The 815,840-nt window shown below is 39.4% G+C and overlaps 1 protein-coding gene, 2 long non-coding RNA genes and 1 pseudogene across 22 annotated transcripts; 2 read left to right on the top strand and 2 right to left on the bottom strand.

Moving 5' to 3' along the window:
• Positions 1-12,685: 12,685 nt before the first annotated feature.
• Positions 12,686-795,297, bottom strand: TENM2 (teneurin transmembrane protein 2). 19 transcript variants are annotated; one of them, XM_081845776.1, is made up of 34 exons: positions 794,910-795,297; positions 731,110-731,218; positions 654,486-654,782; positions 605,510-605,785; positions 400,040-400,123; positions 281,113-281,169; positions 280,385-280,594; positions 228,680-228,914; positions 212,146-212,384; positions 160,191-160,313; positions 148,479-148,684; positions 141,176-141,371; positions 137,120-137,221; positions 124,223-124,417; positions 112,711-112,911; positions 111,631-111,843; positions 89,334-89,480; positions 76,751-76,961; positions 75,952-76,071; positions 70,230-70,491; positions 69,264-69,531; positions 68,113-68,256; positions 65,716-65,965; positions 64,107-64,127; positions 56,062-56,118; positions 52,232-52,464; positions 50,294-50,448; positions 48,854-49,728; positions 40,080-40,255; positions 36,297-36,532; positions 24,433-24,729; positions 21,647-23,261; positions 16,308-16,438; positions 12,686-14,627 (listed from the first exon to the last, which is right to left on the bottom strand). In XM_081845776.1, exons 3-34 carry the CDS (start codon positions 654,709-654,711, stop codon positions 13,866-13,868), a joined length of 8,523 nt encoding a protein of 2,840 aa, XP_081701902.1. In that variant the 5' UTR covers positions 654,712-654,782; positions 731,110-731,218; positions 794,910-795,297; the 3' UTR covers positions 12,686-13,865. The 19 variants fall into 19 exon arrangements, with proteins under 19 accessions (XP_081701902.1, XP_081701903.1, XP_081701885.1 ...); XM_081845777.1 differs by lacking the exon at positions 731,110-731,218; XM_081845759.1 differs by lacking the exon at positions 794,910-795,297 and having other exon boundaries at positions 111,658-111,843.
• On the top strand, positions 28,202-29,555 carry LOC309333467. The gene is made up of 2 exons (XR_014152530.1): positions 28,202-28,981; positions 29,415-29,555. It is a non-coding gene; the product is annotated as an uncharacterized lncRNA (long non-coding RNA).
• On the top strand, positions 191,436-193,959 carry LOC309333460. Its single transcript, XR_014152528.1, has 2 exons — positions 191,436-191,553; positions 193,797-193,959. It is a non-coding gene; the product is annotated as an uncharacterized lncRNA (long non-coding RNA).
• An 18,285-nt stretch (positions 795,298-813,582) lies between the features above and the next one.
• LOC309335422 (copper transport protein ATOX1 pseudogene) lies at positions 813,583-814,067 on the bottom strand (annotated as a pseudogene). Its single transcript has one exon. The product of its transcript is annotated as a copper transport protein ATOX1 pseudogene (transcript).
• Between the last annotated feature and the right edge of the window lie 1,773 nt (positions 814,068-815,840).

Below are 815,840 nucleotides of genomic sequence, written 5' to 3'. Positions count from 1 at the left end.
GGTGTCCAAGGCACTTGCTTCATACCAACCTGCTGGTTGAGAGACGATGAAGAAGAAGGAGGGGAGGGTTGAACAGAATTCCCTGGCTGAGCAGTAGTTTTTCAGTTGGAGTAATTCCCTGCATGGCAAGTACTGTAAAGGTGGATGAGAGACAGAAAGTTTGGGATGGGGCAGGGAAAAGAGCTCTCCCTCATCTGGTGGAAAGGGGTCAGAATCAATAGTGTCATATCTCAGGTTCTACAAAAGTTAGAATATGGGGATTATGGTTCATCCAGGGAGTCAGCTGTCCCACTTGCCTTTTTTGAATACATACTGGTCTGTTCCGAGTTTGGGAAGTGGCAGCACAATTCACTGTGTCCAAAAAGTTTCTCCTGCAGCTGCCAAGTGCTGCAGATGGACTATGTTATATACTATTGTGCAGGCAATACACATTTTCAGCTTTAGTGATGTGGGACTCCCCCGAAGACTCAATGTGGGGCTGCCTTCAAAAAGAGTTCAGAAACTTCAACTGTCTCAAAGAGCTGCAGCCAGACTATTGCTGGGTCTGGTTATGGGAAGCATACGACAATCTTGTTCCAAACAGCTCCACGGCTACCACCCTATTTCTGGACACAAGTGAAAGTGCTGGTTGTGACCTATAAAGCCCCAATGCAACTTAGATCTAGGCCATCTGGAAAATTGTATTCCCTCATACAAACTAGCCCACGCTCCAAGATCTTTAAGGGAAGTCCTTCTCTCAGCCCAACTATCCTCACAGGCATGCATGGTAGGGTTGTATGAAAGGGCCTTCTCAGTGGCTGCCCCAGACTTTGAACTTTTCTAGAGAAGTTAGACTGTTCTCCTGCCAGCGGGTGAAGAAACTTTCTATTCCAACAGGTCTTTTTAGTTATTCCTAAACTTTCTATTCCAACAGATCTTTTGGAATGGACTGTTTTTGAGGAAAGGGCTGGTGCTGTAATAATTTTAATGTTACTGCCTGCATTTAATGGATTTTAAAATACTATTTAAATTCTGTTAGTGTTTAATTGCAATTTAATGATTGTTTTTCCCATTGTTTTTAGCTTGTTCTATTTTATCTGTGTAAGCCACCTTGAGTCCCAGACTGAGAAAAATGTGAAATATAAACAAACTTCTTGTGTCCTGATAACTCAGTCAGGAAACACTAAAATCTTGCATGTCCCCAATTCTTTCACACCATTAATTTGTAGTTAGTTGATAGGTTAAGATCCAATATGAAATCAACCATGGCTCAATTGATGAGAATAAGATCAAAGTTCTCAAGTCACTTCAAGCCTTTCAAGGTTCTCAAAATAGCAGAACATTGTACAGTGGTACCTCGGGTTAAGTACTTAATTCGTTCTGGAGGTCCGTTCTTAACCTGAAACTGTTCTTAACCTAAAGCACCACTTTAGCTAATGGGGCCTTCCACTGCCGCCGTGCTGCTGGAGCACGATTTCTGTTCTCATCCTGAAGCAAAGTTCTTAACCCGAGGTACTATTTCTGGGTTAGCGGAGTCTGTAACCTGAAGCGTTTGTAACCCGAGGTACCACTGTACTGTTCTGACTGTGGCAGAAGCAACATAGGCTGAGAAAGGTAGCATCATAAAAATAGTTATTTGCCCTGTGGAATGATTACACTAAATCCGAGGTTTACAGAAGATAGAGTTAACATTTTCCACATTTGCCAGTACAAAATCCAGAGTTTCCATGAAGTCTACTAAATGCCATGAAGCAAAGTACTTTTACAAAAAGGAGGAAATGCTCATTGTTGGGACTTAAAGAAAATATGCTCTGTATTTGTAAATACATGCTTCTTCTCACAAGACATCTGGAATATATTAGTTGCTTCATTTAGTGACCCTCCAGTCATGCCGACATCTAGTTCTGTCCGTTTCCCATGGCTGAGCAAAATGCTTATCTTAAGACTTTTCTTTATAACTTTTAAATAACAAAACTCCCTAGTTGCATTATTAAATATTACAGACATGTTTTCCTACATCAAGGTAAATTTTTATGTCAGTCTTCATGGAAGCATGCAGTGGGACTTCTCTACTACCTGTACCTTTACTAGGGCTTATCCACACTTACCTTTTGCCTTGCTCTTTGCAGGCAGAGGTTTGCGCTTTAAAGCTCTGTGTCTGAGTGCTACTTTCTTTCTGCCTAGAGCTTTTCCCACAAAAACCTGCTCTTGAAAGCTGAGGCGCAACAAATGGCAATTCAGGTTTTCCATGGATTGCTGTTTGCTCCCATTCAGCTTTAAAGAGCAGCTTTTCACAGGGAAAGCTTCAGAACAAAAATAAAATGGCACTCACAAAGCTTTAAAGTGCAAACCATGTGTGGAAAAAGCAGAAGGAACATAAATGTAGATAAGCCCCTAGGGCTTGGTATAACTTGGTGGTGGTGCTAAAGCAGCAGAAAAGCTATTTCTGCAAAAAGTTTCCCATGTGCAAAGGAATAAAAGGTACAGGAGCTCCAGGATCTGCTGAATATGACCAAGGTGTGGAGGGCAATTCCTTATCTGAAGATCTTGGAAAACTGTAATAAAATGAAGTAGGATAATTCTAAGGATCTTCACGAGACTGCATTTGAAATGACCTTTGAACAGAGGATATCAACAAGAACCTACTTCAGTCATCACATATTAGCAAACGTGTAGATGAACCTGGAGGAAGTAGCCAGATTCTGAATCAGTCACTTCCAAGCTTTATGCCTTGCTGAAATGGCATGTTTGCTGCCTGCATTTGTTTACAATTTAAAGGTAATGTAATGTGTGAAGCAGCCTTCTTTAAAAGGTAGCTTGTGAGAAGAAGGTTATAATTCTTCTTAGGACAATGTCACATTTTTGATAACCCAACAAATACATCTTTTTAAAAAGTATTAAATAACTTTCACATGTGTTTAGTGCAGATGGGTCCAGAGACAATGTCTGGCTTGACTTCACATATTTTTGATTAATTTATACATGTTTACACAATCAATATTCAAATACGTTGGCAAATATCCACCTACCAAACCACAATTTTTTCCCAAATGAAACTAGCAAATACTAGCAACACCTTAGTATTGTTTTGGAGGCAAGTGTTTTTCCCCCACTATTTATGCCTGTGTGATTATTGGTTGAATAAAATAAAAGCAAATCAGGCTTCTTTAACATAAATGAGAATTCTGCCTAGTGCTACATTAAATGTACCAGTTTAAGTGAAAACACTTAATGCCTTATAAATGCAAATGCTATTACTTTTGCATGTGATTGTTCATTGCTTAAGCCCCTTCTCCACTAAATCTCAGTAACCAACAACATTTGGTGATGGAGGGGCTATAATAGGGATGGCTTATGGCTTGACAGTTTCCCTGTCATGTTTGCTCTTGATTTGCAACAGAGAGCCTCTGAAATGAAAGGTTCAGGCTACTGTTTTCAATGAACAATGAAGCTCCGCCCCATATGTGTATGGCAATTATCTTATACATCTTGAAGTAGTTCTTCTATTTGACAGTTTCATATTCTTGAAAGGCAGCATAGTACTGTAGTTAAGAGACTAAATCACGAACCAGCAAGTGCTTAGTTAAAAACTTCACCTTTACAATAAGCTCATCTTGTGGCCTACGGCAAGCTGAACATTGCAGTGAGCTTACTTCCAGTGCTGGACCACTAAATGCAACAATAAATATTAATGATTTGAAATCTAAATTGATCAAATACATGGTTTGGAGAAATTGTACCAGTTCACCTAGGCTGTGGGAGGTATTCCGTTTATCTCCAAAATTGAGAAACCAGGTTGCTGGTGATTAGCCAACAGTGTGTTTCTTGAATGTCCAATTTCAAACCCTGAACAGAATACAAAACCGATTCCATCACATCTATTACTAGGCTAGAGGTTTTGTGAATGTTGAAAAAATAGATTTAAGAGATTTAATTCAAAAGTTAATGTGAAAAAAAGTTTTACAAGAAAATTAGGCCCAGTTTCATTATTATGCTTAGTGCACAACTTGGCATCACAATGAACACAGCTTTAGGACTGTGTGAAAAAGAATCATCTTCATCAACATCTCTCAAAGAGGGAAAGTTCTTTGGAATCTTTGACAAGACTGCCACCATGTGGTTTCATAGTAATGGTACACCACCAAAAGAAAAAGGGATATTAACATTTAACATTGACTATAGGAATGACTGAGATCAGCAACAAAGCTTGTTTGGCCTGCAATCATTTAGAAATAAAAAACAGTTCACTGCTCATTTTTAAGCTTAAATACAAATTTACTTTCCCCCTCCTGCTTTTCCTTGATTATATAAAAGGAAAATCTGAATTAGTCACCCAATAACATAGATCAGATAACTGAATTATTTTTTTGGAAACGAAGCTGAATATCAAAAGAATTATTGTACAAAAAGCATAAATGTGCTGGCAGTCTCCAATAAAGAAGTTAGGAAGACAAGATTGTTTTCTGATCTTCTCCCCACTCCTTTCTGCTGAGGTCCCTCTGATTGTGACAACTGCTGATGGAACAATGGATGAAATTAACAGGTTCCTGAGCCAGCCCTACCATTAGGCAAACTGAGGCAGTTGCCCCAAGGAATAGATACTGAGGGCAAGAAGTGATGGGACAATGTAGGAGAACAGAGATGTGTGCACCACATGGCCTGCCCTGCACCTCCCGTTAGCCTATTGCCCAAAGGTGTGTTGGAGGACACCATCCTCTAGCTAGCAATTTTAGTGCAGAATCTTAATTGTTGTTCAAAACAAAATAAAAAAATTCCTTCCAGTAGCACCTTAAAGACCAACTGAGTTAGTTCTAGGTATGAGCTTTCGTGTGCATGCACACTTCTTCAGATACACACACTGCATGCATGCACACGAAAGCTCATACCTAGAACTAACTCAGTTGGTCTTTAAGGTGCTACTGGAAGGAATTTTTTTATTTTGTTTTGACCATGGCAGACCAACACGGCTACCTATCTGTAACTTAATTGTTGTTGTTATTATAAACCCTGATCATAGGCTTGCCTTTACTTATATATAGTTATTTTGTCATGGCATTTTGGCAGAATGGTCCCTAACTTAGGATTTTATGTCTATTCCAGTTTAAACAACCCTATTAATGACAATAACATGTTGGGGTCTACTATAATTAGAAATCCATCTATATCCCAGTTTAGAATTAAGGATAGTGCATAATAGAGGGCAACTAATAAGTTAGAATTAGCCAACAATAAATTAAGAATTTTATTGTAAGGAGCATTCATCCACCAAGTGACTTGATATTTTACCTGGAATTACCTGGGCTTCTTGTATTTACCCAGAATCAATGCGCTTGTATTTTGGTAACTTCTTTTCTGTTTCCAAGCATCTTTGATATGTTTTTACAGACAATATTACTATAAAACAAATCACTACAGTAAACATATTGTTAAGGATTTGTGGGGTGCCTGGATTCCCTTTCACATTTCTGGATACCAAACATTGGGTTTAGCATGGTAAAATACAGGCGAAATCTGTATTCCTGTGTCCAGGCCACCCTGAATGGCCAAGTCGTTAAGCAAACAAAGACTGGTTGGTGACTCATCAAGGAAGCCATCAACAAAGCAAAGACTCTCTGCCAGATGCAGAGGGGTGGAGTCCCATCCTGGGCTAGGGATAGTTAGCAGGAGACAAAAGGCAGAATTGCAGGAGGGAGGGGCAGAACTGGAGTGGGCAATGATACATTTTGTTGTTGTTGTTTAGTCGTGTCTGACTCTTCGTGACCCCAGCACTCCTGTCTTCCACTGCCTCCCGCAGTTTGGTCAGACTCATGTTTGTAGCTCCGAGAACACTGTCCAACCATCTCGTCCTCTGTCGTCCCCTTCTCCTTGTGCCCTCAATCTTTCCCAACATCAGGGTCTTTTCCAGGGAGTCTTCTCTTCTCATGAGGTGGCCAAAGTATTGGAGCCTCAGCTTCAGGATCTGTCCTTCCAGTGAGCACTCAGGGCTAATTTCCTTAAGAATGGATGCGTTTGATCTTCTTGCAGTCATGGGACTCTCAAGAGTCTCCTCCAGCACCATAATTCAAAAGAATAAATTCTTCGGCAATCTGCCTTCTTTATGGTCCAGCTCTCACTTCCATACATCACTACTGGGAAAACCATAGCTTTAACTATACGGACCTTTGTTGGCAAGGTGATGTCTCTGCTTTTTAAGATGCTGTCTAGGTTTGCCATTGCCTTTCTCCCAAGGAGCAGGCGTCTTTTAATTTTGTGACTGCTGTCACCATCTGCAGTGATCATGGAGCCCAAGAAAGTAAAATCTCTCACTGCCTCCATTTCTTCCCCTTCTATTTGCCAGGAGGTGATGGGCCCAGTGGCCATGATCTTCGTTTTTTTGATGTTGAGCTTCAGACCATATTTTGCGCTCTCCTCTTTCACCCTCATTAAAAGGTTCTTTAATTCCTCCTCGCTTTCTGCCATCAATGTTGTGTCATCTGCATATCTGAGGTTGTTGATATTTCTTCTGGTGATCTTAATTTCGGCTTGGGATTCATCCAGCCCAGCCTTTCGCATGATGAATTCTGCATATAAGTTAAATAAGCAGGGAGACAATATACAGCCTTGCCGTACTCCTTTCCCAATTTTGAACCAATCAGTTGTTCCATATCCAGTTATAACTGTAGCTTCTTGTCCCACTTAATTTCTCAGGAGACAGATGAGGTGATCAAGCACTCCCATTTCTTTAAGAACTTGCCATAGTTTGCTGTGGTCGACAGTCAAAGGCTTTTGCATAGTCAATGAAGCAAAAGTAGATGTCTTTCTGGAACTCTCTAGCTTTCTCCATAATCCAGCACGTGTTTGCAATTTGGTCTCTGGTTCCTCTGCCTCTTCTAAATCCAGCTTGCACTTCTGGGAGTTCTTGGTCCATATACTGCTTGAGTCTTCCTTGTAGAATTTTAAGCATAACCTTGCTAGCATGTGAAATGAGTGCAATTGTGTGGTAGTTGGAGCATTCTTTGGCACTACCCTTCTTTGGGATTGGGATGTAGACTCATCTTCTCCAATCCTCTGACCACTGCTGAGTTTTCCAAACTTGCTGGCATATTGAGTGTAGCACCTTAACAGCATCATCTTTTAAAATTTTAAGTAGTTCAGCTGGAATACCATCACTTCCACTGGCCTTGTTATTTGCAGTGCTTTCTAAGGCCCATTTGACTTCACTCTCCAGGATGTCTGGCTCAAGGTCATCAACCACACTACCTGGGGTATACGAGACATCCATTTCTTTTTGGTATAGTTCCTCTGTGTATTCTTGCCACCTCTTCTTGATGTCTTCTGCTTCTGTTAGGTCCTTACCACTTTTGTCCTTTATTATGGTAATCTTTGTACGAAATGTCCCTTTCATATCTCCAATTTTCTTGAACAGATCTCTGGTTCTTCCCATTCTGTTGTTTTCCTCTATTTCTTTGCATTGCTCGTTTAAGAAGGCCTTCTTGTCTCTCCTTGCTATTTTTTGGAAATCTGCATTCAATTTCCTGTATCTTTCACTATCTCCCTCGCATTTTGCTTGCCTTCTCTCCTCCGCTATTTGTAAGGCCTCGTTGGACAGCCACTTTGCTTTCTTGTATTTCCTTTTCATTGGGATGGTTTTAGTTGCTGCCTCCTGTATAATGTTGCGAGCCTCCATCCATAGTTCTTCAGGCACTCTGTCCACCAAATCTAAATCCTTAAACCTGTTCCTCACTTCCACTGTGTATTCATAAGGGATTTGACTTAGATTGTATCTTACTGGCCCAGTGGTTTTTCCTACTTTCTTCAGTTTAAGCTTGAATTTTTCTATAAGAAGCTGATGATCTGAGCCACAGTCCGCTCCAGTCTTGTTTTTGCTGACTGTATAGAGCTTCTCCATCTTTGGCTGCAGAGAATATAATCAATCTGATTTCGATGCTGCCCATCTGGTGATATCCATGTGTAGAGTCGTCTCTTGTGTTGTTGGAAAAGAGTGTTTGCGATGACCAGCTTGTTCTCTTGGCAGAACTCTATTAGCCTTTGCCCTGCTTCATTTTGAACTCCAAGGCCAAACTTGCCAGTTGTTCCTTTTATCTCTTGACTCCCTACTTTAGCATTCCAATCCCCTATAATGAGAAGAACATCCTTCTTTGGTGTCAATTCTATAAGGTGTTGTAAGTCTTCATATAATTGGTCAATTTCAGTTTCTTCAGCACCCGTGGTTGGTGCATAAACTTGGATTGCTGTGATGTTAAAAGGTCTGCCTTGGATTCGTATCGAGATCATTCTATCATTTTTGAGACTGCATCCCAATACAGCTTTTGCCACTCTTTTGTTGACTATGAGGGCCACTCCAATTCTTTTACGGGATTCTTGCCCACAGTAGTAGATGTGATGGTCATCCGAACTGAATTCGCCCATTCCCGTCCATTTTAGTTCATTGATGCCCAGGATGTCAATATTTATTCTTGCCATCTCATTTTTGACCACATCCAACTTACCAAGGTTCATGGTTCTTACATTCCAGGTTCCTATGCAATATTTTGCTTTACAGCATTGGACTTTCCTTTCGCTTCCAGGCATATCCGCAACTGAGCGTCCTTTCGGCTTTGGCCCAGCCGCTTCATTAGCTCTGAATCTACTTGTACTTGTCCTCCGCTCTTCCTCAGTAGCATGTTGGACGCCTTCCGACCTGAGGGGCTCATCTTCCAGCGTCATAACTTTTATATGCCTTTTGTCTTTGTCCATGGAGTTTTCTTGGCAGGGATACTGGAGTGGCTTGCTGGTTCCTGCTCCAGGTGGATCACGTTTGGTCAAAACTCTCCACTATGACCTGTCCATCTTGGGTGGCCCTGCACGGCATAGCTCATAGCTTCTCCGAGTTATTCAAGCCCCTTCGCCATGGCAAGGCAGTGATCCATGAAGGGGATGATGCATTTTACCAGCTGGAAAAAGCAGGGGTTACCACACAAGAAGGGCTGGCAGTTTTAGATCCAAAGCTGCAGCCATGAGAAAGACAGAACGGGCTTTGAGTGTAATGCTTTGAACCCCTCTACAGCAGGCTCAGGTTGTATATAGTAGAGCAGACTTCCTCAGACTTGGCCCTCTAGATATTTTTGGCCTACAAATCCCATGATCCCTAGCTAGCAGGATCAGTGGTCAGGGATGATGGGAATTGTAGTCTCTAAACATCTGGAAGGCTGAGTTTGAGGAAGCCTGTACAGTGGTACCTCGGGTTACATACGCTTCAGGTTACATACGCTTCAGGTTACAGACTCCGCTAACCCAGAAATAGTACCTCAGGTTAAGAACTTTGCTGCAGGATGAGAACAGAAATTGTGCTCTGGTGGCACAGTGGCAGTGGGAGGCCCCCATTAGCTAAAGTGGTGCTTCAGGTTAAGAACAGTTTCAGGTTAAGAATGGACCTCCGGAACAAATTAAGTACTTAACCCGAGGTACCACTGTAGTAGAGTGTGACTAGAGAGGCAGAAAGGGTGCTAACAGTTGAATCTTAAGCATGACACAGAAGATAAAACACGTTTCGAGTGTGTTGGGGGAGGATTCAGCTGCGTGCCGAGACCCTTCTAATTCCTGGATCCAATAAGTGTTAAAATCTAAGCAAGGATTTACATACCTGGACTAGCCAGGCTATCTTCATAGGGAGGCAATAACCTAAGTTTGGGTCATTAAGGTAACAGAGGACGTGGCTTTGTGCCAGATAGAAAATGGTAGTCAGGAAGACAAAGGCCAGAGTTGATGGTTGAGTTATGGGAGCTAGCAGCTCAACAAAAAGTCATCTGGTATCTTAAATGGATTTTGGGCTGGGATTTGTAGTAACAACCTAATTCACATGGCTGTTTTAGTTATAGAAATCTGTTAACCAATTACGTGCAATGCTTATGTTTCACTGCCATTATTGCCCTCAAGCACACTCAGTAGCTTATATACATGTATTCCTTCAATTTCAGTAGCATACATGCATGAAGCCCATTCTATTAGCTATTAAAGGAAAGTTGATTCCTTCTTTTCTGAAGTGCTGCATCCAAAAAATAATTCAATATTGTCCTTATGCACTCTGATTATTGACTTGGACTTATCCGTATCCATCCACTTGGCACCCACTTTGCTAGAACTTTAGCTCAAGGTTCCTTATAAAAAGGTGTTTAATAGCATCCAATTTGAATGGATTTCTTTTTGCTGTTTGTAAACTTTATTTTTGCCTACATTCTTCTGTGCTTGGTCTCGTTTCTAAAATATGCATGTCAGATAATAAAGATTACATATTATTTTAAACAATAAGTTGTGAGATACATTGGGGATAACATGGTTAAAAGGTAAGGTAGAAAATCTTTAAAGAAAAATGTTAACTACTTCTCAGTGAAAACCAAATTCACCCTGTGTTATGCTATGCTCAATAGGCTTTTCGTTCTTGCCAAGTGAAAGGTGTTCGGGAAGGTAGTTACAGTACTTGCTTCTTGAGGAATTGTACAGCACCAGATAGCTGACCTAGCAAGGAAACAGAACAAGGAATGCAGAAAAATCCTTTTAAACTACTGGACTACTTACATTCAGTGACACTGCTGTCTAAACATTACTTAATGGTAGGCCTCTTAGGCCCTGCTGGCAAAATATCTACACAAAGGAGTTAAACAGATTGTTGAGTGACAGGCTCTGTAGGTGTACAAGAATTACTAAAACAATAGTTCTTATTTCAACTTCCTGTTAGGGCCAATATACCTCCTGCTTTCTGCTTCACATAGGTTCTTCAATTGTCTCTTGCTACATCCACTCCAACTAATTCAAACTGCATGATGAACGGACTGTAAAAAGGCAAATATGAGACAGAAGGAAACAACACATACCTTTCCTGAGTACATATCAATTTAAGGCAGGAAAAGAATAAGCAGAACAATGGTGCCTTTCTTTTCCTCTAATACCGCAAAGTGTCCTCAACAACTTGCCACAGAAAACTGTGGTGTGATTGCTGCCTGGGTGGGATCTCTTTGCACCTGTGCTGGAAGGAGACTAGGCTTAAGGCCAGCATTCCAAGCAGCTGCCAACCATTTAGCTCACCTGTGCAAGCTACAGGTTGTGTCAGCTGAAGCTGAGGTAAAGTTCAACACAACCTTGTAGGAGAATCCTGTTCAGTGCAGCACACAAGCAGTCTGGGAAGGTGGAGGGTGGCTATACTTTTCCTCTTTGTAGTTTCTTCACAGGATTGCAACACTTGCTCCCCTCTGCTTGACAAAGAAATTGGCTGCCCATATTCTGTGTGAGGTAGAAAGTGTTAGCAGCTCTTGTTTTATCTGCTGCTAAGTGGATGCTACTAATTGTTTGAGCCAGCTTTACTCGGTCTTCTCCCACTGTTTGTGCTGCTGCTTTCAGAAATGAACTACAAGCACTGGGTCAACCATGAGCAATGTGCCTAGATGATGTGACAGATTCTGGGGAAACACTGTGTTTGAAGCACCTATGAGGCTGGTTTGATTGAACTCCAGGAAATGCAAGGGATAATTACTATTTGGGTGTGTCTGTTTTGAAATCCCACATGGGCATAACCTACTGATAAACAAAACTTGCAAGAGGCTGCGATCTACTCACATAAAAAAAACCTGGCAGTGATCTACCCCTTTGAGGGGAGAGGTTCAGGTCAAAGTTGTTGAGCTTTTTTGACCTGTTGGACATCCCTGCTCTATGACACCTATGGAGAGCAGCCTAAGGGCAAGTTGCACAGTACTTACTTTTCTGTCCTTGAACATCTGGCTACTGCTTCCCAGCATTCGCCACTTGAGGCTGCTGCCTCACTCTGCCTTATGAGAGGGCTGGTTCTCATATTTTATTTTAATACATGACACTCCAAGTACAAAATCATGGGCATTTCTAAACACTTGCTTAAGGTAATTTAATAGCAATCTCCCACGGTAGCCCTGGGTACTATGAGGAGTACTAGACATTTCACGAGTCATTCACCAATCCCAAGATTTGTTTGGAAAGCTATGATAGTTTATATTGCAGTGTAAAATACAATTCCTCATACACTACTATATTGCAGACTACTTTTCTGGGTTTATTGTTCTAACCAGGCAACCATATTTTCTTACGTTACAGCCACAGTGTAGAAGGCCAGTTGAACAGTTCCTGGATTTTAAAATCCAACGGAATGTGTAGGGTGGGGGAGCAAAAGGAACATCTAAGAAAGAGGAAGACATTGCTAAGTTTGCACATGCTGCATATTACCATGGACTGCTTTGTGCTATATAGCGCGGCAAACCTGTGAGTCATGAAGTGCACGGTCTTTGGGGAGCTCCAGGCAATCCCAGAACACAAATATATATAAATCACACATTTGCTTATGCATATTTGTCACATTATCAAAAATGTAATATGCAAGATTTGTCAAGCAAGACACTACTATGGTGGGTCAATTAAATCATCAACCTTGTCTGTAACAGGAGTTTCTTTCTACTGAGTCTTATCATACAAAGTCAATGAAGTAGGCAACCATGTACATTAGAACAGTGGAAAGGGCAATTCTCCAAAAGGCCTTATCTGGAAAGGACAGCCGTTAATATATGTATAGCTGTCAAGCTATCTTTACCTCCTCATATACGAGTCTTAAAGCATTACATCTGAAAGAAACATAATGTAATATTTCCCCACTGCTGACTATTATTCTATTCATTTTTCTCAGGACATCTCTAAAACAGAAGACATTACATTCACAGGGGTTTTAGAGACTTTATTTATGTATAAACAATTTAAACACTTTGCCATAAATTATCTTTGCCTGTCTCTATTCTTTGCTTAGCAGCAAATTAAAATTAATATAAAAACTCAATGAACAATTCATACATGTATATTACAAAAAAGTTCTGTACCAAAGTTCTTATTAGACTTGTTTTTATATATTTTTTAATTTCTCCCCCCCGCCCTCGGTGACCATAATGTGATTGTCTCAGTTTCTCGACCAAACAAACACACTAATAATTTTTTCTTTTTTTAAAATCTGAAACAGTGATTGTGCCTTCTGGCTGATGTATGTACAGGGTGATCTGAATTGGTGCCCATTTGCAATAGTGTTAACACAATGCCCACAGCTCTACTAGAACTGATACCAACAAACTACTGAATCTAAACAGACTACACCCTGTAACTGTGTTATACTGTCCACAATGGAATCTTCAAAGACATACAGAGTATGAAATTTATCAGTAGTGATTTATAGCCACCATTTTGAATTGAACTTTACACTCTGCCCTCTTTGAATAAATTAACTTTAGGCCAGACAAAAGCAGGGTTGGAGTGCAAGTGCAGGTTTATATTCCTTAATATACTTCTTTTGCTATTTCCAGTGCTCTGTTGCTCCTGTTCTCATTTCTTCCAGTTGCTACACACAAATCACCCCAGAAGTCATGTATTAAATGCACCTGTATTTTGCTTTTAAATGAAAAAACCTCTTGAATGTTTATCAAACAAGCAGCCTGAAGAATCTTTCCCCATCAGCTGGTCTAGTGGAGGTGGGTGGCCCTCTTGAATATCTTGAAAGTTTGCTCACGTGTGAATGGAGTGAGGTAATATAAGATGAGGCCTTCTCTTTAAATATTTTTTTTCTGTTTTGATTTATGTTTTCTTTAGACCCAGAACAAGTGGGTAATATTTATGGGGTACTTTTGAATCTGCACGGTTTAAAGTTTTCAGTCTGGCTTTAGTCCACTTCAGGATGTGGTTTTTAATCACTTGGATAGCAGCATTGAACTCAAAAAATGTGAGCTTTCTTGCCACTTACTATCCCAAAGTAGCTCAGCCAAGTGCCCCCGTTGGTCTTCATCTCCTTAGGAGAGGAGATAACAGTTGTAACTACTGGTTCATCCAGACAAGGATGACAGCAGGTTAATTTGTTACCTCTTTCCCATTTCATTCTGTCTTAAGAACTGGATGTTGCTGCTACTGTCTGCCAGCTCTGGGTACTGCTCCACTGGGAGCACATAGTATCCTTCATAACCTTGAACCCTCCCTGTGCTCAAAAGCTGCTGCTTCTCTCCTTCAGTCCACAGGCGGCTACCCTCTTTGCCATCCCGTGCCTTCTGCTGTTCTTTGGCCCAGGCTGACCCCAAGGCTCGCTGCCGAGCTTGGTCCAGCACTCTTGCCTTCTCTTCATCCAGTGTGTCAGGGGTCAGGCCATAGCGTATGTTAAGGAGCAAGGTGGAGTACTGGAATTCAATATTTGTAAACCTTCGAGTCCTTCCATTGATTAGGAGGGTTGGCTGGGACACCGTAACGTTTACTCCACTGTCCAGCACCTTACGCCCACTGGTCATTGCCAGGGTAACAAGGTCGCCGTCAGATGAGCCAATCTTGACAAAATAATGGGTGTCCTTCCCCTCAATGCTATAGTGCATCTTTTCCAAGTAGTAAGCATTGTTAAGCACTGAGGCGATCTTTCGACTGTCTTCCGTTGTGACACTTGAAACCCCTGTGGTTACTCTGCCTTCCTTCACGGCAAACATGATCCCCTTGCCAATAATAGGAGTGGTGGTTGCAAACCAGTGACCTGCTTTCTCTCTTATATTGGCATGTAATCTTTTAGATATGACTTGTCCCTCAAGGGCCATGAAAGCTTGGTTGTGCCTCTCTGTTGTCTGCTGGACTCCAGTAATTAACTAGAAAAAAAGGAGGGAGAAAAGTTACATTATTGTTGAAGCACAAACAGTAAGGGATTATTTAATTCAGGGATAGTGAATCTGTGGATTCCAGATGCAGCTGGACTACATCACCCATTGCCCATGCTGTTCAGAACTGATGGGAGTTGAGATCCAATAGCATTTAGGAAGCCACCTGTGCTATAATTCTCATTGAAAGCCCAATTCACATGAATAATTTCTCTTGCAGATCATTTTACTATGATACTAATCAAGTTATACCTAAACCTCACGATTTATGCAAGTGCACAGAGATCCTGTGCAATACAATTGTAATGTGTTCTGCATGGGGCAGGCTTTAAATATTATTTTGAAACTTTACCTGGCACAGAAAGCAACTGCTCTAACACTTGTAGGGAGCCAGGCATTAAGAACATATAACACCACTACTATATTAACTGCATTTACTTCCTGTTCAGTTCTGGGCTCAATTTAAAGTGCTGGTGTTTAAAGCCCCAAGCAGTTTGGGGCCACACTATTTTAAGGTCTCACTGTACCCATGCAAACATGCTGAAGCCCTAAGATTGAGATCCTGCTCACCAAGATTGATAAGGAAATTGAGGGAAATTAAAAGTATTACTAGGTCTAGCTGGCTACAGATGCCCAGACTGCCAGGCCAGAAAAAAAGTTAAAGGGAGCCCAGAGTAGGCAGTGGGCCCTGGCAGCTGTCCAAGGTTGCCAGGTGTTGACATCAACCCTGCAGAGACTTACCTGGTGGTAGCACATGGCCACCACGACTGGAAGCCATTGGTAGCCTTAACCTTTATAAATTTGTCAAACCCATTTTTAAAAGTTATCAAATGAGATTCAAGCTAGTAGTAACCATGCAAAATCTTATGCATTTGTGAACATATTTTACAATGTGGTATCTGAAGTATTTTGCAGAGGAGAGATACCACATCCAATTCTGACATTAACAAAGGCAAAAAAAAAAAGAAAAGTTTTTGACTATATTCATGAGAATGAATTAGCCCAAAATTATTCAAGCTTTTAAAATCCAAAACATATTTTTACTTATGTTTATTATGTTTATTAATCCAAAATAAAAAGTGCATCTGAGATTATTTTTGGATTTGTATCAATAAATAGTTCAACTAATGTTTGCAGCTAAATTTTAGCAAATAATTTGAGGTAATTTTTGAGAGATGATCCCTCTCACATTATGTTTAAATAAACTGAGAAGCAAAAATTGCAAGTTGCCCACAAATCCAAAACTCTACCAAATAAAATACTAAGGATTTTGGCATTATTTTGATTCAAGCATGCATCTTGACTTTATGCATGACACTTAACCACATATCACAATTTTTAATGCTTATATAAAAGGTGAGCAGAAAAGGTGTATGATATTACAAAATGAACGTCTGAAAAATTATTGTGGGAGGTTTTTATCCATGTTAATCAAGCAGCATTTCAAAGGTAAATCCAGAAAGGTCTGCATGCTGCAATGATGGCAATAATCTGTGTTGACAGCAAACAAATGTGCAGAGTATGAAATCCAGCTGATTCAGTTTTCTTCAGTTTCATCAGTTTTACTTTACTTTCTCAAGTATGCTTGCTATTGTTAATTTGCAAAATAATGCTAAATGCAACACGAACCAAGGTAAATTTACCATGTGGTGAGAAAGAGCTTTTACTTACCTGTCCCTTTTCACATGCCTGAGACACTGACAGCTCATAAGGAGGTGGAACAAAGTACATTTTTGCTCTTGGGAAGCCAGGTATAATGTTGCTGAGCTGAAAGCCAAACATCACTAACCAGCTTTTCACATCTGAGAATTAAAAGTAAATATGTGTGAGACTTGAAGGTGTGCAGTAAACATCTGTAGCAGTGAACCTGAACTCCTAATTATAAGGCAGGAGAAGAGTTTCAAGATTTCTACCCTACTTCTTTCTTTTTTTACTTTGACATTTGGATAACGAAAATTCCCCAGCAAGTGTAAAGGACAGGTGTTGTGACATTTGCACTAAAAACAGATTACTGAAAGGGAAGCCCTCTTCTAAATTATATTTAACCCACAGGAATCCTAAGAGCCAGTGTGCTGTAGTAATTAGAGTGCTGGACCAAGGAGACCTGGACCTGGACCTGGGAGACCAAGGTCCACTTAGCTATAAAGTTAAGTCATCTTGTGCCAGTCACTATTTCTCAGCCTAACATACATTACAGGGTTGTTGTTTTTTTAAAATATTTTTTATTAAGGATTTTCTTGTTTTACAGAAGTGTAGTGCCTCGTTTTTTTTTTCTTCTTCTTCTTCCATGTAACGTTTTTACAAATCCGTTTCATTTGTTGAAGCATTAGGGGGAGAAGAAAACAGAAAGAAAAAAGAAAGGGGGGGTGGGGAGAGGGAGGATGGATGGGGGTGGGGTCGGGTGGCGGTGTTTCTATTATGTTTAATGTATGTAGAGTTTGGTGTCAGCGTTGCTTGTGTTGTTCACTTGTGTTCCTTTGGTGGTGAGAGAGGTTGGGGTTGGCTTAGGGTGTGATTGTTTGCTTGTGATTGGCTGTGGTGATCTTTGTTTTCGTGTGTGAGTGAGGTGGGTGGGTGTTTTGGATCAGGTTAGCCATATTGATTTGTATGCTGTTGGTGGATTATTGTCATTGTCCTGTTGGGCTGTGTATGTGATAAAGGGGAGCCATACCGGGGTGAAGGCGTGTTCTTCTGTTTGTCCCCGTGTCAGTTTCAGTTTATTAGTTAATTTTTCTAGTAGGGCTGTTTCCCATACTATTTGGTACCATTGGTCCATGCTTACTCCTGACAGGTCTCTCCAGTGTCTGGTTATGATGTTTCTGGTTGCTGAGAGCAGGTGGGTTATAAGTTCTTTGTGGTGTAAATGGGCATTGTTGTCTTGGAAGATGTTTAGTAGGGCCAATTCTGGGGTGATGTCTATTACTTGCTTAGTTATTTTACATATTTCTTGTATGGCTGTTGTCCAGAATAGTTGAATTTTGGGACACTCCCACCACATGTGGAGGCATGTGCCTGAGGAGGTGCACCCTCTCCAGCATTTTGGTGAGGTTCCTGGGTGTATTAGCGCTAGTTTCCTTGGTGTTAGGTACCACCTGTAGGTGAGTTTCAGTGTGAGTTCTTTTCTTTTTGTTGATATAGATTTAAAGGGGGGTTTAGACCACATTCTGGTCCATTGAGTGGGGTTAATCTCATAGCCTATGTCATTCTCCCATTGTTTTTTGATTGTGTCTAGGGGATTTGCGGGATTTTGGAGTAGTATTTTGTATATTGCGGATACCGTCCCTTTACCGTTTCCCTTTGTTGTTAGGAGGAGGTTTTCAAAGGTTGTCAGGGGCCTAGTTGCTGCTGATTTTACTGTTGGGTTGTTTAAGAAGGCATGTAGTTGGTGTTGTGTTAACCAGGTCATTTGGGTGTCTTCTAGTTTGTCTTGTATTTCTTGTGTTGACAAGGGTTTGTTATTTTTATAAAAGTCTATTAGGCGATATAAGCCTTTGGTTCGCCAGGTTTTTGTCTGGAGGTTTTGTGCTGCATGGTAGAATAATGGGTGGTACGCCAGGGGGATTAGTGGGGATGGGGTTGGGGATAGTTTGCCTATTTGTGTTTTCCATGCTTTGAGCATGGTCTGTGTGTACCTGTTAAGTGTTGTGGGAATTTTCTTTAGTTTGTTTGGGAGGAGTGGGTATGTTGTGGTGCAGGTGTTTTCAATTGTGTCCCTCTCTAGGTGTACCCATTGTTTTGTCTCATCTTCTAGTATATATGGGATTATATGGCGTATTTGGTTGGCATTGTAATATGCTTCTATGTTGGGGATTCCCCATCCTCCTTCTGAGGTGGGGAGGTGCAGGTATTTGGGGCTTATTCTTGGTTTTTTATGTGAGAAGATGAAAGAGTGTAGTTTTCTCTGCCAACTGCGAAGTTGGGTTGAGGGGATCCAGATTGGGAGGGTTTGGAATAGGTAGGTTAGTTTTGGGAGTGTGATCATTTTGATCATGGCTATTTTGTCTGAGAGAGTGAAATTCCTGTTATTCCATCTCTTTAGGTCTTTGTTAATTTGTCGCCACAGGGGCTTGTAGTTGTGGAGGTACAGTTTATTGAGGTTTCTGGTTATTTGTACCCCTAGGTATCTGAACTTGGTGTGGCAAAGTTTTATTTTGGTGACCTTCGTGAGTTCTTTTTGGGTGTGAGGAGGGGTGTTGAAGCACATAGCTTCTGACTTTGTAAAATTTACCTGTAGGCCCGACACCATTGCAAATGTGTTGAGTTCTCTGATTAGGGAGGTTGCTGTGCTTATGGGGTCTGGTGTTGTGACCATTAGGTCATCTGCAAAGAGCCCTAATTTATAGGTTCTGCCTTTTATTTCCACTCCCTTGATGTCTGTGGCTGCTCGGATGCGGATTGCTAAGGGTTCCAGAGCCAGGATAAATAAGAAGGGAGACAGTGGGCATCCTTGTTTCGTGCCTCTTTGGATAGCTATAGTATTAGAATCCATATTGTTAGTTCTGCATTTTGCTGAGGCTTGGGAGTATATTTGTTTGAGGATTTGTAGGAAGTTGGGGCCAAATTTCATGTTAGTTAGTACTGCTAATATGTATTTCCACTCCAAGCAATCAAAGGCTTTGAGGATGTCTAGGGACATAATTGTCAATGGGAGTTTGGTTGCCTTGCTGTGTTCTTTCAGGTTCAGTAGTTTCCTGATAGGGTCTGTTATATTGCGGCCAGGGACAAAACCAGTCTGGTCTGGGGCTATTAACTTGTGTAGGACATTACAGGGTTTTGTGAGGATAAAATGGGGTGAGGTGGGAAACTATATATACCGCCCTGAGCTCCCTATGAGAAAAGGTAGCACATAAATGCTCTCAGTTCTACTACTACTACCAATAAATTTTAAAAGAACTTCTGAGCATACCAAATACTTTATAATATCTAATTTTGTGGTTACACATTGAAATGATTATTCCACAAAATGTTCTCAAGTACCGTGACAAATATTTTACCTCAGCTAGTTTCACTATGATGGGAGGATAATGTCAAAATACAACAGTGTCTATCCACCATCAGATAAACAGATTCCCCTCCACACCTGCAGCCCCTCCATGTTATCCCCCCAATAGAGGGTTGGGGAAGCCTCTGGAGCAGATATTGGGGGCATGAGGGCTGCAAAGTACAGAGGAGTCCTGGTATATGAGTGGAAGTCTACCAGGGCATTGTTGGATGTCATCCACTGCCTGTTTCTCAAAGTCCCTGTTTTCAGCAAATCATTTAATCCTAGAAGAAATTATGGCCTCAGCTAAAGTATGTCTGCACTTATCTTTGACTACTAAATGTGTGCAGAGCAGTTGTTTATGGAAAGCTGAAGGGACTGTCAACTTAGAAAGCAGTGCTGAGCAGCTACTTCACCAGGGGTTTAATAAATGTACAATATGACAGGATAACCTATTCCTTCTCTGTATGTGTGAATAATTATTGTTGCAGCTTCAAGCAAATATTGATAGTTCAACTAGTCTGAAAATGAGCCAAGACCATAGAAGCCCTAACAGATGTTACATGCCAATAGGCCCATGGTTTCTTAAAAATAAAATAAAAAGCAGCCTCAGGAGCCTCTAACTTTAAACATAGAACAGCGGATAGTAACAGTCCTTAACTCTTCCCCTTCCAACCATTTTTACACTCAACATGCCCCCTTTTCCACTGTTGCTACACTTAGAGCTGGGATTTAACATAACACTTTCAGACCACTAATCAGTCCTCTCCCTTCCCCCCTTTTTGCAGCCTTTATTAAGAGTGTATCACAATGTAGTTACCCCAAACGCCAAGGTGACTTTTAAGAAACAATACATGTCCAATGAAATCCTGAATAACCTAATCATATATACTTCCACTTTCTTGAAATATAATTTACTGTTCCTTGAAGTTTTAACCTCCCCTGAAATTATAGTAGCTGCATTTATGGGGAGGGGGTTCTTAGTCATAAAAGAGGCTGTGACTTTAATTATGGCACACTCCATGTTCTATTCTGAAAGATTTTCTCTTGAATAGCTCTTAATTGCCTTTCTTTTAAGAAATAGTTAGCATCTAGTTCAGCACTGTGTGATTCTACTAAGAGGCAAATTAGTACCAGTGGAGTAGAAGTTACAACTTCCACCCAAGCTCAAGGCATGCAGTTTATATTTACTATCTCCAAATGTTTCTTAATAGTTCTCAGGAGGAAGAATTATTTTAAATTGTAAGGTTTATGCCTGCCCCCCACCCAGCTGGGCTTTAAACTGTAACTCCTACTGGGTTTGATCCTCAATCTTTTTAGGATGATGGCATCATTTTCACTTCCAGGACATTATGAGCCAGATACTATAGTTGTTGTTAGGAATGTGGCTTTACTTCTCAGTTCTAGCACTAGTTTATTTAATGGACCTTTGCATGCAACTTTTCTCAAGGCAATGGCTAAAAACTCACTGAATTAAATGGCTGCATGACTGCAGTGTTCCCATCTGTACAATGAAGGAAGCAGTGGCATTGCATCTGTAAATCAAGGTGAGGTCTGCTTGCAAACTGTCATTAGCACAGTGTCTTACAAAGAGATCAACATGAAGCTCTTGTACGGCATTCAGCATTTTAAATTGGCAAGCTTTCTTCATTTGCATGAACTTCAGTGGTTTTGTTTGTTCTCCCAGTCAGCTTAGAAACTTTGGGGATCAAGGTCATAGTACTTAACTAAAAATATGCTGATTTGTTATCAGGTGGGGTGATATCAGCTAATTTCAGAGTACCTTAAGGCCACAGAACTGGATGAAGGACTGCATCCCAATTTGAAAAACATGAAGCCATGAGACCCTTTCTCTGTACTGCTGAGTCCCAAAGTTTTAAACTGAAAATAAACTTCCATTTTTTTTCCAAGCAGAAGGATTCTGAAGTCTTATTTGATACTAAATTATTTACCCAAATACAAAATCTATCCTATACACGTTCCACAAATCTAACTTCCACAGATTCCTAAACCACAAATTATTTCTCACCTGTCACATAGTTCTTTAAATCCAGTTCATTGCTGAGAGGGTTGTTGCTCTTGAACATATACAAGTTGAATGGGGCAGGTTCCTTACCAATATTTTTCCACATTGTATAGTCGGGAGAGGTCCAACGTCCAGCCAAAACATCATAATCCCTCTGAGTAAAATGGACCAGTTTTGTTAAGGGATCATACAATCCTCCATGAAATCCAATTACTATCTGGAAGTCAGGATTAGAATCATAGTAGATTTCCCCATATGCCGTGTACTGTAGTTGCTTGATCATGAGGCCATTGATACTGAACACTGCCAGAGGTGTACCAGTGTTATCTGAGGCAACATAGTATTCTTCTCCACTGCTGCTTTCCATTGCAAACAGATGACCTTGCAGATCATAGTAAAGAGAGGTAATTTCTGAATTTGAATGATTATACACATGTGTTATTCTGGTTGGGTTGTGAAGATCAGCATAAAAGTATTGAAGGTGGTGTCCCAAGTTGGTCTTGTAAGAAGCCCGTCTTCCTACGCCATCATAACGGTACTGAATACTCCATCCATTAGCCTTATTGTAAGCTCTTGTTAAGAGCCCTTTGGAATTGTACTCAAATATGTCAGAACCTCTTTGACACAGAAAGCCATCATCATCGATTTTATACTGCATATCACCTAGGCGTGTAATCCTATCTCTTAGATCATAGCGCAGTGGCATCAATCGTACACTGTTTCCGGGATTCAATAGATGCAAGTTGCCATTTAGATCATAACTATAACGCCAGTTTGGTCTATCATTGACTGCCACACTTTGGAGTTGCCCATCTCCATCATAATCATAGGTGTATTTAGTTGTGTTGGCATAAGGCCCAAGCTTCAATTCTCTCTTAGTTACCCTCCCCATGCTGTCGTATTGCACTGTCATCCAATACATGAGCGATCGGAACATTTCATACTGAACTTCTTTAATGCGTCCATGTGTATCAAAGTGTTTGCTCAGTGTCATTACAGCTGTAGTGATTATTTGATTTATATCATAATAGATTACCCCAAATTTGCCGAAGTGTTCTACTTTGCCTGAGATTTCATCGTAACGATAAAGGTCAACTGGAAGAGGTATCTCACTTATTATAGGCTTGATGCTAGCAATTCGAAAACTATTATCATGATAGGTATAATCAAACCTCGCATTGACCATACCTTCCTCAGAGAATCTGTAAATCTGTTTGTCAACCAGAGGGCCAATTTTACGATAGCGGATTGTACAAGAAAAGCCTCCACTCTGTAGGTTTACCATCTTGAGAACTCCAGTTGTTTCGTCGTATCCAAAAGTCACTGCTGTACTGTCATAAACTATTTCTGACAACTTGGATAATTTCCCATATTTGTAGAAAACCTGCCGACCAGTTCCTAAAAAAGATGTTTTCAAAATCCTTCCATCATCGCTGTAATCAAAAATTACGGAGGCATTACTCTCTGGAGGGTTATAAATATTGCGAATATAGCCGATAGATGTGTGAGTGGACATACTGTGACGAGCAATGCTTGGCATAGTGACAGCATGCAGTCGGTCTGAAGAATCATATTCAAAGATGTACTGCCGCTGACTCTGAAGTAGTAGTACCATAGACTATAAAAAAACCATAAAGAATATTAATTATATGTTGTACGGTCAAGAGCGTACCAAATAAAGTTTTAGAATTCCAATCCTGAAAACATTAATAAGTTTAAAGAAACACTGAAAATTACTTCTATGTATGTGACAGTTCCACCCACTGCCATTAATATATTTTTAATACATATGCCAATTAGCTAGTAAAAAACGCAATTGTCAGATCTAAACTAAAATTGATAACCTAAACTGCATTTTGTCAAATTCTATTCATTTCATGCACTATATTTAAAGAAGGGGAAATGCAATTTTTAAAAAAGTTGCCTCCTTTCTGGATCCTGACATTGTTAATTAAGGGTAGGATTCAACTAATGAGGTTTCCGCAATGGGGCTTTGCCCCCTCCTCCAAACCAAAATTGGCTCAGGTGGGTGTGTGCCAGGTAAATCCCGAAACAACACACAGAGGAAGGAGGGCAGATTGTTCTGTCTGGCAAGTTGAAATGCTTGCCTTGATGGAACAATTGCCTTAGCGTGATGTTGAATTCCTCCCCAATTAATTAACAAATGGTGGTGGCTTTATTCAGTGCCTAGATCCACTGAAATTCATGGACCAAATTTAGTTATGTCCATTAATTTCAAGGGGTATGTTCTGTCTAAAACTTAGTTGAATACCACCCAATAGTTTGGGTTTCTTTTAAAATTATTGCATAATTTTAAAAAGATCACCTAGAAAGGTAAACATGGCATAAACAACTAATCTTCCTAAAGGAGGTTAAGAGATAAACTATGTGTTGCTATTCCACCTGGTTTAGTCAGTGATATTAAGCTTACTGTTTTCTTACCAGAAACTGACATTTAGAAGACCTTTCATAACAAAGGTGCATGTATATGTAGTAGTCTTTCCTGCTTTATGGCAAGACCAAAATGCCAAAAGGTTATAAAAGAATTTCTACTAATTAATATATGTTACAATCCTAAACACACTTACCAAGGAGTAAGCCCCAATAGACATAAGGAGGAATACTTCTGAGTAAATGCTTATGACTCTGCTGTTAGAAACTCTTTGGCACACACTTTTAACTATTTGTACATCAATGTTTGCAATATATTAGGTGCATGTCTATGTTTAGATATTTCCCACAATAGATGGTATTCCATGTCTGTAATGCTGTTGGCAAAAGTTACCTACTTTTTCCAGGTATGTGTAACTCCATACTTTTCCATCAGCAAACATGCGGGAAATAATCCTGCCTTGTTTATCAATATCTGTCCTTTCACTCATGGCACCACGCTGAAGTCCAGCCAGCCGCCCATTGGAGAAATAGGATACATTCACAGCAGCAAGCCCACTGCTGGGTAGCCAGAGAAAAGGGCGTCCCAACTGATCATAAATAATACGCAGTGTAAACTTTCTGTGATCATCGTATATTTTCTCTGTACGAATGTTTCTGTCATAATCAATGGAAAGCAAGTTCCTTCCATGGACCTGTTTAAACAAAAGATAATTTTGTTTACTTCAGTAAATAATTTGTCATTTAGAAATTCAGTGTAAGAACCATGTAGGAGGAGCATTCAGTAAGTTCACTAGTAAATTTCCAAACAGATTTACTTAGAACTTTTAGCTCTAAATGTTTTACATGACAATAAAATAATTGCATCTTTTTGTAATTGGATGTTGATCTTCTTCTCAAACTAGTTACTTTACTTGCAACAGTTCAATACAGTGGTCTGGAATATTAAACACCCCCTCCATTGACCCTATAACCAAACAGGTTATCTTATGGTTTTTGTGTGAGGTAAAACTTTGATATTGGAGACTCAGGCAGAAGTTGAACAAATAAGAAAGATTTATTATACAGAACTAAGTTGGTAGAACAAAAGGTGTCAGGAAATAAAGTTCTTTGAGGAAACAGTTAACTTATTAATACTAAATCTAGTGGATGTTAAGGCTTCTAAACAAGGTAGTTAACACACAGTGTTTTTAAACTCCAGTTGCTTGTTTTGAATTATTACTCTCTAAGTTAGATGTTACAGGTTTCTAGACTAGATGATAAATTAGCTTATTTCACTTCAGTTCCTTAACTAAGTTGTTGCAGTGTTACAGCTTAATACTTTGGTTTTTAAACAATGTGTACTTTCTGTCAATGTCCCAACCCAGTCACACTTCTGAGGTACTTCTAGTAGTATAACAGACCCAGGGGATCACTACACCCCTGTTAACTTGCTTGGGATTCTTCTCTATTTAGAAGATCACTCCCCTCCTGAATGAAGACGCAAGTAGACTGCATCCTCACAACTCTACTTCTCCTCACTCAAACTCGGCCTTCTAGTTAACCCGTCTGAATACTCTCACAAGACACTATTCAGTAATATCAGAAATATTAAAAAATGATGCCCAGAGGCATCGGGGTAAGTGAGCAGGAAAAAGACTACATATATTTCTTATCCAGCAATGATTTCTCTCCCACCCACCCTTACCTGGCTAGAAAAAGCAGCCCAAAAATTTAACCAGAACTGAACTTCAGAGGGTGAACCTTTTGCAAGGCTATAAGATAGCCAGGCTCATAGCAGAAGCATACTTTCAGGCAAGCAGATCTGAAAATATTAGCATGAGCCCTAAGTGTTATAAGCAACTTTTACATTTAAGAGTGCTATCTATATAGGTCACGGACTAATAATTACAGTATTGTGATGTTCATAAATGATATGGGATTCTAGATAGTATAGGATAGGGGTGATCAAAAGGTAAGACTGGATGATTTGCAGTAAATCTACACTCAGCTGTTTAACAACAGCAACAACGACAACAGCAACAACAAAAGGCTTTCCCCACCAAATTTAGATTGCTAAAGTGAAGAAAACCAACCAGAAGTGGACTGAGCTTAGTTTGGGTTCTAGTACTGAAAACAAATTCGTAGGGGCAGAATGTGCTCAGAGGTACCCTGTGCTTTAATTCTATATCTTCTGCACCTGGTCCTGACTAATAGATATTGGGGGTTGTAGAAGAAAATGTAGATCTGACATGCCTGAAATCTGGTATATGAATATGAAAAGATGGTCAGGGAAAATGTGTTTGGGATTGAATATGAGACATACTATAGGATGACACATCTAATAGTAGCATTTCCCCTTTTCACCTCTCAAATTCTAACCACTTTCCCCAATGACATCTGTTACTTTACATTTATCATGCTTTTAATACCGGCCCCAGTCAGTCAGATGGAGAGCTTCTAAGAGAGATTCTCATTGCCTTGCTCAGCAAGGTGCTCTGTAGCACAAGTATTGGCTAAGCTATAAATTACATTTGACTGCTGCCCCAGGAAAGACAGTAACAGATTGAAAAAAGAGTGGACTATCGCATCTGCACAAGTGTAGTATAAGGCCATGGGCATTCCTGTCCCTGCTGAACATGCATGCTGATGAGCTGACTCACAGCCAGAAAGATGCTGCTGTGTTGCTTAATGACAAGCTAGGGAACTTGAAATCAGCCTGCAACACAGTCAACATTCATTAGCCTGAGCTAGTGCTTCTCACACTAATGTGGGTAAGATTCTATACAGAGACAGAAAACAAAAAGTCAGTTTCTGAAATGCTTCTGCTGACAGTCCTGCAGCAAAACATGCTCTCTGTGTGTAAATGCAAATGCAAATAGGGCAATAAGTGGAACTAGTGTGGACTAGCATAATGACGTGTCCCCCTTAAATTTACTCACTGCCTTAAACTACTCACTTACAAAACTCTTCTTTATCATGCAGAATTCCCCTTTCAGCTATCTTCTCCCAGCTACCTATGTATATAGATTTCTCCTGTCAATCACAAGCTCCTCCCCTCAGGTTACTGTGTCAAGGAAATTTGAAGATTTTAAACTTCCAGCAGCTATGGAGTTTACATTATCTTGATATTTGAGCCTCTGAGTATTTGCTAGGTTTCTGCATTTATCATACACTCCCCAAAACAAAACAAGAGAAATATGTAACAGACAGGAAAGATATGTGTGCCCCTCTGATAAGCAATGGTCCATACAAGTAGCCCAATTCCTTCATACACTTAAATTTTGAAATCACAAATGAAGTAAACACATCTATATCCTCTTAAGAAATTCCTGATAACCAGGTCACTCCATATCCATGAACCCTGGTGAGAGAGCAAACATCGGTAAGAATTCAAAATGTTGGGACCAACTGACATGTTGTACTTGCCAGAGGGTGAAAGAGGAGAGCGCAAAATATGGTCTGAAGCTCAACATAAAAAAAACTAAGCATGGCCACTGGTCCCATCACCTTATGGCAAATAGAAGGGGAAGAAATGGAGGCAGTCAGAGATTTTACTTTCTTGGGCTCCATGATCACTGCAGATGGTGACAGCAGTCACAAAATTAAAAGACGCCTGCTCCTTGGGAGAAAGGCAATGGCAAACCTAGACAGCATCTTAAAAAGCAGAGACATCACCTTGCCATCAAAGGTCCGTATAGTTAAAGCTATGGTTTTCCCAGTAGTGATGTATGGAAGTGAGAGCTGGACCATAAAGAAGGCTGATCACAGAAGAATTGATGCTTTTGAATTATGGTGCTGGAGGAGACTCTTGAGAGTCCCATGGACTGCAAGAAGATCAAACCTATCCATTCTTAAGGAAATCAGCCCTGAGTGCTCACTAGAAGGACAGATCCTGAAGCTGAGGCTCCAATACTTTGGCCACCTTATGAGACGAGAAGACTCCCTGGAAAAGACCCTGATGTTGGGAAAGATTGAGGGCACAAGGAGAAGGAGACGACAGAGGACGAGATGGTTGGACAGTGTTCTCGAAGCTACAAACATGAGTTTGACCAAACTGCGGGAGGCAGTGGAAGACAGGAGTGCCTGGCGTGCTCTGGTCCATGGGGTCACGAAGAGTCGGACACGACTAAACGACTAAACAACAATAACAACAACAACAACTTGCCACAGGAATGCTGCTGAGTTTTCAAATAAAAGATAATAACATTTTAGACTGAACGGCAGCAGGCCTGAATTTTAAAGCTTGACAAGGGGGTGGACTAGATGATATTTGGGATCACTTCCAACTCTACAATTCCATTGATTTCCTTCAAACCTTTTCTCACCATGCAGTGGGAAGTTTCAAGTGCAGTGCTTACCTTTCCTCCTTTTGGAGGAAAGATCACTGGAGACTTCTGGCATTTCAGTAATGTTTGATTAATTTCCAAGTGGAGCACAGGTGGGACAAACAGGATAATGCTTCCCTACCAGGCAGCTAATCCACTGTATGCATCAGTTCCCTGGAGAAAGTTATCTGCAACCCAATATGCTTCCACAGCAAACTGATAGCCTTCAGCTTGCTGACTCTTGCTTCTGTCTCTATCTCATTCTGTGTTTCTTTGTTCCAAAACCACACACACAAAAAACCTGCACCTTTCCTATAACAGAAGCGGGTAACATCTTCCCCATTTAGAATATTCCAGAGAAATCTCCAACTATTTACCTGTCATTGGCTCCCAATGAATACTGTAATCTGTTTAACAAAAGACATGGCCCCAACCCTCTTTCAAAATAAATCTTTTTGTTTTCTGAGAAGCAACCTGGATTAATAAGAACAATGTAAACCATTCTCTTATTTGTTTTTCACAGTCCACAGTTAGGCAACACTTGGTTAGGACCAACCAAAATATTTATTCTGTGGATTTTGCATGTTTCAAGAAATTTAAGGTAGTCAGCTGATCTGGCACCAAATGTTATGGGCCTCAGGTAAGCCAGTTATTCCCATTTGTTTGAATCCTAAGCAGCAAATTGTGAGATCCAATACCTAATCCAATACATACCTTTATGTTACCTCTTTCATGATAAAATGTCACAAATCCAGGCCAACCTTTCTGAGATCTCCAGAGCTCTTCATTAGGCAAGAAGGTGGACAAAGCAAGGTGGAATGGGATGGGGGGTTATGGTAAGAAAAGTACAAGAATTACGGTGGATGTTGCAGCTATAATGCCAGCTTTTAGTTTGCTTCCAAGATGGAGATTGCAGACTAAATAACCTGCCATTTCCCCCTGGAAAACTGCCTTCTGCCCTAGTCATATAGTCACCACATTCTCATTCCAGTGCAAAGTACCCTTTGAACCAGCCTTCCTTCCTTCCTTCCTTCCTTCCTTCCTTCCTTCCTTCCTTCCTTCCTTCCTTCCAGTACATGCTAGCACAAAGAAGCTTTAAGCCCTTGTTTGCTCATATTCCTCCAAGAATTCCCACAGTAAATGGATGTCCACATGAGGGTAATATACTTGCAATGTACAATAATTACTTGCTCTGATAAAAATCGTTTGATGGAGACTAGAAGCATGTCATCTTTATTCTGTTCTCAAATAGTTCACTAATTTCTTATAAAAGGAGGTAAACTATAGATCAACTCTCAACTCTACCTGTTTACACCCAAACAAGTAATTCCTTCCCCAGTCTTACAGCAGAACTTTTAAATTGCACAAGTGCTGGAACATGGTGGGAGACGCCATGTCCTGGTCATATGGTTGGCAGAAGCAAATGAACCCTCTGGATGTGACTGGAACGATCTTTAAGGTAAGCAGCTTTCAGATTGTCCCTCCAAGCAGAGCCCCCAACACAGCAAAGCATTTACAGCATCTTTCCATGTTGCAGCTGTAATCTTTGCATTGGGTCTTAGTCAATGGTAACTATGCCAAATGGATGCCATATTCCTCTTTTATAGGTAGCTGTCACTTTCTTCAGATTCATATTTTTGAAGGTCACACAATAAACACACAACATGTAAGAAGTTGGTGGTCGGGGTCTTTCAAAAGTGAGAACAAGGAATTGTAGTAACCTTAAATGTGTCATGTGCAAACAGTGAATGCTGTAATACAAAAGATAAATAACAGCTTTCACTGGAGACGGACCAAAGAATCCAGGCCAACCCTGTAATCTAATAAAGCTTCTTAAGCAATTTAATTGTGAATGCACCATTAATAAAGTAGAAGTCTTTAAATTAGATATCTTTTGACAGCAGTGACTACTTAAGAAGTATTCATCGGTTCCTGAGAATCTGTTCTTCAGCTTATATTTTACAGTAGCTTTGATTAAGCAACATTTTCTCTTATCCAAATTTAAACAGCACATCAAACAATATGGAAATAGACCCCCAGCCTTTCTTGAGGACATGAAAGTTATTCTGAATTATTTTCACAGCAAGGGTGAGCTCAATTCCCACCCCAACCCACTCTGTAGGAATTCTGTTACAGAGAAAGCAATTTGAAAATTAATACAACTCTATATTTGTAAGGAAATAATTTTTAATTATCATTCATTTTCTGCATTCTGATTTTTTCCACTTAATGAAGTAGGTCTCTCTTTACCATGGTTTTCATTTCCTCAGTGGATAAGTCGTAAAAATCACTATTCATGCAGGATTTCCCAGAAAAGGTTTTGATACTGCCAAGTAGGCTGTCTCCAAAGAAACGAGTAGCTTTTTTATTTTTAAATGAATCTTCGTTTAAGCAACAACAAGAAGTCAAAATTCTTACCCTGCATTTCAGAGGTCCCCAAAAAGAAACCTACATCTGCCTACATCTCGTGTGTGTGTGTGTGTGTGTGTGTGTGTGTGTGTGTGTGTGTAATCTTAGGTGGAGAAAGAGGGTGCCCACTAATAGTCATCTTCAAAACAGCCCTCTCCCAACTTGTGATTCCTAGCAACTAGTACTCAGAGGCATACTGAGGCAGAACAGAGCCTCCGTGGCTAGTAGCCATTGGTAGCCTTATCCTCCAAGAATACTGTATTTTTCCGTATAGGTTTTTTTCCATAAAAAATATCAAAAATTTGGGGGCGTCTTATACAGGGATACATCTCTCCCCATTTTCTTAAACAGGAATTCTCAAAAATAGGGGGTTTCTTATACATGGGGGCGTCTTATACACGGAAAAATACAGTATGTCTTAACCTCCTTTAATGCCATCCAAGTTGGTGGCTATCACTCTGTCATGTGGGAGTGAATTCCATAGTTTAACTATGTGTTGCATGAGGAATACTTCAGTCCTCAGTCTTTCAACATCTATTGGATGACCCCAAGTTCTATTATTATGATAGAGAGAGAAACTTCTCCCAGTCTATTCTTTTGTCTCATCATGTCCAGTTTTACACACCTGTATAATGTTGCCCCTTACTTGCCTTTTCTCTGAGCTGAAAAGCCTCAGATGTGGCCTTTCTTTCTACAGGAATTGCTCCAGGCCCTTGATAATTTTGGTTGCCATTTTCTGAACCTTTCCCATCTCTACTGTATCCTTTTTGAGGTGTCACAATCAGGCTCTGGCTTTTTTGCGCATTCTGTGAGGCAGAGAGAGTACCTGGCTGATTTAGGAGACATGGTGAACGTAATACATTTTGCACTTTTACTGCCTGCTTGCTTTTATAATCTCACCCTCATCCTACAACCAGACCCTGGGAAGTAGGTGTGGTAGAACTGAGTTTATTATATGCCATCATTCCGATACAGAGTGTTTTGTTACAGTACTAGCTTCCAAAAGGAAGTGCTCAAATTAATGGCTTAATGTTGCCCCGTATTTTGAATCCAGGTGGTCTGGATCACAAAGTTCTACTTAGCTATACTCTGGGACATCGTGGTTAGGCAACCACCACTTCAGTTCACCATCTGGAAGTGTGGAGGGAAACTACATGATTATTATGAGAATGACTAATCTCTGATGCACCATTCTAATAATGGAATATGTATGGATGTGTCTATGTGCAAGCAAACAAGCTTCATAAACATTACTCAGGAACATAGAGCACCTGCTCCAAAACATCATTTTCTACTGGCAGAGTAAGAAGCACCACAGAGTATAATTGCTGTGTCATATTAATTATATGGAAACCCAAACAAAATGACTAATTCCCACATCCCCACTCTCTCTGGGAACAAGAATAACATTATTATCAACGGCATGACTTTAAATTATCTAGTAAACTATTTTGCCTTTCTTCTGCCACCTACCCACACACCTGTTCTTCCATGCTTGTGTAAGTCACAAGAGGCAATTCCTACGACTGCTTACTGACTCTTCCAGAAAACATTTCTCACTTGAAATTAAGTTGTATGCAAAAGAGATCAGTCTTCATGAGGACTCACATAAAACAGACTAGCATTCAATTTCTGGCTGATAACTTATTTTGTCAGTAGGTGCTAATACTTGTCTACACAACAAAATTATAGCACACCTCTCGTTCTGTAAGCTTAATCATGGTTTTCACCTGATTGATTAAAAGTAGAACTTTATGCAGCACAGGCAGAAAGGGGCAGAAACAACTTCTCTAGTCATTGCAAAGAGCATGCTTAGCAGAGGTCTTTTATATAGGCGTGCTAATGGTTCAGCATGATTTCCAGCCCCATCCCCCTAGTTTTAGACTTGGAAAGCCACTGAATGTTTCATTTTCCCAGGAGTCTTCCTTGTGGCACTATCATAGCCAGTGTCTTTTCACACGGTTGGCAGTCATGGGCAAAAAGAAATAAATAAAAGTTGCATCAGACCAGGATCCACGTTGTCCATATTTCTATTTCCAACAGGAGTTCAGTCCTCCTCTGTAGCATGGGTGGGGAAATGTACAGACTGAGGGCCAAATCACGTTGGTGGAAACTTATTGAGTGCCACATTCCAGCGGATTTCTGCAAACTTAACTCTATGCATTCTGAGTAAATGCATGCAAAAGCCCTAACTGGATGTGATGCTAAAAAATCTGTTAAAAATCAAAAATATATTTGGGAACTGAAACCAATTAACAAGTTTCTGTCAAGGTGCTACCATTACCTGACTTTTTAAAGTTCACCTCCAACCTCGTTAGTAATGCTCTGGGCACTCTTCCAAACCATCAACAGCAAAGGAAAGGAAAGGGGGAAAACAACCCCTCCTTAAACACAGAACACAATCAAATGTGTTCGCTTGCTTCTGTGTAAAGTATTCTCCATTCCTGATGCTTGAGAAAACAAGACCAAAATATACATCATCTCATAGTTCCCCTGAGCTTATACATACAGCTTGCTTTTTGAGTCAGTGCTCCATGCAGGAGCATATGAAATAGTAAGAAGACAGTGCTTTTGAACATGTGCAGACATCCTTTCCCTCACTATCAATAATTCCTTTCTCTGACCTTCGAGGAAACCAAAACAGATTCTGAATGTTGAAATCTAAGGGGGAAAGCTTCTGAATTGGGTGTTGTTTCCAAGCAAGATTAAGAATTCCTTCTTAGTTGTACAATTCAAATACAGGTGGCGACCATTTTAGGTGCATCCAACTGAAGTGTGATCACTCATGAGCGGGTCCTTTTGGACCCAGAAGAGGGTACAATGGGGCATAACAAGGGGAACATACTTATGCTCTGTCAATACTTGCAGGGGCCAGGAACAGAACCTCTGCATGAAATGATTGTCTCCTGTATTGTCCATTTCCCCAAAACAATTATTTGACACCGCCCACACACACATTGGGCATATCAGTCCATTAAGTAGCTGGCAGAAATTTTAAAAACCTTAGAAGTAAGTCCCACTAGGCTCCATCAAAAGGTGTTTAGCACTGTAGACCAAGACTCTAATCCTATGCACACTTACCTTGGAGTAAGCTCTGCTGATACAAGGCTTACTTGTCAGTAGACATGCATAGGGTTGTGCTGTTACTGCTGGCTCAAAATCTGCTATTTTCAGCCAAATCACAGTTGTAAATCACAGACATATTGAGGCATCGCCATTAATCACAAGCCTTCACCATTTGTCTCCATCTGGAGGCCAGCACTTCACCAAGGTATCATCTGTGACTGACCTGAGTGTTGTATTTTATGCCTCCTGTCTGCTCCTTTGCTATTTTCTAGTGCAGCTTTTTAATTTCATTCACTATGCAGTTTGAAAAAATGCTGAATTAAAATAAATGAGATGCAAATACATTCAACGCTTTCCCTCTTGTTTTCAAATTGCACTTTCAGTCCACTCAACCTGTTATAATCTCATAGTGATTTTCATTTAAAAGAGCTAAATGGATATGTGATTACTGTTACAGGAACTAACACAAGACAATTAAATGCTGAGGTGTTGATAGATAAAGCTATGTTTTGATTTGCATATACATGGTGCAAAAAATAAAAATAAAAATCTAACTCTGGCAAGAATTCAGCTCCAATACTTGTACATCTAACTTCTGCTAATTACTGCAAGTATTTCTATTAAGGCTTTATTACTCAGAGCCAGGACTATATCCATTTATTTTAGGGTCTTATTATTTGAGAGCCTCCTCAAACTGCAGAGTTGATTTCATGCAAAGAGTATAACACAACCTCTGCAAATATTTGAAGTTGGGTTGTGGTGTGTGGGTGTGGAACATTCATTGTCTTCACTCCCTGATCAAAGAACTGTACCATGAAAATAAATAAAAACATCATATATATACATATATATATTTAAAAAGAAGAATCTACAATGGTAAATATGGAATGATGTGACTACAAAAAGTTTCAAAAGATAACTGCCGAATGTGACTGTGTTCTGCAGGATTTCAGACTCTGAGCTTTGCAAATGAAATAGCCCAGAATTCCTCAACCTTTTTGTGCCCCCCACCCTGAAATGTTTGGTGGAAAGCATACACAGCTGAAGTAGCATATATGGTTCTCTATCTTGCCAAAAATACAGCAGATCATACCAACAGCCCAGTCACAATAGGATAGGGAATAACATTGCCTAGGGCCCTTTTCTGTTGTAGTGCCCTGTCTTTGGAACTTACTGCCTTGCCTGACACTATCTGTGTTATCTTTTTAGTGTCAGGAATGCTTATTTATTCAAGTAGGCTTTTATGAATGTTTAGTTTATCTGGCTTTTTAAATGCTCTTCTACTGTGATCTTCTTTTGTTGTAAAAGGTAAAGGTAAAGGGACCCCTGACCATTAGGTCCAGTCGTGGCCGACTCTGGGGTTGCAGCGCTCATCTCGCTTTATTGGCTGAGGGAGCCGGCGTACAGCTTCCGGGTCATGTGGCCAGCATGACTAAACCGCTTCTGGCGAACCAGAGCAGTGCACGGAAATGCCGTTTACCTTCCCGCCAGAGTGGTACCTATTTATCTACTTGCACTTGACGTGGTTTCGAACTGCTAGGTTGGCAGGAACAGGGACTGAGCAACGGGAGCTCACCCCATCGCGGGGATTCGAACCGCCGACCTTCTGATCGACAAGTCCTAGGCTCTGTGGTTTAACCCACAGTGCCACCCGCGTCCCACCCACCACCCGCGTCTTTTGTTGTACTGGATTATTAGTCAATGAGGACCCATCTGCGCTATACATTTAAATCAGTATCATACCACTTAAAATAGTCATGCCCCCCCCCGCAAGAATAATGGGAAGTGTTGTTTGCAAAGGGTCTGAGAGTTGTAAAAAAACCCTATTCCCCTCATGGGGCTACAATTCCCAGAGTTCTCTGGAAAGAGGGGAATAGGGATCTCCTAACAACTTTCAGCACCTTTAGCGAACTACAGTACCCAGGAACCGTTGGGTGAAGCCTTGACTGTTTGAAACTAGTATCATGCCACTTTAATCTATAGTTCAGATAGTGCCTAGGGCTGTATCATTTCAAATTGTTGTAAGGAGATATGGAATGGTGTACACCTGAAAAACAATGCTTGACCAGTTATCCTTAGAGTGCATTTTACCACACTGAGGAGCAAACCATATGACAACTGCAGGCACCATTCATCAAAGCCAGGTGTGCCCCAGTTAACATTATGGTCAGGAGCTACAATTTAAATTGTCCCTTCTTCCCCTCTTTAGTCCCTTCTTTCTGGGGCTTTATCCCAGTCAGGCTCACTTCTAATACTGTAGCTCAGATTGGGGTGGGGTTGATTTTGGTGAATGGATTGTGGGATAGGATTTGCAAACAGAGCTTGAAGCTTATGTGTACATATAGTTAATTTAGTTCAAATAACCCAGGCATATATCACTTTCACATTTTATATGAAATAAATGATACAGCATATAGGAATTGATAATAGTCCCCATTTCTGAAGCAACTTGTTTTATTGTAGGACTGGGTTGAACTTACCCTGAGCTTTCTTCCAAACACAGTAACTTTTCCTTTAATTTGTTCCTTTCTGAGGCGCCACTCTATGGAATTTAAGCCATTCTCCATTGGCAAGGAAATATTGCATCGTCCTATGGTTGGGGTCACAGTACCGGCTAGCACATGTGGTTCGCTGTGGAAGCTAATACTCATTCCATTGGCATACATCACCCTTAAGGTGCCATTATTGCAGAGCTGATAGCTGTTCCTCACTTGATCTGAAGCAATAACAGGGGTGGGGGGAAACTTAGCAGCATTACTCATAAAGAAAACATATTACCTAATTTTCTAGGCTTTCATGGTGCATCTGCAAATCTAAAATGATGTTTCTCAGCAACTGTTGTGTGGTGAGGAAGTGGGTACAGTATTTGAGATGTTAGTGGTTTATGTGAAGAACAACATTATTAAAAATTTGAAGCCAGCAGAGGTGTTTCAGTTTATTAGGATTTTGTTTCCCACTTGCTTCTTAATTGTAAATCAAAATGTATATTGATATTTTTTATAGCAAATATCATTGATATTTGTGGCTACATGTATATTGATATTTTTATAGCAAATATTTGATATCTGTGGCTACATGTATAATCTGAGGAAAAATTATTTTAATTGAAGTGTTGGGTCAGCAAGAAATCAATTCAAGTTGGAAATGAAAAAAGAGATGGCTGGAGCCTTTTCTTAGAAATAAGCAGGTTTTCCTTTTAAACTGGTTTAAGACCTCCATTAGTGTGTGTGTATATCTGTGTCTGTGTGTGTGTGTGTGTGTGTGTGTGTGTGTGTGTGTGGCGCAATGTTATAGATTAGGTTTTGGTCCTTAAGGCATGATGCTCACTCAGAATGAGCTGCCAGACATAATCTTTTGTGAGAGTGTCACTCTTCATTCTGTCTTGAATAAATAGTACTAGCCAAACAGACACCTGGCTTTTTACTGACTGACAGAAGTTACAGAAATAAAACCAAGTTTATGACTTGGTTATACTCTCGAGTGGCTGTTGCAACCAGACCTATTCTTTAGAATAATAAAAAAGAGTTTCTCCAGCAAAGCAATGCTGTGACCAGCTGCTATCCAAGAACCTCTATCCTTCTGTCAGAAAGAAAAGATCTACATAATTAATCATCTAGTAGCACAGAAATAAAGGCATTGCAACACAGGCAAATGGTTCATAAATGTTGGCATTTATATGTCAGAAGACTATTGTTGTGTGACTATGTTTGTTTTCAGTGACATTATTTCTCAATTTTAAAAAAATCAACAAAATTCATTTCACTGCAGTTTTGGTAACAGTGTCATAGCATATGAAATATGGAATTGCTTTTGTAAGGCTCCCATTAACTCCCTTACAAATCCCTGCTGCAGTGGCTATGCTGTAAATTTGTCTTCTAAAGCTGAGGAAATCTAAGCCTTCCTTAACAGAATAAACAAGACTGTTAGTTCTCTTGGCAACTCTCTCCTGACCTCAGACTAGAGGTAAATGGGTCACAGGAAAATAGGTGAGTGAATAAAAATACTTTAAACTGACCCACGGAAGAGATACCATGGGGAGAAACACCAGCTTGCTTATCTGTACTTGATTTTTTTAATAAAAAAATTATAATTTTCACTTATATACATTACAATCATTTAACCATAATTTTAACATTTTCAATTTCGACTCCCTTCTCCCTCTTTCTTCGGTTCCTTACATTTATTTTCGTCCTTTCCTGCATACTCCAAATTGCCTTAACTTATTCTTTTAATCGTCTATTCTCTCATGTTTACAGTTTGTTTGTTAATACTCAATAAACCCCTTCCATTGCTTTCTGAAAAAAATGTTGTTCTTGATTTCTTAATTCTTCCAGTAAGTTTCACCATTTCTGCATACTCTATTAGTTTCTATATCCAATCTTCTTTCATTGGGACCTCTTCATCATTCCACTTTTGGGCTGTACTTGATTTTTGTGTGCATGGTAATGCACTCACACATCTGTTCGCTGCATCTGTGCAGAGCATGCCCTGGAAACTTTCAAGAGTAGAAGTTCAGGATAAGACACTCATGCCTTTTCCCTCAAGGTACAATGATTTAATTGCTGCACATGCCTCAAGAGGGGAAATAATGTCCTTTGCCTCATGACTGAGACATGAAAAATGTCCCAGTTGAGAATGAGGCATCTTTAGCGGGAAAGGGTATGTGAGCTGTGATCATCTAAGGTAACATCAATTAATGACTGGTATTCAGGCAAAAAACAGCAACACCCTGCTTAGAAAGCTCTAATGAATTATACATCAGACCTTGCTCATACACCCAAGGTGTAAAGCTTTATGAACATCATTACATTGGGTCACGCAGGTAAACATGACTTTTTTGGAAGAAACGTAAATTCTATCAACTGGGCAGGACGAAGCCCTCTAAACATGTGGCAATTGAAAGGTGCTTTCCATGTCAGGAAAACATGCAGAAGAACCAAATCTTGACTGAGATGGAATTGGATATAACTTTAGGCAAACAAATACCATTATCAAAGTATAAAAACACTTTATCTTGATGGTTGCAAAGATATGGTAAGTCACAGAATAAGTCACATGCTAGCTGATGTAACAGCTGCCAAAAGGGCAATTTTAAATTATAACAAATAAGTGTCATGTGCCCATGGGTGAGCCAACAACCCAAGTACAAGGGAGGTGGAAGCAAGTGAACTCAAAGGCCATAATATCAGGTGTCCACAAAATTCACTTCCAGAGAAAAGCACAGAAATATGATGACCAATCAGTTCCCGCAACCTTGTTTAGCAAATTCCTTCCCCTGAGGGCAGGATTTATTTCCTAAACAGATGAGGCAGCCATCACAGCTGTTGGAGATCTGTATCTTAGTTCCATCACTGTGAATACTTGGGAAACAAGACCCACTGCCCCATAGGTGCACAGGGCAAAGGAAGAAGCAACCTGATTAAAATAAACAACCACAAACCATGAAAAAACCATGTAATTAATGTAAATCGAGTAAGTAAAAGTTTCCTAACAAACCACAAAAAGACAGGGACTTAATAAAGCTCACTGAAGAGAATCTCCACTAGGAAGGTTTCTTCAATGTGACTGTTGTATCAGTCAAAAGAAAACTGAAGGAAAGAGTTTTCCTCCTCCTTGAGGCATGTACAATAGGTAAGATATTTTTGCTTGAAGAGAGGGACCATGTGCACTAGTTCACAGGTTTCAGCTTTAGAAAGCTCCTGAGATAAGCTCTACACAGGTACCTAACACACATGTATGTCTGCACAGGGAGCATGAAGAAGAATAAATGGCTTTCAAAATAAAAGCATGGTTGTCACCTGGATCCCCAGCATGGTTAATCAATGCAAGATACGTATTGCATTGAGTGAGAAGTTGCAGATCTGGGTTAGTCCTCGCCTAAGAAGCACAAATGTGTTGAGGTCTGGCCTAAGAAGCACAAATGTGTTGAGGTCTGGAAGGAGCTCATCTTGGGTGGCTCTTCTATCACCCTTGAGAAACGTTTTTAATGTATGGATATAGCTCCTTCTCAAACTTGTCATTAGATCTTATATGGGAAGCATTAAAAAAATGCTGAACAATCTGATTTCCTTTTTTGAACTGGAATGATCCACAGGACATGAAATTATTTTTCTGTGAACAAATGCATTTGCATAGCAACAGAACATATAATATCTATGCTTCCTTCCAGTCCTATGGAAAGGCTGGTAGTGATGTAGACATTCGTTAACTAAGAAGTGATTATTGTTATTGAATAATGATTCTTTTGAGAAGCATTTCTATACCTTGAACAACTGTATAGGATGCCTCCACAGAGGAGAGATTGGTAATTACAGTGACATCATCATCCCGGTTGGAGTTTTCAATATCAATAGTAATGGACTTTTCCATTTCACGATGAAGGCTGGTTACTACACCAGTAGGGCGAGTCACATTGGTTAGGCGTCCTTCGTGGTCATAACTAAAAGATGCAAGAAAGAAGTCCCACATATTTAACTTTTCAAAAATGAACAGAGCCAATATATACATGTACTTTCTGAAGTTAAAAAATATGAAACAGATGTGAAAGTCTAGAGAATGGAAATGAAAATATCACAGGAGCAAATTATTACAGCAAAGATGAATGGTGTACAATATTTTTTCAGTATCAAAACCAAGGATGCACCAGCATTTTAGAGAAACAATTAACTGTTAGATTCATGTGCCAAGGCAAATAGAACCCTAGGACCAGAAAGGAGTATGCTGCATCTAGCAAACCTTTGGGGATGCCTTTTCCCCTATGAATCTTCCTGGAGAATGGTTATTTGGATACTCAGTTTTAATTCCTGATATATTTACAGAGTGCAAGAACATCTTCTCTTTGCCTCTGCTTACTGAGCAACCATTCTTTCCATTTTCCCCTCATAAGATAAACTAAAAACATATTGCAGAGAATTTCTTCAAAGTGTGCAGTGACATTATCTGCCTGGAAATGTCTTTGAGAGGGACAGCAGAAATTTCAGCTGGGAGAAGGAAGAATAAGCAAAGTCCAAACAAAATAAAAAAATTCCTTCCAGTAGCACCTTAAAGACCAACTAAGTTAGTTCTTGGTATGAGTTCATACCAAGAACTAACTTAGTTGGTCTTTAAGGTGCTACTGGAAGGAATTTTTTTATTTTGTTTTGACTATGGCAGACCAACACGGCTACCTATCTGTAACAAAGTCCAAATGTCACTCTTGGAAACGTTAAAATCTAAATTGCAAAAAAGCAATAAATTTTAAAAGCTTTAAATGTAAATAATTTAACATACAAAAATAGTAACATTTTTACCTACATTTCAGAAGAGTCAGCACACAGGTGCATATCAGGGCATTGTATCTCAGGCAAACCACTTCTGTTCATGTGCTTCCTTCTCCTGATACGCACTTGTGCAATAACCCATCTAAGATATATCATAGTTTGCCACTGCACCTGAACCAGCAAATTATGTTAGTATCTCACAAAGTTTTGGTTTGGACAGCAAATACAACCTATAGTTAGTGGTTACATCCACTACATTCCAAATCGTGTCTTGCTATGAAATGCAATAACCAGAGTGTGCTATGTAAGGTGTGAGGTCTGAATTTTATCATGTTTTTCTCACTGTGACTTGGTATTATGTGTGAAATGAGCCAGTGAATAGGACCAATAAATTGGCCACAGATAAAAGTGATCTTTAGGGAAAACTGTGTGTCCTGATTTCCTTGTTTCTGTAGTTATTTTGGTTGGTATGGAAGTTGCTGACTCCCACTCAGGGCCATAGCTAGGGGTGTGTGAGGTGGGCCCCCGCCAGGGGTGCAAGAGATGGGGTCGCAAAAAATCAGCTAAAAATATGTCCATATATATAAATATCGATTTTTGCCTCATAAGAAATGGTTTTAAATAGAGGGTGAATTGAATGGGTGGAAATGGAGGGTTGGGGGTTGGAGGAGAGGCGGAAAGAAGAGCTAATTTGTCCGTGGCTAGGGGGCACAATCTGGGCGGTTCTGCCAGGGGCGGAAGATCACCTAGCTATGGTTCTGCTCCCACCATGGGGGAGCAGCCTCTGGACAAGTTTGGGATCTGCTGTGACCAAATGCTGTACATTTTGAAGCTAAAGGTACTCTACTTTGGACGAAGCTTTACTCCGCAGTTATTGCAGCTCCAATTGAAATACATAATGCTACACTCAGTGATAAGGTTAGGCAGATCTTTGTGTCAGAAGGGCAGAGGCGCAATTTTGACAGAGAGGGCCAGTTTCCCCCTCCTCACTCCTGTGGCAACCTCAGAGGCATTTGCTATACTGATGTCAGAGGCTGTGAGGTCGCTAGGGTCAAAAGGAGGGTATGCCAGGTAGGGGAGCAGGGGAAGGCATGGATCCAAAGAATGCATAGCCTCCCCAGTCCCAACCTCCCCCCCCCCAAAAAAAAAACTAGCAAGGAAATTACACCAGCCCAGGAGCTGATGTAATCCAATCTTGCTTATTTCCTCCCCTTTGTGGCAGAACACTGGATAAGGCAGAAAAATCACCTCCAGCCTCTGTCCCCACAGTCCCCTAAGCTTCAGAATTGCAGCCCTAATGTGTGTGTGTGTGTGTGTGTGTTTCTTTCGTCTACCTAGCCTTCACAATCCTTGATGGCAGGGATAGTCTTTGTTCCTCCTTTTTTCTGCTCTGTGAGACTTTTTTGGCTGCAGAACAGAATTAAATAATAATAATCTCAAGATGAATTAATAAACAAATATGCAAGCAGAAGGGGTTCAGAAATAAGCAATACCATTTTATCAGGATTAAAACCTCACAAAAAGAACTACTGAGAAAAAGTGGTTGGTATCTACTCCTGAAGCAATAGAAAACACCAATCATTGTTCGGGGAATAGAGCTATTAATGCCTTCTCTCATGGCATAACTGGATTTAATAAAGCAATTTAAAATTATGTATATGATAAAAATTACTTGATTTGGCAGAAGAAAAAAGTCATTTGGTGCAAATTGCTTTGATCATTTTTTTAAAAAAAACCTCTGGATCAGCAATTTTTTGGGAGGACCAGAAAATTAATGTTATCTGTTTCTCAAGAGACATGGGGGGGGGGAGCAAGGGGGAATAGTGATGTGTTAATGAGGCACTTATAACTGAAACTGGCAAACTGTCCCATTGTGTAACTCTTTCTATACTTGTCCAGGAGGAAAGGTAAGCAGCAGACTGAATAGCATATGGGGAATGGCAGCTGCTGTCCTGCTTGTCATCATCTGGAAACGAGTCCTCCTGACTGGGTTGCGTTAGGTGCTCAATAATGTGACTTAATTATTGCATGGACCCAGGCAGTAGGCAGCTATAAATACATTTATTAAGCAATAACTATGATGGAGCAGGACATTTCCTGGGAACTGATGAGCGGCTGGGAGGAGTTAGTATCTCAGAAATGCTGGAGAGTCATTAATCTGAAGAAAATGCCCTGATCTAGGAACATTAGTTAGAGGAAACTGAGGATGGGGAGGAGAATGGGATCACTTTATGGCCATGGTAGTTTCTTTCAGCATGTGGTGTTTATTTCTAAATGATGTAATGTATCACTACAAATTAGCCCTATGGTTAAAATAATTGCCAGGCATTCACATGTCAGATTCTACACCATGTTCATTAATTTAGGAGAAACTGGTTTACATTGGTTTACATGAATGAGACTCTTAATCTCAGGGCTGTGGGTTCGAGGCTCACGTTGGACCAAAGATTCCTGCATTACAGAGGGTTGCCCTAGTTGACCTTCAGCGTCCCTTACAACTCTCAAATTCTATGATTCCATGAATCCTGCTACTATTTTCCCTAACGTATTTCAGGTTGCTCAAATTGCTCCTAGTATCTTGGATTGTTTTGGGTGTCCCTTATGCATGGTTATGCCTGACTGCTATATTTGTTGTTGTAAATCTTACATTTGCCTGTGACAATTCATTCCCAAGTGGGCTTAGCCAGCAACTTGGCATTTAAAATATACAAGGCTCAGCAGAATGTACATGGAACATTTTAGCCAATATACCAATTAGACTGTTTTCACATCATCCACAGTCACAAAATTCTGAACAATTGGAGTCAATCCTATTCAGTGTTTTCAAAATAGGTGAGTTATTCTATAGGACACAGGAGCACCTAACTCTGCCATTATCTAATGGGAGCTCTCTAAAGTGTGACCCCTCCAAAGTTACACTGCCCAAATCTGCTGTTAGTTATTACCTTAATCAAAAATTTTTATTATTCACCAAATAAGCATTTCTTTCTTTTTGTAACCACGGTTAGCTTTAAAAGGTGTATATTTGTATGCCTGCACTAGTGAGCCTAAAACCCCCCAACAAACTATGTAGTACAGAATCATAGAATCATACTGTTGGAAGGGATACCGGGGGGTAATCTAGTCCAACCCCCTGCAATGTAGGAATCTCAATGCATGACAGATGGCCATCCAAGCTCTGCTTAAAAACCTCCAGTAGTTTACTGTTCATGAAACAGCTTCATGTTACTCTAGATGAAGCCTGTTTCAATATCATTGTAAACTGTCTTTCAGACAAGGAATGACAAGGTGGTCACACATCTCCTGGTTCAAAAAATAATAATGTAACTCCATCAGCAAGATCCATGAAACACACATTTACAGGTGGCTATTCTACAAAATGATCAGCAGGTGGCAGTGCTCTCCTACTCCATTGAAAAACTCCATCAAAACCTAAAAAAAGAGATAGCTTTAGAAATGATAAAACAAAACAAATTCCTTCCAGTAGCACCTTAAAGACCAACTAAGTCAGTTCTTGGTATACACGTGTATCTGAAGAAGTGTGCATGCACACGAAAGCTCATACCAAGAACTGACTTAGTTGGTCTTTAAGGTGCTACTGGAAGGAATTTTTTTGTTTTGACTATGGCAGACCAACACGGCTACCTATCTGTAATTAGAAATGATAGTTAGTTTCCAACTATATCAGCTATGTGACTTTTTATGTCCTTGAATATAGTTGTATGGTGTACACATTATGGGGGTATATACTTTGAAGAGGCCACGTAACGATTAATAATTACCAACAAGTAGCCTGATCTAATGGTGCCCTGAGTATTCTAAAAAGTAAGGTTTATTTTTTAGGGTGTGGGGGAGACATGAAACATACATAGGGTGTCTTTGCGACAGTTTTTTTCCTCAAGAAAAGCTGAAATAGTTATATTCATTTTCTGGAGGACGCACTGATAAAATGAAGAGGAATGTACTTCACCACAATGTTTGTTTGATGTCTGTAGACACATTAGTCCAGTGCATATGTAAAAACCTCTACACACACCACTCTTCTGCTACAGCCACAAGGAGATTCGAAGAATCCACTACCTAGCTGAAACTAACTCTAGTCTGTCATTATGTCTGAACCAGTGAATTTTGGTTTGTTAAAACTAAGGAAGCTTGAAGAATTTGGCTTTTATTAATTCCAGTGCAAACAGACCTGATCCACAACTCCTGTACTAACTGAAACATAATTATCACACTTCTCTGAATTCTGTAATACAGTTCTTGGCTCTCAAAGCATACCAAAATGCATTATAATGTGCATTTTAGTAAAAGAAAAAAAGTGTAGAAATGCATTTTCATTCTGTGACAGAACAGCATTTAAACACATATTTAAATACAAATTTTCATGCAGATTTTTTTTTTTAAAAAATGCAGACTAATGCAGAAATGAGATCGAATGTATGCAAAATTGATATGGATCATAAATAGTTTCAACTAGCATTTATTGAAACAACCCAGGATAATAAGTCTGGGTTTGACCTTGGCCTGTTTCAGTAAGCCACAGTATAAACTAAAGACAGCTTGACCCAGTCTGAATGTAACAAGAAACGACAATTAGTTTAAACCAGGAAATGGATGCTTCCAATTTATTTGTGGCTGCATCAGAGGAGAAATAAACAACCAAATATGCAAGCCTGAGGCTTGCCCAGGCTCACTCACGTATTTCTAAACAATAGCTTAGCATTATTATCGCTGAACTGAGCCACTGTGAGGAACACTGGGCTGACCATACTTAAGTGAAGCAGAAGGCTAGGGTGCTTCCTTGCGCATAGATCTGCTGCGTGTCCAGACTTCCCCTTAAGAGGGAAGCTTTCCCCAGCAAGCAGATCTATTGCAAAAAGAAAAAAAGTTTTGTTTGCTTTTTTATACCAAACGTCCATACAAACATATATAAGCATGAAAAAAGTAGGGGTGGGATTCAATACTAGAGAAAAGTCACTGACGTTAATGAACATGGAGCCACAATTTAAGAAGGATATTGACAAGCTGGAAAATGCGCAGTGGCCACCACAATACTCAAGGTAAGGGTCTGGAAACCAAACCTTATGAGAAATGGCTGAGGGAGTTGAGGATGTTTAGCTTGGGGGGAAAAGGAGACCCGAGAGGAGAGATGATAGCCATCTTCAAGTATCTTAAGGGCTGTCACGTGAAAGATGGAGCAAGCTTGTTTTCTCCTGCTCCGGAGGGTAGGACTTGAACCAATGGCTTCAAGTGACAAGAAAGGAGATTCTGACTAAACATCAGGAAGAACTTTCTGACAGTAAGAGCTCTTTGACAGTGGAACAGATTCTCTTGGCAGGTTGTGGGCTCTCCTTCCTTGGAGGTTTTTAAGCAGAGGATGGATGGCCACCTGTCATGGATGCTTTCGTTGAGATTTCTGCATTGCAGGGGGTTGGATTAGATGACTCTCAGGATCCCTTCCAACTTTACAATTCTATGATTCATTTATGGCATGACTTAGGTTAATTAATTTCGATTGGTAGACTGAGTAGGGTTTGGTTTAATACAACCCAAGAGCCCAGATTCAAGTAACCTGGCACTAGTGGAAGCCAGTGTGAGCGCTCCTTGCTAGCACAACTCTCCCCTCTGGTCTGGTCTGGAGGTTCAGGAGAACCCCAAGAACAGCATGCAGGGAGATTGTCTGGCAAAAAGGAACGCCTGTGCTGATGGAACGATGAGAAGAGTGTGACACTGAATTCTTACCAAGGTAAATATGTTGATACAATAAATAATACAATAAATAATACAATTGTAATTAATCACCAGTGGGAAGCACATTAATCATAGTAATCCTTACATATTGTACCTACAAAATGGAAAAGAAAAACAAATCAGAGTAATGTTAAGGGTGTATGTAAGCTAATAGTAAACATTTAGATAATTCTTTTAAACTCTCAAAATTAAATAAAATTTATTTTAGGGGGCAATAGAAAAAAAGGGGGGGGGGGAAGAAAACCAAAAACCAGCTTACTAATCATATTGTTCCTAACACAGCATGTGGCTGAAGTACTTCCTGTACCTTGCCATTCTTGTAGTGAATAAACAAGCTCCATTTATGTATAAACAAATCATTTTGTTGCTTCCTCTCTCTTAATCTTATCACATTGGTTAGTTTGACCATGTAGCCTAATCCCATATACCATTTCTTAATAGATGGTGGATTAATCTTTTTCCATTTACAACTGACAGATAACTGGGTGGCTGTCAATAAGTGCTATCAAAAGCAATCTTATCTTGGAAAATATTTGATTTCCAACAGTGGGGATGGATACTTCCCTGACAAGGACTCTACTTATGAATACTAACCACCCCAGCCTACTGTGCCACATGGCAAGTTGATGTGCTTTCTTAGAAGGGTGTGAACTCCATATAAAGGACAAGAGATGCCACATAACTATCAGTAGGCAGCTAAACATTTTACCCTTAATCACCTACATCTGCATATTCATATTTTTCATAATCAGTATTTGCAGAATGTCACTTACTTGAAAAAATTCTACAACACTGGTAAAATATATAGCTGAGGACGATCTTTGGAAAAACATTGGTTAATGACACTGGTTTTCTTGTGCAGACACGCATGCACACGCACCCCCCCCTATTATCTTATCTGTCATCTGTTTCAGTTAAAGAGGAAATTTTGTCTTTCTCATCTACTAGTTCCTGAAACGAGTGTAATTTTGAGCTCTCTAGAAATTATATAAGTCACACTGAATTTCTTTCAGATACCTTAGGATCCAATTTCCTCAACAATCTGAGGAATGAGCAATCAGCAAAGTCAATCAATGCTTTATCTGCCCAGATAGAGCACGGTCCCAATATCCTGCCCATTTGAACAGCAAGACTTGTCGTCTGAGTTCCAAAAGAAACTGCAGTATTGAAATCCCTGGAGAAAGAAAGCTTAGTAGGGTGTAGCCATCATTTATTAGGCTATGAGTTGAGCAGAGCAAGTATGGGAAATATTCTCTGTCGTGGCATGTAGGATTGTGAAAGCTGGGTCCTATCCTGGCAGCTGCTATACATATGCATGCATCCTAAACATCCATAAATTGTAGTTGCATTTTAGGTTGCTGGGCACTGTAGTACAACTGCTTCTCCAAAGGACATTCAAAACATTAGCAGTTATCCAAATTCACTTGAATGTCATTACCGTATTCTCTGAGCTGCACTGAAAAGATGTGCACATTTGTAAATAAATAAATAAAATTTAAAGGCAGATATTCTAGGGAAGGGCCAGAGCTCAGTATTAGACTATCTGTCTTGCATGCATAAGGTTTGAAGCTCAATCCAGGGAGGGATGGGAATGTCCTATCTGCAACCATAGGAGCTGCTGCCTGTGAGTATAGGCAATGCTAATCTAGATGAATTGCTGATCTGACTCTGTATAAGGCAGTTTTATATGTTCCTATGCTTTTCTCTAAAACGAAGACCACCAGTTAATTCACAGGATGGTTCTTCTCTGTATAATTCTCTACCCGTCTATCCTTACCTGAAAATTCTTTCACCCATCTCAAGCCTCCTCCTTTGACCTTGCCAAACTTGAAAAGCAGTTTTCAATTACGCAGAAATGCCCCAAAGGAATTTAGAGTAGATTATGCCAAATAAGAAAATGTGTGCAAAACTAGTGGTCTTTTGAGGCACAGAATATGCTGCCTTGTCCTTGAACCATCATGAAGTCCTACCTGTTTATCAGCTAGACACAAAATGAATGTGCAACATTATTTTGAAAAGAGCCTTACTCATAAAAGGTCGTCCATGCTGTCTCATCACTTTTTGTTGCCAAGAGACCACTGCTCCCATGATAAGTCATTAATCCAAGTTCCAAGGTCTGGGTTGACACTACCTTAAGCCCACCATTTGTGCCAACAGCAAGAGTCACTATTTGATTGTCGGGCATTAGAAAATGACGTGGTGCTCCATTGGTATCCCGCCGAATTTTTAGAGAGTTGCCATTGTTATCAATCACCTCCGTCACATCATTATCGGCACTATAGGTGAAATTATATAGATATTCTCCCGTAACAAGGCTGAGGGTATATTGGTGGATACCGTCAATGTTGAAGACATACAGTTCCTGCTCTCCCGGAGATGCAATTTCATATTGGTTGAAAGAGTTAAGAACAGGTTTGTTTTTGCTGACAGCCCTGATACGTATATTTCCAAGATCTGCTATGTAAATAGTGCCATCTGGTGCCACAGCTAAGGAGGATGGGGTATTTAAGATGGCATCAGTGGCATAAGCATCATCGCCAGCATAGCAATTACAGTTGACATCATTTTTGCAGTCGCAGTCTGAAGCTGCCCCAGCCAAGAGGCAAATCTCGCCATTCGTGGTGACCTGGCGAAGCCGGTTAATTTTTTTCTCATCTGTTTCACTGATGTAAAGAATTCCAGTGTGTGAGATGGCAATGGCACTGGCTGACTCCAGTGCAGAATGAATGGCCAGTTTGCTGAGAGAGTAGTCTATACCAGGAACCTGGCAGTGCATTGGACGGCCAGCAATGATGCTAACCTGATGGTTCTCAGTGATCCGCAAAATGACATTGTTCTCCAGTACATACAGGGAGTTATCCATTGGATTAACAGCAAGGTCAGTCGGCCACTCCAGGCGCACCTACAAGAGGCACAATAAATTAGGACTGGTTTTAGAACAATCTGGACATTTCTTTGAACACATATAAATTATGTACTGAGATTCCTGCATTCAGGGGGGTTGGACTAGATAACCCACAGGGTCCCTTCCAACTCTACAATTCTATTATTCTATGTATGAAATAACAACTAATTGCTCAAATCTTAACTGAGCAACTCAAAGAGCTACGCTGTGTGTAGTTCACGTGGACACATTTCTTTTCTCTATTTATTAAAACTACACACAGTGCTTACAATGAGTAATGATATATGCAGTACATGGGACTAAACGCTTCAAAGATATATAGGAAAAGCAAAGCCAATTAAACACAATATGACCACAGCTCTATTTTTCTATCACTGAGATATGTCATCTGCTGCAGAGAAAACTTGTTTGTTATATCAGTAACTGTATTTCATCATCACTACATTCAAAACCCTTTTCCCCATCAGATTGGAATACACAGTGTTACCTAGGGAGAACAACTAGGCATTTATCCAAAATAAATAACCATCTGTTTTATTACAAACAAGAAGTAACACTCTACCTGGGTAACATCCATGCTGGAATCACAGCTTAGTGGCCGAACAGCAGTTAGGTCATTAGAGCCAAGCAGAGTTGATATTATTCCATTCTGATCAACTTTTCGGATCATTGTAGCATCAACAAAATACATAAGGCCATACTTATCTACTGCAATTCCTACCAGGGTGCAAAGAAAGTAAAAATGAGTTGTCTGACCTCATGGTTTGCTGATAAATTCACCAATTATTGTAGCTGTCCCTCACTTGTAAGTATTTGCTTCTGACTTTTTGAGCCGAAGTATGACGCCATATCAACCATCTCAAAAGTACTGCTCCATTAGAGTGAATGAAATCTTTGGTTCTAAATTCTCAACAAATTAATTTACAAGCTAACAGTAACACCACTAGTTTCCTGGTATTATATACAAATATATAAAGCTGACACTACTTTTCAATTTATTTTTTTGCAGAAAATAAACTAATTGAAATAACTGTCCATCTAGTCCGCTGTGTATATGTACAGTCTTAGTATCTGTTTGTTCTCTATGCTGTAATAAATCTGAGCTTTCGTTGCCCCACCAAAAACTGTACTACTGTAGATATTGTAGCCAATCTCCAGTCATTAGGCAAGGCAACCTCCCCCTGGTGCACTGTGACTCCAGTCACAAGTTCTTTGTAAACACATTTTGGCTGGATACCCATGTGCATATGCATGTGTGTATATGCCTGAACAAGTACATGTGTAAACACTACCTTCTTATCCTTTAAGTGCTTCTTCCTTTCCTTCAGATGTTACTGTCCTTGAGATACAGAAGCATGGGCACCAAGGCAGTTTTGGTAAGGAAAAGTACCACCAGTTATGCTGCCTACATCATGTAAGGTAATAGCTTCTGTGTTTGGTGCCACTAAGGTGAATTTAATTAGCACAATGAAAGAAACCTTATGCTGCAGAAAAAGCTAGAGGACTTCATATTGGTTTATTTTAAGAGGAACAATCAAGTTATAAAATTAATGTTTATCATTTTTGTATTGAAAAATACCCTAAGTGTCTGAATGTCAGATTTTTATGGTTCGCTTCAGCTGTGCTTTTCAAATTTATTGAGTCAGAATTATTTATTTATATGAGCCATTGAAGCTGGAATTTATACTCTTCCAATAGGTAGACATTTCTTTTATACAATGTTTGTTTATATTTCTTCTGCTCTACTTTCATTCATTCCCAAAGGGAAGACTAGCTGAAGCGTAGGCACTTAGGCTGCAGTTTTTTTAAGTGCAATATTGACAAGCAAGCAAAGGAAACATTAACCTAAGAACCATTATTCCATACAATCTTTTCATTTTTTTTAAAAAATTACATATTATTAAAATGGAAAATAAAGTTTGGCTTTTGTTTCTTTTGCAGAAACAGGATATAGACCAGACAGTGCCAACCACCTTTGCCCAAAATAACAGACACTTTTGCATCTCTAAAAAGATTTTGCTTCAGACAATCCTGACTGTTTGTACTTCTTCTCCACAATGGAATGTGAAGGTTATTGTTGTTTTGCAAAGGAACAGGGGCTGCAAGCAAACCCCATGAAAAGAATTGTCTGTGGGAAACACTTGCCAACCAGCTGTGATTCAACCAGAGATTAAAAAATAAGTCAGCAAGCAATGTTTTAATTGCCAGATAATTATACAGTGGTACGTCGGGTTACATACGCTTCAGGTTACAGATTGTGCTAACCCAGAAATAGTACCTCAGGTTAAGAACTTTGCTTCAGGATGAGAACAGAAATTGTGCTCTGGAGGCGCGGTGGCAGCAGGAGGTCCCATTAGCTAAAGTGGTGCTTCAGGATAAGAACAGTTTCAGGTTAAGAACAGACCTCCGGAACGAATTAAGTACTTAACCCGAGGTACCACTGTATATAGATTCAGTCTAGCTTCAGATTATAGTTTGTGCAACCTTTTACATCCCTTACCTCGTGGGCTCATTAAAGTTGCATCCACTGCTTTCCCTCCGTCACCACACCTGGCTTCATCAAAAGGCAGACACTGCTCCCCTGTACCTGCCACTACTTCAGAATTTCCAGCTAGGTCTTTTGCACCAGTAAGGGTTTTGACTTTGTAAATACGGCGGCTGTTGGTGTCTGATACATAGAGTGAGCCCGAAACAGGATCCACTGCTAGGTAGTACTTGTGGGCAGGGTTGTTGCTTTAGAAGAGAAGAAAGAGAAAACACAATGGCTAAACCAGACCCCACAAAGCATAGTTCTTGTCAGTAATGAACTGGGATATGACAGGGATAGTCTTGGGCAAGAAATGTAGATAGTATCAGTCCCACCACCCTTCTGTCTGAGGGTGACTCCCACCCTCCACCCCACAACAGTGTAACATTAGGTTTGGCAAAGCCTGCCCTTTTCCCAGTCCCATCCCTTAATTTGGTTATATTAGAGTTTGGGCGTGAGAAACTCAGCATCAAATCCCTTCTGTGCCACTTGTTGGCCCTGGGGCAAGTCACTATCTCTGAGCCTGCTCTTACTTCACAGGTTGCTGTGAGGACTACATAGGTAATGCCATGGATACCATCTTGGATGAAGGGCTGGATAAAAAAGTGACAAATAAATAAATGAATCTGAACAGGGGCTGCTGGGTAGAAGGTAGCGACATAGCAACTCATGTAATTTAATAAACTCTGGCAAGGTGTCCCATCTCAAATTATGTCTGCAATCCCATGCACACTTTATAGAAAAGAAGTTCTGTTGAATTCAGTGGGACTTACTTCTGAGTAAACTTGCACAGGATTGGGCTAGATGCGTTAGACACTGGCTCTTAACAGCTACACTCACTAACTGTTAGGAAGTGTCTGCCTTGTATAAGACCAGTTCACCTTGGCTTCTAGTCAATCTTCCTCTGAATATTACATCATTCTGTATCTTTTTGACAACTGGAAATTGTTTTATATCTCAATAATTTGGACACTGAAGATATATATGGTTCTCATTAGCTTCCATTTATGGATTGCTTTTTACCACCCATGTGAATCCATCTATTTTACAGAGCATGGCTGTTTCATTTAGGTACAGAGCTTTGAAAAATAATGTAGCCACAAATGCAAAATATATGGGAAGCCAACGTGAGATGTCTTCTGACAAGAAGCTGTAAATTATTTTTGAAAAAAGGTACAGCATCTGTGCCTCCTCGTAAAATCTTTAGCTGTCTTCCCACTGTGCCAAATAATAGAATACACTACAGCCTGCCCTGAAGCTGCATAAAAGACAAATAATCTCATAATTTTTAATTGCAGTCCTTTCCCTTCTCATTCTTCACTCTTCATAGATATGTTTTTTAAAATAAAGAGTTCTGTAACGCTTTATAATAAGATGGTCAGTTTGTGATGGTTAGAGGTTAACACTACCATTTAGGTATTCCAAGATGCTGACCTCACATTTAAGGTTAGTACTGAAGAAGCAAGACAGAAAAGTCTTTCTTATTACTCAGAATAAAAACATTCTAAATCATTCTCCGTCTGGTAAACCCTATGCTGTGGACTACTTCCACATTACTTTGAGAAAAGACTGACATACATCCTATCATCTATCTATCTATCATCTATCTATCTATCTATCTATCTATCTATCTATCTATCTATCTCTATCTACCTATCTATCTATCTATCTATCTATCTATCTATCTATCTATCTATCTATCTCTTCTTGCCTTTTTACTCCACTTTTCTTCTGTCATGGAACCCAAGGTGGTGTACAAGTAGTTCCCAGATGGTCATTTAGTCATGTACTGACCAGACCAAGGCCTGCTCAGCTGCAGCAAGATGCTGGCCTCATGTGCTTTCAGAACACAACCAGGGCATCCTAAGGGTGGTGGAATTGAGTTTTACGCACATTCTCTGCCCTGAAAACAAATGCCTCAAAATGAAGCAAATGCATGTTGACACCATTCCATCACACTTCTGAATGCATGTATGTTTTCACCCTCAATCTGACATAAAACCCTTTGCTGCACTATCTAAGTATGTACTTTGTGACACTGAAACACTGTCCTGATTTTTTCTTTTCCTTTAAACTCTAAAGACACAGATGGAAAAACAGCTAAGATTCCAAATCTGTGTATTTGTGACATAAAAACACCAGTATAGTGGCAAAAGTGGTAGCCAGCTTTTAGTTTCTAAACTGTGAACTACTGGATTTGGGCATTATAGGGGTCCTGTAATAAGGAGACAGCAACAATGCCCTTGCTTGCCCCATCCGATCTGTCAAATTTCCATCGCATGGCTCCACCGCAAACATGCTATACAGGAGTATAGCAGGCTCAACACTGCAGACCTTATTCTCCAATGCCTGAAGACAGCTGGGATCTCAATGGTGGGAGGCAGGGCAAACTGCAATCCACACAATTCTGTGAGAGCTTTCACACCTGAAAGGGCCTTGTGGGGGCTTTACAATTTGAAGTCTTACTTCCTAATCGCAAATGTTTTGGGATAACAATGGTTACTCTGTAGGAGGGAAGATTTATTTTATGATTTATAAAGTATTTATAGATATCCCATCATATAAAATATCCAACAAAATTAGCAGCATATCCTCAGAAGTATATTTGAACATGAGAAAAGCTCTGCTGGATTAGACCAAAGCTCTGTCTAGTCCTATGGCATATCTACCAAGACAAATGGAAAGGCAGTAGCTTTCTTTTGCTGTTGTTCCCCATTGATTTGGGGATACTATATAGCCATCATGACTAGTAGCCATTGATAGCTATATCACTCCGGAATTTGTCTAATCTTGTTTAAAAGCTATCTGTTGTGGGCTATCATTGCATCTTGTAGAAGTGAATTCCATAGTCAACTATTCACTTTATGAAAAAATACTTTCCCCTTTTACAATTATTTCACTATTGAGATACCTTGGGGTATTAAAAACAGGTTTTGAGATTGGGCTCTTGGTCATATTGTTATTAAAATGGGACTCTTGGAAAAGTCATGAATATATCAGGGAGAGGGGGAGGTAAGAGTGTAAAAGTCCTGAACCATGCACTAAAGTGTTGAGTATTTAAAATGCTCCTTTTCTTGTACCTCCTTCATAGGTTATTTGATGGAGAATACAATGGCAACAAAATGGTTCACTGAGCACAAGATATTCATTCACTACTATGCAACAAACAGAAGTGGAGTGGAAAGATGTTGCTACTGCACTCTAATTTGGAAGCAGGAATAGACTGCAGATTCCTATTTTATAGGTTGCATGCTTTTGTCTTATTTCTGCCCATGTCACTCAGGTGTATTAACAGCCCTCTGGTTATCTCACACCACCCCAACAAGTCTCCAAGAAATCATAGCTAAAGGTTGTAATACATTGCTGCAGAGAAGATGCTGATAATATATCCATCTCTAAGAGGACAACTTATAGGCCTCTGGTCAATTGCTAACATCAACTGATATCGCTAACATCACCATTACTTTCTTTGGTGAGGCACAATTGGATGATTTTGTTTCCCTTGTCAGAAATAGGATTCAGTGCTAACTGCAGCAGTACAGGCAATAGCTTGTACCCCCAAAATTAATGTACATCAATAGAATTGGGCTGTAGCAGTCACGCTTATAATGCCTTAGTTTTGAGGTAAACCTGTTTTTTCCTGTGTCTTCATACCATAGAAAGCCCATTATATTATTTGTGCAAGGCTGCAGTGCTAACTGAAACAAGCAACAAGTTCCCCAGATTTGACAGTAAGCTAAGCTAATGTTCTGCTGAAGTTTCCCCCCTATCTTGTGGGGTCAGTGGATGTCTTGAAGTATTACCTTATTTCTAATAAATCTGTTTTGACAGCTGTTCGAGGTGTGGAGCCAGTGAGCCACCTGCAAATTTAGAAATGTCAGCCTCAGCTATTCAAATAGACAACTGGACTAAATGGAGAAGTTCCTGCACAAACATGCCTGGCTAAAAACAGGCAGATGTAATGAGTATTTTAAACAAGATTTCTGCAGATGCCAGCCATGGGTGATATGGGGCAAACTTCTTTAAAAGCCAGTAGAGGCTTTAAAAATCAGCAGGACAAAGACAGAAAGTGAATGATCTAGTTATTTCTCTGCAGTTGGACCTACTGGCCTCTGAAGAGCCACACTCTTGGATTTTTGAGATAAACAAAACCAAACCCCATGAGCAAGGGGTTATGTTGAGACAAGTACAGAAGTAGGCATTCTTGCGGACAGAATAGTTAGGTGGTGTTACCCAGATTTTTGGAGGATGTCTGTGGATGAAGATATAGATATGACAAAAATCCAATCTTTCGTTAATTGTTTTCAGAGGGAGCACCTGTGACATTGTGAGACTCTTATAGTCCTATCCTATGGTTACCCTGGTAAATATGTTTTTAGGGCAGGCCACTACAACTGCCATCCTAGCACAATATCATAACATGCAATGTTGCAATAGTATTGCAAGCTGCACAAGTATGTGTTAAAACTGGTCTAAGGACAATAATCATACAGCCAAAGATGTTCCCTGGCACAGAAGTGGAGCATGTGGGAGAGAGACAGCGTAGGGGTCTGGTAGAACTGGGCTCCTAACCTGGGTAATTCAGTTTGCCCCTTTGACTGCAGAGCCCTATTATGAATACTGCTTCTTGGTAATACTAGAATATTGGGAGAATAAAATGCTGAGATGCTTCCGCTTAGGTATTTAGTGCAGCATTGCTATGTTTTGTTAATTCACTTTTTATGGGGGGGGGGTGCATGATGTTGCCATCCAGTCATTGCCATCCTAGTTCTTTTGCCCTTTCTCACAAAACAAAAAGTTTGAAAAATAAGAGAGTGGTACAATCTCCATAGCTGTATATGACCCCTTTTTGCAATTCTATCTTTTTAAAATGATGGGGTTCTTATGTGGGTATGGATGTAGTGGACAGAGGAACCTATTAAGCTTAGCACACACAACTGTACTTTCTGTGTGGGCAGTGCAGCTATTTTATTACCCCCTTTTTAAAAACCAATTTTATAGTCAAAAATTATTTCAATGCTATTAAAAACACACACATAACAGTGAAATACCACTTAAATGAAAGGTTGTTATAACATTATGATGCTATAAATGCATTTTTTAAAGTTGTGGGTGAACATATCAGATGACACAGCAATTTCTCCAAAACATCTCTTTATTTGTAAGCTGGAACAGAACTGGACTGAAGGGCTCAGTCAGCCTTCTTATATAGAGCTCCAGAACCTCGTTACTGTAACAACTTTCTAAAACTATCCAATCACTGAACGTCACTTTCGATCCTTAGAATCATAGAATCATAGAATCATAGAGTTGGAAGAGACCACAAGGGCCATCGAGTCCAACCCCTTGCCAAGCAGGAAACACCATCAGAGCACTCCTGACATATCGTTGTCAAGCCTCTGCTTAAAGACCTCCAAAGAAGGAGACTCCACCACACTCCTTGGCAGCAAATTCCACTCTCGAACAGCTCTTACTGTCAAGACGTTCTTCCTAATGTTTAGGTGGAATCTTCTTTCTTGTAGTTTGGAACCATTGCTCCGTGTCCACTTCTCTGGAGCAGCAGAAAACAACCTTTCTCCCTCCTCTATGTGACATCCTTTTATATATTTGAACATGGCTATCATATCACCCCTTAACCTCCTCTTCTCCAGGCTAAACATGCCCAGCTCCCTTAGCCGTTCCTCATAAGGCATCGTTTCCAGGCCTTTGACCATTTTGGTTGCCCTCCTCTGGACACGTTCCAGTTTGTCCGTGTCCTTCTTGAACTGTGGTGCCCAGAACTGGACACAGTACTCCAAGTGAGGTCTGACCAGAGCAGAATACAGTGGCACTATTACTTCCCTTGATCTAGATGCTATACTCCTATTGATGCAGCCCAGAATTGCATTGGCTTTTTTAGCTGCCGCGTCACACTGTTGGCTCATGTCAAGTTTGTGGTCAACCAAGACTCCTAGATCCTTTTCACATGTACTGCTCTCAAGCCAGGTGTCACCCATCTTGTATTTGTGCCTCTCATTTTTTTTGCCCTCTCATTTTTTTTTTGCAATACTTTACATTTCTCCCTGTTAAAATTCATCTTGTTTGTTTTGGCCCAGTTCTCTAATCTGTCAAGGTTGTTTTGAAGTGTGATCCTGTCCTCTGGGGTGTTAGCCACCCCTCCCAGTTTGGTGTCATCTGCAAATTTGATCAGGATGCCCTTGAGTCCATCATCCAAGTCGTTGATAAAGATGTTGAATAAGACCGGGCCCAAGACAGAACCCTGTGGCACCCCACTAGTCACTCTTCTCCAGGATGAAGAGGAACCATTGATGAGCACCCTTTGGGTTCGGTCAGTCAGCCAGTTACAAATCCACTGAGTGGTAGCATAGTCAAGACCGCATTTTACCAGCTTCTTTACAAGAATATCATGGGGCACCTTGTCAAATGCCTTGCTGAAATCAAGGTAAGCTACATCCACTGCGTTCCCTTCATCTACCAGGCTTGTAATTCTGTCAAAAAACGAGATCAGGTTAGTCTGACATGACTTATTTTTCAGAAATCCATGCTGACTATTGGTGATCACAGTATTCCTTTCTAGGTGCTCACAGACTGTTTGCTTAATGATCTGCTCCAGAATCTTCCCTGGTATTGATGTCAGACTGACTGGGCGGTAATTATTTGGGTCCTCTCTTTTCCCCTTTTTGAAAATAGGGACAACATTTGCCCTCCTCCAGTCTGCCAGGACTTCGCCTGTTCTCCAGGAATTCTCAAAGATGACTGCCAGTGGTTCTGAGATCACATCTGCCAGTTCTTTTAATACTCTTGGATGCAGTTCATCTGGCCCTGGAGACTTGAATACATCTAAACTAGCCAAGTATTCTTGTACTATCTCCTCAGTTATTCTGGGCTGTGTTTCCTCTGCTGAATCATTTGCTCCAAATTCTTCAGGTCGGGCATTGTTTTCTGAGGCAAAGAAGGCATTGAGGAATTCAGCCCTTTCTGTGTCCCCTGTTTGCATTTCACCATCTTCTCCTCTGAGTGACCCCACTGTTTATTTGTTCTTCCTTTTGCTACGAACATATCCATAAAAGCCTTTTTTGTTGCTTTTAACCTCTCTAGCAAGCCTGAATTCATTCTGTGCTTTAGCTTTTCTTACTTTGTGTCTACACGTGCTGGCTATTTGTTTGAATTCCTCTTTGGTGGTTTCCCCCCTTTTCCATTTTTTGTACACATCCTTTTTTAATCTTAACTCAGTTAAAAGTTCTTTAGATAGCCACCCTCGCTTCTTTAGGCACCTTCCATGTTTCCGTCTCATTGGTATTGCCTGAAGTTGTGCTTTTACTATCTCCCTCTTAACAAACTCCCAGCCATCATGAACTCCCTTTCCTTTTAGTATTACTGTCCATGGGATCTCACCCAGCACTTCCCTAAGTTTTATGAAGTCGGCCTTCTTAAAGTCAAGAAATTGAGTCCTAGTATGCTTGGCTGCTCCTTTCCGCTGTATAGTAAACTTCAGAAGAGCATGATCACTCGCGCCTAATGATCCTTTCACTTCTACCCCACTAACCAGGTCATCAACATTGGTTAGGACCAGATCTAAAATGGCTGTTCCTCTTGTTGCTTCTCCCACTTTCTGGACAATGAAGTTGTCTGCAAGGCCAGTGAGGAATCTGTTTGACCTTATGCTCTTGGCTGAGTTTGACATCCAACAAATATCCGGGTAATTGAAGTCCCCATTACTACTATCTCCCTTCCTTTTGCATGCTTGGCCATCTGTTCCAGGAAGGCATCATCTATGTCCTCTGTTTGGCTTGGGGATCTATAGTAAACTCCCACAATGAGGTCACTGTTATTCTTCTCTCCCTTAATTTTGACCCAAATGCTCTCACTTTGGCTTTGAGGTTCTAAATCTTGGATCTCTTCACAGGTATACACATCCCTGACATATAACACCACTCCTCCTCCTTTCTTGTCTGGGCTGTTTCTCTGAAATAGATTGTATCCCTCCATTATTACATTCCAATCATGGGACTTATCCCACCAGGTTTCAGTGATGCCTATTATGTCATATTTAGTTTGCTGTACCAAGAGCTCAAGCTCATCTTGTTTATTTCCCATGCTTTGCGCATTAGTGTACAGACATTGAAGTCCATTAATCATTCCCCCGTGTCTCTTATTTAAGGATTTTTTCCTCCCACCACTAGGTCTGCGTGCTGTTTGCTCCATTTGGTCTATGCCATTTGGATGATCATCTTCATCAATTGATAGACTCCTACCTTCAGGAGCACTGCCTCCCTCCCCCACATTAGTCAGTTTAAAGCCCTCCTGATGAGGTTTCTGAGATTTTTGGCAAAAACATTCCTCCCAACTGTTGTGAGGTGCAGCCCATCGCTTGCCAGAAGTCCATCTTCAAGAAACTGCAGTCTGTGATCTAAGAATCCAAACCGTTCCTGTTTACACCATTTGTGAAGCCAGCTGTTCACTTCCACTATTTCCCCCTCTCTCCCTGGGCCACGTCGTTCAACTGGGAGGACAGATGAGATGACAATTTGTGCATTTAATTGCTTCAATTTCCTGCCCAGAGCCTCGTAGTCTCTTTTGATCTTATGGAGGCAATTGCTTGCAGTGTCATTGGTTCCCACATGAACCAAGAGGAAGGGGTATTTGTCAGTGGGTTTTATGATTCCTTGCAATCGTTCAGTTACATCTTGGATCTTAGCCCCGGGGAGACAGCACACTTCCTGAGACATCTTGTCAGGCCCACAGATCACTGCTTCTGTTCCCCTCAGTAGGGAATCCCCTATCACCACTACACGCCTCCTCTTAGGTTTGGTCGGGGTTCTTCCGTGAGCTGTCCGTTCCAAGGTCGCCTGCACATTCCCTGAGGACTGACTTTGCTGCTCGTCTTCATATACCTGATTGACTGTAATGAGGGAGAGATCCTCAAATGGAGTCTGCTCTTCGTCTTCCATGCTAGGGGAGAGGACCTCAAAGCGATTGTGTATTTCTAAACAATCAGAGCGAACCCTGGGCCTTCTACTTCTTTGAGTCACGTTTCTCCATATATCCGGCTCCTGTGTTGGTGAACTAGCCTCCTTCTCAGGGGAGTCCCCTGTCTCCTCCTTGGTGGAGACGGTGTGCTCTGTTGCTTGGTGGAGATGGTGTGCTCTGTTGCATAACTATCTACAGTATGCATCCAATCACTGAACGTCACTTTCGATCCTTCATTTGCATAACTATCTACAGTATCCCCCTGCTGGCCCAGGGGGAGAACTTCAGTACATAACAGGAAATACAAAAACCCTTTTGAGCAGCTGCCATTTTAGCAAGATGGTTAATGGTGTTGATCTTAATCAGTATTATTTTAAAATTATATATTCTGGGTGGGATTCACCTAACAACACCTAATGGTGTTGATCTTAATCAGTATTATTTTAAAATTATATATTCTGGGTGGGATTCACCTAACAAATACAGTCAGCAGAAGCCCTCTGCAGGGGCTTCCATTTGCGCATTTAGGTTTCCCCCACCTTCTTCCCCACTAAATTTGCTTGGGTTGCCCAGAAAATCCCGCAAAACAGCTTGGCAGTGTGAGGGGGCATAGTTCCACCTGACAGGATGATACGTTCACATCAACAAAATGTTCAGCATAGAGTGATGTTGAATTCCATCCTTTGTTAATTATTCTTTTAATGACCAGAACTACACACACCGCAAACAGCCACAAATACAACCACAATTTCATCATTCCTCCTTCCTAGTTCAGTATCCTTTAATATAAATATGCTAATATAGGCGGCCCCTCCGGTCTCTTTGGGGCTTCCTCTGCCCTCTATGAAGTCCTCTTTGGGCTCCAAGGAGGGTCTTCTTGTGAGCCACAATGATTTTCCAGCTCTCTCTCACCATTTGCTGGTTTGAATCTATTTATTTAATTATTCTCGGCACCACGCATATACGCAGTCTCATGTGAGTCAATCGTGTGTAAGTAGGATGTGAGTCAATCATGTATAAGTTGGTGGATATTTCCACCAAATTTGCCACACATCTGTTTTATAGTATTTATACCTCCAGCATTCAGCTTATTATTAGAGTTTTGTAATGCTATAATATAATAAGGTCATAATACTCTAAACCCACACATTATCAAACTCCTTTCTGGTCACCGCCTTTAATCGCCTTTCTAACCAACTTTGATTTTCATCATTGTGTTGTTACAATACAGCAGCATTTTCATTTAAGTGGTGTTTGACTATTCTTATATATATCTGATCATTTCCTGAGGCTGATGGGAGTTGTAATATGACAATATCTGGTGGGTACCACATTAGCTACCCCTGACATGCACCAAAAGTATAACTTTTCCATGTTTGGGACAACAGAAGCAAATTTGTGATATTGGTAAGGTTAAGCAATGAGCACAGTTGTGCACTTGTGCACATGTTTCCTTTATTTCCAATACACTATTTTTTTCTTTTATGTCCATTTATCGGGTCAAATGCTTTCCTTTTAACACTTATATTAAGAAGATTCTTTTTTCAAATAGACAGCACTGACTTCACAGGAAACTTAAGAAATATAGCTTCCCCTTATTTTCTACTTTGATATATTAACACACACCTTTTTTTAATTAACAGCTACCACTAAACTTAGTTCTAACCAATACAAATGCATTCCTTTTTGAACACTGATGTACTGATTTATTTATTTTTTTACTCTTTAGCATATGGATACCAGTTTTTGTCAGTTACAAGCAGCTACAGCTTGTGTGGCACTCACCACAGCATCTACTCAGACAAAAGAAGGTACTTAAAGAGTAAGCTAGGAAGTGAGGGAAACGGCAGGAAGTAACATCATTTTGGCCACAGTGTGGATATATTAATAGAGCCCTGGGCTCTCCTAGCATACACATCACACCCTTCAACAACATGAATTCCATCTAATTAATCTAGAAGCTTCATTTTTTGTTTCCACAGGTTCATGCCACAGTTGGCAACTTATAATACATATTTTCAGTCATTGTGAAAGAGGAGAGCAATTATATTTATCAAAGTCATTTAGTCATTGTGAAAGAGGAGAGCAATTATATTTATCAAACACAGCAGGAGGCTTACACTATCTCAGACACCAAGTTTGAGTTACAGGGCCAATATATTTATCCTGGTCCAACTGGGTTGATGAGCTAATACCTTGAGTGTTTAGTGTAATGTTTTATTTGTTTTATTTTGCAGTAAATTAACTTTTGAATACAGGCAGCTCCAGGAATTGCCACTGGTGCTAGCAAGCAGATGCATGAGTGTTTCATGCTTCTACTGTGCTTCTACTGTAATGTCCAAGATGTACATGCACCTAAAGAGTGAGCAGAGAAACTGACCAAGAAAGGAATTAACTATTTTGCAAAAGAATTCAAACTCTATTTGAAATAATAACAGATCAACCAACTAATATTGTATTAAAAGGGAGGGAGGAGCTGAATCAAGAAAAAAAATTAATGAGTTGGAAATGAGTTTTTGACCCATTTCCAGTTCATTAGTGCCTTCTGAACCCTCTCCAGAATTTACAAAAGCCACTGCTGTAGTTTGCCTCAACCATTTAAGCCAATTACAGACTGCAGGGAGAAGTGCTCATATAAAAGTTAACTTGGGGTTCATTATACTTGCATTCCATTAGACATTCCTAATTGCTGTCAGAACTTATTTGGTTGCTTTTTGACTGCAGTGTATAATTGCTAATGCTTATCATATTCATAACACACAATTAGCATATTAATGTTGCTATATTTGATACATTTAAAACAGAACATTGCAAAAGAAGCACAACAGAAAAAGTAAACACAATGGAACAAACTATAGTAAATAACGATTGGTCTTACCTATGTTTAAATTCTTTATTTCTTTATAGGAAAGAAACAGAAAAGAAAGAGGGGGGAAAGGAGAACAGTTAGCTGAAGTAAAGGCTATAAAGCAAACATAACATTTTATCTTATGCGACAAGAAGACATGGCAAAGGAAACCTCTTTTTAGCTTTAGCCTTAGGTTAATTTAAGGATGAAGCACAACAGTCACAAGATAGTTCCCTGCTGGAATAGCCCCTCAAGGCATTTTTTTTTGTAAGAAACTTTCTGGATCACTGAAAAAACATCATGTGTAAAACCGTCCTGTCTTTTATACTGACAGTGAAAAGAGTTGGCAGCTGCCTGTCAGCAGGCTTGATGCAGTGTAGGTCTGACAAAAGTGAAATGTGCTAATATCCTTTCCATTCAAACAATTGAACCACAAGAGTTTTTAAACCCTGAGCCCATCTCTACTTTGCAACTGGCTTTCCTCTTCAGTCCCTAAAATTGTCACTTAAGGCAGGTTTGACTGTCAGTGCAGTTATTCATCTTATGTGCTGTCTAACTGAGCAGAAGTGCTGTTTTATAACAGAGCAAAGCGACACTGAGCTTTGTAAATTCACACAGTATTAATCAGTGTTTATCTCAGCACTGTAAGATGAGATTTTATATTAAATTTTAGGGTCAGGATGTATATATATATATCACACATATATGTGCATACATATGCCAATACTAATACCAATACCTATTTATCTTGCAATGTTTGTAAGCCATGCTGTGGGATGCCTCTTTTGCTATATACATGAGAACAAAAGTTGAGCCCTGTCAAATCAATCACTGGGTTAGTGCAGTGCAGAATCCTATTTCTTACAGTAACCACAACTAGATACTTCAAAGTAGCCTACAATCAAGACGTAACAGCAACAAATTCCAGGAAATGGTATTCAGTGGCATACTGAAACATGACTGTGCTCATTATGTTATCAGGCAGTTATATGTGATCACACTTTCAATCACATTTGCCTCTGCAAAAGTTTCAGCTGTCTTGGTCATACTGCTGCGTTTAAAACAGCTGCACGACCCATAATTTCTTTCTAAAATCCTTTAATTTTTCATACAACAAATGTTTCATTGTGGGGAGTTTTGCCCTGCTTTTGTTGCACTATAGAGCAAGATTACCTCTCCAGACAGGAGTAATGCAGTAACACCTGGGACGCACTGCAGAACAACCAACAAAGAGGAACTATATGTGGATGATTCAGTTATAAATCCACCACTAATACACTGTTATTGTGTCAATCACGTGTTGCACAATACACCTGCCCAAAAACCACCAGTCTGGAGGAACCCTAAATATAACTATCCATCGTGTGTATGGGGGAGGAGCCCATCTGATTCCAGGTGGCCTTAGTAGAAAATGGTGCGGCTAAACTGCTGCTTGAATTCCTATTGTAATCCTTGGAAGAAGGGATAAGGCAACTTCAAATATACTCTGCTCCAGCAGCCTTCCCTAAATTGAGTCATTCATGTTTACATACTAAGCTACAGTGGCAGGTAGTGCTGAAAGCAACAACGATATAGGAAAACTAGAAAGAAGGACCAAGTACAAAGGCATTTGTAGTGGTGCAAATAGCATCAGAATTACCTTAATTCCAAAATGCTAGTGACATTCCTAGAAGGAAAGATGCGCCGAATGTAGTTGAAATCCCCGACAAACAGGCTTCCATCAATTCCTACCGCAAGTGCCACAGGGGCCAGAAGTTTGTTTCCTTCAGCAAGACCATTACAACTTGGACAGGAAATACTCCTTCGACGACCGTTTCCCATGATGCTGGAGATTACAGCAGGCTGCTGCGTTAGAAACTGATTCTCTCCACTACCTTTGTGTAGAATACCTAACAAGAAGAAAAGCAAGGACTTACAATAATTCATAACAAATGACTGTTAAGTGGCTGAGCCAGTTTACCACTGGTGACTGTTTAGGATCCAACACATCCACTGACTCCTTTCCCCCCAGTATAGGTCCAAACCACTTTATGCTATGTCCCTTGCTCTCTTGCTTGCAGCTGCCACTAGCAACTGTTTCTTTTCACTTAGCCCTGGTCACAGCTGTTTCACTTTTTGTTCCCCTGTAGCAGGGGTGGGGAACCTATGGATGGTACTGACTACAGCAGACCCACCCATGAGGTAAGGTGAGGCAGCAGACTTCAATGTAGGTCTTTCCTCCCCCTCTTGTTCCTGATGAAGATCTTCACTCACCCCTTTTTCCTTGGCGGGGAGGTCAGCACAATTTTGTGGTTCACTTCAGAGGCCAATATTTCTTGGGCCAGCCCTGACTACAACTCCCATCACACCTGACCGCTGGCCATGCTGGCTGGGACCGATGGGAGTTGGAATAAAACACTTTCCATTCTTGATATTTAAAGTGTGGTTTATGGTGGTTTTGCTTGTGTGTGTGAATGAACATTTAAACATGAAACCTGCCACACGTGTCCCAAAGAACTTGATGATCCTTGGGGTCCCTTCGAACTCTAGAATTTATGAAAGTGATAAAGTGCAAGAAAACCTTTGCCGCTTGAATCCTTGCACAAAGAGGCCCCAAGAAGCACTTTTAGGAGAACTATACACCTCACAAATTGTAGAAATAAGAATATGCATGGTGAGGCGTAGAAGGGAAGAGAATATCAATATTATATTCCATTCTTATATGGAGCTTCTGGTGGTCTCCCATTAATGGAAGAATTACCGTATTTTTCACTCTATAGGACACACTTTTTCCCTTCTAGAAAGTAAGGGAAAATGTGTGTGTGTCTTATGGAACGAATGCAGGCTGCACGGTTAAGCCCAAAGCCAGAACAGGGAGATGGAATGCTGCGCAGCACTCTGTCTCGCTGTTCTAGCCTGGGGATGGCTGCGCAAAGCATCCGTAGGGCAGTGGGGTGCCTTCACCCCACTGCCCTGCGGAGGCTTCAAAGGCTGTCCCCGAAGCCAGAACAGCGAGACGGAGCGCTGCGCAGCCCTCCGTCTCACTGTTCTAGCTTGGGGGTGGCTGCGCAAAGCCTCCGCAGGGCAGCGGGGTGCCTTCACCCCGCTGTTCTGCAGAGGCTTCAAAGGAAGCCTTTGGAGCACAGCAGGACCTCGCACTGCACTCCAAAGGCTTCGGGTTCTTTTCGCTGAAGCCAGGAGAGTCTTGCTCTCCTGGCTTCAGCAAGAGGAACCCGAAGCCTTTGGAGCGCAGTGCGAGGTCCCGTTGCGCTCCAAAGGCTTCAGGCGACTATCCCTGAAGCCTTTGGAGCGCAGCGGGACCTTGCACTCCAAATGTTTTGGGTTCCTTTTGCTGAAGCCGGGAGAGCAAGACTCTCTTGTCTTCAACAGAGAGGGAGAGCTGCGCAGCGCCCCTTCAGCGAAGCGGGAGAAGAAATGGAAGGGACTCCGTTTCTCCTGCCGCTTCGCTGAAGGGGTGCTGAGCAGAGAGGGGGAGATTTTTTTTTTCTTGTTCTCCCCCTCTAAAGCAAGGTGCGTCCTATGGTCGGGTGCGTCCTATAGAGGGAAAAATATGGTAGGTTTCTATTTGCCTTTCACAGTTGCTTAGTTTCATAAATGCTGCAATGGCAAAGTCAGTGGATTTGTGTTCCCTTGCCCGCTGGCCACCCAGCAACCTATCTGCTATCACTTCTCATTCCAGGCGTTCTGTGCAAGGTGGTCTTGGATATCAGCTGCATCCAGTGCTGCCTTGCAGCAGCTAATACTGTTCGCAAGCTCTAGTGTGGCAGCTGCTGCTTGTGTGGACTTCTAGCCGCTAATGTAATTCAAAAAGGCCAAAGGCACTGGCCAAAGGCAGACAGAGAACTCTCAATATATCTCAACTGTTTGCTGCAGTGTGCTATAAACCAGTCAATGAACACCATATGTAATGCTTATGGTTGGCATGCAAATAAACCCATCAGATGTCAGCACAAGCACTCCTTGATATTCTGGAGGCAACCATGAGAATAGGGCTTGCACCCAAAGCTTAAACACATATTAAAATTGGTGAACTTACCACTTTTTATATTAAGCACATGATGTTTTTCCAAAGACCAGCCCCCTAGATTTGAGGGGTCAAGTTCAAATCCTTGGAGCAGGGCAGTTCTTTTCTCCCATAAAATCAGACTAGGGCAGGTCTCATACTCAAATCCCACAGATACTGAAAAATATGTATCAATAATCAGTGATTGTGAATGATTTGTCCTCTACCACAAACTACTGTTCCCAATATATTATCTTTTATTCTGAATTAAATTCAGATAATTGACTGCAGTTGACTGAAAAACTTGATTCACTTATACCCAGGGGAACTATAGATCCTGATAGTTTGGGGGAGGGGTGGGAGCAAATGACTGATTTAATGAGGGAGAAATAGGGGGGAAGTCAGTTATGATGAAAAGGCTATATTCTATTTTTAATTAACTGGCTGTTCAGCACTGACTGTATTCAATATATATGCTCAATACAGTATGTGATTATGAAAAAAGTGAAAAAGAGTGTTAATACATTAACTGATGCACTAAATATACAGTAGTGAGATTTCTTCATGTGGAGACCTTTAGAAAATATAAATTGCAATCGATCACTCCTACTTTATTGTTTACTGTAATAATTATTTATGGAATCTGAAGAAGCCACCCATTATGTGGTACCAAACGGGTTTGCCACTGCACTTTTACTGAGAAAAAAGCCACAGTCCACACTGGCTTCCTGATATTTCTTGTGGTAAGCACAGTGCATAATATATATTTTTAATGCGCACACGAACAGTTTTGTGAGTATATATTAAAACAGTGAGTTCCTTACATATATATTTTTTACCAGAAAGCTCGTGTGTTGTAGTGGATGGAAAGTCAAACTAGGCCTAATAGGAACTGGATGCAATGCATCGTTCAGGAATGAAGCTCAGTTGTGGCCTAATGAAGTTCTCTCTAAGCTTCATCTAGCTCACTGTATGAGGAAAACATGTAAACTGTCCTAAGCTCCTCCAAAATACAAATATGATAAATCAATAAATAAGCAAAGTATTATCTTCGAACACACAAAGGACACATGTGACATCAGTTATGCTGTAATGGCTTTTTTTCCCCAGATGAAATTTAAGATACTGCTGTTAGCATAACAGCCAATACTTAAAACCCGCAAAATGTGAATCTGATGGCTTACCTACAGCATCTGAGAGCCCATAAACCTTCTGGCCATAAGCATCCGTTTTGTCCCAAATAAAAGTGTAAGCCAAGTTGGGAGATGCTTGAAATGACTTTTGAAAAAGATGTCCTTCCACTGCAACCATCAGATGTACTTTAATTAAGTTCAGAGGCACAAGTGATTGTGTCATGGTGATCTTAAGCAAAGATTTGTATCCAGCAGTACGGGAACTCAGATAGCAGAGTTTTATGTTGGAGCCTGGGACTTCAATTTCTTCATGAAGAACCTGAGTGAGAACGCAAAGCACACTTCAAATATGCACCGGAAGAGAGTTTTTTTAAAAAATAAAAATAAAAAAGATATATCATGTGTTTTATTTCAAGACTGATGACTTTTTGCTGCTGAGATGTTTTAATCTGGTCTTCCTGCAATGGCCCAATTTAAAGTAATATTTCTGGATATTTTGGTCACTTTTATAGTTTCTTTTTTAAAAAAAACACATTTCTGGTAGATGTGGAAAAAGGAAACACATCTTGTCAGCAAGGACAGACACAAGTCTGACACGTATTTGTTTCGTTACTACAATAATTCTATGTACATGAAATACTCATGCCTGTCTTTATGGATGTGATTAAGACTTTCGCCTCCAGAAGTTTTGTACCCAATTTTGTTCAGAAATGCAATGTCAGAAATGGCCACAAAGAATGTCTAGACAAGCATTTCACCATTTCAAGTCCAAATTAAAGATTTTAAACTGATTTAAACATTATGCAGCAGCAACATTTACTGTATTTATATTAGTGTTTGATGAATACCAAATATGCGAAGGGTTGAGCGTCTCCCCATGCCAGTGAGCCCTGGCCGGCCCTGGCCCCCAACTTGTGCCTGCTATATATTCTGAAGTATTTGGATATGTGTGTCTCCCCCTTCACACTTTTGGCACGATCACCTGCTTGTGGCTGTTTTTACATTCATGCTTGATACCTGAGTCTCTGGAACAATGGGGTTTCGGCCAGGAGCATCACTGAAGAATGTGGAGAGTGGAGATGAAATTATAACTGGATCAGGCCGGATAAAACCACTTAAATCACAGCTAGGAATGGAATTCTCTTCAGTCTTCATTGCAAGTGTATCCATGGCATAGAAGCTGTTCCATGGCAGCCATACTGTCCTCTCTTGGCTCATGAATGGTGCTCGCTCAAAGTGTAGAGTTAGAGATGCTCCTCCATTCGCAATCAAGTCAAACCTAGGAAATTTTGAAGTTCACATCAGGAATAATTCTAGAGTGAGACAAGGGAATAGGCCAGCCTTTACCAACTTGGTGCCCCCCCCCCCCCGATTATTGGTCATGCTGGCTGAGATTGGGAGTTGTAGTCCAAAACATCTTGAGGTCACCAGGTTTGGTAAGGCTAGAACAGACAATGAAACATAGGAGAGTATCGAATAATGAATGATCAAGACCTGTTGGAGGCAATTGCTGACTTAGGTTATACCTAGATCAACAACAGTTGGCTCACTGGCGGCACATCATATTAACCATCAACCCACACTGCTGTATTTATGTGAATCTAATGCACTATTGAATCTAATGTGCACCTCAATTTTCAAAACCTTGAAACAAAAAAGGATTTGCTGGCAAATGTAAATGCCCCACCAAATCTAATGCGCACCCTAATTTCCGCAACGTAATTTGGCCTAAAAAGGTGCGCATTACATTTGTGTAAATACGGTATATGTACAAGGTGGGGCTGTGGCATAATGCAATATCCTGCAAAAAATGTGTAGTTGCTGGTGTGACTGTAGTGCTGTATATACACTGATTCAAAAAGTTTAGGATGTAGCTGAACCTTTGAACAACAAGGGAGTGTGTTAAAAAAAGTAAATTTACACATTTATTTAGAAGTTTTCATAGCTCATCCTTCCCTTCAAATCAGAGCACAGAGTAATTTACAACGCATGAGATTGCAGAGAAGATTAATAGATTCTTGCATCTATCTTCACTTCAACAGATGTGGGAAAATCCCTGTGCCTGATCTAACATTCTCAGAAGGGGAGTCTGAAGAACGCATGCAAATAGTGGTGATGAGATGAATTCTAAGTCTTTATTGACAAAGTAAAAACTAGCAATTCGCTGCCTCCTGATGATATTCACCTGAGAACAAGACTTGCTAAAGAAGAATCAGCATGGCTCCTGTAAAAGTAAGTCTTGTCTAACAAACTTTTCAGAGTGTATTTGAGTGTCAATAAGCATGTGGGTACAGGTGATCCTGTAGACACTGTGCACTTGACCTTTCAACAATTTTTTGATCAAGTTCTTTCCCATAGTCTCTTGACAGTCATATGATAACAGGACAGGTTTTATCCTCTTATGGAACAGTTACTAGCTAAGGGACAAATAGTTCTCATGATAGAGAGATGTAGGAAGTGGGTTCCCCCATGAATCTGTATGGGAACTGGTGCTTTTTAAGTTGTTCATAAATGATGTGAAATTACAGGTGAGCAGTGAGGTGACCGAGTTTGCTGATGACACCAAATTAATCATGGTGCTAAAAACAGATAGTAATTGTGAGGGTCTTCAAAATTGCATTAAAATGGCAAATGTGGTACAGTGTAAAGGTAAAGGTAAAGGTAAAGGGACCCCTGACCATTAGATCCAGTCGTGGCCGACTCTGGGGTTGCGGCGCTCATCTTGCTTTATTGGCTGAGGGAGCCGGCATACAGCTTCCAGGTCATGTGGCCAGCATGACTAAGCCACTTCTGCCGAACCAGAGTAGCGCACGGAAACGCCGTTTACCTTCCCGCCAGAGCTATTTATCTAGTTGCACTTTGACGTTCTTTCGAACTGCTAGGTTGGCAGGAGCAGGGACCGAGCAATGGGAGCTCACCCTGTCACGGGGATTCGAACCGCTGACCTTCTGATCGGCAAGCCCTAGGCTCAGTGGTTTAACCCACAGTGCCACCCGCAAAACAACAACAACCCCAATTTCACATATATGCTTATGGGGTGTGAGCTGTTGATGACCAAACAGGAAAGTGATATTGTGGTGGATAGCCAGATGAAAATGATGATCTAGCACTTATGAAAAAGGTGAACTGCATATTAGGGATCATTAAGAAAGGGAAAGAAAATTAAACTGCCAATATCATAACACCTTTATACAAATATATGGTGTGACCACACTTGGTATACTGTGTACAATTCTAGTTGCTGCACTGCAAAAAAAGATATTGCAGAGCTGGAAAAGGTGCAGAAAAGTGCAACCAAAGCTATCAAGGGGCTGGAACAAATCCCCTACAAGAGAGATCATGTGGAGATACTTACAGTGGTGCCCCGCAAGACGAACGCCTCGCAAGACGGAAAACCCGCTAGACGAAAGGGTTTTCCGTTTTGGAGGCGCTTCGCAAAACGAATTTCCCTATGGGCTTGCTTCGCAAGACGAAATGTCTTGCGAGTTCCTGCGGGTTTTTTTTTGCTCTCCCCCCCCTTCCTAAGCCGCTAAGCCGCTTATCAGCTGTTCCGCTGATAAGCCGCTTAACAGCTGATCACTAAAAGCCGCTAGACCGCTAATAGCGCTAATCCGCTAAGCTGTCAATGGGCTTGCTTCGCAAGATGAAAAAACCGCTAGACGAAGAGAATCGCGGAACGGATTCTTTTCGTCTTGCGAGGCACCACTGTAATTTAGAAAAAAGGGAGAAATTATGTAAAATTATGTATAAAATTATGCATGGTGTAGGGAAAGTAGATGAAGATATGGTCTTCCTCTCATAATACTAGAACAAAGGGTCATCCACTGAAGGATTTATTTGAAGCAGCATTTATATACTGCTAAATCACAAAACATATCAAAGTGGTTTACAACATTAAAAAGATTAAAAAACCATACAAAGATTAAAAGCAATTTAAAAACAAATATGCTAAAAACAAGCATCAATAAACCATTGTGAGAGATGTACTCTTAATTTCCTGCATAGGCGTGGCAGAATAAAAAAAGTTTTCAGCAGGGGTTTAAAAGTTGACATAGAAGGTGCCCGCTGAATGTCTATTGACAGTGTATTCCACAGCATCGAGCCAATGACACTAAAGGCTCAGGATTTTTTATTTTTTTTACACATTGCATAGTTAAACTTTGGGACTGCAGTGGTGGCCACCAACTTGGATGGCTTTTAAAGAAAGGATCAAACAAATTCTTGGAGGACAAGAGTATCAATTATTAGTAGTAATGAAGGTTGTATTATTTTTATATCAATGGCAGCACACCTCAAAATACCAGCTGCTGGGGATCAAAAATGTGATAGTGCTATTGTGCTCATGTCCTGCTTGTGGGCTTCCTATGGACATCTGGTTGGTCACTATGGAAACTGAATGTTGGATTATATCCAGAAAGGTTCTTCTATAGAAGAAATGTGAGATGCGTGTATATATTTTACTTATCTGCTGTTCACATGTTCTCATGATAGAAGTCATAGATGCAGATATAGCCTAGTAACTACTACTACAACAACAAGAACAACATATTTTTTGTATACAGCGATACCTTGTTTATAACCATAATCTGTTCCGGAGGTCTGGTTGTAAACCAAAACAGGTTGTAACCCAAGGTGTGCTTTCGCCAATGCCCCCCCCCCAATTGGTTGTAATAACAAAAGAAAAGGTTTGTAATCCAAAAAAAAGGGACACACACTTCAGGCTTTGACGCGGTTGCAATCCAAGATGGTTGTAATCCAAAACGGTTGCAAACCAAGGTACCACTGTACTGCCCTTCGTGCAAAGATCAAAGGGGAGTTAATGATACAATATGGATATGTATTGTATGTATAGCCTGAAACAATGTCTGTAATACTAGGAATCCTCTTCCCTTCTGGGAGCTCTAAAAATGACAGTTCAATAAGGTTCACCACTAAATAATTTTAAGCACCCTCACAAAAATTCCAATGGTTCCATGAGGAAATCATGAAAGTTTTATAATAGTTTAGAAGAGTAGTACAGAGATGGTCTTAAATGAGTATGCAGGATGACATCTACAAAATATTATCAGATTCCACGTAAATGTTTTTGTGATTTAATCCTAGCCATCCTTTCATTAGGTTGTGGCAGATGGCAGACAGCAATGATGGAAATTTGCATGACTGCTCTCTGTGCTGGATCAATTTCAAAATGAAGAAAATGTTTCTCTCCAGAATTTAAAAACACTAAACATTTCCTCTAATGAACCTAGTAAACCTGTGGTTTTCAAAATGAGAGATTGGCTTTCCTAGGGAGGTGAAGACATCTGGTAGAGAAGAGCTAAACCCTCCCAAATACTTGCCATAACTGGAGAGGTCATATTCTCTCCCGTCATTTAATCCAGGAAGCAATACTGTTCTGTACTGCATGCTATCTCTCGTTTGTATCAGCAAAGCTGAGAAATGGAGAGTGTAAAGCACTAGTTTCAAACAAGATTGGTTCCTTTTTTACCCCCCCCCCCAAAAAAAAGAACCTGTTACGGATATGGCTCTGAATTGCTTTTTAAAAATTCTGAGTTCTTTCAGAACAGAGACAAGTAGCTTGCCTAACAGGCTGTTTCTCTCCTCCGATGTATACATAGGAAAGTCCAAATATTCATTTTCTTGATTCAAGGATGCATTCTAATGCAAACTTTGAGAATTTCCACTGTGAACATGGAGCTGCTGTTAACAGCCCTTGAAAAAAAGAATGCACATGGGTTTGTGAAACATGGTAAAGCACTGACTGGGGCGTAGCTACCACTATGTTGCTCCTGTGAATAACCCTTGAAAAACAATGCGAATGCATTCATGAAAAACTATAAAACGTTGAATGGCAGGTAGCTTTGAGCAAACAAAATTCTATGAAGCAAAGATACAGATGGAACAATGTAATGTATCAAAGCCCTGAACCACCATGGTTAGTGTGGTATTTGTCCTACATAAAACCTGGAAAGCTTAGTATTGCAGCTGTGCAACAGCAACTTGAAACCACCCCCTAGCCACAGCTTGGTTTCTGATTAGTTATTCCAATTCAAACTATTTTATATGAGTGCATACTGCTGCAAAAAGTCACAATGCCTTTTTCAGAGATGTATTATTTTATTGCCATATCCAATAAATTAGGTAAAGCATGACATGTTGCATTTTTGTTTGCGCTGAAGTTGTGTGAACTTCAAATCAGATGATAAATAGGAAAACAGGACACACTTCTTCACGCAGCAGGAAACTGTCTAAGTATATTCAATTATACTCCTTTGATTGTGTTCTGCCCCCAAGAAACTCTGAAGATAGTGGATTTTCAGAAAGGAAAGGGGAAAATAGGAACTTTTAAGATAACACACTGTTTTATAAAGAACTCCCCACCCCACTCACTGCCCCCCATATGAATGTTATCCTGCCTTGAATTTCAAAATTAAGTATTTCTGGTCTCAGCTGGATATTGCTGTAGCCCACAAATGTTTTCAGAGATATAGTAGAGTTTCTGAGAAAATAAGCTCGACTGCTAACACATTATTTTCAGAAGTCAGCCCTTTCATATTTATTTCAGTTAGTATTCAAATGCCATGTGAAAAATTACTTTTTTGTTTTCTTGAAAGCTCTTTAGCCCAGTAGGAATTCCATACATAATACCACATGGTTTCATTAGATAGCACCACCTGTTAATCTGCACAGATACTGCATACTAAACAGGGCAAACACTAAATGAAGCAAGTAGACTTACGTGCCATCCTGGCGAGTGATGGTATAGCCATACTTGGGAAACTTGACAAATGACACATTGACTCCAACGAGTGGAGTTCCATCTGTAGTCACCACTTGACCTCGTATAAGAGATACAAGACTAGGAAAGAAATGCAATTAAATGTCAGTTCTGAAAGATTATTTGGGAACAAAGAATACTATTCTAGATGTGTTTACTCCTGCACAAATGCACATTCAATCTTGACTCTGATCTCTTCAGTTTCAGGGAACAGACTACAGGAATGTACAGTGGAACCTTGGCTTTTGAACGTAATCCATTCCGGAAAGCTGTTCAACTTCCAAGATGTTTGAAAACCGAAAACTGAAAGCGGAAGCCTCAATTAAATAGGGAAACTCAAAACGGAAGCTGTGTTGGATGTTCGGGTTCTGAAAAACGTTCGAAAACCGGAGCATTTACTTCCAGGTTTTTGGCATCCGGGGGCCAAAACATTTGAAAATGGTGCCATTCAAAAACTCAACTGATTGTATTTAAATTGAGGCCATGTTGGCTTCAATCACTTAGCTATTCTTTTGGTTCTCTTAACATTTCAATGCAGAATAACAAAGTATTCTGGGTTTATGCCTATATGGAACTAGAGTTGAAAGCAAGCATCCTGACGACAGTGTTAGAAAATCACAAGGAAGCCCCTAGAATGAGATTTTACCTCAAGATGGAAGAGAATATCATTTCTAAAAGCAGCAATCCATGTTAAGCCATTATTAAAACTTGTGTCAGAAGTACTTCCCCGTCTCTATAAAATCATATTTTTGGCCATTACCTGCTGTTGAAAGGATTTTCTCCTGGGATTATATGAGTGCTGTCTTTCCCCACTAAAAGCTTGATTCGATCATAGAATGACTTTACAGTTGGTGAACCAGAGTGACTTTGTTGTATAATGTCTAGAGGGTCACGTGAACCACGGCATAGCAGGCTATTCTGACAAGTCGACTGGAGGCAGCAGTCTGGATCAAGGCAGTCAACGAGGCCATCTGAAAGCAAAAACACACAGGCTGTTCTTGTTGTTGTTCATTCATGGATAGAAGTAGCCCCAATGCTTTTGCTGTCTGCAAGCATTCAGATTGGTTGTAGTGCTCAGTTATTTCCATACAATGAAATTACAAGTATCACTGAAAATAATATACGTTGTATATATTAGCTGTACTAACTTATTGCTTCCCCCTTGTTTCATATATGGTGTTTGCTGTCTTGGTGTCCTAGACAACATTACTGTAATTAAGATCAACCAGAAATAGGGATTTTTTTCTGTCTGGGGCACAGGACAAGATGATGTCAACCCCTACCCGCTGCCACCCCATATATAAAAGGTGATTAGATTGACAGTTGAATCTTAGTCTGATTCTGGCAATGGGACAAAGTCCTCCCCTTCACCTTGGGACAGTAAACTAGCTTAGGGGGCATGGCAGGTAAAGTAGCACACAGAACTTTGTCCACTTTCTACCCCTCAATATTTGATGCATTATGTGGCTGCCTCATTCTGTCTCTTGATAGGGCGAGCCCTAATCCAAAACTGTTTTGGAAGAACATGTGTGGAGGAAATTCTCAAGGACTGCTAGTAATGGATGACATGGTGGGTGGCAGCACTTACCTGATCTCAGGTTCGTTGCATTAATGCTGCTTATGGAGAGGTTGAGGAGGAGAAATAAGTGGCTTAGTTTAGACACACCAATGGAGTCAATCTGGTGCTTCAGCTGGTGTGCATGCGCCATGCCATTCTCCCCCCTCCCCACCACTGCTTGGTAAGCAGCAGCAACATGACTCACCAGAGGTCAGGTGAATGTTGCTGCCCCAATGCACCATCCACTACTGGCAACCCCATACCTTTGGAAAGTTTTTTCACTCATAAATCTGCTAAAGGCTGAATACTTACACCTTGAAAATGGGACGAGAAATTTATTCAAACTGAATTTTATTGGCTATCCAGGGAGAGGGCAGAATAATTAATAAACTGTTATCTGTCCCAATACCTTGTGGTGGATTGGGCTATAACTTCAATAAATAAATAATACTCTGCTTGAGCTTGCGTGGGCTTTACTGTAGACCTTTTCTGTGTTGGTATTATTACCCATGGACAATGCAATCTCTTAGAAAAATTAAAAATGAAACGGTTCTTGATTAGTTCTCCTTGTTGTTTGAGCTGTAGATGTTTTTCTTTTAAGGTCAGCAGCCTTTACACGTTAGGATCCCCATTCATCTTGAAGCCTGTTTCTGTCATGGAGCAAGGATGATCCACCCCCATCCTTTGCAGTCCATTTGCTACCCACTTTATATAATCAATGTGAGAAAATAATTGGGTTCCAATAATAATTCAAGACAGTTTTTCCATTAAAGCCTGAACACTTTTTCCTTGATATCCTTCCTAGGCTTGTTGTATTTCTACCACTACAGACTGAAAATTGTCTTCTGCTTTTAGTTTGCTCAGTGCTTTTGTTCAGGCAACTGTGAGAGAAGAGAATCCTATCAATACATTAAAGAATCAAAACGGCAAGACACAGGATAGAAATTACTCCCTTTCCACAAATTTATATTTACCTGCTCAAGCTATTGTGTGTGTGTGTTTTGCTACGTCTATGGGGGTGAGAATATGTTATGCCTATAATGACCTCATCAAGTTGCATGATTATGGGCTGCAGCGGCTGAACACTTTTGACGACACCATGAACTTTAAATTGGCACACCAATCTCCCAGTGGCCTGTCAGTCATGTGAATAACATCTTCATGCCAGCGAGCCCCCTTGGATATAGTCTGACATTGCAATCTTCAGTAAATTACCCTGTCACTGCCAATCTTACAGTTATCTCGCAAACAATCAAGGAGGCAATCAAACTGTTCTGAAGTACCAGTTCAGGACCTAGGGGGGCTAGAAATGTCTCCATTCAATACCAGTGAGAAACCTGAATATCACTGCTTAGATACTAAATTGAAATATGCACACACCTCTACATAAGAATAATACACTATAGGTTTCATGGTTAGGTCTGTACAAAGAATCCACATTAAAAAAAATCTAAAATCTCTGACGGGGCAATACTTTTATTAGGCCAACCAAAAAGTAAAAAAAGAAAAGAAGTAAATTTTCAAGTTCTGTAGAATTCTATATTAGACGGGATGTTTTTTTAAAAAGAGGAGGGCAGGGTGGAGGGAGCTGGTTTAATGTTAAACTTTAACACAGCGTAAGGGTCTTTACTAGCCCTTTGCTTGGTGCTGAATAAAGAGTTTGCAGAGCTGGCAGTGGGGCATTTGGCAAGTGCTGTGCAAAGCACTTTGGAAGCCCTGTGCTCAGCACTCCCCCAGTGCTGAGCATAGGCCTGGCAAAGCTGTTTCTATAGGGATCTGCTGCATGATCAACAGAGAACTCAGTCTTGCAGACAATGCAGCATACTTGAACCCACTGCCCATCACTTAAATACAGCTTTCTGTAGCGGTTGGCTGCAACTAACCCACACCTGATGTGATGCAAAGTTTGGGACAGGTGGGTGTGCTTGGTCTTAAAGGCCAAAGTGGGACCCATGCTGGGTCAAATTTGACCCACAGGCTGGAGGTTCCAAACCTACAACTGCATAGAAATCGGCACTGCTCAACTATGATGCATATTCATGTTTTTGCTTGTTTTGCTTAGATGCTTTGGAAACACAAAAGCCCTTTCAATTTCAGCAAACTGTCAAATATCTGTGTGAAATTATGATAATGTAATGTACACGGTGACAGGACACATTACAATAGATGTCCAAAGAAGATATGAAGTGTACCTGGAGAGAAAACATCCAAAGTGCAAATGCTCATTTCCCATTGACCAATTTCCCATTACTAGGGAAGCACATTCAGGTCCAGCATTAGCAATAGCAAGTCTTTCTGAAACTCTAATGCTGCAATTCTAAACACACTTACTAGGGGGTTAATCCTATTGAACACAGCGGGATTACAGTAGAATAACCAAGCACAAGATTGCTTTGCAAATGGGAGCACAAAGGAAAATGTAATATTGAAGAATTTTAGAAAGTCTACAGTCACACCAATTATTCAAACACTCACACATTTTTATATATTACACTGTATACATTTGTATTATCACTGTATTGATCCTGGGTAATGAGGCATACAAATGAATATATTTTACTGAAGCAATATTTGCTAGTGAGAGTAGGTAACACTTTTAAGTTTCGCATAACTTTATTTGAAAGGAAAATAAGGGTATCTCCAAGCTTAAGAATTATACATTTATTATTCTGCTTAACAGATAAAATACATATTTAGTTTACCTCATTTTCCATTTAAATAAACTTAGGAAACCTTGAAAGCTAACATTCTAATAAACAAGTTGGAATATTAAAGGGAAGATGTTAAAACCTCAAAACCTGATATGTTATAGATGAAAATATAGAACACATAGTCGTACAAATGAAATTCAAATATGTTGGCATTCAGCAAACACTGCTATGCTTAACCTTCTATTTTTCTGGGGTTAAAACCTTACCCCAGGCACACATATTATTGTGCAATTTACACATAAGTAGATCTGCAGGATAGCACTTCTAGGACATTGTTACAAATTGTTACCTGTACAACAACGTCCCGAATTTTTAGCCAGTTGTCACTTACCATTTTCCTTCCAGAAACAACACACACACACACACACACACACACACACACACACACTTTGCCACTGGCGTGCATTTACTACCCCAGCCAATGTTAGAAAGCCCCATCATCCCCCCCCCCATGATAAATGACCAAGGAAAGATCAAGAAAGTGTCAACAGGCTGGCAGAAACTGTATAATGTTATTTGGGAACCGTTCTTTAATCAATGGCAGTTTCCTTGAAGGTTTTTTAATGGGTTAGAAAAACACCCCCCAAATTCATTAATATTAGTTTATGTTTGTTTTCAATTGTAATAAAAATAATTATAGGCAGTTTACAATATTTTCCACAATATTTTCACTTTAAATTATATTTTTGTTGTTTGCAACAGAAAATAAAAATCATAGCTAATGAAAAGAACAGAAATGGTGCTGTTTATTCAATATGCAAGAGCAAGCATTCAGCAGAGACAAATTCTGCCTCTTCTGAGTAATTTTTTTTTGGCCCTAGAGTATTGGGTATTGTCAAGCACACTTCATCCGACACTGGAGACACAAATATTACCTGCGGTTCACACCCTCTCCCCACCCAACATACATTGGAAATCTCACTAGGGCAGAAAATCACACACACAACCTTGATGAAGGTTAAGTGCCATTGAAATTATATGATAAATAAATAATTTAAATAATATAATAAAAAATGATGAAATATAGGTTAACCAATTTTTTCATACAATGTATGCATCTGCATGTGCATGCATGCACACAGTATCTCATGTAACATTCCCTAAACTTTAGGGAAAGCTACAGTGGAATAAATTAAAAGCAATAGCTTTCGTTCATCCCCTTTCTAAAAGCTTGTCGTGTCAGGAATTTATATTTTTTATGTCAAAAAGTGGTTTTGTAGGAAGATAATTTGTCAAATTGCAGGAGTAAATAATCCGGAATGGAACCTGAAATAATGAAGAAGCTCTATGTGCTTTATAACACAGCTCAACTCAACTATCCCAAGTGGCTAACTCTACTGAACTCAATGTGAGTGATGATTATACCAGTATATAAATATGGTCCCGTTGTTGCAGCAAATTCATACTTGTCTTTTCATTAAACCAGGGGATTATACAGCATCTCCTCCTCCTTGCTTTGCTGCTTCCATAAACTCATGACCCGATCATCAGATTTGTCAATGAAAAGCATTCCTAAGGGAAGCTGGAATGTTCTGGATAAGCAAAAGATATACCAGCTATGACAATTTAATTTACTTTTCCAAAGACTTTAATCAGGAAATAACTAGAGTATTTCTAATCTATTTCCCATCTTATTTTATAACCACCTGTATTTACAGGGACAATTTGGCAAGTAACTAGGTTAACAACTGATGATTTTTAGCGCACTGTGTTTTAATTGACTAACTAATGGCAAGATGTCTGTGTCATCAACCACAGTTTTGTGAGTTGTTGTTAAATTACATGAAGAAGTGTGCATGCACACGAAAGCTCATACCAAGAACTAACTTAGTTGGTCTTTAAGGTGCTACTGGAAGGATTTTTTTTATTTTGTTTTGACTATGGCAGACCAACACGGCTACCCACCTGTAACTTAAATTACATGATTATCACAGTTTTCTGCTGTTATGAGTTTGTGGGTACTAGACACTTATAATCCATGGATTCAGTGAGTGTTAGAATTTAATCAAGCCTTGGGGTGTTAAGATACAGACAACTCTAATCCCTGGATCTAGAAAGTGTTAAACGCTAATTAAGACAGGCTAGCTTCCCCATGAGGTGACTGCTTAGGGGAATGGGCCATTAAGAGGATAAAGGATCAAAGGGACCCAGTGAGAGACAGTAAATCAGTTGGGCCCCTCCATCAACAGATTAAGCCAGAGTGGGTGGAAAAGAGGCTGGGGGCGGGATGCTCACAGCCTCCAAGCCCCTGCCCCCAACTGGCTAAGTTATCACTGTCCGCCCTTACCCCAATGCGGCTGGAGGTGGACAGCGCCAGCCATAACCTCCCCCAGCCACACTGGAAGATGGCGGCCTCCCTGAACCCACTGCAGGCATGGCAACGGCTGCCCACCCAAAGTCCCCGGTTAGTGGATAGAAAGGTAAAGGGAACCCTGACCATTAGGTCCAATCGTGGCTGACTCTGGGGTTGCAGCGCTCATCTCGCTTTATTGGCCGAGGGATCCGGCTTATAGCTTCCGGGTCATGTGGCCAGCATGACTAAGCCGCTTCTGGCGAACCAGAGCAGCGCACAGAAACGCCGCTTACCTTCCCGCTGGAGCGGTACCTATTTATCTACTTGCACTTTGACGTGCTTTCGAACTGCTAGGTTTGCAGGAGCAGGGACTGAGCAACGGGAGCTCACCCCGTCGCGGGGATTCGAACCGCCGACCTTCTGATCGGCAAGTCCTAGGCTCTGTGGTTTAACCCACAGCGCCACCCGCGTCCCGCGGTTAGTGGATATTACCTTGCAAAACATTAAAACTCCCCTTTCGTAGTGTGTTATTAGGCTAATAGCCACATGTCATGATAAGTATTTATTTGATGTTTAAACTTGCTAAATATTTGTGGCTACTGTTCAGCGTATCTAAGAGGACTTTGTATAAATTAGCTGAATGCATACAAACACTTGCATTTCTCTCCTTAGTCTCAGTGGCCACTCAAGGAATAATAAATGGATAAGATTACAGATTGTTACAGGATAGCATGATAGCTGTTTAAGCACATGACCAAGTACAGCGGAGGGGATATTTTGTCCTGTAAAGAAGGAGGTATAGCAGGTATTGATGGAGGTACACTACTCATTCAGTCCAAAGAGAACATTGCCTGCTATCTGTAGATGCTAAAGAAACAGAAGCATAGTTGAGGAGGCAACTGACGCCACTGTTTGAGTGACCTGCTTTATGTCTTCTGAATATTGCCACCCTAATAGATGTATTCCCTTTTTCTTTCTTTTTCTTTTCTTTTTGATAACCAGAAGCCTGGAACACAACCCTGGTCCCTGAAAATGATCAGCTGAAACCTCTGGGCCTGCTCAACTGGTTGCAAGTGCCAAGTGCCAATTTTTGAAAATGCTAGCACTAGCTCTACTGCACTCATGTCCTCTGTAGCTGCTTTCCCAACTGAGTCATTGCCAGAATCAATAAAGTTAATGTCAGTAACAGTTTTGGGAAGGCAAGAAGTGCAAAGGCTTTGTTACAAAGTATAAAAGATATTTTCTTTAAGTTAGAAAAACAAGCAAATGAGGATTTAGTGACTCATGCGAAGAACCATATTTGCTGCAGATGCTGCCTATATTTTATACATATTTAAAACTGTCAATAACAGATACCAATTGTTTATTATAGTAGCAATTTTAAAGATGCCTTTGAGAACCAGGTCTATTGTATTTGCTCTAGGGAGCCTTTTTATCTCCTGAGGTATTGTGGGTATTTGTATTGAGAACCTTATAAATCTTTTGTCTGACTTGAATTAGAGACCCCTGCTGTGGCAAAGCTTGATGAGGCAAGCTAAATTACATGATTTGCTTTTGTGCTGTGAAATACTTGTATTATCTTAACTATCACAGGCCTGATGAAATATCAAATCACAGGATTCACTGTTCTATAAAAGCAAAGCTTGTCCAAATAATTATTGCAGAAGGGCAGGATCCACTTTCCCCCTTTCCCTTTCCCATTCCCCCCCTTTCGTTTCAAAATTATTTGTTCTAAGAAACTTAAAAACACACCCTTACATTCCAGTATATGAACAGGGCAAACATGTTCAGAAACAGTATTGCTCTAGAAGTGAATTTACCTATGAAGGGAAGAAAAAATTAATTTACAGCTACAGGCTTAAGTTAGAAATGGAACCAACCCCTGGAAGATTGTGCAGCATACCATGCAAAATTCCCCTCTAATATTATTTTGTGCAAAAGACACAAAGTGGGAAACCTGCTGCTCCAGATTGGGCTTCTGTGGTATATTTTCCTTCATATTGAATAGTATTTTCTATGATGTGCAATATTTTGAAAACCAAAACAAGATGTAATTATAAAAAGGAGGGGTTTCTGTTTGTTTGTTTCAATGGGTATTTATGTGATCAATTATTGATTTTAGGCCTTAATCACTGATGGAATGTTTAATTTCATGATATTCCCTCCATTTTTTAAGCTGGTTTGAGACTTTCCAAAAATAGGAGCAAGAGCCTGTAAATTATACATAAATAATGAGATACTCTTTTTAATTTTGTGTGTGTGTGTGTGTGTGTGTGTGTGTGCGTGCGCATATGCGTAGAGGCAGTAGGAGTGGGAGATAGGCTTAGGGCGGAGAAAGAGAGAAAGAAAGAATATGCCATCCCAAATTCCTGGAGAAAATCCTCTTAGCTATTATACCAGTGTGTTCTGTGATTTTGGGATATCAGGCTGGCAACTGAAGTAAATGGGCAATGCCATATATATAGAAGTTTTATGCCTATGGACATTTCACAATGGCATTTTGCATTATACAAAAATTTCTCAAGACTTTCCAAAGTTTAGGTAGATTTTAATAGGTAGAGTTTTCAATACTAAGAAGGAATATAATTGCAATAAGCTAAAATAGTGATGAGGAATATTTTGAGTTTCTGGCTCAATGCTATATGTACATACTGTTGCACACCACCCCAATCTCTGAGTGGTGCTAGAATCCGGGAGTTCCGGGTGCTTAACTACAGTTTGTGTTTCCTTTTGGAATAAGGCACAGTGGAGACTGGGGTCTTTATTTACACATAATACAAACTGAGCCCACGATGGAGGGGTTCACAGCATTAACACCCCAAAACTGTGTTGCTTCCACCATAACCACAGCCTTGGATTCAAACAGAAACCAACCATTACTCTGACTCTCTCTCCAGCCAAAAGCACATGGGATTTTGCAGCTGTCTGCTCACATAACCCCAAGGTTTGCAAGCAATCTAATTGTTGCTATTAACACTGGAAATCCAGAAAAGTCTGTACTTGATAATAACTTTTAGCCTTTTGTTATCCTGTGAATCTTGTTTTGAAATATTTTAATTCTCTGAATTAAGTCCATGGTGTTTTAAATGGTTATATGTGCCATTTTGAGAGATTTATAGATTTAATCACAGTACTGTGAGTATTAGATTCGTCATATAATCTTGAATAACTGTTCATAATCCCCACCAAAGATACTTAACAGTTATTTAGACTACTGAGGACTTGATTAGAAGAGGGATTAAATTTTAAAGGATGCTGCAAAGAGTAAATTAATGGACTTCAAACATCTTCTTAAAACCAAAAAAGGATTCTGGAATGAAAGCCTTTAACAGGGAGTTGGCCTCAGGAAAACGCTATCTTTTAATTAGACTGACATCTTTGGAAAATTATTTTATAAAAAGCCTCACCTTTCTCACACACACACACACACACACGCACACACACACACACACACACACACTTTATATATTAAAAAAAAAAATCAGTTTAATGAAATCAGAAACAAATACCGTATTTCATAAGACACATATACTGTGCAATTCTTCTCCTGGACACAGGAATTTATTTTATTTCTGTATGAAAAGGTACTTAAATTTTGTTCCACCCCCACAACAGAATACTAGTATGTGACTGAGATTTCACTGTGTCCAGCTGTATTTGTATGATTAATAAGACTAGCAGATATCCATAATTAGGAATACAGAATTCCCCTCCATGGGAAGGACAGCAAAAGCATACCAGAAATAATTATACTTAACTCCTACAGAGATTCCGACCTGAAGATAACCTGCTGAAAGCTTAGAATTCAATCTCTAAACATTTAGTAGAATGGCATTTTTTCTTTTAGTTTGACATTTCTACACCTTGGATCTGATTTATGCCTCATGTAAGGCTGAACATGACCCTGCCTTTATAAAGACAAGAGACTACTTAAAGGTATGATTCTAACTAATAATCTCTATATGGCAAACCAAAAGCATCCTTGATTATGTATCTCCTTTGTGAGCAGTTTTCTACCTTTAAGGCTGTAGCAGCTGGACATAAGAACACAAAGAAGGAAGCACAAAGAGAGAAAACACCGGGCATCCTGCCCCCTCCTGCAAACCAGCAGACAGAAAATCTAGTAAACAACACTTTAGCTTCTTTAAATGCTTAAAAGTACAACATTATCACTGTTTTCCACTAAAGATAATTGCCAACAGCCATACAATTATGGAGAAATTCTGGTCAAGGGCACCCTGTGGTGTAACCCTATAAAAATATTGAAGGGAGAAGAAGCATGAAAATTTGTTAACACAGCAGCAGTGTGGAGTAAAGAAACAGACTACAAGAACAAACGAGTATTGGGTCACAAGTAACTCAAATTCTACAGTTATTGGGATGTCACAGCAGGCAGAGACAAATGGAGAGGTGAAGCTCTATTATGGAAATCGGAAGATTTCTGTGAGCTCTCTTATGAAGAACACCCAAAGAATTTAGAAAAAGCAGCTCCAATAGAGATGAAAAATGATATTCGGAGTAGCAGAAAGAATGGCTGGTTTTAACTCTTGGCTCAGTCACAAGTTTCCTCTGTGACATTGGGCAAGTCCTTCAGACATACATTCAAAATACTTTCAGAAGTGGATTACTAAAAGAGCTAGTGGCATGTAGCTGCAGGTATATGTGAAGGTGAGCCTCCAGGATAAATATTTTACATAACAATGAGGCAGCTACTGAGAAGATGCCTGTGTGCTTCTGTTGTAGTAGTTTCTGCAATTTGTCTAGGATTAGAATGTTTCCTCTTCCCATGGCTTCTGAGTACTTGGTCATAATTATTGAAGCTCTTTGGCAAACTTACTCAAATGCGTATCTTGATGTCCTAGAATAGTTTTTCATGTTGGGAATGCTGCATCAGGGTTTTTATTAAAACATTTAGAAATACTTCTTGAAATGATGACAAGACAAGGAGAAATTTATTAGTTGAAAATGCTGAGCAAATATTTAATGTTTAACAGAGCAATTAGTTTTGTTAATTATCATATGGCACTAGGTACTGTATTGAAGACTTCATGAAAAGTTGATGAATTCTGATCTGAAGTCTACTTTTATCAAATTTTTGAAAAGGTTGCTTGGAAAGGAATGTTTCTACAATAACATACGTGGCACTGAGAGATTTAGACATCATTGCATCCACTATTTTTGATCAAATGTCAAGTTAAGTATTCAATATTTCAAATGAAGTAGCAATAAATTATTTCTATTGCAATAAACAATTCAGTTTGTCAGTTTGGGGAAGGGCTAGTTAGAGCTGAAATTATAAATGAAATGATAAATAGATGGAAATGAAATTGACAGGTTCAGGACAGACAATATAGAAAGCCTTTTCTCATGGAAGATATCATTCACACAAAGAATTCATTTTTACATTATCTGGTGATGGCCAAATATTACACAAATCCATGAACAATAAGCATGATAAACCTATTACACATAACTTCTAAGTGAGGCCTCTGTGTTAAGAGGGAACATGGTCCTTGATTATCAGATACTATGAGTAAAGAAAAGGAGATGCCTTTATGACCTGCTTATGACATTTCCAGAGGTAACAAGCTGAATGCCTTAGAACACAGAGTAATGCAAGAGATGGCAGTATGGGCTGAACCACCAAGGCAATTATTCTGTTCTTATTTACATAGCTATTTTGGAGGCAGCCATTCCTGTTTGCAATTCTGGCAAGTATAGTTAGCCCAATAGCTTGAGGGAGATGTATGTCCCTAAGGTTTGTTCCAATACCTTAAAATGTAAGCAAATTATAATGCATTGCATCAGTGCTTTTTGCTTGTCTAGTAGGTTTGAGAAATAGATTGACTGATCCTGGGGCCGAACCCTCGCCAAAACAACCCTGGGTGAAGGAGCAGGATGAATGCTAATGGGGTGGCATTGGGAAGGAGGCGGGAAGGCACCCCCCTAGCCCCTGTGCACCGTGTGAGGGAACCAGTCATGCTGCCCTAAATCCACCTCTGGTGCTAAAATGAAACACTAAATATGGATTAAAATTGTCTGATCAGCAGGACTTTAAAGCACAGCTCAGGGCTCTTACAAGCCGCCTGTAAAGAGCACTGTGCAGCGCTTTCAGACATCTGATCCGCAGCACTTCAGGAGCCAGGTGTGCAGTGCCTTCAAAACTCCACACACCCCAACTGGCAGGCCTTTAGAAGCCCCTTGTGGGCTTCAGAAGCCTAACCATCTTTTTATCTGCCAACATGTGATGTCCTATATGATTTCAGGTGATTGGCAGCTGGCTTTTCAACTGCATCTCTGAACGTAGAATATAAAGTTTCTTGTGTTACCTTTGTCTAAGATTCTGCCTGTCATCTTTGCTCTAACAAATATTTACAGTACTTTGCAAAGTATCCTACTTAATCAGCTGTATCTTTGCTTGAATAATGTGTAGTGCAGGCTGCTTTTCTGGACTTTTAGGTCATAAAGGGTGCATACCTGAAGACAGGACCGAGTCCTAAAGTTCTAAACCATACAATTCCCAACTGTAAACTCCGGCAGCAAAAACCTTAGTTTCACCAGAGATGAATGAAGCTCTACATTTTAAAAAGAAGTCTTTAAGGTCACATCATTTCCCCCACAAGAGCTCTTCTTTCTCCATCTCATTTGTTTCGAAGGAAATGTAACAACAACACTTGACAATAGTAGGAGAGGGGGTCTTTCTCTAGTAAAATGACTCATGACGAAGCCGCACATAACCCTCTGTTCTTTAGGGGCTGGGAATTGGAAGACTTTTGCTCACCTCCCTCATTATCCTTGTTATCAGCACAGGAGGTTTCCATAGCAACATTGCATCCAGGCCCTCTCCAGCCGGTCTGGCAGACACACTGCCAGCTGTTCTGACCGAGTGTGCATCTCCCATTGCCATTGCACAAATCAGGGCAGCCATCTGGTTGAAGAAATGAAGAAGATAAGTACAAGAAATACTATTTGCACTAAGATTCTATGCTCAAGGCACATTAAACAATGTTACTGTGCACTCAAAAAGAAAGCTGAAGGCTGTATCAAACATGCTTGCTGGTGTAAGGAACATCTTTTTGCTTGGAGGATGACTATGGGAAGTAGAAGGCAAAAGAGAAATAATGCGTAAAAATACATGTAGTCTTCGGTGTCATAAATGTATCTTTAGGGTTGATTTTAATAGCAAAAAAGAATTAAGCTTCTACTGCAGCTAGATCTTATTCCTATTTTTTTTTTACATTTGAATATCTATAATTTTATGACATGTTACTAGCTCTATATAAGCATCCCCCCAAAGAATCTGAGACTGTGGTTGGATTCCTGCTACAAGTATCTAAATTATTAGGGGACAAGTGTAATCTCAATAAAAGGAAATTCAATCCACGTGCATTTTTGCTATATCAGGGTTCTATAACCTAGATTGTGGGCTTGTACAAAACTCTGAAATGGAACATTTCAAAATAAATGTGCACTTTATACAAAATATGGTTATGGGTGGGAAAATGAGTGCACTCGTTCTACTTATGTCGTATCTTATTACCTGCAAAGCTACCTTAAAATAGCGAAGATCATTTAAGGGCTCCAAATTATTAAGGGTGTCTTTCCTTGCTATCAACTAATTTTAAGTATTGGATTTCCCTGGATTTTTAATATACACACTTGGAATTCTGCAGCAGCCAAAGGCTACAACCAAGCTACTCAGGAGTAACCATGTCACAGTAAAAATTGCAGCCTCCCTTGTACAAAAACACAAGAAGGTTAAAAACATCTAATAGCTGAAACCCCTTTGACAAATTGGAGGCAAAGTAATTTGTGTTCTGATTGCAGAATTTGGTGAGCTTCAACACTAATGGATGTGGAGCGGTGACCCCTGCAGCAATGGAATGTCATGACTTGTGGAGTTGCACTAACGCAGTGAACTGGCCTGGAACTTAGAACCACAGGATCTGCTTGTGATGAAGCAGAAAGTGATTTATGTGCACCAGAACCACCCATCAACAACTGTGGTCTAGCACAGCCAAGCAAAGCTGTTGCATAAAGAAATTCAGTGGGAAATTAAATCTAAACAATATCTTTAAGCCTTCTTGGGTCACAGCTACAAATATATACAAGATTCAGGAATGAGATGATGATTCAGTGCCAACTAAAGAAACATAATCCCACTGAAGCTACAGTTTAACATACTACAAACAAGCAGTATTTTGACTCTTTAACCATAAAAACGAATTAAAAATTGAACTGAAGTGAATAGTTACTTGTTCTCTCTTCCATTTCACTGAACACTTTTTAAATGGGCTTGGATATTTATTAATGATCTCGCACTATTTTGACATGTGGAATTACATGGAAGCTAACAATTTCAGTAGGTCCCTATGATCTGTAAAGTGAGTAGTTCTGTTTAAATGTTTCGTTGTTCTGAACATACAAATGTGTACAGACAATTCTGATCACACAGAAAAGCAAAATGGATAATAGGAGAGCTTTGGCAGTCAGCATCCAGAAGGTAAAAAAGTCTCAGAGGAAATAGGACCTGTACTTTTTGATCAGTAAAACATAGACATAGAGAATAGGAATCAGAAACAAGAGTGCTTGAGCAACTTCTTTCAGGAATATATTTTCTCATTCATGCGATGGCATTTGATGATGAATGTGATACAGATCAAAGGCTGGTAAGCTAACCAAAAGGACATGATCTGATCTATAATGGGAATATCCAAGACCCTTAATTATTATACAGATCATGCTATTTTATAATCTCTGCCTCAAAAAATAGTCACACTGATATCGCCATAATTACACATAAGTTTTTCAGGATTGTGACCAAAAATCCAAAAGAATCAGTTTTAATGCCAGAAGCAATAATAAATATGAATATGGATGGTGCCTCTTGGTTATGACAGCTGCACAATATTGGAGATAACATCACATATCTTGCATCTAAACAATGTGCTTGTTTACTGTGATGAAGTAAAATAAAATAAAATTGTTCTTTGATAAAAATCCTTGGGAATGTTTCTAGCAGGAACGTTCAAGCAACAACCCTGCACCAAAAAAAACACCAGGGCATGTTTCCCTATCTTGAAGGGCAGTAAGCACAAGCACTGGTGTTAGGGGACATCCTCTGGGGAATGGCGGTTCGAATCCCTGCGACGGGGTGAGTTCCCGTTGCTCGGTCCCTGCTCCTGCCAACCTAGCAGTTTGAAAGCACGTCAAAGTGCAAGTAGATAAATAGGTACCACTCCGGCGGGAAGGTAAACGGCATTTCCGTGCACTGCTCTGGTTCACCAGAAGTGGCTTAGTCATGCTGGCCACAGAAGCTGTACGCCAGCTCCCTCAGCCAATAAAGCGATATAAGCGCCGCAACCCCAGAGTCGTCCGAGACTGGACCTAATGGACAGGGGTCCCTTTAACTTTACACCCATTTTTACTTTTTCAAAACAGACAGGGGACAACTTCAAGGTACAATTTGCAACACTCAGCTAGTGCTGACAGGTTCCTCAGAGAAGCAGTACATCAGCCTTAACTATGCCTTCATATAATCTTTTCTATTTGAACAGAAAGTATGTGTACAGCTTTAGGCGGGAGGGAATTGGATACTTCAACTTATTTTAGGTATGGTATACCTACCGGTACTATTGCTGAACCATTATGTCTAATCTGGACCATTTCTTTTTTGAAGGTAAACTCTTCACTTTCCTTTCACAGCTAGTCCTTGAGCTCTCTGTTGCTACTGCCAACTGTGTGATGTGGGCTTGTTTTTCACAAGCCTGGAGAAGGCAACCTCAGTTTATAATGGCCAAGAATCACCACATACTAACAAGCCCTATAAAACTCCTTCTGTTGCTCATAAAGTGTTCTTAGAAAGTACTATTCACCCTGCTCTCAGGCAGAAAAAAAGAACTGCTTGCATTATACAGGCACAAAAGGAGGCAAGTACTCTGTGCAGTCTAAAATAAATCTTGAAGATGTTTTATTTTACCTCTTCAGCATGTCATGTGTGCTGTCTGAACAACCACAATGATACTATATCAAGGGAGGCATCATGCTGCAGGACACCTGATTTGTTTTAAATGTAAAATGAGCATTAATTGTGAATATATACACTCTGGGTTTTCTTGTTGAAGGGAAATTGGAGAGAGATAAACAGATCAGAGTAGCAGAGGGGGTTTCTCCCCCAGTACATCTGAGCAAGAGGAAAACATGAACAAAATCTCTGAAAAAGTTTTCATTGCAGCTGGGAATTAATAGACATGACTTTGCTTTTAGCTTGAAGAAGGAAGGAAGGAAGACTATAACGGACATGGTGTTGCTAGGAAACACTTTACCACCACAGCAAAGTTCATTCCATTTGTGGCCTTCCAAAGACAGATTTCATATTTCATAAACATATAAAAAATCAGAAACAGTTTCCATTAAAATATAATAAATACCTAAAAGCTAGTGCATAGATAGTCCACAATGTGATCTAATTATTTTACGTCAACATGGGTTGCTTTGTGCATGTGTCCCTTTTAAAAAGCTGTGTAAATGAAGGATAAATTTAGCTTTGACAAAAAGCTCTAAGTGCAAAGTAGTGGCTACTTAGGATCTTTATAAATGCAAAAAAGCACATTCAAATTATCTCCGCATAAATATTTATTTGGCAGACAACACAAAACTGCTTTGTCAACCATTAGATAGATAGCTAGATAGACTGATAGATATATATACACATAGCTTGTCTTAAGAGCCCATTTATACAATACCTAGATGTCTACACAATCATCTATGGAGTAATAATTGTTGTTAAAAGCGTGTCCATTATTTTCATGCAATATATTTACATTTCAATCTAAATTACTTGCTCCTAAAAACTTCCTGAATATGTATAAGAGCTGGTGGTGACTGGAGTATCATGAGATGCTTATATTCATCTAACACTTACTAAGGCTCTTTACCAAATTATCTTGAAGAGCAGGAATCAAACTCTGCATGCTAGAATAGTGCTAACATTTTTATAAAACTCCAAATGCTCTCACAAAGAATTCTGTTGCAACACAACAATATGAGTACTATCTATGTAGGTAAATAATGGGCACTTCAATCATTCCTTACAGAAACTCGAGCCAGAGTTTTAAAGTAAACTGGAAACTTAATGCAAGCAGAGTATCCTAAAGATAGGTACACTGCTGTAACCCTATATATATGAAATATGTTAACAAAGGATATTATCAATGGGCTTCTGAAACAGAAGGACATTATACTAGGACAGGTTTCCATTAGCTTCACATAATACACTACTTTAACTATGCTAGCGCAGATTTCTTAGTCTCCAAATTAATATACAGGTATATTTTCATGACAGCTTTTTAGCCTATCAGTTATTTAGAGTAACAATAGCCCTATCCAGGCCTGTGCAGAGTTTGTCTGAGCCCTGGGGTGGCAGTCTTGTTAGAACAAAGTTAACATTAATGGGATTTCAAAGCTGGAATTGACATCCGTGGGGGGGGGGGATTCTGAAAGGCGGTACTTTGTCCTGGATCTTAGGCAAGCCAATTGAAAAATAGCAGGTTTTTGACGTTTTTGTAAAAAACAACAACTCAACAACTTTTGGGGTGTCCTGGCTTTTACTTTTTGAAATATGGCAACCCTACTATAAACTCAATCAAAAAAGCAGCTGGTTCCTGGCAGAACTTTGGCTGGCTTATCCCAGCAAGGCCCGGGGAATGTATACCTGGCTCCCCCCACCGTCTGTACAGGCCTGGCCCTCTCACATGCTCCTTCCATGCAATAGGCAATGTATGAACAGGGACAGGCTTCTCTAAGTGATGGTTCCCTAACTGATGACAAAACCCCTCCCCATATTTCTTATTTTCATGCTGTCATCCCTCTTGCTTTCCGTTGTGCCCTGAACAAGGGAACCACCCACACCAACCTAAATCTGGTGTTGGTCTTGCAGCGTTTCTCAACCTTAATACTGATTGGGAGCCGCCCAGAGTGGCTGGGGAAACTCAGCCAGATGGGCGGGGTATAAATAATAAATTATTATTATTATTATTATTATTATTATTATTATTATTATTAACCTGTGGGTCCCCAGATGTTGTTGGACTACAACTCCCATCATCCCTGAGCTCTGGCCTTGCTAGCTAGGGGTGATGGGAGTTGTAGTTCAACAACATCTGGGGACCCACAGGTTGAGAAAGGCTGGCTACAGGCAGGCAACAGCCCACAAAACTGTCCCTTAGATCATATGTTGTGCCATCCCCACTCCCCAGTGTCTATGCATTGAGCATGGGCACCTGCAAAGGATTGCATCAGCTGCAATTGTCCACACTCAATGCACAGATGTCAGAAGTGGAGCCAGAAGGCACACCCTGTGCTCCACATATTAATCCTATGTGTGGACAGAATGCATCAATACAAATATTGACTTCATGTGTTGCAGAGATACAACTTGGGAAACATCATTCTCTGCATTAAACAGCATAGTTTTCTTCCTTACAATATATGACAGAAAATGTTTTTTAAAGAGCTCTCTTTGTTCAACTGCAGTATACACAGTCGAGCAGATAGCTTCTCAGAATGGGCAAAACATAAGCAAATGTGGGCAGAGCTCTTGGATGTCTCCAGCAGTGTGCCTCAACATGATCTAGCAAGACCACATATCTGGATAAGAAGTTACCTTTTCTTGACCTTTTGGTTCTCAGCTTGCCTAAATCAATATTAGAGGAGGATTAGGAAAGGCTATTAATTAAGAGAATGAACTTACCTGACTCAGTAAGTTTTGTAAATTTATTGTTTTTGCAATATCAATGCAAATATAGATGATTAAAGTTCTTTTATATAAGAACAAGAAACAATTAGAAAATCCCCATCCTATACTATATACTATGGATAATGGAATTAAAGTATAAATAAATCACTGTGAACTTGAGAGCATAAAGCAACAAGACCCAAATTAACATGGTTTCCTAGTATAGGATTCTATGTTCATTTCAAAATTGATTAAACTTCCATAAGAAGTCTAGTTTATCAATGGTGGAACTTGTTAAACAGCTTAAGTAAAATGTATGCTAAGCTCTCAAAATGAGTTACCAATTTAACTCACATATTAAACCCTAACTAAACTTTTCAGACTTGGAATATGGAGAATAGAGGGGTATTGGTACATAGGATTTGGTGTGGTTTTTGTTTTTAAGTTTACAGTATATGGTTATTTGTAGTGGGTATTAGAGGTGGACAAATATGTAAGTTTCTGTTTCTTTCCATTTCTCATTTTTCCAATCTTAAATTTGGTTCTTATTGTTCCACATCAGTTTGCAATTTCTCTTTAAAGGCCTCGTGACAATTTCTTGGCATTTAGTACAATTCCTCCCAACAACCACACTTTTGTGAAGCAATTTCCACTGATACAATGAACACACACTTGTATTAATTGAATTAATGACAAAATAAGGGGTATAAAAGTGGGCCAACTACGTTGTAAGTTAAAAGCTTATGTGGATGTTGTTGTTTTGACGTTGTAACACCCACTAGAAAGTGTACCAGTGGTTTTGGAGGAATTAAAGGAGTTTGGTAACTTAGCAGGTTTTAAACTAAACAAACAAAAACAACTAGTCACAATGCTAGTAAAAAATACGGATGCTCAACTCACGAAAGACTTGGAAAGAATTAGAAGTATGAAGAGTGAAAAGAAAGTAACATACCTGGGGATATGATTAACAATAAATAACTGCAATATATTGAATTATAATTACTCAAGGGCTTGGAAAGAAATTAGAACAGATTTGCAAATCTGGAATAGAATGGAGTAGAATATTTTCAGGTTTTTTTTTTTTTGGTCAATTCCTTGAAATCTTTGAAAGGAAAGATTTTTCTTTTTCTTTGTTGTATCGTTTTTGTTCATGCTTTGTTGATGTGGAATGTTATCAGAAAAGCGCGTGCATGCGCACGCACACACACATGGTTCTTTCTGTGAAAAAAAGAAAAGCATGACTGATTTTTTCCAATAAGGTTAAAAAATCAATAACTCCTATGGATTGTACCTTGCACATTCCTAATGAACTCTGACCTTGGCATTCTTACAGCTGCATTTCTTCTCTGTAGAATCTATAACAAGTTGAAAAGCAGTCTTTGGTTTTATTTTGAAGGACGGGGAAAATGATCACGAACACAGATTTAAGCAGTACTCGATGAAATTTAGTCCTGCCGGTTGCATTTGTGTCATGTTAAAGGTATTGTTGACAGATTCATACGAGATTTAGTAAACAGTATTAGTTTTTGAGATCAGATTAAACCACAGAGTATTGTTATACAACTACTGAACATGAGTTTACAAAGAAACAGGTTCCCTTTTGAAAAACAAAGATACTATGGCTCCTGTCAAAAAGTTACTTGGTTCCCTCAGGAGATGAAGTATGATGAATACAGAGTGCCATAAATCTGTCTGCATTTAGGAAGAATTGCACTTCTAGGCCATTGTAACATGAAGTAGACTACTGCAAATACTACATATCGCACAGTAAGCAATCTTTAACCGAGAACCCAATGATTTGATAACTTCTGAAAGTCTTAAGGACACGGCAGCATCCTTGTTCTTGATTTCATATGGCAGTGCATTATATCCCAGCACTAATAGCAGCTCAATCCAACAGCTCACATCAATTTAAAGGGCTGGTTCAGACATAATACTAAACCAGGAATGACAAACTTCTCCCTTTTAGCTATGAAGAAGGAATTTAGAAACTAGTAACAGCATGGCCTCAATGGGGTTCAAAGACTGGTTTAAAACAGAACCCTTTCTTTTATGCCTTAATACACTTGTGTATTTGCAGAAACTAAGGCAAGGTATTACCTTTTCCCAGATCCAAGCTACTTAACAATGACATTTCAAAATTCCTCCCCCAACCCATTACACACAGAGTACCAGAAAAAATGTACTGAGATACATGGGTCCTGAGAGACAAATACAACAGCTATCCTAGTCACACAATTCCAAAGAAGGAATTATTTGTAAATGGGAAAATGCTCCATTTCAGGGCAAGGTCCCAGATGGAAAGGCTCTGCTGTAAGACCCCAAAACCAGTCCAGGGGCTATGAAAGATATCTGTCAGTTCAGGCAGGGGCATGGTCAAGAGGCAGCAGTTCAGGTAAATTAGCTGTGACTGCCATACAGAGCTATTAGAAAGATATTGTTCCAACAGTTCCTTCAGCTTGGTACTGAGACTTTCAAGGTGGAGCTGCTGGCACTACACGTAGGGTGATCCCCAGGTTCCTTAGACTAAGATTCCTGACTCTTCCTGAGCTTCGCTAAGGTCCGGGGCCTCCAGGTCATCCATCGGTGAGGAATCCTATAGCTAAAGTATGACAGAGGGAGACATAGATATGCTCCAGGACAGTGAGGGGCAAAGATGTGACAAAACTGTGACAAAAAGTGATGATGGATCTACATATTTTGAAAAAACTTTGAAATACAATTTCCAACATTTCTGCACTGCTGATATCCTGAAAAAATGGTTCCAATACCAGAAGTTCACAGGTAAAATGTTTATTGTGAAGCTCATCCTTAGTGTGAACAGCTTTTGTAAAGCTCTCCTAATCCCTTTCTTTAATCTGTACTATATGCAGGGACTACATGTAGCATGTACATTCTACTAACTACTACATTTGGGCTCCTTCATTGCACAAATTCCTTCTATTTGCACATTGACGTGGGCTCCTTCTATTTGTAAAAACTCATTTTTTCCCAAACCGCATTAGATGATCAGTAATGTAGTCTTGCTTGTCCAAAGTGTGGCATGTCTCCATTAGGGAATGGTTGCTGCTGTGCTCATAGCTCATGAACAAAGCAAAGTAGAAAACCTGTTGCCTCCTTTATTCATCTTCTTAGTTTCCTTAAGACAACCACAGCCGTGGGATAAATTGTCATGCAACCATCTCAGATCAACCTAAAAATTCTCCCTTTAAAATAATTAATACATTTTGCTTCCTTGGATCCATAGTGAACAGCAACTTGCTACTTGAACAGGAATAAAACATTTGTATCAGGAAGGAGCCCTTGACAGAGTTGGGAAGTATGTTTGGAATAATGTCAAACTAACCACCAAAATGAAAGGCGCTTCAGATGTTATGGAATGCAGGAGGACCAGCAAGTAGTATAATATAAGGTTATTATTATATATCAGTTGCCAAAAAGAGTAACAGTTAAAACAATTACAAACCAAGTATAGATACTGGCTGGGATAAAAATATCCACTTGTTGAAAGATGCAAATGTTCAGCAGAGGCAAAAAAGACAATAGAAATGATGTCTACCTGATATATAAAGGTAAAGGGACCCCTGACCGTTAAGTCCAGTCATGGACGACTCTGGGGTTGTGGCGCTCATCTTGCTTTACTGGCCAATGGAGCCGGAGTTTGTCCGCAGACAGTTTTTCCGAGTCATGTGGCCAGCATGACTAAGCCGCTTCTGGCGAACCAGAGCAGCACACGGAAATGCCATTTACCTTCCCGCCAGAGCGGTACCTATTTATCTACTTGCACTTTGACGTGCTTTGGACTGCTAGGTTGGCAGGAGCAGGGACCGAGCAGCAGGAGCTCACCCTGTCATGGGTATTAGACCACAGTGCCTTCCTGTACCTTGGGTTACAGATGCTTCAGGTTACAGACTCCGCTAACCCAGAAATAGTACCTCGGGTTAAGAACTTTGCTTCAGGATGAGAACAGAAATCATGCAGCGGCGGCGCGGGAGGCCCCATTAGCTAAAGTGGTACCTCAGGTTAAGAACACTTTCAGGTTAAGAACGGACCGACAGTGGAATTCGACAGTGGAATTTGCTGCCAAGGAGTGTGGTGGAGTCTCCTTCTTTGGAGGTCTTTAAGCAGAGGCTTGACAACCATATGTCAGGAGTGCTCTGATGGTGTTTCCTGCTTGGCAGGGGGTTGGACTCGATGGCCCTTGTGGTCTCTTCCAACTCTATGATTCTATGATTCTATGACCTCCAGAACAAATTAAATTCTTAACCCGAGGTACCACCGTATACAGCAAGTCACAAAGTGTAGGTGTCACCACACTAAAAGCCCCATTCTGAAACTGTGAGGAATGAAGCTCCTGATAAGATGGTATTTGCAGGATGCTCTCCCCTGCAGAACACAGAGACCAATTGGGTATATGAGGGATGAGATTACATTAATTTATGATTAGGTAAGGTTACATTAATGGTTTTAGTGCCACAGATGAACCCTGAAGAAGGACTTTGCTGGTAGATTGAAGAGTATTGCCATGAGACTGAATTGCATCAGAGTACTGCACTTGCTGCCCATTTACTACAGGCCCAATTCAAGGTGCTGACTCCAGTGTATAAGACAATAACTTGAAGTTGTGTCTGTCCCATGATCTGTCAGCCTGTGCCTTAATATTTTTAGGGGAGTTTCTGCTGGTGGTCTTGTCTATAAAAGTTCATTCAGTGGGGACTCAGAGCAGACTTTTCTTTTATATGGTGTCCCAGTTGTGGGGACTTTTTCCTGGTGGTGATAAAACTGTCCCTCATACAATTGGTCTTCAGATGTCAAATGAAGACATATTTATTCCTCCTAGCCTTTGGAGATTACTGAGCTGACTCCCAGTTGTTTCTTGCTGAATTATTTGCTACTTTTAGTATTCCTTGTGTTTTTTGGATATGTATCATAATCTAAACGTTGATGCATGGTTTAACAAACAAACAACATCTAGAGGGGCACAGGTTAGCCAACCCTGTTCTAGACCCTGTTGTAGAATTTCACCCTGAATTTTACCATGAGGCATTGCAATGGAAAATGGGAAATATAAAGTACATTCATCAGTGGAAAAGAATTTATATAGAATGTAAACACATATTTGGATGCACTTTTAACTGGATGCTTAATTAGCAGATTTTCTTAACAGCTTTCTTAAAGCAGTTATGGTCTGTTGTGAAAATCCTTCTTAATCAGGATTTTATGCAACTGTGTAATGATCCAAGAGTCTCTTTCTGGTCAGTGTACAAATCCAGGAATGATATATACTTAATGCATTTAAAGCATTTTTCTCCTTATAATTTATAAAACAGTTTGCTCTTAATCAGAGTTATCTGAAAGCTGTGTTTTCTGTAACTGCACCATTCCAACCCAATATTCACAAGGTTGATGCTCATATGGAATGCGATCACAAATCATTCTGCTCCCCTTCCCAGTTCTCCCACATAAGAGAATGAGGCTGTTTCTGGTTGTGTGGAGCACCTAACTCCTGCAGGTCGTCAACCAGGTATGTTGCTGATGTCCTTTGCACAATAAAGCACACCTACCATCCCTAATAATATTACACGCAGCTCCTATACATTATATACGGTTAGACCCATAGATCAGAGGCTACTTTCACTAAGAACAGTATAGTACACAGAACGGAACAGGAAAGAAATGGTGGGGAAATGCAACAGCAAGTATCTGCAGAAAAAAGATCTGGATCCCCCTTCCCTTCACATTTCTGCATTTATTGCATTAAAAACATGTATGTAATAATATGTAAAGAATTAATCTAGGAAACACACAATAACAACAGCAGCAGCCAGATTGCACAAAAATACCTTACACCAGCATGCTGGCCTTTGCTCCTTGTTTCTCTGAGATTTAAAGTGCTTCAGTATATACTGCTTCATAATTCTTTTTTTAAAAAACACAGTTACTAATGCAATTTTAGTTAAACTATAGATGCCCTTGATCCAATGCCAACCCACTCTGTATTTTCCCACTGTAATTGATGCATTTCACACTTTTATTTTATTTTTTTCCATCAGTTTCTCAGAACATGCTCTCTATGGAGCAGGCCATAATCAGAAATGTGGGGATTGGTATTCCAATAAGGAATCAATTAATAACGATTCTAGAGAAACAATAGTAAAATACAATTTTGTTTCTATGATGCCAGTTAAGGAATCAATGGGTCTAACCATTTGCACACTTCTTTTCTTTTCCTTGCTTTTATTATCAATTCCTATCAGAACAAAGAAACCAATGACAAATTCCGTTTGTTTTCCCTGTACCTACTAACTTTCTAAAACACAAATATAAACAAAGCAAAACAAGAGGTTCAGTCAGAAATCAATGCTGCATCTTGGAAATTACATTCAGAAAACACAAGACTTGTTACTGTTATGCTACCTGTGAACTGTTACTGTAAGACTTTGAAAACAGATGAGGAGCTGATGAAGAGGTGGAAAGTGCCCAGGAGTGGACTGGAGTGAAGCCTGTGAGCTTGGTCCAGTCCGCCCCCAGGGCAGAGCCAGTAGTGCAGCTTGCCCACGATTGGCAATTTGAGGGCAGGCTACAATCCCAGCTGGCTGGGATGAAGACCAAACAGGGTTGTGCCAGCCTGGGAAAACCCCTGGCCATGTCCCTCACTGGAGCCAAGGGGATGGGGAGTTCCTGTCCTGCACTGCTGCCTGACCACATATGATAAGCAGTCCTGTAAGACTTTGAAAATAGATAAGCAGGAAATACAGCTTATCAAATGCTGTAACCCTAATGCTGTCTCATATTGTGCTTTATTTTTTATTTTAAAAAGGAACAAATAATTATCATGAAATAAACTTTGACGTGGCATGCAAAAAAACCCCCAGTAAAAGTGCTATGATACTTTAAAATCAAAGGAATGCAGATTTTTTTAAAAAAGAAAATTAAACCCTGCTTTCTAACTTTAATGATAAGCAAGCTGCTGCCATAAAGCTTTGTGCTATGATGCTAATTTCTTTATTGGCTCACAGAGGGAATAGGTCTGCAAGAGCAAAAACACACATTCTGCCTTGCTTCATTAAAGGGAAAAGCAAAAGACGTCGGCTTAGTTTATATTCACAATGTGCTGAAAAGTTGATGGCAGCATGCTGAAAGAACCAAGTGCCACTTTCCACCATTCCCAGTGGTAAAAACAAAAGAATGTTCTCTCATCTGTACTGACGTTTCTTTGGTTTTATGAGAATTACAATCATCAATGGCAGTTACTCCTTTTGTATTTGCACAAACTGAATTTGCAAAAATAACATCATTTCTCTCCTTGTGGGAGATTCCAAGCCATTTGAGATCAGTATTTTGATGCTGAACCACTTTTGTGATCAATAAATCACTAGCTTGTAAAGAAAGAGAATTAAGTAAAATGTTATTACTAAACTAGTAAGATACTTATTTTCTCTCCCTCCCTACTTTAATGCAGCTTTCTGGATAAAATATGAGACTATAATTTCTATACTTTTAATTAATTATATATACAGGCAGCCCGCCGTTTACGAAGGGGTTATGTTCCAAGGCACAGTGCACGTTGGTCGTGTATAACTGAAACCCATTGAAAAAGACTGCAGACACCTGCTCTACCCTTTTTGTGACATTTCAGTGACATCTTTATGATGTTTCTCAGTCACTTCCGGGTCCACATATTGAACACACTTAAACAGGGGGCTGCCTGTATTCCAATATCCTTCACATATTAAAAAAAAGTATTAATAGCACTTTGGAATGGACCTATCACTATCTTGCTAATGGTGTTATCATTTTCAGTAGTATGGTGAATTGGGACCATGTTCAAGATATTTGGTGGACCTTTTGGAGAAAATTAAAATGTATGCAGCTGAAATTCTAGCTACATATATTATTCACTAACAGCTTTGTTATTTAACACATACCTAAAGAAAACATAATCACCTTCTTTGTGGTTTTGACTTAGAACTCATATAAAATTGAACACATATTCTAAAGTTACCAGTGCTTGTATATTTCAAATTTTTGTATTAAGAAATGAATCAATGTTTAATTATATGAAAAAATACCTCTATTAACTCCTGTAATTTGATGCAGAATAACTACCTGAAAATGCCTACATGCTGTCCTTCTTTGCTGTGCATAAATAACATGCCTTGTTCTTTGTAAGTTGATTGAGCTACTCTGCACTGGACTGCTAATGCATCAATATAGAATAAAGATATAATGGGATTAGGAGAAAAGCAATAAACCTGCATCTTGAATGGCAGTTTTTCAAAATTATGGTTCCCTGTTACCAATACAGCAAACCTAGTGCCTTTTGATTTACATAGTTTCTCAGAGTACTATGAAAATCTTATAGGATTTAGAATGCTATGAGTCTTATAGGATAGGATTGAAACAGGAATGAAAAGAAACAACTTGCTCGTTTGCTTGTTTGAAAACCCAAAGGGGAAAAAATAGTCTTGATGAAAGAAAAACATGTGACATGACAATTGCCATTACAAATTAAACACTGGGATCACATAAAACCTCATCCAAGCTGCTGTGGGGGTGGGGTGGGGAGGACAAGTACAGACGGTCTCTTGCACATCAGCTGCCACTGAGCAGTTCACATCATGAAAAACCAGCTGCATGCCCTGCATCTGGAGCAACCTATTATAGGGAGAATGCTGTAAATCAGTCAGTCTACACATGCAACAGTTGCTTTAATCTGGCAGGGATTTTTGCAACTGCACAATACATTTTTCAGCCAGAGTGATTATTGGAATCATTGCTAAATTGCTGGGGACAGCCTAGATCACACATTGTGCGATTTGGCTTTAAATGATAAACAATATTAGATGGAATTCACCCAGTGAATTGCATCAATGCAATTCTGCCTACCCTCCATGCCACATCTGCACTCAAGGCCAAATGGCATGGTCAGTGTCGCATGTAGTAAGACTCTTACAAGGGCATTATTTATTTTCATCCTACGATTCCTATTAATATATCAGACGACAATGTAAATCAAATTGTAAAATGTGTCTTTTGCTTCTTATCCCACATTAGTAACACTCAGGTATGTACATAAAGAACCTGAGAGGCTCAGTTACATTTTTGGTGTAAAGAGTGATAAGTCATAGGAGAATGTTTTTTCAAATATATTCAACTAGTAGCAGAAATGATTGAATTATACTGAGATAGTGCCAATATCAGGATCAGCCCTTCACCTTCATGCTAGGTCTTGATGAGGATAAAGTTGGTGGAAAATTTGTGTTTACAACTCTAAGGCATCTCCATAAAACCATACATGATGCCTGTGGAAATAATGCCACTGTCTAGCTCATCAAATGTCAAATAAATAAACAACTATCTGACATTTAGAAGACATCTGAAGGCAGCCCTGTTTAGGGAAGTTTTTAATGACTGATGTTTTAATGTATTTTTAATCTTTTGTTGGAAGCAGCCCAGAGCGGGTGGGGAAACCCAGCCAGATGGGTGGGGAATGAATGAATGAATGAATGAATAAATAAATAAATAAATAAATAAATAAATAAAATTATTATTATTATTATTAAACAAAGATTTTTTTTGCTTACCTTTATTTTAAAAAAAGATAAAGATTGAACTTTGCAAGTTTACTTACAAGTAGTTCCACTGACCTCAGTGAGTGTGCTTCATTTGAGCTCTACAAGAGAATATCACCCAGATCATTTGCAAATTTCTATATACAACTTCAATATGCAGCTGGTGTCTGGAAAGGCATGATTTCAGTCTCAATAGTTAGCTGAATATTCTGGATTTTTCATTCAAGAATTAAAAGTATGATGCTATGATGCATTATTATAAAATAATAATGTACAGACCAATTCTGCAAATCATTTTCATGTGTGGCTCTGAGATTTTCTTCTTTTTAAGAAGCTCCCTACTTTTTATTTGACTTCCAATAGTGAGTGCCCAACTACCACCAGAGTTTATCTCTACAGTTAAAATATCTCTGTTATTTTGTCTCCAGCAATACCGTGTAATACCTTCACTCACGGAAACTGGTGCTTGACACTACAGGGTATAAAATAACATAGAAAACACATTGTTGGAACATTAACAGTTGGCTAGTGCAGTAAATACACTTCAGGACAGCAAACTCAGCTCTGTCCTTTTAGCAGTTAGATCAGCAGCTTGATCAATCCTATTTCATTTTTCTTTTCTTTCTGGGCTTCATAAAAGTTCGAGAATTGATAGAAAAATCAATATAGCCCATGTAGACACAGGAAAGGAATATTCTTATTTAAGTCAGGAAGTTATTTACAAATATCAGCAGGATGCAGCTCTTTGAAGTCCTGCATGACACAGCGGAGAGGAACACAGCTGAGAAGTACACTGATTGCCTTTTAAAGTGGCCCAAAGAAGGAATAAGGTTGTATGTTTTGCACATAAATAAATGGAAAGGCGAAAAATTGCAACATTGTGTGGCATTTTCTAGTCATGACTAGAGGCGTGAAGTTAAGTGACAGATAACTGATATTCCTATTGAAATTGTGTTTTATCTGTTCCTAGAAGTTCATACAAGAAGCAACTGTTGATTCTCAATAAAGCCTGAATATAATCAATTATGTTTTTACCCTACCAGCAGATAGAACAAAATTGTCACCCAAGTAGATGCAAGCTACAAAAAATGAAGCACACTTTAAAATTCCACTAAATTATTGATACTTAGGCTGTAATCCTAGACATATTTATTTGAGAGTAAGTTCTATTCAACACAACGTGAATTATTTCTGAGTAAACTTGCACAGGAATGTGCTACTAAGACCTATTAGTGCGCAGTTACCAACCAATGGAATCACCACAGCATCAACAGCCTTTCCACGCATGGAGGCCAGAGCGGGGGGAGAGGCAGACGATTGCTGCACTAGCGAACAAGAAAATTGTGGTCATATTGATCCTAAGATATTGTAACGCCATTATTGTTGCTTCCTGCACCCTGGCCCTGGCGACCTCAGACTACCTGGCTGGCAAAGCCACAGTTTCTTTTACTAAACTCAGGGTTGCCTGGGAAGACTGCTTGGCAATTATGGTATTATTTCATTATAATTTTGTTTCAACATAGATTTAGGCAAATGTCATATGCTCTCTCGCACAAAAGAAGATGCAGTATTGATCACATTGGATGAAGACATTTAAATCTCTATTGTAGAAACTTTGTTGATTAAGCAGAAGGTGGCATTTGTATTCTTTATCTAGTCATGTCCTTTTTCTCACTTTCTTATAGATTGGAGTGAAAGGGCTAGAAATAACTACAGGAATATGACACCCTCTCCTCCCCAGCACTTTTTCAGAATTGCTTGCTTTTGTCAGAGGTAGCACATTTCCCTCTTTGTTATCTTCAAATTTTATCCCATCTCTTGCGGAAATTGTTTCTGCTTTTTTAAAGCTATTATTGTAATTACTTTAAGGAAATCAGTAAGAAAAAAAAGAAATCTTTGACACAAAGAGTATTCTAATGGGACAAAACTATCCAGCAGTGCTGGAAGGATACACAATGTTCTACTGGGCATAGATTTGTTGATTACTGACTTAGCTATAACAGTAGATGAAATGCAAGCAATATTCTTGATCGGCTGCAACTCTTTCCCTCTTCCCTAATACTCTCCACCCCTTCTGCTCCCTGGGCCTGGAAAAAGCAGAATGTTTGTATGATGCCTAAAAGGGCAAATGTTTTAAGGTGATCTTATCAAAACAATATCTACTGCTCTACACAGTAAGATTAGTGGTGAATACCAATAGTCACAATCTAATGTGCAATATTTGGTATTCTATTTTATTCAGCCAGATATTTCTGTGGCAAAAGCCCATGTAAAAGTGTAAAAGTTTTGTCATTCCAAGAAATAGGGTCCAAAATGAAAGCACTTTTACATGGGCTTTTGCCACAGAAATATCTGGTTGAATAAAATAGAATACCAAATATTACATGTATTTGAGTGTGTGCTGTTTTAAAAAATATTATACATGTGAGTAAAGCTCAGTTTAACTCTTAATTGAAAAGTGGGATCAAAAACACTGCAGCAGCCCTGAAAAACATTAACAAGACTTCTATGTAAAGTATTCTACAACTCTGTATTCCAAGAGTCCTCAACCATGGGTGTTTAATCAGCCCTTCATTTTTTTTAGTGAAAAAAATCAATGTTTTTAGCTTTATGATTCTTTACGTAATGCACATACATGTGCTACGGGTCACACTGACTCAAACAAATGCTATTTAAAGTAATTAGTTACTTGTCATGTCTATAGATGTTTAGCTCAGAATCTGTACTGTTTATTTCATGTGGGAAAGAAACATAGAAGATAAAACATCCACCCCACCCTAATATTTTGTTTATTTTATAGTAGGCAAATCACCCACTTTCCTTAATATCACCAAAAATGGTATTAGGGGTCAACAGTATTTAACCGGTTTAAATGTGTTCTCTCATTGTTTAAATTTTTATTTGGATCCAGCAAAACTATTTTTTCATCATAGCTATCACATTGCATGAAACTTATTAATCTGGGTTTACTGAGTTCCAAATTTAAGGCGCAATAATTTGCAAGACAATAGCTCGCACACCTCAGCAAGATACCAGACTTAAGGGCTATTCTTAGTCATGAACCTTTAGGTGGCCCTTTTTCTCTGTTCATAGAAATGTGTTGCTGAGGGATGCCCTCATCACTTCTGGGGCACAATGTCACCGGCCTCCTTGAAAAAATTCAATACCATCATCAGATGTGATGATCAGCTTCAACACTGAAGTACCACTGCGAGACAAATTTGCTCCTCTGTAAGATCTATGGGATATGTTTACCTGCACTCCTGCACAATCATTCTTGCCATGTGAAAATAAATGCCATTCACATGAGATGTCCAATGTGGCAGCATATTTATGACCGAAATCTAGGCCCAGTGGAGGTTAACAAAGCAACAATACATTTAATGGGGCTCTGTATATATAACAACTGGGCAGTGGATGATCTAAGCAAAAAAGCAACCTCTGGTTTTCACATGGAAATCATCAAACAAATCACAGAACAAAAACAAACAAACCCCAAACTCTCATGGTAAAATTTTAGCATGTAATATGTTCAAGAATTCACTTTGCGTTGGCATATTTCTTTTTGTTGTTGCTCAGTTGTAATTTCTGTTCTATGGTTTCATTATAACCTTATCCGATGATTGTAAATCACTTCATAAGTACACCACAGACCTTCATTATCACTGCAGGGAGCTGTTTTTCTCTGTGAGTTAGCAGGTGCAGGAATGGGATAGTGGTTGCAATATGCCATATAGAAAGATCTCTGGGATCTACTTCATTGACATAAGGCCACCACCTACTGTGGCTGTTTAAGTCAAGATCAGTGGCATGAGCACGTTTTTAAAATGGTGCATAAGGTTTTTGCATTACCACTTTTCCAGTTATAGTCACTTAACCTCTTAAGATTGAAAATGCATCATTTTCAACATATATATTATTATTACTGCACTGCGTGTTCTACAGTAGTTCTACAGTACTGTTTTTACCTGTAGTGAGCATCCACGTCTAGAATAGGTGAGAGTTTGTGTCAAAAATAAAATCCTGTATTTCAGAATTCTCAGCCCATTATGAGCCAAGCCCAAACCCTCTCCGTTGCTTGTACTGAGCTTGGTACCACCTCAGAAGCAGCAGACTATGTGCATTTACATCTCCTACCCTTTACACTCGAATTTATCTTGCAGTTGGTGTAATAACACTGGGGACAGTAGGGGCTGGGGCTTTAATTTTATTGAGAACACTTCTGCAGCTGCATTCTGGACACCAGGACCCCCCAAGTAAACTACATTCCCTGAGGGAACCTAGGACAGCATTCCTCAAGGTCCTCCTTGCTGTGAAGCCCAATGTTAGCACCACCACTGTCAAGGAAAGTTTTGGAAATATGGAAGAGGGTGATTTGGGGAGGGGGGGCAGGATGTGGAATCACATTTCTTCATCAGCTTGGAAAAATTATGGGGAAGTTTACTTCTATGTACATGAAGCTCCTGGCAGGACTGAAGTAAAAAGAAAAAATGAAGATGCTAAGATTCACTTGTTGAAAAAAATAGAAAAAAATAGAAACCAAAGGATAAACGTTCAAGTTAATTTTGTAAATGTTTTAAGATTCTGTAAGCTCCAATCCTAAAGCATAATAAGGCCACATCATTCTCAGTATATTCTCTATTCACCAATAATAAGGCTACAGTTTTTATACGACTCCTAAGTCCTACAAAGTTTGAGAGGAGTGCTTATGCGTCAGTATTTTACACTGGAAAAACAAAGTTCAAACCTGTAGACAATGCTTTGGAAATTATTTGCAGGGAAGACTGTGACAGTGCACATTGACAGTACTTCAAAAGTGGTTGTTTTTTCCTCTCACTTGTGAAAAGCAAGGTAAAATGTTTTCTTCATAGTTTAGCCTTTATAGTTGGAACTATTAACCAGTAGGCGTAAAGTGCTATCTAGAACAAATCATATCTGAGCAATCTAAATACATTCATCTTGTTGGGTGCACAGTAACATCAAACTAAGATTGCAGTCCTATACACACTTACCTGAGGGTAAGTCTCATTGAATTAATTCGGACTTACTTCTGAGTAGATATGCATAGGACTGCACTGTAAGACACTTAGGTTACAAAAATACATGAAGACGTTTTTAAGAATAAAGACGTTAACACAAAGTTAGTGGAATAAGGTAAACCTTTTTGGAACAATTATTGATTAGACACAACATTCATATAAACCGAAATTAGTCTTGAAATTTACCCCATAAATGAACCACATTAGAAGAGATGCTGCTGATGTTGCTGTAGAAATGCATAAGGCCAAAACAAAAACAAAAACAGAAAACCAGCCTGCATCTGCTTGGGAATATCGATTCAATGTTTATAAACTGTGTTATAAGTATGCTATAGCAGTATGCTAGCATCACCTTTAAATATGTGCAGGATATATATATTTATTTTAAAGGTCATTTCTCTTTCTAATTTAAGTGTGTGTCCCAAAAGGTTTAGCTACCCAAAGAGACTTAAAAAAAAGACACTTAACAAAAATAAAATAAAATTCTGACAAACACATCCAAATAACTTTGGTTTAAAACAAAAACAAGTCACTGGTAATAGGGCTGTCCTTTTAGAGTCTCCAGTTGCCATCATAATTTCAATTATAATTTGTCCTTTTTAAAAATGTTTCATTCACCCACCAAAGAAACGTTAAAAAAAAGAAATATTGAATAACTGCTTGTTTTTAATTCTCCTGGACATTGTGAAAAGAATTCGTTATCTAAATAAATGGCTCAGGAAAAAAGAAAACAGGCACACATTCTTGAGGTTTTTCTTCCAGGTTTACAAATAATGATGTGCTCAGTCTTGTATTACTTTTGTACACAACATAAGTAAATTCTCAGCAGCTATCTGGGTTTTCCATGCACAGCATACATCTTGAAAGGATAAATTAAGTAACTTAGGTTTAAAATTCAAAATGGTCAAAAACATCTGAAGCGATATATGTTTGTTATTACTTTCCAGGCTGACATATCACAGTGGAGATGCAATTGTGTTAGTCATGGCACTCGGCATGATTCCAAAGCTGTGCTGAGTAGCATGCTGTTTGGAAAGGGTATACCAGCATGCTGTAGCATTGGCTCGGCCCTCCCATGCTGTGTCAGTCTATAGGCAAACACCATGACCACTGTCACAGAACAACACATGAAAATGCTAGGGAGCTATTTCTGTAACAACGGGAAGCCAGTTCCCCCTCAACTTGACCCCTGCTCTTGATGGGTATTGTGGTGATGTGTTTTGAATGGAATATTTAATAAGCAGGAAGCATCAGGTCAGGAAGTGAAAAAAGGACATTTGTTGAAACACACACACACTAAAATTTAGTTGAAAATCTCATCTTGTAGGTAATACCCACATAGAATAAATAGTATATCATTTAGTGGAAACCTAGTTTACATCAGTATACAATTTAACTTAGTACTGACTTGAAACAGATTTTCCTGCTTCGGGTTTCAGAAATGAAGCTAGTGCTGTTTGTTTGCTTATAAAAACTTAAAATCTAAATATTTTTCAATAGAAACTGATGACTGCTCCAGTTATAAAACTGCAGTTATAAAATTAATTATTTATAAAATATAAAACAACCCACATCTCAACCAAATCATAAATACAAATGTCAGCATAAAAAACAAAGACCACAATAACACTAAAAATTGGAAGCATAAGAGTCCATAAAGGGACAGCCCTTTGCCATACACAATAGTAACTATGTTTCTACAAGTTATGAAAAGAAAGCAATATGTGCCTGTTTCGGTGGCTGTCGTTTGCCTACCAATGGTGCAGTGCTCCCCATTCCAGCCCTCTCGGCATTCACATTTCCCATCTTTACAAGTTCCATGCTCTGTGCAGCGGGGATGGCAGACACGTTGGTCACAGGCTACCCCTGTCCAGCCCTCTTCACAGCGACATGCTCCGCCAATGCAGACACCATGGGTGCCACAGTCTACAGAGCACACTTCTGGAGGGAGAAAAAAGAGGAATTTGGTTATTGCCAAACATTGTCATGGGTACTGGCAGCATCTTGGATTTAGGGATTTGCACTATCATTGGCAAGATATGCAGAAGGGGTACACCTTTGGAACTCAAATGGTTGCTACGACCTACTCAAGCCTTTGCAATTCTGCTGAGAAAGCCAACAAGAAAGACCACTTCAAAGTGAAATTTATGCTACAGACATCTGAGTAAACCAGCCTAGCTCCAAGATTCACCCCAATTAATACCTAAGAAAATGAGTACATTTTTAAATCACCAGTTTGTTGGATGTACCCTGAACTGCCACATCTAGATGCCAGGATGCCTCTTCATGACCATGCTACAAAATACAGCCTCCAAAAATGAAATAAATTGGAAATGTAAGTCTTTTGTATTTTGACCTTATTTATCAGCAACATATGCCAGCTACATTATCATTCAGATACCTTTTAAGGAGTGAGAGTAAGTAGGATGGAATCATGTTAGTTACCAAGAATCATATGGATACGTGAGGAACATTTTACCTTAAAATATAAAGTGAGAATGGTGGGGCAAGAACTAAATTTCAAAATTACATTGTATTACTCTAATCAATGAAAAAAAATAGAATGAAAAAATATGTGTCATATACTATACCTTCATGTGTGAGAGAAGTAGCAGACTCATCAGAATCATTAAGAGAGCTTCAATATAGGTGTCTGAACTTACCTTAAAAGTGTAGCAGTCACTGTAACATTTGAGTTACTGAGCTGAATCACTGATTTGTACTATCTTGAATGAGTAGTCAAGGACCATTGACTATCAAGATTTCAAAAGGCTAAAATAAATTGCACAAATTAAATGTTTTTCTTACCGACGGAGCAGTCTGGTCCCATCCAGTTGGGATCACAGTTACAGAGGCCTGTGTCAGAGAGGTATGTGCCATGCCCACTACACTGGTCTGGGCACTGGGCACGTGGAAGTTCACAATTTAAGCCTCCCCAGCCTGGGCTGCAGAGACACTCTCCATTTACACAGATACCATGGTTGGAGCAGGAAGGATCCAAGCAATCAACTAAACACACACAAAAAAAACAAAAACAAAACAAACACTCTGTGAAAAAGGTCAGTGCACAGAATGTACAGTCTGAATTGACACCATTTGATGGATCTGTGCTCAGCAGGTTCCGCCTTGCTGCAATGAACTAGAGCAAACACGTGCAGTTGTTCTTTAGGCTATCTATTTTGGGAATCAGGAAATATAAAAAGGTCACTCTGCTTGCTCTGGAAGAAATTCCAAAAGCTGAATCTAGTCAGAAAAACAAAGGAAGGAGAGATCATCAAAACAAAGTTGCAGGCAGGGCTAATTTGAAAACAAACCACAATATTCCAAACATTGGGATACCTAAGTGGCTTTTATTCAGTTCTAATTCTGCAGATGTTCCAACAGCACAAACCTGTACATAGCAATTTCTGTAACTGAGAGTCATTAAGAATCTAATCCTTTGTGTTTTTCTGTAGAATCTCTCAAAATAATTACCCCTCTAATTTACAAAAGCTTTATCCTATTGAGAAGAGATGGAAAGGCTACAACAGAGATGGAAAGGCTCTCTCTCTTTCTGTTACCTAATTTAAGATGTCAATCTGAATGCGTAAGTCAGCATAAACCAGGTTGTCAACACAAGATATCCATATTGATAGACACACACTTCCCCCTCCCCCCAGCTCTGCAAATGACTCCAGTGTACCATACATTCACACCAGCGCTGTTATGTTCAAGTGGGAGAGGGGCAGATTTGGTGGGAAGAATAGTACTGAACAATCCCACTAAATGTGCTGATCAGGAAAACATGAGATCCCCAATGAACATGCCAAACAAGAGCACAACTTTTGAAGAACTTGTGACAATTGCCTGTTTCCACACAAGCATCTGTATCTGAAAATGTGAGCTATTTTATCCCAGCAGCTATTTTACCTGTGATGGGGTTTGGAGTCCCCTTTTCCTTAATTTCTCCTGCCACTCTGCACTGAGTAGTTCTGCGAGATAGAAATGCCACCTTGCCAAGCCCCCATCAGTATTACTGATATGAAAGTTTGCTAAGCAGCCAAAACACACACCCTTAAGTTCTGTACTTTGAATCATTCTGTGTGGCTGTTGAACAGTGGTAGTATCGGGGGTGGGTGAGTGGGATGGGATCCAGGAAGGGACACATAAGGGCACAAAATGCATTTCTTGGTGGGGTAAAGCTTCCCCCCAAAATAAATATTAGCATTTTCCATCAGTAAAAGGAAAGATGGAACTGGAAGGCCTTTCCATCCACACTGCTGAGAGAAGCGTCACCACATTACTCCTTTAACTGCCATTTAACCCCACACATTTCATCAGGCTACAGCAGATATGATGGGACTTCAGAGTTTCTTCATTGGTTCACCTGAGGAGACCAATCACTTTTGGCTCCTCTTCTTAAACTCTTCCCATTCCAGCTGGATATTACAAGAAATTTGTAATTAAGAACTAGTGCTTGACTTGGCTTTCTTCTACCTTCTAAATTGTTGCATGCACAGAATAGGGCCCGCTCACACAATGGAACCTTTCTCCCTTCTCCTTCACAACAAAGCCCTTACTCCCCCAAACTGCTCTGCTGGGTTGGGGGGAACCACAAGAACAGATTTAGAGTGTACAGGGGCACTTGCACTACTTTGAATACCACCCAAAATGTCTAGGAAATTCTAGCATACTTGGGTCTCAAGGATTTCAATACAGTGCCTGCTATTGCTGCTACTGCAGGACATGCAAACCCTCTTGGGACTGTGTGACCTACCACCACTGCGGGGCTGTTTGGGTTTTGTCCAGCTCTGGTGCCCTCCATCACTCCCACAGGGTCTATCAGGCCATTTTGCACTTCCACTTGCGCCTTTAGCACTCAGAAAATGACATGTGCCAGTTGCCATGCCATATCTCTACTCCTCTAGGTCTGCCATGTCCAGCATGAAAGCTAATTAGCATGTCCTTCTGGTCTTGAGTGAGGACTTGACTGCCCTTTAGTTTGATGTTTTTGTCATGTTGCTGAATAATTAGTTCAGTAAGTTAAGACCCAGCTAGGTAGGATTTTAAACAGGTGGTAAGCAGCAGCTCAGAAAATTTTGTATAAAGTCTGGCAACTGATTATGAAAGGCATGAGTTTAGAGGCTGATCAGGTCAAGGTATATATGATTAGTTGTAGAACTGATCAATAGGGGAGGGATAAAGTAAGAATTAATTAAATAGTAAAGGGGAAATTAGCTATGAATTAATTAGCAAGGGAATCTAACATATACAGATGCTAAAGATCATTTTGGAGTAATGATGCTTTTCTGCCTTCGAGTGATTGGAGGATGGCAACCCATTTGGTGGCGTCTTGTGCCCACACACAAAAACAGAAAACATTGTTACTTCCAAGGAGTATCATGAGTGTGCTAACTTATAATTCTGTCAGTTTCTAATCTCTAGCTACATCTTCCCCAAAGAATTATCATATTGTTTCTTTAAGCAGGGCCTCAAAAGCCACCTCTGTTTTACCATGGTCCATGGTGTTTGAAGCATGGTTGATGATGGTGAGAAGGAAAAAAAAATGTGAGAAGGATGCCAGGGCAGAAACAAACATACTAGCATGCAGAAAGTATTCCAGCCCAGGAGGAAGATACTTTTGCCATGGTGGCTGAAAACAATTATTTTATAATGATTAAGGTTTTAAGCTCTCTTCGTCTTTCATATAACATGCGAATGCTGAATATTTTCAGTTTAGAGCTACATCCATTCTAAGATAGTAGGAAGAAGGGCATTTTCTCAGCCGGAACTCACTGGAACTGAGTTCCGGCACCTCTCAGGTAGGTGCCATTGCCATTATAAGAGAACAAGGGAGGCGTTCCTAGTGAGTTCCGGCACCACTTTTTTTTTTAAAAAAAATAGCACTGGTCTGAAGTGATCATTTTTCTTTCAGTTGTACATCATCCTCTAGATTATATGAAAGAGCATACTGTATAACTGCATACAAAGAATTAATGAAATGAAATCAAGAGTTTAGACTACATACTATCCACCCAATATAGCAGCTGTCCCATAAAAGAAAGAAAGAAAGAAAAACTAGAGGCCACAATCCATAAACTGCTGAAGCTAACGGGACTTCATCAGTATACAACTGCAAGTAATGTGGCTTAATGGGCTCATGGATCTTCATCATAGATTTATTTAGTATGACTAGTTTAACAATCCATTTTGGCTACTAACAACCATCCCATTTCCTTCCATTTGCTCACAAGCTGGTTTTCATCTTTTCATCATTTATTTTACCTTTTTCAGAAATAAAACAAACTGATCTATAATTCCTGACCCTTGCATTTGTCTCTAGCTTCCCTTCACCTGACTTCCAGGAGCCCTCAGAGATAATTGCTAATAGCTTTGCAATTTCTTCAGCTAATTCCCTCAGCACCCAAACGTATACTTCATCAGACCATGTTGATTTAAATTTATTAAAATATGATCTATTCATTTCCTGCCCCGACCTGTATTTCTTCTCTTTCTTGGTTATCTTCATCTGATTAATTTGTCTCTCTCAGTGAAAACTGAAGCAGAGTAGGCACTGGAAAATTATGGTTTTTGTATGTGTCACTAGCTTGCCTTTTACACAGAGATGGCAACCCATGGTTTTTCTTACTTTTAATGTACACAGCCGGGCTCACCAACTATGTTAATTTTAATTTGTTATGTGCCTTTACCACTATGGATTCACACTTGTGCCAGTCTTTAAATCTAACAACAACAATACACCTTTAGTAGCACCTAAGTTTTGCTAAGAATAAAATGCACAAATTCCAACCCTCATTTTCATCATCTTCTGGCATTTTGCTTTATGAAAGAAAAAACTTGAGTTCTATGCACACCATACTTTTAAAGCACATTCCCCACCTGCCCAAAGAAGCATGGGAACAGTAGTTTACAGAGCACCTTTAACAAATTACAGTTCCCAGGATTCTTGGGGTGTGTGTGTGTGTGTATGGACATGCTTTAAATGTGCGGTATGTATGCAGCCTTGGTTGTTTAAAACAAAATTCTAAAGATACTAGTTTAGCATAAGGTGAGCCTATGCATGTTTACTCATAAGTAAGACTCATTGCCACTGGGACTTAATTATAGCAGTCATAAAAATGTCTCCTCCAAAGATCTATGGGACTTAGTCCTAAATGTGTGTAGGACTGCATCCTTAATCCCACTGAGGATATCAGGGACATAGTGCCAAAAGGTATATCAGGAGGTTCTCTAGCATTGTCAAAGTGCAAGAATACCAGCCAGAGGTTTGCCCCTTTCAGATTAATTTGTTTTATAGATTTCAAAGATGTACACATTTGCTGTGTAGGTAAGAAAATAAAACCATTTGAAAAAATACAATCTAAATAATCAATTACAGGCAGCATCTAGAGCAAATAAACAAGTAGCAGATGAATGAACAAAAATGTAAGCAGCAGACAAACCAAGAATTTGCTGGAAAAGAGGTGTTTTCTTCATTGAACAGACCACTGTGAACAAATCATTTGGGGAAGGGTTGTCTGCTTTGAGTGTCACAACAGAAAAAGGCCCTCTAGGAGCGACTGTGCCTCAGAAGGTAGTGTGATGCTCAGAAGGGCATCACCAGTTGATCACAGATTCATATGGGAAAGTGGGGGAGATGGTCCTTTAAATATCATGGTCCAAAGCTGATTTGTATAAGGCTTTAAACATATACCTCCCACTCTGAGTTGTACCTGGAAATAGACTACTAAGTAGTACTACTGATATAGCTGTAAGGTAATACTCTCCAAGAAACCAGCACTAGCCAGAACTCTTGCAGCAGTATTTTCAACTAGCTGAAGTTAGACTGTGTTACCATAATCCAGTCTAGATGGAGCTAATTCAAATGTGTAACTATGAGCAGGTTGCTGTACTAGCCTAAACTAAGCTAAAGCACTCCCAGACACAGCTGCCTCTTGGCATGCAAAAGGAGAGCTGTTCCCTTTAAATGTGAACAAACTTTGAAAGCAATGGAGAAGGAATTAAAAGCATTCACCTTTCAATTACCTTGAATGAGATGCAAGTAAGTCAGAGAGAAAGTATCAAAGTTCGTTAATGGATACAAGATCCCTTCCAGATGACCTCTTTATTGATTGTTCGTCCTGATTTGTTCACAGGGAGGCTAGATGATGTTGGGTATTTAACGAGCGTTCATTCTGATTTGTTTGTGAGGAAGTCAGATGATGTTGCATCAAAGCAATTGTTATCCCACACTTTCATTGCATTTCCCCAGTCACTTTCCTTATTGCAAGAAGCCTGATCTTTGGGGGAAGTGGGTTTGCTGCTCAAGACCTGTGAATGAACTAGAATTGCACATCCTGAACTTGGTGGTATGGTATTGAATCCCACCTGAAAATAGGTAGTGACGGTCTGGAAGCACACACACCGTCTGCGTCACTTGAACAGAAAAGGCTCACTCCTACTAATCTGCACAGAATTAATTAAGCTAATCACTCTTCCCCATTGTACTAGGCCAGATGTAGAGAACTTGTAGTCCTCCGCATGTTGTTGGACTCTGGTACTCATCAACCCCAGCCAGCATGGCCAATGGTTCTGGATGGTGGTTGTTGTAGTCCAGCAACATTTGGGGGGTTACAGGCTCACTATTCCTGTACTAGGCAAATGTGTGTTACAGATTCCTGGCTCCATATCTAGTTCACATAAAATAGATACCAGGAATGCCTAGCAATAGTGATGTTACTGCTGCTTACTGGGACAGTGTAGGGGTGGGCAGAGCAGTGGTGCAGTTATGACTACAAAGGTACATCAATAGGAAGCCTGGATTGGATTCACCAGTGCACCCACCCCGTCCTGAGACATCAACCTCCCCACCCAGTAAGCTTCAGTTCATCACATAGCATTATCATGCGCATGACAGTCTAGCTACAGAGTGATGTCAGCACTAGTTGCTACAGGCTCAGGGGGTGAGAAGGCCCTGAATCACAGCCCATTTTCCTTTTTAGAAGGATGTCCAATATTATTCAGAAAGGATTTGTGAATGGAGCCTATCATACTTAGACAGTGCATCTCAAAAGTTGTCTTAACAATATGAGACTTAGAATCTGCAACCGCTTAGAGCTCAGATCATTAGAACTCATTTAGTCATGAAGCCTCCATGGATTGACAAAAGGGGAGAGTGAATGTAATTTATTCCAACAAGGACAAAAAAGAAGGTCAAGGAGTTTCCCCAACAATGTGTTCTGTAAGCTCCTCTAGGGCCAAGAATTACACTTACAAAGTTAAATGCCATTGAAAAATGACTCAACCATGAAAGTGACAAGAAAAACACTGTTAACCTAACCTAATTTGTTAATTTCACTCACTTTCTACCCCAAATTGCACTGAATGAAGCCTGACAAGTTAGCTATTTTCATTTTTGTGTGCAGACTTAATAGAGCAACAGTGTTTATGCAGCAAAATTTGTAGATCACAAATATTGATTTTGGTGCCATGGCCATTTCAGGTAAATTGTTTGAACGATATGACTATGATGAATATCTGAAATAAAAAGCTAGCGGGGGGAAAATGCTGACCTACAGTATCCAATTCCATTTCCTAGCTGGAAAGTAGCATATGAATCAACCTTGATCATTCTTTCCAAAAGCACAAATCAATAGAGAAGATTTTTACCCTTTAATAAAAATTCAGGTATGTTTATGTGTTTTGTTACTGTGTTAATTCCTGAAATGCAACGCAACAAGATTTTAAAACTGTTGAGGAACTGCCTTACTATTCATTATCTACACTACTAAAGGGGTGGGGAAGCTGTGTCCACCCCAGATCTTGTTGGACTCCACCTCCCATCAGTCCTGGCCAGCAAGGTTATGGGAGTTGTAGTCCAGCAACATCTCAAGGGCCACACGTTAATGCTGTACTATTCTATTCAGAAACCTTTGAAGAACTGCCCATAATGTTTGTAAAACGAAAGTGTTTAAAAGAACATGTGCCAATACTATGGAAATCTGTTTTTTCAAATGAGGCGTGCAAAAGGTTATTTTAACCTTTCTCGTCATGTTATTTCACCTTCTATGCTTGTAGTTAAAACACACTGCTTTCTAAAATCGATTTATCTTTCAAATTTCTTATCCTTCCATGCTTTTGATGAAATTATTTGCACCCTTTTTCCTAACACAAAGGAAGGTCAGACTCTAGCAGTCACAAAGAGTTTTTAAAAAGAACAGGATTTCATTAATGTTCAAGTGTTTATGGAAAATGTAAAGGAACTGCAGTACAAAGGTGATCTGCCTGTAGATGATAGTATTCCTTTCCCATACGCTGATAACTTGGAGATGAAAACTAGTTTGAGGGAAAGGCAACACAGGTTCTGACTACTATGACTTGTAAAGGACAGCTGAAATGGAATAACAAAATGTCATGAGTATGAACATGTATAGACATTAACAGTAATAATTGACCATGGACTATAAACATTAATGTGTTATACAGCATTAACATTTCCTAGGTTTATTTTTGAAAATCTATTATAGCATTTCTTTCAAAGGAAAATGTGCTCATCTTGTAAGTAGTTCTTAAGTAGATGAATGAGCCCCTGTAATTATGTCGGATACAAAAAAACTGCAGTGTACATTCTGAAAGCCAGCATTACTGAAAGCCAGCATTACTATATGCATGCATGGCTACTGTACATAAAATGCCAGGTATTTGTAAGCACTTTATGCAATAATGTAGTGATCATCAATCACTGCCCCTGCCTCTGCCTCTGTTGCGCGCGCTCTCTCTCTCTCTCTCTCTCTCTCACACACACACACACAGAAATAATACACTTTTATTAAAGGCTTAGGTAATATTAATAGCTTTCACTTCAGTAAGCTTTAGATCAGATAGTAGGGGAATTCACACTGCTTGCAAGATTTGGTCCAGCCCCCACTTCTGTGCTCTGAACAAGAGCAAAATTCAATCCAAAGTGCTTTGGAAGCTGTCCAATTCTGCTTGGAGTTTGAATCTTGACTTGGAAATTGAAACTCATGCCTTCCACATTATGGAAAAATTCTTTTGACAGAAATGGATGAAATGTGCAAGCAAAGTAGCCCCCCCCCCACTTCTGAGTGGATAATGTCTGCCAAACTACATTTGCCAAACTAAAAAATGTTTACAGATTTTTGTGCTGAGCATCTTTAATTCCTCCCTCCCAAAAGGATTATATTATTGGCAGAACTGGATGGAAATGGCTTGCATGGTAGCACCTTTGGAAAGATGAACACACATGTTTTGGGCAATGAAAGAGTTAAGCAAGAAACTACAATCAAAAGGTCCAGAGATATTAGTGTTGTGCACCTTTAAAGTGGATTTTAAAGTGGGGGGTGAGATAACTAAAAGGCAAATGCTTCAATTCTCGTGGTTTTATGAACAGCAATGTTATTATTAAAACGTCATACATTGTAAAGGAAATGTCAGAACAGTGGAGCCAGAGACATATGATTTAAAAAATAACTTGAGCCTTGTGTTCTGCTCAGTTCACACCAAAACTCACAGAAACAAAGTGCAACACTGATTTGACAGGAGGGGATGTGTGGAAACAAGACACAGAGACCATGTCCAGCAGTTTTCAATCAAGCACAACCAGCAGAACTAGCAAAGAGCACAGACAAGAGAGCAAGGAGAGCTCTGGTAAAAGCATGGCATCTAATTAGAAGCTTAGATCTATCAGTTATGAATATCCCCCTCTAACCATGGCATTTTATTTATATGGCAAATCTAACAAGAAATGTTTGAATTTTTGCAAATCCACTATTTGCAGCATTTTTAAAACATCTGAACTTCTGAATCACCACAAAAAGGTCCCCGCTTCACTTTGGAGAGATTCTACCTGGTAGAGATTCTACCAGGACAATTAAGCCCCAAGCCCCAAATCTGTCTGAAGTAATTCCACTTTCATTTTTGATACAAGATTTGTCAGACCCTATTGCATGTCCCAATCAGACAGTTCCTCTGTACATTATCCATGGGGAAACACAATGTGATAAAACTGATGGAGACTAAATGGCCATTAAGGCATTAGCAGCATACATCTGAAGCCCACAACAAAATGTGGAAGCATATTCCATAAGAGGAGTGCTTCTGTGTACACCTCCAACCTGCAACAGAGCCTTGTAGTTCTGTTCAGGTTAAATATTAAAATTATCAATATGTGCACTTAAAAAATACAAACAGAAAATTAAAATTAATACCAAAAACAAACAAACACGTCAACAGTCATGTTTGGATACATTTGCTCTAACAAACATGCTGAAAAAAGCACAGCAAATGCACCTGTCTGATATCAGTAGGCAGGGAGCTCCAAAGTACAGGTACTGCTACACTGAAAGATTGATATTTTACAACTGCAAAACAAGTAACATGAGACAGATCAAAGTGGTCAAGTGGGCATATTTGGGGCAAGGTGAGGCATCAGGTGAGGGTTGAGTTTCAGGAGTGGAGGGGATAAGGGATAAGGAACAGGCCTCACACACAAAAACCTTCTCCTACTATGAAATATAGTATTAGAGGGCTGGTAACCCAAATCTTATTATTTTACAGCTATACAGCAAGGGTGGGGCAGAATGCATTTACGGAGATGCCAAATATATCCATCAACCATAACCCCCAGTTATCAGAGGCTTCAGAAACAGGGCTGGCTTTTCTGTGCAGCAGGGTAAAGCAACTTGGAAAGGAATTGGTGTGTGAATTTTGCAGCAAGACTTTTAAATGTGTGTGGCTCTAGCCGTACAAGGGGTGCATGTCATTTGGGCTCTAGATGAGGCAGCAAAATGCCTCGAGCAAGCACTGTTGAGCAGGTACATCCCTGTGTTCCTCTGCTCTCTGTTTTCTTTTCAATAGGTTATTTTCACCTGACACATGACAATCTTGTGTCTTAAACTGCTCTCAGCTACAGACTTACTCGATAGCCTTATTCACACATTATTCCAAACTGTGTGGAGTTAATGCATGGAGATGACGCCAGGGCTGCACACAGTGCTCCCACCTGCTGCATCATCTTCCCAAATGGAAAGATCTCTAAGCAGAATCTAAGTGTATCCTCCTGCACTTAGAAGCCTCCCCATGATCCGGAACCTACATGTGGCACACATACTGCCACAGCAGGACTCACTTTACCTTAGCAATTAAGGAAGTGCACTAAACAAGGAAGCTGCCTTTGCAAATGACTTTAGAAGAGGTTGAAGCAAATCAGCATGCTTCTACTATTCCTGCAATATGTGCTAATATAAAAGGAAGCTGGAGGTGTTTCAAATTACCTCTTACTTTCCCTTGAAAGGAGTGCTTCCTTTGCCTACAAGTATGTCCTGACACTGAATTCGAAATATGTAGGTAAAAATTTGACATGCTCATCCCCCGAGGACGGGTATGCTCAAGAAGAGAGAACGGTCCATACTGTCACATGCATTCCTTACATGATAATTTAGTAGGAACATAGCATTGGATGCTGATAGCATATATCTTCAACTGTACATGGAACCAGCTACTTTGCATGCTTCGACGGTAGCACCTTATTTTCTGGCAAAGTGGAGTATGCTTCTGAAAGCAGCAGTATTAAATGAAATCTCTCCATTTATGGCATGCAACACCTTACAAAAATTAACCATATACAAAAATCATTAAAAAGCTTGATTGTTGGCCATATATGGTCAAGTTCGATTCCACTTTTCTTCTCTGCCCCCAACTCCTTCTGCAGAAAACTGCAGCTACTTAAATGTTCAATACAAAGTGCTTTTTAGAATTCATTAAATTGCCGTCCTTTCTGTGTACCATCTACTTTCCTTTAATTCAACGTGATTGCATGTAACAATAATAATTTACTCTACATGGGGTCACTAAGTGACATGGATACCTGTAGTCTTTCAAATCTGGTTCCTCTTTTTCTGAATTAATTATGACTGAAGTGTTTGCTTTTATGGGTTTCCAATTATGCCATTTTATATACCGTCTTTTTTATTTGTTTTGTTCTGCATTTTGCACTTTAAAAACGTTCAATAAATATAATCCATATTTCAAAAGAAAGAAAAGATGGATCTGGACTCTTCAACAAAAGAATCACTCAGATTTACCTATGGTATATACTATTCTGCAATTGGTAGAATGATTAGGACTCTAAGTACATTGAAGAAAAGAAGTATAAATAAAAGTTCTACCAGCCAATAACACAGGAGGTACTGAATTCCTGAGATTCTTGTCCAGTACTATTATTCTTATTGTAACCACTGCATTATGGCACATTTCTTTTTGTCCTCTCACCCCCTTTACTCAACAATAGCTGCAAAAATATAGTTTGTATTGTAGCATTTACCTTCCTCACAGTTTTCGCCTTTGTAGCCAACAGAGCAGACGCAGTTCCCTTCAATGCAAGAACCGTGGCCCCCGCATGAAGGATCAATACACTGGCTTATTGGTACATCACACTCTGGTCCTTTCCAGCCACTGTAGCACAAACAGGCTCCTTTGGTGTATTGTCCATTGCCACTGCACAGAACTGGGCACGCAGCTGGAAAATTGAATTAGAGAAAAAAAGGTAACAGCATGTCATGCATATATATCCACATACTGACTGTGTACAAGGCTATGGGTAAGACTATACTCATAAGCAACAGACTTCAAATTGTGATTTAATAGAAAATGCAAGTCATGCTGCTCTGATTGATCTTTGAGCACCTGTAGATCTATGAGAGATGCAAATAACTTTTACTGAACAACCTATACTTGATGAAAAGAGACCCCAACTTTGGGGTCTGAATTTCATTTTATTTCAACAGTGGATATAATTTCAATAAATAGGTTCACTTTCTCATTTTGCACAATTTATAATCTGAAATCTATTACTTAATAAATCTCTATATCAAGCAGCACACAACTGTGGATATTGAATATTACAGCACTATCTTTGCATATGAAAGAAAAATAATTTCCATGCATTTTATAGTCACAACTATAAAAGCAATAGACAAATAAGGTATACAGCATCAAATACAATAGGGCATTAAAACATCCTTAATTAAAAAACACAATAAAATAAACAAGTTTAAAAACCAAGAATAGAGATAGTATTATTAAGGATGAACATTGTTTGACACGGTAGTAACATCTAAACGAATGGACCTTTCGGACTAGCTGGGCTCTAAGTCAAAATAATAACATGAAAGATACATTATAATAATGTACTATTATAATGTGAGATCCAGGGGAGATGCTGTGGCAATGGCTTTACATGCTGTCCTGACTCCTTTGGTGAAGCAAGGGAACTATGAGAGACTGTTATTTGTAGACTTTAGTTCTGCATTTAATACTATTCTTCCGCATTGATTGGTGCCCAAACTATTAGACCTGGGACTTCCACCATGTTTGTGCAGGTGGCTATTAGATTTTCTAGCAAATCATTCCCAATGGGTCACGATGGGTTCCCACATCTCTGCGGATCTCATCATGAATACGGGGACGCCACAGGGGTGCGTGTTGAGCCCGCTTTTATATACGCTCTATACAGCTGACTGTGCCCCCAAATACCCCAGTAATAAGATCATTAAGTTTGCAGATGATACAACAGTGGTTGGTTTAATCATGGCTGGAGAGGGGGAGGTGGCCTATTGGAAGGAAGTTGAGCAGTTGGGGGAGTGGTGCAGGAGAAACAACTTACTCCTTAATTTAAAGAAAACAAAAGAAATTATTGTGGACTTTAGGAAATGTAAATTGAATATTCAGCCACTTATTATTGAGGGGAAGTGCGTGGAACAGGTCTCGGTGTTTTTACATTTCTGGGAATGGAGTTGAGAGATGACCTAACCTGGGGAGAAAACAGCAAAGACATGGTGAAGAGAGCACAGCAGAGGTTATATTTTCTGAGAATCCTCTGGAAAAACAATCGCTCAAAGAACCTGTTGATGGCATTTTACCATTGTACTGTGGAGAGTGTATTAACTTATGGTCTGTGTGTGTGGTTTGGGAGCTGCATGGTCAGGGAAAAAACAATGCTGTCCAGGGTTGTAAAGACTGCGGAGAGAATAATTGGGTGCACTCTTCCCACCTTGGATCAAATCTATGCTTCCAGGTGCCATAAGAAAGCTGCAGAGATAGCGCAGGATAGTGCGCACCCCAGAAATGATCTCTTTCAACTTCTGCCTTCTGGAAGAAGGTACAGGGTTATAAAGACTAGGACTAGCCACCTGAGAAACAGTTTCTACCCAAATGCAATTTTGGTTTTAAACGCAGTGTAACAAGTCTCTATGGGAGTATATTGTATTTAAAAATGGGGTATCAGAGTTATTAGGGGGCTAACCAGGTTGGGATAGCTGGGATAGCAGGCTTGTTGGGTTTTGAATGTTTTATGTAGATTTTTCAATTTCATTGTTCTGTATGGGACAATGACAATAACGATTATCGTATCATATTGTAAACGTCCTTAACACAAATAACTGAAATGTTATAGAAAACTGTAATTACTCCTTACATTTTACCCGTTCAAAAGCATGAAGACCTGAATATGTGCATATTAACATGAAGGTATACTTATGTTATGGGACGTGGGTGGCGCTGTGGTCTAAACCACAGAGCCTAGGGCTTGCCGATCAGAAGGTTGGCAGTTTGAATCCCCGCGATGGGGTGAGCTCCCGTTGCTCGGTCCTAGCTCCTGCCCACCTAGCAGTTTGAAAGCATGTCAAAGTGCAAGTAGATAAATAGGTACCACTCTGGCAGGAAGGTAAATGGTGTTTCTGTGCGATGCTCTGGGTCGCCAGAAGTGGCTTAGTCATGCTGGCCACATGACCCGGAAGCTGTATGCCAGCTCCCTCGGCCAATAAAGCGAGATGAGCGCCGCAACCCCAGAGTCGGCCACCACTGGACCTAACGGTCAGGGGTCCCTTTACCTTTTTATACTTATGTTATATAGTTATGTATATATTTATAGAAAGGTCATTTAAAAAAATCAAATAATGACTGTAAGCTATTACTATTTTAGGTATTAGCTATTTCTATTAATGTCAAGATGTGTTTATAAGTGCTGTGTGAGGCTGCTCCAAGAATAGAAGGTCTCAGTGCATCTCTCATATCTTGTCTAACCCTCCTCTTTCAGCTCAATCAACGAATGCATGCATAGACGTCCTGTTCCATTCTTTGTAACCACCTGGTGTGCTTGATGGGGATCCCTCCATGCATAGGAATTATGCTCACAGAAGGAGCGGACTGAACTCATTTGTTTTCAAGGGATTCTAAGAAGAAGATTATTGATACCCACTTAATTAGTTTACATCATATTTATTTTGAAATGAATGGAATGTAAAATAGATATATGTAAAATTTGTGGCTAATGATGTATATAATGTAATGTGTGTTGTTGTGTATCGGTATGTAAGTTTATGTTGATTGTTGAATAAAGTTCTTTTTAAGAAAGGAAATATCATGCTGATGTTACACAACACAATACATACAAAACAGTACATACATACATGTACACAAAGAAAAAATGTAGAGGCTTCACAGTAGAAAGCATTTACTGGCTTCTGATTCATAGTTATGTCACAAACCACATGAATTTTCGTTTCTGACACTGCCCAACATGATTTTTTTTTAAAAAACCTATTTAATTAGACCAAAGCAATAAATTGCAGCTTATTTCTCATGATGACGCAGAAAATGGTGGGATCCCCGCCCAAGTCATGGTCATTATGTTTCCTGAATAACACTCAGGAAAGCTCAGGTTTGTGCTTCTGCAGCTCACTCCCTCTGTCAGGGCAGTCCAACTGTTATTCATGGCTCAACTATCTGTTTATTTCACTCTCTGTTATGAAAGCAATGGAAAATGTATGCATGTGGGGAAAGTTCCACAAGAACTTTCTAACACTTAACATGTAGCTCCTCCTCCTTATCACTTGGAACATTCTCCACTCTAGCACGGTCACTATGAGAAAGGCTCTCCACATTTATTTATTTATTTATTTATTTATTTATTTATTTATTTATTTATTCATTCATTCATTCATTCATTCATTCATTCATTCATTCATTCATTCAACCCTTCTTCCTGCAGGAGCCCAAGGCAATGAAGACCATAACAATATAATCTACACCAGGCGTCAGCAAACTTTTTCAGCAGGGGGCTGGTCAACTGTCCCTCAGACCTTGTGGGGGGGCAGACTACATTTTGAAGGGGGGGGGGAAATGAATGAATTCCTATGCCCCACAAATAACCCAGAGATGCATTTTAAATAAAAGCATACATTCTACTCATGTAAAAACACCAGGCATGTAAAACTCATGTAAAAACACTAAGGCCCCCGGGCCTTAGTTTGCCTACCCATGATCTACACTATAAAACTTTTTTTAAAAAAACACACACCCTAAAACAAAGCAGTAACAGCTGCTAAAATTTCAGTGGACATCCCTATCTCAAAGGCATTCTGTGTGGCAGCTGCTGTCATGTTTTCAAAAGCTGTCACGTGAAGACTCCTTACTGCGGCTTAAACACAGAGCTGTAATATGTAATTCTGAGCTATGCTGCAGCAAAGAAGGGGGAGCTAATCCTGTGTAGAAAAGGCAAGTCCCAGTGCAGGGCCCTGCAGTCTGCTCCCTCAGCACAAGCACTCACAGGAGCAGGCTGAAGCTTTATGGACTGGGCTGTATTAGATAGTATGGTGGAAATCCTGTCTTTTATTATTTCAGAAGTAAATGACAATTTAAGACAGAAGTTCATTATTCCACAGACCACTGGGAAGTATGCTGTAGACAGATGTGCAATCAATTTATTACCAGTGCTCTTCAAGCTGACCCTGTGAGAATCCTTCCTCAAGAGGATAATTAATTCTGCATCTGTAATAACTCAAGCCAAAATGTTCTTTTTAGCAGAAATTAAACTGCTGCTGCTGTGATATTGTATATGTTTTCCCCAATGAGAAAGATGGATGGTGGTTCACTAGGGTCTAAGCTGAAAACTACAAACTTATTCCATATCTAATTTTACTCTAACCTGGAAAAAAACTTCAGTTGTGAATAAAATGCTTCACAAACAGGCAATCTATTTTACTTTCCAAGCAATGAGCAGGAAGTGAAGATGTTGGGTTTTCTTATCTGTCAGAATTATATAATCTTAATTAACCCTTCAATCTTGAAACCCAGCACAGTCTTCAGAATGTATGTTTTAAAAGAGGGGAATTTCAATATTGTCCCAAAACCATTTCAACTATTTTCCCTCTTTCATTCCCATCTTCATTCAGGACATTTCCATCAGAAAAAAAAAACAAAACTCTTTCCAACTCTTTTTTTCTATTTCTGTTCTCACATGGCCAGCCCCCCCATACTAACAGTTCCTGTCTCCTTAGTTTAACTCAATGTGTTTCCTAATCCCAGTTTTCTCTCTTTTACCACCAAATTCTCAGGCTAACTTCCCTTAAGATATGCATACCTGCTATCAAGGAAAGATAAGGTAAAGGTACCCCTGTCCGTACGGGCCAGTCGTGTCCGACTCTAGGGTTGTGCGCCCATCTCACTTAAGAGGCCGGGGGCCAGCGCTGTCCGGAGACACTTCCGGGTCACGTGGCCAGCGTGACGAAGCTGCTCTGGCGAGCCTGCACCAGTGCAGCACACGGAAACGCCGTTTATCTTCCCGCTATAAAGCGGTACCTATTTATCTATTTGCACTTAAGGGTGCTTTCGAACTGCTAGGTGGGCAGGAGCTGGGACCGAAAGACGGGAGCTCACCCCGCCGCGGGGATTCGAACTGCTGACCATGCGATCGGCAAGTCCTAGGCACTGAGGTTTTACCCACAGCGCCACCTGCGTCCACATCTAGGAAAGATAAGACTAACTAAATTGCATGTTTTGTTTGGCACCAGCAAGTATAGATTCCCTGCTGACACTAAACTTTCAAGGACAAAAATACTCCTTTAGCTCCAAGCAGAGCTGCAGCCAATATGACTGGTTGTTCAAAGCATTCATGTTGACAATGCATAGCTGAATGTTGAATTTAGAAGCAGAGAAGTTTCTTGAGTGGGTGGCTCTCCAATTGGTTGAGACCAGGAGACACTGTCTGTTTTCTTGAATCATGCTCGTCTAGCTTCCATCCGAATGAAGCTTAGATTCAAAATTTGTCATCACGATCTGGTTGCTGCTACAAAAGCTTTTTCTTCTGAGGGTGGGTTCCATTTACATAATGTTTGGAAATATCAGCTATATAGGTTTGTTATTTTCTGAATTTTGAAATATTATGAAAAAATAGTTTACATTGCTTTTCAATTTTTAAATACTAATTTAAAAGACAAATATAAAAACGTATTGTTTTTGTGTGAAGTCACTGCAGGGTAGTACTTCTCTAGTAGTAATTGCATTTTTAACAGACTTCAGACAGGGATAGAGGCTGTTATCTGTTTTATTGTTAAGTGGCCTTTGAAATGTGGTCACACTGGTATTGTAGGTGCACAATACCATTTTTACCACACAAACTGACCTTCTCAGGAGTCGTTGATCACCATAAATAAGGCTGACACCATCTAGCAAAAAAGGATTCCCAATTATGGATGATACTCACTCAGGCATACTTTGGGAAATTCTCAAACAGAAATGCAACCTTTAATGATATATTTTTATTCTATCTTACAACTTACTTCTTTTATTGTAAGTAAAACTATGGGCACCGATTTGCCATTTGTGATATAGATAACAGAAAACCAGGTAAGGCTTACAAAGCTTTATATTACTTTACATTCAGTACTCTTGGTTTTAAAAACTGCAAGAGAAACAGATACAGAGACACAAATGTATGACCATTCTCCTAATGAGAACTGTGGTAATAATTTAAATTTCTTATTCCAGTGCTATCAAACTACACATTAGCAGGCAAAAAAAAGAGAATCATAGAAGGACAAAAAAATCATCAGGTGTGTCAAATTCCTGACATTCAGAAGCCATGTGGGGAAAGCAGCACACGCTGACTTAAGCACTAAAGCATAGATGCTTTAATTAATCCGGGGTGAATTTAATTGCTTTAGTTAAGTGGAAATCGGGTTAAAAATGATGCAGAGCATGCTGGGGTGTGATAAAAACATGACATATGAGTTGGATGAATCGATAAATTAAAAGTGCACAGATGTTTTAATTAAACCCAGAGAAGTTAACCAAGATCACTAGAGACTTTTAAGCCCATGATTAATTCAATTCATTTTAAATACCTGCAGAGATATGAGGCTGCCTCCATTTTGAGAGTTATAAAAGTTCTCAATCAATAAGCACTTAAGCTGCTTGGGTAAAAAAAAAGCCTTTAAGAATAACAGAAGGCAGATCCCTGGGTTCAAGACTTGCTAGTACCAGCAGCTATGAGCAACTGGAAAGGATGAAAAAGAGGAGCAAAGACATAAGAATGTAAGAGCCTGGTGGATCAGACCAATGGCCCATTCAGTCTGGTATCATGTTCTTACAGTGGCCAACCAGATGCCTGTGGGAAACCCATAAGCAGGACCTGAGCACAAGAGCACTCTTCCCTCCTTTGGTTTCCAGCAACTGGTATTCAGAAGCATTACTGCCTCCAACCATGGAGGTGGAACACAGCCATCATGGTAGCATTCACTGATAGCCTTATCCACCAAGATTTTGCCTATTCCTCTTTTAAAATCATCCAAGCTAGTGGCCATCACTGCCTCCTATGGGACTGAGTTCCATAATTTAACTATGAGCTGCAAGAAGAAGCACTCCCCCCCACCCTATCCTGAATCTTCAGTGGATATCCACAAGTTGTAGTGCTATGAAAGAGGAAGGAAAACGTTTCTCTGTCCTATTTCTCCATGACATGTATAATTTTATACACTTCTATCATGTCACCTTTAAACTGACAAGTCCCAAATTCTGTAACCTTTTCATATACAGGAAATGTCCCAACCCCTTGATCAATTTGGATGTCCTTTTCTAACTCTCAAATAACCTTTCTGAAGTGAGGCAACCAGAACTGTACACAAAATCCAAATGCAGTCACAAATTTAGAGAAGTGTGGAGCAATTAGATTTGGATACTGACTCAGGAAGGAAACATTTGAGGACTCCTGTACAGTGGGCAGGAGCTCATAGAGGGGAAGGATCTGGAAGCGTAGTTGTAACAAAATGGGAAGACACCATGATGGGATTGAAATGGCTACAACTTTATTGATTACGGAGGCAATTTGGTTTTGGCATAGGCACTGGGTATGTATCCTGAATCAGCCAACCCGATTACTGGCTGATAGCTCAGTCAGGATTGATCCAGGGGTTAAGGATCCCCCTATGATGCAGATTGAATTGGGCGATCCCACCAGGTTGTCATTTGGGGTGTTCTATGGCCCATCAGTCCCTGTCTGGAATTTCTAACAGAACCCTACCCCTGGACCCCTTTACCTGCATGCCCTGAATTTTGATCCAAGATCCAGAGGTGGGGCACCCAGCCATCCCCTAGCTTTTGACCAAAGGATCCAATCCAATGCTTCTTTCAAGCAAAGTTGTGACAGTAGCTATGAGGAAGGTAGAACCCCAAGACAAGCCCAATTTGTCTGCAGGCAAATTCTGCCCTGGCCCCGAATATGGCAACAGAGTAATTTCATAACAAGGCCACACACATGTTCTGCCTACTTTCCTCCAGGCAGAGCCAGAACATACTGGGTAGTTGGGCGGCATGACCAATTCTGGTCTGTGCTGTCTGACCACAGTGCAGCTGAATTTTATGCCTTTGTGGTGGACCTGACAGAAGACTGGCTCTGTAAGGTCTGTGACCAAAGCACCGTGCCCCCCTCCCCCGAGCATGATTGGTCAATTTGAATTTGAAGTCTTTGGCAGCCAATCCTGCCAACCCCCATGGGTGAAACTGACTGTGACGACAGGAGGCCGTGCGAGACAGTCTCCCTCTAGCCGTGCAGGGCTGTACCTGCCACCACCGCGTGGATATGATTAGCAGTGGACAGAAGCAGACAGGGCAGTGGACAGAAAGTCTTGAATGACTTGTGACACAACTATCTGTTGGAGCTCCTCTACCCAAACCAACCTTTCCAGACCTTACAGTCAGTAGAGGAGCCCTTCTTGTTGTCCCACCAACAATGGTTGGGTTATGTGAGGACTCAAGGGAGGGCCTTTTCAGCAGTCACATACTAGTGTGGAATTCCCTTCCCCTGGAGACATAGATGACCACATTAATAATGAGCTTCTACTGCATAATCAAAATGTACCTTCACACCTAGGCTTATTGCGAAATCTAGCTCATGGAATAGTATTATACCATAGTAGTTGAATTGCAGTATTTTTCTTACATTGATTTTATGATACTATTATTTGCTTTATGGTGAAAATGTTATATTATTTTAACTGATGAATTTTACTTGGAATCAAATAAAGCTCCTGGAGAATATATGATTCCACCTGAGTTCTATAAGGAACACATAGAATGGTGGGTGCTTCTCCTGGCTGGGTTATTTAATCATATAATGTATATTGACTAACTGTCTTAAGTTATCTCTGTGCATGCAGGGAATTTTCCTGCTTTCTAGTTGCTGGACATCTTGCATGGACTAGGAGCCTACAGATGGGTGGAGGGCCCATCACATATGGTGTATTGGGCCCAGAAAATCCCATTAGTACTGTGAAGAAATCACATTTTAAAACGTATTTACAGGGACAAGCCGCTTAACAATCTATGATCCGGCTTTCCAACCCAGCTTTCTTTCTTCTCCTCTCCACCAACCCACTCTGTAGGGTCAAGGGAACACCAGAACAGTGTGTCAGGATTGTTCCATCTAGCAAGCTTGCACTGACAGAATGATCAGAAGAGCGCAACATTGAACTCCTTCCCAAAGTTACCCCACTGTTATTAATTAAATGGGTCCATGCAATGAATATGCATACCAAATTTACAAACCCCTATGTTGCTAACCATGGGCCTAGCAAAGGGGAGGCGGGGGCAGCTGCCCCCACAAATAAAATAAATTTAAGTATTAAGTAAATAAAAAAAATACTTAACTGAGGTTCTGCCCCCCAACATGAAGCCTGTCCCCCACAACATAAATCCTGACTATGCCCATGTTGCTAACAATGGTTTAATGCCCCTGTTGATTACATTACTTCTCCTTCTGACCCAGACTTTGTAAATGCTGTGAATGCTCCATGGATAATGAGTAAAAGGAACCTAACGAGATGGTAGATTTGTAGATATTGAGCCTTTCTCGATTTAAAAAAACAACAACTGCATGAGAAGTGATCAACAATGATTAAAGTTTCATTAGTCTTATTTAAGAAGGGGAAATGTATGCCTGCTACCATTATGAGAACTCCTGGATTTCTCTCAAGGTAATAGTTTCACAGGAAAGTTCCAAACAACATGACTGCAATGCACATTTTTGTTATTTGCATATGTGAGAGCCCCTGCTTTGCGTACAAGCTGTTGAGCAACTAAATATTTGGAGAATGCCAACATACTTTCACCAATGTCTAATTAAAGACAATGTCTGTGTTTTCTAATAGTAACATTGTTTGGCCTTCAGTGACAGATGTGGACCAGCAGGAGTTGTCATTTCCAGTAGTTAGTATCTACTTACTTACCCACTAATTTGAAATTTACCTTGTCAAATTCCTATACAGGAGGTCACAAGAATTCATGTAACATAGGGAGTGGATATGGCATGAGTACTCAGCTTGTCAGAGGTGGTAATCAAACAGTAAGCATTTAAACATGAAAATGGATGTGCTATGTTTAATGGGCTTAATTATTTTAAACAAAACAAAATGGAAGGGTATTAATGAAATTTACAAAAACAACTACAACAACAACCTACCCTTATATTGATACTTATTGAAATAGGACCATCCTTTGCCAGCAGTCAAAAATAAACGAAGTGAAAGCAGTAAAATGATGAAGCCACACAGGGTGGGTGGGGGGGCAATGCTGACAAAAAAATGAGCTTAAGAAAGCAAAACACTTTTATGGACAGAAAGGGGAAATAATTGTAGCAGGGTGGTGGTAGTACAAAGTAGTTATCTAAAGGTAACAACAAATCAATTACAATTATTAAGGTAAAGAAATGGTTTTTATGTTTATTTGCTTAAGCTTATCTGCTTAAATGATAGTGTAAATGCCACTAATTGGATATTGCTAGTTGTGTCTCACAGCATAGTCTTTAGCACATGTACTGGGGTGTAAGTCCCACTGGGTCTTACTTCTGAATAAACATGTATAGGTCTGCATTGTTAATTTCTCTGAGTGCAAGAATCACATATCTCAGAATCAAATACTGCCCTTTAAGTTAGCTACAATAGCCACAGACCTATTTATATTAATCATTTACAAAAGTAATGCAAGCCTTCAGTTTTCAAGACACGTGCTATGCAATCCTATGCATTTTTACTCAGAAGTAATAGCCACTGTGTCCAATGGGGCTTACTCCCTAGTAAGTGTGTTTGGAATTCCTGTGGACCCCATAGAGAAAGTGTAACTTATTGAAAATGAGTCCAGGGTTGTTGTTGTTTTGTTTTTTGTTTTTCCTTAAGAGTGATGCAGAAACAAACATGACAACCAACTAAGGAAGATGCAATGGATATCTCAGCAGTAGGTGAATATCATGTAACAATATAATGCATGGAAACCCTTTCACAAGACATATGTTCCCTTGATTTTTCCTTGCTGTGGTTACTTCTCCAATCACATATAAAAATTGCTTCTTTACAGCATTTAAACTGGCTAAGTAATTTAAGAGCTGGCTAAAATGCCTTTTAAAAAAATGAAATAAATTTTGCGTGTAGAGACACACAAAGAACATACCTTAAAACATAAATAAATTTCTGAACATAACTTAAAGGATAAATAAAATTCACTTCCAGAGATTAACAGGCAAAGCAAATATTCTTTGCAATGCACAGCATGAAGATAACAAGTGTCACTATTATTCCTACTGTTTCTACAGCATAAATAAACAAAAATGAGTTTTACAAAGTAGCATACTGAGACGATTAATCTCTGGGATTACAACATTAGTTTTCTTTTTCACATATATGACAAAATCATACCATTCTGAGTTAAAACTCTCTCTCTCTCTCTCCAGTCACTCTGGTCAACTTAAATAGTCACCTTTTCAACCTAAGCTGTATTCCCCAAATGGGCAGTCATTAGATTTCTTCTGTTAAAAGATGACTTATCAACACTTTACTTCTCAAACTGTTATTGTTGTTTGAAAAAAATGTTGTCTTACTATTTCCTAACAAGTTTACTTTCTTCTTTACACTGCTTGACGGATGGTGCAAACATTGTCAGGCATATATCCAACAGATTGTAACAAAAGAGGGATTACAAGAAAACAGGGATCATGTAGCCAGAATATGTCATCACAATACTAGCCTTCATGCATGACTAATATGTGGAGCGCAAGCACAGTGAAAGGGGTTGTGGGGCCACACGTTCAGCACTGCACCCAAAGACGTGCTGCTGCTCCTGTCCCTGGGCAATCAGGTTACTAAATCACATGGGAAGACTCCCCACATAGAGAAGGATCATGCCATATATAATGTGATCCTAAAAATGTGTACAACAGAAATCTCATGGTTAGGCTACAATATATACATTAATAGTATTAATATTAATAGATGCTACTGTATATGCATTAGTAATAATAATAGTAACAACAACAACTTACCTTTCTTTGTGTGTTATATGCTACATATGTGGACAGCCGAACTCTAGTGTTTGTCCCATTGGAATTAACTGGCAGGAAACATCTTTAGGAACCTCTTAAATATACTTAGTAAGTATAATAGCCCTATGCTTTTAAGTCCTAAATGTTGCAGTAACATAAAAAAGCCTTACACTTGAAAAAACATGCTACAAAATACTTTCTGCAAAATCGTAGGATTAAATGCAACAGGCTTTACACCAGTGTGAGAATAAAAGAGATGCCAGTGCCAATGATCTAAACAAACACGGACTTTATCAATTGTACAATTTAATGTTAATATTTCCTGGGCGTGAGATGGAGATGGAAAGATGCATTTGTAGGATTGGGCTGCTACTCACTCTACATTTGATTCTTTTTTTCTTGTATAGCGTAGCACAGAAATTAAGTCTCGCTTTCAAAAGTCCTACAGGAAAACAGAACTCCAATATGTCTTAGGTAAAATGTTACACAAATCATTTTCACTACAATGACAAATGATTCCTATAGTACAGGATAAAAGACATAATGAGGAATATTTGAAGACAAATATAACACTACCTTTAGCACAATCTGCTCCATGGTAGCCAGGAAAACAGTGACAAATTCCAGACACACATTCGCCATTCCCATGACAATTACGTGGACAGTCCTGCACAGAATCTGAAAGACAGGTGCAATTAATGTGTTAGCCGCTCCCTTGTTAGTATATGGTGATGTTATTTTTTAATGGTCACACACAATGTAAGTTCAACAACTGAACTCCATAATCAGAAGTTACCTGAAGACAAAAAAGTTAACACTTCTAAGAAGTATATCTCTTAAGGATTCTTGAATCACAAAGACTGTGTTTAACAGGTGGTTTCTGTAAACTTTTTCCATTTTCTTTTTCTTTGGCAAAGCTGGTGTTTCCGCTACATGGAAAAAACCTATTATATTGCACTTGTAGGCATTAAACAGACCTATTTTCCATATGAGGAAAAGAAGAAGCAGAGAGGTCCCTTCTGTCATATAATGAGTCCAAATTACACAGTCACAGCCAGGGGTCTCTTGCGCTAATGATTAGAACGAGTCATTGTAACTTTGGTAACCGACTGCAATCGTATATTATGAGTCAGAAGGGAGGTTCCTATATAAGATGTGGTTTTTGTTACTGTATGTAGCTTTTGTGTGTGATAATTGCTGTACCTTGACAATAGATTTGCATGCACAAAGCATGCTAATGTGGCAATTTTTCAACCTGTTTTCCACAGCTTAACGTTTTATACTTATGTTTGAGATACTGGAAGCGCAAGCATAATACTGCATCAATCTCAATATAGAAATTGTGTTATTATTGCTGAATTTCATGTGAAAATGTTCTTCATTTGCATAAATGTAGGAAAGCATATGTAAAGGTCCTCCATGTTTGAAAGCTTGATTTTACAGCTACTTTTGTTTTTATCCACCCTATTAATCAATTACTTTCAAAGTTATAACACAATAACCATAATTCTGTCACATGTAAATTATTAGTGCATAAATTTAACAGCGAAAATCTGTAATTTAAAAAGTTATACATTTAGAAAAGTTATACATTTAGAAAACGCTGAAAGTACAACCCTTCTTTTAACAATGGAATCTTATCATGTCTATTCAGAATAAAAGTCTGAAGGAATTCAATGGAAATTGCAGCTACATACTACATAAGAGTTATTGCTGAGAGTATTTTGTATCTCATCTTAATATGAGGTCATATTTTAGATTACTGCCTCTGGCAATACTTTTCACTTTTCCAAAAGCTATTCATTTCACCCTTCGTGTCATTCCTTGTATTTCTTATATTTAGACTGTGAGTGCTGCTGTTTATGCTGCCAAAATAGCAGGGACAAGATTTGCAGAAGTACTGAAAATATTTAGGGGACTCTACAGAAATTCCAGAATTCAGTTTGCTTCCTAGTACTCTGATAGAAAATGTCCAGCCAAAAAGATAGCAATGGAATACAAAATCAGCTACTATATTATCAGGGTTCCAAATCTGTACAGCAGGCTTCCTAGCTATAAGTATTTTCCTAATTTGAGGCTGGTGTGGGGAGCAGGGTCTGCAACAGAGCAAAAGTGTTGAGTCTCCCTGTCCACATGGTTACAACTGTGTGGATCATAACTGAATAGGGCTGAATAAAAGTGCGATGTACTTTATGAACTTATGCTTTTGTATGTGTACAGACACAAATAATTTATATACTTGAAATGACAAAAAGCAAACCATATAGTAAACCAAAAACCATGTAGTAAGACAAAAAATAAACCATGTAGTAAAAAGGGCATGGCCAATAATAATCATCAGCATTTTTGAACATTATTTACAGTACTTGATAGGAATTATATAAACTGGCTGTAAACATTTTCTAGTTCTCTCATGCATTGAATAATATTCCTATATATTCAGATCATCTGTGTATTTAGTATGAGAATATCTGGTTGACATTGGCATTTTTTCTTCTATTTCATCTGGGTCGAGATTTCAGACCTCTCAATCTATCTCGATGCTGAAAGTTCTCATAATAGATATGTGTCAAAGAACCTCTGAACTGAATAAAAGACTGTTCTTTTCTTCACATTTCAGGCCAATTACTATCATTGCACCATCAAGACTTCTACCTAACTATTACACCTATTACCTTTGACTTTCTCATAAACTGTACTTCATTTCTAGCAACACTTTCAGACCAAGCTATATAGACGAAAATGTAGCAAGCTACCGAACATGCATTACTAGGATATCTTTGGCATGTTGGGCATCTGTGTCTATTGTGGCAAGGTGTATACTGTATATATTTCAATTATGTGTTTGCATGGGGTGTATGGGGTCTTAGTGGAGCAGTAGCACCTCTGGTGTTGGGACACATCATGCTCCCTCTGGAGTAGTTTGTCTACCTTTACTCCCCACCCTGCATTCAGCTCTCACCTGTGGCTTCTAGAAGCTGTCAGCATGTGACAGCGGACCCACCCCAGGGCTGGCTTTGACTGGATGGCTAAACCAGGTGAGGGTAGCCAATGGGTCTTAAACCCTCCATGAGTTTGGGACTTCCCCTGCATGCAAATACAAGCTTCAGTGGATTGAGTGGACGAGACCAACAGTGGGTCCAACAGTGAAGAAGGCAGTCACTACATGTGGTGTAGAGGGAAATGAGGGCCAGATGGGGCTCATCAAACTGGGAAGGTAGCTCATCTAAGAGAAGGAAAACCAAACCTCTGTTGCATTGCAGCCATACTAATTTGTGAGAAAGTCTTCGGGAGGAAAACTAGAAGAAAAATCTGTACCCACTGCCTTGCAGGACATCTTCGGGAGAAGAAAGGGCTAAGGAGTAAACCCTACACAAACCGGAGTGAGGTGTCCATGACAGTAGGATGGCGTCTTACTTGCCTCCTTCTGGCAATTCCTGCAGTGAAGACAAATGCATTGCTCTGCTTTCCTTTAAACCACATCAGAAGGCTAAGAGGCAGGGTCTTGTTGCATGGCAGCCCAGGGCCTCTATATGCACTACCCAGCCTTGCGTCCCAGAGAGGTTATTCTGATGCTTACTAAGGCAGTAAAAACAGCATGGAAGGCAGCAGTTACGAGTTACCAATGTCTGCAGCCACAGCAGTCTGCAGCAGTTTGGCTTCACCCCCAGAGGCACACTCCATTGTCTCTTGAGACAGACGGATGCCAACAGAACAAAATGTGTTTGTATGTACACATATGCATATTCTGTTATTACAACCTACTTCTTGACTATTTCCTGTTTCTGGGAAAATTTATACTGCCAGGAAAGCCCAAACGATCTTTCTTGATAGCAACATTTCTTCAAATTTATACAGAGAATTTCCATCTAATTTTGTTGATTTTAAAAATTATGTATATTGTACTATATATTAAAGACTATCCTTAGTGCAAACAGACTGGAGGACAGATGATTTCCCTCTGGTCTGCTCCAAAACCACATGCCCCCCAACTTGCATGTGATTGGTTGAAAAGCCCACAACCCCTGTGGTCAGTAGGGCTGACTGAAAAGGAAGTGATTCCCACTGTCATGCTGGAACCAGAGGAGGAGCCCTGCCTGGCTGCATTAGCCCCACCCATAGCTTCCTGCCAAGTAGCAGGTAAGACGGGCCTTAGTGCAATTTGTTGTTGTTGTTGTTGTTGTTGTTGTTGTTGTTTATTAAATTTGTATACTGTCCTATACCCACAGGTCTCAGGGCAATTCACAGGATAAAATCACAATATAAAAACACAAAATACATATTCAACATAAAACAAGAACAACCCAATAACCCTCCCACACCCACCATCACACCCCTCAAAAAAGGAAGTTCTACAATTTTTTCTTATCAGACACTGTAAACTATAACACAAAGAAAAAGCATTAATAATTTATTTGGTCATTGTCACATTGTGTAATATCTGAGGCAGGTCTGTCTTTCCCCCCTTAGATTCAAGCATGATTGCTAAATTTGTATTTATTAAAATTATGCAGTCCTTGACTATACTGAGTTCAATAAAGTAAATTTGTTTAAAATTGCACCCTGAGCATCTTTTCCACATCACATCTTACAGCCAACCAATCGCAGAGGCCACAGCCAAGGCATACATACCCAAAATAACAGTATTGAAAGACACGACTTCTTTATCCTTTCCATCATTGTAAAAGGCAAGGTGCCAGGACCCCACATCCAAGTACTGAACAAATACAGCTTCATTCTGGACAAGAGTCTGGATGCTCCGGCGCTCTCGTGGAGATTCCACCACACTCCATTTCTCTTTCCCATCCAAACGCTCCATGAAATCATACTATTGGATAGAAGATCAAGGAAAGGCATTTCATTATAAATTTAAATTGGTGGTATTCATATTCTTATTTCTTGTATCCCACCCATCTGCCTGGGTTGCCCCAGCCATTCTAGGTGGCTTCCAACAGAATGCAGTGGTACTCTGGTTGCGGACGGGATCCGTTCCAGAGGTCCGGTCAGATCCTGAGGTTTCTGCAACCTGAGGACCACTTCTGCGCGCGCAGCGAAACCCGGTAAAATACTTCCGGGTTTGCCGTGCACACATCCCGAAGTTTACGTAACCAGAGATTCAACTGTATACAAAAACACAATAGAATATCACACATTAAAAGCCTCCTGATACAGAGCTGCCTTCAGATGTCTATGGAAGATCATATAATTATTTATTACTTTTTGACATCTGATGGATGGCATTCCACAGGGCAGATACCACTACAGAGAAGGCCCTCTGCCTGGTTCCCTGGAACTTTTCTCAATGAGGGAACCACTAGAAGGCCCTCGAAGCTGGACCTCTGTGTCCAAGCTGAACGATGGGGGTGGAGATGCTCCTTCAGGTATATAGGGCCAAATCAGTTAAGAGCTTTAAAGATCCACACTAACATTTTTAATTGTGCTCAGAAAAGTACTAATACTGTTCCGTATTTCATGCCTTTATTTTCACTGTAATAATGGTTAATCTTGGCACCTACTTCTAATGCTATCAGGAATAAATAAATACACAATAAGGAGAAACAGGCAGCTTTATATGGTTATATTTTTTTTAATATCCCAATAACTTTTACAGGCCAGTTTTTTTACAATATAGACTACATACTTTCACTTTTATATTATCATGGATACTCTACTACTATAACTCACTCCCAGAATGCAGAGTAATGTGGAAATGAAGTTATTGGGTGGTATTACTCATAGCTGATCTATTGAAATTAGTGGGTCTAACAATTCTTTTCATTACAGGTGCACTCTGAGTAATTCTAAGTTGAATTTGTCTAATCCTCTTTTAAACCATCCAAGTTAGTGGGCATTACGAAATCTTGCAGGAGTGAATTCCATAGTTTAACTATGTGCTGTGTGAAGAAGTACTTTATTTTGACTTCCAACATTCAGCTTTCTTGAATGTCTCCCAAGTATTATGTAGGGGAGAGAAAGAAAAACCTTTCCTTATCAACTTCCTCCACATCAGCTACAATTATCTACATCAGCTACATCCCCTTCCATCACAGGGGAGTTACTCCACACACCTTGAACATTTTGGTTGCTATTCTCTGGACCTTCTATAGCTCTACAATATCCTTTTTGAAATGCAGTGACCAGAACTGTATGCAGTATTCCAAGTGCGCTCACAACATAGATTTGCATAACAGCATTATTATATTGGCAGTTTTATTTTTTAACCCTTTCCTAATGGTTAGCATTCCTGCATCATCATCACTGAGGCATTTCTATGCTGGTGTGGTGGTATCAACTAGCTTATCCTGCATGGTATCCTGATAAGCTGGGTAGCTGAGAAATAGCATTGCCTCAGGTCAAATTTAGCACTGGACACTAGCCCTCAACCATTTAGCTCACAAGAGTATTGTAATAAATTAAAAAATTGTCCGGTAGCACCTTCCAGAACAAACTTAGTTGGTCTCTAAGGTGCTACTGGGCAATTTTAAAATTTATTTTGACTGCTACCTACCTGAATCAAGAGTACTGTAAAGCAGCTATATAACCCATTGCAACCCAGTTGGGCACATCAACAGGAATTCTAATGGAGACCAGTTGCTTAGGATCTCATCTGAAACACGTCTGTACCAATAGTCCACATCAAATAAAGGTACCTTCATTTGAATAAACTGTATTAATATGAAACTAATAAAACTAGAAGCAAGCAGAAATATCTGGTCACCAATAATTGTAGGCTGATGATAACATCCAACCCAAATTGTTTGAGGAATGGAGTATGTCCTAAATGAGATGTATAATGCTCTGAACTTAATTGAACAAAACCTGTCCCCTCATCTTGGACATAATTCCACATAGATTGGTACAGACTTCTTTATCATCAATGTGTGAGAACTTTAGAGTATATGGCAGCCTGAGAGCCTTTAAAGCCCTTTTATGGATACAGTCTTACGATTTATACACAAACATATCAAATATTGTAATAGTTCCCAATGAAAATGTGTCTTGTTTCAGGAACATTTATCTCTCTAGCTGCTGATAGAGATAGATGGATGTGTCTGAAAGAAAGATGTATGCACTCAATATTAAGTTACCATAACTATGTGTCCCCTAACACTGGCATGCACAAACCAAATAGATTTCTTATACAAGGATGAGTCATTGGGAAGATGCTTGCCTTGAATCTTTAATATGCCTCCATTATGAAAACTAACCATTGTATTGCAAAGTGAGTTTTGCTAAATGATTCTTAAATCTTTATTTAGTAAAGTATTTATTTTCCAAAAAATGAGGGTCACCCTCCTCTAGAATTGTGGAACTGCTTTCAGTAACAAAATGAAAAGGTTCTCAGAGGTTTTCTTCCAGATGCCAAACATGTGCCTGGTGCTTTGCTCATAGAAATAGAGGACCCACTAGTGAACCAAATGTAAATCTGGCTAATATTCTTAAGCTTGGTTACCACTGAAATTATAACTCTTGGTGTATGCCGGACTACTTCAGTCCAGACTGAGTCCTCCTCCATACAAAAATCTATTCACATAAGAAACTGCCTATGCAGAATTTCTGATGGTGGTGATGGTTTATGAAGGAGCATGCAATCATGTGAATTCCCACCTACCGCCTGAAATGAAACAGCCAAGTCACTTCAGTTACAACTATGTCTTAGGAGAGCACAGTAGAACTAAAAGGTTGAATCCAACATATACATTGGTATGAAAAATAAAAAGCACAAAGGCTTTTTATCAGCCCCTCAGTCTAGCATCTTTGACAAATGTTATTTAAACCTAGCTGTCAAGAGGAGGTTGGGGAGGAAGGAGAGGTTAAAGACACAGTCATTAGCCTTTTGGAAAATATCCTGATTGGGATAACACCCTTGGAAAAACAAAGTTTATTGCTCTTTGGAAGGTTTGCTCACTGAGGGTCAACACAGAACAGTGTAGCAATAAAAGCTGACATTTCTCACTGGCAACATGCTGCTCTGCTTGGATTGTGTTGGCAGACTCTTCTGCCTCCCCTGCGTCTGATACTGATTCTATCTCAGACAGCAGGCAGGCTCAGCAGTTGGTAGGATCGAAGAGGAACAGCACACTGAGGAGCTAAAATGGTTTGAAGTGGCTGTAGCTGCAGGGACCTGGTCTCATTCCACAACTAGAAGTGCAACACTATTGTTAAACAGATACGCCATTCAAGTTGATCCACTGAAAATGCCTGTTTAATTTATGTATACAACAGAGCCCTGTGGAAAGGTAACATGCTTGCAGAGTGTCTTGTATATTTTGTTGTCTCTATTCCATGTTTAGTTGTTCATCAGAGCAGTTTACTCAAACAAAAAGGGAAAACCTCAGCTTTCATGACACTAGTAATAAATTAAATAATACCGGTAATAAATAAAGTTTTGGACCAATCAATACTTGCAGAACCTGACCTGTAATCTTACTTAAGTTACCTCTTAACAACATTACACTGTCATGTGAGCAGTTTGCTGAGTACGAAGAAAATTCCTTTAATGTATCCTATGATAACTGGCAATGTTTTGAATTTCTATATGGTTCTTTACAGAGAAGTATTATGATGATACTACAAAATGGGGGGTGGGGAAGAAGGGAAGAGCTGACTTTGTCATTTGAGGTGCTGCACAAATTATAGCTAACTAATTAAATCAAAGAATATTTTACTGTTAGAGCAAACCAAAAATCCTAGGTCTGATTCTGCTTTACCACTTGGTCACTTGGCTCATTGCTTTGCATTTTTCAGCTCTATTGATCTGATATAGTGCACTATTATAATGAATTGTTTTTACCAAATGTTCTTGCTGAAAATGTCACATTCTCCCTAAAGCCATGTATAGACAGATAAAAGTGTAAGATGGGGGCCACTTAATGAAAGACAGTGACAGCATTTCTGCTAATCAGGAAGAAACGCTGCAGAATCTACCCATGCAGCAAAGAGGTCTTTGAAAATGTTGAGCACTGACCGTTCTAGACATCTCAAAAGAACTATATTTCTTAGGAAAGAATGGATCTGTAAACATAAAGAGCCACCGTATAGAAACAAAAATGTTAAGAGTTATTGTAAAGCAGTTATGGAACCTGTGGCCCTTCAGGTGTTCTTGGACTACAGCTCCCATCATCCTTGAGCATTGCCTATGCTGGCTTAGGCTGATAAGAAGCTAAGTCTAACAAATTTAGCCTGGATAGCTCAGTTGGTGCTGATAACCAAAGGCTGCAGGTTCGATCCCCGTATGGGACAGCTGCATATTCCTGCATTGCAGGAGGTTGGACTAGATGATCCTCATGGTCCCCTCCAACTCCATGATTCTATCTGATCCCAACATCTGGAGCACCACAGATCTCCCTACTACTGTTATAACAAACCTAGCTCCTGTAAACCAATAAAAGGCCCCTTCCTATGCTTTGTGCAAGATTTGTATTTTTTTAAAAAAATAACTCCGAATTGTTATAACAATTCAAAGTAAGGCTGGATAGGATGGGTTGACATCCCACTTCTTTTTCAAACTAAAATATAGCCATGCCACTTCCTTTCAGGTGAACATCAGGCTGAACTGTTCTACTTCCTTTTTTCCTCCCACTTCTAAACCATCCAGCTGCCTCACCTCCCCCCTCCCCAACATCAGGCATAGGCTTGTTACAAAGAATTTTTCTCTTCACCAGCCTTTTATTTGCAATCTTGTCTATCCTGCTCCTCACAGAGAAGCTGTTGATATAACAGAAGGAAATGCAATTGGATGCAGTGCTTCCTTGGTTTTGAGGTGAAGTTGTCCTTGATGCTCCTATGAAGTGCTGAGTGTTGCATCTTGGAATTATTCAGTTTTGCATTTTCCCCACTTCTTGGAATGTATGCCTTCATGCTGCATTTAATGGGTTCTGTTGTTATTTGTGTTTTTGAAGCGTCAAATGCTAATTACAAAAGAATACAATGAGTGAAGCATATTCAGGCAAGGCAAGTTCCTAAGAAGTAGTTTGAACCTTCAAAGAAGAAGCAAAAGAAGTTTTCCCACGGAGATACTGCAAGTCCCATGCAACAACAAAAGTAAAAAAGGAAGAGCATTGTGATCTCTCTTCTTTTGCTGTGTTCTTTGAATCTCTGAAGTGTCTCTAAAGGGTAAGTATTATCTAGAGCTTTCTCTTAGTCAACGGATTCCTTCCCTTTCACTACCCTCCCTTTTTCTCCCTTGCTATTTCTACTCCCTGTACCATCATGCAAATGTTCACAGGAAAATTACCTCAGGGCACCTCATACTGTTTCTTTCTATAATGACAAATAAACAATTTTTAACTTTTTAGTGTGGTTACCTTGTAAGAAAGTTTAGCAAAACTTACTATAAAAACTCTTTCTCACCAACATATCCTACGGACGTCTCACCAACATATCCCACAGTCTAAAATGCACTGGGAAATGTCAGTTTGGAATTCAGCACAAACTTGCCACCCGGACCTTAGCAACTCAGCCGCTAATGACACTCAGCTGAATAATATTGTACCTACAACTTACCACTAAACATTATTATAGGAACTCTCACTCCTCCTGACAGCCCCTTCACTTGCGGGGGGCGGGGGGAGGCAAAATGTTTAGCAAATATTTTATAATTTGCCACATGATAGAAACCAATTTGCCTGAGATAGCACTGCATTCTTTTATGTTAAGCTCACAAGCATTGCAAGCCAGCATTTATGGAATTTTGCTGTCCCTCTGAAACACTACTCCCTATCCACAGAATTGCAAAACATATTCTGAACAAGTATACAGCTCCATCAGTTTGACTGACTAAACTAGGCTCTTGGAATATTTGCTAAACAGTAATACAGAGAAGTTTCAATCTCATTGGAGCTCTCAGACAGGATCTGAGTCTTTATAGTCTCAGGTTAATCATGTACCTAATTTTCTGATTATTGACTTGTTCCCACAAAGGATTCAACTTGCTTTGGCATATCAGCACTCATCAGTGATGAACTGTCAAGTGAAGTTTTATGCTCTTTTCACAGATCACATTTTTAAACTGAAGGAACATGGTGTTTTCAATTTTAACTTTAGGGCAACATCCAATGTCAAATTCAGATTATTTCTATTAATCTAGTGAGATGTAAAGGGGGGGGGGAGAGCTTTTATTGCTGCTTTCATTTTGATATGGAACAGGCTGACTGTTTGTTTCTAGAATCACATTAAGCAATCGATGGATCCTGCTCAGTTGAGTTACCCTATTGTCAAGCTTTATAGCTGTGCAGAAAGTTAGTGCATAATTTTTGGTTATTGAAATAGATGAATATTGTTAACTCAAGCCAGGATAAAAGAAGAATTGAAGCTTTTGTCTGGGGAATGCTTGAGCTGTAGGCTCCTGCAGGTAAAAAGCTCACTCAGGAGAAAGCTTAAGCCAAGATTTGTGGATTTAAAAACTTATTCAAGACAACAATAAAGTAAAATCCCAGGATAGAATGTGCCTTATGGATCTGCTGTGTTTGAGCTATGTTAAGGAGATGGAACTGAATTTTCACCTGGTAATTCTCTCTTTAAACTAAGAACATCCAAAATGATGAAAATGTAGAAGAGCTGCATCCATACAAATGCTACTACAAATTAACACACAGCAAAGCAACCTCGGACACAGATAATATTCCATATGTTCTGCAGAAGCTAACTTTGACAAGAAATGTTATGGGAAATGCAAATTTTTTGCAGAAAACAGCAGTTCTGTACATTCTCTTTCTTCTCCATTCACAGCAAAGTCTAGTAATACAAAACAACTTGGTGGGTACTGCTGAATTTCCTCACTCCTACAAGTAGCAGCCAATAAGGTGAAGTGGAGGCAGGGAAACTCACAAAATTCTTTCAGAAACTCTGTATCTCCAGATCCTAGAACATAATCCCACCGAAGAATTAAAATAATCACTAACACTTCCCCCCATGAAACATCTTCATACAATACCTGGACATGTGAAGGTGGCAGTCCTCTTCTTATGTATACAGCAAAAAGGGCATCCTTCCCTAACGAGATATTGAATTTCAGGAATTGTGGCTGTGTGATATGGATTTGTGACCGCCAGAATACTCCTTGTGGTACTTCCTGAGTGACCCTCCGTCCGACCTCTGCCTCCCCGCTATCTATGCTGTTGTTTCTAGAGGCCCAAGGTCCTGGAAGACAAGAGCCAATAAAAGCAGATGAAAGTCAGATTCAAATAGCTATATATTTAGCAGTCTCATTTAAGATGAAACTGTGTGGCAATCTTAGACGTCAAAGCAAAACTTAATTGACAAGACTAATTTATCAACCCATTTCTTTAAAAAAAGTAGTGAAAATACACTGCTTTCAATAGAGTTATTTCAGTGTAAGTGTGAGAATCTGCTTCTTAGAAAGCTATAAACTTGCTCCCTGGGGCTTCTGAAATCTTGCATACAGCTTCCTCTCCCATTTTTAATTCCATGATTGCTCTTTACTGATCAAACATAATAAGAGCAGAGAGGCAGCTAAGCACATTAAAAGCTCCTTGCAGCCTTTTCAACATCCTAATGTGAATGGGATATAAAAATAAATCCACATGGGAAAGTAAGGCAGTAATTTCAAAAGGGAAAGGAAGGGGGTAATTTCAATGTAAATTCACTGATTGAGGAATTTTATTCATCATATGTCAAATACCAAGCAAGTTCGTAAACAATCAAACTATTAAAAAAAGTAAAACCCAAGTCCATTAATTTTAGATTTGCTTCTGCTAAATATAAGATTAGAATGAAACCAAATGTATTGTTTTCCAAAGGCTCGTGTTGCTTGAAACTTGACCAGCTGAAAAATAAAATTATCTCTCCAATATAGTTAAAAACCCCTTGCTGATTCTTGACAAACAACAACTTTCTGGACAAGCAACTTTGGACTGCACCTGGGAAAACTGTGAGATTTTGGATGAAGAGTGGCAGAAAAATATTTTTAAATAAAATAAATAAGAGCATCGCCCATTCTTTGTCTTTTCAGCAACATAAGGTAGGTCGAGCTTCATGATTTTGTCTGCATAATTTTGTCGCCTTTAGAGTGGATTTTTTTGTTCATTATTGGTGTGTGGTAGTATAACCATGAGGACATAAGAATTGCCTTGCTGGATCATTTCATTTCATGCAGAACCATCTTTGACATGACAACCAGGTGCTCCAAAGCAGCTCACAAACATGGCACAAAGGCAACAATCATCCCAATATTTGTCTAATGATTTAAAGAACCTTGACTAAAAGTCACATCTTTCAACAATTAATTCCATAAGTTAGCAGAACAAATATTGTGTATATTGGAGCTTCTGCAATTCAATTTAATTCAGTGACTTGGGCAGTTGTATAGCTTACAGTATTATCAGGTAGTGTCAGTGCCTTATTATAATGTTTAGCTAGTTCACCAGCTATGGCATTCCTGGTCACTGCTGGCCACAGAGATCCATCTTCTGGTAATCTCCCGTTTGGATTATGAAACTCTGTAACACTTTCAACATGGAATTCCCTTGAATATGGTTCACAAACTACGGTTAGTGCAGAATGTTACTGCCAGATTGTTAAGTAGATCAGCTTATTTTATTTACTTTGATTCTATGAGATCTGTACTAACTATGTATATGTTACACGATCCAATTCAAAGTGTTGCTTAAAAAACTGGAGCTCAGGAACACCTCTCCCAATACAGAGTTGCACAGGTGTTAAGATTTTCAGAGGCAATGATGAGGGACTGGATAGAAACCTTAATTAAAATAAAATGAAAGTATTTCAAGATTGTGAATCTTATTTCAGTTTCAGCTATCCAGCTGCTTTAAAGTATGTGATAAAATGGAAGCTTTTTTCTACCCTTCTAATATTTATAGAAGTTTATATTACTATATGTTTCTAATTCAGATTGTTAAATCTGATATGTTGACATGATCACAAATATGGTTTAGATAAATTTGCACCCATATAAGAACACACATCTAGGATATAGTTACCCCTCTGGAAGTGAATCAGTTTGCCAAAATCTGTCGTAATTTTTGCCAAATATTATCTGTGAGAGACAGCACTTTCAACAAGGGCATAACAATGTGGCAGGGAAGTGTGTATAATCCAAGTAAGTACCAAAACATATCCTCTGCATCCATTGTCTTTAAATGTAATTACCACTGCAACAAGTTTTCAATTTTAAATTCCAAATTGCCTGTGCTCTTGAGGCTTACACTTGCATGTAATGAAAAGCCATTTAAACATATTCTGTTGCCAATGTCTTTACATGGTAAGAGAATGCTTTGACTGAACATTGTTAATCTTTGAATAACAGTTTTTAATAAGCTGTGTCTTTTTTGAATTTTCTAGGTTAATGGGTCTTCAACAATATCCGAGGACAAAGAAAAGGCAAAGAGAAACACAAGAGCATGTTGGCTACAAATGGAACAAATGGGATTAATGTAATATCAAGCAACATGCCTATGTGGGTATGCCTGAGCAACTCATCATCCTCAAGAGGTATCAAGTGAAGATTCATAATGGAACAATGATCCTTTCTACAAGCACTGTCTTTCATCTGAAGATCTGTAAGTACCTTGCACACATTGAGGAACCAAGCAACACAACCAGGTATTGGCATCCTCATAATAAAAAGAGAAATACCAACTATCAAGAGCATGGCAATGTACTAAGGGTAGCACATCAGTCAGTGGCAGTGATGGATAGAAAGGCTAGAATATAAAAGGTGTAATTTGCATCTATCACTTAAGAACATAAGAAGTGCCATGTATTTGCAAATTGATGCAGATTTCATCATTCAATTAAGACAACAAAGCTTTTCCTAATATTGTAACTTCCATGCTTGGACTATAGACCCAAGGTTACCCAAGCAATGAGTCAAATAACGAAAACATAACAGCTTTACTATTTGTTCAAAAACAACACAGAATCTTATGTTAATGTAAGAACTAAAAGCTTAAGGCATAATTTAAGGTGCCATACAATTCTGTTATTTGGAGCAGTATGGGGAGAATATAATCCACTGAGGAAGTTTCCATGGGTTAAAAACATGTCCAGATTTTAACTTTTAAATAAAATAATACCTTCTTGTGGATTGACACACCTCTATTGTGGGCAACAGATCACATTATCTGCTCCTGAACCTGGTAAGAGGACCATGATATACCAGTATGCACATAATATTCAGCAGTAAGTCAACAAACATCTGCCCAACAGTTTCCCTTTCTCTGCTAAGCTTTGTTGATCTCTGCTTCCAAGATGACAATGGACTCTAGTTGGCTTAAGCCAAAGTGATGCTTCCCCACAAAAGCCTAAGTCAACCCTACATGATTGCTTGAAGGGTTGCTGTAAGATCACAGCAGTGGGCTGGGCTAAGAGAGCAGCAAAACACCACTGCCAAGCCATTGGCAATGCTTTGGAAACTGAGCCCAAGTATGACCCCATGGATACCTTCCGATGGGTAGGACAAGAAGACAGAACTTCTGATTCTTTGTTCTACCAGCTTATTGTGAAACAAGAGCTAGCAAAATGAATATATAACATTGTCTTATAAACCAAACCACTCTACCCTAACTTTTCCCATTTGTAGTGAGGGAGCCCATTGAAGATGCCTATCACCACTTTCACCACTCAAGTCACCCACACATGGGTATAGTTTTTGAACAGGGTTTATCCACATGAACCATAGAGTTGGAAGGGACCTTGAGTGTCATCTAGTCCAATCCCCTGCAATGCATGAATCCTGCCCACAGTGTCCCTGGGTGGGCTCGAACCACCAACCTGGTTAACAGCCATATGAACTGACCCGTTGCATCACAGAGATTCCAAGTTCTATGCAAGTAAGCCAAACCGGCTCGCTTGACTGTGCAATTTGATCCTACAAACGTTAAATTGTATATGAACAGATTCCATTCAAATACTATACCAGTGGAGGGACAGCCTTACACCTATGGACACTGTCACAGTGCAAAGACAGGAAGATGTTTTTAAAATAACTTGTTTCTCTTTTTTGTCCACTGTATGCCCTTCCATATTATCAATTATTGGCTGTATGTTTCATTAAGATATGTTTTCTCTTTAATTGAGGCATACTGGCACATTAAAGATATGATAAGCAAATGGCATTGTAGTAACTGAAAAATGTCCCCTGTACTGAAATGGTGGAGAATACATATATCATGTGCCTTCAGCATACTTGCGTAGTAAGGAGTATTTGCAGAATTAATTAACTTTGTTTTCAATTTCCTTATCTGAATATTTCATAAGCATGAACCAAACTGCAGTGAAGTTAATAAGAAGCTCTCTGAAAAACTTAGCTTTGGGCTCTAGAACAGCTAACTCCTTCTGCAAAAGTAACAGGTGTTTTAAAGTGGAAGGCTACATAGCAGAAGTCGAAGGCTGTGATGGAAAGACCACTGTAGTAGCCTCATACTTGCATATTTCATACTTCTTGTTACTGCAGTGGATAGGCTATTTAATACAGATCTTTGAAGATGTACTTTAGGAATAATGGACTAAATTGGTTAGCTACATGAGTTATCATCCTTTTTTCATGGTGATGTTAAACAAATCAATTTTACATCACAGTCAAATGTTATAATTCTATGGAATTGTGGATATTTAGGCAGTGCACAACTCAGGAACAAATTTCAAATATTTCAATCAATTAAAAGGAAATACAATTAAAAATAGTAGAGTCTCCTACAAGCATTAGAGGCAAATAAGTTTTGAACAGTTTTGTCTCCTTAGACTTAGTTCAGGGGTCAGCAAGGTTTATCTTGCCTGGGCCTATTGGCCCCGTGGGGATCCCTCCATGGGTTGGATTGTGCACTTGTGTGAGTGTGCACGCTTGCGATTTCCAACATCTGCGCATGCGCAGGGGCGATTTTCGGCACCGTGGAAGCAAGTCCCTGCGTCGTGCTGTGCCAGTTTAGCACAGCGTGCGAGCGTGCAACTCAGTTCGGGGGTGGCTCGTGGGCCGGTCAAATGACCTCCGCAGGCCGCTTCCGGCCCATGGGTCTTAGGTTGCTGACCCCTGACTTAGTTCATCTAAAACTGAAATGATAAAAAGATGCTGCAAGGTAGGTTATAGAAATGAAGCCCCTACAAGAGTACCTGTAAAATTTAACAAAAGTTACAAAGTACGCCTGCATAAATCTGCTTTAGAAATTATTCTGCACCACATATTTTTATCTGTAGCAAATAAAACTGAATACTGAGTATTTTGTAAGACATCACACTTCATTCCCATTAATTCTATAGGCAGTGCAACTAGCCCAGGGATCATTTGAACTCTTAGAAGGGCTCAGAAGACTTGTATTTCATTGTCTATTAACACAGTTCATGCCATATATGATACAGTTTTGAGCTGTCAATAAATTCTGCTAATAGCACTTGCTTATAGTTCTGCTGAGTCTACATTCTCCTGTAGTAACTACTGCTTTACTTCCTAGAACTAAAAAAGTGCCTATCTCTCACCAAAGCTGCAATGTCAACTTACTTGCTCTAAATGAACACTAACAGTTTTTTGAAATGTAGAAGAAAAGAACACATTTCAGATGGTCAAAATACTAAAATAAACATACATGGGGGGAAGGCTGCTCCCATGACGTGTGTGTGTGTGTGTGTGTGTGTGAGAGAGAGAGAGAGAGAGAGAGAGAGTTCAATAGTGTGTGATTAGATAGGCAGAAAGAGTACTAACAGCTCAGACCTAGGCATAAAACAGTAAACGAAACATATGAGGTTTTTTATGGTGGGGCTAGGCTACATACCGAGGCCCTATTAATTCGTGGATCCAGTAAATGTTAAAATCTAAGCAAGGATTCAAATTCCTGGAATAGGGTGTTAATGCTGTGAACCCCTCCATCGTATATATGTGTAAATCTACCATATATCATAAAGGCGCCTGGAACCCCTTGAATTTCACACCACTTGGAGATTGGAATGGTGTATAACACATAAATACAACCAGGCTGCAATGTTGCCATTTAATAAACTCATATCCAGTCTGATCTACTTTGTTTCTAGAACTAAAGCACTGCAAATCTTATGCACGTGTGAGTGTATATATATATATATATATATATATATATATATATATATATATATACACACATACAGAGTAACAAATTTTGCACTAAAGACACTCCAGTGGTCCTAGATAGCTTAAACAAATGTATTTATTTCCAGCATTGATCCATTTTGTTTTCATGGTCTACAGCAGCGGTTTTCAATCAGTGTGCCATGGCACCCTGGAGTGCCTTGAATGATGGTCAGGGGTGCCACGGGCAACACTGGCCTCTGTTTCTCTTTCCTTCCCTCCCTTCCTCTGATGCCTTCTTGTGTCTCTGCCTTCCAAAATCTTGCAGCAGTACTGGCTACAAGTTCCTCAGGTGCCTCTGGGGTTAGCCAGGGAGAGCTGGTTGCCAAGAGCTGAGGCAGCATTGGAATAAGTAAGCAAGTGGGCGAGGGACCCTACGCCAGCCAGTCCACCAGCCTTTGCTGTTGGGAATGGACAGACAGGATCCAGGGCCCCGCTGGACAGTGTGAGGAGTCACTTCTCTTTTTGGGGGGGGGGGCAGCTCAGAGGACTCCCAAGGAGAGAGGAGAGGAGGTTGAGGAAACACTCCACAAGGGTGTTCGAAAAGGGTGAGAAGCTGCCAGCTTGGCAGGCAAGGGGTGACATAACTGGGCTTCTGAGCCCCACAGGGGTGCCGCAGAAAGAATGCAGTTGGTCAAGGAAGACGTGGACACAAAAATGTTGAAAAACTCTGGTCTACAGGAATGCTTGCATCCTCCATTTTCACCCACTGTTTGTCAATCTGTTCATTTACATGTGCATATTTCAGGGGGCTAATGCAAACCATCAGTAACATTCTGATGTAGCATAAGCTAGAAGAAACCATGGAGAAAATCTAAAAAAAAGAAGAGGTGAGCCTTTAGCTAAACTATAATACTCTAGAATAGAATAACAGTGGCAGAATTTAAAAATGCTGCAAGCTGGTGTCTTGGAGTTTGCTTATCTCAGGTCTCATAGCTGCTAAAAATACTTTGCAGTTTTTTCTCTTTTATCACAAGTCTATATGAAAGGAAGTTTTAAATGCTTATTTCTTCTTTTTACCCAGGGAAGTCATTTTGATCTGTAAATCAAATATGTATTTAGCCACCTGTAAATATAAGATTGATCTCCTTTCTCCATTATTTATTTTTAGATGGGTGTTATTTACCCAGTTCAAATTATTGTTTTGTCATGTGCACTGCAGAGTGGAGCTCAGTACTCCTCAAGCATGCCCGAGTGGGGGGAAAAATCTGAGGCCAAAGGTATCCATTTTTATTCTCCCTTCAAAAGGATATTCTGAAAATGACACAGCATGGACAATAGCAGCATAAGCTGCATCTCAGACAGACAAATTGACTCATAACATTATTGAATGTGCCCAGGATAGCACATTTTGTTTCTCAGAACTGAGCTCATATTAACCAATATCAAGGAAGTTTGGAAGATTTAAGACCCAGCCACAGTGAAGCTGTGGTGGTGCTGGATTAAACTGGGCCACAACTCTACTGAGCATGTATCCATGTGATCAACGAGCCCACCAGCTGATTGACAAGCTGTCATTCAACCACTGTTGAGGTCTGCCACAGTGTGAACAGCTTCCAGTGGACCTCATCCAGTCACTAGTAGGGGGTGCTGTGGCTCACCAGCCCTGAAGCTGAGCTTCTGGAAAGCACCACCCTCCAACGTCCCTTAAGGGGATTCCATGCTGGGTTGGGGTGAGGTGCCCCTCCCATGCTCCTCCCTACTAAGGATCCACTCCAAAGTTGTGAAGATTGCTTTCAGGAAGGAAAAAACCCACAGGACCCAGCCAATCCACCTGTGGTCAAAATCCCCCCAAGCCCTGAAGCCAGCGACTAACTGTTGTCCATAGGAAGGCACTCATCTGCACCACCAAGAACAGCTCTGGCTCTGTCCAGTGTATTTTGACAATCTTTAAGAAACTGTGGCATGTTGAGCAAACACCCCATGGATGAATAAATGTTTGCTCAATATGCCACAGCTTCTTAAAGATTGTCAAAATACACTGGACAGAGTCAGAGCTGTTCTTGGTGGTGCCATAGGTGAGTTCAGCTGCCTTGGTCTTATTTATGCCCACATGTCATTCAGAGAAGATGTGTTGAGTTAAGGTTCACACAATGTTTAGCCAGGCAGACAAGACATCATCCTAAAATGATATACTTCCTTCTCTAGATTTTCCTTCTGTTGACCATCCACAATCAGCTGAGCAGGGAGAGTATCTTCTTCCAACCTCCACTTCAGGAAACCCTCATTCTTTTCCATAGACAAACTGGCAGGAAATGGGGTGGAAATGTGCTCCTGACACTGCCTACCCTGTGGGGCAGCTCCTTTTATTGTGCTGCGCGTCTGATGGAACAGTTTCAGGCCCATCCCACTGTTCTTATTTTTGACAGAAACCTCTGGGGTAAGCACAGTGCATTTGACACTGCATGGGAAGGTCACAACCAGAAATTCTTGTCTGGTACCCCATGTAGTTAGTCACCCATGTTGTGACTAAAGGTTTGACAAATCACTATATCATGGGTTCACTTCAACATTATCAGAAAGGTGACAAGTGTGATGTACAGTATCTCAGAGTACAAATGCTAAGGATGAAGGATTATCAAAGCCTTTGGCGTCCTTAACTCCTTCAGGAGGAAGGGTGGGATATAAATTCAATAAAAATATAAACAATAACAATTCACAAACAAGTGATGTAATACTAAATAATTCACATTAATTGTATTTCACATGAGTAATAATAATAATGGATTTCACATCAATTACAGTGCTTTGAAAGTAGTACACTGAAGTTTATGAGAAATCAAAACCTTTACCAATGTTCAATGCTGCATGAATTCACATTACAGCCTTTTGCTTGTTTGCATCTTAATGTGCCCTAAGGTATAATTTACTTGGTACAGTACTTAATAAGGTTAAGCATCCCACAACACATTGCATACCTTGATTAAAACACAGCCTAAGTAAATGACTAAATGCAACAATGCTTTGTGGGATAGACAAGGGTGCTGGATATATGGAATTTGACATTTTGAGGGCTTCCATTTCAAATATCAGAGAAGATGAGGAGGAGCAATACGGTGCAATGCGTTAATTTCTTACTCCACACGTGCTTGCATGTTAGAATGATCACATGTTCAAAATAATTGGTAAGCTGGTTTTTATAATACATTCTACCATTTGCAATACCAAGCTGTACATAGCAGGTCACACTTCCTAGGTTACTGTGTCTAATAACCTGAGTATATTTAGAAGTCAGGACATCATAGCATAGAAAAATTAGAACTAGAAATAATCCATTTGATTGTTTACCCACTATTCTATCATTTGAATTATTTAGGAGTTATGGATGGAACAACTATGCCTACCTGCACTGTGTGAAAAATCCCCCCTCTCTATCTGGTGCTTATTCTCTTTAGATATTTGTAGATTAGTAGTTTCAACCATTTTAGACCTGGGACATACATTTAGCTGAAACATGCATTTTGGAAACCACTTTTTAATTTTTAACCACACATTTGAAGTGATAGTGTTCCAGGTAAAACCCACAGTAGGTCAGGCTGTGACCCCGTAGCATACCCTGATTAATTAGCAGCAGACAAATATTGTGTACTGCTGTAATGTTTATCCTTCCCTCTGTTTCTTCTGTTTCACCATAGTTTTTCTGGCCAAAGCAGACAAATGACAAATGTAATGACAAATGCCCACTCAACATACTACATTACTTTCAGCTTCTGATCATGCTTTGATAAAATACCAAGTTTATTAGTACAAGAAGAACATCTGGCCAGTTTTCAACAGCAAAACGTGCGCTCACCCCTGAATACAGGGAGACAATGCTTCTTATCTAGCCAGCCCTATGCATGTTTACTCAGATGCAAGTCCCACTCTTTTCAGTGAGGTTTTCAACCTAAGAGGTTCACATTTACTTCCACACTGCAAAAAGGTAGCATAAGACAGAGTTATCTTACTGCTCATATTTCAAGGGCTAACATGTGTCTCTCTCAGTTTGGAAGGCTATCATCTTTTTAAAGTAGTTGCTGGCTTCATCCTGGGCTCTGTCAATTATGAAAGGTCATTCTGCACAACCGAGGAGGCAGGACCTGAAACAGCTGGTGTGTGAAAAGCTTGACAGAGGGCTTCTTAAAAACTGCTGGCCTGGCAATATTAGCCTTAAATTAAGTGAATGAAAAGGAAAAGGCAGCAAACCTTTCAGACTTCTTCTGCTACCATGTCATGTCTTTTTGAAGTTTGTTTTATTATTGCAGAGAAGAACATATGGGTTCAAATATAATATTCAAAGGTTTTATTTGGGATGCCACTCAAAAAGATCATTAATTTCTTTATATCTGATGAGAGGGCCTCTAGATAACAAAAGCTGATGACATAATAAAATTTGTTACTTTTTTAAGGTGCCACACGACTCTTTTTGCTGTACATTTGGTTGTAAATTTTTCGCTCTTTTCTAGCTGCTCCTAAATCATCCATTTCTTTCTTTTCTGCTCTAGTCCTGGAGACTGCCAGTACATGATAAATGTGGTAATCTCCCCCCACCCCCGGCAAGACTCCTGTGTCATCAGCATTTGTATTACAGGCAGAAAAATTCAACAGGTGAGGACTCTTACGTCTTCATCTCGGTGACAGAAAAGGGTCTGCTTGCTGAGCTTCTGCCTGTCGTGCCACACAAGGGCCTTGACAGAAAGAGCAGCAGCAAGCCCACAGGGGAGTAAATCGGAAACAATCCCCTTCATTGTGAGGTCTATGTGTTTGAGGTCTAGTCAGGATTAGGATTACCAACTGGCCATAAGAAGTATGTCCTACCTAGCTTGGGCTTGTGTCGTTAACAACAGTTCACTTTTCAGAAATCAGCAAGTAAAAACTTCTATGGCACTGAGATAAATTTTAGTGCTTGCTAATATCTGCATATCAAGCCACAGCAAAGGGAAAAGAAGGCTGGGGTGGCGGAGGGGAAGGAGTTGGCAACTCTATTCATGATGTTAACTACCCTCAGCATAATTGATCAAAAATCTAGAGTTTATATGGTGACCTGAAAGTCCTCAGCATATGTTTTATAAATAAAAATGGTTTGTGCTTTCCTTGAAATATACAAATTTCTAAAGGAAAATGACCATCCTACCATTTCTCCATATAACCCCTGTTTTTTCTTAGTTTCCCAATGAAGCAAGCATGGAAGCAATAATCTATTTCTTCAGAAGCAATCCCCATGTTGTTTCCCCTCACTCTGGTTATGCATCTCTTTAAAATTTCTAAGCTATCCACAGTATGGGATGTGAAGTTCAGCAGTCCATATTATTGTTGCTCAGAACTGCTAGGGATATGTATTAAAGCTGACACTGCAGGATAAGGTCCCTTTTAAAACTGTTGCAATTTTGCCAGATATGGCAGTACAAGTGGAATTCATGGAGAAGAACTGCTGCAGTCAAATGATGCAAGTAACAGTACTCCTGGAAGTGGATCATGAATAATGTTTTTAATATACTCAAATGAAATACATTTATTTTAAAGCCTTAACTACAGGTTTGGTATGTGAAAGACTGGCTGTTCTACAAATAGCAAAAGATGCAGCTGAATCCTCACCTTTACCTCCAGATGGCATTGTTGCTACATCATCAGAGCCTGGCAATCCAGTCCGTATCCCATTGTTAAAGGTGTGTCCATCTGCTGGTTGTAGCTGCCAGTTTAGCCCAAGCATATGCATTGCTGCAAGACACAGAAAGCCGGGAAAAATAAACATACAATGTATACATTACAAAAGTCATGAGGGAAGAGAAAACCATTTTAAAATAAAGCTGCTTCAGGAGGAAAAAAAGCTTTTTTGGGGGCAGGGGGTGTAATGTATGGGAGCAATGTATTTTATATTTGTTGAACTGCTTCAGTGTAGTACAATGAAAAATATATAGATAAGACTACATATAATAAAAATAACTGGATAAGAGACAAAAAGTGGTTCATTAACATGCCACTATAAAAAAAGTATAAAGACAAAACATTCCTCAAAATAAAATCATATTATTTTGTTGTGCAAAGACTGCAATAGTGTGCACAATCAGATAGAAGTCAGTTCCACCGAATAAGGGGGACTTACTGCTGAGTAAACATGCCAAGAATACAGTTGAAAGTCTGACAGCTGCCTCTATTTAGAACTGAAATGTGCGTAATACATTTCACAATAAATATAAAAGCCTTTCTTCAGTGTTTTAACATGTGTAGAGTTCATTTTTGGATCTCATTGTGTAGAGGACATTTAAAACTCACTGGGGAAAGCAACTGTTTAATTAACAGTCGCTATTAGCCGTTGATTAATCAGAAAACATTTGCTTTCGTGTCATTGTCTTTACCTTTCTGGAAGACACCTAGGAACTGTAAAAAAAAGGGGGTGGAAAAAGAATAGTTAAGCCTAACCATAGTTTTTAAGAGGTTGAAAGTAGTATGAGAGAAGCATTGCTTTACAGGTTATACACTCCTTTCTTTTGTGTCTGTGTTGTCTCTGGAGAAACAGAATTCTCACAAGCACCTATGAACAAAGAGCCATTTCACATGTTACATTTTATAGGCGCTTAAAGATGTTTACACCTAAAATTGTATAGTATGAGGACCATGCTACATGTTATGCTAAATGCTTATCATGCTGCTACAGATGTGCTTTTGTCTTTATTCAATTGTAAGTGCAAGGGTGTGTGGGATTGTCATCAAGACTGCAGCACATGGGGGTATCCTTTTTCTCTTCCACTGCAATCCAGAAATACTCTCCCACCATGCCTACGAAGGTTAGCACCCAAGGGAGCTTCCCCCCCCAAAAAAACTTAATTTGCAGGGGGGAATCTTTCTGTCTGGATCCCAGCTTGAAAGTGAATAAATAAACGTTTCCTCCTGTATGCTGCAGTACCAAAAGAACCCACCTACTGTATATATTTTTTAAAAAAACCTCACAGACATGGGCGTGGCAAGGGGAGGGGAGGGGGGGCAAATCAAGTAAATAAGTAAAAATACTTAACTATCTGACCAATCACATCATGGGTAGCTCAGTTTTGCCCCCCCCCCCCCCCGCCCAAATGATCCTGGTTACGACCATGCTTAGACATTGCTGCTTGCTGCACAAATTGATGTCTAGTTTGGCTCTGAATATGTTCCCCAACACTGCAATTTGTCTGCAGCTCCCTGCCTACTCTCTATGAAATGGCCCTCAGGTGTGTGTGCCCACCATAAGGAAATAAACATCAACCATATTACCTTAAATTCTCTGAGGAGCAAAACTGTCTCTTTCAAGTGCAATATATTGAAGTCCAATTACAACACATAGTTTGAAAGACACAAGCAGCAGGGGTATTGCTAAGTACTTAGATACTCATAATATTCAGGGGAAAGATCCATGGTACATATTTGCATAAAATTTGCATATGCCAACATGCCCATACCTCCTCAGAAGTACAAGGGGAACAGGACCCTCCAGAAGATCCCAGCTTTTAAAGACCTAGGAGCACTGCCTTAAGAATAGCTGGTTTAAAGTAAGTGATAGGACAGTGATATTTTAATAGTCCAAAGATTCATATATGGAATATGACTGCTGGCTTGACTGTACTACATCTGCCTGCCTTTTGAGCTATCCTTGTGGAATCCTTCCTGAGATTCTAATGCCAGGTTTCGTTTATAAAGGAACAGGTCACAGATTACAGATGCTCCTGCTCCTTATGTCATCAACATGAAGGGTTGCCAGAGAACAGCCTTGCATCTTTCAAGTTCCCAGTGCAGAGGGGAGCAAGGCAGCCATGGTATATCCTGTCCATTCCTTTTCCAGTCCACTCACCTGCCCTTTTCAGCAGGACTCCTGATGTGCCTTACTGCGGGTGAGGGAAGCAGGCAGACAATAGAAGCAGCAAGTGATGGCTGTCTCGTGTCACCAGGCAGTTTAAAAGGATGAATATATTCATGAACCCCAAGTTGTGACCCAGCTTCCTTAAGGACTATCTGTCAACTAACCAACCTTCCTTCCTTCAGGATTTACAGAACTCAGTATTACCCCTGTGCAGCAAATTATGTAGCTTTGTCCCCCATTTCCAATTGCTCAGATCTATCTGAAAAACTTGCCTCATTACAACCAGTGCAATAATTAAATGTGCTTTGAATTATTAATGTGCAAGACCAGTTAATGAGTTTGGAGGTATTATTCTTCACAAATATACTTCGTTCCTAGTCTGTGTTGAGCACTAAATGGTTTTGCCGAGTTCCGTTCTCTACCTTACAAATGGCCAGTCAGCCGTTGAAGGACTGGAAAGAGGACACAGTGGGTTAATTTTTAAAAACAGTTTCTCTCAGGAGAGTCTGGTTCAAATGTAGCAGGGGTCACAAGTGAAATGAATTTGGTAGGCCTAGTCTCCAATGGTAGTTATGGCTACAGTTCAGAAGGAATGTACAATTCATCACCATTGACAGGACCTACTCAAGAGAGGCCTGGAAATGGAATAGCTGGGTCTTGAGGGTCAGGATAAAGGGCCAACAGAGCAGCTACGTGGTGAAGCAGGCCCAGGCCTGACAACATTATGTTTGAGGCTGCTTAGTGCAATCAGCCATTAAAAATGTATGAGTCTAAAGTGACAAAATCCTCCTGGGCTGACTTCCACAGAAATGTGTGAAGGGGTACATATATTAAGGTAAAAGGTAAAGGACGATGAAGTCCAGTCAAAGGCAACTATGGGGTTAGGCGCTCATCTTGCTTCAGGCCAAGGGAGCCGGCATTAGTCCACAGACAGCTTTAATAAGCACCCCACACAAACATCCACATCCATGTGGTGTTTTTCCCTTGGGGGGGAATACAAAGCAGAATGAGCATAGCTAGATGCAACTCTGATTTTGCTAACAAGCAACATAGTTGGTGAGACTTTGAGCAATCACATAGAGAAACAAGAGATCGTATCCTTCACGTACTGAGGTCACAGCAGCTTTGTGGGGCATTGCTAAACTGTTCTCACACAGAAGTGTCTGGTAAAGGATAAAGAACCAATCAATACGTATTAGATGAAATATGTGGAGTGACATCGTCATCTGCTTGTGTAAACACAGTAGCCAGATACACACTGTGTTTAGAGAGAGGGTTATCAAGAGCTGAAGATTTTTTAAGGATCAGCATTGTCAATATATAGCAGGAGAAGAAAATACCCACTGCTCATCTTAAATGAAAGACAGTTAAGTTTGCAAGGCCAGGTCTTCAATAGATGCTAGGCTCTTGACTTATAATAAAATTTGTTTTATACAACATCATTGGTTCGGACTTTATAACTGTGAATCAAACCCCAGAAGATTAGTACTACAAGTAAATATAAAGAAAGCAAGAAAGGTATGTTGCTGTCAAAGGTGTGCAAATGAATTTTTGTTAAACATTGGGACTGGGAAATTAAAACCAAAACCTAAACAATGGGGTCACTTTCTACATTTTTGCTCTTCACTCGGAAAACTGGCATGTTAACAGGTGATGTCAGCTGATGTGTGAGGTTCAATCCAGTGTGGCAGTGCTTTGCAAACACATTCCCTGTGGGTTATATGCTGGTAAAGGAGACCCTGCAGAAAGCAGGATCAAACCCTTTCTACACATCAGCTGTCAAGCAGAGAGTTTAATTTTGCTGGGTGCTTTTTTGCCAGCATGTTCTCTGAGAGGAATGGGCTGGTGGGCTCCTGTGGGTCAATGGTCACAGGTGGTTGGGATCTCCTACTCATAAGTAACCTGACATAGGTGTGGGATGTAAACACAGGAGCAGTCAATGACAACATTCCTAGAGTGTACATGTTAGAACATGGGGAGGGATGTCTGTCCAGCAAGCAGGTAAACTTCCTGGGGACGGACTTCCTCCGCATGTGACCAGAGGTGGGTGTGGCCTCACCTGTGCAGGTAATGATAAAAGCACAGGGCAGGCAGCCACTCTCTCTTGCCTCTCTTGCCTCTTGCCTCTCTGCCATCTTCATCTTCTGAAGGAGCAACATGCCCTCTTGGCTCCCAGCCAAGAGAGGACAGTACTATCTTGCTACAAGATAGATTCTAAGTGCATGTAACCTTTTTAAGCCTGCCTACCTTCTGGGATCATATTGTGAACGGAACGTGAGTAAACTCTTTTATACTTTTATAAAGACTGTGTCGTGTCTTGTATTTTAAGAGGGAACAAAAGGGGAAATTACCAGAGTAATTATTATAGAGGTTCTAGCGAACCTGTGCAAGCGTTACCGTTGCGAACTTAAAGGGGAATGTCTATAAACTCTGCTGATATTTTGGGAACTTGTTAGTACAAGTTGGATAAGGATATAATTAGTCAATATATCCTCTCCTGCACCCCAGAACATTCCCACAAAGGGTTATTGGGCCCAGTATTGCATATTTCTGCGTATTTTTGAAGGATTGCGTTGGATTGTGATTTTGAGTTGAGTAGTATTTTTCTGAGTTAACTTCCTGGTAAGCACATGGTCCTTTGTTCCATTGTGCAGTGGGGATTAAGCACCCCCCCCCCTTCCCTCAGAGTTCACAGTGACCCAAGGCAGTGAAGAATTGTTTTGCATTTTTGAGATTTTTGAGATTTTGATTTTAAAATTTTGAGAAATTTTAAAATTTTGAAGAATTTTCAAATTTTTGGATTTTAAGATGGCTAGAGCAGCTTTTGATAGTGATGCAAAGCTAGGAATGCCTGTGCTGAATGAACACAATTTCATACACTGGAAGCAGCGCTTGATAGCATGTTTAGATTATAAGCACATTTTGGAAGCTTTAAACCCTCAACCTATGGGATCGTCTGAGGAAGCTTTAGCCAAGATAAGTGCTTGGAAACGCATGAACAGCGAAGCTAGACACATAATTTTGAGTGGACTTCGTGATGAGCAGCTATCATTAATAAATAGTACAGATGATGCATCTCAAATCTTAAGAGATATTGAGCGCGTGTATGGAGAATCTAGCATAAACTGCTTCAGAAACCTGGTGTGTAAATTAACCAGAGTGAGGATGAATTCAAAACAGGAATTCACAGAGCACATCAACAAGTTTACTGAGATTATTCAAAGAATTGATTTGACTCCCAAAGCTTTTGATGAAGATACAAAGATAGCATTTTTGTTATCATCACTTGGACCACGCTTTAGCGCATTTGTAAGTTTGATGGATCATAGACAAGGTCTGACTTTTAAAGACTTGATTGGTTATTTAAAAGAAGAATGCAGAGATAGAGCTGAATCTCCAGTGAGAAATGCTAGAAGCAAGGACAGCAGTTATGCATCTAGGCAATGTACAAAGTCCAAAGAGATGCCTAAGAAAGTGATTTGTTTCAATTGTAACAAAGAAGGACACATTGCAAAGAATTGCAAGGCTCCTAAAGCCAAGAAACCCCACCCCTTTCAGCCAAAAGGGGAAAAGAAGGGGAAATGCGAATGCACATGGCTACTGCAAGAAAGGAATTTAGCTGTCCAGAATCGTGAAAATAGACGTAATAAATGGATTTTAGATTCAGGTGCCAGCTCACATTTTTCATATAAAAAGGACTATTTTAATGAGATAAATGATGAAGAAGGATCTGAAATTGAAATTGCAGATGGGAACATTGTTAAAGCAAAAGGTGCAGGTTCCATGAGTCTGAAATGCAATATAAACAATGAATGCATTGAGAATACAATCTCTAGAGTTTTGTATGTTCCAGAGCTGAGCTGCAATTTAATCAGCGTGTCCACTTTGGACAAGAAAGGTTTCCAGATCACATTTGGAAATGGAGAATGCAAGGTGACTAGAAATGGCAAAGTGTTTGCTCAAGCAGAGCTAATCAGTGGTGTATATGAGCTTGATCTTTCAGAGAATCAGTCTGCAAAAGTGGCACATTCCAGCCAGAAGGATGAAGCAGATCTGGACCTGTGGCACAGAAGGCTTGGACATAGAGACACCAACGTCATTCTGGATCTACAGAAAAGAGATCTTGTAAGAGGCTTGCAGGTAAAGCAGAGCAACAAAGCTCCAGCAAAGTGCATAAGCTGTATTACTGAGAAGGCTGTAAAACCTTCATTTCCACGTTGTGCAGAACAAAGAAGCAACAAAGTGCTTGACATAGTGCACACTGACATATGTGGACCCATGAATGTTCCCTCACTGGGAAAGAATAGATATATTTTAATATTTCTGGATGACTTTTCAAGATTTTGTGTTGTGTATTTCCTCAAAGAGAAGAGTGAGACAGTGGACAAGCTCCAGGAATACATTGTCATGGTCAAGAATAAATTCCAAAGAGCTCCAGCTGTGCTAATGAGCGACAATGGAGGTGAGTACTGCTCAAATGAAATGCAGGCTCTCCTGGCCAAGGAAGGAATTGCACATGTAACCACAATTCCTTACACACCACAGCAGAATGCCATAGCTGAGAGAAAGTTTAGGTCCATTATGGACATGACAAGGTGCATGCTAAAGGATGCATGTTTGCCACAGAAGCTGTGGGCCGAAGGAGTGTACACATCGGTCTATTTGCAGAATAGACTGCCAACTAAAGGTGCAGAGCGCACACCATTTGAACTTTGGCATGGGAAAGCTCCCAATCTGTCGCACATACGTGTGTTTGGAAGTCCGTGTTACTTCCACGTGCCCAAGGAACACAGACACAAGCTTGACTCCAGGGCAAAAGCAGGTATCCTTGTGGGATATGCCTCTGGAGGCAAAGGATACAGAATTATGGACTTACAAACTGGTAAGACAAATGCATACCATGCGGTTTATTTTGATGAATATAGAAAAGTAGACACTAAGAACACTGTTGTGGATTCTTCAGATGAGTCAGAAAGGACTCAAGAATTTGTATATTTCCCTTTTGAGACCCCACAAAGTAATAATCTGCCTTCAAGTGTTACAGCGCCCCCTACAGGCGACGCACCAGAAGACGCAGAGGACCAGAACCCTGGCGGCACCAGAGACGAAGATGAGGACTCAGATGGGGACATGCCTGCGTTGGAGGAGGATGAGGAAGCTGATGCGGTCGCAGAACCAGAGGTCAGGCGCTCGTCCAGAACCAACAAAGGTGTCCCACCATTACGGTTGTCCTACTTTGCAGGGTCGGCGTTTCCACAAGAACCTTCCACTTGGGAAGAGATACAGGAGATGCCAGCTGCAGAAGCCAGTCTCTGGAGGAAGGCCGCGCAGGAGGAGATGGATGCACTGCATCAGAACAAGACCTGGACACTCACTGAGCTGCCTCCCGCCAAAGACAGAAGATCCACGAGCTGATTGAGCACATGCAGATGCAAGACGCACATCCAGTTGCTACACCGATGGCTACTGACTTCCTGAAGAATCAGCAGGATTCGAAGCAGTTGCCAGACAACAATGACTACAGGTCGGCGATTGGTAAACTTTTGTATTTAGTTACCACATGTAGACCTGACTTAGCAAATGCTGTGGGGATTCTTAGCAGAAAAGTGAATTCTCCCACTGAGCATGATTGGGCAGGTGTAAAGAGGGTGGTGCGATATTTGAAGGGTACCATGAATTGTAAATTAAGGTTACCAGCCGTCAGAGACCCTAAGTTGGTTGGGTATACTGATGCGGATTGGGCTGGGGATAATGCTGATTATAAATCAACAAGTGGTCATGTTTTCATGTTTGGTGATGGACCTGTTTCATGGGGCAGTTATAAACAGAGCTGTGTAGCATTATCTTCCACAGAATCAGAATACGTTGCAGCAACAGAAGCCTGCAGAGAGATCGCCTGGCTTGATCAACTCATAAAGGACTTTGGGTTGGTGAGAAAAGGGCCTGTCAGCTTGCTAGAGGACAATCAAAGTTGCCTGAAGCTGACGCAGAGTGAGAAGTTCCTGGCCAGAACAAAACACATTGGGGTTAAATACCACTACATACGCCAGATGATCCAGGATGGACTTGTGGAACTATCCTACTGCAGCACCCAAGAGATGACTGCTGACATCCTGACGAAACCCCTACCAAGAGAGAGTTTCCAGAATCTACGTGTCAAGCTGGGACTCTGGGTGGTTGAATAAAGTTGTTTATGTTTTGTGTATGTTGTATTGCCTGAGAAGGGGTATGTGGGATGTAAACACAGGAGCAGTCAATGACAACATTCCTAGAGTGTACATGTTAGAACATGGGGAGGGATGTCTGTCCAGCAAGCAGGTAAACTTCCTGGGGACGGACTTCCTCCGCATGTGACCAGAGGTGGGTGTGGCCTCACCTGTGCAGGTAATGATAAAAGCACAGGGCAGGCAGCCACTCTCTCTTGCCTCTCTTGCCTCTTGCCTCTCTGCCATCTTCATCTTCTGAAGGAGCAACATGCCCTCTTGGCTCCCAGCCAAGAGAGGACAGTACTATCTTGCTACAAGATAGATTCTAAGTGCATGTAACCTTTTTAAGCCTGCCTACCTTCTGGGATCATATTGTGAACGGAACGTGAGTAAACTCTTTTATACTTTTATAAAGACTGTGTCGTGTCTTGTATTTTAAGAGGGAACAAAAGGGGAAATTACCAGAGTAATTATTATAGAGGTTCTAGCGAACCTGTGCAAGCGTTACCGTTGCGAACTTAAAGGGGAATGTCTATAAACTCTGCTGATATTTTGGGAACTTGTTAGTACAAGTTGGATAAGGATATAATTAGTCAATATATCCTCTCCTGCACCCCAGAACATTCCCACAATAGGGAGGGATTCAATGTAGCACTAAAAAGATTGCTCCCCCAGTGCAAGCATGCCTGCTTGCCTAATGGAACAATCTGCCCTCTTCTCCCTTTGCACATAGTTCTAGGTTCTTCTGACCCCTCAACAACTGGGGAGGTGAAGGGGTCATGTAAGGGGAGGAGAAGGGGGAAGTTGCCTTGCAGTAGCAGAGGTTCTTGCACAGGCTTCCACTGGCAGGGCTTGTTGGTTGAATCCTGCCCACAAACATGATGTCAAATTATTGACAGGCGAGTGTCCCTGCTGACCTATCACAGTTCGCCTGTGGAATGAGGAAGATAAAGATCTGGCCCATCAGGCCAAAAAGTTTCACCACCTCTGGTTTAACCAGTGAGATCTGTCTTGTAACTGGCCTGTAAATGCAAGTCACATCTGTTCTCTAGGCTGCCTTGAAAGCCCAGGTATCTTTAAGGATTGACATGTTCTTTCAGTACATTCAACCTGGACCTCTTGGCTTCTTAACAGCCTTGTGGTGCTTTAACTTATGTTGTGGCATAAGGTGCCTTGCAATGTGAACCCAATTACCAATCATTCCCCAGCACAGATGCCTCAAGTATTGTTTTTAAATCCCAGCAGATCTACAGGATCAAATTACCCAAGGCATTTCCCACAGAAAGCCATTCTGCATGTGCCATTGGCTGTTTTTGCAGGCTTCAGAATGAGTTATAAAAAGGTTGCTTGATGGCCCAATTCAAAAGCTAAAACCTTGTACCCAAATATTATTTTTTTAAAAAAATTCTAAACATGGTTAACAAATGGCTGAGGACCAGTTTTAGTTATGGGAATGGAAGAGGCACATAATGGTAAGCTTAGGTGTCACAAATGATAGTCTTTACATGTCTTTAGAGGGTATAATTTCATGTAAGTGGCAAAATTAGCTAGGTGTCACTACACAGAGACTCTAGATTAAGCAATCTAATGCCAGGAAGCTGCTAAATCGGTATATATCAATGATAAAAACGTAGCATTGCAAATGTGTGTTGCTGTATGCTGCAAGCGGCAAAGCATGATTGTTCTCAAATTATATTTTCCAAGATTATGGCTGCAAACCTATACACTCTTGTTTGTGAGTAAGTCATTTTTAGCTCAATGGCATCTACTTCTATGTAATAATCATAGTATGTGCATTTTAGTGTGTGCATTAAATCACACACTGAGTTCATGTTCTGCTGTACATGTTGATGTTTACTATTACTTGCAGTTCTAGAATAAAGCCTCTTACTTGCTGCTTGATATACAGGTGGAAGAAGGCAAGAGAATGAGGAATCCTTTTCATTTATCTGTTATCCATCCACAGCTACTTCTGTCAGTAGGTGGGAAAAACAGGGGAACTAATGGCTGTCAGCATGTATATTGATGAAGGATGAATGATAGCAGCCAACAGCCGGGGGTGGGGGTGGGCAGTAAGGAAGAGTCCAGGTTCCTTTAAAATGTATGCCTTGCTGCATTTTGGATCCCTGTTTCCAAAAAGGGAATGGGAGTCATCTAATGCTTTTCAGCGTACTTATATGTAGAAGAGGATTTGGGTGAAATAAACACAAAATCGTCTTTCAAAACTGAGTCAGTGATATTTCTTCTCCAGGCCTGCATTGCGTGAATGGAATGGAATGAATTTTCAAAGCAATGCACGACAGATACGCCCACAAATCCCATTAGCTGTAATGGGATTTGTGCGCCTATCGCCCATGCAATGCTTTGAAAATTTACCCCTCCGTGTCCAATTTTAGTCTTTCTGCTTCCAAAATACTTGAAAAGCTTACACACACTTGGAATTACATTACAGTTTTTTTTTATAAAATAAAATAAAAATCACAAGATCTGGCTTTAAATTCCCTGAAGCACCACCAGAAAGCATGTTTAAAAAGAACTGGAACAATAGTAACAACCTGTATTATCATTAGTTTTCTATCTTCTATTCTGACAGCAATGAGAACAAACTTCTGTTTTATTCTCTTTTTGTATTTCTTCCCTTCAGTCCTCCTAAAAGAAATGTTTTGATTTTGTGCCACTTTGCGAATGCAATTTTTGTCACAAGAATGATAACAGCACTGCATGCTGCATTCAGAATTTGAAATCTTAGGACAAAGGCTGTGCAAGAGAACATATTGCAGCAACACCATTCATCTATTCTCATGACAGACCTTAGATTGTACAGAGAGCAGAAAATTGGCACAAGATTCATCAATTCCTGAAACCAAATATAATGAGCCTGCTTTTGTGGCAACCTTAAGATTCAAAATGCAGTCTCTTTGCCCTGTGTCCTCTTTGGCTAGAGGACCTGAATGAAAATAAAGAACAAGAATAATACATTGTATTTTACATGGAAAAGGACACACATGTCAAATACAGTCTACGATCCATTTCCCATCAGCCCCTTTTTACTATGCATCAATTCCACATGTGCTATCTTCAATATACAACATAATGCCAGTAATTCTAAGATTCTAACACACATTTTTATTTGTATCTCACTGCATCACAGTAAGCCAAAACAAGTAAAAACTTATTATTGACAGATCCATTAAAATATGCAAAACACAAAATTTTGGGGAACCAAACAAAAGTGCCTGTAATTACCACTGATCAAGCAAGCATGAATGGATTTGGTCTAAAAAAATAATATTGCAGGTAGACTTAGGACCTTGTTTACATGTGTGCAAAACAACTTTATTGTGTGTGATAAATACAGCAGTAAGAATGTAAGAGCCCTGCTGATTCAGACCAAAGATTTATCTAGTCCAAATTTCTGTTCTAACAACAAACAACCAGGTGCCTATGCAAAGCCCACAAGCAGGATATGAATGCAAAAGCACTCTCAAACCCATGTTTCCCCGCAACTGGCATTCAGAGGCACACTGCCTCTGATACTGGAGGTAATATATATCCATCATGCAAAGAAGCCATTTATAAGCAACTACCATTAGGGATGGAAGGATCTGCCAATTTAAGTTCTCTCCACAACTCTGCAGCAATTGGCAATATTTCTTTAATGCGAATTTCTCCCAATAAACACAATTTGCATGCAGTTTTGACTAATGTATACATTTTTGTTAGCAATTTCTCCTAATATAATTCATTTTAAATATATTTTTCACTAATGTAGTCATTGTATGCACATGTTTACCTAATATATGCTTTTTTGGTAAACACTGGTTGGTTGGAAAAGTGCATCACAAAAATCAGGTGTGTGGATTTTTAAGGAGGGCTGTGTTTCATTTCCCATGTGTGTCAGAAAGTGCAAAGTTGATAAATTTGGTTTTAAATGTGAAGTGAATCAAATTTCTCCCCTACCATGAATTTGCCTAATTTGTGTCCTGCATTGTTGTTTTTAATTATGTTATTTATGTAACCAACCCTTGGACAGTTTGTATTTTTTTATTAAATTTCTATCCCTCCCTTCACCCAAAGATCATGAGGTGTATAGATCACAGTATGATGAAGAGTGGGCTACACGTACAAATAACAAATAAACCATCCCCTTTTACTACATCTTGAGAAAGCAAATTTTCTACATTAACTATGTGCTTTCTACTGGGTCAGTCATAACATTGGGCAAAGTGAGGCAGCTGGTTTTCGGTATCATCAAAGTTTGGTATATTATTTTACTTATTATTTTTACAATTTTACTGTCGTGAAGGGAGAAGAGGTGCTTCCGGGGTTTCCTTCCCCAGGTGCAAAAATAACTTGGCTAGCTTTGAGTACCATGTGCCTAGACTTGAGGGAGCTGGCATTTACTGCTCCTGTTAAGCCACCAAAATATATTGGGCTGGTCCTGGTTATGTGAAGTACTTCCTTTGGACTATCCTAAATCTCTCTCTATTCAGCTTCACTGGATGCCCCCAGGTTTTAGAATTATTGGGGGGGGGGAGGAAGAGAGAGAGAGAGAGATGTCTCCCCATCCGCTTTCTCTGCACCATGAAGCAAAAGTCTGTGCCCAGGAGCCTAGCCCCCTCCCCATACCAGCCATCTTAGAAAATAGTGATTCTAGGCCCTTTCCTTCCTTTAGCTAGACAAAATTGTATCTGTAGATAGGGCACGTTTAAAATGCATCTAAAAAGCAGAAGACACAGCTATACTTTTACTTGACAGTTTTCTCTGACTGTTCCCAGCAGGAATGAAATTGGGTAGGAAGCAGGAAAAGTGCAGAATTGTAAAAGAGGCATTTTTTAGGGAAACATTGTAGTAACATCTAAGGTAGTACACCTTTACTAGATGTGCATTTGTGGCCAAGTTGAATTTGGAACCATTGTAGCATATTCAAGACAGGATTAAACATTAGGCTTAAGTATGTGGTAAAACAGGGACCCTGCTGTTGTGTAATTATCTGAGAGTGCCTCTGGGCGAGGAATGAAAACTGTCTGCCATGTGCCAGCTTACTTTAATACAATTCACCGTTCAAAATATGGTGGCTATTGTGTTATTTTAAGAGAGGAGCAGTAGCCAAGTTCCCAGTTGTGGAAAGTTTAAAATAAACGAGAGCTAAAATGATCATGCATGACCTGTCAAAGTTCTTAATTACCAATAAAAGGCAGTGTGCTTATTGCACGCATTAGTTTGGTGCAAGCATATCATTAACTCCTTGCAAACCAAGGTTTGCAAATTAGGAGCCATCACTGGAGCTCTCTCTTTTCTGGGCTGAATGTCATCCTCCATTACCATGCTGGCATGAACCAAGACTGAGAGTCTCAATAGCATCAATGCAACTGGTTTCTTCATAAATCATACAAAATCCATACATCTATCCACAGATTGCAAACAATCTAGGTCCTCACATTGCATATGTGAAATAAATGATTACCAAGTGACATAAAAAGATACAGTAATGGGTTCATTTTACCCCGGCTGCTTGGAATTGGCATGCCAGGTTTACTGCCAGAGCAGCTGCCCAGACTCAAGCACACTAAAAATCAAGAAACAAACCTATTGAAGAACACCAACATCTAGCTATCTCTAAGTTAGTAGCCACTATAAAAAAACCCTAACATCTCGCTATGACATACTGTAAATGTTGACAAGAATCATTCTAAATCCCCCCACGAGGCTAATAAAGGAGACAATAAAATAGTTGTGCTATATATTAGATCTGTTTCTGTAAAAACAGTTGACCAAAAGTTTGGTGTAATATCACAATGCCACCATAAATCCAAGAAGGTTTCTGTGGCCCCTGTGTTAGAAACTGAGATATGAAAGCTGGGAGCTAAATGGCACCTTAAACCTAGGCTATGAGTGCAACAAAATGTAGGGTCAAAGAATTCAAAATATGGGATAGCTTCACTGACCTAAGAAACAACCGTGCAAGAGCTTTAACAAGTTCTCTCAAAGAGACAGATTATAGTGGTTTCTTAGAGCATATTCAAACACAAGATTACACAATATTTAAATCAGTTTAAAACAGCTCTCGAATCTAAGAGTCTAGGAACACCTTAGAAACATTTGGCCAAACAACATATTATAGAACAGATGAACTAAGCTAAAACAGTTAGCTACTCTGTTTTTTGGATTCCATTAATCTTGATACCCTTGCAATCTCTTCTTCTTGTAGCCAGTTGCCAGGTCCTTCAAATTATTAATATTTAATATTACAGATCCCATAATATTTTGATGCATAAATCCATGCTAACACTTTCTGGTGTTCTTATGCAACTGTGCATGCTTAATATTTGATAGGTGGTACAACTGATTTATGAAAGGTCTCCTTAAAATACACCAATACACATTTAGTGATAGACACATATCTGTTTGAAAGCATCATCTTACAAAGAAAAAAACGACGATAGCATGTGCCCAAGATTCAGGATTGTCACATTATGTATTTATCTGTATGTCAATCACTAACCTTGGCTTGAAAATTTATAAGTAATCCAAAATGAAGGTGAATGGAACAAGGTTTGCCTAATTATACAAATACACAGCTCAATGGTTGAAAGACAACTTGCAGACAATCCAGATATACCTTTGTTTTCTGATGTTTATCAACATATCTTCACAGGTGATACTGATATATTGCTATAGACAGGGGTCGGCAAGGTTCACCTTGCCTGGGCTGGTTCACTCTAGCAGAGATCTCTCCGTGGGCCTGATTGCGCGCGCACCTATGATTTCCAGCGTCTGCGCAGACGCGATTTCCAGCGCTGCAGAAGCGAGTTCCTGCATCGTGCTGCGCCGGTTTAGCGCAGTGCACAGGGACTCGCCAAGCAGGTGGCTCAGTTCGGGGGTGGCTCGTGGGTCAGTTAAATGACCCCCATGGGCTGCTTGTGGCCCATGGGCCTTAGGTTGCCTGCCCCTGGCTATAGATATGGTTTGCGCATGGAACATGAGTTGGACTGTCAATCACATATTTAATTAGAAGTAGTTCATACATGCATGGGAAAACTGCACACCAGTTAGTTTTCACTACTCTTGCTCACATAGGTAGTGGGGAAAGCTGTATACATGGACCTGAACCGAAATACGTATCATTGGGACTTTTGGTAGTAGCAAGAAGAAGTATGAGGGCAGCAAAGCTGGTTCACAAGCTTCTATTACCGTACAGTGGTGCCTCGCAAGACGAAAAGAATCCGTTCCGCGATTCTCTTCGTCTAGCGGTTTTGTAGTCTTGCAAAGCAAGCCCATTGACGGCTTAGCGGATTAGCGCTATTAGCGGTTTAGCGGCTTTTAGCGGCTTATCAGCTTAGCGGATAAGCGGCTTAGAAAAAGGGGGGGAGGAAAAAAACCCCGCAGGAACTCGCAAGACATTTTCGTCTTGCGAAGCAAGCCCATAGGAAATTCGTTTTGCGAAGCACCTCCAAAACGGAAAACTCTTTCGTCTAGCGAGTTTTCCGTCTTGCGAGGCATTCGTCTTGCGGGGCACCACTGTATTTGTCTTTGGACTGGGTCTTGAGCACCTCAACAGAAATGAAGATGTTAGACTGAGAATCAAATACAAAAATTAGACTCTGCATACCCACTATTAACTCTGAAGGTTTGATTTCCCCCCATCCCGTTTTCAAGCACAGAATTACAAACTAGATTCTTGCATAGTTTTAAGAATGAATCACTGCTTCCTATTTCAGTACCTTCAAAATCCAGCTACTGAGATTTCATCTTCTTTCTTTGCAGATTAGCATTACCCTTTAAATGCCTAGACACATTTGTCATAGCCAAAATTTTCCTCCATCTGTTTTAATTCATGAAAAAAATGTATTTGATTTTATAGTCTTAACAAAGGAAATCAGTTACTGACTACTATAAGTAGCTGTCCATACTAATTCTGTCACTTATAAGTGAAAATTGCTGCACTGCTACTTTCTTGGAACAAATGGATAGAGAGAAATTGAGGATAGCAGAAGTTACTCATCTCTGTAAGTATTAGCATCAGGAACACCTTATTCTCAATTTTTCACTGGGTTTTATTACTAATTTTCCACTGTCAATTTTGTATTAAAATATTAGTTTAAAATTCTGATTAATTCCTTCTTTTGGGAAGAAAACAATTTTATTAAAATGGTATTTGAGTAATAGAAATCCTGGTCCCCTAATAGTTTCCAGAACATTGTTTTCTAAACTTGTTCCCATTTAAACAATAACATTCCATACACACTTTAAGAAGGATGCAGCATGAAGGCTTTTTGCACATAGATTTAATCAAAAACATCTCAATCCTTGTTGTGCATCATGGAACAGAATGCAAAATCACTTAACAGTTGAAGGAGGCAAGGAAGACCACATAGCACAAATGTAACCAGAGCACTCTATCGTCTAGGACAGGGGTCCTCAAACTTTTTAAACAGGGGGCCGGTTCACTGACCCTCCGACACTGTCGGGGGCCGGACTATAGTTAGAAAAAAATATGAATGAATTCCTATGCACACTGCACATATTTTATTTGTAGTGCACAAAAAACAGGAAAAACAATACAATATTTAAAACGAAGAACAATTTTAATCAACATAAACTTTTAAGTATTTCAATGGGAAATATGGGCCTGCTTTTGGCTAATGAGATGGTCAATATCCGGTTCCATATTTGTTACTGCTAACCAGTGCTCAGCAGTAATGCAAATGGTCAGTGCTTATGCCATATTTTCATTCATATGAAGTATATACATACACCCGTACACACACACGCACACTTATATATCTGGAGACTGAAAAGAGATGCGATCAGGGGTCGACCCCAGCTCTGGGTGGCGGGGATCCCAGCAGAAGGGGGCTTCTCTCTCCCCCCTCCCCTCCCCCTGCTTTCCAACCACCTCCTCTGTCGCTGCTGCTGCCTGAGTAGCTCTGCCTACGTTTGAGAGCTGGCTGCGGTGGCAACGCCTTTCCACGCTCGATGAGGGATACCAGGCTCAGCGGTGGCTCTACTAATGAAAGGCTCCACGCCGCGATGAGGAAAACACCTACGCGGCCTTTTATTGGTAGAGCCGCCGCCGCTGCACTCCCAGGATGCGCTCCCAAGGAGCTTCCTGCAGCCAATCGGAAGCTGCGGAAGCGTCGCCACCCACCCAGGCAATCCCCACGTGGCAAGGCGTCCGTGGCTTCTTTTCAAGAAAATGCCTCACCACTTCAAATTTACCTCAGCACGCGGGGACTGACTGAGTGGGTGGCAGGGTTTGTGGGCTGGATTTACGAACCTAGTGGACCGCATCCAGCCTGCAGGCTGTAGTTTGAAAACCCCAGGTCTAGGATTAAGACTGCTTCTCTTTGGATTTTGCAAAGGTGCAAGAAGGTACATGATAAGGCTATCTGGTTGAAGATTTTCGCATAAAATAAAGAATCACTGTCAGGTTCTTATCCCAAAACACGACAACAGCAGCTCTTCTTTGAGAGTAAGGAAGAAATCTTTATGCCAGCTAATAGCAGTACACGCTCCACAGCAAAGCCCAGAAATCAAGATTTCAAGGTACATAAGCAAGTGAATTTTTTCATAACTTAATGGAAGCTATGAAGATGTCCCAACAGTTAACACCCCTCTCCTACCAAGCTTTCTAAGATGAGGTGGGGCAAACTTACTCACAATACTTTCTTGCCCTACGGATTTGCTGTGTGCACAGACACATGCACCTCACCCCACCAATGAAGGCAGTGCCTGGTTCTTGGGGGAGGGGGGGCGATGTCCTGCTCTTCTGTCCCCAGCTCCAGCACCACCTCTTCCGTTCAGCTTTTCCTCTTCCTTTTCCATCTGGAGCTGCCAAACCATGTCAGATCCCAACGGAACCCAAGGGACCCAAGACAATGATTGCATGGTTACAAGCTAACAAGTGATTAATATTACTCACTTGTGATATCATAGACATATTCCTATTGTAGGGTGTTCCAAAGTATCTGTCAGATTTCTCAGATAAACCAAAAAATGTACTTCTGAAATATACTGAGACTCATTTTTGCCCAATAGATCTAGATAGACCCAACACGGTTGCTCACTGCCAAGGAACAGGACTCCTGAAAGATTAAGCTTGTTGTATCACGCCTCCCTATCCCCGTAACTGATCATCCTGGGAGGTTAGAAAGGAAACAAGAGTGTGTGCTGACAGCTTAGCTCAGCTTGAACTCTCATTTTTCACACGGAGCTAATTAAAAACTGAAATTAGTTAAATATGGAAATGACACTTGCAAGCACTTTAGCACAGTATTGGCAAAATCCCTCCAGAGTGATGCAGCATTACCTGCTGCTCTGAAACTCCCCAACTGAATTTCACAGTTAAAAGGCTGAGCAAAGGGAAAGTTATTACTGAGATTTTCAATTCAAAATGTGACTGTAAAATTCTAAATTAAATTTCATGGTTGCCCTTGGAATAAGCTAGGGATGTTCTGTGCAGTCCAATGATATGGTGCTCAAATAATGTCCCTATGTGCATGCTCTGATTATCTCACCTTTAGGCACAGTGCTGGTTTTGCCAAGGTTCTGAAACTCATAATGCTTACACTACTATAGAAATTATGAAAACAGAAAATGTGCCTGGGTGGAAAAGTAGGCTATATAAAGGGTGCATTTTTGAAAGTTAATAGCAAGCACATCTGAAGCTTAGAGCCCAGGAGTTGAAATATATTCTATGCTTCATAATTTTAATATAGGTGTGTGATAATCCATCAACTTCATAACAGATAGGAGAAGGTCTGACAGTGCAATAAATTATGTTGTAGGTAGTATAACAGGGCAGGCAAGGTAACTGAAAGAATGTATCCCTTTCGCCCTGATCAGGAAAAGGCAATCCATGAACAAAAGCAGGCTTCCATATGAATATCTGGAACTGCAAACATTAATCAGACAAACATCCAAATGTGAAAGTCGTCTATCTGTGCTGTATTACTTTCAATGGGATGCACATCCATATCCAAACACAAATGGGAATTTGCATTCTACTGCTCATCCAAAAACATACCCACTGAAAGTAATAGATGACTTCTGCATAAAGATGCTCATTCAATTTGTAGTTCTTGATATGGATGCAAAATCATGCTCCTGCACATGGATCACCTTTTCTGGATAAGGATACTAGTATTTACATCAACTGTTTAATATGCATAAAATGGACAATGACTGACACCAGCTTTTTGAACACAGTAGCATTCATAATAATTGTGCCTGAGATTATATGACTGGCTTTGATATACAAAAGCAAGGGCAAATTATGATTTCTGCATGCAATTTAAACAAACCTGCTTGCAGAGAAGAAAATTTGGGATGTGAATCAAGAATTTCGGGGTGTCCAGATACTTCCAAAACAACTGAAGTGCTGTGATTTTATTGTTTTTCCTACATCCTTTCCATTTACCCTTAAGGCAATTCTCTCCCACTGGTCCCCATCACTATTGCGCCAACAAATCCCTATGCTGAAGGACTGGCAAGGGAAGCCACTTCTATGCCACAAATCAATTGGCAGAGAACAGAAAGCACTACAAAAGGTGCCAGAATCACATCTCTGGCACTTATCTGTGTAATCTCTGCATCACACCAGGCTTTGCTAGCCTAGATTCTCAACATAATATCTGCTTACTTAGCTGGGAAGACAGGAGTGCTGCAGCTGTGGCATCTTATGTTTAATTTTGAATGGGAAATTTCAGACTCATGCAAATGAATTTTCCCAACCTTCCAGATCAGGAAAACTCTGGATATCACCTTAGAGGCACCTTCACCTACACTTTGTAATTCAAAAACAGGTGGGAGGCTGGGCACTTCTGTTGTCAGAACTGACATTCAAGGCAGAGGAGGGGGAAAAAAGAAGAGAAGCAGACTACCACTACATATGGACTGCAAGAAGGACCTAAGTGATAGTGAACCCAGATTCAAGAAGAGCCTTACTGAGGCAGGAATATTCCACGTTCAAGAGAAGGTTTGAGTTATCAAAACTGTGGATATGCTACTTGCATTGCACATTATGACTGCAACTTTAAAGCTTTCAGTAAAGTCTGCCCTATCAGTGCATTATCAGTTTGTATCTATACATGCAATATTGCAGAGATTTAAAATACTTTACACTGTAGCTAGTAGCAGTGAAACTGTGATCCTTTGCCGTGAAAGAAAGACATCATGCATGCACATATAAGAGTCTATGCTTATATTTTCCCTGGACTCAGTGGACTAATGCTTTAAATGGTGTGTGATTGCTTAGAGCTTACTTTTTATGAGATATTTTCATGCAGAGATTTTCAACAATATTATCTATATTACCTGTCTCATTGCACTAGTTTCCCCAGAGATTCTGCATTGCATGCAAACACATGTGACCTGTCAGCTTTCCCTGTTCATGATACCATCTAATGTGGATGTTATGTGGCAGGTTGTATACCCTTGAAATCATTCCAGGGCATGTATGATTGACAAATACCAACAAAAATGCTGCTGGGGTCTGCAGCTGGCCAGCCATCAAACTGGTGTGGCAGTAAACTTGAGACAAAACAGAACATGTCAACCATAGCTCTTTGCAAAGCTATGAACCTGCCCACTCCAGCTTTTCAGTTCAAATCAGGCAGAGAATCAGGGAGCAAAATTCAAAGCCATTTTGCCCAATTTCTTTGTATATGCAAACCTACCCCTGAGGAGAAATGGTAAATAACACTGTCTTGTCTTTTCAAAAAGAACTATGTTATTTTTCTGGCGTGGCTCTGGTTGTGATTAAAGGGTTGATTTATACCCTTTTTGATAGCTATACCCTCATCTTTGAATGCTGCTAAAGCCTGATCCTGTTGAAATCCCAAGATGGGTGGATTTTCACTTTATTTTTTCTTCTTCATTCTCCCCCAGAAACAGGATCAAACTGAATCACAGAAAATGGAGGGTGCATAAAAAGGATCAAGAAGCTAACGGAAAGTAAGAAGGGTCTGATGAATGGGATTTCGCGTACTATCCGGTCATATACCTTATTTTAGAAATAAGAATGGGTAATTTTCTTTTTTTTAAAAAAAGCCAGCCCTAAGAACAACAAATTGTCATAGGGCAGTATGACACACCTAAAGGTAAAGGTAAAGGTACCCCTGCCCGTATGGGCCAGTCTTGCCAGACTCTGGGGTTGGTGCGCCCATCTCACTCAAGAGGCCGGGGGCCAGCGCTGTCCGGAGACACTTCCGGGTCACGTGGCCAGCGTGACATCGCTGCTCTGGCGAGCCAGAGCCGCACACGGAAACGCCGTTTACCTTCCCGCTAGTAAGCGGTCCCTATTTATCTACTTGCACCCGGGGGTGCTTTCGAACTGCTAGGTTGGCAGGCGCTGGGACTGAACGATGGGAGCGCACCCCGCCACAGGGATTCGAACCGCCGACCTTTCGATCGGCAAGCCCTAGGCACTGAGGCTTTTACCCACAGCGCCACCTGCGTCCCCATGACACACCTAGACACCTCAAATTTGTACACAATACTTTCAGTTATATTGCTCCTGGGTCAGGAAGTCACCAGCACTCAGCTCATCAGCATTGGTGACCACATGCTTGAGGTGGTAGATGATTTTATCTACCTGGGCTCTGCCAAAACCAGCAGCCTCTCAATTGACAATGAGCTGGACAAGTGTATTGGCACACTTGTAGTTTAACATTGAATTATGGGTGTAATGGAGACTTAAAAGATTTGGATTAATAGAAAAGATGCAGGAGGAAAAAGTTAACATAAGGACCCGCAAAAGGGAGGAGGGAAGTCCAGGGGAATCTAAGGAATTCTCTTTCTATTTTGGTTGTTTGACATTTGTTTGTAAATTTCAAAATTTGAAAAACTAAATAAATGAGAGAGAGAGAGAGAGAGAGAGAGAGAGAGAGAGAGACAGACAGAGAGAGAGAGAGACAGAGACAGAGAGAGAGAGAGAGAGAGAGAGAGAGAGAGAGAAGCGTATTGGCAAGGCAGCCATGGCAATGGCTCAACTATAAAAAGGGGTATGGGAAAAGGTGATATTAAAGACCAGAACCAAGATGAAGGCCTACCAGGCATGCATGGTGAGCATGCTGCTTTATGAGATGTGGGCAACTTATACCCGTCAGGAGCGATGCCTCAATGCCTACCACAAGCACTGCATCAGGAAGGTTTTGGACATCGCATGGCAAGACAGAGTCTCAAAGATGTGCCCTCCCAAGCCCACATTTCTAGCATGTCCGCACTCCTCTGAGGACTGTCTACGTTAGCTTGGTCATGTTCACAGAAAGAAAGATGGCAGGATCCCCAAGGATGTGTTCTACAGGTAGATGATTTCAGGCACCAGGCCCATTAGCAGACCAAATGTGCATTACAAAAATGTCAGCAAATGAGAAATGAAGGCTGGCAACATTAACCCTACCATGTGAGAATCACTTGCCGATGACTGCAGCACCTGGAGACAATCAGTAATGTCATGTATCCACAGCAGTAACCAGAGGAGGAATGTCTGCTGGGAGCACACAGAAAAAGAAACACCATGGTACACCTGCATCATCACAACTAGATATCTTCATATGCCCCAGCTGCAACAAAACATGTCTCTCCTGTATCAGTCTCTACAGCCACAGCAGAAATTGTAACTCTCTAATGGTTTGACCTCACTCCTGAAGAGGCACTCTTTTATTGTCTTCCAAGACAGACGGATGTCAACAACAATTTGTTGCTCTTGATGACTGCAGGTAAGTCAAATGAGTTATTTCTGTCCAAGGCTCCCCCACCCCATGATTCCACATTGCTAATTACATGATTTTACATAGAATTAAATTGTCCCAGAGGCTATTTTCAGAAAACATTATGTTAGTGTGCTACATGGCCAGTGTGGAAAGTTACCATGTGGATATGCCCACAAACACAAATTCTCTACTCTAGCACAGCACACTTTCTACACTTGCCTTGAAACATACATAACTTCTAAGGAATTTGCTCATTTTCATATCTAATCTCAAAATTGCTACTATTACAGAGTCTTTCTCCAAGTGTTATTTTTACCTATGGCACACATATGTGAAGCTAGGTAGGATTCATAAGCCATTCCTTTGAAGACCTAAAATCTGCCTTTACAAGACAGATGCCTGTAGGCAAAGATGATTAATACAAGCATGTTATAGATTCCTTTGCGTTTTCATAACTCCTTGTAAGAAATGCAGAATATTTCCTTTAAAAAAGGAAAGTTTAAAGGGGAAATAAATCTGCAGTTTAGCAATATCAATTAAAATGGACCAACCAATTTGTGAAAATTGGGTAAAAGTTATAGCTAAAAGATCTGCATTTAGACCTAGACTCAAAATGAATATTACAGACATTGATGGATTGATCTCTGTTAGATGCTAGAGGTTGAAATTTACATCTAAAACAAAGAAGAAATGGCTGGTCCCCATTTTTTGAAATATAAAGTCCAGCTGTTAGGGATCTGCCATCAGCCTGAAATGATAAGTAAGATAGCAGAAGCAAACAAGCCAAAATTTGGAAAATATTGCATAAGCCCTCAAAAGCAAAGTCCCTCTTCAGCTGGTAGGGCTGGGCGATATCTGGTTTTCAATATTGTGATATATCAGCAGCTAAATACTGCAATATTCTGATATATCACGATGTCTGGAATTTATCTTGGCTGCTTCTTTCTTCCCCAGGCAATGTATTGCCAGTTCAAATTGTCTGAAACCAGTATCACAATCTGAGCACTATACTGGTTTCAGACATTTTATCAATATATCACCAAGCACTACTGGATGTAGATCATGCTCTTGAACAGTTAAATTTGTCGTTCTTCCAAGGTACATAAAACACTATGTTGGTCCCCTAAGAAAAATGCCAACAGTTGGGCAATACCTTTATTTGGAGTAATAAAGTGTTACTCCACAAAAGTCCACAAGAGTTACTGTCACAAAAGAGTAGGTAAGCACGCTAGGAGTAGAGGAGCCATCTCAAGCTGTTTTACTGAGCCCAAGGAATAAGGAGGCACATTGGACAAGTTTTCTAGAAACATGGAAGTTGTTATGAAGTCACCAATTGTATCATCTTCTCGTTCTGTAAAGGTGAGCTGGTTTGGTGTCTTCAGAACAAGACGGACGGAAGGAAGGAAGGAAGGAAGGAAGGAAGGAAGGAAGGAAGGAAAGTGGTGTGTCCAATGGTGAACTGATATCACCAACTGCCAACTGTTCCAACAAAATCATTCAGTGTTGCCACCACAAGCAATTTTAACAATGTCAGATAGGGCTGAAACTATTCCTTTACCTTAAGTAAATTCAGGATACTATTAAGTTCTAGAGCTGTAAGGCACAATCTGAGTGGGACCCAGGAGCAGATGACAGCTGACACATAGAAGCCTGCTGCATCCAGTGAAATATTTACAATTTAAATTGAAAAAGCAAGCCTGAGCCTGCAGAACAGCTATCCTGGGCTTAAAAGGCTAGATATCACAAAATATATTATTTACACAGTTGGAATACAATATATATGCTTCATGAAGTGCAGGTGAAGCTCTACGTGCACAGAGTATACACTGAAACATGAAGACCTCTACCAAGTGCTATTTTTCTAGAAAAAGAGGCTCTGGAACTCAACATGAACAACCTCCCTTGTTCTCTTATAATGGCAATGGCACCCACCTGAGAGGTGCCAGAACTTAGTTCTAGTGAGTTCTGGTTGAAAAAAAGAGCCCTGTCTCTCTCTTTTTTCATACCAGTGCCAGATTGTTAAATGCCCTCAGTATAAAGAGGACAGACTTTGTTTCTTTAATTTCAAAGTGATTGCCATTTCAGCCATTCTTCTCCTTTAACTAGATATTTTCTCTGCAGCAGGTTGTTAGTGCATTAAGAAACATAGGCGCTAATACTTCAATCTATATGCAGTTTTCTTTCACAAAAATTCCTGACAGATTTCAAAGGGGATGTTGCAGCCAAGAAATGAAGAACCAAGCCTACAGGGTTTGGCTTCACTTTGGGATGAACTGTGCTGGCAATTTTAGGAGGCTGCCAAATAAGCAAACTGCAAGACTGCTACCCCTCTAAGTGACTCCCCAACCTTGTAAACTGTAAGACTGTGAGAAAAAGATATCTTGTGATTGGAGCAAGGGTGACAGCTAGATAACTCATTGGCCTTGGTGATGTTGCCATTGCGTATGTATGCACTGAGCAATGTGCAAATGATATCTTGGGTGAGCCAGATTAGCATTGAGTACAGTCATACCTCAGGTTACAGATGCTTCAGGTTGCGTGATTTCGGGTTGTGCACCGCGCCAAACCCAGAAGTACCGGAATAGGTTACTTCCGGGTTTCGGCTCTTGTGCATGAGCAGAAGCGTCGAATCGCAACCTGTGTGTGCACAGACACGGCGCTGCAGGTTGTGAATGCTGTGGGTTGCGAATGTGCTTCCCGCACGGATCATGTTCGCAACCCGAGCGTCCACTGTATTTGATTTTTCTAAGATGTATGATCTTTACACATCTTTTGCTCACACAACGTATCATGGTTCTGAGAATATGCCCAATCATAGGTTCTGTGATTGGTTTCATAGGTTATGTGATTCTGAGGGTCCTGGCACTGGGTAATCAGGACAGACTGGAGATTCTGCTGGTTTAGCACCCAAGTCTGATCTCAGAAGCAGTGTTGAAAACTACCAAACTGCTGATTCTGGGAGACTTAAACATTCATGCTGAGGTGGTTGGCTCTGGGGTGGCTCAAGACTTTATGGCTACCATGAGAACCATGGGGCTGTCCCAACATGTCACTGGCCCAATGCATGTCCCAGGTCAGACTATGGGTCTTGTATGGGTGGGATGGGAAGGGACTGGATGTGAAGAGGGTGATCTGAAGGTGGGGGATATAGGACATCTATCCCTTGTCATGGTCAGATCACTTCCCATTGTGTTTTAGATTTTCAGTACTCTGTCCCCCCTGCAGAGGTGGGGGACCTATTGGGATGGTCCGCCCTGAGAGGCTGATGGATCCAATAGGCTTCCAGAAGACTCTGGGGTTTTCTCTGACTGATATGACTTGCCCTCCTATTGAGAGCCTGGTCAATCTGTATCCATATGGCTTGGCCATCAACACAATTGCTCCTGAGTGCCCTCTCCTGCTTTGTGGAGCCCAATTGGTTCTGTGGTATACTCCCAAGCTTAGGGCAAAGAAGCAAGCTGGGAGACGGCTTGAACACAAGTGGAGGAAAACTCCAGATGAATACAACCAAACCATGGTGAGTGCACATTTTGGAGCTCACTCAGTGACAGTGAACGCAACAAAGAAGGCATACTTTAAGCTTCAATTGCATCCTCATTATGCCACCCAGCAGAGCTTTTCCGGGTAGTGCAGAGTGATGTGGAGTGCCTTCTGCTAGCTTTGGCTGGTGGCCCAGCCATGCCCTATCTGGACAGGGATGGCCTAACTTCTGTGGTATACATTCTGATAACCTCTAAGTTGGATTACTGTAATGTGTTATGTGTAGGGCTGCCTCTGAAGTCGGTTTGGAAACCTCAGCTGGTGCAAAATGCAATAGCCAGGCTGCTCACTAGAGCAAGACGGTTTGAACATATAACACCAATCCTGGCACAATTGAACTGACTGCTGATTAGTTTCTGGGCCCAATTCAAAGGGCTGCTTTTGGCCTATAAAGTCATATATTGCTCAGGACTTCAGGATCACCTCTCCCCATAAAAACCGACACAGAGCCTGCACTTGTCACATGACTCCTTTCTCTATGGCCCCCATCCCAGAGAGGTTTGGAGGGTGCCAAAAAGAGAACAAGCCTTTTCTGTGATGACTCCGATTGTGGAACGCTCTCCTCAGAGAGGCTTGCCTGGCACCATGCCAGGAAAAAGCATTCCTCTTTACCCAGGCTTATGGCTATTAAACAATCTATGTCCTATGAAAGTGTGGGGGAAAGGATTGTTATTATGATGACTATTTTACTAGTAGGCTGTCAGCTGTCAGTATGTTTTTTATTATGATTTTATCATTGATGTTTTGTAATGTGCTTCTAATGCTGTACACCGCTCTGAGATGGTATATTATTATTATTATTATTATTATTATTACTATTACTATTATTATTATTATTAACAGGTTCTCTGAAACAATGCCAAAATATATACATTTTTAAAAGCAAGCCTTGGAATCATAGGGAGTGTGGTTATGGGTGGGTGGAGAGGCATTGTAGAAGCATATATGATAAATACAAGAGAGGGAACAAGAAGGTTGCTGACTGAGTAAATGTAAATAAGAATGCAGCAGGCATGTAACAAAATACTTTAAACACATCCTTTGTAAGGCACCCTTATATATGACGTAGCTGTCACAAACAGTGTCGAATGCTGTAATTGAAAAGATATCTGAACAATTATCAGGCAGACACTGTAACATTACTCTTGGCAGAATGAAAGCACTGATACTGCACATCAAGCTGGTGCAGTGAAAAATAAGATAGGATTACACATAATATTGTCCCAATATTTTTAGTCTTCTTTTTCACTGAAAGTAATATATTGCAGATGTACTAGCATTAACACATTTGTCTCCATTTCCTGACAATTCTAAAGCTAATGGATTCTGGGATGAAGATGTGACGAAACCAATAAAGAGCACATTTTAAAGACTACATATGATGTAACACTTTGCTTCTGGGTTTAAAAAACAGTGTGCTTTTTGTCACATGTACAGATATGCTATACTGGAATCCCACACCTACCCCACATAGAAATATCAGTGAAAGGTACAACTCTATGATTCTATGTGAACAGTATTGGTTGTCAGCTGGCAGAATGGGAAATTTCAGGCTCACAGAGGTCTATGGCAGACACCCATCATAAGGTTACTGTTATTTCCCTCTCCTACAATTTTTACCCATATACTTGCCATCAGCCTGCCACACTCTAAGTCATGATTCTTTTCACTAGTGTACACGTCATTTACATATAATGCTTCTCCTCCACCCTTCCTATTCCTATTTCTTTTGGGCACGTTGTATCCCTCAATTTCTACATTCCATTCATGAGTTTCATCCCACTAGGTTTCAGTAATACCTATTACATGTTATGTGTCATCCTGTATTAAGAGCCCTGCCCCATAAACTAAGAAGTCCTGAACATTATAACCTCCTATAGGCAAATTGATGCATCCTTCCACCCTACCTAGATCATTTTGGCTGACCTTTTCTGGATCTTTTCTACCTCTACAATATCCTTTCTGAGGTGAGGTCACCAGAACTGTACACAGCATTCCATGCAAGTCACACCAAAGGTTTTCACAAAAGCATTAGAATATTGGAAGTTTTCAATCCTTTTCCTAATGATCCCTAACAATGGAATTCACCTTTTTCACAGGTGCTGCACATTGGGTTTGTGTATCACTGAACTATCCACCACAACCGCAATATATTTTTTCCTGGTCTGCACCACCAGTATAGATCCCAACTGCGCATCTATATGTGAAGTTTATGGCTTTATTTTATTGCCTCAGTGTGGATCACTTTATGCTTGTAGCTCTATTGTTCAGTTTTGTAATGTCTCTGGACAAAGAAGTCAAAACTTAATGCTGGTAATCGAAAATGAGTAATATGAAGAGAAAGCAATTGTCTGATCACAGCAAGTCAACTTTAACTTTTGTAATTAATGCATGTTGTACTGTTAATTAAATTGTATCACATCAAATTTAATTCCTTTGCATGAAAATTGGTGCCTCACTATGGACAATTCAGAGAAAATTGTCTTGGCCCACTGCTCAGTATTATCTAAAGCTTTCACTGTGCTTGGCAAGACTTGCAGGCGGGGGAAAAACATTTTCAGATGTTGTGTTACTTACATGAGCATTATCCTTACAGTGCATTGGAAATTTCTGAATAAAAAACCAAAGCAAAATTCCAGCAATATCTAAGACTTTAGAGACAAAATTCACAAGAAGCAGTTGCAAAGAAGTCTCAGTTCATGCCAGGCAACATATTTACAGAAGATTGACTTGAAATACAGAATGCTGCAGCGAGGCTCCTCACGGGGTCTCTGCCATGGGAGCATATTCACCCAGTGCTTTTCAAGCTGCACTGGCTCCCGGTGGAGTACAGGGTCAGATTTAAGGTGCTGTTTTTGACCTTTAAAGCCCTTCACGGCCTAGGACCCTCGTACCTACGGGACCGCCTCTCCCGGTATGCCCCACGGAGAGCCTCAAGGTCCATAAATAGCAACACCCTAGTGGTCCCGGGCCCTAAGGAAGTTAGATTGGCTTCAACCAGAGCCAGGGCCTTTTCAACTCTGACTCCGGCCTGGTGGAACACTCTGCCTCATGAGACCAGGGCCCTGCAGGATCTGATTTCTTTCCGCAGGGCCTGTAAGACAGAGTTGTTCCGCCTGGCCTTTGGCTTGGAGCCAATTTGATTCCCTCCCTCCCTCTCTCTTTTTTTCTTTTCTTTTCCTTCTCCTCCTGCGATGAGGCTACATTTTAATATTTTAATGTTCCATTATTTTAATGTTGTATTTTATTTTTGTTTTTAAGTTGTAATCATTCTTCTTGTTTTTATTATTGTTTGTAAGCCGCTCTGAGCGGGAGGGTGGGGTATAAATAAAAAATTATTATTATTATTAAATATATTTGCATTTCTGGCATGGTAAAACATTAATGGTAGGTAATAATTTATTCTGTCTTTCATACCTTCTTAAACTCATAGAAATGGAGAGCAATTAACTGAAGTCAAGGAAGCAGTTGCTCAGAGATGTAGCACAGCATAATGTCTACAGTAGGAGTAAAAGAACCCGTCAAGTTCGTCATTTTTCTCATTGTCCCTCTACAATAGTTTAAAATTTACAACCTTAGGCTACTGACAGACACACACACAACTTCTGAATTGGGAACTATGGTGAATGGTTTGTAAATAGGCCAAGATCCAGAAGCCATATTTAAATATGGCATCCAAATCTGGTTTATTTGGAACACATTCACCATAGTTCCCACTGCAGATGTAAAAGGAAGCCATGATTAATTGCAGCTTCCTGGTTTGTTTTGCAAAAAGTAGCAAAAGATTGGTGTACCCACAGTATATCCATATCCTGGTTTATTAAGTCAGGATTTGATCATCCAAACGGGCCACTAAATTAACACATCAGTTGTAAAATGACTGCAAATGTGTTTTGTAGAATATGGCTTCAGAAATCACTGCACCATTAAATCAAAACCTTGTCTTGTGTATATCGAAGTGTACCATCCATTTCAGTGACAAATAAGTTCCCCATTAATATATCCTTGTGATTGCAGGAACACTGTTTAGAATACCTATCTCTATTATAAAAATCACAGTTTCCTTTTGCCTCCTATTTGCTAGCATTAATCACAAACAGCATGGTTCCATGTTTAATTTCAATCACAGCATCTATTTCTCTCAGGGAAAAAATTAGGTTCTTATTAAAACATTTAACCTCGGTAGTTTGTATTTCTCCTAATAAGGTGAAGGGTTTTTAAAGGGGGGGGGGAGAAATAATTATACTAAAAACTTTACAGCACATCACTTGTGAATTTTGCATCATGTTATTTTTAATTAATGCAGCAATGCCTGGAGACTCATGGGCTCTCCAATTTAATAAATGAAAGGAAGTAAATAAAACAAAACAAATAAAGTGTGGTATCAAAATCTCCCTGGCAGAGGTTCTCTGTGCTACTAAGACTTTAAAAGGATAATGTTAAGAGAATATAATTGTCTCTCCACCCGCTCACTTTTGCATTATGACATCAAAGCAATTGTTTTCTCTATATTTGCAACATTTGATTGTAAAATAGGTCTGCAGCGTTTTGAGTTAAATAACAACACAGGGACAGAGGCAAAGGCTGAACACAACCTAATGGTTTAAGAGGTGGTAAAGCTTGGAGAAATCTGGTGAATCAGGCACAGAACCTGAAGGAATCTGGTGAGTGAGAATACAGCCAAGATGGAATGTTTTGCTGCAACTTTTAACAGCAATGGACTACTCCTCCCCTCCAATTTTGTACCAACAGAGTCTTCCACCTCCACTTCCTACCTTCTTTCTTGGTCTAGGAAAGGAGAAGGGAGAATGTCTTGTGAGTGGGCAGAAGATGGCAGGTCTGACCAGGCAGGAAGACTGCCACCTGTAGTCACTAATGCCAGATTCAAGGACTCCCAAAGTGCATAGCCTGGGGCAGTTGTCAATATCTGCCTCCTTCTCTAGGGACAGCCCTGGCTCCAACTAGCTTTTCATTTAAGAGTTAACTAATCTGTTCAAAAATATATCCCACACCTCCTGTTCTTCCATGTTTTCTAATCTCCATTAACAGATCAAAAAAGAGAAAACAAGCCCAAAGGAAGCAAACTTCAAATGTTGCAATCAGCATTTACACTTAAAAAAATATTTTATGCCAGTTTCTTTGCTGGCCAAAATGAGAATTTATACGATCACCAACAATTATTTTTGACGTTTCCACAGAATGAAGTATATTAAGAATTCAGAGGCCTACATTAAAACTTTAGTGGGCAGCTTTTTCATGCTGTTCATTTCTAAAGTTTTGGCTTTATGTGTAAAATAAGTAAATGGTAACTTTGGTAACTATGGATATATAACAGATAGGTAACGGTAAATAATATTTTTCTTTGAATATGGAACCCATGGAGGGAAGGAAGGAGGTCCGAAGGTTTGAAAGAACCTTTTATTTTAATATTTCGAAACAGTTAAAGATAAAATGTATAAAATTATGTAAAACCTATAAACTTTTTTTTAAAAAAATAAGTAAATGGTAAAACTCTGGAACTGCTGAATTGTGAGGATTTCACAGCGACTCTGGGTTAACACATGGTTAACACCCCTGTGACTATTTAGCTGGGAAAAGACCAGAGGAGGCAGTAAGAATATTTTATTGGTTAATTGTAAATCCCATTCTTTATATTAGAAGTAATCAATGAAGTATTTTCCATTGATCTGATTTCATCCAAGTTCAATAATGTGTTACTTTTAACACAACATTATTATTATTAAACTAAGAGCACCATTTAAATTTCACTGCAAAACACAGCTAAAATAGAAACAGCAAGAAAATATATCCCAGTATTAACTGTACTCTTCAGTCAATTAAATGCAAATTCAATAATTTGTTTAATGGCATCATATGGCATGTACAGCTCAATTTCTTTTTTCAGTTCAATATCAATCAGCAAAAGATGCTTAAACACACACACACACACACACACACACACACACACACACACACACACATATATTTACATGTCATTATGCTAGTATGGGTTAAGTAGCCTTTCAGGTCACTGCAAATTCAATCAAAAGCTTATTGCTTTCAGTGCATAAGTGGTCTGCAAAGCAATAGATTAATATGAGGCTTGCCCCGAAGAACTTGACTATTTGTGCTTTTGGGTAGATTATTTCCAGGATCCACCCTCTTGTCAGCATAGGTATTTTCAAGTGATTTTGACCACCCTTACCCATGTTGATCACAGCAGGGCAAAAGATTCCTCCTACAGTTTCTCTAGAGCTATTCATAGAAATCTCATCACACACTGGGAATGGCATGTAACCTTTCTTGCCACAACAAGGAGAGTAAAACAACATCTAGGGATTAGTAGGAAGTAGGAAATGAGAACTCCTGAATCCTGTGCTGCCTAATGTAAAGAATAACAGTAAAAACTCACAGTCAAGCTGAGAGAACTTCTTGCAAACAGAATTAAAACTCTTGGGGGCTTATAATACTGTAAACACAACCATAACCACTTTTAGTCCTAGACAAACATGCCAAAGTGACTGTGGCCAAGATCTGCTTGTATTCTTAATAAACCATATTTATGCTATTAAGTGGAATTAATGAGGGAGGCGGGAGGATAATGTTTTAAATAATAATAAAGATGAAACGTTTTCCACAGACACACTCCAGGTGAGCAGCAGATTTTGTTCTGTGGGTCAGACATGCAACAGAGGGTTACATAAAATCATGGGACTTTCCTAATACTCTCTCTACATAAGTCAAACTAAATCACAGAAGTGATTTGTAATCTCTGCTGCATGTGTGATTTTTTAAACCAAATTTTATTTTATATATAACAACTCAAGAGAAACACAATAAAAAGGACCAACTGAAGAAGAAAAAATAAAAACTGCATTTCACTAAAAAAAACTTTGTTATTTTACAGGGTCACTGTAAGGACCAGTTTCAAAATCTCAACACACTAAATCCAGATAAGAAGATACATTTCAAGCTAATAATTCCACAAACCAGGTTATGATGCTGGGACTCTATGAAAGGTGTTTTCATTTGCAACATGATCAATAAATACTTGCCATGCAATATTAAAAGTGTCTTTCTTAAGCTGCCCTTAAGGAAGCATACCTTTTGTGACATATTTTCCAGTACTGCCAGACTTTATCATACCAGGCCTTGAGAGAAACGGCCTACAAGTTTTTTGATTAATTAGTAACCAACATTCAGCCAGCCATAGGGCTAAAAAGGTCTGCACTTGTCATCCTTGATCTGGCCACCCCAGATGTTAAGAAGTGCCAGAATTAGTATGGCTATGGGCATATGGTCCTTGTCCGTTGTCTTTAATTTCAGTGAAGATTTTGTTTGGAAAAGAAGCTACTGTGGAACAGTCCCATCAAAGAAGGAAATAGGTCCCGTTCTTATTTCTGTACCACCGACAGACAGGGATGCTATTGTAGAGATAGTGGCATAACACTGCGGTAAGACAATCCCACAAGCATCCTGCCCCCTCTTGACTGCTTCAGTTAGTGGAACTGGCACTATTACAAGTGCCACATAATACCCATTCCACATTGGTAAGAACTTAATCTTTTAGTGTGGCACCACATATACTTTGGAACTCCCTGCCTATTGATATCAAGCAGGTCCCTTCACTGTATTATTTTCTGTACAAGCTAAAAACATTCTTGTTTAGGCAAGCGTATCCAGGTGCTTATAAATGCTGGTGTCCATTTTAATCTGTTTTAATATTGTAACATTTTGGAGAAAAAGTTCCTAAGCCAGTGCAATCCCCTCTCCTGCCCTTATTGAAACTGATTGAGCCTGCTTTATTTTCTTTATTTTATTTTATTTACTGCATTTATAGCCCATCTTTTTCTCCAAGGAGCTAAAGGTAGCATACATGGGTCTCCTTCTCCTCATTTAATCTTGACAACAATCCTGTGAGGTAGGTCAGACTAAGAAGCAGTGACCAGCCAAAGGTCACCCAGAATGCTGGTCTTTGCCCAAACAAGTGTGAGTAGGGATGGGGCAGGGCCAAGGACTTAAGCCTAGCTGTCTGGCTGGATGCAGAGGAGTGGAGTGATGCACCAGCTAGGGAACCCCCAAGAGAACCCCAGGGGAAGAAGGCTCAAGAGTCAGGGGATTGGTGGTGGGACGACAATGCATGGTCAGAGGGAGCAGACTGAGAGGGGGTGGTGTCGGAAGCTGAAGATGTAACAGGATTCTGGTGAGCCAGAAGAGTCTGTGGCAGAGAGCAGTCTAGAATCAGAGGCATAAGTGGGGGGGGGGGAGGCAGAGATCAGTCAGGCTGCTGAAGAAGCCAGTGGGTCTCCTCCTCCTGCTGAGACCAGCTCCTTTCCCCCTGGTCTCCCAGTATCAGAAGAGGTATGAAGAGGGCAGAGCAGAGACTGACTCATCAACAGAGTCTCAGGTTGCTTGGTAAGGATCTGGGAGTGGAGGAGGCTTAGGCAGCTGTAGGACGCTGGGGATCTTCAGTCCTTGCAGATGCTTCATTGGGGCAAGATCTACTGGGAAGAGTTGCTGTGCTCACTAGGCCTGCTCTCTGGAGCTGTTTGTTTCTTTGAATAAAGAATTAACTTCACTGAAGTCGTGTGAGTTATGACTGACCTGCTTCTAGCACCTGTCCTGACAATAATGCACATTTCATTTGAATATATTCCATCAACACCCAGGGTGAGATTTGTATAAGGGTAGGCATGTTCCTCTCAGCCACTAGTTCATTGAGACTTACTTTACAAGATGTTCATTACATTGCTCAAAAATCACAATGTTTTTTAAATAGGTGCAGGGCTGTAGAGAGATTATTCTTCTTTAAATAGATTTTATGAGGTAAAATTTTGTTTTTAAAGTAATATTTATAGGAATTCATTCTGTATACATTATATTCACTTGCTGCTAGGGGCTGTAAGAAATATAATGTATATTCAATAGTACTGCAGGTGATTGGAGCAGTTGAACTGTGAGTTAACGTTCCGTCAAAACAAGAACTGCTTTGAGAGAAAGGTCCTATATATAGCAGACTGAAATTGTGGGACAATTCATCCTAATATAACAAAATATGCTTAAGTCTAATGCATGGAGAGGTTGAGACCATAGACTAAGCTATCTTGCAAGGTTTAGCTAGGTGACATGCCCTAAGCTTGGGAGAAAGGGTTATATCAAAGCCTTTGTTCTCTGTCTCTTTTCCACCATGTAACCAACCAGTAAGGATGTCAGGATTGGTTGCTCCAAGCATAGACTGTGTGGCTTTATTTGTATTTCTATGCAAATAATTTAGAAACACTTATTAATTTTGAAACTAAATTGTACTGCCTGTCTTTTCTTGCTACTGTATGGAAAAGCACATTAATCTTATCTTTGGTAAGTTAAAAATGGTTTTTCTTACAAACTCTTCAAACGTGCAGTCTCTTTCTACTCTAAGGGGAAGTGGGAAACTCTTGAACTAAGGAGGAGATATTTTAAAGGTCTAACAGCCTCTATTTCCACACTCTACTCTGCCACATGTTTTGTGATTTTAAATCTCACCAAAGAGTACTTGCCTCAAACCTGGATCTAGGCACCCAGGAAATTACCCTTTTGTTCTTTAGCCAAATTACAAAAAAACTAAAATGCCAAAAGAAACCTGGTGAGTTTATAACCAGACAGATCATTGGACATTCTGCCTCACCCCATTGGAGCAGATTTGTGGCCTGATGCAAGGGGAGATTTCCACTCAAATTTTAAAACTTTAGCTGGAAGGAGAACTTTGAGCATAAAAGGCTGGTCAAGTTATTCAGCCTTTGGAGACTGTCATTGCAGTCAGGTCATCATGTGAAGCAGCAGCAGAATGTGGAAGTGGGAGCAAAAGGCCAGGGAAAGGAGACTGTGGCTTGCAGAGGCTAGGGAAGCCAGCAAGGAGCCAAGAATTTGAATCACAGGTTGTAGTGGAAAGTCTGTGAAGGAATTAAATTATCACAAGAGTGAGACATTGAGGGAACTTAGCAGCCAAGGGTCAACATTAACTCTGCAGTGCCTGAAATAGCAGAGGTTGCTGTGCCTAGATGAAGATTTTAAGGGGTCTGGTTTAAAGACTGAGAGTCTCCAGAGCATGAGGACCAAATAGAAAACTTGGCAGGTGCAGCCCTTAGTGCCAATTGGTTAGGAGTTAACCAGGTTGGGCTGGCTAGGGTTCTGAGACTAGGTTTAAATAGAGTGAAGAACTCTATTCTAACAGCAGCAGAGGAAGGAAAATTATTTCCAGAGGTTGGTGGTTTAAACATCACTGCATACCCAGTTTACAAAAAAAGACATAATTGGAAGCAACAAAGCTAACATCACGTGTAGATATGATAGTACGGCAACTAAACCAGGAGAAAACCCAGAAAGCCTATAAGGTAAGGAAAAGTAGTCCATTACTAAAAATGTCTCTAATCAGAAATTGTCAGATGTAAGTGTGAAAGGTCAAGTGGAATTCAATCTTGCACAGAACGAAGAAAATAGCAAACTATGTATATATGAAGACAAAGGCAGAACAAATCTACAGTAGCGTACAAGAAATGGAAAGGAGATTAAATGGTATATGGCCAAAAAACAACAGCACCCCACAGTCAAGATTTCGCCTCACTTTTTGAACTCAACAGGCCTGTGTTAGAAAGAAGATGGGGATGGAAGTGTGAGACTATGAGTGTTAGCAATTATGATGTTGTGGAGACAGCTCTTCATGTTTTCAATAAATGGAGTAAGAGTAAACCTGGGAGTCAGCTTAACTTCAGTGGTGACTAAAGCCCCAGAAGCAATTGTAACAAAGGAGTGAGAAAAAACAGAAATGTGTGAAACCATCACCTGCTTTCTGTGAGCCTTTTAAGTGCACACCAGCAGAATGCACATTAATTTACAAATCTGTTGTTTATAAAATGTTAGACACTGGACATACACCATGGTGTAAACAGGGCAATTCAAGCTAAAGAAAAGGAAAGTAACTGTTTCTGTATTTCTGAGAACTAATAGCTGTTTCTTGCACAGCTTCATTGTTTCACTATTATCTGTTAATACAACAGCAGTCAAAGTGCAGCTGTGGTCCTCAGCATATTCGGCATTTCTTGTCTGAGCATAATCCCTCAGGTAATGAAAAACCCATTTCTATTTCCACATCCTCACTACTCTTCATAGTGAAGGCCCTTGCAGCCTGTTTCCCATTTATTGAAGCTTATTCCTCATCCAAGCTGTCTGGTTAGTATTAAAGAATTAGCTTTTAAAATGCTGCTTTGCCAATATTTATTTTAGGATTTTTCTGATAAATTTCTGAGATTTAAAACTATCAAGAACCCAAATATTCTAAACCTAAATATCTGATCCACACCAGAGAACTCTAGTGACTTTTAAATACCATTTAGGTTTGTAAAGAAATGGATTACGTATACCATATTTTAAAATCAAGAGTTAACAAGATAAGATTAGGCTCAAAAATTGAAGCTACTATATACTCATGTTAGAGTAAGAATAATCTTCAAGCCTCAGAATATTTACAACAGGCAGGTCCACAAAGGGCTGTCGGCCTTTATAGCTTTCTGAACACTGTTGGAAATGGCTTTATGCTGATTCCTTTAATCATATAATAATGGTTACTATACAAAGAAACTGAGTGCAACAGTACATAATTGTTGCCTTGAACATTCTTAAAGGTTCCGGTTTTATAACTCTTTTAAGATCCTTTTTCTGTTTTCTTCCTCTTTTGTGCACTCACATTACAATTATGCCTTTATATCAGTGGTATCTCTTGGCCCTCCAGATGTCGCAGGACTTAAACTTCTATCAACTCCAGCCAGCATGGTCAATCATCAGGAGCAGTCTGAGTTGTAGATCAACAAATCTGGAGAGGTACAGGTTGTCCCTCCCTGTTATGCATGGTAAAATGGATCATTTTCATAGAATCATAGAATCATAGAATCATCTTCTATATTTGATGTTTACTCACCCCACCCCTGCATAGTCCCAAATGTGCACTAGGGCAGTTGAATAGTGACCAATGTAGCATTTGTAAACTTCTTGACATAATATTTTGTTTTAGCGAATAAATGCCTCCAAAGCAAGAACTTGTACATGTGGTCAGCACCAAGTCCACATGGCAAGTTGTAATGCCCACAGGAATTTACACTGAGCTATGGCAACACCCTGATATTGTTTCTTTTCAACCCAATGTTTATCATGTCATTTTTCGTTTAGTCGTTTAGTCGTGTCCGACTCTTCGTGACCCCATGGACCAGAGCACGCCAGGCACTCCTGTCTTCCACTGCCTCCCGCAGTTTGGTCAAACTCATGCTGGTAGTTTCGAGAACACCATTCAACCATCTTGTCCTCTGTCGTCCCCTTCTCCTTGTGCCCTCCATCTTTCCCAACATCAGGGTCTTTTCCAGGGAGTCTTCTCTTCTCATGAGGTGGCCAAAGTATTGAAGTCTCAGCTTCACGATCTGTACTTCCAGGGAGCACTCAGGGCTGATTTCCTTAAGAATGGATAGGTTTGATCTTCTTGCAGTCCATGGGACTCTCAAGAGTTTCCTCCAGCACCATAATTCAAAAGCATCAATTCTTCGGCAATTAGCCTTCTTTATGGTCCAGCTCTTACTTCCATACATCACTACTGGGAAAACCATAGCTTTAACTATACAGACCTTTGTTGGCAAGGTGATGTCTCTGCTTTTTAAGATTCTCTCTAGGTTTGTCATTGCTTTTTCTTATCATGTCATAGAAGTTCCATTTTTAAAAGAGGATTTCATACTAATGAACATCATATAATTTGTTATCACCTGGTTAGCAAATTTTCTTTTCAATTTCCCAGTCTCAAACGCAACATTAACAAAATTGTAAACTGGTACCAGTACTTCAGTGACTGTTTCTGCGTTTGCCCTTTATTTCAACATAATCACATTTCCCATAGGGTCTTTATTTACTATGTTTGTGTTGTTTATTGTAATTTATGAAATAAAATAACATTTCTTGTTAGTTCACCAGATGAGAAAGCAAACGATCAATACAATAAAGCACAATTAACTTATTCTTTTTTTCTTGGAGAACTTTGTGGGGGAGGGAATAGAGAAGTATGTTGTGAGAGTGGAGAGAGTTATACTTTATAAATTTATACAAATATGTATGTGAACAATTCGGGGGGAATTAGGTTGAAAGTGATAGAATAGGCTCTAGCCACAACTATGTTAAGTCTAAGGGACGCGGGTGGCGCTGTGGTCTAAACAACTAAGCCTTGGGCTTGCCGATCAAAAGGTCGGTGGTTTCGAACCCCCACAATGGGGTGAGCTCCCATTGCTCGGTCCCAGCTCCTGCCAACCTAGCAGTTCGAAAGCACACCAAAAAAAGTGCAAGTAGGTACCACTCCGGCGGGAAGGTAAACGACGTTTCCGTGCGCTGCTCTGATGTCAGTGCTCCGTTGCACCAGAAGCGGCTTAGTCATGCTGGCCACATGACCTAGAAAATCTGTCTGTGGAGCGGACAAACATTGGCTCCCTCAGCCTGTAAAGTGAGATGGGTGCCACACCCCCAGAGTCGTTCGCAACTGGACTTAACTGTCAGGGGTCCCTTCACCTATGTTAAGTCTGATTGATTTCTGTGGGACTCATTGTGACTAACTTTGGCTGGACTGTGTGGCCTGCAATTTATTCCAAAATTGAATGTAAAAGTTCTTATTTTTTAAAAAATTGTAGCATGTTTTTGAGTGAGGTTAGCTAAAATAATAAAATGAATAAACAAAAAATAATAAACTTTAAATTAGGGGAATCAGAAGAGCACAACTGATTTAGAGAAAGTTAGAACATTAAGAAATGTAGCATTTCATAAAAGATACTGGAGGCTTTTAGTTTCCATAGAAATATCTTGAAGTGCACATACTCAAGACCAAATAGTTTACTTGACATATAACATTTGTGAGGAGCATCTTTTTTCTTCTCCTCTTGTAGTAAACATAAAGACCAAACATTTCAAAAACCCGCTTTGCTGTAGTTTCCTTCAAGGTTATAAACAATATGTTTCCACTTCAAGTTATATTTAAAGCATAATGTTTTAGCTTATGTCCACGCCAGCGCCTAACTACTTCCTACAACAGAACACATTAGTGCTCAAGTGCAGTACCTATATTAGCAACGGGCCAATTGACCTTTCAGAAAGTCTCTTCTAATCCAAATCAACTTGAGCAAAGCAAATAAATATCAAGTAAATAGAGTATGTGTACCCAGCAGGCAAATGGAAACCTATCTCACCATATTCTGCTGGGGGCGGGGGGGAATAGTAAGTCAAGAAGTTTCTACTTCCTGCAAGTTTCTTAGAAAAGGCCTACTGGAAACCAGAGATCTTAGCAAAGATGAATTATCATAGTACAAGAAAACATTCTACCCAGATAAAAGCACTCAAGAAGAAGGAAGAGCAGGGCAAGTGAATTGTGCAGTCTTGAGAAAGTCCCAAGGACCAAACAGAGAGGCATGATAGGCCACATTTGCCACCCAGGCCTCATGTTCCCCATTAGGCAGAATTAGGTGACTGCCTCAGCTGGCAGAAGCTGCAGTGTGTGTGTGTGTGTGTGTGTGTGTGTGTGTGTGTGTGTGTGTGATGGCAATTCCTTGACTGCACCCTTCTGTGGAAAGACAAGAGTTGTGTGTGTCATGTAGTCTGTCCTGTACCTTCAAAACTAGCCTGCTGCCTTAAGGTATAGCAGATTACATTATCCTGCTCTAGTTTTGAAATAAAACTGCCAGACTTTTTGCTTCTGTACATGGAACAGTGGGGTATCATCTTACCCACTGCCTCAGACAACACACTGTCTTGGACAGGCCTTTAATAAGCTGTTGGATTCAGCGGAGAACAGGGACCAAAGTCACAATAACTATGGCAGCCAGAGAGGAAAAAAAGACAGGGCACTTACAGAGTCCATAGTTGTGTAGAAGGTGGAATTTTATTGAGTGCAGCTTCTCATGCAATCTATGTTTGCTGGAGCTCCCTCTTAAAGGTGCAGGAGCCTGGGCAAGCTAATGCTCCCTCTCTCTGTGTGAGGGAGGGTCTGGAAGATGAATCCTCATATTACCGTTGTCAAGTGGGAGTGTCAGGCCCAGAACTATTGTTAGGCAGAGTGAGGCTGCCACATCAGGCAACAGATACTGAGGGGTTGGTTGTATGGTGTTGGGGAGCTGGTGTATTGCATCTAACTTGCCTTCCAACACCTAAGTGAGCCTCCTGCCTTTAGGTGTGGTAAAGGATCTCTGTCCTATACCCAGTTTATAAATATTGAATTGCCATTCTAGTTAGCTTTGGCACGTAGAATTGTAAGGGGCGATCTTGTCCTTTTCTTCAGGCAGCAAAATGTCAGACCCTTTAGTTCCAAGCACTCTACTATAAATGAATATTCCTATCCCTGTAGATTCAATTACATTTAGTAATATTTTCACTTTCCAATATATTTACATCACCAAAATCAGCTTAGATTCAGCAACAATGCAATAAAATGAATGGGGGGGGACCCTTATAGAAATTAATTCTGAATAATCAGGATGTGAAGTTAATTAGAGCGAACAGGTGTTGTTTTTACTAGCATTATTGTTTAGGCAAAGGCAGAATTTACTGAAGAGATATTTATTCACTTCATCATAGAAAATTGTGCCTAAAATTTGATAGAATTCTATATCTCCTGTCAGTTCCATTCCCACATTCCACCACAAAATGCTACATTGCAGCATTTTTATTACCCTTTCTAATTATTATTTTCACACTCTTTATTTCATACCTACTTTTTACACTTTGTTTGCTTTCTCATCATTTTCTCACTTACTTTCCTGCTCTTTTGCGTATCCTTCCTCAGGTTTTGGGGGCATTTATTGTATTACTGAGACGGTATCTTAATTGTTGCTTTAATCCATATGCAGCAAAACAATACTGTAAAACTTAAAGAATGTGATTTATTCTGAAGAAGTTTAATGCTATACATGCTCTGACTTTTAAAATGCAACTTAAAATTGAACACATTCTGCTTAGAAAAATATAGTTAAACCCACAGCTAAAATGGAAAACACTTTCATTGTTGTTGATAAATTTATCATTTGCACTTTGTTTATGCTTTGAAGATAAGTATACACTAACCTCTCAGGTAAATTTTAAATGCTATAATATACGGACAGAATAGCTCCACAATGCCTTGACTTTTGTAATTCTAATGTGCCTGAGACACATCATGCAAGCCCAGTCTTGAAGGTTCTAAGAAAAAATGTATTCAGAAGCATAAAGAAGTACTATGGATGCAGAGTGAATTAAGTGGAGGGAGATAAGGCTTAAAATCCTTTGTTACACATAGACACAAACACATGTATACAGAAGTCCAGAGGAATATGGGAAAGAATGATGATAATGACAATCCAAAAAAATTTCCTACACACCTTAACACTGCAAAATAAAAGGTGTGAGTTAACCCTCCCTTAGTGTCAGGTGTGGGGGACAGGGAGTCCAGGTTAGATTGGACAGAGGTGTCCCTCCACCCAGCCTTGCTAGTCTCCATCAGCATCACTCCGCCACTACAGAGATCCCTGTTCTGCCTCCTAAACATGAGAATGGGGTAAAATGCTACTGGCAGGTTTCCCGCAGCCAATGGAAAACTCAAAAATGTAGCTTCCCAAGGGTGGAAGGGGCTAAGCCAACTCAGGATCCAATACAGCTGGCTCCACCGCCATCACTTGACAATATGAGGCCCAGTTTGTGTTCAATTGCTGTGATCTACCTGCCCCACCTTTCACTCCAGCTTGTGTGCCAGTAAGGCTGTGAATGGAGTGGTGGCCCTGTTATTCTGTTAAGCTCCTCAGGGCAGCACCTGGGATCTGGATTGTGTTCTTCCTCATTCTTCTTCTGCTAGTGGCAGTGAAATGCAAGTCTTTTGTCAGGAAAAAGGAAATATTTTCCCAACTGAGAATGAGTAACTTGAGATTTCAATCTCCCTGGAATTTCCCTTATTATGCAAAACCGGGTGTTCACAATGAATTTTAACGTGGACCTATTTTAATGTAATGCCACAGTCCTGTGGTGGGATCTCGTAACATGTTTTTACCTCTTCAAAGCAGCTGTGGGTGAGTTTTGATTTTGACAGGAGTAGCGTAAACACATCCATTTTATCTGATTATGAAGCTGCTATTATAGCCATTTGGGGTGGGAGAAAGACACTGGGTAACTAACTCTGTTGTTCCAGTCATAAGAAGAGTGAGTGATGTAGATTGGGGAAATACACGTGGAAAGTTTTTTGGGTTGTTTTTTAACTTTCTAAATGCTGTTTTTCAAATAAAATTGGAGCCCACAAAACCACTTTAAAGTGTCAGACGATCCAGTTGTGTATGTTCTACATCATATCTGTCTAAGCTCTCAGTTTTAATGTACCAAAATATAACCTGTAATAATGAAAAAGAAAGCCTTAGTCTATTAAAAAATTCAACACACTAAACCAGAGAAAGGACTGCATTTCCGATTTAGGGAGCAAAGAAGTCTGGATCTGGGAATGTGGAACTCAAACACAGGGGGCCATGCACAACAAACCAAGTACATTAACAATACTTAACACAGTCAAATCACACACAACACTGGATTCATTGCAGCCAATTGCAAATTAATCATCAAGTCAAACACTAGTGTCCTGCAGTATGCTCTATTCTGCAGCCCACTGTGCAACCCCCCTTGGGAAAGAAATGAGAAATTTCGAGGGCTATTGAACACTGACCTTTCAGAGTGAATTGTCACACAAGTTATTTAACACTGATATTTCTGGTAGGAGTGGACTTCAAGCTCACTCTTCCTGCCGAGTAATGGCCTAGTATCAGTATGCAAGGCTATGATATGATGCAGACAAATCTTATCAAAGGGCCAGGCAATGCAGGCAAAAACATCCATTGAAGAGATGATCCCTAAAATGGCCCAGGAGGGAGCTAGAAAGAAGCTTACAGTCCTGAAACCAATTGTAAAACTTTTATGCCACCTATAGAGAATTGTATTCCCTGGAAACCAGAGTGTGTCATGTCACTTCAGAACACCAACTGTACCATAATTTAAGTATATTCTTAATTTAAAAAACCCACAAATTATTATTATTAATTGAATGCATTTGTTGCTTTCCACAAAAAAGTCTCAATACAAGATTAAACTAATAATTTATGGAATCTTGCTCATTCACTAGTGCTGCATTTGCTATCAGTTCTACCAATTTGGTTCTGCCCTTTTGTGAAGTAGAGATTTGGAGTCTTGGCTAAAGAAGTGTTTGCAAAGGAAGAGCTCCTTCAAATCCTGAATAAATTCCCTAGTGCACTGAAGTAAGATTGAAACCCAACCTACATATATTTTCCACTGTTTTATTAAATCAACTTGCAAAAAAAAAAAAAAAAAACAGTACAGAAGGAAAACAGAGGCTTCCCCTGACTGTAGTGAAAAGTTTTCATTAACTTTGGCTGTAAAAAGACATCTAGTGTAATCTAAGCAAGAAAAAAGCCACAATTGCATCAGAAGTGTAATCAGAATGAGAGGTATTATGAAGTACTTACTAAGACAATAACCCCCTGTGAATAAAGTTTGCAACAAATTTACAGCCGTGTCCCAAAGTAATGCAGAAGAGGCCACCGGGGAGGAATTCACTCTAATAGATCCGAAGAAGGCATAACAGCAAAATGACGATAGCTAGAAGTAAAGGCTTCCTGTACGCTAAAATTAATATGTGTGGTACAAAGACATTGGGATGAAATTCTGGATAGGCTCTGGGGACTAGTTGCTCAGGGCATTCCTTAAAACTTGCAGGTGCTTTCACAAAGGGCTTTAAAAATACTTCTTTAATATTCGAAGCCCCTTTGGTCACATCATAATGATTTGCAACATTCATGCCCATATGTTAATGTTTTTCACTTGCACAGCCAAATTCTAGGCTTATTCTTTTGGAGGGAAGCGTCCCTCTGACTTCAGTGGAGCTTATCTCCAAGTGAGAATGCATAGGATTGCAGTCTTAATTATGCAATTACTGTACTGTTTTCCAGTACAGAAAAGACCAGGTAGGCCTATAGGAGGAAATCTTAGTTGCAATTTCTGTACAGTATAGCCAAAGAAAAAGTCACACAACACTGCAACCACTCAAACAAATCAGCTGCTGATTTCCAGATTACAAATCATAGCAACAAGTCTTTTAAAAGCCTTTGTTGAAACCAAGCACATGTTCTCCCTCAGACATGTGACTGATTTATTTGTTTTTAAAATATATTTCTATACTGTTCTTCACCAAAACAGTCATAGGACAGCTTGCATCAGAACAAAGTAATACAAAGCATAATACTCAATAAACCAAAACATTAAAACAATTCCAATCAATACATAAATGTCACAATTAGCATCAAAACAGGATGTCGGCAGAGCATAGATTATTATGAACTGGAAATTGTAGTTTGTTTGAGTGAAGGAGACTGCGAGTGGAAGCAAATGACAAAACTTGGCTCCAGATCACGGCTTGTTTAGAGATAAACAAAGCACAATTCCTGGTTCAGTTCTCACACAGCTAAGCAAAATATTGTGATTTGGTCTGCCCCCCCCCCCACTCACTCTAGGAGAGAAGCAAAGCAGGAGCAATCTGCTCATCCATAGCAAACCATTAACCATGGCTTACCATGATGTGTGAACACTTCTGTATCTTAGTAGTGGTGAAAATGAAGAGAAATAGCATATTAAAGATATTGCAAGCCAATTAAAAAATATATATTTGAGCACTTCAAGTTTCTGATATAAAATTATTGACTTCAGGGAGCAGAAATGTAAAAGATAAAATAGCATAAAATGTTAGGTGGCAAACATATGAAACTAGAAAACTAAAAACCTTAGTGACTGGTGTGTGTGTGTGTGTGTGTGAGAGAGAGAGAGGGGGGGGGATAGGTAAAAAACAATGTGATGAATAAGCTCATCATTTCAGTCTTGCTAGCACTTTCTCTTTGTATCCTAACTGAAAGACAGAGCCAAAAAAATCTTAATTTACTCTTTAATTGGCTCATTCACCTTGACCTTCAACTAAATCCAACTGCAGTCATTGTAGTGCCAATGCCAAAGGTGGCAGCCAGTCAAAAGTAAGTTCTTTCCAACCATATAGATGTAGTTATCTACTTTTCACAGACTGAGATATTCTTTACTGTTTTAGTGTTTGTATAACCTCTCAAACATTTCTAGTTAAACATGTTCCAAGTCATCTCTGGATTGTAATGAATTATAAATCTGAAAGCATTCATATATCAACATATCCAACTAGTATATATCCAATTAATAACTTAATATATCTAATTAATGATACAGGGTTTTGTGGGGTTTTTTAATAAATACACATATATCAAAGTTGTTACTCTAAAACTATGTCATTTGCTTTGGGGTTTCTTGCATGTATAATGAAACCTGCAGTTTTCCCCTCAATGCTGTATGACTATTATCTAGCACAAATCGTGTATCAGTACCATGACATCCTTAACATGTGTAGACATATTTTTTTTAAGACATGCTAGAATTTCTGTCTTACTGCTGATGTCACATTAATGTTAGCCTCAATCCTGCAGCAACTGTGTAACTATTGGGCAGTGAAAATATTATGGACAGAAGTAAGGACTATAATGCATAGGAGAGCAGTGCTGGCTAGAGAAATGGCTGATTACGGTACTTCCTAACACCCCTGCTTCAGGGGAAAAAATACTCAGGGGATGGAAAGAGTTAAAAGAAATGCATGCAAACACTTTTAAATAACAGGAAGCTATATAAGTGTCTTTATAGAGGAGCAGATAACTAAATATAGGATATATGTAAGTAAAAGCATGAAAACCCTTTTAATACACCCAAATATCATGTAGGCTTGATCAGTAGGAGAGGCAGCAAGCAATTGTGCCTCATACTGATGTCAGCCCAGTCTGCATGTAATGTTTACTAGGATAGTAGTCCTCAAACTTTTCAGACCTGGGACTTATTTTTTCGCTCAACCATGGTTTGTGTCACATTTATTATTATTTTTACTATATATTTGTTTGATGGTACTGTTGTTGCATCTACCTTAGTCACGGTCCCCATCCCTAGTTGAAGCCCAAAGTGTTAGGCAACATCCTGATACATCTTCCATCACTTTTGGTGATGTGATTTAACTGGCCAACTATGAAACAGCTGAGCCCTACTAGGCATGGAAATATATTACTATGAAAACTTAATAGATGTTAAGATTGTGCTAATTATGTTCCTGTTAGAATACTGAATATGGTTGACTATGTTGCAAAGCTGGATTGTAGGAAAGTAGCCAAAGACAGCAGTTTCTGTGCCAACTGGGGATGGGGTGTGTGGTCAAATCCCAAGGTACAGTTATGACACCAGTTCTGAAAATCTTATGGTTGATCTTATGAGCTACTATGTTAACGTAACAGATTGTAGGAATTGGAAGTTTTCTTGTTATACTTGCCTTCTTGTGCCAAAATGTAGACCATCATGGGTCAATCTTTTATTTAATCAATTTACAAGAGAGAACTGATGATTTAAGGTCTGAAGTAATAATATTATCTACATTTTCAGTCAAAAGCTGAGAACTAAATGGATTGTATTCTCCCTATTCTGTGCATACACTAGGGCTGTTATATAAGTGTCTCTTCTTCACCATCTTTTTCTGTCATTTCCCCTTTATTTCCCCAAGTCCAGGTCTATTTCATATGATGGAAGGCAGCAAAATAGTCCCAGCACTCTAAAATTCATCAGTATGAGTCTCAACATATCAATTTTCAAGTAGAACAACTTTAAATACATTGCAGGCTTTTAGCTTCCCTAGAAAATAATACTTCTATTGTTTCCCAAGGAAACCCTAAGTACCCAAAATTACCACGCTTTTAACATACTGACATGTTGATGGCCTGATGCTTTTCCAAGCTCAGAGTCAGATTGACAGAAGTCAGAGTAGTTTAGAGGAACACTTAAAATATGGCATTTTACATTGGGAAAGAATTACTGCAGCGAAAAAAAATGACAAGGTGACTTTCTAATTCTCAAAGTTTGGCATGGAAGGAGAGAACAAAAATGAATTTAACTGACAAACGCTTTCATCTCTGATCCAGCTACAAAGAGCAAAGATAGGCCAACAATAGGGTTTGTGGTATATGCTTCATATTAACTACTCAGAGCAATGCTGACTGTATTTTTTTCTGGGTTTATCACTTGATCCACTGTTTTAGAGGCACACCTGTTTTAAAAGGACTAAATCCCAATCTCACAGCCTTCACAATGGATTTTGTTATATTTTGGTTTGGGGCTTTCAGAAATATCTGACAAAGTGGTGACAAGTTTTTGACACAATGTGCTGATGCTTAAAGAAACCCAACACAACAACATAATGTACAATATATATGTCACATGATGTTAGAAGGATCACACAGAGAAACCCTTTAAAGAAACTTACTGCTGAACTGATACACCTGCTTTCTTTCTAATTATGTAAAACTGCCACATCTTAGTCAATTGCATTTGTGCAAAAGTAGGAGGGAGCACAGACGACAAAAATTAATACATGAAAGCTATTGAAACTGCTCTATAAAAACCAGCTCTTTAAAAACAGTTCTATCTTCAAAACTTTAATACGTTTCCATCTTCTTTTCCCCTGAGATAAAACTTTTTCGTCTTGCTTTTAATTTTATGCTGTTGCTTTTGTTGTCCAGCATTACTGTTTCAGGGAAAAGTGAAAGATGGCATAGAGCTAAATTTCCCAGCCTAAGTGCCTCCAGGAAAAAACCAAAACATTTCTGTTGAACCTCTTTGGGGGTGCATAAACATGCATATGTGTAATAAATATCATATGGAACATAATACATTCCACATACTTTACCATGCACATTATATTTGTACTTTTGTAGTAACTGACTTTACATGTTACCAATATGAGAATAGAAACATGGGTTTTTAATGAAATAATTAAGGGGTGGCTTTTTTTGTTTGTTTAACCTCTAGCTAGTGTAGTATGATGCCCTGAAATATTCACCTACAATATTCTATTTCCATCTAGTATAATAACGACGCCTGTAAATTAAATATCAAATCTTGCTAAGGTCACAGCTTAGAAGCATGTTGTGGACAACGTATTTGAAAAGTTAAACTGTACATTGTATATAAATGAATTTATCTGTATCTATAAAAAGCAGAATTTAAGAAATGCTTAACGGCAATTTAACTCCTGTACTCGTCTTACTGGCAGCCAATTGAAATGTTACTCCACCATATGGAGGCTGATAAATGCTTCCCTATGGTGGCACTTCTTCACAGCTGGGGATAACATTTGCAAGCACTTTTAGCACTTAACCTGTGTGTTCTTCCAATCCTGTGTACAGTTTCTCTGCCAGTATAGTTGCAGCGTGGGATGTTCAGCACTGCCATACAAACTACTTAACTGGTACAGCACATGGTATAAGGCAGGGCTTCCAAACACCCAGCACTGCCACAGAAGCATTTTAAGTAGCTTCCAGAGGGAGTGTGGCCACAGTTTTAAAGGAAGGAATACCTTTTGTTACTTTTGCAAGTTTTAAAGGAAGGAATACCTTTTGTTACTTTTGCAAAGTAACAAACAGCATACATCTTAAATACACAACTGGAAGTAGAATTTTCAAAACAGAACAACACAAATAATGTTAGCCACAATAACACTCAGTAGGATTCAAAATATTTTTCTATTACAGTCATACCTCGGGTTGCGAATGTGATCCGTGCGGGAGGCACATTCGCAACCCGCACTCTTCGCAGCCTGAAGCGTCTTGTCTGTGCATGACGTCATTTTATGTTTTTGCGCATGCGCGAGCGCTGAAACCCAGAAATAACCCATTCCGGTACTTCCGGGTTCGGCGCGGTTCGCAACCTGAAAACGCGCAACCCGCAGCGTTTGTAACCCGAGGTATGACTGTATACTTCTATACCACTCTTCAGAAAGTTTCTATGGGTTCCAAAAAGTTTTCCATCTTGACACTTACCAGGCTGACACCTTATTTTGACTGTTTTTATCCTCGCTCTCCAATGACAATGTTAATAAATGTTCACGAATGTTAAACAATGAATTAGCTTTTGTGCCAGGTACAGAAGATGAGCAATGCAATCCTATACATACTTACTCAGAAGTAAGTTCTACTATATGGGATTTTATTACAAGTAAGTGTATTTAGGATTAGAGTCTAACGTAGAAGAGGGATGCAGACTGCACAAATACTAGTTTGGTTCCTTTTAAAGGAAATTCACTCTCCACTAACAAATGCCATTATTCATTCATATTTTTCTCCCTTTTATTTGCCACACATGTATCTTGGGAAAAATTAAAGCTTTTTTGCTTGTATTTCTATACATAATCTTCAAACTCCCAGCAAAAAGACCTCTGTCAAAAGCAAAATGTATAGATATGTGGAGCTTGCAGCATGCACTCTAATTAATGGTTGCATGTTTAATAACTGAGACAGTGGCTTTTATGTAATCAAAGAATGAAGTTTGTAAATTATGTAGGTTTATTTGATTTTTAGCAAACTTATGGCTGTCATTAGAATTATGGTGGAGGTGGAAAAGCCCATTCACTGCCAGATTGTCTTGATACAGTAGACTTAACATCTGAGGACACGTAAAAGATCAATACCAGGACCAGCCAATAGTACATGGAACAAGCTGATTCAGAAACAAAGACAATACGCAATCTAACAATGCAAGAGTATGGAGCAGCTAAATCAGTGCCATAGAGCACGACACGATGGAATAAGAACAAAAGTTAAAGAGGGGCTTTATGTATGTTGACTTTCAAAGTACCAATTATTATGCAGAGAACAAAACCTGTAAAAAAGAAATAGTGGCTATACAGTATTCCAATTCACTAGCTATTCTGCCTCCCACCACCACCAGCCTGCCCCATTCAACTCAGGATGTATAAAACTGAGAGAATTAGGTCGTATAAAGAATCCAACACTTGTTGTTATCTCAAAACAATACAAACTGGGCATGCTTCAGGGTTTTACAGTGAAGTATTTCGTAGCCCAAACTATTAAAAAAGCTTGGTATATATGCTAACAAATTTAGAAAACAACAGCCCTCCTATCTAATTAAAATTAGATTAGATTCTAAAACCTCCAGTGTCTTTAAGCAATGTATTTCTCTCCCCCTACCCCCAAATAATTGAAGAAAGGGATTTTGGATGAGGGGTACGGCAGGGTGGAGTGAAGCAGTTGCACACTTCATGCGAGATTTTTTTTGAAATATGGACTTACCTATGAAATAGGCCAGCAGGATGGCGAGCAAGATCGCAGCAGCAATCGCTGATAAAGCAGCACATTTCCAGCTACAGTACTTAGAAGGCTTTTTCAGCTTGAACGCATTTCTGGAAAAAGTATTTCTTGGTAGCAGTCTGGGAGGTGGTGTGTAAACTGTTCCTGAGGTCAAAGGGTATCCAGGGGAAGAACTGCTGAATAGAGGAGTTGTTCCAGAAGATGTCTTGAACAAGAAATGCCTGAAATGCAAACAAATGAAGCACAGTTAACAAATACAGGACAGACAAATAACTCAGCTGTTTTGGAATATGAAGTAAAATAGTGGCACAGCCGTTCAAGTGGGTGGTCATAACTACTCCTTGTGGAGCAAAATCCATAGTTTAACTATGTGCTGAGTGAAGAAGTACTTTCTGTCGTCTGTTCTGAACCTTCCAACATTCAGCTTCACTGGATGTAAATGAGTTCTAGTGTTATAAGATAGGGAAAAAACTAGTCTCTATCCACTTTCTCCATACCATGAACAATTCTATATCCTTCAATCATGTCTTCTCTTATTCACATTTTTTCTAAACTATAAAGCCCCAAATGCTGTAACTTTTTCTCATAGGGGAGAGTCTCCATTCACTAGCTGTACAATGTCATTTTTGAGGCAAGGCGAAAAGTAGTGTACACCATTGGTTGTAATGAACAGAGTTCTGCTCAGGCCCATTTAAATTAACAAATATGGCTAGTCTAGGTTCATTAATCTGTGCAGAACATAGCTGGATCCAACCCAGGATTCCAGGTGTGGCTGCACCATAGATATGTATTATGGCATTATGATATTGGCAGTTTTATTTTCAATTCCTTACCTAATGATTCCAAGCATTGAATTTTTCACAGCTGCTGGATCTTGGGTCGGCATCTTAACTGAGTTATCCACTATAATTCAAATGTTTCATTCCTGGCAGTAACCATCAATCCAGACCTCATCAACATATATGTGAAATTAATATTTTTTATCCCAATGTGCATCACTCTACACTTACTTACATTGAATTGTATTTGGCATTTTGCTGCTAATTCACCCAGTTTGGAGAGATCCTTTTTGGAACTCTCTGCAATCCCTTTTTGTTTTAACCACTCTGAAACATTTGGTACCACCAGAAAACCTGGCTACCTCACTGTTCTCCCCTAATTCTAATTTGTCATCCAAATATCCAAATATACAACCATGTATTTAAAGAATTTTTATTTGTTGGTCTTTATGTTCTTAGCAGTGTGCTTCTCAAATTCTTTTCTAGCATTCCTTATTGTCTATGCTACGGAAATAGCAGTACTCACAGAGAATTAGGTGATAGGAACCTTGGTGATAGGAACCTTTCCAAAAATAAAAACACCAAATAGAAGGCCAACCAGAAAACAGAATATTATCGTGCCATTCAGGAAAAAATCCTAACATTATAACAGAAAAAAATAAAACAACCACCACCAACAATAATAGAAGTAGTTGTGAGATATAAAGAGAGCTTCATGACTGACATATTGTCATTTCACCTTAAGAGACCTAAATAAATTTGCATGCAAAACCGGTAGAATTGATTCTAAATAAGCCTTTGTCAAGGCAACAGTTTCCTGGGCACACTGACTGATTCTAGGAAGAGCCAGAGTTCAGTAATAGACAACGTCCCAAGTTTAATTCCAGTTAAAAGCAGAGGATAGCAGTTATGTGAATAGCCTCTGCCTGAGGCCCCAGAGACCTGTTGCCAGTCACAGGAGACAATACTGAGCAGGGTGGACAATTAGGCTACCCTGGAATAAGACAGTATCCTAAGTTCCTATGAATGAAGGCCACAGTCACTTCATTCTTTTAAATATCCCCACCCTCGTTTTAAAAAGCTGTATATACCGTATTTTTCGCTCTATAAGACGCACTTTTTTCCTCTTAAAATCTAAGGGGAAATGTCTGTGCGTCTTATGGAGTGAATGTGTGGTCCCTGGAGCTGGGGGGGGGGAACCTGGGCTTCCCCTGCCAGCCCCGACCTGCTCTTTGGGGCTGGCGGAGGGGGAAAGTGCTTCACCGACCTGCTTTTTGGGGCTGGGGGTGGGGAAAACCCGGGCTTCCCCCGCCAGCCCCAACAAGCTCCTGAGCAGCTCTGGGGTAGCCCGCGAAGCCTCCACAGGGCAGCGGGGAGCCTTCATCCCGCTGCCCTGGGGAGCCTGTGTGCGGCTATCCCTGGCTTTTGCGGGAGGTGGGGGAAGGGACAGAGCGAGGCTCTCTCACTTCCCCCACCTCCCGTAAAAGCGCCCAAGAGCCGCATGTTTTTTTTCTTGAATTCTCCCCCCAAAAAGCCTTATGGTCAGGTGCGCCTTATGGAGCGAAAAATATGGTAGTCCACATAATTGACCTTGCATCACTCTTAAACTTAGCTGACTTTTGCATAATTAATAGCATAATTAATAGCAGACTAAATACAGTAACAGAACTGCTGATTTGGTTGATGCAGGTTTAAGAACATGTATTGATATACTAATTAGAACTGGCACTTAAAAGAAAATTGTTTCACACATGATTTTCAAGCATTACCCAGGGGTTGCTGTCAGCATTAGATGCCAGTAAAAGTTGCAGTTATCCTAAAATAGATATTAATAGCCCTGGAGTTTCAACTAGTAACTATTTGATTAAGGTTTGCTTTACTTATTGCTATACTGGGAGGGCAGAGGAAGTGAGAAAACATAATGCTGTAAGATCCATTAGATGATGTGTAGGATCCATAAATGCAATTAGGCTATATACGTAATTTCTTCTTAATGTAGATGCCTCAACCCTATTTTAATGACAGCCCTGCTATTAGGTATGGTGACATATCCTGCTTCAAGGACAAAATTTGAAGATACTGTGTTGCCCATTATATCTTGCATGTATGTGTGGATTTCCTAGGTTAAATAAAAACTGTCTCTGCGTTATTTTCACTATTTACCCATCATTCATGGGAACAGGCATACCTGTTGAAGCCACAACAGATGCAAAGCACATGTTCATATTTTCTGACTGTATTCTTAATATGTTTTAACCTGTTCTGGGAGTCATTTTGGTTGATCACATTACATAGTTTAATTGTACTGGAATTTCTAGGGAAATTAGATTTGACTTACAGATACCAAAAGCTCTACTGTTTAACAAATGAATGTGCACTCTCTCTACATGCATGCATGATACTACATAACTTTCATGCAAGGGATACCTTCCGCAGAAGGCTATTCACATATAAAACCCCTTAGGAAGAAACAGGAGTCATGCAGAAATGGTGCTTTGCTCCTTAAGACTAGGAGGTGGTTCACACATTCAACTACAGCTCATCAGCTGTACTATAATCAAGTAATGTCCACACATGTGGAAACCAGCTAGAGCCTAAAAACATGGAAGGATCTGAATGTACAAGGAGAAAAAGAAAAGAATAGAAAAAGGCAAATATTTTCGCATTGTTTATGAACATTACCAGTCCTTGGAACAACGATATGTGTTCTTTGTTTCCTGAGCATTGAGATTAATCCATTCCTTTTCTTAAAAAAAAGCAGTGTCTGTGGCATATGATACTTAGCACTACAGATAGAAAGGTTGGTTATGGAGGATGTCAGATTAGAAGTCATAATGAAAGACAGGAAAGAAGAGAATCTGTGTAATAGCACACTGGAAAAGAATACTAAGCATGAGTCATGTCTAGAAAGTGAGGAGTGCACACGGGGAGCTAGCAGAACTCTTTGTGCTCCTGAAGCTGTAATTTTCTAGGACAGCAGCTTCTTCTTTGTGGAAGGGAGATTGCAGTGATATCTTAAGTATCTCACCAAAAATATAGTTAACAGCTTATTAATCACGCTTCCATCTGTAACAGTCTCTCTAGAAATAAGCAGCAACATACAGCCATTTGCAGGTGGGTTAGAAAATAAATATAAGTTTAGAGGAGAATAGTCATAATCAGAACAAAAGGCTAAAGAGCACAACCTTCTTAGGATTACATTGAGGGTTAGGAATGGAAGCAAAGCTACTATTCTTTTAGAATAGTATTGACAGACTCTGATTTCAATAAAGATAAAACCTTTTAAATACACTCCTATTTCTACCATACTGGTATTGCTTTGCTTCCCCTCGCCAGCAGGAGCTTCATAGCACTGAGCTGATGCCTGATACAAAATGCTGACTCCTGGAATAACCATGGTGTGCCATTCATGAACCCACCATCTGAAGTGTGCCTTCCCTCTCTATCTTCCCCAGTCTGTCATCCCCCCCCCACCAACTCCCAGGTGGGAGTGGGAAGAAGGCAAATTCGACATCACTTCCAACTTTAGCAGGACTGTCACCTCTCCTACAATGCCTCTATTAGCAAAGGCCCAGTGGGAGAGATCCTGATGACTTTTTTATTGTGATTTTACACCTGCACTAGGGGTAGCCAACATGGTGCCCTCCATATGTTGTTGAACTATAACTCCTATGATCCTCAGCCAACGAGGCCAAGGAACAGAGATGATGGGAGTAATAGTCCAACAACATCTGTAGAGTACCACATTGGTTACCCCTGTCCTACACTGTATTTTAAGAGCTTCCCATAAGAAGATGAAAAGTCAGTAGGGGGTGGAGAGATGAGCAAGGTTACCAAGAAGTCCAAAGAAGAAATCTGTAGTCAGAAATCACAAGACCCTCTGATAAAGGAGATGATCAAACTCCCTCAGGTGAGCAGTTCATTATACACAGTGGGATTTCAAAACAACTTTCAAACCTGGATGTCTCTCTTGCCTTTGAAAGATGACCATCTGTCATGGATAGTTGTGATTCCTGCATGGCAGGGAGTTGGACTAGATGACCCTTGGGGTCCCTTCCAATTCTACAATTCTATGATAAGGGCCTGGTTTGCTCAACACAATAAGCCAAACTATGGCTCACCAGGAATGTGGCAACATGTGGGCTTTTGGAGAGCAGACTGCAAGCATTTTGCTCCTCCTGAGTCCTTTTTTCTTCAATGCCATACTGAGTTGAGCTGAGCATACTGTCCAAAAACTGGGCTTGCGGTTATGCTCTCTCCTTGTGAACCCCAAGAACAAACCTTAACCACAGCTTGGGGTTAGTGAGGAAAGAGCTTAAATCACAAGCTGGGGTTTAGCTCAGTGTGGCAAGGGAGGAAAAAGAACCACGGGGAACAAAGTATTTATGAGCATCTTCCCAGAAGCTCATACCAATAAGGTGCTACTGGGAGGAATTTTTTTTTAATTTTGTTTCGACTATGGCAGACTATGGCTACCTACCTGTAACTAGAAGTTTGTGCAGGTCCTGCTAAGTCATAGCATGGATGAGTGTGTCAAGTGAGCCAAGTCAGCAGGGAATAAACTAAACTTCCAAAACAAAAGCACAGTGCCTGGGTAGAAACATTGGTCTACTTGAAGACATCAATATCAAATCTGAATTAAAAAATGCTACTAATGCTACATCTTTATTGGTCTATGCAATATTCAGATTAAATAATAATGATAATAATTTATTATTTGTACCCCGCCCATCTGGCTAGGTTTCCCCAGCCACTCTGGGCAGCTTCCACAAAGACAAAAAATACACTAATATGTCATACATTAAAAACCCTGAACAGGGCTGCCTTAAGATGTCTTCTGAATGTCAGGTAGTTGTTTATCTCTTTGACATCTAATGGGAGGGCGTTCCACAGGGCGGGTGCACAACAGGAGCGGAAGTTAACCTAGAACAAGGTCCTAGAAAATGGGACACAAATTCTAAGTCCTTATGACCAAATAAAAATATGTCTATTTAGGGTATTGTCACAGACAGACAGGCGCCAAGTGAAACTGATACACTAGCTGCCCAAGTGCACATGGATGTAGGTAACAAAAAGTGCACATCTTCATGGGTAAAGATTACACACATGCCTATCTTACACGTGTGTGTGTGTGTGTGTGTGTGTGTACTGGGAATCCACTACTGGCAATAGATTCCCAAGATATATTTACATTATAAAATATATGATCCCAACTCATAATGCTGTATGCTCTTCCTCCAAGGAAAATGTAAGAAAAATGTCATGTGTGAAGCAGCTTGAATTCAGTAATTAAAGAATGAAACAGAGGATTAGAATTCTATTTCAAGTGTATGTCTCCAGATAGATAAGCATATGCACAGATAAGCTGTAAGTACAAACATATGGAGAGGCATCTCCTTTGTCCACACAAACATATGCCCATGGTCACAGATAGGCACAACTTGCTGTTTCAGTATGTTTGCTGGCCTACAGCATATAATCAATATTCAAGTAACTGTTCATGGTTTGGTAGCCAAGGAAATGCCATTAGGTAGGGAAACAATGATTTAGAATCAACACACATATATTGTGGCACTTAATACCTACTCAAGCACATTCTGAAGCCTTTCAGGAGCAAACATGTTTCTAGCATAGTTTTTATCTAAAACGTGGCACACCAGTCTTCCAACGGTTAATGTTTTTTTTTAAAATGCTAGTTCCTTAGGCCACAGAGGCAAAGCTTTTTTTAAAAATAAACATTAAAAAATGCAAGTGTTAAGTCAGGCTGTCAAGTGCGGTGCCTTAAGTTCCAGAATAGCTTGTCACTGCCATCTTGGTACTCTTAACACAGACACATTTGGACACGCAGAAACACAGTGCTTGAAAGTTGCCTGACAGGAAAGTAGCATGTTAGACTAAAAGGCAGGTGCCAGTTTTTAGGCAACTCGTTCTGTCAAAGCATTAAGCTGAGCCTAAAGGGACATATGTGTGCTGAGAAAATATCTTAAATCAGGTAGAGGAACAATAGAATTGCTGCTGTAGCATCACATGTCTAAATAAGTGGTAACACCTTGCAGGGAACTAGTTCATTTTCTACAGCTGAGATGCTATTTTCCTTGTAACAGGGAAATGCTGACACTTGCACTCCTGTGTCACTTCATAGGTCTATAGGGGAATGGCCTTCACCTAGTCAGAGATCAAAAAGTTTGATTTTGCCTCAAGGAAGGCACATGTACATTGCCACATTGTGGGGTTGCTTTTCCAATTGATAACACAACATAACACATGCTCGTCTTTTTATTATTATATCTATTTATACCTCGCCTTTTCTCTGACATGGATTCAAGACAGCTTACATATAAAAATATGATGAGCTAAAAACATAGAAAAAAATTAAGAAACAATTAAACATTGATATCTATTGATCTATCTATCTATCTATCAATCAATCATCTAACTAACTAACTAACTAACTAACTAACTAACTAACTAACTATTAACTACATATATCAGTGCTTTCCAAACTTTTCATGTTGGTGACACACTTTTTAGACATGCATCATTTCACAATACAAAAATTAAGTTTTACTAGCAAACCGGAGGCGCTCTTCAGAGGTGGAATGTGCCTGTGTGCACCCAACCCCCCTGCAGCTGGGGCAACACCAGCCCCAAGCAGCATTGCTCCTCGCGCCACCATCCCCGGATCTGAGCCTTGAATGGTTGCTTGGGCAGAATGGTGTGGAGACGCAACAGCCATGCACCCCAATCGAAGGGCACATGGTTGCCACATGCCATCACTGCCCTCTCTGAGCAGCCTTGCAAGGCTTGGCTCTGGGGAGGGCAGCGCGGGAAGGGCGTAAGCATGCACCCCTCAATCCCAGCCTGGAATCGTACGGCTGCCGCATCCCCAGCAGCCTTGCAACTCGGATTGCAGCCTCAGTGCCTGCTTTTGTGCTGATAAAGCACAGTTGTATGTTTTGTGTTGTTTTACTTGCTGCAAACCTGGAAATAAGTTGTCCTTGTTCTCTTTCTCTGTGTTTCTCTCTCTATCTGGTGAGGTGCTCCAAGGGTTAAACTAGAGATTGTCCCATTGCCTAGAGAGGCCCAGAACTCCTGGAGAGACTATTGGGGGGGGGCATTTAAATACTACACTATTCTGTTCTAGCCACCCTGGGGAGAAAATAAAATGGCTTTGGGATCTTCCAGGAGTAGTGTTGGTGGAGGTTGGTGCATTTGGAGGAAAGGTGAGTAAATAACTGCGAAAAAGGAGGATGATTTGTTGCTGCTTTTCAGAGACTAGAGTGGGGGAAACTGGACTTCAAGCGAGGATGCAGATCAGGAATCCCATTTCTTTGCAACCATCAAGTTCAGCCTGGGAGCAAGACATTTGCAAAAAAAAAGAGCATTAAAAGGGTTCAGAACTGTCAGATCTTTAAATCCACCCCCTGTAGGTGTTTGCTTTTAAATGGTGGTGTTGACCTGCAGGAATCAAGCCCACTGGAGCTGCCATGGTGATCAGCACAGATCACCTGCCTATTTGCTGTGCACAGAAATGTGTGCAGGGCAAGGCTGTGATGCTGAATAAACGGGCTCTCCTGAATAAACAGACTCTCCGGGCAGGAGCGCCTGTACACCCCTGGCACTGACCCCTCCTTGTGCGCCAGAACCCACCCACCCAGCACGCACAGACCCCTGACAGGCCACAGCCGAAGGAGGCGCAGCAAGTGGAGCATGTGCTGTGGTGCAGCTGGTGGGGACAGGCAGGCTGGGCAGAAAAGGAGTGTGCTGCCCCGCAATCCAAGAGGCTTCAGTCGCTTCAGTGGAGGCAGAATTCTCCTCAGGTAAAAAGACTGGAAATCAACTGGTTGATCCAGCGTGGCACAACACACTTCCGCACTGCAGCCAACACACTAATGTGTTCCGACACACAGTTTGGAAATCTCTAATCTATATGATACGGATGGTTACAATAAAAACAGCATGGCACCAGCCCTTCAATAAAAGCAGTCCAAAAGTGTGTTGGAACAAGAAAGTCTTCACCTGCTGGCAGAAGGACAGTTTCTGTAGGAAGAGAGTTCCTAAGTCTGGGAGCAGCCACCAAGAAGGCCCTCTCCCACTTCCCTAGCAAGTGTGCCTATGAGGGTGACAGGACCAAGAGAAGGGTATTGCTTGGTTCATGTGTGCACTAATATAAATAGGAATAAAATGGTCTAAGGATGTTGTACTATGAATCAAGCTGTCATTTACCTATACAGTGGTACCTCGGGTTAAGTACTTAATTCGTTCCGGAGGTCCGTTCTTAACCTGAAACTGTTCTTAACCTGAAGCACCACTTTAGCTAATGGGGCCTCCTGCTGCTGCCGCGCCGCCGGTACACGATTTCTGTTCTCATCCTGAAGCAAAGTTCTTAACCTGAAGCACTATTTCTGGGTTAGCGGAGTCTGTAACCTGAAGCGTATGTAACCTGAAGTGTATGTAACCTGAGGTACCACTGTATACAATTGCCTACTTGACATTTCTAGGGTATATTTAAGATCATGTTAATCTTGTGCCCATAATTAACCTTTTCGAAAGAACCTAGATGTGATCTTCCTTACAGCACACTTTCTGCTCCTGTAGTGTGATGAAACAGAATGTGGTGAAAGCTCTGGATTGCTGTCAGATATGTACATATAGATGAGTACAATATAAAATGAACTGTCCTGAGAAGTATTTTGGGAGAGAATGCAATGAGCCAGCAGGCATGCATGTGTACCTACACTGAGTAGAAGAAGAACTTTCCCACTGTGTGTTGCAGGCACAAAAATAACATTAAGCTCCAGGCAATTCTCTTTGAGCTTCTACATCTGAAGGAGGAAGATTATTTTTTTAAATGAGCTGTCAGACGCCTTCTGACCTCACAGGGCTTCTTGCCGATAGTTATAATGTCCCAGCATACCACGCATTTGTTATTAACAGTATCAATAAAGCTAATATCACGTTGCCCTTCAGTGGAGGGTTGTGGGGTTTGTTTTGTTTGTTTGTTTGTTTTGTTGGAATGAGGCGAATATGAAAACTACTCATGTTAATTAATGAGTTAAGCCTCATAACCTCCCCCGAGAGAAGGGCAGACTCTCAAGCTTGTTTAAATCTCCAGAAGGACATGCCTTTTCTGATTGTCAAAATAATAATAATAATATCACAATAAATAAGACATCCCACCTCTAAAATATTATTACATTTTAAAGCTTGTCATTAAGGGCCATCACCAGCCAGTTAATCCAGAAATAATATGATTGCCACCACCTACTCCTCCTCAAAAACAGGGTTCGTAGACTCAGAATCAGATTGCAAGCAAAAAAACACACATGCGCAAAATATTTCTATCCTGCTCTCAGCAGAAAACTAAGTATTCAGGTATTAAGTCCACTGTTGCAGAAAGTCATTCAATGGAAAGTTGAGACATACTGGCAAGCCTCATCCCCTCCAGTGTGATATAAGACTATAAGAAGAGCCTGCTGGATGAGGCCAGGGTCCCATCTAGTCCTATATCCTGATCTCACAGAGGCAAACCAGATGCTTATGGGAAGCCTACAAACAGCATCTGAGCACAACAGCATTCTCTCCAGTGGTTTTCAGGAACTAGTATTTAGAACCACACCATCTCCAACTGTGGAGGTAGAATGTATCTATCAGGGTCAGTATCCACGGATAGCCTTATCCTCCATGAATTTGTCTTTTAGAGCTATCTATCATTGCTTCTTGTGGGAGCGAATTTTACAGTTTAGGTGTTATGTAAAGTATTTTCTTTCATCTGTCCTGAACCTTCCAACATTCACCTTCACTGGATGGCAGTGAGTGCAAGTGTTATAAGACAGGGAGAGAAAATTGTCTCTATCCACTTTCTCCATACCGTAAGTAATTCTATACACTTCTATCATGTCTCCTCTTATTCACATTTTCTTTAAACTAAAAAGTCCCAAATGCTGTAACCTTTCCTCATAGGAGAGTTTATCCATCCCCTTGATCAGTCTGCTTGCCCTTTTCTGAAGCTTTCCCCACTCTGCAATATTATTTTTAAGGTGGAGAGACCAGAACCGTATGCAGCATTCCAAATATGGTTGCACCATATATTTATGAAATCATGATACTTGCCATTTTAATTTTAATTTCTTTCCTAATGATCCCTTGCATGGAATTTGCCTTTTTCAAATTGGCTGTACACTGGGTTCCTTAGGGTTCAAAATCATGTGTGAAGGCCCTATGAGTAGAGGAAGCTCCTCATTCACAAATTTAGCCTCCAGCCCATGCAGTGCTATAAAAAAAAGGGCAGGACTTAACAGTGCACTTCCTCTGTTCATTGTGCAATTGTCTTCACATGAGTAAAATGAATATCCAAATAGGGCTATAGTTGCAATTTTCAAAAACACAAGCCTCCCTCACACCATTGTACACATTGACTAGGGTTATGATTTAAGCATATTTTATTCATTTGTTATCTTGGTAATATTCCTCCAAGGAATATTTTCCATCACTATTTTACCCTCACAACAAGCTTGTAATGAAGATTGAGAAAGATGAGAAATATTCACTGGCCCAAATCATTCAGTGAGCTTCATGGCTGAGAGGGAATTAGCCATAGAAGCCATAGAATCATAGAGCTGGAAGGGACCCAGAGGGCCATATAGTCCAGCTCCCTGCAATGCAGGAATCCTGCCTCTGGATGCGCTCAAACCACAAACTTTCTGGTTAGCAGCCAGACACACTGACACATTGTGTCATCTTACAATGCAGGCTGCCAGGTTCTGCACCCTCACTGCCCCTTGACTGGACAGAAAGAATAGAGCAACACAGTTTAAACTGGGTCAAATAACGCCACAACTTTACTGACTACAGATGTAAGAGGTTTGACAATTACTTCTGACCCGCCTGATGGAAGTGAATCAGGGTCAAACTGGCAATGGGGGAGTCCTATGATTTACATCAAATAGGGGGACCCTTGCAGGGATCGCCGCCTTGAGCAGTGCTGTGGCCCAAGCCCTCACCTGGGAGTACGAAAAAGCCACTCCTCCTGGATCCCTTTAACGGGATACCCTATCTTTTGGAGGGCGGGGCAGAGACTACAACTGAGTGCAGGGGGCCAGGGCAAGGAACCTTAAATACGCTGGGAGCGGACCTGAGGGATGCCTATGTGCTCCGTCAGGCCTTCCCTCAAGGAGAACCCTGCCTCCAAGCCTGCCTGTTATTGGCCAATCTGCAGGCAGGCTTGGATCCACTTCCCAGCCGGTGAGGTCAGCATTAAGCCCCAGCATCCAGAGGCAGAGGCAGATCCACTGGGGAAGGCGGTGAAACTTCAAAGCACTGCTGAACTGGGTAATGGTAAGTGGACTTATACAACAGCAACAAAAAGTAGGTTCTTGATAAAAAGTTCTGCTATTATAAGGTCCCTAGAAGACCAGAAGTATCTGCCCAGTGTCTGAAATTCATTAAATAAAGAAACAAATATTTAAAATTACGCAAAACCCTGGTTACTGACAAAAATGAAAGAAAAATATTCTTGCAGTGCTCAAGAATAGCCCTAATTTCTCTTGCTATTTAAACTTTTTTCTTTCTCTCCAGACTAAAGCATTGCTAATTACAGTAATGCAGACTTAATTCATACCAATATAAATAACACCAGGCAGGCATCAGAACTGGCATTAGGACATCATGCAATCTTTGACAAATATCCTTTCAAAGGAAATCTATAATAGCTTTTGGGTTACCCTAATTTATGAGCCATTATGCCTTTGATTGGCATCTGCAAATGGCCGATGTGTGGTTTCCATAACAAAGGAGCCTAATACATTGAAGGCAATGATGTAAACTTGCACTGTAAAGCATGGAACCATCAACAGAGCTCTCATGAAGAATATTTCAAAGTAATTAAGCCTTTAAACAAAAAACTGTTTCCCTACTCAACGTCAAATTATGTTATCTAAGTCTGAATATTTGTTATCAGGCTGCTCATAATTCACCTCAATAAAAATGACTGTTTGAATAGCAATAAATTGACACGACCAGACTAGAAAATGTGGATCTTTTGCAAAAAGGAAGTCAACCAAACAGACAACCAAATAAGAAAACATAAAGTTTCGTACCTAATGGTGAAACAGCAACTACTGAAGAAATGAAACATAGCATCTTTGTGACACAGTCACATCACTTTAGTCAAGGATATGACTGCTCTCTTATGATAAGTACCCCACTTCCAAGTAAACACTATCAAAGTTTACAAGAGTTTGCAAATATTTAAGGAAACCAAATGCTAAATAGTTGGGGAGAATTTCTGTACACGTAATTGTATTATTTTGTGCTACATAGGGAAAACAAGTATTTCACTGCAACACTTTAAATGTCTGGGGAGAAATTATACATAAACAATTGCATAATTTCATGCTAAAAGGGGGGGGGGATGAACAAAACATAATAAAAATAAACTTTCGTTCCTAAGAGGTGTTTAGTATAGATTGCAAAAGTCCCAATATTGAGATTAATAAGCTGCCACATTTCAAGGAAGACCAAGAAAACTGTAAAATTAAAGTGCAGTGCAATGTGAAAAGTCTGTGGTCAACTGGGAGTACAATATCAATGAAGTAAGCTAAAGTCATAAAGCATGATTTCAGGGGAATGAGTCCCGTTGCTTCTCTGATTTTCCCAATAAAAAAATTACAGGTGTTAGTATTTGTAAAAGAAGGAACTAAATTATGGATTAATTTTAAAAGATATAGGTATATTGAGAAATTGAGAACACTTAAAAGCTCTGAAAAGGTTAACCATCTCATGATGAACTATAAGAAACTGGGTTATCTGCTTTTACTGTTACTTTAAATATAATTCACTTCTGAGTAAGATGAACTTATGATCATAGCACATCACATGTATTCCTCTACAAAGAATCGTCCTATGGTTCCAGTATCATGAAGAAGAAGAATTCAGCAAATGCCTCATGGAAAAGGTATATTGTGGATGAGAGAGAGAGAATATATTTTAAATCTTAGTCCACAGCAACTTCTACAGGCAGATCCACTGTGTCCACAGCCTGTAAGCTAAACCTCAACAATGTTCTGAAATAGCTGGATGCCTCATAACCCTTTGTAATCTAATTTTAGAAATGGTAACACTGAGAAACTTGGAAGGTTCAGTGTGTCAAAATAGGGTCAGAATTTTCATCAGTGCAATTCTCAGCAATAAGTGCCAGATCCACTATACTACCCAAGATTAAGCCACAAATTGTAGCTGACTTATTCCCAACAAATTTGGCAGCAAAGAACAAGGCCTGGGCAGCTGGCCAAAACATCCTTATCCCTTACAACCTTCTTGAGTCAAAGAAATATGCTCTGGGGGGTTCTGTAGTTGAGACTACATTCACTTATTGTGTCTATGGTTGCCGCTGGTTTGTGATAGCTTTCCTTTCACCTTTGGCCTTGATTCTCCACACCTCACAAACTTTTCATGGACCCTCTGCAATAGGATGACATAAAAATACTAAATTACAGCTATTTAGGAGTTTAGAGTTCTCTTTTCTAAGTCTACTGCAGTAGAGCTAAGTGGGGGGAAATCTTTTACCTTCCAAAAACACAGAGATTGACCATGAAGTCTTAGTTATTTTATTTCACTCCCAATATTAACTGTAGGAAAGTTTTGTCGTTTATTCCAACCCAACAATTAACCTTTTAAAGTATTTGATAGTATTCAATGACATTGCTTTCAGGAGTGAAGGGAATTAACATAAATTCACTGTTAAATCTTACCACAAATATTTTTCAGAACAAGTTTTAGAAGTGTCAAGGCCACCATTAGGTCCTGTCCAGCCACCAGTCTCTAGCCTTTCACTGGCATTCTCTGAGTGAAATCTTGCCAAGGACTCACTACAGTAGTAGACAGGTGCAAAGCCTTACCACCCTAATCTCCCGTCTCATAGCTGAATGCCTGATTCATCAGGTTTCATGTCCGCCCATGTAAATATCCCATTTCCTCACTTCAGCTTCTATTTTGACTCATTTGGACACTATGTGCACATCTACTGAGACAAACTGTGTATCCTGTTACCTACTTTGGACCTTTGCAGTAATTGTTGCTGCTTCTGTCTTACTGCTTCCTCACTGTTAAGCTTGTTACCCCTGGAACTATGTTACAACACAAAAATGACTTTCACTTCTTAAATGAAGGCATCTATGTTGCATCAGGTACCACACCTCCAACCCCTAACCTATTCAGACCATAATTTCATTCTGCATTGTAACATTTTAATTAGCAAATTCAGGGGAAAAAAATTGTCATATCGAAAGGGATTTGCACAAGGCTTCACCAGTTCATCCAAATTCATCAGTAGAGATGATGTCTGGGGAGCTAGTGATGTGTACTACTAGGATGGGATGTTAAGAACTAGCAATAATTTATCTGTGGGGAACTGGGAACTAAACAGTGCCAAGGAACTTCGCCAGAGGAGCAGGTGAGAAAGGGATTGTACAAAGAAAACAGTAAATAAAGAGTTATGACTATTCTGGCATTTTGAAGAATCTCAATTTTTCTGCATTCATAAACTGAGGATGAATTTAATAAAAGAAGAAAACATATATAAAATATAATAATAATGGAGGGAATTTACAAACAGTAAATTGTATAATTTTTTCTATGTGTCATCAGTTAACAAGCACAGTACCTTTTAAACATTACTGTCTTCCCCACAGACATCAAACTGACAGTATGTACAAAAGGGATTTAAGTGAGCTTGTACGTTGTATGAAATATAAATTAAAAGTATTGTTCTGTCAGTCTTGAATCTGGGATTGTTTCTCCAGGTCTCCCAAAACACTGTCAGAAGAATAAATCAGTATTCAAATAAAGCAAACAAAGATAAGCTGAGCTGACCAACATTTGTTTTTAAATGAGTTTATATTAGTTTAGAAATTAAATACAGTAGCTGGTGAAATTACTTCAGAACACACCTAAACCACTGTCTTTCCATTTACACATATTCTTTTGTTTTTGAGTAACACTTTCCTTACTGGCAATTGTAATTTCTATGGGCACAATTCAGCCAAAGTGAAGCATCTAAGTCCCATTGTGATAGGCACTTACTTGAATGTCTCCCATTGGAATTAATGGGTTCTCAAAATGCTTAATGTCTGACTAGATTGTATCTATAATTTTATGAAGCACTTAAGTATAACTTGATAACATTTGATTATAAGTATCCAAATAAAATTGCTGCTTATCAGAAACAATGTATCCAAATATTGGTTAATTATCCCAGAAACCAGACTCATACACTAATCCAGTTCACACATAATGATAAGGCCAAACCATGATTTTGCACTAATGTGAAAACATGTGAAGTTTGTGGCTGCTGCAATCATCCCGAATCCTATGCTGTTATGCTACTCAGGACTAAACCATAATTTGGTTGAGCATTATATCCAAACATGGGGTCACGGTTTGTCTCACTCTTGACAAGCTCTGAGCTGTAACTAAGGTTTGCTCTTGGATTCCTAGTCATGGTTCGTTTGGGGTGACACACCACAAGCCTGGATTCAGACATAATGCTAAGCCATGGTTTAGCCATGGATAGGCTACAGGAGGAGCACAGGGGCCATAATCTTTGCTCCAGAAACATGAGCATTCAGGATAAGCCATGGTTTGGCTTAGTGTTATATATGAACTGGACCAATGGCATTCAAAGTCATAATGCCTTCCAGTCAGTTTCACCAAATGTCAATCTTTTATTGATAGCCTACCTGGTCTCAAGTGGCACATTGCTATTAAGCACCCAGCTGTCCTGTAACTGAACAGATTCAGGAGTGGTGGCTAGATCATTCGGAGCAGGAGCTGGTGCATGGATCTGGTTCCGTCGATTTGTTAGGGAGTTCCTGTTGAGGGAGTTGGCAGAAGAGTGATGATGGGATAGAGTATGATTGTGAGGTGGTGGAAGAGGTGGTCTCAGAGTTGACTGGCTGTGATGATTTGAAGGGCCTAAAAGGGAAAAGAGAAGTAATAAATAACTACGAATTTCCCAATATTTTGGGAAACAATCAAACCTAAACACTTTAACCCAAAATTATGTTTACTTACCAAGTAAGTGTTCTTAGAACTATGTTCTAAAGGAAACAGATAAACTTCAGCTCTTTTGAAAAGATACCACTTAAGAACAGAAGCAGCTATGTGTATATGAAGAATGTTAAGCAACTCTTTCCTTTTCACATTGGCATCTGATTCTTTCTTTAATCCTGATCCACAAGTCACCAGAAAAGCATGGAAGCCACTTGCCTGACATTTAGTCTCATGCTACTCTAAGTAACAGCTTAAATAGGATATTATGTGAGTCTACCTCACATATTTTACACATTGCCAGAGCAGTTTGGCTTGGACCAGAAGAACATGGCTCCTGTACCACTCTGGCAATGCATTCATCTGACTTTAGATCGCTTCAAACCATTCTGGTCCACAGCATAATTTGAAGGCACACAATATAGTAACCTTTCTGAAACTGAGAAGGTTTTCGTCTGTTCAGTGCCTTGAAGGAAGGTTGCTGGGGAACACAACATATACCTACTCACCTCCAAAAGAGAAAAAAAAGAGATGGGATATAAATGTTCTAAATGAGTAAGTAAATAAAATGCTGTACAATATTCCTACTAAAGTAACTGGAGTATTTAAAAGTACATGGTCATCTAATCAATGTGCTTAAAATCTACATTTTTAAATAATAAAGGTGATTAGATAATTTGTAAAAAAGATACCCTACATTATGAAAGTCTTCAAAATGAATGGAAGACAAAAAAGCAAATGTAACAGGCAAGTGAAATATTAATATCATGTTTAATAATTACACTAATTTGTAAATTTCTAGAGAACAATAATTAGTAAAAATAACATTAGCAAAATCGTAATTACACTGATGTATGTTTATTTTGAGAAACGTGAAAATACATTTTGTATTTAATGAATCAAATAATTAAAGAAAATATCAGTGAGGAAAGTGTTGTAGTTAGGAACAAAGGTTTATGGCAATACGTGTTCTAAACAAAAGTTGAGGAATTTAAGTTATCTTTTAAAAATATGAATGCAGCTAATTCACATTTTAAGTGGGAATGGTCGGAATCACCCTCTGCCTGCAGGTTGAGGGCTATTTGTCCTACTTTGGGAAGAAGACAGGAGGCCCTAGGACCCTGCCAGTGCCACAGACCTAGGGCCTCCTTGCCAAGCTGGGAACAGATGCTGACTGAGCGCTGCCTTCCCAAAGCTAGGTAGGGAGTGGTGGTGGGAGTAAATAAATCAAGAGTAGGCTTCCTCTGCTCTCCATTTATTCCTCACCCACCCATGCAAAGTTGTGACCATATATATAAAATAAGCGCAAGTTGCGAGTTACCTGTATATAAACTTTTAAAATATGAACATAACTATAGGCTTCTTCAAAAATGCTGAACAGAAGACCTGTGGTTTAGAAGCACCACAAAAAAGATCATATAGTTAACTTTTGGAGTGCACATTCTAGCAGTCTATGCGTGGACAAGAGCGAAAAACTGTTCTCACAATCAAACCTAAGAAGTGTTTGCAAAACTGGCTATGGGAGTAGTTAAATTCCTTCTCTCTATGTCAAGAGCCTAAACAAAAATCACCTCTTCAAAGCTATATCCATTTAATTATTATTCTCCACATCACGATTTCAACAAAAATCACCTTTCCAAAACTGCTTTTATCAGTGGGAGCTTCCCTAAAAATGCTACTAGAAGCTTTCAAGAAGTTGTTTTTGTTGGGATTATGGCAAGGAAAGGGTTAAACTTCCCTCCTCAAACCCCCAACAGTCCATGGCTTTTAACATAACACACAGCCTGTGCTGTCACCACCACTTTGTTCCATTCACATATATAATAAGGAGAATGAGCTGCAGAGACAACCATCAGAGAAGCAGGAATGGAAACCTCTATACAAATTATTTACTAAAGGTGCATACCTAAAAAGTGTTAACTGTGAACATGACAAACAGATTAAAACACGTACCGTATGTAAAGCAATAATCAGAACCAGGATTGTCTAAAGCCCCTTGCTGAGTGTGGGGAATGGCCCCCTTTCCCCTCTCATCTCTTCATCAGTCAGTAGAGAGCATTGTAACTATTTAGTGCGCGCTGCAAGAACAGCTGCTGCAATCTGTTCTGTATTTCCCAATATGAGGAACAGTCACCACCAGGGAAGGGCCTAGGCTATGCTACAATAAAAGAATTACTGTGGTTCCCTAAATCATTTTCTGGACTTGACCTCTCATTGAGTAAGTAGATGAAGGAGATCAAGGCAAAGAGAGCCAGCGAAATTGGTTTTTATAGTGGGCTTAATCATATAATGTACACAGAAACTTGTCTTAGGAAGAGATAATGTATATTTCAAAACTGCAACAATAATGAAAAGTTATATTGTTCCTTAAGATCTCCCCAGTTATTATAGTAAATGGGTATTTCAGTGTTTACTACATGTCCAACCAGAAAAGTCTGTCTTGAAGAATGGAGTTACAAAAATGCTTTCCTAAATATATAAAAAAAAACCACACACACAGGATAAAAAGGCAAGGGTTGTTGTTTGTTTGTTTTTAAATGGATACATTTTTACTACTCCTACAAATTAGTTGGAAGGAACACAATCAAGTGTCATTTTCCTATATAAGTTAACAATTTATTTAAAGTAGGCGAAGCGACCAACACAGACCGTCACTTTTCTAGGAAGATCCCTCAGGTGTCTTTGAAGCTCTCTATGCTAGAATAATTCCTCATGTTGGTAGTTCTTCTAGAGCTGGGGTGGGGACCTAGATCAGCAACTAGATCAGTGGGGAACTAGATCCTAGGTTCCCTCACCCTCAGCAGGCCATTTTGACCTGCTATAAAGCAAGGGATGCCTATCTGTTTATCACCTAGCACCACTATGATGCCAGGTAGCCAATTTTTCCTTTGTAGTGCAGGAAACTGTCCTAGCAAGCAAAATTCAAGCCTAGGCAAGCAAGGCTTGAAGTTACAGCCAATCAGCTCTACTTTCTACAGGTGATCCCAAGCAGCTTGAAGTCTCCAGATTCTATAGACAAATGTTGAATTATCTCCACAGCCCACCAACCACTGGCATTTGGCTTCCAGTCATTCACACTTGCTCCTCAGGAATGCACAGCTGGCCAACGCCTACCCGGCCTGTGTCCCTGTTGTAAGGCCCCCAAACAGCATGCTTACCACCATTTTGGTCCCCCAGTAGTACAGCAGGTACCAGTCCCTTTCAATTCCCCCTGGATACACTTTATTCAGCAGCAATGGCACTTTCATATAGGGAGTGAGCTTTGGGCATTGCATTTTGGGAGATCCAATATGGCAGCTACCTAGCTTTTTTAAAATCAACCTATCAATCAACAAAAGCTTTCGGTCCCGGCTTTATATCTAGTAAATACATTTGAGTGGGTGAAAGAATGCAAATGCATGCATTGCACCTAAATTTAGGAAACTTTTATAACATTTTTACTTCTAATTAATTCAGCCAATATCCCTGAAATAGCTTCGACACACTGTGCACTAATTATGTATTTTATCCAAACATCCTTACAAAATTGTAGATATAGATCATGGCTCAACAATATAACGACTTGTTTTATATAGGAATAAGATAATGAAATGTGTCTTAGCTTTATTATATTAGAAAGTATAAACGAACAACAGTCATGATCCAGGAAATAACTTTAAACATTTTTGGGGGAGGAAAGACATTAATAACATTTTTAGGGTTTTGTTTGATTGTATTAAAGTAGAAAAATTAGTTATTTACCAATTTGTTTGTACACTACTTCCCAAATACAGTGGTGCCTCGCAAGACGAAATTAATTCGTTCCGCAAGTTTTTTCTTCTTGTGAGTTTTTCGTCTTGCGAAGCACGGTTTCCCATAGGAATGCATTGAAAAATCAATCAATGCGTTCCTATGGAGACCGTCTGGGGACAGAGGGGAAGGCGCGCGCCTTCCCCTCTGTCCCCGGACCTGTTTAAAGCAAGGGGCGGCGGGGAGAAGATTGCTTCTCCCCGTTGCCTGCCCCGCAATCTCCGGGGACAGAGGGGAAGGCGCGCGCCTTCCCCTCTGTCCCCGGACCTGGTAAAAGCAAGGGGCGGCAGGGAGAAGATTGCTTCTCCCCATTGCCTGCCCCGCAATCTCCGGGGACAGAGGGGAAGCAATCTTCTCCCCGCCGCCCCTTGCTTTAAACAGGTCCGGGGACAGAGGGGAAGGCGCGCGCCTTCCCCTCTGTCCCCGGAGATTGCGGGGCAGGCAACGGGGAGAAGCAATCTTCTCCCCGCCGCCCCTTGCTTCAAAAGAGGTCCGGGGACAGCGGGGAAGATGCGCTGCGCTTCCCTGCTATCCCCGGAGCTTGCGGGGCAAGCTTCGTTTTGCGAAGCAAGCCCATAGGGAGATGCATCTTGCGAAGCGGCTAAGAAAACGAAAAACTCCTTCGTCTAGCGAGTTTTTCGTCTTCCGAGGTGTTCGTCTTGCGGGGCACCACTGTATATTCATTACAAGAGCTAGCATTTAATAGTATGACTCTTTTTATATTCAGTAGTTAGGCTTCCTAGTTTACATTTAAGAAGCTCAAAATTGGCTTAAAATCATTTTTAAAGAATATGGTAGTTACTGAATCAATAAAACGCTAACAAATAATAAACATTATTATTGCTATGTATTAACAACACAATACTGTGTTTAACACTGTTTTAATTGTTGTCACCTGCCCTGGGACCTTACGGTGAAAGGCAGGTAAACACCAATGTCACCTTAATAGATCAAATTGATGCTTCCAAGTATGCATTAAATGACACTTTCTACTTATTCTTTAAGTATCTGCCCATGTAATCAGGTTCAAATTGCTGCTGTTACCTTGTTAATTTTTAAGTGGTATTGCTTTTAGTTATGTGTTAGCCACTCTGAGATGCTTTGGCCTTATAAAGCAGGGTGTATATCTTCAAAACTATAAATAATACGGTTTACATACCACATTATTATGTACCAAAGCAATTATATTTTGGTGTATCTCTAAATAAACTATTCCTGTTTCTTCACACACACATTTGCTATAAGACTGTAGTCAATTTCTAATTTAGGTTTTTATTTCAAAACTGGAAATAAAGGTGAGGGGGTAAGAGAAAGCAAATAATCTACCACCACCAGTCACCAGTACAATGTAGAGGCTTCAAATGAAGATATGAAAATTTACCATCTTACCTAAGGGTAAGCAAGTGGTAACAATTGCATCATCATATGTAACTTTCTTGATCACGGAACTTCAAGGGAGAATTCATTACTCATATAGCCAGGGTTAAGCATGGATTACAACACATATCTTAAAATATGTGATGCTGTGTGGATTCTTCCTATTGCCTCAGCAGTTGGAAATGTAAAGATGATAAATACCGTATTTTTTGCACCATAACATTCACTTTTTTCCTCCTAGAAAGTAAGGGGAAATGTCTGTGCGTGTTATGGAGCGAATGCCTGTGGGTGGCGGGGGGATCTGCTGCAGTCGTGAGCAGAGGATCCATGGTTCCCCTTCCTTCCCTCCTCCGTGGTTACAAAGCATGGATCCACATGGATCCTCAGGATTTTTGCATTGGACTTCTCCAAACTCACTGTCAGATCACACGTCTGTGGCCACAGCATGAACCACAAAAATCATATATCCACTATTTCGTTTAGAATATTTTTTCTTGTTTTCTTCCTCTAAAAACTACGTGCGTGTTATGGTCTGGTGCGTGTTATAGAGCGAAAAATACGGTAACTTGATGGGATAGCAATAATTCTGTTCTCTGAAGAAGTGAGGGAACAGTGTTTTAACAGTGCCGTTATGTGAAGAGATAGATAGATGATAGATAGATAGATAGATAGATAGATAGACAATTAGACAGACAGATACACCCCCCCCTAAAATTCAGCAGGCACTATGAGATTGGTTTCTTTAAATAAAAGCATAGATGTGGAATTATGTCTCTTGGTGTGTGTGTGTAAATGAATTTTCCAGTTTCACTCCTTTTAAAATAATTTTTGTAACACAAATGCTTGGAAGCACGAGGAGCAAGTGAGAGCAGGGAGCTCATGAGACCTCAAATGCTATCTTAATAATGGATAAGAGATCAACTGTACTATGCTATACTGATGTTAGGTGTATTAGTCTTAAAGTAATAGTTTTAAAGCAAACAAAAATCAGATGGATAAAACCAGATCTATTTTTTTAAAAAAATGATATTTTATTAAATTTTAACAAAAAAAAAAGGTTACAAAGACAACAACAGAAATTAAACACAAAAAGATTAGATTACAAAGGCCAAAAATTCAACTCAAAAACAAGACAAAAATAAAAAATAAAAAATAAAAATATAAAATCCCTCCTTTCAAATTTTTCGACATTCTTTCACTTATTTTCCTGACTTCCTCCCACCTCCCTCTTTGTATTCCATTTAAAAAATTGTTCAGCAAATTCACCCTTATTACTCAAACCTCTTCATTTTTTACATTGATCTCATTAATTTTTATCCTATCCTCTTAATCTTAAAAATTATTAAATTTACACCAAATTTGACTTTTCTGCTAAAGCCAATTATTCCTTTCCAGCATCTCTTAATATTTCATTAGTATTACACTAATTCCATAAATATAGGTTTATTACAAAAAGCGTTTCTCATTCTAGGTTTATCCAACGTCCCTTTTTCTGGTTCCGGATAATGTCAGTCCTTATATCATTATGTCCTCCTCAGTCCGGTGTTCTAATGTCTGAGGCCCTCAGGTCACTTCTAAGTCCCCTCTGCGGGTTTTCTTGTTTCTGTTTGTGGTTGCATACATCCTTATTCCCCGTTGTTTCGCATTTTCTTCAAATTGTAGGCATCGCCGACAGTTTCGTTCCTGTCATTCCATCCCCGGGTTAGGGACAATGGAGGCTTACTTTCTTAACACACTCTCAGCAGGATTTAAATGTCAGATTTCCCCCCCTTTCCTCCTGCTGGCTAGGGGGGGTTGACGATTAAAAGTGCAGGAAATTCCTGGCTGTCAATTTACCCGGCTTTTAGCTTGTAAAATCTTTGCTTTATTCTTTATACAAGGAACGGGAGGCGGACTTCCTGTTTACACCTTCCCATCTTGGTTCAAATTCGGAGATATTTTTTAAGTCCAAAAGTTTCAATTATCCTACTCACGGGTTGTTGTTTAAAGTCCAAATTGTCACAGGAAAAAGGACAGCGCTCTCCGACGTCGGCTATGCAGCTGATTTTCTGGCGATGACCTACGTATATATTAATTTTATGTGTGTGAAATAAAACCGAGTATCCGAGTTATATTGAAAACTAGTGGAGCAGGGATGTTGTGTGAAACTGAATAGAGTAGTATGTCACAAGCCTCCATCCTGAAAGTGGTGCTACACCTCCCCTCTTCACCTTCTTCAAGGATCAGGAAGTTATCTTGAGGCACAGAAAATACGCAGGGGATTTCAGGGACTCCACAAGTCCTGGTGGAGTGGTCCCCCCCACCCCCAGCAGGGATGAGACTAGGATCATCACTCGCAAAATTCTTGCTGAGAAACAAACACTATTCACATCATTTCTGCTAGGGAGAAGGTATTCCAAGGCAACCATACTCTTAACTACTCTGCTATAATGTATGGTTATTTCATTGTTTCAATGAAAGTATATGTGTGGTGTGGGAGAGTCCTAAAAACCAAGGTGGAATTTAGACACTTACAAAAACCACTCTGAAAATGATTTTTTTAAAGTATTTTTAAAAATTCACTGAATTTTCCATGAGGCTCACCATCACCATCTAGTGTCAAATTGTATATTGCCGTTAAAACACACTTAAAATGGTTTATTTGCAGCTGTATAGCTGAGTCCCAAAGGAGGAACTAGAACTACCAGCTCACTTTTGATATTTGACTGGATTTAGAATAGGGATTTGCTTTATTTATTTCGTTAAATTGTTAAGTGATTAACAATACATCAATACATATATAAAATATCCAGTTAAATAAGAAAAGGCAACTGATTTTAATGCAACACAGCATTATAACTTTAATCTTGGTCACCAAAGCCAACCCAAGTAAAAAACACATTCGTTAAAATCACACTGCTAAGAATTGATGCGTCTCTACCACAGAGGGAAGCTTTCCTTCATGTTATTCCAATGTCCCCGATAGTACAAGCAAGAGAATCATCTCTACCAGACTGAGAGATTGCAATGGCACTTGGAAGAACTAGTTCAGGTATGTTGGTACAATGCATAAAACTACTGTTCAAGTCAAAAGCCAACACAGTTTTGTTTGAAGATTGCAGGTGGCTTGGTGCTGACCCTGGAAGACTACTTTCAGCAGGTCATCCCAAACAAGAGGTGTGCTATAATTTATTATTTTTGCAAGGGAAACAATAATAAACAGCACTACTATATAGAATGTGTCGTATAGCGGTCCAATCACAAAGTTAGTAAGGCATGATAAATGATTATATAGCCTCTTTCCTAGAATAAGCTGAGGAAAATAGCTGTGGTGTGGAAAGTGGAAGTTATGAACTCCCTAATCTGATGAAGCTGCGTGGAGAACCTGCACAGATCAAACGCCTTCAAACATATAGCAGTGTTAGAGGTTGTTGCCCTCTCTGTTTCCCCATGCATAGGAGGAGTGCAAGGGCCTTTCCTTTCCAAAAAGATGCATAATTTGATCTTCAAGCTTGAAATTGCAAATCAGGAATAGAAGATTAGCTGTGGAGAGTTATTTGAAGTGCATAGGGTGTTTAGAGTCTAGGCATTCACTCTACACCCTGACTAGCAATTCTAGCGCAATGCTTGCAAATGAACACTGGGAATTACAGGTCTACTATCTTATTCCACATGCTGTCCTAGTTATGTTGATAATACTTCATGCCTTTTCAGTTGCCTACAGATCTCTCCTAAAGCCAAACACCATCTCTTGACTATTGTCACTCTTAATTTTCTGCACCATTTTATGCAAGAATACTGACCTACCACTTTCCCGGCATTATCAAATCACTTTGCAAGCTGAGATACTCTGGCATGTGCACTATAGACTCTTGCTAAAACCGCACTACATAGGGATTTCAAAGATAGCCTAGTTAATCTCTCACCTCAAAGCTTCACTTAAAATCCTGCTGAAATCAGGAAAAACATCTGTGAGCACAGTCAAATTGCAGAGCAATCTCTTTTCTGTATCAAAGTTCCATACCAACAGAGCCTCTGAAATGCCACATTGGCTGTAGCTTACTCATACTTACTGACAGAATGTGATGTGAGCTTTAACACCCTTCATTAAATAGCAGCAACTACAATGACCAATACATGGCTCCATTCCTAAAAATAGCTATGGACATAGAGCAAATGTTGAAAAATGAGGCAAAGGTAAGTTACGAAATATGCCGAACGCCAGTATTACTCCCAGCTAATTTGTAATCTTGTTACTTTAAGGCAAAGCATCAAAATTGCTTCAAACGTATACATCCAATTCATCAGTCCAGCTCTGGGAGCTGATAGAACAAAATACCTCGCTCATTCAAAGTAGCTGTGTGTGCCAACAGTATTTACGCTGCATATGATTTTAGCAATAAAAGTACAATGTAAATTTTCTCTCTGCTATGGTAATTTGAGCAGTTCCAGATACAAAACAGAACTTCTTAAAACATGTAAAGTTTGATCCCAAAAGTAGATGCACTTAAAAACAATAAAAACAGTGATATCCTCCCTTTAACAACCTAAAAATGCTCTTCTACAAAAACCGTTTTGGCTAAAGTTCCAGTCTGTTGACATTTTTCACACAAAAAGATCATTAGCTGAGCACAGCTTGAAAATCTGATTGTTCTCTAGATGGTTCATGAGGGAGCCTGAAAATTGTCACAGTGATGTAAGAATAATTGTGTTAGAAGGTGGCTTCTTTTCCAGCGCATTCTGAAAATGAGCACTGCTGCCAAGCACATGCCATCCAAGATGAAAAATTCTGGAATCAGGTGCACAACTGTTTCCCCCTAGAACGGAACTTGAACTATACATTATGTTTTCATGTAATCAGGCTATCATACAATGGATATAACAGAAACACTATTCTTACGTGGCTTAACAGCGTATCAACTAACTCTGAGGGCCAAACAAGAAAGTTAAATGTGTGAATGCAATAAATATGCTTATGTTTTGTAATGTAAATAACAGCCCGGGTAGTGGTGGTGGAGGGGGAACAGTGTTAGGACTGCTCTGTTGCAGTGCAAACGAAAACCACCCCAGCTATTCCATTGATAAAGGGTTTCCTCTTCACATGCATTAAGGTTAAAATGAATGGTTTGCAGTGTTCTGCTGTGTTCCCTCTAGCTTGGCAGCCCTTTCTTTTCAGACATCTCTGAACATATGGTTGATGTGCAGGAGTATCATGGGAGCAATGATTTGATGGGACGCTCAGAGTGTGCTCCCTGACAAGGGTATTATGGATTGTGTAGGTATAATGTGGGAGAAGGCTGTCCTGTAAACCTGGAATGCAATTGTGTATACTTTTGCTTCTATAAATATATATAATGCTTGGGTAAACAGTAGTCACTCCAGACATAAATCTCTTTTTGGAGGAAGGGCAGGATAGAAATTTAAATAAACAATAAATAATGCTCTGCAGCCCTACCCATCCCATGCACAGCCATGCTTTTTTATTCAGTGAGAATGTGTGCTCATATGCACCTTCACATACTAAAAAATATCAAAATCACTGACTCAGTTTACATGAAAGCTTGTGCACATAGATAATTCAGATTAAAATAATAATTAATGCAAATGGAAGCACACTATGCATGCACCAGCTCCAAAAAATAATAAAATAGTCCATATAGTATTGACTTAATGAAACATGCAGCAGCCAACCCATGGAAAAATAGCAAAATCTGCTCATCCTTACGTTATGTGTCATTTTTATTGTTTTAGCGATTGTAGGGAGTCATCTGGAAGTCATTATTTTATATGGCCTATTAAAGCCATATCTTTTTTTCTCACACAAATTTTCACAAAATGGAATGTTGTACAAGGATTTGAATAAATCAACGCTATCTGAAGTATTTCGCCACCCTCTTGAGAAGAAGAGCCTATTAGTATGAAATAATCTTTTGATTACTCCGAGGATATCTACAATACCATTAAGGTCTACAAAATCCCTGCTGAAAAGTTTGTGAAATTATAAGGTGAATGTTGCTCAATAACATGAAATGGCTCCAATATTTTTCGAGAGGCATTATCATCATCTCCCAGCGCTTGGCTTCATCAAAAATTTAAATTCTTCTTGTTCCAACTTTAGCTATTACACTTGGGGCTTTAGTCATTACAAGCCCTTAGCACAGAGTTGAACAGGATTTCAGTGCAAGGAAAATATCAATTTATTTATCAGGAGGTCTAAATAATGAATAATAATTATTATTATTTCTTGAATCTGTATGCCACGCTTCATCCAAAGAGCACAGGGTGGTTCACAACATAAAAATACAGAATAAGAACACAAAAAATAATAATAAACAAACAAACAAACAAACAAACAAACCAATAACTCCATTTTCCATAAACACATTTCAAATAATCTACAAGCCATTTAGACTTGTCTCTTGTGCAAGGAACCAGCATAGGCAAAGAAATATCTAGCTGCAATTTCAGCTCATCTGAGGAGTTACAGCTCAGTGAAGTCCTATATTCTATAAACTTTACAAGGATCCTGAAGCAAGCTTTTTCTTTTTTGGTCAAAATACGTTGACCAGCCATGTAGTGAAGCATGAAGCTAAAAAGGAAATACTGTCATTGCAAAGCAATCTGATTGCTATCTCTCCCCACCCAGGCAAGTCTTTGGACCTCTTTTGTCAATTTCAAGCAGGCTACTTGGGACACTGAAGTTGTAATGTGAGAAAATATTCAGCACTTTGTAAGTGATGAAACTTACAACCTTTTGAGTGGGGAGGGGGATAGAAATTCAATTTAAAGATACAAGAAACAGAATTCCATGAAGTCCAACCACCTTCTAACACTGAAACTGTCCAAAAACAACTTCTATTTAATGAGATAGGGCACAAGAAATATTGAGATTTTGACAATTAATCCCCCCAATGCTTCTTAAAAGTAAGAATGTTTGCTGGGATGTAGGGATATTAAACTCTAACAGCAGCAATATTTATGGAAGTTGGAAGCAACTTATACCTCTAATTATGCATGTATATAGTTCACTTCACTGTAGCACTGGCATGTGGCTGCTCTAGTGGAATACAGCAATCCATTATAACAATGGGTAGACTACATAATACTACATAAGAGTGTAGGAATAGGAAATGAAGAAGGCAGTCATACTTGATCCAATTACATTCACAAGGGAATGGAGACAGGCAGGCAATAATTACCCAAATTGCAATTTGGCTACAACCTCTGGATTAACATCTGCACTCTTGAAGAAGTGGTAAAAGCCTTTTAATGACCACAAATCTTCAAAATCTTTACATCTCAACTAGAAAAAAGTGTTCTAACGGTTTAAATGTATCAGATAGAGGAAGATAACAATAGTTGTTGAGGTTTTTGTGTGTTGGCTGTGCTTTAGTGCTTTTGTACTCAAGAGTAAGAAAAGCGGAGTTACATAAGAAATTAAATTTTGTGGTGCTATTATTTAATCATAGCTCAACAGGAAATTACCCACTAAAAAAGACAAGAATACAAATCATGAGGGACAGAATAATGCGTTATGGTTTCCATTTGGATCTTCCTGAATACACCCTTCCCCAGGGCAGGAATCCCTACCTGAAAAGCACTAGAAACAGTGATTGGGAAAGCTCAGCACTCCAACCAGCCAGCAACACTGAGCAGACACACAATGTGATATACAAGGTCAATTGGAGTATGTGCTTTTAAACTAAGGGGCAGGTGAAAATAATCACACCCTCTTGTAGGAAAACATTTTTAGCACCATTCAAGAAGTGACTGTAACCAATACTCCACCTCTAAGATAAATAAAACATGTTATTTTTAATAAATAATACTGATGATACTCATTAAAAACATCAAACTTTGAATAATAATATATAGGCAGAATTGCCAAATCGAGACAGGATTTAATCTAAACCAGGGTTCACTAGGGAGCAACCCCAAGACATGTTTTCAGTGCCAGGCTCAGCTCAACATGTGAAGTAATGATGCCACTTCATGTGAAATTTCAATAGATGATATTATGGGGCACTGGCCTTGTGTCTTCCATAATGTCTAGTTATGCCCAGAATGAAGCCTTGCAAGACAGATGTGTATTGCACAGGTTGGCACAGCCCCAAAAGAACCTCTGCAGTTGTACAAATTCCACAGGTGCTTATAATCATCACAGATATTCTGTAGTGCACTGCCAATCACAAGCTGTAGTGCACTGCCAATCACATGAGGCAGTTTTGTACCAAAGATTTGTTTAGTTGTTTAGTCGTGTTCGACTCTTCGTGACCCCATGGACCAGAGCACGCCAGGCACTCCTGTCTTCCACTGCCTCCTGCAGTTTGGTCAGACTCATGTTTGTAGCTTCGAGAACACTGTCCAACCATCTCGTCCTCTGTCGTCCCCTTCTCCTTGTGCCCTCCATCTTTCCCAACATCAGGGTCTTTTCCAGGGAGTCTTCTCTTCTCTTGAGGTGGCCAAAGTATTGGAGCCTCAGCTTCACGATCTGTCCTTCCAGTGAGCACTCAGGGCTGATTTCCTTCAGAATGGATAGGTTTGATCTTCTTGCAGTCCATGGGACTCTCAAGAGTCTCCTCCAGCACCATAATTCAAAAGCATCAATTCTTCGGCGATCAGCCTTCTTTATGGTCCAGCTCTCACTTCCATACATCACTACCGGGAAAACCATGGCTTTAACTATACGGACCTTTGTTGGCAAGGTGATGTCTCTGTACCAAAGATACTGGAGGCTTAATGTCCCTACATGCCAATATATATAATTTACCATGAAAACCTATAAGCTGTCTCCTCCCCTGCCCCAGCCATCTCAACTGAAAACATAATTAGAAAAATAAAACAGATTGCTCTCTATAGAGGTTCTCTTTCTGGAGTTGTTGCAGGGTGCAGGTCAAATGGTAAAATGTCAACACACTTGAGGGAAAGTGTGGTGATGTAGATGTATCCGGGATATCCAATGGTCTGACTAAGGTATAAGGCAGCTTCCTAAGTTGCTCCTGTGTCAGGAAGGAAGAACTAGGTTAATGTCAAAAATCCCCATTTTGAAGGAAAATAATGTTGCTGGCAGCAATTGAGAAAAGGTCATGGGATATAGGATATGAGGTATCTTTGCACAGCAGGGCAAAATACTGATATATACTATTATTAATCTTGAAGGCAAGGGGGAAAAACATATTCCACCATCAAAATCTCTAAACAAGGTAATTCTTAATCTCGTCAGGTGCGCAGGTGTGTGAATTTCTGTCTTGAAGCTTTTTTTTAACTAACCTTCCAGTTAAACTACGCTGCAGAGCACAATGAACATTGGCATGAATGTTAATTACTACCACTTAGAAACACTGTAGATGTTTGACTAATCTGTGCTATAAAACGAATTGAATATTTACTGCCATACATTTGCCTGAAAAATAAGAGAACAACATGTTGCGGAATGTAACTGCTTTATAAACATCAGAATGTTTTACTCTTTCCACCACACATCCAAAGGATTGTTTTACTTCATATAATATCTCCTCTCATTCATAGTCACCTCTTATCATAAGCAAAGCTAAAAGTAATAATGTTCTACTCTCAGCAGTGCGTAGTTACAAGATAGAAGTTCTCAAAATCATGTTTCACAAGGATTCTGATTACATTATTGTGCAAGTAATTACTATTTATCAGATTTGCCTAAAACATTTAAATGCAATTAAGTGTTTTGAAAACTTAAAATGATTCTTCTGCATTGGTATCGGCAAAGTTATTACAACAGTGGCCACTTGCACAATGCCAAAGAAAGTGCATAGATAAAAAAGAAGACAAAGGGGGGCACTGGTTTGCTTTAATTTTACATGTCCATATGTATATATGAAGATTTAGAAATTATTACTGCAATTTAAACAGAAATGCAACATATTTCACCATAGTGGGCAAACCTGTGACCATGACCTGCTCAGGCCCCTGTTCTCCCTTTGTATGGCCCTTTATTTTTCAGCTGGACTTGGAATCAGATAGCACTTCAAATTAATGGCATCTTCAAACAGAGGGCTGTCATCTGTAAATCAGCACACATGGCCATCCTATATGACTGAGGGATCACCTGCACTTTCACCATAGATAGTGAGGAGTGTGTTTCCTCTTCTGAGTGCATATTCCTAAAGCAACAGTCATGCACTCAGAAAAAGATGCTCCCAACAAGTCCCGTTCAGACATTCAAAGCATCTACAGTGAATGTGTATTGGAGAAGGAGAACTAAGATAGCTGCCCAGCTAATGCCCCATGTATTCACTAGACTTTCTGCACACCACATCACCACATATGCAAACTGTGTGCATCTAGGTTGATCTATATGATCAAGTACCTGTTTTTCCACGGCTTCTTACAGCTTTTACAGAACTAGCATGCATATAATTTGTATGCGTGTGGGGATCGTGCAAACAGTCTAATTAATCTATGTGATATGGAGCTGGGGCCTGCCACCATGATCCTGCACTCCATGCACACTGATCATGTGCGTTCTGAACATCAGAAGAGCCATATGACTTTGGTTGGTCATACTGAATTGGTGGATATACTTGACAAGGTTAAATCTTTGGTCCCTGAATGCACCACATACACTGTAGTTGTGGAATTTTTGTTTGTTTGTTTCTGTCTTGTTGGCATCCATCTGTCTTGAGAGACAATGGAGTGGGCCTCCAGGGGAGAAGCCAAACTATTGTGTTAGCAGCACCAAAGTGACCTCCATGGGGCACAAGTCTGCCCAGTGTGCATGGAGGTCCTGGGCTGCCCAGACAAGACGCCCCTCTTGGCCTTGCTCATGTGGTCCAAAGGAAAGCAGAGCAATATATTTGGTACCAGCTTGACTGCAGGAGTTGCCGCAAGGAGGCGCACAAGGCAGCATTCAACTGCCTTAGGGACTCTGCTCTGGATTTGTGTAAGTTAGCCTTTGTTATCCCAAATATGTCCTGCAGGGAAGCAGAGGTTTAAGTTCAGAGTTGTCCTAGTAGATGGGCTACCTTCCAAAATCAATGAGCCCCATCTGCCCCTCATTTCCCTCTATGGTCAATGCCTTCTTGACCATTGGGCCCACTATTGGTCTCATCTGCTCAATCTGCTGGAGCCTGTCTTCACATGCAGCGGAAATGCCTAACTCACCATGAGTTTTAACCCATCAGCTACCCTCACCTGGTTTAGCCAGTCAGTTGAAACCATTTCTTGGGGTGTGGCTGCTGTCGCATGCTGACAGCTTCTAGCAGCCACAGATGAGAACTGAGTGCAGGGTGGGGACCAAAAGTGGACAAACTACCCCAGAAGGAGCATGATGTATCCCCCAATGGAGGTACTACCCCACCCCTAACACCCCATACAAGGCAATTGAAGGTGTGATAAAGTGAGGATGTTCTTCTTTCCCAACTATGTTAGACTGGCCTTACAGAGTACAGGAGTACCACTCTACTTACTCTATTTAAAAATAAATAAAAGATCAACCCTATTCTAATACAGATCCAATTCTAACAAAAGAAAACTCAAAAGAAAAAGACACTTTTCAAATCAAAACATGTGAGCATAAAGAAATGAACAGTTGCTTTCCCTAAGGATTTATCTGAGCATATTGCTGAGTCTTGTATTTCTGTATTAAAACTTTCCCTGAAATTATTAATTGCTTAGACTTTGTGGCTTCAGTTCTTTCTTTCAGTGCATCTGAATCAATGGGGGAAATGGCTCTGCCTGAAGGTGCTTCCAGCTCTCATTCAGGAAATAATCATTTTCCTCTAGTTTCTCACAGCTAGAATGGAAAGAGCACTATGGGTGGGGAACTAACAGTCCTAGGCTATGATAAGAGTGACCTTTATACTATTTTTCTGCATGGTTACTTACAACACTCAGAAGCAGCTCTGTGTTACTGCTCTTGAGTCTATACTTTTCCTCAGAGGATATTCCCCAGAGCTAAAATGGGAAGATAGCTATGACTCTTCTCCTGCCTTTGGTGTGGGACTCAGAGGCAGAGATGATTTGGAAGAGACAAAGGGACTCTCTAGACATGAAGAAGAATATATCTTGTATTTGTTTGTATATGTGGGCATGCATGCATGCTTCACGCACCTTGAATTCATACTCTTATTTCCCTCACCCCTCCAGAACAGAATAAAAGCAGCACTGGGAGTCCAATTTTTCAAACAAGGCTGTGTACACACTTCTGATTACTCTGCAAGTGGTTTACACACAGTGTTAGCCGCAATCCATAGCTACAGACAATCCTATATCTATGTTGTTTCTTATTGTGCTGTTTCTTATTGTGTTGTTTCTTCCTAGGGGAAGAACCACTAGGAATTGTGCTTCCTTTCACTCCCCCCAGCAAAACATGTTTCCTGGCAAATATCCTCATATTAATCTGTGGAAACTTTCTCAGTGCTGGGCATTCCACCTTCACCATCAAGCCAATCTGAGGCAGCCTCATTAGAGTGCATACCTCAGAAGCAAAAAACACTGTTCCTTTATCTGAGGACTCATAGTGGGCTAAGAACATGCATGCACATCTCTGCAGGAGTATTTCAGCAATCAATAAGCTTCAGACCATCAATGGATCAACACTTCACGTTACCTTTTTCTGGTATAGACCTTGCTCGTTAGCTTTTGAGCAAAACTGGATGCAGCAAATAGTTGCTGGTGTGTTTACCTTGACAGCCTCCACCCCCATTAAACTAAGGTTTGGACAAGGTGATTGGTGTGAAATGGTGCAGGCAAAGCCCTCTTCCACAGCTATTTTTCTGCCCACCCCCCACAGCTATATCTTTTTCCTCCTGTGGAGAAAAGGATTCTGAGAGGACCGACAGACAAGGAAGGCAATCAGACTCACTTCCTGTTCCACTCCAGTATTTAGGGCTGTTTTTCATTTAAAAAAACAGACAACCCATCCATCACTGGTGTAAGCAAACAGATTCATGACTCTGTGCTATGTTTGCTTTGCCCATCAGTCTTGCCTGCAGCTCCAACCATGAACTGTCCCAAGTCTTCCTGCCAAACTAACAACAAACCATAGTTACTGCAAGCTGTTTCAGTCAATTTCAAACTATGGTTTTAGATTATGGCTTCTTGGCCACAACCAAACATAGTTAATGATCCTCAAAAAGCCAAATAAACAAACTACCATTTAGTGTTCTGTTTGAACCAGGCCTTTGTCTCACTACCCCCAACCCAAACCACTATCCAATATTTCAACATTTTAAAGTCCAGGGTATAGACCCACCCCCTCTCTCCCCCCAAAACACTTATGAATCTGGAAGTGTCACCTCTCAAACATACATGCCACAGTAGTATTACTTGTTTAAACATGCTATCCTAAAAGTTACCATTTTCCTTTTGGGGGGCAGGGGGGGATTATATAACCTTCTACAGTGGACTGAGCTGAAAAGATAATGTGATCCTGTAGGACATACAAGGCATTTACTTGAAGAAAAGAATGCTCTGGCTGATGACAGCTTTTCAAAATTGCATATAACGAAGGATAAGTACTAGAAATTGGGTTGAATTACTTTTTAAAATAAAAAAGTCTAATTTGCACATGAGGGAACTGAGATACAGAAGCCAAAACTATTCTTTATGGAACAAGGGAGAAAATCAGCTACAAAGCAAACGGAGCTAAAAAAAATCCACAAAGAATAAAATCCTAGCTCCACATCTGTGTCGGATTCCTAAAGGCATGTGTACAATGGCTTCTATATTTCAATTTGTTTACATGTTTTTATAAAAGCTCTAGGAAACATATCCTCAAAGACTGCCTCACAAAGAAAAGCACAAACATGAATTAGCAAGTGGTGTCTGTGTGCATGTGTGTGTGTTGGTTATCCACTGAGAGTATGTAAATCCAAAGATGTCCTATTAATTGCAATAAGAATATTAAACAAGCAAGCAGAGGGTTTGTTTGCAACTTGCATTTTGTACAAGGAAGCCTATAGTTTCTAGCAGAATTTTTTGTCAAGCTTTGTAGTATATTCTAAAATTAAGTATGGCTTCACACATGTACATGTTCTTTCCTACACACAGAAATCAGAATCCCACTGCATATCCCACATATATCTAAGGACTGAATTATGTACAGCAATTATGACAGCAATTTATAGCTGCATATGGTATTATGCACTTACATAAATAAAACAGTAATGTGGCAACTGGATAGCAAGAGTAATACATGAATACTGTTTGTAGATTCTAGAGAATTGTGATGTTGCTTCTTTTAGTTTTGGAGAGAAAAACCAACCATCACTTTTATAGTGAAGTAGAAGAGAAAAAAATAATTAGAAGGTGATTTTTCAAGATTGTTTCCCCATCCTACCTGCACTCCTTCATCTGAGACCAAATTTGTTCTATATTCTTGTTTTATTTATTTTAAAAATTATATATTGCTCTTTGTCAGAAGACCTGAGAGGAGCTTACCAACAGCAAAATGTTAGCTCTGCAAGAGTAATGTTCTCCTAAACAAGTTCTGGGACCAGAATAGTACTACATCAATAAGTCTGGCATTACTTTATCTCTGAGAACATACTGCAATGCTATCTTATAATGTGGCTATGGCAAACCACAGCACAGTACCTAAAGTGGAAACATTTATGCATCTAACAGTTCAATCCTATGGATATCTACTGAAAGTCGACTCTAAATGCATTTAGGATTTCAGCCTGAATCATTCACTGTATAACCAGCTACGTTTTTCTTTTTTCTTTTTTAAAAAAACCTTTTATTTAACCCAATCCTATTCTGATCGGAACTACTATTACTGCAAAACTGGCAGACCACACAAACAATTTTAGAAGTATATGAAAAGAAAGTTCAGTAAGAATCCAGTTATCTGTATCTCCGTTTTGATCCAACAATGAATCAGAGCCTGCCTTTGAAAAATTCAAACCAAAACATAAAAGTTAGTGCTCAATTTCAGTTTGAAATACAGGGAGAGGGCAGGCACAGTGGGTTCCCTACAGTTATTCCGTTCTACCTCCTATTCCACCAGTGTGCTAACGTATGTGGTGGGTGATATAAAAAGTCATTCAGAGATTATTCATTTACAATTATTATTCAATGGAAATGTAGAATGTTGAGCCACCAGGGGTGACACCCAATTTTAAAAATCTTAGCCAAGAAATCATGTGTTTTAGTTGATTCATCAATTATTCAAACAATAAAGGTTGCAATTCTATGGACATTTACATGAAAGTAAGCATAACTGTAAGAACATAAGAGCCACCATGCTGGATCAGACCCATAAGCCTGTCTAGTTGCTCATGTCTCCTAGCAACTGGTATCTTTGATACTGAAGATAACATATTGGCATTATGACTAATAGTCATTGATCCTCCATTAATCTGTTTAATCCCTTTTAAAAGTCCTCCAAATTGATAGCGTTCACTATAGCAATTTCTATAGTTTAGTTAGGTTTTGTAGACTTATTTCTTTCCAGAATCTTACACCGTTCAATGTCATTGGATGACGCCATGTTTTGACTTGTTGGAATGCTATTGCTCTGGCTCTGCCCATCACGTGAGCCACTCCTGGTTTTAGAACAAGTAACTTGCAGCTCATGAGCATTTAACTTGTGCACATTCAACTTTACATGGTTGGCAAAATAAACAAACTAAAATAAAATAAAATGGAGGCAGAAAGGAGGTGGGTGTCTGAAAAAAAAGACATTGGCAATCCCACTGACCACTGAACTCAATGTGTTCTGGCTATGCACAATTTTGGCATTATGCACTATCTCTGGAGTATCCCGAGTGTAATTGGAGAGTCGCCTAAATTATGAGAGGGAGAAAACCATATCCCATGCCAGCCATCATTTTATGCACCTCTATCACATCCCCCTTTACTCACTTTCCTCCTAAACTAAAAAGCCCTCAAACATCATAAGCTTTCCTCAAAAAGGAGACGCTCCACCCCATTGATTATATTTGTCTCTTTTTCAATACGTTTTCTAGTTTGACAAGATTCTTTCTGTATACATGCATTATACAAAATTTTATAATCCACCATTCACTACTAGGTCCCAGATTGGCTACAAATCAGAATAGCAATCTAAAGCAATATTTAAATATACAACTATAGCTGGAATTCCTTTTGAATTCCATTCTGTCACTTGAGGCAAAAAAGGCCTCAGTGGTGCAAGAGAGCTTCAAATATTTATTTATTGTGCTTCAAATAGTTGTTGTTGTTTGAATTTATATACCCCCCTATGCTCAGAGGTCTCAGGGGATATAAATCCACATAATGCACAATCAAAATAAACAACAACAACCCAATAACCCCCCCCCAAAAAAACCCCACAATTTATAAGAACATAAGATGTCAATCAAGTCAACAAAGGCCTGGTTAAGAAGGAACGTTTTTGCCTGGTGCCTAAAGGTGTATAATGAAGGTGCAAGGTGAACTTCCCTGGTGAGAGCATTCCACAGACAGGGATCCACTGCAGAAAAGGCCCGTTCTTGTGTTGCCACCTTCCAAACCTCTTGAAGAGGAGGCACACGAGAAAGGACCTCAGAAGATGATCTCGGGGTCAGGACTGGTTCATATGGAAAGAGGCAGTCCTTGAGGTATTGCGGTTCTGAGCCATTTAAGGCTTTATATGTCAAAACCAGAGACCAAATTGCAAACATGCGCTGGATTATGGAGAAAGCTAGAGAGTTCCAGAAAGACATCTACTTCTGCTTCATTGACTATGCAAAAGCCTTTGACTGTGTCGACCACAGCAAACTATGGCAAGTTCTTAAAGAAATGGGAGTGCCTGATCTCCCCATCTGTCTCCTGAGAAATCTCTATGTGGGACAAGAAGCTACAGTTAGAACTGGATATGGAACAACGGATTGGTTCAAAATTGGGAAAGGAGTACAACAAGGCTGTATATTGTCTCCCTGCTTATTTAACTTATACGCAGAATTCATCATGCGAAAGGCTGGGCTAGATGAATCCCTAGCTGGAATTAAGATCGCCAAAAGAAATATCAACATATTTCTTTCAGATATGCAGATGACACAACCTTGATGGCAGAAAGTGAGGAGGAATTAAAGAACCTTTTATTGAGGGTGAAAGAGGAGAGCGCAAAATATGGTCTGAAGCTCAACATCAAAAAAACGAAGATCATGGCCACTGGTCCCATCACCTCCTGGCAAATAGAAGGGGAAGAAATGGAGGCAGTGAGAGATTTTACTTTCTTGGTTTCCATGATCACTGCAGATGGTGACAGCAGCCACGAAATTAAAAGACGCCTGCTTCTTGGGAGAAAAGCAATGACAAACCTAGACAGCATCTTAAAAAGTAGAGACATCACCTTGCCGACAAAGGTCCGTATAGTAAAAGCTATGGTTTTCCCAGTAGTGATGTATGGAAGTGAAAGCTGGACCATAAAGAAGGCTGATCGCCGAAGAATTGATGCTTTTGAATTATGGTGCTGGAGGAGACTCTTGAGAGTCCCATGGACTGCAAGAAGACCAAACCTATCCATTCTTAAGGAAATCAGCCCTGAGTGCTCACTGGAAGGACAGATCGTGAAGCTGAGACTTCAATACTTTGGCCACCTCATGAGAAGAGAAGACTCCCTGGAAAAGACCCTGAAAAGGCCGTCTTGCTCTGGTGAGAAACAATGCAGGAACTTTCACATCATGTCATGTTTCACTCACAGGCATATTTTAAATGATCACATTTAAAATACTGCAGCTCTCTCTGTGTTTTTGAGCAATTTCCATTGTAACTTCTTTACTGCATGTGGCCATTCACAGCTTTTCAGGAAGGGAAGATGAGGGAGATGATTGGATTTGTTTCTGTTTGTTATAACATTTTTTTTCCGGGGGGTGGGGGAGATGTCTTGCTGCCTGAGGTTCTGTGTCATTCACACACAATGATTTTAAGTATTTTGTTTTGTTTCCTGCCCTAAAGAAGTGCAGACTTGTAGTGCTAGTGTAGTTTATTAGAAAGAGGTTCCACAATTGCTGGAGTTTGTATATGGAATTCTGTCTCCATCTGCACCCAATACATCTAAGTCTACCATCACTTCCTTTGGGCTTCTTCTTTCAAAAACACATGATAATCACAGACAGTCAAACTACAAACCCTGGAATCAGGAAAATGGTTATAGTGGTACTGGTTCAGGCTTGGCTCCCAAACAAATCGGCTCCCAAACACCGCAAACCTGGAAGTAAGTGTTCCGGTTTGCAAACATTTTTTGGAAGCCGAATGTTTGACGCGGCTTCCAAATGAGTGCAGAAAGCTCCTGCAGCCAATTAGAAGCCGCACCTTGGTTTTCGAACGGTTTTGGGAGTCAAACCGACTCCCAGAACAGATTAAGTTTGAGAAGCAAGGTACTACTGTATCTGATGGATAATCAAAAATAGTGGCAACTGTGAATAACACTATTTATTATGTAAACTACAATTGCAATGCATCAGGAGAGTAGAAAAGAATAGTGCTATTTTTTCAAACCTTCAGCCTGGGCCAAGATCATACCAACTGAACAAAATGCAACCTGCAAAGGACCGAGTTTGAGTAACAACAACGTGATCTAAAGATGAACAGGTGCAGAACAGCAAATGCCATGCTTACTTCTCAGTAAACAATCATAGCTTCAATCTAGCTGAAAAGATTTGTCCAAGAGAAAACAATAGGTATAAAAACTTTGCTTTTAAAGGGCGCACAGCAGACATCATCTTAGAAAGGTGATTCCCTATTCTCCCTCAACACAGTAGTGAATGCCTCTTTTAAGATATAAAATCTGCAGATGGCAACAACCAAGTACTTATATTTAAAATAATTACTTAAGGGAAACACTTTTTAGCTGACTTTTTAAAATCAGTTAAGCTGGTTAAATATTGCAGACCTATTAGCCAACATTTTAAGTCCATTTTAATTCATTTACATGCCTGAGATGAAAATTTTTAATCCATTCTCCATATTCCAAAAATAATGTGTGTGGTCACCTGCAAGTACGTTTGCATAACATATTGGTTACAGACTTACAAAGAGCCAAGGGGACTTACAAACAGCCAACTAATGTGTCCCATCAGAACAAGGGATTTCCTTTTGTGCAGTGGGACTTCCGCCTCTCTCCTCCCTCCCAAGTGCCCTCCACCCTGTCCAAATCTGCTAGAGGATTGGAGGAACACTTAGGACAGAGTCAGGAGGTACATGGGGAAGGAGACGGGTGATGTCCTTTTGCACAAGTGGAAATCCTCAGTACTCCTTTAGATACAACCCAAGTTTCAGGTTTTCTAAAGTGTGGTTCAAGACTCTGCCAGAAATGCAATTCTGAATCTCTAGCATCTGTAGACCTGAATATAGTAGCCTGAAGCAGCAGCAGGCTGTAGTGTTGATGAAAAAAGCAGTGCATGGAGCATAGAAGCGGGGTGGGGATACCAATGATGCTTTTAGATCGAGCAAAGAACACTCCTCTTCTTCATGGTTTTCTTTTTAACAGCCTTGCCATTATGAAAGAGAACAGGCATGGCTTCATCTGTCCTTTCTCCCTTGGCCTTAATTCCCTTCCCCCCCACCTGCTGCAGCTAGGACTTGTTAATTAGTTTAATAAAAATGATATACAGTACTGCTCAATTGCAAAAAATAAATAAATCTCAAAGTGGTTTACAAAAACCAGGTGAATATGTCCGGTAACATGTGGGAGGGCCCGGTGGGCTATCATCAAGGAAGGAAAATGTGGCTGTGTTTTCTTTGGTGACTGCAGAAATAGGTAGGATATTAGATAGGATCTCTAAGATGTGACTCCGCAACCTTAGCACAGAACATCAAATGTAATACCTAAGGCAATTCAAAAGCCATTGTTTTCAGTCTCAAACCACTTCTTTTTTTTGGGTGGGGGGGGACTCTGAAAGAAGCAATTAGTATATATTGGTCCCCATGAATTGAGAACAGTTGGAGGAGTGGATTGAGCAAAAAATATCCAGAGAAAGGGTTAAGCAGAACTTCCCCTTACACTTACAAGCTCCTGAGGCTTCTTTTGATTAAACCTAAATGCCACTGGAAAGATACATGCAACTGCATGTCAAGTTTAATTTGAGCAACAAGCATAGTACATATTGTTTATATTTTTTATTAATCCCACCCCCCAAAAAAACCCCTATCATACAATATATGGAAAATAAGTCAGTATGTGGTGTTAAAATAATATTTCTAAGCTTTAATTAAGATACCATTATAAAAAAGCCAACAACATTCAGCATCAGAAAAAAGAGAGCCTTCAGTAGAAAAACACCCTACTGAATGTTTTCAATACTTTCTAGAAAATAAACACTGCTATCTCCTGAGGGCTCAGTGAGCAGATCTGAGCATGCTTCTTTTTAAAGCAATAACCATCAATATGGCTTCCACTTGTACTAGACATCTGTAATGCTTTGAGCTGCATTTTCTCTGGAGATAACAGTGTTGTCCTGAGAACCAGAGCATGAAGAGGACAGAAAGGCAGAGCTGAACTGTTCACTCATACTCCTATCTAAGGGGCAGCAGTCTTATCTTTGTACAAAGCAGAGCCTTAAGCAATAAAAGGAAAGTTTCATAAATATTTTTTTCTCTACCAATTTTGTCAGTTTCTATGCTTTCCTACTACTGAATTTGATTAGAATCAGTATTTACAAGAATGGCAGGGACCTATAATGACTGAAGAACATATCTGAGCCCCCCTGAGTTGCCGGATATTCCAGCTGCTAACATTGCTGATAAGAACTAATGATTCCTAATAGTACTAACAACACTGTTTGCACAGTGGGTACTATAATGCTTCTTTTGTTTTGGCATTACTTAAGTAGTCATGTAGATGTTTGATAAGTACAAAGATACTATATAAATGAAGCAAGCTTGCAGCAACGAATGGCAAATTACCCCACAAGGAGAGACAATGCATTATCCTGCTTCCTTTTCGCAGGACCTAAATTTTACGACACTGCCAAAACTGTAGCCACAATAAAACAATACCAACGTAAACAATTACACAAATGTGTTAAGACAGGAATGAAAATGCATCCATTTGTTTCAGAACATTGCATTTTTTGTGTTTACGGCAGTAGTTAATATTACTAATCTTCACAAGAAATAAAAGAATAAAAGCAAACAATAAGTGTAAAAAAAGAAAAGAAATATGCCCTAATTTTGCATGCAACAGTAAAACTGGCACAATACACTGAACACATAAAATAGAATAGCATCTGCCTTGCAGGAGGAGGTGGAAAGGAAAAGGAGATACAACACGCCTTGGAAAGGCTACATCTGTTATTGTTGGGTGGAGCAACAGGGTTTCTGTTCGTGCAACAATGTCAAATGCATGGATTACTAGACCCTTCAACATTTCCCAGGATGAATTTAATAAGCTAGATATTGGAGAGAAACAAAAAAAGAAGGGAGCACAAGGCAAGCAGTACGAAGAAGCAATATCCAACCATGTTCTTTTCCAGCATGCTGCTCCCTGGCACTCTTCCGGCCAGGGTGAGGGGCATGTTGTTAAGGAAGAGGAACAGCAGAAGCAAAAAACAGGGAAATTCAGGGAAATACAGAGAATAGTGGTTCAAAATTCAGCTGTACCGTTTCTTCTATTTCTCAAGGCGTTTTAAAGACGTTTTCTGAATTTCTTTACAGAAGGACCAGTAGGATCTGAAACTCATTAGATTAATTCACATCTTTCTCTTGTTATGATTCTGCTGACCTTACAGTGTATGAAATCCACTTCATATGTAAGTTGAACCTAAGGATTTTCATCTATCAACTCAACTGTATGTATTTTGGGCTTTTATTTTATCTTTTTATGTTGTGAACCACCCTGAGAACTGGGGATGAAGAACAGTATACAAATTTTACTACTACTACTATTACTACTAAAGTTACAAATAAAAATATGCACAGAGCCTGGATCTGTATGGACTTTGTATTTTCTCAGTATGCTAAACCCAAATGTAATACATGTTAACTGGATAATATTCTTTTTATGTATCTATTATTATAAAATAATAAATTATTGGTGCAAAATGTCTGCAACCTTTCTGCTTTCCAAATTACAGAAAACACTGTTGCTTCGAGGTGAGCTCTCCAATATTTTAAATATGGGAAGAAATGTGTCATCTCCCACAACAGGAGATTATTATGCTGATAATTTTTTTTATTATTTCAACAAGCTGGTTGGTTGGTTTTAAAATAGAAGCATTTAGCTACTTTGTTTATTTGGATAACAAAACAAGAAATAAATCTAACTATCATAATGGAGGAGGTTAAGGAAAAACTCTTAACAGCCAACAATACACACAGAGATTAACTTTAAAAGGCTCAGGTTTTCCCCCCAAATTGAACTCTCTTCCATTTATTCTACATGAATCCTTCACAGATTAGATTTTTTAAAAAAGTTAAAGCCATTTCAAAAAAAGTAAAAATAACGCCGCTTCAGTGTATTTCCAGCTAAGCAGCATAAACAATAGAAAGTAGTAACAGTAGTATTCAGCTAAGCCAGGACTATGCTTTCCAGGAATAGTGAATAACTCATCTTTAAATTATAATTTTCTGCATTCTATGACTTCCTTCCTATCCATTGCTACAATATTCTTTTATGGAAATAAGATTTATTTATTTGCTGGCAGTAGCATTCCATTACTTTTGTCAAAACTGTTTTCATGTGTTCAGTCATCTCTGCATTCTTATAAACTAACTGGATAAGCAATTAACGTTCACAAGCTTTTTAGGCTGGCGTGGGAGGGAAAAAACCCTTCATCCCACTGTTGCTAACATAACCTCTGGAGGCGTACGCTAGTGCAAAATGACTGCATCTCTGTGTCGGGGGAGATAAGAGAAGTGACACAGATTAAAACAAATTGTTGATCCACACCAGAGAGGAGCTCGGCAAACAATAGAAGTAAAAGCATAAATGTCAATTTGGGATGATAAAGGATACAATCTAAATGTAATACGAGAGGCCTCCAGATAAAAGCAAGAAATAGAAATTACACATTACTGAAATAGCACAATGTAATAAGTGCTTGCATGCACAAACAAACATATAGACACACATATGCATGAATATGCACACAGAGAAGTCCACACAACAAGGCTAATTGCTCGGTAACGTAGATTAAAGGCTAGCACAATTATGTCGACAAAACCTTTTAAAAATTTGGTATGTAGATCACCATGCAAAGCCTTGCTTGCACTCTGGGCACATTTGTCATAATTTTCAATGGCTCTCATGTTTCCTGTCCCAATTTCCCACCCCTCTTTCTGCTTCCTCTGCATTAGCATCTCAGAGTCATTGCCCATGGGGGAGATGTCTGCAATACTCATGCATCCTTCCTGACAGAGGAGCATTGCCAAATGCTTGCTATTTCTCCAGTGGAGAAACTCTGAACAACAGCACTTCAACAAGGTCAATCTCGTGTTGTTTTTAATGAATGGGCCTCATCCTGAGTGGGCCTCATCCTTCTTCCTCTATCCCATCCAAAGCACGTCCAGAAATATTAAAGCTGTTTGCCTGACAAGACAATGTTTTAATACTGGTATAAACTCTACTAGGTTTTATGGGGACAAAAAAACAAAGAGCAGCCCAATGTGCAGGCTTCAAAATTCTATCTTCTATTATTTAAACGTTACAAAAATAAAGAAAACAAAGAATTAGAAATGCAAACCATAACACACCACAACACCAAAGTAGAGTTCAGCTCTAAAGGAATAATAAAGTACTGACTCATACAAAAATTCCCTTTATTAATAAAAAATATATGAACCTAACGGAAAGTGCAGAGAGACAGGGCCAATATTCAGTTCCTGGTCCCTTTCCTGTATATGTGAAATGAATTTAGCACACCTTCCTGGAATAGCTTCATCAGGATCAGCACCCAGCTAGCCATTTCCCCTTCTGTGGAGCTTGTCAGATCTTCCACAAACCAGAGCTAACAAATATAATGCAATCTTTCTAAGGTTTCCTTGGACTCACCTTCTAATATCTCAAAACCAAACCAGCTGTTTGGAGCTCTTCCTTTTTACCAGAGTACACACATTGTTGAATTATAATACTTGCAGTTTGTGAGCTGGTATTATAGATGTTTTAAAAGAGCTTCAAGCAACTGACCTTCCCAACAATTTCCTTCAGTTTTCCCTTAAGATCTGAGCATTTTTAGGAGGATGGATCTTTCTCCATCTCCTAATAACTTGAGATGCACTTTCCCCATTGAATATATGAAACTGAATCCAGAAGCAAGTGACAAATTCACTACTAGTAAAACCAAATGTTAAAAGCAAAGTTAGCAAAGAGAAAGTCACTTCTGTTGTGTTCATTGAAATATTTAGTGCACTGGGCATATAAGGAGGTACCAGTCCATCAGCTTTCAAGTGACTTTGTAGTGCATTCCTCTGCCATGAAGTAAATTGACTTATTTTTGGTGAAGAGACAAGAAAATTTTAAGTGTTTTGAGGTGACTAAAATGAATGTTCATTAGAGTAGAAGTATACTGAGGTTGTTGTTTTTTTACCTAAACAATTAGCATCAGCAGGAATTGCCCAGCTAATATATATTCTATTAAAAGGGAAGATGTGAAAACACCTGTAGCATCAGGAAATTAATGTAAGCCTCCAATAAGATTCCACACTCCCTGTTTCATGCTTTAATAAATAACATGGTTCTTGCTAACTTAAGCCAAACAAAGGAGTAAGTTACCATCAAATGAATTACTGCGTATCATAGGCACACACAGTCATCTTTAAAAGAGGAGCAACAAACAACTCTGCCCCTTGAATGCTGAAGCAGGCAAGCAAAGTACTAGAAATCAGGAAACTGGTGACAGGAACCGTGCTGGATCTGTTCTCAAGGACTGGTGATTTTTGCTGACCCACTGACAATAGCTGTTGTCTGGAACAGTGGGTGTAGGTGACTGACTCATTCATCCAGTCTGGATTTCTTTCAGCATGTCCTTCTGTACCAGCTTGCTGAACAACGTAAAATAAAGTTTTTTAAAAGTCATCAGTAACTCAAACCAAATCTAAGCACTTCATTTTTCCAGATGCACTGTAGATACAACAGGCAAAAGTTCACAACAGAAGAATAAGAACAGACTAGCATGTCTGAAAGCAGATTTGGCAGCAGAGATCCCCGCAGAGAGAAAGCCCTGATCGCAGTGTTCATCTGACAAGAGAGCCTCCCTACACTTCTACTCTGTGCTCCAGCAAGAGCTGGCTATGTGGTTTCTTGCACTATGAAGGAATACTGGAAAATTTTGTTGTTGTATATTGTTATAAGCCATGCTTTTGCCAATGCTTGAAGTATTATTAGTAGCAGAGCTCACTGTTGGAGCACATTCAGTATGCAGTGTTTCAGGGTAGGCTAACTTAGGGTTGCCATGCATCCGGAATTTCCCAGACATACCTAGAATATTGCAGTCGAAAGCAGTGTCCGGGCAGAAATTGGCTAAATGTCCATGAAAATCCGGATGTATGGCAACCCATGTTGGCAGTGTCATTTTTTTGCAAAATTTTTTTGTCAGAAAAGTGTCCAGGTTTTCACTGTTTGAAATATGGCAACCCTAGCTAATGATTCTCAAAAGAGTCCAGTAGTCCAGCCTAGCCCAAGAAGAGAGAAGCTGCTCCAGAGATATTGGGAAGGCCTCCAAGACTGTTAACTTTCAGGCCTGCTTTTGACTATTTGCTGAGATCAAAATATTTCATAGAATCATAGAATCATAGAGTTGGAAGAGACCACAAGGGCCATCGAGTCCAACCCCCTGCCAAGCAGGAAACACCATCAGAGCACTCCTGACATATGGTTGTCAAACCTTTTTTTGAGACAATGGAGAAAAGTAGGGCCAGCCCTATTATTAGATGGAGCAAGATAACAGATACCGATGGGCATAGGGAGAAAGTGGTGGTGAGAACAGAATGTGTCATATGTTCTGCCCTGAACTCCCTAGCCAGAACTCCCTAGCATTTGCTGGTTTTTTGTGGGGGTATATTGTTTATGGAATATATATTTTATAAGTTATCAATAACTACTATAGTCTCAAAAGAGGCTATGTTCACAGATCAGTAGTTCATCAGTGGCAACACCAGGGGGCAAAGGGTAGCACAGAAGGGGGAAAGTATATTTCGGGGTGGCTCAGTAGTGTTCCATATGCTAAGATCTCTGAATGAAAAATAACAGTATATGTTAATGACAGGAGTGGGAGTGGTTTTCACACCATTTGGGATTTTCTTTGTTGTGAGTTCCTGGCTTAATATCTATATAGGATTGGCCTGTGAGTTAATATAGTGTTTTGATAATGTCTTTTATTTCAAGGTTTGTAGATTTTCAGTGTAATCCTAACATGAGCTGTGCTAGCACACTACTAATTAAGAATGGTATGCATAATAGATAATCAATAATAAAAAGCACCTCTCAAATGGGCAGAGAGAAATTTCTACCTGGGCACTGAAAACTCACCAGATATCTCTGATAACAGAAATGCAAAGAAAGTTATTATTTTATGTAGCACAATTGAGCCACAGTTAACCTATAGAAAGGGGGAAAGGGGTCATCTTATTATCCATTTCAAAAAAGGTGCTATAATGTCCTTTGACAGAGCACAATTCAAAAAACTACCTTCCATTTCTGTACTTTGACATTTTCTGAATTCTAAAAAATGAAGTCATTAATGTTAATGATAGGCTTAAAGCTTCAGTTAAACAAATATTTTTAAAAGGGTAAAACCAGATTGAAAGGAAACTTGCCTGTTTTAGCACTCTGAAGTTTTAAAGCTAAATCTGTTCTCAGTAATGCATAGTCCATATTTTCAGTATGGAGGACAGAATACAGTACAGTATTTAGGTTGACAGGGAGGCTACATTTTAAAAGGAGAAATTTAAAATATAATAAATCAGTGATACTGCTAGAGGGTGACTCCCACCCTCCACCCCACAACAGTGTAACATTAGGTTTGGCAAAGCCTGCCCTTTTCTCAGTCCCATCCCTTAATTTGGTTATATTAGAGTAGAGTTTGGGTGTGAGAAACTCAGCATCAAATCCCTTCTGTGCTACTTGTTGGCCTGGGGCAAGTCGCTATCTCTGAGCCTGCTCTTACTTCACAGGTTGCTGTGAGGACTACATAGTCCAACCCCCTGCAATGCAGGAATCTCAACTAAAGCATCCATGACAGATAACCATCCAAACTCTGCTTAAAAACCTCCAAGGAAGGAGAGTCTACAATATCCCAAGGGAGACTGTTCCACTGTCAAACAGCTCTTAGTGTCAGAAAGTTTTTACACACGTCTAGTCGGAATCTCCTTTCTTGTAACTTGAAGCCATTGGTTTGAGTCCTACCTTCCAAAGCAGGAGAAAACAAGGGCTATCCTCCATGTGATAGCCCTTCAGATATTTGAAGATGGCTAATTGTGTGAAAACACATTTTAGACAACCTGGAACCTTAAACCTTTTGATAAAACACTATATGAATATATTGCTGAAAGCACTAAACCATTATCATCTAAGGGGTAGTTTAATACTGGAACTACAGCTAGATCTGGAACTACTGTATGATTTATACATAATCATACGTACATTTCTTCTCTGCCTCAGGACAACAGAGAAGAGCAGTGGTAGTTTCTCTAGTAGCAGTAACTATATAGAACTAAAGTACTTTACTGCTGATGTTACTGCTGCAATAAACCACTGATAATAATACATTATGTTTGTGTAGTGCTTTCAAATGTTTGAAGTGCTTCACCAGTATTATCTAGTTGTAATCCTTGAAACAATCCTGTAAGATAAATCAGTATTATCTCCATATAGCAGATGGAGCATCTGAAGCTGAGAGAGTGTGACTTAGAATAATAGGATTGTAGAGTTGGGACTACAAGGGTCATCTAGTCCAACCCCTGCAATGGAGGAATCTTTTGCCCAATGTGTGGCTCAAACACACAACCCTAAGATTAATAGTCTTATGCTCTACCAACTGAGGCATCTCAGGCTACCTAGAAAGTGCATGGCAGAGGTGAAACTTCTGGATTTATAGCTCATTCTCTTAGACACTGTGCTATACCAACTCTCATACTGCCAAGGCCACCATACACCAGTTTACACACTGCTGTCCGAAAAGGTAGGTAAACCTGTTAGGTAGGTCATTAAGGAAAGCAGAAGCTGAAAGAAAGTGGGTTGTCTAAAACAATTATGTGAATTCACTGGTCTGAACTGAGAATTTACCAGCTCATTCTCTTAAACATTGTGCTTCACCATTTACCATTGGACCATATGAATGGCCAGGTTTGCACAAAACGCTAAAATATTATTTAGCATTACCAGCCTAAATTGAAATAAGCCTGAGTGAAGCCTCAGATTCACCTGGTCTCCTCTGCTTCCCTCTCCTCTCCTCCTGTGTTCTAGGAGAAGGATTTCACCACCATTTCACAGAATCTCCGCTTGAAATTCCATTCCAGTTTAAAACCTACTCTGTCCAATTTAAAAAAAATCAAAAGTCAAACCATGGCTTATGAATCTGGCTTGTTTAAAAGTATAGAACTTCTTATATGAAGTTCAGTGGTTAGGCAGTAAAACGGTTCAAAACACAGTTCAAGTGTTAAATCACAGTACTGTGGTGTGCAATTGAGTTTTACTTATAAGAATAAGCTTACCCACTGACACCTCTCTGGACATGCTGACAGTTTCTGTGAGAAAGCTTGGGACCTGAATGCATTAGATGCTCACTCCTGCAGCGCTGGCAGGTGTGGGATACGTCAAATAAATTTATTACATTCTGTGTTGATAATGAAAATTATGGAAAAGCTAGATGAAAGTGCTCTACATCCAGCTAATTTGAAGCTACCTTAGGAGACAATAACAAGCTTCTAACAGTTTTTTATTTTTCTAAAAAAATAATAATACACTAATTATGCTTAATGTTCCCTGTCGCATTAGCTTTCATGGTAATTATATTTCAAAACTTTTGCAATTAGGGTGCAGTTAATATTGTGGAATATTGCAATTATTTTTCATTGTGACACCTCTATTGAAAACTGGTGGCATAATGATCACATTGTTCAACTAAATCAGAACTGTAGAAATATGGCAAATGAACCAATTACAGATTATTATTTCTAATTACAGATAATGCCATTTTCCATGCCTTTGTCCAAAAGAATTTCTCAAAAAATGCACGTGCCCACAAATGAGCACACACACACTCTCTCTCTCTCCTGGTCACAATCCAAAGCAGCACATGCACATGTTCCATATCAGACTAATCCCACCCCCCTCTTTAAAAACAGTGACTAAGGGATTTTCCATGAAGACTGTTTTATGGGAAAGCTGAGCAAAAAAGATGATGTATGTACTAACTACATGAAAACAAACTGCCTTTTGAACTCAGTAACATGCATTTGCCTTTTTATTTATACTAATAAGTTAGTATACACTTTTCAGCCTTGCAAGGTAAAAGATATAAACCAGTTCAAATAAAAAAAATAGAAACACCCATTAATGAACACTAGAAAAAAAAGGATCACTTAAATAGCCGTTCAGATCTTTGTGGGGAAGTGATGTGATCTGGTAATAAAGTGCCTCCAGGCCTTTGCAGCCCCATTCTCAAGCTGTGAAAGCGGGGAGGCATTTCAGCACATTTGGGGGTGGTGAAGAAACCCTTAAGGATTGGGGGGGCACTTCTGGGAGCAGGGGGTTTAAAGATTTAGCAGTCAAAGATTCCACAGCAAAAGCTTCCTTTTTGGTTAACCATTTCCCTCTTTATGAAATGATTTTGCCAGTGATGGAAAGGATGAGAGCAACTGTCCTCCATCCTGGGGCCATTTTTGCTCCACAGTGCTCCACAGTGCTCCACAGTCCCATTTTGTCATAAATCCCATTAAGTAAGATCCGAGTATCATTTAGGTCACTCCTTTTATTCAATGACCTCCTGCTCTGTATATTCACAAGTCATTTGCTTGCACATGCTTAGTGAAATAGGAGTAACAACCTACCCTTCAACCTGGTTAAACTGGGGTCTGTGCCAATCAGAACATATGCTCCTATGTAACACTGTTCTAATAAATTCCCGAAAATAGCAATGAAACTTGTAGAATAATTGTGTCTTGTCTGCTTTCAAAACTGATGATAAATCCATCAAATATTCTCCTTACGATGCTGTTTATTTGAAAGACAAATATTGCCCCCTTTCTCAAGTCACTCACGGCGTCCTTAACTATGATCAGTAGCATTTTAGATATTTAGCTAACTATTTATCTATGTATGCTATTAATATAATTTGACTTTTATAATAACTGTGAAATCATTCAAAAAACCAATCTTAATGAAGCAATTATCAGTTTTAAAATGCAGGTCAAACAGTCCAGGGGGAAAATAAATACCGGGAAGAAACCTAGCCTATATAATATACCAAGACCAAAAAACCCCAAAAACATGCATGTCAAATTAGAGGCCACAAACCCTGGGGACATACTATGCAGCAATACAGAGTAGAAGGAAGGAAGTTCTAAGCCAGGCGTAGGCAACCTAAGACCCATGGGCCACACCTGGCCCACCGGGGTCGTCTAACCAGCCCATGAGCTGCCCCCGAACCGAGCTGCCCACTCGGCGAGTCCCCGCTGCTGCGCTAAATTGGCGCAGCGCGGCGTGGGGACTCGCTTTTGCGGTGCCAGAAATCGTGTCTGTGCAGGCTCAGACACCGGAAATCGCAGCCGCACACACAATCCGGCCCACGGAGGGATCTCCGCTGGAGTGAACCGGCCCAGGCAAGGTAAACCTTGCTGACCCCTGCTCTAAGCAGTGACTTGTGCAGATACCCAACGATGGCAGCTTAATCTTAATCAGGCAATTCTGTTTTGTCTCTGGATTGGGAGTAACTGCATGATCCATTCACATTCAACAGAGGACCTTTCTTATGTTCTGCCAGTCCGGGGAATTTTGTTAAGGGGATCCAGGGTGGAGGTGCTTCCGTCTAGATTCCCAGGTGGGGGCTGATGGGCCATAGCTCCACTCAGGCATAATCTCAGACACTATAAAATGTAAGAGTGAATGGATTTTTATTTAAACAACGTAGTTTATGAAACACCTCTTATAATTTTAATTATGTTGTCCTCATTCACACTGAATATCTTTAAAAGAAGTTATACTATTTGAATTTAAAAAGTATCAGTCTCACAGACAGCTTGTGAAAAATATCTGTTACAGAAAGAACACAATAGGAAAGCTATTCAGTTGTAAATTAGTATTTTTACAAACATCTGAATGTTCCATGGCCTTAATTTGCTAACTTAAATATCTACGTATGTGAAAAGGAGAAAAGTGAAACTATGCATTTACTAAGTTTTAGACACTTATTAAAATACAAATATGATGCATCCTCTATGTTCTTTCTTTGATTTCAGAAAGCTCAAAATGCTTTTTATTTTTCCAAAGGTTTCATTTAATTCCTTGACTTGTTTTCTCCTTCTCTTTCATGTACGTATCTGATGACTCTCTGCAACACTTCTAACAAAGGCATTATCAAATTCTGTTTTCATTCATAGGACATGATGCAGCCTTATTGATTTCAAGGAAAGAGACTCAAAGATTCACCTAAGTCCTCCACTCAAAACAGTCAACAAAGACTCATTTGTGTTTAATTTTGTTCCAGACACTGTCCTATATTAGCACATTAGCCATCAACAATGGAGTATGTGTATATACAATGTAAGTGTCACCTAGAGTGACCATATAACCACAGTTGAATGTGCAATCCTAAGTAAGCCCAACTGACTCAATGAAACTTACTTCTGAGTAAGTATCAGAATATTACCAAACAAGAATATTCCAAAACAAGAAGGAATTATGGATTTTCTCCCCCTACTTGGAGCATGGAAGAAAACAATGAGTGCATAACTGGTTGAAATGTCGTGCAACATCAGCTATGCAGCTAATGAGATGACTGGTCCCTACCTACTACTATAACATAAATTGTATTATATTATAAAAATAGGCACAGAAGAGACAAGAGGAAGGTGAGGAAATGATGACAAGGATAAATAGGGAAATGGTGTATTTTAGTTACATCATTAGATTTAGTCACAAGTAAGGTAACTTTTGAGGTGGGATCCCAAGAAAGATGCTTCAAGCCATTCTGGGAGGCAGTAAATGAGAAAGGACATACTGTTTTGAGGATCAAGGAAACCTAGATAAGCAAAGGTCACAGACAGGAAGAGAGATATAACTAAATATATAGCAATGGTGTACTTTTAAAGGAAATGACAAGAAGCTTGTGATGGATCTGGAAGATGAGAGGAAGCCCGTATAGGAATTTAAGGGGAATATCATGTGGTTAGAGCAACCAGAGGGGAGTAATTCTGGCAGCAAAGGGTATGTAATTTTGCAAAGGGAAATGTTACATAATTTTGTGATGGAGTGAAGACTCAAAAAGAAATGAAATCTACACATGAAGCTACAGAATCTACATGTGAACGTATAGAATAGCCTTGCTGGATCAGACCAAAGGCCTATTTATTCCAGCATTGTGTCCTCACTGCAGTCAACCAGTTACCTATGGGAAGTCAGTAACACAATAACACTCTTCTGTATATGACCCCCATCAACAGGTATTCAGAGGCGTAAGTCCTCTTATTCTGGAGGCTATATTATATACATATACATATATATATGTATACATATATATATGTATATATATATATATATATCTCACAATTAGTAGCTATTGATGGCCTTATCCTCCATGTATCTATCTAATCCCCTTTTAAAGCTGACCAAAATGGTGACTATTTGCATATAGATTATACCTTTAAAGAACATTTGAAGCTCATTTCCCCCCTCAAAGAATTCTGGACACTATGGTTTGTTAAGTATTGATGGGAATTGAAACTCTTGTGAGGGGTAAACTGCAATGCCCAAAATTCTTTGAGGTGAAAAATGTGCTTTGAATGTGCTTTAAAGGTATAGTGTGTGCAGAGTCTCACCAATCTTGTGGTACCAAATCCCATGGTTTAACTATGCCTGATCAAAATGAATATGCTTTATTTATTTATCTGAAACATGTATAGCCTAACAACAGTTTGAGGCATCCAACAACACTTCTGTTAAAACAAATTAAATCATAAAAATTCAATTAATGGCACTTAAGCAGCATAAAACAGTAAACTATAACAATCTACAAAAAAGGCAGCAGAAAACAAAATACTGAGCACAACTCAGTATAAAACCATCCATAGAACAAAGCCCCTCCCCACTATTACTATTCAGAATATTTTCTCCATCAAACAGAATTATGCAAAGCATGCACATACTTTGGCTATTAGATTAAACAAAGCTGCAGTTCTAAAGTTGTCTAGCCCTAGCAATGCCATGACACCTCAACTCCAGTATCCCCCTTCCTTTCTTGCCCAGTCACAAGCAACCTCTCCAATATACAGTACTATGTGACGTTTGCCTCTTGTCTGTCAGGAACCAAAGAGGGAGATCCTTTTGCTTCTCTGGTCCTCACGAAGGGCAAATGCTAAACATCCATTTCCTCTGAAGGGCAGACATTCCACACCTCCCTTTTCTGCCTTTTGATGTGACATTCTTTGTCTTCCCCCAGTTATCATCCTTATCGCACTCTTTCCCTTATGTTAATGCTTTTTCCATGCATGAAACCTTAAAGGAGAATTAAAGGTGACCTGCTAATAGTTCTATACCCTTCATGAATCTGAATTTCATGTGTCCATATTTTGGAGAGCTAACATTGTGATAATTGATTTAAGGAAATGTATCTTAGCCTGTTCTCACTCACAAAAAAGAGTATGTATGGGTGCCTAGGTGCATGCTTTTAGCTACACAATCTCAACCAGCTATTAAAACCAAATATAGCCAAAGAGCTTTCAACGTTTCAAGAGGACAGGGGCAAGACAAACTTCTCAGAAGAGAGTTCTGGACCTTTAAAAGAAGATCCCTTCTCTAATAACCAATTTGTTGGTATATGATAATTCTTGGAAGCCAAGATACAAGTTTGGGGCCAGTACTCTTTGGTGAGACAACTCCAGTAGAGATTTAAAGTCACTAAATGTGCAGCAAAGTGTGGAAATATAGGTGGCTAGACCTTTAAAATATGTCCTTCCAAATGAGTCCCAAAATTTCCCTCTTCCCCCACCATAGGAAAAGACCACACTTTTGGTAAGTTCAAAATAGTGGTTTACTTACCCGCTCTTCAAATGCCTGATTCATGTTCTTTTTCCTCAGAAAAGTTGTACAGGCAGTAAACCTTAGCTTGGTTACAAAGTGGTAAAAGCTCCTAGATTATTGGTATAGGAACTCAAGAGTGGCTTGTGAGAGTCATGCAGCTGAGCTGGAACAATTAGCTCAAACATTTTCACATGCTGAATTTCTCAGGTGGCAGGGGACAAAAGTCTTGATTACTAATTTCCTTCCAAGGTAAGGGACGTGACATAGCTAAGCCTGGCAGGGCATAGTCTATAGTCTTAACCCTTTCATGCATTAATTAGACTTAAGCATGCTGGTTATATGAGTGTGGTTATCCCACACAATTGGACCCAGAAGCAAGCAGAAGCTACTTTATAGGCAAACAACTAGGGTATCTTATAGGCAAATGCACACAGCAACACAAACACTGAACCTCATGGATGTTCCAAAGGTAGAAAAGAAATATATTATACAATGGATACCTCCCTTCATAAAATATGCTTTTGGATTGGATACAGCACCAGTGTGTGTGTGTGCGTGTGTGTTTGAGAATGAGTAACTGATTCAATCATTGCAATATCATGTTATTAGGTTATTGCACACAACCCAAGGCTGAAATCTGGTTCACATATAATCCAAAACATCCAGTTTACTGGGGGGAAACCCTCAGAAATATAAGCTCTACGTAGAGAATATTCAACCTGGATTTGGGTGGGTGTGTAGAACACAGTGGAACCACACCCCCAGCTCAGATTTTCTCACCACCAGTTTCACAATATCATCACATAGCTTTGCTTATAATGCAAATGCAGAGGGAAATGTGTATACCAACCTGTCAGGGAACTGCCATCGGAGCCAGAGGCAGAGGGAAGGCTCCAGAGGGATGCCGGAGAGGGTCCCAGTAGGGAGAGAGGCAGCCCATCCGCTGGGGAAGGAAATCAGCGTAGCACCAGTGGAGGAGGGGGGCAGATGGGGGAATCGGAGAGAAGGCTCCAGGACTTCTCGCTGGAGACCAGCGGGGAGAGCACGGGTCCTCCGCTGCCCACACCCTCCCTGTGCAGAAGACTTCCGCGCAGGGAGAGTAGGAGGAGACTGGGCGTCAAAGAACTTCTTTGCTGGAAGAAGTTCAAGAAACGCCCACTGACGGATTCTGCCAGCGATTGAGACAGCCACGGATGGGTGGCTGTCCGGACAGAAAGGGTTCACCCAGGTAACCCAGCCAGGTGTGGCGCCAACTTACGCACGAGCAACCCCAGAACCATTACACAACCCCAGCTGCCACCTTCCCCTCCTTTTTGCCTCTGTTTAATCCTCATGAAAAATTACCAAAATGTACCCCAATTTTACTGCCTGCAAATGAGATAGTGAAACTGGGGGCCCATTTTGACTCTACCATTCAAAACATGTTAAAACATACTATTTGTATAGCTTTACTTTGAAACAAGAAGCATTAAAAATTGTAATTTTGCACACAGAGAGACAACCCCAGGCATTCAGAATACTTAATAGTCTGAACATCGTTTCCTTGAAATGGAACACATGAAGTGTATTCCAAAATGGGCAATATATTTCCAGACTTCTAGAAGTTTAAATTTGGCCCAAGGCACCCTAGTTATTACAAAAATCTTAAAACCAAACTTTTGGACATTGAATGGTCAAAATCTGAGATATGAAGTTCACTTCATAATAGAGCCAAGCACAGCTTCACAAGTCACACATGGAACAGAATCCTGTTCCATGGGGCTTCCATTGTATCGCCCCACCCTTGAATTGTGTTCATATTGGGGCAAAATAGACTCCCAGTAGCAGCCACAAACATATCTATACTTGCAGGATGCAAGCTTTATTAACTTTACAGAAAATGAGCAGGTATTTTTGTTATTGGATATACCTTTATGCACAAAAGCAGAACATTAGTTCAGAAATACGTTTGAAGGTCCTTTATCACAGCACCTTATTTTCTCCATAGTCCTGAACATTTCTCTCACTTTGGTGTGTTAATGCAGGTAGGTTGTCTTCCTTCCTGTGATAAATGAACGAATACAACTATCAAACTACTAAAATAAAAACCTAAGACTTTTAACACTTGTTTCAGAGTTGAAACAAAGATGCTTATGGCAAAATGTGACTAAATCCCAAGAGATCATCTCACTGAGGCCTAAAGGGCTTTGAACTCTAAGCGAAATCATAGAATCATAGATGTCTGAGCAAGGCACGTCTGATGGAGAAGCAGTGATCATTACAAAAGACGGAAATCTATGGCAATCTTCACTTACATTCTAAGAGCGGGGGATTGTTTCTGAATAGCCCTTTAGAATTTCTAAGGATCAGGCTTGAAATTAATATGAAAACCAATCAATTATGCATTAAAATGTGTGAAGAAAACTGAAAGTTAGGTCACCTTACACTGCAGACTGAAAGAGCCAAGGAAAGAAATAGGTAAACCCATGGAAATAAAATGTGTGCATGTGTATTTCTCTGTGTATGTATTTTTGTGGATCCTTCCTAAGCACTTTGTCTAAGCTGAGTACCATAAATTGCATGCCACAGCATAAATGCAAACGTTAGGACTTTAAAGCTCGATTCTGTGAGTCACTGGACTGCTCAGAGAATTGAATGTGAGAATCCCAGGGCTGGTAATAAAAATACATCAGCTGTCTTAATTAGTTTAACCTAGTCAGAGCCTCAATGGTCACTGTTGCTGTGCAGTGGGGCTTGATGCCCTTCATGTCTAATTCAGTAGGTAAGTAGCACAACAACTGCACTATAATAATCCCATAAATCAGGGATCACCAACACGGCACCTGTGGGCACCATATTGTCTGTGAATGACTTCATTGGTGCCCCTTGGCAGGGGCCCCAGGTGCTGAGATTTTTCTTATAAGTAGCCCTCCTAGAAAGAAAGTTTTGAAGCAAAATAGGTCACTAAAATACAGGCAGCAACTGTTTTAGGCGCATTCAATATGTATTGCGCCAAACCCGGAAGTTACCTGAAAATGTCACAAAAAGGGGTGGGGCGGGAGCGGAACAGTGTATTTGCAGGCATTTTCAATGAGCGTTCCGATTATATGCGATTGCACGCAAGTACACAATGACCAGGAATGCAACCCCCACACAAACCTGTGAGTTGCATGTAAAGGATTTGTAGGAAATGAGCAAGCCTGCTTGCTCCCACCTGTCAGTGTTTTCTGGGCAGCAAGCAATACAAATACTGGTACTTGGGGTCCCAAAGTACTGCTGTTTACCTCACCTCTTTAAAGTACTTTTGCTTCTGTCTTATCTTACGTGCAGAAATTCAATAAGTTAACCTATTGGATATAGAATTATGAGAAACGATTCACCATAACGGTCTGTACTCTCTCTAAATTTTTGTTACGCCATGCCCTCCTTGGCAGACACGTTGTGTTATGCCATTTTGTGACTGCACTCTCTCAAAATTCAAAATGTGCCCTCAAGTTCAAAAGGTTACTGACCCCTGCCACAAGCAATGGCATGCACTTATGTTCTCTTGAAAAAGAACCAAATTGTTCTGTTCCCTACGTAAAACATGAACAAAATACTTCCAGACATCAGACAAGCGCTCTTGAAACTGTCACAAGGTGATGCCAATTTCATGTCATTTCTGTTTTTTAAACACATAGCTAGAATTAGTGGGTAGTGATGAGTTTTCCATGGTATATTTTTAGAGAAGTTAATCACCTGTCTCCTCACTTAATCATTATCTTATAGTAGGCCGATTACATGCATATGTCTTCAAATCAGTACAGCATGAGCATACAGTAGGCTAATTCAAACGACCTGCATTACCAACTCTTTCGTTGACATATCAAATTTGAAATTAACTGTTAAAACAGAAACAGCAAAGAATCTTGCAGCACCTTAATGTTATGCCTAAATTTTAATAGATTAGAGTTTATTCCATAATAAACTGGCTAGTTTTTAAGGCACCACAAAACTTATTTTTGCAGCAGCAGACTAATACTCCTCATAAAATTTCTAAAACACAAAAGGGGGAGAGACGTTGTCCCTGCTGCCTTAATCGGTTACCATAAAGGAAAAAAATGAACTTTGCACTGTTAATCGAATAGTGATTTCAAAGCACTAAATTCAGTTATAATAAGCGTAAGTGCCCAAATGGAACATTTTAATCGTTTTAACAGCACACAACAATTGCATGTGACCCTGTGATTTTTTTCTACATAGCTAGGAGTTAAGCTTTGCCTTGCCAATTAGAAAAAACCCCTGATATTCTCTCAAAATAAAGCAGAAATGGAAAGGGCAAGAAAGCACACTGTCATTTTATAATGGACATGGGCTACAAACAATGCAAATCTAACTGACTGACAATGTCATTGGCTCATTTACAATAGGATATTGAGATGTGTTTGAAAAGGAACCAGGATCCGGCCCAACTGGAAAAGACTCCCTGCCCTCCTTTACAAAAAGTCTGCAAAGTCAATATGAAGCCATGATGACCATGGCCTTTTTGTTGATTCCCACTGCTGAGCCCAGGCATGTGGTGTGGTTGACATCTTTTTCAATCTCACTGTCCATCTTGAACAATCACACATCCAAAGGCGTTCATTTGAACTATACCAGCGTGACCAGAAATCATCCATAACCATCTTGCAGTTTGTCTTCCTTATGCATCATCTGTGTGGCCTTGTCTTCATGATACATTTCCAAAGGGGAAGAATAGTTTTCCAGTTTGGATGTAAGAGCGGAATACGATTTGCCAAAAACTAGTAACTACTGTAATTACTCTGGGAGCACAATGAGAGGGTGGTTTTTATTTAATTAAAAAATCATGACTTGCATGGCTCTAGAAAGTCTATGCTGTAACATACAAGTACTCCGCTGACCAAATATAAATCAAAATAATGATTTAAGAAAAACCTGAATCATGCAAGGAAAAAAAAGTCATGTCAGTGGGCTTTTGCACTTCAACCTAATAATGATTTAATTCTACATCTTGGGCATATGTGGCTTTTCTTTTCTTCCTTTGGACAAATTCTTCATGTTGGCAGTACTTCAGGATCTATTCACTTTCCATGAGCCCTGCATCCATCTGGATGGCAGCAGGGGGTCTGTGATGGTAAAGGCCCGGAACTCTTAAGCCAAAATATATTTCCAGGGATTTTATATTTATTTATTTTTTAAAAAAGAATTGACCAGCTCACTCTAGTTTGAAAAGTGCCAGGGGATCTTTAATGCCCTTACAACTGAGCCCACTTTAACACAGAAGAGAAGTTCCTCTAGCGATCTAGCAGCTACAGAAGTCAAGCTGGGATGGATATGCATGCCTAGGTTTCTTATCTACAGCTTAAACCAATGTCCTTCTGGCAAAGAGATGAAGGCTCTACCTACTGAGCTGCCCAAACCCTTTTATTTAGTCTGTTAAAATAACTCAAAGTCAATTTTTTTTATTGCGCATAAGAAAAGAAAAGCTAAGGATTCAGGATTTTTGTTGTTGCAAATGTATTTTCTACCATGTAAGCTGAAAAATACACAATCCATTTTTTCCCATTTAGTAAGGGGTGATACTCAGCCATCTGCAGGAGACTCCATTCTGTATCTGTGGGATTCCATTTTTAATGATTTGTCATAGGGCTTTAAATTATACTGCTAGAAAATAGAGATACCCATTTCTGTAAACCCAGATTGCAGAAGGTCATAAAACAGAATGTTTTAAGCTCTCTTAGAAGAGTATATGGAAACCACCAAGAGGGATGAAATAAAAACAAAACACAACAAAATAGGGCTCCTTTAGGGCAGTGTTAGTGCTGTTAATTTTAAGATTATATAACCTTATACAATGTACTGTTCATAATACACCACTTCGGAAATAATTCAATACTGCTTGCTCCTTCACAATAATTTGCTTTATTTGTAATTCATTAGAACTCGCATTCATTTCTAGATTATACAAATAATGGCCATGTTTATAACCTTAGTTAATTTTACTGGCATTACCACAGTTACTGTGAATGTAGAGACCACTCCTTCTTCATGCCTCCTCCAAGAAATCACTTTGTGCTATAACTGCAGATCATGGTCTACTGCAGTGTTTCCCAACCGGTGTTCCGCGGCACACTAGTGTGCCGCGAGACGTTGCCTGGTGTGCCGTGGGAGGGAGGCGGGCGAGTCGGGCGGTGAGAGGCGCAGGAGGAGGAGGAGCAGGAGAAAGCCGTTTTCGGCGCGGCGCGGGGAGGTCGGAGCCCGGCGTAAGAGGCTTTGGTGAATGGCCGTAAGAGCGCGCGAGGCCGCAGCGCAGCGGCGGCAGTAGTAAAGTAGTAAAAGCTTGAAAGCCCAAGCCAAGCTCACCCGCAGGAGGAGCAGCAGCAGCAGCAGCAGCACTGCGGAGTGGGAGGAGGAGGCGGCACCCCGTGCGCGCGCCGGCGGTTTTTGGTACCGAGCGGAGAGAGGGAGATGCACATGGCACACTCGAGCTGAGGTAGCTATAAAAACCCCGTTGGTTCGCGTTCCCTCCCCCATAAAGGCCGGCCGGCTCTGAGGTGGCGGCAGCGGCGGCGGCGACATGGCGAGAGTAGCCGGGGGGGGGGCGGGTAGCTGGGATCCGCAGCGCGGCGGGGCAGGCCCCTCGCCAGCCTGTGGAGAAAAATGAGGCGGGGTTGGTTTGCCGTTTCCCGCCGCCGCCTCGCTGCCTCTCCCCCCCCCCAACACTGTTGCTAAGGGGGCTTGGTGGGCGTCGGAAGGAAACTAGGATAGCGTGTGAGGGGATTGTGTTGGCCGGGGGGGGGGTTCTTTTCCACACAGCCCGCCACCCCCTTCTCATCCTTTCCCTCAGGTGAAGCTGGTTGGGGTGGGGTGGGGTCGCAATGGCGGGGGGGGGAGAGAGACGAAGCACCCCTTGGGCCTCTTTGTTGCTGCTGCTTTTTGTAAGCTGCCTCCTCAGGTGTGGCTGAGGAGAAGGCGAAGCAGACAAAAGGCTCTTGCTCCTAAGGCGAGTTTCCAAACACGTGGAAAGTGGCAATCTTGAAATGTTCACACTCACCAAGCAATGGCAAGGTGTTCACACTGCTGCACTGTGTGAGATAATAGGTAAACATTTAAAAACTCTCGAGGGGAAGTTGTCATTTTATTTCTCTTCAGTCTCCACTGAATGCCTTGACTGGGTTAGGGACCCTTATAGCTCAGCATCAGTTGGTGGAAAGGACATGACTTTACAGGAGCAGGAGGAACTAACTGAACTGAGACAAAATCGTGGTTTCAAGCTAAGATTTGCTGATCTACCTTTGGATAGTTTTTGGTTGGAAACTGCCAAGGAGTTCCCCCTTCTGGCAAACAAAGCTATTTTGACATTGCTCCCATTTTCCACTACATATCTCTGTGAGTTGAGCATTTCAAGCATGATTGCTATAAAAACTAAATACAGAGAGAGACTGAGAGCTGTTGACGAAGAGCTACGTGTGTGTCTTTCTTCGATTCCAGCCAGAATATCAGCTTTGTGTTCAGCCAAACAGGCCCAGGTTGCGCACTGAATAAAGTATTTTATAATTTTTCATATTTCTGTTTACTTACTATTTCATAATAAAGTAATTATAAAATACTATCTTTGTGTTTATTTGATTCTTATTAAAGAGAGTTACTTTATATATAGTCAATATAGGCACAGAGTTAATTTTTTAAACATTTTCTAATGGTGGTGTGCCTCAAGATTTTTTTCATGAAACAAGTGTGCCTTTGCCCAAAAAAGGTTGGGAAACACTGGTCTACTGCACTCTTATAAACTGTGATTGGGGAGCCAAGAACAAATCCCCAGTTCAAAAGGAAACTAAGCCAGAGATTTTATCTTACTCCTCCCTTAACATGAAAAGCAATCTATGCCTTCATGGTAAACCATTAACTGTGGTTTACCATGATAGGCAAATGCAGATAGTATTAATATGAATCAGATGACTGAATATAATTCAAACCAATATAATGTTAATGTGTCAAATGTTTTACTTATTTTTTGTGAATAAAATTATAGGGCTTTAGTGCAAGGCTGGTATTTGCTAAGAGTAAGAACTGCTCGACAGTGGAATTGTCTCCCTTCCTCTCTTTCCCTGGAGGTGCTTAAGCAGAAGTTGGAAGGCCATTTGCCATATATGCTTTCGTTGAGATTCCTGTATTACAGGGGGTTGGACTAGATGACCTTTGGGTCCCTTCTATACAATTCTATTATTTTTCTCTTCCATCCATATTATTTGCAATTCAAAGAGAGTCCTTGCTGCAATTATAAAGAGCATCCTTTTAATTTGTAACTCAAAGTATAGAGACGTATCTCACCCACAAATGGAATTCTAGATTTGGGCAACAGTATCTATTCTTATTTTGTCCGAAACTACAACTACCAGAATAATGTAATTGCAATAACATGTACAGCTGCACCATTGCATTTATTGCAGTTGGGCTACACAAAAAAATTATGAATGAAATGAAAAAAATGTATTTAAAAACCAATGTATTTTAACTGCAAAAAATTGCATTTGAGGACCAAAAATTGCAACTGAGTACCAAACTATATGTTATCTTAACTGCATGGTTAGAAATCTAGTCCGGATATATATATATATATATATATATATATATATATATATATATAGGCCACCAGAGCATAAGTTTCATCAGAACTACACACACCGGGAATAAAATATAACTCACCCCTCTCCTCCCCACTCAAAAATTCCTGTCAAAAATCACTTCATCTGCTATGCTGCAATTAGACTGAAACCAAGAAATAATGAGAATTTCTACATATTAATTTCTACTTTTTATTTTTAATTATATTTTTTTCTGAAACTTTTTTTTATAAATACTTTCCAGTAAGTTGGCATTGTATTTGAAGAAAGTGCATTTTTCTATTTAACTTTAATGCTAGTTTTGAACAATTAAACGTCATTCTGCAGTAAAAAGGTTGAATTCATTTGCTGTGTGGTTATGCTAGTTATGATTGATGTCACTTCTGCAAATGATAAACCAATCACCTCAATGATGTAATGTCATTTTAAGAGTGCTAGAATCTAATTTCTCTCAAACTGTAAGCTCTGATGAGTTCTAATAAAGATTTATTGTAGATTAAAGACCTTCATAATATCAACAATGGATTGCTCATTTGATGAGAGATTTGATTATGTATTTTTTTTTAAGCATAGGAATTTTCCATGCATATGAAGAATGGTTAGCAGGAAAGGCACAGAGCAGTGTAATCAGATGACTATCTGCTCATCTTTGGAAACACTCATAATACTGTAAACAGATCTAGGAATTAGTATCTAATTGTGAGGGTTGACATAAACGTAAGTATACATTTAAGTCAAGTAGCATAAATCATTTGTCTAAGTGATACTTTATTAAAGGCAACACAATGAACTTAGTACACTAGTTCAAACTCACACAATTATTTTAAACCTGTACCCAACAGCGCCTCTATTTGTTAAATCAGGACAAAAAAACAGTAAACATGCTAGATCTCACCTAACACCCTTGAATTTCAAAATCAATGAATTCTCATCTACAAGAAGTACTAGATACATCTTTCTCCTGCCCCCCTCTTCATAATAATAATGAATCTTGGCTCTAGGATTTTTAAGGGTGAAAATAAATGGGCCAACAGTTTGTTAATTTACAGCCGCATGAACTATTTTGATACTTTGAAAATCAGCCTGCAAACTGCATGCATCCTTACTAATTTATTCAGGCACAATTACTGCATTGCTCTTGTACATCTTGAAAAAAGAAAGACGACCCAATAATAAAAATACATTAAATCATCCAAGCTACACCTACAGGTTCCAGGCTGCTACTGAATCAGAAAAGTCACAATCTAACGCCACTGAAAAAAGGAGGTATTTATCTTGCAGTGCTACACATTTCAGGAAAATGTAGCTGAAACGTAACCGTTGCATATTTGCATTCAGGACTGATTATTGTTGAATTACCTGATTATCCTACTTTTAAAATGAGAAGCTCATAACTAGAGCGTATGACCTATTTCATGCTCCATTCTAAAAAGGAAGGAAGTGTGAAAGTAAAAATGCCAGAAGAAACACAAAGCAGCATGGCGCTTTTAATGATTTTTGAAATACTTTAAAGGTTTGGTTGCAAGATGTGCTATAATACCTGCAGGTGAATGAGCAAAGTGAATTCAGACCCCCTTCAAACAGACTGGCTTAAATGTTTAGGGCAACATCAGCCACCTTGAGTCTAATCAAGGAGAAAGGTGAGGTGTAAATAAATGTTTAATAATAATAATGTTTAAGCCTATTTTGCTGCCTATTTGTGTTAGTTAATTTAAGGACTGTGTACTTTCCACTAATTTTGAAGTGGTTTATAATAAAATCAAAATACATAAATATACAAGGAACATGATTTCAGATGTTTAATTTGAATGCAGTAAATGCTAAATATATAATATCCATATCTATATAACTAAAATTGGAGAAGACAACTACTAGAGAATATTATACAAATTTCTTATCACAACACTTCATAATGGTGAAACTTTAAACTTCCATGTAACCATGCTTAGAATAACAATTTAAGGTGGCAACCTTAATCATGAATGGTGGCTATCTTTTTTAATTAACAAAATATTGACGCTTTTTCATAATACAGCACCATAAAAAACATACTAATCTAAATGAAAACAAAAAGAGAAAAGAGAAAAGAAATGCAAAGTCCTCTCTCAAAGGTACTGTAGATCTTAACCCTTCTCTCACACAGAAAGGGGTGGACCTTCCCAGCTCACACTTGCAAGCTTCCCTTTGTTCTCCCACACATCCCTGCCTCTCACACGGGGGTCCTTCACCAATCATGAATGGCGGACATCTTAAGAGAATTGTGATCTCTTATGCTTCCTTCTCAAGAGAAATGACAGCAGATTCCAACTCAAGTTCATTCCTCCAGTTTTACAGCTCATAAATGCTGAGAATACTGTTCACTGTAATGTGTTAAAGCAAAAACTCAAGTAAAAAGTTTTATTTTATTTACTAGTTACAGATAGTTGGTATCTGAAGAAGTGTGCATGCACACGAAAGCTCATACCAAGAACTGACTTAGTTGGTCTTTAAGGTGCTACTGGAAGGAATTTGTTTTATTTTATTTACTAGTTCTGGATTTACACATCCATTAAGCATTGTGACATATTAATAGCATATAATAAGCAGACATGTTACACTACTTTAAAATGGTACTATAATAGAAAAATTGGGATAATAAGATTCTTTACTTTTATTTTTTAAAAGGTCAAAGAGTAAAAAAGGTCTAAATTTGAAATGGCAGAGCCTCCAAAGACTTTATACAGAACCTAAAATGATACTGAATATTGGAATGAGTATTGAAACCAAACTAACCTTTAAACGAAGTGAAGAATCACAGTCTACCAGTCTGTTGATTTAGGTTTCCCAAATTTTTGATGCCTGTGTGTGAAAACCACCTGTACCTGGTTTTTCCAAGTACTCTACAATGCTTTTACAGCATCTGAACTCTGACTTGTGAAAGGATCTTCTGCAAGCACTGAGTTATGCAAATCAGAACCTAAATTCTCATGTAAAATAGAACCTACTTTCTCATTTAAAAATACAATCTAAATGTTTTATAAGCCAGAAGTCAATTTCAAAGGGCATCCCCATTGCATGAAGACTGGAAAGTTAAGATTAGCTGTTAATACCGATATGAGGATAGTGTGAAACATAACAACAGGGCCAGCTTAACATTTTGCATTTTAAAAGCCAATGTATTATTCTATATAAATGCAAAGCAGTGAAAACCCCATCGGTTATATTTTTCCTACAAACAAGTACAAACCATACATGAAGATTTCCATGAGTTAATAAGGCACATTAATGGTTTCAGTTTCATATAGGTAACTACTAATTCAAAGGAAACACTCCCAAATAAAACTTTGTCAATGAGATATCAAATGAATATTCATCTATCAAGATATAAAACATTAATCTAATAAAGCATTCAAAACCTCCAGTTTTTCAGTTACAAATATTTGCCCATTTCTCACAATGTTCATGCTTGAGTCACTGTTTTCATGACAACTAGAAATTGCTCATTTGAGCTAAGAATTTTATAATCAAATGCCACATGTATAGCGTTTCCTTACCACTGCTGGAAGTCTGCTGTGGCCCTGAGCATGCTCTTAGCAGGTATGAATTTGGGGAGAACTCCTCATCAGGGTTGGTATCCATGATTTGATGGGAAGTATTGCTGTCTAGCAAGGGCATCTGGCAGCTAACTGGTGGTGGATTATGGGAACTGGGCAGCTGAGCGGATGGGAGAAGGCTAGACGAGGATGTAGGTGGAATGGGACGACCTGGGAAAGAGGACAGAGGGATCAAAGTTCAGCAATGAATGTAATGAAAGAAACCACAAACAGTAACACTGAAATTGTTTGTTACCACATATGATTACAGCTGGGGCTGAATCAAAATACCCATTGTCAGTTGGTATTGACTCTCCCCTTTGCATCATATTCAAGACGGTATGATCAGCTGTGTTGACAAGGCATTCCAAGAAAGGGGATTGGCCTCTCCTGATAATGTCTTCACAGCATCAGCCTGTATCAGGCTATATGAACCGATGCTAGATGAATGAAAATAAAACCTATTTGTAAAACAGCACTGAACACACACACTTAAAACCCCCTCATCACTAATTTTTTCAATATAAGAAAGTTTTAATGCCAATAATTTGTTTTAGAGGGAACAAGCAGTTTTCTATACCCACCAATTGATCTAGCATCAGCATTATGTTTGAGGAGATTCACAGATCCACAATCACAGAATAAAAATCCCACTTGGAAGCATTTTGTAAGCCAGTTATTTTCAGTACCTAAAAGAAAACAGCACTCCTCCCTCTGTTGTTTTCTGCTCTGCTGAACCAGGGTTTCTGAATGTTGTAAAGAAAAATGATATGAACTGGACTCAGAAAACTTGACTGACACATTCAAGCCCGTTTAAAAAACAAAAGCATTATTCGCAAAACAGCTTCATATTGAAGCCTCCATTCACTGAGAGATGGGAGTGAAAGGCAACAGGATTTTTAAAAATCCCTCATAAGTACCAGTAATGCACACCTAAGTAAGCCATTGCAGATGTTGCTCCATTTTTGTAAATTCAGGCAATAAATTATTTTGACTCCTGCTGCTGCTACTACTGCAACTACTACAGCATTACACACAGAATTTACAAAGCATTGCACAATAAAATGAATACAAAAGGAAAGAAACAAAACCCATTTTAGTTTCATAACATAAATGAGAAATGCATCCTAACTCAGTATCAGCAGCAATGCTAAACTAGCTAAGTAGTCCCAGGAAAATCTCTCTCAAATAGCAACCCAAATTCTAACTAGAGTGCCGGTAACATTCTCTCAAGTCAGACTCAAAGAAAAACTTTGAGGGTTTGTAAAAACCTGCCTGAAACCAGACAACAGCTTTTGAAATTTCACCCTGTATCAGATCAAGTCTGAGCTGGAAAATAATTCCTGGCTTCCCTTCCCATATCCTTGGGAGCTCTCCCTGTTACCATAATCCCCATTCCCAAAAAAACACTCCCTCTTCCCTTACTTGGCAAGCAGAAGTGGCATGTGTTTTAACATGCAGAGAGGAATGAGTTTTCTCTTACTTCCTTCTGTCCTTCCCTCTTGTTGCCCCCCCCCCAGCAGAATAGTAATTGAAGTAGCTCTTTTAAGAACATCTCCCATGAATCCCTTTCAACTACTGCCACTCATCATGCTGTGGGACAAAGAAGGAAGGAAGGAATTCTCTTCCTGTGCACCGCCATTATGTTTCCTGCCAGCTGTCACTTAATAGGCAAGTAATGGAAATGGGGATGTACTGGATGGGCACTGAAACAAAGGTTATTTGGGAACAGGTATGGCTGGTGGAACACGGGGCATTCCTAGCTCAGAAAAATGATCAGAGTTCTCTCCAATTTTGGACAAAGAATTCACTTGTTGCCAAATTAACCCAATGTGTCTGGAGACAGCTTGCCCATCTCTAGTTTTAATTATCCTGCAAGGTGTTGTACAGGTGTTGTGAAGTGGGTTTGGCTGGTTCCAGAAGGGTTTGTGTAACAACCAATAATAACCTCGTCTGAGTCTGGGAAGGAAAATGGATGGAAGACTGCTCTATTAACCTTAGAAGATTAAACTATGTGGAAAGATGGTCTTCAATTATGCAGGGCAGAATCTTTAAAACACTGAACATAATACTACACTGGAATTGGGTCCAGAAATAGCCAATGCAAATGAGCAAAAATAAGTGTAACATGTTCTTTGGAGGGTCTGATCTTTCAGGAGGATTACGGCACCATCAAGGAAAGGTAAACTCCCAGGCTTATGTATAACAGTCCTAATAAAATTAGCTGTCCTTTTTTGTAGACTCAGGTGGCACCTGTCCCATCTTGGCATGTTTATTTTAAATCTGTGTCAGAGTTCCACACATAAGCACATGAATTTTAATTTGCCAAAGCAAATTGCATTCCAACATAATCATGATTTTGAAATGGATTAATATGTTGTACACACCAGCACATTCCACCCTATACAACCTACCCAGAGCATAGTCTTCATGGTTACATTCCATAACACAGTGTGTGCCCTCAGTGAAGTGCTTTCATAGCACAATCGCCAAGGCACTTGAGAAAGTCATTCTGTGGGTCTTTCCCCTGGAAATTTGTTTCAACACTATCTTACCCGCAGGCTATTTATGTAACTTTGTGGCTGTACGTTATTGGCTTTCAAAAAATCTGTATATCCACATAATAGAGAATGTATTGAATTGTGGTTGTAAATTGTGCAAACAGGTACCAAAACGAAAACAATGTATATATTGTATTTTGCTGCTGAAAAGATATGGTTGACAAATTAGAATTAAGTTGGGCCAAAACATTCTTTGGTTTAATCAGAATTGTACATCTACCAACTCATATTTCTAACTGCTTCTATCTTCCAGATAGAAACCCACAACAGAGAAAAACATCCTTCTATATACTCCCTTTCCTATATTATTTTTCCAGCTCACCACACCAAGCCACCCATCCAACAGAACTTGGTGCTGGAATACATGTTTTAAGGCCTCAGCATTAAATGCTGACTCAACAGAGTTGCTTGCCTAGGATCAGGACAATTCTCTGCAATTACAGTTTCTAATGACTGCAGCACCTAAATGCCCAAGCTTCTTTCTTGCTTTAGCACTTCAAACATGGAAGGATAGATGGCAGGAGATTCTTTGCATTGCACATATTCATCATCCTTGTCAGGGAAAAGGAAATTAGAGAAGACCTGCTGCTTGACTGATTTTTGGGAGGAGTAAAAATGGTTTGTGTCTGGTGAGATGGAGAAATTGTTCAGGAGTAGCTTAACCATGTGGAAATGTGACCTCTGTATTGCTGCCAAGGTCAGTGAGGCATACAAAGCTCTGCTGCATATATGAATTAGCTACAAATGTTAGAGAAATGGGATTTTACAGTAGTTATTTTCAACTATGGTTTATACAACTAGTTATAATCATGCAGTAAAATATACAAAGGGGCTTGCAGATAGCATCAAAGTTAATGATACTTATTTATCCAGTACTAAAGGCTGATTTATATACTGTTGAGAAATGTAAATCTCAAGCAATATGGACATGGGGATTTTGCCCTCCTCCCCTTTCATTCTTAAAACAGACTGTGTGAAATGACAGATTTGAAGAATCACAGATATTTGCATCACTACAACAATCAACATCAGAGCAGGCTTCTAAAGCAGGAATTGTACTTTGGAAGACCCCATGGTGCATTATCAGTAGGAGACACTTCCAAGGCACAGCCATAGGGTGGATTGTGCCCCCATCCCTGCAGTGTAAGTTGAAACGCAGAAAGAGGCCTGGCTGACAGTGACATTTCTCCTAACTGCTGTGCACCAAAAGTTCTGTAATTTCACAGCAATATGGCCATTCTCATAAAATCATTGTAGCTTCCACTCCCCCTCTCCCAAACTTCAGGAGCACTCTTTTTTGGATGTTGGCTCTAACCACAGGTATTGGCTCATAGCAATTAATCAATTGCAACAGCACCTGACTAAATGTATGCCTGCATTTTAGACAATCCAGTAGGTCACGGTGGGTGTGTAAAAACTGTATGTACATTTAAAAAAGCATTACTGCCTTGGGTGAAATGGAAGCAAAAAAATGCAAGCTTCAAGGTTTGCTACAAAAGCAGCCAAACACTTTTTCAGTACCAATAACTCTTTTTCCTAACCTTATCTAAGAGATGTGTTTACTGGTGATAAGAGGACCAAAGTTGATGTCATAAACTCATGACATGTATATCCTTGTGAAATATTACACTGTATGTCAGAGAAAATTAATATACAGATTCAGATTTATTGTGGTTCTCTTTCCAACAAAATGACTCAGGCATCAAGAATTATATTTGACACACCTTGCATGGGAAAAATATCCTGTATATGAGAAATTCTCACACATTCTGACTGTGTTTAAACACCACATGTGAAATATAAGGAAAACCAGGAAGGATTTTCATATTTTGTAATCCACATATGCTCAGCCATATGTGCGTGTTTTCTTGCATGAGCTCAGCTTGACCATATTTAAGAAGAAGTGGTAAAATTCTTTTTTAAAGTGATATGCGGGTCATAATAATTAAATACAATCTTTTTAAATAAATTGCGCAGCCCTAATCATTTGATATAGATGAAACATACTGCACATACTGCAAAAGTACAGAACGGATAATACTCATAATACATCTATCCATTCCATCATTTTGAATTTTATCTTTAGCACAATTATTAAAGTATTTATTGTTACCATGATTAGTAAAGATTTCTGTAAAATCACAAAGTCATAAAGTTGTTTCCCAATATTTGTAAATATTTTTCAGTGACATATTAGTAAATGTTTACAGAACTATGCAAATACCAGAAAGAAACAAAAACAAAATAAAATAAGGTAACTTCTTCAAACACACACACAAACTTAGAGCAAATAAGAGAACAGGCACAGGCCATAAACCAATCCTGTTTTACTTCAAATTAGTAGCTATTATACTATTGTATAATGTGAGACAAGTTTCATCATCCAAATTGTAGTCAACCTTAGAAATGATATATGATTGCTGCACTGTAAAAAGTTGTAGTGAGCTGACCAAGAGTAGAGTTGTGTACCCTATCTCTGAGCTTTTCATGCACACACAAAAAAGGGAGAGTATGAAAAGTTCCCAAACACATTTGTGGAGGAAAAATTAATGCACTTTTCAAGCATTTCATATGAACACTTGAAAAGTCCCATTTAGCAGCCACCACTTTCCTCCTTGCCCTGCTTCTTGCTAGTCCCCACCCATAGGAGCCAACTCCTAGGGGCCATGGGGGCTTTGGTCCCCGCAATAATTTTTTTGAGGAGGCCGGCACCTACAAAGTTGATGGGCATTGCCATTCAAAAGGTGGGTGTTCACCGTGTTATGTGATTAGTTATGCATGGTGGGGCTTACCTGAGCCCCCGCAATATTTAATTCAAGTTGACACCCCAGTCCCCACCCTTCCCAAACAGAAATGCCTTATCTTGAATACAATTTGGGATAAGAAATGATGAAGAGCACAGCATTGTTTCCTCTCAGGATCCATGACAGGGAATAACATACAATATAAGTAAGAAAAGGCCAAGAAGAGTCGCCATTGGCCTTTTGTGTCAGCTGGAAACCTTTGTTTCCTGTACTATCCCTTTGCCCAAGATAATGAGTGTGGGCACACACATATGAAAATGTGAACTAGCATTTTATATCGTGGAGCACCCTGAGATCTGTGGATGAAGGACAGTATACAATATTATTATGATTATGATTATGCTAAATGCTATCCATTATCCTTTCACAAAGCAAGCCCTTTTTTCTTGGAGAAGGTGTGGTACATTCGCAGCAGGGCCGGCCCAAGACATTTTGCCACCTGAGACAAAAAAACTCAACAACCTTGCTGTCACACCTTCTCCTTCTCCATGGGCGTGCATGGCACCATGCTCCCACTTCCTTCATTTCCACTGAGAGGCCACCACACACCCCTCTTCCTGCAGGCAAGCCACACAGCTACCATCCCCCCACAGCAGGAGCATGGCTGAAGCGGAGGTGGAGGTGACCGCGGCAGCTGCAGGGCATGGAGGAGGAGTGACATGGGAGTGTGGCAGGCCCATGACATGGCAGTGAATGACATGCTCCTTGGGCCCAGATCTGCCACCTGAGGTAACCACTTCATCAGCTCCTAGTTCGCAGAGGGAATAAGACAGCAGTAGAAGAAGAGTGCCAACTCCAATTTGACTCAGATCCAGCTTGAAAAGGGCTGGACCTCATTTCAATTTGGACTGTGCTTTACAAGTGGGGGAAGTTTGCATTTCAAATTTCCCCGTTCAATACTTGTCCCATTTCTACAAGCGATTAGAAATATATTGAGAATAGCAAGGGATCAAGCTCACTAATGCATGGAGTGGTACTATCATTAAGAATAAGCCCATCTCCTGTTATGCCAGTAACTGAAGCTCAAATTACAGGAGGGTTCCCTATGTTTGACAGCTTTTACTACCTCTGTATCAGTGAGGAGGAAACAGCCACTAGTAAGAATCAGTCTTATATCTACAATCCTGTAGATGGCTTAGCCATTAGGCTTCAAAATGTCTTTGTCACAGAATGATGACTGTTAAAATTAAGAAATACTTCAGAAGCATGACAATCCATGAACAGTCTTGCTTTGGAGTCTCACAAGGCCCATCATGGGAAATCAGTAACCCTGACTTATTGAGAAAAATGAGAGCATAAGAAAAGCCTGGTTATGTGCAGCACACCATGCATACTCTTATTGCTCAGGCATCCAGGAAAGAAAACAACTTCTTCACTCTTGGAGAGCAAATAGAGCAGGATAACATGCAAGTTAGCTTCTGCAGGCCTACATGAGAGTCAATTCCCATGACCACTTCTGATGTGCTAAAATCACCATAAGGTGATGTTTACCCAGTATTTTCACATCACAGGTTTCAAGTGATAGCTCTCTCGTGTTATAAAATTAAAGGTTACCATATCTTACAGGTTAATTATGAGTCTTAGAATTTATTTAACCTGTAATTTAATGAAGTTCCAGCTCAGAATTTATCACAGGGGGGAAACAGGGAAAAGGCACCTTGTGTAACTGTATGTTTTCCTGAGTCAGGTATTTGGGGAAGGGGAGCATTTAGATCAGAAAAACAGGGAGAAAGGGTTAAATATCCTCTCCCATTTGCTGCTGTCCCAATCCAATTAGGGAACACCTGCAGTTGAAAGTGAAATATCAGGAGATTATATTATAAACGCCTGCGCAACATGTTGTTTGACCCTCAGCAATTTGGAGCTAATTGTTTACAAATTTATATCTGCTATTGTATACTTAATATTTACATTAAAAAGAGTAGGAGAGAACTCATATTAGAAAAATGTGTATTCTGGCATAAATCCCTCTTCTGCATATTCAGAAGGCAGTTTCAACTGGTGGAAAGAAAAGTAAGAGCCTCCCAACCTTCTTCATCAGAAGCATGTGGACATATTTATGTATGCAGTAGTCACAGTCCTTCACTTGCTACATTGCTTTTAGTTCAGGAGAAGATATGCTTGTGGCAACAATCTGTCTACAGATGTGAAAGTCAAGGTGGCATCTATATACAGGCTAGTCAAAACAGTATATACTGTACACTGTAGGACAAATAGTTAAATGCTTGAGTCTAATGAGATTCCCCATTTTGTGCATTTTTTGACCCATTTTGTACAATAAATACCATATTTTTCGCTCTATAACACGCACCAGACCATAACACGCACGTAGTTTTTAGAGGAGGAAAACAAGAAAAAAAATATTCTAAACGAAATAGTGGATATATGATTTTTGTGGTTCATGCTGTGGCCACAGACAAGTGATCTGACAGTGAGTTTGGAGTAGCCCAATGCAAAAATCCTGAGGATCCATGTGGATCCATGCTTTGTAACCACGGAGGAGGGAAGGAAGGGGAACCATGGAACCTCTGCTCACGACTGCAGCAGATCCCCCCCGCCACCCGCAGGCATTCGCTCCATAACACGCACAGACATTTCCCCTTACTTTCTAGGAGGAAAAAAGTGAGTGTTATGGTGCAAAAAAATACAGTACATTTGACAAGATATGAGAATTCCTTCCAGCGAAAAGATAGCTGATATTGTGTCCATATTTTAATAAAGTACATGATCTTAAAACAAAGGTTTCATGCATTTATCCTTATGGTATATGTGACTGGAATATTCCATATGTCTAGAAGCATGTGGCCAAATAATTAGGTGGTTAATTCAAACTAATATGTAAAATTCAGGTGGTCCTCTGTTATCTGTCTCTCCTTGTCTCTTTAAAGTTGTGGAAATGTACTGCAGCAGTTTAAAATAAAAGCCACAAAGGGTGTAATTCTCATGTCAGAAACTCTAGTTGAGTGGCTAGGAAAAAAATCATTTGCACTTGCTCAAATAACAACTTGGGGGATTCATAAAAGTGTGCATCAAATGAAGGCCTTGGCTTACATCCTAACTAAGCTTCCACTGGCAATAGCACTGCATTACATTTTCCCAATTTTGCCTTTCCCTGATAGTCATTTTCTCCCTCAAATATCTGTTCTGGGACCTTCTGAAGCATCTTGAGAGATGGCAGAAGGGGCTGCAGGTGGAACGGGAGACTGGCAAAAATTTAAAAAGTTGCTGTCTGACCTTCATACTCCAGCAGGAGTCTCTGTGAATGGGGAAAAAACCTTGGTTTGTGGAAAGCTAGCCCAAATGCCAAGATCTTTAATTTTTCTCCAGCTCAGATCAAAAAGTAAAACATTTTTACAGGCTCTCAGATCTCTCTCAACCTGTTCTTTGTTTGTTTGTTTACAATTTTTAACATACCCATGAAAGAGCTTATTAAAATGAATGCAAATGATATTATCAATACATGGAACATGCAGCTGTGTGATGGTGGCAGGCTCTGACCACCTCATTTGGACTGTACCTGCAACAGAGAGGTGCATAGCCTCTGTCCACATGGTCTGCATCCTTCAAAAATGCCTTCTCACATACATACAGACTGGCTGCCTTCTCATATAATGCTAAACCAAACCAAGGCTTAGTGTGAACATGCTAGGTTCCAGGAAGGAAGTTTCAGCTGCTTTGCTCCTTCCCAGTCATTTTAGCTCAGCACAGCTTGGCAGCTAAATAAATGTTTGGCTTAGCATGTTGAGGAGAAAGCTTAACTAAAATCTTGGGTTTATATGACATGCTAAGCCAAGCCTTAGAGCTGGACCATAAAGAAGGCTGATCGCCAAAGAATTGATGCTTTTGAATTATGGTGTTGGAGGAGTCTCTTGAGAGTCATAGAATCATAGAATTGGAAGGGACCCTGAGGATCATCTAGTCCAACCCCCTGCAATGCAGGAATACGCCGATGTCCCATACAGGGATCGAACCTGCAACCTTGGCATTATCAGCACCACACTCTAACCAACTGAGCCATCCCATGACTGCAAGAAGATCAAACCTCTCCATTCTTAAGGAAATCAGCCCTGAGTGCTCACTGGAAGGACAGATCGTGAAGCTGAGGCTCCAATACTTTGGCCACCTCATGAGAAGAGAAGACTCCCTGGAAAAGATCCTGATGTTGGAAAAGATGGAGGGCACAAGGAGAAGGGGACGACAGAGGACAAGATGATTGGACAGTGTTCTCGAAGCTACCAGCATGAGTTTGACCAAACTGCGGGAGGCAGTGGAAGACAGGAGTGCCTGGCGTGCTCTGGTCCATGGGGTCACGAAGAGTCGGACACGAATAAACGACTAAACAACAACAACAAGCCAAGCCTTGGCACAAAGAGGATACCAACAATAGGGCATTTTCAGCTGATCTTATATGAAAAAAGCTGAACTTATAGAAAGATATAAATTCAAGTTACATATGATGCAAGTCATTTTAGCTGCACACCGTGTTCTATCATCAACCAGAGGCAAAGATACAAACTCTCTGACTTCTGAAGTGTGTGCCAAAACCCAAGATCATTTTGCGAGGCAAGCTGCAGTTCTACAGTTCTGTCAGTCATGTGACAGAACTAAAGAATCAATCAGATACCAGCTATTGGACTAATGAGTAGTTTCTCGAGAAACAGTATCAAAAGGCCACAAACTTTTAGTTCTCATTTCTTTGGCACAATATGGAAGTGAGGAAAAATGATTGTGATGTTCTTTGTTGTGGTGAATTTAAAAATCGCCCACTGAAGATCTCTGACACTACACATTGTGGCACTTCAAGTTAATTGCACCCACTTCGTTGCTAAAATAACATGACGGCTAACCTAGCCACATTTGGATGCATTTTCTTATTTGTACTCATTAGCATAGCAGAAAAATCCTCATTCAGAGCAGTCAGGAAGTATTTATGCATTTCAGAGCAGTCCAATAAATAGAAAAGCCTGAAAGAGGTTGTATCCTGCCTTTCCTAAGAAAATGCAAAGGTAGCAATATAAACAGAAAACCACATTAAAATATTATCTAAGCTCTCATTCTAATGAAAAATGTCAACTTCTCCTTTCACATGAATCTGAAAAAGGGACAAAAAAGTGGAGGGAAGACTCTGGCTCCTATTCAAGGCAGCCTAATTGAAGCATCTATGCTGTCAGCAATATTAATGTAATTTTAAAGAGTGGAAAATATTGTTAAATATGCCAGAATGGTGTAAAATGGATAGTAATGTGGGACACAATAATGCAAATTGAAAGATATATTACAGCACATTCAGTAGGCTCTTTGTCAGGTGGTGGCTGGGAGGCAGGAAGGAGGTTCAGTAACTGCATTGTGAGACAAATTGCTCAGGCAGAGGAGCCAGGCCAGAATCCGGCCACATAGGACTTTATTTCAGGCCACACAGGACTTTATTTTCTCAAATCGCCAGATTCCAATGGGCAGAGGGCTGCACTACAACTGCTGACTATCTTCAAGATGGCACAGCATGACAGATCACAGACATCAGACTGACGGCTAATAGTTTGTTCTGCCTACACAATGCCCAGAATGAGGCACCTGAACTCTGCTGCTGAGTCTGCTACTAAGAAACCACTTTGCAATTAGTCACATTTCAGATAAACACAAAAGTGATTGTCTATTTGGGGACTGCTCAGTATTTGAAAAAAGGAATCAGAATCAGAAAACAGTACATATGTTCAAATTTTATTTTGTACATGTTAAAACAGTACTCCTTCCGTTTCCAGCTTTCCTTAGAAAAACACAATTAAGGGAGCAAAAATTCTGCTCTATAGTTTGCCGATCGTGTCTTCATTTTTATTTTATGACAGAAAGAATTTGCTAATTGTAAATATACAAAATATACCAACACCAAGTTCCCAAGACTGTGGGTGATAGTCAGCTAAGGTTTACTGAAAGTAGATCCACTGAAATTAATGAACATGACTAAGTTAAGTCCATTAATTTCAATACGGCTACTCAAGTTACAGGCTACTGAAAGTAAAACATCGTTAAACACCATCTTATGTTTTACACGGACATTCAGAAGTTGTTTTTAAAATACAGTATATTTTTCTTCATATGATGTCTGCCTGTGTTCTCAAGGCCCAGTAAAATTAAACAGCTTGCCTGGGATCCAAAGATTCTATTGCCTTATTATACCATGTATAGCAAGGACAGAGAGCCTGGACCCTCCAGATGTTAACTGACTCCAACTCCCATCAGTTCAAGCCAGCATGGCTAACAGTCAGGGGTGATGGAAGCTTTAGTACAGCAACATCTGGAGCATTACAAGTTAGATAGTAGCTATTGCATTTTCCTCATCTGAAATCCAAATCTCACAAAAATTATGTTCTGTAAGGGCCAAATTAGCCGCAATGCAGGACATCTGTGAATAGGATCTCCCAGCCGCAAGAGTTCCCAATATAAATTACAAATTGTAGTCATTCCAATAAGCTAGGGTTGCCATATTTCAAACAGTGAAAATCCGGAAAGAAAAGTTGTTGAGCTTGTTTTGCTTTTTTTTTTTTTTTTTTTTTTTTTGCCCAGAGTTGTTCACAAAAACAAACAACACTGCCGGATTTTCCTGGACATTTATAGCAATTTACACCTAGACACTGTTTCCAACTGCAGTGTTCTGGATACGTCAGGAAATATGCCAACCCTACCATAAATTGCCCTAAGCAAAATTAGCAGCTTTGGCTGGTGGTTTCCACCCTGGAGAAAGCATTTGGAAAGAGTTAAACCCCCGCTTCCTGGAGCTACAGTTGTCATCTGAATCTGGGAGTCCATAGCTGTTTTGCTTTTTAAAAATATATATCACAAGGCACCCTATTTACAAAATGTTCATGCCATATCTAGTTTGCCCCTAAGATAGTTATCATCCCAAAGTGGTTTGTTTTTTTTATGGGACAACCATAGGCGCATGTTTGTGAAAACTGAACCTACTGTGTTAGATAAAGTCACATATATCTAACAATAAATATGTATAATTAAATATGAGCTTTCTCACTTGGACTCTCACTTATTTCTTTTAACTTTAACAAATTATTGCTTCTCAGCTATGAAGATATCATTAAGCATATGCCAAGTAATCAGCCTGCAACTGTAATGGTTTCAAGAACGAAAAGAATTTTCTAATCTTATTCAGTGATGTTTTTTCCCAAGACAGCAACAGATTTTGTAAAATGAGGGTTATATCTTCTCATTATAGAATCTAATCTCCCAAAAGACATTCAGCAGCTGCAAAACCTTTACATCTTTTAGTTGTAAATTGTTTATATTATTTATCCTTCTTTAACTAAAAAAGAAAGGGCCAACAGATTTTTTAACAAGATGAGAATATAATGACTTGGGCTTTCAACTTCAGCAAACCCACACTTTAACAAGGTCTATGTTGTTATGATGACTGGAAAACATATCACAGCCATTTATTTCTAGTATTAATCTCTTTTCATCCTAAATGTCAATTATGTAGTATTATTCTCACTCTCATGGCCTTTTTTAAAGACACTATATAGAGCGATCAGTTTGTATAAGGTGAATGAAAATCTGATGTTCAAGATGGCAAGGGTTGATTGAAGATTTTATTTTTTCTCAATAAGAAACAGATGTGTGAACATGCCTTGGCTTCTGCCACCTATCCCTTCACATTTTAAAGTTGCAATCCCATTGAATACAGTGGGACTTACCTCTGAGTAACTATGCACAGAATTGAGTTGTAAACCTCATGAATCTCCCAGCTTCTTTTTTTATACATTACATACATATATATATCTGCTTTTAAATAATCATTTTTGTTCTCCCTAGATTAGTTCACATAATGGAGATATATGTAGGAAAATCATATCTGATTAAAATAATTTCTGTCAAGGGACATTTTTTGTTGCATGGTAACTTGCAAAAAGGACATTTGCCCTTTTCAGACAAATTCCAAACACTTTGCCTTGCCAATAATGCCAGTCAAATGTACATTTCATGTGATGAAGTCTGCACTAGCCTATCACAAAGGACACAGCACACATATGCATATTATGTACACATACCCTCATATGGAAGCAGTAAGGGATAATAATACATACGCTGGCATGAACTTTACAGAGAGAAACTACACTACATGGTCCCCAGCATTCCTGGAAGTTCTTGCACAGCAGCACCAAGAGCCCTTTGTCCTCACATTTCCTCACCTCAGTAAGTTAGAGGAAATAAGATGGCAGGTGGGCTTTCAGGAGGGTGAAGACTGCAAGGAAGCCTCAAAACCATTACATTCCTTGTGGCGTTACCAGGAGCAACACGTTTCCCATAAACATAACATATAAACAAAAACAACACATGGAGTACATATTATTAGAATGTCAGTTACAAAAAGTAACAACAAAGTACATATATAATAGGCCCGCTGATTAGTCCTCTTCATAGAGATGCATATATTATAGGGGATTGAAATAACTGTGCTGACTTATTGATGTAATCAATAAACAAAGAACACGTGCCTAAAAATCTCTCTCTCTTTGCCTGTCCAGTAATAAGTCTTCTGTGTTGCACCAAGTGTTCAGAAAGTGCTATTTCCCATACACATGCCTACCAGGAAGGCAAAGTAAGACTTTTCCTGTTTTCCATATGACAGCTATCTCCAGCCTGGCAGCAGCTAAGAGAAAAGAGACTAGAGTATGAGATGGAACCCCAAGGTTCAAAGCAGTAATTTAACACCAGCCACAGAAGCACTAATTTAGGATCCAAAATCAAATTATGATTGATTATAATATAAAATAGAAAGGAAACATTTTGACAAAATGAATGTATAAGGACACAGTCCCATCCCATATAGATCAGAGACCCTAAAGTGTTGCACCACCTCCAGCAACTCTGGGAAAGCTTACAATTAAGTTGTGCTCCAATGCTGCTTTAAGATAATTTATAAGTGTTAATGTGCTTGTTTTAAAGAAATCGTATTATTGTGACTCACCCTGAAATCAATTTTCCACGAATGGTGATATATAAATATTTTTTTAAAAGATTAGATGTTATTCAAATTAATCCCATTTAAACAGACATAAGAGAGGGGATCCACCCATCACTAAAAATAACGTCTTCTCTTTTTTTGTCTTGCTGTGACTGCTGTGATTTACAATAAATAAATAAATAAATTTAAAAAGACCACCGATGATGATGATGATGATGAAGAAGAAGAGTTTGGACTTGATATCCCACCTTTAGCTCCCTTTAAGGAGTCTCAAAGCGGCCAACAATCTCCTTTCCCTTCCTCCCCCACAACAAACACTCTGTGAGGTGAGTGGGGCTGAGAGACTTCAGAGAAGTGTGACTAGCCCAAGGTCACCCAGCAGCTGCATGTGGAGGAGCAGCAACACGAACCCGGATCCCCAGATTACGAGTCCACCGCTCTTAACCACTACACCACACTGGCTCTCAGTCTGTGCAATGTGCGTGGAGTGAGGACACATGGAGAGGTTATATGGTGGCTGTCTCAGAAAAGCCTTGGCAATCCCACCACCACCCAGCCAACAATGAAAACTGCAAAATTTGGCACATCCTGAGCTAGTGTTTAAACTGTCTTTTATGAGTGAAACTAGCTGAGTATTGGGGAGCAGGGAATTATGGCATCTGCTGTTTCAGCTGTTTTAGACTAATTTTAATATAAGTTTAAGCAGATATTTTATATTTGCTATTGATTTATTGCTACTTTAGAATGAACAGCCTACAAATTGAAACATTCTCAAAGCAATCATTTTCCAAGATGAAAGTTTCCATGAAACATACCGTTCTTTCATTATTTTATGCACTGCATGAAGAATCCTTTGAAATCATAGCAATAATTAGTGATTCAAGCAGCTAGAGTTAGGAGTAGGTGGGAAAGATCACACTTTTTGAAAGTAAAATGAGAATATTCAGAGCTGTAACAATTTAGCGTTTCTCAAGCTAGACTATGTCAATGTCACAGACAGACTAATTTGAAATCCAACTAAAATACCCAAAACTAGGTGTTAACTCTTTACCATCTTTAAACATCAGCATAAGGCATGCCCTGAATTAAGGTTTTGGGAAATGTACTTATTTAAACAATTTCAAAGATATATAACATACTGAGAGCATCACAGCAGCACAATTCAGTTCCCTCCCTCCCTCCCTCTCTCCCCCCACCCTCTCTCCAGGCTGTTTGCATTTTCCATACCTGACTCTATTTGAATACACACAAAAACAGCTATTATGGAAAGCCTGCACTATTATGTTAAAGATTCTTTTACATATTGGCTTGGATCGTAATTTTCCTTCAATGAAAAGAACAGAGTTCATGGTATACTTTCCCCCTTCTCCTGCAGCTGCCTGAAAATCTGTTCCTGGGAATGTTAGGAAACAATGGGGACTAAAATAAAAGATTTGTAGATGTAGACTTTAAACAGCAATCAGGATACATTTTTTAAAAAAATTAAGGACAAAAAAAATCTCTCCTCCCTTCTCCCCCAGATTCTTGTGACCTTAGCACAAAAGTATTTGTAATTTGTATATAACATATATATCTTTTCATATTGTTGGTGGACAGCCTTACTAGCTATAAAAGTTATCATGGGAATATCTAACCAAGGAAAACCTTTGGATCTTGTTTCAGAGCTCTCACCATGGCACTGTTTCTGTGAACTTATACAGTTCTGAAAATGGACTCTACAAGTGACAGCAGAGTAATTTACTGTATTTCAGGGGAAGGTAGCTCTTCAAAGTAGCTAGTTTCACACTCCTTGTTCTCTTTTTACACATTTAATCTTAAGCCCCTTTACAACTTTTATAAAAGTGCAGATTTTTTTTTTTTAATCCATGGTTGAAATATGCTATGTACATATCCAAACTTTGTTTACACAATTAGAAGACACTCAAATGTATATCCCGGTAAATGACAAGGTTCCAGCAGCAAATTAACAAGAACAATTTTCCCATCTCAGGAGCTGTCAAGATGGGACCCGTTGGCCAATTTATCTTACTCTAGCACATCTCTGGTGCTTGTCAATCAATATGTGAAACATTTGGTGCTGATTGCCATTTTTCTATCCACTTCCTTTTGCCTCTCGTACCAGGCAATTTACTGCAAGTCAATCAAGGTTGAAGCAGACCTTGTTTAAATAAAACACTGTTGAGCTCTTTTCACACCAACAATTTCAAAGACAGAATGAGCTGTATCTTTTTACATTTACATTTATACTGCTTTTTCATTTTCTCCCAAAATGCCACGGTCAAACTATAAGCCATAACGATACCCACACAAAGGCTCAAGCAATAAAAAACAACAACAGTCCGTCATTAAAGGTGGATAGATAGTGTGCACATTTTCACTGTCAAAAATGCAATCAGTCAACAGGGGGGAAGTGCCTAAAAGAGCAGGTTGCGTTTACCTCTATCTTTAACTTCAACTTATTCTGGGACAGAATAAGACAGATGTCATGTCCCATGCTGTCTGACCCAACTAACTCAGGGATCTTATTTCAAGGAGATTTTCCAGAACTAATTCAATAGGTTCAGTAATATAGTGTACATATTATGCCAGTTTACCAAAATCAATTTCAATTTGATGCCATTTTGTAATTTTTAATAGGCTTCTAAAACTCTTTGGAATAAGTGCTAGTATTGGCTTGCAACCAAAATTTCATCAAATTTGGTTAAAGACTGCAGCCCCAAGAGCCAATGTTATGTTTGTTACAAGTTGAAATCAGTCATATTGGTTGCCTGGTGCTCAAAAGTTGAGGTAAAGTTTTGGATTCAGCGGGTCCCAAAAAGTATTTACTGGCTTTGGGTCTGTTTCTGAGCTCAATTCAAAGTGTTGGGTTTGATATTCAGAACCCTTCGCAGCTTGGGCTCAGATTCTGATGGATTGCCTCTCCCCCACAACTATATACCTGGATGCTGATATCATAATCTAGAGCTCTGCTATGAGGGAAAGTGACTTTTCAGAAGTCATTCCCCTCCCACCTGATTATGGAATACCCTTCCCAGGGAGACCTGGTGTTCCTCTTTCTTTTTAGCATCAGGCAAACACTGTTTATTTTCTCACTATTTAGAATTATGTTGTGGTTTTAACAGTGTTCAGATTTGTGGGGTTTTTTATGTCTGTGCTCTCTGTTGTAATTAATTTGGCTACATTTTTTTTTAATCTGCTCTCTGTTTTAAAGTGACCATTTATGTTTTTATTGTGTTTTTATCTGTTGCTTTTTCTGTGTTTTATTATAATGTGATTATTTTTATGTTGTAGGCTACTACTCAGATCTCTTCTACTAGGGCAGCATATAAATAATGCCTAAAGAGGAACATCTTTGCCAAATAGCAAAAAGACAGAAGAGAGAGGCCCAAATGAGTCTTTCAAGGTAGAGAGTTCCATGCAGCCACCAAATAGGCCATCTCCTATGTCCCAGAAAGTTGCACTTGTGGTCATAATGAAGCACGGAGGAGAACTTGCCCATAGATCTGAAATAACTGCAGGTTGGTATAAAAACAAGTTGTCCCTCAGGGTGATAACTTCCAGCCATGGTACGGCTGGAAAGATAGACATCTCTGCTTCACCCAAAATGATGGCTTGGAGGGTTGCATACTGTATGAAGGGGGAAATGCTTCTGGGCCTATGCAAATCTCCTTCCATTCATGGGCATAGCCAGGATTTTTGTTGAGGGAGCAGAACCTCAGTTTGCTATGTATTTTGATTGGGGGGGGGCAGCCGCCCCTCCATGCCCCTCCCCCTGGTTACGCCCATGCTTCCATGCACATTTAAATAACACAATCAACCCCTTTGGGACTCCAGGTCCAAAGTCATGAATATCAGACCATAGTATTTTTAAAATAAAATAATGTTGTGGATATTAAGAGGGGGGAAATGAACTGAAATAATTTTTTTTATTTTAGTAGCTTCATTTACTCTGTTTGATTCAGTTTTCACTAACAGACCTACTAATGTTTTCACCCCATTATTTAAGCTATATCCTTTTTAACATTATGTTTTGAAGTCAACAGAAAACAAGTTTAAAAGTGCCTACCTATATATCTGTCTTTATCTCTCTCCTGAATTAAGAGAGAACAATGCTTCAGATAACAAGGAAGCCCTCACAGACGCTAGATAATTAATAAGAATAAGAAAATATTATTTTAAATCAAACAGTTTATGTTATTAAAACTAAGGAAGAGACATGGGGTTTCAAAGAAAAAATAAATATTATTTTTTAATATATCCTGAAGCTCAAAATAGCCATTGTTTGCGTTGTTGAAAAATATGTCCGGGAACATTCTTTGTGACTGTTTACTGCTAACCTTGAGGAAATGACTGTAAGTTAAGAGAAGGCAGGCTGCAGAAGGAACGCCGAGAACTGCTTCTCCCAGGGGCTCTTCTCTGGGATGGGTGCTTTATTTCTATAGTCACTGGGTATGGGTTTCCTTAAAACTGTATTTTCACTTGTAGTGTGTTCTGGCTAGGTTTTGGAGAAATTGTGTTGTATGTTTGCTCTAGTTTTTATGTAGTGCAATACTTTGCTTGAACTCTTCTAAGTAAAATAGTTCTTAAGGAAACTTAATTGATGTCTTTATTTCATAAAATGTATAGACTTGACTGTAAAAAAACCAACTCAAAAATGGTTTACAAAAAGAACAATGAAATGATCAGTAAACAAAGTTAAACAACTTAAAACCTTCAAATTAAAATCAATGATAAGCTAGAAACAACAACAACACAACAGATTAAAACAAATATCAACATTCTACATGCCTGGATAGGTTTGCCTGAAGAAAAATGTTTTTAGCAGGTGCCAAAAAAAAGAGTGCTTTGAAGGCACCTGCCAGATATCAATAGGCAGGGCGTTTCAAAGTTTGGGTGCTGCTGCACTAAAAGATAAATTTATTAGAAATGCGGAATGAGCATTATGTTGTTTCCCCTAACAGTGTCAGTTCAACCAATTGAAACACTCAGGCGGGCATACATGGGGTAAGGCAATCTCATAGGTAAACTGGTCCCAAGCTGTTAAGAGCTATATATAGTAATAGTAACACCTTGAACTTGGCCAGGTAGCAAAATGATAACCTGTGCAGATCTCTGTGCAGAGGTGTTATATGCTGACAGGTTATCACTCTCACCAGCAATCGTGCTGTAGCATTCTTCACTAGCCGCAGCTTCTGGGTGAAAGACAATGGAAGCCCCGCAGAGTGCATTGCAAAAATGCATTAGTGAAATAACTGATGCATGAACTACTGTGGCTAAGCTTTCCCAGTCCAAGTATGGTTGTAGCTGTTGCATCAGTTGCAGCTGCTAGAAGGTGCTTCCAACCACTGAGGCTACCTAGGCCTCCATTGACAAAGCTAGATCCAGAGGCAATCCCAGACTGTGAGCCTTGTCTCTTGTGTTCTTTTTAAATTTAAAAAATTCTGTGCAATATTTGTCAGACCTACAAATACAGCTTCACAAGAGATTTCACACTGCCTAGTTAACTGAGCAACTGAGGGTTAGCCTAAATAGCAGGGATGTGAAGATTACTCCATAAGAGGCAGTTACAGATAGGTAGCCGTGTTGGTCTGCCATGGTCAAAACAAAATAAAAAAATTCCTTCCAGTAGCACCTTAAAGACCAACTGAGTTAGTTCTAGGTATGAGCTTTCGTGTGCATGCACACTTCATGCACACGAAAGCTCATACCTAGAACTAACTCAGTTGGTCTTTAAGGTGCTACTGGAAGGAATTTTTTTATTTTGTTTTGTCCATAAGAGGCAGATAGCAACATTAACTCCACATTGTGTTGAAACCTTGTGCTGTTGTTAGTCTGTCGAAATAAAGAGCTGTCATGGAGCTAAAGAGATGATGCATGAAATGAATGTAGTTTATCATCTCCTAGAAATATGATGAATTTTTAATTAAGCATATGCAGCTATGAGACAAGAGATAGCCAAAGGAGTAAACAGTGTTTAATACTTGAAAGAAAGAAACGAAGGCATGTAAAAATTCTAAATCTGACACTAGATCTCAGCATTATTTTAACATCTGATAAAGGTTACTGAACTTCTGTATTTGTAAGCCCAACTGACCATGATTGGCTGCATACAGGTCATACATTTCAAGCATGATTCAGGCACTACAATTTGTTAAGCTCCCTTAACAAACTACAGTTCCCAGGATTCTTTAGCAGACATCATGTGCTTTATATGTATGGTGTGTCTGATAATGATAATGATAATGATAATGATAATGATAATGATAATGATAATGATAATGATAATACCCCATCCATCTGGCTGGGTTTCTCCAGCCACTCTGGGCAGCTCCCAGCAGAATATTAAAAACACAATAAAACATCAAACATTAAAAGCTTCCCTGATATAATATTCATAATAAACTAATGTGTGTACATATATCAGATGAGATAAAATATTGTGGAACAATCTAATTATTACATTTTGCTCCTCCTCAAAATCCTGTCCTATTCACTGTTAGCAAAGTTTTAATTACAGTTGCACATATTGGCTGTAGAATATTGTTTCCATTTAGAAATTACTAGGAAGATAAACATATGACAAACAAATAATAAACAATAAATCATTTGATAGTTGGATGGTAAGCAATTAATTGGCTTGTGGCAAAAAGTTGGTTTGAAATTTTATTCTCTCTTAGACATGGGAGTCTACTGAGAATGTTCGGCTAGAAAGAGAAAAATATGGAGGGGGTGGTGGAGGGAGAAACGGGGGGGGGGGGAGAAGCACTTCTCACATACATTTATATCACCTGACAGATGGGTAAAAAGAATACTTAGTTATTACTTTAATTCGCCAAAAGGGAAATAACACAATTCTCTATGAAAAGTCAATCACATATTTTCCCCTGCCCTATAATAAGCCAAAAGGGCCAGCATTCTCCTCTCTTCCTCTCTCTCTTTCCTTTGCCAGATTGGTTAAAGCATCAACCTTAATTTTATCCCGAACCTATAATTTTAGACGCTGTTAAGAGAATTGCACTTCCTTGACTCTCCAGAGCCCTAGGGACTAATTGAGAAGATTACCTGGAGGCTCTTGGTTTAAAGGAAAGAAGAGAAACTAGTTTGAAACCATTTGTATACAGAGTGACAGAAATAGGGATGTCTAGGGCATTTGTCTGTCACTGTAGTTCCTTTAAGTTTTAAACGACAGTCAATATACTGTCTTATCATGTGCGAGGGAAAAATAACAGTAATAAGACAGTGGCTTTCAGTCTGAAAGGATAAAATGTCTCTCAGTAAAGATGGCTAACAGATGCCGTTTGTATAATAGATGTCTTGCTTACAGGCACGAAACTGCATTAAGCAGTAACAGCTTTACCATATGAATTAGATAAGAGCAGTAGTACGATTCCCCAATCTAACTTCTGAAAAGTTATGAAGAAGCACAAACCAGTTGAAATTATTTTATATAAACAGTTGACACTACATAGCCTTTTTTCAATATTCAAGTGTGCCTTGCCTATAGCCAAATTTCTAACAAGGTGCCACAACATTAAACAGTGCTTTGATGTTTCATATATTTTGCCAGGGTTCAAGAGGAGGTTCAAGAGAAAAAATGAGTTTTGGAACTGGCATTGCCACTTTGGATCAGAGGAGAAAAGGAAACCCTCCAGCACATCATTAGCAGTGTTTAACTCCCCTAATTTTAGAGACCATTCTAGAGAGATGCTTAATGTAGAGATTAATTGAGCTCTGTCACAGCTATTTTCAGTATTGAGCATCACAAGTTGAGGCAGATGAAGCAAGAAGAGTATGCTTCCAGGAAGGGGTTGAATATGTTCTCTCTCAGAGAAGCTTCACCTCTGACTTAACTGCAAACAGCTATCACACATATAAGATAGCTAGAAATGGTTTCCAAGTTAGCTGGTAGGATTTACGTTTGAGATATTATTATTACCATTACTATTAAAATAATAATAAATAGAGCTATATTAGTTATTTAGCTTGTGCAATGCCAATAAAATGAAGGGGGATTTGGATCCTGCAGATCCTCCTGCAATCCTTTTCTACATCTGCAGAGCTTTCTGTGGACACGTGGAGCAGGCTTCTCTGGGGATACCGCTCCTCCAGCAGAGCTCTCCTCTGCCAGTGGAGCAGTATTTGCATTGCATCCTAAGGCCCCTCAGTCAGTCTTTAGGGCTGCAGTCTAAAGCAGATATTATTAAGAAGTACATACAGAAACACTTTCTGCATGCAAAGCACATGCTCTGCCACTGAGCTGTGGCCCTTACCTAAAGCCAAGTTCCAGTGATGTAAATATTCAGAATCACATTCTTAAGAGAAGTTAAACTGAAGAGGCCTGTTAACTCTAAAGACAATTATAAACTGCAATTAAAAATTCAAATTACGTTAATAGGCCAAAGAAAAATAACTGTTTGCAGAAATCAGTGGCAATTAGTAGACATAATGTTTTTCAATTACGCTTGAGGGTATTTTTAGCCCTTCATAATTTACTATCATGAAAAAAACCCAATAATGAGTTATTAATAAACTTGTGTACAAACACAGAACTGTCTTCTAGGGACCTAATTCATTTAGATTTAAAGTGCTCTCTCTCCTAAACTTAGTCAATGTTTTTATTTTAATAAATTGAAGGTAGCTACATGTCTCTCTGTCTCTTTAACACAGATTTCCCTCCTAAGTTTCTTGAAAACGTTTACTCCTTCACTTATGCAGCTTTCATTTCCCGTAGGATTCTAGTCAGCATTCATGCATGCCCTCACAATTCTATTCTTAGACAATGCAGCTTACTGTATAAATTGCACTGCACATGTGATGTGAGCCAGGGGACTTACTTCAACCAACTTAAAATATTTGAGCTTTTGATATTTTTCAGTGGAACAAAATTGGTATTAAGCAGGAATGCAACAACAACAAAAATAGTAATTAAAATGTGTGGAATGTCTAGCAGGTTCTTATTTACCATTCTGAAACTATTCACTTCCACTAATCCTGTAAAATGGGGAAGTCATACATATACATGTGGAACAACACAGCAAGATTAATTCTGTAAACGACTGACATCAAGAGGAATGAGGAGCAGGCAGGTGGGAAATTATTGCAGATGACTACGGAATCTTTCACGTTACAAAATTGTTAGCTACATTGTGCATACACTATATTTACTAAAAGTAGAGAAAGACAGCATCCAAATATTTAGGGTAAGCAGATATAGATGTGTAGTTAAATTGTTCCATAATTACCAAGAGATACAATTTTGGCCTGCATGTACACAACACCCATTTTGCACATACAGTGGTACCTCGGGTTACAAACACCTTGGGTTACAGACTCCACTAACCCGGAAGTAGTACCTCGGGTTAAGAACTTTACCTCAGGATGAGAACAGAAATCGTGTGGTTGCGCAGCGGCGGCAGCGAAAGGCCCCATTAGCTAAAGTGGTACCTCAGGTTAAGAACGATTTCAGGTTAAGAACGGACCTCTGGAACGAATTACGTTCATAACCAGAGGTACCACTGTAATGCTCCTAGAATAAGCCTTGACAAGACTTGGGCTTGTGCAGTATAGCTCCATAGCCCAGCATAGCCACGAGAAAGAAACTGGAAGCATACATTTTAACTTTTAAACATAAAAAGTGTTCCCTATTAGGAACAAACTTAGGTCTGAGGGACTTGGGTTACTTTAAACTATGGTTTGTTAAGAAGTCAGGATTCAAAAGCCACTGTCTGATTCTGGTTTGCTTGAAAAAACATAGTTAAAATAACCAAGTTTCCTAAGATCATTAGCCAGAGAAGAAGAATGAACCAGAGCCCTCCTTAGACTTCTTTCTGTAGTTCTAAGCCATGGTTTTTAGCATTATGTGCAAAAAGGCCCAATGAATCATAATTGATTCTGGGCTTCCATACATCACATTTGTGCCACTAGAGGGTATATCAGGTATACTTTGTGTATCTGTAAATTTTGTAGTACTGTACATGAAGAATCTCTAACCACATATTCTATGCTGATAAAAACATGTCAGTTCAAAGCAGTCAAATGTATCTCCAAGAGCTATATTTGCTGCATTACTGGTATATGTGGTTATGTTATGTTATGTTTTGTTTTTAATTGTAATCACCTTAACTGGTGTTGAAGGCTCAGCAGTATTACTAGCCAATATTCCAGATTTCTCTGAAGGTAAACATATAAGACAAAGGAAGAATCAATATAGACATAAACAAAGGCTACAGAGGGATACTAGTGGCTACATGATCTGTTTAACAATGACAGTTTATACAAAGCCAACTAGCTGTTGTTTGACCTGACTTAAAAAGGCCAAACAACACTTAAATACTTTTCAATATTTACTTGCACAATCTTTATTACCTGCCCCTGTACAGAACCTGTTAGCAAGTCTCCCTCTGTAACGCTGTCACAGCAACTACCATAATAATTTATATGCTAAAATGGAGTGGCGTGTTATGATGCATGGCAGATGATTTAATAAAAAAGCGGGGAACTATGGAATAGGCACATAAACATTGTTCTCTAATAGAATTATCCCCTTAAGAGTGCTAGTACATGCCTTATTATTTTGGCTGGGTTTGTTAGGAAATGGGGTGGCATCTCCTATACATGACCACTATGACTAAATGATTTTTTTGTGAATATACTGGTCATATTCTCAAGTAGCACCAAATACAGTTTGCTTTATCCGTGCTTTGTTGAACAAGCTAAGATCAGCTTCACAGACAAGCAAAGGAACATACGGTAATCTTGTTTTACTAAACAGTGGTTTATTCCAACCCAGCCCTGCCAATATGTGACTGATATCCTGGATGCCTTCATTGTGGTTAGGGAAAAAATGTGTAGGGAGGATATAATATTTCTAGGTGTACATGTTGTGTCACACACACTAGTACTTCTAAATGAAAAATAGCCATATATTGCAGGAGTTCAGCCATAGGAGGGAAGAGGGGTGAGTCCCTTGTTTGAGGGGTGCTTGCCTCTCCTGCCTCCTCTCTGGCACTGCCCTTAGTTGGGTACTGCTGTCGCTCAGGATTTGCAGCAATTTATGCTGGGATAAAGAGTTCTGAGTGCCAATTCCAGTAGTGAAATTAGCGTGATTTATCAATTAAACCAATCTGGGTTGGATAGTATAGCAGATGCAAAGTTGCTATACTACACAAATTCACAGCTCAGCCCACATTTACTGAAGTACCATGAAGCTTTAAGACTTAAGTATGGTGTGTAGATGGGTAAAACTAAGACAAGCCCCAAATAACTAGTGGAGCCTTTGGTTGCACTGAAATGAGGAAATTTGGTGCCAGATATCGACAACTGTTGATTTGACATTGAATTTTCATATGTTGCTGTGAGCTTGTTTTTATAGCAATCTGACTTGCTTCCACCAACATGATTTAAAAGCTGCACCTTGAAGAAGGGCCTGAGAGGAGAGATACTCAAGAGATATTTTCTCCCCCAGGTATAAACCTCTAGCTTAATATACAAACAACAGCTGCAAACCTACAGTATCCACTAAGCACTGCATGAGACAGCCATTCATCATCTAGACTACAGAAACTGCTCAGGCTCTTTATTGCTTTGACCTCATTAAAAGCATGTGAGCCATGCACTGATGTAAATCTGTGTCTCTAAATACTTTCCTCTTTAATTTTTTAATAGTTCGCAGATGAAGGGAAAGGTTAAAGTCAATTAAAAGAGATACAAATACCATTATTATTGCCTGGCAAACCATTAGTTATTGGATTTGGTCGTGTCACTTCAGAAAGTCATTATTTTTCTTTCTGAATGAATTCATAATTACACTGTTTATTGACTTGCCTCTTCATTTCTTTGGGGTGAGGAAATTAGATATCTTATTTATCTTCTACTCTACTGTTTAGTTTTACTAGAAACCAACCCTTCTTGCAACAGAGGCTTTTTGCAGTTGAGCAAGGAAAACTGCATATAAATTCCCTGATACAGCAAATTCTTATACAGGTTCAGGATGTTATGATGCACATATGGGGTTCATCACCAAGGGTCCTCCATTAACTAAACTTGAGGAAGAAGATTTTCACACTTTATGTGCAAGGTCCAGTATCATAGTTGAAATTATTGGAGAACATGTTCATGCAGTAAATCACTGTGCTTGGGTTGTATGATGGAAGAAAGATCTGATATAGAATGAATAAAATAAAGTAAATGGTAAAAAAAATTAAAAAAATACCCCGCATATAATTGATATGCAACCTCTGTTCATTTCAGAAACTGGTACAAGGAAGGTACAATTAATTAGGATGTGTAGCAGTACTGATTTATGGATTATGTACATACTTAGGGAGTCTGTAGGGGAAACTCCCACAGACCAGGAGTGGCACAATACTTAATATTGATCTATTAGGATGTAACGCTTCCTTGAAACCATTCTTTATTTTATGCAGGCTAATTCAAATTCTTTGATAAGGAAAATTCATTTTATATTTTCTACTGAAATAACTGGTAGTTTGTATTTTGAAAGTCTCACCTATCAGATTATTATTTTTAGTTAAATCACTGATATATTCTTAATACGTGTTTGTTTTATCAAATATTGTTTTAGGAATGCAAAAGGGAATAATCTTGGTAAGAAAATAAAACCTGAAAAAGTTGAATAATTAAAATTATGAGCCCAACCTTTCTCTTACATTGTTAGAAAACATAGCCAGAAAGTAACTCCACCTAGAACAGTTCAGAATATTTAAAATGTCATAGTTTTGCAACAGCCCAATGTTAGACATGCCTATACAGTGGTACCTCAGGTTAAGTACTTAATTCGTTCTGGAGGTCTGTACTTAACCTGAAACTGTTCTTAATCTGAAGCATCACTTTAGCTAATGGGGCCTCCTGCTGCTGCCGCGCTGCCGGAGCACGATTTCTGTTCTCATCCTGAAGCAAAGTTCTTAACCTGAAGCGCTATTTCTGGGTTAGCGGAGTCTGTAATCTGGAGCGTATGTATCCTGAAGCGTATGTAACCTGAGGTACCACTGTACCAACAGAAGGGACAGTTAAGACCATTTATACCAGTGACTTTAGCTAAATCTAACTGATGGATTGTAGAATCTCAGATTTCAGGCTTTGAAATAAAGCTAGTCATTTAATGATTATGTTCAGAAAACGCAGTAAACCATGTCTCTCTAGGTTGGGAATAAACATGTATAAGCATACGCCTTTCTGGCTTTCCCCCTTCTTTTCCTCTGGTGCAGCTGCAGGGAGGAGTTTGGAAGCTTTCAAGAAGAAGAAGAGTTTGGATTTGATATCCCACCTTTCACTCCCCTTCAGGAGTCTCAAAGCGTCTAACATTCTCCTTTCCCTTCCTCCCCCACAACAAACACTCTGTGAGGTGAGTGGGGCTGAGAGACTTCAGAGAAGTGTGACTGGCCCAAGGTCACCCAGCAGCTGCATGTGGAGGAGCAGAGACGCAAACCCGGTTCCCCAGATTACGAGACTACCGCTCTTAACCACTACACCACACTGGCTCTGATTAACTGCACCTTGTCATGTAATCTCAACCCAAAAAACTGGTTTATCTTAACTGTGCCTTGTTTGGCGTAAACCATGGCTTAAATAAATGTTTGAACAAACTATAGTTAATATTAACCTAATCAAAAGCAGAAGAATCTCAGCACACTGCTGATCCCATGAGGAGTAGAAGAGCGATGGTTTCTATGCTTTGCTTGTCCTGTTTTCTTTTGTGACTATAGATCAGGGGTAGTCCACCTTTTTCTACCTACCACCCACTAATGCATCTTTCTTGATGGTAAAATTTCCTTACCGCCCTCGTTGGAAGGAGGATTCAGCTTGTGCCGTAGAACCCTCTACTGCCCACCTAGAATCCTGAAACGCCCACTAGTGGGTGGTAGGGACCAGTTTGACAACCCCTGCTATAGATGTACAAAGTAGTTTTGTAAACAACCAGACAGTGGTATTAGCAAAAGCCACTGGAAAATGCTATCAGATTTAACAAGAAAGTTCATAAACATACTTCTGAAAAAGCAGCACAAAATATCAATTTCATATATAAGGACATATTTCTTTAACAGACTTTCAATAAAGAATCACTATTTTATTCATGCTCATTACATTTACTTTTTTCCTCATTTAGATCTCTATAATAATAAATATAATTACAACCATCTTTAATAACTTTGGTACCTTGAGCTGCAGGTGCTAGTAATGCTGTATCTATTATCATATTTTAAGCCCTCTGAAAAGATTGCATTAATTCCTAAGATAATTTAGAACCCATAATACATTCTGAGTTCTGAATAGATGTTAATCACTGTAGAATGGCTGATTTTCCTGTATACTAATGAAGTCATGCAGTAACTAGTAGCTACTAACTTTCTAAATTCAATATTGCCAGTGAAACAGTTGATTAAAATTTTGCTAGCATAACAATTCCCCAGGAGAAAAGCTGAAAAACTGAAATGAATCACAAACTGTTAGGGTTGTTGCATTCTTTCTAGAGAGATTATTAAGACAATTACAAATGTTTATATTATCCACAACATTGGCTGTCTTGAAAATTAATAGAAGTAATTTCTGCATATTTGTCTTTTGTCATTTCCATCTGGCTAATGTGGGAGCTGTATCAGAGAGAGCAAGTAGCATGTTCCACATTATTAATACAATGTTGTTTTTTAAAATGTCAAAGGGTACAGGGCTCAGGAAAAAAAATACAGCTCTGATTTATTTTAAGTAACAATTAATCTGGATTCTAGATTAAGGACCAAAATTAAATAAATCCTATGTAGGGAGATGTAAACAAAATTCTTCGGGCATACGAAGAAAACTGCCATGACATGTTTGTGCCAAAATAAACTGTACAACCACTGTAAAACAGCTGTTCTCAGCACTATTAGGATATTTCTGTAACCCTGAAATCAGGGCTTCTTATGCCCTGTGTATTTTTGCATTCCTCCTAATCTCTTCTGCAACATTTCTTAACTCCCTCAAGATCCTTTGCATGAGAAACTGTCCAAAGCACTTGGCATAAAGTATGGGGAAGTGGTAGAACATAGCTCCCACACAAGGGAGGGAGGTATGGCGTTCATATCCACACAACTGGAATATTACTCTATAGAATAACAACCCTAGATTGTACTCATTGTGCTATCACAGTTGAACGAAAAAATGGCACATCTTATGTTTTTATACGAAAGCTTTGAAGTGCAACTGATATTAAATCTCATCTCAGGAATCTTGAAAGAAACAACCAGAATCCAAAGGGAAAATATATAAAATATTGAATATTCCTTATTTAATTATTGATGCCAGTTAACAGTTTGAATCTCATATTCTATCTATTGTGTATAGGTTTACAGTATATTTGGCTCTCACACAGAATGTTATTTGCTAGGCTATAATCTTATGTGCACAAGCCATAATCAACTAGCTGCTCGCTAGCAAGAAGCTAAGCTGCTCTTTGATTTTCAGAAAAGAAACTGCATCTGAAATCTACAGTTTGTCAGCCTACAAGCATCTGGGATCCAGAACCTGCCAAATACCATTCCACAAGTTGTCTTCCTGCAACAGCACTTAATAACTGTGCCCAATCTTTCTATTCCTCAGACATTTATTACTTTTGAAAGCTTAGCTGTATCAGCAGTATAAAGAAGGTGGTGAATAGTCAAACAACTGCTCCTCTCCAAACCACAGAGTTTGGAGATAAGCAAAGTATGTATTCTAATCCTGTTTGGAGAATCTTGGACTCAAAGGTCACTGTCAGCCACTCTAATGCTCATTAAGTTCCAATGCAATCACATTTAGTGGTTTATAACAATCAAAACGATCTGCTACCATGAACAATAATATGTACCTGGAGTGTATTTGAGTTAATGTGTTGCTATTCGATTGCTTTGCCCATCATTTGAAAGGTGAACTGCAAATGAAATGGTGAAAATTCCACCCACTTCAGCAGTATGTGCTGAATGACCCTGTTAGTCATTAGAGGATGAGAAGCTTTCAGGAGATTATACAACCTAGCTATTTACCTTTCTTCCTCCAGAACCCACACCCAACCTTGCTGGCAGCATGCTGTGCATGTCCTGACTGATGAATTCATCTGCAGCACAGAGAGGGACAGTTTGCAAAGTGTACTTAGAATAGTTTCTCAAATTCTGTCTAGGCCCTAAGGGAAGGGGGCAGCTGACAAGTTCTCCTGCTGTTTGAGTTTGCCCTTGACCTCCCTGCAGCTGCAGAACAGAAGGAGGGGAGTGCTGCTGCCTGCATATATTTTCTTTTGTCTGTGGCCAGGTTCTGCAACGGCAGCCAAGCCACAGCTTGTCTCCTTCTTGGCCTCTCTATGGCCCACCCATGGCTGAAGCAGCCACCTCGGGCAGTGGAATCCCATAGGGTGGTGCCTCTGTGGGGGGCCGCACCTGCCCATTCCACCAGGGTTGTGCCACCACTGTTGCACAACCCTGGTAAATGAGGCTTTGGCAAAGGGCAGCGGCAGTACCTTCCTATTTTGCCCCAGGAAGTGAAACAGGACAGGCTGCCTCTCCCTCTCCATTGTTGTAACTTAATAAAAGCAAAGCAAAGGGTTCAATAAGCTCTCACAATATCACCAGTTCATGTGGCAACTCAGATGTCCCATCAGCTGCCACAACAATCCAGTCACTCCTCCTTCCTGGCTGCTCTGTTGTGGCAAGGTTTATTGAACCTTACTACTTGGTAAGCTGGTTACTGGTATTGGACATAACTACTGTAGTGGAATGGGTTGAATTTGCACAAAGAACCTTTTTCTAGGAAATACTTAGTCCCTGCCTCAAAAGGTAAAAAGGAATTACAAAAGCACACCTTGGTAAAGTTGTACTACCAAGTTTCATTCTGCACAATCCCAGAGTTACTGGATAGTAACTATCTAATACTGATGACAGTCATGAGTGGTAAAAACAGTGAACAATTCCTCCTCAACCAAGTGTCACTAGGAAGTGTTAACACAATGCAGTATCATGACGATGCAGTGGATAGTTGAGAAATTAAAGCATTCCTCACCCCTCACTGAATGATCCTCTCACTGGCATGACAAGGCAACAGAAGTACTGTATATTCAGGCTTCTACTCAGGCTTGATGTTCCTGCACATTTCCTATGCTTATTGGAGCTTCGGATTGCAACAAAAAGAGGATGAACATAGATAAGCCCTATCTTCCCCTACTATAATCTGTCCACACTCCAGAATTCATAAGATTTCAGTGAGCACACAATACAGTGCATGAGTAGAGACTAACATACAGTGGTACCTCTGGATGCGAACGGGATCCGTTCTGGAGCCCCTTCGCATCCTGAGCAGAACACAACCCGCGTCTGTGCGTGCGCGGGTCGCATGCGCGTGTCATCATTTTGAGCATCTGCACATGCACAAGCGGCAAAACCTGGAAGTAACCCATTCCGCTACTTCTGGGTCCCCGCGGAATGCAACCTGAAAACGCTCAACCTGAAGCGACTTTAACCCAAGGTATGACTGTATTCTCTTTAATGACAGGTAATGTTCTTCATTGTGGAAGACAGAAGTGCCTGGCGTGCTCTGGTCAATGGGGTCACAAAGAGTCGGACACGACTAAACGACTGAACAACAACAACAAATGTTCTTCTTTACACAGAGATTCAGGCTATGTACACACTGTAGCTTCAAAGCACATTTGAAACACATTCTATCTCTCAAAGAATTCTGGGCACCATAGTTTACACCTCATAGAACTACAGTTCCCAGCAAACTTTAAGTGCTCAGAAATCTTTCGGAAGACTGGGTAGTTCACATTTGCATTCCAAAGTTGCTGAACTAAGCCTGCAGTTCTCAGTTTAGGGACTGGTGAACATACCTGATCTGGAAACCTGAGCATTTTAAAAAATTAATTATTAATTATTATAGAAAGGTTATTTTGCCTTTGGAAGTGGGTTTACAAATGCTTGACAATTGCAACTCACATTTTGAGCTGAGAATTATTCACAAGCGAAAAGAATAGTTCCTTACTGTTTTCGAAACAATTCATGAAGATTCTATACAATTATTTACTAACATAATTCATTATCTTTTGAAGAAGCATTTTCCATATTCCAAAAAAAGGACTGCCAAAAATGTCAAAAGCACACTCAGATGCAGTTGAAATGATTGCTTATTTATCAGCATTTCAAAAATAATAAAGGAATACCTTCCTTGCTACAAAAAAGGCAAAATGCTACCCATCAACACAGCCATATGATCTAATGGCTAAAATAATATATGGGGATACAGTTAATCTGACAGCAGCTCTGGAAGTTCAATTAGTATCTGGTCATAATTCAGTTACTTCACTCAAAATTTTTGGAGCCAACTTTGCCTTTTCAGTGTTTTTTCCAAACCTTCCACTAGGTAAGAGTTGAGGAGTGATCTTTTCTTCCCTTATCTTTTCTTCCCTTGAATAGCATCTGACCTTTTTTTTCAGAGGTACTAGTAGTAAGGAAACAACTGCATTTGTGCTGATGCTAAATGCTAGAAGATTTGCCTAAATGCCTCCTAATAGCACCCCTAAAATTAGCTCGGCTAATGTGTTGCTTTTGCTGTTGTTGTTGCTGAAGTTGTTTTCTGCCCCTCCCCCACCACACACCAATGACACAGCAAAAAGCACTTGGAATCTATTTTCTATGTATGCACGTCCTTTGCAATATGCAGTGCTGTTCATATTACCGTATATAGCACTTGACATGGTGTCATTAAGGTTATAAATCCTAATGTTCTTCTGTTTCATTAAATTAAACATGAAATGTTTAATGTTTTGTTAAATTAAACATGAAGCCGTGACTTTGCCAGGGAAATGCTACGTCCTTCAATCACCTCCCTCTACATGGGCACCTCCTTTGTTCAGAAAACTTAGCTCCATTCAGTCATGTGCCACGCTCAGTTGCCATGTTTCAAATTTATAAAGAATGTCAGATGTAGAGTAAAGCTTTGGGATATTATTTTTTCCCATAAGCCACAGCACTTAACACAGTTTACTAGCTTCCTTTGCAGTAACCCAAGGATCCCAAAACACTTTTCTGTGTAGGTTTCGGAAATGGTGAACAGCAGCAAATGTTTTAGTTAAATAGAATGGCCTTTTACACAGTGGTCAGAAGTAAAAAATCTGCCTGACTGGGCTTGCAAGAAGCGCCTGACAGAAACTTTATCAGTTAAAGAACACTGGCAAAAAGTTCTTTGACATTCATTATCTTTTACAGGCAACATATTCCAGCTTTTTAATATGTGGCAACATTTTCCAGCTGTATAGCTGATACAAAGAGACTCAACATGTAATAAATATGCAGATTGTGCTGATTAAAATATCTTGAAATATTATCTCTTCACCATTCCTGATAGGACTTGATAAACACCTTTTGCACTGTGACTGCCCTTCAAGTTTGCACTATATTCTCTCTCTCTTTCTTCCCGAGGCCCTGTTTATTTTAAGTTTTATAGCCACACACTGAATATTAACTGGTAACGGAAATAATACACAAGCAGTCTGAGGGAGCAATCATAGCCTGATTGCCATTCAGCAAGCCCTGGCTTATAGTTTTCCAGTTTATGTTTGGCAGAAACAATTCTATATGCATTTACAAAAGCAAAATGTCCCCATTGAAGCAAATAGGGTTTCATAAAGCTAAAAATCAAGTCGTTAAATGGTGCTTATTATAATTTAGTTATAAATCACATATAATAACAAAAATGTAGAATTTTAAGATCCTCACTTTCTGGAGTCAAAGGATAGTCTAGGAAAGCTTTTTCAGATAAAGAATAGGTTGACAGAGCACTGAAGAACTATGGTGTCTTTTGTAATCATCATTGTCATCTAAATACTGATTCTAATATAGTGTCTTTGGAGAAGAAACTGGCAAACCACTCCAGTATTATGCCAAGAAAACTCCATGGACATAAAAAAAAGGAGAAGCTTTGAGAAGAAAGTGAGAGTTTCCAAGGCATGCTCTGGTTCATGTGGTCACGGAGAGTCAAACACGACTAAGATGACTAAACAACAACAACAGGCACCACCCAAGCACAAGAGGAAGTTTGCAGCAGAGTCAACGTAACCCAAAGGTTTACAGAAGCACAACATTCAAAAATTATAAATGAATTCCTGCCACATACGGACTAACAGTTAAAAGAAGTGTGATACCTGATGGGGAGGGGAATGGAATGCAGAGGATGGAAAAAGCAGATGGAAGAAGAGACACATAAATATAAAAGTGTAGAGAGAACCATCTCATTGTTTGTAAAGGTCATTTCTTTGTTCCTGCTGAGAAACTATTTTTATATATTCCCAGGATTGGAAGTGAGAGCTTCCTGTAGAAATGAATGCAGTAACTCAAAATTTTAATGCCACTAAAATTGGGCACACACAAACACACCACCCAACCCCATGATCCTAAGATAGTCCAGTGGGCATACAAAGTGGGCACTGAATGCAGACTGACTGTTGAAAGATAAATCCAAATGAATTGCCTTGAGATATAGATTATTTTATAGTTTATTTTATTTTAAATTTGTTTTATTTTTATACTACCCGTTCTCCCATGGGAACCCAGGGCAGCAGCTGAGATTGCAATAACTATCCATGACTCAAAGGCCCCCAGAAATAAGTATGGGCGGGATTCATCAGTGGAAACAAGGACTTTGCAAGGACTTCTGCTTGCAAATCAGGGCTCCCCTCCCTCCCTCCTTCACCGCCTCTTGAAATTGACTCAGAGCTGTGGGATGGTATCTAGAGTACCCCCAGAATAGCATGCAGGGGAGGAGAGTAGGGATCATTCCATCTGGCTAGCTGTAATGTTTATGCTGATGGAACATTTGACATAACTCAATGCTGAATTCCCTGCTATGCCTTTAGTCCACATCTAAGCACCCACACAGGGGGTAGAGGCATTAGAGGGAGCAGGTCAGCAATAAGCCACTTGGTGTTAGTGAACTCTTTATTCAAAGAAATAAAGAGTCCAGGCCTAGGTATCACAGCAACTCTTCCCAGTAGGTCTTGCCCCAATGAAGCAGCCCCAAGGACTGAATGTCCCTGACTTCTGACAGCTCTCTAAGGCTCTTCCCCTGGACAACCCCTCCCCTAAAATCAACATCAATGCGCATTAGAGAAAACTCTTTTAAGTTGGCATCTAACACAGCTATATAGACAAAACATCCTCTTCAGCACACTAGACATGTTGCAAGGTAATTGGCACAAATTTCCATATGTGGTGGATATGTGAATTAGTGCAACCATTTGGGGAAAAGATATTTGCAGAAGTAAGCAAAATTACAAACCAGGACGTACAATGCAAGCCGTGCCTAGGTATATCAGCACCCAATTTAGGGTGGTGTAGGCGGTTCCTCTGCCCAGGGCACCAAGCCGAGAGGTTCAGATCCGTAATTGAGAAGATCCATCTGGAAACACCAAATTTTGGTCTCGTACAGGGCACCATATTATGAAAGTTTACCAAAGTCCACCCCAGGGTATACGAACCATTTTTAAAGAAACTCAACTTAAATTATTACACAATGAAGTTCCTTATCACTTTTCTTCTGGTAGTGGCATAATTACTTATAGCAAAAAGCTCTCCGAATCTTTTTCTGTAATTGGGAATTTTACAAACACAACTGCCTGAGACAACACTGCATTGGTACAGCATGTGCCTGCTTACACATACACACACTGTTCAGTTTGCTTCTTTGCCCATCAATGAAGGGTAACACTTTTGGTCCTCTGGCAATTTCAGATGGCCCTTTAAACAAGTTTCTCTGAAAGGGATTCTACTAAACAATAAAACACATTTTGCAGACATCATTAAGGCAGGAAAATCTATAGCAGCAATGGGTATGCTTTTATCTTCATTATGATGAAGCCACCTAGACATATCTTGTTAGTGACAGCTCTGTACACTTACCCAGACTGTGGAAGATCAGTCTATCTTTGTGGAAGATGCAGAGATGGATAAATTAACCCATTCTCTACCCAGAAACACTGAGTTATATATCCTTCACTTTCATGTACTCACTGATCTATCAAACCAATGCAGATCTAGTATCTGAACTACTCTCCCTGTTTATTTGAATGTGAACACAACTAAAAACACTGTATGGTATCCTGTAAATCAGCAACTGATATTGATGCTTTACAGACTATATAGGTTGTTTCTGCTACATTTACTAAGTCAACATTCTACTGTAAGCCCACACAAAGTGCCATTTATACCATACTTGATAGTGTATGCTAACAACTGCATTTCTAATGCAAAAATTATCTCTTATGTTTATCTTTCTTTCTCTATCTTTCTTGAATCATTGGAATTCATGCATTTGAGGGCTACTCTAATAATAACAAAATAGGTGCTATTTTGCTGAGGACTGCTGACCTGAAGAATACTCTGGAATCTGTGACTAATTTGTTTGTTCCCAAAGTAGAACCTTTATTCATTTTTGGGGGCACAGCACAGAGCAGATGAAAATAAAGAAAGAAATAGTGAGAAAGAGGAAGTATTGAACAAAAGTACTTAAACCTAATGAAAATCATTTTAAAAATTATTCCGCCACTTGGTGGCTTGTATTTCTATTTTGCTGTTAACTCTTGAAGTAATTGCTACTTCTTTATATGAATATTTATATTAATATCATAGTAGTAGAATTTAAACAACTTACAAGATACTCACTACTTACGCAAACTTCTGCCTTGTTGTTTCGTTGCTGCACTCCTATAAGGAAGAGTGTATTTTTGTCTCCCAGTTCCATTTCAGGAAAACAGCTACTGATTATTCTGAATATAACATTGGTTAGTTTAAACTTTGTGAACTTTCTGACCTTCGTTAGAACTATGAGGCATGGAAGTATCTACTGGTAATATTAAGTCATCATGAGAACGTGCCACTACAAGAAAAACATGTGTAGGAGGTAATCAAAAGATACATATTTCTTTAGATAATTAAGAGTTCCTTGGGTAAATTAAACTCTTGTGGGACTTCACCTTGGTGGGTGGGAGATCTGAAGCAAATTCCAAGATGTTTACTATCAGTGTTAGCAGGAAAATACCACTAATGAATAAATGTGAGCATAGTTATGTTTGACAAAGGCTGCATTTTAACTGGAACATCTAACCTCACATACAGTGCTTAATGTTCTCACATATAAAACATGCCTCAACCAGCTTATTTAACAGGCTCACTGGATAAAGATTTGCAGCTGATAAGAAATGAATTCATAGCTTGGAGAGAGGTCAAAAGCAAGGAACTGAGAGCAATGGCACAAACTGAACAATCAGTATAGCTGTGATCTCTGGAGCTTACTCTCAAGTAAGTGTGGATGGGATTATAGACTAACATGAAGAGCATAAGAAGAATCCTGCCAGATCAGAATATAGGTTAATAAGGTCCAGCATTCTGTTCCTTTAAATGCCCATTGGAAGCCCACAAAAGTAAGACATGAGTGCCAAAGCACTCTCCCACTTGTGATTGTTAGTAACTGGTCTCCAGTAGCATACATTTCTCCAATATTGAAGGTAATATAGCTATCTGGACCAGTAGCAATAGACAGCCGTATCCTCCAGGAATATGTATAATTCTCTCTTAAAGCCATCCAAGTTGCCAGCTATCATTATCTTGTAGTAGCAAATTCCACAGTTCAACCATACTATTTATTTATTTAGGTACAGTTTTTATCTCCTCTTCATCAAAATATTCCACGGTAAGTAACAAAACAACTAATAAATCAACACAGTAAAAACAGATAAAATAATAGTAAAACAAAATATATCGATCACAGCAGTGACTATTTACTCATTAATTCCCTGGTGCTGAAAAACTATTTCCACATTTGGAGAAGGCTCTATCACATGTCACTGCTCAAAGTACAGACTAGATGATATACCGAGAAATGTTGATTCAGATTCATTTGGGACATTGTGGGTTAACAGCAGCACCATGAATTCAGACTGTAAGCATAGCAGCAGCCAGTGGAGCTCCTTTAAAATCTGTATGATATGTAGCAGTCCCTCTCAATATCTGGAAGCTAGAACATTTTGAATGACATTCTAGAACATTTTGAATGACATTCCCACCTAAAGTGCTCTAGAGTAGTTCATATGGAAGGTAAGCACAGCATGGGTCACTACAGCCTGATTAACACCACAACAGATTTTGCTTCTCTTTGAGATTTGTAAATAGGGGTTCCAAAGTCAAAGCTTTGGTTCCACACAGAAACCAAACCAAGCCTCTCTTGACTTTTCCCAGCTCAAGATAAGACAAGACGGGTCCCTGGCTTATTTTTCATGCCTCCAGCCATGTAAGGTGGGAAGGCCTGCCTCCGTCTCCTGGAAGCATCTCAGAGTTGTAGTTTGTAAGGCAACACGCCTGTACTTAGCCAACTGTTTAGTCATGCAAAAGGATACTTAGCAGACCTGGCTTAAAAAGGAGACTGGTTTGATCACTTATACAACCTCTTCCTCTACATAATCCCATTCTACAATTATAAAATCATAGGCTTGAAAGGGATCCAAAGATGACATCCAGACTAACAATTTAATCCTATAACAGTGACAAACACTTCACCCCCCCCCCATCCTATTAAATTCCAGAAGTAGCTATATCTCTATGGCACAATTCTACTACAAGGCTCAGAAAACCTATAATTCCCTACTCATTTTATACAATTCTGTACTTACTTTCATAAACTAAAAATACATTTTGATACAGCCATACTGGTTCCTTCCTTATGGAATTATATACTGGAGTATTCCAAATAGGATTATTATGAAAAACACCACTTTAGCATCAGAGCAATTTAAGTTTTAAAAAATCTTCCCCATGATAAAATAATGTCAATGTTCCTTGCTTAACCCCCTACCAGGAAGAAAAACAACCTATACTAATCACCCATGATGTCTACGTAACCTTATCGCTTTGCAAATATATCACAATGTAAAAGCAACATTGCAAGAGGATACCTGTAATTCACACACATTGCTGTGCTTTTCACTTTTTTCTCTGTGGCATTTTCTACAAATTTCTATAAATTTCAGTGTTCTCATTTCTCAAATAAATGCTTCAGCGCATTTTTATTTTAAATAGATCAATGTCAGCAGCCAAGCACCCAGGAGAAACGATACACTAAGCAACTACTGTACATATCACAAGGTGGGAAATAACAGTGCAAAAATAGCTGTGCAAAATGCGGTCCTTAGAGAAGGATCCAAATTTATATACTGTTCAGGATGTTAAGCTCTGGAAGTTTGGTTTGGGCTAGTATATGGATAATCTGGGTCCCAAATCACCAAAGCTTTAAGACTTGTTTATTTATTTTGCTTCCAAGGCATCAGACTGATCTTTAGTTTTTGTAATGATGGCCAGATTTTTAAAAGATTTTGAGCTTGCACATCTGCTGCTTTTCTCTAATAATGAAATGTCTTGTCCCAGATAATCTCCTTAGGGTCTGATAATCTTTTTGGAAATATCTTTTAGCAGTTTAGCACACTAAACTTTTGCTTCATGACCAGAAACACTCCATTTCCCAATTATATCAGCATCAATTGTCTAATCATTTTGTGCAAAGTTGCAACCCTAAGCACTTTTATCATGGAGTAAATTCCATTGAACTGTGCGGAACTTAATTCTGAAAAAACATGCTTAGGATTGCATGCATTGAAGATAAAGCTTCAAAATGCACTTGGCTCTTTGATAAACATAAGTTAAAACTAAAATCTTCTACAGGCTATGGCAGTACACAAACTACTCTCCAGTTCTGCACACATCGCTGTTACTCCTTTGGAAGAACTTGGAAAACTATTTCCAATTCCCCACATCAAAAAGAAAACTACTGCTGATCAACATTTCATTTAATTAATCTTCACCTGTGAAGTCTCCTATCATCCTGACAACAATGGGGTTTAAAGCAGTTTTTGGTGTAATTATCATGACTACAAGTCATACTTAAAAAATTGTCAGAGAGATGTTGGGGTTATCATCCACTGGATGTTGAGATTTCCAATGTTGTTCTTAATTTTGTGATGAACACAATAAAAGCCTGCTGGATCAGGCCATGGCCCATCTAGTCCAGCATCTGTTTCTCACAGTGGCCAACCAGATGCCTGTTCTGGTTTACAAGCAAGACCTGAACACAACAACACTCTCCCCTCTTGCAATATTCAGCAACTGGTTTTCAGAAGCCATTGACAGACTTACCCTCCATGAATTTGTCTAATCTTATTTTATAGCCACCCAAGTTGATGATAATCACTGTGTCTCATGGAAGTTCCATAGTTTAACCATGTACTGCATAAAGAAGCATTCCACACGTATTTGTTTGTTTGTTTAATTTGTATACCGCCCTTCATCTGAAGATCACAAAGAGGTTCAGAACAAGTCCTAGCATAGTGAGGAGAACAGATTTTCTCTGTCCACTTTCACCGTGCCATGCATAATTTTATAAACTTTTATGTCACCTCTTACTCACATTTCCTCTAACCTAAATAGGCCCAAATGCTGCAACCTTTTCTCACAGGGATGTTGCTCAATCCCTTTGATTATTCTGAACCTTTTCAACTCTACAATATCCTTTTTGAGGTGAGGTGACCAGAACTGCACACAAATGTGGTTGTATCATAGATTCGTATAAGAGCATTATGATGTCTGCAGTTTTATTTTCAATTCATTTCCTAATGATCCCTAGCATGGAATTTGCCTTTTGCATAGCTGCCACACACACTGAGTCAACATCTTCACTGAGTTCTCCACTATGACCCAAAGATCTCTTTCCTGATCAGTCACCAGTCACCATCAGTTCAAATTTCGACTGTATATGTTTGTTTTGTCCTGACATGCATTATTTTGCACTTGTTTACATTGAAACTGCATTTGACATTTTACCACCTATTCACTAAACTTTGAGAGGTCCTTTTGGAGCTCTTCATAATCCCTTTTTGTTTTAATAACTCTGAACAACTAGTATCAGAAACTTGGCCATCTCATTGCTCACTTCTAACGCTAGATCATTTATGAACAAGTTAGAAAGAACAAGTCCCAGTATTGATCTGTGGGGCACTCCATTATCTACATCTCTCTACTTCGGGAGCTATCCGTTTATCCCCACTCTCTTATTCCTGCTACTTAACCAACTCTTCTCCTCTTACTCCATGACCACTAAGCTTATGCAGTAGTCTTTGGTGAGGTGCCTTTTTGAAAGCTGTTTAAAACTCCAAATACACTGTGTTAACTGGATCACCTCTATCTATCCTCTTGACACTTGCGAAGAGCTCTAACAGACAGGACATACAGGCTCAGCTTCACCAAGAAATAACCTATATACTTGGTTATTTTATCTTTAACAATACTTTCCACCAGCTTTCCTGGGATAGATATTAAGCTAACCAGGATTGTTTTTCCCAGGGTCCTCCCTGGATTCTTTCTAAAAAAATCAGTGTTGCACTGATACTTTCCCTTTCCTCAGCTATGGAGGCTGATCTTCATAGTTACGTACAGTCATACCGTGGGTTGCGGTCGCTGCGGGTTGTGTGTTTTCAGTTACGGACGTGCCGAAACCTGGAAGTACCGGAACTTCCAGGTTTCAGCACTAAACTGCACTTTGCACACGTGCAGAAGTGCCGAATCGTGTCATGCATGTGCGCAGGCGCGGCACTGCAGGTTGCGAACGCTGTGGGTTGTGAACGTGCCTCCCGCACAGATCACGTTCGCAACCCAAGGTTCTACTGTATTTTTATGACAAGACCAGCAATTCGATATCTGAATGAAATAGGTTTGAAGGCAATAACTATCATAAGTAAGGCCTAGTCCCTTCAAATTATTTGCATGGATTAATAAAGTTACTAGAAATTAGTACAGTATTTTCTGACAATTTCATTTGCACAATGGCTTCTGCTGGAGCAACAGGGCTTGCTCCCTCTCTTTCCCCAAAATGGTTTGCTTGGACATCAGGAAATCCCCCAGAACAGTGCGTGGGGAGGAGAGGGGAGATCGTTCCAACTGGCAAGCTGAAAAGTCTGTGCTTTCAGAACAACTGCCATAATGCTACATTGAATTGCTCCCTTTGATTAGAGCTAGTTTGCACTTTATCTTTTCCATGAGTCCACAGTAAATGGCCTCTAAGTGGTTGATTCTTCAATACCACCTTTCTGAGATGTAGAAAACTGAGGGCTGTTCAGGAGGTGAAGCCTAAGAGCTCAGACAATTCAGTGGGGCCTATAGACATTTACTGATTCTCAAGCTAGTTCCTCTTATGGCAGAAGTATTATTACTTGCTTTCTTGTGTGTTCATAGATTTATTGTGTTCATATTGATGAATCTCAGTCAGAGAGAAAGGAATGCAATCATAAGCACACTCACCACAGAGTGAATCACACAGAACTCAGCGGGATTTACTTCCAAGTTAACATGCTTAGGAGTGCACTGTAAGACTGGAAAGCACACAATGGAAAATAGGGTAGATTTAACCTTAAAGTGGAGAGAAAAGGCTGGGAATACAGACTCTACTGAAAATACCTGGTGGGGAATGGTCCTTTAGAAAACAGCCCTGACATTTTCCTTCAGCTGGAAACTTTGAGAAAAAGAGGCAAAATCCCTGAGAGTTGTGGTAATATGCATTATTGCTTAGCTTTCTGGAAAGAGTTTCAGTATTAGCATACTGGTACCATATATTCCTTGAAATGAAGTAACTCCAATATGGAAACTTTCCCAAAACCACAGAAGAAACCATGACTGAAACAGTTCAAAGAAGCTGCTACGGTGGTGAAACTTTTTGAGCCTGGGGGCTGCATTTTGTCATGGGCAACCTTCCTGGGTTTGCATGCCAGTGGTGGGTGAGGCCAGAGGCTAAAGTTGGTTGAACACAGGTGTGGCAATATTTGAGCTACGCAAAAGCCAGAAGTTTCTACATACTCCCACACTGCCCACATCTCTCCATCCATGCAAGCAAGAGGCACTCTCATAGTTCAAGGTCACAAACTAGTCAGGTAAAAGCATCCCTTTCTCTAAATACGTACAATGCAACTCTGTAATACACTGCCTGCCTGCTTCCATTACTTCTAATTCTAGCCTCACAACGTAGGCCATAACTTACAGAAGCTTATATGCTACTAAAATTAGTCTGTCTCAGAGGTGCTACTTGACATTAAATAACTGTTATGTGTGTTGCTCAGATGATGCTTTGTCATAGTTGAGTAAGAGATGCTATAGCTTAAAGTCACATTCAACAATTATTGTTTAAACTGTGGAAAAGGCAAATTTTGTTTTGTTTTGTACCCTCTTTCTATATCTTCATATTTTGCCAATCTTCTCCAACCCTCCAGGGGAAAAAACAAGATGAATAGCTGCTGAAATCGGAAATATACACAAAGGAATTAGCAGTTACTTAGCCAGAGGATTATTTTTCCAAATAACTATATTTATTAAGAAAACAAACATATTTTGCCAAGGACTAAGTCTGGAAAAATGTGCGACAAGTAGAAAGAAATCATGAGAAGAAAGTTGGTAGAATAACAGATTCTGCTGATACCTCTGTTGCACACAAGATAGAATACATGTTGTAACATGCTCTCCAAGGTCAACCTCTTTTGGTTATGTTCATAATGCCACACAAGTAGTTCACAAGCAATAATTATTTTATGTCCTGAGGCACTCACAGGCACATCTTTACTACAAATATCTATATTAAGCACAAGCAAAATGTGTCTATTATGTTATCAAGAGATATGCAAACAAGAGGAATATTCTCCTGCAACACCAGCCTGTATGAACATGTGCTGTACATTCAAATCATTGTTCAATGTGAGTCCATTTCATGCCATTCCCCAAGCAATAATTTATATCTATCTCTTCACAAACATTCATATAAAGATGCACATGATGGTAATTTACACACGCATGTCATTGCGGGAATGAGGGAGTACAGCATCCTACAAGGAAATCCTTATCTGCTTATGTTGATAGACATACATACATGCATAGATCCCTTCGTCTAAGGAGGTCAGAGTGGTGCATATGATCCTTCAAGTTTATTTTCATAACAGCTGAATAAAAGAGATTGGTTGGTCCATGGCCACCCATATCTGAGTGAATATTTGAACTTGGGTCTTCCCAATAAAAGGGCCAAACTAGAAGTTAACTAAATTGGCGATTGTTTAACTTGTCTGTTTTTTCTCTCTGTGTAAAAACAAACGTGATGGGAAGGCCTGATCCAGATTAGGACTGCAGCTTGTACAGAAGTGGATGTAACCCTTTTCCCTATACCTTGATAGCAATGAAAATTGCTCTTGCTAATATGAATTCTCTCTTGTGACAAACAGCAGCTTCATGAGGGGTGAGATTTTTGTTGCATCTAACCCTCCTCCCTGCATTTCCAATCATGATGCCCAAGATATCCAGAAAGGTAAAGGAGACAAGATTGTAACAAATGGTTAAACATTTTCTTTTAAGAAACTGCTGTCACCTGTCTCGTGGAATAAGGCACTGCACAATTTCTTTTTCTTTTTTGGCAGCAATATGCCTATCAGCACAGTAGCTCTCAGTGGCACAGATCTCAAGGTCTATGTCAGCAGTTCTTCTCCAGACAGTGCATTAACCTAAAAACCATTCTCTTGTTTGGTTTGGTACATATCAGCCTCACTTGCTGTCATACTACATTATCCTCTTTCCCACTCCCCGTTTTTCCTTCACCTTGTCACTAAACTATCACTATAGCCATAGCACTGGGATGAGAACTAGGTTTCCTTTTACCCAGGAAAACCTAAAGGTTTTGATGTGCTACACTGTACAATTTGTGAAACAAGTATGTAGGCAAGTAACAAACGCTTTAGCAAACAAACCACAATGGTTCTTCTTTGACCGAAGTATTGAAATCTCAGTACTATATTAGTGTCGTATTTTCAAGTAAAGCAGGGAAGGGGAGGATGTGGTCATTAAGATGTTTTTGGACTTTGTCTCTCATCATCCCTTAGTTATCCAGTGGAGTTCAATGTTGAAAGATTTGAGACGGACAAACATACTTCTTCACAAAGTGCAAAGCTAAACCATTTAATTTGCTCCCACAGTATGTACTTATGACCATCAATGTGGATGGCTTTAAAAGAGTATGAGACAAATCATTGGAGGATAATGCTATCAGTGACCAGTACTAGCCACAATGGCTATGTTCAGAGACAATAGCTATGCCTCTGATACCAGAGGGAAGCACATATGGGAAGAGTGTCATTAGTTCTGTTCTGTGGGTTTCCAACTGGCATTTGAATGGCTCATGTGAGAACAGAATGCTGGACTAGATAGGCCTTTGGCCTGAACCTGAAGGCTCTTTTTGTGTTCTTACTGAAACAAGTTTTTGAAGAAGCCTGATATTTCCTATTAAACTCCAAAATCTGACCTCAATTTTTTCTTAAAGAAAAATTTGGTGGAAACCCTAGAAAGGCTACTGGTTTGAGGGAGGAAGCCCTTTGAAATATACACCATATTAAATCCAAATAAAAAGCAAGCAAAAATAATGCTTTGGATGATCATAAATTGGATTTATTACTAAGCAATGAATATTTGGCTTCATTCTTTCTGTTTTTAAGGAATGATAAAAGAGAGCACTTGCTATGTAAGAGGAAAAGCAGATGTTTTATGAGAGATAGCCTGGCTTGAATAATTAATATATTTACGATTATAATCTTAAAAGCAATGAAAATGATTAGTCCTAAGTGGGAGGAAGATAAATGGATATTGGAAGAGCTTCCCAGCACGAAAGTCCCTTCTAAGGTACTGTGTGCTATCCCTGTGAAAGTGTATTTTGTTTCAGCTGCAAACCACTTAGAAAGATGTCTGTGCTTGAACTGATGGGCAGGGGAACAATAGTTGACAATTGTTTTTCCCATACAGTGTTTGATGAGCTTCATTTTTCACGGTATCTGTGCTACATCTACATTTCTCACAGCTGTAACTAACAACAAGAAAGCAGTAAGGGAGGAACTAAACCGATTTGCCTATTCTCTTAATTAGCTAGATGTGCAATCTCTTACAGAAAATTGCCGGGCACATCACTTCTCTACGCTTTAAACTGACGTTGGGCTATACATGAAATATTCAACTCAAAGTTATCTGCCTTGGAACTTTTGGAGTTACAGCCAGTCCAGCCACTTGGCTCAATTATGATACATGTTTTACTAGCTTTTCTGCTTTCTGTAGCTATGGAGGCAAGGGATGGATATTACTTTTCCTCAGCCCTGATCTTTGAAACTGAGAAAGTTTTAGTTTGAATGATCACTTTTGCTTAGCAACAAACCTAAGTCCTTAAATTTATTTGCATTATCTACAGCCAGATCTACAACATACAAAATACTACTAAAGAAGAGAGTTCCCATGAGAATGTGTAAAGTGCCTTTGCATCAACACTGACTAAAACCACAGCTAATTTCTATATACTTGCAATTAAGACAAAGAACTTCCAAGTTGGAGAACTGAAGCCCAATACTTGCTGTTTGCATGGACAAGCCAACTATCATTTAAAATTCATGCATTTGAAAATCAGGACCAAGGAAGCTTGAAGAGTTTATGCTAAAGTTTAATAAATCAGAATGTGCCAGGGGAGGGTATACGCCGCACAATCCCCTGTTCTCCTGTCATCACAAACTTATTTCTCACTAGCCAATATTCCAGAGTTTGTACTTTGAAGAACAAAACAGAAAACCAACACCCCACAAATTGAAGTACCTTTTTCACAATTGTACCCAATACACTTTAAAAAAAACAAAAACATTTTCATCATTCCTCTACGGAGTGCAATAACTTTAAAATGTTTTTTTGCTCACTGAATTTGGGTTATTTTTAACTTACTGAAATGTAGATTTATTACTGAAAGTAACAGAAGTAGTTAAATCTTAAAAAACCAGAATCTTAACAAAAAGACTATCCCAGTTGTTCTTGCTACAAAACACTTAACACTGCAAAAAAGAATAGTGTGGGGTTTTTTTAAATGACAATCCCTTCTACGATAATTGCTGATGCATTTGGGTGAATCTGTATATAGCCTGTTTGTGCAAACCAATTCTTCTAAATAAATTGGACTGCATTACAGGAATTACTTGCCAGAGGTTAAAAAACAAAAACACAAACCTTACCATTTTATTTCTAGCCTGCTAAAAGACAATTACCAAACTTGTAAACTTCTTTAAAAATGCTAGCCATTTATCTTCATCTAGGGCAAATATAACAAGTCACAAAGATGGAATTCCCTAGCTGGCTCCATTGAAAGATGGGTTTATTTTCAGCAGCATTTGGTTCATCAGTTTTTGAACTGCATCTGAAATGTTATGGGGGTGAATCACTGAGGGAATTCTATTTAGATTTATCTCTATTGGTAAAATAGGGCTTTTGACTCAAATTGTTCTCACAGAGTCATTTTGGTAAAGTTTCCATCTCAGCAAGATAAATGTCAAAAAAAGATAGGGTGACTGACAATTTTATAATTGTGGTAGAATTTTGTTAAAAGAACACAGGCAAAGAACACACTGTTTGTTGCTACTACAGCTTTTTACCAGAGTTTGGTCAGTGTGGTTACAGTCAGCCCATTGATATTTGCACCCAACTTTCATGACAGCATGGCTATGTTGTTATCATCTCAATTAATTACATTGAAGGATCCAAATTACCATTTCAGCATCATTTAAACCTTTGGACTGCAACAGACAAAGAATGGAGTATGCAACCAAGCATCTACTGAATCTGCTGATATACTTCACTGTGTGTGGAACCTTTTCCATATTTACGACCAAACTTGACATGACCCAAAGATCCATCAATAGATTGTCCCATAATTTTTATTTTTGAAACTACTTTTAACTAGAAAAATTATGGGGTGAAAAATGACCAATCCTCCTCCCCAGTGCCACATCTTGATCTGAATATGCTCCCCACACATATGGTCGCTATCTATTGTCCATATAAACTTAGCTGATCTGGTGGGAGAACCCAGAAGTTCAAGATCTTCCCCATTAACACCAATGACACAAGCTTCAAGGCTCCCATGGAACTTAAGGTTGGAAATTACAATACACATAACGCAGCTATAATACAGCTGCACTGTTTTGTTAGGTGTAAGTACTCATAGCTCTGCAAACCAATTTATTCAGACCAAGAGAACATTGCTGAACGTATAGCTTACTTTCTTTTAATAGAACAGCCATAAAAGCCCAAGTTGTACTATACAATGGTCTTCCTTCTTCCGACACAAGTTTTATTTACTGCACTGCCCACAACACTGGCTTCACAAGGAAATAGCATGTTTTCCAATTACAGCTCTCTTTCCCACATATAATGAAACTATCTAATTTAAAAGCTACCATTTCAGGGCAAAAACCTCCCATTTATTTATTCATAAATACTATTGATACTTATACTGCCATATGAATAATTGATAGTCACAGAGAAAAAGAGGTGAAAACAAGACACGTTTAAGAGTGCTGACAGGAGTGTTATGCCCTAATACCTGAGGGAATTTATTCAAAGTTCAAAGCTATTTTGGTCTTGCCACATTTTAAGAACATCAAGAACATCAATTTTAAACATGAAGTAACAGAATATTCACACTATTTGTTAACTACCGTATCTCAGAAAAACTATTCACCTATGTTCTGTTTCTTTTAAAATAATAATTTAACTTATTTCCCACAGCCTCATAAAAGCATGATGGGGTTTGTGTGTTTGGTGGGGTGGGTAAAGGTAATCCATAATTAACACACGAGAAAGGAATGTGCTATGGAGAGCAGGGAAGAAGGAAACCCTGCTCTTCCAGTATAAGTTGAAAGGATTTAAAGGTTGCTCGAGATTCATGTTAGAGTGATTTCATGATACGTATCTGTATACAAGCTAAGAAATCAGACACCTTACATTAATACACTAACTACTGAATATTGGTTAAAAACCACACCATCAAAGGTTTCTGTCACATCACTTTGTGAGAACTTTGCAGGCCCAACGTTTGTTTATCATTCAGCTCAAATCTCATCCTTAATTGCAAATATTTATTATTTAACAACATTCTTCTGGTATCATAAAATAAGTGTATTTTTGGTATAAAACTTATTTGAAAGGTAGATGTAGGCATTCTGTGTGAAAATAACAGTCAAACTGTCAGAAAATAGAAGCCGATTGTTAGGAAACATGTTCAGGTATCATTAGTTGCTGTACGGCATCCCCCTACTTTTCAAGCTAGCCATATAGTTTGAAAAACTACGGGAGAACATGTCGAGCTGATCGGCAGATGCAGCGGGAAAACAGTCTATTAGCAATTACTATAGATGCAAAATCAACACAGTGAAAGGAAGTGCCAGGTGTAATTACCTCTAGATGCTAGCAATATTTTTGGTTTCACTACCAGGGAAAAAAATGAATTGATCAAAACAAACTCATGTAAATCAAAGGTTTGTTTTGTATTCAAACTAATTCAGTGTTTCATTTTTGTTGTTTTGTTTTCCCCTGTAACATACAATAGTTGGTAGTTTACGACAAAATCGCCTTCCTAGTCTTTTGGTTGCTAACAGAATACTGAAAGTGAGACCTGAAAACCCTAATAACATAATCTATAATTTTAATGGTTTGGGGCACCAGTGGCTCTAGCTGAGGTTTGCATTCTTCTTTAAATGTTTCCTGAGTGACTGCATGCATAATTGTTGGCAGACATGAGTGGAAGACGTCAGCAATGGGCAGACAATTAAACAGGCTAATGACATCTTACATTTCCCCCCTTTGCCAGTTGTTTATATATATTGTTTTTTTAAATCCAAAACAAACAAACAAAAATAGACAGATGTACATCTTGTAATTACTAAGAGAAAATAATGAGTTTAAGGGGTAGCTCAGTTGGTGGAGCATGGGACTCTAATCTCAGGGCTGTGGATCTGAGCCCCACATTGGATGAAAGATTCCTGCATTGCAAGGGGTTGGAGTAGATGATCCTTGTGGTCCCTTCCAACTAGGATTCTGTGATTCTGCTTTTTGTATAAGGAAGAATCTATTTTAGATTTTCAAGCAAATTTCATCCTTCCACAAGTATAATTCCAAAAGACAATTGTTTGTGAAAAAAAATCTGGAAGTGCTCATCACAACATTACTTATGAAAGTTTTTCTTTCTTTCTTAAGAAGTAGAAAAAGAAAAGATGAAACTGGAGATCACCTGGTCACCTGGAAGCTGTTCTCATTCACCAGAGGCATTGAGGAGTGTGGCTTTTGACAGGTTTGCACGGAACAAATAGTTCTAACCTGCCTTTCACTATGTTGACATGTTTCAGGGATTGTTCCTACCAGCCTTAAGTTACTAAACATCCTTTGAACTGTTTTTTGGTGCTCTATCAGAATCTAATCACTAAGCATTTTATTACACCTTGAGGGATTTATTCAAAATCCAACAACTAGGTTTAACCTTCCAGCTTTTTTGACACCCCATTCACATTTTAGCATGTTGTACATGCTAAAATTGGAGCTGGCGAGCAGCTATCCTAGCACTGAAGGCTATATTCCATTAATATATATACAGTATTATTATTTCAAGAAAAAAAAGGAATCAGGATCTCTAAGATTGGCTTTAGTACCTACTATGCTTTGTCTTTGTCAGACAGTCTTAATATGAACTTTCATTAGTCAGGGAGTTTTCTTTAGCAAACGTGTAGTCTCGGTGGTAGGACTTTGAAACAAAAATTAAAGGTTTTATGGGAGGTTCTTCAGTGTGAATGCTACTGTGCAAAAACAGATTTCACATTTGAAATGCAGGGTCTTACAATAGCATCTTATATATGTCTACCCAGAAGTCCCATTAGAGTTCAATGGAATTTGGTCCAATGTAAGTGGATATAATACTGTATTTAAAAATAATAACAATGGAATATTATACATGTTTACTTGTAAATCCCACTGTATTCAATGGTGCTTACTTATAATTTTATTTAGGATTGGTACACTGTCTGGAAAGCCCTGGTGAACTGACTTATTAAGGAGGAAGTATGCATAGGATTAAGCTGACATTACCTTAATTTAAAAGTGCAACACTAACACGCAAAATGTTTGGAGTGTGATAGACCAAGCCAGGTATTATTTGACAGAAAATGCGTTGTGAATAATAATAAACACAACCAATTTAACAGTGCAGCCGCATTAATATGAAGATGAGTGTGAGAAACAGTCTGTGGATTTCAAATGCAGATAACTGAATGCAGCACTGCACACAATAATATTGAGGTATCTGTTTCATGCCAAAGCAGTAGTCTGTGCTATGCTCAGTGTGTCACTAAATAATTGTTTGCTGGTGTAGCAGCCTTTACAGACAAATTTCTCTTTTTATACTTGGGCACAAAATACAAGTCACAAGGTGTATGCATGTAAAATGAGTTTGCAGTCCATGAAAGCTTCGGTCTTAATAAATTCATTAGTCTTTAAGGTGCCAGAAGGCCCTTTGTCATTTTTGCTACAGCATATTTGCTGCTACATCTATGGAAATTGTTAACAAGGGTTGGGGTTACTGCTTCTGAGGTGACCAGTGGGGTAGTGGGCACATGGCATCTGGACACGCAAAAGGGAATGCCTGTGAAAATTCAGAGGACAGATGGGTTTGTGGAGCAAATGTAATCCTATTTAGTAATCTACAGGGTCATGTGGTATGCATGTCCAAGCATATACACAGCACACTGGGCGGACCTTATTTTAATACTGAACTGCATACTTTCTTTGGAATATGACATACAATTCTGCAGTGGAATTAAGGGTGAGCCATAACCACAAAGGTTAGCAAGAAAGTGTGGCAGGCAAACAAACATTATGGGTTTAAAAAAAAAACTGGAGAAAAATATTCCTTACCAAGGATCAAAGCTCACATAAATATAAAACAGGGGGCACAGTGGTTAAAGTAAAAGATACCTGTTTCTGGGGCAGTGTAAACGTTAACATAAGAATTGCAGTCCTGCCTTGTGAAACCCAGGAAGAAAAAGCTTAGGCTCTACTAGTGCACTCACCTTTAGAACTCATGACTGAAGACAGATTTAAATTCTGGTGGATGAGCTTGTGCTCAGCGACAACTATAAATTCACACTGGCTCTAAGCTTACTTTCTGCACCTGTTTATTTTCTGGTAAGAACTGCAAAAGCATCTGAATACAAGAACCTTGTGGGTACACCTGGACACTGTCAACTCCTTGGCAGCTTATGTGTTTGGAACTCAGGTTGCACTTTGGGCTTTGATCATTATTATGGTTACAGAACAGTAGTGATAGTTGTACCAGAGTAATTTTAGCAGATGTTCTACAATGATAACACTAATAAAGAAGTAGCCAGAAGTGTGGCTAAGAGATTTGGTAAGTCCTTGAGGAACTGCTTGAGTTGATCCCCCTTTGGGCTGTTAATCTGAACTCATTCAAAAAGAAAAATTCAAGCAGTTGCCTGAATATGTGCAAGGTCTCTGTTATCTGTTTGCGTTTGTCTAAAAACAGCTTACGCACATCACAGCAGGACAAGCCTAAAATAATCTGGATCAAATGTTATTGAAGTGACACTGCCCCTCCAATCTAAATGCAATCCCACCACAGCAGTTCCCAAAATTTATGCATGTTTATGCATGTAGGAAAAACACATCAAACTATTTTTGTTTTCTTTTGTGTACTGGAGTTGCTTTTCAGTGAACTCTATTAAACAATCTAAACTCGAAAATTATTTTGACATTTGTCAAATGGTAATTAAACTACACAGACATAACATTCCACAGATATAAGTTCGTAGGAATCTCCTCTGTCTATTCAAGAGCACGTTTGTCTGCTTATGCATCCTTCCTGATAGTGACCATTACAAGATTTTCTTGTAGATATTTTAAACTGACCTTTTCTGCTCATATGTGGGTCACCTGCTTCTACTAAAAGTGTCCCTATATTAGCAATATGTTACCTTGCTTGAATTGCAGTCGAAAACCCTTCAGCCTTGGTGTGCAGCAATAAATTCAACTGACAGTTGAAATTTGGAACGCTCACTTAATATTGATTCTGAATGTAATAACAAGCGACATGACCTTTTGGAGGGTGTAAAATATGGCTGCCACAACATCTGTGCCACATTTCTTGCTGTTTAGTAATATGCTGTAACAGCATGAAGCTGGCATTAAAGCTAAGCTTTATTATCAAGCAGATCGCTCCATCTCTCTGCCTTCATTAAAAAAAATGCTTTAAGCTTTCAGGGGCTAGTATAGCCTACAATGCACATGCCTTGTTTAAAGACCTAATTTACCTGGTAGTTATGAAAGGTAAAAATATTTGGCTGCTTCAGAATTCTGTCAGACAGAATACACTTTAGCAGGCCAATAAGGAGAAGAGTTTATACAAGAGGATCACACCAAATGTTTCATATGTCTACATTATCTCTCCCAATCTTGGAGGATGCTGTCATAGTCTCTCTTCCACTTATAAGGGCCGGGGGGCGGGGATGGAAGGTTAATGGTTCTATTTTCCTAGACACTAGAGATGCATTCTAATTTAGCGTTACCCCAGGATACCTTGAACTTATTCTGCTATACTGGACTAAGAAATGTTTGCATTAGATTAACTTTCAGTAGCTCTCTTTGAAGTGCTGGTATCTTTTAAAATATACTCCAAGTAGCACAACATCAATTTCTGCACTTTTAAAAATCCAATTTAAGCAGGATAAAATTGTCAAAACAGTCTAAGCTCATCCCAACAGCATGGCTCTCAATCACAGAATACACAATATGGGAAACTTGCATTGCATTGCAGAGAGTATTTGAAAAACCTTTTGACTTATTCCTTCCACCATTGTGCATGTAGTGAATTGATTAATCCCGTTATCATTACTGCCTTCTTTTGATGAACATTAAAATAAGGCTGCACATTTTATGATTTCATTTTAATTTCACATTTTAATACCAAACCACATAGGCAAATAAATTGTAGCTCTTTAAAATGGTTTATAACTCATCTTTAAACAGAAAATACTGCAATCCTTCATAGTTTACAGTTAAATATAATTTATAAGCAAAAGGCCTATCAGCAGTTTAAACTAAAGTATAACTTAGGGAACAAGAAAAACACCTTTATTCATTTATCATGTTAATGGCCAGTCTATGGGTAGCATTGCTTTTCTGTATACATAATCTAATCTGATACAATGGTAATCTATATCAACAAAGTTATCAGATGTCCACTTCAATGTACAGTGGTAGCTCTGATTACGAACTTAATTCGTCCCAGAGGTCCATTCGTAACCTGAAACAGTTCTTAACCTGAGGTACCTTTTTAGCAAATGGGGCCTCCTGCTGCCGCTGCATGATTTCTGTTCTCATCCTGGGGCAAAGTTCTTAACCTGAGGTCCTATTTCCAGGTTAGCAGAGTCTGTAACCTAAAGTGTTTGTAACCCGAGGTGTTTGTAACCCAAGGTACCACTGTACTGGGAATTGCAGAGACTGATTCTGATAGTTAACTATATCCTAAAAGAAATTCCCACACCAGCAGGTAATTGAAAGCTGGTACACACATGCAGACTAGCATCAAGTGATTACTTATATGTGTGAATCAACCATTATAGATCTATCATGACAGACAGAACTTTCATACTGCTCTATGACAACTGCTACACAGTATTTTATGCATTCTTTTCTGAGCAACCCTCTGAAAGGTGAAATTTGCCTTTGTACAAGTAGGCTAGTTAGTTCTCGTTCTCTCTCTCTCTCTCTCTCTCTCTCTCTCTCTCACACACACACACACACGTCTCAATCCTCTATCCAGTCCAGCAAGAGGTATTATCAGAGTTCATGGGTATATTCCAGACAGGCAAAATAAGTCAGCTGAAGAACAAAGCAGGGTCAATAGGGATGTTGCTGGCAAATGGTTATGGAGAGGGGAAAGTACAAAGGGTAGGATAGAAGGCCTTGGGGATTTGCATTAAGCCTCCAAGCCTGAGATTCTTCATTCCTGGTCTACCATGATCAGAAAGCATCATGATTTGTAATGAAGAACATAGAGTAGTCTATATAAAATAATGTATACAGCTGAGTTAACAGTCACCTCTAACATAAAACCAGCAAAATCCAATGCTGTTCTTTTTGAGATATAAGAGGGTACATTGTCCTTCCTTCTCCCCCCCCCCCTTTTTTTAAAGAAAAAACATCATATTTTTATTTTTAGGGGGAAATGAGGACACTTCCCATTTTAGTAGTCCCATTGCTTTAGAACCAATCTTGCACTTGCAGTGCAGATGGAGGAAGTATTTGATTCAATTTGCATTTAAAGGCAAACCTACTTAATTTGCAGTTTCAGAAACAATACTAAAGTACACCCATCCTTTGATAGTTGCAGTTCTCTGAATTTTGCAATGCAGTTCTCCAACCAAGTAATGTCTGCAAAAAAATACACATATGGGGGTGGGGGTGAGGCCCTGTGGACCATTGGCCTGTGAGACTCTTTTGAGTAAACCTTGGTTACCTGCCTTACATCAAATATCATACATGATGTCAAGTGTGGGTCAGCTAAGGGTTCAAAGGAACAAGCTGAAGCTTAAAGTGGACTCCTGAGGTTCCTTTGCTGGAGCAAGGCATGCTTCCACTCACACACCAGCTGATGGACAGTAGGATCACACCTTGCTCAAGGTGTGGGGAGCAGCTTGCATTAAATTGGACCTGCTTTTCCTTCCCAGTACTACTCTCTGAAGCAGTCCTGCAGCCACTTTCAATTCCTCAAATCAGAAGCTGAGAGAAGCTTGCAAAGGACTCGTTTGGATGTGCGTACCAAATCAAGCAGCAGCATCCTCTCAGGTGGGGTGCAGAAGGGAAAGCTTCAACTCCATGGTGAGGGGATGGCTTGCTTGGGCAATGTGGGCAGCAGCTGGAAAAATCTGGTCTTTGAAGCAGTCCCGTGCTCTTCAGCTGATGCAAAGAGAGATCCATCTAGCTTGATTTGGGTGTGTGAGAGGGACCTAGCACCGGCTGCGGTCATCATGTGTCTGTGGTGGCAATATATCTGTCTTTAAGAAGGAAAACTACCTTGAAAGTCTGGTCAGCTGGGATTTGACTCTCCTAGACTCATACCATGTCCTCACCAGTGCTGATGTGGTGAAAATAATAGGACAACAGTGGAAGATTGTGTAATGGCATGCTTTCATGGACAACAACATGGAAATAAGAACGTTAAGGCTGCAATCCTATACTACTTACCTAGGAGTAAGCCTCACTGAACTTAACAGAACTTACTTCTGAGTAAACATAAGAAGATCCCTGCTGGATCAGACTAATGGGTAATCTAGTACAGCATCCAGTTCTCTAAGTGGCCAAACAGATGCCTATACGAAACCCACATGGCTGACACAAGTGCAATGAAATTCTTTTGTTCAGGTTTCCAGTAACTAGTATTTAGAGGCAGGCTGCCGCTGATGCTGGATGTAGGATACAGACATCACTAATAGTGGCATATATGGGGTTACATTCTAACTTGGATTCAGTAAATGCAACCATATACTCTGTATTATTTCTTATCATTTTGGACCTCTTATAATTAATTATTACCATAAAAGGATAGGTAAAAGAAGGAAGAAATGGTTTTTTCAATGGGGCACCAGGTCACTCACGTCTGGTCTTTTTGAAAGCTTCCAGGTTTCACAGAGGCCGTCTTGAGATATGACTGTTTAAATTGATTCCAATTTTGCACATCTCCACTGCTTGATAGCTAGTCCCGTGAAGAAAAATGTTACAACCACACAAGGTAAAATAATTAAAGGATCAGAGGCAGTCATGGCACTGAGCTTTGAGAGATTTGCCAACTGTATCTTTCTCAATAATTTAACTGTACAATCTGGCCTTAGAGTACTAAGTGGCATATCCAGAATTCACAACTATCAGACAAAAACTTATTCAGAGCCTTAGACAGAGGTGTAATATTCCTCTTACTGAACTATTAAACATTCACCTGCCCTGCTTACTAAGATGCTGATATGAACTTGTTGTTGGAACTCTTTGAGGGTAACAAAAATGCACATATTTTTAAAAAAACAAAAACAGAAGACACTAAAAACATTCACAAATTGGATGATTTCTACACTCTCAGCTGAGGTAAGATTCAAAACTAATCTGATTATATGTATATTATGAGCCACTAAGCATCTTTCTGCAGCAATTACGAAGCTTTCACACATAAAAGAGGGCATTTTCTTTAGCACTTGGCTAATCCATCAAGTGTTTAGCTTCAAAGGGAAAGTTTTTTAAAAAAGAAAAGAAAGAATGACTGAAGTGGGCTTATAAGGCAGTGATATTTCTTTTTTATTGAGCTACAGAGGATTATTTTCAACTCTTAAACATACTGAAACAACTTTGGAATATAATACAGTTTTTCTTTATTTCAATAGCCTCCCCTTCCCTTTCTTTTTGAACTTCTAGAACTTTGAGCAAAAGAGCAGAACTTTCGGATTTTAAAGACTCTGCTTTGGGAGGTTTGTCAGTATTTCTGACATTGCATGGAGCACTTTAGCTGTTTGGGGAACATTTTAATTGGCAGCAACTTTTGACTGTTCACACAACTTTCAATATATGATGACCTGATCATTATTTTTAAAGAAAACTATCGTTTTGATATACAACTTGTAAGTTAAAGAGAAAACCTTTTGGTAACTGGAAATGTGGGGCAACTAAAGTTAAACTGCTTAACTCTAGCTGAATTGTGCTCATAATTTGTAATAAAATGTATTCTTTCTCACACACAAATACAGATACACACGCAAAAGCTACCTACTGGCTCTGAAGACTGAACAGTACAAAGTAAATGTAGAATTTATTTATCACATGTATCTCAACTCTTCCAAGAAATGAATAATTTTCATGGGATTATTCAATTTATCCCCTTTAATCCTGCAAGGCAGGTTGGCTGACAGATGGTAAACTGCTCTAGGCCACAAAGTGATATTAATGGTCATTTGAACTCAGGTGCTCTTTTGCCAGAGACCCAGTTCACATGTAATGCTAAGCCAAAGCAGGGTTTATTGTGAATGAAGAAATATATGGGGTGCCAGATAGAAGACTGCAGCTGCTTTGCTACATCTCTGCTCCTGCTGCTGTGGGCTAAGCCATGGTTTGACTTCGTGTTGTGATTGCAGCCAAATTTAACTCCAGACAAGCCATGAAGCATAGCCGTGGTTTGTTCGATGACTTACCGCTCATGGTTTGTCTGGGGCAGATAAAACAGAAGCCTGGGTTTGGATGTAAGACCAAGCCAAACATGGCTCAGCTTACAGCAGCATGGCAGCAGCAGGCCTGGAGAGGAAAAAAGTGGCCATGATCTTCTCCCTGGGAACCCATATATGCTTGTCCATGATTTAGCTTTAGTCTAGACTGAACCAGAGTCTTCACTGATCCTACCTAGGCATTATGATTACTTAATGCATACCACCAAATTTCACAGAGCCTTAAAAGGAAGCTCCATTAAATAGGCTAGTCCAGAGCTTTCCAAACTGTGTGTCGTGACACGTTAGTGTGTCGGGGGCAATGTGTAAGTGTGTTGTGCAAACACTGGAAAGGGGTTAGTTTAACCTCCAGTTTGCTAGTAAAACTGAATTACTGTGTCGCAAATGATGCATGTCTAAAAAGTGTGTCACCAACATGAAAGGTATGGAAAGCTCTTCAGCACCATGTCTAACCAACTGTTTATGGCCCTCCTCTAACTGAAGCGCTTGCTGGGCTTATGTTGGCCCAAGCACATGCCTGACTCCTCCCATTTTTCTCATATTTTGGAAGTGTGTACCCCTGCATTATTCTATAGTGAAGGGATTCTGCAGCTAGGCTTGATGGTATCATGGACAGGAACACTTAGCAAGAAGGTACCAGGCTCTACTCTCAACAAAGGGTAATGACGGGTGTGGTAACAGGGGCAGTGACCCATGCCATGATTTGAAGACTCAAACATCCCTGGGAAACGCATTTCTGATGAATATAATGAAAAATATTTATCTATTATAAATATGATGACAATTTTTCTGATAGAACAGAAATGTACCGATGTAGTATTCAAGGGGTCCTGGTCCCTTTCCCTCTTTTTCTCACATCTTTTCATGAAAAAAGTCTGTGAGAATTTCTTCTGTTTCTTTACCATTTAAATGCAGGCAAAGAAGCAGGCTGAACAATAGCCAGTTGTTGCAGATCGTTAGCAAAGAGCTGGGAAAGTTAGAAAAGGGGGGGGGACTGGCTAACTCCCCACTGAGAACTATCAGTTTCAGCTTCCATATCCTTAACTGCTGGGAGCATTAAGGTGGGAGAGGAAGAAATATGGAGGCTACTGATACTTAAAGGTTGTGAAAATAAGTAACAATCAAAGCCAGACAGTAAAGGAACTAGAGGCACAGAGAAAATTCAACAAGAGGTAGAACAAACAAGGAATTAACCGGCCTAAAAAAAGGTGAACACCAGGAGTCTCAGGAAGAAATGACCACTTTCTGCGAGGCAAAATTAAAAACTGAGGGACGAAGGAGCAGGGAGGAACCAAGACAGCAGCTTCCTGTTTGTATTATTTATTTCTTTATGCAAACTTGCAATGTTGCCTATTGAAGGTCAGGTGGCACCAAACCTAAACCCAATCTGGCCGCAGTTTTTACAGGGGCTTTATGTCTGCTTGAAACTGGAGAAATGGAGGAGACATTTATTTTCAAACTACAGGTTTTAATTTTTTACAATAATGTTGATTATTTTTCCTGTTTTATTGTTATTTTGCCTGCTTCTCATCAATAGGCAAAATGACATAAATGCTAGGTTTCTTAACAGCTTGTTGCTCCATTTGTAACTAAGAATTTAAAAGTAAATTCAATTTGTAATTATGGTCTGAATAAACTGTACTTTTAATATACCACATACGATCATTTAATTGCAAACCCAGTTATACAGATTACATTTTATTCCTAAAGTAACAAAGGGATTTTTGATCTGTAAAGAAGAAATGTATTGCATATTTTTCCATTCCCCCCAAAAATATATATTTCCCCTTGAATTTCCCCATGCCACACGGCTTCAAAATTTTTGGAAATTTTACTTCTCAACTCTCTCTCCCCTTTTCATTGAACAGTAAAGCTTGAATACAATAATTGTGACTTTTCAGTTTACTGTACTTTGGTAATCTTGACTCTCAAGTATTGTATACTGTCTTGAAGACTTTTAGAAGGTAGACTATATATATGCAGCCTGAGATATAATTTGCTTTCTTTTAAGCTCTGCACAGTGATCTCAGGATAGAAGTCTGTGCAGAAAGAATTCTAAATAGAGAAGAATATCCTAAAGCAGGCTTTAAAGCCTTTTTATTTCAATCTGTCTTTGGTTTAAATTATCCGCTGGATTTGGAAACAGTTATTGCTCTCTTTTTAAATTGTAACATTCATTTATTGGTCTGCATTAGGAATTTCTTTGTGCTGCTGTTTTAGTTTTTAAACATTTTGATATTGGTTTAAAATATTTTTATGCTCCTGACAGTGTGTTGTGCATATAGATAGATGCACAGAAAGATAGATAGAGAGATAGAAGGCTGTATTTGATATTATAACATCTTGTTTTCCTGCAGCGCAGACCTCTATATATTTTATTGCATTCAATGAAATATTCATCCATGTTTGTATTAATAAGGTACATTTAATTAATTACATTCCTGAGTTCAAACTATTAACTCTTTTACTATTGCCTCACTTTTATTGTAGCCTACTTATATAAGCATGCATCCTTAAGTATATAGTAAAAGATAGCAGCCTTTAGCTTAAAATTATCATGGTAAGCCAAAACCTTAATTTGCATGTTCACTCAGATATGCACAAGATATAAAGTTGGTTCCTGTAGGTTGCACGAAGTGAGAAATGTTCACTGTTGACATCAATTCTGTTGGCAAAGAGTTTTCTGCATATTTTAAAATAATACATTTTTTTCCCTTCAAGAGATAACACTTTCTGACTTGTAGCGTTGCTAAAATGTGCAGTTCCACCCAGGCCAAAAAATACTGTCTTGAATAAGTTTATGTTAAGTTTAAAGGGCGGGAGATCAGTGTGTTTGTGAGGCTATGTGTAGAGGTTATGCTGCTGAGATTACAAATATAAAACCAGCTTCTCTAATATATTTTTTTAGGTGTCAGGTATCCAACATGACTGGCTATAAAAGTGCCAAGATGCTCACCTCAGGCTTTCAATTAATTTATCTCTAAGTGTGTTATCATTCTATTTCTGAACTAAAAAGACCTTACTGGAAGCATTTTCTCAGAGTGCTATGACTTCATCTGCATACCTATTTGCATATGCATATCCATCAGTCATAAGAGAGAGTGCCACACACAGTAGGTATGGTAAAGCACCCCATTGATAGAGAGAATGAACATTTATCTTGAGATCATAAATATGCATTCTGAAAGTTTTCATCCCAGTGTGTGGGTAATAGACTAGATGTGGATAAAACTAGGTAAATTCAATCCTCGCAGGCCCATATGTCCTTCATGACTAAAAGATGCTCAGTTTAGAACGAAAGGCAAAGGTAAATGTAGTCTGCTCTCTAGAGAACACTATGTAAACAATGTTTCTCATGCAGCTAAAAACATTGCCAGACTGTCAAGAAAGAAAATGCAAACAACGAATTCCTCACAGGTATGCAACAAAAAACGGCAAAGCAGCTGAAAACCATCACCACACGATTCCATTGTGTACTTGGAATCGGGGTGAACAGGAAGCTCTGATCAGAAAATCATCCACAATAATGGAAGCACATGAGATAACTTCATTTGTAGAATCACTTAATTTTTCCTACGTTTGGCAACTATGTCTGGAAGGTAACCAGTACAAAGAAGAAGAAGCAAGCACTGAGTTATTGAGAGACATTCTTATTAGCATCTATTGAGTAAGTCACCATTGCTAATAAGAAAGCTAGGATTAGTAAATATCAACTGAAGTGTGTATTTCACAGTGCAAAATTGAAAATGAATGTCAGTTGTTGTCTGTCCCTCTGCACATCAGGACACTCTCTTCATGGAAGGAACTTTTTTTATTTACTCAGGTAAACTATATGTGAGTGTTTCTGCAAATTTCTGACCCCAGTTAACAGAAAGTTAACCCAGTTCACCACCTGGTTAACATTCAGCTTCTTTCTTTGTGGCTTCCCCCCTTCTCAAAAACTAAGGAGCTTTTAATAGCTCACAACAGAGACCCCCTTTGTCTCTGGGCCCACATGTTTGGCTCACTAGGTGCTTCTTCTCTCTCTACAAACTTTGCTGTAGGCTCATCGCTGTCAGAGCTTCTCCACAGGCTCTACACTAACAGACAGTGCTGTGAGCAGCATCTTATTCCATCTTACCTACTATCCTTACTCTCCAATGTTTATAGGAATACCGGTACATTAAATGTTCCTGGCACCAGGTTCATTAATACATAGAACAAGGATTTTGTATTTGATTCTATAATTATTCTTCTCTTACATTATTTGGTAAGCAAAGATAATATTTTGCTTCCATGTCTGAATAGGTCAGCACACCATTTTAGTTACAGAAAGGCCGCTGATTGACCACTCGATGTCAGTTCCATACTGTAGAGCCAGGCACATACATACATACATACATACATACATACATACCGTACTTTCACAGCGTAGGCACATATATGAAACATTAAGAATAAGGCAGGAAATGTGCTTATTTTAAGATAAAGGAGTTTAAATTTATCTTCATTTAGAAATTCTACCATGCCACAAAATCTGGTTTCCAAACATCACATGACTAAAAAAATAGTATCGTGCACCTGTTGGTAAGACATGCGACAATACTAACACAATAATAGGCATACAGAATTTCACAGAGATATAGGTAAGAGCTAATTAGACTAAAATTAATATTAGGGGGGAAAGCTTGAAGAGAAGCTGTTATAGAAAAAGTGTGCAATGGAAAAATCTTCTAAACTGAGGCTATGCTTCCAATGCTACTTTGATTTACCCTTCTTTTCAGAGTCGGAAATTACTAATTACATTGAAATGAACAATTACATAATTGCCTGTTTTGTATTTCTCGGACTGTTAACATTTCTGTGACAGCTTAGCATCTTCAAGCTGCTGAGCAGAGACATTATTTCCTGACAATCTCAGCTCCACCTCATACAGCACACATTCATATTAGCAACATTGAATGGCCCAGGTAATCAGTACATGTCTAGCAGCTCCAAACACCATGACCAATATAATTGTCAATACACTCTAGGCCAGCTGTTGGAGACTGGCTGCACTCCACTCCTGCTGTATATCTAATACTGTGCATTGTATAGACCTGAACTGGGCTAATCTGTCCTCTAACAATGATCTGCACCTACACATATCCATTGAAATAACTGCAGAATCAATACAGGGTGCCCAGCTTGCTCAGCCTCAGTTGGTGCATGAACATCCTTTTCCAGACATACATCCTGAATCTCTGGCTGTGAGCACAGACACGAAGGACTGATCCACATCTCAAATCCATTTTGTGCACTATAGCCCTCTGTGCCTCCATACCTATGTGGTTTGTTCATTGCTCCCACAAACTGTTCTTACAAGGAACACACATCTGCATATTTTGTATAACATTGCCCATTATAATTTTCTGCCCATGGCTTTGCATAAGCAATACCCCACAAACCTCTCACTGTGTACTGCTTCTGGTAGAAAGAAGGGAAATTCATGTGCTGTGTGGGTGCTTTTGGGGTATGTGTTTCATCAAATTGTTATTAGTTAGCAGGGGTAGCCTGACTGCTGAGACCCTTCTAAGCCCTAGATCCAGCAAGTGTGAAAACTATATATCATAAAGACACCGCAGTCTTTCCCTCATTCCGAAGGAAACACGAGCTTTGAGTAAACGCCTGGAACCCCTGCAATCTTGCACTGCTCAGAGATTGGGATGGCGTGCAACAATATTGTTTCTATTTTATTACTAGACTGTGCTGCACGTTATTGCTATAAATACCTTAGAAGGAGCACACACCCCCACCATGAGAAGCAAGGAGCCAGGTTCCAGCGTGGTCTCTATCTTAGCCAGCCTGCCTTCCTCCTTCCTGTCTGCGTCCCTTGCCCATTTGCCACTTGCATGCAGGTGTCTGGGATGCTAGGGAAAATAGAGGCCATGCACACACTGAAGCAAGGGTGGCAGCCTAGCTTGGTCTATCTGAGCAGCTTGAGTATCAGCTCTGGCTCATTTGCTGCCCAGGGGTGCCAACTTGAATAAGATATTGTGGGGCCCCAGGTATGCCCCACCCCTCATAATCAGTCACATGACACAGTGCACGCACACCCTTTGAATGGCAATGGCCATCAACTTTGGGGTGCCCAACCCTCTCAAATGTTTTATTGTGGGGGCCAAAGCCCCCACAACCCCTAGGAGTTGGATCCTAATGGGAGGGAAGGAATAGGAGAAAAAGAAATAAGGAAAGCTTTTGCAAGTTGAAGCAGTAGGGAGAGAAAAGAGGGCTTTGGGCTTGTTCCTTTGCCAAAGTGTGTGTGGTTTGCAAGCTGGGGAGGGGGTATGTCTCTTCCTCAAACAATCCCTCTCAGTAATGAACAAGTAAGCAAGCACTAAACTTCATGCCCCAGAACTACTAGTTATCTTACAAACAGACTAAGGAAAATCCATCCTGCAGTCGTTACTGACTAACACATCTAACAACTCAGCCTCAAGCACTCCTACTCAGAAGTAAGCCCCATTAAGTGCAAATGGACTTGTAAATTCACCCAATGTACAGTAAATTCACCCAGAAATTAACAGCATCAACAATACGAAAGAAATGAGGTAAGTAGGGTTGGTGTTGTGTGGAGGAGGAGGGGTCAATAGCAAAGATGAGAAGTTAAGAGACGGGGAAAATGAGAAGACCTCAACACTAAATTAGAAAACCTTTTCATGTTACCATTGGTTAGTGAAAAAATAGATTTTAGATTCAGATAAGCCAACATATTATCCACTTAGTAGAAACGCCATCATCATCATTAGAATTTGTTAGTCACTTTATCTGGCCCAAGGCAACCCAAAACAACTTGCAAGTTGCAACCAAACATCATGTCAAGTGACCTACAAGTCAACTTTAGACATGTTATGGATGAGCCCTGAATCAACCAACAAGTATTTCAGCCATTACCTTCTGAACATGTAGGAAAAAGGTACAGAACATCGTAACTTTTGCAGATGAAACATTCCCCTTTGCGGTCTGTAGTAGAAGATGCACTGAGGGCCAAACTTATATGTTTAAGCAAGCATTCTTTTGCTGGTTGTTTTTATTTTGGAGAAAAAGCAGCTGTCTCCTAAAGTGCTGCTTTCTGCAAACCTGTACAAGGCTCCAATCCAGATACTCTCTTTCCTTGCTCCGAAGTAATGTGGCCAGGTTGGTTGAAGCATGTGACAATGTCATGTATACTTTGGTCTTGAATCAGCAGATAACTCACTAAGGTTCTGCCCTATAGTTAAAGCAGTTGTACCCATGTATCATACTGAATTACTAGCTTAAATATGGGAAGACTTCAATATATATCACTGTTTTGAAATACTGATCAACCAGGGTTAGCCAAGCTGGATAAAAATCTTAAAATAAAGAACAAGCCCAATAATATTCTGTAATAGGAACAGAAATTAAGATTGGCCAATATTTTATATGAGCCTAGGAAGCACTTAAAAAATTAAAGCTTTACTTGCTTTTAAATGCAGGATGATAAATAAGTATACCCTTTTGCTGAAAAAGAATGAGAAATAGCTAGTGGAATTTTGATTGTCTTGCAGTATCACTATAAACTTAATGAACCATCTCTAGTTGAATGTTTCAGAATTGGGTCAAAACTAAAAAGACCGGAGATGGTACTGCAACATATACAAGGAGAGGCTGAAATCCTCAGAAGGATTACTCTGAAATAGTTTCCTTGAGAAGGCAGCTTGCAGCTTCTAAACTGCATTGCAAGAAGGAGACAAAGCACCGCACAGAGAGCATTTCTACTGCATGGAAGTCAATAAAAAGAACTCAACCCAAACTCGTAAAGCACCTTTGTTTTCAGTGGCAGAGGGTTAAGTAATTGCTTAACTCTCCACTGAAATGAATGACACATAAGGGTACTTTGGCTAGATTGTATCCCATAATTCCCTCTGTTTTCAATGTTCAGGCTGTTAGGGCTCTCACATATGCAGCCAAAACAGGACCCCCACCCCCCACATACAGAACTGAAAACCAGGTGAGAGCAGCAATGAAATGGAGCATTGAGGGAATTTGCAGGGGCCCCTTGATTTAACAGGAATGCATATTGTCTTCATAACTGCAAAATAAGTGCACTATCCTACCATTGCTAATCTAGTCACACAAAATTCCACCTCATTACAATTACAGTAAGCAACGCAGCATGAGCAAGAAAAGCAGCAATGGAATCATGGTCCATATGTATGGGAATACCAACAACAACAAAAACTAATCGGACAGTTATGATGAGAGTGCATGACGGATCTCGTCTCCAGTTCTCCTTTTTCTGTGAACCGTCCCTTGGATCTTTCCGGGCCCCAAGCTGTTATTTGTCACTGCTCAATGTCCCACCCTTGCATCGTGGTGTTTCTCTTCTGTCGTTAGATGTATTGGTTTTTATGCTTCTGTGCTTTTATGTTTGTACATATTTTATGGGCTAATAGCCATAAAATAAATAGTTTAGTTGTATGGGAATACAAGGAAATATACTTCCACTTTCCACCTGGTTTTGTCTTTCTTTCATAATTATTTTACTTGGACTTAATACTCTTGTTTATGCATTATAGTTTTACTGAAAAATAAGTATAATATTGTTCCATGTACCTCAATTCCTAAGCAGCAAGAGACTTCAGGAGTTCCAGTTCTTACCCAGGTTTTGGTTTCCTTTGAATGAATGGCTTTATTTACACACACATATACAGTGGTACCTTGGGTTACGAACTTAATTGACTCTGGAGGTCCGTTCTTAACCCGAAACTGCTCTTCACCTGAGGTACCACTTTAGCTAATGGGGCCTCCTGCCGCCAATTTCTGTTCTCATCCTGGGGCAAAGTTCACAACCCGAGGTACTACTTCTGGGTTAGCTGAGTTTGTAACCTGAAGTGTTTGTAACCCGAAGCGTTTGTAACCCGAGGTACCACTGTATATAATCTGAGCACAAGATGGTAGGATGCACAGCATTAACACTTGAATAGGTCTTTCTTCCCCAATAGGTTTTTTTTGGGGGGGGGGCATGTTCCAAAGCCATAGCTTTTAATTCAGCACAGAGATCAAGCCTCTGTGTCTTCCCACCTCCAGCACCCTAGACAAATGCTAGCTCTTGCACTATTGTTCTCCTGCCTACAAGATGATGTGAACCTACCTCTCCTGAAAGGGCAACACCAGACAATTGTTGTCATGCCAACACATCTGTACTTGACCAACTCTTTAAATACTGTGCTTACAGGCCTGGCTAGGACCATTAACTAAACAAGAAAACTGGTTTGGCCACTTCAGCAGTCCATACTACTACAAACTCCCATATTACAGATACAAAATAAGAGACTTGGTTGGGACCCAAATACAACATTCACGCCCCCATCTCAATGCTACAACAATATAATCTCTTATATAATTGCACTAACTTTTGTGTCCATTCTTCAGTATTTGGCTGCACAGCAAGTCTTAGGATTAGGCTGGAAACCTCTGAGTGCATATGGATAATCTTAATATTAAAATAATATGCCCGATAGCTGATATGCTCAGTATTCAGAATAATACAAAGAGTCTCAGTAGGCTTCTGACTGGAGATGTACAAAAACAATAACTTCCTTTCCTCTCCCAAGTTCTATTTTCCACCACTTCAAGAACTGAGGAATTTGATAGCCACAGCGATTTACATTGCTCAGCTCAACAGCCAATGTGGGAATCAAACTACTGTTCTAAAGAGCAGCAAGCTCCTCAGGCTAGCCTCAAGCATGTTGGGACAATACATCTGTTAATTTATTTCCTGAACATGATGCTGGTTACTACTACATTCACAGCAGAAAACAGGAACCCCAAACCCCACCTGCACATAAACTTAGAAACAAATAATATTTCATTTCTCAAGATCCAAAGAAACATACAACTAATTTTGCTGCGAATCACCCATACGTATGCCTATTAATGCAATAAATAACAAAAATACCTCCATTATTGCTACTGATGATAGTAATATGAATAAAACTGAAACTAGGTTGTAGTGGCTTATTTTTCAGAAATAGTTTGATATCTGGTGGGGCCACCCCACTGGAAATAGCCATGTATTCTCAATCCTTCTTAACCCATGTCTCACTTTACGTAACATAACAATCCCACTTTCCTGTTTAAACCGGTTTCCACTAATTATTTTATCTGCAGTTTCAAAAGGTTTGAAATATAATGACTTTTACTTCTAAATAATAATAATGAATCAAAGTACATATATATTCAAATTTTCAAACAAAACTTGCAAAAAGAATGCTGTCCTCCCATGGCTTCAGGACGTTTATAGTAACACACTGTTTCTGCTCGCAACCAAATAATACAGGATATAGAAATAAAGTACAGCTTGAACTGTTCCATGACACTTCAAAAGATGGTCCCTATCAGAACTTCATTCATTTCCAGTTTACACATAGAATACTCTAGCATCCTACTCCAAATGCTCATTTTACAAAATGGCTGAAAACTATGCTATTCCATTACTACATAGTTGGTTTTTTGTTTTTGTTTTTAAATGTCATGCTAAGATTACTCTTAGGTATATGAATTTTAAAGTACGTCCCAGCAAGTGGGACTTACTTATAAAGAAATGCTCCTATTATTAAGCTATCTGTCTCTCAAAATCAAGAAAGGAAAAACCAACCCAAGATTTCTCACTGTGATGGCCCCTACTCAGAAGTGAAAGCAATCTGCAACAATGGGCATTTGCCACCTTCTCTTGGTAAGATATATTGGTTTTGGAGTCAGTTGTGTGCTGCTGAGATGGAGGGATGTATCAGAGGACAATTGCTTACACATTCTTAGAAACTAGAAGGCTGGTTGTCACTACCATGATATTTAAATTATACTTAGCAAATTGGGAATTACTAATTTGCACTTTGCAACTGACTGTTAAGTAACTTGAATTTCACAGGCACCTTGTATATTTCATGTTACTTAGATACTGAAGCAATAATTGTGATGAATTATGAATGACTTAGATACAAATGACAAGCACATTCCTTCAAGGTTATTTTAAATACAAACCTTTATTATTCAGCAAAGGGCTATCAACTGTGTTATTTTAAGTTTCTCCTGCTTTCAAATAATGTTAATTCAAAATCTAGGAAGGAAACAAATAATACTTCCCAAGGAGATTCTTACATTTTAAAGCTTGAAAAAAGCATAGCCCTGATACAAGGTGGATGAATGCCTTTTGTATTTCTTTTTTCAGGCAGAACGATTCTACACGATGAACAGTGTATTTGAAAATAGAATTACTTTTGAATGAAAAATAAATATTTTGTTTTGAACACACTGAGTCTGAGAAGACAACAAAAGAGCCACACAGAAATCTAGAATGGGATGCTAGGAGAAAGTTCTCATGTAAAGAGGCAGAGCAAGAGCAGACAACTAAAACAGACTTGGAGGACTTCCACTCTGATCCTGGAGTTAGCATACAGCTATCATGCCTAACACTACAGTATTTATATTCACAATGAATTTACCTGATCCCATTTTAAAACAGTGTAAAACCATAGTATGCTTTGCTTGCTCTTCTCTCTTATTCCTTTATGCTGTAGCTCTGACCAAGTAGGTCCAGGAATCTGCATTATTAATTAATGTGATAATTAAGTGCAACTTGTTGTAACTATGTGCATGACAAGAAACACATGGAAGGAAAAATAAATCCTCATTTTAGTCCTGTTAAAATATAAGTATGAAACACATAATAGATTGTTCTTATGTTCCTGTAGGAAAGGGTCACAGAATGGTTCCAGAGTCAATTTTCAACAGTATTATTTCAATAATTGCATTTTTTTCCTAAAGGCATAGTTTGAGCTTATTCTGTTTAGTAGCATAGGGTAAAACTTTGATATACTTCCGTTTCCTTTGCATTCCCATATACAACATATTCTCTCTCCAACCATTTCCCCATTTGCAAAAGAATTTTAAAAGGTTAAAATGTTAAAATGAAGTCTGTCCATTTGTGCAACAAATATTTGCTTCTGCAATGTCTTCCAATTTCTCATCACCCCCACCCCATGTGCCCCCCCAAACCCTGTGAATCAGGTTTTGAGGGTGTGGGGCTCTGCAGGAGACTGCGAGATGAAGAGGAGCCCCCCTTGCAGAAGTAGACATCCACTCATGCCACTTTGATCCAGCCTGAACTTTTGATAAAGCAATTATAAAGCAATTCGGAATACCCAGATTAACAAATTCAGATAACCAGAAACAATGGCTTGCTCAAAGTAATGGAGGAGACAATTTATGTCAACTCTTTCACAATCTCTATCACAATATCCCAAACTATTCCTAATACAGGGAGAATCTTGCTGGGGGGGGGGGGACGACACACACATATACATCATTTTTGTTTGGGGCGGGGGGGGCGTATTTCAAATTACACAGACTTAAAAGGTATTTTTAATAAGATTATTTGCTGCCTTTGGGGTGGGGCAAAATGGTAAATTATTAGACTACACATTCAAAATTTCCTCTCACAAACGTGAGGCCTAAATTCTTTCTGTTAAAAAGAAAACTTGGATTTACAATTGTGGGTGCAAGTACATCTATATACTAATATTATTCTTGACTTCTGACATAAAAATAATGAGATCTGGTAGCCTAACAGGAGAATCCGGGTCCAAAAAACATTACCCACAGGAAAGCAGTGTTTAATGTCTGGACAAAATACAAAGACTTACTGGAAAATAAAACTCCAAGGTGGCTTTCACCTCTGGAAGCTAAGGCCCGAAAAAGACCCAATATGGAGGCCAAATGGCCAAAATATTGGGAAATATTAGAAAAAGACGGAGACAATTGGAAATTGCAGAGTCTGGAGAAAATGAAGGACAAAGTGCGAGACTGGTTACATTATGCTCAGATTAAAGAAGTTTTTAAAAATGACAAAAAGTTAGGGTTCCAGGTGGAGAAATCGAAGTTAGAAACAGAATTGTTAGAACCAAAGACTAAGGTACTATCTAGAATGTATAACTTGCTGTTAAAATGGAACACACAAGACGAAATGGTTAAATCGGCTATGATAAAGTGGGCACAGGACATTGGGCATAACATTATGTTTGAGGACTGGGAAAGGTTATGGACCACTGGGCTGAACTTCACTGCATGTAATGCTCTGAAGGAAAATGTAATGAAAATGATATATAGATGGTACATGACCCCAGTTAAACTTGCCAAAATATACCATTCGTCTGATAATAAATGTTGGAAATGTAAAGAAAATGAAGGAACATTCTTTCACTCTGGTGGACATGCCCTAAGGTGAAGGCCTTCTGGGAAATGATATATAATGAGTTGAAAAAGGTATTTAAGTATACCTTCACTAAGAAGCCAGAGGCCTTCCTTCTGGGTATTGTCGGCCAGAAGGTGCTAAAGAAGGACCGAACATTTTTTATGTATGCAACAACGGCAGCAAGGATACTCATCGCTAAAAACTGGAAAACTCAAAATCTACCTACACTGGAAGAGTGGCAGATGCAGCTGATGGACTATATGCAACTGGCCGAGATGACTGGCAGAATCCGAGACCTGGGAGAAGAGAGGATTGAGGAAGACTGGAAGAAATTTAAGATGTATTTACAAAAACATTGTAATTTGGTTGAATGTTAAGAAGGATGCTAGATTATAAAAAATTGGCCACCACTAAATTAGATTCTGAATTTGATGATAAGTGAGATTAAAGAAAACATAAATTTTATGGAGAATTGCTAGATTATACTTAAATGAGTGGATATAAGATCGTAAACAAGTTGATAATTTGCTTGGAAAAACCTTTTAACGATGTAAATGGGAGTGGGAGACGTGAGGGAGTCCAAAGAAGTGATGAAACTACGTTGTGATAGAAGTAAGATTGTTTATTATTGGTATATTTGTACTCAAAAACTCTAATAAATATTTATAAAAAAACAACAAAAAACATTACCCACAATAATGCAAGGCACAGCTATTTCCAAACAAAGAAACTGACAAAGAAAAAGGCTCCAACTTTACTAACCTTCAGTAATTGTGGAAGCAACATTAACGAGCTGTACATTTGAATGTGTGGCATAATGCCTGCCTTTTATGTTTTTCTCCCTTTTCAAAGGTGAAAATCATAAGCAAATCCCATCTGAGTAAACTCAGGATTCATCTGGGCAGGAGACTGAACACACACACACACACACACACACACACACACACACCCCTCCCCATCTCCCCTCCGTTCTTTTTTCTTTGCTTTGCTTTTCATCCTGCAGTTCCTCAGAAATTAGTTGTAGAAGTTTTCCCCTGCTGACAGCCAAGTGCCAAGTGTATCCTATACATGTAATGCACCTGACATTTTAGCATTTCACCAGGTTAATACATTTTGACAAGCCCTTAAAGATATATATAGATATATTTATTGAAATGTATGTAAAAGCTTTTAAACTTCATTCAATTAATGTTTAATTTAAAATTGTTTTTCCTACAAAACCAGCTTCTCATTGTGCTTCCCTTTGCATGGAAATAATTGGCTTCTGAGAGTCGGAAACCTTTCTGGAATCAGTGAATATATACTGGTTGATGGATGCTCTAAGTATTATATTTCTCATGCACAATAGAAATGTTGAAAACTGAGAAGATAAGGTATGATGGACATTTTGTAATTGTCTGTGTTGATTAAATTTTAACTTTCTAATTTCTTTGGGCATTTCCTTTCTCCCTGTTACTGTGCTTGGAAAACAGCACAACATCTTGAACTGATTACACAATGCACTTCTCATGGCATTCTAAAGACTGTGGTGACTTGATCTTTCAGCAATGATGAATTTAGTAGCCAAGCACACAGAATGCACCCACACTAAATGAGAACAGTGGAAGAACTTTGAGAAGATGCAGGCTGCCAACAGCACCAAATTTACAGCAATGCAGGCGGTTTCCCCGCACAAGGAGCAGAACTGAGGGGGTGCAAAATTGAGACGATCCATTTGGGGGCACCAAATTATGACCATAGTACCAGATTACCAAAGTCATTTGGAAGAAATAGTCATTTTCAACTGGCTGTTCTGTCAATAATGGGGGATTAAAATTGGCCATAACTTTATTGCTTACAGATGTAGTAGGTTTTGACATAGGCACTGGGTAAGTATCCTAAATCAACCAACCCACCTTCTGATTGGTTACTCCTTTAGCGGTGATCCTGGGTTTAGGGATTATCATGACACAGATTAAATGAGGCGATCCTACCCAGATGCCAGTTGGGTGTTCTATGGCCTGACTGCACCTGTCTGGACCACTGGACAGAACTCTCCAATACCCAAATGCACAGCCTGCCCCAAGCACAGCCAGAATTCCAGCAGGCTTGGCTCCTCCCTTCAAAAGCCATAATTGGCCGGTTTTAAAAAAATATTTGAGTGGGCAATCCTGAGAGCTCTGCGACATAGCTGTCAACTTTTCCCTTTCCTTGCGAGGAATCCTATTCGGAATAAGGGAATTTTCCTTTAAAAAAGGGAAACATTGACAACTATGCTCTGCGACCAGCCAAAGCCAATGGGTGACAGACCCCCTCTCCCCCTGGCTCACCAAGGCCGCACCAGGCCACAATCACCACTGTCCCCCAAAGAGGTAAACTGACCTTAGAAAGAACATGGCAAACACAAAGATCTGGTACGCCCGGGGAGGGCTGTAGCCTTCATTCCCTGCTTGTGGATTTTCCTAGAGGCATATGGCTAATCACTGTGGGAAACAGCATACTGGCCTAGATGGTCCACTGATCTAATGCAACAGCCTATTCCTTAAGTTATTGAGGTTCCTTCTTAACCCGAAAGGGTTATATCCTGTGCTCAAGGCTGACACAAGGCAACTGTTTTTATTTTATTGTGTGGAAGTTTGGCTCAGTAAGCCAGTTATGTGTAGCTATTTACCGTAATTTTCGCTCCAAAACACGCACTTTTTTGCTCCTAGAAAGTAAGGGAAAATTCCTGTGCGTGTTACGGAGCGAATGCACTCGAATGGAGCCATGGCTGCTGTCAGTCAAGCAAAGCGGGAGCCGCTTGCAGGGCTTCTGTCCCGCTTTGCGCGGCTCTTGCTTTGCTTGCTTTACAGCCAGGAGGAGGGGGAGGAGCCGAGGAGGAGGGAGGGAAGGAGAGCCATGGCAGCAAAGCGGGCAGCAGCCGCTTACACGGGAGGAGGGATAGACGGGAGCCATAGCAAGCCGGGAAAAGCACCGTGTAGCCAGCAACAGCTGCTGCAGCCTCAGCTAGCAAAGGTCCGTTTGCTCTCTAAACGGAGCAATGAGGCTGCAGAGGGACGACAGGGCACAGGAGGGCTCTGAGCCACGAGCGCAGTGAAAACCAGTAAAAAAGTTTTTTAACAGGCTGCTGGGGACAGGAGGGCATGGGATGAGGGAGAGGGGGAAATTACTTCTCCCAGCGTCTCAGCTGATCCGCTGAGCAGGACTTGGGTTGTAGGGGATTCGCCATTAGCTGCTTAAAGCAGCAAAGAGGGAGAGAAGGAGCAAAGCGGGAGAGGAAAGGAGCTGCTTACACTGCTGTAAGTGGCTGCTGTCCGGTTGGCTCCTTTAAAGCAACAGTGCTCTTTCCCTCCCCCCTCCCCGCTCAGCTCCCCCAAAAGCTCCTTTTCCACCCACCCCATGCGAGCTCCTTCTCCCCTTAAACCCCTCTCCTGCATCATTAGCAGCATCCTTCTCCACCCACCCCACGCGTGTTCCTTCTCCCCTTAAACCCCTCTCCTGCATTATTAGCCGCATCCTTCTCCACCCACCCCACGCGTGTTCCTTCTCCCCTTAAACCTCTCTCCTGCATTATTAGCAGCATCCTTCTCCACCCACCCCATGCGTGTTCCTTCTCCCCTTAAACCCCTCTCCTGCATTATTAGCCGCATCCTTCTCCACCCACCCCACGCGTGTTCCTTCTCCCCTTAAACCCCTCTCCTGCATTATTAGCAGCATCCTTCTCCACCCACCCCATGCGTGTTCCTTCTCCCCTTAAACCCCTCTCCTGCATTATTAGCAGCATCCTTCTCCACCCACCCCATGCGTGTTCCTTCTCCCCATAGACCCCTCTCCTGCATTATTAGCAGCATCCTTCTCCACACACCCCATGCGTGTTCCTTCTCCCCATAGACCCCTCGCCTGCATTATTAGCAGCATCCTTCTCCACCCACCCCACGCGTGTTCCTTCTCCCCTTAAACCCCTCTTCTGCATTATTAGCAGCATCCTTCTCCACACACCCCATGCGTGCTCCTTGTCCCTTGAATGCTTTTCCTTCCCTCCCCACTTAAAACATGGTTACAAAGCACGGATCCACATGGATCCTCAGGATTTTTGCACTGGGTCACCCCAAGTTCACCATCAGATCACATAGCATATCCATGGCTACAGCCTGCACCAAAAAACACACCCACACCCACTGTTTCATGGGGCTGCAATGGCACAAAAACGTGGTTACAAAGCATGGATCCACATGGATCCTCAGGATTTTTGTGTGAAATGTGGCGTAGCTAATTGGATTGGACCCCAATTAGGCGCAGCTAATTGAATGGAAGCCCGGCACACTTCCTCCCAGCGCCTCTCTGCTCCCGGTCCTCCGTCCTCCGTCAGCTACTGTTGCAGAGCTTTCCGCAGCGTGGAAGCTGCCAATGTCCGGGTGTTTAGAAGATCAAACACACTTAGACATCAGTGTGTATATAACTCAGTCTTTATTCATGCAGTTAAACAATAAAGAGATTCCCTGGGCTCAGAGCGCTCATCCTGCTTCTTTCTCCGTCAGAAGCCGGAACAAACAGACACAGAGGAAAACCACTCCCCTCTGCTTCAAACCTGGCCACGCCTCAGGAATGTGAGACGTCACTCAGAACTCCTTAACCCTGTAAGTTCTGAAACTAGCCACATTTTGCATTGGGCTACCCCAAACTCACCATCAGATCACATCTGTGGCCACAGCATGAACCACAAAAATCATACATCCACTGTTTCGTTTAGAATATTTTTTTCTTGTTTTCTTCCTCTAAAAACTACGCGCGTGTTATGGTCAGGTGCGTGTTATAGAGCGAAAAATACGGTATCATGCAGATACTGTTTTTCTCTTTATAAATTGGTTTTTGTTTTTTTGGATAGCTGGTTGTACAGTGTAGAAATGACAACAAAACCATTCATATCTATATCTACATAAGCTAGGATTGGAATGCACATTTAGTGTTGGCATGTTTGACTATGCATGTACCTCTGCTTGAACTCACATAAGGACCAGCAGTCTCAGCGGTGTTCACATTCATCCAGCCCACCTCTACCTGCTATCAACTGCCCTCCCACAAGGAGACTGGAGGACTGGAGGAAGTGGCATCAGGAAGAGAGAGGAAGACATTGTACATTTGAAGCATGATTGCAGAAATTGGAGGATTTCAGAGCTTTTGACTTAAATGATTGGACTGCACAATATATTGTCAGGGAAAGCAAAATGCTTATTATCAAGTTCTAAGAGAAACCTAAATGTTAGCTGATTTTAAAGGATCAATCTGTAAAGATCTGCCATACCAGAAAAAGCTAAAGAAAATTCCTCAAGCCCCAGCAAAGGCAAAGTTTTATATTTGGCACAGCTGTAAGATATACACCACTATCATTTTTTTTTTAAAAAAAACTAACAACATTGAGTTAACAAACTGATTTATAAATGCTTTCAAATTGCTATTTGAAATATAACATTTTTCATTAACCATACCAAGCCTCTCAATATTAATGGTATGCTCAATAAAAATAGTAGGCCATTTGTGTTAATTACAAATTAGAATAAGGATGTGATTTTAAAAATAAATTACCATCGTCTTCATTAAAATTATTTTTCCAAGAATAATAAAATGTTCCTCAGTAATAATGAGCACAAAGGGTCAAGTTACAAAAGAAAGATATTACAAATTCTGACTGCACTTTCCTACTTTTTTGGTAAAATGGGGGGGGGGACCCCAGATGGCCTCTGAATTCAGACCAATTCAAGTTCTCTGTTGAACTATTTTGCAATCCACACAAGTTTTATTATCATGCAATCTTGGAAGAATATCATATCTTGTGGGGCACAGAGTTCTGCAGGTTCTCCCCACCCACCAAGATATGTTTTAGCTGTGCAATGTGTAAATACAATGTGCAATCTATGCTGTAATGGACTAAGTGTGATGTCTCAATTCCTTGAACCCTACTTAGGAGGAGGAATCTAAAACAAACATGTACTCTGGAAGCATCCTACTGATGCTTCAGGAAGAGTTGGGGTAGTAGGCCCAGTATAAAGCTGTTAAGTTTATGTATAGCAGTTGCTCATCCAACACTTCATGTGACTCAGTGCTCAGTTTCACTCTGTAGTTGTACAGCTTCCCTGCTAATTTGGAAATCTTGTTCCCTGACCTGCTTACTAGACAGCTACCCAATTTCACTGGTAAGATTAGTACCAAGTCTATACAGTGGTACCTCGGGTTACAAACGCTTCAGGTTACAAACACTTCGGGTTACAGACTCTGCTAACCCAGAAGTAGAACCTCGGGTTAAGAACTTTGCCCGAGGATGAGAACAGAAATCGTGCAGGAGCAGCAGGAGGCCCCATTAGCTAAAGTGGTACCTCGGGTTAAGAACAGTTTCAGGTTAAGAACAGACCTCCGAAACGGTACCAGAGGTACCACTGTATAGTGGTGGTGATGGAAACTGGGCACTAGACAGGAGCATTTCTTGAACAGCTGTTTTTAAAGTGGACACTACTGGCCTAGGTGGAACCATGGTGCAATTTATTGTAGTGTAAATTCATAGGGTAGAAGCTATAAGAAACAACAACAACAACAAAAATAGTTAGCTAACATGGTGATTGGGGTGGGTGGGAGTTGTCTAAGTTCCTGAATCTGAAAAAAGTTCTCAAATATTTGCTGGTGTCACCAACAAAAGTATTCCGCTTAAATAAGCTAAATACCTTATCATATGTAATGCAAATTATTCTTTGCAATGTGCAGCAAAACCACTATTGCTTCTTAATAATGGTCTTTGTCTCTGCTTTGTTCACCAAAATGAATTATTTTTAGAGTCATCCCTGAATTTTCATTATTTGAAGATAGTTCAGTAATCCACATTAGAAAATAAAATAAAGAATATTACAGAAGCACACTTTTCTGAATCAATAGGTGCAGTCAGGATAAAGATATTTAAAGGGAAGGAGATGCCAGCCGATTATAAAACATGTGCAATAACACCCCTTACTTATATTAGAAGAAGGGTTGACACCAACCTAGTGGGGTAGGAGAGCAGAAAATAATGCCAATATATTTCACACCTCACAACCAATGCTCCCCTTAGGTTTCAGATGGGTAGGCGAGTCTAAAAATCCTGGGACACAAATTTTCATGGCCTTCTAGAGACTATGGTGGCTTATTTACCGGAGGTTACATATTTAGCGTTAACTCTGAAAATGTATACTCCTAGGCAGCTTAGTTTGGTCAGAAACAAGTATACAGAATCAAGTACATTGAGTTTGGTCAGAAACAAGTATACAGAATCAAGTACATTTGGTGAAGTTTTTCACCAAATCAGCTGAGCCCAGTCACACCCCTGAAATCACCAAAGGGGGTGTCTGAAGCTGAGCTGGGTGACCTTTTCTGACAAAGGCTTTACAGTGGTACCTCGGTTTACGAACAGCCCTGTTAACGAACTATTCAGTTTATGAACTCCGCAAAACTGGAAGTAGTGTTCCGGTTGTGAACTTTACCTCGGTCTACGAACAGAAGCTGAATTGTGGAAGGCCAGCGGCAGGAGGCCTCATTAGGGAAAGTGTGCCTCGGTTTAAGAACAGATTTGGTTTAAAAACAGACTTCAGGAACGGATTAAGTTCGTAAACAAGAGTACCACTGTACATAGGTCGCTCGTTCGCTTGCTTGCATCTGTAAACATGCAGGATGTCAGTCAGGAAAGCCAGCAATTTTTCTGCAGCTTGCGTTGATTCTCAGCTGGGAAAGGATTCAGGAGCTACTTTGGCATGGCATATGGTCCCATATTTTCTGTTCAAAATCTCAGACACACTCAAATCATGCTGCCCCATCCCCACCTCTCACCCACCCAGGCTGCCGTGGCCCACAAGTGTGCCCAGTCCCCATTAGCATGCCACTGCCAGGCTGCCTTGGCCCACCACAAAACAAGCAATTAACATTTCTTCACAAAACAAGCAATTATTCTGCGTAATTCATTACTACAAGATGTGAGATGGTAAACAGTATTTTCAGAGATAATTTCTTCCTTCTCTTTCCTGTGTGCTGAAGGGCCCCTCTTGAATGTCCTGAAGGACTATCCGGCTGGTCACAACTAGAGTCAGAATACTTGGCAAAATGGCCCTTTGTTTTAATACAAAAGGTAGATCTTATTTCTTTATGTGAATCAAGTTATGGGATAAACCATCAGAGATTGAAAGCAGAATGAAGGCAAGTTTTCCTTAGCACAATATAAACAAATGTGAAATTTTCCTTTGACTGCTATCTTAAAAGTAATTGGCTAGCCTTAATAATACATAGGTGTTTTGTTTCTTTTACAGACTCCCAGGCATAACCTGCTTCCATGATCCTACAATTAACTGAAAAACCAACATCAAACCAGATCTTTTTCCTGCTCTCATCAAGCATACGACCAGTTATAAGTGCTTTGCTTGATGGAAAGCAATGAGGACAGATCATTATTTAAATGCAGGTTGCTTAACCAGCTTGCTATTTCTTTCCCTCTCTCCATAGTTGAGTGAGCTTGGCGATTGTACTGTAGCTTTATCTCTCACTAAACCTATCAAACTGACGGTTGCTCTAATTTAACTCCATTACTCCTCTGTCTTAACAACAAGAAGAGAATCATTTCCTGAAGTAAAAAGAGACTCTTGTTCTCCTTCTTTGAGGTTTATTTCAAACAATTTTCTTTATTTTTAATGAGAATGATCCATATGTTTGCTGTTGCAAATTGTGTTCAGTTAATGGGAAGATTTCAAACACTGCAAGGGAAAAAAAGTTACTCCCCACTGCAATCCCTACTGTGCTTTGTGTCATTTTGAATAGCTGCTGTAATGCTAGATTCAATGTCACATATATCAGCACGTTTTATTTCTGAATAGTTACACACACACACACACACACACACACACACACACACACACACACACACCATAAATGCAATCTATCTACGTAGTCAACTGGGCTACCTTGTTTCTCTCCCTGCCCCCCCCCTTCCCACATCCTCCTCTACATCAACTTGTGGGCTCCAAGGGCTTGGTATTTCCCCCCTTTCCATGTTTTGATCAGGTATCCAACAGTGAAGCATTGTACATTAACTGATAAATGGGAGCTGCTGCTGATTCACTTTTAGGCAACAATTATAGGACTTTTAAATTCTGTTGTTGCTGTTCCCCATTAAGTCAAGCCCCGGTTATTAACTGGAAGAAAATGCAATTACTATTCACATTTCTGGTAGCAAATGAATACACATTTTTAAGATGCCAAATGATGAAAGGTTTAATCCTAATTGACAATGTACGTTTAATTAAAAAAAAAACCTCAGGAAAATACTAATAGCATGGTTGCATAAAAACAAAGACATGAAAGCTTAGGTGTATTCAAATATACACTCTGAACACTGCTAGTGGGGCAAATAACAGTAAAAGCTATTTATGGATAATACACCATAATACACTAGCTTTGTAGCACAGCATTGGAAATGGCTATGGGAGACCTGAAACTGCCATGTGTGATCCTTAATTGCAACACTATTTACACTGGAATAAATTGATCATGTTAAAAAAACCAAGATGTCTGCTTTCTGTGTCTTTTGCTTTGGGTTTGTGCCTTCACTTAAATAAAGCACCGTAGAGTTTATGAAGATTGCACAAAATATTCCACAAAACGTGGAAGGCAAAACTCGAAGCAGTAGCATCCATGCATGACCCACTATAGGGAGTAGCAGTTCTCTGGTATTCTGCCTGCCTCACTTTTAATATGAAATCCTATTGCAATAAACTATACAGGCCAATGGTACTTATTTGTTTCAATTTTGCTGCAAATAAATTCCATTGGGTGCCCTTTTGTATTATTTGGAAAGGCAGGCAAATGTTTCCTATTATATTTTTCATAATATGCATTGTTTTGTTTCTAAGCAAAACTATCACCTGTAATGTAACAAGTTAAAACAAAAATGTTTCTCTTCATTTATTTAAAGTTCATTTTACAACTCTTGTTCCTCAAACTCATTAATTAAACAGACCAGGTTTATTTTTATGGCTTTCTCCCAAGAGGATAGGCCCTAAATGCAGCTGCACCTGCTATTCCTGTCAAAGAGTCCTATGGGGTCAATCTATGTACTGTATTTTGTACACAGGACAAAATAGATTATTCTGAGCATCCATATTTTCCATGGATATATCTCCTAGAGTTCAAATGACAAAAAAGAAATACAAACTAATGGAGGCATTAAACTATTTTTATTGTGAGAAATTCAAGTGGGAAATTTAAGCACCCTTTTACATCAAAACCATATTTTTCATTCAAAGCAGACTACTTACTGATCTATTTTAAATAATGTAGTGGGGCATGTGACTTATATTATGAAATGAGATACAGTTTACATGATGGGATAAAAAGCACCCTCACAAAGCACACGTTTAGGCTATTGAAGCATCTCAAGCCTGGATGGGTCGGTCTATCTATCTATCTATCTATCTATCTATCTATCTATTTATCTATCTTAAGGCAAGTGTTTCCCTGTCCAGTCTGGTAAGTAGTTTTGTTTGGAATAACAGTCTTTTGCTAAATACACAGGCAGAAAATAGGGTCTGTGGAGATTAATGAAAAATAATTGTCTGATTGTCTTCAAATGGATGTAGATTGGATGATCTATAGCCAATAAAGCAAAACACCAGCCAATATAAGCCAGATACTTTTCTGTCCAAGCAGTTTATCCTGGCTGTCCCAAATCTGAGATAGGATGGAGACGTATTAGCTGAACTCAGTTGTACACAGATGGCTGGCAGTTATTACAACAACACCTTTTGCAGCTGCTGAGATCATGGGAATTGCTGTTGACCACTTCTGGCTGTATCTGTATAAAGCTCAGTTCACACAGACCTGCCATTTAAAGAGCTCTCTTGACAAATCCCTGAACTGCTTTTCTGAACTTAACATTTACTGATTCAAGTCACCATGGTTTAATTCAATCCACCGCACTTGAAAAGATTTAGAAGCAAAGATACCAACCTTCCACAAGGGGAGAACTGCGGGACTAGGTTTAGAATTGAAATATAACATTTGTCATTGTTCTATGGAAACCTTTGACCATCTTAAGGTAGACTTATTTAGATCAGACCCAACCTCTTCAAGCTGCATAACCTCAGTTCAGCCAGTAACACATGGGGGTATGTGAATCCCCCATCTGAATGAGTGTCAATCAAGACAGCAATTACTGGGAGACCACCACTAATTTAATCACGTAATGATAACAAGCTCTGTTTCCAGTAGGGCAAACTGAAATACTGGGTCTTTCTAGAGTCAACATAAAGGATATTGCTTTTGTTTTACTTTTTTTCTTTACAGGGAGTCAGGAAAAACATCAACTGAGAATAACAACAATGAAGCACTTCCACTTTAGATCACGTTTGTTTTGGAAAAAAGTCAAATTGTCAGTTTGGCACATCCATAACCAGGCTTGTCTCAAAGCTCTTCCTTTAAGAGATGGAATCACAATTTCTTGGGAACTCCAAGCACATCATCTATCCCTGTCAGAAAGTCATCAGTGAACAATAAAGGAAAGTGCCACCACATGTCATTAATGAAAATACTCTAGTTTTCCAGTCAACTTAAGACAAGAGAGTGGCAGAAAGAGCTAACAAGTATAAAGAAATAATCATGTGAAATTGGTAGTAAAGAAAACTGTTGACATTCTGACAACAAAATGGAGCAGAAAAATACCTAGAAAATCAAAATTTCAAATAAATAGATGTCTTTCTAGCCATACTTTTAAGCCCTCTGAAGAACTGCAAAACATTTAAAGGCAATTTGTCTTTCATTTTGATTGTTAGAAATATTTACTGGAAATGCAGTAAAATTATATTTATCCTGGATGACATGAATTTATAGTGACAAGAGAACGTAGCATTTCTTTATAGACAAATCTGTTATTTAGCTTAGAAAAACATTAGAGAAGCACAATAAGAGAAGTGAAGCAACTTTTGTTGCTGATAAATGATGCCACCTTTGCATCCATAAACAACAGTAAGGCCTAGGAACGTACTACCTGTGAAGTGAAAGAGAAAATTGAAGTGTGATTAGGCACTTTTTGTCATGATATCCATAAAAATGGGACTACAAGTTTTTAGTGAAAGTAATCTACAACCTTAGGGAACAGGCTACAACAGAAAACCCAGATTCATCTGATAAAAGTTCACTAAGGTCATATCCAATCAAATCCTTAAAGAATAGCATCCTGTAATTCAGTTAAAACTCTCTCACAATCAAGCATATGTGGAGGTCTAAAAATATGGCACATAGTTTTAAAGAATTATGAATATTAATGACAGGGGGTAAAATTGTCAAATGAGATTAGCACAGGAATCTTCAAAGTTTTGTGCCTGCAGCACAAATTGTGTGGATTAGGCTCTAAATTATGCAGATGGCTATATTAGCCATGGAACTTCCAGGTCAGAATTCACTTACATTGAGGTTGTTCCATTGCTACAACTACTGTAACAGCCTGCCTCATACATTACTGCATTTTGAAACCTATCACCCTGGTGTAGTGAGAGAGATCCATGAACAAAAACAGTTTTATTCTCACAAAGCACTGTTAAAGCTGAGTGCACATTCAGCATGTGGAATGCACTATTCTTTCCGTGTGTGCAGTAGCAGTGTCCAACGAATAGTGGCATTCACCTGTCAGGCAAAGGCAGAAATATGTACATGCTGGGCTCACATCAAGTCCTCTTTATTCCTTCTATTTGATCGGGGCAATTAGAGCACACAGGTAGGAGGCACTTTGGGACAGGGATTATGTGATTGCATCTGTGGGCACACAATCTTTTATTTCACTTTCAAATGTGTGTGTGTACAGCCCAAGCACATGATAGTCTCAAATGTTTTGCCTACACTAAGCAAACCACCATTTTTCTTTTGCATTTATAGCCACCCTGGGCGGCTTACAGCATATCTAAAAACATAAAACATCAAGCGTTAAAATTAACTAACAAACATGTTTATAGTGGCTTGAAAGATGGCTTCCAATAACAGGTTCTCCCTTGTCCCCTTCACCACCTAAAGCGAATCACCGTGTGGTACATGGGCACCTCCATGCTAATGCTCTAAATTCCTGGTGGCTGCTTATCCTTGTGTTGGGATGCTCCACCGTTTGTTAGGAAAGTAAGAAAGGTTCCCATTTCCACCTTCCCTGTTCAAAGCCAAAATACTGTTTCATAGGAAATCAAAGTGGCTGTTCCAACAAATTGAATGAATTTATTTATAGGTTAATGGATCTCTTTTATTAAATACAACAGATTTAAAATACAACTACAAGAAGAGTTAGCATCTCATTTCAAATAAACAAAATATACAACTGGGGTTAATCAGGATGTTTACAAAATTCATATTTTGGAATAAAACAGTAAATGCAACCCCACCCACTGGGGTTAGCCATCTTTATAATAAAAAATATAGAGGCACAATTAAGATGCTTTCAATTTTTGATCAAAAAGGTCTGAAATATTTCTGTGCATCAGCAGCATGATCCACACACTTTAATGAGGAGCTAATGTTTAGCTGAAATGGTAATATATACAGCTTCTGTGACTTAAAATACTAAGTTCTACAAGTTTGATTTCAAAGAAGTCTCCAACTGTCAAGAATTGACATCAAGAATAAGTTAAAGCATAACTCATAGGTTTTCTCCTTTCTTTTAAAGAGATATCTTTATTATTATTTCTAGCTTCATATATTATCTAGCAAAATAGAAGATAATTGATGACTATCCAAACACACTCCCTTTCCCTTGTGAAGGTGACAACCTGCTCTGAAGACATTCTAAGGCTCATTCCAAAATTACTGTGTATATAAGGACTGCAGAAGCTTGAATTCCTCGGAGTGTTTTACATATATTTATTTAGTGAGAAATGGAAGTGATTCATGATTCTACTATCCTTGCATATAATGTAACATCTGAATATAGCTTAGTGGACATGAGTGTTAAATGTCTGGTTCAAACTTCAGCTCAGCTACAAATTCACGAAATTGCTTTAGACAAGCCTCCTTTGAATAATACCAGCAGCCCCTATTTCCTAAATCTGCAATAGAGGGATAATAATACTGATATACCAAACAGGTCTATTGTAAGAATTACTGAGATATAAAATACTTTGAAACTTGAAATGATCCTACTGTGAATAAGAACCAGCTTTAAAAGTCCCGCCAATTGGACACTGCTGGGAAGGTTTCATTCTTCATCCAGATTGCTATCTGGAAAGAGGGTGAAACTGCAGACGTTGGGGCAGTTTCCACAACATATTAGTCATATGTGAGCCTCTGGGAATGTCATCACTGTGGCAGCTCAAAAAAGGGCCATACATACATATTTGCACACACAAACTTATCATGTGGAACCCCAGAATCTATCCTAAACAGCATAAATTATAACTAGTAAGAGCTGGTGCGAGCATGTAACATCTACACATTATTTTAGGGGTGTACACAGAAACCTTCTGAATATATTCCAGAAACTTATTTCCTGCTATCTTCCATATGGCTGTTGTAATGACCAAATAAACTCACACTTCCATTTGATAGGTTCCTTTGGCAACCATTAACAGCACTTTAGTTTTCTTTCATTCCGTTTCATAAATGATCATGTCTGAGCTGGTCATATAGGTTCCATCTGTGGCCATTCCAACTGATTTCATCTGAGAGAAATGTGACATAGCAGACATAGCAAGGCCCCCTGAATTGCTAAGAGAACTGTTATTTGCCTATTCCCTCACAAAGCCATCTTCTGTATCTCCCATCGCAACTGGTCATCATGTAACCTTTTTGCTTTTCTATCATTTCTTTTTTACTGTAAACTATCAGAAAGGTGACATTAAATTTACCAAATAACCCATATTTCTAAATGATTTATTATAAAAGAGTATAATGACTTTTGGCTAATGCAAAGGAATGGGATATAGACACAGGATTATTTCTCTTCTTCTTCTTCTTCAAACAGCTGACACCACTATCTGATTAAAAATGGGGATAAATATGGATTGGGGGAAGCTTTGAAACATTTGCAAAAGACTGAACAGACAAATCTAAACAAGCACTGATGAGTGCTTTTATATTTCAATACTGTCATATGGAGTGAATTCCTTAGTTGCTTAATAAAGGTGTATTTGCATGTATAATTTATGCTTTGTAAATTATTAAAGCTTGTTCATTACTGAATAAGGACTAGTGTGGTCCCTGAAACATAAGGGATACCGGCAGAGGCGCCAAGGTGCCCCCAAGATTTCAGCGTCTGGAGGAGGCTGAGCGCTCCTCTGGAAGAGCCGGTTACTGAAGTTGAACTGCACTCAGCTCTGCGCTCAGATTCCTCCACCCTCTGAGGGGGCTCTTCCCCCCTCCAACAAATATTGAGGGGGCTGAAGACATACTTAGCCTGGGTACTAAGGCTGGATAGAAAACAGCAGCCAGCAGGCCACTGACTAGCTTTGAGAAACTCCTCCTAACAACAGAGGGACACAGTAAAGGGGTGGTCTCTACAATATATAAAATACTACTCCAAGACACTACAGACCCCCTTATCACAATTACCAACCAACAGGAGCAGGACATAGGACATGAATTAAACCATATCCAATGGTCTAGACTATGGTCTAAACCACCATTCAGGTCCATCTCAGCCAAAAGACGAGAAGTCACCCTAAAACATATATACAGATGGTACCTAACACCACAGATGCTAGCACAGGAACTTCATCTAAATGCTGGAGAGGCTCCACCACAATAGGCACATACCTCCACATGTGGTGGCAATATCCCAAAGTCCATTCCTTCTGCATATCAGTGCTGCAGGAAATTTCCAAAATAACAAAACAGGTAATAGAAGCAACTCCAGAACTCGCTCTATTAAACATCTTCCAGGACAACAACACACACGCACACTACAAGGAATTCATAAGTCACTTACTCTCAGCAGCTAGAAATATCATAACTAGCCACTGGAAGGACCTATCACGAATGAACATAGACCACCGGTACCAAAACGAATGGGAAATCACCCTACTAGAAAAGTTAATCAACAAACTCAAAGTAGCATGGGGTCAAGCTACGGAGAATGCCTTCACCCCAATGTGGTCCCCTTTATTACATACTTAGCACAACAGGACAATGACCTATCCCCTCAAACAGCATAGACATCAATATGGCTAAACTGACCCAACAACTTAGCCCATCTCCCTCACACAGATAAGCCACACGGCTATCAACTAAACACAACCAACCAAGCTCAGAAACTCCTAACCTCTCGCAATATCAATAAAAATAAATAAATGCACAAACAAAGGACCTACGCGTGTGATGCTGTCACAACCCCCCCCTAAAGAATAGGCAATAGAATGAAAGAACATCCCCCAGCTTCTCTTTCCCCAATTGCAAGGTGTCTATGACAAAAATGTCTCTCACCAAACGTAAACGAACTGTGAAAAAGACTATGAATTAAAAATGGAGACAATAGATGTACCGTTCCCTGCTTAGCTGTTTGCTCTATAACACAACCTCCCAATTAAAAAAAAATGCTTTGCACAATTAAAGCAAAGACATTATTTAGAAGTGATAAAATAAAAGGTTTCAGATTACTGCATATAAGTTAGCCTTTGATTAGTTTTCACTCCAGTTTTGTTATAATTGTTGTATTTTTAATTGGCTAATTAGGGTCCATTGCACAGAGAATATTTGGATACTATTAAAAATAAATAATTATCTTATTTCCTTAAAAAAAAAATGAATCAGATAGCTGAATATGGCCCATTCTTAAATATCAATATTTGACATTGCATATATTTAAATATATGCAATATATGCTCTGTGGGTTAAACCACAGAGCCTAGGGCTTGCTGATCAGAAGGTTGGCGGTTCGAATCCCCGTGACGGGGTGAGCTTCCGTTGCTTGGTCCCTGCTCCTGCCAACCTTGCAGTTCGAAAGCATGAAGTGCAAGTAGATAAATAGGTACCACTCCGGCGGGAAGGTAAACGGCGTTTCCGTGCGCTGCTCTGGTTCACCAGAAGCGGCTTAGTCATGCTGGCCACATGACCCGGAAGCTGTACGCTGGCTCCCTCAGCCAATAAAGTGAGATGAGCGCCGCAACCCCAGAGTCGGTCACGACTGGACCTAATGGTCAGGGGTCCCTTTACCTTTACCTTATGCCCATGGCAAACAGTTCCCATTAACAATTTGGCTGTTCCATTTTGAACCGGTTGCTATTACCCTAGCCCAGTGCAAAATCTTGATATGTTAAGAAAATAAATGCCAGGGATAAGCAAAGTAACTGATAGGCCACCCACTACACATGTTAGACTAAATATGGAAATGTTCTCCCAGCAGTATGAGAAGATATCCTATTGCCACTATTTGGGAATGAGCTGCTAGGCACACATAACTCTGAATGTTCCATATATATTAAACTACTTATTTGTTTTAATGTTTTGGCCCAACTTTACAGATTAATAATTTTGTGAACATGGAGCCCCACCAACATGTAAGCTTAAACTGGTTGGAGATCCTTTTCATATTGAAGAAAGTCTATGCCTGTCCTGATCTATAAGAAAAATTGAATTAGTAATATAGGAAAAACCTACATTACCCTTTATTTCCAAAAGTTGATTATCATTATTATATTAACATAATATTCCTATCATATTCCAAAACCCATCAGCCCCATAGCTGGAAAAAGATACAGATCTATAATTAGAAACAGTCATTCAAGCAGAAAAAGTACAATAGGAAAATATGTAAGAATTTGCATACCAGAGTTACTGCAGTAATTATACAGAAAATGAAAGGATCAAACACAGAACACAGTACACCATCTAAAGATCTAGCCATGTCCCAAATCTGGATTTAAAAGCAGAGGTCTTTTAAATCCAAACTGCAGAGCCACTGAATACATTTGGTACTGTGTTAACCTGTAATTAATAGTAGGAGAATGCATCCTAAGTTATGGGTTTGGGAAAATACCAACCCCTCACCCTGCAATAAATTCTTTCTTGCTTTTGGCTATCGTTATTCCCTATCTGATTGTAGGCTGTAGTATACTATCTATTGGAGCATGTACACATTTTATTAAGTGTACATGCTTTTACACCTCTTCCTAGGAGTACAAAAGATCAATACTATATACTGAAGATAATATTCAGTACTCTGTCCCACGGCAAAGAAGAAAGTACGAAGAAAACCAAGTATGAGTCTGTCATAATTTAAAAACCCATCCTTAATAATTAAAAGGCTTGGCAATATAATAATGATTGTTGCACCTGTTTTTAATTAGCTGCTAAAACCCCAAAGTCTCTTGGGTAGTTTAACATCACAGTGATTATTCAGTTAAACTCTTCAACGTTGGGAAAAATTTCCCACCATCTCCAGAGTTCCTCAGTTGCTTCTTTCGTCTGGATAGGGCATCTGGCTCATCTCTAAGAATAAATTATCTCATTGACTATACAACATAGAAAAGCTTATGTCATTTCACTAACAAAACAAAAAATCTCCCCAATGTGTTAATTCATTTTCAAAACTGATATATTTATACAAATACTTCAGCAAGACAATCTCATGCCATACAGCAAGACAATACATATTGTTCACATGTAAAAATGAATCAAACAGGAAAGTATAACCACATAATCTTGCATCCTGAAATCAGGCTAAGTCTGAATTTTTAAGGATGGCTGCAGTTTGGTACACATATTGTTTTTGGCAAGTGTGAATTTGGTAGGTTCACCTCTATATATGAACTGAATCAATTTTCTCCTTCACTCCTACAGACAATTTAAGCCTGGATCCAAGTTTCTGTGTAGAACCTGACATGATGTGAGCCTTTGTCTCCCAGAGATAAGCATCTGCCACTGGCAGTGACTTCACATCCTTGCCAATTATGTTTGCCACTTGCCACATCTAGACTATCCCCACACTCACTCCCACACCAGATCCCACTGCTGCCCACCTACCCCATGCTTGCTTGTTCACATATTTCTACCATCAGCACTTGCAGGTGGGTGTAATACCAAAGGAAGAGGGGTCAGTGAGTGCATATGGGCTATGGCAGTTGATTCTTTATCTTATTTGCCCATCCAATAAGAGAACACTTGGGAGGTGTAGCAGTAGCCAACACCTCCTTGAATTACAAAGGGCCAGTTGAATAGTCGTGGTAAAAGATGAGGAGCCACAGCTACCTAACAGCAATCTGGGGGCCTGGGCTCTGGTACTCCAACCTGATACAATTAAACCTTTGTTTCCTGTTTATTTTTTAATGTTTTATTTAAACTGCCAGGAAATGACATTTTACTCCAACCTCTTTAATCTTAAAACAGTCTGGCATGACACGCTTGAGAAATGGTTTATCTCCAATCACACTGATGTGCTCAAATTATTCCTTTAACAAAATATTAAGAGCTAATCATACAGTGAACCGTAGCCACATGTTTGCTGACACCAGTAATTGTCTGCTTGTAAGAATCACTGCCTGCAGGAAGGTAGAAATTGCACAGCTGAGACTCACTAAAACAGCACATGGGCTGTAAGACGACACAAGGGAATTTAAGATGCAAGGTAAAATAGGATAGATTTTAGCCTGTATCTCAACTACATATGCCTCCCAAAAGTGATTTATGCCATTTGATCTCTGTTACGAAGTCTCCTTTAAATGAAATACATTTTCATTAAGCTATGCTAGCCTACACAGGTAACTGTAATGGTATTAATGAATATCCATGACTGATAGCTGGGAAAGGAACACAATGCCTCTGAGAATTTTCCCTGTGTTTTAGACTAGGCAAATGCAGCAAATTGATTTCACATGTTACCAGGTAACAGTTCATATGCTAGTAGATAATTACATTAAGTACTCATTCCCTTGAATGAGATGTGCAACATAGAAGCTATCGTGTGTGTGTGATTAATATCTCCTTTCTATGCACCACCACCCTCCTAGTTGGGCACTGTGGTTGTAGAGAAATTAACAATCTCGGATCAAATTAAAGAACACAGATATAGATTTGCCACAAAAACCCTGTTCTTTTGTTACTTTCTTCAAAGAGCTGCAGATTTTTGAAAAGGGACATAACATGAAGTAAATAATGGCTGCAGTCTTTGAGACATGTCCAATTACTAAGTTGGTGTGACATTCACAGAAAGTCAGTTGTTCCCCCCACCTTTCCCCAATTATTGGCTGAGTTGCTGTGGTGTCATAAAATCTTCCTGATTATTCTTAACACTACAGTGTTACCTATTTTTGGTGGAAATAGTGTCACGAGCTTTTTCCAAGCATGCAGGCCCTGTGAGGTGGCAGTAGGTACGAGCAATACTTGCAGACCATTACCTGGAGCTTGTTTGCAAGGCTAAATGACAGGGTGTAGAAATTTCTCTATAAACAAACAGGTTTCTAGCTGGACTCTACCCATTATTTTTAAAAGGCACCTACTACTCAACCAATTATCCTATAAAAATAGTACCCCACTGAGGTATCGAAAAAGTCCTTGGGTTTAGAAGGTCTTTGTCTATATTTCATAAAAAAAACACACAGCAGCATAGCACAGTTGACACAGAAAGAATAATCTAATTGTCTATCCACTCAGAAAACATAATCACTTAACAATTCTACATAGCTCTCCACCTTTCCTGGTAAAAGCCTTGACCTTCTGCTTACAGAAGCCCTTGACAAACCATGCTTCAGTGGCGAATTGGGTTATAATACATTTTCCCCCCTCACAGAAGCTCAGTGCAGTTATGTGGCAGATAAAATTTCACCAAGTACAGCATTTCCACAAATGCAAGATAGAGAGAAATTCCACCTGTTGAAAGTACCCTAGTTGTGAAGAATCCATAGCCTGGAACTGAGGCAGATCTGTAAACATTTGTCTATGTGCTTACAAACTGGCAGACCTTTCCTATGCTAAATGTTTATGCCTCCCTCAGGGAATTGGGGGGGGGGGGGAGAGGTACAAGCTGGGTTTAAAATGGGCCACAATTTTATTGATTACAATGTCAATTAATTTTATGTAGCATTTTTGTCATTATACCAGGGACACACTCAATACAGACAGCACCTCATTCCAAATATATTAGTGATATGTGTATTCAGACAAAGCTCAGCTCTATTTCTATTTTTCAGCTAATTCAGGTGACGAAGCAGAGGTACTACACCAGTGTGCACATTGTTGGACTGGATGGTCAACAAACTGAAGTTTAATTCAGATAAGATGAAAGTAATATTGATGGGCTTGCAGCTTAGATGCTTGTCCATTTCCGTCACTGGAGGTGGAGGATTCTTTATGGTACAGAGTGCCTTTTATCAACTTCAGCTAGTTCACCAGCTGTGGCCATACATGGATGGAGTGAGCCTACCTATGGCCTTGTAAACTTCAGGTTAGGCTGCTGTAATATATTGTAGATGATAGAAAACAAGATAAATAAGAAAGCTGCCAACCTTTCTTTCTTTCTCCCTCTCTCCTTTTTAAATAAGTGGAATGTGATTTGGGTGCAAAACTGGCATGTTTAGGTCCAGTCGTAGACGACTCTGGGGTTGCAGCGCTCATCTCGCTATATTGGCCAAGGGAGCCGGCGTACAGCTTCTGGGTCATGTGGCCAGCATGACTAAGCCGCTACTGGTGAACCAGAGCAGTGCACGGAAATGCTGTTTACCTTCCCGCCGGAGTGGTACCTATTTATCTACTTGCACTTCATGCTTTCGAACTGCAAGGTTGGCAGGAGCAGGGACCAAGCAACGGAAGCTCACCCCGTCACGGGGATTCGAACCGCCAACCTTCTGATCAGCAAGCCCTAGGCTCTGTGGTTTAACCCACAGCGCCACACCCGTCCCTAGGACTGCAGTTTACACGCATGTAACTTGCCTGATATCAAGCACACACTGCTGAAGGTCAGATGGTTGAAATCCTGCAAGTTAAATACAAGCAAGGTGGCAAGCTTAAAATCTCTCTGCCTTACTTGGGGAGGATGGCCTTCACCACACATTGAGTCAGGGATGCTTTCATGAGATTTTGTGGGAACACAGACAGTCCAACAAGAGCATCCTGGGGCTTCTGGAGCCAATGCATGGAGACGGTCTTACTCTCCATGCAAAGCAGAGAGCTCTTTTTGCACAAGGAAAATTTGGTGCAAAAAAATAACTTTTAAGCTTCCTGAGTTGCTTTGGGAGAGCGGCAAAGGCCTTTCAGTATACTGGCTCTGGAAACCTTGGTAACCTTGTGCAGGGGCAGTTCCAAGTGCTTGAGTATTTACATTTTTGTGTCTATGCAGAAGCCTTGGAACCAACCCCCTGTGTAAGATGCAATTATAGAATCATAGAGTTGGAAGGTAATCCAAGGGTCATCTGGTCAACCCCCTGCAATGTTGTAATCTCAACTAAAGCGTCCATTACAGATGGCAATCCAAACTCTGCTTAAAAACCTCCAAAGAAGGAGAGTCCACAACCTCATACTGTATACATAGATATTAGCATATGTGACATTGTATCCTCTTTTTCAGTGATACATAACTTCTTTTTCAGCAATGCATAAATAGACATGCATTCCACACCTCTGAATGCTACATTCAGTTTTTTTAACCAAAGCAACTTTGTATACATAATAGCAGAAAACCTGAGAAACATTGCAGAGCTATATATTTTAGGGTTTATTTTTAAAAAAACACTTTAATTTAAATAGACAGAAATAGTGGCTTGTTAAGGTGAAAAAATCCCAGTATTTATTTAAGAAAAAAAGGAAAATGATTAGCAGAAGGGTTTATATATGTTCCATATGGCCAATCTAAATTCCACAGCAATTCTGCCAGTGCAAAATTTTCCTCTTCAATTAATAAATAGGTATACATATGTTTCAACAGATCTGATTCTCAAGGAAATGCTCTTATAATTAGATTTCACATGTGAAAAAAAGGAAATAAATCAATTAACAAAATGTTCCTGTTCTTTTGTTTATAAGTGGCCTTTTCTTTTTTTAAGATTCTGGAGCTACTGAATAAGAACATTTGAAAGGTTTCCATCTCCAGCTAACTTCCATTCTCACTGACTTCAGCATATTTGTAATGTAAATTCACAACTTATTAATATAGAAATTTTATAGAATATTACTAATTTGAATGCGTCTAAATTAACCCAGATAAGTAAAGGCTGTAGCTTAGGAAGACAACATTCTGGACAAACTAATTTAGATTCAGATTCTGCATCCTTTCTTGATATAATCTAAGGTACATTTGGGCTTTTGAATTAATGGCCAACCATGCCAAGAAATGCATTGGGTACATGATTTTACACGTTTGCAATAATGAGTAGGTATTTCATTCAGATTATACAAGACCATGGCTTTATGGGCATTAAAATACTGAGATGTAAACTATACCACTATCCATTAACAGTTGAAAATTAGGCTGCATTGTGTCCATTTGTGCAAAAAGTACTCCCTACTCCAGTTGCAGTTGTTCCAATACAACATTTTAAAATTCTTTGTTTTCTGGATACAAAAAAAAGAACTTATTTGCAGGAAGAGATGAGAAGTAGAACATCAATTCAGCAAATTAATCACACTAATCACAGTATCAGATAAGAACTCAAAGCAGCCCGAAACATTATTTTAGGGTTGATGCAGCCTGGGGTAGAGGTAGGGGGAACTTTAGCATCCAGATTCAGACAGAGCATGGAAGTCTTTCTAAAAAACCTTTGCCATGAGTTGAATAACCATTACTGCATTAATTCACTGTTGCTGCTTACATGCTACAGTTCACTTCAGTTCAGAGGTATGCCTTATAGTGTTGAAATGGGCTAATTCCCAGGTAAGTATGTTAAGAAGTGCTGTCTGAGCTGGTGACTCTTTGAAAGAAGTGCTCATAGCACAGGCAGGCAGGGCCAACGAAACAATGGGAAATGGCCAACAACTCTGCTGGACACCTCTGTGGCAGCCAAGAAGTGAATGAATGCTGGTCATACCACTTGCAGCAGTGGCCTCTAACCCATTCTACCAGGGAGCTGTGCCAGAAAAGAGCTGGGATCTCTCCCTTGCTGCTCACATTACAAGTGCTTGCTGATTTAATAAACAACTTCATTATCAACTCCTATCAATCCAGCAGCTTTCCTAGGCATTAGAAATCAACTAGAAAGTGCTTTTCTTTAAAGCTAAAAAAGAAGCACAATCTCTCTGGAGCACACGAGAGGGTATAGCTTTCTGTTTGTGGTGTAATCTTTTGGGAAATATGTCAAAGTCTTGCAGTGTGTCTGGAGAAGGCAAACACTATGGTTTGATTTTAAAATACCCATTAAAACAATAATTTAAAAGTCATTGTTCTCTCCCTGTGACTCCAAGAATGTAGAAAGGATAAGAAATGCTCTGCCTTGGCAATGTCACAGACTTGATCTCTACAATCAAATGCCTCCAGCAGGAGCACACTAAAATCTAAAGCTAGAAATGATTTTATCATTTAATAAAGGAAATGCACACAAACTTGCAGAGAGGTTTGTTGAAAGAAATATAGTGTCATTTATGGCAAGTAAATAGGATTTTTTCCCCACTGAACTCCTGCTGGGAAGTACACTGAAAAATGAGTTCTAATTTGCTTGAGCCTCAATTCCCACTGCATGTATACAAACTGCATCTGCTTTGGTGCTGAGGTTCTGTTGTAATATCGACTAATTTTTTTTTTTTGGGGGGGGGGTTATGCAGGCTTATTTTATGACAAAGTCTATGCATGATTTAGCAAAATGTGGCAATGCAACACATTCATGTTACACGAAAGGTAAAACCAACTTTACTATCTGGCAACAATATATGTACCTAAATATCCCACTAAATACTATATCATGTGTTAGCTGACTTAATTAACAGTGCCGTCCTATACTTCCCATTTTTAAGTAAGTCTCATTGAGTTCAATGGATTCCTCAGTGAAAGGAAGTGGTGGCTGATAGGCAACCTTCTTTATTTGTTTTCTACTAAGATGTGTAGGCTACTTTTCTGCCCCAAAAGAGCCCTCAATGTGGTATAAAACAATTACACAATAATATATTAACTATTTTGAGCAGTATTAGAACAGGAACAGGTTCATCAAACCCTCATTGAATAGGGTAGCCACTAAACAATATCAAAAGCACATCGATGCAAAACAGTATTCACAAACAGAATAATGACTGATTTAGAAGGGACCCGCTGAGGCTCCCACACACACTTGCTGTCATCAGCTTACAACTGTGGCACAGTGCTGAGGGGTGCCCCCATCTGAAAGATTGCCACCCAAAGCTTATGAACAGCTTTCCAAACTGCGTGTTGTGACACGTCAGTGTGTCAGCTGCAGTGTGTAGGTGTGTCGTGAGAACGCTCTCCACACTCCTCCTGGCGCTTGAAAGGGGTTAGTTTAACCTCCGGTTTGCTAGTAAAACTGAATTACTGTGGCCCTACAGCCATGAACAGTGATATCTACTAGGAAGCTACTGCGCTGCTGTTTATTTCAACAACTTCAGTGATTACTTACTACTAATACATGCAGGGCCCACTTACTGAACACAAAACATTCCCTGGAAATTATTTGTTAGGCGAGCGTTCACATAACAAGTCCAAAATTTCCATTATTTCTTATGGAAACATTTATAATCAGGGATTTTTCCGATCTCCCCCCCCCCTTTTTTTTCAATGGTTTCTTCCTGAAATGGCTACAGCCAATCAGCAAAAGAGACACAAAGGGAAAACCTGATTTGCCTGATCTCTCCTTTCTGATTTATCCAGTCTCGTCCCCTCATCTCCACCCTGCATAGTTTCTATCCGAAAATGGCAGCTGCCAACCAGCAAAGAAGAAACAAGCAAGGGATTAAGGAAGTGGGCAAATTTGGAGGAAGAGAGGGAGGGAGAGAGAGAGACTGACAATTCTACCTGTGTAAAAAACTAGATCAATGTGATATATACAGTGGTACCTCGGGTTAAGTACTTAATTCGTTCTGGAGGTCTGTACTTAACCTGAAACTGTTCTTAATCTGAAGCACCACTTTAGCTAATGGGGCCTTCTGCTGCTGCTGCGCCGCCGAAGCACAATTTCTGTTCTCATCCTGAAGCAAAGTTCTTAACCCGAGGTACTATTTCTGGGTTAGCGGAGTCTGTAACCTGAAGCGTATGTAACCCGAGATACCACTGTATACTGTATCCTCCCCCTTCTCCCTCTCCCCCACCCTGCATATACTTCTTAGATTTAAAACCACAATGCTCACATTCTGTCATTTTTAAAACACTCACAAAGCTAGTCCATAGCTTTTAAATGTTTCATTCTAAGTGAAGTATAAAGTGTTCATCACTTTCAATACCCTTGCTTTATGGAGCACCAGGGTCTCTGAGTTGCAGTACACTCTTTCTTTTAACATTGTGCATGCTTGAGACAGCATATATTTTCCTGACATTTTGAGTTTTACCAACTCTGAAACATCTCAACAGCAATGTCAATAATGTGGATCACCAAAAAAAAGAGACTACAAAATCAATAGATGTCAGTCCTATCTATCTTCCTTAGACTGAACAGTACTCCATTTTCTTTCTGCACAAAATGCTACTTGTTGGTTACAAACAAAGGACAGAAAATGCCTCTTCCCCTTTTCTTCTGGGTCACTGCTATCTTCCAGCCTTTCTGATGCTGCAATGGTCACTTTTAACTTAGAAAATATTCATTTTCTCATAAACTTATGATTTTAGTCATAAGGAAAAATATACTTAGAAACAAATCGCTCAAGAAATCCATCTAAGAAGAGACCAGAATGTGAGTTAACATGTGATATCACTGACAGGTTATTGGGGCACATGAAAGATAACATGGAAGAAGACATATCCACTGTTTGATCACATTCTGTTTGTCACATTCCAAAGAAGAATGAAAGGATTACTAATTTACAGGACAACCCTATATCACAATTGCATTGTGCTGAAGATACTAGTGGAACCGCTACCTTAACTAATATGTGCTTAGCCTGCAACATGGAAGAAAAAGAAAAAAAGATTCAGCAGAAAGCCAGTCTTGTCATGGTGTCTCTGGTAACATGGCTAGTGTGCACCAATCACAGCATGCAGTGGTGAGGACACAGAGCACAATACCACACAGACACCAAGGGATCCAATGCATGGTGCCTGCACAAGGCGGCACAGTACCCCTACATGTGAATCCAAATGGCATGGATAGCAAATACACCTCAGGCAGTCTTTCAGCAAGCAATTAAAAACTGAAATAATCCCAACACCCCATTTGATGTTAGCCGCCCTGAGCCCGGTCTTGACCGGGGAGGGCAGAGTATAAATAAAAAATTACTTACTTTACTTACTATCCCAACAGTTCATCCACTAGGGTGGCCCTGCTTAGAAGCATCTCTCTGTTCTCTACTCATCCATCCATCCATCCATCCATCCATCCATCCATCCATCACTCCATATATTGTTGCAGCAGCTACCAGAACCTTTGTGAATCTGAAAAGTCCACTGCCAGAAAAAGTAGAGGAGCCTAGTTTGTACCAAATTCACCAATATTCCCCCTCCCCCTCTCCCAGCTCAATACCTATTTAGAGCCAATTAAACTCAGAAACAACATGTGGCATACTGGCAGTCTTTAGTGAACAGCATCTGGAACAGACTAGATCCTGCCTGCGGAGATTAAGTCTTATCAACAGGACTGCCAACCAGTCATCCCTGCAGGATCCCTGTGTTGGTTGGGAATCCCACAAACAAGCAGGTGGAAACACCTGGCCATGGTTGCCAGTCATGAATTGACTCTCCTGATTTACAGAGAACTGGGTAGGAGATGGATCCTGTACCTATGGGAAAGTGACATGTCAAGAGGAAAGGGAGAGAGAGAAGTGAGCAATAGTCAGAAGCTGGAACAAGAGGCAGAAGCTTAAAAACAGCTACAGCAGAAGCAGGGAAGGGCTGTAGCTGTTTGTAAGGGAGTGGTGCCACCTGAGTGCTTTGCCAGTACAAATGGTTCAGCCTCCCATTCAGTAGGGAAGGGTAGTCTGCCCTGACTGTGACTATAAGTCCCAATCTCCCATTGAAAGTTACAGTGAAACCCCTTGTGAGCAGAGGCTGTTAGTTCTTCTCCACGCATCCAGGGTGTGGTCTTGCAAGACAAAAAGTGTTTGGTCAGCAATAATGGGAAGCAATGGTTGGAGTGTCTGGCCTTTGCCAACAGAGGCTTACCTGCACAGAATGCCTCCCCTGTGTGTGAGGCACTGCTCCCCACTAGGGTGGAGGGAAGAGTGCTGCAGCAATACAATTCAGGCAAGACACAGTATTCTCAAATGGTAAAGAAGAAGAGAGAAACGGAAAACAGTTGAAGAAATTATACATTACTGAATGTGTCCCTTGACCTTTCATGTGTGGGATACTCTGTCCTGTCATCCCTAGCTGCTGGAGCACATCAGAGGATAGTTTTTGGTTTTGCTTTGTACTTGGGAGCCCTGAGGCACAGTACTTGTTAGGGTTCCAGGATGAGAAGTGTTAGCAGTATTATCATGTTCCTGTGTGCACCCAGAAGTAAAATGTTGTGCCAACTGATGCCTGTTTTTTCCTGGTTCACATCACCAGAGTCATACCTTGTGGGCTGTGGATGCAATGTAAGGCTAGTGAGATATAGTTCCATGCAGCACTTCCAATCATTTGAGTTGCTTTGGTGGTGTGCTGTGATTTAGAATCATAGAATCATAGAGTTGGAAGAGACCACAAGGGCCATCGAGTCCAACCCCCTGCCAAGCAGGAAACACCATCAGAGCACTCCTGACATAATGTTGTCAAGCCTCTGCTTAAAGACCTCTAAAGAAGGAGACTCCACCACACTCCTTGGCAGCAAATTCCACTGTCGAACAGCTCTTACTGTCAGGAAGTTCTTCCTAATGTTTAGGTGGAATCTTCTTTCTTGTAGTTTGGAACCATTGCTCCGTGTCCGCTTCTCTGGAGCAGCAGAAAACAACCTTTCTCCCTCCTCTATGTGACATCCTTTTATATATTTGAACATGGCTATCATATCACCCCTTAACCTCCTCTTCTCCAGGCTAAACATGCCCAGCTCCCTTAGCCGTTCCTCATAAGGCATCGTTTCCAGGCCTTTGACCATTTTGGTTGCCCTCCTCTGGACACGTTCCAGTTTGTCAGTGTCTTTCTTGAACTGTGGTGCCCAGAACTGGACACAGTACTCCAGTTGAGGTCTGACCAGAGCAGAATACAGTGGCACTATTACTTCCCTTGATCTAGATGCTATACTCCTATTGATGCAGCCCAGAATTGCATTGGCTTTTTTAGCTGCCGCGTCACACTGTTGGCTCATGTCAAGTTTGTGGTCAACCAAGACTCCTAGATCCTTTTCACATGTACTGCTCTCAAGCCAGGTGTCACCCATCTTGTATTTGTGCCTCTCATTTTTTTTGCCCAAGTGCAATACTTTACATTTCTCCCTGTTAAAATTCATCTTGTTTGTTTTGGCCCAGTTCTCTAATCTGTCAAGTTTGTTTTGAAGTGTGATCCTGTCCTCTGGGGTGTTAGCCACCCCTCCCAGTTTGGTGTCATCTGCAAATTTGATCAGGATGCCCTTGAGTCCATCATCCAAGTCGTTGATAAAGATGTTGAATAAGACCGGGCCCAAGACAGAACCCTGTGGCACCCCACTAGTCACTCTTCTCCAGGATGAAGAGGAACCATTGATGAGCACCCTTTGGGTTCGGTCAGACAGCCAGTTACAAATCCACTGAGTGGTAGCATAGTCAAGTCCGCATTTTACCAGCTTCTTTACAAGAATATCATGGGGCACCTTGTCAAATGCCTTGCTGAAATCAAGGTAGGCTACATCCACTGCGTTCCCTTCATCTACCAGGCTTGTAATTCTGTCAAAAAACGAGATCAGGTTAGTCTGACATGACTTATTTTTCAGAAATCCATGCTGACTATTGGTGATCACAGCATTCCTTTCTAGGTGCTCACAAACTGTTTGCTTAATGATCTGCTCCAGAATCTTCCCTGGTATTGATGTCAGACTGACTGGGCGGTAATTATTTGGGTCCTCTCTTTTCCCCTTTTTGAAAATAGGGACAACATTTGCCCTCCTCCAGTCTGCCGGGACTTTCGCCTGTTCTCCAGGAATTCTCAAAGATGACTGCCAGTGGTTCTGAGATCACATCTGCCAGTTCTTTTAATACTCTTGGATGCAGTTCATCTGGCCCTGGAGACTTGAATACATCTAAACTAGCCAAGTATTCTTGTACTATCTCCTTAGTTATTCTGGGCTGTGTTTCCTCTGCTGAATCATTTGCTCCAAATTCTTCAAGTCGGGCATTGTTTTCTTTATCGGAGAAGACTGAAGCAAAGAAGGCATTGAGGAGTTCAGCCCTTTCTGTGTCCCCTGTTTGCATTTCACCATCTTCTCCTCTGAGTGACCCCACTGTTTCTTTGTTCTTCCTTTTGCTACGAACATACCCATAAAAGCCTTTTTTGTTGCTTTTAACCTCTCTAGCAAGCCTGAGTTCATTCTGTGCTTTAGCTTTTCTGACTTTGTGTCTACACGTGCTGGCTATTTGTTTGAATTCCTCTTTGGTGGTTTCCCCCCTTTTCCATTTTTTGGTTTTGAATTTTCCTATAACACATGCCCTGTCATGGGACAGCTGCAGGGTGCTTATTTTTACACCCCTTCCCCTTTACCACTGAAATGGCTTTTCAATATAGGATTGAGTCATTGGGATTAACTTAAATAAACCAATGTTTAAGTATGAGAGTCCTTACTACTTAAAGAGTGCTACTTTTGCCAAAATACTGCTTTTTAAAAAATCCACCAAAGGGACCTTATTTTGTTATGTGGTCATTGATGGACAGCCAAGTGCTCTTTGGAGACTCTCCTAGCAATCCATTCTGGTCTCAAAGGAGCCACCAATCTATGTTTCTCTGCAATACTTTAACAGTTTGACATTTACACGGTGACCATGGCTAACCATCTAGAGACTACTTCTGCAAGGTGATGTCGACTGCCTAGAGTGCAGACTAATGTGTACTACAAGTCAACCTCTGTAATAAACCGTGAACTTTTCAACAGGGCTGAAAAAGACATTTGTCAGATAATAGAAAAACACAAAATTTGCCATACAGGTGTTAAAGTTAATTCCCTCACCCCACCCTTTCTAAGATGCATTAGAGAGACTATTATCTGCCAGTACCAAGAAATAAGCTGTGTGTTTTAAAGTAGCACCCACTATAGTGATAGTGGAGAGGTACCACTTGGGCGAAGACACAAAGAATGTTGTATGTCTTACTGACAACAATCCTAAGCTCATGACACCATCAGGGCTTATAAACAGTGTGACTCATGACAGTCTCAAGTGTCAGCAACACCCTGCGCAACACAAAAAATGGGTGCCCCCCACCTGTCACACTCCATTCTAATTAACAGTTGTGCAATCTTGCACCTTCTGCAACCGAATCAGGTCCACTCCCCAAAATCTACCTCTGCACAAGACACCACTGGTCAGCAATGGTCACAACTGTGTTGAGTATTAGTGTAGGCCCAGTTTTCAAAGCTGGATAGCCTGCAGCTTTGTGTGACAATGGTAATATAAAATAGTTAATTAATTTCTAAATAATTAATTTACAATCTACAAAACAGACTGAACATCATTCAGCTCCACAGGAAAAGCTCCCATGAATAGTACCTCCATCTTTTCTAAATTATGTCTCAGTCAACTGGCTCTCATCTAGCCTATTACTGCGCCCAAGCACTGATTCAAAACATCCACTGATGAAAATAAGTAATAGAGTTGGATGTCATGAACATATTGGCAACAAATTCCGGATAATGTATCTCAGCAGTTTCATATAGATGTTAAATAACATGGGACATAAAATAAAGCCATTTGGAATCCCATAACAACCCATAACAATCCCATAACCAAGGGATAAAGCAATAATCCCAAAGTACTACCTTTTGGAATCCCTCATTCATGCAAGTTAGAACATAAGTAGAGCTTTCTGAATCAAGGGCCCATCTAGTCCAGCCTCCTGTTTTCACAGTGGCCAATCACATGCCTGTTTGAAAACCGCAAGCAGGATTCGAGCAGAAGAGCAGCTCTCCTCCTGTGGTTTCCAGCAACTATACCAGGACTGCCACAACACAGTATTTCCAGAATGCAACCCAACAGCCTATCCTAAAAGTTATCATGGTTGATGATACTGATAGGCACTGAGAGGTCCAAAAAATAAACAGGGTCTCACTCTTCCCATCACTTTTTCAGCAAAGGAAAGGTCATGTTGCAAGGTGACCTTTGATTTTCTTTCTAAAACTAGGCCTGAAGCCTTTTTGAAGAAGATCTAGAAACTATTTTATCAAAGAGAGCCTATGCCACAGAAATAAGAAAGTTGATTACAAACATAATACCAACTCTATGCAGGACACACAATGTTTATTTTTAAAGCATTATTTTGGGTCCATGTCAGTAAACAGGCTTGAGTGCCCTAGGATGGTTCATTTTTGAGCCCTGCATTTTGTAAAATGAGAATGGTTACAGAACCAGCAACAAAGAGATGCTATTCCTGATTCCTGCCCTGTGGTAACTTTGCTGGATTTGGAATGTATGAAAAGGGCTAATGACAAAATAGCAGAAACTCTATAAGAAACACTACTGGGGTTTGACTGGTTCAACAAAGATCTCCTAGTCCCATTCAGCAAATCAAACCCTATTGCTATATAAAGAAGAATAAGACCAAAATTGTTCTCACTCATCTATTGCCTTATCAAAGCATCAGAAAATTCATAATAGACTTGAATGCATAAGTGATCTTCTGTTCTAATTTCATGCAGAGCAACTGGAAAGATGTTTCAAAGTAAAACAGAAATCATAATATACATAATGGGCAAGGCTATATTTCAAAGAGATTTTTGATAATTCATGTCTTCAAGGTTTACTCAGTTTAGGCCAAGTCAAAGAGACATCTGATATAATCTTTAATTTTATGCAAAGTAACATATCATTTGAAATGATAAAAAAAAGGATTGACTCAAATGTCATCAATATTCAATATTCTACCTTATACATAAATATGTATCAGACTTATTTCATACCATTTGGGGGCAGAAAAATTGCTACTAGTAGAAATCCAGTTAGCTATATAAATAATATACTCAATATGAGATCTATGGTTTCTTTAAGTGCTTTGTTTACAGCTAACTGACTTTGAGCAACTAATTATAAAACCCACGTAAAATGGTTTTGAAAAGCATTTCCACCCACCTGGTTATTTCAATATTGTCAATACCTATTACAAATGTGAAGAATCATAACCCATTATTATCCAAGTGTGGTGTCCATTTTTCCCAGTACAGGGAAGATTCAGTAAAAGGGATCATATATATTCAGTGCTTTTTTCTGGAGGACTCAGGGGTATGCATACCCCTAAACATTTTGTGAATCTTTGTACTTTTGTCCATTTACTGTATTTATTTCCCCCGATCTGAACTATAAAATGGTGATTTTCGTAAGTCAAAATGAGAGTACTCCTAAACATTTTTTTGGGGGGGGGGGACACTGTATTTTTTTTTTAAAAAAAAACATTTTTAAAGGGGGAAAAAAACCACAAATATTTGTGGTGAGGCACAGCCACTCTCCCAAAACTTGCATCACTACAGCTTACTTGCTGCTATGTTCCCCAGCCTTAGTCCCCTCCAGGGAAGCTGAAGAGATGTAGATGTTGGAGGACAGCTTCATGGGTTTGTTCTACAGCTACAGCCACTACTGGGGAAAATGATTTACATGGTGTCAAAAATCCATGTTATGACTTCAAACTCAGTTTTGAATCCAGATTCTCATAGGTCCAAACATGAAACCCCCAAGGTGGTGTGTGCACGGTTCCTAGGTGATTTCCTATCAAAGCACAGACCAGATCCAGATCTGCTTAGGTTCAGTCAAGTCGTAGCCTAATGTACTTTTAGGACATTCCACTATGTTGAAAGTGGTTCTCAGTCGTTTTGAGGTGGGATGTTGGAATATTATTATCTTTCATGTACATTTTATGTTTTCAAATATAACAGATAAAGCAGATATAAATTATTCCTTTTATTGTAGCTTCCTTAGGTACCTAGAAGAGGAGAAAGTCTTCAAAGCCACACAGAAGTTCTTCATTAAAGCGTTGGTAGTCAGAGCAAAGTTAAAACACACTTTTGGATCTAAAAAAATCTTAAATATTAAGGTTAGAATTGTTAACCTGGTGGCTCTGAGAAGAAAAGTGAGATGATATAAGTACATGGATGTTAATTAAATTACCTTAGTAAAGGACTTCAGAGTAGTGATAACTCATGGGTCAGCCGTCTTTTAGGATAAATGTTCCAAAAATAAATTACATGGAAAACAAGTAATGAGTTAAGGCACAGATCTGTCTCCGTTTCACTCAAGCTGTACAAAATCCTCGTAAGGCGGTGAGCAGAAAGGAAAAATAACTTTTCACATTAGACTGCATTCAGATATGGGGTTTACTGCTTTAGTTTTACTGGTTACAATGCTAGCACATTCTGACCCAATTTTTAATGTTCCTTTTACACAGCAGTACCTGTTGCAATATGCAACTGTTCCTTTTTCATCAATATGCTGCCATGTCACAAAATATTTAAACAGTGGGAAAGAATTATGTGTTCAGAATCTGCCCCAAAGTTCGCCACGTGAGCAGCAGTGGTGTGATCATGAAAATCACAGGAAAATTACAACTCAAAAGTCCCACAATTCTCTGAGTTAATGGGGTTGAAATTGTATTTCGTCTGGAAACAACAAAGAAATGATCGCTAAACATCCACTAGATTTCCAGAAGTTGCCTTTACATCATGCGAAATATCACATACTATACAAAAATTAATAAGATGTAAGGAAGATCAGAAAGACGGAATAAAGTGGTGTCTGAATGACACCTTAGGTGAACACAATTCAATTCAATTGTAGTTACCTAGGTCATATATTATTATCATATATTATTATCATAATTTGAGTTACTCAAATTAACTATGTGAATTACGCAAAATGTTATTCACCATAGGTGCCAACTTCCTGGGGGCCTGGGGGCCCAAGCACCCACAAATTTCAGTGCCAGGGCCATGCATGCTGCATGGCATCCACAGTCCTGGGCAAGCTGGCACTCCTGCTATCCACCATAAATATGTCCTATAAACATGGTAGGTAGCCAAAGGTCCAGCCTGAAGGCACATGAGACCACCTTGCTGAAGTTAAGCAGAACTAGATATGGTCAGTGTGTGGATGGATGACCACCAGGGAATCAAATGCATTAACTAATTAATATATCACTTAATGTTAGACTACGCATTTCAGCTCGAGCTTATGTGGATAAGGAAATAATAAAAAATCTAAAAGAGCCGGGGAAAAGGGAATAGGACCCAGAGACCAAGATCTTTAAAGTGAGTCTTCATAACTTAGAGGCTGTAGGAATCCCATTTCTACATATATAGTTAATTCATGGAAGTTGCTGTGTGATCACAGTAAGTAGCTCCTTCTTGCAACTGCATGGCTCTGGTCATAACCTCTATATTGAGTGGAACATCACTAGAGTGTCTGTGTATGTACAGTTGTACACCTATAGGCTCTCCACACCAGTATGAACCCTGTATAAGGGTGGGGCTGTCAGAGGTGGTCTCCACATATTGGCTATACTTATAGATGAGTTTCTTGCAGCAGTCATTTTACAAAGACTTAAAGAGCTGGATAATGTAGCCATAAAAGCGGGATATAAAATAAGTAAATAAATAACCCCGTAAAAGAATGATTTGATTGGCAAGGACATTTTTTAAAATCTGGAAAAGACAGCACATAGCAGCACAGAAACGAACAGCCAGGGTGCCTTAGTCCTACAAAGATTTATTCAAAGTCTTTGGACATAAACATAGGTTCCAGCCTGCACCACAGAGAACTAGTATCTTATTGACCGCAATACAATTAGCAATAGCTCAACAATGGAAAAAAGACTGAGATACCCCTGAACACATGGAAAAATAATATCTGGGATACAGCAATGTCTGAGCATCTTACCAAAGGAGGGCAATTAAAGGCATAATGCATACAGACACCTTCCAAGAAATGTGGACCCATTTCTTTAACTATGTTAAAGGCCAAAATCAAGACCTTGTTATACCAACCACTCAATATTCTCCGTGAAGGGGTTACATTAAGTAATATGTTTAAATGTTGAATGTGTAAGTTCATGTCTGGAGTCAATGGATAAAACAAACACCATTAGATGTACTGCTGGATAAGTGTTAAATGGTTCTTATATTTTAAACAAATAAACAATTGGGGGGAGGAAAGTGAAGAAGAACAGCCAAGGCGATGAGAAGAACAAAGCACAGACTAGAATAAAACAAGATATAAGATTGGATCTTGGAAATACTAGCAGGGTAGAGTCCATGTTAATGTGCTTGTTTGTGGAGAAAAAAAGAGGAAGATGGAAGTTACTTTCAAGGTTTAATATTTCTGAAACAAGGAAGATCTCCAGTAGTGAAAGACTGGATCAACTGATAGCAAGTCAGTCCTACTTAGACCACTTTATTCCCCTAGTTCAATGAGACATGGGGAACAAAAAAGAGCCCAACGAAAACTAAAAGACAAAATAGCAAGCAATTCACATGTGAAACAGATGTGGAAAACCTAGTCTACTCTAAACCCATCTTTATGGTACAAAGTAACCATTTAATGGGCAAGGCTAGACTTCATCAATTTAGTATTCATCATCGTTAACAATGATTAATTCATTTGCTGTTCCGCGGTCATTACAGTAACACCCCAGATATTCTACAATTATTTTAGTCATTAGTGTGAGCCATTATTTCAAAGCATTAAGACAGTTTTAGTGAGAAAGCTCTTTCACTAAAGCTCTAATCTCTCTCCCCCCCACCACCACAACGTCTTGCTACCTTATCTGTAACTTTCTCTAATGTATGCCTTTCAGTGCTCACTGGTATGATGTTTCCAAGTCTTCTGATGTCCTTTCCTTACATCAATGATTATAAAAGAGGGTAAATAATGATATCTGATGCTTCCCTAAAGGTTTGCCATGAATTTCTCAGTGTCTTAAGGTTTGAAAAGGATAATAAACTAGGCTTCTTCATGCCTTCTGGATACCACAGAAAATACAATACAGTGGTACCTCGGGTTACATAAGCTTCAGGTTACAGACTCCGCTAACCCAGAAATAGTGCTTCAGGTTAAGAACTTTGCTTCAGGATGAGAACAGAAATTGTGCTCCGGCGGGGCGGCAGCAGCAGGAGGCCCCATTAGCTAAAGTGGTTTTTCAGGTTAAGATCAGTTTCAGGTTAAGTATGGACCTCCGGAACGAATTGAATACTTAACCCGAGGTACCACTGTATTGTAAATTGAAAGTCAGGTGCACAAGCTTTAACGACTTCAGGAAATAATCAAGGATACACTATTGTGTGTGCAGCCCAATCTTAGTTATGCTTACCTAGACACAAGTCCCACTGTGTTCAATGGAGCTTGTTTCCAAGTGCACAGGGTTGTAGTCTTGGGTTGCAATCCAATACTTTTCCAGGACTAAGCCCCATTGACCTCAATAGGGCTTATTTCTGAGTAGACATATAGATAATTATGCTGCATTTTGTCATCCTAAACAATTTTCTTGCAAGTAACTTCCATTAATCTATCTGGGATCACTTCCAAGAAAATAAAATTGTGATGCCTGTCTATGATCCTATGCCAAGTTAAATCATTTATGTGCCTCTATTACTAGTAACAGTAGTGAGCCAGTGTGTTGTCAGAATGTTGGACTATTCTCAGCCTAATCTACCTCACAGGGTTGTTGTGAGGATAAAATTAGGAGGAGGAGTATTGTTCCATCTTGAGCTCATTGGAAGAAAGGTAGGATATAAACATAAAATATATACTATTTATCTATCCATATATGTATTACTGCTGCTACGACTACCACTTTATACCACTTACATGTCAAAATGGCTTCTAAGTTGTTTACAAATATAAAACCTATTATAAAATATCCACACAAAATTAAAATACACATAAAAACATTTCTATCGAAACATTCAATATATCCATAATTAAAATATACAATAAACCAAGCCTGTTAAAAAGCATATCAAGTGAAAGAGTTAAAAGAATTAAACAATTAGGTCAGAAAGTTAAACTTCAAGGGAACGCTTGTCAAAACAGGTATGTTTTCAAGAGGCAGCAGAACGCCAATATCAACTAGGCCCCTCATATTACAGTCATGGCAAAACTAGCCAGACTCCAATTGCTGATCTAATGCCCTTACCAGACAGCAAAGTTGGTGATACGCCATAGTCTTAGACAGTTCCAAAGGCAATGTTACCTGTGTACTTGTTACTAGAGGAACTCCACAATTTTCAGATTTGGGAACTTCTTACCCATAGGGCCTCTGACACAAGCAGCAGCATCCACCCAAAGGAAAACACTCTGAAATCATATTCATTTCAATTGCTGAGCTGTATTTATACTTGACTTCCCTATTATTATTATTATTATTATTTATTAAATTTGTATACTGCCCTTAATCCGAAGATCACAGGGCCTATTACAACACAAAAATACAAAATGAGAACAGAAGATACATAATAAAACAAAACAAACAAACAAACAAACCAATAATCCCTCTCTGACAAAAAATAAATAAATTTAAAAGGCCATAGAATGTTACTCAGCCAAAGGCCTGGTCAGAGAACAACATTTTCGCCTGGCATCTAACGATATGTAAGCACTTCTGTTCTATACCACATGTGTCATTGACTATTTCTGAAAAAAAATGCTTTAAAAAATAGAATGAAATCAGCCAGCATTAATCCTATGGAATAAGTCAGCACTAAGAGATGGTTTTTATTTTGTCACAGCTTGTGTTAAAAACTGCCACCTATGTAAAAAGTGCCATACAAAATGCTGTTTTTTAAAATCTGCCGTCATTGAATTTCATAAAACATGAACACTTATTTTCATGGTTTCAAATTCTCCAGGACATGGTACAATGCACCCGAGATAAGTTTATATAAATCTGACACAATGTTGTATTTTGCCAGAAGCTCCATCTTGCAAGATGCAATCTGTTTTATTTCAGAAACAAAGTTTGCAAATTTGGTGGTTCGAATACGAGTGTTCTGCAGACACAAGTTCTATAACAAAGAATAAATCTGTCTTGAGGGTTTCTATCACACACAGTTGTCAGTTTTCTTTCTGCTAGTAACTAATCTGCAATTAACCCCCCCCCCAATATATTTGATTCTTACAAATTATATTTTTATATACTAAGCACACATATTTCATAATGTAGCTTACAACATGCACTGATAGATGATTCATGGGCAAAACAGCATGTTGTAAGAAAATTAATTGTTCAATGTGAAACTGGCATCTGTAGAAATCAGTGCACATACCTGCAGGATGTAAATACAGTTTTGCTTGCCTATTATATAAATATATAACCTGTATGAAGTCAATAGGAATAAATATTTGAAACCTAGAGTGAAGGAGCCGGGTTGACTAAACTAATTACTGGGTTACCTTCAGTGGAATTGCAACAGGGTGAACAGTGTCTGGTTTATTTAAATGCAATTTTCTATGACGATAGAAATACCGGTAGTTGGGTGTGAAAATTGCCAAGTTTATGTGTTTTAGTAGCTATTTTAAGATTAATGACAGAAATTCCAGAGATCTACAGTGGTGCCTCGCAAGACGAAATTAATCCGTTCCGTGAGGCTCTTCGTATAGCGGTTTTTTCGTCTTGCAAAGCAAGCCCATTAACAGCTTAGCGGATTAGCGCTATTAGCGGTTTAGCGGCTTTTAGCGATCAGCTGTTAGGCGGCTTATCAGCGGATCAGCTGATAAGCGGCTTAACGGCTTAGGAAAAGGGGGGGAAGGGGGGGAACCCACAGGAACTCACAAGACATTTTCGTCTTGCGAAGCAAGCCCATAGGGAAATTTGTTTTGCGAAGCGCCTCCAAAACAGAAAACCCTTTCGTCTAGCGGGTTTTCCGTCTTGCGAGGCGTTCGTCTTGCGGGGCACTACTGTAAATTCATAACCACACAGTCACAGTAGGCTAAAATACACCTGTCATTTCTTTTGGAAATATAAACTATACTGTGAATCCCTTCTTAAAACCTCTTAAAAGGTTTTATAGATGCCACTCTGAAATTAAAAATCAAAGACTTGAAACTTTAAAATCATGACCACTGTTTTGTTCACAGAACAGAGCTTTCCCAGCTTGTTGTCATAGCCCCCATCCCCCCAAAAGAAGCTGATTGGGTCAAGGGAACCTTAGGATGGTGTTGGGTATGGTGCAGGGGCATACTGAAGATGAGTCCACAATGAAAGTGAAAGTGCCTTCCTGCTTCTTGCACTAGGCTTCTTTGGATGAAAGCAAATTATAATTCAGTTTGTAAGCTTATTTATCACAGAAAATTAATAAATAAAGGCCATGAAAATATTTCAGTACTTCTAGAACACCACAGACATATGAGAAACAGGAGTGATGTAGACACCTGTCCCAGATGTCTTTATTCAACAAGTTATTTCTCATGCCCCCATACCCAGGTTCCATCACAAATAGGAATGGAGAAATTTTTGATTCCCCCTTTCAGTTTTCGGAATGAACAATATCAGAAAGAAACTTTGTAGGAATCACAACAGGCCTGTTCTAGAGATAACCCCACAAAACATAGTGCTCTGAATGTGATGCAATTAGTAATACACGGGGGAATGTCATGCGCAGAGTTCCCAAGGTGAGGATCACCAGTCCTATCTGCATTAAAAGAGATGCCTACAGTGAAGAATAGAAAGGGAAAGTATTAGACCCAGTTTGCATATCTTGTTACCCACCAAGCTAGCCCACCAGCCATGTTGCAACTGCCAGGTATTTGACAACTTCCTCATTTCTTTCTGGGAAAAAGAGAGGGGGCTTAAAGATTTCCTGAAAAGTTTCAGCACACTGGATCACAGCTTCTTCAGACTTATAATAAGACAATGACCATCTGCATCTTGTCCCTACTAATCTGCATTTGTAGGTTGGCCTTTGTACAGAAGTACAGTGCCAACATATTGAAATTGGAAGCTGATCTGCCCCTTTTGCTTATAGGTAGCAGCACCGAGCACAATTCCCTACCACAGTGATTACCTAACTAGTGTCTGTATATAATCTACTTTCAGACAATGAGAATAATCACACCAACTTCAGCAAGAGTAGAATGTGTCACACACTGTTGTGGTCTACAATGTTGTATACTGGAACTTCCACTGTCAAGTATTTATGAACAGTGCCATAGAGTAAAAATAACAATGAAGTTGGTCATTCTAAGTGTGGCTTAGTATCAGACTAAGATTTACAAGATTCACATTCAAATAACCATTTAGCCCTGAAACCCACTGGGTAAACCTTTGACTAGTTACTCGTCAGCTTTATCTACCTCATGAGGTTGTTGTGAAGATAAAAGGAAGAGAAGCCTTTTACACAGATATTTTGTTGGAAGAAAAGCAGGGTATAAATGTAGTAAAGGTAAAAAATAAAATAAACATACAAGCTATCAGAATGTGTGTAAATTTCTAAGTTATTTGCGGAAAAGATATATCCCTATTCAACAGAACTTGGAATTTAAATATCAACAGTACAGAATAAAATAAGAGAATGGATGAGAGAGACAGGAAGGGTTAGAAAGATGAATATGAAGTACAATGGTGCCATTTCAGCTGTGGAACTGAAAAAATGGCAAACTATACTTAACTCAGTTCTTCAGTTTCTGAGTAAATGAATTGCAAAACAGAACCTTTTTGTGCACCACCAGCAGAACACAGAATGTATGAGCAAATATAGTGAGGCGCACGTTGGGGTTTGGTCAGGGAGATAACTGATTTAGATTCCTGATCAGTGATTCCATGAAGCTCAATGAGTAATCTTTGAGCCGCACTGGTGATATTATGAAAATAAATGAGGTAAGAATAATTAATTTAAAAAAACCTTTGCACATTTCTGCAAATTATATTACAGTGGAACCTCGGTTTCCAAACGTAATCCATTCCGGAAGACCGTTCGAGTTCCAAAATAGTCAAAAACCGAAAACTCAATACAGAAGCCTCAAAACAGAAAAATTAATAGGAAAAACTCAATACGGAAGCTGCCTCGAAAGTTCATCTTCCAAGGCGCATTCAAAGACGGAAGCATTTACTTCCGGGTTTATGGCATTTGAGTTCTGAATCATTCGTCAATGGAGATGTTTGAAAACTGAGGTTCCACAGTAGTAATATATATACATAGGTACCTGGGAGTAAAACCCACTGAACTTAGTGGTATTTACTTCTCAGTATATCTGGGACACAGGTGGTGCTGTGGTCTAAACCACAGAGCCTAGGGCTTGCCAGTCGGAAGGTGGGCAGTTTGAATCCCCACGATGGGGTGAGCTCCCGTTGCTCTGTCCCAGCTCCTGCCAACCTAGCAGTTCAAAAGCACGTCAAAGTGCAAGTAGATAAATAGATACTGCTCTGGTGGGAAGGTAAATGGCGTTTCCGTGCGCTGCTCTGGTTTCGCCAGAAGCGGCTTAGTCATGCTGGCCACATGACCCGGAAAAACTGTCTGCAGACAAACGTCAGCTCCCTCGGCCAGTAAAGCGAGATGAGTGCCGCAACCCCAGAGTCATTTGCGACTGGACTTAACTGTCAGGGGTCCTTTACCTTTTACCTTTTGAGATCTGTGTCAGATTGCACTTTGAGAATGTACAATAATGATTATCGTGCACACTGCAATTGTAGAATGTTTTAAGCAAATCACATGCATTTAGGTATCTTCATAAATTAATCCAGAATTGTTATCCTTGCACTGCAGATATAGGGCTATGACTAAGATAGTTGCATGCCTGAGATCTAGTTAATTTATGGCTGAGAAAAATTTGAACAAGTGACTCCTTAGTTTGCAGTATGTTAAACAAGCTCTCATTGCACATCATGCCCAGTGGCTTTAAAACCAGGCTTAATCAATCCTAACCTTTTAATTGGCTTTTACAGTGCTTTATTGTCACATTTTAACTGGCTTTCACAATATTTTCAAGAATTCATATATTGTTAAAAACCAATTAAAAGATTACTGTAAAACATTCAAAGCAGTTTTAACTTGTGTAACCATTTTCAAAAAGTGGTAGTCATCAACACAAACAGCAGCACAATAGAAAGCTTTCCCCTAGCTACAAGCAAGAGCTCATCTAGAAAAAAGGCTATGTATGTCTAGAACACAGGCAGTTCTATGCCATTTAAAATACAGAATAAAAGAAAAGTAGATTAAATGTTCTGTGCATTCCACTAATAGTTTTGAGTACTCAAAACTATTAGTGGAATGCACAGAATGTTTAAAGCAACCTTACTCACAAAAATAAAATGGAATACACTTTGTTAAAAACACTGCCTCCATGAAATAAGCACACCTATTTCAATAATTGTTTGGGAATCCATACAAAATGGGGCTAAAATGTTTTTCTTCTTAAGAGTGAAATCACCTTCAAACTGACCTGGCTTGGTAAGATGGTCACATAACCATATCTTATTGGCTTTATAATGACATGGTATCATTAACTGCCAACTTAATTGCTGATTGATAGGTATCACTTCAGGAAGAAGCCTGTTAAATTACAACTTGCAGGTTAGGAAAAGAAGCAGGTACCAATAGGTGATAAAAAGCACACAAGAATGTCATGTGAGAATGGTTTGGGGAAAATATTCACCCTCACAAAAACTTATTTCTACCCCAAATATTTCAGTGAAACTCTTGTGGCACACCTCCCAAAACTGCTTTGCACAATTGCGGGGTCCTCTAGAACTGGGATGGGGTGCTGCTACAGGGGAGTCAGGGCAATTAGCAAAAATGGTCTCTTCTGCCCTTCCACCAGTGGGATCCTCTGCTGGATCAAACACCTTCCATTAATATAAGGAGTCCTTTCATTCGTGGAAGATACATGTAGGATCTAATCTTTTATCTACAGAGAAACAAAGGTTTTGCTTTTACTATAGCCTCATGTGTTGTTGAAACATACTGCAGTCATTGTAGGGATGTGTCCTCAGATAGATGACAAAGTCTGTGCCATCTGTCTATTCACAGAACCATAATTCTTTCAACAAATTGCTAGTACTGCAATGCTGATATTACTGCCAATTCCCACATCTGTGTCATTTTATGTAGTATCCTGTTATTTCAGTATACAATGCCCAACTTCTGAATCACTACATTAAGATTATATATGTAGACATGATTCTCATCCCACGTTAAAATATAATAAATAAAAGGGTTATATCTTAATGTGTTAAAATGCATTTTATAAGCATGTGCTTTAACTGAGGTAAATAATCACACACACAAATAAAAACTGTAACAAAATATTCAGTTTGCTTATCATTATTATTGTTGTCAGAGCAGTAGGATTACTCAATTTTCTACAGCGAATGATGTGGTTCTTTTTAGATGTAACCATGTGCAAACTATACCAGTAACAGCATTTGTCCTTTCTACAAGAACAAGTTCCTGGCAAGTAATAAAATGGACCAAAGCAAACACAGTGTTTCAAATTGAAAGCAAAGGTTTCAAGAGGAATTTTTTTCCTAGCATGAATTAAGCAACTGTGGTTATTGGGTGCAGATACTGAGTCACATTATGAATGTTGCGATACAATGGCTGATCATGAGTTATCATAGTATTCATGTCTAACAGCCTGTAAGAAAGGCAAAGGAAACTAGCTTTCAGGGAATATTAAGACACCATGGTATTATTACAAATTTACCTGAAGTGATAAGGAACTGACCACTTGGAGACTATGCAAATGTTGAGAAAAAGTAGTTTCAGACTGTAGTGAGAATGTATGTTTGAACATTCATTTGTGCCATTAACTCCCTGCATGTTAGGGTGAAGGTTATTTTATAATTTGTATTCCTCGTATGCTACCTTTCCAAACAAAAGATATTCTTCCTGAATTTGTAAATGGTACAGTACACTACTGTTCCCTTGTCAACAAAACTTGGTAGCTGAATGAGGTGGGGTGGGTGACTGACAAAGCACCTTTTCAATTGACTTTTAGATGTGCTCAAATTAACCATTGCTGGGAAACGATAGCAGAAAAGGACTACTGCCTCATGTTCTTTTTCTGAGCATCTGGCTGGCCACTGTGTAAAACTGGATGCAGGAGAAGACAGTTTTTTCATCTCATCTAGCAGGGCATGTTTTTTGTTATTATGAGAGCCTGTCCCTCATAGCTAGAATATGCTTTTCATGCACAAGGTTTCACGTTTCATGTTTGACATGTTAGGAAAGTTAGCCAAGAATAATTTGAGACCAGTTCTGGTCACTTGTGTGGAAGAAATAACAAGATCATATAATGAGATATTAGCACTTTGGTTAGTAGCCCTAGGAAGAGTAGCTTCCCAAAAAGACACACAAAGGAAAATAAGCAATCACATGTTTACCATATATTTAGTGTTCCTTGTTAGCTTACAAAAATTATGGCTACATATGTGTGGAATATATAGCATGTCACTGAATCTTAATCTGGATAATATCTAGAGCTAGAGTCTTCAACTGGAAGCATACTTCTCAAGCATCCTTCATTGTTATGAGCACCCCTCCATCTTTTTCAAATATTAGTAAATAAAGGAAACTGGCATAAAAACAGACTTGGCTAGCAACAAAGGGTTAGCTGACAGTCCTTAGATGACTAGCTGGGGAATGTGTGGACGTGCTGTATGTGCGGGACACACTCACAAATAATTTCATTTGGAAGAATCATGTTGCAGCTGCATATGGGTCTTGAAGTTTAGGCAGCATCTTTACAAGTCAGCACAACTGAATATACTGCACTGTGCATCATTCCCATTCAGAGAAGTTAATTTATGCAAATTATATCAAATGTATATTGGCTGGACATGAGAGCCCACTGCAGGATAATATATTATTGTGAGGGTGGGTTTTTTGGGTAGGCTATATGCCTGAGTCCCTTCTAATCCCAGATCCAGCGAGGATTTGATAGTTGGAATAGCCAGACCACCTTCTTAGTAATGGATCTAAGTATGGGTCATTAGCAGGGCCATCTTAAGCATATGCGGCGCCAGGGTGCAAATATCCGCCTGGCGTCGTCCCCCCAGGTTGCCCAGAGTTGTTGACTTAGGGGGAGAACCCCAAAGATGTTGACATTTTTTTAGGGAGCTGATGCCACGCTTATCTCTGCTCAGGAAAAGAAAACAGGAAACATAAGGAGCCCAGCGCAACAAAACAGCCTGAGGCGTCTGCGTCAACGACTGAGTGAAGCCAGGCGCCTCATGGTGTAAACAGCGTGCGCTGGGTGGGCCTCTCCATGGCCCTATGCCAATCTGCCTCAGTGCCTCGCCCACCCCCGAACTTGTGGCACAGAAGAGACCGCAGCAGAAGAGCCCGCCATGGCACTCTGACGGGTGGGCTCTTCCCCGGACTCCAACTCTTGGGCCCTGGACTCTTGGCCTGGCACCCCTGAGAGCCCGGCGCCCCGCACCCCTGGTGCCTATGGTTAAGACGGCTTTGGTCATTAGGGTAACAAAGGGAGTGGCACTATACCAGAGAACAAATGGGTGCCCCTCCCTCAACACACTGGGAGTTAGGAGAAAATTGAGAGTTTTGGGGTGTTTGAACTGGGCTAAAGTCAGTAGACAGGCAGAGGCCTGAGACAGAAGCAGCGCTCTGTAAATGGAAGGAGCACTTCCAGGGTCCAAGTCACAGTAATTAACCACAGTGTTCACATGTATAAAACTTGGCTCTTCTATGTCAGCAGCAACACACAAGCAGCAACTATAAAATGAAAGGTCTCCTCCACACACATATATGCTGTAAGTAAAAGCCATGTTTTTATACATGTGAGTTCATTCTGCACTGAGGAATTGTTTTCCAAAATATAGCACAGGAAGCAGCCTAAGTTAGTCAAAACCAAAGGACAGTATAAAACTACATCGCTGCACACACAGAACAACTTATATGAGTGCAACAGAACTTCACCTTTCTCTCCTTCCCTTGCATGCACCCCAAATCTGCTCTGGAGATTCCCTTAACCCACTGGAGCAGATTTGTGGATTGTATGAGAGGCACCAAGGAGGAGAGGGAGGGAAAGTTCCATTGCATTCACAGAAGTTGTTCCATGTAATGATTTAGTGAGTTAAAAGCCTATACGCTAACATTTTTGTTACTGAGGTAATTAATTTAAAATATTATTTACTTTAAGGACTACTTTCAATATGCTTTTGGAATATTTGTCACAGATTTTGATATATTTGAACTAATTATTTTTGTGTAGAATTTTCAGAAAAGATTATTACATAGGACAAGATGCTGACCAGATCCTCCTGGTAGCTTTCCTAAGAATCCATCATGGATGTATAATCAAATTTCTCATGTGCATCCTTTTAGAACACACACCCCGGGTGGAAGAGGTCCTAGTGGAAGTAGTGGAGCATTTGCAGTAAACTAACTTTGTATTTTAACGGTCAAAGGGCAGGTATCAGATTCTGTAACCACATTTTCTAAGAAGATAAAATGCATCTAACCTTCCATATTTTCAACACTAGGTCCTGTACCTCTCACACTTTCAGTACTGCATCTCGACAATGAGCTCTCCATCCAATACATAAACCAATATTTTAAAAAGAAGAAACTAATTCTAAGCAGTAACATTGACCAGCAAACAAGAAACACACAGACAAATAAAAGTAAAAACATTATATAAATTTGGCTAGACTAATCAAAGCTGGAAACACACAGCTAGCAAGGCTGCGAATTGAGTTATAGGAAATACAGGGTGAAGGAAGATGAAAACCTTACGTATTAGAGAGTTCTTTGTTTCAGCCAGCTGCTGCCAGCCTGTCTGTCTGTCTTTCAAAGTCTCAGAAAGTTGTGTATGAAAATCTAAATAAAATAAAATACATAAGTTTTAGAACCAGCTCTTCATCAGCCTTCATTGTCACATAAACATTTTTAGATGGCATGTTCAGCAGTCAGGATTTTGAGAATTGTTCACCTTCGCCACCCACCACACATCAGCAAAACATTTTGTGTGACTACATCTAATATCCCAAAAACATGCTGATAGAATTACTAGGTGTAATGTATATTAGTCCCCATGGAACTAATGTGAATATTGTCTGTTTATATTAAGTCATAGATTTTGCCTTGAGTTACTTTACTTACAAATATTAATAAAGAATCAACATCATCTGGATTATTTTTGCAGAATGCAAATTAGACAGGAAGCCAAGTAACTGAGAATAAACAGAATAAGCCTAATAACATGTTTCCAATTTATATCACTCTATATTAGTTACAAAGGTAATTTCTCTGACTTTTTAGGAATCATTATGAAAGCATATTAAGAAGCATTTTGCAATGGAAGACATATATAAAAAAATCAAACAGGTCCTTTTCAGATTAACCAAAACATTTTTCAATGCATCTATGAATATCAACACTAAACTCATTTTTAAAAATTAGTATAACCAAGCCTTTTTTGTTCCACTACTCACTGGTATGGAGTACTTCTCTTTTTTCTTAATAAAAAACCCACTATTATTTGGCATTTATAAGGCGCCTAAGATGTTCTGGGTATGGTACAAAGATGGTTAAAAACAAGAAGACCCCTAGCTGATGGCTTACCATTTAATAGACACAAAAGGGAAAGAATAAGGAGAGAAGAGAAAGGCAGGTAAACTCAAGCAGAACAATTTTGCTGGGGTGGAGGTGGGGCTGATATGGCTCCAAATCACCCCCTGCACACACATCCACTATTGTGAATCAGTAGAGGAAATGAAAGTTGCAGCACCTCTGGAATCAATTTTAAAAATTATCTGTGATACATTTGATGATAAGCTGTGCACAATGCAGAGCATTTCCATGGAAAAAATGATGGGATGAGGTGGAAATTCACTAATATTAAAACACAGCCAGTTATTATTATTTAAGAATTAGACCAGGTGTCAGGACTGGTCGTTGTCCTCCTCAGATCACCACACAAATGCTTCTTGTTCTTTTATAACATTTTATTGCGTATTAACAAACCATCTTATAAACGGTTCTTATCTTTAACTATTATTCCTCAGAGTCACTTATTTCAGATACCTTCTGAGCTCTGCTTCTCCGTGACCAGCCACTCTCAAAATGGTGAACGCGCCGTTCCTTTTGCTTTCCCGCTCTTTTTTCTAACCTCCTCACTAGAGCGGGCTTGTATCTCCCCTCCTCCAAATCTGAACTAGGACTTAACCCTTGCCTTTCCTGTGAACATCCTGTCCTTCCCTGTTGTTCCTATTGCTCTCTTCTACTAGATTCACCGCTCTCCTCCCCCCCTTGGGTTCTAACTCTTAACTCTTCCCTGACACCAGGGTAGCCAATGGGATACCCATCAGCTGTTTTCAGGCTATGGCTCCCTGTAGATCCAGGCAGCATGCCCAATGGCCAGGAATGATAGGAGTTGTAGTCCACAACATCTGGAAGACAACATGTTAGCTCTCCTAACCCACGTTTGTATTCCCATGTTACAATTGAAGGAATTATATTTTGCAAAAATGACATACCCATGATACACTATATACTAAACACATGAGCTGCCATTTAAAAGATCTCTGACATTTAAATAGTTTCCTCTAATAATGAACTTGGGTGGCTGAATGTCCACTGTTTTCACAGTGAAATGAGTTCAGCCCAAAGGTTGTAGTTTCTATATATTCAGGGATACCCTGGCAGATGGAGGACATTTGTCTAAAAGATGAAATATAAATATTTTAATAAATAAATCATAAATAAAATATAACTTTGTAAATTAAAAGTAACAAAAAAAGTTACCCATAAGGACATTATGAATGTTGTTGTAGCAGTTGTGGGGAGAAGGAGAGGACAGGGGAGTTGGGATAAGGCAGAGTGAAGAAGTTGGCCTGCTGAAAGCCCTAAAAGCTTTATTTTGGAGAGGAGGATTAGGGTTGAGGGAGAATGCTCCAAAAAGCCTGAACAGCACAGCCTGGAAACTGAGCAAGATCACTCCTTTTAGAAGCTAAGAATACACTGCAACACTTGGTTGCAAGTCCCACTTGTCCAATGTGATGGACCTTGGGACTTTTCATAACAAATCAGTGATAATTTGTTACCAAATTAACCACATTACAATCAGTTGGATTTCTTAAGCCGATTTGACATAAAAATGTTATCTCATTCAATAGGTGTCTAAAAGCTAGACCCATGTGTGATTTCAAAAGCAGGCTGCTAAGAGCTCTTATTCTACTGTACACAAAGAGAAGTTTGCTGTCTGTAAAAACTGATATCAAAGGTACGAGTGTTTCAAACCATGTCATTTTCAGGTGCTCTTGTCCAGGTCTAATCAGCTGAGCTTTATGTCTGATGAGTAACACTCTTGATTTTAAAGCACCAGAAAATATTGCAGATTTTCAAGGACCCTTCATTGCAAGCAAAAAGCTATGAATAATACTAAGAAATATGTAGTCAAGTCAAAACTACTTAGAAATGCAGAACTCAGGATTTCTACTGAATGTTATCTACTAAAAATAGTTGATTTCATCATAACTAACCATGTAATAATTCAGAGAGCATTTTTTTAAAGTTGCCAGTGATCACCCAACATTAAATGAAGAGGAATATATCTTGTTATAGCTGGCATCATAGAAAGGAAATTAACTCCAAATATATATAATACTAGCTAATGAGGTCAAGCTCAGTGTTGGACACTCCTGGTATTCCAGCAGCTTCCAAGGATGTTGCTTTGTCACACTGGACATTAGGCTCGGTGATGTCAGGTTTTCAACATTGTGATTTATCACCAGCTAAACATCATGATCTGGCAATACACCTTGAGGTTGAAACAACAAACTGCATTGGCTCCAGCCCCGTGAGGTGAAACTGCCACCGTTCTCACCGAAGGAGCTGAGGAGGTTCACCCCAGCACCTCATGGGACTGGAGACGATGTGGTTGGTTCCCAGCACTGGGCACTGGGGATGGAGGGAGTCCCTATGTCTCCAGCACTCAGCCCTCTTCCTTGTGCTGCTCAGATGAGGAGAGTGAAGGTTGAGGAAGATACAGGGTTTAAGAAGCCTTATCGCAATGACCGCGCTTTCCTGATGGGACTTCAAAGAGAGGTCCCCTCATCCCGGTCCTCTCAATCTGCTTCAGCAGCTCCTGCATTAGAGTTATTGTCCTCCATGGAATCCCATGACTCCACCCAACCACACGGCCCTCTCATCTTACAAGGCAACAGAAGTGCTCCTGCTGTCGCCTTGCCTTCTCCTCTTGTTCTCCCTCCCTCCTTCCCTCCCTTTCTCTCCAGCCCTGAGCTCAGCCCACCTTGTACGGTGAGTCATTGGGATGGCGCCAAAGGTGCAGGACTAGAAAAGTAAAGTTAAGAGCAGTTTCCTGATTCATTTAAAAACTATGTGGAGAGAACAGAGGGGCAGGGGAGGAAAGGTGAGCCCACCAAAGGCGAGTGTTCCCCAGGTAGCAGAGAGGGAAAAGTGCCTCGTATATTTGTTTGGTTTTTCTCTCACACACACTGTTGTATGAAGGAGAGGCATGCGAAATGGGCTGCTTCTGGGTTGGGCTGGGGCTGTGCCGCTCATGTGTGTTTCTCTACCAGATAGTCATTTTCTCGTGACTTCAGCCCAATCCAACACACTCCACTTTCTGTGTTCTCAGGTTTTCCCCATCCCCTGTCCCCTCCTTCCAGTTCTCTGGGCTGCGAGGTCAGCTCAGCAGGAGTTCACAACTATTCTCTGTCTCTTTCTCTTGTGTTTGTGTTCCTGGCTCCCCCCCCCCTCTCTCTCTCTCTGCGTGTGTGTTGCCACCCCAGCCATGATTTGTGGGCCATCTCAGGATGTGTGCAGGGAAGCTCGCTCATTTCGGGGGCTGCTCACTGTTACTGATTTAGATAGATGAATAGATATCCCCCACCCCTTCCCTTTGCCCTGGTGCTAAGAATATTTTCCTATTGATGTAGGTGGACCTACGCAGAAAGCATATTGTTGCTACATTAAGGAATGCAGCAGAACCCCTATAGATCTTAGAAATATCAGTGGTACAGATTTGTTTTTGAAGAACTGAAATAGTGGGTCCATGTATAAACATGCATATGCATAAAGTTCAAATTGTTATGCAATAAATAAAAAAGTAGCTCACAGGGAAGGGAGACTCATTTTCCATCATATTACCAGTTTTGAGGTAGGTGTTTTCTGTTCTGTCAGGAACAGAGCTAAAGCCTTTTGGGCGATTGTACATATGTAATTAGCATGCCAAAAGTGCATGCTCATGAAAGTAGAAAGTGCTTTTATTTATAGCACTTCTCTTAACATTTCAGACTGCTGTAAGTGTCCAAAACTGGTGTGAAGCTGCTCATAGTAGCGTGCACACACATACATACACACATGTATTTGTGAATATTATTACATGGTTTGGGCTGCTATTGCAGGGGCTGAGCCCCATTTTTGTTTGTAGTGTCCAATCAAGAACTGCTATTAAAAATGTGATATTAACAATGTGTCACTTGTGTGAATTGCATATGAGTTCATGATTTTTGAAAAAATAAATAAAAAGCTGGAAAGGAGAGTGAGGATCCTTTTTCATTGGCTGTAGCCATTCATGAGGGATGCTAGGTCTTCCTGTTAATTATTTGAATTCAGTTCAACCAATTATGGCTGATCTGAGAGAAAGGCTTTGGGGAAGCCTGTATCCACTCATGTCTGCCTTCACAGCTGCACTGTGCCCTGCCCAAAGGTAAGATGTTAGAGCACATGCATGACCCTGCTATGGAATTATTGGTCGCTGTATTCGAGGCCAGCGATAAATTTGCTCGCAAACAAATTGGACCTGTCTGGGGGCTTTGCCTGCCTCATAGCAACTGTCACAATTTTATGGCTGAAAAACACACTGGATTGGATCCTTAGTCGAAACTGGAACATATTTTCAGGTTACCTCGGTAAATAGGTCCAGGGGGAAAGGTTCTGTCCAAGGGCCAGACAGGGGCTAACAGGCCATAGAATTCCCCAAATGGCACCCTGGTGGGTTTGCCCTTTTTGATTTTCATCATGGGGGGATACTTTAACCCAGGATCAACCCTGGTAGAATGATCAACCAACAGTTGGGCTGGTTGATTCAGGATGCATACCCAATGCCTGAGGCAAACCAACTGACATCCGTAATGAATAAAGTTGTGGCCATTTCTATCCAAACATGCTGACCTGTCTTATTGCTGCTTCAGTAAAGAGACAATGGAGTGTGCCTCTGAGACTGAAGTCAAAGCGCTGCATGAGCAGCACCGAATTGACCGCCCTGAGTTGCAGACCTGTGCAGTGTATATGAAGTTTCTGGAATGCCCAGATGACAAGACTCTATTGGTCTTGCTGATGTGGTCCAAAAAAGACCAGCTAGGCTGCAGGAGTTGCTGGAAGGAGGTGTACAAGGCACTATCCAATTGTCTTAGGGACTCCACTCCAGATTTATGTAGGGTTTACTCCTTAGCCTTTTCCCCTAAGGCAGCAGAGGTTTAGCATCAATTTTCCTTCTCCTAGATGGGCTCGCTACCTTCCTAGGTTGCCCCTCACTTCCCTCTACAGCACATGCAGAAACTGCCTTCTTGACCGTTAGACTTATTATTGGTCTTGTCTGCTCAATCTGCCAGAGCCTGTATTTGCATGCACAGAAAGTCCCTAACTCACCAAGGTACCCACTGGCTACCCTCACTTTGTTTCGTCAGCCAGTCAAAGCCGTTTCCGGGGTGTGGCCGCTATCACATGCTGGCAGCTTCAAGCAGCCACAGGTGATAGTTGAGTGCAAGGTAGGGACTAAAGGTAAGCAAACTACCGCAGGAGGATCACGACATAGATACTACCCCTCCTCAACACACCATACATCCCCATACCTGCACTACATCTGCAAGAACTGAATTGTTTAGTGCGGCAGCATTAACACTTTGGAACTCCCTGCCTACTGATATCAGGTAGGTGCCTTCACAGAATTCCTTTTGGTGCTATTTAGATAAGCCTACCTTACTTTCACATTAGATGTCCTCCCACAAGCAGCTCATCCACACAATATGCTTTGCAATGAGTCAGGAACAGAAGCAGAACCCTAGTTTAATCATAACAAGCTATCACCTTTAATCTTCCGTCCTCCCACAATCCACTAAATGACCTAATTTTAAATCACTGCTCTTTGGAACCAACAGTATTTAGGAAGTAGAATTATTTGTCTCTTTCCCCAGTACTATGTGATGGTCACTTATTTTGAAATAAAATCCTGAAAGGTCTGCCACAAACAAACAAAAACAGTATTGCTGGTTAATTTCCAAGGACTCTGTGTTCAGTATTTGGAATATATATATAAAACAATTTCAAAAATTGGAGAGTTAATTTCTCTGAACACTCACACATGTAAGGATCTAAATATTTAGGGCACTGAATTTAAACGTGTAAAATAAATATTTTTATAGCTGCAATATACCAGATTTACGGTTTACATAAAACTTTACTCCTGATCCTAGCAGCACTCCTTTTGGTACCATAAAATTAAGGATTACACAATATACTGTACATGAATCGTTAGAATGAAAATGTAATGCATGCCTATAATTCTTGCATTTCTTAACTATGTAGTGAATGGTAAAGTATTTCCTCTTTTAAACATAGATCACTGGAGCCAGATTTGATTCTTGAACATTAGTGTGTGCATTCTGCAAAACCCGAACCCTTGCATTCTAGTGACAGGAAATGTTATATGGTTGGTGCAACATGCTGTGTATAGAACTGTAGAATTATAAGGTACGCAAAGGGTCATCTAGTCCTGCAATGCAGGAATCACAGCTAAATAATCTCGGTAAGGTGGCCATCTGTTTAAAAACCTCCAGCGAAGGAGAATCCACCACCTTCTGAGGTAGTCTGTTCCACTGTTGAATGGCTCTTAGCATCAGAAAGTTCATAGCAGAACAAGACATTTGTCAAATGTTCCACGATGCTTTGTATCTCCTCCAAAGGTCTTTGGGCCTTAACACAAAATGCAATGCCCTCCATACTTAAGACCCTGCACCCTTCCCCCACAGAGTTGACAAGGTGCTAAGCTGCTCTTAGCACGTAAAATGGTAGTACAAGAACAAATTATTAGTGTCTGGAACACAATTTGTGACTGAGTCACAAGGCTAAATGCAGAATCCAGGATAAGAAACACTAGAACCGCAGAGCCTCAGGGCTCATTCCACCAAGAATGGCACAAGTGCAATTGAAGGCTTAAGCAGCCTGGAAGCGAAACAGTTTGCTCATCTACTTGGACCGTATCCTGCCCAAACTTGCCTGGATTCTCCTGAAGAAAAGGCTGCCCAAGAGCAATGCTCTTAGTTATGCACTTCTTTGGTGGCATACAATGCCTGTAGGAGCTTAGAATCATAAGAGTTAGAAGGGACCCTGAGAATCATCTAGTCCAACCCCCTGCAATGTAGGAATACATAGTTGTTCCATACAGAGATTGAACCTGCAACCTTGGCGTTATCAGCACAACACACTAACCAACTTATTTAATTTCAAAACAGCTTCCGTACTGGTTTGGGGACTGAATAGCCTTGTGCAAGGTGAGAGAAACAGTGATCTGTTGTTTCTACAACACCTCTCAGTAACTTTTAATAGTGTTGTGCACCACCCCAATCGCCAAGCGTTATGAGATTCCAAGGGTTCCAGGCGCTTACACAGGGTTCAATTTCCTCAGAATGACGCCAACGGAGATTGTGCTGTCTATGGATATATGACTTATTTACATGTATATACAATCTTGACTTATTTACATGTATATACAATCTGATCCTACAATGGAGGGTCTCACAGCACTAACACCTCAAGAGGGTCTTGCTTCTCCCATAGTCACAGCCTTTGATTCAAACAGGGATCAGGCATGGCTCTGCCTCTCCCATCTGCCCAGCCTGCAGCCTGCAGCTCTAGCTCACATAACTCAACTCTTTGTCTCTCTAACTAACAGACAGTTGAGGGAGGAAAAGCCCACTCATTTGTCCTCTGGCACTGAGCCACTTTCTTTGTTACTCTAACGACCCATACTTAGACAGCAACTACCTCACCAGAAAGCGAGCCTGGCTATTCCAGGAATTGAATCTGTGTTACATCCAGGAATTAGAGGCAGCTCAGGCATACAGCCTGCCCACCCCTCAAAGTCACAATACCATGGTTTCCTTCTACATTGCCTCCTGGGGTTCCAGAAAATAGTACCAGATGACCACTATTCTACACCAGGACATTTGTGCAATTGGATTCCTCAGGGTTACAATTTGGAAACTTTTATCAGAGCAGCCACAATGACTAACACGAACTGCTATAGATTGGCACTGTGCTTTGTGTGTGTGTGAACCTGTTCCCTCATGCCAATCCCTCAAAGCAGCCTAACCTTACTATCCCCAGAAAGGGAAACACAATTCTTCTCTCTCTGCCTCTCTCTGCAGTTTTCATCAGGGAAGTGACATGGGAGAAAAGGTTAAGCTGTATGGTCCTGAGCATCTGGACAGTACATTTTTCTTCCTGTTTTGTGGGCAAATTGTCAAATAGTAGCAATGTCCAGCAAACAGGTGGAAAGAAAAGTCTTTGTAGGCCACTACCAATGGGGCGTGGGTGGCGCTGTGGGTTAAACCACAAAGACTAGGGCTTGCTGATCAGAAGGTCGGCAGTTCGAATCCCCGCAACGGGTTAAACTCCCATTGCTCGGTCCCTGCTCCTGCCAACCTAGCAGTTCGAAAGCAAGATGTGCAAGTAGATAAATAGGTACCGCTCCAGCGGGAAGGTAAACGGTGTTTCTGTGCGCTGCTCTGGTAAGCCATAAGCAGCTTAGTCATGCTGGCCACATGACCCGGAGGCTGTTTATTGGCTCCCTCGGCCAATAAAGCGAGATGAGCGCCGCAACCCCAGAGTCGGCCACGACTGGACCTAATGGTCAGGGGTCCCTTTACCCTTTACCAATGGACCTTATATTTTCTGCCCTCCTTTCTGAATAGTTTTAATAATAATGATGCCCAGTAAAACCTTGCACATTTTCTTAATATGCAAACTATACTCCTGCAATCTATATACAGTGGTACCTCGGGTTAACAACTTAAATTGTTCTGGAGGTCTGTTCTTAACCTGAAACTGTTCTTAACCTGAGGTACCACTTTAGCTAACGGGGCCTCCTACTGCCGCCGCACCGTTGCTGCACAATTTCTGTTCTCATCCTGAAGCAAAGTTCTTAACCCGAGGTACTATTTCTGGGTTAGCGGACTCTGTAACCTGAAGCGTCTGTAACCTGAAGCGTCTGTAACCCGAGGTACCACTGAAACAGTATACAGTTTTGTGTTGTAATTATTTTGTATATTTGTTCAGCAGCTGCATTTACAACACAAGGGAGAGAGATTTAATTGACCTTGGTTTAGTTTGCCCTTTATAACTTGTATGTGTTTAGTGAAAACAGTAGTTTCCTTTTGTCCTTATCACTGACTACCTTGGGAGAATAGTTTCTAACAATTACAAAGCTTACAGATGAGGACAACAAACTGCTTCCCCATGGTGGCAGAAGCATCTATCTTTTTGATGTGAAACATCTAAAACAAGTTTCTCAAAACTAATTTTCTACTGTGTGTTTTCCAAGGCTCCAGTAATTCTTAACAAAGGTTTTGTTGCTGATACCCAAAGGAATGAAAAATGTAAATGTTGGAACACTTTTTTTTAATGTCATCTTTTGGGATACCTCTATGTGACTACTGCCTTTGACACACACAGGGAGTGAGACCTAATTGCATTTAGGGTTCTCTCTAGCAGCTACACTCAGAATCAAACATTCTCATGAGGACTATTGTTTTAAATAATCTACTTATTAAGCTTTTATTCAGATTCTACACCATCTTTTTTTAAAAAAAATGATACTAATCTCAATGGGACATTGATGGATTTTGCAGTTTTCAGGAAGGATAGGGTACACTGTGACCTGCAATCTCTAAAGTATTCTTTAAGAGGACGGCATTTTGTAAGCAAAGCCTTAAGGATGAACAATTTAATCTCCTACTCATCAGGTTTCACATTTATTTTATGTAATATGCCTCATCAATGAACCTTCACAAATTCATGCTTATGTTATATTCCTGCTCATCAACACATTGCAGGTCTTTTTTTTTTAATGGGTAGTCTCTGCCATCTTGGCATCTTTCCAATCATCTCTGAAATGCTCATTTTCCCCTCACTCTTCAGTTCCAACAGCCTTTAATTCCATTGCTGCCACACTCAACTTCATAGTACATGAACCGCTCCATGGCATTTTCTTATAAAAAACCAACATGCTGGAATAACAACACTGGCTGTGCAGATGCACTGATGGAGCCAATTTAAAGGTCCCACATGTGTTTCAGAACAGCCCCAACTTCACCACTCCCTATCTTAGCTCCATCCAGGTAAGCTGCAGTGATGTTGTTGTCAGGAGGTAAATGCAACTCTGCTGCACCATACAAACTGCTACTATAGAATGTGTGTTCCCAGGGATTACAGTCATCATAGCTGCTAGGAGGGCAGTGTAATCAAAGGGTAAAAGAAAAGTAATCTGTTGTTTATTAAATATTGAGACTGTACTTTTAGAATCTAAAAGTAACCTATATTAGTTATCTTCAGAATTATATGTGCTTACTTTTTCTCTACAATATTATTTCTGGAAACCAGTTATCAAACTCCTTCCAATCCCCAAAGCAGACAAAGCAGGATTTGAGAAACTCCTCATTGGGCTTACATCAGGAAAAGTCAGGTTCAAACCCCAACACTGGCAAAAAACAACAACCATCGACCTTGAGCCTTAAATACCTTACACAGCTATTATAGCCGTGGAGGAAACCATGCCATTGTTCTCGCACACACAAAAACAAATTGAATGAATCAGAATTTTTGAAATATAGAGCAAATTCATCTGTATTATAAAGGTATTGGAATATAAAATTCTGGCACAGTTTGGTACAAACCCTTTTTGTCTTACTCTGCTTCATTAAGTATGTGTCTCTCCCCACATCAAATTCAATAACTAAAACTAAAAATGCTCTCATACTAATTCTACTCTAAATGAAATCTATCGCCACATGCAGACAGAGGCTATGAAGAAATGAAAACAACCTTTGAAGGTAACAAGACAGAAACAAAAACTCAAAGACAATAGAATATGAGCTGTTATGCCCCCCTCTGCTGCAGAAAGCCTGCTTCTTCATCTGATCTGATTATACAGTAAAAGAAAGGATTTGTCGTTTCTCTCTCTCACACACACCTATCATCTTTAAGTGATAGAATTACCTATTCTGTTGTGTTTTACACTATTATGTCCATTTTTACATTTTCTTTCTGATGAGTTGTTTGATCTTTTCTTGTCCTTGAAGCCGGAGAAGTAGTTATTGACTGTTCTTCTTGCCTGAACTGCATTCACCAAGCCAATTAAACTAAAAACAGCTTAGCTTTTCATATTTATATGATGCATTGTTAAAACGACTTGCAAATATCATCTTTCTGAATCACAGAATCCGGAATTATCTGTTCCTTTATATGCTAACCATAGAACCCCCACTTTTTTAAATTACAAATTTCTGTGTTTTAAGGCTCATTGTAGAACAGTCAATTTAATTATGATACACCCTACTGTAATGTGTTGCTCAGGCATTAACTTATGCATTTGTTAGCTCATTATAACTCATTTGACACTTGTAAAAAACACACCCTTATTTGTTCTCTTCCCAGGTTCCAATTCAGAAGTGTACATATTACAACATTACAAGGGAAGACTCTTGATCTATGTTTGCATCACTTCAAAACTGGAGCACTGACATTATTTTTAGCCACATGGACATCCATACTTCCCTAAACTGTTGGTGCTTATTATCCACATTAATATTTTATACAATATATTTTGAAGTGTATTGCTGGCAAGGCTCTATAGCACGAAGCAATTTGTCACACACAACAGTAAAATGTAACTGTATAAAAAAATGGAGGGAAATAAAAAAGATTTGAACATTTTTGTGATTGCACATGTAGCTCCTAGGCATAAGCAAACACATTATATATTTTTGCATTTATATCTCTATCTATATATCTATCAGCATGCACAGTATTACTTAATGCATCACAGGAACTGATACCCATATAAAAAGGGACTCAAACATTTATCTTTGTATTAACCTCAGTGTAAAGTACAGTGTTATCTCAGTTCTTGAATGTCACTGTTGATAAACGTTTCGTAACCCGAACGCCGAAAACCCAGAGTAAAGCGGAAGTAAATGCTTCCGTTTTTGAACGTGCCTCGAAAGTCAAACTGCTTCTGCTGCGTATTTTTCAGTTTTCTCAACTGAATTTGCAGACAGCCCTTTGCGCCTCGATTTTTGGACATTTCAGAACTCGAACAGTCTTCCAGAATGAATTACAGTATGTTTGAGAACCAAGGTACCACTGTATACTTATTAGTGGCAGCAATGTGAGGATATAGGACACACTTTCTGTGTATCTCCAAAACATATCCCTCTGCTATGAGAACACAAACATCTTAGTGGCATATACTATTCTAGATAAGTAGTTACAACTGCTCATAAAATACAAAGGAATACTATCTCATACATTGTTTTCAAAGGTGATGTTTTCTCTTTTCAATTAGTAAGAAAGTACATTTAGTTTTAAAATGTCTCCCTTCCATTTTCTGTACTTCATTATCAACAATCAGAAGTCAGGATGGGGGAGAAATTTGATTAAGGACACTTTTAAAGAAAAACCTGCCAAATTCATACTTTCCAAAACAAGGTATGAATCGAAGCATGCTATCCTTTGAAATTTGCACTTCTCTGAATTCTCCAATGCATTTTTTTCAGCCAGGTAATGTGCACAAAAGTGTATTTTATTAGTATCAAGCATGCATAATAATACATGTATTAGTGAATATAACATACAAAAATGCATTACAGTGGTGGAAACTGTTTTGCAAAAACGTGTATATTAGGCAAAAAAACAAATCCAATGTGTGTTTATTAGGAGAAATTCACACTAAAATGCTAACAGATTTTCATGAGGATTAAAAATAATAATCACAAATTACTGCAGAAATGTGGAGAACTGAGAAACTGAAAAAAACTAAAATTGACAGATATATCCATCCTTGGTCAGAAGTCACAGACTCCAGAATTAAAAGAGTTCCTGTTATCACTTGAGTTGTAAAACACAGGCATTAAACAATTCCAGATACGATACAGAGAAGCATACATAAAGCATCTGTGCATGCACTATTTTTTTAGGTATTTTAATTGAATTTTAGCCATAAAACCAAAATAACAAAATAGGAATTCATGAGACAAACACATAAAAACCAAACCAGACCAAAGCAGGCATGGGATGTTACATCCACAAGGGAAAATGATAAAGCCAGTTTTCCAAATATTTGCAGTAAGATACAATCGGGTAAGTGGATAATACCATCGAAAGAAGTGGGAACTGTGGCACACATGCAGGCGCTACATATGGATACTTTGTGGACATTTCCTGGCAGCATGTACAGTATGTACATGCAAAGGGGCATCAAATGAGTTACATGATGTTATCATGGTGACTGGTGCCTTGCATGCATGGTTAATATGGAGGTGGCACTGCGAATACACTGAATTGTTGGTTGGCCACAGTTTTATTGGAAACTCTTGCACAATCTTTTTTTCCTGCGGTTATCAATGTGCTTCTGACTGCTATACGAACATGTGATATGCTATGCTGGTCTAAGCTCTGATAGCAGCAGGCTTCTTAACTTAACCACAGCAATATCCTAATATTACAGATACAAATTCTGTCATGTTTTAATTGGATAATAAGTGTATATGAGGTGACATCCATACCACTACTGGGGTATGTCTTACGTACATTCTGACCATTTCCTATTCTCAACTTACCATTCAAGAAAATACTGTTGCAAATAATAGTCAGAAGAGAGCTTTTCCTGAAAACATTTTGCCAAGAGCAAGACATGATCTTATGCCTACCAAGATCAATATCTTAATTGTCATGTTAATAGGGAGGATTAAAATTGGTGATGCATAAAACAGAGATAGCAATAGGCTGCATTGGAGCTTTGTTTGGTCTCCTTTTTCTGTAAGAAAATAGAGGAAGAAAAATATACCCGAACACAGGGGATGAATTAACATTCCAGTGAAAAATTGGATACGTATAGCTTCAACCATGAGCTTCTTAGCAATAACAGAGATACATGATCACTAATAGGATCACAGCACATATTGGTGACTTTTATCTATATGTTGAGTAAAGCGTGAGATAAGCAAATTAACCCAAAATAGTAATTTTAGAATGTATGTTTCTGTCCTATGCAGAAATGAAATAGCTCCAGCATCCTGACTCCCACTCTCAGACTGATTATTCATGGAGGCTTTATTCCAAAAGTCACTACACGGTTTAAACACAGACCAGGCCACAGGTTACAAGCCTCAGCAATTCAGAAACAGGACTCGAATGCATATGACCAGGCTAAAGCGAATACACCCCAGGCTTCCCTTTTGAAGAGTGGGGCAGGCACAGTCATTTGCACAGTTTTCATCTCAAGCAATATGACTGGGCAAGTAAGTTGGCACTCCTGTGAGTGGGCTGGGTCTGTTCATGCCAATGTATCTGATAGAGATGGGGCCTGAGTCAGCCAAGTCAACACACTGTTAAGACTCTAGCTTATGTGCTTCCCCAGCTGCCGGAACAACCTCTTGCTCCAGGGAAAGAGCTGGGAATGACTCTGTTGGATCTCCCTCCTCCACTGGGGTGTCAGGTTGTGGCAGGACAGGGATAACATCTGAGGACCCACTCAGCTCCTCCTCATCTACAGTCTCAGTAGTTTCATTCCTATCCTCCTCCCCTTCTGGCCAATCTTGCAAAGATGTCTCCACAGACAGGCTGGCCAAAATAAAAAAAAGTCAACCTACCACAGAAGACACAGAATGCTATCTAACCAAAGTTTTTCAGTAATTCTTGGCAGCAGCAAACCTTTCAAGAACACTATTAAGTGGCCACGGTATCAGTGAGGACTTCAGAATCCTTATTATTGTAGCATTATAATTTGATTGAGTAAGGACAGCTAAAATTGACAAATTGTTCAATGTCTTCAGTGGCCTCCTATTATTAACCTTAGAATGAAGCCACCAGTATACACATGTGCACCTCAGATCAAGGAAGCCAGCCAGTGACTGACCTGGCACTGGAGCAGGCTAGTATTTGAGTGCATTAACCTTGTGCAACCTTCACAATCATATAGCACTCAGAAATATAAAGCAGCATGCCCAAGGAAGACAGGCCTGTTAAAATGAACACTGCATTTTCCATCTGAAATGATGGAAGCTATCCATTTTCTATGAATAGGTCCAGCTCTGTCCCTGTGGAACTTACAGATGGAGCATTTAGAGCAAGAGGTATCAGTAGGCACTGAAGTGGAAATCATCTGCCAAATATTATTCTGCTTTCTCCTTTGTGAGTGGAGGAATAAAACCAGAGTTAGCAATTTCTTGATCAGATTGTTATAGCTTTAATTGAAAAGATAATGTCAGTGAAAAGAGAGCATTCTGGCAGACCCAGCATAAATGTTGAGGCATTCACAGAAAATTGGAGAATCTGTTCCCCAGTCAAAAGATTCAGGTCTATTCATACGTCAACTGCTATATACAATTTTGTTTTAAAAGACAGAAGAGAAAAACAAAATAAATGAAAGTGACCCACAGGAGTAAGTGAAAGCCAGCAATTACTAGTCCCTTGCTGAGAGATTGCAAGTTGAGCGAAACATAAAATGAAGTTGTGATTTCCAGGGACTTGGGGTCAAGCTATCAAATATCCACAGGCTCTCTTCTGCTATCTCTGTTAGGAAAGGAAGACATTTTGTAACTTAGTACCCAGCCCTTGTGTACAAGAGATCAGTCACAAGAGACCCAATGCCAGCTCAAGAGGATGATGTTTTGCATTTTGCCAAAACATTACCTGTGACAAAGAACCAGCACACTGAATTGGCAAGTACATCATACCGTAACCCTATAGATCTAGAGAGTCTGCACATGTCCCAGTTAAATGTAAGGGGCTTCTCTAGAGACTGGGCTGGGGAGAAATTACCCAGCCTAACTTTGCAAACTAGCTGGCTATCATAAGTGGTTTGCCTTGGATGCAATTACTGATACAAAGGTGAGATGTTTAGGGCTTGATAACTCTTCTCAGGGGCATACATAGGGGTTTGCAAAACCAGTTCTCTCCAAGGGCACAGACGGGGGGGGGGGCAGGGGGCATAAAAATTGCTCTGACTTTGGAAAGAGTTTGTTGTGTGGGACAAGAGGCACAGATTGCCTGGATGAGAATTGCCTCAGAAGAAATTGAGATTAGGGGTGGGTGGTGTGACACGATGGCTGGTATCGCTGCTGCCTTCTTCACACCCACTACTGATGGAAGTTTTTTAATTCTCCCAACTTTTGTGTGCGCACACAGCCCTCAAAATTCCCCCTTCCTGGGGGACATGACTAGGTCCTGCCTTCCTCCCTCCTTCCTGGGTGAGAGAACAGCCTAGGGAGTGGCTTTTCCTCTCCATGTGGTAAAGTGATCCCCCCCCCCCGGAGGGCTGCCTATACAGCTCCTTACCAAGGGAGCAAGGGATCCTCGGTACACCTCTGCCTCTTCTCATGAGCATTATTCAGGTCATGCATTAGTTTGGAAAAGTTCAGAGTTTGGTTGAGCTGCTGCTTAATAAACTTGTGGCATAGATAAAATCCAGATATTGCACTGCATGGAAAGCTCTGGGATTTTGGCTCCTGCAGTACCCTACATTCCCGGAAAAAAATGTTCCTGAGGGTTGGAAGTCAGTGGACTCCTTCTATCACTGGAGAGCACCTTTGGATCCAAACATAGTTTCCTGTCTTTCTTCTGGGGAAACTTGAATCATTTCAAAAGTAATTAAGGAAGCTTTTAATGTTTGATGTTTTATCATCTTTTTAATATTCTGTTGGAAGCTGCCCAGAGTGGCTGGGGGAACCCAACCAGATGGGTGGGGTAAATAGTAATCATAATCATAATCATAATCATAGTTTGGGGGTGACAGAAGTATGCAAACAACCTGTAACATCACCTCATTCATTATCACTAATTGGTTTGTCATAATCACAATAGTAAACTCTTTATAATTTTGCCATTAGTGACAATTCTAGTGGGGGAAAGTTCATTACAAAAAAGGTTCAGGTAGATTTATTTTTAAACCAAATACCAACAACCTTTTCAGAAATCATAAACCTCAACTACAAATCTTTTATAGTGTTCCTAATTTTTATCTTTTATAAGTAGTTCAATGAAAATACGGAATTGAATGGCGCTTTGCTACTGATTCTGTTGCAATTTTAAAGATGACTACATATCTTAAAAGCTATTACCCAAAATGGAAATGAAAAATAGGAATTCTGTTACATTATTTCAAATGTTAAACATGAACAAACAAAACAAATAAACCCATCCTTTATTATAGGCTGTAATATCAATGATTTCTGCAAACATTTCATAAAATTCTCATCCGTATTTCATCTCCTTGAAGTATTAACACCTGAAGTGATTTGTGACAGGTCTATGTACTTGAACTGTTATTCTAATGTTAGCCTGCTTTCCTGTGAACCTTGATTTCAGCTTCAAGCTATCGCTCTATAGTGTTTTGTCAATCACAGTTTATCAAATGCATTCTGCTGAGGCAGCTGCCAAGACAAGGCTTGGCACTGACAAGCCATCTTTGCTCCTGTTTATTCCCTCCTTAAGTCACCAACTCTCATTTTATCTCTCAGAATAAGAAATGTTCTGGCTAGTCAGACGGGATGTGGAAAGTTACTCTTTAAGCAGGCAAGACAAGCCACTCGGCTGGCAGGACTTTTGATCAAGGGAAGTTGGAGTACCAATAAATTCACAGCAGTCCATTCATGTTTGCTTTTTCCTTATCGTTGAGTGCTATTCTGAAAATACTACTGGCATGCAGTGAATAGAAGTGATTGAGTAAGAAGATACAGTACAGCCTGTCAACTTATCCTGAAATAGCCTACAGTGGATGGAATAAAAGCTTTTCCAGCCCATGGCTATAGAGTTCTGTTGTGGAGAAACACTTGAGGGCACATTTCAGCTGGCAGTTAAGCATACCTGATATTTAAAGCAGTTCTGGTAAACCATGCAGAACCTGTAAGAATGTGTACAAATGCCTTGTGGGAACAAACCTGAGTCACCTCCTATCCCTGAACTTCCAAAATCCCCCGTTTCTCTCTCGCAGCAATCTATTATGCTATGTTATGTTTTCTTTATATACCACTTTTTTTTAGCCCAAAGTATATCAAAGCAGTGAACATATTAATAGAAAAGAAATATGCAATTAGGATACAATTAATCAATCAAACCAGCAAAACAGAAGAATAATTTAATAATTATAATTATACCCTGCCCATCTGGTTGGGTTTCCCCAGCCACTCTGGGCAGCTCCCAACAGAATAGTAAAAACACGATAAAACATCAAACATTAAAAACTGCCACCAATGCCCACCAATCACACCAGGTATGTTTTTGTGAGCAGCATACATGCTCTCACCACATGCAGCTCCACAGCATCCCACCTCTCACATGGAAGCCATATTACTTCACATCCTCTCAAGGTCTGGCTGTTTCAATCAACCATGGGATTTGCTCTTGATCTTGTCACACTTGGAGCGATCCCATGAGGGTTAGCCTGTCAGTGACAACCCACCATCAGTAGTGTCTCCAAATAAAAAGGCTTCCCCTTTGGGAACCAGCTACCACTGTGCCATAGTTCTTTATCTTCATGAGCCAGGCTAGCTGGCCAAACCTCTTGGCTTCTCCAACAAGCTTCTGTTCTACAGGTGCAGTAGAAAGTGGGTGCGGATGCTAAGGTAGGTATTCATCTTCTAGTCAGCAATGGTCCTGCAAACTGCTTATGCAATTAGTAAAATATTCCAAGGTTTATTTGTTTTTGTGGTGGTTTTGTTTTTTTTACACATAAGGCATCATACAGCATTTGTAGGATAATGTTTGCTGTATATACTCTAGTTGTGTATTGTCTATGAAGTCAAAACATTTTAACATAAAGTAATTCTAGGACAAATATTTAGATAGTGCTTTAATGAAGCCTAGTGATAATAGGAAATGACTCTGCTTATATAACTGCTTTCATTATGCAAAAGGCAACAGAACAAATAACTGATATCATGATTTGCGGTTACTTTGGAATCGAACCCAACAGCACCCTTATTATGAAGCAAAATGAAGCAGTTGCCTTGATGGACATATTGTAGAAAGGGTTCCAGGTTTTGGGTTCTAGTATCTATCTCTGCAAAACCCTTCTTTCATTTATGACATATACCAACACCTTTAAATGTTTTCAAAACAATGAATAGTGGATCTTTGTAGCAGAATAAGAACACATTTTTCTAAGGGCCAAGAACACATTCCAAGGCTTCAGCACCCTAATTAGGAAAGCATAACTGAAAATCCAGCACCTACTTTGGGTCCCGGGTCCCATGTATCCATGAATACTTAGTATATCTATGTCTTGTGGTGATACTAGCTTTATGCTCCATACAAATCCACCCTTTCCAACAGGTCTCTTTCAGCTGCCAGTTTCTCTATAAGCTAGTTTCACAGGGGAATAACATTTTCCACTGCAGATTCTGATAGGTTTCAAAAGAGCACATCTGGTCGTCTAAAGGGAACAACTATTATTAGACAGATATGATGAATCCTCTTTGGGTTTCTTTACTGTGGGGACAGTAGTGTATTATTATTTTTGCTTTTATATGTGGGATTCGGAACAACAAGCAACAACTCACATAAACCTACATTGCCATGTTATTTAATGACGTGCAGAATCCATAGAACATCAGAGATTGGAACTATACTGACTTGTCATTGAGCTTTCATTTGAATGGGACGTGCAACTTTTCATGAATTGAAAGGATCTGGCATTAGTGGGAACAAATAACATAGCACTGCGAACTTTCTGGAAGATGGCAGTGTACATGGCAGGGCAATCTGTGACCCTCCAGTGTAAGTTTTGCTACACTACAGCTCCCACCATCCTGACCATGAGCTGTTGTGGCTTGAAGGCCAATAAAATCTGAAGCAGCAAATGTTTCCCACTACTGCTATATGATATCGCCCACAATAGAATAAATGCTGAACTGTTTTCACTGTGAGAGATGCACTAGGTATGTAAAGGCATATTGTATCTCACAGCCATTTGAAGCAAAGTGCTGAAAGCCTCCTCCTTCCCCAGTATCTTATAATATGGGAATTGTTAGAATACACATCTGGGAGTTGCAATTTATATGTTACACCAGTGTGTGAACCGCTGCGAAGCAATTCTGCTGAGGCAATGCAAGAAAACCATGCTGCGGTTCTTACCACAGCTCCAGCATTCTAGAAAGTGAGGTAATTCTGGAATAGGAAGCAGGAGACCACTGATGGGCTTCTACCACATGGCCCAGAACTCTTACTCACATTATACTTGCAATGCAGGAAAGAACAATTCTGTAGTGGTTCCCATGTCACTGGTACAATATAAGAACCCATTTAAAGATTGCTTTCAAAATGGCTGCTGTAATGGGGTTTGGGATTGCTTGTGCGTAAGGCGCAAACTGCTCCAAGCTGAGTAGTTTGGTTAAAACTTTCCCCTGGCTGGACAGTCAGCACTCCGTGACTGTCTCAATCACTGGCAGAATCTGTCAGTGGGCGTTTCCTGAATTTCTTCCAACATAAAAGTTCTTTGACACTAAGTCTCCGCCTAGCTTCTCTGCGCGGAAGCTTTCTGCACAGAGTGGGTGTCCCAAGAGGAAGTCCTGTGCTCTCCCCGCTGGTTTCACTGGAAGAGTCCTGGAGCCTTCCCTCCGAAGCTCCCTCAGCCTCCCCTTTCTCCCTGGTGTCACGTCTATTTCCTTCCCCAGTGGAAGCCCCCCCTCTCTCCTTGCTGGTTCCCTCTCCAGCGTCATTAGGGAGCCTTACCACCACCCTTGGCTCCGATGGCAGTTCCCTGACAGCTGCTTAATTAGTTATTTCCATTTTCTGTATCTGTACTTTGTTTGTTGGCTTGTTTTTTAAAAAACCAGATATTAACTTTCATGTTCCTTTAGTTAAATGCCTCTCTTCTGCTCTCTTTACCATATTGATAATATAGCATTCATGGAAGTTGCACATTCCAAACAAACATATTTTCTTATCTTAATTTTTTTATTCATAGTTCTGTGTGATAAAGATGATTTTACTTTGAAAATGTAATTATAAATATTCCATGAATTCAACAGAGCAATCCTATGCATGTTTACTTAGAGATATGTCTCCTTTTGTTCAATGGAACTTACTTCCATGTAAGTGTGCCTTCCAGGTAAAACTACAGCCTTGGAGTTTGTTTTTTAAACGTCTTTACTGAAACACCAAGCTCAGTGCTAAGTATCTTATTTGTAAAATGCATGTTTCAAAGTATAATATACATAATAGAGTATAAAGGGTATAGAGTTCAAAGAATAAGAAACATGATAAACTGGTCTAGGGTAGAATATGGGGTGGGGAAACTTTTAAGCCTTAGGATGCATTCCCTAATGATCAACCTTCAGGGGGTGGGGAGCAAATTCAGTGGTAAGCAGGTCCAAAGGGGACTGAGCAACTGAAGTGGCTCATATCTTTGTACAGTAGGCTACTTTCTACACAAAATCCAGTGATTTCTACATATACAACAAGTAAGTTAAATTACAGTGGTGCCTCGCAAGACGAAATTAATCCGTTCCGCGAGTCTCTTCGACTTGCGGTTTTTTCGTCTTGCGAAGCACGGCTATTAGCGGCTTAGCGGTATTAGCGGTTTAGTGGCTTAGCGGCTATTAGCGGCTTAGAAAAAGGGGGGAAAGGGAAAAAACTCGCAAGAACTCGCAAGACGTTTCGTCTTGCGAAGCAAGCCCATAGGGAAATTCGTCTTGCGAAGCACCTCAAAAGACGGAAAACTCTTTCGTCTAGCGAGTTTTTCGTCTTGCGAGGCATTCGTCTTGCGGGGCACCACTCTATCACGTCCCAGGATTCATTCCAGCCACACAAAAGAACTTAAAGAGCGTGTGGAGCAGACCAGTCAGGGTTGTGGTTGGGGGAGGGGCAGACAGAGAGGCCTGGGGCTGCATTTTACATTTTACACTTGGGCTTGAAGTTACCCACCAGGGGTAAACAGTAACCACTAGAAGAAGAGGAACACACAGAAGCAAAATTATTGAACCTGCAAAATCTGAAAACAATGAACCAAAAAACAGAAGGGGAATTTAAAGCTCATACTCAATAAAGTTAATATTAAGGTTTCCAAGCTTGTTCTATTTTTGCAAGCACTGTTATTATTGTTATTATTAGTAGTATTACTATTATCAATGAAATTGTTTCTAGAATTTGATTAATAATCTATACCCCTATGGAGTATAGTACTGGGAGTAAAGCTTGCATGTCTGCATGGTACCAATATAGCTCATTCAACTGACCTAGAAATAGAATTATATAATTTAATATCCATGAAGGATGTTGAAATAAAAGCAATGCAAACAAAGCAAAGAGAAGTGACAAGATTCATTTTTTGTCTGCCTTTTGAAAGGCCTAGGCACTGTACTGGGGAGAAACAGTTATTTATTTCTAATCTGTTTTCTTTTGTTTGTTTTTTTGCTTGACAGAATCACTCTATTTGTTGTTATTTCCTTAGTGCTGTTCTGTTAGTACAAATGGGATGAAATACAATAACATATTTCAGTAGAATATATATATTTTTCCTTTAAAAAAACATTTTTGAAAATGGCCAAATACTAGGGACATCAGGGTTTCCTTGAAAAATGTTCATGGCTTCCTCAATTAAATGATCAGTAATGGTGGACCAGGTAACCTGAAAAGCAAACAAATTGTAAAATAGTGCTGTTTGTTTTTTAGGGAACACTCTTTGTTCATAAATGTAAATAGTGATGCGCAATAGGCCTGATGAGCTTTTCACATGAAGTAAGTATCAACATCAGCTTGATTTTTTACATATGGAAAGTCCTTGGTTTCAACCACTGTCATGATTGCTATATATTGCTTCCAGTATCAGGGGAGTTATGCCTCTGAATGTCAGTTGCTGTGGTACACAAGCAAGGAGAGTGCTACTGCGCTCATGTCCTGCTTGGAGGGCTTTGCAGAGGCATTCAGTTAACCACTGTGGGAACAAAATGTTGGACTAGATCTGATACCACCATGGCGCTTCCTACTTCCTACTGACCCAGGAGAAAGTCCAATCAAACTTACAAGTAAACATGCACAAGACTGGGCTGCAGATGGAAAGGTATCCCTGAAGGTAGTTTGAAAATCATGGCAATAAAGGACGCCTGAGGATCGGCTCTGGATCCATTCCAGAGGCAATAAAGGACGCCTGAGGATCGGCTCTGGATCCATTCCAGTCCGGCTTCCGCGCTGGTCATGGGACTGAGACGGCTCTGGTCGCCCTAACAGATGATCTCCGCAGGCAGCTGGATCGAGGCGGGTCGGGGCTGCTGATTCTTCTAGACCTGTCAGCAGCCTTCGACATGGTCGATCACGAACTCCTGGACCACCGCCTTGCCGACGTGGGGATCCAGGGCACAGTCCTTCAATGGCTGCGCTCGTTTCTCTCCGGTCGGGGACAGAGGGTGGCGCTTGGGGGGGAATTGTCATCCCGCCACTCCTTGGTGTGTGGTGTGCCCCAGGGTGCAATACTCTCCCCAATGCTTTTTAACATCTTTATGCGCCCCCTCGCCCAGCTTGTCCGGAGTTTTGGGCTGGGCTGCCATCAGTATGCTGATGACACCCAACTCTATCTGTTGATGGACGGCCACCCGGACTCTGCCCCAGACACACTGATCAGATGCTTGGAGGCTGTGGCTGGATGGTTACGTGGGAGCCGGCTGAAGTTAAATCCTTCGAAGACAGAGGTCCTCTGGCTGGGACGGGACGACAGGGGGCTGAGGGGGCAACTCCCATCTCTTGCGGGGGTGCAATTAGTGCCAGCACCGTCCGTTAAGAGTTTGGGTGTAATCTTCGATACCTCCCTCTCCATGGAGGCGCAGATTGCAGCTATAACAAAGGCGGCATTCTTTCATCTCCGCCAAGCTAAGCAGTTGGCACCTTATCTCTCACGCCCTGACCTAGCCACTGTGATCCACGCGACGGTCACCTCCAGACTGGATTATTGTAACTCGCTCTACGTGGGGCTGCCCTTGAGACTGACCCAGAAACTCCAGCGGGTGCAAAATGCTGCAGCGAGACTCCTTACGGGGTCTTCGCTTAGAGATCACATTCATCCGGTGCTATACCAGCTGCACTGGCTCCCGGTGGAGTACAGGATCAGGTTTAAGGTGCTGGTTTTAACCTTCAAAGCCCTATACGGCCTAGGGCCCTCGTACCTACGGGACCGCCTCTCCTGGTATGCCCCACAGAGGAACCTACGATCTTCAAATAAAAACATATTGAAGGTCCCAAGCCACAGAGAGGTTAGGCTGGCCTCAACTAGAGCCAGGGCTTTTTCGGCTGCGGCTCCAACCTGGTGGAACGCTCTCTCACAAGAGACAAGGGCCCTGCAGGACTTGACATCTTTCCGCAGGGCCTGCAAGACAGAGCTGTTCCACCTGGCCTTTGGTCAGGGCGCAGCCTGACTCCCTCCTCTGGCAATCTTTACAAAACTTTAGTTTATGGTTGCCATCAATTTTGATTTTAATTCATTTTAATCCATTTCTATAATGTTTTATAATGTTGTACTGTTTTAGTGTTGTTAGCCGCCCTGAGCCCGGCTTCGGCTGGGGAGGGCGGGATATAAATAAAATTTATTATTATTATTATTATTATTATTATCATTCTTAATCAGCTGTAAAGTAGGAGTTTATCGGCCTTGGGGTAAACTCTTGAGTATGTACATAAAGCAGAGTTTTCCTCCTAAACCTATAGTAATAAACAACAGTAGAGTGTGCTAACATGGGGTCCTTTCAAGGCTGTCTTTGTAGCATGGAAGCCACTGTTGCACATTTAGATTATGAAAAATAAAACATTACCTTGCCTTTTCTAGTGAAAGGAAGGAAATTTCACTCATGAGCAAGGAAAGAAAATATCTTTCTATTGTGAGACTAGCTCATATTTGTAAAGGGAGATATAAGGAGATATAAGGAGATTCAATATTTAAGGGAAGCATTCCAGAAAGATCATGTGATTATTGGTGCAGAATGTAAGGAAGCAGTAAGTTTAAAAACAAAACACATACTTCAGTGATAACTTTGTTACAATGTAGAATAATGATTGACAAAAGCAACCAAAAAAGAATCCAACTATGCAAATAATAATTATTGTTGGTTGCTGTGAAGTTAAATGCTACCAAACATAATAATGAAGTGCTTTGATATCTTGAGTTTCTACAGTATGTTATGGTATGCTATGATTTATTTCTATACTTCCTTTTGACCAAAATTTTCCCCAAGGCAGCCCATAAAGGGTAACACAAATACAAAATTCAACCAACACAATGCAACTTTGTATTGTACAGAGCTTCTTTTGTGAAATCTGAGACTCCTATGTGGAAGGTTTGCAATAATAATACTCTTATAAGCAAGGAAAGGATCAAATTTCAGCAATCATGTTAAACACAGGGCTATTTAAAAGTGACAACTGTGCTAATTCACTTCTGCAAGTGAGACTCACTACTTTTGGGATACGGTACATATTCTTCTCCTCTAAAAGCCACAGTGCCCCAGATCAAAGAACACTCGGCATCAGCATGAGAACTGAGTCTTCAGAATGATTTCTGGTCCCCAAACCAATTTCATCTAATAATTAACTGATCCCCAACATGAAAAGGTGGAAGAATTCCACAGGGAGTCAGGAGAGATCAAAGCTTGTGCTGTGTGTTTCCCTCCGCCTCTCCCTCTTTTCCGGACAGCCATCCATCTGACTTCAGTGCGAGAACAGTCACACACATTTAGCCACTAGAGACTGACATCAAACAGACTCTAAAATAACTTTCCATGATTCCAACTTTTGCTGGAGAAAATGTTGGTGGGAAGGGAAGAGGCAAGGCAAAGAAGATAGAAAACAAGAAAACAGCAGCGATTTGGGGAAAGAGGTAGCTCTGGGAGTAAAAGTTTGTGATTATGTGGTGTTTCACTTAATGTATTCTACCCTATATAAATCATTGCTTGCTTTGAATGTTGAGACTGAATGTACAAAAATCTTAACGTAATAAGCATTTTTTAAAAATAAAAAATATGGTATTCACACTTGACCCTATCACAGCCCTCAGTTTGTACTAGTTTTCAACCTCAGATGGTAATATGACTCCCACAGAACATTGGAAATCATAGCAATTACAGAAGTACATTGCCATATATTGCAGAACGGTTTCCTTGAACAATTGAGCAAACTGATCCAACATGAGGGATTTAAAACTAGGGGGCATAGCCCTAGGAAAGGTTTTAAATTAGGGTTTCAAATAAGAAAGGCATGGCTTCCAGGCAAGCTTCAGTCCCAGTATCTCTATTTTTTATGTATGTTATTTTGGGAGTTTTACTAAATTCGCTGTGATGTGCTCCCCTTGGCTAAGATTACCTCCTACTTATTATCATTGTCCCCTAAGGTACTGTGGATCCTAGCACAGGCAAATGTTGAGCAGTTAGTACACCCACAGCTTAAAATTTTGATGAGGTTCAAGTGTTTAGTGCAATCTAACAGCAAATAGAAGAAACAATGTGTGGTGCTATAATAGATTCATTTTTTAAATAATAATTGAAATACATTATTGTTCTCACATTTCCCTCTTTGTCATTCCACCCCAGTATTCCATCTATCTATGCACAATTTGCCATAAGAGTTTGAAGTCTGTGTGTAGTACGAGACGACATGTTTGTGGCAAACACCACCACTATCAGAAACAAAGGAAACAGGAAAAAAATAGAGAAAAGGGTCTGCCTCAATTTCAGAGTGCATCAGTTTGTGACACACTTTCATTCCCTGATTGTTATTCCTGCATGTACATGTCATATGTGCTTTAAAGTCTTAAACGCTTAATTAGATCATACTGAACTCAATAGAGGAGATGTGGATTCAAGGACATAATCCGTCCCTTGTACTGTTGTAAAATATTTTAAGAGTGTGACATTAGGCTGCAATTTATGTCTGGCAGTGATGAAGGTTTAACCTAATAGCATACATAAATGCATTTTTACTCTCATATTAGCAAAAGCTTATTGTCAGTGCTTTTAAAAATCATTGGTGTTCTTACTGCACAAGGCACATGTGCCATTCACATTCCAAGTGTGTATACTCACATATAGAGGCACTGACCTGGGCCCCAGAATGGAAGATGGCAGGAAGCCCAAGTACGTGCTCCATGGGAAGCAGGCTTCAGGCACCAGGCCTGTTGGCAGACCAACTCTGCATTACAGAGATGGCTGTAAAAAATGGCTGGTAACATTAACTCAGCTGTGCCCGGAGACAATCAGTCAGGGTTGCGTATTCACAGCAGTGACCAGAGAATAAATGACTGCTAGAGGGAGCACAGAAAGAGTGAGGAAAGTCATGGTGCATCTGTAAGAGCAAAACCAGTTACAGTCGTACCTTGGTTTTCGAAGAAGCTTAGTTCACGAACAACTTGGAACTAGTAGGTGTTCCGGTAGGAAGTAGGTGTTCCGGTTTGCGAACTTTGCCCTGGAAGCCAAACGCTCCTAAAGTCAATCAGAACGTTTGGTTTCCAAACATTTCGGAAGTTGAACGGACTTCCGGAATGCATTCTGTTCGAAAACCAAGGTATGGCTGTAGCTTCATCTGCCCCAGCTGCAACAGAACATGTCTCTCCCATATTGGTCTCTACAGCCACAGCAGGTTTGACTTTACCCCTGACGGCACACTCTTCCACTGTCTCCTAAGACAGGCGGATGCCAACCAATGTTTTAGGGTGAAACCTTCCAAAGAGAGCTTCCAACATACATATTCACAATATAAAATCAATACCTTTGGGGGCGGGCTATTGGGCACATTTGGAACTTTGATAAAGTGCTGTGGGTCAAAAAATTGTTGCCTGGGGTGTGTATGTGACATAACACAAAATGGCTGCTGCATCTAAAAGAACAGAAAAAGAGACAGGGCCACATAATGGTACCGGCATCTCCCCAGTCACTGGGAGAAAAGGCACCTACACCAGAAGTAGAAACAAAGAACGCTCACTCACACTTCCTATTTTCGTACTTTTGTATAATGCATGAAGCCACTTTTAATACCCGAGTTTAACTTTGGTTATAAATCAGGCTGAATGTATTTTTGTAACAGAAATGTATGTGCAGAAAAAGTTACTAGCTACAGTGATAAGTAATAATGATAATAGCAACTGTAATAGAAACAACCAAGAAATTAATGTGCCAAAGACAGATGCAGGAATTCACAGGAAATCAGCTATTACCGTACCAGTTTAATTTGTTTGGTTATTATGCCTTACACGGCTTCATTTTTATTTAAAACATACAGGAAGTTTTTAATGTAATTTCTGAAGCTCACTGTGGTGCACTTTTCCCTGAACATTTATGATGTTCCCACAAGTCTACATCCAAAAAACTATTATAAGATTAAATGGAACCAGGTGGGAAATTTAAGATAGTAACGATATTGCAGGGAGCAAAGACAATATGTAAATATCACTGCAGTTTCTTTGACATTAAATTAAACTAGGAAGGAAAATGAAATCAGCAGCAGTATGAGATACTGAATTAATTTTCCTTCAAATATTAAAAGTAATGAATCTTCTGCTCATTTTTGGATTGTTAAAGCTACCTTAATACTAAATAGGTTACTTTTACTGTGTTACTTAATTCATTTTAATACTGTAATGCTCCTCTGATCATCAAACAATGACATAATCAAATGACGATAATGCAGAGAAATGCTACTGGAAATGGTATATGCAAAAGGAAGTTGTGGATTTAGATCCTGAAGCTGAATCTCTATGAGAAGCCCAGGTTTCATTGCAGTTTCCAGTTAAGGTGTATTGCTTGCAGCTGTCTTAGCGACAAAGTTGACAACAGGGGGACTGAATTTAGAAAGGCACATTCATCTTTTCTTATGGGCCAAGAGGAAAGAGGGAATTTGTACGTAGGTCATCTCATCCTTCCTGAATAACTGGGTAGTCTTATGTGACTAGCAAAGCACTAAACACCTTAGAACCGAATTACCTTAAGAACCATCTGATTCCTTATGCTCCACCTTAATCACTGAAATTCTCTGATGCACACTTCTGATGGTTCCCCGAGACTGGAAGACAAGCCGCAGCAGATTGAACATACAGGGATAGCCCTGACTCTCCTTCCATAAAGTTAGCCTCAGCACGGGGCTTTAAGGATCCCTTGGAATAACTGCCCTGGGTTCTGCAGCCATTATGTTGGAAATCACTGTCTTAAACAAAAAGGTTATGACAACTGGAATAATGTGGTAGACTAACTAGAGGGTTGGTCACCTAACAAACCAAATCCCTCCCAACACCATTGTCTCATCCATGCACCAAAACTAGATGTACCTGACTAGCTTTTCCTGGGCATGAAACAGTTAGCATTTCTCTTAAACTGGGCCCAAAAGAGGAACAAATATTAAAGATAATATGTGGAACAACTAATTATTCTAAACTATTTTTCTGTACTAGAACTAATAAAAAGTGAATAATATTATAAACCTATCCTAAATTAACTGTAGAATTCTTCTCTTATCTTTTCTGCTATTACAAATAGTATCTCAATTAATCTGTTTCCCTCAAGCCTGTACAGATTCCCCCAAAATGTGTTGTTAACTTATAAGAGTTAGAAATAACAAATGCCTGACACCTTATTGGACTGCAGAAATCCTTCAGAATGGGTACAGACTTTCATTAATCATGTACACTTGAGCAGCAAGCAGTTCAGCAATTGCTGAGTATGCTGGATTTGAGATTTCTAACAACTCCTGCCCACTGTCTACGGTCACTCTGCAGGAAGGAAACCCAGCAATCTACCACAGAGAAGTAATGTAGAACCAACCTTGACTGAAAGGATAGGCTACAACTGTAATTAGGGGACCTTGTTTTTGTGACTAGTGAAATTAGCACCCGTTTATATATGTCATACACATGAACCCTTGTTGACATCTTGAGGATAGGGAAATGTATCTGCTAATCAAAACATGTAATTATGTCCTATGAAGCTGAAGTAACACACTGAGCCCTTGAATATTGTGGTGTTAATGAACAGGGAAATTCATTTATCCAATCACCTCAAGCCGTCCTTTCATGCTGTTTCCCTGATCTCCATACCAACAGAGATTAGGAGAAAGCTAAAGCTGTTGTATATCAACAGAAGGACAGTGAATGTACTCTCAAATATCATTCATTAAATACCCATCTATTAAGAGAGAGGCTATTTTCTTCTGACAAATAAGATAAAATAATAAATGAATTAATGAGATGCAGGGTATATAAAATATAGCATGCTAAGTCATCTCCCATTAGGATTGCTAGTGACATCAAGTCATATTTAGGCAGTTAACAACTAGTAATATGTTAACTGTTATAGAGTGTAAATTAAGAAGTTACTTCTGCATTTCTTTACTTCATCTATTCTTTTTTTTTCTTTTTGAAAGGAAATAAATGGTTTGGAGCTAAAGTGACTAGGTTCAATAGAGAAAGCACAGCTGTACCCTGAAATAACATGTGCCATGGCAATTTGACTTAGCTGATAAATCATGAAACACTGAACTCACTAGATGGATAAGAAGCTTGGCTCAGGATGGAAGTACTATTAAAATGCATGTCAAGGCCCATTACATCAGCTATTGTAATTAGTGAATAAGGATACACAGGTGGTGGTTGGGCTACTTAATAGCACCAAATAATGGCTGTGCATTTCTGTTCTACACTTTCTGTCACTGTGTCTGATCAGTGACAACATGGGCAACAACATTCTGAGCACAAGTTCTGCCGTTTCTTTTTGTCTGTCATGCCTTTAGCACATCCACTAAAAAGTAGGAAAGTCACAACTGACAGGACACTTTTTAGTGTTACTACTCTCCTGACAACCATTCTTATGGAAATCTTTTATGTGAGTGTTTTTTTAAAAACGCCTTAGCTAGAAACAAGACTGAAAACAAAGGCAAACCATTTAAATGCTGATGTACAACAGGGTCAAAACATGTCTGCAGTGTATTAGGCTTGTACAGAAAGAATAGCAACTCCTTAGCATGCCCTACACTGAGAAACAGACTAGAAATGGCCACAAGAAACTCATTTCTTTAAATGCAAGTTTTCCTCAACCACACAGAAAGAAGGGGATAGGGGTTTCCATTTAAAGAACTAAAAGCACCATGTGTGTGCTGAACTACCACTTCACTTCCCAGGTAATTTCCCCACCACTTCTGGAATCTGAAATGCAGTTTCTCTTTATTTTAAAATTACTTCCCCCACCCTCTCCCTTCTTTCAGTCCACAGCTGCTTCTGTCCTCTCTCCCTTTCCTTGCATAACAGCCTGCAGTTTCCTATGCCCTTAAAGACAGATGTGTCAAATACAGTGGTACCTTGTTAGTCGAATGGCTTGGCTCCTGAACAAATCGGCTCCCAAACGCCACAAACCTGGGATCGTGTGTTCTGGTTTGTGAATATTTTTTGGATGCCGAATGTCCAAAGTGGCTTCTATGCCTTCCGACTGAGTGCAGAAAGCTCCTGCAGCCCATAGGAAGCCGTGCCTTGGTTTTCAAACTGTTTCAGGAGTCAAATGGACTCCTGTAACAGATTAAGTTCAAGAACCAAGGTACCACTGTATAAGATGCAAAGAGTAATCAGGAGTCACCAGTGTGGCTCACCATGTGTAGGGGAAATCCATCCCCTATAAGGAGTAACAGTGTAGGTCTCTGAAAATTTAGTGTGTAAAGGAGGCAAGTGTACTGTCAGTGAAACAGAGAAACTGTTAGTATATATTTAAATAATAATGGGTATTGCTTCTTACATTTAGGTATCTAGGGATGTGATCCTGTCCCAAATAAATGTATTTTGACATATTTATAGCTTCACCTACTAACCAAAGTTCTTGAGGCAGCACACAATGGGAGGCATTCGCTTAACAAGTCTAATCAGTGGAAGCCCTGAACAAGGTATTCCACTTGTGCAAGTGGGGCTTTCCCCCTTCTACCAGGAGACTAAGGAGAACCTCCAGAACAGGTGCAAAGGGGGGAGAGTGGGGTTGCTCCTTCTGGCAACCTGAAAAAACTGCAACTTAGCACAACAGTGAATTCCTCCCATTACATTTAAACCAATAAAACAGACAATAGTACAAGTCAGATCAGGAAAGGTGCCACTAGTGCAAGGGAAAACCAGCATGGCTAACAAACAAGAGCCAAAAATGCAATTAGAGGGGAGATAACTTTCTTCAGAAAGTGGAAGTCTTGTCCAAATGAAGAGAACAAAAAAGAGGACAGATGCAAAGGGAAACTAAAAATTAAATTATGGAATTTGGCTCCACAAACTTGGATGGCTTTAAACAAGGAATAGACAAACTCATGCATGACAATTTAATGTCTACCAGCCATGAAGCCTATGTTGTGTCTCCACTGAAAGAGACCTCAGAGTCACAAGTGAGAATAGCACTCAGGGTTTGTTTATGGGTTTCCCATAGGCATCTGGTGGCTACAGTAAGAACAGGCTGAAGGACCATTAGTGCCGGTGAAGGAAGGGGGGAAGTGGAGATTGAAACCATACGAACAAGTAAAAGAACATGTTTATGACTGGCTGCACTACTATCAAATAAGTGAAATGTTTAAAAAGGATGTGAAAGAAAAAGGGTATAAAGAAAAAGACTCAAAATTTCAAACAGAAATTGTCAATAATGATTGTAAGATAATTTCCAAAATGTATAAAATTTTGTTGGAATGGCATACAATGGATGAGGAAGTAAAAGTGGTAATGATTCAATGGGCCAAAGATTTAGGATATAACATAGAAATGGATAATTGGCAAAGAATATGGAATGAAAACCTGAAGTTTACAGCATGTATCACATTAAAAGAAAATGTTATGAAGATGGTATATAGGTGGTATATGACACCAGTAAAATTAGCAAAAATGTACAAAACTTGCAATAAATGTTGGAAATGTAATGAGAAAGAAGGTACATTTATGCATATGTGGTGGGATTGTAAGAAAGTAAGGGGGTTATGGGAGATGATATATAACGAACTAAAGAAAATGCTAAAATATAGCTTTGTTAAGAAACCAGAAACCTTCCTGCTGGGAATAACAAGAACGGACATACCGGTAAATAGGAGAGACTGTAAACTTTTTCAGTATGCAATAACAGCAGCAAGAACATTGTTGGCCCAAAAATGGAAACAGGAAGAAGTACCGACTTTGGAAGAATGGAGAACAAAATTAACAGATTATGCAGAACTGGACAAATTAACTGGGAAAATTAGATTCCAAAAGGATCATAGGTTTTTTGAGGACTGGAGAAAATTTACAGAGTATTTGAAAACTGTATGTGAGGAATGTACAACGCTAGTGTGCTTTAAAGAAGCTTTGTGAAAATATAAGGAATATTGTAAGAAAGTAAATAAGGACAGAAATATAGTATCTAATGGCAATATTGAAACTAAGGAATGTGAAGATAGGATTTTAACCACGAATGATTGTCAGAGAAGTTGAGGGAGGTCCAATAAGCTAAAATATGTGATGTGTAAACTGGTATGATTGGAGTTTTTCGTGGAAAAATTGTTTTAATAAAAATTTATATTAAAAAAAAAAAAAGAAGGACCATTAGTGCCTTTGTCCTGATCCAGCATGGTTCTTCTTATGTTCTAGTTACTACAGCAGGACAAATGTATATATAAATTTGCCCCCAGTCCTGAGATGTTCTAGCTGCCATTCTGGTCAATAACTGACCGCTGAAGCAACCATACATTTGTTCCTCATAAGCCAGGGCTTCTGCTTCTTATGCCCTTCTGGTTCTGGTGGCAAATGTATCTGAGATCCTGGGGGAGCAAAGGTGTCAGAAGCCTCCCTCCCGGCCCTCAGATATTCCAACTGCAGTGAGGAAGGTGTTCGGGGAAGATAATCACTGACAGGAAGGCAAGGAGGCACTAGTCACAATTGTCATATTTTAACAGTGAAGAAGGCATGCATTCCAGTATGCAGCCTCCTAACAATTTTTAAACTTATTTTAAAAGAAGTAGCAAAAATGAAATAGTACTGCTGTTGTGGGAGTGTTCCTCCACGAAAGCTCAGCTTCATGCAGCAACACCTGCTGGGCTTAGAGAATGAATGAGCAGCAGGAATTTTATTCAAGTGAGAGGAGGTGAATGAGAGAGGACATGACACATGAGTGGGTCAAAGTACAAGAGGAATATTTAAGCACCCCCATACACCACATTTACTTCAAGCATTCATGCCATGAAAATGAAATAGTCTCAGGAGCCCGTCTCATGAAATCGTTTCCTTTGTAAGACAAGGGTCAGAGAGATCAAAGAATTAGAGACACATCCATTTCTTTGACTACTTTTTACAAATATATGTTTCAGAATGTATAAATCTACTTGAGTGTTTTTTAATTAAAAACATGGTGCAGTTGGTGGAGGAATACTTTTCAAACAATGAGTAAGAGTGAGTAGGAAATAGAGAAAGAGAAGGCCTTCCACACTGTCACAAACCCTATCATAAATCTAGTTAGTTTACAGATTTGTACTACAATTGAACTAGAAGTTTCAGAAAACACTACAAGCCAGTACTTGAGAAGTTCAGACAAAACAAAGGAAACAGAGGACTCTAATGGTTCAGCATATGGAATAAGCAAATGAATAAATACAGTGGTACCTCGGGTTACAGATGCTTCAGGTTATAGACGCTTCAGGTTACAGACTCCGCTAACCCAGAAATAGTACCTCAGGTTAAGAACTTTGCTTCAGGGTGAGAACAGAAATCGCGTGGCGTCTGCGCGGCAGCCCCATTAGCTAAAGTGGTACCTCAGGTCAAGAGCAGTTTCAGGTTAAGAATGGACCTCCGGAACGAATTAAGTTCTTAACCCAAGCTACCACTGTACTGTCAATAAAAAGGCTGGTGCAGAATAAAAATTATGAGTGTAACCTATGGCCATCTACTTAATGGGGCATTTAAGCTTGACACACATTTCGTAAATGTATCTTAAAATTTTCCCTAGCCAAATGAACATTTCACTAGCCATGTTCAAAGAGTTAACCTGATCACGGGTGGACTATATATGTGTAGGGAGTCAGGTGCGCACCCACACCATACCTACTTTCAGTGTCCAATGCACACTGTCCTCCCCTCCGTCGAGTGTCTAATACAAATACCTGAACTGTGTTCAGCTGAATGCAGATAGATATCTCATCAAGAACTCTGATAATAGTAGGTTTCTGATAGTGCAAAAGATTGTAAACATATTCAGCTGCCCCCTTCAGACTTTCATGCTAAATATGTAACAGCCAGGGTTGTGGTGAGGGAGAGGGGCAGTGGACAAGGGACACTGGGAATGGCACATGCACCCAGCCACATCTAGTCTACCCATGAGCAGGCTAAATGCCTATCCAGGGCTAGTGTCTTCATAGAAACTGTTCTTTCTTTCAACATTTGTGAACTTTCTAACCATACAAACATCGTGGCAAGTAAGCCAGAGAGATGTGGCAGGTGGTACTATTGTACCATCCTATCTTCACATTTACCGTATTTTTCGCTCTATAAGATGCACCAGACCACAAGACGCACCTAGTTTATGGAGGAGGAAAACATGAAAAAAAATATTCTGAATCTCAGAAGCCAGAACAGCAAGAGGGATCGCTGCGCAGTGAAAGCAGCAATCCCTCTTGCTGTTCTGGCTTCTGGGATAGCTATGCAGCCTGCAATCGCTCCATAAGACGCACACACATTTCCCCTTACTTTTTAGGAGGGAAAAAGTGAGTCTTATAGAGCAAAAAATACAGTATGTTTTAGCTTCAGTGGAGAATAATATAATTGGCGCATACACACACGCACACGCACACTTTTGGATCTTTTTACCCTTTAGCTTATTTTGACTTTTTTTTAGTACAATAGTGATTATTGAGCTATGCATGCCAAATTCACAAAAAACTCAATTCATATCATTAGCTGTCACTAATTATTGTAAACATGAGTAAGTCCAAATAATAATTAAGGGGGGGAGATATTGTACAGAAATGACTAAGCATCCTGTTAACCTATGTTTAATTATTGAAGCAAACAGTTAGCAAGAGGACTGCTGCATAAATCTGTTTGCACATGGATTCATACGCGTGTATTATAATTACTCACAGCTGTTGGACTTTTAAAACCATATTAGGATTCTAATTGAAAAACTTTCACACTGACATACATCTATCTGCCAATAGCAACTGCAGGCTTTAAATCAAAAGCTTTGAATTTCCATTACAGATCTTCTATGTTATGATTCAATCAAACATGAACTTGAGAACTTCTTGATTAGACAAAACAGAGTATATTTTCACAAAATAACCAACAGGATTGGGGACAATACCTCATAACACAAAAATATGAGCAGAAGGATTTTCTTAATGGAGGTGCTTATTAGGTAGGAATGTTTATTGCTTACACACAGTTTTCCTGAACTCATAAGCAGATTCCAAGTACATGTTTACAAATAACACACAAACACACAATCATAAAACATATATCCCAATCATAAAACATATATCCCAATAAACTAATGTGGCTTTCACTTGGAGTACATTTGTGGTTGAGGTCTAATAATTGTTATAACCCACAAAAACTAAATATCACACTTGACATATCAAGTAGATTGCAGAAGAACAAGAATACATATCTTTTTTTTCCTCACCGTTTGAAAATCTGGTAATGTGGTTTGTAGTATACAAAAGTTCATGCCATTAAAATAACATGGTCTTAAAGGTAAAGGGACCCCTGACTGTTAGGTCGTCACGGACGACTCTGGGGTTGCGGCGCTCATCTTGCTTTATTGGCCGAGGGAGCCGGTGTACAGCTTCCGGGTCATGTGGCCAGCATGATTAAGCCGCTTCTGTCGAAACAGAGCAGCGCACGGAAATGCCGTTTACCTTCCCGCCGGAGCGGTACGTAAGCTAGGGAGGCATTAGCTAAGCTTTGGGAAGGAGGCGGGAGGACTCAGGCACCCTCCCAGTCCTCTCACACCTCCTTTCTAAAACCCAGCACCTCACTTACCTGGCTTGGGGAAAGCAGTGTGAGGGCTGTGACAGGGGCATCAAATGCTGTGGAAGGCCACCCAAAAAGGCCTTGAGGGCTAAAGATTACATTAGAATGTGAAGGATTAGTGCTGTGTGTCTTTGGCCAGGTTCTCTACAAGGCTTGTTCTCTGCTAGTTATATTTACAATTAATCTTAACTGAATTGACTGAATTAATAGTCTAAGCGTGCACAATGTATTACAAATCTTTTCTTGGTTGGCAATATGGAAGAAACAAGATATAGCAAGCTGTGAAATTTTGGGAGATTGCAGCATGTGTTCAGGAGTGTTAGAAAGCATACAAAGTGTTATAACCAGTCTGAGAACATTGCATAAACAAAACTGACTACATATGAGAAAGAAAGGCGTGTGTGCAAAATAAGCCTAAAATGCATGCAATAATAGAACTATACTCCCCAACTGTTGCTATTTAAGATAAATCATCTCACTTTCATTTTCTGTCTGGTTTTGCACAAAAACAATTTTTTTAGTGAAAGAAAGGAACCACTTGGAGTTTAAGAACATTTGCATATATATAGTGCCTTACCCCATCACCTTTTCCTGCTTATTGCCACAAGTTAGATAATTGATCCTCTTTCCAGATCCATATACTAAAGCACAGACAGCTGGCAAATACAGCTATGTGAAGGGATGCTTCTCTGAAGTGATCAATGTTGAGACACTTGCCAGGCAATATGACTATAATTAAATGTCCATCCCTTTAAATATGTTAGGTCTCTGCATATCAATAGATACTACCTTTGTTAGGTATTTGAATTTTAGAACTTAGGTTCAATCAGGGCCAGTCTGGCACCTGAGGCAAACCACAAATTGGTTTGTGTTACCCACCAGAGAAGAAAGGGAGAGTCAAGAACTACATCAGGAAAAATGAGGGAGATAAAGATAAACAATGGGAAGATGTGCTTTGGATTTTAGAAATCTATATTGCATTTGTTCAATAGACAATGTATATAGCTAGCATAGTTTCCACACAAATCCCAAAAATGAGTTCATAAATCTATGTCCTGATGGGGTTTGCTACTGGTAAAAACATCTAATTTAATACACTGCAGCCTTTCTTCCTTTATGTTTTGTCCACATCCTCAATTGCCACCAATTACTGTAGGTTCACAAAAATACACACACAAGCACATAAAGTGGTCTGCCAAACAAATCCCTCTAGCGCCAGTGTCACAGCTATACTTCAGACAAACCAACAGGGCATCTGTAAACTTTACTGCAACTACCTTCTCCCAGAGGAATAAAAATGTCACTTTAACAACTGTAGTCCCTTCTGAGTTAACTGTAGGTCTGTATACCCCACTCTGATCTCTAAATCAACTTGTCTGTTTGGCAGACAGTTCTGCCTACCACATTCACAGCTGCCAAATAATTCCAATGCAATGTTAATATTTAAATCTTCCTTCTGAATATTTTATTATCTATATTCATAATTTCTAACTCCACAAAAGTATCAAATTATTATGTGCGCATTCACAAAGCTCTTATAAATGACAAGATACTTGCATAACATGTTGCCTTAATTTGTTATGAACGTTGCCATCTGATTTTTGTGTGTATGTGTGTGTGTAACATTTTAATAAATATTACTTACGAAGGCAAATTCACAGCTGTTAATTATTATCATGTTTCTCCCCACTAGATTTGTTAAGTTTTGTGCAAATGATCAAAGCAAAGCTATTCATAAATGTCATCATAATGTATATTTAAACATGCCTGTTTGAAATTTGCTATATTCCAAATTTGTGATATATAAATCCCTGAGAATGTTACATTTTAAGTCTACTTTCAGTCATTGTTATGCTCATCCTGTTGCATCTGAAGTCTTTGGTTCAGCAGGGACATCTCGATTCAGAATGAAATTTGCTATTACCTGTAAAGCATGAACAATGTGTTTCTGGGTCAGTGCCATACACAGAACCATTCTCTAGAGCAGATATCTGCAGGGAAGCTTCTTGGCAAGCAGTGAACTCATAATCAGAATGCAGGACTACAGAGATTCCGGCCAAAGCAGCAGAACTCCCCTTTCTAAAAATAACAAACATCTGACTACAAGAGCCAAGTACCTGGTATGCAGTGGGAATAACAGACAGAATAGGAGACACAGTTCACTTCTTTTGTTGAAGTGGTGGCTTTTACTGCCAAAGATTAATATTAGTACTTCCTAGACCTACTTCTATGCATGTGGCTTCTAAGGGCAGCTGATAAACGGCAAAACATAGGAAGGCCTACCCCAATATTTTCCACATTTGCCTACCTAAACAGTAGGGGTTTTTATTTTTTTATTAAATATAATTTTTTATTAATTTACAACAAAAACAAAAACACACAATAATTTCACATCCAATTTTTCACAAAGTATTTCTTTTCTGGACTAAACAGGAGGGTTGATATATCTGTCTCAGACAAAAGATGCATGTACAACATGCAAATGACCTTTGTTATCATGTGAAGAATTGGCTGTAATAACCAGCATAAACGAATCTGATGAGGAATGCAAAGCAATTGAAACAACAATCTAGAAGGTCAATAGCAGGTGTCAGCAACCTTTTCCAGCCGTGGGCCAGTCCACCGTCCCTCAGACCATGTGGTGGACCGGACTATCTTTTGAAAAAAAAATATGAACAAATTTCCATGCCATACAAATAACTCAGAGATGCATTTTAAATAAAAGGACACGTTCTACTCATGTAAAAACACGCTGATTCCTGGACCGTCTGCGGGCTGGAATTAGAAGGTGGTTGGGCAGGATCTGGCCCCCGGGCCTTAGTCTGCCTACCCCTGGTCAAAAGTATGAAGAAAGAAATCTGGGCATGTTTAATTCTTCCATGATTTTTTCTGAAAATTTTCAGATTAGAAAAAACAACAACCAACCCTTGCAAGACACTTTGAGAAACTAATTTTGCACCTCTTTCTTTGGCCAAATTGATTTTGACAAAACTAGCTTGATTAATGAGTCCTTAGGGCTGCTTCTGATATGGATAGCAGTACCCTAAAATGAAAATAAGGGGAAATTATCATTCCACCCCACCCATCTACTCCAAACTTTTCAATGTTACAGACAGGGATGAATGCAGGTTGGCTGACTTCCTATGTGAGGGACAATATATATTACATCTGAAGCTATGAAATTTGATCTCTTATATAAAATTGTGTTGTTTTAATAAATATAGCTATTCTCTCTACTACTATTATTGTACTAGCTCATATTCAAAACAATTATTCCAATTAAAATTGCCAGCTCTGAAGAAATATTTATTTCAAATACTACCCATGTTTCTATAAAATTAAGGCTTTCTCAGAATCATCTATTTTAAGTACTCCTCTATCCTCTATCATTTTTGCTTGGGGTTTTTGAAATACAAGTAACAAAATAAAGATGGACCAATTTACAGGTCCATGGTTCACAAATGTCTGCAGTAGTTTTAAAAGAAACAACAGAAAAACAAATAAAAGAAAACACAGGAAAAACAAAGTGATGAAAAACCAAGCCAAATGGGCTTCTATCTAGTATTTGGAATAGTACATATACAGAAAAGAATGACTGTGAGGCTGTTTCTTTCTCCCTAGGGAGAAGCTGTCATTTCCATCACTGGAAATGGTACTTTAAGCAACTGTCATGTCTGTAGGGTCCCCCCCCCCTTTCTTATTTTTAACATACTGTACTTTAGGACACAAACAAGTATAGAAAAGCTAAAGCTGTTATTCTGAGCGCTGAAAATAAAAATGCATTATTTTGTTAACATTTTGTCTTTCATTTTATTTTTCTAATTCAAATGTTCTCTCCCAATCATCACACTTTATAATTGAAACTTCAACAAAAATATAACAATTATTTATTTGCTAATTTCACTCAGTTCGCTTGCATTAAAAAAGATAAATTAGCACTGTTGTAAAACAAATTGCACCCTAATGCAACCTTGTTAGGTTCAGTCTATAAAGTACCCTTTAAACGTATGTGGCTGTCAGCAACAATGACTCATGAATATGCAGATCTTTCACTTTTAATAAATTTTCCTTGAAGATCTCATAATGTAAAATTAACTTCTTTGGATAAACGAAAGGTACTGTTTCATTCAATCCTAGAGAGAAAGCAACCTTTTGCTGTTCTGCTTTGAAAAACCTTATTATGATTTGGTTAGCAGGTAAAAAAAGATAAAATATGCTGGAATTAGCAACAGAAACAATTTTTCAAAACCATGAAAAAAAACTAGTCAAATACAAAACAATGGTAGACAAAATCTCAAACACGTAACACAGACATTCATTGATCCTTCACAATGTAAGTGTTGAACAAGTTTTTTATGCTTTATTTTAAAAATCTTATCTAATTTTTGCAAACATCAACAAGCTCAATAATACAAGTTCTTTGAACAATATTAACAGAAAGATATAAATAATTTGAAAGCATCTGGGATGCTTGAAATTGTGTTTACTCTCTTCAATATTTGAGGAGACTGCCCCCTCCTCCCCGGTTGATGGGCATTGCCATTCAAATGGTGTGTGTGTGCCACATCATGTGATCAATTATGTGGATAGAATTTACCCCCCCCCCAATATTTTATTCAAGTTGGCAACCCTGGTCCAATCACATGAATAATATTCTCACCTGCCCAAATTCAAGGGCTGCATGCTGTCAGTGGACAGGGCTGAAGCCAGAAGGGGGAAGGGCAAGAGTGAAAAGTGGCAAAAGTCACCGCCTTTTCTTCCTGCAACCCTTTTCTCTTTCCTCCACATCCCTTGCTTCTCCCTATCCAGAAAACTACTGGAGGATCAGATCACTCTTGCTAGAGGTCTGAACTCCTTTTCTCCTTCCATCAGTTTTGCCTTCCTTCCTTCCTTCCTTCCTTCCTTCCTTCCTTCCTTCCTTCTCTCTCTCTCTCTCTTGATTCCTTCAACCATGTGAAATTAGACTGAGGGCATAAGGTGGCCCACAACTAATACACACAATACAAAACAACAAAGGAAAATAAAATATAGGCTTTATTCCTGTGAATAGAACTTCTCTTACAGGACACTTCTGCCTGAGACAATTTTAACCCCCCACCCACCCCGTACTTCCCTTGCCACAAACTGCTCCAGTTGGAAACCTTCTAGAACCATGGGTGGAAGAAGAGGGAAACAGCAAAAAGTACTGTATATCCCATCTCCTTCTTCCAGCAGGGGTCTCCTCTGACTCTCATTCCCTTCAGAGACTGAAATAAGTCCTGTTTACAGAAGGACAAGTCTGGATCTAGCCCATTAAAGCATTCAATGCTTAAATAACAATGCAAAAAATGGTTATATGCTGACCAACAAATACAGTGTTTGTGGATACAGAAACAAAAAATCAACCTAGGTGGGAATGTTCACTCTAAATACAATCCAATTTAGCACAATATTTTACTTTTTACTTCTCCCTGCAATTTTAATGCCACATAAGCACAAATAAGCTAAATAAGGCTTATGGAAAGTTGTGTCAATGATATCTGCAATTCAGAAAAAAAGAAAGAATTGTATTTTGCAGTACACAATAGAATTGCCTTTTAATAGTAGATTTAGTTCATCTAATCCATTCTTAATCTAACTAATACAGTGTAAAGCATGATGGTAACACTTCTAAAAATAGATGGCATCTTATGAAAAGCAAGCAAGTGATCAGTGCACAAAAGTAATGACAACCTTTTTAAAAATAATAATTAAGGTTGGGTTTTGATTGGACATTTAGGATTTTGAGCATTTTTAAAATTTATTTTTTGATGTGTAGTGATTAACACCTGAAAGCAAGTAAGATATTCTAAAACATTTCAGAGCTATTAAATCTGTTTGAAAAATAAATTAAAAATATTTTTTTTTATTTTTTCAAACTACTTCACTAAGCAAAAATATAATACGCTAAATATTATTTTGTTAATGACACCTTCTCTTGCAAAAAGAAACCCTCAAACCCTCAGTGAGTTAGGGAGTTCCCACGCATGCAAAACGGGCTCTGGAGGATTGAGTGAATGAGACCAATAGTAGTCCCAAAGCCAAGAAGGTAGTTTCTACATGTGCTGTGGAGGGAAATAAGGAACAAATGGGGCTCATCAACCTGGGAAGGTAGCCGATCTAGAAGAAGGAAAACTCTGATCCTAAACTCCACTGTCTTGTGAGATATTTTAGGACTAAAGAGCAAATTCTACAGAAATTCCAAGTGGAGTTCCTAAGACAGTTAGATTGTGCCTCGTACATCTCCTTCTGGCAATTCCTGCAGCCAAGCTGGTGCCAAATGTATTGCTCTGCTTTCCTTTGGGCCTCAACAGTGAAGCCAAGAGGTGGGTCTTGTCATCTGGTCAGCCCAGGACCTGCATACGCACTGCATACGCTGGTGCCCTGAGGAGGTCACTTTGGTGCTGCTAGTGTAGTGGTTAACTTCACCCCTGGAGGTAAACTCCATTATCTCTTAAGACAAATGCCAACATACAACACACATTACAATTCTGAAAAATCGAGCTTTTAGCTTCCCTCTTCTTCAAGGGATGAGGCATGCATTTGTAAATTTGATATGCGAAACGCTAAAGAATTGGAAAGTAGGAAGCAGGTAAAAGGAAGGCTAAACTCATTAAGGCCTTCATTTCTGAATATTTCTAAGTCCAGATGTCAACAGCTGACTCAAGCTTTTCACATTTGTGGGTTAACAATTTCGGGAAAAGAATACAGTCACTTTTTTCCAGTAAACAAGTGTTTGAAATCTTCCACATTCATTATAATGATGTGTGAAACAGCCTCATGGTGATAAACCCCTTTCTACTAGTGACAAAGCTGTCCTCCTTTCCTCACCTAAAGGTTTATTTTGCCTATGATGCCAGAAAATTAAGTGTGAGGCACATTGTCAGGGTCCGCACAAGAGATTTCAAGGTCTTAAGTTAGCATACTCTATGAAGAAAACCTACATTATTATATCTACATTACTTGGTAGCGGATGTAATATTTGTTTGTTTTATATGAAGACAACGCGAGGGTGGGGGTAGAGCAGATCAGTAAAAATAATACAGCATATAAACAAACAAAAATTTGAAAACATATAGTTAGAAACATTTTCATTCTACATCATTTCAGCTGAATTAATCGTTCTATTGGGCCACCCAGAAGTTTGCTTGATGAACCTAGGGCAAAACCACCAAGGGAGACACCCTACTGTCAGAAAGTAATGAAGCGTGCCCCTGCCCTTTGCTTTCAAAATCAATTAAAGGTACTTACGGTCTCAGGTTTCATAAAAGATAATTATTTCACAAACTGAAATTTCACAGGTCATGTAGAAAAAAAACATCAGCGTGTAACAATTCCTCATATCTTTAATACTAAGCAGAAACATGTATCAACTATGTCCTACTCTTCACTCCTCATTGCACAAATCAATTGTACACTGAATACTCATTTTAACAGGCTGTAGAGAAAACGTGGCTTTGTTAAAAACCATGCTGGGTTTCCTCCATAGCTTCATATCTACACAAGCCCAAAAGGTAACCTAATACTTGAATGCGTGCTGCGCTTCATTATAAATCCCCTGCCCTGGGGGCAAAAAAATAAAGAATCAAGAGCGTCCCAATTCCCAGTAGAACATAAAGAGTATGACGACTTCAGCATAGCATGATAGTGTAGCATTCATTGCAGGCAGTGTGTAGGCCATACTTTTGTTTGAAGTAACTGTAATGTTTACCATTCCAACAGGAAAGGCAGATTTATGAAATTATTAGATGGGTGAAAAGGCATGCACCTTATGCTAACACAATCATCTCCACTATTAGTCTGCAATGTGTGGACAAGACAGGAATAAAGGTGTGTGTGGCTGCTCTGGTCAAATGATTTGTCTTTACTTAATGGATACAGAAATATCTGAAGGGGGAGGGGGAACCACACAGAAGATAGCTTAAAAGGAAAGGAATTATCTATCACATTTTATAAAATGTGGAACTGATTTCTGTTGTCTCGCTATCAGAGAGAAATCTGTTTTTAAGCAGAGTGGATGGCACACAGAGTTTTCTTCCACTAGCCTTCCCTTTGATAACTTTCAAGATGATTTGTAAGAATTATTGGGAACGCCACACTTTCTTTCAGAATGCACATCATTTCCCCTCCATTGTTTAAACTTTAAACTACCACAAAATTCTTGATGTTTCACCTTCCTCAACTCCTACTTCATTAGTTGTCTTGCTAACATTTTCTGCTGTATGTCCAAACTCACAGGTATATCTATTCAATATATCTATTGAAAAGCTCTTATTGAGAAACTGGTTTCATTCCAAAAATAAAAGCTCAATGCAGTTTAATTCTGCATTACCCCATAGTGTGTCCATTTGAAAACAGATGTAATAAGTCCAATGTGATTGGGCAGGTGTGTAGACTATGCAGAAAAAACAAGTAACTAGTCTCCATTAATTCTAGAATAAAATGTAATGTGTGCACAGCCTCCCCTCTCTCTGTGTATTTATATCAATTAAAAAATAAAAATGCACATGTGCTTAGTAGTAATGAAGACACTCAGCTCTAAGGCTGAGCTTTCACTGTGTTCAATGTGAGAGTGTGCAGTTGTCGTCAAACTGTGAGCAGAAGATCTGGGTGAGAGGGTAAACAACTATTTTGTTGTATATTATCTACACACATTTTATTGTTATTATCATCATCTAAATATCATAATCACCTATACCTAAGCTTGTAGTTCAGGACTCACCAACATGGCCTGCATGGACAAGTAGTGCCCAGAGCCTTCCTTGGCACCCAGATTTCCCTCCCACCACCAGTCTGCTTTAGCCAAAAGAACAGATTGCAGTGTGTACTTGGTTGCAGTGCCTGTGAAAGTTTTTCCAGCTTGCAAACGTGGCCATGGGCCAAAAACGGATGGAGATCCCTGCTTTGTGAGTTACAATACAAATTGATTAAAAATGTCAATTAAATACATAAGCCAACCACAGTAACAAAAAGATTCCAAGTACACAAGCTAACTATATGTCCCCTATGTCTAGACCTTAATATTTAATTTCAAAGTTTTAAGGATTATTAATTTATTGAAAATTTCTCTGGGTCATATTTTTCTTTTTTTTTTTTTTTTAATTAAATTTTGCATAAGTATATTTCGCAGACATACAAAAGACAAAAGTAAATAAAACAAACATAAAAAAGAAAAAAGAAAAGAAAAAGAAAGACATACAATACATACTACATAAACAACACAACTTAACATTAATTTTACAACAACATTGATCGACTTCCCTTTATCTCGATTTCGGATAATGTTATCTTAGTTATCTATCTGCTGTGTCTATTCCAAAATGACATTTATAACGTAGTAAGCGTTATCTCATGCCTACTGTGATTTTTTTTTTTTTATACATATATATTTCTGATTAACATTTTGATATTCCCCTTGTCTCTATTTCCATATATGTTCTAAATTTATCCCATTCATTACTAAATTTTGTACGTTTTTGATTTCTTATTTTTTGTGTCAATTTTGCCAATTCTAAATAATCCAATAATTTAAATTGCCACTCCTTTAATGTTGGGATTTTTGGTGTTTTCCAGTACTGTGCTATGAGGGTTCTAGCGGCCGCTGTTGCATATTGAAAAAAGGTCCTATCTTCTTCTTTAATATCCTTGCCAATTATCCCCAGCAGGAAGGCTTCAGGCTTTTTGACAAACGTATATTTAAGAATTTTTTTTAATTCATTATAAATAGATTCCCAAAATTTCTTGAGAATCTCGCACGTCCACCACATGTGGAAGAATTCGCCCTCCTTGTTCTTACATTTCCAACATAATTTATCACCTGTTCTATAAATTTTATGCAATTTTATCGGCGTTATGTACCATCTGTACATCATCTTGTACATGTTTTCTGGGTCATATTTTTCAATGAATTTTAAGTGTGTATAATTTCTCTAGATGGTGCCCTATGTTTTTCATGAGGCAAATGATTATGTCATAGCCTTTACAATTAATAGTGAAGCTGTCAGAGTGATCTGTGACATTCTAGGAAATTCTGGCCTCCCACTTACCAAGCTACTTCACATTTACATTAAAGTGACTGTCTGTTAGCATTTGCTTGCCAGAATGTGCTTTAATCTGTCACCTTCTTCAGCACGTGTGATGTTCCAGCAGCCTGACAATATTTCCATCTTAATAATCTAGAGTGCTATTTTTCTGATGCAACATATAACACATATCTGATATGTGATATCGCATAAAAGTGAAGGATATAAACTTGTTTTCGGACTTAGAGTAAATAAAGTCCTCAACAGTTCCTTTTTGCTTATTTGTTTATGGAATATGATCTAGCAAATTAGGTCTACAGTTTTCATTACAAATACAATGAAAATGAAAATGAAAATTCATATTTTGGTCTCAATAATCTACCCCTGCAGATATACGGTACTTGACATTATGTTTATCTTCCTCCTTTCTGTATACATATGGAGAACTGAAAACAGCTCCAAAAGGCTTGAATCAGTTGAAACAATGAAGATTAAGATCTCTTTGATTGCAATGAGCACACTGCAAAGTACTGTATTTCTTGTATCAGTAAAGACAGCATTTTAGTTAGACAATAAACTTCAGAGTTGAAATTTTCATTCACAGAGTGAGGGCATGTGGTTCTTCTCCATTTTAAAGAGGAATCCCTCCTTTGGGGCATGAGAAAGTGGAACAAACAGTTTCAGGAAATACTAGCCAAGCCATAAAAGGTATGCTTTGATATTTTTTTTGCAAATTTGCTGGCTCCTGCAAGTCACAAAGCAACAAGCCTTAGTCCATTAGTATGACAGGTAGTGTTCTTACTAACAACTGCTTTTTACTCCCCCTGACAAATGTGCTCTGTGCCATGGTTGACGTTTGTGTAGTAATCAGGACTGATGGATAGGGACGCCAATGCTGCCGAAAGTGCCCCCCGATTTAATGTGAGCGATTTGTCAAATGTGTTGCGATTGCATTGCTGTCAGGCACAGCCAAGAAAGCACTTTGTCATCTTTCCACCAAGCAAGGTCACTTTGGCAGGGGATAGAAGGTCCCACCAATGAAATTTTCATGTTTATTGGTGATGTGCATGGCCTACTTTCAAAACTTGTTTATTTTCTATTAAATAGCCATTTCAAGTCTCCTCTGAGAAGCTTCTTTTGTTAGAAACATCTGTAAGAAGGTTTTTTGGGTTTTGTTTCGATCAGGAGTGTCAAACTCAAATTCATCTGGGGCTGCATCAGCAGTTTGGTCACCCTCAAAGGGCCGGTTGTATCTATAGGACTCAATATGCGCTCAATATAAAAACAAGTGGAGGTTTCCTGAATGCATGTAAAGTGGAGGTTTCCTGTGTAGAACGGCCGGCACCGCTAGAGGGTAGACGTTCTCTGGCTTGTAGGCTGCCGCGTATGCGCTAAAGAGACGGCTTTCTTGTGTCAAAAAAAAGAAGAAGCGAGAATAAAAGGTGAAGGCTGACAGCCGGCAGCGGCTACACGGGACACATGACGAGGTCTGGCGGGCTGGATTCGGCCCGCGGGCCTTGTGTTTGACACCCATGGTTTAGATAAAAGGCCATTGGAATAAATATACATTTGGAACATTCAAATATAAGGAAGTGCGCATTATCATTTCCACTGAAAGAAGGTGGTTTACATGAGATGTAAGAACTCTACTTATAACCTGATTTTTTAAAAAAGTGTTGGGAACACTCAAAATGTTATGAATCCTAAACATATGGGATAAGTGAGAAGAAAAAATACATCAGTCTAGGCATTGGATACAAATGGCCAATAATTATTCTATATTTTAAACAGGGAATAGAAGAGTCATAACATTCAACAAATGCACTCTTATCAAATTCCACCATTTCAATTAACAGTTAATGTTATAAAGCTGTACTTCGGGCAAATTAGCAAAATGTGAAAAAAATATTTTAGTTCCTAGAAAGCTCCAGGAGGTATTACCACTGGAAAATTGAACAATATTTTAAACTGGCTGGTAGCCTTATCTGACAACATCCCAGGACAGCTCTAGTTTTGAGTAATTATGCACAGCTATCAATGAAAATAGGATAACTATATGTACATCCAATTGACAGGATCATAGTGAAGGTCAATAACTTGTTTTCATCTGCAGCACCTGATCCAGCAAGGGATACATGCATGGAAGACTGCTTTTGCATCCTTCTGTTGCTATCCTTATGCAGACTGGGATATTACTCTGCATTACATATACTGTATTATCAAGGGCTGGTCCTGCGTCTACTGAAGCAGCATCACTTACTGAGGGAAGGAGAATCAAGCCATTAATGACCCAAAGCAAAGGTGCAGGGCTATACTTAAACTAAAGCCTCTAATTTTGTCAAAGTACCTTAAGGATTCTGTTCATTTGTCATGTGCCATACTTTCTCCATTTCATCCTCCTTACCAGAGGCTATGGTATGGAGGAAGCAATAACATTTCAGTGCGCTTAATTGCTGCACTTACAGAATTGGGAACTTGAAAACTTGTTATGTGAGCTACCATGTCTTTATGCACAATTATTTTACATGAGACTTCTAAATGAGCAATTGTTAATGGGGACTTATAAGACAGACTCACCAATCTCGTTAGAACAGGGATGGGGTGTTGTCGAATGACAATTCCCATCATCCTTGATCCTTGGCCATGTTGCTTGGGGCTGATGGAAATTGTAGTCCAACAACCACTGAAGGGTCGCAGGTGCCCCATTTCTGCTTTAGAATTCAGTAGCTAACAGCATGAGCAGGGAACCCTCAGTTCAAATATTGAGTCAGAATTGAGATCAGTGGGTTGCCTTAGATAACTCCCCTTTATTGGCATCCTTATTCTAAGAATTATCAACATAATGCATATGTGAACTGTTTTGAGTATTCAGGGGAAATCCTTATATAAATCCTAAATATTATTCATCAACATGGAAGCTATAGGAATTAAACTTCTTAAAGACAATCACCTAGACATATTAAGCAATACAACAGCCACTTTCCTTGATATATGCTGAAGTAGGGCAGAGATATGCAGCCACAGCTTTGACTCCCCCTCGCCCCGCACTCTAGCACCTGGTAGACCAGGCAAGTTCCCATTTAAAACTAGTTTACTGAGGACACAGTGGCCCATGCATTGGTAACCTCATGACTTTATTACTGTAATGTATTTTATGTGGGGCTGCCCTTGTATCTGGTCTGGAAGCTGCAACTATGCAGTATGCAGCAACCAGACTGCTCATGGGAGCAGGTTACTGGCAAATGTTACCCCTCTGCTGAGAGAGCCGTACTGATTGCAATTTGCTACCAGGTCAAGTTCAAGGTTATTGTGTGGATTTTAGCCCTAAATATCTTGGGACCAAAGTACGTTAAGGAGCACCTAATTCTTTATGTTCTACTTTCATCACTGAGATCCTCTGATGTGGCACTTCTGGTTGTTCCAAAGCCAAGGAGGCCTTTGCTGGGGACCAAGCCTTTAGTGTGGTAGGCTCTACATTGTGGAACTTCCTGGCAGAAGATATTTATAACATAGACACCCACAAAAAAGTACTCAAGGCAGTGAACAATGTAAGATTCAAACATTAAAAACACTACAATTTCAAAACTATAAGAAGTAATAAAATATTAGAGTACATTTCTCTGCCCACTGAAGTATTCATTCAAAGAGGAAAAACTGGCCAACAGAAACAAAAAAAATGTCAGACAAATGCAGATCTATGCCCAATTGCAATAGGATTTGCATGTAAGAGTTGGAAAGGCTGAACTATCAGCATGGAATATATAGAATGCCTTTACTATTTACTGCAGTGAAGGATATTAAAGGCAACCTAAGACACAATGCAATGAACAGTATTTGTCAGCAAATGTTATATACTATCTTATTAATTGAGATAAACTGTAAGAATGTGGTTTTAAGAAATGTTATCACCTTAAACTAAATCATAGACTGATTTATAATCTACCCACACACTGAGATCAAGGACATTGTTTCAACCCTGCTTATCAAATATTCAAGATTCATATCCCTGCTCTTATAGATTCCTTCTAAAACTGCTCAGTGCACAGGAAATGATAAATTGAACTACTATGTACTTCAGAGATTCTCTGGCAAAATGCTTTATAGTATTCACTAAATATTAGAAAGAACTTCCAAAATTGTTTAATGGGCTCAGACCTCATTGAATGAGTAGATTCCCTTTATCTGTATAGCATGACTTTTTTTAAAAAAATTAGTAGCATCCATTCCTACGAAAAAGGAAACACTTTATTGAAAGACCTAAAATCAAGATCTTATTCCAAATCACACTGAAGAGTGTGCTGTGTGCTTCAGAAGTAAATGGATATAGAACATAATTCAATACATATGAAAGTGCAAAATGGGGAAGGGGGAGAGATGAGTTAAATAATGTTGAATTAGTAATTGCACTGAGCACAGATTTGTCATAATACATTAGATAGGAAAGGGTGTAATTGCCCACCCATGTACCTGTGGGAGTCAAGCAGTTACCTATTCCCACAAATACTAATAGCAGTTTTGCCAGTTAATTCTTTAGATGCCGTGGTGTAGTAGTCAAAGACAGGAAAACCAAATACTATAGCAAACCTATTTTACTGATGCTGGCAGCTTCTTGGGCAGAAAATAGTTAACCCAACACAGCAACGTGAAAGGTAGGAATTCCACAGGGAGCCTAAAGAAAGAGATGTTTTCATCTCATTATGTCTACCTTCGTAATTATAAAAAAACTCATCAACCTCTAGATGAATACCACATATAATCATTTTTCCCTGCATATTTTCTGAAGCAGGAAGCCTAACAAGATATAAATGCTTCAAGACTAATTTAGGTTATTTGCAGTTCTCATATCAAGTAGAGCCAGAATGATATATATAAAAGAAACAGAAGAAAGCTAAAAATATGTTCTTAAATGATTGGTTCATAACCAAATAAATAAGAGCTCTCTTCTGTAAATATATTTAGATCCCACTTTTCCCCCTTGGAGAATAAGAGGGCTTCACTATAGCCTAAAAAAAATCAATCCTGGAAGTATCCACTTCCAACTCAAATATCATCAAAGCTTAAAGAACACTGACTCCACGTAAAGAAATATGTGCAGTTATCCCATCTCTTATATAGTTATCAGAGGGTTTGAAATGGGGGAGCTGATAGATTCATTTCACATGCACAGCAGCCTATACCCACCCTTCTCTTTCACAGTCTAGTCTGTCATTCCATTTCTTCCTTCAGTGGACCATGCAATGAAGCTGCAAAAGTCAATGTTATCAGACTGTCCAATAGAATACCATCTTGACTTTTCCATCATCATGTAATGTGATGCTGGACACTCTACCTCACTTAGCAGACTGTGGAATAAAGGTAATTCAAATGTCACAAGTTAATCCCAGCTTTATGTACACTTTGCTTACGCCAGGAGATGCAGAACAGGGGTAGTGGTGATCCAAGGAAATAAAAAATGAGCAATGACTGTCGTAGCAGATTATGTAATTTACTGAACCGTTCTTAAAAAAGACAAGTCAATAACATCCCCATTCCTGGTCCAATGTGGAAATGAATTATTTGTAGTCAGTCCACTAACTCACACACAAACAGAGTTGGCATTTCTGGGTGTGCCTGGATATACACAAAGTCGTCAATTTCCCACGATATGAAAAACTTTGTTTTCAGAATACCTCTGTTACGATACAAAACTTGATCAGTCAATTCTGAATGTACGGAGGGGTGGAAGCAGGACTGATTAATGCATAAATTTCAGGGCTGCAGCTCCACTGCCATCTTAATTTACCCTTTTTATGTGTACAGTATGCCCTTTGGTTGCAACCAGAGTTACATTACCAATATTCACCATTTCTGCCATACCGTTTTTACATTGCTCTGAAGAAACATATAAAGACAAATGGCATTTACAGATGTTTGCCTGAACATGCAAAGGGCTAAACCATGTAAAGGGGCATGGATATGCTTGTCTGTCATGTGGGCTGCTGACTGAAGAGGTTCTTATGCATATTCTGTTGGACTTACAAACCTCCCTGCAAACAGTAGTGCTGTCTAATAAGGATTCCCAATTATTGAGAAGCTTCTAAGTGTATTTGACAGTACATACTTATAAAACTTCATCAGACATAGTACAAAGATCTCAAGAGGAGCCTGTGATGTGAGAGGTGTTGCGGATGGCCCCTACATGGAACCCCTGTCCATTGTTTAAGGCACTGTGTGTTCAAGCAAATACCAGAACATCTAAAGATGTAAATTCAATGTACCAGTTACTGATGATCCACATAATAGTTCTATAAACAGTGATTTTAAAAATATCTCACCATTAATCGAAACTTGGGACAACAACATTGTAGCAAAATATATTGCCTCTTATAATGACTAAAAGCTCACATGGATCTTGTAATGCAGTTATTCCTTTGGAGAAATTAGGGGGAGCACTTGCCGGTCTGCTGTTGCAGCAGAAGTTAAACTTTCTTCTATCACCTATAACTGGGGTCACTAAACGTGGTGCCCTGGGTACAATGGCACCCTCAAGGAGTCCCCCTGATGCTCACATGGCCTGCATTGCCCTCTCCATCATGAGGTGGTGAATGTGATTACCTCCCCACATCTGAAAAAAACACATAAAGGTGAAAGAGGATGTAGGAAGATGAGTGCTCTTTTCCCACTTCCTCCTGCAGATATATGTACTTTCCAATTTAATCAGAAAAGACAATTTATAGATTCAATATACTTACAGCAGGTTAACATATAAGCCACAACATCCTTCCTAATCACACATGCTAGATGAACTAAGAATAAGGACCTACATATGTATGTGACTCTAGTTCTTTATTTGCTGAAAGAGGATGTGTAAGCCCAAGGCTTGGCTCCAGATCCCAACATGTGACTCTAAAATAGGATGGATGCACTGCCTCCTTCCCTTCCCCTCCTCGCTGACACTGTGATGCATTTGCTGAGGCATCCAAAGCTAGCATCTCCATCGGTTTATCTGTATTTTCTCCTATAACCAAGATAAATATTGATTGCCAAGTACTTGCAGTTATATTACTTGTCAATCAGTGCTATTGCTACTACCATCCTAACCAGTGGGAACTGACCTACAATGGCTTGTAAACTGAGAACAAGACTGAGGACATTCATGCATATGAGTAACTGGCAGAGAGTTGTTGCCCTCTGAACTCCCAAGTCTGTGAGAAGTTATGAGGTATGAACTACTGCTAAGAGAACAAAGTAGTAAGGATATCAAAAACTCTGATTTTGGCTTCAACATCAGAGCAAACCATTCTTTGATGGAAGGCCCACACCACATCTTGTTTCAGCTGCAGTGAGTTAGGCTGCAAAAGAAGGCTGTAGTGGATGCTGTTTTGCCAACCATCCAGAACTCAGCATGATATGCATTCAGCAAAGTGATAAGTAGGATGCAGCTTGAAGAAAGGGCTAACTACAGCTTGTATTGAATAGGGTTCCTTGATGCCATCTGCTCTCCTGAGCTTTGTGTACAAGAATTTGGGACAGAATAGTCGTAATTTGTTAAGCGCTGCAAAGGTCAGATGAATAATAGTTAAATATCACAAATGCCACATACAAAGGAGGATTATGACATTAAAGAGCTACAATCATGTTGACAGAAAACATACATTTACTCACTCCTCAAAGGGCACAATCTGTGGCTGTTATGCAGCTTTAGTTTTCCAGGGAAGTTAAACTAAAAAACCCCAGAAAATTTCTTTGCCCCACCCCCAGCAGAAATAATGAGAACTCGTGTGACTTTTCTCTACAACCATAGGAAGACATCAGCTTCAAAATGTCCAGATTTTGTTCCAGTTTCCAACCTTTCTTCATTACAAGAAGAGTAATGCCAAAAATGACATTCCTCCTTCGCTTCCATAGTCATCCATATGCATTACAGTTGGCAAAATTTAGAACTATTGCTCTATCTACCCATTTTAATTACCAAAATCCTAGTTGCTTTTAAAATGACAAAGCCTCATCCCCCCCCCCCCGAGTATTCAGGAGAGCTGAAGATCGCCATGGAAATAATAAAATGGTGCCAGAATTTTTTTTTGGCACTGATTTACTATACGTCTCCGGAGAGATATGCACAGGGGAGAAGATGGAGGCAATGTTAAAAAGCAGACGTCTTCCCTACAACCCTCCTTTTAAAAATCATTCTATTTTTACTAACACTACATCACAAAGAAAATAAACACTAATATACTGTGAAAGCATGTTTTTTCTAATGAAGCTGGAATATCAATCAGTTGTTCCAAGGTGAAAATCAGATTAATTAGGGTCTTGGCATATGAAATTCATTTATTAACTCAATTTCATTCATTCATTTATATTTTTTTGTAATTTTGACAAATAGTGAAACTCATCATAAGGCCAATGATAATGGCACAGCCCTCTAACTAGATTGGGGGGGAAAATGCTACTTGCTATATGTAGCACCATTTCCTTACTGTCACGACCACCCTTTTTTTCCCTGATGTTGTTTGACTCCAGCTCCCAACAACTGCAGCCAGCAATGCTGATTGCCACATTTCCCATCCAAGCAGTAACGCCTGTAAGCTACATGGAGGTTGTGCTGATCCCTCTGCTAGTGCCAAATAGCAGTGGCAGACATTGGGGTCTCAAATTTTAGTAGCACCCTGTGCGAAATCCAAATTCTGTGCCTCTCACCTTCCATTCTATATCAAAGTTCTAGCACCCCTGAGGCTCTGCATCCAGTGCAATTGAACCAGTTGCACTCCCCTAAATCCACCTCTCTCAATAGCTCAAGTGGCAGATGGGCAATTGCCAGGATCAGCATGGATGTAACAATCTAAAAGGGGGATTGATCAGAAATTGTTGCACAACCTCCTGCAAGCTCTTAGTGGTGCTTCCTATGCTTCATGCTAAATCACACGACCAATACTGTGTGAAGTTACTAGCTAAATGAAGCCTTATAAGAAAGTGTTTATTTGACTATACACTGCTTAAGCATATACACAGCACATGAGATGAAATGTATTTCATACCATTGGCAACTACATTTCCCATGATGCACTGTGAATATACATGAATTGTGCTTTTGTCAAGATGTATTAATTGAGGCAACAATGGTTCCAGAAATGCTGAAATCCACAAGAGAGGAAAGTAGCTGAAAAAGTGCTCATGTTGTGCTTCCTAAATTCCCACAGATATCTGATTGGCCACTGTGAGAAAAGGATGCTGGACTAGATGGGCCACTGGCCTAATCCAGCAGGCTATTATGATGTTCTCATTCTCATTCTGCAACACAATATTCACATTAAGTATGTTTTTGCTAAAAACTTCCCTCCCACATTCCCTATCCTCAAAAATAAGTTTTATGAGGAGTAAAGCCGTGTGTGTGTGTGTGTGTGTGTGTGTGTGTGTACACATATATATATATATTCAACAGCTTAACATCCACACTGCTGGTTTGATCCTACAGCCGCAAGCAGCTGTTGTTCTTGAACAGGGGTAAATATGCTCTCAACCATTTTTATACAGGAAAAGGAAGATACTCAATAGCTATGATGCTTAGGATTGCATATTTTTCTCCTTTGAACAAAGGCCATGGCTCTCCAATATTAAATGAATTCACAATGTCTGTAAGAATACCAATACCACTAGAGAGGTCAAAAAGGATTCTGAGGCTGTGCACACTAATGAGGATACTTCAAGAGATATTATGAGGAGCACTAAAAGGATAGAAATGAAACTGTATTGTAAAAGCAGAAATCCAGATACTCTCATAAGAAATAAGTATGTATTATTGTTTCCTTCAAATAGTATATTCAGAGATTGCATTGGGGATAACAGAAATGACCATGATAATCAATATTATTCACACATAGCAATGTATGTTTTAGATTTGGTCAACGTATCATAACTTGATGTCAGCAAGGAAATCTAAAATGTGTCCACACCCTAGGTCCAACAGTACATTATATAGTAATCACAATGTTTGAACTTGTTCTTCTACAAACAGCCAGATCGGTTGCTTGATTTGGAATGGGAATCTGGCATAGGGGTTGGGGCAATTAAACCTTTGTGCCCCACTGTAGTTCAACACGGGGGAGGAAACTCCTATTAATTTCAGTGGGAGCCTTTCTGTGATACAAGTAGGAGATATGCCTGCAGCACTGATCAGGACTTCAGTGGCAACCAAAGGATTAAAGTCTCCAAATTCCTCTCCCTACCAGAGTCACAATCTGGACCTTTGCCTGAAATCTACTGAAGAACAATCCTTAAATCTTTAATGAAAAACAACATGATTAATTTGAAGTGTAGCAACCTGGAGCAAGGCTTAGATGTTGAATGGATCTTGTGGAGAATATATGAAGAAGGCAGTCCTCAAGTGTTCAAAAATATTCAAATTGCTCTGTGACATACATGTACATATGGGTCAGATAGTCAATATTTTTGTGGAGTAGAATATATTTTGGATTTATTGAGAAAGATATGTCTTGAAGGTTAGAAGAGTGAAAGCTTGCAGTCCTTGTGTTTCTGGTTCAAGGAAAGAGCAACAAGGCATGTTCAGGTGAAATGTTAAACTGGGGCATGGGGAGTGGCAGCATGCAAGACCTGCCCCTAACATTTCCAGGTGTGCAGCCTCATCTTTAGATTTCTGCACAAAGGTCTGAAGAGGGCTTCTAAGCATGTTCCAATTAGACAGTACTCCCAATCATGGGAAGATTTGTAAGCGTGTTTAGGAGAACATTCTTGGAAACCTCCTTCAGATCTTTGAATTAATTTAATGAAGGTTTGAATATGAGACAATGGTACTTGGTACATTGTGGGCAGGGCTTGTGTCTGTGCCACAATGTTTTCTTATATGAAGGTGAATACTAAAATCCGCTTACTGTGTTGTGGCACCAGGAGGACATCTAACTCTTCCCAGTCCCAAAATAAACCAATGAGTGGCCAACAGTATTTCTGTTCTAAAATCACAGAAACTCTGATCCAGACAGAATTTGACAATTAGAGTCTCTCAAAACATTGCAAATCTTCTCATGATCCATCAACAAAGGTTAGCCGAAGTTGTGCTCCATCTGCCCTGTCTCTGTCACTGGAGGAAAAGTGGTGCCAGAATTGACGGATATTTCCAGCAAGATCTCACCAAAAACACATGAGTTCTTGAGAGTGTGAAATCTCATGTGATATTGCCGTGATCTCACCCAAAATTAGTATAAATGCCTGCAGCACTTCTCCACCAGCAGAGGTAGCACAGGAGACAGTAGCAGAGCAGCACTTCCCATTTCACCTCAAGCAGCGAAATGGGATGTGCTGCCCCAGCCATTAAGGTTTTTCTTTAACAACAGCCTTGCCACTGCTTATTTTAGGCCTGATAAAACAGCTTCCTCTCTTAGAGTAACATTGACCACAGCTATTCCCACTTTTCTAAACCAATAAGGACTATTGTTGAGAATGCATGAAGTAAGCCTCCAAGAATCCTGTCCATATCCCTGAGCTCCATGAATTGAAAAGTATCTACAAGAACTGGGCATACAGGTATCAAAGCTACAGAAACTAAATCTGCAGTTTTGTTGCCACAAAGAGTTCTGGAAGTGAGACTGGACTAAGGGGGAAGAAATACCATTGCAAACTGAATACAGTATAGTCTCTTTGGTTGTCCAGTGTACACCACTGAACTACAATCTTATACTTTTTCAGTTACGTACTGTAAAAACAGCTCTGACTAAGCAGGCTTTCTCACTGTCTTAGTAAATAATCCATATGATAATCTGTAGACACAATTCTTCATTTATATTCATACTGGGGGGATTTTTCTCAGAACTGCATATCCTATATTTTAGAATAATTTAATTGTAAATAATATATTGAAACACTGAAAGAAGAAAATTTCAAGGGTTAAGAAAGCATTCAATTATTATTCTAGCACACATGGAATGTCTATCCTTCTGTCTTAAAAAAAACCCCTCACCTCTGTAATGAACTTAAATCTATATCTAGTGATGTCAATGGTAAGTTATAGAAGACACCAGTGGAAGCAGCTTTCTATTCTGCCCTTTAATTTTCTGGGCAATTATTAATGTAAAAGAGCCAGCCATCTTCAAGTTCTAAAATTGGAAAACCATTCCCTAATATTACATATTGATAACAAAATATTAAATTATTTTTAAGCAGTCAGTTTATTGGACATCACACAATTTCTAGATTTACAGTGGTATCTTAGGTTACAGACGCTTCAGGTTACAGACTCTGCTAACCCAGAAATAGTACCTCAGGTTAAGAACTTTGCTTCAGGATGAGAACAGAAACTGCACTACGGCAGTGCAGTGGCAGCAGGAGGCCCCATTAGCTAAAGTGGTGTCTCAGGTTAAGAAGTTTCAGGTTAAGAACGGACCTCCGGAACGAATTAAGTTCTTAACCAGAGGTAGAACTGTATACAGAAGAGATGTCAGTACCATACAATACAATCATTTGCTTCTCTATTTAGTTAAGAGTTTAAAATAATAATTTTACATGCTCTATGAACTCCATACATTCCAACACTGGAATAAGATCCTTGTGCTGTGTTTTAATAGGAAGGGCAACTTATCACTTCTTTTTATCACATGAAAATCTTGTACTGATTTGATATAGAGGATTTATTTTAGCAATTAATAATTATGTGTTTATCTGTTTTCAAATAAAATCTGAACTTTTCATGTAAAAACAGAAACACATCAAACATGTATATAAAAACAAGGGGATATAAGAAATCCATGCGGCCTGCTAGAAACAAGTTATTACAGGCACAATCGGGCGACATCGCAGCGACGGACATTCCATAATCAGCTTGCTGGTGCATTCTGCCGAATCAGTTCCACTGTGTGCCTCCTCTAGTATGAGTGAGAGCAACCATCTATAAACCTTGGCTTACTGTGACGTCTGAACAGGAGCTTGTGGCTTGTTTCTCTCCAAACAAACTACAATATGAAGCTAAGGTTTGTTCTTGGCTTCCCAACTGTGGTTTGTTTAGGGAAAATAAACCACAAGTGCTGGCTTGGATGTCATGGTAAATCCAGATTCGTGGTCTGTTGTTTTTGCTCATGAAAGGGGAGAAGCACAGTGAGAGTTATTTGGCAGCATGCAGGAGCATGTTGCTCACTCATCCAGTTATAGCTTGTACACAGTTATCCATTGTTCTATATTTTAATAAAACATTTTCAAGCTCAAATAACTGTGCATAACCATTGTCTTCCAATTTCAAATATAGGGAGGGACCGTGTCCTTTAAAAAACGACTTCTATAGGTTTATAAGGAATAGTTTTGCCAAATGTTATTTTAACTTTATAGTTTCATTCAAGGAGCTTGTCTATCTACGGTATATGCATTCGGAAAAAAATTGTGCAATCAACCCTAAAGCTTTGAAGGATAACACTCCAATTTATTATCTCGTTTAAATAATAAGTTAATAAATGAATTTGCTTAATAATAAATAATGCTACTTCAGTTGCTACCACACCATAATACCTACAGCTGCTTGATAAAATCATGCTGTTCAACCAGTTTCAGAAACGTACCAGTATATGTATTCTACTCAACACTAGCAACATATCCCATTTGTCTTGTGATGACCATTCATATATTCTGTTATTAACTGAAATACTTATTCTGGACTTCTCTGTATTGTACTGAACTCCCATTACCGAGCAGCAGTTCTGTCAATTATAAATAGAATTAATATGTTTTACTGAAGTCATGTCTTTCTTATTAATTTCCTAAAGCATTCTGAAAAATTATGTGTAACTATTATTTATGCTGCCAGGCAACAGTACTGATGCCAAAAATTAAGCAATCCTCCACCCCCAATTAGCGGGTAATTCAAGGTAACAAAACAAAAAAAAGTTTTCTTTCTTACTCTGATAGGTTCACTGTCTGGATTACAGTTGTTGAAAACAAAGTGGGTACCAGCGCATTAAGGAGGCAACCAAGTATAGCAGCTGGCTTCATGCACAGCATGAGTCATATCATAACAGCAGGATATGCCAGAAACATTAAGAAACATGCTGCAGAAGATCCTAACTGGAACTTGTGGGCACAAGAACAATAAGAGTAAATGATACAAAGGATGGCAATAATTTAGCAGGATAGCATTTGTTCAGAAGGCAAGATTCTACTTCTGTCTTTAATAATAAATTAAAAGTTCAAAGAGTTCAAGTTAGAATAATTTTGTTGATTTCATAAGTGTCTGAAACCTGTATTCAGTGTTGTGTGCAAATAATCTAATCTATAATTATCAAAAGCTTGAACACCTTGATTTTTTATGTTACATATAGATACTGCATGTAACGTATCCATTTTGAGCTAGTTTGAACTCTCCATTAAATTAATTGTATCTCCTCCCTGGTTCCGCTTCATGTATGAAGTACAGGCAGAGCTCATCTTACATTGATTTTACATATGCAATCACAGCTTTATGCAGATAGCAGAAAATATAAAAAATAAAAAGGGGTGGTAGAGTGGGGTGGGGCATGACCCAGAAGGGCTACCTGAGATCTTGTGGGGAGCCCTCATGCAACTTTCCCAGAGCCTGCAAAGTTGGGGGGGGGAGACTTAAAACCTCTTTCTACTCCAAGTTTCCCTGCTGCTGAAACACCTTGGAAGGTTGCATGAGACCTTTGGGGAAGCTCTTGCAAGATCTCATGAGAGATCTGTCCCCATCATCTAGTGATCAGAAGATTCCGAACAAAGAAGTTCCATTTAGCCATCAGCGTTTACTCTCCCTACCTCTTTTTTCTTCTACCTACCCTGCTACTTCCTATAATCCCTGGAACTGTTTTCTACATGGAAAGTAGTAAATTCAAAATTGTATGAATGAGTTTCTCTCAGTATAATTTCTTCTCTTCTTGGCTATCTCTTTTCCCAGTCTTTACTGAGCACATTTTCTGACTGATTATGCTCTTTACTCTATAAACCTATACCCTTCCTCATCTTATTTCACACAGATCCCCTCACTTTATTTTTGAAGTGTGAGTGAAAGAAGAAAAAAGTATGACTGAGAGGCTATTTGGATGTTAATAATAGGAGAAAGTTTAATTTCTTGTTAGTGTATATTATTAACACTTGAAGTGGGACTTGTCTATACCTTTTGCTTGTGCTTTCAGTGTGTGAGTCACCATTTGACATTCTTGATAGTCACAAATATAGTAGTGCAACTTAGGCTTCTGGTATTTGGCACAAATCATCAAAAGCCAATGGCAATGTAAGAAAGGTGGGTTTCAGGAAACGATACCATTCTTTTTCTCTAAATTTATACACACAGAAAATAAAATAGAAAAAGTTGAGGTCTTCATACTTTATAAGAATTGTATCTTAAGTATAACTACACCTATTTCTGTCCTAAGGTCATCTTTTTTGAATAATAGAACCATGTCACTATCCATGAAAACTTCCAATGTTCAAAGACATGTAAAACATGTTGAAAATATGATCTGCATTCAATCTAAACAGTTACGAACACTGATGAATTCGGCTCTCCCCATCACTATCCTAAGAACATAAGAAGTTGGGCTACCTAGCTCAGTATTATAAACATGAATCAGCCGTGGCTTACCAGGGTTTCAGATGTGTGACTTTTCACAATTCTACCAGTAGATGCTGGGAATTGAATTTGCATGCAAGACATGGGTTCTACCCGCCCCCCAATCTGTAGACAATAAAAATAAGGATCAACTGGGAAAAGTAAAGAATTGGTGTGTTCACCCATCACTTTCTTGTGCTGGAAATGCAAGCTTCACTGACTATATAGTTTCAACACAGAGCAAATAAATGCTGGCTAACAATGTATTAGTTTAGAACTGGTGATAGTTCAGGGGTTTAAAAGATTTTACTCAAGTTTGCTATGTAGTATTTTATCTAACTGTATATTGTGCATTTTCTTCTATGTAAAATGTGGAGCTATTTCCTTCCATGAGAACAGCTGGAGATCATGTGCTGGATGTATCAATCACTAGACATTTAAACACTAATCTTATGCTACTTCCTTCTTTCTTTCGCTCGATAATTTTATTGCTTTGGCACACTATTTCCTTTAATCACAGATGAGTGCTCAGCTGGCCTTACAATTTACAATGTAATGCATGAGACCCCCAAACTTTTGCCTAATATCATATTTCAGAAAAAGTATGAGCTTTATCCACGGCACTTTAAAAAAAACAACAACAACCTAGCACAGGGCATGTTCAGTAAGTCAAGTAATTCTTCATGGGGTGGGCACTGAATTGCTTCGAGAAATACTAGTTATCTAAAACCAACAAGTTTATTATTTTTACAATTTCTACACCAGGGGTAAGGTAGTCAAACTTTTTATACCTACCGCCCACTAATGCATCTTTTTTGATGGTAAAAGTTCCTTACCCCCCACCAGTGCTCGATGGAAGGAGGATTCAGCTTGTGCCGTAGAACCCCCTACCGCCCACCTAGAATCCTGAAATGCCCACTAGTGGGTGGTAGGAACCAGGCTGACAACCTCTGGTCTACACAGTTTGATAAACATGCACATAGCATCAGGTATGATCTCTTGCAAAATCTACACTGGGACCCTTTTCTTATAACTGATCTAACAATGACAGCTTGAAACTATCAATCATGAAACTCTTAACATTAAAAGGAGGACTTTGTGGACATCTAGCCCACAGCTGTCGAGCAAACCACGCAAAATTCACAGCAGTATTATATGCATCTCCATATAGTTGCAACAATCCACATTCAACCCAAACAAACAAAGGAGACATCAACCCTGAATGACTGTTGTCTTCAATTTATCAGTTACTTTCTTGAAAGAAGGATCTGAGAACACTACTGAAAACAACAATACAAAACTTGGCAACAGCTTGATGACACTTTGATAAATATCATACTACAATACATGTAAAATATACCAAGTAACCAAATACACAATTTAACTTCTCTGGTTCTTATGAATTTAAAACTGTTTTGGAACAGGGTGGGTTCCAGTACAATCTAAATGAATAATAATAATATAATGGTCTTGACTGAAGTAGTGTTTCAGTACTGTTCTTGGCATAATGACAGTAATTTAAAACACTTCTAAGCTGCAGCCTATTTTGTAAAGTGTTGACATACCAACTTATTCATTTCTATTCTGTTTACAAAGTATAGATAAGTTAGGAAAGCATGAGGTTTCTTTCTGGAGGTGCTTGAAGAAAGTCTCTTGGCATTAAAAAATAATAAAAAGAAAGCTAATGAAACCACACAGAGTGATAAGGGACTCAGAGTTACAAGTATTAAAAGAGATGAATTGCATTAACCCCTGCCCTCCCCCATTATATTCACTGCCCACTGGAAACAACAACAGAATTACTAAAATCCCACACTCTCTAATGGGATGGTAATAGGATTCAGAGGCCATTAGGGTAAAGGCAATCCATATTTTACAGTTTAATAAGCTCCTGCTGAAGATGTTGCATCCTTCTTCAGAAGTCCAACAATTACCAATTTAATGTTAACTAATCCTCATCCATAGTCAAGATAGCAAACCTAACCTGAGCTTTCTGAGTCTGCTTTTCATAGTGTATGCACAGGGGGATAATGGGATGAAATAATTTATTATTTGCTGTGACATTGCTTATTACTGTCATTTCAGGGTACTTTGACTAAGAAAGATACCACGGTTTCTGCAAAGGAGATATTATTCAACACGTGCTGATGATTTTTACCACCACCACCACTACTACTACTATTACTACTACTACTATTATAATTTTAAGACAAATGCTGTCATCTGTTTTTAAAACTTTTTAAAAAACTTTTTCATTTTTATATGACATTAAAAGCAAAGTGTAAAACCAGAATAAAATAATACAGAAAGAAACAAAAAGCAGAAAATAAATACATATAATCGATGGCTTATATCCAGACTTCTCACCTGCCCTTCATCTATTTGTGTTGCTGCTGAAGCAGAAGCAGGTGGTGAAGTCAGCACAGCACAAATGTACTGGCAGGAGCTTTGGACTGGCTCCACCCTCACTGACATTTCACCCTGTCCCTGTTTTCTCCGTAGGCAGCAGCAAAGCATACAGAGAGAAGGCGAATGGTACAGGCTCCACTACACCTTCTGAAACTGATCGTGGCTAGCAAGTCCCATTAATTCCAGTGGATCTACTCTAATCATGTCAAAGTACAGATGCAACTCTATATGTTGTGGTTTCCTAGCTGCAGCATAAAGCAAGAAAGGCTATCCGTGTTTTCCCTTCCCAGATTAATATTTCAATTCATAAGATAGTTATGTCATTATCATAAGGTCCTGACTCCTACCTCTCATGGTCCTCAGAACTCTTTGCTCTCAAATTAGTTCAATAATATATAATGTCATGTTCAAACATTGCAGTGAATTGTTCATTTAAAGGATCCTATGGAAATTAGGAGCAGAAGCACTGGCATCCTTGATATGTGCGTTCGATCAACAAAATAGTCTCCCAAACACAACTGCTTGAACGGCTTGGCTTCCAAACAAATCGGCTCTTGAACACCTCAAACATGGTTTGCAAACATTTTTTGGAAACCAAACTTCCGACGTGGCTTCCACTTGTCTGCAGGAAGCTCCTGTAGCCAATGGGAAGCCGCGCCTTGGTTTTCAAATGGCTCTGGGAGTCTAATGGACTCCCAGAACGGATTAAGTTCAACAGCCAAGGTACCACTGCACATAATAAAATATGACACGAAACGAGACCATTCAGCTGTTTGTGAGGCATATTTGGCAAATTTGCTGTAAACTTTTCTCAACATGGTTAGATAAGCATAAACTGTTAAAAACAGATAACTTAAAATGCTTAACATAAGGTAATTTGTTAACTGAAAAGATATATGAAAATGAAAAAAACAAGGCCGCCCACAGTGAAATGTCATGGCTGCCAAACTTGACATCAAGGACACCAGGAGCTGAGAAAGAAAACTGCACATATATATCCTTCATATTGCTTAAATGATCATCTCATTACCTTTTTACATTGCTCTATTAATTTTTTTAAAAGGCATGCAACTCCCTCTATTTCCTCAAGAGATGACATACTGCAATTATAGGACTTTTGTAGATTAATTGATGTAGATGCTACTGCTAAAATGGCCTGCCTCGTTGATTTAGATATTGGCAGGTTTAACAGAAGTGTATTCTATTGATTATCTGTTTACAGAACAATAAGGGTCATATCATGTAAAGTGCTAATCACAACTCTTCCAACATTAGTGAGTTCTTGCCACTTTATTCCACTGAGCAGTAAATGCAGCATTTTCTGTCTGTAATAACCAGTTTCAAAGATACTGCTAATATAGTTGAGAACTAAGAATTGAACCCATTACATTTTTATTTTAGAAAGGACTTTGGGAAATAGAAGGTGGCAACTACAATTATAACACAACTTTTAATTAAGAAGAGCTATCAACCAGTTTTAATTACATGTTGATTTAAAAAATATTGTCTTTAATATATATCTACTTAATTTTTTCCAGGTTCATCATGTTTGGCACCATTCTATTTGGGAGACAACAGATTTATATCATACTTACTTGCCCTGGTTCTGATGACACAATGCTGTCATCGATGTCCAACAACCCAAGAATCTGGATCGTAGAGCTAAGAAAGAATGATGCCTTCCCTGCACTACTCAGGATATCACTACAGAAATTCTGAATTCTGAAATTCTGAATCTGATTATTTTTCTAAATGTGTGCTTTGCTGTCTCAAAAGCATGTCCATGAAATGAGGTTTTACCATGTTATTCTACAAAACTATTTTCTCAACATGTCAAGCGAGTTGAGCAAACTCAACCCCATTTATTACACAAGGATGTGGCAAACTCCAGGTCAAAACCCTGCTCAGCCATGGAAGCCCTTTGTTAAGTCAGCTCAACCTATCACAAAGGGCTGTTGTAGCATAAAATAGATAATGATACAATTGCATGCCCACTGTGCCCAAGAAATAAAGCAAATAAGAAATCAATTCAGTAGTGACATTTCCTACATACTCTATGGGTAGGCTTTCTAAATCCTAAAAAGATCTTTCTCAACTTCTGTTATCCAAAACCTGATATCCCAACAATTTAACCCAATTAATTCTAAAAGCCAACCAAGAAGAAAAGTGTAAAAAATAGCAAGATACTTAACTATAAATTATAAGAATCTATGTTTCTGTAAAATTCTGTCTATAAATATGAACATTTATCAGGCACATCCCTAAAACAAATAGATTACTTTTATTTCTGTAACATGAACAGATATTATTCTATTTCAGTATGGTCATTCTTAACTTCATTTTTTAAAATAATTACAGTATATTTATTATTTCTAAGATGAAGAGAACTAGTCTATGGACTCTCCAGGCCTCACTGAAAAAGCAGAAAAACTGCCCATTCCTTACATTCTACTGACCTCTAGAGACTGTGTGATTATATAAATATATATAGATATGCACACATTTGTGTATAATCATAAATGCTAGAGCAAAAGGATCTAAGCATACATTTACACACTATAAATGTGAAGTAATACACACACATTTTATTGTTTCCTAAATACACTTAGGCAAGCCAACACTTATTTCTTTTCTATATTGGCAGCAATGTGAGACTATTATGGGAAGCATGTGAGTTCAGCATATCTTACATTTTCCAAAGTGGGAGCTAAGCATTATATTGTTGAATTGTTTAGAAAGTTATTTTACTTTATTCACAATTCAAATTATGTTTCACACTATTAAGAATTAAAGTATTCTTATATTGTATTAAATATCATTACAAAGTATGAAATATTCCCTGAATAAAATGAATGCATGTGTGATATATAACAAGTGGGTGTCAGTGCTTTTTGGACATGGTAAGATACTAGTTTCTGCGCTGATGCTTTGATGGTATCTGCGGAAAGACCGTCCCAGTGTGATATCAGTTATTGACCTAAGAAAACGGTAAGATACATTGAGTAAGAGATTTGATGGCATGCCCATAAGAAAATCTCACCAAAGTGAAGTTTGATACCCATAAATATTTGGGAATGTAGGTCAGATTATATTTCTACCCTTGTACTAAACAACAGACTATATTTCTACCCCTGTGTTCCCACATACATATGGTATGTCTTTATATATGACAAATTATACAGATGGAATTTTTCGATTAAAATGCATTACAGATAATTTCGGTTGATGCAAATGATATGAGTGCAAATTCTGAACACTAGCAATTCTCATTAATAAATTTCCACTGCAATGCTCTGCAATCTTACCAATGCATTGTTCAGCGCTGCTAAAAACACCAGTACAACATGAGAAAACAAAAATCATTCATAGGATTTTTCAAGGTTAAAATAACAGGTGCAGATATTGTATAAGGCTGACATCCATTAGTTCTGGGTTTCATAATACTTCACTTTGCATCAGGTTGTTACAGCATTTTACATCATACTGAGCACTGTAATGCATGATGTAAATTTTACATGTCGTATAAAAAGCGGTGAGATGCATACAGAAGTTTTAGTGAGAGTAGTACAAATTGAAAATATTAATTGAATCTTAAAACCCTTAAACAACACCACATTAGGATGTCCAAACCCTTCGCAAACACACAGACATTCCTCAGATTATCAAGCTTTTCAATAAAAGCTTTAAAAGCTTATATCAAACTTTTAAGGATAAAAAATCCTTGAAGAGTTGCTTTATAAATCTTCACTTTTAAAAGCCATTGTGTTCAGTGTGTGTGATATGAGCAGCATTCTTCTGAAGGCATTAAAATATAAGCACCAGACCTGTATACATGCACACATTAAAAATCATACAGTACAATCTATGGGGAACCCCCACTTGTACGAGTGGGTACAGAGCAGTATCAGGACATTATGTACATAGATTCCAGTTCATCTATGCCACATATAAAATTTACACTCAGTACTGTGCATTAACATGAATGACAGAAAGTAACAGCTATATTATAGATATATAATTCCTGATATTTTATTTTTTATATAACAGGTCAAAATATAACTATTTCGAGGCCTTGATTTTATTCCCTTTATTTTATGAGAACATTAAGTATGCAAATAAAAAAATAAAAAATCAGGATTTCATGTCAATAATTGAAAAAGAATTCTAACTTTTACCCTAATTTTAAATGTCGGGCAGAAGAGAATAACATTATGATTTTGAAGTAACAAAAATGATCTGAAAGTGAAGCACATGAAAGTACTTTCTATTCCAATACAAGAAATCTGTTTGCCACATTATTCTATAGTGTTTGAAGTTACAAAAAGGGAATCTCTATATATGTTTGTATAACAAACTGAACTTCTACTTCAGCCTAAACACAGACTAAATACAAATGTCCTTACTGTTCATATATAAGTTGAATCATTAACAGCTAAAAAAATAAAACTAGGCTCCTATGTATATGAAGATCCAGAGTTATTAGAAGATCTCGTAGAGCTAATATAAAAACCTATATGCTAAACAATCTTAATGTTTGTAATAAACACATCTACAATGTGCACACATTAAAATAAGACTTACAAAATAATTTCAATATTAATTTTAAATCTGGTATAATAGAATAATAAAGGCCTGAGTATATATGCACAATCAAGAAGATGGTATGTGTGATTCAAAAACTTATTAAGCCAAGTACTTGAATCCAATAAGTTTTTGAAAGCTGTTAACTACACAGAGCCAGGAATCACAAAGTGTGTCTTAGAAAAGCAACTATTGTTATATTGCAAGGATCCTGCAACTGTTCTATATTTAAAATAATTCCTCACTATTTTAAACCTGATGGCTTGGTGATCATTGCCAAAAATAAATATTCCCACAGATAGAGGTCAGTGGTTGCCTGAAATTGCATCAGTAAGTGGCTGTATAGCAAAACTCTCTGGGTTTGCTTTGTCATGTTATTACTGATTACTAGTACAAGAAGGAGTTGCACCATAGGGCACTACAGTATGCAATACACAAATTTCCTCTCTGTCTACTTGCATTACTCTTTTTTCACTACAAAATCCAGCTTTTGTGTTTCTTACTCCACTGACAATATTATAGTGTGATTTTTAATACTCATGGATATGGATCTTTTCCAATCAGCAATTTATGCTTTCTGATTCTTTTACAGATTACTCTGTTAAGTACCGACTATTCACCAGGAAGACAACTGTCAGTGCATTTCATTTCTATTAATTTAAGGGCTGCAGGTTTTTAATTTCTTAATATTTTACTTGGCATTGGCAACCAGTGCACATTTTTATAATGAATCTGGGCATTATTCTTTTAAGAGTGCGCCATTTCAGCTCTTCCCCTTAGAAAATTTGCATGTTAAAGGGCTTTAGTATTCAGTGATGAAATGTTCTGCATAGTAATGTACAGTAAACTGATTTTACAATTTAAAATAGCAGACGTGCTATGTGCCTAGCAGAACTGTGATAATTCCAGTAAGTGTGGCTGCAGTTTTAATAACACCCTATAGAATGGTATGAAAATGTAATGATCTCACATTACTCTTCAATCAGCAGCCTGCATACGCAGTATCAGCAATGTTTAAGATTTTTTCTTGAGCTTTTATATTCCCATTGCACTGCTCTCTCTTCCTTTCTCCCCCAACAAATAAAATGATGTTTCCTTTGCTCTACAGCAGCATCTACTGGATTATCTGTAAAATGCTTCAATTCATATTAATCACACTGTTAATGTTTAGAAGAAGCAAGTTAGCATCTGCCAAAAAGGGTGGGGGAGGAGAGAGCTATGAATGAACTGAAATTTGGTTTGGAAACAGAGGCTTTACTATTGCCATTTGGCTTAAAGTACCAATGTTAGAAGTATTAGCCTTCCACATTTGTCTTTTGAGTGGTATGGAATATGCATTACTTATTGCAGGTTAGCTTTTGTTTTATTAACTATCATTACAGTATAAAACATTTTTAAAGACTTGGTTCTGCATAACAGAATCTCAGATTCTTTGAATTTCTTCCACAATTGATATTCAAAATCATACCCATTATTATTTAGCTGCGTTTCATCTGACACAAGGATACACAGAAGCAAAACTGAATTGGTTTTTATCATATTAGCTTTTTAAAAAATTTAAAACAGGTACTGCTGCATCGCATACCTTCCAGAGGTTTAAACTGCAATAAGCTACATACAACTTTTTTTATTTGGCAATGAATTTGATTTTTCATGTTCTACCAGTTCTATATTGCACTTCTTCATTTGTTTGTTTTAAATGGCAGGTTTCATACAAAAAGCTACCATGCAATGGGAGTGAACACCTACGTTTCTATACACTGATGAGGAACCATACTCCCTGGGGGTTCAATTCTATTAACAGAGGCACTGTGGCTCACTTTTACATATCTTGCAAAGTAAAATGTATTTTCAAGTATATGAGAACAGACGGCAGTCATAGATTTTGCTTACAATACTATTTTTCATTATTCTTGTTTCCATACTATTGTCTACATTCAAATTATCTTTCTATCATGGAAAAGCACTACTGTAAGTTTTTGTATATTCTATTGCAATAATAAAATGATACCAATCTGAATTTAAATGTTCCTCCTTTTAGTTAAGGAGTTAAATATATCTAGACCTTAGGGGAAAGGAGGGGCAGAAAAAGAATGCATCAACTGCAGATAGAATAATACAGTAGTCTATCAAGTTGGGAGTAGTCTTACACTAAAAACTATTTTACACACAAACAAACGCACTGCAAAATACAGATAATGACTTTAAGCAAGGACTTCCAAACTGCTAAACACCCTGGCAGCTGTGAACTTTAAAAAGCAATTAAACAGCATGTGACTGTTAAATTTAATTGTGATATTACTTTCAGCCCTTCTATCCTACCTATGCTCTTCCCTTTAAAAAACATTAAGGGCCTAACTATGAAAACCAGGGCTGTTGTATGGTACATAATTGCATTTCCCATTCACCAATCCAAAGTTCAGACCTTCTGACTGATAATTAGCCTCTTTCTGTGTAGCTGTTATACAGGAAGTCCTTTATTATAATCCAGGTGCACTTGTAGGCAGCACTTTCAGAGTTAACTCCATTTGACAGCTGACATTAAACTACTATTCTAATGCGGTGGTTGCTTACTAAATCTGGATACTATTTAGGTAGTTTGGTGACCCGTTTCACAGAAGATGATTCTTGGTGCCTATTTATTACATGCTTTGTGTCTACAGCATGCAATGGACTGCATAACGCTTTGGAAGGGCTCTCCTCATTTAACAGCGATGCTGGACAAACATAGCATTGCCACCATCTAGCCTCAACTGACCAAGCACAGTTAGACCAAATCCCTACCGGAAAGCACTAAAGATTAATTGTGCTACAAACGGCAGAATGCCTTCTACCTGCAAGGTTGCAAGCTGAGGAACTGGAATTGCACCTTGAGATTTCCTGAAGCACTGAATTTAACCTTCTGCCAAAGTCCTGCCTTTCACTAGAGCAGCATTTGTGTTCTGTCCACAATGAATATTTTAAAAAGCAAAGAAAAGCATTCCTTGCAAATGCAGCTGCCACACAAGCCCATTTGCAATTGAATCCGTATCACGCTCCAATTCATCAACATTACTACAGGTACTTAACATCACAAACAAAAGAAAGCCCGCACAAGATCCTTGCCACCTGCCACTAAAGATGCCTTCCTTGGGTGCGAAATGATTAAAATCTACAGCATGGATTAAGCGACTCCACCAAACCCTCCGATGCAGGCAGGCACTTCTTACCTGCCTCGGTGGAAGCCTTCCTTCCCTTGTTAGCAGTATGAAGCATCTCTAGCCTTCCCAGTCCTTGGCACCGATCGCAGATTGCACGGCTAAGTCCCTTTTTCCGAGAAAATTCTTATCGAAAGTGATTAGTTTTTGTTGTCCTTTTTAAGTCCCTCCTGCGGGAAGGAGCAGGGGAGCAATGTGACGCCACCTATTAATCTTTTGCAAGAGTGAAAAGGCAGAAAAGGAGCGCTCGATCAAACTGAGCTTCACACATGACTAAAACTCGCCCGAGAGGCTGCTAGCTCTGGCTTAAAGCACCACTAGGCGTGAGTGTAAGAACAGAGAAGAGGGGAGAGTCAATGGAATGTGACAACGTATGTGCATCAAAGACAAGAAAAAGAGAGAGAACAATGGGGGAGAGAAAGAGAGAGGCAGAGCAGAGCAGAATAAGCTGGAAAGCAAGACGGAGGAGTTTTAAGGAGAGCGCTTGCAGAATAAGGCAAAGGCGTCTAGCATCTTCTGTTTACCTCTCACTGAGCATGACATCCTGCCTCCCTCATATTCAGCAGCACATTCTTCTGTCTCTTAGGTTTGAAAACGGAGCCAGAGTCACCATGTGTGCTGCTCTCACCTCACTGTCATTTCCCTGTGCCCGGGAAGCATGCACAACAACAATTCATCCTGGAATACATTTACATACAATTTTAGTTCACGTATTCATTTGAACTGCCTCACCACCTCCCTCTAAAAGTGAACTGCTAATTTCTACCTCAATTTACAATGGAGTTTAACTGGCAGATGGAACTCTACTTATAACTACTGACAAACTGCCACTGGTAAACAAAAGCCTGAACAAATGCTTAATGCTACTAATTGAATTTGCACTGTAAAAAGAGGGGGGGGGGAGAGAGAGAGAACCATTATCACTGCTGAATCTGTGCTTCAAAAGGAAAGTATGATAGACTTTCCCCTCTGTTCACACTGTTATTTTTACTTTAAAATAAAGTGGTGGTGGTGGGGAATTGTGATCAAGAACTAATAATATGCCAAATTAGCCAGCCATTAGATTGGTTTTAGAAATAAGAGATATGAATGAGAATTTAATCTGAGAACGGTATTTAGAATTTCAGCTTTGAAGCATAAACTGCATCCCCAAATATATTGAATTTATATTTGATGTTCAGCACATTCCTATACCTATTGCTCACATTGATATGTTTTATTTACCAACATTTAAAAAAAAAGTTCATTGAGTTTTCAAAAAATACCACATACCAACAACACAAACAATAAAGAAACAAAGATCGACTGCGTCGAGCATGTTATTGCAGGTGGAATGAAATAAACAGAAGGTTCAGTACACTTTGCAGACATAATAAGGAAACATTCTGTGAATGGAGATGTTGAAACTAAGAGTTGCATATTAATAAGGAAGCCTTGCCTCATAGAGGCCTGTCTTGTTGGGGGCCCATGCAGCACACTATTTTTTATTTACAAAACATATAAATGGTACCCACCCAACTCCAAAATGGTTTCATTTCACAATCCTTCTTAGAACTCTCCTACCTTGGGTGAAATGCTCAGAGAAGTCAATGTCCCACAGCTTCTCAAACCATCCATCCCTAGAGGGACCCAATGCAGACTGCCAAAGTTTGGCTATTTCAAGTCTGATTGCAGCCAAAAGCAGAGCAAGCAGCTCCTTGTGGACAAGAGTGAGATTTATTTACTAAAATTAAGATCACATAAAGGTCTAATCTACACTAGTCAGGCATAACATTAAAAACGTGTTATAAAAATGTGACACCAGAGGGCGCTGTAGAGCAGAGATCCATCGTCAATGGGAAATTGCATTGAGAGCTATATTACGTCGGATTTTTTAAAAAGCGTTTTTCAGATCAGTGTAGATCTAGGAATAGAAAGCAACATCTGGTAGCCCACATTTTCTATCTGCATACCAAGCTGGAGTTACAGGAAAGGTTGTTGAAGCAAAAAATAGCACAACTCCCCCCCCCCGCCCCCCTCACACACACCAAGGATGTAAAAACCGCCCTGTTGGATCATACCAAAGACCTATCTTCTGTTTTCAGATGAGGTGACCACAACTTTACACAGTATTCCACGCATGGTTGTACCATAGATTTGTACAAATGACATTATGTTGTCAATTTTATTTTCAATTACCGCCAGCATAGCATTCACCTGTTTCACAGCTGAAAAGCACATCTACATTGTGCTACCCCAATATCCTGTTCCTGATCAGACGCAGCCACTTTACAGCACATGACTGCATATGTGAAAGTAAGGTTTTTTGCCCTCAAGTGCATCACGTTACACTATCCTACACTGAATTGCATCTGCCTTTTTACTGCTTTTTACTGTATTTTAATTGCCCTGAACAATTTGGTATCATCAGCAAATTTGGCTACTTCACTGATCATCCCCCTAACCAAAGACCCCAAGGATGCAAACTTTAATAAAATATTGTGGCAGGGGAGGGTGGAGAGTAAGCCCTGCCCTACACAATCGATCACAAGACATGGTGCGTACACACAATTTGAGTGGCAATGCCCATCAACTTTGCGGTGGCTCATCCCCCTCTAATATTTTATTGGGAGGCGAGCCAAAGGGACCTTGGCCCCTAGGAATTGGCTCCTATGACAAGTCCTAATACTCTGATTGACTGAGAGTACTGCCCAGAGTGGCTGGGGCAACCCAGTCAGACAGAGGGGTTCAAGTAGTAAATTACTATTATTTCTACTCTCTGCTTCCTGGTTTTTTAACGAGTTACTTTACCACAAGAGAACCTTTGCACTTACTGTATTCTATGAATGTGATGCTTACTCAGGAGTCTTTGGTAAGGAACCACACCAAAAGCACGAAGGTTTGCACGAAGCACACATCCATGGGTGGTTTTCAACTAAGTTTTATTCAGAGTAGATCCACTGACATTAATGAACATGATTAAGTCAGGTCTATTAATGCCAGTAGGTCTACACTTGAGTAAAACTTAGTTGAATACCACTCCTACTCTCAAAAACAGGAGAGGACTAACTCTCCTGGCTTCCTTTCCTGGTTGTTCCTTGTCACAGTTGTCTTCTATTTTAGCCACATTACAAACCAAACTTCTTGTGATGGCGAGCAAGAACAACACCATTTGCTCTTCCAATGCAAGGTATATCTTTTCAATTCCTGGGCACTCAGTTTAATTTTCTGTCATCAGAAAAGTCTTTTCCTGAAGGTTTATCACTGTAGCACTTGTCTAAATCAATAACGAGTTGTCATTTATCATAAATATGTCAATTCCAAAATGGACATTGGGAGCTTTCAAATGAACTATGTTCCCAAACTAATCCTCAAATTCACTTGGCCTAAATAAAAGATAGATGCACAGCCACAACTCTGTAGGTAACCTGTGCCAAGGAGGTTCTACTGTCTTCTCATATTTAAAACTACATATAACTTTAGATTGTTCCGTCAGTATCGGAAGGCTTGCTGAAACCTACCAATCTAGCATGACTATTATTTCAAAAGGGACGCAGGTGGCGCTGTGGTCTAAACCACTAAGCCTCTTGGGCTTGCTGATTGGAACGTTGGCAGTTCGAATCCGTGCAACAGGGTGAGTTCCCATTGCTCTATCCTAGCTTCTGCCAACCTAGCAGTTTGAAAGCATACCAGTGCAAGTAGATAAATAGGTACCACTGCAACGGGAAGGTAAATGGTGCTTCCGTGTGCTCTGGCACTAGTCACAGTGTCCCATTGCACCAAAAGTGGTTTAGTCATGCTGGCCACATGACTTAGAAAGCGGTCTATGGACAAACGCTGGCTCCCTCAGCCTGAAAAGCAAGATGAGTGCCGCACCCCATAGTCACCTTTGACTGGACTGGTCTTTACCTTTACCTTTAACCTTTACTATTTTAACAGTATAAAAATTTACTTGGACAAGTAAATTATCTCTGTGAGGAAAGAGAATATGAACTGCCCAAAAGAGACTATGTGCTTAGAGTTACATGAATATATACAAGTTATTTTTCTTCTTAAAATGTGCTTGGAGTTAAATTCTCTCCACCATCATTACTGAGCCATGCAAAAGTCATCCCACAGCACATTAGAATAACTATTACAGAGCAAAATTTAGTAATAATGACATTTTCCATGGAAATGTAAATAATTGGTTTCAAGCCCAAGCCTCATATAAGTTTCCCTAGCTCTAGGGAAACAACTAATCAAAGGTTTCTCTCACCATCACCTTAGAAAAGCCAATTATAAGGCAAGTTTAACACTTAAGAGAAAGACCTCCTGCTTCCTTCTCTTACAAACTAGGCCCTCTCATTTCTTTAGCCTTTCTATAGTCTGAAGCTGTGATACCAAATGCCCAAAATTTAGGAGATTAGTGGTATCAAACATGTAATTTTCCAACAGTGCAGGGAAATGTACTAGTGGTAAGACAGCACAAATTTCTGTTAGTTACTCAACCTCAGTGCTGACCAATGAACCAGATTTGTGGGCAAAATGTACTTTTGCAATGCCCAACAGCATAATATCTGATTATTATTATTCAAGTGGAGTAGTGACTGCATGTGACAGTGTAAGAAGTGGCATTTATTCACAGCAATAGATAGATATTGAGCCCTGGCTGCATACTTGAAAGCCAAATTTAACTGTCTGACTACGCAAAGTACATGGCCCCAGGTAAATGCCGTGAAGTACAGATTCAGTGATTTAAACTTAATTCTCCCCCTGCAGATGGGAAATCCCAGAATCCCCAGCTAGTTCTTTAAAACTTAGTGAATCATCCTGTAATAGGCACTAAGACCACAATAACGTAGGTTTCACATTATTTTTTCATTTATCTTTCATTCAAGGTTCTTAACAGCTTGCACAGTATATTTTTTAACTGGAGAGGAGATGAGGGCAGAAAAGAAATGCCACTTAATCTGAATACTGACTCATTTGAGGAATGCAGAAATCATATGCCTGCATCCAAAACAAAGGTGCCAAGAGCTTGCATTTTATTCAAAAGTGTATGTGGCTGTATCTAATTGTGACATAAGGCTCTTTGATCCAACAGAGGACACATTCTCCCTTTGTTCTGAAGTCCCCTATACCACTTCGCATACTGTTCCAAAGCATCTACCAACTCTCTGTAGCAGATGTGGGAGGGTGTTGCAGAAGGGAGGAAGAATCAACAAAAATGACTTTCTGCTCTCACTATTTAGAATTGTAAGCCATCATTGAATCAGAGAGCCTTGGGTTAAACAGAGGAACATAACTAGATACAAAGCTTTTGTAGAAAAGAATAAATTTAAAAATATTACTTAATTGACTATTTAATCCTCTATACAGGTAATTAAACCAAGAAGGGGCAGTGAATGACTTTGAGCCAGCCAGCTTCTCAGTTAACCTATCTTACAGAATTGTTGTGCGAATAAAATGGGAGTGGGGAGAACCCTGTATGCCATCTTGAACAACTTGAAGGAAAGGTGGGATATAAATGTAAGATGAAAGGAAGGATGGACAAGCAAGTGGCCAGGTTTCTGCATAATGCTAAGTCACAATACGATAAAACAAAGCGTGTCTAATTTTTCCAAAGTTTGTTTTTGCTTTCCAGGTGCCCTTGTCTCAAAAGCCTTTGTAGGTTGGTGAGCATCTGGGATGAAATTGCCAAACTGTGGTTAAGAAAGGGTTCTGGATTCCAACCATTAGAGCAAATCAAGGTTCATAGGTCAAGAACAAACCAAGGCTTCAAACTGTGGTATGCTGGCAGTAAACAAGCCCTAGTAAAACCATAGAATAATAAATAAACCATGGTTTACTGTTATCTGTAAAGCTTGCCATTGATGGATGGCACAGGTGCTGCAAAAGCTTCCTCTCCTGCTTTCAGTAAACAAACAACCCCCAACCCCCCCTTAGTTGGAGATACATCAATGTAAGTCCTCCACCCCAGCCCAGCCAGAGCTCAGCTGAATAAGCTGAAGCCAGATCAGCCAGGACCAGTGTCAGTTCCCTCAAAAGGGTGTTGTGGGGCAGTGGCAGGGATGTGGTGGAGAGAGAATGGAAAGGGGTGAGACCTACCCATATTCCAAACTCTTAATCAGCTCAGCAACATGATCGCAGGGCCAGCCTACCCATGAGGCAAAGTGAGACAATTGTCTCAGGCAGCAGGATCCACTGGGGCAGCAAATCCCGACGCAGATTTTTATTCCCCTCTCCTTGTTCCTGATGCAGACCGTCACTTATCCCTTCTTCCCTGGAATGGAGGGTGGCCATTTTGTGGTTTGCCTCAGGCCCCAAAATGTCTTTGGGCTGGCACTGAATGATCTAGCAATTCAACAGAATTCACACTGGCAAAAACTCCTGGATGGAGTTAGGAAAAGGGATAAGTTACAATTGCATAATTTACACAAGTGTAAATTACACAGGCTTCCTATAGTTTGGATTGTTGTTAGTATATTACAGAAAAGAGGTTGGTACAGATGGCAGTAGGAACAGAATCTTTACTCTGAATTTTCTTTAAGTATAAGGTAGACTCTCCCATTCTACTTATCTTTTAAGGGGAGAACTACTTGTTAAGAGAGAAAAAACATGCTCCCCAACTCCAGGCATTTCTTATAAGGAGATATCAAGCAACAGCAGCATTTGAGTGGCGAGATGGAAGAAATGCTTAAGCAACTACACAATGATTCTTCCCTGAAATTCCCATTGGCCTTTTTAATTGTTATTTGCCCAGCAAGTCTCCTAAACGTGAAGCAAGCCCAGCTGAGGTAGAAATGGAACGTTTAGAGAGTTAAATCAGGCATAGAAGTGGTTAAACATTCTTCCACATCTTCCCCAATTCCCAATTATACCTTCTAACTGTCCCCTTTGCCTCTGCTTTAGGTTACCTTGGCAAACATGAGGGTCAATTAGATAATTCTGTCAAATAGTCACGGTTTAATAACAGTACTATGTACCTCAGGAACCTACACATTTGGTTAAAAACTTACATAGTGTAGGTATGAAATATGCTAGATAAGACTGAATCATAACTTTTTAATCATGGGGTTTCTCATAAATGTCTATAGAAAGTAACCCATCATTCAAAAAACTGGCCATATAGAGCAGAGCAAGAACAACATTAAATAAAAAAAATGTTGTATTTCTTCAAATATTTACTTCCCCCTGTGGAATCGCTAGATTAAGCTCCAGCAAAAGCTGATGACTGAGTATATACTGTCTCTTCCACTCAGTTGCATACAGGCATCGGCAAACTATTTGGTAGTTATTATGAATGTTTTCCAACACTGTAAATTCAGAAGCATCAGAGCAGAAGCTTTATAGTAAACACAGTTCTGATGTATTCATAAGCAAATAATTTCAGTATTACAGATTTTTTTAAAAGATTTTTTTAAAAAACACACACACAACAACCAGCAAGCCAGTTTGCCGCAGCTGTTGCCATTTTCCAGTATAGTCCCACCTATGGCAATCACAGAAGCAATTCAGCAAGCTTATCAACAAGCTCTTTTCATAATAATCTGACTGTTATTTGTGAAATCTGGGATAAACTGCAATTCTGGATGACAAATAACTAACACCTTTTGGAAACTAGGAGACAGAGAGAGTGAGATGAACTTCACAATATAATATGCTACAACATCTATACCTATCTGTGAGAGAGGTACCTATATATCTATGAGGTTGCCCAGAAACTCTGTTGCAAGAATCACTGAAAGATGCTTTGCTGCCTGTTCTACTGACAGGGAGAAACACATCAGCTGAGCAATACCACTGAATACAGCCCTGTGTACACACCAAAGTACATTCAAAATACATTATTTCCCTCAAATAATTCTGGGCACTGAACTGAAGTCAACCAACCATGCCCTGGGCCCCCTAACCTCTCTCGGCACCACTGAAAACTAATAAATGAACAGAAAGAGAGCCTACCCACATGACAGTGACATAAAAACATTCGATACAGACTATGTAAAAGGACAAAAGTTTACTAACTCCCCTCTCTCTTTCCCTATATCTCTTCTTCCCCAACCTTATACTGTCTATAGCACTGGTGTCTCACAATGAATATAACTGTTTTGTAGAAAAGATTCTATGAACGGAAAACAGATACACTTTATGTACTTTTAGAAATATAGTGCATACACCAAAAGTGCTTGCCTTAATGTAAGGCATGACATGGATAACATTTAAGGGCCCTAGTCTGGAAAAACACAAATAAATATTCTATCTTCAAAAATAGTTGAAATAATCTAAAATAAAAATAAAAATGTGCACTTGAAATGCAAACCTAGTTTGATCACCATTTTCATAAATGTGCACCTGCATGTTTCTAACTTGCTACTTCTTTGCTCATCATAAAAGCACACTGACAATACATTTATCCACGCGTCCAAGCTTCCTCCCTTCTAGTCCTGAAATAGTGCCTATTTTTTAAGAGCCTCTGCTGTGAAATATCTTCTTACTTGTCCCCAGATCTGCTCCCTGCCAAGTGATGACTGAGAGGGGAGAAAAGGACAGTGAAAAGAACACAAGCCTGGTTTACTCTTTGCAAGTGCTATACTTACACAAAATTATCTAGGGGACTATAAAGGTAAAACCAATATATGCATCTCAATAGTGGTGACATCTGCACTATCAGGTTTTAAACACTTCTGTGGGAACAAAATTATAGCACAGAGCAAATTGGGCTTTCCATTATGTTACATTGCCTCTCCTCCTCTCTAGTTAATCGCCACTCCTGGTAGGATTAGAATTCCTGGAGTCAAGTTTAAAATTCTATTCATAGTGTTAAACATCTCTATGGTTTTTTTTAAAAAAAACAAACAAACAACAAAACAGCAAAAGGAATTGCATGCTGTCAACCAATGTGGCCACTACTAGTTTACTTACAGATGCTTTAAAATCAATGTATTCCGTTGCCCTTCATCTTTTTATTCAATTGTATTACCCTATTGCTGTTTCTCATTCACTGCATCTTACTGGATTTAAAAGCTTTCTGAAGAATTAATGAGCAAAGATATCATTCAGTAAGGTCATGGTGAAGGAATCTGATAAACCATGCAAGGCAAAATTAAAATAAAATTAAAATAAAAACACTTTCCATTTTGTCTTTATCTAGTACCCACAAAATTACTTTCCTATCACAAAGGTTATTTATTTATTAAATTTTCAGGGAGCAGTTAAACGTACATGTTGCAGTGCTCACCAAAATGAGAGTTTATTAGGTTTATTTAGAAAGTAAAATCATTTTGATAAAGGACAATATGAAAGTGCTACCTCAATAGTTCTATCGCCTGCGAACAGAGTCCACAAGATAATGTGTAAGACATTATGAGGGGAAGAGAGTTTGAGCAATTAGTATCATCTCAGAGGACTAGTTTGCACTTTGCACAACTTGTGAGCAGCAGCACAATATTCATGTAGCAGTGTGTTAATGAGCTAACCTTTAGTGTAGGGGCAAATTTGCCCTTACAGTTTTCATTTACATACTTAGCAAATTGCTATAAGCTAGGCATTTCCAGATTGTGATCCACTAAACTGAGTGCTGCTTACCAGACATATACAGTAGTTTACATCTATGTTTTGCTATTATATATAGCTTGACAAATATCCCGTTTATTGCTTCCTGCAGCAGAACAGTCTGGCAGACAACATTTGGCTTTGTAGGCTACAAGTACCACAGGCCTCGTATGGACTATACTACATTCCAGTTCACTGAAATGACACAAATATTCACAGTTCAAGTGATAATATTAGTCCTGTTCAGATATCACTCATGTGGAGAGGCAACACCAGAGAGCTACAATGCCAGCACTGCAAAGGCATGGTTACCAGCTGTTCTGGATGGGGTGACCCTCAAATTCTGGGACTAGGACAAGGGCTTTTCCCACTTCAAATTGAGTTTTCTTTCTTTCTTTTTCTTGGAGTTCCTGCTAGAAGCCAAGAGAGCATCTCAGGCTAAGATGATGATGTTGCTTCTTCGAGGAATGGAGTCAAAGAGAGAGATGGCTGCCTACCCTGTGCTATTTTGTTACCTGCATAGGTGAGGTGACGCCCACCTCTGGTCACATGTAGAGGAAGTTGTCCCAGCCCAGGAGGAAACAGGAAGTTCTGACTGGCTGGTCCAGACATCCCCTTTTTATGTCTACCCTAGGAGTGTTGTATCTGACTGCTCTGTGTTTCACACCCCACAATAACTGCCTCAGCACATGGTTCAGCCACAGGTATAGAAAATCTCCATTTTATAGGGCTATATGTAAAATCACTTTCATATGGAAAAGATTCACAGTATGGGGTAGATGCGGTCTTACTTACTGAACTTGTCATTGTCATATGAAATAAAGCTGCAAGAATATTATCTTGTACAATACATTCCTACATCAAGTGAGACGCATGGGGATAAAGTAGCATGCAAGAGATCAGAAAGAGTTTTAGAATCCTGTAGGCAACTAAATGCCTAGAAAATAAACAAACGCTTCCTATTTTGTGTCCGAATACTTCTGAATTGGCAGCAGTTATTGTGAATTGATCCCCTTAAACATAGTAGCATGGAAAAAGCTATGCCACTACCCAGTGATTTGCAAGCAATGCACAATGCTTTCATCCAGGTTCCACACTACTTTCTCCCACATGAACCTGCTGAACAATTAAGATATTCGTAAGTGCAGAACCTGATATTTGTCCATATTGAAATGTATTTTGTTAGTTTTAAAGAACTGGAACAAAACTAACAAAATGAATTTCAATAGGAACCAATGTCAGGTTCTACACTTAGGCAGGAAGAACCAGCTGCACAACTATAAGATAGGGGACACCTTTACCAGGATCTAGGGATCTAGGGATCTTAGGAGACTACACCCTTAACATGAGTCAACAGTGTGATGCAGCAGCAAAAAAAAGCTAATGTTATTCTAGGCTGCATTAACAGAAGTATAGTGTCCTGATCAAGGGAAGTAAAGGGACCCCTGACCATTAGGTCCAGTCGCGGACGACTCTGGGGTTGTAGCTCTCACCTCGCTTTATTGGCCGAGGGAGCCGGTGTACAGCTTCCGGGTCATGTGGCCAGCATGGCGAACCAGAGCAGTGCACGGAAACGCCGTTTACCTTCCCGCTGGAGCGGTACCTATTTATCTACTTGCACTTTGACGTGCTTTTGAACTGCTAGGTTGGCAGGAGCAGAGACCAAACAACGGGAGCTGACCCCATCGTGGGGATTCGAACCACCGACCTTCTGATTGGGCAAGCCCTAGGTTCTATTCTGCCTTGGTCAGGCTACACCTAAAATACTGTGTCCAGTTCTGGGTGCCAAAATTTAAGAAGAATATTGACAAGCTGGCAGATGTGCAGAGGAAGGCAACCAAGATGATCAAGGGTCTGGAAACCAAGCTGTAGAAGGAATTGTTGAGGGAACTGAGCATGTTTAGCTTGACAAAGCAGATACTGAGAGGAGATATGATAGCCGCCTTCAAATACTTAAAAGGGCTGTCACATGGAGGATGGAGCAAGCTTGTTTTCTCCTTCTCTGTAGGCTATTATTTCTATAATTGAAATACTAATAATTGTAATATGAGCAATATTAGCTATTAATTATGCTAGTCATGGGACTTCTGCTTTTAAAGTTTCTCAGTTCCGCAATAGTAATTATTCTATTTCATAGAACAATTTCTTTAACGGCAGAAAAGATTACTAATATTTCAGTATAGTAGATTATGACAGAATCAGGCACTTCTTCCTTTCTTTCAGAATTGTGTATATTTTAACATTTGAACTCATTTAACATTAAATATTTGCTTCGTGATTTGCAGTAGAGGAAAATGCCTTTTCCCCTTTTAACTAAATTACAAAAGATGTAAATGTGGTCTCACTTGTAGACAAATCAGCTACTCTTAACAATGAGGTGTAAATTGGTGTCTAGTTAATTCTATTCACAGTAGGGGGAGAAAGTATAGAATCATCAGCTTCTTAATTTTAGCAGTGGAACCTCAGGTACTTCATAAGAATTAACACTTTCCTTTGATTCTAAAACCATTGCTAATACTTTTTATTGCATCTACAATGCCATTCAGGTAGATTACCCATGCAAATAAACATGTATCATGAATATGCATGTGTATTTTTTTATAATTTAAAAATTTTAAAGTGAATTTGCAATGAGTTAACTGCATTTTCAAGAAGGAAGAAAAATATGGATCTATAAGAGTTGGAAGAGAGCCTGAGGATCATCAGGCCCAACCAGCTACAGTGCAGGAATATGCAGCTGTCCCTTATGGGGATTGAACCTGCAACATTGGCATTGTCAGCACTACGCTCTAACCGCCTGAGCTATCCAGCTATAATGAAAGACCAATTTCTGCCATAATAACTATAACCATAGTTAATATACATATGTAGTCTACATCAGGCCATGATCAAGGCAAGAATGTAGGTGAGCTGATTGACCCTGAATCCTGACCACACTAAGGGTACAAGACTTGTCTTATTGGTTTGTCAGCTGCAAGGTGGAAGGTGCCAGATACTAGTGAACATAAAAAACTGCTGCTCTGTTGAAAACCTCTGCCATCCATTACCATTGTAACATGCTAATGTGGGGTGGGTACAATCCCATACAGAGAGGAGGCACTGGGCTAGGAAACAAGAGACATTATTTATGACAATATGTAAGCATTCTTCTACAGCAGCTTGGCCAAGCACAACATGGAGCAGTGGCCTTGATTGCCTAGACAACGGACATTCACCCACCCACAGATTGTTATAACATGGAATAAAACAGTGCAGGGTGATGTAATCACTATGGTGATGTGCACTACTTTCCACCGTAGCATAGGATTAAAAAATCTTGTGAGACTCAGGTTCAAAACCTTAGCCATGTGTGGCCATCTTAAAAAGCCTTGAGTGCATAGAGGAAAGATCTCTGCTGCTCCCACATTATTAGGAGAGGATGTAAAATAAGCAAAGTCTGAAATACCTCACTTCTCTATCTCTATCTCTGTCCAACCCCAGATATGCAGGCAGGGGGGCAAAGTAAGATCAAAGTGGTCTGGCTTGGCTGCAACAGTGGCCCACAAAAAGACCAAACTGAATGGGTGCAGCCTTACAACAGATACATCACAAACCTGACACAATATAGGTACATCACTTCTCAGCTCATGTCACTTTATTTTTATTAGGGCACAGTAACTCAGAGTATATCAGTGTCAGCCTTCTCTGTCATTTCTCTTATGTAACGAGTTTAAACAAGTCCATTTCTGTCTAGAAGGATCGAGTGCTGTCACCATCAAAAAGTGTGTCCTCTGTTTTTAAAGTTTGGTCTATAGTAGTCCACCAGTCTACAAAATGGCCAAGGAAGATCACATAATGGAAAGGAAGGAGAATGATGCATTTGACTTAACTCTGCCAGTCTGTGTCTGTTTCACTTACTTTGAAATAATATACAGTGGTACCTCAGGTTAAGTACTTAATTCGTTCCGGAGGTCTGTTCTTAACCTGAAACTGTTCTTAACCTGAAGCACCACTTTAGCTAATGGGGCCTCCTGCTGCTGCGCCGCCGCCGGAGCACGATTTCTGTTCTCATCCTGAAGCAAAGTTCTTAACCTGAAGCACTATTTCTGGGTTAGTGGAGTCTGTAACCTGAAGCATATGTAACCTGAGGTACCACTGTACAGACTATATACTTTGTGTGTGTATATATATTTCTGGGGGACAGACTATATGGGTGGGAGTGCAACTGATAGTTTCTAAGACCTACCCAAGCTTTGCTGCAAAGCTGTTCTCAGAACTGCATGTCATATGATGAAGGCACAAATTATATGTTATTGGTGAGGAAGATATAGAGAGGTCATGCCTCTCTGATGTATATAAGTTCCATTGTACTCTGAAGCTGAACATGATTTTGAGATCCAGCAGCAGCATCTGTAGCATACTGAACAAAGTATGCAGGAAGACTCCAAGGGTGACCCTGTTCTAAGGCTGGGCTGCAAGAGAGAAGGAATAGTCTTTGATGTAAAGCAGGACTGACAGTGTCTGAACTGAGAAAATGCTCAAGAATGGAGAGGGGCAAAGCAGAAAACTCCTTAGGATTGTGGTTGCTGATGATGCAGAAGGAATACCCAAGCAGCACAGCAGATCAAACAGATGCCAAAGGGGGCATTCTCCTTGTGGCAACCAGGGGCATTCTCCTTGTGGCAATGATGTCTAGACAGTCACGACTATGATCAAACTACTACCTAGGTGCCTGAATAAAAAGGTGTCATTTTTAGTCTTATTCTGTAAGTGAAGGGTACGGCATTAATCCTGTTCATGCGTAAGGACGTATATTAACATATCCTGAGTAAGCACAGCAGACTATTAACAAATATACATGATTCAAACACCAATACATCAATTTAAAACTACCTGAAAGATCTGCACTGTTGTCAGTTTCTTTTCATTTAGAATAGTTTAATTAAAAACAGCTATACAGTAGTTAGTCTGAGTTAACATTACATCCATAAAGCACTACAGCAAAATGTGATTTAAAAATATAGTGATGCAAAACCTCTAGTTAATCAAAGTAGGAGTTGAAAACCAATTAAATCAACCAACCTGTGAAAAATTAACTATCCTACTAAATAAAAAAAGTTATCTGATTAGTTAGGATTTACCTTGACTTAATTAAAAAAAAACACCTAGAAATGTGTATAAACTTGAGAGAAAGGAACTACTAGGCTCAGAAAGTTATCAGGAAAACCACAAAAAGAATATTAACCATACAACCCTGTGTAAGTTCTCTTTGGAAAGTCCACTTTGTTCAATGGGGCTTATCCTCTAGTAAGTGTGTTTAGGGTTACAGGCTAAATCAATAAAGCAGATTTAGCAGAATAAGGTCCAATGCAGAATAGCCTATGCTAGGATCAAGATAAAAAGTCTGCCAGATAAGTATTTAAATGGGGACCAGTGATAAGAAATTATGTGTTACCACTTACAGTAGCAAACTGAATCAACAATTGAATAGGACCGACCTACAATGAACAGCATCTCACTAGCACCAACAAACCAGTCAGTCCATTATGCAGCAGCTAGAATATAATATATTATCCATTATAACCATTCAGAAAATTCTTCCAAAGCAGTTTATATAATGACTGGTTCAAAAGCTCCCAGTTTTATTTTTGCATAATAAATCAGATCAAGAACTGTTTTCAGGATATTAGAATGTAGTAGTCACCTCTCCCCTCCACAGAGAAAGCCTTTATTCATATGGTCTGTTTAAGGCAATGGAGGCAGGTGGACTTCAGGACTGGAACAAATGGGAATGGGGACTAGCAATGAATAAGGAGGTGCACTGGTCTTTCTGGTTTATATAGCAGAGGTTTTCTGAGGTTTCCCACATCCACAGAGGGCATTATCTCTCCTGAAGCAGGCCCCACCATTAAAAGTGCCTAAGAAACAGCTTCTAACAGAAAAAAAAAGTGGAATCCTGGCCCTGGTCCTTGTCATGAAGGGGAAAGAAGCAGGTTGCGATTCTGACTCAGATTCAGATGGATCTGTGACAGTGCTCAGTGCTTTACATCTATCTCACCCTCAATCTTATCAATACCAATTTAGTGTTGAAACAACAATAGGGATCATACCTAAGTATAAAGGTAAAGATAAAGGGACACCTGACCGTTCGATCCAGTTGCGGACGACTCTGGGGTTGCAGCGCTCATCTCGCTTTATTGGCCGAGGGAGCCGGCATCATGTGACCAGCATGACTAAGCCTCATGTGGTGAACCAGAGCAGCACATGGAAATGCCGTTTACCTTCCCGCCGGAGTGGTACCTATTTATCTACTTGCACTTTGTGCTTTCGAACTGCTAGATTGGCAGGAGCAGGGACTGAGCAATAGGAGCACACCCCGTCATGGGGATTTGAACCGCCAACCTTCTGATCGGCAAACCCTAGGCTCTGTGGTTTAATCCTTTACCTAAGTATACTTACTATGAATATAAATTTAACTTCTCCAATATATTTTAATCTGTTTTATACTGTGCAAACATGAAGCAAACACTCACACACCTTTGAGACCAAAGCAATACTAAATAATAGATCAAAGCATACATGGATGCCAACAATAATTTTGTAGTCTGCTTTCTTTACAGAGGCAATGAGTCAGTGTAACTTTGTCCTGCTTGAAACTCATTTATGATTCCGAGCAGCAAAGTAATAGTTACCTCATATGAAGAGTTAAAATAAGATAACATATCAAGTGACAATAAAACACAAACTTTGGTTTGTGCTGACAGAGGCACACCTAGGCTCTCTTTCACCCTTGGCAAGGAACTGTATCACTACACAATGTATCTGTGCGCCTCTTGAGTGCACAGATGGGCAGGTGAGCTCTTAGCCACTCCAAGCAGAGTGAATAGGCACTATTTCTGTGCCCCCCTGGCCTGTGCCCTTGGCAGGGGCCAACCTAAGCAACCCCTAGATGCACCCCTGTGTGCTGATATGTGACAGATGTTGCTGACTCCTATACTGACAATTTCTCAGGCAAAGGGAAGTAAGCATGGACGCAAAGTATTAAGTGGACAACTATTCCATATGTTGTCCAGCAGCCAAAATGATGATGAGAAGATTAAAACATATAGACAAAGTACTCTTCTTGAAACACAAATATGTTATTAAATAGCTACCAAATATTAATACAGAAAAATGAAACTATACACTATCATAGCTATCAAAATATTTCAAATTGAAAATAAATTGCTCTGTTTTTATTATCTGATTTGTATTCCTCATTATTTTTATCCGCAGCTCACTCACAGAATAAGTATGTGAAAGTTATTTGCAGAAACATTTTATCGCAATTAGACCCAAGCTTTTCCTCCACATCCCTTCACTATATCAATGGTCAATAAAATTTGAAGACACTATGCCTGCTAACCAGTCTGGAATTGGTTTAAAGTAGAAATTCACCCACACATTATTTTTCAGAATATTCTACACTGGTGTTGAAATATTCTGAAAAATAATGTTGGTCAGCAAGGAACTGTATGTGCCATCCATGCTAAAAATATTCACATGCATGAAGGGTTAAAATGTCAGAAAGAAATCTAGACTGGAATTCTTCTAGCAGACATAATGGTTTTTCCACAGCTGGGAAGCTTTCACACATGCAATTCCATCATTATACCCTGAAATGGTGTAGGAGGTCCATACCACATAATTTTTCCTCAATGTGTTGTTTGGCCCATAGGCCCAATTTGAATGTTATAGCATATAGTATAACTGTGCTCATTCATGACGTTTTCCACACACCTGATAAATGCCATGACAATATACTTAAGTTACACACATAGTGGCTGAATATCCAATTTAAACATTAAGAGAACTATGTGGAACAACAAATAAGTAAGCAGCTTTAATCAGCTAGACATCATACCTTAGTTTGTGCATCTTCATGAAGCAATGTCAAATAAATAATACTTTTTGTGTCTTTTTATATGTACTTATTATGTATTTTGGATTTGCAAAATGTCACCCACCCTGAGACGACTGATAGCCTTCCCCTCCATTAATCTGTCTAAACCTCCTTTAAAGCCATCTAAGTTGGCCTCTTGTGGGAGTGAGTTCCATAACCTAGCTATGCACTGTGTGAAGTATTTTCTTTTATCTGTCCTGAACCTTCCAACATTCTGCTTCATTGGATGTTCGTAAGTTCCAGTCTTAAGAGGAGGAAAAGCTTTGTGGCATAATTTTATAAACTTCTATCATGTCACTTGTTACTCATCTTTTCTCTACACTAAAAAGTCCCAAAACCAAGCTGCAAACTTTCAAGGAGTTGCTCTACCTCCATCATTTTGGTTGCTGTTTTCTGAACCTATTCCAACTCTACATGATATAATAGCACCTGATCTCCAATGACATGCCAGGTTCCCTTGGAGACAGGAGCACTACGTCATGGTAAGCCAAGTCTCATGTATTTCCACTCATGTTAAGCAAGGAATGAAGTGAGAAATATTTAACGGTAGGTGCTTGCATGCAGATTGTTCAAAGAAAGCCACGGTCTAAACATGGCCACCCAATTGCATTGAAGCAATCAGTATTAAAACAAAAGTTTCAGGTAGTTAAAATTGAAATTGGCCTTGAACATATCTCATTCTATTGCCTTTGTATTAACCTGAGATGAAAACTATGGTCTGGACATTGGATAGACAGAGTTGCTAATTCACAGCAAGGACTTCAAATGGTGGTCCGAAGCACATGTAACACACATTGGGATTCACCCCATCGTCATTATTCTCATTTACTTGTATGCCACGTTTCCATAGTTAAACCAATGTTCATGGCAGCTTTCAACATCAAAAAAATTGTGTAATTCACTCAAACACTTACAAAATTTCAATAGTTATATACAATAACTATTGAAAACATTTCAATAAATATAGAATAAAATTAAGCAATTCTTGCATAATAAGGTATAACAATACAAAAAGATATTTCCAATAGCCCTATAATTAGGATGACTATAAGTTTATAATACTGTTCCTATATACATGTTCCTGTTTTTCTGCTTCTGTTCATTGTTTTTACGTTTTTTAAAATATACTGCAAACAGATTTCAAAATATTAATTGGCTTCAGAAATATTTAATTAAAACCTCTGAATTAAAAAACAAAAAACCAAACCACTAGCATCTCTAATCATGTGAAATGTTAAACAACTAAATTTACTGCAATCCTATTCATACCTATCTGAGAGTAATCCCCAATGCCCTAAATGGGCCCTACTTCTGAATACACATATAGATTTGCATTGGAAAAGAAAGCCATGACAGGATCACAATATACCGGTAACTGTCACTACCCCCAAACAGGTATAATTTAACACTGAGGTGCAATAATAATAAGCTATTTGCATAAGTTACCAAATTATTGTATGCTTATCAGTGCTTCTACTGACAGATCTTATCCCTGCATGGTGAAAAGGCTCAACAACAACTTTCATAGTGACAAATTGGCAGGTGAGAGTTGTAGTTCCCCAAACATGTTCGATTTTAGCCGGACAAATATGTACAAATATTTTGTATAGAAATTTTTTAAAAATCATCTTTTAATTATGTATTTATTTGAGAAAAATGTAATTTACTATTTTACAGTAACTTTCATTTCTTAGCATACTGTAGAGCTGTCGACAATATTTAACAATATTATTTTTTAAGAGTTAGTGTTATGGAATCTCTATTTTTTAAAAAGGAACCTTTGAAATGCTACATACATTTACAAACATCTTCTCAGTGTTCAAGTGCTGTATGCTTCTGACACAGAAACGCAGAAATGCCTAGTGGGGTACTTGAAAAATTTCTATTAATAACTAATGAAATGCAGTGATTTATTGCATGGATTTTATATAGGGCTCTTCTTGCTTTGAGATGAAAACTGAAGCAGCTCTGTGAATGAGCAAGCAGAGGATGCTCCCTGAAGGTTTGCAGTGGTGTGGGTGACACTTTTCTTGTCTCCCCAGAGGTGAAGTGTGTCATATCCTGAGCTCTTGCAATCTTTACCAGCCTGGAAAGCTACAGGCTATTCCCAGAGCAGGCTATCTCACATTCACACATGCTTCTTATGTGGTTCGATTTCTTCCTTCTCCCATCCGTATTTTTTCCTTGTGTATTAAGAAAATAAAGGACTGAAGACAGAATGGATGCAGCAAAACCTAAGTAAGAATAGAGCTGAGATAATACTGTTGTATCTCTAGCTTACAATATTATGTAACATACAGTTTCTCAACTTGGATTTTAGCACAAACTGCTGGTTGTCACAGTAAGTTCTTAGTGTAACAACTGAGCCAACCAATTTAGGGAGCTTCAACTTTGTCTAAATAATAAATGCTACATTGAACAAGACAGAGAGTGGGACAAGGCAAGTCTCGTGAAAACTCCAACCATCACATGCATTCCTATTTCATTTATTGTATTTTTCTGTTTAGAATCAAGAAAAATGATTGATCAAAGATTAAACTAAAAAGAAGCTCATTTCTGTCTATTGTTAGTAGAGATAAATGCTGAGATGGTACTACTATATTCCACTGAACAATGGAAAATTTATCTTTCTTTATTCTGTTTTCATTGTCTTTTTTCTACTGAAAGGAAAGGGAAAATGAAAGTTGTAGAATTCTCACTAAAAATGTGTAGCACAGCTTGAGTATATCGTTTCAAAAGGACATGCAGTAGCACAAAAAAATGTGTTGCTGCATTTATTGCAAACTAAAAAGAAGACTATAGTGTGGATTTTCCAATAATAATACTTAGATGTTTAAAGACCTGTGCTCTCAAGTGTTCTAGAGAAGTCATATTCTGCAACTTCAAAACCCTTCTTGCTAAGTCCTAGTACATGAAGACTGCTTTCAGTAATTCAATTTAATGGGGAATTCATTCTGTACATGCTCAGAAGCAGTTTCCCCCTCCACTGATTTATGAGCTTTGGGGTTAAATTCTGTCCAGAAAAACAGGTTCTGAAGCTGAATTCCAGCACAAATCTTAGGATCTGGTGGGCAGTATAGATCAGAGGATGAGTGCTGTGCCGTTAACTCAAGCAAGCAGCTAAGTAAATATATTGTCAGATTGTTTCAACAGCTAAAAATATTTTTTTCCTAATGCATTTGACTGAAAAGGAAAAATGTTAGGTAGATGATAATTTAGCAGATGTCTAGTTTTGCTTCATCAGCCTGAAACAGGCAATTTTTGGCAACTCTTCCTCCTCCAATACAATGTTACAACCTGTGAATTCCTCAAGGATGTGCCTCTCACAAGCTTCCATTTTCACTCTTGCAAAAACAACTGAAATTGCTCTTGAAACACACACACACACACACACACACACACACACACACACAATGTGAAGATCGGAAAGAAACAAAATGTAGTCTGAGAAAGCGATAGTTGTTTATATGATTTTTATTTCATTGTTCTAAAAAAGAACACTTTTCAGGCAACAATTGACATTTCAAGATTATTTACCTCAAAGGCAGAAATTTGAAACATTTTTAGAAATACAGTGTTTGCCAGTGAAGGGGGTATAAGCTCCAAGGAAAAGAAAAGCACTTTAAGTAAACATGTTTGGAAACAGTTAAATGCAGTGCAGCCATCAGCAAATAACATAAATATCAACAAATGCAAAAGTGTGTCTTCACATATATTGCATTCTGGACATTGGCTATACCTACACAAACCTGGGAGTAAATAAAAAAATTAAAGGAGGTGGACAGTATAAAATGTACAATATGGTTATGCCAGACAATATAGTCACAATTCTTTGCATTTTTCATTTTTGAAAATGTAAGCATCTGAAACCCAAATTAAAAAGGCAGCTCTTCCTCCACTGCTTCAAGAATGTCACATTTGTTATTAAATAATTATGGGATGTATAGAGCATAAAGCAATGCCTTAATGTAACTTTGCCATCATGATGTCAGTCATGCATCTTTAAATCAAATGACTGAAAATAAATTAGGCCAGCTGGTCATGTGCAGGAACACATTTTTAGAAATGTAAGGTGTTTAGCCACATAGACAATTTCAGCTGTATGATATACGGTAATTTTATCTTTGGAAACTGCAACCATAATTGCATTCATAATGCAATGATCCAATTGACAAAGGAATGTAAATGGTTAAGTAAATACAAATTAGTGATCATTTGTTTGTTTTGGAAAAGACAGGTGAAACAATAGATGCATCACCATTGTTTACAAAATTTCTGGGCACAATTCTAGCTTTCTATTTTGACTGATAAATAGCCTGCTTCTAAAACTATTGAAAGTTTTGGTGGCAAGATTCATTTGAGTCCTTTGTCATTTGAACCTTTCACTTCTCACTGCACCCTCTGGGAGTGTTGTTTTTCCCTCCCTGTTAATCTGATCTCCTTTATGTGTAATTTCTAGGGCATACTGCCCTCTCCTCTTAAAACAGACCTGCTTAGATCATAGAACATTTGTCTTCCCCTCCCCCAATCAGCTTGACTAGGACTATGCTTAGCAAACCAAAGCCACATAGGAGACATTCCAGTAATTTCTCTTAACCTAAAAAACCACCCCTACTTCCACTGACTTGCCAAAAACTATTTTTTTTCTCCTTGGGACAGCATAACTTCTGTTTAGGCTTTTCTTTGGCAGCATATGTACCACAAGTCATTATGCAGCTAGGCCATCTTAAGACCATTGAATCTGAAATTATAACAATAATATAATATAATATAATATAATATAATATAATATAATATAATATAATATAATATAATATAATATAATATAATATAATATAATATAATAATGTTATGCATTGTAATGTAATGTAATGCAATATAATACATACTTCTTAGTTTTATCTTACAGAATATGATTCCCATCCCAGAGCTTCAGTTAGAGCATGGCATATGATAGCATAAAATTAATGGGGCTTTTTATTTCAGATAAACAAACATGCCTGCACTTTGCTTTGTTGTATATAACATTTGTTGAATACTAAACATCCTTAATCCTTAATGACATCTGTGTGGTGCAGTATTTACTAGGGGGGTGGGTGAATGTTCTTGCATTCTCATTGAGATGTCAATTACAAGAAAAGGGCAAAAATATTGCCTGAGGGTGTTGAGTTCTAAATTAGGACACTCATACTGACAGAGGGATTAGCTCACTCTTTGAGAAAGAGAAGAAAGATGCAATGCTGAGGCATACTTAAAGCCAGCGAACGGATCCTGCTTCCACAGTTAAGGGTGCCTTTCCATAGGTACCCTCCATTAAATATGAAATGTTCCTGTCATAGCATTTTTTGCTTTGACACAAATAAGGTGAGTTTAAAAGCAATGCAAATGTAAGCACAAAGGTATGAAAAGAAGTCTTCGATTTCTGAAGAACATCAGCTCAAAAAGATCCCCCCTCCCAATCCCTCTCAGTTTCTGTGTAATCTGCACAATGAAAAGTTAGGCTCGATATACATATTCTTATACTGAAATCATGATCAAAGTGCAGCTTGTTTCTTTGTGTAGATATTCATTGAGGGGGGAGTGAGAAGCACACATAAGAAACACTGAAATGGAATTCAGGTCAAGGTAAAAGCACTTGACACCTGATAACTTAGATGAATAGAACTCCACCCTTTTACTAATCCTGTGTGAAACAGATTTTAGCATTGTTTTACCAGCCTTTAATGTTTTATTTTTTCCTTTCAAGCAGGAGTACATTTCTGCTCTGAATTGCTGCTTTACCCTTGAAGACTTGTGTTGATGCTGCTTGCTGCTGAAACAAGAACAATCAATTTTTCTCTTAAATCTCCTTCATTTTCCTTGTAAAATCTCAATGTGTATTTGAAGGTTTTTGTAAGAAATGAATTTCACTATTAATTTAATTGTTGAAGACTGGCTATATAATAGATGCAACAACAATATTCTTCACAACTTTTTTCAAATTAATCTTAAGTCAAAAATATAACCTAGCTTTTGAATAACTTGAAATCAGTGTTGGACTCTTATTATTATATTCTTTCTCATTTTGTATAGCAACAATAAATGTGAAGTTAAACTCATTATTATTTGTTATCACTTTCTTTATAAAATGCCACCAGTAAGTGATGCTTTATTTATCCCCCATTGATCAAAATGTCTGAACAGTATCAAAATTAGGAATTTATTGGGACAGGGAGTTCCACAGTCTGGGTGCCATCACTACCAAGGCCCTTCTTCCTGGTTCCCAATAATGGCTCTTTAGCCAACAGTGAGATACACAGAGGGCCCATCCAGCCATACACATAGGGTGAGGACAGGTCTATATGGGGAGAATTGATCTTGAAGGACTGGTAATAAAGTTTTTATAATGTGTACACCAGCCCCAAGATAACAGCCTGAAGATATTTCACTTTTCCCATTTTAAGTTTTCTTTCAGTTTGTCTCTTTAGAAGCACTTTCTGTTTTTGCGTTTAATTCAGCTTGCTCTAATTTATTTAATTAATTGCAATTTCTGGCATTTCACAGGAAAATAAAAGTTGGACCATTTAAAGTTACTGTACCTTAACAAATGCACCTAAAGTGTCACTATTTCTGCATGCACGAAAGCTTAAAGCTTCAAAACTCCCATGAGCAATCTTCTAACACTAATTAGATATTTGCTAATTAGTGTCTGATGTGTGAAATGAAAAACATTTTGAAACTGAAGCAGGTCTAGAAAGATAGTTACTGTACACTAGTACACCTTTTTTCTGTGTTATCGCATTTCATAAATATGAATAAGATCACATGATACTACCCATTCTATAAAATTATCTCTCTGAACAAAGCCTTTTGTATAATATAATAAGGATGTGTCAATATTTTGCATTTAGAAGCACTCAATGGAGGCAAGTGTTTTCTCTCAATGTTAAAGAGATGTCACATTTCACACATCACTTTTATGCTGCATTAACTGGTGCCACTTTTAAACTTGGCTCATCTTTGATGCTTCTGAAATGAAGAATGCAAAACAATAGAAATAATCCTTTTCACTTCTCAACTATCTTGTTCAGTTCATGTTGCTCACAGATGACAGAGCTATGCCATTTTATGCAGTTACAGCAAACAACTTTGAAAAGTCAGCTTTGGAAAGCTATTAAATACAACCAGTGAACATAACTGATTTAGAAAATCTATGTTGTAGCTATAAGGAACAGAATGCAAATAAAGCATTCTTGTACTATGCAAATCCGCCCATTGTAACTGAAATAATTTTGATATTGTTTTGAGACTACACACAAAAGTATGAATGAAAGTTAGCTGCAGTAGTGGCACATAGTCAGCTACCCACCAATATCAAAGTACCCCAAGAACCATTACAGACTTATTTTCAGTTAGGTAAATGATTTTGTTGACTGATTTATTCTTACCAGTGTTACTTATCCAGCTATATATGCCTCATTTTGTTTTAAATAGTGTAACACTTTCTCTTTTATGGCACAATGTCATATAAATAATTTTGTTTCTGAGCTTTTACCCCCTCTGACTTGTTAATTAGAATTTGAGTTTCATTGGTGATTTTTAATTATAAACCCTTTTTTATCTAAACAAAAGTGGCACAAGGAATTTGTCAGAAGGTTGATTTTATACTGTTATCAATGAATAACGCACAACTTATTTTTAGAAGTTATTAAAAGTACTTAATGAGACTGGATTCAGCTACTTCACACATCATAAATGTGAAGGCCTACGGACCCAATGCTATTTACACACTAGTTTAAATGCTTGTACAGATGAATATTCACTTTTTTCAGAAAATGACATTTATGCTTGTTTCATTTACTGGTGCCATAAAAGAACTGTAGCCAGGTCACACTCTATGAATGTTTTTAAATAAGGATCAAATTTTGTACTCTGTTGGAGAATCCTAGACAGCCACAGTGTGCGGGGGAAAGTAATGGGCATGTAGCTGTCAATTATTTACTGCAGTTGATCACCCAACTGAAGAAGCAAGGAAGTTTTAAATGGGAGATTGACTTGCCCTTTTCTCCATGTGCTCATCTGTAGTTTAAAAACAACAACACTTCTTTCTGGCCTGCATTATGGCCGTCTTGGATTACATCACTGGTATCATCTGCCGTATTGCACCAATGGTTGGCCAGTAGTTTGGGAATTTGTTAACAATTTGAAATGTATTGCACCAGAATATCACTGCCAAATCTGAAGAATCCTTTGATATAGGGGTTCCTCCAATGTATTTTACATAGCCAATATGTTTCCTATGAACTACAACAGCTGTGCTTCCTTCAGAAAATATATTAGGGTTATAAATGTTATATGCCCAACTGGAGTTTGGGGATGCTGCTGAGTGTCTTGAATGACGTGTGAAGGAGACATTGGAATAGAAAGCTAAAAGAAAGGTTTGGACTGGAATTCCGAATTTTGTCCTCCCCCCTTTTAAATAGCAACAATCATGCTTGGAAGCCAAACAGCGAAGCTTTGGAAGCTGAGGATGTGTTGGGCTGTATCCAATCTTTTCTTTCTGCTTGCACAACAGACTTCCACTTGTGCAATAGAACTTCTCCCTCCTTTCCAAACCCTTAGGCACCCTCATTTTCTGCTCCTGAGGGTTTGGGGACCCACTGGGGCATGTTTTGTGGGGGGGGGGTACACAGATAGGAGTTGATAGAGAAGTCCCATTGTGTGAGTGAAATGCCACTCATACAGCGTGGGATACCAACCATCATTTGGTAAGCCAAACAAGGTGTCAATGTACATGTAGGAAGAATAAAAGTTCCTGAAGGAAAAGGTTGTGAAGGAAGGAGAACGAGATAGATATTAACAAGGGACCTGACAAAGTAACAGGCGGTTCTGGCAAGGAAGCTTCAAGTGAAAGAGAAGGGAACCATGAAGTTCAGAAAACCTGGGGGGGGGGGAGTGGGAAATTGAAGGAAAACTCACAACTGCCCTGAGAACAGGAAAGGGATATTTGGGAAACTGGGAGAATAAAGTCATGGCAGGGACATGTCTTCATATAATCAATGGGTCTGATAAGAACTATCCTGAAATCCTGGCCTACCTGGCAGCAAGCCAGTATATCAAGTCTCCAGTCCAGTGTCAATCCACATGTCCAAACAGAGGCAAAGTCCTGCAGAGACCCTGGAGCATCCAAATTGAGGTCCATCAACATAAGCAGTGAGCAGACACAGGACCTCAGCTCTGCTGCCCTTTTATAACTTTGCATGCTGATTTCAGCATCTGGGCTTGATGAGGCATGTGACCCTCACCTGTTCCAAGCCTACTCCAGTCAAGGAATCACACATCTCCTCCCAGAGCTAGCAAGTCCCACCTGGTGAGCCAGTGAGCTGGGCTGTGGGCCCTTGCCTGCCTCAGCCTCCTGGAGAACCCTGCTCACTGCTCCCTATGCCTCAGAGCCCGCCGTGTTTGTGGATACACAGGCCCCTCTGGCTCTGGTGATGTGCACTGTGCACTGTGCACTGACCCCCATCCCCTCATCACCTTCTGTCACCCTGTACTTCCTACACTAACCTCTCCTTCCCCATGCCCAGCTTTCCCTGGTGTGCCCCAATCCCAGCTACACCCTCCTCCCCATTGTCCTGCCAACTCATGACAAGGAGTTGGGGCGGGAGCAGAATAGTAATGAAAAAAGAAAAGCAGTTCTCCTGTGTACATTTCAAAAAAAAAAAAAAAAAAAAAAAAAGATGTCTCTTAAAAATACACTGGAAATGAAAATGGTGGTGATTGCCTCCCAATCAGGTTGTAAAGGACTGATATCATGTACCTACTTTCTTCTGATTTTTGTGGTTGTAATATCTCAGTATAATTAAAAATATTAAAGCAGGTCATATGAAAAGGGGGGAAAGTTTCAATAAAATATAGTACTAGAGAACTCACATGCTATCATAATTATAAGGAAAATGCCATGCTCTCCTCTTACTTGGAAGGAAAGGCAGCATAAGGAATCAAGATAACAGTTACAGACCCTTCATCAATCCAGCCATATTGAGAGGCACGGCTTATCTGCAGTATCATGGATGATTTTGTCCCTTAGTTTAAAAATAGCTTAATTCACGAGACAGGAAGTCTGGGGCTTTGAGCAGTTTTAGAGGCACTTCCATGTAATTTTAACTGATATTTTGATATTAATGGATTTATATTCATTACATGAACAGCATTAACCCCAACCCTCAGTCACCATAGGCAAGAAGATTAAAAATAAGAACTAACCTACACAAAACCACACCTATAATTTTCCTTATTATCTCTGACGCTATGCAATAAATTTCATCACAATATATTATCTCCACTGGGCTCTATTTGAAAGAGATCCCAGTCCTGTGGAGTCATCTTCCATTTCTCTGTATTTGTTAACTAAAATTTTAAAAATAATACTGTGGCTTTGATATGACATTGAAGATCTTCTCCCTATTGCTCATGAAGAGGAAAGGCTGAGTCTAGTTTTGATTCTAACTAAACAATTTCAAACAATTTTTCTATCACTGCAATCTACAATGCCTGCCATTTTTTTTATTTTTGTAATTGTATGTTTATGTACTTAAATTCATTTACCAATAGCCAACTCTGTTATATTTGTGATGGAGAAACCTCCTTCTGGAAACGTATCAGTGACTAATTAAAAAAGCAGACTTGTCATCTTCCTGGACAAAGCAAATAAACTCTGAGGGTTCATTTTGCCTGTGCTTACATAAAATTGGTAAGCTGAAAACTGAAGCTGATGCTTCTGTTCTCCTTATTGCAGCTGCCCCAGTTGAGGAGAGAGGAAGTGCATGGGGCTAATTTTTATGTACAATTTTTATATATTTTTAATGTATTTTAATGTATTTTTATTTTTATGTATTTTTATGGTAGTGTTGTGTATTAACTGAGCCATAGGACTGATCTAGACAACTGTACCTCTGCATAATAAGCTCTGATACAAACAAGATTTGTAAGCACACATAGAGTCATTCTGCTTCCCTCCCTTCTGGTGTGAGGAAACAAATCAGGACCTTTTCAATTAAGTATAGTTACTCATTCTGTTCAGATTGGGAAATTATGGTTAACAGCATCAGAGCAAGACAAGTTATTATGCCAACTTCAAACCATGACTTAATATCTTGGCTTGTTCTGAAGTTGTAAACCATAGTTTTCCAATTATAATTTAACAAAAATGTGTAATATTTATTATACTATTGTATGCAGGCAATGACCATTTTACACTTGTTCAGCACACATGCGATCATTAATGCGCACCTCATGCAACCCAGAAGTGGCCAGAAAAGGGGCTGGAACAGGGCAGACTTACACTGATAGTTATTGCTTTCCTCTCCCATTTGTCTTTAAGAATGAATGCCACACTGAGAAAGACAAACTTCAAAACTACCTTTCTCTCCGCATGGTCCAAATCTGCAACTGACAATAATCTCCGGTTCCCTTGCCTCATTGACCAAGAGCCCCAAAGCAAGATTTCACCTCCCAAAGTCCTTTTGGGAGAAACATACATGTGTGTGAAAGAGAGAAAGAGGAAAATAAACAAATCCTATACCTGTTGATGCTTTTCTAATTTACAAATAAAATACCTATTTGGTTTTAAAACATGCTAATCTAAAGTTGTCCAAGTGTGAGCAGAACAAATTTCAGATCATGCAACATAACTTCACGTATTCTGAACCCCATGGAGACATCATGGCAGGGCTGGTGAGAGGGAAGGAAGAACTGGAAGGCAGTATGGTACCTGATCCCAGGGAGCAGCCAACTGGATTTTTAGAAGGAAGTCCCATTTCAGTATCATCAGATATCCCTAGCATTAACTGTGTCAATGGCTGGACAACAGCTTTGCTTATGCCTAATCAAGAACTGTAAAGCTCCATTTTAACTGCTGATCTGCAAAACCTGATCTGTGTTTGGGCATTGTCATGAATTCCAGAATAAAGCTTCTGGATATATTCAAGACAAAAGTGAATGAGATCCAGAACATCACCTTCCTCTCCTTCCCCTGCAGTCTCACCATCTCTAAATCTACTGGGAAACAGTTTAGATTAGAAAAATTTCTTTTTGCAGTGTTGGATTCTGTCCTGTGTGCGCTTGAACTCTTTCATACAGCATGTTTTATTTCACTGATCTGATTTGTTAAATTTGCTTTTGCTAAAAATGCATCCAGTGATATTCCAGTGAAGTTCTGGGACTTCTGTTTCCTTTCCTACCCCATGCACTCCAAATATATGCTTTGAAGGGTCCCCCAACATACCAGAGGTGATTTTGATAGGCTGCAGGGGGTTGGAGAGAAAAAGGAAGCTCCTTTGCAGGCATGGAAGTCCATCACAACAGAGGAGCTGCAGTTACATAAAGCCCTCTGTTTTGAAGCTACTTGGTTAAAGCCTGCACAAGCTTCAGTTCCTATGACTCTTGTTCAATATAACATTTCTGAGCAAGTTCAAAAACATCTTCAAGGTTCAGAATACCGGTAATTATGGTTTCCAAAAACTCCAGTTCTAATTATATATTTTTAATGAAATTATGTTTCTGAACATACTTAGAAGCATTTTTTATTTCAGCACTTCAGAACACTTCTGATAGTGAAATATGCTCCCTTCTGCTCCTATTTCTGTTATTCTACCTCCATGTAAGCAAAGGTGATTTAAATTTACCCCACCTCTTCCACTCACCTTTGCTTGTAACGCAAAGGATGATCAGGTTTTAGCAAGTGGGTTTTTGCATGTCTTCTTTCAAGTTTTTACAAGTCCTCAATGGAAATATTCACAAGAACCAGATTGTTTTTTAAGCCAAACAGAGGGAAGTTTTTGGATCCCTAATCAGCCATCAGGTGGAATTAATCAATTAAAACTTTAATAAGAGATTTAAAATGCATACTAATTCATTAGGAAATTAATTACTAGAAGAAACTCTTTTTTGTTTGAATTTGCTTGAGCAAGGCAATGGAGAAAGATGAAAAAAATGTATATCCCAGTTATATGAGGTTTGAATGCACACTTCTCCCATTTGTATTGTAAAAAATGCTCACATACATCAACTTTGAAAAAAATGAATAACATGAAAACTAAAGAGCATTTTGATTGTCTCAAAAACTAGTCAGTTAAACTCACAAATCTAAGTCTGTACAAATATTTCCGGCTTGACATGACTGAGGAAGAATAGCCAACAAGACTTCCTATTTTTAAAATAGTGGCAGTTTTTTCTTTTTTGACATCTCACAGAAGTAAAACTTTCCTTAAAGTTTTCCTTTAAAAACAGGGGACATTTATTGATGTATTGCAATGTATACATTTAATGAGTTATTTATCAGATTAATTAGTTCAAAAGCAGCCTAAGAATTATTTGGCTAAAATGTGTTTTTTTTATTCAACAGACTAGACAACAAGGTAATCAAAAAACACAATGTAACCTTTACAATTCAATTTATTGAAAAGAACATACTGTGTTATAATAATAGGCATCTGTTTGTTATTTTGTGTAACTTGAAAACAAGCTATTGCACTCCATGTAAAACTTTTCTAGTTTTTCTTAAAGACCAAAACCACATAAATTGTATTCTTTGGAAATGCAGTGAGTGCATGCTACGAGTAAATGAAGGTTAACTGTTCTACTGACAACAGGAGGACTACTTATCCATTTGTAAAATCTCTGTGGTACAATGATGTGATCTGTGGCAATAGGCTAGACCTAATATTGTTTAGAAGACCAAGCTATTGCTCTGTCGGTCTGGACATTCCTTTTCCTTCCAGAATGTTTTTCTCCTCCCTTTCCATTAGCTGCCACACCTGATATGTTCACTGTTCAGAAGCCACATCTGGCTTGGCAGCTGAACGATTGGAGTACTTTAGTGAAAATGTGCATTGAAATCACCTCTTTCAGAAGAGATCTCTCTAATAACAGTATCCATAAGTAATAGGCTTCAGGAAGAAAAGAAAAAACATAAACACTATTGATACTAGCTTGTACGGTTTCCATTTGACAGAGTATATAGGAACTGAAATCACACTACTGTATGCTTTAAAAATCAGGACCCCCTCCCCCCCAAAAAAACACTCACAGCTATAACTTTGGTAATTGATACAAACATTTCTTCTTGTTTTTTAACCAAAGTAGTGCTCTGAAATTTCTGATTCTCCAGAGTGACTAGCTTCTAAAAGTTTCCCTCTACATGTCTGTACAGTACAAATTGCCCTACAGCTGAACACAGACTCCACCAAACAATACTTAGTGGACTGCACAAGTGTCTTTGTCAAATGACAAGGTTACCTTTCTTTCCCCTTGTTCTTTATGGCTATACAGATGACTGCACGAGAGTTTCCGTAACAGTATAAAGCCAGACAGGCATTACTGGTAGGTGAGTGTAGTTTTGTTTACTGTGTGCTCTAAAATGTTTCTAGATAACAGCTCTGTTTGTCAATGACGCAGCGGGGAGTAAATGAAAATGTTTATTCAGACCCTTCAGCAAAAAAAAGAAGCGCATTAATCCACTCACTGGTAAGATAACACAGCAGAATGTCCTCTGTTAGGAGGCAAAAACTATAGGATTACTTGCCCATTATGGACAATTCTTTGCTTGCAACACTTTGTGGCACACTGATTCCAACGAGTTCTATCGCAATCATATAGACTGCAGTAGGTGGAGCCTGATGTCAACAGTGGGCATGCTAAATCAACAGTGGGCATGCTAAATAAGGGATGCTAAATCCTTACCATCACTGTAGCTCATTGCCCCAAAGCCTTTCTCTCCTAGTCAGTTTTTCCATCAGTCACACTCCAAGAGTGGAAGTTATCCCAGCTGGGATAAAAGAGTAGCTGAGGGGAGGAAAGTAATTTTTGGAGAAGGATTTAATATACTTCACATGTGCATCCTTCTGTTATTAAAATTGCACCCTTACCCTCCATCGTTTCTACAGTTAAATACACAGATCTGCCAGTCTCACACCTGCAAATGATTTTGTAGTAGTTAGCAGTTTGCCCTAGGACCAGGATGGTCTGAGTTCAAATTCCCAATCAGCCATGAAGCTCACTGGGTGACTTAAGACCAGACAGTAATTTTCATTCTAACTTACTGTACAGAGTTGCTTTGCAGGTAGGTAGGAAAATAACCACGTGTGCCATCTTAAACTCCTTTGATTAAAGATGGGTCAAATAATAATAAGTATGTTGGCTCTTAGACATCAAACTAACTTTTATACAAAAGATTTCAATTTAACCTAACTGCAAGAAAGAACAGTAGGCACTGCTGCTGTTAGTAAGTGATGTTGACAATATTTTTTTTCAGTTTTAAAGCATCCTCAAAGTGGAATGTATTACACGTAAATATTTGTTTTGATCTTTTATTTAATTGGAGATAAAAATCTCTCAAAATTTCTGCCCCGCTACTTGCATATGGAGATTTCCTAGAGCAAAAGCTGTGCAGTTTTTTACAAGAATCTGAAATAAAGTCCACTGACAAATAACAAAGAATATTACTCATTCACACATTAGTTTGGTTTAAGTTTGGTTTAAAAATATATCTAATAGAATGGGAAGAGAGGGCTGTTCCTTCAGACTTGGCTCTTTTCCATGCACTTTCCCAAAGAAATTTTTAAGTGTCAAAAATACATATCTTGTGCTCATTATTAAATGCTAAATACCACAGTGTTTTGAGCTGCCTTGTGGCCATTGTAAAGAAAACAGGTGTTCTGATAGATTATAAAGTGTGAGTCAGATGATGTGCAGAACAGAATTTTAATGAAGCTGCTAGCACAGAAGTCTGACTAGCCTTTTTAACATGATGCTAAAACACTGGAAGTAGTCTTTAAGAGACAAGTAACACAACTCAAAATCCTCACTGATATACATGAAATGGAAAGATATAGGAAGTCACTGAGGCAATCACGGTTAAAACAACCAGACATGGATTATGGCATGGGAAGTAGAAACAGAAGTTTGCTTTCTAAAAAGGGACTAGATGACAAATTAAGCTAAGGCAGTGTGAAATGGCGGAGGGGGGGGGGGAGAGAAAGAACAAAAGGTTAGTGGGAGAGAATTGCAAAAGGGGGGGGTGTTATTGATGACTGCTAATTCTAAAGTCACAATAGTATCCTGCAATTTAATACATCCCTCCTGTTAATGTATTTTGATTCTCCATGATAACTGTGTAGGACATATCTCACTAGTAATTTTAGCAATATACAAGAAAGAGCCACTTGATAACTGTGTAGGACATATCTCACTAGTAATTTTAGCAATATACAAGAAAGAGCCACCTCACCCCACAACCCTCAGCAAGCCAGTGATCATGCCCAACATATGAAGTGGGATCAGAGGAACCAAAAAGTAGGGATGGAGTGTAGGAATAGAGTGTGACCAAAAACACCACCAAAGTTGTATAGTTACTTAAAACACTTAAATACAAAATGTAACCTAAATGCATCCTGACTACACTTTATACAGCATACAGTAACAGGAAAAGCCGAACTAAAAAAGAAGATGATGGAATAGGGCTTACTTTGAGGTAGTTGTGATATTTCAGATTGATAAAATATATTAAAGAAATAATATATATTAAAGAAAAAACAAAAATCTGAATTTATCCTATATAAATCCATCACTAAAATACTGTCATGGACTGGCTGGATACAGAGGAGTGGTGGGAGGCAACAGTTGGGGAACCTCAGGGAAAGAAGGCTCAAAGCCAGGTGAATGGTGGTGAGACAACCCTGTGTGGTCAGAGAAGAGGGAGAAAACTGGGAAGAGGAGGTGTTGGAAGCTGAAGGGGCAACATGGTTTAGTAAGCAGGAAGAGGCTGGGGCAGAGAGCAGTCCAGGCTCAGGGGCAGACAAAGAGACTGGAGAGGACGGGGGCCAAGAGGCAGCTATGAGGCAGGCTGATCAGTCTCCCCCTCCTGCTGTGACCAGCTCCTCTCTCCCCTGGTCTCCTAGAACACACAGAAAAATGAAAACAGCAGGAAAAGATTGGTTGTGTGTAGACACAGTCTACCACTGCTTAGGAAAAACCCTGGAGAGATGACTTAAGCAGTTGTGGGAAGGTGGGGACCTTCAGTCCTTACAACTTCCTCACTGGGGCAAAACCTACCGGCAAGAGTTGTTGGGATTACTAGGCCTGCAATGTTTTGGTTGAGTTAACATCACTGACACCATATTTTTATTGCTGATCTATGCTTGAATCCAGCTCCTGACAAATACCTACTTTAAATTTCTTCCATTTTCATGACTTCTTACCCTCATTCATGACTTCGCCTAAGTCTGATTACTTTTATTAGAATAACTAGTTGCACATTTAATGAAAGGTTATTGTCTACCTATGACTTCTTATGAAGCATACAAGCAGAATGTCAACATTATAATTCTTCAAACATTGATGGTGTAGTTTGATTAACTTGTTATGCATCCTAGAGCTCCTTCCTACACACTCTAAGACATATGTTGTTTATTTCTTAAACTTTAAAATGTATAGATTTTTAAAAACTTAGATTTCAGTTACATGTTTTGAAAATCAGCATGCATTTGAGTTCCTGACCATGACTCAAATATCCTCTTTAGGCATGAAAACGGTATTTAACATGTTTTTTAGGTCACTTATAGGACAGAACACTTTCTAGGCAGCATATAAAAATAGAGCAAATACCACATGCACACACACGGGCAGAGCAATCTAAATGTCCCTTAACCTGCAGTGGGCCACCAAATTTTTGGGCAGGTGGGCCACTGTCAGGATCTCTACCTCTGAGAGCCAGCAGAAAGCCATTAAATGGAATGTTGTAAGGACAGGGAGAGGCTGAGTGAGCCTGGGATCCAGTAGTTCCCATGCTGGTCTCACTGCCATCACATGATAACATCGAATCCAGCTACAAACCTGTTTCTTAAGGTGGAGTACAACTCCATCCAAACCATGAAACCCACCTAAAACCAGATAAAAACATCCCCAGCCAACAGCACTTCTGGCTTATTAGGATTAAGTTTCACTTTGATCACATTCAGTCTAATACTGCCCCTAAACACTAGCTCAGGGCCTTCTATCATCTCCATAGGATCAGATGAAAAATAAAGAGTTTGTTTAGTGTCATTCATTTTTTTGTAACACTTTAGACTAAATTGAAACCAGTAGTTTCATGTAGATGCATAGGAGACAAGATGAAATTTTGTAGAACTCAGTAAGTCAAAAGCCAGGGTGTTGAGCAACAATCTCCAAGCGTGACCCTCTGGACCCTACGCTCCACCAAAGCACTGTTGCTGATTAATTTATAACCAGCAATCTGATATTTTGAAATGGTTTTCCTTAAGATTAGCATGGGTGTGTGAAGGAAAGTTGGATAGATCACCTCATGCAGGGATTTACTGATCTTTGGGACCTGGACCTGGGTCAGGAGGAGATTGGAGTTGCGGGAACTTTCAGATTTGGAGGGATTTTGAAACACGTCCTGAAATATCTTTTGGATTTTAGTTTTAACTACGGAGATTTGGCTGACCTGTCGAGAAGGAATATAAACATTGCTAGGTCGGAGCTTCCCCGAGATCTACTCTTCAGCATCAAAGGAAGGGAATTAAGAACAAGATCAGCAGAAGACAAAGTAAAGTGCATGTATAAATATGAAGAAGACCTGCAGAAGGGACTTGGAAAAGAGTTAAGAGCCTCAGACAGAAGATCACCAGGTTGATGGACTATATGGAATTGACGGAAATGACTGGCAGAATCCGAGACCAGGGAGAAGAGACGGTGGAAGAAGATTGGAAAAAGTTTAAAGTTTATTTATAGAAATACTGTAAAATTAATGAGTGTTAGAAAAATGTTGGAATGAAATTATATAGCTTTAGTAGAAATGTTATAAGGAGTTAAGCATAAATAAGTATTATAGTATTAATGGAAAATAAGGTTAAAATAAGTTAAGATAAGAAAGGAATTGCTGAAACAATTAATAGAAGTGGAATACAAAAAGGGAGGTGAGAGGAGGTCGATGAAACAAGGGAATGAAAGATAAGACATTGAAATGGTATGATGTATGTTTTTAAATTGTTTTTGCTCTGTTTTGTTTAGTCTAATGTGTTAATGTTGTGTTGTGTACTGTTTATATATTGTATTGTATTGTTTTCTCTTTCTTTTGCTTTTTTTCTTTTCTTTTTCTTCTTTTTTGTAAGGTTTAAAAGTAATAAATATTATTTTTTTAAAAAAAAAAAAGATTAGCATGGGTGTGTGGTTGGGCCTTTTGTAGAAATAGCCTTTTCTGTCAATAGGTATTCCTGGCATAAGCTGCCTCACATAATTCATTTTAGATCCCACTGGGCCAATGCTGATTACGGTTTGCATGCATAGTTCTGAGCTTATAGAGCCTATTCTCACATTCCACTACAGGTATAGGCATTAGAAGCAGGACCAGCAGGCAGACATTAACTGGCACAGGGCAAGTGGTTGCGATCCTGCTCCCCCTTGAGATTTTGTGACGGAATGAAGCATAAGATCAAATCTACGGATGAAACAGTAATGACTTTTCTTTTTTTTTCTTTTCTTTTTTTTAAAATCATGTTTATTAGAATTTCCAGAAAAATCCAAAATATAAAAGAAAAAAGAAAAAAGAAAAAAGAAAAAAGAAAAAAGAAAAAAGAAAAAAGAAAAAAGAAAAAAGAAAAAAAGAAAGAAAGATTTGCATTTAGGCCTTGCTTTCATTAACATCTTTCCAGGACTTCCCCACCCCGCCCCCTCTTGTATTCCATTTCCATTAAATTAGTTCCACAAGTTCTTACCCCAAATTTTAAGCTTACTATATTTGGCCCAATGTTCAATTTAATTCATCTTATATGACCGCTTTCCCTTTAAATTCCACCGTCCTTCAACTTAAAAAAAAAAATTTCCCCCTAAGATCGACCCCTGTTCCCTTCCACGAACTCCCCTCTTTAATACACAGAACAGAACGAAATAAAAAATAAAGAAAACATAGTTCAGAATATAGTTTTACACCCTTTGGATTCCGAATTTCCCTCCCCCCTTTCCCGGTTTCGATCCCCAATGTCCATCAATCTATCTACTGTCATCCTGGAGACCCCACATCCATGTCCAAATCTCTCTCAGCTCCACTTTGCCGTCTTTTTAGTAGTCTTTGCCATCTTTTTAATAGTCTTTAGTTTCAAACACCCAATCTTGGAAAAGCTTTATCTCAAGAAGGTCCATTTTTCTTCCATCCAGATCTCTGTATTCAAGAGTAAAACTCAGATTTTGTTTCTTAATCCTTTTAAGTCTGGATGTCCCAAATGCTCCCACTTCCAGCTTAGTCCAATTCTTGTTGTTCTCTTTCCTCACTTTCCTCAGGTTTCTTTTCCTGTTCCGCTGCAAAAACATTCTAAATCCAAAAGCTTCTAGTTCCTCTACAGAGGCTTTGTTTATTTATTCAGGAACAAAAACTTGCGTCAAGTTCCTTCCGTTCTTCAATAGATATATCTATTGTCTCCTTTAGTGTAGAGACTTCTGTAGACAAAATAATGTTTCATTTTTGCAGCTTTCCCAGGAGATAAAAAGTCCTGTTCAATTCCACGAGTATTTTTCCACTTACAACGATTCTTGTAATGTCCCAAAGCTCCCTCTAGAGGGATTATAGTAACTTAGTTTCCTTCCAGATCACACCCAAAAGTCAAACTCAGTAATGACTTTTCTTGCACAGTAACAGTTTGTATGATACAAAGGAATAGGATTGCCAGACTTTTTATTATTGTTATTCAAATTTGTAACACTTTGTGATGGAACTCTGGCAGACATCAAGTCAGATATATATGATCCTTTGCAACATCTGTGGCTGTCATGGAGCTACTGCTGGTGCTGCAAACCTTGTTCTGACACCATGACTCTCTGCTGCCTATACCTGGTATCACACATCACCTTTATCATCCTAGCCAACCCTCTGTGGCCATTTCTGGTACCTGTGTGTTCCACCCCTAGTTGGGCCTGCAATTTAGATATTTCCAGATTTTAGAACTATAGGGAGAAAACTGCTGTTTCCCCCTGCTCCCAAACAATTGGTGGATTATGATAGTGGGGCTTCTCCAGTTCCTACAGTCCTTTGACTTCTGATCAGCTGTTTGTTGGATGTTGAAAGAAGATGCATAAATGAAAGAAGAAGCTCAAGTCAACTGGCAGTCAAATCATCTCACTTTTGGATACAGAACAACTTTATATATTGAGTGATCAATGAAAAATCCTGTTGTCACTGGAATTATTATAAGCTTACTTTCTGACAGCTATATTGTTTTTAGCACACTTCTTATTTTTCATACCAATTAAGCACAGGATGTTAATCCAAATGGTAAAAAAACCAACCCATTTCATACAGGCCCACTTAACATATGGCCTAGAGCCAGATAAAGAGCATTTTGAAAAACTGAATGAGGCGCTCAAACAAGCATTCTTGTATCCAATTTTTGTGAGGTGATGTGTCACTGTGTCACTGTCCCTGGCCTTTGTGCCACTTTCACCTGCCCAAGATAAGCTTTGAGACTATTGTGCAACCCTATAAATAATCCCTCAAGAGTTACTAGCCTGCAAAAATAAAATAAAAACCCCCTCACTACTAATCTGCTGGGGGCTGCCAGAGGAAGGATGGAGAGCCTGCTACATTTTTATGCTGGGTGCAGAGGAGGTGGTTTTCCTCCCTCCGACTTAGTTTTTATGTTGGCTGCAGAGGGCTGACTAAGTGCTCTGTCCCTCCTTCACTGGAAAACTCACCTGCATGGAATTCTTTGTCACCTATGGCTATCATTAATTACAAGGCTTCCCCTGGAGCAGGGGAAAGTGGAGAACGGAAGAGTGGTGGAGACAGTTGAAGAGTGTTGGAGACAGTTGTGGGAGGAAAATGACATTTTAAAATGTGTGGATGAAAGCACACGTGGAAAGCCCATTCAGGAATTCTAAACATCTCACGCTCTGTGAAGGCAAATGGGAGGGCAATTGCCCATCCCTAAGATAAATAATGATTTAATTTTTTAAAAAAATCAAATAATGTGAAGTCTGATCCAATGGAAGCAAAGATTCATATATCTCCTTACTAGTCAAGAGAGATATAGTTAAGCCACATTTTATATAACGTTGTTTATAAGCACCGCTAATCACTTGCCTACAGAGAACAGGTAGGAGGCTGAGATTATTTGCCAAAGAAATGTCAGTGAATGAAATCTAAGTGCCTGAATTTTCTAATGGAGAACAATAACCTCTTCTAATTATTCTGTGGAAGGTATTGCTCTCTTGCTGCATATATCCACAAAGCTAAGACTGAATGTTAACTCTTTAGAAGTCTGAAATGTGTTGAAATGTCAAGAGCAAATGGAATGCCCTATGCTCTTTAAAATATCAGAACATTTGAAGTTAGTTCTGTAATTAAGTTTACATTGTTCAGACAAAACTGTTTTCTGGAATAACATCTCTTTTCTAAAACATAATGATCCTTAACTCTTAAACAATTAATCAAATGGGGAGGAAATGCAAGCTACATAGTGAAAGCCTTTGCAGATGGCCAGCAAAAGAACACACCTACAAATTAATTATTTCAACAATGTGTTCTATAGAAATAACTAAAAATGCCTAATTATCCAAATCTATTTGTTGCTTGAGCAAAATGACATATTTGGCCCACCTTGCTCATTTTCACATTTAGTTTGTTTGAAAGTGTTGGAATTTGATTATTCTAATGAATATTAAGATATTGGATATATTTTTCTGGTTCTCAGATACGAGTTCAAATGACAATTTGAAACGAACCAATTTTCAAAGGTATAGAGAACATGCATAACCATTTTGGGCTTCAAGACTGTTGATATATACATTTAAACACACTGCTCTTTATTTTTCAAGCCTGAATTTCAGGTTGGCTCCCATTCCTGTTTCACAAGACCAAGAAACACACCACAAGGCATTATGTCCTTTAAACACTATATGAATGGAACTTGGTATTCATGATCAGGACCCATTTTACATTTCAGATTTGAAGCCCAGCCTAACCCTGCCGCTAGTTCCAGGAAAGCCTTGAAAGATGTTACAAACATGGCAATACAATGTGTATTCTTTGGAGACTTAATGTCCAAATGAAAGACCACACATACATCCACACCACAGACCACTTGATGATTAAGAAAGCATACTGAAACCTGCTGTCTTTACTGACCTGAGAAACCTAGGAGGATCAAGGAAGTTTCCCAAAATTTCTATCTCACTCACCAGAAAACCAGGTCCTGAATTCAAGTGTCTGTATCTAGCTTTAGTGTCAGATTTTGGATTCTGTTGATGCACTGTACTGTCCAACCACATCCCAGTCTGAGTTGGTCTCTGACCTAGTATTACAGACACTCAGGATTATTGTCTTTGGGGCTTCAGTATTTGAGGCTACCCCATTTGAAGTAGCTCAGATCTTCACGGGGTTGTCCAACGCATCAACAATCCTATATTTATAGTAGCTTATACTCTGATCTGGTGTTTTCTGCAGGATACGAGGATAATGTACAAATTATGGAAGGGTTTGTCTAGCCCCAGGTCAAAACGTTTACTGATGAGGTTCAGACTTGCATCAACTATTTTGTTCTGCAAGTGGATAAGAACTAATATGCTGCCCCCTAGAGGCTGATGGAATCTGAAGAATTCCTTGAAGCCATCAAGGAGTTCTCATTTAAAATGAGTTACAGCCTGTAAGAGCATTAGTCTTCCTGTATGGAGATGATTGGGCAGTTGACATGATCACTCCCAAGTTCTGTGCTTAAGATATTTTTTCTTTTTTTTCAAGTCATTTTAAATACTTGACTGCTAGCAATTTTATGGTTTTAGTATTTTGAATATTATTCTTATTCTTATTCTTTTATATGTGATTACAGTAGTTATTATATTGCATTTCAAATTGTAATGTAAATTGTCCTCGGATAAGATTTTATTAAAGGAGGTATACATATACCCCAACAGCACAATCCTAAACATGTCTACTCAGAAGTCAGTACCACTGAGTTCAGTAGGCCTCACTCCTACATAAGTCAGCAAAGACTTCAGCCTAAACAAAGAAGCCAAGATTCCTAAGCAATCTTAGAGCTAAGAAGGATGCAAAACAGGGTAACCCAAATTATCATCCCAGGAAGTAACAATTGCTATGAGGAAAGTTGCAAGATCTGGGGCTTTTTAGTTAAGTGGGGGAAAGGCCAAGTAATGGGTGACATGATGTGGACAGTATTATGTTTTTCTTCCTGTCCCATAATATAGGAACCTAGGGTCATATAGTGAAGTTGAATATTGGAAGATTCAAGACAGACAAAGTACTTTTTCAGTGGAATTCACTGCCACACAATGTAGTGATGCTCACTAACTTGGAGAGCTTAAAAAGGAGGTTAGACAACAGATCTTAATGGCGACTAATCATGATGACTATAATTACAGCCCGTATCAGATATGATATGCCTCTAAATACCAGTTGCTTGGGAATTGGGGAACACTCAACACTGTTGAGTCATGCTTGTGACTTCCCACAGAAATCAGGTTGGCTACTTTGAGAACAGGATGCTATGCATTTGGTCTGATCCAACACAACTCTTCTTATGTTCTTAACTCCAGAGACCAAAGCTCATGTTTTTTAGTTCAAATCTATGCATGTTTACTCAGGGAGTTCAGTGGGGCTTTCTATCATGGAACTGGATGAAGGGTTGCAGCCTAATGCTTGTAACAATTTATATAGAGAATGCAAGAAATGTCATGTGCAAAAATTATGTAATATACCCTGCATAATCTCTCTAAATTATTGTTTCTCAAGTACTATTCCAGAATCACAAATGATCTTCCCCATATCCCTAGTCTACACAAAAGATAACCAAAGAAATCTCATCAATTAGTGATGTGCTGCTTCAACATATTTTGTAAATTTAATAAATACTTCATGAAGCAACAGGGTGACGTGAAGGCCTCCAACAGAGATTCCATGTCGCTACATAAGGTTTTAACAGAGCAGCTGTTGAAAGTTACAGCTTCCTTAGAATTTGCTCGGCTGCATCAGCCTTGTGTTAAGGGAGCAAAAAAAGTTAAAAGGTAATAAAAGCTAGGACAGCCTCCATTATTTTTTCAGTCTTTCCATAAAAGATGCACCCCAGGTACACTAATGCAAACTTACAGCCAATTACACAGTAAAGCAGTCACACTGCTTATCTTGTGGGTTGATTTATTCCTCTGTTGTGCAAGTTTCATGCTGATGTAACTCTGCTGAAGTCAACATATTCACGTGGAATAAAATTGGTGTAGCTCTGTCGCAAAAGTCCCTGAAGTTAAATAGCAGAACTTGTCTTTTTCAGCAGCCAATAAATACTAAAATACAAAGCAAAAATGGCTGTGTATAAAAAGTACATGGCAGGGGTGCACATGAAACTGCCATCCACCTTATGACTGGCTTTCATGTTCAACAGCATCAATTCATTTCATTTCGGTGTGAAGGCTTATTCTACACAACCACCAGCAAAAGCCTCTATGGGGCATGGGAGTGTCTTGTCTGCACTCCACTCAAGTGACACATCCCTTCCAAAAATATATTAGATAGTGATGCATGCCAAGGTTGTTTACCCAGTTCATGCTCATCTTTATCACATTTTTTACAAACTGCCTAGGAGTTTACATTTACTTTCTCATATATGGAGCATTGCGCTGCACATGTCTACTACAGTATTTTCTGTTTCCATGTGCGGGAAAATGCAGGTACACAGGAGGAACCTGTATCGAGTCTTTAATCAGACAGCAAGCCAAAATTTAGAATAAAATACAATGCATTTGTTACAGAAGACAAAGATAAATATTAATGTTGTTACAGATGTAAAACGATGATTATACCAGCAATAACTGAACTTTTTCCAGAAAATATAAATTAAGTAGGTTCACATTAAAATACAAACTGAACCGAATTTCTCATCCCTACCCAAGGGAGGGTTTTTTATAGAACAAAAGTGGGAGAAAGGTCTATACACCAGCATCTCATGGGAATCTTAGTTTCCTACCCAGAGTGATGAGTGCAGGATTATGTAGCGCACAAAAAGAGCTGCTTGTGTGTCTGGTGGTGAGCTCTAAATCTTAAGTAATGCTAATGAGTGCTAATGTGACTACGGGTGCTGGTAGTGCCTCAGTCATAAAGGTTTCTTTGTCAAACCAGATAAAATCATGATGTGTCTTGGGTGGCTTAATTAGGTTAAAAGGAATATAAGAATGCATTTGCATTTTCTGGAGGACTGATATGCTACACTTAACTGGCAATAATGCCCAATTGTGGATTACTGTGGGTAGTGGTCGGCAAGCTAATGCTGCAAGTGTCTTACTTATACACCTACTTTTTTGTTTTGAACACTTTTCTAGACAAACTGCATATTCCTTAATTAGGTACTTAAAACAACAGCATGACTCATCTACATGGTACCATGCGTTTCAACACAAAATTGTAACACATGCATAGAGTATACTTACACAAATAATCATTTATGTCCCAAACCCAAGAAATCAGAAACGAAATTAGCTACTCTTCTGCTCATGATGGTCTAATAGTATAGCACTGCCATATACAGCTGTCCTGCAATTATTCTTCTCATTTTGAGTGTTATTCCTACATATTTTGTTTTGGATCCAGACAAGCACCAGGAGAAGGTGGTGAGCAGAGTATAACTTTTAGGTCAATTTAGTTCCTTGAAGATAGGAAGTAGAAAATGGGTCTTGATTAAGTGTGGAGTAGACAATGAGTGTCAAGTTAGTGGGGAATTAACTCCCTTTGGAAGATTCCTTCCTTCCTGTTGAAGCTTCCTTTTACAAACTTTTTTTAAATAAAAAAAATAAAAACTAACTAGCTTTTACCTGATATTATACTGAACTGAAAGTACTTTTTAAAGTGCACGTTATCCTGTAGTTTTACGCTGTAACTTGCACTTTAGCTTGAATAAAGTAGACTAGTTTTTAACTGGTTTTCAACTGAATTGAAAGGTAAAACTTTCAAATGAGTCTTTTTCACCTTAAAAAAAAATCTCTTAACCTTTCTATCCTTGAAAAACCAAAGTCTACATTGCACCTATTTTAAAAGCTAAGATCACTTTTTTTGTAATATAAGCTGACTCTCCCACTAGCTTGTTCTGTATTGTGTGGAACTTACTAGGATTTTCCTTTTTTCTCTGCTCCAAAATTGGGATTCAGTCTAGTTTTCCTTGTTTACTGTGTTTATCTGTTCACTGTGGCCCCTCAATCTTCCCTATACCATAGAGCAGGGGTAGGAAACCTAAGGCCCGGGGGCTGGATGCAGCCCAATCGCCTTCTCAAGCCGGCCCATGTTTTTACATGAGTAGAATGAGTGCTTTTATTTAAAATGCATCTCTGGGTTATTTGTTCTTTTCCCCCACCCAAAAAATAATAGTCCGGCCCACCACATGGTCTGAGGAATAGTGGACCGGCCCACAGCTGAAAAAGGTTGCTGAACCCTGCCATAGAGAAATGTGGCATGAACGTTTTCATCATTCTTTCATACTTCTTGTTTTCACTCTACTTGGCCACAGGGTGTTAGGGGAGGGGTAGTACCATAGGTGGAGGACATACCATGCTCCTTCTGAGGTAGTTTGTTTACCTTTGGTCTCCACCCTGCACTCAGCTGTCACCTGTGACTCCTAAAAGCTGTCAGCATACGACAGCGGCCACACCCCCAGGAAACAACTTTGACTGGTCATCTAATCCAGGTGAGGACAGTCAATTCGTCTCAAACCCTCAGTGAGGGACTTCCCCTGCATGTGAAGATTGGTCTTGTCCATTCAATCTGCCAGAGCTTTTTTTTGGTCTAACAGTCAATAAGGTGGTTTGTGCATGTGCTGTAGAGGGAAGTGAGGGACAGATGGGGCTCATCAACCTGGGAAGGTAACCCATCTACAAGGAAAACTCTGACCTAAACCTCTGCTATCTTGCAGCTATACTCATTCATGAGAAAGGTTTTGGGAGTAAAACCTGAGGAAAAAATCTGTACCCACTGCATTTCAGGACATCTTTGGGAGAAGAAAAAGCTAAGGAGGAAACCCTACACAAATCATGAGTGGAGCTCCTAAGGCATTTGGATGGTGTTTTGTACGCCTCCTTCCGAAAACTCCTGCAGCCAAACTGGTGCCAGATGTATAGCTGTGCCTTCCTTTAGGCCACATCAGCAAGGCTGAGAGTGGGGCCTTGTCATCTGGGTAGGCCAGGACTTCCATACACACTGCTCAGGCTTGTGCCCTGGAGAGGTCACTTCGTTGTTGCTAATGCAGCAAACAATGTGGGAGGCAGCAGTTACAAGTTACCAGTCTGCAGCCACAGCAGGCACTATGATTCCCCAGTGGTTTGCTTTCACCACTGGAGACACATTCCATTGTCTCTGAAGACAGACAGATACCAACATGGCCTGGACTCTTCAAGAACCATGGCTACACAGCAGGCAAACCATTTTCAACTTTCCTCCTGAGTTTGCAGTTGGGATGGTGGAAGAGATCAATGACACCAGCCCAATTATGCAGCTTTAGAGTTGGGAGGAAGGAAAGCCGCTTATCACATTTGCCAGAGAGTAGTAACATACTAAACATGCTAAGTGTATTGTTGAAGCCTGGATAGCTTTAGTGGCTACCAGTTTGAAGACTGGGAAGAAATACAACATTGCAGCAACTTGTTACTTAATCAGTGATAGCAACGTTATAATCTCACTCCATACTCAAGTTAGAAAGAAGATCTTAAAATTCAAACATAGCATCATGCATTGTCTACAAGGGCAACATCCCCCTTACACTGTCAATCTTTTAAGTAACTGGCTTACTTCAAATAATAGGCTCTATTCGTTCCTACAAGGACTATTATTATCATTCCCACAATGCCGTAAGTGTGAATGGCACTTTACTGAGAGATTAGTCATTTTATAAGTTTTCCTTAGCAATGCAACTACAATAAGGAACCAAACATAGCTATTAAGCTTTATAAATGTCTCTGTCATTTCTAGAAACCACAGATTTTATCCACATAATTTGACTTAATAGAAAATATGAAAAATCATTTTAAATGCACAAATACTTCAGCCTTTCTTCTATATGTGCATATGACCTTTCAAGCATTTGTTACAGAAGTATAAGTGGTCAATGTACTCCAGAACTAATTTCTGCATTAAGGAAAAAAAAATCCAATATAAATATATTCTAGAAAAGAGGAAAATTACAGTACAGCCCTGATAAATGACTTAAATTATAAAAATCATAAACTGCTATTGAAACTAATTCAGACATACTATATACATGAATTAATTCACTTTCAAAAACACTAGTGGAGATTTTACAGTTTAGATTGCTAATGAATTTTTGTAAGTGTTAGAAATTTCAAAATATTTGTTTTGGAAGCATTGGCATTGTGTATAATGTATATGATGATATACATACTGAAAGGATATTTAAAACTATAGACTGTGTGCCAGTCTTGTAAAATTAATGCTATGTGTGTCACCACTGATTCCCAGAAGGGCCAAGATATTATCTAGGATGAGAAAGGGCAGGTTAGACTATCAGATAACTGAAGACCTCATCATGCTAATATTTCTTCATAACTGCATTCTATGACTGATAGTGCAGACATCCAACAATCTCATGTTGCCATTCTTGATTACAGCGGTTCTGTAAAGCCACAGGATTCAAGTATCTCAGCTTTGGGTTGCAATCCTGTATTAACTTATCTGGCAATATGTCTCACTGAGAGGAGCTCACTTTTGACAGATGTACATAGGATTGTGCTGTCATTCTGAATTTTAATTAAAGATACTTAGTACCAGTTTGCATTTGACCCTACCACGATGAACAAGAAAAGTAGAACCATATACTTCAGTTGAGAGTCTATTTTTAATGATTTCTGGTTGTTTCTATACAAGACTGCTTCATCAGTGCTTAGGCCCTGCTCTTCAGCAGTCTGGTAGAAGAGGAATTAAAACACCTCTGCAGCAGTTTCCTTGCATGCTTTTGTGTTTATTTCTTTATGTATATTATTTAAACCACTGTCTTATATTCCACCAAGATTAATTTTCAAAATTTGGTTAACAAAGCTAGCAACACTTAAAAACTCAAAACTATCTTTAAAATCAGCATTAAAATTCCCTGACCATCATTCTTTCTGGCAGAAGGATGATCCAGGCTCATGGACTTCCATGAAGCTTCTTGTTTTGCCTTAGAATTGAGTAAATGGCTCATTTTAGCTGCTCTGGTCTGTCTCCTTAAGGAATTCTACCTATACAATCATATGCATGTATATGAGGAAATGAGTCTCATTATGGTTATTATTATTATTATTTAAATTTCCTACCCATCCTCCAAAAGGAGAAATGACTTAATGTGTGGCTTTCTTCTGAGAGGAAGGGACACCTGCTCTTCACTATGCTGGGATAGCTCAGTTGGTAAAGCATGATACTCTTAATCACAGAGTCATGGGTTCAAGCACCACGTTGGAAAAAAGACTCCTGCATAGCAGGGGGTTGAACTAGATTACCGTATTTTTCGCTCTATAAGATGCACTTCCCCCTCCTAAAAAGTAAGGGGAAATGTGTGTACGTCTTATGGAGCGAATGCAGGCTGCGCAGCTATCGCTGAAGTCAGAAGAGCAAGAGGGATCGGTGCGCACCGATCCCTCTTGCTCTCCTGGCTTCAGCGAAAGTCATGCAAAGCCTCTTGAGCACAGCTGGAGCACTCCTGCTTCTTCGCTCAAGAGGCTTTGTGTTGCTTTCTTGTTTCTTGTTTTCCTTCTCTAAAAACTAGGTGTGTCTTATGGTCGGATGCGTCTTATAGAGCGAAAAATACGGTACCCATGTGGTCCCGCCCAACTCTACAATTCTATGATTCTAACTGATAAAACACCAGTAAAACATATTTAAAACAATTAAAACCATTTAAGACATGTAAAATAATCACCTACTCTCAAAGCTGATAATTTCAAGTTTGACAGGAACAGTATATTTCTGCCATCCAATGCTAGGATAAATGAAAATGTTTGAAATTGCCTCCTGAAAGCTAATAATGAAAGAGACAAAGCAGCCTCATCAGGGAGGACATTCCACAAATAAGGAACCACTACTGAGCAGGACTCGTCATGAGTCGGTACTAACCAGGCATAATCCAGGTGGCAGCAACAGGGGCTCACTTGCCAATTGTAGGGCCTGACATGGTTGATCTTGGGAAAGGCATTCCTTTACCTACTTGGATCCCAAGCCATTTAGGAATCCATATGCCAGTACTAATACCTTGGATTGAGCCTGGTAGCTTACTGGCAATGAATGCAGTGTTTTCAGACTGGTAAAACATGGTGCCATCAGGCTTCCCCACTTACCAGCCTAGTACACTGGTTGCAGCCTCCAGACTATCTTCAAAAGTGGTCCTTGAATGCATAGCATGTTACCGTTGTTCAGGCAGGACGTGATAAAGCTTGAGACATGGTTAGCCAAGTCTAGGAACGATCATAGCTGGTGAAGCAGCCAAAGCTGGGTGTTTGCACTTCTAGTCACAGAAGCTACTTTATTTATTTCAACAATTTGTATACCATTTAATCAGAGTAAACTCTAAGCAGCATACAAGAGACACAATACAATACGACTCCAAATAAGTTAAAACTATAAACTCAGAGTTCAATCGAATATTTTTTTTTAAAATATTCAGTAAGTTGTGGGAGCTCAACAAGATGGGGGGCTGTCTGACCCCAGCTGGAAGGGAGTTCCACAAAATTGTGCCCATTATACTGAACACATGGCTACTTGTGAATATTCCCTTTGGAGTCACTCCTTCAGGGTTGCCACCCTCTGAATGGTGATCCTCTGCCCATGGCTAGCTCCTTTTTAATGTCTCCCAATATAGCTAGCTATCAATCACTGGGAGCTAGGACCTGATGTTTCCATTCCTCATTCAAACATGCCTTTACAATTCTATCTCCCTCCTCTAGCACAGCTCTTTCGCTTTCTCTCACAAAGTCCAGGCACCAATGGCTGCTTCTCAGAAGAATGGCACATATTCCTTGCTATTGCATCTTCTCTGTTTGGATTAAGTCTAATGGGTCTGCTACATGCTGCTGCTCCTTCTGAGGCTTATGTTCAGGTCTTACTCCCATATAAGTGTGCATAGGATGATAAATAGTCTGTGTTCAGTCCTCATCTCCCAACAGACCACTGTGTGAAACCTATTTTTCCCAGTTTAAGAAAAGTTGCCAGTGAAGGCATAGGTAATTTTTTTTAAAAAGGATCTAATTGTATGTTTCATCAAGTTAAATCTATAAAAAGGTGAATATCCTTGTGGACATTTTGAGACTGAAGCAGGTATTATTGATAGAAAATAACTTTGATATTCAGAAGGGCAGACCACTTGATAATATAGCAGTCTCTTCTGACCTAAAAACTGCTTAATTGAAAGCAGAGATTGACTTTTCAATTGGTTGGTTTTTACCAGTTTGAATTTACCCTAAGGTTAACCCCTCCCTTTTCTTCCTTTCTTTTTCACAAAACTTGTCATAACATCTTCAGGAGTTTTGAGCTTTATTTACTTTATTCCACATTTTAAAAAACCCCAAACACTTACAAAGGAATGTAATGCTCCTTAAAAGTCTGTTGCATGAATTGCCTGACCCCAGAACTAAAGGCTCATCAGAACAGCCTCACTTCCTGCAGCACTTTTATAATAGACAATAGAACAAAACCTAACAAATGACCAGAAGAAACCTTAATAGGCTCACAAGTTCATAGTAAAAGGGAATATGGCTAAAGGCTATAGAATGATCTTGTTCCCTATAACGTTGCAGACTTATAGAAAACACTTCAAATAAGATAATATGAGGCTTCAAAGAGGATTAGAAAATTTGTTATTACATTTATAACATGAATGGATAAAGTCCAAGTAAAAATACAATACCACTGATTAGGAACTTTATTAAGGGAAATGGCAAAAACATTACACATTTCAGTTAGATAAACATTCACCCTGGAAGATACACAAAAGCACACACAATGCCTGTCCTACTAAATGACCTAAAATTATTGAATCTAAATATTAAAGAGATGTGAGTGCTGGAGAAAAGAACTTGTTTGGCCAGTTGTGAACCACAGACATTGTCTTTCTTATCTGCTATAGAGCACAGAGTAAAGCTGTTTGATCATTATAAGGCAAGAGTGGGGAACTGGATCCAGCCAGTGGACCAGGTCCTTAACTCCCCATCTGACACAATCAAAATTTGGCAGGTGAGTGGGGCTGTCCACCTGTCAATCACCCAGCACAATGGCATCAGGTAATATGGTATTTTAAGCATTGATAATCTGCTGATTGTTGAGACTTCAAGACACCATTTTATACTGCCAGGTGAGTGGCATATGGATGTGGATTGGCCAAAATGGCCTGGCAGGCCAAATGGGAAGCCTGGGAGACGTCATTAGTCCCAAGAGCCAGAGGTTCTCCACATGACAAGTCTATGTCTACTCACAGAACAGAACTCGAAAGGAGCTGAACATCTACACGTCACTCAATGGAGACAGAATGTATGGACAACTGCCTTATCTGAACAACTGACAAAAAGGATGCATGCCTTGAACAATATATCTGATGTGGACAATTTTATCAAAATATGGTACCCCTTTATAAAATATTTGAACAAGCACTCTGATGACTGGCACTAATGAAGGTTTATGACAAAATCTGATACAGTACATTAAACTTCTGTTCCAGCAAGTGAAATTGGGGAATGCTTAATGCTTTGTTCATATTTTGCTGAAAATAAAAAAAAAATTAAAAAGAAAGACAAGTCTATATGCACAACACTTTATCATAACTACGTATGTCAAACTACCACAAGTATATACAACCACTAAGACACATTTCGCAAATTTAGGAAGCATTTTATACATATAACAATCATATTGAAGTTACATGTTTCAAACACAAGGCTTCCACAAAAGTGAATTGAAACAGATAATTAAGAAGCAACAGCCAACTGTCCTTTATTTATGATTAACACAAGACATTTCTCTTTTATTTTCTTTATTTTCTCATTTTTCACCCATACTGTTTAAACTGCACACAAACACAGAACTCTACTTTAATTAAAAACAAGACAGCAAAAAATTGCACCTGGCGCATATTCAATTCAATTCAATTTTCAATTCAAATTGTAATACAAAATATACAACAAAATTCAGTTCACTGGCTAACTGAGCTGCAGGTAGTTTGGTTAACTACAACCACGTTTACTATCAAACTGATTTCTGCTGATGGCAACAAAACCACAATACAATTTTGTATTTTAAGCATTTTATTTATTTGTTTCTTCTTCTATAACTAAAATAACAGCTAATCACAATCTGTAGCCATTTCCAAAAAGAAACATGTCATTTGAAGTAATGCATATTATCATATAATGCCTGCAGATTACGTTTTATGCAGTACCAAAGTTGTGTCACTTGAATAAAATTTTAACTTTTATTTCAATAGTCTCACTAATGCCAGTCCACAGAGCCAGTGCTTTATCTTTGTTTTCCAGAATAAAAGTAAAAGGTAAAGGGACCCCTGACCATTTGGTCTAGTCGTGACCGACTCTGGGGTTGCAGTGCTCATCTCGCTTTATTGGCCGAGGGAGCCAGCATACAGCTTCCGGGTCATGTGGCCAGCATGACTAAGACGCTTCTGGTGAACCAGAGCAGTGCATGGAAACACCATTTACCTTCCCGCTGGAGCGGTACCTATTTATCTACTTGAACTTTGACGTGCTTTTGAACTGCTAGGTTGGCAGGAGCAGGGACCAAGCAACGGGAGCTCACCCCGTTGCAGGGATTCGAACCGCCGACCTTCTGATCAGCAAGTCCTAGGCTCTGTAGTTTAACCCACAGCGCCACCCATGTCCCGTTTTCCAGAATACTGCACAGCAATAGTAATTTTGTGGGTTTTATGTACAGGGGCAGCAAGGCCACAAAGATAGATATAGATATAGAGATGGAGATGGAGATGGAGATGGAGAAGGAGATGGAGATGGAGATGGAGATGGAGATGGAGATGTGTGTGTGTGTGTGTGTGTGTGTGTGTGTGTGTATAACACAGAAAGAAAAGGCATGAAGCTTCATCACTCACAAATGAGGTCAAGGTCCTATTGTCCAAAGAGAGGGAAATAACTAAGCCAGCCCCACCATGTGCAGTGCTCCACATGCTTCACTTTCTTGAAGATCAAGAGCTCTCTGGGGGCTCATGCCATAAGGACACAGAGACCATGTGTGCAGAAAAGTATCATACATACATGCAGAGGGTTTTCTGGAACCCTGTCAATAAATCTCCCCCTGCTCCTTCTTCTTAAAGGTTAAAATAGTTCAGTATCTTCCTGAGTTTGTATCTGATTGAATTGGGGCAGGGGGCACATTTGCTCTTTCAGCTTCATTTCATTTTTTTAAAAAAGTGAATTCAAGAGAATGCATGATTTTTAAACTGTTTTAAACTGTTAATGGAAAATGTAAATAGATAAAATCTTAACAGTGGTTGAATTTGAATATTAATTTTCTACCATGGAATCCTAGCCATGTCTACTCAGAAGTACTATTGGATTCAATGGGTCTTATTTCTAGTTAACTACTGTTAGGACTGCAGCCTTACCCATAAAAAATGAGCATGATATAAGTGAAGCTAAAATAATCAAACTGGTTATTTTAGACACATAAATTTAGAGGTTTACTTTTTTATTCTTCCTTCTTATGCATAGCCATAATTGACTGAGTACCATCAAATAGTCCTACATTAAAGAAACTTCTTGTATGATACAATAACAAATGAAAACGGTGTCAACAAATCACTTGCCTGATTACCAACTCTTATTTACAATAAAAACTATTCACTAAAAATAGGCACAAAAATTAACTTCCACTCAGAAGCAAACTTCAGTTTCAATTGCAGCAATTACATCCTTAGCTCTCCTATTATGTAGTGCACTGATACTTGCTCACTTGAAAAGGTGGTACGTACACGTTAAATATGAAGCATAGACTATGTCACTGGTTTCTGCAAATGATTTGTTACTTATTCAGATCAGTTAAAAAAACACCACAGCAACTTTTTTTTACCCCCAAGCCACTTCTGCAAAGGAGGAATATTAGCAATTTGCACTTTTACAATGGAGTTATGAAATGTTGGTCTGTCACATGTCTTTGCTATCAGGGTTAATTCTAGTTAACTATCCTTTACCTTGTCAGCTCCTAAATTGTGGAGATTACTTAAATTTTCATATCAGCTTTGTAAGAAGAGCAGCTGAGTATTGATCTTGGAGGAGGAATATCAGTTTACTGAAGGCAGCTTAATTGCTTTTTGAAGGCCATTGCATTGCTGTAGGGAATAAGCTGGTTTTCTTAAACTGTCCTCTACTACATTTCTATTGGGAAAGATAGCTCAATTGCTGAGTACATGCTTTGCATCCAGACAGTTCCAGCCTCAATCCCTGACACCTGGCAAAGACCCATATCCGAAACCAGGAAGAGCCACTGCTCAGCAGTGGACAATACAGAGTCACGTGGAACGATGATCTGACTTTGCCTAAGGCAGCTTCTGATACCTTTACATAAAGCATAGCAATTCACTAGGTGACGGCAATGTTTGATGCTACCATGCCTTTCTATTTTTAATCATGCAATATGATACTATTGTACAACATTATCGTGACATTATTATATCCTGCTTTAACAAACACCTTGATTAAACATCTTGGCTTAACCTCTGTGTATATATTTAATTAAACCCCCACTTCACCTCTGTATTTTTTACATCATGAAAACACTGCACAATTTAAATGTTCTGTTCTGTTGACACATCTTATTTACATGGCAGCTAATAAATCTCTTCTCTCAATGCCCCTGCATATATTATGAACTCGCTCACTATTAGTGCCAACGTTTCAGAGATGATGGCACTAAATATTTTCCTCTAGGCATAATATCATCAGACACATCATGGGTTTCAATGTATCCCTAAAAAGGCAGCTTCTGAGATAAAAAGACTCATTTGTTTGCTTAAATCAAAAGTTGTAGTGGATTAACTAAACTTTGAAATAAAATGGCGTGTAGTGGTAAACAAATCAGATCTGCACTCAAGAGAACCACATGACTACACCTGCACAGTCAGTAGCAATGTTCATGTGTTTTATTCACAGTTGCTTTCTTCCACCTCTTCTGTGCTGCAAGCCAACCTATTTTTAGAGCAGGTGGAGTTGGAGAGTGCTGTTCAAGAAGAAATCAAAGGTCCCACTAGGCATCTGCCACATTTGTTTGCTGTAGTAGAAACACCAAATTATGGCATTTAAAGACTAACCACTACATTGTTGTATATGAGTCTGGATCCAGATACTTAGGTGATTTGGTGATTTAAGTGAACTTTGACCAATGAAACCTTATGCTAAAATATATGTGCTAGACTTTACTGTGCCATTCACATCTCCAAACCCCAGCCAGGCATTCTTAAAATGTATTTTTTATATTTGTTTGTTACAACTCTAGTGTGGGACACACATTTCTATGCATTTCTGAAACCAAATTTCCCAGGTTCTGGAGTGAGCAACACAATGATGGTAGGTGAATTGCTCTAGTCTTGTGTCTGGGAAGCTCTATCCTCTACAGCCCTGGCAGTACTGGGCCTGAGGACAGGCTGCTGTAAGGCTGGCAGAGGTAGCCCAGATACATTTAATCAAACACACAGGCATAGCACATGAGGAACTTTGAGAAACTAAGTCTAGATAGCAGAATGCCCTCATTAGGTACCTGGGAGGGAGAAACTGATATGAGTATAGAGCTGTTCCAGAAAAAAAACAGGTTTTATTGCTAAAGTTAAAAAAGGCACACTGTAAGGCAAATTACTGAAGGCTTGTCCCAGAAGAGAGGAAGGGAGAAAAAGATATGGATAAAGAGAAGGATGAGGTGGCTACAAGCCAAGAGTAGACATGCTGTGATGCTTCAATGTTAGTGGGGAAAAGGGAAGGGAAAGTGGTATAAACTGTAAAGTGGATAGAAAGAGAGAAGAAATAATAGGAATGGAAGAAGAGCGAAAGATTTTAATCATGTTTAACATGTTACCTAGTTGCCATAGGCAACTAGGGATTTCATCCAGGTGAGTGAGTGGGGAGGATGGAAGAGGAAGATCATCACTGATCTAGGAGTCCAACAACTTTGCTTTCGAAAAACAAAAAAGCACAGTGGAAACTGAAAGGGAAATTTCAAGGTGAACAAAAGGTAGAGGTTGCCTGTAATTTTCTGAATAGAGGGATACATGACTCTTGGTTGGTCTGTTTTGGTACTAACTGAAAGGTTATGTAAGTGCTTAGTGCTCTCAGTAGTAATCGATAAGCAATTGGGTGTTGCCTTGATTGGTTTAGAAAACTGAGGACTTCTTAGCCAAGGCATCGAGGCGAAGATGCTCATTTGCCCTTATCACCAAAAAGTGGGAACTAGTCCTTCAAACAGATGATAACTTGGTTCAGACAATGCAGACAACATGACAATTAAGAGCAAAGGTGGTAGCATAGGGACAAAATGCAGATGAGCTGGTATTCTATTGTAACTTTTTTAAAAAAAACAAACGAACACCTGAAACTACATAGCACCAAGCAGCTGATGGGTGCTGAGAAACATAGCTTTGAAGTCTGTTTGAAAATGGTTTCAACACAGACTGCTTGCAAACTTCAAAGTGATGGCAGCCACACCTTTACCAGCCTCATACCTCAACATGGTACACAGGACAAGAAGTCGCTGTAATGGCCATGAGAATCAATAGGACAGATGTGTATGACCTTATCTGAGCAGAAAATTAAAAATAAATTTGTTAACTGCTTAAGTTAAAAGTAATTTGGTAGTCCAAAGCTTTGTTTCCATTACAAGACAGATATTTTGTGAGCATTCTAGAAATGAAGACTAATAATTTATATATATAATCCAACCACAGAATATGATTTGAAACATAATCTCCATTAAATGTGAGTTCACTGGACTTTACACACTACAGTAAAATAATTGCATTCAGTTGTACTTGCACTCTTTCTTATGGGACTTCCTGTTGTATCCAGGATTGCTACCCAAGTGTCCTGGTGTTTACAGTTAGACAAGGGAAAAGATATAAAGTGAAGAGGAAAGAGGATTTTAGCAAAGCTGTCAAGTTTTATATATGTCTACCATAATAGCTTATGCTAGCTTGGCTGTTGCTTTCCATTTAAATCAGATTGGTAGAGGAAATCTACCCCCCTCACCCCTTATATTTATTATTTCCACAAAACAGATTTAAATACAGACTTAGAAAAGAAAAAAGGGATCAACATTTAAGTATTATAGATTTTTTCAAATGTAAAAAGCTCTGATGACTTAGTTATCAAAGCACTGAAAAAAAAACCAAATCCATGTACCATACACTGCTTTTCTGTAATTTACATTAGGGTAAACTTTAAAAAATCAGTTTCATAGTACAATAAATAATGAGAATACTATTTGGTTGAGTATGTACAAAGATTAAATTATCTATCATTAAATACTAGTAAGTAAAGCACATATTCTTGCACTAGATGTGCTTATCTATTACATACAGAACAAATATAAAGTAAGAATCAGAGAATTGAATACCACCCTAAGGACAATCCTGCTTCTGGTAATAACTTAGAGATACAAAATGAGCTCATTCATATGAATATAGTGCTTGCACCAATTGTAGTATAAGAAGTAGTGAGTGATTCAACATCAGTACCATTCTAAGAATGCTTTCCAGATAATCCATCCAAATTTTATCTCAAGTAAATTGAATTTTGTCAGTTGAATTTACTTAGGAAAAAAATATATACCAATAGAATTCTACTTAAGAGAAATATCTACTGTTGATAACACTGGAACATTCACATTTTAAATATAAATTGTGGGAAAGTGTGGGGAGGATGGCATGGGTAAGTCTGTTGCAAGCTGGGCCTAAATGTCAATGGAGTTCAGGGTTTAGTTCAGTTCTGGGATCAGAAGACAAACTCTCAGTTTGCCTTTACAAGTCACCCAATTATAAATTTTATAATTACCTTTAAGACAGTCCCCTTCCCAATTATCACGAGAAAAACAAACTAGCTTTATGTGATCTGGATGATAACTACTCTTTAACTTTGTGAAATAATTTGAAGGCTTTTTACCATGTTTCGTTCAAGAACACAAGCAACTTGCCTGATCTATCCATCTCCCCATCGGTTACCCACCTACACATGAAGAGTTTTATGCAACTAAGGCATACATTAGGGACTTACTGGACCATCCCTCATGGATTTTTTTAGTTTTAAAATTATTTTTGACTAAGTGTAAGGCCCTTTCTTTCTACAAAAGCCTTTCCCCTCCTTTTAAATGTCTTTCTCAAAAAATGCATCAACATTCTGTAGGTTATTAATAAATAAGGTAAGTGCCTTAAGTGAGAATCTTAATTTAACATTCACTATCTACTCTGAGACTATAATGTTCAATTAATTAAGAAGAGAAATATATATACGCTGAAAAAGATATATACTGTTACTCATTTATTCCTTGAAAATACATCTAGTTTAACACTAAAGTAAAATTTCAGAAGGCTAAGAATGTATTTTGGACAAAGATCTATAATGGCCTCATTCACACAATATGGTAAGTCAACCTGTGGCTTACTGGGATGGCACTCTGCTTCTTCCTGGTCCTTTTGCTCCTGTACTGCACTGAGCTAAGCCAAGGTTTGGAATACTGTGTCATCTGAAATGGGTTAAGCTCAATCATCACTAACCATGAGCTGTAAACTATATGCTTCCAATGTTTGTGATTGTGTATCTCATAGGAAGCTGCATTCCATGTGCAGGAAATAAAGCTGAACCATGTTCTATAAAACTTGTCATATTTTGTGTCGTTTCTTCAGTCTAATATTTTCTAAACTGGCTGGCAACAGGTATCCAAGAGGAATATTTCCCAGTCCTACCTGAAGAACTCAGGGAAATAACCTGGGAGTTTTACATGCAATATATGTGATCTACTATAATGCTACAACTCCATCTCAGGTTTTAATTCCACAGACATACTCACAGTATTTGTGTTTCTTATAGTAAGCACTTTTACAGTTATCATAATTTTTCAACTGAAAATATGCAGAAATGTGTGTTTTATTTATCTGTTCTCTGTATTTTCTGCAGGAATTTGCTTCATGACTTTTGCTTTATTTAGAACACATTCTATTTCCAAAATTTATTTGAATTTTAAAGATGATTCCAATGTTAAAAGAGCTAGAAAGAGTCTTTAGTAGTTTTTTCAGTCAGAACTGAAAGTGAAGGATACTTTATTCAGGTTCAGCTACCTACCTACATCTTTAAGGAAAACCTTTCCTGTTTAAAACATCTCCCTTTTACTCTCAGGAGCTTTCAACATTATGGCAAGTCAGCAGAAAGTGGATCTGGCAGAGATTTGTGCATCTAGCTTTCATGCTTCAAGTATAATATCCAGGAAAGGCATTCTCACATTTTATCACATGAGGAGATACACACATTCTTACCTCAGATTGAAACCCAACATGAGACCCGCTTTCCTTCTTTTAACATACTGTATATAAAGTAAGAACTTCATCCTACATTTTATAAAGTAGATTGAGCAAATGTTAGTGTTTGTATTATGGTTGGATTAAATAAGATACCTAAAAACTGAAATCATGGTTTCCAAATATCACATTTAAAAACCATATTAGAAAAAAGTCATCTTGTTACCATGCAATACCAACCCCCTCCATTACACCAAGCTTGCAAACGCTTTGTTACAAACACTTTATTACAGTTATTGTAGATTGTGTGTTGCAGGTACTGCTGAGCTCATGTATGAAAATATTAAACAGCAACCCCCCAAAATATTCCCAAGTTTTTCCAAAGCATTCACTTTCCTGTATACCATGTGTGTGTGTGTCCAGAACTGCTATCACAGTGCTCTATCATGAAAAGAAGAAACAATGTGAATTTGAAAATCCAGCTTGATTGGTTCTTGCACACTGTGGGTTCCAATACACAGATGTCACTTTTTTTGGCGCTAGATATATACCACATCGGGCAGCATTTGCAGTTCTAATTATAGTTGTTTAGATGGGAACCAATCGAGAGATCATCATATATAACTATTGTGCTCACTGCTATACTGTAAAAAAATCCCCTCACAACAGGTGGTTAGCTGATATAATCAGTATGGAGTAGATGTGCCCTTTAAATAGCTCAGCCTTGCTAGGTTAGAGGAACTTGAATGTATATTTTCATTTTGCAGTGGTCAGAAATTATGGCTGGGCTTATCCCTCCCTTGTGTTGTCTTTGGCATCAGACATTCGACGCCAGCATGATAGGAACAACCCCCTGCCCTCCATCTTAGTCCATAGCTCAGGAGGAAAAATGGAGGCTCATCCCTGTTGCACTCAGCTTCAAGATTATCACTGGGAGACAGATATTTGCAGAAGGGACATTTGCCAAGGCAACCATGGTGAGAAAATTTGTGGAAACTTGGTAATTTGTATGAATGTGGCTTTGTGTGCACTTCATAATTATGAAGTTTTATACTGGAGAACATGAGCCAAGTCTGAGTCAATGTCATACAAACAGAAAATTAAAGGTTGCTTCACGCTGACAAACGTCCCTGTTCTCTTGCACTGCCCTGATAGAGATTACAGTATTTCATCTACCCATCGACTTGCTGCCTAACTGCTGAGGTCAAGGATTCTCTTGCAAGAGCTTCCTCTATCTTAATTCTCAAAGGATACAGAGAAATAGGTCATCCATAGCAGTACACTGCAATATGCTAATTCAGTATGCTACATTCTGTCAGTTGTATCAAATGTTGCAGGCAATGTAATGCCTTCGAATAATTAATTGCTGATGTTAATACATATATTAATCTAGCTCGGTATATGTTTTGAATACATGCAGGACTTGTATTGTAATTTTGTCAAAGGAACACTGTCTTCCTCTAAAATTCTATCACTAGGGCTGAATCAGAAGGGTTATGGTCTGCTTTCCTACTGGTCACCTATTCTTCCAAGAACATCCAGTTTTCTAGCTCAATTAGTTTTACCTGAATCAATATGACACTAACCAATATTTCCAGTAGCTGGATGTTACTTTTAAGCTGCATAAAAAGGAAATACAGCTGCATTGGTCCATAAGAGCCAATATTAAAATCCACAAGAGGGCTATATGCATATTAAGATCCACCCAAAATATGACAAAATAGGAAATCTTAAAAGTTTCCCAGAACTCTTCATCAGGCTAAATGGTACACAAAGCAGGGGATGAGATGGATGAGGAATCAAAAACAAAAAAATACAAATATTAGGTTGGATATTGTAGTCATGAGGTCTGTATTTACATGCAGTCTTAAGATGGAGATTGTAAACAATAAACTAGTCCCTGTTAGGTGCTGCAGTTATCAGGTCACCCATAGAATTATGGGATAAGGAAACAATGGCGTCTCCATTTTTTGAAAATATAAAGTCCAGCTGTTATTGAGATCTGTCTCACACCTTAAGAAAACACATGGGTTCCTCATTCTATCACTTTCTAGTCTTCTGTCATTCCTGTCATTCACATTTTTAGCTAGTCTCTTTTGCTTTTTTATACAGTGGTACCTCAGGTTACATACGCTTCAGGTTACATACGCTTCAGGTTACAGACTCCGCTAACCCAGAAATAGTGCTTCAGGTTAAGAACTTTGCTTTAGGATGAGAACAGAAATCGTGCTCCGGTGGCGCGGCAGCAGCAGGAGGACCCATTAGCTAAAGTGGTGCTTCAGGTTAAGAACAATTTCAGTTAAGTACGGACCTCCAGAACGAATTAAGTACTTAACCCGAGGTACCACTGTACCACAGTCAAAGTGTCTTGTTTATTTTATGCCTTATATTCAGTTTTGAGTATATGAAATAATTTTATCTAACAAGGAAGTATTGCTACTATAGTCTAAAAGTACAGATACGCTTATTGCTCACAGATCTCTACATAGCTTTAATGCAGACACATGCAAAGGAGGAAGTAATTTCATGCACCGGACAGAAGATATATTAATTAAGATAAGCTTATAAATGTCAGCTGTGGTTGTTTCCTAACCTTTTCCCTCTCACCTCCCTAGTAATCTCAAATAGGGAGAATTATAATTAACCCCAGCATATGCTCATTGAGCTTTTAACCCAAGAACATGTGCAACACACTTTGTTCCCCAGTTTAGAAAGGCACTGGAAACAACTTATAAGATCTATGTTCATATTATTTGCATTGGATCTAATTTCAAACACAACTACATTAATCACCATTTTAAATGGTAACCTTTTAGCTTGTCACTGTGGAATTTGTGATGAAACATGAATGATGACAGCGCAAAATGTAGACAAGATATCTAGGACACATGTTGACTGATCTATCCCCATCCTCATTATTGCCAGTTCTCACAGGGCAATTTCTACAATGGGATAAAAGGCTGTAAGCAATGATATTTAATGAGAGAGGCATGGTTGGGAGATTTACAGCGCTTAAACCCTGCCCACCAGGGAATCAAACAACAACAACCACCTCTCTGAAGAACATGTTCTTCAGTTCTGCTGGAGATACAGAAGAACATAGAGACCATAATAAGAAAGGAGTAGAAATGTCTGGCTGCAGGGGGGAAAGCACAGTATAAAGGGCTGAGCTGCTATAGGAGGCTTCAGAACAATGGGGCACGTCTTTTACCAAGTAAATCTTAACAAAGCTATCATTTATTTTCCTATCACATTATAATGGTTCTGACTGCCATTTGATGGCTGAAAATATCAAACCAATATATTCTTCCCAAATTAATAAAATGCAGATGCTAGACATCAAACCTGGTGTCACACTTATGCAAAGCATGCACTTTCCAGGACCCTGTAGCCCATGTCACAACAAGGACTTCAGAGTGTCAAGGAATGGACAAGGAATCGTGTAGTCCCCAAGAGTAGCATCAAATTGTCAGGCTAATAAACCTTCAGATATCTTTCCTTAAAAAAATTCGTATCAAATCCCCACTTGTTATTTCAAGAAAATGTATCTTTCCTAATATTTTGAAGCTATGGAAATGTAAAGTAGCCTTTTTATTACTTCACGTTAACAAATTTCCTTTCAAGCAGTTCTACCAATTTAAAAATACAGCACATAAGTGCATTGTGAGCACAGAATTTAAAGCATCTCAGTTCTATATACTTATTTTAAATTATTATAAATTGACCTATACCCCAAAATACTTTTCAGGGTGGGACACAAATATAAAACGCAAGCAGCGATACAATAAAATTAAGAGGAATAAAAGCATTCAACTAACTAAAAACACCACCATCTAAAATACATGAGCAAATAAACAGGTTTTAATCTGGTGCCAGATATAATAGTTTAAGTCCAGGAGGACCACAATCAGGAGGGTATTTCAGAGTTGTGGCACCATCATAGAAAAGGCCTCCTATTTTTTGTAGATACGTGTGATGTACTACTCCTAAACATGGAATTTGGACAAGGGTTGTCTCTGATATCCTGCATATATTTGGGTCTAAATTATTTGGGACCCAAATTATTTGGATCCAATTATTACTGTGATAGTCTAAAGAATGGTTTAATCTGAGAGAGTTTCCATATCTCATTTATAAAGGGTCTTTCAAACATTTATTGTGGTTTATTGTGAATGTGCAGCATGTTCATGCATGCTGACTAATCACTACAAAACAGGGTAGCACAGCTCTAACCCAACACCACCAATCAGATCATTCAAATAATAACCGATGTCCCATTTTTATATATATATATATATATATATATATATATATATATATATGTATGTATGTACCTGTTTCTTCAGGCTGGAGGTAAGGAATAAAGCTTAAGCTTCTTCAATCCCCTCTCTCACTATTCCTCAAGGTAAATACTGGCAGAACTGGCAGAAATCCCCTGACTTGAATGTCATATGAAGTCTTGAGGCAAACGCAGGTGAATGAGTAGGCCTGTAATCAGACTCGGGGTATTTTCCTCAGTCCAACATAATGTTTAGGCTTAGGTTTGTCAGTTGAAATACCTGTTTCTTATTTAGCCATATGTTGTCTTCCTCTTCAAGTTAATAAGGAATGCTGTTCTTTTCTCCCGGCCCTCCCTTTGCCTTGGACACTGTTCCCAGTACTGTACACAGAAACAAGAGGTTGTAGGCCTATAGAGGGCAGCTGTGGGCACTGATAATCAGCAGAGTTCCCTGTGGTGATGACTACAATTCCCATGATGCTTCTGTTAAAGCCAAAGCTATCTCTTGGCATTTTAGGCCAAGCAGGAAGTTAAGCAGTAAGAGGTGAGCAGCAAGGCATATAAATAATCTCCCTCTAGTTTATAGAATCATAGAATCATAGAATCATAGAGTTGGAAGAGACCACAAGGGCCATCGAGTCCAACCCCCTGCCAAGCAGGAAACGCCATCAGAGTACTCCTGACATATGGTTGTCAAGCCTCTGCTTAAAGACCTCCAAAGAAGGAGACTCCACCACACTCCTTGGCAGCAAATTCCACTGTCGAACAGCTCTTACTGTCAGGAAGTTCTTCCTAATGTTTAGGTGGAATCTTCTTTCTTGTAGTTTGGAACCATTGCTCCGTGTCCGCTTCTCTGGAGCAGCAGAAAACAACCTTTCTCCCTCCTCTATGTGACATCCTTTTATATATTTGAACATGGCTATCATATCACCCCTTAACCTCCTCTTCTCCAGGCTAAACATGCCCAGCTCCCTTAGCCGTTCCTCATAAGGCATCGTTTCCAGGCCTTTGACCATTTTGGTTGCCCTCCTCTGGACACGTTTCAGTTTCTCAGTGTCCTTCTTCAACTGTGGTGCCCAGAACTGGACACAGTACTCCAGGTGAGGTCTGACCAGAGCAGAATACAGTGGCACTATTACTTCCCTTGATCTAGATGCTATACTCCTATTGATGCAGCCCAGAATTGCATTGGCTTTTTTAGCTGCCGCGTCACACTATTGGCTCATGTCAAGTATGTGGTCAACCAAGACTCCTAGATCCTTTTCACATGTACTGCTCTCAAGCCAGGTGTCACCCATCTTGTATTTGTGCCTCTCATTTTTTTTTGCCCAAGTGCAATACTTTACATTTCTCCCTGTTAAAATTCATCTTGTTTGTTTTGGCCCAGTTCTCTAATCTGTCAAGGTCGTTTAAATAGGCTTTGGCTGCCTGCTCTGTCATGGTTGTCAATGTTAATGTTCTGAGACACAGTCCACACGTAATATATAATTTTCTTCCAGTGTTACAATGAACACATTGACATGATCAAATTTGGCTTAATAAATCAGGATATGCATGAGCTCTTACTTTGCTACTCACTTCACGTGAGTGGAGAAGCAAACCACGATGCTGCAGTTACGTATAGCTTCCTGTTAGGTGTGAATCAGGAAACTATGGTTAATGGTTTCTAAACAAGCTAAGATATGAAACCATGATTTAAAGTTGGCTTTCACTTCCTGGGTGTTTGCAGGCCATTATCCACAGTTCCTGGTTTGCACAAAATGGTTGACTGCAGCTTCCTAGCTTGTTTTCCCACTCAAGTGTAGTATCTGCATATGATGCTCTGTGGGAGCCCAAAATTTGGCACTCCGAAATGGATCGTCTAAATTATGTCTTCTCAATTTTGCACCTCCTTGACTTGGCACCCTGTGTGAGGGATCCACCCATACCGTCCTAAATATGAGTTTGTGTGTACTCTGACATATTAAACAAGGATTTGATCATGTGAACTAAGTCAGCATGTTATTTGTGTTATAGCTCTTCAGGTAGAAACCCTCTCTCCCCCCTTATGCTCAATTTTCTGTTCCCTACTCCCCCTGCTCAATTTTCCTACAACCTACATCCTAGGGACAAATGTTTGTTACTTGCTTCATTTAAAATTCCACTGTTTTCTAGATCCAGGGTTAAAGAGACATTTGTTATACAATTATACCCCTATAACTTACCGTATTTCTTTTGGTTATTCCATGACCCAAACACCCATTCCTGATAAAATGGAGAAGGTGAGAAAGCATGGCTGGAGCTAAAAAAGCTTGCTGTTGATTGTGTGGATCTGTGATCACAACATTGTATATTGGATATGGATGCAAGCTACACAAACACCATGGGGCCAACACCTCAGCCTGAACACATGGGCTGAGGCCATATTACATATTACATGGCTTTGTCGAAGGCCTGAAGCCTTATCTGACCTCATGCAATTCAGTAGTGAGCCTGCCAGATGCCCCGATCATTCAGCTAGGTGAAAATAATCTGGTAAACTAGAAAGGCATCAACCTCACATTCGCAGCAGCACTGGACCTCAAGGCATTGTACACAATGCACCCAGTAATGACAATTCTGTGATCAAAACTGCTGGAACATGAGTCAATGGACAAGGTGATGCAGCACATGTTGGCACTCAGGACCAGATCATTTGGCATCCTGGCATCAGATTTGACAATGGGGCTCTATACAGACCCAATTTGGTGCATTTTTGTCAGCTGGCAATGAAGTTTGGTTGCTTGATGTGTGCAGTGGCATTAGGGATTGGGGTTGCAGATGTGAGTAGTTTGGGGTCGACTCAAGTGATGGATAAGGCATTAGGTTGGATCCTGAGTCTAAGCGGACAGAGAGTTGGGAACACCCCACCCCGGTCCAAGGAATCAGGGTATCCGTTAAAGGGATCCAAGGGGAGGTACTTTTGTCTGGCTGCCCAGACGGAGGCTGATGGGCCATAGTACAACCAAAATGGTGTTCCTTTTGAGGCTTTAAAATGCAGCAGTTACTCAGTCACTGTGGGGAATCCAGATGTCTTCTGCCAAGGGTGTATTTTTATGAAAATGGTGAGCTTCCTCAGTGTTCAAAGTGCAATACATTGACACTGGGAAATTATACTACCACCACCAGCAATACCATTGTGGTAGAGAAAGCTCTGTAAAATATGGTTACACAAGCAGCTGGGTACCTATTGGATGGTGCCTGTAAAATCTGTGGCAACAAACACCAAGTACTTCCTTGGAGTAAAGTGCATGCAACTCCACTGGGAGAGTGAAGAGTTAATAATTGTAGGAGGGCCATCTGTCTCCCAGAGATATTGATAAGATGGTTGACTGTTCTTAGAGGCCCTAGATCTTAATTGCATTTTATATTAAAATAATTTAGTGTTATTTTAGTAATCAACAGTGTTTGTTCAAACAGGAAACTTGAGGACAACTCTACTACATCACTAGTCATATTATACAAGCACGACAGCACTTCTGTAGGGATTTTAAAAATACTGTGAATACCTGGAGCACTACTTCCCCCCTCCTCCAGCAATGTTCCATCATTTCCAGAACTCTCTCTATTTTATAAGATGTTTTATTTTGTTCTTCTTTGCAATCTCTCAGCAATCCTCCACAACACAGAGAAAGACTACCTTCTATCTATTATGTCTGGAGAACTATATATCACACTATTACAGGTCTATCCTTCAAGGCTAAAATGAGGTTGGGGCATGCTCTGACCAATTTCTGGGATAATATAGATTAAATTCTATGCTAGTCCTTTTCATTTCCAATTGACATCAACTATTGTTGCTATTCCATTAAATACTCAACTCATTCTTAAAGCTGCTCTAACCACAATGCTGAATGTGAAAGGGTGACATAAATAGAAAAGAGAGCCTGTCATTGATTTCTTCTCTTCCTTTTAGCTTTGTTGTAAGATCATCCTGGGGAAAAATTATTTGGGTAGACATGGAGCAGGACTGGTACCACAGATGGAAAACCTTTGTTATTTTATGCTATTAATATTTACAAAATTACATGCCCCCTAATTGAATACAAGTTTGTAACTCAATCAAGGGCTTGTGCTAACATCATAAATATTGACAGAACAGTTCACACGCTTAATGAATGGTGGAAAATTCTGGGAGAATAGTGCCCACCTAAGGATAATAGTACTTTTGTGTGCGTTGCCCTATATTCTAATGAAAACAAGGATTATTGTAGGACACACCCCAAAAAGAAAAAAAAGGATAAGCAGAAAGATCAAATCAGCATTTAAAATAAATGGGGGGGGGGTAGAGATGAGAACGGTAGGAAGGAAGGAGAATGCCTTTAAATTGATGCTGACAGAGGAAGATTACAGTTTGTGTGATGTCAGGTTTCAGATTACTATGCTCCATTTATAATTAAGGCTACTGTGAAAGCCTTTTTGACTGTAATCAAATCATAAGCAGCTGAAAGGAGTAATACCTTACAGAGAACAGCCGTTATCCACTAAACATATCTTACAATCTTGCACTGGCAAACATATCCACATTTGGAACATTAATGAAAAGTGGCATGCAGGAGCATTTACAGTGTCAAACTGTAACCTCTACTGTGCACTATCAATTCAGTTTAGCACCCTGCAGAAAGTACTCTGGGCCTGGAAGAATTGATCCATAAGGGAATATTGAATATTAAGGAGGAAAAAGAACTATATGGACTAGCAAATTATTATTATTTCTATAATTTCACTTTGAAAGCCACATATGCATGCTTAAATTTCTGTTGATGATTTTAATCATGACATTTTTATTTTAGGATTTTTTTGCTTTCTATGCTGTGTTGGGTGTTGCTTGCAATAAAAGATTGCAACATAGAAATATGAGATACAGTACATATTTTAAAAGATTTATATTTTATTATCTACTATTTGGAAGGTAATTTGGGTTAATACTAATGCTAAATATTATAATTTCTATAGGAGTTGAGACTATATTTACTCATAAACATTCCTTGTTTAAATAGAAAAGCAAATTATGGTTATAAAGCCCTTTATATAATCTTCAAATGGCCATAAAGGAATCAAGAGATTCTCCTTCTTAAATCTTGGACTCAGAACTTATTAACGTGACCTGTGTGCTCAGCCAACTGCTTATTTAACTTGATTTTAGAAATGCATTAGCAAAAGAGATGAATGAAATTTAATCCTAGCTTTATACTTCTTATTAAGATAATATGTGGCTCTGTTACAAGTGTGTACTACTGTACAAGCATTTAGTAAGTACGATAAGGTTAGCACAGAAAGATTGTATGCTGTAACTATTATGTAACACAAACCAACCATTGCTTATTAAAATACAGTCACTTGGACCTCTTTCATGCTAGAAACTTTAGTTTTAATTAGTGCAGGGTAATAGGATCTAATTCAGCAGGGCTCAGCCACTCTACTTCCCATTCCCTGTAAGATTTTTATGACCTCAAGTAGATTCCTTGAATTGAAATCCCATTCACACTATTGTTATACTTACACATTAAGCAGGGTAGTGTGAGTGAAATATTAGATTCTCCTGCTATAATATTTTAATTAGTATCTGAATTCTGTTATTTATGATGTTGATATAAAATACATCTGTTTATACAGACACTGTGTTGTAACCCCAGGATAAAATAAAATATGTGACATGTGTTTGTCACTCAGGCAAGTAGGGGGAAAAAACACTTTTACAGAAGGCTAAATGGTGTATCTCAAACAATAATTTACACTGGAAAGGTTAAACTATCAAATGAACTGCCTGGTTAAGATTTGCAAGCACCACAGTGATTAAGCACTTCCCTCCACTACATTTTGTTTTAAGAAGTTTACATGTGTAAACAAAAACAATTCTACATCAGACAGGAAAGGGGTACTTGTATAGATTCATGCTCATGACACTAGAGTTATAGGTGAATGAAGCCACTAATATCACTTTTGCACTGCAATATCCATTCAGAAGGGTCACGTGTGAAATAAGGACACAAGACAATAATTTTCAAAATCAGTTGGTTCTGTACATAAGCACAAGGTCAGTTTCAGAAGGTAAGATTGGTTTTGGTTTTTGCTCTGTTCATGGCATTTGATTTGTAGAGTCCCACAAGTTTCCGTCTAATCACCCATTTTTTAAAAACATCTATATAAAATTGGGAATTTGGAGCTAGGTGTCACAGGACAACTATTTCTCCTTGTCACCTTGATCAGGTGAGGCTGTAGAAATGCTGAACCACTGTCAGGACTTGGTGATGAACTACATGAGGATCAATAAACTGGAGCTGAACCCTGACAAGTTGAGTAGGTGCTTCCCAGGAGTAGGAACTGGGTGTGCAAATAGTACTGGCGGGTGTGCATTCCCACCAAAGGAATAAGCATACAACTCCAACACTGTAATTATAGATCCAAGTAGCCTTAGATCACCTTTTGCCAATTTTGGCTGGCTTGTCTGCTATAGCCTTTCCTGGACAAAAATAACCTGGCTATAGTGATTCAACCTTCCAGTTGGATAAATGCAATGCATTGCATATGTGGCTGCTGGTTTGGAAGATGCAATTAGCACAGAATTCTGACTGGTTAGTCTAGATAGAATCATATTACATCTATTCTGAAGGAATTACACTGTTTTTATTTGTTCCAAACTCAATTAAAAATGCTTGTGTTTACCTTTAAAGACCTCAATTGCTAAGGACCCAAATATATATTTTTGCATATATCAAGCTGCCTGTACACAAAGGTCTCCAATGAGACCATTATCTGAGTTCTGTCTGGAAGAGAGGTGCTTTATGTATTTACCCATGTAAGGTAAAGTAAAGGGACTCCTGACCGTTAGGTGCAGTCGCGGACGACTCTGGGGTTGCGGCGCTCATCTCATTTTACTGGCTGAGGGAGCCAACGTTTGTCCGCAGACAACTTCTGGGTCATGTGGCCAGCATGACTAAGCTGCTTCTGGCGAACCAGAGCAGCGCACGGAAAAACCGTTTACCTTCCTGCCGGAGCAGTACCTATTTATCTACTTGTACTTTGACATGCTTTCGAACTGTTAGGATGGCAGGAGCTGGGACCGAACAACGGGAGCTTACCCTGCCGTGGGGATTCGAACCACCGACCTTCCAATCGGCAAGCCCTAGGCTCAGTTTGGAGGGGACTTTCTTAGCAGGGGAACCCTGGCTTTGGAATACCCTCCAAAAGGAAGTAAGACTGGCACTAACATAGCATTCTTGTTGGGGCCAAGTTAAGTAGTTTTTTTTATTTGCCCAGACTTTTAAAATCTCAAAAATAGTATAAAAGGAAATTAAATTTCCCCTGTCTTTTATATTTTTACTGAAATGTATTTATATTTTTGAATAGTAAAATATATTCATTTAAGGAAAATACAGTTTTTACAGTTGTAATAGAAATCATGGTTGCACCATTTCTATTCCCCTTACCACGTCTAAGCCACATATACGAGTGAAGAAAGCCAAGTCAACTAACCTAGGATGTAATTGACAATTGTAAAAATTTTACATTTATCTCACTCAGCATGGAGAATCAAAAAGGCTATCTTGAAACTCCATTCCCAGAAACACTATTTCAGGAAGGCTATCAGCATTTAAGAATGAAGCATAACATTGGCAGATAAACTGATCTTAAGGGACTAGTAAAACAAATGGGATGGCAAATTAATCCTGCAAAGGAATTCCACCTATTGTTTTAAAATGCTGAATTTTTAAAAACCATGTCTCCAACTTTTAAAGGGCTTAAAGTTATCATTCTTTTGCCTCTTGAGGACATTTTCCCATTTGTGTATTATTATTTTTCTTGAATCCATTAAAAGGGTAATTATTTGCAAAAACTACTGATTAAGCTTGTGTTTGTCACAGCCAGATTCACTGAGTACATTATTTTTATATTTTGAAAAAAGATTCCTGTGAATTATTCTTTTTATATTTTTTTCAGCAGGCAGGTGGAAGTAGGCGTGAGTGGGAGGGTAAATGTTCAGGTGAACAGATGCCATAACTTTATTGAGAGGTTGTAAGGAAATGGCACACAGTGACATACTGAAGGCTGACATGAAGTATTGCAACTGAAACATTGTGACAGGGAAACATGAAAGTCGAACTTCCTGAGACTAACAGGAGAGTGAGAGACAAAAGCAGGAAAGTTAATGGGATTTCCTTTTCAAATATAGGATCTCCAGTGCAGTAACCGTAACAATATGCAGTGGTACCTTGGGTTACAGACGCTTCAGATTACAGACTCCGCTAACCCAGAAATAGTACCTTGGGTTAAGAACTTTGCTTCAGGATGAGAACAGAAATCACGCAGTGGCGGCACAGCGGCAGGAGGAGGCCCCATTAGCTAAAGTGGTGCTTCAGGTTAAGAACAGTTTCAGGTTAAGAACAAACCTCCAGAACGAATTAAGTTCTTAACCCGAGGTACCGCTGTAATATGTATAGTGGAGTATGCGGGTGAGTATGTAAAATGCCTTCACAAGGTTGAGACTATTGGTTAGTTTAGCTCAGTACTGTCTGCTCAGGTTGGTAGCAACTCTCTGGTGTTTTAGACAGGAGGTGTTTTTGGGGAGGGGTTTCCTATTCCCAGCCCTACCTGGATATGTCAGGCATTGAACATGCGACCTACTGCACGCCAAGCATGCATTGTAGAGTTGGAAGGGACCATTAGGATCATCTAGTCCAACCCCCTGCAGTGCAGGAATCTTTTCCCCAACGTGGGGTTCAAACCCACAGCCCTGAGATTAAGAGTCTCATGTTATACCAGCTGAGCTCTTGCCTAGGTTCTAGGAATCTTGGTAGATAAAAGTTTGAGGTATACTAAACAGCCTTAGAATGAGTATCTGTCCAATTCATGCAGTTTGGTGAATATTTTTTTGAAGAACATAGACATTTCACCATTTACTACTAAGCTGTTATGAATCTGGAATAGGATAAAGCCTGAAATTCAGTATTTTCATAGGCAATAAAATCCACCAATACTGCAATTGAAATTCCATAATATGCATATAAGTGAATGTGAAATTTCTCAAGGCAAGACAATGTATGCCGCATTGGAAGATATCAATTTCACACACACCAACACAGATCATATTGTTTCTATAAAATAACAAATACAGTCATGGGAAAAAGAAAGTGCACCCTCTTTGAATTCTGTGGTTTTACATATCAGGACATAATAGCAATCATTTGTTCCTTAGAAGGTCTTAAAATTAGGTAAATACAACCTCAGGTGAACAACAACACATGATATGTTACACTGTGTCATGATTTATTTAACAGAAATAAACCCAAGATGCAGAAATCATGGGTAAAAAACTATTTTGAAAAGAAAGACTTTAACTTGAAATCTCTGAAACACATTTTGGTCATTCTAATTGCTTCTGGAGGAGGTTCTCTGCTTAGAGTGAATGGCTTGGCCACAATACTGGCAGTGTAGACTGTACTGGCTTCTATGTAGTGGGTCTACAAGCTGCCATTTGCACCCTTAGTATTCAGTTGCAATTTAAACGTTCTCAAAAGTAGTTTCACTTTAGCAAATATTTTCTGTACCCTTTATATGCACAATTATTTCAAGAGACAATCATACGCTCTTAAATCACCCCCAAGTTTCAGTTTAATAACAGGATGAGTAGCACAAAACAGTCTGGCAGATGACCAGTGCATGAATATCATGCATACCACTTGCGTAGGAGCTAAGTTGTTCTCTACACCTAATATATGAAATCACATGTGAGGATAATGCATTCACTTGATAAATACAACCACTGAAGAATAGCAAGCAAAATCTATTGTTGGCAATCACCCAAAATTATAAACCTACTCATGCTGCCCTGTTCTCTGCATTTATAGTTGACTAGCATATTAATCTATACCTAGTTTCTACAGAAAAAAACTATTCAATTCATCCACTTTTAGGTTAATGGAAGGAAGCATCAATATAAACCTATTAAATATTAAAATCTAAATACTATTTAGATATATATTATAGAGTGTTTGGGGAGGAATGTATGTGTAGCATGGCACACTCTGAATATGACAATTCACACAAGCAAGCAAGGTCACTATAGGAAGCATTTATTCTTTGTTTTTTTCACAGTCATATCATTACTTGATAAAGACATAGAACTTTGGGCTTCAAAACATGTGAAAGGGTTCTTGTTTCCTACAAGAAGGAAAAGTCTTTATCAGTCTTCGCAGGGCTTTTTTGAGCTGGAACGTGCCAGAACACAGTTCCAGCACCTCTCACCTCGTCCCTGTGGCTCACAAGGAGACCCTCCCCAGAACATGAAGGGGACATCCTCCATGGGCTCCAGAGAAGGTCTCCTTGTGAGCTGGAGGCACAGAAGGGCTCTTCAGCCTCCAGGCTAACAGCTAATGCATGGTAAGAAGCCCAGCGCATCAGCTCTGCAAGCTGCCCTGTCTCTCCTGCTTGTGCCAAAGAGGTAAGGCTGTTCCATGGACTGTCAGAGCTGAGCCACAGGGAAGAAACCTCCCTGTACGTCAGCTCTGCAAGCCGCCCTCTTTGGGCTCTGGGGTGGGTCTCCTCTTTGAGCCACTAGGACTCTCCAGGGTGCTCCTCATTATATGCAATTTTGCATATGCCCGCAGGGCCCCAAAACGGAACCTCTGCACAAATGGGGAGTCACCTCTACTACTAGTACAGAGGTCTGTTTGTGATGAGTCCCTGCACCTTTATTCTAGAAAAAAGCACTGTGTCTTTGAAAAGTGAATGTGCCTGGCAGGTGTCCTTTGGAAGAACGTCCTTCAAAGTAGACACCGGCAATGAGAAAGCCCTGTTTCTTTTAGCCAAATGCCTAACATCAAAAAGGCAGTGTTTCACCCAATGAATTTAGAAATGCAGATAACAAACAGAAAGAGGCAAGCCATTTATGACCCAGGCCATTTAAAGCAAAACCATAAATGTATACGTGGTAGACAACCTAAAAAGACAATACTACAGTAAAAATAAAAATGTAAATACATCAGTAAACACCATTCCCTGATCTTTCTGACTGATCCCTCCTTAAGCTTTTGGGAATAGGCCTGAATCAGAAATGTGGAACTTGTGGCCCTCCAAATCTTAGACTACCAATCCAACATCCTGACCACTGGCCACACTGGCTGGGGCCAATGAAAACTGGGAGTCCAACAACAGTTGAAGGAGCTCTGGTTCTGCATTTCAAATTCTGTAAAGCACACTTTTCTAGCACTATATCTTTGTTATAATTATTTCTGCCTTCCTGATATTAATTTATGTTGACATTAGTATCCTGTCATATGGCACAGCAGTGCTCCTAGTTCCTTTGGCATGGCGATCTTCTGTTGCAAAGGGCTCTGCCTTTTCCAAGGACATTTTATGGACTTGCAGGTGGGTGCTACAATGCCCAACTGGGATGGTGGGAAGCTGCCATATGCTTGGTAGCAAACAAACAAGAAACACACAGTTCAAACGTAATGAAAAGGTTGGCACACGGTGAACACTATGCAAAAATGCCTGACACAAACAGAATGTTTCCAGTTATCAGATAAATATCAGATGATATTGAAAACCTCTCCCACCATTGTGTATGTTTCAAGCTCCTAACACAGAACTTGACAAATCGAGTGATGCAATTCCTAGGCTGATTAATTACTACAGTGGCACCTCGGGTTTCAAACGCTTCAGGTTACATACACTTCAGGTTACAGACTCCGCTAACCCAGAAATATTACCTCGGGTTAAGAACTTTGCTTCAGGATGAGAACAGAAATCGTGCTCCAGCGGCATGGCAGCAGCAGGAGGCCCCATTAGGTAAAGTGGTGCCTCAGGTTAAGAACAGTTTCAGGTTAAGAACAGACCTCCGGAATGAATTAAGTACTTAACCCGAGGTACCACTGTATTTACATTTGTTTCTTCTTTAGAAGAGCACAGGTGGTGCCACACAGGAAGCCCAAGTCCTTGCAGATACAACCGTACCTTGGAAGTCCAATGGAATGCATTCCGAAGTCTGTTCGACTTCCAAAATGTTTGGAAACCACGGAAGGCCCGTTGGACATTCAGCTTCCAAAAATAGTTTGCAAACCGGAACACTGACTTCCAGGTTTGCTACATTCGGGAGCCAAAACGTTCAAGAACTAAGCTGTTCGGAAACCAAGGTACGACTATACAGAGAAAATGTCATATGGTACTTGCAAGTGTTTAAGTTCCGCAGTGTTAAGGGCTGCATATACTTGGAGACCTTGGATGTGGGCCAGTGGCAAATGGGCCGCTAGTGCAGAACTTTGAGCAGAGGTGTACTATGCTAGCAGAATCTCATTTGGGTCAGCAACCAAACTGCAACATTCTGTAGTAACTGCAGACTCCAGACAAATTGCACGGAAAGCCCCACATAGATTGCTCTGCAGTAATGCAGTCTTGAAGTTACCAATGCCTGAATTACTGCGGTCAAGCTATCAAGCTCCAGGAGTGGCTACCACTGCCACATCTGATGAGACTCTGGGAAGGTGCTCCTAGCCACAGGGGTTAGCTGGGCCTCTAGTAAACAGGTCCATTTTTCAGATATAGGAACCACTCATCCACAGCACTTGCTGGAATTCAAACTTACTTTATTCACTCTAATCTAGCTCACCACTGTATCCAGGTCCTGGTCCAGGCCTGCATAGCCTCCTTAGTGAGATGGCATTGAGAAATAGAGCTAAGTGTCTCAAATTGCCTAACAATATGAAAAGCTAAGAAGAAACATAGGTCTTTCCTTTGCTCAGGTGTTTGTCTATCTGAAGCATAAGAAATTATTGAATTTCAAGGTGATGCTCAAGACAGAATGTGATGGTACAGGGGAAGAGCTGTAACTCAGTGGTTGAGCATCTGCTTTCTATGCATGAGGTCTCAGGTTCAATCACCAGCATCTCCAGGTAGTGCTGAGAATGGTTTCCTTGTCTGAAATCGTGGAATTTTGAAGGGTGGCTGTATTTTGGTTCTCATAATACAACAACCAAAAGGAGTCCACATGAAACTGTTCCATACATCTTGCGGCTTTTGTTCTTCACTGGCAAATATCCTTTTCCGTGGCTTTTCATAGCATGCAGCCAAATTAAGAGGTCAGGGCTGATCTATATGACAAACCAGTATGTACAAAATGGCTTGCTGCAAGGAGCTCTTGCCACCCAGAGGCAGTTTCAGGCTGGCAGTGCATATGGTGTCTGCATTACAAAATGTACCCCTTTCTTAAAATGGTATTTTTTATTGTATTCTTAAAAGTAAATAATGTAGAGTGAGTAAATAAGATAAAACATAGATCCAAAGATTGCTAGAAAATACTCAAAGAAAGAAAAAAGAATGAACAACAAAGATGAAACCTTAAGAGTTGCTTGTTAAGCTCACGTTTTTTAAGTTCCAAGGTGTATTAAACTGAATCTGAATTCTATCCAATGCACATCCATATTATGTGAGGAAGTACAAAAACTGATTTAAACATCATCTGTGAAAATAGCCTAAGTTTTGTCTTGGTACAGGGCAGATGACTGACTTCTCCCCATTAGCTGGACTGGGATTCTGCAAGTGGTCAGCACTCCTGTGGGTTACTGAGGGCAATTATGTACTTCTGCCTACAAGTCAAAGATTAAATGGTGAAAGAGTTATGAGCATTTCCAACCACCACACTTCTTAATTATTTACTTTCTTTTCTTAAACCTGAGCTCTGAAGGGAAAATATTTGCTCCTTTTTCTCTTCCTGCAAGCCCCTCTAAAACCATTTATTATTAAAGATCTTCTGGGGAAAGATGAGGACAAAAAAGACTCCTATCTAGAAAGCAAACAAACAAACTTTTTTGCTTACCTTATTTTGCTTGCTCTATCATGTGTTGAATTACTGAATAATATCAAGTGAGATCTAGACATTTGGATGATATAATGTGGTGGAACAATGTTTTGCTTGCAGCAATTATTTGTGAGTTTAGGCATCTGCAACACGTTCAGGATTTGTGTGAGATAAGACTCTGAAATAACTTTAACATTGCCCTCCTCTGTCTATTGTGAATAAAAAGATGGATTCAGTTGGAGAATAAAGTATTACACAAGTGACTTCAGCAAATCAGCGACACAGGCAGCAAAGGAAGGAGACTGATGTACAGAGAAACAAATACATAAATAAGTTCTCTAACATCTCAGTAATCAATCAGAACAATTATGTTTCTAACAACTCATTCCCACAACAGTTTTTGGGTTTTTTTGTAATTAAGCAGGTCTCTTCCCTCTCCCCCCCTCTGGCCCCACATATACTTTTCATTAGGGTGGCAGTACTCACATCTCATTTACTGTATGGACATCATTAGAGTGAGCAGCACAGAAAGATTATTAGCGCTGCATCTGAACTCTGCAAATGTCAAGCCAAATGGGAATGGTGGATAGTGATACGAAACCTATTCCAGTTATCATATGTTAATGAAAAGAAACAATTCAGTTTTCAAGAGGAAGAATGCATGAGGTAGATTTATGAAGAGCCAGCATATATATACTTTTCTGTATTCCCCTCCTCATTAAAATATGTAGATACTACCATTAGACAGTCAGTATACAAGCTTACACCACAAGCCTTCAGAGTGAAGCTAAGAACAGTGCAATTTGCAAGTTAGGACAACCACAAAAGTGGCCCTTGCTTCTATCTCTTAATAAAAATAAATAATTTACCATCACAGCTGATCAGACGAATTAGACACTAGTCACCAATTATGCTAGTGCAATGGCAATGAAGCTGATTGTTCTACACTAGTCTAAGGTGGCTCCTTGCATCATTGCTTTACCAGTGCCTCATCAGCAAAAGTAAAGTGTGTCAGCAAAATTTCTTATGTTTTTTCTAAGAAACCCTCTCCCAACTGATTTGTCAGAATCCAGACATCCAATTGTTTTTCAAAAAATGTTTAATGCTATATTACCTCAGTCACATTTGATATTTCTCAGAGGTTTTGTATGTTTATATATATGAATTTAATTGACAGTTTCACATTTAATATTTTGCAAATGCATCACAAATAAGATATCCAGATATGAGCACATGACCTCTATAAAATTTTAATTAATGAAGTTTTCCTACTAGGCCATGTGTGTGTGTGTGTGTGTGTGTGTGTGTGTATAAAATAAATCAAACACAAATACTAATAAAAGTGTTATAATCTGTTACACCATTGTATTCAAGGTTTACATACTTGTGCCTGTACATACAATGGCCTGGAATCAACAAACTCATTCCACTAGTGTAAGCCACACTAGCACCATGGGGCCCCTCCTCTCTCCCTATGCCTCTTGTGCCTCCTCCAAATCCACTTTGGAGAGTTGGGAAAACTCCTAGATAGCATACAAGGGAAGGAGACCCTCTTGACCCTCTCTAGTTGCAGGGAACTGCTTTCAGATAGCTGTATGTGTATGCACAACCTAATGCAATTGTACAATACCAGTCTGTGTATCAAAATGTGTCTACATGTGTATGAAATATATATCTTGGCCATTTATAGGACTGAGAGCAGCATTATATTGCAGGACCACCTTCTTTCATATATTTTCCCCTTAATGCTCTGGTTTTCATCTGCTCCAGCGCCTCAGCAGGACAGACCTGAGGATTAGGGATTTTTTCTGCAGTGGAAAACACTCTGTGGAACACCCTGCCAGTGAAGATTCTTCAGGTACTGATGCTTAATGTTTTATATAAGTTTTAAAAGAAATAAATCAATTTAAAAATGCAGTGCACATTCAGACATGCATCAGCACCAGCTACATGAGCAAGATGCTGCTACTGAACATGGAGCTTCCTTGCTAGATTAGGGCAAACATTAATATAGGTCTAGTAAATGCTATTAGTGCTCTAATATGCAGACATATTCATGCAAGCAATAAAATGTAGAAATAAATTAAAATAGTTAAAAATTAAAATATCACACCTCTATCTGATGCACAGTCCAGGTTGGAACCCTTGTTTATGACAACTACTGAAACTAAGACCACCCAAAACTGCAAAGTTTGGAAACTGAACACGTGAGAGGACTTGAGTGGATTTTAAAATGGAACTTGTGGAGAATTTTAGAATTCAGTTTTTGTCCTCCAAGTATCCTATTTGCACCATCACACACTTAACTTCTTCAGCACATACCAATTATCCAATATGTCCACAGCTAACTGAATATCATATTAGTGGCCTGTCTTAAAAGAAGAGATTTTGAGCTTCAACTCTCACCTGTTTTGATCTCTAGGCAGCTGCCAAAGTCTCATTTTCAACGTTATGATGCTCCTGCCTAGCCCTAAGTGTCAAGGCTTTGCCCTGAAAGATACACATGGTTCATTCTTCATTGCTGTGAGCACCACAAAAACATCACTTATCTGCCCTACGACAGCTCTCAGCTCTTCCTTTCGACTTCAGGCAACTGTCCCTTCACAATTATTTTGTGAGTATCTGAGATTAGGGCCATCTTAGAATTTCAAATGTGTAGGTGAGTCAAAAAATATCTTCTGTTTTACAACTATTTCCCTTTTATTCCTCCACCTGCATTCTAATAAAACAATAGACCTTTTGACTAAGTGGTTTTCATGCTTTGAAACTTCCCCCAAACAATACTTACTTCAAGAAAATTGAATAAGGCATATGACAGAGAAGAATGTGCTGCAGACTTATTCAGTGGATACTAGGGAATTAGACTGGTTCTCCCCAGTGACCCTAGTCCAGAGCCTATCCTATTATTTAGGCTACGTCTGGTTTTAGGAATATGTTTCCCCAACCCCTAGGAAGGCTGTGTAGCATATATAGGGGGAGGAGAGGAGGAAAAGTCCCATTCCAGAAGTGGGAATCCTTTCACTGATGGGACATGCAATTGCATACCATCCTATGGATTTTACTTACCCATTTTCTCATTGACACTGCTGTTGTGGCAAGGTTTAAGTGCTGAAAGCTGTAAGGCATTAGGGGTGTTCTCAGCCCAGGGTTTCTCGTAGCACCAATCAAAAGCCAGACTAAGCTCAAGAGTGCCAACTATGCTACACTTCAACTCCTGTCACTTAGTTGAGAACTCCATCAGTGGATCTCAAGGCCTGGCCCTGCATATCTCCACCCTGAGGAGCAACTTTTTTCAACAGAAAATGCCCTTTCTCTGGCGGGATGACTTTGTTAATCCGTGGGTAGGGAAAATCCATGCCAAACTTCTGAGCATCGGAATTTCCCCAGCGGACTCCTTAAAGATGAACCTACGCTCAGCCAAAAGCCTTATCGAGCAAAGATTAGCAGACATTGAAAATCAACACAACCTCTCCAGGGGTGGGGGTGTCTGCTCCCCCAGGTATCATGGAATAACCCCACCACTTGGCCTTCCATCATACATGTCATCTCTTTCATCTGTACCACACCGACTTGCATTTATTCGTGCAAGGTTCAATGTTTTTCCATCGAACCTGCTGAGCCACAGATTTTCCAAGGGTTTGGTGTCTCCGCTATGTGAGTGTGACGGGAAAACAGTTGAATCTCTTCCACATATAATGTTCAACTGTCCCTTACATAGCATAGCCAGGACTAAATTCCTGGGTCCTGCTTTACTGCGCTTGGTTGGCAGGCCTGCTGAGTCACATGCCGCACTGCTTTTGCAGGATACAGATCCTTCTGTAACTCTGCAGGTGGCGAGATTCCTGAATGCGGTTATCTCACACACAAAAACCACCAAAAAACAACATCAACAACAAAAACTAATCGGACAGTTATGATGAGAGTGCAGGACGGATCTCGTCTCCAGTTCTCCTTTTTCTGTGAACCGTCCCTTGGATCTTTCCGGGCCCCAAGCTGTTATTTGTCACTGCTCAATGACCCACCCTTGCATCGTGGTGTTCCCCTTCTGTTGTTAGATGTATTGGTTTTTATGTTTCTGTGCTTTTATGTTTGTACATATTTTATGGGCTAATAGCCGTAAATAAATTATTATTATTATATTATTATAAAATGCCCTTTGCGCCTTCCCCTTTTGGAATCTGATACCTGAGCACCTGCATTAGACTACATTATGTAACTCTGCCCCCTTTGACTTTCGACTAGCGCCTCTGGAACTGGACCTGAATGTATCTTTAACAGGGTTTCTCACATCTGTCTCCCCCACAAATGAAACTGATGACCCCTGGAGCTCAACCTCTTGGTGGTATGATACCAGATGGGTTTTGACACAGTACAGTTGACATCATAAATAACCCCTTCTGCCTTCCTTGTGTGCCTCCAAGCTTCTTTTTTAAAAAATGCAAGAATGTTCATAGTGTATCATTTTTCAATATTTGCAAATGTTTGTTTTTTTGGTTTTTTTTTGGCGAAGGTCTGTTGCCATATCAAGCAATGCTATCTTGGTCTATAATTATATTTGGACCAAAAAATAACTATTTTTAAAAAATCAATACCATTTATGTATTTAAGATCTGCACAACTGATTTATGTGTTTGTGATCACTGCTCATTTCGTTTTGTGAAGCTGCCTATTACTGGTTTATTAAAGCCTCATTATAGTATTAAGCCTGAATGTCAATCTTGGTTCCAGTCCAGGCTCTGCCTACTCTATTTAGTAATTACCAACATAAATAATATCGAATTGGAGTGAATTTGGGTCTTGCTGATCAATAGAAAATTTACTCTAGACATCCTGGCACTTTGTCACTATTCCCCAAAGAAGCATTATTAATACAAACTTGCCTAGCTGAAAAGAAATATGTGTGCATAGTCAGAACAGTAAGTTGGCCACTAATTCAGTTTCTCCACAAAGCAGTATTATACCACACCGCAGGGGGGGAAATTGCTTACTTGATGGGCAGTGCAGTATTGTTCGCACACTCTTATATAGCAGAGTTTTTAATCCTACCAGATAAAAGCCTAGGCAGCCAATAAGGGCCACATTAGGCATGACATAGAAGACCCATCATTTGATCATCTAAAACTGTTTCTGTTGCTGAAAGAATCTACTGCATGGTGGAAAACTGGCCACAGGCGTTAACTTTTTCCTCATGCACCATTATTGACATAAACTCCGCCCATGCTAACAAGTATACACAGCAGATGGAAATGGAGGTACAATAGAGGTATCTTTTTTCCTTCTCCACTGCTAATAGAGAGGTTACTTTGGGAGGTAACCTCTCCTTCCCCAGAACTATGGGTCATATCTGAGGGCACTGTGGTTGCTTTAATGAAAGAAAAAGACTGAGATAGATCTAACTTTACAGATTTTACACCTAGTCTGACCCTAAGAATGCAAAACATACTGTAAATACTATCATTTACCGGAGGGGATATATATATATATATATATATATATATATGCTTTCGTAGATTTTCACGGGTACAGGAATGCAGGTTTTGGTGTCCTCGGGTGTCTTCCCGTGTAAAAGTTGGGGTGTCTAGGCGACGTTTCGACGAGGTCTCACTCGTCATCTTCAGGCTGGTGCTTTCGGCTTCTTGTTAACAAGAAGTAACAAGAAGCCGAAAGCACCAGCCTGAAGATGACGAGTGAGACCTCGTCGAAACGTCGCCTAGACACCCCAACTTTTACACGGGAAGACACCCGAGGACACCAAAACCTTTTGGTGTCCTCGGGTGTCTTCCCGTGTAAAAGTTGGGGTGTCCTCGGGAAGACACCCGAGGACACCAAAACCTGCATTCCTGTACCCGTGAAAATCTACGAAAGCATATATATATATATATATATATTCGTTTACTATGGTAAATTTACGTTTTAGACATATATTTAAGTGGACTATAGGGTGTACATTAGTAGAAAGATAAGCAATCAGCATCCCTGTCCAAATACCATTCACCAAATATTGATATTGATGAGAAGCAGCTGTGTCAATGGAACTTCTCTGTGTCATACCTTTAAAGTAATCTTACACTACTTTAACAGCCATTGTTTCCATCAAAGAATTCTGGGAACTGTAGTTTGTTAAGGGTGTTGGGATATGTCAGTCTGTGAGGTCGGCAGCCTTAAGGCTGCTTTAAATGAATGGTATGAATGTGACTGATTCATAAAAGGCTATTTTAGAATGAGGGGGAATCAATTTTTTTCATAGTTTTCTTCCAGCAAACAAGCTGCTAACCAGCAGTGGTGTAGCGTGGGCTGCCAGTGCCCAGTACCATGCAAAGGGGATGTGGGAGGGAGGGAAACAGACGGAGTATGCATGCACATCCAGCTGCCTAAGGGTGTCACCCAGGAAATCACAGAGATACGAAAAGAAGAGTCATTCCATTATCTGGAAAGGTCACTTCCTGGTTCGCATGGAGAAGCTGTTTTCAGTGGAGCCCATGTGTGCCAAAGCTTGCACATTTTTAATATTATTTTTATCTAGCTTAGAACAAAAAAATACAAGCAGTTCCTATGTTTATTTTACTGGCTGAGGCATTGTAGTAATGCATCACTTTCTGAACACTGATTTATAACATTAATAATCATTTGGGAAAATACCTTAGTTTAGAAAAAGCTTATCATAATTAAAATGTAATTAAAAATCCAACTTTAAAAAAGCCCCTCTCTTCACACTGTTAGTCATGACACCGACACCACTTTGCCATTAAAATATATCTTTAAAGGTATCTATCAAAAGTGTTTATTAAAATCTAATTACATAGATGATAAGTGTGCATTTTTCATGTAGCACTTGAAATAATCCCCAGTTGATTGGGTCTCTTTTTCCCATCAGGCTAATTTTATTCTTAAAAAAACATTTTTATTTAATCTGTTGTAGAGGGTTTAACACACTCCATAGGATATCTAAAAGATCTAAAAGAACAATTTAATTAGAAGAGTGTTTGATGCTCAAATGCAGATCGCAAATGCATTTTCTTTTCATTTTCACTACAGGAAATGGCCCAATGGAATTTTTATTTATACGAGATCTGCAGTTGGAAGGAGGGTTGAACATTTCTCAAATGAAAGGGGTAAATCAGCATATGGAGCACAAGTAGTTGATTAATTGCTGCATATTCATCTCCGTGCTATACTCCTTGGCTCCAATCAAGAGATATTATGTACATAAAACAACATCTGTCAATGCCTGATAGTCCAACAGGTGGTCAGCAGTATCACTTTTGATAGCACCAGTCACCTCTTTGGAATGAATGGGGATAGTGAATCTACCACCACCATCTTTGTCACAAAGTTGTTGGCATCAATCATCAGCTCAGTGGCTCCCAGTCTGGGATCAATAACTATACAAGCAGCTCCAAGGTCCAGATATTGGGCATCATATGTGTCACACCTTTTGTATATATGACTTCCAAACCATCTGGAAATGTAATTATGAAAGCCCATATCATTGTAGACATTCCCTGATATGGATGAGGACAGCTGGATGGGGGTGGTAGACTCAGATTTATAAATGGAAGCTAAGCATCTCATGCAAAAAAAGAACAGATTATTTCTCATTTTGATTTACAGTTAGAATCCCCAAATATCAACAGGGTAGTATTCATTTAAGTTATTTACTTTAGTTATGTCCACTGATTTTAATCAGTCTTCTAAACTAATTAATAGTACCACCCACATTATGTACTCTGCAAGGTCTTCTGTTGCAGTGATGCAGCTGCCCATTCCCTGGGTTCACTATGGCACATAGGAAGTAGAATGATGGATCAACCCTCAAACAAATTTGGTTGAAGTAGGATATGTGCAGAATATTTGCTCATCTTAAAACCAAGGTATAATTGTCAGGAGTTTTAACAGATGGTGGACAAAAGAAGAAATAGCTAGTGCATTGTACGTAGCGTTAAACAAGTGTAAACTGATTATTCTGCTCGTTAATACCAAGAAGTTAGTAGTTCAAAATGATTTATCTGTTGAAATGAAACAACCTAATTTATGTAGCTTTCTAAACAAAACTTATACTCATTTCTGAAATTTAAAAAACCTAATATCTTGAAGTTTTTGTTTCTTATGTATATGCCAATGGATTTTAGGACAGAAAAGGAATATACCGGTACTCAGGTCATAGAAACAGCAACAACTTTGAAAACCCTTGGATAAATGTAATGGAAAACAGGAAGACAACAGAGAAGTTTAAAAATGTAATTTATGAATATAACAATTTACTGAAGGAAGAGATGAACGACCTTGTAAAAATCTCTCGTTATTGCTAGACATTGTGCTGGATAAATGTTCTTCTAGCCTTTCCAAGTGATAAAAGTATTTCTCATTCCCTTGAAATTTATTAATATTAGAATTGTCTCCAGAGATTCAATAATTTTGCAAAGGCTATCCTGTCAAGGCGGGGTTTTTTGTGTGTGTTTTTTTGCTTTGTTAGGCCAGAAGACAGACATTTTTGGAAGCTACTGCAAAAGCCACTTACTTCATGAGCATAACTGATAAATTCTAAAAATTACTAACAATGGGTAAAGGGTTTTCCTGTTGTTGATGGTTCTGAACAATAAAATTTACTGTACTTGAAACACAAAACAGGAATATAAAATTAACCAGAACAATGCATGCTGGTTTCAACAAAAAATTACCTGCAAATTTTATTAGAATCTGTATTCAATTTCAAATGGCGACTTAAACTATGAGTACCATTCACAGTGTTCTGGGGATTCTCCTAATCCCCCAGAGTCATTTTTTTTTGGCGCTGCAGCTGGAGTAGAGGGGGAAGAACCCCTGTTATGCTAGTGGGAGCCCTTGTTGGCTTGAATCTAACACTAGTCCTACTCAAAGTAGAGCAACTGAAGTTAATGGACATACACATGGAAGTCATACACATGGAACAGGATTTATGAAACTGGGTTCTACTGCATTTTCTTTTCCCCTGCACTCACTTTCATCCCTAAGGGTCTTCCCTAGCTAACAGGACCAGTGGTCAGAGATGATGGGAGTTGTAGTCCCAAAATATCTGGTGGGCCGAGTTTGCCTATGCCTGGTCTAAGGGGTGACTATAGACGAGAATTCAAACATTTAAATCAGCAGCAAAAAATAATGGGGGCATCTTATGTGACCAGAAGTGTCACATAGATTAGGGCTGCCATACGTCTGGATCTTCCCGGACATTACTGGGATTTCAAAGGGATTTTGGCATTTTTGTAAAATAAAAGGAAATCCTGGGTTTAAGCACTTTTGATCATGTTTGAGCTATATAAATTAGACACCGTACATCAACAAGGGCCTATAAAGTGGTAGTATTCAAATATGTTCAGTATGCACATTAATAAAGCCTTGTAGTAACACTGAACATCTGTTACTGCTTTCTCTATTTCTTCACTGATAGAAAGAGATGACCATTTGGAAATCTGTACACAGCTGAAAGTGTGCGTGCCAATATGCCCTAAAACTAAATTTTAATAATGGTGGTAGATAATTGCTGCAGGCCAACAGAAAGGGCTTGCATAGCAGTTTATTTGACAGGACCTCAGAAGTGTCCTTGAAAGTTTATTCAAGTCCTGTAGGTCAACAATAAAAGAGTTCAATCAGCAATTCTGCCAAGGTTTTTCTCTGACCCAGATGATATGCCTTTGATGTTTCTGTTACTTTGAAATTTTAACTCAGTACAATTCTACCTTCAAATATTTCCCATTGCTTGAAAAGGGGTTTCAAAATAAAACCAGTTTGTGCTTTAAAAAAATCAACGTTAATTAAGATTTGGACAATATAGTTGCAAGAAACAAAACAAATGAGCAGGAAAGTGTATAAAAACTGGGTCACAAAATGAAAGTATGACTGAGGAGGGAACTGCCACCCAAACCTTCATTTCCCTGTGTGATGGTAACTGGCCTCATATTCCACACCCCTTGGCCCAATACTCTCCTTCACTTCTTTCCCTCAGCTCTAAGTACTGTCTCAACTTTTCCCTCATTTGTCTTTGATTTTTGTGGGCACCATCACTTTCTGGTCCAACTTTCACCCCCTTGACCCCTCCTACTTCTACACATTCAACCTTAGCTCCCTGCTGACTGTCCTTGCTTGTGAGTGTTTATTTTACAGCCTCCCTTCCCTTTGGACCTCTTGAGCAAAAACTTGCTGTTATTGATGGAAAGATCTGTGTGGGTAGTATGAAAAGATTGGACTAATGACCGAATGTCACACTCGTTCCTTTTAAATTTGCCTATACACACAAGAAGTCTGTCTCACAGATGAAAGGTTACAGATTTGTCTATATTTCCCTCCATCTCAAACAGTAACCTCTCCATGTAGCAAATACTAGTGAAGACTGGTAAACACTTGTAGACACTTTAATATTCTTTCTTGTAGGCAGTGGCTCCTATCAAGAAATGAAAAAGTAATACTGGAAGAGGCCCTCCCATTGTGGGGAGTATGTTTCTGATTGTGGAAACAAATTTGCCCCTCTATTAAGGAATAAAAACTGGCAGAGAGAAGTCTGGGGTTGGTTTGCATGAGGTATTAAAACTATATTAATGAACCCCCAAAATTAGCATAACAAATTGCAAATAGTAATCCAGTCTGGGTATCAACCACACACCAGCAATAAATTGTCCCATGTAACTATCTAATATATTTATAACTATATTTTAAAGTGGCAGAACTTTTTCTTCAATTTCATTAGTAGTTTCCTTGGTCAAGGTGAATAATAATATACATTTCTCCACCCCTTTTCCTGTAATGAAACAGGCTTCAGTTTAAACTTTCATCTGCACAGTACTTCAAAATGCATAATTATGATATAGTATTAAAATAGATAGGATTAAGCTATTCATCATCAAGTGATCTAACTAAAAATATCAACAATAATTAGTCATTCAACTTAATTAATTTTCCATACATGTAAGCACTGATATCCTTCACTTAAACAAGGTGAAAATAAAATAAGAGGCCCGAATTTCTCTGTGTAGATATGTTCCCTGTGTCTAAAAGAAGTGTTTTAAAAATATATGTATTTTTGTTACAACTGTACTGCTAGCAAAAGGCCTGTGCTCCAAAGCTGACTCTGAATAACCAGGATGATTAGATTTGAATGTGACAATTTACTGAAATCTGTGAGCAAAGACATCTTCGCATCAGAGTCAATTGATTCCCATGCTGAATTAACCAAGAATGGGAAAGTTTTTAAAACTATTGGATGAGATTATTTTCATAACTGAACTTGAACCTACAGCACTAGGAAGGATAAAGTCAAACCACCCAACAAAAGAAACATTAGTTCCTTTGAGCTCCAGTACCAGCACTTTAATGTTGTTTTCTAGCTACCTCCTTTGTGTAGCTAATATTATGATCACAGATGAGATTTTATACACCTCAAGCCTACACGTCCTTGAGTTTGTGCTGAAGAATGTAGCATGGCCTTGTACAGTTAATCAAAACGGAGCTTGCAAATTGAATATTAAAGTCCATGTTGAAATGGAACAGACAAGGATAAGCATCTGAGAAAGGTGTAAAAAGACACTCAAATCTCTAGGGGCACAAATTCTTCACCCACATAACCTCTGAGGTCATTTCTCACCCACACAGATTCTGTATCCAGCAAGGACATGAAGAATGTGCCCATTCACACGTTCTGCCATTTTTTACCCAGTCCTATATCAATGTGTCCATCTTAAATGCAGTCATTCCTATCCTCGTATGTACGGCACTCCCCATTGCTTCAACTGCTGAAAGTCTGCTAAAGGAAAAGTATTCTGCCATTTAAAACCTTGTTTCTTTAGATTTAACCTCAATATTCAGTTTGGAGAGTGACATTTCTAAGAAACTGAGGAGCAATCCAACTTTTTAAACATGCAAATTGTATCTGTTGCAAAAATCTGAGGATTAAATGTATTTTGCCATTACTGTTCCAGTATGAACCTTTGTATCTAAAATATGCCACAGCATAGGATAGAGTTGCAGAAACATTTACTGCATACTAACTGAAAATTAACCTTTTGACACTGACCAGTAGAAAATCAGCTTTGTGTGTGTGGAGAGTCTGGATGTTGGGTGACCCGTGCTCGTGATTACAGTATCTGAAATTCTGAATGGCTAGAGAAATAGGCAGGGATAGAGCAATATATTTTCTTTGGGAGAGGCTCTCCATGTTAATCAGTGCTCATCAATTAATATTTTTAAATTGAAAAAAGTAGACACTTCTTCATTTTACTGATGCCTCCATTCCTGACTGGAGAAAGATTTGCAGAAGGTTTTTCTTTTTCTTTTCTGTTTTAAATAATCTTTATTATCTATCTGCCGCCACAAAAAACCTTGGCTCCAAGTATGTTATAGGATCATGTTTACTACATAAAGTTACTTGGAGCTACTAATACATGATACATGGTTTCAATTGCAGCTTTGATATGACTAGACAGCTTGGTGCCAGAGATGAACGATTGAAACAAGTAAAATGGGTTTCTTCTTCCTGGTTCAGTTATCTAAGCCTCTGCTTTTTACCCAATCCACACTTAAAACCAAAGAATCTACAGATTGATGTTTTAGAAAATTGGCATAGTCCTCCATGCTAAAAATAATTTCCACAGTCTACTTGTAATATTGCAAGTAATATTGATATTATTCTTGTTTAGCGAGTTAAGATTTTTAGATTTATGTCATTATACTTCTAGAGCGTGCAGGAATTAAATTGAAACAGAGACCAACACATCAGGAATGCCCTAAAGCCTTTGCATGTTTACAAGCAGTTTAAGTACTCAAATAAGTACTTTCCAAATTAGGAGAATTTAACATGTGTAAAAAGGTAAAAGTAAAGGGACCTCTGACTGTTAGGTACAGTCGCGGACGACTCTGGGGTTGTGGCGCTCATCTTGTTTTACTGGCCGAGGGAGCCAGCGTACAGCTTTCGGGTCATGTGGCCAGCATGACTAAACCGCTTATGGCGAACTGAAGTGTTTAATGAACAATAAAACATGTATTTTACACATGTGTGTTTGTTATGATGCAATCTGCTTTCCTGAGAGAATATCAAAAATTAGCAAGCATCAGTTTGTTGTAGGTGTGCACTGGCATGCTTTTATTGTTTTAATTTATGTTGTTGATTTTACTATGTGCTTATTATAATTTTACATGCTCTTAGTACTTTAACAGTCCAATGGGCTAAGAATGTAAAACATGATTTCTTGAGCTGAATAATAAAATTGATTAGTTTCAGGCTCTTTCTTTGAACTCCTAACAGGTTTTATACAGTTGTTGCACTATATGCATCTTCATCACTATGAATGGAACAAATTATATACTGTACCTAATAGTTCACCCATCCATTTTCATCATTGCAAAAGTGACGGTTAGAGCCAGTGAGCACTGGAAAAGGGAGTGACCTATGTATAGATTTCCCCTAATAGTTCAGAATGGATAAAGTTGTTCTTTCAGGCTGCAGCACAGCACCCCTCAAATGGTTTGTTCTCCTTGTTCTGACAATAAATGTTTCAACATCAACCATCAGTCTCTGTGCGACAACCAGAAATTCTCACCTTCGCTGAGTGACTTTCTACATCTCTGATTGTCTGCTTGCCTGCCTGCCTGCCTGCCTGCCTTCTTCCCATTCCTGCAGCTTCCTTGTATACCAGTTACTCCCCTTCATTCCTGTTCCAGACATTACTTGTAACAGAAACCAACTTTTATTCTAAATCAATTCTCTGTTTTTAAAGTTTTCATTTATCTCTGGATAAAACACCTATTGATTTGAACCTTCCTATACTAGAAAAGAAAGAAAGAAAGAAAGAAAGAAAGAAAGAAAGAAAGAAAGAAAGAAAGAAAGAAATGTGGCACTTAAAACTAGTTGCTAAATGAACCAAATCCTTAGTTTAATTTCAAGAAGAAATTTTCAAATTAAGATGAAATGGACTCACCACTATCCTAAAACAAGAGAATAAAATAACAAAGAAACATGCCACTTTGTTCTATGTGAAAGAGAATACTTAATCACATATCAGCAAAGAATTAAAACACCACAGTACATGAAAGTGTTCTCTTTCTTATTTTACTGGACAAATTAATTGCCAGCAATGGTAAAACTACAAAGCTCTTTAAAATTGTTTCCTAAATATAATAAACAGGACCTAGCACATCTAAATTGCAGCTTCTAAGATCACCATGCAAATGACGGTGGTTGAGGGGCTTCAGCTGAGCTTCTTTATTTAAAATTAAATTGCATCCATCTTTAATGAGTTTGCCAGAAAAAGCTCCTATTCTTTTCTTGGTGCCACAGGACAAAATTATTTACATGTAATCATATTGCTCTCTTCTTCCTCTTAATGTAGAGGATTTAACTATTATATGTATTTTGGAGTCAGATCTAACCTGCAAAAATAGGCGCGGCCTATCTGACGTCCCTACGGCAAACACATTAATAAATCAATTAATAAAGAATTCTTTGGTCCAACTAATAATTTGCTGCTATTCTTAAAATTAGGATGATGATTTTAATGTTTGCTCTACTGCCAGGTGAGTAGATAAGGGTTCCTGCAGTGCAGCTTGTAGCATTTTGTAATTTTTCTCTAAACAGAGGTCTAGGAGTACAAGCAAAGCAATTGTGTTTATCACAAAAATCAAAACAAGAATAATCTTGGGTGTTTTTTCTTTCTTGGCACATATTTGATATTAAAATATAACAGCACAGCTGACTGCAATTGTTATAATAATAACTACTTAAGTGATAACTGGGACAAGAGCAAAATACAGAAATAGAAAAATCATCACAGCAAATTTTGTATGCACATCACTCCCCACCCCCACCCTGTCTCAAATGAAACCAAGGACTGATTTTGGCCATGTTTCTAGGTTAGATTACCCCATTTTCTGCTTTGAAGCATAGGAACAGTTCTGTGAAACACACATGCTTGACTTTGTAATTCAGTTTCTAATTGCCCCTGCTTGCACTGGGAATTCATGGGGGAAGATGTTAAGCACCTCAGTTTATGAAGTGAAATTAACACAAGCCTTTTTTTTAACATTTGTGTTTATATGGAGACTTGAACTCTGGCTGCACAAAAGCTGTGAAACCACTTTATTTGCTAATATAACTTATGTAATTGTCATTTTTACACGGCCATGCATTGCTTCCTAAGCTGTTTGAGAAGGCTGACAGTAACAACTACTACAACATTCCTAATCAAATTTTCTTGAAAGAAAAAGCTGAACTAAGCACATTTGTTTTCCTATATATAGCTCCTCTTACCTATATAACATAAGAAGATAAAGTGGAGGTGGGTGCATTAAAATTACCTATTTTATTTCTATTAAGTAAATATTATGGTATGCTTCACAATAAAAGAAATGATATCATGCACAAAGACTTCGTGGAAACAGGCAGAAGTTTCTAGGTTTCCCATTTCCCTTTGTGGCTTAGCAGCATTAAACAACAACAACAAAACAGTGGTACAGATGCTCAGCAGAGAACACGAATCTTATTTACAGTATATGTGCATGCAGTGACGCATTATCACAACATAGCCCAGAAAGACACAGGGTCATTGTGCTCCATATAAGCAGCAATTCATTTCAATTACTTTGGCTGCTAATGGGAGCTGGTGTCCCTGAAACAGATGTTACCAGCTGATAGGCAGAGACTAGAAATGACATTTTTTCCTCCTAGTCATTCATATTTCTACATTCCGTATGTAGTAATAATTACTCAGATACAGCTGCTACTTGCAGGTAATCTGCAGAGTCTACTCTGGATGCAGGTTTCTGTAAATTAGGCACGAAATGAGCACTGGATGTTGGTCATAACCAACAATATAGAATCTTGTTACCACTGATACTCGTTTATTTTGTGCCCTCTGCCTTTAGGCATTTAAGTATTCTGTTCAACTCTATCCCCCACCACACCTCAAAAAAGTTCCCACCCCCACAAAGATATGGTTTCTAAAATAAAAACACAAACAATACACCTAGGAGATTAAAGGTAAAGGGACCCCTGACCATTAGGTCCAGTCATGACCGACTCTGGGGTTGCGGCGCTCATCTCGCTTTATTGGCCGAGGGAGCCGGCGTACAGTTTCCGGGTCATGTGGCCGGCATGACTAAGCCGCTTCTGGCGAACCAGAGCAGCACACGGAAACGCCGTTTACCTTCCCGCTGGAGCATTACCGGTACCTATTTATCTACTTGCACTTCTGATGTGCTTTCGAACTCCTAGGTTGGCAGGAGCAGGGACCAAGCAACAGAAGCTCACCCTGTCATGGGGATTCGAACTTGCCGCTGATCGGCAAGTCCTAGGCTCTGTGGTTTAACCCACAGTGCCACCCGTGTCCCTACACCTAGGGGATTAACTATATGTTAAATGCAAATACATGTTCCCATGTATTGGGTTGGTACAAGTGCTTAACCATTTCCCCACAAATTTCTTTTTTATCCAACGGTATTCTAGACATGTTTGCAAGGGTAAAAGATGTGTTTACAAACATTAAGAACAAGAGTCCAGCTAGTTCTAAGGTCCCTCTAAGATTCTGCTTACCACAGTAGACAGGCATGACTAGCAGGGCATGAATGCCTGCCCTTCTGCAACTGCTATTTACAGGTACATTGACCGCAAACCTGGAAATTTAATTTAGCCATCATGGCAAATAGTCACTAGCACATCTCATGGCTGTGAATCCCACCAATTGTATGTTAATTATATGTTGTGTGAATATCCCCCCCCCCTTGTCTGTCCTGGATCTATTGCCTATCAATTAAATTGGGTGAAATACAAGTGCCACTCTGGGGAAACTCCTTGGGGGAAAGATTGTTAGAGAGCATTTCAAGTAGGAGCATCAAGGGTTGAGCACTACCTTTCCCCAGTGCTCTTCCACTTCAGTAGAGCAATCCTAACCATGGCTGGGCAGCAGTGGAGTGTGTTGTGGCAGCATAGTCACCACATTTGCAGCCCCATTGCTCATGCCAGTCACGGCAAAGCCCTGATCTGTGCCATGCCACCCTAGACTTGGGTCTGCTGCTAATTAGTGACAGCAGAAGGACCAGCTCATCCCTCCTCAACCCTAGGACACCATATTTTTGAGCATTTGAGCAAAGTAAAACAGTGTTCTAGCAACTGGCTGACAAGGTAATAAATGGTTAGATCCATAGGGAACTGGGTCTTTGTGGTTCACATGTTGAATGGATATAGCGCAAACCTAACCAAATCTCTGGTCATTCATATTCACAACAGATGTTTTAGTTCCTCAAATAAAATACAATACTAGTGACTTTACTCACATGTCTGTTGACAGGATGGACACCATCAGGATAGTAGAACACAAAATACTACAGACCTCATTATGGTTCTGTAGCATGGCAGACCTCAGGTAATGATAGGGCTGAGGAAGAGATAAGGAACTTTCCGAATTAAGAGTTGTTTTCTACTGCTATAACATAGTTGCTGTGAAAGATACAGATGATGGATCAAATGAGGGAGAACTAAAACAGTGTTTCTTGAGGTAGTGCTTTGGTTGCAGGAAAATTGCTGGTTTCCACAATCAAAGTACAATGTATGATTAATAAATGTGGTTTCCCACTCCCAAAAATGTTGTGTGCTACCCCCAGCAAGATTATATCAGTACCATGAACATTTATTATCTACGGTACATTTCCTGCTATTTCTTCTTCTTTTAATGGCAAATGCATTTTTCCCTATTAATAATTTTATTTGGCAAGTAGGGAAAACCCTCAAAAATAGAAGAACAACCAGTACCAATTAATGGAGTTATTGTTTATAGAGCTTGCTAATGTGAACCACAAAGGATATCTAAAATAGCCACCTATTGCCACCATTCTATTCCCTCACCAAGCTGTTACAACTTAAATAACATTTTCCAAATAAAAATAAATTATGTCTGTCAGTACTGTTCTATTGGTGTCTGCATGGATTGCAAAATATATAAAGTCATTCCAAAGGCATCAAGAGAGAATGTCCGCTTGGCCTTTCAGGAAATGGGAAATCACAGTCCTGGGTATGTTTGCAGACCTGAAAGCTGCATGTTGGGAAGGGGTGATAATATGGAAAGGGTTCGACGGGAAGGCGGAAAATGAGGCCGCATGGCTGGCGCAGCAGCAAGTTGAGCTGCAAACCCCGCCCCCTCCAAGCCACTCGATTGGGGGCTTACCTGTGGGCGAGGTGCGCCAGCCAGATGAGTGGGGGGAGCAGGGGGCAACGCCCCCTGCATGAGGCAGACATCGGGTCCCACCCACAACCCCTCCCCTCTTTGCAAGAGGAGAGGCTTTATTGAAAATATATGTTGCCCTGCCCAGAAACTGCAAATATATCCTTTTGCCATATAAATGGTCCTTCTATCTGCACTTCTCTTCTACAGCACACACACAAACTATTTTTTCTTAAAACTGAGAGTGAGCAGGAAATTACTCTAAGGCACACCTGTCTTTTTGCAGGAAGCAGCAGTGGCTCAGAGGTGCGGGAATGTGCAGGCAACGGCGTCCTCCTACGGCAGCACTGAGCTCATTAGTTTGGTAACAGGCAAGTTGCAAGGGGCAAAGTTGATGGGACAAGGATGAAGGAGTTTTGGGAGAGCAGTGGTAGCCCTGCACATGCAAGCACACACAGAAGGTGCACTGCCAACCTAAGCTCTCATTTTCGCTGGTACTTCCTGGCACTGCACTGGCTGCCTATTAACTGTTGAGCAGTGTGCTGTTACTGTTGATTTTGATTCAAGGTTTGATTCAAGGCTTACAAAATCCTAAATGGCCCTGGGCTAAATATCTACAAGAGTGCTTTCTCCTTTACAGCCAAACTGATCCTTAAGATTGGCTAAGGGATCTAGTCTTCGGTTCCCCATCAGGATTGGAAAGGTTGGGGTACAGAGATGGTCCTTCTTTGTGGCAAGCACCCAATTCTGAAATAGTCTCTCCCCTAGGGATGTTTGTCACCCTTATTGCCAGTCTACATGTGTCAGCTGAATATATTTTTGCTTACTTATATTTTGATAATGAGGTGTTTAACCCTCAGCAGCCATGTTTGAATCAGTGTTTTAACAAATTGTTACTACCGGTATTTCTTTTTAGTATATGCTTTTAATATTTGAGCTGTGATGTTCCTACGATTGTTGTACATTGCCCTCAGCTCCTTTACAGGAAGGGCAATTAATAAATACTTTAAATATACAAACTTTTTTTAAAAAATGATGTTTTTCTTTAGGAAAGTTTAAGTATGATCTGAAAGGTGACCAATTAAATTACAAAGACTCAGGGGGTGGGCTAAACAGGGGGTAATATGAAACAGTAGACTAGAAAGGGGAATTGGGACAATACTATATGTCATTATTACCAGTGTGTGCATTATCTTGTACACAACAGAGACGTAATTTAATTTCAGTGTAGTCATTTATGAGAAAATTAGACTTGTTGATGGGTAAGCACCATTTAAAAATTAACTGAATCAGAAAGAAGCAAATGCTCTTACTTACTAAGAGCAGCACCAATAATTATTCAATGAATTTGGAAATTTAACTCCAGCAGTGAAGTATATGAGACTCCTGCTGACAGTGGTCATCTGAGAAATAATGATTTATAGCTACTCAGTGCATGCTTACTTATGTGAATACATTTTTCCACTAAGGACTCAAAACAAAATAAGTGCCCTAGCCATTTGAATGGTTCTTTCAAAGAGATGGAAAAGTAAATTGAATGCTAATAAGTGGATTTAGCACAGATGATTTACTCAGCAACTCTGAAGTATAAAACCTGCAAAAGTAACAACACCGTCAAGTTAACATTTATATATATATCCAGGTTATGGATATGTAGAATCATAGAATCATAGAGTTGGAAGAGACCACAAGGGCCATCGAGTCCAACCCCCTGCCAAGCAGGAAACACCATCAGAGCACTCCTGACATATGGTTGTCAAGCCTCTGTTTAAAGACCTCCAAAGAAGGAGACTCCACCACACTCCTTGGCAGCAAATTCCACTGTCGAACAGCTCTTACTGTCAGGAAGTTCTTCCTAATGTTTAGGTGGAATCTTCTTTCTTGTAGTTTGGAACCATTGCTCCGTGTCCGCTTCTCTGGAGCAGCAGAAAACAACCTTTCTCCCTCCTCTATGTGACATCCTTTTATATATTTGAACATGGCTATCATATCACCCCTTAACCTCCTCTTCTCCAGGCTAAACATGCCCAGCTCCCTTAGCCGTTCCTCATAAGGCATCGTTTCCAGGCCTTTGACCATTTTGGTTGCCCTCCTCTGGACACGTTCCAGTTTCTCAGTGTCCTTTTTGAACTGTGCTGCCCAGAACTGGACATAGTACTCCAGGTGAGGTCTGACCAGAGCAGAATACAGTATGCTACTTTGAGCAAAAAGGAAAGAGCAAAACTGGAAGCATATTTTTGTACTATACACACTGCAAATTTTTGATTGTATGTGTATGTTTCTGATACCTGCAGCAGAATATGAAGCATTATCTACAGGCACTGCTAAATTATATATTTGTTGTAATTTCACTCATACACAGAAGTTACTTCTGATCTACCTAAGCCATGACTGCTCCACATATGATATTTTGCAATTTAATTTTGATAACTGCCTCTTTTAGGAATAATATTTCCAAAACAACCCTCTGGTGCTTTGTAGCTTGCAGACAGAGGTCTGTGTGTTTACACTGACTGATACCATGTCCTAGTTTTCTCTATCCATTTCACCAAAATTGAATGGAGAAGGGGGGCTCTTTTTCTTTCTTTTAGGCAGTGCTATTTTTCTAGAAAAAGAGGTGCCATTCTCTTAGAGTGGCAATAGCGCCTACCTGAGAGCTGCCGGAACTGAGTTCCTGTGAGTTCCCCCTACAAAAAAGCCCTGCTTTTAGGTAGGAAGTCCTGTTGTTTGGTATAGTGCCTGGTACAATATTGCTCTCCAGAGCAGTATCATAATTGCACTAATGAATAATAATGAATAATAGAAATAATTACTTTGTCTTTCAGCAGTTAACTTTCAAAAAAGAAATGTGGGAATTCAGACGCATGAAAACATATGATTGGCATCTACTTCTTCATAGCAGAACATAGTATTTCAATGTCAGTGTCAAGAGAGTTGAAATTATTGCAGTCACTTATTGTAAAGCAGTATTGTAATTAGACTTCCTTTGTTTCTTGTATTTTTTTCTCTTTGGAACTGCTGCTCCAGAATGTGTGGTGCTAGCCAGTGTAAAAATGCATATTTTGTCACTGCTAGAAACTAATTAAATTGCAACATATTGCAGATTCTTAGTATTATTTTCTACAAATCTACAACTTTTTCTCTTATATTTTTAAATCAAACTAGAAGAATAAATGAGACATTTGAAAACAATTTTAGAAAATGCATATCATAGTGTATAAATATATATGTAGAAGAGTTAACAACGAAAGAATGTACAGTAATGCCAGATGCTGCCACCAGTTGTTGTTGACTATATTTCTTTTTTTACAAAATGTAAATTTTAGCATACCCTATCTGTATGATGTGCTTTCACAACAATCAAATTTCTTGCATGGATCCAGCTGTGAAATTACAACCGAAAGACATCTGTCCTTTCATCTTTTATTCTGGGATTTCTGAAAGGACAAGCTATTTATGTGTCTGGTGGGGACTTTTGCTCATGAAGATAATATTTTAGTGAATCAATCATCTATCTGCTTAAATAGCCTAATGCCTAGCTATAAAGTTTCAGAATACAGAGCTGAAAATAATTCTTCAGCTCTGCTCAAACAAAGCTCCATGACACACAGTTCCTGTTGCTCTACTTGCTTCCAAAACTCAGAAAAACCCAAATGGTTAAAAAATAAAAAATAAAAAAATTGTCCACTAGAACCTTATAGACCAACTAAGTTTGTTCTGGTATAAGCTTTCATGTGCATGCACACTTCTTCAGATAAGGTGCTACTGGACATTTATTTATTTATTTATTTATTTATTTATTTATTTATTTATTATTTTTACTTTGACTGTGTCAGACCAACACGGCTACCTACCTGAATCTAAAAACTCCAAGAGTTTGTGTTTAGGCAGAAAAAAAGAAATACACCTTTCAAATCAAACAAGTTAAAAAGAACTTTGAAAATAATACTTGGGTGAACCCACTGATGATATCTGCTGGCATCCAATGTGGGATAAGTGTCCTTTCTGATCAACCTCTGTAAGAGAAATGCACTCAGAATATGGACCCTAGGATTGTTCTTCTTACCATCTCCTCTACAGACTATCTTCTCTCCTCTCTCTTCTGCAGACGCTCAGGACTTCACCCAGAAAGACTTTATAACTTGCCTAATGAATGTAGTGTGCCTTATAATCACTCAGTACTGGAGAATTCTAAATGCTGGTTTAGACAAGTGTGGGACTTTATTTTAAGGGAAAACAACAAACCTTGAAACTGAAGAAACAACATAAAAACAGACAAGTTTTATAAAATCTTTATCTCCTTTATCTCCATGAACATGGCTACAGACTGTCAGCAACTCATTGGGACATATGGAAATATACACTTCTTTGAACAAGTATTTGTGTGTATTTAAATTGGATTGGAACTGTGCTTGAGGAGCAACTGTGCTTGATGGGAAGGAATTTTCCCTTTCGATAAAGTTTATTTTGAAAACGATAAACCTTTTTAAAAACCAATAAAATTACATCAATAAAACAAATACAAAATTCATCATAGGGTATTAGACCAGATTAGTACAGCAATATAGCTGGATCACTTCTCAGGTAAAACCTGGGTGAACAGGTTAAAAAGCAAGTGTTCAAATGCCAATACTTATGGAAGTGTCCTTATTTCACATAGTGTGTCTATCTATCTATCTCTGTGTATTTGTGTGTGTGTGTAATAATTTATATTGGAATTATAATAAAAATGGTAAAAAATATTGGGAACAAAAAGAAACCTCAGACTAAAATGATGGTTTATAAGGGGAACTGTTACTCTTAAGTAAAATAATATGAACCACACCAGCAAAACAATGAAAGAAAAGGATAAATATATTTAACCTGTAGTGGGAGCCACAAGCTGGCAAGGTATAGTGAAATCCTTTCTCTTTACTATTAATTTGAAGGATTGTCTATGTCTTCAAACATTTGAATTCTGTAATTGGACCTATGCTTTAAATTATTATATGATTGGGTATTTGTGTTGTTCATTCATCTATAATGGTAAGCAGAAAAACTCTTACAAATTATAGGAAACTGACATGTTTCGATATTGAATTTAGAGAAATGAAATTATTTTTCTTATTATATGTACAGAAATGATTTGGATAATTAAATATTCTTAATATAATCACTTTTAAATTCATCATCAATTATAAAAATGTAAGCAAATACTTTTTCCGTTTGATTTTTTCAAGGCCCTAATATACCAATTGTTACCCATCAATGTTTGCACATAATATCATGTAGTAGGATCTGCTGTTCTATGGAATAAGTTCCTCTCAGAACACTAACTCTACTGTGTATGCCAATTTTCCACCTCAATTTTTGCCTGATGTGTATATGAACTAGAAAATTCAAGGAATGTTTGTTGCTTAGCTTCCTCAATTAAAACCTTCCCTCTCGTCCATATAGTGACGAAAATGTGTTAAATCTCACAGTCAGCTAAGAAGCACTCATACACTATTCCTAATTTCATTTTCTACAGCAAAGCCAAACAAGTGCCACTTTGTTCCATCTTATCAAAACAGATGAAAAGGGAAAAAATATTGCAGTGCTAAGCACAAAAGGGAGGTGTTCAAACCACCGGGGTCAAAATGGCCCGGCATACATAGTGAGGACTTATAGTAAGAATTTTGGAATGACATTGCAAAAGTATTATAAGAGTTAAATAACTGCAGCGGAAGGTAACAGGAAGGACACAAATATATTTAGTTAGCAAAGTATTGATGTCATTGAGGTACAAACTGAAATGGGCTATGACTATACTATTTTGCTCTGGGAATCACAAGCAGAAAAGCAGTTCAGCTTAAGCCCTGCTGATTAAACTACAGGAAGAAACACAAGCATTTAACTGTAAATGATCCATGCAATCTTTCATGCCTGCTTATTCAAAGATAGCATTTATCTTGATGTTCATAACTAATAAAGACTAAAGCAGTGGGAGGGTAAGTTTTAACGTTTGGGGGTAGCGATGGCAGGAATAGTGCAGAGATTTCTCGCAGTGTTTCATTTTCTACCAAGCTAACCATAGCTGACTTCCTTTCTGCCTCGCATTGCACTGTGGCAGGCATAGTGAACTTCCAGACCACAAGTCAAATTAGGCTCAGCAGGGTTCCTAATTTGGCTTAGGAAGCAATTTTCTCAAGCCACCCGCACCTCAGGAGGTTAAAGTGTGGTCCCAATATTGCTTGACAAGTGGGGCTTGCTGACAGTGAATCTCACTAGCATCAACCACACTAAGATTTTCCTTTGGCAACTCATAATGCAGAATGTGGGGGTTGCCATCTGCACTGATAATCGGATTGGTGCTGAAAGGGATTTGCTTTCAGCATAGGTAACTAATTGGTGCTGACAGCGAGCCTTTTTCTTTAAAGTTATCATGTCAAAGTGGCCTTCAGGAGGTGGGAAAGGTTGAGCTCTGACCTGCCAGCCAGAAAAAGATTCCTCACCCCTGCACTATGGTATCCATCTAAAACAGGGCAAGGTACTGGTCAATCTAAGATAGAAGTATGGCTTCCAGATTCATAATTATAAAAAGAGCAGGAGAAAACAAACTTGCTCCATCTTCCATGTGACAGCCCTTTAGATATTTGGAAGATGGCTATCATAGGTTCTCTCAGCCTCCTCTTATCCAGGCTAAATGTCAGTTGTAAGCTGTCTTGAGAATCTTTCAGTTGAAAGATGGGTATAATATTTCAAAATGGAAAATATGTGTTGGAATAAGATTATAGAGGCAGAGTTCACTTTGTTGGACACAGTAAAATGAAATGAGAATTTGTGCAAAAGGGGGGGTGGGTGATGGTGAGAATGAACTTAAATCATATACAGTGGTCCCTTGGGTTACAGACACTTCAGGTTACAGACTCCACTAACCCAGAAATAGTACCTCGGGTTAAGAACCTTGCTTCAGGATGAGAACAGAAATCGGGTGGCGGTGGTGCGGCGGCAGCGGGAGCCCCATTAATTAAAGTGGCACCTCAGATTAAGAACAGTTTCAGGTTAAGAACGGACCTCCAGAACGAATTAAGTTCTTAACCAGAGGTACCACTGTACTAAAAACCAAAGATACTGATACCCATTTAGAGCACATTCTCAATAGCAACTGGTTTTGTTTCTGGATTGCTTGTATTTGCCACTTCATAACTTTGGCTAATTGATATTTTAACTACGTATGCAGTTTGTAAATATAGTATAAACAAAACTGCCAAGTTGAATGCTTTACCAACATAAAGGAGACTGCATAGGGAAGGACAGTGATTGAAATCAGAATGAGTTATCCCATAGCATTTTGAGATAGCATACTTTAATGCTAAATACATCAATTCCTTGATGTTTACTGTGCTAATCTGCATGAACACCTTAACTGATGGCTTGTTAACAGCTCATTAGCAGCACTGAAAATCCCATGATAAACAGTGAACACAAACCAGGTAAATGGACAATGTTTTCAGTGATAACCTATATCCTAAACATTCAAACACTGCAGGTTAAAAAAAAAAAAAGGATTATGTGAAGTTGAACAGAGGGTATAGGAGAAAATTTAGGGATTCATCTTTATATAAAAGCCCTGAGATCACAGGGTATTGTATTTAAAACATTTGTATGAAATGTAATATTATATATATATATATATATATATATATATATATATATGAAAATATTTCTGATAGCCATTATATTGGTCTGTGTTAAAATTCAATCAGATTTCCTTCCCACATAAAAATATCTAAAAAATACCTCAGACACTTTGGCATTTTTACTATCTGTATGCAAAGTGTATTAGTATGAATTTCAACATACCACATAAGAGGCGTTAGCAGCATCATAACACACTGAAAACCTATTTGTGTTTTCTGGTAAGGGAGTATTGAGCTACTGAATGTTGTCTTTACTTATCTTTGGAAGAAAGCTTTATTATAAGCTCATTTCAGTTGAACAAATCTCTCCAGACTCCCTGCTGAGCAGGGCATTTAAACTTTAAAGCTGAAAGTCATTCATTTTTCTTTGCTGACAGTGAAAACCTTAACTGTAGAGGCTTCATGGTGTACATGGAAGCTTTTAGACTTTTCATGTGTGGAAAGCATTAAAGTATTTAGCTGCTTACTATATTTTTCTTCAATGAATGGACATCAAAGGCACACACTTTCACTGGTCGCTTTGCTGGACTGTTTCTTAGCCAAGTGGCCTTAATCTCATTCCATTTAGACTACCCTTTAAACTCTATACAGAAAGTAAGGTGCGAGAATGTTTGCTACATCATGATGCAGTTCATTTTGATATATTACTATTATTGAAGTGAAGACACAGTTATGATGCTTATAGAGGACATTTTGGACTAGAGAATGTAGCTGTATGTATGTGACTTCCAATTAAAATGTTATAACTAACATAAATATGGAAAATATAGACAGTTCAATTTCTGCAAATATCTTTTCTGAACCCCCTAAGTACTTTTTTTAAAGGAACTCACTAATAAAAATCTTCAAAAACTTGAATGTAAATTGTTAAAAAGTGTTTGAGGGGGACACTTCTGAATATATATAAACTCGTGAACAATCAGCTTTAACTTATCTCATTGATTAAAAAAATCATCTCTCATACTGACCTAATGCCTTTCATAGGGGCTTAGATCATAATGAGAGCTTCACTATGGAAAGGAAAATAAACCTTGGCACTCCTTTTTCAAATGAGTTTTGTTTTAATATAATAATAATTTATTATTTATACCCCACCCATCTAGCTGGGCTTCCTCAGCCACTCTGGACGGTTCCCAACATAATATTAAAAACACAATGCAGCATTAACACTTAAAACTTCCCTAAACAGGGCTGCCTTCAGATGTCTTTTAAAAGTAAGATAGTTGCTTATTTCCTTGACATCTGATGGGAGGGCGTTCTACTGAGGCGCCACTACTGAGAAGGCTGTCTGCCTGGTTCCCTGTAACCTCACTTCTTGCAGTGAGGGAACCACCAGAAGGCCTTTGGTGCTGGACCTCAGTGTCCGGGCTGAACAGTGGGGGTGGAGATGCTCTTTCAGGTATACAGGGCCGAGGCCGTTTAGGGCTTTAAAGGTCAGCACCAACACTTTGAATTGTGCTCAGAAACATACTGGGAGCCAATGTTGGTCTTTTAGGACCGGTGTTATATGGTCTCGGCGGCCACTCCCAGTCATCAGCCTAACTGCTGCATTCTGGATTAACTGCAAGGAGCAGGCGTCTTTTAATTTCGTGGCTGCTGTCACCATCTGCAGTGATCATGGAGCGCAAGAAAGTAAAATCTCTCACTATCTCCATTTCTTCCCCTTCTATTTGCCAGGAGGTGATGGGCCCAGTGGCCATGATCTTTGTTTTTTTGATGTTGAGCTTCAGACCATATTTTGCGCTCTCCTCTTTCACCCTCATTAAAAGGTTCTTTAATTCCTCTTCGCTTTCTGCCATCAAGGTTGTGTCATCTGTATATCTGAGGTTGTTGATATTTCTTCCGGCGATCTTAATTCCGGCTTGGGATTCATCCAGCCCAGCCTTTCGCATGATGAATTCTGCATATAAGTTAAATAAGCAGGGGGACAATATACAGCCTTGCCGTACTCCTTTCCCAATTTTGAACCAATCAGTTGTTCCATATCCAGTTCTAACTGTAGCTTCTTGTCCCACATAGAGATTTCTCAGGAGACAGATGAGGTGATCAGGCACTTCCATTTCTTTAAGAACTTGCCATAGTTTGCTGTGGTCGACACAGTCAAAGGCTTTTGCATAGTCAATGAAGCAGAAGTAGATGTCTTTCTGGAACTCTCTAGCTTTCTCCATAATCCAGCGCATGTTTGCAATTTGGTGTCTGGTTCCTCTGCCCCTTCAAAATCCAGCTTGCACTTCTGGGAGTTCTCGGTCCACATACTGCTTAAGCCTGCCTTGTAGAATTTTAAGCATAACCTTGCTAGCGTGTGAAATGAGTGCAATTGTGCGGTAGTTGGAGCATTCTTTGGCACTGCCCTTCTTTGGGATTGGGATGTAGACTGATCTTCTCCAATCCTCTGGCCACTGCTGAGTTTTCCAAATTTGCTGGCATATTGAGTGTAGCACCTTGACAGCATCATCTTTTTAAATTTTAAATAGTTCAGCTGGAATATCATCACTTCCACTGGCCTTGTTATTAGCAGTGCTTTCTAAGACCCATTTGACTTCACTCTCCAGGATGTCTGGCTCAAGGTCAGCAACCACACTACCTGGGGTATACGAGACATCCATTTCTTTCTGGTATAGTTCCTCTGTGTATTCTTGCCACCTCTACTTGATGTTTTCTGCTTCTGTTAGGTCCTTTCCACTTTTGTCTTTTAATATGGTAATCTTTGTATAAAATGTTCCTTTCATATCTCCAATTTTCTTGAACACATCTCTGGTTTTTCCCATTCTGTTGTTTTCCTCTATTTCTTTGCATTGCTCGTTTAAGATATGATAGCCATCTTCAAATACCTAAAGGGCTATACCATGGAAGATGAAGCAAGCTTGTTTTCTCCTGTTCTAGGGGGTAGGACTCAAACCAATAGCTTCAAATGACAAGAAAGGAGATTCTGACTCAACATCAGGAAGAACTTTCTGGGAGTTAGAACTCTTCAACAGTGGAGCAAACTCCTTTGCGAGGTTGTGGATTCTCCTTCCTTGGAAGTTTTTAAGCAGAGGTTGGGTGGCCTTCTGTCATGGATGTTTCAGTTAGATTCCTGCATTGCAAGGGGGAGGACTAGATGAACCTTTGGGATCCTTCAAACTCTATGAAGAACTGAGCTTTTGTGGAAGCCACAAAAAATGGTTCACACACTTATACACAGTTGCACATCACTCCAATCACCAAACAATGCAAGATTCCAAGGGTCCCAGGCACAAACCCAGGGTATGGGTATCTTTATGATATATGGTTTATTTACACATATATACAACCTGATCCTACTATGGAGGGGTTCACAGCAACAACACCCCAAAAGGTTCTAGCCATAGCCTGGAATTCAAACAGAAACATTATCTCAAATGCTGGACACTGTCTCCAGCTTGCTGCTTTTCACTCCTAGGTCACCTCACTCCTAAACTCTCAACTCTGGTTTTGTTCCTTCTCACTGTGAGTTATTTGCTGTCTCCCACAGAGCCCTTTCTTTTGTTCTTCTTACCTATCAGCAGGAAGCTAGCCTGGCTATTCAAAAAATTAGAAGTATTGATTAGATTTTTAGACTTGCCAGACCCCAGGATTAGAGGAGTCTGGCACCCAGCTTAACACCCTAAACTCACAAAAGTATATAAATTTGTCCAGTTTTGTTTCTGTGCTCATGGAAGTCCCTCTCCTTTAGCAGAGGCTTCTGTGAACAGGAAGGGGAAGAAGGTAATTCCCCCACCCCCACTGCAAATTCTCATTTTTATCCATATCACAAACTGTTGTGTGTAATTCCCCAACCCTCTTGAGTGGCTCTGAAGGGTGAAGAGGTGCCTACAGAGGGAAGGGGAAACCAGCAAAAGTAATCTCTCTCCTCTGCCTCCTCTGGGTCCAAGTGACTTCTGTGAGCATAGGGAAGCAATCTGATACAACTCAGTGTGAGCTATATATTCAGCTATTTCAGAAGAATTATTCATATTCAATGTAAATTTCATAATGAAAACGTCTGCTGCTCCAACAATTAGTTTATTTCGTTTACAGATTCTTGAGGGAAAAGGAAGTGACAACCATTTTAGTATTTTTAAATCTATTGTAATAAATATACTCAGATACACTGAAAGCAACAACAATAACAACAGCAACAACAGCTGGTTTTATCTGTAGCAATGGCCTGCATATACTGGACCAGGATTTACAAGTATTTTATAAGCAAGAACATTGTGATTGCATTTACTTTTATCTTACCCAGAGTAACATTATCTCTTGCAACTGTGAAGAAACAACAGTATCATATAAATCTGATTTCAGGAATTGCCAGAGCTGCAATATGCACAAAACAACAACAAACAACCTATGGTTACGTGGAACATACTCAATAAACACACAAAACGTAACCAGCTGTACTTTTGAATAAATAAGGTATACTATTCATTGTATCAATTTATAGATTTCAACTGAAGTCTCATAAAGTTCGACAAAAAAAGCAGAAGACCCAGTGGATCAGTTCATTCTCTAGTCAGTTCATGCATAAGGTCCATACATGTATAAGTATCTATTCCACCTGTCTGTTCAAAACTACAGCCGGTTACATTTTGTGTGTTTATAGAGCTGTAATATGAGGCATCTTTCCCTGTGCCCTGCTCACAGTTGCACATGCTAACTGCTAAAGAGAGCCTCATGATCTTCTCCTTAGAGTGTAAACCCCACTGTAAACCCCTTCTTCAACAACTATACCTCCACTTCTGTCAAAAGCAAGAACAAATTTCCTAACCAAAACTGAAAAGTCCTTGGCTTTTCAAATGACTATAAATTGCATGGCTAAGTGCATATGGCCACAGGGCTGTCACAGTTACTTTTCTTGACAATTCATCATAGCATACTAATTCTGTAATATCATTACTGCATCTCTTCTCACTGTACTGATCCAGGCAGTTAATTTAATCAACTAATAATAGATTCAGAAATGGATGCAAGGGGCCCTAGCACTTCAAATTATATTACTGGAGATGCACAGCAGTGAAAGCAGCATATTCACTTCTTACCATTAAATGTAACCTCCAGAAGTTATATATTCCTAGTGAGATGGGATTTTATCTCTTTAAAAACACCAACAACCTCAGAACACAATTACAGAGTTTTAAAGATAGTTTTTCCTCCCAGCAGTAATAAAACCAGATCAGAAAACTTCTCACCAAGCAAATTTCTAATTTCTAACAAATACTAACAATGCAATTCTAAATATGTTTGCTAATTTCAACAATACTTACTCCCATGTAATGGAACATAAACTTGCCTTCTGAAATAGGTTTCACAAAATAGGCTGTAAATAATCTTATGGTACTTGCAAAGAAAAATGATGGTGTAGGGAAAAATACAGCTCTCTAGTGGAACCCTCTAGTGTTCAAACATCAACAATTAATTTTATTAAATTTTAATATTTTCTCCCAAATTTTTTTTCCTAGAGATACTCAACCTTAAACACATGATTCCCCTTGAACCAAACTATCTATCTCCATCTATAACCATGTATGCTGTACGTTATACAGTATTTCTTTCCTGATAGCCATGCCCTTATTTCTTGATAGGAAGGTCTTTGAATTGTCAGTGCATATATGTACAGTATATATTAATTGAAGGACACTTGTACATCATGACATCCAGTTCTTACTATAGCATTACATACATCAAATTAGAAGAAGCATGCCAAACTCTACTCTATCCCATAGTTGTGTGTGCGTCTTGGTCTTACTATGAAATCTCAATCCTTCCATGTCGTTTTTGCATTCCTATGATACTAGAGCAGCTTGGATACATGTAATCACAGGGAAGCACCACCACCACCATGTTCTGGCTCTTCAATAGAGAGATTAGACCAAACTCACAGAGGATGGCTAAACAAAACTTCCATGAGGTGATTTTAATACATTTTAGTATTTTAACTTTTGTATGTTTTTGTTATGTAGTGAAGTTTCACCCTGGGCCAGCAGGGGGATACTGTATATAGTTTTCACTCAGGTCTGTAGATAGTTTTCCCTCAGGTCCACGTCAGTTATTTTAGGCGGGAACTCTGGGCTGTTGTTGTTACAATGTTGACAGCCGGCTGCCTATAAAAGCAGGCCGGCTGAGCTGTTTGCAGTCAGTTCTATTCCAGCTTACGAAATAAAGAGCTACTTGGAGAAATCGCTGTGTCGTCGGCTATGTCAACCCACAACTTAACAGTTTTAAAGTATGGTTGTGAATTTTTCTTTCATTGCGTATAAATTTCATGAAATAAATAAATGTTCAGATGCTGCGTATGTTTATGGAAGCGATCAGGGGATGCCCATCACCTTGCTACCTTGCTATTTTGCTTTGAGTTTCAAAAGAATCTCATTGTCAGAATCAAAGTGGAAGCATCAAGTGAATATTTATGGCTTTTCCTTGTGGTGAAGCCAAATTAAGTCTTCCATGTATAGGATTATTCTAGCAATCAATAGTTTAAGAAGCAAGTATATTCCTATCTAAAATTTTAAAGAACGGAAAGCGGAACTGTACACCAATTATATGAATTAGCTACCTACACAGATGCCTGATGAGTACAGGATGGTTTTTGCAGTAGGTGTACTTGTTGGAGAACAAATTAGTGTTTCACTGATGCACTTATAATCCTGTTATCATATCCACAACTGAAAGATGATTAACATACATTCCTCAGAGAACTTATCTGGAAATAATTTTAGATCTATTTTATGCAGAACTATGGAAGCTGCCAGTCAATTAGATCTTCAAGCACACTGAATTCCACTGAGAAAAACTATAGCTAACTATAAACTGCTCATTTAAATTCATTTAGGAGTGGCTATGTACAGGTTTGTTGCTGCGTTTGAGTAATGATGTATCAGATATTTAGCACCTTCTCAAGGATTTCAATTGTGTAGGAGGAAAGAAGGAAAAATGTCAAATTCATGCTGAAAGACTGGCAAATTTTATGTCCGTATCTCAGAACAAAACAAGTAAAATTACTGAACATATGGCTGATTGAATTTAATAGACCCTTTCCAAAATTATTCTGACTACCACATTTTAAAAAAATTACATTTTTAAAAAATGTTCACCATTGTACCATCTGTCTCTGCAAATGGAAAGAAGCTGAAGAGTTCTGATTGCTATTTTCCTAATCAAGATTGTCTAATATATTTCTAATATGTTGATTAACCAGATCTGACACTGTATACTGGAGTTATTTAGAAGTATGTTCAAATAACTGGCCACATACATCTTTTAATTCCATATCATTCACTTTACTAAAATAGTAGTATAGAAACAGGGAGTGATTCCTGGTTTTTTAAAGAATGTACCGTAAATAATCTTAGTGGCGATGTTTTACTTTTCTTAAAAATGGCAAAATGGAATGTATGTATCTCAAATATACTTCAGGGAGTGCATGAAATTTGGAGACTGTTCACAGACACAATGAAACAACAATTGCTCATTTGATCAAAAGTGCAGAGATAGTTGTGGATATGGTAATCATGTCACATAGAAGCACAACAGGTACTTAATAGGAGGCAAGCCATCAAATATTCATTGGGACTGAATATTTCTTTCCTGGGTCAGGAAGACTGGAGCTTGGAACAGCTCAGACTAGGAGCTTTTTCATGTATGTATATATGTATGCGTGTAATTTGCACCCCACACCTTTCTCCAAAGAAACCCAGGGTAGTAAACATATTGATACTAAAACAATACAATTAAAACTTCCAAAATCAGATAAAAATACAGGCGCTAGAACCTCCATCGCTTCCTGACTCTCAGCCCGGCTTTCTCACCAGGTTTGCTTGTATCTCTGAAGGATCTGGAAGCTGGCCAGGGACCCAAGCAGCTGATGTGAGGACCTCAAGTCCTGAGGCAGGAACATCCAGACCTAATGGCTCTTCAGTCACTGGCAGTGTGAATATCTGCTTGGAGGTTCACTCTGCCTACTTCTTAGGTTTGAGGTCTGGGTAGGGTGGAATCCTAGCATTGAAGTATATGAGGAGGGAAGCTCTGACAGTTTCCTTTCCAGCTGTGTACACATACTCCATTTACAATGATGAAAGCAGCAATTTTTTTCTAGCAACATTCCTGGAACAATAGTAAGGGCCCCATTCAACTAAACAATTGTGCTAGCAGGAGTCAGCTCACTACACACAGACAAATCAAAATACTCTAAGCACTGAATTGCTAATATTCCCATAAGCAGGTACAAGTACTTTGTATGTCATCAATGTGTGCTCTATGATCTTGCTCTTATTAGCTAAAACACACTTTTCAAGTACATTATGGCTTCACTTGAAATAATTGCAACTGAAATGAACCCATTAAATGTTATCGATCTCTCATGATGATCATGATACACTACTATCAAGAGTGACTTCCTGAACTTCATTTTGAATGATATTATAAATGAAATGTATATTGTTAAAATGTGTACAGGCCGTGCCAATACTTAAGGCATTTAATGTTTTCTTTATACATTTTAAGAAGCAACAGCAACAAACATGTCAGTTCTATAACCCTCCTTCTTAGAGGCATTAATGTCAATGAAACTAACAATATCATAGAATCATACATTAAGTCATCATTCCTAACCCTACTTACCTAGGAGTGAACCCCACTGAATTACAGACATAGTTAGGATTGCAACCTAAAGTCATTAGTAACTTTAGCTAAAGTGAGTAAGAAAAGGTAAGATAAAAGGTAAATACAAAATATTCAATGACTAACAGAAATACCACTGGTAATATTTTGAAAAATTCTGGAACCAATACCCAATATAGTTTTCCTCCATGCTTGTAACTAAACACCAACAAGTGAAAATTTGTTTTACTGCTATAATGTACTAGACAATTTTTTGCATTGTTCTTTATCCAAAACTTAGGCCATTTTCATAAAAAGTATTCTTTTGTAAGCATTTTTTTAAAAAATGGTCTAGGGGCAATTTCTAATGTATTTGGGATTCTTTATGCCACAGAAAGCAAAACCTAAAGTGAATTACAACTTACAAAAAGGCTCACTTCTACTTTTTATATTCTTTTGCAACATTCAGAAGTAACACATTAGAAACTATGACTGCAATCCTATACACACTAAAACTGACTGAAACCAGTGGGCTTTACCTCTGAGTACACATCCATAAAATGGGCTATAAGTAGCACATGGGTGACATTAGAATTTCTTGTAAAAATGTGCTTAGGTTTCAACTGTTTAGTACAATGTGCTACAGTAACTTGATATACAGAAGTTTCTTTCAGGATTCCCCCCGCCCCTGCAATCCATTGTTACTAAATAGTTTTCCTCATTGTACAAGCAAAACAAATGTTGAAAGGTACACACTTGTGAAATTTAAGCATATAATGTGGCTCTTTGTATTTAGCCGAAACCTGGCAGTTGGCTGCAAATCAATTTTTTGTCTTTCCTGCTTTTGTTGGCAGACTTCGCAGAATTTTTTATTATACGTACTTTGAAATTCATGGCTGGCATGAACCTCTGTGTGTCATATTTTTAAATGAAATTTGGGCAAGAAAGTTAATTCTTATTAAACATACACTTAGCTGGTTGTGTTGCTAACAATGGAATACAAAATACATTTGGCTGCAGTACTAAACTTATTTTCTCTGAAGAAGTCTCATTGACATTGTTGGGATTACTCTGGAATAAATGAGACATGAATTGTAGCCTCTCCTTAATATTGTATACAAACAATGCTATTAATTAAAAGTAAAATTCTGGAAGCACTCTACAAGATCAGAAAACATACATAAGCTGGTTGGTAATTGACAATGGGGTGTGTGTCAAAAAGATATTGTGAGAAGCTTCTGTACCTGCATTTTGGAATCAGAAGAACTTGTTCCAACAGAGCCCTCACCCCTTTTAAAAGGCACGTACAAATGTCAGAAAAATCAGTGGCCATTTTTTGCTCAAGCCTACATACCTGAGCTGAATGTTCTTCATGGGGAACCATCAGTTCAGTACAGTGGTACCTCAGGTTAAGTACTTAATACGTTCCAAAGGTCTGTACTTAACCTGAAACTGTTCTTAACCTGAAGCACCACTTTAGCTAATGGGGCCTCCTGCTGCTGCCACACCGCCGGAGCCCGATTTCTGTTCTCATCCTGAAGCAAAGTTCTTAACCTGAGGTACTATTTCTGGGTTAGCGGAGTCTGTAATCTGAAGCATATATAACCCGAGGTACCACTGTACTAGAGATAACCAATGACTCACACTCAAGGTATAGACTGCTAATGAAATAATTTCCTTTGGACTCCATGCATATGTAACAGGTTCTGTTAAGATATGACTTTGCTTCTGAATTCAACCATTTAGTCTGCCTTGGGCTCTCATGCTCCCTTTCCACAACACAACCATAAAACCCTTTCCCCACTAGTTAGCTGTCTTACATGAAATGAGAATAAAAGGGGTGGGAGACAGTTTGTGCAAAGCCTGTTACCTATCTTATTTCAGATAGTGAAAGAAGAAGCAGTTTTTTGCCACAGCGTGCTCCCCCCCTTTTTTACAGACCATTATAATTAAAGGACTATGTCAGATAACTGGTCCATTATATATCCAATATTCCGACTCAGATCAACTACTTTTCCTTCCTGGGTACAATTAGTTGCCAAAGCTGCCATAAGGGTCTCAATGCAGGGTGGAATTAAATAATCTAGCTGGAATCTGAATTTCTCTGTTGTCAATAAATATAGGTGCATATATGCATCCTATTACATGTGGGAAATAATTCAATTTCAATACAGTCATTTCTAGCAGCCAGTCAAATATGATGTAGAAAATAAGCTAAGGAAGTGACATGTTTATTAGGCTTTAACAACAGCAAAGAATATAGTGATTTACTGTTTTAAAATAGAAATGTATTTATAATCAATATTGTTTCAAAACAAATTGTTTCTGGAGCATTAACAAAAATGTCTGCAATACAGAAACAACATATTAATTAATTATTCTCTTTTAGTCAATGCCACTATAAATGAAACACCTTTATAGTTGTGTCACAGAATAACTGGCATGCTTAATGGGAGGTGGGGAAATTATTGTAAATACATAAACTCCAAATAAATTTCAGCATTGCTAATGATATTTCAAAGAATAAACTACAAAGTCACCAAGGGAAAAAGGCAAGAAAAGGTGCAAAAACAATCAAATCCAAAAGCTACAGAGGGAGGGAAGTAAAACTGTTGATGCTAACAGAAAAGGCCGAGGGCCAACTTCCACAAACAAAGCAAAGCAAAGCAAAACAAAACAAAACTTAGCAACATCACCACCAAAACAAATAAACTTATATTCCTTTAATGACTAAGAAATTTAGTAAGCTTTGGTGGTTTACTCAAGTATATTGCACCAGATGCATGAAGTGCTACCCTCGTTTGGCAGGCTATGAGCGTGGGAAACAACTGTAAACAGTGAAATTAAAATAGTATGGAATAAGTACAGGGAAGAACTCAGTGCTTCACACTTCTGATCATTCCATCACTACATCTCTGCTCCCCTTTCACGCTGTTCTGGAACTTCTCCCGAAGCCCCCAGAACCACTTTCAGGGGTGCGGGGGAGGGGAAATACCACTGCTCTGGCAGGAAAATGTACCCTCAGTGTGAAACGTACCCACAGTTTTATTTAAGATAAGTACAATGAACATTCAAATATCAGTAATTAGTGATAACACAATCTTTTAGTACGCTAGGTAAGTTAATATCTGTACTGCAACTGGAATTCATTGCTTCCACTGAATCCCAAATGAATCGAATCAAACTTCATTTTTAGTTCAAATTGAGGTACAGTCATACCTTGGGATAAATGTGCTTCAAGTTAAGTATTTTCGGGTTGTGCTCCGCAGTGACCCGGAAGTAACAGAGTCCGTTACTTCTGGGTTTGCCACATGCGCATGCGCAGAGGGTCAAAATGACATCGTGCGCATGCGCGGAAGTGGCGAACTGCAACCCGCACTCACAGATGCGGGTTGCAATCGTTTCAGGATGTGAACGGGGCTCCGGAACGGATCCCATTCGCATCCCAAGGTACCACTGTATTGTATTTCACACTGAAGTATCCCCCTTCTAAATTCCTAAATTTTTGTATGGACTAGAGCCTGCTTCACCAGATGCACAGAAAGCTAATGCAATAATAAATTTGTTAGTCTTTAAGATGCTGCAAAATGCTTTCTTACTTTTACTGTTATCAAATGTGGCTCTCTCTCTGGAAATGGTTATTAACAAAATATTTACTGAAGGTACAGCAGCAAATGAACAACTTTTATTAGAATTGCATCAGTAACATACCTGTCTACCTAAAACCACCTATTTCTTAAATATTTGGTTAGTCATACAATTAAAATGAGGCTATAATTAAATCTGGGTCATAAATCAGTACCTAAGGCTGTCCAACCATACTTTTTCGTGTATAAGACTAGGTTTTTTCCTTAAAAATTATGCTAAAAAGTGGGGGTCGTCTTACAGATGGGTAGTGCATGGGGTGGACGTTTGATTGGTTTCTGCTGCAGCTGTCAGTGACTATTGTGTGCATTATTGGTTGCTGTGTCAATGGGTGGTGTTGATTGGCCATCGCTGCAGCAATTGGACGAGCAATTGGCAGCTTCTGCCGACAAGGGGACATACGGGAGGCGGATTTTGCGACATGTGCGGGTGAGCGATTTTCAGCATTCCCCCCTAAAGAAAGCTCATCAACTTTTTGCCATTTCCCCCCATTTTCTGAAATTTCAGTCCCCCAAAATAGGGGGCGTCTTATACATGGGGGCGTCTTATACACGGAAAAGTATGAGAGTTACATATATAAAGTATCATATAGCAAAGCATGTGGTTGTATCATTGCCCTCTATAGATATTTGATATACTAGTCAACAATCAGTCATGCAGAGAATATATAGCACAGGAGCTTGTAAGTCCTGTGCATCTTTTGTTTTGGGTGTAAGGTTGCTCACCCATCCCCCCTCTTCTGGAAACCCTTCTTCTACATTCAGTACAGATCTCTCTCACCCACAGGACTCTATGGCTGGCTTGGGGAAAGTGTACTGAATTAAGCTAATAAGAAAATGAATAGGTTTCAGTTAATATTAAACGTTATAAGTTATCAACTTGAAGCATCTGTTTCTAAATTAACATGAATCAGAAAATCGATTCCTATCTGCATCACTTGTATATTACCTCCCGCCCTATACACGTGTTGAGAAGTCAAATGTTGTATCAGCCAGAGTGGTTACACTTGTTAGAGATCGGATTCCAATAATGGTTTCTTAATGCATCTATATCCAGCTCTCTCTCTCTCTCTCTCTCTCTCTCTCTCTCTATATATATATATATATATATATAATCTCTCTCTCTCTCTCTCTCTCACACACACACACATGCACACATGGCACTACCATATGTATGTTGTTGTAATGGAGGAGGCATGACTTGTACTTAGGCACAAATAGTATCTTCTGTGGATTAAAGTGTAATGGGGGAAAGAATGGCCTTCTCCAGTAAACTTTGATAAATTTTGATAAAACTGCATTTCTGAATAGCATAAAAGAGAGTTATATAATTCTAGCTACTTTGCTTGGAATCACACACTGTGCATCAAGATTTGAGTGACATGAAAAGACAACATTTGTCCTCCAAACAAACTCACTGCAATAGCATGATTATCTTCTGATCTTAGCACTTAGCTTTCTTCTTCTTATTTTCATGGCACTCATATTGTTGTGCAATTTATATCACTTTCTGCTCAGTGACAAAATATTTTTAAACCACAGGAGGAATCTCAAAAAGTATATTTCTCTTTGAACTCAGGCAACAGAAAAGGTATATAAAGTGAATATTTATACCATGTTATGCCATTGGTTTACAACAAATGTATGGGTATTCTTTGTCTTTAGCTCTGCATCTATATTAATTTCAAAGTCACTACTAACTTTTTCAGCTATTCCCTAATGCACATTTGTACATCTTCATAATACCTTCAGAATAATTTATAATACATTATAGCTCTTTTTAAAAAAAGAAATCATCATCCTTTTGATCTAAAAACCCTTATATTTCATCTTTAATACATTCTTTTGAAAAAGACTTTCTGGAGGATTTGCCACGTATGTTTTATTCCTCTAAGGCATCAGCAACATAGAACTTTACAAAGGAACGCTTCATCACATGTACAGAATGCTTTGAAAAGTTGGTGTTTTGTCAAGTGACAATCTTCTCATGGAGAGAAATTTAATATTATTGAAAACACCTAAGTCTAAGGAGCATTTTTAAACATTATTTCAAAAACGTGGTACCATCCAAGAATTTTGTTGTCCAGCAGTTTCCAGAGGGAGAGTTGTCCTTTGTTCACAGTTGTATTTGTTTTTAGGATTAGTTTTATTGAGTCAACTGTGTTCCAGTACAGTGTTTGAAAGAATATGAAATATATCCATTCCATTATGATTTGTATTTCTGCAACTGTAAATTGTAGGCTCTTAGCCAAAAGATCAGAGATACAAGAAATCAACCCCCACCCCCCAATGTTCTGTTTTCAAAACTGCATGACTGAATAATCAGGCTTACATCAAACACCGCTGAGAAGACTAAATGGGTATTTTGGAATTAAGAACATATTTCCTACATATATTCAAATCTGCATGTAAAAGAATTGGCATGTAGAATCACTCTTTCAGCAATTAAAAGACAAGGAAATATTATAGGTTACCTTAATGATGGTAACCAATATTTCTTCTGGAAAAGAAGCTTTCAACACCTTGATTAAAAATTATAGAAGGCAAACAAGTTAGAGTTAAGTCTAACACATCTATTTCGAGTACATGACATGGTGTCTAGGTATTTTATTAGCTTTAATTATGTTGTTTGTGAAAGATACCCAGGAGGACTATGGCAGGGAAGCACCATGAAAAATATAGTCTCACACCACAGTGCTGATTATTCACTGCATATTTTCCCACAGGGATAGAGTCTTAAGTCTCGATTAAAGCTGATAGCTAGGCTTTAGACAATGACTTTCTAACTTTTCACACAGGTTTCTTCTTAAAGTTTTTCTCTCTTTGTTTTTCAGTCACTGAAAGCAATACCAGAACATCTAAATCAGTTAAATTTAGTAGCCATTGTAGTTATCTAAATTTTAATAAAATATGCAATATCAGAAACACCCACTTGAGAAAGTGTGAGAAAATTACAACTTTTATGGCTGTTCCCTGCAAAAAAAAAAAAAGGTTTAATTAAGGAAAGATTAAAATTAAAGTAGAATTATTTTAAGCTTTTTGAGCATCTCAGTCATGTTCACATTTAGACTATCTATGCACCAGAGGCAGGTGCTAAACAGTTTTTATCCATATTGTGAAAGTTGCATGGCAATTGTGTGCTCTAAACCCCGACTGAATAATATTAGTTCTTACTTAGCGTTATTACAGCTGTTTCCATTCCATCTGAGAAACAGAAAGGAAGAGTTCAGTGTCCTCCTATCAACTCCACAGAAGTCAAAGTATGGAGAGAATTGTCACTGCTGTTACATCCAAGCAGGCAAAGGGAATCTCTGTTTAATATATGTCAGCTCATAATCTTATGATACTATCTAACACACAAATAAATCAAGGAAATGTTAAAGTTTAAACTTGTCCCTTTGTTATTCAGTGAGGCTGACAATAAAAATCAATCTATCTATCAGTCAATCAAAAAATGTCTGTTACTATGCAGGCTGCACAAATGCACACACTAAGTACTCCTCTTGGAATAAGATTTGATGCAAAGGGAATGTCATTTCCTTGCAGCTTCTTTAGGAAGCTACGAAACTTATTGCTTCTTGGGCAGAAAAGGTTATCTAGTTTTGGGTAACTATAAGAACTGTAACTGATGGTGGCAGTACTCAGATGAAATTAACACTGCTGAATGAGGTGTAAAAAGAGACATATGCTCCTTTCCTTTTACACCTTGCTGTACCAACCAAAACACTTCTAGCTAATGTTCAGAGGGACACCTGGAGTGGCATCCAAAGCAGTGTGGAACCACCACTGTGCACACAGTGAACATAGTTATTTTCTAGACTATGGCATGCTCTCAATATGAATTTTTGAAGGTCTTTGGTGGACATTTGTTGGATACAGTATCTTTGAAGGACATTGGTATGCTGCTACAATAACAAATAGCCATTCTCCCTCATAACATGAAAAGTATCATAGGCTCTCCTTTTAACAATCGAATGCTAACAAAAACTATTAAACAATAATTTCTCCTGAAGGTTCTTCTGTTCTTTCTGTTTGCTAAAGGACACTCACTTTGGAATATGTAGATATATTCAAATATAGTGCTCTAACTCATAAATCAATGCAGATGGAGACAGACAGATAAATAATTATAAATACACAAAAGATTACATAAGGGAAAATAATCTCTTTTATTTGCAAAAGTAGAAGAAGGTTGTAACACCTGATAATGAATTAAAAATGAGCAATTAAAAATGAATCAGGTGGGGGGGGGGAGCTATTCAATTCTAAAGTACTGTATTGTAAGAAAAGGAACTAGCTGATACCATTGAAGATGAGAATTTAAGATTGCATTTGTAGGTACTAGGAAAGATGTTCTGTTGAACCCAGTGGGGCTTATTGCCAAGAAAACTTTCATAAAATTAAGTAAAACAAGAGAAACCGCGCACAGTACACATACTGTGTAACTTTCAAAGCTGTGGCCCAATTTGAGATATTATATGTTGCATAGGAAATCATGAGCATAGGCACAGAGGAGTATGTGGATCCAACAAGTGGAGCTGCATGCTTGACTCTTTAAAACAAATAAACTCTACTACCCAGCTGTTTGGGTGGGTGAGCTAATTTCCATCAGAATTCCCTTTCCATACAGTAAGGAACCTGAGGCCTGGGGGCCAAATGCAGCCCCCCAGAGCTATTTATTAATAAATTGCGCATATAGATATAGATATAGATATAGATACACACACACACACACACACACATACATACAAATAATGTTTACGAAATAAATACCTCAACCAGGGCAAAAACACTCAAGAATGGAGACAGGCTGGAATGTGGAGTGCCTCCCTCCTCAAGCTCTAGTTTGTCTCCACTCTTTTGAATGTTTTAACCCTGGTTGAAATGTGACCTCAAACTGTGCTAATGCCTGTTGCTTGGATGGATGAAGAATGGAGAGATGGACTTGTGTGTTGGAAACCCCTGGCTTTTATGTGGCTGGAATATAGTTTACAACGCAAATAAAAGCATCGCATTTATTCATCGGCTCATGTTTGGCTCTGGCCCTACGCACACTGTCACTGGAAGGTTGTCCATGATGCAAAGTGGTCCTCAGGCTGAAAGGGGGGCATGAATCAGGTCAGACACTCCTTCACACAGTACATAATTAAACTGTGGAATTATCTGTCACAAGATATGTGATGGCCAACAACTTGAACCACATTAAAAGGGACTTAGACAATTTCATGAAGGATAAGGCTATCAATGGCCACGAGTCATTGTATTCTTGATACAAGTACAAAATGAATAAAATATGTATTCTCCTACCAAAGTCTTTATATTTCTTTTTTAACCATTTGGCTAAATTTGGCTTAATCTTTGCATTAATACTATAGAATAATTCTGCCTTCTGGCCTGTACTGCACACCTCTATAACTCTTAAATGTCCAGAAACAAACCGGATTTCCCTCTGCTATTTTCTTGCCGCAGAAAAATCTCTCCTGTAAGAACTGGGGGCAGGGTTGAACCAAGGTAGAGGTCTTTAGATGCTCAGTAAAGAGTCCCTGATATCTGCCTGTTATTATATCTCTGCATTATGTCTTACTTCAGCATGTTGATGGGGAAGCATAGCACAAGAATTCCAATGGTTGGTGGTAGCTGGAATAAGCTAACTTACAAGTAAAACACCAGGATCTAAATAATGAGATAATGGTTTATTTGAGGGGCGAAATGCCTATATAAAGCAATGGTTTATGATGTACCCACGTTTGTCACAAGAGGCAATTAGCAAGTTGTATTTTAATCATCTCAGAGAAACTATCAAAAATACGAGTTTTGTGCAGTATCTCAATCTGCTAATAACTGCCTAGGTTTCTTTCATTTACAGAAATATAATTTTAAAACTGTAGCTCAGCCTGTCCTTTTGTTACATCCAAATGCTGACTATTAAATTTAGAAATAATTGGAGTGAATTCCATTTGTCAGGAGAAACACTTGTAAAAATCTGTAAAGGTTTTGCCTCCACAACGCCCTATATATAATTAATTCAGATCTGACACATCTCTAAGGTTACCTCCTGAGGAAAAGGTAACCTTTCAATCATGAAAGTTAATCCAATGTTAAGAAAAATCCCTTCACCATCAGTGGGGAACACTCAACTGCTACCTTTCAAGATTTTTGAAAGTGATTCATGCCTCCAGCAAACAAAAGATGTTCATATATTGTTTATTTCCTATAGTCATGCTGCTATACCACATGGCAATATGCCTACACACAAGCTGGATTCTCGGATTCAACAGGGAACATATGCCAAACAAAAATAAGTTTAGACGAGGGCACCCTCCTGTATGTTCCTGTCAGGCCTTTGTTAGCAGTGAAAAACTCTTTCTGTCTGCCTATTCAGTGTCTTCTTTACACGCCTTGCCTCTGTGGAAAAAAACCATGGGTCCCCACCCCCCAACTTCAAGTATGACTAACACACTTTATGCAAAATCTATTTCCTTTAAAATAGTAAAAGCATGTGGTAGGAGGCTGGCGGAAGCTGACCCATCTTCCTTCAGCACTCTGCATTGCTCAACAAATCTGCTTGAGAATTGTGGTCACTGCTGAATGTGGTGGGCTGTGGCAAGGGGGTCTAGGTGGAAGGAGGCTGGCTGAAAATGGGGGCAGCGGAAATTTCCATGAGTGGGATCCAACCCCTAGTGTCCTAGTGTCCTTTTTACCTGTCTTGCATGACACAAGACAAAGCTAGCCTGCATGCACCAGCTGAAACCCAGGGAGGCGATTACTGGAAAACAAACAACTTTCCAATCACTTATCTTCATGCTAATAAGTCTATGCCTGCCTTCTACTTAATGGGACAACAACAACAACAACAACAACAACAACAACAACAACAACAACAACAAATTTATACCCCACCCATCTGGGCGACTCCCAACAGAATATTAAAAACATGATAAAGACAGAATATTAAAATATTAGAAATATTAGAAAGAGGAAGTTGGCACTGCTACATTATAATTCACTCTGAAAACCCCAAAGCTGCTGGGTCCTGCTACACACTAATTCCTTACAGCCAATGACAAATACCTGTCACTATTGTGAGGCCCCAACATCCATTAGTTCCTCAGTTACTGTGGATTCATAGTGGCAGTAGAAAGCCCTTCTGTCCACAGAGCATTTTGCGCACAGTAGAGGAGGGAAAGTTCATCCTTGTGTGTTACCCCCTTCTCATGTCTGCCCAGTGACATTTACTCTGTCAAAATGAGGTGAAAACAAGACGACTGTTCCATTGTTTTACCTTTGCATTTTTGCTCCACTGTGAAATGTGTGATTATGAATGTGCTGGAGATGGTTGTGAGCATGTAAGGGATTAAGGTGACTGAAACAGATCATGATATATGTGTGTTGTAGGGAGTGAGAAAGTGTGTGATATTGTGTGCATGAGAATATGGGGATTGTTACTGGCTGTGTGAGGGTGGTGAGGGGGCTAGAACTCTAATGAATAAAATGAATGTGGTCCAAATAATGACATCTGGGCCTAAAATATTTCCAGGGGGAAAAGCTTATGTGAAAACCACACATGAATGATTCAGAACATAACAACAGTTATATACATATAAATATGCATTTAATGGTGCATGATATTTAAAAGTTTTAAATTTATCTGTTAAAATGCACATATGTATTTGTCACCTTTTGACATTTAAAAATTATGATACAAATATAACAAAATACAATACAATGGTGCAGTTGCCATTGTGGCATTGTCAGGTGATATTTTTGTCACATGAAACTGGGGTGTATAATTGTTTAACATACTATTTACACAACTATCTTACATACGCAATGTTTTAAAGATTATTTTATATTTTTATTTTGCTCCGTTTGATTCATTGTATTTCTGAACAATGAATTGCATAAACCCTTTACCTGTATGAAACCCGGACTGTGTGTCAAGTCCTTTAGCCACCTCCACTAGATAAATTCCCTCACTCCCCAACTATTTTCTCTCAGAAGCGCCCTTAGGGCTTTGACAGAAAAACAATTTAGAGCCACTTAAGTGACAGAGCTTGATACAATACTTAATGACCTTGTAAATGTGCCACTAGAGAACACATAGAGACAAATACATGCATGACTCCATGCAAGTTCTCTTTGCATCTGGGGACAGTTTCCTTAATACCTGTTTATTCTGCAGTATATATATATATATGTGTGTGTGTGTGTGTGTGTGTGTGTATATAATATATGAATTTATAAAGTTCTTAATAAAACAACCCCTAAGTGGTGTATATAGAACAATTTAAAACATTTATCAATCTACAAATAGTTTCAACAAACGTTAGAGATATACAGATATATCTCCAATATTTGTACAAGTTTAGACAGGGTTACAAATATATATATATATATATATATATATGCAGGTTTTGGTGTCCTCGGGTGTCTTCCCGTGTAAAAGTTGGGGTGTCTAGGCGACGTTTCGACGAGGTCTCACTCGTCATCTTCAGGCTGGTGCTTTCGGCTTCTTGTTACTGGAACAGAGCAGGATCTCAGTGTTTGAGTTCCTATAAATACTGTAGAGGGGGTGTGGTGTATAGCCTCCAATGTTCTGGGCAGAGAGGAAGTTCCCAGGCTAGTGTGCCTTTTCTTCTTTTGTTCCTTAATTACTTGAGAGATATCTTGAGTGATTTCTTGAGTGATATCCTGAGTACCACTTAGGTGGGTCATTAGGTGGGGATTAGTTGTTAAAGTCTTTGTGTCTTGACCTCTTGAACTTTGTGAAGAGTTTTCCTGAGAAGATGGCTGTACTGTACTTAGTTGTGCTCTGGCTTGGCTTCGTGTATAGGGGCGAGCTGTGGTTTTGTGGCTTGTGTCAGCCAGATCTGTGTAGGGATTGCAGGGGGGTGCAGCATCCGGAGGTGCCACCATGGATTGGCTACTGGATGGTGTCTGTAATTCATCTGTGGAGAGGGTCTGGGTTTGGGTCTGGTGTGGTTGATTGGTGTTGGCGTTCTGTGTGCCTCTGGATCTGGTGTCAGTTTTTGTGGGGAGGGCTAATTTCCAGATGTCTGGCAAGCGGGATGTGTCGTCACGCTTGTTCATGTTGTGAGGGTGTGACCTCGTCGAAACGTCGCCTAGACACCCCAACTTTTACACGGGAAGACACCCGAGGACACCAAAACCTGCATTCCTGTACCCGTGAAAATCTACGAAAGCATATATATATATATATACACACACACACACACACACACACACACACACACACACTGTATATGTGTATAACTGTGTATCTGAAGAAGTGTGCATGCACACGAAAGCTCATACCTAGAACTAACTCAGTTGGTCTTTAAGGTGCTACTGGAAGGAATTTTTTTATTTTGTTTTGACACACTGTATATGTACGTGTACGTATAAAAGAAGGCATCCAAAACAACACAGTGAGGGTGCTTGCCTATTGCTAAGAGGAGGGGTTACAGGGAATAGTGAAAACCGAACTTCTCAGAGATGTCAAGCATTAATATGGTACCTGCTAGAGTATTTGCTCAGGCTGAAATGCTTGAATAGGCACGTGACAGGCAATGTGATCCCTACTTGAGCTTAGACTGGTAGCAAATCAGAAGCCAGTGTAAATATTTGAGCAGAGATGTGATATGCTGGCAAGATCTTATTCCTGTCAGCAATCGTGTTGCAGCATTCAGTAAGTTTTTCAGCTTTTAGACAAACTGCAAGGGAAGCCCCATGAAGAGTGCATACCAATAATTCAGTCTTGATATTAGCAGTTGCTGGAATACAGTGGTCAAGCTATCTTAGTTCAGGAACAGCCACAGCTGGCACAACAGCTGAAGTTGGTGGACAGCACTTCTATCACAGAGGACCCATTGGCTTCTGGTGACAGACCTGGATCCAAAAGCACTCCCCACCCTAGGCTGTGTGTTTGCTAAACTGCAGTAGTGTCTGGAATGTACACCAAAATTGATGCAGTATCTTGGCACCTCCCTGCCACATGCCCAACAAGACACATTCTGACACTTTGATTTAATAAAAAAACACAGGTAGCAAACCAAGGACCAATAGTGGTAAGTACAGTCGTACCTTGGAAGTCGAACAGAATCTGTTCTGGGAGTCCATTCGACTTTCTAAACATTCGGAAAAACAAAGTGCAGCTTCTGATTGGCAGCAGGAAGCTCCTGCAGCCAATCGGAAGCCACGGAAATCCTGTCAGATGTTCAGCTTCCCAAAATAGTTCACAAACCAGAACAGTCACTTCTGGGTTTGTGGCGTTCAGGAGGCAAAACATTCGGGAACTAAAGCTGTTCGAAAACCAAGGCACAACTGTACATCCCACAATGCCAGTTGGAGGATACGAATTCTGCAACTATACTCCTTCCCCTGCCTTTCACTCAGGAGGACTCCACCAAAATATAAAGTAAAATTATTCTCTATTTATAGGCAGTCAGAAGCACTGTGTTGGCTTTCTGGTGGTTGCTGTTGCTTTGTGGGAGTAAGAGGGAGAGGGACAAGGTGGGAGGAATGTTGGCCCAGTGCAAACGCTGAAGCAGAGTCAATCTGGTGGTCAGTCATGCCGGACACCCCTTCCACTCTCGTTAAACAATAGTGCCCCACTTGCCAGGACACTAGCATAGTCATTCTGCCATGCAAATAAACTGAATAGGATTGAGATCATGCTGATCCTAATAAATTGGTTATTATGGCATGTACTGCTGCTCTTTGATGTGTGTGTATATATATAAGAACGAATCAACACACCCTCACCACTATCCTCAGCACTACGAGCCCCAATTTTAAACCTTATTTTTTGGTAAAACCCCCCCATATTTTTAGACATTCGAAGATGGGGAATCTATGTATGTGTGAAATACTATGTACTTGTACTATGTAACACGTTCTTTTGTAATAAAATTTAAATGGAACTTCAGGAACATGTTAACTATATTTTTTCTGCTTCTTTGTTACTAATCAATGAAACACAAGACCCAACCAGTCTGTCCTGAATTTTACTTCATTGTTCTACTTGTAAAATGATGTTCAGTTATTATGTGTCTGAAAGGGAAAAGTAAAATTCCAAACTTAAGCGTATTATTTGAAAATGAACTGCCAGAATCCAATATAGTAATATATTTATGACCTATTAAAAATATTTATTTGTGAATTTTACCATTTTTAATTTAATCTAATTAAAAATGCCTCTATTAAGAAGTAAAAAAATAGTTTTGGTAAGAATCATCTACTTGATCAAAGTATTAACCTATTTACAGTACTTACCACCAGGACAACCTTTTCCTACTAAACTCAGTATACCCCAGAATACTTACTACATCTTTATATTATTGCATCCTGTGTCTAACAATTTAATTGCATTCAGTTTCAGTTTTCCAATGGGACCACATTATTCTTCACACACATCCAAGTCACTAGAAACTGGTACTACGTATAGCCCTTCCTAATGTATTCAGATTTTTAAATGACTTATATCTGTGAAATTCAACACCAGATATTCAGTTGTACTTATGTCACTGAAAGCCTAATGCTAAAATACAATGAATAAGCAACCCAAAGCATAATTCCTATGGAGTTCAGTGGGATTTCTTCCCAGCTAAGTGTGCAAAAACCTACAATGCAGATTCCAATAAAGGAAAACATTGTTGAAACAATTCTGAATGTACAAAAACAATTATTGCCTGAAATTTCATCAACTATAAAAGTTTTGTTTTTCACCCTAATTTAATAATGCAAGACCACATATTTGTTGCATACTTGCTGTTTGTATTCCACCCTTCCCCTTGGAACAATATGGCTTACAGTACATGCCATTCTCCCATTTTATTTTCATAACAAATCTGTGAAGTAGGTTTGGCTGTGTGACCTATGACTCGCCCATTGAAAGTAACAGCTGCAGAATGATTTGAAGCTGGATCCCCTAGTCTGAGTCCAATACTCTAGCCACTACATCACACTACACTGAATTGACTCAATATGCTGGTAAATTATTTGTTGCAGGTTAGTTCTGCTTAGCTTTTAAACATTTTTAGGGATGCCGTGTCTACTCAAACTCAGGTCACGAAATTCATATATATATATATATATATATATATATACACACAGTATGAGCCTGTGCCCTTAACACTCATTCCTACTGAGACTGAAACCCTGAGAAGGCTATAATCCTGATATTTCAGGTCATATATTGAAACATGGCAAACACCTTTGGCAGCACTGTATAACATTATAAAGGCAGCAGAAATAAGCACAATTAGCTTGTGAGAAATGTACTGCTCTGCCAAGGAGCTGGAGCGCCTTGCTCCCTTCACCACACTCCTCTTCTTCTGACCCAGGTAAGTTCTGAGCTCTTAAGAGGGAAAGGAAAGAGGGACCAGATGTCAGAGGAGGCAGTGGCAGGGACCCAAAGTGTGGCTGAGCATGGCCTACTTAAAGGTAAACCAATTAGAGGCACTCGCTGTTAACAGGTGTCTCTTCTTGATGAGGTGCTACATCCCTAGTTGTCTGGAGCACAATGGGGTTTCCAAATATAGAATTCAATTCAATATATCCTCTATTTTTCATACATTTTTGCATCAAAGCAAGAGCAGGGAACATTTGGCCACTGCCAGTTTGGATAATTGAGCACACTGAAAATACTGTAATTGAGTTTATACCCACACAAGGAAAGACTACAGTATCCTTCTTTGAACTTTCAGGAGTCCCCTCTGTAATAAATATTAAAATTAATAATGGTTCTACCCTTCTGGCTGAGTTCAGAATTAGGCTTGACAAACAAAAAACAAAACAAAACAAGTTTATTCCTAGAAGAATTCAAATCCCACTGCCCTGCTGAACACCTGTCCAAACTCCTGCAAGTCCTTTTAACTCCTGCTCACAACCTCACAACCCTTGCTTATAAGTCCTTGTAGCTTTTCCTGACGCCCACTTACAAGGCCTGGTGGCAATGGCAACAACAAGAGCAGTGATGCACATGCCTTGCTGGAGACCTCTCTTGCTCCCTGGTAGAATGGTGCTACAGCTGAGTCCCCAGCCCTTGTGATGCTAACATGGTCCTATTCAAGGAACTAGGGAGAGAGCAACAACCTAGTTATTGCCAGCAAGTTACCTGGGAAGGTGAGAGGGAGAAAGGGTTTATTTATTTATTTGTACTTATAGTCTGCCCTTCACCAAATGGTCCTAGGGTAGGTTACAAAAATATCACAATTTAAAAAAGTGCAATTTACACTGAAATCCCAAATAAAATTGAAAAACAACCAATGACAAAATGACAAAACAGGAGTGTATAAAACAGCAACACAGATCAGTGCAGGAGGAAGAAAGCATCTATTCAACCAAAGGCTTAGGGTAAGATGTGCATCTTGACCGACTGTTGAGAAAGCATACAATGATGGCACAAGGGAGGTTATTCCACAACCTGGGACCAGTACAGATTAGGCCTTTGCTTGCCTTGCCAAAGAACTCACATGGATGTAATGCTTTACTCAGGCAGAAAAACATTACAGAATCCCCCCCTTCAATTGGACCCCATAAGACTTACATGTAGGTCTACAAAGGCAATAGTCTAGGCTTGGCAAATATAGTAAAGAGGGAAATCTAAAGATTAGTTAGTCAAAAGAACAAGGCTATAGTCTTTGGAAAGGAACATCAGAAACATCAACAATAAATTAAAAAGTCATTGATTTATTATTGTGATGAATTCAGATAACTAGGAATTCATTTTAAGGATACACTTTCTTGGAAGACTCATTTTGAATATAATGTAGCTTTCGTAATCTAGAGATTCAACGATCTTGTTAACATTTTATCATACAAATGCTAGCTTTTATTTGGCACTGCTTTAAAACTGTTTTGAAACTAGAATTCAAATTGTAAAACTGGAAAAGTGTTCCCCAACCTTGTGATAGATGAATGATTTTAGGTTTCCAGGTGGCTGTATAATAAATAAAATTGTAGAGATTTTTATTTGGTTACTCTTATGTCTCTGAAACTCTGGAAAGCTGTGGTGGTTATCCATTTTCAGACATATTATATATATATATATATAGATATAGATATATATATATATATATATATATATATATATATATATATATAATATATTATATTATATATATATATATATATATATATATATATATATATATATATATATATGCAGGTTTTGGTGTCCTCGGGTGTCTTCCCGTGTAAAAGTTGGGGTGTCTAGGCGACGTTTCGACGAGGTCTCACTCGTCATCTTCAGGCTGGTGCTTTCGGCTTCTTGTTACTGGAACAGAGCTGGATCTCAGTGTTTGAGTTCCTATAAATACTGTAGAGGGGGTGTGGTGTATAGCCTCCAATGTTCTGGGCAGAGAGGAAGTTCCCAGGCTAGTGTGCCTTTTCTTCTTTTGTTCCTTAATTACTTGAGAGATATCTTGAGTGATTTCTTGAGTGATATCCTGAGTACCACTTAGGTGGGTCATTAGGTGTGGATTAGTTGTTAAAGTCTTTGTGTCTTGACCTCTTGAACTTTGTGAAGAGTTTTCCTGAGAAGATGGCTGTACTGTACTTTGTTGTGCTCTGGCTTGGCTTCGTGTATAGGGGCGAGCTGTGGTTTTGTGGCTTGTGTCAGCCAGGTCTGTGTAGGGATTGCAGGGGGGTGCAGCATCCGGAGGTGCCACCATGGATTGGCTACTGGATGGTGTCTGTAATTCATCTGTGGAGAGGGTCTGGGTTTGGGTCTGGTGTGGTTGATTGGTGTTGGCGTTCTGTGTGCCTCTGGATCTGGTGTCAGTTTTTGTGGGGAGGGCTAATTTCCAGATGTCTGGCAAGCGGGATGTGTCGTCACGCTTGTTCATGTTGTGAGGGTGTTTCTCTATCTCGATGGCTTCCATGATTATTCTCTTGTGGTGATGACAACATGAACAAGCGTGACGACACATCCCGCTTGCCAGACATCTGGAAATTAGCCCTCCCCACAAAAACTGACACCAGATCCAGAGGCACACAGAACGCCAACACCAATCAACCACACCAGACCCAAACCCAGACCCTCTCCACAGATGAATTACAGACACCATCCAGTAGCCAATCCATGGTGGCACCTCCGGATGCTGCACCCCCCTGCAATCCCTACACAGACCTGGCTGACACAAGCCACAAAACCACAGCTCGCCCCTATACACGAAGCCAAGCCAGAGCACAACAAAGTACAGTACAGCCATCTTCTCAGGAAAACTCTTCACAAAGTTCAAGAGGTCAAGACACAAAGACTTTAACAACTAATCCACACCTAATGACCCACCTAAGTGGTACTCAGGATATCACTCAAGAAATCACTCAAGATATCTCTCAAGTAATTAAGGAACAAAAGAAGAAAAGGCACACTAGCCTGGGAACTTCCTCTCTGCCCAGAACATTGGAGGCTATACACCACACCCCCTCTACAGTATTTATAGGAACTCAAACACTGAGATCCAGCTCTGTTCCAGTAACAAGAAGCCGAAAGCACCAGCCTGAAGATGACGAGTGAGACCTCGTCGAAACGTCGCCTAGACACCCCAACTTTTACACGGGAAGACACCCGAGGACACCAAAACCTGCATTCCTGTACCCGTGAAAATCTACGAAAGCAAATATATATATATATATATATATATATATATATATATATATATATATATATAAAAATTTAAAAACATTACTTCAGTTAATCAACACATTTTTCAAAGCTAGTAATACTTCAATGTTCATAGAATTCTACTTTTAAATGGAATTCAATCTTAAGAAGCTCTAAAAGTGGAGAGGCATCCTGTAAGCCTAGAATGTGAATTAGAATTAGCACCAGTGTTGAAAATATTCATGTTAGAGTGATTTATTGCAATTAAGCTTCCACTAAGCTACTTGCAAATGTACAGGAAAGTGCCAAAATTGATTTAATACCAAAAGAAAATTGACAGTTTATTATTTTGAAGTGGAATGATATAATCTGTGATTAGCATTCAGTATCAAAATGCCAGGGTTTTTTTTTATAGAGCTTTTAAGTGTGTTTAATATAGCAGCTGAACCATAGCAGTAAAAAACCCTAAGAATTAGAAATAGATTCAGTGAAATCTATTCATCACAATGACAGTTCACATGGGCAGGTGCCCATGTATAAAATTCATTTGAAAAACAACAACAACTGAGCCCATGTGCCTTGCAAATTTGCACTGTGTGTGTCTGCTTTTTCCTACAGTATAGACTCTTGTTATACCTTTTCAAAAGGTGCATACCTAACAAGTTATTGATTTGGATCTGAAGGACACAGTGTTTATTATGTAGGAAGCCATTGCTGGGCACAAGCGTGAGAAATTAATGATAGCTTTGTAAGTGTCCATGCAGTGGTACTGAACCAGTGGGACACCTGTCAATCTGTATGATAATATAGCTCCAAACTTTATAAAAATCGGTGATGTGAAAAAACATTGATTTTCTTGTGGTAAACAAGATTTTTCAAAGAGAAAAGCAAAATGTTTAAAACGTTAATACCTCTGCTTGTACAACTGTAATTTAACATGTGTCTAAACAGTTTCATGCTATGCATAACACACAAGAAACCTTTATTTTCCTAAAGACTTTTAAAAAGAAAACAAGGGCTAACCACCTTTTGTGTTTTTCAAATAAAAAAAATCTCTGACATATTTACCCAAATATGACTTCAATCCAATGCTAGCCTTATACAATTTAGTGGCCTGAGACAGTCATATGTACACAGTCCAGTTTTGAAATGCTTTTTAAAAAAATGTAGTTATACTTTTTGTATCCAAATATGTTTGCTTTTATCCAAAACCTCTATACGAGGGCTAGAAATGTGACTTTTGGGAAAACTGAGACCTGCCATAAATTCCTAGGAAGATCAACAACAACAACAACAACAACAACAAAACTTGCTCCTGTAAAACAAACAAATTCACTAAAATAGATGCACTACGGGTCTGCCAGTTGCTCACCTATGACTGAGATGATTGCAGCAACATGTTTATTTCACAAGGAAAATGGGCAAATAAAAACTTTTATAATATATTATAGAGCAAATACCTGATCCTAAATATGCACCTATATATGTAAATTATGAAATTTATGGGAGAAATAGGCCTACCGTTTTCCTCATCTGATTTATTGTCATTGTCAGAGTCAGTCAGGGTAAGGGCAGAATTTTCACGGCTTGACAGACCGGAACTGCGCCTGGATTTAATCCCTCTCCCCCACAGCCGTATGGCGTGCTCTGGAGACATTCCTCCCTCTGTATCTGAGTCAGCATCAGACCCAGTGCTGAGGGAATAGCCTTGGTGAAGTATCCCTATGTCCGAACAGTAGCCGCTTCGGTGGGGAGAAGGTTCACAGATTCCTAGTTCAGCAAGGGTGAAGTTAGTTCCTAGGGAAAAAATATGAAGGGAAAAACATAATTAAAACCTGAGAGAACTTTTAAATTTAAATGTAAATTTATTGGAAAATTAAAGTAACAGACCTTTTTTTACCTTTCCATTTATGTAGAACATGTATAGAACTAGGTGTGCAGATATTGGCAAGGCTGTTCAGGCAGAACAATATAGCAACATGTATGGGGGGAAAAGTGTTTTCAAGAGTTGCAGGGTCCACAAATACTTCAGTAAAAACAGCTGGATACCTAAATGGTAACATGTCACTTTCGCTATCATGTGTATGCAATGTTTTTCTCTTTTGTGGATGTTTAAAAAACCACTGACTAAATATGAATTATGTAAGAACAGGGGTCAGCAAACTTTTTCAGCACTGTCCCTCAGACCTTGTGTGGGGCCGGACTATATTTTGAAAAAAAAGAAAGAACGAATTCCTATGCCCCACAAATAACACAGAGATGCCTTTTAAATAAAAGCACACATTCTACTCATGTAAAAACACTAGGCAGGCCCCATAAATACCCCAGAGATGTATTTTAAATAAAAGGACACATTCTACTCATGTAGAAACACTCTGATTCCCGGACTGTCCGTGGGCCGGATTTAGAAGGCAATTGGGCCAGATCCGGCCCCTGGGCCTTAGTTTGCCGACCCAAGTGTAAGAAGATGGCAGCCAATGCTAATTAATAAAAGGGAATTGCAAAGGCCTGCACACATGTTATTCCAGAAATTGACAGCTCCAGACTTAATATCAATAGTGGATAGACATAATTTATTAGTGATAAGCAAATACCTACCCAGATAATATTGAAATGTAGCACAGCAAGCAACAATAGCTATCCTGAAATAAAAGTATGTTCAGTATGTATGTATATACAGTATGCTGTATATGTACAGCTGTTATGACTTATTTTCAATTGCCATTATTCAAATAACTAGTTATTCAAATAACTAATAAACACTATTATTAAAATAACACTTAAACCAGAAAACTGACTTTTAACAAAGTCAGTTAACTTTTATTTCTATATTCTTAGGTCTGCCAATACAGAGAGAAGAATTCTTTTTCATGCTAACACAAACTTTCCATCATTAAAATCATTTCTACTTGTCTGACAGAATATTAGCTCTCCTCTTCCTGCCCTCTGTTTTGGGGTTCCTTGACCCCCCTAGGACTGATGGGGGCATTGGGGGTGCTTGGGGAGAGGAGAGGAGAAATTATATTGCTCATCTTTGAAACACTGTTCTCCATGGAGTGTGCAGAAAAGCACTGCAAATAAGGTTTGAAGGCACAGAATGGAAATTATTATTATTTATTTTGACAATGATCAGTGTTTGAAATTCAGTATGTTAGCCAAATGTTGTTCATGCGACTTAGCATTACATTAAATGATTCTTCATTTAAATTTTCAAGAAACCAAAACAAGTGTTTCTATACTATGATATTGTGCCCAACATATTCAATGGTTATAACCTAAAGAGTTCCTTAAGCCTACACAAGTAAAATAAGGCAGTGCAATGTATGCCTAAGCTAAATCACAAATTGCATACTATATCATAAAGTTCTCTTAGTAGCAAACATAGTTTATGCTGTGGCCTTTGGCAAAGGTAGCTTGTTAAGAAAAAACAAGTCGAAACTCTGATTGAGCTCATGTACATAGTCTTATGGTTCTCTGGATCATTGCCCACATCTAGCAACTTTTATCAGTTTCCTAAAATGGAGAAGGGAAACCTGGAAAATGTATTATAGTTGGGACAACTTATAAGCATTGGCTTACTTTTCAACAGTCTTCACCTGGTGTCCTCCAGATATTTTAAGCTCCAGCCCCAGCAGCCCCCAGTTGAAGTCCAAAACATCTGAAGGTGAACGATGGCTGCTCTATAACTCTATAATTGTATACCTAGAATAGTTTGAAGTACCCCAAGAACCATAAATGAAGCTTGCTTGATCTTTTAGCATTAATATTTTATTGATTTTCAGTAAATTTAGTGGTATTCCGTCTCAACTCATTTTTGCAGAATTGTACATGTTATACATAATGCACATGTATTTGTTTTCTTAGTTTTTATTTTAAAAAGATATATAGATATATCTATAAAAGCATGTAAGTGATATGCCTACGCCTTTATTTACTGATCAACCTGTATGCTGATGGGAGGAGACTGCTATTCTCGGTGTCTATAAACGAAGATACCATGAGTAGGTTCCAGCTCAAATGAAGTGCTTTCAAGTTCTGTTGATTTCAAAGGTAGACTTAGGCTGCAATCCTAGTATATCCCACCCCTTGCTCCTAAACCACAAGTTGCTTAAGACCTGCAGAAATTAACCCCAGGATATGTAAAATACTGCTAGTAAGCGCTCTGCTCCATACCTTCCTCCTACGTCTCTTTAAAAGTTTGGAGCATGAATGAGCAGTTAAGTATGTGGGTGAGACAGCAAAATAGTCAGCTCCACAGCTCTGATTAAAGATAAAGAAAGGTGGTTGCCTGAAAATAATAATTCACACAGTATGAATACTAAAGTTAGTTTCAGTAATTCACAAACAAACTGTAGCATACTTCAATATGACAATGGTATGTGTTCTGTTCTGGATATGAACAGGTAAAACTTCTCCAGGCAAAAATGAAGACATTAAAAAAAATCCTGTCCATTTTATGCCACATCCTAGTTGGCAACGACAAAGAGAGGGGAAAGCTATTGACCAATCAGATAAGATGTTGGGTTTCTCGTTTTGCAGATACATATGGACGGGATACTTAACACACTGTATAGCTCAAAGGTATAATTTTTAAGATATGTCCTTGAGGAAATATATCCTCCCTTCCTGCTACTCAATCCAGAAAAACTACCACCTTGTGTACATATGCAAGTTGTATCCAGTCTCTTTAAGTTCATATGGGAGTTACCTTGCTATTATGGAAAGACATTATTCTTGGCAGATATGGTGATTCTTAAGGAGAAAAAGGTTCATGCTCCTACACCATGGAAGTTTGCAACCAGAACAGTTCTACGGCTCCTGGGCCAGATCAGGTCCACCAGGGTTCTAAATCCGGCCCGCCTGGCCATTTAAGAACCTGCTGCGAAGCCAAGACTCCCGGCGATGGCAACTTGTAGGCTTTTCGCATTTTGTGTATGCATGCATGTTTCTATCTACATATTTGGTTTATCTTTTAAAAAAATATTTATGCTATGAAACTTAAATAGGAAATGTGGATACAGTACAAGCACAAAATCAACAGATTTTTATTCACATATTTATATTTCGAAATAAGTGTTCATGCACGCATGCACGCACAAATGCATTCATCTTTTAAAGTAAACAATGGAAAATGAGAGTACTGTACATGAAGAATTTGAAAATTATAAACTCAGCAAGCAAAGCAAAATCATAACAACTTGTTCACCAATATCCATGGAAAATGTATCTGTAAAAGTGGCTTATTTATTAAAAATTGAAGGGGATAATGAAGCTACAATGAAGAAAGAAGTCTACTATTAAGTGATCCTGAAATGAGCAGAGAATATCAAAACATCTAAAATGTATTCTTCTTGGTTGGCAACAAAAGCAAACATGAACATAATCAAATTCTGAATACATTAAATAAGCTGTTTTATAAATGCAGTAATATATTTTAATGATAAGCTGTAGAATTTAATATCCTTTAAATGCCCAGATGTTTACACTCTAATTAGCATTTGGTTTTGACGTAAAATAGTGTAACACTTGATGCCTGAAATGAACTTAATGACTCCTCTTGTTATTTTGTATGTCATCACTGGAACTATAATGAATGGGACAAAGAAATAAAGAACTTGCTTTTTCAGGCACTTCAGCTTTTTGAAAATTAAATGCCTGGCAAAACGCACATGGCTCCTGAGATAAGAAGCTAACTATTCTAATAAACTGAAATATGCATCAGAACAGGGACGCGGGTGGCGCTGTGGGTAAAACCTCAGCACCTAGGACTTGCTGATTGCATGGTCGGCGGTTCGAATCCCCGCGGCGGGGTGAGCTCCCGTCGTTCAGTCCCAGCTCCTGCCCACCTAGCAGTTCGAAAGCACAATTAAGTGCAAGTAGATAAATAGGTACTGCTTTCTAGCGGGAAGGTAAACGGCGTTCCGTGTGCTGCTCTGGTGCCAGTTCGCCAGAGCAGCTTCGTCACGCTGGCCACGTGACCTGGAAATGTCTGCGGACAGCGCTGGCTCCCGGCCTCTAGAGTGAGATGAGCGCACAACCCTAGAGTCTGTCAAGACTGGCCCATACGGGCAGGGGTACCTTTACCTTTACCTTTATGCATCAGAACTGTAACACTGCCATTTGACCTAAAGCAATAGTTCTTCTATACCAGTGTTCAATGTAATAATGAGTAACGTGTCCAGAAAGATTAAGCTGGCTTACATCAAGAAGCATAAAATGTCCAATGCTAATTCTAAATTTCAAATAATTTAAGTTATGCATATAATATTTGTAGTACTTGTGGAAAAGTAGACTATTTCTTCAAACTTACAACAAATTGCTTTATTCATAAGTTATACAATAAAACATTATACACTTGGACAACACTTTTTGGATTGCCTTGTTGGGCAATGTACAGCTTATCATAGGGTCCAGATGCTTATCATAGGGTCCAGGGTGGTTCATAAATGCAAAAACTATATCTATTTTACCAGAAGCCTTTTGGCAGGGACCAAAAGATTCAAAGAAAAGACAAACCAGATGGAATGTTATATTAACAAGAAAGGAACAGGATATGCAAATAATAAAGACAAGGCAGTGGGTGGGATAAGAATGAATGAAAATATTTCCCACTGCATGAGGCTTGGCCTTCTCAGAGACTATGGATGAGATTCAAATATCAGCTTACATTCATGGAAGGGGTTTCCACTAGTCTACTGAAATGGTTTTAATTTGTTTTCTTTGAACAGCCAGTCCCATATCCCAGCTGTTTTTCAAATGGCCTTGGAAGCAGGTCCCTTGTGGTTGGGGTAATGTTTAAATAATTTGACTTCCTGAGTGCAGAGTGACTGCTGATAATGGGTAAACTGTACCCATTCTGATTAGATGCCAGTTCTGTGGTCAACACTCAGGCAGTCAATCCTCACCCACCCTGCCATGAGGGAATCATTCATGGAAAGGTGGTTTCCATGTGGCTGACTGGTAATTAATGGGTCACATTGGGTCATTTAAAAACAAACATACATACACAATAATCTGAAGTGCCCCAAGGCTCCTAGAACTATTTGCACATTTATGCTGGATTTGGACTATGAAGACCAGGATTTAAATCCATACGAAATCATGAAACTTACTCAAAGTTCATTGGGTAACCTGTCTCACAGGAATACCACAAAATAAAAAGGGGTGACCCAGTTTACACACTGCCTCAAGCTGGTTTGATAGAACCATTGATACATAAATACTCAACAAGGATGATTAATTTTTAGTAGTGGAGGTCAGATTGTCTTTCCTATTTTATCCCTCTAAATCACTTTTCAATTAAGCATTGTACATATTAGGGCAATTCATACATAGCAATTTCCCAAAATTGTTTTTTATAACAATTATTGGCAAAGGTGACAGGAAATAATTCAATGGGAGCATTCATTAAGACAATCTGATTTGACAAGGCTTGCTGAATTAGTACAAAACAGACCACTGCACTGAACCAACAGAATGAAGTAAAGGTTTCTGTCTATGTGATTTTCAGTCTTCAGAGCTAGAAATGTAGAATGCAGTTACATCAAACAACTTGTTTACACTCTGCTTTATAACTTGCCAGTTCAAAAAGGAAAAAAAAATATTCTATAGATTAGCATGACCCCAGTTACAGGTAAAGAGTTCTCTTCCTTTAATAGCTGTTAGATCTTTGCTTAGAAGGGCTCTCTGTACTATACAAATTGTGTTAAGAAGGCAGGGACATCACAGCAAAACACCCACATAGAAATTCAACAAAGCTCACAAAGTATGTGAAAGAGGTTCCATGAACCCATGTAGCCATGGCTTATTTATTTTAGCAGACTCACGCATAAACAAAGAGAAAAGCTAACCAAGTTTAAAAGCATGCTTTGTTATGAGGAAAAGGGTTATGGGAGTAATAAAAGTGAAGTGTGGGTGGGTGGAAACTTTTAGTCCTGGTTTTAGAAAACAGAGCCAATCCTGTAGAGCAGCCTTTCCCAACTTGGTGCCCTCCAGATGTTAATAGACTGCTATTTCCATCAACCTCCAACCAGCACAGCTAGCTGAGGGCTGATGGGACTTACAGTCCAATAATGTCTGGAGGGCACCAACTTGGTGACAGCTCCTACAGAGCAAGATACAAGAGTCTGACATCACTATATAGCAAATATTTCTATGTATTTGACTGGTGTGAACTTACGCATTTCTAAAATAAAAAAACACATGTTATTGCTCACTCAAAGGTTCTGGAAAAATATTTCATAAAACCCAGTAGTATAATAATAATAATAATAATAATAATAATAATAATGGACATATGCCTTTTTATGTAATGAAGAAGGCGAAGAGCAGAGAGAGAGAACAGAGAAAAGCCTCTGGTTTAGCAGATTAAAAATGCCAGACCATGAAAATGCCAGACCATTGTTTCACAAAGCTTATTCCAAAATCAGTGGGAATGGAGCATTAATGGGATCTGATGACTATAACTATGAATAAAATAAGCACAGATATCAGAGTCTCAATCATATACTATTATATCAAAATAAGCAGAATTGAACAGCACATTACCCTGTTATACTGTTCACTTCTGTTTTTGAATCAGGAACACATTTTAATGTGGTGTGCTATATTTTATCCCCCCCTCACTGTTGTTTAGACCTTGTGAAACAATTCCTGGTTTCATGGTCAATTTCTATTGTAGTGATATAAAATAGAGCACTTGGCACCAACTCAGCCAATTAACCATGAGCTCGAACATTCATTCCTACAGATGGTGTATCTGTTTCAACATAAGATTCATTTATTTGTTTGCCTTATCTGCCAATGACTGGCATCTGTAAATTTAATATACAGACAGGAGCACAGGCAAGTATACTGACCCTTTCATTAAACAAAATCTGCACAGTACAATGTGCTATTGTCACAAGTAAACAAATGCTGATGCAGGTCAGCATTACTAGATGATTACCAACTTCCATATTGCTTGTAAAGGGAGCTGAATGTGATTCTCTGCATTTATGTACTAAGCTTATACAATTCCTTACTCTAATCCACTAGTCAATATGCACATAAAATAATAAAAATGAGTTGCTGGAGCAGCATGCTATTACCAATAGATACCAGCTAGATGCCTCTTGTAGCTTACAAGCAGTTTATGAAGTGAGAGCCTTCTTCTGTTGTTTCTCCCCAGTATCTGGTACCCAGAAATATACAGTGGTACCTTGGGTTACAAACGCTTCAGGTTACAGACTCTGCTAACCCAGAAATAGTACCTCGGGTTAAGAACTTTGCTTCAGGAGGAGAACAGAAATCGCGCGGCGGTGGCGTGGTGGCAGCGGGAGACCCCATTAGCTAAAGTGGTGCTTCAGGTTAAGAACAGTTTCAGGTTAAGAACAGACCTCCAGAACGAATTAAGTTCTTAACCCGAGGTACCACTGTATACCGTTCTCACAGTTGCCAACCAGATCCCTGGAAGCCTTTAAGCAGCATTATCCCTGCTTGTGATTCCCAGCAACTGGTATTGAGAGGTATACTGCATCTGACAGTGGAGGTAGAACATAGCCTTTATCATTGTGACTACTCATCACTGATAGCCTTATCCTCCATGAATTTGTCTAATCCTCTTTCAAAGCCATTCAAATTGATGGCCATTGTTATATCTTGTGGAAGTAAATTCGATTTGGAAACTTCTCTTTCACTTTCTCCACGCCATACATAAGTTTATAAACCTCTATCACATTGTCTTACTTTATCCCATTTCTTCCCTAAACTTAAAAGCCCAAAATGTTGTAGCCTTTCCTCACAAAGGAGGAAATCTTACAATATATAATTTGCTACCTCATCTACTGGATGGGGTGGGGGTAGCAGTTAATTTGGAAAAGATGTCAGTGTGTGTGTGTGTGTGCATGTGGGAATGGAACTTATTTTGAGATACAATTATTTGTGAGTTGTTCTCATGATTACTAATGAATGTCCCTACCATAAATCATTGATTACTCCATTTCCTGAAATAATTCTATGTGGGGAACTTGAGACTCAGAATCTAATGGATACATTTTTGGACTGTGATCTGGGACAGAAACCATTTCAAATCCCTTCTAATCAAATCCCTTGCATGGGAATGTCTATTTAGTATTTCCTCCATCCCTATAAACTATCAGTGACCTAGCTGGAACCCTAATGGCATTAAATCTATTAATGGCAAGATCAAAGTTATTGTGTATCATACAATTTGGGTTTCAGAATCCCACACAGGAGACAACACAATTAAATATCCATGATCCAAAACATGATGATTACAAAGACTCTCATACATCTCAGAATCCTTCTGTTTATGATGACAAATAATTTGTACTTATTTGAGCGTCTGTATTTATTTGAGTTACAGATAGGTAGCCGTGTTGGTCTGCCATAGTCAAAACAAAACAAATTCCTTCCAGTAGCACCTTAAAGACCAACTAAGTCAGTTCTTGGTATGAGCTTTCGTGTGCATGCACACTTCTTCAGATACACTGAAACAGAAGTTTCCAGACCCTTCTATATAGTGAGAAGGTGGGGAGGGGTATTACTCAGAAGGGTGGTGGGAATGGGTGATTGGCAGATAGCTGTGATGACCCTGTTGACGACTCTTAACGACTGCAATAGGTCTTACAGGAAAAAGCAAGGGGTGAAAAGGTGAAAAATGGCTTTGTCATGTATAATGAGATAAGAATCCAAGGTCTTTGTTCAGACCTGTCAGTGTATCTGAAGAAGTGTGCATGCACACGAAAGCTCATACCAAGAACTGACTTAGTTGGTCTTTAAGGTGCTACTGGAAGGAATTTGTATTTATTTGAGTGTCAGTGGGACTATTTAATTTTAAACTCTGGTATTCCTTCTTCTAACAGTTCATGGATTAGCCTGTCCATATGATTAAATGAGACTTGGGCTGCTGAGAAGACACTTAAATATTAGAAAACAGATAGAATGGATCTGAACTGCTAGTTTATGATTTAAGTTGCACCATCATAGTACAATCACAAGCCCAATTTGAAAGCAAAATAATCTTAGTAATCCATTGCAATCCCATGCATATTTAACTGGAGGCAAGCCCCACCGAACACTGTGGGACTTGCTTCAGAATAAGCATATTTAGGATAGCATTGCTAATCTCACCTTGTGTTATGAATGTCTCAGTTAGGATCATTTTCTGTTTAATAGCTAAAATATGCAGCTAGGGCAGGCTCTATGGGAAGCATTTTGGAACAGTTATCTCCTTGAAAGACCAAGGGTGGAAGTGTTTATTTTTTCATAGGATGCCAGGAATGTCTCTCAAAGGAGCCTGAGATTTCTTCCTATTTGATGTCCTAATTTTCATAGAATTAGTAAGAGCCTGGTGGCCTCTGCAAACTTAAATATTCTGTGTTGGAGTACACACTGTGGTAATTTTTATCTACATTGTTAAGTTTCGTCTAGCTTCTGTTTGAATGTGGATTTAACTGCTTTTGTAAGTTTTCTATGGTACAATTATTTCAAAATGCCTGGCATTAATAATCCTTTTTTATATTGCTAATAGAAATATTCTGCTTCAGAACCTCAAAAACAGAAAGTTTATATATTTTTCTTTTTTGCATTGCATGCACTGATGAACTAGCCTGCTCAGCAAGCATTTAACAGATTAGACACTTGAACATGGTTTCAGGCAATGCTCTCTCATGTTTCTGCGTATTGCCTGATAAACACTTCAAAGTAAACCGCTCATAAATATGAAATGAAAAGCCGAGAAGTCGTTATGCACAGCTTTGAGATACAAATCTCTTTATTCCCCTCTGAAGTAGGGTTTGATTGACATAATGAGTCATAGATCCTGTCCAGGGACTCACTGCCTTATCCCCCTTTCCTCAGGAGACAGGGAGACTTTAAAGAAATGTACTTCAGAACTTTGTGACAGACAGCTATATAAAAAAGTTGAACTCTACATACAGTGCTTATTATGTTGCATTCATAACCAATTTTGGATGACTCTGACATATGCCAACGATTGATAGCAGATCCATGCAGGGGCAATAATCAATGGCTCCTTTTACTCTCTAAACACATTGATTTCAAAAGGCCATATATGCTTAGAACAGCATCTTCAAAGGACTATCATAGTAAGATTTAGAAACTAACCATATAACTGTGGTCACTGCATGTTAATAACGTGCAGGCGAGTTTATGCAATGACCAGGAAATGGTGTTGTGCCCTTGCCCCTGCTCCCTTGATGCCAACACAGTAGAATCCTATGCACTGCAATGCAGCCTGACTCTCTAGTTATGACATGGAGTCCCCTTCATGTGACCAATGAATGAAGGGGGGCCTTATTGGGTTAATTTAGGGATTTTACTATCCTTTGAAGCTGCAATATTAAGTAATCTGTTGCGTGTCGAGGTCCCCAGGTCCACCCCAATAACTCACACATCACACAGAAATTTTTGTTTAAGATTTTTGGCATAATTTTGGCCACAACTTTATTAAAATACAAATTTGTGAGTGGTTGCGTAGGCATTGGTTGCGACTATCTGCCCCCACCATGGGGGACAGACTGACATTCCGCACGATGCGAAAGTCAGAATGGGGGAATACACTTGGGGGTTACGCGGAGCAGGGAACCTGCCCTCACCCCAAATGCAACCAGGAGCTCATTGCTATGGCCCGAGCCCCCTTGACAGAGTGGACAAGCAATAGTTAGCTCCCAATTCCTTTAACGGAATCCCTTGCAGCAGCAGCATTAGAGGGGCAGGCACAGCCAATCCATGCCCCTCAACCAACCAAACCATAAACCAATGCCTAACCGCGAACCTTACAAGTTGTGATGATTTGCTACGCAGTAGGCAAAAACCAAATGGCCCCAGCCAATCAGCCAGATGGACAAAATTCCTACCAGGCCCCCGCTCCAAAGCAGACGACCCCATGACAGGCATAACAAGGTCAAAGCGAACAACCCTATTCTAGGGAGGGAGGGACGGGCAATCCAATGCACGGGCGAAAAGAGGAAGCCCTAGCCTCGTGCAAGGAGTTTTACTATTTCTGGCTGTCAATCAATAAATGGCAACATTAACTTCTTCCCAACAACAAGGGAAGCCCCAATCGCATCAGTGGCCAACGATCAATTAGCCCGCCCCCCAACTTTGGAGTGTCCTGGCGGCCCCCACCGCAACACGTGCTCTCCATGAAGGAGAACATGCTTTGCGGAACAATTTGTGTTTATTACAGCAGCATCTAAGAAATGTATTATCCATAAGAAATTGTACTTCCAGAAAAAAACATTTTCTGGGATTCCTCTCTAACCAATGTAACAAAAATTTCAGCCACTGACCATTTCACCCTGATTATACATTGTCACATATCATTAGCTGCATGCACATATCTATCTGGCACTGTCTTTGTTTAGTTTTATGTGCCAGTTGAAAACCTTATCTCTTCATGCAGAGCTTTGGTTGGGAGGGTCACAAGTAGATGAGATTGGTGGTGATACACAGTGTCAGTATTATATGCTGAAATTTTTAATTTATTTTTTGGTTGTTCAGTGGTTTCTACAGTACCACTGCTGATAATACTGTATAGCAAAATATTTGTTTTCACATGTAACATGATCACTTTGCAAATGAAGATAATATTTAGGGCTGGGACCAAAGCTCAGAGGGAGGGATTTCTAACCTGTTTTAATCAAGCTTTAAAGAAAAACAAAACAGAATTACCTTTAAGTTTATTTTCAGTTTTAATGTATCTGTTTCTTTCTTTCCTTGTTTTATACTCCAAGTTGCTTAGTTATTTTGGTAAAAAAAGCAACCAATAAATTTAATGTACAAACAAACAAACACTTTGTTTTTTTCTGAAAGTGAAAAAATTCCCACATTATTTATTTTCTGCTAGTAAAAATACAAAAATTATAAAAGCAACTAACAATTTGCTGCCCTTTCATGAAACCCAAGATTAGGCAGCTGTTTCACTGTGGCTAATGATAGGGCTGGCTTGCTGAAAAAGGAGCTACTATTGGCACCAGTGGCAACTTACCTCCTGGGTAGAATGTCAGCTTTGGCAGACTAAGGTGCAATTTTGTTGGGACCATGGAAGGTGGAAAGAGTTAAACCCCATGTACTTTGTTCTCAAACATGAAAAATTATATGCAGTCATGCATTTCACGGACCATCTAGTTTCCCCCTTAAAATGTTTACAAATGAAATATATTGCACTAAAGAACACTTTGATAATGTAAGTCAGCATTCCTATACACACTTATTTGGAAGAATCCTGACATAATTCTCCCCCAGAACTGCTGCCTAATGAGATCCAATTTAAATAACCCTAGCCCTACACAAATAACACTTCCATGTTAGGTAAAAGCATGCAAACCACATATAATCATTACTGTACTGATAATTGCATGTACAATTTCAAATACATGTATGCATAGTGGAAGAGGCATAAAAAATTGCTGATATACAAGAAATGAACACATTTGTTTCCCATACAAAAGTGCTAAAGTGTAGGAAGTTGACTCCTTCAAAGTTGTCCTTGGAAATTTGAAAATCATGATGGTTAAACGTTATGCAGATTGTATCACTATTACTTAGCAACTTCACTAGCATTAGCTTTTGTTTGTGAAATGTAATAATAATATAGGAATGGGGAAAAATTAAAATTACTTATCTAAATGAAATTAAAAATAAAATGTGAATAAGAAATACAGTGGTACCTCGGGTTACATACGCTTTCAGCTAATCCAGAAATATTACCTCGGGTTAAGAACTTTGCTTCAGGATGAGAACAGAAATTGTGCAGCGGTGGCACAGCGGCAGCAGGAGGCCCCATTAGCTAAAGTGGTGCTTCAGGTTAAGAACAGTTTCAGGTTAAGAACAGACCTCCAGAACGAATTAAGTTCTTAACCTGAGGTACCACTGTATATGGAAATTATCTGATATATCGCACCATCATAGTCATGTTGCTTGGAAGAAACTCCAGTTGGCTTCCATTGGATTCACTTTCAACTAAGCACTTTTAGAATTGAAGCTTGAGTGGTTTTGCTGGGTGTATTTTTCCCCTAGAGGAAAATGGAAAGCTTGCAGAATTCTATAATCTGCATTTATTATAGTGGGCTTTTGTATTTGTAACACAGAAAAACTCAGTTTAGTAAACACACTATCACACGAGGTGTGTTGAAATATAAAAGTTTTCGTACTGCTGATATCTATTTCCAGATATATTAGCACCAGAAGTAATTGATTTTAGATGCCTTGGTTTTTACAAAATTAGTAATATAAGAGCACAGACATACACTTTTGCAAATATCAATGAGCTATTTACATTTAAATTTATAGACCACATCTTCTGGTATGCCCCACGGAGGACCTTAGGGTCTACAAATAACAACACCCTGAAGATCCCAGGCCCCAGGGACATTAGACTGGTTTTAGCCAGAGTCAGTGCCTTTTCGGTCGTGGCCCCGGCCTGGTGGAATGCTCTCTCACAAGAGACAGGGGACCTGCAAAATTTAACATCTTTTCGCAGGGCCTGCAAGATGGAGCTGTTCCGCCAGGCCTTTGGCCAGGGTTCAGCCTGACTCATTTTCTCTTTGTATAAGAACAAACACAAAGGAGGTTTCCCAGCCTGCTCACAGGTCCTTATGCAGTGGTACCTCAGGTTACATATGCTTCAGGTTACATACGCTTCAGGTTACAGACTCCACTAACCCAGAAATAGTGCTTCAGGTTAAGAACTTTGCTTCAGGATGAGAACAGAAATTGTGCTCCGGCGGCACCGCAGCAGCATGAGGCCCCATTAGCTAAAGTGGTGCTTCAGGTTAAGAACAGTTTCAGGTTAAGTACGGACCTCTGGAACGAATTAAGTACTTAACCTGAGGTACCACTGTAATATCAGTGGAAATAGTTGGTCCTGGCGAGTATTAACTGCTTTCAATTTTAATCTGAGGATTGCCATTTGTCCAGTCTAATCTTAATTTCAATTTATTTGAATTAATTTTAGGGTGTGTTTTAATCGTTTGATTGCTTGTTTTTATGTATATTGTATTATTTTTATGATGTCAGCTGTTCTGAGCCCAGCTTCGGCAGGAGAGGGCGGGATACAAATAAAATTATTAAGTATTTCCTGTACACAAATTGTTTTAAAGAATTTTAGACAGACCTTTTTTGCCCTTGGGACAGTTGTGCAGAGTCACTCAGATTCTAAATAAACAGCAATTTAAAAGTTAAACAATTGCTAAAAAATTCAATCTTCTTACTATTTCCAGATCTCCAAATGGCAGTTTTGAATTCTGTGTAAAATGTCAGGTGGATTCACACAAAAATCAAAACAAATTGATGGTGGGCAAAATATCTTCACCCCAAAGGTTTGTATATTAGATGGCTTATCATGACCACACCATTACCAACACAGACATACAGAAAGACAAACAAAACTCAGAAAATTAAAACATTTCCTTCTGAAGTTATTTTAATTTGACTGTGTTATGCCAAAAATCCATCCTGCTTACTGTGATATTTAATGCATTAGATAAAACACTTTGATAAAAGAGGATCGAAATAGCATCGTCTCTTCTATGCTGATCCAAAAAGAACAGCTGTCACTCACATCCTTGGCTCCAAAGGTCTCTGGAGTGCACTGAAAGCAAGCTGTCTCCAGGATAAGGGCTCCTCAGAGACTTGCAGTCTCTGCATGGCCTCCAGCAGAAAAGCAATGCTTTGCTCACTCAATAGATTAGCCCTTTGACTTCGTTCTTTCACTGGCTAATATAAATATATGGCTTAAGTGAATGATTAACACTCTCCCTACAGAAATTCAATTAAATACTTGGAACCTCAAGTAAAAATATCCAAGGAGGTTCCAAAACATTAATGTAATTAATTATCAATTATTAAAACTGTCTGTGAAAGACAGGCCTGGCAAAAGCCATTGTCTTCTACTTAACCTTTTCCTTCAGCTTTTTCAGGAGCTACTTTCCCGTTTTATTGGATTTTGTCTCTCAGAACTTTTGTATAAGACACAGCTGAAAGGATGATCTTCCTTCAGCACTTGTACAGCCACATCATCTCTGTGGATCGATATTGCAACTGACCCTTCTTCATAACACTGGCTTACACCACGGCAAAGCTCTGCTTGTAGTTAGTACCCTTAACAATCATTGTGCGCCACCTCTTCTACAAATGTCATTAACCTCAATAGTACTCAAACACTCTCCTTCTCCCATTTGCTGGGGGGGGGGGAGCATGTTCCAAAGATTAAAACAATCTGCCACTAAAAAATATTTGCCATTAAACTTTAAGAAGCAGCTGTGCCACATTCTCTGATTTTTTTTTTTTTAAGTTGATACTGTTTGTTAGTACAGATTCAAATATGAATTAGATCACACAGGCTAGCTCTAAACACATCCAAGATGCGTTTCAGTTTAAAGCGTTGTAAATTTAAACAGGGAAAACAAGTAGAGAAAAACAGGACTTCACATTGCCATCTGGTGGCACAATGTTATATCGCACATACAGCACATAAAAATCACTTTTTCTTTACCAGTCTAGCTAAGTCCTCAGTCTAAAAGCCAGACAAACACAGGGTCTAGTCTCACAACAACAGCACAGCCTGATTTCCCTCCATTACACTCCCTGCAAACTACTGCATAGTCAGGGTGGGGAAATGCTTCTATAAACCTTCATTAACAATTACTGCTAAGATGACCCCCGAGGCCTGTGTGTGACAGACAGGACTGATCTGAGATTTTTTTCATGTGAAGGATGAAATGGCAGCCTCCTATTCCACAAACAGAAAATGACTGCACTGGTGGTCAAATCTTACTTCAACACTGGGGATGGGAAAGCATCTACAACTAAAAGGAAGGGCTACCGGTAACTTAGGAGGTACATGGAACCCTCCTATGCCTTGCCCCTGTTCCCTGTTCCCAGCATCCACTTCCCAACTTGTTTCCTTGTTCTGCTTAATATTAACACCTATATAAGTTACTATGATTGAACACAGTAATCAAGGTGGAGGTATGATTACATTTTATCTATGATTTCCTAGTCTTCTCCATACCCTTAACACTTCCTTTTTTGTGATAATCCAAGGTAGTCATCATTTTTAATCACAAGTAATAATAGTAATTTGTTTCAGCAAATTGAGATTATTAAAAATATTTTAGTTAGCCGTACAGACTCCTTGGAACTGGGAGGCTCTAAACCAAAATAATTTGATAGCAGTTGTAAAATGACAAGAAGTCCAAATGCAAATTTGCACCCAAGTCTCATATTGAACTTCCTTCATTGTGGGAAACAGGAGTTTCCCCAAAATCTATTAGAAAACATAGCTGGACTACCAGAGATTTTGTATGGCCATTGTATAATAACTGTTGAAGATGATAAGGCAATTGCAGAGTATCATAAATGCTACTTTAATGTAACTCCTATACTGGTAACAAAACTGAAGGACATTGAGAATATTACTTGGTACAAATTGGCTAAGATAACAGATAACATTTATACAAGGATGGGATCTGCTGAACAATTCTGGTTCTCTAGTAAGTTCAAGGTGTTGGTACTAACATATAAGACAATCTGTAGTACAGGACCATGTTTATTGAGACACTGCCTTATCTCTTATACACCCAATAGAGCTCTGTAGTCTGTGGGGAGTTTCCTGTCAGTTCCAAAGATCTCAGAGGCCAACTCCACAGTAACTCAGAGCAGGGCTTTTAGTGTGGCTGCCTCTGTTCCATGGAATAGCATTCCTGTCAAGCTATGCCAGGCACTCACTATCTGCACTTTCCAGAAACAAATTGAAGACATTTTTGTCCCACCTGGCTTTCCCAGCTGCATAAATCGGTCTTTACCACAAATGTCTACTTGTTAGGGTTTTATCCTTGTTTTAAATGTATTTGTCATTTTTGTGTTTTCCACTGTTTTTAATTCTCTTATGTGTGAATCGCCTTGAGACGGCAGTTCAGAAACTGATCAATAAATCAATGGTAATAATAATAATAATAATCAGAAATGCTTGCATGCTAAAACAATCCTAGAAGTAATTCTAAAGACAAGAGGCCAGAGATGCTGCTTTTAGTGCTTCACGAGCTGGCAAAAAATTACTATGGAGGAAAAAAATGGGTTAAATACATGGATAAACTTGATAAGTCAGGAATTTTGTAACAGGAAAACCATGACATACAGCCATCAATAAACATGAGGATAAAAGCGGCAGCTTTGATGCTGTGTACTTTGACTTTCTAAAAGCTTTTGACAGGGGTCTTTCCCAAGGCTAAGCAATCATGACATAAAAGGAACGTCCTTTTGTGGGCATATCTTGTTGCTTTTGAGAACCTCTCTTACATTACTATACCACTGTTTAGTCATGGTATTATTCTGAATCTCTTTGGGTCTTTTTAGTTTGTTATTATTATTCAACACAAACAAGTCTGTTGCCAGTGCTTTAAAAATATTCATTAATTGTGCTTTTAAATTTCAAACTTGTGCTGTAATTTTAAACAGATATTGGAAGTAAGTTTACATGCACAAGGCATACAGTAGACTAACATGCTGGTTATAAACCGCACATTACATTCAACCTATTAAGAATAACATGCTGATAAGGTTTCTAATGTGCTCTTATTTCCAACCCACATTTATCAGACTGATTTAGAAAATATAAGCATTGGCAAAACTATCCCTGCAGAGGTTTATTTGGAAAATGAAGGCTGGTTTATTACATTCAAAGTACAATAAACATCACTACTATTTTAGAACAACATGGAAGATTTTCTTTAGTTACAAAAGTACGTGCAACGTCTCTTTTTTCAGATCACAGAGTCTTTTTTTTTTACAGATCAATTATATTCAGTGTGAGACATTGGTAATGCAAGTCTCTATTTAGTTTTGTAGATGGTTTATTGTTTTAGCACTTGTTATGTGCTGCATTGGGCTCCTTTCATAGGAAGGGTATGATATAAATTTAATATATAAGTTAAATAAAGAAATAAAGAAATGTCAAGAATTTATAAGCAGGGTGGAAGTGGAAAGGTCTTCCAATGGCTAGATTCCACACAACTCAGATACTCATTTGGACGGAGGAATCACATGGGATGAGACAACCATATGGAAAGTAACTGTATCAATCCTCCTTAGGGCTGATGACACTGACAGGGTTGTTTACTTCCCACATGATCCATCTGCTGTAGTGTAAGATCCAGTTACCTCAAAATGGCTCCGATAACAAATTACTATACAAACAGTACCATGAACAGTGGGTAGAGTAGCTCATATAGCCTGTCATATTATTCTCATAGAGAGGGAATGCATCACTGTTATGCTCTGGTCCAATCACAGCACTAAACTAGAATGGGAGAGAGCACAGAAATTGAAACTACCCTGCCAACTCTTTGCACACATTGAAAGCTGAGAATGACAGGTTCAAAGAGAAAAGGATAGGTGACAATATAAAATGTTGTGTTTAATATTTTATCAGAAATTGCTGCCTTAAAAATGCTCTGGGAACATCTGTGTTCAGATAAGTAACTTGCAAATGCAGCATCTATTGGTATGTAACATCTGACATTTCCATAAAGATTATTACCTCACTAGGGCTTCTGGAACACATTTCTGATGCCAGAAGGAAAATTTGCTACTCTCAAATCTCAGACCAATTTCCAGTCCATTAAAATTTCCTAAAATTAATTTAAAATGCTTCTTAGTTGGAAAGACCATATTTAACACCCGCGTTTAGAAGAAGTAATATATCCTGGCATCCCCTGATGAGGATAAATACTGTTGGTGGTGGAAACAACAGTACATGCAGATATCCTTCTCTGAATGCAGCCGCTAATAGCCATTTTATTCAAGGCAATGCTTTGATGCAGCTTTTGAATCTGCCTTGGCAAATTGTTTAACCAAAGAACATGGCCATCAAAAGCTTCCTGTTCTTGGACACAATTAAGAGCATCATAATTCTTTGCAGAATTGTGCAGAAATCTACTTGAATCAGTTGCTCTAATCAAATCTCTTCTTTTGTGGAAGAGGGGGAAAATGTCAGTTTTAAATGACCTTGATCTGTGTTTCATTTTGGAGTTTTAAAAAAGCAATAGTGAGCTGGTTTACATGGCTTAGTACAGATGTGTGAGTGTGAGGGTTCCTGGAGAGGTGATCCCAGCCACTGTGCTCCTTTCTCCTGGTACTCCTGCTGCTATACTGTTGGGAGTCCAAGGTCTTTTTCAGCCAGCGCTTCACAGTTTTCACTTTGCTTTCTGTCAACCCATTACACTGGGCTATTTAAGATTTGATGTTACATGAATAAAATCATAGTCCTTAGTAAATTTACTAAATTCTCATGCTTAACACTGAAGACCATTATCACTCCTGGGAATCTGAGGCATCCCATATCTGGAAAAAATAGACCTCAAGTGAATTATTACACTGGTCAACAACAAATTTGTTGTCTGCGTTTTTTCAGTTGATTTAGGACGAATCTGATGCGCTGAATCCAAAAATAACATTCGTTTTGCTCAATCAGGTCAAGTTTTTGAGCTATGGCCACATGTCGTTTTTTTACGTTTTTGTTCACAAGTACGCTTGTGTGGAGCATTTTAGAAGAAGTTGGTGGGGGTAAAACGCCATGTCGAATAATTGTTTTGATTGGAAATGATTATTTTAATGGCAAGCAGTATTCAGGTCCGATAGTTCTGGGTGATTATGTCGAAAAGGGATCAGTTTGAAGTCATAAAACCTCCGTTTTTTCTCAGAAGAGAAGGACTTGGTGTACTGTGCAGATATTGCGCAGCTTCTGCTCAAGCTTGGAGTGCCACAGTACGAACCCAAAGATTGGCGACTGTTCATTGACAGCAGCAAGCGATCACTGAAATATGTTCTGCTACACAACGACAACCAGTTTGCCTCTGTACCCCTGGCTCACTTGAGTACACTGAAGGAGAACTATGAAGTGCTGAAGTATGTGCTGGAGAAAATTGGTTATGATCAGCATAAGTGGTTTGTTTATGTTGACGTGAAGATGGTGAACTTTTTGTTGGGACAACAGTCTGGCTTCACCAAGTACCCATGTTTTCTGTGCATGTGGGATAGTAGGGACCGTGCTCAGCATTACACGAAGAAGGACTGGCCTGTGCGGGAGGAACTGGTGTCTTGCAAAGAAAGGAACAGTTACAGATAGGTAGCCGTGTTGGTCTGCCATAGTCAAAACAAAACAAATTCCTTCCAGTAGCACCTTAAAGACCAACTAAGTCAGTTCTTGGTATGAGCTTTCGTGTGCATGCACACTTCTTCAGATACACTGAAACAGAAGTCACCAGACCCTTCTAAATAGTGGGAAGGTGGGGAGGGGTATTACTCAGAAGGGTGGTGGGAATGGGTGATTGGCAGAAAGCCATTTTTCACCTTTTCACCCCTTGCTTTTTCCTGTAAGACCTATTGCAGTCGTTAAGAGTCGTCAACAGGCTCATCACAGCTATCTGCCAATCACCCATTCCCACCACCCTTCTGAGTAATACCCCTCCCCACCTTCCCACTATTTAGAAGGGTCTGGTGACTTCTGTTTCAGTGTATCTGAAGAAGTGTGCATGCACACGAAAGCTCATACCAAGAACTGACTTAGTTGGTCTTTAAGGTGCTACTGGAAGGAATTTGTTTTGTTTTGAAAGAAAGGAACGTCATCAACGACCCTCTGGTGGAGAGACACAGAATACTCTTCCCACCGCTGCACATCAAGCTCGGCTTAATCAAGCAGTTCACCAAAGCTCTGGACAAGGATGGTGACTGCTTCACGTACTTGTGCCAGGCTTTTCCAGGATTGACCATGGAGAAGTTGAAAGCTGGCATCTTTGACGGTCCTCAGATCCGTCAGCTCATCAGAGATCCAGAGTTCGGAAACTCAATGAACCAAGTGGAACTGGAAGCGTGGAAGGCATTTGTTCTGGTAGTGAAGAACTTTCTTGGCAACAATAAGGCCAGAAACTACGCAGAACTTGTCAACAACATGCTGACTGCTTTCGGAAACCTGGGCTGCAACATGAGCGTCAATATGCACTACCTATTTTCACATATGGACCGGTTTCCTGAGAACCTGGGTTCAATGAGTGACGAGCAGGGGGAGAGATTCCATCAGGACATGAAAGAGATGGAGACCAGGTATCAGTGTCGCTGGGACGCAGTCATGATGGCTGACTACTGTTGGACTCTGAAGAGAGACCTCCCTGCCGCTGAGCATTCCAGGAGTTCCAAGAAATGGAAGTTCAAGCCCTGAAGTTTGAAAAATGGTGAAGCAACATCCAATTTACGTGTACTTACCTTTATCAATGCCCACCATTCAGTTTACAGTAAACCTGACCTGATGGAGAGAAACGGATGCCATTTCCTGATTCAGCAGTGCAAAAATACCCTAAATCAGTTGTAGAAATCTAGACAACATTCAAAAAGTAAAAAATTGTTGCCCAGTGTTACCTATTGAACTATGGTATCCTCAGGTGTGGCTATCTTGAGTAAGAATCTATGACCAATAAGCAGTCACATCCAAGACATGCAAATGAAACTATTGCCACCTTGTACCAAGGTCCTAAAGTCTCTTGCTCAATAACCATGGGTTGCTTTCTGTTGTCTAGGCTGATATAATTGACTTGTGGGACATTTTTATCTATAGTCTCATTCTTTTGTGGCTACTAGAACCCTTTCTGGCTCTTCTCATGCATTTCTCTATCCCAAGATGCCCTTCATGCGTTTTCATAAGCATTTCTGCCTATAAGTGCTTTGGGTGCCACAATCATATTTGTGAGCTCAGTTGTATGATAATTATATGGTCTTAGCATTCTGTGTCCTGACACGCCTGTAGAGATGGCCATTTTGACCATTGAAGGGTATCACCATTGGCTTCTCTCAGTTTAGTCCATGCTCTTGTAGGCACTGGCAAGTTTTATAATTTTATAATTGATGTTTTCTGTCTCACCCTCTGTCTTGCTACTTGTTTCCACTATGCTCTGGACAATGCATCAGCCACTACTAAATCTTGTCCAGGTGTGAACTCCAAGGAAATATCATAGAATTGCACCTGAAAAAATAACCTCTGCATCCACAAGGCCCTTTTTTGCAATAACGACTTGAGGTTTGTAATCTGCTTAAGCTAAAATTAGTCTCCCTCTAAATACAAGAGGCAATGCCTCTTTTTCTATTTGTATGTAGTTGCATTTGGAGCTGGTGAGATCCCTTGAAGTGTTTCTCATATTATTCCATCAATGCAGCTCCTACTGGGCCATGTTTGCATCCCCTGTCCATCTTTTTGTAAAAGTGCTCTCAGACTGAGTAAAAATATTGCCATGTTGGGTATAAATTAAGCCTAGAAAATTCTGTACCCTTTCTTTGTCTTGGGGAGGGGGCATAACTGTGATGGCTCTCCTGCCTCCAGATCAATCAGAAGTCCTTGATCTGTTAATATTTCTCCCAGAAAGTTTATTTCCTTTAATCTGAATATGCATTTTCACAGTTTATTTTCACCGCTGTGGCCTAAGCTCTTTCTAAAACTTGCTATAGATGTGCATCACATTATGCTTTAGTACTACCCCAAATAAGAAAGTCATTTTATGTGCTTCTTTTGGTGGGGTGTTAATTAAGAGATGTTTGCACGTTGCAGCCTAGTATCTCTGTTATTTCCTTGTTTCTTTACATTCTCTTCCCCCAGGGGCTGGTTCTTCTATGAAAACCTACTCTTGTTGCATCTAAGATTCCTGGGGCTTCTGTCTCCACTAATTGTATTAATGGAAACATTTGCAGTTTTTCTCTCTGAGACTTGCATTCTAGCCTCTCTTGCAGCAGCAATTGGTGCAGTCTTGATTGCCCTTTCTAGAGTCAGATCACATTCTTCCAGGAGTCTTTTTTGCAGTTTGCAGTCTCTAACTCCCAACACTATCTGATCTCTAATTAATGACTCTGTTAGGGTCCCAAAGTTGCATGTCTGACTCATCAGTTTCAGGTCAGTAAGGAATTCTTTTACTGATTCCCCTTCATGCTGCACTCTGAGGCAAAACTTTTATCTTTCATAAGTCTCATTGCTCTTGGGCATGCAATATTTTTCAGCTTTAGAGCTACTGAAAAACTAGCCTGTTCCTCCTGGCTTAACTTGCATGGCATGGAAAAAACCTACTACCTTGTGCCCTGCTATATGCAAAAATATTGTGACCTTTTGCGGATATTATTTTTCATGCTTTTCTGTAGCTTCCATGTAGATGGTCAAGTCTTGCATAAGTCTTTTCCAGGAATTTGCTTCATTGCCAGTGAGTTTCAACTCCCTTGGAGCCTTGAGCCATTCCATCTTTTATACAGGCCATTCTTGTTTTGCATGCGGGTTCTGTTCTGGATGCCTACATACATAAGCCTGCTCTGCTCCGTCCCTGCCCCATTCCACCCCTTTTCATGATGTTTTGGGGTTTGGCACCATGTGTGTGTGTGCGCAATCAGACACCACTTGTACACGCCTGAATTGGCCATTGCCTGTACGGTGTTCTCTGTTTAAATGATGAGCAGGTCCATTTCCCCCCTGCACTCTCCAACTAGAGTTGAAGCTCTGGGGCCAGCTGGGGGTTGGAGGATGCATGGAAAAGCGGTGGTGGCTGTGCTACCACACGTCAGCTGATAGGCAGGGAGGTTGAGCAGCCTCAACAAAGCCCCGCTGTGCCTCTGGTCTCTTTGGGGCTTTCTCTGCCCTCACCGAAGTCCTCTCTGGGCTCCGGGGAGAGTCTCCTTGCAAGTCATGGAGACTCTCCAGTTCTCTCCCACCATGTCTTGGTTTGAATCCATTTATTTATTTATTTCCCAGCACTGTCCTATACATTGTCATGCACAAGTCAACCGCACACAAGGGGGGGGGGTGCGCCTGTATTTTGACCTGGAGTGAAAGAAGCAGCTAGCAGGCTTTCAGAATTAGAGTGCTATACCACACAGTAAGAGGGTGCAGTAACCTCAAGATCAGGGCAAAAATTTTCAGCAGGGGGCTGGTCCACTGTTCCTCAGACCTTGGGGGGGGGGGCAGACGGCAGCGGTTGCGGCGGCGGGACAATAAGCAGTGCATGAAAGGGCTCCAGAGAGGGGCTGCTTTAAATGGTGTCCACTTGAGTGATCACGCTGCTGACGCTGGCACCAATCAAAGCTCAGCCCCCTTCCTCCGCAGAGCGGGGAGAAGCCAGGAGGAGGGAGGGAGGTGGCACTGCCACAGTGTGTGTGTGTGTGGGGGGGGGAATGGCACAGCCCGAACGATCAGAATCAGATCCACGTGGTGATTCCCGGACCGTCCACAGGCCAGATCCAGAAGGCAATTGGGTCAGATCCAGCCCCCAGGCCTTAGTTTGCCGACCCATGCTCAATATAGTATGGTGTAATAATGCAGATATATGCATTCCTCAACCCATTCTTCACCTTACTGTTCTTCAGAGTAGTGTTTTTGTACTGTTAAAATATTAACTTGCCTCTTGACGAATCACTGTATTTATGAAAGCTGTGATCTGACAGGTACGGTATACATAAAGCAAAATGAAATTACATGCTGTATATATGCAGTACTTAAATGTCATTACAATCTGTTTGGTTTTTTGTCTAAACTAAACCAGTAATCTGTCTAAATGGCTATTTTACTTTTGACATGCACCAATTCATCCTTATATTTATTTTGTGTCCAGTCATGAAGTTTTATTCAGAATGGAATGTGAGAGAACTTCAGGATTGGGCTCTGGGGATTCAGAACATGAATAAGTTGATGGGCTGTGGGGAAAGTCAGTATTTTAAAGAAGTCTCTTCCAATTCTCCTGTCATAGCCTTCACCAGTCACTGAGCTTTACTTTCCAAAATTCCTAACATAAAATGTATTTTTTTCTTTCATAGGTCGACATTCTTCAACTTTACACAGATTCAGTCTTCCAAGTACATGGGCAGGAAGAGGAAAACATCAAACTTTGTGGATGTCACTTAAAATGCTTTAGAGGAACCCTCCATAACTTTGTGCCTTCCAAATGTTTTAGAGCGCAACTCCCATCATCCCTCACCATGGCCATGCTAGCTGGGCTGATGACAGTTATAGAGTGAAACTTGAGGAAGGCTGCTCTAGAAGGTCTTAACCAAAGCAAATTTCAGGGGAGTGAAATTGGTGAAGGGCAGGTTAGAAATATTATTATTTGTTTGTTTATATGCAACTTATAAACCACTTAGAAGCCATTTTGGCATACAACTACAAAAATTAATAAATAATTTTAAAAACACAAGAACTATTATGTTGTTGTTGTTTAGCCACTTAGTCGTGTCCGACTCTTCGTGACCCCCTGGACCAGAGCACTCCAGGCACTTCTGTCTTCCACTGCCTCCCATAGTTTGGTCAAACTCATGCTGGACTATTATACTGGACACTAAAACATCCTCAAAATATACAATAAAAGAAGCAATTAAAAAAGCATTAGAATCAGAACAGTTAAAAAAAATAAAAGAACATGAAATGAAATGAGAAGTTCAATTCAGGTGTGTCTAAACAGGTGTGTCTTCAGGATTCAGCAGCAATTCCAACACTGATGTGCCCTCTCATTTTTCAGCAATGATGACTTTCCACAATGCTAGTGCCGCAAGTGAAAAAGCCAACTTCTGTGTTACTGCAAGTCTATAACCATCAGGGCATGGCAAAACACAGCCCTAAATGGGCAGTGGTCCAAAGTTTTTTAAGGGCTTAGTATGTAAGCAGCAGAACTTTAAAACTGGTTCGGTGGCTAATAGGCAGCCAACACAGCTCCTTCAGCGCCAACGTGATATGTGCCCAATAAGGAGCACCACTCAACAGCTGTGCTGCAGCATTCTGTACCAGCTTTAGCCTCTGGACAAACTGTACAAATAGATAAATAAATAATCCAAATTAGCAGAAGAAAAGGTAGGGTCTACTTTGCATCCCCAATAAGAGAAGTTAGAATGCCCAATGAAGGTTATAATCAACCGATCTATGTATAAAGTTTTCAGAGGGAAAGGCAAGCCTTCCATAATTTGCTTTGCAACACATGGGAAAACATACTGCAATCTGGTTGTGCAAGTTGTACTTCAGCAACAGCCAGAAGACTTCTGTGAAAATCAATATCATCTTTCTTTAGTTGAAAGAGAAGATACAACAAATCCTGTAGACATCTGTGTGAAGGGTTTTAGTGCTCACAAGTGAATTTTATCAAGTGCGTATTTTGAGAGGACAATCAGGTTTACATTACATGATTATTTACTTATTAAAATGACTGAACGATTATGGAAATCTGTTTTGACAAGTATTGCCCTGATTTATTGCTGTAGACTATCATGAAATGATTTAAGATGATGCTCATCTTATTTTAAGGTAGGTTTAGGTGTCTCAGCACAGATTAAAACACTGATTAATTAAATTAACATTTCCACCATGTAACTAGCAACATTTGTTTTGCTAGTTATACTAAAGGAAGGAATATGTTTTAGTCAGCATGCAATATTAAATATGAAGATGGTAAGTGATATTGCTGCAACATTACATTGCTTATGAAAGTAAGCATCACGTCCTTCCATTGGAGACTCTGAACAGTAAATTTTGTGTGAAGAATAATAGAATGTTAGAGTTGGAAGGGACCACAAGGATAATCTCATCCAACCCCCTGCAATGTAGGAATATTTTGTCCAAAGTAGGGCTAAAACCCACAACCCTGAGATTAAGGATCTCATGCTTTACTGACTAAACTATCCCAGCAGAGGAATAACTCTGATTTTGTGGTCAAGGAGAATGTTTTGGAAGCAATGCTAAATGTACTGTCATGGGCACAGCACTGCTAAACCTAAACATCGAGGGGCAAAGTGTTAATAAATAGTTTTTATCCAATAGTGGCTTTGTGCTAGTGGAACCACTTCTACTAGTGCAAGACAGAGAATTGTATTTTGCCAATGCAGCCAAAAGTGGGTGGTGAACTCTCTGGAACAATATGAGGCATGGCACAAAAGGCTGCAATTGATAGTGGGTATAGGCAGCGGTGGAGCAACATGCTGCAGCCCCAGGAGCGGAGAACAGGCGGCGGCGTGGCGCATCGCCCACGGGGGCATGGCGAGCGATGCAGGGGCATGGCGCACATCCGATGTTGCGCGGCGTGTGTCCCGGGAGGGCGCGGTGTTCGGCGTGTGTCCTGGGGGGGGGGTAGGCTGCAATGACACCCTTTCCCCAGCTGGTGCCCGGGGAAGTGCACTCCCCCCCTTTGCCAATGGGTATTGGTGAAAATGGGCTGCATTTGATAGGTTTTATGGGTTTTTTGCCCAAGAGGCCTTTCATTTTTCATCATTTGTCTGCTGTTTTACTGGATGATGTTTCTCCTTCATTGTTGTTTACACTGTCACACACAGCATTTTTAGTTATTCAATGTAAGCTTGCTTGGGGGAATTAATAGTGGAAAGGACATTAAATAGCAATTATATAGGGATCTGGTTCTTAGGGTATTTTACATTAAGTTAGGACACCATACATGGGAAGGTAACAGCTGCTTTTTCCTCTCCTCTCCTTATGTCTTTGATTATTATATTATTCATTATAGAATAAACAACAAAAGCCTGAAATTACAGACAGGAATAGAAGAAAATGTGAAAATGGTAAAAGAATGTAACAAATTGGAACAGTGCTGAATTTAACGGGTATTATAATATAGGGAATTGTTGCAACAAAATTTGTGCCTTCTTTTTAAAGGTTTTGTGTGCGAAATGTGGGAAACTGGATTCTGTGGCACGCCTACAGTTACAAACATTTGAAGTTATTAGGTGGTATATTTGAAATGATTAAAAATAATTGAGGGCACACATCATAGCAAAAGAGCTGCTGAAGAATAAATTGATACGCCTTAAAAGGAAAATCTTTTAAAAGTTAATATAAGGTACAAAAAACCAACAAAATAAAAACCCACATGAGATAATCTATTTGGGTAGAAATAATCTTTGCCCTTCCAACAGCCCAGAAGAGCAATGATTAACTCCAGTTGTGGAATGAGAAATGCTAAACGAAACAAAACAAAAAACAAAACCCAAACCCAAAAACAGACTGCCTAATGATCTCAGACTATTAAGCTACACACCAGGCAACAAAATAATTACCTGCAACTCATCTCTTTAGATAATATGAAAAGTAATATTTAATCGTAAGATTATGGGACTTCAGTACAAGGGTAAAAACTATTTACCAAACATGCAGTAGCCATGGGTTATGACAAGAAATCAGCGGGTAGATATTTGCATGTTGGAGATAACTGCAATGCTAGTATCCTCCCAATAATTTAACACCATCTCAACATTGATACTGCACAAATAACAAATACAGTGGTGCCTCGCAAGACGAAAAGAATCCGTTCCGCGAGTCTCTTCGTCTAGCGGTTTTTTCGTCTTGCGAAGCAAGCCCATTGACGGATTAGCGGATTAGCGCTATTAGCGCTATTAGCGGCTTATCGGCTTAGCAGATAAGCAGATAAGCGGCTTAGCGGCTTAGAAAAAGGGGGGGGGAGGAAAAAAAACCCGCAGGAACTCGCAAGACATTTTCGTCTTGCGAAGCAAGCCCATAGGAAATTCGTTTTGCGAAGCGCCTCCAAAACGGAAAACCCTTTCGTCTAGCGGGTTTTTCGTCTTGAGAGGCATTCGTCTTGCGGGGCACCACTGTAACCATGGATCAACTTCTCATTGCCCCAAGATAAGTTTTGGATATGTGAAAATGTCTAAAGAAGATTTTGACTATCTTCATAACATGAGACAGCAACTGCTCCTTTGTAAACATGGTACTGCACCATGTGGACCCTCCAAGTGTCCCAATTTTCCAAGGAACAGTTCCAGATTTACAGAAGCTGTCCCAGTTTCTGATTTGATCCTGGAATGTCCTTAGGACGTCCCTATTTTTATCAGAGAAATATTGGAGTGTATGGAGTTATCTGAACCCCTAGTCATCTGAAGGCAGCCCTGTATAGGGAAGTTTCTAATGTTTTATTATGTTATTATATATTTTGGAAGATGGCCAGAGTGGCTGGGGCAACCCAGTCAGATGGCCAGGGTATAAATAGTAAAATAATAATAATTTTATTGTTTATATCATGTCCATCTGGCTGGGTTTCCCCAGCCACTCTGGGCGGTTTCCAGCATATATAAACAAACAAACAAAAACAAACAAACAATAGAATAGAATGACCTTATTTTCATTGCAGAAATGTTGGAGGGTATGGCCATGGCTTGCACTATTTCTCAGTGACCTAGAGCCACAGCACATATGTCCAAGCAGCAGCAACGAGCATAGGTTCTGTAGGATTAATAGATAGCAGATCCATTGTTTGCCTCAGCATTTCTTGAAAAGCATGGGTTCCATAAAAAATCTTTTCCTACAATGTCCTAGGAAGTGAGTGAAGAAAGAAATAAGCTGAAGAGGTGCCTTTATTCTTCCTGCTGTTGTGTCCTGGATCATAGGGAGAGCAGAAGCAGAGACTGAGCCCAGCAGGGAAAGAGCTATAGAAGAGAAATGCATTTCAATAATGACCCAGACCTCCTAGAGTTGCTTTCAGCTAGGGAGCAAAGCACAAGGGCCCCTCCCCACTCTGGATTTCACCCTATGATGTAACTACAGAAATTTTCTTTCTTTCCTCTGTGTTGCTTGTGGTTTTAGAAATCTGAACTTCACAGTCTATGTGTCAGCAAGGTGAGCTTTCCAATAACTGGATTCCCCTGACAGTTGCAGGATTATTTTTAATCTTACAATCCCCATTAACAGGAAAGTACTTCAGGAACTTTTCATATGGTTAGTAGGGGCCAAAGAGATGTTCTATATTTCAAAGTATGGCATATCTGAAAAATGTGCATGCCCAATCTTTTCTTCAAAACTTTCAAGAAACATGACTCTTCGCTAAACCTAGGTGGCATCCAGTGATTTTGCTCCATGAATAGAAGCTTTTAGATTTAATGCCACCAAATTGTTTACTAATGTTGTAGTTAAGAAGTTCTTTCTCAATTTTTAACACGAATATAACCTCCTTTAGTTTAATTATTATTTTTTGAAAATTATTAAAGGAATTTTCATTTTAGATAGGATGAAAGAACAATTAAACGGGACCCAAGTCCCTTCAACATGTCAAATGAAATCATGGTAAAAAACAGGGACTCAAGTGGGATATTCTTGATATTCTTACAATAGAAATGCAATTTTGGTGGAAAACTTTATATTACTACTCCTACTACTATTTAAAGCTCTCACCCAGTCTTAAATATAAAATCTGGGGTGGGGTGGGGAGTAGTATAGCTATGTAAAATAAAATAATAATTATAAGTTATTCCATTTATATGCTGCCCTTTATCAGAACATTCTAGGGTGGTGTACAACATTAAAAACACATTACAGAACATCAATGATAAAACATAAAAAGTTAAAACAGTAATAAAAATAAGTTAAAACAGTTTACAAACAAAAGAACAGGGTGGGTCCTAAAATCATATATATCAAGTGTCAAAGGCCAGGGTAAAGGAGACATGTCTTCAGCGTATAATGGAAGCTATACAATGGAAGTCCCAGACTCACCTCTGTGCATAGGGATTTACACATCTTAGGTGCTACTACAGAGAAGGCCCTTGCTGAGGCTGCCACCCCAAAATTTATGGTGGTGGTGGAACTACCAAGAGGGCCTCCTTTGCCAATTTTAACACCCAAAGTGTCTATAAGGGAAGAGGCGGCATTTCAAATAATTGGGACTGAAGTCTCTTAGGGCTTAAAACACTAGTGTGCATGCTTTGAATGAAATGAATTGGCAACCAGTGCTGCCATTTTAAAACAGGAGTTATGTGAATTCAAAACAGAACCTAGCCACCAAAATCTCCAGGTTGCATCCTGGGGTACCCCCCCCCCAAGCTATGGCTCTTGCCATCCAAAGAAATGCAACCCCATCTAGAACAGGCAATATAAACATCTAAAGTGTGGATAGCATGTTCACTCATAAATATCTATGTTCATGGATCACCTTTTCCCCCCACTCATGCTATAAAAAGAAAGGCCTCTTCATGTTAACTTACCTAGCAAAAGAACCTCACACGTAACTTTATCAGCCTAGCTCATTCTTGACAGACTGCCAACTGAATAACATCCATTACTGTATTTCCCAGGCCTCAATAGGAAGTACACCGCAAACCCTTTTGCCTCATTTTGTCAAATATTCACAAACCAAATTATTTTATAACAGAACAACATAGTTACATATATATGCATCCCGTTTTGCTGTGTGAGGTGAAACAGGAAGTACTACTCCACCCTGCTGCATCCCTTACCTAGGCAACGGCACTTCTCTGCCAGCAGCAGAGGTGGCAGAGCAAGAGGGGTTCCAGCAGGGGCTCTGCCACCTGAGGCAAATGGTTTATGCTACCTCATGGATGGGCCATCCTTAATGGTGCTCGCCAGAGGATTTTAGATTACAACTCATATTAGCAGCTCCAGTCAGAACAGCCATGGTGGCTAAGAGTGATAGAAACTGGAGTATAAAATCTATGGTGGGCACCAGGGTTGGTGAAAGCTGATCTAAGTTGATTTCAGTATATTGCACTGGCAAGCAGACAAGAATATTTTGTATCACAATATTCTGAGTATTGAGTCTAGAACATAACACACAAAGACAGCTTCCCACCACAACCCAAGGCTACTAGCCATGCTGTATTACTGCTAAGCTTTATATAAACTCCATTGCACCCCATAGTAAGTAGAATATTCATTGCTCGCCAACAACCTATGTTTATATCATGCTCTGGAGGTGAAGCATGTTACTTTTCATACTGTTATACTGTTTTCACAAGTAATAGAATCTAAAATATAAAAAATAGAGTAAGAGGCTCAAAATAAAATGCTGCACTGTATCTTGGTTGTGTGCGTGCAAAAGCAAGTTAGGTCCAAGACAGGAATCCATGTTTTAACATACGTTTTCGTGTACAAAATATATTTTGTATTACTATTATTTACATTCAAAACCAAACTGCATGTGTTTTATAACAGCTTTTGATATGAGTTTTTAATTTTACATTGAAGGAGGACTGAAAGGGCAATTTAGGCAATTTAACCTTTGTTGGAATCTGAGAGGTACAGGGAGTTATGGCTGGGAACCCAATTTATCCAAACTAGTCTCAGATCCATCTCTGACTTGCAGCAGTGATAATGGACTACACTGTATTGGGTTACACTGCTGTAAGCTATTATTTTTCAACACATTTCCCCAACCTGTAATAGGAACATGACAGTGAGCTACACTGCAGGGATGCTGTATGCTACTTAACACAACCTGCAATGTGGGCATAAAAGGACATTGAATAAATTTGCCTTTAAGTGATTCTATTGCAAAGGAAGAGACTCCCTTGGAAGGTGGTGGACTCTCCTTCATTGAAGGTTTAGAAGCAGAGTTTGGACAGCTATCTGTCATGGATGCTTTTGTTAAGATTAGATGGCGGTCGGGACCTCTTCCAATTCTATGATTCTGTATCTATCAACACACACACACACACACACACACACACACACACTCCTTCAAACATGCTTTCATGACAACTTACATAAAAATATGAGTGAAAAAACCACAACTAAGTAGGACTGAGACTGCCATTTATTACCCCTCCATGGGTAAATTTATTTCTCTTGGCACTACCTCCCTCTAAACATTGTTTAAATATTTGTTTGGCATTACCTCATTATTTAAATTAAATGGGTTTTTAAAAATATTGTACTAAGATTAATTTAAACACTGTCTCAGACTTAGGTCTAGTAGACTGAATCCTAACATCTCAATGTGCTTCAGTAGGGGATTAAAAAAAACAAACTGTCAAGTTGTAATTTTTTTTAAAAAGAATAGTAATAGCCTTCCTCCATGCCCAAGATGCTTTTATAATGTCTATTCATAAGTAAATTCAATTCAGCGAAGGCCCTTTCTAATATTAATTGAAAGCTTTCTGTTTGCACATTCAGCCCATTTTATTGCTTTCTTGCTTAGTGCAGCTGGAGGATTACAGATGCCCCTTAATTGGTCAACCTTTGTGCTGTTTATATGTGTTTACTAATGTACTGTTTGCTGTCCACTGTAAGAAAATGGTGCTATGTCATTATAATGGCAAAAAATAATTATAAAAGGAAATAAAACATAACTTTAACGGGGATTCATGAAATGAAGGTATAGATACAACAACCCCTTCTTCTTGTAAACAGTGTTTGTTTTGGGCCTTTTAATAACTTTTTTAAGGTTTTAGAAATCTTTTTTTCAGGTTTTTTTCCACTGTTCAGCTTATTGCCATTGATATTAGTTATGTAAATATATTTTGATTTTTTTTACTCATGTTTTAATATTGTAATTAAATAATTTGCCTGACCTTTTTCATAATTTTGTTATTGCTAAAAACTGCGAGAAACAATTTAAATTTTATTTTTGTGTTTCATAAAAATGGCTTTGCACAAATGGTTTGTAATATAGCTTTATAATATTTATATTCATAAAATACTCATAATCATAATGCCCTGAGGAGAACTCAGTTCAGAATATATTCAAATTAATATTTTCTTCTTCTGCATCAAGATTTCCCCTTTTCCTTCTCCTCACCCCCTACAACTGGCTCCTTCTTCGTTTTTTTCTGTTAGAAGGAGCCACATCAACATATAACATGCTTCAGTGCCAGGTTCAGGGCTTATCAATATAACATGGTGTATGCACCATAAGGCAAGATTAATGTTGTAGAAGCCATGCACTCTGGTGCAAAGTGATATCATTTAAACCTGTGTTGGAGTGCTAAAAGAAGAGCCAATGTAATACAATGGATAAATTATTTACCATTTCGCATTAGCAGACACATGACATAGTGCAATATAAGTAATCTAAGCAATAAATGTATATTTATAAATAATCTTAGCTTCAGAGCATACCTTTTCCATTCTTCGTGATTTGGGAAGAAAGATCCCTGTTGTCTTTGATTGGACCCATGCAGTTAAAGTTCTCTGTGACTTTGAAAATATATCCTACTGTGTCAATGAACGTTTCACTAGCACTTGTGTGAAACATTTGGTTTTTCTAAACCCTATTTGAAAGAAATCATTTGACTTTCAATAAGGTTTACTGTATCTTTCTCACTTGTATAGAAATGTTGGCCTCCAGCAATAGTAAACCACATATTACTCATACTTCTTAATCCTTCAAAAATCAAGATTTTAATTCGCTTTAATGCCCTTTCTTTTAATTAGAATGTTGCTAAATCTCTAGGCAGTCTTACTAACCACTTTAACCTCCTTTTAATTTGTCGTCTAGAAAATTATAACTCTTCATTAACTTTGGGAGACAGAGCATTAAAATTGTGATATATCATTCCCCATTTTATTAACAATCTACTTAATGAATTCAGTGCTTGAAGCAGATCGTGGTGATAATATATGCATTTACAATGTTTTTTTTAACAAGAATTTGGCAAGAAAGCTAATATGAGAGCACACATTTAATTGCATGCATAAGAATACACGTGCACAGACTCAGACAGAGAATCAAATGCAGTTTGGAAAAATTCGATTTTAGAAATTATGGAAATCAGAGAACAAAACACAAATGCGTGCTTTGATTAACTTTGCCAGAGATTCACTATCGCTATCTCAGAAACACCAGAATTTAATTTATAACACTGAATCATGGCTGACAAATAACAAACACTATTCTTATGCGGTCAAACGTTTGATGATTATAGTGATCCTAACCTCTTTCTCAGTTTGGCAGTGTATCATTTGGAACATATGTCAGGACATGGGTTAGGTTCAGCCAGTTAACCTCTGAAATAGTGTCAAGTAACAATCAATATTTTTTAAAGCATCAACTTTATTAGAAAACAAACTAAGATACATTGATAAAGTACAATTGCTACTTAACTGAATGGTAGATTTAGGAGGGGTTGTTGGGCTATTGAGTTGGGCTTAGGCCTCACCATGAGGATGAGGCAAGAGGAAAAAATCTCTTCAGAGACACGATTGGTTCCTGATCAGGAAAATAACAGAAAACTCACCTCCTGGTAAAGTGAGGGGGGACACATGAACGACTGTGAACGAATCTAACACAAACACAAACTTATAAACCATTGCAGCCTCCACTAGGGTGTGGTCCCGATAGCCCAGCGACCCTTCCTAAATATCCTATTCAGGTAAGTACCAACAGCACTATTTCAGGAGCATAGCATATCCAACTAGGGTGACTCCAAGCTGCACTGGAGATTACTAAGGCAGAAGGACCTGCTGCAGGACCATATGGCCCAAAGCGACCTCCACTAAGGCATCTTATGATGCCTTGTGAATGTAGTCAGGGATACCCAAGTAGCTGCCTGACAGATATCAGTCGAAGAAAGTTGCTGAAGTGGCTGCTGCCCTAGCAGAATAAACTGTAGAAGAGAAGAAGAGTTTGGATTTGATATCCTGCTTTATCACTACCCGAAGGAGTCTCAAAGCGGCTCACAATCTCCTTTCTGTTCCTCCCCCACAAGAAACACTCTGTGAGGTGATTGGGGCTGAGAGACTTCAGAGAAGTGTGACTAGCCCAAGGTCACCCAGCAGCTGCATGTGGAGGAGCAGGGTAGCGAACCCGGTTCACCAGATTACGAGTCTACCGCTCTTAACCACTACACCACACTGGCTCTCTAATAGAAGGTCATGGGGGTAGCTTCAAACTCCATATGCCACCACAATAATAAGCTTATTAGATGTGAGGTGTGCACTCAAGGTATACATAACCAGGACTAAAGAATGTAGATTTACTAGCTCCTTGTTTCCTTTCATCCTACTTCCTTAGGCAAAAAGTTTAGCTCCTCCACCTTATCTAGGTGGCTTAAAGCTTTTATTGTGATGGCATATGGAGTGCCAGGATTTTCCAATGGGTGAGAAAGGTTGGGACAAAATGTAGGGAGAACATGGAATCTTGACAGAACTTTGGGTAGAGAGGAGGAGTCAGTTCTCAAAACTGCCCATTCCTTATGGATAAATGCTTTGTTATGGGATAGGGTCTCCAACTCTGACACTCTTAAAACTGGAAGTAACAACTATTTGTTCAAGGGTTCAAATGTAGGCTTCTGTAGGGCTGAGACAACAGCATGCAGGTCCCAGGAAGGAAAACTGTGGGCCACCAGTAGACACAGTAGGGCTGTCCCATCAAGGATGTGCTTCAGCAGAGGATGTGCCAATAAGTGGGAGGCATTATCGAGTTGCCACTTGGCGCTTCAGTGTGTTGGGTCGAGGATGTCAGGGACTGCTACCTTGTCCACTGACATAGCTGTGCCCAAGGACCACTTCAGAAAGGTCTTACAGGTGGCCTGGTATATATGCTTCATGGAAGGATGGGAATGCAGGGTGGTTGTAATTATTGGTTGAGAGAGGCTCAGTCGCTTCAGGTGCCTCCACTCAAAGTACATACAGTCAGACACAGACAACAGAGAGCAGAGTGAATGAGTGGGCCCTGGGACAGCATGTCCTGGTGAAGAAGAATGGGCCAAGGGGGTGATGTTGCCAGAGCTAGAATCTCTGACATCCATGGTCTGTGCAGCCAAAAGGGGGTGGTCAGCATATCTAGCACAGCATTTGTTGGAGAATGGATGTGTGTGGAAATGCATAATGTAGACCAGGAGGCCAAGAGAATGTGAGGGCATCCCAACCTTCTGTTTGAGGCCCCTGGAACCTGTAAAAATTCCTAGGAAGTTGGTGATTTCCCCAACTAGTGAAGAGGTCCTCCTTGCAGAGTCCCATGTGAAACTGAAGCTGGCAAAACAATGGGGAGTGCAAAGTCCATTCTCCTGGATCCAGCCTGATGCAACTTAGCCAATCTATCTGTACATTGGACACTCTTGAGATGTGCCCCAGAGGTGACCACTGCCCCTGAACTGCTTGTCCATTGCAGTGAGTCATCCATCCCTGTAGGCTGGTGTCTGTGGTTATTACTGTGTGCAGTGGATCACAGGATAGAGTCCCTTTCTGCAGGTTGAAGTTCACCATGAAGCACTCTGGGGGGAGGAATAGGTGCCCTGCAGGCATGTCTGTCCCCCTGATAAGTCAGCAATTGTGGGGTGGTGGTGAGTTGACTCTTCGTCCAATAACAAAGCCAAGTCTCTGTAAGGCTGATAGAGTTGATTCCAACCGCTGTTGTGCCAGAATGACAGACCGCACTCTCAGGAACAGGTCATCTGGGTATGGATAAATATGGTCACTCTGGAGGCGGAGGTGTGCCACCAAGATCACCATAATTTTTGTGAATACTCTGGATGCTGATACAAGGCTGGATGGAAGCAAGTTGTACTGGAAATGAAACTTTCCCAGTGCAAATCTGAGATATTTCCTGTAGGAAGGGTGAAGGGTGAATGAGAATGTGAAGGTACATGTCCTGAAGATCTATAGATTTTACATAACCGCTTTGTTGCAGGGTTTCTCCAGTTGAGGAGAGGAATTCCATGCGGAACTTCTTGTAGATTACCTAGCAGTTCAGGAACTTGAAGTCCAGGACCTCCACTTGCTGAGGTCATTTTTGAGAAACACAAAAGAAAATTGAACAGAATTGCTCATCTGCTAGGAATGGATCGATGGTTGCTATGTCTAGAAGCTGGTGTACACACTGTCACATGATCCTTGGAGATTGGTGATGAGACAAAATGGAGGCATGGCTGAGCCAAAAGTTCTGTTTTGTATCCATACATTAAAGAGTTCAGAATCCACAGATCAATACTGATTTTCTGCCACTAACTGGAGAAGAACTGAAGACAAGTGAATTATTGAATAACCCACAGTAGGATCCTGCCAGGGGTAGACAAACCCTGCACAACTTTTTCAGGGATTGTCTACCCCTGGCAGGATTCTGCTGTGGGTTAGTCAATAATTCAACCCATATGATAAATGCCCTTGAGAAAATGGAGGCAACACAAGCCTATCTAAATGAAAAGCAGCAGCCTCAAGAAGTCTGCACGAGGCAAAGTCTATTCATCTCTCCATGGTGTCCTTTAGTTCAGAGTCACCTTTTTGAGGAAGCAGATTTCTAGAAACTAAAATGGTGACAGGTTTGTCCACTGAGGAGGATTTTAAAGAGGACATAAACATTTATTTGCAATCTGGCCTTTTTAAAAAAAACTGAAGGGCGGTTGGAATTAGTATGGAAGAGGACTGTGGCTCTGGAGCACCGCAGTTTCCTTAGAAGGAGCAGGGGGAGTTTAAAGCTAGAGCAGTCAGGGATCTGTAAAGTCGTGGCATATAATGCAGATCCTGAAAAATATGGTGGGGCTGCTGTTCCTCAGAGATCTCACCATTGCTCCATTCCACCTTCTTCATCTCAGGGATGGAGCCTTCCCCATGAGATTGCATAACCAGTGGGTCAAAGGCTTTCCTTGCTGTGTCACTCTAGATTAGTTGAGCCAGGAAGCATACCACCAGCACCATCAGCAAGGGGGGGGGGTCTGGGAAGGGAGGGTTCTCTGCTGTGGTTGCTTCTGCTTCCCAGATTGAGAATCAGAGATCTCAGAGGCAATAGACACAATTAAGGCCTCCTTCAGTTGACTAATTAACTGAGAAGTCAGCTGCAAACCCCGTGATATATTGTGATAGGTGGGATGGAAGGCCACCACTTTTCTCTCTGTACCCGTATTGAAGAAACAGGCAGGAGCAGAAAGCTGATTGGTAACCAATCACATCCCAGAAGAGTCTTTTCCTCCTGCCTCATCATGAAGGCGGAACCTAAACCCAACCTGATAATCCAGCGACACCTCCTAAAAATAAATATGCTTATGCTAAATTTTAGAAAGCACATTAGTTAACTCCTATTCTGCACAATTAAATTAACTTTTAAAACAAATGAAGTGATTCAAAAACAAAAACAAAAAAGTTAGGCAAGATTTCTATAAATGTGGACCCATTGAATAGCTCTTCCCTGGCTTTTATCATAGAATACTGGGGCCAGATGGGGCAATACTCATATCCTACCACCACTTGCCAGCCATGGCATTGATGTGAACACAAGCATGCTGGCCCTCCTTGCCCAGTTGCTGCACTGCCCTCACTTCTGCACATCCACTTGGGACGGAATATGCAAATGCTGCCTATACATGCAATGTCCAACATGTGTGGGTGATAATCATGCAGTTGGTTTCCCAGCCCCAGGAAATCAACTGCATGGTTTTAGTTAATGTGAATTAACTAGTAAGGCGTTGCTGCCAAACAAGCGGGGGGGGGGGGAGAGAAAGACCACTCCTCTCCATTTGATAGCCAGATTTGGGGTGTGTCAATATCGTCCAAACCAACAGCAACTTTCACTTGCAGCAATATATATATATATATTGTTTTCTTGACACAGTATATTCAGTTATTTCAACAGAAAGCCACCTACAGGACAGAATGCTTTCTGAGTCCTGCAGCAAGCAAGCACTTTGCCAGGGCTGATAATTGCTTCTGTACCTCTTTTGAGATGCCTGCAGCTGTAGTAGGTAGCAAACAGGAAGAGCTGCTAAATTCATTCCTAAATTCTCCAGGACTAGGGAGCAGCCAATGGACTTGCTAAACTGGCAACCAGCCAATTTAACCTTGCTAAAAGACCCAACAATGGAATTTTAAATTGTGAGCAGCTACTTATTCGGTTGCATTCTTGGCATCATGGAATATTTGAGGGAGATCATTCTACTAGCTAAATTGATCAGCGTGTCAACTCTATACTGCAAATCACTTCTATGTAAAATGTATGCTTTCTCCGAGGATTCAATAGCTTTTAAAAAGACGCGAAGTCCCCCTTTACAAGTCACATTTGTGCCTTCTCCAGGGACGAACTAACTGTAAGTGGTGTTTTCTTCCAGGCAACTCTTATGGAAGAATTACATTTTGTTGATTTGTTTCAGTAATTGTATGTACTGTAATTGTATGTAGACTATCACTCTCTGCTCCAAAATATATTTACTTACTTAAAATAAACAGCTATCCAACTACAAAATGAAAGTGTAAAATATTAATCAAAAATCAAATTTAAAATAAAAAGTGGGCATTGTCTCCTGCATCTTAGTATAAGCAACTCCCTGTCTGTGTGGGGGCTGTGTTCTGGGTCATTACGCATGTCAGCAGAGCACACATAAGCACACTGCACCCCATTCAAACTCTTCAGGGTTTGAAAACGGCATGTGCATTCATGGCTGCACACACATCATACCCACGCAAAGAGGACCCCACCCCCAATGTTGGGGGCAACTCCATGTGTCTGCGCCCACAGCTGGCTGTTGAAGATCATTTGGCCACATAGCAAGGCAGGATTGCCCATCAAATGCTCTAATTTGAACTGCCTAATCATGGACACTTGAGAGGGTGGAGCTTCACTGGCAGACCGGAACGTGCATGCATCCACTCTGGTCTGCTAGCTACACTTAAAATCTGACTGCACATGACACTTTCAGCATAGTCAGCAGAGAGCAAACCCTCCCCCCCTTTCATGCTGCACTGTATTGTGATGTGTTTTAATCATGTTTTGCCGTATTGGGAGCTGGGAAGAAGAGGAGGAGGAGTTTGGACTTGATATCCCGCTTTATCACTACCCTAAGGAGTCTCAAAGCGGCTAACATTCTCCTTTCCCTTCCTCCCCCACATCTAACACTCTGTGAGGTGTGTGGGGCTGAGAGACTTCAGAGAAGTGTGACTGGCCCAAGGTCACCCAGCAGCTGCATGTGGAGGAACGGGGAAGCGAACCCGGTTCACCAGATTACGAGTCCACTGCTCTTAACCACTACACATTGGGCCCATTGTGTTTTTTCTTTTTTTGCCTCCCCCATAGGAAAATGTCACAACCTTTGGCAGGTAAGGCACTGGGTGGAATCCTAGTCATCAAGGTTTTGAGGTAATTTGGGTATCATTCTGACCGAAGAAGTACTCAGGATACTCTATTAGAGGGGTCTAGGTGGAATTCTCTGTCCAGAAGCCAAGTGTGTGGCAGATGGGCCATAGAGCTTCCAGAGGCAGCCTGGGAATGGCCACCCTGGTAGACTGGCATTTTGGGGAGGCCACAATCCTTGGCACAGTGCTGTAAAATGTTTCAGCTCTGCGGCAGGAAGCTGAAATGGATATACACCCAATGCCTGAGCCAAAGTACACCTATATCTGAAATCAATAAAGTTATGGCCATTTTTATCTCAGATTGTTATCTTGTCATGTTTGTTCCTTTACATCTTAGCTATAGCATCTGCACTGGGAGGGGCAGCACTGGGACCACGGCATGCATTTGGATAAAGCTGAATCATTGTGTTCAAGTCCCTCCCCCCCCCATTCCAGTCTTCTGACATCCTCTCTGACTACTGATCATCAAGATTTGCAGTAAAGCTTCTCCTCTTCCCAGAGGGGAGGGGTTGTGAGCGGGAATCGCTTCCCGTGCTCTCAGGTGCCCGTGGCCGGGCCCCCTGTGTCTCTGGAGTCCTGGTCCTGTGTTATGCACCCCAGCCAGCCAATCCGACTGGCTGGGGGGGCGTGGTTTAGCCATTTTAAAACGGCTGCAGGCCCACAAGCTCTTCACAGTTTGGATAACTGAATCACCCTGCTGTTGCAGAACCCTTTTTATGGCAACAAAACTCTTATCTGCTTGATTATATTATTGCTCTGGTTGCAGTTAAATATCATCTTAATTATGTGGGCTCATCTTTAGGGGCTTGAGCCTTAAGGGCAAAATATTGGGTAAGATCCATTTATTTTCCTTTTCCAGTCCCAGGATTCCACACTAGAAAACTTGTAGGGTTTTTTTGGAAAGTGTGAGATGAAAAATTATCTTGAATTTTGAATTAAGAATCTCTGGAAGAAACCCAAAGAGCTCTGGGAATGTAGGATAGATGGGGAATTACAGAAAGAACCAATAGTAACCCCCCTCCCTTCCACCTTATGCTAATTAGTGGCAGCAGGAACAAGAAACAATAAATTTAGGACCCCCCCCCCCCGACAATTTGGAGGGCTAGAAAATCACTTATGAAAAGAGAAGGGAATTTTAAACTAAAACTATCTTTTGAAAATGCTAGATGAAGTGATGGTGTGATCGAGCAACACAAATAAAAATTTGCTGCCTCCCAGGGCAACACTTTTAAAATTTTAAGTAATAACGTCCCATCAGACTATATCAATAATAATGTCCCAGCTTACTGAGTGTGTGTGTGCGTGCGTGCGTATGCGCACGCACACACACACGTCTTCTACATAATACAAAATTTGGTCCCATTAACAAGCCCCTTTTCAGCTTTGCATTTATTAAACAGAAATTGTAATCTGTTAATAAAAATGATAGAAAGGGTGTCAGTTAACAACAACTGAATGTTTCACAAAACGAACTGCAAAACGATTCAGGCAGGTAGCCGTGTTGATCTGACGCATTCGAAATATATATATATATATATAAAATTAAAAATGTCCAGTAGCACCTTAGAGGCCAACTAATGGTTGCAAAATGGTTATTTTCTGCATCCATCCCTATGAGATGCTACCATTTAACACCAGTTTCATGGGCAAAAAAAATGAAGCTTTCCACATACTGCGACCCAAATTTTTAAAAGCACCTTTTGGTTTTGAGCAGAGGTCTCTATACGGACTATTACCTGAGGATACATGGAAACTGTTGGAAGCCATAATCCAATTATTCTCCCCAAAAAAGTACAAGGAAGAAATAAAACTACTAATATTCATGCATGTTGTTTGGTAACAGCATTATACCATAAGGAAATCTGCAATAATTCATAACAGCATCTTGTAATAAAACAGTTTTATGCATCCCTCTCAAACTGTTTAGTGCTCAGATCTCATCAGACGGCTGAGTAAGCATTACTCTTTGGGACAGTAAATCTCAGTTTCCAATATGGTCTGCATTCAGAGATATGTATTTTAGCATTCATTCTAAAACACTTACAGCTAAGTATTTGTAAAGAATGGGAAGCTATATATTTAAATGTCTGAATGCCATTTGCTTTGTCAACTCCACTAATATAAGTTTGTTCTAGAGATGAGTCAAATGGGTCTTCAGGCAGTCCTGCATCAATATTATGGTATATTCAACCACTTAGGACAAAACAGTTACAGCTGTTTATTTTTTGTTTATTTGAACCTTGCACAAAAGGGGTTTCTGTGGGGTTTTTTAAAAGACAGAATTCATAGCAATCTTGGCAAGCTATGCTAATGTGCAATTTCAGGAAGATATGGAAGAAAGAGTGACACTGGGACAGCAGGAAACACATTTTAACAGGCTCCTTTGAGTCACATAACATTTTCCCCAGGCAAGCAAAGGGAAATCTATGTATGTAATTGCATGTCACAAGCATGTGAGTATCTATTTTTTTCTGCAGCAAAGCAGATTCTAAATAACTACAATTGTTGCAATATATACAAACACACATACTTTTATGTAAGGGCTGGTATCTTGGGTTAGAGGAAACCAAGTCAGAAAAGTTTTGTCAGCATCCCTAATTACACACACACACACACACACACACACACACACACACACACGCAATGCTATTCTTTTAAGGATTATTCACATGAAAATGTAATTCCTCTGTACTACACAAGTACAACATATGGTAGTAGTCAATGTCTACTAGTGTAGGGTTGCCATATCTTGAAGAGCAAAAAAAGAGGATAACCCAAGCTGGGCAAAGAGGCGTGTGGGCATGCGGGGCTGCTACGCCTATGTACATCTTTCCCTGGCTTGGACTGGCAGTGACCACAGCATGCAGAACACCCACACACCTCTTTCCCTGGCTCAGGCTGGCAGTGGCAGCAGCGTGCAGAGCAGCCCGCCCCGTCCAAGCCCCCAACTCCCCCCCCAAAGCCCCGGACATTTCCTTTAAAATGTAAAAATCTGCCTGGATGGGCATGTTGCCCCCCCCCCAAAGAAGAGATGTCTGGGTTTCCCCCAGACTTATGGCAACCCTGTACTAGTGGCTTGAGCCCATAGATGAGGAGTTGCAAACTTCAGGCTTGAAGGCCACACACAGGCCCTTTGGACTCTCCTCAGGCCACAGACCCTCATTTTTAAACCGTTTTATTTCATGGTGTTTTGATGAGTGCTGGGCAGCTAATTCCTTGCAATTCTTCTGACATAGCCACTATTTAAATTTCCCACAATATCCCAGTGATGCTATTAGTGGGATGATGCCACTTGTGTTTCCCACAGTGCCTCCTTTTGAGTGTTGCTCAAAATGATCTATTTTAAGTTTGATTGTTGTGTCCCCCACATTATTTAATTTCTATAGGAAGATGCTGCAACAGAACAGACAAAGATGTGTGGAAGTCCTTGGTATTTAAGTTCAGTGATGGACTGGATATAAGTTTAAGACCTGAAGCTTAATCTATGCAAGTCAGACATGTCTTTCATTAGTCTTTCATTATCTTTAATAGGATATGTGCATGCTTTTTGTTGCTACATATCCTTTAAGAATCCACACATGCTTGGGACCTCTCCTAGACCTGACACTGGTGGGGGTACATGAGGGCTACTATTTAAATCCTCATTTTCAAGTCCCCGATAAAGCTTGTTTGAATTTGTGTTATTACTTTCAATTGGGTGCTTTATGAATGCATGTTCCTCTTTAATTTATGTAGCTATCACTCCATAGTGGAAAATGGAAAGAATGAAAGTTTACTTTATAGTTGTGTCAGAAGGTTAAACTATCGCAAGGGAACACTTTTTTAAAAAAACAGTAGATATGTCATGACAAACTGAAGTGCATATCAAGATCACTGCCATTTTCTTAACTAATGCCACTGAACTAAATTAGAAAAACAACTGGGGAATTTTATTTTTATTTTAAAAAATATAAAAAAATAGAGGGAAGATCCACACAGCAATACTATACAGATACTGTGCCATGCTTCACTGAAATTAGACCTCCTTGTAAAAGAAAATACAATAAATATGTGCACTGTACACTTATCAACACATATGACAAATTAGAAAAGACTTTATCAAATCATTAAATAATTACTTGTTGGCTGCACATATTAAAATTTTAAAGCATATACTATTTGTCCTCATAATTCCTGGAGGAGATGGATTACTAGATTGGCTTTGGTTACAACGTGAAAAAAGAGAGTGCTCAGTAATAACTTACTTATGTGACAGCTAAGAGATGGGGCTTTTGATCATGTAACATTCTAACTGTAGTTTGCAATAATTGTGTGTCAGTCTTCACACCTTTTCCAAGTTGTTCCAGATCTTCAAGAGAAAAAATTATAATGACAACACTGATAATTAGTCATATCCTATGTCTACCTAGAGTCATACAGAATATTATACAGACTTCCTGCTTTTACCTTGCAAAGTACAAAAACACTGCAGCGACTCTCTGCTTTAAATTAATGCAATTAAGATATATCTCAAGTAAAGCATCCAGATATAAATCCTCCCAATACTATTATAAAATTATGGCCCTTTTAAAAAAAGGCCTCTATCTTGTTTGTTTTGGACCAGACCATGTTGGGTCCTCAGAAAAAGCATAATTTTTAATTTATTGTGGCATAAAATTTTTCTGCAGCTCTGCAGTGTTTACCTAATACAGTGGTACCTCGGGTTACATACGCTTTAGGTTACATACGCTTCAGGTTACAGACTCCGCTAATCCAGAAATAGTGCTTCAGGTTAAGAACTTTGCTTCAGGATAAGAACAGAAATCGTGCTCCGGCGGCACCATTAGCTAAAGTGGTTCAGGTTAAGAACAGTCTCAGGTTAAGAACGGACCTTCGGAACGAATTAAGTACTTAACCCGAGGTACCACTGTACATATTATTACATCAACAAGGTATTAACTTGTTCAATGGCATCCACACAAGGCAATGAAGTCCATCTAGTGTTACCTTGCTCAATGGCACCCACAGGAGCGGGGCCAGATGTACCACGGAACTATTGAAAAAGGTCTAATTCTCATGACTTCTATAGATATCTGTCCATTGCAACTAATGCCCATTCTATTCCTGTGACCTCTGAGCCACAACAAGGCACTAGTTGCTAACAAGACGTTATTCCAAGATAGATTTATGCTGTTATGAATTGGGGAAGAAAGATAGTCAACAAAAACCTTACTTTTACTTCCCTTGTGATATTATTATAGTCTACGGGCAGCCTCATTGCAAGCTCTTGGCCTGTGTGGATAAAGGGGGACTGCATGAACAACCAATATTGGATGGACCAGCAAATCAGACAAATGCCCCCATTTAATAGAATGAGCCTCATGTTTAGAGAGTGGCCTGATAAATCCATTTCAGTGTTTCCAGTAAATAAATCTTGTGACCTCATTTAAACTCCAAGTTATTCTGTTGAAATCTAATTCTGCATCCTGAGGCAAATTGGTGCAGTTGGCACAAATCAGCAGTTGCTAGCTTGACATATGTGATTCTGCAGTACTTCAGTGTACTTAGAATTCAGAATACTTTGCTAGCAATAAAATGCACTTTTTAAAAGGAAAAAAAATGTTCACAAGATGTACTGTAACTTTCCTGAAAACTGTGTTTCCTTTCCATCAAATTATACATAGGACAGACCTATATTTATGTACCGCTAGTAACCACCTGTATACTTGATCCACCAACAAACAAGAGAACAATAGAGTAACAGTTTTTTTTTCTGGCGGTGCATACAGTTACCCTTAAAATACACTCATACAAGGCTAATTTACTACACATATTGTTTACTTCAAAGTGGGAATAAACAGTCAAGGAAATGTAAATTAGTAGTTACAGAAATAGTAAGTAGGCCAAAATATGGAAAGAAAAATAATACCAGGGGAAAATAATTGTATTTGGGAAACTAATGTACACAACAACTAGAAAAGATGGTAACCATTTTATACCAAAAGAAAGCTGAAGCAATTTCATGAAAGAAGAAGAAAGTTGGGTTTTAAAATCAGTGATCTAGAAACAAAGAACCCTATTGCAGTTTTGAAGCTATGCAAACACAGGATAATTTATACACTTCATGAGCAACAGTTCTTCAGCTGAAGCATAGTTACAACTTAAACATCACAAGGACCATTGACAAGAAGTGTGTACGCTGTTGTGCCTGAATGTGAGGAATCCAGATTCAGATGCTGATTCAGCAGTAAAGCTCACTGGGGTCCTTAGATAAGTCTCTATTCTGCAGTTTAAGCTGCCTAGCTCACTGGAAGAATGGCAGGGAATATATCTACTGCACAGAGATATTGTGATTTAACGTTCATAGTGCCAAAGAAATTTTAACAATTTTGAAAGAAACAACAAATACCTCACAGGGAATTCTATCACTAAGAGCTATTAGCTCCAATCCAAACCAAGCACATGCATACAGTAATTTAAAACATGTTTAGAGGGCATCAGGTGCTTCTAGCTTTGTACAGTAGGATAAAATTAAAAGCTATGTTGAACAAATACTCTTCCATGAGACGGAGCCGTATATGCTTGTGGATCAATTTTGCTGGGAAGACAATCTTTTGAGAAAAGTATTGCCTAGGATTCATTCTGGGCTAGGAAAAGCAACAGAAATAACTTCATTGACATCAATCTTACAAAGGGATTATAGGACTTAATATCATTCTATATGACAACTGGACATTTGAAAAGTGTGCTGGTTTTCCCCACCCACCATTTATGCCTGCCTTAGGAATGTTACTATCTCTTAATAGCCAGACTATCTGGAACTTTTCATATCACAAGTCTGGGCTATGTTTTTCTGTATTTGAATTATTCACACACTGAAAAGGGTAAGACACAGAAGCATAATAAATTGTCACTTAAAATAACATTGAAAGAAACGTACGCAAAGTAAAAACAACATGTAAAGATACTTCTCTCAATCGTTTTTGTTATAATGGAAAAAAGTTATCAAAGGAAGTTTACACATTCATGTGAAGAATTTATGTCAATCTAAAATTTAACATGGGCTTTTGATTCTGTGTGAGGCACTAACAAACTACTAATGAACTTGAAAATAATTAGATGGGTCTTCTCCCTCCATTTTTAAATTAAATTAAATGTAAGGCTTATGCAGTGACAAAATTATGTCAGGGAAAAGTGTACATTCTCCACATTTCAATTCACTTCAGTAAGAAATATGGGATAAATTACAAAGTACCTCATAGGTAATGATTACCAAATGTTAATCACAATGTTTTACTCATCTTATCAGTAATGCTAGTCCCACAAAAAAATAAGTAGTGAAAATGTCTCTGTTATACCTGTAATGAACCTTAGTGACATAACACAAGGATATAATATGTGGGCCTCTCCAGAAATATGACAACATGACAGCTGGTTAATACTAATAATTATTAATACCTCTATGTTAAAAGGAGGAATCTAGAAAGGCTTTCTGAATATGACAAAGCTAACATATTCACCACTTCACTTCACAATGAAAACTGAATTTTGTACTTGCATGTCAAATCACAACTGAACACATCTTTCAATACAAATGCAGAGTAACTGCATGGACACTTAAATATAGTGCTGTAATGGTATCGTTGAAGTAAAAAAAAAAAGTGTCTTAGAACATACCTTGTCTTGGAAACTCATCAGACTCTCTGTGAACTAGGTCAGTAACTCGATTTCCATAGTGCATTCTGGTATCATGGTCATAAGCCTTTAGTGTCTCACTTGAACTATAGGACTTCTGAGTAGGCACTCTACAGTCCTCACTGTCCAGTGATGAACTTGTGTAGCGACATTCCTTTCCACACCTGCCTCTTGTCAAAGAGCGGTGCCTTCGATCTTTTATATCCATAATTCTGGGAGAAAAGGAAACTTTTTCCCACTGATGTAAAACTTTAAGGCAGAGACTGGTTACTTTTCCACCTACAAGAAATAAAAATAATGCTTAAGTATAAAGTGATGACTTAAATATACATTTGTTTGTGTGTGCGCACATCTGTGTGTATGTGTAAAGTCACATTTTCTCACTTTCTTAGAAAACTAAAGTGAAAAAGACACAACAGCCAACAAAGCATTTCAATTGCTTTAAAAAACCTATATGGGTAATTGATCCTAATGGAAACAAATGAAAGAAATTTGATTTAACTGCATGAGTTATATTTTATTAAAACTATGTTTTTATTGAAGAGTTTAAAAATTGATGATAAAACAAACTGCTGTAATCTTTTCATTTATGCATGCACACTGATAACAACATGACAGTCCTTTTGACACTCTGATATTAGCTCATGCTCTGCAACAACACACAGAAAAACAGATTGGAAACAGCTTTAATTACTTCCTTTTATAGCTGCAGGAGGGTCTGAAATGTAGAGCATCATATGAAGTGTGCAGATTAGACTGAAGCACACAGTGAAGTTTAAAGAACGAACCATTAAGATTCACAAGCTATACAAGCAAGTTTCAGAAAAACCACAAACGCTTCCTTAGTATTCCTTCATAATTTCCCTTTTTCATCATACTTTTTTTTCTTCAACTGGCTTTCTCACCCACCATAAAGCTCCACCGGTGTTCAGCAGTTTAGAATTGCTCCCTTAGTCTAGTTATGATCACAGCCTAAGCATTTTTTAACTCTCTTACTACATCAGGGGTTAATAACCTTTTGGACCAGCAGGCACATTACAAATGGTTAGGAAATGCTGTAGGTGTCAGTTACAAAATGGCTCTCATGGGAGCAGGCCATAACACAAAATATGTACCATGGAGGGACAGGCATAATTTATCATAGCTGCTGTGGATGGCATGGCATCACACGAAAACAGGGGGCCATCTTTGCTGCTCCCTACTCCCTCTAATCACATGCTTGTTGTGGGAAGTCACCTATGTGTCCTGATTGTGCAGATCATGCACACAATGATGCTGTTGGTAAACAGGGAATGTTTCCATGTACCAGGAAAAATATACAATGTGGCCACACCACATTTTCTCTCCCTTTCTCTCTCACACACATACACACACAGAGCACATGCACACATATAGACTACAGACACACACGCTTCTCTCACACACAATCACATACTTCGCATATGCATCCCTCAGTCTCTCACACAGACTGTACACACAGCACATACACCCCTCCCTTTCTTACAGATCACATGTACATGTATGCTTCCCCCCCCCTCCAACTCTCACACACCAAGAGATATCTCACTCTCTTTCTCTCTGCCCAAGTGGATATCTCTCAATAATACACACATAGCAAGAATATACTTGAGCACACACATTCAGAAAGCTCCTTCATGGGTGAAGGAAGTGCCTGCTATTGGAAATAAATAAAAAGGAGAGCCATGAAATGTGTGCCCATGGGCACTGGGTTGGCAATCTCTGTACTACATCATTCCCAAATCTCTGGTATTAATACTCATGCAACCTCTGAATCTTTATGGGCCTGACAGACATAACTTGTTTTAAAATTTATATTCTGCCCATACGGCTGGGTTTCCCCAGCCACTCTGGGTGGCTTACAGCATATATAAAACCACAACAAATCAAACATTAAAAAAACAAAATATCCTATACAAGCAACAAACAAACCAAGAAATCAATAGAAATCATCATCAACAACAACAACACTAAACAGTTTACAGTTATACCCAAATTAAAATACAGTAACCACCAACTCCAACTAAACATTTAACCAACACCAACTCAGAGGAACCAAAATTAGAAACATTTTAAAATATTTTAGCCAGTTGTCACAAACCAAGAGTTGTTCCAGCAATGTCTCATTGGCCTCCCAGGAGCCTCTTTTAGCTGTTCAGGGTGAGGTGGGCCCCGACCCCTAGACCAGGTAGAAATGTGTTTTGCAGCATTCATGGCAGCAGCAACATCCCTGGATTTACATAACTAATATACGGAAGATAAGCCAACAGATGGCTTCTAGCTTAGCTATAGAAAAAGTGTGGCCAACACCCTGAAACCGGTATTCCTCTGATTGCCAGGATTAAGAGCAGGCTACATGAACCATGAAGCAATTTTAGGTAACCAGGAGAACCAGATGTTTGAAGACACCCACATGTATATTACAATCTGTGAATTCTTAAAATCATAACAAGTTTATTTTTTAAAAATGTGAAAATCCATGAGACAAGGTAAAAAACCAGAACAATAGAAAACCAAATACCTATCGTTTTCTGGAAAAAAACACACCCAAAACCAATATAAGATACTTACTTAAAAGCCTGCAGTGTTACAATTGTAAAAACCATCAGCCTGCATATATTAGGCAAATTTATATACATGTGCATAACTTTAAGCACACGGGCAGCATACTTTTAGTATTCAGTATGTGTTTCCAATATTGGAAGTTTTGCTTCAGGCTTGGAAGTCTAAATATCACAGAAATGTATATATATGGGGGAAGCTTTTTGCTTAGAGGGCATGGGGAGTACCTAGGTCACCACCCTCAGATGATGATGATGATGATGATTAATTAAATTTGTGTACCCCCCTTCATCTAAAGATCACAAGGCAGTTCACAACTTAAATATATAAAAATGAAAAAACAAACACACTTAAAACATCATAGAATGTTGATCAGCTAAAGGCCTTGGATCACTTGTAGGTGGAAAGCTGGAACTGATAAATACTATATGACATAATATTCATAGGTATCAACTAGTCCAGCCCAAGGTTTTTTGTTGCATAGATGATTTAAAGTTTTGCCACCACACTTCTTTGGTGAGCAACATAACAATAGAACATTGAACCCATCCAGCATCTTCTATAATATTTTTAGAAAGTAGCCTTGACATGTCCACCCGCTTTTGTGTCGAAAAAAACTCTTGGTTGACATTCTGTCAGAAAGAGAGAGGAGGAATGGAAGGAGATTACTGAATCTGTTGGTGGAGAGGGTCTGGGTTGTCCCCCAGGAGACCACATTCTCCACATGCTGCTGTTTGTTTCAAGAGAGGAGGGAGAGTTGAACAAACCAGCTGTCACCCTGCCACTGGAGATGAAGGCTGCCCTGGCAACTGGGAAAATGCAAGACCCTGAGTCAGATAGTAAGTTGGCCAGGCAAACTTAGGCCCCATCTCCAAGGGTGCATCATCAAATGCAGCTGTACAAGCCAACACAGCCTACTTGGGGTGTTCGCTTGCTTGCCCACTCCCATTGCTTGGGAAGAGAACCAAGAGAATGACTGTGCCTACCACACCCTTGAAAAGGGTGTAAGGTTGTGACAATGCCTTAGATTGTGCCTAGCCATGTATCTTAGAGCCCTGCTTCTGAGCTACTAATTTTGCAACCTGTATCCTAATTTATGTTTAAACCATGTGCTAACCTTTAGAATCAAGTCCTCAGGAATACTTGAGCCGAGAGTCCAAGTTCTGAAAGCAGAGTTCCTGACCAGGCACTTGCTCTGCATTTCACCCTCAGTGCAGCCTGGGAATGCATGATTCACCTTTTCTGGCATTTTGGCAGTCTTCAAGAGTATTTCTGAATATGGCCACTTACTCCAAAACAGCTTGACTTTCTCTTGGCTCTTCCACCCAGATACCAATCTCCACATGTTATTATCCAGTAAAAACCTTACTGGGGACATGAATCTCTCTATTTGAATTTAATCTACCAATAAAGACTGCTTCTCCCTTCCTATGTTCCACTCAGTAAACTTCCTCCATCTTTCTCTTTTCCCTCCTCTTTTCCCTCCTCATTCTGCCTTCTCTCCTTTCCATTTAGGCACTACAGTGGTACCTCAGGTTAAGTACCTAATTCGTTCCAGAGGTCCATTCTTAACCTGAAACTGTTCTTAACCTGAAGCTAATGGGGCCTCCTGCTGCCACCGTGCCGCCGGAGCACGATTTCTGGTCTCATCCTGAAGCAAAGTTCTTAACCCGAGGTACTATTTCTGGGTTAGCAGAGTCTGTAACCTGAAGCATATGTAACCTGAAGCGTATGTTACCCGAGGTACCACTGTACAGCAGAGTCTATACTAGTGAATACACAGAGACAATAAAAGTATTCTGTTCCACATTCATGTCCATGTCAAGTAGTTTGAAATGAGTTACAAAGCAAAAATGGATACATAGAATAGCTAGTAAAACTGAGAATGAATTATAGCATAAATGAAATAAAGCAAACAGCGAAAGAGAACTATAAATGACTTCAGGTGACTTAGAATCAGTAGTTAAACTGCAGGTTTAACATGAGTTCTGACTGGTAGTTGCTTTTCTCTGTGCATTTGTTAGCTACAAGGTTCCTCTGGCTTTTTGATTTTTATCATGCAACACAGAAAATATGTCCTGTGCACTAGAATCACATTTATTACAATTTTTTTAGTGGTTACGTAAAAAAAGAAATCAGTCATTATGATCAAAGTTCTTAGTCTTTGTTAATTATAAATACTTTCCTCTTGCATAAAAAGAACAATTATCTACTGCTACAGTGTTGTTAAGGTAGATAAAATAATTTATCATTGCATAATTAACACAATATTGTTAAGCATGCTTTAACAATTTTTTATAATGGATTCATATCACCAGAGAATACTTTCGATTAAGCAACAACTTTAGAAACAATTTTTGACCATGAATGTCTAAATTGATTGTCTAAATTGACTTCTAAAAATCAGATATGTATAAATGACTTTTTTTAATAAAAAAAACCAACCCAAAACCCCACACACAATCTTTTCAGTTGCAGGTACATAGATCTAATCTACATTTTTTGACTCAAGTTCTCTGACTCTCGTCCTCTGACATCCAGTACGTAGCTGTTGGAAGCACATATATTCCCCAGTATGTTATACTGCTTCGAGTGAAGACAGCACAGCACATTCCCTCTACAGTATATACCAATGTTTTTAATATTTTGTTTCACACATAATTGTGGCATTGTTAAATCACCCTGTTAGCAGGTAGAGCTGCCATCAGGATCATGAGTGATTGACAATTGTGTGGAGGATTATTTAGATGAACATATAATTTCATATGGGTGCTGCTGCAATTTCCGCAATGGAAGATGCTGCTCAAAGATGCTGCCACCATTAAGCAAGCCATGACAATCTCGGATAAAAAGGCAACACCATTTCTGCTAAGCCCATATCTTATGGACATAAAGAAAATAACATTTCAGCTATAAAGAACTTCATGGTTAAGGATAAGAGAGAAGGGAGAAGGACAGTGAGATCAGAAGAAGGCAGCATTAATGAGAAAGGAAAAGCGGAAAGGCCAGTTCAGGAGATACAAACTGTTAGTAATTTCATTCTCTCATTGCTGTTGGATCTCGTGATTCACTGTTTACATTCCATTGTGATAGGAGTGTGGGAACGGAACTCAGACACTGTACTTCCGTTCTGTGTGCTTTTGTATTTTTTCTTTGTTCTCTGCTTTCGGACACAAAGGACATGTGTGAAGCTGCTGCTCACACTAGCTATGTTTGTTGTTTTGATTTGCTCTAAATAAAGAAGCTTTCACGATGCCAAATACCTCCACAGCCTCGCTTCTTGCTGGTACTCTGCTACTGCATTAGCGTGCCCACAGCTCCACTGGATGTGGGTCGCTGGACACTTGCATATGCGAAAGGGTACACATGGCAGATTCGTGTATGCAGCAGCATGCTTATTTCTAGTTATGCTATAGAGCAGATATTGGACTACAGTGCCCATCATCCTATGCTGTCTTGGATTGAGAGAAATGTAGTTCAGCAACATATAGAGGATACCATCCCTGGTATAGAATGTCCCACTGGGTGTTGAGGAGACATGCTTCTTAGCTTCAAAAATCAGATTGTCCCTTAAGCAGTAGGAACTGCTGCACCAAAAATTAAAGCAGCAGCAGCAGCAACAACAACAACAACAACAACAACAACAACAGCAAAGGTCTGGCTGTGCTGTGCACAAAATTGATTGTATGCACATATTTAATTTTCATACTACATTACATCTTTAGACTCCAGTTACTCTCAGAGATTCATGTTGAGAACAACTTTGATAATATGCTTCAAAAACAACACATTTGTGTGGAACTCTCTTTCTCTCTCCCCAAAATATGTATACATGACATGATGGCATCACATTGTGAATTTCTCCGCCCACACTTACATTATTGACTGATGCTGGTATGAGTAAAAAATCTTATGACACTATGATGTCATGCCATATGATGGCTGCTAGTACACATTATGAGGGAGAGGGGGATCTCAATATGGGGACGTTTCTTTTGGCAGCATTCCTGTGTCCTGTGACAGCTCAAAAATAATAATAATAGAACTGAGCTGGACAACTTCCCAGACTGCATCTTAATACATACAATTTGCAGCCAGATCCAACACATTTGTATCTATTGGGTTCAATGACACTAATTCTCATGTTTGTGTGCGTATAATGGAAGCTTTAATTGTTCTGAGGCTGTAGCAAAGACAGACAAGTCCAGCCCTAGTCTTTGAGTCAAACTACATTTTACAGTATATTCAAGGTGTTGTTTGCCCTTCTGTCTTTTTTATTTTTAAAATGGGTGATCTGAATTAGGACCACAGTGGGGGTGGAGAGTGATAGAAATCCTTTCCTTCTTGCGGTGGTCTTAACAACCACCCCCACTCCAAAAGCTGCACCCCATGAGAAAAGCTGCTCTTGGCACTGATAGCTTTCCTTTCAGGGCAACTCCCAGCTTCAGGGAGCAATTTTTGTGATTTATATGTATGAGGGGAAAGAGTTTTAACAAACATACACACTGACTTGGTCCTGATCAGGCTTACCCTATCTATATTTTAAACAAAGATGCAAGTACAAACCATGTATATGCATTACGTTTGACCAATTCTCTTTGTTTTCCTTTTACTTGCTAAATCATATACTGTAAGCAAGTTCCCCTATCTTGGCAGCAGTAGCTCAAAGCTTTTCCTCCAAACATCTGGAAAAAATAGAGAAAGAAAGAAATTGGGGGGGGGTGGAGTCTCTCCAGCAGTATGAATTCTCTGCTCTTGAAATGGACACAGGATGGAAGTTTTTTTAGGCTGGGGAATCTTAGACCAGGGGAGGTAAATTAGTTGTGTGAATTGCATATGTTGATTGAAACCTGACAGCAAAATTGTCAACTGGAGTCTTCTTGTAGTCTTTTAATTGATTCATTTATCACAATACCTTTTCTGTTTATTTTTTTTGTGATACACCATGGAGCATATAATTTGGGAAAGGGGAATTGTTGGAGATAATTTACACATTTCCAGAACTTTCTCCAAAAATAATTTCAAAGGTTAGTTTAAAAGCCCTAGATTTCAGTAGAAGAAAGACTGAAGTTGTTTCTTATACAAGTAAATGGAGCTTTGTTCTGCCTACCTTTGAGCATAAAAGTTTCCTTTAGTGTACATAAACCATTAACTTAGTTACCATGAATTCCTAGTGCTTTATGCACACAAAACTTTGTCAGAAATAACACAACTTCCTACTGTGAGCCTTTGTCCTAACATTTCAAAGCGGGCAGTAAAAACTCTAAGAAAGGAAAAGGTAAAAACACACACAAAGAAATGGACAACTGAAACCTTTAATGAATAAGGAAGTGAATTCCAAAAGGGGAGAATTTCATACCTTTATTTACTATTTTATATCCTGCTATCAAATTCTTTTATGAACTTCAGCTAATCATCAGTATATTACATTTAATACAATCATTTTTTCAAATTAGTAAATGGTAAAATTGAAACTATTATGAATTCAGTAATTAAAAAAAATCCTATTACTGAACCCCCTAGTCTACCCACAGTATGCAGAAATACATTGCCTTATTTACAGCTTACCATATTTACAGCCTACCATCCCAATAAAGATACCTATGCATAAAATACTACTTAAAGCCTAGTGCTCCAAGCCAGAGATCAGTGCATGCTTAGGCCTAGGCTCGATGTTGGGAACTCAGGAACCACTCACCCTCCATCTTCAGATTCAGTTCATCAGCCCACTACTGCATCCAGACATATAGCCACTCATGATTGTGAAGTTACAGAAAAATAAAAGCTTAGTATCAGCATATGATTACACTTCACTCCAAATCTCCTAATGATAGCTCCAAATGGCTTTATACAGATATCAAATAGCATAGGAGACAATATAGTGCCCTGTGGCCCTCAGAGCTCAAGATCCAGAGGACTAAGAAACACTTATCCAATGTTTTTTTCTCCCTGTTCCTGGAAGCAGTAGTTTAATCACTGAAGAAGTGTCTCCAAATATCTATCTCCTAGGAGGATACTATGTTGATGGTATCAAAAGCAGATGATGGAATGTACAGAAGCAGTAGGGCAAACTCCCACTTGTCTGTCTCCAAATGAAGGTCATCAATCAGGGCAACCAAATCACTCCCAAAAGCAGCTCTGAACACAGAAATGGTTTGGAAATGGTTTAGAGCAAGACCTCTCCTCGGGTGGCGGTTAGGCACTGGAATATGTGTGGTGTGTTGGAGGGCAGCTTGTGGCCATCACCTCCCCTTCCTTTTGGGTATTCCATTAAAGGGATCTGGCGGTTGTGGATCCTGTCCGATGCCCTGCTGGTGGCTAGGGCCATGGCACAACCCCCGGTGACGTCAGGGGAAGCTTCCAGTTGTATTTGCATCAACAAGCTCCTCCCACTTGTTGTTAACCCTCAAAAATGACTTCCTGCTGGATTGAGTCAAGTATAATTTGTTTGATCCAATGCCTAAGCCAATACCACTTACAGGCTGTAACCAATAAAGTTGTGGCCTTATTTAACCCACTGACCTAAAATACATGTGTCCTCGTGTCTTATTTTATCTCTAAGCGGGTGGCGGCTCCTCGACTCACAGTTACCACAATTTGCGGGGGGGGGGGGAGTAGTGATGAGATGCATGATTTTGTAGTTCAGAGGCAATATACTTTCATTGTATTTCTATGAAAATTCTCATCAAGATGGTATGTTTGCCTTACTGAACAATTCTTTCATTTCTTGCCAATTTCCATCTATAATAATCTGTTCTTCTTCCCATTATGTTTAATATATTCTATGTTATCTTACAGCATATTTCACCAGTCAAGTATAGTTAGCCAATTTTTTTGTTAAGATGCTGTATGTGTTGGTAAAGAACATTTATCTTAGCTCTATAGAAGATCTCTTAAATTAATTCATTGAAATTGCATTCAAATATTTAATATAATATTCTGACCTTTTAATTGCTTTAAAAATGTTAATTAACCTATGGTTCCATGCTTAAGAATTTCTCTTTAGTAACTGTTTCTCACTCTAGTTTCAATGAATACTTTAATTGCTGGTGAATATATGAATAGTCAAGGGTCCAGCTTTATGAGGGTAACTATATATACAGTGTTTATGTATATTTTAAATATTTTACTTTAAACTGCCCTTGAATTTGAACAAACAAGATAACTACCAAATAAATGTTGCTCTAGTATAAAAAACTTACACTGTCCATTTCACTTATCAAGAAAAATATGTATACAGTGATACCTAACTAAGTCATATTCAGAGAAGACATATTGAAGTCAATTGTCAAAATCATTTCATTTGGTCTGTTCTGAGTATGACTAAAATTGGATATCACTCACAGTATTTTTACATATATTTTTTTAAAAAAGGAATTCTATGCATAAGGGAAGGGTTATTAAAACAGAAACTATCCTCCAACATAGCCCAGATACATTCAGCAAAATCAATATATTTCTCAATAGCCCTACAAAATCCATACTGATAAACACTAAACCAGGAAGAAAGGCCTAAACAGAGGTATGGTGTAATATATGTTGATAAAGGTCAGGGCAACAATCAATCAATCAATCAATCAATCAATCAATCAAGGTATCTGAATATATTGCAAAAATTAGAAGAACAATATTATTTTAAAGCTAAAGGTACCCCTGACTGTTAGGTCCAGTTGCGGACGACTCTGGGGTTGTGTGCTCATTTTGCTCTATAGACCGAGGGAGCCGGCGTTTGTCCACAGACAGCTTCCGGGTCATGTGGCCAGCATGACTAAGCCACTTCTGGCGAACCAGAGCAGAACACGGAAACGTCATTTACTTTCCCGCCGGAGCGGTACCTATTTATCTACTTGCACTTGATGTGCTTTCGAACTGCTAGGTGGGTAGGAGCTGGGACTGAACAATGGGAACTCACCCCGTCGTTTAAACGGCGTTTCTGTGCGCTGCTCTGGTTTGCCAGAAGCGGTTTAGTCATGCTGGCCACATGACCCAGAAGCTGTACGCCAGCTCCCTCGGCCAATAAAGCGAGATGAGCACCGCAACTCCAGAGTTGTCCGCGACTGGAATTAACGCGGGGTTCCTTTACTTTTACAGAAAGCTTGGCCTATCGCTCAACATCCCAAAAATCAAAGTGCTGCACCACAAGGACTGACGTTGATGCCCAAATCCAGCATTGCCTGAGCTCTGTAAATGCAACTTTCTTCCGACTGAAGTCAGAGTGTTTGAGGACCAGAACATTCACAGGGAAACCACAATGTTTTTTTTTACAAAGCTATTGTTCTACCAACTTTACTGTATGCTTGTGAAACATGGACCACTTATAAACGCCATCTTCAACTCTATCAGTGCTGTTTCTGAAAATTTTTACATATCACTTGGGAAGACAGGTGAACTAATGCCAGTGAACTGGGCAAAGCAAAGATCACCAGTGTCGAAGCAATGTTTCTTCAACATCAACTTTGTTGGACTGGTCATGTTATTTGGATGCCTGAATAGAGCAACTACTCTATTCTGAACTTAAAAATGGAAAGCATAATGCTGGTGGTCAACAAAAGAGGTTTAAAGACTCTCTCTTTAAAAAAAGTTGTATAAACACCAACAACTGGGAAACACTGGCCTGCGATGGCTCCAATTGAAGAACAGCATTTTCCAAAGGTATCATGGACTTTGAAGATGCTCGAACTTGAGACGAAAGGGAGAAATGTGCTAAGAGAAAGGTACATTTGGCAAACCCTCACCATGATCAACTACCACCTGGAAATCTATGTCCCCACTGTGGAAGGACGTGTGGATCCAGGATTTGCCTCCACAGTCACTTACAGACTCAGTTTTAAGACAGTGTTCATGAAAGACAATCTTACTTGAGTATGAGTGATCATGGACTCTCATTCCTTGGAGGTTTTTAAGCAAAGATTCCTGCATTGCAGGGGGTTGGACTAGATGACCCTTGGAGTACCTTCCGACTCTACAATCCTATGATTCTAAGATTCGGTACATTACGAAGACAAGATATCAACCCACCACATTCACTCCCACACCTGCAGTTGCAAAGGAGAAGCAGAGCTGCATGTTAGGGTTGACATATTTCAAAAAGTAACAACCAGGAAGTCCCCAAAGTTGCTTTTTAAAAACAAAAACATCAAAAACCTGCAGTTGGATTCTTATCTCATTATTCTTAAGAACTTGGATTCTTATCTCATTATACATGACAAAGCCATTTTTCACCTTTTCACCCCTTGCTTTTTCCTGTAAGACCTATTGCAGTCGTTAAGAGTCGTCAACAGGCTCATCACAGCTATCTGCCAATCACCCATTCCCACCACCCTTCTGAGTAATACCCCTCCCCACCTTCTCACTATATAGAAGGGTCTGGAAACTTCTGTTTCAGTGTATCTGAAGAAGTGTGCATGCACACGAAAGCTCATACCAAGAACTGACTTAGTTGGTCTTTAAGGTGCTACTGGAAGGAATTTGTTTTGTTTTGACTGCAGTTTTTCGATTGACTTGCCTAAGAAAGTGCCACCTTTCAGAAATTCCCTCTCGACGTTGATTCCACCTTTGAAATCCACCTTTGAAATGGCAGTCCTACTATATGTCGCCAGCATAATGCTGAGTGTGCCTAAACTCTGGACAGCCCCACTTAGTGGTTTCATGCGGGATAATATTGAATCTTGTGGAGCTTCGCACAACACTCTCTGAAAATGACCACCTAAGTAGGACTGGAAACACTGCATAATGATGCTGTCCACTCTTGCTCAAATAGCAGCTCCAGAAGGATATCTGGGTTGGTGATATTGAAAGCTGTTTAGAGACCAAGGAGAATTAACAGGGACACTCTCCCTCTGTTCCTCTCCTGACAGGGCAACCAAAATAGTTTCCATGCCAAAACTCAGCCTAAAACATGATTGAAATCAGATTACTCCAATGAATCCTAGAACTGGCCTGTGGCCAGAATTCAAGAACTTTGCCCAAGAAGGGGAAACGAGAGGTTGGTGATCAAAGGCAGATCTGACGAAAAGGCAGGAACGACTGCCAGACAGGCTGCAATTTAACAACCCCTGGGAACAGGCCCAAGTGTCCTCATTGGCTGATTGGGCCCATTGCCAGGGGAACACCGAAACAAGGACAGCCGTCAGACGGGTGATCCAGGCTGTCATTGGTCAGATCGCTTGCATGGTCTGTGGCCTGGCCGTAACATTGCCCACCCAGGAAGGTGAGTGAACTTCTGTGAGGATTATATTATTCAGAATTTTAAGATTATGAAAATTCATATAAATCAAAACATAGCTACATAGACAATAATGCTATATTTGCTAAGAATAAATGCTGCGGGTTCATAGTGTTGAAGTCATTTAATTCACATGTATAATCATGATATGTGGGGACTTTTACCATAGTAATAGCATGAAATGCAAGAAAATAAGTATTTGCTGTTATTTATTGAAGGATCAGAAGTATAACAGGGACTGGAAAAGTAGGAAGCAAAGCTAAAAGTGTGACATATTCAGATTGGTTTAACAGGAAGCATTTACAAATAAAAAACTTCAGTTAATTAATCACATACTTCCATAGGTAACTTTCACTAAAATCAGGAATAACTACGGTACTTTTCATTACACTGTAGAAACCCCTTCCTATGGTCTTGTTTTTAAAATGACTTTCAGAAAGTATTTATAGTTGCCTTATGGGTTGACTTCTACCACTTTAACCTGGGTTTTCATGAGAGTCATTTTGTCCTATAACATCAGGTCATTATTTTTCAGCTTGCACATCTCCCAATAAATCACACAAGGTTGATAGTGACTAGCAGTGATCCCAGTGCAAGAAAGGCCACCTTTTCCATGCTTCATTTAGGCAAACTCTCCACTGATGTGACAGGGGGTTTGATGGGGAAATAAATAAGGCCCAAACCCTGCAATTATTTAACTGCCATTCAACATGAGGACTGAAGGATCACAATCTCTGTAACCAAGCTCTCAGTAACTAAGCCTATGGACTGCTGCATGCTCATACAGCTACCTTTTCCCCCATATTAGCTGACTTCAAGTGAAAACAAAACAAAAATAAGCGAGGGTCTGAAATTAAGACCTGAATTAGTATATCATTATATTATTCTGTCTATTCATATTACTAAATTAGGTTACAAAGAAAACTTATCTGACAAACTGGAAGTCAGTTAGCTTGCAATGGACCTGAGCTGTGTTATGAAGTGAATCCCCGCCCCTCACCTAACATAGCCAACAACTTGCTTGCCAAGAGTATGAAGTGATTCCCCCCCCCCCCCCAGATGGTGCACATAGTGACCACTGGGACATAAGACTATATACACTGAGTATTTATGTAACAATTCATCTCATGCTCTGTATACAGTTAAAATAGTTCAGTAAAACAAATAGAAACTGTTCAGGAAATATTTGTGAATGGGGAACAAGCTAGAACAATGGCAAAAATCTGTTTCAGTTGAGAGTTAGATCTAAAAATTAGAAAAGCAAGAAATTTGGTAGGTCAGCTAATAGGTCTTAAACTAAAAATGGAACCTTTGGTCTCTGAATGACGGAAGAGAGCACCTCTGAACCCACCATGGCTGCACCATGCGGCAATGGCCGCCCACCCAGAGTCCCAGATGAGTGCCTATTGTGATAAATTCTGCAGTTTTAGTTTTTAATATGCGAACTTAATTTGTACCAGAGGTCCGTTCTTAACCTGAAACCGTTCTTAACATGAGGCGCGCTTTCGCTAATGGGGCCTCCCGCTGCTGCTGCGCTGCTGGCACATGACTTCTGCTCGCATCCCGGGGCAAAGTTTGCAATCAGGAGCATCTACTTCTGGGGTAGCGGAGCTCGTTACCTGAAGCGTTCGTAAGAAAGACGGTACGTAATCCGAGGTTCCACTGTATTACATTTTACTTTCCCAAAACTAGTGACTTCAATACAACTGTGGTCGCCATCTTCAATACAGTGGTACCTCGGGTTAAGTACTTAATTCGCTCCAGAGGTCCGTACTTAACCTGAAACTGTTCTTAACCTGAAGCACCACTTTAGCTAATGGGGCCTCCTACTGCCGCCGTGCCGCCAGAGCACGATTTCTGTTCTCATCCTGAAGCAAAGTTCTTAACCTGAAGCACTATTTCTGGGTTAGCGGAGTCTGTAACCTGAAGCGTATGTAACCTGAAGCGTATGTAACCCGAGGTACCACTGTACAAGGATTTAAAGATTAACTGGGTTATGTATCAGCTCTTATAATATGTCCTAACTAGAAAAACACGTTATCTAGTCCCATTTTCATCAGAATGAAATCACACATTAACAAAATATCAGACAAAGTAACAATACATTCAACTGCTGGTTATAAATAAGTTGTGTTTACTCATAGTGTATCAAATCATGATTTTTTATTCTCTTGCTGTTGGACTGAGAAGACACGTCCCTCCACCCAGCTGTGGTGCTCAGTTCTCACAGAGTGGCTTATTAGTTAACCTCTCTTCCCAGGGAACTCTGAGAATTCTACCTATGTAAGGGGAATAAGGATCTGCCAAGAACTCTCAGCACTCTTAAGAAACTACAGTTCCCCAGCATTCTTTGACGAAAGCCATGACTCTTTAAAGTGGTGTGATACTGCTTCAAAGGTACAGTGCACATGGGGTCTAGGTCTAGAGATTACTTGGGTCATTTTCCTGAGTATATGCGTAAACGTAAAAAACTATTAGAACAATTAATGTATTCTATTTACACCTCATATAGTGTGCCTTTTTACAAGGATACACATTGCATGCAAGAACTACGGTATACACGATTATGATCACGTGCTTTAAATCAATAAAAATACAGAAGTAAAGAAAGCACATCTAACCAAGTTAAGTACATTATTATTATTAAAGGAGAGATAGTATTGCAGGTTTGCAGTATATAAAATTTACAAGTTGAAAGCTGCCAGGGAAGGTTTGTAGGCATAACTAAGACTCTAAAAAATGATGACAACCACTTATTAAAAGCATTCAGGTGCTTCACCAATTTTGAAAGAGTACTTTCTCATAGCATTTGTTAATAATGAATCTTTTCAGGCAAATATCAAAGAGTGTATGGTTCACATATTTTTAACTGAATTAACACATACTTTTAGTATTTATGAAAACTAATGCCTAATTATTTCTAAAGAGTCTATCTAGGGAAAATATTTTATTAAAAAAAGTAAAAAAATAATGTTCTTTTTTTGGAACTGAATGGGATTATTTGGGCAGTCAGACAAAACAGCACTTGAGTACGAATTGCTTCACAGACTTTATTAGACACATTTTATTGTTTATCTATTTGTGCAGAATTTAACTGCACACAACATTAAGATGATTGAAGTGGTTATTTCCAAACCATGTGCTCACTCTTAAATCTGTTAAATCCGTTTTCCTTACTAATATGCAATTTTAAACCACATTTCCTCCTCAAAATTGCATTTCTCAACTTATTTTGTGATTTTTAAAAATGAAAATTGGTATATAAATACTCAAAATAAATAACAATGATAGCTTTTTAAAAGAAAAACTGAGCAACAACATTCCGGAAGTGCAAAAGCTGAAGGAAAACTAGACACTTGTATTAACACAGCAGGACAATGACTCCTTTTCACTCCCAAGGGACCCATGATTATTACGTTTTTAAATTAGGTGACACAGCAAATACTGTTAGGTGGCCTTCATTGTTAGCAATACATTCTACATTTTCAAGGCTGAGGGAAAGCTTATAATGTTCTTTATAATGTTTAACCAGAATCTCTGTTGTAAATTGAGCCCATTGATTTGGGTCTGTCTACACTCTAGAACAGCACTGCTGATCACTAGTCAATACACTGAACAGCCTCCATCCAGTATGAACCAAAACACAGTGCATAGAGTATAGTTTGGAAGTACATGAATGATGCAGTTTTACTATCTGGCTTTGAGGACTTAGATCTAAAACCACTGGGGTGTTATTTGAAGAAGAAAAAAGTTGTATAATTGACAACACCACAGAATGCTAGTAATTGCAGCCAACTTTCACAATAAAATGATTATTGGGTTGGATCCACAGAAGAATAAGCAGAATTCTGCTTGTGGAACACAATTTTTATAGCTCTTCTCCATATTACAGCCCTGTATCCACACAAACTCTTTCCAAAGGTCAAGGGACAGGCTTTCTTAAGAGTGTCAACTCAATCATTGCTCCTTGCCACTTTAGTGTGTCCAACTGTGCTGCTTCCTGACGCTATACTATAATAATGCACTTGTTTTCTATAAAATATTTCTTTAAAGTAATACACTTTCAAAATACACATACACAGGAACATGCACTCACAACTAAAAATTGTATTTTGAAGTGAAGTTGTGGGAAATCCTATTCTTTCAAATAGATTCCACACCATTGTACTCTAAGAATATTAATTTCACATTCCTTATTGCTCATTTAACATGCAGTACTGCATAATAATCAGTTATATGCACAGAGTAAAATATTTTCATTATATAACTTAGCAAGGGGTTTAGAATTAACAGAGAAAAGAAAATGTAAGTAGATAATAATAATGGAGTTTATGTCAGCAGAGAAATTGCATTGTAATTAATAGTTCAGTTTTGGTGTGTTGACTAATTTCTAATTAAAAACATCATTCTTACATTATTTTTAAGGACAAAATGATTTTAAAAAGTAGGGATGTTAAAGAATGTGATGTGTGTGTGTGACATTTATCTTTTAAATACTTAAATTATGTTTTTATAGAAATATGTTTAAAATAAGGTAAATATGTTTAAAAATATAAGGTTGTGAGTTTTTAAAAACTTGTAAGTATTGTATGCTTGGAGCTGCTCATAAAGTTGTATTTTTTATGCTTCCAGTAAATGATTAGTGTTAACACCAAATCACCTTTCTGTATTTTAATAATAGACTTATATGCTCCTCAGGTGTAATATTGAATTTTCTCCAATTTCGTATTCAACATATAATATTACCCTAATATCCAGCACTGTGTATTTAAAAATGAGAGACCATTTCACAATATTTGCACTATATTTGCTACAGTAGAAAAAGAGATGGAGAGTGTAATCTTTAAATCAAACTGTCAAATGAAGAGTCACTCAATTTATTAAAAAGAAAACACAACATTTCTTTTAACACACAAGCATGGATATGTATCTAAAAATCTACCAAATGAATATTTATAGAAAAGAAGACATTAAATCTATAGCCCCAATTTTTAAAAAATATTTCTGGGGTGAGCAGAGTAACTCCTTTATATTTATATTTTTGTTGTTAAAAAAGCAACAAATTAGTAAAAATTAGTAAAAATTAGTAAAAAAAATATTAACCATGGTTGCCAGTAATGTAATGTCACCATGCAGTCCACTAAAAAGTTTAGATAATAGAGCACAACTTAATTATAAATATAATAAAATTGCTGTGCTCCTGAAATACTTTCAATTTGAGGTTATAGGTTTTGATGTGGTGTTTAATATGAGAATGCCATTTGGTTTGCCTTATTAGAAATCCTCTTGAGTAGCACTGCTTGAGTCTGTTTAAAAGAAAACATATTTAGCGAAGAGTTTTTAAGAGCCTGAGTAATTTCCATAATTGTGACAATTGGCAAAATTTGATTTTCATGTTTCAAGACAAACAATCATTGGATTATTATCTGCAGTCTAAGCACTGGAGCCTAACCTCCTAATTAGGATGAAAAACTCTGTCAGTTGCAAGCCTAGTAAGTCACAACAAGTCAATATTTTTAATAAGGATTAATTTAAGAAACTCTACAAGGTTGTGTTGGAAGCTATTCTGGCATGTCTATTGATTAACATTTGGTATTACAGCCCATAAAGGATTTATTATATAAAGTAACAATGTAAGTGTACAGTTTCCACTTATTAGCAAAATTGCTTAAACATATCATATTTTAGAAAACTATAAATTAGCGCACAACACCAAAAGACAACAGATACAGGATAATTGTTCACTGCAGCATTGATTTTCAATAGAGTAATACCGCGCAAGTTTGCAGGTTGTGCTTCTCGCAAAGCAACCTGCATTAGAAACTTTCATCTGCATTTGCAATCTCTCTCAATTACTTCTCTACATGTTGTCATGCAGCGTAACAAACCTCCTGGTGCTTAGACAAGGCAGAGGTTTATGTGCAGTCATGTAGGGGATGACTAATTTCATAATTACATCAAATATGCTAATTACAGGATACAAAGAAGACTGTACAGCTAGATGTGACGAAATATTTCCACAGCAAGAAGAGCAAGGAGTCCGAGCCTTAGCATTACTGTGCTTGATTTCCAGAATGGGAATGTACAATATTCTGGGCACCCTCTGGAATTATATACCTATAATAATTCTTCAGGCACAGAAATATTCATTCAAACCAGCATGAAGTTCACATATAAATAGTTTATCTGACTAAAGGTTTGGGCTGGAACTGTCTTACATCTACAAGAACCAAAACCTTTTTAAAAAAGGGGGACTATTTCAAGTAAAATAACTATTTATACCTCTCTGATTAAAAAAAGGAATCATAGCCATTGTAAAAAGTAAATCAAAATTCAAATGCAGTTTTCCCCCTGGAAATTTCAGAGATCTAAGCACAAGGCTATTAACTGATGCTAGGTGGCAGTAGCATGCAATTGAAGCTACACACTCTCCAATGCTGTTCAAAAACAAGCAGCGTGTTCACAAAAAATTATGTTAACAACATACAGTAAGACCCTGTATTTACTGCGGTTTCAAACTCTTGAGCACTACATTACCTAAACAGATACCTTGAGATAACATTTCCTGCTTGTGAAATCATACACTGGGAGGGGCAAAAAACTGTATTAACTAAATTTATATTATGATAAGCATAATAGATCTGCTGGAAGAACTACAATGGAAGTAGCAATCATTTATATATATATTTGGCAATGTGGAACATGATTCTTCTCTCTTTTCTTCAAAGCTAGCACTAGTTCAGAATTTCATTTTCCTCACCTATGTCTCTTTGGCAGGTATTCACAAATTTTTGGTGGGCATGCTGGTTTCCAGGAGCTGCCCTGACCTTCTGCTGCGTTTCTGAAACATAGCATAGGTCACAGGCAATTCCTCTACTTCCCTCTCCAGCTCCAAGCTTGGAGAGCTTGAAGGAAATGACCAATAGGCACAAGAAACAATGTACTTCTGGTTCCCCTCTCCAGCTTGAAGCTGAACAAAAGCAGAGGGGTGTCATATTATTTTGCCTCTGTACCTGCTGGGTGCTTTGAAATCAGAGTGCCTGGCAGACAGAGACAACCGCACATGCTTCAGCCTACCCCTCTCCAGCTTGAATATGAAAGAGGGTGGAAGAAATGTGCTGTACCTTCTTGATTCTCTGAGCTTGAGGAATGCCTGGAAATTGCATAGACAGGTATACTTGCTTTCTCCTCCCGTCTCTAACCTGGAATCCTGAAAAAGTGGTTTCTTGCTTTGGTCCTGGTCCTTCATGTTGCCACAGCAGAAGAAAATATATTAAAGAAGCATGGTTTAAGAGAGAAGAATATGGGTGGGGAATAGGCTGAGATCCTCCTTCCTATTCTGCACTTTAAATCTCTCACTCCCACTCTCACATTGCTTTGTGATGATTTGAAAATGACATGGTCCTGATAAGTGGGTCTGCTACCATGACAAAATTCTGTTTTTCAGCTCAGTTCTTTTGTCACTGAGAAAAACAAACAAGTATTAATTGTCTCTGCAAAGAAGGAACTTATCTGGATTTGCTACACTTGGTTGGATAAAAGTGTTGCTAACACACAATATGCCCAGTTTAAGCAAAATTATGTTTAGAGTTTGTAATTTAAGACTATTTAAAAAAACAACCCTGCTGGATCAGGCCAAAGAGCCCATCAAGCCCAGTTTCTATCCAGATGCCTATGGGAAGTCCACAAACAGGACTTGAGCACAACAGCACTCTTCCCACTTGTGATTCCCAGAAACTGGTATTCAGAGACATATTGCCTCTAACAGTAGAGGCAGAACATAGTCATCACCACTAGTGGTCATTGATAACCTTATACTCCATGAATTTTTGTGCTGTGTGAAGTACTTTTGTCTGTCCTCAATTTTCCAGCATTCAGCTTCATTGAATGGCCCCAAGTTCTAGTATAACGAGAGTGAGAAACATTCTGCATATAAGAGGCTCGATCCACAGGACCTTTCAGGGGCACAGTACTTTCTCCTACTTCTTGATTTATATGACAATATTTCATTCCTAATACAGTGGTACCTCGGGTTACATACGCTTCAGGTTACATACGCTTCAGGTTACAGACTCCACTAACCCAGAAATAGTACCTCAGGTTAAGAACTTTGCTTCAGGATGAGAACAGAAATCGTGCTCCGGTGGCACAGCGGCAGCGGGAGGCCCCATTAGCTAAAGTGGTGCTTCAGGTTAAGAACAGTTTCAGGTTAAGAACGGATCTCTAGAACGAATTAAGTACTTAACCCGTGGTACTACTGTAGCCTCAGGAAAACAATAGAGAATGTAAGACTGGGGGAGAGTTCCACTATCATGCACATATAACCTACCTCTCTTCTCCAACTCAGTTTTTATTTGGGTGGAAGGGGAACAATAGAATTAAGCTGCTTAATCATTCATATTTTTACATCTCTAAAATGCAAGTTATAAAATTATATTCAGCCCTGCCTTTCAGGGCAGAAATGTGAATGTCTATAACCCATCCCAATCCCAACTGTTTGTGCAACAAATATGCACTGCAGAATCCCGATGAGTGATTGGGACAGACATTCTGCACATATTCCTCCATCTCCATTGCAATCAAAATGTCCTAATCCTTCAGTGGGCAGCTTTAAATAAAATATTTTGCACCCGCACAACTAGCCATACCATTTGTAACGCAGATTTAGAACAGTTGATATAATATTTAACTGCACCACTTTATAGTAGTTCAGTTTGAAACAGAGCCACATCTCCTCCCCATTTCTGCATACAAGGCATTTGCTAAGAAAAAAACATATTGTGTTAATGATTTCATGTGGAACATATTTATTTTCCTTGTAAAACAGACATAATAGAAGAGACTTGCGAAGTTGTGGTAATCTACACAGAAAGTTCATCACACTTCTCTCCTTAGATTTTACTAATGATGCAGACACATTTGCTGAATTAACTATAAAAGCTACTGAACTATAAAAAAAGGAAACAGTGATATGTATGCCTCCAAAGTATAAAACTGTAGGTGTCATAGCCAATTTCTTCATTAGTAAGAGACACTCTCACATGCCACCCATCCTGTGTATTCTCAGATATCAACACCCTGTCTTATCCTGCCTCAATATCTGGCTCATCAAATTATTCTATCTAACTGATCTTTCAGTTTAGGAAACCTTCCCCCACCAATTATTTAAGTGTAGTTATTTGTTGTTGTTTTTAAATAATAATAATACTGTAAACCATTATTCTTCATTCTACTGTCCATAACTCCTGCTATTAGTAGCCTTTCATTTAAGCACTGTCCCAGGGAGAGCAACTGCCATGAGGTAACTTGCTATATTTGTTTGTATAACATTATTCTTGTTTATAAAACCCAATAAAAAACCCCCAAACAAGCAAATTGCAGCAAGTTGTGGGAAAGGAAAAGAACTAAGATAACATTAGGAAGATCTTTTTGGCTGGAAACCTGTGTTTCTAACATACCGGAAAGGAGGAGGTTACAGTAATCACACCACAACAATGTTCCTTTTGGTCAGCAAGTTTCTTTGCTCTCCTTGCTTAGTGTACAGATGTTTTAAGAAAAAGCTGATAAACTGTTTTTCATAATTCCACATATTCCTTCAAGACTCAGAAATTATATAAACTGTTTTCAGTACTTTTGCTGCCTTTTTGAATCTGTGTTGTAATTACAGCTGTTTAAATAGAGAAACATAACCTACCTTTTCCTCCTGACAAGTATATTTTACATTGCACACATGCATTGAATTTTAGCAACAAATCACAGATTAATAATGACTGAAAAGTAAGACGCTACCCAGTAACTGCCAAAATATAAGCCACCCTGATAATTACAGCACTTTCCTGCCAATATTAAGCCACAGTCCGTCTGCAGTGCTAAGATCGAAACATCCCCTAACCTTACAGCTATCCTAATAGGAGTATTTACAGTGTAAAAAACAGTAATCTTGAGAAGATCTGAAATGAAAAGAAGAGTAGACTTCTTGAGAACACCCTGCCCCCTGCATCATAAGCATCCACTTTGGGCGACTGAGGAGGGACAAATGTGTTCACAGCATGGCTCCCTGTGAGGGCACATCCACACTTCCCTTTGTCCCATGATTTCCAGGCATGGGTCCAAGAGATTTTTATTTTGTCCTGCTGCTTTCCCCAGGAAAACCTGTTGTCTACTGCTGAATCAGAACAAACAGTGATCCGCAGAAAACCTGATTGACATCTGTTTCGATTCAGTAGTAAATAGTACGTTTTCCCAGGGGAAACGGCAGGGCGTAAGAAAAACCTCTTGGCCCCGTGCCTAGAAGTCATGGGACAAATTGAAGTGTGGAAGAACCCTTAATGGGGACAGAAAGATTCTTGCCAATGTCGTGAACTGGTTACATGGTACTGCAATGTCATCACGTTGGCTACTTGATTCCCAGTTGACTAGGATACACAACCAGCAAGAAGAACATGCAGTTTGTAGAGAATATGGCTCTGAAACAACAACATTTTGCAAGGTCCAGAGGAAGAGTGATTTGAAACCTCTGCCCTTCTCACTGCATCATGTATTAATATCATTTTTACCTTCAACTGTGAAGAATGCATAGTCCTTTCTTAAAAATGATAACTATATTTTTACACCAGACTGACTGACACCAGAAGCAGCACATTTAATTTTTAGGGACAATATATCTAAAGACAAAATTTATATTGGATTCATTTGCAATGTATACAGGGGTGTATCTAGAAATCTTCTCTTGCTGCAGCCCAATAAATTATACAGGGGCCTACTGTAATTCCTATGCATAGTGTGTGCTTCTGCAACACACCTTGTATTTCACACCCATACTGCATACTGATGCAATACACCTGTGCATTTGCCTTGTTTGTATGTACATGCTTCGTTGCTTAGAATCACATTCCATGACATTTAGAATCCTACATAGTGGCAGAAAATCCTCAGAACTGGGAATTTGATAGCACTAATGCAGAACAGCAGAATTCAAGCTTCACACAAGAAGCAACATGAACTCTAACAAAATTTTATTTGTAGTGAGTATGTCAGATTGGTTTCTCTCTTTTTTTGCATCCCCACCCTTACCAGAACATTGACAACTTCACATGACTTGTCAGGAAAGATACCCCCATCTTAAAAACACTGATGAACACTCTGTGGAGAGTATCAGTAAAAAATGCTCCCTCACTTTCACAACTGGATGTGAGACAAGTGGGAACAGTTTTAACTGGGGGTCTCTCTTCTCTGTATTTGTAGAGCCTTGATAGGACTGTTTTCTCCTTGTCTCTTTTCTGAGTCGCCAAGCAGAATCTGGCAGTGATGGCAGCTGATAGCCTAGAACAGGCTTCCTCAGCCTCGGCCCTCCAGATGTTTTTGGCCTACAACTCCCATGACCCCTAGCTAGCAGGACCAGTGGTTAGGGATGATGGGAATTGTAGTCTCAAAAACATCTGGAAGGCCGAGGTTGAGGAAGCCTGGCCAAGAAAAAAAACCCCTAGTTTATCTAGTGGTTCAGCTGTGTTGCTGCTATTAGCATTACCCATGCTAGGGATGGGGTAGAAATTTGATTCAGTTTGCATTTAAAGACAAATTTATCAAATTCACACTGTATAATACAATATGAGAAATTTGCACGTTTGTGATGCAGTTATTCAAACAATGTTTACAAAAATGCATGTATTAGGGAGAAAATGTGGAGAAAAATATGATAGTGAAAATGGCATACAAAACTGTACCATATTAGAGAAAATTGCCTCCAAAATTTGTATATTAAGCAAATCTGCAATAAAAATGTGCTTATTTTTTAAATACATACTAACATTATGACAGGATATTTTAAAAAAATGCTGGAGACTTGTGGGAAATTGAATAAAATTGAGAGGTCATTCCATCCCTTCTTTTGGTTATCATCTGTTGGTCATGCTGTCAAGGCAACCCCACAGCGGCATTTGTATGTGAGTTTTGCCATTAGGCTTATGGACTTTGCAAAAAAGGAAAAGGAAGTTAGTCGCAATGCCAGTATTGATGTGGCTCCCTCCATATTTTGGTGTGACCTCCTCCAGTGCCTCACTTAAGAAGTTAAAAAGGTAATTGTGGGAGGAGTACAGTGTTATGATTTAGGGATGGTGGTCTGAGTGAACAGACAGGATCTATTCTAATCCAGTTACTTCAACTGTACTAAGCCTGGGCATGAACTGTGTTAGCTGATAGCTATCAACTCAGCTGCCACCAATATCACAGACACACCAACATTCAAAGAAACAGAACCAACCATGTCAATGAGGAGTTGTGCTTTCAGCATTGTAGGCCCACCTCTATGGAGCTCCTTTCCACAAGAAGTTAAACCATCCCTACTGAGTTCAGATGCCTGGTCAAAACTGTTTTATTTCAGGTAACTTTTAAACCCTGAATGCTCCTAAGAAGTTTTACATTTTTTAAAGAAAAAAGTTCTTAAAGATTTAAATTTTGGAGGTTTAATTTATGTTTTAAATATTTTATTGTTGTAAGCTGCTGTGATATTTAAATAAATAAAAATTACTTTTAAATAACAGTTGTATTTTATTTTAAACATCATCTACACTACTATGTTTTAACTCTCATTTGCTGTTTACTATAAAGGTTTACTTGAGCAGTCTGATATGATATTCATAGTTTATTCAGAACTTACAACATTTTCTTGTACTTGAGTCCTGTTTGATGGTTTTCCATAGGCATCTGAGTGACTACTGTGAGAAAGCGTGTTCTTCCTAAAATGAGAGCACGGGTTGTGGTGGGGGCTCCCAGGCCAGCCCTCTGTTGCCAGGCAGGTTAATGGTTATGGCCTGGCGCAACGATTGGGTGACCGGGTTGCTGGGGCAAATTGCTTGTAGCAAATTGGGTGGGTGGGACCTTAGGCTTTAAATATTGGGGCTCACTGCTTCTGCTTTCTCTTTCGCAGTGTGCATCGGATCATCCACCTGCCCGCCCTGTGTTCCAGTTGACCTTGCTTTGCCTGTCATGGGGTCGTCTGCCTTGGGGCAGGGGCCTAGTAGGAATTTTGACATTTGGCTGATGCCATCTGGTTTTTGCCTACTACTTAGCAATTAGTCATAACGTGTAAGGTTGCGGTTAGGCATTGGTTATAAAAATTGGTGGTGGAGGGGTCAGGATAGGCTGTTCCTGCCCCTCCAATGGTGCTGGAAGGGAATTCCGTTAAAGGAATACTGGGACTTGCCACGATTTCGTCCAATCCCTGAAATGGGACCAGGGCCGGCAAGCCTTGGGGAGCTGGTTGGGTGAGCGGTGAGGGACTGTCACTCAGCTCAACTGATCCACAACATTGTTTTCCCTTCACTGGCGTCCGATGGAGTTCAGATAGTCAGTTCTGTCCCAGGCGGGGGGGCAAATAGTCATAACCAATGCCTAAGCAACCACTCACAGATTTTGTATTTTAATAAAGTTGTGGCCAAAAAAGTGCCAAAAACCTTAAACTTAAATTACGTGTGATTTGTGAATTATTTTGAGGGGTGGCTTGGGACCTCCACACGCAACAGTTTATTGGATTAGATGAACCATTGGCCTGATCCAACCGGCTCTTCTTATGTTCTTATGCTCAAGAAATTAATTTAAAACAGTAACAAAAAAGTATTTCAGGGGAGAACTGAATTCTCTTCCTCCCAATATTAGTTCCAGTTATTGACAAATATACTGACATCCCTTAAATTTAACAGTCTTCACTTTCCTTCATTCCAACAGAGCCAACAATAAGAAATACAAGAGTTTTGGTTCAAAAAATCTTATACATATATTCCAAAGCAGCACAAAAAGGGAAAAGGAGAGAGAAGACTTTAACAAGCTTCCCTATGAAGGGGAGCAGTTGTTGGTTGATCAGATGATAAAACAGTTTAAAGAATGGAATGTTTGGCAGCAGGAGGCATGATGGAGGCAAACACTAATTAATCAAACCTCCACCTGCTTCCCAAATATTATTTCCTTTTCTGTGCACTCTTACTTGAGAGCATGTCCCTCTGAAGTAAGTGGAGCTGAAAACAGCTGGCAGGGAACAGGAAAAGACAAAAGTAAGCCACTTTCTTTGCAAGAAAGACCCTTCCCTTGAGAACAGGAATGGAAAAGTTATCTTGGTCTTATCACCAATGAAGAGTTAAATTCGCTGCCTCCAACAGCATAGTCCTAGGCATGTAGAAGTAACTCAAAGTATTCACTAGGGCTTCCTCCCTAGAAAGGGTATTTTCTTTTTCAGAAAGGGGACTGATTGTAATTATCAATCAATCAAACCTTTATTGCATTAGCATACAGCCATAGCAGGATAAAACAAAACAACAACAACAACAACAAAAATGCTAGAGACAAACAACCAAACAAAATTCAAAGCGATATTACTGGGGTTATGACATTTAAATTACCCTAAGACAATAATGTAAAGATTTAGTTGCCAGCGCCGGGAATCTAGAATGCGAATGTATATAAAGCATATAATGGCCCCAAAATATGCTCGGGACATTAGGTTAAAAAGGTAATAAAAGAATTAAGACAGGTCCAGGTCTAGGACACACTACCCCGTCAGAGTAGCCCTGAGTTTCAAGGCCTGCACTATAAAGATTGCCACCCCACGTGTAACTTGGGGATTTGCGTCCACAAGAAGCGATTTCAAACAGTCTTCCTTAGATGTGATGGTGGACGGGATCAAGAGGAGGAGCTTAGTTCTTATTAGCTCATAAATAGGGCAGTAGAAAAAGAAATGTATGAAGTCCTCTACTTCATTCATTGTGCATGGACATAGACGCTGAGTAATAGGGTTCTTAGAGTAAATCCCCTGCAGGAAGGTCGTGGGTATAGAATGGAAACGGGCCATGGTAAACGCTCTTCTCAAATTGGGCTCCATCAGGTCTATCAAGTAGTAGGCAAGTGATCTTACCACTTTCACTTTAGGGAGCCACATGGAGAGGCGAGCTGTGGTGGACTGTGCCCGGTCCATGGCCTCGTCTCTAGTAAGAATCCAGGCCCGGATTTTATGTTGATCCCAAGCTGACAGCGTGTCCAGATCTGGGAGGGAGTAGCGTGCAGTAATAGTCTCCATGGCCTTGGACCATTTATTGCTATGAGAACTAGTTAAAAAGGCTTGCCTGGCTAAAAGGGAACCTGGGGCTTTGATTAATTTACAATAAAAACTAATAATTCTAATGTGGGCTCTCGCAACAATGGAGGGGAGGCCCAGTTCTGTTCTTAACTGTGCAGCAACCGAGCCCTTGGGGAGACCCAGTACCTTTCGTGCAAAGGAGTTTTGTAGAATCTCGAGCCGTTGTAGTGTTTTTAAATTCCACCCCCAGATTTCAACCCCATACAGTAGCATCGGGAGGACTTTGCTGATAAATGCTTTTCTGATTGGTGGAACCAACTGGCCGCCTTTTGCATAGAAGAATTTCTCCAAAGCTTTGATGGTTCTACAGGCAGCCAGGATGGACATATTTAGGTGAGCTGACCAGCTAAGCCCATACTGAAAAGTGATACCCAAATACTTGAATGCTGAACAATATTCAATAGAGTGGCCCTCAAAATTCCAGAATGGCTTCCGAGTTTTCGTGCCAAAAGTAAGAATTTTGGTTTTGGCGAAATTGATTTTGAGGGAGTTGGTATCACAATATGTCATGAGCCCTCTGAGCATGTTGTTTAAGCCCTGCTTGGTTAAAGACAGTATCACCATGTCATCCGCGTAGAGTAATATGGGGATCTTGAGCTGTTGTAAAGAGGGGGCAGATTGGTTTAGGGCCTTCATGGTTGTAACGATGTCATTGATGTAGAAATTAAATAGAAAAGGGGCCAAGAGGCAGCCCTGTTTGACCCCTTTATTCAGAGGGAAAGAATCAGAAAGGGCTCCCAGAGGGCCAAATTTTACTCTGGCCGATATATCATTGTGAATTTCCATAAGAAGGTGGAGGAGTCTCTTATCTATGTTGGTGTAACTAAGCTTCTGCCATAGCCTATGATTGTAATTAAAAATGGTGAAATGAAGAAGCAGAGGAGGAGATTATAACTTTGCATTATCAAGGCAACATTCCTTTATCCACCCTGAATTCAAATCAAAGGGATTCCAAACAAGCTTACAGCCCCAGCTACCTCATTGATCATATGCCACTAGTCTTTGTAGCACACAACACTGAATTGCTTTTCCCTGAGGGAAGCTGTGTCTCCAGGTGTGCTAATAATAAAATTAATAGCTTAGAGGAACTGCTTGCTGCTACTGCTGTAGCAGCAGCAGCAGCGGCAGAGTGAGCTGATCAATTCCAGTGTTTAACTGTCCTAATTCCATAGTGTATATACCCTCCTCAGCTACTGGTGAGTTACATGCAGTCTCACAGCTAATCAATATTTCCCTGATTTCAAACAAAGCAGCAGGTTCAGGATTAGAAGTCTTTCTGAATAAAAGATGTATGGTAAAACTGTCAAAACTCTTTCGCTATCATCTTAACATGAGAACAAGAACTTGAAGTCTGAACCACAAAGACAGCAGATGACATTATGCTTCATGTACACTGATTAATCTGCTATTACGAAACAATTGCTGGTTGTTCTGCACTTTACATTAATAGTACTTTAACAGTGCAATTCTATGGATTTTTAGTTGGAAGTAATTCCATCAGGCCGGGCTTTGGCACATACCTGTTCCAAACGCACAACCAAAGGCTGATCTATAGCCACGCATTGCCACAACAGTATAGAAACCATTTCCCTGAACTGCAGCCCCAGGATACTTTGGTAACGTCCAGAAGGAGGAAAAATGTGCGTAGGGCAATTGACATAATTCCCTGCACCCCAATTTGAGTGTCACTCTCTGTCCTAGGAATAGTGATTTGGGTATTAGATAGCACCATGAGCAAAAACCTTCCATGCAGTTGTGATTAATTATTATCTGGGCCTCAGTCTGGAGGGAATAAAGATATTAGGCGAATTCCAGTGCTGGGACCCTGCTTGGAGAACAGCTTTTGATTCAGCAGAGGCAACACCAATGTTTAAAAAAGGAAGGTAATTTTCATCAAACAACCTCCTCCCACCCTGTGAAACTTTCCATGGCTTTGGGAAGAGCAGCCAAATCCCCTGGAACAGATTTTAGGGAAGGGGCTCTAGGAGGAAGCAGCAATTGACAATCTCACCTCCCCTTCTCTTATATTAGTGGGCATTTCTGCTGGATCAAGATTTCAACCATGAAACTTGTATTATACAATACTAGCTAAGGGGAATAATAAAATTTCTGAATGTGAATAATAACCAGGATGAAACAAGCAAACTGTGCATTTCTTCCCAAAGTTAAGGGAAGGAAATTTAGCTGATATGTAATGAACATCACCATTAGTAGAATATAGTATAATAATATTCCAGCAAGTCCAATTTCTACACTGCAATTTGGTTTAATATGTGAAGCAGTTGCCACATGGACTGTTCTAAACCCGTACAAACCATCAGTTGTAGTGGATGTGGACAGGATTAGTGCCATTATGATGATTAAAACACAAAAGTCACAGTCAGGCAAAATCCTTATTCAGACCAATGAAAAATGTCACAAACAGTGATCAAGCATTTGTGTTATCTAGAACTTTTCATTGTAGTGTATCCTAGGCAAGGTGGGTGTGGGGGCAGAAGACAGGGGAATAAGCTTGCTTGATGTTGAATCCATGGACGCACTGGATTTCCACCCCCTTTCCTCATGGACAAAAGGCTTCCTTTGCTTCTCTGTGTTAGCATGTTAGAATGTTAGCATGCTTCAACAATGTCAGCATCATTAAAAACAAAGCACTCCGCAGCGCTCCATGCTGAATCTAGGGTTGCCAGTTTTTTGGAGAGGTGTAGAAACTAGAAGTTTATGGTGCAGCAGAATTCCACCACCCCCTTTATTGTGCAATGTTCACATTGTGTAATCACCCTTGCTGCTTCCCGGATTAGTCTAGCAAGCGATTCCACCCAATTAGGGAATCTCCCATAGCCTATGCTTCTCCACATTTGATCATTTAATAATGCTATGAAGACAAGTCAGTTTCGCCTATTTGGTGATGTCACTGGGGGCAGATGACTGCAAACTAAATTAATAGTGCAAGTGAGTAGAAACTAAATTAATTTTCATAAAGGGGCCAAGATTGTATGCAAAAACATTTTTGGTGCTGCCAAAAATGGTAGTAAAAACTGCAATTTTCAGCTGAGCAATATTAGGATGAAAGAAGTAAAAGCATATTGAGGCCACTGACAAACATAACCATGCAAAATGTCTCTGTATTGGTCTGAATATGAACAACCTTATGGCTGTTCTTACAAGTCATTAGCAGATGAGTATAGATTTTACAAAATATGCTTTGAACACAATTGGTTCCTCTTCTTGTTTTGTTTACTAGAGAGGAACCGCAAGATACTGAATCGCTCAGTGCTAATTTAGACACCCCAAGCACCCTCTTCAGGCATTAGTTGCAGTGAAAGAGTGAAAGCATGATGACGATGGGGGGAGGGGGGTACATACAGCCCCATCCCAAAGTTATGCAGTTCCTTCCACCCCACAGTTGCCATATTGGAGCATAATCTGTGACACAGGGTGCCCACTGTATACGTGGAAGCTGGCATGCCCAAGTGTTGCCAAGTGTGCAGGAATATAATTACCACAGAATGAAATTCTTGGAATCAAAACAGGCCACAACATTTATTTATTGCAGATGCAAGTGGAATTTGGACTCAGGCATTGAATATCCTAATCAATCAACCTACCTGCTGGCTGATCACCACTGGGGGTCAGTCCTGGGGTAGTACAGTGGTACCTCAGGTTACATAAGCTTCAGGTTACAGACTCCGCTAACCCAGAAATAGTGCTTCAGGTTAAGAACTTTGCTTCAGGATAAGAACAGAAATCGTGCTCCGGCGGCGCAGCGGCAGCGGGAGGCCCCATTAGCTAAAGTGGTGATTCAGGTTAAGAACAGTTTCAGGTTAAGGACGGACCTCCGGAACGAATTAAGTACTTAACCTGAGGTACCATTGTATTTCCCTATGACATGCATCAAATAGGAGAACCTGTCAGTATTGCCACCTTCTGGGCTTACGGACAGATGCACCTCCCCTAGGATCCCTTTCATGGGATACTTTGCTTCCTTGGAGAGGGAAGGCAGAGGCTTACAACCCCACCCCACCCCCGTCCATGACTACGGATCCTACCCAAGGCCTTATCCACCAAAGTTGTGACAATTGAGGTTGGCAAAAAAATTAGTCATTCTGTCTTAAACAACACTGCAAAATCACTAGGTTCCTTAAGGTACTGTAAACTGGATAACAGATTTGCTGTGCAACATGAATCCAAAACTATGCTGATGTGCTGTACTACACTGAGTTCACAAACACACTTGTTCTTTTATAGACATAGTAGCTGAAAAAAGCCGCTTGCCTTCTATTAAATTAGGTTGCATACAGAGAAGAACACCAAACAGAGTATGCTTTTAATGTGTTTTGTTCTCACAAACGTTAGGTATAACAAAAGGTACATTGAAAGAAAGCAGACATTACTGGCTACTTTCCTTTACAAAAGGAAACCCCTACTATATGCCTTATTTAGAGTGCAACCCTATGTTCTTGGGGAACAGTTGGGATAAAACACCAAAATGAAAACACAGACACTGCCAGAGGCTGGTAACTTTTGACTTGGTAGGGCTGCAATTTTTACCCTTACCATTTTCATCTCAGCAGGACTAGCACAGCACTTTTTTTAGGAACCTGTGTCATTACACATGTGCAGAGTGCTATAATAATTAATAATAACAATATTTTTTTATTTATACCCCACCCATCTGGCTGGGTTTCCCCAGCCACTCTGGATGGCTCCCTACCGAGTTGCTACTGTCTCCTCACTGAAAAACATCAATTCATCTCTGCAAATCTATGGACAGGGAACAGGGAGAGGGCCCAAGTAAGCTTTTCAGACAATATCAACTCCATGATAACTCTTATTTAGAAATTAAGCTCTACTGCATGACATACATTTTGTAATTCATGTATTGTTTACACCTACACATCAGCTGCCAAAAACTAAACACGCACACACAAAATGTTTAAAATGGGAGGAAGACTTCCTTCCATTTACAGACAGTTTTTAGTATCTAAAACACACACACCCTCCATGAACAAAGTATTCTAATTAACAGACATAAATGATTTCATCTGAGCCATGGCACATTACAACATAGCAGAAAATATTTGCAATGCATGGCTCAGTGCAGAAAATGTGAAGTAATAATTTTTGTTCAAATGTGTAATCATAATCAGCCGCTTAAAAACAAGATTTGGAAGAATATCTTCCAGGTTTGGGGAGGGACATGGAATCGGTCAGTGTGACATCCAAACAGGCACAGAACCCAAACTTTTCATTTTAGAAATTCACTGACACAAGCTCATGCAAAAGTAAGATACAAATAACAGCAACATCATTTTCCTCCATTCATCTGCATTCAATATATTCGGAACTTAAGCTAGACGTACACAACTTTTCTGGAAATACTCTGGAAAATACTGTGAAATTGCACTTTGCTCATTGTCCACCCAGCTGCTGCACCTTTAAATGAGTCAATGCAAGGAAATGGTTAATCAAAGCCTGTTGCAGTACATACACAAGCCACCTGCCATTTCTCCCAATCTAGTTCACAAAAAAGAAGTGCAAAATAATTAGGAAAAATAGTTACTTATTGCAGAAAGAGACTTAGGGCTAATCCACAAGTATCCTTCCTCTGATCTTTCCAGGCATGACCTGCGATTTCAAGCTCTGTATCCGAGCACTATTTTTTGTTGTTGTTGCTCCCACAAAAACCCACTCTTTAAAGCTCAATTGGAACAAATGTCAATCCACAGAAAACCCGTATATCTACATTTGCTCCAATTCAGCTTCAAAAAGAGTTTTTGCAGGGAAAGCTCAGCACAAAAAATAAAAAAGCTCAGACACAGAGAGTTAAAGTGCAGACCTCTGACTGGAAAGAGTGGAACAAAAAAGTGTGGATAAGCTGTCACACTGTGTCTACTGTTGCTTACTCGCTTTTTCTTTAGTAAACTACTATATATTTGAATCACGCTTATCCCTGTAAGTGGAGATGGAACATAAGTGAATTAGAAAGAAATTTAGATACTTACAGTATTGGTTGGAGCTGGGATATTCCTAACATTGGAGTGCAACACTTCCAGAAAAGAATCCATCTAAAAAAACCCCCCCACTTAGATTCATCTCCCAAAGTGTAAAAAAATTGACAAAAGAATAAAAATACTGTTATTCTTGAAGCATTACTGGATGGAACTGTACCATAATGAGCTTCACTGACTTTGCCCACAAATACTCTTGCAAACCCTGTATTAAAAAAAGTCTTCACTTGTGGTTTCATTGTTTGCCATTGATGAAAAAGTAGGATAGCGAAAATCTATTTTTTATTTAACCGAGGATCAGTTTTAATGCCCATGAAAGCAAGGGAATAACTGCTCTGGTTTGATTCTTGAATAGCAATGGTGGTATTGTGATTCTCTACACAGCTGTTATAGCCAAACCTGCAGTAATCCGGTTGCTCCACAGCTGAGCAAAAGCTGAAGGTCAAATTCTGAACTCTTCAGCTGAGTCAAATCCTACCACAATCAATGCAGTACTGTTGAATGAAGGACTTCAGAAGGAGAGGAACACGCATTGACACATATACTCAAGTATTGTTAGCCTGATACAATAATTTTCACATGAGAAAATAACATTTTAACTTACAAAACAAGTATGACAATTCAACAATGCTGAAAAGGTATATGAGCCCCTCTTTTTTTGCAATACATATCTTCCCCTTATTCCCTTAAATATATTTAGCATTTACAAAGGTTTTTGATAGTTCAAAGTATTATTTGGGTGTCATCCAACATCATATGAGCAGAATTACTCTCCCCCCATACAGAATTACTCTTCTGCCATATACACCCCTGCTATATGGAATAGAGTTGGGTGGCATTTGGGGAACTACAGGACAGGAGAGCAGAGGAACAGCAAGTCCTGTTGCACAAGCAGAGTTCCAGTGCACAACTAGGCAGTCATCGCTGTTACCTTACTAAACTTAAAACATCATTAATACAGTATCTGTATATAGCAGAACAGTGGGCAGAGGTCTACTGGCCTGCCCAACACCACTGAGTAAACTGATGAAGTGACGTGAGATTTGAACTTCAGGTAACAGATCCCAGTCACTAAACCACACATTACAAACTCTTCTTTATATAGCAAAATGAACTCAATGTGCCAACTTGAAACTGAAACAAAATTTGATAACTATACAAAAAAATAGCAATTTCTTTAAAATTTTCACTGCATTTGTAATAAAAAGTGGCATAGTCGCTTGTGATTTCCATCAGTAAAACACAGCTTGAGTTGAGTTAGAGAGACACATATCACTGTATGTAGCAGAAAAAAGGAATATGGTCCAGACAGTGTCCATTCATTCTCCCCAAACAAGTTGACATTGGGAAAGGGAAGTGTTATCAGGAAATAAATACTAAATAAGAAACTAAAAGAATAGAATAAGTAAAACACAAAAAGACATTATATTCCTTTCCCTTTCAAAGCAACTTAAAATATTGGTTAATGCAATTTATTAATGAAGAAAAAAGAAGAAAAAAGAGAAACTTAGGTAAACTTAGGTAAAACCCAACATTATTCAATAAAATATTTTTCTAACATTCACAGCATTGCTTTGAACATGGCATGCTAGTAAATGCAGACAATAAAATCATACTTTGAATTTTGCAGATCTGAAAGTGACGTCTGGAAATAGTGGATTTAGGTAAGTGCTTTTTCTGAAAGGTGTTAGTAACCTTTTAGAATTCTTTAAGAGTGTCACTAAATATATGGGTAAGGGTGATCCAGTAGACCTCTGGCCTACAGTCCAAATAAGGCTCATGAAGTCATTTTCTATCAGTGACATCCACCTCCAAAGGAACAATCAGAGGTGGGTTAGAAATATTGTAAGTAAATAATCAGAGTATATAAAAAAAACTTTAGGGCTCTACAGCTATCCAACGTACCATTTCCCTCTGCTCCAAGGAGAAGTGTTCAAATAAACAATGCTACCATTCACAACATCAGTAACTGATGATAACAAAATCATCCTAGCATTAAGTTTGTGGTTGTTTGTGGTAGCACAGGAAACCATTGTTATGACTGAAACCTAAATGAATAGAATCAAGTTGCTTGGTAAGTTCTAATTCAACAGTTTCACATTAGAGTACAGTGGTACCCCGGGTTAAGAACGTAATTCGTTCTGGAGGTCCATTCTTAACCTGAAACTGTTCTTAACCTGAAGCACCACTTTAGCTAATGGGGCCTCCTGCTGCCGCTGCGCCGCCACTGCGTGATTTCTGTTCTCATCCTGAAGCAAAGTTAGATAGATAGATAGATAGATAGATAGATAGATAGATAGATAGAAGTTCTTCACCTAAGGTAATATTTCTGGATTAGCAGAGTCTGTAACCTGAAGCGTATGCCACCTGAGGTACCACTGTACTTCATTAGAATTGTTTCGTGGAAGAATAGCAACTGTTTGGTCAACAGCACTCTGCCTTGGGAGGATCAAATTCCCACTGCTCTCTGAATTTTGCCATTTCTGATGTCAGGTTAGTGTCTGGTTATGCTTTTGCATAGAGACTGATGTGTTTGCCTTATGAAGAAAGCAGAAGAGCACTGCAGGTGATGACAGCATATGCCACATTGTAAGACGAGCAGGTGAATAGGATCTTATGTTATGGCTGACATTATTAGGTCCTGTATCAGTGCCACCAGAAAGCAGAAGGTGTGTGTGGGGGGGAGAGAGTTGGCATATGGGATTGTGGCAATGTCTGGTCCCTGTGTTACTGCTGCCTGCTACTGCTGCTGAGTAGCTGTTTTTGATTAGGCCGCTTAGCAAGGACAGACCTATGAGCCAAGGTAAGTGAGAGGGAAGTATCACTGGATATAGGCTGTAAAAAGTAAAGGATGGATTGCATTCAGTGGTTACATAAATGGAAGACAGCTTGTAGATTTATTCCTTGTAGCCCCCTGTAGAGAGTCAGTGGGCTGCCCTGAACAGTATGGGCTGTGCTGTACAGTACAGTACAGGGCTGTGTAGTAGGACTGGGTAGTGGAGCGAATCTTGCACCAACAGAGCTCCCTTCTCTTTATGTAACCAGTGGATATAGCACAGGCCCCCTTCTACTGAAAAAAAGTGCCTCATTTTCTTGAAAAAATTATGACCAACCTGTGTTACATGTAATGCTTGGACATAGTGATAAATGTATATATGGTGTATCTTAATGTTTAAAATAGCTTTTCATGGGAAATGACTGATTACCAAACCGTCCCCCTCAGCCTCAGACACACTTTCTTTACCAGACTGGACACAAAAAGGACACTGTTTAGTAGTGAAGACATTTCTATACCTCACTTAAAAGGCACAAAGGTAACAGATTAGGCTACAAGTGATATTTAGTCAGAATTTAATTAGATAAATTGGAATTTGGCCATAGTGCTAGACTGAAATATTTTGCTCCTATAAACTGTGGCATGGGAGCTTTTAATGGCCACAAGTAGCCAAGATAGTTTTAAATTTCATATGACAGGCAGCTAATGAGATTTCTAGCACTTGTTACTTGCACTGAGACTGACAAAAACCTTTCCTGAAACCTTTCTCCCCTTTTATATATATATAGATATGGCACACCTGTCCCATAACTGTGTAGCTAAATAGATATAAATTGTATGTATATGGCTACTATTGTATAATATTGTACTGTACAGGAAGGAAGGAAGGAATAAATCCACATCAAAAATATATTACAGCTTCCTTCTTGGTGGAAAATTGTGCAACCTTTGCAAGAAGTGAGTCCATTTCATTTCCGCATTTGTTATCTTCCAACTGGAAGAGATCAAATAAGAATGTACACTTTGGTGACTCTCTTCTGTTTTCTGTGGTTTCTTCAGTAATGGGACACTGAAGAAAAAGCCCTCAAATATTTTAAAAAAAATATTTGGGAGGTATTTTTTTATCCTACTCCCTGAAACCTCTGAAAATCACTGGGCTGAGTGGCAGCCAGGTTTGTTTGTTTTTTCTTAAGCCAAGGATGCTCTTGCTAATTGTGATATATCTTAATGTAGCATTGTTCGCCTTGAACTGTTCTCAAAGTAGGAAGGTTTCACTTGGCTTGGGAGGAGGGTTAAGATTCTGTTGTAAACAATCATTCAGCAGATGATTAGGGAAAAGAAGAGTTGGGTTCCCCCACAAGGTCTCTTATAAGGAGGGAGCAACAGAGACAAGATTAGAAAAACTAAAACAAATTACTCATGGGCTATTTAAAAGCTGGGAAAGACTTCAGTTGGAAGCCCTGGAGAGCAGCTGCTGGTCAGTGTGGAGTCCATGGCTGTGTGCATTCCATACATTTAAAACACAACTTCCCCCAAAGAATCTTGGGAGTTTATCCCTCACAGAAGTACCAGTACCCTTAACAACCACAGTTCCCAGGATTATTTGTGGGAAGTCATGTGCTTTAAATGTATGGTGTGTAAACAGTGCAAATACAGTAGTGAGCTAGCTGGACCAATGGTCTGATTCATTGTAAAACAATTTCCTATGTTCCTAATGTTTTATTTTAAAATGTTTTATTATTTTATGGAAGCTTTTTGGGGGGTCCTTCAGGATAAAACCAGGGTATCCAAATCAACTAAATGAATGAATAACACATTGTAAAAAAAATTCTTCCAGTAGCACCTTAGAGACCAACAATGTTTGTTATTGGTAAGAGCTTTCATGTGCATGCACACTTCTTCTACTGTTCAGGCATCCATTCTTTAGCAGATGAACAGAACTTTCAGATCACAGCTGTGCTTGTGGTTCTGTGGCTCAATGTGTACGCATATTTGTGTATCACAAAACGAGGTGCAATTATTATTGGAGAAACACTGGGCAAAATGAGCAGTTATTTCTTAGGCGATCATGCTGAAATTCTTATTGTTGTGAGCATTGGTTTTGCTGCTAATTTGAAAGAGTGAGGAAACAATATTTTTCTAATATTTATGTATACTTTTATTAAAGTGGGATGTGCCTAAAACTGACAGTGTGAAAGGAATAAACTATTTTCAGGATGGAGTCAGCTACATCTTATACTAATTTCTTTTTATGTACTAGTCATTTTGACCTCTCTTGCTATCTTCTCTGCAATGGTGTAGCGTGGGGGGTGCAGGGGAGCCGGCCGCACCGGGCGCAACATCTGGGGGTTAGGGTTAGGGGGCGCAAATCCACCGGTTAGGGGTGCAAATCCACCGGTTAGGGGGCGCAAATTACTTGCCTTGCCCCGGGTGCTGACAACCCATGCTACGCCACTGCTTCTCTGCAAACATACACCCTTCACCACCAAGTTTTTAAACATATTTAGTACACTGATATCCTGTCTTAACCCAAGGTAGCATACATGGAGTTCCCAAATGGGTTCTTATCCTAGGCATTGATCAGACTGAGACCTCCTTAGTTTCAGCAAGTTGACTGTGCCATGCACCTTCAAACCACACCCTTTGTAAATAAGAAAGGACAAAGTTGGCGCAATCAGGCACTTCCTTATTTTCCTTCTAACTCTGTCTCTTGCCTATTTTGTGCCAAGCTGAAGACCTCCTGTTATTTATCTGTGTGTCACAGTGTATTTCCTTTTATGCAAATGTGTCTTGAACTGTTTCCTATTTTCATTTTTTAAAAAAGCCTAGTTAAATAATAAGAAAAGATGTGATTTCTTAATGCCTCATCCCATTTTGTTCTTCTATTCCTTTCTGTTTTTTTAATACCACTTTCCCACTGGGAAAGTATAGAGTGTTAACACAGAAAACAGAGTTAAACCAGAATGTCCTGTAGAGATTCACTATCACAAAGTCTAATGCTGCTTTATTGATCCCTTCCATACTGTCTCCCACAATTGTGTTAAGCCTGTGGCAAGTACAATCTCTGTACAACCAGATCAGGAGATACAAGTTAGCATCTAAGATGAATACTGCCTGGAAAAACAGGATGAAAAGATTCCCCCCACCCCACCCCCAGAAGTGGAGAACGTTGGTATCTTTGTTATATACACCGTAAATATAGAGAAGAACTACAAAGCTGAGAATCATGTTGATTTTAATAGTTACCTTTTAGTCTCAAAGACTGGAAGAGTAGGTATTATGCTTGAATCAGTTTCAGGAAAGACTTCACAGTTCTTTTGTTTGTGGACAGGCACATTTTCCCTTTAAAGAGAGGATAATCTTTTTGTGCTGTAGAGGTGTTTCCTAAATGAACAGTAAGTTTGCAGATTGTTTAATGCTGGAGCCAGTTGATGATGGGCACAAAGAAAGTTATATAAGTTTCACAATATATATTTCAGTGTCAGTGTTGAGTAGATTACAGGGTGCAGAATATAAACACTGCAGCATGCAATATATTCTTTACCAAATTGATTCTTCTTTGTTAATTTATTATAACAACAAAGCTTCTCAGTGTTCTTTCTTTGCAAACACCTCACATAGGTAGATGTAAAACGTGGCTGAGCCACCTTGATTGGAGAAATCTAGGGAGGCCAAACTGCATACCGTCAGGTGAAAAGCCTCAGATTTGTAGGACAAACTAGGGCACCTCTTGATTAGGAATGATGCATTGGCCTACTTATCAGGCCAGCTGGACCATACAGCAGAAAAACCAGGAGAAAATTTTGTCTCCTGCAAGAGATTAAACAGCAGGAGAAAAGCAGATACTGGGGGAGAAGCACAGATTTAAAGGGAGGAGCAGGATTCTTCTGGCCAAGGCTTCCAAGAATGTGGGGAAGATGCTGAGGACTAAAGGTGTGGTTGATACTATTCCTTCTAGACTGCGCTCTAGAGAGAAGAGGGCCCTGACACATGCATGCATTACAGCGAAAGGTGTGATATAAACAGTATGTAGGAATGACTATGTAAATAAATGTTGAAGTGTATTTACTCGATACTAAAGGGCTCTTGAGTAGAACCACTGGCTGATGAGGTGGTGGTGAGGTGACTGTCTAAAATCCTAATTCAGTGAGGCTGCCTTAATGCAAAGGGGGATGTATCACTCCCATTGTTGGGAGTAACTATCAGAGTGTGATGTAGCACGTAATCCCCTAATAAAAACTGTGAACTGAATATCCCATGGATTGTGAGTGCTTGTGCAACAGAAGAAAAAGAAGGCTAGAGGAATGGGCACTGGGATATTAGATGTGCCGCTGTCCATGGAAGCCCAACAAATACCACCATAGCTTTTTTCTACACAGATGGATTAATTGTAAATTTATTCTTTGTTGACTCCCTAAGGATTCATTAGTATGGACACAGCTAATGTACCATGACCTGAACCCTATACAGATGTAGCTGTGGCCTCTAGAAACAATTTCCATAATCAAGGCAACTGAAAAACATGCCATTGTAATTGCAGAAATCCCTCTACAGCCAGGCACTTTGTTTTATTTTTATAAGACAGAAGTTAAGAGTCTCAGCATTTTTTATTTCATGGAGATATTTCACTTGTCCTGCTTTCCTCTCTGTTACCCTGTGTTCTACAACCAAAGAGGAAACAGGGAACATACCCTGAACATGACACCATGGAACTCCGAGAGAAATTAATATGTGTAAGACTGTTTCGTATAACTTGGTTGCTAACTCAGCATGCTAGCCACTGTATCAACTGGTTCCCTAGAGACATAAAGACATTATCATAAATATATAGGCAATAATATTATCATTCTCCCTGAAATTGTTGACCTTCAGGCTTAGACCACTGTTATCTATTAAGCAATAAAGGGTATGGTGTTTTGCGCATGTGTATGCCATTTCCTAGATGAAGATATGTAACTCTTGTTAATAAAACACTGAGTAGCATACAATGTAGTGTTAAGAAGATTGTTTCATCAGCACAAGCATTTCTTTTCTGGGGGTTTTCTGAGGGGAGGTCATTGCACTAATGGAACTTCTTGTACTGGTTCCTGCTAGTGCAACTATTTACCTGAATCTGATCCACTGAAACATATTGTTCTGTTGTAGACCCAGCCCCCTAATTTAAAAAATCTGGTGGGAGAAGTATTCCTGTCCTGACAGTCATTGGGAGTTTGAATTTGCCAGCCTGTGAAACTGACCAATCAACATGCACAGTAAACATAGTGCCATGGGGAGGGCAGGGCTCAGGGAAAACCCACCAGGGTTTTTGCCTGCCTCATAGCAATCATTACAACATTGGCAGATAAGGCATTGGGTGGGATCCATAATAAGGAATGGGGGAGGGGGGGAGGACGTATAGCATTGACTTCCCCTTCTTGGTAGTCTCTTAAAGGGTTCTTAGGGAAGGTGTTTCTGTCTGAAACCCAGAGCGGGGACTGAGGGCCATAACACTTCCCAGGGTGTTGATTCTAAGAGGCTGTTCCTACTTGATGTATGTTATGGGGCAATCCTATCTCAGAATCAACCCCAGGACTGGCAGTCAGCAGATGCGCTGACTGATTGGGAAATTACCCAATGCCTAAGCCAAAACACACCTGTAAACGTGGCCTATTTTTGTCCAAGAAAGTTGTACCGTGTCTCTGTGAACAAAGCTGCAAGGCACCTAGGTGGTAGGCACACTGCGCCTGTGAACACAATATTACTTTATCATAGAAAATGTGTGATAACTGATATTTATTTTTATAAACAACAATTTAACCAATGAAACAATTACATTTGTTTGGTGACATAAAAACCAAACTATCTGGAAGAAAGAAATGCTTTATGTTCTGGGAAAAGAGATTCACACTTTTCAATTTTTACAGCTATGGATATTAAATATTGCCTTTCAGCACTTGAGCAAATATTTGCGAAGAAATTATGTTCTGATAACACTGTTGTGCAGTTTTAAGCCAATATATTTATTAGAACATTAAAATGATTTTGAAGCCAAGTTAAGTCACAAAACATTTTCACGCTTTGGCACTGTCACCAACAAGAACTCTGAAAATCTTTTACAGTAATTCACAACTCTTTGTTCATGAGATTTAAAAAGAAAATACTGCCACGTACAAACTAACAGAAAGCCAATAGAAGGTATTCATGACTTCCTAACAAGCATACCATGGGTGGACAGAGCTAATTTAACGCTGTCCTGCTGATTCACTTTAGCTGTCCATCTACTTAGATTGAATGTAATTAGTTGGTATCAAAAATGACACAGCTTGAGCTATGGGTAAAATTTATGGGCATAAAAAGAGAAGCTCAATCAGCATGGGACACCCTCATTTCCATTCACAAAACATTAAGCTCAGTATTTTGCCCTAAATTAACTATCTGCTAATTAATACCTTATCTAAAAGATATCCTTTTCTTAAACTAGGAGTGCAAAATAATTCTCCTCAGCGTACTGTAACATAAATTCATTTAAAAATTATTCCCTAGAAGTTATGTCACAACTTATTTCGAACTAAATCTATAACAGAACACTCAACCAGAAAGTACTAAACAGTGGTACCTCGGGTTACATACGCTTCAGGTTACATACGCTTCAGGTTACAGACTCCGCTAACCCAGAAATAGTACCTCGGGTTAAGAACTTTGCTTCAGGATGAGAACAGAAATCGTACTCCGGCGGCGCGGCAGCAGCAAGAGGCCCCATTAGCTAAAGTGGTGCTTCAGGTTAAGAACAGTTTCAGGTTAAGAACGGACCTCCGGAACGAATTAAGTACTTAACCTGAGGTACCACTGTACAGGAAACTCCCATTTTGCACATGTTCAAAGAACGTGTGCCCATGCACAAATGGGCCAATTTTGGATCTGGAAGAGGGCATGATGGGGGTGTAATGGGGTGGGTAATGCACGTTCCACAAATGCATGCAGTGACCCGGAATGCAACCCACACACAAATTTGGGGTTGCCTTTATTAAAGTTCCATTAGTGGATGGTCTTAACTTCCTAAATATAAAAGTAGACACAGAGTAATGTATGCTTTAGCTTCCAACATTGTAATCCAGGGGTCAGCAGACTTTTTCAGCAGGGGGCCGGTCCACTGTCCCTCAGACTTTGTGGGGGGCTGGACTATATATTTTTTGGGGGGGAATTAACGAATTCCTATGCCCCACAAATAACCCAGAGATGCATTTTAAATAAAAGCACACATTTCACTCATGTAAAAACATGCTGATTCCCAGACTGTCTGCGGGCCGGATTTAGAAGGCGATTGGGATGGATCTGGGCCCCAGGCCTTAGTTTGCCTATCCATGCTGTAATCACACACAGACACAAAGGCCCAGCTTTAGTCCTGCCTGGGGTTTTAATACCACTGGGCCCTCACATGGATTGCTGCTAGCACCCACTTCCACTTAGGATCTCAGACAGCCCTGTTGTAGTGTCATCAGCCACTCACCTCCTCCCCTGTCCACCAGACCCTTATCCAGTAGCACTGGCAATTTTATGATGGGATGGGTACCATGTTATGTTTCCAAAAATGCAATTTGACACCAGGCATTGACTTTGGGGAGACAGAACATTGCAGCTGTCTGGCATTGATTAACTGCAGTGCTTTCACTGGCCCAAATCGTAGCACGTTCCAGCAACAGTGCCAAACAGGTACCCAGACCAGTGGCACTATTCTAAAGCCTACCCCATGCACAATGGTTTAGATTATCAAATTAATGCCATGCATTAATGGAAACGTTAAACATACTTTCACACTGGAGTATTTTTATTTAAGCATAGACCCTATAAATAAATCATATTTACTTCACAGTTCTCATGTAACAAACCTCTAGCTTAGTTTCCATCCAGTGCATCTACTTAATCATAAAGTCTTACGCAAGCAAGACTCACAGGACTGTAATGATCAATAGCCTCACTCTTCAGAAACTCCAAAACTGTTTTTAACAATAGTTGGTGGCATTCAGCTAAGTTTTACATAGAATAGACCCACTGACTTTGTTGAGACTTTATCTTGAGAGGCATCCAAACTAGAAAGAACAGGTGGACAGACAAACCACGTTCATTCAGAGTGTGTGTTTGTGTATTGACTCACTGGCCCCTCTTCATCAAGAAAGGCCATAAAAGGGATTCCCGTAAAACTGAGCCTTGTCTGAATAACATGTTTGCCCTGAATTTTGAGGTGCTCCTATTTACATACTGGTTTGTCCTTAAGCCCTGCTTTCTATGGTTTTATGGTTCTGCCTTCTAGTTTCCTCTTCAGTCCTGCTTTCTGGTCTGCTTGTTTCTTGGCTTTGACCTCCTAGATTCTTGCTCACCTTGAACCACTGCCTGTGTTTCAGCCCTGACATCTGTCTTTCTAAAGCAGCTCCTTGTACTCCATGGTTATTGTTTTCAAGGGTGCCCTGCAGCTGGGGAAGGATAACATTTCAGGGGCACAAGAGAATGCAGAGAGGCCTGAGAAGCACTACTCTGCAAGCAGAAACATGCAGATACCTCCCCAGTGTTCAGGTCTATCTATATCTGTAACATTTCTATGAAATGTAAGCGGCAACACAATTGTAATTATTTCATGAAATTGTATTCTTTCCATGGTTTGCAATAATCTTCTGGCAGCCTGAAATTCAAATCTATTTCTTTACCAAATTGTTTTCCTGCATTGGGTGTGAACAGTAGTTTGCTATAATAAGATTGCTCATGAGTGTCAGGCTGCTGCCATTGATCTTTTTTATCATAGAAAAAAGAACAGTGAAACATTTGTTCTCAGGGGTGAAATGCACATATAAAGAATAGCACAGTCTTTGAGGAAAGGTATACAAAAGAGGAAGCAGATGAAAATCCTGGACACATCAAGAACAATTCTGTACCCTTAATATTCACAACACCAAAGCTTCAGAAATCCAAAATTAAGCTTCCCAATCTATTGCTGAATCATGTACATGAGGTTTTTTTTTAAGTGCATTGCTTAAATAGTGTCTGCGTTTTCGCTTTAAGACTTTTTAATCTATTTTTTTCTCCTCATAGTTTGTTAATAATGCAGTATGTCCAAATGGTATAAATTGGATATGTCAAAACTGGCCAGTTCCCATCTGATTTGTACATAGAAATACCACAGTGACTTGCACAGCCCACACTGCCTGCACAACTTAATGTGTCCCATTGTAGCGAGCTCAGTTTCAGGGAAAGTATTTCCTTAAACAGAGATTGGCTTTGAAAAAGAGGTTTACAACATCCTCAAACATTGTCCCACCTTGATAGTTATAAGTGACTTTTTAAATAAATAAAAAAGTGATGCATTTTATGAATATCTACCCATTCACCACACAACATTCCCCATGAAGGGGCTGAGCACTCACAATTTTTTTGTGCCAGGGTCGTGCACGCCAAGGGGATGTGGCCAGGCAGGGCATGAGGATGTTGCCTTAGCAGCATCCTTGGGTAGTGCTACCCAGTTGAGGAGAGGGGTGGCAACACTGCCGCAACTCTGCCCCTTCTCTCCACCTCCAGAATCAGACCTGACCCAGGAGCAGAGCCACGGCTGGGAGCAGCCCTATACAGCAGACAGACGCCGTTGCAGGAACACAGCTGCCACTGCCTCTCCTCCTACCTTCTACCCAGTGCAGGAGAGGGGTGCCGCAGCGGCAAAGATGCCGCCGTGACTTTCCACCCAAGCAGAGTTGAGGCTAAGTGTGAGGGAGCTGGCTGCTCCCTCTTGTATGTAGCCTAGTGCAGGAGAGGGGTGGCAACGTCGCTGCCACTACCACCTCTCCTCCACTCCATCCTCAGATCAGACCTGACCCTAGAGCAGAGCTGCCACTGGGAACGAGGAGCCAGACTCCAATGAGGGAGTCTGCGGTGGGGAATGCCCCCTCTAAAAAATGTGCCCAGGCATGTGATGTCAGCACATGCCATGGGTGTGCTGATGTCAGATGCACGTGCACATGGTGTGCACGGCCCTGGGCACCCATGATCCTGGGGCCAAGTCAGTGGACCTTTGTACAGCTGCCAGCTTCTGGAAGGTGTAATGCACCTTTGTCCCTGGATTCAAGTCTATATTGTTCCTCTTCCCATTCCCTTCTGGTGAATTGCAAACAAAAGCAAAACAGAGTAAATGTAAAAGCACAGGACAGTGACTCAGTGGCTGATATCAGCCCAGAGTAAAAAGGCTTTCTCACTTTTCTGGCTATTATATTATATAAATAATTATACTAAATGTTCATACAGCTTTGTTTCTTGATGAATGTCAGTGACTTGTGTCTACCTTTTGCACATTTTGATGTTGTAGTAAAGCAGAAAATGGGATAGTTTGTATGCTATAAGTGAAGAGTAAAAATCATAGGCTGTTAAACTGTAAAACAGCATTGGCTGCTGTGCTCATCAATAAACAAACCACCCTCATTTTATTTTTATTTGTTCCACCTGTGAACCATGTGTTCCCTCTATTTGTTTGCTGAACTAGGCCCTTTCAAACCAGAATGTAAGAGGAATAACAGTAGTATCAAGGACATTTCATTTTTTGCTGCATGAAGTAAACAGATCCACAGCCCATTATTATTTAACATTTTTCTACTGTAGCAGATTGGAGAATTACCGCAGCATCAATAGCACAAGAATCTGCAAAACAGTTCCATTAACACAGAATGCTGGAGTATTATGAGTCATCATACTTGCCTGAATACAAATTATGACATTATACATATATAGCAAGAATGTAAGATGATGACTTATAAAGGTTTTTACCATCAAGATTGTGATCTGGGTGTATGATGAAAAGTTACAATGCGTTACGCAGATCACTGCGTGCAAGAATGAAACACCTCCCTTCTGTCTTTGCATTGCCTTAGTTTGCTGTGATGATAATCTCGTTTTCCTTGTTAGCAGCCAGCACAGCATTAATTACTCTGCTCAGTTGTCTATTCTGTCTACATGCTGCTCTTGAGCTAAAACTGTGATTTATAAGAGCTCACCCATACTGTAGTAATTTACAGTACATAGTAAGCTTCCTGCATGCACCTCCATTAATTCTTCATTCTTCCTATTGTGTTCTCCTCCAAATCACTGCCTTCCCACATATTGCCCTCACTCAACCTTGATTTTCAAGTACCAGGGATACTCCAAAAAGAAGAAAAAAATTGATTGAGGGAGGGGAAAGTGTGGGAAGGTAGTGATTTGGAGGAGAATGTCAGAAGGACAACAAAGAAATAATAGAGGTACAGGAAGTTTACTATCCCTATTAAACAACAGTATATGAACCTTGAGTTACACCAAGAAAGATATAGTCCTTGAACAGGAAGTACATAGGGTTCAGAGCACTGATCCAATCTACTGTATCAGCCAAAATTCCATAATTTTGACTGGTCTGCATGTAAGGCTAAATCCTGAAACAAGTCAGATTCTTAAACTATGGGTTGAATTTGCCTTTTTTCCAACAAACCATACTGAAGATTAGCTGCAGTTTGGAAACGCTAACCCATTGACAAAACCGGCAAAATATATCCATTCTCTTTCCCCCCTCAGTTCCCTAATGTTCTAGTTTTACGTTGCAATAAACAAATCTAAACCTTGATCACACTCATTTGAAGCTATCAGTGACATGCTAATCAAATTTCAGTAAGATTAAATTTGCTCTCTTGTTTCCTCAGTTTTAATTGTCACTAAAACAGAAGGTTAAATACCCTGGGAGGAATTCAATGTAGCATTTCTGCTTGCCTGATGGAACCATCTGCCCTGCCCTCTCCACACTTTCCCCTAGAGCAGTGGGAGGAAAAGAACAAAGGCCCTATTATGCTAATAGAATTCCTTGCACGGGCTTCTACTAGTGGGGCCTGTCACGGCCAAAAATTGACCGCTGTTTCTTTAATGCTAATAGAACTAAGTCAGCATGAGTCAGCAGCCTACAATGACTCATGCAACCTTTCACCTAATTGTACCTATGTATATAGAGTGGTCAATGTTAGTGTTGGGTGTGGGTTGGTTGGAGAAAGCAGGTAGTGTTGATGTGTGTACAGTTGGTCGGTCGTTTTGCAGATAGAGACTTTTAAGAATAAAAGCAGAAAACACTCTGCAAGGACACTCTTCTTGTGGACTCTTTTATGCCAACAAGGGTCTGAGGACTAGGCTGAGGAGAGAAAGGAAGTCAGGACCTTTGCTTTTTTTCAAACACGGACAGGGCCAGTTAGTTTAATTCATCCCTGTATATATTAAAAGTTAAAAGTTAACCTTTCCCCAAATACAAGCCTTTTGTCTTTCAATGAGCAAAAGTCTTAATTTTTGAAGCCCATAAACCTGAAAGAGTTAACAGTGACAAATTGAAGTCCAGTTAAACCATTTACTGTACAAAGAAATTGAGAATTTCTTTCAGTCCCAGGGGTATGCAAAGGAAGAAACGGAAGAAATAATGTGTACAAGAGCAAGCAAGAAGATCCAATTAAACTGAAAGGGGGGAAATCCACATGTAAAAAGGAAACGACAACAAAAACAAAATGAAACCGAATCACCTGCAGAACAATTTTAGCTAATTTGGTCAGTAAAGTCCAACCCAAACAAAATAGTTTGACTGATTTTTTCTCAAAAGCCTCTGGCTTGAATTTAGTAGGTTGTAATGCAGGAGATAGTCTCATTACTAAAAGGTAGCCTCTGATACTGCCTTTCAGGCAGCCTTGTCTAAGAAAGCATAGGCAAGTTTCAAATACAGGACAAGAAATTCCCACCCCTCATTGCATCTTGTCAGTCTTAGGATATTTGAGATCACACAGTAATACAGCTGTGGACATCAAAGTCACATGCAGAAGGTCACAGGGCATCCACAAACCAGTGGTATACGTAAACACATACATAACTCCTGACCTTCAAAGTGTCTCCTTGTTGGTGTGGAGAAGGGCTGACCACATCTTCATCCTAGCTGGGAGAGGTTGCCCACATCTCAACATGCCAAATAATTATTTAGTGGGTTTAGATGAGTGTGATTTAAATGGGAAGAAGGCACAGAGGGATGGCTCTCCCCGTGCACCCTAGCTTAATCATGCCCCCTTCATGTTATCTTGCTGGGATTTACATGGTACTCCCCTCCAGAAAGCAAAATTTGGTAGTGGATGGGGGGATGACTTATGTGGCAGAATGTGGATTGGACACCTGAGGGACACTGCAACTAAGGCATGTTAAGGGCTACAGGTGGCCTTTGAGCAAAATATCATGTAGTCTTACAGAATCCCTAGGACTTGGCACACTAGACCCCTTATGACAGCCTCTCATTCATTGCAGTTGTTGTTTTTGTTTTATTTTAAAGTTTATCCTTTGGATTTGAGACCTTACAGGGTATGGATAATGCACTAGGTCAAACCCTTTTCACATCCCAATGTATTAGATATCTGACACAGTGAGAGGGATCCTGCATTTTCATGCTATAAGGAGGGTGTAATGCAACTTGGGGGAAGTATGCTCTGTATTCCATAAAAAGCAGGTCTCTGATACAGCAAGGTGAAAGTAAAAATACAAATAAAAACCTGACTAGATCAGACTACACACACACACACACACACACACACACACACACACACATTAACCTTCTCCTCTCTGGAATAGGAACCTTGACTCCTGGGATGCAGAGTGCAAATTTAGTTCATGGCTAAAGGGAAATCAATATATTATTTAAATGAGAATGATCTGTGCATATGCTTCATTTGCTGTATGTAGCAATTATTTCTTGAATAGAAAGAATGAAATAACATGTTTTCTCTTAGCATCTCTGGATACCATACTACTGTTAGCTGTAAAAAACACACTAATAGAACAATTATTATACCTTTCAGTAAGGGATATGGTAGAAGGAACATTTGGTGTTTTGGAGATAACAGCCTGCAACATGATGCAAATAACTTTAAAAAACTGACTTAATGTAGATTTTTATAGAAAATAGTAAACATTTTGTGATATTTCTTTTTGGACACATTAATTGCTTTTTCACACACAAGAAGAACAAAAGAAGCAGCATGCTATATTTATTCAATGAAAGCTGAGCCACAGGGGTTATAGTACATTCTTCCCTCAACACCAGCCAAATTATCTCAGTGCCCAACATTTAAGAGGCTGCAATAATACTCCATCATTTGAGAATGCTAGTAGGGCTTATGCATCATTTTAACAGCATGATATAGCAGATTGCGATCATCTTCATGTTATAGGAAACTCAAAACAAATGGCTGGCTTAGTGAATCATTTTCATAAATTACTATTTCCCCCCACAGAACTCTTTAAAAATGACAACAACCAAGTATTCAAGATGCGTATTAACTTAAGTAATTAAAAGAAAAGCAGAAAGTCATGTTCTACCTGAAAGACGTACGCTTTACTCCATTTTCAGTTAGATCTGAGCAAGACTGAAAAACACTTCACGGAAAACAGTCTTTCATGATTCCCGCCCCCCTTTCAGATTGACCCCAGAATCATTTATTTATAGCTGAGAGATCGATCAGAATGATAAGGGATTTCTCCAGATACCTATGGTGTTGGTGAGAAATATTTTGCTACCCATCTCCATAAGCTACTCATACAATAAGATTGTTGGCATCCATCTGTCTTGAGAGACAATGGAAGTGTGTGTAAAGATGGGGTACAGTCAAACCACGGAGAGGTACAGTGCCTGCTGTGGCTGTAGAAACCGATACAGGAGAGGCATATTTTATTGCAGCTGGGGTAGATGAATGTGTCCGGTTATTTCTCCTCTGTTCACTGCTGTGGAATCACAACCTGTCTATCTCCAGGTGCTGTGGTCATCTGCAAGAGATTCCCACACAGCAGAGTTAATGTCGCCAGCCTTCATGCGACACTTGCAAGCATCTTTATAACACAGAGTTGGTCTGCCAACAGGTCTGGAGCCTGAAGCCAGCTCCATGTAAAGCACATCCTTGGGGCTCTGCCATCTTCCATGACCTGCCAGAGTAGACATCACTGAGATAAAAAAGCAAACATGCTGGGAATGTGGGCTTGGAAAAGCACAATTTTTTTGGTAGACTCTGTCCTGCCTTGTGATGTCCAAAATCTTCCTGACATAGCACATATGGAAGGCATTGAGGTGTTACTCCTGGTGGGTGTAAGTTGCCCATGGCTCACTTCCATAGCGCAGCATGCTCAACACACATGCCTGGTAGACCTTCATCTGAGTAATGGACGTCAGCATCACATTCTCCCATACCTTCCAGGATTCCTTCCTGTCCTGGGACTCTCCCACATGCCTGAGAGTTGATGGCGTTCTTCAGCTCATCAGAGGAGTGAGGGACACCCAGCTTTTCTAATACAGGCAGAGAGCTGGATACTGTCAGTTATTCATAGTTATTCATAGTGCTCTGCCAGTCACTTCATCTGCTTGCTGTAGTCTGTGATGGTTTCTCCAGACAAGGGCTTCAGTAGTGCAGTTTTCCTGACAGTTGATCCAAAGGTTTTCTTCATGCTTTCATCCATTTTGCGAGTATTGCCACTGTCAGCAGCAAGCTGAATGCTCTGACACAGCTTTAGCCAGTAGCCACTGGCACATTGTCTGGAAATCCAATAGGCATTGCTCTTTGCCATTATCAGTGCAGAACACACCTTCTTGCAGGGAACACACTTGTGATTCAATAGAGCCTTGTGCTTTGCTGTGATAACAGGATCCATGTCTGTAATGCCGCCCTAAAATCAGTTGGGGTCTGCTGCTCTCTTTTGCCAAAAGAGGACATAGCTGTGTTGTAGGTTACCTCTTCAATGTGGTTCCACACTACTTCAACAATGTCTCTAGCACAGTTCAGTAGTGCTTGTTTGACTAGGGCTGGATCTAGACACATCAAAGAAGTAAGTGTTTCAGTTAAACCCACTGTAAACTTTGTATGAGAAATTGTGTTGGCAAAAACGGAACTCCACAGAGTCCAGAGAGAAACGTTCACAAACTTCAGGTACAACAATTCTGGCAGTATTGACCTGAGGCAGCACTTTCTGCTTTTTGCTATAGGTCATGAACACAGTTCAGTGCCAATTACCTGGTGATAATCAAGTCCAGCTGGTGCCAATGGCCTGACCCTGGTTGTCTCCATAACACTTGCCATTTTGCCTTGGTAGAGAAGAATGTGTTTGTGAAGCAGAGACTTTGATATGAGAACAGCAGAAACAGCCTTTGTCTGTTTACGTTCATGCTGCCAATACCAAAGTGGCCTATGCAGTTGTTCCATGTATGATGATCATCGCCAATCCTGGCATTGAGATATCTATTTTATTATTATTATTTATTGAATTTGTATACTGCCCTATACCCGCAGGTCTCAGGGCAATCCACAGAATCTTCCAGCAGGAATAGGTGTTTGCAGACTTGGACAGCCTTTTCCAGTTCCTCGTGGAACTGGTCCTTGATCTGTGTATCAGAGCACATAGTGCACATAGTGGAGAGAAAGGTAGTGTTCTGAGCCCTTGGCTGACAGTGCTATTGCTGACAGAAAGGAGCTCAGCAATGCAAAGCCTACACCGTGAATATGTGGTTCTTCTGAATGCTTTTCTTGCCAAAAGAAGGTTCTTCTCTAGGAGGCTGTCATTCGAGGTGAGTCTAGTCGATTGTGAACCAGCAGCATCAATGTTGAGTGTTTTATGCTCAGGGTCAGTCATGGCCATTTTCCATGAGTTGGTGACCAGTAGCTACCTATCTCCAAAAGCTACTTGTATAATAACCCTTATTGGAATTAAGCATTGCCGGCAAATAACCATGTTGTATAGTATATTTAAAATGAATAAAAACACAATCAGCAATGCAGAGAATCTGGATCCAATAAAGTTGTTGCACAATGTACAAGCTGCATATACTGTATAATAAGCAAATATGCACAATAGCAACTGCCATAAGTTATATTCTACCCAGTCCCAACTCCAAGAAATGGAAAATCCATATCTTTATGAGGATTGCATTGATAAGATGTTTAAATTGTATGTGAACAGATGCTGGAATCAAAATTATGGTCATAAGTAGAGCTCTGGCTTTCAATTCACATAGACACAATTCAAAGCCAGGCACCACTTGGACCAATAAGCACACAAATCTACAAGAAGTCTCTCATACTTACAACCTCGAACGCTTCACAGATCTAACATTACAAACCACTTTTCCATCAGGAAACTATTTGAATATCTATGTTGTGTTACTAGTGGTTCATATATGTTGCTTTTCAGCCAAAGACCCTTAATGCAGTATACCAAAAAGTATTTTAAATTTTAAAAAATCATAGTAACAGTTTAGCATAAAACCTGCTAGCAAGTAAGGCATGCAATTAAGCTTTTCTCATTCAGAAAGTTTTTAGGTCCTGCTCACTGTTTCAGAACCAATGTTCTCAGCCCTCATCCTAAAGGGCAGGGCTCATTCTGAGCTTCAATGTTGAACTCAGTTCCAATTCTGAGCTCTAATTCAGTTCACTTTGGGCAGGAGCAGGCAGAATGTATAGCAGGATCTTTTGCAGGAAGTCTCCCCCCCCCCCCCGAAATTAGAGGAAGGGTTTCAGCACAGCACTAGTCACCATTTCTCTTGAGCCCAATTCCTGTGTTTTGCGGAGCAGGATGGCAGCCTGTTTTCACACTATTCACCTCTATTGTACTTTCATTTGCAGTTGATGTTCGAAAGTTTACTTTAATTAAACTGTGCATCGTCAACAAATGATATTATGGTATTATACCCAGTAGAAATGAAATGTTTTCCTATTACATGTTTTACTGTTGAGATACTGCACTTGCTGTTGTAAGCTATGAAAAGGAATTTGGGTATACTTTAAAATGCATCATGAATGATACAGGAGCCTTGAGAGAGTACACATTTCAGTGCTGTGCCGACTCCAAAGACTTGAGTTGCCACAGCATTCCAAGTGAGTGTAGATAGGGTGGTATCAAGGGGTTGGTGATGTTGGCTGACTGGGACACTTAAATCTGTGAATGGGAACTATAGATGTTAGTGGATTTAGGAGTGTAAGTAGCTTTGAATGGTGTGGAAGAGTGTATGTGCAGGGCTATTGTTTGTATGTCAAGGAGAGAACCACTGTAGTCAATAGCCCTTCTCTGTCCAGCACCTGAAACTCTCCCAGTTTGGAGCTGGACTGGAGAGTCTGCATCTGTTTGACTAGAAAGACAGATCAGGGATTCTGCTGCTGTACCATCTACCAGGGGTGCCATCTAAAATAAAATATGGGGGGGGGACAGGTAAGACCCGCCCTGCATAATTGATCACATGCAGCACACACACCATATGAATGGCAAAGCCAAACAACTTTGGGGGGCACTGCTCTCTCAAATATTTTATTGGGGGGTGAAGGGACCTCAGTGTTGGTTTCTATTTCCCTCACTGAGCAGCAAATGCAGTCACAAGGCTTTGTTTTGCATTCCACAGTCAGAGTTACTGTTGGGTTCCCACGGGAATGGGAGACTGGATGTGACGTTCACTGGTTTCCTGTTTTTCACTGTTCTCTCGGTGTTCTTTGTTTCCGAGAGGGGGTTGCTTCTCTGCACTCGCAGAGGCAAGATGCATGTTTGTATTCTCTCAGCATAGAAGTGTAAATAAAGTTAAGAATGTGGCACATACTGCTTATCCTTCCGCTGTGTGTGTGACGACGCTCTCCTTGGGCTCCAGATAAGACGAGCCTGTATCAGCTTCAGCTTCAGATGGGCCGAAGCTGGTCAAAACCTCACACTCAGCCTCTAGGAGCTGTCTCCTATGCCACCCTGCTGTATCAGCTTCAGCTTCAGATGGGCCGAAGCTGGTCAAAACCTCACACTCAGCCCCTAGGAGGTGTCTCCTATGCCACCCTGCTGCTCATCAGTATCCCTGACTGAGCTGGCTGAGGCAGTCTTGGATGTGGCACTAGAGAAGCCAAGGAATACTTTTCTTGGTTATTTTCAACATTCATAGCTGAGGCTCTTTGCCTGATTACCTCTATGGCAATCATGGGTCTGACTACTTGGAAATAAGTCTCACTGAGTTCAATGAGCTTTACTCTTGGAAATGTGGCTACAGGATTCCAGTCAAAGTCCCTCAACAAATGTCCTGTTACTTCTTTAATAAAGGAAATGGTTTTGGTAAGAGAATCTTAGTAAAACTGGACACAACTGAATGGTGACTGATGATGAATATAAAGTTGGTGAATTCATTTATTTACTAATGAGTAAGCTCAGATACTTCATTTCCTTTAGAAGATTAAGTTATTTGAATACAAAATGTTACCGTATGTTCTTCCCAGCGATCTAATCTCATAAGCAGGATGTCTTTTTCAAAAGCCATTTTAATAAGAAGGGAATGGGGGAAAAAACACATCGCATTTTCATATTTTAAAAATATGTAACTGAGCATAAATGGCCTCATTACTTAGGTTTTTCTTACATTGCACACAGACATGTGTCTAATAAATAATGTTTGGGGGTCTGACGAGGCTGTAAAGAGACAAAAAATAGATACTGGCCCTTAACACAATGAATAATGATCCTACCATATACACATGAAGCTAAATTATCCTGCTTAGTATTTGGCCAATTATTTTTCATAAGCCTTCTGAGAGTCAGCATATAGGCACTTTAAAGTAAATAAATAAATATTTGGAACACTGAAAGCCACCTTTTACCACATTAGATTATTGGTCAATCTAGCTCAATATTGCTGGCACTGAATGGCAGAAGTTCTCTAGTGTTTCAGGCTGGTGTCTTTCCAGCACTATCAGAAACACTGGGGATTGAACCTGGGACCCTTTGCATACAAAGCACGTGCTCTATCAGTAAGTTACAACCTTTATTGGTCTTATGATGTTGAATGGCAAAGCAACAACAATGAATGCCTCACTTTCAGAGTATGATACAGAATTCAGAACTCAATATTTAGATTTCAGTCTTTCAAAATTTAAAATCAAATATCTGACAAATTTATATGCAGAACTTTAATATCTGCTCCTATACAACTTGCTTTTTCCCCACAGTTGGTCTTCCACAGCTACTACAGAAAAACAGAGTATAAAAGTGCTAGAATTTTTTAGGTATGGGGCTACTGCTCTAGAGTCATGCAAGTCTGTACAGTGGATGCTCAGGTTGCAAACGTGATCCGTGCAGTATGCACATTCACAATCCGCAGCGTCCGCAACCCACAGCAGCGCGTCTGTGCACTCGCAGGTCGCAATTTGGCGTGTCTGCGCATGCTCACAGCACGATTTAGCACTTCTGCACATGTGTGACCGCCAAAACCCAGAAGTAACCCATTCCGGTACTTACGGTGGTCCGCACCCCCCCCCCAAAAAACACAACCTGAAGCGTCTGTAACCTGAGGTATGACTGTATCTGCATAAATGAAACTCCCATGGGTCAGTTGACTGATCTTCCTAGTCAAAATTTTCAAAACTATCTCAGTGAGTTCAACCCTTTGGAAAAGTTTGGCAGTTGCAGCAAAGGCTAGAAATATAATTTCAGTATCTAATAGGTAGCATATCAGGAAGTTCCTAATTTGATGCAATGAAACCTCTACACACACACACACACACACACACACACACACACAACACACACACACACACTAACTACAGTGCTCAAAATGACGTGGGATGGAGCAGGATGCCATCCTACTTCTTCCAAGTGAACCTCAAACCATTGTACCTCTTTTCAATTGAAGTAAAACTATTCTGGGCGGCTAAACGGAACAGGCTTGCATCAGCATTGTGAGAAAGCTTCCAAAGTTTCTAGAGCTTCCTACAACAACTGAAACAAGAGTGTCAATACCTTAGAGAAGACTGAAGCTGCCTTTCCAAATTTCTGCTTCTTGGAAAATAGCCGCTTGCTGCCTCTCCCAGCTCAACACATCCTGTGACTCAAGCTTGTGCCTTGAGTACAGTATTCTGTGCTGGTTCTTTGAGATTGTCTTCCTTTAGCAATGAAGGAAGTCCAAACATGTTTTCAACATTTGTTGAAAATGTTTTTTTCCTGCCCAAATATACCAATTTTCTTTCTCAACGGCCAGCTGTCTGAATAGACGTTGCTTCGAGGTGAGCAAAACATGCAGGTGGGAGGGTGGGACATCCATTGTCAACTGCACTGCTGGAAGCAAGCACAACTGGTTTAAATGCATTCAAGACAGACCTGAGTGAAGCCAGGCTTAAGTCAGGTCCACCTCACAAGTGCTGTCCCTTAGCTTGGCCGTAATTGACCTATTAAAAAAAAATTCCTGATAATCCTTGCAACTACCCGTGGCTGATGACAATGCCAGCTGGTCAGGTGGAAGCTTTTCGGCCCCCCACCCTTGGCTCCTCCAGTCAACGCTGGGCTGCAAATGCTGCCACTACCAGCACAGTAAGCGGTTTTTATGCCGTGAGCAAGGGTAGGTGACATCTTTCCTCCCATTTTTTCTGTCATTCACTGACCAACAATATTTTCCTATTTATGCATTGTATTTACCAGTGGACCAAATAATAAAAATCAGCATTAAAAATCCAGCTACACATAAAAGCAACTCAAACATTAAATGACTCATTAATAATATCTGATTAATCAGATTAAATAACATTAGCTAAAAATCTCTTGTAAGCTTTAGCTAATTATTACTGAGAAACTATGGGCTCTCTAAGGCAGTAAACCCTATGTTTTGGCTGAATCAGTTCAGGCCGCCGGTGTTGGTGGGGCTCAGATGGAACAGCATTCCTCTGTATCCCTACCACCAAGCTGGAATGCTACAGAGCAAGCACAGGTTTACCACCGTAGTGAAAATCAGGCCTCTTTCATCATAGAAAGGCCATGCTGCTCTCAGAGAAATAGATACCTCCCCAATTCATAGGACATCATTATTACAATTGAAATGGTTTCTGTTATCCATACTTAACGGGCTGCCTTAGGCTTCCCATATATATATATATTTCTGGTCTGTTAGTGAAAAGTGGCTGGATCTGCAATCCTTTTATTTTCCCAAAACGCAGAACCCAGTGTGGTTCTGCGACATGGTGGGAATTTAAATGGTTGGCTAAACCCAGCTGCCCAGCACTGCTTGCAGTTCTTACAGACTCTGCAGGGAGATAAGCCTGTTGTGGCTCACTGAGAGGAGGAGGGCCCAAGAGAGACCCAGGGCACCCTGAAAACCTGGTATTGATCTCCACCTCCTATTCTCACCCTCAGTCAAAACCATTGCCACATAATTTATGGACACGGATAAATCACCATGATTTTGGGGAAATAAACAGTGAATTAAACAGAGAAGACATACTTGGATAGAAGTCATATGAGGGAACATGGGAATCCATTTTAAAAAATATTATGTTGTTAAACAACAGCTTTCCCTCTGTTCTACATCTTAACATATAAAAAGCTGATTACATAATGCCAAAACCCCCACATACTCTGATTCTAAAAGACGTTTTATTTCCAAACATCATTCCCCAGGGCTCAGTAAAATGTTTCATATAGATGATCCCAATTAAATCAGAGGTTTGGTTTTTCCTAAAGCCAGCCTTGCAAGTTTTAAATAAGAAGCCATATGTTCCCAGCAATTTGGTGTACCTACAGTTATGCCTTTACTAAGGTATTGCCTTATATTTCCTTCTGCAGTATTCTCATTGTTATATAGACAGAGAACTATTCATCTAGAATATATAAAGAGAGAACATATGGCTATCAAGGTCACTCCCTTAGCTGAAAGTCTTGCAATGAAAAGGAATTCTAGCTTCTTGCAGAGAGCTTAGAGAAATGACCTTCTATACTTTTCTGCTAGTGTTTTGTCATCATGGATCCCCTATATTATTGCATTTTATCTATTATCAATGTGGATATGATTGTTTCATAGGATGTTATTGATAGGAAATACTGATTGGATCCAGGGATCGTGTTGCTCACTTGATACCCTAAAGAAATCTAGAAATTAATCAAGTTCAAACTCTAAGCATCAATGTTGTGCAGTATTTTATCTTTTGCTTTTTAAAAATTGTCTATACTATTGTATATGTGTGGATATAGTTTTAACCACTTTTTGCTTTCTTGTAAACAAATGATTGCTTGTACAGTGAAATTCACACATGGGTTAATCCCAGAGATTTCAGGTGCCTCCCCTCTCCTTGATCATAAAATTCCTTTGTGGTAAATGTGGTGATGTATACAACATTTCTAAGGATAAACTATTGGAAACCTTGATGCACTCTGCACTTCATATTTGCAGTTCTGCACAGATTCTGTATAATATCACTAATGCTGTCATAAACCTTCAGAAAATAATGTTTTATTTTTTATATATTCATATGTATTCATTTAATATTTGGCTGTTCCACTGATACTTTGGCTGGGTTCAGATCCAGATGATCAGAAACTTCAGCTTCCTGTTTTAAACTAATCAGAGTGCTTTGTTAAACTATCATGTGAGAGCAAAACTAGAACAACAACAGTTCATCCTGGTATGTTCTCAGTAACCACAATCTAATATAGATGGAGGATTCTATTTATGTCCTGTCAATGTCACTTTTGCATATAATTTCATTCCATGCTCACATTGTAGAGCAATTCAGACCCCTAAGCTGCTATACCGGAGGAGATTTGCATAAGGCAGAGATTTCCTCCTGCCCAGTGCTAAACAGTTTTGCCAGCCTCCATTTTGCAGGAAGCTCTGCTGTCATTGGGGGACCCAGTTGTCAAGGAATGCCTCACTGTACCTGCTCAAACAGCAGGCAGCAGTAAGTTACTGCCAGCGAGATCCCCACCTGCAGCATTTCAAGGGCAGGGGAGGGCAGAGCTGGCACAGGATCTGATGTATCCACTGGATTTTGTGATGACCCTAACACAATCACATTAAATGTGTATTTTGGTATGTCTCAGCTACTGAGAACTGTACCAAAACATTTGGAGAAGTACAAAATTCAGTGGATACGAAGTTCTCATCAACACATCAGTTTGAAAGGTGTGGATAAGGTCATCTTAAGATGTTGTTAAAGTGTGTGGCTGTGTTTTTGCTTTTCTGGGCTTTTATTGCTTCATCTGCTACCGTAGTATTTAAGTTTAGAAGTTAATTACAATTCTGAAATATATAAATGAAACTAACTTTAGAAGCATGGGAATTTGATGCAAAAACTTTGAAAAAGATAAATATTATGTTCACTATTGGCTCTTGATAACCCTGTAAAACAACCATATACTTTAACTGTTTCAGGAACTCAGGGGAGTTTTCAAGTTCTGTATGGATAGCTTCTGGAAGCCAAATTATGACAAGGTTTTGCATGCATGACCTCCAGGATCTTGTTAGAGTGTCCATTAAGCTCAACATTTACGAAAAAGCCTTTGCTTTTTCTTTGCAATAGAGACAGTACTGTAATTTTAAAAGCAAAATATTATGTACCAAAATCATGATGAAACTTTCAAATGATGCAAATGTCTTGCCTTAGCCTTAAATTTTATTTTCTCAACTTGAAATAATTTTGCATACCTTACACATTGCTAGCAATGTATACCTGTGTTCTTTTGGTTTCATTCATTCCGATGATCATTAAGTTAGATTTAAAAATAAATAAACTTGAACACTCACATTTTATAATACACACAATTATCTGGTTTTTAATTTAATTAATGACAGGTACAGTGATACCTGAAATGTATTTTCACAATGAGTTTTATTGTGATTGAAAACCAATTAACTATAAGAAATGCAGCACAGTAAGATGGTGCCTAATTACATAGCTTGTGCTTTCATTTAGTTTATTGTCCAATTTTGTTGAACTTTTGTTTTGATATCAAGCAATTGAAGCAACAAGCACTATTTACACATGGAGATTAATGGGTAGCAGTAACACAGGAGAATGTATTGCATTTTTATCTGTCTTCCACTGCTTATTTCTAGAAAGTAAAATTACCAGCGGCTTGATCCAGAACAAGGCTTATAGCAGAAAAGGACTTGGAACACAGAAGGCCAAATCATAATAATTGTCTTTGTGCCAAAATATTTATATTTTGACTTTTAAATTAATGATAATGATACTTTTTCCTTCACACTAATTCATGTTACTTAGAGTAAGGATTGAATCCATTTTCTTGGCATATTATTATTTTCCTAAAGATCTCTGCATCAAGTTCTGTGATGAAAACAAGAAAATATGACACCTACATTAAAACCAATCTCTTTAAGACTCTAATCACAATGTTTAAAAATGTGCTTTACATTAAGCAAAAAGAAACATTCCTGTGGGAGAATTAAAAGGACTACAGTTCCATTACCAGATTACCAACTGGTGAATTCAGCTTTACTTAGGTTAAAGTCCTTAATGAAAACTATGCAGAATATCAAGATGTTTACAGCAGTTCAAACTGTGATTGATAAAATATGCTCAAGAGATAAAAGCTTCTGACTTGGTTTTACTAAATTTAGTACTTTAAGAAGCACCATAATGATTTATTTTCTTAAACGGTGATCCATTAGCTGCTAATGTATTTAGTTTTTTATGCACACAACAGATAAATAATTATTGGAGCAAGCCAAAAGCTAAATAGCTGTGGCTTCAAAGTAATCAATAATATTAAAGCATATTCACATCCACTTGGGCCATGAATTCTCTCGCTCAGAGTGTATCACTATGTTTAAATGCTGTAGTTCATAACAAGTAAAAGAATATATTATTGCAATTAATTCCCCTATATTTTGTTTAATTCTAAAGCAGATGTGGCCAAAAGGGTGGGCTCCAGCTATTGTTCGACAACAATTCCCATCACCACTGGAAATGTTGACTGGGCCTCATGTGAGTTGTAGTCCAATAACATCTGGAGAAAACCCTATTGGTTACCTCAGTCCAGAGAATCTGACCTAGTTTTCTATTAGACACTGACATATGGGTCTACAAGCTGGTAGCTCTAATTTATGCAATGTGTCCAGTAGCAGTCTGTTTTGTTTTGTTTTTATTTTTGACAAACAGTTGTCCCTGAATTAGATGGAAGACCATTTTTCAAATCAAGGGGGAATGGAAAGCAGCTCATTGTGCAGCATGAGAAGAAAGGGCAAGGAACCTGTTTAAAAAACACTGTTAATACTGATTTCTTGCTGGGTATAAGCTAAACCTTAATTACATCAGAAGGAAATCTCTTCTTTCCATCTCAATCCAAGGAGGCTGAATTGATGTCTTGTATTGGTAATGGACTAGATGAGTGCAAATAAATTGGAGTTTAATACAGAAAAGACAGAAGAGAATGGCAGAGTAAGAAATAAAGGTTTACCTGTTTTGAATGGAGCAGCATTGTCCTTCAAGGCACAGATCCACAGTGTTCCTGGATCTGGTTCTGAGCCTGCGTGTCCAGGTGTTGGCAGTGGTTAGGTGCATGTCTATATGGCTGAGATTAATTGTGTTAATTCTATGAAATGTTAGATCTTGCTGTGATAGGACCAGCTGGCAAGGAGGGTAGTGCCATGGACCTGGCTGACCAGAAGTGGTGTCACAGCTCTGCACTGGAATAGTGCTGGACAGGATGGCAGTGAGGTCAGAACAATCTAGGCATACTGGCATAGGCAATCTGCTGCTCCCATCAGTGTGCCTAAACACCCTGACCTTGCTGCTGCTCTGCCCCACACAGTCACAGGAGCTCCTTGGCTATGATTACATTTGTCTTAGTTATTTTTCAGGTGAATTACTCTAGTCGGACATGCTCTATTTGGAACTGCTTTTGAAAAGTGTTTGGAAATTTCAGATAATCCACAATGCCGTGAGCCAGTTTGGGAGAATATATGTGACTACAATTGCTTTACTAGCTGCTAGATCATTTCTAGGCACAACTGAAACCCACATAAATTGGAACCAGATTATAAAGGCTCCCTTTATTGGCAAGAGGTATATTAATATACAGGCAGGATGATGTTGAAGATCATCCTGCCTGTGTATTAATTTGCTTCTTGCCAATGGTAGGTGATGATTCTTGGAGAGGACTTTGGCCTATTGAGCCGATTTTCTTGCTTTAGGCCTTTAGCAGAGGATTTTAGTCATCTGCTGTTTTGCTATTCTATTTTTAGCTGCTTATTCATGATTTTGATAATTGTTTTATTATATTGTTGTTTATTACTGTTAGATGCAGATAGTTTACTGCATAACTGCAAAAATGGAGTAAATGGTAAAATAATGGGAGCACGCTGGTCAGGCACCAATATAAATGGTTCAGTTTCATCAATAACATATACTTTTCCACCAGAATATGAGCTTGGAGACTTAGAAGTATAGCTTTCCTAGCTGAGAAATAATACCTAAAATATAACACCACTGCTTAGTATATCTGTCTGAGAATGAACTTTTTGTCACTGGCATCCAGCAATTAAACCACATTAATATGAGTTAATGCAATCTCACAGTCTCGTTAAAATAATTATTCATTAGCAGGTATTTTAGAAGCTTGCATAAGAAGTAGCCCTCCACTTGTATAAGTCCATTTCTTTTTGTCTGTCTAATTATTCCTTGTAGGTTCATCATGTTAATTTCAAGGTTACATTTTAATGGTTTTATAAATGGCACTTCCATTGCATGAAAATAAATGGACTGTACCAAGTTCCTCATCCAGGTGATAATATGTTGTCTCCTAGTTAAAGGGTTCACAAATTACTATCTTCAAAGTACATTCATAATCGTTACTTCAAAACCATGTTTGTAGAAACAATTGAGTTTGTATGCAATCTATTTAAGTTTGATAAACTGCATATTAATAGCTTTAACAATCTGTCACAGGTAGTCATTTTCATTCAAATTAGCAGTAGACTAATTCTGAGTGATTAATCTAGAAAACTCATTTTTGTCTACCACTTTTAACTTTTCTTCTTTATTTTCCTTCATCTATTTTTAAAATTCACCTGATGATGTCCTTTAAAGCATGCATAAAAGATGCTGCGGTTCTGAACCCCATATTAATTAGAATGGGTTTACCTCTAGATAGTGCAACGAGGAAGAAAAACATTTCATTGTTGGTGTTTTCTAAATATAAACTACCCTTTATCAAAACTGGTATACAAAGAAATTAAAACTTACAGAAATGCATTCAGATTACCTTAAGAAGTATAAAACCTTCAACCAGTTGAAAAATCTTTACCTAAATCTAATACTATGAATATGTATACATTTTCTGCCATTTTATTAAGGAAAAATAGGGATCAAAATAAAACATTTCTTCAGCATCTAAACCGAATTACTGGTTTATGACATCTTTAAAAATCTTTCTAGGGTACAGGTCAACGGTAAAGTCAATAGGGCATACAGAGACTTAACCTCATGGAAACTGAAAGCTACATCCTGACTGAAAATGAAAAACATAATAGTTTTAAGCCAGAAAATAAATATATCCCAATTCCCCAAGGAGCCCTCAAGAAAATAAACTTAAAAATATAAGACAGAAAAGCAGATAAAAAATACATTGTGAGATGTTTCTTTTAGAGGATATTTATTTATTTACTGCTTTCTTAACAGAAAGCCTTTAAGTGATTTGCAAAAAAAACATGTAAAGAAATGCAATAAATATGCTCAGAATCACAGATTTGACAGAATAGTGCTGTAGACAATTAATAAAGGAAATATTCGTCTATCCTTGGACACTACCAGAAGAAAAGTGATCAAAAAGAGGGGCCAAACCACTGTGAGATTACCAAAGGAATGCAAGATGAAATTCGGAGCTAGCAAAGGAAACAGTACACAGGAGATACACGAACACAGCAGTGAGCTGTTTAATAATGGAGGAAGCAGAATTATCCACAGATTTTAGGCGAGAAACTAGAAGACTAGAATGGGAAAGAATTACATAAACTAGGTTGATATATGAATAAAGACTGAACAAACCTAACTTATTTTTTAGAAAGGGATGATACACAAAATACGCATCTTTCATGCATGAATGACAAATACTGATTTATTTATTTTTTAAATCCTTCCAGTAGCACCTTAGAGACCAACTAAGTTTGTTATTGGTATGAGCTTTCGTGTGCATGCACACTTCTTCAGATACCTGAAGTGTATCTGAAGAAGTGTGCATGCACACAAAAGCTCATACCAATAACAAACTTAGTTGGTCTCTAAGGTGCTATTGGAAGGATTTTATTTTTATTTTATTTTTTTACTACGGCAGACCAACACGGCTACCTACCTGTAACAAATCCTGAAAAAGAGTGTGATATGCATTAAAAAGGCATGAAAAAAATTAGGCAGCCTTACTTCAGAGCCTGAGGGCCGTTTCACTGAAGATGTATTTTCTCTACATTGATAGAATCTCTTTATATTGTTTACCAGAAAAATAGTGAAGTACTGTAAAAATACTATTGTAAATATAAAACAACTGGGTAGCTGCTATATCCAGCCAAAGCCCAAATGATTTACTGTTGTGTTGCACATGCTTTCCCCTTATTATATATGTTAGCAGAGCAAGTACACAACAGAGACTGCAAACTACATATGGAATGTTGTGGAAAGGTATTCTGGATTGATATCCAAGATTACGGCAGTAATAAGTACCTATTGGAAAGTCTCCACAGCTGGATCAAGTTCTGACTAAACTGTTGTTTTTTATCATGTATTATTATTAGTTATTTACAAAGATATTGGAACCACTGTAGGACTACATATTTAAAAATAACGTATCTCCACAGCTACATGCTGCCTGCACAACCTTAGAACAAAGACCTGTAAGGCAAGTATACGATGTAACTTCACAACTTTATTAACAAGTGCTTAAAGCTATGTAGTAATGAGCAACAAATAACATCAGGCTTGGAATAAAGGGCATCTCAATATTTTTATCTGTGGTCTTGGGCAACTATGGGTCAAATGCAATCTCCTGATCTCATAGTCAAATCACCTGAAGATGAGTAAGGAAGTCCGTTTCCCCACCCTCAGCAGAGTGGTTCCTTCAGGTCCTAAGAACTTCAGACAAAAGAACCCATCAAGCAGGACAGCAATGGGAGGTTGTTAACCCAAGTGTGTCTCCACTGCTTACCTTAGTTCCCTGCCCACTCTAAATGTCAAGTTGTAGGAGCTAGCTAAAATCAACTAGAAGTCAATTATCCATCTGCACCCCAATCCGAACAGTGTGGACTAGGCAAAAACAAAGACAACAACAGGTCAATCAAAGGTGCCCTCTCAATCCTAAAGGCAACTCACTAATTCTGTACTGTTCACTGTGTGTGGCAAGGAGGATGGTGCTTCTTGAGAGTGGTGCCTCCTCTATAAAGGGATTGATCCATTGGCTACTGAAGTGGCATGAGTTTTCCTGCCTCTCCCTCCCACTGGAGGGAAGCCCCATGAGACTTCTGCTTCAGTTAACAATGAATATTACCAAGACATGAGATACTATGACAATATATAATTAGCTAACTATTAAGCAGCCATTAATCTCTTAGAAGTCATTGCTCCAGATTTAGCTGATTACCAGGTTGGACCAGTACTCTTTGGAGGAAGAGGATGAAATTAACAGATTGGTATATTTCAAGGCACTAGTCCATGGGTAGGCAAACTAAGGCCCGGAGGCCAGATCCGGCCCAATCGGCTTCTAAATCCGGCCCGCAGGCGGCCTGAAAATCAGGGTGTTTTTACATGAGTAGAATGTGTCCTTTTATTCAAAATGCATCTCTGGGTTATTTGTGGGGCCTGCCTGATGTTTTTACATGAGTAGAATGTGTGCTTTTATTTAAAATGCATCTCTGGGTTATTTGTGGGGCACAGGAATTCGTTCATCCCCCCCAAATATAGTCCAGCCCCCCACAAGGTCTGAGGGACAGTGGACCGGCCCCCTGCTGAAAAAGTTTGCTGACCCTAGTATACTTCCATCACAGTACAGTGTGGACCCTTAGGTTGATTTGTACTCAGAAACATGGGGGGCGGGGGGGGGGACTGGATTTCAGAAAGAAATAATTTCTGGAATCGATGATAACATTCTGCCTGTCTGGTAACGAAATGTAGAGATACAGGCTTGTGTGATGCCACGTGAACTACTGACAGCAGCACACAGGCTCCCCAAATTGTCCTTTTAGGGTGTGTCTCTATTTACTAACAAAGGTATAGTGCCTTAGAGCTACTTGCCAGTGGCAGCAAAGACTGGATCCAAGCCCTTGGTTTTTATTTCACCTTTAATTAAAATTGTGGTGTTGTCAATTGAATTGAACGAATTAACTGAATTCACACTTTCAATTACATAATTAATTTTTAAATGGTTTATATGCACCTTGTGACAGAATATACAGCAAAATATTTATCTGTAGATTTTGACAGACAAGAAATCCAAAATAATTCTAAGAACAAAATGCACTTTGAACAGGGAGCTTATATCAGTCTAAAAGCTAAATGCATTTTCAGAAAGGATTACATTTTCTTTGGCAATTTATTTTATTGACAAAGCATATTTCATCAGATATTGCATTGCATTTTGTAGACAAATGCATGTTGTCAAACATCCTATTTCCTTTGTTGGATGAAAAAGGTTTGTTTTTCACATTCTTTTCTCGTCTAGTGAATACACTCAATGCTATAAAACAGTAAGTTATGTGGAAGAAATGTTTCATTATAATTTTGTTAGACTGCTATATAGATACAGGGTAGCAGACAGAACGCAGACTTATGATATGTTTGGAGAAAATTAACTTTAAGCACTTTATGGATATAATGTGATTTGAATACAGTGGTTGTGATTTATTTTCCTCTACTTTTATTTTGAAATGCAGGTACACTGGACAGATACTCTCAGCTTCGCCCCAATGAATTTTCAAAGGCTAGGATAAGCCATCAAGGAGTAATGTTCTCAAGAATGTGCCTGCAGTGAAATAAGGAATCAAAGGACTGTGTAGGGTAAATTCTAGTATTCACACCCAACAATCCCAGTTCACTACAACATGCAGTGTATAAACACAACCAGCAAAAAAACTTATTGAAACATTTAAGGTTAATTAAATTTCTGAGTGTGTGAACTTCCTAAAAAAGCACTGAATACTGTACAAAAGAGAATCCAAGTCCATAAAAAATGTTGGTATATTGACCATTTACTATCTTGCACTCTCTGGAAACATTCCCTACAATTATTTAAGAAAGGTTTAGATTTATTCATATGGATAAAAAACTTTCGCATTCTTCTTTTTATTTACAAAATAGAAAAATAAAGAGAAAAGTAGTTAACAAAAACATTGCTTGATTGCTCTACACTGCCCAAATATCCTCTAGATTGAAACACACAAAGAATAATCTTAAATGTGTATCTCCATGTAATATGCTTCCTTGATAGTTTTATAAGTGATAAAAAATATGTTGCACACAAATACTTTGCAACCCATGCAGTTGAGTCTTTTCTAAGAAACTGAATAGTGATAATCTCTGAAGCCATCATGATTTCAGATGTAAGCTAGCAAGATCATGTCAACAATCATGTGCCGGTCTTGAAGCTCAGTCATTTTGCCAAGCCTCAACACACATAAATGTGATAGAAGAAGTGGTTGTTCTATGGTATACGACTAGCATTTCCTTTTAATTTATAGCTCAGCTCCTTGCCTCCTTTTGAGATTTTTCACCTTTGCTTAGAAGGCTCTACAAAAAATAGCAATTTGGGGTCGGTCCAATATACACTTTAAGCAAACCATTGCAAGTGAGGGATAATTTTTCATGTAAAGGCATTTCCTTTCCAAAAAGAAATGAATAATCCAGAAATTTACTCTAAATATAAATAATTTACCAGGGTTTATAAAAAAAAAACCCCTGATTATATAACAAAGCAAAACAAGAAATAAGATATGAATACAATCTAAGAGAACACAAAACCCCATCAGATTACAACTTTGAAAGGTACACAGGTATCATCACACTGCACTACCTTAATGCATTTCTAATTTCAGTTAGCGATAGCTGAACTCCCCTTGGCTCACTTCAATTTCCACTTGCTTCTTGCCATCATTCTTTGTGAGAACTTGAAAAAATTGACGAGATTTCACAAGATTGCAAAAGCAAGTGGAATGAATGTTCCTTCTCCTTGAATCATCATGAATCCCGAATCTGCCCTTCTCTTCTTCCAGTTATGGTGATAGGCAGTATCACTAACACTGAGATAAATGTTTTGTGCATGGTACCTGTAAGCACATGTACAGCATGGTACTACCTGTCACTTACCCATCAAGGGCCAAAATGTTACCTTGAGCAGCAGAAGGGGTAGAGATAAAGGTGGTGGTGGGCCCTTCATGATATAAGCAGAGTGTCCATTTCATTCTAAGAAATGAATCCAACTAAGAAGTGCAGATCCAGAACCCCGTGTCCCGAAGGAAGCCCTTTGCAGCCAAAGCAACTCTATATGAGGCAGCCACGGGTTCCACCCCTTGCCCAACCTCAAACTTAACAAAGCCTTTACCCATCTCTTGTGAAAGCACAAACAGATGCTTTGCCCCTTTGTGTTTGGCACCTGGGCTACATGACCATTTCCAGCTGAAGAGCTGTGGAATCTTGGATTCAGACTCCGCATCCCAAAAAGGTAGTCAGAGCTGGCAGAGGTCAATCTGTCAGGCAGCCAAGGATATATACTTGTGTATGCCCAGCAGTCACTGCTAAGTAAGTTTGCTGGCATAGGCACATAATGGCCACAGCACATGCAGGGCGGGCCACAAGAATGTACACAAGAGACTGGTATTGGGTTGAATTAGGCCACAACTTTATTGATTACAGGAAACAGTAGATTTGGCTAAGGCACTGGGCATGTATCCAGCATCAGGCAGCCCGCCTGCTACCTGATAGGAACTTGGTGGGGTTGAGGAGTCACCGCTAATATGGATTGGATGCTGTGACCCCTTACAGGCTGCCAATGGGCAATGTGTGTTGCCCCATCTGTCCCTCTGTGGACTCCTGGACAGAGTCACCTTTTCTGGACCCCTTCCTCCAATGGGGTCCAGGGTAAGCCCAATGCCTTATCCGCCAGTTATGATGGTTGCTATGAGGTAGGCGAAAACCTGAAAGCCAACTTGCTTGCAGGAGAAAATTCCTCCCTGGCCCTGAATATGGAGATTAAGTAAACCATAGCAAGGTCCACACCATACACCCGCTCCACCATTGTGTATGTTCCTAACAGACTGGGTGGCTCAATGGATAATCCGGCAATAAAGAGCCAAGGGGGAGGCTTAAATAGGCGTCCAACCCCTGCCTCTGATTGGCCTACCAGAGAGACCATTGAGGCTGGAGGTGGGTGGCGCCAGGTAACCTTCCCCTCCTCTGCCATGTTTGAAGATAGCGACCTCCATGGACCTACCATGCCCAAGCCATGTGGCAAACATCATCCACCCTGAGCCCCACGTAAGCAGTTATTTTCCAGATTATTTTTTATTGGTGAAGTGTTTAAATGGAAAAATAGTAAACCAAGTGATATAGGAAATTCTAGAGGAGTAGCCATGTTAGTCTGCAGCAAAAAAACCAAAGTAACACAAAGTCTTAGTCCTTCAAAGTTTATGCAGTAGTAAAATTTGTTATTCTTTAAGATGTCAAAAGACTCTATCTGAGTGAAAGAACTGTACGGGGTTTAAGCCTCTTTATATTTATCTGTCTTCAGAGTTGATTATGTTACAACTGTAGGGTGGATAAAGTGTCATTAGTTACCAAGCAATCTATGAAATCCAAACAAATGTATGAAATAAATCAGAAACAGTAATGATTACTGTTCCATTTGTGTCATATAGTTAAATGCACAATAATTCATTGATGAGACTAGAAATGTTTGCTAACCAGCACAGGGTAACGAGAGGCATATGCATTACCAACAGTACTTATGGCCATGTTTTCTGGCCTCATTATCACTGTAAGATTTCTTAGTAAACAATTAGCAGTTAGCCAATTCAGAGAAACTGTTATTATTATTTTGAAGCAGCTACATACTTTGGATTTAATGACTAAGAGAACATAAACAGATGCATCTGTTACTAAGGAGACAGAGTGGGAAACAGGTAAACCATATTCCATATTCTAAACTAAGAAAAAATATTTGATTTTGGGTTAACTATTTATTTTATACATAAACTGTCTATTACAGCTTTTCCCCCCAATAATCCTGTCGTCTACAATATTTATTTAGAGCCTAGGGCACTACAGCTAAAACGTGTAAGTGCATTAGCCACAGCACTGAGAATACATGGAAGTTAGAAGAGGACAACCACGTTTCATTATCATATAGAGTTCTCTTCCCCCAAAGTCACACAGGGAAACAAACTTCCACTTCACATTAAGGTGAGGAGTCTGAGGTGGCTGTGAGTGACTTTGCACTTACATTAAATTAGAGTTGCCGTATGTCCGGAATTTCTGAGACATAGCTGGTATTCAGCCCTCGTAAACAGCATCTGGGCAAAAATCGCTGAAATGCCTGGGAATATACGGACGTATGTCTTAAGCATATGCAGTGCCAGGGTGCAAGGATCCGCCCGGTGCCCCCACCAGGTTGCCCAATGCCAGGCTCGCAGGGTGGAGCTGGCTGGCAGCCTCAGCATCTCGCTGGCTTGGTCACCCCCAAACTTGCGGCGCAGAGCCACCCGCAGTAGAAAAGCCCATTGCGGCGTTCTGACCAACAGGCGGGCTCTTCTCCGGACTCAACTCTTGGGCCCCGGACTCTCAGCCTGGCGTCCCTGAGAGCCCGGCAGCCAGGTGCCCCGCGCCCCTAGTGCTATGGGTAAGACGGCCCTGCATATGGCAACCAATGTCAGAAATCTAGATTTCAGCAAATTTAATTAAAAATAGCTCAAAAACTGTTTTTCTTAGTTTTATTTAGCTTCTGGGCTATTGGGCAGAACTTTTCAATCTCTTTTACACAAAATGTCCAACTTGGTATGGGATTATCAGTGCCAGTGTGACAGTGCCACTTGATCTGCTGAACTAGGAAACTTCACAGAACGGGAAGCTGAGCTGTCTTCTTACAAATATGAATACTGATTATGTCAGCAGATGCAAATGACCAACTCAGCAAAATTTGTGGCCATTGTGCACAGGCTTGCCAGTAATTTTACCTTTGATGACACACACATATACACAGATCATAAGAGGTTCAAAGTTTTGTCTCACTTAAAAACACAAAAATAGTATGGATATGTTTATTTGTATACTATTATTAGCTATAGTTTACTTGCAATCTAGCAAAAGCCTATGTAAGTAAATAACATACAAATTATAAAGGGTTGAATATAGTCTTATTTCACCAATGAACTCGAGGCCTCCTTCCATTCACTGGATTGGAATCCAGTGGTAGCTTCTCACTGGAAGGAAGAGGGGAAGTAATTTTTCCCAATCTCTCCTTTGCCCTACACACTTCCCCCAACATTTCCAAGAGGTGTACAGGGGATTACAGGAAGAACCAGTGAAAATTGTCTCTGCAGTCCCTTCCTTCAGTGTCAATAGAACTCTGCAAATCTGGATCTAACACATTATATATTAAAAATAATAATGGGAATTATTTTACTGAGCTACCATCGTTTCAATAATGTTTATAATGCTAGGTATTGCTACATGCACTCTAATCTCTGAGCAATGAGAAATTTCAGGAGTGCCAACTCATCCCTTGGGTTTATTTCCACATATTGTACCACAGAATTGTAGAGTTGGCAGGGACCCCAAGGACCATCTAGTTCAACCCCTAGGCTGAGCATAATAAATAAAAGCTTGCAGAATTAAGGCTGTGTACATGCCATAAATTTAAAGCACATTTAAAGCAAAATTTGCCCAAAGAATCCTGGGATCTATCATTTGGACACCACAGAGCTACAATTCCCAGCAATCTTAACAAACTACTGTTCCCAGACTGCTTCTTTTTTTTGGGGGGGGGGGGTAAAATGCACTTTCAATATCATGTTCCCTATTATGTTTCAAGAATTCAGCAATTCAAGCCTCTGAGATTCTTCCAAGTCCAGTTCAAGGCAAGACAGTCTCCTTTTCTCCTGGTCTAACTATTCTTTTACTTAGCAGTGACACTGTCTTCAGCCAGGGGCTAGGAGAGATGCCTGCCTATTTCATTCCACCTTCTGAAGCTCCAGCTAGTGGCTTCTGAGACAGTCTCCTTACTTGACAGACTTGTCTGTTTTATGTTGCTTTCACAGGAGAGAGAGGGGGTGACTTCATGAAAAGCTTTTTTATGTAAACCCCACCAGCCGCATTGGCTCCTGCTGCTCCTCAAATCAGTGTTCCTGATTATTATGTCCAGCTATCTCTCTCTTTCTTCTGTTTGTGCACATGGAACATGCCCTCCATCCTGCATATTCGGCACAATCCTTTAGTATACAGACAATTCATGATTCATGAAAGCCATAGGGGTGCACAACTCTCTTTGCCTCTCAAAATACAAGTGTTTGTTTAACTGCACTAACACTCACTATGTTCACACATAATACTAAGCAAAATCACGCTTTAGCAAAAATAGACAAATGGGCAGGTTTGTGAAGCAAACATCATGGCTACAGTGTTCCTCCCCCAGTCCTGTTGCTGCCTTGTTACCTGGACCTAAGCCATGGTTTGTTGTAGATTTATGTCTGAAGCTGTGCTCACGGTTTGTCTCATTTCAGACAAACCCAGCGGCATAGCTAGCCACTCGGGTGCCTGGTGCGGGGAGGGGTGTCCTGCATTTGGGGGCGAGCCCCTCAGTTGTATGGCGGCTGTGGGAGAGGCAGTAGGCAGACGCAAGTTCCACACTGCTGTTTCAGGCAGTGCGGAACCTGCAGGCGCCTATGCCACCACGTCACTCCTGAAAAGTTTCGTTTTGTCACACACACACACACCCCAGTGATGACACTGGGGCGGCCCACCCCCCCTTCCTCTGCCACTGGGCAAACCACAAGCTGTAACCAAGGCTTATTTTTGTTTACCACTTGTGGTTTGTCTGTGAGTAATATCATGGAAGGAGTGTTTTCAGTTACCCCACCCTTTGCCCTTGGACCAGCAACTCAAGTGTTCAGAATGTTGCTTGTTTTACTGTAACACATGTTATGATCAGCTCCAGGAAATCTCGTAAGATCTGGGCAAACGGTACACAAATAAAGCAAAACAAGCTTTCATAAATATTCACAAGCATGATCTACAATTTAGGTTCAATTTCCTACCTCATGACATTTATTTATTTTCTTAGTTACTCACTCATCCACTGTATACACATAGGCCACTGAATAACACCTGTTCTCTGGGCAACTCACAAGACATAACAGAATAAAATACAAAACAAACAAGAGGCAAAAAGCACTCATTCCCAAATGCTTCATTGTTCAGTGCAGATACTAAGATTCATATTTTCTTCATTTGGGCAAGAACATCAATTTTTAAAGGAGACGTCTTGATTTTTATTTTTATTTTTTTTACAATGCTTATTAACCATGGTAACATCCTATGGTACTCAGTTTCCCTCCCCAGAGTTTCCTTCTCCATGATAACATCCTACCCTTGTCAATCTAAGTTTCCCCTCAGCAGCACAACCTTTCCCATCTCAACTTCTAAACCAACAAATAGGTCACAATATCTCCATCCCAAGACTACCCTCTCTTCCACCCACAACTTCCCTGCAAAGGACAGTGATAAATATATCCCCACTCCAGACCATCCTCTTTCCCACCCACAACTTCTTCCCAAATGAACATTGAGAACTCTCCTCCCCCTAATTCCCTTTCTCTCTCTCTCCTGAAAGAAAGAATGAAAGCCTTTCCCGGTGCCAGGGAGAAAGGGGAGAGTGGAACCCCCTGGCAGGTCATGGCAGCATCTCTCCCTTTGGTCCTTTGAGAAGACCCATTTGGGCTCTGAGGTAGATTGGGCTCTTGTAAGGGCCAGCTTCCAAGTACTGGCTCAGCCTCCAAGCCTCTAGCACCATCCAGTGCCTCAGACTGTCATCACAGAGTGAGTTGCCTTCAGTTTTGTTTTATCTAATTGTTTTATCTAATTCCCTCATTTTAAAGAAAGTTCCTCCTCTGAAATAAAATATTACTGTGCTGGGACTTCTACACAATTTCCAGCTCACATATATGATGAACCTAGTAGTGTTGTGTTTGCTCTCAAACAGTAAGGCAACATTTAAATATCAAACCAATTCCTGAGAACAGTTTAATACAATCAAAGGTTGCAGTCTTTGTTGTTGGATCCAGAAATAACTTCTAAAGCATAATCATTTACTATATTATTATTATTTGCTTATTTGTCCTGACTGGAATGTACTTTTATCAAGTAGAGATCAAAATTAGTATTCTGAAATAGTAATTAGCACAGATGGAAGATGCACCTACATGATCTTCTACATTTTAAGTGAGTTTTAGCATGTACAATGAATTTGTAAAATGATCAGCTACAGGGGTTATGCTATCTTTATCTTCTTGAGGTGTTACCAAGCCAGTCAAGTTGGTTTAGTGGACACACTAACACAGAATGTTAATGTAGGTAATTAGATAGAATGCCAGAGCATATGTACTACAATATAATTAAAAAATGGAGTGTCTTTCAAACATTTTTGCCACTAGTTGTTAATTTTTGCACTGCAAACATTTCATTTTTAAATGGAAATTCACAATGTTATCAATATACAAACTGATTGGATAAAGTTACTTGACTCTTTTAGTATTATTTAATGGCAACAGCAATAATAGTAGCAACAGCATCAGTTTCCGCAAAGAAGTTCCAGACTGATACAAGGACATTCTTTGAGGGTGAACAAATTCAGAATGTAAATCCAAGCAGGCACAGCTAAGAAATAAAATTTCCCCCACCAAAATGGTTTGATCAGGTTCAAATGAACTGCCAAGGAAAATGCTAGATAATAGTAGAAAATGCTGTTGGTGGTTTTTTTTTTTTTTTAAAGTAGTTTCTGTAGATGACTTGAAAGATAAATTGTAAAAGCTCATAAAGAAGCAATATGAGGCAGTACCGGGTTAAAGCTACACACAGAGCAGCACACAATCCACTTACCAGAATGGTGGATTTCCAACACCCCCCCAATAGGTCTCTCAGAGATTGTCCAACCAGTACAAAGCGACAAAGAGTCCAGACTTCTTAGCCAATGAACAGCAACACGTAGCTGCCAAAGAGAAGGGTGGTATATAAGAAACAGAGAACAGTAGGGTATCTACTATCTGTATATATCTACAGTGGTACCTCGGGTTAAGAACTTAATTCGTTCTGGAGGTCCGTTCTTAACTTGAAACTGTTCTTAACCTGAGGTACCACTTTTGCTAATGGGGCCTCCCGCAGCCACCGCACGATTTCTGTTCTCATCCTGAAGCAAAGTTCTTAACCCGAGGTACCACTGTACCTGTAAATCTCAAGAGGAAACTTGTATGATGACATCTAATAGTTTCTCTCCCTATCTGCTGCACATCTACCTTTAAACTGAATATGATGCTACCTTGGATGTGTGTGTGTGTGTGAATGAAGGTATGTGCACAGCTACATCAAGGGAATATTTTCTGTGTAGCTGGCTGAGTGTGTCATGAAGGTGAAAAATAATGCAGGACCTAACAAGTAGAAAGAGACTACGATATGATTCTAAGGAACAGGCAGTGCTGGGATGGAAACTCTCTAGACCAGGAAAAAGTTACATGTCATAAGTCATATGACGTGTCATCACTACATAGTGAGAAAGTGAGAATACAAAGATTGGTTTTCTTTTTCTTTTTCTACTTGTTGGAAGACAGTGGTTCTCACTTCCAAATAAAAGTGGTTATCTGTTGGGTGCTTGCATAGATTAACAGATTATCCGAAAATCAATAATGAGTTATTTTGCTTGCCAAAATCAAAGGACAAAACAAAGAAAGAAATTCACTTGTTCACATTACCATGGATGGCAGCAAGCAATTACAGAAAGCATACCTTTAACACGTGATTTGTTTTTGTTTTTGTTTTTGTTTTAAAAAGAGACCATCAGATAAAATTATTTCCCCTTAATGTTGATCTATTTCCCCTTAACGTTGATCTGGTTTCATTCATATTTCTATATGAAATTAACAGATTTTGTTGCCATTTACAGTAGAACGTACTAATACTGGTGAAGTGATTAAACTTACTATCACTAGAAAGGAACAGACACTATAATATTTTAGATCTCTTATTGTTCATAAAACAGCAAACAGTTAAATACACAGCACAGAATACACAGTGGCACTACATTGAAAAAAACAAAAAACTACATGAAGCCACAGAAATGAGCAGTTCTTACACACAACTCCTCAAGGATATTCAGAAATGCCATAAATTGTGTTTTCATTTCAAATTGGATTGAAAATAAAAGTAAGCAATGTATGAAAATGGATATTTGCTATTGAGATGATGGAAGTACAAACTAACACTTATAAGAATAAAATGCACATGTAAGTAGTTAAACAATTAAGACAACTGTTTGACCTAATACTCATTACATAGTACTACATGCTGTAAGTATTCCTGCAGTTCCTTTCTGTATTTAAAGTTATGTTTTACTGCAGTACATCTAAGCCGGGAAGGAATTGCCTAGTCTCAGAAGAGTGAGAGAGTGAGACCACCATTTAATGGCAAGTAAATTGTTACTCACTGGAAGTTAAACGTAAAGAAGTAGCTTTTCCACACCCATTGCTCCAGTGCTTATCTACTTGTTGAGCGTGCTTTTGGTTTGGAAAAGGAGATTTGAAGATATGTTATAGGGTATTTTCACTCAAGGGCTTCTAATACATAGTGAAAATAAGCTTCACTATGTGATGAAGTACTCCTAATGCATGGCTCAACACATGAAATATCTAATTGGTGAAATTTAAAGCATAGCAGAATTTAAAAGCAGCCACCCACTGCACCTGTTAATGCAAACCCAAACTACCTTTGTAGGTCAAGGTGGTCCGATCCCCCTAACATTTTTGTTCACCTTTTTACCTGTTTTTTCACACCTGCACATTGGCTAGGGATGGTCCAGCTTCCCAGAATAAAGAACACTAGCAGCAGTAGAGAACAATCTTATTGGTACAAATAAGAATGCCAGTCTGGAGAGAATGATGTCCAATAGTAGCCCTGGCTTTTGCCTGCTCAGAGCCTTCCCTTCCCGAGCTATCATGAGGTCTCAGCTGCAGTTTCTAGCACCTTTGTACCAGCATTCCTTATATTGAGGCACATACAGCCAATATACTGTGGGTGCTAATATGGAATCTTTAGTACAGTTGGTACGTATGTATAGTACGAGGATATTTTAGTGTCTTGCACATGTTGACAAACAGAGGAAGAATAAATAAATAAATAAATAAATAAATAAATAAATAATAGTCCAATGTTGAGACTGTTCTGTTCAGATTCCTACTTTACAAATGGCAAGGTGGCTCTCCATTCAATAGAAAAGATAAAAACGGAATCCAGCTGCTCACTGCAGGAGGTAGCATGTAAATATTCCGTAATATAATTTGTTACATCAACACACAGAGGGCTTGATTCTTTTTAATTATAGCCACTTTACACCGCTGCAGTACTATCATCTTTGTCGCAGTTACTCCAGATTCATAGCAGCATAGCTGAGGGGAATTAAGCCTAAAATATCCTAATAAAATTTGTCATCTACTGTTAACTGCATTAATGGCAGATATAATCATATGTTAGTATTGTATTACAAGATAACAATATCACTGCAGATTAAAATGGAAAACAGAGAGCTATTCAGTTGTACATAATTTAAGCAATCATTTAAAAAAAATCAATTAACAGGTTGGAGTGTTCTCCAAGCTCAATTTCTTTTTAATTAAAATAATAAATTCATATGTCTAATTTTTAAAAAAGCATTATTGGAGGAAGGGAAAGTGTTAATTGGTGGACTTCTTTGTTCAGTTTAACAAATACAACATGAATACAAAATGTAGCTCTAGTAAGCTCAGACCCTGAATCCAATTAAACCTTAAAGATATCCCCTTCATTCCCAAATCCTAGAGGGCAGAATGATTAAAATGGGACTGTTCTTTTCACATCTAAGTTTTGGGAGCAAAGAAGGAGTTCCATAAGACTACAAACTGCCTCTGGGTGATTCAAATCCAAATGCACTCTTTTTCACATTTTTGCCACTGTTCTCAATCTTGTTGCACTTTGATGTGGTTGATGAAAGTGTTGCAGTGCAGAGGGGCCAAGGAGGAAGCATTGCCTAGTTGCTTAGTAACAGAAAGATATTATCTCCCCCCACCCAAATGGGTAGGCAATGTAGCTTTATTTTCTTGGCTACAATGTCATCTTGCTCAGTACAGGAAACCTAATTAGGTGGGACCATGCAGTGTTAGAAGACAATGGAACTGGAAGAGAAGCAGCAAGAGAGAACACAGCAGCTTCTCTTTGCCCTCGCACAATGGCCAAACACGTTCATCCTTGTTCACAACCTTCTCTCAAAAATATGATCAAAAGCATTGGTCTTTATATCCTTATATCTCTTTTTAACTATATATAACTGATGCTGGGGTGGGAAATGACCACAGGGCTTGAAACTGTGCACTGAGAACTGTGAGTGGAACGTAACGCCACATATTGTGGTATTGCTTTATCTTCTCAACTTCTTGTCATTGCACTCATGAAATCCATACTCGGTAGAATCTTTTTTAAAACATTTAATTTCTTCCATAATACATTAGTTACACTTGAGATTCCTACTTTGGCACAGTTATTATTTTCAAGTTGAATCCATCTGCTGGTCCCATCACACAGCTATAATTATAAGCCTAAAGATGTCTCTCTCACAATGACGTATTATCCTAGGACAACATACATATTCCTTAAAGTTTAAAATACAAATGTGCATAATTCTTGTATATACAAATCTATATATCTACAATTTGTTAACAACAACAAAATAAACATTAGGGTTGGAACTATATAAAAGTAAACATTATTCTTCCTGGTTTGTTGTAGTTGCTGCGTTAATACACAAACATCATTGGCTCTGTTTATTTGAATGCCATTAACAGGTCCATTATTGCCAAAAGTTCAGACTTCTCATACGCACAGAAAACAAATATACGTATGTGTGTGTGTTGATACTTTGTCTTCATGTTGAATGGCTGTGATATTTTGAAATGTTTGTATTTTGTTGGCATTCATTATGTTAAAATGTTTAACATAAAGCCTAGAAGCTCATCACATGAGGTGTCTCAAAATTAATTAAATAAATGTGGTTATACCAGGGCAAAACCCGCAACATATATTCATTAAACAACAGCCTCAATTATTCTTCAGTATTCGTAATGCACGGAATATAGATTTCAAGTGTAACCACAACAAGGAATGGGGAAGGTACAGTTATACTTCCAAGTGGAGGTGAGAGATTAGCTGTTCCATTCACAGTTCTCAGTCTTGAGCTCTTAATGCAGAGCGTCAAGCCCTCCATCATGGCTTCAGGAGTAAAGAATTTTCCTATGTGTATTTCATAAAAAATGTTTTACTGTAAAATAACTTCTCTCTCTCTCTCTCTCTCTCTCTCTCTCTCTCTCTCTCTCTGTGTGTGTGTGTGTGTGTGTGTGTGTGTGTAAAATGGGTTTTTAATGGGGTTTCTTTTCATACCCAAATCAGCTTCAGTCAGGGCAACTCCTAGCCAAGCCTCCCTTGCCTGGAGAAAGCCAGTGGTGGCAGCTGCCCATGGCCAGGCAGCAGCTGGAGCACCATGCTTGGCAATAGTCACCTACAGAGAGTAGCCAGGCCACACCACATGGGGAGAGGCTTATGTAGGATCTCCCTCAAGTCTCATGAGAATGTGCCCCAGGACTTTATGAAGAACAAGATTTGGGGCAGCTGTTGCTTGGCTGGATGCCTCAGTCACCAGTCTGTGCACCTGGATGCTGGCCATGGAGTACTTGGTCATGCAGCAGCTGCCATTGTCTTCCTATTCAGTGTTACAGTGTCTAGGCAGGCAGAAGCCAATAATGGACCAGGGGGATTTACTGAGGCAGAGAGGCCTCAGGCTTTCGCTGGCCCTAAACAAGGCATAGGTAAACTCAGCCCTCCAGATGTTTTGGCACTACAACTCCCATCATCCCTAGCTAACAGGACCTGCTGCTCTTTTCGCTTTGGATGCTTTTCTCCCAGGCATGCCCAATGGGTCCAGGTAGGGGATAGCAGAAGCAGCTCTGGAGCTGCTCGCATTGTGGGCAATTCATCTCTGCCCTAACACATCTCTATAAAAGTTACCTTAATCAATTAACCTGTTTATTTGTGTTATTTGCTTCAGGTGAGTAAATGGTTCCACATGGACACACTCATTTACAGCATTAAACAATTAAGCAATTGTGATTAGTGCAACAGCCACAGAGGGAAAGGTGCTAAGAATGTAAGAGCTTGCTGAATCAGGCCAAAAGTCTACCTAGTCCTCCATCCTGGCCTCACAGTGGCCACTCAGATGTCTGTGCGAAGCCTGCAAGCAGGACATCAGTGCAATAGCATTCTGCCAACTTACGATTCCCAGCAACTGGTATTCAGAGGCATACTGCCTCTGACCGTGGAGGTAAAACATAGCGTTCTCCTGTAGGAGTGCTGCATGGAAAAAGCACTTTATTTTCTCTGTCCTGAATTTTCTAACATTCAACTTTACTAGATGTCCATGAGTTCTAGTGTTGAGAAGGAGAAAAACTTTTCTGTTTCTTCATGGCATGCATAATTTGCTGGAAGAAGACCACTCCCTGCTGCAAGGTCCATTTCCACCTGGCCTAGGGGGCGGGGCCCAGACTCACCTTGAACAGGCTCCTGGGCTAAAAGAGGCACCTGGGAGGCCAGAGGGACATTGCTGGAACAACTCTTGGGTTGGGGCATCTGGCTAAAATGTTTTAAAATGTTTTAAACGGTTCTAATTTTGGTTCCTCTGTTTCGTTTTTGCTGGTTAAATGTTTAGTTTGGGTTGGCGGTTATTTTAATTTGGGTATAACTGTAAACTGTTATTATTGCTACTGTTGTTATTGTTGTTATTATTGTTGTTGTTGTTATTGGTTTCTATTGATTTATTAGTTAGTTTGTTGCTTGTATAGGATATTTTTTTAAAATGTTTGATGTTTTGTTGTTTTTATATACGTCGTAAACTGCCCAGAGTGGCTGAAAATACCCACCCAGATGGGTGGGATAATTTTTTTAAAACAATAAAATAAAAATTATTATAATATGATAATTTTTATCATGTCACCTCTTGTTCGCATTTCCTCTAAACTAAAAAGTACTGAAAGATATAAACTTTTCTCACTTAGTTCATTTTGGTTGCCCTTTTCTGAACTTTTTCCCAGCTGTATAAAACCCTTTTGAGGTGTGATGATCAGAACTGTACACTATTCTAAATGCAGTCACACTATTGGTTTATATAACAGCATTATTGTATGAATGCTTTTATTTTTAAATCTCTTTCCTAATTATCCCTAGCATGGAATTTGCCTTTTTCACAGCTGCTGCACACTGGGTCAGCATCTTCAATGAGCTATTTGTGATGACCCCAAGGTTTTGTACATAGTTTGTAACTGCCAGTTCAAACCCTGTGAGTGTGTATATGAAATTAAGATTTTTTGGCCTGCCATGAATCACTTTACACTTGTTTACAATGAATTATGTTTGCCATTTTACCACTCATTCAGTCAGTTTGGAGAGGTCCTTCACACAATCTCATTTTGTTTTAATGAACGATTTTGTATAATCAACAAATTTGGTCACCTCGTGGTTTACTCATAACTCTAGATTGTTTATGAACAAGTTAAAAAACAGGTCCCAAGATTGATCCCTGAAGGACTTCACTTCCCAAATCTCTCCATTCAGAAAACTGTCTATTTATTCCTACTCTCTGCTTCCTGCTGCATAATGTATATCAAATTATCTATCTACAATTGTGTCAATCCTTGCAGTCCCTGTTGTCATGCTTTGCTCTAATACAGTGCATACACAAACTGCCCAAAATATGCCCATTATATGGGCATTTTTACGATGAATTGACATTCCAAGTAATATGCCAATTTCCAATGTATTCTTTCAAAAAATAAATAACATTTTACATTCTACAATGTAAGAGTTGTGTTAAAAAATAACTGATGCTGAAACGGGGATAAGCCCCATTGAGTTCAAGTGGGAAAGTGAATACTGTACAACATAGGATTACATCCTAATTGGCATGGTGTTATGATTCCATGAAAGGAAAACACATGCTTGGGGAAATTCTTTATTTGGGGGGGGGGTGATCCATGACATTTTTCTTGAAATTTAGAACCACATCTGCTCAAATCTAATAGAATACATGTGATAATCTATCCAAACTTAGCATGACTTAAGGATAGAGGCTAACATTCTCCTCCATTACCTCTATTTTCAGTATAATTTTGCAGCCTTTTGCAGTATATAGTTTTTCCTGCCTACCTACTGACACTTAAAGTCACTGAAACTGTGTACACTAGTTTAAGACATTAGAATGAATTACTCTACTCTTTTAAAGGCAGGGTTCATTAGCCTGTAATGAAGCAATGTTTTTGAAATATGTATTCCCCCCCTTCATTTGATAGCACCAGCTATAAATACTAATTTACTGCAGACACTTTTCATAATGGCAACGGAAATAGCAGGGGTTAGTGTATATGGCTGAAGAATAGGTGAAATGATCAGATGCTATTCATTTGGTGTGTGGGTTTCAGACATCCTCATGGAAAAAGGATGCTTCTGCTTCAAAAATACTTGGTTTCCCCAGAACTCAGTATGTGATTTGCTGATATAGGAGAGAAAAGCCATATTTTCCCTACAATTCTTTCCTGAGTTTCCCATTTTAATCTGAGTACTGCCTGGAATGGGGTCATACATATTGAATAGTGTCTGTGATATCCCTAATGAGATGACAGTTTTTCATAGGCTGTACTGTACTGTAAAATAGTCACTGCTTCCAGTTTCAGAGGCCTGTTTTTGCTGTCTCCGCATTCGAGATTAATGTTCACTCTGGATAAGTTCCAACTCAGTACTAGTTGTTTTGCACTGTTGTTTGGATCTTAGTTTACAACAATGCAAGGTATCTAGTGCTGAGTTGAATGTGCTGGGTCAGAACCAGACTCAGTCTATTGCAGAATAGACCTTTCCGTGGGATTTATGTTAACAATCTGTATCCAACCCAGTGTTTCACACTTCAAGAGACAGAGAAATGGATTATTTATGCATAGTTTATGCTCTGAAAGCCATCAGGTAGCATTGCTTGTTAGGATCATTGCCAACTTGCTATTGCATAGGATGCGGTGCTATTTTTCCTCATTGATGTATGGAAATCAGCAATACTTGTTCATAAACCTGTTGCTCTATTTGAAACAGCTATTCATAGCTGCAAATCTACAAGTTTTGCTCTAGGAAATAAATATAACTGATACATTGAATCCTTAGGAAAAAGTGCTCAAATAGGCTGCTGCACTCTCTCACACCTGCCTCCCATAATAAGAAGCCCACTCCTCAATGTGCTTGTGCCAAATGAGTAGTGGTAACAGGTAAGTTGCCCTTGCCAGTAAAATAGTGGGGTAGGTTTAGGTCCTTAAGGAACATTCTGAACAGGAGCTGGTAGTGGCTCTTTCCCTCTCTATGTTATCTCAATGTGCTGAGAAATCCTCTTATACTTCTTGTTCCCTTTGGCAATACAGTGGTACCTCGGGTTAAGTACTTAATTCGTTCCAGAGGCCCATTCTGAACCTGAAACTGTTCTTAACCTGAAGCATCACCTTAGCTAATGGAGCCTCCTGCTGCTGCCGCGCCACCGGAGCCTGATTTCTGTTCTCATCCTGAAGCAAAGTTCTTAACCTGAGGTAATATTTCTGGGTTAGCGGAGTCTGTAACCTGAAGCGTATGTAACCTGAAGCATTGTAACCTGAGGTACCACTGTATGTAGGAACTTTGCAGCAGTTCATAAACAGGCAGAAAGGGCAACTGTGCTGTGTGCTTGGGTCAGTGGATTGGGTCCTTCATATAAACAATGACTTCAAAGAAGGTTATTTCCTTAAACTCTTTTCATTTACAATACCCACAGTCTACAAGTCACTGTTGAAGTCCACTTTTATGTTTCTGTCATACTGCTTAAAATGCAAGTGTCAGGACTTATGTATAGTAGCTAAAATCACTCATGCTTCACAGTCCTAATTTGTGTAATTTCAGAAGCCTTTAATTCAATTAAAACCTTGTAAAACTAAGCAGAACTAAGCAGGTTTTGACTTTATTCTCCATTTTGAAGAAGTATTTTCTGCTTTTATACTCTATTTTTAAGCAACTCATTTCAATTTTATTATAGTTCACTGTCTACAGAGAATAATAAAGACTTATTTTAATTACTTTCACTTGTAAGAGCTGGCTGATAGATATTCCATCACAGTTATGATCCCCTTGGATGAAAAAAGAGCTAAATGCTAACCCAAACAGATTTTTAAAATGATAATTACTTGGTAAACAAGGGAATTGTAGCCAAATAATTATCTATGAGGTCTGATTAAATTAATCTGAAAGAAATTAAAATAAAATTGTTATCTGATTTACCTCTGTCTGCTATAGAATCACTGAGCATATCATTATCCAAGGTTAAATATCAAAATATCATTAAATTGCATTATTTTCAAAAGGTCTTTTACTCAAAGGAGGCAGAGCCCTCAACATATTTCTAACTCATGAGCTGAAGTATAAAGATGCAATGCTAGCTTATACAGTACATGCCATACTGAGCATAGTAATGTTTCACTATGTGAAATGGCCCATCCAAGGCAGTAAAATAGGAGGTCATATGAGGAAGGTCACAATAGGCAGATTATTTCTAATCTGCTTTAAAAATATCATCAGGACTTTGTTTTGAGGTCTAGGGAAAGACTACAAGCTGGCTGAATGATAAATCCAGGTGTTATTTATCAATTTTTTTGGGGGGGGGAGACTTTTTTTTGCACATTTATATTGCTTTATTTTTTAAAACAATTTTAATTCAATATTTTATTGATTTACAAAAGACATGCACTGTCTCTTTTTCAGGTTGTAGAGTCTTTTTTACATTTGAAGTGAGACATCAGTGTTATATACAGAATAAGGCTGGGGAAGAAGAAGCAGGGAGAGGAGAGGAGTTGGGGAGGGGTGGTAATACTTAGTGTATATGTGAGGTTTTTATGTCAGCTTCACTTGCTAGAAAACCTAACCAACAGACTGAAACTGATATGGGGAAAAATAAAAGAGGACGACTTCACCCTGGGAGGAGACATTTTTGTCCTCTTTGTATTCAGGGTACATATACTCACCTACATATGTGACCACTTCATGCATCTGATGAAGTAGCTGTGGCCCAAGAAATCGTATGCCACAATAAATTTGTAAGCCTTTAAGATGTCACAACTCATTATGTGCAATTCTGAGTTGCACTATTGCAAACATTCTGTCTGAACAAGCATTGCAGCTTGCAGATGGAACATTTTCCCCTCTCCTTCCCCTGTATGCTGTTCTCCTGACCCTCCCAGAAACAATTTCAGTGGGGGGGGGGGGAAGTGTGTGGGGGAAAGCCCCATTGCACAAATGGAAATCCTTGCATAGGACTTTTGTTTACTGGGCATGAATCACAGCCACTGTTTTTGGCTACAATACAAAACACTGTTACCTGTATTTTAAAATTTTATTTTAAAAATTTCAAAAGAACTTGGACTGACATTGATTAACCTTTAAAATGGAACTATTTAATCAAAGGGAGAAAATGTTTAATGGGTTTTAGATGAACTAATAAATCACAAGATTTTTCATGGAAGAAACAAATGTTTAAAATTAATTTATCATATCCTTGGTTTGTAGTGGTGCCAACTGGAAGGAAAGAGATCAGATACGCAGAATACTAATATGGTGGCATTTGCACACCTATTTTTGCAATAAGTAGGCAATACATCTCCCCTTCCTTTTCTGATAACATTTAGTAAAATACAATGGCTCTTCTCTCAAATGCTATTACTACTGTTACCACTATTGTAACAATATCAACCAACAATATAGGGTGAAATCCTGTACTTGAGATATGTCAACTAAAGGATTGATAGGGTAGAACTGCTCAATGATAGTGCAATATTATGCCAGCGTATTTGTTCTGCCAGCACATCTGCACCAGAGAAGCAGCCAAAACAGGGTGGAGATACAGGTGGGACACTGGTTGAATAGAAGAGGAACAGTCTTGCCACTCACTTCTCAAGGTAACTTGTTCTAGACTAGGGGTCCCAACTGGGGTGGACATGCATAGGAATACCCATGTACATGTGTGACTATGTGGTGCTGTCAACATGAACTGGTGTGTGTTTGTGTGTGAACAGTTTGTGTAAGAATGTACAAGGGGAAATTGATCCTGTGTCTGCTGAGATTCCAGGGGACTGGAATGTTGTCTGTGCTACAGTTGCTCATGGAGTGTGGAGGGGAGCTGTGGTAGGGCAGGGCATGGCAGCGCAGCGCAGCGCACTGTTCCAGACATGTACCAACATCAGGTAAATGCATTGACATCTTATAAGTGTAAGTAGCATTAAGAGTGTTGCTGTAACAGTTGATTTTGCCACAAACACTGAGATGTGTTGTTGGCTCCTAATGTGTTTTTCCAGGTGAGATTTCCCTCCTCTTTAATGAGGTCTTTAACGTTGTAATCTTGACTGAGGACCTTCCACAGGAAGCAGTCATGTGCATACAGTTATCTTACTGCACTCAGAACAAACATGATGTAAAATAACATTATAAAGCAAACATAAGGAGAAAAACTCAATGATGCTAGTGCCCCAAATAGACTCGTACAAAAATATATATCATATTCACGCAACCTGCTTTCCTTCCTTGACAGGGAAATCAATTCAGCAGTTAACAGAATTGCAGTGGACGTAATATATTTTTTCTCCAAAGCACACAGCTCTGCATGAGAAAGGAGCTTTTGGCAAATGATCTGCGCGCACACACAGTGTGCAGAAATTTCCCAGCGCTGAAATGAAAGTGGAAGGTGCTGCTAATGGATGGCAATGTACACATCAAAGCCCTGCAGAGTTTTAGATTGGAGCCCTTTGACTTCAGAGAGGTTACTTGAACAGTTTTACATGACACTTTTATATTTCACCTAGAGAAATGAAGGTGAGAGGAATCATCTATGATGGGATAAAGAAATCTGAAATAAAGAAGTGTGCTGAAAACTAACTGGTGCAATCCAATACCATGCATGTTTACTCAGAAGAAACTCAGAGCTGACTTACTAACCTGGTAAGCGTTCTTAGGAGCAGAGATTTAATATGTAAACATCAAGCCTGAAGGAAATATATACTGTAGCACTCTATCATTGGTCTACTCCTGTTTAATTATTTTATTGTATTAATGAGATTAGAAAACAACTGTAGACTAAAAGAACAGGCCCATGGATTAGAAATCAATGCGCAAAATTAGCATTGAGAAATTGGGATTGTTCAGAAGAAGACATTTATGACAGTAATAAGTGGTATAAAGCAAAAATAGATGTTTTTATTTACCATCTTAATAATGTAAGAACAGGTACAAATTGAACATATATCAGCAAAGTGGTAATGCTGACAGAAAAAAAGTCTGTTGGATTGTAGAAGGTAAAGGTAAAGGTAAAGGGCCCCTGGACGGTTAAGTGTAGTCAAAGTCGACTTTGGGGTGTAGCGCACATCTCCGCTTTCAGGCTGAGGCAGCTGGCGTTTGTCCAAAGACAGCTTTCTGGGTCATGCAGCCAGCACTGTGACGGAAACCAGAGTGCAGGAAAATGCTGTTTACCTTCCTGCCGCAGCAGTACCTACTTGTCTACTTGCACTAGTGTGCTTTCGAACTGCTAGGTTGGCAGAAGCTGGGACAGAGCAATGGGAGCTCACCCCATCACACGGATTTGAACCACTGCCCTCCGATTGGTGACACCAAGAGGCTCAGTGGTTTAGACCACAGAACATGGAGCACATAAACAGCACTCTTTGTTTGCATGTATGTATGTATGTATGTATGTACCGTATTTTTCCATCTGTAAGACGCCCCCATGTATAAGACGCCCTGTATTTTGGGGGACTGCAATTTAAGAAAATGGGGAAAGATCTATCCTTGTATAAGATGCCCCCAAATTTTGGACATTATTTTTTAGGAAAAAAACATAGTCCTATACACGGGAAAATATGGTATGTATGTATGTATGTATGTATGTGAGTGTAAGAGAGGGAGTGTTTTATGCCTGCATATCTGGTGTGCCTATGTGTGTTTTATGTGTGGTGAATGTGCATGTGTGATGAGTATAGGGGTGTGCGGGTGTGCACACATGTGTGAAATAGCTACAACTACTGCTGGCATGTGGACTTTGGAGGGGTGGGACGCCAAAAAAGATTAGCTACCCCTCTGTCATAATAATTTATTTTTTCACCAGAAAGAGGTAATGGTTTCATATTAGTAGGTTATAATGCACTTTGTTTTTATATAAACACATGGACCTCTGCTTAGCTTGGTGAGTAAAAATTAATATTAATTCGTAAAAAAATATAATCCTCAATAATTTATTGAAAGACTCCATTAAGACATAATGTATTTTATGGGTACATTTATAAGATGTTTTAGAGAAAGCAAAGCATATTTTTATACATTAATGTGCATTCTTCTAGTCTACCAGATAATATTTTGGAACAACAATATATGTGCTGAAAATAAATTGAAATAGTTTTAAAAGCAACCATTGAACAGAAATACTTGCATCATTTTGAGAAAATGCCTTAATGTCTCAAAGAATAAAAATAAATATTAAACACGAGCACTAGCATCATTTTGAGAAAATACTTAACCATAAACAATTTGATCCCACCCACACATGTTAATTTAAGACAATGCTGCACTCTGTATTTACTAAGTGCTATCTCAGCTATGGAACTTAGTACATTTAAAAAATCTACAAAAGGAAAGTGTGAAGGGAACAAATACCACTGACATAACTGGAACAGAAATTCTATATAAATGAAACAAAATGTTAATACTGAGTTTTACAGAGTATGAAGCCAAGACAAAAGGCTTCCCACCTTTACTCTCACATGCCAAGTTAGTCCAAGTTCTACAGGAACTTGTAGTTTTATATACCCATGCACTTCTGTCTCACCCTCTTGGGCTTCACATATTCATTAGGGAGCTGGCACTGGAGAAGTAGCGGGTGTTGAAACAGTAATGACAGATAGTATTATTGATTGTCTGTTTGTAAGCCAGGCATATCCATATATATGATTACTAAAATGTACAAATCACAATAGGAGAGGGAAATCCCATGCACAAACAAAACAAAACAAAACAAAACAAAACAAAACAAAACAAAACAAAACAAAACAAAACAAAACAAAACAAAACAAAACAAAACAAAACAAAACAAAACAAATCTATAACATAAAATCGAGCATGAGAAGACAATTGCAATATTTTCCATGGAAGTAGGCATTTCCTTAAACTAAAGAATTCTCATACAGACTTGCAAAATGAACAAGAAAGAGTCAATGCCATTGTTTCATTTGCTCCCCAATTACTAACAATCCAACAGAAATACAACTAATGTACCGGTATGTCTGCCTAAACATACATTCACAAAATCCACACCTTGGAATTAACAGGAGGGAGTCCATAGATGTTTCTGTTATAGTGGGTTTCCTATCCCTTGTACCTCATAGACTGGGAAGACCATCACCCACATAGCACGTAGGCTTATATCTTGCTTTCCCCTTAATATGTTGTATACTACTTGGAAACTATTTTGCATCTGTAGTCTGCAAATAAATAAATAAAATTGGTACTTGAATGTGAATCTGAATACACATCACTCTGAGATTAAGGAAATGTACTGATGTTTAGTCTAATGCAACTTCAGCCATCCTTTCTACTGTCAACCTAAATAGTTCAAGAAAATAGAATCGAGTTAGAGAGCTATAGACTGAACTACCAGTTTGGTCAGACAAGCTCATGGACCTCACATCTCTGTTACCTCAGTGCACACATATGCATGAACATGTATCTTAAATGTGTACAGTGGTACCTCAGGTTAAGAACTTAATTTGTTCTGGAGGTGCATTCTTAACCCGAAACTGTTCTTAACCTGAGGTACCACTTTAGCTAACGGAGCCTCCCGCTGTCGCCGCACCACCTCTTTTGCCCAGCAATCAGCTCCCATGTTTTCTGTGAATCCAACAAATCTGGTCAAAAAAGTCACCGAGGAGTGCCTCCACAAAGGAGTTCTATCTAATTCCAAAGAAAATAACAAATACAGTTCAACAACAAGGGAAAGAAAATTGGAGGCAATGAAAGGATTTAGTTAAAGTTAAAAAGCGGGAAACCAGCTCCTTTATTATTCACAGGGGTATGTTGTGTGAAAATATATAGCATGGAACAGTCTTTTGCAGTGGTTCCAGAAATCTGAAACACTTCTGCATGCAATGTACACCCAGTAATACAAAAATCGTACCAGTGAAATGTAACCTAAATTTTAAAATGCTTTCTCATAAAGGTCCTAGCTGCACATGAGAGCCATTACATAACAACAAGAAAAAGGTTTTCTGGGACAGCCTGCCACCATACCAGCTAAATTTATTATTGTTTTTATTATTATAATTTATTAAATTTCCATACCGCCTCTCACCCACGCACCACAAAGCGTGTTCTCTTTCATAGACAGCATGTGTTGCGGTGGGGTCTGACAGGCCACCCCTCTGTTGCTGGGCAGGTTAGTATGGATGGCCATCCACAGTGATTGGGCGGTTGGGTTACTGGGCAAATTTTGGTGTTGCCATTTAGGGGACGGACCAAAGGTTATAAAATCAAGTCACGCAGCACTGACTGGGCTCTTTTGCTGCATGCATCAGATCACCTGCCCACACTCCCTAATCTAGGGCTATTGCATTGACCTTGCTATGCCTGTCACGGGGTCGTCTGCTTTTCGGGCAGGGGCCTGGTAGGAATTTTGTCCATTTGGCTGATTGGCTGGTGCCATTTGGTTTTTCCCTACTGCGTAGCAAATCGTCACAACTTGTAAGGTTGTGGTTAGGCATTGGTTTAAAAATTGGTTGGTGGAGGGGTAAGGATTGGCAGTGCCTGCCCCTCCAATGCTGCTGCGGAAAGGGAATTCCGTTAAAGGAATCCAGGGGCTTGCCATTCTTTCGTCCGTACCCCTGAACGGGGCTTAGGGCCGCGCAAGCCCCCGGGAGAATGCGGGGGGCGGGGATGTGGGTCTGGTGCCTGGCTCCATGCTCTTCCCAATATTGTTTTCCCTTACTGGCTTTCACTGGAATCTGGAAGTCAGTTCTGTCCCTGGGCGTGGGGACAGATAGTCATAACCACTGCCCAAGCAACCACTCACATTTATGTATTTTAATAAAGTTGTGGCCAAAATTATGCTAAAAACCTTAAACAAAAATTATGTGTGAATTGTGACTTATTTAGGGGTGGCTTGGGGGACCTCGACACGCAAGGCAGTTTACAATATGAAAACACATAGCATAGTAACAAGCAAATGCAATATCCCCCACACCAATTTAAAAGGCCATAGCTGGTGTAATTCGCCAAAGGCCTGGGAAAAGATGATTTTTTTTCCTGGTGCCTCAATATATGTAATGAAAGCACCTGGTGAGGGCTTAAGCAAAGTTACAGCAGCATCTCTACCTGCCAGTTCTTATTTTAGTAAGGTGCTCTTACACTCACTGAAATGGGATGAGCTTGAAGTACTTCACAAAACACAAAGTGCACACATGGGTGGCTCAAATCAGGATGTGTTTGCCAGTCGGCATCCATCCATTCATTCACAACAGATATTAATGGCCAAATTATACACTCACTTGTATAAGATATGGCAATGGATTCCAGAGAGCAATAATTAGGCAATTTACAACCTCCCGCTTGTGACTGGCATTGCTTGGATAAGTGATGGCTTGCGCTCTAGGGGATTTCTCTGTCTTACTGCAATGATGCCCTCATTGCTCAGAGCAAAGCCAGATTATGAACATATTCCTGTGGCACATATAAACTTCCAGTTCAATTGAGTTTTTTGGTAACACCTCTTTCTGCCCAAAGTACCAGAGCTTGGGGCTTCCTTGTCAGCCATTGGGTGGAGTGACCTGTTTCAATTGGTTTGTTGAGTGAGGAACAGATTAGAGCAGGAATTGAATTTTGAGCAGTGATGAATATCTAGGACCGGGGTGGTGGTGGTGAGGGGAGAGAGACTAACTGAAACCACATTTTGGCACATGTGCAGAGTGTCATTTTACATTCTATTTCCTAGAAGAATTTCTGACAAAAAATATGTTCAATTTATAATGCATCCTAATACACTGAGCTAATCAAATCCATAATCTGAACCAAATAATTAAAAACTTAGTATTCAATATTGGGGGGGGGGGGACATAGCTGAGCTGCTTAAAATTCAACAAGATAAAGTTTTGTTTTTTGTTTTTTGTTTTAAATGCTGGTTGTGAACCAAACTATGCTACTCGTGTAAGAACCCACTTATTTTTAGAATAATTTCAGGCAAATTTATCAATATGAGCTTGGTTGAACTATGGTATTATGTTATGATCCTATTAAGTTATTAATCCAGAAGTTGTAAGAATCACTCAAGCAATAGCTCCTTCCTAAAAGCCTTCACATATGCTTTAAAATTCCTATTAAGAATTATCATGTGATGATATAAGTATACAAGAAACAATTGATGTCAACAGTGCTTTAAAAATGAAAGGTCTGTTTTATATAGTAACATCTTCTCTGGGTTTGCATATTTAAATCTGGAATACTATTTGAAGTGACATCTCATGAAGGGAAAGAATGCAAAGATGTAATTATAATGTTAACACACTGTAAACTAACAAATGCATAGTAGTTTTATATGTGCATTGCAAATAAGAACAGAGGTACTATCAGGCATGTTTGTAAGAGTATAGCTGAACATACGTCACCTCCAGAGCTGAAGTATTTTAATCTTAAGCATTTTAATCTTAAACATATCCCCCCCACCCCGTTATACTGGAACACAGTGGTACAAACACTACCAAAACATATTCACTGTTGTTTAGTAAAGCCATATAAATTTAAAATGATTGCATGTCAGTGAGTAAGTACACAGCTGGAAATACTATTGGATTTATCTATTCTGCTGCAGCACTTGCATTTCTCCAGTGGCAGTTCAGTGTTAAATCTGATTTAAGAGGTAGTGTACTTCTAAGTATCCCACTGGAACTGGAGTTAAAGAGACAAGGAGGACAGCTCCAGGTTTCAGAGTAACTACATTTATCTCCTCCAACAGAAACAGATGGCTAGAGTACACTTACTTAACTTCTTCCTGACTACCTTACCCTTTTGCCAGTGGGGTAGGATGACCATCCCAACATGACATGCTTGAGTGAAGGAAACAAGACACATGTCAAAAATATTTTGGAACCATTTGCAACATGGTTGCAAAATGTACCGGTACTGAAACAGTAAAATGTACCGGTATTTATGCGAACTGTAGAAACGGGAAAAGAGTTGCTAAAGGAAAAATTCCATGCGCTCATCCCTTTTACTTGCACATGATTTTTAGCAGCTCAGCTTGCAGATGTCCCATTTCATACAGGTGGGATCACCTTTAAGGAGACTTTTGTGTTGATTTGACTTGACATTAATTTAATAGCCACATGTGTTTACTACAAATGTGTTAGGGCATGTGTCATTTCTTGGACATCATCTAATAATTTTGTTTGAAAAGATCTTCTCATTTTTTTTGTTCTCATTTCTTGTGTTTTGAACATATTTTACAATATAATCCTAGCTATGTTTACATAGAAATAAGTTACACTGAATCCAGTGGTAAATGGGGTAAATTCAGGTAAATGGGGTTAGCATTACAGCCTTAGTCTGAAGCAGTTGTAACAAGGCATCTTTGATCTGGGTTATTTGATTACCATAAGTTGGTGGCAGTCTTTGCTAGCAGATTAGGCCTTGAATATTTTTGGACCAAATGTTTATTGTCTTTTCTTGAAGGGCTTGAAAAGCAGTGAAGCTTTTCCTCGTGTCCCTGAATGGACTCCCCGCCCCACCTAATTATAATAACTACTGATTTGATCTTTAAAATTAGGGAAGCAGAAGCTTGAGAGGAATAGCATTTCAACAAAACAAGCCTGAAAATGCCCTAAAAGAAACTGATAAAGAAGCAATGTTCTTTGAGCCAATATTACCTATCTGATATGAAAATTATGGTTATATAAAGCCACTCCTAGCAAAAAACTGGAAAACTCAAGATCTACCCACACTGGAAGAGTGGCAGATGCAGCTGATGGACTATATGCAACTGGCCGAGATGACCGGCAGAATCCGTGATCTGGGAGAAGAGAAGATGGAGGAAGACTGGGAGAAATTAAAAATGTATTTACAAAAACATTGTAATTTGGTTGAATCTTAAGAAGGATGCTGGATTATAAAAAACTGCTCACCACTAAATTAGATTTAAATTTGATGATAAGTGAGACTAAAGAAAATATAAAAATTTTTGGAAGAAGTGCTAGATTATATTTGAATGAATAGACATGAGATTGAAAACAAGTTGATAATTTGTGTGGAAAAATTTTTAACGATGTAAATGGGAGCGGGTGACGTGAGGGAGTCCAAAGAAGTGATGAAATTGTTATGACAGAAATAAGATTGTTTATTATGTGTGCATTTATATTTAAAAACCTTAATAAATATTTATATAAAAAAAAAATAAAGCCACTCCTAGAACTTTTGGCACTAATAAGAGTTATAAATATACTCTCTTGTTGATGAGTGTCACAGTGAAAGCCTTCACTCAGAAGTAAACCCATTGATTTCAATGGAACTTCTAACAATAAAAACCATGATGCTTTGTACACAATAATTAGTAAATTCGCTCCACTTAACAGTGGGGAGGAGTTGCAGTGGACCACGTGGCCACCAACTCCTCTCCGGGTGCAGGGGACAGAGTCCCATATTACCCGGAGGCTCCCTGCCATGGCTAGGCCCCATTTAAACAAAGGCACAAGCCGATGAGCTTTCTCTCGGCTTGCTTCACCCTTATCTTTGGAATTAGAACAAAAGTGCTCATTTTATTTAACTGTTTTACTTAGACCTGTTCACTAACTAGATAAAATCAAGACTGAGCTTTTCTAGCACTCACAGCCTGAATTCATGATGTGCACGTGCCTCAGGAATCTTAGGAGATGAATTAAACCATTTGAACAGCTTTAGAATAGTTTCAGATAGGATAGACTAAGATGGAACTGAAGACTCCGCAAATATTTCCAGTTCTAATACATTTCTACTGGGCACATGCGTCATTATATGCTTGTGCAAAATTGAAATATTTCTCAATTAGTTACGGCTTTACTCCATATACTTATAAGCGGCGTATAAGTGGTTCTGCAAGAAACTACTTTTTTATCATACTAATTTACATGAACAGTAAATGAACAAGAGACTGAAAAATTGACTTATGCTTTTTATGTTCTCAGTTAATATTTAATGATGGAAGTTTTAGATGCATGTTGAGACTGCACATCTTGCTGCAAGGAGGAAAAACAGAAGTATGACTCACTCACACTTTCTTTTCACTGCTTCTTGTAAAATGTGAAGTAGTACAGTGGTACCTTCAGTTGCGGATGGGATCCGTTCTGGAGGTCCGGTCGGATCCTGAGGTTTCCACAACCTGAGGACCGCTTCTGCGCATGCGCAGAAGCACTCTACCACTTCTGTGCATGCACGCAGGTCAAAACCCGGTAAAATACTTCCAGGTTTCCCACATGCGCATCCTGAAGTTTATGTAACCAGAGGGTTACATAAACGGAGGTACGACTGTATGTTAAATATCCTGCAACAAAATCTTCCCAGAAAATAAGGTCTCTGAATTCATTGGTTTCACTAGTATATTTTCCTTGCTGTGTGCTAACTATATACAGTGGTACCTTGGTTTAAGAACAGCTTAGTTTATGAGCAACTTGGATTAAGAACGCTGCAAACCCAGAAGTAGGTGTTTTCGTTTGTGAACTTTGCCTTGGAAGCAGAACATGTTCCGCTTCCTGTTGAGTGTGTTCCATTTGTAAATGGAGTCCCCCGCTGCTATGGGAAACCACGCCTTGGTTAAAGAATTCTTTGGTTTAAGAACGGACTTCTGGAACGCATTAAGTTTGTAAGCCAAGGTACCACTGTATCTCTCTATATTCACTTTTTGCTCTCTGAATGCATTGGTCATTGGTCTTGACTTAGATTTCTAACACACCAGTAGCTTAATTGTTTAAGATTGTTGAGGCACGGGAACACTCTTTCACAGCAACAGCTACAATAGTATCCAATGCATAACACAGTACAGTTAAGCACCGTACTGTACTGTCTCCTTCCACTTAGAAATGTGAATCATTGCCATTTGTGAAAACCCTTTTTCATGTGGTATTCCTGTTATGATAACTTTATTTATGTGTGCATCTGAAGAAGTGTGCATGTACACAAAAGCTTATACCAGAACAAACTTAGTTGGTCTCTAAGGTGCTACTAGATTTATTTATTTTTACTGCATCAGACTAACAAGGCTACCTACCTAAATCTTTATTTATTTATTGAATTTAGATACATTACATTATATACATTACTGGGAGAACACTGGGGCCTAATAACACTATGCTTCTCCTGAGATCCTTCGAGGCACATTTCCCAATTTAGCATTATCTAAGGTAGGAAGCAAATAAGATCAGACAGGGGCTGTGATGGGGGAGTGGGTGAATCATCTGCAAATCAGTACTTGTTTTGATTGAAAAGAAAAACGAGCTGCTGGCACTCATATCCTGACAGAAGTGGGTGGGTGCCAGAGCAAAATGGCTGCCCTTGGTAGCCAAAAGGGAAGGGAGGTGACGTTTCTCCATACTGGTGACTTCTAATACAAAAAAAAAAAAAAAAAGCACTGCCACAAATAATCAGTTTAGCCAAGTGAGTTTCTGTGTCCAAGGTATCAAAAGTAGTCAAAGTCTCATCTAGACTGGATTACTATAATTGTGACCTACATAGGGTTGCCTTTGAAGGCCATCAAGAAGATGGCACAAATTGCGGCTTCTACAGTTTTTAACTTTTGCCAGTTCTTTGGAACATGTTACTCCTTTGCTGTATCAGCTGCACAGCTATCAATCATTTTCTGGATCCAATTCAAAGTTTTGATTATCACCTTAAAATTCCTCAATGACCTAGTGCCATCGTAACTAAGAAAACCCCCTCCAGTCAGAATCTGCTGTCTCCTAAGATCAGTCTAGGAGGTATTTCTGCATATCCCACTTACTTCTGAGATACAGTTGGCTAGAATGCACAGGACTGCCTTCACTCTTAGCATGCAGTGTTGAAAGCCTTGCCCTGGGGGTGTTAGTTTGGCTCCTGATTTATCACTGTTCCTCCATCAATTGAAGGCTTTGCACTTACTAGTGCTCTAATATTTATACAGATTCCTTATTCATATATTTATTAGTTATTATTTGTCTGCTGCTTTTTGTTTTTATTGCTTTTTAAAAAAACAACAACTGAGGATGTCATTAGAACAGGAAAGCGAAATACAATTTTTAATTAAAATGCGTTAAATCCTTTTATTGGTTAAAAGTATCAACAGTCTAAGCTCATTTCAGAAACCAGAACACAGTCCTCAAATATGCAGTTATTTACATGATGATCTGTAATGTCTATTTTGTGTGATAAATCAGCCTCATATAACCAACATACTTAACTCTAATACATGAAGGGGTTAAGACCAGCGCTTTTTTCTAGGGGTACTCAAAGTATGCAGTACTGACACATCCCCCCCATGTTAAAAATGTGGCACTTACTGTAACTACTTCATGGTGAGTACCAACACTTTTTTCTTTAAAAAAACAAACAAACCACGGGTTAAGACCATAGAGTAAGCTGTCCTGCCAGGCTTAGCTAGGTCACACACCCTCATCATAAGAGGAGGGGTAACCAAACTCTTTGTTCTCTCATCTCCACCATGTGAATCCTATCAGTAAGGAGGTCTAAGCTAAAAGCTCCAAGTTCAGATCACATGGTTTAAGCAAGCCATCTTTGTGTTTCTATACAAATAATTTAGAAACATTTCACATTTTGGAACCTAAGTTATACTGCCTGCCTTTTCTTACTGCTGCTGTATAGAAAAGCACATGAATTTGCCCTTTTGAAGAATTTGTAAGTAAACCATTTTTAACTTACCAAACATGTGGTCTTTTTGTATGCTGCTTTTGAAAAAATTAGACGCGGATATTTAAAAGGTCTAATAGCCTAAAATTTTCACACTTTACTTTGTTGCATATTTTGTGATTTTAAATCTCTGCTGGGGCGCTGTCACCAAGAAGTAATTGCCCCACACCTGGATCTTGGCATCCTGGGAATTTTACCAGGTCTATTTTTCCTTTTAATTAAATACAAGCAACCAACATATTTCATTACACACTAGCAATTACAGGTATGTTTACTGATCACTACGTTTGCATATTGGACAAATTGAAATGTTACATTTCTAGGAGTATACCTAATAATGCAATACTTGATGTGCTCCTCCTACCTCTTACTGAATTCAGCGGAAGGTATGTCCAAGTAAATAAGGCTCAAATTGGGCTGGGGCGGGGGGAGAGGAATTATTTCCTTTTGATTTCTCAAGAAAAAATTTTGCTAACCACTTAAATTCATTTGCCTTCTGAACTACCAGATTAACTGAATTGCTTTACAAGTTAATTCTGTAAGGCAGTATTTTATGTTCAATACATTTTCACATTTCAGTTCACACATTTTTATAAAGAATGACAGACTATGGCACATGCAAATATGGAAGACTCCCTAGAGCACTATATGTCCAAAAACCACTGAACACATTATGTTCATCCATACATGTAATGTTTTCATTTGTGACAAAAACACTGATAACATCTTTCATTTATTAAACTGAATATAAAACTATGTGAATTATCACCAATACCAATCAACACAATACTGCAAATAACAATTGTGACAGGATTCTAATGAGTGTAGGTCAAGAAACAGTTTACAATTGCAGCAGCTGTGCCTTGTAGACTGGATTTACTCTCAAGAAAGTACATGGAATGCTTGATTTTTGCTGCTGTGAAATATTAACGGTTAACATTCTTATATTACCTTCTATGCATGTATCCATTATATTCTGTTTATTTAAGTATATAATATTGTTTCATTTATACAGCAGCTTTTATAGAACAATAAAACACACAAGATTCTGCTTGTCCTTCTGCATAACATTATCTTTAGTATTGCATTCAAATCATACATCTTGGAAACATGCAATCAAACTACAGGTTTACCACACCTATCAGCCAATCACCCATTCCCACCACCCTTCTGAGTAATACCCCTCCCCACCCTCTCACTATATATAAGGGTCTGGTGACTTCTGTTTCAGTGGATCTGAAGAAGTGTGCATGCACACAAAAGCTCATACCAATAACAAACTTAGTTGGTCTCTAAGGTGCTACTGGAAGGAATTTTAAATTTTTTTTCCGACTACGACAGACCAGCATGGCTACCTACTTGTAAATCAAACTACTGTTCATATTTTATGAATGTATTCCATATAGAGCAAGCTTGAGTGACAAAGCATTTGAAAAATAGATATGACTACTACATGTGTGCTGTACCCCTCCAAAATAACCTAATTATTGTGAGAATGTGTAGGAAGATACTACCAATGCTTGTTTTCCTCCTCTTTATGGGAATAAATTTGGTAAACTGTTATCAACCGGTTTGCTACCAAAATCTCCATAGTTTGGTTAAGCCTATTTGCTGTCATTAAACATGATGGGAAAGCTTCTCTATTAAGGAGCATGCTGGATCAGGCCAAGGGCCCATCTAGTCCACCATGCTGTTCTCATAGTAGCTGAGCACAAGGACCTGCGTCCCCTCCTGTGGTTTCTAGCGACAGTACTCATATTCAGAAGCACACTGCTTCCAGCTGTGGAGGAATAGCATAGGTATCATGGCTAGTAGCCATTGTCCTTCTTTACTAATCTGCTTTTAAAGCCATCCAAGTTGATGGTCATCACTACCAACCTTCATGGTTTACCTACTGTTTATTAAGATAGCCTTCTTTCTAATTTCCAGCATATCAATAAGTATTTTTCAAGGGTTTTCTTTACATTCTGGAAAACTGAATAGGGACACGTCCAAGTTTTGCTAATGGGACAGTCCAGCCAGCAGAAGAGGGTGGAATGTGATTTTCTCCTATTTCTTCTTCAGCCTCTTCTTAGTCTGCTCCAGAGAGTTGCTCTCTCCCCGTGTATGGGAAGTGATGTGGGAGGGTTACAGGGAAAGGAGTACAGTGGTACCTCGCAAGGCGAAATTAATTCGTTCTGCGATTTTTTTCGTCTTGCGATTTTTTTCGTCTTGCGAAGCACGGATTTTGGAAAAGCTTCAAAAATCACCAAAGGTCTTCAAAAACCTCAAAAAAGGCTACCACACCGCGTGCTATGAGTTGCTCCTCGAAGTCAAGTCGCAACTGCACCCCCTGAATGCATGGTTTCAAGAAAAAGGAAACAAACTTGCAAGACAAAGGAAACAAACTTGCAAGACGTTTCCATCTTGCGAAGCAAGCCCATAGGGAAATCCGTCTTGCGAAGCAACTAAAAAAACGAAAAACTCTTTTGTCTTGTGAGTTTTTCGTCTTACGAGGCATTCATCTTGCGAGGTACCACTGTACTGGCAAAAGTCACCTCTCCTGCTTTCCTCCAGTGAGAGCCTTTTCCAGGACTACCTTGCATGTATGGAAGGAGCGTGTATGAATCCATCACAGTCTATTTCCTTTCCAACATTATGTAGTTTAAAACAGTTGCCAAGGAAGTTTACTTGTTACATAAGCCTAATTCATGTTTCATGAAAAAGTGTGGCTGGGTAGACAAATCAGAAAAAAATAAGCCTGTGGTGTTCAGTTTTGCTGCTCACAATCTTTGCCTTCTTAAGCTTCCTAATGGGAAAAACTGCCTTTGGAGGAGGTATTAGCATTGGTGGAATTCCACCCCACCCCTTCCCTCATCCACCTATCCTTGCACATACACAACAATATCAGAGGGAAAGCAAAATAAAGAAAATGGCAAAATGCAGCATAACCCATACGGAAATGTGATGAAAAATTAATATGTAGAGTGAGCTCTACATTAACAAGCACCTCATCAAACCAAGTATTTTCCTGTCTGATAAACCTAAAGAGCAGAAACAGTGTGGGTCTGTTTTCCTCTTGTTGTTGCTACTCTACTAAAGAAGAAGAACACTGAAAATACTTTATTTCTCACTGCTGTCATCACTCATCCTAATGAGGACAAGAAAGGTTATCCCTACCAGGAGCAGAGTGCTTTCATGTACTCCAAAACCCACCTACTCACTTCTTAATGAGAATGTAAGACTTGCAGGGATTGTGATCCTGCTAGGTTCCTCTTGAAACGCATCAGCTGCCTATTCAATAAATAAGACCTGAAATGGTTTTCTGGGATCCTTCTGCCTGACTACTATGCCAGCCACACTAAGCATCAGGCATGTCAGTTAGATTTATGCTTTGAGAAGCCTCGTTGGTTCCTTTTGACTTTACAATCATATTCTGGCACACATATACATACTGACAATTGCAGGTTATGATTTCTTAAAAAAAAAAAAAAGAAATCTGAGAAAGCCTTTTGAAAAATATTGATTATCAGTTGAAGAAATGATATTTTTAATAGATTTCTTCTTCTTTTTCACTTTTATCACAAGTTACCAATTTAAGGTGATAGTAGATCTAGTTTCAAGTGGATATAATTACTGCTAAAGTCCAAAGGTGATCTTGTAGCACGTGTTTTCAGTCCTTCCCTCATCAATCTGATAAAGTGTAAAAATATTATTGGAGTAGACGCACAATAATCTTTACTGGAAAGTAAAGTAATGAGAACGTAACACAGCAGAGTGAATTATGTGCTGCTCCATATTAAGAAAATTTAGGTAGAGATGTGGGAGTTTTGTGGCAACAATGAAAAACAACCAGTGATGCTGAGAGAGAAGAGTAAATATGAGTGGCTGCAATGACAAATCCTATTCAGCACATTTGTCTAACCAATAAGCCATATTCTCATTTGTGCCAACAGCTCACATCCATTCCATCTTGCCTTTTCCTGTGAAACTTACGTATTACAGAAGAACTGTGCTCCTTATGCTGTCCAGAATAAGTAACATTTTCTGCAACTGGCATCTTGTCCACTCTTGCCTGTCACTGGAAAAGAACTGCCATCATGCTTTGAACTAGCAAGGTGGAAACTCTTTAACAACTGTGGTAGAGTAGGGGCTCCAATTTGACTGGGAACTTGCATTCTTAACATTAGAAATGTACAAAATATGATTACTTTATTTCTGCAGCTGTTCCCTCCACATGGTTTTGAAAACCCAATGGAAAGTCTGAGTATCTTGTGTTTTGGTTTCTGAACCCCTTCCCCACTCATGTAGTCCTGTGTTGTACCCTGTGAGGACCTTTATTTAGTCATTTTATTTGGGGGTGCTTCCCTCATAAGCAGTCCAATAGCTGCGTCAGAAGAGAATGCTGTGTATTTGTCAGTTGCCTGTGCTTTTCAGCTTGTGCATCCTCTTCACATTTTAATTATCTTCTTGGGTGGTAACATTCTGGGCCTCCTTAAGGGCAATGCACTTATTTTACAAAACTGTACAGGCTCTGTACTGGTAACAGTGGCCTGGGTTGGTTAATATTTGGTCTAATATTCTTCCCAGGCATGTTTGGTGGGAAGCAGGTAACCCTAGGTTCCCTAATAGGATTCATAGAAAGGTTAATAAGGAGGTTAAATCATCCTGTCCAGTGGCCAGGGAGAAATCATTCCTCTTAGTTTCTTTATGTATAGGGTCAACTGTATCATACTGATATTGTACAACTTTCAGATTTGGGCAATTTATTTTTGTCAGATCTGCAGCAGTCTGCTAGAGGTCATCTGCATGTGGTGAAGGGAAGGTGGCTAAGTTGAGGCTTGTCATCCTCTACGCCTGATAGGTATGGGAAAGTTCCAGGTAGTTAAGGTTTGGTAAGCATCCTTAAGCACAAGGATAAATGATGTAGTGCTGAGACCTGCTTTCAGGGCTGTGGGACCCACTGGTAGGGTAAGGAGCACCTTTGAGGCCATCTGTGACACCTTCTGGAACTAAGGCCCCAGAAGGAGGTGAAGCAGTAATGCCTCTCAACTCACCTGAAAGGGTGGGGCTCAAGGTCAGGGGTAGATGAATGGTGGAGCTGGCTAACCCACAGTTTGTTATACACAGTTAGTATCTCACACAATTGTTCCCTACTGCATAACTGTTGCCAAATTAATAAAATTGCCACTGTTCCGCCAACCTTGTGTTTTGCCTCCTGATTGCCCTGGGTTCTTGGTGAAGCTTGGTTCATTTTTTCTGAGTAATTAATCTGCATTATTTAAAAACAAACTTATGTGTTAAATTTTATAGTTGTTGTAAAGCTTGAAATTTGAAACAGATTAAAGTATTAAGATGTAATGATTTTCTTTATGCTTTACTGTAATCTAAAATCTATGGAGAGCACTCAATAGTCAGTGGTCATCTAATCATATCCTTATTATAAGTAGTAGCTGCTTCTTATGACTGAGGATATATATACACTCCTTACCAATGCTCATGCATTTTTCCTTTTTTTAAAAAATAAACATGTCTACTCAGAAGTAATGTCATGAAGTTCAATAAAGCTTACTCCTAGGTAAGTGACATAGGATTTGCTGCTTTGTTTGTTGTTAATTGCTGCACATCACATGAAAATTCATGCAACACTTTATAACAGAGAAAATTGCAGACACAAACCATATTAGGCCCTTGAGGTTTTACAAACCTTTGTTTCAAGTATGGATGGCAAAGATTTTATTCCTGTTGCTGAACCTGGAAACAACATTGCTGCTTCTTTGTAATGAGTGGGTTCCAACTCGTACCCTCTTGTGGCAGCATCTACTAATGGCAAGGGATACACTTTTTGTAGATTCCTCCCACTGTGTCACCGGTGGCAGAGCTTCATGTGATGGCACCCCACCGGGATCGCGCTGTTGGGGGCGGTGCGCGGTCCCCCCACACCCCTCTTCCTCCGCCAGTGCCTGTCACCCAGCTTCTCCGAAAAAATCAGTTCCAGAGATCTGGGAATCTGGTGGAAGGTAGCATTAGGGGAAAAAAAACTTCTGGTACATCAAAAGTCCCTCCTGTGAGTGCAAGAAATCCACCCAATGTTTAATCTCCCATTATGTTTTCACCATAGGGTAAGGGAAAATGTATTTCTCTTCTTCCCCCTATTCACCAATAAATGGCTGTAGGAATAAATCCTTGTTCTTAAGTGCTGTAAGGGTGACATCTTCTTTGCCACCTATATTTTGATGTTCACAGTTAAGCCAGAGAAGTCAGGTTCTGGATTCCTGTACCTAGTGCTTTTTTCCTAGAAAAATAGATGCTGGTACTCACTATGAAGTTGTTACAGTAAGTGTCACACTTTTAAAAAAATTATTTAAAGGTGCTGATACTGCGTACCCTTGAGTACCCCCTGAAAAAAAAGCACTGCCTGTACCTTAAAAAAAATTATTGGCAAGCTATCAGTATAAATATTTTAAAAAAGCAACTCTGCTTTCCCTAAGAGATCATGATTGTAACATGACAATTAATGAGCTGAAAAGAGCAAAAATCTTAATATAGTATTATTGAATGAATACCAGTTTCATCACACCAAATAGATGTGAAGTACTTTGCTCACAGTCTAAAAATGCCAAATTTAGGTTTGAGATTAACATTGTTCAGAAATGAGAGGGCTGGGGGACTGATGTCATGATCATAGGAAAACTTGACTAGCATAACTAATATATGTAATGTCAGGTTATTGTGGTCTGATTCATATCTGATTTATAGTCAAGCTAGTTTTTCTCAGCAATGTCTTCTTGGCAAAGCTGAATTTTCATTTTTAAAACCATTTTTACAGATTCCCAAACTGTTTCATTTTCTCCCTTGGACAAAAGAGGCAAACAAAATTTAAAGATACCCTAAATGAATACTCGAGGAAAGCTTGACAAAGAGTGAAGAGTTTAAATAAAATTTGTTGACACTACAATACTGTAAAGAAAATGGGGCCCAATTTTTATATGGATGCTTTTTCCTCTTCAATAGATACAAATTTCATTAAACCAAAGCACAAAGCCAAACTCAAATGGTTGTCTCACACTATTCTTTTTTGTAATAGTCTAATTCAATTGGTCACATCAGGGGAATCCTGCATTCATAAATGTCTGTGTTTAGGCAAAGAGGCTAAATGTTACCTTTGTGATTGATAGTGTTTGTTTTGTGTTCTACTCTTCAATAACTCTTCACTTTAAGCAGTGTGTTGCCTCAAACAGGAGTGGGTGTAAGGATACTCAGCGTAATGGAATGGGCCAGGTTTAATTCCCTTAATCGCTTGGTCAGGGCAACAGAATTAACCATCCACACATCTGTTCACTTCAGAATGCACATGTCTAGTTCTCTCTATTATATAACAAATGAGCACAGGGCCATTATGCTGTTCCTTGCCTGCCTTTTCCTAGAGTACTGAATCAATTCACAAAGCCCCAAAAGGCAACTACAGACTGACTGTGACTTGACACTGGGTTGATTCTGGACTAAAATTACTGCAATTACATTATAATTCTACTTTTAAATCAGTAGTTGGAAGGATATATATTCAGCCAATATTATATCCATGGTGCCCAATTAGGAAAGCTGGGATTTTAGTAGGAGCAATTTCAGAAAGCACAATTTGTGACATCAAAGGTTGTGGTGAATTTAAAAAAGGATTGGGGAGAAAACATATTAAGACATTTGCTTTAAATTAACAGACTATTAAATATTAGTGACAGATAGATAGATAGATGATAGATGATTGATACTGGAAGTACAATCCCAAATGGACAATAGCAAGTGCTATTTAAATCAGTGGAACAGAATCAAAGGAAGGATATTTAGGATTGGGGTGTTTGATTTGGCTGAGCTTTTCATGCCAGAGCCAGCAAATTTCAACTTCAAGCATGAGCCATTTCTGAGATCATTTTTAATGACTCCAGCCACATCAAGCAACATAAAAGTAATTCAGCAAGCTAAAATGAAGCGGAATGTATACCAGAGTGATTTTGTTGAGGAACAATTTACAACACAGATTGGCTGCCCCTGCTTGCTAGGCTATACTAGTGCTTTCCACATAAAGTGTGGCTGGGGGAATTTCATCTAAGCATGTGTAAATATAGCTTAAAAGTTATAGCTTAAAAATATAGCTTAAAAAAAATATAGCTTAAAAAGTTAATGACAAAGCATACATTTTAAGGTGCAAAACAGTGGTTTTAACAGTAATGTATCTGTGGCAATTATGATGGCTATATAAAGCACAGAGTGGCACTTAGGGCCTTTCTGAACTTACCATTTATGAGCTTTGAAGTGTGAATTAGTAGCTGATTGTCTGTACCTTTGGTCACAAGCTGATGTTACTAGTGTTTTTAGAGCGTTTGTGCGGAATTTTCCTCTCCACGCTAGTGGTAGGTTTTTCTTGAATTGATAAAAGTTATGTGGTGGAGTCACACCCCTTACACAATCTCATGCTAGTAAGTGTCAAGAGTTATGACAGGGATAGCCCTTTTGTGGATTTTTAAAAAAATGTATTTAAGGTTGGTTCCAACCTTTAGTTCAGGATGTCCACCCCAGTCTTATGTGGCTTTCTTTTGAAGGGAAGGGACACATGTTCTTCACTATTCTTGGATAGCTAAGCTCACAGGTTTGGGCAAAACACTACAATTCTATGATTCTATGTGGCTTGTTTGGGGCTAATAAGCTTGGGGGTGGGGAGAAATTTCCTATAACAGCTTGTTTCTCCTCCAAGTATTCCTTCTCATCTTCATAGTGGTCTCCCACCCTTGAGCACTGTGTTCTTGGCCAGCCAGGTGCCAAACTGGGGATGAACAGGAACTTTTTGGGAGTACGCTGATTTTTGGGTGCTCCCCCCCCCCCCTCACCACTTCACACTGCTCTGATTTCCATTGGCTTAGTGTGGGATATAGCTTAATTTGGCTGTTTGGTTTATTTGGCATTTAGTTCAGGCATGTAAGAGGTTTAGATAGTGGTTAGCATCCTGAGGTGTGTTGGGTAGAGGGCATAGCTACCTCCTATTGTTGACTGTCTAGTGGGGGCTGTTTGGTGCTCTCGGAGCCTTGCAGGTGTCTCCTGCTGAATGCTGTGCACTGGAACCATGGGGTTTCCTTTATGGGAAGATGGTTTTGCCACCCTCCACAGCAGTTTGGGTTAGGGAGCTGCTCTGGGGTGGTTTGGCACAATATTTTTCTGCCTGTTAGCATAGCTAATGGTCTGCCCATACTTCTTTTTACTGTGGTCAAAGTTTTCCTTGTTATATTTTAATAAACATATTGTCTTTAACCATATTGTTGCATCAAGTCTTCACTACAGGCGTAGAATGCCTACTATTCTGGACTTTTAATCTCATAGGAATATTAGAAGCTATTTATCGACCTGAGCTATGGTGAACCTGCTTATTGTGATGAAATTTTATCTGCAGCTAATGATTGCTGCTATGGGCTGTACTTTGACTCAGTACGATCATCTAAATCTGTCATGCAACTCCTCTGAACTAAGCTCACAAAGAGCACATAGTCATGGGGGAATTTTGCACCCTAATGATGCTTCTCTCCATGCAGTCAGGTCCCCCCAAAGATATATCTGCAAAGTAGATAGTCAGAAAAACAATGTGTGCTATCCACAGGTGTGATTGAGTGGACAGCAGGTTGTAGGATTGTAATTCTGCAATCTGATCCTTTCCTGTTACAACATCTCAAGAAATAGTGCATTGCCCTATGTCCTATGTCCTTTTAGGAGTATTGAAAATACATTTAAAAATCTGCCCATTGTCATCCTCAAATTTTGAAAAAATTAACAAAAAGTTTAAAGTGTACAGCAGAAATATATTTTTAGATGAAATATCAGTGTCTAATCTGCTTTAGGCATATCTACAAATCATGTACATTTGATGTTTGGCATAAAATACTTGACATGAATTTAAATAAATAACACACTGGAGTTATTTAAAGTTATCACTTAAGACAAGAATCTGTGGTATTTAAAAAGCTGTGCTATGATTCCATAGACACTATAACTTGACAAGGCAACATTATTTCTCCTAAAGTTCAACATATTTTGTAAAACAGTATGCAATCTTATGGATCAACATATAAAATTAATATATTTAATTATAATTAAGACTTATTGAAACCACACTGTCTTGAAGCTTTTTTCCTTTTTTCCCCTAGTCTAGTAATACATAGTTCAGTAAGAGAGATAAAGTATGTGGGTGCAGATGGAAGGGTGCTAGTATACCAAGGACATCATCATGTCCGTTTCTCTTTTATTGAAGAAGAACAGGATATTTTAATGCCACCATCATCACAGAAGTGTCTGTGGAGGGGATATATATTAATTGTAAATGTATTATATTGTAACTGTATTGTAACTTTTGAATAAATATTTTCTTAAAATGTCAGTTCAGTAACACAATCAAAGAAGATGTGCAAGTTAAAGTTTTATAATTTAATAATTTAATAAAACAACAACCCAAATAAAATAAAATAAAATAAACAATAAATACAAAGTACTTATCTATCATACAAGGCCTTTGATACTCATTGATCATATTGGGAGTTAGAAACGAATTTACTTTTATCTGAACATTAGGAAAACATGATACACACTATGCGCATTTCCCACATTCCTCCATAATCAGAAACCTAAAGCAACTCTTTTTAAAAATAAAAAAATGAAAACTTTTTGAGATCTGCCACAAAACCATGAAGGAACAACAGCTTTTGGATAACCAAACTGTGAATAACCAACCATAACTGCAGCAAAGACAGACAAGAAAAAGCGGGTATAATTCAGAACCATCCAGACTGACACAGAAAGCAAATGGGCAACAAGGTGACAAGCGATTCCAGTTTCAAGGCAGCAGCAACTCATAAGAGTCAGTAGGCTGCAGCACTTGGACATCTCCAAGTGTAATAACTGCAGAAATGTTGCTTCAGCAAAAAGGCAGAACTAGAGTCAAGTCCAAAGTTATCAGCATAATATTGAGAACTTTCTTCATATTTTTTTTCCTTATTGCCTCATGCCAAGAAAAAAGCCACTTTCCATAATTCCCCCCAAATAATTTCTCATCGGTTTTTTTCGGTGGCCTCCATTCCATCATTCCCCAGAAATGATGCTATTTTCTGGGTTCTATGTGAAGGATGCAAAATGGTGGCCAGGCTACCAACATAGTTACTGATGCTACCACTTGCAGTATCAGGGGATGGGAAGTCATAGGAGAAGCCCCACTTCTGAGAATATTTTTTGAGAAAGATTTCCCTAAATTCTCTGACCGTAAATAGGGTGGACAGTTTTGAGGTGCCATTTGCTAACAATTCTAGATAGAACTCACACAACCCCTTGTTAATCCTGCTCAGTTTCAAAATATATGACTGCATAAGCAGTACCTCTTAAGCTGAACATGTGAAAGATTTAAAGAAGTGGTGTCCTGGTGTAGTTAAACAGTAACTGATACCTTCAATATATGTATGTTGTTCACACAGTTCAGTCTTAAAGAAAGTAATCAGTCTTACGTGGTTGATGGGCTAATCCAACAGAGCAGTCTGGATAATTGCTTAATGATCTGTACTACCACTCTAAGTTCAGTGGCTTACAACCTGTAATTCATGGGTTTCCACCTCAGGGTCTCTTTGGTGGATTTGGATGCTGTGGGTCATCTCATTTTGTAAAAACTCTAAGTGGCACACATAGCTCTCCCTCTCCTCATTTAATCCCCACAACAATCCTATGAGATAGGTTAGGCCGAGAGCCAGTGACTGTCCCAAAGTCACCCAGTGAGCTCCATGAGCATGTGGTCTCCCAAGTCCTAGTCCAACACTCTGACTGCTACACCACACTGCGTTTCTCCAAGTCAACTTAGCTAGGAGAGGATGGTATGGGTAACATGGCTGCCTTAAACTGTATCTTTAAATAATGTGCAACAGATTCAAATTCTAAGGTATTATGGTGCTGAGAGATATGCCAAACCTTCCTTATACCCAGTTCTACCTAAATTATTATTTTTTATCGGAAAACAAAGTATTGACAGCTGTTTGAACTAACTTTTGCATATGCTAGTCAGAAAGAGAAAGAGAGAAAGAGAAATTTAGATGTAGCTGGATGTGCATCTTAGATAACCCTTGACAACTGCATATAATGGATGCAAAGAAGAGCAGTGAAACTGACAAGTTTCCCCTTCACCTCTTCATTTATTCCACAGAAGCCTCCTCACAATAGAGTTGAAATTGACAACAGATTTGAAATGCATGAGTAGCACTGAAAATGTAAATTATAAAATGAGCAAGCCGCAATATTGAAATGCCAATAAGCAAATATCAGCCAGCCACTTTAATGTGCATTCATTTACAAACTGCTAATTTAGGATTTTTAAAAATGTAGGAAAATGTTCCGAAAAATGAGGATTGCTGAGACACTTTCTCTGTTTAAAGTTTAAAATGTACTCCAATTCAAGTCCTTCACTGTGTGCCCACAAAGAAATATTTCTATAAGTGTGTGTCATTTCTTTTCCCCCACAAGGATTACAATTCATGTAATATATGCTCTAATATTGGACACTAAACAATGCAGTGAAAAGGCTAGAGACATGATTTAATGGAAAAGTCTGGCATATGGACGATACCATTTATTAATATGCACAGAGAGGCTTATATTTATATATCATATGTCAAAAGTTGGTTGAAAATGCTCTTTATAACTACAAAATACCACTGTGCTCTCATCTTCCTCTAGTACAGCAGTTATGAACCATATGCATCTTGCATATATTCTGCATCCATCTAATGAACAAGTGACAAATTTGTTGCTAATTTCACTGGTTCCAAAAGATCTTTCCCATCATCATCATAATCTAGCCAACTTATCATAACAAATTGGATCTTAGGAAGAGTTGAAGTTGTTAGTCGTGGTTTGATACTAGGTTATTAGACACTTTAGAGCCCAGTATTGTTGCAGTATTTTTGTCAGTATCTTATTTTCAATGAAATTAGTTTTTTAAAAAATTATTACATCTATATAAAGGTTTCCTAAAACTCAATTTCCTCCAGACTGCTTTTCCTTGTCCTTCAGAAGAGCAGCAGATGTTAAAACAGTGCTCACTAAATACATAAGAGACATATGTTCAATTGCATTATTTGTAACAACCATGAAATATATCTGACATAAGACATTCAATATAGTCATCAGAGTAAAGTAGTAGAAATATTTCTTTTAAAAAAAGGTTTATTGAATTTCAGATAATGAAATTCACACCCCCTCTGGTTTGAATATTACATTCAATGTATCTGTTTCCTTTCCCTTTTCTAAACCTTTAATACCTTTGAATCAACATAAGAAATAGCTACTCTATGGAGAGATATTTTAAAGCTTGTATGCTATGTCATTAGCTTGGCATTTTAAAACCAATACACCGATAGAGATCCATATGTGTAACCAGGTTTCCACATGGGCATCACTTGCTAGATGATTAAATATCCAGTATGCACACAGTATATGAGTTTTCAAAAGATGTTTGGCATAAATTGAAAGCATGTTGGGATGCACTGAAGTGTGGATGTGTCTATATATGCTTCATTGCTTTCAATGGAATGCAGAACCCTATCCACATGCTGGCATAGTTAGTTACAGGTAAATAATACCTCTATTTGCTTTAAGTACAGCTGGTTTAGAATATTGTGTATTGCTGTAAGTTGGCTTCCGTTTTTCTAAAGACCTCTGCCAATGTCCTTGTAAAACTAACACCACAGAGACCATACTTCAGATTAAATGTGCCTTACATTGCACTGTATAAAACACAATCAACTCAGTCCATCAGGAGATATTGTTTGGGAAATCTTCCTAAAATAAAAGCATCTTTGTGCTGGAAGGGAACTAAATTATTGCCCAAATAAAGCCCCAAATGGGCATGACAAAAGACCATGTTCCTACATCTAAAGGTGCAGGCGAGGACTTACTAAAGACTATTACAGTCCACCAGTAAAGGGAAGTTTTCCTTCTGCACATATGATAGCTAGCTATTCCATTCCTATAGTCCCCGAATTACATATCCCAAAAACAATGAAATATGTCCAGCTGCAGCAATTGCTGGGCAACATCAATTGGATAAGACCCTATTTTAAAATCCCTCTTGAAGTTTTACGGCCACTTTTTTCAGCCTTAAAAGGCCACCATTCTCCTGGTGCTAAAATTATCTTGACATCTTCTCAACAGCAGACTGTTGCCCAGTTAAAGGAACTTATGCGTCTCCACTGGGTTGATCGAGCAATCCTTAATGTTTTGCCCGATGTGGTCATAATGACAGACTCTGTCCAACCCTTTGCAGCCATTATTCAGTTAGGCCCATCAAAAGTTCATATAATCGAATGGCTGTATTTACATCATACACCAAAGAACACGGTAACTCCTTTAGTGGATCTCCTTGCTCAGCTCATCAGCAAGGGACGCCGTCGCTGCAAAAGCCTCTTTGGCGTTGATTGCAACCAAATAATTGTGCCCATGCCCCTGGAACAATGGGAAACTGCTCTCTCCAATAGTATGGATTTGCAGTGTGCTTTAGCTGAGTTTGTCGGCCAAGTGGGTTGCCATATCCCAGCCGACCCTCGCCTGCAAATGAGCAAACAAATTTCCCTATCTTTTTCTTCCATATTATCTCCTGTCCCTTTGGATGCCCCTACTGTCTTCACTGACGGAGCCCCCTCCAGGGGAGTAGTTGCGTGGCAACAGAATGGGGAATGGCAAAGCCTTTACACTCTTCCACAAAAGTCTGCCCAGCGTTCTGAGTTGGCAGCCGCTGTCAAGGCCTTGCACCATTTCTCCAAACAGCCATTTAATTTGATTGTGGACAGTCTTTATGTCGCGAATGTCATAACCCGCCTACAAGGCAGTTATGTAAGTCCTTTATTGGATGACAACTTATTGAGCCTTTTTTTGTCTTTACAATTGCTTATTTCCAATCGCTCCCATCCACTTTTTGTGGTGCACATTCGCTCCCACCAACCTTTCCCAGGTTTCCTCAATGACGGTAATGCAAAAGCAGACTCTTTGCTCAGGGTTTTGCCTGTCTCCCCCATTGAAAGTCATGCTTTCCACCATCAAAATGCGAAAGCTCTAAGCTGCCAATTCCAAATTCCGTTGGAAGCGGCTCGTGCAATTATCCAACAATGTCCTCAATGTTCTAATCAGATTGGCCACCCTAGCCCTGGTGTCAATCCCCGTGGGCTGGAAGCCAACCAGTTGTGGCAAATGGATGTAACTCACTTTGCCCCCTTTTCACCTTGGAAGTTTATACATGTCTGCATTGATACCTTCTCAGGTTATATTTGGGCCACCCCTCAAAGGGGTGAGCAAGTTAAGCATGTTTGCAATCACCTTGTTCGTACTATGTCAGTCATGGGCAAGCCCCATTCTTTAAAAACTGACAATGCCCCAGCGTATTGTGCAAAAAGCTTTGCTCAGTTTTGTGAGACTTGGAATATTCACCATTTATTTGGCATCCCTTATAATTCTCAAGGCCAAGCCATTGTTGAACGTGCTAACCGCACTTTAAAAACTGCTTTAATCCGGCAGGAAAAGAAGGCCGGAATCCCAGCCTCGCTTTCTGAAAAAGAAGCCTGGTTGGCCAGTGTTCTCTTTACTCTCAATCATTTGAATATTTCCATACAGGATCATCAATCTTACACTCGCCTCCAGAAGCATTTTCAGCAGACAGAGATACTCCCAGCCCCACTGGTCCGCTATAAAATATTACCCTCCAATGAATGGAGTGAACCAGTGAAATTGATTACGTGGGGAAAGGGTTATGCTGCAGTTTCTACTCCACAGGGTGCTCGCTGGGTTCCCGCACGCTGCGTCCGCCTCCATCATGGCTTGGCAACAGGCTCTGCAGAATCCAATACCGCAGTTCGACGGTCAGCTGCAGATCACCCAGGATGTGACGCCCGCTCCCCCCAGGACCCGCAAGCGGGGAAACCGTAATGGACCAGTGACGTGGGGCCAAATAAAATCACTCTCATTTCAAGCTGAACAGCTTAGAAAGGAACAGCAGCTTGAAGCAACCCCTAATAACTTGCTTTTGTGTCTCATCTCCTGTCTTAATATGAATTCCATGATAGTGCTCATTCTCAGTGTTTTGTTTTTGCCCCTCTCAGCCTCCGCTCCTAACAGCGGTGATTCCACACCAATAAATGTGTGGGAATCTTTTGCAAAAACCCTTAATGTTTCTTCTTTCTGCCTCACCCAGCAAGTATCCATCGGCGAAATCCTTGGTTCTTGCCTTATCCCTGTTTGTCACGATCCCTTTGATATACAAAATGACACCTGGTGGTTCTCGTCCCTACCCCAAAATGACTCTCTCCGCACCCTTGGTTATGACGGTTACCAACTTTGGGGTAACCAAGTGCGCCGACGCCCACCTTTGGCCATTGATCTGTCAACCCCGTACGTGGCTTCTTTTAATGTTACTTGTGCCCGTATGGTGAATTGCACAAAAACCAATTGCGTGAAAATGGGCAAGGATAATTTCAATTGCTCTGCTTATGTAAATATTTCATATATATATAAATATACAGAGCTGCCTGACGGCTGGTTCTGGTCGTGTCCTGGCTATACGTTTAATTATATTCCAGCAAACATTAGCCACGGTACACCCTGCTGTTTAAGCCGTTTGTCCATCATTTTACCCAAAAAGCATCATTTATCCCGATCTCGATATCGACGTGCTATAGAATTGAATAACGATTGCGATGATTCCGTCTCTCTCCCTAGCAGATCTGAATATATTTCTTTAGCTGTCTCTCTCTTAGGAGTCCCTGGATTGGCTGTCCGGAATAGCAGAAATATTAACTCTTTAGCTTGCTCCGCAGCAAAAGCTTTGAATTTTACTTCACAAGCCCTTCATCTTTTGAATAAGGAGCAGAGTGAACTCCGGCATGGCCTCCTGCAGAATCGCGCTGCTGTCGATTATCTGTTGATGCTCCATCATTACGGATGCGAACAAGTGGAAAACATGTGCTGCTTTAATATCACAGACAATTCTAAGGCCATCCAAAAACAAATCTCCCATTTGCAAAATCTTACACACCACATTAAACAAGATGTTGAATTCTCCGGCCTCTGGGATTCTTTTACCCAGTGGCTTACCGCTTGGCTGCCAAACCTTACTTGGCTTCGTAGTCTTTTTCAATATGCCATTGTTATTATATGTATATTAATTTTGTTTTGCTGCTTCCTCCAATGCATTCCTGGCCTCATAAGTCTTTTCTCTCGGCTTCTCTCTCCCCCTCAGCCACCCCATAAAATCCTTGCTGCTTATCTTGCGAAATGGCAACACCAACAGTAAACCAAAGGGGAGAAATGGGCAGATTTATTTCGAGCATGCGCTGGCAAACCACGTATCTCGTAGTATCTTCTGTCCCATCCTCCCTGGCGAACTTATTTTGGGCATTCGCTGGCACACCACTAATCCCGAAATATTTTTGCCTTATTTACCCAGAACGCCTCGCAAAAAAGAAAAGAAAGGGGGAGATAAAGGGAAGTTTTCCTTCTGCACATATGTTTTCCCTCTGCACATAACTGTTGCATTATAGGGAAGCATTGCATCTCTTTCTACACATAACTGTGGCTTTATGGGAAGTCTTGCTATGGGAAGCATTGCTTCTTTTCTCTTGCATTCTGGGAAGTCTTGCTTATAATCTTCTCTCTGTTTCTGCACACACTGTACGAACCTGCTGCAAACACCAAGACATTCTCTCATCGCTCAGTTCACCTTAAGTTCATGGTGACTTGTTCTCCATGCATAGTTGGCCACATCTATAGAACTTGATTATTGTATTCTTTCATGTTATGATCAATCATTAGTAATTGTTTTATGCCATATTAATCTTTAGTTATTATTAATTAGGAGGTTTCATGCTTGTCTAGTCCCAACCTCGTTTCCCAGCCTTTAATCTACCGGTGATTAATGTTCACATGTAATTCCCACCCCTCACATGTAATTCCCGCCTTGTATGTATGTTAACCAATCAGCGTTAAGTTTCTTTGTGTTTGTATCAACCAATCAGCCACAAGTACACCTGTGGCAATGTTTGTAATATTCAATAAAAGAGAGTTCCCGGGACTTTCCCGGCAGACGCCTCATGACACCCACTACTCGTCTGTCGTGATTTTCATTCCTACACACCAGGCTCAATTTCTGATATTAATACTGTTGTTCTGCTGGTGCAGACAATTATCCGAAGCCTTCCTAATGTCTGATTCTATCCAATTTATTTTCTTTCAGTAAAGAAGATAGCATGCACAACTGCCAGTTAACCTGTTGCACATCCTAAGGAGAGATGGGGGGAAACAGAAGCTGAATACACATCATAATACAGTTGTACCTTGGGTTACATACACTTCAGGTTACAGATGCTTCAGGTTACAGACTCCGCTAACCCAGAAGTAGTACCTCGGGTTAAGAACTTTGCTTCAGGATGAGAACAGAAATTGTGCTCCAGCGGTGCAGCAGCAGCAGGGGGCCCCATTAGCTAAAGTGGTGCCTCAGGTTAAGAACAGCTTCAGGTTAAGAACGGACCTCCAGAACAAATTAAGTTCTTAACCCGAGGTACCACTGTACACATCAATGAAGCATGCTTCTAAATTGAAAACCATGTGACTAAAATGAACATACATTTGAACGTGCATTGAAATGCACACTCAAGTGTGGAGGATGTCTGTTTGCACTGCATAAAGGTTAAGGTAAAGGACCCCTGACAGTTAAGTCCAGTTGCGAACAACTCTGGGGTTGCGGCACTCATCTCGCTTTACTGACCAAGGGAGCCGATGTTTGTCCGCAAACAGTTTTTCCAGGTCATGTGGCCAGCATGACTAAGCCGCTTCTGGCGAAACCAGAGCAGTGCCCAGAAATACCGTTTACCTTCCCACCAGAGCAGTACCTATTTATCTACTTGCACTTTGACGTGCTTTTGAACTGCTAGGTTGGCAGGAGCTGGGACAGAGCAACGGGAGCTCACCCCATCATGGGGATTCGAACCGCCAACCTTCCGCTCGGCAAGCCCAAGGCTCAGTGGTTTACACCACAATGACACCTATGCACTGCATAGGGTTCCCATATTTCAAGAAGTACAAATCTGGACCACGGTTGCTCCAATGTTGTTGGGAGATTGGCAGTGGTGAATAATGGGGTGGTGAGCAGGCTTCCGAAATCGCTGTCTAGGAGGCAATAAGGAAGTGACTGCTGCATAGCACTTCAGCTTCCGCCAGGGAGCAGATGAAATCCTAAACATTTACTATTAAATTGAAAATTCTTCCCGGCCGCCAATTTAGCCCTCGCCACCCCCCTCGACATTACTGGAATTTTTCAGTTTATATGGTGACCCTAGCACTGTACTGCTTTCAGTGGCTAAGTGCTAGAAAGCGCTTTCTCACAGTCAACACATAAATACTACAGTATCTTCATGGCAAGAGCTGAACAGGGACATATATGGTGATTTGGAAGGAGAGAATCCTTGCAAAGCTTGGCAGACCAAGCACTATTAGATCCGTGAAATACAGGGACATCCACACAGAACGACCATCTCAGCCATAGAAAACTGAATGCTAGAGTCACACAGAGATTCTGGCTCTTGGACCAACAGGCTGGGCAGACACATGACATCACACAAAGCTGCATCCTATGAGAGCACAATACAAATTCTAATAACCACAGAGGTTTCTCATGCCAAATCATAATGAAATTTTGGAGGCGATAGTTTCTGATGTAGAAAGCAGAAAAGCCAATCTGTCAACCATACAGGATAGACATTGCCATCAAACGTAAGCACATTGTGGCTAATGTGTTCTACATGTAGTACCTAGACCAGATTTCAAATTTGTAACAAACTGCTGTTCTGCCAATCCAAATAAATTAAGATTTCTGCCACATTCCAAAGGTGAGAAAAAATTCCAGGTCATGAAGAAAAACATTTACCCATTAGTAAGCCTCTTCTGATCTATTCACTTTACCAGTTAGTAAGCTTCACTGTTTTCAGTGGGACTCCTTCCTGATTAGACATATATATGATTTTATCAGAAGGAGCATTAACAATTTAAAAACCAAGTCTTTAAACTTGCCCATTCATGACTGCCAAGTGACACCATAGTAAAAGGTATTTCATGCTAACCTAAAAATCATAACTCATAATAACTAGGGAAGGCAATTCTAAGCTACTATTACTGTTTAGTCAACATGTGTTTAATGTGTGTTCCTATTTCACCCATCACGCAGAGAGATATCAGGTTTTCCTCAAAACACAAAACAATTGTTGGAGTTTTCATCTCACATTAGCTAAAGGGGGCTTTATGATTAAATAAGATCAGCCCTGTCATTTATAACAACCACAAGAAGGTAATTAGGCAGTAAAGAAAACCATGGGAGAGAGGAATAAACATTTTTCAAACTTCTGGTTCAGAAAGTGGTTTCTGACCAGTCTTCATTGGAATGCCATTCTTAGCATTTTACATAAACTTGTTCATTATTGACAGAAGCTGTTAGTGACAGTCACTAAAAATCCACTGTTATTCCCCATACATAAAAATATTAAATATTTTAAAATCAATATTTTGAAATATTTAGTGACAATGTAACAAAATTTGTATTACCCTACAAACAGCAACATAACCAGGCTTGATGTGAAAAAGTAAGTCTTTTCAGGCAGTCTGCAATTGGGGAAAAAATTCAGACTAAAGACATAAGCTAATTTAGCGCCAATAAAGTCAAATGGACTAAGTGAACCTATATTTTATATCTCTCTCACACACACAGACATGTGGCTCCTATTGCTACCTAATTATTGCTCTTCTATTGCAAGTGACTTTCCATCCAGTTGTGTCCCTCTACTCACAGAAGGCACTTTGATCCAGTAGATCGAAGGGTCATAAAATGGCAGCCACCACTAAGAGTGATGAGATGTATAGGTTTACTTTCCAGTAAGTCGTTGACAGTGTCAAAACCTTGCCCTTTAAAAAAGATGGAAGAGACAGCTCCATCTTCAGATTCTGTTCTACTGAAAAACACTGAACTAATAATTGTATGATGATGTCATGTGGATGTGCTAGAAAGAGTGAGTGAATGAAGCACGGCAATTCCACACTAAACACTTAGTGAAAAAACATGCATGCATACACAGAGATCTGGATTTACATCCCAACTATAATTTTCTCTCTTTAACTGATATTAAAATCTAGTTTATTTCTTGCAAGTTTAAAATTAATTAATTTTTAATGAAATTATATAGAAACAGTTCTGGCGCGTTTGACGGAAACCCCAGTATCCTGACATGAATCGAGTCAGAGCTTTCTGGGCCATATCCAATGATGAGCACCAACTTACACAATGATTTCTGCTGGTACTTTCTTGTCCCTTCCCTCATGCCCCCATGAATCCCTCAGAATCTGCCCCAGAGGGCCTCTCATGGAAAAATCTGCATGGAAAGCTGCTGTAGAAAGGATACGCCATCCTATGGGTTTAAGATCAGATTCAGGTCAATCAGGTCAGAGTATCACAGGCCGTGGGATCACATTCATCCAGTGCTTTAACAGCTGCACTGGCTCCCAGTGGAGTACAGGGTCAGGTTTAAGGTGCTGGTTTTGACCTTTATAGCCCTATGCGGCCTAGGATCCTCGTACCTAGGGGACTGCCTCTCCTGGTATGCCCCACGGAGGACCTTAAGGTCCATAAATAACAACACTTTGGAAGTCCCGAGCCCCAAGGAGGTTAGATTGGCTCAACCAGGGCCAGGGACTTTTCAGCTCTGGCCCCGGCCTGGTGGAACGCTCTGTCACAAGAGACTAGGGCCCTGTGGGATTTTACATCTTTCCGCAGGGCCTGCAAGAGCCCGTGTGGTGTAGTGGTTAAGAACGGTACAGTGGTGCCCCGCAAGACGAATGCCTCGCAAGACGAAAAACTCGCTAGACGAAAGAGTTTTCCGTTTTTTGAGGTGCTTCGCAAGACGAATTTCCCTATGGGCTTGCTTCGCAAGACGAAACATCTTACGAGTTCTTGCGAGTTTGTTTCCTTTTTCTTAAAGCCGCTAAGCCGTTAATAGCCGCTAAGCCGCTAAGCCGCTAATAGCCGTGCTTCGCAAGACGAAGAAACCGCAAGACGAAGAGACTCACGGAACGGATTAATTTCGTCTTGCAAGGCACCACTGTAGTCTCGTAATCTGGGGAACCGGGTTCGCGTCTCCGCTCCTCCACATGCAGCTGCTGGGTGACCTTGGGCCAGTCACACTTCTTTGAAGTCTCTCAGCCCCACTCACCTCACAGAGTGTTTGTTGTGGGGGAGGAAGAGAAAGGAGAATGTTAGCTGCTTTGAGGCTCCTTAAAGGGAGTGAAAGGCGGGATATCAAATCCAAAATCCAAAAGATGGAGCTGTTCTGCTTGGCCTTTGGGCTGGACTCAGTCTAAACCCACCTCTCTCTCTCTTTTTTTAATGGAACCCCTTATATGGGATTTTGTATATAAATTTTCCCTTGGCTCTTTTTGCTGGCCCATGTAGGACCAGCATGGATAGTTGGCCCCTGTGAATATTTGATGTTTTCTCCCCTTATGGCTTTGATCTATAGGCTACCACTAAAATGAGGCTGCATTTAAGCTGCATTTTAAACTGTATTCTAACTTATATTTTAATCAACTGTTTGGGGTTTTTTAAAAATGTTTTTACTGTATTTATATTCATTATTAGCTGCCCTGAGCCCGGTCTTGGCTGGGGAGGGCGGGGTATAAATAAAATTTTATTATTATTATTATTAATAATAATAATAATAATAATAAATACTCCTGATTCCTAATCCTACAATATTTCCTTCCTTCCTTCCCCTGCCCCCACTATTCCCACTTATAGAACAGCCACTGGAAGCCTTGTGGAAATCATTCTGAACACTCTAAAAAGGGATAATAGCTTACATAATAAATTATCAGTGTTCTCCTATCCAGAGACTAATCAAGTTTACACATGATTAGTTTTAACAACATTTCAACTAAGGCCAAAGTCTGTTGACTTGTAAACAAGCAACTCTTGGCCTTGAAGGTAATATGGAATGCCTAATGGGGAAATTAAAACAGAACAGAGATTTATAAATTTATGTTCAATTTCAGTTTCTTGGAACAAATGAAATACATTTATAATGATCAAAAGCCATTTTTGAGTTAACTACCAAACATCACCGTTATTTATTTTTATCTCCCACAACTAGCATTTTTCACTACAGAGGAGGTACTTCTTGAGTAGAAAACTATGATCTCAAATAGTTACTCACGAAGGATTTCTTAAGTACAGGTGGTGCACTGAACAAAACACAAAATGTGGTAATGGGAGAAGCAGGTGGATCAGAAAATAAGGCTGACACGCCTGACAGTGTGATGGATAGAAGGCAACTCCAGGAAGATGCATGCAAGGGTCAGGGTTTCACAGGGCAAGAACAAGGACAAGAAGATATGAAAGCTGAAGTCAGCCAAAGAATTTGAGGAACAGGGAGGAGGAGTACAATAAGAAACTAAATGCTGGATAATTGCATAGCTATTTGGTTGCTTTTGTAACTCAATTTCATGGGTTAGAAATCTCAGAAACTGTAAATATTCTGCCTTTCTGCAATTTGCAAGCATGTACTATTGCACCTACTACAGAATCGTAGTCTGATTTAATTATTAAAAGCAAAAAAAGTTGTTAAAGATTGTTCAGTAGTCAGAAGGGAACTGAACATATTTTCCAAATTTAATTAGACCACGACCTTCTGATGACTGTACACCTGTCCTCTCTCCTCCAAGTGTAAATTCCATTACCACATGATTCTCACTTCTGTTTACCCTCAATTTTCTATGGTAGCTATTTCCTAAGCAGTGTAGTACCCTCTCCCCACCTATGCATATGAAGGAGAGAGTAACTCCTTGCCATTCAGTTTTAAATTATTAAATTACACTGGGCAACAATTTTTTACTTTTTGAATGTTGTCTAGATTTCTACAACTGATTTAGGGTATTTTTGCACTGCTGAATCAGGAAATGGCATCCGTTTCTCTCCATCAGGTCAGGTTTTTGTGCTATGTTGATTTGAAAAAAATCAGATCTTGTGACAAAATCGATTACATTTTTGTGGCATTATCAGTTGATTTTGTCAACACATATCATCCTAAATATGTTATTAAGAGAAAAAATGTTTTTCCAACAACATATATTGATTACCTGATAGAAACATCGATTACTGTAAACTGAATGGTGGGCATTGATAAAGGTAAGTACACGTAAATTGCATGTTGCTTCACAATTTTACAAACTTCAGGGCTTAAACTTCCATTTCTTGGAACTCCTAGAATGCTCAGCGGCAGGGAGGTCTCTCTTCAGAGTCCAACAGTAGTCAGCCATCATGACTGTGTCCCAGCGACCCTGATACCTGGTCTCCATCTCTTTCATGTCCTGATGGAATCTCTCCCCCTGCTCATCACTCATTGAACCCAGGTTCTCAGGAAACCAGTCCATATGTGAAAATAGGTAGTGCATCTTGACGCTCATGTTGCAGCCCAGGTTTCTGAAAGCAGTCAGCATGTTGTTGACAAGTTCTGCGCAGTTTCTGGCCTTATTGTTGCCAAGAAAGTTCTTCACTACCAGAACAAATGCCTTCCACGCTTCCAGTTCCACTTCGTTCATTGAGTTTCCGAACTCTGGATCTCTGATGAGCTGATGGATCTGAGGACTGTCAAAGATGCCAGCTTTCAAATTCTCCATGGTCAATCCCGGAAAAGCCTGGCACAAGTAAGTGAAGCAGTCACCATCCTTGTCCAGAGCCTTGGTGAACTGCTTGATTAAGCCAAGCTTGATGTTCAGCGGTGGGAAGAGTATTCTGTCTCTGTCCATCAGAGGGTTGTTGATGACGTTCCTTTTTCTGCAAGGCACCAATTCCTCCCGCACAGGCCAGTCCTTCTTCGTGTAATGCTAAGCACGGTCCCTACTATCCCACATGCACAGAAAACATGGGAACTTGGTGAAGCTAGACTGTTGTCCCAACAAAAAGTTCACCATCTTCAGGTCCACACAAATAAACCACTTATGCTGATCATAACCAATTTTCTCCAGCACATACTTCACCCCTTCATAGTTCTCCTTCAGTGTACTTGAGTGAGCCAGGGGTTTTGATCCCCCAACTTTATGCTTTGCCGCACCAATTTATGGAAGATTTTGAGGTTTTATGACTTCAAACTGATCCCTTTTTGACATAATCACCCAGAACTATTGGACCTGAATACTTCTTGTCATTAAAATAATCATTTCCAATCAAAACAATTATTTGACATGGCATTTTACCCCCACCAACTTCTTCTAAAATGCTCCACACAAGCGTACATGTGAACAAAAACGTAAAAAATGACATGTGGCCATAGCTCAAAAACTTGACCTGATTGAGCAAAACCAATGTAATTTTTGGATTCAGCGCATCAGATTCGTCCTAAATCAGCTGAAAAAATGCAGACAACAAATTTGTTGTTGACCAGTGTTATCCATGGATTTTTCAGCATCCCTTGTCTTTCCCCTATCAAGCGTAATTTATTTTGAAGTACAGTGGTACCTCGGGTTACATACGCTTCAGGTTACATACGCTTCAGGTTGCAGACTCCGCTAACCCAGAAATAGTACCTCGGGTTAAGAACTTTGCTTCAGGATAAGAACAGAAATCGCGCTCCGGCGGGAGGCCCCATTGGCTAAAGTGGTGCTTCAGGTTAAGAACAGCTTCAGGTTAAGAACGGACCTCCGGAACGAATTAAGTACTTAACCCGAGATACCACTGTAGTTGCAGTGTAAATTTTGATACAGATAAGAGATGTTAATCAGAGAAACAAGAACACTTTTAATATTACATTAAAAGGGGCTTGCAGGTTTCACAAAAAGCTCATTATTTATAAAGAAATAAGGGGTTTCAGTATTATTCATAAAAAAATAAGGGCTTTGGCCCTGAATAAGCAAAAATCTACTTAGAACTTTATCAAACTTTGTTGCTAATCAAAAGTCTTTCAGGATTTTAGTTTATTAGGCTCTCTCTATCTCTTTTTAAGAAAGAAAATGATAAAGGGAGAAAAGTGGTCAGGCTGAGATTTTATTGTCAAAGATGTTTCCCTTTTGATCTTACATCAGGGTAGCAGGGCTTAGAAGGAAGAATAGTGTATAATATTTTGAATGTAGAATGATCTGCCTGTGCATGCTATGTGGTTAAAATTCAGTGCAGCAAACTTAGCCTGCTTAAAAGTAGCCTGACTGCATTATGATTAACAGTATGGGGAAAAGTTACCTTTATTATTTAACTTATTTATGTAAAATCAGAAATAGGATTCCTTTTCTTTTTATTGCAAGGACTTCAGCTTGGGAGGAGACAATCAGCCCTCCTGCAGATACCTTTTTATTTAGCCTCCACCTGCTTGAGCACCTTGCCTAGGAAAAAGTCCAAAAATGTTGTAAAAATAGCATGAAAATATGCTGCAGGTGTCTCTTTTATTTATTTTTTTAAAAATTTGATATTTTTTTAAAATGTATGCTATACCATTCTTTACACAGGATGACAATTATCAAAAAATAATATGCAAGGGTGTTGAGCAGCCAGTAAGTACTGGCACCAACTGTTTCCTATGTGCCATCAAATTTGTTGTAGAGCTGCTTGATCATAAATATACATTCTGAGACCTAATCTTGCAACCATGACCTGCAAAATCATGCATTTTCACTTGAGCGGAGGATAAAAATAATCAAAGCTACAAGGAGAATCATATGCAAAGTCATTCTGGGGGTAAACGAAGAGTTGGGTGAGTTCTTCTGGACTAGTGGCGCTTACAAAAAGCATGTTTAGCAAGAATTAATATAATCTCAGAAAATATATATATATATATATATATATATATATATATATATATATGGTGCATTTTGCAACAGGGATACTGCAGTAGTTCTTTAGTCACCCTCAATATACAGCATATGCAGGTGCTTGTGAAAATGAAGCTTTTCTAGTTCAAAAATGTGCTTTTAGCAACAGGAAAAAGAATGAGTTGCTAGTTTCTCCCTTAGTGATAAGAAAACAATTTCAGTCTGCAACTCATCACAGTTGCTCTCACTGCTAACTGTTGACTAAAGTGGTGTTGTTGCTCCATGGAATAGTTATAGTCTTAAATACATAAAATAAGGTTAAGAGAAAACATAGGAAAGATGAAGTTTTCTTTCTAGCAGATACCTAAAGCTGAGTTGCATGCTTTACTTGTGCTGAAAGGCCTTTCTTTATGCCATTAGTTTGCATATCTGAGTTCTTTCACATGTGCACTGCATTGTAGTCTGCTTATTTCAGAGTGAGTACCACTGAACTCAAGTGGATCTTCTTGAGTAAGCATAGCTATGACTCCACCAGGTGGAATTCAACATTGTGCCAATATGATTGTCCTGTTAGCACAAGCATTTTTGCTTGCCAGACAAAATGATATTCCCTCTTCCCAGTTCCCATGTTTTCTGAGGGTTCTCCTGACCCCCCCAAACAGATCTGGGGAAGGGTGTGGGTTGTGAGAAGAAGAAGGGAGTCCCATTGCACTAGAGGGACTCATTGTGCTGGCTTTCTCTAGGAAACAACTTAGTTGATTCCAGCTTGATGTAGTCTTGTGTTATAATGGCTTAATTTTTAAGAAAGGTACTGTAAATACTCAGTTTACAAGGAACTGAAGATGTCTACAGTTTCTCAAGCATTATGCAATCAGTCCTTACACGGTGCTGGGTCATAGCTGTCAACTTACAGATTTGAAAATAAGGGACCAGCAGCCTTGAAAATAAGGGACCAGCAGCCAAAATAAGGGACCTGCAGCCTCACCTGTTCCAGGCACTCCAGTCTTCCTGTCCTCCTGCAGTCTGGTCAAACTCATGCTGGTAGCTTCGAGAACACTGTCCAACCAACTTTGTAACCAGAGGTTCAACTGAATAGAATCTGAATCACATGCACCACAAGGCCTATGCAGCCTCAACTTAAGATGGCTCCCCAGCCTGGCTTTGCACTGCAAAGTTTGCAGCAGCACGTGCAACAAAATGGCGTCCAGCATTCAAAAAACCCCTTAGCTTGCATTAACTAGCCACACACAAGGCATGCAAGCTCCACCCCCCAGTCGTTCTTAGACTTCTTATTGGGTGAGCAACACAGCCAAGCAACACAGTTGGAGCCTCCCTCCTCCCTGGCTGGCAGGGAGGGAGGGAGAGGAGCTGCTTCCTTTGAAATTTAAGGGACATCATTTAAGGTACATGTCAAAGCCACCCGTGGTCCCAGCTCACAAGAGACCAAAGTCCAGTCCGGCTTATGTACAAAAGCTTTTATTGAAGAACATTCTTAGCTTTACATCCGAGCTCCGTGGCTCTACGTCTGTTACGCTTAGACCGCCGAAGTCCCCTCTGAGTCAGTCCCGCCTCTACACCAGTTTAAGAGGCTTGTACTGGTCCACCTCTTCCTCTCCTTCCTTTTCCGCAGGGTCTTTCTGCCCCCCTGTGTTCTCTCCCTTCGGGACTCTCCAGAGGCTGAATCCTCTGGCGCCTCCTCCCCCCTCCTTCGCGCTTTGGGACCAGGCTCCTCCCCAGGACTCTCTTCACTTCCGCGCGCCTCCCATTTTGAACTTGGCGCGCGTACGTTGCTTCTGACCTTCCCTCCGACAGTTACACTGCTCTCGGTACTACTCTCCGCCCCTTCCGTCAGGACGTCTTGCCCCAATCTCCTTCCCCTCTCTGCTTCCTGTTCTGCTCCTTCTGACACACTGGTCACTCCACCCCCTTCACTCTGTTCCGGCGGAGAAGCCGTTCCCGATCTCCAACTCCCCCTGGGGGTTCCCCCTTCGTTCCCCTGCTCCTGACTGCTTCCCCCTCTAGCTCCCCTTGGCTTGACCAGGGGGGCTCCCTTTTGGGAGTCCTCCGATTCACTGGACGGACTCATGGACAATCTTGGGTCATTGTCGTCCTCTTCCTCGTCACCCTGGAATCCTTCCCCCTCGCTCTCTGTCTCCTCCCTCATCTGCGCCTCTCTCCCTGAACCCCTGACAGTACATTTAAGGGACATCCATCAATAAGGGACAGCAGCGGGACATGGCTCTGGAATAAGGGACTGTCCCTTCAAATAAGGGACACTTGACAGCTATGTGCTGGGTCATATACACGCTTACCAGAAGTCTCAGTATGTTCAACAGGGCTTATACTCAAGTTACTGTGTTCTTTATTGGGTTAAGGGAGTTGAAGTCCAGCAACATCTGGAGGTCCACAACTTCCGTTTTCTTCCTCTAGTCTAGATCATGTCTGTGGAACCTTTGGCCCTCCAGATGGTGACAAATGGTAACTCTCATCCACCAGAAGTCTGAAGTGAAACAATCCAGGCTAATTTCTACCACTTTGCATGTCTGTTTGCAGAGAAAACCTTAGTGCAGGCACAGCTGTTCAAGCTCTGTCCTACCTTGTCCATGTAGAATGATTGATAATGGCCACATTCAATATAGCATTCCTCTATTTTTCCTTTGGCAGCCTGGCCCAGCATGTGATAACATCTAAACTAGTGCTCGAATAACTTCTGAACAGGTATTTTTGAGACGGTCAAAACTTAAATTTATTAGGTGGTGCTGTAGATTAATTCATGTCATTAGTTAGTGCCCTATTGTTGTTACAAAGCGGAAGCATAGGTAAGACTAGCTTTGTTCTTTGTCTGAATTAAGAATATAAGAAAAAAGCATGCTGGATCAGTTCAGCATCCTGTTTTCACAGTGGCCAGATGCATTTCACAGATGCTTATGGGAAATCCACAAGCAGGACCTGAATGCAACAGTGCTCTCCTCTCTTGTGATTCCTCAGTGTTTGGTATGTCGTTTGAATGCCAATCCCTTTCTTGCTTACTAGTTTTGTTAGTAAGCCTTTACTTTTGGGAAGTGGTAGCAGCTCATAATATCCACTTTGCAAAACCAGGAACTAGTCTGTTTTTAAAGAGAAAAATGTAAGGAATATATACAGTTCAGTCAGTATGGAATTAGTATTCCAGGTCATGCTATTCTGTTTCCCACAAGATGCCTTAAGGCTACAGGAACATACAAGATTTTCTCTCTCTCTCTCATCTACCACCTATTTGACAGATCAGTGTAGACATTACACAAACTACATGTTTTTTGAAACATGGTCTGATTGTTCAAGCTTTGTTCAAGGAGTTCCCAGACTATTTTTTTAAAAAATGAAAAATTGGCCAACATCAGTTTTAAACGGAACGGAAGAAGAAGTCTATGTTCAAAAGCTTTATCCATTTAAAATCTGGGTCCATTTTATGGCTAGCGTTTAATCTATTATATTCTAAGGTAAAAAAAGAAAAGAAAAGAAAAAAGAAACCTACAATATCCTAGTAATTCAAGTTCAATAGTAGAATTCCAAGAACTATAGTGCAAACAAGATAAATACATACTGAATGTAATTTATACCCCCATGTATCCTTTTGAATGCATGCAAGATATTTTCTTTTCCTCCTCCCTCACTCTCACACACTCACTCTCTCACTCACTCTCTCACACACAGTGTGTCTCTGTCTCTTGCCTCTTTCTCTCTCACACAATTCTTGTTGATAAAACTTCTTGTGACTTTTAAGCACTTAAGCCAGTCTAATTAGACTGAAATTTGCTTCCCACCTTTCTTCTGCAGCATAACTCAAGGATAGGGTTGCCATATTTCAAAAAGTGAACATCCGGACACAAAAGTTTTTGAGCTTTTCGGGAGGGGCCACTAGGAGCGCATCAGAAGATGGCTGACAATAACATCTCTCCGACCCACACGAGGTAATTAGGAGGCTGTGATGGGAGTAAATAGCCTCCCTACCCCCCCAAGGTTGTGGGGGGGCTGCCCTTGCCTGCTGTGCCCGGATTTGTGGGGATGGGGGCACTAGGCATAATGCCCTCCTGTGGATCTCGGCGCTCCTGGACGCTGTCTCTGATCTGCGCCTCTAGCTGCAAGAACTTCAAAAGAAACAATTAGGAGGAAGCGAATGCACATATTTCAAGGAAGGAGGGGGAGTAAAGACTGCTAACTGAAGAGATCTCTGATAAACAAGACGAGTCGGAGGAACAAGAATAAATCATGAGAAGATACGCCAAGACTCGGTATGGCAAAGGGACTGGATGGGGGAGGGGGAAAAAACTTTCCTTTTTTCCCTCTATGTGATTAAACAAGAATCCCCCCCCCCCAAAGTCAGAAATGTCGTTTTAATGACTTAAGCTGTGGATTTATGACTGTGTGGAGATAAATTTTCTAACCAAAGCATGTTTTAAGAAGATCGTGGAAAATATAAGAGCTTTGGAATGACGCAGTTAAAAATACCGTCGCCATGTTAGCAAGCTCTGTCGGAGGACTTGAGTCTGGGAGGAGGAATAGAGCTGTTTTTATATTGTGTGTGAGACTCCTCAGAGGGACTTAAGAACGACAGAATGCGAGATAAATGATGGAAAGAGCGATGTTATTTATGAAAGCGATGATATATGGAAACCATCTCGATATGAGGATTGGACGAACAGAAAATTCACACAGGATTATAATTGGTGTTTATCTGCTTAAGGAGATTATCAGAAGAGATCATAAAGAAAAAAGGGAAAAAAATATACGAACAAGATGTGGTGTGGAAACAGCAAGATAAGACTGGATAGAATTATGAACTTTATTTGGACTGATTTGGATATTAACGCAGTAGCAAGAAGATGATCAGAATCCCCCTTCGGAACTTGAAATATGGGTCCCCTCAACAAAAATTTAAAATTCGGCTTTGTAATTTGGAATTTATGTGATTTGATTTGATTTGATTTGATTTGATTGGTCAGTTAATAAAAATTATTTTTTAAAAAAAGTTTTTGAGCTTTTCTTAGTTTTGCCCAGAGTTGTTGAGATTTTTATACAAAACCTCAAAAAAATTAAATAAAAAATGAAGTTTTTGAGCTCTGACACTGCTTCAGACTGCAGTATTCCAGCTATGTCCGGGAAATTCCGGATGTATAGCAACCCTACTCACGGAGGAGTGCATGTGGTTCCCAATTGATCAGCAATGAGCCAGGCACTAACCAGACTCAGATTTCCTTAGCTTCAGCAAAGTGATGGCTTCCTGTGCCTTTAGACGAAACCTAGGACCATTTAAAAAAAAAAATGCTATAATGTAATAATACACACACAAAATAAAAATTATGTTTCTTTCATTGTTAAAAAGCAAATACATTATTTACTCTGAAACAAATGAACTTCATATATCTTAATTTAGTTGCCCTAAATAATGTATGTTTTATGAAATTGGGACTAAAAGAAAGGGCAAATAAACTTAATATTAATTATTGAAATCTCTAACTCTGTCAGAGGGGACAATTTCAACCTAATTTTCAATTCAGATTTCTAGACTCTCTTTTGACACTACACATAAAAAAGAGAGTCTTCTTTTCTCCCCTATACCTAATTAGATAAGTGCTGCATCATTCTGCTACAATAGTAGCAACATTACACTTAAGAGTTGGGCATATTTCAAATTTGCAAACGATTCCTGGGAAAGTCTGCCACATATGCACACCCAGTATATACAAGATTCTTTTAACGTGCATTTTGCAACATGATAGAACAATATTAGTTCAGATCAAAATGTGGGCCATCTACTAGTATGTATTTCTTAAAAGAAAAGTGAGCTATAATTTACATGTTTGCATCAGGGCCAGTCTGCTCATGAGGCGGAATAGCAGCCACTTTGGGCAGCAGAAGCCCAAAGGCAGTGTCCCTGTGGAAACCCAGCTCAACCCACCACTGGAGAAGAAGCTATGTTGGCAGCAGTGCCAGCTTCCAGTGAGATTCCACTGAGAGCTGCCATTGTTGCAGGCACCACCACACAAACCAGGCAGGGGAGGAGATGGCCTGGCCTGGCGGATTGTTCTCATTTCACCTCAGGTGGTGAAACAGGATGCACCACTGCTGAAATGTAGCGTATTTCACAATGTCTTTTATAAATCTAAACAAACATCCTTTGCCACATGGGCATCATACCTGCTAATGGCAGGATCCTATAGAGTTTGACCAAGTCATATTTTCATTTCCACCTTTAGTGTGAACACAGGCAGCTGTATCCTGAATGAGCAGAGGAGAAGGCCTTCAATTCAACGTTCATCCACTTGGTGCTCTCCAGATGTTTGGGGTTACAACTCCCAACATACCTAGCTGGTGTGATGACACCTTGCTCCAAATTCGCTAATAACCACTCTCAAATAGCACGGGGGGAAAGCACCCTACAGCGGAAGAGACAGGAGGCTGAACTATAGCCACTCAATACTACTATCTGAAACCAACCCTGCAGGTAGGAGCAGAATTATGATTAACACAGTGCTTCTAATTCCAATCCACAGAGCTGATCCAAGAGGATACCATTGTCAGTGGTATCAAAAACTGCTGACAGATCAAGGAGAAGCAACACGTTTGCACTCTTCCATACCTCCATACCCAATAAAGATTATCAAGGCAACAAATACTAATTCAGGCCCCCAAGCTGGCCTGTAGTCAGACTGCAATAAGTCCAGATAATTTTTTTTTCCAGGAGTGTCTGGAGCTGAGCTGCCTAGAGTTCAACAGGGAAAAAGGTGTCAAAGATCTCTGGGTCCAGGGTAGGGCTTTTCAGGAGCAACAAACATGCTATTGCCCTTTAAGAGAAAGCAGGCACAAACTTCAAGCAAAAGCGTGTTAACTACAATCTAATCAACTTCCCCTAGTGAGTTTGAGTAGGCTGGGATGGGCATATGTTACTAAAATACCTTTTTCAGAAACTGATGCCACCAGACAACACAGTACATGAAAAATCTTTACTGAATCTGTCATAATAACGGTGTCCAAGTAGTCATGGAGATGAATGACCTTATCTCAAAGCTTATCTTATAAGCTTGTCACAGCAGATATCTGAGTATGGTTGCACTTAGGACATGGGCCAGAGAGATTTCACCTTTCTTTCCTTCCCCCTGCTTCAGATGTGGAGAAGAATTTGGGGGCATACATACAGAGGTCTGCAGAGGAGGGGAATGAAGGCAAAGTCCTGCTCTGCTCACACATGAATAGCATTGGTCATGCCCCAATATAACTTGCAAACAAGGTAAACAGCTAATAGTCAACTCACATTTTAATAACACGGAGTGCTGTTGCTTTCCTATTTACAATATAATGTACTGACCTCTCAATGATGACAGCAGTTGCTAGATGGTTTCTTCCCCCACCCCCAGCACAATCCAGCTGATCACATACAACATTTACAATACCTTTAATATATGTTTATAATTATTATTAAAAACAAAATATAACTGAAAACATCATGGCTTCTAACTTGGCATCCTCCCCATATGTTCAAATGTTGCTTGCAACTCACTGTCACTGCATGCAGACCTTTTAAAAAAGGATTTTATACAATGTAAATGACTGATGCCATTCTGCAAGAAATTATTAATTCTGCATCAGATGACAGGGTGACGAGAGAAATACAGCCAGCCACCTGCAGCTGGTATAATCTGTATACGTATCTAAATGCCCCTTTCCTTATTAAGTATTCTAGAATATATTAGTGTATCTCCAGCAACAGAACTTTTAGTATGCCTTTAATGTTACGCTTATGAAATGTGGGTTGTATTTCACCTTCACTCTTGTATACTGGCTATATAGTTTTGCTAGACTAAACCAACATTTCACTTTAGAACCAACTGCAGTTATGTGTTATACATGAATTCTGGGAAATGTGGTTTGTTTTAGCCAAAATTAATTTAAACAAACCAGAATCAAACTCTGATTTGATATTCTCACTTGTTAACTTCATTTGGTTTGAACAAACCATAGTCTGCTGGGTCCATATGTAGCACAGAACCGTTGTTTGTTCTATAGTTGAAGACTTCAATCTCCTTTTGCATATGAAAAAAAAGAAAGCAGGCAAGTGTGAGAGTAAATGTTTTATCAATCAATTGATCAGGCCATAGTCAGACTGTTCAGTATGCCACTTAGCTCATTTCAGGCAATAAACTAACCATAGTTTAACTAATTGCAAATGAGTTGTTGTGAGCCTTGAGCTTTTATACTTCCCCTCTAACTGTAAAAAGAGAGTGAAACATTCCGCTTTCATTTTAGAACAAACAACAGTTGCAACTTTGGTATGCAGATCTATGGTTTCTTCTCTTGTAAGCCACCCAGAGTGGCTGGAGAAACCCAGTCAAATGCTATAAATATCATCATCATCATCATCATTTGTTAAATGAACAAAGCAGGAGCTGCTTTGATCCTGGTTTGTTAAATCAGCTTTGGTTAAAACAGATCCCATTGAAGAACTATGGTTTGTTTCCAGGTGAAAGTAGAAGCTCTCACTCTCTTCCTATTGCACACAAACACAGAAAGGAGGACAGCAGTGTGGAAGCATGGGGTTCACCATGATTCATTTGCAGTCATCTAAAGTTCAGATTCTAAACTATTGATTATCTGAAGTAGGTTATATATTTCTCCTATTTACTAGTTAACTAAAGGTCTGCAGATATAAATTCTGTTGCATTCTTAACTCTGGAGATAAAAGCAAGTGTGTTGTCTCCCATTCCCAAATGTAGCTGAGAACTCGCTTCATAAGACAATGTTTGCTATATGTAATAATCACCAAGAGTTATTTCCTAGCTCTTCGAAGTAAAGTGGAACTTATAACTGCATGCTGTATTTGCTGTTGAGATGTCAAATTGTATCCCCTTTTGGGGATGATTACTACATTATTAATGTCATTCGATAAAACTTAAAGGAACCAATTTATTACTTTAACATATAGATTGCCTTCTTCTGTGAAAAAGAATCTATAGATAACAATATAAGAGATTTTATATGAAGAAATCAATACACTGTTTATCCAAAAAGTCTGTTTTCTAATATTGAGGAAGTCAGGAAAGAGAATTTACAAAAACAAAAACAACCATATCTGAACATTAGTGACACTGGGAATTCCCAACAAAGACCAATAATACTATACAAAGATCAGCTAATAGAAGAGGCCACAATATAATATTAAGAAATGCCTCTAGAGGATTAAATGAGACCAATGTTGCAGCTACACTTTCATTTTAAAGAATGCTGTTTTGAAACCCCATGTAAAGAAGAACTGCAAGAGTAAACACACAATGTGCCACAAGACTAGAGACCACTGGTGCACAAAGACAGTCTTTTATATGACTGAAACAGCTTGATACATGCACAAAGTCATTTAGTACCTTACCTCCTAAATATACTGTTTTCAGGTCTACTATATGTGAATTGTTCTGCACATTTAGAAATCAAAACAAATGATGCGTTGATGTTAATTGCCGTGGAAACATAACAATGTGAACAAAAGATCCCCCAAAAACTTGATTCCCCCTGTGCATTGTGTCCTAAGTAAGAATGATATATTTTTCTATATATGTATACCAGTATTTTACAAGAGACACTCATAGTTAGACTGAAAAATTGCATTTCATCTCAATTCATGAAATGATCTCATTAGTTTAACAGCAAACACTTGTCATATTCTGTAAATATGCTGTTGGTTAACTTGTAAACTACCCCAAAGTACTAGAATTAAAAAGTTGTCTATTAATTTATAAAACAAATTATGTATTGTTTTACTTTTTTTTCTTTGCATTACACAAGTGGGGGGGGGGAGCTTTTTTCCAAAAAGAATTTGACAGCTATATTTACACAGTAAATGTTAAATTGTAAATGTTCACTACCACAATCCTTACCACAATCCTTACACTTGCATAAATCTTGACTTCTGGGTAAAATTATTGTTAAGAAGGTTTTTTTATTATTATTCTATACTTGTGTTACATTATTACATTATCACATTCACCTCTAGCAGTTACTATATATATCCATTACTTTTCAAAGGTCAGTGGGAACTGGCTGGTAATACTGCGTTCTAGTGACTCTCCATTTAATTTGCAAAAAAGGGCTTGAACGAAGTGACATATCACACTGATTTCAAGGCTGAGATCCTAAACACACACACTAACTTGGAACAGAGCACAGTTATATCAATGAGACTGAATTTTAAGAAATGTGCTGAGGATTAGGATATAGGTCATTCTCTCTTAGCTTAGCCTCCATCACTCTAAAAGCGGGGGGGGGGGGGGGGGGAGAGAGAAACCTTATTACAATGTCAGCTCAGACACCTCCAGTCTTTTCCAAATACAACATGAGTCCTAAGACGACAGACAAATCTGACTGTCAGCCGCCTCAGATCAATACTCCTGGAGCAGTAGTAATTCTCTCTCTGACCCAACAACTGCAGGCACCTTTTGTCTGCCTTCCTATGTAGCTATTTGACTTCTGGAGGAGGGTACAGAGATTTAAAGCATAGGTCATTCTGCAAGGGGGATCATTTGTGACAGTATTCTCATCCAACTATTCTTCCCTTCACAACATATAAAAGATGAAAGTTGTGCTTCTTGCAAATAAAACTAGCATCCATCTCTTACCTTGCAACATTTGTCTTTTTTCCCCCTTTTTTTGGTAGTAACAAGATTCTAATTCCATAAAGTTGAGCAAAACAAATATTTGCAGTTATATTCCATTATATTTTTAGTCTCTTTAGAAGTTCACTCTTTTAAAACAACTAGTCCAGTATATGCATTTAGGAAAATACATCACGCTGATTTAGGACACAAGTGGTTCATTTTGGGAGTCAACCATTTGTTTCACATGCCTCTATTGTCCTCTTCTATTTATATAAGTTCATATCACACTCAGGTTACTTTAATGAACTAAAAAGACAATCTTATTAATTTTAGTATAGAAGTTATGACAGAGGGTTTTTTAAATAAAAAATAGTGATCCAACTATATAACAGTTCTGAGTCATATGAGCAAAATAAAGTCATGGTGGGTTTTTGTGTTTTAAACTGTGAAGTGTGAACATCTGTATTTCATGCATTGCTTTTTTAACCTAAGAAATAATACACTGATTTGCATATTCACTTATTTCTATTTGATTTAGTACTCAACAAATATTGGGTACTAAATCAAATAGAAACAACTATAGTGTTTGTGCAACAATGTCATTTCTGGCACCAAGAAATGCCAAGAAACCAAAAAGTCATCTGACAAATGCCTGAAATGACTAGATTTTATTCCCTGATCATAACCAGTACACACAGGTGGGGATAGCACACCTAGAAATGGCTGGATGGGTGGAGTTTGCTGTGCTATAGACACAGAAGAATCCAACCCAATATATCTTTGTAATAACAAACTCTGTAAACCAAACATCTTGATTCAAAATACCAAAACAGTCCAACTGAATGCCAAACAAATACATTCAGGTGACCCTAATAAGAACAGGTACCAGGCACACAATCTACAGGGAAGTTCTCTTCTGCAAGTCCAACTGAAAGGAACAGGACTTATGTGAGAGCAACTCACATATTCTGCAACTCCCATTTATTTCAGTATGGCATTCACAATAAACACTTCCCAGTAGATTATGCCCCAAATCACTTGACAAAGAACACTGAAAGAATGCATAATTTAAAGTAATGCATATTCATAGGATAAAACATATGGTCACAAACCAGCCCAAACTAAGTATTTTAGTTTAGTTTAGTTTAATGAGAGAGATTTTAGCATGAGATTCTCATTGAAATCAGTGGGGAGAAAATGCTTATTTTTATTGGATTTTGCACACTGTTAAATAATAGTTGAGAATGAAAGCAATATTTAAAACTTGAATTACTTCGAATATCATACTTATATAAGTGAATGCTTTTTCTTTTTGGCATTTTGTCAAAGCCTGCTTGAAAGACATCTATGACCCTTGTCAGTGGTAGGAAAACTGACGTTGTTTGATAACATTAGTAATTTTTAAGACATCTTTTGAAAGACTCAAAACTAAAACATGCCAGTCTTAGTGTAAAGAGAATAATACATTTTTGCTTTATAAACAGTAGCTGGAAAAAACAAACTAATATCCCAAGTTAATGTTAAATGATAAAGTTTGGGCAGGTGATTTGTGATGTTAGTCTCGCCCCCCCACCAAAAAAAGAACTACATGATTTAAATTAATTTAATAATTAACTGTTTACTATCCTGACTATCTCTTCTGAAATTCATGACCTTTAGAAAAGTTTTATATAAGGTCATATTTTAATGTAACACTATAGTGACTCCTGGAGTTTCATTTATGGAAGACTTTCATTTTTAAACTCATGCAGCTGAACATGGCAAAGTATAATATATATAGTATTATTTCAACAGAGTGTCTCTAAAACCTGAAGCTGTATTTAGACTTATTTTTTACATGCAGCATTGGCATCACGTATGTTTTACAGTGCAACTTGAATGTTTCTATAGCCACTGCTGACTGGCTTGCATATTTTCCCTTCCATAATGAACTAATACAATTACGAACTTTGTTAAAAAACAGAACTGATAAATATAGTTAGTCCATATCTTATGCATCGGTTCTAAACATATGTTATGATTGTTTGTCCTAAAATTTAAAGCTATGCTTGATAGGAAGACCTTAAAAGGAGATATAATTCAAAGGTATCAAAAGCCTGCCACCTTGCAGCTCCATTTGCTTTCATCAGGTTTGCTAACCTAAATATCACTACACCAATTGGCATGATGATAATAAATCAAGCTGCTACACAGTGTAAAGTCTACCAGGAGTGATATCAGCAAATGCTAGACACTGGACTTAGGTATGAGTAGTACAAAACTAGAAATGTCCCTCTCCCACCACATTTTGGAATGCATATTAAGTGGAATTTAGCAACAGCTCAAGCACTGGACAGTATGTGATGCACTAAAGCACGTCCACGTTTATGGTCTTTGCAAGCAACATGAGCAGTGTTTGTCCTTTATTGCCTCCTGGAAATCTGCAGCAGTAATGCACAGCAACATTTACAAAATAAAATAAAATAAAAATGACACATAGAATACAAATGCTTTCTTGCTCTTAGTTCTGACTATTCCAACCAACGTGCCCCTTTGCAAAGCAGTTTCTGGGTCAAACGACACCTCTCTCATCTATCGCGTTACCCAAAAACTGGAATGAAATTGCACTTGAAATGTGTGTTGGGGGGGTGCAAAAAAAAAAAAAAAAAGGAACCTTGAAGACCAAATAAATAAATAACATAACGTTCAATAGAAACCACCCACTATTAATAAACAGCCCACAAACCAACAACATGGAAACTCCATTGAAGCACAACAAATGTCAACAGCCAAAGATGACAATTAATGGGCAGAGAAAGCAGCAGCAGCAGCAGCACTTCTAGAGCAGGGACAAGAGAGCGAGTCCTCCTGGAACTCGGGCAACTAATGACCTCTCTCCAAGTGCTGAATCCAAGGAGACAAACCCCTCGCCAGCGAAAAAGCAGCCGAAGTTGTCGACGGCACTCGCGTGCAATTACGGGAGGCAAGGGGGGGGGGAGGGAGGGGAAGACCGAAAGGAAGCGGGGGGGGGGTGGAGGGGAGAGAAAGAGAAAGAGCGAGCGGGCTGCAGTTTGAGGCGCCGATGCAGAGCTAGGAGAACCCCTTAAGCATGCAGACAACTACACGGCAGAAGTGAAGAGCGTTTACCAGCGGCGGCGGCGGCGGCAGCAGCAGCAGGTTGAGCAGCCGGAGCTCCTCACACCATCTCCGTGAGGTAACTTCGCCAGCAGAGCCCTGACGGATTCCTTCACTGTGGGAGGGGAGGCCCCTCCTGAGGGGAAAAAAGGCGCGATATCCCGAGCGGCCAAAGCGTCTCTCCTGGCGCCGGGCTCGTGCCTCCACCGGCGCCGGGGAGAGCCGAGGGAGGAAGGCTGCCTGCCTTGCCTGCCTTGCCTGCCTGCCTGCGAGCTTAGCCACCCAAGCAGCTCAGTGGCAGCTGCTCTCTGAATCCAGCCTAGCGGCGGGCGGCACAACCACCAGGTTGCACGAGCTCCTGAATGGGGGGCGCGAGCCAATCCCCGGGCTCAGTGGCGCGCGCGCAGGGGTACCGTGCACAGGCGCGCCCGGCCGCCGGCTGCCTGCAAACAGCGAGAGCAGCAGCAGCAGCAGCAGCTTTAAAGCCAGAGCGGCAGCCGCGGCGGCGGCGGCGAACAGCAGCCGCTGGGTTGGTTTATTTTTTTTTGCTCTGTGCACGGCTGGGGAGGTTATGCAGGGTGCGAGACGCGAAGGCGGCATTTGTTTTCCCTCTCGGCTGCTCAGGCAGTTAAGGGAATCTCAGATATATATATTTTCCCCCTTTCGCGCGCGCGCGCCAGGCGCTTTCCCGCTGCTGGGAAGGTCCCGCATAGGCGAGCGTTGGCGAGGCGGGGAGGCGTTTGCCAGCAAAGGGAGCAGGCGGTTGGGGGTCGGATGTCAAGTGCCCAGCAAGTGCTTGGGGCTCAGGACCAAGGTCCCTGACAGCACTGGAGGGGAAAGGGTGGAGTTTCCCCATAGCATCTCCATGGCGGTGGGGCAGGTAAGATGGCTCTCTGGTGGGCTGTTAGGCGTGCTGGCCTCCCCCCCCCCGCCCCCCAAAAGCCCTCTTTAATAATTGCACCGAAGGAGTCAATGGACATTTCATTTGCACGTTGCTATGGGGAATAGGGAACGGCACTAGGGGAAAACTGAACAGGGAAGAATTTACTGGCAGGCTGAGGGCCTAAGTAAAAGTAAAATCTATGGTGCACTTGAAGGATCCTGGATTTTTAAAGTAAGGATCACATATGCTTTGTCAAAAACACACCTCTTGTTTATCCGCCTTCCTCATCTCTTTACCCTCTGATAGCTGAGCAATATATTTTTAGGACCCACCCTATTCTTCATTTTGCTTTACTTGATTTTAATCTTTTATTCTTATAGTGTTGTCACCCACCCTAGGCCCTGTGGTGAAAGCCAGGTAAAAAATCAAATAAAGAAATAAATACGCCTTAAAAAAAAAAAAGGATCCAGCAAGGCCTGTATGCACAAAACTCCAGGCCCAGAACACAAAGATTCCAAGATTTGCCTCATTTCTCCACACAGATTTCAAAAATATCCCAATTTCTGCTGACTATCACAGTGATGAGAAAATCTAAACTGGGCACGTGATTTCTATATACAGTTCTTCTCTCACATCCCCATGCCTAATTGTGCTTTAAAGACACTGCACTTTTCACCAACATTTCTTTCTCCCCCTCCCATCATTCATAAGAATTGTGTGTACCTAGCAATAACATTTACAGAACTTTCAAATAGGCTTACTATATTGTTGTATTATTTTTCAGCAGAAAAGTCAAGGATCGTGATGGAAATGGATACTCTTCACTTTGCTCAGGATATACTTGGTACTTCACAGGGAAGAGTTGAACATTACAGCCTTTTATTTCTGTGATCAATAGAACTAGAGGGAGGCAATGACTACCTACTCCAATGAACAGTCCAATTGCTGAACCAGAAGTAAGGATGACTCCTGGGAATACTGTCATTTCTCCCAAAATATTTCATAGGACACGGGTGGTGCTGTGGTCTAAACCACAGAGCCTAGGGCTTGCCAATCAGAAGGTTGGCGGTTCGAATCCCCGCGACGGGGTGCACTCCCGTTGCTCGATCCCTTCTCCTGCCAACCTAGCAGTTCAAAAGCACATCAAGTCCAAGTAGATAAATAGGTACTGCTCCAGTGGGAAGGTAAACAGCGTTTCCGTGCGCTGCTCTGGTTCGCCAGAAGCGGCTTAGTAATGCTGGCCACATGACCTGGAAGTTGTACGCCAGCTCCCTCAGCCAGTAAAGCGATATGAGCGCCACAACTCTTGAGTTGTCCACGACTGGACCTAACGGTCAGGGGTCTCTTTACCTTTACCATATGCACACATCTCCTAGGAACATAGCATAGTTTCTTGAATGCAAGCAAATGAATGATGAGTTTAAATTTTAAGAAGACGTAGTAAGCCTGAGATAGTTTGAAGAAGAAAAATAGATGGTTCCATCTATCTACCAACCTCCAGCTTGGCAAGTAGAAGCTAGTGAACTAACTCTGCCACTTTTTAAAAATTTTATTGTGAAAAAACTTGGCCAGGACTGAAAGGCAAGCCTTCAGCCTCTCGCCAAAGAACCAATACAGTCATCTGTAAGAGAGCTCTGTAAGGGCAGCTTAATTAAAATGGAATAGAGCTTTTACAACCACATCAGAAAATTATTTGAAGGCTGGATAGCACACAGTTGTACACAAAAGAAGTCCAAAATGCTTCAGTAATACATTTTGATTGAAGTGTCAAGTGAAGAATAACATCTTTCCCACTCCTTTGTATGAAAGAGACTTCCAGGGAAATGCCTTTTTGTCCATACTTCATCATATAACTGGAAAACTTTGAAGGACATTACCTGACAACCAGTTTCTTCTTATTGGTGTCAGTGGCCTTAAACTAAAGTATGAAAAAAATACTGACTTTCTAAACTTAAACCCACTTGTAGAACACTATGGATGTGCTATAGACATATTTGTATGTTGTAGATCACCCTGTGATCTTTGGGTGAAAGGCAGTATGCAAATTTTAATAGTAGTAATAGTAGTAGTAGTAATAATAATACAGTATTCATATTCACAGGACTGGCCCTATCATTAGCCAAAGTGAGGCAACTGTCTCCAGTGGCAGAATGCTGGGGAGTGGCAGCAGTAGCCCCTGGTCGATCCTGCGGAGCTCCCTAGGCATTCCTCTCTGCTGCCACATGGGCTGTCCTGGGGCCCCTAAGATCGTCTGCAGCCTCAGGTTTGGTAAAGGATGCTATCTGATTGCCAGCATCAAAAGAAGTTTCAACTTCCAGTCTAGTCAGTTTCTGTATGTGGAGTGGGTGGGTGCCATCTTGTCCCTCACACCAGGCAGCAAATTTTCTGGGCCTGGGCCTGCTTATTTAGGTGTTTAAGTCATAAAGGGGCAACAATTGTTGAAAAGCTCTGCCCATGTTGTTGCTTGGTTTATGCCAGGTTTCCTGTGTTACGTCTGCAGTTGGAAACTTTTTCTACTCCTGTAATTAAGCCTTACAGCATTCTCTGAATAAGCAGGAAGCCTCCACAGATACAAAATATCCCTTGCCGCAGACAGAAGTTATACAAGGACACGGGGAATCCAGAGGGAGCCATTTGATGACAGGGATAGGCCACTACAGCCCTTTTCTATATGTTGCCCTTTCATGGCTGTGACACCAGAGGAGGGCTAGTGTGGGGATCACATGAAACTGATGTCAAAGGCAAATTAATAATATGAACAACACTTAAATTAGAAGTGGGGACTGTTGCAAAAGATTAATGCAAACCTGCATGCCATGAACTTGATAAATTATGTGAGATGAGTGTTCATCAGTCAAGACCTCTGTGTGAAAGAACCAACCTCTGCTGTATGAAAATAAAATCCCTTTCCCTCAAATAATGGACTTTCCCCTTTAATTTCCTCAGATGAATTAGTGTAGTGTTAGAGCAACCCACACAATCCAGATCCTATTGTGCTTTGCAACAGAAAGCAGACACACAGCCAGAGATGCTTGCAGAGTGAAAGCCCCAACTCTAAAGGGCCCAGGTCCCCCCAAATTGAGACACCACAATAAGTTATTGTACAATAAATAATTGTAAATAAATAATTTTTAAAAATAATAAGAAATGAATAAAGAAATGCAGAACAAACCCAATGGCTCCATAGCTGTACCATACTTTTGAAAAGAGAGAGAGAGAGTAAAAGAAAGAAAATATTCATGTGCAAAATGGGAAGTTTTCCGAGTTCTGCTTTTGGAGCCAGCTACATTCCACTCTATTATGAGATAGGTACTACATCACTCTTCAACACACACACACACACCACAAGAGGAGAGAGGGAGAAGGTGGAGGGAGAGAGAAAAAAGTCTAGAAGAGGTGTGTGCATCGGGGGTGGGGGTGGAGCGAGCAGAGGAAATCCCAGCACCTCAACGTTCCAAACAAGAAGAGAAAAGAGATTTACAATCTTTGGCTACTTCTGCAAAGTGTGTGTGTGTACACACCGTAATGGTTCTCAGGTGCTATAATATTGTGTAAGAATGACTTTTGTTCACTTATTTTCCTAGACTTAGATAATAAACAACACATAAACTATTAGAGGTAAAAGTATGCATGAACAATACAATATTTTGCAAATGTGATTGATAATGGAAAATATAAGCCATGGAGCACTTCCACCTCAGTGTAAAATTTTATATAGAGATATAAACTGAAGCACCAATTTGTTAAAGGGAAAAAAAGATGACATCACGTGGTCATTTTTAGATATTCTTTTAATCCATTCATTATTTAGCTAGACTCTTTTGACAGAATGACCTTTGGTCAGAATGTCCGGGGTGTTAGGGGAGGTGTAGTACCTCTGTTGGGGGGACATGCCATGCTTCTGCATAGTTCATCCACCACTGGTCCCCACCCTGCACTTAGCTCTCACCTCTGGCTCCTAGAAGCAGTCAGCATGCAACAGTGGCCACACCCCTGGGAATGGCTTTGACTGGCTGACTAAACTAGGTGAGGGTAGCCAGTGGGAGTCAAACTCTTGGTGAGTTTGGGAGTTCCCTTGCATGCAAAGACAGGTTCTGGCAGATTGAGCGTATGAGATTAATTGTGGGTCAAAGAGTTAATAAGGCACATTGATGCCAAAAATATTGCTCTGCTTTCCTTTGGAACACATCAGCAAGGCTGAAGGGGGGGGGTCCTGTTGTATGGGCAGCACAAGACCTCCATATACACTGCCTAGGCTTGTGCCCCAGGAAGGTCACTTCCGTGCTACTGACGCAACAGTTTGACTTTACCCCCAGAGGCGTACTTTATTGTCTCTTGAGACAGATGGATGCCAGCATCATGCATACATATCTCCAAATAATTTACAGCCACTATGGGGAATGCACGTGTGGGCATTAAATGATGTGCTTCTTAATGCTGTCTCTCCCCCCCCCCCCCCAAAAGCACACAACTGTTAAATAACACATTGGAAGATAAATCAGTTAGCATGAGAAGAAATGTTGAATTGTGCTACATGCAAGAGTCATTTGAACTAACACATTTTCTGGTTAGCTATTATTCAGACTTAGATCTTCCCTACAGTAGTGCCGCAGAAGATCAGATGCTTTTATTCATTCATCATTTAAAAGTTTTTTTTCATACTGTGAAAGAAAGACCCCATTCCCATGAGGTTTATGCTAGTCATAGAGCACTAGTATCCTTGTTTCTGGTGATGCCTTTCTAGATCTGTGCTAGCAGATCTGTGAGTACCATCATTAGGCTATGCAAAAATTACAGTTACTGTGACTATGAACAAAATCTGTTTAATGTTAATAGACTGCCTTAGAATCTGGAACAAGCTAGGACTTGACAATGCCCTGTGTATTAAAGTCCTTGGGAACTAACTACAAGCACTCACCTTTGGGAGGTGTTCTCTCTAATGATCTAGCAATGCGCATGATGTGCATTTTGTAGTATGGTATTCTATCATTCTTGTATTCCATGGTAGGTACACATTCATTTCAATAGCACTTGCTTTATAAGAATATTTTTTAAAGCTTGAGATTCTGAAATGGTGGAATCACTGGAAGTTAAACAATATGCAACCACAATATGAATCTTAATATACACACTATTATATAATTTAGCTTTCTATTTTTCTTTAGATTATGGCTTAGATCCATAAATCTTTTCTGCTCCATCTTCCCTCTGCAATCCCTTGCTTATCTGCAAAAGAGAGGTTTTTGGGAAGGGGCTGGCAAAGACACTTGTACATACAGCCTTTGAAGGGATGCAGGTGGCACTGTGGTCTAAACCACTGAGCCTAGGGCTTGCCGATCGGAAGGTCAGCAGTTTGAATCCCCACGATGGGGTGAGCTCCCGTTGCTTGGTCCCTGCTCCTGCCAACCTAGCAGTTCGAAAGCACATCATAGTGCAAGTAAATAAATAGGTACTGCTCCTGTGGGAAGGTAAATTGTGTTTCCATGCACTGCTCTGGTTTTGCCAGAAGCGGCTTAGTCATGCTGGCCACATGACCCGGAAAAATTGTCTGCAGACAAACATCGGCTCCCTTAGCCAGTAAAGCGAGATGAGCGCCACAACCCCAGAGTCGTTTGTGACTGGACTTAACTGTCAGGGGTCCTTTACCTTTAAATGTTGCTAACTTGCTATTACAGAAAACATACTGAAAATACAGATAGGTAGCCGTGTTGGTCTGCCATAGTCAAAACAAAACAAATTCCTTCCAGTAGCACCTTAAAGACCAACTAAGTCAGTTCTTGGTATGAGCTTTCGTGTGCATGCACACTTCTTCAGATACAGCAAAATCTATATTTTGCTTGCTTGATAAGTAGATGTGTGGATTGATATTTTCACAAGCAATCATAGCATCTGTTATGATTACTGATTACTTGGTATCTGAAGAAGTGTGCATGCACACGAAAGCTCATACCAAGAACTGACTTAGTTGGTCTTTAAGGTGCTACTGGAAGGAATTTGTTTTGTTTATACTGAAAATAGATAGATATAAATATAGATTTTGCTTGCTTGATAAGTAGATGTGTGGATTAATATTTTCACAAGCAATCATAGCATCTGTTATGATTACTGATTACTTCATTCTTCATATATGGGCATTTGGAGATTCCCTGAACAATGCTCAGCATTATTTCACAACACACATGATAAGAGTTAAATTTAGTAATAAATGGTACATAAAAATATTCGCTTTGTTATGCCACAATGATTCACATCCTGTTTTATTCTATTTATCAACTTTTAAAATATTCAAAATTACTTGAAAAAATATAATAGGGGCAGTTTATTTGAAAGCAAAATTGTTGTTGCTGTTACCATTATTAGCAAGGAAAATAAAAACAAGGCACTGACGATTATTATTTATGTTCTAGTAACATCAAAAGCCTTCCTTCAGTATGCGACTTCAACGTGCTGGAGACTGTACAAAACACATCGTTTATCATGGCAGTTCTGTGAGAGGTTTACAAAGTTCAATACTTTTCAAATACTTTTGTAATGAAAAGCAGAATCATACAACTAAGCATTGTGCTTAACATTTTGCACTGGAAAACAGTAGATGTTTGATTTCTACTTTATTCTGCAGTGAAAATTCCACAAGGTGCTTATTATTTATTATTTTTGTGAATAAGTGCCAGTTCACATAACCATCAAACTTGTGGCAGCCACTTAAAAACATTTGTACATCTCTTAACTACCTGTTCACAGGTAGAGTTGGATTCTTAAAAAGAAAGTAAGTTCCCACAAAGGTAGCAGAAGGTGTGATATCCTCCCATGTGTCCAACTTAGGTTTCTCATAGAGTTTATTGTAACTCTTTAATTTTCCTTTTCCAATTATCATTGGCTGGGCACAAGCATTGTAGCACTTTAACAATACTTGTAAGGGAGAACTGTGCATGTCTCCTTAATGGTAAAGTATAGTGCATTTCCTTTTCTAAAACCAAATATGCTGTTCCTCTCTGGTCAGTGACCTAAATAAATCGATTCATTCAGTCCTATGCTGTTCCTACACATACAGTCTGTGTTGCAGACTAAGTAATATGTGCAGATTGGATAGTGCACCATTCTTTGTTTGCAGTGACCAGGAACACAATCTAGCTATACCTGTTAAGTAGCAAACTAATACATGCAGAAATTTGAAGCTGGAAAGAGTCTGCAGGCTATGTAAATCAGTCCTTATAATAATAACAACTGTTACACCTCTAGAGCAAGATATAGCTCATGCTAATTATTTTATGAAAATAAATGCAAAAAAAAGAAAATGACCCTGCCTCATAAATGTCAGTGAGAGAGTAAATTATATGCTTCAATTTTCCAATATAAAGAACCAGAAATTTAAAGTATTGTAACATTGGAAATTTGGACAGGAGGTGGTTAATGGGACCCAAATCACTGCAGATGTTCTTTAATGGTCTTAGGTTGTCAAGCATCTCGTTTTGTGAGAGAGATTATTAGGGAGATAGTGCTAGGAATGAGTGTATGGGGTGTTGGGGGGGTAGTACTTCTTGTTCACTCAGCTTTCACCTGTGGCTCCTTGAAGCTGTCAGCATGCAACAGCAGCCACACCTCAGGAATGGCTTCGACTGTCAAGCTAAACCATGTGAACCAATGAGTCTCAAACCCTCAGTGAGTTAGGGACTTCCCTTACATGCAAAGACAGGCTTCAATGGATTTAGCAGATGAGACCAAGAGTGATCCAACGGTCTGCATGTTCTGTAGAGGGAAGTGAGGGGCAGATGGGGCTTGTCAACCTGGGAAGGCTAGGAGAAGAAAAACTCTGGTCCTAAACCCCGCTGCTGTGTGGGATATCTTTGGGAGAAGAAAAGGCTAAACCAGAGAAGAGTCCCTAAAAAGTTTGATGGTACTTCATATGCCTCCTTCTGGCAACTCTTGCAGCCAAGCTGGTGCCAAACCTTTGTCTCTGCTTTCCTTTCGACCACATCATCAAAGTCTAGAGGGGGCTTGCCATCTGGGCAGCCGAGGCCCTCAATACACATTGTTCAGGTGTGCACCCCAGGGAGGTCACTTGAGTGCTACTATCACAGGTTTGACTTTCCCCTGGAGCAGGGGTCAGCAAACTTTTTCAGCAGGTCCACTGTCCCTCAGACCTTGTGGGGGGCTGGACTATAATTTTTTTGGGGGGGGGGATGAATGAATTCCTATGCCCCACAAATAACACAGAGATGCATTTTAAATAAAAGCACATATTCTACTCATGTAAAAACACACTGATTCCAGGACCGTCCATGGGCCAGATTTAGAAGGCAATTGGGCCGGATCCAGCCCCCAGGCCTTAGTTTGCCTACCCATGCCCAGGAGGCACATTCCACTGTCTCTCAAGATTGGCAGATGCCAACAACAAAAGTGCTAGGAACTATCAAAATGGGTTTTTTCCTTTCTCTTTCCCTACCCCACAACTGATGAGATCCAGGTGTCTTTGTGTTAAAAAGAGCAAAATACTGTAGTTTTTAACTGGGAGTAAGACAGAGGAACAATAGAGAGCTGAATTCAGTCTTTGTAAGCTAACAGCATTTGAGGGTATACCATGCCCCTGTCTGGAGTAGTGAATTTGGAATGTTTAAGCTGCACCTTTGTTTATATTCAACCTGTATATTTGTAAATAGACTCAGATCTGTCAAAAATGCCAATCAACCTCCAGTTACCTCCTTCTGAAGAAAACCAAACCCACGAAACTGTTTGGAGAAGTGGTGGGCCCTAACTGTATTGTACTTTGGAGGAATCATGTCTTATATTCCGTTGCTGACAATATGATAATTATAGCACCCAGGACTGTGCTGCAAGGAGTCGTGTGTGCATGTGAATGCATGCATAGACATACATGCAGTTTATATGAAAATAATTATGTGACCATGTTCAAGAAGGTGGAGTTATTTTTTTAAAAAACCAACTAGGTATAAAGGCCTGTAATAATACTTCTCTCTAATGAAATACTTACTGAACACTTAATGAATATCACCATCACCATTAGTTACCAAAATTACTATAATGTTAGCAATGAAAGATGAAAAGAGAGCACACAGACTGATCCACAACAGATTTGTGTCTATTTGATTCAAAAGTGTTACATTTCAGAGAGTAAAATCAAATGAAACTAACATAAGAGTCAGGAGTGCATATACTAACTTGATTTGATTGATAGGCTTTGCATTTCTCTGGCTTTTTTATCTCACACTTCTTGTTTCATAAGCTTTGCCAAATTACTGCAGCACAATTACTTTTACTTATTTTTTAATGCTCTTGGAATAATTCTTTTATATTCTTTGATATCTTCAAACAATAGTAAGCTATATTCAGGCTCATGTCATAGAGATATCTTTTTTAAAATAACTTGATTAAGTTAACTAAGTATCTTCATCTGCAGTAGTTCAACAGGAAATTAACATTTTGATCACTGCTTCCAAGTAAGCACATGCAAATGTTTGCTGGTCTTTTGTATTGGTCCTTTTGTTTTATCCTGATTTTAAAACATAGTTGAGCTGCCATGGGATTCATCATCTATGCCAACAAATGGTTGCATTCGGTATCATGCACTTGAATAAGGAATAGTTCTGTTCAAGAGGAAGGTGAAAGCTCTGTTGGATCCAATAGCCGGTCCCTGTTTCCTTATCTCTGTGTACAAAGCAGCTATAGGAGGACATCTATCAAGACCAGAGGAGGGCCATTGGTAGTCCACCCAGTCTCTGACACTTTTATATTTATTTCATTTATAATATTTATAGGTTGCCTTTATGAGTAAAACTCACTCAAGGTGGATTGCACTATAACAGATGAACATGTAATTTTCAACAATAGTAAAACAAAACACAATACAAAACCTCACAATATTAACAAAAGCTTCAGTAACTACACATCTATGGAATGGGAGCAGACCGTACAGTCCTGTTAACTAGGTTAAGACAAAGTGTGTTCTCCTTCATGGAGAGCACGTGTTACAGTGGGGTCTAACAGGACACCCCCTCTTGGTTACTGGGTGGGACCGTTTGGATGGCCATGACTGTGATTGGGCCAATTTGGATTGTTTGGGAGATTTTGATGTTACCAATTAGAGGGATGGCCCAAAGGTTATATTTTCTTGGCACACAGTTTTTTCAGTTCTTTTGCTGTGTGCATTGGATCGCCCTACTGCCCTCCCGAATTTAGGGCTGTTGCGTTTGACATTGCTATGCCTGTCATGAGGTCATCTGCTTTTGGGGCAGGGGCCTGGTAGGAATTTTGTCCATTTGGCAGATTTGCCATTTTGTCCATTTGCCATTGGGTTTTTGCCTATTGCGTAGCAAATCATCACAACTTGTAAGGTTGCGGTTAGGCATTGGTTAAAAATTGGTTGGTGGAGGGGTAAGGGTTGGCTGTGTCTGTCCCTCCAATGCTGCTGCTGCAAGAGAATTCCGTTAAAGGAATCCAGGGGTTTGCCATACTTTTGTCCGTATCCCTGGCAAGGGGCTAGGGCTGTGCAAGCCCCTGGGAGCATGAGGGGAGGGGCAATGGTACGCTGCCCAGCCCCATTCTCTCCCCAATATTGTTTTCCCTTACTGGCTTTCGCTGGAATCCGAAAGTCAGTTCTGTCCTGGGGCGGGGACATTATGTATTTTAATAAAGTTGTGGCCAAAATTATGCCAAAAACCTTAAACAAAAATTTCTGTGTGAATTGTGATTTATTTAGGGGGTGGCTTGGGGACCTCGACATGCAAAAGGCTAAGATTCACAGGGAGACATTCAATGTCACACTAAGATGATAATTCTGTCAAGGCAAGCATTTCAGCTTGCCAGATGGACGTTTTCCCCCTTCTACCCCATGCACAGTTTCAGGGGTTCCCCTGCCCTGCCCCCCCCCCGATCTAATTGCAGGCGGTGTGGAGGTGCTTGGGGAAGGAGAGAGGGAAAGCCGCACTGGGTGAGTGGAAGCTGTACATTGGGGTGGATGTTGCATACTATTGCTCCTTTCTGTGTTTGAAAAGGCTCAGAGATCTGAGCACACACAATTCACAGAAACTAGTTCACCAGCCCCACTAAGCCAACAAAGCATTCATATGCAGAAGGGTTCATGACTGGTTATCACCTATGATCATTTTTAAAAAATTATCCCATACATGTCTACATAGTAGACACTGAGTTCAACGGGACTTTAGATACGTGCATATAGGATCGTGTGAAGACAAAAGCATTTAGTATAACTTTAAAAAGGAAAGGAAAAAGAAATCAGGAGTCTAAACATAGTCAAAAGCAGTGCTTAGCATATTATAAAGTGGTGCTTTTTACAAAGGCATGCAGCCGTCCATCACAGATGTTGCTATATTAGAAAGCCTTTTGAAAGGGGAGCATTTTTCAGTCTGCCACAAATTATGCTTTTAAAAACGCAGGAGGATATGCTTTGCCATTTAACTTAGGGTTACAAAACAATGTGGTAGCTCGTGTAGCATGACTGGATGGAAGCATATTTATTCATTTATTCCCACTGTGGGCATAAACTGGATGAATGCTTACAATAGAAGCTACGATATCCATTAGCACTTTGACCAAACCACCTTAAGTTATATTCTGTCACACTTTCTCAATTTAAAGCTGAAATGTCCCCATATTTTAGCGATGCACAATAGATTTTAAAAAGATAAAATATTTAAGGTAGATCATGTATAATATCAGTTGCTATTCAGCTATGAGGGGAAAAACATTCACATGCTATTCATTTGTGTGGGTCATTATGTGCCTTCCTCTTAAGAGCTGGAAGAAGAAACGGGCATCCTCAAGAGAAAAGGCATGTATAGAGCTGGTCCCAGAGATTCCCTTGTTTTCATCATAGCAGTTCCCACTGCTAAAGAGAAAGGAGCCACTTTTCACATGATATACAGCAGCTTTTGCAGTGAAATTACCAAGCAAAGCTCTGCCCCTTTGTGAATTTCTCTCTTAGATGCTCGAGTCTTTTCCCAACGATAATCCTTTGTATTCAATAGAAATTGCAACAATTTCCTTAATTTCCCAATAACTCTCAGTGTGTGTGTGTTTTTATTTTTATTTTACTGCTACAGCTGTGCCAACAAATATACGAACAGAAATTACACTAGAATGTTTGGCTCCTCCTTAAGAAACACATAATTATGATTTTATGTAATACACCTCCAGGCTACAGAATACATCTATAGGATTTCTCTCTGTATAGACAAGATGTGCTATCCTCCGTGTTTTAGCAGTTGAGTGAACTAAGCTGATACAAATGAGGCTTGAAATGTTAAATGCAACTAGCATTATCAAAGGTTCTCATATCAAATAATTTTATTTCTGTAGAATTCGATTGAGATTAAGAACTCATGTGATGACTAAAACACCCAGTAGTTAAATCAAATAGTCTAGCAATATATCTGCAGGGGAGCCTGAAAATAAATGAAATATTCTGTATGTCTTAACTGCTTGTAAGCAAGGCTTCAGAGTCATGCAATGTAACACAGGCCTGTGTGATTTAGGGCCTACAGTGGGCCTAAACTTAATCTTCCGTAAACTGAAAGGATCCTTCTGTCTATGGAAGACTTTGATCTGGAAGAGGGATTGTGCTAGTGGAAGGGGAAGGGAACTTGACTGCCAGCCATTCAGAAGCGTGGCACTCTGAGGGCTGGAAGGGATGCATGTGGAAATCAGTAAATATGCTTCCCTTTTTTGCCCATGGGAGTGAATTTGGATTCAATCTAGTATGTGTGTGGATGGATGGACGGGCGGATGGACGGACAGACCGACAGACAGATGGCATAATGAAATCAAAGTAAATTATGGAGTCTTGAAGGCAGCCACTAAATTTGTCAGCTACTAAATAATGCAAATATCGGACAACCACATTCTCCTTAGCTCTGAAAAAAAATCAGTCAAGCAAAATAAGGTACCACACTTTATCATACTTCCTGATATATATTTTACAGAATATTTAGATTGAAGATGGTTTGAAATAATGGGGGGAAAGTGTTCACATGCTTCCCAAACTCGCAAAAGGGGAAAGTGTCTCACTCCTAGCTTTTAAAATTGCTCATGTATTTCAGTAGTGCCATAATATATTCTGAAGTGACCAGAGTGACCAATTAAATTGTGCTGAATTCTTTCAGGCCAGCTTTAATAGACATACAGAAGAGACTTTAAGAATACTTTGGGATAAAGTCCAGATGCTTTAATCAAATAAACTACTCAGTTTAAGCATAGGTGGGCCTATTTCTGTATTTCATTTTAAGGTCTTTGCTGCCTGTAATATTTTGGCGGCAATCCAGTCCCCATTTGCTGTTAAAATCAGCTTCTGAACATCTTTTCACAAGCCACACATAATTTGGTAACCACCTAAACCATCACTGAGTTTAAGGATCATATTCTGAGAAACTTCACAGTCATGCCAAGCTCCTATCAAATATATCTGATTTATATATTGTTGGCATACAGGCACAATGAATCAGTAATTTCAACGTTAGCTATACGTAGAACTTCAATCTATAACAGCCATTGCTGTTATAGATTATACAGTTTTCCACAGATACTATTTTGAGGCTGGACCAGTGTTCTACCATAAGCTTTCTTCCAAAAGATGGGTTCATATAATGGGGCAGTAACTATTCACAAGCCTACATTTTCCTTCAAGGATCTCTTTCAGGCTGAGTTTCAGCACACACTGAGTAGTATGTGAACAGCATTATGTCAGGACTGTTGATTTCATGACAGAAGTGAGTCATGAAAAACCATCGACCAAATGATGTGTCTTAACCACAAATATATGTATTATAATATTTATTATGGGAAACAAAGTATAACCAGAGTCCCAGCATTACTGAACTCTCTACAGTGTTCAAATGAAACAGGGAATGGAGGGTGCAATGGCTTGTGAGAGAGTTCATTTGTATTCAGCCTATTCTTTTTGGTCCATCTCTCTCAGAGGTTGTTACAGAGGCATTCTCAGTAAATTCATGCTGTGAGCAACCCAAGAGTTTTCATTGGTTGCCTTTTCTGTGTTCCCAAACTCTCATCTATGCATGTTGGGATCAGAAATACCCCATAGCTCTTAGATCTGCAGGAGAAGTTTGCCTCTTTTATATACAGAACCCCTAGCTATGCAAAAGGTGTAGGATTAGGATGGGCATAGCAGCATATACATGATGAATTGTTAATCCGCCTTCACTCAAATACTCAGAAAACAAACAACACTCACATAGCTCTCAGCTACCTTATTAGACTGAAGTAAAATCTGACTTGTCGATTATTGGCTGCAGGAAGATTTGTGGCAGGACACAATCTTACTTACCTAGTCTTAGAGTCAAGAGCAATTCTTACTCATTCTTTGATGTCTTTGCAAAGTATATTCCTATTCTCTATAGGAAGGGACTGTACAAGAGAATGGTGCATCAAGCTGGTCTCAGCTAGAGTCCAGAAACACATTAAAGCATCTTTTACAGTGCACACCTGCTGGAGGTAGTTTTATTTTGGATTTGGCTCTTAATTCACTACTAAAACAGTCACTGGATTCCAGCTTAGAAGAAAATGTTGATAATAAGATATTACATATGCTTAGCATTTAATACTGCAGTTCACCCTCACTCCTGCAATTTAGCAGATGCTTTTTACAAAACCATTCACACACAAATAAGCAAAAACCCTAAGAGATGGGATGTGTAAGAATCTCATAGCATATTGCAGGATGATGACTTCTTAACCTGGTCCAGAAAGAGATCCTTTCATATCTGCAACTGAGAGTGAATATCAAAACTCTTCCACTCAGATTTTATCTCAAGTGGTTTGCTGGTTTATCTGTCATACACAAATTGCCCTTAAACAAAACCACTTTGGCTGGTGTGTCAAAAAATCTTGTTCAGAATATGCAAGGGACATATAACCCTTTTGATAGGAACATAGGAAGCTACCTTATATACAGGCAGACTGTCAGTCCATCCAGCACAGTATGGACTAGGAGCAGTTTTCTAAGGTTTTGAAATGTGGTCTCTTAAACCCCTACCTAGAGTTGCCAGGGATTGAATTTAAGATCTTTTGCATGCTTTCTACCATTAAGCCATTGCCCCTCTCCTCATAGGCACTCATATTACTAGATTTGTTTCTGCTTATTTATTATTCCTTAGTGTTGGATCTGCTACAATTTCTAGTGGAAGTGAACAATGCTGATTTAAAGAGATTATAGTTATCCCTCTCTGGGTATCCAGAAGGAGTTATGGGGTATTGTTCCTTATGATCTTGGAAGTTGTCTTTATGGAGAGATGTTTTCAGAGCACTGAAGTGAAATAACATCAGTATGTCATAGTTTATATCAACTACATGAGAAGCAGTATAAATTCTTGATCAGTGGAGATAATGCTTAACTGGTGACAGCTAGCAAGCTTAATCCAGACAGGATTGAACAGATGGTGTTGAGGGTATTTGGAATCTAGAAGTGTGGACTGTGTATAAATGGGATTTTCTCTTCTAAAGAGAAAGGAGAGATATTTTAGATGTTCTAATGGATGTAGCATTTCCTCCCAAATGGTCAGATGGTACCTGTGGCATGGAACATATTTAACTAGCTTTGTTTATTCTAGGAGTGGAGCTTGGCACACATAATCAGTGGTTTGGAAACCGAAGGACAAACTATTAAACTGGTGAGATTTGACCCAAAGTGACTGGCATCATCACTCCTTGATTTTTTGTGTTCTTTTATTGGTTCTTTTTTAAAAGGGGGGGGGGAGGAGGAGTGGCAGACAGAAAGAGATAGGAGAGAGAGAAGCAACCAGATGTAAAGAACAGAGTCCCTTTCTCTTCAGTAGTTGCAAGGAAGAAGCTATTTGGTTCCAGTGGCTTTTTCACACCTGCACTGCAAACTGGATCTGCAAAACCCCCCATTTTATACAGCTATTAAGAATATAGGAATCCTGCCTCTTTGCATTATTCACATAATAGCCCACCTACCTGATGAGAATGGCTTTAGATTTGACATGGGGGGGGCACACACACACAAGTGCCTTGTGGTTCTTGTTCTTCTACATCATTCTCTATCTTTTCCAAAATGCCAAATTGCCGCAGCATTTCTGTTGCCTATGAGATGCATCAGCTTCCCAGTAAAAGACAGCCTTTCCATCCTCTAGGATGGGTGGGAAGATACAAATTTGTATTTCAGGTGAAAAATAGAGATGTAAAGGAAAGCACAATACACTTGCTCTTTCTGTTCCATCAACATCAGTACTGTTTGAAGTAATTCAGAGGTTTTCAACCTTTTTGGGTCCACAAATCCCTTGACCAACTACATTCTTTCTGCGGCTGCCCTGTGGGGCTCAGGAGCCCAGTTATGTCACCCTTTGCCTGCAGAGCTGACAGCCCCTCACCTATTTTTGAACACTCTCCCTTGTGGAGTGTTCCCTTAGCCTCCTCTCTTCTCCTCTCTCCTTGGGAGTCCTCTGGGCAGCTGCAGCTGCTGCCTCTGGTCTATGAGCTGCCCCCCTGCCCCAAAGAGAGCTGCCTCCTCACACTGCCCCACAGGGCCTGGGAAGCACCTCCTGGCCAGCCCCAGAGGAACCATTCACCTGGGCAGCTTATAGCCACGTCTGCTGCAACGAACAACTGTGCAAGCCTTTGGGAGGCGCAAGAGGGTATAAGAGGAGGGAGGGAAGCAAAGAGGGACAGAGGCCAGTGTTTCCTGTGGCACCCCGACCATCATTCACGGCACCCCAGGGTGCCACGGCACACTGGTTGAAAACCACTGAAGTAATTAATTGAGCTGTAGTCTTAATATACAATGAGATATATTTAGGCTAAATATTCACAATCAAAACATTCATAGCTGCATGGATAGTAGAGCAATAGAATATGCCCAGAGAGGATGTAACCCCCCCAAACCCCCCCTCCTTCCTTGGAGACTTTAAGAAAAAGGTAGGGCTGACATCTTTTAAAGATGCCTTCCACATAGAACATCCAGTTGTACAGCAGATGATTTAACAGATGATCCACGGTGCTCTTTAAAATTCTATGGATGTGAGATGAGGAGAGCCATACATAACATAGTTCAGAAAATACCAAGTAAACATTGGACTATTAAAGTAGTGCTCTCTTTGATGTGGGAAGAAATCCTAAGCATAACTACCTTTCACCCAGAATAACAAGCTATGTGTAGTTTTCAACCTCCAGCTGAATCACCAGTCTCAACATAAAGTAGCGGTCCTGATTTCCACTTAATGCAAATGAAGTTGGGGGAAAATGCTAAAGTAACATTTTCCAGGTAGGATATAGCTTTTCTCTGAAATGATCATAGATGCATTAATCATTTTATATAGAACTAGAATCTAGTTAATAGATCATAAACGATGTGGGCAAAATGCAGAGAACTGATATTTTATTTATTCTGAGTGTAGAATAAGGAAAGTAGAGTAAGGAAAAAATGAGCTTATTATACCAACATGGAACCAACACTGGCTGCTTACACAGTTTCAAAAGAAAGGGGGAAATCCTATTCCTGCATCCTAAGAGCAGGATAGTAAGCGATGAACATGAGGAAATGCTGTTACATTTACTTAAAATTGGTTATAGTTGCAGATGAAGATTAAGCACAGGTTTCCTAAAACCTATGGGTTTTCTTGTGGAATTTAAATGAAGTTTTAGAGAAGTCATAATGTAGGTTTTCAGAGAGGGAGATCCAGACATAAGGGCAGCAAAGACAGTGACTGAGATTGCAGTCCTTTCTCTTTTCTTTTCTTTTCTTTTCTTTTCTTTTCTTTTCTTTTCTTCTTGAATATAGCAGATTCAAGTTTTATTACAAGGCCAAAGAGAAGAAACACTACTGCTGTAGGATAAGACATGGGACATCTGCGGTCAAAATTTCTCATAGTCCTTCCCCCACCAAAGGACTTCTTCTTCCTCCCACCCTTCCCCTCTTCTCCAACATCTGGCAGCGCAACTGTGGTCAAAGGAAGATTGACAGAAGTGTAAACAGCTGCCTTCTGACAGAAGCCATGTTAAGCGTTGCTTTCCTAAAGCAGAGTAGCCCACCGGCCAAGTCTTCCTGTGTGGCTATTTGTCTCCAAGGTAGGAGGCATCCTTCCCAGTTTTCTTCAGGGTGTTCAGCAAGGTGTCAACACTGTGCTCTGAGTCTATATTCACCTTGTCGCTGGGCAGGTCAATTTCAAACTGAACACCTCCCAGCTTGTTGAGAACACAGCTGGTGGCATTAGGGCACCCTTCATGGATCATGTCTACAAAGAATTCATGTTTTGGCATGGCTGCTGTGGCTGCTGCTCCTCTTCTTCCTCCAGAGCATGGGTTGGCAAACTAAGGCCCGTGGGCCAGATCAGGCTCAATTGCCTTTCAAATCTGGCCTGCAGATGGTCCGGGAATCGCCACATGGATCACCAGCAGGTGGATCGCCAGTGTGTGTGTTCTTTCCCTCTTCCTCCTTCTCCCTCACACGATGGTGGTGGTGGTGGTGCCTCCTCCCTCCCTCCTCCTGGCTTCTCCCCACCCTGCCTAGAGGAGGAAGGGGGCTGGGCTTTGTTGGTGCCAGTCCCTCTCCAGAGCCCTTTTGCACTCTGCTCATCATCCCTCCGCCGCTGCCAGCCCCTGCCGCTTGCAAGACACAGGAGCCGTGGTTGGCTGAGCGCCCCTCTCAAGCAGCCGCCATTTAAAGCAGCTCCTCTCTGGAGCCTTTTCACGTGCTGCTCATCGTCCCTCTTTTATTTTTTCTTCTTCAAAATATAGTCCTGCCCCCCACAAGATCTGAGGGACAGTGGACCGGCCCTCTGCTGAAAAAGTTTGAGGATCCCAGCTCCAAAGCCTTCCTGGCTGCTGCTCAGTAGAATGACGCAGCTCCCGTCACAGCCTCCACAAAAAAAGCCTTCTTGTTTCTTTTTGAAAAAAACTCAGGCTTCATGGGTAGAGAAACTTGGGTCCAGAGTGCATTTAGTCCTTCCTGAAAAGCATTTTTCTGACAGATGCATGTCATTGAACTGTGATAATGTATTTAGCTTTCCTGATAGACAGGTGTGTGTGTGCATGTCTGCAATGCAACGTACTGCACAGAGTTATATCCATTGCTCTGATGACCTTTGCCTCTGTTCCCATACATAGCCAGCATGTGGCCCCCTGAAGACTGCCCATGAGGAAAATGTTTCCCATCCCTTCTCAATAAGGTTGATGGAGCTCCCTCCCTCAGGTATTCCTTGAATGTAGAGTGGTTTATAAATTCTAAAATAAAGTAAAAATGAAATTGCATTCTAATTTTCATATAACTGAGGCCTTGTGTTTTAGGTCTGATTTCTTGTTGGTCCCTTCCCCTCTGGTTTTGTGTTAGCATTACAAATAGTCACTGTTCCTATTGCAAGAAAAGAAATTATGAAGCTTGGCAACATCATTAGTGCCAGATTGATTCCTTCTTGTCCTTTGATCCCCACATTCAAAGATAAAGATAAAGGCAATGCTGCATGCCTCAGAGTAACTGCAGAGAGAAAGGCTTTGAAGAAGAGAAGTAGTTCAGGGTAGACATGTTGAATATGAGACAGACATGGGATAGCTAAGTGGCTGAAGAAAATGCACACCTGGATATAAGGTGCTTTATACATCTTTCCCATTGTGCCATTGTTCTCCAACAAGTCACTTTTTCGTTGTTGTTTTCCTCTGCATGGTGTATAGCTCAGAACATTCCTGATGAATAATCAGAATCCCCATTCCACTGTCCTTTGGGCTCCTCTGGAGAAATTGGCAGCTTCTGAGGCCTGCAGCTCAAGGCTGCAAGGTCCAGTTGCAAGATGGGGACCACCTCTGAGGCTAATTTGCCTCCTCTGCTTGGAGATTTGGTTCAACATTTAATAAAGTGGCCCTATTTTCTTTCCATCTGCCTATGTCTCTATTTCAGGTCTTGGTCACAATTAACTTCATCTAGGTCTGTTCATAATGTCTGGGAAAGGCATGTGTTTGTTTTGAAACTAATGGACAGGAATTAGCCTATCAATAATAGAATAGAATAAAATCCAATTACAGGCCTTCTTATCAGGTTATAATCAGCATGCCACATATTCTAAAAG

Source organism: Podarcis erhardii (genome assembly GCF_964252035.2).
Source record: "Podarcis erhardii genome assembly, chromosome: 2".
Classification (NCBI taxonomy): domain Eukaryota; kingdom Metazoa; phylum Chordata; class Lepidosauria; order Squamata; family Lacertidae; genus Podarcis; species Podarcis erhardii.
This window is presented reverse-complemented; position numbering and strand designations above follow the sequence as displayed.

Bases quoted from the DNA above. Each gene is read 5' to 3' on its own strand.
- TENM2 (XM_081845776.1), bottom strand. From the start codon at position 654,711: ATGGATATAAAAGATCGAAGGCACCGCTCTTTGACAAGAGGCAGGTGT. The intron at 124,418-137,119 runs GTAGTGTTATAT...TCAATTTTCCAG, and splicing joins TGGAGCAGATTGTGCTAAAG to CTGCGTGCCCAGTTCTGTGC. The intron at 70,492-75,951 runs GTAAGTCTACTT...AAAATTTCCTAG, and splicing joins ATCACTCGCCAGGATGGCAC to GTTTGACTTGATTGCGAATG.